This window comes from Myodes glareolus, chromosome 14 (genome assembly GCF_982192425.1).
Source record: "Myodes glareolus chromosome 14, mMyoGla1.1, whole genome shotgun sequence".
NCBI lineage: Eukaryota > Metazoa > Chordata > Mammalia > Rodentia > Cricetidae > Myodes > Myodes glareolus.
Genome location: NC_142039.1, coordinates 35,041,040 through 36,194,472, shown reverse-complemented (window position 1 = coordinate 36,194,472; position 1,153,433 = coordinate 35,041,040). Strand labels below are relative to the sequence as shown.

The following is a 1,153,433-nucleotide window of genomic DNA, read 5'->3' as shown; positions in this document are numbered from 1 at the left end:
CACGGAGCCCCATGACAACAAGGGAATTACTCTGCAGTGAATGATGCCCTGCCTGTAGGATACGTTCTCACTGTCATTCATGTCTGCAATCTAATGAGTTCTCCCTCCCCCAAAATGATTTTGTGAAACATCAAATTTATTTCATATGTATTTTTAATTTCATCTACTTCCTACTTGTTGTATTTTGTATCTGCACTGCTGTAGAGAAGTTTGGGTCTAGTGTGTAAATTTCCATTGCACAAACTGTTGAGAGCTAAGAACTTGCCAGCTCTTTGCCTTAGGTAGAAAAGTCAACATGGGCTCTTAAAGGAGTGTTGTCTAAGGCAACATTTGCCTTATTCTTACACCGATGGATAAGGGAAGGTTTGGTTGTCTTCTTTCTACACTTAGAATCTTTTTTCATGATCCAAAAAAACTCCAATAATTAAACATTACTCTTAAGCCTATTGGCTCCACACCTACAAATCCTCATTTAGCCTGCTATTCATACCCCAATTCTCACTATGATACCTAATCTAAAGTGTCATTTCATCTCCATCAAACAAGATTTACAGAATTTTATAGCTGGGTGTTTCCTTAAAGGAGACTTCTTGTTTTATTTTTTTAATATTTATTTATTTATTATGTATACAATATTCTTTCTGTGTGTATGCCTGCAGGCCAGAAGAGGACACCAGATCCCCTTACAGATGGTTGTGAGCCACCATGTGGTTGCTGGGAATTGAACTCAAGACCTTTGGAAGAGCAGGCAATGCTCTTAACCTCTGAGCCATCTCTCCAGCCCCGAGACTTCTTGTTTTAGATGAACAAACTAGAAAGTTAGGAAGAAGAAAAAAAAAAAACGTTGTCTGGCCATGCATCCTATGTGCAGCAATGTTCATCTAATTCCAGCTCCACCCACTGCTTCTAGGTCCTAGCCTGCACAAAGTCTCACCTTCCTGCTCATTTCTTCCCATATGCTCATTCCTTCTGGTTCCTCTGTCTGAAATGCTCTCTGTACCAAAAGTACCACCACCCTCTCTTCTATTCCCTGCTGCATCATCTAGTTTACCTGAAAAGCTCATTGTCACTCAACAGGTTTTATCTTGTTACTTTCTCAGACTCTTACTAGGAGCAGACCTTCTCCCCATCCCACTATCATCATGCCCTATGCCAGTCTCTCTCTCTCTCTCTCTCTCTCTCTCTCTCTCTCTCTCTCTCTCTCTCTCTTTCTTCTCTCTCTCTCCCCTTCCTCATCAGCTCTTATTACTTTTGCTTTAAACTTATTTGTGTTTCTACATTTTAATGCTTGTCCTTCCAAACATTGGGACACAGCAAGGAATTCTGCGACTTCCTTGCACAGGACACATCCATCTCTTCTGTTATTACTAATCTCCGAAAGTGTTCATTTACCAAGAGGTCAATCTGCAGCAAAGTATCTTGCTGTGATGGCAAAGGAACTGTGCTGTATTTGCAACTGAGCACTTGAAACGTGGTCAGTGCGACTCAGAAAGTGAAGTTTTAACTTTAATGTTTATTAATTTAGGGTTAGATGGCCTTTTGATGCAGAACGTGTCAAATGGGGGGAACACAAGTCAAATAATCCCAAACTAACTCTGAATAGAGAATGCTAAGGTTTTTCTTTATTAAAAAGAAAAGAAAAAGGAAACTCACAGAAAAGGAACGGGGGTCCAACATCTAGGTGTGGAGCGTGGGAAGAGGTGGGCGAGCAGGTGGGACAGCGGCTTTTAGGTGCCCCAAAGCCATGCCTCAACCTGGTTCAGTCTCTCAGGGGCCATTGCCTGAAGGAGGCTCCCCATCAGCCTTTGCTTTAGAAGTCTGTGTGCATAATGCTTGCTGTACTGGACAATGCAAATGAATGTAATAATTAAATGACAATTACTAGAATACCTGACCAATTTTTTTTCGTGTGAGTATTGTTGATCCATTTGGATCTTGGCTTGAAAGACACTTTTATTCACTTTTAACCCAAATAATTTTTATTGGTTATTATAGACTTACAGGAAAAAAATAGGGCCAGCTGTAGTAGTGCACGTCTATGATACCAACACTTGGGAGGTTTGAGACAGGGGAATGCTGAATCAAGGTTAACCTGGGCTACATATAATGTCTAGAACCAGTCCAGGCTAAATAGTGAAATCTGTCCCATTTTTTTTCTGTTTGTTTATTTTCTGTTTGTTTTTAAATTTCGTGTTGTTGTTATTTGCATTTTTCTTTTTGTCTTTTTGTGTTTGTTTACCTTTTCATGTGATCAGGATGCTAAGACAGACTTCTCTGGGACCCTGTTGCTAATATCATTTTGATTCTGGACTTACAAGGTAAACTAAAAGCTGAGATGAATATCTACATGATTTAAGAGCCGAGAAAAGGACACTCTTAAGTAAGTCAAAGGTTATGCTATGACTTCAATTATAATATTTTTACTTTTTGAGGTCACAGAATTTTTTTACCTTCATCTTCGAAGACAACCAGGAGAAACGTATGAAAAGAGGCAGATGTGCTGGAACTGAGGAAAGCGGACAGAGAGGTGAGGAAGCAGCTCTGAGCAAATGATGACCCATACCCACGAGGGCCAGTGTTCAAGTGAAACCCTCTGGACTAGTTTCCTGGTTCAGTCTGAACACGCCCTGTTCTCTTCTCTTGTCTATTTGTATCATCTAAAGATTATTTTTTGTAAAAACCTACATTTGGAAAGCTGTTAAAGGTGTTTAATGGAATTCTATCTCCAACTACTGATAAACGAAGGGAAATTCAGGTATCATTCACAGGGAGCAGAACACTGAATATTGGCAGGTTAATTCTGAAGCATTACCAATCAGACTTATTAGGGTTAAAAATAAATAAAAGTGTCTTTTGAACCAGGGTCCCAAAGGAGCGAAATCCTTGCTAAAAAGTGATTGCTCCATGCTTCCAGGAACAGATGATTTCCTTTCAGTTGAACATCATTGCTCATACTTGGCAACATCTTTTTAATGGCTTCTTTGGCCTAAATGAAAAAAATTCATTCAGGGTGATGTAAGCAAACTCTTGGACCATGAAGGTGTAACCAGCAACAAAGAAATAGGATTGCAAGTTCAAGTCTCCAAACTTGCACAAATTATCATGAAGCAAGGTGCCCCAGTCTGGGTGGCCCTGGAACTCTCTGCACAGCCCAGACTTACCTCAATCTGGACCACAACAATGGTTCATAGATGCTCGGATAAGATGTTAACACAAGGAAGGAAACGAGAAACTCAGATGGAGATATAACCTTTCATCAGAAATATTTGGGATAGCATCTTAAACTCTTTCTGAAAACTGAATGGAGTTGATTTTGGAATTATTTACCTGAAACCTTAAGCTAAATATGATTAGTTTCTCATTCCTAAGTTAAAAATAAATCTGTCTGTTGTATTTACTTTTTGGTCAGACGTCATTAATTCTGTATCCTTTGGACCCTTTCTTATCGGTTTTGTGCCTAAGCCTGACATCATCCTTGGTTGAAGACAATCATCACTGAAGTGATACATAAACTTATTTTTTAAGTTCATTGGGAGAACTTCCAATCACAATTTTCTAAACCGTAATAGTTACCATCTTGTGAGACTCACATACAACACTGCAATATTCTTACGTCCCCTGCTAAGAAATGAAGGTGTGAAGAAGACGAATACTGAATGGCAGAGTCATCATGTAAAACACCCGGCTGACACCAGCATTCATATTTTGCATCTCTGGGCACAAGGTCTACTTTCTGTATTATTTTCCTGAGCTTAAAGGCATTCCCATTATCTCTGGAGAGCACTGGAGCCCAAAGAAAATTCTTCTAAATCCCTGTGAGTAATCTGATTTTTCTCTCTCACTTTCAGAGCTTTGTCTTTAGCCTTAGCTATTTATCATTTCACCATCTCGCTCTGCAATTTCAGCTTTTTAGAAGAAAAGCTGGCTTGTCTTGTGGATTTTTGAATTAGTCTTTGAGCCATTTATTTATTTATTTTAATATTCAGAATCTTGATATGTTGCCTAGACTAATCTTGAACTCCAGAACTCAAGAAATCCTACTGCCTCAGCCTCTCAATTGAGTACCTGGAACTACAAGTACATACCACTGTGCCTGGTTCATGGGTCTCTGTGTTATTGTTGTTATTGTTGGTTGGTTGGCTGGTTGGCTGGTTGGCTGGTTGGTCAGTTGGTTGGTTGGTTGGTTGGTTGGTTGGTACGTTGGTTGGTTGGTCATACATCGTAACCTGGCCTACATCTACTAAGCCTCCTATCCCATTAGTAGACATGCTGGAATCACATGTCTTCACCACTGTGCCCTGCCCCATAACCTTTAAAAATAGATCTTGTTTTTCTTCTGTTCTAGAAAATTTTCAGCAATTATGTCTCTAAATTTTTCTTCTGAGTTCGCACTAATATCTCACCTTAGAATTCTTAATAGATACATTAAGAGCTCTTTCTAAATTTTGCCTGTGAATTTATTTTTTGTGGAAATGTTTACCTGCAAAAAAAATCATTGATTATCTTAGATCATAGACACCACAAACGTCAAAGGGATTCTGAGGCAGACAGCATCCTCTAATCATTACTCAGCTGATGAACAGGATGTCCTTGTGGCATTCCACTAAAGGTCAAACATTCCTTCTGTACCCGTTAGGGAAATCTGCTTCTGTTCTTTCTATACAGACTCTATGGCCTTCCTTCTGGTCCTTGCCAGGGTTGAAATAACAGCACTATGTGACTCAAGTTTAGTTCAGGTTCCTCTAGCAGCATTTGCTGCTTACTGCCTTGGGACCCTACCTGACTCTAAAACCTGAAAATGCCTCTTATTACTTTTGAGCTAAAACTGTTTACCTACTAATTTTATATTTTTGAAACAGAAAGAGAATTTAGGTGGAAGCTGCATGTCCCTCTTCAAGAAACAGAAACTTACAGATTTAAAATACCTTATACACAGCACAAAGCACCAAAGCAAATTCAGAATTGTAGATGTTCAGAACTCAGGAGACAAACTCAGCACCGTAGACTGTGATTCCAGCACACAAGAGGATCAGAAGTTCCAGACTAGTCTGAAATACCCAGTCTCAAAAAATTAAACTGAAATCTAAAAAACTGAAAGTGCATGTTACTACTAAAGGCACCCTCCTTCCTTGGCTAACAGTTTAAGCAAGCCATGGGTCTTTCTAAACTTGTTTTTTGCATGTGTAAAATATGTATATATCACTATACATCTGGAGTAAGCTGAATCATTGTTTAAATATTTGTGGCCTCCTGCTGGGGAGTTTCTTCCTGGAAAAGATTGTATTTCCTGCACAACTGACCCCAGGCTTGGTTCTGTTCTTCTTCAGTCATCAACAGAAAGCATATATAAGTGTGTGTGTGTACATATATACATATATACTTTCTGTACATATATAATATATATTATATATAATCACTTCCATTAATCCAGCCACTCACAATTTATCATACCTCTTCTTATCTTCCTACTCTTCGGGTGAACATTGGAATCAAAGAATCAGTTCTGAACTTGTTATCCATGGTTTTCGTTTGACCACGAGTCCAAGAGAGCCCAGCTACCACTGGAGTCCAGAGGAGCAGCAGGGCTCTCTCAGTCCCGGTCATCTACCCTCTCCCTTCTAAAGTCAGAGTCCCCAGGGTTCTCACAGATCTTCTATGGTATGCTAGAAGGAATAGAAGCCTGTGGTCGGGTGGCGTCAGGCAAACGACCTCATGAAAGCTGACCTTCCTTCTATAAACCTCAGCTCCCATATCTGCAAAGTGGAGGGCCCAGACCTACCTCAAAAGCTCTTGAGGGGATTGAAAGAGACAAAGTAGGACATGGCCCATCCAGGGCCTGCCAATGACATGCATTCTTAACTGTTAGCCATCCTCTTCATTCACGGCTCTTCCCCTGTCTCTCAGGTGGCTGTTCGTCCTAGGGTGGAGAACACTGTGATATCTCTGTCAAACAGCTTCTGAGACTGAGCTCCTGGAGCTTCAAGGACTATCATCCTGACAAAGTCTCTGCCAGAGTAAAGGAAAACATGAGTCTAAAGTGTAGAATCCTGAGCTGGCCTCTTCATTTGACTCTTGGGACCATCGGCTAAATTCCTTCCTTTAAATATGGCGCCAACAGCCAAGAGAAAAGTATGAACACAGTAAATGACTCAAGCCAACTTGCCAACATGTTCTACACGCCTTTCTACACATATATTTACACGATGTCATAGAGGGAATCAAACTTAGAATTATGTGTCATTTAATAAAAGAATAAGTTCTAAGGAAGGTGTTAAGTGATGCTGTCATTGTGTGAGCACTAGAGTGTACTTACACAAATCTAGAATTTATAATGGAAGTTTTAACCTGCTTCTAAGTAAATCTAAATAGTATAGCCCTACTTCACAACAGTGTCATATAGGGTAACCTACTGTTCTTAGCTACAAGACAACACATCATATTATCATGCTGAATACTCAAGTCAGTCATAACACAGTGGACATTCAAATATGTACAAACTTAGGAAAGGTGCTGGGAAAAGGATTCTCCAACTGTACTATAATTATATGAGACTTCCATCATAGCATGTGGTCCATTGTTGACAGAGCTGTCAGTACACACAATGTCACTATATCAGACTGTGTTCCTCGCTGGACTTATTTATTTTTCCCCAGATTCCTGGTTTATAGGATCAGGCAAGTTTTGAACCAAATCAACCTCCAAAGAATAAAAGAAATAGCTGGGCCTTTCCCTCTAGTAAGATAGCTTTCGTTGAATATTGTTTTCCTGTCATTTCCCCCCAAATCTCAGAAGCTTCAAACCACAAAGTATTCTGAGTGAACAAAGTGCTATATTTTAGCTTGCAGACCACAAACTGTTGTCCAGCATCTGATCATCTGGAAAGAAGTCAAAACTTTCCTTGCCAATATTTGTTCTTTATTCTTCCCAAAAGAAGTTAACGCTAGGAAAGTGTGGACGCTTTCAAACAATAAAACCCTGGGCAAGTTCTGTTCACATCTATCAACCCTGAAGATTGATGGCCACCCTTGTATTTCCCCACACAGGGAGCTGTTGCACCTCTGGAGAGGTTCTTTCTCCTAAACTAAACAGCTGATAAGAAGTCCTAGAGGAGAGAAATGAGAAAGAAACCAAAAAAGACTGAGCACCAATCTCTATTAAGCTGATTCAAGTGAAAATAAAAATGGCAAGGCTCAACTGTTGCCCTGCACTATGCAGGAGACGCTTCCATTTTATTGCTATAGTAAATTGGGACCAGAAAGCGACAGGATATTGGCATTTCAATCAGGGAGCTCCAAACGGGCACATGAGCATGTGTACATACCCAGGCAAGCGCACACTCACAAATACTTCCCTGCCCAGACCACTCAGCTCCCCAGAACAGGAGCTTTATGAAAGAAAGGCTGGAGAATGTCCAGAGATCACTGGGATGATCTCAAGGATGGAATTGTGCAGATCCTTATAAAAGAACTGGGAGCCACTCCTTGGCAATAAAAATGTGAAATATGTCCCTGCACAGAAGAAGAAAAAAATCCCAAACTACAAACTGCTTGGGCGATACAGAAGACGCATTCACACGGAACACGGGAGCCTCAAGCTAAATGCTCACTGGTCACCTTTCTTCTCTGAGAACTCGTCGTCTGTGATGTTGCCAGGGTAATGGCAACCTGCCTGGCACTTTCGTTCACGTGGCAACTTATAAAACAGGGTTGTGTCACCTCAGTGACTGAAATAAAGAGACATTATCAAATAAGTATGTGCAGGGTAGGGGCATAAGAAACAGGTCCATATTTCAAGTGGTCAGGGAGTGACAAATTTTACAAGGAGCCGCATCGACTGCAGGGCACTGCATTCTATTTCTTCAGGTGTAGACACTGCGCAAGGGTAAATTGTTCTCTGCACGTTTGTATTTATATCCCGCCAGCCTTCTTGCCACTGGGAAAATAATGGCTCTGTCTACATATGTCAGATGAGGTTTATAATGGAAGTTGTAGCCCGCTTCCGAGTAAATTATTAAATCACCAGCTCTTTAATGAAATGAGATTGTCTGCACTGACATTCCAGATAAAATAACTGCCCTAGGATGCTTCAGAAGATGGTCAAAAGGGAAGAGAAGCGGTGTGGTGTTTAAATAAGAACAGCCCCCATAATCTCATATGTTTAAATGCTTGTTCCCTAGTTAGTAGGACTGTTTGGGAGGACTAGGGAGTGTGGCTTTGTTGGAGGAGGTGTTGTCAATGAGTGAGGGCTTTAAGGTTTCAAAAGTTCATGCCATGCCAGTGTCTCTACTTCCCTTAAGTTTGTTGTCAAAAAGTGGTGTTACCAGGGTAATGGCTGCCAGCTACTGCTCTGGAGCCATGCCTGCTCCTCTTCTGCCTTGCTTCTCACAATGAGGGTCATGGACACACCCTCTGAACTGTAAGTGAGGCCCCATTAAATACTTGCCTTTATGTTGCCTTGGTCCCAGTGTTACTTTACAGCAATAGAAAAGTAACTATGACAACCAGCATTCATTAAGGAAAACAACACTGAGTCAGCACCTACTGTGTAGTTTTACTCAATCATAGTATCAACCCTGCAAGAGAAGAACAACTATCCATGTGTTAGAAATGGGCATCCGAAGAGGTTAAAACACTTACCTAGTAACACAAGGCTAAGGAGGGGGCTGATGTAAGCTTTGAAACTCTAGGTCTTATTGAAACATAAATTCATTAAAACAGTGTACAAGTCTTGCCCTGAAAAGAGTTAGTCTAGATCATTTTTATCTGACTTTTTAAGCTAAATGTAATTATATTTTCAATAAGGAATATACTTGATGTAGTTGCCGGGAACCAAACCCAGGTCTCCTGCAAGAGCAATACGTGTTTTCAACTACTGTGCCATTTCTCCAGTCCTCAAAACATAAATACATAAAGTTATTTATGTATTTATAAAATGAAAAGAAAGAATGTTTCTTCCATCATGGTGGGCCAAATCCCCTTTCAGAGATCCCAACCACAAGGGAAAATGGTTCAAAGATCCATAGGGAAGGGGCTTTGTGTGACATGGGAAGTTTGCTCTGTAAAATCTGTTCTTTGGGTTTTAGGAAACCCATATTTTTTCCCACTATTTCTGCTGTTTGAACCCATTGCTAGACCATCTCCAAGGTCCTAATTTCTTTAATTTTTCGAACATTTTATTCTGACTTTCCCTTGGGTGTGAATGGATCTTGGAAGAGAGATGCCATCTTTCTGACCAGTGAGCTACTAGAACAAGCCTAGGTCTGGATCCTGGCTCTGTACCATTGGTGCAAGCTTGTCACACCACTCTGGAAGAAGGTGACATTATCAGTTACAACTTGGAATCTAGCTTATCTGTTTGAGACTGGGATAGGGGATAAGAGGCCATGTGAAGGGCAGGGTACGGTCCCCAGTCCTGGCTAAGAACATGAGTGTGTTTGAGTGTTCCCACGTAAACGAATCAAGAAAGTGTTCATTTATTCTGGGAGAGGTTGCTAAATTGGAGGTGTTTGCCAACAGAATGCAGCCTGAGTGTTGTTTATTTACTTAGGAGACACTCCTCTAGGCTGAGTAGATGAGGAACCCCCCCCCCCCTTTAACAGTGAATTTATCTTCCAGCTAAAACCTAAATGAGTAAAAGGAGCTAAAATTTGGGGGAGGGATTCTGGTTACAACAGTGTTCCTGCAGAAGTGCTAAGGGGAACCTAATGACCTTGTAAGAAACAGAAATATCGATCTTGTGGTAGGTATAATAGGCCATACATGTATGTTCCACAGGTCCTGGTTCTGTATTGGAACTTGTGGTGGCTATTCTTGGCTCCTTGAATTGACTACATTTGGAATTAACTGAAACCCAAGCATCTGATACAGCTGTGAGGGACTTTTTTTTTTCTTGACTGAATCAGAGGCAGTGATGTCCAGAAGTGGAATCCCTTAGGCAGGCAGGGACTACCTGAAAAAGGAGTAGGGAACCCTGACTCATGATAGGACATTGATAAACCAAATGTCAACTTTCAGATAAATGAAACCCAAGGTAGGGTTAGGACTTGGGGGTGGTGATTATTTATTTAACACTGAAGACATTTAAAAGGAATGCTCAAGGATTCGGGGTCAGTTAGGCTGGACAAAGTAACACCACAACAACAACCCTAAGATGAGTGAGTCTGTGATTCTTGTGCCTTCTCTTGGGGCATGAGTGGTATAAACTGAAGATAAACAGGAGCTGTTTGCCCTACTGAGGCAGAACTGGTACTCTACTACAGAAACTTGTCCCTGTAGGATCTCATCGAGGACGTGCTGTCAGAAAGAGCAAGGTTTCAGCAGCGCCCCAGCCATCCAGACAGTCACTCCATTTGCAGTGTTTGGTCTCACAGACAGCATCACTTCCTAACTTACGATAAGAAGCTAACTTGGTCAAAAACTTCATGTTATTAAAACTGAAAATTGTCTTACAAAATGACCCATTCTGTAACAGTGTGAGAGGTTTTGAGGGAGAAAGGAAAGGGATAGGCTTCTCTTGCTGTCTTCGCATCTCAGCTTTTCTTGGCCATTCTGAAAGCATGCGGCATAACAGGTTAAACCAGAAACTTCCCCCTAAGAAATCAAAGATACTTCTCATTGTGACAATGTGAATCCAGTGCCAATCAGACACCACACATTCACCAGAGTGACTCGCAGGAAAACACTAAGCATGGCAAGTCCTTCTGGTATGGATGATACTGCTATATAATATTGCATGCAATAAAGTATCAGAATCACTCTGGGAAATAACTTCGTAGTTTCTTTTAGACTGCCATATAGGCAAACCACTACATGCCAAGATATTTACACACCAGGAAAAAAAGTATATTCCAATGCAAAGAATTACATGAATATTCTTATTAACACTTTGTTCGGCAACTTGAGAAAATTTGGGGTTTTGTTTATTTGAAGTAGTGTATAGTAGTCAAATCGTGGTATGTCCATACAATATAATTCTACTCAGCAATAAAATGGAAGTTACTCATACCCAGCATTGACAAATTTCAAAATCAGTATGATGACCAAAACCCCCACACTGTTCTATCATTTATATGACACTTTAGAAGATACAAGCCAGCATGGTGACAACAAGAGGCTCAGTGATGGCCTGAGAAATAACAGGAGTGGGAGCAAGACAGGTGTAGAAAGACGGGACTGGAGAGCACATGGGAAAAATATTGATGGATATGTCTATTACCTTGATGGCAGTGACAGCTCACAGGTACGAATATGCATCAAAGGTTATCATACTACACAGTGTTAAAATGTGTGTCAGGAAAGCTGTTTTCACAAAGACTGGGGTAGAATAGGAGAGTTGGTTTTGAAGAGTCCATGGCAGTCAAATAAGTTAAAATAGAGACAAACTGGAAGAACAAGATGAGGGAAGGAACCAAAAGTATGAGAGAATGTGTATAAGCAAAAAGAATAGACTGGGAGATAAAAAGAGTGGCGAGCCATTAGAAATAATTCACCAGGTGCCGGCTGCTTTGGGTGTTAGCCATTGCAGTGCTGAGAAATGGGTTCCCATTGAGGTGACCCACAGCATGAACAAGCAGAACATGGGACAACTGTGCCTTGTAGTCTGTTGTGCGGCCCCATCTCACAGTTTAAAAGCTGAAGCACTGGAAGTCCGGTTCGCATAACTAGAACAGTGGTGCATTTTGGGTGCTCACAGCAATCCAATAGCAAAACCCGCTCTTTCTTGCTTGCTCACCAGCTCAACTTGAACTCTGTGATAAATACCTGAATTTATAAGTATAACTTTCAAATGTGGAAGAACAAACTATTTTACTTGCAGATTTATATACTGCATTTTTTTCCATCTTATTCTTGCAAATGATTCTACTTTTACCACCCAAACTTTCCCCTTTCTCTCCTTTATCCTGCCAGCCATCTTGATGCGATATTGCATAGCATAAATTGTACTGTTGAATTTAGCTTTACTGGTATTAATACTGAGTTAAATCAATACCAGAGATCCTCTACTCTTCAAATATTAATGGTGCAATTTGTCCTTTAAGTGAACTACGTAAAATAAGACTGTATTCCACAGGGACACTCAATCTTCTGCTTTGTCCAAAAATATGTTTGTTGTCCAGATGTATGGTGATTGTTCAAACTTTATTTCTTTTCTACTGGCAATTCCTTCAAGTTAAGATAATGCACGTGCCATAAGATTCACCGTTTTAAAATATATAGCTCAGAGTCAGGCTTGGTAGCATAGGACTGCAATCCCTTGGGCAACTGGTTGGGGGCGGTTTACAAATTCAAAGCTAGCCTTGGCTATGCAATGAATTCCAAAGTGGCTGTACTAAACAGCAATGCCCAATGAATAGCTGAAAAGAGAAAGAGAGAATATAATTGATTAGTTTTTAGTATAGTGACAGAGATGTGCCACTATAAACATTATCTGGTCAGAATTCTTTTCTAACTCCAGAAAGAACTCCTATCTCCATCAACAGTCGCTGTTCATTCTACCCTTCTCTCATCACTAACAACTGGTAGTTGATTTTATATCTTTCTGGACTTGACTATTCTGGAGATTTCATGAAAATGCTACATGGTCTCTTGTGATTAGCTTGTTTCCTGCTAATCGTCTGCACACGTCTCTAGGACACTTTATAAATGAGTACTTTTCCACTTACAGACAGGCTATCTTATGTTTCTCGGTTCATTCTCTATTGAAAGGCAAAGGAAAGAGGGCAAGATGGTGGCACTATCCATGTTGAAAAGGCAAGAGAAAGACAAGGTCTATAGCAGAAAGAGAACATGTCTAGTTTAAACACACCAGGCATGAAGTTCCCATGCTCTCTTGGTACAGATGTCTAGTTTGTAAGTAAGTGTGCATAGCTAACATTGAAAAATGGCATCCAATGTGGTGGTAAGGGTGATGGTGAGGGAAAGATACCCCCTACCTTGCCCCTGGCTCCTTTGATGGGCAAGGGAGCTGACCTTCCCCTTACTCAAGAAAGTGGACCTTGCACCTCGCCTGGGCAGCACAGTAAAACTGACCCTATTGAAGGGGTTGTGGGAGATCTGGACCCTCTACTGCTATATAGTGTTGTGGGCAGGGAAGAGATGCCCTCCCAACCACCCCGCCATCTCACCAATGTGTGGCAAGTGGAAGAGTTGACTCTGTGGTCATAAGAATGAGAGAGCTGTCCCTGCCTCTTATCAGATACAGCATTCAGGAGAGGGACCCCTGCCCATTGCCTGGGCAACAGCGTAGAGTTGGCCCTGAAGGTATAGGAAGTGGGAGAGCCAAGCCTTGGGGGCATGAAAGTAGAAGAACTGGCCCTAGCCCTTGCTCATCACTGCAGGGATGAACTAGACAGGGCAATGCTGGAGAGCTCACCCTGGTGATGAGGACAGGGAAGAACTAGCAGACTAACTAACCCTACAACTACCCAGGCCCATAACCAGAGTTATGAGTTGGCCCACCCCAACTACTCCATCTATGATCTACAGGGGCATGTGAAGAGACCAGTCCTGCAGAACCAAAGCTGCAGGAACTTCATGACACAGGACAACAATAGGATATACAAAGGGAGTCCCAGTAAGGGACTAGCTTATCTGAAACTCTGATAAATCAAAGCTCACCTTGCAGTGAAAATGAACCATCACAGTCTGTTTCTTACAATATGTGATCAGCAGAATTACTGCATGGGGAGAGGCAGGGCAGAAAGAGTTCCTGACCTAAGCTGGGAAGTGAAGAGCATCATTGTCATTTACTAGCAATGAGTCATAATTAGTCATGGACGTCCTACTCACATACCACCAGGTCAGAGAGTGTTGTGGGTATCCAGAAAGGAGAGCAGAATTAGGTAATAGTGCAAGCAATGCCTCTCACATTTCTAAAGGAGAAAAGATTCCAAATTTCATTCCCAAAGCCATATTTCTGCTCTGAGTCAGTGAAGGGTTGCCTAGATTAGGTAGTTTCTGGCTGGGCCTGTAAGGTATTATCTTGATTACATTAATGGAGGTAAAAAGAGACACTCGAAAAGTGGGTGACATCATTGCCCAGACTACAGAATAGGAAGAAAAGCAGCTTAGCACCAGCACTCATCTCTGTCTATTTTGTGGCTGTGGCTGCCGTGTGATCAGTTGCCTCAAACTCCTGCCCCTGTGACCTCCCTGTCATGATGGACTAAACCCAGGAACTGTGAATGAAATAAACCTTTCCTGCTTGAAGTTGCTTTTCATGGGTATTCTATCACAACAAGAGGAAAGGTACCCACTACAGACACACCGGAGATAAAAACAACAATAAGGATACAGAGGCTCTACCTGAAGGTCTTACTGTAGCATAGCAGAACAAACTGGTTTGGAAGCACATATAAGTAAACTGGTACAGACTATCGCACATATGGAAGGGCAACTGAAAAACAACTTCCAAGTCGGGTGTGGTGGTGCACTCCCAGCACTCAGGAGGTAGAAGCAGGCAGATCTCTGTGAGTTCAAGAACAGTCTGATCTACAGAGCAAGTGCCAGGACAGCCATGGCTACATAGAGAAACCCTATCTCGAAAAACCAAAAAGCAAACAAATTTCGAAATGGAACTGACCGCTAAGATAAACCTCTAATGTAAAAGGAAAGCATTAGTAGAAGAAGAGGATTCATTCCCAGGCAGAAGAAAATTGGTGGGTGCCAGGACACATATGATGGTGTTGGCCACATAAGTCACATTTTATCTTAGGAGTGGCCAGGAGGTATTGGACAATATTAAACAAGTAATGGTTCTATCAGATTTTACTATAGGTATAATGCTCTGACTGAGGAAACAGACAGACAGAAGTAAACAGAGTCATTGAAGCAAGATCAGTTAAGGAAGCTGTTGCGCTATCTAGGGACATGGCAGTGGGAATGGAGGAAAATGAGTAAATGTGAGTAACATTTAAGACACCATAATTGCTTCAGACATAGTGGTGTGGCCCCGGAGAGGAACAGGGACTCAGGCTCCTGGCCTGGACCACTGAGGGCACTGCAAAGCTTCTCGGACTTGGCTATAAAAGCCAGTCACCCAAGGATAGAGATACTGATGTAATATTTGTGGGTGGGGACAAGAAACTCATTTCTCACAAGTTTCCCAAGCAATGCTGGTGTTACAGGTGGTGGCACCCCAGTCTGAACTGCAAGAAGCTGGAAAACATACAAGAAACAAGAACATTTGTAGATGAAGGCTGCGCTTGTATTTCCTGGCTGCCCATACCCAAATAATCACACAGAAACTATATTAATTACAACACTGGCTCAGGCATATTCCTAATTACCTCTTACATCTTAAATTAACATACTTCTATTACTCTATGTATCGCCATGAAGCTATGGTTTACCAGTAATGTTCTGGCATCTTTTTCCTTCGGCAGCTACATGGTGTCTCTTTGACTCTGCCTACTGTCTCTATATCTCTCTGTTTGGATTTCCCACCTGACTTTACTCTGGTAAGCCATTGGTTTTATTCATCAACCAATTAAACACATATACAGAAGGACATCCCCCATCAGACATTAAGGGAAGAAAATGTAAAGTCAGATATGATACAAGACAATCCCTGCGGTAAATCTCAGCAAAGAAACTCTGCAGGCAGTTAGCCAGAGTCTGGCACAAGAGGACAATGAGGAGGAGAGATCTGAAAGTCAAATGAAAAAAATCTTAAGATTACCTTAACCTCTAGACCCCATTTCTTTCAATAGTACAGAGGGGTTGGAGGCCAGATTCCACTGACTTGAACAGTGAGAGGTGCCAGGGACTCTTTTAGGAAGTTTAGCTGTAAAGGGGAAGAGAAACATAAACAAATAGCTACAAAAAAACCCTGGAGGTAATCGAGGATCTTTGAAAATGAGGCAGGCCTGAGTATGCTTATATATACAGCCCATCAATAGACCATTAGAAAAATCAATCAGGCTTCCCGTGTGGCATCCCCCCTCATCCGTTTCAGTGGTCACCAAGTGCTCTGTATTGGATTTAAAGTACTTTTCTTTCCCACTCTGATAGTAGGATTGACTTGAATTTCCAGAGACAAAGCTAAAATGAAGGAGGCAGTTGCTCAGAATCCCCACACTAGCCTCACCCCCATCAGGTTCTCTCTATGTTTTCCAACCATTTTTCATCACTCGTATCAATTTTAAACATATTACATAAACTTAGCACCACCTTGATTAAAGCAATTCAGTGTGGTACCTGGGAAGCTATTGCTGAACACAAAAGACAATCTTTGCAAGTTTAGGAAGAACAAACAGGAAGCCAGCTTTCCTTGGTTTAAAGGAATCTTCCACTGCCCAGTTACCAAGGCTGAGTGATTAAGTGCCCCCCATGCCAGAAACTGGGGAGACTTTAAGAAAGGTTTGTGTCCTCTTAAAGTCTATTATGTCAACTATCAAAGAGCACTTTGTACGAGGCACAAATAAAGGGTGGAAAACTAAGATAAAAAATGGAAGTCAGCAGGAGATGAGAACTAGAAAGACATAAAGAAGAATTGTTGGAGTCTTTGAAAGTAAAGACAAAGATGAATGACAAGCAGGAGATTGAGGAGAAGCACATGGTAAAGCCTAAAGGCTGACCCCATTAGAGTGTGTTTATATGAGACAAACTGAGCTGCAAGATACAGTTCTTAAATCCTCCAGGGTAAGTTCACATCATGACATCAAAATTTATGCAAGGGTGTCATAGTTATTTATGAGGTTTTTCTTCTTTTAAAGAGTGGGGATGCAATTTTGGAAACAATAGAATAATACACACCAAAGGACATTGAAAGATCATCTGGCTGTTGAAGGCAGGAGTATTTATGGGATCTGCTGCAGCTTCCTAGCCAAGGCCCCACGGTTCCAAGACGTTCCCCAGGCGTAACTAAGCTGACAAGGGAGCATGACATGTCCGTGTGCCCCAAATGTATGATTTCCCTTGCAGAGCTTTTCATACATTAGCTAAGACAGCATGAAATATACACTGCACCCCAGGACTCCGGTTCTGCCTCTCTCGCCTGTCACAGAAGTTGATCAGCATCACTTTCTGAAAGCTTACTTTGCCTGCATGTTCTTCCTCTCCTTGGTCTCTTGCACATGCATTATGTTCCTGGGTCCCAGTACTCTCATACATTCCTAACTCTGTGCCTTAATGGGCATAAGCAGTGCAAAGAATACATCTGCATACATGCATCTGACTTGGGTTTTAAGTCCAGAATCCACAGAGAACTTTTTGAAATACTGCAAGAACTTGAGATGGGTTAGTTGGTAAAGTGCCTGCTGCACACGCTTGGGGACATGAATTCAGCTTCATAGCAACCACATAGAAAGTCAAGAGTGGTAGCTCTAGGTAGCAGTGGGGCAGATCCCTGGTGCTCACTGACCAGCCAGTCTACCCCACTCATGAGAAACTATGTCTTAAAAGATAAGATGAAATGTGATTAAGGATGGCATCAGATATTATCCCCCAGCCTGCACACACCCGCATATGACACATATGTACACAAATACCTGCACACACATTACATACAGATATGCTGCATAGAATTTGTGCATTTACACACACACACACACACACACAAGATATTCTTTAGTCAGGAGATCACTTAATTGAAACTAAGTCACGGAAACATTAGCAACAGTGAAAGGTCTCTGAACACACAGCATTCAAAACTCCAAATGTGTAAGGGGTCACAGGTGTTCTGGCAATATCTGCATATGCTGTATTGTTCAGGTTCACTGCAGCTTTGATCTGAACACACAGCGATCACACTGTGTACCGCACAAGTCACCATGCCACGCAGCGCCACTGAACACTGCCTCAAACCCCTGGGATCAGAATCAAGACTATTGGATGCTAGATAGTGTTTTTATTATACATACTGCTTTCTCCTTCTATAGAAATACAACAAAAACAACCTTTAATAGTCCCTACCATCATTTCTCAGCATGTGGGTATCAACTAGTCTATCTTCAGACTGCATTATGTTAAAATGTTTGATTTTGAAACAGCTGTTTGAGCTACAGATGCATTTCATGAAAATTGTTAAAGGAATTTTGCTTTAGGATTAGGGTAAAATTTCCAACAGCTTTGGAAATAGCTCTAGACATACTTCTAACATTTTGTTTGAAGTGGCATTACCAACGTTGACAACAGTTAAATCAAAATGTCAGTAAACTTGAAAGACACTGAAGGTGCTACATTTCCTGCAGTATCAATAAAGCTAAGGTTTAATCATTTATGGAAAAATAAGTAAAGATGTTGAATACATTAGTATAAAGATTTGCTTTCATCTTTAATAAATTGCAACATTACATGTGATAACATGGAATCATTTTAAAATGACTTTTGATAAGACAATGCGTGTGGGAGTGTACACACATATGCATTCTTATGAATATTCAGGTGTTCTGACGTACGGGTGAGGGGGACGGGAGTTGCTGGCCTAGATTTTACTCGCCAATTAAACTATTCTGGCTGGTCAAACGCCTCAGGATTCCATTTGTCTTTGCTTTCCGAGATCTGGAATTACAGATACAATTATGATACCTGACTTTTGTATGTGGGTTCTGGGCTCTAATTCATACTTTTATCCTTGTAAAACAATCATTTTAATGACTGAGCCATAGCTCAGACAGTTTACCTTTTAAGGGGCAGATATTCATATAAGGGTCTGGAGAAGCAGCTGAGTTGGTAGAGCACATGCTGGAGGCCTTGCATCCAATCCCCAGCACCACAGAACTGGACGTGGTGATGCACATCTGTAAACCTAGCGCTCAGGAGTTAGAAAGAGAAAAATCAGAAGTTCAGTATCATCCTCATCCTCTGCTACATTTCCAGTTTATATATTTCAGTATTATATTCCAGTTTATATTTCTCAGTATTTTAAGACTGAGAGCTTGTCTTAAAATACTACATGTGCTGCTCTTGAGTTTGAATTATTGTGTTTTTCATCTGCATTAATGGTTACTTCCTAATTCTTGTCCTGTTTAATAGTTTTCTTTTATAATGAGAAAAACACAGGATTATTTGCTTTCTTTTTGTTTTTTAAGTTTTAGTTTTATTTATACATATATGTGTTTGTATGCATGTGTGTATGTGTGTGTGCAAGTACCCTTGGAGGCTAGAAGAGGGCTTCAGAATCCCTGGAGCTGGAGTTAACAAGTGGTTGTGAGCCATCCACTCTCTGTGGATGCTCAAACTTAAGCTAGCATCCTCCAGAAGAGCCGCAGGCATTAACTACTGAGCCATGTCTCCAGGCCCTGGCCTTTATAGGGTTTAATATGTCAGTGTTGTTTTATTTTTATTGCATTTATTACATACTCTGTGTTTGTGGGGGGGGGGAGGGAGAATGGACCATAGTACATATGTGGAGGTCAGAAGACAACTTTCAGGAGTTAGTTCTCTCCTTCCATCACGTAGGTCATGGAGATTGTTCCGGTTCCTTGGTTTTGAGGGCAAGTGCCTACTTGAGCCAACTTACAGCCAGGACTTTTGGGTTTTCTATTTTATTCATTTCGATCACTAAAACTATTGCTTCCTTTAATACCATTTAATTTCTAATTAATATCTGTATAATTACACATCAACACATTTTATATTTGGTTTTATATACTTATTTGCAGAATACAAATTCTCCCTGAAAATGTAACATAGTAACTTTGGGGCTGCAGGAAATAGCTTATTGACAGAGCACATGTTCCATATTTGCAAGGCTTGGAGTTCAATCCCCAACACAAAAATATAAAATAAACTAAAATAGTAACCTGTCTTCTCCCACAGTAGTACTTTTTCATATCATTTACATCTTCAGACTATGAATTACTTATCTACCATTTCTACTCTATAGCAAGTCCACGGGGCCAGAGAACTCAGGAAGAGAACTTTTATTCCTATGCCCTCAAAGGCCTAAATGATGTCTAATACGAAAAAAAACAGGTTTTTCAGAAAATTTATCACATGACTCATTGTTCTCATACAAAGGACAAACAAAAACGCTGGTGTCCAGTTTCTCAACATGCACTTTGGGCCAGAGGCCGCTAAGGCTTAAGCCATATTCCTAAACTCTCAGTCTCTCGGAGCAGGAGCGAAAGGTTGGGAGGGAAACTGACAATGGATGCTGGTTTTACAAAAGTGTTCATATTACTTAATCTCAAATTGACCGCGGAATCAGCTTTCATAGTGCAACGTCCTCGGCTGCACGCTGGTGACCAAAGCCTTCAGCTCATGCAGAAACTGAGTCTCAGTCCTGGGACAGTGGGACTTAGCTCCCAGCACCCAACCGACCCCACCGCCGGACTTAAATGCGAGGGAGGAGACAGCGGCATTCCCCAATCGCAGGGCTGCAGGGGCAGACGCAGGCGCCGCTTAGTCCTACATCTTCCCTTTCGCCCCGCCCCCGGGCCGGAAGCACTTGCGGCTGCTTCCGGGGCTCCCGGGCTCAGGGGCTCGTAGATTCTTCGGAGATGTCTTGGGTTCGAGCGGTTCCTAAGATCCCTAGCCCTGGGGATCAGGATGTGTTTGACGAGGAAGCGGACGAGACTCTGTTAGTGCAGCGGGAATGGCAGGGACACATGCGGAGACGAATCCAAGTAAATGGGCGGGGGACGTGAACGCGGAGGGCGTGGGATTCCCACGGGGGCATAGGGCTCGCGGGGAGCGGGGCACGCGGGCGGAGGCCTGGACCAGGGGGACAGCTCTCTCCCCGCGACCCCAAGGCCGCCCTGTCTTTATCCCAGCTTGGTTACTTGATTAAAGATTGATAGCCTTTAAACACGCGTTCTTTGAGAGCCCTGCTGGGTTTGGAGCAGGGGACTGACCGACTAAAGTGAACTTTATCCAGAGTTCGCTGTTTGGGGAGGGAAATAGCTGAAGTGGGGAGGGGAACATACACCGACTAGACTAAGGCTTTCAGAAAACTCATATTCACAGATGTTCAGTGGGTGGAGAGTCCGAAGTGAGGCGTGGTGTTTCTAAGGCTTGGAAAAGGTGAACCTAAGAATGTTGTCACAGGACGGGAAGGTAGAGAAAGAGATATTGTTTCAGTTTTACTTTAAATGTGTTATTCATTCCGGATCTCTCTCTCACGCCATTCATTGAAACTTGCTTAATAATATCTGGGTAGAATCAGCATAGTTCTGGGTGAGAACTGATCAGATCTGCGTCCACAAAGCGGTGGATTCCAGAGTATAATGTTCTTAGTTCCATCCCTGGAACCCACATCGTGGAAGGACAGAATAGGTTCCTAGAAGTTACCTTCCGACCTAAAGTAAAAGGCAAAAAGAACTGTGTCCACCTAATATATTACCAGCCATTTAATTGTCCTTTTAAAGCTGCATTTGTGATGATCTACCTAACAGTGTTCCAGCGAGATATTTGTTGAATCCAACAGCCGTGATATCATTATAAAAATGCCTTGGGAGTCTGGGGCTAGGCCAATTAGAAGAGGACAAAAATCTCTATGCCTCATTCAGATTAGATTTCTAAGTTCAGACTTTCTCTGTGCTGTCCCTAAAATAGTTTCCTCTTCCCCGGCCTGGCCAGCCTCCTTAACTGCCCTGTTCTAGTAAGTTACCCAGACCAGACATGGAGTTCCCACGTCTGTGAAGACCTTGCTAACAGTTATTAAAAAGAACCTAACAACTGGTGTTTAATGTTTACGAGGTAACCCTGGATTCCAAAGTGAGCTGAGGATGTGGCGTCGAGGCACATCCTGTCATCACTTAGGAGGGTGAGGGGTAGGATTAGGAATTCCAGGCCAGGCTGGAAACAAGATTGAAGACGTGGAAACAGATGTGATCAGGAAGGACAGCCCGATAGTAGGGTTTTAGAAGAAACCTTCTGCTTTGGATTTATGTCTGCGCCATATCGTATTCAGTTAACGTAGTACAAACCTGCTAAGTCTATTTTCAGGACGGAGTCTGTACTTCTCTAGAAAAGTCTGACTTGCTGTGAGTTACAGTCAGTTTCTTGTCTTTAGGAAGGTTACAGAGATGGAGTAGACGCCGGCAAAGCAGTTACTCTTCAGCAGGGCTTCAATCAAGGTTATAAAGAAGGGGCAGAAGTCATTGTAAACTATGGACTGCTCAGGGGAACACTGAGGTAATTTGAAAAATTTAAGTATGCCTGATGCCTCCATTAAATATTGAGCACTCCTTAGAAATAAACACTGACTTGAGATTTCATTGACACCGCTTCCTGGCAATGAAGTCTTTAAAGCATTCCTCCTGATAATATTTTGTCTTTCTAATGTTTAACAAGCCTAGGTTTTCTTTTTTTAAAAGGAAAGAAAAGAAGGAACTGGTTTTTCTGGCTTTATGTAAATTATATCTTCTTGCATAGAAGTTATATGGTCTGGGAAAATATAAAATAAAAAATTGATATGGAGCTGTGAAGGGGGTATGACTTATAAACAGTTTATATGATTAAGTCTTGGTTAACTTGTATTAAAAGATGTTTTTTGTGTTATCTGCACTATTACTTTCCTGATTTTGACATGCATTGTTATTGCTAATCTATTTCTGCATGGTGTTGTCTAGAAGGAAAGCATGTAAGGCCTAGATTTCTAAATGCCTGTGACTATTTGAACTTTTCCTATTTGACTCTTGTTTATATTTTCACTCAGTGCTTTGCTCTCCTGGTGTCACCTTCACGGTAATAGTTCAACTTTGATCAATAAAATAAATAATCTTCTGGATGCAGTCGGCCAGTGTGAAGAGTGTGTGCTTAAACGTCTGGAATCAGTCACTCCACGGCCCCAAGTTACAGATTTATTGGACTCCATTGAGGATATGGACCTTTGTCATATAGCTCCAGCCGAGAAAAAGATTGACGAAGCTAAAGATGAAAGACTCTGTGAAAATAGTGCTGAGTTTAACAAAAACTCCGACAAGAGCTGTAGTGGGCAAGATTGTTCACCTTCAGAATGTTGCAGAACTCAGGAGCATGCACATTTGGAAAACCCAAGCCTCACTTGGATTCTGGAACAGACAGCCAACTTAGTGAAACAGCTGGGCGTATCGGTAGACGTGCTGCAGCACCTCAGACAACTATAAAATGTCTGCCTTCTGTAGTAGGAGCAAGTTCAGAATATTCATCAGAGCGTTGTGTATCTACATAAGATGGCCATTGGTTGAGCAGCTCACCTCTAGTTACCCCTGTGGGATTATGACAGGTCTACAGTGTTAACACTAGTAAATGGAACATAAGCCATTATCTTTGTTATTGGTAACTTTTTTAAACTTTAGATATATTCAAAAATCCTCATTTTCAAATTTCTAACCAAAATCAGTCATTTTTAGACTAGCAAAACCCAAGAGCAAGGGAAGAAAATCTAATGCTGCTCTCAACTTCTGTCAGTATCAGGTGACAGTTTAGGGCCTCGTCACCAGCAACCAAACCAAAGTTGCTGAAATAACCTAAAGGTCATATAGTTATATAGAAGTAGATGTGTAGTTAGCTATACAGTAAAGTCAAGAGACCAGAGAAACTGACACTATTGATATCGTTGAATGAATAATCAAAATATTAAAATTTACCTTGTTTACATTTTGGTCATAGACGTTCAATTCTATGAAAAATAGAAAAAATACATTTCCATGCTAGACTGTAAAGAGCTGCTTAGTTTTCTAGGCAGTGAGGAGTCGGCCATGGTTTCTTAAAAGAGACTATTTCTGAACTGCAGCCTTGTTATTTTCATTGGAATAAAACACTAAGACCACTGACTTACCTATATTGCTTCAACATGAAATGTGTAATACAGCGTAGACAGAATCACGTTCAGATTTTTGTTCCATGACTTAGGATCAGGAGAGGATTTGTCATCACTGTCCCCACCTGGAGTTAATATGAAGTGCCTGACTTGAGAGGCACCCGAGTCATTGTCCCTTATGACAGCTTCAGTTGCTATTTGGCCAGTATGACAGATGCTTCCTTAGCGAGAGACTGGCAAGAAGACCTAAGGGACTATGGAATGTTCTGCTGGTTTCTTAAGTCCCTCTTTAAAATGCACAGAACATTAAGAAATTGAGGCAGCCAAATTTGAAGTAGTATTGTAGAGTTTCCAGTGTGCTAAAACATGCTTAAGGTATCAAGGTTACATTTGATGACTGGCTTTTTATTTTGAAACTTTTTTTTGTTTTTTTGTGGTATTAGGAACTGAACTTAGGACCTCATGAGTGAGTTTTATTTTTATATTAAAATCTCAAATCCACAGAATATTATAATTAGTCTCAAGATCAGTGGTTCTCAACCTTCCTAATGCTGTGACCCTTTAATACAGTTCCTCATGTTGTGGTAACTCTCAACCATAAACTTATTTTCATTGCTGCTTTATAACTATAATTTTGCTACTGTTTAGAATCGTAATGTAAGTATTTTTGGAGACTGATGTTTGTCAGGGGCCGCAGTCTGCATTTTGAGAACCTCTGCCCTAAGGTGTCACTGTTCTACCCTGTATGTTATACAGAAATAACCATCTCTAACAATGCATCTCAAAATGGCTACTCGAAGTAAAGATTTGAGTGCAGTAAATCTTGAAATTTTACTTGGACATTCCCTGATAAGAGTCCCTGAAGATCAGATCCCTTGCTGCCATTAATAACATAAGGCATCCTTATACTAATAGTCACAGAAATGGAAGAGTATTAGCTGGGGAGCTAGAGAGGTGGTTCAGTGGTCAAAAGCATCGCTGCACAGCCATGAGTTCAGGTCCCAGTATCCACTATGGTCCCAAGCATATCTCAGCCCCAGGGTGGGGGAGAGACTAGAGGATTACAGGGACTTGCTGCCTTTCTGGGAGACATCCTACCTCAGAGGAGTAAGGCGGAGATTGATAGAGGAGGACGTCTGATGCCCTCTGACCTCTATGTGCATCAGAGATATGTACCCTTATACACTGCACATACATGCACAAGAGGCTGTTGAGTTGAGGGGGTCTCTTTCTTTGCTTTTAGAAAAGTTATAGAGAAGTTCTTGGACTGCAGAGGAGTAGCAATGGTATGACAAGCCGAACACAGTAAAGGGAAGTCTACTTGTGCCCTTGTGTTGCTGTCTGTACTCTAACAGCCAGGTCTCCCATGCAAAGGTCCTGGGTGAGTGTAAAGGGGACAGCAGCAGTGTCCTGCGGCTGTGACCAGAGTTTCGTGGCCAAGAGATCACGTCTGGTGCTGACATATCCAGGTCTTTTTAAGAAAATGGGCAGGGGCCACAATCTTAGGCTTTTCTGACATTTAAGTGATCAGACCCACTAAGGCCAGCAAACTGTGATTTGCGGAGGAAGTAAGCAGCTAAACTCACCCACTGGCGTCTATATTTCCAGACGTCTGTGACTTGTCGGGCATGGATTCTGAGAAATGTGACTGCAGGCAGTTGTACTCTGCAAATACTAACATGTAGAAGCTGTTTATGATGTCACTAAGAGATGGGACCTTTTGGGATCATATCATATCTGAACCTCATAGATGCCGTTTACGACTAGCAGACTTACAGAGTTGGGTATCCCTGCCCTAGCTGCTGCCCACTCACGCCAGCTTCACTCTGCTTTTCCTAAGGTCACAGTGTTAGGTAAGGTCACAGTTACCCTTCGCTGGTATGTTCTGAGCCCGGCCACTTTCCTGTACCAGTCAGTGGATGTGGTTAGTCACCCCTTCCCGTAAGTTCCTCTGCTTGTCTTTCTTGTCTTAGTTACTACTGTTCTTTATCATTCTCTTAATGCTCCCCTTTCTGTCCACTCCTTACACTTGTGGGGGTTTCTTTCTTGGGTCCCTTTTTCTTTACTCTAGCCAGACGACCTCGCCTCCCATAGTTTCCACTCCTCCGTCACAAAGCTAGCATCTCAGCTTCCAACTTTAGCCCCGGCTCCAGACCTAAGTTTGCAACTGCCAATTTCTTGGCCTATTTCAGTGGCTTAGCACAGCATGTCTAGACAGCCTGTTCCTTCTTCCCCTCTCCTGACGCGCTTTGGTTCTGTGTTTTGACTCTTAATGTCTCTGCTCTCATCCAAAGCTAGACATTGTTAAGTCTTCTGCTTTTCTTTGCCCTCACACTCCATCCATTGAGTATTCTCACATCTTCAAGTCATTTGAATTTGGCCTTTCATTCAAATAGTTGAGGTTTTTTTTTTTAATTTGGTTCCCCCCACCCACCCACTTGTGTTCTTGTTCTTTGTTCCGTTTGTGTTCCTGGATGGCCACTGTGGCCTAGGCTGGCCTTAAACTCACCATCAGTCTGCCTCTAACTCCCAAATGCCAGGATCCAGGCGTATACCTGCTGTGGGAACCCCTTCAGCCAATAGCCTTTAAGATAGTGGCATGGTCTCATATTCTTAAATCCAGACGTAAAAACCTGTGTGGGCCCTTTGGCTGCTGGCTTTAGTTCCTGTTCTCGGAGCATGCAGAATGCAGTGATCACTACTCTTTCTGTAAGTTTACCCCCTAATAAGCAAACCTTTATTATATTTCATTCTGGGCTAGTGTGAAAATCTTTTGTACTGCAACAGTAGATGACAAGGGCAGGCCACTGTTACCAAGGTCCAGCCTCCTCACTCCAGACAGTATCTTAAAGGCTCTTGGCTGAAGGGGCCTGGCTTCATCAGATATAATTAACCTTCATACCAGCCTCTCACTGTCATAGTCTAACCCTTTTTCTGTCTTTTGTTTCACTTGTCTTTGTCTTCCTGAAATAATTTATTAAACAAAACCTTGTATAGGGACTGGAGAGATTGCTCAGAGTTTAAGAGCATTGGTTGTTCTTTCGGAGGTCCTGAGGCCAATTCCCAGCAACCACATGGTGGCTCATGTCATCTGTAATGAGATCTGGCCCTGCAGGCATGCATACAGGCAGACCACTGTATACATAATGAATAAATAAATCTTTAAAAAACAAAACAAAACAAAAAAACCTTGTATAGTTACTTCCCCTTTTCCTACCTATGAAATTACAAACTTGAGTTTCAGTTCTAGGTCCGAGCAGCATGGTTAGCCATGGGTCCCATTCTGCCTCCTTCCATCATGCATTTTACATTTATTTACAGATAATGCTACAATACTTATGTACATAATAGAGCTATTCTCAATCTCTGATTTTAATTATTTTCAACTTCTGCCCAGAGTACTTTATCCCACAGCCTTCATACCCTGAAAATAACTAATCATCAATTTAAATTTCAGTTTTATCAGTCTTTCCCAGTGTGTCCTCTGCATCACATAACAGAGTCCTTCAGGAAAGTGCCTTTATTCAGTGTTATATGCCAGCATTTCGCATCCTACACTCTACAGAGATGCAGACAGTGCTGGATGAGAGAAGAAAGCATGAGTGAATCTTCTAACTGAAAATACCGCTAGGAATGTGGGGTTTCAGAATACCTCTTCAGGCGAGATTTTTACTCTTTAGAAAGATGTTGCTGAGTCTTGAGAAATAGCTCAGCAGTTAAGAGCACTGCTTGCTCTTCCCAGCACCCCAATTATAGAGATATGGGGCCCACATCTGGCTTCCATAGCTACAGTTTGCCCATGCTACACAGTCACATGCATAATTTTTTTTAAGATTTTATTTTTGCATGTTAATGATAAAAATCCATATATCCAAATCTGGTCATCATTTTAAGATGCTTTAAGAAATAGCACTATCAATCCTTAAAAATTACACTAATGAGTTGACTATAGCTCAGCAGTTGAGCATTTGCCTAGCATATGTGACGCCCTAGGTTCAATTTGTTGAACCACTCAAAAGTAGTACTAATGATTAAATGATATTACACTATAATGCTAATTTAAAATAAAAATATATTTAATAATTTTGGGTACTAAGAAAGTACAGAAACTATGCAGGACTGGATGGAAACAGTTTAGTAAATGCTTAGTGTTAAGCAAGCTTCTTGCTAACAGGTTTTGAGTTAGCAGTATAAGAGGAAAGTCATAGTGAATGCAGTGTTTAGGATGCACAGTCCCTATTCTAAAAGTTCTACATATATTAATTTATTTAATCTTTACAACAACTCTATCAGAGAGATAACCATTAGCCCCATGCCAGAGATGAGGAAACTGAGTCAAGGATCAGGTTGAGCAACTTAACCCAATTCATAACTGCAAAGTCATAACTGCACAGAGGAAATGTCAAATAAGGTAAGTCTGGTCCCAGAGTTTGTGCTCTGGGTAGATGCTCACTAGTAGTTACATGGTAGCAGTGGTAGTGTTTCATGTTGGAGCTAGAAGCTCTATTTCCCCCTTGTTTTCTCCTGTCTACATTTCACAAGTCTTCCCCATGAGTAAGTGTATTAGGGTTCTCCAGAGGAGCAACCCTGAGCAAATAAATGTGTGTTATTAAAGGATTTGTCACATTAAATTATGCAATAGGAGCTTGGCAGACCAGCAGTGACTTTCTACACACTGGAGAGGCTGAGAACCTGGTACCTGCTCGTCCTCAAAACTGTGTGCCTCAGCAGTCCAGGTACGGTGCTGAAGGCCTGGAAGATTCCCAGAGAGCTGCTGGTCTTTAGTGCACGCCAGAAGCTGGTTTCTGGTGCGAGTTCAGAACGACAGTGACGGCAGCAACAGGATAGATGCACATCACCAACAAGAAGTGAAGGCGGACAAGCAGGCAATGCTTTTTCTTGGGACGTGTTTATATCTGGGGTGCCACCAGAAGGTGTTGCCTACGCTCGGGGGTCTTCTCCCCTCAGCTAATCCCTGGGAATGCCCTCACAGACTGTCCCAGAGACTTGTCTCTTATTTGATTCCAGATCGAGTCAAGCTGACTAGATTAACCATCACAGCAAATACCATAAAATGTTTTGATAATGTAAATGATAACCAGACATTAAAAATAATAAAAGTTTCTCAGAAATGTGCTACACATTTAGAAAAAAAATACCATTCCCTGCTTGGAGGAGAAAATCTAGATCACCTCTACCTTGGTATGGCAAGTTGTATTTAGCATAGACAGAAACTAACTCCTCACACTCTAGCCATTTTGTGATATTGTGTATTTCTTTTTATATATAGTTCAAAAAGGGCCTGTTAGAAGGATGAAGCCATCATGGTTAAGAACATTTAAGTTCAGTTTCCAGAACCCACACGGGTTGTTACACAACCTCTTATAACTCTGGCTCTAAGGGATCCAAAGCCCTCTTCTGTCATCTGTGGCCACATGAGCAGAGGCAATGCATATATAGAAAAGCAGGCTAAACACGTATAGCTGAGGAACAAGTAACTGTTTTTAAAGGGGACTGTAGGCACACCCTTTCATGCTGCTACAGATTTTCCCCGAAAGAGCCAAGACTCTCAACCTTTGGAATACTACATTTTCTTGCCCTGTCTTTGTGTGTTTGTATACATCTCGCCATCAGAGAGGCCTGGGCATTTGGATTCCAAAAAACTGTTGAATTAGTTCATAGCCACTGGGTGGTGCTGGTTCACCCTGCTGTGTTTCCTTCCTCGGCTTCCTCTCACAAGGAGCTAGCGATTCTCCCTGGAGCTGTGCCGAACTGGTTGAATCATTTGTAAGATGAGGCCAGGAGAGAGGGTTTAGGAAGGCTGCGCTAATAAACAAGAAACTAGGGTGTCAGCCTAATTCTAAGCTGGGAGTTTTTCTAATTAAAATCAGCACAGGCCTGGTATCAAGACTATGTAGCCAGGCCTATGTTGAGACCCGATCCAAAAAAGTACCCTTTATGCGCCCAAACTGAGGCCTAAAGGAAAAGATCTAAAACCCAAAACATACAGTCTTCAATGAGTCTGTGAAGTTACAGCCTCACGTGCATGAAGAATCTACTTGGCAAGCAAGACTAATTCTTTTAAACACTTCTAAGCCATCCTTTGTTCTCTAGCTCTGAGTCTTACTTCTCTCACACCCACATAAACAACTTTTTATAACTTAAAGGTAGTGATAGACACCTTTTAAACCCACTCTAGCGCACCTCAGCAAACCCACAACTAGACAGATGCTTCTCACATAAAATACATGTCATTCCAGTAGTTAAGCTATTCGCTTAGGAATTGCCTAGTCATCTTGGATATATGTTCTCTGATACTTTTTTAAATCAGTGTTCTCAGCAGTGTCTCTTCTTTTACATTTATTCAACACGGGAACAGGGTACCATGACCTCAGTGGGAAGGTCAGAAGACAGCTTGCAGGAGTTAGTTTTCTTCTCTCACCATACGGGTCTTGGGGATCAAACACAGGTCTTTGGGCTTAGTGGCATGCACCTTTACCAACTGAGCCTTCTTTCTGAACCCCAATACTTATTTTTAAAAGCATATGATTTTGTATGAATTTTTAAACATTTTATCAATGTTTTCTAGTAAAGTAAGATTGGTTTGACAACACTGACAGCTCTTTCCTTTAAAACAAACTATACTGATATGATACTGAAAATTTCCATTTTTTTCTTCTTCGGAAAAAAATGCAAAATACTTTTCTCCTATAGTCAAAACCTAAAAACAACAGGGACTCTATAACCTGTAATTATAAATTATGCTATGAAACATCAGATCATTTTCATATTCAAAACTAATTATGGAGCTGAGGAGATGACTCAGCAGATATGAAAACTGGTTGCTTTTCCAGAGGACCTGGGTTCAATTTCCAGCACCCACATGGCGACTCACATCAGTTCTGGGGGATCCATTGCCCTCTTCCGACCTCTATGGGTATTGTACACATGTGGGACACATACATGAAAAGCAAAACACTCGCACACGTAAAACAAAAACGAATCTTCTTTTAAAAAAAAAAATATGATACTGCTTCTGATGCTTTGGGGAAAATCAACTGTGAAAACCTAGCAACCAATTTGTAATCTATCTACTGCTCTAGAAGCTGATGCTACGGAGTTGATTGTGGAAGAAAATGGAATTAAATGTATTTAGAGATCTAAACCCCACATGGAAATACACTTGAAATCACTACTCTGTATTCAGGATGCTAAATGATGTGCTAGTGGTGTGCCTATAGCAGGTTCATTTGATGCTGGGAACTGGCACAGTGTCCATCACAACTCAAACTTAGCTTGAAGAGCATTCCTGTCTATGACGGAACAAAATGAGTTCTTCATAAAAGATGGCAAGAGCCGGGGGGCCAGAGGTGTGATGAGTTTTTCTCAGCTGCTCTGGGGCCTCTGCCTCTTTTGTATGTGAACACAGCACTTTTGGTCTTGTCACGGGTTGCTTTGTCTCTTAACTATGGAACCAAGGGACAACTTGGGAAAGTTGGGCAAAATAAGTTGCTGATGATAAAGGGGTCAACTGATGGCAAGAGTGATTGGAGAAGGTGAGTAATGGGTTTTCTGCCCCAGATAATAGCTTTCTTCACTGATGCAGTGAACCAGATCAAGCCAAACTACAAAAGTATAACAACGGGTTTATTGACAACAAAGGTCTCAGAGAATGAGGCCAGAGAAGTCACACACCCGAGTTAGGGCAAGAAAGTTTCGTAGATCGTAGGCAAGGGATGATGACATATCCACCACAAGTTGGATTTGTGCCAAGTATGATCAAAAGCTGAGCACTCAGATGTGAACTTGGGTGACTGGCAACTTCAGGAGAGGAAGCTGCAGTAGCCACCAAGATGTGGAACTGGGCTTTTGGCATCTTTCCTTTGTTCGGAGACTCACTAAGCTGGTGGGGTTTGGAGAGACAGAGGGACTTCCTGGACCATGCAGGGGCAAGACTGAGGTTTCAACCGAACAGCAATGAAGGAACATTCTGGAAATCAATGTAGTTTTTAATTTGGTGTGGCAGAATATATATTGAACCAGAGGTGATAATACATTTACTAAGAAATCTCAGGTCTGGGAATTGGGTTGAGGGAAATAATTAGGAGATTTAAAATATTACCAAAACTATAATTTGTTGCCATATTACCTATAATGGAAAAACACTAAAAGACCAACAATTTAACAGTTTAATAAAAGATTAGCCTGGAACAGTAGGATTACAAGTTTGGGGCCAGTTCAGGACATAGAAAAAAATTTTTTCAAGAAAACCTTCACTAAAATAAATGCTACAAATGCAACAACTTTAAAAACAAAATGTTTGGGGTATATTCTTAAGTAAAAGTCACTACAATGTGTGATATAAGCACATAGGAGCTCTATTCCAAGGCATCATGTGTGTTTTATAGATCTAGCTTATCCTCAAAGATAAACATGTGGTAGTTTTATATTGTTGTAGTGAGGGTAGAGGGCTTGACTTTTACTATACTGTTTTTACAGTAAGGAAAAAATGGCCAATGTCATGGCTTGTGCCTGTATCCTAAAACTCTTAAGGAGGAGGCAAGAGGTCATGAGTTCAAGGCTAGCCTGGCCTGATCTGTGTGAAAAGCAAATATATGTATTTCAAAAGATTGAATCAGGAAATGCTCTTGTGGGAATAAAATATACAATGGGAAATCATGGAAAGTTTCCTGTTGACTAGCAGTGTGTGGTATGGGTTAAATCCAACCAGAAAGTGGCTTATTACTCCCATAAGGTTTGTCACTATTAAATCTGTATATCTTGTCGGCAGATCACTGTTGTGGGTTGCAGCGTATGCAGTTACACTGATATTACCTTTCTCTATCCAGTAATGTGCAAAGTACCTCCCAGTACCATGAACACTAGTCAGTAAGGTCACAGCTTCCAGTTAGGCACCAGATTGCCCCCCTGTGCACACTGGAACATGCAAGTGTTTTCAGCAATAGGGCCCCAAAATCAGTTCATACAAAGTAAACAATAGCCTGTGATGTTTGAAAGTTCCCGTGGGGCCAAATTGAATTTCTTTGAGTACCCTTTGGAGTTTGGTGATATAAAGAACAATTAGGACATTTCCTTACGATTTCCTTGGCTTGCTGCCAAGTGATACAATGGTGTGCGAAGTTCTCCTGTCTATGTATTTCTTCTATTGATTTTGAATAAAGAAGCTGCTTGGCCTGTGATAGGACAGAATAGAGCTAGGCAGGAAACCTAAACTGAATGGGCGGAAAAAGTAGGCAGAGTCAGTGGGATGCCATGTTGCTGCCAGAGGAGAAAGATGCAAGGCACCACCCAGAACCTTGCCGGTAGACCACAAGCATCATGATAAAATATAAAATAATAGAAATGGGCTGATTTAAGATGTAAGAAATAGCTAGAAATATGCTTAAGCTATTGACCAAATGGTATTGCAAATAATATAGTTTCTGAGTGATTATTTTGTGTCTGGGCAGCTAGGAACAAATGAGCAGAGCAGTCTCTACCAACAATAATAATAATAAAAAAACTTTCTTTACATCTTTCCTCTTAGCATGAAGTTTCTTATAAAATTCTGAGTCTTTTAGCATATTTCCTATGAATAACTGATCAATTTCATCATTATCTTGTGTTACAGGGTCTGATAAACTCCTATGGGATTTGATATTTGTTATATGCAATGGTTGATTTCTACTTCTGGTTATTTGTTGTATTGAATAAATAACTAATTAACTCTGAATCATCTGGAATATATTCATCAGTTTTGATATGTAGAACAACTCTTTCTGCATAATGAGAGTCAGTAACTATATTAAGAAGTTCTGGGAAATCTAATAATACCATGAGAAAAGCATATAATTTGATTTTTGAACTGAATCATAAGGACTTTGAGCTACTTATTTTTCCTGACTTATAACCTTCCTTTCCTGATTTATTTGCATCAATATAGAATGTAGGGGCTCCAGAAATTGGTGTTCTTCTTACCATGTGATGGAGGATCCAATTAGTTCTTTTTATAAACTGGAGTTTGTATCTTGCTACTGGGATATTTGTTGCTGAGCTCTCCTAAGAAATTGCTGCAAGCTCTTTGCCAGTGTTCAGTCTTCCCACAGTGAGGCAATTTCAACATTAGTAAAAGGTACCACAATATCTGTTGAGTCTATTCCAGCTAAATGACAAAGTCACAATTTTCCTTTCAGAATCAGTTCATAAACGTTTTCTACATAGGCCTTTATTTTTTTTAACTCTGCGTGGTAAATTATCCATTCTAAGATATTATCTTCTCTTTGCATAAGAATTCCTGTAGGAGAATGAGTAGAAGGAAGTGTAAGAAGAATGCAGTCAAGCTCTGGATCCAAGTGGTCTGCATGTGCATCCTGTAATTTCTTTTCTATCAGAGCCAATTCTCTCTCAGCCTCAGTGGATCATTTTCTTGGACTATTTAAGTCCTAATTACCTTGTAAGGTTTGAAATGGATTACTTAGCACTGGAGTAGTTAATCTAATTGTGTGCCTCCATCAATTAATATCTCCCGTCAAATTTTGAAAATCATTAAGAAATTCATAATTAATATCTCCTGATTTATACTTTCTGTGGATGTAAACTTATTTTATATACTAAGTAATTAATAGAATCTCCTCTTTGTATTTTTAGGAGAATTTGTAATCTCCAACAAGGCAAAATTATCTTTACTTCGTCAAACATTTTTCTAAGGTATTTGTATCTGAATCAGGCAGTTAGATATCGTCTATATAATGGTAAATTGTAGATTGAGAAAATTGTTTACAAATTATTCCTAATGGCTGTTGTATAAAAGATGGAGCTGTTTAACATTCCTTATAAAAGAATTTTCCAATTATTCCTTTTAACAGGCTGGGAATTATTAAAAGTAGGCACTGTGAAGGCAAATTTTTCTTTATCATGTTCTTGCAAAAATATAGTGAAAAAGCAGTCTTTTAAACCAGTCACTATAATAAGCCATCTTTTAGGTAATGGAAAAGGAAAGGGAATTCCAGGCTGTAATGAGCCCACTATTAATACCTCTCAGATCCATTATCATTCTCCAGTTTTCAGGTTTCTTTTAAATAACAAATATAGGAGAATTCCAAGGACTGGTCAGTTCATCAATATGTTGAGCATGTAGCTGCTCCTATATCAGCTGTTCCGGTGTCTGTAATTTTTCTGCTGTCCAAGGCCATCGTTCCACCCAGACGTATTTGTCAGTTAACCATTTTAAAGTAGATCTGTTGGTACCATTCAAAGACCAATAGCTATTGTGCCCTGCTCATAAACAACCTGAACAGTCTGTGGCTATTCTTAATAACACCTTTTAATATTTAGAAGCATTCTTTATTTTATAGTTTGTTTCTGAGATTAGAGGAATATTAATCTATGTTTTCCATTGCTGTAACAAATCACATCCCCATAAACTCATTGTTATTCATTAGCCACGTATGGTTTTAATTTTTCCACCTGTCCTTCTGGCCTCTGTTCACTCAGTCCACTTTGTACTGAGATAAAGTTCCAATCCCTAAAAGCTGAATATTTACCTCTTGAAGTGGCCAATCTGGATGCCAAGACTTTGGTGAATTTGTGGTTACATCTGCACCGGTGTCCAGGAATCATTCCATTATAATGCCATTTATTCACATTTTTAGGTTTTGTTTTGATCATTTGTAGACGTTTGCCAAAACACTTTTTATCATCTCTTCTCAATTTTTGTTTTATCTATTGAAGCTGTTCTGTCCTTGGTCACATTCAGAGTACTCTGGTTTCTAACAGTCATTAAGTCTTTTACTGGCTCTCTGGATGAGTTTCTTCAATGCTGACAGGAAATAATTAAACCAAATTTGATACTGGGTCCTGTGGGAGACCACTAAGTTATGTCTCTGTGGCAAAGGGTTACCTTGCTTGTCCTTTGTTGGTCTATATTTATTAGTTCAGTGCCAGCCTTTGCCACACCTTCTGCATATTCCAGAAGCCTAAAGCCTTCTATTTGGATTATCTCTAGAAAAAACATTGTTTTCAGGAATACCTTATCTATAGTTCCTTTTCATGTGACTTTGCTTATCACAATTAAAATATGATATTTTGATTTTTCTTAAAAGTTTTAGAAATCACTTCTCCTATTAAAGTGGCTTCATTAGTGTGAAATTCAATATCAGCTATTTTTTGTCCATTCATCTATTGGTGTTGATCTTGCCTTTAAATGACTAATCATCCTTCTGCATTCTGAATTAGCATTTTCAAAAGTCAAAGATTCAATTAATATTTGTCTGAATTCTGAATCTGATACTATTCTATTTTTAGTGGAAGTCAATCTTTGTAACAAATTGGTGAAGGCATCTTTTGAGCCTTGTATAATTTTAGTAAATGATTCAGACCTCTTTCCTGATTTGTCAACCTAGTCCCAAGCACTCAAAGCTGCTAGAAATATCAATACCTCTAGCCCTATCTCATTGTTCTATGCTTCTAGCTTCATCTTTCCACCATGTTCTTCATTGTAACTCAGGACCAATTTCTATTATATTATGACAATATAATATATTATATAAACTTATATTTATATGTATATGAGCTATATGATATAAATATATGATTTATATTAACATAAATGTATCATATGTTCTATATTATTGTATCATGACATATAATAATATAATTTATATTGTATAATATATAAAAATATAATGTATTATTATATAAAATAATAATATAGCATATTATTATAATATGTACTATATTATTACATGACATGTTGTATATAATATATTATGTTTATAAGATTATAATGTATAGATATTTATGATATATTCCTATTTTTAAGCATAGATAGATAGTATATAACTTTAGGTCAATATAAAATAGTAGTATTCTTTGAGGCTTTATCAAACAACCTAGTTATTTATCCCTCAACACCTCTTTCCCTTCTGTATTGACCTCCCTTGCCCTCAGTTGGAGTTCCCCCAACCATTGTTCCATATCCCACTTCTTATTACCTGAATCTTGCTCTTCCCCTCTCAGCCCCTGTCCCACCTATGATCCCTTTATACCTTCCTGGTTTCTGTGGTTACTCCATGTTGTATCCGCACATCTGAGGATATGAACCTAGGAACTGCAGATGAGAGAGAACATGCCAGTCTTCCTTTTTTTAGTCTTTGGGGGGAGGGCTCACTTAATATGATCTTTTCTAGGACTATCCATTTAGTTGTAAATTTCATATTCAATTTTTCTTTACCACTAAATAGTATTCCATATTATATATGTACTATAATTTCATCAGCCGTTCATTTGCTGGAGGATATTTAGATCGTTTGCATTTCCTGGTTATTGTAAATGGGGCAGCAAAGAACACTGCTGGACAAGTATCCATGGAGTAAAATGTTGAGTATTTTTCACGTATGCCACAGAGTGGTATAGCTTGGTCATATGGTAGATTTATTTTTAGATTTTTGAAAAATTCTTCATACTGATTTCCAGAGTGGCTGTACCAATTTGTAAGCCTCGCAAAACTTAAAAATTCCTGCACAGCTAAGGAAACAATCCAGCAAGTGAAGAAGAAACTCACAGGCATGAGAGAATCTTGGCAAGCTAGACACCTGACAGAGATGTGTAAACAGAATCAGAACAAACAAACAAGCAGAAACAGAGTCAAGAAAACAAATGACCCAGTTATAAAATGGACTAGGATCTAAACAGAAAGCTCTCAAAAAATATTTAAGAAATACATTAAAAACTATTCACCATCATTAGCAATTAAGGAAATAGAAATTACAGCAGCATTGTGGTTTCATCTCACCTCCATCAAAATGACTAAGAACAACTGACAGCGGGCGCTACTGTGGTTATGGAGAAAGAGGAACCACATTCACCACTGGTGTGAACGCAACTTGGTGCGGCAACCCTGGACATCAATATGGAGAATTCTCAGAAATTCTCCTTCAGAGTTCTTATTGAAGGCAGAATCTGGAGACGAAACTCAGGTTTTCAGGTTGTTGGGGCAAAGGCTCTTTCCTGCTGAGTCATCTCACCAAAGCCTAGCTTTTAAGTCGCATGGTGTTGTGGGCTTACTAGGGGACTGGAAGGCTGGGAAAAGCTTGCTAAATGGGGAGGTGGCAGCTGTGCTCAGCACTGCACAGTTTTGGTGGGAACCACCACACACTGTTTCTCTAACACTGAGTCCTGCCTCACAGGACACTTCCCCCTGATGTCATCAAGCATGTGGCTATCTACTTAGTAATTTCTTGCTGATTATCACTTACTCAGACTTATTAACAGATTAAACCGAGGCTTCCTATTTATTCCCTTGGCCTCCATCTGATTTTTAGGGGGGGAAAAAGACTCAAATTTTTATTTTTAAAATTTGGTCATCATTGAACTTAGTTTCAGTTTAAAATAAATACCTTTTTAGAGAATTAATAAAAGATGAACAGCGTCGAAATAAAGATGAAACTTAATGGAAATGGTGTAGAACTGGGAAAAACCAAAATCCTGTGACATTTCAGTAGCACAGAGGGCTTTTATTACAAATACAAAATGCCTTACATTATAATGTCAGGTGAGATAGAAATTAATTTAACTTATTAACTGGTGGGTTTTGGAAACTAATGGCAGCTAAATATTCCTGCTGTGTAGCTTTCTATGTGGCTATTTCAGTTGTAATATGAGTACATGTATTTTAGAATCTTAAATCTAAAATTGAAGTCATTTGTTGTTAAACAGGTGGAACATTGGCTATTCCAGACTAAATATATGACCTAAGAATACTTTCATATTAATGTGAAGACAGGACTTCTGTACTTAAGTGTACACCCATCTTAACTACTGCTAATAAATAGGCAGTTCATTCTGATCACTTATTCTGCTGCAAGCCTTTATGTTTTCCATAATTAAAGGCAATTTACTTAAGTACCCCACATCTCCATTACCAAATAGGTTCCTGTTTCCCAGGAGGCCTATCAAAGGTGACTCCCAGGAGAAGCCGAAGAGCCACAACCACACCCAAGCAGCTGTAGCCAGTCAGTCTGCCAAGCAGGGAAGCCTTATTTCAGGAAGCAATACTCAGAGACAGTAGACAGAGAACAAGATCACTCACCACCAGAGATCAAGATTATGACTCACCAAAAGTCCCTCACCACAAACCTCACGACTCAGACAGAGAAAACACCCAGTGAAATATGGATGGGCTGTGATTTGTGGTTTGTAACTCTAAGAGCAGAGAAATTCAAAGTAAAATGGGATGTGATTTCTATACATCCCAGTCTCACAAGCAAGAAAATCATCTATGTATATGGGTCAGTGATTATTGAGTATATACTAACGTTGTAAATATTTTGTATATGAAGTAATTACTAAGCTCTGCATAAACACTATACACCAGGCTAACTTAATTTAACTCAAATGTTAAACATTTTAGTTACTGGAGATATTTTTAAAGACTTTTACAGATTTTAATTGTGTGTATGTGTATTGGGGGCATGCATATGAGAACAGGTCCCTCAGGGGCCAAAGGAATCGGTTCCCCTGGAGTTAGAGTTGCAGGCATTGTGAACTGCCAAAAGTGGATGCTGGAAATTGAACACAGGTTCTTAGCAAACGCAGTATATGTTCTTATCCATCTCTCTAGCCCTGGAGATACTTCTAAACAAATTATCATCTTAATATTGATTTCAAAGATTTAATGTAATGAAGTAAAATGAAAATAGGATGCTTACTGCACAATTGAAGATACATCCCGCACAGGCTAGTGGCTTCACAGGGACCATATTCTTCTCATAGGAACCTAGGAAATTAAGTCTATTTTACAGACACCGGTCAGAAGGAATCTCTGTCTACCTCACTCTGAAACCGTAGCCTTCTTCCCCGCTGTCTCACCAAGCTGTCCCCCACAGAGGATGGTCACAGACTTTTATTTGCTGTCTTCCCTCCCCTTTTCTTACTTTTCCAGTCCTGCTGTGAGTTTGCTGTGACTGCCAACACACACACCATTGTTTGTGGTATTCACAATAAACATTCATTTCCTCACAGTGTTGGGGGTAGGAAAGTGAGAAATAAGTCTCACAATTTGTCCTTTCATCTCCACTGGAGCACCACGGCACATATAAGTGAGCACCTGACACACGTGCACACACACACACACACACACACACACAGAGAGAGAGAGAAAGAGAGAGAGAGAGAGACGCACAGATAAGTAAACAAAATGTAAAATTGTGTTTTCTTTAAAGAAAATAAATAATTTTTCTTTTTAGAATGATACCAGTCATGTTGGAATAAGACCCACCCTCAATACCTCCTTTGAATTCATTTGAATCAGCAGAAGCACCTCAGCTTCAATACGGTTACATTTTGGGATGGGGTTAGAACTTCAACATATAAATTCAGTGAGGATGACAAATTCAGTCCATAACACTAATCCAATAACTCACTTCACCTGAAACTTTATTTTGGGTTGTCTTTTGCAGACATAAATCATGCCATAAAACAGGAAGGATATTATCTAACACACTGCACAAACTGTGATCTTTTTTTTAAATGTTGGTCTGCTGACACTAAATTCCTTTAATTTTCTTTTTTGAAATATTTTTAATAGTCTTTTTTACTGTAGTTTTAAAGTTTTTAAATTTTAATGTGTGTGTGTTGCATGTGTGCATGTATGCATGACTGTTTGCACATGTGTGTATGAGTGTGCCTGTCTGTACACTGGTGGAGGCCAGAAGAAGGGTTTGGGATCCCTCAGAGCTACAGATGTCTGCAGGAGGCTCTACTTCTTACATGGGAGCTGGGGTCTGAACTCCAGTTCTCGTGACTGCACAGAAAGCACCCTTAGCTGCAGAAACATTACTCAGCCCCCAGTTTGTTCACATGTATGGTTTTATTTATTTATTTATTTAATTTTTATAGCCATCATCTCATATAGCCCAGACTGACCTCTAACTTACTCTGTATCCGAGGCTGACCTTGAACTCCTCATCCTCCCTTTCCCACCTCCCAAATGCTGGTCATAGACTAGTATCCTTTTATAAAGCAGACTTTAGGTTCACAGCAAAATTCAACAGTAGGTACAAAATGTTCTCTTCATATATGCCTTATATAAACTCCCCATTAATGAGTTCTTCAAGTTAGCAGTCAAGTACATTTTTTAAATCTACAAGGACATATCATCATATCAGGGTTCACACTCGGTGGTATGTATTCTATAGGTTTGAACAAATGCATAGGGGAGCACAGTGCCCTATTATATTATACAGAGTGCATTCACAGTCCTAAATTAATCCTACTTATCCCATCCCCCTCGAGAGGCAATCAGAATCTTTGGTTGTCTCGACGGTTTTACCTTTTCCAGAATATCATGTATTTATAACCACGGGGTATGCAGACTTTTGTATTGGCCTCTTTCACTAAGTAAGATGAATTCAAGTTTGCGCCATCTTTTCACGGCCATGTTCATTTCCATTCAGCACTGACATTGTCGCATTGTTGATTCCACACAAGTGTTTTCTCTGTGCATTGACTGATGGACAATTTGACAATTATTAATAATTTAAATACCTATATGCATGGTTTTTTAAAACAATTTTTTACCTCCTTTAGGTTATTGCCAACTGCTAGGTCAGGGGTCAAGAGTGTTTGTTTTGTAAGAAACTGCCAAAATGTTTTCTCAAATCAGTCACCATCTTGCCAACCCACCAAGAATAATGAACCTTTTCCCTGTGGTTGCATGTGGCCCCAGCATGTGGACCCTTCTAATGGTATTTCACTTTAATTTGCATGTGAGTAAGGATACATTTCCTAGATATAAGAATCTGCATATCTTTCCAGTTCAAAATCCATACAAATGGATATGGATTTTGGGAGCCCACGTTTGACTCAGTTTCCATCTGGAGTCATTATTGACTTAAAGAAATCATTTAATTCAAGCTTGGCTGCTCTGTCTGCATCCTTGAGGGCTGTGCGAAAGTTCTGATTAAGCCCATAAGAGAAAGCATTTTTGTCCAGATGAAAGTACACATTAACTATTAAGATTTGGGCTGGGGTATGCCAGCTGGAGGCACTCCTCGTTAGAGATTAGAACTGCTTAGCTGAATGAGATAGTGCACCTGCTTGAGCTTCCTCCCAAAGACGGTGCAGAGAGGTGGTTAGCTGACTGTTCTGCCTGTTGTTCTGCCTTTTGCCTGTAACCACATAAGTACATAAGCTGCCTGAGAAATAAACCTGGGACTGTTTGGTATTTACCTTCAGTCCTCCCGGTCTATCCTGTGTTTCTCTCTTCATTTCTGTTAATCTGTCATTTCCTATAACCTTGCACCCCCTCCCAAGTACCCCGTGCTGATTCCTGTCGGAGTGGGCTCCAAAATCAAAACTCTGTTTCTTTTTCTTTGGAGTTCTTGTAATGTGTTGCTTTTGAGTAAGTCAGTGGTCACAGGTACCACTGTTAACTTGCTACCTACTTGTTCTCTCTTTAAAGGTCTTTCTTTAGTCTTGGTTTTCAATAGTTTGATTTTGATGTACCCAAGTGTGGTTCTCTTTGTGCTTATCCCATTATAAATTTGCCAATACCTTGCACATTTCCCCTAGTTTGAGAATGTTTTGATCCCTTTTTCTTCAAATACCCCATTTCCCTCCCTTCTTTTACCCTCTTCTTCTTCCCTCTAGGACTAATTGCACGTTAGGACTTTTATTTCCTCTTATGTCTAGTAATTAGGGGTTATATTCTGGACATAGTGAGTGGACAGTATGTTGTAGGAATTCCAAACTTTGTCACGTTTTCTCAAGAATACGGACGTTGGTTTTTGTGGTAAACAGTCGACACGGTGGAACTGAAACTCAAAACTCTATGTGTTCTATGTTGGTCAGTAGTTGGCATCTCTGCTCACATTTTAGCCTTATGTGCGTTGCTTAGATTCTGCCTTGTCTATATTTTATAGAACTGACATTTTTGAGACAGAATTCATCATCCTTTCTCCCACCTAGGACTCCCTACTTTCTGAAATACTCTCCTTCATAGTTCAGTTATGCTTGTCTCCAGATGAATCTGAATATTTAGCCCCTAAGAGTACATGTTTTTGGATTTTGCAGTCCCTGTGCATATAGTTCACAGTTGTACATGCACACTGAAAGAAAGCAGTGCCACACGCAAAATTTATAGCTTTAAGTATCTTCATTGAAAACTCAGAAAGATCACAAATAAAAGACTTAATGACGGAACTGAAGAATTCAAGACCAAATCCAGTAGACAGCAAGAAATAAAAATCAGAACAGAAATTAATAAAGTATAAACAAAGTAATACAAAGAGTCAATGAATGAATAAAAGAGCTGACTCTTCAAGAAGATAAGCAAGATCGACAAATTCTTGCCCAAAGTAAAAATAAATAAATAAAAATTTAAAAATAAGGACCCAAACTAATACAATCAGAAATGAACAGGGAAACATTACAATGAACGTAAAGGAAAGTTAGACTATTTCTAGGGGAATATTTTAAAACACCTGTAGCCCATTAGGTTAGAAAACCTAAAAGAAATAGATGAATTTCTAGATTAAGTCACATTACCAAAATTAACCCAGGAAGGACTCGACAACCTAAACAGACCCATGTATATTAGCATTAAAAAAATTCAAAGTGAAGGAAACATTATACAGGATCCAGACACCCTGTGTATTTCCCAGCTTTATGTAGCTTATTTTTTATATTACATTACTCTCTCTTTAAAGACTTTACTATTTTTCAACCATATATTTTTTCTGTGATTGTCTATATCCATATCCTTTCTTCAACATCTAAGCACATTAAACATAGTGTACTCTTTTACAGATTTTCTCTGTCTGAACCTGGTTTTACTAAGAACCTGCAGCATTCTCTGACTGCATGAGACAAATCTTAAACTTCCATGTCAGCTGCTGCATGGATCAGCTTATTAGCACATGGCACTGGCACATGACACTGGTGGCGGGCTCCAGCTCACAGGCAACAGATGGGAGCCAAGTCTCTGTATACCTCTGAGCACTGACGCACCTGAGAGACTGCAGGGCTATGAATCCACATCCAGCTCCTTGTCCAGAACTTTGCTTAGGTTTCTTAGGCCCTACGTTTGGATATTTGAGCCTCCATGCTTGATGGCATGTCTTTCTTTGTACCACCAGCCAGCTCCCAAATAATAACATGGAGACTTATCATTAATTGTGAATGCTCAGCCTTAGCTTAGGCTTGTCCTGCTAGCTCTTATGACTTAAATTAACCTGCTTTTTATTGATCTAAGTTTTGCCATGTGTCTTTTTAACTTTCTTGTATTCTGTAAGTCTGGCCCCCTTCATGTCTCCGTGGTATCTCCTCTGCACCTCAATTATCTCCTCCTACATTCTCTCTCTACATGAACTCCTGCCTATACCTCCTGCCTAACTATTGGCCATTCAGTTCTTTAGTAAACCAATCACAGCAATGTGTCTTCACACAGTATACAAACACCCCACATCAACATAGACTCAAAATGCTCAATTAAATGATTACAAATGAATATAGGCATGTGCAAGTTAATAATACAGGTAAATGACATAAATAGACTTAAAGACAAAAATCACACGATAATCTCAATAGACTCAGAAAAAAACCCTTAGGCAAAATCAAATGTGCTTTTATTTTAAAAGACCTAGGGAAAGTAGAACTAGGGGAACGAGTTCATCATAATAAAAGCTATATATGAGAAGCCCACAGACAACTTCATCCTAAATGGGGAAATACTCTAGGCAATCTTACTGAAATCAGAAGTGAAACAGAGATATCCACTATCTCTGCTCTTTTTCAATATTGTGCTCAAAGCAGTAGTTGAAGCAACAAGGAAAGAGAGGGAATTAAAATAATACAAATAGGAAATTAATAAGTCAAAGTATCCATATTTGCAGACGACATATCTCATAACTTTTACTTGCCCTGAATTACCCTTCAGTTCTATTCCTGTGCCTGAGGGAGTAGAAATAGACTATTGTTTTCAAGGCTGTGAACATTTTTGGGAACATGTCCAGGTATCCCATTAAATTATTCTCTTGTTATTGGCGAAGATTTTATACAGTTCTTTTGAAAGTTTGAACAGAAGTTTCTGAATTAATGGAATTTGAATTAGCATGCAGTGGTATTATTTAAAAGGAGAAAGGATTGCCACTGTGAGACATGTCTCAAAGAAAATAGGATCACTGCAGAGGAACCAGAAGTACCATAGAGTCAACCCAGTTCCACACCTGCTTATGTGACAAACTGCGCTTGCCTGAAGGAAACACTTCGAAATAGACCATTCATGACTTTTAAAAAAACAGCACAATTAGGTCTGGGGATGTAGCTTAGTTGGTAGAGTGAGTGACCAGCCTCCATAGAACCTTGGGTTCCATCCCTAGAATCACATAAACCAAGTGTGGCAGTGCATATCTATAATCCTAGCACTGCAGAAATGAAGGCAGGAGAATCAAAAATTCCAATATCATCTCCAGCAAGTGCACCCTGACATGTAAGAGCCTCTGCCTCAGTGAGGAAAAGGAAAGTAAAGTCTCAGCTTTGTTAAGATGTATAAACTCAGTGTCCCTAGTCAAAACCTGAAATCTGAAATGCTCCAAATGAAACTTTTTTGAGCCCTGAGTCGACATCACAGACGGAAACTGCACTTGACCTCGTGACGAGTTCTTTAAACCTGGACACATGACAGCACAGTGTCAAACGGCCTCGGCTCATGTGTACAATCATAACACTTTCCATCCCAGAATTGTCAGGTATTAGAAAGAAAGGCAGAGATGTGTATCTGGGAGCTTGTTTAATCTATCCCAAGTACTTCCAGAAAAGGAGCTCTAAGAAGTGGCTCACCTAGACTCATTCCATTTCGGGTTTCCTTCCAGAGGTGACCTTGCTGAGCTGTTTTCAACACTAACACTGTTTTTCATGGACATCGTAGTAGTTCATATGGATCTGTTGGCAGCTCAGAAGTGTTTTTACCCACTGGAATCTGAAGCAAAAGCAGTTGAGTAGTGTTTTTGCTTTAAAGCTTCACGTTAAAGCAATTTTTTTGAAGCATGGAGGGAGGGATGCTGTGAAGTACTCTTCAGAAAGGAAAACGATCCAGTGCTGGAGAGGAGCCAGTGGGTGAGGCCTGACCTGGATGGGTTTCTTTCCTGAAAAGTACTTCTCTGCATCCCTCCACGCTTTAAAAAGTTCTCTAAAAGACTGTTTCTGTCCTTTGTCCTAAATTAGTAAGTCAACCGCTCCCCAGTCACTCTTCCAATAAGAGAAACTGTTTCCCATCAACACTCTCACTTGAGATTGAACCCAAGGCCTTGCGTTGGCTAAGCAACTGCTCCATCACCAAGATACATCCCCAAAATCAGAATGTTCTGTAGGGGGAATTCAGTGTCTAGGTTGAACGGGAGGAAAAAAAAAGATAAAACTCTTTTTTTAGACCGGGCAGTGGTGTTAACAGTTACAAAGCTCCAAAGTTACGGAAAACAGTCTTGTAAATAAACAAGAACAACAACTCTTTTTTAGGATTAAATATTGTTGGAAGAGGTAAATGAATTTGCAAATGCTGACAAGTAAAACAGCAACAACAAAGAGAAGGCAAAATTACCTGCTTGGTGTTACCTTTCATGCATCAGACAGAAAGGAAAAATGTGTTTCAAGTCTTCTTACCACTAGAAAATATATATTGTGTGATTACCCTGGGGATGCTTGCTTGGGGACAGATAATGCCGCATTTAGTCTCACTTTGCTCCTTGCTAAGCTTCTCAGGGTCTTGGCTCCTTCATGTGTATATAGGGATGGCTATAAAAGTTCCCACTTTGTAGTACTGCTTTAAAAATAAAATGGCAGCCAGGTGATGGTAGCACATGCCTTTAATCTCAGCACTTGGGAGGCAGAGGCAGGCTAGTCTCTGAGTTTTAGGCCAACCTGGTCTACAGAATGAGGTCCAGAACAGCCAAGGCTACACACACACACACACACACACACACACACACACACACACACACAAAAACAAACCTGTCTCGAAAAATAAAAAAAGAATAAAATGGTATAATTAATGTGATGATGGTTGAATAATGTTCAAAAACTATCGGCCACTGTTATTGTTTTTAATTATTATACCATGTAATTCTTATTCATTTAAGCTCCTCCTATTTTTCTTCCTAGGAGTAACAAGCTATAAATAAAGAAGCACAAATCCATAAGATAACACTTTCTAAGGGTAAAAACTGTATTTCATCTGTTGCTATATTCCCAATGATTATCATAATGTCTGATACATATGCAAATATTTGTTGGTAAAATAAAAAATCATTACTATAAAACATAATTTTAATTGCAAATGGCATAAATTGAATTATATTACCCCAATTCATAGGCTAAATTCTTAATTTCTGGTATTTCATAATGTGATCTTATATGGAAATACTGTTGATATGATTAAGATAAAGTCATAATGAAACAGAATGGATTCTTACTCGAATACAACAGACAAGACCACCATGGGAGATAATTACTAATATTGACATAATGCATTTTCAGTCCAAGGAACAGCAAATATCTCCATAAATTCAGAATCTAGGGGAGATATGTTGAATCAGGAGGAGATAATTCAAAGACTCAATGAATATGAATGCTTCCTACAAAGCCTCATGATCTGGTTTTAATTCCTCAGACACACATTGTAGAGGGGAGAAAAAACAAATTAGCCTCTGGCTTCCACTTTAAGTCATGGCACATGTGTGTAGATAAATGTTTCTTAGGGCCACCAGCTCACAAACAATTACACAGAGACTTATTATTAATTATGAAAACTCAGCCTTAGCTTAGGCTTGTCCCACTAGCTCTTATAACTTGTTAATCCATTTATTTTAATCTGCGTTCTGTCACATGGCTCATTACCTCATCTCTCCTTACTGCCCATGCTGCTTCCTCCATGACTAGCTGGTGACTCTACCTTTCTTATTCCCAGAGTCCTCTGTCCATGGAAGATCTACCTAACCTCTTCCTGCCTAGCTATTGGCCATTTAGTCTTTTATTTAACCAATCAGAAGGCACCTTGACAAAGACACATCTTCACAGTGTAAACAAATATTCCACAACACATACATACCCACAAACATATACACATAAACATAAAAAAATAAAATAAGGAAATCAATCCCCCAATGGCATCATAATCTCATATTTGTAGCTTCTACAACTATGAAATGATAATTTTCTGTTGTTTAAGCCATTCAGTTTGTGATATTTTATTATTACAGCCTAATAGTGTAATAAAGGTTCTCTCCAGATGCTAGGATTTTCTAATGATTGAATGTGCTGTAAAGAGAACCTTCGGCTGGTATTATTTCATATAAGCAAAGTAAATGGGAACAAGGGTAAATGGAAAATAAAATTGCTTTTCAGGTATATCTCTTCTTGTGTTTGGTTTCATTTTGTTTTGTTGAGACATGATCTCGTTATGCAGGCTAAGATCTATTGCCAACTCTAGATATAGTATGGTCTCCTACCACAGCTGTAGGAGTCTCCATGTGCCCTGGCAGCAGAACCTTGGAAAACACTTCCCTAACCACCTACGGTTTTTAGTTTGTTCAGTTTTTAAACAGGAAACACCTTTAATGGCATTTTCTGTTCAGTTTCTTCTATTTCAGAGAGTTTTTGGATTTTTATAAACTGAAGTCCTTGGCGAGTGAGGCCTTGAGTCCTGAGTACTTTTCTTATTAGCTCAAGGCAAAGCCTGAGGTTCCCCTTACACGATTATAGTTGCTTTTCCCCTGCTGATTTTGCTGTAACTTCAAACTCTTGCATTCTCTTTTTATTATAAAACTGCACAGTTTTCATTTATTCCTACTTCTCATTATAAACTTTAATAAGTGCAGTGCGTAATAACTATGTCATAGGCTAATTGCTATGCTGCCTTGAAATTTCCTCCTCATGGGGAATAGTAGAACATTTGTGACCTGAAAGTAGAGACGGAAAGCACTGAGTGTAGAAAGGCTTAAGCAGAGATGGAGGTAGAGAGATGAGAAGAGGAAGAGATTGGAAGTGACAACCAAAACAAAGGATGTATGAAAAGGTCGTGTGGACAATAGTTTGTACTACTGTACAACTAATGAACAATACTTTTAAAATATAATTAAGACATGGTAGATAACGCCGCTCCCAGAAGCCATAGGTTATTCAATGAAAATCACAGTGCCAGGTGATCCCACCTTGTAGCGTGAATGATAAAAACCTAGAGACAGATATTGGGGTTCAAGTTGAACTTACTACTATTATTTTCCAAATATACCTATTTTTTTCAGTAAAGTTACACACACACATACACACACACACACCACATACAGACACGAGTTTTTATGTATAAGTGGGTTTTTAACTGAGCAAAAGAAATCTTACATAACTGAATCAGTCTAGGGCTCAGTATCAGGAAAATGGATTTGAAAAAAATCATCCTGAAAGAATTAAAAAAAAAATACCGGACATCTCATGCCAGGAAAATTTGCTCTCATTCTGAAATCCCTTGATTGACTTAGGCCAGAGAGTATTCAGACCAACCCTATTCACCTGAATCACAAGTGGAATGCATTCCTAAGAAACTCAGGATTACTGGGTATGCAGTGTTATTAACACTGACATTGAGTCTCAAAGAAAACCCTGCATTTCAGAATTGTTTATGTTAATAGGTATGTCATATAGATATTTCATGCATATCTTTGGGGTTGTTTATGGATAAGATTAATAGAAAAATCAGCAGTGAAGTGATTTACTTCTATCATGGGGCCTACAATCTCCAGTTAATAGAATAGAGAAGTGCTGACCTCCTCAAGGAAGAAGACACACCTTCTGCCAGACCTAAAGCTAAGCGCTCTCTCTCTCTCTTTCTCTCTCTCTCTCTCTCTCTCTCTCTCTCTCTCTCTCTCTCTCTCTCTCATTTCAAATTTTAACATTTCTTTGATAATTCCATACACGTATTTAGTAAATTTTGTTTTCTTCTCCAGTTAACTTCTCTCGCATGTTTTCTGACGTAAACCATCCTTTTCCCTCTTTTTGACTTCTGTCTCCTATTAAAATATGAACTCTCACTGGTGCCAAGACAACTGGTTCAAGACTTGAAACATAATGTGTTTAACACCAGCACATATGAGTGGAAGTGGGAGGATCAGGAGTTCGAGGACATCCTCTGCAACATGGAACCATTTCTCAAAACTTTTACTTATTCCATGCTTAGACTTGGACAAATCAGTGAAATATTGCATACCCTGTGACTTCAGTTTACTACCAGGAGGTTTTAGGATGTGTCAGTTTTTATTACCAAATAAATCTCTCTTTTTTCTTCTCCTCCTCCTCCACCATCTATAAACCCATGCAAAATTAGTCCCGTTTCTCAGGAGAAATCTACTGCACAGTCTGTGGTAACTTGAATGTAAATGGTCCTGATAAGCTCATAGGAAGTGATACTATTAGGAGGTGTGGCTTTGTTGGAGTAGATATAGTTTTGTTGGAGGAAGTGTGTCACTGCAGGGGGGGACTTTGAGGTTTTCTATGGTCAATCTGTGCCTATTGTCACTTCTTGTTGCCTGCTGATCAAGATGTAGAACTCTCAACTCCTTCAGTACCAGGTCTATTTGCATGTTGTCATGTCCTACCATGATGATAATGGAGTAAACCTACAAAATTGTAATCCACCCAATTAAATGTTTACCTTTATAAGAGTTCCCTGGTCATGGTGTCTCTTCACAGTAATAAAAACCCCAATACATAGACTAATAAATTCTCCCCAAGTAAGTCCTTTCCTGAGTTATTATAGGTACGTGATGCATATCTACTATATTATCCTTCTTGTTTTTATGAATGAATAGAATTCATTATTTTGTGTTTCTATTTTAGAATAGATTGGGCAGAGCACAGGGAGGGTAACCCAGACTGGGCCCCAGCACTGTATGTGGGAACCAGGCTTGGTTGCCATACTTGGTGGTGGCAGGAGAAAAGAATGACTAGATTCTAATTTCACTCTAATTTTTATCAATTCATTCATAACCACCATGCTTTTTTAATGGAAAACTGATAGAATACTAGAGGTCATGGTAAAAAAAAACTTGAAAACTTTATCTATACCTTCTCATAAATTTACAATTTTTAAATCTCATTATGGTATCAGCTTATTGCTTTATTTTTCCCTTTGTGATTTCTTCCTCTGTCCTCCCCCACCACTGTAAACTCCCAAAGAGAAAATTTTATCACAAGTAAGAAGTAGAAAGATGGGTATATATTGCATTTTTAAACTTTTTATTTTTAAAAATTGTATTTTAAAATGCATTTCAAAACTACAGAGACATTTGGATTTAGATTTCAACTTCCATTTTACAATTTTTTGGCAAGCAGAAGAGTGCTGGTGTATTAAACACCCACTTATAGCTAAATTTCCCTTTATCACTGGAAGGCTTGTGCAAATGCAAAAGGAACATAGACTTCCAATCTCCTTCTCCTTGACAGTGATTAGTTTGTGTCTCCTTGAAGAACAAAAAAGAAAAGTGGAACCATACTTCTGCACTGTTCAGATTGACTCCACCCTGGTGAGCTGGCTGAGATGAAGAAGAATTCAGCAGATGGTGGGATACAGATTCTATCTTACATGTTAGATTTCTGCATACACATGAGGGTGTACCCAAGATTTTCTATCTAGCTTTAGGGGTAAAAATCTTATTATACCCCAGATGTAATACCAAAATAACACTGAAATAATAAAAATAACCAATATTGTTTATAGGCTATAAGGCTTTTCTCACCCTTATAGAACTGAACACATACTTTCTTGTTTCAGAATGATTTACATAAAGTTGCTTACTGCCAATGCCAGTTCGTGCTATTGAAGGTAGTCTCATCTGCTTGAACTGCCAATTGGAAATGGCAGCTCCATATAAACTGCCTTCACAGAAATAACTAGTTTAGAACTTGGTTAAGTAACTGCCTGAAGTCTAGTCAAATTGACACATAAAATTAGCCATCACAATCCTCCATTCATGAGGAGCAGGTGATTGAATTTGTTCTCGGACTCTGTTACCTATTTCACAGACAGCTGATCCAGAAGTATATACCTGACTCCTATAACTCAGATTTATTAAGAAAACTAGAAAAAAAAAAGAATAGCAAAATTTAGCCTGTCCTGATGAGGTAGAAGTCAACAGTCATGAGGCTTGGAAGGATCCGTGGCATTAGGGACAGCCAATCATTCTGTGATAGAGGCTGAAACAAACCTACAGAAAGAGACAAGACTTGGACAGTGCTGGTTCCCAGTCAGTGAGGCCTAGATGCATTCCTGCCTTTTCATTGATATAGTTACTTCAATTTTATGAGCTATTCTCATTGTTGCCTTTTTTAAATCAAGCAGTGTTTTCCTCATCTCTCTTTAAGCAGAACTGAGCTGGATTTATGATACATGAAACTAGAAGTGACTCTGTTAAGGTACCCTGAGAAGACTGCATCACTGGGATACACACAAACATTTGTGCTCCTCTCTCTGTGGGCATGTGGTCTGCTTATTCACTTTGAAAAAGAATAGAACACAAATGGAAGTATGCTACTTTAAATTTAGAGCAATATTTGGAAGGTTCTCAGTCTGTGGGCATCGTCGTACCTCAAATGGCAGAGTTCCTAATATTGGTAAACAACAAACCCAGCAAACAGTACACATATAATGAAAAAGCATGAGGTTAAACCACTAAGATTTTTTTTTAGTTTTTCTATTACATTCTGGCTTATTCTAATATAACAGTGTACTGGCTGGATGTGTGTGTCAACTTGAAACAAGTTAGAGTCTGAGATAAAGGAGCCTCAGTTGAGGCTTAGTTAGAATTCCCATTGCTGTGACAAAAACACCATGACCAAAAAGCAAGTTGAGAAACACTTCCACATTGCTGTTCGCTGCCAAAGAAACATAACATAAATCTTTTATGACAGTGAGACTTATCTGCTCTGGCAACACCAATCTATCTCAAATATGATAAGCATCAAAGAACCTTTATATGGAATTTGCCTAAAATGTGCAAAGCTAACTACTGGAAAAGAAACTGCCCTTGCCTCAACTGCTGACAGAATGCTGTCCAAATTAGAAGAGTAGGGCACAAAGGAAGTCAACTGCTTAACTTTGCCAAGATAAGGTAGAACAGTCCTTCAAAATTCTTGCTTTACAAAAAAGTCTGTCAGATTTACTGGACCTGTAGGCCAAAGATGGATGCTCCAATGTTATAGAGGAAACTTGGGTGACTGTCAAGGTCACCAGCTGTCTCCATCATTTTTATAGTTTTGGAAGATGCTTGCTCAGCACTTCCTATTTATTCAGGTAATATTTATCCTTCTCAGGTCTCTGATGGAATTGAAGACTAGATAGTTATAGTTTTACAGTTTTCCTTGTTACCAAATTAAAAAAGAAACTCACAAAAGAGATGCAAAGTTTATAAAGGTTGAGAGGCATAAAAGTCTAAGTCATTTATCTAAGAAAATACTTCAAGGTGTAAAAAGATACCTTTAGGTTGTTAATGTAAGTTATGATAGAAAGCGATTTGGGTACAAAACTTTGAACTCACCAAGATAGGATAGATAATAGTGTACTCTCTCCAAGAATGCCAGTACAAATGGACTGGATATTGTGAATTAAATTCTTACCTAATAATTATTCTTATTATATATAGTCTATTGATGTTAGAGAAGGAGACTTTTATTGGTCTAAAAAGGGAAGGCATTAGAATAATCTTTTTGTACACTGTGTGAAGATGGGTTTCTGTTTTACCTTATCTGCCTTAGGCACCTTCTGGTTGTTTTAATAAATTGATGAATGGCCAATAGCTAGGCAGGAGAGGACAGGTGGAACTTCTGGGAAGACATTGGAACTCTGGGAAAGAATCTGAAGTGCAAGAGATTTGCCTGCCAGTTGTGAAGGAAGTCATATGTACAGTACTGAGGAGAGGTAACAATACATGGGGCAGAACAAAGATTACTATAAACAGATTAATTTAAGTATGAAGAGTTAGCTGAAAACAAGCATAAACTAAGGCTAAGCTTTCATACTTAATAAGAAGTCTCTGTGTCTTTATTCAGGAACTGGCAATATAAAGAAAGACCTTTTACAAAAGGACACCTCCAACTATTCTGAGATTAATGCAAGTACTCAAGAAATTTAAGAAGAAGAAGTGGAAGATCATATTTTTCCCCAGACACTGGGTGGTTGCATGGCTAGGATTGGAAATTATATGGGAGCAATAATAGGGCGTTAATAACAGCTTGAATTAAGAAAGTTACTATAGAGTGGAATGCTTCAAGATATAGCAGAGAGGAGTATGGTGGTTTGAAAGAAAATGGCCCCCAAAGCAGATGGAACTGTTAAGAAGAATGAACTTATTGGAGTAGGTGTGGTCTTGTGCAGAAAGTGTGTACAGTGGAGCCAAGGTTTGAGGTCTCATATGCTCAATCCCAGTGAGACAGTTGACTTTCTGTTGCTTGCAAGATGTAGGACTCTCACCTGCTCCAGCACCATGTCTATCTGCACGCCCCCATGCTCTTTGTCATGATGATAATGAACTGAATTGCTGCGGCCTCCCTCATCCCACAAGGAAGATGCAACACCAGACTCTTCTTAACTGCAGTTTATTTAGGACCTTTGAATAATCTTCTCACCCTCTCGCCCCGGGGCAAAGCCAGCCTACAGCTTAAATAACCTCTGGGTAGCCAACCCCAGCAAGCCATGTGGGAAATGCAGATAGGTCCAGAAACGCAGAAGCAAGCCAGATCCTTAGCGTTAGCCATATATGGAGTTGTTCACACCTGAGAGCACTCACCATAGGGAAGGAGGAAGGCGAAACCAGCGCCACCTTTAAGGTGTGGCATCACGCAGCTCTACACTGAATCTCTGAAACTGTAAGCAAGCCACCCCAATTAAATGTTTTCTTTATAAGAATTGACACAGCCAGGGTATCTCTTCACAGCAAGAAAACCCTAACTAAGACAGGGAGATATGAGAGTTGAGTGGATATTGAGAAATAAAAATTCAAAGGAAAGCTTCACATTTTCAAGTCTGGGGATTCGGTTTGAACATGCTGGGTTTGAATTGAGTGTCTTGAAAATACCCACGAGACATTAGGGAGGGAAATGCACATGTGGGCATCAAGCCTACCAGTTCCCTACCTAAGTCTCACAACCCAATTTTAAAAAGTAATTGGAGGGAGAGTAGAATAAGTGTGTAATGAAAAATGAGTGAAGAATATTGTGAGACAGAAAATAGAAAGGGATAGAAATGATATATGAAATAGCCTTATGGAAGCCCACTAGTTAATAAGCTAATTTTATAATACAACTTAAAAAGTTTGAACATAAGTACCTTACATAAGAGGACAATGTCACTCCCAGAATATACAGGTTATTAAGTACAAGGTATGGGATACCTCCCAATGAGTTACTGGTCAAGGATGTCCCCAAGCCTCCAAAACACCAGCTGTTGCCACTGCCCTTGACTAACCACCATGATTACACAGTGACCCATTGCCAAAAACAACACACTTGGTGACTTCAGAACATAGATAAATCAATCTCAAACTGATCAGGAAACTTCCTCTCTGGTGGCCAGCTTTTCTCGTGTCAGAATGTACTATGCAGGCTGCTGGAAGAGGAAAAGCATTAATGAACTTATCCAGCACTGTACACTGCATAATGCAGTACAGATTTGCCAGGAAAGATGTACTCACCACTGCAAAAGTAGCATGACTGTTATGGAGTAACTAATTGCATTCTGATTAGATATGAGCCCTGCTCTATGTGAAGAATTTCATGCCTATTATTGTAATTCTGGTCAAAAGTCCAAGACTGGGAAGGTCACAGATCTTAGCATAAAACCTGATATAGTTATTTTGCTAAATGGTCATGCTGTCAAATTGCCACCTAAATATTTATATTTATACACATAGACTTGGCTTCTCTCAGCCTTGATCAGAAAAGCTTCTTTTTTCATTGGACCCCAGTTAATGGGAAGATGTGTAGGTTAAATTACTGAGAGTGGGTCTAAATGCTTGGTCTTAAATGGGATGTTTATATCACACACACACACACACACACACACACAGAGAGAGAGAGAGAGAGAGAGAGCTTAGAAAACATTTCAGAAGAGGAAGTAGAAAGAATATACGAGCTGGAGGAGGGGGCACACAGTGAACAGCTAGCTTCAGAACATGACATGACTATCACACTTTCACAAGTCCAATGTAAGATCAAGCCAACCAAAATTCTGGTTTAGTTGAGGTAAATGATCTCCAAGCCCTATGTATTCCTGAGGAGCTATTGATGGCTGATAGTTTCTGAGGCAGAGAGAATCTTTCTGATTTGGAGATTATGACCAACAGGTAGGATTCCTATATTCCAGTAGACAACTCCACCCCCAAACACGTGGAAGCAACTGTACCACTAAGTAATTGTACTTAGTGGTTTATTTTTAAAAAAGACATTGCGTTTGGAGGGAGCATGCTGGGGAATATGAAAGGATTTGGAGAAAAGGGTATATATCTTATTGCATTTTAAATGTATAAAATTCTCAAAAATAAGAACAAAAAATTAATACATAAAAAATAAGCATAGATGGGTTAACTTAAGAAGAATGCATAGCCTCACTATACATAGCACCTTCAGATTTCCTGAGAACTGCGAAGACAAAAACACCTAAGGAGACAGGGAAGTGAAGTAAAGCTTAAGGTCCAATATCAGAAAAACCCGAAGAAACTGTTTCAAAAAGAAAGGAATGACCAGCAACTGTAATGTCGCTGAAACCTGGGAACTGGGAGCTAGCAAGTGATAGCTCCATGGCGGTTTCGAGGGTGAAAGCCTGAATAAACATGGCTGAAGAGTAACTGGGAGGTGAGCAAGAGGAGGCAATTTTCAAAGTTTCTCTATAGTGAAAAAACGGTGACTTGAAGGAGAAGCTAAAAGGAGACACATGATGAGGGCGCCTCAAAGAAATGAGAATTCGAATGGCAAGGTGCAGAGTGAAAAATATAGCAGCCAACTATGAAGGTCTCTAAAAGAGGCAGGAGGAACTGAAATCTAAAACACTGATTGAAAAATGGCCTCTTCTGGCCCTGGCCCTCACCAGGGTAGCTCAAGATGGCCCCAGTGGCATGGGTAAGGGAGAGCTGGCTCCGCCCCTCACCTGGGCAACTTGGGAGAGCAGGTGGGCTTACCAGCTCATGTGCCATCCAGGCCCAGATTCAGGACTTGGAGTTGTTCCAGTCCAACAATTACTCAATCTATAAGTTCCTGGAGCTGGGAAGGAGCCAGCTCTGTTGAACCATAGCCGCGGGATCTCCATAACTCAGGACAACCGCAAGATATCCGAGAGGAGTCTTGGTGAGCGTCCAGATTGGTGGTGTAGCAAAAGCCAGAGGCCTCGAACCAGACCAACAACTTATTGCAGTGAACCTTTGCAAGCAAAGATGTTTGAGCAAAAACGTATAGTGTGTGACACATAGCAGCTCCCAAGGCTACTACAATAAACCGATATTTGATGGTGAGACAGGATAGACAGAGGAGCAGAATGGTACATGTACAGAGGAATGGAGGAGTAGGTCACGTCCAGAGGGATCAGTGAGATTTGTTTGTTTGTTTGTTTATAGTTTTCATTTTAATTTTTAAAATTTTCTTTTGTGGAGGAAGGTTACAATGGTTGGGGTGGATACAGAAGGACTGGGAAATGAGTGGGATTAGGGTGCATGATTTGAAATTCCTAAAGAATCAATTAAAAAGTATTTAATATTTAATATAAATGTAAACAATCAAGCAAGAAAGAAAAATGGTCTCTTAATATTAAAAAAGAAAGAAAGCATAAACAATGAAGATGGTCAATAAGTTAACTTTACTATATTTAATAATATGCATCCTTAATTTTCCAGTGAATTCTTATAATAAACTATGTAATAATGTTAGAAAGAAAGCAGAATTCATTCAAGTGTCTACTTATTACAACTTCATAGTACATAGTGTTTGTACTATGAAGACGCAAGCACCTGCACATTAGGAACATTTTGGGACTTCATTTCTAGGGTACCTAGTTCAGGGTCTGAAATATATTACGTTTTCAGTAAGTGGTGACCTCATCCCCCTTCCTTAACTCTGAGCTTAAATACCTGCTTCCTCTCTAACAGCACTTGCTTCTTCTGGCTTCTCTGATTTGTACTTGCTGGTTAATTCACTGCCTGCTAGATCCATGCAGTTTTTATAAATACTTTCTCTTCTGCTCTGTCCTTATTTCTGCACTTCTCTGGGAAAACCCAATCTGTTTACAAAATAGCTCACTTTAACAAGTTCATTTAAATTAAATTAGAACTCTGCATGAAGATATGAAAGTATTCTGTTGACACATATAGCCATTCCCATCTGTGGACGCAGGATCAGCTAGAAACTGATGCTGAGATGGGATGCCTCTGGAAAGTAACATGAAATTGAATAAAAGCTAAAGTGGATCTCAATTTTTATATTCACAGACACTGACCAAAGTTCATTTTCCTCCTTTGTCAAAATGCATTGAAGAGCACTTTAACCCATTAATTTGGGTTCATTCATTTCCAGTGATAAAATTCACACTTTTTATTACTAACAAGTATAAAACATTCAATATTAAAAAAACTGAAGAAATTTGCAGGGAATTAAACAGAATCAAGTGTATCTATTATATGATTTAAGTGAACTATTTCATTTGGAAGATCACTCCAAGCTGATAATGGCTTCTAAATAATTAATACAATGATAGAAGAATAATGTAAAAATACTTCATGTACCTTAACTATATCTTATGAATACAAAATACTACACAACTCTAGATCCAAATTTTTATTTTATATTAATTTATATTAGTAACATTTCTTGTAACGTATCAGAAAAGTGACAGTAGGTATGACAAAGAATGCCTGGAATACCAGTATTAGGGAGTTAGAAGAAGGAAAACTGGGATTTCAAGGCTGTCCTTGGACAGTGAGCTCAAGACCATTTTGGACTTCATGAGATCCTGTAACACAGACACATATAATCATCTCAAAAATTTCACATCCGAGCATATTAATATAATCAATATAGAAAGCATCTTCAGCTATGTGAATCAGGGCTCCCATAACAAATGAAGGATTGTTACCACTTTTATTTAGACTGCTTTTCTACACAGAAAATGTTAGTATCTGCTGAGATTTTACCTGATTCACCCAGAGTAAGGTAACATTAGAACCAGACAATGAAACCGCATGCGTTCACCTTTCTCATCCTTACCACACACCAGCAGGGATTCTACAGATGTTATCACATTAAATATTAAAACTACACAGCAGAATTTGATTTTAAAAAACCACGAGAAAAAAATTTTGTTTCACCTCTCCATATTGCAATATCATATAATCACTAAGAAGCCAACAACAGCCTAATGATAACAGTTTAAGTTAGACTTGTGAGACTTCGGCCAGTTGTTGGTTCTATTTAGAGTTCTGTACAATCTCAGACATTATAAGAACCAGAACTTCCCAAACCTGGCCACTGATCAGAATCGGAGGAAGCAAATACCCTGTAGTTTACCCAACATACTTTAATTGACTATGCTTAGGGTAGGAATCGGGGAGTCTGAATTTCCATTACTCTGATGTGCAGTTGCATTGGTAATCACTGAATAGTCTTTTCCTCTAACCTTATAGAAAATCTGAAAATGTGTGATTCACGAGGGTAGACATGGATTATAAGGGTTATAAGGTCTCAAGTTGTCAGAATGCCATTCTTTGTAACCACATCAATAAGGCCATTTAGAAACCCTATGCACAGATAGGTACATTCATGTGGACATATAGTGATATCCATTCTCAACCTCTACTTCAGCTTACTATATCCGTGGCATGATACCAACAAAGTTAATCTGGAAACTGAGGCAATAGTCATACTAACCTAAAAAACTATAAAACAACAAACTCCCTGTTCTGGTTAGTTTTTTCTCAACTTGACACAAGCTAGTCCTCCAGGGAGAGACACCCACAACTAAGAAAATGGTCTCACCAGATTGGTGTGTGGGCAAGCCTGAGTGGTGTTTTCTTCATTAATGACTGATGTGGGTGGGCCAAATTCATTTTGGTTGGCACCACCCCTCGACAGCTCATGTGGAGCTATATAAGAAAGAAGGCTGAGCAAGCCAGGGGAAGGAAGCCAGTAAGCACCATTATCCCAAGGCCTCTGCTTCAGTTCCTGCTGTGAGTTCCTACCCTGACTTCCTCTATAAAGAACTGTGATATGAAAGTGTAATATAGAATAGTAACTAAGACACCCCCGCACTTTTGGCCATGGTATTTTATTACAGCAATGGAAAATTTTTTATGTCAATGTGCAGGAAATCTGCACACACACACATGCCTCTCAAAGTTTCATAAGCAAAATTAGGGTTTTCTTTCCTATTCTAAATACAACATGCTTTTTATTCATTATTAAAGGTATTTTCTGAATACTTATATCTGACATCATGAAGAATACAAAGATAAGTAAAACAGAGTGCTTATCTTCAGGCTGACAAAGATACAGCTATAAATATACAATTAAAAATATAAGCTTTGCTGAATTTTAGAGATTCTGCAAGCAGTCAATAATAAGACAAACACTCGAGCAATAGAAATGTTCTGATATAACTGTCATATCCAGATTAACATAGTAGGAAGTATTAGAAGGAACAGTGCAATTGAAAATCTCAGGGGCACTTTCTCTAGACATTGGTTAGCATGGAAGATTCCTGGAGAGCCCCTGATCCCTAATCAATGACAAAAGTTTGGAAACATTTGTTCTGATATCAGGGAAGGAATCTGCAACAGTAACAACAGGGCAAATAACTCAGCAATACGACAAAAATGCAAGTTGATTTTCCTTCTGCCATACCTTTGACCATACCGCAATCAGAAGGCACCACCCACAACCAGGGACGATCCTTCCATATCAGCCAAAGCAATCAGGACACTTCTTCAAGTGATGCTCCCTGCTCAGGTCATTCTAATTTGTGGCAAGCTGACATTAAAACCAACCATAATACAGGATAAGTCTGATTCTATTATTTGAAAATTATAAAAATTTGAGTGCTTAGGAATGCCGTTAAAACCTCTGGTACAACTTCTTGAAACAATCAAACAAAAATCTCACAAGCTGTTGTGCACACAAGATAAAATACAATGTTGACTTGTCGTATGTCTTAAAATGTTCATAACTGTAACACTACTTAAACACGTACTCTGATTTTTTTTTTTTATCAGTGGTGACAAACTATTAACCAACCACTTTTCTATTTAGCTCCAATACATTTTAGGGATTTTAATTGATGTTTCAAGATGTATAGTTAATGCATCTTTTCACATACTTTTATAAATTGGTGTATAATAAACATGTCTATAGATATGCATTATTTAGGCAAGAATATGTTTAAATGTTTCTATGCATAAATATTTCCCTAAGAAATATTGATGCTATGAACCTAGTATCTTCCATTCATGAAAAACCCTGAACAATCCTTGTGAGACACTACCTGCCACTATACATTTGCCTAACCAGTGATACAAATGTCAGGAACGATCACATTAAGTTTCAGATAAACATGTAGGTGAATGTAAATTCCTATTATTCCACAGAAACGCAAGCAATATTTTAAACACAAAATCTCAAATGGCTACAATAATTAGTCATGAATTCTGATATGCCTCACACAAATCACAATTACTTTGCACTTTTCGCTAAAGTATATATAACCTATGAATAGCCATGAGCATAGGAACTGTTTGCTAAAGCTTTCTTTGTTATTACTATACTACGTGTATCTTAATGTATAAGATTTGGCTCATAAATAACAGAAGCAAATTTGCAGTTCAAGAGGAAATCTGAGCACAATTGAAAAGATCTTTTATGTTCTTTGATTTGCTCAAGGAGCAAATGTAGTATTGAGTGCTCCGAGTTCTACTAGACAATAGTGATGCTCTGAGTTCTAGCTAATACTAGGTCAATTAGTAATACCTACTTATGATGCCCTTTCGTTTAAATTCTTGGAGAGCTTAAAATACTGTTATTTCTTATAGTGCCTCTGAAAAGCAGACTAGTAGAAAGTTACTGCCTTTATTTTATAAGTAGAGAAACTACGGCACAGAAAGGTTAAGTAACTTTGCTAGGGTTATATGATGAACAACAAGAAGTATTCAAGGCAGGTGGGGTCACAAATGACTGTGATCCCAGCACTAGGGAGGTGGAGTCAGAAAGACTAGTGCCTCAAGGTCATCTTTGGTAATGTAGAAAGTTATGAGATTAGTTACATAATACTCTGTCTCTAAATTCTAAAACTGGGGGTATTAGAGAAAGAGCAATAACAAAAAAAAAGACTCCGGGTAATTGTTCTCGTTCTCAGTTCATAGAGGGGTTTTGCTTTGTTTTTGTTTTTTGTTTAGACAAGGTTCACTATGTAGCCTAAACTGATCTTAAATTTGCCATAATCCTTCAGACTCATCTTCCTAAATGACAGGATTACAAACTAAAGCTGCTACATGCAGTTACATGGTTTAAAACACTTAACCGTGCTTTTAAGAAATCTAAGAAAGCAGACTTAAGTAATCTAAAAACTTAAGGTAACCAGGTCTATCATTACATATTAAAGACACTATTCTATGAGCATATAACAAGTAAAAAACTTATAATTTGTGTTTGGTTGGCTGCCATAGATACTAAATATAAGTTTTGTTACTTGTGGCTTTCTGAAGCTCCTGTTCAAAATGAAGCTTGATTTCTGCCATCTGAAGATAGGCTGACATAGCTGTGAACTAAGCAATGGCTGACAGTCTGATGAATCTGAGTTTTGTCCTTGATGGTGTCTCTATGGCTCACTCTAGTTCTCCATTCCACAGTTATCTGTGAAGCCCGCTGTCCTCAACACTCGGTCTGTGGCTAGTACATGCTGCTATTATTAAAAAGTAGACAGATAACACTTCATCTGAGTTTGCAGGACTATATGATGGTTAGCACTGCCTTCTGTTTTTGGTGTGCCTGACCTTTACAGTCATTAGACCATTAGGTTATAGAAAATTTTAGAATATGGATAGTGAGATATATTGATATAGTATTTAAAAAATTTTTCAAGTAAAGGCAGAAAAAGGGTTTTGTAATTGTGCTCAATGAAGTGAGAGTGCATCTGTTTGAATGTGGTAATATAAATCTGTGGTGTTTCTAACTTCAGTTCCTCCAGTCCCTCCAGAACTCTGAATCCACCATATAGCAATTGCCATTAGATAACACCACTCCTGTTTTTCTCCTTCTTTCTTTCTTTTTTTCTTTCTTTCTTCCTTCTTTTTTTTCTTTTTGTTTTTCGAGACAGGGTTTCTCTGTAGCTTTGGAGTCTGTCCTGGAACTAGCTCTTGTAGAACAGGCTGGCCTCGAACTCAGAGATCTGCCTACCTCTGACTCCTGAGTGCTGGGATTAAAGGCATGTACTGCTACCACCCCTGGGCTGAGATAACACCACTCTTACTCCAAACTAAAGAAATCCTTCTCCCATAACCTATGTCCATCATCCTTTACCTCATTTGTAAAGTAGACCTTTATGCAATGGAGCTTAGCTCTGTCAGTGTTTGCTGGCATGAAACCCAGGGTTTCATCTCCAGCACAAACCAGGCGTGGTGGAACAGGTCTGTATGGCCAGCACTCGCGAGGTAGCAGGTGGCGTTTAGGTCTGAAGTTCAAGAGCATCCTCAATTAAGTGGCCAATTGGAAGTCACCCTGGGATAAATGACACTGTCTCCAAACATCAACCCCCCTCAACACACACACACACACACACACACACACACACACACACACACACGGGATGGGGGTGGGGAGAACACTTAAATCCTGCATCTGTCCCAAGGCAAAACAAAACATTCTCATTGTCACTTCCATTCTCTCACCCACCAGCTGCCCCAGCAAACAATTCTCAGTTTATATGGATGGCTTCATCATTCAAACCATCTCCTTCGGACGTTCAATGCTACTGCCACAAAGATCCCCGCTCCTTTCCCCTTCAGTTCTGCTTGCCTTCTACTCACCCCCAACCCAGACCCGGTCCCCGTGTCAGTCCTCCATTCACAAACCAACAGCTTCAGTTTTACTCTATCTAGCCATTCTACTCCCAGGATTTAGAAGACGCAGCACAGAAGACAACTCATGATTTGGCTGTCTCCTTCTGCAGCCTCGTCTTTCTCAGCAACCCAGGGTGACATGAGCTACTCAACCTTCTCAGTGCGCATGTCTGGTCCCTGTTCTGTTTGTAGCCATTTTTTCCATTTTCTTTTTGTACCGGAAAAAAAGGTGCCTTACTTATATTTAAAACTACAGTTAGTAAATTCATCACTTCTTCAATCCATACACACTTCCAAATAAAATTATTCTTTTTAAAAATTTATTTTTATGTGCATTGTTTTGCCATGAATTACCAGGAACTGGAGGTACAGACTACTGTGAGCTGCCACAGGGTGCTGAGAATTGAACCAGGGTCCTATGGAAACGCAGTCAGTACTCTTAACCTGCTGATCCACCTCTACAAGCCCAATCATTTGTTTTCTTGACTGCCCACTTCACTGAGTGGATATTCCTTGAAATAAACAGAATCAGTGTGTTACTGGGCCACCAACTTATCTCGGCACCGTATCTAGTGTCGAAGGGGGACTTAGTCTCCTCCGAAAGGAACCACAAGTCCATCCGCAGAGGCCAGTTCTTCAGGGTAACCACCGAGTCCTCCAACCAGGAGAGGCGACCCACCCATCTCCCCAGATTTTATCTGCGATAAGCCACATCGCAGGCTGAAGGGAAAATGCCTGCCAAGAGAACCCCAGCAGCCCCCAGAAGCAAGATGGAGGCCTTCCCCTCCCCTCTTTCCCCAGGAGCCCCTCTGTGTTCTGAGAAGACGAAGACGCCGCGACACCAGAACCCCGGCCAGGCGTTGGGAGGTGATCGCGCCTCGCAGGCGGAGAGAGCCACCGTGAGGCCGCCAGGCGGTTATCGCACTGCGCCTCGCCCGCGCAGCAGACCCTTTGTTCGCAGCCGCCATGGTCTTTCCGGCCCCACGACAGGAAGTGCCAGGGGGCGCCCCGCCCCGCTCCCCCGCGCCCCGGAAGTGATCTGGGGCGGCTGCTGCAGAGCGGCCGGGAGGAGGGTGGGTCTCCCCAGAGCGGAGCGCCGGAGTCCTCCTCCTCCTCCGCCGCCGCCCAGGCCGCCGCCGCCCTCCCGACTCCTGCCGCTCCTTGCGCGGAACTCCGAGCACAGTGCCGAGCGCGGTCTGATCGGCGCAGCCGAAGCCCGAGAGCCCGCGGGGCGAGCGGCTCGCGGTGCAGGTGAGCGCCCGCCGGCCGGGGAGGCCGGGCCGCGGCGGGGGTGTGTCCGACGGGCCAGGCCCGCGGCTGCCGTGATTGCACGTCCCTCCAGCCTCCCGGCTCGAACCCGTTTGCGCCCCGAGAGCGGGCGGCCCCTCCGGAAGGTCACCTGCATCACGCCGGTGCCTCCCAGGGCCGCACCCGGGCGGTGCCCGCGACCTGGGGCCGCCGCAACCGCAGTCTCTGCGCCGCACTCCACCCCGTCCTCCCTCGCTTTCAATCCACTCCTTGCCGGTACGGAGCAGCTGCTCTTCAAGCCTCTCCGCCAGGGTTTGGTGCCAATTAAAGGAGTGGCTTTATCAGACTCAAGTCTTTAGACGTTCCGCGTCCAGCTGAATATTCGTGGGCTCTTGTACGAGTTTATCCTCTAGAAGAGGAAGGGAATGTGGGTATTGTGTGATAGGGGGTGTCTTCCGCGCTTGGTTCCTGAAAGATGTCCAGGAGTAGAAGATCAAATGTGTGTGCTCTAACTGGTTATGTGTGTGTTTGAACGGGCGTGGTGACTTGAGGTGGACTTAGGGGAAATTAAGGAATTAACTGGCCTTTGCTTGGAAACCAGAGTGTCCAGATTTGTGAGAGCTCATCCAAGTATCTTTGAGCTACTGTGAGAACTCTGGTGCCACGCCCTACCTGTCAAGCTGGAAAGCACCCAATCTACAGTTTGGGTTTGTGTGCTGGGAGAACCTTTAATTCTTTTTAATTCTTTTTCTGTAAATAAATTACAGCTTTAATCCCATTCTCAAAATTGGGTAACTGATTCATTCCTCACAACGCAGAGGGCATCCCTTTTGGTTTAGGTTTGTTAATATGTCTAGAGTATCATTGGCTTATGTGTTTTGTATCTGTTGATACAATATTCTTGTTAACGTCTCTTGTGACCCTTAAGATGTTCTTCCACCTTAACTTTTTCAGAGTAGGACCTGTGTTATCTTCCCTCCTGTTTGCACGCGAAGTGCTTAGAATCTCCCACATGTCTTCACTGCATAAATGAGTGTGCAGTTGATCTCATAGTCACTTTCTAGAAGGAATTGCTTTTGGCTTGGGGTGTTTGTAGCTCAAAGGCAGCAGTCCACTACAAAAGGTATTAGATTCAGTCTCTAGCAAAGCCCCAAACAATTTTGTTAGAGTAGTTGTTCCTTTAAGATTCTTGGAGCATAAAAATTTTGCTTCACCTTTTTGTTCTTCAGAAGATCGAAGAGCAGCTCAGGAAGAGTTTCCTTTTCACAGCTCCGTTCTTCAAGAAGTTAAAAATACTTAGGGATTGTGATTAGACGATATAATAATTTCTATTTCATTGTTATTTGTTTACTTCTAGAGTATGTCCAGAGTTAGAAGGAGGAGATTTCCTGGCAGCAAGTGTATGCTCAGAGTTGATAACCATACCCAGTCTTAATCAAAAAGAGGAAGTTAAGAGTTGATGCTGCTTGGAAATGCGCTGCAGAAGCAGGATGCTCAGAGTGGCTCCTTTTGAAGTCTTCTGACACCCTGTTGTGACCTTGTCATCTTTTACCAGCAGGCCTTTCATGCTTTTGTTCCGAGATCCTCTGCTGAGTGTGCAGTTGTGTGTAACATTTATTTTGAAGCAGTATTTCATTACAACTCTTTTTCCCTAGGGTTTTCAGGGTGGGGGAGATTAATTATAGGAAAGAATCTTGCTCACCACTTTTAAGGGAGTAATTTGGCCTACAGATGGTTGCATTATTCTGAGTTGAGGGTTGTCAAAATACAGACAAACTGCTGGCGTTTTCTCCTCGTACATATGACCCTGCACTGGCTTTTTAAGCACTGTTTCTACAGAGCACAAGTAAATGTGCCAGTATCACTTCTTATATATGGGTCTGCCAAACTAATAGGTTCTTGTATTCTTTCATAAATGACTGACAAGGGCAGTCATCCTACAAATACTGGAATAAGAAGCTGTGAATGTTAGCCAGGAAAGAGATTATGATCTTGAAGTGGTAGGAGTAAGTTTCCAAAGACATTTTAGTTCTTAGATTAGGGAGAGGGAAGCCATTGGTTTCTTATACTATAGAGAAGTTAGGTTTCCCTTTAATTCAACAACCGTCTTGACATTAGTAGTTCTCATATATTGATTGCCCCTCAAGCACTGTGGCAAAAGGATTGTCATATTAGTCTACTGATTATATTTTTTTCTTATCTCCACAATATTGCTGCAAGATGGGTGGGCTTCCCCAATGCTAAGTGAAGTTATTTGGCCAGAGGCCCAGCTCACAAGGTAGGGTGTAGTAGAGAATTTGAAAGTACAGTAACCATTTCTAAGAGCACTGAACATGCACCTAATCCTAGAAGTTGCAGGAAAGGTGATTGTGACTGAGCTGAGCTTCCAGAAAGCAGATACTGCTCTTACCACTCTTAGCCATGAAGTGTGACCTGGAGTCACCAGTGACCCTAGCCAAGGAGCTTCAGCTGGGAACTGCTGGCATCTTTATTTCCATGGTGCTTACGAACACAGTGTACCCCTACATACAGTCTGTGCATGCCAAGGTGGAAAGTGGTCGAGCATTGTCCTTGCCAGTGTCCTTGTAGGATACTAGGAAGGCAGCGCGAGCACTTTGAGCACTTTGATGACTTTCTACTTTTGCAGCACCTGTTTGAGATGAGTGCCATGGCTGTTTAAAAAAAAAAAAAAAAAAAAAAAGAGTTGCAGAATTCTGTTCATGTGGTTTTGATTGTTTTTCTTCCCCTGCAAGAATGTACTTTAAAAAATACCGCTTTTTAATGGATTTAGTCTGGGGAATGTGTCCTTCCCTTGGTTTAAAAGATGAGAAGGGAGAGGCTATTGATTCAAATAGCAAAGCTCCTTTCTTGCCCCCATGAGGAAGAGCTATTCTTTGTTTCTTTTCTTAAGTGTGAGACACCTTTCTTATTATGTTACTGTGTTTAGAAAAATTTGCTTATCAGAGAGACAATGAAATTAAAACTCTGTGAGTTTTTTTAAAACAGCAGAAATTTTAAAAAGGAATTTTCATCATTGATTTAATCAAACATAAATGTGAGGGTTTATTTTCTCAAAATCAAGAGAGTAGTCTATATAAGGCATTAAATAAATATTCTTAAATGCAAAAAACTTTGAAAAGCTGAAGGAAAAGTGCCAATAAATCATATAGAAATTAGATATTATGATACTTTTCTGAAAACACTGCACAGTGTCCTGTATTAGATACTAGAGGCAGAATATCAAACGTACACAATTTCCTTAACTTAAAGTTCCAATTCTTTGTTTGATTTGGTTTTGAAATTAAGTGTCAGAGTTTCACAGTGTAATTATGGACAGTCAAACACAAGATTATAACTGATCTTGACTTCCAGATGCACTGTAAAGATAGGTAAGAATCCCATTTGCACAAAGAATGTGATGGTAGTCATTTAAGCCATATGATAACTGTCTTTTTTAACATTGAAAATGCTATTAAGTGAGTTGGGAGTGGTTTATATACAGCACCCTGTCTGTGTTTTATTCTGTTGGCTTCTCTGACCAGTGCTGTGCCGGTACCAACACTCAGTCAGAGGTTTCTATCACACTGAGATCTGCTGTACTGATTGGCTGCTTAGCCCCAATTGCCGCAGCTCCTCCTCAGTGTTTCTGTTGCTCTTCTAGTTGGTTCTCCCCTCCCCCAGTGAATCTTAGCACCAGTTTGCCTGCCTCTGTTGCTGTTCTTACTGGAATTGCATTAAATTTATGAACTTACTTAGGAGCAGTTGACTTCTTGATGGTATTGAGACATTTTTACATTAACATAAAATACCTTTATTTTCTAAAGTTTATTTTTTCTTTAGGAACTGACTTGTGTTTTTAATACAACTTTTGTATGTTTCTTATTAATTTTAGTCATTTTTTCCTTTTTAGGTACATCCTCAAACTGATTATTATTTATACACATAAATACTGTTGATTTCTGCTCTTTTTCCTGATACCTTGCCCAATTCTTACTAAGTTACTTTATACTGTTTTTTCTCTTCAGCTTTCCAGATACTGTCACATCATCTGTAAATATAACTCCTCTCCCTTTTCCGTGTCTATGTGTTTTAACTTGTCCAGTTACTTTAGCTGGTCTTTCTAGAACGATATTAAGTGACTATACGTTGTTCCTGAATATTAATTTGGTTATAGGTATGCATTTTTCAAGGACTGCAGTTCTCTGCTGTCTCTTTAAGAGAAACTTAACTAGAGACAGATACAGTGAGAGGCATTCAAAGTTTGAGTTTCCTGGGGGAGCAGCAGACTACAATGATGAGCAAAAGTTGGGTTTCTTGGAGGGGAGGAGGGTTTACAGACTACAGTGATGAGCAGTGAAGATGCTTGGTGGTTTCCCAGTTCATGCTTGAGTCCTGTTTTCTTCCAACTTCTCAGTGATGTTCTTCCAGAACTGTTGTCTTCTCACAGCCCCCTAAGTGAAGCTGCCATAAATATAAAAATTGAGGGGATCTCTTATAGAATTTCTCAGTCTGAAGTGGTTTCTGAGCTTTGCAGATGACTTCAAGTCACTTTATCCTGCTGTGGCGCTGGCTCGCATCATTGGCTCTCTAGGGCATATAGCAAAGTTGATGTGTAATCCGGTCAGTGTATCCGGGGGTAACTGAGAGTACACAGATTTGCGGTGGATCTAGACAGGATTAGCCAAGGGCCTGATTTATCTGGCTTTGAGGTTATCCTTTCTTCAGTTTATTTATGCAAGCCTAGTCCTGTGTGTGGAATGATGTCTTGATGTGGAATCAAGTGGTGTTCCAGCATCCAACAGATATTTTGTTCAGATAACAATATGCAGTACATACCAATGTTCAGTCTCTGAAGGCCCAAAGAATGTGTTTATATCACTGCTATGTAATTCATATAGAAAACATGTTTTTTTGTTTGTTTGGTTTTTTGTTTGTTTGGTTGGTTGGTTGGTTGGTTGGTTTTTTTGTTTGTTTGTTTGTTTTTTATGGACAGGCTCACATGTAGCTCACATTGGCCTGAATTGCTCTGTAGCTAAGGAAGACCTTGAGCTTCTGATTCTGCCACCACCTCACAAATACTGGGATTATAGGCTTACACCACTATGTCTCACAAGAATAACGTTTTTTGTTTGTTTGTTTGATGGTAAAGATTGGACCTAGGACCTTGCATATGCTGGACAGGTGCTCTATCACTGAGGAACACCCCAGTTAATACATGGGTTCTTATAATTTCTGGATTATGTAGGGCCATGTGTGAGTGCTCAGTCCATATCCCATTGTCTGGCATTAAAATCTTTACTCTCCCAGGGGTGCTGAGTGGACCTTAGGCTGCAGAGCTTGTCCCTTGATGTCCTGCACTGGCCTGTTTATCCTTACTGTCTTAGCAGTGCTGTCGGGGTGTTAATAATCTCTTGTCGTCATAGGTTGATAACATCTTACCAGACATCTCGGTCTGTGTCCTGCTGTGCATTTCTGCTTTCCTGCATAGACATCTTGCCTCACTGGCCTGGGATTTTGACTTGGTTGTGGATTTGGGGAGCTTCAAACTTTGGAGAACTTCAGATCTCACTCCTTGGCACATGTTGCTGTCCTGGTATAGAGTTTGCAGTAATTTTCCCTTCTTTTTTATCTTCCTCTCCATTGCCTTCTATCCAGAGAAATCTGTCTCCTTTTAACCCCACCTCCTTTTTTTTTTTTTTTTTTTTGAAAGGGTGGGCTGGCCATTTTTTTCAAGAACATCTGGCCTGGAATGTTTGATCCCCCCCTGCCTCCATTATGCTAGGATTGCAGGAATGTATCACTTGGCTCTACTCATCTTTTTTGCCAAAGGCATTCAGTCTAGGAAAGAAAAACCTCTGTCTTCTGAGGCTGTAGGTTTCTGGGACACCAGCCCTGGTCACTTAGTGCTTAGATAATTGGTACCTTTCCCACAGCCCTACTAGTCTCTCAGGTCTCCCTGATCTCTTGCCTGTGTGCTACAATTACAATCATTCTCTATGCCCCTTACTTTATTATTATTTGCTACTTTTGTTATTTGTTGTTTTCTTAGTCCCAAATAAATGAAAAACTTTTCTTGTTCTTGCTTTCAGTTCAGAAAATTCAGTTCCTCTTTTATTTCTTAAGTATTTTTATCTTGTTACAATTGTTTGAAATTTGTATATTTATTGGTCATTTCCTTTGCTTTTCTGTTCTTAAATGTTGACCCCTTTTTCTTCAGTAAAGAGGCTAATTCTTTTTTTAAAAAAAAAAACGTTATTGAAATGTAATTCATCTACCACAAACACATCCTCTTAAATTTCATAGTTCAGTGAATTTTGGTATAGTCAGAGACTTATGTTACCTTTACCACTGCTAGAACACTTCTATTGCCCCTTAAGATGAAAGCCATTATAGTTCTTTCCTGCCTTGCAGGGTATTCTTGACTGCTGTACTTCATGTCTCTACAAAGTTGCCTATTCTGGATGTTCTAGGATTCCATAAATGGTCTTTTGTATCTGACTTCTTTGGTTAACATATTGTTTTCATACGTGTCATAGCATATATGAATACTTCAACTTTGTATAGTTGAATAATCTGTTGTGTGAATATGCTGTGCTAATTGATTAACACTTGAGTGCTTCTGCTTGAGGGTTTATGTTAGTGTCTTAACACTAAATTATATCTTCTGACTTACCTTGAACATTTTGAAGAATGGGCAAGTATCCCGTAGGGTACCTGTTCCATCTGGTGAAGATATAGAAGAACTAGCAGTGTGTTCCCAGTTTTATTCCATCTGTATAAACACTTGTTATTGTCCATATTTTTGTTCATAGCCATTGTAGTAGGTATAATTTCTACATTCTTTTCATCTGTTAGGGTGCTTTATGCAGTCCCGTGTGTGAAGTAATTTGTATTAGCATATTATGTCTTTTCTTCCTACTTGTCTTAGTTTAAGATCAAATGCTGAGAAAGCTTTATTATAAGAATTTTAAATGTGACTTTTTGAACTTCTAAGTAAATTTCCTTTTTAGTTCACTAACGATTTATTTTTACATTAGCATTTTTGATGAGTTTCATACTATTAAAATTATATATATCTTAATATGTATATGTGTCTATGTCTGTGTGTTTATCTGATGTGTGTATCTGGCGTGTGGAGGCCCAAGGAGGCCAAAGTGATGTTGGATCCCCTGAAGCTTGAGGTACAGGTGGTTACGAGCTGCCTAACCTGGGTGTTGGGAACTGAACTTCGGTCCTTTGGAAAAGCAACAAATGCTCTTAACTGCTGAGCAGTCTCTCTGGTGCTACTGTTAAAACTTTAAATTGTTAAAAATACATTGTTAGAACTTGTGCAATAGAAAATAGCAAGACAAAATGTCTGAGGTGAGGAATTAGAGTATTCGTAGGTAATACTGGCTGTGTTTCTTAAGTGAATAAAGTAATATTGACTACAAACCCGCAGAGCCCAAATTAGGACTAGAGTAACCAAAAATGGTAGTTTCATGTTATATACATCTCAGTATGCAATATGGTTAAATATTTAACCATGAAGCTTAACTAATTTTGTATGTATGATGTTATTTGGCTTTTTCTTTTTGAGACAGGACCTTTCTCTGTAGTGTGACCACACCACTATACCTGTCCTATCTGTATCTCCTATTTGTTCCATATAAAGATCCAGTGAGGGCTAATGATGTGGTTCAGTGGGGAAGATGCTTGCTACCTCTCTAATGACCTTAGCTTCATCTGCAGAACCCACATGGTGGAAGGGAGAATCGATTTCCACAGGTTGTCCTCTGACCTCCACCTACTCACATATCCACACTCACCTTTCTCTCACTCACACACACACACCATACCACTCACACAAATACACAAATGTAAAAAAATTCAGTAGAGATCAAATGAGAAGGTGGGTGTGGTCACATGTTTTGTAACATCATCACTCAAGATGCTAAGACAAGAGGACTGAAAGTCATTTGGAAGCCAGCCTGAGCCACACAGTTAGCCCTGTCTCCAAAAAGTCTCCAAAAACTAAAAAGTAAAATTAATATAAAATCAACAAATGAGAGTTACATTTGGAATGTTTTTGTTTTGAACTTTCAGACCTACAGAAAAGTTAGAAGAGCAGTACATTGGATATGTACAGACCCACACCTGTATTCACCATCCACTCATTATCACTTTTTCAGTGTAGTCGTTCATCCATCTATTCATTCAGTATGGTGCTGGGGATTGAACCCAGGGCCTTGTGCGTCTGCTGGGTGTGCCACTGATGAACTACGTGCCAGCCCTGATTTTCGTTTTGCTACCTTTGCTTTTCTTTCAGCAGTTAAGGGATTCTTGTTTATTGATTGATTAATTGGCTACCTATTTCAAAGTAAATGGAGAAATTAATTTCTGTGCTCTTATATATTTGAGCATAAAGGCAGTCTTCTACATACCTACTATATTGTAAAGCCTAAGACAGTAATACTTCCATAATACTGTCTAGTTTCTGGTTCAAATGAATATTTCTCAGTTGTGTCTTAATGTTTTTAATAGCTGTTTTTTCTTGTCTTAGAATCCAGTCACGGGCTGGAGAGATGGCTCAGAGGTTAAGAGCATTGCCTGCTCTTCCAAAGGTCCTGAGTTCAATTCCCAGCAACCACATGGTGGCTCACAACCATCTGTAATGAGATCTGTTGCCCTCTTCTGGCCTTCAGGCATACAAGTAGACAGAATATTGATTACATAATAAATAAATAAATTTAAAAAAAAGAAATTCTTAAAAAAAATCCAGTCAGAGTTCATGATTTCTCTCTCCCAATTATGTCTTTAGTCCTTATCTTTTTGAATGAACTTATCTCTGATCCATGTACTTTTATGAGATATAATTTAAATAATTTATCCCCTTTAAGGTTTGTGTGATTTTTAATAACTCCTAAATTGTGTAACCATTGCTATAATACAATATTAAAACATAGTTTTCAAACTTTGATAAGATTCTTTTTTATGCATGTGTGTGTGTGTGTACTTGGTGTGGGTGCGTGCATGGGCATGAGTCCATGTGTGCGAGGCCATCATGTGTCATCCTCAGTAATCCTTTGATGCGATGTTTCTCATTGGCCTGGGAGCCCCAGTGATCCTCCTGTTTCCATCTCTGTAGCCCTGGAATTACAGGTGCCCACCATCATGCCTGGCCTTTGTACACTTCTTGGGATCAGACTTGGTCCTCAAACCGGCTTTACCAGTGGAGGCTCCCCACCCTTAGCCCACATCTTGGTAAGATTCCGTATGCCCAAGTTATTTCCTGTTCCCATTCCCCAGTACTAGATGACTATTATTTTATATTCTTTTCCAGGAATTTTTCCTTTACCTTTTCTGGACAGAACATAAGTATTGAATCATATAATAGTCAGACTTTTGTGCTTTTTTTAAAAACTTAGTGTGTTTTTATGACTTACTCACTTTGTAACATGCAGCTAGTAGTTTTTCCATTTTTATTGATGAGTTGTAGTCCATCTTATAGATATATTACATTTTGCTCATCCATTCATTGGTTGGTGGATATCTGGATTATTTCTCTGGATTTTTGCTTTTTTTTACTTATTAAATAATCTTGCTGTGAATGTTCTTATAAAAGTCTTTATATGAATGTGTTTTCATTTCTCTTGGTATATACCCAAGGGTGTAATTGTTTGGTTGTGTGTACATTTATTCTTAACTTTTTCTGAAACTGCCAAACTGTCTTCTAAATTGGCAACTATTTTTTTCATTCCTATCACCAGCTTTTGAGAGCTTCTATTTGAGAGCTCAGCTGTAAGAACATGTTTACGACCACTGCTATAGTTTGTTATTATTATATAGCCATTCTAGTGGATATAAAATGATATCCCATTGTTGAATTTTGTTTATGTGGTTGTTTTTGTCTCCTCCCAGATGCTGGGATTACATGTGTTCATGACCACTTTCATGGTACTAAAGATTGAACCCAGGACTTTCTGCTTGCTGGGCGAGCCCTCTTCAGACTAAGCTGCGTCCCTAGCCCTTCTTATGATTTAATTTTCATGTCTCTAATGATCATGGCCTTAAGCATCTCTGTATGTCCTTAGAGACCATTCATACATATTCTTTAGTGAAGTTACTAATGCATTCTTCTTCCCTGTTTCTTTTTAAATTGGGTTAGTACCTTTTATTATGGAGTTATGTGTGTGTTCTATATATTAGGTTATATATATTAGCCTTTCATTAGATATGTGTTATTAGTAAATGATTTAGTTGGCAAGTGCTAGTATTCTGTAATGATGTGATGATAATTATGCATCCATGAGTGATGCATAATGCTTCCTCATTTGTTATGAAGCTATTTTTTGAGGGTTGGAATAAAAACTGGACTTTCCTTAATTTCTCTGCATGTTTATTACTGAACCACATACATAGCTCTTGATTTATTTTTTTTCTGTGGTGGATTGAGGAGTGGATAGATAATTTGCTTTCTAAAAGGAAGAGATTATGCACAGACAAGTCATATGTGTGCTTGTCTTAAGGTGTTATATCATTCTGTAGTGAATAGAAAGTTGCTTAATTAGGAAGTATTTAAAAATAAAGACATGTTTAATTGATTAATTTTGGCTCTGATCACACTTTGTGAGTAGCACTTTTGCAGCTTTTCCCAAACACATGTTAACACGTGGTCTAAGATAAAACATCCCATTTCCCACACATGTTAACACATGGTTTAAGATAAAACATCTCCTATTAACAATGAAATAACTTGATAATGGCCCAACCCTGCTTCTCCTAGCCATTCTTGTGTTTTCTTTAGCTGAGTAGGGTTATATCCAACTGTTTTGAAGTCCCTGCGTTCCTACAGATTGCTGAAATCGGTCTTTTATAGTTAGTTTGCTATCCTTCCACATTGACTGAAGTGCGGTTCTCAAGCTGTGTCAGTGCCCATATGGTACATGATTCATCTTTCAAGTGAGTTTTTTAAAGGTAAGGCGTCCCAGTTCGTTTTTATAACTGGGTGTGTGATAGATATGGTGACAATGATGAGGACTGTTGATGGAGCTGATTTTCCTGCTTAAAACTAGAAGTTCGGGGTTTTTTTTCTCACTTGACGTGCTTTTTTATCTAAATCCTGAATCAGTAATAGAACTAGTTGCTCATGTAGTTGGGCAAGTAACTTTGGATTCTGTGTGGATTTTGCATTTCCTCCACATACTGCCTTTCAAGATTTGTTTTCAGCATGTGAAAGGGAAAGGATTGAAAAGGTCGTCTTGTGTATTTCACCACCTGCGGGAGAAGCATCTTTGTGTTTAACTGCCATGGGTTCTCCAACATGGTAGTTGTTAAAAAGAAAAAAAACAAAAACAAAAAAACAAGTTTACTAATGCATGTGACACACATCCTGGGAGGAAAGCTCAATGAAGAGCAACAGAGTAGTGGCTCATGTATCTCTTCAACAGAGAATAATGTGTTTGTGGAGAAATGTTGGACCCCCTCAAACCAAACAAACAAAAGAGGTTTTAGGATTTCAGGGGCAAGAAACTGGAAGGATGTGTTCATGGGAAGAAACTGACGGAGTGAGATTTATGTATGGATTCTACTGTTGTCATCTACAGCCCACTGCAGTGGGGCTTGTCCTGTCTATTGGCCCTTACTTTCTAGTTCTTGATTTACCTTCAGCCTTAAAAAAAAAAAAGAACAGAGACATGTTTTCGCCCCCCCCCCAACATACACCTTTAAAGCTCGCACACAAGCACTAGCACACTTATCCAGCACTAGCCATTGTTACACACTGTGATGCTGTAGAATGTGCTTCATTTGCGTTTGTCTCCGTTTAAAATTATGACCTTGTAGGGGACAGTATCGAGGCTTCTCTGTTCTTTGTTTTACTTTCTGGACCACAACCTTGAGGATTTGTTAAACTGTACATCGGGTAACAGACTTAAAAGTAGCCATTTACCATGTCTTATACCTTATTCGACTAACAGAAGCTGGTGGTTATAGAACTGGTGCTTCCCACATGATCCACCAGTTCATCTCTCTAGTTTGTCACCATTCTGGTTTTCACAGATACTGTAGGTAACATCACTTCTCCAAATATGAATAAGCGAATATTTGAGACCAAATATGAATCCCTAGAATCTATAGATTACCTTTTGTGGTCAGACCCTAACCTAGGCATTTTCAGATTCAGTGTTTCCATGTACTCATCCAAATACACACCATGTGGTAGAAGATCACTGACGTTTAAGATTGCACCTTTAAGAATTGGGAAATAAACTCTTTTCTACTTTCTTCTTTTTTTAATCAAAAAAAATATTTTTGGCATCCAAAGTAGAAATGTCAAGGCCCTGGTGGTACAGGTTGTTATTCATTTGACACTCAGGAAAATAATTAGGCCATAGTACCTCATAAGAGTATACCTGCTAGTTAGTTTCCAAGTGATTTTTAAAAGTAAAAGAAAACTACTGAATGCAGGCAGGCACATAGGCAGTAGTATTCAGTAAGGAAATGTATGAAAGGGAGGCAAAAGACAGAAAGGCTGTAAAACACTTGCAGAAGAATTCAGAATTTCATATTCTAGGATCATTGAATCCAGGGAAAAGTGCCTTGAATGCATTATAACCCGTAAAAACAGGATTATGCTTGAGATGACTAATCTTGATTGTCAGGTTAACACACCTGCTGGGAACAGGAACACCCCCCAACTCTCCACCCCCATTGAAGAATTGCCTTTTCCAGGTTGGCCTATGAACATGTCTGTGGGACATTTTCTTGATTACTAATTGATATAGGAGAGTCCAGCCCACCACCTTTCCTAGGTAGGTGTGCCAGGGCTGTATAAGAAATGTAGCGGAACATGAGCCTAGGAGCAAGCCATTATGCAGTATCTGCTTCATTTCCTGCCCCACAGTTTCTGTCTTGAATTATGCCTACTTTCCCTTGATGAAGGTCTATGATCTGCAGGTATAAGATAAAATAAGCCCTTGCTTTTGAGCAGAGTATAATACTTCAGCAATAGAAAGCAAACTGGAACAAAAGATAATCATACTGATCTTTGGCCATCCAGAATTTTTTAAGGAACTTGTTAAATTGAAGTATTTGTGAGACAGATGAAATTCAAATGAAGCATGATTAATAAAAACTCAGAGATAGAAATTGGAGTTCAACCTGAAGGTCAGAAAACTCAAAACAGCCAACCACTGGCTCTTACCTCTACTTCAGTCCAAAATGGTGATCCTGCCTCAAGAATCTCAGAATGAGACAAACCAAGAGCTGTCTCCTCCTGTTTTATAATCCTCTCTAGTTCTGGGATTAAGGGTGTACACCACTACCACCTGGTTTCTATGGCAAGCTAGTGTGACTACTGGGATTAAAGGTGTGTGTCTCTGCTGCCTGGTCTGTAAGGCTGGCCAGTGTCGCTGTTTTACTTTTATGATCCTCATGCAAGCTTTATTTATTAAAATACAAATGAAATATAACTACATCCCAAGTTGAGAATCTCGATTGCCTATCATCATTGTGCTATTGCCTAGTGGCATGATTATAGGTGGTGTACGTTTCAGGAAAGTGGAAGAAAGAACCTTGAACATTTTCACCATAAAGATATTGTAAATGAGATTAATTCCTGTGTAATCTGACGTAAACATTATGCAATGTATATAAGCACCAAAATATGACATGATACCCTACTTATATATATAATTTTTAATGTTTTTTTGTGTATCACCTTAAATGTTTTTAAATGCAAACCAAAACATTCTTTCTGCCTGAGTATCGACTGCTTCTGGGAGCTAAGTTGTTTGTGGTTGTGGAAGTCTCACAGCTGTTGGATTTTGGTGTGTGTATGTTAAGAGGACAATAGATCCTGGGTGTTTACTCATTGATGATCATTTTCAGAGGTAATTTCTCATTTCTAGAGCCATAGTTTAACTTCTAAGGTTTCCCCAGCTTTACTTTGACTTGTAGCACACACTGACCCATTCCTCTCCCACCACTGATGAGGATGTAGCAAGCACTATCCTTTATCGAAACTGTCCAATTTTTCGCATAAGGATGTTTACTTACCTGCGTACTCAGAGTTAAAAGGATAACTTTCTATTTTCAGAAGAACATTATTCAATCTTTATCTTATTTTCTGTTACTGTGTTATTATAAATTGTGAAATAGAACACTGCAATTTATGGCTTTGAACCTTATGTAATTTTGTTACATCTTTAACTTTTTGATACAAATACTAACAATTTGTTTTTTAACAAAATTTTTGTTGTTTAAAACCCCAGAATTAATCTTTGTCAAAGCTTTACTACTATTGTAAAATAGTGAAGTTATCCCTGCTTTTAGTGAGATTTTAGTAACTTATTAAAATTTCCTACATTATGCATTATTAGAATATATGTCATTACATGAAAAATTTGAGCAAAATGTAAGAGACCCATATGCTACTCATAAATTATTGCTGATGTTTTATTATATTAAAAAATTAAGAATAATGTAACCAAACCTTTGAATTCTGGACCTTGAATGTGAAGTACCTTTTGGTTAGAAATATTGCAGTCATAATTGTAACTTTAACACCATTAGGATTTAGAACTGAACATGTATACATAAAAAATGCTGTTGCTGGAGGCTGGAGAGATGGCTTAGTGGTTAAGAGCATTGCCTGCTTGGTCCTGAGTTCAATTCGCGGCAACCACATAGTGGCTCACAACCATCTGTAATGAGGTCTAGTGCCCTCTTCTGGTCTGCAGACATACACACAGACAGAATATTGTATACATAATAAATAAACTTTAAAAAATGCTGTTGCTTATTATCTCAGAGTTTCTGTTGCTCTGAAGAGACACCATACCACGGCAACTCTTATAAAGAAAAACATTTAATTTGGGTGGCTTACCGTTCAGCGTTTTAGTCCATTGCCCTCATCACAGGCCATGGCAGTGTGTGTGCAGGAAGACATGGTACTTGAGAAGGAGCTGAGAGTCTTAGATCTTGATCAGCAGGCAACAGGGAGTGAACTGAACTAGGTGTAGCTTAAGCATAGGAGACCACCTACATGGTGACACACTTGCTCCAACAGTGCCATCTCTACTTCAACAAAGTCAAACCTCCTAACAGTGCCACTCCCTATGAGCTTATGGGGGCCAATTACATTCAAACTACCATATTTATGTTACAATTATAGGCCAAGAGGAAACAACAGGTTTCTTTTGTGTCTTTTTTGTCATATTAATCAATAACTCACATTTTTGACTACCCATTTTTTGACTTTGTTGAGGTGTGGGAAATGAAAGCATAAAGATTCAGAAATGTCTTTTCCTTTTTAAGCTAGTCATATGAACATGTGTTGAGATGAAAGTTGTTACTAGTGTTTTTTCTTCATACCCAACCTGGGATGAACTGGCAGTTATTGCTTCAGAAAATGAAATGAGAAAGAGAAAAATGATAGCAACTGAGGGTTTTTTGTTTGTTTGATTTTGTTAAGATTCTATTGGTTGGTCTTTCTTGAACGTTTGGAGCTAATAGTTTGTATGTGTTGTCTATAGAGTGTAAATCTCAAAGAAGCAGCCTTGTGGTAGAAGAAACTGTGTGGCATCACAGTGCAGGTCTTGTTTAGTGAACAAAACAAAAACAGACCTAGTCTTTCAACCCTACACTCTTCACTCCTGTTCTTCCATGTTTTCTTGGGTGTGTGGAGCTATCGTATTTTCAATTTTAAAACTAACCAGTTTCCACTTTAATTCTAAAGATGAGTTGGGAGAGGAATGTCATTTCTACAGAATGAGTGTTGTCTTAGTTACTTGTTTCATTGCTGTAATGACAAACAGTGCCCTGACAAAACCAGTATAAAGAAGGAAGGGGTAATTTGGGGTCACTTTTCAAGGAAAAGAAGGAGCTTGAAGCAGCTGGTCACATGGTATCCACAGACAGCAGAGGAAGAAGAATGCTTGTATTTAGCTCAAATTCTTTTTGTTTAAGAGAATTTTATAATTTTATTTACCACCTTCAGTAAAGGTAGCCTTCCCACCTCAACCAAATCTAGGTTGTCCCTCACAGACATGCCCAAAGGCAGCGTACTCTAAGTAATTCTCATCAGTATGCCTGGAGATTATCAAATTGGAGATGGTAGCCATCACTATGTTCTGATTCATTAACATAGTCTAAATTATTATTTAGATTTCTCAGCAATGTTTCCTAGTTTCCTCGCAAAGTTGTTTGTGGTAGCTGTGCTCCAAGATGTCCACAAAATATCTTTGCTTCTTTATATCTAAACCCTGTGTAGTTCCTTTCACAATAAATAATGGGAAACCTGTGGAGCCAAAAGACTATTGAGAAATAACATTAGCATGGGGGCTTCAAAAGCTTATAGTTTCAGTACAGCATCTTCTTTGCCTTCTTAGATAACCCAGTCTAGAAGAAGTGAGCTGACACATCAATGGAGAGGCCCAAGGGGCAAGGAACTAAGGTCTCCTGTCAACAACCACATGAGTGAAACATCTTAAAAACAGATTGTTCTGGGATGACAACAATCTTAAGAGTAACTCCTGCTGAATACGGTGGTGTGAATTATATCAGGTGACTGAGAAAGGCAACTGGATCTGAGGCATGGATCATAGGTGACTTACATGTAAAATAAAGAAGAACAAGAGTAACTTCAGGTTTGTGGTGGGTGCCTCAACATAACTGAGTGGTAATGCCATCTGCTGTAATTTGGAGTCCATGGGGAAGAGCAAGTTGTTTTAGTAAGTTCAAGCATGTGTCTATCCCATGGTAGCAGTTTGAAACGTGGGTTCCATCACCTCAAGTCTTTGATGATTATGATTGAATTTTGAGGCAAAATACATAATTCCTTGTACAGTCTTATGAGCCTTGTTTATACCTGTCTGGTTCCTGCTTTACAAAACATTTTGATGAATACTATAAAATATTAGAAGACAGTAGGTAGTCACCCTGACAATTTAGCTTCTTTTCCTTTAAAAAGTAAGCAAGGTATCAGTATGGAATGAGAACTCTAAAGATTTCTATTGACTCATGAGGCAATCCCTTCTAGGAGAAAATTGTATTGCCTCTGCCCTTATGAGCCTTGACATGTGATTATTCTTTGTAATGACTCAACTATGAAGATTATTTTTGTACGTGTTAAAGTCTAGTTGGCTATATCTGATTAAAGAGTTTCTTAGGTGTCTGCAACTATTCCAATGTATTTCCTAAAACTTGGATTGATGCAGTTTGGGGATTTTTCTAGTTCCATGTTTTAATTCCAGTTTAGACATGCAAAGTTATATTTCCAAAGTTTATATACTGAACTATTAACTTCCAAGATGATAGATTTGGAAGATGGAGCTTTGGGGAAATGATTAGGCCATGAAGGTAGAGCCCTCAAGAAGGGATTTGTATGGCTCCAGAGAAATCCTTCACTCCTCATACCATGTGAACTTGTGATGAGGAGAGAGCTGTCTGTGACCCAGACAGCTGATATTCTGGCACCCTGATCTTGGCTTTTGAAGATTTAAGAATTAAGAGAAATAAGTGCTTGTTGCCTATAAGCTACTCAGCCTATGATGATTTGTTCTAGCACTCTAAGTGGCTTCAGAGTCCTATTTATGTGACTTATCTTAAAAATAAAACGTCCAAAAACTCTTGCCTTCTTATCTGTGTTATAATTAAAGACTGAGAGATAAGTTTCTAAGCCCTTGAGCAGTCTTTATCAGCTGGTCTAACACTTAAGTATATCAGAACATTTTCCCAGGAAGTCACACTTAAACTTTCCTGTCAGATTTTAATAATGCTGTCTCTAAAGTCACACCTAGGAGGGCAAGATGGCTCACTTACCATTCAAACCTGACTATCCAAGCTTGATTTCGGGGATGCATGTAAAAAGGTAGGAGAGAACCAACCTCACAAAGTTGTCTTCTCACCTTCACACTTGTGCACGCCTGCACACACACACACACTTCTTTTTTTTTTTTTTTGAGCCAAATTTTTTATTTATTCATTTCTTGCACTTGAAGTACTCTTCGATGACATCCTTGACCTGAGATTCTTTGCCATAGTCCTTAACCACTACACAACTGCAACCAACTACTTTCCGTGGCTTTCCCTCTTGATCAATTTTAAAGAGGCCTACCCATTCCCAACAATAGTTTCTTGTTGTTGTCAACCTTAATTAGGTTGATTTGGTGCTCAGCACAAAGTGCCTCCACCAACTTGACATACATAGGCTCATCACAGTTGGATGCAAGCACACAGAGATGGGCTTGGCGCTTGTCTAAGGCTTTGGCAGCTTCGCAGATACCACGTTCGAGGCCATCGTGGATGAGGGCGGTCTTCAGCACCTCTTGAAGAGCAGTGTTGATGTCCATTACACCTCCAGCAGCAATGCCTTCCTCGGCCATGGCGGTGGATTACGGGTGAGGCCGAATCTTGAACACACCCGTGGCTCCGCCTCCGCGCAACTTGGTGGCGGCAGGGGAAAAGCACACACACACTTCTAATAATTCTTTTTAATTGGCCATATTCAAATTTTAGACTATTATAGATTTTAAAGGTTATAGGGCTTTGTGTGCAATCTTTTCAGGCTGAAAAACATGGTCTGTAAAGATTTATGAACAGCAAAAAACCTGAATTTATAGAGGGTCAGCCTAGGCCCATTGCTACATAGTCTAGCCTTTCTGATTTAGTGTATAATCAGAGCTTTGATTGTTTTAAATACTGGGGAAAATTAAAAATGAACATATAAAGTGTTTTGGTGAAAATTTTCCATCAACTTTAGGAAAAAGATATTGCCGCTTTCACACTTTGTTCATTCATTCAGCAAACATTAAATAGCTGCTATATGTCAGGAATTATCCAAGATGACAGAACTGTGACAACAAATGAACTGAGTAGAATCCCTGCCCACTTGGATGTGAGCATACACAGCTTACATACAGATGCACATACACACATGTAAGTAAAAATAACTTTTTTTTCATTCTGATATAGTTAGTGGCTCATGCCTTGAATTCCAGCACTCAGGAGACAAGGCAGGTGGATCTCTGTTATTTCGATGCTAACCTGGTCTACAGAGAAAGTTCTAGGACAGTCAGGTTATTACACGAAGAAGCCCTTGTCTCAAAAAAACAAAAACAAATGTTTTTTCAAAGAAAGGTTTATGAAAAAGAGAGTGGCTGTCTCAGTGAACTGCTAGTCTAACAAGTGCATAGTAGTGAAGATGGAGAATTGACCACAGTAGTTTGGTCTTTGATGTCCTTGAGAAGAGCACATCAGTGAGTTATAAAAAATGGAAGTAGAGCAGAGCCGTTTCTATTCTATAAGGTGAAGGAAGAGAGCTGTGTCAGAAACAAATTGATGAATGACAAGAAGACAGTTTTGTGGAGTGATAACTTGAATTAGCTGCAATGAATGGTATCTGTTGGATGAGTGGAAACATTTTAATTAATTTAATTAGATTAAACTAATTAATTTAATTAGATTGTTCATAAAAGGGGCAAAGAGCCAAATCCACCTCACTGCCAGATTTTAGATAAAAGTTGTTTTGGAATACAGCCATACTTTTTGACTTGGTATTGTCAGTGACGACTGCTTTGGCGTCCCTGTGGCAGAACTGAGTAGATACTACAAAGCTCAAAGTATGCTTGAAAGCTGCTGACTCTAGGTTTATAGGAGCTGAAGAAGAGAGGTTGAAATGGGAATGGGGAAGGCAGAGAAGCAGAAGTTAAATAAAGGAACTGTTTTGTTTTGTTTTTGTTTTTGTTTTTCAAGAATGAATTCAAGTATCTGTTTTGGTTTGGTCAAAACATTGGAAATCAGAACCTTGAATTTAGCAAACTGGCTTGCAGCTTAGGTACTTTTCCTAAGTGGGTCCTTGAAAAGTCCTTAATCTCTGTTAGCTTTCTAGCTACATGACAAAATATTGAAAGAAAATAAATCAAAAAAGAAAGATTGTTTCCAGGCCTTTTGAGGCAGAGTGTTATGATATGAAGTACATGGCAAAGCAGAGCCACTTGACTCATGCAGACAAGCAAAAGAAGGAGTAAGGGAGAGAAAGAGAAAGGGACTGAGGTTCCCATCACCTCCTCCCCAGTAGTCTAGTTATGACTCCATCGGTGGATAATGTATTGGTGAGATTAGAGTCCCCGGTCCAGTTACCTCCCAAAGGCTCCACCCACCTCTGACTCTTGTTTTAGAGATCATGCCTTTAGGACATGAAGTTTTAAAGGACATTTTAATCCAAATCATAACAACCTCTAAAATTGTAAGCTAGCTGTGTAGTTACATATTGATGTATTACAAATCACCTCAATCTCTGCTACTTGGACCAGCATACATTTATTTCTCTCACTTCTTCTGTGAGTCAGGAGTCTCAAGCCTGCTTAGCTATGTGGTTCTAACTCAGTATCTCATCAGGCAGCACTCAGCTGAGACTTGGCTAGGTCTAGAGAATCTGCTTCCTTGTTTATATTATTGTTCACAGGAGGCTTCAGTTCTTTGCTCCTAGGGCCTCTCCATAGAGTTAACTCACAACCATGTTTCCCCCAAGTAAAACAGTGAGAGAACAGCCAGAACAAAACCCTACTGTGTCCTAGAAATGACATGCCTTCATCTCAGCTGCATTGTATTGGTCACACATACCAGCCCTAGCACAACATTGATTCTTGGGACTGTTGGCCACACTGGCCTAATAGAATGCTAATAAAACTTTAAGTTGTGCTCTTCCAGCATTGCCATGTGGCCAGTGTTGGTGTAGTTGCCCAGAGTAGTTATTTGTGACAGTTTGGTTATATTAAAATCATAATTACTTGTAAATTCTTTTTATTTTCAATAGCTTTCCATTTTCTTTTTCCTGATTTTAAGAGTAACGTTCAGGGTAGAAAACTGGAATGCAGATAACCAAATATTCTAGAAATTAGACAATTTTTATGTATCATTAATCAGGTTACTTTTACTGAAATTTTGCTCATGATCTTGTTTATATTCACAAGTTAAAAATAAAGTTCCTCCATAATGCTGTTTGTGAACTTCTGTACTAGTTACTTTTCTGTTGCTGTGACAAACACTATGACCGGAAGCCAACTTATAAAAGAAAGCATTTCATTGGGCTACAATTTCATACGGTTAGAGTTCTTGATGGTAGAGTGAAGGCATGGTGGCAGGAATAGCTGAGAACTCACATGTGAATATGTAAGCAGGAGGCAGAGAGAGCACACTGGTCATGGCAAGAAATTTAAATAACTCACCCACTCCTCCCAAGTGAATTATCTCCTCCATCAAGGCCACACCTCCTAATTCTTCCTAAGCAGTTCACCAACTGGAGCCAAGTATTTAGACATATGAGCCTATGGGTGCCATTCCATTCTCATTTAAAGCACATTCCACTCCCTGGCCATATCTTAATGCTAAATGTATTTGTCCCTCTTCAAAATCCCTCAGAGTCTTTCACAGTCTCAACACTGTTTTAAGATCCAAAGTCTCTTCTGAGACTCAAGGCAATTTCTTAACTAATCACCTATGAAAATAAAAAAGGAGAGCACATGCTTCTCACATGCAGTGGCACAGAATATACATCACCATTCCTAATTTGGTGGGGAGGGTATAGTAAGGAAATGCTGGAGGAAAGACCAAAACCCAGCAGGGAAAATTCTGCTCCTTGTCTGATGTCAAAGGATTTAGATGGCTCTGTTAGGCTTTGCTGCCTCAAGATACATCTCTGGGTTGGTTCCACTCCCTGTGTGCAGCTCTCCTTGGCAGATGTCCTACAGCTCTGGCACCTCTAACATAATCCAGGCTTCACTTTCACAGCTTCATATACTGTTCTCTCAGCACCTACATGCAGGGCCTCCCCTGCCACACAGCTGTAGCCTCAGAAGCTCCCCTTAACTATGGAGGAAGATTCCACATCTCTCTTTGTCTTGTGTCTTTCATGACTCAAAAGCCAGAACCACGAGGGCAGCACTGCTAAGTTCTGCTGCCTGCTTGGAATGGAGTCTGGCCTTGAATATGGCCTTGAATCACATCTGCAGCCGCTTTGGTTTTTGCTTTTTAGGAACAGAAATTATTTAGGCCTTTTCATAAGTTGGACGCTTAGCTGAGGATACAGGTGTCTTGCCCTGATGGAACCCCTCCCTTTATTTCAATGCACATCAGGCCTCACCTCGGTCTCCTTATCTCTTTTAGCACAATTCTGGACTCCAGCATTAAATTTCCAGGTGCTCTTTTTCTCTTCAAACCATGTTTTGTACTTCTTTTTGCCCCACTTGCTCTTTTCTATTGTAGATCTGCATGAGAGTAATGATTGGTGACCATGTGGCAGAGTCCTCCATGCATAGGTGTGCAATCTGACTTCGACCCTGATTTACTGCTTCTTCCTTCTCTGCCCAGCCCTTCTGTTAGGATTTTTGGGGACAAGAGTTGGGAATTGGGGAAGTGGTGTTGTAACCTAGGACTTTATACTTCTAGACAGTCACTTTACTGCTCAGTTACATCCCAGACCCTTTTTTGTTTTGTTTTGAGGTGAAATTCTGATAGCTCAGAGAGGCTGAATTTTAACCTCTCCTTGCTTGCATCTCTCGAAAGATCCATGAGACATCCTGCTCAGCTCCCACTTAAGAACACTTGCTACACCTGCTTCCTCCCTATCATTTCTTATCAGTTAGTTGCTGACTCAGCCTCCTGACCACAGGTTAACTTTTTTTAACCAAACAAACGGAGCATGTTTTTGTGTTGTAAACAAAAGCAGTAAGAAGAATGTAACATACCTTAAAATATTATTCTACAACATTTTTCCCTTTTGTCTAAATAAAAATGAAAGGTTTTAACTTTAATATAGTGAAACTATATACAACAAAAACAGTTATTAAGTAAGAATTAATTTACAATATGCAGCCCGTTTGCATTTAGCAAATCCAGAGAAAATACCACATTATCCATCTTATTTTAGTGAATCCAAAGTTTTATACCTAACTTTCTTTCATAATTAAAGAATACTGCAGCTATAACTGTAGATGTTAGGAATATTTCTTAACGTGAGCTCTCTGCCAACACAAAATTCCCAATCAAGCCAAATCAAAACAAGCCAAATTAAAAAATATCCAGGTTTAATGGGAGTTCTGTACTCTCAGGTGGCCCCGAGGGAGGATGGGAAGGCCACAAACGCGACCACCAGGAAGAAGAAAAAGAGACCACGTGTTGCTCTTTTGGGAGTTCATTTAAATACTCTGTGGGGATTTGGAGTCCAGACCCATATAACGCTCAGGGTCAGGACCTGGCCTACTGGGATTTGGAGTCCAGAACAATATAACTCTCAGGCCTGGAACAGATGTGAGGGACTGAGGCTATGCTCCCAACTTAACAATAACTATTCAGTCTTCAACTCCATCCAAGACCATAGAAGGTATTACCTAAGTAAATAGGAAGTGTATTGCAAGCAACTTCCAAGACTAGAAATGACAGACATCTGGCTGCCTGGACAGTTATCCAAAGTTTCTCTGCAACATCGAGGCATTCATCTTCAGCCACAGACCTAGAATATCTTATAAACTTTTAAGTAAAGCAGAAATTTTGAAGGACTGTCCTACCTTATTTTGGCAAAGTTCTGCAGTCACTTTCCTGTGGGTCTTCATGTCTAGTCGACATAGCACATAGTCAAGCAGTCGAGGCAAAAGCATTTTCTTACTCAAATGACTAATCTTGCCACAATGAAAGCAAACTCCTGTGGAGTTTCTTCGATGTCCATCATCCTTTTATGAAGTAAATTGGAGCTGCTAGGAGCAAATGTGTATCATTGTCATGAAAAATCCTAAGTTAATGAAACGTTTTAAGTGTCATATTCTGTAGGTCTTTATCTGTCTAAAATGTATCTCTATATGATCTTTAAAACATACTTAACATATCTACAAATTTGATTGTTATAGATGGCTAACTTCTAGCCTGTGTTTCTTGATTATCCTAATAGTTCATAATAATAGCTTTCGAAAACTAGAATTTTAAATTTTACATTTTTAAATGAACTTCAGGGTACAATACCTTAAACAAGAGTAGAAAGATATATACAGTGTAACAAAATTTAACTTTAAATTTTTGTCAATATACCAAATTCCATACTAATGCAAAATATCTGAGATTAATAGTTGTCTTTTTATCCTATATTCCCAAAATTATAATAAACAACCATAACCTACCAAATAACCAACAGCCTCCCACAACCCAACTCTTGGGGAATGTGGACAATGTTTTCTCTAGATTACTTATTACATCTGTGGACAACATGTCTTTAGCATCCCTCAGAAAATTTGAGATAATGGCCAAGTCCTGAAAGATCAGCAGTAACTATTGTTGATAAATATCACCTGTCAAGATTCAGGAGGTCTCCCTTGATCAAATCAAATCCATATCAACCTGGAACGAATTCACAGCCTCTTGTTATCTATCTATGGAAACAAAAACAAAACTGCTTCTCCAAAGCATTTATGATTTCCATGTAACAAATATATATCTTTTTGTTTTTACTTTTTTTTTAAAAGTTAAGGCATTCATAAAGTATTTAGGCTGATTGAACAGTCCCTCTTTTTTCTTTTTTAATTTTTTATTTTAAATTTTTTATTTATTTTATATATAAGCTACAGTTCCTTCTCTCTCCTCTCCTTCCCCTTTCCCCCTCACTTATCTCCCCAACTCACCCCCATCCACTCAGAAAGGGTAAGGCCTCCCATAGGGAGTCAACAAAGCCTCATCCCAGTCTCTTAATGAAGAATTCTAAATAGGGTTTCTGTTGCTCTTGGGGTATAACTCAGTTTTACCAGTATTAATAAACTATTCTTCAAGGTCATTTTTTTAAGAGTCATTTTCTTTCCAAATGCATGTGGTTTCCTTTTACAGAAAGTATACTTAGATGAAATAAATCAGACAGCTCACACCAGGAAATCCTGATTACATGGGGAATAACACTGATAGAAATCCGATCTAGAAATGCTGGGAACTCACTGAGGGGTTGACCACATAGAAAGCAGGCAGGAGGAAGAGAAAGCTGTGCGAAATCAACTCTGTTTACACAGCCTTCTGTATCACCATGGGCACATTTATTTTACTCAACTAGAGAAAAATGGAAATTTTGTTTTTTCTTTTTTTGATACTGTCTTGCTTATAATCTAAAATAGCCTAAAATTTGTGGTCCTCAAGAGTTTCAGGCATGCACTTTGAGAAAAAAATACTTTTAGTTTTGTGTGTGGGTATGTGTACACATGTGGACAAGAGTGGGTGCCATGCTCTTGAATGTGGAGGCTATAGGAAGTTGTTGGGTGGCTTCCTCTGTCACTTCGTTCTCAGTTGGAGATTTGGGCCTAGACTGACTAGCCATTGAATTCTCAGCATCACCTGTCCTGCAATTGCTAGGGTGACAGCCTTGCCTGGCTTTTATGTGAATGATGGGGATTCAAGCTCAGGTCCCCAGACATGGACAGCAAACACTCGCTAAGCCGCCTCTGCAGCCCCCAAAATGTTTAACTAAAAACATTTTGGTTGAATTGTATGGACCACAAAATAATTGCTATGTTTATCATCAACTATTGTAGCAAATCTGTATTAAAGTGGTCACCTTAGAAATAATTGAAATGTGTATATAGAGTGAGAAAGAATTGAATCGTCTCAGTCTTCTGCCCCATTTTGTGTACTTAATTCTTTGCTGAGCGTTTATAGGCAGTTCATTCCATTTTTTTTATAGTAATAAACTAGAAAGATTGTGCCAGCAAGACAAAATCTGCACATTTTTGCCTTTTCCTCAGTAATTCTATTTTTAAATTGTAAAAATCATCTCCCATTCAGAAGCTTATCTTCTTCAGTTTCTTAATTGTATTTTCAGGAGCAGAATTTTCAATTTGATGAAAGTGTCCTCATCATTTGATCTTTCATGGATTTTGCTTTTGGTGTTAAATCTAAAAATTATTACCTAAGCCAGGGTCACATGCTTATTCTTCTGCTTCTAGAAGATTTGTGGGTTTAGTTTGTTATCTGAAACGGTCCACTTAGAGTTAGTTATTTATTGATATGGTATGACATATGGCTCTATGTTAATTTTTAAATACGGCTATTTAGTTGTTTCGGCGTTACTTTTGGGAAGCTTATCTCTTCTGCGTTGCCCTTTGCACCTTTGTTAACAGATGTTGAAAGTTTTAAACAACAGAAATGCCCATCAGAAAGTGAGTGGATAAGGAATTGCAGTGTGTTCATACTGCAGAGCACTACTTAGCAATGAAATGAAGTGGACTTATTGACAGAAGCAGCAGGAATGGATCTCAAAATTATGCTGAATGAAAGAAGCCAAACAAAGCAGTGTATATTATGCCATGAATAAATGTAGTTTTTACGTTTTATTTGTTGATTTCTACATATCCATGCTTGCTAGGCAAGCAGTTATTTTTCTTGTTAGCTTTTTTTAATTTTTAAGAAATCAATATAAGAGAAGAAAGCAGTCCTTATTGCATAACTTCATTTTATGTAACTCAAAAATGCTTAACTAATCTATTATAGAAAATCAGGTCTCTGGAGAGAAGTATGGGGGAAAGAAGGGATTATAATGTTCAGATGTGTGAATGTGTGCAGTTTACTTACTGTATGGTGTATTTCAGTAGCCCTGTTGCAAGTAAAATTCTAAAGTTTATGTAGAGTAACAGTGGTTAGATCAGGTTTTAATAGTGGAAGCTTTCTTTTCCCATCTAAACATAACATTTGGGAAATTCTGTGTTGTAAATTAAGTATACCAAGTCATGGCATGTCAGTCCTCACAGGGCCTATTTTTGATAGCAGTCTTTAGCTGTTTACAAATCCATTTTGCTAGTTGACCCAAATGTCCACAAATTTTCCTCAAATATTTCATTTGCAGAAATTGCAAAATGCATCAGGAATGCATCAGGATTAACATACAACAGTTAAAAGGTGAAGAATGGAAGGAGAGAGAGCAGTGGAGGAGGTGCTGAGGATTCACATCCTAAGCTGTGGTCAGATGGCCTTTGGAGAATTTATGCACACTCTGCAAACTGCTTTCACTTTTTCACCAGGTGGATTGTTTTTCCTTACAGTGCAGTGTTCTTACAAGGAGCTCTGTAGTCTCTGATATTGTAACTGATCTGTAGATTTTGAGGGTCAAAGTCAAAACCCTTTTTCTGCTGTCTTTAATTTAGTTAGTTCCATGCTTCATTGTAGTTATGTTCTGTCGACCGAAATGTAACTAGTGATTCAAAATTCAGCTTATTTGACCTTTCTTTGTTCTGAATATTCCTTTGGCTTATGAGAGTAACAACTATATTTAGGCCCAAGAATTTATTCTACTTAAACACCCAGGCTTCATCTGTTCACACTTGTAGTTTATCAGGTTGAACTCTTGTAAAATGGCATGTAAAGAGCTTTAATCTTTTATTTTCTTCTTTCCGAGCCTTAGAGTCAAGGCTGACTCATTTGGGATTAGTTATGAGGCAGGTATGATTCGTGATCAGCAAGAACTGGGGAAGAGAAAGGTAATGTAAGCGCTGCTGCGGGTTCCCTGGTGATGGAATGCAGCTGCCACTACTGAAACAAGTCCTGTCTTCATAAAACTCCCACTGCAGCCAAGGTGTGTCCTGAAGCCCCGCCCAGTAAAAAACTAAGTAACACTCTGGCCAGCCCTGCTGCAGATTAACTGTCCTGCCGTGTGGCAGAGTGGGGAACATGGAAACTACCAGTTCAGGGTCCGAATCCTGGATCAGCTCTAGGTTTAACTTAACCTCAGCGGTTCTCAGTCAGATATCCTGCATATCAGATATTTATATTATGATTGGTAACAGTAGCAAAATTGCAGCTATGAAGTACCAGTGAAATAATTTTATGGATGGGGGTTCACCACAACATGAAGAAGCTGTACTAGAGGGTTGCAGTTTTAGGGAGGTTGAGAACCAGTGCTCTACCATAACTCCCTAGAACTTCATACAAGTGACCTAACTCTTCTGATGCCTCTATTTCCTCATATGAAAAATGAAGGGTTTGGTTTATTTATGCTATCTTCTGTGATCCTTCAGTTTTATTTATGTATTTTTTTTTAAAAAAATCTTACTTCAATGTAAAAGCAAAGCAGCTCATTAAAATCATATTACCTTGTAGAACTGGAAAACAAGAATTCTAAAGGATATTGTATTAGGAGAGTTCTCTAGAAAAAGCCAGCTTCCATGGGGATTAGATCTTCCACATGTCATTGCATTAGCTATCGAACTGCTCTCTTAGTTGAACCTGTTAAGGTTCATAAGTGGTTTAATTTTGCTTTTAGCCATTAGATTGAATTTATATTTTATTTTTGTGTGTATGACCATGTATGTATGTATGGTGTATATAAATATTGGGAAGCTAGGGTTACACATTTCTTTGAGAGAGGGTCTCTCAGTGAACCTCGAATTAGACTAGAACATACTTTATTTTTTTTTTTTACTATATTGAGTAAAGTAACTTAGACCCCAAAAGGCAGTGGTTGTCTGTCTTTCTTATTTGTGTCTTTCTGTTTTGTGTTGACTATTTGAATTTTCTCATTGAGTCTGTTCATGCTTATTTTTAATAGTATTGTTTTAGATTTATTATTTTTTTCTGTGTATGAGTTTTGACTACATGTATCTAAGTACATTGTGTGAGTATGTGTCTGATGCCCTCAAAGAACATAAGAGGGCATCAGATTTCCTGGAACTGGAGTAAGGGGTGGTTGCATGCTTCTATCTGAGTGCTGTAGATCAAACCTGGGTTCTTTGCAAGAACAGCAACTGCTCTTAAGTTCTGAAGCATTACACTTAAAATCAGGAAACTGTGTTGAGAGAAGAAAGAGCAGAGGTCCTAGGAGTGTTTGTGTGTGCATCGGCTGACCAGCACCAGTGCTAGGCTTAGAAGAGGAGCTCTTGGGAATGAGCCTGTGGTAAGCAGATTATAAAGTGGCCTTTGTAGGGCTTTAGATATACAGTAGGCATCTTATAGTGCCACCAAGTTGCTGACCTGGCTGGATGATTTGTGTGTGTGTGTGTGTGTGTGTGTGTGTGTGTGTGTAGCAAGCAGAATTTAAAGTTTGCTGCTCTATGCCTCCTCCCTGACTTTCCTCCTCCCTCCCATTCATCCCTATTGTTCCTTAAAAATAATTGATTGTTCAAACACAGTTCCTTAGATTAGCAGTTAATTAGTGATCTGTAAAAGGTAGGATTCATTGACATGAAGAGAATCATTGTGGCTTGAGAATCATTGTCAATTTTAAATTCTTGGTTTCTAGAAATTATTTTCATATGTAATTTTGAAAGAATTGACTAATCAGTATGTCCTTAAGACACTACCTGACTTTCACAGTAAATACACTTTGGTATATGTTTGGGTTATGGGGAAAAGTTTGGTCGTAGGAAGTCTTAAGTCAAAAGAGCAAAGAAACCAATGTAAAGAGAATACAAACTCTGCCTTAAAAAGACTTTCAAATGTTTGTAAACTAGAAGCTGTACTTAGATTCTATTTTAAAATGTTATATTTGTAGCCAAGCTTGACTTTGCATGCTTGTAGTTCCTGTATTTGCAAGGCTGAACCAGGAGATTGTAAGTTTCAGGACAATTGGAGCTGCAGAGGGAGAACTTTTCCCCTTTTACTGAAAATAGATTTGTTTTCTCATATCATATATCTTGAATACAGTTTCCTCTCTCTCGACTCCTCCCAGTTCCTCCCATCCGGATCCACTCCCTTTCTGTCTCATTAGAAGGCAAACAGGCTTCTAAGGGATAATAGTAAATTATAACAAAATATAGTAAGATAAAGCAAAAGCTATCACATCTGATTTGGATGAAACAAACAAAAGGGGAAGAGCTCAAGAGAAGGCACAGGAATCAGAAACCCACACATTCACATACAGGAATCCCACTAAAAGACTGAACTGGAAGCAGTAATATGTACGCAGAGGACCTGGTGCACACAGACCTGTTTTGATTTCAGTTTTTTAATTAGCAACATTTTTGCATGCAGTGGATGTTATAGCAGAAAAGAAAGCTCTCACCCCTCAAGTAACGCTATATTTACTGCTCATACTCAAACATAAATTGTTTTCAGCCTTCTAGTGTCTTCCTCCGTTTCTTCTGTGGAGAGCTTTAGTTTCCTTGGTTAGCTTTATTCCTAAGTGTGTGTTCATTTGTTTTTATGACTGCTGTGAATGGGATTTATTCCTTGATTTCTTTTCCAAACTATGTTTGTAATTGTTAAACGTAGGAAGTTTACTGACTTATGTGTTAATTTTTTTAATTTTTTATTGTTTAAGAATTTTATACATGCAACAATGCAGATTGTTTTTAAGAGAATTGTTTATTTTTATGTGCATGAGTATTTGCTTGCATGTGTGCATATGTACCACATGTGTGTCTGCTGCCCACAGAGGGCATCAGATCTCGAGGAAATGGAGTGACAGATGGTTGTGAGCCACCCATGTGTGTACTCGTAGTTAACCCAGATGTCTGCAAGAGCAGCAAGTGCTTTTGACTACTAAGCTATCACCCCAGCTCCTGTGTGTTTTCAAGAAGCTCATCTCTCAATCCCCTGTCCTGATTCCTCCCCTTCTTCCCTCTCCATGTGTTTTCTCCCAACCTCATGTATTCTGTTGTTCTGTTTTTAAAGCCTGCTGAGTTTGCTCAGCTCTGCTAGTATGTTTATGGGTATGTGGCTATCTCCTAGAACATGGGTAGCCTCTCATGGGCCGCATCCCTGAAGAAAAATGACTATTCATTTACCAGGAGCTTCTCAACTGTGGTGGGCTGGGACTTCATGATCACATCTCCCCTCTATGCTAGGATTTTGTCTGACTTGATCTGAGCACTGCACAGTCTCTTGTTCCCTCCATGTTGACCAGTGGTGGGTCTTTGTGTTTAGTTTATGTCTAGTACTAAAAGAAGCCTGTCTGGTGAGGGTAGAGAAATGCACTAACTTATGGGTGTAACAGTAAGTCATAAGAAGTAAGTTTAATACTGTGTCCATCTAACATAATAATACTAATAGGTTCTCTCTTAGGGCCTAACATATCCATATCTAGCCACAGGTTCTTGGCCCCAAAACTGGTGCCAAACATGAGTTCCAGCTTGTGGAACTTGCCCTAAGTCAGATCAGAAAGTAGTTGATTACTCCATAACATTTGTGCATCGTACTACTTGGCCACTTTTTAAGTTGTTCAGTGGAGTCTCTAGGGTCTTTTATATATAGAATCATAAAATCTACAAATAGGAATACTTTGAGTTCTTTTCCAATTTTTATCTCTTTTATTATTTAACTTACTGCTATAGCTAAGACTTCAGACACTATACTGAATATGAGTGAAGAGAGTAGACACATTCATGATCTTAGCAAACATGCTTTAAGTTTTTTCCATTTAGTTTCACATTGGCTGTAGGTTTGCCATAACTTTACTATGTTAAGGTGTGCATGACTTCGATCATGAAGGGATTGTATGTATTGAGATAATACTGTGATTTCTGTCTTTGAGTACATTTAATGAATGATATAAAATAAATATCTCTATATGAAAAATCCCAGATGAACACCAGTTTTCAATACGCCTCTCTAGATAGGTTTATGAATTTACATCTGTACATCTCCTAATAAAGGGAAATTGATCATGATGAATTATCTTTTTATTAGGATCTTGCCAGTGTTTTATTGAGAATTTTTGCATCTGTGTTTATAAGGGAGATTAGTCTCTAATCTCATTTTTTTTTGTTGTATCTTTACTGGGTTTGATATCACAGTAACACTGGGTTCATAAAAATTTTGAAGCATTCCTTCCTTTTTTGTTTGATTGAATAATTTCAGTGATATTGATACTCTTTTTTAAAGGTCTCAAAACTCAGCAGTGAATCCATCTAGTCCTTGGAATTTTGTAGTTGACAAACCTTTTATTACTGTTACAATCTCATTGCTGCTTATAGATCTGTTTAAATTGGTTTAATTGTATCGGTTAATGAATCTAGAAATTGACTCATTTCTTAGACTTTCCATGTTAGGGGAATACAGGGCTTTAAATGCATCCTTATAATTTTCTGAATTTCTTTGGTGTCTATTGTAATGTTTCTCTTTTCATTTCTCATTCATTGTATTTTCTTCTTTTCTGTTTCTCTAATTTCTGCTCCAATTTTAATTATTTCTCCCCATATATTAGTTTGGCACTTAGTTCTTTTTCTGGGCCTTAAGGTGCATCATTACGTTCTTAGGACTGCCTTCATTATAGCCCATAGATTTTTGGCATGTTATGCTTTCATTTTCATTCAGTTTTAGGAAAGATTTTGGGTTCAAAGTGACCCATTTATTATCTAGTGGTATGTTGTTTAGTCTCTTTGAATTTGTACCTTCTGTGGTTTCTCTTGTTGGCAATGTTGTGTTGTGGTCATATAGAAAACAGGATGTTTTCAATATTTCTATGTTAATGCTTGCTTTGTGTCCTAATAGTTTTGGGGAAGGTTCTATGAGCTTTTGCAAAGATATGTGCATTCTTTAGTGTTAGGTGGATATTCTGTAGATGTCTGTTAGGTCTGTTTGATTTATAGTTTCATTTAATTCAAATCTCTCCCCTCACCTTTCCCTTTCCCTCTGTGATGATATTTTATTTGTGTTTTAACAAATAAAACTTTTCTGAAGATCAGAGTGCAGAACTAAGCCACTAAAGGCCAGGCAGTGATGACACCTGTAATCCCAGGACACAGGAGACAGAGGCAGATACATCTCTGGTTAGTTCAAGGCCACCCTGAGCTACATGAAATTAATCCAGTATAAAAGAGAAACAGCCAGGCAGTGGTAGCTCACACCTTTCATCCCAGTACTTTGGGAGGTGGAGACAGGAAGAGATATGGCTGGGCAGAGAGAGAAATAAAAGGCAGGAGGAGACAGGAGAACAGATGCAGTCTGAGGTTTGGTGAAGACAGTTGAAGTCTGAGGATGCAGTCTGTGATGCAGTCTAAAGCAGTCAGAGGATGCAGTCTGAGGACAGGATCACCCCATTGGTCTGAGTATTAGTAGAGGTAAGAATTTTCTTGTGGCTGGCCGTTGTGCTTCCTGATCTTCAGCATTAATCCCTATATCTGACTCCGGGTTTTTATTATTAAGAGCAATTAGAATTCATGCTGCACTCCTTCCCTTTCCCCTGTCTCTCTTCTCCCCTCGCCCCACCTTCCCCTTCTCTCATCCAGGTAACCTATCTAGAGAGGCGTATTGAAAACTGGTGTTCATCTGGGATTTTTCATATAGAGATATTTATTTTATGAAATTGGGGCATCTGTTTGGGGCACAGAATTGTACTGTTTTCTTGATGGATTGTTCCATTGATAAGTATGAAATGACCTTTATTTTTTATAACTACTTTTAGAGTCTATTTTGTCTGATAATATGACAGTTATGTCTGCTCGATTCCTAGATCCATACTCTTGGAGTATCCTTTCCTATCTTTTCACCCTGAGGTGAGGTCTCTGTTTCTTACTGGAAAAAAGAGGACCATTTCTTTAAGCGTTGCCCATATGAATTAATATGAAAACAAAATAATACTTTAGGCTGTCCTTGCTCTTTGTGAAGATAGTCCAATGTAACTGATGCTGCATTATTACCAGCTTGTGGTTGCACTGGGAAATTTTCACATCTGGTCACAGCTCATTACAGAATCTATTAGAAGATAATGCCCTTGAATCACTGTCTTGACTCACTGCTGTTGTATTCTCTGATGGATGATTCTTGCTCTCAGAGTGTGCACTCTGCTTACTGTCCGTTTCCAGTCACTGCAGTATTAGCGCTGGTTGTCTTGAACTCTAAAGGCATTGTATTTCATTCCTTCACCAGAATTCTAAGAAGGATACTGAGCTCTTCCTGTCTCATTTGTCTTAGATTCTTCTTACTCCTCTGAAGACTCTGGGAAACAGGATGGCTGCAAATAAACCCAAGGGTCAGAATTCTTTGGCCTTACACAAAGTCATCATGGTGGGCAGTGGTGGTGTGGGCAAGTCCGCCCTAACTCTGCAGTTCATGTATGATGAGGTAAGTGCCAACTCCACTTGAATAACAAAGGTTAGGCTTGGAGAGGGTAGTTCTTAAGCTTAGTTTAGTGGTTTTTGGTTGGATCCTTTCAGTCCTTGAAAGCTGCTAATATTTTCCACTTTTAAGTTTTTAGCCAACATCTGTACCTACTTAATTTTACAATCGAAAACTCAAGAACCAGTCTCTAGACCCCAGGCTTTCGAATAAAACTAAAGACTGTCTCGTTTTTCTGAGTAATCTAATTTTAGTGTTTTTAAAATATTTTAATGACAGTTTCCTACTTGAATTTTTAGTCAGTGTAGAACTTCATTGAGACCTGAAATTAACATATGCAGTGTTTGTTACATAACCTCAGAACAAAGTCCATGTTCATCATGGTATTGCATCCACCATTAAACAGATACAGGTCCAGGCCGCGTCACTAAAAGTTGTAATGATAGTCAGGTTACAGATTTGTGTGTATGTGTATCAGGCTGTTTTCTTTCTCCAGTGGAATATTATGAAGTCTAATTATTATAATTGAGTATGAAATTATAAGCATATATTTGATCTTTTATTCTCAGTTCCTCTCAATAGAATCCCTGTTTATGGCCGCACCATAACTTTCTTTCTTAACCCTTTTAACAATCCTGTGTGGTAGTAGTAGTGTCCCCATTTCAGAAGAAAGAAAGAGAACCTCAGAGAGGTTCCCATCTTGCCCAAGAAGAATCATCTCTGGTGAATGTCCAACTGTTAAACTTGGTAGTCTGACCAAAAAGAAAAAGAAAAAGCCTGCATTTTTTTTCACCCCTCGTCTGTTTCTGTTGCTTTCGTGTCCACACTTTCCACACAGCCGCACCCTCAGAACCATGAATTGTCCTAGTTGTTGCTGACTAAGAAAAATTGGGAGGAGGCCGAGCTGTACTGGTTTATTTCTTCATTTGCATTTTCTATACCATTCATTTCATATCTTTCTTCTCTCAAACTATTCTTTGTATTAGTCCTTCCCTCTCCTTTTTTTTTGTTGGGGATTTAAGGAAGGGTCTCACTGTCTAATCCCGACTGACATGAAACACAGGGCAGTTTGTCTGCTGCAGCTTCCCACATGCTAAGATTACAGGCCTGAGCCACCATGCCCATCATTAATCCCTTTCCTGCATGTAAGGAAACCAAAAATAAGAACATTCATGTGTTAACTTTTTAAAAATAGTTGAGACTTCATTCTAATAGCTATAATTTCAGTGCTTGCCAAAGTGACAACTGAAAACAAGGATACGAAACAGCTGATTACTAGTTACATACTAAAAGTAGTAAACTGCTCCACAACACTAAACCCGGTCTGAGGTTTCCCCAAGACAAACTGAACAGCTCCAACTTGTTTAGTGTTTATCAGACACAAAATAAAAAGTAGAAGTCATCATCGGATGGCAGGTCAGACCCCTGCAGGCCGAGGGAGGAAGCCGCTCCACACATGGGGATGGGTGTGCTCATCTGCCCGACAGCTTGCACCAGCTCCTGATCTGCCACCAGCGTGTCCAAGCGAGCCAAGAACAAGGTGGGAATGTGGGTTGCCTTCTAGCCCGGCCTCTCACTAGTCAAAGACAAGGCCAGGCCCTGCACCCCCATGGCTGCCAGTCTGGCCCAAGGTCACCACAAGTACAAGCAAGCTGTGGAATGCAGAGGACCCAGAGACCCAAAGGCAGTCAGGTCACAGGGTCTCCGCTGTGGTCCTACCGCTGATGGTAACAGCTGTCCCAGGGGGTTGGTATCCAGGCTGTAGCTGTAGCACTTACCCCAGGCATATTGAAGTGTTCTTCTCTTACTTTTTTTTTTAAATGCACTGAGTTTGGGTTGAAAACCAACCACCAAAATGAAGCCTGACACTGGTCTACAGCTTGCTGGCTCCAGGAATCAAGTGCACTGACACCCAAACCCCTCCTTACTATTATCAGGGAATTGGAGTACCAAAGAAAGTGGGTAGAAACAGAAACCATTTACATTAAATAAAACCTGGTTATCGCTTGTATGTGCATGTGACCATCCCATGAAGACAACTCTGGCACTCAGGACCATGGAATCATGCTTGCCACATGAGAGAAAAGCTGATGACAGAGAAGTAAGATGGGGAAGGATCTTGTTCTCCTCTGGTTCCAGACCTGATCAGACAACCAGTCTAATCCTCTATAGAGGCATACCTGCTGGTGGGACAGGTGACCCGAATGTACCAGTTCTATGGCACGGAGAGTGCAACCCCAGCTTATGTATGCTCTCAGCTGCACTCGTGGAACTGGGGCAGTCCAGTTAGTGTCTGCTTGTTGGCAAACACCACAGTAGCATCCCATAGTTCAGCTTCACCCAATATCCTGATGACTCCTCAGGAGCCTCGTTCACACACTGTGCATTATGAAGATCAAGCCATGGGTGTTCTGGTAGTAGCACCCTGGTGGCTGGTCTTGTCCTGGCCACCCACACCCCATATGGTGAAGCTGATGTCCTTGTACTCAGAAGTCACCACTCTGAAACCAGTGGCAGGAATGGTGATTCTTGTTTCACCAGGCTTTGGTTGGGTAGAAGTCTTGTCTTATCATCCAGGTCCATCATGAAAAATAAAAAGAGAGAGAGGCCCTTGAAGAACTTTGCAAAGAGGTTTACCCTGCTAATATACAGAAAGAAGTGATACTGGCCAGAGAGACCTCAACAAAGCCTGCTCAGAACCAGGCGCTGGTTTCACTCCAACAAGATGGTAGGGTTCTCTATAAACACCCTTAATGAAGTAGCTGAATAAAAGATTAACTCAAAAAAGCAATATCTCTCCTATATACAAATGATAAATGGGCTTAGAAAGAAATGAGGAAAACACCCTTCATAATAGCTATAAATCATATAAAATATCTTGGTGGATATACCTGTATGACAAGAGCTTCAAGTCTTTGAAGAAAGAATTTGGAAAAGATATCAGAAGATGGAAAGATCTCCCATGCTCAGTGGGAGTAGGGGCTGTCTTTGAATCCCATTCCTCATATTGAGTTGCCTTGCCTAGCCCTAATACATGGGAAGGTACTTAGTCTTACTGCAACTTGATATGCTATGTTTTGCTGATATCCATGGGAGGCCTGCCCTTTTCTGAATAGAAATGGAGGAGGAGGAGATGGGAGAGGCAGAAGGGAGGTGGGGTGGGAAGAGACTGGGAAAGAGGAGGAAGGGGAAACTGCAGTTGGGATGTAAAATAAATTTTAAATTTTTTTTTAAAAAATTCTGTTTTAAATAACTATTGTGTTATCAAGTAACAATAAAAAATTGTTTTTCGGTTGCGGGTCACCACAATGTGAGGAACTATATTAAAGGGTCCCAGTATTAGGAAGGTTGAGAGCCACTGGTCTACCATATACTGTCTACTGTTTTAGACTTAGGATGTATGAAACTGAGTAAGTAGCAGTTCAGGGCTCCTACTGTCAAAGGTGAATTCTAGTAACTGATATAAACACTAAGCAAATATTGAAAATATTTATAGAAACAAAATTTAAAGACCCACACAATGTGCGTGCATGTGTGTGTGTGTGTGTGTGTGTGTGAGAGAGAGAGAGAGAGAGAGAGAGAGAGAGAGAGAGAGAGAGAGAGAGAGCCCGCACATAGCAAAGAGATCTGTGGATATAATAATGGGAGTGGGGATGACACTGTTTAAATGTCAGGTAGTTTGGGGTCTCAAAGATTACGGTTTTCTGTATTGACTTGTCTCGTTCTAGAGAAAGACTTAGTGGTGCTTATCTAAATATTGGCTTATTAATAGCTCCATAATTCTGGTACCAAAATCTTGTATATTTGGAATCATCTAGAGTGGGATTCTAAATATGATAATATATATGATAATGTTGGTAATATTTTTCATGTGTATAGTGCTTTTAGAAAGAAAACAGACTAATTTTAAGCTATCAATAGCCTAGAAGTAAGACTCCAGCCCAATCTTTTACAGATAAAGAAGCTGACCAGTTATCTAAAATGAAAATCAATACAGTTTTTACTATTTTGGGAAAACAGTAAAGAGTAATGATTTCTAAATACAGTTTTTTTAAGAAGTAAAAATAATAATTAAAAATGGTCGTGTTTTCTGTGTTTCCTAGTTTGTAGAGGACTATGAACCTACCAAAGCGGACAGCTACAGGAAGAAGGTAGTGCTGGATGGGGAGGAGGTGCAGATCGACATCTTAGATACAGCTGGGCAGGAGGACTATGCTGCAATTAGAGACAACTACTTCCGAAGTGGGGAGGGGTTCCTCTGCGTCTTCTCTATCACAGAGATGGAGTCCTTTGCAGCCACAGCAGACTTCAGGTATGGCTGAGGCAGATCTCATTTGTACACACAACTGTTCCAACTGTTCTTTCCAGAGACAGGTAAGTAGGTAGCTGGAGCTGTTTGCTCAAACAGTGTGTCTTCCCACTTTGATCTCAGTGTGTGACTCTGACCACTGTGGATAGACGCACACATACTCAGGTCTTAGAGCCACCCTTGTGCTGGACACAGTATCTTTCTAAGGACCCAGAGGGTCACAATGACGCTCCCATATTTCTTGTAGTAGTTATTAATTTCTCAGCACTTGTGCCATGGTCACAGACACATTGCCATTCTCCTTATAGTATAGGTGTCTAGAACTTTCAGCGTATATATTCTCATTTATAAAGTAAGAATATTGATCACTGTAGATTAGCATATTGATTGTGTTCTACAGTAGATCTTCTTTACTTAATACCTATTCAGTGTCTGGCATACATTTGGTGTAGAGGAGATGGCATCTGAGAAACATCGACATGAACAGTCTCTGGAGTAATCATGAAAGTACTGAGTGTGTCATCAAAGATGCTCTTTCCTTCTATAGTTTTGTTTCTATGATAGGAATTTCACTGTGCAAGACACAAAGGAAGTGTGTGATAAATATGTTCTCTAATCAAGATCTTCACAGCCTACTTGTATATATAAGGCATGAAGCAAAGTCCGATGGAGGATAAAGTAGGAAACATGGGCATTGATCATCATAGAAGATCCAGAAAGGGGAGGGATTGGGAAAACTTCACATAAAAGATGAGCCTGTAAGAAATGACAAACCTTAAGGGAATCTAAGAGAGCATGTAATTGAGAAAATGCACAAGATGAACTGATTTATCAGATTAAATTGTTGGTTTCTATAAAGGAATGTCATATGTGATATTGCATAGAGAATTGCAGATCCTGGAAATTTAGCAACTGAGAGTCATGGAAAGTTGTGTAAGTGTTGATAAATGCCCACCCATGCCTCCAGAAAATATGAACGGGTTTATTATGTAGCAGGCCCTGTTGTAGGTAATGGAATAAATTTTCACCATAGTTATTATTGACCACTCTAGGAATTGAGATGATGGATTCTTCTGTGACCTTCCTTCCCATAAAGTGGGCCTAGTGGCTCAGCACCAGCGGGAAAGCCCATGTGAGACAGTCTGACTGGTCATGGAAGGTGTTCCACGTGATCTAACCTGCAAATATAGCCCAGGTGCTGCTTTCTAAATAGCTTCGGCCTTCACCATTCCTGATCCTCTGTACCAAGGCAGGCCATTGCTTCCTTTCTTTCAAATCATGTGTTTGTACAGTTGTAACATGAAGGGACCTGCTTTGGGCGCCATTCTGTAACATGAAGGACCAGCTTGTTGGGGTATCTGTCCCGCCCAGTACCCCACAGTCAGCAATCCCCAAAGAAAATCACACAGAGATCTCCATAAGTTATAAAACTGATTGGCCCATTAGCTCAGGCTACTTATTAGCTCTTGTAGCATATATTAACCCATTATTCTTATTTATGTTAACCACATGGCTTGGTATCTTTCTTAGTGGGGCAGGTCACATCTTGCTTCTTCCTCGGAGTCTGGGCAGGAGTCTGGAGAAATGGACTTCCTTCTTCCTAGCATTCTCCTGTTCTCATCACCCCGCTTCTACTTCCTATCTGGTTGACCCGCCTATACTTCCTGCCTGGCCAATCAACATTTATTTAAAACATGATTGACGGGGCTGGAGAGATGGCTCAGAGGTTAAGAGCATTTTCTGCTCTTCCAAACGTCCTAAGTTCAATTCCCAGCAACCACATGGTGGCTCACAACCATCTGTAATGGGGTCTGGTGCCCTCTTCTGGCCTGCAGGCATATACACAGATGGAGTATTGTATACATAATAAATAAATATTTAAAAAAATAAAAAAATAAAACATGATTGACAGAATACAGACAATTCTCCCGTACCATACAGTATTAGTGTCACACTTACCATGCCACACTTTGTAGTATGTGTGTGTAGATGTCTGCATGTTTGTCTGTGCACCATGGAGGCCAGAAGAGGACAATGGCTTCTCTAGAACTGAAAGAGCACTGCTAGGTGGGTGGGAGTAGAACCCTGATTCTCTGGAAGAACAGAAGGTACTCTGACTCTCTGAGCCATATCTCCAGCTTCACTCTTACCACATCCTTGTACTGAACTTGGCGTACATAGTTTTCCTTACCAAGTAAGGAAACCTAAGAGAAGAGAACCCATTTCTTTCTTGCCTGCAGCAGTTATGATCATATACAGTATGGCACATGGTAATACATACTAGACTTGAGAACTGTGAACTCTGAACTTTTTGGAGCTCCCTTTCCTTGTGTCAGAAATGAAATTGGACCAGATTTTAAAGGAACTTTCATATTTTAAAAATTTTATAGCAATGTGTGTATTAAAATAACCATAGCATTAAGCAAAAATGTATGAAGGTTACAGACCTAACAGTATCTATCTATGACAGCAAAGTAGTTAATTTTTAAAAAACAAAACAAAACAAAAAAACTTGTTAATCTTAAGAAAAATCATCTTCTTGGGCATAGAGTGATGGCTCTGTGGTTAAGATCACTTGTTGCTCTTGTAGAGTGCCCAGGTTTGGTTCCCAAAGCCCACGTGGTAGCTTACAACCATCCGTAACTCCAATTCTAAAGAATCCAATACCCTCTTCTGACCTCCACAGGTACCAGGCTTGCATATAGTACACAGACATACATGCAGACAAAACATCCATGCATAACATAAATAAATCTAAAAAAAGATTATGGAAAGGAAAGTCACCATCTTGCCTCTGGTCCAGGTCTTCCATGTTTCTGCTAAGTTTGGTCACTGTGGTTTCAGAATGAGTCTGCTTGCAGCACCTGGCAAAGTGGCATTTATCAACACAGGAGAACTAAGGTCAGAAGTCAGTCACCCACCAAGTAGTTAGGGAGACTAAGTGGTAGTCATTGTCCCTAGTGTCTTAATTCAGTCTTCTACCTGTGAGGAAACTGGCTAAGAAAGTCACTTACAAGGACGGGAGCCCAGCACTGGAGGTGGCGGGGCTACAGAGTAAGCTTGAGACGAGCCTAGAACCGTGAGAGTCTCTCTCAGTGGACAAAAAAAGTAAGAAATTTTGCTGCTAACAGCCCAGAAACAAACTTTAATGAACCAAAATTTCTCTCCACAAACATATAAATTAAATAGCGAAAATGGTGATATGCTTTTTCAAGATATTGTGAATGGTGGCAAATATTAACACATGTAACTGTACAAACTAATCAGATATATTTTGTTGACTTACTACTCAAATAGTCCATTAATGTTCTCATTTTCTCTCAACTGAAAATGTTTATGTTTCTATAATTTCTGCATCTTCTAATAATTTCAAAGGTATGTAATTCTATGTTAGCAAGATCATCTAAGTCTAAGATATTTACTTTGGTTTCTTAGTTTAAATTTGTTGAACACAAGTTCAAGACCAGACCACACTGGCAATTTAGTGAGACTTCTCAGAATAGAAGGGAATGAGGTCATAACTGAGTGGTACAGCTTTGCCCTGCATGCCCAAAGCCTAGGATTCAGTCCTATGATCTGTAAAACAAATGCACAAGCAAACTTGCTGAAGATCTCTCTCCAGTAGACAGCAGGAGCACCTGCGGCTCATATGTAAGCACAGTGTGAGAAACACATTGTCGGACCGTCTTACAGATGAGGGAGTGAGGCCCGGAAGTGCTTTGCTCACAATCACATGACTAGGAAGAGCAGAGCCACAGTACTTTGCAATCTTTCTGACATATAACAGCTTTATATACAAGAGCTACTTTCAGAAATTTCTGTCCTGTGTGAGGCTGTCAAAGCACTCTGGGGGAACCTTTGGAATGTAAGAATAGTGTTACCTATCTCTAAGAGCTTCTTCCATAATCCCAGTTGAATTGTGAGAAAAACATTACAAAAAACCAACTAAGAGACATTCTGTAATGTTCCTCAAATCTTCCAAGGTAATCATCAAAACAAGAATAGTCGGAGAATCCACACTGCCTATTGTAGTGACAGGAAACTAAGTGTTGCATCATACCCTGAATGAGTGCCTGGAGCAGGGAAAAGATGCTGTGCACAAACTGGGAGTGTCTGACCGAGAATGGGACTCATGGTGGAACACCTGGTTAGCATCTATGAGGCCCTGGGTTTCATATGACTCTGGGGGAGGGGAGAGACAGTAAAATAAATAAAAATGCAACTAAAAATATCTGAATAAATCTTGAATCTGAATAGTAAGTGATATGTGATGTTGCTGATGCATGAAATGTGCTCACACATAGTAGCCAAGGAAGTAGAGTCACCTGCATAGGAGCATGTCCTCACATGCTCCTGCCATGTTTGTGCTCCCTCCTTTGCTGTATTTTTCCATTGTTATTTAGGAAATATGTAACTGAAGTGATCAATGACAGGCAATAAATCAATTTGTTACTATATAAAAATATGATTGTAAATAATTCTGATTGATTGCACGTGGCTAGTTGTAGAGTTTGTTTATTTTTAGATTTATTTTATGTGTATGAGTGTGTTTTGGCTGCATGTAGGTATGTGAACCATATGGTGTGCCTGATACCCACAGAGATAAGAAGAGGGCATCAGATCCCTTGGAGCTGGAGTTAGGAATGGTTGGTAACCACTGTGTGGGTGCTGGGAGCTGAACCTTGGTCCTCTGCAAGATCAACAAGTGCTCTTGACTGCTGAGCCATTGCTCTAGCCCCAATTTTGTGATCTTTAATGTACAGGTCTTGTGTTAATATTTCTCTCTTGCTCTTGCTTATCAGGGAGCAGATTTTAAGAGTGAAAGAAGATGAGAATGTTCCGTTTCTCCTGGTTGGTAACAAATCAGATTTGGAAGATAAAAGGCAGGTTTCTGTAGAAGAGGCAAAAAACAGAGCTGACCAATGGAATGTTAACTACGTGGAGACATCTGCTAAAACGCGCGCCAATGTTGACAAGGTAAAATGTGACTCTCACTGTTACTGCACTGTGTGTACGTTGTTGATTGGCCCTGTTATCCTACTTTATCTAGATTCTGAGACCCAAACTAAGATTTAATAGAATTTTTTGGGTTCTTTTTTTAGTTTATTTGTTGGGGGGAGGGGTGCCATAGCATACCTGTGAAGGTCAGAGGATAGCTCGCAGGAGTCTGAATCTGTTCTCTACTTCCACTAGGGATTGAACTCAGATCCTCAATTTTGTTGTCAAGCACCTTTATCCACTAAGCCATTCCACCAGCTCTGACAGAGACTGATTTATACCCTCCCTAAATGCTTAAGTAAGACATGTTAAAAATTTATACTTGCTGGTAGTGGTAGTGGTGGCACGCACCTTTAATCCCAGTACACGGGAGGCAGAGGCAGGTGGATCTCTGTGAGTTCGAGGCCAGTCTGGTCTACAAGAGCTAGTTCTAGGAGAGCTAGGATGCTAAGACTGTTACACAGAGAAACCCTGTCTCAAAAAAAAAAAAAAATTATACTTCACCTTGTCTTTGACTTTCTCAGATACAAGACTGTACAGCTAAATGTGCTTTTTTAAAATCACCAGCAACATTCCCCCCTCCCGCTTACTGCCTTATTTTTAATGGGATTGTCTAAAAGAAATTTTTTAGACCCTAACATGCCAGCACTGTATGTGTCTACCCTGAGTGTTGCCTTCCTGGTGCTGGGTAAGGTCACTATAATCCTGATTCGGAAAGCGTAAGGTTGGCCAGGTATGGTAGCATGACCTTTAATCCCAACACTGGGGAACCAGAGGCAGGCAGATCTCTGTGAGGTCAAGGCCAGTCTAGTCTACATAGTCACAGTGAGACCATGTCAAGAAGAAGTACACACATAATCACTAAGAAGAAAAAGAAAACTGAGGTAGAAAGCATAAAGCTAAAAAAAATCATAAGTTCTTTTTGTTCAGCTGTGTCTTAGTTAGGATTTCTATCGCTGTGAAGAGACACCATGACCACAGCAATTTTTTTAAAGGAAAACATTTAATTGAGTAGCTTACAGTTTTAGAGGTTTAGTTTGTTATCATCATGAGGGGACATGGCACCATGCAGGAAGACATGGTGTTGGAGAAGGAGCTGAAAGTTCTACATCTTGATCAGCAGGCAACAAGGAAGTGAATTGCCCCACTGGGTATACCTTGAGCATAGGAGACCTCAAATCCCACCCTACAGTGACATACTTTCTCCAACAAGGCCACACCTACTCCAACAAAACCACACCTCTAACAGTGCCACTCCCTATGAACTTACGGGGGCCGATTGCATTCAAACTACCACAATCTGTAATAGGTATGATGGTGTCATTATGGTTGAATTTTTTTTTAAATATTTATTTATTTATTTATTATGTATACAATATTCTGTCTGTGTGTATGCCTGCAGGCCAGAAGAGGGCACCAGACCCCATTACAGATGGTTGTGAGCCACCATGTGGTTGCTGGGAATTGAACTCAGGACCTTTGGAAGAGCAGGCAATGCTCTTAACCTCTGAGCCATCTCTCCAGCCCTGGTTGAATTTTTTTTTAGAAATATGGTCAGACTTTTAGTACTTGTGCACAGTGAGTCCTACAATATTTCTGTTCCATATACTGTACTGGTTTCCTGTAAGATTATATCAAATATTTTTAAAATTTTATTTATCTACTTACTCTATTTTTATGTGCATTGATGTTTTGTCTGTATGTATGTCTGTTCAAGGGTGTTGGATCCTCTGGAACTGGAATTACAGACAGTTGTGAGCTGCCATGCGGGTCCTGGGTCCTCTGGAAGAGCAGCCAGTGCTCTTAACCTCTGAGCCATCTCTCCAGTCCTTATGCTAAATATTTTTGAAGTACTTATAAAATGTATTTTAAGATTCAGTGTGAGGGGAGTGAAAGGAGAAATTAAACACTGTTGTTATGTATGCATACCATTCGTCTTAATTGTCTTAAACAACATACTAAGTGACTGGGACTGAGGGGAAAGGGAAGAGAGGCAAGTAACAGCAGTCCACAGAGATGAGCTGGCTGTCACAGCCATGTGGTCATCTGCTGACCTCAGAAGTTGTGGAAGTGAGGTCAGAGCTCTCACAGGACAGGGAGAAGACAGCCAGCAATCTACCAAGACTGCAGTCCAAAAAGGAAAAATGTAGATGGCTTTCAATTTGAAAAGGAGCTTAGTCTTACCTATATAAACAGAAGTACTATTTAAAAATATAATGTCATACTTTTAAATTCATCTTATTGGGAAAAAATGAAAATATACATTCTTGGCAAGAATGTAGAAAAAGCCTCATGTTTATAGAAAGGCAGTGTGATGATTATCTATCAAAATTATGACCCACCACTTCAAATTCTAAAAATGTATTTATCCTAGCAGGGACAAGGGGAAGTGACACAAAGTCCTACTCCTAACCAGGAAACTGTTTGTAATTTATGGTGACTAGGAGAGAGAAAATCAGTTTTCTTCAATGTACTGTCACTGGGTATATAACTATACTGCAGGGTGGGTCCCGTGCTCAGAAGTACTTAGCTAACACAAAAGAGACTCCATGGGTTTTTTTTGAGGGGGGGGAGGTATTTTTGTTGGGGAGGACATGTGTTTTGATTCGTTTTCGTTGTTTGAGAGAGAAAAAGAAAAAATAAACTTGGGTGGTTAGAGAGATGGGGAAGACTGGGAGGAGTTGGGGGAGAGAAAGAATATCAAAATATAATATATGAAATAATTAAAGCCAATGAATACAAAAGTATTGAAATAAAACATTAAGATTAATTTAGGGAAAATCATATGCTTATATATATAAACACATATATACAGTGATGGTCATTGGAAGAATATTTATAGATGCAAAGACAGAGCTCCATGTGTCCAATAACAGAACAGTGTTAAGACAGGGTTAGTCTTTATAATGAACCCAGCCGTTGAAAGGAAAAGTACTTGTAACCACTGAGCCATCTCTCCCACAGCACCCACAAGTTTTTTGGATGCTCAGCAAAAGGCAGGGGTTCTTTCTGTGGTGACCAAGTGCTCATCATGATAGTGTCCTATCCTTGTGTTCCATCATCTTTACAAGAAACCATTTTCATATGACCCTGCCAGCACAATTAAAACAGTCTTTAGAACTTGCAAGAAAATGGTGAGCCCTGGCCACCTGTGAACCTTTTCATGCCTTGATTGGTTCATTGGCCAACTGTCCATCTTCTGCAAACCTGAAGTCCCTTTTTTCTGCCTATCTAGTGGCTTTCATGCCTTTTGAATTGTATCTACTTTATAGTAAGAACATTAGTCCTTTGTCCACTTTCATTTGTTGTCATTATTGTCTCCTAATCTGCAGCCTGTCTTCATTCAGCATTAATTTAATTTTAATCATGGAAAACTTGGAAGAATATGCTGTCAGAATTTGGTTGTTTTATTTTGTGATTTCTGGGTTGTATGGCTTAGTCTTTGACCATTCTTAGGTGTGTTGGGGTGTGTGTGCTTTTTTTGTGTGTTTGTTTTTATAATAATAGCTCTTTAGTTTTCTTGAAAGTTAATGTAGTCTGTGGTATGAACTCAAGGCCAATAAATACTTAAAAGTGGAAATAGTGATGAGGGTAGTTTTTATTTCCAACCGTAGATATTTGAAGTCAAGCATGAGCCTTTGGGTTTGTTCTGTGGCTTTATTTTCATTATACAAAGAGAGATTTCCTCTGGTTGTTCATGTAGAATTAGAAAACCAAATTTCATACATACTAGGTTGCCCTAAAATGAGAAAAGAGGATGGAACCAGAGAACAAGATGGGAGGAAGGGGAGAGAGACATAGTAAAGAAAAAGAACTTGATGGTTCTGCAATTGGTGGAGTGCTGGTTGTCTGGTTTCTTGTTCCTCTTCCCTAGTTGCTGTTTCTGTTAGTTGGCACTTGAAACGGGACTTTCTTTATATCTGATGCCAATTTGAATGTTTTTTTACCATGGTTTCTAGTTTTGGTGATTTCTAAAAGAAGCTTACTAGACATGTAAGCCTCCCCTTACATCCTTTTCATAGTGTACTGTGTCTGTCGGTAGTAGAGATCAGTACTGGGCCTCTCTTATGGAGGCTTGCTCAGAAGGGAGGCTTCCTGCTGGAGCTAGTCCCATCTGGGTCAGAAGCAGAGGCTTCTGAAATCTCTGGGAGAAGTAGAAATCCAACTTTATGGGGTTTATGCTGTTGTGGTATTTCAGCATTGGATGTTCCCCTCCGGAATTTACCCTTTAATCGTTCATTCCCCTGTCTGCTGCATCACTGGTTTCTATAGCATCCTCACTTTCTCGTCTAAAGTTTACATTTCTTGCTCCAGCTCAAAAATCAACTGTTCACCTAAGAATCCTTGGTTCCATTTGATAGATTGTTACTCAGCAGCCTCAACCTGAGAATATTTGCTCATTGCTTCTCAGTTATTATCGCTTTGTGGATTTTCACTGAACAAGAACAAAGAATACTTTTTTAAAAAAATGAAAAAAAAGCTCATGAATTCACATCATTACCAGTTCAGATTTACTATCATAGAACCTTACCTCTTTGAGGTAACATTCACCCTGGAAATCCTGGCTTCACAGCAACAGAATGGCTCCTATGTTATCCTAAAGAGTGTGTGAGTTACTTTCACAGTAAGCCACAGAGTGTTTGGCTTTGTTTTTGTTGTTGTTGGAGTTTGGGGTGTGTATATATACGTGTGTGTGTGTGTGTGTGTACGTGTGTGTGTACGTATGTATGTGTACCTATATGTGGGTATAAGTATTTGCGTGTGTGTGTGTGTGTGTGTGTGTGTGTGTGTGTGTGTGTGTGTGTGTTATTCAGGATCAAAACTAGAGTCTCATGTATACTAAGCATCATTGGGTCCTTATTGTTGATGGACTTTTGTTTTTACTTTTATCCGTAACACCTAAGGTGAATTTGCCATATACTGTGTTCCAAAGATTCTTGAACATGTATGAATCTAACACTTTCCTCTACATGATTGTGTCATCAATTAGAATGTAGTCATCCTTGTTTCCAGTTTTCAGTTTTCAACAATATTTATGTCTTATTTCAGGTTTATTTATGTACAAAATTGTAATTTTCCCAGGTAGAAGTTACTTAGCAGAGTACATTCAGAGGTGCCCAGTGGTTTTGCCATCTTCCATTGCTCTTGAAGATAGTGTCCTAAGAAGTCAATGGTGTTTGCTTCGTCATTCGATCGTTTCATTTTTGCAGATGCAGACAGATGTGCATGTCCTGCTCCTCCCACACGCCGTTCTCCATGCATCTGTACCTGGCAGTTCTCAGTTGGTTTCCCTTGAGAGCTAAAGTCATGTTAAGAAAAGCGTGTCAGACATTGCAGTCATGGTCATTTAAGGTGTATGTGAACATACACATGTGATACGCTATCTTTTATATTTCTTGGGTTGTTTTTTTTTTTAGTCTTATTGCAGTTGGGTTTTTTGTGGTTTTTTTTAATTCTATAAGTGGCAACTGAATTTCTGGAGAAACATTTGTGAAGGTAGACAGGAAGTTGATGAGTTTAGGGCATCAAGACTCTAAAAAGCAAAGGATGTTAGAATATGGAATGTGAGAGTTAGCCTCCCCTCTCACACTTAGTGTACTGTTTTTCATTTTTCTAGGCCTTTCTTTGTTAGAGAACAAAAGATTTGTAATTGAAATTTAACATCTCAGTTACTTCACTAGCAATTTTTAGTTACTATGCTAATTTTTTCTTTTTAAAAATAATTACCATTAATTAGCAAAATACATTTGTTAATCAAAGTGCTTGAAGTATATATTTCTATGGTCTGTATCTAGCATATAACAGATGGTTCAGCTGTTCAAAGCACTGGCTGCCCTAGTGGAGGACCCAGGTTTAGTGCCCAGCACACATGTGACAGTTCACAACCTAGAACACCAGTTCCAGGGGATCCAGTGTTCTGGCTACATCAGGCACAAGGCACACCATTGGTGCACAAGCATACATTTATGCAAGACACTCATGCAACATAAAATATAAATAGCCTTTTAAAAATACGTCATGTAATCACTTGAGTTTTATCTTTGGCCCTATCATTACTATATAGCAGTTTTCATTGGAATCTTGAGAATTACAATAAATAGGTGGGATTTGTTATACAAACATTTTACCAAGAGGTACATGTCATTCAGAAAAGTTGCTGTTTTTTTTATTTTTATTTTTTTCTCCAGCTTCTTGGAGACTCAGGCTTACTTGTGTGCTTTCCTCTGCCTGCACTCGCCGGGGTACAGGGCAGCACTTGCCATCCTGTGAGTGGCCCTGGGCCCATGTCAGGAAGGAACTCCTGGATAGGATTCCCTCATCCCCAAGGTGTGCTGCTGCAGCACAGAAGCACTAAGTTCCTACTGTTGCCTATTTTATTTACTCTACTTTCTTTTTCTAGGTATTTTTTGATTTAATGAGGGAAATTCGAGCCAGAAAGATGGAAGACAGCAAAGAAAAGAATGGAAAAAAGAAGAGGAAAAGTTTAGCCAAGAGAATCAGAGAAAGATGCTGCATTTTATAATGGAAGCCCAAACTCCTTTCTTATCCTGACCATGCTAATAAATGTAATTTATAAGCATTGCCATTGAAGGCTCATTGACTGAAATTACTCTAACATTTTGGAAATTGTTATGTGTCACTAAAAGCATGAATCGGAACTGCACTGGAAGTCAAATTCACTTAAAAAAGAAATTGTGTGGCTTCACCGAGAAGCAGAGCTCAACTTATTTCATAATTGCCTACATTATCACAGTCCTGAATGTAGTGTGTAAGCTTGTTGGGGGGGCAGTCTTTCTTGAATTGTTAATCAAGAGGTAAGGTGGGGTGGGGTGGGAGGAACGGCCACTTCCTCTGATGTTTATTATAAAGCTTAAATTTTATATTATTTTAAAATGTCTTGGTCTTCTACTGCCTTGAAAAATGACAGTTGTGAACATGTTAACTGTACCACTTTTTAAACTGTTGTTATGCAAATCTAGAAGAAGAAGTTACTGGCATGGTTGCATATAGTAAAACTGAGAGTAATTCATCTGTGAATCTGCATATTAATTACCTGGTAATTAACTTAGAAAAATGGTGTGAACTTATACATGGACATTTTTGAATATGCCTTAATTTAGAAACTGAAAATAATCCAGTTACATCATTCTGGGTGTGTTCTCACTAGCACTTGGGGCCACTCACTGCCCACATGACTGGTTACAAGGTTTTATCTTGCCAGGCAGTGTAGAGCTACAAGGAAGATTCCTGAGAAGTGTGTGTCTGCTGACCAAATTAATGATGTGTGCCATACTCTGGTTCTAAGAGTTCCAGAGCTCCGTCATTAGGTTAATGAGCTGTAAGGTAGTTAAAGATAAAGGACCAGCATATATTCATACGATGAGTTTAGATTATGGGCGTGAGTACCAATTAAGTTTGAATGAATGCTTCTTTTGTGTAGGATGCTGGTCCCCAGTAATCACTTTCTGCAAGTGATGTGCGTTTAAGTGTTAAATCTCCTAGGAGCAGGGCATAGGGAAGACCATCAGGAGAGCTAATGTGGTTTGCACTGGGACACTTGAGGAAAAGTGCTTGTCACCTGTCAGTTCTAAATGTGTATTCGTGAGGTTACAGTTTGGGCGTTAGGAGGAGTCTTTGTAGTCTCTTTATGTTCATAATGAATACTGTACCTATATTTCCTAAGGTTAACATGAAGCAGTTGAACATGTTAGGCATACTCTGACCAATGTCAGGCTATGATGTTTCTGCTGCAAGAATTCAAGCATGCTGTTAGGAACATAATTTCAATGGGAAATAAACCACTATTAGATTTTTCTTTTTCTCTGTGGGGCTAAGACACTTGATTAAATAGTTTTTCTTGTTGCACAGTCTGAATTTCATCAGGTCAAAGAGATGCTCAGGCGTTCCAGGAAACAAGTGTGTACATGAAGCTACCAGAGACAGGCGTTCAGGAACTCAGCTGTCTAGATACTTCATTCAGCATATCATAAATATTTCTCCTTAAAGGGTTTGATTTAATGTTTTCACAGGCTAGGCCATGTGCGCGATTAGAATTCCCTGTGTACCCCCAGCCAGCAGGCCCAGCATGGCTGTGTGCACTCATGCAGTCCTTGTTGAACCAGGGTCCTAACCATGAACGTGGCCGTTTGCTTTGAGACCTTTCCCTCTCCTGGGTACTAGGTGCTATGAAGCCAGCTGACAGAGATGCATCACATGTCTTAGGCTGATGCCACTACCCGGTTCATTTATTTGCAATTTGAGCCATTTAAAGACCAATAAACTTCCTTTTTTAAAAATGTTTGTGGTGTTAATTGATGTTTACAGTGTTGTGTTTTTACTTTACCCCCTGGGGCATCTTGATCAGAGATGAAACCAGCTGAATCTGTTGAGCCATCAGTTTGGAGACCTTCGTGTACTGGCAGATTTCTTAGAGTTTAGAAGTGTTGCTGCTCAGATTAGAGTCACTCTCAGGATGCAGGTGGGCTCCGCACTGTCATAAAAATCTCAGCTGCCTTTGCCTTCAGATGCCTCTAAGCTCCAGCATGAACAGATGGTACATTTACATTTGTTTTCTAATTAGAACGTTCCAAAGACAGTTCTGCTTCAAAGGAGGGTAGGAGTGACCACCCTGTTACCTTTCACAGTGGCTCTCTGCCAAGTCGCGGTCATTAACTGTTGAATCGACCTTGAGTTAGAAGAACACATCCTTTCAAAGGCAGTTTACCTAAATGCTTTAACTCACAAGCAGTGATGGAAGCAGTGTATTTGTATTCGAGCCAGAATAATTCAGCCAAACCCCGTGAAACACGATGCTAATTTGTATGAGCCCATCGGGTTAGGGTAAGTTCGAGACTAAATCAGAATGTCATGTCTAATTTTTAACTTCAGTTGCCTTAGTGAACCTGAGGATGAACTATCAAAGCATTCAGGGCTCTTTGCACGTTCCTTTGGGAGTCGAGAACATCTCAGTAGTACATGCCTTCAATTTTCAGTGATATTTTTTGGTTTGCCTGTTCTGGCTGCTTCTGGGACTATGCCAGTGAAGGGGAGATGGCTAAGGGCAGTCCCAATTGCTGCTAAGGAAGTGCCTACACACCCCATGCACAGGGAGAGGATGTAACGCTACAAGGTCCAAGATGAAACATATGTTATTGCTAATCCTTAATGTTATTGCTAATCCTTTCAATAGTAGCATTTGTCTTCAGGTAAAATAAGGACCTTGAAGATTTAACTGGCAGAAGTAGGTGCCCTTGTTAGCCTTTATCTTGCACATAAGGAATGTGGGGCATAGAAAAGGATGACCTTGAACATTTGATTCTCCTGCCTCACAAGTGCTGGGATTGGAAGCACGTACCACATATGATGCTGGGGATCAAATCCAAGAACTCAAGCACTCTGCCAACTGCTTCATAAAGCCCCAGGCCCCCAGTTCATTCTCTCGAAGCAGAGTGGAGCTGAGATTATATATAAAATAATTCAAGTTCACTAAGGTGGGAATAGCCCACAATTTCGCAGCACTCAAGGGTTGTCTAGAAAGCTGGCAGATGTTGCTGTGTAAACAGAAAGGGTCCTGCTTATATCCTGGTTTTATGCCACAGGGAGGGAAACTGCAGAGCTCAGCCTGCAGTCAGACCTTCTATTTCCCATTTCAGTAAAGAAGCAGCACGGAGCCTTCATCCCACAATAATCTACTGTAAAATCACTTCTTAGAGCTAAGTTCCAGTAGCTCTGCACACAGCTATTGTGGAAGTGTTTGTGGGGGTGGGTGGAGCTTTTAGTTATCCATCAGTACTGGAGAGCCTTTCTAGGCATGAGAAAGGGTGAAAAGGGTTTAACTTTTTGTTATTTCTTTTTTGGTGCTGGGAATCAAAAGCAGGACCTTATACATGCTAGACAAGCACTCTGCCGAGTGATCTGTATCCCCAAAATCTGTTTTAGAGAAGCTTCAAGCCATGATGATTTACTTGATTAATCTGGTAGAAGGACAAAATTGCTTTATCAAAAGCTCCAAGGAAAACACCTAAAGCGTTTAAATACTTGGATGTAACTATACTCTAAGGGCAGGATGTTTGAACAAGCCAAAAAGCCTGAAAGCTTGAACTAAAGGGCAGAGATGGCATATGGACTATTGTCTCCAGCGCCCCTGTAACTGTTACAATTACTGCCCCTCTTTCCTAAGAGTTTCTGTGTGACACCATTTAACACTGATTAAACCATGAAATAACTCATGTCTATTTTATGTGGCGTGTTGGCAAAAAAAAAGAAAAAAAGGAACTATAAAACTAGATGAAGGGATCCAGAGACTCAAGGTGTCTCCCTTCAGTATTTCCTGAATTTGAGCACTAAGAGGGCCCTGCAGAAACCAGGTGACCTTGTCATCTAGAGGGGCCAGATCAGGACTTAATCCTGTGCTACTGGGTCCTTCTTGCTTCTTCCACACCTTCCAGTAACAATCACAACAACCAGGAATTCCTGTGTTCGGTTTTTTTAACGTAACCGGATAATAGGTTCCCCACCTATACAATAGCCCAAATTAAGCCCAATTAGAAAGTAAAAAACCAGTTTATTTGGCCAAAGCATTCCCGGGTGACCCTCCAACCCCCAGAGACCAAGGTGGGAGGTGGGCAAGAGAAAAATCACACGGCCAGTCTAAAGGAGGGGGCTTAAATACACTGCAGTTGAGAGACAGTGACATGTCCTCCACAGGCTGGGTCTGCACCCAAGTATGGTATGCCCCTAGACAGGGTTCTGAGCAGCTAGCAGGTTCCAGGGGAAGAGCTGCCACCTCAGAACTGGACCCTTGGTGGTTTCTCTGAGAAGGCAAGATTTGGAGAGGGAGAAATGGCTGGATCAAGCATGGGTGAGCTGGAAATTCCAATCAAACATCCTGTACTTGTCTAGCATTCTCGAAGCACTAGGTTCAATCCCCAGCATATCCAGATGTTGGAGACCAGCTTTGACAAAAATACCACTTACCAGGGAAGGGGCGTGGGGATTAGAAGTGTTAGCAAAGGGCACGAAGACACGAGTGAAAATAATAAAACAAAACATAGTATAGTGCCGGGAGGGAGTTCCAGTGAATACTGAAATCCCCCGTGTTTAATTTCCATTTGCTTAAAATACCCCTGACCCCCAAAGGTAGGAGGAAGATAAAAAACTGCATTAGCATGATACAAGGAAATGAACAGATCAATTGATGGTTGCGGACTGCAATCTTAGTTAAACATTCTGTTGCTAGAACAAAACAAGTCGTGCTCACACCCTAGACCAAAACATTCTGTAGGCAAACCACTCCCTTGGTGGAATCTCCTTAAGGGAGTAGGGACTTAGTTGGAATCTTAGACCTTTGTTTGGAGCAGAAACAGACAATAACCTTGAAGGAATAGAAGTTCCAACTCTGACCTTTGGTCAAGGTGGAAATAGGCTCACATTTTTGGGCCTCCAGAGCCAGAAGGAAAATTAACTCTGATGACTGATGTAGGGAGGGTTGTAGTCAGACTTTCTTTGGACTGCCAACTCCTGAACAATGACACAGAGACTGGCCTTAGCTTAGACTTGTTCCCAACTAGTTCTTAAAACTTAAATTAATCCATTTATATTAATCTAACATTCTGTCATGTGGCTGTTACTTCTCCTCAATACCCTATGTCCAACTTCCTCCATGCCTGACTAGTGAGTCCCCTGCCTCTCAGATTCTTCTCAGAGTTCCTATCTCTCCCCAGAAGTCCTGCCTATCCTCTCTAGCCTAGCTGTTGGCCATTCGACTCTGTATTAAACCAATTAGAAGGTGCCTTAGGCAGGTAAAACAGAGACATCTTCACACAGTGTACAAAAAGATTATCCCAAGAGAAAATGGACTGTGAAGACCCTGGAAGGAAGGATAGGTCAGAGATGCAGCCACTGGTAGCCAAAGTCGATCTCTAAGAGGGAGAAAAGGATTGCCAGAACCAGGGAAATATCAGTGAGGGGATGGAGAGAAAATGGCTAGTAGGTACAGGGATGTAGTTAGGAAGAATAACTTAGTGTTCTATAGCATGGTAGGATAATTACAATCAACAACAATTAATTGAACTAATAGGTTGTATACAGGATTTTTAATCTTCCCAACAGAAACGAATGATAAATGTGCCACCTGACCTGGAAATTATGCCTGGTTACAGGTAATGAAATGTCATGCTATATCCTTTAAATATGTACAAGTACCACTCATCAATTTTAAGTGTTAGCTAGGTTTACAGTGGTACACAGCTACTTAAGATGCTCACTCAAGCCCAGGGGTTCCCTACTGAGCTGGTGAGAGCCTAGTGTATTAAAAAGTAAGGAAAACATAAAAACATATATGTACTTAAATACTGAGGAAACAGATTTTAAAAGAAGTGTACTATACCACTTGAAGTGAGAGGGAGAGAGAGAAACGAGCTTATATCTTTGCCTCGCTGAAGGCCTGGAGGAAAGTGTGAGGAATCACTAGACTGAGAAGGGAGATTCTCTTTCATCTTTGATGAGAATGTGTAAATATTCTGACCCAGAGAAAACCTTTAGTGTGCTCCCACTCACTGACTGAGACCTAAGACAATCCAGCTTCCCAGTGCTGTTTTGTTTTATAATGAGGCTGCCTGTGCGTATGCCCATGTGTTTGTATACATGTCCTTCTTTGTGTTTGTACATGTATGTGTACATCCATATGTGGAAGTCGGAGGGTGACAGTGCATGTCTTCCTCGGTCATTACCTTATTTTTTCAGCAAGTGCTTCTCATTGAACCTGGAGCTCCCTAATTGGGCTAGACTGTCTAAGAGTCATCCTAACCCTGCACCCCCAGTGTTGGTGCTACAGATGTGTGCCACCACACCCACCTTTTACATTGGTACTAATGATCTGAACTCAGGCTTATGTAGCCATCACTTTGTCCACTGGGCCGTTATCCCACCCTCCTTCCAGAGATTTTGGTAACGAGGAGGCAAGGGGATGCTGTAACCAATGACAGTGCAGTTTTATCTTGCCAGCTGTGTCTCCTGAAGGTCAGGTGGCCCTTTGTGATTAAGCAGCCTTAAAGCTGTGATTAGGTTGTTCCCACTGTTTCAGGAAGTAAAGCACCAGGACATTCTCCCACGCATGTACACTAGCAAAGGGACCACATCCTCACAAGTCCAGATGTCATCGTGCATTGTGTCTGTTCTAGAGGACCATGAGAAGAAAGACCCTATGAAGGAGACCCTATTCGCTATGACTTGGGAGAGATCAAGGGTCACTCTACTCCCTGAATATGCCATTCACCTCACAAATATTCACTAAAAACTCCTTTAAATCACACAACTCAGAGGTTACTAGCCTTGGCGCAGCATACGCTAGTCTCTATGGTTGGCTTAGCGTTGCTCTACAAAACAAACTTCTGTTTTAAACTATCTAGATCTCCTGATTGAATTCTTCCCTTCAAGAAGACAAGAACCAGGGGATTCCTATGTTGTTCTATTGCTTGTTTCACAGGAATTCACAGCTATGTGTTACTGAAGAAGTTCACTCTTAAATTATTCCAAGGTAACTGGAGGTAGCAACTCATAGGATTGGGCCAGCGCTATCGTTAGGCTCTGAGTTGTTTCTGTGGGAAAGTCTCAATGTCCAGAATGATGCTCTTGGGACCTGAAAAGAACTTTTAGGCCTTGAGTCGTGGTCAGAAGAAGTTAGGTCATGGGGTAGTAGCTTTCCAGAGGACTATAGGACTTCAGTCCTTTCTTTTTCATTTCTTCTGCTCCTGGCCGTGAGGTGAGGGGTTTTCTTTGTCATTCACCTCTGCCTTGATTTGCTGCCATAAGTCCTAAGCGATGGAGCCAAATGATCACGGACTGAATCTCTAAAGACGATGTGCCAACTTTTCTCTTTATAAATTGATAATCTCGGTTTCTTGTTACAAAGATGGAAAGCTGACCAACAAAACTTAGCAAGTCCTGCTCTATAGGATGTGAGTGAAGATGCATTTGAGGAATTACTGAGTGGTTCACTGTCTTAAACCCTGGAGGTAGAGCAGCCTGCCTTATCCTTGCTTATTCGGTTTTAGGGTCCATTTTTTTTTTTTGCTGATTTTTGGGGGGGAGTTTGTTGTTGTTGTTGTTTGTTGTTTTTGTTTTGTTTTTTGAGACAGGGTTTCTCTTCGCTTTTGAGCCTATGCTGGAACTAGCTCTTATAGACCAGGCTGTCCTTGAACTCACAGAGATCCACCAGCCTCTGACTCCTGAATGCTGGGATTAAAGGTCTGTGCCACCACCGCCCTGCTCATTAGGATCCATTTGTCTCACAAAAGCCAACCTTCTACAGTGGGCCACAACTAGCACAGGTGGAATGGACAGATGTGCTGACCTAACACTTGGAAGCCCAGCAAGAAAACAGCATGCGCCTCGGGAGAGTGACAGTAAATGACAGTTACAGTACATGTGGAATCAGCGAAACAACTTGTGAGACCTAAGCCGTACGTGTTTTTATTCCGGGACAGAGGAGCATTAGGAGCTCATATCCTACAGGATTTTTGTTTCTTAACATAGAAAAAGGAAAACAAGAAAACTACACAGAGCAACAGACCTTCTTGTGGAAAGGCCAGCGGTTGTCATGTGCAGGTTATCTCACCCCACAGCACGCCTGCCTGATGAAAGGACCCCAACAGCACACTTGCCTGATGAATATGTTCCATTGAAACAATGAATACCTGCTTTGTTAGGCTGCTCCTTTCTGGAAGAAGTGGCAGTGAGCCACTGTCATGCTGCCAGAGGTAAGCATTTCAGGAAGAGGGCATTAGAAGACTACTAGCCTGTGACCATGAGAGCCACATGTTCACAGGTAGCAAGCAGCTCACAAATACTTTGGAGTGGAAACTCCTGAGCTTGGGAGAAAGCCCTCCCCCTCCATGATGGATTCAAAATTTGTTCATTCATTACCTCATTCGTCAACTTTTCCAACTTCAGTTTGTCTTAATAATTTTAAAATCTTAATTAAAATACAGTTGCATTATTTTCCCCTTCCCTTGCATCCCTCCAACCCTTCCCATGTCCTTTCTCTTACTCTGATATAGAGATGAATAATTTACATTGATATAAATTTTGCTTTGTTGATATAAATTTAAGGTCAATTTTGTTATATATATATATGTATTTCTGATCTTGATTAAGGTATTGTGATTGTGTAGTTCACTTAAAATATAATGTATAATTAGGAAATATAGATTGTTAATGGATAATCATCAATAACAGTCAAGTTTGTAATCATGTTAGTTAGATTTTCTAGATGTGCATAGATATATTTCAGATAGTCATTCTTCATATCTTTCAAAGACTACAAGAATATGGCATTTAATGTTTTAATAACTTAGGGCTTTTCATGACAATGAGACACATCTGCTCCTGGCAGCACCAAGCTACTTCAGAGGAAGATGGGCATCGAAGAGGCTCCTTATGGAGTTGGTTAGCCATTTGGGCAAGAAACTGCTCTTGCCTTGGACTGTTGCATAAACTGGACACAAAGAACCCACAGAGAGAGAACTGCTGAACTTGCCTAAAGGTGAGATGGTCTTTCGGGGTTCCTGCTTCATGAAAGAGTATGCGAGACATTCTGCAGGATACAAAAGAAAGTGACTGAACTGTCTTTGAAATTTCCTGCTTCATGGAAATGTCTGCTGGATACTATGGGCCTGTAGGCTGAAGATGGATGTCCCAACAGTACAAAAGAACTTTGGGTGACTGTCCAGGCAGCGAGATGTCTCTGTCATTTCTAGAGTTTTGGAAGTTGATTACAATGCTCTTCTTGTTTATTTAGGTATTATTATATCCTTCTGGAGTCTTTGATGGAGTTGAAGAATTTTTAGTCATAGTTTTCCTTAGTTATGATAAAAGATAAAATAGATCTAAATATTGTAACTGTAATTCTTTCTTGATAACTGTTTTGTTATATGTAATTTTACTATGTTAAAGTTAAAGCCTTCCTTTTTGTTTAAACAGAAAAAGGGGAAATGGTGTAGGAGGTTCTTCTTTCTATGTGTTGCTTTCATTGGTTGAATAAAGAAAACTGCTTTGGCCTTTTGATAGGGCAGCCTTTAGGTGGGCAGAGTAGACAGAACAGAATGCTGGAAAGAAGGGAAATGTGGCAGGCACCATGATTCTCCTGCCCAAGACAGTCACTGGTTAGATTCATGCTGGTAAGCCACAGTCAAGTGGTGATACACATTAATAGAAATGGATTAATCAAGATGTGAGAGCTAGCCAGTAAGAGACTAGGGCTAATGGGTCAGGCAGTGTTTAAATGAATACAGTTTCTGTGTGATTATTTCAGGTGTAAGCTAGCTGGGCGGGACATAACAAGGGGCCCACACTCCTTACTTCATTACTCCCTTTCAAATGAATGGCCTTTTTTTCTTTGAGAACTATTACTTTATACACAGATATACAGACACATGCATGTACAACCTGCTGAGTCCATTTGGGGTGTGTGTGTGTGTGTGTGTGTGTGTGTGTGTGTGTGTGTGTTTTCAGGACTGGCTACTTGGTATTGGATAGTCACTTAGGGGCCTCATCCCTGGGGAAGACGAATTCTCCCTCTCAACTCCTGTAGCTCTTTGTCTCGGCATGGGGCCCCTTCAGCTTTCCCTCATTCATGCTAGCACATCTATTAGTGTCATCCTTGTTCAGGAGTTCTTTAGGCAGCCATGCTGATGAGACTTCATGTGTATCATTCCTAGAAGACACGATCTCACAGCCGACTTCCTGGCCCTCTGGCTTTTATTCTTTCCACTCCCTCTTTCACGATGTTCCCTGAGCTTCAGGAGCAGAAGTTGTGCTGTAGATGCATATGCTGGGGCTGGGCACCCAACAGGCAGTTGCTCTCTGTGTTTTTATCAGCTGTTCTCTATGATGGTCTCCATTGGCTGCAAAGAGAGATAAGAACTACAATTACATGTGGGCGTAAGGATAGTGTAGTGTGCACTTCGGGATTATGCTGGTCTAGTAAAGTGGTGTTAGTTGCTCCTCTATGACTGGCAGCCTCACTAGCCCTTGGCAGTTTGCAAGGTTCCTGCCGCAGGCTTGATGTCTCTCCTGTTGGCCTTGAGTTCAATGGGACCATTGTCAATTACTACGAAGATATTAATGCCATTATTTCACCTTGAGGGATATCTTTCCATGCTGTTGCTGTGGTTTGAAAAGGACTGGCCTCTATAGGCTCATAGATTTGAATAGTTGGCCATTAGGGAGTGATGGTGTTTGAAAGGATGAAGATGTGTGGCCTTCTTGAAGTAGGTGTGCCCTTGGAGGAAGTGTGTCACTGGAGGTGGGCTTTGAGGTTTCAAAAGCTCAAGCTAGCTCCACTGTCTTGCTCTGCCTGCTGCCTGCAGATCCAGGCAAATCCTTCCTGTAGAACTCTCAGCACGAAGTCTGCCTGTGTGCTGCCATTCTCCCTGCCATGAGGATCATGGACTAAAACTCTGGTTCTGTAAGCAAACCCCAGTGATATGCTATTCTCTATGAGAGTTGAGGTGGTCGTGGAGTCTCTTCACAGCAATAGAACAGTAGCTATGGTCATTGCTGTGGTTCATACATACCCTATCTGTATATAACAGGCAGGACTATTGATTGCTTCCCCTGTTGGGAGGTTTGCATCACACCTCTTAGCACTATGAAAGCTAGTCCACAGCTGAACAAGTCCCTGAGCTTTGGAAGATCGGTGACACACAGACCCTCCCTCTTGACTGCCTTCATTTTCTGTGTGCAGTCTTGTATGTAGAGGTGTGTATCTGCATAGGCACAAATGTTTATGCGTATGTATGTGAAGGCCAGAAGACAACCTCAGGAAGGAGATCAGGTGGCACCTACCTTGTGTTTTGCTGCCCTGGGAACTCACCTGGTGGGCTCAGCTGGTCAGCAAACCCCAGGAGCCCACCCGTCTCAGCCTTCCTGGCACTGGCCTTATAAACCTGAGCCACTGTGCTCAGCTCCTTTATTCAAGTGTTTGGAGGATTGATCTCACGCTGTCACGCTTATCTAGTATGGATTTCACCCGCCAAACCATATCCCAGCTGTTTACTGCCCCCATTCAGATCTGAGCTGAAGAACTTCACCTAAAGCCTGCTGCAGCCCCATTCGCGCCATACCGACTCTGGCCCTTGGGTCCCTCTCCCAGCCCCATCAATGCTGGACATAGAGGTAACACTGAACTGCAGATCTGATCATGGTTCCTTTTGCTTAAGCTGTTCAAGCATTTCCTATTCTTCTTAGGATAAACACACAACTTCAGAAAAGGGACACTGAAGATGTGATTGCATAGTTTTTTTATCCTGCTGGTCCAAGGTAGTCACAGGGTCCTCGTTGTTTTAAGCTACCACGTCTGTGGTGACCTTCCAGCAGCAACAGGAAGGCAAGGATGGAGGCTGCCTGAGTCCCACAGAGCTGAGACTGCCACTCTCCCTGTCAGACATCTCGCTTCCTTCCCGGAACTGTGTTTCCACCCTATCAGTTCTCTGGAGCCTTTCCCAGTTCAGAACCATCTCCTGATCTGTTCAGGACCTCACTGCCAGGGACACTCTTATTTTCCTTTCTCCTTGGCAAACACCACTTATCTCCTACCTCAGTTTATTCCTCTACCTCCCACTCTTCCTTCCAGACAAGCCCACTTTTGCTAAAGAATAGAATCTGAGGAAGAGCCCCAAGGCCCAGCCTATCTCCAACTGGAGATGGGTGCGCCATGCCGATTGTCTGAGAAAACAGGAAAGGACATTTGCTGGGCTGTCGGCTGGATCCGATGCCCCATGTTTCCAGCCAGTGGATTTGAGGCAACACCTGCTTCCTGACTTAAAGGAAATGTTTATGTTAAAAATAGACATGCAGAGGAGTTGCCCCAAACCAGTTAGTAATGATTTCCCTGGGGAGACATCTTTATGGCTGATAGTCACCCTGAATGTGAGCTAATACAGACCACACTCAGGGGAGAGGAACTTGACTTCTTTGTTGCTGATTTTTCATTTGAGGTGGGGGTGCTGTTTTGTTCTGTGGTGCTAGATATTGAAACCTTATACAGTCTAGACAAGCACACTTCCCCTAGCCTGTGTCCTCCGCCCTGAACTGGACTGATTGTTGCGCCATTGTATTGGTCAATGTGGAAGATACCTTCTTTCTGGGCATCCTCTGGAGGATGAAACCTTTCCCTCATATTTGAGCTAATTGAGCTATGTTTTTTGTTACTTGAACCAAAAGCTTCTTAACTGATGAATGAGGGACGTTTCTTCTCATCTTTCAGATCAGAGCTTCCAGTAACTGATCATTGCTTCCTCGGAGGCCTCCAGAGTGTTGTTTTGTGCTGTTTTTCTGAAATGGGTATTGTCTGTGTGTTACCAGCTTTGAGCTACCGATCCTCTTCCTCAGCTCCTGCATGCTGGGATTATAGGCCTATTCTGCCACACCCACCCCTGTGTCTTAACATCTTGTCATGTCCTGGTGCCGTCCAAGGATGAATGCAAAGTGATGGCCTCCGTATATGCATCAGGTGAACAGGGCTGGTTCAGAGACTGAACAGTAAACAGGAAGCACATCCTGACAAGATGGGGAGAAAAACACTTCATGAACAATGTAAGTCTCAGAAAGTGCCAGTGAGAAGAGGAAACACCCCAAGAAAGAAAGAAGTGGGGAGTCCAGAGGCACCACTTAAACAGGGCTTTGGAGATGCCAGAGGAACTCTTCCACTGAGCTACTTCACCAGTCGTCTGGTGGACCATTTAACCACTGTAGAACTAGAGAGCAGTGCAGCAAGATCTCCTTTGAGCCAGCGTCAGTAAATACCAATATCCTGTCCATCTTCCCATCCTTTCCTCCAAATGCAACTCTGGGGAGCATTTTCAGATAGCCTGAAGAAATTATAATTTTATCAATAAATACTTCCATTGTTTCTTTTGTTCCTTTCTGGGTGTTTAAGAACAAGAAGACAGATGAGTGATACAGGATAGTAGCATTGCTCAACGGTACAGCACTAGTCTCGCATGTGTAAGCCCTAGGTTGAACCTCTGTGTCTTAACTAGGTTTCTTTTACTGTGATAAACACCATGAGCAAAAGCAACTTGGAGAAGAAAGGGCTTATTCCAGATTACATCTCTGGGGTCACACGCCATCAGTAAGGGAAGTCAGGACAGGAACTGAAGCAGAGGCCATGGAAGAACTCTGCTTATCAGCTTTTTTTTTTTTCCATGGCTTATTCGGCCTGCTTTCTTATATTCCCCAGGATGAGTGCACAGGAATGGTACCGCTCATAATGGGCTGGGCCTTCCCACAACAATCATAAATCAAGAAGATGTCCTGCATTGTTTCCAGGTTCTGGCTATTACAAATAGTGCTGCTATGAACATAGTTGAACAAATGCTTTTGTAGTATGTTAGGGAATCTCTAGGGTATATTCCCAAGAGTGGAATTGCTGGGTCCTGAGGGAGGTTGACTCCCAGTTTCCTGAGAAACCGCCACACTGATTTCCACAGTGGCTGCACAAGTTTGCATTCCCACCAACAATGGATGAGTGTTCCCCTCATTCCACATCCTCTCCAGCATAGGCTATCATTGGTGTTTTTGAGTTTGGCTATTCTGACAGGTGTAAGATGATATCTCAAAGTTGTTTTGATTTGCATTTCCCTGATCGCTAAGGAGGTTGAGCATGACCTTAAGTGCCTTTTGGCCATTCGAAGTGAATTCTCTGTTCAGATCAGTACCCCATTTTTTAATTGGGTTAATTAGAGTTTTAGTGTCTAGTTTCTTGAGTTCTTTGTATATTTTGGAGATCAGACCTTTGTCTGATGAGGGGTTTGTGAAGATCTTCTCCCAGTCGGAAGGTAGCCTTTTTGTCTTACTGACAGTGTCCTTTGCTTTACAGAAGCTTCTCAGTTTCAGTAGGTCCCATTTATTCATTGTTTCTCTTATTGTCTGCACTCCTGGGGTTCTGCTTAGGAAGTGGTCTCCTGTGCCTATATCTTGTAGACTACTTCCCACTTTCTCTTCTATCAGGTTCAAAGTGGTCGGATTAATGTTGATGTCTTTAATCCATTTGGACCTGAGTTTTGTGCATGGTGATAGATATGGATCTATTTTCATTCTTCTACAGGTTGACATCCAGTTATGCCAGCACCATTTGTTAAAGATGCTATTCTTCTTCCATTGTATACCTTTAGCTCCCTTGTCAAAAATCAGGTGTTCATAAGTTTGTGGGTTAATACCCGGGTCTTCTATTTGATTCCATAGGTCGACTTCTCTGTTGTTATGCCAATACCAAGCTGTTTTCAACACTGTTGCTCTGTAATAGAGTTTGAAGTCAGGGATGGTAATGCCTCCAGAAGTTCCTTTATTGTATAAGATTGTTTTGGCTATCCTGGGTTTTTTGTTTTTCCATATAATAGAAGAATGGTTAAAAAAGGTGTGGAACATATACACATTAGAGTTTTACTCAGCGGTAAAAAACAATGACATCTTGAATTTTGCATGCAAATGGATGGAAATAGAAAACGCTTTACTGAGTGAGGTAAGCCAGACCCAAAAAGAGGAACACGGTATGTATTCACTCATAAGTGGATTCTAACCATAATTAAAGGTCTTTGAGCCTATTATTCGTGATCCTAGAGAAGCTAAATAAGAAGATGAACCTGCTGAAGATTATTTAGCTATCCGCCAGGAGATAGGAATTAGACAAGAGTCCCAGGTAACCTCGGGTGCATGGGGGGGTGGGAGGGTTGTTGGAAGGGGAGAGGGTTAGAGAGAAGGGAGTAGGGGAGGAATGGGGAAAGCTCGGTGGACCGGGATGGGGGGGAGGGAGGAAGGATGAATATGGGATCAGGGAAGAATATATTTCAACTAAGGGAGTCATTTTAGGGTTTACAGGAGACTTGATTATATATGGGATCCCAGGTCCAAGGAGAGATCCCCAGATTGTTCTCTGGACAGAGGAGAGGGTGCCTGAACCGGCCTTGGCCCATAACCATACTGATGAATATTTTGCTTATCACCATAGATCCTTCATCTGGCGATGGATGGAGATAGAGACAGAGACCCACATTGGAACACTGGACTTAACTCCCTAGGTCCAAACGAGAAGCAGACGGAAAGAGAACGTGAGCAAAGAAAGCAAGACCAGAGGGAACCTTCATCCGACGATGGATGGCGATACAGACGGAGACCCACATTGGAGCACCGTACTGAGCCCCCCAAGGTCCAAATGAGAAGCAGAAGGAGGAAGAAAATGAAAAAGTAAATCAGGACTGCGAGGGATGCGATCACCCACTGATACAAGGGGACTGATCTAAAGAGCGTTCACCAAGGCCAGTTGGACTGGGACTGAACGAGGACGTGATCCAACCAGATTCTCTGAATGTGGCCGGATTCTCTGAATGTGGCTGGCCCGGAGTCTTTCTGAAAAGCCATTGACAATGACACTGGGACTTGTTTCCTCTGCATATACTGGATTTTGGGGATCCAGTCTGTTTGGATACTCACCTTCCTGGACCTGGAGGGAGGGGGGAGGAACTTGAACTTCCCACAGGGCAGGAAACCCTGACTGCTCTTAGGGATGAAGAGGGAGGAGGAGAGGGAGTGGGGGGAGTGGGAGGGTGTTGGGAGGAGGGACGGAAATGGAAACTTTTATAATTTAATAAAATTACTTTCTAAAAAAAAAAAAAGAAAAGAGAAAAGAAAATGTCCTACAGACTTGCCTATAGGCCAATCTTAAGAAGAAATTTTCTCCATCTTCTCATATGACCCTAACTTGTGTCAAATTACCATTAAAAACTAGCCAACCACACACACGCACACACACGCACACACACGGAAGAAAGGGAGGGAGGGAGGGAGGAAAGAGGGAGGGGAGGGAGGAAAGAGGGAGGGAGGGAGGGAGGGAGGGAGGGAGGAAGGAAGGAAGGAAGGAAGGAAGGAAGGAAGGAAGGAAGGAAGGAAGGAAGGAAAACCATTCCTTATTATTTATTTTCCTTAACATCACTGGGTCTATCTTACAACATGTGTTTTCTCCTCCCTGCCCCCACACCCTCTTTATAGCTGGATTGCTTGGATCAGGATCTAAATGCTGTTCACAGAGAACATTTAATTGTATGTTGAAGTCTCTCTTTATTTTGGAATAATTTTCGATTGACAGAAAAGTTGCAGGTTATAAAGAACGCTACTTCTCCCAGACTCCTCAGCAAGTCCCGATTATTAGATTGACAATGATAACATACAGCCTGCCTCCTTGTATCTTTCATGAGTCTGTGACAATTCTCAGGAAACAGGAGCTGAAGTTAAGCTGGCCACAGTCCCAGGGGTTCTAGGGATGTGCTTCTAGTTTTATGCTAACTTGACACAAGCAGAAGTTATCTGAGAACAGGGAAGTTCAATTGAGAAAATGCCTTCATAAGATCCAGCTGTAAGGCATTTTCTTACTTAGTGATTGGTGGGGAAGGGCCCAGACCATTGTGGATGCTGCCATCCCTGGGTTGACGGTCCTGGGTTCTGTAAGAAAGCAGGTTGAGACTTCTTGCTATTACATAGGCTGCTCCAGCCAGGAAAGTAGGCAAGCTAATCGTGTAGCTTCACCTCTCCCTCTGCTCCTCCAAATTAATGCCCCAGTCTCATCCTGACTATGTAGAACACTTGCTACAGGGTCCCTTCCTCTCCTGTCCTATCTCCAGTGGATCACATAGATTGTCGACTCCAAGTTTTCCTCCTCCAACTCATGGATTTATCCCAGCCCCCAACTCCAGCAGGCATTCTCTGGGAACCCACAGGCCATTCCTGCCAGGGAAGCAGGCAGGCTCGCTACAGACCTTCACCTCTCCCTCCGTCTCCCCAAATCCAATCCCCCAGTCTCATTCCCAGCTCTGTACCAGACCTGCTGCAGCCTCTCCACATTCTCTGACCCTATTCCCAGGGGACTAACTAAGTAGATTCTGGTGAAACCCCCTGCTTTCCTCCCTAGTGTGAAGCTCCTCCACTTCCCCCTCCCACCCATCCACATTACTATGTCTCAGGTCCCCGTACCCAGAAATACATTTTACCTAAAAACCCCAGTACCCACACCTATCAGGACCTACAGGCAACACATAACCCCCACATTTTCCTAAGAATCAGAAAGGAAACAGAAACCCAGAAACTAAGGGACAAAACACTCAACAAAGACAAAACAGATAGGTATGCCATACAGAGAGAGTTTGGGTATAGAGTTTATTTAGTGGGTTATGAAGGAGAAAGGGAAGGGAGAAGGAGGGAAGAGGAGAATGGGAGAGAAAAGAGAGAGACAGAGAGGGGGGGGAGAGGAAGAGAGACAGTAGTTACCTCTTAAGAAGAGGGACAAAAAGAGAGAGAGCAGACGGGAGAGGAGGCAGGAGATCCACTTGCCTCAGCAGAAGGGAGTGGGTGGAACTTGTGTCTTAAAGGGACAGGGTACCCAGGTGACAGACCAGGCCAGCAGATTAAAACAGTATGTAAAATGAGAAAAGATTGTTTTAAAAAAAATAAATTCAATAATAAAAAAGATAGATATCAACAACAGAAAGCTTACAAACTCATAGAAACTGAACATTCTCTACTAAATGAAAAATGGGTCAAGACAAAAATTAGTACACAAATAAATACTTTCTATAATTGAATGAAAAAGAATATACAACATAAATAAACATATGGGACACATGTAGACTGTTCTAAGAAGCAAGTTCATAGCACTAACTGCCTACATAAGAAAATGGAGAGATATCACAATAACAATTTAGCAACATATCTGAAAGCTCTAGAACAAAAAGAAAAAAATAATCATACCCAAAAGGAGTGAGTACACAGCAAGAAATAATCAAACTCAGTGCTTAAAGTCAATAAAGTAGAATCTCCCCCAAATGAAGAATCAATGAAACAAAGAGTTGGTTCTTTGAGAAAATCAATAAGATTGACAAGCCCTCATACAAATTTTATACAAATTAACTAAATGGCAGAGAGAGAAGATCCAAATTAACAAAATTAGAAATGAAAAGTGGATCATAACAACAGACACCACGGAAACCCAGAAAATTATAATGGTTTGGTTATAAAACCTGTAGTCCCCTAAACTGGAAAATCTAAAAGAAATGGATAATTTTCTTGATATAAGTCACTTACCAAAGCTTATAGGACCATATAAGCAATTTAAACAGATCTATAATCCCTAGGGAAATAGAAGTAGTTATTGAAAGTTTCCCAACCAAAAAAGCCCAGGGTCAGATGGTTTTAGCACAGAATTCTACAAGAATTTCAAAAAAAGAGTTAAAGCTAATATCCCACAAATTATTCCACAGAATAAAAACATAAAGGATATTGCCCAATTTATTTTATGAGGCCACAGTGACCCTGATACCCAAACCACATAAAGTCTCATCAAAGAAAGAGAATAACAGACCAATTTCCCTTATGAATATAGATGCAAAAATGCTCAATAAAGCACTTGCAAAATGATGTGTTCTTGGCTAAAGATCATTCTCCCTGATCTGCCTTCATTTCAAAGAGGCAAAAATGGGTCAATATACATAAATGAATAAATGTAAACCCATATAAGCAAACAAAAAGGTGAAAACCAATTAATCATCTCATTAGATGCTGAAAAAAAACCTTTACCAAAATCCAACACCCCTTCATGTTAAAAGTCCTGGAGAGACAAAGAATAAACCTCAACATAATAAAGGAAGTTTACAGCAAGGTCATAGCCAACATCAACTTAAAGAGAAACTCAAAGCAATTTGACTAAAATCAGGAACAAGACAAGATTTTCCACTCTCTTCATATCTACTCAATATAGTACTTGGCGTCTCAAATACAGCAATAAGACAATTGAAGGAGATCAAAAAAATGCAAATAGGAAAGGAAAAAGTCAAAGTATTACTATTTGTAGACAATATAATAGTATATATGTTACCCTAAAAATTCCACTGAGAAACTCCTACAGCTGATGATCACTTTTAGCTAAGTAACTGTATACAGAATAAACTCACAAAAATCAGGATCCCCTCTATACACAAAGGATAAATAAACTGAGAAAGAAATCAGGAAAACATAACTTCACAATAGCTTCAAATAATAGAAAATATCTTGGGGTATCTCTAACCAAGCAACTGAAAGACTTTTATGATAAAACTTTTAAGACACAAGAAAGGAATTGAAGAAAACATCAGAAAATGGAAATAGCTCTCATTCTTATAGATAATTATGAATAACACAGTAAAAGTGGCCACTCTACCAAAAGTAATCTGCTGATTCAATGCAATCCCCATCAAAATTCCAGCACAATTTTTCACAAACATTGAAAGGACATTTTCTAGTTTCATAGAGTGTCTTAGTTTGGGTTTTATTGCTGTGAGGAGACACTGTGACCACGGTAAATCTATGTTATAAAGGAAAATGTATAATTGGGGAGACTTTCAGTTTCAGAGGTTTAGTCCATTATCATCATGGTGGGAAGCATGGCAGTGTGCAGACAGATGTGGTGCTGGAAAAGGAGCTGAGAGTTTTACATCCTGATTTACAGGCAACCGAAGGAGATTGTGTATCACACTGGGCATAGCTTGAGCATATATGAGACCTCAAAGCCTGCCCCATAGTGACACACTTCCTCCAACAAGGCTACACCTATTCCAACAAGGCCATACCTCCTAATAGTGCCACTCCCTATGGGCCAAGAATTCAAACATGTAAGTCTATAGAGGCCATTGTTATTCAAACTATAACATATGGAAATAAAGAGAGAGAGAGAGAGAGAGAGAGAGAGAACAGGATAGCTAAAACAATCCTGAATAATAAAAGAATTGTTGGATGTCAAGATGATTTCAAGTTGTGTGACAAAGCTATAGTAGTAAAAGCCACATGGTATTGGCATTAAAATAGACACAGTGATCAATGGAATCAAACTGAAGATCCAGATAAAAGTTGGCACACCTATGGGCACCTGATTTTTTTCATAAAGAAGCCAGAAATGCCCACTGTAATAAAGACAGCATCTTCAAAAATAATGCTGTAGAACAATCTTTGTATACTGTGCATATGCATTTATTGGCCTATAACTGGACAGGAAGAGATTGGGTGAGACCACCTGAGACAGAGAGAATGCTGGGGAGAAGGGCAGAGTCAGAGGAGTCACCAGCCAGATTCAGAGGGAGCAGGACACCACATGGCAGAGCACAAATAGGGAATATGGGTTAACTTAAAATGTAAGAGCTCCTTAGCTCAGCTATTGACTGAGCATTTATAAGTAATCTTAAGTCTCTGTGTTGGTTATTTGGGAGCAGACGGTCAGGACAGGAAAACTTCCTTACAAATGGCATCCACCATCCAGCATAGATCCATGTAAGACCTACAAAAAAAGGATTTTAAAGGGTTCTAAACACACAAAAATAATGAAGCCAGACAGGAGCTTCCTAGTCTCACAGTCTCACGCCAGTCACAATGCAGACATGTCTTCCGACAGCTCCCTGCTAGATGGAGCCTGCTACTAACAGCCATGAGCTAATCAACATGGCAGGTTCCCGCAGTCTGTCACATGGCTACCGCTGTCTGCAGGCTTAAGAAGTCCTCCAATACACTGCATGGCAGGTTTTGGGTTTTTGTTCATGAAGACAGAAAAGGTTACAGATACACAGTAAAGATAGATTTAGACAAAAATAAAACCTGTAAACAAGTTACAGTGTGTTTAAAAATATAAATAGGTTTGGGAGAGAAAAGAAAAGTGATAGAGAAAGTTCTGAAGAAGGGAATAAAATAATAAAAAATATAATTAATATCATATTTTTGGAAATATAGAGAGAGTCTTGTTCCTCCATGTTATTGTACTGTGTTTGAATTTTTTGGCTGCTAAGACATACTGGATTATAAAACTGACTGGTAGATTCAACCAACCTATATATTTTAAAAATAACTTGACTTCAAAATTTAAGTTAAAAAAAATATGTTACTTTGGGAGAAAGTTTATATTTTTGTTTCCACAGGAAATGAGAAGCTATGGATTCATTCCAGGTTAAAGAAAATCAGACTTGATTGAGAAAGATCCCCTAAAAATCCTGGCTACAAACATTTAAAAAAAAAAGCCTAAAAGAACTACAAGACACTTGATAAAATATTTTACCTTCTCAAACACATAACAAAAAAATCATTGGCTGGTTTATGTACAATGCACAGTCTGTATACCTGTATTAATGCAAATATGCATGTTACCTTTAAAAGTTTATGTATTTTTAGAGCAAGGGAATCAGACGCCAATGAAAATGGATGGTCCAAGTGATCCAGCATCCATCCAGAAAGACATTCCATATCATAATTTTACTATGCTAAAATTAAAACATTTTTAAAATTAGACACAAATGGGGAAAATGCTGTGGAATACTTTTGTACACTGTGAAGATTTGTCATTCAGAGTGGTTTAATAAAAAGCTGATTGGCTGGTAGCTAGGCAGGAATTATAGCTAGAACAACCAAACTAGCAGAATGATGAGAAGAAAAAGGGTGGAATCAAGAGACACAAGCCAGCTGCTAAAGAAGCAGGGTGTGTAGAAAATGAGGTAACAAGCCATGAGTGGCAATGCATAGATAAGAAATATGGATTAATTGAAATGTAAGAGCTAGCAAGTAATAAGTCTGAGCTATTGGTTGAGCATTTATAATTTATATTTAGTCTCTTAGTCAGTTATTTGGGAAGCGGCTGTCAGTTATTTGGGAGCAGGCAGTTGGGACAGGAAAACCTTCTCATACAATATGGTGCTTGTCAAACTGGATTGCTGCTTGTAGAAGAATGCAAATAGATTCATACTTGTCATTCTGCCTAAAATTCAACTCTAAATGGATCAAAGACCTTAACATAAACTAGATGCTTTGAACCTAATAAAAGAGAAAATGGGGACTAGCCTTGAATTAACTGGCATAGGAAAATACTTTCTGAACAGAATGCCATTATCACAGGCACTAAGACCAACAATTAATAAATGAAACTGAGAAGCTTCTGCATGGCAAAGGTGGCAAAGGACATACACCATTATTTGGACAAAGCAACAATCTTGAGAATGAGGAAAGATTTTTTACTACCTAAAATTCCGATAGATAAAATACAAAATACATAAAGAACTCAAGAAACTAGATCTCAAGAAAGCAACTCAGTTTTTTAAAATGGGGTACAGATTCTAACAGAGAATTCTCAATAGAGAAAATTCAAATAGCTGAGAAACACTTAAAGACATGTTCAACATCCCTAGACACCAGGGAAAGGCAAATCAAAACTACTTTGAGATTTTATCTTACATCTGTAAGAATTGCTACCATCAACAGAGCAAGTACCAGCTCATGCTGGTGAGGATGTGGTGTAAGAGGAACACTCATATATTGCCAGTGGGAGTGCAAACTGGTACAGCCACTATGGAAATAAATGTGGCAGTTCCTCAGAAAGCTGAAAATAGATTAACCTTCAGAACCAGCTAATCCACTCTTGGGCATAAACCACACAGACACTTGCTCAACCATGTTCGTTATTGCTCTATTCCCAACCAGAAATTAAAATCAACCTAGATGTCCCTCAAGAGAAGCATGGATAAAGAAAATGGTTTACATTTACACAATGGAGTGTTATGCAGCTATTTAAAATGGCATCGTTAAAATTACCAACAAATGGATGGAACTAGGAAAAAATCATCCGGAGTGAGGTATCCTGGACCCAGAAAAACAAGTATGGTATGTATTCAAGTACATGTTGGTATTAGCTGTTAAGTCAATGATAAGCAAGCTACAATCCACAGACCTACAGATGGTAGGTAGAGAATAAAGGACTAGAGAAAAGAGATCTTGTTAGGAGAGGGAGATAAAATAGATAAGGATGGAAAGCTGCACCTGGAATGGGAGATCAAGTAGAGAGGGAAAGGCGAGAGGGGATTGAGGGAAAGAATAGATGGAGAGACAGTTGAAATTAAAGGGCATTTGAGGAGTAGTATGGAAACCCAATACAGTAGAAACTTACTAAAATACATACATACATGAAAGTGATCTAAATAAAATTGCCAACTAATGGAGGAGACAGAATCCCAACTGGTTTTCTCTTGTCACCCAATGAAGCTTCCAATACTGTGATTAGATTATTTCTAATTGAGTTGTGGGTGGGGCCCCATGGACTCCCCAAACAACCCAAGCTGTTTACAAGACTACAAGTTGTTCTCCATACTCCACAAACTGACAGCGAGGCCCTATTGCTGAAGACAACAGCATATTGTTGAGCGGGTGCCTACATAGAGTCTTCACCCCTGTGTTCCAGCATCTTTAGTACAGGAAGGTACTTTATACTCTGTCAAAGGTGTAACATAAACACCAAGTCAATCACAAGCCCTTTATCCTAAAATAACTTTAAAAAAATAATTTTACTTACTATCTACTAAAAAATGAGATACTCTGAAATAAATTTAATAAATGGAATACAAAATTTATAATCTGAAAATCATAAAAATTGATTAAATGAAACTAAAGACATCCAAATAAATGGGGAAAGTCTTGTGTTTATGGATTGTAAGATTTAATATTGTCAATATGACAATAACCCACATAATAATCTACATATTCTCATCAAGTTCTTTCACATACTTCTTAACTTCAGGGTACCACAGCTTTCCTTTCCAGATACCAGGAGTCATATCCTACTGTATTTTGTTTGGTTGGTTTTTGAGAGAGGGTATCCGTGTGTAGCCCTGGCTGTCCTAGGTCTCTTTCTGTAGGCCTGACTGACCTCAAGCTCAGATCGGCCTGCCTCTGCCTCCTTAAGTGCTGAGATTAAAGGCATGTGCTACTGCCACTCAGCTTTTCCTGCTGAATTTTTGGAGTGACTTTTGAGACTGGGTCATATTTTATACATTAAGCTGGCCTTGAATTCAAGATACTTTGCCTCAGTTTTCCAAATGTTAGGAGTACAAGTGCGTGCATAAGTTTTGGTAACCGCTAGACATTAAATGCAAATATTACAATGTAGTCTTGTGGGAAAAAAATGCAATTATCTAAAAATTTCATTCTACTAATTTAACATAGAAATGCGGAAGCCTCCTGTGGATTGAATGAATAATGTCCTCCATAGGCTCATATGTTTGAATATTTGGCCTCGGGTTCGTGTGCTATTTAGGGAGGTTATATGAACATTAGGAGATGGAGCCTTACTGAAGGAAGTATGTCACCTGGGCTGGGCTTTGAGGGTTTGTAGCTTCTCCTCACCTCCTACCTGGTCTTCCTGTTTCCTGTGTGTGTGCAGCTGAAATGTGAGCAGACAACTTCCTGTTCTGGCCAGGATGCCATGCCTTCCTTGCTGTGAGGGACTCTGTCCCCCAGGATTGTGAGCCAAAATAAACTCGACCTTTTTGGTCATCATAGTTTATTGCATCAACAGAAAAATAGCTAATATATCTTCAAACAGTGTGTCTAGTCAGAACATACTGGTATAAATCGGTGCAAACGAGTACTTTCTAAGCACAGACTGAGTGAGTTTAGAATTCAGGTTCTGACACCTCATACAATTGAGCTCAAGGTCAGGAACTTCATTGTCTTACTCATTACCATAGCCCCAGATTGTGGAACAGGGCCAGGTTCATAGGTGGCACCTAACAGACTGAGACAGCCTTCCTAAACAGAACTAACCAGGTTCCATGGCCATCTCAGAAATATCATCTCAGCGTCTTGGGTCCAAAGAACCTTCAGCAAAGACTGACTTTTCTTCTTCCCTAAATAGTAATGTCTAGGTTTCTTGTTTAGCTACTTGGGGTTTTGTGATTTGTCAAAACAAATACAAATTAGAGTAATCTGGGGAAAGGAAGCAGCATTGAGTAAATAGCGCCATCAGATTGCTTGAGGCAAGTCTACAGGGTATTTTCTCGATTTATGATTGATGTCGGCAGGCCCAGTTCACTGGGGATGGTGCCACCCCTGGGCACCGTTTCTGAGGTGTATGAGAAAGCAGGTTGGGCAAGCCAGTAAGCAGCGTTTCTCTAGGGCCTCTGCTTCAGTTCCTGCCTCAAGATTCCTGCTTTAGCTCCAGCTTGGCTTCTCTCAGTGGACTATGACCCAGAATTTGCAAGTCAAATAAGCCCTTTCCTCTGAGAGTTGCTTTTGGTCATGGTCTTTATCCCAGAAATAGAAAGCTCACTAGGATACTAGTGACTGACTGTTTTAGGGAAGTTCAGCTGGGGTTCCGGGGCTCTGAAGCTCCAGACCCCCATTTCTTACTGCTGGTCATCTCTAAGTAAATCGGTGGAGGCTCACAGGATGGAAATAGGGTTCCTACAGCTCACACTAGCCACACCCCTACTCCCGGGGCCCCTGTCCGCAGTGACTAGACTCTTTTTCCCCCAGGAAAGAAAAACTCCCACCACCATCCCTGACTGGACCCCACCCAGTCTTTCCTGGCAGAAACTAGTCAGGACCAGATTGCTGAGAGAAGCCTGCTCCCCTTCCCAGCTGCCTCACCCAACAGCCTCTGTTCTAAAGTAGCAGGAGATGGTGTTGGCATGGAAACTGACTTCAAAAGAGGGGCTGCTGGGGGAGAGGAAGATGTGAAGACGATAGGAGGCGCCTTGGTGTGACAGGATCTGTGCAACCCAACAAACACATAGAAAGACACCGGGAATTGAGTCTTGAAACCATTTTGTTCGCTAGCCAGCTATCTGAGAAGACAACAGATTCACATTCTAAAGCTCTTCAGCCTCTAGCCTGACTTAAGGAGGGAAACAAACACAAAGTTTTATAGCCCAGTCTTGGCCTCCGGTTCCGCCATTCTCGCTCCTGAGGTTTATGGTTTTGGCCATTCTCTCCTTATCGATTCCTCTCTGTGTATGAGGTGGTGGATTCTACTTTTTCCTCATTATTATCTCTCGGTACAGCAGTGAAAGATTTGTGTATACCAAGGCCACTGAGTCTTCCATTCCCCCTGAGCCCCTCATTTCAATAACATCTAGGTTGAAGGTTAATTCAGAACAAATATTAGCAGTGTATATGTAGATTCCTTCCTATGGAACAAGTACAAACATGCTCTTAGATTCTATGAAGTGCTTATCATTAGGACTTCTGGAAGCAGAGGAGGCTTTCTGACTCCTTTAACAACCCCTGACCAGAATAGAGGCTTCAAGTGTTCAATGAACCTGTCTGCCTACTACTAGAAAGCTGCCTGGCTTACCTACCCTTAATATCATAGGAATCCCTCCCCCTTCCTCCCTTCACTCTCTTCTCTCTCCAGTGCTTGAGTCCTGATCTCCTATGGAAGGGAAGAAGAAGGGAGGAAGAGCTGTGATTCTTGGGCACCTGGGAAGAAGTTTCCCTGGGATGGCTGCTCCTGAGCCAGCCCAGAGGAACTGACGGTGCTAACAGCAGGAGGCACAAGAAACAAGGTCTCAGAAATATCGTTGTTGCCTTAAGCACAACATAACATGTATTTCTTTGGACTGTCAGGTCCCAAACAATGACACAGAGACTTCTTATTAATTATGAAAGTTCAGCCTTAGCTTAGGCTTGTACCCAACTAAATCAAAACTTAAATTAACTCATTTGTAATCATCTAAATTCTGTCATGTGGTTCATTTCCTCTCCTCAGTATCATACATCCAACTTCTTTCAGGTCTAGCTAGCAAATCTCCCATGCCTCAGATTCTTCCCAGAAGTCCTGCCTATCCTCTCCTGCCTAGCTATTGGCCATTCAGGTCTTTATTGCACTAATCAAAAGGTACCTTAGACAGGTGAGGTAAAACAGAGACAGTTTCACACAGTATGATCAAATATCCTGCAACACCAGTTTTTCAAACGTGGAACTGGGGGAAAGAGGATTGTCTGCGAGGACAAGCTGTAGCATCTCAGAACTAGAGCACATATTCCGGGCTTCATTTTACTCTGATCTGAGTTATTTATCTGTTAAAACATTGAGCTGCTGTGGAGAGTCTTAGAACCTCGGCGGCCTGTGGTTCTGATCTCTTGCCAACTTGAACCTTTTCAGTAGTCAAATATGAACTGAAGAAAAGAGAAAGAGGAGGGGAAGGGGGAATGGAAGAAGAGGAAGAAGAAAGGAGAGGAAGAGAGAAATAAAGAGAAGAAAAAGTCAATCTAGTGTTCTTTCCGACTCAGTGATAGAGAGCTTTCTTCTATCAGGTCTTCCTAACTGAAATAATCGTGGCATGCTTTTTGTTTAGTTTAGAAATCTTATTTTTGTACTCTGTAATAAGAACATTTCTTACTTATCCCACTTGAACATTTGTGCCTCTATCTATGATGGCTAATCTTTATGGTTGTCAACTTGACCACATCTGGACCCAGCTAAGACTCAAGCAGCTGGGCACAGCTGTGAGGGAGTGTCTTGACTGGGTCATTTGAGGTGGGAAGACCCGCCCTAAAGCTCGACTCCATCTTCTGTAGATAGCATATATAAAAGGATGTGGACTAAAAGAAGATTTTGCTTTTTGCCTGTTTATCCTCACTCTCTCTGGCAAGTTCATTTATCCTGTTGCTGAGTCATTCCTTCACTGGGATTAGAACCCACTTCTCCAGGATTCCACATAGACTAAAGCCTAGCAGCTCTTTAGTAATCCTCCAGGGCTCCAGCATCAGATTGCAGCTGCTGAGACATCCAGTCTCCTGAGCTAAATTCTTCCTAGATTCTTGGCCTTTCCACAGCAAGATAGCTGTTGTTGGACTACCCAGACCACAGCCCATATGCCAGTCAAATAAATGCCCTAGATTGAACTACCCTGGGCACCATGCATATCGGGCACGAGCTCTTTCACCTTGCTGCACACTCAGCCAAGGAAGCTCTTACCTTGAAGTGGTACCCACAGAGAGGCATGACTAGTAAGTGACTGGGAAGTGCTCTGGATCTGCCTACAGAATTCAGGTTTCTAGGGGAGGCCATTATCTGTTTATCAGCAGCCAGTGTGTCTTAATATAAATAAATGACTAACCTTTGCAAGATGAGAGTTTAATTTCAAAAAGATAAAACCATAAAGCTAAAGGAAAGATTTGCATAGCTCTCACCCAAAGCTGCTGAGGGAAGCCCTTACTGTAGGTGAAAGAATCAGACAAGATACCTGCTTCCCCCGCCCCCCCATATGAGTCTTTTTCTACTCCATGAAAGCAGGTCCGGGAGGTCGACAGTTGGCTGGGTAGTGTTTCAGCAAGGCATGTCTCATACATTATTCATCTGGTTTCCATAGCATCAGGCATTTAGGTTTTTTCCTATATTTATTATAAACATTGCTTCAACACATGTCTTTTGGGGACTCTGTTATTGTTTCCTTAGGAACCGTTTCTACAAGGAGGGTTGCAAGGTCAAAAGGAATGCACATGTTTTTAAAATCTACAAAAAAAAAAAGCAAATTGAATACATAAAAAGGATAGACCAAGATTTTCAGATGGTGGGAAGGGGGTCCCTGAGGGCTAGTTAGGGGCAAATAGAGTATGTAGGTTAAAGGTCACAAAGTTTCAATTTCATAGTGTAATAAAAGTGGAGCCCTGATTTACAACACAGGAACTGGAGTTAATACTGTATAGCAGCACCTGAGCAAGGAAGCAGATTTTATGTGCTGCACACACAGACTCCACATACATAGGAAGTGGAGGGGAGAAGGTACAGTCTGTGGTGTGTTAGTAAGCATGTATGCAGTGACTTTACTATGCATGTGCATGTGGTTTTACCTATATATACATATTAAGATCAATGAATGTTTTCAACTGTAGCATTACTAATATTAGCCACTTCTAGGACTGGGATTTCTTAACTCCTTCCTGGCTATTATGAATAATGCAATATCACTATGTCCATGGTTTTTGGTGTTTAAGGGAACCCAGTCTCTCCTTACTACTTTCCTTCAGAATTTTTGGGTCATCTTTGTATGCCAGTATTTTATTTAAATGCACTTTAGTCCTAACATTTTGATTTATTTAAGGCAAATACAGATTAATTTGGCATGTTCATTTTGAGAATTTTCACTTATGTTTAATAAATTTATATCTCTTGGCAAAAATATTTTAGTTTTCTTCATATCATTCCTAAACATTGATTTTTGTTTATTCCCGGCCGTCTCTATCTTTCGTCACTTTTGGGACAGGATCTTTTCTGTGGAGTTTTCATGTGATATTTTGCCAAAGAGATGAGCTAGCACCACTTAGAAATTCAGCGTCTTAAGGAAATTTTACTCACTCTTGCTTGTAAGCAAGCATTAAAAGTCATAGTTGCTTAGTAACATATCCATTAGCTTCTAATTTCATGGGTACAAAAACAACATAGAACTTTGGAAGAATCCCAAGTTCCATGGTGATGTTGGAAGTCTACCTGCCCAGATCTGAAGTCACCTTGCAGCCATATGAGTTACACCTCAGATAGTTAACAGGCGCTGTTTCGTGCTAAAAATAACGGTAGGCCAGAAGCAGATCTCAAAAGCACACCTACGGCTTGTCGTCCTGTTAGCAGAAAGGCTCAGGGGAAAATCCAGTGTGGACAAGAACTTTCCAGGCAGGGGAACTGCACAAGAAGACGCAGACACTGGAAAGATCCTTTTCTCCAAAGAGAAAAGAGCTCCTTGGTGCTCGGATATGGTGTGGAGGAGGAGAAATGCTTCATTTTCACGTGAAAATGCACTCAGCCAAAGCTCTGAAATGTTTTTCACTGCCCTATAGTCGCCTCAACCTGTGCCCATCCTGGGCAGAGTCATTTCAGAGAGCTGACCACACCTCGCTATTTGCCTATGGCACTGCCCAGTTAAGGCCTGTTGGCTAAGGTCATCGTTAATACTGCTCTTTCATTCTCCCGAGTATCCCACTCTATGTGATAAATTGTATGGTCTCCTTATTAGCAAAGCTTGGCTGTCTGGGTTTGGAGATGAGCAGTCTGGGATACTGCACCGGCTCCTATGAAGTAATGAGCTAGAGAGCGCAGGGAGGGGTCTGAATTATTCAAGCCCACTTGGGAAAGACCCAGAATGCAATGACAGATATGTTGGCTCACTCCCATGTTCAACGTCATCCTTGCTTGTTCAGTGGCTCCCAATACATAAAGTATAGTGTACTGGGCTCCAGCCTGTGATTAGGAGGACATAAAAATTTCATTCCCTCCAAGGATCATTTCCTGATATCCTCCTTTGAGCCCGGAACAGATAGACACTGAAAAGCCAAAGGTTTCAAACGAGTAAATGAAGAATTAAGGAACAGTGAGGTAGTTGCTGTGAGGTCAGCTCTCGGGATCACAAGAGACCAGAAGAAGTGCTGGAAATTTTTTCCTGGAAAGGTGGTGTGAGGAGGGCTAGATATCTCAGGGATGATGTCTGAGCCTAGCTCTGTAGAAGTTATCAGATATCTGCTGTGGGAAACGGGATTCTCAGCTTTCAGGAGCCAAAAGGCCCCATTTGCAGTACATGTCAGCAGACAATGGAGACAGGGAGGATGGGGCATGCATTCCTTCTAGCCTTCCCTCTTGGAGCCAGCTTGTGTCAGGATCTGGGCTGGGGTAAAGGTCAGAGGCGTCCAGATGACCTGTGGGAGAGAAAGGGGCAGCTGAGTCAGCTTCAGTTTGTCTGATGTCAGACAGACTTTCCAGATGAATGCTGGAAATATGGATAGAGTGACCATTTAGAGAAGTCAAATGGACACCCCCCAGGACACTGGCCTAGTAATAAGTGTGTGACCCCACCCTCTGCCCACTCTACCCTCTGTGGTTTCTCCAGCGGGCTGCCTTTGTGTGGCAGTGGGAGTGAGGGATCTAGACATAGATGATCCTGAGGTTCCAGGGTCTGGCAGAGAAAACCCAGTGCTGCCAAATTGTGCCCTGCGTTCTCAGCGTCGCGAGCCCTCCGAACCGAGCGTCCTGTATGTGACCTCAAATCACTCTTTAAGAAGTTCTCAGGTAATTCTGGTCCAGGGACTAGGCTGGGGCAAATTTTAACTAGTGTCCTTTTTACCCGGGACAGTCAAGAAATAGGATCTGGAAACCAAAGACTTGGGTTGTGATTGGGGCTTGAAAACTGTTTACCTCTGTATAAAGCGACAATTCTGAGTAAGATATAGATGTCAAATGGATGCCCTTCCTAGAACAACAGGCCTGTCAGTTATTACACACAAACTTAGATGATTTACCCGGTTAGTTCCTAAAGTAGTAGCCTCTTATCCACAGGAGAAATGTATTTCCAACACCTGGTGGATGCCTGAAACTATGGGTAGTGCCAAACAGCAAAGACCAGCAAAGGGTACCAGCTCGCAATCCCAGTGTTGGGAGATGGAGGCAAAAGGATCAGGAGTTCAAGGACTGTTGTAATTTAGAAAAAGCAGCTCAAGAATGACACCATGTGGCAGAGCTCAGGTGGAGCTTTTATTTTATTTTATTTTTTTTAATTGGGGGAAAGTGAATGGGGAAAGGGGAAGAGGGGAGCGGGACCAGTCTCTGGGGAAAGAAGAGAAGAAAGAAGAGAGGGGAGGGAGACAGACAGACAGACAAACAGATGGAGATAGAGGGAGAAAGAGGGAGAGATGGGAGGTAGGCAGGGCCCTTTAAAACGGAAGGTAGTGAATGTGCCCAGGAGGTGCTCTTAGTGGCTGCAGCCGAGGACGCACTTGCCTGTCAGAACCATAAGATCAGGCCAGTACAGATGCCTGCATGCTAACATTCCTCCCTTTTCATTATTATAAAAAGGTGAGGAATTAGAAAGGGGTAGCAGGTGAGGCGGGGGTGAGGACGCTGTGTTCTCAAGACTAATTCCCGCTGACTTAGGGGCATCATTCATCTTTGGGGGACCTGGGAATGTTGGGATACTGGCCACATCCTGGAGTATATGACTGTTTCACTTCACTGTCCAGCCTTTGTAGAACTGTCAGGTGGCTGCTTCGACCTGGCAAAATGCTGTGCAGGGTGGATCCAAGTCGACTCCCTAGGGCTTAAAGTCCCTGATCCTTTCCCATGACCACAGCATCACCCGGGCATGTTTGATGGTTTTGTGCCTTGAACTCTATGGCCAACAGCTGGTTGTCCTGCAACAGTAACTGATTAGGAATGGTCAGTGGTTCTCCAAAAACATCCCAATGGGAGCAAGGAGGTACAAACAACGACACAGTTCCCATGAATGAGGCAGAGAAGACCAAGAATCTGCAATTCCTAGCATCCCAGGAATTCAGAGAGGGTCAACTGAGACAGGCACAGGCCGTCCAGGAGATTGTCATGCAAAGGGCGGGGGGCCAAAGGTTCTGAGTCCGAGAGAGACACAGTCACCTGGTACCAGGACTTCGAGAAAAACCTGAAGGCCAGGAAAAGTCTGTGCTCCAGAAAGGAAGCCTCACATCCAGGGGAATGGTCAGATGAAGGTAGCCCTGCCAGAGACCCAGTTGACAATACTGAATGGAAAGTGAAGCCACCAGTGAACGAGAAAGCAGATTTGTTGCCGATGGAAAAAGCGGATCTGTTGAAGGTGGAGCAGGTGGGTAGGGTCCCAGCATGAAGTGATTACCTTTGGGTGAGCTCTGCCACTGAGCAAACATTACACATGCAACAGAGATCAGAATCACTGGCAGAATGTTGCAAAGGTCCTGTGAAATATCAGGATATTGAGTACCAGGTAGTAGATTTTTTGGTATGCTTATTTTCATGAGTGAGGCAGAATGAGACCCAATGACTTTTTATCAAGCAAAGATCACGAGAAAGGCACAGGCTGCCTGGTGATCCATCAGGCAGGAGGAAGGGGCCGAAGGACCCAAGGGTTCGAGAAATGAGACTGGCACAGGCCACCCAGCGGGTTGTCACACAAAGGGTGGGGGCCAAGGGTTCTAAGTCCAAAAGAGTCATGGTTGCCTGGTTTAATGAAGGCAAAAGGCTAGAAATCACTCACTCATGCAAAATAGCCACAGGTGGTGGAAGGAGAATGGCTCACCAATCACGTTTTGTTGGATGAATGGGACCCAGTAATCTGGAGAAGTGAGGCTGACGTAATGGGGACCCAGTTCAGGGTCCTGGCATGCCTTAAACTGCCTGCGGACAGGACAACATTTCAGAAGAGCCTTTCCCAGTCAAGGAACCAATATTGTAATTTAGAAAAAGCAGCACAAGAGAGAAAGATGCCATGCAACAGAGCTCAGGTGGAGGGGAATTTTTTTAATGGGGGAAAGTGAATGGGAAAAGAGGGAAGGGGAGAGAGGAGATCAGCCTCTGGGGACAGAAGAGAAGAAAGGAAAGGGAGAGAGAGGGACAGACAAACAGACAGACAGAGACAGAGAGAGAAAGAGGGAGGGATGGGAGGTAGGCAGGGCCCTAAAAGGGAAAGTAGTGAATATGCACAGGTGGTACTCTTAGTGGCTACGGCTGAGGACAAATACCCAAAGATCAGGCCAGTGTAGATGCCTGAATACGCAGGACAGCCTCTGAGTTTGAGGCTCTATCAGCCTGCTACCCCGCTCCCCTCCCCCCTGTATAAACAGAAACCCCACCAAATCCAACAGACTCTATGGGTTTTTTGTATACATAAAAACATCCAGAAGTTCCCGTCTCAACTTGGCGTTCGTCTGTCACGCGCCCCGAAGCTTTCATCGTGTGAGCGGTGATCCTGGAGCTGACCCTGATCTCCTTATCCTTCACAGTTTCACACCAGACGATTTGATCTAATTGTGGATGTAGCAGCCTCAGTATATGATTTTATTTCCGTCCTTATTAAAACTTGGCAACTTGTATGTTTTCACTTCCAACACTTTGCAGTTTGTGTTTGGCACAACTGACTTGCCCCCCTCAGGATTCTTGCCCTTCAGAGTTATTGATAAGTGAAGTAATGATCACTTGAACCTAAGCACTGCGGTGTCCTGTTAGTTAGTCTAACAACCCCGACAGCTAGCAGCTGTAGTTAGTATCTGACTGGTGGGCGGGCAGCCCGCGCTGAGTGGACATTCTGGGAAGGGGAAAATTCACACTGTGGTCTGAACAGAGAAGGTGTGATTTCATTGCCACTACTCAAGTTAGGAGTTGATTACTTCTGGAACTTCCCATTTAAATATTTTCCAGTCACAGTTAACTGCAGACTGTTAATTGAAACAGCAGAAAGCGAAATCGTGGACAAAGGATTACAGTTACAGCTGTAGAGACAGTTACAGCTGTAGCTTAAGGAGCATACCCGGGTCAGAGGCCCCCAGGATTCCTAGGGTGCAGAATTTGCTGCTGAAAGCTTTGTCTGGGCCCTCGCAATATTTGCATCATCAACACGACTTGAGTTGTTCCTATGCGCAGAAAGGGGTTTGAGAACCGGTACCTTTGACCAGGGAGATGACATCAAAGCAAAAGCTTTGCTGCTCAAATCTGACATCGAAAAGACCCCAGGGTGGTTTACAGTGCTCTGTACACAGCATTCCTGAGGAGAGATGGGCAACAGAGTCGCCCAAGTTCACAGGCAACAGTCCTGGATTACAAGGGCAATGACAGAAACAAGAGACCCTGCCTACACTGAGGAAGGAAAGAATTCCTAAAGCTGACCTCCGCCTCACATGCTCATCTTTCTCTCTCTCTCTCTCTCTCTCTCTCTCTCTCTCTCTCTCTCTCTCTCTCACACACACACACACACACACACACACACACACACACACTAAATAAATAATAAAAATAAATAGATAAATAAATAAATAAAGTTTAAAGTGTGAAAACAGAGAAGAAAATCAGTAGCCTAGAGTAGTGAGTTTGTGGAGACTTGGTCATTCCTCGGTTTTCTGGCTCTAAGCGTTTCCAGGCTGCCAAGCTGTTTGAGAAATTTCTTTCTCCGGAAGGGGGCCTGTGTCGGTAGCCTCATCCTTTCAGGCAGAGTCCAGGCTCCTGGTTCCCTACCGTGTGCGAGGTGCCACCACCTGGCAGCATGGTTTTATTCTTTTTCTCACCCACAGAATCTAATGTCAGAAGGAAATGTGGGTGTTGGGGACTGCAGACCACCAGACCCTGAGTTTCTTGTAAACAACTTGTGTTCCTCTGCTCTGAGCAAGCTGCAGCTGCTCTGAGCACGAGACCCTGATGGCAGGCTGGAGGGTCTGCAGCTGAAAGATCGCGAGAGCTGGGGCGTGGCCTGAGCCCTATATAAGCTTCCCCTGAGCACAATAAACTTGGCACTCTTGTATCAAGAGTGACCCATGTCTCTGTCTCTCTGTGTGTCTTTGTATGCTTAAGTCCCCAGCTCAGTTTCTGGCTTGCGTACCGACCTGTAGTGGCACAGGCGCTACAGGCATAGTACCGTATAAAGCATAGTATAGGACCATTTCAGTGTTTAACATGTGAGTCTTGTGTATGTGAGAGTTTTGCTATCTCCACTTCTCATGATGTTACTGCTTCAGAAGAGAGGCTGCAGCAAAGAGGTGCTTCTCGCTTTCCTAAGGAATGGAATCATTTCCTTCAGGGTGTCTATCTTGCCTGTGGGTGTGGCACAGCAGGAGGCCTGGGCAGTTGGAAGATGACTGAAGTGTGGGGCTATGTGGTGCTATGTGGTGCTATGTGGGGCTGTGTGGGGCTGTGTGGGGCTTGTGGACTCTCCTGGTAGCTCAGTTCAAGAGCTGCTCTTTTCCCCGGTTACTATTTCTTGCAAAGAGAAACCACACATAGGCGATGTGAAATTCACAGTATGTTCAGGCATATCCCCAGTACAGCGAGGACCGTGAAACAAATTCAGGTTTTCTTATAACAAAAGTGACTTACTATAGGACAATGAAGCTGAGCCACACATGATCATCTGGAATCTCAGCATTCTGGAGGCAGAAACTGGTTCTTTATACAGTCCAGGACAGCCCAGGTTATATAGAAAAACCCGTCTCAAAATAAACAAATGAAAATAAAAAGGAACCGAAATACCTTTAAAATAATTGCAATTTTAAAAACACAAAAGGGGTGGCTTTGCAGGAGGGCAGAGTCTCTGTAGGAAATCTCATTTACTAGACCCGCTCTGAGCATTCCTTGGAGTTGTCTGGCCACTCTCTCACAGACCGCTGGAGCTGGGTGTGATATTAGAGCTATTCCCACCTGGAATGCACTCCACCAGGGCATGAGAATCTTGTTCAAGCAAAGTCTGCCTGCACATGACCAGGCACTGCCCAAGGCTCTATTCATAACTCCCCTCCAGGTGACTCTGGTGCTCCTGAGGCGTGGACCACTCTTGGAGTAGTAAGGTCAGAAAGGTTGGCATTAGGGATTGGGGGCTTAATGGGAGAGTGTGCATAGGAAACTTGCAAAAGGTCCCAGATTTGATCTTCAGCACCCCACCCCAAACTCTTTTATTTAACTACTCTACACGGTGTATGGATTCTAGATCTAACATTCCTTAAAAGTGAATTTCCAGGGTGTTCTTTGAATCCTCTAATGAGGAAAAATTAATTACTTTCTTTTTGACCAAGGTTTCTGTCCTGCCCGGTCCCACAGCTTTTCGGTCCCAAAGAAATACACAGAGGTCTACATTAATTATAAACTGGTTGGCCTACTAGCTCAGACTTCTTATTAACTCTTACATCTTAAATTAGCCCATTATTCTTGTCTATGTTAGCCACGTGGCTTGGTACCTTATTCAGCAAGGCATTCTCATCTTGTTTCCTCTCTGTCTGAGTGATAACATGCATAAAGAGTTGTTTTACATATTAAAATTGCTGAACTTATTCCAGATGATTCAGAATTAACTTCACTATTTATTCAACTATAATAAGCAATCAGATATAGAAAGCATTCATTGCATATAACACATATCAAATCCCAAGCCCTCTAGCACAAGATAAAGATGAAATTGATCAGCTATTAATAGAAAATGTGCTAGAATTTCATAAGAAACATCATGTTAACATCAAAGGTTTGAAGAAAGATTTTTTTGATCACTTGGCAACAAGCCAGGGAAATTATTTAAAAAATGTCCTGCTTCGTCTTTGTATAACCAAACTCCATTACCTGCAGAAAGTCACCCAAAAGGTATGCAAAGACATGAAAATTAGCAGATGAATATATTTCATTTTGCAGAGATGGGAAAACTAAAGTATGTGCACCATACAATAAATACATATTCAGGATTTCAATGGGCAACTGCTTTAAGCTCTGAAAAAACTGATTCTGTAATCACACATTTATTAAAAGTTATGGCCATCATGGGGATATCTGTACAAATTAGGACTGACAGTGCTCCAGCGTTTGTTTCTAGTAAAATGAAACCATTTTTTTGCATATTACAACATAAAACATATTGCAGATATACCACATAATCCTACAGGACAAGCAATTATAGAAAGATCTAATCACACTTTTAAAATGTGCTTAATAAACAGAAAGGGATAATAAAGATTATTATTATCGAGTATGCAATGCTTTATAACTTTAATTTTTAAATTTTAATCATTGAGAAAGGAATAACAGTCTTGCGCAATGGTATATCTGTATGGTCATCAAAAATTTAAAATTTAGGGTTGAGGCAGGATTTTGTTTTTGTCTTTCCAGGAGAATAAAAGTATCCAAAGAATCAAGAGAGCACAGGACAAATGAAACATCTGAAGAAAAAGTGTGTATCATCAGAGAAAATGTTCCAAGAAAAAGAGTTAACCGGCCAAGTGGTATCACCCACCTCCAGCTAAGCAGCCTGAATTCTCAGTTTGGACAACCACCAAAGTGGGCCAAGGTGGACAGCCCAGATGGGCACCCCCTTCTTCCTGCCACGTGACTGGCCTTCCATGGCAGATTCCTAAATGCTTGTCTCTGCTGCCCTCTACAGACGTAAGTGGCAAATGGTTTTTCTGTGGTCCCAATTCAATTAAAAACTAAAGCTGGCTTTGAGGTTGGAATGTTAATCTCTCCTTCTCTAAAGCCACACATGCTTATTAGAGGAAAACCTAAAATCTCTGTCTCCTGTCATAAGAGACACCTGAAATGGGAAAGAAGAAAATAAAAAATAAAGGGGCTATTCTGTTGTAGGAAGTTGCTTGTTTGTTTCCCGGCTGCCTGGCAACTCAGATCTGAAATAATCACACAGAAACCATATTATTTGCAATACTGTTTGGCCAATAGCTTAAGCATATTTCTGGCTAACTCGTGTCTTTAAATTAATTTATCTCCATTAATCTGTGTATCACCACAAGGCTGTGACTTACCGGGTAAAGTTCCGGTGTCTGTCTCCAGAAGAGCTATATGGTTTCTCCTTACACTGCTTTCTTTCTCCCAGCATTCAGTTTAGTTTTCCCTGCATAGCTAAGTTCTACCTTGCTATAGGCCAAGCCAGTTTCTTTATTCATTAACCAATAAAAGCAACACATAGACAGAAGAACTTCCCACACTACTATTCTGTTAGCATTAATCTCGTAATCTTTGGGTTTTCATTTGATTATCTAAAACTTTTCTTAAGATACAAATATTATCTCAAAATATATAGATTATTATGTATATATAAACTTTTTGCCATGATGTCAGTAGTCATACAAAATACTTGCTAGTTCTAGAAATAAGCTCCATCTAGCTTCCTGTATGTGTTTTTGGGTTTGAATATGAAACAGGTAACTGGGAACTAAGTTTGTGTACTTTGGGTGTATGTAATAGATTGTGATCTGCTAAATATGGTATTTTAAATGTTTAAGTTTTCTACAATAAACCATTCTTAATGGTAACTTTTGAGGCCTCCAAGAATATGATGGAACCCTACAGTAATGAGTCCACCTGGATTGTGGTAACACTAAGCACTAGGCAAAAATTCCCCATACCTCTTCTGCCACCAGGTTCTGTGCAAATGGTGGAGGCCTTTGGATTGACTTCTGTGTTCTACCTAGCTAGGACTGCCACTAAGCTGACAAACACCACCCAAAGATAGTTTTGGACTGCAAACTGCTCAGGACATTCAAATTGCTGAGTTCATATGAGTCAGACAGGAATGTTTGACAAAACTTTGAACTCAAAAATTTTTAATCCTAAAATTGCCAAGTACAGCCAAGTTGGACATTGTGGAAAGCCTAGCAGAAGTAGCTCCATTATTGTAAAATAGTTTTACAGTCTACTTATACTGTTGATTTAGACAAAAAGGGAAAAATGTAGCAGGATATTTTATCACACTGTGAACCCCGAGATTGAGTGATTTACTGAAAAAAAAAAAAAACCTGTTTCTAGCTGTGGTTTGGCTCAGCCCTAGCACACACCTTTAACCCAAGAGCTTTCTGCTTGAATATTGTAAACAGGATTAAATAAAGTCAACCATAGATCAAGAGGTGGAGCAAGCAACCTTGCTTGTTCAGTGGCTCCTGATCTCCTTATCCGTCACAGTTCCACAATAGATGATTTGATCTAATTGTGGATGTGACAGCCTCAGTATATGACTTCTTTTTCTGTCCTTATTAAAACGTGGCAACTTGTATGTTTTCACTTCAACACTTTGCAGTTTGTGTTTGGCACAACTGACTTGCCCCCCTCAGGATTTTTGCCCTTCAGAGTCATTAATAAGTGAAGTAATGATCACCTGAACCTAAGCACTGCGGTGTCCTGTTAGTCAGTCTAACAACCCAGACAGCTAGAAGTTTTCCCACTGAGAGGATGGAAAGGCATTGAGTCATATCAAGGAGAAAAGTAAGCAATCAAGTTAGTAATAGGAGCCCTTATGAGAACGCTTCTCAAAATGCTGCCTGCCCCACACTCAGACCCCACAGGCTCATTTACACCTTGAATTTGTTGATTGATCTATTGACCTTCACAATTTTTTTTATTAGTAGCCTGTTGAGGGGAGGTGATTCTCTCCGTCTACCATAGGCTTGGGGATGAGTTCAAGTCAGTAGGCATGGGAAGCAAGCACATTTCCCCGCTGAGTGATCTTGCCAGAAGGCTTGATGTTAGTAACTGCTTCCCATAGGTGAAGTAAGGGCACAGACCATAGGAAAGGGTGGCACACTGCATAAGACTTCCTCCCTGAGGACTGACAGGAGAATTTGGGTGGAAGAGGAGTAGAAGAGAAAATGTAGGCCAGGGTAATTCCTGGGGCAATGGTAGGGACAGTAAGAAAGTGGTACTCGCCAAGGATGGAGATCAACCACGAGTTGTCTGTAAATGTGAAATGATCTTATGAGTATATAGAAAAAAAATTAAACTAGTGCTTACAGGAATTATAGTAGACACTTTATTATAGACACACTTTTTGATTGTGTTGATATCTCAGAAACCAATGAGGTTGGTATATCCTTAGCTACGTTTACCTATTGAAGTAGATAGGTTAAACAACTTGGCAGGTGATTTCTTCTCTCTCTCTCTCTCTCTCTCTCTTTCATTTTGGTTTGGATCATTTGGTTTCCTGCAGTAGCTCAGTCCAAGCCAGTGGTTTCCCGCACATCCTATTTGATACTAGGCACACTGGTAGGCAGAGGTCAGAGAAGCCAGAAACAGCTCCAGCAGGACTGGAGGTGCTTGGATGCCAAGGTTGTCCACAGCAAGAAGAACCAAGAGTCAGTGTCCCATGAGCATGAGCTACCCTAGTGCTCTGTCCATCTATGGAGTGTGAAATATGGTTGTTGTTTCATGGATGCCTTCCAAATTCCACACACTAGGTCCCTGGTGGCCCACAGTGACCTGGGATTGTACAGGGAAATGAAGTCTGCGAACAGCTCCATTTTCACTAAATTACTCCAACCCTGAACTGCATACCTGGGAAGGTGAGATCCAAATTGTGGTTAGGATCATTTTTCTCTGACTCTCACAAAGCTGAAGAGAGGAGGTTAGAGAGTCAGCTCAGCAGTTAATGGCACTTGAAACTCTTCCAGAGGACCTGAATTCAATTTCTGGAATCCACATTGGATGGCTCATAACTTCTTGCCAGAAACTCCAGCTTCGGGAAATCCAAAAAGTTCTTCTGATCCCCTTGAAAACTGCACTCATGTGGCACATAGAGAGACAGACAAACGATAGACACACACACACATGCATGCACACACATAACAGAGAAAGAGAGAAGTAATTTTTTTAATACTGAAGAGAGAAAGTGGGGAGTCTCCTGCCCAGTAAATTTCCTTTTTCCTGTTTCATGCCTCATTTTGGAGGAAAGATATTCCTGGCTGCCTCTGATAATTATCTTTTTAGAAGCTCCCAAATCCTCCACCCTGGGCTTTTCCAAAGGAGGATCTTTTATCCCAGTTCAAAACACAGAAGCAAAAGATCCCTGACAGTTTAGAGTTTGGAAGATACAGTTAATCTTTAAGGGTCTTAATTACATAAGTGTATGATTCAGAATACCCTTGTTCTTAAACCCTGGGCAGTCTTGGCTATGCCAGGCCAAAAGTGAAGCAGCCTGTGTCTATAGCAGCCTCTACCAGGATTCCTTTGATTTCAGTCCTGCAAATGATGATAACAGCATAGCTGTCTCCATGGTTAAACATCTTCCCTTGGCAACCTGATTTCCTTCCTGAGCTTCAGATTGATTCATTCTCGGGTAGGTTCAGTGTGCAGGTGATGATGATGATACTTGTTTCAGATTACATTTGAGAGTTAGTAGCCCTGTAGTCAAGAGTCTGGCTTCGAAGTCAGACTCAACAGCTTAGACTTCCAAGGCTGTGTGACCTTGAACAATGCCTCCAAGCTTTACCTATAAAATGAAGAGAAGAACGGCATCCACTTGAGGGGATGGTGGTGAGGATTCAATAATTTCCTGGATGAACCTATCCATAAAAGTACACACATAAAATACAGATACAACCAACAAAAAGCACTCAACAAATGTTCACTATTATCTTAATTCTAAATATGATTGGTGGTTCATATACTGTATAGCGAGTGCATACTGGAAACTATTCCAGATCCCCATATCTTTTGTATTCTTTTTTCTTATTTTTATTTATTTTCTTATCTTACATACCAACCACAGTTCTACCTCCCACCATTCTCTCCCTCTCCCCACCTTCCCCCAGTCCATCCTCCTTCCATCCTCCAAAAGAGTAAGGCCTCCCACTGGGAGTCAACAAAGTCAGCACATTAAGCTGAGGTAGGACCAAGCCCCTCCCCCCAGCATCAAGGCATCTCACCATTGGGAATGGACTCCAAAACGCCAGCTAAGCACCAGGGACAGTTCCTGGTCTCATTGCCAGGGGTCCCCCAAACAGACCAAGCCACACAACTGTCTCCCACATGTGGAGGGCCCAGCTGGGTCCCATGCAAGCTTCATGACTGTCAGTCTAGAGTTCATGAGTTTCCACGAGTTTGGTTCAGCTGTCTCTGTAGATTTTTTTTCCTTCATGGTCTTGACCTCCCCCTTGCTCAAATAATCCCTTCTCCCTCTCTTTGGCTGGACTCCTGGAGCTCAGCCTGGTACTTGGCTGTGAATCTCGGCATCTGCTTCTGTCCGCTACTGGGTGAAGACTCTGATGACAGAGTAGTCGCTAATCTGCTTACAGGGAAGGGTCAGGTCAGGCACCCTCTCCACTATTGCTAGGAGTCTTAGCTGGGGTCATCCTTAAGGATTCCTGGTAGTTTCCCTTGCACGAGGTTTGTCCCATAATGGCTCGCTCTATCAAGATAACTAATCTCTTTTATTGATTTCCCATTCCATCCCTACCCCAACTCATCCATCCCATTCCCTCATGTTCTTGTCCCCCATTCTGCCTCCCCACCCCTAGTTTACCCAGGAGATCGCATATATTTCCCCTTCCCAGGACGATCCATGCATACCTCTTAGGGTCCTCATTGTTACCTAGCTTCTCTGGAGCTGTGGGTTGTAGCCTGGTTAACTTTTTTTTTTTTTTTCATCCTTCTTAAAGCCTAGAAGGCGTTTAGTTTCTCAATAATTAGTTGTCTTTTCGTGTCTCTCAATTTTGGGCCCTTTATATTTATGTGATGACTACTGATCTTGGAAGTACCAAAAGTGCATTAGGAAAAAGATTATGATAGAAATATAGAAAGTGTCAGCCTTGTTTTTGCCAAGTATTTGGAATAGCAGGGTTCACTGGGAAGTTTAATTCTCTAGTTGTCCACGGGGTGGCAGCACCGCTCTGGTATTTTACAGAAAGGTATTGTTTAGGAAACCACTTCTGCCCTCTGTTGCAGATTGGTTGCTCTTTTGGATTTTGAACCTGATTTTCTTTTGGATTTTGAACCCTATTTCCTAGATCCCAGATTATTTCGAAACTCCTTTTTAACCTCAAGGTGACCAACTACGTGCACAGAGAGCACTTTCGCACTGAGTGGTGCTGTTGTCCCTTCGTGGTTTGGTTTCTAGTGTGGTTCTTGTGTAAACCACAGTGTGCCTTGTGTGAACACAGTGAAACAGGGCCTCTTAGAGGTCCTCGGACCTGGCAGTCCAGGTTCAATGTCAGGGAGTGCAAGGGTGTCATCGTGCAGGAATGGCTCCTCACTCCCCTGCCCTGAGTATCCACGGAGTGGGTGGCGTATGCCAGACAGACCTGGGTCTCTTCCTTCTCCTGAGTTTTTTGTTTACCCAGGAAGAAAAATGAAAAACAGACCAGGAGACTAGAGAGATGGCTCAGAGACTAGATCACTTTCTGCTCTCTCAGTCCAAGCACTCACAAAGGGCCTCACAATCGTGTGTGACTACAGTTCCAAGGGTTTCTTTGCCCTCTTCTGGCCTCCTCAGGCTTCTACAGGCAGAAGGTACTTATAAACTCCAGCAGGCTCACACACATACAAAAAAAAAAAAAAAAAAAAAAAAAAAAAAAAAAAAAAGCTAATCTTTACTAAAAACAAACCAAGATTTATTCAGGTTTCTTAGAAACATGTCAGATTTTTTACATGATGGTGTCCCTGAAACCCCATGCCCCATCAACCTTTTCAAGATCTGGCTGTTCCTTTTCTCTGCCTTCGGTCTGCCTTCGGGTTTGTTTGAGTGGAACCTGTAACTGTGAGCAATCTCCTGTTTAATTGAAGCAGCGAATTTTGGTCTGGGACAATTTTTGGAGACAGAGTTATGGCGCCCTCTGGTGACTCATCGTCGGCACGAACACTCTGGTTTCCATTTCTCAAAACAGCCCAGTTTCTGCTTCTTAAATCCTGAGATCCCCCCACTTTCAGACTGATAGCTTTCACTTAATGTTGGGATCAGCAAACTAGATGCAATGAAGCTATTTGTCAGCAATGTGTAATCAAAGCAAAAGTAAAGAGGAAGAGCCAATAAAGTAGCCCCGTGAGTTAAGAATAAAAATGCGCTTGGCGTCTAGTAAGCTGGTCCCCCGGCAACCCCTAAGCCCTTCCTCTGCCTCCTTTCCCAGAAGATAGTTTGAATAAACGGTTCTTCACAGGCCTGGTGCTCTGAGGCCTCTAGCTCTATCAAAGACTTTACCAGTGTCTTGGTTAAGGGTAGTGCCATAGCCTGGTCTTAGTGCCCATGATACGCAAACGTCCCAGAGTGGCCAGAGACCCAGTGCACCAGACTCTGTGATATCCACATCTTATTTAGTAGCATGCTGAATTAGAATCTCCAAAGGAGCATGTATTTTAGAGAAATCCTAAGGTGACTGTCGTTCAAGCCAAGACACAGAAATCACAAAAGTGTGACTCATCACAGTGTCGCTGTCCACATTCCAAAGACAGGAGCCAGTCTGTATCGGTTCCTCTTTCCGTTCTGGGTCCACACTCCTATGGGATACTAGGCAAGCGCTCTACCATCATTCAGCATCCCGAGAGCGGGTATCTGTGTGCCTCCTGCCACTGCTCCACCTCTATCAACAGGACTCTCCCTTTGTAGGTCTCAGCAGTACCCTGCATGCATAAGTGTGAACTTCCTGCTTTCCTCGTGGGAAACACTTCACACATCTCCCAGTTCAGAGCTGCAAATCTAATGGTTGCAACAAGTCTCTTTGTTAAGCAATTTTATTTTATTTTTTAAAGAAAGAGTTTAGTGGGGCTGGAGAGATGGATCAGTGGTTAAGAGCACTGGCTGCTCTTTCAGAGGTCCTGAGTTCAATTCCAAGCAACCACATGGTGGCTCACAACCATCTGTAACGAGGTCTGGCGCCCTCTTCTGGCATGCGGGCATACATGGAGGCAGAATGTTGTATACATAAGAAATAAATAAATATTTAAATAAATAAATAAGAGTTTAGTTGGGCATAGTAATGCATACCCTTAGTCCCAGCACTTGGGAATCAGAACCAGGCCAACTCCTGTGTTACAGGCCAGCCAGAACTATACAATGAGACATTGACTCAAAACAAAAAAAAATCAAGTAAATAAATAAACAAACAAATAATATGCTGTGGAATAATTCTTGTGAACACAAGGAATATATATTACTCTCATTGGTAAATAAAGAAGCTGATTCACCTTTAGCAAGATAGGATAAAGTTAGGTGGGACAATCAAACTGGAATGAAGAAGGGCGAGTCAGAGGAGATGCCAGCCAGCTGTCAAGGAAGCAGGATGTGTAGAAAATGAGGTAACAAGCCATGAGCCACACGGCAAATCATAGATAAGAAATAGGGGTTAATTTATGTGTAAGAGTTAGCTAGTAATAAACCTAAGCTATCAACTGAGCATTTATAAGTAATACTAAGTCTCTGAGTGGTTATTTGAAAACATCCACCTACAGTAATAAACACAAAGAGTTTCTTTTGGCTTCCAGTTCCAGAGGGATAAAAGTTCACCATGGCAGGGAAGTACGATAGAAAAAAACAGGAAGCTGAGAGCTCATATCTTGAACCACAAACACAAAGCAGAGAGTGATGAACAATTTTAAATTATATCTAGAACATAACAATATCAAAAAATAAAAGGAGGAGAAGGAAGAAGAGAAAATCGACATCAAGGTTGGAACAGAAGATGGCTCCACCAGCAAAGGTGTGTGCCTTTCAGCCTGATGATATGACAGCTGACAGCAGGAGAAATCTATGGGTACAAGTGCGATGTATACAGAAGGCAACTTGACAGGCACATCACATCCATCTGACAAAACAATAGTAGTGACATCCCTGCTGATGCCTATGACTTCCCAAACCACTTGTCACTACTCTGGATTACAATACCAAACACGAGCTTCTGCCTGTGGAGTGAGCCTTAAATCTAGTATGAAAATGCTGATTGGGTCAATAATAGTTGTATCACCATTATACGAGTGGCTACATCGTGCCTGGAATGTTGACTGTTCAATGTCCATAGTACATGTACATACCTGAAATCCAGCCAGCAAAGAGAAGGCTTTCAACTCAGGCCCTGGGTGATTTCTCCATCTGTTACAGGTAGGATGTGCCTTGGGGACTTGCAATCTAGTCTCCTGGCATTTGACACAGAGACCAACGAAGTAGCACAGATTTTATAGGTATCCAGACCTAAGAAGCCTCTTTGGCCAACTACTCTTAGGGAGATAACCTATGAACTTTTCATTCAATAATCTCACGGCTTCTGTAAGTTTCCTTTTCTACTGATATAGTGTATCTTCATTTGAATGCCTAATTGCTGTTTTTCTAAATGTCTTCCCACACCTATAAGACATTCAAGAGCTTTTTCATGCAATAGACAGAATCTCTGCAGACCTTCCACCAGTCTAAGAAAATGCCAGTTGGCATTCAGCATCTAGACAGAGTATCTTTAAGAATTAGACAATTCCAATGTAGGAGGAATCAATTATTTCATGAAAATAGCAATTCTAGGTTCAGAGATATGGATAGAGGACACTACCTCATCTAGTCCTCCATAACCCACAGCCATTCTCTATGAGCTTACCGCTATACTGCTTCTTCATCCATGGGGTGCAACTATGGGGAAATTGTGCATCTCCCTACCCCACAGAGGTTTTGGAAGGCCAGCTTGAGCTGGAAGGCCTGGCTGGAGCCAAAGGAGAGCAAGGATTCGTGCTTGCTTGCATTGTCTGGCACTTAAGTTGCCTCTCTAGTTCTAACAGGCTCTGAATAACACTGTGACTCTTGCCTCTCCATTTGGCACACCTGGCTGGTTGAATAATTTCCATCCCCTTGGTATACTTTATCCCATGAAAGGAATTATAACAGTATACTTGGGAGGCTAATCATCTTTCTCTAGGACAAGCCTAGTCTTTTTCATGAGCATTGTTTCATCATTGTAACAGCCTCAAACTTAGTTAAAAGTCCAAAATTCAAAGTCTTTTCTGAGATCTATGCAACTTCTTAAGTGTAATCCCTTGTAAAATCAAAATCAAAAAGCAGATCACACACTTCCAACATATAATGGAACAGGTCATGCATTACCATTCCAAAACTCAGGGAAGGGAGCACAGTGAGAAAACACTGGACCAAAGCAAGACTGAAAACCAGCTGCACAAACTTCAAATTCTGTGTCTCCATTTCTGATGTCAAAATGCTCTTCAGATCTCCAACCCCTTTCAGCTTTGTTGACTTTCTTGGACTGGTTCCACTCCTTGTTAACTGCTCTCCTCAGCAGGTATCCCAAGGCTCTGGCATCTCAAAAATCTTGGCCTCTCTGGGCCGCCATTTAGAGACACCTCTGCCACACACCTGGCCTTAGGGATTTCCTTAATTGTGGAGGAAGATTTAATAACCCCCTTTTTCTATCCTTGACTCTAAAGACAGAACCATATGGCCAAACCTGCCAAGTTCTGCTGCTTGCTAGTGCTGAAACATGGCCCCCTCATTCAATTACATCTGCGTCAGATTTTTGTTTTCAATGATTTCCTTAACGTCCTAAACTTGGGTATCCTGGAGCATGTTCTGTAGCCAGACTGGCCTTGAATTCAGAGATCTATTTGCCTCTGTCCCATAAGTGCTGGGATTAAAGTCGTGTACCACCATGCCTAGACCTACACTGTCCTTTAATTTTTCTTCATAATTTGGAAGCTTAGTTGGGTGGGGTCTTGCAATGAAGTCACCACTCCCTATATTCCAATTAATATCAGGCTTTACATTAATCTCTCTATCTCCTTGAATACGGGATAAAGCTCCATTCCACATTCTGGTACCTCTTTCCTACTCAAATTGTACATTTTATATTTTCCCTTGCTCAACTTGCTCCTTTTCTTTATAGATCTTCATAAGAGTGACCGCTAATAACCAATGACAGAGTCAGTACTAGGTTTCTTTGAAATTTCCTCTGCTGGTGGAATTAATCCAAAACTCTTCACATTAGCTGAAGACTTTTTGGACAGGGGCAATTAAAGCAGGCACATTCTTCACCGAAATATTACACGAGCAGTCTGTAGGAGTCTTTTCTCCTCTGAAACATCTTGAACCAGGCCCCCACAGCTCATATCGGTTTTAGCACCACTGCCTTCCATGCTTTTATTAGTATGGCCTATCAAGCAGTGATTAAAGCATTTCACAAAGTTCCCAAGTCCCAATGTCCTCCAAACAAAAGCATGCTCCAGCCTATCACATCTATACCACAATCCCTGGTACCAACTTCTGTTAAGTTTTCTATTGCTACGAAGAGACACCATAACCATAACAACTCTTGCAAAGGAAAATATTTTATTGGGACTAATTTACAGTTTCAGAGGTTTAGTCCATTATTGTCATGACAAGAAGCATAGCAACATAAGGCAGACAAGGTGCTGGAGAAGGAGTTGAGCGTTCTACATCTTAATCAACAGGAAGCAGCAGGAGACTGTGTGCTACCCTGGGGGGTAGATTGAACATAGAAGACCTCAAAACCTGCCCCCACAGTGACACAAGAACTCAAACAAGACCACACTTACTCCAATAAGGTCACACCTCCTCATAGGGTCACTCCCTATAGGTCAAACATTCAACATATGATTCTATGGAGGCCATTCCTATTTAAACCACCATACCATGTGATTGCTGAACTATGGATGTTTCCCTTTACTTGTATTAAAGGTTAAATGAGAGTGGTATCTTCTATCACTTCTACCTCACTTTTTCCGTCTTCATTTTCTGAATCTTCCAATGTAGTCCAAGGATTTTGGAAAACAGAAATGGCTCATTAACACAGATCTAATTTTTACCTTCACTTATATCCCACTAGATAGAAGAAATGGTAAGCTAACACCTTTCTCATCTTTCTTTCTCACTTTTCCTGTCAAACTGAACACTAATGTAGAAGACAGCACATGCATGTCCCTTTGTCATCACGATTCCTTCCTTCTGTGGGTGAGTTCTTTCTGGAGAGATGGCTGAGATTCAGTGACAGGACCTACCACCCACAGCAAAGGCCGTGAAACTGCCACCACAGCATGTTTCACGGGCTCATCCCATACTTGGGACTTTTGGAGATTACATTTTCTACTCAATCTTTTAAGGTGTCTTAACTCATGTGACAGATTTCATTCATCAAAGAGGTATACCACCTTATGCTCCATAGAGGAAGATGACCACCATGGCTTTCCCCCTGAAGGATATTCTACTTTCAGTTGGATCAACCTTGTTGTATTACTTATCAACAAGAGAAGGCACCACCTATGTAGGCCCATATTTTCTACATGATGTGACAGCCAAGTTCTCGGGCCATCGTTAGTATCCAGAGAAATCACAGACCCTCTAGACAGCCTGCCGCTACCTAACAAAAGACTCAGGATGGACTGTTCCTTTTCTTTTGTTATTATGTAGATCGCCTGGGAAGAGGTATGAATTCCAAGCTAGTGACTGCAGTCCCGCTACCCCTGGAAAGAGAATATTAATGAGCTTCCACCTTGGTTTACCTTGGGGATAAAAGGTGTTTGAATAATAAACGCAGGGGATCCTCAGGAATGAATGAAGCCTGAGACTCCCTCCGATGTTGCTGTGTGAACTGTGTCTCAATTTTTCCCGTAGGGAAAAGTAGTTTACACTGGGGCATTGGACCCCGACAATCCTGTACCACATGGGAAAAGATAGTCATATTGAAATTGCTGCAGCAAACACTCCACCCTCAGACTCATCAGCCTCCGTTATGGACCTTATCACTTGGTGCAGAGGCTATGCAATTGCTTCTCTTCAATTCATCTTAATCCCTGTTTGTTTGTCCATAGTGTTGTATGACTTTTGTGGGGGGGGGGTATAAACATCTATTCACTCCAAAAGGAACACCAATGACACACAAAAGAAAGGATGCAACCTAACTCTATATAGCAATTCAGAGAGTTTATTGGGGTTATTTCTAAGAGCATGGATGAGGGAGCAGAAGTGACTCAAAAGGAGCTGAGTTTCTGACTCACAAAGGTGGTATCCTCAGAGCTGCCTGCCCAAATTGCAATGAACTCCACCAGAGTATCTTCTCCCTAGGAATAGTAACCACTTATACTATAACTCCGGAAGGGAATTCATGAGTGTTTTATATTTCTAAGTTCCTTATATATGAGCTTACTAAGCCTCATAAGCTTCCTTAGCTTCCTGACCTCGAGTTTCCTTCCTTCCAGGAAGGGTATTTCCATTCACAGGAAGTACCTACACAACAGTGGCTATACTAGAGAAAGCTAGAAAGTTTAAGGGTATCCAACAAAGAGTGTCAATGCTTGCTATAGAGCTTACTGGTTATGATAAGAGACTTACAGCAGCACCATCCAAAACCTTTTGCAATATGCTAGACATAGGGCCTCAGGAGGCTTAATCAGAAGGATTTCAAATCTAAGGATCATTAATATAGTGAGACTCTCTCTCAAAAAATTAGAAAGAGGGGGGAAAGGAAAAGGAGAGGGAAGGAGGAAGGAAGGGGAGAAGAAAAAAGGAAAGAGGAGAAAGGTAAGAAGCAGGAAAGAAAAAGGGATTCGGGAGACAGAGGCAGATGGATCTCTGTGAGTTCAAGGCCTCCCTGGGTTACACAAGATTGAATCTGCCTAAAAGAGAAACAGAGCTCACACAAAGGTGATCCCAACACTTGGGATCACACACCTTTAATCCCAGCACTAGGAATTGGAGACAGGAGCAGTAAGTATGGCTGGGCAGAAAGAAGACTATAAAGGAGAAGAGACAGGAGCTCAATGGTGTGGAGTTTGAGGATTCATGGAGACAGGATCCCGTCCCTTAGGTATGAAGATTTGTTAGAGGTAAAAAGTCTCTCTGGTAGTTGATTGCTTTGTTTTTCTGATCTTCAGGTTTAACCTCAATATCTGTCTCTGGATTTTTATTATTTGTGCTACATATGAGTGATCATATAATCCCACCATTCAGTTTCTCAAAGGGAATTATTTATTGATTGTCATCATTTGATTGGCTCGGCCCATGTTGCAGTCTAGGAAGAGGCAATTACATCTAAAGAGCGTTACCCTCATTTGTCTCTCTCATGAGGATGCTAATACCCAGCACACCCCACTCAGTGTGGGGATTTGAATGAGAGACTGCAAAGCCTAGCCCCAGTAATGGCATTCCACCAGCAAGGATGTACTTCCCCATAACCTTTCCAAATGGCACCACCAACTGGAGATCTGCTGCGGGAGTACTTTCCACTGTTTCAGCCAATAGTCCCTGAAGCACAAGCCCACAGTGTTGCGGGAGCGCCTTCTGCTCCATCAGCCAATAGCTGCTGAAATACCAGCCCATTGGAGTGTGGTATATTTCTCTTTAAAAGAAGGGCGGCAAGCTCGGCTTGGCCTCTTGGTTCTGGTGCTTGGTTCTGGCTCCTGCTCCAGTGACTAGGCTCCCTTCCTGACGGTTTATGGTATATGTAAGTTTTACCCCCCAAAATAAATACCCCTTTAAAACATAACTGGTGTGGGATTGATTCGCCATTATTTGGCGCCCGGACGTGGGCCCTTTTTTCCCACCTCGTGGCATGGGCCTAGCAGCCTGAGCGCACACAGCACCTTGGCGGCCCCACAGCCTTTACAGTAATGCCTACACTGGATCCCAGCTCCGTTCAATAGAATTGGGCCGGGGACTTTCCGGCTTCTGCAAACACCACGGAACTCGGGCAAGTGGCAACTCTACCCCCACTCAGGAAGTGTATTCCCTGCAGCCCCGGCTGAGTTTGGCTTGTGCTGCTAGCCTGAAAGTAATCTTCAGCCTCTGGATTTGAGTGTATATATATTTTAGAATCTTTCCGGGTCGGCGCCATTGCCACATGGATTCAGGTGTGCCCCTGCCTCCTACTGGCAGGCAACAGTCATTACAGGTAAGATTTTTCTTTTCGGTTGAAAATACATACATACACACATATATACATACATACATACATACAAGTACAATTTCTTTTGATTGAAAATGTCAGAAAATATTACTATCCAAAAAGTTCAGTGGTTTTTTTTTAATTGCGCTATGGAGGATATTCTGAAGGATATCTCTGATATTCCTCTTACTTGGTTATTTCTGGGATCTGTCGCTTTTCTGGTGTTTGGCTATTTTATAAGGAAGATACAGTCCTTACAGACTGAATCTACAATGCTGAGGGCAGAGATTAAACTTTAAGGACAATTCAGACTGACACCAACCTCCTCAAAACAGAGTTTGGAGTTCTCAAGGAGGAGACTAGATCTTTGTGTGATATGACTCCGTCGACTGACCAAAATATCAAGAAGGCACAGTCTGATATTGCTTCTTTAGAAGGGAGCTTCAATGCTCTGGAGGAGGGGACAACCAAAATGACTCGTAACCTCCAGTCCATGACTGTAAGTGCTGAAACATTAGCTGAGAGGATTATAACCATTGAATGTGAAAAATCAGACTTTATCAAAAGGGTATGATAGATTAATTGACAGGATTTCCACACAAGAAGGCACAGTACATGCCATGAGGATTATGTCCAAGGAGGATATGGTATCTCTAACAGACAAGCTCCACGCCTTAGAATTATCAATGAAGGCAATAGTGTTCAGGGAGGAAATGGTGTCTCTGATGGACAAGCTCCATGCCTTCGAATCGTTAATGAAGGCTTTGGAGCATAATACTGGACTTACAGAAGGCAATTCAGGACTTACAGAAGGCAATGGTGAGCAGATTTAATAAGATTGAGGAAAACATAGACTCTGATGAACAGGAGCAAAAGGTAGAAAGGCAACATTCACCTCAAAAAACTCTCAGTATTCATAGAGTTATACCTGCCTTTCCAGTAATAACATCAGAAAAGATAACCGGCTCCAAAAACCCTAAGGTCATTAAAGAACATACATGGGAGCCTATACGTATGAATGATCTGAAAGAATTTAAACAAGCAATTGTGAATTATGGACTACATTCATCCTTTGTTAGGGAGATGTTAAAATCCTGGGCTCTGAGCAGCAGGGCCACCCCTCAAAATTGGAATCAATTAACGTCAGCTGTCCTCAAGAACGGACCTTTATGGCATTTCAAATGCCTATTCAAACAAGAGGCCAGACTTTTACAACAACAAGAATCAGCGAAAGGAATTGAGGTTTCTCTAGATCAAATTCTAGGGGAAGGACTTTACTCTGATCCTCAAGAACAAGCTCTTTATGATGAAAACATTTTATCCATATGTGCTATAGCAGCTCTAAAGGCCTGGGACAGGGTTCAAGACTCAGGTCAGAAAGTAGAATCGTGTATCAGGGTCAAACAGGGTCAGAGAGAACCCTTTACTGACTTTTTACAAAGACTAACTAAGGCTGTACAAATAGGGATACCTGATCCAGAAGCAAGAAATATAGTAATTGAGGCTTTGGCTTATGAGAATGCCAATGTAGAATGCAAAAGGATCCTGGGGCCTTTAAAGATCAGATCAGCGCCTTTGGATGAATGGGTTTTACATACAATGAATGTTGATACATTTGATTATGGCAATGAAACATGGGTGCAAGAAGCAATTTCCAAAGGTAAAAGGAGACATCAGATTACAAAATGGGACACATGAAAAGGGACTGCAGACAATGGAATTCCAGGAATAATGCCTCTTCTAGGAATAACAGGAATAGGAGGAATCGGCCTTCAGGTTTATGTAGGAGATGTGGAAAGCGCAGGCATTGGATGAATGAGTGTAGGTCAACAAGAGATAAACAGGGCAACCCGTTGCCATCGGGAATCTCAATAGGGGGCCTCTCAAAGTCCCCCATGGCAAATATGGTCCAGTCATTTCCGATCACTGCAGAGAACATGCCTCTTCAGGGAAATTAGAATGCCCCATGCCTGCTGTTAAAAGCAATAACGGCCTGAAGGATGAGTTAAATGTGGTGAATGAATCAAGAAATCTAAGAGGACAAAGTAAATGAATATTCTGGCAGACTTCTATAAATGAACAAAGACCACAGCTAAGAGTGTGTGTAAATGGCAAATTTATTACTGGCTTACTGGACACAGATGTGGATGTAAGTATCACCACTCCAGAATCTTGGCATCCGCATTGGTCTCTTTAGGAGGTAGATATTCAGTTCTTAGGAATTGGAACCCTATCTCGAGTAAGACAAAGCACGAGATGGGTCAATTGTATAGGTCCAGATGGACAAATAGGAAAACTAAGGCCATATATAACCAATATTGCAGTGAATTTATGGGGCCGTGACCTATTGCAGCAATGGAATACCCAAATTAACATTCCTGCTGCTTCCAGAGCCTATATTTCTGAGGACAATATTACAAGATATTACAGATGGCAGAAACCAGTCATTAGATCTATACAAGAACACAACACAATTGATGGCCCTTCAGAGGTACCAACAGCCATGTCTCTACAATGGTTGACTGAGAAACCAATATGGACTAAACAATGGCCTTTAGCTGAGGAAAAGTTACAGGCTTTAGAACAGCTGGTACAAGAGCAATTAGATGCTGGACATATAGAAGAATCTACCAGCCCTTGGAACTCTCCTGTATTTGTTGTTAAGAAAAAATCTGGTAAATGGAGAATGGTGACCGATCTTAGAGCTATCAACAAAGTTATTCAACCTATGGGCCCTCTGCAATCTGGAATTCCTCTGCCCTCCCTGTTACCAAAGGGATGGCCTCTTATACTTATCGATCTAAAAGATTGTTTCTTCACTATACCTTTACAAGAAAAAGATAGAAAAAAGTTTGCCTTCACAGTGCCTACTTATAATAACTCTCAGTCTGCAAGGAGGTACCAGTGGACTGTCCTACCACAGGGAATGTTAAACTCTCCCACCCTGTGCCAATATTTTGTAAGCCAACCATTGAAAATTATACGCAAACAATTTCCTAAGTCCATAATATACCACTATATGGATGATATCCTGATATCTGATCAAAACAAAGACACCTCAGAAAGGCTGTTTGAAGAAGTAAAAATAGTATTACCTAAATGGGGATTGCAAATTGCTCCTGAAAAAATTCAGAGAGGAGATTCTGTTAATTATTTAGGTTATAAAATAGGTTTACAAAGAATTAAGACTCAAAAGGCACAAATCAAGAGAGACCAGTTGCGAACTCTTAATGACTTTCAAAGATTATTAGGAGACATTTCCAGTCTATGACCAGCTGTTGGGATAACACCTGATCTAATAATTCATTTAAACAAAGCCTTAGATGGTGACAAAGATTTGAATAGTCCCAGAGAGTTAACAGCTGAAGCAGAAAAGGAACTGATGATGGTTGAGGAAAAATTACAGGAGGCACATGTAGATAGGGTGGATCCAAATCTTAGTTGCAGTCTAGTCATATTGCCTTCCAGAATTTCTCCTATGGGAATTTTGATGCAGAGGGAAGATACTATTTTAGAATGGATCTTTTTACCACACAAACCAAGTGAAAAATTGAAAACGTATGTAGAAAAGGTCTCTGAATTAATTATAAAAGGTAAACTGAGACTTCGTCAACTAGCAGGTATAGACTCAGCAGAAATTATAGTGCCTTTCACTACTGATGAAATAAAAAAGTTATGGGAAGACAATGAACCATGGCAAAGAGCTTGTGCTAATTTTTTGGGAGAAATCAATAACAATTACCCAAAAAACAAGAGACTTAACTTTATGAAGAGAACTTCTTGGATCCTTCCTCAAATTGTCCGTGATGCTCCAATAACCGGAGTCCGTACATTTTATACTGATGCTAATAAATCAGGGAAAGCAGGTTACAAATCAGAAGAATTGAATAAAGTGGAACAAAGTCCTTATGATTCTGTCCAGAAGGCAGAATTATATGCCATCCTTATGGTGCTTAGGGATTTTAAAGAACCTCTTAATATAATTACTGACTCACAATATGCAGAAAGAGTTATTTTGCATATTGAAACTGCCAAATTTATACCTGATGATACAGAACTGACCTCATTGTTTATCCAGGTACAAGACATGATCAGGAACAGGCTCTGCCCTATGTATATAATGCATATCCGATCCCATACGGGTCTGCCAGGTCCTCTAGCACAAGGTAATGCATATATTGATCAATTATTGATTGGTAGTGTGCTGCAGGCATCTGAATTTCATAAAAAAACATCATGTCAATAGCAAAGGCTTGAAAAAAGAGTTTTCTATTACATGGCAACAAGCTAAGGAGATTGTAAAGAAATGCCCTACTTGCTCTTTTTATAACCAAACACCATTGCCTGCAGAGACTAATCCAAAGGGTATTAAAAGGAATGAAATTTGGCAGATGGATGTGTTTAACTTTCCAGAATTTGGCAAATTAAAATATGTACATCACACCATTGACACGTACTCAGGTTTTCAATGGGCAACTGCTTTAAGCTCAGAAAAAGCTGATTCAGTAATCACTCATTTATTAGAAGTTATGGCTATCATGGGTATACCTACACAGATAAAGACAGATAATGGTCCAGCTTATGTTTCTAGGAAAATGACACGATTTTTTGCTTATTATAATATTAAGCATGTTACAGGTATACCATACAATCCTACAGGTCAAGCAGTTATAGAAAGATCAAATCGAACTATAAAAGATATGTTGAACAAACAGAAAGGGGTGGAAAATACCCCCAGGAATAGGTTACATAATGCTTTATTAACCTTGAATTTTCTCAATGCTAATGAGAAGGGGACAACGGCTGCAGAAAGACATTGGATATTGGAAAAGTCTGCTGAATTAAATAACCAATTTATTTCAAGGATGTGCTGACCTCACAGTGGAAGCCAGGAGATGTGCTGCGTTGGGGAAGGGGTTTTGCTCTTGTTTCCACAGGAGAAGAAAAATTGTGGATGCCATCAAAATTAATAAAGGTTAGATCTGAAGAGAAGAAACCTCTTGGAAAGGAGAAATGACAGCATCTACAATGATGATGACCATACAGGTGGTAAGAAAAACATAAAATGGGGGCAGGGTTCTGTTTTTATTTCCACAGGAAAGCACTTGTCTTTGAAAAATTCAAGGGACCCTGGATGTTTGAATACTGACAGATGGAAAAATAACTACCCAATATGGATTATCAAGAAAACTTAATAGGTTCTGTGAGTATGAAGCTCTGGAATATACTAAATCATATTTCTGAATTTATAGAGCTGGTTTTGGAGTTGGACTCTTGGCTCGGTCCCTCTCTAATTCCAAGCCTGTTGTTAGGAGAAAAACCCAGAGTTTCTGGAGTTTCTGTCTTATGTCAAGAGCCATGATATGAGACAGAAAGAAATATGAGTTTAGAAAACATCTTTGCTTTTCTTCATATCTATCATACTTTTCATTGAATATGTCTATCATATCTTTCATTGAATATATGTTTGTATATGTCTATATAATTGATGTTTAAGTTTTCCACAATGAACAATGAGTTTTTCATGCACTGATTTTTGAAGTTTCCAGGAAGAAGATGGGACCCCTATAACAACAACTACACTCGGTTGATATGACGTCATGATACTGATAGTGCTACTACACGTCCTGTTTCGGGTATCAGCTGCACAGTTGATTCCAACTTGGTTAGCTGAAATGGTGCACATCTTGTACAACATTCTGGCCAGACCTCCACAAAATACTCAGAGACTGTTTGCAATTTTAAAAGACATTGATCTTGAAATTTAACCATCATTTTACTTTCACAGGATCCTCCAGAAAGAACCTCACCCCCATGACAGCTGGAAGTAATTTTAGAGGACGATGTCCCCTCTCTCAGCAAAGTTTGTCCTCAGGTTTAGGAACAATATTTAGGGATTGATTATAATTAGTATACGGTTGAGAGTTGGGAAAGAAATTTTATAAGCTCAGGGATCTTTTTGAAAAAAAAGGGGGGGAATAATTGGATAGAAATAATGGTATTTGTGAGTTATTGTTTATAGATAATTACATCGGCATATATTGAATATTGTATGTATGCATGCTTCTACCTGTTTAAAACATTTTTTATGTGTTGATATATATTGTATTAATATATGTATACCATATTGCAGTGTACATTTCTACCTCTGATTAAGATACTTATATATTGTTTATTATTGATATTTATTGTTTACATTTGGAGGTCATTGTCCTCATTGCACAGTTGTTTATTCTCTTAGTCTTTAAGTTAGATATGTGTTAAGAATTGTAGAACAATGTCATTTATGTCTGTCATACTTATGGTTAGACTAATCAGGTTCTTTAGATACATAGAGATTATATTCTGTACAGTCTTCAACCTCTTCGAAGAGCTGTAGAAAATGGCATTTAATTTAATCTTAGAGTTCTGTGTAGTGAGACACAATCACTCCTGGCAACACCGACCTATTCCCGAGAGATTGTTGAGCACCAAAGACACTCCACTTGGAGCTTGTCTTCTTGACAAAACTGGCCTCTGGGCAAGGAACTGCCCATACCTCAACTACTGACAAATACATGGTATCCGGAAATGGATAAACAGAACTGTCAAATCTTGCCAAGACAGAGTAAGACGGTTTTGAAAAATTTCTTGCCTGTTAAAATCCGGAAATGGATAAAATCCGGAAATGAATAAACAGAATTGTTAAATCTTGCCAAGACAGGGTAAGATAGTTTTGAAAAATCTCTTGCCTGTTAAAAATAATCTGTCAGTTATTCTAGGCCTTAGTCAAAGTTGGTTGCTTCAACGCTGCAAACAGGTCTTTGGTGATTGCCCAGGTAACTAGTTGTCTCTGTGATTTGTTACATGTTTTGAAAGTTCTTTGATTGCACTTCCTAATTACTCAGGTAACATTATTTCCCTTCTCGGATCTTCTATGGGGTTGAAGACTAGATAATTGTAGCTACTTTCCTCTCATGACTTGGCCAAGTTATTTATTATACAAGACTTTAACTAGTTGGAATAGGATATTTGTACTTATTGTATATAATTGTGTAGGTTTGTACTTACTGTATATAATTTTGTAGTAGGCTTAGAACTCTCTTACTTAAACAAAAGGGGGAGGTGCTGCAGGAGTACCTTCCACTGCTTCAGCCAATAGTTGCTGAAGCACGAGCCCACAGTGTTGCAGGAGCGCCTTCTGCTCCATCAGCCAATAGTCGCTGAAATACCAGCCCACTGGAGCGTGGTATATTTCTCTTTAAAAGAAGGGCGGCAAGCTCGGCTCGGCCTCTTGGTTCTGGCTCCTGCTCCCGGCTCCTGCTCCAGTGACTAGGCTCCCTTCCTGACGGTTTATGGTATATGTAAGTTTTACCCCCCAAAATAAATACCCCTTTAAAACATAACTGGTGTGGGATTGATTCGCCATTAGAGATCAGGTGTTGAAATAAAGGAGCCTATGAGGAGCATTTTTTATTCAAACTACAACACTGAGTAAATTGAAGGAAGTGCTGCTCATGGCTTGACAAACCTTTGAAATGCAGGCAAGAAACTTAGGAAGCATACTATCAAATCTGTTCTACTCAGGGTTAGTGTTGTGCCTTACAAACAAGTTTTCCATAAATATTCAATCAGAAGAATATGCTATCAAAGAAGAAACAAGCGTACTTCATGTCTTTATGTTAGATTCAGAATGAAGCCTTCCATAGAACGAAGGGAACCCATAAATTTTTCATTACAATACTCCTAATAAACATACTTGAGAGTCTGTTCTTTTCAATGCATCCCAACCTTTTGAAGTGATGTCTATGTGCTGATTAGTTTGTGTGTCCTACCCAAAGCAATTTACATGTTCGGTGCAATACCAACTAAACCCCTCACAATATTATTCACAGAAAAAAAATCCTAAAATTCAAATGAAACCACAAAAGGTCCTTAATAGCTATAACAGGAAGTCCCATTCTGAATAAGGGCCACACTTTGTGGTGACAGTCTATATAAAAATACACAGAAGAAGGAAACTGCCGTTTGCCCACTTGCCCTTAAGCACAGGCAAATTCAAGCATTCTGTTTCTGAGGCATTCCTTTGTCAACATAAGAACCAATTGCTGCAGGACTCCAGTAGCTCCTCAGGAATCCTCCAGACCTTCAGTGCTAGATTAGGACTACCTAGAATTCAGTCACATAGACTGAGAAATATTGGAGATATGCGTTTTATTGTAATTTCTGTTTCTTTAAGGAACACCGACTAATACAATAACCAATCCAGATGTCAAAACTTACTAGAGAGCTATAGTAATAACAACTTTAATGTACCAGCACATAAACATGTAGACCAATGGAACAAAATAGAAGACACAGACATGAATGCACAAGGCTGTGATTCTTGTCAAAGATGCCAAAATCATACATTGAAGAAAAGACAGCATCTTCACAAATGATGCTGGGAAATCTGGGTGTCCAAATGTTGAAAAATAAAACTAGATTCATAGCTATCACTTTGCACAAAAATTAACTCCAAATGGAGCAAATATCTTGTAGTGAAATCTGAACCACTAGAACTGCTAGAAGACACCACAGGCAGTACCTTACAAAACAGAGGTGTGGGAAAATCTTTCTGAATAAGACTCCATTTGCCAAAACATCAAGGCCAAGAAGTGGCAAGTAAGACCTTCCAAAATGAAAACCTTTCTTCCCACTATAGAAATAATAAAGTGGAAAGGAAACCTGCAGACTGGACTAGAATCTTTGCCAGCTATCTTTGGCCAGAGAACTTATATTCAGAGTACATATATAAAGAAGTAAAATAACAAAGAATCAAAAACAAATGATCCATTTAAAAATGGGTTATGGAACTGGACAGTGAGTTCTCAAAAGAATAAGTAAAAATAACTAATAACATCTCAAAAATGTTTATCATTCTTTGCAAATAGGAAAATGATAATTAAGAGAACTTTGAGATTTCATCTCACCCCAGTCAGAATAGCTAACAATAAGAAAACAAAAAAATTCCAGCCTGGGGTGGTGTACACCTTAAATCCCAGCACACAGGAGACAAATACAGGCTGAGGAGTTCCGGGCTAGCTTGGTCTACAAAGCTAGTTACAGGACAGCCAGGCTCGCACAAAGAAACCCAGTCTCAAAATCAGTCTCCCATCCACCCCAAAAGAAAATAACTAACAACAGATACTGGTGAGGACATGGGAAAGGAAGAATCTCATCAACTGTTGCTGAGAATACAAACTGATGCAACTACTCTGGAAATCAGTGTGGAGAAATTCTACGAAAGCTAAAAGTAAACCTACCATATGACCCAGGTATATATACCACTCTTTGACATATGCCCAAAAGACTCATCGTCCCACCCCTCAGACGTTTTCTCTGTCATAGTCACTGCTGCTCGAACCTAGAAAACCTACCTAGGAAAAGAATACAGCCTTAATGCCCTTCAACTGATGAATCAGCAATGAAAAAGTAGTGCACATACAAAGTGGAAAGTATTAAGTTGTGAAAAGTAAAGAAACTATAAAATTTGAAGGCAAATGGATGGAACTAGAAAATTTGTTGAGTTTGGCAACCCAGACTCAGAAAAAAAAAAAAAACGTTGAGGTACTCTTTCATCTGAGACTCCTAACTCCAAACTTTCAGGGGTGAGTCCATAACCTGAAGGAATCACAGACATCAAGAGGATGGAAAGGGAACACGGCAGGAGAATGGTGAGAGGGGAGAATAGCAGGACACAGGTGGTATGAAAGGGGAAATGGTAGTGGGATTTAAGTAGGGAATGAGGAGGGATGTCAATACAGGAGAGGGAGAAGCAATACTTAACACTAAGGATGTTTGAAAAAAAACCACAGGGAGTCATTATTTTATATTGAATAAAAATTTAAATGGAAAATAATATATATAAAGACACACACATATATATATATACACATGTATACATCATACACACATACACACACATACATATAATGAAGTGGTGCCATTGTGAAAATAATGCTCCCCCAAGAGCCATAGATTACATAGCAGAAATTCCAGTGCCAACATGAAAAATCTTCTCTCCAGTTGTTGGTGAGAAGAGTCTAAGAAACTCTCAAAACAATATATACTATTGCTGTTGTCTTTGATTGTGTCCCAGAAGGTGAAGGTGAATCCGCATTGCTAAAGACACTGTGCATTTCAGACCCAAGACTCGGGAGTCAATAAGGAAGTCTCCTCTCCAAAAGCTACATTTCACAGTGCAGAAAGATGCTATGCAAGCTGCCAAAGGAGTCAAGTAATCAATAGTCCTACCCAGTTGTGATGCCTATGAACCACAGTGACCAGCATGGCAAGATATCCCTAAAGGTGCAGTATTGGAACTTATATTTTGGCAATGACCATTAGCTATCTAATTGAATTTAAGCCCCCTCAATAAGAAGGAAAGAATACCTAATAATGGAAACGTAGCCAACTGTCTGGGACTAATGAGACCATAGATCTTAGAGAAGAAACCTAGTCAGGGAAATGTAGTTCTCACTCCTCGCTAAAGAAGCTTCTCTTGTAGAAAATGGAGATCATTAAAGGAAGGCACCTGTGGTGGTTTGAAAGAAAATAGTCCCCCAAAGGGAGTGGTACTGTTAGAAGGTGTGGCCTTGTTGGAGTGGGTGTGGTCTTGTTGGAGGAAGTGCATCACTGTGGAGGGGACTCTGAAGTCTCATATATGCTCAAACCACACCCAGGGAGGCAGACCACTTCCTGTTGCCTGCACAAGATGTAAATCCAACAAACATACCAACCTGGCAGGCAAGACGTGCAAACGTGTATAATAGTTGCATGTTTTGTCACCCAGGTAGCACAATAGAGCCAACCCTGTTGGTGGACGTGTGGGTAAGTCAACCTCGAAGTTGTGAGCATGGGAGAGCATGGGAGAGCATGGGAGAGCTATCCCTGTTTCTCATCTGTTTTGAGGCAGCATGGAGTGGAGAGAGCTCTTCCCCCCACACCCATTAATGCTGAATCAGGTGGGAGAGCTGGCTCTGAGGTTATAAGAGTGGAAGAGCTGTCCCTGCTCCCATACCACAAACACCAGCTGTAACTCTTGGGAGAGCAGACCCTGCACCTCACCTGGACAGCATAGTAGAGCCAACCCTGTTGGCAAAGGGGTGGGTGAACCAGTCTCAATGTTGTGAGCATGGGAGAGCCCCATTACCCATCTGTATTAATGCAGCAGGGGTGGGGGAGAGATACCCCCCCAACCCATCAACACTTGAGGCAGGTGGAAAAGTTGATCCTGAGGTCATAAGAGCTAAAGAGCTCTTCCTGCCCCTCATCAGCTGCAGCACTCAGGAAAGTGAGTCCTACCCTTTGCCTGGGCAGCACATTAGAGCTGGCCTTAAAGGTATAGGTGTCGGAAAACAGACTTGGAGGACAAGAAAGTCAAAGAACTAGCCCCACCCCTTGCTCATTGCTACAAGGATTGAACCAGCCAGAACAATGCTTTCTAAGCCTCACCCAACCATGCCAGCAAGTATTCAACACATTAACCTAAAGGGTTGGGGGAGGACATTCTCGTTCAAACTCAGCACCCATAGGCACTCTCTGCCCTAATCAGAGACACCTCTTTTGCAGCCAGTGATGGTGAATACAGAGACTCATTGCTGCCCATGATACTGAGGGTAAGTGAAGGTTGAGTGCCCAACCCTAAATAAGACATGTATAACATCCTCTTCACATTGCAGGGGACATTATAGAAAAGATGGTGGGAAAATTGTAATAGACATCAGACAGGGAGAAGGGCTACAAAATGCCACCTTTGGGGCAGTGCGCAGTCATTGGAATCACAAAATTCCCCAGACTCTGGATGTTTGCACTGGATCTGCAGAAGAAAGGGTCCATTAACTAAGTTAAGTCTGCAGAACCCACACAGTAGAAGGAAAGAACCAGCTCTCAAAAGCTGTCCGCTACCTCCACATGTGTGTATCCCACTGCAAAGAAATAAATGGGAAAAAAATATTCAACTTTCAAAATGGCAATCTGTTTTAAAAGCATTTTTGAAGGCAAAGATCTAAAAACATTTTAAACACCAAAGAAGACACACAGATGACAAACAATTACATACTCAATATGTCTGTCATGAAGGAACTTCAAATAAAGATAGTAAGATAGCACTCCATGTTGACTCACATTCCTAACATTTAAACTCATAACGATGATGCATACAGAAGCCCCTCTCACCCCTGGTTGGAATAAGATGGTCTAGCTTATTAGCACACAGTGCAGAAGGTTTCTTTAAGGTACCAGATAGTCAAATAGTCTCAGCGCATGATCCAGCAATTGTGTTCATATTTGCCCACCTGATTCAAAAATTATACACACACAGAAACTTATATACAAATAATTAAAGTAATAATTCATAATTGCCCCAAACTGAAAGCAAACCATTTGCTCTTCAACTAGTGAACAGAGAAGCAAGCTGGCATATTCATAAAAGGAACTTATTCAGAGGTGCTACAGTAAAAAGATGAAGGTCATTGAGAACTGGTTTAGGATGGTTATTTCCTGTTTACATCCTTATTCTCCAGCCAGCTTTTAACTTGTCACTTGTGGAAAAAAACAATGAAATTAGCATAATAGATAGTATTATATTATTATGAAATATCTGCGAAGTTTATGGTAATTTGAAATTACACTTATGTCTATTTCACTTTTAATTAATAATTAAACTGCATTCAGGTCTTTTATTTTGACAGAAAATTTAAGTAGGAAATAAATGTTCCTGCCGACCTCTTCTCCCCAGGGCTCTTTCTGAAATCAGTATCTCATATCAGTGTGCTGTTTGTTAAAACTGGTGAGACATTATTAACACATCATTACTAATCCAAGCCCATAATTTACATAAAGTTTCAGTGTTTACTTACACTGTACAGTCTATGGGTTTTGACAAATGCATGGTGACATGACGTGTATCCACATTACAGTGTCACATAGACCAATCTTATATCCTTAAACAAACCCTTCTTCTGCTTATCTGTCGGTCTTCCCTCCTTCTTCTCTGACCACCGATCAACCTCGATTCTGTTTATTGTCACCACAGTTTTATATTGTTCAGAAAATTGTATAGCTTGAATCATATGGTTTGAAACATTTTCAGACAGACTTATTTCACCTAGCAATATGGACTTGTGTTTCCTCCATGTCTTCTTTTGGCTTAACTCAATTCCTTTAATTAGGAATAATTTCCTTTTGAATGTCTGTGTCTTAGTTTAGGGTTATTGCTGTGATCAGACACCATGACCAAGGCATGACCAAGGCAACTCTTATAAAGGAAACATTTATTTGTGGTGGCTTGCTTACATTCAGAGGTTCAGTCAGTCGTGGCAGAGAGCATGGCGTCAGGCAGGCAGGCTGGTGCTGGGTTAATAGTCAAGTGTCCTACATCCTTCAGCCATCAAGAAGTTGACTGAATGCCACACCGAGTGAAGTTTGAGAAAAGACCTCAAAGTCAGCCCCCACAGTGACACACTTCCAACAGTAGGTGTGGCCCAAATCAAAGGTGTGCTCTCAAACTTCAAAGTCTGTATTAAAGTTTTGTGTCCTCCAGCCTCCTCCAGCAAGACCACACTTCCTCCAAATAGTGCCACTTCTTGTGAGCTTATGGAGGCCAAATGAATTCGAGCTACCACAGTATATATGGTGGGATGCATTCTATTCATTTATTGAATGACATCTTTGATGGTTTCAGATTTAGGCACTTATAAATAAAATTATTTAAACATTCACATTTGGTTTTTATTTTGGTTTACTTGCTTACTTTTTTTGGTTAGGAATCCAACCCAGAGCCTTGTTCACACTAGGAAAAACATTCCACCGCTGAATTGGGCCCTCATCCCACACTATGCAGGTTTGTATGTGAATACACACTTTGTTATTTTTGCATCTTCAGGTTTACACTGTTGGAATTTTCTGTGTATGTGTGCTTTTCTCCCCATTTTTTTTCTTTTTCTATCTCTTTGGAAAACTTTGATCAAAGACCAAAACTTTGATCTTGACTTTTTCCAGCCTGGATTCTCATTACATTAACATTAAATATTAAGTGCAACAAAGTTTTCTCAAAATTGATAGATGTTTTACAATTTGTTTGTAATTTTCAAAGTCTCTTAAATTTCTAAGAACAAGGTCATTTCCTCAGAGAGGTAGGATATGTGCTGTAACTGAGTCTAGAGCACTGAAGTTTTCCATAATGCAATCAAAAGTATCTTATGTTCCTTAAGTTTTAAGTGTGTATTTGTAACTTCTCTTTTTACCCTTAACTGAACACGTCATTAAGTAAAACTTCCAGCACAAGCATGTCTCAATTTCTGCATATTCCTTTGAGAACAGAATGAAAATTATGATTCCTTAAGGGCAACTCTACAAATGTCACATTCAATTCATGTCTTTTACGCCTTTCTGGGGCCCTAAATATGCACACTGCAACAAAGCAAGCTGCTCTTTATAGGAGCACATATTTTGCTTTCGTTCTAGACAGCTGGAATGGACAGCTGTACTTCATTGACTAGCAACTGTGTCCAACCCCCTCTTTCAGTCTGCAGGAATCCCCCACTGTTTTGGTGAGAGGGGCATCCCTTTCCCTCTCTGGAAGCACCAAGGGACAAATTCTGGTGCTTCATAGTTTGGGTCTGGGCACATTATCTGTGGTGAGCCATTAATCTTTTTTTTTTTTTTTTTAGAAATTTCTCTGCCAAATGACACAAAGATGAAGAATAGATTTTTAACTCACAGTTGTGGAAAATTGTCTTCAATGACAGTGAGGAACACTCTTCAAAAGACATGAGCTGTGTCCTACAGCAAAGGTGGCTATATCCTTCTAGGCTGTTTCTTCTAAAATCTTTTAGCTTCTTGGCTGTCTGGAGTCAACTCAGTTTCTGTTATTCAAGTCCTATTTCACACTCCTTGTACAGGCACCCGAGGAAGACAATGCATTGGATTCCCTAGAGCTGGAGTTAAAAGCAGTTGTGAGGCTTCCGATATGGGTGGTGGAAACTGAACTCAGGTTCTCTACAAGAGCATTGCCACTTCTTAACCACTGAGTTTTATCTCTATCCCCAGTTTATTTATTTTTATTTTTATGTGTCTTTTTGTTTTATCTACATGTATTGTGTGCATTATGTGTGCACTCGAGCCCATACAGGCCAGAAAAGGGTGTCAGATCCCCAACAACTGGTATTGTATATGGTTATGAAATGCCAAGTGGGTGCTGGGAACTGAACCCAGTTCCTCTGAAAGAATGGCAAGTGCTGTTAATCACTGAGCCATCTCTCCTGTCAGACCTTGTTGAAGTAAATTTAAACAGGAATTCTAACAGAACATAATCAGAAATTTAAGATTTTTCATAAATATTTAGTTGTTAATCTGTCATGACATTTTATTTGATATGAACCACAAATACGAGTTACTGAGATTTCTTTATAAAATAATCTTTTGCTGAAAGTAAATTTTTCCCTGAGCATGGCTCCCTTTCAAGTGTCCTGGCAATTTCCTTCCCTTACTTCCACATAGGTACTCATACATAAAAAGTTAAGAGGCTAGAGAGATTGCTGTTCTTCCCAAGGACACAAACTCAGTTCTCAGCACCTATCTTAGGCAGCTCCTAACCATCTGTAATCTAGCTCCACGTAATCTGATAATCTTTTCTTGCCTCTGAGGGTAAGACACCAGCTTATACATAGCATACATGCATACAAAGAGACATGCATGCACACAAATAAAATGATCTTTGAAAAGCATAGAAATTTAGCTCAGAAAGTGAGACAGAACATGTTTGTCTTCTCAAGCCTGAGTTACCTCATTTAATATAATATTTTCTAGTTCCATTCATTCACTTTTCCTGAAATTTTGCTATCACCATTTTTCTGAATACAATGCAATTGCCTATATGTATGGCATTTTATTAACTATTCATACGTGGATGGACATCTGGACTGATTTGATTTCCTTGCTATTATGAATAGAGCAACAATAACATAGATGAGCAAGTATCTGTGCAATAAGATGTAGAATCCTTTAGATAGATGCCCAGGAGTGGAGCATCTGGTCATTTGTTAGTTCTATTTTTACCTTTTAGAGAAACCTGCACACTTCATTCCACAACAGCTGCCCTAGTTCAAACTCCCCCACAGTGAAGAAGTGTTCCTCTTTCCCGTACACTAAGGAGCATTTGTTGAGAACAGTTTTCTTTGTGACAGACGTTCTGACTGGGGTGAGACAGAAGTTCAGAGAAGCTTTAATTTGCATTCCTCTATGATCAAGCATGATGAGTACTTTAAAATATTTATTCGATATTTGTATTCCCTCTTGGTAATTTTCTGTTCAGGTCCTGAAGTGGTTTGAATGAGAAAGGACCCCAAAGGTTTATATACTTGAATATTTGGGCCACAGTTGGTAGAACTGTTAGAGAAGGATTAGGAGGTATAGCCTTGTTGGAGGAGGTGTGTCACTGGAGTGGACTTTGAGGTTTCAAAAGACTCCTGCCCTTCTATCTTTTTCTGTGTGTCCAAATGTAAGTTCTCAGTTTTTCTTTCTGTCATGCCTTTGCTCTGTAACCATGGGCTCTTAATCCCTTGAAACAATAACACCAAAATTAAATGTGTTCTAAGTTTCCTTAGTCTTTGGTGTCTTATCCAATAATATAAAAGAAACTAGGATAGTTCCTTAGTCCTTTTTAAATTATATTTTATTTTATTTGAGACAGAGTCTCACTGTTTAGCCCTGGCTAACCTGAAATTCACTTTGTATACCAGGCTGGCCTTGAACTCAAAGAGATTTGCCTTCCTCAGACTCCTGAATGCTGGGATTAATGGTGCATGCCACCAAACCCAATCTTCATCCATCACTTATTAATCCTTTATTCGATTATAGTTAGCAAAGATTTTCTCTCATTCTATAGTGTGACAGTCCTCAACCTGTGGTTGTGAATGATCATTTCAGAGGGGTAGCTTATCAGATATTCTGCAATCAGGTGTTTACATTATAATTCATAACAGTAGCAAAATTACCATTATGAAGTAGCAATGAAAATAATTTTATAATTGGGGGTCACCACAACGTGAGGACCTGATTAAAGGGTAATAGCATCAGGAAGGCTGAGAACCACTGGTATAGTGTGATTTCACTCAGTTAGCAGTTTGATTTATTTCCAGGTATGATGGTACATTCTTGTTATCTCAGCACGTGGAGAAAGGAAGCAGGAAGACTAGGAGCTGAAGGTGATCCTTGGCTACATAGTGAGTTGAAGACCAGACTAAGTCAGGAGAGATGCTTCAAAATAAAAACTGAGTGTCTGGAGAGATGTCTCAGCAGTTAATAGCACTGTCGCTCCTGTAGAAGATCCAGATTCAGTCCCTAGCATCCACTAGGGAGTTCACAGCCAACTATAACTTCTCTTCCCAAGGATCCAGTGTTTTCTTCTGACCTCTGTGTGTACCAGGCACAAATATGGTACAGATACATACAGGCAGGAAAAACACTTATATACATCATTTTTAAAATCTAAAAATAGTTTAAAAATTGATTTATTAATTTTCTTTTGATAATAATTACAAATATTGACTTAAATGATTTTTTTATTTTAGCCAGATAATTATATTTGCTGCTAACTGTGCCATGCTATTAGCTATTTAGAAAACTAAAATTTATTTTGAAATCTATTTTTTTAAACTTTAAATGTTGCACTCTTGTGGAATATTATTTTAAGATGTGTTACATTTGTTTGTGCTGTGGAACATTTGTTTTAATGATGCAAAGATGTGTTTCATTTGTTTATGTTGCATTTCTTTAATTCTGTGAAGCCATGTTACTTTGCCTGTCTGAAACACTTGATTGGGCTAATAATAAGCTGAACAGCCAATAGTAAGGCAGAAGAAGGGATAGGCAGGGCTGGTAGGCAGAGAAAATAAATAGGAGGAGAAATCTGGGAGGAGAGATGAAGGAGAGAGAAAAGAGGGGGTAAGTTACACAGCCACACAGCCAGACATAAAATAAGAAGGAGAAAAAGGATATACAGAAATAAGGAAAGGTAAAAGCTCAGAGTCAAAAAGTAGATGGGATAATTTAAGTTTTAAAAATAAAAAGCTGGCAAGAGATAAGCCAAGTTAAAATTAGGCACTCATAGGAAAGAATAAGCCTCTGTGTGTATATTTGGGACCTGGGTTGCAGGCCCCCAAAAGAGTAAAAGAAGAAAAACCAGCCAGCATTGTACAAGATCTAAATTTGAAATCACTATCCATTCTTCAAGACTGGTACAGCTAACTAACTTTATGAATGTTCAATGGCCATACTTAGTGGTCAAGACCAATTAGGATAAAGGTGTTAAAAGGACAGCCGATGTTGTGACCCCTGGCCAGGATCAGTCAAATACCATGAATGATGGAACACTTCTTAAAAATCTGGTGAGTTGGGGCTGGAGAAATGGCTCAGTGGTTAAGAAAACTGGCTGCCCTTCCAGAGAACCCAGGTTTAATTATCAGTACCCATGTGGCAGCTCACACCTGTCTATATCTCAGTTCCAGGGAATCTGACACCCTCACAACAAAGCAATACAATAAAATTAAAGAAATTTAAAAAAAAGTTTAGTGAGTTACATGTCCTTGATCAGAGGTGCCATAGAGATCTTAGAAATTGAACTTTAGTCAAAGAGGAGAGTCATTGTTGATGGTAATGTTATTAAAGCTTCTAGAGAAAGTCCTAAGTTCAGCAAAACCTTAGCCCATGCTAGCAAATGACACAACTGGTGGAGGTAAATTAAAGGAGAAATAGGATCCTATTTCCCTAAAAGCAGCTCATAAGAAGCTTCAACTGACCTTACAATTAGAGATGAGGTTAACTTTAGCTATCTACACATTCTTTTAAACAAACCCAGGAGAGAAGTATAACCGAAAAGTCAAAGTCTTTATCAGACTCTGTCAACATTCTCTAGCTGCCTACTTAGTCCAGGGACCCCGTGTCCTCAACCACCCAAACAACCAGCTTTCGGTAACTTCAAAAGGGCCATGCCCCATTAGAGTAAATACCTCAACAGCTACCAAATTCCATAGAATTACTAATTCAGTTTTCTAGAAACTGCTCAAGATAAAATACAAAGAAACAACTAAGAATTTATAATTTCTCTTCAAATAGAATCCCAAAGTCACCTTCAGATAAGAACGTCACACACAGCTCCTAATTTTAGAATTACCCAAAATGGGAGATAGCTTCATAATGTTTATAACTGCCCTTATCTGTTCCCCACCACACAAATCCTTTCTTGACTAAGATAAGAATACTTCTAAGATGTTTATTTTTCTGGCAAAACTGATTTGTTTGGCTTTGAGTAAATAAAATTCCAATCTCTTCTGTTATCATGGAAAAAGTCTCTATCATAACCAAAATCATCCAAGGACTTGACTTATTCTGCTTCTACTTTACCCCAGTCTTCAAAACATGTCCCTTCACTCATTCACTGAGTCTTAGACTACATCAAGGCACTACCGGGTAACTGGTATACACTAGTTGCCCATGCCCAAATCTGTCTTCTATTTGGATTCTCTCCTACTCATAGAGGCTTCTCCAGTCCCAAATTTATGCTCATGGCAAAACAATCCTTGCCTTCCTATTTTTCTCTAATGCATTAAACTTTTGTTCAGGCCAGGCTTGCTGTTCTACTTTCTTCCTTTCATTGCCAGCTTTCTAATCATTATTTAAACAGAGATGACTGCAGTTGGCCCCTCTTATTTATCTGATAAGGTCCATATTTTTGCTGCTTCCTTCAATAGCTAGCCAAGTTTCCTTCTTTCAAAATTAACCAGATTCAACTTTGAATGGTTGGAAACTTTCTCAGTGCCACTCTAAGTCAGTGCCCCACTCAAATCCTGTTCACCTAGGTTCAAGTTTCTCCATATTCCCTACTTGTATGGGATACCTTTAACCCTCTTACAGGGGCAACCGTGCTGTCCACTGTGCTAGTGAGTATCAAACAGTCCATAGTTTAATCTTTCCTTTACTGCGTGCTTAAATCCAGAGAACTTACATACTTTCTTTGCAGGATCTGAGACTATTTTTGTCTCCCAGTTAACTGGACAGGATCATGTACATTGGCATTCATCTTTCTATAAATCACATTTAATCAGAGCTACATACCCCTTTCATTATATACCATTCTGGCCCAAAAGAGCAGGATGTATATTTCATTGTTAGTAGCCCCCAACTTCACCCTAACCAAAGGTACACAGATAGGGAGGCTTATTAATTCTATTTTTAGTGCCCAGACTACCCACAGGACTCACAAATCAAAACTACTATACTACCTAGGAATTTTCAGGGATGATTAAGTTCACTTACGACAATTGTACTTTGAAACTACTAGGTCCCAGATTTGCTGACAGCTACTGAAGGTGTATCCTATGCCATGTTAAAGAAAGAAAGATGTTTTTATCTAAACAAATCTGTAAAAGCACATTAGAACCTCCAAAGTAGCATCAAACATACCAGCAATTTTCAAGAACAAGGAATAACTGCCATCCTCTAATATTCAAGGTAGTTTTGAAATTCTCAAAGCAATAAAAAAAGAGAAATGAAAGGAATACAAATAAGAATAAAAAATCTGATGTCTCTATAATTGCAGATGATATGATTCTATACAAAAGATACCCTAATTACTCTATCAAAAAAACCCTAGAATTGATCAACATTTTCAGCAAAGTTGCAGGATACAAAACTAACATATAAAAATCAGATTCCCTATATAAAAATGACAAGCATACACTGAGAAACAGAAAGGATCCCTGGAAAAAAAACTTGGAATAAACCAAACCAAGAATGTGAAATACTTTATAACAAAACTTAAAGACCTCGAAGGCAGACATTGAGGAAGAGACTAGAAGATGGAAAGATCTCACATGCTCCTGGATTGGCAGAACTAGTTTTGGAAACACTGGCCATCTGTAACTGGAGGGTTCTCTCCTGCTCACCTGCCAGTTCCCAAATAACCACTCTGAGGCTTAATATTGATTACAAACTGTCTAGCCTATTAGCTCAGGTGTATTATTAACTAGTTCCTACAACTTAAATTAACCCATTTCTATCCATCTATATTTTACCAGGAGGCTCATGGTGTGTTACCTCATACTTTGCTCCCCCAGCAGCTGCTGGCTTCTCCTTGACTCTACCTTCTTTCTCCCTGTATCTGTTTGGATTTCACACCTAGCTATATTCTGCCCTACTATAGGCCAAAGCAGTTTCTTTATTAACTAACAGTAACAAAATATATTCACAGCATACAGAGAGACATTCCGCATCACATCCTAACAAAAGCAATCTGCAGATGCAATTCTAACTAAATGCCAATTCAATTCTTCACTGCAATAGAAAAAATAATATTAAGATTCATGTTCCAGACCAAAAGACCTTAGCTATCAGGAGAGTCAAGACAATTCTAAGTAAACACAAACAAACAAACAAAAACCCCACTACTGTGGGTAGCACCACAATTGCTTTCAAATTATACTACAGAGCAGTAGCAATGAAAACATTTTAATGAGCTGGGTGGTGGTGGTGCACACATTTAATCCCGGCACTTTGAAGACAGAGGCAGGCGGGTCTCCATTAATTTGAGTCCAACCCAGTCTACAGAGTGAGTTCCAGGACAGACTCCAAAGCTACACAGAGAAACCCTGTCTTGAAAAACCAAAAACCATAAGGACAGTGTCAGGGCAAGCGAGAGCTGGACTGGCATTGGGCAACTCTATGCCTCGCAGACGAAAATCAACTAAACATGGGCAAAGGAGATCCTAAGAAGCCGAGAGGCAAAATGTCCTCGTATGCATTCTTTGTGCAAACTTGCCGGGAGGAACACAAGAAGAAGCACCTGGATGCTTCTGTCAACGTCTCAGAGTTCTCCAAGAAGTGCTCAGAAAGGTGGGAGACCATGTCTGCTAGAGAAAAGGGGAAATCTGAAGATATGGCCAAGGCTGACAAGGCTCGTTATGAAAGAGAAATGAAAACCTACATCCCCACCCCCCCAACAAAGGGGAGACCAAAAAGAAGTTCAAGGACCCCAATGCACCCAAGAGGCCTCCTTCGGCCTTCTTCTTGTTCTGTTCTGAGTATCACACCCAAATCAAAGGATAACACCCTGGCTTATCCATTGGTGATGCTGCAAAGAAACTGAGAGATATGTGGAACAACACTGCTGCAGATGACAAGCAGCCCTACGAAGAGAAGGCTGCCAAGCTGAAGGAGAAGTACGAACAGGAGATTGCTGCTCGCAGAGCTAAAGGAAAACCCGATGCAGCGAAAGGGGGGGGGGTGGTCAAGGCAGAAAAGAGCAAGAAAAAGAAGAGGAAGATGAAGAGGAGGAGGATGAAGAGATTAAGAGGAGGAGGAAGAAAAGGAAGATGAAGATGAGGAAGAAAAAGATGATGATGAATAAGTTGGTTCTAGCACAGTTTTTTTCTTGTCTATAAAGCATTTAACCCCCCTGTACACAACTCACTCCTTTAAAAAAAATTAAAATAAAAAAGAAAGAAAAACCAAAAATCAAACCAACCCCCTTCCCCCCCAAAAAACCAAAAAAACCAAAAAAAAAAAAAACAGTATGAGGACAGCACAAAACAGACAAATAAATGAAATAGAACAGAGGATCCACACGATGACCATGCATGCAGCTAGAGCCACACAATCTTTGCCAAAGATGTCACACATGTATTGAAGAAAAGACAACATCTTCAACAAATGATGCCATGAAAACTAGATATCTTCATGAAGAACAATGAAAACTAGATCCTATCTTTCACCCTGCACAAACTCATTTCCAAAGGGACTAGGAACCTAAACACAAGATCAACACTCTGAAACTATTAGAGGAAAAAATAGAAAGTTCACTTTAAGATATAGTCATGTGGCAAGGGCTGGAGAGACGGTGCGGTAGTTAAGAGCACTGGCTGTTCTTCCAGAAGACCTAAACTTGATTCCCAGCACTCACCCAGCAGCTAACTAACAACCATTGGTAGCTCTAGCTCTAGGATGACCTGATGCTCTCTTCTGGCCTCTGCAGGCAACATGTGTTTGTGGTGCACAGACATACATGCAAACACCCATATACATAAAACTAAAGTAAATAAATCTTTAAAACAGGATAGAGGTATAAATAAAGACTTTCTGAGTAGGATTCCAATCACTTGAGAAATAATGCCAATAATCAACAAAGGGGATCTTATGAGATCAAAAAGCTCTATATAGCAGTGGAAACTGTCAGTTGACCAAAAAAGAAGGCCTATAGAATGGGGGGAAAATATTTAGTTACACATCTGACAAGGAATTAGTATCTAGAATATATAAAAACTCAAGAAACTAAATATTGAGAAAACAAACAATACAATCAGACTGAGCTTGGAAACTGAACAGAGTTCTTAAAAAATGAAAGACAACAACTAATAATCATTTTTAGAGAAAGTGTCCCACATTCAGGAAAATACAAATGAAAATTAGTTTGAAATTCTACCTCACTCTGGAAAAAATGGTTGTCAACAAGAAAGAAAAGGAAAACAAATGTTGGTGTGAATGTAAGGAAAGATGAACTCTTATCTACTGTTGGTGGGAGAGTAAATTGGTATAGCCACAGTGGGAATCACCATGGAAACTGCTCAAGAAAACTAACACTAGAATTACCACATGACCCAGCTAGTCCGTTACTGAGCATATACTATATCCTACTACAGAAATACATGCACATCTATGTTCATTGCTGCTCTATTCACAATAGTTAGGAGATGGAGCCAGCCTACATGTTCATGAGGTGATGAATACCTAACAAAATTGTGGCGCATATATCCAATGAAATTTTTCTGAGATCTTAGATAACTGTATTTTCTAACTATTTATTATTATTTCAAGAACAAATTGTAGACAACTGTCTAATAAGAATAATGTTTTATGAACAATGGCTTGAGTGTGACTTGTCTTCAAAGAATTACGTATTAAGAATGCGCTTCCCAGTATGACAATGTCAAGAGTGAGTATGGCTTTTAAAACATGAGGCCTAGTTGGAGGTCACTGGAGACACCGCTCTTAAAGAGAAATAATATGGTTCTTCTGGGACACTAGCTAATACTTTCAAGAATGTTATAATGAAAGAGCAAGCTTGGCTCCTCCCTCAGCTTCCCAACTTGTTGCCCAACCATGTTATTTCCTCAAGCTAATGTTTCAATCAGAGTGTCACACAATGGAATTTTTAAACATTATCTTTAATAGTGACATGCACATATAATGCTTTCAGATGAAATCTACTCCTGTTCCCTCTCCTTTAATTCCTACCGTATTCCCACACCACTTTCCTTTCCTACCTTCCTGATTAGTACACAATTAATACTGCAAAGAAAGATAAAATTATGAAATTTACAACCAAATTGATGGAACTAGAAAATATTATATTGAGTGAGATAATCCAGGCCTGGAAAGATAAATGCCACCTATTCTTTCTCATATATGATACTTTGATTCAAATTTTTAGATTTGTGCGTTAAATTTGGAGTGTCTGTAGAGGAAGCCAAAAAGAATGGGGGCAGAGGTAGGGAAGAAGAAACCTTAATGGTGATAGAACACATGCAATATTAATGCAGAAGGGAGAAAAGTCCTGGAGGTTAAAGGTTTGAGCATTGTTCTGGATAGTTTTATGTTAACTTGGCACAAGGTCAAGACATCTGAGAGGAGGGACCCTCAATTAAAAAACATTTCCAGCCAGGCAGTGGTGGAGCACGCCCGCTTAATCCCAGCACTCAGGAGGCAGAGGCAGGCGCATCTTTGTGAGTTGGAGGCTAGCCTGGTCTACAAGAGCTAGTTCCAGGACATACTCCAAAGCTACAGAGAAACCCTATCTTGAAAAACCAACCAACCAAACAAACAAACAAAAAACCCACTTCCCTAAGATTCGGCTGTAGGGAAGCCTGTAGGGTGTTTTCTTAATTAGTGACTGATGTGGGAGGGCCCAGACCATTGTGAGTCCCTAGGCTGGTGGTGCTGGGTTCTATAAGAAAGCAGGACGAGTAAGTAAGTCATAAGGAGCAAGTCAGTAAGCAGCATGCCTCTCTGACCTTTGCATCATCTCCTGCTTCCAGGTTTCTTCCCTTAGTTCTTGTCCTGAGTTCCTTCAATGATGAACTGTGCTATTGAGGTAGTTTGATGTAATTGACTCCTATAAACTCATAGGAAGTAGCACTTTTAAGAGATGTGACTTTGTTAGGAGAAATGCTTCACTGTGGGGGCAGGTTTGAGGTCTTATATAAGTTCAAGCCACTTGTTGCAGGCCATTTCCTCCTGCCTGAAGATCAAGACATAGTACTCTCAGCCACAGCACTATGTCTGCCTGCGTGCTGCCATACGCTACCATGATGATAATGGACTAAAACTCTGAATGCTGTAAGCCACCCAATTAAGTATTTTCCTATAGGGAGAGTTTTCCCATACTGGGAGCCACTTCCAAATTACTACACAGAGACTTACATTAATTGTAAATTCTTGGCCAATAGCTCGATCTTATTAACTAGCTCTTACATTTTAAATTAACCCATATTCATTATTTACACTCTGAAACATTGCAGTACTTTTATTAGCATGCCACATTCATCTCCTGCTTCTTCTGCATCTGACTAGTGACTTCCAACTCCACTTTCTCATTCCACAGTACTTTGTGTCTGACTGTCTCACCTATACTTCCTGCCTGACTATTAGCCTATCAGCTTTTTATTAACCAATGAGAGTAATGCATATTCACAGTGTACAGAGGATTATTCCACAGCATTCCCCTCATCCTTTGTTTAATTAAAAAGGAATGTTTTAATCTTAACATAGTAAAACTATATATAACAAAGCAGTTATTAAGAATTAGAATGTCTAGTTTATTTGTACTTGGCAAAATTAAGGAAAATACTCTATTATCTATCTGATCTTTGTGAGTCCATAGTTTTATATCTAAATTACCATTTTTCCCATGATATTTATTGAGCTCTACATTTTTCTCTGCTCCCCTCCCTGCCTCTCCCTTCCTCCCTTCAGCCCTTCCCCAAAATCCTCATGCTCCCAGTTTACTCGGGAGATCTTGTCTTTTATTACTTTCTACTTCCCATGTAGATTATATCTATGTAAGTCTTTCTTAGTGTCTGTAACATGAAGGGGCCTGCTTGTTGGGGTTTCTGCCCTGCCCAGTTCCCCACAGCCAGAAAGCCCCAAAGAAAATCACACAGAGATCTCCATAAGTTATAAAATTGATTGGTCCATTAGCTCAGGCTACTTATTAGCTCTTATAGCTTATATTAAGCCATTGTTCTTATCTATGTCAGCCACATGGCTCAGTACCTTTCTCAGCCGGGCAGGTTACATCTTGATTCTCAGTGGTCTGAGCTGGACTGCAGAGGGAGCTTCCTGCTTCCCAGAATACTCCTGTTCTCTTTGTTCCACTTCTACTTCCTATCTGGTTTACCCACCTATACTTCCTGCCTAGCCAATCAGCATTTATTTAAAATATGATTGACAGAATACAGACAATGCTCCTGCACCAAGTGTCCATATTGTTGTCTAAGTTCTCTGGAATTGTGGTTTTTAAGCTGGCTTTCTTTGCTTTATGTTTAAAAACCACCTATGAGTGAGTATATGTGATAGTTGTCTTTCTGTGTCTGGATTATTTCACCCAAAATAAGGTTTTCTAGTTCCATCCATTTTCCTGCAAAATTCAAGCTGTCGTTATTTTTTTCTGCTGTGTAGTACTCCGTTGTGTAAATGTGCCACATTTTTTTTTTATCCATTCTTTGATCGAGGGGCATTTAGGTAGTTTCCAGGTTCTGGCTATGGCAAATAAAACTGCTATGAACATAGTTGAGCACATGTCCTTGTGGCACAATTGAGCATCCTTTGGATCTATACACAAAAGTAGTATTTCTGGGTCTTGAGGAAGGTTGTTTCCTAATTTTCTGAGAAATCGCCACAATGACATTCAAAGGGGTTGTACCAGTTTGCATTTCCACCAGCAATGCAGAAGTGTTCCCTTTTCCCCACAACCTCTCCAGCATAAGTTGTCATCAGTGTTTTTGCTCTTGGCCATTCTTACAGGTGTAAGATGGCATCTCAGAGTTGTTTTGATTTGCATTTCTCTGATGATGCCATTTTTAGATTCCTCTGTTGAGAGTTCTCTGTTTAGGTCTGTACTCCTTTTTTTTATTATTGGATTATGTGATCTTTTGGTGTCCAATTTCTTGAGTTCTTTGTATATTTTGGAGATCAGACCTCTGTCTGATGTGGGATTAGTGAAGATATTTTCTGTGGGCTGTCATTTTGTCTTGTGGACCATGTCCTCTGCTTTTCAGTTTCAGGAGGTCCCATCTATTAATTGTTTCTCTCAGTGTCTGTGCTGCTGGGGTTATATTTAGGAAGTGGTTCCCTGTGCCAATGCATTCTAGTGTACTTCCCACTTTCTCTTCTGTAAAGTTCAGTATGGCTGGCTTTATGTTGAGGTCTTTGATCCATATGGACTTGAGTTTTGTGCATGGTGATAGATATGGTTCTATTTTCATTCTTCTACATGTTGATATCCAGTTATGCTAGCACCACTTATTAAATATGCTTTCTTTTTTCCAATTTGATATTTTTTGTTCTTTATCAAATATCATGTGTTTGAAGATGTGTGGATTGATGTCCTTGTCTTCTATTCGGTTCCATTGGTCCTCCTGTCTGTTCTTATGCCAGTACCAGGCTGTTTTCAGTACTGTAGCTCTGTAGTAGAGTTTGAAGTCAGGGATTGTGATGCCTCCAGATATTCTTTTATTGCCCAGGATTGTTTTGGCTATCCTGGGTTATTTTGGTTTTTTCAAATGAAGTTGAGAACCACTCTTTCGAGGTCTTTGAAAAATTTTTCTGGGATTTTGATGGGCATTGTGTTGAATCTGTAGATTGCTTGATTGCCATTTTTACTATGTTAATTCTGCCTACCCAAGAGCATAGTAGATCTTTCCACTTTCTGGTGTCTTCTTCAATTTCTTTCTTCAAAGATTTAAAGTTCTTGTCATACAAGTCTTCCACTTGCTTGGTTAGAGTTACTCCGAGATATTTTATGCTATTTATGGCTATTGTGAAGGGTGTTGATTCTCTGATTTCTTCCTCAGCCCTTTTATCATCTGTGTATAGGAGGGCTACTGATGTTTTTGAGTTAATTCTGTATCCTGCTACATTGCTGAAAGTGTTTATGAGTTGTAGAAGTTCCTTGGTAGAATTTTTGGGATCACTAATGTAAACAATCATATCATCAGCAAACAGTGAGAGTTTGACTCCTTCTTTTCCAATTTGTATCCTCTTGATGTCCGTTTGTTGTCTTATTGCTCTAACTAGGACCTCAAGAACTATATTGAATAGGTATGGAGAGAGTGGACAAGCTTGTATTGTTCCTGATTTCAGTGAAATCTTTGGGAGTTTCTCTCCATTTAGTTTGATGTTGGCTGTTGGCTTGCTGTGTATTGCCTTAATTATGTTTAGGTATGTTCCTTGTATCCCTGCTCTCTCCAAAACCTTTATCATGAAGGGATGTTGTATTTTGTCAAATGCTTTTTTGGCATCTAATGAGATGATTATGTGGTTTTTATTTTTTAGCTTGTTTATATGGTGGATTACGTTGAGAAATTTTCGTGTGTTGAACCATCCCTGCATCTGTGGGATAAAGCCAACTTGGTCATGGTGGATGATGGTTCTGATGGTTCTGATGTGTTCTTGGATTTGATTTGCTAGTATTTTATTTAGTATTTCTTCATGCTAATGTTTCAATCTGTCAATCACCATAGAAGGACAAAACAAGATATTCCATGACAAATCTAGATTTCACCAATACCTAGCCACAAACCCAGCCCTACACAAAATACTAGAAGGGAAACTCCAATCCAAGGAAGATGGCCACACCAACAAAAACACAGACAATTGATGATCTCATTACAGCAAATCCCAAAGAAGAAAAAATGGACAAATTAGCATCACCAATGATGAAAACTAAATTAACAGGCGATAGCAACCACTGGTCATTAATATCCCTTTATGTAAATGGACTCAACTCACCTCTAAAAAGGCACAGACTTACAGATTGGATACGAAAACAGAATCCATCCTTATTCTGCATACAAGAAATACATCTCAACCTCAAAGACAGACATCGTCTTAAAGGGTTGGGAAAAAATATACCAATCAAATGGCCCTAAGAAACAAGCAGGTGTAGCTATCCTAATATCTAACAAAATAAACTTCAGTCAAAAGGGACAAAGAAGGTCATTTCATATTAGTCACAGGAAAAATCCATCAAGAGGAAATTTCAATACTGCACATCTATGCCCCAAATACAAAGGCACCCTCATATATGAAAGAAACACTTCTAAAACTTAAATCATACATTAAACCCCACACACTACTAGTGGAAGACTTCAACACTCCCCTCGCACCACTGGACAGGTCAATCAGACAAAAAATGAACAGAGAAATAACAGATGTTATGACTCTAATGGACTTAACAGACATCTATAGAATAATCCATCCTAACAGAAAAGAATATACCTTCTTCTCAGCACCTCTATGTTGAATGTGTTTTGCAGAAATATTTTCTTTTTATTACTGAGCATTCTACTCTATAGGTATGCTGTATTTCAAATCTGTTCAGGAACTGGTGAGCATTTGGGCTGTTTCAAACTTTTTTCTATACTGGATTGGGTTGGAATCCAAGTCTATTCTCTTGCATGTAGATACCTAGCCATGTGAGTATGACTTTTTTTTTTTGGTTTGTTTTGTTTTTGTTTTTGTTTTTCAAGACAGGGTTTCTCTGTAGCTTTGGAGCCTGTCCTGGAACTAGCTCTTTTAGATCAGACCGGTTTCAAACTCATAGAGATCTGCCCGCCTCTGCCTCCCGAGTGCTGGAATTAAAGGCGTGCACCACCACCTTCCCGCATGTGAGTATGGCTTGTTAAAAGGCAAGTCTCCTCCAGTGAACTGGTTCAAAACCCTTCCTGGAAATCAGCAGACCAAAAAAGGGAGCTTGGATTCATTTTTAAATTCTAATTATAATAATTCTACTGTAATGCTTTATCAGTAAAACAAGATTCATATTGCTAGTTAAAAAATTCCAATAGAGATTATTTCCTGGAACTTGTATTACTAGTGGTGCATTTCCCAATGTTAATGATTCTACTTATGAGAAATTTTAATAAAACCTAAATGATTTTATTGATGTTTTAGTCAAATATACTCAATATAATTAGTTATTTAAAATATTTTTTTGTAGTTGAACTTCCTAGTATTCCTAAAAATCTGACTACTATAAGGACTCCTTCTTATGAAATTAAAGATCGAAAAAATAGGTCAGGCGGTGATGTGAGTTCAAGGCCAGCCTGGTCTACAAAGTGAGGTCCAGGACATCCAGAGCAGTTACAAAGAGAGAGAAACCCTATTTCAAAAAACAAACAAACAAAAAAACCCCCAAAATTAAAAAATATTTACTCTAATAAATTGTTTAAAAAAGACATACCTGGTTAAATGAATTTATATCTATAATTAATGTATACCTAGCACAATACAGTTGCAAAATATAAACAGTAGGTCTTTTTCTAGAATATACTTCCTGTTCTTCCTGTTTGTAGATTGTAAGCGTCTTTTCTGGTCTCAACCAACCACATAGAGACTTCATATTAATTATAAATGCTCGGCCAGTAGTTTAGGCTTTTCTCTAGACAGCTCTTACAATTTAAATTAACTGATTCCTAATAATGTATGTGCTGCTCCGAGGTTCATTTACCTCCTTTATGAACTTCTCATGTTGCTTCTTCTGTGTCTGGCTTGAGACTTCTCAGACTCTGCCCTTCAACTTCCCAAAATCCTCTCTGCCCTGAAAATCCTGCCTAGTTATTGGCCAATCAACTTTTTATTAACAATGAGAGCAACACATATTCACAGTGTGCAAAGATTGTTCCACAGCAGTAGACCAACAAATTTGCCAAAATAATTACAAAAATTACCTCAGGAAAAGTTCAAAACTAATCTTCCTGTTGATATCATCTCTGAAGACTTGGGAATGGATGCTTATATCATCATCTGTGAATGATTCTGAATCTATATTTATGATGAGCTTGAAGGAATACTATATCATTAATATACTACTACACTATCATTATATTATCATATATACCATCCATGCTATAATATCTATTATATAACAACTCCTATTAATTAATATATTATCAATTAATCATATTCACTCTGGAAGTAGGATGGCAATCAGGGACAATGACTAAATATTTAGGAATTTCATTTGACTTTAACAAAATTAGAAAAAAATGACTTAAATAAGTGGACAGTTTCATGCTTTTTTTGTCTGTCTTTTTATACCAGGGTTGGTTGGAGAATCCATATTGTCAAGAATAAACCAGATCCTTCTGTGTTCTCTTTACCTAGGCATCCTTAGGATATACTTGCTCCTTTGTAATCATATGAGAGCTGGATTTGAGTTTTAGAAAGTAAGGGTGAAGGGGAAAGGTACAGATGAACCGAATTATCTTTCTTTCCTCTTCCTGTGACAAAATGTCTTGACGAAAGCATCTTAAGGGAGGAAGGGTGCAGTCCATGATGGTAGAGAAGTCAAAGCTGCAGTAGCTTGAGGCATCTATACACATCTCATCCACAGCGTGGGAGCAGAGAACAATGAACACACATGCTCTATTCACAGTCTCCATTTTCTGTCGTTCAAGTTCCCAGCCCAGTGAACGGTCCCACGCAGCTAAGATGCGTCTCCCCACATCAGTCAACCTAATCAAGTAACCCTACACATTTGCTCTGAGAAACAACCATCAGGCTTTATCCCTCAACGTACTGCTTCCCTTTTCCAAAGGAACATCAGCCCTATCTATCACCACTGTTGGCAGCCACTTCGACCATACTTTGCAGAATATACATTTACTGTTGTTATACAGATATCCCAGTAAATTAGTTTCAGGTGGAAGTGATGAGAAGCAGGTGGGTTTTGTTTGCTTTACTGAAAACATTAATTTATTCAGAATGATGGCAGTAGACAAGCAGTGTTAGCAACTGATCATATGTCCCCATTCTCTCTCTCTCTCCACCTCTCTTCCTATGGAAAAAAAAATCTCACTGTTCTGTACATCCCAGAGCTTGCAATGCTCCTACTTCCGTTTTCTGAATGCTGAGATTAGACGTGGTTTCCACCACACCCATATTCTAGATCTTTGTCAGAGGTGGTCTACAGAGATGTTTAAAAGAACAGCTCTGTAATTTTTTATTGTGACATTAGAAGTACTGTGTCCATCTTTTAAATGATGCATCTGGTATGCAAGTTCATGAAGTTCTTGAAAGTATTGTTACAGGAACATCTTAAGGAAAGTCTCAGGCAAATAGGCCACATGTATATATGTAAATAAATTTTACTTTTCCCTTTTACTGTATGCATAAAGAAACATTCCACTAAAGCATAATGCTCAGATTTTCAAATATAGTTCATTGTATTTTGTGTTTCTATAGGTATTTCACACTTTGTTTTCCATAATGTAACCACTGCTACCTGAAAAATTATCGCTCTATTTAAACAGCTTAGTAATACTATGAATTTAATTTGCTTAAGATTTAGTACAGTTCAAAGCTCTTGAACTCTTAAGAAAAGAAGCCGTTAGGAGCCTAACTTTCCTTTAGAGACCCTCACAGATGGTAGTTCTGCACTTTCTTCCATTTTAAGAAGTATTTCCAAAAGTTATACTCCACTTACATTTCATTTTCAGGAACCAACAGCTACTTCCTTAATCTGCAAGGAATGCTGGGAGATATAGTTTTTATTTAAGCACATTTAAATTCACAACAAAATCAAAATATTGTTTTGGGGCTTCTGTATATTTCATTTTCTTATTTTTGGTGGTGTATGTGGAGGGGGAAGTGTCCCATACCCCAAAAAATGCCTCCACATCTCGAGTGCTCTGATTACAATCATATATGGGCCTCTATGCCTGGCCTAAATCAGGAGATTGTTATTTATAATTAAAATATTATTTATATAAGAAGCTGTGGTGGTTAATCTCAATTGCTACCTTGGTGAGATGTAGAATCACCTGGGAAAGGGGCCTCTGGGCATTCTTACAGGAGATTATTTTATTAGATCAATTGAGATGGTAAGACCAACCTGCTGGATGAAGGGGGTGTAATCATTTCCCAACTTACTGGTCTAGGATTCTGTACTTTATGAAATGGAGGAGTTAGGCATTGGTAGTTTATGCCTTTAATCCCAGCACTTGGGAGAGAGAGGTAAAAGGAGACCTGTGAGTTCGAAGCCAGCCTGTTTTACAAAGCAAATTCCAGGACAGACAGGACTGTTTAAATAGAGAAATTCTGTTTCAGAAAAATCAAAACCATCACCACCACCAAACAACAAAACAAAATAAGAAAAGAAGGAAGTGAGGAGAAAGAACGTGAGCTGAGCACAGGTTTTCATTCATTCATTCCTCCATGCTTCTTGACTGTGTATGCAATGTGACCAGCTTCCTCTAGTTCCTATACTGTGATTTCTTTGTTACAACAAACTGTACTGTAGAACTGAGAGTCAAAATAAACCCTTTCTACCATAAGTTGCTTCTGCCAGCACATTATTTATTTATTTTGAGACAAGGTCTCTTTAAGTAGACTTGACTGGTGTGTGTGAGCGCACACACACGTGCACACATACACACACACATGTATACATACAAATAAAAATGTAATGAAAAAATAAAACTAAAGGAAAAAATAAAAATCTCTAATTTCATCATGGGATTCAGCTCATTACCTTGTCTAATTCTAATTACCTCCCAAAGGTCCAGTCTTTAGTTACTAGTAGCATATATTTGGGAACTGAGTTTTTAGCACATGAATTTTTGGAGGAAACACTCAAGTTATAGCAGCATTATACTTTTCTATTTTAATTCTGGAATACATTACTACCATTGGGATCAATGTCAAGTTCAGGAGCAGTAATGTCATTGTATAACAACTTGCATTCTTGAAAGTAAGGTCATCAAATCTGGACAGATCAATGATTCTTATTTACTAGAAGTATACTTTGGGCCAGTTTCCTGTATGCCTTAATCACCCTTGTTACCACTGATAATTTTTACAGGAAGACTGACATGATAATTTATATCCGGGAGGGAAAACTCATGAGTGAAAGTGAATTCGATGGACTGGAACAAGTGGTGTAAATCAGCAACCACCCCTGGAAGCCTAGAATATGACTGTCTTACTTGTGCTGTTGTATTAAACGAGAAAATACTTAGCATAGAATGTGGTGCATAGTAAGTATTCAGTAAAGGTATTTACTTATTCAGAAGTTCACTTAGGTTAATTTAAATAGTAATACACTAGTATCTTTGTGGTGTGCACGATGGAGCATAAGATGGCTTAGAGTTTTTTTCAAGACTATGAAAAACTCTGAACCAACCAACCTCTTAAAAGGTTGACAGACATTGTAAAAATTCCTATTTATAAGATCATGGAATGACAGTGTGTGAATTATATATCATTTACAAGCTCGAAGGCAACAATCAGGTTCTTATGTTTGTGATTTATTGTAGCATTGGCCCAAAGTCCTCTATACTCTTAAACATTGCTGAAAACTGCAAAGTATTTTTTAAAAAATGTATCTACTGGTATTTTTGCTATCTTAGAAATAAAATTTGAGAAAATTAAACAAACAAATAAACAAACTGATGTCTGCCTGTAACCCCAGGACTTGTGAGACAAAAGTTGGAGGATTGTGAGTTTGAGGCCAGCCTGGCCTTTAAATAGATAAATAAAAGAAAAAAAATCTCATTTATTTAAAGTAACTCTTTTGCTGGGCATATACCTTTAATTCCTGCACCTGAGAAGTGGAAGCAAGTGGATCTCAGTGAGGCCAGACTGGTCTACAAGGATAGCCAAGGCTACATAGAGAAACACCATACAAAAAAAAAGTAACTGTTACAAAACCAAAAGCAATTAGAGTTTAATTACATCCCCCCCCCTCCACACACACACAAGGTCTCAAGTATCTTAGGCTGGCCTTGAACTTGTTGTGCAGCCAAGGCTGACTTTGAACAACTGATTCTCCTGCTTCTACTTTTTAAGTGCTGGGACTGGGCTTGAAGACCTCTTTTTTTGTTTTGTTTTGTTTTGTGAGACAGGGTTTCTCTGTAGGTTTTGGAGACTGTCTTGGAATTAGCTCTTGTAGGCCAGGCTGACCTCGAACTCACAGAGATATGCCTGTCTCTGCCTCTCGATTGCTGGGATTAAAGGCATGTGCCACCACCCTCGGCTTGAAGACCTCTTTATTGTCCAGTTTAATGCAATTGAAATTTGATTTTTAAGGACATTTTTCATCTTTTATTTGTGTGTGTGTGTGTGTGTGTGTGAGAGAGAGAGAGAGAGAGAGAGAGAGAGAGAGAGAGAGAGAGAGAGAGAGAGAAATAGCATGTATGAGCCCTCAGAGACCAAAGGAGAGTATTGGATCCCCTGGAACTAAAGATGGGTGCGAGTCACTATGTCAGTTCTGGGATCTGAACCCAGTACCTCTGAAAGACAGGCAAATGCTCTTTTTAAATTCTTTTTTTTTTTTTTAGGCAAATGCTCTTTAATTGCAGAATAATCTCTAGAGTGTCAAATTGCAGTTAACAATACTGTGAAGAAGAAATTTGCTTTAGGAAACATACTTTTAAAACTCAGTTTCCCAGTACTCCCCATTCCTTTCCCCACTCCCGCTGTGTGAAAAAAAGCCCCACTGGTGATCCACTCAGGCGTCATCTCCTAGCTCAATTTCAAACCTTTTTCTTTATCTTCTAGCAAATATCTTTTGTATACTGTGAAGTCTGAGCTTCCATCAGTTTGTGATACACTGACCTCAACTTGATTGAATTACTAAGTGTTTAAGAACTACGAACAAGCGGATGATCTGAATAAATTTGTTAAAGAGTAACAATACGTAACCACTGAGCAGACTGCTTAGTCTCTTTCCAACCCTACCAAAAGCTAATAAGCCATTTAGATATTAATCTAATTATCCTAAATGCCCAGCCTCTAGCTGAAGGGCAATCTTAAGGAGATGCGAAGTGAGGACATTATGTTACTGACAGCCTCACTGGTTTTAGATATAAAGGAAAAAGTACAAAGAAGGGAGTCCCTGGGGTTTTCAGAAATCCTTTGACATTCAACTTATTCTCCAGATTGACTTGAGGTTTTTAAAATGGAACATCAGTGTTGCGGAAGCTCGAAGCCATGATCACCAAGTATATTTTTAGGTTACGATGGGTCCTTGAACTTGGGTGTAAGTGAATCTGGTCAGGCTAACGTCATCTTCACCCTCCGCGGGGAGTCTCGTCTCCTCTCACAGCCGTTCCAATCCCGAGGTTGGGATAAGGAGAGTCGTCAAGGTTCGCCCGGGTCCTGCCGTGACCTTTCACTGCAGGCGAGCGCCGAGCGCCATAGGTGGCGCCGCCGGGTGCGCCTCCAGCGACAGCACAGAGCAGCCCACGCCTCCTCTCCTTTCTTTAACCCCGCTCCTCCGTCCCACCCCTTCCGGAAGCGGGGTGCGCTCCGTCACTTCCGGCGACGGTCATGGTCCCGGCGGGAGCGAGCACGCCGCCGCACAGCGCCTACGTTCCCACCTCCTTCGACGGCGCCACCACTCCCTGTCCGCGTTCCTGAACGTGACGGGCGTGCGCGCCGCCGGCCTAGCGTCGGGCTTCGGGGAAAGGCCGGAGGAGCGCGGCGAGGGGGTGGCGCGGGTGAGGCCCCGCCAGCCAGTCGCGTCGCCTTCCCGCAGGGAGAACGCGGAGCGAAGGGAGGGGCGAGCGGCGCGCGCGGAGCCCGCGTGGAGGGGCGGAGGACAGCGGGCCGCGCCCCCGCTCCGGAAACTGCGCGCAGTGCCCTCGGGGCGCGAGGCCCAGGCCCGTCCGAGCGCCGCGGGGTGTCGCCGCCGCCGCCACAGGACGACGTGGACGCGCAGCGGCGGGCGACGGAGGCGTGCTGCGGTCGCGCCCACTGCCCTCCCGCGAGCTCGCTCGCCCCCGACGTCAGGACGATGGAGTGAAGCGCGGCCCGCGGTGGCACTTCCGCGTTGCGCCGCCGGAGCCCGAGGCCGCCGCCGCCGCCTGGCGCGGCCGGCTTTTCTGCTACCGAGGACAGGATCCTCCCGCGCCAGGCCCGGAGGCCGCTGCGCACACACCGCGACTGGACCCGGGGACGCGCGTCCCGACCCGGATTATCGTGGCGCGGCTCCCGGCCGGCCCTGCTGCTCGCTGCCCCCTCCACCGCCGCTGCCGTCCCCCTTCCCGGCGGGGGACATGGCCAGGGTCTGACCCCGGAGGAGGCCGCACCCGCGCCGCACTCTGCGGCGGGCTCTAGGCGATGCCGAGCAGCTCGGACACGGCGCTGGGGGGAGGCGGGGGCCTGAGCTGGGCCGAGAAGAAGTTGGAGGAGCGCCGCAAGCGGAGGCGATTCCTGTCCCCTCAGCAGCCGCCGCTGCTGTTGCCGCTCCTGCAGCCGCAGCTCCTGCAACCGCCGCCGCCCCCGCCGCCTCTGCTCTTCCTGGCTGCCCCCGGCGCGGCCGCCGCCGCAGCCGCCGCCGCCGCGGCCTCCTCCTCCTGCTTCAGCCCGGGCCCCCCTCTGGAGGTCAAGCGGCTGGCGAGAGGCAAGAGGCGCCCGGGAGGGCGGCAGAAGCGGCGCCGCGGGCCCCGCGCCGGGCAGGAGGCGGAGAAGCGCCGGGTCTTCTCGCTGCCCCAGCCGCAGCAGGACGGCGGTGGCGGTGCCAGTAGCGGCGGGGGTGTGACCCCGCTGGTGGAGTACGAGGATGTGAGCTCCCAGTCCGAGCAGGGGCTGCTGCTGGGGGGCGCCAGCGCGGCAACGGCGGCGACGGCTGCCGGGGGAACGGGGGGCAACGGCGGGAGTCCGGCCTCCTCCTCCGGCACGCAGCGGCGCGCGGAGGGGTCGGAGCGCAGGCCGCGTCGGGACCGCCGCAGCAGCAGTGGCCGCAGCAAGGAGCGCCACCGCGAGCACCGGCGGCGGGACGGGACGCGCAGCGGCAGCGAAGCCTCTAAGGCCCGCGGCCGTCACGGACACAGTGGTGAGGAGCGGACCGAGGCCGCCAAGAGCGGCAGCAGCAGCAGCAGTGGCGGCCGCCGCAAGAGCGCCTCGGCTACGTCTAGCAGCAGCAGCAGTCGCAAGGACCGGGACCTCAAGGGCCATCGCAGCCGGACTAAGTCGTCCAAGGAGCCGCCCTCGGCCTACAAGGAGCCGCCCAAGGCCTACCGGGAGGACAAGAGCGAGCCCAAGGCCTACAGGCGGCGGCAGCGGTCCCTGAGCCCGCTGGGAGGCCGGGACGAAAGCCCGGTGTCCCACAGGGCCTCGCAGAGCCTCCGGAGCCGCAAGTCTCCCAGCCCGGTGGGAGGTGGCAGCAGCCCTTATTCCCGGAGGCTGCCGCGCTCTCCGAGTCCCTACAGCCGGCGCCGTTCGCCCAGTTACAGCCGCCACAGCTCCTACGAGCGGGGCGGCGACGTGTCCCCCAGCCCGTACAGCAGCAGCAGCTGGCGGCGCTCGCGCAGCCCCTACAGCCCAGTGCTCAGGTGAGTCCTGCCCCCTAACCCTAGAAGGCAGGGAGAGTGGAGTTAGGCCCACCCGGACCATAGATGGATTTCTAGCGGGCAGGGGTGATGGGAGAACCTATGGGTGTCGGAAGGACGCTTTCTAAGAGTTCAAGTTTTAAACTTGTTGCTTTAACTGTTAGCAGGTTTTTGCAAACCGTTCTGCTCTCCCAGCATTTCTAGTTTGAATAAACCCTAAAAGTAGCATAATTTGTCTTAATGTTTTTGGAGAAAAGGTTATTCTGTTGGTGATTTATTAATGGATTGCAGTGCAGGGACTTAATATTGTATGTAAGTCTCAAATGTGTATATTGATACAATGTTATGTATCAATAACATTGATAACTTTAAAAGTGGCTTTAAAGTACTTTGTAGGTTTTGTAACTTCTTATATTAACATATTTGGGGCTTCTGTTCTTTTCGGTTTGGGGTATTGTAAGCTAGCTTTAGGATTGGGGTTATTTTTCTATTCTAGTTTTTGGTAATGCCAAATGGATGGAATACCTGTAAGGTCTGATTCTGCTGCTGCTCAGCGCAGTGTATGCGTCTATGAAATTTGCAGATCCTTTACTAACTGTAAAGTTGTGAGTAGAGCGCCTGAATGTTTTTAAACCGTACGATCTGTGTGCATGTATTCATACAGTGTTCAAGTACACACGAAATGCCAGTTTTAAGTTTTGCAGCTGACAACTCTTATAGCAAGTCTGACTTGTGCTTTTTATACGATGTTACTTTTTACTTGTAGTCTTTTACCTTTGCCAGATCTTTTTTATTTTCTGCATTTCAGTTTGTTTTGCAAACTGGCAAGGTTAAGTTTCATAACTTTATATAGCAATTTGATGTGTAATGGCAATTTTAACAATAGGTTTGTGTTTCTAGATATTTTAGTGAGGTTTTGTTGTTACACATTGGTGATACATAGTACTATATAGTAGAGTGTGTGGTTAGCACTGTGCATGCTTAGTAAATACCTAAGAGCACAGATTATATGCCAGTGCTAGTTTAGGCACTGCAGTGGAGCAGTGAAGGAATGTCATAGGTGCCATGTTGGGGTGAAAGACAGAGTTACTGTCCTCCTAGTGCTAGCATGTAGAAAGTCCACTCACTAGAAGTCTTTTCATGCCGTGTGTATTGACCAGCTTTCTTTCCAAAGGGTTGGTTTGGGAAGAAACTTTTCGATAATATTGGCCATCGTTTCTGATAACTGGCCATGTGGTTTGTGCCTGAGTAAATACATCAGTAGGTAGGAACACATTATGATGTTTGGGCAGTCTGGGTTGGACTTGAATTCAGGCACTGTTTGCGCAGTTTCTTGTATGATTTGTTCAGTTTCTTAGCAAAACCATTGAAGACTTAGTTTGCTAAACTATAATATGTAATGTTTGTCTTTTTATTATTTCAAGGGGTAAATGAAATTTTGCCTTTTATAAAGTATACAGCCTTACAGAAATCTAAAGTGGTTGATTTGCGAATAGTTTGAATTGTTAAAAATCTTTTGAAAGAGAAATGCAAATCCATGTATTTTCTAAATATAAAGCTTTGGAATAATACAAAACAAATTTGGGTATTAGTTCTTTGAAACATGAAGATAGTGGTCATGTTTCCAAGTTTTCTCTCATCAAAAGCTTGTCTTTTTTTTTTTTAATGAGGCATGGTCTTAAGGTTTTTGTTATTGCTGTTTGTTTGTTTTGCATTGTGTTGCTCGTCTAATGTTCTGCTTAAAATTTGGGGCCCAGAATTAATGACTAGTTTTACTTGGAAAACAAGATTTAGAAAACTAGCAAATGTACTTTCTGCTCGGGAACATGAATTCATTTGTTCAGCTTAGTGCAAAAAGTTTTATTTACTTCCAGGTCTAGTAGTAGAACCAGATGACTGACTCTTTAATGAGTAGACAGGTAGTAAGTTCCACAGTGGCTCTGGCCATTCTTGTCCACCATTGATTCCTAATGCTCATCGCTGTCTTTGGGTACCCTTGATGATTGTTGAATAGCTAATTGAAGGGATGATAGAGTTGACTGAACGTAGAAACTGTTAGGTTTCTGGGTTACCTGCTTCATTTGAGTAAATTATTAATATAGACCATGTGCTATTCTGTAATACAGATCAATGTGACATTTTCCAAGCCCACAAACTAATGAATTACCAATGTAAATTTGAAAGGAAATGTGTCCATACTCAAAATAGTATTTCCAACCTGTTCTTTCTCTGCATTTGTGTCTCCAGTTCTCAGCTCATGCATTTCATCATTTTCTTAGCTTAACTTCTCTTCATACGCTATTTAATGAATTTTTCTTTATTTATTGTTGGTGTGTGAATTCTTACTATCTTCCTGATAAGCCATGTAATAAATGTGAGGTGTGTTGATAGAAGGAAAGCGAGAGAAAGGTGCTGAGTGTAGTGTTCTGTGTGGTATGCACTGAAATGGCCTAACAATATCCTCACAAGCAAGTCTTTGTGATAGTTCCACTGATGGATTAGGAAACAAATATCCCCAAAACTTGAGTGAGTTACTGGTGGAATAGGAAATAAATGCTTCAAAGACTTAAGTGTTTTGCATCAAGGTCAGTTTGGATTTCTGAGCGGATTTGAAATCTTTAATATTGTGGTATATTCAACCTCAGTTATCTGTGGCACCTCTCATACTGACATGTTTTTTTGTTAAAAAACAAAACAAAAAAACTAACCTTTGAAGGATCAGATTTGTTTCACTGGCTATTTCTCCTTCCATTTTAAAAGATTTTTAAAAAGCTTAAAGTATTTTATTTTATGAGAGTTTCGCTGTGTATGTTTGTTTATCAGATGCTGGCCTGGTGCCTGCTGAGGTCACATGATCAGAAAAGGATGTCTGATGCTCTGCCAGTGGAGTTATAGACAGTTGTGAGCCGCCATGTGGTTGCTGGGAATGGAACCTGGACCCTCTGCAAAGAACAAAAAGTGCTTTTAAACAGTGAGCCAACTCCCATCCCCTAAGGATTTTTTTTTTAAAGAAATTTTCTAGATAGACCATGGCTTCGCCTCATTTTAGTCAGCACTTAGGATGTAGAGGAGTTGGTGAAGGTTAGCAAGGACTACATTGAGACCACGTCTGAAACCACAAGAAACAAAATCAGTGTTTCTGATGATACTTTCAGGTTGATTGTAGTTTTTGTTTGTTTGTTAACTTACTTATTTTCATAGTCCTTGGATTGAACCTAGATTGTCTGGCTTGTTAAGCAAACCTTCCACCACTGGTCTCTTCCAGCCTCAATCTGATTTTAAGGAACAGTGGGGAGGTTTAGAATCTTTGAATGATTTTTTTGTTTTGTTTTTATAAGATAGGCCAGAAATATTTCTCAGAGATAGTAATTATTAGTTTTTGATGACTAATTTGCTGTGGGAAGTTTGACCTGCAGTTACTGAAGTCAGGTTAATTACCATCAGTAGGATGAAGTGTATAGAAGTGTTTTTGTCTTCTTTTGTGCTCTATTGTATGAGGGTTCAGCAGAAGGCTTTGCTTCTGAATAATACCAAGACTGAGAATCCAATGACTGGACTTTAGACAGAGATAAAAGTTAAGTCACTGGTGTTTACTAGCCTATTATATGACACACCTGGTTAAGTTATTTTGTTCTCACAAATGCTGTTCAAAATAATGTGAAATTAGGATACTTTTAAGCTCCTGTTATAGAATGCTTCTGGTTTGATATGTACCTTATAGAAATAAGTACCAGAAATGTTAGATAGAGAATAAGTGCAGAAACAGAAGAGAATGGATCTTTGGGTAAACTGTTTAAAGTTTCCAAAAGTTAAAGTTTCCAAAAGTTACAGTCCTACCTTTCATTCTAAGAAGATGAACCTGTATCTTATCTTTCCTCTGGTCAGTTTTTACCTCATATTTTCATGTGTTCCATCGTCATTAAGTCTCTTTCCTCTTAACAGTAATATTTATACCTGCCTTTCCATTCTTTTAGAAATTTAATTGTTATTTTTATTTTTATTTTTTTCTTGACAGTTTCTCTATGTAACACCGCTGACTGTCCTGTAACTTGTGTTTTAGACTAGGCTGGCCTCAAACTCACTGATCTACTTGTCCCTGCATCCCGAGTGCTGGGATTAAAGGAATGCATTATGCCTTTCCATTCTTACATTCTCATTTAGGCTGTCATTATTAATGGGTTAGACTTTCTATTAGTACCCTCCTACTCCTCTTCAGTTCCTTGAAACAGGATCTCACTCTGTAACCCAGTGTGGCTTGTACTTGAGGCAGTACTGCCTCAGCCTCTGTAACACTAGTATTAAAGGAATCAGCTACTGTAACTGTCTCCTCCAAACCCTTTCTGGCTCATGCTCTATTATTTCTTGCTGTATGGTTAAATAGTGTCTATCTCTTTTGTAGGATTGGGTATAGACATTGTGATACATTGTGACTTAATGTCCTTAATTATGACTCCATTCTACCAGGACTCTTATTTTTCAGACACATGTATTTTTCTGTATTTTCCTATTAAGTATTCTCTGAGCTTGAAATGGTAGAAGAGACATTGATAACTCCCTTTTCCCTCTTTGCCATTTATCTTGCATTCAGAACTCCGTCTCAGAACTTAACATCTTGATTGCTTACTCATCTGGATGTTTGCTTGTGCTCTGCATAGCACTGTTTTGTTTTTGCTGTAGTGCTGTTAAAAGTTCTTCTAGTCTACCTTACTTAATTGACTGACTACATTTCTTTGTTCCTACTAGATAATAAGCTAAAAGGACAAGTTTCCAAAATTTATTTGGAAGTAGTGGTTTAGTTCTTTAAGCGCCCCTCACCCTTTCACCTTCACACAGTGAAACAAACCAATTTGTACAGATAACACCCTGAAACTTGCTAGCCATTTTGGTTCACATAGTCTTTAGAGTTGGGGAAGTAATTGTGATTTAAAGAGACTTTAGTGGGTAAAAATATTTACTGTACAGGTCTTGAATTTGGTTCAGAAGAGAACTGTTTCTGGAAAATTGTCCTCTGACCTTTACACGCCCATAGCCTAAGTGCCCTCACTTAACAAACAAACAGTTGTCTTTCTAGCTGTCTTGCTCCCATCCATTCATCCATCCATCCATCCATCCATCCATCCATCCTGTCTATCTTAAAGATGAGGCTTTAGAAACATCTCCCCACCTGGTATGGGTAGTGGCTCACACCTTTAATTCCTGCACTTGGAAGGCAGAGGCAGGTGGATCTCTGCATTTGAAGCCAGCTCAAACTGCATTAAGTGAGATTCCCATCTCAAAAGAAACAGGGAAATCTTAATTTACTGGAAAATGAATAGAATGCTTGGTCTCATTAATGTTGATAAACTCAGACCTACTGTTTAGAAGATACAGATTTGCTGTATCTTCTGCTGACCAGGATAAACCTTCTGTTTTTCTCGATGCCGTTAAATCAGTTGTTATGGTAAAAAGTTTCTGAGTGGACTATCATTTTATTTGAAACCCTAGAATATAGTTATTTCCAAAAAATCAGTTGAAAGTGAATGTGGCTTAATATTTTTATATAAGGCATTCCCAACCTCTTCCCCGGTTTTGTAGCCCTCCCCCCACTCCACAGATACCACTTTTTCTTTTCTTTTTTGGTGGTAGTGGTGGTTATTCTTGGTTTTGTTTTGGATTACCTTTATCTTACATATGGAAATTTATAAGTTTTGAAGTGGATTTTGGAAGCAAAAGCATCACAGTGGAATCAGAATTATTCTTTACAGAGATGGAATTAGAACCTCTAAATTTAGGAGACTCAATGCTGTAGATGTGTATTAGAGGATAAAATGTTAGTAAAGTAGGGAATTTATGTGAAAAGGTCATTGAAAGGAACTGAAAGTTGTAATTGGGTTAGTTTCTTCCCCACTCTCCGTTGCTGTCTTTAGTTGCAGGGCACTTTCACTGGGCTGCAGTGCTGCTTACCATGTATCTGAGAGTAATGTTCTCTGTCTCTGGTTTTTCAAGATGGTTTCTTTGTATAGTGTAGTTTCCCCTTTCTTTTGATACTGCTCTTTTGCCCATTTTCAAAGACAATAGAAGCTCATAGTAGAATTTTTCACTTAGTACAGAAAAGTATATGCAATCGAAGTGTTTTGTAAAAACCAATGTTCCTGTCGCACCTGCACCACAAGACTGGTTATGCGAGCCGGGAACTGGCCTGGAGACTTAAAATCACATGCACACACAGACAGACAGAGACACTAGGACACGGGTCATCCTTGATACAAGAATGCCAACTTTATTGAGCTCAAGAGAAGCTATAGAGGGATCCTTAACTGATAGTCATGCTCCCCTCTCCTCCCCTCGGGCTCTTCAAGCTGCAAGCTTCACCAGAACCCACTCCCCTGCCTTTAGGGTCTGGTGCTCAGAGCAGCTGCAGGCACAGATAAGCAAGTGTTTTTCTCAGTTCACTCCAGCAGGCAAAAGGGTCTGAGGCAGGCAAAGAAAATCAAGGGGCCAGGGGTCTGCAGCCCCCAACAGCTACCCCTCTTCTATATAATTAGACCAGGCCTGCCTTGGGTTGCAGAAGCGCATATTCACATCTTAGCCCTCATAAAGAACCTTGCCTTAAAGCGCAAGGCCTCTATCTTAGGTTGACTGTGACTTGACTCACTGGTCCCTCCCTAGCCTGCTAACCCATACTGCTCTCGGGGGAAGCCAACTTTCTTGGGCAGATACCAATTTTACATTGCTGCTGCTGCTGCTGACGATGCCTGTTGTAGAGGCAGAGCAACAGTGTTCCTTGAAGATTTTTTTTTTTTTTTTTGAGACAGAGTTTCTCTTCTTAACATTCCTGACTGTCCTGAACTAGCTTGTAGGCTAGGCTGGCCTCGAACTCACAGAGATCTGCCTGCCTCTCCAGAGTGCTGGGATTAAAGGTGTGTGCCACCACTGCCCAGTGGAAGATTTTCTTTTTTAAATGTGTATATGTGTTGTGCCTGCATGTATATATGTGTATCCATGAGTGTCTGCTGCCTGAGGAGCAGAAACAAGAGTTGGGTCCCCTGGAACTGGTGTTATAGAGTTATAAGCTGCTTCTGCGGGTGCTGGGAACATAACTTGATTCTTCTGTAAGAACAGCTACTGTTCTTAACCACTGAGCCATCTCTTCAGCCCTTGTAAGTATTCTTAAATCTGATTTTCTTAGTGTTAGACATGTGACTCATTGGTACAACCATTGTGTAAATCTAGATACATGAATTGTTCCCTTTTGACATTTTGACGAATATTCTTTTTTGTTGTTAAATTTATTTATGTTTATTTTCATTATTTGTATGTGTGTGCGTGTGTTCATGTTCCACTGCATGCTTGTGGAGGATAGAGAGCAACTTGGATGAGTTGGTTTTCCTTCTTTTCACTCTGTGGTTCCAGAGCTAGTGGGTGCTTTTTTTTTTTTTTTTTTTTTTTTTTTTTTTTTTTTTTTTTTTTTTTAAGCATTGCTGTATTCTCTAGCTGTTCTAGCTATGTATTCTGGGTTAGGTTCCAACCCATGGTAATCTGCCTGCCTTAGCCTCCCCTAGTTGCTGGGATTACAGGTATGTACCATTCATTATATGTGGCTACATTTTATTTTTAATTGGTAAGTAGTGATTTTTTTGTTTGTTTGTTTGTTTTTTGTTTTGTTTTGTTTTGTGAGACACAGTGTGAATGAGCTCTAAAACACCCAGTCCTCCATCCTCCTCAGTGCTTTCTCACTTTCTAACTTTCTGGAATTCCATCCTGGGAATCTCCTCTTAAGTAGTTTTGGAATATTTACTACACTATTGTATAGTCATCATTTTGTGTAATCTCTAAATCTTCCTTAACTGAAATGTTGTACACGTTTGATCAATGTTTTCCTTTCCCTATCTGTCCTTTTCCCCAAACCTAAACTCTGTTACACTAGCACATTATCCACTTATATAGAAGTTCTTAAATGTTTGTTAGAGTAATAAACTCAGACTCCATTCTTTAATTTTGCATAACAGTAAAGTCAGGGCATTTGTTTTTCTGTGTACAACTTATTTTAGTTTAATCTTTTTTAGGTTAATCCGTGTTATTTAGATTATAGCATTCCCTTATTTTTCCAAGATCTCTCTCTCTCTCTCTCTCTTTCTCTCTTTGTGCGTGTATGTACATAAATATGAGAGTGTGTGCCTTTGTGTCTCTGGAAGTTCAGAAGAGGATACCAGATTCTCTGGAGCTGGAGTCCCAGGCAGGAGCTGGACTTCTAGGATCCTTTTATAAGAGCAGCACACATTCTTAACTACTGTGCCATATCTCCAGTTCCCCAAAGTGCATCATCATTATCATCATCATTATTATTACTCCTTTAAATATGTATGGTGTAGGAGGTTCTTCTGTTCTTGTGTTGCTTTCATTGGTTAATGAATAAAGAAACTGTTTTGGGCCTGATAGGGCAGAACTTAGGTAGGCCAAGAAGACAGAACTGAATGCTGGGAAGAAGGGCAGACAGAGAGCTGCCATATATCCGCTAGAGTCAGACATGCTGAATCTTTCCCGGTAAGCCACTGGCACGTGGTGATACACAGATTAATAGAAATGGGTTAAATTAAGATGTAAGAATTAGCTAATAAGAAACTAGAGTTAATGGGCCAAGCAGTGTTTTAATGAATACAGTTTCTGTGTGATTATTTCGGGTGTAATCTAGCTAGGCGGCCGGGACAAACAAGCCACCTCTCCATGTAACATAGGTATCTATGTGTGGGTGGGTTTGTGCAGTGCACTTGGAAGCCAAAAGAAGTTAGCATTCAAGGTGGTTGTGCACTGCCCAAGGAAGAACAATTCATGCTCTTAATCACTGAGCCATCTCTTCAGACTGGATTTTCCTCTTTTATAAGGCTGAGTAGTATTTCATTCTGTTTATATGCACCACATTTTCTTTATCAGATCATCTGGTAATGAATTCCTACATTACTCACTATATTTGCTATCGTGCTATAGTAAGCATGGGAGTATAAAATTTTAGTTCACTGATTTCAGTTCTTAGGATTTATATGGAAAAGTCAGATTACTGAATCATGTGACAATTCTGTTTCTAAAATATAAAACATTATACTGTTTTCCATAATGGCTTTGTTAATTTATATTAGCACCAACAGTGAAAAATAGTTTCCTTTTCTCCTGTGTCCCACCAGCCCATTTCAGTTTTATTTTCAGTTTTCTTATAACACTATTGAGCATCTTCCCCAATGCTTATTTTGCCCTTCACAGCTTTTTAATTTTTTTTTTATATTTTTGAATGGATTGCTTTAAACTTGTTACATATTCTGGATATAAGTAAATTCTTCAAATGTCTTGGTATTTGGCATTTTAACTTTAATGATTTATAAAATTGGGTTAAAAAAAGTTGTCTAATTCTGCAGTGAAAAAGATTTTCTCCTTCGTTCCAGTGTTCATCTTTATCATATATTTACACTAGCATACTTAGATTTCCTTCCTTTTTTGCATATTCTTGTTAATAGATTTATTTTTAGATACATATAACACATTTGTATTATATATAGACACAGTATTTTAAAAAATGTGGGATCACATTTACTCATCTACCTTTTTAAAAAATGTATTTGTTTATTTATTAAAAATTTCCACCTCCTCCCTGTCTCTCTTTTTCCCTCCCCCTCATCTACCTTTTCAAATGCACTCCATTCCTTTGTGTAGGTCCAGCTTTGTATGTTGACTTTCCTCTGACCAGTGTAATAGATTTCTTACAATGCGGTTTGCTAACCTGTACGTTGGAAGGCCATTTTTAAAGATATCTCTTCTGACTATGGAATGCTAAGTAAGTATTATTTCTTTGTCAGTATTACTTGACCACAACCTGGCTTCCATAGTTTGATGTGAATTTTTTTCATTTTGATTTTTTTACACCTGAAGTTATTTTTTTAAGTTAATATCTATAGCATGAATAATAAAAAACCCAGGGGTTAAAGCTGAAGATCAGAGAAGCAGGGCATTAAGCTACTAGAGAGACCTTTTACCTCTGCCAGTGCTCAGACTGAAGGGGCCATCCTCAGACTGCCTACACTGACTGCACTGTGTGTCTCCACCAAACCTCAGACTCCATACTCCATTGAGTTCTTGTCTCTTCTCCTTTGTAGTCCTCTCTCTGCTCAGCCATATCACTCCTGTCTGCACCTCCCTAGTGTTGGGATTAAAGGTGTGTGACTCCCAAACCCTGGGATTGAAGGTGTGAGTCACCACCACCTGGATCTGTGTAGCCCAGAGTAGCGTTGAATTCAGAGATCTGTCTTCCTCTGTCTCCCTAATCCTGGGTTTAAAGGTGTATGCCACCACTTCCTGGCCTCTAATGGTTTAGCTTTGCACTCTAATCTTCAGGCAGACTTTATTCATTAAAATACAAATAAATTATCAGTACATCTAGCACAGTATGTGACAGTTAAGTACCCAGCAAGTGATGATAACCTGCTTTAGACAGGAACAAATTCAACACCAACTTCTATTTTTTTAAATGTGTTAATATTAACAAGGTCTAAAATGACTAGAGAATCTAATCTATGTGTGCAACTTTATGCAAATTATTACGCTACTCTGACTGCCTTTCGTTTTTAGTTTTAAAAGCATATCTCGGGTTATGGTTCAGTGAAATAGGAAGAAAGTTTAAGCTCAGTAGAGAAGAACTTGTTAGAGCAGATTGCAAAAAGTTAGTTATGTATCTTTTTTAAAAATGTTTAAGAAACCTTGAAAGGAAACACATTTTTAGACTAAGTACAAGATATTTGTTTTGTTATTTTCTAATTTTTAAAATAATGTCCTTGTTGATATGTAATTTACATTTCACACAGTTTACTCTTTAATGTTTTTATTTTCCTTACATATATTTTGAGACAACTTCTTACTATTTTGCTCGTGCTGGCCTTAAATTTCTGAACTTCCGTTTTTTTTTAAGCTCTAGACTTTTTCTGAAGAGGGTAGACAACAACTCTCCTTGGCTATGGATTTACTCTGTTAAATTGTATAGCTTATTAGTCTTCATTATTTTTAGAGTTTTATGTCCATTGCTATTATGTCTAGAGCATTTTAATCACTCCTGAAAGAAACCATGGTCATCAGCATTGACCTCCACCCTGCATTTTACCTTCTCCTGCCTGTGACATTAGTAGTCTTATGTCTGTAGACAGAATTTGGATTTTTCATTTATTTGGAATAATATATTACATGGTCTTTTGGGCTGGTTTTCAAAATTCATTTGTCTTGTGTAATATTTCAATACTTTATCCCATTTTATGTTCAAATAATACTCTGCTCTACAGAGAACATTACATTTTACTGTTAATATCTGGGTTGTTAACTTTTTCACTATTAAGATTTATGCTCCTATGACCTTTTATTATATAAGGTGTTTTTCCTTTCAGGTGTATACCTAAGATTTGTTGGGTTATGTAATTTTTAATATTTTGAGCAACTACTAAACTGTTTTTCAAAATAGTTGCATCATTTTTACATTGGTAATGATTGGGGACCTCCACTTTTTCTATATCAAACTCATAAGAGTACAAAGTCTGTTTGACTATAGCCCTGTCTTACTTGAATAATTTCAGTGTGATATTGATTTACATTTCTTTAAGGAGTTGTGAAGTTGAGCATATTTTCATATGTTCTTAGATATTTGAATATTTTTTCTTCTTTTAGAAATGTCTTACATTCGTCTCTTTTTAAAAATTTGTATTTTATTTTGGTTTATTTTTGAGGCTGGCTCTCCCTGGGTACCCCAAGCTTGCCTGGGAGTCATTCTTCTGCCTCAGCCTCCTGAATTTGAATTTATAAGCCTGTGCCATGCATGCTGCCTGGCTTTATTCTTACCTTTAGTCTTTTTTATATTTACTAATTAGTTACTCTCAGACATGTAACTGATAAGTATTTTCTCATTTTTATCACTTGTTATAATAGTGCCATTTTTATTTGATTCTCTTTCTTTAAGGAAAGGTCTTACTGTATAGCTCAGGCTTGCCTCAAACTTGCAGTAAGTAGTCTTATCTCAGTGCTAGGATTAGAAGATTGATCCAACATTTCCAGTCTTGTTGTGTATTTTTCTTAAGTATAAAGTTTTTTTTTTTTAAATGGCATTTAGTTACTTTTATCTCTTGTGGTTTTGAATTTATCTTGCTGAATACATGGTTACAAAGACTTAGTCCTGTATTTTCTTCCAAAAGTTTTATAGTTTTAGTCTTTTAACCCATTTTGATTTAACTTTTATATGTGATGAGTTTCATACAAAGATCTACTTCTACTTTTAGCCAGGTGGTGCTGGTGCATGCCTTTAATTCCAGAAGGAGGCAGCCGCAGAGGGATCTCTTGAGTTCGAGGCCAGTGTGGTCTACAGAGCAAATTCCAGGACAGGCTCCAGAGCTACACAGATAAATCCTGTTTCAACAAACAAACAAACCAAAAGATCTTTTGTTTTGCATCTTGCTGCCTGCTTATCTTAGGACCATTTATTAAAAAGATTATTTTCCATTGAATTTTCTTGACATCTTTGGAAATCAGCTGATCATATATATGAGAACTTATTTCTGAACTCAACCTGTTGTTTTTTAATTTGTCCATCCCCATGCCAGTACCTCACTCTTAGTTATTCTAACTTAAATTTTTGCCTCCCCCCATTAAGTGGTGTTGGACCCCCCCTTTCCCCATAAATGGTCCCTTTTCTGCATTTGTACTTTATATATGTATGCAACTGTGTGTGAGAGAAAAATGAAATACTTGTCCCTCTTTCCATTTCCTCTCATTCTTTCTCCTCTCCCCTTTGGCATCTTCTTCCACATAGTCTCTCCTTTCTGCTTACATGTCATTTTTTGAACCTAGATATGATAGAAAACATGACTATTTGTCTTTTATAATCTGGTTTGTTTTGCTTAATGTGAAAGTTACCTCCTGGTTTATCCATTTTCTGCATATTGACATAATACTTTTGTGTGGCTCTTTGTATGTATGTACTCCATTTTCTTTATCCATTATCCGTTTATGGATGTGAAGTCTGTTTCCATATTCCAGGTATCTTTGTTTAAGAAAAAGTTATTCCATAGTGACTGCACTGTTTCTATTTCTGCCGCTAGTGCATGAGGATTCTTTTGTTATACTCTCCTCCACATTTGCTGTTCTTTATTGATGGTAACCATTTTCACTGGGGTGAAATGGAATCTTGAGGTAATTTTAATTTGCTTGTATTTCACTGACTAAGTACGTTTAATACTTTGAAATATTTGTTGGAGTAAGGCATGGTGCATACCTTTCCTCTGCTCAGGAAGCAGAGGAAGGTGAAACCCTATCTTGTGGGGGGGAGGGGGATAAAAAGGAAAAAGAAAACAGAAACAAACAAACAAAACCAACACAACTCCACCCCCAATATATTTATTGAATATTTGTATTTTTTTCTTTGTTGGTAAAGCTTTTTTTTTTTTTTAAATTTTAATGTGCGTGTGTCTATGCTTAGGTTCTCTGGAAGGGCAACAATCCCTCCCTCCCTCCCTCTCTCCCTCCCTCCCTCCCTCCCTCCCTCCCTCCCTTCTTTCTTTCTTTCTTTCTTTCTTTCTTTCTTTCTTTCTTTCTTTCTTTCTTTCTATTGCTGAGCCATCTTTCCAACCCTTGCATTTCCTTTTTTAAGAACTGTATTGTTCTTTTGTTCACTTACTGGATTGAATTATTTTGTGTGTAAGTTTTTGAATTTTTTAATGAATTCTAAGTAATAGTTCCCTGTCAGATGTATGTTTGGCAAAGATTTTCTTGTATTCTGCTGGCTATTTTTCACTAGATTAACTGGTTCTTTTCTTGTGCAGAACCTTTTTAAGTTCATGAGGTCACATTTGTCTGTTAATAACATTGTCTTCAATTTCTTTAATGTCTTTAAAGTTTTAATTGTAGGGGTTTTTCTTTCTTGGTTAATTCCCAGCCTTTTTATTACTTTCTTTGTGAAGTTACTGAGTATGGTATATTTTTCTTGACTTAACATGAAAGGATATTGAACTTTGTCAATGGCCTTTTTACTTCATGTATTGAGATGATCAAGTAATTTCTGCCTTTGAAAATATTTATGTGACATACTTATTGAATTATATATGCTGAACCATCCTTGCATCCTAGGAGTAAAACTCAACAGGGTTAGTGTTTATAATTTTTTTTCTTTTTCTTTTTCTTTTTTGATGCGATTTCTCTATGTAGCTCTGGCTTCCCTGGAACTCACTCTGTAGATCAGGCTGGCCTCGAACTCACAGAGATACATCTGCCTCTGCCTTCTGAGTGTTGGGATTAAAGGCAGGTGCCACCTCCACTGGCGTGTTTATGATCTTTTAAATATGTTGTTGAATTCATTATGCAGGTATTTTACTGAATATTTTTGTATTTAAGGTTTTCAGCAAGATTAGTTTGTAATTTTCTTTTGTGCTGTAGGGTACTCCCCTCCCCCCCCCCCCCTCCAGTAATAGAGTGAATAGTGGAGTTTCCTCTCCTGTCTGCTGTCTAAGAAAGGTTGAGGAATGCTGGCCTTGGTTCTTTAAAGGTGTTAACAGTAAATTTGCCAATCTGGGCTTTTCTTCGGAGATTACTCACTACTGCTTCAATCTTGTTATTTGTTACTGATCTGTTTATCCTGTTTGTCTTTTTTTTTATGAAAAAATTGTATTATCAGGGTGAAATGGTTTTGTGTACTTGCAGAAGTCAGACCTTCCTCCCACCATGTGGCTCCTAGGTATTGAACTCAGGTTGTCAGTCCTGGCTGCAGGTCTCTTTATCATCCTCTTGATTAAATTTTGGTAAATCATGTGTTTAGGAACTTGTTCAATTCTTCTATATTTTACATCTTTTTTAGTTGTAGTTGGCATTGTATTGCCTAATGATTCTCTAGATTTCATTGATGTCTGTTGGAACCTGTCACTTTTTCCATCTCTAATTTTATTAATTTGGATCTTCTGTCTTCATTTGGTTAGACTGGTTTTCAGTCCTGTGTGTGTGTGTGTGTGTGTGTGTGTGTGTGTGTGTGTGTGTATTTGCATGTACGTGCTCTTCTTTACACAGAGGCACACTTCCTATCTACAGCAAGGCCACAATTACTCAAACATTGCCACATCTCATAATAGTCCTGCTCCCTGTGGATCAAGCTTTCAAGCAAGTCTGTGGGGGAGACTATCTTAGATATGGTGTTTGTTGCTGTGAAAAGATACCATGATTATGACAACTCTTATAAAGGAAAATATTTAACTGGGGTGGCTTATTGTTCAGAGGTATAGTCCATTATCATCATGGCAGGATAGGGTGTTGTGCAGGCAGACATGGTGCTGGAGAAGGAACTGAGAGTCCTATATCTTGATCTGCAGGCAACAGTAAGTGAACTGAGACACTGGTTGTGGCTTGAGCATTTATTAGACCCCCAAATCCACCCCCACAGTGACACATTTCCTTCATCAAGGCCATATCTACTCCAACAAAGCCAAACCTCCTAATAGTGCCACTCTCTGTTAGCTTATGGAGGCTAAGTACATTCAAACCACCACAGGGCCATACCTATTCAAACTACCACAGCTACGAACAAAGTCGAACAAGTGTCCTTGTGGCAAGATGGAGGAGCATCCTTTGGGTATATGCCCATGAGTGATATAGCTTATGTCTTGAAGTAGGTCGATTCCCAATTTTCTGAGAAACCACCGTATTGATTTCCAAAGTTGCCATACAAGTTTTCATTCTCACCAGCAGTGGAGGCGTGTTCTCCTTACTCCACATCTTCTCCAGCATGAGCTGTTGCTTTTGCTTTTGCTTTTCCCCATTCTAGCAGGTCTAAGATGGAATCTTACAATCATTTTGATTTGGATTTCCCTGATGGCTAAGAATGTTGAACATTTCTTAAGTGTTTCTCAGCCATTTGAGATTTCTCTGTTGAGAATTCTCTTGTTTAGATCTGTACCCCATTTTTTAATTGGGTTATTCGGTTTGTTGACATCTAGTTCTTTATATATTTTGGATATTAGCTTTCTCATATGTGGAATTGGTGAAAATCTTTTCTACAAGCTGTCACGTTTTTCAAGTGACTGTGTCCTTTGCCTGACAGAAGCTTTTCAGCTTCATGGGGTCCCATTTGTTAATTTATTAATAATGCCTGTACTGTTGGTGTTCTGTTCAGGAAATTGTCTGTCTCCTAGGCCAGTGAGTCAAGGCTATTCCCCACTTTCTCTTCTGTCAGGTTCAGTCTATCTGGTTTTATGTTTTTGATTCACTTGGACTTGAGTTTTGTGTAGGATGATAGATATGGGTCTATTTGCATTCTTCTACACGCACCATCCAGTTAGGCCATTTTTTTTTGAAGGTGTTTTCTTTTTTCCATTGTATATTTCTGGCTTCTTTATCAAAAAACAGTTGTCAATAGATGTGAATTTGTGTCCTGGTCTTCAATTCAAATTTCATTAATTGACATGTTTGTTTATATGCCAATACCATGTGCTTTTTATTACTATAACTCTGTACTATAGCCCGAAATCAGAAGTTCTTTTATTGTACAGGATTGCTTTTAGCTATTTTTTTTTACATATGAAGTTGAGTGTTGTTCTTTCAATATCTATAAAGAATTGTGTTGAAATTTTAATGGAGATCGTGTTGAATCTGTAGATTGCTTTTGGTAAAATAGGTATTTTTACTGTGTTGATCCTGCTGATCTGTGAGCTTGGGAAATCTCTTTCCATCTTCTGATATCTTCTTTAATTTTCTCTCTTTAAAGATTGACGTTCTTGACATACAGGTCTTTCACTTGTTTGGTTAGAGACACACCAAGATTTTCTATATTAATCGACTCCCTGATTTTTTTTTCCCCTCAGTATGTTTGTTATTTGTATTTAGGAAGCGGAAGCTACTGATTTTTTTTTTTTAATCTTGTATCCAGACACTTTACTGAAGGTGTTTATCAGCTCTAGGAATTCTGTGGTAGAATTTTTGAGGTTGCTTATGCACACTATCATATCATCTGTTAATAGCAGTTTTTTGATTTTTTTCTTTGCAGTTTGTATCCCCTTGATCTCCTTTAGTTATCTAGTGCTCTAGCTAAAATTTTAAGTATTATATTGAATAGATGTGGAGAGAACGGAGAACCTTGTTGTGTTCCTGATTTCAGGGGAATTGTTTTGGGTTTCTATCCATTTAATACGTTTACTATTGGCTTGCTATAAATTGCCTTTCTTATGTTTAGGTATGTCCCTTGTATCCCTGTTTGATGATGAAGGACGCTTAAAAGAAATCCCACACTAGCTCAGAATTGAGAAAATAGACAGTTATTTATTTAGGGGTAGACTCAACGAATCAGAATCCTTTGCTGGAATGGAGAACAGAAACCGAATCCTGCAGCTGGAAAAGAGGCTGGATGCATGATCTGCATCGGCATAAATAGTATAAAAGGCCACGCCCCAGTGGGTGGGTAACCATTGGCTGTAAGACTTTCTACAGCACTTGTTCTCTTCAATATTTTTATCATTAAGACGTGTTGGGATTTGTCAAAGACTTTTTCAGCATCTAAAGAGATGATTATGTGTTTTTTCTTCCATTATGTATGGTGGATTACAGTGACAAATTTTCATATGTTGAACCATCCCTGCATCTCTGGGAATGATGAATGATCTTTTTGATGTGTTTTGGATTCAGTTTGCAACTTCTTATTGAATATTTTTGCATCACTGTTTATGAGGGAAATTGGTCTGTAAATTCTCTTTCTTTGTTGAGTCTTTGTGTAGTTTGGGTTCATGGGTAGCTTCCTAAAATGAATTTGGCAATGTTCCTTCTGTTGAGGAGTATTAGTATTAGCTCATTGATAGTTGGTAGAATTCTGTGCTAAAACCATCTGATCTTGGACTTTTTGGTTTTTCTCTGTGTAGCCTTGGCTGTCCTGGAACTCACTTTGTAGAGCAGGCTGCCGTCAAATTCATTGAGATCCATCCACCTGCCACTGCCTTTGTGATTAAAGGCATGCACCACCACCACCTGACAAATTGGGAGACTTTCAGTGACTGATTGTATTTCCTTAGGGGTTATAGGTCTCTTTATCTGATCTTCAGTTAACTTTGGTAAGTAGTAACTATGGAGAAAATTAGCCATTTCTTTTAGACTTTCCAATTGTGTAGAGTCCAGGTTTTTGAAATATGACCTAACGTTTCTTTGGATATCCTCTGTGTCTGTTGTTATATCTCCCACTTTGTTTTTGATACTTTTAATTTGGACATTTCTCTTTCTGCTTTAGATAGTTTTGGTAAGGGTTTATCTTGTTGATTTTCTTAAAGAACCAGCTCTTTGTATTCTTTGTTTCTTTTTATTGATTTCAGCCCTCAGTTTGATTATTTCCTATTGTCTACTCCTCTTGGTGTGTCTTCTTTTTGTTCTAGAGTTTTCAGATGTGTTGCTAAGTTGCTAGTATGAGATCTCTCCAAATTCTTCATGAAGGCATTTAGTGCTTTCAATTTTTTCTTAGCAGCACTGTCATTGTGTCCCATAACTTTGGGTTTATTGTGCATTCATTTTCATTCAATTCTAGAAAGCCTTTAACTTCTTTATTTCTTCCTATACCCAGTGGTGACTTAGTAGAGAGTTGTTCAGTTTCCATGAGTTTAGACTCTGCTGTCTCTGTTGTTGTTGAAGTCCAGCTTTAATTCATGGAGAATCCCCTTATTAGATTCAGGGGGTTATTTCAATATTTTTTTATCTGTTGATTTGCTTTGTGACTGAATATATGGTCAATTTTGGAAACGGTTCCATATGGTGCTAAGAAGAGATATGTTCTTTTGTGCTTGAGTGAACTGTTCTGTAGATATCTGAGGTCCATTTGAGTCATAACATCTGTTTCGTTTTTTCTCTGTTCAGTTTCTGTCTGGATAACCTGTCCATTGGTGAGAGTGAGGTGTTAAAGTCTTACACTGTTAATGTGTGGGATTTTATTTGTGATTTAAGCTTAGTAATGTTTCTTTAACAAATGTGGTTGCCCTTATTTTGGGGCATAGGTGTTCAGAATTGAGATATCATCTTGGTGGATTTTTCCTTTGAATATGAAATGCCCTCCAGTCACTTTTGATTAATTTTGGTTGGAAGTCTGTTTTGTTAGATAATAGGATAACTACACCAGCTTGCTTCTAGGTCCATTTGATTGGAAAATCTTTTTCCAGCCCTTTACTCTGAAGTAATAGTCTTATCTTTGATATTGCGGTGCGTTTCTTGTGTGCAGCAGAATGATAGATCCTGCTTTCATATGCATTCCGTTAGCCTATGTCTTTTTATTGGCGAACTGAATCCATTGATAGTAGGATATTGGTGACCAGTGATTGCTAATTCCTGTTATTTTGTTGTTGGTGGTAGTTGTGTGTGTGTGTGTGTGTGTGTGTGTCTATGGGTCTATCTGTCTGGCTATTTCCATTCTTTCGGTTTTGCTGCTATGAGATTGTCTATTGACTCTGTTTGTGTAGGTGTAGCTAACTTTCTGGGGTTGGAGTTTTCCTTCTAGTATCTTCTGTGGGACTGGGTTTGTGGGTAGATATTGTTTAAGTTTGACTTTGTCATTAAATGTTTCTTTTTTCTCCGTCTGTGGTGATTGACAGTTTTTTTCTGGGTATAGTATCCTGGGCTAGAATCTCTTAGAATCTGCAAGACATCAGCCCAGGGTCTTCTGGGTCTTTACTGAGAAGTGAGTGTGATTCCGATAGGTCTGCCTTTATATGTTACTTGCCTTTTTTCCTTGCACCTTTTAATATTCTTCCTTTGTTCTGTATGTTTTGTGTTTTGATCATTATGTAGCAAGGAGGCTTTTTTTCCTGTCCAATGTGTGGGTGTTCTATGTGTTCTTCTACCTTTATCGATAACTCCTTCTTTAGGTCAGGAAATGTTTCTTCTGTTTCTGTTGAAAATATTTCTAGGCCTTTGAGCTGGAATCCTTTTTCCTCTAGTCCTGTTATTCTGAGGTTTGGTCTTTTTATAGTGTCTCAAATTTTCTGAATGTTTTATGTCAGAGATTTTTTTAGCTATAACTTTTTTTTTTTGGGCTGGTGTTTCCATTTCTACTATATTATTGTCAATGCCTGAGATTCTTTCTTCTGTCTCTTGTATTCTGTTGGTAAAGCTTGCCTCTGTATTTCCTGTTCGCATCCCTAAGTTTTCCATTTCTAGAATTCCCTATTTGTGTTTTCTTTATTGCTGCTGTTTGCATTTTCAAGATTTGAAAGGTTTTGTTTTCTTCAAGTGTGTTTTTTTTTTTTCTTGGCTTTCTTGAAGGGATTTATTCATTTCTTCTTTAAAGACCTCTCCATTTTCACAAAGTTAGATACTGTAGAGAGCTGCGAGATGCCATGCCTTACAGGTGGCGCTGATTCCTGCCTTCCACCTTTCCAATGGTGAATGCTCTCAGATGTGTAACAACTCTATATACGGCTAATGCTAAGATCTGGCTTGCTTCTGCGTTTCTGGACCTATCTGCGTTTCCCACGTGGCTTGCTGGGGTTGACTACCCAGAAGTTATTTAAACTGTGGGCTGGCTCTGCCCGGGGCGAGAGGCTGTGAGAGGTAGCGAAAGGATGAGAAGATTATTTTAAGGGCTTGAATAAACCGCAGTTAAGAAGAGTCCGGTGTTGCATCTTCATTGCTGACAAGGCGGACGCGACAAGATACATCTAGACATATGGGTTTGGGATGATTGTAGGTCTTGGTGCTGATTTCTGAGTTTATCTGTTGAGTGAGTGTTTTGTTCCTTGGTTTCTGTTTCCTCTTTGATCTTTGGGTCTTTGTGGTCCTTATTTCTGGCAGCTGCCATAATATCTGTTTCATCAGGGAGTCTCTCTGTCAGTGTTGGATCTTGTTGCAGAATGTTTGATCACACTGAACACAGAGAATACGTTATTTCCTGGGAAAACCTGTTTCCAGGTGTGGTGTGGCTCAGCCCTGGCACACACCTTTAATCCAAGAGCTTTCTGCTTGAATATTGTAAACAGGAGTAAATAAAGTTGACTGTAGTTGAAGAGATGAAGCAAGCAACCAGTTGACCGGAAAAAAACCATAGAGAGTAAGAGAGAGTCGGAAGGACGAATAGAGAGACACACAGGAAGTAGAAGGGAGGGACATTGAGTTTGAGGAGTTGTGTTTGAGGAGGTAGGAGAAACCTTTCATTTCTGGGACAACAGCAGAGGAAGAAGCGATTGGGTAATTTTTTTTTTTTTTTTTTGTCTCTCTCATCTAGCAGGTTTTCACCCCAGCATCTAATTTCTGAGTCTTCATTGATAAAAGAGAATTATAGAGACTTAGTTAAAAACAACAGAAACTTCTGGCATTTAGCTACAAATTTCATTTTTTGTGACTGAACCATTATGCTTTGTGTTTATACCACATATTTATCATTCATCTGTTGATAGAATCTCAAAATAATTTTAATTTGCATTTATCTGATGGCTAAGACTATTGAACATGTTTTAGATTATATAGCTAATCTGCATTTCTCTTGAATTCTGTTTCTTAGCCCATTTTTTGATGTTTGTTGTTTAGGGATATTAATTTTCTCATATGACGATTTTCCCCCTATTCTGTAGGTTTTGTTTTACCCGATTAGCTGTTTTCTTTTCTGTAATTTTACTGGGTCCCACTTACCAGTTGTTGGCTTTAATTCCTGTGTAAGTAGCCTGAGTCCTATTGAGAAAGTTTTTGCCTGTGACTTTATTTTAAAGTGTTTTCCTTACTTTTCCCTTGATAATGGTTTCAGAGTCTCAGGTTTTTTGTTAAAATCTTGGCTCGCTCTCTCTCTCCCTCTCTCTCTCTCTCTCTCTCTCTCTCTCTCTCTCTCTCTTTTTGTAGGGCGAGAGATAAGGATCTGTTTTCATTTTTCCCTCATGTAGATCCCAACAGTGTTGCATTCTTCTTCTTCTTTTTTTTTAAGGGTGTCTTTTCTTCAGTGTGCATTTTGTAGATGTGTGGACTTAAATCCACATCCTCACTTTTATACCATTTGGTCAATTTGGGGGGGGAGCAGCACCATATTTTTTGTTGCTGTAGCTCTGTAGTTTAACTCCAGTACGTTTATTTAGTTTTTTTGTTTTGTTGCAGGGAGTGTATCCAGAATTGTTTTGGCTATCCTGTTTTTCGTTTGGTTTTCCCTGCATGTGTGTATGTGTGCTTCCATATGAAATTTTTTTTAAATGCTTGGTTATTCATTTATTTAATTTTATGTTTATGTATGCTTTATCTGCATGTATGCCTGCAGGCCAGAAGAGGGCTTCAGATCCCACTATAGAATGGCTGTGAACTACCATGTGGTTGTTGGAATTTGAATTCAGGACCTCTGGAAGAGCAGCCAGTGCTCTTACCCTCTGAGCCATCTCTCCAGCCCCCCATATGAAATTTTAAGATTATTTTTCAGTTTCTCAGAAGGGTAGCATTGGAGTTTAATGGGAACTGTATTACTGTATTGTGTGTATAAGCTGCTTTTGAGAGGATGGCAATTTTTTTTCAATATAATTCTACCAATCCATGAGAATGGGAGATATTTATATTTAAGTCTTCTGGTATTTTTCTCAGTTTCTTTCTTTAATGTCTCAAATCTTTTATTGTACAGTCTTTTATTTTTTATTTTATTTACTTGTTTTTCCAAGTTTATTTTATTTATTCCAAGTTCCAAGATAGTCTTTTTTTTAATTTTTTAATTTAATTTAATTTTTAATTTTTTTTAACTGGTTCTGTTATGTATTTCTGGCAGTCCTGGAACTCACTATGTAGGCTAGACCAGGTAGGCCTCAAAGAAATGCACCTGCCTCTGCCTCCTGAGTGCTTTAAGTAAAGGCATATACCACTATGCCTGGCTAGTGTTTTTTTTTTTTTTTAAATCTATTGTGACTAGGATTGTTTTCTTACTTGGTATGCTTTTTATTTATATATAGGGAGGCTGTTTTTGGAGTTTTTAGAGTCTTTTATGTATAGAATTATATCATCTGCAAATAAAAGCACTGTGACTTCGTTACAATTTTGTCCACGTTATCTCCTTCACTTTTCTTACTGTCTAGCAAAGTCTTTGAACAGTGTATTAAACAAGAATGAAGAGCTTGATATCCTTGTCTTATTTCTGATTCTGGTGGAAATTCTTTGGGTTTTTTTGTTCAGTGTGTGCCTGTTGGGATTGTTGTATATTGCCATTATATGTTTTCTGTGTCCCTATGTATCCTAGGATTTCTATCATGAAAGATGTTGGATTTTTACCTTTTCTGTATCTAATAAGATGGTCATGTGGTTTCTAACTTTTGGTCTTTGTAGTGGATTATGTTTATTTATACTTTTGACCCATTTTTGTATCTCTGGGATGAAACTTGACTATGATGCCTTATCTTTTGTGTTCTCTTGAATTCAGTTTGCAAGTATTTTAGTAAGAATTTTTATATTAGTGTTCATCAGAGAGATTGGTCTCTCATTTTATTTTTTTGGTTGAGTTTTTGTCTGGTTTTTGTGTCAGGGTAATGATGGCGTCATAGAATTTAGAAACATTCCTTCATTTTTTGTTTTGTAGAGTAAATTGAGAGTATTGGTGTTAGTTCATTTAAGCTCTGATAGAATTCTGTGTTGTAGCCATCTGGTTCTGAGGTTATCTTTGGGTTTTTTTTTTTTTTCTGTAAAGAGACACTATGACCACAGCAACTCTTATAAACAAACATTTAATTGGGGTGGCTGCCTTACAGTTTCAGAGGTTCAGGCCATTATAATCATATCATGATGGAGAGCATGACAGCATGCAGGCTGACTGTGGTGCTGAAGCTGAAATGCTACATTATTGCAAGCAACAGGAAGTCAATTGACTGTCACACTGAGGGAAGTTTGAGCATATAAAACCTCAAAGCTCACTCCCACAGTGAGACACTTCTTCCAGCAAGGTCACACCTACTCCAACAAGGCCATTCTTCCTAATAGTACCTCTTCCTTTGAGATTATGGAGGTCAATTACATTCACAGAGGTGTGTTTTGTTTGTTTGTGTATTTAGTTGTAAGATTTACTGCTTCTTTCTTATTGGTTGTGTGGGATCTATTGCTTACTTCATTGATTTTTGTTTAGGTTTCTCAGTTTAGTGGAATGTAAGGTTTTGCATTATGACCGTATGATTCTCCAAATTTCCTCAGTATCTTGAAATGCTTCTCTTTTCATCCTTGATTTTATTAATTTATGTCCTCTTTTTTTGGGAGGAGTTAATTTGTCCAAAGGTTAATATTTTCAAAGAATCGACTCTTCATTCAGTCTTTGTATTTTTTTTTTCACTTCTATTTTCTGATTTTAGTCTTGATTATCAATTCTCTCTTACCAGCTACTCTTATTTTTTGGTGTTTTTGTTTTTCCAAGACCTTCATGTGCAACATTAGGTTGTTAATATGGCATCTCTCCAGTTTTGTGGTATAAGATCTCTTTTTAGGACTGTCTTCATTGTGTCCCATAGCTTTTGGTGTTCATTTTTATTCAGTGGTGTGTTTAGTTAGCTTTTATGAGTTTGTGTACTGTCTTTTCTATTGTTAGCCAGCTGTATTACTTGGTGATCAGATGGAATTAGCATGCTATTTCAATTTTTAAAAATTTGTTGGGGCTTGTTTTGTGTCCTGATATGTGGGCAGTATATCTAGTGTTTGGAATGTTCTATAAATGTTCACTAGTTCTGTTTAATTTATAATGTCTTTTAACAGTAAAAATTTTATCTGGATAGACTTTCTATTGATGAGAGTGGGGTGTTTAAGTCACGTATTGTCACTGTGTTGGGGTCAGTCTGATTTTTGATCTTACAGTATTTTTTCTCTTTTTTTTGTGAAATTGGATACCCCTATGCTTGGTGCATAAATGTTTAGGATTGTGTTAACTTCTTGGTGAAATTTTCCATTAATGAGAATGAAGTGTCCTTTTCTAGGTCTTCTAACTAGTTTTGGTTTGAAATCCACTTTTTCAGATATTCAGTTAGCTTTGCTTGCTTATTTCTTAGTTCCATTTGCTTGGAATACCTTTTCTCATGCTCTGTCCTAAGACCATCACTGATGATGAGGTGTTTATCTTAGAGACAGTAAAAGATGGATCCTGTTTTCTAATCCAGCCTTTTTCCTTGTAGTGGGAGATTGAGACCATTAATATTAAGTTATTATTGAACACTATTTATTTCTACATTCTAGTTATGGTGTTTTCTTAGACTTCATTTCGTTCACTGATACAGGGTTACAAATTTTGTTCTCATAATTAAATATATTTCACCTTTTCTTTAGACAAACGTATCCATTGTACAACTGACTTGGCTTACATAAATTCCTTCAGTTTGTTTTTATTATGGAAAGTTTTTCTTTTTCCTTTGATTATGAATGATAATTTTCCCAGGTGCAGTAGTTTGTTTTGACCTCTATGGTGTTTGATTGTTTTTGGTTTTTTGAGACAAGAGTTTTTCTGTGTGGTTCTCTAGACCAGGCTGGTCTGAACCTGTCTCTGCTTCCTGAGTTAAAGGCATGCGCCACCACCACCCGGCACCATTTACCTCTTGCCTTTTTTACCTTCTTCTATTCGATATACCTCTCTTTACTCCGTGGCTGGCAGTATGAAGTCACAAAACAATCCCATACCTGTTCAGAATTATGGATAATAAAAGGGTTATTTATTTAAGTGGAAAACTTACAGGCCACTGTCTTAGACAACAGTCCTCTGAGCGAACAGGAATAGAGTGTAGCCCCTGGAAGCCAGAGCAGGAAGCAAGAGAGCTGGCTTTTTTTTAAACCACTGTTTTTTATAGTATAAGAGACCACGCCCAAGTGGGCTGGTAACTTAAAGGCTATTGGCTGAAGGAGCAGAATGTGCTCCCACAGCAGCAGTATAGCTGGGTGACTGGCCCCTGGTATCTTCTCCTTCTCCCTTTTCACTCTCCTGGAAAAAGGGGCCTTCCTTCTGCTCAGCCCCCAATAAAGAACCCTGCTACACTTAGTTCCTCCCTACCATTTCCTGTCAGCTAATTGCTGATTCAGCCTCCTGACCCCAGTTTAATTTTATTTAACCAAACACATGTAACATGTCTTTACATTGTTAACAAAAACAGCAGAAACAAATGTAACACAGCTTTTCACAGTTAAAATAATATTCCACAGCAGGAATCTGTAGCTACTGGGTTTTATACATACCTACCAGAGGAAGGCTTTGTCATTCCTCTGAGTCTCACCCTGGGGTGACTGTCTTGTTATTCCTTTAGGTTCCAGGCATTGGGTCCTTGATGTGGCCATGCCTATATTAACAATACAAATTACTCATGACTTATCCACTCTTTGTACATTCACTCTGGACTTCTTAGCTCTCCACATTTATCTGGGGTCGGGAACTCCTCTGTTGATAGGTGACTCTGTTCTCCCATCTGAGCCATTGAGCGATTGGATTACCAATGCTTTTCTGGTCGGTGGGCAGTGCTTCATAAGCAGAATCTCAGATCTGATCATACCTGTTAGAATTCATTATAGTAATTAGAGTATACTCTAGTGAAAAATTCTTTTTGAGCTCATTATGCAAATTCTGGTATTGCCCCTCCTTTGATCTTCCCAAATGCTGCTTTGAGTTAGTTTTAGCACTATTAAATGCCATGCAGATATGGTGAGGGTTTCTTTTCTAGGCTTGGAATATTTTGTTTGTCTTGTTTCATGATACTGAAATATTAGACCTGTACCACTTGCTCTGAGTTTTCTGAGAATGTGGTGGGTGCCAAGCCACCACAGAAGCAGAAATCTTCCTGAAATGTCTTGCTTTACTTCTGTAGATTGTCGGTTCTGTGCTGCCATTGCCTTGGATATTACCTTTTCCCACCAGCTACCTAAGTATGTTACTTTTCTTTCTTTTTTGAAAGATGTATTTATTATACAGTGTTTTTCATGCATGAATGCCTGTTCACCAGAAGAGGGCTTCAGATTACATTTTCGATGTCTCTGAGCCCCCATGTGGTTGCTGGGAATTGAACTCAGGATCCCTGGAAGGCAGCCAATGCTCTAAACCTCTGACCCATCTTTCCAGCCCCATGTGTTACTTTTCTAATAGCTATTTTTCAGCTTTCCCCAGGAGACTCTGGCCAGCTGTAACTGAGTGTTGTTTGCCATATTGGGTATTTCTCTTAGTAATTTTTTAAAAAATGATTTTTAAGTTCTTATTTTTATTAGTGTATGTTACATATATGCCTCTGTGGGTGTACATATTTGCACACATGGAGGCAAGATGAGGGTGTTTTGTGGTGTCCTCTTGTCACTCTTCTTTTTCCTTTTCTTTGAGGCATAAGTTCCCTGAACCTGAAACTTGTTTGTTTGGAATGGGTGACAGCCAGCAAGCCCTAGCTATCCTCCTGTCTGTTCTGACTGCTCACTGCTAGTGTGCAGAACTAAAACTGCTTCTCTTTCTTTTGGTTTTTCAAGACAGGGTTTCTCTTTGTTTCACTGACTGTTCTAGAACTCGCTCTGTAGATCAAGTTGGGCTCAAGCTCAGAAATCTGCCTGCCTCTTCTTCCCGAGTGCTGGGATTAAAGTTGTATACCACCACCACCCAGCTGAGAGCAACTTTCATGCCACTGTTGTTGACATGGGCCCACATTGGCTGGAATTAAAGGTGTGTGCCACCACTCTCCTGCTGATAACTAAACTTTTTTCATATTGAGTAAGAATGTAGAAACTGTTGACTCTTTTATTTATTGGTTTCTGTGTTTTTAGTGTATTCTAGGATTTTTGTTTGTTTGGTTTTTCAAGACAGGGTTTCCTCTGTGTAGCTTTGGAGCTTGTCCTGGAACTCACTCTGTAGACCAGGCTGGCCTTGAACTCATAGAGATCTGACTGCTGGAATTAAAGGCCTGCCCAGCAAGACTTCCTTCTCTTATTCCTAATGATGAAAGGAAAACATTTAGTCTTCTTCAACAGAGTATTTAGTTATAAATTCTGGGTTTTGTTTTTGTTTTTTAAAGCTGATTCTGGAGTGCCTTGTAGTACATGACAAGTGTTCTGATTTCAGCAAATGGACAGATAACAGAGAACAAAGTTTAGCCTGATTTCTGAAAGCTAGTTAAGAACTAAGTAAATGTGATGGTGAAAGAGTTCAGTATGGTAACAGAAACAGAAAGTGGCACCAGGCTTTGGATTGGGTGAGTTGGCTTGATTATTGATTCTACCTGAGTAACAAGTTTCTTGGCATTCTGTCTTAGTTTCCCCATCTTTCTCTGTATTTTCATTGTTGTGAAGGCAGAGGAAGTCAAATGAAATTTTTTTTGTAGACTGATGTTGGTTGTGTTCATTTGACGAAGAATTGCTATCCAAATGGCATTAAGCTATCAAGTGTGGTGTGATTAAATAAAATTGACGTAGATTATATTATGCTCTTCAAAGAAGCTATAGTCTAATAGGTAATGTGGTAAACGCCTAAAATAAAAGGTTGAGAATGATGATTTGGTCACAAGAATGGTGCCAATAAGTCACTATTGCGTCTTGGAATTGTTATGAAGGAAAGGCTCTAGACTATCCCTTGAAAATTAGGAAGGATTCACTATAAAAGATGGAGAATGTTCTCCATAGGTAATGAAAACACAGTATAGCAATGGTCTCATCTATTAGTTGTTAGGTATATTAGTTTTGTTTCTGGTACTGTGATAAAAATACCTTGATAAGAAAAATCCTTTGTGGGGGAAAGGATTTCTTTTGGTTTACAGTTCTGGAGCTATACAGTATTATTTTGTTGGGTAGAAATGGCAACATCAGGTGTGAGACTGTTCAGTCACATTTTAATCATAAACAGGAAGCAGAGAAAACAAAAAATGGGGCCAGGCTGTAAAACCTGAGCATCTGCCTCTAGTGATGGACTTACTTAAGCAAGGTTACACTTAAAGTTTTTATAATTTTCTCAAACAGAGACACCAAATGTTCAAATACATGCCATACTTTGGGGAACATTTTACATTCAAACCACAACAGTAGGGAAAGCTAGATTAGGACCATTCATTAGGAATATCATCAGTAATGTTCTTACTATATAAATATTAGTATCTGGAATTGGCCAGGTTTGTATTCAGAGTCAAAGTTTTGAAGATATTGTCTCTCAGTTTAGTTGGGTAAGGCAATTAAGTTACTTTTATTATGAGATAAGACAATGTGAGAGGATTATGGGACAAAGATTATTTCTAGTTCTATTAAAAGGTGAGTTTTGTTGTTGTTGTTGTTGTTGTTGTGTGTGTGTGTGTGTGTGTGTGTGTGTGTGTATGATTCATGTATACTAGACTGGTCTGGAGCTTGCTATGTAGCCTTAAACTTTGACCCGATCTTCCTACCTTTAACTTCTGAGTGCAGGGATTATAGTTGTGCCCTCACCATGCCTGGTTTATGTTGTATAGGTGATTGAACTCAGGGCTTCATGCATGCTAGTTAAGTATCAATTGAGCTATATCCCAGTTTCAGTAAAGGCAAATTTTAGATAGGTGGTAAGCGTTGTACTAAAACGTTGTATCCCTTGTTAGGCAGATGCAGGAGGTGATTAGAGGAATGTGAAAGAAATATTCTGGGCCTGGCATTTGGTTTATATTTGAATGGTTGGACAAGAGCTTTGTATACATGCTGTGGCTAAGGACTTTGGGAAGAGGGGTATTGGAAGATTATTCAGGTGGCTGCTTGGAGAATAATCAATCAGGAAGGGTGGAGCTTTGATGTAGGAGCCTGGTAAAGAGACTTCTCTAAGTAAGTGATGATGCAGAGTCTAATGTAGAGAAGAGTAGTGTGGCTGTTCAGGTTAAAGAGTCCGGAGATTTTAAAGTGAAAAAAATAGAGAATTGACAGGATTTGAAGACCAGTTGGATGTCGCGGCAGGGGGGGGGGGGCGCGAGTGTGTGTGTGGAATATGGAGTGACTTCAGGTTTCTGCCCTCTTATCTGGCATCATTGAGTATAAGGAATATTTCAGACTTAATACTTTTTAAAGGTTTTAACTGTATTGTACTGAGGGCTATGTATGGTAATTGGAAGTAGGGAGGAGGTAGCTAAGCCAAGGCTTCATAACCATCTCTGGTATAGAGGCATATGATACTTACAAATAATAAATTGCAAGTTTATTTTATAATAATTATTTGATATTGAAAACAATTGTATTAAAGACAGAACCAAATCTGAATACTAAAGAAATGCATGTACTTTTCACTTTTACATAAGGAATTAAATGTTGACTTAATACTGTCACGTAGAGAGCTCTTCAGAGTTTTTCAGAATTGATTAATATTCTTGTTTTGTGATGGTCAATGCCTAGTGTGCCTCTTTGCATAAATGCATGTTATAAAGTGTCAGAGTAGTTTTGGGTCATTTTAGAAATTGATGTGAATTGTGTCCTGATCTCATGCCAGAATTGATCTGATGATTTTTGTTGTTGTTTTTGTTTTAAAGAAACTCAGCAGTTCAAACAGCAGTTTTAAAATTGAAATATTTTAGCACAATTCATTTCAAAGATATTTACTAACTTGTTATTTATGTGCTGAGAAGAGACAGCAGGAAACTAAGAAAATACCTATTGTTTTATAAAATCATAAAACTGTATAGTAAAACATTGTGGTTTATACCCTACAGTAGTCTCAAATCTGAGCACTGAGGTTTTTTAGGCAACATTCATTGGCATGGCATAATGTGAACACATATCCAGTGAAAAGAGTGCATGTTGTATGCTCAGAACCAAGGTTGCAATGAAGCTGCACAGTAACACTGCCAGAAACGCCTCTTTATCTGTTACATTTAAGTTTGAATTAACTTCTGGTTATTGCACCTTCAGAAACTGCAATACATTTTAAAAACCTGTGGTCTATCTAAGCTGTTAGGTGTTTTAGTCACTGTTCTATTATTAAGTGACACTGTGACCAAGACAATTCTTATACAAAGCATTTAACTGTGTACTTGATTACAATTCAGAGGTTAGTCCACTGTCATTATGGTGGGGAACATTGGGGCATGTAAGCAATAGCTTAGAGTTCTACATTTTGATCCATAGGCCGGGGCGGGGGGAGCGGACTGACTGACTGGCTGTGCCTGACATAGGCTTTTGAAACCTCAAAGCACACTTCTAGTAACACAGTTCCTCCAACAAGGCCACACCTCCTAATACTTCTTTAGTGCCACTCCCAATGAACCTATGGGGTTCATTCGTATTCAGACACTCAGACCACCACAATTTGCAGGTATAAATTAAATTCTGTGTGAGAATAAATATGGTATGGAAGAACTTTAAAAGACAGAAACTGCCAGCATATATAGTCAGGAAAAAAAGTAGAGAAACTGAAATAGTAGGGAATATTTTTAAGAATATACTTAATATTGTCATCATAGACATTGAGTTTTTGTTCTAGTTTTATAATGCATGTTTATTTTCTAGTTAATATCAGTGAGTATAGGAGTTTATGGGCACAGGAGTTTGACTTGCAGGAAAGACAAAATAGCAAGATACCAGCACTTAATCTTTTGATTCACCTGTCTGCTATTTTTTTTTTAATATTTTTGTGTGTTTAAGACCATAGGTACGGGAAAGGAGATGAGAAACAGCATTTTTGACAAGCTTACAGGTTGTGCCATTTGGGGTCAACACTCTGTAAAATAAGGTTCCAGTGCATAGTTCATCACAGAGGGGTTAATTTTAGATAGCAGTGAGGTGGAAGGTAATGTAGTTTGTGTGAGAGAAGATATGCCTGATAAATTTTGGAACTGGGTTGGTGAGCTTTAAGAATGTTATAAAGGTTTGTAGAAGAAAAGGAAAGTTAAGGATTTGGGACATGTAAAAAAATCATTGAGCAGCAAGGAAGATTGGTTTGGTTATGCTGTTTACAGAGAGTATATCAATTGAACAGGGTAGATTAAGAGAGAAAGTGGTAGGATGAAAGAGAAAAGTGATTTTGAGGAAAAAGAGGAGTATCATAGACTATGTAATGGCCCTCTAAGATATCCATGTTATACTCTCTCCATTGTGTATATAAAGTTATGTTGTGGCAAAATACGATTAAAAAGTACTACCTAGATAGTTCCTGTTTGATGGCAAGGAGGTTTATAGAAAGGTGACTGTGGGATGAGACAGAAATGCCATATGCTAATACATAGAGGAAGGAAGTGATGGAAGCAGAAGCCTGATGATGGATGCCTTGAGTTAAGTGAAACTGGGAAAGGTAAGAGAACATATTATCTCAAGAGCTTTGAGCAGAGATAGGTGGGTTAAGTTTTCAAAGCTAACTGGGTTTCTGTCTCTAGAACTGTGAGGTAATTTATGTTGCCTTAAGTCACCGTGTTTGATGTAGTTTGTTAACAACAACAGTAGGAAATATTCAGAGGGTATGGATATAAGGCAATGTAGAGTTAGAATAAGTAAGATAAGGTGGCTGCTGAGATAGCATGTGTTTACCAGGAAATGAAATTTGTAGCATGGTTAAACAAATAGAGAATAGTCAAATTAAAAACAGAATATTAAGAGGATCAAATATTAAGAGAATGATGTATGTATTTCCTAAATCTTAATTTTAGACAGTGCTGGATCTGATGTATTCAGGAGTCTAATAGATTAGATAAGGTAGATTTTAAATGAGGTACATTTAAGAAACTCCCACCATTCTGTTGTAAATAATTAGTAAAGTGCATACAACAGTGCATAATAAAGTACATAGGAACATCGTTTGTTGTTCTTTGAATATTTTTTGAGACAGTATCTTATTATGTAGCCCTGCCTAATCTAGAACTCACTATGTAGACCAGTTTGACCTCAGACATGCAAAGATTTTTGCCTACTTCTGCCTCATGAGAGCTGGGATTAAAGGTGTGTCTCCTGGCCAGCCGTTTAAAGTTTTAACTAAGAAATGCTTGAAAGAGACCTTTTAAAAATGTGCATAAGTAATTTAAAATCTCAGTAGTACACTTAAGACGAAAATGCGGTTTTTTTAGTGAATTTTGCTAATCTGCTTAACATAACGATTTTCACTTTTATTATTCTGCAAATGCCATGATTTCATTTTTGTTAATTGTTGGAGGAGGGCTGCTTGTTGGTTCCTGTCCATTCGACTATCTTAGACCCAAAATAATCACACAGAAACTGTATTAATTAAAGCATTGCTTGGCTCATTAGCTCTAACTTCTTACTGGCTAACTCTTACATCTTAATTTAGCCCATTTCTAGTAATCTGTGCACCACCACTAGTTTGTGGCTTCCCAGCCAAGTTTCAGCACTGTCTGCAGTGATGGTTCCATGGCTTCTTTCTGACTCCGCCCTCCTTTCTCCCAGCATTCAGCTTAGCCCCCCCCAGCTTAAGTTCTGCCCTGCTATAGGTCCAAAACAGTTTCTTTATTCATTAATGGTAATCACAGCACACAGAGGGAAATTCCACATTAGTTTATGGCTCAATAAAGTTCCATTGTGTATATGCACCATGCTGGTTTTTTTTAACTCATTCATATGTTGATAGACATCTTAAGTTGATTCTATTTCCTAACTATTGTGACTAGTGCAGCACTAGTCACAAATATGGATGTGAAAAAGACACATTTTGAAAAAAAGTAATACTTAGCATGGTAATTTTCAGTTTGATAATCATTTTCGTACATCTTTTGAGGATTTTAAACAAGCTTTTAAAGTAAATGTTACTGTGAGAATTCCATGAGGATGTAAGATAAATAAGGCAAAAAAAAAATGGACTAAGAAGTGTTGAGGGTAATGGCTATTGTGTTGGATATTGATTACATGCGCTTCTGTGTTTTCTTTCACCCCAGGAAGTTGCATTGGCAAATGATGCTCAATGGTGGATTGGATAATTTTTCAACAAAAATAATTTAGGTAGCTAAAAATTGATTATTTTGGTTTTAAGACTTGGCATACCTCTAGACTAGTGAAAGTTTCAGAAAGAATGAAATCTAACTTGGATGATTTAGGAGACTTTAAAAAGAGACCACAAAGGTGATGCAGATTAAGGGAGCTCACAAAGAATGCTAAGTCAGTACTAAGAGCAAACCCTGAAATGACAAGAATACAGTGCAGTTGGAGCTTGAGAGCTGTGTGAAAGAGGGTATGTCACAGTAGCTATGATGGCAAGGGGGACAAAGCTGCCTGAATTTGTGAGAGTTCACCAAGTACATTGCTCAGAACTGGATTCTTGCAGAGTATCTGTGATATAGTTGGAATGACCAGGACACCATGCTCTCTCCCTTTAAGGTAGTGATTCTTAACCCGTGGGTCTCAGCCCCTTTGCCAAACTTCTGCTCCAAAAATATTTACATTACAATTCATAACAGTAGCAACAAAATATTTTTATGGTTGGAGGTCATCACAACATGAGGAACTGCATTAAAGGGTTGCAACATGAGGAAGAGAACCACATTGAGAACCACTGCTTTAAGGGACACTTAAAGTTAATTAATAGTGAGCTCTAGCCTGTTTGAGTTGCAATTCTGGTTTTACTTAAATTGTATAAATCTAAGTAAATTTGGAAAAGTTCTTAAAAGCATAAGATAATCTCTTAGTTTTTTAAAAAATTTCATAAAATTTTTGTAAATATTGTGTGTGTGTGTCGGGGGGGGGGATATGTGCAAATGGGTACAGTGTCCGTTGAGATCAGAAGGGGGCTTTGGATATCTCCTGGAGCCAGGTGCCTGGCCTTGGTGCTGAACCTTTGAGAACACTACCTGCTCTTAATTTCCACCACCACATGCCATCTTTTCAGCTCCTAAAGAGATCTTTAACTTACTTAAAACCAGCAATGAGCCGGGCAGTTGTAGCACATGTCTTTAATCCCAGCATTCGGCAGAGACAGGTGGATCTCTGTGATTTGAAGCCAGCCTGGTCTATAGATGAGTGCCAGGACAGCCAAGGCTACACAGAGGAACCCTGTCACAAAAAACCACAAAGCAGAAAACAAACAAGCAGTGAATAGTTAACGTGTTCACTGTAAATTCAATAGGTAGACCTATCATAAAAACCCATTTTAATTATGTTTACTTACTTAGTTATGTGTTTGTGTGCACATGTGTACATGCATGCATGCTTGTGTACATTGAGGTCAAGATAGATTGGAGAAATTGGTTCTTTCCTACCTTATGGGTCCTTGGGGCTAGAACTCTTGGTATTCAGATTTGGTGACAAGTTGTCTTGTACAAGAAAAAAAATTAAAAAGAAATTTTATTCATAAGAAAGAATTTTAGTAAGATTGTTATAGTGTAACTTGTTATAGGTTTAAAGACACATTTCTTTCTCACCCTCATAGCTATACCTGAAACATTAGTAAAATGGTAAGGTTTTTGGCAATGTTGGCAAAACTATTAGTTAAAATCATCTACACTTGAGTTTTGTTTTTTATATTAAATTTTAGGTTATCAGACTGTTAGCTGTAAATAGTAAATGTATCGTTGGAGTTTACTAGCAACTTAGCAGAGTCTGAGAATGTATTACATACAATTTCTGTGTCTGTATTAAATAGGCAACCTGAGTCATGGTCCTAGGAAATACATTGTAGGAAAATTGCTTTATGAAAGTCTCTGCTATTACCTGTGAGGAGATGCCATCTCTTTACTTTCTTTCTCTTGCTGTTGATTGGTATGTATCTGATTGGGGGATACACATATGACTTACATATGTTTTGTTTGGAGCTCAACCATCTGAAGAGAGAAGAAACAATCAAAATGTAGCCAAGTTTCCTAATATAGCACTTGCTTCCTATATAAAATTATGCAGGTCATTTTACAATCTTTCTTTGATTTAGTTAAGTGTTTTCACTTATTTCAGTGAAAGCTTATCTTTATTTAGATAGTTGGTATGTACAGCTGCTTAATGATTTAGAATATTTTAAAAGCTTATGTTTTTATTCTGAAGTAATTGCATATATTTTTATGTAAGGCATGAAGCTTGTATGCAGTGTAGCTTAATGCTGAAACAAACTAGGTCTTATTTCTACATATGTTTTGAAAGAATTTGGGAGGGGAACTTGGAAGAGGAGTAACAGGGAATTCTGAAGTATCAAAAATAGGACTCATGGTGGTAAAGAGACACAATTTATTTGTACCAGAAACTGTGACTGAGGAGGGTTGAAGACTGTCTGCTGCTGTCTTTGTTTGATTCTTGCTGCCTATTCCTCCTCTCTGACTTAGCAGTGATGGCCTGTTGCTGCCCTAATTGTTACTTTTCTTATGAAGTTTTTTTTTATTGTTTTGTTTGTTTTGTTTTAAATTCAGCCTTATCTTTGAGCATTCATAGGTCAGAGAAAAAGAAGAATATTTTAAAGAAAATTACCATCTGGTATTTTACTTGGAAATAACAACAAAACCTTTCAGAGATGCTGTATTATTTTGAAATTAAGTAAATTTGTTTCATTTCAGAGATTCAAACTAGCACTCTATAAAATTTAATTTGATTACTGACTAAATATTAATTATTTTTCACCAGACGGTCTGCCAAATCTCGAAGCAGAAGCCCATATTCATCTAGGCACTCAAGATCTCGTAGCAGGCACAGATTGTCTAGATCCAGAAGTCGTCACTCAAGCATTTCTCCTAGTACACTAACTCTCAAGAGTAGCCTGGCAGCTGAATTGAACAAGAATAAAAAGGCACGAGCTGCAGAGGCAGCAAGAGCTGCAGAGGCAGCTAAGGCTGCAGAGGCAGCTAAGGCTGCTGAGGCAGCTGCCAAAGCTGCGAAAGCCTCAAATGCATCTACCCCTACTAAGGGGAGCACAGAAACTGGTGCCAGTGCCTCACAGACAAACCACGTGAAGGATGTGAAGAAACTGAAAACTGAACATGCACCTTCGCCCTCAAGTGCTGGGACCGCCAAAAGTGACAAAGTAAAGACAAAGCCACCCCTTCAAGTAACAAAGGTAGACAATAACTTGATTGTAGATAAAGCCTCCAAGAAAACAGTTGTTGGGAAGGAAAGTAAAGCTGCTGCTACAAAGGAAGAACCAGTATCTACTACTAAAGAGAAAACTAAGCCACTCACACCAAGTGTAGGCGCTAAGGAGAAGGAGCAACATGTGGCTTTAGTGACCTCTACATTACCCCCGTTACCTTTGCCTCCCATGCTGCCTGAAGATAAAGATACTGATAGGTAAGTGCAAGCAAATTTGAAATTTGTCAGTAACTATTTAAAGAAAAAAAATGAAACTTTAAACTGAGAAATATGATTTAACTCTGGATTATCCTTCCCCAAAGTTAGTATAAAAGCCTTTTTATTTTGTTGGTTTTTGGGGAATGGGTGAGTAGAGAAGATGAGCTGGCTTTGCACTGTGTAGCTAGCCCTTGGCTGACCTGGAATTTACAGTATAGAGCCGGCTAGCCTTTTAGCTCAGGAACTGTCTCTGCCTCACTCCGGAGTGCTTAGGTTAAGGGTGTGTGCACTACTGTGTTCAGCTCCAGCTTTCTCGATCTACGCTGTTTTGTGCCTTTTCTCTTTCAGTGTTTTTTTTTTTCTCCTCCTTGAATGAATTTATATGTTTTTTTGGATATGAAATTTTCTACTATTACTGCTACTATAGACATGACTGAGGTAGTCATTTCTTTCAGTGACTGACTTAAATACAAAGGTATAAAAAAGGAGACATTCTTTTCAGTGAAGTTTTAAGTTATTAAAATGTGAAAAAGAAAAATGGTTAGAAGTAGTTACTTGGATCAGGCAGGAAATATTTTTATAGCCTTATTTATTTGTTTACAATGCACTTTGTTAGTGGACTACATGTAGAAGATCATAGCTGTTGATAGTCTTATGTTTTCAGTTTTTCTGTGCTCTATTCCATGTTATATCCAACAATGAGAATATTTATCACAAAAAAAATCACAGATTAGTTATTTGAATTAGATGACCTGATAGAATACTGTAAGCTAAAGTTCTGTGCATCTCAGATACTATGATTATTAGCTTTAGTATAAATCAGGACTGGGGGAAATGTTAGCCCATTTAATGTTAATGTTAACATTAAATGTTAGGTTAATGATGTTTTTATTTTACAAAAGTAAAATGCCTAGTTACTATTCTACAGAGTTGCAAAGTATAACAGACCTCATGCTTTGTTTGAAAAGGACTGGTGTTTAGGTTTTCGGTAAGCAAAGAATTGTTGGCTTTCTCTTCCTCTTTTATAAGGGAGGAACCACTCCTCATCTCTCTGGCCCCTTTCACCAATTTTAGTGAGCATGGTAGTTTCATGTTTCAAAGTTTCTTTTTAGAAACCTGGTGTGGGTTTTGGTTGTTTGTTTTTGTGTTAAACAGGTTGAAATTGTCGTGTTGATGTAGAGAGATCGTCTTTTCTGATAATGTTTCTGGAAACCTGAATATGGAAGGTGTCTTTATTTACTTTATTTAAAGATAATTTTAAAGAACACTAATGGTCTATATAATCTCAGTAGCCATGTTTTAAGGAGTACTTTCCAACTTTGCATTCTTTAAGTATGTTTCTGCCCACTCCTAGTTAACTGTCACATTTACATCCTTAAATAAATCTACAAAAGATTGTTTGTGCTTTTTGTGACTGTGATTTTGTAAATCTGTACTCTTGTTACTTTTATGTATTTGGGCATTTTATAAAGTTAAACAATAAAATTAGTATTTATTCAACCTTCTAGAGCAGTGAGTGGGTCTCAACCTTCCCAGTGCTGCGACCCTTTATGTTGTAGTGACCCCCAACCATAACAATATTTTTGTTGCTACTTCATAACTATAATTTTGCTACTTTTATGAAACATAATGTAAATATCTTTGGTGGCCCCCGTGAAAGGATCATTCTACCTCCAAAGGGGATGGGGCTCACAGGTTGAGAATGACTAGAGTCAACAAATGCTAGTATTTAATATCTACTTTTATGCTTTTAATTTCCCTGTATAAGGAAAGTGTATGTGTATACACATTGGTTTGAAAATAAGTGGTTGCCGTAGTTTTCAGTTTATTCACGTGTCCTTTTAATGTGGCCTCAGATAATTACAGGTGTTATTTACCCCCATGCCTTGAAAGGTCTGCCTTACCTCTGAATTTGTCTGATTACTTCTTGATGAGGGCTAACTTGCTTTTCTCTAACCTTTCCATTTCCTATAAACTTAGAAATCATTTGGATCTTGGATAAATTCAGAACAAATACTGGTTTTGGCTAGAATATTTAGGAGATGATCTTATGTACTTCTTACTTTATGAGGAACAAAATGTTAAACTGTGATGTGATAACTTGGTTAATTGACCAACCAACCTTAAAACTTCTGTGTAGAAGGTACAAATGTCTGTTTTAGGATATATTTCTGTAGGATATATATTAGTCAATTTGAAGATCTGTTTTCCCTGAAGCTGGTCGTCTACTGTTTAGCACTCACTGATAAGATTGCTAATCATTACTCTAATAGGAACTACAAATGATGATTTCTTTTTAAAATTTGGTCATTCCTCTTAATAGCTGTTAATAAAGCTAACATAAAAAGGAAATTCTTCCTACTCCATCTAGTCCTCTAAATCAAATGGAACTTTTTTTCCCTACATTACAGTCAGTTACAGATCTCCATGCCAAAAACAGCTCTTATTTCCATTTGTTCACACTTTATTTTTTTCAGCAGTCAAAAATTTCTTAACCTTGTTGGTGTTACATATTTTTTATTAAGGGATTTTATTTATTTTTGTTACTGTAAAATATGGAAAACTTAAACATTTTATTTATTGAAAGCAGCAAAGTATATTTTGTTATAATATTCTGAAATATAATATCTGGTGATTTACATAATAATATAGTTGAATATAGTTCTTTAAGTTCAAAAAAAAGTGAAGTTAAGACTTTTAGACCCCTCTCATCAAAATGTACTTACTTAAGTAACTCAGAAAAAAAAGAGAAGTTTTACTAGAGTTTTAATACAAGTTAGAGACTTTCTATTTCTAAATAGGTTACTTTAAATAGGCATAGTTACAAACAGAATAGGTTTCAAATAGGGTTTTAGCTAACGTTTAGCACCTTGTCAAACTATGAATCCATTTGTCTGATATTTTATTTTACTGCTTACCAATTTTCCAAAAATTTGACATTCTATATGAAAGAAACAGTAGTGTAATATTTGTTACTTTTTATTAAGTCTCCAGGATTTTACACAAAACTATAAAAGCCTGTAATATTTGTTGAGTAGCAGGATGGTAACATTGAGAAATGGGCTTTGTAATTCCTTACAAATTGCTTTCTTTTCAAAATATGTTTACCTGCTAAAGAACCTTCTAGAGAGTAACAGTTATGAAGAACAAAGATTATTTTACTCTTTGTTTGACAAGTAGTTTTCAGTATGTGGTACTAAAGGACCTATGTATCTGATAATAATAATATTCACTAGGCGTAGAAGTGGTATCAACTAAAGTTAAATTATTTTCAGTGAAATGTTTATTAATTTTGAGCCACAGCAGAATATGAGCTTTTCCATTATTGGATTGAAAACTTGTGTGAAAGTATATAAGGTCCAAATTTTATTATCATTAAAAGGTTCCCTTTTAACATGTCTTGATTAGGTAACAGATTTTTAGTATTTGGGAAATTTTAAATTATCAGTTACAATTCAGATGCAATTTGAAAATTGCAGCTCTTTGTGTATTTTTTAAAGTATAGGACTAACCAAGGTTATAATAATTTTATTATGAAAGGCCAGAGTTCATGATGACAGAGCAAAGGCATGATAGCAGGAACAGCTTGCAGATCTTCTCTTGCCTCTGTCTCCCAAGTGTTGGGATTAAAGTCATGCTGTACAGTGCTGGCCTGAGAACTCACATCTTGATCCACAAATTAGAGGTGGAGAGAGAGCACAGGTAATGAATGGCTCTTTAAAACCTTAAAGCCTGCTCTCCAACAATGCATATCTTCTGATTCTTTTCAAACAGTTTCACCAATAGGGATCAAAATGTCTGTGGGGGTCCATTATCAACCAGACCACCACAGGTCTTTAAAAATTAAAAAATCATGCACTGGAGAGATGACTCAATGGTTAAGAGTACTGGCCTTACAGAGATCTTAAGTTCAGTTCCCAGCAACCACATGGTGGCTCATAACAATCTGTAATGAGATCTGGTGCCCTCTTCTGGCATGCAGGTGTACATGTACATGTACAGTGTTTGTGCATAAAATAAATAAATCTTTTTAAAAAATAGAAAATCATGTGGTTCAGAAAAATTAACACTGAAAAGAATGATGTTGAATTAATTGGTTTGGATTATGTAAATGGAAAAGAATAGTGGTGTGTCATTTGCAGATTGTAATTTTGTTTACTTAAAGGAAAGCATCATTTCTTCCTACTAGAATCAAATAGTACAAGATTCATGAGGGTTCTTGCAAGTATAACTGATTGATTTTTTTTTCTGTTTTAGTTCACAGTTTTGAAATTAGATCTGTATTTTTTTGAAGTTTAAAATTTGTTATTTTATTTGTATATGTGAATTGTGTATGCTATTTGGATACCATAGGCTTTATATCAGGTCACAGGACAACCTTGGGTGTTGGCCCTTATCCTTATACCTTGTTTTAGACAAGTTCCCTTTGTTGTTTGGCCACTTCAATGTGAATATCAGGCTAGCTGACCCATGAGCTTTCAGGGATTCTTCTGTCTTTTTTTTTTTTTTTTTTCCCCCTCTCATGTTAGGAACACTAGAATTGTAGACTTGTGGTCTGTGTCCAGCTTTATGTGAATTCTTGGGATTTGAACTGAGCTTTTTGTGCTTGCATGCCTAGCTCTATTATTCATGGAACCATCTTCCTAGCTCCTTACACTTTATTTTATTAAAATAATCTTAGATTTGCAAAGAGAAAAAGATTCTAGAATCCCTGTTTACCTTGCATTTATTATAATTAATTAGTATCAATATATTACCATTAATTAAGGTGTACACTCTATAGATTTTCATGGTTTTTACTTAATTCTGTGTCATTTCTTTTCCTACAAACTTTTCTAAGTTTCGACTTAGTGTAGACAAGAGTTTCTGTCCCGCCCAGTTTTGCAGCCGTTCAGTCCTAAAGAAACACACAGAGGCTTATATTCATTATAATATAATTATATAATAATTATAACTGGATTATTAGTTCAGGCTTATTATTAACTAGCTCTCAAAACTTAAGTTAATGTCTGTGTTTAGCCACGTGGCTTGGCACCTTTTCTCAGTAAGGCATTCTCATCTCTTTGTCTGACTGGTAACTGACTGTGCCTTTCCTCTTCCCAGAATTCTCTTAAGTCTGGTTGCCCTACCTATATTTCCTGCCTGGCTACTGGCCAATCAGTTTTATTAAATTAATACTAGTGACAAATCTTTACATTATCTCACAGCAAACTTAGTGGTTGAAGAACAGTGTTCTTTTTAGCTGGATGTGAAGTGTGACTTACGAAATACAACCTATGCATGTTGTTATTATATAATCAAATATTTGTGGTTTATGTGGCCCCTCTTTTCTTTTCTTTAGCTTAAGAGGCAATATTTCTGTAAAGGCAGTTAAAAAAGAAGTAGAAAAGAAACTCCGATGTCTGCTTGCTGATTTACCATTGCCCCCCGAGTTACCAGGAGGAGATGATCTTTCTAAGAGTCCGGAGGAGAAGAAAACAGCAGCACAGTTACACAGCAAAAGAAGGCCTAAGTATGTGCTTGCTTTCTACCTGCACTTAACTTGACTGGAAACATTATATCCTGGATCATTATAAACTTAGAAAACATTGAGATTTAAAATGAAAAGTGTATTTTTATTTTAACTTATTTATTGTACAGATTGATTGAGAGTTCTGAAACAAATTTTTATAAGTGGTATACCTATTTGCCTTGACTAATAAAGCCAAATGAAAATTTCTTACGGTTTGTATTTATTAATTTGGGGGTGCTGTATGTGTCAGAGATATATTAGCTGTAGTTAAGATAGCTAATGAATATGAAAATACTGAAACTGAGTGAAGTGGAAGGCAGCATTCAGTGAGCGTAAACAAAGTCAATAATGGACAGTGTTTCCCTTTGCTTTTAACTGTTCATTTCTCCATGTAACTTCATACATTCTCAATTTTCCAAAACACAGAATTTTTCAGAATGGAGCTGATGTAGCTTCATGTTAAATACCTGATAGAGTTCTTTTCCTTGAAACTAAGGAATAAGAACAATGGTGCTTTTTAAAAAAATCTACTAAACAAAGGGAAGTTTAAAACTTTGGGGTAGATTTGATTTAGTATTGTTCTTCAGGTAACATGTAATTTAAAAATATGAGGTCATTTTCTATATGAGGAAAAAAGTGTTAGTATATCATTGAATCCTTCTACTTCAATTCCTTAATTTCTGCTACAGTTAAAACACTACATAATACCATCTTTTTAAAGAATTTGACTTTTGTCATAACTATTAATCCCTGCCCAACTATGGAATTTTGAATCTTGATTTTATATGATTAATTTTCTATACTTGTTTGGGTGAAAATTTTTCAATGCTTTTAGGGTGGTTTTATCCTGCTCTGTATCTCAGTTTGTAAGTAATTTTTAGTCATTTTATTTTGTTAATGTTTGTTAACCTTGTACTATGTGTGTCTGTGTGTGTATATACACATATACATTCCATTCTCTCTATATGCACATGTATACACACATTTATGGGAAGAGAGAATCATTGGCTGGAACAACAAAACTTTATGGGGACAGAGGAGAAAATCTTGACTCCAGTAATATTGGTTTTAACCTACTTATTGAAAAGGTACATTTCTAAAAGCCTTTTAAAGAAGTACTGTTGCTTCTTTTTCTTCCTTTAAGTTTTAATCTACAGACGAGTCAGTATGTAGAAATTACTAGTTTTTTATGAAAATTTATAATATCAACTACTAGTAGTTTTTCTTACATTAATTTTCACAAATACACAAGAATAGGGTGAAATAACAGATTTAAGATTGTGCGGGATTGGTTTTGAATTATTAAACAGTTCATTCAGTTTGCTTGATTGTCTATAAAAACTTCAGAACTATATTTAATAGAATATGTGGGCCTCGCTATGGTGAAATCAAAGAAAAAGATATTGACTGGGGAAAACGCTGCGTGGATAAATTTGATATCATCGGAATTATTGGAGAAGGTACTTACGGACAAGTTTACAAAGCCAGGGACAAAGACACTGGTAAGAATGTTAAGTTTGGGATGGAATATACTTACTTTTTGTTTGTCTTCTGATATATAGTTTAAAAATTTTCCAAAGAAGTAAAAATTCTTTGTGTTGCTGTTTAGTCCTAATTTTATTCTGCATTTGCATTTTCTGTCTACTTAAACCAGTATCAGTACATACAGGTCCACAATAAACCTGTAAAAATCGTTCCTTCGGTATTTGTGCTTTGCTTATAGTGGGATTTAGCGATGTGTTCCTTTTGTGGTAAATAGTTATTAAACTCTTTGTACCTAGGCAAAAGTATTAATAGTTTGTTTTTCTTTTTCCTTTTGAATCAAGGTGTTAAGTATGTAGTCCAGACTGCTTCTACTTGTGACCCTCCTGCCTTAGCTTCTTAAAGACTCGGGTTGTAGGCATGATCCAACATGTTTGTTTTTAGGAGCAACCTGTTTTATATTAAGAATCATATAGTGCTTTTCTTTTGGCCATCTTCCTTTACAGAAGTTTGACCTTTTGCTAAATACTGCATTGAGCTGCATAAGCTAGTTTTTTTGTTTTGTTTTGTTTTGTTTTTCTTGTGGTGGGAGAAGGATTTCCCTGTGTAGCCCAGGTTAGTTTCGACCATAGAGGTCTGTCTGCCTGTTACTCCAAGGTGTTTGAATTAAAGGTGTGTACCATCACTCCCCAACAGAATTAGCTTTTTTTTTTAAACTTAAGTTCATTTTTAACATGAACTAAGATTAAAATTGACAGCTATTTGAGGCCATTTAGTATATGGGAGAACACCTTATGGTTAGAAACTAATGAAGGTAGTTAGAACATAGAATAACTATTGATATCTGTAATATTATCAATAAGATGAAATTATAACTTTAGAAGCTTTAATGATTAAAACATACTATAGGAAAAAGTCATAAAAATGAAAAATAAATTTTAATGATTAAGAGCAGACATTTTTCTCCTTAGAAAATATGTACCATTAGTCCCTTTTTTCCATCCAAAGAAGTAGAATGAATATGTCTTTATTATAGTGAACATTTTCTTATGCTGATTGATGCCCAGCCTACTAAGTCTGTGTACATTCCCATAAAACAAAACAAGACACTCTAAATCTCCAAAATTTAAAGCATTTCTTGACCTACACTTATAATAACTTTGTGTTTGTGTGTATGTGTGTCTGATTAATTACTTGGTGTCTGATACAAAATTCACACACACCTAAATTATGTGGCAATATAGTATAATGGGGGAAGACGTATTTTTGAGACAAATTGAACCCCATTTCATGATTAGGTAATTGGTGAGTTTGGGCAATAAGTGCTGGAGTATATTTTCCTTTCAGAGAGGTGAGAGAGATAATGAGAATATGAATGCATATTAATATGAATGAATGAATGAATGAATATCCTGAATATATTGATTGTTCCCTCTTTTACACAGAGAAGAATGGTAAAAGTCCCACTCTTCACCATTTTTTTTTCTGTATCAGTAGAGAGTATAAAACAATAAATACAGACCTTCCTCATCCTAACCAGGTGTGTAGTGTTTAATGCAATGTACAGTTCATAATTTTTTGAGAGGTTAATTTCTTTAGCAACAAATTATTTGTTATGTTGGAAACTAAAATACTTTCATGAATTATAATTTTAAAATGTAGGAATGGAAATTATAAGAAAAGTATTTAACTTCAATAGAGAAAAGTATCTTTTGCTAGCCAGTAACCTGATTTTATTTAACTGTCTAATAGGAGAAATGGTAGCCTTAAAAAAAGTACGTCTGGATAATGAAAAGGAGGGCTTCCCAATTACAGCAATTAGAGAAATTAAAATTCTTCGGCAACTCACCCACCAGAGTATCATCAATATGAAGGAAATAGTGACTGATAAGGAAGATGCTTTGGATTTTAAGAAGGACAAAGGTATGTATGCGTATTTCACATTTTTTAAATTCATGTTCTTTCCAACTTGAAGATTTTATTACTAGATGATGATCATTCACGTATTGGGTAAATAAAAATGTTCTCTAATGTCAAGCTATTTTAAAGTTTAGTAGATTTAAAGAATTACATTATTTTTAATTCAGTGGTTCTTGAGGTTCTTAAGTCAGCTAAGTCAAATGTATTTACTAGTGTTAAAACCAAGTACTGAATAGTAACACATTTTTTGAGATTGGATATATATTTAATTTTTTTACTGATGGAGAAAGATATTTTAGTATATTTATATCACATCTTTACATTTTGAATTCTATGAATTCACAGAAAAAATAAAGATATGGGGGGTATGTATGCTTGTGCATGTGTGATAGACATGCCTGTGTCTGTGTTCTGATGCCAGAGAAGATAGCAGGTGTCCTGCTCCATCACTGTCTGCTTTATTTCCCTTGGGAACAGGTTTATCACTGAACCTGGAGTTGTACTGGTAGCTAGCAAGCCACATGTGATCTTTTAGTCTCTACCTTTACATAGAGTTGGGGTTACAGATGCATGTGACCATTCCCAGTTTTTGGTATATGTTCTGTGGTTTTGAATATTCAACTCAATGCTTACCCTCTGAACCGTCACCTCAGCCTCCCACTGGCATCTTTTCACAGGCATGTACCATATTGCAAAGTATGGGATCAGTGTTCTTGAAATTGTTTTCAGTAAGTTGATACATGGTTGCTTTTAATTTAAAAAATACTACTAAGAAAAGTTTGACTTTTATTACAAGTGGTTGCCATTGGGCATGCATTAAATCTCGTTAATATAAACATTTAAATTGCTTGAACTATGTCTTAGGGTTTTTTTGTGTTTTTGTTTGTTTGTTTGTTTGTTTGTTGTGATAAAATACTCTGACCAAAAGCAACTTGGGAGTTGAGGAGTTTGTTCGGTTTACATTTCCAAGTCATGGTCTTTCACTGAGGAAAGTCGGGGCAGGAACTTATGCAGGACCTTATGGTAGACATCATGGAGAGGAATGGTGATTGCTGGCTTGCTAGCTGTCTCATGTTTAACTAGTTATCTCATGTAGCCCAGGACAACTTGCCTAGACATGGTACTGCCACGGTGGTTTGTACCCACCTGTTTCCATCAGAAATAAAGACAGGGCTCCACATACATCCCACAAGCCGTTCTGATCCAGACAATTACTTAATTGAAGACTTTTTCTCTTCCAGTGTGAGCCTGCTTCATCAGTTTGACAATAAAATCAATCATCACAGTTAGTTTACAAAATTGTAAACCAACTCTTACTGTTTGCACATACACAATCTTATTGTTCTGGGATGCACAGTTTTAAATATTTAATAGATCATATGATAATTATTTTTTATAAATTACTCTATTTTTAGAAGTATTCTGTATGTAGTATAGAGATAAGAATAATCTTAACTGTTACTTCTTATTTTTTTGGTTTTTGGAAAATCCGTATTTATTAGTGTGACATTTGCCATGCTTTGTTGTCTTAACCTTACTTTATTGCTTCTGAATACACAAAGATACTTTGTGTATTCAGGAAGGTGCTTACTGGCTTCACTTTAGTTATAAAATGTCTCTGATTTGAGACTTAATTTATTAGCACTGTGACTTTATTAGCAAGGTGTTTTATCTCTTCTTAGTCTGTTTCTTTCCATCCTTAAAAGGGGACCATTATATCTCTTTCCATGTAGTAAAAATTGTACTAAGGATCTTACCCATGAGGTAGAGTGCAAATAGAATTTGTTTTACCTGTGTTCCACACTTCAGACAGAGGAGTGTGTTTGTTCTTCCTCTCACATGCCCTGACCTGAGTCTCTTGTTTTCATCTGTGGAGTCACTCACTGCCCTGCACTCTCTAATCCTAATTTTGCTTGTTTTGATTGTGTACTAAGTTTCATTTACATTGGTCTTTTTATGAATCCACAAATATACCAGTAAACTTTGATGTCTTCAACTCATTACATATGATACTTCAATGTCAGTACTTCTAACACACACAGACACAAACACACCTTCCCACCATATCCTGCAGTGTATGGTGTTATGGACTTGAAATTTGAAACATGGATTTTTTTTAAAAAAAGATTGATTGATTGATTGATTATGTATACAGTATTCTGCCTATTTGTATGCCTGCAGGCCAGAAGAGGGCACCAGATCTCATTACAGATGGTTGTGAGCCACCATGTGGTTGCTGGGAATTGAACTCAGGACCTCTGCAAGAGCAGCCAGTGCTCTTAACCGCCATCCCTCCAGCCCCCGAAAGATGGATTTCTTGCTCCTGAATATTACTTTATTCATTGGTGATGCCTTACTTGCCCAATATTTCAAAGTTCCACTGAATAGAAACACAATCTAAAGTAATTCTTCTATTAATAAAAGATTAAAAAAATAAAACTTCCCAATAACTAAAAGTGATTACTTAGCTTATTATTTTCTTCACAAAGATGGGATCTATACCTGTTTTGGTGTGATATTCTACTAAGCACAGTTAACCAATACAAAATTTGTTAAAATGATTAATTGCTGAATGAATGAATAAATGAGCTTTACTTTATAATAATGTTCAGACTTTTAGTACTCTTCAAAAGACTGCTAGTGCCTTCGAAAGAAGCATTAGTAGTCTTTTCTTGTAGTCTGTATTTGGTCATAACTAATTTGCCTTATTAAATTATAAATTCTTTGAAGCCTTTGGGTTCCTTTTTGATTCTTTATAGTGCTCCCAATTTCATAAAATATAAACTTTCATAGATTTTTGATGACCACTTCAAGATATGTTTCATTATTCTAGTTAAAAAATGCAAAATTTCACTTTAAGAGTCTACTGTTGTAGCCATTGTGTATTCATTACGCTACAGTGCTTCCACTGTCAGTGTTTAAGTACTGAGGAAATATGAGTGCTCTTTTAATTTGTAGTTTTTCTTAAAGATCAAGAAAGGAAACTAGAACCTGGTGGTGGTGGCGCACACCTTTAATCCCAGCCTACAGGAAGCTGAGGCAGGTGAATCTGTGAGTTTGATGCCAGCCTGGTCTTTAGAGAATTCCTGAACAGCAAGGCTACACAGAGAAACCTTGTCTCAAACGAACAAAAATGAAAGGGGTGGGGGGAGGAAGGAAGGAGAAAAGAAAAAAAGAAGAAAGAAACTAATTGGGTGAAGTAGGGCATGCCTTTAATCCTAGTACTTGGGAAGCAGGGCCAGGTGAGGCCATCCTGTTCTACATAATGAGTTCCAGGCCAGCCAAGGTTATAGAGCGAAACCTTGCCTTAAAAAAAGCGAATATATATACCATGGATTCATTGAACTGAAAGATTATTTATCTTGATAGAATGGGCAGTGTAAGGTTTCTTTACACTACTCAGAAGGAAGTACAACTTAAAAACATGATTTATTTCTTGAAACATCTATAGTTTTAGATCATGACTGATTAAGAGTTAACTGAAACGAGGGATAAGGAAGGACTACTGCTGTATGTTCTCAAATATAGACCTGTACATACGATGTCTAGGAGTATAAGGAAGTTCCTAGATATCGTGTGTACAGGTCTATTATGTATTGTTGTTTCTTTTTAGTATCTTGCTAGATGCATTAGTCAGAGCAATTGCACTAGAAAATAATATATCCAGATTAGAAAACAAAATCATCGTGTGTGCGCATATGTGCGTGTGCGTGTATAGACAAGATACAGTGTGCATGTACATTATTTACAAAATTGGGCAAAAGAAACAATAAGTTACGTTCACAGGATAAAACATCTAAGATGAACTGATATTGTAAGTTACAGCATTGTAACCTGAAAACTGGGACACACTGAAAGAATATTAAAAAGACTAAATAGAAAATATTCCATTTTCAAAGCATCTAAGAATTATTTCTATTAAGATAATACTCTTCCCAATTTATCTTCATTGTTATTGCAACCCTTCTCAAAACTAGAGGTGACTTCTTTTCATTTTTCACTTTTTTATATAATTTCTTTTTATGTTCATTGGTGTTTTACCTACATGCATGTCTGTGTGAGGATGTCAGAATCCCTGGAGCTGGAGTTCACAGGTGTGAGCTGCCATGTGGGTGCTGGGAGTTGAACTGGAGTCCTCTAGAAGAACAGCCAGTGCTCTTAGGATTACTTTTGTTTGTTTGTTGAGAGGAGGGTGCCATGATGTGTTTGTATGAGTCAGAAGACAACTTGGTGATCGTCATTTTGCTCCTCCTACCGTGTGGGTCCTGGAGAATCAAACTCAGACTCGACTGCAGGTTGTCAGGCTTGGCAGCAAGTTCTCTTATCTGCCGAGCTATTTTTTTGTGCCATTTGGCTTTTCACATGCTGACAAGGTATTTATATTAAACAAGATCTGGGATAGTGAGTGTGGTCTGAGAAGGAAGAGTAAAGTAGAATGCATTGAATTTAAATTTTATTGTAAAGCTAAAGTGACCATAACTGTCTGGCACTACTATTAGAGTAAATTATTGTATCAACAAAAGAATTTAGAAGCTAGAGATAAATCTTAACACTTATACATCAGTTGATCCTGGTATTTGGGTTAGACTAAAGTGCTAGACATTATTAGATGACATCAAAAGCACAAGCAAGCAAGAAAGGAAAAATAGTACATTAAACCTCAACAGAATTAAATAGGTTCGTAACAAAGAGTGAAAAGAGACTGGGCGTGATGGTGAAAGAAGCTGAGTTCGATGGTGCATACCTTTAATTCCTAACACTCAGGAGATAGAGTCAGGTGGATCTATATAATTAGTTCCTGACCAGCCATGACAACATAGTGAGACCCTGACTGCAAATAAAAAAGAAAAGAAAGAAGTGAAAAGATAACACAGAATAGGAGAAAATATTCATAACATTTTGTCCTCTGTCTGATATGAATTTGTAACAAGAGTATAAAAACCAATTTTGAGCTAAATAATTAAAAAGCAAACTGATGTAGAAAACCTAAGCAGAATTTTCTTTCCAAAGAAGATAGATAAATGGCCGAGAATCTCATTTAAAAAAGTGAGCATGATAGACATTTGGGAAATTTAAGTCAAAACCTCAGTACTATACTAGTTCACACCCATTTATGAATCAAATCAAAGTAACTGTTGCTGAGTTTGTGGGTAACTGAATGTAATTGTCTCTGAACTGCATACCTAAAAATGATTGAGATGGTGATCTGTTAATGTTTTTAAAATAAATAAAACCTCAGTATTTTCTTCCCTTTGTACTCGTTTTTCTATTCTGGAAAAAGGAAGTAATACTACTTAGATTTATTGTGGTCTTTTAATGTAATAATGCAAGTGAAGTACATTGCAAGATGGCACACAGTATATAGGTATGGCTTAGTAAAAGGTTAATGGTGAGAACAGAACAAGATAACTAATAAAATCAGTTGTTTTTTTAAGAAGAAAGGATGGATATTTGAAGAAGTGACTAGTTATAAATCTAGTACAACTGATTGTATGGATCTGTTGTTTATTTAGTGAATCACAAGTTAGTTTTTAAAAATATACCTTGTAGTGGCTGGGGAAATGGCTCAGTAGGTCAGAGTCTTGCTGTGCAACCTTGAGTAACACAGTTTGTATCCCCAGCACCCATGTAAATCCATGCATGCCTGTAGCTTCAGAATAATGCTTTTCACATAGGTATATTTAGACTGGAGTTCTTTGTTAAATATTTGTGCAGACCTGTGAGTTTGTTGGCCAGCTAGCCAGGCTATCTGAAATGAGCTTCAGATTCAATGAAAGGTCTTGTCTCAAGGTCATAAAATGGAGAGTAGTTGAGGAATACACTATTATCTTCTGGTCTCCTGCTTACATGCAGGTACGTGCAACCCCTCCCCCCCCATGCACACATATGCTTAGCATGCACACAAAATACAACCTTTCCTTAATGCTTAGGAGTCTCTCATTGTTGATATTAAAAAATTATCAAAAAATAAAAAGGAGGCTAGCAAGATGTCCCAATGGATAGAGGTTGCTTGGAAGGTGGGAAGAGATGAACAAAGATGGGTTATAGAAGCCTGATGATCCAAGTTTAATCTCTGGGAGCCTGGTTGGGGAAGGAGAAGATGTACTCCAAGAAGTTATTCTTTGACCTCCACAGAAGTGCTACAAAAATGAATAATTACATGCAAAAAATTAAGCTTCAACCATCTAACTAGCTGATAACAATTAACCCACTAGAAAGAAAAGAGAGTCAATGTTTAAATAACAAAAACAGAGTAGGAACGGTTTGATTAAACATTGTCATACAACCAGGAGTCATGGCACACACTTTAATCCCAGTACTTGGGAAGGCAGAGGCAAGTGAATCTCTGAGTTCCAGGACAGCCAGGGCTACACAGAGATACCCTATCTCGTAAAACAATAAAATAAAAACACTTTGAAATTCAGAAACAAAAGGCATAAGTGATTATTATATGCATATGTAGTCAATGCAAATAATATGCCTTCTAGTGAAGAGATTTCCACTTTTTAGGTTTTTTTTTCTAGGCACTTTGTATATAACAAGTGTGTATGTTACTTAATTTACTTTTATGTAATTAAGAATGAAGTGTGTTTTCTTCTACAAATAAATAATGCTATATACCATATACAGCCATTTAAAGAGAGACAGTATTCTATAGTGCTACAGTTTCAATGCATCTTACTCTGTTAGGGTTTTTTACATAGGTGTATTTTTCTGTATTCAGTATAAATGTGTATTTGGGACTTTCACGGGTTAAAATGATATATCTAGCTCTTTTCCATATTAGTGATTAAAGATATCACTTTATAAGAAAGCCGATTCTAATTTTTTATTATAATCAAAAATTTTTGAGTACTCAGTTTACTTAAGTGCAATTTATTGTTGATTTTTCATCTTTGTCCATCTAAGAAACTTTCCCCTAGTTTGAGATTATACGTATTTTCATTTTTGTCCTTTTTATAACATTTTTAATAAGTTATATATGTGATATGCATGCACATGTTGTGTCTGTGTGTTGTGGGTGCTTGTCTAGCATGTTTGCTCATGCAGGTAGAGTCTAGAGGTTGCCATCGGTGTCTTCCTTGATGACTATTCACCTTATATGTTGAACTGTGGTTTCTCACCTGAGGCCAGATTTGTCCATTTGGCTTGTCTGGTTTGCCAGCTTGCTCTAGGGGACCCTCTTTTTTTAGTCCCCAAGTGCTAGGATTGCTTTACTGGCTGAGTGATGAAATAACCTCTTTGTCTTTCTTCAGGTTGCTGGGTCATTTTCCTTTTTTTCCTTAGGGATTGTGCTGGTTGGTTTTTATCAACTTGGCACAATCTAGAATCACCTGTGAAGAGGGAATCTCAAGAGAGAAAAATGCTTCCATCAGACTGCCTGTAGGCATGTCTGTGGGGCATTTTCTTGGCTAATAATTGATGTTTTGGTGTGGGCGGGCCCAGTTCATTGTGGGCAGTACTATCCCTGGGCAGGCGATCCTGAGTTGTATAAGAAAGTTGACTGAGGCAGGCGTGGTGGCACACACCTTTAATCCCAGCAGTCAGGAGGCAGAGGCAGGCAGATCTCTGAGTTTGAGGCCAGCCTGGTCTGCAGTATCCGTCCAGGACAGTCAGGGCTATACAGGGAAACCTTGTCTCGAAAAACCAATAAAGAAAGGAAGGAAGGAAGGAAGGAGGGAAAAAAGGAAAGGGAAAAGGGGAAAGGAAAAGGAAGGAAAAGAAAAAAAATAGAATGTAGACTGAGCAAGCTATTAAGCATTACTTTTCTATGGTTTCTCTGAGTTCCTGCCTGGACTTCCACTGGTGATGAACTATTAACTTGCAATCAAATAGACACCTTTCTTCCCATGTATCTTTTGGTCATTGATTTTTATCACAGCAATAGGAAACAAACTAAGAAAGGATTAGAGAAATTGTTTTGTGTGTCATTGTTATTTTTTTTCTGTTGTTTCTTATCTGCTTATTTTTAACTTTTATTTTCTGTGTCCTGAGGTCTTTTTTTTTTAAACCAATGGTTTTTTTGTTTTGTTTTTGTTTTTTTTTTTTTTGGTGGTGGGGCATTGGTGGCAAAGGCTCCATCTTTGAAACATTAACAAGATCTTCCAATTTACTGCATTGCTTAAAATGGTATCCTTGAGATTCTGATGGTCCTCCTCCTACCATCTGACTGGTAGCTAGGATTGCAGCTGGGTATTGGTCACCACACTCAGTTTTATGCTGTGTTAGAGGTCAGGTCAGCTTGCTAGGCAAAGATTCTACAACTCAGCTACATACACCTATTGCCTGACAAGTAAGTGGGTGTGGGTTTTGTTTTTTTGTCATTGTCTCTTTGTTTTTTATATTTGTTCTGATATCATTGCCCTGTATAAGGTCCCAAATTTTCTGGGTTTTCCTCTTTCACTGACCCTTTCTGTTACATTTCCTGCTACTGTTCTTGTTAATTGTTATAGCCTTATATAGTATTTTAGTTTCTGGTATGTAGAGGTCTTTTCTACTTTTTTTTTTTATAAAAAGACCATTATAGTTATTTTAATACATATGGATGTTAGGTTTTAAATTTACCAGTGAAGATTTTAATGGAATTATAATGCTGGGAGGGGCAAGGATTTATGAAAAAAGTGTTCATCGGGAAGAGGCTCATAAGACTACTCCCAGCTGAGGAGCTACTAATGGATGCTGTGGGAGGAGGAAGAGTCGGGCTTCTTCAGTGATGTAGCCTATGGTAGGTGGTCCGTGCTACCATGGATGGCTGTATACCCATATGTATATGGGCAGTACTAGTTGGATTCAATTATTTAAACACAAATAAAGGAGAAGGATGGGAGTTGGTTATTGGAGGATCAGTTGGAGGGAGGATTGAGAGAATGAATATAATTAAATACTAAAGAGTGAATAAAATTAATATAATGCTATGAAGAGAACATTTTTATAATCTTTCTAGAACGTTTAAGGATATGATATGATCCTGGACATAATAAATGCATGATATATAAAAAAAGTGTTCTTTTTTATGTAAAGTAAAATGTGTCTTTTAACTTACAATTTTAATTTGAACTTTTCATAGTTACAAGATTGTTCTTTGATTATTCTTTATAATATTGCTTATAATAAATAGCACAATTTATATATATAGTATAAGGAATTATGAATATCACCACTGGCACATGACCACTGGGAAATGCTGTAGAGCCATGAAAAACATGTTAAGGTCTCGAAAAATTGTTCTGTTTATAATTAGAAAATATTTACAAAGAAATAGTTGAACTTTAATGTAATATTTATATGAATGTATTCTATGACCCGAAGGACATATTGAGGAGGAGGATATGTTCATATCTTCATTGTAGGCAGTCTCAGAGGTATGTATTTCTAGAAACCGCGTTAAATTGTCACCTTTAAACACATACCATTTATTACTATCAGCGAACATACAGAAGCTGGTAAAAGTATCTTTCTGTTAAAATTGTAAATTTAAAGCCGAGTGGTGGTGGTGCAGGCATTTAATCCTAGCACTTAGGAAGCAGAGGCAGGTAGATTTAATTTAAAAAAAGCTATTGAGAACATTACTTCAAAAACTGATAGGATACTGAACTCCCATAGATTTAGTTTATAGAACTGAATAACATAATTATTGGGGACTGAACACCAGGTGGAGATTCTGACAGGAATTGGCTTTTGCAGCCTTAGATCCAGAGGCACTCTGGAACTAGTTTTCCCCCTTCATCTTTTGTATACCTTAATCGTTTTTCTTTTCTTTTTGACATTATAATCACATCATTTCTCCTTTTTCTTTCCTCCCTTCAAACTCTTTGCTCTCTTTCAAATTCCTGGATTTTTTTCATTAATGATTGTTACATATGTATATGTTATATATATGCACATATTCCTGAATATGTAAGTATAACCTGCTTAGTCCATATGTTACTTATTTGTGCATGTTTTCAGACCTGAGAACATTTGGTATTGGATAACTAGCTGCTGTGCTTTTCTGTGGTGAAGAGGATTTCTCCAGCTGTCGGCGTTCTTTGGTTGCCTGTAGTTTTTGTGTAAGGTTGAGACCTCCTGGGCTTTCGTCATCCACATCAGCAAGTCTATTGTTGTCTGTATTCAGTTCATGTGTAGGCAGTCACATTAGTGAAACCTTATTAATATAACTTCTGCTACTCCTATGAGAGACAGTCTCACTGTTACTCAGACTCTTATTTTTAGTCTTTCTGCCTTCTCTCCCACAGTGATCCTTATCCTTAGGGGGTTGGTTATGTTGTCAATGTATCCTTGGGACTGGACACATTCTGCATTTTGATTGCTTGTGATTTTCTGTAATGGTCTCCATCTGTTGTAAAAAGAAGTAGTTGTTGGGATGAGGACCACACTTATCTATGGGTATAAGAACAAATGTCCAGAATGTAGTTAGGCATTATGCTGGTTTAGGAAAATGGCAGTTGTGGGTTTTCCTCCAAGATCCATGACTATATTAGCTTCAGGTGGTTGGCTGTGTTTCCAGTATCAGACATTGATTTTCTCTTGTTGAGCAGGTCTTAGGTCTAATTAGAGAATTGTTGGTTACCAACAAGGTCATGTGTGCCATTACTGCACGCTTAGGATTACACTGTTATGCTGGTCTATGTTGTGGTTCATAGACATCATAGCTGGTTAGGACAGATGGTTTCTTCTGTGCTTTATTAGCTTGCATGGTGGCTTCTGGTACCCTGAAAGCTAATCCTCAGGGAGGAGGCTAGGTCATTTCTAGGTTAGGGGCCTCTGGGCCCTATTTCTGAAGAGTTAAGTCTTCAGCAATATGGATTTACCTTTCAACTCTAGGGGACGACCAAGGGCAATAACAATAGCACACAGTATTTTATGAATGTCCTGGATAGCTCTGACCAGCTCAGAAGAGGGCCTCTCATGTCTGGAGTTGAAAGGATTTTTTTGTTTTGTTTTGTTTTGTTTTCTAGGGAGTCTGTGGCTTCTGGCAGCCTAGATGAGAAAATTTCATTTAAATTATATATGTGTATTTATATGCCAATTTACATGTATTATAAGTAGATAGTTAATAGTATAATTCCCTATGAGTTTTCCAGGTATCCATACTATTACTTTACTGTCTAGAACCAGAGGTTTTTTTTTTTTCTTTGTCTTTTTTATACCCCCCCCCCCCACTCCTTTTTCTCTCCCTTGCTGTCCTGGAACTAGCTCTGTAGACCAGGCTGGACTTGAACTCACAGAGATCCACCTGTAACTGCCTTCTAAGTACTAGGATTAAAGATATACACCACCACCACCCAGCTACACATCACTTTTGAGCATTTCTATTAACATATCCTTTTTCTCAGTGATTCTTTCCTTGGATATGTTTAGCATATTGATGAACTCATGAAAGATAACTTTTTTCTTTTTTTTGTTGTTTTTTTAAGTAGAAACATTTTGTTTTCCTTTATTTTACAGGTGCCTTTTTAGAACAAAGTCTTTAACATAGACAGCAAAGACTAACAGAGCTTGTTTTTACTGCCATTCATTTCCAAAATTAATATATTTACATATATTAGTAATTTTAAGATTCAAACTGTAGCTTCCCTTCATATGTGGAATAATGAAATAAAAGTACAATGGTAAGCTCTACCTCCATTGTAAACACTTTTATGGCTTACAAGGTATTCTGATGTGCTGACTTGATCTTGCACAAGAGCTGAGCAGAAAAGTCATTATTGTCCACATCACACAGGCAAGCAAAGAGTGTAAGTTGATGTGGTTTTAGATCTGTACAGGATACAGACAATTTTTTTTTAATTTCTGTTGCAGTGTTAAAGTTCCAACAGTTCTTAGAATTTCTACTTTTCTATTTACATTGCCCATCTGTTCTGACATGTTGTGTTCTCATTTCAACTAGTGTTCCTAGCATATTCATCATAGCTTATAAAAGTTCCTAATCAGATAATTCTGTTTACTTTTGATGCTGATGCTTATTGTGTTTCTTGAGACTATGTTTTAATATGCTTTGTAAACTTTCTTTGAAGTCATAAATAATACATGATTACTGAGGTACTTAGGTCTTTAGTGTAAGCTTTTATGCTCAACTGGTTATCTGTTTGGGCTACTTTTACTATTTGTTTTACTAGTTAGGGTTTGAGGCTAGAATGTCCTCTCCTGTTTATGGCTTGTCTTCCTAGTTAGTTTTCAGTTTCTCTGAAGTCTTTTTTTTTTTCTAAATAGGGCCTGAAACATGCTCTTTTGACGCACTCTCTGGGTTTTCGTCTATGAGCACTATTAACGGTATGGAATTGGGGTAGGGGAACTATTATTTCTTTAGTTTTTAGCAAGCTTGTGCTTCAAGGCTGTGCTGTTCATAGGTACTTCTTAATTGTGACTGGTTTTTCTCACCCTTAAATGAGATAGAAGCAACTGGAGTGTGGTAGAGTTGAGCCTTGTTTTGATTAGTTGAAGGCTAGGAGGGCTCCAGAGGTGGAAGATTCCAGTAGAACCTATTGGTTAAACTCTGGGAAGAACTTCCTCTGAAGGACAAGCCTTGCTAAGAACAAGATGCTCTGAGCCAATGGTTCTCAACCTTCTTAATTCTGTGACCCTTTAATATAGTTCCTCATGTTGTGGTAACCCCCCCAACCATAAAATTATTATTGTTACTACTCATAATACTATGAATTGTAATGTAAATGTCTGATATGTGATCCCTGTGAGTTTTGTTTTTTGTGGATTTTTTTTTGACCTTTAAAAGGGTCATGACCTACAGGTTGAGAATTTGGGATTATTACAAGTAGTTCATTTCCTCATTTCACTGGGGACACTGAATTTCTTTCATGATCATTTTGATGTAGGGCTCCAGTGATTAAAAATTTAGGAGATGTCCTAGAGTCCGAGACTGAATCCCTCATTGAATATTGTTATTGCCAATTTAATTTTATTTATTATTATTTTGTGTGTATGTGTGTTCCTGCAAGTGTGTGTGTGTGTGCATGTATCATGACTTGGAGGTCAGAGGGCAACTTTGTGAAGCCAGTCTCTCCATTCACCTTTGGGTTTCAAGGATTGAATTTATTACCCTCTGTTTGCTGAGTCATCTTTGCAGCCCAAATATTCTTTAATTTACGGTGTGTGTGTGTGTGTGTGTGTGTGTGTGTGTGTGTGTGTGTGTGTGTGTGTGTGGCTGTCAGGGGGTAAATGCCCATGTGTGTATTTCAGAGTGGAGGTCAGAGGACAACTATTGAGGGTTGGTTCTTTCCTGCACCTTGTTGCATCTGAGTTTGAACATAGGTTGTTAGGCCTGTTTAGATATCTCTCCTGGCTAAGTCTGCCCCCTTACCATTTATTCAAATTTAATTCACACTGGGTTTCCAGATCATTGGTTAATTTCTTGTCTTCCTACTTTGGTAATGGCTCCCATGGGGGTTTCTTTGCTTTTATATATATAAAAATTATTACCATTGTATGTAATACATGTACAATACAATACAATGCATACATGATATGTGTATGGGGGTTACATAACTATGTTGCACATTGATCAGAGGACAACTTGGTAGAATTTATCATTTTACCTTTTTGTGGGTTCTGGAGATCCACCGCTGGTGTCTGGGCTTGCTTGGCAAGTACCTTACCTACTGAGCCATCTTTTCAGCCCCCGTGAATATTTCTCATTGGTTAGTTGAGAGATTATATATGCCTTTTTTGTTGTCGTTGTTAGAGATAGTAATCACAGTTATTTTTGTTTTCTTCCTGTTTCCTTTTTCTTTTCTTTCTCCTTTTTTTTTGAGTGTTTTCCCCTACTTTCAACATAAATTATTTTCAACAAATGCTTCTGTTTTCATTTCTTAGTTCTGTAATCGGTTTATTTGCTTTTTATATTGGTGGCTGTCATTAGGACAGAATATTTTTACCTCATTATATCTGAGTATTCAGTTATCCTACCACTGCTTGCTAAGAAGACCATCCTACTGAGTTAAATACCTTTTTATATTGTCTATCTTCCTCTTTTCCTTTGCTTCTGTAGGGTGGGTGGGTGACTGTATGTGAGGTGTAGGTACCTGTTTTTGTTAGGTGTATTAAGTGCGTGTAGAAGTTTGAGGTCACTATCAACTGTTCCCTCCCCCCCTTCTCCCTCCCTTCTTCCTTCTTAAATTGGATGTTTTCTTATTTGCTCTCTACTTTAGTTAGTTTTGAGACTGGATTTCTCTTGTAGTCAGTCTCACTGACCAGTGAACTATAGGGATCTACCTTCCCAACACTGGTATTACAATCATTTGCTGCTTTGCCTGAGTTTTACATGGTGCTGAGGATCTGGAGTCAGGTTTTCATGCCTGCCTGTCGCCTGAGTCATCTGCTAATCCTACAGGCTATCCTACGTAAAAATTCAGTGTGCAGTTGGAATCTGTTTTTTGATTTCCTGAATCACACTTGGTCTTTACAGAAATAATTTACATTATAATTTAAAAAACTTTTTAAAATTGGATGTAGAACCATTGTTTATTTATCTCTTTCCTCTTTCAGAAGCTTTTGCTTTTCTCTCTCTTTTTTTTTTTTTTGTATGATCTACATTGTAGGGGATTTTTTTTAACTCATTGCATTTTGCATTTGTTACTTTTCTTGCTGTGATAAAAATACCCTGATGAAATACAAGTTAGGGGAAAAGAATTTATTTTGGCTTACAGTTCCTTAGGGGATTTGGTCCAACATGGCAGGAAAAGCGTATGGCATAGCAGTCAGGAAGCAGAGTGATCCCATTTCATCCATACACTGGAAGTAGTAAGAGGGAATCAGAGGTAAGTAAGGCCAGGCTATAAGCCTCAAAGCCTGCCTTCATTGTTCTTACTTCAGCAAGATCACCTCTTAAAGATTCCATAGCCTTCCCAAACAGTACTATTAACTTGACATCAGTTGTTCAAGTACATGAACCTACGGGGCATGTTATCATTTAAAGCACAACACTAATAATTTTAGAAATTGGGCTTTTGCATAATTTACAAATTAATTTGGGAAGATTGGCATTTTTATTCTTTTGCACACTCTTGCCTGTGTATTCTATCTTACAAAGAAATTTTTAAAATTTTGCATATTTAGTTTTTTCTTTCAATTTAATTAGCTGTATCAGTAGGTTCTAGTTTATCTTTTAATTGATAGCCAATATTAGTGACTATTATATGTTATACTCTTTTCCTGAATTTTTACTGTTTCTGGTAATTTTCCATTGAATTTTATGGTTTCTGGAAGCAGAATATCATTTTGTCTTGTTCTGGTTCTTGGTTCTCTCATTTATTGCTACTTGACAGAAATAGAATGGGAAGCTTTTTATTTCAAAATGAAATGTTATCTAGTAATTTTGTTTCAGAATGAGACAGATGAAATTAAATCAATTTTAATAATTTTTTTGTTATTTGAGACAGGGTTTCTTTGAGTAGCCCTGGCTGTCTGGGAAGTCACTTTATAGACTAGACTGGCCTTGAACTTAGAGATCTGCCTGCCTCTGCCTCCTGAGTGCTGGGACTAAAGGTGTGTGCTTCCACCACCCTGCTAATTTTAATAATTTTTAACCTAGTGTCTGCTAAGTTGTCTTAGGTTATTTCAGTGCATAATCAATTTAATATATGTGATCATTAAAGGATTTGTTTTTATTTGTGTGTGCGTGCATGCCTGTGTATGTGCATGTGGATGGATGCTCATGGAAGCCAGAAGAGAATGTATCCCCTAGAGCTATAATTACAGGTAGCTTTGAGCCGCTTGATAAGGGGTTCTAGGAATTGAACTCAGGTCTTCTGCAAAAGCAACAAGGACTTTTAACCATTGAGTCACCTCTAGTCCATTGTCATTATTTATTACTAGTATTGAATTTTTCTGAGCTAAGTCGTGCTATATAAAGAAGTTTGTCCTTGCATTTGAGATGCTTGTGTATATTGAATGCCTGTATACCATGCCTAGTTGTGTAGCATTTTACTGAGATATTAAGTAATAGAAACTTGGTGCACATTTCATACTTAAAAAGTATATTTAATGTTGCTTTAGGCACAGACATTCTTTGAATATTGGAGGCTCTACTTTAGCCTAATACAGAGCTGGGGATGATTTTGACCTTCTGGTTTTTCTCCTGCTTCCAAAATGCTAGGATTACAGACATACACCATTGTGTCCATCTGTTTTATTTCTCACCTTGTTCTATGGGCTGAGTTTCTTTTGTACTGGCTTATAAGGCCTTCTTTTATAGTAAAGATGTTTGCTTTGTTACATTGCAGAAAATATTTCCCTAGTTGTTATTTTCCCTATTGGTTCTCTATTGTCGTCCAGTGGCATTCCTAAATCATCATTTAGAGGAATCTGTTAGTTACATTTTCATTAGTTTGTCTTTGATATAACTACTTATCTCCCTGTGGGTTATAATTTTATCTAAGTGAGTTTTTTTTGGTCATCTTTTACTTTTTTAGAATTCAAATTCCTGCTTCCTTAAGTATTGGCCAAGCATTTGTAATCTGTTTTCTGGTGTGTATTTTATTTATTACACTGTTCTGTCTTTCTCTAAGCATGTACAGGGCATATTCCTTTCTTATATGGCAAAGTGTATTTTCAACAGTGTTTGATCAATAATCTGATACAGTTTTTTCAAGGTGAATTTTACAGGTTTTTTCAAGTACTCACCCCTTTTCCTCCAGCCAAAAGACTAAAACGTAACCATCAGTCCTTTTATTGAAATTACATTATAGATTTCTCTCTTTCTCTGTGTCTCTCTCTCCTCTTTCTGTCTGTCTGTCTCTCTGTCTCCTTTGTCTGTCTGCCTGCCTGCCTGCCTGCCTTCCTTCCTTCATTCCTTCCTTCCTTCCTTCCTTCCACCTGTCTGTCTGTCTGTCTGTCTGTCTGTCTGTCTGTCTTGTGACAGGGTTTCTTTATGTAACAGCTCTGGCTGTCCTGAAGCCAGCTTTGTAGACTAGGCTGGCCTTGAACTCACAGAGATCCTAGTGCTGGGATTAAAGGCATATACCACCACCCGGCTTAGATTTTTCTATTTTGATGTTTAATTCTTGTTACAATTTAGTTCTAGTCATTTGTGTTTTTCTGTTATTATATCATTAAAAACTTTTTGTTTGTGAGAGTGTGTAGTGTATTCATGTGTTTGTGTGCGTGCATGCAAGGATGCATGTGCCTAGATGTGCTTATGTGGAAACTGGAGGAAGAAGGAGATCCTGCTGTATCCATGTAATTACTCCCTTGAGTTAGGTTCTCTTATTGAACCTGATGCTTGCCTTTTCGGGTAGGCTGGGTAGCCAGTGAGTATTCAGAACCTACCTCTCTTCACCCCCAACACAGATTATAAAAACCTTATAAAAACCCTCACAGCCACATCCAGCTTTTGCTACATGGGTGCTGGAAAGTTGAACTCTGGTTTTCAGGTTTGTGCAACAAACACTCTTAGCCATTGATTTATCTCCCCAACTCTTAATTAAAATTAAAGCCTACTTTTAATGAATTGTGGTTGTGTGTATGATCTTGCTTTTTTTCCCCCTCTAATCCAGTGACTTCCTCTGTATTCTTTTAAATTTTCAGCTGTAATGATATTTTTCTTCTAAATATAACTTGGTCTACACAGAATTAGTAACCATGACGATTTTATCTTAAAATGCCTAGCATTTTCCTATTAAATGTGCTCTGATTATTTTCTTTACGGAGGCACTATAAGTTTTTAGAGAGTTTCCTTAGATTGCATTAGTTTTGAGAGTTCTTTGCTCTGTTTAGAGTTAGGAGCGGATTGTGAACTGTGGGTGTCTTTGGCATGGTGCTATTTTCCTCTTTTCACAGAGGATGGCATGAGTTTGTTAGGGTTTTTGTTTGGTTGGTTGGGTTTTGTTTTTCAGGACAGGGTTCCTCTGTATAGTGTGGCTTTCCTGGAACTTCCTCTGTAAAGCTTTACTTGATTGTACTATTTGTTTGTATAGCTTTGGGTTCAGTTTGTATACGTTTTATTTAAGATTTTTAAACATTAAACACTTGTCTTCTAAACAAATTATGTGTCTGTTGAAAGTTTAATAGATGCCATCTAAAGATGACTTTGGTCTGTTTGGGTTCACATCCTTATATTAAAACCAGTTCTCTAAACTTTTAGATTTTCTTTGAAGCATACAGATTTTATTCACTTTCTACTGAAAAACAATTTGTCTGATATTGGTCAGAATTTAATCAGATCGAAACTATAAAATGTGGAAATGAATAGAATTGACCTGTATTATAATGAATATCTTTAGAAGAAATTACTTTTACTGTCTTTTGAGATATTTTTGATACTTAGTACTGAGAGAGTAAACAAGTTTTATAAATGCATGACAAAGTATTATTTTCAAGGATAATCCCCCATACCAATATTTTATTGAAAATTTTGAGTATCTAGATTGTAGGAATAGAAGTCTTTAATATATTAATTGTTCTCTTTCTCAGGTGCATTTTACCTGGTATTTGAATATATGGACCATGATCTGATGGGACTACTGGAATCAGGCTTGGTTCATTTTAATGAAAATCATATAAAATCTTTTATGAGACAGCTCATGGAAGGCCTGGATTATTGTCATAAGAAGAACTTTTTGCATAGAGATATTAAATGTTCAAATATCCTTCTAAATAATAGGTATGACTATGAGCTTTATGTGTTTAAAGTGTTAATGCAATATATAATTTCCTATAAAATTCATTTTTATTGCACCAGATTTTTTGGGGTAATGAACAACAGTCAGCTTAAGTATAAATTTCAGACACTGTGACTTAGTTCTTGAGTGCTGTCTACTTGAATAAGAACTCTGCCTATGCAACACTGAGGTACTTCCTTAAACTGAAGCAGCACCTGAGATACTGTCACACTAGTGCCACTGAAATAATGGTAGTGTGTTGGGCCCCTTTGGGGTTGTTTCTAAGAGTACTCTTAACACCGTATCCTTTTATAGGATCATTAGGCCCTTCATAAAATAAGGTAGTATTTGTCTAGATTAAAAATATAAATGCTTTGTAAATAGCTGGTACACTGGTTTTTTAGGAAATATTAGCACACATGATTGTACATCTTTAGGAAAAGATAGTCCCTCCAATAGTTTTGATCTACAACTGGTTGAATCTGAAAATTAAGAACTTGTAGCTATGGATGATTGAATGGGTGTATAACAACAACAAAAAGTAACTATCCAAAGCAATATGCTACTTGTTACTATGTAAATTTGCGTTGTATATTTTCCACTAGTTAACGTTGTTTGTAGTACAGCAGTTCAGTGAGAGAATTTGTTTATGTTTGTTTAGTGTGTCTTAATTGAGCACTAGGAATTGTGTGTGTGTGTGTGTGTGTGTGTGTATTCATTATCAGATTCATGATAGACTAATGCTTTTTTACCTTATCTTATTTCTACCAGAGGACAAATAAAGCTTGCAGATTTTGGACTTGCTCGTTTATATAGCTCAGAAGAAAGGTAAGAGTATTTTGAGATGAATTATTGTAAGCATGAAGCTCAGTTTTAGAAGCTAAATTTAGAATGTTAATTTTTTTAAATTTTATTTTATGTGTATGAGTTTTTGGCCACATGTATTATGTGTACCACATGCATGTTTTGTACCTGTGGAGGTTAAAAGAGATCTTTGGATCCTCTGAAACTGGAGTTACAGAGGGTTGTGAGCTGCCATGTGGGTGCTGGGAACTGAACCTGGGTTGTGTGAAAAAGCAGCAGGTACTCGTTGAGCTATTTCTCCATCTGGTTTGTTTGTTTGTTTGTTTTTTAAAAATATAGACATTTATGTTCCCTGAGTAGTAATAAAGAAAAATTGGTTTGGCTTATTTAATTTTATACTTTTGTATATTCAATTTTTAAATAAATTGGATGTTTAAATGGTGGATGAATAAAATTTTATTAATGTATGATGTTAAATATGACTGCATAAACTTAAAAATTTCTAAAACTAATACTTAAATTTTTAGTGTGGGTTTTGACATTAAGGTTCTTAATTGTGTATTTAATAGTAAAATTTGGTATATGCTTTATAAATAGTACATATAAATTCTAAAACTTTGCTTTATTATTTCAAACTTCACCTTTTTTGTTTTTGTTTACTTATATCTTTTTTTCCAACTCCCTTGAACTATTTAAGCAAGCAGTTGTGAGGAAGTTCAGTGTGTAAGATAGAGAAAGATGGAGCTTCTCTGACTAAAGTTAGGGTGTGACTGGTTCCCTTTATGTCTGGTGGTAAAGAAATAGGACTCTTTTCGAATTAATACAGACTTTCAAAATAAAATGTTTTGTTGAAATAATAATTTTGTGTATAAGCCGTGGGATTGATTCAGTTTAGTAAATATAGTCAGTGTAGTCCATTTTTTCCTTCTTTTACTTATACATTTGTGTAATCATAATTTTTCATTAATTAAATGTTGTATATTTTAAATTATTTAATAATTGGTGTATAAAATTATATCCAATAAATTATTTTGAACTATATATAACATTGTAGAAAGACTAATTAGCTAATGTCTTGTGTCACTTTTTGTGGTAGGAACACTTAAAATCTCTTAGTAATTTTAAAGAAGATACTGAACTGTTATTACATTCATCAAGTTGTTTAATAAATCCTTTGAGCTTATTCTTACCATCTAATTGCAAAGTCTGTATTTTAGTTTCTATATATAAGTGAAGTAGTGTGATCTTTGTCTTCTGTGCCTGGCTTATTTAACTTGACCGCCTTCAGGTTCATCATGGCATCACAACATTGAACAACATGATATTTATTAGTTTTTATAACTTCTTTTTTATTAGATTTTTTTTCATATACTATATTTTGGTGCTGTTCTTTCCACTTCCCAAACTCCCAGATCCTCCCACCTCCTTTTCTACTCACCTTCATGGTAGTCTATGTGCATATATGTCATACTTTCTTCATCAGTTTTGTGGTTGAACACAGTCTGTTGTGTCTGCTGATGAGAAGGCCTGAATGACTTTAAGGTATGTTTTGACAGGGTGAAAGAGCTATATATAGTTTAGGTTTTCAACTCATATTTATATAACCCTGAATGGCCTTGAACTCTGACCCAATTACTTCCTCTTTCTAAGTGTTAAGATTAAAGATGTGTGTCTCTGTGCCTGGCTCTAAATTTTTAAATATTTCTATAATATATAAGGTTTCTTTTGATAGAATTTGGAAAGGAAATAATCTTAATGTTGCTTAATCTAAAGCTTTATTTGAATAGCTATTTTTAAATTTCTGACCAATCTGGCTATTCTTGGGGGGAGGGTTATTTGGTTAAGGACTCTATTTTCTTAATATCTTGATATATCACTGTAGTTGTATTTGTCCTCGGTGCAATCTGTTATACTTCAATGTAATTTTCCTTCTTGTTATGGCTCATTCATATTGGAATGAACCTAATTGCCTTTGATAGCTAAAAAGTTTTTTATTGAAGATATCCCTGTATACTTGGTATAGATATTCCAGAAAAAAAAATATTGTAGTTATAGATGTTCCAGAAAAAAATATTGTATAGCTCCGTGTGTGTGTGTGTGTATCTTTTCTCATAGGACAAAAAAGCGTTTCCACAGAAATTGAAATTAACTGCTTTTTCTAGAAGAAAAATTATAGCACTTCTATTACTGGTTTAAAGTTTGAAGAAAAAAATTATAGTCCTAAAGTGAGAAACTGGTTATAGTCTTTTTATTATCCTTATTCAGTTATAAAATACTGTTTCTTGAGACAAGAGTTTCACTATATATATATTCTAGGTCAGGCTCAGACATAGCTTTTGTAGCTCAGTTACGCCTCGAAATGGCCTTCATGTGGCATTTCTGCCACTACATCAGTGTTGCTGTGAAATGTTGGTTAAGCCAGTTACTGAACTTCATGACTCTAAATATTATGATGATGGATTCAACATTTCCAAAACTGGTCTGGATGAGATGGCTTAGTAGTTGAGAGGATTTGTTGTTTCTAGCAGCCATGTGATACCTCACTACCACCTGGAACTCCAGTTCCAGGGTATTTAATGCCATCTCTGGTTCTGGCTTCCATGGGCACTAGGCATGCACATGGAGCACATACTGATATACAGACAAAACACTCATGTATATAAAATAAGGAAGAACAGATCTTTACATCTCCAAATCCTGGGTTCAAAATGTTGCTTAGTAGTAGAGCACTAGTACTACTACACTACTGTGTAGTAGTACTACACTACTGTCTAGTGTGTTTGAGGCTGTTCGTTCAACACACAAAACTACCAAAACCCAAAATCCTTCAATGTTCCTACAAAGTTTTCAAACAAATTAACAAACATACATACCTGTTATGTTTTCAGACGTTGCAAATTATGAAAATAAAACTTCCTTAAATAGTACTCAAAGTTTGCTGCTTTTCTTTGTGATCTCATTGAGAAGAAGAAGAGGGGAAAGGGTTTTAACACTTGCTAACCCATCCTCAGGCAGAATGAGTTAAAAGCCTTGTTGCCATCTAGTGGCCATTCCTGTCTTGCACTTGTTTAGGGACTTTAGGAATGGCTCATTGTCCCTAAATTTAGAATTGTCATTTTCGAGATGGAAACAATGCTTTATTTTGTATACTTTAAAACATGGAATGTGTTTTGGGAGAAGGGAACTCTGACCTGCAGAACTATCCTATTGTACTGAGGGAACTCTAGGGTTTCTGGGTAATGCTGAGGGTCTTATGGGAGGCTGGAGATGAAACATGACAGTAAGACAAGAGAAAGACTACCCCAGACGGATATATGTGACAATGAATCATGTACCTCAGCAGTCTTCAGAGATGGAAACCTTACTCAGATCAATAATGTCACTGTAAAATCAAAATAAATTTGCAGCTCTTTTTTTCTCATATGTTCTCCGTTTTGATTATGTAAAATAGGAAAGGCAATTAAATTTTCTAGCATTATTCTATAGTCTTATTCCCACCACTTCCTTGGAAATCTCATCCATGTTCTCACTACTAAATTTCCAGTGTTAATTTTTTTGTGTGCTATCATGCATTTGTTGCACATCTCCACCTCCATGATATGCATATCTTAAATTAAGGCCTGTCTACCGTGCCAGAAAAACAAGATACTACTTTTCTTTAATTACCTATTTGTTTCCACAGACATTTGTGTCATATGTGTGTGTCTGTGTATATGCATATATATTATCAACCATACATATCCCTCTAAAGAATATTTCCTGCCTTTAGTTTCTTTGTTTCATTTATTCTATTCTCCCATTACTAGACACTGCCCTTTCCAGCCACGCCCCCAAAGTAGCATTGTTGAACTTAAATTCCTTAAACACATTGTGTTCTGAAATGTTTTTGTGGGTCTACAGAAATTGTTTTTCTTTTATATGCAATTGTAATTCTTGTTTTATTTTGAAAACTTTGATATTTAAGTGTTTAATTCAGGTATGAGTGACTGTCTTATGAAATCTTCCAGGAACCCGAAAGGTGCATCTTCTTTCATGTGTTTGAGGCACATTATGATGATGATAATGATGATGATGATGATGATGTGTAGTGATTGGTACATTATTATAATTTATAGTTATACTACTTCTGGACACTAAAGAACTACAACCATGGCTATTTGTTTGGCCTAAGCACCCGTTAATGCCTTTTTTTAAATCTTTAAACCAAATTTTATTAGACAAAGTTGTCACATAATTGGATACTTCTTTACTTTGTACACAGTTATTCTCACTCCTCAGAAAGGCTGCTTCTGAACTTCTCTTCTGGTGGCACAAGGGCTACAGTCCTGGCTGTAACAGTGCTTTAAGTTGAAAGCAGGACACTGGTATATGGATCTTACACCCAGTATCAAGAATGTACAAATGTCTTTATTCAAAAATACAAAATAAATTATCTGTAGGCATGGACAATGACAGCAGTAAACCATTATATATTGTCAATGAAAATCAGTAAGTAATGGTTATAGTGACCAGCCAGACTTCTCTTCAGTCTTTTCCTTTAGGTGACTTCTGAAGTTATCAATGAGGAACCTGGCCCTTGAGCTTCCTGTCACAGTTCATTGATAAGGGTAAAGCGCTATTCTCGGAATTAGAACATGCCACCTCCCATTCTCCCTCACATTCCCCCATTGCACCTATTCCAGGGTCCTTTTCTTTAGGAATTTCAGTCACTACAACTTGTGCTGTAGTTAGAAAGGAGACCACCCCAGCAGCACCCAGTAATGCAGTTCTTACAACCTATGCTTGATCAATGATTGCTTTTTCCACAAAATCTTGGAGCATAGCATCATAACCAACTTCTGAGGAACTCCACAGAATTTTCTCAACTATCAAAGATCCTTCAACACTTGCATTCTTAGCAGTAGCCATTGCAGGAATTTTGAGTGCTCTTTTAATAATTTCTATATCTATTTTCTGATCTTTATTTCAAGACTTTAATGAATTCAAGGGTGGGATGCAGCGAAGCAGAGTGAGCACCCGTTAATGCTTAACACAGTACCTAATTCATTTTGAATTGTTTAAAGAAAGGAATAAAAGGGAAGATCTTTACATGTTGATTTATTTTGAAGTAGCTAGCTTCACAATAATTATTTGTAAAGCCTTCACAGATGAGTGGTATAAGTGTCTTTATTTTTCACAAGTCAAATACAAGGCTTTTTGTCACACTGCCAGCCAGTTCCCAATAGAGCTAGGAAGTAATTCTGGAGTTTTTGACAGAAACACTGTTCTCTGTAGTGTTTTCTGGTTAAGCCCCTGCATCATACTTTGATATTGTGAAAGTATCTTTCAGGTAGAGAGCACTAGGAGCGTCACAAGGTGCTTTAAAGGGTACCATTAGGTTAGCAACAATATTTGTAGCTGTTTTATAACAAAGAGTTTGCTGAATTTATTTGAATGAGTATTTTGTATGCATGTATGTATATGCACCATGTGTGTGCAGTACTCAAGGTGGCTAGAAGACTTGGATATCCTTGAGTTGGAGTTAAAGACGATTTTTGTTTTGTTTTTTTTTCAAGGCGATTTGGAACTGCCATATGGGTGCTAGGAATTAGACCTGGGTCTCTGAAGAGTGTAACCAGTGTTCTTAACCACTGAGCCATCTTCAGTACCAGATTTGCTGAATTTAACTGGCTTTGTCCTCCCAACTCTCCAGTCATATATATGTTTTTAAGAAGTAGATTAGCAAATTACAGAATATTCATTTTTTGCCACCATAGTCATGATCTGTTCTGTTATATTTGGATAGCTTCAGAGCTCCCTTAAATACCAAACTAGGAAGTGGAAACAAAACCAAAAACTCCTAGCTATTTTGATAATTAAGTTTTTCTTAAGGCTTTTTTTTTTTCTTTTTGCTGATGTTGTTACCAGCCTGTCCAGATATTTCTTTCCTTACTGATAAAGTGATACTGTCAACTGCCTTTTCAAAAGCTGGTAATGGAGGCCAGAGATTGCTTTGGTAGTAAAGTACTTACCCAGCATGCTCAAGATACTGAGGCTAATTCCTAGCGCTGTAAATCAAACCTAAAATTGATAGTGTTTACTTGAGAAAATACCTAATAGCGCAATAGACCCTTATTTCTGAAGTATTTATAAAGTTTAGTTTTGCCACCTGTAAATAGCAGCTTCTTGAATTCGCTGTTCTAATTTAATTACAGATGGAGTTTGTGTGTCTGTCTGATTAGATTATGGAATTTATTGCTTAGAACTTTAAGTATGGAAATAAATTAAAATGATTCATATTCTCAGTCTGTCCCTTTTCCTAAGTGATTAAACGCGTACATTCAAATTATTTTTTTCAGTGCTGTATCTTCAAAATCTGAATTTTGTAAAAAGATAGGATTAAGTTTTCAAAAGTATAATTTTTTTGTAATCCATGAAGAAAAATATGTATGTGTTGTCAGGTGCCTTTTTAATTTTTTCTATGGTGTAAACAAGGTCTCTTATCTTTAGGATGTTGACATTAGGTACCCAGAACAGGAAGACAAAGTTGGAAAGGCTAGTTTTTGAGGATTCTTGATTTTCAGCTATTTCTGCATTTGGATTATCTCTTCAGAATACAATTCTCTCAGTTTCTTGAGTTTTAAATTCTTTTTACTTCTAAACATAATTTCAATCTCATTTACTTTGAGCTTTTCCTTTATAAATACAACAACCTACTCATAACATTAAACTTTTTTTAGTAGTACTATATAAACTATTGAGTGATGTGGTTTGTGAGATTGGCTTCAGTGGTCTCCTAACTCTCCCTAAGTTGGAATTTGCTTTTATGATTAAAGTCGTTCTGTCTGCATATTTTCTCAGTGTGTGCTTCCCCCCCCCCCCACTTAATAGTAAAATGAAAAATGGGGTATGGCAGGGGTCCTGGATAGAACTAGAACACCAACCTACGTTTTTACTGTATCCCAGACTGGCCTTAAACTGAAAGTCCTCCTGTTTCTAGCCTGTTGACTTCTGGGATTTCAGGAATGTTAAAGGAGTTTAAAGCATTAAAGCAATATTCACTTCTTCAAAGTTTTTTCTTTCTTTGTTTTGTTTTTTTGTGGTTTTGCTTTTTTTTCCAATTTGTCTTCTATCTCCCTACTCTAAAAAATGTACATTTGCTCAGCCATTTCAGAGAACAAAGATTCAGTGTGGTTGGAGCAAGAACTCCTAGTAATAAAGGATTTTTTTTTTTACCTTGTGCACTGGACAAAGGACCCTAGAAGCAATGTGCCATAACATTATGTTTTAAGACTATCGTTTTGACTGTGTTTTGGAAAATGAATTATCTTTGAGAATCTGGAATCAATTGATTGCAAAGCTGTTGCACTAAATTTTGATAAAAATTATTATGGCTAGAACTAGGCAGTGGACTATGTTTTAGAAAGAGGTGAATTATGTCATAAGGGTCTCTACTGGAGAATAGTTAGAATCCATTACCTGCTGTGAAAAATCTGTCTCCACTCCTAGCTATAAGGTTTCTGTTTAAATAGCTGAATACATTTACATTTAGGAGAGGCAAAGCTATTGTAAAAATTTAGTAATGGCTCAAAATGTCATAATTTCTCACTTAATAATGTTAACTGGTTGTTGCTTACCTCATTGCACCACTAATACTTAACCATAGCATCAGTTCAAATGGTGACTGTTTCATATAGTCACCCAGAAAACCTGGTTGGAAGATTTGCCATCTTTTACACATACCTGCTAAAGCTGTTACCAGAAATACGAAAAGAAGGGGGTGGTATCGAGATACATAGTTAGAAAAGCTCTTAGCATGTGCATTCCTGCTCCAGTGGCATGCACTTGGTTATATGGCCACAGCTCATTGCAGTGAGGATTTGAAGTGTAGTGTCTAGACCAGGGCACGTGCTCTAGAAGAAAGGAACACATCCTAGAGGATGGCTGCTGTTTGTGGAGACAGGAAGAGTAAAGCAATTTTCAGCAGAAGGTAGCAAACTCACTTTTGAAAGCTATGATGTAGGTTCTTCTAGATAACTTCAAAACTTGAACATTTCAAAGTAGAAAAGTGGTCTTAGTATGAAGACAGCCTCTATTCGGAAAAATGAGTTTTATTTTTCAGTGTATAGCATGTTACAGGAATTGAAATTATTTTCTTACAAGGCAAAAAGGAATGTGAAAGTGTCATGAAGTATGAAGGTAAAGAAAAGAAAGGGCATGAGAAAAAAGTTTGTACTTACTGTTAAGTAGTTACAACGTGCCAGTCAGTTAAAAGTATGTGCAGGTTCTTACTTAGACAGAATGTGATAGAATAAGTATCCAAGAACTAGGCATTAGAACTGTAGAAGACAGACTAAATCCCTGTCTCTTTTACATGGTATTCAGAGAAATTAAGGATTTAAACAGTGCTGCAGCTCAAATAAAATGATGACTATAGGAGTCTGGCCATGTGACAGTATCTGAAGGAATTTTTGATAGGACAGTTAGCATAGCTGTCTTTAAGAAGTAAATTGGAACTAAGATCTGAGGATGAAGAAAGAAAATTTAATGAAGACCCACACAAAGAATATTCCAGTAAGAGGAGCTCAGCTCCTAGGAAACACCCTGGTGTGGAAGAGTCTGAAGTTCTGTGGGGCAACAGGAATAGATAAATTTTATTTATTTGCAGTGGGATATGACCTGGTTTTATGTTTTTAAAGCAAAATGTTTTTAAAAAGATGATAGGTAGCAAGAGTATTTTAGAGCTGAGGAAACCCATGACTCTGCTGTTCACATAGTAGTCGTGAGTCAGACTTAGGTTATAACTGCTGAAATCGTTTTAAAAAAATGTATTTAAGATGAGTTTGTTAATGGTTCCTGTCTAGCTATGATGGCATACTGTCTGTTACCTTGGCACCTAGGAGGCTAAGACAGGAAGTTTTAAGTTTGAGAGCTACGTGGGGAGGCCATGTCCATTCCTCACCTACAACAGCAAAAACAAAAAAACAAAAAAAAACAAACAAACAAACAAAACCCTGAGTCATCTCCCTGCAGCAGCTAGGTAGGTATTGACAGAATGATCCAGATTTCTCCTGAGTAGTTACCTGTAGGCTTTCCTTCTTGTCTCAAAAATACAAGTTAGAAATCACTAGAGATTTTATTATATATTGTTAGAGAAATTAAGCATTTAATCTTGCTTAGGTGTGTCCTTTTACGTGAATGTTTTTGAATTTCATAGAATGATCTTTTCAAACTTTTAAAATAGGGAACATCACAGCTGAATCTATTCCCCTGAACACCACTCTCCCAACTCTGAAATTCTTAAAATTGTATAGAAGTAAAGCATTGAAATGTGTTACTAAATGAGCAGAGGGTATTTGATAAAAACTAACATTTTAGAAATACTAGAAAACAATTAACTGTACATTAAATACTTTGTAATACACTTAGAACTGTACTTTGTGTAGTTGCGTTTAATCATTTTGAAAATTACTATTCTAAATTTAATAAAGACAGTTAGCTAAACTTAAACCTAAAAGTGACTATGTAATAAATTGCATGGAATTTGATATATGGCATGTATACTAATTTTTTATTTTGAGTACTTTGTTTAAATAAAATATTGCTAGAATGTTATAGTTTCTCTAAGCATTCATTTTTTAAACTTAAAATATTGGAGATTTATGTTGAGTATTTCCTTGAGAGTAGTTAGCCTAGTTTCAATCTTAGCAGCATAGGCTTCAAGTTGTATAGACCCTTGAAACAATGTAAAAACTAGTCCTCGTATGTTTCCAAGCTTTTTTCTCCCTTAGCCAGCTCATTCACATGTCACCTTATGCTCTATTGTGCCCCATATTTTCCTGGGCTTTGTGTTTGTGAATGAGTTTTTACACTCTTGAGTGAATATAGAAAATACAGGGCATTTAAGACAGTAGAATCATGTCTAGATAACTATTCAGAGTAGAGTTTAGACCTTATGCTCTTAGATCTTTTGCTGTGCATCAAAGAATTAATGGTCAGTAAGAAAATGGGGAAAGAATTTCAAATTAAAAGGAATTATGCTTAAATAAGAATGATTAAGTCTAACTTTATTAGATCAGCTAGGATTTAAAATACTTTATATTATATGAAGATTATTGGTGCTAGAAAATAAGCAAAGAAAAGTTACTAAGGAAAGTATAGTCAATTTTCATTTGCTTCGTAGACATTTTAGCAAGATGTGGTGGTGTATGCCTGACTTCCAGCTCTTGGGGTCAGAGGTAGGAAAGTTACTGGAAACTCATGGCATCTTGCCTACAAAGCAAATCCCAGAGCAGCTAGGGCTGGATAGTGAGACTTTGCCGGAAAATAAAACTAAACCAAACCAAAAAATCTTAGACTCTTGTTAATTTTCAATTTGAAATGTCAATTTTAGCAGGGTTTTTGTTTTGTTTTGTTTTGTTTTTGTTTTTGTTTTTGGCTTTGGGAACATTGTGATGCCCAAATTGATAACTTACAGTATTAGTGCACAGATTACTTAAGAGAAATTTTGCCAAGTTGTGGCAGAGGCATTCAGATAGGTCTTAGGCTTTCAGAAATTTAAGGCCCATAGTTGCCAAAAGAAATTGTTGCTGAATTAAGTTGTGTGCACGTTTTTCTTTGTTCCAAATGAATCTGATCCAACCCATCTCAGGGAAATAGACAGGCACGGAATACAGTGAATCATCCTAGGGAACTCACTGTCTGTCTGTGTAGTCCTTGTTATTTGGAATAAGGTTTGTGACTCCTTTAAAGAGGTAGTTAGTTATTTTGATGTCTTTATTTTAACTGTAGGTTCTGATTTTTTAGGATCATCTTCATTTATGTAAATCATGTAGAATGTGACTATTGTCTGATGTTTAGAAATGCTTTGCTGCTGCATTTGTATAACTTAGCTAGATTTAATTATCTCAATGTGTGTATGTGTGTGTATACATATATATATACACACACACACATACATACATACATACATACATACATTCTCTTTGTAGTTTTCTGATGGAAGCACCATAGTTGTAGCTTGTGGTTCTGTATAGACCAGACCACAATTAATCAATATTTTGTAGTCAGTATCTACTTTATTTTCACAAACCAGAGTACATCCAAATGTGTTAAATACTTTCCATGATATATCTAGTTAAAAACTTTTGCTAGGGGCCAATTGTGGTGGTGCCCGCATTGAATCCTACAACACAGAGGAGGCAAGAGATCTGTGAGTTCAAGGTCAGCTTTGTCTGTACAGTGAGCCCCTATCTCATCAACAAATAAAGAACATACTTCTGTTAGGGACTTGGGTAGATCACTTGCCTAGCACTTGAGAAGTCCTGGATTCAATCCTCAGACCCAAAACAAAAGCAGTCTTTTGTTAGGTAATCTGAACTTGAATTTGGACTACATTTTGTTCTGTTAGTCCTATGCTAGGTTTGTGAACCATTCCTTTATGAATTAATCATTTAAAGAGCTTTTATGAAAAGGAAAATAATTGCTCAGCAATTGAGTTGATGAGTGACTTCTTTTTGACCAAATTACAGTTAATAGCTAACTGCTTATTTTTATATTCTCGTGTTGAGGGAATTTCTGCTAGCTGTCCATATGTTTGGTTGTGTATTAAATACCTTAATTTTAATTCTAATTGTATGATTGCTTTGATTATCCAAAAATAGTATTTCTTAAGAGAATCTCTTACTACAAATGCTAACATTAAAAAGTGCTATCTGTGTTTTTGTTTTGCTTTTTAGTCGCCCATATACTAACAAGGTCATTACTTTGTGGTACCGTCCACCTGAACTGCTCTTGGGAGAAGAACGATATACACCAGCTATTGATGTATGGAGCTGTGGGTAAGATAGGCGTATTGACTTATGGTACTAAAAAGTTTTATAGTGAGTTCAGATGAGAAAATTTAATGACAGCTCTACTTTTCTCTACTAGATGTATCCTTGGTGAACTCTTCACTAAAAAGCCTATATTTCAAGCAAATCAGGAACTCGCACAGCTAGAGCTAATAAGGTAAGCAGCTGGTGACAGTTTTGGGCATGGATGATGTCATGCTCCACAGAGTATTGAACTCATTTCAAGCTTGTCTCTTCAGGCGAGCAGCATGGTTCTCTTGAAGTCTAGTGACTACTAAAAGGAGGTCAAATTAGAGTGTGGGCCCTCTGATACTGGTTCCGGTGAAACTAAGGATTTTAAAGATGTTTTTGTTTGTTCCTGTCTTTGTTATGGTGTTTTTGTGATGAAGAGATGGATTATATCACAGAACTTAGTCCCTCATAGGACTGAGAAAGAAGAGTAATGTGAGGTAGGAGAATAAATACTTCATTCTGTGTACACATGGTAAGTTTAACTGTGTCTGTGTGCATACCAGAATATATGTGTATACATATCAATGTATGTCATTTTTTGTAGGCTGTCAGGATATAACTCACAAGCAGTTACCTCATACACATTAGTCAACTTTCTATTTATATTGCTTTTTAAGAGTATATTGTTTTATTTTGTCTTTTTCTTTTCCTATGAAGAAGGGATATCACATTCTAGTGCAGGCTGGCTTTGAGCTTACTATGTAGCTCAGGCCGACCTTGAACTCTTAGAAGTTCTCTTGCCTTAGTCTCTTTAGTGCTGAAATTACAGGTATAAAGTATCTCGCCAAGTTTTAAATTCTTTTATTTTTAAAAAGTTTGGTTTTCTTTATAACAGTATAAATTTAGAACTTAGATGTGCATGAAAGTGTCAGTGAGAATAGGGTGAATAGTGTGTTTGGTAGAGAATTTTAAAGGAGACAAGAATTTACAACATTTCTCTTTTTTAACTAAAACAAAATAAATATAAAGCAACAGACACTAACCAGAGAAGGATTTCCAACTTCATATTAAAAATTTGAAAGATATCATCCTGAAAAAAAATACTTTAATTAAAGGAGAAGGTCTGAAGAATGGATATTCTGCCTTTGGAGAAGTACATTGCAGGGTTAGAGTTTAGCTACCTCTTAATTCTCCCCTCAAAAAAAAAAAGGCTCCCCCAAACTTTAATATTATTCTTTCCAGAGATTAAATCAGATTATTTTTTCTTCTGCTGCTATAGAGCACAGAATAGAAACAAAAAGGTATGTTAGAGCCTCTTTTCTCTGGGGATAACATGCCCACTATAGTCAAAAGTACCCTAGTTAGAACTAGCGCTGCTTCAATTCCAGGGCAGCCAGTTGCCTCATAAAATTGAAGCATATGTGTCACCCGTGTCCAGACATGGAACTTTTAAGGAAATGATTAAGATAAAGGGGTGTGTCACTCTATTTTCTTTTGTTACTACCCGAATGCTATAGGCTAGATAATACATGCTGAGTAGAAGTTCAGCTTATGATTCTCAAGGCAGTTCAGGATTGAGAAGCTATGGATGGCAAGGTCCTTTTATTAATAGCAAACTCTGCAAAGCCCAAAGACGACACAGGGGGAGACAGACAAAGCTAAACAGAGGCTAGTTTTTAATAATAGAGATGGCCCTGCAGTAACTCATTTAATGAGTCCTACTGACTTTCCCACCCCACAGAATTTATCAAATTCCATTAACACTGGACTTTGGGGTTAATTTTTTTAACACATGAAATTTAAGGGACATACAAACCAAAGCAGGTACAGAGTTTACCAGGAACACATCAAGCTTTTATCTTTCCTTTTTGGTATGACAGACAAGTGAACTAGAATCAAGAGGAAGTGTTGCTCCAAGTATACTTTTCAGTGCTAATATAAACTTTTATAAGCATTAGTTAAATATTAGGATACACCAAAAGTGAGAATTACCAAAGAATTAAGTAGAATATATTCAAATAAAATAGAACAAAGTTAGAATACAAAAATGAAGGTGAAATACGTATTCACCTGGGGAGGTGGTTCAATGGGTAAAGACACTTGCCACAGAGCCTAGTGACCTGAGTTTGAACCAGAGGACCAATATGTTGGAAGGAGAGAACTAATTTCTGAAAGCTATCCTCTCCAAATATCTGCCACTACACATGGGCATGCCTGCTGAGACATACATACACAAATCAAATTATGTACATCAAACATAAAAATGTCATGGTTTAAATATTTTCTTAGGAGAAAATCATGGCCTTCAATGCAGTCGTGTGCTGTTTACTGACCTTTGGTCAAATTGTATGGACAGTAGTGATCCAATGAAGCTGAAAATTGCTACCAACCAATGCTATCAGAGTTATTTTTAACATGATATTGCACAGATGGCTTACAGTTTGGGATGCCCACTCTACTGTGTTAGTCATTTGTAAGCATAGAACATACAATCATTATGATAGTCAGGGTTTCTGTTGCTGTGAAGAGACACCATGATCACAACAACTCTTGTAAAGGAAAACCTTTAATTGGGTGGCTTGCAAGTCAGAGTTTCAGGACATTATCATCATGAGGAGACATGGCAGCATGCAGGCAGACATAGTGCTGAGAAGGAGTTGAGAATTCTACATCTTTGATCCGCAGACAGCAGGAGCTGACAGATGGACGTGAACTGAACTAAGTATAACTTGAGCACAGGAGACCTCAAGGCCTAACCCCACTTCTGCCAACAGACCACACCTTCTAATAGTGCCACTCTCTATGAGCTTATAGGGGCCAGTTATGTTCAAACTACCACAATCATTAAGTACACAATACTCACTAATGCTAATAAACCACTACTGGTTTATTTATTTAGTGTATTGTACTTGCTATTCTCATGTGTACTTGTACTTAAAAAGATAAGTATTGTAAAAGCAGTATGCCATGTTACTGGCTGCAGCCTAATATAACTGCCTCTTTTGATTGTACATAAAAGCCACATCAAGTGATTGACCTTTGCAAAGTAGATTTGTTTAAGTACACCCTCTGATATGTATACAATGAGAGAATCACCTGACAGTGCAGTTAAGATCCCAGTTGTTAAGCATGTCAACAGCTATATTGTATAAGTAAGAATGAAAACAATGAAGTGAGCATGCAGGTGACAAAGTGGAGCAGCAAAATAAAACCAGGGACTGAAAAATACTTGGTGAGCTACAATACAGAAAATGTAGAACTTTATGAATAATTCCAAGATTTCATTTTGGGATTATTTATACATATGCACCATGTAAATTTTGTAACTTATGAATGTGAAAAGAAATTCAGTGAATGGAGACTTTGATAGAGAAAATTACTTCAGATATAAAGAAAATAAAAACTATGAGATCATTTAATTCACAGAGCATAATTTTAAATACGTTAGAAAGCCCTAAATATATAAAATAACACTATCAAAGTATTATGTTGAAGAACCAGGCTCGGGCATATTAGTGGTAAATTCTTGTTAAGTATTTATAAAACCATTAGTTACAATGTTCCTTAAACTATTATATAACAGTTTCCCAACTTTCTGTTTCATACTTTTATTTTCTATATTCCTCAGGAAATATTATCTTGAAGATATGGCATGCTAAAAGAATGGGGTTAGTAGCCTGGAACTTTCTAGTAAGGGTACATATTTATCCTACTCAGTTAAGAAATGTGATTATCAAGAGGTGGGTGGATGTTGAATTTTTTTAAAGTTGTTTTATGTAGTTTAGTTAAGCATAGAATCAGTATTTCTCAGAAACTTTAAAACATTGTTCTCTAGTTAGCAATAAGCAAAGATTTCATATGTGAAAGAAAAGTAAAAAGAAAAGGATTATTATGCTAGTATATTAAAAATTCTTTTAATCTTTATAATTAAAAGAAATGCTAAGAGATAGAAACCAAAGCTAAATATCAATGATCTGTTGTGGGTATGGTATAATATGGAGTTCTATTCAATGTATCTTCTTCAAAGAGGAAGCCTTGGCAGGTTAGAAAATAAATCCTTAAATTATAACTTAAATTATATATTGTGTATTTTTTTTTACTATGATTCCCTCTAAACCTTTTTTTTTTTTTAAATTGTTGGTACTGATTTTGTTGGATGCTGGAGCTAGTCTTCTAAAGAAACATCGCTCTAGTCGTTTCGGCTGAATTATTTCAGTTAAACTTTCATATAGTTCAGTGTGTTCTGTTTAGTTTAAAAAGCTGAATCTTAGAAAAGTGAATTTATTCAGGGTCTTTGAAGTTAATAAGTGGAAAAATTGAGCTTTGAATTAATCATTGTATCCATGCAAGAAATGGGATATCTGGAACTTTTTTATATAGAATGTACCAACAGTAATATTTAATAAAGACACTATTAAAATTTTCTATATTTGAGATTTCTAAAGGAGAGAAAGCAAACAGTATTCTAGTCTTTGTTAAGAACTTTATCATGGGGGCTGTAGAGATGGCTCAGCAGTCAAGACCACTGGCTCCTCTTCCAGAGGACCCAGGTTTGATTCCCAGCACCCAATTGGCAGTTCACAACTGTCTGTAACTCCAGGGAAGGGGATCTGACAGCCGCATATAAAATAAAACTAAATTATTATAAACAACAATAGCAACAAAAACTACCCATCCTTTAAAAAAGAACTTATTATGATAAAATACATTGTATTCATGTAGGAACTTTTTAAAGGACGAATAGAAAAATGTTAAAATGTTTTATAGCACAAACATAAATAAGTTCATCTCAAGAATACAAGGAAATACTCGAACAAATGTTTTTGCTATAATTTGTCATTTTAATAGAAATGGCATAATCTGTTTACTTAATAGATTTGAATAAGTATTTGCTGGGGGTAAGCTCTTTAAGTATAAGGGAGTATTAAATATAGTAAAAATGTATATCACTAATAGCCATAATAATATTTAATGATAGAATATTGGAGGAAAAAGGGAAAAGAAAAATTGCCTTCTAGTAATTGCCTAAAATGCGTGAGAACAAAAAGGTTGATTAAACTAACAAGATTAAAAGACTCCTGATATATTAAAATATACTTATCTTATACTTATCTATAAAGAAAACAGTAGCTTTTAAATATGTATACCAACTAGAAAATACAGTGGGGTGGGAGGACATCCTTCTGATGAAATTGCCAGTGTGTGTGCATCTGGAATATTGAAAAACCATAATCCTAAAATTTTAAGATTTTATAAACTGTTGGAGAAGGATCTGGAGAGATGACTCTGGTTAAGAGCATTTGCTGTTCTTGCCTAGGATCTGAGTTTGATTCCTAGCACCCACATCAAACAGCTAACAATTACCTGTAATTACAGTTCCAGGGGATATGATACCTATTCTAACTTCCAGAGGGCATCATATTTATATGCACAAATTTATACACAGATCCATACAATATGCATAATGAAAAACTAAAATAGTTTTTAAATGACTGTTGGAAAGGCATAATTTGTTTTTGATTATTAGGCTTTAAAGGACTTAAAAAATGGCAATTTATCCTTTCTTAAATGTTGTTTGCTTTTATGTTTATTTTTATTTTTAAGTATGTGGGTTTGTGCACATGTGTGTAAGTTCTCCAAGAGTGCCAAAGGTGCTAGAGTTTCAGATGGAGTGAACCTTCAATTGTTGGGTCCTCTGCAAGAACAGCATATGCCCTTAACCATTGAGCCATCTCTCCAGCCCCATTTTATATTCTCCCTCTCACTCATTGTATATATCAGCAGGATGTAATGACACATACTCGTTTAGTCCTAGCACTCCAGAAGTAGAAGCAAACAGATCTCTGGGTTTGAAGTCAGTCTGGTCTATTTCATGAGTTTCAGGACAGCCAGAATTACATGGCGAAACTCTGGTTTGAAAAAAAAAAGAAAACCCAAAACATTGTTTTTTAAAATTTTTATGGATGGGTTTAAAATTTTATATGGATGGGTGTATATCATATACATGCAGAACCTAGGGAGTCCAGAAAGAGGGTATTGGAACATCTGGCCTTCTGTAGGAGCAATACATGCACTTAACTACTGAGCCAGCTCTCCAGTCCCATTTTGTCTTACCTTACAGTATAGCCAGAATTTCCAAACACTGGTTTTCACACTGAACACTTGTTTTTGTTTTTTTCTATCTGTGGAAGGATAGATTTGGAAATAATTAGGAAGGGAGTTGAGGACGTTAAGAAGAAAGAACCAGAGGACTTTTTTAAGAATAGGAGAACTTAACACAGCTTATTCAAACAAAATTACAATAATGAAACTACTTGAATAGATATATTCATATAATATATATGAATTAGTGGAATTACATGAGAACTCTAAAAAGCAAAGAAATTAATGTGTGTGGGCAATAGGCTGTAATATAGAGGATAACAAATCAGAGTAATTTGGCTTAAAAATTCTTTTTTAATTTTTTTGAGCCAATTACATAGCCTCACTATTTCACTCCAGCTAGCCTTAGAATCACTTTCTAGACCAGGTTGGCTTCAAGGTTGTGATAATATTACTGACTCCCAAATGTTGGGATTATAGGCATGTGACAACTATGCCCAGCGTGCACAATGTTTGGTGATGGCATATTTGTATATCATAGCTACATACTGAGAGTACCTTGGAGTCCAAGGGAGAGGAATCCCCAAATTTATATTTGTAGTACACATACATGGGGTGGGGACTTACTTTTCATCATTGCCTGGCCTAGAGTTTAAGTAGACCAGTCTGTCTGAACTCAGAGATCAGATCTACTGTCTCTGACTTTCAAGTGCCAAGATTAAGGAGTGCGTACCCTCACAGTTAACTCTATGAAAAGGTTCTTAATAGTAGCTATGTGGGAACTTTTATCTATGTTTGTCAATATATTTCAATGTGTATTCTGTATTTCTCAAACCAAAATTTACCAGCTTTCCAACAGATTAAATTGAAAGCATTTCTGTTAAAACTAGAGATCAAAATTGCCTTATAATGTGCCATCATCCTCATTTTAACACTGTTTGAGAATTGGTAGCTGTGTGTGTTTTGTAAATCTGTAAAGCTTCAATTTTGACCCTTTCCTATATATTTCCAGATTAACTGCTTAGAAAATACAATGGGCTAAAAACAATCAAAAAATAAAAAAAAAAAAAGACCAAGCGCCCATCTTTAATCCCAGTACTCAGGATGCAGAGGCAGGCGGATCTCTGTGAGTTTGAGACCAGCCTGATCTACAGAGCGAGTTCCAGGATAGTCTCCAAAGCTACAAAGAAACCTTGTCTCGGATGGAGGGGGTGGGGAAGAAAGCTGTCAATAGGAAACACAAGGTCTTATAGGGGAAAAAAAACCTTAAAACTGAGGGAAATAGATTATTGCCATGATGGAAATGAAATTTAAAGCTTTTAAGTTTAGAATATCAAGAATTTTGGGGTCTTATTTGCTGCTCTTGATAACTTTAGTACTTACTTTTCAACAGTGCATATAAGAAAACATTTGAAACTCTTTAGCTTGTATTTGTGTGAGTGTTAATAGGCACATGTTTTTTTTCTCTGCCTGTAACATATTTCTCTTACTCCCTCTCACCTGGCTGTGATTTATATTTAGAACTATAGCCAAAAATCTTCATCTTTTCTCTCACTTAAATTTTCTTTAGTATCAGAAGTTGAAAGTGCTCTTCATCTCTCTATTTCAGTATACTCTATATTATTAATGTGCTAGGAACCAAGAGAACCATCTAGCCATGTAGTCAGAACACATGACACAAATGCTAAAGAAACAGGTAGCATGTGAAGGAACGTCCATTCTGCATAGTCTTGGGAAGACAAGACCTTGTTTAGTAGACTGATGAGGGTACAGCTGCTTAGAATCTAGCAGAAATGAAGGAGCAGTCTGAGAGAGGATGAGCATCATATGAATGAGCCTGTGCCCTGTTTTTCTTAACATGTTAAGCCTTACTGACAGTTTTACTAATGATATCCATATAATCTTGTGATTTTTTTTTATATACTAATGCCTATTTTCCCAGTGTTATTACCTGTGTTTATACCAAACTATTGAGGAATTTCAAGGTCATCAAAGAGTAGATCAACTAAAACACATACATGCTCGTGACCAGTGGCACTGCTAAAACTGCAGAACTGTGTACTTCAAGTCTACTGCCTTCAGGGTGCTCTTGTTTGCATCTAGAGGTCGTTACTTAGAAAGTTCATTTCTGCTGTTAATACCAGGCTACCTTATGTTTATGAGAGGAGACCATGCCAACACTCCCAAACCAGAGTGAGACATACACTAATTTCATTTCTTTAATTTATAACACATAGGCAGTATATTCTAAACATCACCTGTGTTGTAAGATTTTATTTAATAGGAAGGTTCTTTACTAGATTAAATGTATTTGTGGAAGATTTGGGGATTTTCAAGTTAATTGTAAAGATTAAAGTATTTAAACTTCTTATACATTATATGAAGGTCTTTTGTATTCTTAACAACTACTTGATTTTCTTTTAAATACTGGTGGTATTTATTGGTTTTTGTGTGTAGTTTGTAATTATAAAATTTCTTTCTTTTTTTTTTTTTTTTGTATTGTTTAGCCGTATATGTGGGAGTCCTTGTCCTGCAGTGTGGCCTGATGTAATCAAACTGCCATATTTCAACACCATGAAACCAAAGAAGCAATATCGGCGAAAGTTAAGAGAAGAATTTGTTTTGTAAGAAAGGGATGCTTAAATATCCATATTGCATTGATTGATTGATTGTTTATTTTGAAGTCACTTTGAGGTTTAAGGTTTTTTGTTTTGTTTGTTTTTTGTCTTTTGTTGCTATTTGAAGCAAAGTTTTACAAGATGCCCTTGTAGTCTCTATGTAGCTAAGGTTGACCTTGAACTCTTTCTTGATCTTGACTGTTAGGTGCTGAGAATATGGGTGTACCATAGCACACACAATTCAGAGAGTCGTTTCTTAAGAATTCTAACTGTCATAGTGACCCAAACAGACAAATTGCAGCTCTGCTTCTAGGGCTTTGTGTTGCCCATTTCCCTTTGCTGCATAGAGAGGCCTTCACCTCAGAGTCGGTAACTGGGCCGGCACGCTGTATTTATTTACATGAAAAAACTTAATAATTATGTTGTGAATTTTTTTAAGAGTCTTGAGTTTAGGTTTTCATTTTAGGAGACTATTCAGTTTTTAATTTATGACAGTGGATTGCTCATAGAGTAATAAAAGATGCTGTTTGCTAAACAGTCCAAAAATAACAATAGTTCTTGCAAAGAAAATTGATAGTTCTAATATTTCAACTGATTATTACATTAGCTTTTAGATATTTATCACCTGCATGAATTTATTAGTTAATAACAAAGTAATGAGGATTTTAAAGATACAGGTAATGGGAGTAAGAAGTTGGTATTTAAAATACAATTTTCAAATTTGATGCCAAATACATTTCTTTAAAATAAGTGCTCACAGAAGTATAGAGCTTGTGTGAAGACGGTGCTTGACTTTTGTGTCCTCTGGTGCTAGTATCCCCGCAGCTGCGCTCGACTTATTTGATTACATGCTTGCCTTGGATCCCAGTAAGCGGTGCACTGCTGAGCAGGCTCTTCAGTGTGAGTTTCTACGAGATGTGGAACCCTCCAAAATGCCTCCGCCGGAGTAAGTGATGTTCTTTTGTTTTAGATTTTATTTTTGCAGAATCTGAACAGCTTTGAAAACTTTGCTAATTAGTTGTCATGAGCAGAAGATATTCCGTGACTAAGTTGAGTTAGATAAAACAGGAGAAAAGTATTTGCACATCAAGAATGCAGGTGCTTGTTTATTGAGTTTACAATAGAATAGCAGAAACAGCCCTTAGCATTTCTTTAGCTGCTATAGGATAGTGTTATGTTTCACCTCTAAGAATAAGAACCCCTCAATGTGGTAGAGTCCATCCATCAGGACCTTGGTCTCTAGTGGTCCTGCTTTAGTGGAAGCTTTTAAGTGCCATGCTAAGCTTAATTTTTACAACCCTCTAAGGTAGGTATTATTATTATTACTATTATTATTACCACTGCTTAACAGAGGAGGAAGCAGGCTCAAAGAGGTTAAAAAACTTGCCCAAGAATACAAATATGGTAAAGGGTGGTGCCAGCTCTCAAACTGAAGTCAGTTTTTTAAGAAATAAGATCTGAAAATACTCTGTAACATATCCTGTACAATAGAAAATCCTTAACATTACCTAGAAGAATGTTTGCAATGAGTAAGATCATAGAAAGAAAATGCATAGTTTGCGGAATCGGGGTAGCTGCTTTCTTGAATCTTCTTACAGCTTCTGTAATTTGTCTAGGGTTGGTTGGGAAGAAGGCAGTCCATTTACCTCTCCATGATAGGGTCTAAAGTTTTGTAGGTATTTCCTTGGTAACTGTTAACATGATCATTACAGCATTACAAAGCAAGCCTGTCTCCAATAAAATATTTTTGTATAATAAAATGCACATATTTTTAATGAATAAGAATGAGCTTTAGAGTTCAAATTCTGGCTCTTCCACTTACCAGTTACATGGAGTTTATTTTCACAGGGCTTGTCATGATAAACTCCATTAAGATTATATTGAACTATATATAAATGGCCCATGGGATATTTTGAAAGTTAAAGAGTAACTGTCATCTAACATACAGAACGACTGAGTCATTCACTAAGTTTTCTGTTTTTATTTTTTACTTTTTCTTTTCTTTTGTCTCAGAGTTTGGTTTACTACACTCAGAGTTTAGTACAGGCTGACCTGAACTCAATATCCTCTTGTGTATGCCTCTTGAGTGCTGGAATGATAGGTTTGCACCACCATACTTGAATCAGACACCATTGAACTATGTGTTTAGTATTTGTTGTTCTTTTGCTTATTTAGAATATATCAGTAGTTTCCAAGTGACTTGACTATAGTCACCTATCAGAGTGACTTTTTTTTCTTTTTAACTTTTGATTTTGCGTTTTCATCTCTACAGAAAGATAGAATAGAAAAATGAGCATTCATATATTCTTTATATATTCAGTAATGATTGACATGTGAACACATTTGCTTTGTTACTTTATAAGCTTTTTCTGAAGTAGTTGAATATTAAGTTGTTGCATGAATCTATAGCAACTAGAACTTCACTATATATCGTATTATAAAGCATAAAAATTAATAATAGTGCTTATTAAAGTCTCTCCAATAGTCCAATAACTTTTTTTACACACTTCCTGTGGAGTCACGTTTGAACCATTTGTTCAGAACTCACTATCACTATCTCTTCACTTTTTTGTCACCCTTAGAGTGTTTTGATGACACTGACTTCTTTTTTTAGTGGACATCAAACCCAGGGCCTCACATTCCAGGCAAGTGCTGCCACTAAACTGCATCTTCAGTCCTAATAAGAGCCAATATCCCCAAATCTTATTTTGATTGCTTTTCTGTAATCATGATTAGATTAGTATTTTTAAGTACCAGAATAATACCTACAAGGTAATGTGTGTTTCTTGGTAGAGTTCTTCAACAAGAATATGATTTTGTCCCGTTATTGGTAGTGCAATTCTAATAACATAGTCTACATGAAAGGATTCTCATAAAACTATATCAAGCTTATTAATTTCTGAAACCACATTTACAAGTTGCAAAAGATGTAATGGTGAATTTTTAATTAACGGTTTTAAGTATTGCAGTTACATTAATCTTGTATATGTATCCACCGGGGTCTATATATTGAGGCCTTTCAAGTTGTATGTATAGTAGCTTAGAAAATCTTCAACATTCGGACATTTTTCTGTTTTGATCTTGAACTTCCATTTCTTACATTTTTATTCTAATGTAACTAGTATTATATTAATCATGGTATTGTACTTTATTAAAACAGGCTATATCTACCAATGGATTTTAATTTTAAAACATTTCTTATACTGTACCATGTATGGATGTTAGTATGATAATTTTGTGTTGTATTAGTAGTAAACATTTCGGTGTTTTAAAACCATCGGTGAATTCTGTTAGCTATGCAGTCTATTAGAAGTGATCAAGCTGAGATCTTTTCCTCTAAGTAATTCATGTAGTAATTTACATACCTCTGAAGCAGTGCTATTTACTGTAGATTGAGGCATGGTTCCACATTAATTATATATTGCTTTTTATTTTCAAAAATGCCCTTGCAAATAAACAGTCACTGAATGGAGTTGTGCATAACTATAGCACTGTCTTTAAACTCCTCCTACAATAAGTATCAAAAGCTTTTTTATTTCCGGCAGTTGTGGTGCATGCTTTAATCCCAGCACTCAGGAGGCAGAAGCACTTGGATCTCTGTGAGTTCAAGGCCAAGGCCAACCTGGTCTACAGAGCCAGCAGGACAGCCAGGGTGGTTGCACAGAGAAACCCTGTCTCAAAAACAAAACAAATAGGTATCAACAACAAACAACCCAAACAAACAAAAAGTCTTTTATTTAAAAAAAGAAAAGAAAACGAGATCAGGAACTGGAGTGATTGCTCGGTGGTTAAGATCATTCACTGCAGAGGACCTTGGTTTGGTTTCCAGCACCCAAATGGTGATTTCACTACTGTATAAAACTCCAGTTCCGGGGGATAAAGTGCCCTCTTCTGACTTTTGTGGACACCAAGTACACATATGTTGCACATATTTATTTACAGACAAACACACACAAATTAAAAGATAAAAGAATAAGATCATTTGAAAAGTCTTTCCCTTACAGATCTCCTGACAGTAAGGACATCATGTGACCTGAAAGCTCATTTAGATATTCATCAATTTTTTTACTGGCTCTACCAGTTTTTGTTCTATGCCTTCATATATTTGTGCGTGTTTTGTTTTGTTTTTGTTACAAACCATAATTCTTGTTAAACAAGACCCAGTAACTCAAATTTAATTTTCATCAGAATATGCTTCACTGTGCTTTTCTATTAAAAAGTAAATAACAGTATACTTGATTGCTATTCTGTGAAAGTATGGTGTGTGTGCACTTTAGATCCATCACTGAAGCAGCCAGGCCAAGGTTTTAATTGCGTTGATGCTGTATTTAAATAAAAAGTTCTCTAAACCACATGTAATACCCTCTACTTTATAAGAAAACTATGTAATAGCAGTGGTATTCCTTTGAAAAATAAGTATATAGGTAACATTTTTGATACATTTTTAAAATAACCAAATTGTTGAAAAATATTTTGATTATTTTTTAGAAAAAACAAATGAGTAAAAGTATTAAATCAGAAATAATTCCACTAGTGTGTAGTGGATACTTTATCAACTTTTCTGATGTCTTTGTAACTTTAAAAAGTTTATATGTTGGGCAGTTTAACCCCAGCACTTGGGAGGCAGAGGCAGGTGGATTGCTGTGAGTTTGAGGCTAGCCTGGTCTACAAAGCAGGTAGAGCTATTACACAGAGAAACCCTGTCAAGAAACAAAACAAAAAAAATAGTATTCTATGACTGTGTGACTAAAAAGTGATTTAGATGGCCACTAGCCTATGCCTTGTTAACAATATTAAAACCATTAAACACTTGCACAATAATATGGTCATCTATAATTAAATATTTTGTGATATGTCTTGATAAACTACTTTTAGACAACTGAACGATGATCAGTCAGTGATAACAATCACAAATACAGTGCTATGCCCTTGATAGACATTAACATATTATGTCTGTCCCCAGGAAATAGGTAATAACTGTTAACCCCATTTTTAAAGAAAAACTGTGATACAGAGGTCCAGTAACTTGTCTGACAAGATAACAAATTAAGTGACTGAGCCAGCATTTGAACCTTCAAGGAAGCACATCTTGAATATCTGGAGACCATGTCTGATTTGTTTGGAGAATCAGTGTCATTAATTAGATTATTGTAAACTTATGTTTATATTTTGTAGAGATGAGTGTTAAGGTAATTCATTCATAATGAATCTCTTTAAATTATGGGAGGGAACAAATCCTTTTCCTGGATTTCTTTGCTTTACCACAAGAGTATTGTATTTCTTGGCTGTCATAATGGAGGAGGTGTAATGAATGATTTTGTTTACCCTAATCTGTAGTACTACAGTATATTTGAAATCAACATCCCAACAGAGGCTAAAGCACACATCATAAAACACACAGTCCCAGAAAGGAAAGTCTTTTAGAGGGTTTTTGATGCCTTAAAGCTTCCCAGTGTCAACCTTTCCAATTGTCCCTTTGTTTGTTATCCAGGAGGTTTTTGCACGCTGAGGCAATGCACCATAGTAAGATGGCTGAGAGGTATGCCTTCGTTTTGTTTTCAGACCTCAGGTGCACAGACTTGGTTTAATCATGATCCTTGTGTCACTCATCATTGGTCCATGCATGGCTCTTTTATTTTTTTTAGTTACTTTAATTAGTTTTTTAAATGTTAATAAGCAGCCATGAGCCTACCAAGCAAAAGCTAGAACCTTGAAAATAACCCACTTTAATCATATCATAATCCCTCCTCCTACCTACGTGTTCCGTTGCCCTCTTCCTCCTGAGGTAACCATCATTCCTGTTTCCTTATTCTTGTATATATTTTCTGTTGCCATCTGTATGTACTCATAAAAAATTACATTTAAAAAATGTAGTTGTTTTTCATTTTATACAAAGGTATCATGCTGTTTTGTAATCCTGTGAAAATGACATTTTTTTATTAATATTATATTGCTAAGATTCAACCATTCTGTTGCATATGCCTTTATAATATGAGAAAGTAATTGTGGAAGAGTTTACTTGAACATCCAGGACATTCTTCTAGCTCAGTCTTTGAAAAGAGTCCATGTGGAAATGAAGTCCCTTTAAACAACCTCAGTCAGGTACACTCTTGGAAAGACATTGTATACCTCTTGGTAAACATCAAGTTGAGAAGAGCAGGTGTATACCACTAGATGGCATTGCTTAAAAGAATCTAGATATTCTGGGCAAGTTTATTAACCTTTCCAAGCCTTAATTTCTCACCTTTAAGCTAGAGACAAGTAATAGTAAGTTTCCATGGGCTTTGTAACTGGGACAAAAAGAAAATATTTGTAAATCAAGTATTTGTCTTTCTTTAAGAAAAGTTATTTACTAGTTCAGTGTTACAGAATTATATTAAAATGAAAAATTATTCTAGAATTAGAGGTAATTTTGGTAGTTACTAATCACACAGAATTCTGTTGATGAGTAATGAGCCTCTCTGTGTCTGGATTACCTATTCTTGAGACTCATCTTTAGAATCAGTTTATTTTCAAAGCAATTGGTAATAGTAGTAAATATGTAACTAAAAAGTGAAAAAGTTTTACTAAAGTTTTGTACAAGTCTTTGTTCTAGCTTTTACTCTTCTTTATTTATGTCTGGCTTCTACAAATAGTGTGTTTCTTCATCCTTTTTCAAATCCTGTTCAGTGTACAGTGTGCTATAAGAACTGGTCATAAAAGGTTGTATGAAGGATAATAGCCAGATTTTAACTAATATGTATTCTTCATAATTTTGATGAACAATTACTTATTGATTATTCAGAAGACAAAAGTAGGTCATCCCTACAACATATGTGTGAATGCACAGCAGCTGTGACTGTATGCATTAGGCCCACATGGGATCAAGTCAGACAGAATCCTAGTTGGTGGGAGAGAGTGGGTCATGAAAGCCACTCTCAGCTGAGGAGATAATGGCAATTAATCGCTGCTGCGAAAGGGAGAGTCACCTTTTTCTTCAGGGCTGTGGCCTCGGTAGAGTTCACTCCTGTTCTAGCAGGTAGTCCTTTATCCATGGACTTCCTGGTAGCACCAAGTAGATTTAGTGAGTTTTAAGAGAGATAATAGAGGTTTAGAGGAGATAGGGAAGAAACTTGAGGGGAGGGCATGTGGGATGTACTTAACAGACATTATATGCATGAATAAAATTTTTAAACAATAAAAATTAGGACAAATAATTAAAAAGAAAAATAGTCCATTGCTAAAGTTAAAACCCTGAAGTATGATGGAATTTTACTAATGTATGTATGTATGTTTATCTTCGTATGTATCTACGTATATATGTATGTATGTATGTATGTGTGTGTGTGTGTGTGTGTGTGTGTGTGTATGAAGTCTTCCAGAATGGTTTGCAGGAGGGGAATAGCTTTAGTGGTACATTGTAACATTAGTATTTCTTGTTATGGCATTTGTGATTTAGTATTCATCTATGTTTTTCAGCCTTCCTTTGTGGCAAGATTGTCATGAATTATGGAGTAAAAAGCGAAGAAGACAGAAACAGATGGGCATGACTGATGATCTTTCCGCAATCAAAGCCCCCAGAAAGGACCTGTCCCTGGGCTTAGATGACAGTAGAACTAATACACCCCAGGGTGTGCTGCCTCCTGCACAATTGAAATCTCAAAGCAACTCAAGTGTAGCACCTGGTCAGTAATGTTTCTGTGGCTTGTTTTGTTCATACTGCTTCATGACCTGTGTTGAATGTGTTTGTTCTGCTTAAACATTATGGCAAAAAGGTGAACGCTGAAGCTTTGGTGAGCTTGGCATTCCTTTATTGTTTGTGCCAGCACAAAGGTCTCATTTGCTGCTCACACTATAGTGTTAAGCAATCTCATCATGTATTTGTCATGATTGGTCAGATTTCTTTTTCCTTGTTTCCCTAGTTCAGGAGTCGATATGCCTTTCATTAACACTAGTCTGTGAAGTTCAGTATTTAATGTCTATGGCTGCTTAAGGCATGGAAAACTTAGGAAGACAGCCAAAACAGCAGTAGAAGTTCTTTAGCCCATTGATCCAACATCTTTACATCATCCTTACTAAAGAAGCTATATTTTAAAAAATTGGAACCTGCTATTTAAAAGAATACTTTATACCCAGCTATTTCATTCATACATATTTATCTATTTATTGGTAGGGTTTCATTGTGTAGCCTTGGATGTCATGTAACTTTCTTTGTAACCAGGTTGACCTCAGACTCACAAAGTTTCACCCATGTCTGCTTCCCACGGGCTGGGATTAAAGATGTGTGCCACCATCTAGTTGACAGCTTTTATAAAATGAAATCTTAGTTTCCCTCAAGAACCCAGGAATCTGCCTGTTCTAGACTGAATATTGGACAAAGAAAAAAAACTAGATGTGTCTTACTGGTAATGAGTTAATACGCAATATGCGTGTTTGTGTAGGCCTTTCTATCTCAGAATGACCTAACTTTTTTAAAAAGTAATTTGAATAAAAATACAGAGATTTTCCTCATTTTCTACAAAATATTCTAGTTTTAATTTCTAAGTTAACTTCACTTTTGAGAGCAGTATAGCCTGATAAGGATTTCATAATCCAGGACCTTTGACAAGTTATGCACTCTTTTAGAGTGATAATAGATGTCACCTCATAGAGTAGTTGGGAGGGATGATGACTACAAAGTGCTCAGAAAGTACCTGACACTGCTGACAGCTGTCCTCACTGCTGATGGTTCAGATCTGCACATACGGTCGTCTGGTGGTCTTGGTTTCTCTTTTGAAATATATACTCCTAATGATGATTACCCAAAATAGAATGTAGTTTTAATTTATGTTGTAGTTAGATTTTGAACGTCATGATGAATAAAGTGAAGTGCTCTTTTTACATTGTTGCTGAACGCCCTTCCTCAAATGTAATTTAAATGATGTGTAATGAAGACATTTTGGGGGATGGAAAATCTATGAATTATGGCAGTTCTAATTAATACATTTTGTCTTTAGTAATAACAGGCCCCGGACAGCCGTTAAACCACAATGAATTGGCAATTCTTCTAAACCTACTACAATCTAAATCAAGTGTTAATATGGCTGATTTTGTCCAAGTGTTGAACATTAAGGTAAACTCTGAGACTCAACAGCAGCTAAATAAAATAAACCTTCCTGCTGGAATTTTGGCAACAGGTGAAAAACAGACAGATCCATCAACACCACAACAGGAGTCTTCAAAATCATTGGGAGGAATTCAGCCTTCACAGACCATCCAGCCTAAAGTGGAAACTGATGCTGCCCAGGCTGCTGTGCAGAGTGCATTTGCAGTTCTCTTGACTCAGTTAATAAAGGCTCAACAGTCAAAGCAGAAAGATGTCATTCTAGAAGAGAGGGAAAATGGATCTGGACATGAAGCTACTTTACAACTCAGGCCACCTCCAGAACCCAGCACTCCGGGATCTGGTGAGTGGTTGGCCAGTAGTTGTTGCTATCTAAGGTGTTCACTGTTCGGTGACATTTGTAAAGACATTCTCAGGTCACTGGTGATAGTGACCTACTCAGTTTACTTCCTGGAATATATTGTTAGCAAATTGTCCATTTATCATATTATTCATTATGAAGACTGTATTTTTTTCTAAGAAATATTTACAATAACCTGTTGTTCTGAACACAAAAGGATAAATATTGTGAGTAGTAACCTACTCCCCAAGGTTTAAATGTGAACATAGAGAGTACCTTTGAATAGTCTATTTCTTTAATGACCTTTTGTTTAAGTGGTGGTGGGCAATATGGGTACTTATGAGACCTCCTTTTGCATTTGACATTCGTTAGACATTGAATGTTTGATCATTCTTGGCACCACTCGTTTTGAGTATTTCATTTTCTATAGTAGCTTTTGACACTTGCTTTTGTTTCACTTAGGGCAAGATGACCTCATCCAGCACCAGGACAGGAGGATAATGGAGTTGACACCAGAACCAGACCGGCCTCGGATTCTGCCGCCTGATCAACGACCTCCTGAACCTCCTGAACCACCACCAGTCACTGATGAGGACCTGGATTATCGGACAGAAAACCAGCATGTACCCACCACTAGTTCTTCACTAACCGACCCTCATGCTGGAGTGAAGGCAGCCCTCTTACAGCTGCTTGCTCAGCATCAGCCCCAGGAGGATCCCAAAAGAGAAGGTGGTATTGATTATCCCACAGGAGACACATATGTGCCCACTTCAGACTATAAGGACAACTTTGGATCTGCTTTCTCTGCCGCTCCGTATGTTAGCAGTGATGGTCTAGGAAGTAGCTCTGCTGCTGCACCGTTGGAACCACGTAGTTTCATTGGAAACTCAGATATTCAGTCTTTGGAGAACTACAGTACTGCTTCATCTCACACTGGTGGCCCACCTCAAGCTTCTGCCTTTTCCGAGTCATTTCCCAGTTCAGTAGCTGGATATGGAGACATTTACCTCAATGCTGGTCCCATGTTGTTTAGTGGAGACAAGGACCATAGATTTGAATATAGCCATGGTCCTATCGCAGTCCTCACAAACAGCAACGACCCTTCCACAGGGCCAGAGAGTACTCATCCCTTGCCAGCAAAGATGCACAACTATAACTATGGTGGTAACTTACAGGAAAATCCAGGTGGCCCTAGCCTCATGCATGGGCAGACCTGGACTTCTCCTGCCCAAGGACCTGGATACTCACAAGGATACAGAGGACACATTAGCACATCAGCTGGCAGAGGTCGAGGCAGAGGGTTACCATACTGAGTATCTTGTTTTTCCTCAGGCACATCATTTTTATCTGGAAAGACTTTTCTAGCTGCAATTTCAGGCAGCAATCCAAGAGACTTGAATAATATTAATTCAACAACAGCTTTATTTTTATGTGGAAAAGGGTCTTGCATACAATAGTGAAAAACAAAAACAAAAAAAAACCTTCGCTTAATTTCATGCTGTTCTTAAAACTAGCTCTATTGATTGTACATCGTCACAGATTTTAGTTAACAGTTTTATTTTGTATTCTTGCAGTTTTAAGTGGATGCTAACATTAGGGACATAATGTTTTTATGGCCCTGTTGCAGATCTTCTGAACTATGCACACTTGTGCTTTTTTTTGTAAGTTTGGACCAACTTTTATGTAACAACCAACCCTTTCCCTCACCCTTCCAGTTTTACAACAATCAGAAAGGGCACTGATTTATTTGGTATTTTCTTTTTACAAAGCTACCTTTAGTCAAAGGTCACTGTCAGTCTTTGCACCTGCTTTCAGTGTTATTGTGAAAGGTGTACTTTGTGCTCATTTCAGAAAATAAAACACAACCTTTCTCTTGATGCAACAGTTTTATATAAAAAATGGTCAACATTATTTTTTTGTTTTTCAGGTTACCATAACCCAGCAAAATTCATTCAAATGAAATAGTGGGTTTTATATGAAAACTATGGGCAGGGTGGGAGGGGTTGAGTAAGTGCCTTAACTGGTAAGCTTAAGGACTGAGGATGAAGTTAGCCTGTACACCCACTTGTCTTTTAAGGGAGTCTGCATTGTGTTGAAGAGGCAGGAAACTCTCAGTTTTTAGGAGTTGCCTGGCCAGTTCTGTTAAGTCCATTCCCTCTGCCTGTCACACTGTCCTTTTCTGCCTGTCTTTTGCCTGTGTTAACTTTCACTGTTACCTTCTCTTGGTAGGGGTATAAGAGAAAAGAAAGGGAGAACGCAGTACCTTCTGTTACTTCTGGGAAGTACTAAAAAAAATATCACTTAAGTGTTTGAAAGTAATAGCTGACTGAATTTTAGAGTACTCTCTTCTTTCTGGCTGCCATGCTACCCAGTTTCTACTTGGAGGACAGGATTTTTGAAGCAAGTATGTAATAATGATTCGCATAATAAATGTATTAAAGTTCACAGAAGGAGGGTGGTAAACACCATATCTTAAGTTATGTCATTATTTTTAAAAGTCAACTTAAGTAGAAATATGTCCTAGATTTAATTTAGTAAAGCAAAAAGAAAACTCAGAGAATTTTGTGAAATTTATTGTAACTTCTGCCAGATTAGAGCAGTGCTACTAGGTTGTTTTAATGTTTTTTCTTCTATTAAACTCAACCAAGAAAGAATAACTGTCATGTTGTCAAGTCTCACTATGCTTTACATTCACACATGAACACAAAATTATATTTCTAGAAAGGAACCAAAGGTAAATAACCAGCGTCTCCCTTACCACTAGTAGACTTAGAAACTCTGGGAAGTTGAGTGTGCCAGTTGACAATTTTAACTGTTCTAGTAACTTTTTAATTGGAATCTTAAATAGAGAAAACTGTATGATAAGCCAGTTTAACCTCATGCCCTGTATCTATTTGTGACCTTGCATTTCAAAACATGATTCAGGAACCAGTAAGAGTATTTTAAAGAAGGTAATTTTCACTTTATGCCTATAACATGAGTTTTCATTTGACCGTTATTTTTGATGGTATTTTTTTGGTATAACAAAATTAATGGAAGAAAAAAGGTTTTGCTTTTATTTGAGTATTGAGTACTAACTAATAAAACATTAGAGGAAGTAAAGAAATGTTTTGAAATTTAGCAAAATAGAGTATTCAAGTCTCTGACATTTCAATATGGTGAGTCTTAGCACTTCAGACTTTACTATAAGGGACAGTATCTAAATTATTCTTATTCGTCACACATGACACTTCTGCTGGCCACAAGCAGCTAACCTAAAGTGGAACTATTTATGTGACATGACTAGCCTGTGTTTTAAAAATTAAATATTTTATATAAAATTGACCTGTGTTTGGATAGTCTTTCTAATTAAACATTTCAGACATATATTCATGTTGGGACAGTGGCTGGGAAGACAGGGAAATTGTTGACTTTGAAATAGAAAATTTGAACTATGCCCTTTAATTACCTGTACTTTCTAAGACGGTGTAACAGTACCTTATATATGCAGAAAAAAAGGGAGGCCAGTTAAACCATAATGCAGTGCTGAGAGGCCAGTTATTGCAGGGTAATCCCAGGCTCAGGTAGTGTTACATGGAAACAGTGTGTCTTATAACATGGCAAAATAATCAGCCAAGTGTAAATGTAGCTCTGCAAAACAGTTTTTCAGTTCAGTGAGTTTGGATTAAGAACAGAGCTGGAAAATCACTAATATTTAGGTTATAATCTATATTCTTGAGTAAAATCTAAACTAATTGTGAAGTTGGGGTAGAAACAAGTCAGAATGCAGATAAGAAAATGAACATAAAAACAATAACTTATGGAAAAACATAATTTTCCTGTGAAGTTTGTATGTCTCAACATGAATTTTTCCTGCATGGAAACATCAGTATGTCCCAAGATTCAATCTTTATCTGTTGGAAAATTTTAAAGTATTTTTAGAGATTTGATTGACTGAGCTGCTTTATGGAATGTGAAACAGTGGCAGTTTAACTGTTTCCACTTCTGTTAGCAAATACAAATGTAGTGACTAAACGTTCTAGTACAGTTCTTGAGATATATCCATAATCATGGGGGAGATTTAATCATGTAATCTATGAAGCTGGTAGACTTTCTTGTAAATGTATAGAGGGAGAAGCTAGGTGTGTTTATGCTTGAGTGAACATAGCATGACTATTTGGGTATTAAAGTTTTATATTGAAATTTGAATGGAGAAATAAGGCTCTGTAAGGAAGCAAGGCCAGAAAATTCAGTTAACAATCTTTAACTTGATTCTGACTAGTTCATAAGTGCTGAGATTTGAGGCAAACACCTGCAGTGTGGGTTAGATGCTTCTGAACTGAAACGGCACCTGTGTGCGAAGGTTTTGGTGAATTTGCTGTACGCTCACTCCAGGTTGTTTGCAGTGGAACTTAAATGCAGGTGTTGAATACATACATGTTTGGGATGCTATTTTCAGCTTGAACTTGATCCACTAATAGACCATAATACAGCTGAAGAAAAAGCTTAGAAAGAGCTTATTTTTTATACCTGGTATTGTCAGTGTGGTTCCTCTACACCCACACCACATCTGATTCTGCAGTAATTTTTTTATTTCATTGCTTTTTTGTGGCAGCCTCATTTAGCTCTGGCTGGCCTTGAACTCACTATGTAGTTAATTAAGGCTGGCTTTGAGCTCCTGATCCTCCTGCCTCTATCCACCAACTATTACAAGTAGCTGCTACCATGCTTATGCAATACCAACTTCTTACTAAGAAACTTAATAACCTGATGAGTATTTAGACTAGACTAACAATTTATCTAAATTATTAATAATTTTTAAGGGCTAGTATATAATTCTATGAATGCTTGCCCAGGTTTAATCCCTAGCACACGTATACACACACACACACACACACACACACACACACACACACACACACTAAAAACTTAGTACTGCCAGGCAGTAGCAAATGTCTGTATCCTAATGCTTGGGAGACAGAAACAAGAAGTTTGAGGATAGCCTGGTCAACTTATTGAGTTGGCAATCAGAGTTACAGGGGAAAAGCCCATTTTCTTTGACTATAGAAAAAACAGGAATAATAATTTAGAAAACTAAATTGGTAGCAGATGCATTTCATGTTTGTAGTTATTAAAAGGCTCCTGTGCATTTTCTACAGGCTACACACAAACTGAGACCAAGTCATTAAAAATGTATTTCCTATTTGCACATCAGGATTAGTATCAGGCTTACAAACAATTCGCATGTAAATCATGTAATGATCATATTAATTCAAATCATTCTATAAGACTGTCATTTACCAAAGGACTTATCCTGTTGATTTTCTTAGTAGAAGTTACTAATAATAAGCTATTACATGATCAGCTGAAGATGGAAGAAACAAAATTGTATGTCTTGACTCATCAGAATTTTCTAGTTCTGACTTTATTAAAATGAATCATCCTCAATCCTCCCCATTAGTTTGTTGTACAGATATTATATTCTGTTTTTGTTTTTTTGAGACAGGGTTTCTCTAGCTTTGGAGCCTGCCCTGGAACTAGCTAGCTCTTGTAGACCAGGCTGGCCTCAAACTCACAGAGATCCTCCTGTCTCTGCCACCCGGGTGCTGGGATTAAAGGCATGCGCCACCACCGCCCAGCCCAGATATTATATTCTTTTGCGAGAGTTTTATAATGTCTCATAGTTAAGTCTAATGTATAAGCTATTTGTTTTTAAAAGGGAAAAAAAGTTGTGTTTCATAGTCTCTAAATAAACTTCCACAAGAATTTCAGGCCAATTTTTTAAACCCATGTTTTCTTTTTGTATATAGTCAAAACAGACTCTAGAAAAGACCATTTGTGATTTTAGTGTGCCCTGTTTTTTGTGTTTTTTTTGGGGGGGGAGGGGGTTGTTGGACCTGAGACACTTAGTGCTTTCCAATTAGATGTAGTGTCTTTAGGAACAGAATACCGAGAGGGCTCTGTCAGACTTTTTTGGGTATTCTGGCTTGTCTATACTTTAGGGAGGCAAGGATTGGGTTTTATGCCTTTTCTGGAGCTTAGACTTAGTATCAACAAACAGCTTCTGATATCCAGTTTGTCCTATCCTATTTTTTGTGTCTTCTGTCTGATTGATTTGGGTATAATCCTGAGGTCCCTGTAGTGTTCCATCCTGATCCTTGACTCTTGTTTATATGTGCATTTGTGTTTTGTTTCAGTGAGGATTGAATTGAGAACCCTGCACATGTCAGAAAAGTGCTTTATGGAGCTGTATCATGTTGTGGTTTTTATTATATTTACACTTCTTAGCAAAATGCACAGCCTGTGTGGATAATTTGGTATAGAACAGAGATTCAGAACTTTACTAGCTAGGGATGTAGCTCATTTGGTAAGTGTTGACCTAGCATGCCCAAAGCCTAAGTTTGATCCCTAGCACTGGCATAAAAATGCATGTGGTACTGCACAACTGTAATCTTAGTATTTGTGAAGTGGAGACAGGAGGATCAGAAGTTCAGAGTCATCCAGCAACCCAGTGAATTCCTGAGGCCATCATGGGATACAAGAAGACCCTGCATTCAAAACAAATGAGAGTAGAACTAACGTTTACATTTTTTGTTGTTGTTGTTTTCTCTTTCTGTCCCTTAGTATTTTACCCATTACCCACTTTAGTTGAAAATATACTCAAACTTTCCCTCCGGTAGCTTGCCAGTATTTTGTTGTGTTCCCCTTGAAAGGTCCAAATTTTTATTGTTTTTCAATATTCTACTTCTTAGAGACTCTTGAGTATTGTGACCTTTCAGTCATGAACTGCCTGCTTTGAATGCTGAGACTAGAAATGGGTCCTCTGAAAGAGCAGTACTTGTTTGTGACCACTGAGCCATCTCTCCAGACCCAGTATTGTAATTATTTAAGTTTGTATCATTATATAGGAAAGTTAAATCATTTAAAATAAAAATTTGGCCATATTGCTTAGCTAGTATTTTTATTAAATTTTGAGTTGATTGATTTATCCTTTCTGATTTTATAAATGTCTTTAACTTTTAGAGTTTTGGCCTTCATTTATAAACAAATAGATTAGTGATGGGCTACTTCATAACGTATGAATTCTTTTCCACTCATAAAGCTTATTTATTAGGATCAGGATCAATTTTTTTTAAACAATTATGTTAATACAGATTTTCTCCTTTAAGACACCACCCTGTCCTGGTGATGGACACCAGTTAATAGGTTCTAATATTAACCCATACGTTTAAAATTTTAATATTGCTGTGCACTGTTGACTAAGTATTTAAAATTCTGTATCTGTATTTACTCAGGCAGGTGTTAACATGTAGTGGCACGTAGGTAAAAGAAGCTGGAATGCTGTTTTATTTAGACTATGTCTTGAGAATTAACTGTTAATTGAATAAGCATAAGATGTTTTATTGTTTTATTTCTAATTTGATAATCCTGGCTCTTTCCTTGAAGGAAATTCTTTTAGGTTTCTTCTTTTCATTTGTATTCTCCATCTGGTCAGGGTTCTGGTTCTAACATAGATCTTGGGAAATTTTCATTTTCTGAACATTTATATATTCTGCAGTATGTTTAAATGAACAGTTAGCACGCAGATGCACATAATATCTTTTTTAAAACAAAGTGTTAATTTCCTCTTTGGGGGTCTGAGAGGCCTAGACCTTCTTGTTACTTTGACATGGAGTCTGTAAGTTGTGTTGCCCAGGTTTGAACCTATGAGCTCCAGTGACACCCACTTAGTCCCAAGTGAGTTGGGACTCCTTGTCACCCAGCATTTTGTTTTTCTTGATTATATTTCCCTTTTATTCTCTTCCTTTTCCCAATCACTTCCATTCTCTCACTAGTCAAATATACTTTCTAATTTACCCCACTATTTGATTTTAGTATTTTAATTTCACATTTTTCCTGTTTTGTTAGTTGAGTAATCGTTTTCTTCAACTTTTAAAAGGGGGAATTTTAATGTTAGCAATCTGATTACTTCTTTGACTTTATCTTTATTGTTTAAGATTATTGTATTTTTTTATCTGTTATTTTCTAAAACACTGGCAAGGTGCCCTGTATTCTTGTCTTATATATTCATATATACTTATTCATTATTCAGCACATAAATGTTCATGATATTTACATTTTTAATATGAATTCTATTAGATTCTGTCTTAGTATGCTGTAATTATTAAGTCTTTTGTTTAGCTTGTGCTGTCTGCCAGGTTGTTTTGAGACTAGGTGTATACGAGCAAGAATGGTCTTAGACTTGGTGACCTTCCTGTTCCAGCCTTTCATGTGCTGAGATTATTTGTGTGTGCCATGATGCCTTGCCACGCCACCTTTTTGTCTGGCAATTGTGATTGTTGCTTTAAAATATATTTTATTTTTAATTCTCTAATCTGTGTGTGAGTATGTATGTGTGGATGCAGGTATCTAAAAGAGGGCATGGACTCCCTTGGAGCTGGAATCAGGGTTGGGAACATAACTCAGATCCTCTTTTTTATAAGAGTTCAGAACTGCTGAGCTTGTCTCTCTAACCCCTTTAATATTTTCTGAATTTTTTTAAAATTGTATTTTGATAGCTTCTGTTGGTTTCTAATTTAAAAATTTAAAAGATTTTTCTAACCATATATTTTCCTTTTTGAAATGTGTTTTTTGTTGGTGCTGGGAACTGAACTTGGCCTCATGAATGCTAATGAAGTGCTGTTCCTGACCTACGTCTCTCTCTTGAGTGAATGGCATAAGGGATTCAAAAATTGCCTGATGATCTATATGAAAAATAAAATGTATCTACTTCATTTTACTTTAACCACCTACTTGTGGTTTCATTTACTTTACTTTAACCATCATTTATTTTGTAGTAAAGTTCATGATTTTTAGAACCAGTTTTAAAAAGATGTTTCTGTTCTTAATATAGCCATTTCCAGAACAACTCTACATATAGATTGGGTGGACTATTAGATAACATTGTTTTTAGATCAAGAATGGTCATTGCTATTAACATGACCAACGTTTTGTAAGAAATCTGTTACACAAGGAAGAAAGGTGGCAAGAGGAAAGAAAGAAAGGTGTTTAATGCTAGACAGGACTAAGACATAGAGGTCAGAGTCTGAATTACAGGAGACTTTAACAAGTTTTAAGAATCATGCTAAAGAATGTAGAACCATGAGTGGCTGAGATTATGTGACTAGTAGGTGGCTCTGAGGATAAAAACATTTGTCAGGATGTCTGATAACTTCAGTTCCATCTCTGGAGTCACAGAAGAGAGTGCCAACTTCTACATGCTTTCCTTTGACCTCCACACATGTACTGTGGCATGTCCCCACAGACATACACACAAATTAATTTTAAATAGAGTTGCTCTACCAGGTTAGAGACCCATAGTATAATTTACTGTTCATAGTGGGTAAAAACTAATTATGTACTGTAGTAGGGCAAAAAAATAAGATACTAAGAAACAATGCATTTTGACTGAGCATTCCTGTATTGATACATCTGTTATTTACAAACTAAAAAATACAAATATGTCTTAGTTATAATTCCTGTTGCTGAGATAAAGAATGTGGCAAAAACAATTTTAATGAAAGATTCATTGGAGCTTACAGTTTAAGGTGTAGTCCATCATAGCAGGGAAGTCAAAGCAGCAGGGGCTCAAAAGAGCTGGTAACATGCACCCATGGGAAGAAGAGAGCAATGGATGCTCATGTCTATAGGTCACTTTCCCTCTTTAACACCATTGAGGATTCCTGCACAGGAAATGGTGCCACCCAAGGGGGAAAGTCTTCCCACTTGAGTGAACCCAACCAAGATAATGCCCTTCAGTCATACCCAGATGCCCATTCCCCAACATTCAGGCTCACTGTCATTTTCTATTTTCTCACCCAGTCACCCTTTTTCTAGTCTTTTCAGAAATCTATTAGGAGGTTGTCTAGATATCATTCACCAGTTAAGAGCATTGACTGCTCCTACAGCAGTCAGGTTTGGTCCCCACCAGCACAGTAGCTCACAACCGTCAAACTCTGGTTCCAGGGTATCTCAGAAATTCTGGCCTCCAAGGGTACCAGACACAAACTTGATGCACAGACATGCATGCAGGCTAAACATCCATACCACAAAAACAAAATATCTTTTTAAATTGTAGTCTGTTTGTAGTTTTTTTTGGCGATATTTTATTTTATTGAAAATACTCTTTTCTCACATGATATATATCCTATTTATAGTTTCCCCTCCCCTCAGTTCCATCTGGATCTACTTCCTTCCTGTCTCATTAAAAAAGAACAGGTCTCTAAGAGATAATGAAATATTGTCTGGCAGTGGTGGATCACACCTTTAATCCCAGCACCCGGGAGGCAGAGACAGGCAGATCACTGTGAGTTTGAGGCCAACCTGGTTTACAAGAGCTAGTTCTAGGACAGGCTCCAAAACTACAGAGAAACCCTGCCTCAAAAAAGCAATTTATATTAAGATATAACAAAAACTATCATTGCAGTCAGGAATCCCATAAAAACACTAGGCTGGAAGCCATACTATGCATATAGAGGAGCTGGTGCAAAACTCTGCAGGTCCCTTCTAACCATCAAATAGATGGTCTTTCGAATCTTAGCTTTACTTATTCTAAGAGTATGTCTGTAGGCCCATATTTTTACATGGTGTGACAGCCAGGCATGAAGGCCATAGTAGTAAGGCCTGAGGTAATCATGTACCCTTGTTGCTACCCTAACAAAAGGTCAGGATGTTGTTTTGCTCCTTTATAATTTGGAGGATGCCTAAATAGAGATGTTAATTTAAGCCTGTGTGACTGAGCTAGCATACAGACCAGGAAGATGTGAGAGGAGACATAGGTAGATGTGGACATGACTGAAAGCCATTTACCTGGTCACCTAGGAAACTGAATGCTAATGAATTTCCCCCTCAGTTTATTATTGATATATAAGGCTGTTTGGAGAATAAAGTAAGGGAATTTTCAACATGTGAACTCAGGATTTCATGAGAGATCACGGAGAATCTATCTCCTGATAAAGCCATGTGAGTTGCGTCTTTATTCCTGTGCAGTTGTGTCTTTATTCTCTGAACGCAGGTTCAGAGAGAAAGTTTATGTTGGTCCAGAGAAATAATTTATGGTTGGGGCTAGCACTGGACCTTGACATAATGGCGCCCAATGTGGGGCTGATCCACAACCCCCCCAACACACAAAAAACGAAAGTACGAAGGAGAATGTGAGGAAACAATGAGAAAAAATTTCACCACAGGTGGATATGTGAGTACTGAGTGCTCAAAAATAGAGATCAAAATTTAAAGAAGCAGGACAAAATTTAAATCGGGAGTAAAAAATTGTATATAATAAGGTGTATATATAATATATATGGGACAAGAAAAAAGTATTCAGTTATATATGTTGGTAGCTAAAGGGAGTTAGAGTGGAGCAAAAACAATGGCAGAGATATTTAAATCTGTAAGCGTGATAGACGCGGAGATACAACCTTTATTGTTTGCTAAATGGGTAGAAAAAGTGAAGAAATCACCTAGGTTACCGCTGAGATTGAGGCACCAACGTGCGTGCAGTAGCCAGCTAAATCTAACCCACCTGCAGGTGAAAGGCAAGCAGGAGACAGAGTAAGTTTAAAAAATAAACTTAATACCATACAGTCAATAAAGCAGCGAAGAGGATTCAGGAATTTTCTTAATTTTATGATTACAAGTTAAGATGAAAAAGATAGTTAAAATGTGGTGCAGTTACGCCTGCCAGAGCTTGTGAGAGCCTATGTCCTACCCTGTGCCGTGCAGTACAGCATCAACTACAAGCTGAAAGGCAGGTTTTTATAAAAGCTAGCCTTAAAAAAATAGTTTCAGGACAATGAAAAGTAAACAAGCAGGTTAAATATGCTTCTTTTCCATTTCGCAATTTTTGCTTCTTTGTCAAAATCTTTAGCTTGTAGGTATATGGATTGATATAGTTTTCAGTACTGCGGGTCTGAGGGAAGTTTTAAAGTCAAAGTTTGTGATACATTCAGAAGTTCCTTGATCGTACAGAATTTTATGATTGTTTAGGCTATCCTGAGTTTTTATCTTTTCTTATAAAGCTGAGAATTGTTCTTTCGAGGTCTGTGAAGAATTTTGCTATAATTTTAATGACCATTTGCATTAAATCTGTAAGATGATTTCAGTAAGATTGTCATTTTTGTTATGTTGGTTCTGCTTCCCCAAGAGAATAAGAGATCTTTCCATTTTCTGATGTCTTAAATTTCTTTCTTAAAAGATTTAAAGTTCTTATCATACAGGTTTTTCCTTTTGTGTGGTTAGAGTTACTCCAAGATATTTTATGGTATTTATGGCTATTGTAAAGCATAATGTCTCTCATCATATGTGTAGAAGAGGTGCATTTCGGGTTGTTTTCAGATTCTGTCTATGACAAACTAATTCTTCTGTGAACATAGTTGAGCACATGTCTTTATGGTATGGTTAAGCATCTTTTGTGTCTGAGTTTTAAGGTAGTTTGTTGCCTAATTTTCTAAAAATTCGCCATACTAGGATCCAAAGTGGCTGTGCCAGTTTGCACTTTCAGCAGTGGAGAAATGTAGTATTCTAAGTGTATGTCTTCCGTTGTATATCTTCTTTTGCATGCATAGACAAGTTAGAATGCTCATGTCTTTCATGTCCTTCATACCAGGTTTTACATTAATATTAATCTTAATTTCAAATGAGTTGAAAAATTTCCTCATAGGTTTTCAGTAAATTTCCTTTAATACTCTTGATATAAGCACAAGAAGTTGTGTTTTATGTGTGCGTGTTTCCCTGAAAAGCATTGACTCTTCTCTTGGGTCCACAAGGTAGCTAATAGCAGCACAGAGGATTTCCTTACCCCAGATGAGGAAATTTCCCATGAGTAATGATATCTAGAGAAGAATCCTGTCCCTTCAGGCAATAAGGACTTCTTTCCCCCATCTTGTAGACCAGAACTGAGATGGATCATGGAGACCATACCTAAACCATGCCTGCCATAACTATATACATGTCTTGCTCTTTTTATCTTTCCTGTTTAACCCAAAAGCTCATGTTAATATCCAGAAGAAAGACCAGAGTTATCATTAGATCCCTTTATTCTCCTTCTAATGTTTGCAATGAAAAAATCACTCGTTACCAGAATGCATCTTTGTAAGTGGCATATTTGGGACAGGCTGAAATTTCTGGAACTCAGGCTTTACCCTGAAGATTCTGGAAACAGTCAGACTCCATTGCTTTTTCATGATTCCACTTCCCAAGTACTTTCAGCAGCTTGTTACATCTTGCTTCCCTGTATTCTCCAGACAAAGCTAAAATTCTGCTTAAATTCAGAACCTCCAAATACTGTTTTTGAGCCTGCATTTATTTGATCATTGCTAGAGAAATGCTTAAATATACCAATTTCTCCTCACAATCACTAATCTCCTGTATCCTAAGTTGCCCAATCACTGTAATACAGTATTTCATCAATTCTAAAATATGCACACTTTCAAATTTGTTGTTAGGATTGCTAAATAGAAATAACATAACTTGAATGACTTAACACCAGATTATTTTCTCACAATTCTGGCAGCTGGAAGTCCAACTCAATGAAAATTGGAAGTTCTACAAGGAGTTTTTCATTTTGTCTCCAGCATCAAGAACTGTACCTGGCACCAGGCAGTGGTGGTGCATGCCTTTAATCCCAGTACTTGGGAGGCAGAGACAGGTGGATTTCTGTGAGTTCAAAGCCAACGTGGTCTACAGAGTGAGTTCCAGGACAAGTTCCAGGACAGAGAAACCCTGTCTTGAAAAACCAAAACAAAACCAAAAAACAAACAAAAACCTGTACCTGACACACCTACTTTGTTATTTAATGAGCAAATAGCAATCCAACCTGTGTATATTAAAAGGGAAGCACTAGGTGGGAAACCAGTCCTTGGATATTGAATTATTATAGAACCATAATAAAATTGTATAACAATCAAAGACATCCAATATACTTTGTAAGAACAAGATGTAGGTTGCCAAGGATACAGTCATCTAGAAGAAAAACAAGAATAAAAGTCCCATCTCAGATCTAGCCATATGACAAACATATAGACAAAGGGAGTTCTCTCTGATAGAACCAGACTAGCTGGTCAGAAAAATTCTTTTTCCCACTAGGAAATCCTTTTGATATGGGAAAGCACACATAGGCACTTCGATCAGTGAGTATTATCCTTTCATTTTTCTCCCACTATCCGAATGGAAGGTTTTTTCCCCAATCAAATTTAATGATTCTTCTCTTCCTATCATTATAAACTGATGTTAGAGGAATTGTTAGATGTATAATGATAATGGGCCATGATGAGCTGTATATTTAAACCTGAAAAGGAAAAACACACCATACAGCAGTTTTTGGACTTCAATTTGTCTCCCTAAGGTATCTTACTAAGCATGACTCTTAAAAGCTTGTGGGTGCTCAATGTTAAGTAAAATTTTAGAATGGGCCATGGGACAGAAAAGGATTATAAAACTTCACTATCGTTTGTGTGTGAGACAGGGGAAGGAGAGGAAGAGAGGAGAAAATAAGAAGTATGGCCACAGCGCAAATGTCAAGGTCAGAGGACTTTGTAGACAAAGTTTGTAGAGTTGGTTCTTTCCTTCAACCTTTGATGGTTACGGGGCTTAAACTCAGGTTGTCAGGTTTGTGCCGTAAGCCTTTATACCTACTGCGCCATCAATAAATCTAATAGTCTATAGTTGAATCTGTTTTGTACCCTGGCTTTCAACTCCTAGCTCTGTACTATCTTTGCAGCTTCTCTGCAGCTGTTACACAGTAGAGAGTATGCATTAAGATACCTATGGGATTGCTTTTCATCTCTAGTACTATTTCTCCTCAGCTTTCTCCTGGAAAACTATAGAGCTCACTATACTTAAGTCTCTGGGGTGCAGCGGCAACAGGACCTAGGTTTGACCTACTGAGCAATATCACATTTTGTCAGTTACAGACTAGGGAATACACATATGGCAGAGTCAGCAAGAGGCAATTCCAAGACCCTTGCAAAACTGCTACAGAATTTGGACTCTCTCCATTAGGAAGAGGGAAGTTTTATCAGTTTTACTGTGTTCAGTAGAAAAGAGTCTACTGGAAAACAAGAACACTGCATGAGAGCATAGAACCACCACCAAAAGAGGAACAAAAAGTTGATGCCATCCTCCAAGCTCCTCCATGTAGCCAGGCTCTGGTCTTAAAGTGGATATTGGTGTTTAAGAAAAACTAAGTTGGGGGGCTAGAGAGATGGCTCAGAGGTTAAGAGCATTGCCTGCTCTTCCAAAGGTCCTGAGTTCAATTTCCAGCAACCACATGGTGGCTCACAACCATCTGTAATGGGGTCTGGTGCCCTCTTCTGGCCTGCAGGCATACACACAGACAGAATATTCTATACATAATAAATAAATATTAAAAAAATCAATAAAAAAAAGAAAAACTAAGTTGTATTTCTGAATTTCACAACCTGAAGGAATTCTGACTAGTATACAAATTTCCAGAGTGTGAAACTATGCATATAAAATCTTTAGAATTATCTAATCTGAATTGAATTGGGTCACAAGATCTCATTTCTTTCATTTCCCACTTAGCATTTGTATATGAGTGCCCACAAGCACAAACGTGCCACAGTGCAGCTGTGGAGGTCTTGCCAGAGTCAGTTCTCTCCTTCTGTCCATGCGTTCTAGGGATGGAACTCAGATCAGCAAGGTTGGTGACAAATACTTCATCCATTAAGCCATCTTGCTGACCCACATTTCTAAACTGTTTATTAGGAACACAAATTTCCATAGTCAAAATAGCAAACATGTAGCTCGAGAGATGGCTTAGCAATTAAGAGCATGAGCTGCTTTTATAGGTGGAACCAATTCCCAGTGCCCACTTGGCTCTTAACTCTAGTTCCATGTATCCAGTGGCCTCTTCTGGCTTCAGCTGACACTGCACCACCACAATGTAGGCAGCATTTGTTGTCAGCATCTCTTCTCTTTTTGACATTTTAATGGGCATATAATGTTACACTGCTGTTTTGAAACTGTTTTCTTCCAGTCTCTGTCTTGACTTTCCATTTTCTTTCTTATTTGGGGATGGTTGGATCAACTTCTATGTAACCCTGGTTGTCCTGGACCTTGATATGTAGACCAGATTGTCCTCAAACTCACAAAGATCATCCTCCAGCTTCTGCCTTTCAAGTACTGGGATTAAAGCTATGTGCCACTATCCCTCAATGTCCTAATTTTTTTTAAAGATTTATTTATTTATTTATTATCCATACAGTGTTCTGTCATAAGGTATATCCCTGCAGGCCAGAAGAGGGCACCAGATCTCATTATAGTGGTTGTGAGCCACCATGTGGTTGCTGGGAATTGAACTCAGGACCTGTGGAAGAGCAGACAATGCTCTTAACCTCTGAGCCATCTCTCCAGCCCTGTCCTAATTTTTTAAAGCATCTTTTACAGAGCAGAATACCTATTTTTGTGAGGTTCAACTTCAAATTCTTTTATGATTCAGGCTTTTGGTATTTTGTCTTAAAGTCAACACGAAGCCAAATATCAACCAAATTTTCTTTCCTTTTTTCTGATTTTGTTAAACGATACCATAAAGTAGATTAAAAAGAGAAAAACTTATTTTTGACAATCTCATACATGTTATGCAATGTATCTTGGTCATATCCATCCCCTACTCATTCCCCCAACATCTCTTATCTCACTTCCATGTCTTATTAAAAGTTGTTTTCTAAATTTTTAATGTCACCAAATCCAGTTATACACATTTGTCTGAAGTCTTTCCCTGAGGCCTGGAAAACATACCAAGCCCTCCCCTCAAAGAAAAGTGACTTTTCAATGCTTCGTGTTGTTAACATTCCATGAGTTTGGATAATGGTTAAACAATAAACATGGATCCTCCATTATCATTATCTATGATTCCACTACCATAAATTTTCATATCCTCAGCAGTCATCACCTGCCTTCAGCGAAGGGTGAAGCATCAAGAGCCCCTCCCTCCATCTGGAATTTTAAATGCATGGGGGTTTTGCCTGTATGTATGTAATGTGCACGCAGTGCTGGTGGCGATCAGCAGAGGGCTTCAGGTCCCATGGGATTGGAATTATAATGGAAAAGCTCAACCAGTGAGCCTTCTCTCCAGCTCCAATGTTGGAATTTTAAACTCTTGATTTTGTGCTGGTACCCACACCTGTGATGAGTTCATGCAAGTAACAGCTATGCCATACCCAGAGGCCTGTCTTAAACAGCACTCCTTCCTTTCTTCTGGCTTTTACACATGTTCTGAACCATCTCCCTCAGTGTTCCTGAGCCTTGGGGGCTTGATTGATACAGATGTTCCATCTATAGCTGATAAGTCACAGCCCCTTATTCTCAGTATTTTGAACAGTTAATGAATCTCTACAACACCACAACTCTGCAATAAGAAGTTTCTCTGAACAAGTTTGAGAACAGCACCAATCTGTTGGCACCAGGCACAAGCTGGACAAATAAGCAGAACTTTGGGAAGAATGTTTAAGATCTCTGATTTTCTTTTCTTTTAAAAAGACTTGTCTCATTTCATGTATCTATGCCTGCATGAGTGTATGATCCCCTACAGCATCGTTTCTCAACCTTTGGGACATGACTCCTTGGGGCATTCATAGGGGTTGCACATCAGATATTCTGTATATCAAATAATTTACATTATAGTTCGTAACAATAGCAAGTAGGGTGGTGGGGACTCATGCCTTTAATCTCAGCACTCATGGAGGCTGATACCTCTGAGTTCGAGACCAGACTGGTTTACAGAGTTAGTTCCGGGATAGCCACAGCTACACAGTGAAACCACCTTGAAAAAAACCAAAACCAAAAAAAGTAGCAAAGTTACATTTATGAAGTAGCAATGAAATAATTTCATGGTCGAGGGTCACCATAACATGAGAAACTGTATTAAAGGGTCTCAGCATTAGCAATGTTGAGAACCACTACCTTAAAATTACAGGCAGTCATGGGTTACCATATAGATGCTGGGAACAAAAACCTCATCCTTTGCAAGAGCAGAAAATGCTCCTAACTGCTGAGCCATCTCTCCAGTTCCTCATATTCTGTTAGCCTCCATTATGGATTCATGCTCTGTTGAACTGGCTATTCTAGGTCTTTTGCTTTCACAATTAAACTTCAGAGTCAACAGGGCCAATAAGGTGGCTGAGCAGATAAAAATGGCTGCCTCCTAGTCAGATGACCTAAGGCCCATAAAATGTCCTCTGACCTCAACATTTGCACCATATCATGTGTAAAACCCTCAAAATAAAAAGTAGTGCATTTTAGCATTTAGAATTCATTTATCCATATGAAAAGCAACTTGCTAGTAAAAATATGAAACTGGTATAGGTTTCCACCAAATGATGAATGGCTAAAGAAAGTATGATACATACACACTAACACATCATAAAAGCCATGAAATCCTGTCATTCTAGCAAAATAAATAAGCCTGGTGGGCTTTTGTTTTTTTGAGACAGGGTCTCACAATGTGGCTCTAGCTATCCTAGAACTGTGCAGACCAGGCTGGCCTCAAACTTAAAGAGATCCACCTGTCTCTCTCCCAGGTACACAGATTAAAAGTGTGCATCACCACCACCCAGTCTTTTGAGTAACATTACTCAATGAAATAAGGAAAATACATATACTACATTCTCATTGGGATGCTGGATTTTAAAACCGGCACTCATGGCTGAGGATGACTTGGAGAGAGCTAACAGGAACAGCGTGCAGCTGGACTGCAAGAGTGGCTTCTGTGTACTATAAAAGCACAGTAGGGTAACTATGGCTTTTAATAATGGCATGTATCAAAATACGTACAAACAAATAAATAAAAACAAATGATAAATGTTCTAAGTGATGAATCTGCCAATTGCCTTCATCGAATCTGTATACATAGTCTGTAAATATTGAATATACTGTACTTCAAAACTATGTATGTGAATGTAAAATATTAGAAAAATATTTTGCTGAGATTGCAAATATTTTATGGCTAGTATTTTCAGTTCCAAATTTAGAAAAGTATGAATGACATAATGACATGAGTTGTAGTTATAAGCCCATCCCATAACCACTACATGTAGATTTGCTGGGGTCTATAGTACTGGGCACCTTCAAGGGCACTATATAAACCTAATGTTCTTTTAGCATCTATATATTGTTTTAAATTGTATAAATTTATGTGATATGACTAACTCATTGTAGCTCTAATTTCATATGCTTTTTAGAAATATTTTATTTTATGCATGAGTGTTTTGTCTGAATGTTATGTGCACTATGTGAATGCACTGTCTAATGAGACCAGAAGAGGGCATCTGATCACCTAGAACTGGATTTACATGTGGTTGGGCAGGGAACTAAACCTGGGTCCTTTACAAGAGCAGCAAGTGCTCTTAACCACTGAGACATCTCTCAGCCCCTCATAATGCTTAGTTTTCATTTATTTTTTTCCTTTTTAAGTGTCCTTGGCACATAAGGGTATTTTTTTCTTTTTTCTTTTTTTAATGCAGGATCTTGCTGTGTAGCCTTGGTTGATCTTGAACTCATCTTCATGGCTCAACCTGTGGGAATATAGACCTGTAAAGCACTCAAATCTTATTAGGGTTTGTAAATGATTTCTGAGTTAAGTTTACTGTAAATGTATTACCTTTAACTTCACAGCGCCATTTGTCGTACAAAACTTTTTAAACCTAAGACAATTTTATCAATCTTTTATAGCTTAAAAAGTCTGGTATAAGAAAAAATTTCCTAATATAAGGTTATAACACACACTGCCTAAATTTTAAACATTTAAGTTTCTTGTCCTTTTTTATTTGTCTTTGTTCTACATGGAATTTAACTTAGCTTTTAATGAATTAGAGATATACTTTTATTTTTCATATGCAAGGGATAGATGGCTTATTGTCACTATCTGCTTTACCTCTGCTGATTTGCAGGGCTATGGAATAGAATGTTACATGTGTCTTCATTTGTGAGGTCTTCAGTTATATTTTATTCACTTGCTCATTTTTCAAGTTCCCTTATATAGAAGAGCAAGGTCTGGTGGAGCCTGATTTTACACACACACACACACACACACACACACACACACACACACACACACTTTGTAAAATCTAAAAATGATTTTGAGATTGTTACTGAAATAGAACCTATGAAAATGAATTTTCAGTCTCTACTTCTCCATTTAGTCATACTTTTAAAAATGGCCTTCAAATACACCTTGTACTTTTCCTCCACTGCACCAAGATTACAACTTGCTACAGAGTGGAGCATTTTATCTATTATATTTTCCCCAACTGGTACACAGGAGTACTGTTGTAACATGAGGGCCAGCTTGTTGGGGCAGGCAGTCTGACTGAGTGTGGTCTGTGAGCAGAATGCTGCAGCTTGCTTGCTAGCAGGGACCTTGAAACACCAGAGTTGTGGCAATAAAAATGGCTCCAGCAGTACCTCTGCCATGAGGCTGGAAAGCTAAGGAATGGGCTGGATCCAGCTGTCAAAGCCACGTTTTTAGACTCATGTGGTCAGAAAAAGAGAGAGAGATACAGTAAAGAGAGGTTCAAAAACGAAGAAAACCTCTAAATGGTTTACAGTGTGTTAAAAATATATGCAGGCTAAAAGTTAAAAAGAAAGAAAGAGAGTAGTTGGGTGTGGTGGGACACACCTTTAATCCCAATGCCTGGAAGATAGAGGTAGATTGACCTCCGTGAGTTTAAGGTGTGGTGGCACATGCCTTTAATCCCAGCACTGGGGAGGCAGAGACAGAGGGATCTCTGTGAGTTCAAGGACAGTCTGGTCTACAGAGTTATTCCAGGACAAAGATATACAGATAACCTGTATAAGTAAAAAAAAGTAAAAGTGAAAATAAAAGAAATAGAGGTTAAAATAAAGCCGCATAAAGATGGAAAATACACAGAAAATCTTGATACTGTATGCTATTATGCTCTCTTTGAATTGTTTGAATGCTGAGGAAGTAGTAACAGCTGCTAAAAGACTTTTGTTTATAAATGCTGCTGAACTAACCCAAGATGGGTATTTTGAAAATACCTTGGCTTCAAAATTGAAGTCAAAAGGTATGTTACTTTGGAGAGGAGACTTTGTTTTTTTCCACAGGAAATGAAAGGCTGTGGATTCATGGGAAATGAGATTTTGCTTTTGTTTCCACAGGAAATTAAAGGCTGTGGATTCATTCTGAATTAAGAAAAATCAGATTCAATTAAGGAAGACTACCTGAGAAATCTCTGGTAGGAACAGATGGCCTGGATATCAGAGTTCTACATCCAAAACAGATTCAGGATTGCTGCCTGAGGTGATCAAGACTCACAGGATACTCCAGACAGGACTTGATGATAATTTTCTTTAGGTCCACATAAGATTATCAGCACTCCCTACCAGCAGGAAGTAGCCTGGAATACTACGCTCACATTCCCAAAAAATGGACTATGGATATTTTTCTGTTTTTGATTTGGGGAAGTGGTGCGGGAGAATTATCTGTATTCTGTCAATCATGTATTTTAATAAAATGCTGATTGGTCAGGCAGGAAGTATAGGTGGGTCAACCAGACAGGAAGTAGAGGTGGGGCAATGAGAACAGGAATATTCTGGGAAGCAGGAAACTCCCTCTGCCATTCCTGCCCAGATCACCGAAGAAGCAACATGTGAGCTGACAGCTGAAAAAGGTACCAAGTCATATGGCTAACACAGACAAGAATTATGGGTTACTGTAAGATGTAAGAATTAGTTAACAAGAAGCCAGAGCTAATGCGCCAATCAGTTTTATAATCTTATGAAGTCCTGTGTGTGATTTTCTTTGGGGCTTGCTGGCTGTTGGGTACTGGGCGGGACAGAAACCCCAACAAGCCAGCCCTCATGTTACATACTGTAACTACAAAACTGGTTTTGGACAGAGTTATAGTTCAAGTTTTCCTCTCATGGGCCCACAGTTAGTTTCAGCTTTTCCTTTTCACTCTTGTAGATGTGATCCCATCTCACTTCTCTAAAACATCTGTGTATCCAGATTTAAGACTGTTTTTACTTCAATTTATTTGCCTATTAATACAGATCCTGTTCTTTAACTGGGTAATAAGGTGCATGATACCAAAATACTCTGAACGGTTGAGCCATCACTGCCACATAAAAGTGAGTGAAATAAGCACTATTAGTTCATTTTTATTAACTTTTCTTTTGCAGGCTGGGACTTAATCCCACGGTAAAGTTCAGAGTTACTGTAGCTGGCACTGGTAAATCTTGTTTAGGATTTTGATAGCAATGTCTACAAATGAAGCAATCTACAATTTCTATTTTTTGAAAATTTGAAATAAATTAATAAAAGTTTAAGATATATTGAATAAACCAGGCAATAGTGGGACATGCCTTTAATCCCAGTACTTGGGAGGCAGAGGCAGGCATATCTCTGTGAGCTCGAGGCCAGCCTGGTCTACAGAGTGAGTTCCAGGACAGCCAGGACTGTTAGAGAAACCCTGTCTTGAAAAACCAAGAAAAAAAAAAGAGAGAGAAATTGAATACTTCCCCACCAAAGGTTCATATAATACAGAAATTACAATACAATTAATAGCCTGGAAGCCTACTCTTTTGTGGATGGAGAATTTACAATTATCAATTCACAATCTTTATTGGTATTACTTTTATAGGAATTCTCTACAGAAATTCTTATTTCATGGACTTATATTTCTTGGCAAGGGAGTACTTTATTTTGAAATTTATTAATATTTTGGTGAGAAAATATAATCTGTGTATCAACTTTTAAATTTGTACTGATTTTAAAATTCATTTCAAACTAAATTACATAAAGTATATACTTGCAAAGACATGTGTACATTATGTGTGTTCTTCATTTTGTGTAAAATGTCTCATATACACTGAGAAATTCTTTATCTCTCGATAGAGCAGTTTTTGTGGAGATGTGCTAAAGTCTCCACTGTGATGTTAACACTTTCTATTTCTTTTTGTTTTTCACTTATGAAACCCATGCTGGATCCAAGCTGTGAAGCTGAGGACCTTGACCTCCTAATTCTCGTGCCTCCCATTTCCCAGGCATTGGGATTAAAGGAGGATACGTCCATGAATGGTATTATGTGCTGGGGACCAATTTAGGGCTTGGAAAGCACTCTATCAGCTGACTCACATCCCCTTGTCCCTGAATCTCTCAAAAATAAACTACTTTAGATGTGTTTTTCCCCCAGAGCCAATAGGGTCCATTTTTCTAATCCTAGTTTATGATCTTTTGTTAAAGCAAAATTACTTCACTTAGATTTACCTTGGTAACTGAAACAATTGGATCATGTGTAACCCAGGCAGTCTTTGAATTTGGAGGTTGTTCTGCCTATGCCTCTTGATTTAAAGCTTGGATTTCCATGCCCAGTTTTAAGATTTACTATTTTTCATCCTTTTCTTTCACTCTTCTTGAGTTGAGTTTACTATACTCCCTTCCTTCCCTCCTCAGCTGATTTGAGATCCCCAAAAATTTTGGTCCCATACCCCTTAGAGTAATTTTTAAAAAGATATATATGGTACATGCCTTTAATCCCAACACTTTGGAGGCATAGACAGGCAGATCTCTGTGAGTCTGAGGCCAGCCTGGTCTACACAGTGAGTTCCAGGATAGCAAGAGCTACATGGTGAGATCTTGTCTCAAATTTTTATCACTTTAAGAATTAGTTCATTTCTCTTACTTTTACCACCATTCCTTAAAATTCTTAAGCTCTTTTATAATAGGTAGAAGACTGCAATATTTATTCTAAACTTGTATTTCCCTTCCTACCCATGTAATTCAATCTCAGTGAAAGGAAGTAGGACTCCAGGTTTTATCTTGACACCCTACCACAAATCTGCTTCACAGACACCAGATCATGCAGGCAGAGCTACACATGCCCACAATCCCGGCACTTAGGAGGGAGAAGCAGGATCAGTAGGAGTTCAAGATCATTCTTGGCTACATAGTTAAGTTTAACAATCTATTTCCAATAGCTTTAATAATTTTCCAAGTAATAAAACCAAAAACTTAAAATAAATTTAAAAACTTAAAAATATATTAATTTTGAGCCGGGCAGTGGTGGCGCACGCCTTTAATACTGGCACTCAGGAGGCAGAGACAGGAGGATCTCTGTGAGTTCGAGGCCAGCCTATCTTCTTTTTTTTTTTAAATTTATTTATTATGTATACAGTGTTCTGCCTGCACATTAGAAGAGGGCACCAGATCTCATTACAGATGGTTGTGAGCCACCATGTGGTTGCTGGGAATTGAACTCAGGACCTTTGGAAGAGCAGCCAGTGCTCTTAACCTCTAAGCCATCTCTCCAGCCCGCCAGTCTATCTTCTACAAGAGCTAGTTTCAGGACAGGCTCCAAAGCCACAGAGAAACCCTGTCTCAAAAAAAAACCATAAATAAATAAATAAATATCCAAAAGTCCTTACAAAGCACTGTCCATAATCTTTATGCTTTTTAATGCATTAGAACAGAATAAAGACGTCTGATTTTATGGTTAAATACACAAAGTTCTAGACTACATTTTGTACACAATTTAGTCTTATTTCCTAGATTTTTCATTTTCTTTCTTTCCTTTTTATTTTACTTTATTTTATCTTGAAACAGGGTCTTACTATGCAGCCTTGGCTGCCTGGAACTAGAACTTGCTATGTAGACCAGACTGGCCTCTAACTCACAGAAATCCACAGAGATCCCGGAAGAGTTTTGGGACTAAAGGCGTGTGCCACCATGCTCAGCTACTCCTATTTTAATGTGCAGGTTCTACTAATTGTATAGGATATTTTGTCAAAGTAAAATAATATTTTATAACACTGGGAATAGAGATCCATTTACATAAGTTGACTGGCAGTGTTTTCACTATGGGTTAGAAAATGACAAATCTTGGGATAGGTAGTAAATATTGGATAAAGAAGAAAAAGATATTAGGAAGTTCATGGTAAAAATGAAAGCACTTGTGGTTTAAGTCATGGCTGGAGACTAAGGAGGCCAGAAAAATAATTATTGAAAATTTACAGATTATCTAACGGACTGGCAAAAATTCCTGAAAAGTTTCAAGAGTGAAAGAAATTCTGGGAAAATATAAAACATAACCTGTAAAATACCTGGGGGTGGAGGGGATGAGGGTTGGAGAGCAAGAATAGGAGGTCTTGCTTATAGCCTAACTTAAACTTGGAATTCTCCTGCCTTAGCATTCTGAGTCCTGGGACTACAGACTTACATTTGTCTGAATTAAGTCACATTCCTTTAATGTGAAATGTAATGTTAGTATATGAGAAGTACACACGGACTAACTTCTCTGTCCTTGAAATCACACAAATTCTGAAAATTTGAGATGCATGTTCAAACTCATCATTGTTCAGCATGGTGGAAATAGAGAACCTGATTCACCCAAAATCAACCATAGTTAATATTAGATTTGGATATTCTTAGATGAGGCAAATAGCCTTACCATTTGCTTATTGCCTAAAATGGCAGCTTTTCCTTTGTTATATCCATACTCTTAGTTTTCCTTTCATGTGATTCACCCAAAGACTAGTTATAAAACAGGGGACAAAAAAAAAAAAAAAAGACAGCCATTAAACAAACACTACCATCTCCTTTACTTGTCAAAACATCTGAATTCTGAACATTTCCATATGCAAGTGTAACAGTTTGGATGAAATATTTTACTCATAATAAAAATAAACTTCATCATACTCCTTTAATCAGGACAGTAAGAAATGTTTGATAAAGTTCAAAACAACACATCCTCTTGACAGGGAAGTGGCAGAATTCTGCAAGAGTATATGGGACTTGAGCTCATTTTGGAAAACAAATCTTACCATTGGTTTCTTTTGTAAAATGGGAGAAAGATTAAATTGTTGTGATCCCTTGATCACAGGCATCTTCTTTCTTTTTTTGAGACAGGGTTTCTCTGTGTAGCCCTGGCTGTCCTGAAACACACTGTAGACCAGGCTTGCCTCACACTCAGATCCGCCTGCCTCCCAGTGCTGGCATTGAAGGTGTGTGCTACCATGTAGCACAGGCATCTTTGGGTTCAACTCATTTACACAAGTTGTGTAAAGTTCTGTCCAAGATGTTCCTGACACATGAAGCTTCCGGTTGAATTTCAGAAAAGTTAAGAAAAGTATCTTCCTTTTTTGCCTGTGAATGTTTGCGTATTGCTGTACTGTTGGCTTATATCCACTACAGATACTGGTTCTAGGCCAGCCCAAGGGTCTTCAAGCATTGAAGGCTTAAAATAACTTTCCAACTCATTAGACATTCTTTTTTCTCTACCACGCCCTGATCCAAATGGTGTAGATGTCCTTGGAGAACCCTTTAGGAAAAAAATCATCAGTTAAAAAAACATCTAATAGAGATAATTGGTACTTTCCAGACTAGTTGAAGATTAGTGGTGATCACATTAAGAGCTGAAAAGTGAAGCTGAATAGTATATTCAGTTGCAAATTTCTTGTTTTCTTTAAATCAGCAGGGAATGGTGGGCCACGCCTTTAATCCCAGCCCACAGAAGACAGAGGCAGGCAAGATCTCTGCGGGTTCAAGGCCATCCTGGTCTACAGAGCTACAACAGAAAAAACCCGTCTCGGAAAAACAAAACAATTACTAAAACCAATTGTATATTTCCTTTTTAAAAAATGCCTATCTTTTGCGTTTCTAATGGGATAACCCTGCAGCTATTAAATACAAATAAATCCTGTACAAGCCCTGATCAAATTAATTGTATTCAATTAATTTTTTTTCTTGAAAACTTTTTAACCTGATAGCTATCAAATTTCTACTTTTATATTGCATGAAAATTTCCTATACTTTTTAGCTCCAGCTCAACGGGATTCAGCTGGGTGAGAATATTCAAGTTTGCAAAACATGGTAGATTCAAGTTGTCGGCCAAAGAGCTACTTCCTGCCTTGTGGACACTCATTTCAATGAAGGGAAATTTACACAATTCCCAATTCTCGGTTTTGTCCTTCAAGAGAACTTGGAGTAGAAGTCAATATAGTTCGAGGAAAAAAAAATTAACAAACAAAAAAATGAAACAAAACCAAGGATGAATATCTGTAGAAAATGGCAGTGGGCTAAAGTATAGACAAGTCATACAACAGTAGGGAATCGTTTATGTCCTCCCCATAGGATTCCAGGATTATTTGCTGAAAACTGACCAAAAAAACAAAACAAAACAAAACAAAAAACTGTGGGGACTGGAAGGAGAGAAGAAATAGAGGATTAAGAAAATTTGTATATGAATATGGTATACTCGTTAAGAGCACAACTGCTGTGGAACAGAGAACGATAGCTCTGCCACTTATGGTAATCTAAATTTATTTCTTTATACTTCAGTATATTTTATCTACAAAACTGGGAAAACGTAGTATGTCACCTCACAGAGGATTAAACAATCCACGTAAAGGGAAGTTTAGTATCACGTCTGCCATCGCAGTAAGAGCTCGGCAAACGCTAGCTATTGTCTTTACCTGGGGGTAGGTCTGCTGCTGCCCTGGGGAGTAGCCGAACTGATGCTGGGACCCCGCGGGGGACCTGGAGTAGGAGCCTGGGTAGCCGCCCGGGGACGGAGACCCGAAGCGGGTCCCCGAGAAGCTGCCGCCATGCCGCGGAGAGTGGCTGCTCCCGTACGGCCTAGCCCGGGGCCCGCACGGCGGAGTGTGGTGCGGACTCCCGTACCCGTCCCGCGGGGAGGGCGGCCGCGGCCCCCCGCCCAGGGCACCCCGGAAGCTGCTTCCACTACCCCAGCCTCCTATCCCCGGGCCGGGGTACGGAGGAGTTGGGGGTCGAAAATTCGGTCGGTGCATATCAGGAACTGAAGCCGAAGCGATCCCTCGATGATCGTCTCACCGGAACTCCAGCAATCGACCGCCAGAAAAGAACTGGCATTCATCTATTTATGGAGCCTTCCGGGTGCCAGCGCAGTTCGGCATCTTCGTTCCGGGTGCACAAAGGTTCCGACGGCACAAAGCTTCCGCAGGAAGGCCGAGTAAATAGGTCACTCAAACCGGAGGACGTGGGTGTGTCTGAGAGGAGGAAAGACTGTAAAATGGAACCCACACCCTCGAACACTGCCACCGGTAGCCTTTGGTTGGACCCAGGTCCACGAAGGCGGAAGCGGAAGAAAAAAACCCGCCGTCCTATCTTACAGGCTGTGCGGGGTGTGGGGTGTGGCAGAGTGCCGTAGGATGGGAGAGGGCGTGTGGGGGGAGGTGGTCCCGGAGGAGCGGGTCCGAGGGTGTTGGTCATCAGGCTCTGGGGCTTCGGGAAGGCGGGGTGTCTGCCGGGCCACGGGCCGGAGTCGTGGGCTCTAGACAAAGGGGCAAGACCGAGTGGGCCTGGGGCGGAGGGCGGCGCTGAGGCGCGGGAGTTGGGGGTGGGGGGCGAGTGAGTCCGAGGGGGCGGGGCTGAGGGGGCCAGAGGCGGAGCCAGCGCCGAGGCGCGGGAGTTGAGGGTGGGGAGTGAGTTCGAGGGGGCGGAGCTGAAGGGGGCAGGAGCCAGAGGGAGCGGGGCTGAGAAGGCGGAGCCAGCGCCGAGGCGCGGGAGTGGGGTGGGGGTGGGGTGAGTCCGAGGAGGCGGGGGCCGCGAGAGCCTGAGGCGGAGTCCGCTCTGAGGCGCGGGGCTGGGGGTGAGTTCAGGGGGCGGGGCCGAGGACCTGGGCGGAGCTGGCCGGGGGGGCGGGGCTGGCCGAGGGTCCTAAGGTCAAGGAGGGCTGTCGCCAGCGTGCTCTCACTTCTCTGAGGGGACGATGCTGTGGACACTGGCCAGGGCGTTGGCTTTTCGGAGACCGGGCCGAGGCCGGGCCGGCGGGAGGGGGCTGTGGACCGGCCGCCCGCAGTCAGGTACCCTCTGACACTGAGCGCCCCGACTCCCTGAGGAGAGCGCTCGCGCCGCCTTCTCCCCAGACCAGGCGACCCCGCAGGGCTCGCGGCCGCGTTCGTGCCCCGCTTCTCTCCACCCCTACCTTTTAGTCCCCCAAGTTCCGATCACTTAAAAAACACTACCTCCCGCCAAAAGCTGAGTTTTAGAAAGCAGACTGCTGCCTTGATAACTTGGCCTGTACTAATTGATGCTGGCCTTGACCCCTGCGTTTCAGTTCTTGTGGAAGTTGACGAGATTAGAAAAAAGATTTATTTTTTAAAAGGAAAAAGGAAAATTTAACCAAAACTTTAAAATCTCGTAATTATAAAGAAACGGGATAATTCAGGAATGCCATCTTCTGCATAAATTCTGCATCAGACACCTGTCTCCATCTTGTGGAAGATGGAACTTCAAACTACTAGTTTTGTGGCGTTTCCCTTAGTTCTTCATACTGAAATCAGCTCGGGGAATTCTAGGACTCATTAAATTAGATCAGTGTATAGTATGGGATTTTTTTTTCTCCCTTAGAAATACAAATTAATCATTGATCATTTGAAAAAATGCAATTTGAAAAAGAACCACATGCACACAAATTTTGAAGGTGGCCAGGCATGGTGACATATGCCTTTTCTTTTGGTTTTGTTTTTTGAAACAGAGTTTCTCTGTCTTGGCGTCCTAGAACTCACTCTGTAGACAAAACTGGCCTTGAACTCACAGAGATCCACAGGCCTCAGCCTCCAGAGCACTGGGATTAAAGATGTGTGCCAATACCATCACCATCCTGTATGACACAGGCCTTTAATTCTAGCATTTGAGAGCTATAAGCAGGCAGAATCTCTGTGAGTTCGAGTAGCCTCGTCTACATAGTGAATTCTGAGATGACCAAAGCTACATAATAGAGATCCTCTCTCAAAAAAAAAGAAAGAAAGAAAGAAAGAAAGAAAGAAAGAAAGAAGAAAGAAAGAGGTACTGTGTAGCTTCTTTTGGATTTACAGATGATGAATATGCTCTTAGCTAGTGAACTATAACTATAGCCACAGTATTCCTAAACTTAAGTCTGGGATTTACAGTTTGACTGGCCGAACTGCTAGACCCAAGAACCCCAGACTGAAAAATTTCTTTCTATAGTGAGTTTAGTGAAAGCATGAGGGGAAAGGGAATTTGATTGTTTTTCCTGGAGCTATAAATATCAAATGTAATGATGGTTGTGAGTATATAATAGCTTTCTCTTGGAGGGAAGAGGAAATTGGGCTTTTTTGTTAGCAAATAGACATTGTTTCTGCAAAAAGAACAGCACACACAGTGTAAGGATGACTAGCATTAGAAGACAGGATTGTGCACACTACAGTGCTCTCGGGACAGATATTGCCAGAGACTAGGTGTTGCGTTCAGTTTAACATTGTATATATAGAAATGAGCAATGTCAGGGAACTTTCTGAGTTCATGAGAACTCTCCAGTGATAATATTTTAGAGTGTAGAAGTTAAAGCAAATGAGAGTAACAAGATCAGGAAACATAAGTATGAAGATGAGTGGAGTCTGCTTTTTTCTTTCCTTTTTTTTTTAAAAAAAAGATTTTATATATTTATTCTGTATACACTGACCTGCATGTGTACCAGGACATCAGATCTCATTATAGATGGTTGTGAACCACCATGTGGTCGCTGGGAATTGAACTCAGGACCTCTGGAAGAACAACCAGTTGCTCTTAATCTTTGAGCCATCTCTCTAGCCCCGTGTTTGCTTGTTTCTATAAGGTTGCAATCTTTATTTAGGTTATCTAAAAGTGTGTGTGTGTGTGTGTGTGTGTGTATGCATGCGTGTGTGTATTTATAGTGGATATCAATTTCATTTCATCATGCCATATCTTTAAAAAAACAAGACAGACCTATTTAATACTCCAGTAATTGTAATAGCAGAAGAATAATGTTTAAGACAGACTGGGGACCCAGAATCCTGCTCACCTTATCTCCTTACTTTGCAATCCTGAAAAGAGACTCTGGGACCCCTCTGAGAAAGTCCCAGATCTCAGCAAAAAAAGATTCTGAACACATCCATTTTAGGTTAGTAGCAGCAATCAGTGCTTCATGCATTGATATTTTGGTTATTTACTGTGTCTGCAAGAAGTAAATATTTTCATGTTTCTGCATTGCTAGCACTTTCTAAATGGAAACTGGGTTAAAGGACAAGCCTTGGAAGTTAAAAGATGATTGATTAGATAGTTTGAAGTATGTGTTTATAGTTAAAGGGATACAAACCGAAAGACTTGGGTATATTCTCAGGACTGCAAACTCAGTGAGGCTGCTGTGCCGCTGGAAAGGCTATTTATATCTCAGGCATTAGTTCATTTTTCCACCCAAGCAGAATTTACTCCCATTTATCAGAGGAAGGTGGCAGGTGGTATCATTCTGCACAAACTCCTAGATTTGTAGTTTTTAGGATCTTCTCTTATGATTCAATCCCTGTAATATAGGTTATCGAGAAGTGAATATGTGGTTAGCCCATTCATTAATAGGAGTGAATCTGCTTTGAACACAGTAAATCACTTAACATTTCCATTGACAAAGCAAGATTTTACAGGAACTGTGTGGTGTTTTTTTGTTTGTTTGTTTGTTTGTTTTTGTTTTTGTTTTTCAAGACAAGGTTTTGCTGTAGCTTTGAGCCTGTCCTGGCACTAGCTCTTGTAGAGTAGGCTGGCCTCAAGCTCACAGAGATCCACCTGCCTCTGCCTCCCAGGTGCTGGGATTAAAGGCGTGCACCACCACTGCCAGGCTAGGAACTGTTTTTAAATAGAGTCAAATTCCATTGCTTTGTTAAAAAACCTAGTCCCTTTTCATTTATAAGCATGTATATTGGTCGGGCACAAGAGAAATGTGTTAAATACATGTACTTCTTTCCAGACTAACATGCTTCACCAATGTGTAATACATGTATCAATGCAGTTACATCAACAGAAGTCTCCATTGACATTAATAAAAATACTTACAGAAATAGTTCTATATGAAGAAATAGAAGAGTTGAAAGGACTAGATGTAAATTTTAAAGTAACATTGATCTGGATTGTTGAGGGTATGAAGTTTATTAGCAGAGCTATTAATACCATGAGCAAATAGATACCAGCATGGTGAGGGCTCTGAAGAGAGTTTAGAGACAGAAAACCTGGTGGTTACTCTGCAACAGAATCAGGCTCATGAGGTAGGACTTGGGGCCTTTATTAAAATAGGACTCCGAGGAAGTGTGGGGGCTTCACAGAACAAGCCTGCAGCTGGGCTGTCTGGTTTCCTAGCAGGAGGCAGGGAACCAGAGCATATGTATTCAGGGTCATCAATACCAACTTTTGCAAATCAGTTCCCCAGATGAGAAATCCAGGCACCTGGAAGTCTATCAGAGATTCACAGTTTCTTAGTAGGGCGCCTGTCAGTAGATGCAAGAGGGCTGGGGCTGCTGCAGGTATAGTGGCCTGAACATCAGTCTGGCTGGAATCTGACAGAAGTGTGAGTCACGTTTTCTAGAAATAAACACCAAAAAATTACTTTAAATGATCAGATGACATTGTAATGCCATTGGAATCTGCATCTTTGCAGTTTTCCAATTATAAAGTGTTACACATGTACTTTCATTGTTGAAGTTTAATCACAACTATAATAGTATTTATTGGCCTTTAAAAGATGTTTAGCACTTTGAGGACTCAGGCCTCATGATGGGTTACCATGGTTATAAGTTAGTTATTGCCAGAATGGTTTTTTATAAACTCAAACTCAACTTTGTTATCCCTGTTGTTACTGCCCTTTGTCCTCATTTTTTTTTCTCTGCCTTGGGGAACACAAAGACTACATGTAGCCACTGTGCTCTCTTGGATGTCCCAGCTATTAGGTTATGAGAAACAATCTCTTTTAAAATAAATCACCCAGTCTCTAGTTTTCTGTTATAGCAGCAGAAAACCAGCATTTACAATATCTTTTGCATAAAATTGTAAAGATTTAGAAACATAAAAAGCAAGAGAAATACTTTGCTTTTATACAAGAAACAACTACTTGATATTTTAATCGGAAAAACAAACATCAGATAGATCTTTTTAAATATGTTATAGAAGCTTTTTAAATTAACTATAAATGGTGTAATTTGGGGTTGGGGAAACATAAACCTGTACTTTATTTACTTCGACTAAATAATGATTGGTTAAAAAAGGCACTTTTTTTGTAGGCTGGTCTCATACTTACAGGTATGTACATGTACCTGTAAGTATGCCTGCCTCTGTCTCCTCAGTGTTGGGATTAAAGGTATGTACCAGCTTGTCTGGCTACCCAAATCTATATAAAGCAATAAGAAAAAAGATTAAGGTACTCTTTGAAATATGAGCGGGGTGTTTGGTGTAGTGAGGGTCAGAAGAGGAAAAAAAGCAGGTCCCTCCAGAATATAATTTAGGCTTTCTGGCAGCAGGGAGGAACAGTTTTGATGAACTGAACCCCAAACAGCCATTCACAAAAGTTGTTTTTTGGATAAAAAAAAATTCTTCATGCCAAAGTCCCTGACCTAATCTATGTTTTCTAAAGGAAAACATCACATCCCTGCAATGTTAGTCCTTATTGTGTATTATTTGTGTACCCAATAATGAAAGATGATTTAGGTGTGCCAGGACTGTCTTGTGACCAAAATCGTGCAAAGGCTGTAAAGCTCCTGAAAAATGACTCTGTAGGTAACAGAAAACAATCACTGTTTTCCACAGTGATTTCAAGTCTAAGTACTTCTAGAAAACAACTGTTTTGTTTGCCCTAGTTACAATGATTCTACTAATTTTTTCTCTACAATAACCAAATAATTTTCAAAATTAATTTTGAAAGTAATTTTCAAAGTACTTTTGAGTAATTTTCAAAAAGCATTTAGAGGTTTTCTTCATCTTTGAATCTCTCTTTACTGTATCTTTCTTATTCTCTCTCTTTTGACCACATGTGTCTTTAGTTTGCTAAGCAATATGGAGAGGATTAAAGCCATGGCTTTGACGGCTGGATCCAGCCCATTCCTTAGCCTTCTGAAATTCCAGACTCATAGCAAGCTGCAACAGTGTGTCCACAAATAACACTCAAATGCTCTCTCTGTAACTGGACTTCCTGCCTCAAAGAGTCAGAGTTTGCACTGGCAGGATGGCCCAGAGAGCTGACATTTTAAAAGGGCACAGCTTTTTCCCTGCTACAGCTGAAAACCAAAAAAGCATACGGTCAGCTGTTCATCAACACCATTAAAGTGTTTCATGGCAGGGCCTCTTAAAGAGCTGCAGGGTTTTGCAGGTAAAGCTGAGTCAGGAAGCCTCTCTTAAATGAGAGTGCTTGCTTGCCTCTGGCAAACAGAACCTACCCAAGAAATTGCTAGCATGCTTTTCTGTCTAGAATTACTTCCTGAGCTCTTAAAGCCTGAAAGTGCCATTCTGTTGTCTGAGGTTTTTGTCCTGCCCAGTTCCCACTGTCATTAGGTCCCAAAGAAATCACACAGAGGTTTATATTAATGATAAACTGATTGACCCATTAGCTCAGGCTTCTTATTAGCTCTTATAACTTATATTAACCCATTATTCTTATCTATGTTAGCCACATGGCTCGGTGCCTTTTTCAGTGGGGCAATCACATCTTCCTTCTTCTGTAGTTGGAACAGGACTCCAGCCATTTGTTTTATTCTTAAGAATGCTTTTATCCATGTACTGTATCATTTATTCTCTAACTTAATTCCCAGGATCTTTTACTGTACTAAGCTCTGTATTTATGGTTATTTGATTTCAATCTTTTATCCTCTAGTTTTTTCCTTTCCTTTTTGTTTTTGATAAAGAAAAGTTTTTCTCAAATGAAAGTGTATTTTTTTCAAGTTTTTTTCTAGCACCTTAACTATTTACATTTTATTCATATATAGTTCTTGTTGAATCTACCTAGAATTTAATAAGAAAAGGAACAGATGACAGGTTCTTTTACCCCCTTTGGTTTTTTTCTGTGTAACAGCCCTGGCTGCCCTGGAACTCAGTCTTTAGACTAGGCTGGCCTCAAACTCACAGAGATCTGCCTGCCTCTGCCTCCCAAGTGCTGGGATTATAGGCGTGCACCACCACCACCTGGCCAAGACAGGGTTTCTTTTCTAATAGTCCTGGCTATCCTGGAACTCGCTCTGTAGACCAGGCTGGTCTCAAACTCACAGAGATCTGCCTGCTTCTGCCCCCTGAGTGCTGGGTGGGATTAAAGGCATGAGCCACCACTGCCCAACTTCAATTGTCTGTTATTTTTTGTAGACAGATGCTGCTTGTTTGTTTTTTGGCCGCCCAGACCCAAAATAATCACACAGAAACTGTGTTAATTAAAATGTTGCTTTCCTATTAGTTTAAGCATATTTTTAGTTAGCTCTTACATCTTAAATTAACCCATTTTTATTTATATTTTACCACAAGGCTCATGGTTTACCAGTACTGACACGCAGGCATCTTTCTTCTCCTATGGCTGTGTGTCATTTCCATAACTGCTTACTCTCTCTCTACATCTCTGTTTGGATTTCCTGCCTGGCTTTACTCTGTTAAGTCACTGGCCGAAAGCCAATAAAACATATTCAGAGCATACAGGGGGGGAATCCCACATCACTTTTTCTTCCTTCTTTCTTTCCTTCCTTCCTTCCTTCCTTTCTTTCATTTTGTTTTTTTTTAAAGGGATTCAGAACTCTTCCTGTTCTTCCGCAGAAGGTATTAAAGATTTTTCTAAAGTAACTTTTAAAAAAGATTATGTATACAGTGTTCTATCCACATTCATACCTGTATGCCAGAAGAGCGCATCAGATCTCATCATAGATGTTTGTTAGCCACTATGTGGTTGGTGGAAATTGAACTCAGAACCTCTGGAAGCAGGCAGTGCTCAGTACTCTGAATCATCTCTCCAGCCACACCAATTGTCTGTTCTTATATTGATATGTTATATTGTATAATCTCTTAGTCTAAGTATCCTTCCTCAACTTATTTATGTACTCATCAAAATAAATTTTTAAAATAAATTTATTCTTTTTTTCTGTTTTTTTTTCTCTCCTGATAATGAGGAGATGTGTAATCAAACTTTCTTTGGACCACCAGCTTCCAAATAATGACATGGAGACTTCTTATTAAGTATGAAAGCTTGGCCTTAGCTTAAGTTTGTTCTAAACTAACTCTTATAACTTAAATTAACCTGTTTATATTAATCTATGTTCTGACACGTGGCTTATTACCTTTCATCAACATAGTATATGTCCAACTTTCTCTGTGACTCACTGGTGAATTCCTCACCTCTCAAATTCTTCCACTGGATTCCTCTCTCTCCATGGAAGTCCTGCCTATCCTCTTCTACCTTGCTGTGGTCCATCGGATTATGCAGTGAGAACTCAACTGACAAAACCTCATAACTAACCCACCAGGATCACACATTCCAATAGAGGAGGCCCACACACAGAGTTGTGGTGATGTGAGATTCCCTGCCCTGTATGCTGTGAATACCAATGGTTAATAAAGAAGCTGTTTTGGGCCTGTGATAGAGTAGAGCAGAGCTAGGTGGGGAAAACTAAGCTGGATGCTGGGAGAAAGAAAGATGAGTTAGAGAGAAGCCATGTAGCCTCGCAGGAGACAGATGGAACTTTACCCAGTAAGCCTCAGCCACGTGGCGATACACAGATTAATAGAGATGATTTAGGATATGAGTTAGCTCGAAATATGCTTAAGCTATTGGCCAAACAGTATTGTAAATAATATCATTTCTGTGTGATTATTTTGTGTCTGAGCTGCTGGGTGGCTGGGAAACAAACTTTTTGTTCTTTTAAAAAGAATATGATGATGGAAAGTCCCGGGCAGCTTGCAGAGCAGCTGCAAGTGGAAGTGCCATGCGGCGGAGGGGGGGAGTCAGGGTCCCCGGGCGAGCGGCAGAGTCAAGCGGCTGGATGCGGTAAACGGCACAGTAAATGGACATAAGGCTATACATAAAGCTAGACATTTATTACTTAAAAAGGGAGATATAGACAAACATAAAACAAAGACGCACACACACACATACACACACGCGCGCGCACGCACCCACACGCGCGCGCGCGCGCGCGCGAGAGAGAGAGAGAGAGAGAGAGAGAGAGAGAGAGAGATGGCGGCGGGGGGAGGGTCCAAAAGTGGCTGGGATGGGCGTGGTTCTTAAAGTGTCCCAATGGAATAACAAAACTGACCCTCCTTACAACATGGTGGGAGTATTTGCTTTATGAATAGTCAATGTCCTTACTGTAAATTCCCTGGGAAGTCATAGCACTCCCCTTCTGTGGTAGGATTCATCCCCAAACCCCCAGCAGTGTGTTAATTGTTTACTGGGCACAATTTTCCTTATGCATTGGTATATTGGATGACTTCTTCCCAGCAATGCATGACTCTAGCAAGAAAATAATCACAGACAATACCCTTACTTTCTTAACCAGGTCTTTGTATAAACTTCGAAGTCTGTCTGCCCCCCCCCCCCGCAATTATCTTCTTTGACAAACAGTTGGTCATTGTTAGTGTCCAGGCAAAGAGACCTCAATTGAGAATTTCACAGACGCCCGAGTACAAGAATTATGTCTTGTCTGAAGTTGTTGAGCCTAAGCTCTAGGAGAAATAGAGAGCAAGAGTGCCAGCAGATAGGGAAGTGTTGCCCCAAGCTAACTTCACATTAACCTTAAAGCAAATCCTCAACTATTTGTATTTATTTTTACCTTGGTCTATTGAAGCAAGACATTTACTGCTTGTATTTTATCCTGAGAGACAGCATAGGGTGTAATCCTTAGAGCCAAAATGTTCCTTTTAGACAACTAACAGTTGGCGAAAGTACTAACGGGAACCAAATGCTACATGCTTCCCCTGTTTGTTTACATACGTTTCCTAGTTACCCGAGACTCTCTGTCTTCTGAAGAAAAGTGGCCTACTCAGAAAAAGATGATTCTTGCTCGTGATTTCCACTGATTATAACTTTTAGCTTATTTGCCTAGTTACTTCTAAGAAATTAGTGAAGCACGCGTAATCCCCTCTAAGATTTCTCTAGTGCGCTAATTTTTTAATTAACCCCCTTTCCCTTTAAGAAGCTCTTGAAGGCTCAAACCACTCCTACCTTGAGCCATAAAGGAAGGCTAACACTGTTTTGTGGAAACTCGGATTTGTTTCTACAACCCTGAAAACCTCAAGCCCTGCACCTGCTAGAGCACCCAGAGAACTGATGATTATAAGTGTATACAAACTGAAAACTTTCGCAGCGCAAGAGGAACAACAGAGAACAAGAGAGAACAGTAAAGAGCGAAACAAAGAGCACAGGAAATGGAGAGCATGACCCTCAGATTATGTGTGAAGAGATCTTTTAACCACCTTCTTCACTCCTGAGAAGTTTCACCTTCCTTTCCTGGAAGCTATCAATTGCCAATAGCTTTTTTTTTTTTTTAAAAAAAAACTATAAACTGATTGGCTCATTAGCTCAGGCTTCTTATTAACTCTTATAATTTATATTAGCCCATTATTCTAGTATATGTTAGCCACATGGCTCGGTACCTTTTTCAGCGAGGCAGTCACATCTTGCTTCTTTTGTGTCTAGGCCGGGACTGCATCCTCTTCCCAGAATTCTCCTGTTCTCCTTGACCTGCCTCTACTTCCTGTTTGTTTGTCTCGCCTATACTTCCTGCCTGGCTACTGGCCAATCAGCATTTATTTAAAATATAATTGACAGAATCCAGACCATGGTCCCACACCACTTCCCCTCTTTTAAAAAAAAACCAACCAACCAACCAACAAACAAACAACAACAACAACAAAAAACCCAACAAGAACATCCATAGTCCATTTTTCGGAAATGTGGGTATAGTTTTCCAGACTACTTCCTGCTGGTTGGGGGCACTGATAATCTTATGGGAACCTAAAGAAAATTTAGAGTTATGATCAAGTCCTGACTGGAGTATCCTTTGAGGCTTGATCATCTCAGGCAGCATCTTGAATCTGTTCTAAATGTAGAACTCAGACAGCTGGGCCATCTGTTTCTACTGGAGATCTCTCATGTGGTCTTCCTTGATCAAACCTGGTTTTTCTTAACTCAGAATGAACCCACAACTTCTCATTTTCTGTGAAAACAGAAGCAAAACCTCTTCTCCAAAAGAACATGTCTTTTGAAGTCAAGGTATTTTCAAAATACCTATTTAGGATTGATTCAGCAGCATTTATAAACAAATATCTTTTAGCAGTTATTGCTCCTTCCTAAATATTCAAACAATTCAAAGAAAGCATAATAACATACACTATCTAGATTCTCTGTGTATTTTTCATCCTTACGTAGCTTCATTTTAACCTCTGTTTCTTTTATTTTCACTTTTAGTTTTTTGGTTTTTGAGACAGGGTTTCTGTTTTGTCCTGGAACTCACTCTGTAGACCAGGCTGTTCTTGAACTCAGAGATCTGCCTGTCTCTACCTCCCAAGTGCTGGGATTAAAGGTATGTGCCACCACACCTTGAATTCACAGAGATCTGTCTGTCTCTGCCTCCCAAGTGTTGGGATTAAAGGTGTGTGCTGCCACACCCAACTACTCTCTTTTTTCCCCAAGCCTACATATATTTTTAAACACAGTAAAACCTTTAGAGGATTTTTTTCATCTTTGAATCTATCTTTACTGTATATCTCTCTTTTTCTGACTACATGAGTCTTTAATTTACTAAGCAATATGGGTAGGATTAAAGTCGTGGCTTTGTGGCTGGATTCAGCCCATTCTTTAGCTTTCTGAGATTCCAGCCTCATGGTGGAGGTACTGGCTGGAGCCATCTTTATTGCCACAACTTTATGGTGTTTCAAGGTCCCTGCCCGCAAGAAAGCTGTTGCAGTCTGTTCACAAACCACACTTAAATGCTCTGTAGCTGGACCTCCTACCTGAAAGAGTCAGAGTTTGTGTTGGCAGGATGGCCTAGAAAGTCAGCATTATAAATGGTGCGGCTTTTTATCTGCTATGGCTGAAAACCAAAAAGCATGCGGTCAGCTTTTCATCAACACCGTGTTTTGTGGCAGGACCTCTTAAAAGAACTGCAAGGTTTTGCTGCTAAAGCTGAGTCAGGAAGTCTCTCTTGAATGAGAGTGCTTACCTCTAGCAAGCAGAGCCCACCTGAGAAAATGCTGCTGTTAATAAGCCATGCTTAACTCTACTCTTTTCTGTCTAGAATTCTGTTAGAATTTTCTATCAGGCTTTATGTGGATGCAGTTGTCCATGTGGGCATCATTTGTTGACTGAGGTTTTCTCTCCTCCCAAGTTCCCATAGTCATTAAGTTCCAAAGAAATCACACAGAGTATACATTAACTATAAACTGATTGGCCCATTAGCTCAGGCTTATTATTAGCTCTTATAACTTATATTAGTCCATTATTCTAGTATATGTTAGCCACATGGCTCAGTACCTTTTTCAGCATGGCAGTCACATCTTGCTTCTTCTGCCAACAGCTTCTTAGTTAAGGGTTACTGGGATTTTGTCTGGCTTGATCTTACCTAGTTCTTGTGTATGCTGTCACAACTGCTATGAATTCATGGTTTGGGAAACATCTTTTTAAAAATTGTCCTATGTAGCTTATTTTTTCTTTTTCTTTTTTAATATTTATTTATTTATTATGTATACAATATTCTGTCTGTATGTCTGCAGGTCAGAAGAGGGCACCAGATGTCATTACAGATGGTTGTGAGACACCATGTGGTTGCCGGGAATTGAACTCAGGACCTTTGGAAGAGCAGGCAATGCTCTTAACCACTGAGCCATTTCTCTAGCCCATTTTTTCTTTTTTTTAATTGATATTTATTGAACTCTACATTTTTCTCTGCTCCCCTCCCTGACTCTCCCATACCCCTTCAATCCTCCCCTAAGGTCCCCATGCTCTCAATTTACTCAGGAGATCTTGTCTTTTTCTACTTCCTACTTCCCATGTAGGTTATATCTATATAAGTCTCTCTTAGTGTCCTCATTGTTGTCTAAGTTCTCTGGGATTGTGGTTTGTAGGCTGGTTTTCTTTGCTTTATGTTTAAAAACCACCTATGAATGAGTACATGTGATAATTGTCCTTCTGTGTCTGGGTTACCTCACTCAAAATAATGTTTTCAAGCTCCATCCATTTTCCTGCCAAATTTAAGCTGTCGTTATTTTTTTTTCTGCTGTGTAGAAAAAATGCACTACATTGTGCAAATGTACCACTTTTTTTCTTATCCATTCTTTGATCGAGGGGCATTTAGGTTGTTTCCAGGTTCTGGCTATGACAAATAAAGCTGCTATGAACATAATGAGCACATGTCTTTGTGGCACAATTGAGCATCCTTTGGATATATACGCAAAAGTGGTATTACTGGGACTTGAGGAAGGTTGTTTCCTAATTTTCTGAGAAATCGCCACACTGACATCCAACGGAGCTGGACCAGCTTGCATTCCCACCAGCAATGCAGAAATGTTTCCTTTCCCCCACAACTTCTCCAGCATGAGCTGTCATCAGTGTTTTTGATGACATTCTTACAGGTGTAAGATGGAATCTTAGAGTTGTTTTGATTTGCATTTCTCTGATGACTAAGGATGTTGAATATTTCCTGAGTGTCTTTCAGCCATTTTAGATTCCTCTGTTGAGAGTTCTCTATTCAGGTCGGTACTCCCATTTTTTATTGGATTATATGATCTTTTGGTGTCCAATTTCTTGAGTTTTTTGTATATTTTGGAGATTAGATCTCTGTCTGATGTGGGGTTAGTGAAGATTTTTTCCCATTCTGTAGGCTGTCGTTTTGTCTTGTTGACTGTGTCCTTTGTTTTACAGAAGCTTTTCAGTTTCAGGAGGTCCCATTTATTAATTGTTCATCTCAGTGTCCTGTGCTGCTGGGGTTATATTTAGGGAGTGGTTTCCTGTGCCAATGCATTCAAGTGTGCTTCCCACTTTCTCTTCTATGAGGTTCAGTGTGGCTGGCTTTATGTTGAGGTCTTTGATCCACTTGAACTTGAGGGAAACACCTTTCTTGTAGTTATTCACTGCCTCTGGCTCTTAAAATCGTTCTCCTCTCTTTTCCAAGATGATTCCCAAGTCCTTGGAGGAGGGATGTTATAGAGATGTCCCATTTAGCTCTGGTCACTCCCCAGTCTCTTTGCACATCGACCAGATGTGTATCTCTGTGTAAGTTGACATCTACTGTAGAAAGAGGCTTCCCTGTGTAACATGAGGGCGGCTTGTTTGTGTTTTCTGTGTCTCCCAGTACCCCACAGCTGTTTAGTCCCAGAGAAAATCAACCACAGACCTCCGTAAGTTATAAAGCTGATTGGCCCTTTAGGTCAGGCTTCTTATTATCTAATGCTCTCATCTTGATTAACCCATTTTTTCTTATCTATTTTAGCCATGTGGCTCTGTACCTTTTTCAGTGGGGCAGCTCACATCCTGCTGCTTCGGTGATCTGGACAGGAGTCAGAGGAATCGACTTCCTCCTCCCCAGAATTCTCCTATTCTCCTTGCATCATTTTCACTTCCTGTCTGGTTTTCTGCCTACACCTCCTGCCTGGCCAATCAGCGTTTATTTAAAACATGACTGACAGAATACAGACAATTCTCCCGCACCACTTCCCCCTCTTTTTTAAAAAAAAACAAAGGAAAATATCCATAGCCCATTTTTGGGAATGTGGGTGTAGTATTCCAGACTACTTCCAGCTGGTTGGGGGCGCTGATAATCTTATGGGGACCTAAAGAAAATTTAGAGTTATGATCAAGTCCTGACTGAAGTATCTTGTGAGTCTTGATCATCTCAGGCAGCAGTCTTGAACCTGTTCTGGATGAAGAACTCAGACATCTGGGTCATCTGTTCCTACCGGAGATTGCTCAGGTGGTCTCCCTTGGTCAAAGATGATTTTTCTTAACTCTGAATAAATCCAGAGCCTCTCATTTTCTGTGGAAACAAAAGCAAAATCTCTTCTCCAAAGTAACATACCTTTTGACTTCAATTTTGAAGCCAAGGTATTTTCAAAATACCTATCTTGGATTAATTCTGCAGCATTTATAAGCAAATATCTTTCAGCAGCTGTTGCTCCTTCCTCAGCATTCAAACAATTTAAAGAGAGCATAATAGCATACAGTATCAAGATTCTCTGTATATTTTCCATCTTTATTTGGCTTTATTTTAACCTCTATTTCTTTTATTTTTACTTTTGACTTTTGGCTTTTTGAGACAGGTTCTCTGTATATCTTTGTCCTGGAATTCCCTCTGTAAACCAGGCTATCCTTGAACTCCCAGAGACCCATCTGTCTCTGCCTCCCAGGCTACTCGTCTTTCTTTCTTTCTTTCTTTCTTTCTTTCTTTCTTTCTTTCTTTCTTTCTTTCTTTCTCTCTTTTTTTACTCTGAGAACTTTAACCTATAGCCTGTATATATTTTTAACACAATGTAAGCCATTTAGAGGTTTTTTTACTCTTTGAATCTCTCTTTACTGTATATCTCTCTTTTTCTGAGCATATGGGTCTTTAATTTGCTAAGGAATATGGAGAAAACAACAGTCAAAAGCTCTTAAGGCGTTTCAAGGTCCTTGCCAGGAAGCAAGCTACAACAGTGTTTCCATAGTCCAGACTGTCTGCTTGAAAGAGTCAGAGTTCTCCCTGGCAGGACGTCCCAGAAAGCCGAAATTTTAAAACAGCTCAGCTTTTTTCCTGCTACGGCTGAAAACCAAAATGCTTTACTTTAATCTTTCCCAAGTTTTCACAGGCTTTCTGTGATGCAGTTATCCACGTTAGGCGCCATTCTGTAACATGAGGGCCGGCTTGTTTGTATTTTCTGTGCCTCCCAGTACCCCACAGCTGTTTAGTCCCAGAGAAAATCAATCACAGAACTCCGTAAGTTATAATGCTGATTGGCCCATTAGGTCAGGCTACATATTATCTAACTCTCACATCTTGATTAACCCATTTTTCTAATCTATTTTAGCCATATGGCTCAGTACCTTTCTCAGTGGGGCAGCTCACATCCTGCTGCTTCAGTGATCTGGACAGGAGTCAGAGGAATTGACTTCCTCCTCCCTAGAATTCTCCTGCTCTCCTTGCATCATTTCCACTTCCTGTCTGTTTTTTCCGCCTACATCTCCTGCCTGGCCAATCAGTGTTTATTTAAAACATGATTGACAGAATACAGACAATTCTCCCGCACCATCCCTGACAAATGCTGAAAGATACATTAATCTATGGGTATAAGAAAAAATTATTAGGAATTGGTTAATACTGTGTCCATTTAGTAGAATAACAGTAGTAGGTTCTCTCCTAGGGCCTGTCTAGCCACAAGTTCTTGGTCTTGATGACAGTGCCAGGTATGGGTTCTGTCTGTGGAGCAGGTCTTCAGTCCATTCAGAAAGTATTTGGTTACTGGAGTTTGGTTACAACTCCAGAAGGAAAGGTGTCCTGACTTGTTGGGAAGTCAGGCTATACCTACAGCTGCAAAGGGAAGGTATCCTGGATGGTTACAGCTGTGAGGAGAAAGTATTTTCATTTGTCTTGTTGAGAAGTCAGGCTATACCAGAAACTGGGGTCTCATGGTGGGCTGGTCTCCCGTTCTGCTCCACCCCCTAAAGGAGTTTCCTGGCAGAGGTATCCATTTCCTCCTTCTGCTCTGCCTCCCTACAGGAGCTTTCCAGCAGAGGTAACTGTTTCTTCTAAACTCTCTGCTTCACTCTGTTAAAGGAGAAACTCCCTGCAGAAATGTAGCAATCTGAGCCAGCTCCTGCTAAAAGTTGTTCTTCTCCTCTGCTCCCAAGGGAGTTTCTCAGCAGAGGTATCTGTTTCTTCTTCTGCTCTGCTCCCTTAACGGAGCACCACCAACAGCAGGTTAAGTTCCCATTTCCTTATATCCACACCAGCATTTGTTGCCCTTTGTTTTGTTTCTTTTATTTTCTTTTTGTCTTTTTTTGAAATAAGATCTCACTGTGTAGCTCTGGTCTTGAATGCTTATGTAGATCAGGCTGTCCTTGAACTCACAGAGATCCTTCTGCTTCTGCTTACTAAATGCTAGAATTAAAGGAGTGTACCACCATGCCTGGACTTTCATTTATTTTCTTTCTTTCTTTCTTTCTTTCTTTCTTTCTTTCTTTCTTTCTTTCTTTCTGTCTCTTCTTCTTCTTCTTCTTCTTCTTCTTCTTCTTCTTCTTCTTCTTCTTCTTCTTCTTCTTCTTCTTCTTTTCTTCTCCTCTCCTCCTCCTCCTTCCTTCTCCTCCTTCTCTTTTCTTTTCTTTTTTTGAGACAGGGTTTCTCTGTAGCTTTGAAGCCTGTCCTAGAACTAGCTCTTGTAGACCAGGCTGGCCTCGAACTCAGAGATCTGCCTGCCTCTGCCTCCCAATTGCTAGGATTAAAGGCATGTGCCACCATGGCTCATTTATTTTCTTGATGGTGACCAATGTGAATATGCTGAAACAGTACCTCAAGTTAGTTTTAATTTGCATTTCCTTAATGAATAATGATATTTGAACAATTTAAAATGTTTACTAGGCACTTGTTTGTCTTTTTTTGAGAACTCTGTTTACTTCCCTATCCCTCCTTTATGATTGGATTGTTAGTTCCTCATATATTTAGATAATCCTCTGCCAAATGTCTTGCTGTCAAGTTTTCTCCCATTTAACAGCTGTTTCTTTACTCAGTTGACAGTTTGCTTTGCAGAAGGTTTTAATTTCATGAGATTTCATTTGTTAATTAGTGACCTCACTTCCTGAGCAATTGGAAAAGTCTTTATCTATATCCTAAGTGTACTCCCTATTTTCCCCTTTTTCTTTTCTGTCTCTGTCTCTCTGTTTCTGTATCTGTCTCTCTCATTTTTTTTGGAGATAGTGTTTCTTCATGTCATAGTGCTGGTTGTCTTGGGAATTTGTTTTGTAGATTAGGCTGGCCTCAAACCCATAGAGATCACCTGTCTCTGCTTCTCAAGTGGTGGGATTAGAGGTGTATGTTTCTACTACCCAGCCTTACTTTCTCTTGTGACAGTTTCAGAGTTTCAGTTTTTATGTTGAGGTCCTTCATTCATTTAGAAATGATTTTAGAACACGCTGAGAAATAAGGATCTAGATTCATTCTTTACATATAGATACACAGTTTTCTCAGCAGCATTTGTTGAAGATGCTTCTTTTCTCTAATGTATAATATGGGTCTACAATACGGTTTGAAATCAGATATGATGATACCTTCATCAGTATCCTTTTTGCTGAGGATTGCTATGGCTATCTGGGGTCTCTTATGCTTCCATGTGCAAATTTAAGATTTTAAAAAAATATTTCTGTGTTGGGGCTGGAGAGATGGCTCAGCGGTACTGGGTTCAGTACCCAGCACCCACATGGCAGCTCACAACTGTTTGTACCTCCAAGATCTGACACTCTTAAACAGACAAACATGCAGGGAACATACCGATGCACATAAAATATTTCTGTGAAGCACATAATTGGAATTTTGGTTGAGATTACTTTGACTCTAGATTTATTTTGATTGGTCAGCCATTTTCATAATATTGGTTCTTCCAACACATGAGCATGAAGGTCTTTCCATCTTCTAGTGTTTTCCTTGCTTAGGTTTATTGTAAAGCAATTTATTTTTTGAGGCCATTTTGAATAGGATTATTTCTTTCATTTTCTTCAGCTTGTTTTTCATTGTTGCATAGGAATGCTACTGTCTTTTGTGTATTTTTATCCCACCATTTTGCTGAAAGCGTTTATCAGTTTAAGAATTTTTGGGTCTTGGCCAGGCGGTGGTGGCACACTCCTTTAATTCCAGCACTTGTGAGGCAGAGGCAAGTGAATCCCTGTGAGTTCGAGGCCAGCCTGGTCTTCAAGAGGTAGTTCCAGGACAGTTAGGACTGTAACACAGGGAAACCTGTCTCAAAAACCCAAAAAAATTTTAAAAAATTAAAATAAAATTTTTTTTTTAGGTCTTGTAGTGATATTTTGTTTGTGTTTTAACAAATAAAGCTTGCCTGAAGATCAGAGTGCAGAGCTAAACCACTAGGGGCCAAGCAGTGGTGGCACACACCTTTAACCCCAGAACTTGGAAGACAGAGGCAGAGGTATCTCTGTTAGTTCAAGGCCAGCCTAGGCTACACAAAATTGATCCAGTCTAAAAGAGAAACAGAGCTCATACAAAGGTGATCCCAGCGGTTGTGATCATAAGCCTTTAATCCCAGCACTAGGGAGGTGATGATAGGAGTGATATGGCTGGACACAGAGAGAAATATAAGGCAGGAGGAGGCCAGAGCTCAGAACAGTCTCAGCATTCAGTCTGAGGATTAGTAGAGACAGTATCACTTTCAGTCTGAAGATTTGGTAGAGGAAAAAGGTCTGTCTTGTGGCTGGCTGCATTGCTTTCTCTGATCATTCAGCTTTCCTCCCTAATATCTGCCTCTGGGTTTTCTTTATTAAGACCAATTAGAATTCGTGCTACAAGGTCTTGTGTATAGAATCACATTATTTACGAATAAAAATACTTTTACTTCTTTCTTGACTGTTTGCATTCCATTTGTTAGCTTCTCATATGGGTTATTGCTAAGATTTCTACTGCTATATTGAAGAAGAATAGAGAGAATAAACATCTTGTTCCAACTATCCTTTTTTTCGTCCTGTCTAACTATTATTCTAGCACGAAAACTAAAAAAAAAATATTTCTTGTGGCCTCATGAATGGATTTTTTCCCTATAGTCTGAAGGAGTTCTTCAAGTTTCTTCTGCAGGGCTTGCTTGGTGGTTGTAAAATTCTTTAACGATTTTTATTATGAAAAAGTTTCATTTTCCCTTCCATTATGACAGAAATATTTGCTGGGGATGGTAGTCTGGGTTAGAGGTGTTGTCTTTCAGAAGTTGAAACACATTTGTGTAGGCCTTCCTGCTTTCTAAGATTTCAGTTGAACAATGTGGTGTTATTCTTTGGAGCCTAACTTTATTTGAGATTTGTTGTCTCCCTTTTTCTTCTTTCAATATATTTTCTTTGTTCTTTATACTTAATTTTTTTTGCTATTATATGATGAGGGGAGGTACTTTTTAATCTTGTCTGTTTGGTGTCATAAATGCTTCCTTTATCTGGATTGGCATCTGCTTTCCTCGTCCTGGGAAATTTTCCATTATGACTATTTTTTTTCTATTACAACCATTTTTAAAATGATTTCTTTGGCTTTAGATTGGACTCTTTCATACCAATTGTCTGTATACTTGGTCTTCTCAAAGTGTCCCATGTATTTGGATGCTTCCTGGTACCTTATTAGCTTATCTTTGTCCTTGTTGGATTGTTCCAGTTCCTTTACCTTTTCTCCAGGCTGTGTTAGTCTAATCTTTTTTGATCCATTCTGTAAGTGAGACTTTATACAGTTTTTTTATTTGAAGTGTTATACTCTTCATTTCCAGGGTTTTAGATCATTTTCCTCCGCGTTTCTACTTGTTGAGTTCATGCTTCATATTTTTCTCCTCCTTTATTTTATTCACTTGTAGTATTCTTGTTCAGGAGCTTTTTGCTTTGCTTTCTTTCAGCATATGTATAATCATTTAAGTTATCTGTGCAAGATTTCATCTAACTCACTCTTGCTAAATGACATTGCTGTAGGGGTAGTAATCTTTGGAGGTGTTATGTTGTCTTGGTTTCTCATATTTCTTTGTTACTGCATTGGGATTTACATGTGGTATTATTTCTTTTGCTAGGTTTGTTATTTTCTAGTTATATTCTTTTTGGAAGTATTTGTAATATTCAAGTCAGATTTGTATGTGGTAGAGTTGAGTGTGCCATTTAGAAAATAGTTTCTCAGTCCAGGAGCTCAGGGTACTTTTTGTTATTCCCTGAGTATTGTTTTAACTAGGATAGCAACAGTGACTGTTTGGTATTAACATTATACAGTGTCTACTTTGACTCCAACAACTCTTGGAAGATAAACAACCAAGGATAGTATGGAGTATATTTAAATTTTAACTGAACAAACGAGTGGGAGAAAAGTACCGTGCGTAGGATGAGGATTAATATTAGAACTACTTTGAAAAAAGTGAGGTGGGCAAAGTAGCTGTGAGGAAAAAGTTCAGATACTTTCGGGGTCCATAGATTTTACTTATTTTTAAAAAGTTATTATTAGCAGGTGGTGGTGGTGCACACCTTTAATCCTAGCTCTTGGGAAGCAGAGGCAGGTAGATCTCTGTGAGTTCAAGGTCAGCCTGGTCTACAAAGTAAGTTCCAGGACAGCCACGGTGGTTACACAGAGAAATCCCGTCTCAAAAAACTAAAATATTATTATTATTATTATTATTATTATTATTATTATTATTTTGATTTGTGTTTTGTGTATGCAGGTGTGTGTATGTATGCTCACACATGCTGTATGCATGCAGATGCCCACAGAGTTATAGGCAGTTGTGAACTACCTGATACAGGCGCTGGGTACTGAACCTGGTCCCCTACAAGAGCAGTTAGCATTTTAACCACTGAACTATCTCTCCAGCTCCTTATCCATAGATTTTAGAGACTGTTAAATCTCTGAAAGATTACAATCACAAAGAAAAAGGAGGCTGGGATAAGAATAAGAGAAAAAAAGAAAACACCTAAGGAGAAGAAGAGTATGAGATGGGTTTGAAAAGTGTAAGAAAGTATGTCTTATGATATGTGGCTGGAGAAACATAAACAACAGTCCTGCAATCTAACTGAGCAATATACAGGCACACTCAGAACCATCATGAGACATATATGCAAGAGTGGAAATTAAATATGTGTAAGTAGGAAATAAAAAAAGGATACTTACAGAATGAGTTGCAGGCACAGCTGTGGTGTGTGGAAGGGTAAAGTTCTCAGATTCGTCTGGCTCTCTCAAGTCTGGCTTCACTTGATGCTGTATGTGGGAGGAATGAGTAGGATCCACTGGTCTCTGTAGCAAAAGTGTTCTGGTGTGTGGTAGAGCGGAGGTGGTAAATCCCTTCCTAGTAGTTACCTTGGATCCCTCTGATGCCCCTGCGATCTCTTGAGGAGCAGCAATTCCCTTGCAGTTTCTGCTATCCTTTCCTGGGGGGCAGCTTTCGTGTATTTATAATTTTTTATATTTTAAATTGCAGTGTGGTTGGATGGAAATAATATCAGTCAGAAATTATTACAGGTGACTATAAAAAATCATCTTGTCATATCTCTCTGAATAGTTTGGATAATGGGGTCCATCCTACAGATCATCAGACTTAACAGTATTTCAAAAGTCAGTTCACCCAGGGTCGGGTGTTGTGTCTGCAGCCCAGTTCAAAGGTTCATCTGTCCATGTGTCCGAGTTCTGCTTAATAGTATTTTCTTGTTCCATTTTAAGTATCCTGAGCCATTTGTACCCCATTTTGATCCTCGCCATTCTCTCTAATGTTCTCCTTTGTCTACTGCTATTTTTTTTGTTTGTTTGTTGCTCATCTTTTTGTTGGATGGTGACACCTAGTGGCAATTTTTTTTTTCTGAGGAAGGCTATGTAGAGGTAAAGGTTTTCAGTATTTTCTACTTTCACACATGCTTTGTGACTTGACTGGATTTAGAACTTCAGGAAGAAATTTCTGTTTTTTGTTTGTTTGTTTTTGTTTTTCTCGAGACAGGATTTCTTTGTGTAGCTTGTAGCCTGTTCTGGTACTTGCTCTGTAGCCCAGACTAGCCTCGAACTCACAGACATCTTCTTGCCTCTGCCTCCCATGTGCTGGGATTAAAGGTATGCATCACCACTGCTTGGCAGAAAGAAATTTCTGTATCCTCAATTTTTTTTGAAATGTTTTGCTCTATTTTAGCTTCTAGTGATGTTATGGAGAAATCTGATATTTGAAGATGGAGGGATAGCCCTGTGGTTAAAACTGCTTGCAGCTCTTGCAGAGGACTAGAGTTCAGTTCCCAGCTCACACATTGGGTTACTTACAAACTCCTGTAACTCCATTTTTAGGGGATCCAGCACCCTTTTCTGGTTCTCATTTGTATCTGCATTCTAGTGCCGATTCATCCTGTTCCTTTACAGGAAACAGGGCTGTTACACAGAGAAACACTGTCTTGAACAACAACAACAACAACAACAAAAGCACCCAAACACATCACTGTAAAAAAAATCTGAAAAAGAATATCTGAAGCATTTTAAATAGCATTTCGACCATACCACCACAGGGTGGTTTTAAAATTTTTTCATATAATATATTTTGAACATGTTTTCCTCCTTTAGTAACTCTTCCAGAGCTGGTTATTTTATTTGCATGTGTGTGTATGCAAAAAGGTGTGCATATCCCCAGTCAATGTATGCAGGTCAGTGGACAACTTTTGGGAGTGTGTTCCAGTATGAAACTCAGGGTGTCGGGGGTTGGAAGTTACTGCCTTTAGCAGCTAAGCCATGTTACAGTCCCAGTGGTTAGTTTTAACTGTCAGTTTGATATAATCCATAATAACTTTGAAAGAGTTTCAGTGAGAGATTTTTCCATATTAGGTTGGCCTATTTAAACGTTGTGTTAGCCAGTTAAAAGTTGTGGTCTCTATCTTAGGGTTTCCATTGCTGCAGGGAAACACCATGACAGAAAAGCAAGTTGCGGAGAAAAGGGTTTATTTGGCTTACGCTTCCGTTTTCTGTTCATTATTGAAGGGTATCAGGATAGGAACTCTGTCAGGGAGGGATCCGGGAGGCAGGAGCTGATGCAGAGGCATGGACAGTGCTGCTTACTCATTTGCATCCCCTGGATTGCTCAGCGTGCTTTCTTATAGAACCCAGGACCAGTTGCCCAGGGACGGCACCACCCACAGTGGACTGGGCCCTCTTCCATTGATCGCTAATTGAGGAAATGCCTTACAGCTGGATCTCAGAGAGGCATTTCTTCAATTGAGGCACCATCCTCTCTGATGACTCTAGCTTGTGTCAAGCTGATAGAGAATCAGCCAGTACAGTCCCTTTGACTTCAGTAAGTGTTGGAGGATAAACAAACATGGGTAGCAGGGCAAATACTAATTTTAGTAACTAAAATTGGGTTCAGGAGGGAAGTAGATAAGCAAAGACAGGGATAAGTATTAGATTTAGATCGACTTTGAAAATAAAAAAATATAATTGATAATGGTGGGCAACAAACTGGAAGAGGAGAAAGCCAAAATACTGTTGAACCCACAGATTTTAGAGGTTGTTAAAGCTACGGATGGTGTAACCAAGAATTAAAAAGAGAGGATAAGGCTGGGAGAAAGCAGAAGACAGGAGTAAGAGGGGAGTGTATGAGAGGCAGGTGAAAAGTCCAGGTAGAAGAAAGTGCACAGTAAAAGAGTGGGTCGAGAAATACACAGAACAGTCAAGAAATCTGACCGAGCAATCAAAATCAAAGCCATCAGCAGACATATAGGCAAGGGTAGGAAGTAAGAAATTAGAATACGCTATGGAATACATTTCTAGCACAGTTGTACTGGGAAGGTGAAGTCACAATCCTCTGGCTCCTGCAGGCTCCCCTTGCTGCTTGGTGAGGGAGGCTTGAGTGGCAGCCCACAGTCTTTGCAGTCTTGTTTGTCTTGTTCATGTTTCTGGAATGCAGAGGGGAGAGGCTGTAAATCCTTCCCTTATGCTTCCATCAGACCTCTGCAAATATTTTTTTTTAAATGAGACAGGCCAAGGTTTCTATGTTACATACCAAACAGAATTATTGTGAAGGAAAATTGCTTTTGATAATAACAGATTACTTAGAATATCAAGAATTATGCAATGTTTACTTTGAAAATTTGTAATTCATACTCTTCAACGTTACCTGTTTTGTCAGATATTGATAGTACGAAGCCACTGGATGGTGTGAGAATTCTGGATCTAACAAGGTTTGTGTTGGATTATCTTCAGTCTAGTGAGTGAGTCCCCCCTATTTTGAAAGGCTTTATTAGTTTTTAGATTATAAAGAGATATTTACATGCTTATGTTGGAGTTTTGGTGAATAAACAGAAAAGAAATTCTGGACTATCATTATTTTCAAAGACAATAAGTGTAGTATTTATGAATTTTCCCAATATACATATTTGCATATAATTAACTTTCCCCAAATTAGAACTATATAGAAATTATGTTTTTACTTATATTTTAAATGTACCAATATGTTTTGAATAATTTCCCATGCTCATTAGGGTTAATGAAAGGTGACATTTCTAAATGTCCCCCAGTTGCCTGAATAAGGCCTTTTTATATGCAAATCTTTGCTTTGGTATCAAAGAATTCTATTTGGTACCAATAGAATTCTATTCCTCAGTATAGAATTCTAGAAATAAAGTTGCTGCATCAAAGGAGTTATAATTTTTTAAAGTTCTTGATAAATATTGAAAATTACAGTTTTAGCAAGTTTGATCATTGCTAGCATTATATAAGCTTTTCTGTGTTAATTGGGCTTAAAATTGTTAATTCACATATTTTGAAGATGGTCTTTTATCTGTCTCTGTTTACCAATATAGAGTGCTGGCTGGACCTTTCACCACGATGAATTTAGGCGACCTTGGAGCAGAAGTCATAAAGGTGGAAAAACCAGGTGAATCTGTTTACCCTTAAATAATAGATTAGGGGCAGTAAATGTTTTTGGTAATTTTAAAAATATCCAGGATTAGTGTAACCATAATTGATGAGGAAATAATGGAAATGAGGCATTTTTCACCATCCCTCATTTTTCTCTGTATCTATATTAATTATCTTTTACTTATATGTATCAAGGACAGGCTCAAGCCAGTTCCCTCTCATATACTGGAAAGTTCTGTTGCGATGCTGGCAGCAACACCAAGTGCTAGGCAAAGCTCTAAGCCCTCTACTGATCTTAGTTGAATCTTTATAGCAACTCTACATGCTGATAAACGAGTCCTAATGTAGCAGTGAGAAGATAAAGGCGTCAAGAAGTAAGGCAACTTGTTCAAGTTCACACATTTAATAAGGAACATGCAAGAACTCTGCTCTGATCCCGGTGCCCCTAAAGCCATAGGAATGGTCACATGAGTGTGACTACACTCCCTGACTTTGGACTGAAGAGCAAAGGTGCAGAAAAAGAAGGAAATAGGATTCAAATTAAAAAAAAAAAGGAAAAAGAACCAAAGTTCTTCAACAGGAGAGCCAAATACCCAACCTAAATCATTATTTTCAAATAAAAGAAATATTTCAACATTTTATTATTATAAAAGTTTGTAAAGGGGTAAGTAAAGCATATTTTGGATAAATTCTTTGGAAATTTTTACTTTGTAAAGATATTTATTTATTTAAGTTTTTTGAGACAGGGTTTCTCTATCTTTGGAGCCTGTCCTGGAACTTGCTCTGTAGACCAGGCTGGCCTTGAACTCACAGAGATCTGCCTGCCTCTGCCTCCCAAGTGCTGGGAATTAAAGACGTGCACCACCACCACCCGGCTTTATTTATTTATTTATTAAAAGCATCTTTTTTCCTAACCCAGACTAGTCTGGAGCATTAAAGACACAGACTACAGTGCTAGGATGTGACATTTTTCCATGTCATTCTTTCTCCTGTGCATATCAAGTAAACAACCTCTGTGGACACATTTTCCATTTTATGTGGTGCCTTTTCAGCATTTTGGCAACCTGTTAGTTCATGCTATTATTGATAAAATGCTCGGGAAAGTGTCAATGTAGTACATCCCTGTTCTCTAGCAACTATTTAGGTAGGCATAATCCCCATCCGTTTTTGTTTTCTACACCATCCTTTAAACTTGTTTATTGTGGAATTTCTGAAAATAATTGTTATTCTGTGTGGTGCCCCCATGTAATCTGAGTACTAGGGAAGTGGAAGCAAAGGATCAGTAGGTCAAGGTCATTCTTTATCACCTAATGAGTTCTAGGCCAACACGTGCTAAATAAGAATATGTCTCAAAAACAACAACAAAATAACATTATTATTTGTTTTTCAAAGATCTGATCCTTAAGGATCTGGAGCAGAATTCTCAAATCAGCAAGAATGGTCTAGTCTGGTTTTATAGTAGTTATTTATCCATAAGACTCAAAAGATAAATAATTAACAAGAGTATGAATTTATTAATTTACAATAAGTGATTAACCCTTCAAAGTAGAATACTTGGGAGACTCAAATCCCTGCTATATAGATTTTCATAAGAACTTAAAGCAGTTAGCAGAAGATTCTCATTAGCACCAAGGTGAATATCATCACTGCATTCAGTGAGCCTGAGCTTGTTATCTCAACTGGCAGAAGTGCTTATCAAGTGCTGCTTTCCAGAGACAGCACCTCACCCAGCCGGTCAGTGACAGACACCACTTTACGTCTTCGTGAACGTAAATGCTGAACTCCCCGCCTCCCACTCCAGGTTCTATGAAGTTCTAGTTTCCTTATTCTAGTCCTATTTGAATACCAACCCTTCTAATCTTTTTCATCGTCTTCTTTTCTTTTTTCTTTTTGAGACAGAGTTTCTCTGTGTAATATCCCTTGGTGTCCTGAAACTCCCTTTGTAGACCAGGCTGGTCTTGAACTCACTGAGATGCGCCTGCCTTTGTTTCCCAAGTGGTGGGATTAAAGGCTGTGGCACCACTGCTTGACTCATACCTATTTTAGATTCTTTTTCTTTTTCTTCCCCCTTTTTTTTAGAGAGAGAGAAATAGAGAGAGGGTAGAGAGATGGAGACTTGTTGCTAAGTAGAGCACACTGGTCTTGAACTCATGATCTTCCTGCCACAGCATCCTCAGTGTTGAGATTACAGGCCTCAATTTAAACCTCTGCTTTTATTGCATCATCTGTTCCTAGATAGAGCATCCATTCTAATTCTCTAGTCATTTTAGTTGGTAACCAAGTTAATGTTTGTATTTATATTGCTCTGTCTCTACCTAATAGGAACTGGGAATAAAGGCAGACTGCCACACCCACCTGAATTTTATATGGGTTCTGGGGATTTGAACTGTGCTGGTGTAGCAAGCACATTACTTACTTCTGAGCCATTGCCCCAGCCTGTATTAGACTTTTCCAATTCTACAGAAATAGTTTATAGATTATTAGTCATTGTATACTCAACCATTTATGCTAATTTAGCATACATGCTCACATTATTATTCAGATTAAAAATATGTAACACACATTTTTGTTTACTCCATATTTTCATTTCACACTCAGTGTCAAGAAATAATGAAGGAACTGATCAACATGCTTGCCAAAAACTGAAAAATGTGTGCCCCCTAAATTTGCTGTTTATCAACTCTAAAGATCATTAACGAAATACTTCCTTCTGGATTTTGACCTTCAATACAAGTTAGTGAAATTGAATATGGAATGGTTTAGCAGTTAGCATTAAAAAGTGGAGATCTGTGGCGCATGCCTGCCTTTAATCTCACCACTCAGCAGGCAGAGGCAGGCAGATCTCTGTGAGTTCGAGGCCAGCCTGGTCTACAAGAGCTAGTCCCAGAACTGGCTCCAAAGCAACACAGAGAAACCCTGTCTTGAAAAACAAAACAAAACAGACAAACAAACAAAAAAAAATGGAGATCTGGGAAATTATGTTGAGCTACAGAAGCCCCCAAAGGGTCAGGATCCCTTAGGATGAGTTGACCTTGTGCAGGTACCTGGGAGTATGTATGCACAAGGAATGAGCCTGTTGGTTTGCAATTAACAGCTCATATTATCATTTGCAGGAACTGGTGATGACACCCGGACTTGGGGACCTCCTTTTGCGAATACAGAAAGTACCTATTTTCTTAGTGTTAATCGAAATAAAAAAGTAAGACTATTTCCTGTTTTTGCTTTAGTTGTGTAATTCACTTGGTAGTTACAAAACTTTGATATCATGACTTACTTTTTGATAGACAAATAATATTTCGAATATTCTTGGTCACATCCAAGCAGTAGAGTTTGTATTACTATTCCTTCTCTACTAAATGACTTAAGAAATTATGAGAATTCATAATTGAAAAATTCTGTGGAGAACAAGTAATTTGGTTTTTTACATTTATTGGTTCTATATTGGTATTACAGTATTAGTATTGAAAAGTATTTACTGTGGTTCTTGCTGTTAGGTAAACATTTTGATTGTAAATGAAGTCAACAAAGAAGACTTAAGTATTTGTTCAGAAAGAAACTAAGATTGCTTTTCAGTGAGAATTTATATGGTATGAGTGGCTCTGTTGTTTAACTGCAAGCAATGCTGAAAAGGTTTATGAAAACATTTTAATGTCTACATTTTGATTTTTAGAGTATAGCTGTTAATATCAAGGATCCAAGAGGGGCGCAAATCATTAAAGAGGTACAGTATGTGCTATGGTATCTTAGTGCTTGGGTTCTTGAATTTTGAAACCTAGGAAAGGGTCTTAAAGCTTTGTTTTATTGGGAATCTGTAAGTTGTGGCTATAAATTCTATTCAGTAATTTGAGTTGAGTATTTTGTGGCTTGTTTCGCACTAGTGTTTTGGATTTTTATATTTTAATTAAAATATAATTACAGCATCACCCATTCTTTCATTCCTTACCATGTTCCCTTCTTACTTCCTCTCAAATTCATGGCCTCTTTTTCTTTCATTGTTACTGTTACACACATACATATATTAATAAATATATAAAGGCAATCCACTGAACCCAATGAATGTTGCGTGTATGTATATCTGAGCTGACATTTTTAGTAAATATAGTGTTCTCAATAAATTATCTGTTGCATGTAATTAAAGTCTTAGTATTGTAGATTGAGTTCTTTTGGCACCAGATTCTGGACTTGAGTACAGTACTTACTATACTTTCGCCTCCAAACTTCACAATTTTTTTTTGTAAATGAAGTATTAGAATTTTCATTTTGGGGCTAGTGGGATGGCTCAGGTGGTAAAGGTGCTTGCTTCCAAGAGGATCTGAGTTCAATCATAGGACCCACATTATGGAAAGAGAGAACCAATTCCTATAAATTGTACCCTGACTTCCACACGCATGTGTGGCATGTGCATAATCATACACAAACAAACAAACAGTTTTTGTTTTTATTTGGTTTAGATTTTCGAGACAGGGTTTTTCTGCTTAACTTTGGCTATGTGGGACTCACTCAGAAGATCAGGTGGCCTTGAACCCAGAGATACCCCTGCCTCTGCCTCCTGAGTGTTGGGGCTAAAGGTGTGCACCACTGGCAACTAAATAAATGTGGTTTTTGTTTGTTTTTTAAAAAAGAATCCTCATTGCTATGGAAGATAATTGACTGGCATGAGATATAAATGATATCTTAAAGATCACATAGCTAATGTTAAATTTGGTCTATAGCTATCACATTTGTAATAAAATACAATTTAATTTATTAAATAAACAATTTTTGGCTATATTACTGTGATAAATAACAAACTCTTAATCACAGCAACAAAACTTCAGCCAATCTTTGGCTGCCAACTGATCAGATGGTTGTTTTCTGCATCTGATTTCTTCTTGTTTATAAGTATTGACTACCCACATTGCTGTATGGAGTCCCTTGGATCTCTCCTGATTTTCAACATTGCCTGATATCATTCTTTTTAGAAATAAACTCTGTTGAATTTAATATTCACTTTAATAAAGTTTTTGATTCTTATTTTAATATAAGTAAGGGGGAAAACTGACATTTGAACATGGGATCACAATTGTCAGAGAAACCACGCTTTCACTGGCATGTTTTTCCAGATGTCCATCATTCCCATATCTCATCTCAGCATGTTTTTCTTCTGGGGTAGTATTGCATAGTGGTTAAGGGTATGCATCTTGACATGAGATTTGAACTCCACCTCCTTTCCTTACAGGCTATGTAAATTTAGGTAGACTATTTCCTTGTGCCTCAATGTTCTCATCAGTAAAGTAGGATTAGTACTGTAATGCCTTTCCATGCTGCTTAGAATTGAGCTAATACATTTTAAAGGCTTAGAAGAGCTCTTGCTGTATAGCACCCCTTAGTTATTTTTTTTATTGATATTTATTGAGCTCTACATTTTTCTCTGCTCCCCTCCCTGACTCTTCCCTCCCCGCTTCAACCCTCCCCCAAAGTCCCCATACTCCCAATTTACTCAGGAGATCTTGTCTTTTTCTACTTTCTACTTCCCATGTAGATTAGATCTATGTAAGTTTCTCTTAGTGTACTCATTGTTGTCTAAGCTTTCTGGGATTGTGGTTTGTAGGCTGGTTTTCTTTGCTTTATGTTTAAAAACCACCTATGAGTGAGTACATGTGATAATTGTCCTTCTGTGTTTGGGTTACCTCACTCAAAATAATGTTTTCTAGCTCCATCTATTTTCCTGCAAAATTCAAAATGTCATTTTTTTCTGCTGTGTAGTACTCCATTGTGCAAATGTACCACATTTTCCTTATCCATTCTTCAGTCAAGGAGCATTTAGGTTGTTTCCAGGTTCTGGCTATGACAAACAAAGCTGCTACGAACATAGTTGAGCACATGCCCTTGTGGCACGATTGAGCATCCTTTGAATATATACCCAAAAGTGGTATTACTGGGACTTGAGGAAAGTTGTTTCCTAATTTTCTGAGAAATCGCCACACTGACATTCAAAGGGTTTATACCAGCTTGCACTCCCACCAGCAATGCAGGAGTGTTCCCTTTTCCCCACAACTTCTCCGGCATAAGTTTATGTCATTAGTGTTTTTGATTTTGGCCATTCTTTCAGGCGTAAGATGCAATCTCAGAGTTGTTTTGATTTGCATTTCTCGATGACTAAGGATGCTGAGCATTTCCTTAAGTGTCTTTCAGCCATTTTAGATTCCTCTGTTGAGAGTTCTCTGTTTAGGTGTGTACTCCATTTTTTTCTTTTTTTCTTTTTTTTGGATTATGTGATCTTTTGGTGTCCAATTTCTTGAGTTCTTTGTATATTTTGGAGATCAGTCCTCTGTCTGATGTGCGGTTAGTGAAGATCTTTTCCCATTCTATAGGCTGTTGCTTTGTCTTGTTGATGGTGTCTTTTGCTTTACAGCAGCTTTTCAGTTTCAGGAGGTCTCATTTATTAGTTGTTTCTCTCAGTGTCTGTGCTGCTGGCACCCCTTAATTATTATCTGTTAATTCCTGATGCAAATATGGTTGACTGCATCATGTAAGATAAATCTTGTTTGTTTGTTATCACTAAACTTTCCAACTCACTTTAATGAATTTGTGTTCATTTGTCTACTTGGTTAGGGAACCAAGTTTAAACTTTTAGATTTTTTTAAAGCCAAAGAATCAACTTTAACTTTATTGTTATCAAATTCTTCTTTTTAAAATTTATTTAGTATGTATATAGTATTCTGCCTGCATGTATGCCTGAAGGCCAGAAGAGGGCACCAGATCTCAATATAGATGGTTGTGAGCCACCGTGGGGTTGCTGGGAATTGAACTCTGGACCTTTGGAAGCCAGTGCTCTAAACCGCTGAGCCATCTCTCCAACCCTTGCTATAAAATTCTAAGTGCCTTTTCTATGATTCACCTGTGGAAGCTTTCCAGAGCTCCAAGCAGCATTACTCTCTGCCATTGACGCCTCAAATACAATTGAGCCTGCTAGATCTTGTGATCCAAGTGGCACAACAGCCCATATAGCAGCCTGTACCTGCTGAAAAGCTGTCTTCTGGTCTAGACTGTACTCAAAACTAACAACTTTCCAGATTATTTGCTGTGTGGGTTAGAGTAACATCCTAGTGAGGAATGTATTTCCTCCAGAACACAAATGCGCCTGCCATGCCTTGTGCTTCTTTCTTCACCTTAGAAAGAATATTTCTATGAGTCTTATACCACTAAATTCCCAGACATTTTCTGAGCTAGAAGGTTCTTCAGCTTCAATTGTATTTATTTATCATCTTCTTGTGTGCATATTCTTTATCAACAAGTCCAAACTAGTTGCTGTTTCCTGTTTGCTTTATCAAATCATCATGCTGTCATGAGTATAATGGAGCAATATAATACCTTGCAGCAGAGGCAAGCAATCAAGGTCTATTCAATTTGTTATGGCATAGGAATAGATAATTAATAGATTATTGAATTAGAACTATAAAGATTTACTTGCCAGGCGAAATCATATTACTTCTGAGAGTCTTTATGGACAAGAATGATGATAAAAGTATTTGCATGATGAATAGCTACATACATGGTACTAGGAGAGGTAACATACATGGTAACTCTGCTAAGCAAGGAAACCATGCCCTTGTCCAACAGCTGTTTGGAGTCAGAGCTTGATTAAGTTTGCAATAGCCTGTGATTATTTTTCATGATATATCTCTCTTCTGGGCAGGCTTAATATGAGAGGTAAAGAGATATACAGTGGAAACTACCACCCTTGCATCTCTTAAGACCCTGATGATAGAGTAATCATATTCAGGGATGTGAAAATGCTTTTGGTTCACTGTTTTACCTGGTATAGGCAGATTAATGACTTCTATTAAGCCTTTCCAACCATAATGTTCCTCACTCCACATACCAGGGAATGAATGTGAAAATTCATCTTCTGACTTCTAAGTATATCTATTCTAATTGTGCATTATAGGAATGGGGAAATATACTCAGGGTGAGTTCAGGAACCCATTGGACTGCTATGATTCAGAATTTGGCTAAAACTTCACTGATCACCTGACCTTCATAAAACCCCTACTTCAACTGGAGGTCTACAACGGTGTTAGTGTCTCCAAGAATTAATTCAGTGTCTTGTAGGCCCTGAATGATTTGATTATTTCATTTTCTTTTTCTTTTCTTTTTCTGCATAAGATATTTATTAGGGGGTTATGGAGGGAGAGGGAGAGAGAGAGAGAGAGAGAGAGAGAAGGGAGACCGAGAGAAAGAAGGGAGAGGCAGAAGCTGCCTCTTCGAGAGGGAGATGGGAAAGGAAGAGACTCAGGTTGCAAGTAGGAAGGAAGATCTGCCTGCCTCAGTGGATGGGGGAGGGAGTGGGCACAGCTTATCTCTTTAAGAGACAGACCAGACCATTACATTCTCATCTCTTTTTTTATAATAAAAAGGCAGGAAGTTAGGCACCACAGGTTAAAGGAATTGGGGGCAGTGGATTCTCAAGACTGCTTCCTGCTTTTTTTGTGGGCATTGTCTTTGGAGGGGGAACCTGAGAAAGCTGGGTGCTGGTCACATCCTGGTGTAGCTGGTCTGTTTGTTCCTGTCCGGTGTTTGTGATATTGAAATGTCTGGTGTCTCTTACACCAGTTTAAGGTATTGGCAGAGCAGAGGACAAAGTTAAGGAAAAAAATTTTTTTAGGACCAGAGAGTTGAGGGGGATGTATCTGACTTGTTTAAGGTGGATCCTTCAATTTGGCTCCCTGGACTCACAAGATTTTTTTGGGTTTGCGAAAACAGAAGTTTTACACATATACATTGTATAAACAGTAGCGTATTTATGTCAGAATGACTATGACAGATATTTTTTGCATAATGAAAAATATTTTAAGACTATGGAAGGCAGTGTAAGAGAGAAATTTGATAATTTGTATTTGTCCTCACACCTTTATAACTTACAGGTCTTGTATTTGAATTTACTGAAATTTGTTTGCTGAGGTTGTCCTTTTAAACTGACAAAACCTCTCAGTTATCAAACTGCATCAGAGATCTTTGAGAAGGATAAAATTTTACTTGAGTTACTTAATAAAAAAACTGACATAGAACTTACTTGGTTGTCACTTAGAGCTACTCTTCAGGGTCTTGCTGTTACCCTAGCAGAAAGTCATGAGTTCCTTTGGGGGAGGGATAAGAGAAAGAGTCACTAGTATTTTTTTTTTTGAGTTGTTAGATCTTTCCTCAAATAGAATCAGATTCTACTTTATTTGAGGGGTTTGTCTCTAAACTGATTCAAGCCTAGAAATTGGTTGAAGGTCCCTGACTCTTTGTTTCTGTGATTAAGGTAGCTTTGGTTCATTTGTTTAGCAATTTTTCTGCTTTTACAGATTGAGCAAGAATTTAGTAGGCTTTCTATTTACTTCACTTTTAAAAACACCATAGTTATTAATAATTTACTAGGTAGTGCCAAAGATCTATACAAGTCAGGCCATTGTGAACATTGCTTTGTCTGTAATGCTCATTACATTAAAAATGTTTACCTTAAAAAATGAAAAAATGAAAAGAAAATAAAAATGTTTACCTTGCCTTTGTTGACTCTGTTCCCATTTGGCCTTTGCTGCCCTAGGATCTAATCCCATGTCTTTTAAATTATGCAGTTGAGCAGCTGTGGCTCCCAGTGTAATGTTGGGCATCCAGGAAGAACAGTGAAAGAATTCTTTAAGTGTGCTGGTGTTCCTCTCACAAATATGCTACGGAGGGCATATTTTCTGGACCCTATAGAGCTATAAATTTCTGTTCTAAGACTTTGATATGTTGTATTTTCATTTTCCTTCTTGATTTCTTCTGTTGTTTAATTTACATTAGTTTTTCGCTGTGCTGGGGTTTCTTTTACTGTTGTTCTGTAGCAGTAGTCCAAAATCTGTGGGTCATGACCCCTTTGAGGAGTCACTTATCAGATATCCTGCATAAACATTTACATTACAATTTATAACAGTGGTAAAATTGCAGTTATGAAGTTGAAATGATATAATTTTATGGATCAGGGTCACCACAACATGAGGAATTGTATTAAAGGGTTGCAACATTACGAAGGTTGGGAACCACTTATCTGTAATCTTATTTCATTATATTAGATAGATTACAAGTAGCTGTTTCACTGTATTTGTTAAGATTTTCTTTGTGTCTTAAAAATCGACCTATTTTGAGAAAGTTCCATGGACTTCTGAGAAAAACAAAATGTATATTTTTGCAGTTTTTGAATAGAATGTTCTGTAGATGTCTGTTAAGACACTTGATGTATGACAAGTTAGTCTCTAAAACTGGCAGAATGAACCTAATGTATGTATCTGTCTATCTATCTATCATCTGTCTATCATCTATCAATCAATCTATCATCTATCTTTCTATCTAACCTTTCCTATCTATCTATCTATCTATCTATCTATCTATCTATCTATGCATCTATATGGGATTTATTAGGATGTCTTGATTATTAGGTGGTCGTGCTAGTCCAAAAGTGGCTGTCTTCTAACAACAATGGCTGTCTTCCTATAGTTGGTCAGTCCTTGAGGCTTGATGTTTTAGCTGGTCTTCAGTATATGTCAGGATGCCAAAGAGGTAGGTTTTAATACCAGTCAAGTAATGAATTTGTCAGCAAGAATGAGGGAAATCAGGCAAAACCCCAAAACTTCCTTTTTCCATGTCTTTTTTTTCCCTTAAAGCTCTCAGCAGAATGTGTGTCCCCGATTTAGGGCAAGTCTTCTGACTGCAAATGATTTGGAGTTAAGGTCTTTCTACTTCAAAGGATCTAGTTAAGAAAAATCCTTCACAGGGGTGCCCAGCTGCAAGGATTTTAGTTAAGCTGATAGATGTTGTCAGGTTAATAACCAAGAATAGCCATCACATGGTATAACTAAAATATTTCTTTGTTTACTTTTTGTCATGATGATCTGTCAGTTAGTGAGAGTAGGGTATTGAAGTCACCTTGAACTACTGTGCTGGGATTAGTCTATGACTTTACATCCAGTAATAGAAGTTTTATGAAATTGGGTTAACTTTTGGGGTATACATATTTCATTAGAATTGCGATATCCTCATGATGGAGTAGTCTGTTGATTAGTATGAAATGACATTCCTTATCTTTTCTTATCTAGCTTTGGTTTGAAGTCTATTTTGTCAGATATCATAACAGGGACACCTGCTTATTTCCTGGGTCCATTTGCTTCAAATGCCCTTTTCTATACTTCCAGCTGTAGGTGGTGCCTATTTTATGTTGAGAGGTGCATTCCTTGGAGACAACAAATAGCTGATCTCTGCTCTTTTTCAATATAATACCCTGTCTTTTGATTGATGAATTAAGACCACTAATATTCATAGTTACTGAAAGTTGTGCATTGATTACTGTTGTTTTGTTGTTTTTTTAGTGTTTATTTTCTCTTCCTCTCTTATTTAACTGTTATCTCTCATGACTTATTCTTCTCTGTGGTCTCGGTCTCATGGATAAATTTGCTTTCCCATTCAGTTTTTGAAGCATTCCACCATGTATCTCCTGTAGTGCTGGCTTAGTGGTCATAAATTCCTATAGTCTATTTTTATCATGGAAAGTTTTTATTTTTCTTTCAGTTATGACTGAGAGGCTTTCTGGGCACAGCATAGCAGTCTGGGTCAGTGGTTTCTTCTTTCAGTAGTCAAAAAAATAACGTTCCAAGTCCTTCTGGCTTAAATTTTCATTTGAATTATCTGGTTTTCTCACCAGTCTGCCTTTATTTGTGACTCAGTCCATCTGTGTTGCTGTTTTCAATATACTTTCTTTGTTCTGTCTGTTTAGTGTTTTGATTGTATTATAGTTAGTGGGAGTTTTTTCCCTAGTCTTCCCTGTCTGTTGTCTTAACTGCCTCCTGTATATCTGGATAGGCATCTCTTTTGCTAACTCTGGAATATTTTGTTATGATTCTTAATATTTTTCTTTTTTTTAAAATTTTATTAAATTATAAAAGTTTCCATTTCCGCCCCTCCTCCCAACACCCTCCCACTCCCCCCACTCCCTCTCCTCCTCCCTCTCCATCCCTAAGAGCAGTCAGGGTTTCCTGCCCTGTGGGAAGTTCAAGTTCCTCCCCCTTCCCTCCAGGTCCAGGGACGGTGAGAATCCAAACAGACTGGATCGCCAAAATCCAGTATATGCAGAGGAAGCAAGTCCCAGTGTCATTGTCAATGGCTTTTCAGAAAGGCTCCGGGCCAGCCACATTCAGAGAATCCAGCCACATTCAGAGAATCTGGTTGGATCGCGTCCTCATTCAGTCCCAGTCCAACTGGCCTTGGTGAACTCTCATTATATCAGTCCCCTTGTATCAGTGGGTGCTCACATCCCTCGCAGTCCTGATTTCTTTTTTCATTTTCTTCATCCTTCTGCTGCTCATTTGGACCGTGGAGGGCTCAGTCCGGTGCTCCAATATAGGTCTCCGTCTGTATCGCCATACAACGTCGGATGAAGGTTTCCTCTGCTCTTGCCTTCTTTGCTCACGTTCTCTTTCCTTCTGCCTCTCGTTTGGACCTAGGGAGCTAGGTCCAGTGTTCCAACGTGGGTCTCCGCCTCCATTTCCATCCATCGCCAGATGAGGGTTCTATGGTGATATGAAAATATTCATCAGTATGGTTGTGGGCTAAGGCCGGTTCAGGCACCCTCTCCTCTGTCCAGAGAACAATCTGGGGATCTCTCCTTGGACCTGGGATCCACTTTATAATCAAGTCTCTTGTAAACCCTAAAATGACTCCCTTAGTTGAGGTATATACTTCCCTGATCCCATCCCAGTCCCCCGATCTTTCCCCATTCCTCCCCTACTCCCTTCTCTCTAACCCTCTCCCCTTCCAACAGCCCCCCCACCCCCCCATGCACCCGAGGTTACCTGGAACTCTTGTTTATTTCCAATCTCCAGGAGGATAGCTACATGATTTTCATCAGGTTCACCTTCTTATTTAGCTTCTCTAGGATCACGAATAATAGGCTCAAAGACCTTTAATTATGGTTAGAATCCACTTATGAGTGAATACATACCATATTCCTCTTTTTGGGTCTGGGTTACCTCACTCAGTAAAGCGTTTTCTATTTCCATCCATTTGCATGCAAAATTCAAGATGTCATTGTTTTTTACCGCTGAGTAAAACTCTAATGTGTATATGTTCCACACCTTTTTTAACCATTCTTCTATTGAGGGGCACCTAGGCTGTTTCCAGGTTCTGGCTATTACAAATAGTGCTGCTATGAACATAGTTGAACAAATGCTTTTGTAGTATGTTAGGGCATCTCTTGGGTATATTCCCAAGAGTGGAATTGCTGGGTCCTGAGGTAGGTTGACTCCCAGTTTCCTGAGAAACCGCCACACTGATTTCCACAGTGGCTGCATAAGTTTGCATTCCCACCAACAATGGATGAGTGTTCCCCTCATTCCACATCCTCTCCAGCATAGGCTATCATTGGTGTTTTTGAGTTTGGCTATTCTGACAGGTGTAAGATGATATCTCAAAGTTGTTTTGATTTGCATTTCCCTGATCGCTAAGGAGGTTGAGCAAGACCTTAAGTGCTTTTTAGCCATTCGAAGTTCATCTGTTGTGAATTCTCTGTTCAGTTCAGTACCCCCATTTTTTAATTGGGTTAATTAGAGTTTTAGTGTCTAGTTTCTTGAGTTCTTTGTATATTTTGGAGATCAGACCTTTGTCTGATGAGGGGTTGGTGAAGATCTTCTCCCAGTCAGAAGGTAGCCTTTTTGTCTTACTGACAATGTCCTTTGCTTTACAGAAGCTTCTCAGTTTCATTAGGTCCCATTTATTTATTGTTTCTCTTATTGTCTGTGCTCCTGGGGTTCTGCTTAGGAAGTGGTCTCCTGTGCCTATATCTTGTAGACTACTTCCCACTTTCTCTTCTATCAGGTTCAAAGTGGTCGGATTAATGTTGATGTCTTTAATCCATTTGGACCTGAGTTTTGTGCATGGTGATAGATATGGATCTATTTTCATTCTTCTACAGGTTGACATCCAGTTATGCCAGCACCATTTGTTAAAGATGCTATCCTTCTTCCATTGTATACCTTTAGCTTCCTTGTCAAAAATCAGGTGTTCATAAGTTTGTGGGTTAATACTCGGGTCTTATTTTTCTTTTCTTTGTTAAGGATTTCATCTAACTTCCTCTCACTAGGTGATATTGTTATACAGTACTAATACAGTTACTAATACTGTTTTTTGGTAGAGGAACATGGTCTTGGGTTTTCGTGTTTCTCATGTTAGAATTTCTTTGTGTTGGGATTTCTTTGGTTTGGGTTCTTACAATTTAGCTATATTCTTTAAGTTGGAGTGTTTTCACCTGCTACTCAACTATAGGCTATGCCTTTCAGAAGACTAGGTACATGATTGTTGGACCTTCTACACTCTCTCTGTTCTCCCAGACCCAATCATCAGGGTTACCCTAGCACTGCAGCAGATCATTTACCCCAACTTCCTCTTCCCCATAGCTTCCAACACCACCAAGTATTCCCTGTGAACACACCAACCAAGCTGGCCAGTAGAACAGGCAACCACAGCCAAAACACTTCTGAAAATCCAGAGAGGAAGCAGAAACTAAGGAACAAAAACTCACCCAACAAAGACAAACCCAGAAATCAGCATCTAGACCTATAATCACTACAAACCCAGATGCCTAGACACCAATATAAGATTCCTAGACACCAGCATAAGAACACAATCTATAACATCCAGGGCAACATGACTTCATCAGGGCTCAGCTATCCTACCACAGTAGGCCCTGAATATTCCAACATAACTGAAATATAAGAAAAAGACCTTAAAATCAACTTTATAAACACGATAGAGGTCCTTAAAAAGGAAAGGAATAAATCCCTTAAAGCCAGGAAAACACAAACAAACAACTGGTAGAAATGAATGAGTCTCTCAAAGAAAGTCAGGAAAACACAATTAGAGGAATTAAAGGAAGCCAAGAAAAAAGAAACAGTTAAAGGAAACAATCGTTCAAGACCTGAAATGCAAGTAGAAGCAGTAAAGAAAACATAAACTGAGGAAATTGTAGAAGTGAAAAATTTAGGGATGTGGACAAGAACTACAGAGGAAAGCTTCACCAACAGAATGTAAGAGATGGAAGAGAGAACCTCAGACACTGAAGATAGAATAGAAGAAATGGATACATCGGTTAAAGAACACATTAGTCTAAAAAATTCCTGACATAAAACATCCAGGAAATCTGAGACAGCATGAAAAGACCAAATCTAAGAATAATAGGAACAGAGGAAGAAGACTTCCAGCTCAAGGTCTAGAAATATTTTAATGAAGTAATAGATGAAACACTTCCTGACTTAAAGAAGGAGGTATCTATAAAGGTAGAGGAAGCACATAGAACACCCATAGATTAGACCAGAAAAGAAAGTCCCCTGGCTACATGATGATCAAAACATGAAAGAACATTAAAAGCTGCAAGGGACAAAGATCTGCAGTGGGAACTCCTTCAGCCTGTAAGATACCAGCCCCCTTGGGTGTGGTATCTTGTATTATAAATGCAGATGTAAAGCTCTCTCTCTCTCTCTCTCTTTCTCTCTCTCTCTCTCTCTCTCTCGGCAGCTGGATTTGGTTTCTGTTCCCTGCTCATGCAGAGGACTGTGATCTCTGAGTCTACCCCAAAATAAAGAACCCTCTATTATACTCAATTCTGAGCTAGTGTGGGACTACTCTATCACATGCATCTACAAAGAATAAGTCTCATATAGAGGCAGACCTATTAGAATTACACCTGACTTCTCAATGGAAACTTTAAAATCCAGAAGGGCCTGGACAGAAGTGATCAGATGTAGTGCAGACTCTTAAGAGGCCACAGATGCCACCCCAGATTATTATACCCAACAAAACTTTCAATCATCATAGAAGAAGAAAACAAGATATTTCATGATAAAGTCAAATTTAAACAATATCTATCTACAAATTCAGTCCTGCCGAATGTGCTATAAGGAAAACTCCAACCCAAGGAGGTTAACTACAGGTATGAAAACACGGAAAATAAATAACTTCACATTAGCAAAATCAAAAGAAGGGAAGCAAACATCACTATAATGACCACCACTACCAACCATCAAAACATCAAAATAACAGGAATCAATGATCATTGTTCATTGATATCTCCCAATATGAGTGGTTTCAATACCCCCCATCCCAAAGACACAGACTAACAGAATGGATGCAAACCAGGATCCATCCTCTGCTGCATACTTGAAATATACCTCAATATCAAGGGTAGGCATTACTTCAGGGTAAAGTGTTAGAAAAAGATATTCTAAGCAAATGGACCTAAGAAGTAAGCTGGTGTAGCCATTTTACTATCTAATGAAATAGACTTCAAGCCAAAAGTAATCAAAAGAAATAGGAAGGACATTGCATACTCATCAAAGGAAAAAAAAATCCACCAAGGTGACATTTCAATTTTTTAACATCTATGTCTCAAACATAAAGGCAACCAAGTTTGTAAAAGAAACACCACTACAGCTTAAACCACATACTGACCCTTACACACTGTTAGTGAAAGACTTTAGTTCCCCACTCTCACCAATGGATAGGTCACTCAGCCAAAAACTAAATAAATAGTGGAGCTAACAGATGTTGTAAACCAAATAGACCTAACAGATAACTATAGAACATGTCACTCAACCTTTAAAGAATTTACCCCCTTTTTAGTTCCTCTTGGAACTTTCTGCAAAATTGACCATATATTTGGTCACAAAACAAGTCTTAATAAAGAAAATTGAAATAACTCTCTACATTTGTTCAGACCATCATGGATTAAAGCTGAATTTCAACAACACAAAGAGAAAACTTACACACTCTCTACTGAATGAAAGATGGTTCCAAACAGAAATAAAGAAAGAAATGAAAGAGGCTGAGAGGTGATGGTGCATGCCTTTAATCCCAGAATTTGGGATACAGAGGCAGGTGGATTTCAGTAAGTTTGAGGTCAGCCTGGTCTACAGAGAAAGTTCCAGGAAGGGTCAAAGGCACAGAGAAACCCTGAATCAATCAATCAATCAATCAATCAATCAATCAATCAATCAAACAAACACGACTTTCTAGAATTCAATGAAAGTGAATACACATCATACCCAAACTTAGGGGACACAATGAAAGCAGTACTAAGAAGAAAGTTCATAGTGCTAAATACCTTATAAAAAATCAGAGAGATTTCATACTAGCAACTTCACAGCATACTTGAAAGCTCTAGAACAAAAAGGAGTAATCTATCCAAGAGGAGTGAACGGCAAGAAATAATCAGAATGAAGGCTGAAATCAATAAAATGAAAACAAAGAGAACAATACAAAGAATCAATGAAACAAAGAGTTGGTTCTTCGAGAAAACTAACAAGATAGACAAGCCCTTATCCACACTAAAAGTCAGAGAGAAAATATCCAAATTAACAAAATTGGAAAACAAGAGGTGGGCATGAGAACAGACACTGAGGAAATCAAGAGAATCATGAGAACATACTTAAAAAACCAATACTTCAAAAACTTGAAAAATGCAAAAGAAATGGATAATTTCCTCGATAGGTACCTTTTACTAAAGTTAAATAAAGATCAAAATTTAAATAGGTTGATAATCCATAGTGAAATAGAAGGCATCATTGAAAGCCTCCCAATCAAAAAACAAAACAAAATAAAACAATACCAAAAAAGAAAAACCCAGAGCCAGACAATTTTAGAATAGAACTCTGTAAGACTTTCAAAGAAAAATGAATACCAATGCTTTTCAAATTATTTATCAAAATAGAAACAGAAGGAACATGGCCCAATTCATTTTATAAGGCCGCAGTTACCCTGATACTCAAACCATATAAAAATAAAGAGAATTATAGACCAATTTCCTTTAGGAACACAGATGTAAGTATACCCAATAAAATACTTGTAAACCAAATCCAAAAACACATCAAAAAAGATTATCAATCGTGATCAAGTGGGCTTAATTCCAGAGATGCAGCGATGGTACAATATATGAAAATCAGTTGAAGTAGTCTGCTATAGAAATTAACTGAAAGAAAAAAATATGGTTATCTCATTAGATGTGGAAAAAGATTTTCGAAAAATCTAACACCTTTTATGATAAAAGTCTTGGAGAGATTAGGGACACAAGGGATATACCAAAACAAAATAAAGGAAATTTACAGTAATCCTATAGCTAAGATTAAATTAAATGGAGAGAAACTCAAAGCAATTACACTAAAATCAGGAACAGAAGAAGGTTGTCCACCCTCTCCATAGTTTTTCAATATAGCATTTGAAGTCTTAGCTAGAACATTAAGACAACTGAAGAAGATCAGGGGATACACATTGGAAGGAAGGAAGTCAAAATATTTTTGTTTGCAGATGACATGATAGTATATACGTAAGTGACCCTATACATTCTACCAGGGAACTCCTACAGCTGATAAGCACTTTCAGTCAAACGGCTGGATACAAAATTAACTAAAATCTGTAGCCCTTCTACATACAAATGATAAACTGACTGGGAAAGAAATCACGGAAACAACACCTTTCACAATAGCTTCAAATAATATAAAATATCTTGGGTAACACTAACCAAACACAAAATGATTTGTATGATTAAAAACTCCAAGCCTTTGAAGAAAAAAATTGAAAAAGATATCACAAGATGGAAAGATCTCCCATGCTCATAGATTTGTAAGATTAACATAGTATGTATGGTCATCTTATCAAAAACAATCTACAGATTCAATGCAATCCCCATTAAAATTCCAACATAATTTTTCACAGACCTTGAAAAGATAATTTTCAACTTCATATGGAAATACAAAAAACCCAGGATACCTAGAACAATCCTGAGCAATAAAAGAACTGCAGGAGATTTCACCATTCTGGATATCAGGTTATGTTGTTTTTCTGTCAGCTAGTGTCTACACCTGACTCTACTGATATTTGAACTACCTTTTGCACTCTGTGGCCCCATCAGCAACCCGAAGCTCAGACTATGTCAAGGTGGGATTTCCTGTCCCACTGACACTGTCTGGCTGCGGCAAACGAATGTAGGTTTTAACTAAGTCTCTATTGTTCTATTTACCAATAAAGACTTGGGAGTCAGACATTGGAGTGAAAGCCTGCTAGATTAGAGAAGCTGAGAAGCAGCCAGCTGACCCTCCTTTTTGTCTGAAGACCCAGCAAGAGAAGTGTCTTTCCACTCATCCCAAGCTAAAAAGACAGCGAATTTCTAAGTCCCTCTCTATTCCTTCCTGTGCATCTCTCTATCCATATTCCTGGCTCCTTCTTCCTTGTTATAGTTAATTCCTGTCAACTAGTTGCTGTCTTCACCCCCTGATCCAAGGTTAATTTTATTTAAAGAGTCTCAGAGTTTCACAGTGGGATCAAATATTCTACCATAAATGCGGAGACCCAAAAACGTGAGCCTATTCCACCTTGTCTGAAAGTCAGAGAGATTGAGTTTATATTTGCTTTTGACCTCTCAAAATCGTTAACAACAGGCGTGGCTACAAACAAGAGATTCTGGCCTATGGTGTGGTTAATTAGTATTTTCAGTATTGAAGTAGATCCCCTCCACCTGGACCAAAGGTTGGAGAATTCAAGTCTATTCCTTATGTCATGCCAATGAAATCTGTTACCCCCCCCTTTTCTTTTAGAGTGAAGTATGTAAGTGTGTGTAAAAGGCTAAAAAGGTAAATTCAATATTCACTGAATGTCCCTCCTGATGCTGTCCTATATTTCTGTCTCTTATTTTTCCTATATTATGTTCCTTTTGCCTAATAATTCTAATCCTCACGCTTCTACCCTGGAACATACAAGTTATATTGAAACTAGCTTTTGACAAAGCTATACTATAGAGCTATAGTAATAAAAACATGGTATTGGCGTAAAACAGATATGCTGATTAATAGAATCAAATTGAGACCCAGATATAAATTCATATTCATATAGACAACTGATTTTTGATAAAGAAACCAGAAAAACACACTGGAAAAAACCATCTTCAGTGAATGGTGCTGATCAAACTGGGCATCTGCATGTAGAAGAATGTGGTTTCATACTTATCTCTTGCACAAAACTCAACTCCAAGTGAATCACAGATCTCAACATAAATCCAGATACACTCAATCTGATATGGAAAAAGTGGAGAATAGCCTTGAATGCATTGGCACAGGAGACTTTCTGAACAGCATACCAATAGTGCAGGCACTAAAATCAACAGCTAATAAATGGGACTTCATGAAACTGAAAAGCCCATGTAAGATAAGGAACACAGTCATTCTGAAAAGGTGAGAAGATATAGAATGGGAAAAGTTTTTTTTTTTTTACCAATTCCACATCAGCTAAAGGACTAAGAAACTAGATACTAAAACAACAACAACATCAACAAATCCTAAATAAATCTATTAAAATTGAGTACAGATCTAAAGATAGAATTCTCAATAAAGGAAACTCAAATGGCTGAAAAATACTTAAAGAACATCAGCATCCTTATTCGTCAGGGAAATGCAAATTAAACTACTTTGAAATTCCATTTTACACCTCTCGGAATGTAACAATAAACAAACGACAGCTTGTAGTAGTATATTATTTGTGTTTTAAGAAATAAATCTTGCCTGAGGATCAGAGAACAAAGCAGCGATACTAGTCAGTCATGCAGGTCAGGGAGTGGTGATACACACCTTCAATATGAGGGTCTGGGAGACAGAGGCAGACAAGTATCTGTTAGTTCAAGGCCACTCTGAGTTACTCAATATTGAATCTGTCTAAAAGAGAAACAGAGCTCATACAAAGGTGATCCCAGCACTTGGGATCACATGCCTTTAATTCCAGCACTAGGGAGTTGGAGATAGGAGCTATATGACTGGGTGGTGAGAGGAATATAAGGAGAAAGAGACAGGAACTCAGTGTGGAGTCTTCAGGATTCGTGGAGACAGGATCTCACTCATTTGTGGTCTGAGGGAGGGGTAAGAGCCAGGGGCTGGCTGTTTTGCTTTTCTGATCTTCAGGTTGAACCCCCAACATCTGTCTCTGGGTTTTTATTGTTCGTGTCTGCTGGTGATGATGTGGACATAAGGGGAACACTCATCTACTACTGGTGAGAGTACAAACTGGTACAGCTACTTTGGGAATCAATATGGTGATTCTTCATGGGTGAACTGGGTGTGTGGAGGGAAGGGGGAATGGGTGGGATCAAGTTGAGGGGAAAGGGATGGAGGGAGAGAATGTAAGGAGAGTCGGCTGGAATTGAGGGAGACAGTTGGGAAGTGGTATGGAAATCTAGTGCAGTGGAAACTTCCTGGAATCTATGAGGGTAACCCTAGTTAGGACTCCTAGTAATAGAGGATATAAAGTCTGAACTGTCTATCTTTTGAACTGGCAAGGCTTCCAGTGGTGGGACTGGATTTTATTTTATTTTATTCAGTTGATTTATTGGCCAATGGGGTTCCATGGAGATCCCTAAACAACACACGCTGATGCTAGACAGAGGGTTGCTCTCTGAAAACTAACAGTGGGGCCTCATTGTTGAGGACTATAGTCACATAGCTCATTGAATGTGGAGAGATCTAACTGGTACCTATAATGGAGCCTTCACTCCTACATTCTGGTCTCCTTGGCATGGAAAAGTGCTGTGTAGGCTATGGAAAGAGAAACCTGGACACTAACCCAGTCACAAAACCCTTGGCCCCCAATCTATCCTGCCTGCAAGATATGCTGGGACAATAATAGCACCGAATTTGTGGAGGTGACCAACCAGTGTCTGGTTTAACTTGAGATCCATGCCATGAGAGGGACCTTATGCCCTGCATTGCCTGGATGTCCAGGAACTGGAGACCGATTATACAGAAACCTAGGATATAATGAAACACAACTGGCAAAAAGAAATCAATGAAATTATTTCTAATGACCTTCTCCTATACTCATAGATCAGTTAGTTCCTTGTCCAGTCATCATCACAGAAGCTTCCTCTAGCAGTGAACAGGATGTATGCAGACTCACAACCATATTATCCAGAGACAGAGTATAAATTCTCTAGTTTGGGGGAGGTTTCTATACGGTTCCTCTGCTCGGAGCTCAGGGAACCCACTAAAGAGTGGGAGGAAAGACTGTAGGAGTCAAAGGGGATGGAAGATACCAGGAGAATATGGCTCACTGAATCAACTAAGCGGGGCTCACAAGGACTCACTCTTCTAGAAGTGCGGCAGGGTGGAGTATTCTTACCTGCTGACTTATTCTCCTCTGCAACCCAATAGTGTTTTAAAAAAGTATTTAATGGAATTTGCATAATTAAACATTGTATTAATTATTACGTAGTATAAATTGCAACAAAGATTATCAGTATAGAAGCCTAGATATACTTGACACTTTTCCCTTCCTTCCTTCCTTCCTTCCTTCCTTCCTTCCTTCCTTCCTTCCTTCCTTCCTTCCTTCCCTCCCTCCCTCCCTCCCTCCCTCCCTCCCTCCCTCCCTCCCTCCCTCCCTTCCTCTCTCTCTTAAAAATACCTGCAAGGGCTGCTTTGTTAGCAACAGATCAACAAAATTTGCAGAACTAATTAAGATGTAACTAAAAGTGTTTTGCATTTAATAGCAGTACTTTCCTTCCATTTTCCTAAGAGCCATTTGGTAGAATCAGCCGCATTAACAAATGCCCTTGTGTGGAGGCTCATCTGGTGTGCTGGTTAGTTTTCATTGTCAACTTGACACAATCTGGAGTCATCTAGGAAGAGAGAACCTCAGCTGAGGAGTTAATTGTCCAGATTAGATTGACCTATAGCTGTGTCCATGAGAGATTGTCTTGATTGACAACTGGGGTGGGAAGTCCTTCCCTTTGTGGGTGGTACCATCCCTATACAGGTGGGTCTGGGCTGTAGAAGAAAGTTATCAGGGCATGAACCAGAAAGTAGGTCTTCCATGGTTTCTGCTTCAGTTCCTGCCCTGACTTTTCTTAATAATAGATTGGATCTGGAAGTGTAATCCAAGTAAATCCTATTCACTACTAAGTCGATTTTACTCAGAGCATTTAATCATAGCAATAGAATAATTCACCTGGAGTCTGCTGTAAAGCTCACCTATGTAAGAGGCCTTTCAGCTTAACCTGAGATTTGGAAAGGATACCTGTATGCCATGATATATTTGTTACACAATGCGACTTTTCTTTTTCTGCTATTATTTGGATTGAATTTGAATGTGGCCCCAAGAATTCCTATTTTGGAAGTTTAGTCCTCAGTATGACCATGTTGGGATATGGTGGGACAAGTAAGGGGTAGAAACTAGTGGAAATGGAAGATGGAAGGTGGTCGGGTCATGAGAGTATCGGTTCTTAAAATAAATTAAGGTGGTTCTCGTGGGATTCCAGTTCTCATTAGAACAATGAGACCGTGTTCTCTGTGCTCGTGTTTCACAGTGTGGTTGACCCCTCTTGCATTTGCTTCATGCCCTGTAATGGTGCTCCCCATGAAGTCCTCACTGGGCCTCAGCTAATGCTGGTGGTTTATCCTCAAACCTCTAAGATGCGAAATAAATAAACCCCTGCTCTGGAGTAGTGTTATGATCCTCATGTTTCTTAATATATTTTTCGTATGTCTCTGGAAAGGTCACAAACTCATCTGGTGCTTTTATTTCTAGAGTTTCAGAGGATGACATAGTCTCTTTTTGAGATGTCTGCTAAGTTGCACTTCTTCAGTTGCTGAAACTCAAAACAAAATACAGTTCATGAAAGAAACTTAAAATTCTTTGGAAAAAGCACTTGAAAGTATGAAGGCATTTCAGAATCATGTTCTAATGTATTAAACTGTATTGTAAATTAGAAATAGTACAGAAAAAGAATAGAGTATAATGATGATATATATTATATAATTGCATTTAGGGCTTTTGGTGAAGGTTTTAAGAGATTTTTTGAATCTATTTTATGTACTTATACTTTATTTTTACTTATTCTTCTGAGAATACATTTTGACAGACTATGTTCAGTAAATGTTTCTTACGCTTAAAGGATACAGAATCTATTTAAAAGCATACATTTACAAAAAATATTATAACCATTATTTTCTTGATTGTGGAAATTCAAATAATTGGTCAAGATTTTATATTTGCATAAACATGATTCATTTATCCTGTGATTATTTTATGAACTCTTACAACGTGAGAATTTTATTAAAATGAAAGTATTATTATGTGGGAAAAGTTGTTGAAGGTTTGGAAGTTCCTCAAAAAAAATCTAATGAATTTTTACCTCTTCCTTCAGCTTGCAGCCATCTGTGACGTGTTTGTGGAAAACTATGTCCCTGGCAAGCTTTCTGAGGTGGGCCTAGGGTATGGAGACATAGACAAGATTGCTCCTCACATCGTCTACTGCTCTATCACAGGTATCTCAACCCCATGCTATCCTTAGTGAGATTTTTCTTCTATAAGAAACCTGTATTCCTTCTCCCAAAGCCAGAGTCTGCTGAACAGAATTATTAAGGACCTAAATTGGACATTTTCATAGATTTATTGGCTATTTGTATTTCTCTGAATTGGCAAATCCACAGTTGTACATAACTATAGTTAGGATCAAAGGGTTTTCTGGGCTTTCAGTTATTATTGTGGAACCTTGAGTTTTCCTATAATTCTCAAATTCTGTAGTTTTTTAAAAATATTTATTTTATGTATATGCAGTCAAATGCTCTACCACTGAGCTATACCCCCATGACTATTTTATGTATATGAGTGACCTGTCTTCATACTCACCAGAAGAGGGAATCAGATACCATTACATATTGTTGTGAACCACCATGGGGTTGCTGGGAGTTGAACTCAGGACCTTTGGAAGAGCAACCAGTGTTCTTAACCACTGCGTCATTTCTCCAATTCTCTGTACTTTTTTTTTTTTTGACCCAGGGTCCCATGTAGGCCAGGCTGGCCCTGAACTTTCTATGTTGTAGTCAAAGATAATCTTGAATTCCTGATCCTCCTGTCTTCATTTTCTGAATGCTAGGCTTACAAGTATGTGTGCTACCACAATGGCCTCAAATTGTGAGATTTAATGAAGAAAAGGCCTTGGAGAAAGGTTATATATCATAGTAGTTCTCAGCTAAGAGGAAAATGGATGGAATACATGATTTTTAGTGGTAGTGTTAGGGGATTAGGGAGATATGGAGCAAGCATTCTGGAGTAAAACCCCTCTCATCTGTCTCTATTTCCTTTCACTACTCTTTCCTGACGATCGTTAGCATAATGTCTAGACAGTGTCCTGAATTGCTAAGGGACCTGAGGCTACACAACTATTTAATAGTAGATAGTTTTAAAACCCAAACTTCTTACATTCAAAGTGTTAAATGTTGTTAGACACCACAGAAATGCAAATTAAGAGCCTCCATTGAGTTTGTGCCTCCCCCAGTCAGAATGGCTATCCTTTAAGGAAACAGGCAACAAATCACTTTGATGGGGGTGTGGGGAGAGGAATAAAACTCTTATACATTTTTGGTAAGAATATAATTTTTATGGCTCTTGTGGAAATTAATAAGGACAGCATCTCAAAAACCTAAAATAATGTATGATTCTGCTATACCATTCCTGGGTATATGCCAAAGTGGATTAAAGTCAGCATATGTTAGAGATTTCTAATAGGGCTTATTACTGCAGTATTCACAACAGTCTTATGGAATCAATGTAGTTTGACTAGCAACACATAAACAGATAAAGAAAATGTAGTGTGCAGACATAATTAAGTTTTAATTAGCTATAAAGAAGAAAGAAGTCATGCCGATTGTAGAAAAACGGATGAAACTGGAGATAATTTTGTTAAACAAAATGAGACTCAGAAAGACAAACATTGCTTGTTTTCTCTTATATGTTGAATCTAGAGTTTTAAAAACATGAAATCAAAGCTGGGCAGTGGCGGCGCATGCCTTTAATCCCAGCACTCAGGAGGCAGAGGCAGGCGGATCTCTGTGAGTTCGAGGTCAGTCTGGTCTACAAGAGCTAGTTCCAGGACAGGCTCTAAAGCCACAGAGAAATCCTGTCTCTTGAAACAAAAGACAAAGCAAAACAAAACAAAACAAAAAAACCAAAAACCACCCCCCCAAAAAAAACAAAAAAAAACAAAAAAAGAAAAAAAACCTCATGAAATCAGAAGAGAGGCCATTTGGAAAGAGGAATAAAGATGGGGTAGGAAATTGTGCTATGGGTAAATATGATCCAAATATATACATAAATGAAAATTACATCATGAACCCCTTTATTGTGTAAATTATTATGTGATAAATCCCCTAGGCTTCTTGATTTAATATTAAGTGATTCATCACCTTCCACACTTTGCAGCCTTCTGAAATGCTGTGATGAAATACCATAACAAGAACAACTTAGGAAGGAAAGGGTCTGTTTCATCTTAGAGCTTGCATTTCAACATCCAGGTAAATCAGGGAAGGAACTTAAGGCAGAAACCTGGAAAGTAGAGGCCACAGAGGCGTCCTGCTTACTGGCTTGCTCCTCATGACTTGCTCAGTCTACTTTCTTATAGCACCCAGGACCACAGTGGCGCTGGCAACAGTAAGATGGGCCCTCCCACATCAGTAATCAAGAAAAGGCACCACAGGCTTGCCCACGGGCCAAGCTGGTGGGAGCATTTTTTTCAGTTGAGGTTCCCATTTCCCCCATGACTTAACTTGTGTTGCACTAACAGAAAACTGGTCAGCACAAGTGCTGACATGCACTTGTGATGACAGGATGTTGAGCCCTATACCTGAAATTTGTTTTGACTGCTTTCGTTTGTTTATTGTTAAAAATATTGGAACCAGTAGAAGTCAGGAGCAAAGCAACTATTCAGAAAGTTTAGTCACCAGATCATTTGAAAGCAGAAGTCATCTACTAGTTGTGAGTTTGTGTGGGTATAAAGCAAGGCTCATTTTCTTTATAGAAGTTTGTCATTCTTGCTAGATTTTTTTTTCTTAATTTTTCAAAGTAAGACTGATTATACCAGTCTAAGGTTGCCCATGTCACCATGGGCATGTTGCTACTGTGTTGTCAGTGCTGCCCAAGTCCAATTCGGCCCCGTTTGGAGTTGGCTGTGTATTACTGATGGGAGTAATGTTCAAATGCCTGGGATTTGCTTTAATGAAGCCTGACAGTTGTATAGTGGTAACTGTACCAATCTGTAAAATCTGGCCTGCTGAAAAAAAATACTAAACTGATTTCAAAGGTCGAAGGACTTGATAGTTTTTATTTCAGTGGTCCTTATAATTTCATAGGAAGCAGAATGTGAACAGTAGGGGGCAGTGTTTAAAAAGCTATTGTTCACTAGCAATAACTTTTTGCAAAAACTGCAATGCTCTTTGTGAACCTGGGTAGGGCAATTCTCTGATGGTACAGATTTATATTTTATAAATGGAAGATTTTTAAAAATTATTATTATTATTATTATTTTTAATTTAAAAGAATTTAAAAATTATTATTAACATTTAAATGATTAAAATTATTTGAAAAATGATCACTCTCTATAGTTGTAGATCTACAAATGTTCCTCTCTTAACAATATAAAGTTGTGCCTTTGGAGCATGTTTTTAATAAAGTTTAGCAGATGAATTCTTTCCATCACACTTAAAAATATTTCTTTTCTTCTATTTGTCCACTCCATTACCCTTTCCTTCTAGAAGGATAAACGTGGCAGTACTTGACTAGATGGAATTTTGTTGGGAATAGTGAATATCTTTTAGTAAAACTTCATTTGGGGCAGGGAATTCAGGAAAGGAGGTGGCTTGAAAAATGAAATTTTGATTTTGGTACTCTATCATTAGCATCGTCTTAATCTTCATTCTCTATGGATCTATGGATAGGATATAAAACTTTTTCTTTCTTTCTTCCTTTCTTTCTTTCTTTCTTCCTTCCTTCCTTCCTTCCTTTCTTCCTTCCTTCCTTCCTTTATTTCTTTCTTCCTGTCTTTCTGTCTTTTTTCTTTTTGTTTGTTTGTTTATCGAGACAGGGTTTCTCTGTAGCTTTGGAGCCTGTCCTGGAACTAGCTCCTGTAGACCATGCTGGCCTCGAACTCACAGGATCCGCCTACTTCTGCCTCCCGAGTGCTGGGATTAAAGGCGTGGGCCACCACCACCGGGCATAGAATTCCTTTTGAGGAAAGGGTCTGGCAAGGGGTGCTAAAGACTCAATTTAGAGAACATACCGAAGTGTTTAGACTTACTCTTTATTTTTAAGTAGAAAAGACGTTGGAACATGCCTTTGAAATATATATTAGAACAAAATGCTAAGAATAGAAAAGATAGTTTTTAGTAAGAACCAAGAACATCGTATTTCCTTGTTACATATTTTAAGGCTTAATGAATGATGTGAGTGTGCTATGTCAGAAACATAGTTAATCACATTTGTTTCTTTATTCTGCATCAGATTTATCGAGTATCATAAAGTTACAAGGTGTGACAGTTTTGTTGGCAATGATTAGTTGAGCAGCCCATTCTGCTTGATAGATCTAGTGGAGCTAAATGCAAATTATTTTATCACAATTTTATTTACTAGTATTATATTTCAGATCAGAGTGTTAATTCTATACCACACAGTAAATCTCTATATATGTATATTATAGAATGATTTCAAAGGGGTTAAAAAGGCCATAGCAGAATGAAAGGAATTTCAAAGAGGCCTGAGAAGTGGAACTGACAGAGATGAAAAGAAACTATGGGATAACAAATTGATGCTGAGGATGTTGCTGCTGAGTCAGGCTGCAGGGTCCAAGCTGAGCTGCAGAATGAGGTATAGAGGACGCTCTAGAGGCAAAGGGCAGGACTGGATCTAGACAGATGAGCAGCTGGGTGAACAGATAGCAGTTTAGAGGGCTATGTCAACAGTGAGAATGGAACTAAGCTAAAGTCTCCGGGATAGTCAGGAGTTCTCTACCTGTCCATCCCTGAATGTACAGTAGATTGTACTGTGACAGGTTGGTAGGACCAATACCCTTGTAGTGTTGTGTCCCCTTGTTTATGGGTTCCAGGTGAGGAAGTTATACCCTTTTATCAGTCTGGTATGTCTGACAAGTTCTTGGGTCTGTTTATTTATTTACTTATTTAATATGGTTTTAATATCCTGCTTTTATAGTCCCTATTTTCTTAATATATTTATAGGGTTGGGCCTTTTTTGTAACCTTAGGAATTAGTTGTTTATCAGCCTGTGTTTTGTGATAGGGACTGGACAGATGGTGTTGTGTACATGTCCACCAAGGTACAGAGTGAAATGCTGATTACAAAATGGAGTTAGTACAATGTAAACGGAGGTTTCTCTTCTGCTTGCCTGTTCCCAAATAACCACTCAGAGGCTTATATTAATTGTAAATATTTAACTCATGACTCATGCTTATTACTAACTCTAACATTTAAATTAATCCATTTCTATTAATCTATGTTTTGCCATGTGGCCGTGGCATTACTGATCTGCTGGCATATTGCTTCATGGGCAGCTGGCTGGTATAACCCAGATTCCACCTGTCTCCTGTATTTCTGTTGATTTCCTGCCTGACTCTATCCTGCCTTTCCATAGGCCAAATCAGCCAGTGAGAGCAACACATATTCACAGTGTACAAAAAAACTTCCCACAGTAATACAAAGCAGTGCACAGTCTGAAAAACTACTGATTTAGACAATATAAAGTAACGTAGAGTAGCCTGATCTCACCAAATGTGTTTTTCAAACAATTTATGGTAGAACCATTTCCCAGAAGTATGAAGAAAGGCAATGAGCTTTAGGTTTATTCTATATATTGAAAAAAATTTCAAGTCTTAAGTATGAAAATTCAAACTTGAAAATATTTTGAAAATATTATAGGTTTTGAAACTATTATAGGAGAATATATTCATGACTGAAGCGTAGGGAAGGGTTTTATAGAAAACACAGAGTACAAACCACAAAGAAAAATGTTGGTCAATTTGACTACTTTTTAAAATTAAAATTTTTTATGCATCAAAGGTACCATTAAAAAGTTAAGAGATAAGTCATGAAGTCTTGGAATATAAATCTAGAACAAAAAAGAAATCTTTCAAATTAAATAGGGAAAAGAGATTCAGTTCAACAGAAAAAAGAACGAGCTCTAAAAAGGAAACTTAAAATTAGCAAATGTGATACTCAGTCTCATTCTTCTTCTGAAAAATACAAAGTTAAAGAAATGCACTTCACACTCACATGTAACACAAGTTCTAATTGATCTTATTAATAAAAACCCAGAGTCAGATATTAGGTCGTGAAAGCTGAAGGATTAGAGAAGCAGAGCAGCCAACCATTAGAGTTCTTACCTCTAGGAGAACTCCTCAAACCAAAGTGGGCAAGATCCTGTCTCCATGAATCCTCAGACTGACTGCTGTCTCTACAAAACCCCAGACTGAATCCTATCTCTTACTACCTTCACTTCCTGTCTCTGCCTCCCTAGGTGTGAGCCAATACCACTTGGCTCTGTTTCTCTTTTAGATGGATTCAATATTGTGTAGCCCGGGGTAGCCTTGAACTCACAGAGATCCATCTGCCTACTTCTCCTGAAGGCTGGGATTAAAGGTGTGTGCCACTACTGCCTGGCCTCTATAGCTAACTAGTGTGGCTAGTTCCACATTCTGATATTCAGGTAAACTTTATTGGTTAAAGCACAAACAAAATATCACCACACTCACAAGTTTGGCAAACATTTAAGTCTAACATTACAAAATATGAGCATCCCCATGAAACCTTTGTACATTGCTAGTAAAAACATATGCTGACTGATTTTATGTCAACTTGATACAAGCTAGAGTCATTTGAGAGATGGCAACCTCACTTGAGAAAATGCCTCCATAAGATAGGGGTCAAGGCAAACCTGTAGAGCATTTTTTCAATTAGTGACTGATGGAGGAGGGTCCAGCCCATTATGGGTGGTACCACCCCTGAGCGGGTGGTCCTGGGTTCTATAGGAAAGCAGGTTGAGCAAGCCATGAGAAGCAAGGTAGTAAGCAACATCCCTCCATGGCATCTGCATCAGCTCTTCAATTCAGGTTCCTTCCCTGTTTGTGTTCCTGTCTGGACTGCCTTCAGTGATGGACTATGATGTGGAAGTGTAAGCTAAATGAACTCTTTCCTCCCTGTATTTCTTTTTGCCACCTTTCATCATAGCAATTGTAAGTATAACTATTGACAGGACTTTTGGTATATCTGATGGGAAGCCATTTAAAAACTCTTGTGAAATTTTACCTGTAACCTACAATTTTATGATGTGGGATTCCCCTCTGTATGCTGCGAATATGTTTTATTACCATTGGTTAATAAAGAAGCTGCTTTGGCCTATGGCAGGGCAGAATATAACTAGATGATAACATCCAAGCAGAGATAGAGGAGAAAAGAAGGCAAAGTCAGGGAGACGCCTTGTAGTTGCTGAAGGAGAAGAACACCAGAAATTTACTGATAAGCCACAGCCTCGTGATGATACACAGATTAATAGAAATGGGTTAATTTAAGATGTAAGAGTTAGGTAGGAATATGCCTAAGCCATTGGTCAAGCAGTGTTGTAATTAATATAGTTTCTGTGTGATTATTCGGGAATGGGAAGCTGGGAAATGAAGGCACAGTCTCTGTTTACAATTTTATTTATATGTATGTAATTTCTATGTATGTAATGTTTCTATGTATTGTAGAAAATGGAAATTTCCTGAATTTTCTACAGTTTAAAAATAAAAGTTGAGAAAGATATCAGGAGCCACATGGGGGCAAAGAAGGGATAATAGAGGCAAATATGATCAAAATATATCATAACCATGTATGAAAGTATCAATGAAACCCATTATTATGTGCTAATGAAAATTAATTAAATTAAAGTAAACATCTTAATTCTCAGATGGTCACATAGCAGTAGACATCATTTTACATTGAACAAATAATCAATATGGATCTGACAAGTTTTGAAACTAAAAAAAAAATCCCCTTGGTCATCTAACAGAAAGCTACTGGTATAAACTGTGAACACTGTGTTGCCTTCTATTCAGTCAGGAAGTATATTTTTCCCGGAATTTCAGAATGTTGTAGCCATCTGCCTAACCTCATAGTGAGTTGATATATTTACATTTCATACTAAACACATTATTTAAACAGATGATGATGCCATCTGCAGGAGAAGAGAAATTAGTGAATAATCACAAAATTTCAAAACAGCCCTAAAGTAAGCACTGAGATACATGTCTGCAGCTGTGGGCTGATTCCAGAAAGTGACTTTGTACCTTCCTGCTGTCCCTAATGAATAACCTTTTATCTTCAAATGTTCTCCCCCACACATGCAGCAACAGATGTGCTATAAACAGTCATGTCTTAAGTCCCACTCTTCTGTGTAAATCTGCAGTGTTGCGTTGGCCTATTCACCTCCTGGAGAATGAAATCTTGGGAAGGTTCTCTCTATATTTCTTGTTAGTATTTCATTTAAAGTATTTAAAAAAAGCTTAGTCCAATTTAATATTAAAGCTTAAGGTCAGGGCATGATACTATATGCATTCCCAGCACTTGGGGAAGGCAGAGGTAGGAGAATAAAGGTTTCAAGGCTAGCCTCTGTTATATAACTAGTTGGGAGCTAGTCTACATTGTAGGAGACCCTCTCCCCAAAAATAAATATAAAGAAATAAACACCCCTCAGACTGTAGTTCAATTTACTACTTTCCCTTTTCTCTAGATTGGGCCTGCTTTGTTGGAAATTTGAAGTAAGGAAAGGAGGAAAAAACAGGGAGAAATACTTAGAAAAATCATAACCAATTTCTTTTCTTCTTTTAAAAATATTTTGTTATCTGAGAAAAATATATCATATTTTGACCATAATCACTCCTTCCCGCAACTCTTCCCAGATCAAGCCCCTATTCCATACCCACTCAACTTTGTGCCCTCATTTCTTTCTTTAACTCATTTAGTTCACTTAGGCTGCCCGTATGCTCTTGGGTGTATGACCGTCCACTGGAATATTTTAACGTTTCAGAGGGCACACACTAAAGAAAATTAACTTTTCATTTCCTAGTAGCTCTCAGTTACCCATACTCATCGGGGGACTGGGTGACACCTAGCTCGATGCTGGGGTTTTTCTCTGGCTTGAACTTATACAGGTCTTATGCTGTCGCAACTTTGTGTAAACATGAATCCAAAACTAGAGGCTGCATTGTGAAAACTTCTTTAAAGATAGATTAATCTAAGAAAAACAAAGGTGGTGGTGACCGCTAGCACCAGCTGTAGAGCTCTGAGAGGTCTGAGAGATCCATGGAGGCTATGAAGGGAAAGGAGTCTGCAAAGCCTGAAATAGCTTTACAACAGCTTAAAAAACCCTCTTTCCTATAAGGGAAGATTCTTCTAAAGGATGGACCCATGAAAGAGAATAGGACAGAGACATTAGAGGTAGCGATTGACAACCTTTAGCCTTGAACTCCTCCAGAAATAGTGTCATTGCCACATGTTGGGGTGACATCTGTCAGGGTCCAGCCTCAACGGAGTTCACACATTCCTGGGTAGGGGCATGTGGATTAGAAAATTAGGTACAAGGAACCCAGAGATACAAAAGAAAAATTAAGACAGATTAGAACCAGGAGGGATATTCAGTGTATATTCAATTCTGAGTTCCAAATATGTCTGTGTTTATTTTCCATATGCTTATATACCCAGATCCAAAAGGGGAGGGGAAGAAGGCAAAGGACTGCTTTAACATGACACAAAGCACAAACAGAACAATCACTTGCTTCAATACTTGAGACATCAAACAACTATATCCTTAGTTAAGTACTGTGCTGTTTAGACATGTAATAACTACACCTTAGACCAGTATGCTGTAGGCAGCCACCCTCTGGGTCAAACCTCCTGTGATCTCCTTGAAAGAATAGGAATAGGCTTGAATTTTCTGACCTTTGGCCAGGGTGGAGTGGAACCACCTCTGTGGGCCATCTTAATACCCCAAATACCAAGTAACCACACCCAAGGTCAGGATATCTTGTCACCACACCTGTTATTAATAACTTTGAAAGAGCAAGAGTAAGCTCAAACTCTCTGACCCTTAGTCAAGGTAGAGCCGACCCACACCTGTAGGTCCCCACAATGGAGCCTCCAAGTCTGCAGCTCCTGCTGCTTACTCTACTCGGAGGTCGAAAAGCTCAGGATAACAGAGAAGCCCACAGCCTACAAGCACAACAGTCATACACAGGTCCAGAACATCGGATAGGGTGGTGTGCAGTGGTTTGGAGATCCCTTGGAAACATGTCATTACTGAATTGGCCTGGTCCAGAATGGAGTCATTGTGGTTGAAACCTGTGCTGTTTGCCCTACTGGGAGACAAAGAGTGAAGGGGAGCCTACAAGCACAAAGGTCTATCTAGGTGAGCCTCAGGATGGCAGAGCTTGTTCAGAACCTAACCCTGGATTCCCTGACTAGCCCTAATATTACCCTGACTCTGGGCAACAGCAGGATATCTGAGATGAGTCTCAGCAATGGTCCAGTATTCATGGTGCTTCAGAAACCAGAAACCTTGTACCAGAGCAATGACATACTGCAACGGATATTTGCATGGAAAGCTGTTTGGACAAAAAATATACAATGAGACACACTGCAGTTTTCAGTGCCACTACCACAACCAAATATTCGATGGAGAGGTGAGAAAGATAGATGAACCGAGTGGTGAACTGGAGGCATGATGGCAGCGATAAGAGAGAGAGAAGGCTACAAAAGATGGAGGAACATGTCCTCGCTGTGTCGCACCAACCAGGTGGTATGCAGCAGCCTGGAGCTTGCGCAGGCTCAGTTCCTGAACATGCTGCCCAGCCTTGGTCCTGAACAACTACAGAATATCTGAAATGAAGAACAGTTCATTATCTGAACTGGAAATCTGCAAAAAGACCTCTGTGATCCATGTGCTTCCATTGGTGGCCACTGCCCTAGCCTGTGTTGAAGCCATTCATGTGGATGTCCTTGGTTCAACAGCAGCCAGGGCAGTGTTGATGTCGGTGACCCAAGTTTCTACCAAAGGCTGTGCAGTTGTTCGTGGTCTATTCTATCACCTGAAGCCATGCTGATTTCTGTGGGCTGTGATGATGCTAGGGGCCATGTTGACGTGAGTGGCCTGTGCAACCACTTGAGACCGTGTTGATATCCATGGTCTGGACTGCCCCTAAAGTTATGTTGATGTCCATGGGCAGTGCCACGTGGTCCTACTGCAGTTGGGTTCTGTGTTCATGTCTGTAGTCATGTTACCACCAAAGACCACGTGAATGTCCTTGGCCTTTGCTACTATGGAGGGCTATGGTGGTGTCTGTGGCATGTGCTTCAACAGAGGCCATTTTGATGTCTGTCGTCTGTGCTGCCATTGGAGACCATGCTGAGATCTGTGGACATAATTATGCTGGAGACCATCTGGAAGTCCCTGATCCATGTTCAGGATGTCTGTAAAGGGCAAGGAAGCTAATTTTGATTTGGTATTGATGACTGCAGACTCACAGTTGGGGGGGGGGGCATGGAATGCTTCTGTGATAACCCTAGCCTCCTTCCACCAAAGGAACGGCTGAGACAGAAACTCCTCGAAGAGAACTCGTAAAAGTTGTAGCTCTCCACTGCTGATGACTTCTGGTGATGGTGCAGGTGGGGAAGGACTCAGTTTTCTTTAAGAGACTGGCCACCTGTTTGAATGCTCCACTGAGTACATGGGCATCACAAATTGGACTTTTTCCCCCTTTTTCTTCTTTTTTGGGGGGTGGTCACTGGGAGTGAGAGGGAGCAGACCTGGGAGGATTGGGAAGTGAGTGTGATCAGGGTTCATTCATGGCATGAAGTTCCCAAATAATCAATAAAAATGTTGTGTAAAATATAAATTAATTTTGTATACTATTTGACTGTTTTACTTCTATAAAGCCATTTAGAATATTGATTAGAATTTTTCCGTGACTTCTTGCTTTATTATTGTTACATATATTTGTATATATATATATTTATATGTATACATTCTTACACACACACACACACACAAAACCTGCTAAATCCATTTAGTGTTGCTAATATGTATGTCTTTAGGGCTGGCCACTTGGGATTGAAAAAAACTATCAGAGGGCTGATTCTTCCTCATCTAGTAGCTATTAGTTGCCCATAACTCTTCATCTAGAGGTGAGACCATGTGAGATTTCCCCTATCCACTTTGAAGTATCAGTCAGTGTTGCCACTGTGTAGGTCTTGTTTAGGCAACTACATCATTAAGACTTCATGGGTGCAATTTCCTGTCCCATGTAGAAGACACTGTCTCATAGCGAATGTCTGGTCCTCCAGCTCTTATGATCTTTCAACTCCTTCTTCTGTGATATTTCCTGGGCCTTAAGTGTAGGGCTTAAGTTATAGATGTATCAGTTGAACCTGGACATCTTGCAGTCAGCTCTTTGGATTTTGACCAGTTGTGGGTTTTTTTTTTTTTTTTTTTTTGTGATGATTTCCATCTGCTGAAAAACAAGCTTCCTTGATGAGGGGTGAAAACTAAGGTTATCTGCAAATATGAGGGTAGGTATTTAGAACGCCGTAGGAAATTATATTGATTTAGGAAAGTAGTAGTTGTAGGTTCTCCTCCAGGGCTCTTAACCACATCCTCTGTGGGCAGTTGGCCAAGTTTATAGTACCTAGCATGACTTTCCTTCTATTGATCCAATCAGGTGGTTGTTTTCGCCCGAGATGTAAGTACCACTATTGCATCCTTGGTATACCATGGTCATTGTTGAGGCTCATAGGCATTAGAGTTGGGTAGGCCTACTAGTTGCTTTTTCCCCTTGACATCTTACACAGCACTTTCAGATACTGTGAAAGCTAGTCTTCATGGGGGAGATTTCCAGGTCAATGCCAGCTTTATCTCTTGAAGTCATGAGTCTAAAGTGTAGGTTGTCTTCAGCAATAGGGTCTTACCTTCCAATTGTGAGAGACCATCATGGACGACAGCAGTACTCTGTATTGTTCTGAGGAGTCTTTTGGATTCCTTGACCAACCACTCAAAGAGGAGACTTTCTTGTCTGGTACTAGGGTTTTTGTTAGATAGTTTCTGGTTCTTGGGGCGCATTATTATCACCCAAAATAGCATAGATTCACCTAAATTATTTATTGTACATGCTCACTAATATTTATTACATATGCATTCTTCAATAAACATAAATATTTTCTTATGCCTTTTTCAGCATGCTTTGTTATCTCTCCCTCTTCCCTTCCTCTTCCTCTGTAGTACACTTCCTCTCCTCTCCCTAAAGTCTTCTCTTTTGTCCCCCATTTCTCTGTCATAGACCTTGTGTTCAACTATCTCCAGCTCTAAGACTTCTCCACATCATAGCTCTTTTTACTTTTCTAGTTTCTGCGATTGCTCCACATTATGACTCACATTTAAAGATTCAGAAATAGGATCCACAAATTAAAGAGAGCACGTGGTGTTTGTCTTTCTGGGTCTGGGTTAATTTATTCCGTATATTATTTTTCTACTCCAACCATTTATCTGAAAATTTTAGGATTTTGTTTTTTCTTTATAGCTGAATACTGCTTCATAGTGTGTAAGTACTACATTTTAATTATCCATTTGTCAGTGGAAAGATGTTTGGGCTGTTCCCATTAAGTCCCATAATAACTTGCTATTATGAACAGGGTGCCAGTGAACATGGCTGAGCAAGAATGTTTGCAGTAGACTATCACATCCACTGGGAGTATGCCAAGGAGAGGTATAGCTGGGCCATATGGTAGATTTATTTTTTTAGCTTTTTGAGAATTTCCCACACTGATTTCCAGAGTGACTGCACCAGTTTGTAACCCCACCAATAGTGAACGAGGTTTCTCCTTCTCCCACACTCCTCCAGTATTTGTTTTTAGAATCTTAACCATTCTGACTGGGGTGAAATGAAATCTCAGTGTTGTTTTATTTTTCACTTCTCATTCATTCTCCTATGAATCCTCTCTTCTCTGATATTTGTGATTTCTTTAGAGCCAGACCCCTTCAGGGAAAGCATGTGAATTATAGGGTACCAAAACTAAAACAAATCCCACCCCACTCTCAACAAATCAAATCAAATCAAAACAAAACACCCAGAAAGCCAGTGCCTGACCATCTATGCATTCAGTAGCTCTCTGTGTTTCTGAACTTTGCTGCTAGCCCTGTCTGTGGAGGGAGCACTATAAGTTTCTCTTAGATTGCAAATTGAAGTTCTTTGGGCACCCCTGGCTTTTTGTGGTCATCTATATGCAAGTTACACTGCTAAGATCCCTTGGTGTTATGGGGGATCTTTCACAGGTATGGGTCCTTTAAAATCAATTAGTAATGCTTTCTTGATGGTTCATTTGACTCTCAGGGAAAAAGTCCTCTTCCTCTTTTGGCAGGAGTGCTTTTTTTTTTTTTATCTGTTCTGCTGTTTAGCTGATCTAGCCATGACCTCAATGATGCTGTTTTTGAAGTCACTATATATGTGACCCTACGATGGGTAGATTGCCCTTACTCTATGTAGAGATGGATTACATTGGACTCTTTATGAGGATATCCCTTCTAAATATGTCATATCTTTTTTGCCCTTTCTTCAGTATTCTTTGGTGGATGAAAATCTAAGGATAATCATTCATAATCTTTTAATATGTCCTGCTTTGGTGTCCCAGCATGTGGACTATTCTCTTTGGGTTTGAAGATAAGTAATCCTGTTTGAACATTCTTTAGCTCAATTCTTGCTTAAGAAATGTATTTTTTCCCTCAGGGAGTAAAGGACAGCAATTCTCCAGTAGTGTTTACCTGAGAGTTCATATACAATCTTGCTATCTTCTCTTCATTCACCTCTGTTTTCTTTGGAACATATATAACTAAAAAATAATTAATATAAAATATTTAATATATTTTCATCATATAAGACATACTTGACATTTATGTTAACAAAGCACAGGTTACTGAGGAAAAAGTTTAGTAAGATTACTTTGCCGGCTTATGTGAGATTCTTCAGTGTTGAAGAGACAAAGACTCAGAGAAAATGTATTTCTGTGTCTGATGAAGAATGGAACATTGTGTAGAAATGCAAATAAAAGCTTCTGATCACAGGAAAATAAAACAAATGGGAGGACCTTAAAAGCATCAAGTAGAGTGAACATGAAATTTCTGTCTTCAAGATTTTTAAGTATGAAAAGATAATATTTCATATTATTAAATGTTATTACTAACTTATCATAAATTTTCAATTTATGTTATATTTAAAATCAAGTCAAAAGAAAACTTTTCCATATGCCAGATTTCAAAATAAATATTTTTTCCCAACAGTAAAGATGATACTGAGTAACTTCTGAGTATTAGGATAATTGTGAGAAGTATTAGGATTATTGTGATAGTTTCCTATGAACTGTGAGGTTAAAAAGTTCTACTGGACTGTGCTGGACATGGTAGTTCATATCTGTAATCCCGGAACTTGGGAGTTGGAGGCAGAAGGACTGTCAGTTTGAGGCTAGCCTGGGCTTCCTGGCGACATTCTATTTCAAGAAGGTTCTGTCTTAGTTAAGGGCTGAAACTGTAGCTCAGTGATACAGTGCTTGCCTAGCCTAAGCAAGCCCCGGGTTCTACCCTAGCTCCACAGGCAACCCTCCCAGTCACCCCTCCTAAAAAACAACCCTACTGGGCTGTGAATAGAATCATTATATATTATATTAAAAAGAATTTGTTCTTCTTAAGTGGCTTCTCTGCTTGGTATAACTATAGGTGTGTAAGTGTTATTTGTCATGAAATTATTTCATGACAAAAGTTTATAAATATGGGATTTTACTCCAGTTTCCTCATAATTTCCTTCCTTCCTCCCCTCTCCCTCCCTCCCTCCCTCCCTCCCTTTCTCCCTCCTTCCCTTCCTTCCTTCCTCCCTCCCTCCCTCCCTCCCTCCCTCCCTTCCTTCCTGTTTTTGATATATGGTTCCTTCTCTATGTATTCTTGGATATCCTGGAACTTGCTCTGGAGAGCAGGCTGGCCTTGAACTCAGAGATTTTCTTGCCTCAGTCTCCTGAGTACTGGGATTAAAGATGTGCTACGTTTGCCCAGCAATTTTCTTTTTCTTATTTTATTAATTGTTTAAAGAGAAACCCAAGACCTAAAAGGAAGTTGAACCTTTTCTCTACATGCTCTGACATTCTAACTTTCCTAGGACTAAATATATGGTAGAAATATTTATGGCTCTTTAACAATCAAAATAAATTGAATTAATGTTTAGTCTTTAACTTTTGATATATGGATACAATAGTTCACAATTTAAAAAATTTCTTGGAGGGGTTGGGGGAATAGTTCAGTAGGTAAGGCAATTGCTATGCAAACTGGTTCCTCAGCAGGCGTATAAAATCTGGGTGTGATGGCATGGTTCTGTAACCCCACTCCTGGGGTAGTGAAGACAGGCAAGTCCAGGGGATGCAGTATGGAATAGTGAGCTCCAGGTTCACAGAGAGACTGTCTTAAAAAAGAAGGTGGAGCTAAGCAGAAACACCCGATAAACAGAGGACCTAGATAGAAAGACAACTTCCTTTCTTTACACATGCATGCATTGGTGAGTATATGTGCGAACACCCCATACATGCAAAAGAATTTCTTTGGAATCAGGTACTAAAAAAAGAAAAAGAAGACAACTTCAGTTAATGTGAAAATAGTAATTATTTCAAAACCTTTACAAACTGAGTGTTTTACAGATTGTGTCAAATAAATGTGCGAAGGATTAGCCACCGTCCAAAAACTCATCAAAACTAAATTGTTTCCTTTTATAGTAATAGGCCTGGGGAAAAATACATAATTTAAAAGGAGCAATGATAGATAAGACGACATTTCATACTTAAAAGGATAAGGAATAAATGTTAAAGTTATGATAGCATTTCTTTCATGGATACTATTTTTTTTTCATTTCTTGGAAGGGTTTTTAAGCCAGCATGGTACAGCACTACATTCTCAGCCCTTTATTTGAACTACAGCATATTATTCACAAGGCCCAATGTCTGTAGATCAAGGGTCATGAAAGTCAGACTCAGGAATATTGATAGTCTCCAGTTGCAGAATCAAGGATATCTGGTTGTGGAGACTGTAAATCCCATAAAAGTTTCACAGATAAAAAATAAAAAGCTAAGAAATATTGGTTAAAAACTTGATTATGAGAAAGAATATTTTCACAAACAACCTGTCAAAAATAGACAAAGGACATGAATATCTCCTCAAATATGCAGATGATCAGGGTGGTGGGGATGCATGCCTCTAATCCCAGCACTAGGGAGGCAGAGGCAGGTAGATCTCTTTGAGATTGAGGCTAGCCTAGTCTACAGAGTGAGTGCCAGGACAGGTAGGGTCACACAGAGAAATCTTGTCTTGGAAAACCAAAACAGCAGCAGCAGCAGCAGCAGCAGCAGCAACAACAACACAAAAACAAAAATACAAAAACCCAAATACACACACACACACTCACACATGCATGGTGCTCACAGACATGCAGGGGGAGAGACAGAGATAGAAGTGACAAGTACAAAGAAGTTCAATATTAGCAATTAAATAATATTTAATAGGGCAATTTAAATCAAAAGAATATGAGCTACTACTTTATTCCTACTAGAATGGCTGCAAAAGGAAGGAGAAACAGGAAAGAAGAAAGAAGAGTTGGCAGGGATGTGAAGAAATTAGAATCCTTATTAAATATCAAGGGGAGTATCTGCAATCCTAGCTCTTGGGAGGCTTAGGCAGGGGAATCAACAGTCTGAGGTCAGCCCAGGTAGCATAACAAACCCTGTCTCAGAAATAAAGTTGGAAACTTTGTGCACAAGATAATAATAAGATTTAAACATAAATTCCAGGTGTAGTGGCCCAAATGTGTGTCAGGAGCAGCTGCCATGAGCTTTTGTGGAATATAATGCAATTAGAGCTTACAGCAATTGATAATCCAGATGTCAGTCCACCAGAAGAAGTATTCCCTGGTGGGGTACCCCATCAGCAAGGCTTGCGGACTCTGAAAATTGTTGTTTTCACCTTTTATTTCTCTTGTGCAACAACGGCTATGATATCTCCCCACTACCATGCATTTTCATGTAATGTGTACATGTGTTATTATGATTACATCTCAATCTTATGGACACAAATTCTGTAAATGCTCATAAAGATAAACTCTCATTTACTGTATAAACTTGATATATAGAAAATATACTAGGACATGCTTCATTACTAGGTCTGTTTGTCCCATGATGACTACAGATACTTAAAAGTCTGCTTGTTCCTTTTGCTCAGACTAACTGCACACAATTCACTTTTACCTCAGACCAAGTTCAAACTAGATTAAAGACTTTTTGTAAGTATATCATAAGTTTAAAACTTTACAGTTGTATACAAGGTCAGAGTTGCAGATGCCCAACCAAGGCTGGACACAAAGAATCCTAAGAAAAGCATTTCAATTCTTTGCTTGTCAGCCTGCTACTATTACAGCTATGTCTCATAGTTTGTTACTGTACACTGTGCCCCTCTCCGCCAGATGTGGTTAAAGTCTTACTCCTGAAACCTTGAAACCCTTGTGTTGCTATGGCAATGGCTCAACCCTTTTTGCTTACCCTAGGAATGAGCTTTTGATTAATGAAAGGTAACTTGTAATTTTTTTTTATCATTTCAAGGCTCCTGTAAGAAGAAGAGTTTTTAAGCTAGAGGAGAAGCTAGGAGGAATTAGACATGAGGAATAGGATAGAAAGAGAACAATAAAGTAACTGATTCAGAAAAGCACATAGTGAGAGAGTTTGTTATTCTTTCTCAGATAACCTAAGAAAGAAAGTCCTTTTCTTTTGCATGCTGTTGTGTCCAATCTGAACCCTGAAGAGAGTCTTGGGGCTGAACTCCAAAGGCTCTCATTAAGTGTGTAATCCCACACACTCAGAGAACTGGGGCAGGAGGATGTTACTAGCCTAGGCTTCACACCCAAGCCTTATCTTAAAAAAATTGAAACAGAAGAACTGTTATTTAATTCAGCAATTCCACTACTGGATATGTTCCTAAAAGAACAGAAATCCATATCTTGACAAGATTTGTAGACCCATATTTACAGCAGCCTAATTACAATAACTTTAATGTAGAAGAAATTCAAGTTCCCATTGACTGTTGAGTTAATAAACAAAATGCACACACACACACACACACACACACACACACACACACACACACAAATTGAAGCATTATTCAACTTAAAAAGGAAGGAAACTGGAACTCCGCAGGAACAGGACTGAGCCAGCAACCTAGGCCAGAACAGGCCTGAGGCAGTGAACTCCACAAGAGCAGGACTGAGCCAGCGACCTGACAGGAGCTGGTGGCCTGGGACAGTGAACTCCATGGGAGCAGGAGAGTATCCAGACCATGGACATTTGCGGAAGCAAAACTGAGCCAGCAACCTAGGCTGGAACAGGCCTGAAGCAGAGAGCTCCACAGGAGTGGGCCTGAGATGGCATGCTCCAAGGGAGCAGGAGTGGATTCAGACCAGGAACATTTGTGGAGGCAGGACTGAACCAGTGACCTGGTCCAGAGCAGACTTGATAAAGTGAACTCCACAGGAGCAGGTACAGGGGAGCAATTGATGAGCAAGTGGGCTAGAGCCAGAGACAGTTACATGAATCTGGGACCTTCGGAGGAGGAGGTAGACTTGAGCCAGGACCGCTGTGGGTCCAGGTGTGAGTCTGGGACCTCCGAGGAACTAGGCCTGAGTCAGGAACTATGCAGGTCTGGGCATGAGTCTGGGGCCTCTGAGGGAGTAGGCCCGAGCCAGGTCCTCTGTGGGTCTGGATGAACCAAGTCTGGGACCTCTGAGGGTGAAGGTCAGAGCCAGAGACCTTTGCAGGAGTAGATTCAGGCCAGGGATATTTACAGAAACAGGTCTGAGCCAGCAACTTAGACCAGAGTAGGCCTGCGACGACAAACTCCATGGGAGGGGAGCAAACCCCGGGAGCACTGAGTCACCTCTAGGAACAAGGAATGACCAACAGGGTAACTAGAAACATGGCACTGACTGTACCACAAGGAACAACCATCTGAGCCTTGGATCCACTGGCACCTAGAAGATTAATCACCAGAGTCACAGGTGGCCCCAACAACACCAATTAGAGGAAAAGTTGAGTAGACAAGGTAAGAACACACATAACACTACAAAGAGCAACACAAAACCAGTAAAATCTAGAGACTGTACAACAGCAAAACTTGAACAACCCATATAGATGAAGCAGAAGAAAATTACCTAAAAAATAACTTCAGGAGAATGTTTGAGACTCTTAAAAAGAAAATGAGAAATTCCCTCAAAGAAATGGAGGAAAAGACAAATAAAAATCGGAAGACATCAGCAAATCTCCTAAAGAAAACCAAGAAAAAGCAATCAAACATATGAAAAAAACTTTCAGACTTGAAAACTGAATCAGAGACAATAAATAAAACACAAGCTGAGGGCATTACAGAAACAGAAATCATGAAAAAATGATCAGGAACCACAAATGCAAACATAAACAGCAGAATACAAGATCTGGAAGAGAGAATCTCAAGCACCGAAGATATAATAGAGGAAATAGACTCATTAGTCAAAGAAAACATTAAATCTAACAAAAGCTTAATACAAAATATCCTGGAAATATGAGACACCATGAAAAGACCAAACCTAAGAATAATGTGTATAAAAGAAGAAGTTCAACTCAAAAGCACAGAAAATATATTTAACAAACTTTCCCAACCTAAAGAAAAATATGCCCATAAAGATACAAGAAGTGTACAGAACACCAAATAGACTGAATAAGAAAAAGTTCTCTCACCACATAATAATCAAAACACTAAAAATACAGAATAAAGAAAAATATTAAGAGCTGCAAAGGAAAAAGGCTAAGTAACATATGAAGGCAGACCTATCAGAATTACACCTGACTTCTCATTGGAGACAATGAAAGCCAGAAGGTCGTAGTCAAGTCTGTTATGCAGACCACAGATGCCAGCCCAGACTACTATACTCAGCAAAACTTTAATCACCATAGAAGGACAAAACAGGATATTCCATGGCAATACCAGATTTAACCAAAAGCTAGCCATAAACCCAGCCCTATACAAAGTACTAGAAGGGAAACTCCAACCCAAGGAAGTTGTCTACATCAACAAAAACACAGACAACTGATGCCACAGCAGCAAATTGCAAAGAAGGGAAAAACTCACAAATTAACATCACAAACAACAAAAACTAAATTAACAGGAGATAGCAATCATTGTTCATTAATTTCCCTTAATATAAATGGACTCAACTCAGCTATAAAAAGACAAAGGCTAACAGATTGGATAAGAAAACAGAATCCATTCTTCTGCTGTATATGAGAAACACACCTTAACCTCAAAGACAGATGTTGCCTCAGAGTAAAGGATTGGGGAAAATTTTTAAATCAAACAGACCGAAATAACAAACTGGTGTAACTATCCTAATATCTAACAAAATAGAATTCAAACTAAAATCAACCAAAAGAGACAAAGAAGGACATTTCATATTAGTCACAGGAAAAAATTCATCAAGAGGAAATCTCAATACTGAACATTTATGCCCCAAATACAAGGGCACCCTCATATGTAAAAGAAACACTTCTAAAACTTAAATTATACATTAAACCCCACAGACTAATAGACAAAAAATTCACAGAGAAATAAGATAACTAACAGATGTTATGACTCAAATGTACTTAACAGACATCTATAGAATATTCCATTCAAACATAAAAGAATATATCTTCTTCTCAGCACCTCATGGAACCTTCTCAAAAATTGACCCATACTCGGTAACAAAACAAACCTTAACAGATGAAAAAAATTGGAATAACCCTATGTATCTTATCAGATCACCATGACTTAAAACTAGAATTCAGCAGCAATACTAATTCCAGAAAGCCCACAAACACATGGAAATTAAACTATACTTACTTGAATCATCAATGGATCAAGAAAGAAATAAAGGGAAAAAATGAAAGACTTTCTAAAATTCAATGAAAATGACTACGCAACATACTCAAATTTATGGGACACAATGAAAGCAGCATTAAGGGGAAAGCTTATAGCACTAAATGCTTTCATAAAGAAGATGGAAAAATCCCGTACTAGTGAATTAACCAAACATTTGAAAACTTTAGAACAAAAAGAAGCGAACTCACTCAGGAGAACTAGATGGCAGGAAATAATTAAACTGAGAGCTAAAATCAACAAAATAGCAACAAAGAAAACAATACAAAGAATCAAGGAGACATAGATTTTGTTCTTTGAGAAAATAAACAAAATAGACAAACCTTTATCCAAACTAACCAAAAGGCAGAAAGAGAATATCCAACTTAGCAAAATCAGAAATGAAAAGGGGGGGCATAACAAGAGACACAGAGGAAATAGAAAGGATCATCAGGTCATATTTTGAAAACCTGTACTCCACAAAATTGGAAAACTTAAAGGAAATGGACAACTTTCTGGATAAATATCACTTACCAAAATTAAATCAAGACCAGATAAATAAATTAAATAGAACTATAACTGCTGAAGAAATAGAAACAGTCATAAAAAGTCTCCCAACCAAAAAAAGCCCAGGACCAGATGGTTTCAGCTCAGAATTCTACAAGACTTTCAAAGAGAAACTAATACCAATACTCCTCAAATTATTCCACACAATACAAACATAGGGAACATTGCCAAACTCTTTTTATGAGGCTACAATTACCCTGATACCCAAACCACAGAAAGACATTACTAAAAAAGAGAATACATACCAATTTCACTCGTGAACATTGATGCAAAACTACTAAATAAAATACTAGCAAATCGAATCCAAGAATACATCAGAACCATCATCCACCATGACCAAGTCAGCTTTATCCCACAGATGCAGGGATGGTTCAACATACAAAAATCTGTCAATGTAATTCACCATATAAACAGGCTGAAAAATAAAAACCACATGATCATAGATGCCAAAAAAAATTTGACAAAATACAACATTCCTTCATGATAAAGGTCGTGGAGAGAGCAGGGATACAAGGAACATACCTAAACATAATTAAGGCAATATACAGCAAGCCAACAGCCAACATCAAACTAAATGGAGAGAACCTCCCAGCGATTCCACTGAAATCAGGAACAAGATAAGCTTGTCCACTCTCTCCATATCTATTCAATATAGTTCTTGAGGTCCTAGCTAGAGCAATAAGACACCAAAGGGAGATCAAGGGGATACAAATTGGAAAAGAAGAAGTCAAACTCTCACTGTTTGCTGATGATGTGATAGTTTACATAAGTGATCCCCAAAATTCTACCAAGGAACTTCTACAACTGATAAACAGTTTCAACAATGTAGCAGGATACAAGATTAACTTAAAAAAAATCAGTAGCCCTCTTGTACATAGATGATAAAAGGGCTGGGGAAGAAATCAGAGAATCAACACACTTCACAATAGCCACAGATAGCATAAAATATCTCAGGGTAACTCTAAACAAGTGGAAGACTTGTATAACATGAACTGAATACCAGAAAAAATACCAGAAATTATCTACTGTGATCAGGTTGGAATCATATGCAGGAATAATTCAATGTTTATAAATCAATAAATGTAATCCACTACATAGATTAAAAGGCAAAAACTACACTATCTCATTAGTTGTAGAAATCTCATTAACTGCAGAAAAGGCCTTTGGTAAAATACAACACTGTTTCTGATAAAAGTCTTGGAAAGAGTAGAGATATGAAGGACGTGTCTCAACACAGTAAAGGCTATTTACACAAGTCTACAGACAACATCATTCTAAATGGGGAGAAACGCAAAGCTTTTGCATTATAAGCATGAAAGACACAAGAATTCCACCTCTCCATACCTTTTCAATATAGAGTTCAAAATCTTACCTAGAGCTGTTAGACAGCTAAAGATGATCGAGGGAATACAAATAGGAAAGAAAGAAGTCAAAGGGTTTTCATTTGTACATGATATTATTTTATGTGTAAAACACCATAAAGATATTACCAGGAGTTCTCTATGCCTGATAAATACTTTCAGCAAAGTAGCAGCATTCAAAATTAGCACACAAAACCCAAATAGTCTTCCAATATACAAGTGATAAACATACTTTTTATGTTTAAGAGAAAAAAAATCAGGGAAACATGACCTTCAACAAAGGCCTCAAAGAATATCTTGAAATAGCACTAACCAAGCATGTGAAAGATTTGTAAATTAAAACTCAGACACTGAAGAAAGAAATTAAAGAAGGTATCAGAAGATGGAAAAAAATCCTATGCATTAGTAGAATTAATAATGTGAACGTGATCATCCTACCAAATCAATCTACAGATTTAATAAGATACCAATCAAAATATCAAGAAAATTCTTCATGGAAATTAATAAAATAATCTTTTTTTAAAAAAGTTTTCTCCTCTTTATTTTTAATTTATTAATTAATTATTTTTAATCTTTTTGCACTCTACATACCTTTTCTAGTTCTTACTCCCTCTCTTCCTCCTGCTTCCCCCACCTACTTCTTAAATTTCATATAGAAACACAGACTATCCAGGATAGATAAAACAATTCTGATTATTAAAAGAACTTAAGAATGTATCACCACCCTGGATTTAAAGGTGTATTACAGAGCCATAGTAGGAAAACAGTTTGGTAATGGCACAAAAACGGACACATTGATTAATGGAACTGAATTGAAGACCCAGACAAGTCCACAGACTCCCAGAAGCTGTCTTAATTTTGTCAAAGAATCAAAAAATACACAACAGAGAAAAGACAGCATCTTCAACAAATGGAGTTGTTGAAACTAGATGGCTATGTGTAGAAGATTGAAAATGGATCTTATCTATTACCCTGCACAAAGCTCAATTACAAATGGATCAAGGACTTCAACATAAGACCAGCTACCCTGAAACTGATAGAAGAGAAAACAGAGGATAACTGTTGAGAGAGGGAAAAAGTCAGTTTTCTTCAACGACGTGATCTTAGATATAGGTATAAACTTATTTAGAGGATTATTTATTAGTTTTTCTAATCAAACCAACATAGATAAGACCTTACATATTTAATACCATGTGATACCCTGTATAAAGGGAAAAAATCAGTTTAATATTTCTACACCAACATGACTATTAATTTTTGTACAATGCCAACTCAGTATGGTAAAGTGAGATATTTTTCCAAAGTGACACAGATAAAGTTTCAAAAAATAAAAATTATATATGAATATATATTTATATTTACATAAAAACTGTTAATAGCAGTATGTTATACATTAGTAGCAGCAACAGATTTTCAAAGTTCTGCCATTATTTTAAGAAAATTTTAGATGTATCAGCACACTCTTTTATTTTTTTTCTAAGAAAAAGAGCAGGAGGTTGAGTGGGTAGGAAGGGAAGGAGAAATAATATGATGAAAATATATTTGTGGAAAATAGAAAAAAAAAGAATAGGAAAGATGAAATTACAATTATTTAAAAAATTTCCAAAAGTGTAATTTTTGTTTTTCCAGATTTTTCAGGGAAATAAGGAGATATTTGTTTCGTTACGGAGTCCAGCTAGGCATTCCAGTTGTGTTCCTTTGAACACGCTAAGAAAAGCATCAGCGTGCGGCCAGACTTTGCCTTAGTGAAGATATATCAGAATCTTGCTTTATTACTCCTCATTATCCTATAACACCTGAACCTTATCATGTCTCAGATTGTTACCTCCCACATACTCCTCTGGTCCATCCAAACTCAGCATATTCAAACAGTGATTCTTCTAAGATGTACATACTTTTTGTTCACCACAGAAATAGAATATTTAAAAATGTAATGTTTTTATTAATTATTTGAGAATTCTGTACAATGTGGTTTGATCATATTCACGTGCATTCCTACTCTGACTCTTCCCAGATCTTCCCCACTTATCCATCCTCTTTTCTTTATTATTGTCACATGTACATATATATTTATCTACTGAGTCCATTTAATCTTGATCATATGACTATGTTTTAGTCCTGACCACTTGGCATTGGATACCAATTAGAAGGTTCATCCCTCCAGAAGGCTGATTCTTCCTGTCTCAGCACTCACTAATTGCCTGTAGTTCTTCATCTAGGCAAGAGGCCTTGGGAAATTTCCCCCATTCATGTTGGAGTATCAACTGGTGGTGTCAATGTTCAGATTTTTTTATTTTAACATTTTCTTTTAAAAGATTTATTTATTTAATTTGCCTGAGTGTTTTACCTGCATGCATCTAAGTATACTGCATGCATTCTTAGTACTATCAGAGGCCAGAGATGAGTGCTAGTTCTCCTGGAACTGGAGTTATGGACAGTAGCTGTAAACTTCTAGGTGGGCCCTGGGAACTAAACCCAGTCCTCTGCAAGAGCAGCAAGTGCTCTTAACTTCTGAGATATCTTTCCAGTCCCCATTGTTCAGGTCTTATTTAGACTACCATATTGTTGAGGTTTCACATGTGTAGCTTCCTATCCTATACACATGACACAATTTTGCAGCAATGTCCTGGTCCTATGGCTCTTAGAATCTTTCCAGATCTTCTTTTGAGAGGTTTCCTGAGCCTTAGGTGTAGGTGCTTGTATTTTAGATGTATCGACTGGAACTGAGTACCCTTTGGTCAATTGTTCTTTGCATTTTGACCAGTTGTGGCTTTTTGTAATGTTTTTGATCTGGTGAAAAAGAGAAGATTCTTTGTTGAGTTTAGAGAGCTGCACTTACATGTGGGTATGATATTTAGAATGTGGTTAGAGGTTACACTAGCATAGGACAGTAGCAACAGCAGATTCTCTTTTAGGTTTTCACCAGCCATGATTAGTTGGCTAACTTTATAGTGCAGGTCAAGTGTGGAGTAACTATTTATAGATATATGTAATATATGTAATATTATGTCAATATGAAATAGTATGATTCCCTGTGAATTTTCAAACATCCTTAGTGCTAGAATTATTCTTATTTACATGTGTCAGCATTTAGTTGAAGACACAAAGTATCAGTTAGCTACAGAAATTTCAGGTTTCTATAGAATTTTTATTTCCTCAAATGCAATAGTGCATGCATCTGCCTTCTAATCACCTCAGTAGCTTTGGTCTGACTATTACTTGAACATGAATTATTTATTATATACTAGAATCATGAAGATGACTGCGCATACACCTTGTGGTCCATCATTTAAAATGAAGCAATACAATGTGTCTAGACACCGAATCTCAGGTTATGAGGTAGAGAGTGAAAGAACAATCATGAAATGCATTTTCCTCTCAGGATAACAGGTCTCCCACCACTCTGATCTCTGTGTTTTCCTGGATTTCTTGCCACTTTCTATTCTCCAAGTCAGTTGTTTACAGCAGGGCCAGGAAGGGCGGTCAGGCCACATCTGACCAGCCTCCTGTTTTTTGGAACAAAGTTTATGTAACCCCAATCCTGCCCATTTGTTTACATGGGGCTTATAGATGTTTTTGGTTTACAATGGAGGGGTTGAGGAGTTACATCAGAGGCCCCAAACCTCACAAAGCAGGAAACCAGGCTTCAGATCTAGGGCATTTGCCATCCATGGCCTAGAGGCAGCGTGAAAACACATGACGGAGAGAAAAAAAAGGTATTTTATTTGTACCCTTTTGAGTTTCCACAGTCTAGGCCCTGAGGATATTTAGAATTGAAAATGTGTTTTGATGAAAAAGTCAGGACTTTGAATCCTGTGCCCACATTTCCAAGTACAAAAATAATTTTCCCCAGTTAAAATGATTACAGAAGTAGTGAGAACGGCTACCAGGAAAATCCATATTTACTTTCACTGTATAACCCAGTATTTACTATTTGTTGAGTGTTTACTGTATAATAAGTATCATACTTAGCATTTGTTGTGGTGTTGTCTTATAAATAATATAGAGATGAAAATTTACATATTGGCCAATTTATGACTATTCCCTTTCCACATAAAACAAATTTTCATATCAGTATTCATTTTAAAACTAAATAATGGAGAATATAGGACATAATTATACTGTTCAGATTAGATAAAAACACATTTTATAGATCCAGCTTTGTGATTTGGGGAAATCATTAACCTGTTTTGAGTCTAACTGCCTGGTACTCTAAGATGGAAATAGATCTGCTTTGTTTTCTTTATAGATTTCTAGTGAGTCTGAGATGTAATTAAAATGTTAGGACTGTAGATCAATCCATATATATTAAGAAATATTATACCAGTAAATAATTTCATATAAATTTGATATTTTGTTAACTTCTAGTTATATCTGGAACACCTCATTTCTGAAACTATATAATGGAAGGTGAAGACTCAGTAGTAAGATCCTGGCTTTATTTTTATTGTTTTTGTAATTTTTTTATAGTAACTTGCTCCCTAATCACCTGTTTTCTATATATAAAACAGGAGCAGCGAAACCATTACCTCTCCAGCAATGTTGTCATCAGAATTAAATAAATGCATAGGCGGAATGTGTAAAGCCTTGCAGTCTTAACATTCACTCTTAGATTCCAAACTTCACCCATCTTTTCTTTCCCTCAATACTTCAGATGTTTGCTTCCCATATACTCCCCACTCCAGCATGTGCTCGGTACACTTCACATTGAGAGGATCTTTCTCAGAGTGGATTGTGTAAACTAAATGTATTGATCCTTAGATTCAAATGTTTTCCACATTCTCTGGCTCAGTTCTGCTTGTGTGCTCATATAGTTTTATATTATGCCAAAGTGCATGGTTACTTTTCCATTGTAGTTTGAATATGAAGCAAATTTTAAGAGGCAATCTTTTCTATATTAGGAAAAAATTAGTGAAACCTATATGAAGGCAATGGAATATCATCTAGTTTTTCAAGATTTTTTTTGAGATGGATGCTTAGATAGGCACTCAGGGCATAGCAACAACACATTTGCACAATCAACAATTCCTGGGAGGAGACAGCTTACAATTACAAAGCAGTTTAAGGAATGGGTAGAATCATGGGAACATGTGTTAGGAACTAACTAATTCCATAGTAAGGTTGGCCGTATGCTACGAAGGAATAGTTACAAAGGAAATAATCATTAAGTTAGCTTTTAAGGAATGATTTTTTTTTCCTCCCTAGAAAGGGTAGAAAGAGAATTCATGACAATATAATTAGTTAGGCATAGGAACTGAGGCTCAGATTAAGTTGTGTTCAATGACCTATTCTGAGTCCTATGTAGGTAAAGCCTTAAGTAAATTTGGAGGATGAAGCTTGAAAAGTAAGTTGAGGCCAGGCGGTGTTGGTACACACCTTTAATCCCAGTGTTTCGGAGGCAGAGGTAGGAGGATCTCTGTGAGTTGGAGGCCAACCTGGTCTACAGAAGAAATTCTTGAACAGCCAGGTCTACATAAAGAAAACCTGTCTCAGAAAAACAAATAAACAAATAAAAAAGTAAGTCGAGGCCACACAGAGTTTTGTATGGCCAATTATGAGTTTTTTCTTTATCTTATTATTAATAGAAAATCACTAAAGATTTTAAGAAAGGAAATATAATCAGACTCATTTTAGGAAAACAGTGAACTGCAGATGAGAATTACATTTGACAAGGGAATATTTAGACAAGTGACTTGCTGTATGTCTATTATAAGAGTGGACAATAACCCCAAACTGTTGATGAAGACTGCTTGTTTGTTTCCCAGCCTCCCAGACCCAAATAATCACACAGAAACTATATTAATTACAGCACTGTTTGGCCTATTAGCTCAGGATTCTTATTAACTAACTCTTACATCTTAAATTAACCCATTTCTATTAATCTGTATCGCCATAAGACTGTGGCCTACCAATAAAGTTCCAGCAGCGGTGTCTTTCTCCTTCTGAAGCTATATGGCAACTCTTCTGACTCCTCCTACTCTCTCTCTATATCTCTTCCAGCCTGGCTATATTCTGCCTTGCTATGGGCTGAAACAGCTTCCTTATTAGTCAATGGTAATAAAACGTATTCATAGAATGCAGAGGGGAATCCCACATCGCCAAACAAATCAGAAGCAGGAGAGAGGGAGAGAGGGCGAGAGAGAGAGAGAGAGAGAGAGAGAGAGAGAGAGAGAGAGAGAGAGAGAGAGAAATAGAGAGAGGTAGATTAAAGAACACGTTATTATGTCTATTAAAGAGAACAAGAAAGGAAAGACAAAGGAACTGTGTAGCATTAAACTGGTAAGCTGAGTACTGGAAAACATCTGGGGATCTGGAAGAAATGAACAGTGAAAATGAGTTTAATATGACAGTTCAAGGGGGAATATAAATCATTAGAGTCAAATACTGTGCAGAGACCATTTCTGACCCTGGACTACTGTAGGCCCTTTAATATTTTCTTAACACCAACACTTGTTAGATTACACTCATTCACCTACGAATGCATCCCTGCTTCCACCTGCCTATTCAGTCATCAGCAGATAGATACTGTATCTGCTCTGCACTAAGCATTGTAATGATATTGCAATGGATGTCAGCCATGGGCAATGCTAGGAAAGTGCTCCTCCACCAAAATACATCCCCAACCTGTAATGTAATGTTTTTACTCCCATTTCCCCCTCAATTGTCAGTTGTAGTCATTTTGTTAGTAACGTTGTGTCCTCTTTCTTTATTTTCTCAATATACCATCATACCTGTAATGGAAACATTACTCAAGAAACGTTAGTTGAGTTAATTTCTGAGTCTAATTGAGTAAAATGGAAAAGAAGCTGTGAGTGCTATTCTGGAATAGTTGACTGTGTCTTCATGAGCTCTGCTGTGTCTCTCGTGCTCTTTACACTGAAACTGTGAACTGAAATAAACCCTTCCTTCTTAAGCTGCTATGGTCGGATATTTGTCACAACAATGGGAAAGTAACTAATGTACCGACCATGACACAATAGTCTCTTATAAGATTTTTCTTTTGTGTTAGACATGCTGCTTTGTTTTCTCTTGTGTGTTTTATAAGCATTGTTTAGGTGGGTGTGGCCATGTTGGCTCCTCTTATCCCTCTAATAAGATTTCTTAGGTTACTAGACATTGCTAGTCCCTGCCTCTTTTGATGGCTAATAGGGTTTGTTTCTTCCAAAATTAAACAGATTAAGCTTCAGATTGTTATACAACAGAGACATCAGACCATCTTTCCCAGACCACATACCAAGAGCATCATACTGAACACTGACTGGATCAAACGGGAACAAAATATTTGTTTAGACTTTCCAGTCAACAAAACCAGCTGTTACTTATACCAAGCAGACTCATCTTTCTTGCTGTTGTAATTCTACATTATGTTTTTATTTTCCACTTCATTAACTTTTGTTACAATTGCTATATTCTACATTACAGGCCACTAAGCTTCACAGGGTGTGTCTCAAAGATGTCTACTATTATGACTGATATCAATGCCTGTCTCTTACTATGAAAAATTTCTTGGTATGATGTATTTTTCTGATGTCTGGTGTCTAGCAACCCTTCCTTCTCTAAAGTACCTTTAAATATTTTGCCCTGTGGTCCTATTTCCTTATGACATATCAACAATGTCAACCAGTACCTACCCTCTATTCCAATAAGCTTTGAAACAGTTTCAGATGATGACCTTTGACCTAATATTATTGTTATTCATTTTATTGTTATAATTCTTTCATCTTTTGCCACTGATTGCTCATTTAGGTTGGCTTCCACATCTTTATGACCTCTCTCCCTCATTATTTTCTGTTTTGATCATCACTGACTACCCATTTAATGCAGAATCTTAGGGTACCAGTAAATGAAGACAAGTGAATGAATCTCATGTATCATATTTTTCTTTTTGTCAAATGAAGATAAAATAAAATTTTGAGGAATCTGAGGGTTTTCAACCTCTACAGTATGAAAGATCTGGATTTTGGAATAGACTTTTCTCGATTAGCAGGACCTTTCTCGATTAGCAGGTAGAGGTAACAACTGTATCCTGTATCTTAGTCATTGAAGAATCCTAGCATGCTCGTGACATTTACCTGTATTCTGCTTTGCCCTTGGTTGTATGCTGAGAACTTGACTCTAGAAACAGAGAAATAGATGAAGTTGATAGAAGATCCAAATTCTGCTTTGGAAAGCTTTTTTTTTTTTTTTGAGACATATAATTTACAGATGCTAAGTTAACAGCTGGCAAATCTTGTATTTATGGTCTCTTGTCATGCAACAATTCTTTCAAAAAATAATGAACTTGGAAAACTGTTACTAGTACCCCTGTCCCTTGAGTTGGTTTTGCATAGCTAGGGAGTTCCTTATGCAAGGGTAATCACACAATTTATTACAGAGGAAATTCTGTTAAGAGATGACACAAAGAGTTATTTTATCTTTGTCTTTGGAGAAATATGCACACCTACCATGTCATAATAACATTTCTACTAAAGTATATAGGAGCCCTGCCTCCTTATCCTTTAAATGGGAGAAACTAAAAAGAAGGGATTAGACTGTACTTGGCTACCATCAGGATTAGTCACCTTGGTTTAAAAATCAGAGGGCATTGTATCCTTTTGGGTATAATGTGTTAGAGGAGGGAGGATTTATTTGCCCAGGGTTCCAAAACATTCATTAGTTAATCTTATCTGAACATACTGAAAGATTTATGGTGCGTGTGAACTGAGACCATGAGTGGGAGATCAAGGCAGGGGGGGACGACAGAAATTCCGGGTGGAGAGAGTTTGGGTATAGAGTTTATTTAATGGGTATTGGGAAGGATATAAGGGTAAGGGAGTAAACAGAGACTGCTCATTCGTATCCTGGCTGCCCAGACCCGAATAATCACACAGAAACTATATTAATTACAGCACTGTTTGGCCAATAATTTAGACGTGTTCCTAGCTAGCTTTTACATTCTTAAATTAACTCATTTCTATTAATCTGTGTATCACCACGAGCCTGTGGCCTACCAGTAAGGTTCTGGTGTCCTTTCCTTCAGAAGCTACATGGTGTCTCTCTGACTCTGCCTACTCTCTCTCTCATTTCTGTTCAGATTTACTGTCTGGCTTTATTCTACCCTGCCATTGGTTAAAGAAGCTTCTTTATTAACCAATGGTAATAAAACATATTCATAACACATAGAGGGGAAGGGAATCCCACATCATAAAAGGGGTTATGGAAGGACGAGAGAGAGAGAGAGAGAGAGAGAGAGAGAGAGAGAGAGAGAGAGAGAGGAGTAGAGAGGCAGGAGATCAGTTTGCCTAGCAGGAAGTGGGAAATTGGGGGTGGGCAGAGCTTGTCTCTTAAAGGGAAAGGGTAACCAGGTGACAGGGAAGGCCAGCAGAATTATAACACATACCTCACAGATATATTTATAGGTGTGTTCTAATGTCTTTTATGCACGTTTTAACCCAGTCAAATTAACAGTCAAGTGGTGCGGGAGAATTATCTGTATTCTGTCAATCATATTTTAATAAAACGCTGATTGGCCAGGCAGGCAGTATAGGCGGGAAAGCCAGACAGGAAGTAGGGGTGGAGCAAAGAGACTGGGAGTATTCTGGAAGCAGAAGCTCTCTCTCAGGCATTCCTGTACAGACCACCGAAGAGGCAGCATGTAACTTGCCCAGCAGAGAAAGGTACGGAGCCATTATGGCTAACATAGATGAGAATAATGGGTTAATATAAGTTATAAGAGTTAACAAGAAGCCTGACCTAATGAGCCAATCAGTTTATAACCTTATGGAGTCTTGTGTGTGATTTTCTTTGGGACTTGCTGGCTTATTGGGGTACTGGGCCAGACAGAAACCCCAACAAGTCAGCCCTCTTACTACATATGGCGCCCAGACGTGGATAACTGAATCCACAGAAAGCCTGAGAAAGCTTGGAAAAAAAAATAGAGTAAAGCATGGCTTCTTGGTGGCAGCAATTTCTCAGGTCTACTTTGCTTGCTAGAGGCAAGCAAGCACTCTCATCTGAGAGAGGCTTCCTGACTCAGCTTTAGCTGCAAAACCTTGCAGCTCTTTAAAGAGGTCCTGCCACAAAACACTTAAATGTTGTTGATGACAAGCTGAACACATGCTTTTCGGTTTTCAGTCGTAGCAGGAAAAAAGCTGTGCTGTTTTAAAATGCCGGCTATCTGGACTGTCCTGCCAGAGCAAACTCTGACTCTTTCAGGCAGGCAGTCCGACTGAGTGTGGTCTGTGAGCAGAATGCTGCAGCTTGCTTGCTGGCAAGGACTTTGAAACGCCATAGAGTTGTGGCAGTGAACACAGCTCTGGCTGGTACCTCAGCCTTGAGGCTAAAAAGCTAAGGAATGAGCTGGATCTAGCCGTCAAAGCCACAGCTCTCCATATTGCTTAGTAAATTAAAGACTCATATGGTCAGAAAAAGAAAAATATACAGTAAAGAGAGATTCAAAGAGGAAGAAAACCTCTAAATGGTTTACAGTGTGTATATGCAGGCTAAAAGTTAAAGCTCTTAAAGTTAAAAGGAAAGAAAGAGAGTAGTTGGGTGTGGTGGTACACACCTTTAATCCCAATGCCTGGGAGGCAGAGGCATATTGACCTCTGTGACTTCAAGGGGTAGAGGTAGATTGACCTCTGTGACCTCAAGGTGTGGTAGTACACGCCTTTAATCCCAATGCCTGGGAGGCAGAGACAGATCTCTGTGAGTTCAAGGTGTGGTAGCATACACCTTTAATCCCAGCACTGGGGAGGCAGAGACAGGAGGATCTCTGTGAGTTCAAAGACAGCCTGGTCTACAGTGTTATTCCAGGACAAAGATATACAAAGATCCTGTCTCAAAAAGTAAAAGTAAAAATAAAAGAAATAGAGGTTAAATTAAAGCCACATAAAGATGGAAAATGCACAGAGAATCTTCATACTGTATGCTATTATGCTCTCTTTAAATTGTTTGATTGCTGAGGAAGGAGCAACAACTGCTAAAAGACTTTTGTTTATAAATGCTGCTGAACTAACCCAAGATAGGAATTTTGAAAATACCTTGGCTTCAAAACTGAAGTCAAAAGGTATGTTACTTTGGAGAAGAGATTTTGCTTTTGTTTCCACAGAAAACAAGAGACTCTGGATTTATTCAGAGTTAAGAATAATCACCTTTGACCAAGGGAGGCCACCTGAAAAATCTCCGATAGGAACAGATGGCCCAGATGACAGAGTTCTACATCCAGAACAGATTCAAGACTGCTGCCTGAGATGATCAAGACTCACAGGATACTCCAGTCATGACTTGATTATAACTCTAAATTTTCTTTAGGTCCCTTTAAGACTATCAGCACCCCCAACCAGCAGGAAGTAGCCTGAAATACTACGCCCACATTCCCAACAAATGGATTATGGGTATTTTCCTTTGTTTAAAAAAAAAAAAGAGAGGGAAATGGTGCGGGAGAATTATCTGTATTCTGTCAATCATATTTTAATAAAACGCTGATTGGCCAGGCAGGCAGTATAGGCGGGAAAGCCAGACAGGAAGTAGGGGTGGAGCAAAGAGACTGGGAGTATTCTGGAAGCAGAAGCTCTCTCTCAGGCATTCCTGTACAGACCACCAAAGAGGCAGCATGTAACTTGCCCAGCAGAGAAAGGTACGGAGCCATTATGGCTAACATAGATGAGAATAATGGGTTAATATAAGTTATAAGAGTTAACAAGAAGCCTGACCTAATGAGCCAATCAGTTTATAACCTTATGGAGTCTTGTGTGTGATTTTCTTTGGGACTTGCTGGCTTATTGGGGTACTGGGCCAGACAGAAACCCCAACAAGCCGGCCCCACACACTACAGTCAAGGTTAATTCATTACATGTGACAAGCAGGTCTTTTTTAATATAGACTATACATGAAAGGACCTCCTATTCCTAAGGGTGACAATAATGATGGTAGGCAGGGCCACTCTATTGTATGTTCAAAATCAGCATCAAACAGCCAAAATAAAATGACAATAAGACAAACAAACCCTCCAAGCCTTTGCATGTAACACCTTAAAGCATAAATGCAAATAATTCTTATTAAAAGATTCTTTCTATATGACTTTTCTCATAGAATTCTAAATTTCTTTTTTACTTCCCTATAAAATATGTCATTGAGTAAGGCTAAGTGAAAGAAAGTGAATCTTCCCCAAACATTAGTGGTTTTCCTTAGAATAAGGAAAAAAAAATCAACCGATTCATTCAGGGGCAACATGTACTCTTTTGAGTCAGCATAAGAGACATGATTTACTACTAAAGAATGCACTTCTTAATCCTTTGCATTCATGGTGCTTTTCTTGGAAATTATCTACTAAGTGTTGCATACGGTGCTATCTTGGTTGCCTCCACTGCCTTTGACCAGTTTTGCTCCTCACTCTATTTCTCCATAACTGTTTGAGGGGATTTTGAGAGAAAGCACAAAGGCTGGCTTCTTGCTATCAGATTAATGTAGGATTCAGAATTACTATTTTGTTTGCTTTATTTTGTTTCGAGATGGGGTCTTACTGGGGAACACTGACTTTCCTGGAACTCACTATGTAGACTAGGCTGGCCTCAAGTTCACAGAGCCCTGCCTCTACTTCCTGAGTGCTGGGATCAAAGGCATGTACCACACGCTCAACCATTAGAGTTACTCTTGATACTTGGGTATCCTTTCTGACTGTAAGGATATTCCCAGAGTGTTGTAGAAATTTATTTGTATGTGATTACAAAGTGAGCATCCATTTTAAACAAACCTGATGTTTATCTTGGGCCTGACTGTATCAAGAGGAAAGCAGTTTTGGCTCCTGACTTTGTTCTCAGTCTGTTACTACATATTCTTGGGCCATCAGACATCAGGTTGAGTGAGAGGCCCTGAGTGATGATTGAGGAAGCGTAGTGTTCAAGCTGCAAGTGGAGATAACAAATTGTGAGTTTCTTATCATTTCATTGTCCATTTAGCTTAGGGCTGAAGTGGGAGCTGCTCTTTGTGGACCTTCATAAAGCAACCCAGGGATTGCTCTGTTCTCGAACCCATGTCATACGTAACTCATTTTGAAGAACAGTGTCAGTCTCTCCTTATTGTTCATTCCAGTGTAGGAACTTACAAAGCATTTGGTTTTGGGCTACCCGTAAAGGAACTTTGAGCCTGAGCTGACTCACCCAACACAAAATATTTTGACATTATCCGACTTTACCATGGTGATTGTTGAAAGATAATGCGTATTCCTCTAAGTGCTAGTTTATGTAAAACCATGAAGAGGGTAAATTTATTAAAATGGAGTCACATTTCTTGTACTGATGTTACAGGGACCAATTTTTATTCTAGAGTCTTGTGGCCAATATGGATACCAAATATGTGTCATATTTACTCTTAATATTTGTTATGTATTTAGTAAAAATAAAAATTAAAAGTCAGTTTTCATTTGTATAGTGTTGTCACATACTTTGTAGTTATTACACCAACTATATTGTTATATAATAAACAATAGAGTTACAAGATCTATTTTAATTAAAAAGCTCTTATTCTTTTACTAATCTTAAAGCTAATAAAGTTACTTTGAAAAGTTTGGTACCAAGAGGATTTAAAAATGGAAATAATTTTAATGTTACTACCTTTAGGTAATTACTTAATATTTTGGCACAAACTTCTGTTATATTTTTAACTTAAAAATCTTTTTAATCAAATGTTTACAGTTTCTACTTTTTTTATTCTTTTATTTAAATGCTCATAGTTCTAAAGAAATAGTTACACAAAATCTATCATTTCAAGTGAAAGGAGTCCCTTATTGGGACTTCTGGGAGGATTTGGCTTTTACTCCCTGGGGCTTGGTGAATAAGTGGATTGGTACGTGATTCATGCCCAAGATATTTAGAGAGCCAGAGGATGTCTGGAGGACTGTGGTTTGGGAAGCCACTGCAGTCCTGCTGATATTTCCTGTGGATTGGGGTGAGAGAGAAAATAACATTGTGTGCCTTTGGTCTGTCCAAGAGAACAGAGTAGAAGGGAACTGGTGTGCTGATGATGCCTAGGGCTTAAGAAAGATTACACGTGACCAGCTGGAAAAGAAAGAGAGTCATCAGGATAGAGATCCTTGCCATTTGAAATCTCTGTTGAAGTGAGGGAGAACTTTCAGGCTCTAAGAGAAGCAACACTAGATCAGAGAGGTAGGAGCAGCCAAGACTTTTATTCACTCCTTCCTGACTAAGGAGATGCTAGAATCTGCTTAGCAAAATAGTGTGCCCTGTGGAGCTGAGCTCTGTTACTGTTGGTCACTAATGGTTTGTCTTAAGTGCCATTGATTTTCTTGGTAGTTTTAAATGTGAATTAGTAGAATAAACTATAGAAATGAAATGATTCTCTCCTGGTTCCTGTGTTGGATGTTTGTTTCCTTCTTGAAATCTTGTTTTAGGGACTAGATTTGAGGAACAGCTTTGGTTGTGGTCTCCTACTCTCTTCATAGGTTTACTTTCTCATCAAATAATACTCCTGTCGTTGCTGTGAAGTTCAGAAACATGGAGAGGCCTAATAATGTCTTATTTTGCTCTTAAAGATACTTATTATTTATTGTGTGGTTTTGGGCATAGAGCATGCCACACCATGTATACAGAGACCAGAGAACAACTTTCAGGGCTTGGTTCTCTCTTTTCATCATGTGAATCCTGGGATTCAGGCTCTGTATCAAGTCCTGTATGTACTGAGCTGCCCTGTTGTCCCTCCTGTATTGTTTTAAGGTTGTTAGTCCCTCTTTTTAGTCTTCCATGAAATTCTTTTTTAACTTGCTTTTATTGAGATATGAAATTCTAATGCAGATAAAATGCGACTTCTCAGATTAGTGTGGGGGGGGCGGGACAAGAGCAGCAGCTGGTGATATGACCCAGTGGTAGAGAGTTTGCTTAGTATGTGTGAGACCCATCACTACCCATCATTAGAATACAAACAAACAAAACCCCCAAAATACTCACAACAAAAATCAAATACTAACAACAAAACACAATAGCTTTGATATTTATGTAAGTCTGAGGAAGTTATATAACTTTTCTAAACTGTAAATTTCTCCTCTGAAAATTCTAGATTTGTGTGGATTAAATGGTTTAATATATATGAAGTGTTTGGTATCAAGAAACATGTGTAGGAAATGGTGGGTCTTTCCTCCCCGTCTCCTCTTTGTCTTCCTCATAGAGATAAATTAACGGATTTTAGATGCATGTGTGATGGCTTGAATGAAAATGGTCCCCATAAGTCCATAGGAGGTAACCCTATTAGGAGGCATGGCCTTGTTGGAGTAGAAATTGTGCCACTGGGGGTGGGCTTTGAGATTTCAGATACTCAAGCCAGGCCTAGTGTCACTAGCTTTTCCTGCTGCCTGCCCTCCAGATGTAGAATTTGCAGGTCCTTCTCTAGCACCATGTCTGTCTGCATGCTGCTATGCTTCCCACCATGATGATAATGTCCTAAATCTCTGAACCTGTAAGTTAGCTCAATTAAATGTATTCCTTTATAAAGGACCTTTGGAAGAGCAGCTAAAGCTCTTAACCATTGATCCATCTCTCTAGCTCAATTTTAAGTAATTGATAGGTAGACCTTATTGATATTTTGTCAGTTGTTCAACAATGTCTTTTAAAGCTGAGGAAAATATAAAATTTTTATCTAATTCAATTGTTATGTCTTAGTCTCCTTTATTTTAGGGTTTCTTTGAAGTTCACGACATTGGTGTTTTTGAAGAGTCAATTATTTGGTAGGATGTTCCTCAATTTGGATTTCTTTGGTGTTTCCTCAGGAATGAATTTTAAGTATCTCAGGAAGATATGCTCAGTTCCTCCCAGTGGATGATATTGGGAGGCATATGGTCTGGTTAGTCCTATCGCTAAAGCGATGTGATTTCCATATAGCCTGCCAGGATTCTTGACCACAGTTACCCCCATACCTCTATTAACGGATATTGTGGTGTGGATGCACTTTAAGATGTGTAACTGTTTCGAACTCCTTAGACCTTTATTCACCAGTTTTATCATACATTGAATTTTTTATTTTCTTTTTCGAGACAGGGTCTTTGTACATTGCCCCGACTGTCCTGAAACTCACTATGTAGACTGAGATAGCCTTGAACTCATAGAGATCATACTGCCTCTGCCTCCCAAGTGCTGGGATAAAAGGTGTGTACCACCACAGCCAGTGAAGATTCGTGTGTGAGTTACTATTACTATGATTTTGGTAACTATTGAGTTTCTAATTCCATTGTTCTCCTCATGTCTATTTTCTGGCTTTCTACCACTAGAAAGAGACTTTGCTTGTATGTTATGAAAAATGCATAAAAATGTGGACTCTTAAAGTCATATTTAATCAACAGGTTATATTCTGTAGCTGTCATTTTTCAAGGCTCAAATTTCCACAGATTTGGCAATTGGGAACATCTCTCTCTCTCTCAAATTATTTTATGTGTATGGGTGTTTGGTCTGCATGTATGTCTGTGCACCATGTGCATGTCTCATGTCTGTGAAGGTCAGAAGAAAGTATTGGATACCTGGAATTTGAGTTAAAATGGTTGTGATCTGTTATGTGGGTTCTGGGATTTGAACCTGGGTCTTTAGGAAGATCAGCAAGTGCTCTTAAATGCTGAGCTGTCTCTTCATCACTCCCCCAATATGAATGTCTGAAAGATGACTCCTGTATACTTTTGCTGCATCATTATTCATTTCACACTTTCTTTTGCACCTGGTTTTCTAGGTTTGTCCACACCATGCTGATGCTCTACTCCAGTGACCCTCGGTTTTACTGAGTGGAATATCTAGGATCTCAGCACTGAGTGTGTTTATTTGTAACTGCAAGCTTTTGAGCCTCCTATGAGCTGGTCTATTCATAATGGATTTCATCAGGACTGTTACATGCCATTATTTTTCCTTGGCTTCACGTTAGTTCTCTGCCCTGAGATTTAGTGTCACTGAGAGCATTGGAAGAGATTGCTTACCAAATTTGCACTGTGCAAAAGATTTCATTGCTCTCAAGTATGGCCTTTTCAGGGATTTTTTTACTTGATGTTTCCTTTCCTTTTATTTTATTGTTTCACTTATTTATTAAATAAATATGTAGATTTGCCCCTAATTGAGAATTTTTCTCTTGGCAGTGGAGCAAGGTCAAAGGTGATTCTTATTAACTTGTTACTCATTTGGATTATCCATTTATCTGGATTTGATTTGAGATGATGTTTAGTCTTGCTTTGTAAAGAGGTCTGTACTGAGTATTTTTGTGTTCGTTGCCTAGACTGTCCTTCCAAAGGCTGACGTAGTGCTGCTATTTGCGGTGTGGGAATCCAGCTATAAGGAGTTGGTTTATGTGGGAGTCTGGCTAGGCTTTTATTTTCTTTTCTACTCAACGTTTGTTTTACATTTCTGTCATTTAAGATTTGATTTTTCTCTTGAAGAGGAAAAAGACATTACAATGCTAACTTGTTTCATTTTTTAGTGAATTTATGATGCGTCTATCAAACTATGATTTGAATTCTTCTTAGAGAAAATAATAAAGTTTGCAATATGGAACTGACTTCTGATAGCTTTTTAAATCGTGAAAATATATTCAAATTCATAGTTGGAGGACAAATTCTGTTTCTTTTCATTATATCACTGTGGTTTCTAGTAGCTTTCCCCTCCATTCTTGAATATGTCTTTTACGATTTAGAATCATCTGTGCACGTGTATATGTGTGCGTTGGCATGGCATGAGGACTTTTCAGTGATGGAGTCCATTTAGATAATGAGAGTTTTAAGGACTCTTTGTTTTCTTTCCTTGAAAAGAACCATAGCTAAGACAACTTTCTTACTACTCAATCTCCCCAACTCTTGTCAGTTGTGTGAAAACATTTTTGAAAGTTTATATGAAGAATATCATAGCCATGTAAGGAATATCATAAGACACACAATATGCACAGTTAGATGACAAAGTAGTAAGTGTCTACTGTCTACCTGATGATATAGTTGGAAAAATTCATGTACATAAAACAACTGTGAAACAAAAAGTACTCTTATCATTACCAAATTGTATATGATAAAACAAACGATAATTTTGTGATAGAGGCAGGATGCTTTTGCTACACCATCCAGTTTGTTTTCTGTTTTTCTGAAGTGGGAACATATGCTTGTTAGCATGATGTTTCCCATGTTTTAAGTGTTTTGCAATTAACCAGTCAATTCTGCAGCTGCTTCCGATAGAAACTGGTGATCTAATTTTAAAGGTTGTTCACAGATAAACCACATTAATCATAATTTTAAAGGTTGTTCAGAGAGCAAACCACATCAATCACATGTTTGGTCTTTGAACAATGTCCAAATTGTTGGTTTTCTTGATCACAGTTTTGTTCCAAATATTATATAAATTGTTGATTTTCATGGAAATATTTTGTAAAATATTACTCATCATCATGAATGACAACAAGTTAATAACTGCTTACAGGACCTTGGTAAGTAGTGGTGTGACCTTAGGTAATCCACTTAGTTGTTCACAACACCATTGTTTTCTCATAGTTACTAAAATGGGACAATGAAATGTATTCTATGTAGTTAGTATGAACATAAATGAGATGGCTATGAAGCATGAGTGTGGTTCCTTGAAATAGCAAGTACCCTTGTCATGATACTTTTATAACCCTAACTTGCCTCCTTGATTTAAGTTTTCTGATATTGGTTTGTGGGTTTGTTTCATTGGAATCCTGCTGAAGTGTTTGTAACAGGAGGGAGAGAGAGAGATGGATGTGACTGTAGAAAGACACACCTAATAAGCTGAAGATACGGTTGTGGAAAAAGTTTCAAACAGGAACCTTTCTACAATGCTAATAAGAAAGTTGAGCAATAACCCACAAGATGGAATTTTGGTCCCCTCCTCTGATCATGTCTCAAGAAAAGCATGACGAAGGAAGCACTCACAAAACAAAGAAGAAGCACCAGGAAAAATACTTTCTAGAGAACTTGCCCCTGAGTTTGTTTCTGAACTCATAATCCCTGTATAGTACAGAGTGGCTAAGAATAGAGAATGAGCCCTGTTCCTCAGATGGAGATCCAGACTGGGAGCTTGACTTCTCAGTGTGAGTTTGGAGTTTGTTGCTGAGGCTCTCATCTTGAGTGTCACTTAACATCTTTGGTACTCATCTTTCTTATCTCTGTGGTGAGAACTTTTGGCTAAAATCTTTTCATATCTAATACTACTTAGTGTATTTTCGTTTTATTTTATTTGTTTTTTGGTGTACTTTTAGAGATATAAAATTCAATTAACAGACCCTTTTAGAATTTATTATTATTGTCTTACATCTTATTATGAAAAAGTGATAAGAAGTACAGAGTATAATGTAATGAATCTTCAGCACCCAGTTTAATAATTCATGACTTGTAGTGGCATTTCAGTTGTATTTTAATAAATAAAGCTTGCCTGAAGATCTGAGAGTAAAACAGCCCCACTGGTCAGCCTTACAGACCAGGTTATGGTAAACACAAACCTTTAATCCCACACTAGCTTGCCATAGAAACCATGTGGCACATGCCTTCAATCCCAGTGGTGCGTGCCTTTAATCCCAGCCCTAGAGAGAATTATAAAATGGGAGGAGACAGCTCTCAGACAGGCTCATTCTGAGATTCCTGGAGGTAGGATTGCCATTTTCAGACTGAGCCAGTGGGTGGCTGCTTTGCTTTTCAGATCTTCAGGTTGAACCCCAATTTCTCTCTCTAAATTTTTATTAATTATGATTCAACGATTTACCATGTTTTATTCATAATTCTATATATTATGGATCTTCCACTGAATGTTAATAAGTAAATTTCCTTCCTAATTATCTTAGAATATATGTAATAGAAAATGACTATTTCAATTCTCAGTAAGACTGGCAGGATGTCTCAGCTTTAATGAGTTCTACCCCTGGAATCCACATGGTGGCAGGAGTGAGTCAAAGCAACGGGACTCCTCAGAGACCCTGTGACAAGCATGCATGGAACTCTGTCTCTCTCTCTCAATCTCTCTCTGTGTCTGTCTCACATACATTCACACACACAAATTTAAAGCCTAAATACTGAATGTAATTATTATACTTAAATAAAAATAATAATATATATAGTTAAGCATGTAATTGCCATTCAAATTTCTCTTTCAAAATTGAAAATAGAGTTGAGATCCAACAGCAGGTCAAATGTCTTCTTTACCTCATAGCTCCTTTCCAATCTTTCATTTCCCTTGTGATTTTCTTAATTTTCTTTTTTGTCCTGTCATGATTGTGTTCCTATGATGTTTCAAATTTTTAAAAATAGTAAGTAGACAAATCTGTAAGATTATTCAGATTTTTATTTGCGTTTTCTTTTTGTCAAGAATATTTAATAGAAAATGATGGTCGTTTTCTAAGTATCACATAATGATCTCTTTTTGTGAAGGTGGAAGTTATTAATAATGATTGCCTATGATTATTATCAGTAATGGTTACCTATATCTACTAATTCAGTAGGAAATACAAGAAATGGGTTTTAACTCTGCCATGTTTTATTCATGGTTTGTAATGCTAGGGTCTCAGTTGGCAAACTGCTCGCTATGCAAACATGAGCACCCAAGTTTAAATCCTCAGAATCCAGATGAAACTCTGGGCAAGGTGGCTTGTGTCATCAACAGTGCTGGGAGATCAGGCAGTATGGAGACAGACAGATCCATGGTGCTCTGAAGCCACTCAGCCTCACCAATCAGTGAGCTCCTGGTCAGTAAGGGAACCCATCTCAAAGAACAAGGTTTAAGTGACTTAGTAAGACATCTGGCCTTCATCTCTGGCCTCCAAATGTGTACATGTAACACACGCATGTACACACACACTGTTCTATCATCAACCACTTGAATACTCTGGGTATAGTCTTAGTGAAGGTTGGGTAGATGCAAACGTTTCCCCTCACTTACTAATCTTCACAATATTAATTTATTCTCTAGTATATAACAATTGTTATGGATGCTTAAAATTTCATTATGAATCCACAGAATTTAATATATTAAATTCTTGATGTATTTTTTAATCCAGTGCAGTTTGAATACTAGGAATACTTATCTTGTGTTATTCTCTATTCCCAGGCATTTTCAATGGGTTGTAAACAAGCATTTAAATAAAATAAAACATTAAAAATACAGACTCTATATTTTTATTTTAATTAAAAGTGTGTGTGTATGTGTGTGTGTGTGTGTGTGAGAGAGAGAGAGAGAGAGAGAGAGAGAGAGAGAGAGAGAGAGAGAGATATGTGTGTAGGACTATTGTAGGGCCCATGGGTCTACCCCTGCTCCGGGGGTTCATTTTGAGGATAGTTTCTGGCTAGCCAGCATTTCCTGTTTGTTCCTGTGCTCCCTCTGCCCCGCCTGGTGATTAGCTATAGGGTATTTACTCCACCTTGGGTGTGGTAATTTCCCACATGCTTGGGGGGAGGGTATTCCATTGTGCTCGGTATTTAAGGTTTTCCCTAAGTTTGAATAAATGGCATTTGGCTGATCTTCTTTCAAATGACCCAGGTCTCTTGTGTGTTCTTTCAATCTCCAGGCCCTTGCCCGGCTCATGTTCGGTACAGTGGCGCACCAACTGTACCGAGAGGGTAACACAGACACAGGTGTTCAGACTATGTGTTATGGCATGCATGTGGAGGACAGAGGAGAATTTGGGGGGATCAATTCTGGCCTTTCACCCATTGAGGCCTATTCTCTTATGTTTCTGTTGTGCTGTCTCTTCCAGACTAGCTGGCCTGTGAGCTTTCAGGTGCTTCTCCTATCTCTACCTCCCATCTCACAGTGGGAATGCTGGTGTTACAAATGCACATCACCCTAGAACCCAAGTCAGCAGGCTTTCATTAAAAGTGCTATTACCTGCTGAGCTATCTTTCAGATCCTATTATCATTTTAATTCTCCACACTATAAAGCAAATAAACAGCCAGCTGAGAAAAGAAGCGAAGTGCAGATATCTATATACATTTGACATACTTTATTATTCACCACAAACTATTTTATTGCCTTGTGCTCTTCCAGGTGATGGTCTATTGTTAGAATTTCTGCAGCTTTTGGAATATTAGTATTACTTATCTAACCATACCAAAACATTTATGTTTCGTTTTTATGTTTGCTACTGGCACACGTGTACCCATCTTTGAAATGTCCTTCTTTCCTATCGCTCACAGTCTGTTACTGACCTGCTCTGTGTCTTAGAGGGAATCAGATACCAGATAGTGGAGATGGGGAAAATGTGTAAAATAGCATGAGCAGAGGACCAGAGGAACTAAAAAGAGCTCTTTATGTCTGGAGAACAACTATACTGAATGCAAATAGTTCCGGGGTGTGGCAGAAGATAAGCTATATGGAATGGGGAAGTGGCTACATCATAAAAACCCCAACATACCATGTTAAGGACGATTATTATTTTAAGCCTATAGATAATTGAACAAGAATTTTAGTATGGAAACACCTGATCAGATTTTGGGAAGTTCTTTGTATCAGGTGAAGATGAAATCGAGGCACAGGTGAGCAGTCAGTGAGGACTTAAGAACTTAGATAGATGTGGGAGATACCTGGAAGGTCAAATGATCAACCAGGAATTACCGGTCAGTTTGATACAAGCAAGGAGTAAAAGAAAGGAGTTGAGGGCAACTCAGGTTACTCAATTGTGTATATGCTGAGGCGTGTTTTTCTTTAAATGCGATGGTGAAGATAGGAAAAGGAACAGCTTTGATTAGTGGTCTGTGAGCTGGAATGCCATTTCTGTTTAGTGCATCAACAGCTTGTAGTCCCTCAGATTTTTGGACAGAGATGTCAATGCAAACACAAGTATACATAAATACCTTTACATTCAGGAACACATATTTGTGTCCAGATCTCAGCTCTGCTGTAATACTGCCTACGTGTGTGATCATAGCAAATGACTTACTCCAATTTTCTTTCTTTTTAAATAAAAACGGGAATGACACTTCCTAACTTCTCGGTATTTTGTATGAAATAAATGATCTAATTAAAAATTCCTTACAGTGTCATTACCCTTTTAGGCACAGAGGTTGGCAATGCCTCACTTTCCCTACCGTTTCAGCCTCTAGATCCTTGGGTCACAGGCACGCACCACCTTTCCTTGCAGTTTGGCACTCCCTGCGTTTTATAGAGGTCACCGTGACCTCACAAAACAAAATAAGGCAGGGGACCGAAAATAAGAGGCCAATGAAATCACCTAGATGAGTGATGCTTCATTTTGTTCTCTCTCCTTTGTTATCCTCAGGCTAGAGCCCCATTCTGTAGCTCTTCCTCACTTAGGAGCCTCAAGCAGCCCTTAGGCTGTTCTCTTTCAGGAGAGCTGTATCTGAGCAGGTGTATGTAAGTACTGAGTGCCGTTTACGTGTTGAGCCGGCCCCACGCAGTCCAGGAACGGGGTCTATGAGCAGCATTCATTCAGTTACTTTCTTCCGGGCTGTGTGCTGAGCCTCACATAAGTTTATTAAAAGGTTTTGTGACTCCCCAAAGGGCAAGCATTGGTAGAGAGGGTATTGACACTGTGAGGTGTCGCAGTTACAGAGAGCATGAGTGCCCAGGTTAGTGCTGCTTCCTAAGACCGTGAAGGAGAGGAGGAAGACATGGAGCGGAACACTGTTAGGAAGAAACCAGTCAGTGAAACTAGGAGCACACGTTTACTCACATTCTCGGCCTGCAAGCTTTACTTTATAGTCAGTGTTCATGGAAGCCACAAGATGGCGAGCTTGTTCCTCATAGTGAGAGTAAGTGGGGGCGGGGGAGGGGGAAAGAGCGGGGGCGGAGAGGGGGAGAGAGAGAGAGAGAGAGAGAGAGAGAGAGAGAGAGAGAGGGGGGGGGAGGAGGAGGAGGGAGGAGGAAGAGGAGAGAGAATAGTGTGCTACAACTGACTTAATTTCAACAGAAAAAGAACTGAACTGGTAGTTTCATTTTTCTGTTAACTTTGGATCATAAGCACAGTTGTTTCAGAAATTGTAAAGATAAAAACAAAATCCAATTGTTTGGGTTTCATACTTAGTTTTTACATTACCAACAGGAAATATAATTGTCAATACTATTGTCAAAACTGTTGATATTATTAATAGCATTTAAATAGTTAAGTATTAGGTGAAAACAGAATAATTTTTTGGCACACACACATTTACATGTGTACATACACACATATATTACTTTTTTTGAGACAGGGTCTCAAAAACAGCCAAGGCTGTTTAGGAAATCACTTGTAGGTCAGGCTTCCCTCAAGCTCACAGAGACTGGCTTACCTCTGCCTCCCAATTGCTGGGATCAAAGACATGTACCACCATACCCAGCTGTATTGTATAATATTATTATTGCCACATTCTTTTGTCCAATGAGCAAGTGTTAAGTTCTAACTGTAAACAAATTTTTCCATTTTTATGGATGTCAGACAATTTAATTTAAATATTTAGGATTTCTATTTTCATTACTTTGATGTACCTCAAGGTAGGTTTTCTTATGCTATTCTAAATATTGTATGGGAGAATGTAAGCTCATGTATTATTGGTGAGTTAATATATATTTATTGATTAATGATATTTAATGTTCAATGTGAAATTCACTTTGCTTATGCTGTGCAGTCAAGTTGAATTTTGACAGTAAATGTGTGAGATAAATGTTAGTATTATCATTTAGGCTCAGAGAAATTGAATGAATTGTTGGTGCTTTAATAGTTTGCAGAACCACAATTTGAATCTGGACTTTTTTCAACTCTAAAGCTCACTATCTTTTTCAATGTGCTTACTGTCTCCAGTATCACTCTATGTATTTCTTTACTAGAAACACTGGGAAATGACAATTTAATTAGCGTATCTGTGCTTCACTCGTTATGAACTGAACAAAAAGAATGTATATCACAAGGCAGCTGTTGTGATTTTATTTTATAAACTGTTCAATTTTCCCTGGAGCTTATTTCTCTGCACGATCATCTAGAAGATTCCATTTAGAGTTGTGCTGATGGTGAGAGGCCTTAGTTACTCTCAGTTGGGGATTTGCATTTTCTGCTTTTCCTGAGGTTGAGCTCACTGAGACATCATCCTTTCTTGTGACTCCTGTTGAGCTCACAGGTGGTTTAGCAGGCACGGTGTTTCTGCTGCCTGCCAGCAACTCTGCTGTGGCCCAGGATGCTGGCTCATGCTGGTATGCATTACAGTGAAGACTGAAGCCTGCGCTAGTGTACCACATACAGATGCAAACTAGCTGGCCTGAAATCCATTGACTTGGACTTGGAGGAACTTTCCAGATTTCTTCATGGAGACGGCTGACTTGTACTTAGTCTATTTTATTATTATGATCTCTTCATAATCCTCTCACCCCACTTTTTTAAAGCTCTAAAAAGTACTAGTTTAGAAACTATCAGCTTTGATTTTGAAATTAATGAAAAACATCTTCTTTTTAACATGATCCAGGACATCCAAGTTTTTTTGAACTGTGGTTTTTTTTTTTTTATACAATAGTGTCACTGGAAGATAAGATTGTCTATAAATAGTGATGATTGAAACTAGATGATAGACTTATTACAAATTTGCTCTATTTTTGTTAGAAAATTTGCATAATAAAGCACAAGGAAACATATGGCACATTTTTTCCCATTAATATCAGCCAAACTTGTTGGAAATATTGAAGCAGGAAAGTTGAAAGTTCATGGCCTCTGGGGCTATAGAGTAAGTTCTTCTTATCTTAAGATCCAGAAGCACAAACAAGCAAAGAGACAAATATCTTTTACTCTTTAACTATTTTAATATCTTAATATTACCTCTTGTTTCATGTGAGGATTTTTATACACTTTTATTTCTAACAGAGATATTTATGGCAGCAGATATGTTTGGGTAGATTAACTGATGGTTAGACCATGTAAACACTCACTTCTTTTGCTTTTTCATTTAGTTTATAGATTGATCTTGAAACACTGATTATTTTTGAATAATAAATATTTGTCCCTCCATTAACTGTCATCAAACATTACTAGAGGCTGAGGATACAGCGTCAGTCAAACAGGAAGCATTCCCAGAGGTTGCATTTCAGCATGAAGGAAACAACTGTAATCAATAAACAATTATATTACAGATCTTTGAGGTTAAGAGTTATGAACACAAATTGCATAAAGGGAATTAAAATTTGATGTAGGCTGCTTTCTACAAAGGGCCACTAAGGGAGTTCTTTTTTTTCTTTCTTTCTTGCTAAGGAGATACTAAAGTTGAGGACTGGAGGGAGGGGAGGAGGGAATGAAACAGGATGTTCTCTTGATGTCTGGTGAAGCAAGTCCCCAGGCAAACCTTTCTAGATACTTACAAAGCATGGCATGTACACAGAGATGCCAGCAAAGCTCTTCATTTGCTCATTCTCTGGGTAATAAATGGAATTTGGAGATGGAATCCTAACTCTCCTATTGTTTAAACCTTTAGGATTAAACAATAAGAACCAAAGACAGAAAAAAGGAGAAAAGATTACTCATATTCTCCTGATTTTTGTCTTCCCTTGTGAACAAAAAAGTCAGAAAGAAAATGTACTTAAAATAACACTGTTAGGTCATGAAATTGTTTTATTTATAGCTTTTTTTTTCAGGTAGAGTCTAGTAATGTGGCTCAGGTTAACCTCAACATCTGGGTTTTCCTTCTTTGGCCTCCTGAATGCTAGGGTTACAGGGATGTACTGTGTCACCATATTCCTAAAATATGTTCAGTTTTGCTTGTTTTGTGGGTGGGTGGGGCTTATTCTGAAGCAGAGGCCATTGAGGAATGCTGATTACTAGTTTACTTCCCATGGTTTGCCCAGTTGGCTTTTTTGGGGGACGGCAGGGGGATTTGGAGACAAAGTTTCTCAGTAGTTATGAAGCCCGTCCTAGAACTTGCTCTGTAGACTAGACTGGTATTGAACTCATAGAGATCCTCCTGCCTCTGTCTCCCGGGTGTTGGGATTAAACACCACTATCTGGCCAGTTGGCTTCTCTCTCTCTCTGTCTCTCTCTCTCTTTCTCTCTCCCTCCCTCCCTTTCTCCCCTTCCTCCCTCACTCTTCCTCCATCCCTCTCTTCCCCTCTGTCTGTCTGTCTTCCTTCCTTATTGTTTTTATTGAGCTATACATTTTTCTCCACTCCCCTCCCTTCCTCCCTTCTCCCCTTCTACTCTCTTCCATGACCCCCATGCTTTACTCAGGGGAGCTTTTCTTTTTCTCCTTCCTGTGTAGATCCATGTATGTCTCTCTTAGGATCCTCTTCATTGTCTAGGTACTTCTCTGGGGTTGTGGACTGTACACTATGTAGTTTTAAAGTTTGTCACTTATAATTTATTTGCTTAGTTGAAAATATGCAATCATAATCTTGGGATATGCACTTTGCTCCACTGTGTGTACACAGAAGAGCAGATGATGTTTAGTGAGGCCTTGGAGCTGAGCTAAAGTGTGTAAGTGGAAGCCTAAGGAGAGAGGAGGTGAAGACTGGCCGATGAAGTTTGTGCCCCATGTAAAAGTGGGGCAGTTACTTGGTTTGCTGCCATGGGAGAGTATGGGCTAACCTTGGTTATCCTTTCTGATTTTTAAAACAAGCCAATAATTGTGTTTTTGCTTTCTTGGTTTCTCAATGTAACTCTGGAACTCTCTCTGTAGACCAGCCTGGCCACAAACTTAGAGATTCACCTACCTCGGCCTCCTGAGTGCTGGGATTAAAGGTGTGACCCACTATCACCTGGCTAGACATTGTGTCTTTTGTGATATTTTTATTTTTAAAAAATTGTTGTCAACTAAATAAAATCATTTTAAAATGTTCTAAAGGCCAAACAAAACTTTCCTGAAGGTAGCATGTGGCCAACAATGCAACAGGTTTTTGTTTTCCATAGTATAATAATACACTAGTTAATTCTTACCATTTCCATCAAGGGCTCATAAAGATCTAATTGGAAGAATACTGCACAATTTCTGAAGGTGGGTGGTTTTTAGCACACTTCCACACCCCGTGTAGCACTGAACGTCTGTTCTTGTTGCAGGATATGGCCAGACGGGGCCCATGTCTCAGAGGGCAGGCTATGATGCTATTGCCTCTGCTATGTCGGGTCTGATGCACATTACAGGACCCGAGGTAGGTATTCTTAGAATATTCTTATTTATTTTTATTTTACATGCCAGAAATAAAATATTCTTCATTAAGTTAAACTTGAATGAATTTTGGAAAGAATCAGTGAATGACTTTATTAAAATACAGCGTTAGTGTGATTCTTATAAATGAACTGAAGCTTAAATGTCAACTCAATTTCATGGAAAAGAGAAAGTCTTTTTATTGATATCATGTGATGAAGCCCTTTTCATATCTTTTTACATTATGCAAGCATCATCACCTATTAGTGACTTTAGAAATGTTTCTTCTTCAAAAGAGAGTGGCTGACTAGATGGTAGAAATCCTTTCTTGTCAGAGTACCAGCCTGAATTTAGTAAGTATACATAGCAGACACTTTCTTTTTCATCCAGAATATTTTAGGTAGTCGTGTGTTTGAAAATTTGTTACTTAAAGTGACAGAAATAGTTGGGTCTGACTTGTCATTTGTATCACAGTCTGCATTATTTGATACTATAGCCCCCTCTCAATTGATAGTGTGTTGTGGGGTTTCTAAAAGAATGCAGGTTTCCAAATATGTTAGATCAGAGCAAAAACTTTTTGGGGAAAATGGCATGAACATTATTAACACAAAACAAAAGCATAGTTTGAAAGCCTAGTCGGTAAAATTAAAAGGCATCCGTTTCTAAACAAGCGGGGTTGGTAAGTTTAAAACCCTTTTCCAGCAGGTGTTCCTCCTCTGAGCTACTTTTCCTAGCTAACTCTAGGCAGATCACTGCACTGCTAGGATAAACCGAGGCAGAGTGAGCTCTTTCACAATCTTTCATTTAATTCAAAGCAGCTATGAGGTTTCAGTGCCTTCAGATACAAGGCATCCCTTTGTACTTCTATCTTCTGATGTTTCGTTTTTAGTCATAGAAAAAAACGTGTGTAGCCCTCCCTTAAAATAACGTGGGGATCGGTTTTCTTTTTGTCCATTGAGAGAACAGAGCATTGACCTACCTCTCTTTGTTTGATCCCTAGGCTCCATTTGGTAAAGATGTTATTATTGTTAGTAATTTTCTTTAAAGGTACTGAACTCAGTTGGGAATATGTGAAAATATTTGGGACCTATCAATCCTTACCTAAGGGCTAAGATGAATGAAAAACTACCAAGGTGACAGACTTCTGTTGGTGAACTGCACAAATTCTGGTAGGGTAGCCACATAGTGTATGCTCAGCCTTTTGACTTTCAACATTTCTTTTCTTTTCTTTCTTTTCTTTTTTTAAAAGTGTTTCTAGGTATTATGTTTGTATTTTTCTTTTTTAAAATTTATTTATTTACTTTATTATGTATACAATATTCTGTCTGTGTGTATGTCTGTAGGCCAGAAGAGGGCACCAGACCTCATTACAGATGGTTGTGAGCCACCATGTGGTTGTCGGGAATTGAACTCAGAGCCTATGGAAGAGAAGGCAATGCTCTTAACTACTGAGCCATCTCTCCAGCTCCCAAAGTTTATTTTCTAGTTAGCTTACAAAGCAACACATTTCATTTTCATTTCACAATACTTTATTTTAGTTGTTTTTCCTCATCTGCTCTTCTCACCCCTACTCACTTTACCACAGTACCCATATATATTTATAGGTATTTAATGTAATTCTAGGTAAATAAAACTATGATTCTTTATGACTTTTTCAAATATTCTTATTCCTACTTTCAGTCCTCTCTCCCTCTTCTGTTGTATTGACCACCTTCCCACTCTCCCACTTCCCCTTTTATACCAGCACCATACTGCTGGTCCCTTCTCTAATGCCTTCCCCATGATGGGACCTTTTGACTTTTCTGCTTTCTGTGCTTGCTCCAGATTGTGGTCTCACATCTGACGATTTTGGAGCTAGGAACCATATATAAGAGAGAACATGTGTTATTTGTTGTTCTTCTCTGTGTTGCCTCTGTCAATATAATATTTTTCCCACTTCCATCCATTTACTTACAAATTTCATAATTTAAATTTTACTTACAGCTGAATAATAGTTCATAGTGTATGTGTGCCACATTTTCATTACTAATTAATCAGCTGAAGAACATTTTGACTGTGTCCATTTCCTAGCTATTGAGATCAGAGCTATGATGGGCATGATTGAAGAAGTATTACTTCTGTTGAGCCCTTGGAGCATATGCCGAAGAGTGGTACAGTATGATAGATTCATTTTTAGCTGTTTGAGGATTCTTTGTATTAATTTCCAGAGTGGCTATGCCAGTTTGCAGTTCTACCTACAGTGAATGAGTGTCCCTCTCCCCGATATCCCCCTTAGCATTTGCGGCTGGCTGTTTTCTTGATTATTGCTATTCTGACTGTGGTAAGATGAAATCGCAAATTTGTTTTGATTGTGTTTCTTTACTGGCTAAGGATGCTGAACACCTTCTGAGATATTCCTTAGCCACTGATACTTTTCTTTTGAGAACTCTGCATTCAGACTTGAGTGGGTCTTTTCTTTTTACTTTTTTGAGTTCACTATAATATTCTGAATATTAATTTTCTGTCCAATATGTAGCTGCAAAGTTTCTTTCCTACTCTGTGGGCTTCCTCTTCCCTTAATCGTTTCCTAAGTTCTGAAGAAGGTTTTTAGTTTTATAAGACCCTCTACATCAATTGTTGTTCATAATTTCTTCTCAAATGAAGTACTGCTCAGAAAGTTCAAAGAAACATTTTAGGAATTAAAATATAGCTACATCATTTTTCACTATTCACTTTATTCTCTTGAACTTCTCCCAACTACCTGCCCTATAATGCCTCCCATCCCCCTTACTAATTCTCAAGTTCATGTCCCCATTTTTTATTTTTTATAAATATACAATTGGTTTATATGTAATATATATGTTTTATAAAATACACAAACATAGCCTTTTGAACCTGTTAAGTGTTGCTTGTATGGATTTGATTTAAGGGCTTACCACTTGGTATTGGATAACTAATTAAGAGGTTCATAGCTGAGGAAAACTAATTCTTCCTCCTTAACAGTCATTAATTGACTGTAGCTTTTTTGGTGTAGGGATGTGGATCTCTGAAAGTTTCACCATTTCTGTTAGCATGCTTATTGGTGTTGTGGTTTTTCTGGTCTGGTTTAGGTAGCCTTATTTTTGTAGTATCATGGGTGTATCTACCCTGTCATTTCCAAGAGTTATCATCTTAGAGATGGAGTTTCTAAGATACAATATCTATATCTGTATCTATATATCATAGCATATTTCCTGGTCTCAGGCTCGTACTAAACTACCAACATCTCTTGTGCAATGTTCCATGGGCCTCAGATACAGGAATTATGTTATAGATATCTTCAATAGGGCTGGGTACCCCATGATCTGTTGTCCTCTACATTTTAACCAGTTTTGATTTTCTGCAATGATCTCACCTGCTGCAAATAGAAGCTTCTTTGATGGGGGATTCAATACGTTTATCTGTGGGTATAAGAATATGTATTTAGAAAGCAGTTAAAAAGTATTCTAGTCTAGTAAAGTGATCATTGTTTTGTTCTTCTCTGAGACCCACAACCTCACTATGGGCAGTTGTCCGAATTCTAGTACCAAGCATGATCCTTCACTTTGAGTGAGGCTTAAGATGATTAGAGAGTTGTTGGTTACTACCAAGATATGGTTGACAATTTTGAACTGTTAGAAGTATGCTGCTGTGCTGGTAATTTTGGTTTATAGGCAATCCTGGCTGGGTAGGATTTTGGTTAGTTCCTTCCCTTGGCATTTTTCATATCACCTTTTAGTACTGTGAAAACTAGTCCTCAGGGAGAAGGTTGTCAGACCCAACTTGAATCTTCTGAGTCTTGTGTTTGAAGTACATGGTATCTTTAGCAACAGGGACTTACTTTCAACCTGTGAGAGGCAACAATAAAACCTATGTAGGCCTTATTTATTTATTTATTTATTTATTTATTTATTTATTTATATTGTTGTATTGATGACTCTGATATGGGAAAATTCCATTTTAACTCTTTTTATGCACACGTATAAATTTTCTACAACAGTAGGTTTCTATGTCTTTTCCAAAGGTTTTAGTGATTTATCCTTTCCCATAGTTCCTCTTCCACTCTGCCCTCCTCTCTACCACCTCAGTTTAATCCTTACTTTTCCATTACTCATCTTTAACCCTTTATATGAGTGTTTTCTGTCTCTTCTTATTTAAAAGTCCTCCCCATGTCTCCATTTCTATTATGGGGATTATGGTTATTCTAATTTAAACACATGTATCTAAAGATTTAATGCTAGCACCCATGGATAAGAAAAAACCATGTAATATTTTTCTTTCTGAATCTGGGTTACTTTACTAGAATGATTGCTCCATATGTTTACAATTTTATTTTTCTTAATATCTGAATAATATTCCATTGTGCATCTATAGCACATTTCGTTATGCATTTCTCTGTTTATGCCATGACTGTTGTGAATAGAGAGTATCAGTGAACATGGATGGGCAGATCTCTTTAGGGTAGAATATGGAATCCTTTTGACATGTAATAAAAAGTGGAGTATCTGGGTGGTAGATACATTTTTAACTTTTTGAGGAACCTACACACTAATTTTCATAGTGGATGCATGAGTTTGCATTAATAACAACCGTGCGTAAGTTTTCCCCTTGCCACCATCCACAGTTGCATTTGTCATGATTTTATTTTATTTTTTTTAACTTAGCCATTCTGACTGAGGTAAGATGGAATCTTAAAGTAGTTTCAGTTTGCACTTCTCTGCTGGCTAAGGATGTTGAACATTTTCAAAAGTGTTTCTCAGCTATTTGTATTTCATATTTTGAGAACTCTGTTTAACTCTCTGCCCAATTTTTAAATTGATTAATTTTCTTATTTTTTAAAAATTTTTTGAGTTCTTTATTTATTCTAGATACTAACATTACATCAGATATATAGCTAGTCATTTTTTTCATTTTATAAATTTCCTCTTCATTGAGTGATGGTGCATATTTCCTACTTTCTCCTCTATCAGGTTTAAGGTATCAGGTCTTATTTTGAGATCCTTTGTTTATTTGGAATTGAGTTTTGTGCAGAGTGATAGACTTATATCTATTTTTATTCTTTTAAACAATTATTATTTTTAATATTTCACTTTACATTCCATCCACAGTTCTCCCATCCCTCCTCTCATCCCCTTCACCACCCTTTCCAGCCCACCTCACATCCACTCTTTTCAACAGATAAGGGCTTCCATGGGGATTCAACAAAGACAGGCACATTAAGCTAAGGCAGGACAAAACCCCTCCCCCTTGCATTAAGGCTGAGCATGGCATCCCACCTTAGGGAACCAGCTCCAACAAGCTAGTTCATGCACCAGGGATAGATCCTAATTCTCCAGGGTCCTCTCAGATAGTCCAAGCTTCATCATGGTCTCCCACACATGGAGAGTCTAGTTCAGTCCCATGGAGGCTCCACAGCTGTTAGGCTAGAGTTCATGAGTTTCCACAAACTTGGTTCAGCTGTCTCTATAGGTTTCTCCATCATGACCTTGACCTCCCTTGTTCATATATTCCCTCTTCCCTTTCTTTGACTGGGTTCTTAGAGCTCGGCCTGGTGCCTGGTTGTAGATCTCTGCATCTGGTACTGAGGACAATTTATGGTGGAGAGGATGTAAAGTCAGGGGAACACTACTCCAGTGCTTTTATAACCACTTGGAAATCAGTATGACAGTTTCTCAGAAAATTGGGAATCAGTCTAGCTCAAGACCCAGAGATACCACTCTTGAACATATACCCAAAGGATACTCAATTATGCACAAGAACACTTACTCAACTATTTTTTAGCAGCATTGTTCGTAATAGGCAGAACCCGGAAACAACCTAGGTGCCCTTCAACTGAAGAATGGATAAAGAAAATGTGATACATTTTCACAGTGGAGTATTACTCAGCTATAAAAAAAATGACATCATTAAATTTGCAGGTAAATGGATGGAACTAGAAGAAAACCCATCCTGTGTGAGGTAACCCAGACTTAGAAAGACAACCATGGTATATGCTCACTCATAACTGGATATTAGACATAAAGCAAAGGATAGCCAGGCTACAATCCTCAGCTCCAGAGAAGCTAGGTAACAAGGAGGACCCTAAGAGGGACACATGAATTACCCTGGAAAGGGAAATTAGATGAGATCTCCTGGGTAAACTAGAGCAAGAGGGAACAGTAAGGAGGAGGGGAAGTGGGATGAGAACATGAGGGAGCAGGATGGTCAAGGGGAGGAGGAATGGAGTGGGGGAGCAATGAAAGAGAGATCTTGATAGAGAGAGTAAGTATGGGGCTAGGGAGAAACCTGGTGCTAGGGGATTTCCCAAGAATCTACAAGGATGATCCCAGCTAAGACTCCTAGCAACAGTGGAGAGGGGGCCTGACCTGGCCTTCCCCTGTAATCAGATTGGTGACTACCCTAACTATCATTGTAGACCCTTCATCCAGTAACTGATGGAAGCAGATGTAGAGATCTTTTTATTCTTTTACACGCAGTTATCTTGTTTGCCCACCATCAGTGGTTGAAGATGATGAATTTCCTTCAGTGTATATTATTGGTTTCTTTTACAAAAAGCTTGTGAACATATAGAAATGTTGGTTGATATTCTGTCTTCAATTCTATTCCAGTCATCATTGTGCCTGTATCATGCTATGTTTAGAGCCATACTGAGGCTCTAAATTATGATTTGAGATTAGGTGTGGTGATACCTCTGCTTTATTCTTTTTGCTCAGAATTGCTTTGACTACCTTGAGTCTTCAATATTTCTATGTGAAATTCAAGGTTTGTTTGTTTGTTTTTTTTTGTTTTGATGAAGAACTGCTTTGTAATTTTAATGGGAGTAGATTCCTTTTGAAAGAATGGTCACTATCACTGTATTAATTCTGCCAGCCCATGAGTATGGGAGGTCTTTCCATTTTCTGGTATCTTTTTCAGTTAGTTTTTTGGTGCCTTGAACTTTTCATCAAACAAGTCTTTTATTTTCTTGATTATTTATTTCTATTCCGAGATATTTTTGAATTGGTTATGAATGTTGTAGTTTCCTTGATCTTTTTCTAGCTGTGTTGGTCATTTGTATATAGATAGGTACTATCTATTATTATTATTATATTATTATATTATAATAATAATAATAATTATTATTAATATTATTGTGTATTAGTTTTCATCCTGCTAGTTTGCTGAATATATTAGCTTTAGAAGTTTTTCATTGTAGTATTTAGGGTCTTTTACACATAGAATATTATATGCAAATAAAGATGCACTGATTTCTTTCTTTCCTATTTATATCTCCTTTACTGCTTTTTACTTGTCTTATTGCTCCAGCTAAGTAAAATGCTGAACAAGAGTGAGGAGAGCGGATAGCCTTTTCTTGTTTCTGATTTTTTAATGAAATGCCTTGAGTTTTTCTTCTTAGGATTATGTTGATTACGGGCTTCTTAAACTATATCTCCTCTATCCCTGTTCCTTCTAGTATTTTAATCATGAATCAGTGTTAGGTTTTGTCAAAGTCCTTTCCTGAATGAAATGAGATGATCTTGTGTTTCTTCCATTTAGTTTATTTATGTGGTAGATTATGTGTTTTGATTTATATATGTTGGACCATCTCTGCATCTCTGGGGTGAAGTCTAACTGATCATGATAGATGATCTGTTTATTTTCTTTAATCTGGTTTTACAGTATTTTATTGAGAATGTTTTCTTCTATGTTTATTGGTGATATTAGTCTATAATATTTATCAAGTATCTGTCTTGTTTTATTTTTACAGTAATTCTGACTTCATAAGAGAATTTGGAAATGTTCCCTTCTTTTCTATTTTGTTGATTACTTTCATAAGTTTTGGTATTAGTACTTTTAAGTTATACAGAATTCTTCACTGGATCCATCTGGTGCTGGGCTTTGTTTATGTAGGATATTTTAAATTACTGCTTCTATTTTATAACTGTAGCTTGTTCTTTTAGGATTTCTAGTTTGGTGGAATATAAAAATTTTAAAGTATGTTCCTATGGTTCTCTGAATTATTTTGGAGTCTGTTAAGATCTCTTTCTTTTCATCTCTAATTTCATTTTTAAATTTTTTATTGATTTTTATTGAGCTCTACATTTTTCTCTGCTCCCCTCCCTGTCTTTCCCTTCCCCCCTTCAACACTCCCCCATGCTCCCAATTTACTCAGGAGATCTTTTCTTTTTCTACTTCCTATGTAGATTAGATCTATGTAAGTCTCTCTTAGTGTTCTCATTATTGTATAAATTCTCTGGGATTGTGGTTTGTAGACTGGTTTTCTTTGCTTTATATTTAAAAACCACCTATGAGCGAATACATTAATTTGCACCCTTTCTTCTGGCTAGTTTGGCTAAATATTTGTCAATCTTGTTACTATTTTCAGCATACTAGCATTTTATTTTATTGATCTTTTGTATTTTTTTTTTCATTTCAGCCCTGACTGTTGTTATCTCTTTCCACCTATTTTTTTCTTTTTTCTTTTTTTAACAAGAGCACAAATCCACTTTTATTTATTTACTTTTCATTGGTTTAAATCCGGATGGGTACAGCATCACACGGAATCTGTGTCCAATGGCCTTTCCGGGAAGGTTGCTTCAGAATTTGGCACCGACCATGCCACTGTTCCCATGGGCCCGAGTGACATTCCCCCAGATCACTCTGGTTTTGTTTGGTTTGCCACCAGGTGTCACTGTGTTGTTCTTTGCTTTATACACATAAGCGCATCTCTTGCCCAAGTAGAATTCAGTTTCTTTTTTTTTTTTCTTTGAATACTCAGTTTTACATTACCTTTTCCAGGATGAGAGCTCAGGGTTCTTATTACTATATCAGCTTAATATTTATATTTCTTCAAAGATTTGTGAATTTACAATAACAATGATCTAAATGGAGTTTTTACAAGAAATTCTTCAGAAAATATGTGTCCCATGTAGAACCCAAGTTCATATTTTCCTACCACCAAATGTCTTTTACATTTGTGGAAACAGTTTTTTTTTCCATTTTTTTTATTTTTTATTATTTTTTTTTATTAATTTATAAAAGTTTCCACTTCTGCCCCTCCTCCCAATACCCTCCCATTCCCCCCACTCGCTCTCCTCCTCCCTCTCCAGCCCTAAGAGCAGTCAGTGTTTCCTGCCCTGTGGGAAGTTCAAGTTCTTCCCCTCTCCCTCCAGGTCTAGGAAGGTGAGCATCCAAACTGACTAGGATCTCAAAAATCCAGAACATGCAGAGGATACAAGTCCCAGTGCCCTTGTCAATGACTTCTCAGACAGTCGCCGTGCCAGCAACATTCAGAGAATCCGGCCACATTCAGAGAATCCGGTTTGATCACGTGCTCATTCAGTCCCAGTCCAACTGGCCTTGGTGAACTCTCATTAGAACCGTCCCCTTGTATCAGCGGATGAACGCACTCCTCACAGTCCCGCCTTTCTTGTTCATGTTCTCCCTCCTTCTGCTTCTCATTTGGACCTTGGGGGCTCAGTCCAGTGCTCCAATGTGGGTCTCTGTCTCATTCTCCATTCATCATTCGGTGAAGGTTCCCTCTGATCCTGCCTTCCTTGCTCACGTTCTCCCTCTTTCTGCTTCTCCTTTGGACCTAGGGAGTTAAGTCCAGTGTTCCAATGTGGGTCTCTGTCTCTATCTCCATCCATCACCAGATGAAGGTTCTACGGTGATATGCAAAATATTCATCAATATGGTTATGGGCCAAGGCCAGTTCAGGCACCCTCTCCTCTGCTGTCCAGGGAACAATCTGGGGATCTCTCCTTTAACCTGGGAACCTCTATAGAATCAAGTCTCTTGTAAACCCTAAAATGGCTCCCTTAGTTGAGATATATACTTCTCTGCTCCCATATCCATCCTTCCTCCCTCCCCCATCCCAATCCCCCAAGCTTTCCCCAATCCTCCCCTACTCTCTTCTCTCTAACCCTCTCCCCTTCCATCCACTCCCACCCCCGTGCACCCAATGTTGCCTGGCACTCTTCTCTACTTCCAATATCCAGGAGGAAAACTACATGATTTTCTTCAGGTTCATCTTCTTATTTAGCTTCTCTAGGATCACGAATAATAGGCTCAAAGACCTTTAATTATGGCTAGAATCCACTTATGAGTGAGTACATACCATATTCCTCTTTTTGGGTCTGGGTTACCTCACTCAGTAAAGTGTTTTCTATTTTCATCCATTTGCATGCAAAATTCAAGATGTCATTGTTTTTTACCGCTGAGTAAAACTCTAATGTATATATGTTCCAAACCTTCTTTAACCATTCTTCTATTGAGGGACACCGAGGTTGTTTCCAGGTTATGGCTATTATAAATAGTGCTGCTATGAACATAGTTGAGCAAACGCTTTTGTGGTATGATAGGGCATCTCTTGGGTATATTCCCAAGAGTGGAATTGCTGGGTCCTGAGGGAGGTTGACTCCCAGTTTCCTGAGAAAGCACCACACTGATTTCCACAGTGGCTGCACAAGTTTGCATTCCCACCAACAATGAATGAGTGTTCCCCTCACTCACTCCACATCCTCTTCAGCATAGGCTATCATTGGTGTTTTTGAGTTTAGCTAATCTGACCAGTGTAAAATGGTATTTCATAGTTGTTTTGATTTGCATTTCCCTGATTGCTAAGGAGGTTGAGCATGACCTTAAGTGTCTTTTGGCCATTTGAAGTTCTTCTGTTGTGAATTCTCTGTTCAGATCAGTACCCCATTTTTTAATTGGGTTAATTAGAGTTTTAGTGTCTAGTTTCTTGAGTTCTTTGTATATTTTGGCGATCAGACCTTTGTCTGATGAGGGGTTGGTGAAGATCTTCTCCCAGTCGGAAGGTAGCCTTTTTGTCTTACTGACAGTGTCCTTTGCTTTACAGAAGCCTCTCAGTTTCAGGAGGTCCCATTTATTCATTGATTCTCTTATTGTCTGTGCTACTGGGGTTCTACCTAGGAAGTGGTCTCCTGTGCCTATATCTTGTAGACTACTTCCCACTTTCTCTTCTATCAGGTTCAAAGTGGTCAGGTTAATGTTGAGGATTTTAATCCATTTGTACTTGATTTTTGTGCATGGTGATAGATATGGATCTACTTTCATTCTTCTACAGTTTGACATCCAGTTATGCCAGCACCATTTGTTAAAGATGCTTTCCTTCTTCCATTGCATACCTTTAGCTCCCTTGTCAAAAATCAAGTGTTCATAGGTTTGTAGGTTAATATCTGGGTCTTCTATTTGATTCCATAGGTCAACTTCTCTGTTCTTATACCAATACCAAGCTGTTTTCAATACTGTCGCTCTGTAATAGAGTTTGAAGTCAGGGATGGTTATACCTCCAGAAGTTCCTTTATTATATAAGATTGTTTTGGCTATCCTGGGTTTTTTATTTTTCCATATAAAGTTGATTATTGTTCTCTCAAGGTCTGTGAAGAATTTTGATGGGATTTTGATGGGGATTGCATTGAATCTATAGATTGCTTTTGGTAGAATTGCCATTTTAACTATGTTGATCCTCCCAATCCAAGAGCAGGGGAGATCTTTCCATTTTCTGGTATCCTCTTCAATTTCTTTCTTCAAAGACTTAAAGTTCTTGTCAAATAGGTCTTTCACTTCCTTGGTTAGAGTTACCCCAAGACATTTTATGCTATTTGTGGCTATCGTGAAAGGTGAAGTTTCTCTGATTTCCCTCCCTGCTTCTTTATCCTTTGTGTATAGGAGGGCAACTGATTTTTTGGAGTTGATCTTGTATCCTGCCACATTACTAAAGGTGTTTATCAGCTGTAGGAGTTCTTTGATAGAGTTTTTAGGGTCGCTTATGTACACTATCATATCATCTGCAAATATAGAGAGTTTAACTTTTTCCTTTCCAATTCGAATCCCCTTGATCCCCTTATGTTGTCGTATTGATATTGCTAGAACTTCAAGCACTATATTGAAGAGGTATGGAGAGAGTGGACAGCCTTGTCGTGTTCCTGATTTCAATGGAATGGCTTTGAGTTTCTCTCCATTCAATTTGATGTTAGCTGTCGGCTTGCTGTAAATAGCTTTTATTATATTCAGGTATAATCCTCGTAAACCCAATCTCTCCAACACCCTTATCATAAAGGGATGTTGAATTTTGTCAAATGCTTTTTCAGCATCTAATGAAATGATCATATGTTTTTTTTTCTTTCAGTTTATTTATATGATGGATTACATTGATAGATTTGTGTATGTTGAACCAGCCCTGCATCTCTGGGATGAAGCCTACTTGATCATAATGGATGATTTTTCTAATGTGTTCTTGGATTTGGTTTGCCAGGATTTTGTTGAGAATTTTTGCGTCGAAGTTCATGAGTGAGATTGGCCTGTAATTCTCTTTCTTGGTTGTGTCTTTATGTGGTTTTGGTATCAGCGTAACTGTAGCTTCATAAAAAGAATTTGACAATGACTCTTCTGTTTCTATATTGTGGAATACATTAAGGAGTATAGGTATTAGCTCTTCCTGGAAGTTCTGGTAGAATTCTGCATTGAAACCATCTGGTCCTGGGCTTTTTTTGGTAGGGAGGTTTTTGATAACAGTTTCTAATTCTTCGTGACTAACAGGTCTATTTAGATTGTTCACCTGGTCTTGATTTAACTTTGGTACATGGTACTTATCTAAAAACCAGTCCATTTCTTGTACATTTTCCAACTTTGTGGCATATAAGCTTTCGTAGTAAGATCTAATGATTCTCTGAATTTCCTCTGTGTCTGTTGTTATATCCCCCTTTTCATTTCTGATCTTATTAATTTGAGTGTTCTCTCTCTGCCGTTTGATTAGTTTGGTTAGGGGTTTGTCAATCTTGTTGATTTTCTCCAAGAACCAACTTTTTCTTTCATTGATTCTTTGGATTGTTCTCTGTGTTTCTATTTTGTTTATTTCAGCCCTCAGTTTGATTATTTCCAGTCTTCTACTCCTCCTGGGTGAGTCTGATTCTTTTTTTTCTAGAGCTTTCAGGTGTGCTGTTAAGTCTCCAATGTGTGCTTTCTCCGTTTTCTTTAATTGGGCACTTAGTGCTATGAACTTTCCTCTTAGCACTGCTTTCATTGTGTCCCATAGATTTGAGTATGTTGTGTCTTTATTTTCGTTAAATTCAAGGGAGACTTTAATTTCTTTCTTTATTTCTTCCTTGACCCAGGGGTGACTCAGTAGTTGACTGTTCAGCTTCCATGAGTTTGTAGGCTTTCTGGTGTTCGAATTGTTATTGAATTCTAACTTTATTCCATGGTGATCCGACAAGACACTGGCGGTTAGTAATATTTTTTTGTATCTGTGGAAGTTTGCTTTGTTACCTAGTATGTGGTCAATTTTCGAGAATGTTCCATGAGCTGCAGAGAAGAAGGTATATTCTTTCCTATTTGGGTGGAATGTTCTACAGATATCTGTTAAGTCCATTTGATTCATTTCCTCTATTAATTCTCTTATTTCTCTGTTGGGTTTCTGTCTGATTGACGTGTCCATTGGTGAGAGAGTTGTGTTGAAGTCTCCTACTATTAGTGTGTGTGGTTTGATGACTGCCTTGAGTTCTAAAAGTTTTTCTTTTACATAAGTGGGTGCTTTATATTAGGGGCATAGATATTCAGGATTGAGACTTCCTCCTGATGAATTGTTCCTGTTATGAGTATAAAATATCCGTCTTCATCTCTTCTGATTGATTTTAGTTTGAAGTCAATTTTGTTGGAAATTAGAATGGCCACCCCTGCTTGTTTCTTAGGTCCATTTGCTTGAAAAACCTTTTCCCAACCCTTTACTCTGAGTAGATGTCTGTCTTTGTGGTTGAGGTGTGTTTCTTGTAAACAGCAGAATGTTGGATCCTGTTTTCGTATCCAATCTCTTAGTCTGTGCCATTTTATGGGTGAGTTGAGTCCATTAATATTAAGTGATATTAATGACCAGTGGTTGTTGACTCCGGTTATTATTATTATTATTTTTTGTTTAGTAGATTTTGTGTGTTTCCCTTCTTTGAGTTCTGCTTGTGAAGGGTCGCTAGATGTCTGAGTTATTGTAGGTAGTGTTGGCAATGTTGGATTCCTTGGGTTGCGATTTTCCTTCTATTACTTTCTGTAAGGCTGGTTTTGTGGCTACGAATTATTTAAATTTGTTTTTATCCTGGAATATTTTTTTTTCTCCATTGATAGTGAACGATAGCTTGGCTGGGTATAGTAGTCTGGGTTTGCATCCATGGTCTCTTAGTTTCTGCAGTACCTCTATCCAGGACCTTCTGACTTTCATGGTTTCCATAGAGAAGTCCGGTGTAAGCCTGATAGGTTTACCTTTATAAGTTACTTGACCTTTTTCCTTTGCAGCTCTTAATATTCTTTCTTTAATCTGTATGTTTTGTGTTTTGATTATTATATGGCGAGAAAATTTTTTTTTTTGATCAAGTCTATTCGGTGTTCTGTATGCTTTTTAAACCTTCATAGGAATATCGTTCTTTAGGTTGGGAAAGTTTTCTTCTATAATTTTGTTGAATATATTTTCTGGGCCTTTGATCTGCAATTCTTCTCCTTCTTCAATCTCTATTATTCTTAGATTTGTTTTTTTATTGTGTCCCAGATTTCTTGAATGTTTTGTGATGAGAATTTGTTGGATTTGCTGTTTTCTTTGATCAGATCATTTATTTTCTCTATGGTATCTTCAGCATCTGAGATTCGTTCTTCCATCTCTTGTATTCTATTGGTTATACTTGATTCTGTAGTCTCTGTTTGTTTACCTAGATTTTTCATAGCTAGCCGGCCCTCGGTTTGTGTTTTCTTCATTGCCACCATTTCAGTTTTCAGTTCTCGAACTGTTTCCATTACATGCTTGATTGTTTTTTCTTGGTTTCCCAGTGTATCATTCATGGATTTACTCGTCTCTTCAAACTTTTTGTTATACTTCTCATCCATTTCTTTACTCATTTCTTCAAACTTTTTGTTGTACTTCTCATCCAGTTCTTTAAGGGAGTTATTCATATTCTGTTTAAGGGACTCTATTGCTTTCATAATGGCATTTTTCCCCACTTCTTCTGGGTTAGAGTGTTCAAGTCCTTCTATTGTAGGGTCGTTGGGATCTAGTGATTTCATGTTGTTTTTCAGATTGTTGGAGGAGTTCTTGCCTTGACGTCTGCCCATCTCTTCCTTCAAATGCTCTCTATTGGATCTTCTGATACCAGGTCAGGTTCTCTTGTTGGGCAGGGACTTCACTGATAGAAGGCCTACCTTTCCTCAGACAGGCTAGTGAAGCACAGACACTCCCTCCTGCAGGGTTGTGCTCACAGCCCCGGCCCAGCACGCAAGGCAGCTGAGCTGGGGAAATCCCCTCCTCCAATGAATGTCTGCTAGAAGATGAGTGCCCCTTGCTGGTCAGGAATGTCGCTGAGCTGACCCAGGGCCCACCTGTCCTCAGGCAGGCTATCAAAACACAGGAACTGCCTCCTGCCGGTTTGCTCCCACAGCCCAGACTCAGCGTGCAAGGCAGCTGAGCTGGGGAGATCTTATGGCCCCAGGGAGTAGAGCTAGAATTCAGTTTCATCTCGGGCATAAACGCCTTCAATTTTAAGAAGAGCCGTGTGCTCTCTCTGGTTTCGGAGACCTCGCTTATAGCCAGCAAACGTGGACTTGCACCACAGCCTTTCAGACATATTGTCTTTTAGAAGTCCTGTTCCCAGCAGGCCCCAGAAACCGGCCCCCAAAGCTCAGCATCACGAAACTTTCAACCTACTTTTTAGGGTGTTGATTATTTTTGTTTTTCTGACTTTCAGGCATATCATTAAGTTATTTTTTGAAATCTCTCAAATCTTTTAATATAGGAACACAGTGCTCTATACTTGCCTCTTATGACTGCTTTCATTGTGTGTTTTATTTTTTTCAATTGTAGGAAAAAAAGCTAGTAACCATCATGTTTCTCCCAATTTTGGCTCACTATGAGCTGATTAACTTCCATGAATTAGTGTGCTTTCTGTCTTGCCTGGTGTTCAGATAAAATGGAGCATTTGCTTTTGGTGTTTCTGCATTTGAAATTTGTTTCATGTCTCATTTGATGGGAACTCTCATGGACTGCTGAGAAGAATGTGTATTCTGTGGGTAAAATTTTCTGTATATCTATTAGGTCCATTTAATTTTTTGATGTCATTTAACTCCAGAGTCCTTTTATTTATTTTTTCAGTTCTTTTTCAGATAACCTCTTTATTGGTTAAAATTCAGTTGTGAAACTATAACCTCTGCCACTGTTTTGGGGTTTATCTGTGGCATTAAGTCTAATAGTATTTCTTTTATGAAAATTGGCTGCTATTTTTGGTGCATATATGTTTAGGATTGTTATATCCTATTCTTGGACTTTTCCATCAACGAGAGGATAAAATGTTTCTCTCATCTAATTTGTTGTGGTTTGAAGCTTGTTTTGTTAAATATTAGAATCTATACCTGCTCATTTCTTGTTTCATTTGCTTGTAATACTTTTTTTCCATCTTTTTTTTTTTGTAGTGGTGTGTATCATCGGTCATGAGGGGTATGTCTTGAAGGTAGCAACAAGATGGATCTTGTTTTTTGATCCAATTTGTTAGTCTGTGTGTCTTTGTTGGTAAGTTGAAAGTAAAAAATGATGTTATTATTGAAAAACGTGTACTAATTTCTGTCATTTTGTTGCTGTTGTGATTTTCTATTAGATCTCTTTAATTCAGTGTTCTGAAATTGGTTACTTGTTCCCTGTGCATTTGTAGGCATGTTTAACCTATTCTTCAGGATTAAGTGTTTTTTTTTTTTGCATTATCTTTTGAGTTGGCTTAGTGATCCTAATTTACTTAAATATCATTTTGTCTTGAAAATTTTTCTTTTTTCCTTCTATTTTTACTTATACCTTTGTTAGATATAGAGGTCTGAGATGATTCTTTGACTTCTTATAAGTCATAGAACATTGGTGCCATTTGCCTCCATTGCAAAATCTGCTGTGATTTTGATGGCCTACTCTGTATGTGAGAGTTGATATTTTTCTCTTGCTACTTTCAATATCCTTTCTTTGCTATGTATATTTAATGTTTTGAGTATTATGTGCTATACATAGTTTATTTTCTGCATCCCTCTCATTGTCATTCTCATTGCCTCTTGGATCTTAATACACATCTTCTTTCATGTATTAAAGAAGTTATCTTGTGTTGTTTTGTTGAAAATATTCTCTGTATCTTGGCCTGGGTCTCTTCTTTTTATGCCTATTATTCATAAGTTTGGTTTTTAAATTTTTTTTTTATTTTCAAAACAGGGTTTCTCTGTAACTTTGGAGCTTGTCCTAGAACTAACTCTTGTAGACTAGGATGGCCTTGAACTCACAGAGATCCGCCTGCCTCTGCCTCCCAAGTGCTGGGATTAAAGGCATATACCACCACTGCCTGGCTAGGTTTGATCTTTTTATAGTGTCCTAGAGATGTGTATGTACTCCTCCCTTGGATTTGACATTTTCTTTGATTATGTGTACAAATTCTTCTACCTTGTCTTAAAGACTTGACATTCTGTCTTCCACTTGGCCCTATAAATTGGGAAGGCTTTCCTTTGATTTTTTTGACTGAATTCTTGAATTTTTTCATTTGAATTTTTCATTTCAAGTTTTATTTCATCTTTGCATCCCCCAGAAATTATCTTTTTATTAAATTCTGTTTTCATATCTTCAATTGTTTTTATCATTTAATTCAACTGTTTGTGCTTTTTCTGATCTTCATTGTATCATTTATTCATATCATCTTTGAGTTCTTTGATAATGTTTACTATTTCTATTTTGACACTGCTGTCGTGTACATAATCTAAGTCACTTTTCTTAGTGACATTACTGTGGAAGAACTAATTTTTGATAGAGACTTATTGTTTTGTGTATTTATGTTTGTATATTTGCCACAGGACCTAGGCATCTGGAGTTAGGTTGTTAGTAGTGTTTCTTTGTATGGAAACCTTGTCTCTATTGTTGAATGAATGTTTAAAGCTTTTTATCTCTATTATTTCAACTTGTCAGGTGGCCAGCTCTTTGTATGGGTTTAGGGTTGAGTCTTTCTGCAATTCAGTTTAAATGTTGAAATGGGGTATCAAAAATAGTCCTAGTTCTGCTTAAGCTGAGCGAAGTTTCTAAGCTCAGATGCAAACCCTCTGTTTACTTAGAAGATATTTACATTTAATCTTCAGGAGCTTGGTCAAGATACTTTGGACTTTTCCTCAGTTTACCAGTACTGTTGCTAATACTGGTGTGGGTCTAGTATCTCTCTCTGGAGAGGGGGAGGTTCTCAGGCTGTGCAGATGACTATTACTGGCAGTGTAAGTTTAGTGTCTGTCTACAGAAGGAGCCAAGTGTGTGAAATGTGATGAATTGAGTTGGTAGGGGGTGGTGACAGATTTTTTGGCTGTATACCTTGGGATGGGAGAACAAGAGAGCTTTCAGCGGTTGACGGAGTTGCCATTGTGAGTTGGGCCTCCCCACTTGATGTGGTTGTGAAGTAAAGCAGGCACAGCAGAACTATTTCCCAGGCAGGTCTCAGTTGGGGACAGAATTGCTGGTGTGGGTCTCAAGAGGGGCAATCCTTAGGTGGAAGCAGTGTGTTGTAGGCAGCACCAATCTCATGTCTTTCTAGAGAAGGGACCAGATATGCCCAGAGGTGATGAGTGGTTTGGCCAGGGTAGTTAGAGTTGGAAGTCAGGTATATAGGCTCCCTGGCTAGGGATGCAGGCAAGAATGTGTGGCAGGGAGGGAAAGGCTTTTTTTTAAGTGAGGCCTTCATAGTTGAAGAAGATGTGCCCAAAGTGGTGTCAGAACAGCTTTTTGAAGTTTGATTAAGCTTTAGTTATAGTGAAATTTTAATGATTAAATTTTTTTTCAACATTAAAATATTTTGTACCCATTTTTAGGATCATAATGTCTTTGGTTGTCACTAAGGTTCATCACATGGTATTACTATTTTTAGCTTTTGATAAATTTCTGCAGAAATACATGTAAATATTAATAAACTTGCTTAGTCATTTTAAGATAAAAATTTAAAATTATTTTCTAAAGTCAGTATACAAAGTGATGGGTTTCATTATGATATTTTCGTACCCACATATCATTTTGTATCTTTTAAAATAGCATATGCCTTTAGGATATTTGCCAGCTATTAGCATGATTATAAGGAAATTGGACCAGTTTTTTTTTTTTAATATACCAGGTTTTTTTTTTTTTCCTTTCTGCTCTTCCTTCTGCTGTTTCCATTCTAAAACAACATTTCATCCAACAGGAGAAAAATAGTGTTTTGACTCTTTTTTGGAAGATAAACATATTTAAATTCAGAAATTCATTTATTATTTTCTTTAAATAAATACATAAAAAAGAACTTCAGATGTGTTCATAAAGATTTCTTATTTTATTTAACTTGGTTTAGGTTGGCTTGAATGCCTCTTGAGAAATATACAGTGGTAAATATACATTTACTATAAATACATTCCTATCAGCTGGTATTCTTAACACTAATTTTTTAGATTTAGTCATGTATATGTGTCTGCTCATATGTAGATACACATACTTCACATATAATTCTTTTATTTAGCCAAAGAATGTCTGGGAAATATAAGATGAGTCAATATTTAATTTCTGTTTTTCTCACTCAACCCTCACATCAGGACGGAGAGCCTGTTCGGCCAGGAGTGGCCATGACTGACCTTGCCACTGGCCTGTTTGCCTATGGAGCCATTATGGCTGGCCTCATACAACGGTACAGAACTGGAAAAGGGCTCTTCATTGATTGTAATCTACTGTCATCTCAGGTACCAATCCAGATAACATTTTAATTTATATAACAATATATTTGGGTTATATCTTTTTAGATAGAATCCTATGATTACATGCCATTAAAATTAAAAAAGAAAATAACCCCATAAACTGCATTGTTTTGATGTATTTGCTTTCATTTGAAATAATTTAAATATGAAATTGTTAAAAAATTATGACAGTTTTGTTACAATTCAAACACTGTTGTTGAATTAGAATTCTTGAGTCTTCTCATCCTAGAATGCTTCCAGTACTCCTTGTGAGACCACAGTGCAGACGCCTCTATGTTGTTATCATATGAGTTCCATAACTTCCTTTGATGCCATTTCTTCACTTTTTATGTGCCATGGACTCTCTTATGAGTCTGGTGAAATATATGGACTTTTCCTTGGGATCATATTTTAAAGTTCATAAGATGAGGTAATTGGATTCCAAAAGAACTAAGTTATATGGAAATACATTTATCTCAATATAAGAATCATTTTTGGGTGATCATAATATTTGGCTTTTACTAACATATTAAAATTTATGGAAATTGAACTATTCTAGGTAAGTGCTCTGCTCCTGTGGTATTTTCCAAGCCCTCTTTTTATTCTTCATTTTTGAGATGGTCTCACTAAATTGACAGACCTTGAACTCAAAACATAAGCCTAGGGAGACTTTGAATTGAACATTTTTCTGCTTTAGCCTCTGGTGATATAATAGTGATTGCAACACCATTAATATTTTGATGTAATGTTTAAAAGAAATAATATTTCAAGAAATGTGCAATAGATAATATGATATGAAATGAAAAATGAAAATATGAAAGGATGTATAAAATTATCAGTGATCAAGTCATAGATATTGCTAATACTCGTGTGGTTTCATTGCTTGTTTTCATAGTTGTTTAGGTCAGAGGTTGATGGAAATAAAGATATCCTTTTGTACACCCATGCTATTTAACTCTTAGGACTCTCCCCCTAGACTTACCTCCCTGGCTTAGACAGTTAAAGTTACACTGTAGCAAGCACAGGACTGGAGAAGAGGAAGGGTTAATTCACTTTTTGCATGACATTTTGCCTCCTTTACTGGATCAGATCCAGATGCTGTACCGTATGTGGAAGTTGATTCTGAATAGATAATTTTTCAGGGATAGGAAAAAGAAAATACCTAATTTCTGCAAGGAGACATTTTACTGTGGGAAAATTACTTTCTAGACATAGAGATCTCAGTTGGGAGTTTCAGATTTAAGTGGCATACATGGGAAAATAGTAAACTTGGAACACTACATTGGATATTTTTTCTCTTAGGCAAAATTAAGGAGGTGTATAGAAATAAAAAAGTCAATATGGTTGATGGTAAAATAGTCTGTATGAGTTCTTAGCAACAACGTTGAATCACTGTCAGAATTTTAATGGTTTTATAGAAGGACAAAAGAACTCTCTTCCATTGAGTTATCTTGCTTCTCCATAGAAAGCCATAGATAGTAGTTATAGGAAGGAGCTAACAGTCTTTTCTTTGTCTGTGCTAATAGCTGTGATGAGCCTGAGGTAAGTTAAGTCACCGAATACAACTTATATATTCACTAAATGTTGAAGACATGAAAGTTTCATAGGTGTGTGATATATGTAGTCTTACAGGGATCTAGGCTTTGTAGGTCCTACTGTCTGTGTCTTGAAAGACTTAACATTCCTGAACAGAAGATTTTTTTTATTTTTCATTTGTCACTAAGCCTCCCAAATAATGTTGATATTCATAGTTTTGTCTGTACTAACTTCTTTACTTATATTCAATTATTAATAGATACATTTACTTCGGAAACTAATACGGTATAGTAGAGGTTAAAAAAATCTTCTAGCACTGAATTGGTGACTCCCCATATAGAATATATTCTTACTTGCAAGACTGCTTCACAATGAGTAAATTTATGACCATATACATACAGATATTTATTAAAGTCGTTAGTGTGTGTGTGTGTGTGTGTGTGTGTGTGTGTGTGTGTGTATGTGTGTATTTTGGCATGATATCCATGTTGATTCTTGAGACTATAAGCTTCAATAGTCTAAGGAAAATTATTTTTTGTCTGTTTATAACATATACTATGTTCAGCTCAATATATGTCAAATAGTATCAGTGGTATTATACTTTGAAAGAGAAACATCCTCCATAAGTTCATATGTTTGAAAATTTAGTAGTTTTGGGAAGGTAATGAAGCCTCTGGCGGTGAGGGGGCGATTGCCAGAGGAAGTTTGCCTTTTGGGGGTAGGTCTGGAGGTTTTATAGCCTGTCCCCATTTGCTGTTCTCTGTCTGCTTCCTTATTGCTAACACAGTGTGACTTGCTAGACTCTGCTCCTGCCACCATGCCTTCTCTTCCTGCTGTCACTCCTCCTTTGCCATTGTAGAGTGATCCCCTGAAACTGTGAGCCAGAATAAACATACTTCTTCCCTTAAATAGTGTCATATTTGGCTATGGTAATAAGAAAAGTAATCAACACATAAAACTGGTACTGAGAAGTGGGGCTTTTGTTTTTATAAATCTAATTTTGTAAGTTTTAGCTTTAGAACTGGCTTACAGAACGAGTGTCTTAGTTTGGGTTTCTATTGCTGTGAAGACGCCATGACCACAGCTACTCTTGTAAACAAAACATTTAATTGGGGTGGCTCTCTTACAGTTCAGAGGTTCAGTCCATTATCATCATTGTGGGGGAGCATGAGAGCTTGTAGGCAAACATGGTGTTGGAGAAGAAGCTGAGAGTCCTACATCTTTCAGGCAACCACAAGTCCACTGAAACACTGGAAGGTATCCTGAGCATAGGAAATCTCAAAGTCCACCCTGACAATGACACACTTTCTTCAACAAAGCCATACCCAGTCCAACAAAGCCACATTACCTAGCAGAGCCATTCCCTATGAGATTATGGAGATGAAATACACTGAAGCTACCACAAGAAGTGTGGAAGAATTTGAAACTTAGGGCTAGGAAATCCTCAGACTACTGTGAGGAGAGCTTAATGGGACATTCTGGTGGGGAATTCAGAAGACCAGATGAAAAGTGGAATGCAGACAGTGGAGGCCTAGGCTAGTGAGGTTTCAGAGGAAAACACAGATTCTGTCTGGAACTGGACTTGCTATAATTACATTTGGGCAAAGAAATGTGGCTGTATTTTGCCCATGGGGTGAGAGCTTGCATGAGGCTGAATTAAAAAGCAATAGACTAATTTCATTGGTAGGAGAAATTTCAAGGTAGCATAGCCTTCAGTCTGTAATGTGGCTAATTCTCACTGTTCTTAATCAGATTGACAGTGAGAGCCAAGAATGAAATACCTGCAGTTTAGCAAGGAATGTTAACAAGTTTAAAAGGGTGGACAAGGAGCAGAACATTTAGAGGACAAAACATTTATAATTGTTAAAGAGTAGCCTCACTGTCTTCAATAGCAAAAGTGCCCTGAAGGCAAGACTCCAACCATCAAAGGCCCTAATTTGTAAAAATGCAAATTTATTTAAACGGAGAAAGCAGCTTGACTAAGAACACCACAGAGTTTTTCTTTTCTTGGAAACAATTGCCTAAGAAAAGTGATATTGCACATTCATCATCCAGGAAATTACAGCTGTGGTTCAGAACAGCCAGGTTACATCTTGGGCTCAGGTAGAGCTTGGCAAAGTAGTCTAAATCGCACTGATATTGTTAGCATGAACGATGCAAGACTGAGTGATCATGAACCCTTACTCCAAAGTTACAGGGAGCTGCTGAGGCCAGGCAATGTGTGGCCGTGTTAGAGCTTCTGTAAAGAGCTTGCATGAAGCTGAGATTTTATCAATCCCAGTTGGAGTGGAAACCCCAGAATGTTCGAGATGCCAGGACCATGGGACATCTGTCAAGGAAGAGCCATATGTGGAATGTAGCCTGTGCAAGAGAGAGAGATTTTGGGTGTTATACATAACCAGGCCAGTCAAACCCTCTGGAGAACAGAAGACTCCATCACGAGACCATGATGCCTGATTTGGTGCTTCAGGATGAACTGTTTGCCCTGAAGGGTTTTGGTCTTTTGGTCCAGTCTTTTTCCTTGATATGTTTCCACTCCTCCCTTTTAGAGTGGGAATGTCTATTTGGTGTCATTATATATTGGAAATATGTAACTTGTTTAGGTATGTAGCTCAACCATAGTTAGGAGATTGTCTTTCAAACGAGTATTTGGATTTTTAAAGTGTTGTGACTATTATTGTCTATGGGAGATTTTGAAGTTGATTTAATGCATTTTGTACTGTTGAGCTAGCCATTGGCACAGAAAGAACTCAGAGTCCAAATGTGGTTTGAATGTCCCTCTTAGATTTTTGCATTTGAATGCTTGGTTCCTGAGTGGTGGCTTTGTTTGGGATAGTTATGGAGCCTTTAGGAGATAGAATCTTACCACTGGAGGTGGGTCCCTAATGGCAGACCTTGAGGTTTTATAGCTAGGCCCCACTTCTTTTTATTTGTTTTATGATTGCTAAGGAAATGTGACCTGCCTGACTCCTGATCCTGATGCTTTCCCTGTAAAGAGATGTTTCTTTGGTGAGGCATGGTGGGCACACTTACTTAAAGATATAAGGGGTTTAAAGTTAAAGTTTAGAAAGTAGTTAGGGATTACGTCGGTCTAGAAGTTTGGTGGTAGTAGATCCTTTTCTAAGACTGCACTAAACCCCAGGAAATCGGAGTAGGTTTCTGGGGGCAGGCATGACTGAGCGAGCCTTAAATTCATTTGGACAACTGTTGGTTTTCACCAAAATCTAAGTGTCATTTATTGTATTGTCTTACTTACCTTTCTATTGTGGTGACAAAACTCTATGAACAAGGCAACTTATAGAAGGAGGAGTTTATTATAGAATTACAGTGCCAGAGGTTTAGAATGTATGATGGAGGAGTGGAAGTAGCTAGTGATAGACAGAAGGTCTAACAACTAAAAATTCATATCCTCGAACCACATACAGGAAACAGAAAGGGCTAACTCAAGAAGACATGAGTCTTGAAACCTCAAAGTGTGTGCCTAGTGACATTCTTCCTCCACCAATGCCTCCTCCCCAAAGAGCCACCAATGAGGGCCTAGCATTCAAATACCCAAGAATTATGGTGGACTCTTTATTCAAATTACCACATGCACATTTATGGTGATCTTTTCTGTGGTGGTCACTGTTGTGGTTCATAGGCTTAACAGCTGGGAAAAACTATTAATTGCTTTGCTCCTTTGGCAGCTTGCACTGTACTTTCTGGCACTGTGGACATTTCTTTGCAGAAAGGATACTTTCAGGTTAGGTACAGCTTTAATCATCTGAGTCCTGTGCCTTAAGTGAGTAGCTTCTTCTGCAATAGGTTGTTATCTTCAAGCTCTGAGAGGCAACCGAGGACAACAACAGTAGCCTATGTTGTCTTCAGAGACAAATGGACCACCCTGGTCAAACACTTGAAAGGAAGTTTTTTTTTGTGGCTGGAGTAGTAGGGTTTTTGTTAGTGTATGGTTCTTGTGGGGTGCTTTGTCAACTCAAACGGCATAACTTCATTTATGTATATATAATATAATAAGGATAATGATATATATGTGTGTGTATGTGTGGTTTATACATACTTGTACTCCTACACTTGAAAACTTTATACATAATTTTAGGTAAGTATGAAATAATGTGATTCCTTGAGTCTTTATCTAACAGTCTTAATGTTATCTGTCCCCCTTCTCTCCTTTTCCTCCTGTGTTGACCTCTCACCTCCCTCTCCAGTGGGAGCCCCTATCAGTTTTTCTGTTTCTGTCTTCATATCACTGACATCCTGCTATTCTCCTCAAAATATCCTCCCTACCAATGTCCATTTATATTTTCTTGGTATCTACAGTTATTATATGTTCTATGCTTACATCTGAAGATTTGGATATAGGAACCACAGCTAAGAGAGAATATACAGCATTTTATCTTTCTGGATTTTTCAATGTAAAGTTTCTAATATGTTTGAGAATTTCATACCTAAGGTCAGTATTTACATCATTTCTACTCCTCCTTCTTTCTTCCAAGTTCTTCTAATGCCCCCAACTTCCTCTTGATTCACGATCTCTTCTTCTACAATCAAGGTTGCTTTACACACACAGACACACACACACACACACACAGACACACAGACACACACACACACACACACACACACATACACACACACCTTACTGTGGTAATTTGAATAGGAATGGTCTCTATAGACTCATGTGTTTGAATACTTAGCCCATAGGGAATGGCGCTATTAGAAGGTATGGCCATGTTGGAGGAAGTGTGTCACTGTGGGGGCAGACTTTGAGGTCTTATATGCTCAAACTATGCCCAGCATGGCACTTAGTCTCTTTCTGTTGCCTGTGGATCAAAATGTAGAATGCTTAGCTACTCTTCAGCGCCATGTCTGCCTGAATGCTGCCATGCTTCTTGCCATGGCTATAATGGACTAAACCTTTGAAACTGTAAGCCAGCTTCAGTTAAATGTTTTCCTTTATAAAATTTGCTGTGGTCATGGTATCTCTTCATCAATAGATACCCTAACTAAGACACCTACTAAGTTTGAATCGTGGTATATTTCTTTGTGCCTGTGTTGAGCAATGACTATTGGTATTGGATAATTGGTCAGGGGGTTTGTCCCTGAAGACAGTGAATTATCTGTCTCTTAGCAGTCATTGATTGTCTGTAGCTCTGCATGAAGAGGGAACTTTGTGAACTTTCCCCCATCCATGTTTGCATGTAGACTGGTGATGAAATTTATCCAAGTCACCATATGGTTGATGTTTTATGATCGTAGCATTTCTCTTATGTCTTGAAGACTCTATCTAGCTGCAGGTGTTCTGGTCCTCAGGCTCTTAAGCTCTTCCTCTTCATCCATAATTTTTCCTAAACCCCAGGTGTAGGAATGGCATTCTAGAGAATACCAATTGGGGATGGGCACCCTACGGTCACTTATTCTCCACATTTTGACCAGTTGCAAGTTTTTGTAACTCCTTAAAGTGCTGATAAAATAATCTTCTTTGATGAGGACTGAGAGCTACACTTATTTGTATGTATAAAGGGAAATATTTAGAATAGAGTTAGAAATCATTTGGTTTAGAAAAATAGTAGCAATAGGTTTTTCTCTAGGTTATATGATATCTTCAGTCATGGGAAATTGCCAGGTTTACAGTACCATTCATGAATTCCTTCATGTTAAGCAGGCTTTAAGTTGAATTAGATAGCTGCTGGTCACCCTGAAAATATAAGTGCCAGTGTTGCACCGTTAGGGATATGTAGTCAGGCTGGTCATTGTGGTTCATAGGTTTCACAACTGGTTGGGATTATTGGATGTCTTTTTTCTTGTTCTAGTCATGACAAAAAATGGCTTCTATGTCTTGATAACAGTCCATCATTCAGGGATTTAAAGCAGAACTCAAGGAGGCCAGGAATCTGGAACAGGAATGAAACAGACCATGGAGGAATGCTACTTACTGGCTTGCTCTGAATGACTTGCTCAACCTGCTTTCTTATAACAACCCAAAACTACCTGCCCATGGTAGTACATTCTACACTGGGCCTCTCACATTGATCAATAATCAAGAAAATGCCTCACAGAGTGGCCTATCAACCAATCTTATGGAGGCATTTTCTCAATTGATGTTCTTTCTTCTTAGATTACCTTAGTTTATGTCATGTTGACAAACAAACAAAAACTAAACAGCACATCTCCTTTGACAGCTTTGGTAGTACCTTCTAATACTATGGAATCTAGTTCTCAGGGAAGAGGCTTCCAAGTCAGTACCGTCTTGACACCCTAAGTCCCCCATCTGAAATGTATGGTGTCTTTAACCTTAGGGTCTCACCTCTAAGTTTTGGGAAGCAACTGAGAGCAATGACAATAGGCTAAATTGTTTGGGAGTGTCTTGGATACTCCTTGACCAATAACTCAAAGAAAGGGTTTCAATGCCAGGTGTAAGAGTAGTGTTGCAAATGTATCAGTTGAGTTGGACACCCCATGGCCAGTTGTTCCTTGTAGTTTGACCAGTTGTGACTTTCTGTAATGATCTCCTGCTGAGAAAGGAAGCTTCTTTGATGCAGGATAAAATCCACACTTATTTGTGGGCATAAAGACAAATATTTAAAATGAAATATAGTTAGGAATTATACTGGTGTGCTGGCCAGTGTTTTGTCAACTCAATATAAGCTATAGTCATTGGGAAGAGGGGCCCTAATTGAAAATCTCCTTCCACACACAGATTGACCTGTTGGGCATTTTTTTTTGATTATTGATTGACGTAGAAGTCACATTGCATTCAAAGTCCATGCCATACCAGGGCAGGTGCTCCTGAGTTGTGTGAAAAAAAAAAAAGGCATCTGAGCAAGCTGTGAGGAACAAGCCAGTAGGCAACATTTCTCTGTGGCTTTTGATTCAGCTTCTGCCTCACAGTTCGTACCTTGGATTCCTTTCCTTACTTCCCTGAGAAGTATAACTTGAGACTTGTAAGCTGAAATAAACTCCTTCACCGGTAGCTTTTGGTCACGGTGTTTTATCACAGTGATATAAAGTTAGCTGAGACAACTGGCTTAGGAAAGTGACAGTAGTAGTTTCTAGTCTTTCCTGCAGTCCATGACCTTATTAATCATGCGGAGTTGGCTAGGTTTCTATTATCAGATATGGTTTGCCTCTTGTTTAGTGTGCTTTAGGTCTTAATAGAGAACTGTTGTTTATCATCAAGATATATGAGCAACTGTTGCACTTTTAGGGATATCTTGCCATCCTGGTTATTGTTGTGATTCATAATAATCAATGCTGTATACAACTATTGATTGCTTTTCTCACATAGCAGCTTGAATATTGCCTTCCAGTACTTTGAAAACTAATTCTTTGGGTATGAGACTTTTGGGTCAGATCCAGTCTAAATGATCCCAGTCCAAAGTGCAAAGTGTCTTCAGCAAGAGAACTGCCTTCAATTTCTGGGAGGTAAGCAAGGGAAACGCAATAACTTACGTTGTTTTGTGAGTCTCTTGTACTCCCCTGACGAACAAAAGTGCTGAAGTGTCTGGTGCTGAAGTTTTGTTAGTCTATGTCTCTTGGAGGCATTTAACTCAAGTGCCATAACTTCATTTAAATTATCTATATCTATATATAATTTTTAGTTCCATCCATTTACTTTCAAGTTTCATTTTCCTTACATCTGAATAATATTCCATTGTGTGTATAAGCCATGTTTTTATTTTTCATTTACCAGATGAAGGTTATTTAGTTTTTGTTCATTTCATAGCTGTTTTGGATAGAACAATGAGCACAGCTGAACATAGGATGTTCAGAGTAGGATGTTATGCCTCAAAGTGGTTTTAAATTGCATTTTCCGGATTGCTATGGCTGTTGAACACATTTCTATTTCTTCTGAGAATTCTCAGTTCATATCCATATCCCATTTTAATTGAGCCATTTATTTCCTCATTCTTTGTATTTTGACATTTTTTGCATAGTGTAGATATCAATCCTTTATCAGATTTGTAACTGCCAAAGATTCTCTCTCACTCTGTGAGCTTCCTCTTTAGTTGTCTGATTGTCTCCCTTGCCCCAAAGAAGTTTAGTTTTTGAGATTTTCTTTTGTGAATTGTTGACCTTAAGTCCCGAATGAAAGGAGTCCCATTCAGAATGTTCTTTCCTGCACCAGTGTCTTGTAAGGTGCTGTCATATTTTCTTCTAGTATTTTCAGCATTTCTCGTTTCACTTTGAGATCTTTGATCCATTTGAAGTTGATTTTTTGTGCAGTGTGTTAGATGTGAGTATAGTTTAATAATTTTACACATGAACATCTAATTTTCCCAGCATCATTTGTTAATGATACTGTTATTCTTCACTGTATATCTTAGGAATTTTTGTCAAACGTCAGATGACTCTAATTACATGCATTTATTATTTGACTTGTCTGTTTTTTTTTCCATTGAAGACCTTATTTGCTTATATTAGGAAAGTTTAGTGTTGACTGACTGTTGTAAAATGGATTGAGGCCCAAAACTCAGAACTTGATGAATGGGTTCAGCCATGCTTGCACTAGCTGTTAACTGTATTCACCCCATATGGGACTGGGTAAGAGATGCTTCCACAAAGAATTATACGTAATTATTTTGACTAAGGGGACTATGGATGTTGAGTAGATAATCCATAAATATTTACTGTACTGGCATACATGAGTGCTTGAAGATGAAATGCAATAAAAGGATATGAAAAAAGCATTATAAATTGGAACGTATTCTATTGATGGCTATCATTAGGTTTATTTTGTTAGTGTAATATATTTCAGAGGGTTAGATATGTGCTGGGGTTTAAAAGTTACACGCTAGCAAACTATTATTATATCTATAACTTTTTACAATAGAGAAATATTGATTAGTTTTACTTTTTCTTTCAATTTTAAAAGCACATATAGAGTCTAGATTCTAAAACAAAAGCACAAAATGATTAAAATCTGCTTTATGTATATGAGAAATGCTATTTTAGGCACTTTTCAAAGTAACATGATAGAAAACTTCTCCTTTTGTTTATTTTATATAAATATCTGTTCACCCACTTTAGCGTGTAGTACTTGTTCTTAGTTTCAGCTGCCTGGAAAATATTTTTTTTTCATACAGTGGCCAAAGCTTGATTTGATTGCATTATATAGGATGATGAATGACATTGAATGTCAGTCACTAGAAATGTGATTTTGAACTTTCGTAAAAGTGATCTACTGTACAATAGACAAATTAGGCTTGATTTGAATAGTAGCTAATTATTAACTCAGAGATGATTGCCTCAACCACAACAAAACCATTTAAGCAAGTTCACTGTGGAGACATAATGGTGCCCGGGATGTGGTTTGTAGTGGGCACCAAATATTTTGTACTTTCAAAGCCATAAACTTTTAACCCTTGTCATAAAATTCTTTTGATTTTCTTTTAGTCTTAATATGATTTAGAGTTGTTCACTCAAGATTGTCTAATGTCAGCATCTAAATACTGTGTCCTTAGATGATATTGGTAAAGAGCAAGGAAGTGGGTGTGGATGTGGTTCCAATTACTCTGCTGTTCTGACTCTTCTGTTGTGGCTTTCAGAAATATCTTTTGTAAGTTTAATATCCTTCCTGTACGTAATTGTATCCAGGCTGCCTTAATTATTCTATAGTGAGTTAGTGTTTTAGTTCCGCGGTTATTTTCACAGATAGAGCATTTAGTCACTTTTAATGTCACAGTCTTTCCCTATATTTGAATATTTCTCATATTGCATGTACATAAACTGTTAGGATTTATAAAAGTTTAACTTGTTGGGCACAGTTTTGTCAGTAAACTTTCAGAATCACAAACAAGTATACTCATCTGAAATTTATCATTTTTTTCTGTAAGCTATATTGTGTTTTGTAATATTTATTTACTTTTTAAAGTTTAATTTTATTGAAGTATATATAAAATCCACTTAAATGTCAACTTAATAATTCTGATATATTTATAAAGTTAGAAATCCACCATTATAAGTTAAGATTTGAAATGAATATTCACAGAGTGACCTCTGGTTTTATGTGAGGCCAGAGCAGACTTGCTTTGAATTGGGGAGGAATCTACACCTGGGCAGATGCAGAAGAATTCAGGGCTCATTTTAACATTTGTTACCCTAGGAACTTGACATTTATGGATTTTTATCTACAAAATATTCAAAAATACATTGTATAAATGCATTGATATAAAGATGAATACAGTTCATTATTTTGTTTGCTGTTATTACATTTTTGTTGTATAATTTTAAAGTTAGAAATTATAATTAAATATTTTTATGCCCTTAAAGTACTGTGACTATTAGACACTATGTCTATTGTACCTAATCAGATGGTTCTGGAAGAAGCATGGTAAAAAAGTTCTGTAAATAAGCGAGGAGAAGATAAACTTGTGCATTTAGGAAGGAGCTAGAGTTAAACACCAAAATTATGTTGAGGTGCAGGTAGGGGATTGACAGGTACAGGAGCATATAATCTATGGTGAAGGAAGTTGAGACAATGTCGTAGGAAAAGAAAAGGTAGTAACATGAGAAAGTTCAAAAGTTCTTGAACAGTGATTTGGAATTTTTATATCTCTTTTAAGAGGCCTATTGCATTCTTCCTTTAAAGACCCCATCAATCCTTGCATATCTGTTGTCTGTTTTTGTAATTAAATTAAGTTTATTTTTAAAATTTTATATCTATGTACTGTACATACTTTCCCCTTCTCCCCCTCCTCTCCAACACCCCCATATCTTCAACCTACATTTCATCTCAAATTCACAGTCTTTTTTCTTTAATTATTGTTGTTAGACACACACACACACACACACACACACAACCTGCGGAGTCCATTTAGTATTGCTCATATGTGTATGTTTTAAGCACTGACCACATGATATTTTATAAATAATTAGGGAACTCATCCCTGGGAGAAGATTAATTCTCCTTTAATTATGGTTCTTCTTTTACATATCTATGTTGGCATGTCAGTTGATATTTTCATTATTCATGCTTTTTTTAAAAAGGAAGAATATTGTTGAGAGTTCAAGAATGCAGCCTCCTTGTTATATATAGAAGACATTATTTTGCCGCAGACTTCATGGTCTTCTGTATCTTAAATTTTTTTTGCCTTTCTCTGAGTGGGAGTTGTGTTATAGATTTATCAGTTAAGGCTGGGCACCCCACAGTCAGTTGTTCCCTGTATTTTGATCAGTTACTATCTATAACTGTCTCCTTCAGTTGAAAAAAAAAAAGCTTCTTTGATGCAGGTTGAGATCTATACTTATCTGTGGATATAAGGATAAGTTTTTTGAATGCAGTTAGGAGTCATACATTTTAGGAAAGTGGCAGTAGTAGATTCTCCTCTAAAATCTAGGACCTCACTAGCTGTGAGCAGTTGGGTATATTTTTAGGATCAGGCATGATTACCTTCCTGTAGAGTGACCCTAACTTTAATTAGAGAGCTGTTGTTTACCACCAAGATGTAAGTGCCACTCTTGTACTTTTAGAAATATATTGCCGTGATAGTCATTGTTGTGGTTCATAGATATCGCCATTGATAAAACTACTGATTGCTTTTCACTTGGCAGCTTGCGTTACCTTCCAGTACCATTGAAGCTAGTTCTCAGGAAAAAGGCTTTTGAGTAAGACCCAGTTCAATTCTTTGAAGCTCTGTGTCTTAAGGTCATGGTGTCTTCAACAATAGGGACTTACCTTCAATTTGTAGGAGTTAACCAAGGGCAGCAATAATAGTCTGTATTATTCTCATAGTCTCTTGGACTCCTCTGACCAACAACTCAAAGAGATTTTCATGCTTGTTGCTGGGATTTTTCTTATATAGTCATTGACTTGCGGGAGGATCATTAAACTATATGTACATGTATGTAAATATAATTATATGTTATTTTAATTTTTGGTAGATATAAGATAATATGAATTCCCTATAGATTTTCTAAACATCCACAGTGTTTTTCTCTTCGTTTTCCTTCTCTTTCTGTGTTGTCTTATGCCTTCCTTTCCATTTAAATTCACCCAACCCAGCATAGTTCACTGAAGAAGAAACAAAATGTCTAAGTAATATTTAAAAAATGTTCCATAACCTTAGCAAATACAGGAATGCAAATTAAAACAACTTTGAGATTTATTTTATCCAGTGAAAATGGTTAAGAGCAACAAAACAACTGTCAACAAATGTTAAAGATGTAGGGGAAGGGGAACAGTTGTTCACCATTGTGCAAGTGCAGCCTCTCTGGAAATCAGTATGGAGAATTCGCAAACATTTAAAAATAAGTTTGCCACATGACCTGACTTTGTAACTCCTTGGCATATGCCCAAAGGACTCGCCATCCTCCTCCGTAGAGACCTGTTCAGCCAAGTGGCTGTCTGTCTAATCACAGCAGCTAGAAAATGGAAGCAACCTGCAGGTCCTTCAGCTGATGAGTGGGTAATAAAATGTGGTTCATCTATGCAATGGAATACTGTCTGGGTATAAAGGAAAATGGAACCAGTAAATTCACAGGTGAGTGGATGGAACCAGGAAATAGAAAACATTTACATTGAGTGAGGTTACCCAGACCCAGAAAGACAAATGCCACATGTTCTGTCTAGTCATTGGTTTCTAATTCCAAATATTCACATGTGCGTATATAACATGGAGTAACTGAAGAAACTAAGAAAGTCAACAGAGACCATTCAGGCAGAGGGGATGGAACTCCGGAGAGAGGGACTATCAGGGTATGGGAGATGTGAAGTGGGAAATGAAAAAAAACTGGCCTGTTTGAAGTCTCGGTCTCATTCATTCTCTAAGCAATGCATTCTGTGATTAAAACCTTTCTCTGCTCTGCAGTTTTGAACTCAGTTTATGTGTATGGATGTTAACATTTACTTGATGTTCTCTTTGGCTTTTAAGATTTTAAAAATTTCTACTTCTATGAAAAATGTAATAGTACTTGCACAAAACCTGCAGGCTTCTAATTATTTTCACAATAGAAATTCTTCCAATTAATGAATATGGGCATTTGTTTTGTGCTTTTGATCTTTCATCAATATTTTATACATTTCACTGTATATTTCCTATCTTTGGTTAAATTTATTCTTTAGATATTTTGTTTTTAGTAATATGTGAAATCATGTTCTTGGTGTGTGTGTGTGTGTGTGTGTGTGTGTGTGTGTGTGTGTAAGTTTTAAGGTTTCCTATGTATAAAAAAAATCACTTCTGCAAATGGGGACAGTTCTACTTTTTCCTGTTTTCACTTTTGACAAAAGAATCTTTTGACTTCTTTCTGCCTAATTGCCCTGCCTAAAATTTCTGGTATTACATTGAAGTATTCAGGTTTTGTTTCCAGTCTCAGAGGAAAAGTTTTATATTTCACTGTTGATTATTGTTTTAACTGTGAATCAGCATAGCATGCCTTTGCTGCATTGAAGCATTTTTTTCTATAATTAATTTGTGGAGAGTTTTTTTATCATGAAATTTGAATTTTACCAAATGATCTTTATACGCCAATCAAGATAGTAATATGATTTTTATCTCTCATTTTGTTAATGTAAGCAAAGCATTCTGCAGTAAAGAGAATGAGTTAGATGGTTTATATTTTCTGATTTCAAAGTATACTTCAAAACTATTGTAATTACAACAGTAAGGTACATGAAAATAAAAGACACATAACCCAAAGAAACAACATAGGAACCCCATAAATAAAACCATTGATTTGGAGTCAACTGATCCTTAACAAAGGGACCACTGAAATTCAATGGAAAGAAGGAAAATCTCTTAAAAAGTATCTTTAGTCCTTTGCATGGTGGCTTAAGCCTGTAATCTTGGCATTTGAGGCAGAGGGATTGCTGTGAGTTTGAAACTAGTCTGAGCTACATATTAAGTTCAAGGTCAGCTTGCATTATAAAGTGAAATGCTGTCTTAAATAGCAGCAGCAACAACAAATCACTCCCCTAAGAATATATAGGCACATATATATGAAACACACACACACACACACACACACACACACACACACACGCACACGATCGCTTCAAACTAGAGAAAGCTTCTACTTAAGAAAGAAAAACATCAATGCAGTGAGTAGGTAACCTAATAATGGAGAAAACACTCAGACCCATACATACAATAAAAGGTGTCTAAAGTGTGTGAAGAACTAAACAAAAGACCCAGATGTTTCTCAAATTAAAAGGGATATGAAAATATGTTCAACATAATTATCAGTGAAAAGCAAATCAAAACATCAGTGAGATGCTCTTTTTAACGTTTTTAATTCTTTATAGCTCTTAGTTATGACATACCTGTGAGAACTTAATTAGCTGGGATGCTAAGTAATGTGGATTTTATAGTTAATTTTATTTTAAAGGTGACTAAGAGTTACTCTAATTTCAAGTATTATCATGTAATATGTATAGATGCTTTATTTTTATACTTTACGAAATGTGGTAATATACTTATTACATACTTACCATGTTTTACTTCTAGTAAATGCAATATACTTAGTACATATAGTCTAGTAAATTTTATTTTATTTTTAGTAAATATATTCTAGTATATTTTATTATGTTATTAGTAAATATTATATTCTACTATAATAAATGTAATATACTTATTACATTTTACTTATAGTAAATGTAATACGTTTAGGACATACTTAGTTATTAATATACTCATTACATTTTTACCTTAAAGATTATTATTGATAACCAAATATTTTTATATATTCAGGTATACTTAAGGAATATGAAGTTAAGTTACATGGAATCCACCCATGTACCTGTCCATTCATCCATGCATCTGTTCATCTATCCAATTATAGTTATTTAGTGTCAGCCATATATCAGACACAAATTTCTTGCCATATGGAACTTTCACTGTAGTTAGAGAAGATATCAACAAGTAATAAGTGATGAATTCACAGTAGGGAATGCACAGCTTTATAAAGTGGAAGGCTTGCTTGCATTAATTAGTTTGGTTTAGAAGTGTTCCTGACACAGAGCAATGTACACAAAAATAGTGGTCAAAAGTTGACGGATTTTAGAAATCAATGGAATGTTGAGACAACTGACCAAAAGATTCCTTGATTTTTTTCATAACTGAAATATAAAGCATTTTAAAGACTTAGTGTAATGATAGTTGAAACTAAAGTAACCCTTAGTCATGGGCACTAACTCTGGTAATTTAATAATACTGATCTGGAGAATAAAAATGTCTCAAATAAAATTCTATGTTTTATAATTAGTAGGTATTTTAAAGACTGGACCCTTTAAAAATTTAGTATTATGCAGTAGACTTTTATTTCTGTGGGGAACCCTTTCTGGGCAGAGAACCTGTCAGATCTCTAGAGCAGGAATTGAATCCTGGTGCTGTTTTTATGAATGGTAATAGAAACAACAAAGAGAGAAAATCAGTTTAAAGCTTCCTGCTTCTTGGACTGTCTGCAGACTAATATTGAGACGACAGAGAAAGAGCTATATTTATTAACTGCTGTCCCGCGCTACCGGCTCGCCAGCAAGAACGACGCGGGGCACTTAGGATACTTCTGCAGTAAAGCTTTAATGCATCTTGAGAGGGAGAGCATCAGCTTCCAAAGCGGAGACCCAGAATGAGGGGAACCCAGCCCTTATAAAGGAAACAGTCCTCGCTTCTGACGTGTCACTCTTGGATTGGTCCGCTGCCCATTATCCCAGTAGGCAGGGACGCAGCGGTAGAGAGTTACCAAGCACGTGCGCTGGGATTAAAGGCGTGTGCTACATCACCTTGAACTCACAGAGGTCTGCCTGTCTCTGCCTCCCAGGCATCGGGACCAAAGGCATGTACTACCACGCCTTGAGGTTGCAGAGGTCAATCTGCCTCTGCCGCCCAGGCATCAGGACTAAAGGCGTGTACTGCCACACCTTGAGGTCACAGAGGTCAATCTCTACCTTTGTTCCTAGAAGCAATGGAGAATGTGGTCCGGCCCTCCACAAACTGCATCTTCCTAGCTGCGGTACTGTGCTGTCTATCTGCTGACCTGTGTTTTATTATATTGTTTTCATTAAATCTATATTATTGTGACTTAATAACTTTGTGCATTAATAAAGTACAATTTATATAATATTTACAATGTACTTAGATTATCTAATCATTTTGTAAAATTCATCTACTGTGGTCTCAACTGACTGAAAGATAAACAGGAACACAGAGTAGTAACTTATTTCATGACACATAGCCAGTATCAATGCAAGGTCTGAACTAGAGACCATGCTGTCTACTGCCTTACATACATAAGGTTAATGTCGAATGCCCTTTTATATATGTGTTGCTTTTATTGTATAATGAATAAAGCTCCTTCAGCCAATGGTTAGCAGAGTAAAACCAGGAGAGAAAGCCAAACAGAGATATATATAGAGAGTAGGCAGAGTCAGGGAGACACTGTGTAGCTGCTGAATGAGACAGATGCCCAGAACCTTTACCAGTAAGCCACAGCCTCGTGGCGATACATAGATTAATAGAAATGGGTTAATTCAAGATGTGAAAGCTAGCTAGAAATATGCCCGAGTCATTGATCAAGAAGTGTTGTACTTAATATAGTTTCTGTGTGTCTGGGTGGCCGGGAAAGTAAAGGTGCACTCTCCTTTTACATAAGGCCTCAATATTTCCACGTACTTAGTTGTGAAGATATTTACTAGATGCCAGAGCTAAGTCTGCTATCATTCCTAGAGATGAATAAAGTTTTCTGGGAAATTATTTCAATAAGAAAAGTATACAAAGATATAACTACTAGAAAAGTATTTCTGGTGGTCTTATAGTGATGCTACTATGCAGTCTTCTTACAAAGACCTAGGTGTTGTTACATTTTAAGTCATACAATTTCCTAACTGACCAAAATGTCATTATTTGGCACTTGCCTATTATGCTTTTATTTATATAAGGTCAGTAGATGTTCCCTCTCTTATTACTGATTTTAATAATTTGTTATCTGCCTTTTCCTTGGTGATCTTAGCTTAAGGCTTATTAATTTTGTTGATTCTTTTAAAAATGTTCTTTTATTAGGATCTATTAATTATATGTAATAATGGGTTTCACTGTGACATTTTTATACACATATTTTATACACATCAAAATGCATATATTCATCTCTGAAATTTTATTGATTCTTTACAGTGTTCTCCTTAAATTTTTCTTGTTATTTTACATTCTATTTTATTTACTTTTACGTTTGTTAAAATTAATTTTAAGTTAGCAAACAAAGTAATAGCATTTTTCTTTTCTTTTTTAAAAAAGCAAATAAACTATCGTTTTTCATTCTACATATCAATCTGTTTCCACTCCCTCCCCTCCTTCCATTCTCTTCACTTACCTTCTCCCACCATCTCCCATACACTCTTTAGAAAAGATAAGGCACATTGCTTTGGGGAAGGTCCAAAGGGCCCCCCCCCACTATACCTATGTTGAACAAGGTATACTTTCAAAGAGAATGGGTTCCCCCAAAAGCCAGTACAAGCTGTAGGGATAAATCCTCGTGCTACTGACAGTGAGCCCACAGTCTGCCCCAGTTATACAACTGTCACCCACATTCAGAGGTAGTTTGGTCCTATGCTGGTTTCTTCCCTATCCGACTAGAGATGGTGAGCTTTCATTATCTCAGGTAAACTGTTTCAGTGGGTGTGCCCATCATGGTCTTGATCTCTTTGCTCATAATCTCACTCTTCCCACTCTTCAGTTGGACTTTAGGAGCTCAGTCCAGTGTGCTACTGTGGGTCTCTGTCTCTGTGTCCATCAGTTGCTGGATGAAGGGTCTTTGGTAACATTTAAGATATTTATCAACGTGAATAACATAAAATATCTTGGAGTAACTCTAACCAAACAAATGGAAGAACTGTATGACAAGAACTTTAAATCTTTGAAGAAATAAAGTGAAAAAAGACACCAGAAAGTGAAAAGATCTCCCATGCTCTAGGGTAGGCAGAATTAACATAGTAAAAATGGCAATCTTGCCAAACGCAATCTACCAATTCAATGCAATGCCCATCAAAATCACAGTAAAATTCTTCATATACCCTGAAAGAACAATATTCAACTTCATAAGGAAAAACAAAAACCCAGGATAGCCAAAACAATCCTGTACAATAAAGGAACTTGTGGAGTCATCACTATCTCTGACTTCAAACTCTACTACAAAGCTACAGTACTGAAAACAGCCTGGTGTTGGCATAAAAACAGACAGGAGGACCAATGGAACTGAATTGAAGACCCAGATATCAATCTACACACCTACAAACACCTGATTTTTGACAAAAAAGCAAAAAGTATAAAATGGAAAAAAGAAAGCATATTCAACAAACGATACTGGCATAACTAGATATCAGCATGTAAAAGAATGAATATAGATCCATATCTATAAAATAGAAAATAGTCATACCCATAACTCAAGTCCCAATGGATAAAAGACCTCAACATAAAACCAACCACAATGAAGGTGATAGAAGAGAAAGTGGGAAATACACTCAACATATTGGCACAGAAGACTACCTCCTAAATATAACCCCAGCAGCACAAACATTGAGAAAAACAATTAATAAATGGGACCTTCTGAAACTGAAAAGCTTCTGTAAAGCAAAAGACACAGTCAAGAAGACAAAACTGTGGCCTACAGAAAAGGAAAGGAAAAGATCTTCACTAGCCACACATTAGACAGAGGGCTAATTTCTAAAATATACAAAGAACTCAAGATATTGGTCATCAAAAGAACAAATAATCCAACTAAAATGGGGTACAGACCTAACCAGAGAACTCTCAACAGAGGAATCTAAAATGGCTGAAAGACACTTAAGAAAATGCTCAACATCCTTAGCCATTAGAGAAATGCAAATCAAAACAACTCTGAGATTCCATCTTACACATGTATGAATGGTCAACGTAAAAAACACCGATGACAACTTATGCTGGAAAGGATATGGGGTATAGGAAACACTCTTGCACTGCTGGCACAACCCCTTTAGATATCAGTATGGTGATTTCTCAGATAATTAGGAAACCAACTACCTCAAGACCCAGCAATACCACTTTAGGTATATGCCAAATAAATGCTCACCACAAGGACATGTTCTCAACTATGTTCATAGTAGCATTGTTTGTCATAGCCAGGACCTGGAAACAACCTAAATGTCTCTTGATGGAAGAATGGCTAAAGAAAATGTGATACATTTACACATTGAAGTACTACACAGCAGAAAAAAAATAATGACATCTTGAAATTTGTGAGCAAATGGATGGATCTAGAAAACATCATATTGATTGAGGTTACCCAGACAAATGTCATATGTGCTTACTCATAAATGGATTTTAGACCTGAAGCAAAAAAAAAAAGCAGTTTACAATTCACAATCCCAGAGAACCTAGACAAAAAGAGAACCCGAAGAGAGACATACATGTATCTAATGTACCTGGGAAGTAGAAAAAGACAAGATCTTCTGAGTAAATTAGGAGCATGGGAACTCTGGGAGAGGGTAGGAGGGAAGGGGAGAGGAAGGAAGGGGAGCAGAGAAAAATATGTAGCTTAATAAAAACAATTGAAAAAAAAAGATATTCATCAATCTGACTACAGTGTAAGGCCAGTTTGTGCACCTTTTCCTCTGTTGCTAAGGTCTTAGCTGGGGTTGTCCTTGTGGACTCCTGGGGATTTCTGTAGTGTCAGGTTTCTTGCTAGCCCCATAATGGCTCCCTCAATTAAAATCTCTTTTTCCTTGCTCTCATCTCTGCCCCTCCTCCATCTGGAATATCCCTTTTCTTCAAATTCTTTTTCTTCCTTCCCTTCTCCGCTCCTCTTTTCCCTCCCTTCTCTCCCCACTCCCCATGCTCCTAATTTTGTCAGGTGATCTTGTCTATTTCCCTCTTCTAGGTGTATCTGTATATGTTTTTCTTCACCTTGTTACTGAGCTTCTCTAGGATCATAGGCTATAGGTTCGTTATCCTTTGCTTTACATCTAGTATCCTCTTATGACTCAATACATACCATGTTCATCTTTATGGGTCTGAGTCACCTCACTCAGGATGTTTTTTTTTCTAGTTCCATCCAGTTGCATACAAATTTCAAGATAGCATTGTTTTTTATTGCTGAGTCGTACTTCATTGTGTAATTGTACTATATTTTCTTCATTCTTTGGTTGAGGGGAATCTAGGTTGTTTCCAGGTTCTGCCTATTAGAAATAATGTTGCTATGAACACAGTTGAACAGATGTCCTTGTAGTATGATTGATCATCATTTGGGTATATACCCAAGAGTAAGATTGTTGGGTCCTGAGGTAGGTTTATTCCCAATTTTCTGAGAATTTGCCACACTGATTTCCAGAGTGGTTGTAGAGGTTTGCATTTCCACCAGCAATGGAGCAGTGTTCCCCTTACTTCACATTCTCTACAGCATAAGAAAGCTGTCATTGGTGGTTTTTGATCTTAGCCATTCTCATTATGGCATTTTCACATATAGTTGTCAGTAAACTTTGTTTTAGTTCATTTCCCTCATCCACTCTCTTTACTGTTTTCTTCTATTTGCTAGTTTTTGATTTAAATTACTATTCTTTTCCTAACGCATTCATGTAGAATCCTAGAGCTATGGATCTGAGACACATATACAAAGTGTAGGCTAAAGCGTGATAAATAAAAACTCAGAGACAGAAATTGGGGTTCGATTTGAAGATCTGAAAAGCAAAGCAACCAGTCACTGGCTCTTACCTCGACCTCAGTCCAAAATGGCAATCCTGTCTCCAAGAATCTCAGAATGAGACTGTGACTGAGAGCTGTCTCCTCCTGTTTTATAATCCTCTCTAGGGCTGATATTAAAGGCAAGCACCTCTGGGATTAAAGACATGTACTGTCCAGTTTCTATGACAACTAGTGTGGCTACTCCGATTAGAGGGGTGTGTTACCACTGCCTTATCTGTAAGACTGATTAGTGCAGTTGTTTTACTCTCTGATCTTCAGGCAAACTTTATTTATTAAAATACAAATGAAATGCCACTACAATATGCATGTTCAGTTACAAATTTTTCCCTCAGAAGCAATTATCTCACAGTAATTTCAAATAGCCTTTGTGACTTCTCCTTTGGTCTCGTGGCTTTTAAAACATGTAGTATTTCTTTTATTCATTACTGATTTTCCAAAATAGTCTAATATTATTAACTATTTATTTTATCCATTGTAATTGGAAGGTATTCGCTGGATGATTTAAATGGCTTAAGCTTATTTATTTATTTATTTAGTTTTTGCCTAGTAAATGATATATGCTGTAGGGTACTCTTAGAACAATTATCTCCACATTCTACACCTTGTTGGATTGAGTGTTATGTTGACATCTTTTAGGCTTTATTGGTTTATATGGCACCACTGTGTTCAGCATATGAAGCTACTTTCAAATTATTTTTGAAACTTCCTGCAGTTTTGTAAACACAACAGTTATTTATGAGTTTTCCCATTTCTCCATATATTTGACAACACTTGATTTTCTCTTCCATCTTTAGTCATTTCAAAATGCTTCTTCAGAAGACTTAGTCCTCTCTTATTCCCCTTAGGTACAGCTTATCATGGGAACAGGCTCTGCTTGGTGTACTTTCCCTCCTCTATCACTTCAGCAAGCCACAGACTTCTTACACTTCTCCACAATCACCAGAGAACAGAAGGTCTTCATTTTGTGTTCTTGGAGAAAATGAGTGTGTGTGTGTGTGTGTGTGTGTGTGTGTGTGTGTGTGTGTGATACTGGTGCCTAAGAGGTCAGAGGAACTGAAATTACAGGTACTTGTGGAAAGCCCAATGTGGGTGCTGGAAACTCAACTTAGGTCCCCTAAAGAGGAGCAAGCATTGAACCATCTCAAGTCCCACCACCCCTGCCTTTTAAAATTTATTTATTCGTGTGTGTGTGTGTGTGTGTGTAAGGGCATATTGCCGCAATGAGCACTGCCAGAGGACAACTGTTAGAAGCAGATCTTCTCTTTCCGCTATCTAAGTCCTGGAGATAGAATTCAGTTTGTCAGGTTTGGTGGCAAGTGTCATTACAACCATAAATAAGTGTCATTACTCCCTCTCTCTCTCTCTCCTTACTGTGTTGAGACGCTGTACTGAAGGATGAACTTATCCTCAACACCTGTGAATAGGTCTCCTTTCATGGTAAAGATTCATTACAGTTTTGATTATATTGAAGATGAGACGTTATTGAAGATCATTATGATGGGCTTTGATATGAAGAAGATGAAAGGATTTGTCAGTAATTTGGGGTGTCTGACAGAAGTAACAAGATACTGGGATGGATTTTGAAATAGAGCCTTGCTTTCAGCCTTCAGAAGTTGGAAGACGCGAGTAAACAGTCTCACTTGAGAGTTTCTGCAAGGAACCAGCCTTGTCAATACCCAAACTTTAGCTCACTGAAAACGTCTGTGAGTTCTGCCCTTCAGAATTGTAAGAGAGTAAATTTAGGTTGTTTTAAGCCACCATGTTTGGGGCAATTTATTACAGCAACAATAAGAAGTGAGTTTATTGCTTAGCACTAACTGCCCCTTAGCAGTAGAAGGTTTTATACGCTAGTGTTTAGGGTTAATTTTAAAGGACTAATGCTCTGTTCAAATAAATGTCTACACCAATTCTAATGCATTAATGGCTGCTTAATATGTAGAATGATGATTCTAATTCACGTTTAAAAGTGTGGTACTCACTTTTAATTTCAGCAATTTTGTATTTTAAATGGATTTTAATAGGCCTAGTAGAATAGAACATCATTTGGACAATTGCCAGTAATTTCAGGGTAATTTAAGAACCTGTATTCTGAATTTCTAAGAACAATGTATTATCTTGGTATGATAATTTAGTTTTAGTTTAATCTATTATTCTCAAAACTGAACCACACTAAGAATACAGATGAGGATCCAGATATAGTCCAAAGTTTTCTTTTAAGTAATCTGTAGCACTCTGTTTCCTCACCTGAGATGAGTGTCCCCAGTGGCCCAGACTGTCCATCTCACCTACCACCATGCCCACAGCCAGGCCTTGGGTTGGCTTACCCTAACATCTACCCCATCTAGAACCTGCTGGAGCTTGTGAAGGACTGCTCCTGTGGAAGAATACCCGTAAGTTCTCCAAGATTTGGGTTGCCTGCAGGATAACCCAGAGGAATTCCAGTGATGATGGTGTACCAGAAATTGCAATGAACATTTTTCTAGTAAAGCTTATAGGACAAAAGGTTTACTATATGACACACCAAGGCCCCCAGTGCCACCAGGATGAGCAAAGGGGTGTTGGAGAGGTGGGAAAGAAGGAAAAGCAAAGTGATTTTTTGTTGTTATTTTTGTTTTTATTTTGTTCTTGTTTTGTTTGTTTCCTTGCTTGCTTACTGTGCTTTGTTTTCTTAGGTAGAGGGATAGTGCAGTGGTGAGGGGAGGATATGGGGGGACTAGAAGGGGAGTGAAATTGGGCTGCACTGTGAATATCTCAAAGAATCAATAAAGAAGGTAAATTGATATATATATATATATATATAAATCAGCAGTCACAACATAAAAGATTATTTGGAATCATGTAAATCATGGCATTTATTCTGAAATGATGACTCCCTGTTCAGCAAATAGTCCTCTAATTCTTTTATATATCTTTGATTCTTCAGAAGTCAAGCCAGGCCACCACTGTAAAATGAGTTCATTCCCCATTTGACTTCTGTTTAATTTATAGACTACATCTGAAATTTATACTGCATTGACTAAAAACAGACTTTAAAAACTCTGGCTTTAGACTCTAGCTCGATGTATTCAGATGTAACCCAGTAGCACAGCACTTGCCTAATTTCCATGAGGCTCTAGAATTGAGTCACAGGGTGGCAATACATTATCAAACAAAAAACGACACGAATCCAAACATTTCAATAAAACAACTATACAAAACTAGTTTATCAGTTTCTGGAACATGACAGATTACCCACAGGTATAGTGTGCTAGAATTTCCTGAGAATTATAATTTAAATTTTAATTTAATTCCATAGAATTAAAAATTAAATTTCAAATAAAATAATTAAAGTTAAGTAACAGCTATTAGAAGAGGTAATGATGGACAAAGGTCTCTAATCTAATAGCAAAGACAACTGGAAACTTACAGAGCAGTATTTAGAAAGGTAGAAACACGGTTGGAGTCACAGTCTCAGGGGAACACAGGCACAGTACTCTTATCATGGGAAGGATAGCGTTGGTGGTAAGGCCCCATTGAAATGGACCCTTGAGGAACAACCCAGAAGGATGATAGATATGATCAGTATTTGTGACTTGTCATGTGAAGGAAAACCCACTGATGGACCGACATCTGCTCTTCAACCTACTGGTGAGATAGTTATCTTAGAACTTGAGTCCATTCAGCTCTCCCTCATATTTATTCCCCATTTATTTTATTTTTAATTGCTATTTTAAAGATTTATTTATTTGCATTTTATGGGTGTAGGTGTTTTGCCTGTATGTGTTCATCGCCTGTTGCCCATGAATGTCAGAGAAGGATACTGTAGCCTCTGAAACTGGGGTCCTGGATGGTTGTGAACTACAATGTGGGTGCTGGGAACCTAATTTTCTGTGAGAACAGCAAGCTCTTAATTGCTGAGCATCTCTCCATGTCCTCTTCCTTCTTTTTAAATACCCAGTGTCATGTTAGCAGGACAGTTTGGCCTTGATCAGTTCTTTTTTTTCCTATTTTTTCTTTTTATTTCTTTTCATAGTTTTGGACATACATTGGCCTGGTTTGTTGGAATCTCTGTATCTTAGGCTCTGAGGAGCAGGGACTATTTTAGGTTATCTAATTGTGTTTCTTTAGCTTTTTATTTTTTCATTCCACCTTTAACTCAAATTGCCTCATTTCTTTCTTTTGTACCTACTCTTCTTCCCTTATATTTGCTTCCTCTTATATTTTCCTTCCTCTATCTTTTCCAGTTCTACTCACAATAACTAAAATAACATAAAATAACATTTTATTTACTTTCCCTCATTAGAGTTTAGGGGATGGCTACTTACTGTATGGTTGTTACTGTATCTTATACTGGGACCACAGTTTAATACTTATTGTTTGTCACACTGTATTCTACTCTTGGTAAAGCACTAGGAATTGCATCTGTTGTCCTGAACACCAGTCTACCACAGAAAGATAATGACACATTAACTATTTCATACAACATAGTCTATATTACATGTTTTAACATGTTAATGTATAGTGATTCAAAAAGCCCCACAAAATTACCAACTAATAACCTAACCACAAATATGCAAGTCTCAATGCAAAAAAATTCCCACAAGAAACATAAAATACCAAGATAATATTATTGCTTCAAAAATAAATAATTTAAGTGAGCTCAAACGACTGAATGAAACAAGGGAATCAAGAGAGAATAGGAAAGTAGAGTTTAATAAAGTAATAAATAAACTAGAAAAAACTTCATAATGAAATGTTGGAAATGAAAATGTCGATAAGTCAAATAAAATGCTCCAGAGATACCTCCAAATCAATTGGAGTACAGAATATGAGAGTTTGAAGACAGGGTAGAGGAAGTAGAACACTCCAATGATGATGAAGGTAAATTAATGTGATATACAGTGCATTCAATATCTATGAGATATTGTGAAAAGACCAAATGCATAAATTATTAACATAAAATGTAGAATAATTCTATAATAAAAGGCATAGACAACATTTTAAGTAAAATTATAGCACTTATTTTTTCCAAATCTAGGAGGAAAACTACCCTTCTAGGTATTGGAGGCATTTAGAACGTCAAACAGATAATACTATAACAAAATATCCCCAGATCATATTATAGTTAAGACACTAAATATGTAGAACAAAGGTTTATGAAAAGCTTTGAGAGAGAAGAACTAAGTGACAAAAAAGAAAGGCCCGTCAGAATAACAGCTGGTATCTCAAAAGAAATCGAAAGGCCAGGAGGACTTGGAATGGCATATTTTATGCTCTGAAAAACAATGGTTGGCAACAAGACTACCTGTCACAGCAAAATTATTTCTCAGAATTGAAGGAAAAAAGAAAAAATGTTGACAATAAAAACAGGATAAAGGAGTTTAGGACCACTAAATCAATTTTTACAGAAGATAGTTAAAGAGATCTTTTGGACCAAAGAGAAAGATAATCATATTCATGAGACTGCAGCAAGGAATAAAAGATACTATTTAAAGACAGAAATGTAAACAATCAATAGGGATATGTCAAATACTGCATATCAACAAAATTGCAGTAATAAATATCCACCTTTAACTCTGAATATTAATTCCCAAATCAAAATATACTGGGCAACAGATTGTATTAAAAATCAAGAACCATCTATCGCCTCTAAGAAATGCATCTCACCGTAAAAAACAGACACTACCTTAGGGTGAAAGGACAGAGAAATGTATTCCAAGCAAATGGACCTAGGAAACAAAGCAGGTGTCATTGTTTTGACAAAATAGAAGTAAGCTAAAATCAGTCAGAAGAAATAAAGAATGTCACTGATTAACTCTTAATGGAATAATAAACCAAGAGGACATTGTGATTTTATTTATTTATTCGTTATTATTATTATTTTATTATTTAAAAATACCAATCCAAATTTCCACTCCCTCCCCTCCTCCCATTCCCCTCTCATTCACTACACAGACCCTCCCAACCACCCTCCTCCAATCTTAAGAGAGGCCCATGCACCCCACTCTGTGGAAAGTCCAAGGACCTCCCTATTACATCTAGGTTGAGCAAGGCTTACATCCAAAGAGAATAGGGTCCCAAGAAGCCAGTACATACAGTATAAACAAATCCCAGTGTCAATATCAGTGGCCCCTCAGTCTGCCCCAACTGTCAACCCCCTTCAGAGTTGACTCCCAGTCCAGTCAGGAGTTGGGAGTTGGTGAGCTCAGCAAACTGTCTCAGTGGATGAACCCCTCAAGGTCTTGGATTCCTTGCTCATACTCTCACTCCTTCCACTCTTCAACTGGACCTTGGGAGCTCTGTCCGGTGCTCTGATGTGGGCCTCTGTTCCCATCTGTTGTTGGATGAAGATTCTATAGTGATATTTAAAATAATCAACAGTCTGACTACAGGGCAAGGCCAGTTCAGACACCCCCTCCTTTATTGCTTAGGGTCCTAGCTGGAGTCATCCCTGTGAGTTCTTGATCATTATTCCAGAGCCAGGTTTCTTGATACCTCCCTAATGGTTCCCTCAATTAAGATATCTCTTTCCTTGCTCTCGTATCTGTCCTTCCTCCATCTCGACTGTCCCATTCCCTCAAGTTCTCCTCAATGCCCCCCTTCTCCCCTTCATTCTACCCCCTGCCCCATGCTCCCAAATTTTTGTCTGTTTCCAATTTTCAAAAGGGTGTATATATGTTTTTCTTTGGGTTCACCTTATTACTTAGTTTCTCTAGGATCATGAACGATAGGCTCGATGATCTTTTTTTATGCCTAGTATCCACTTACGAGTGAGTATATACCATATTTGTTTTTTGGGGTCTGGGTTACCTCACTCAGGATAGTGCTTTCTAATTCCATCCATTTGCTTGCAAAATTCAAGATGTCTTTTTTTTTTTCTGCTGAGTAGTACTCTAATGTGTTGATGTGCCACACTTTATCCATTCTTCAGTTGAGGGGCATCTAGGTTGTTTCCAGGTTCTGGTTATTACAAATAATGCTGCTATGAACATAGTTGAACAAATACTTTTGTAGTATGATTGAGCATCTTTTGGGTATATTCCCAAGAGTGGTATTCCTGGATCCTGAGGTAGGTTGATTCCCAGTTTTCTGAGAAACCGCCACACTAATTTCTAAAGTGGTTGCACAAGTTTGCATTCCCACCAGCAATGGATAAGTGTTCCCCTTGCTCCACATCCTCTCCAGCATCAGCTATCATTAGTGTTTTTGATCTTAACCATTCTGACAGGAGTAATATGGTATCTCGGAATTGTTTTGATTTGCATTCCCCGGATAGCCAAGAAAGTTGAACATGTCCTTAAATATCTTTTGGCCATTTGAAATTTTTCTGTTGAGAATTCTCTGTTTAGTTCAGTACACTACTTTTTAATTGGGTTATTTAGAATTTTAATGTCTAATTTCTTGAGTTCTTTATATATTTTGGAGATCAGAAAACAATAAACAAGAACAATAGAATAGTAGTGGAGCCTCAATACCCTACCTTACAAATAGGTCATTTCAGTAAGATATAAACACAGAAATATTATAGCTAAGTGATATAATAGAACTAATAGACAAAATAGGCCTATACAGGATATTCCATTCAAATATTGCAATTATACATTTTTCTCTAGCAGCCCATAGAACTTTGTCTAAATTATCTCTTAAGTACAAGAAAAATTGAGTAATGTCTGTGTTCTATAAGACCACCGTGAACTAAAACTGGAAGTCTACAGCAAAAGAAGCTAAAGACTTACACAAACTCATAGAATTAAGCAATATACTATTTGATGATGAATGAGTCATTGAAGAAATCAATAAAGAAATGAAAACTCCTAGAATGGAATGAAAATGAAAACAACATATGAAAACTTGTGGGATATAATAAAAACAACTCTAATAGAGAATCCTATAGTTACAATGCCTACATAAAAAATTAGACAGTTCTCAATTAAGTAACTTACTTTAGGGGTGTGGAAAAAGAAGAACAAAATTAAGCCCAACCCAAAGTCAGTAGATGAGAAATAGTTATGATAATGTCAGAAATTGATGAAATGTAAAAGAATGACTGAAAAAAAACCACAATGGAACAAGGTTTGGCTATCTGAAAAGATAAAAAAGACTGACTGACCCTTTGCCCAACTAATCAAAGAAAGAGAAACTCATCTTAATAAGATTAAAGATAAAAGAGAGTCATTGCGAGGAGTATCAATGGAACTAAATTGAAGGTCTGGATATCAATCCACACACCCATGAACACCTGGTTTTTGACAAAAAGCAAAAAATATCAAATGGAATAAAGAAAGCATATTCAACAAATGGTGCTGGCATAACTGGATATCAGCTTGTAGAAGAATGAAAATAGATCCATATCTATCACCATACACAAAACTCAAGTCCCAATGGATCAAAGACCTCAACATAAAACCAACCACAATGAACCTCATAGAAGAGAAAGTGGGAAGTACAATTTAACACTTTGGCACAGGAGACCATTCCCTAAATATAACCCCAGAAGCACAGATACTGAAAGAAACAATAAATGGGACCTCCTGAAACTGAAAAACTTTCGTAAAGCAAAAGACACGGTCAACAACACAAAACAACAGCCTTCAGAATGGGAAAAGATCTTCACCAACCCCACATTAGACAGAAGTTTGATCTCCAAAATATACAAAGAACTAAAGAATTGGTAATCAAAAGAACAAATAATCTAATAAAAACATGGGTTATAGACCTAAACAGAGAACTTTCAGCAGAGGAATCTAAAATGACTGAAAGACACTTAAGGAAATGTTCAATATCCTTAGTCATCAGAGAAATGCAAATCAAAATAACTCTGAGATTCCCATCTTACACCTGTAGAATGGCCAAGGTCAAAAACACTTATGCTTTAGAGGATATGGGGCAAAGGTAACACTCCTACATTGCTGGTGGGAGTGCAAACTGGCAAAGCTGCTTTGGATGTCAGCATGGTGATTTCTCAGAAAATTAGGAAACAACCTTCCTCAAGTCCCAGTAATACCACTTTTGGTTATATACCAAAGGATGTTTAATCATACCACAAGGATATGTGCTTAACTATGTTCATAGAAGCATCATTTGTCATAGACATAACCTGAAAACAACCTAAATGCCCCTTGACCGAAGAATGGATAAGGAAAATGTGATACACTTATGCAATGGAAAAAATAATGATAGGTCACTGGCCCACTCCTGCTTCCACAAGTGTCCCTGGTCTGGATCTGCTCCTGTTCCTGTGGAGTTACCATCCCAGGCCTGCTCTGGCCTAGGTTGCTTGATCAGTCCTGCTCATGTGGAGTTTGCTGCCTCAGGCTTGTTCTGGGGTAGGTGGCTGGCTCAGTCTCGCTCAAGTGGCATTTGTTGCCTCAGGCCGACTCTGGCCCAGACCTGTTCCTATCTATTTTTTTTTAAATAAATAAAACCCAGAGTCAGTTGTAGGATTAACAGATGAAAGATCAGAGAAGCAGATTGGCCAACCACTAGAGTTCTTGCCTCTACCACTGCTCATAAAAAAGGGTGATCCTGCCCTCAGACTGCCTCCTCAGATTGCTGCCTCAGACTGCTCCTCAGACTACTGCCTCAGACTGCTCCTCAGACTACTGCTTCAGTCTCTTCTATCAGACTGCAGTGAGCTCCTGTCTCCTCCCACCTAATATTTCTCTTTCTGCCCAGCTATATCACTCTTGTCTTGACCTTTCTAATATTGGTATTAAAGTCTTGTGATCCCAAGTGCTAGGATCACCTTTGTGTGAGCTCTGTTTCTCTTTTAGACTGGATCAATTTGTGTAGCTCAGGGTGGCTTTAAACTAACAGAGACCCCTTTGCCTCTGTCTCTCGAGTTCTGGGATTAATGGTGTGAGCCACCACTGCCTGGTCTCTAGTGGTTTAGCTCTGCACTCTGATCTTTAGGCAAGCTTTATCTGTTAAAACATAAACAAAATATTGCTATAACTTGGGATGAGACTGGGGGGTTGGCTTTGGAGAGGAGGAGAGTAAGGGTCTTCAGTTAACTTGTCTGTTTTCCTGTTCTGTTTAGATGGTGTGTTCTCAGTGAGTACCTGCTGGTATTGGACACTGGCATAATAGGATGAGTAGGAGGGAGAAAGGGTGAGGGAGAAGATCTTTGTTATCCATTAGGGATGGGCTTGGCTAGGAAAGAAAGATGATATTGGGTTTTCTGATACAGAGCTGGTGAAGAGATTCTTGTTGGTATTCTTGAGAATAGATGATAGAAACTGGTCAAGTATGACGGGGATCCCAAAGCAGCAGATCTGAGAATGTCCTTGTTTGATGCCAGAAATGTCAGAAGAGAATTCTGATTCCTTTTTAAAATTATTATTATCTCTTAAATGAGCATATCTGCCTAGAGACTACACATGAGCACATGATTACAAACAAGGGAAGGTACATGAACACCCTGTGGTGGGAATAACAGCAATGAAAGCTCCTCCTCATGTCTCACCCACATTTCTGCCATGTTATTTTGAGAACTTCCAGTCTAGCTTCTTGATGGTACCCTATTTCTTAGCATTCTTCCAATTATATGGGTCTCTCCCCCCGCCCCTGTCTCTCCTGCTTCTTCTACTTCTTTATCTTAAGCTTCTACCTTTGAATCTAGGATAAATGTCTCTTTAAACTCACCCTCTGTAGTCTGTGAATTTTGTATTTGAATCTGTGAGAAAAGGACCCAAATGCCAGGTTGGGTGGTGATGGTGCACACCTTTAATCCCAATAGCTAGGAGGCAAAAGCAAGTGGATCTCTGAGTTCGTGGTCAACTTGGCTTACAGAGTTAGTTCCAGAACAGCCAGGGCTATACAGAAAAACTCTGTCTTGAAAACCAAACCAAACCAACCAACCAACCACTGATATGCCACTGGCTGAGGCAGCTTTGGTGGACATTGGGTTTTCTGGGACTCTCACTCCTCAAGAAAGGCTTCATTTCCAATGATACCCTCATATTCCCACATCACTAATTTGGGTCTTGTCAATAAACTCCCCTCAACTCTAGTTGGATCCTTTCTTAAATGTTCCTATGTGCCCTTAAGGATGTTCTGTGTACAAAGATGTTGAAAATCAGAGATAAGTTTTTCAAAATGATTAATACTGCAATATTTGATTTTTACCTCCTACCCCAAATGTATATTAAGAATAATGTAAAAATACAAGTGAATTGATTTTTTTCTTCATTAAAAAGCATGACCCTTGTCTCTCATGCTGCTTTGAAACATGTTTATGACCTTCCCTTGTTCTTTCTCTTTCTTTTCTTGCTATCCTCTCTCCAACAATTTGTTTCTTTCTCTCCCATATACATTTCTTTAATATCTTTGCTTTTTTTTTCTTATAGTAAAATTGATAGTTTAAGGTATGGTAAAATTTCAAGTACTTGTTATTTCTAATATTCTAATAAAAAGAATAAATACTATCATGATAAGATAAGCCTATACTAGATACAGGTTTAGTGAGATGCAGAAAAGATACAGTTTTAAATGTGGTACAGTGACAGAACTGAGGAGGTCAAGGAAGCAGAACCATGAATTCAAGATCAGCCTTGGCTATTTAGGAAGACTCTCGCAAAAAGTAGAAAAAGCCACAAACCCCAGTAGAGACTCCTGACATGCTATTTTACCCTCTGAAAGGAACCCCATTGATGGGAAAGTTTTAGGAGCTTTCATTAGATTTTTTTATTTTTATTTATATTTATTTATTTTACCAAATTATGTCCTTCATGTTTGTTTTTGGGACTTTGAAAGTTTCTTGTGCTGCTTTTCTCATAGTGAGTAGAAGTTTGTGTTCATGCCTCTAGGGGAAAATGGTAATGAAAGCACTATTGTCTTTGGAAACACAGACCTACATATTAGGGCTGGATGAGCAGTCGCCATCTGCAGAACCCACTTGATGTGACATGAAAGGGGATTATCCTTACCAGATTGTATCTAGTTTCAGGTTCACACATTCCTTTTGACACAGTCATTTAGTCAGAGCTTTGCTTGGGAAAGGATGTGTGTGTGTGTGTGTGTGTGTGTGTGTGTGTGTGTGTGTTTGCACATGTGCAGGTTTTCAAGGTTTCCATCAACTCTATGAAGTTTTTATTTAACTTTAATTTCTTTTTGAGGCAGAGAGTCATGTAGAACAGGCTGCCTAGCTCTACATAAGCTTTTAGACAAAATAAAAGGTCTTCATATTTTTGATAATCAATGACCTTTCTCTTATAAATACAGATCTTAGTTTTTACATCTTGTGTATGTAGTTAAATAATGTACTTACCCTCAATAACTCCCATTTCTTTTTATTTTACTTTTCCCCCTATTGGCACATATTCATTGCACACAATACTATGTTTCACAAGGACATTTTCTTTCAAATATTTAATGTATTTTAAGCATTTATGTAATATCTGTGCCCTCCTCTGCCATTAGTTCCCTTCGTTACAGTTTTACTTCTGTTCTGATGTCATATATACATACATGAGAGATCTATTTGGTCTAACTTTTCACTTTATACCTTGAGATTTATACCGTAATGTTTTATGTGCTGATATAACACAATAGAAGAAGAACAAAAAAGAAAAAGATGTTTATTTCATTTGTCCACAGTGCTGAATTTGGGTCTGCTCTTCCAGACTTTTAATTTTTAAGCAAGCACAATGATCCCTGCTCCAAATTTTATCATCTAAAGCTTGTTTGGATAGTGTATGACTGTAGTCCAGGAGTTACAGTTTCAAAAATTTACATATGCCATGCATCTAGTTGAAATGAGTGAACCATGTCAGATAACAACATGTGGGAATGGATGAACATGGGTCTACCCAGCCTATTTTCAAAGCATGCATCCTGTCCCATCTGAGGAAACTGTTTGCCTATGTTGTGGAATGCAAACAAAGGCTTGCCAACTGGCTTCGTTTAGAAAAAAATGCTGTAAAATGTAGCACATTCCAGTTTTCATTGTATAACCACTTCCATATAGCTGATTTCAAGCCTTTACCTTCAGTCAGTGTTTGTTAAGAACAGTAAGAAGAGATAGCCATTGGTACTGGGAGCAAGTTCCAGCCAACTCCAGCACACTAGCCCAATAAGGAAGAAACCTTGTGAAACAAACTTAGTGAAAACCAAACAAACAATCAAAGAAAAAACCCTGACAAACTAAGTCATGTTTATGAACCACCAGTTTTCAGTCTTCTGGAGTTAAATAGTAATGTCTGTCTTAGAAATCTAACTAGAAATACATTTTGCTATTTTATATTGAACTTTATATGCTTAATCATTAGATTAAGTATGACTCACCCTCCAAATTATAATGTATATTAGTAGTGTACCTACAATTTTTGTAAAGGTAAAAATCAAAGGTCCATGAAGTATTCTTTGACTAATAAAATTCAATGCATTTGCAGTTTCCAAAGCTGACACCTGGTTTTGCATCCGTTTCTGCTAGATGTATTGTATCTGAGAAAAGTGTAAAACGTTGCCCCGCTTCACTGACATCACCTGTAGTCTGTGAGCAGGCAGTTTAGTTTTTATTTCTTTGGGTAATTTATCTTTAAATAATGAACTTTCATGACTTTTTCTTTGAATATTTTCAAAGCACTCTTTATAACACTATTCTAAAGCCACACTTATCGGCAGAGAGTAAGTAGCGGTTACTTTGTGAATTTAGGGATTAGAACTTTGTGTCTAGGAAGGTGAAGTAGAGGAGCTGAACTGAGAAAGGGATTTAAGACTCTTGACGAAGGGTTTTAATTTCTTTCCACAAACTGTCTAGGACATCAGAAAGATACAAAGCCGGTGTGCTTGTCCTAACTGTCACAGCCGCCAAGTGTTGTTAAGATGTAAGTGGAGGAAATGGCTAAAGGAGCAATTGTCTGACGAATATGAGAAATTGACACAACAAAGCAGAGCTGCTCCTTAGAGTTTCTAAAAATCTTACTACTGTCTTCTAAATATTAAAACATACTTGTGGCTATGTGAGAATGCACATCATATTTAAGTGTGCTGAGATAGGGACATATGAGAATATGGATACAGTGTATCATCAAAGGCTGACTATGTTGGTGTACCTTTGAGGGCTCTTAGGAGTGATGGGGAAATGTTCAAACATGTCCACAGTTGAAGCTTAGATGTTAAAAACCTCATGGTTTGTGTCATGTGGTCTATTGTTGATGAATTCTGACTGATTTCTAAGGTTCAGTTTTTCTCTGTGAAGTTGTGTGTTTATGCTCAGTCAGTGTATACAGTGAATAAAATAGCCTCATCACTTCTGTTCCTGCAAAGAACCTCCCTAACTTATAACGAAGGCCATATATAACAGTTTCATTTGTTAACAGCATTGTATATGCTTAGGACATGGAAGGTGAAGGTGTGAAAAGAATGTACTTGCCATGAAAACTTAACTTTGGGAAAAGCATCTTTGTTTCTGTTCTATGTATAACCTTCCCATGTCACAAGATCATAGAATATATTGAGTATATCTTTTCACGGGATGATAATACTAACCTATTCCCTTTGACCACTATAACTTGGCACCTAGCACAACACCTGAACAAAGTAACCATTCAATAAGCATTTGCTGAAGAAAAATAAGATGCAAAATTCTAAAATGTTCAAAAAAAAAAAGAAAGAAGAATTAGTAACTAAGGATGCAAAACACATTTTCTCTCTCTTGCATGTGTAGAGTTTTTTCTTATCCATTTGTTTTTACTAACTAAGTCAAATCTTGGCATTAATACCTGCAGTCATTCCATGGAATTTTGTTTGAGGTGTAATGACCTAACGTATATATGATATGCTGAATCATTTCATCACTGACATCATGACTTCCTGTTCTAATCTACACCTGGTGTTGTACTTTCCCTCAAAACTCCCATGATATCTCTTTGAGGAATCATTACTAAGGAACATAGCTATGTGTTGTAGTCTAGTCGGTCTTCTCTCTAGTCTGGGAGCATTCCACAGCCCTCAGTGGTATGAGTAGGCCAGACAAGGACTGTGTCAACTGCAAAGTGTATCAGAAAAATCATCCTCAGATACACAGAGCTGGAGGCTAGCCAGTGAGCAGATGTAGACAGAGTGTAAGTCAGTCACATTTGCTCTTGTGCCATGGCTCGGTTTGAAAGCTGTTGTTACATGCAGGGTCTTTTATTTAGTTTCATCACTTAAAAATTCTTCGACAAGCCTGGGTGATAAAACCTTTCTTCATGAACTTGGGAGCATGAATGGAAATTCTACTGAAAGGAGTGAATTCCTTTAGTGTAAGGAAAGTTTGGATTTTAAAGAGTAGCATCATAGATAAGCTTTACTTGTCACCGTGTACTTGGAGATTTGGCTCTGTAGTCTATTCAACGGTGTGTCCCTTTCCTCTTCTCAGTGCCAAACTTGATATGGTATTTGTGCTTGAGGTTTCTACTTCCTACTAATTTCAAATCCTTTTCCTCATGTCTACTCCAGTTCTTCTACTCGAAGTGTCCTTATTTAAAGGCTAACTTTTGGAGGACAAGATTCTCAGTCTTGTCCTTTAACCCACTTGAGTATTTGACTTGCATTCTATTATTTCTTTCTCCTGTGGCCTCTAACCTTTCTGTTATTTTCCAAACTTTATAACCTTTTTATTGTCCCCCTTTTTGGTAAACTCTAGTGACTTGCCCTTGAACTCATGTTCCCTCCAATTTCCCAGTTGGACCATAATTGTCCACATTTATCTATCAAATTTCTATTTCCAGATAACAGACTACCATACAGTTTGCATAAATACTGCTTAACACAACAAAAAATTATTATTTCTTAGTGTCTAAGGGAGAGGAGTCCGGAAATACCTTAGCTCTGCTCTATACCTATACAGTCCAGGTATCTGCTGGGTTAGGAAACTCATCTGGTACTCAGAGGTCTTCCCCAAGTTCACTCAGGATGCTGCAAAGATCCTGGAAGCTAACTTTCCCAGAGCAACAAGAGCATACCTTTTAGGAGTTTATCACTTATACGACAGGCTCAGTCAAGACAATCTTCCTTCCTTCCTTCCTTCCTTCCTTCCTTCCTTCCTTCCTTCCTTCCTTCCTTCCTTCCTTCCTTCCTTCCTTCCTTCCTTCCTTCCTTCCCACATTCTCTTTCTCCCTGCTTTTCCTTTCCTATTGCTGTGTTCTTTCATTTCAACCCTGCCCTCCCTCTCTTTCTCTTCTTTATTTCCACATCTCTCTTATCTTCTCTAGCTAAGTCTCACAGGCAGTTGCATACTTCTGGACTCAGATGATTCTCCTACTTAATTCTTCCAATTACTAATGGCAGGTGTGCACTTGTGCCCAGTTAATCTCCCTTTCATTGAACTCATTGCAAACTGAGTACTGACTTGATCATAGGAGTTACCACTCACCTCATCATAAGAGAAAATGACATCCAGCCACAGAGAATTTTTAATGCAGGAAACAGAAAACTTGGTCACCATTTTTGAGTTCTTTCTTATGTAAATCTGTTGTGAATACTACCAGATAGCCAAAATTAGGTCAGGTGCCTGTTACTTTAAGATGCTAATCATTCTAAGAGACCAAATCCCACTTCTCTGTCTCTGGGATAGAGTTAAGTCTTGCTGTGTTTTGGCCTTATAGATCTTCCCCCTCAGAATTACAGGAGAAATTTATAGATCTGCCCAGTATATGAAGTCATGTAGAATAAACCAGACTGAATCATATGGTATGGTACTTCCTACAAGTCCTTCTCAAAGCCTATAAAAGGCAAAATATGCTCATGTTCTCCCTCCTTCTGCTCCTCATTTGGACCTTGGGAGCCCAGTCTAGTGCTCCAATGTGGGTCTCCGTCCATCTCCATCCATCGCCAGGTGAAGGTTCTATGGTGATATGCAAGATATTCATCAGTGTGGCTATAGGATAGGGCCAGTTCAGCAGCCCACAGAACAAGCTGGGGACACCTCCTTGGACACCTGGGAACCCCTCTAGAGTCAAGTCTCTTGCCAACCCTAAAATAGCTCCCTTAATTAAGATATATACTTCCCTGCTCCCATATCCACCCTTCCTCCATCCCAACTATCCCATTCCCCCAAGCTCTTCTCATCTTCCCCTTCTCACTTCTCTCTCCTGCTCTTCCCCTCTCCTCTTACCCCTACCCCACCCCACCCCTAATTTCCAAATTTTTGCCTGGCAATCTTATCTACTTTCAACATCCAGGAGGATAACTATATGTTTTTCTTTGAGTTCACCTTCTTGTTTAGCTTCTCTAGGATCACGAATTATAGGAAGTCAGGACACAAGGGGTGTGCCACCCCACTGAGGAGGCAGGGCTAATCTAATGGGAGCTCACCAAGGCCAGATGGACTGGGACTGATGGAGCATGTGATCAAACCGGACTCTCTGAACGTGGCTGACAATGAGGTGAGGTCTGACTGAGAAGCCAAGGACAATGGCACTGGGTTCTGATTCTACAGCATGTAGTGGCTTTGTGGGAGCCTAGTCTGTTTGGAAGCTCACCTTTCTAGACCTGGATGGAGGGGGAGGACCTTGGAATTCCCACAGGGCAGGGAACCCTGACTGCTCTTAGGACTGGAGAGGGAGGGGGAGGGGGAGTAGGGGAGAGGAAGAGAAATGGGAGGAGGTGGAAATTTTTAATAAAAAATAAAAAATTAAAAAAATAAAAGGCAAAATATGCTCATTGGAGGATTTCTCTGCAAACTACCTTCATCCCTTTGTCCCTGCTTTGTTTTCTGTGGTAGCTAGCTATCTCTCATATTTTCCTAATGAAGATTTTTTTCTAGATTTTAAAGAGAAGCTCCTTTTCAGCCTGGGGATCCTGGGAGTGTGTAGAAGGGGAGGAGGGAGGAAGAGAGGGGAGTGGAGAAAAATATATAGCTCATTAAAAAACAATAAAAAGTTAACCACAACAAGAAAAAGATAAAAAATAAAAGTTCTTTTTCTCTTCAAGGCCCATTATGCAGTCTCTGATATGATGCCCTGTTCTTCTCCAATTTTTTACTTCAAGCTCAACCGTGGCCCTCTGGTTATGAGGCCTTTTCTCCTACTAAAAGCTCATATCTGAAGGATAATTTCAGATTATCTTTTCTTCAACTGCCACCATCTGTCTCCTTAACAGACACAGCACATATAATCTCAGGCTCCCATAACTGATTTGTAGCTACATTTAGGTATTGCTACTTGGACGTCCTAGTGCACTTTTAAATCAACATAATCCTCTTATGGACAAACAACCAACAAACCCAACATCTTTCTTTATTAAGAAAGCTATTTCTAGAAGTAAATTCACATTCTATTTAAAGTTCAAGCTAAAAGCATTGAAGCCCTCTTTGTGACTTCTATTTTCTATATTTGTTGTCAGAGGTTGCTCACTTGTTCCTGTCTGCCAAGATCTGAAATAATCACACAAAACTATATTATTTTCAGTACTGTTTAGTCCAATAGCTTAAGCATATTTCTAGCTAGCTCTTAAATCTTAAATTAACCCATTTTTATTATTTTATATTTTACTGTGAGGCTCGTGGCTCGTGGTTTATTGGTTAGATTCTGGTGTCTGTTTCCTGTGGCTGTTACATGGCATCTCTCTGACTTTACTTAATCTCTCTGTACAGCTCTGTTTGGATTTTCTGCCTGGCTTTATTCTGTTAAGCCATTGGCCAAAAACAACTTCTTTATTAACCAATGGTATTCACAGCATACAGAGGGGAAGCCCACATTATCTCCCCTTTTCTGTCTAAATAAAAAGGAAAGTTTTAACATTAGCAAAATTACATAGAACAAAACAGTTATCAAGCAAAATTATAGTTTCAATATTTATATCTACTTTATCTTTTATTATAACTAAGGAAAACTATATAACTATTCTTCAACTCCGTCAAAGGCTCCAGAAAGATATCATATTACCTAAGTAAACAGGAAGTGCATTGTAAGCAACTCCCAAAACTCTAGAATTGACAGAGACATCTTGCTTCTTGGACAGTCACTGATAATGTGTATAAACAACTCACATTAACAGTGCATTACATGTGCTTTTATCCTTATTAAAACCTCAAACTAAAAAGAGAAGTATGACACGTATAAATAAAATTCTTTTTATTCCCATTTTCTTGTTTTTGTGGAATGCTATGTTGAGTATAACAACTGATACCATCTTATTCAGAGCAACAGTGCTAACTAATAAGAGACCCTTGAGTGTTTGCCTGTTGACTTTCCCCCATAAAAGGACAGGACAAAGTGATCATTAGATTCTTGCCTTAGAGACCAGCTACTTTCTTATACAGCCACATTCCAAGCTATATGTAATTGTGCCTCATCTATTCATCGTTTTGGGAGATGCTTGTTTATATAGGGAATAGAAGGCTGCCTTAAGCATGGGTGGAGGGGGTTGATGACTCTATCTGTGTAGTTAGAAGGGAATCATTATCCATGCTGGGGTGAGATGTTTTCATAATACAGTTATTTTGAAGTCACTACTATTATTGTTAGTAACCTATCACCTGTAAGTCAAGTAAAACTGTTGGATTTCCATAGTGGGATTGGATGTATTTGTTGCTTTGGTTAGTCTTTGGTGCCTTACTTATCATGAAGAGATGTTTGTTTATGACCCCCCCAATAGTTCTTGAAATACCTTTCAACATAGGTTGACCAAAATAAGTTATGTACTCCTAAATGTTTTTATTTTTTCTTTCTGGGCTCTAGTTGTTCTTCTGAAAGAATCAGTTCTTAATTCACTTGTGAGGAATATAAGCCAGTCATGGTTGTTTATGCCTGTAATCCCAGCTTCTTTAGGGAGCTAAAGTTAGGAGGACTAGGAGTTAAGTAATAAATTTACTGTCAACTGGGGATATATGAGATTTTATTTCAAAAACAATAAACAAAACAAATGAAATAAAAGATGCAGGGGCTAGAATTTGACATGCAAAATTATATTAATAGGATGAAAAATGATGCCAGAAACTCAAATCTCTTTCTGATAGAAGACTGATTTCTCTTTAAGAAATGTATTCTCTGCAAGTGTTAGCCTTTATACTTCTTTTTTCTTCTGTAATATTTTTATCTTTTGAAATTTTCTACAATATATATTGATCATATACAGTTGCCATAATATAATTTGAAAATTTTAATTAAAATATAATTTCATTATTTCTCCCTCCCTCTCTTCTCTTTTACCTCTCCTGTCTGTTGACCCTTTCCTGTTCCTTCCCAATTTAACTGCCTCATTTTCTTTAACTGTCATTGTTATATGTATCTATAAATAAATAAACATGCAAATGCAACCTACTATGTCTGTTTAGTGTTACCATCATGTGCATGGTCCATAGGGCCAACAATTTGATATTGGATAACCAATCAGGGACTCATAATTAAGGAAGATTAATTCTCTTTTGCTCAGTGTTTAATTACTCATTGATTTTCATCTAGGGGCATGGTTAATGAAATTTCTATCATCTACATTGGAATGTCAACTGGTGTTGCAAATGTTTAAATCTTGTTTAGACAGCCATGTAGTTGAGATTTCATGAGTATGGCTTTCTTGTCATAGATAGATGGCACAATTTCACAGAAGACTTTCTGTTCTTTTAACTTTCATTATTTATTCCCCCTTTTATTTATTTATTTATTTTTTAAAAAGAAAATAACTATTTTTTCATATACAAACCAATTCAAGTTCCCATTCCCTGCACACACCCTCCTGCCCCATCCCATCCAATTGCTTTCTGCAATGAGCTCCTGCTGCGGCAAAAGGAAACATCCTTGATGAGGCATGAGATCTATGCTTATCTCTGTAGGTAAGGATAGGTATTTAGAATGCAGTTATGAATTATACTGGTTTATTCCAGTAGCAAGTTCTCCTTTGAGATCCATGACCTTACCATCCATAGGTGTTTAGTTAGGTTTACAGTACCAGACAGATTTCCTTCAATTTAGTAGACCTTAATTCTAATTAGAAAGCTGCTGTTTACCACCACAATATAATTGCTGCTAGTGCACTTCTAAGGATTTTTTGCCATGGTCATCATTGTTGTGGTTCATAAGTGTCACAGCTGGGTAGGGATATTGACTGCTTTCCTTCCTGAGCAGCTGTTTATCACATTATAGTAATATGAAAACAAGTTCCCAGGCAGGAAGCCTTGGGTGAGTTCCAGCTCAAATCCTCTAAGTCTTAGTCTAGAGTGAATGACATCTTCAACAACAGGATTTTGCCTTCAGCTTCTGAGAGGTAACCAAGAACAATACCAATAGTCTATATCATTTGAGAGCATCTCTTGACTCTGACCAAAAACTTGAAGTTTCTCATGCCTGGTGCTCAGGTTTTTGTTAGATATTCTATGACTTTGGAGGGTAACAAAATTACCCTCAGTGGTAGACCTTTATGTAAACTACACACACACACACACACACACACACACACACACACACACACAATATAATATACATTACACACATATTTGTAATACGATAAACTATGTATATAAACTATATATAAATATATAATATATAATTTTATAAGTAGAAAAAGATAATTCTCTATGTCTTTTAAAGATTTCTTAGTGTTATTTTCTTTTTCTGTTGATTAATTTTTAAAAAACGTTATTTATTTTTTATTGTTTTTATTGAGGTATAAATATTTCTCCACTCCTTTCTCTTCCTTTCCCCTTCCCTTCTACCCTCTCCCATGATCCCCATGCTCCCAATTTACTCAGGAGATCTTATCTTTTTCTACTTCCCATGTAGATTTAGATCCATGTATGTCTTCCTTAAGGTCCTCTTTTTGTCCAATTCTGTATTATACTCCCTTTCACTTCCACAATTAAAATTCCAGTTCCATTTTCCCAATTTCTCCTTTCATATCACCTGTACCCTACTGTTCCACTCTCTAGAGCCCTCCCCATTATCCCTTTATACTTTTCTTGTTTCTGTATTTCCTAAAGGTTATATACTCAAATCTGAAGATTTGGAGCTAGAAACCACAGATGAAAAGAATATGTGGCATTTGTCTTTTGTTCTGGGTCACCTCAACCCATATAATATTTCTTAGTTCTATCCACTGATACACACATTTCATGCATTTATTTTTATTCACAGCTGACTAGAATTTCATTGTGTATATATCCAACATTTCATTATCCATTTGTCAGCTGAAGGATATTTAGGTTGTTTCCAGTTTCTTTTTTCTTTTTTCTTTTTTTTTTTTTGAGACAGGGTTTCTCTGTAGTTTTGGAGCCTGTCCTGGAACTAGCTCTTGTAGTCCAGGTTGGTATCGAACTCACAGAGATCCTCCTGCCTCTGCCTCCCGAGTGCTGGGATTAAAGGCATGCGCCACCACCGCCTGGCCCAGGTTGTTTCCATTTTCTAGCTATTGTGAACAGAGCTGCAAGCAACATGGCTGAGCATGTGGGGCAGGAAGTCAAATCCTTTGAGTATATACAAAGGAGTTGTTTGGTTTGGTCATATAGTAGATTTATTTTCAGTTTTCTGGAAATTCTTCATACTGATTTCCAGAGTGACCATTACCCATTTATCATTCAATTAATGGTGAATGATGGTTCCCCTGTTTCCATATCCCCTCCTGTAGTGGCATTTCATTTGTATTTTAATAAATAAAGCTTCCTTGAAAATCAGAGAGTAAAACAGCCCCACTGGTCAGTTTTACAGACCACACAGTGGTAACACACACCTTTAATCACAGTAGCTACACTAGTTGTCATAGAAACTGAGCCATGCATGCCTTTAATCCAGTGTTATACACCTTTAATCCCAGAACTGGAAAGAATTATAAAATGGAAGGAGACAACTCTCAGTCTCAGTCTCATTTTGAGATTCTTAGAGGCAGGATCACCGTTTTAAGACTGAGGTCAAAGTAAGAGACAGTGACTGATTGTTTTGCTTTTCTGGTCTTCAGGTTGAACCCCAATATCTGTCTCTGATGTTTTATTGATCATGTTATATCCTCCTAAATTTATTGTTTTTTTAAGCATTCTGACTGGAGTAATGAAATCTCAAAGTTGTTTCCATTTTCATTCCCATAGTTGCTAAAGATGAACATGCTTTGAGATATTTCTTAGCCATTATAATTTTTCTTTTTGAGAACTTTCTCTTCAAGCTCATAGCCCATTTTTGATTGGTTCATTTGCTTTTTATTTCTTTATATACTTTGCATATCAATACCCTGTCAGATGTATAAATGATAAAGATTTCCTACAATTATGTTAAGTTCCTTTCTGCTTGATTGTTCTCTTTACTGTATAGAAGTTTTTTAATTTTATGAGGTCCTACTTAACATTTTTTGGACTTAATTCCTGGGCAACTAAGTTACTATTCAGAAAGTCCTTTCTTACACCTGTATTTTGTGGGTACTATCCATATTTTCTTCTAGCATTTCAGCCTTTCAGGTATCACATTGAGGTCTTTGATCCATTTGGAGTTCATTTTTGTGCAGGGTGATAGATATGGTTCTGATTTTATCCCTCTTCCTGTTGATGTCTAGCACTATTTGTTGAAGATTCTGTCTTCTTTTTGAGTTTGTTTTTGACAACATCAAATATCAGATGGCTATAGGTCCATGTACTTATGTTTGGGTCTTCTATTTTGTTGCATTTGTGTTCATGTTTGTTTTTGGGCCACTACCTTACTGTTTTCGTTATTATAGCTCTTTAATATCTCTTGATGTCTCCACTAGTAATCTTTCCACCATTGTTCTTTTTTTTTTCTCTGAGGTTTGATGTGGCTATCTTGAGTCTTTTGTGGTTCCATATGAATCATACGATTTGTTTCTATTTCTGTTAAGTATATCATAAGCATTTTGATTAAGATTTCACTGAATCTGTACAATGATTTTTGTTGAATGGTCATTTTCACAATTTATCGGCATGGGAAATCATTCTGTTTTATAGTGTCTTTTTTCTTTTTTTCAGAGATTTGAAGTTTTTATTGTAGAAATCTTTTATGTCCTTGGTTAGGTTTATTTCTAGATGTCTTATTTTCTTTGAGACTTTTATAAAAAGAAAAATCTCTTTCTCAGCATATTTGCTGTTGATATTTAGAAAGGCTACTGATTTTTTTGTAATTTGATTCCCCCCACACCATTTTGCTGAAATTGTTGATTGCTTCTTGAAATTTTCTCATAGAAATTTCAGGGTCTCTTATGTACAATATCATTATCATGTGCAAATGGAGCAATTTGACTTAGTCTCTTAATATTGTATTCATTAATTTACTATTTTTCCTTCATTGCTCCAGCTATTGCTTCAAGCAGTATAGTAAAGAGGGGTGGTGATAGGGGCCAGTCTTATCTCTTTCCTGATTTTAATGGAATTGATTCAATTTATTTTTCCATTTAGGATGATGTTGGCTATGAGTTTGTCATATGCAGCCTTTAGTAGGTTGAGATGTGTTCTTCCTAGTACTATGCTTCCTAGGTCTTTTGTTATGAAGGCATGCTATATTTTGTCAAATATTTATCTTCTTCTATGAGATAATTATGTGCTTTTTGCCTTTAAGAAAATTTATATGGTTGATTATATTTTTTGACTTATGTATGTTGAACCATTCTAACATCTTCAGGATAGAGCTAACTTTATTGTGATGGATAATCTTTTTAATATCTTTTTTTGCAAATATTTTGCTACTAGTTTTAACATACATTCATTAGGGTTATTGGCATGTAGCATTTTTGTATGTGGGGGCAAAGCGTGTTAATTTTTAGTATTAGAGTGATACTGGCTTTATAGAAGAATGTGGAAGTACTCCTTCCCTTTCTATTTTTGAAAAAAAAAATCTTAGGAAGTATTAGTTGTAGATCTGTGAAAGTCTGGTGTAATCCTGCTGTGAATCCAATTGTGCCTGTTTTTTTTTTTCCCACAGAAGGATTTTTAATTTCTCTTCAAACTCCTTTGTTATTGGTCTGTTTAGATTGTTTTTCTCTTCTTGGTTTAACATCAGTGGTTTTGATGAATCTAGAATTTCATCCATTTCTTTTAGATTCTCCAACTTAATGGAGTACAGATTTTTAAAGTGTTCTCTTATGATATCCTGAAATTTCTTTGGGGTCTGTTGTAATCTTTCACTACTCGTTCTGATTCTGTTAATTTGGGTCCTCTCTTCATTTTGGTTAGCTGGACCAAGAATCTGTCAATCTTGTTTATCTTCTCAAAACAAAACAAAACAACCCCTTCCCCAAACTGCTCTTAGATTTTTTGATTCTTTGTACTGTATTTTTTTGTTTGTTTTGATCTCACTTATTTCTTCTCTGAGTTTTATTATTCCTTGCCATCTATTGGATTTGGATTTGGTTCATTCTTGCTTGTCAAAAGTCTTGAGTTGCATCATTAAGTTATTTAACTGTACTCTTTCTCATTTTTAATGTAGTCACTTAGAGCTATAATTTTCCTCCTATGACTGCTTTTAATGTGTCCCAGAGGCCTTCTTGTGTTATGATTTTAATTTCCATTTAATACAGAAATTTAAAAATTATTCTTTGATCCATTCATCATTCAGTAATGAATTATTTAATGTCTATGTGTTTGTATATGTAATAGAAGTTTGTTTGCATTGAATTTTGTTTTTAAAAATTATAGTTGGATAGTATGCCAAGAGCTATTTCCACTTTTCTGATATTGTTAAGTTCTGTTTTATGTCCCAGGATATGGTCTATTTTAACGAAATTTTAGTGGCCTGCTCATTAGAGTGAATATTCACTGGTGTTTTAGTGGAATATCTTGTAGATATCTGATAAACCCATTTGATGTATGTCATCATTTAATTCTAAATTGTCCAGATGAACATTCTGTGGCTAAAGTGGGATAATCAAATTGCATAATATAATTGTGTTAGTGTTAATATTTGTCTTTAATTCTAGTAATATGCATTTTATGGCTCATCTGAGTTTTGTTCTTATATGTTTATGATTATAATGTCTTCTTGGTTAATTGTTCCTTGGATTAGAATGAAGTTTCTTCTTTATTGCTTCTGGTTAGTTTTAGTATGAAGTCTATTTTATCGGATGCCATTTCCTTGGGTGCTTTTTTTCCAGTCTTTCTTTCTTAGGTGATCTCTCATTTAAAGCTTAATATCTTGTAGACAACAGAAATATTCATTTTGCTTCTTTAATCTGTTCATCTACTGTATTTCTTTATATTTGAAAATTGAGGTAATATTTAAAGTTATTAGTGAAGGTTTGTATTGATTGAATAATTTTGTTGCTTTTCTGTTGTTAGTGTTTCTAGTCATATTTGTGTTTCAGTAGCTATGGTGTTATTCGTTTTCTTTCTAACTTGACTGTGCTTGTTCCTCTTGTCATTCTAGAGTATTGCTTTCAGTATTCTCCATAGGGTTGCTTTGGTGTACATTAATTCTATTATCGTACTTATGTCATAGAAAGTTTTTGTTTTTCTTTCAACTATGGATAATAGTTTTTCTGTGTAAAGCAGTCTATGCTGGCAGCCATGGTACCATGGTATTTGTGAACTTGGAGTACATCTTTATTCCTGGCTTTCAAAGATTTTTTTTTGGGGGGGGAACATGGAAAAAAGTTGTTATTGTGGTAATTTTTCCTTTATATGTGACTTATGATTTTTTTGAGGATTTCACTGCTTTCCATGTTTAGTATGTTTAGTACTTTATGTATTATTTTTTGTGGTCAATTTCTTTTCTAGTCTTTTATTTGGTGTTGTGTGTGCTCATTGAATCTATACAGATTCAATGAGCCTCTTAGTTTGGAGAAGTTTTCTTCTATTATCTTGTTGATGATCTTGTCTATGCCATTACTCTAGAATTCTTTTCCCCATCTATGCCTATATTTTAAAGCTTTGTATTTTTCACAGTATCCCAAAGTTCCTGTGTATTCCTTTACTATGTTTAAAAGTTTCTTTTAATATTCTTTTCTTGTATGGGCTAATTACTTTTTTTTTAGTATTGATACTCTATCTTCTTCTTGATCAATCCTATGTAATTGATTTTATTTTCTAGAGAAAATAAAAGGCATTTTCTCTGAGTCTTATATTTGGGTTATTGAGCTTTTCAGTTTCATTTTCATGTCAGCTTGAATTTTTCCTCAGTGTTTTTATCTCTTTATTTAATTTGGTTTTCAAATACTGGATTGCCTTAATCATTTCATTCATCCTTTTATTTGTGTTTTCCTCTGCATCACTTGTAAACAGAGACTGCTCATTCATTTCCTGGCCAACCAGACCTGAATAATCACTCAGAAACCATATTAATTACAACACTGTGGGCTATTAACTCAGACTTCTTCTTTACTAACACTTGCACCTTAAATTAACACATTTCAATTAATCTGTGTATCACCACAAGGTTGTGGCTACTGGTAAGTTTCTTGCATCCCTCTCCTTTGGTAGCTACATGCCATCTCCTTGACTCTACCTACTCTGTCTCTCTTTTCACATTTCCTGCCTGACTTTGCTCTGCTAAGCCATTGACCAAAACAGCTTTATTCATCAACCAATAAATGCAACACATATAAAGAAGGACATCCCATGATGTGGGAGCCCCTCTGTGTGCTGTGATTGCCATTAATGAATAAAGAAACTGCTTTTGACCTATAGCAAGGCAGAACCTAGGTAGGCAGGGAAAGTTCGGCTGAAGGTTGGGAGGAAAAAGGGTGGAGTTGGAGAGACACGATGGAGCCACTGCCATAGTCAGACATGACGAAACTTTGCTGGTAAGCTACTGCCATACAGATGAATAGAAATGGGTTAAACTAATATGCAAGAGTTAGCCAATAAGATGCTAGAGCCAATGGGTCAAGCAGTGATTTAAATAATACAGTTTCTGTGTGATTATTTTGAGTCTAAGCTAGCCAGGCAGCCGGGAAAAACTAGCAGACCTCCCACTAACAATCCCACATCATCTATATCCTTCTGAGTTCTTTGATGGAGTTAAAGAATAGATAGTTATAATTATAGCTTTCCTTAGTTGTGATAAAAGATAAAGTAGATATAAAACTTTAGACTCCCCCAAGAAATTGTAATTGTAATTCTTGCTCGATACCTGTTTTGTTATTTGTAATTTTGCTTCACTAAAGTTAAAAATCTTCCTTTTTAATTAGACAGAAAAGGGGAGATGATGTGGGATGTCCTTCTGTATATGTGTTGCTTTCATTGGTTGATGAATAAAGCTGTTTCAGCCAATGGCTTAGCAGAACTAAACCAGGTGGGAAATCTGAACAGAGATAGATAGAGAAAGTAGACAGACTCCAGGAGACAGCATGTAGCTGCTAAAGAAGAGAGATGCCAGAACCTTCCTGGTAGGTCACAGCCTTGTAGTGATAAACAGATTGATAGAAATGGGTTAATTTAAGATGTAAGATTTATTTATTTAATAAGAAACCTGAGCTAATCGACCAAGTGGTGTTGTAATAAATACAGTTTTTGTGTGATTATTTGGGTCTGGGTGTTGGGAAACAAGTGAGCAGTCTCTGTTTACAATCCCTCACACATTTCTTCTCTTTAAACAACACTAAATATACTCAGTATGTTGTGTTTGAATATTTATGCATATATGTATAAGGATTATAATAATAGAAAAAGAAGCAATGAATTCAAGAGGGAGTGAGGAAAAGGATATGCCAGGGGTTGGAGGGAAGAAAAAGAAGGAGGTAAATGATGTAATTATATTTTAAATAAAAAAAGAAGAAAAGCTTCAAGTGAAAGATAGATGATATAGACAGAATAACAAGAACAAAGATAAATAGCTGACTTGTTAAAAATATTTTTGGACATGAAGGAAAATTCCACATGTCATGACTTAATTTGTGGTGGTCTAATTGGCAAGGAACATAGAGGGAGCTAGGTACTGAGCAGGTTTACGTTTGGAGAATAGTATACCTTTTAAGTCTACTAGACAGAATTGAAACTACATCAGGTCATGGTCTTATTTCTTCAGGCTGAGGGATATGACTGCTTAGGGTAACCATTATCTTTTTTTAATTGCTTTTATGGAGAATATATTTTTTTCTGCTTACCTCCCTCCTTCCCCCTCCCCTTTTTCTCTCTCCTATGATCTTCATGTTCCCAATTTACTCAGGAGATTTTGTCTTTTTCTGCTTTCCATGTAGATTAGATTCATGTATGTCTCTCTTAGGGTCCTCTTTGTTGTTTAGGTTCTCTGGGGTTGTGAACTGTAGGCTGGGGTAACCATTATCTTAAAGGAGTAGGTACATGCTGTAATACAGTAGAGAACAAGTAAATCATCTAGACTATTGAAAATAGTACACAATATTACATGGAAACTTCAGAACAAAAAGTGACCAGTAGCTGGCCTGACAATATGTTTATCAGGAAAGTAAGTCTCTGTGGTGAAATCCTGGGAAGAAGATGTGCCAGCTTAACCACAGTCTGGTCAGAGCTTCAGTGATTATAAGATGTTGAAATGTTGCAGTTCCTGAGTCTAATTACTTATTATTTTGCATTGTCTTGGCTCCATATTAGCTACTTATTACCAACTTCTGTGTGTTATTTAACAATCTTATAATTTAACTTTGGTATGTCCAGACCCCATAACTTCTCCCAGTCAAAAGACTAAGAATGTTGTCAGACAGGAACTGAGGCCCATGATTGACTGAATTTCCCCTGCTTTTCTGTCAGTATATATATATTTTTTGCTTCAGAGCTTTTACATGTTATGCTTATTCTTTTGCATCCATCTCCTCTCTCCATCAGGTGCCTTAATACTTATGTATTCATAAGAACAAAAGAGGTTAGATTGTATTGGATCTATCTATCTATCTATCTATCTATCTATCTATCTATCTATCTATCTATCATCTATCTGTCTGTCTTTATTTCTATCCATCCCCACATCCAGCACAGTATATTTCATATAATAATCTCAAGCATTTGTTTAATCAATAAATACTGATTGCCATTTAATTTACTAAAAATGTCAGTGTTGAGGTTCTGTGTTATATGCACGAGAGTATAAAAAGGGTTTAGGCTACACAGTATTTCCCATAAACTTGTCCCTAATTTAAAAAGAAGAACAAGAGGAGACACAGATACCGTTATAACATAGGGAAAATAATGGAGTTGGAGTAATTAAGTAGCTGTGTGGCCTCAGACAAGTTATTCCTCTTCTATATTCTTTTATTTATTCACGTATAATGTTAAACTATTTGATTTAACATTGTTAAAACTTTGGTATTCAAATCCAGTGTGCAACTAAAAGTATACTAGCCTCATGAGCTTTCCCCATGTTCTGTCCCTAGGGTACTTGATTCAGAAACTTAGGGGTGTGTTATAAGAATTCCTATGTTCCTCTACAGTGTAACAGTGATACATGCACAGCTGTGTTTGGGAAGAACTAATCTAGTGCCTTTTAGTTTTGACATCTTATTGCTTTGTAATTGTAGAACAAGTACACTTTAGAAAGTATAGCAGAAATTAGTTGTATTAAGGTACTCTATTCATTTAAAGCCAAGAAATATTTATTTGCTTAGGTCAAGAACATGGGGCTTGATAGAAAAAATGATGTTAAAATTGATGATTAAGATTGGGTAGAGAGAGATGAATAATGAATGTTTGCTTAGTATTTAGTGTAGTATAGTTATTGGCCAGAATATACAGAGTTGCAGCAGGAGGAAAATAGCCTGTTTTGATGCAGTGAACCATAGTTCTAGTTTTCTTTTTGGTTTTAGAGTTGATTTTTCTCTTGTAGATGAAATATTCTATTCAGTTTGCTTGTTGGAAATGTAGCTTGTGGTCAGGTGGTGACAGGCATCACAAGGCTTCTTTGCGAAATAAAAGAATGCAACATTCTTCAAGCCTCTAGAGGCTATGCCTTTTGTGATCCACTTATGGTTAGTCCTCATTGGACTTCTGGTTAGATACAAAGACTATCAGGACCACTGTGTTATTTAAAATAATAGATTTACTGCAGAATTATTATTATTAAACTAAAGTTGGCTTTTTTTGTTTAGATGAAACCATATAAAAGCAACATTCTGAGTAAATTATATAGCGTCCACTTGATGAACTAATGAGCCTAAGTTTAGGGGATGAAAGTAATGATCTAATGCAATATTTAGAATGAGTGTTTAGTATGTAGTTATTAACCTAAAAGTCACATCCTGCATTCTTTTAATTTGTGAAAAATTTGTCACTAATTGCCCAAGAAACCTCTGATTTTTCATACAAAATCACCTCATAGCTGTTGACTTTCTCCCCCTTCTCCTGCCTTAAAATACAGCCCTATAAACAGCAGATTATTCTCAGATTTGTATGCCCTCTTTAAACATTGAACTGCTAAGTTTAGCCCCATTGCTCTCTTTCCAAAAATAGAATTCTTCCCCCAACCAACTTTGTCTTTGAGAAGCTACCAACAAATCATGGTTTTATTTTAATGACAAATGGTTTAAAATATTATTTAACCTTTCTACCCATTGAGAACCTGGATATTCTGAAACACTTTGGGGATTAATTACTGATGTATAGAGGAAATGGATATTATCTTCCATTTAGAAGTAGTTTGATAGGTAAGTTCTGGTCTTTAATTCAAATTTACTCCAAATAAGAGGTCGGGCAAAGTAAAGTCAAAAATTGAAAGGGCTAGGCAAGTCAAGCCTGATCTTCATACTGAGTTCCATGACGTCTATGGTTGTGTATAGAGACCCTATCTTACAACACACACACACACACACACACACACACACACACACACACACAATTGAAAAAGAATAATAAGCTATATAAGGAATAAGGTAGCCAGGTTGATAGTTAGCCTTGAGTCTAGCTCTTATGTATCTTGTTTTAGGGTTTCCAATTTCACTTGTGATCATTTCCCCACCTCCTGCTTCATGCATCTTTGCTGATGCTGCTGTAGCAAGGATCTGCTGACTTTGAAATAAAAAAGAGACACAATACACTAATAGTGATTAATTTTGTGATATTTACCTTTATGAATTTGAATTCTCATTGTGTAGTCTCAGCAGTGTCTTAGATAGTGACTTTCACTGGGATTTCCTTGAAGGAAAAAATACATAGGCCCTGAAAAAAGAGATACATGAAAGAAGTACCTGTCTTACAGAATTCAGACGTCAGAAAATGTCACCAAAATTCAGGAAGAGGCATCATGAGAAAATAGCTACTATTCTATCTCTTTTGTCTTATCATTTAACAGCTTAAAGGAATAGTAAGGTTAAAAGTAGAGTTGTTAATTGAGAACTTTGAGATCATTTACTAATTTGCAGTTTGTGTTTACATTGTCTGTGGGTTACATCACACACTTTATCCCAAGCACTTGGGATATTGTCTGTCTATACATTAGGGTTTTAAATATTTTATTGATTTTGAAATGCTTTAAAACCCATAAGTTTAGCTAAAATGATCATAACTTTATAGAGAAAATATTTGGAGGTCAAAGAGGTTAATGTAGATACCAAAAGTCATATACCTACTTGCAAGTTGGAAAAACTTAGAAACCATGACTCCGGAATTCCCTTCCAGGGCATTTTTCACTACAAAATGTTCTTTTGATTTTGCATTTTGAAAGACACAGAAGTGGTCTGTGAAATGATCATTAGCACTAGGCAGTCCAAGTAGCCCTGGAGTGTTTCATGCCCAATACCAGATGGAAGTCCAGAAGTGAATGACTCAGAATTTATTAGCTTTGCCACCTGGGTAGTACAGCCAAACCAGCTGCCACAAGGCAGTTCCAATTTCATCAGAGCAGTAAATGAACATGAAAACGAGGGTCAGTCTCCAAAATAAAGAAAAATGGTTGATCAAACAGCAAGATGCACTCAGCATATTTTCTATTAATATCTCTTGTAAGAGGTACACTTTCCATGCTGGACACAGGGCAAGCAATGGTTAAGGCACCTTGCCCTGAAAAACCAATACCTGAGTTGTTCCAGAACCTTCTAGCAGTTTGGGGTGTGTTTGAATTACAGGCTCAGTAGGTTCCCCATCACAACTGATGATCTAGAAAAGGAAAATCAAGCTTAATATCGAAGCTATGTCATGAAACCAGATATTTTCTTGTAAATTATGAAATCCCTTTCATAGTTCTGATCTCCTAGTCCTACATATCTAGGGATCCTGAGATCCCTATAGATGGTCATAGAAATCCTGCCATTACCCCCATTTCCTTATTCAGACTTGAAAGTTTACAGGTTGTGCCTATGATCCCAGTATACAGCAGGAGAATTGCTGCAAGTTTGATGCTAGTCTGGCCTATAAAGTTGTTCCTGGGTATTCTGGGTTATAGATTGAGGCTCTGACTTGAGTCTCAAACCACTAGCAGACGAACCAAAATCAAAATAAGAGGGTTTTCAGGATCTGTCCCCAGAACATCAAGACCCACAGAATGAAGCTGAGGTTTCACATGACCCCTAAATAGATCTATGGTGCTCAAAACAAAATGAGCCTAATAGTGAAGGCACGTGGATCAGACCAAGTTGAGAGAGAGAAAGTAATTTTTGCTTAAATTAGGAAAGTTTAATCATTTTTATTTCATTTAATTTTCTTTTTATTTATTCGTTGTGTCTTTCACATTATGCATCTCGATCCCATTCATTTCCCGTCTCTGCATCTCTCTCCTCTGCCCTTGCAGCTTCCCCGCCCCCACCCTCACCCCGATAAAATTTAAGAGAAAAAAAAATAAATAAAAAGGATGGGGGAATCTCATCATGGAAGCCGCAGTGTGACATAATAAGTCATACAGTAAACCGCTTTGTCCATATATCGTTACTTGCAAGTGTTCATTGCAAAGAGTCATTGTACAGGTTCGAGGCTTCTGGTTTCTGCTATGCTATCAATACGGAGCGTTCACTGGAAATCCTCGTGGTTATCCTGCTGTTGCCCTGTGTTGTGGAGATTCTGCAGCTTTGGGTCAGTAGGACTAGTCCCTTTATGTGGTCCAGCAGATCACAAGTGGATGGGCCAATCCTGGTTCAGGGCCTTGGTAGTTTCAGGATTGGTCAGTCTGCCAGCTCTCCCTTGTCCTCACCACCAGGGTGGGCTCTCCTGCATTGCCCTGGCTAGTTCACCCCTTGAAACAATGAGCAAGGGGCGTGTCCAGTTTTCCCGATTTCATCTCCTCAGGACCAGATCTCCCACATCTGCACCTTCAGGGCCAGCTCTACTGTGTTGCCCAGGCGTGGCATTGGGGCCACTCACCCAAGAGCTGCAGCAGACGAGGAGCAGGGTTAGCTCCTCCACTTTTATGACCTCAGGGTCAGCTTTGACACCTGATTTAGGCATTGACGGGCGGTGAAGGGTAAGGAAAATTTATTAATGAATCTTTAAAACAATCTTGTTTTTTCACGTCAAAAAAATGCTTGGGCATTTTCTTCAAAACGCTACTAAATTGCCTGAATAGAATCTTGGAATTATTTCTCTTTCGCTCAGAAGACTGTAGATCTTTGCTTTGGGTTCACTGGCCTTAGTGATGATGCAGGATGTTTAGTGTTATCATGATGGAAAGAATAAGGGCATAGCCAGAGAAGGGACTTCATATACTAGTGACTAACATATCCTGTTGTAGCTTTTTTTTTTCCATCCGAGGCTAGATCAAAATGCCTATGGCTTTGTTGACATCTATCTTCAGCTGGCCTTTTCAGGAGATGAAATTCTTTGTGTTTATATTTCTATACTGATTATTATTTAGTATTGTAGTAATGTTCTCTCTTTGTGTGAAGAGAGTAAAGACATGTATATGTTCTCACTGAATTTGGGTCTTTTCTCCTCTATGATTACAAAAAGTAAAGTGGCTTTATAGTACAACAATTTCTTAGTGATTACAGGCAAACTAACTTCTTTTCTTCTTATTTTTATTCTGGCAGGTGGCATGTTTGACCCAAGTAGGTGCTAATTATCTTATTGGCCAAAAGGAAGCTAAACGCTGGGGCACAGCTCATGGCAGCATTGTTCCTTATCAGGTACGATTTAACCTTTGTTATTGTAATCTGCAGGTCTGTACAATATGACTCTGGGAATAATTTTTTTACAAGCCCTCCAGGGTTCTTCTATAAGGCATCCCTGACTTATTATAATAAGATTCTGTTGTTCTCTTTAATTTTTTTCGTATTTCTTCAACAGAAGATTTGTAACAGAACACTTAAGTGGATCAAAGGAACAAACAGAAAGGGAATTACTTTGGAGCTCATAATATGATGGTTTCTTAATTTTTTTCTTTTTTTTTCTCTGTCACTCAAAAGCTTTTGTTATGCCATTTACTGTAGCTACTTTTAAAAGCATGGTATGTTATCATGCTAGCTGTAAGACAAATGCTACCTTCTCCATCTGACAACAATATTCTCACAGGGTAAGAGTCAAGTGAAAATCTGCGTGTGATGGATCTTCATCCCTGGAGAAAAACAGATGGTTTGAACTGCTGTTCTTTATTAAGTGTCTAAACTTAACCTCAGAAATTCTGGACTTTGAGTGGCGCAAGTGAATATGGAAGAAACTGTGATCCTTCAGAAACGACAAAAACCCCACTACTTCTTCCAAGTCACTAGCCTTAGCCTAGCCTAGCTGCTTATTTCTTTCATTTCCTTTTATTTGTCAGACTTTCCATAATACGTCATGAGGGTCTTTCTCATCACTCCTCTCATATTCAGTTGAAATGTAGGCAGTGTACCCTGGAAGTATCTGCTCAATAAATGAGTGGATTTTGCTCTAGCTATTTTAACATGCATATTCTTAACAGGAAACAGAAAACTCAGAATTTTTTGTTTGTTTGGAAAGCCACCAGCACTTTCAGTCATCCTTCAATGTTAAGAGATTATTTCCTTGGGTAGGTCTAGTTTTTTTCCATTTGTTTTAATTCCAAATTAGAGGAAAGCATAATCCAGTGTGAACCCAGTATGCTTCCCTCTCTTGTCCTGTTTATGGCCTTTCTGCACCTGAGACTGCTAATATTTCCTGGTATAACTGCTCTTCTCAAGCTGAGTTTCTAGGATTTCTCCTTGTTTTTTTTATTTTTTTTCTCACTAGTGGATTCCTGACCACTTTAGGGACATTTGCTTCCCTAACTAAGATTTTCTTGTGGCTGGCTCTAGACATCAAGCTAGACTTTCTTACCTTGATTCATAAAAGCCATTGTATTTTTGAACTGATTAGAAATAATCAGATTCATCATTCTTATTTTCTAGATTAAAAAAAGATCTCACACCTAGATTGAATGGAGAATGTCCATCAGTGGTCTCTTGGTTCTGTGCTTATGTATTTTCAGTTATTCTGCCAATGACAACAGTGTGCTGTGGTTTCAGGTCCCTTCAACTCTTTTCACTGTTTCTTCTCATGCAGTTTGCTCCTAGATCAAGGGTAATGGTTAAGTGATTCATAGTTATGATTGATGATGAAAATTCTCGAGGGAGTTTTAGCAAAGCACAATGTTAGAATTTACATGAATTCATCTCAATTAATGGAAATCCAGGCTTCAGTCTTTGATGTATATGGAGAAAGCAGCATTTCTGAGTTGGATAAGTTTGTAGGATAATTCTAAGTCACATTATAAAATATAAAAGTTTCTTTTTTCTTTTTCCTTTGGTAAAAATAGAATATACATTTTAATAGTTTGCTCTACAGCAAACTATTAAATTTAAATCTTAGCTATCTCTCCTAGACATCCATACCTAGAATTTTGGCATCCCAAATAAGCTCTTAATTATTTTACTGTGAGGGGCAAAGGAATTAAGAATCTTTGGTCTTTATGTTAGAAGGTTAAGTGTATAAAAGACTTGTGTAACTGTGTGTGTGTGTGTGTGTGTGTGTGTGTGTGTGTGTGGAGAGAGAGAGATTTTCTTTAAGGATAGAGATGTACTTCATAGTTGAGTCAGCTTAGCCATATTAAATGGATGATAGAGGACTATTCGATAACAGTTGATTGTAAGAAATGAGATCTACTTCAGTCTTTCCTTAGGCACATAGAATTAGTCTGCTTCCTCTTATAGAGAACTGGTTCAGCACAATAATTAAAGATTAAATGCAAATTCAACTTGATTGAAACTAATATAACGAGGTGGGTCCTAGATATTTTTCAAGATTCTTGCCTATTCACAATTTTCGAATAGACCTAAAGAATATTTTCATGAGTGAATTTCAAGGTAATTATAATTAGTTTCCTATGATAATTATAGTTTTGTTTCTAATTTGCTTCTTATTGTCTGAGTTTTTAGCCCAGTGTCTATAATAAAGACCTTGATAAATTTGGGAGGTTGTTAAGGCTCTCAGTTTGCTTTCATTCAGTTGTTGAACTCCATTTAGATAATCATAGACTTTGAATACATAGAATATATGTTTTTGAGAAACAGCAATTCCTCATTATATGCTATTTTATAAACATGTAATTCTTAATTTCTCATATCAGTTATCCATTGGTGTACTTTTGTTCTTATTCTCTGACTGCTAACTTTTATTTTTTGTATGTTTTTGAGACGGAGACGTGCTGTGTAGCCCAGTTAGAACTTGAACTTTTTGTTCTTCTTACCTTAACCTTCTGCCTAGTAGAGTTCAGGTATGTGATACCATACTCAGTTTGCTGGTAAAAATTTAAAACTCAAGTTAAATAAAAGTAGAAACTATAGATACATTTTTTGTTGTTTCTGCTAAGAAATATTAAGTTATGAAATTTACAGGTAAATGGACAGAACTAAAAAATAATCATTTAGACTTATGTAACCTAGACTTGGAAAGACAGACACTATATGATGTTTCTCTTATGTGGGTGTTAGCTTTTAAGCTTTACATTTGTGTGTTTCATTTAGAATACACATAGAGGTTAAGTAACTAATAAGCGACCATTTGGGAGGAAGGTATAGTTTGAAGAAGGAGAAATAACATAAAAGATTATAATGGGAAAGGCAGGGAACAGAACAGGAAAGGATAAATGGACTGTGGAATGGGAAGGTGGGGTAGAGGAAGGAATACTGGGAGGCATACCTAACACTTTTGAAAAAGTCATATGTAAACTAGTAGTGTAGAGTTTCCTAATACACACACACACACACACACACACACACACACACACACACACGGGGGGGGTGCGAAATATAAGATATATATTACCAAATAAAACCCACATTGACTACCTATTTTGAATTGTTGGGTCAGTGATGCCATATAGATCCCCCACAATATGACAGGGTATTGCCAATTCTATTGTATGCCCACCACAACTTTAAGATCCTGTAACAGAAGCCATTACGTATTTGAGTCAAAGAACCTTAGCTGGAGAAAAATGTAGCTGGTACCCAACTGGTCACTTCAGACCTATTGACTAGCACTCTTATTGCTGGAGGGTACTTATATATGCTATATGTCAGTCTTACCCAGCTCTGAATCCTGTGAGCTACAATAATGATATGGCTGATAAGATATGCCCACTGGTGCAACGGTGGCACAAATGTCTGGGAGTTGATAGTGACACCATTGTTTTTGTGTTTAACTGAAAAATGTTAGTACTGATTAAATGTAGTATTGTATCTATTCCATGCCTGAATCCAAGCAGCGAATATGACCAGTAAAAATATGAGCACGTTGAGCGTTTACCTTCCAGTGTGTGGCCATCTCTTGCCTGAAGATTCTGTTACAGTCACCAGTGCTCTGTTTTGTGTCTCTCTGAACTACTTCATGTATCTTTACAGATCATTTCCTCTGGTATTCATCTCTAGTTGACACCTTTCAGTTAAACTTGATATAGTCAGAAGAGAATAACTTGTTAATTGTACTCCCTAAACTTCAACTGCATACCCACACATTCTTAATTCTATTCCTTCCTGTATATATGGGACAAATCATTCATTACTCAATTTTGCTTACCTAAAACACCATTCCTGCACTTTATCTTTTCTATAACTTGTATATATAAACATGTGGACATAGTTTACATCCTCAAAACTCACCATCTAGAAGGACGTGGTGCATATGTAAAATTAAAGACTGAGCAATGTAGGGAGGCCCTGTCTCAAAAATAAAAATAATACATGAGTACAAGTAGTGTTCAACGGTTGAACACTTACCTAGAATATGAAGGGCCCTGAGTTCAATTCATACTTTTGCAATAAATGAAGCAAAATACCAAATAACTAACCAATTTAAATCAAAATAAAACAAACTGTACCAAACCAAAACCCACCTGCCTACCTGGACCCCAGGGCACGTTTCTTTCTGTTTACCTTCTACTTCTTTAGCTCTATGTAACAAAACCTTTCCAAAGAGTTTTGCATGCTATTTTCTGGAAGGAAGTGGTGCACCCATCATCTCTTCTAAGATAGCTCTTAGGCTTCACAGACAAAAAGCTTGAATAGTGTGCAGCCCTTGGGCAGCCGCAGGTGTTCAGCGAGGGCAGCGGACTTCTATGCTTCGTTCACACTCCTTGAGCCCTTCAAGTAAAAAATCTTCAAAGAGATTTTTTTTTTATTTAAATGACCTGATCAGTCACATCACGATTTTTTCTAGACTTTTCTTCCGAAGAAGCTTCTAACTCAAGAGATAGAAGAAAACAGTTACTTGCATGATTAAATGAAATACTGTCCTCTTTACCTCAGTTTGGGTTTATTCAACCAAGGACTAGAGCAGGAAGCTGTGCTTTGTTATTTTTCAGAGGGTCATTATGCTGTGTATTTAATTTGGCCCAGGCAGAGACACAGACAGGCAGTAAATTCCAAGTGTGAGGAGACGCAGCACTTTGTTATCATTCCTTAGAAAATGTCCAAGTGCTATTAAATCATGCAGATTAGGTAACATTGAGAATATTTTTATATTTTTTTTTAGCTCACATTAAGAAATCCTCTTAAATGTCAAAATTTAAACAATACACATCTGTCTCTTTTTATGTGCGGCTTTGTTTTTAAATCACAGTCACACTAAGGCACTCAGTAAAGTGTGAAGATAGAGTTGGAACAGGCGTGAGACTGCAGTGCATACTTAGCTTAGTTGATGAAATGGTAGTAACTCGTAGTGTAATGACCATCTGGGTACCACTTAATTCTTTTTTTTATTTATTAAAAGGAGATCAAGAGATGTTAAATAAAATTGCTTTGTCTTAGCACAGATTAGAATCATGGCTTTAAAATTCCAAAATTCATTTATTGTCATATATAACCAAATTAGAAGTTCCTTCAGTCCTAGGTGCCGCAGAAGTTAGATATTTGTTTCTTTGTTAGATGAAGAACAAATTCTTCCTTTTCATTGTGTGTTTGAAAGGTAATGTATTTATTATGATTCCAGAAGACAGAAAGGATAGTACATGTCCTGGCTATGGAAGTATATTTGAACTCTAAAGTATGGAATGGTATAAGTTTTCCTGTATGATAACTTCAACTCCCTGCTTTTATTGACCCTGGCAAGTCAAGTAAATAACCGTTTCCGTTTTGCAAGTGACAGGCACTGAGAGACAGTTAACAGGTACAACCCAGAGGGCTTGAAGTTTGGAGTTAGACCTGGAAGAATTAAATGAGACAGTGTGGGTTGGCTATCTCACCTGACTCTAATGAGGTCTCATAAAAGGTAGCTCCTATTGTTGCAGGTGAATTGTCATTATAACTTTGTGAATAGTTTCTGTGAAAGTCTAAAATAGTTCCTAAGAAAACACCCAAGGCAATTTATGGTTAAAATAAATAAAGGTACATCTATAAAAATTTAACGTTCATGAAATTTGTAGTTTAGTTCATTTTAAATGAAGATTAAATAGAAGGAAGGAAACATGATGTGGTATATTTTTCTATCTCAAAAATTTGTCCTGGAACTTTTACAGAAATTGTATTATTGAGATATTGCCCAGCTGTTGCAATATTAAAAGAATTATTTGAAATGAGGAGGATAATATATAGCGGTTGAGTAATTAAAGGAAGTGAGGATTTAGCTTAACGAATTGTTAATAAAGATACAATACAAACCTTCAGTCAACCAAATGGAAAAGGACAATATGATTTTCAGAAGTAATCTCTGACAAGGATGGGAACCTCTCTACAAATATATGAACTTGTTATTGAGAGCACCCAGATGGGAAGCTCTCCCTCAGCCGAGAGAAGACTGAAGAGATGGCTCAGTGGTTATGAATACTTAATGCTTTCACAGAGGCCTGGAGTTCAGTTCCCAGCATTCCTGTCGGGTGACTGCAACTCCAGTTCCGTGGGATCTGGTGCACTCTTCCAGCCTCCTCCGGCATCGGTACACGTTTAGCATGTACTCACATAAACGCATATATGCATAAAAATCTTTTAAAACGTGAAATACTATATCAAATACATATTTTTGTAATAATTATTCATTAAATTTATATTATTAAAAATAAAGGAAAAAAGAAACAGAGCATCAATAATAAATTAAAAAGAAACTAGTTGATGAAGGTAGTGATATTTGCGTGCCAACATTACTTCTATTAAGATCATACTAAAGCAGAGGAAACTTCTGTTCTGCTTTGGACAGTCATTCAGTATCCACAAGTTCTGAAAAATCTAATGGCTTATGCCACTGATAACCTTTAAATTCTCTGATGACCAATAAGTCCACACTTCTGGTAATTTACCTCTTTTTATTAATAATTTTTCTTGTAAATGTTTTCGTGGTAGTGTAAGTGAAAATTCATTTCACTTTTTCATTTGACATAAACTTCCACATAAATTCTAACATACAACCTGTTCGAGTTTGAATGAGATATGTCTCCCATAGGCTCTTGTATTTGAATCCTTGATCCTCTGTTGGTGGTTCTGTTTGAGGGGACTAAGGAACCTTTAAGAAGTGGATCCTTGCTGGAGGAAGGATGTCCCTGGGAGTGGGCTTTGGTGGTTTATAGCCTTGCCCCATTTCCTGCTCTGACTCTGTTTCCTGCGAGTAGATGAAACACAATCAGCTACCTGCTCCCATTCCTTGCACCCTTGCTATGATGGAGTCTATATCTCTGGAAATGTAAGCCAAAAGAAAGCATTTTACTTTTTACTTTAAAAATGAGTTACTGGGTCATAGCAAATGTATTAGATTGTGTTTCATTTAACTTTGTTTTTGCTTTTGTAATGTTGGGAATTGATTCAAGGGCTTCATGTATATGGAGTGTGTGCTGTACCATTGAGCTATATGGTTTGCCAAGTGCGTGCTATACCGCCGAATCATATCCCTAACAGTCAGATTGTATTTCAGAAATTTCTGCAAATTTTAAGTTCATTAACAATGACAATTTAGAACTTAAATTTCATTTTCTGGTAAATTAAAGTGCTAATTTTGTGATCTCTCGCTCCTTCTTTCTAAAGGTTGGGCCAGGTATCTTTCACGTATTTGCTTCAAAGCCTCTGAATGCCTCAATTCACATTAATTTGTGATTCTTGTTAGAGCAAAATGAAGCCTTCTTTGAAGACCCTGGTTACTTTGAAATAAATTGGCAAGGACTTTGCCACAATTCTAAGAAAATAGGTCATTGGGCAGTCCAAGAGGCAGATAAAATTAGGGAAGATGTGCCAGCTACTGGCATAATAGCTGCCACTTTGCTTCCCCTAAGAAAAGGCTTAACTTTCTTTGATTTAAAATAAAATTCCCGAACTTCAGATAATTTTGATGCTCAAGGATAGTGTAGTGTGATGGTTAAAGAAGCATTTTGATTTCTGAAAAATCACAATGTCCCCCAGTTAACAAGTGCAGCACTTTAAACCTGTTTCCATGAGAGGCAAAGAGTAAGAGGCCCAAGGAAAGGCGAGGAGTTAGAGAACATTTGGAGGTATTTCAGAACTTCATCTGCCTCTCTTGCATTCTCAAGACACGTGAAGAACCGATAACATTGTGTATTTCCTGTGTGAAGAAATTTGATAAAGACTTTTAAAATGAACCAAATGTCATTTTGAATAAGGAAGAATGTTTAAATAGCCTTTACGGTCAGTAGCTAGTTAGTAAGAATCATCACAACTGTGAGAGGTGATGGCAAGGAGTGATTACTATGCTCCAGTTCTTAGATGCTTTATCAATATTAATTTACTCATAAAACTGCCACATAAATTCATCCTGATATTATATTAATACTTACATTGCTATATGTTTCTCACCTTCCAACAAGGAAACAGAAAAAAAGAGTTTAGGGAACTTAGTCACTCACAATTATGAGTTATAGCCGGGCCTCTAACTTGGGCAGGAAGACTTGAGTCTATAGCATGTTGTGACAGATGACACAATTGTATATGTTTAGTTTCGTTTTCTGTCTTAATCTAACCTTCTTTCTCGAAGAAAAGAATAAGGCATTTTCATAATGTCCCCTGCAAGGCTGCCAATTGAAGAGGAATAAGCATTTCAGTTGTTTATTCCTTATAGGGTCCTTCATTATGACTAAAAAGCAATTTTCCTTCAGGGAGTCAAGTTTTACATCTTCTGAATAAATCTTTTGATTGCATATGATATAATTGGATCAGAATAGTAATTAGGTCAAGTTGTGGTGAAACAGTTGTATCTCTTTCCATCAATTTAATAAGAACACTGTCTTTGAGCAACACATGAGATTGGAGTGGTTTGGGCTATTGTATGACTCACAGGTTCTGGTTTTCAAATGGTATTTTCATGCACTTGTAGGTTAAGGACAGGAGGTGGAGACAGAAGGAGTGTTTGGGACAGGGAGGATAACCTGGGGAGAAACCAAGTAGACACATCTCTAAAAATTCCAACTTCATCTCAAAGGGAGAAGTTCTATTTTTTTTTCTAGTTTTGTTAGTTTGAAATAGAGGTTCCACTGCTTGAAATGGATTGTTTGTCTCAGGCAAATAATTTTGTACCAAAGGATGAGATGGGGCTAGAAAATGGGTTTTGTGCATGTTTGCCTGTTTTAGAGACGAGAGACTAGGCTCCTTCCTTTTTGGAAGTTAGTTGTGGGTTGTAGGCCAGTAGAGCTAGGAACAAAGGGAAGAGTTTGGCGCAGAGGGGGGTCTTTGATAGGAGTCCTGTGTGGCCTGTTGGATGTGTGTGCCAATGGATGGGGAAGGAGCGATTCACTGTTAAGAAACTAGGCTGGTAATTCCATGTAAAGATCAAGGCTCTTTAAAAGAAAATCATGCAGGACTGGTTTCAGGCAGCAGTTGGCCTTGCTGTCGACATGTATCCTGCTCTGTTCTCAAAGGCAATCCCAGCAAATCATGTTGAAACTCCAAGTAGGCTTGCTTCTCAGAGAAATCACTCTGGTGAATCCTGTTCAAGTAGCTGAGTTCTGAAATAAATACAAATTACCATCATAATTCACTTGGGTCTGAATGTATAGTATAGTTCAGCGGCAGGATGTTTGCCTGTTTGTTCACAGCCTCAAGTCCTGTTCCCCAGTATTGCAAAACAAAAACCTGGGAGGGGTAAGTGTTTACAATGAAAGGGAGCACATAATGCATTGGATGCTGAAGCAAATATTTATTGAAGACCTGAACAGATAGGGGGAGTAAATATGCTTCTGAGTGGGGCTAATGAAAGAGGAGCACCGACAAAGTTATATTAAGAATTTCTTTGCTCTTTCTTCTCTTCTGAGGGTAGGAGTAAATGAGAGATCTCTTGGGACCTGACTCCCAAGAGGGGTCTAGAAGTGGCTGCATGGGTATCAGTTACAGGTTTGTTAGATGTGTCAGGTTCTGGTTCACTCTGTGAGTAGAGCTGATTCCTTTTCCTTTTATTTTTTTTTAAACTTCTTAATTGAATCTTTAGGGGTTTCACATCATGCATCCCAATTTTGTTCAAGCCTTGCTCTAAAAGTACGTTTTAATCCCCCATTTGTCATTTTAGAAAGAGTCCACTAGATGTCACTCTTGTAACCTTGTAATGGGGGATCATATTTTTCAGTGGGGCCTTGCATGAAATCCCTAACCAAGATCTTATTATTAAATGATTTCCATCCCACCCCAAGGGCTACTGATATACACACTGATTATTTAAGGTAAAATTACCTTTTTATTTTGATTCAAAGTATTAGGAAGGATTCCTGGAAACAATTTTCATTTTGTTGAATTAGCACTCCTGTTCACTGTCTTTCCTGCCTTGAACCCCCACCCCATTGCAGGAGCTGGTTTATAATTATATAACCTTAGCAGGGGATATGCAACCAATTCTCTGACTAGATCACTGAGAGTGCACCACCCTGGGCTGCCGATTACAGCAACACACACTAGCACACAACTTTGATCTCTGTGGAAATTATTGAGAGCAGAAAGGAATGAAGAGTGAATTGTGGAATTAGCATCAACCTGAAATGTGATTGCTAGACGTACCAGACTTTCTGAGTTCTTGGAGTGTCTTTAGGGTAGTTTTATAAAGAAGATTAAGTCTGCTCATGAAAAAAAAATTGTCCAACTGTAATCGTGTATGCATTTAGCTTCAGCTATGAAATGAATATAAGAACATTTGCAGGTACAGTAAGATCCTGAGGGAGATTATATACTTTGAGACATGTACCATGTCATTATGAAAGGCCCTATTAACAGCTGGTTAGGTCTGTATGTTAGGGAATTTGATTGGACAGATTAAAGACCATTCTTTAGAAAAGGCCACCCTGAGAAAAGTTAGCTTCTTGAAATAAATAAACTGCTTATCCAGTTTTTCCTCTGATGTGAGTTTTCACCTGTTGCAACAAATGTAGCAGAAAAAGGAGTAAAGCGACAGGTGTGTGTATCTGTGTTTCCTGAGCACGTGTATTTCCTCTTCTGGAAGGAGGGGACCCAATTTGTAACACGCATTGCTAAATGAATGAAAATATTTAATTAATTTCAGTCAAGAAAAAAAATACTCTTATTCACACGAAAGCAATATAACTTTGTCTTAAGCACCATTGTTTACTGTTGAAAAAGCAGCTGAGATGTTGTCTTCAAAGTGTACCCTTCCCATGTCTTTTATTATGATTTGATTGTCACTGGGAGAAAAATTAATTTTACAGTAGTATGTCTAAAATAATTTTTATATTTTCAAAACAGTACTTAGGAACACACCCCTAAAATGCTCATTCCTATTTCATAACTTTTATTTTTACTTGTGCATTGATAGGGTTTTAGTTGACACCCTCTTTACTGTTGATTTTCCCCATCCTTCCTTCTTAATTGTCACTACTGAGACTCAGAGAAGTCAGGGATAGCATCATATATAGACGTACTGTTTGGCTTGGAGCAGGGGCTTGGAATTAATCCTTGGAAGCACTGCTAGGTTTTGCAGAAGATCTTCATTCATTTAATAATGGTAACACTATCTGCCTCAAGGGATGTGGTAAAAAACTGGCACATCAGTGTGTTGAATTTCGGTGGCATGATGTCTGATAGCTACCGTGTACTTAGTATGTAGTTGTTAAGAAGTCACTGTATTCATTCCTGCCACAGACCTGTGCTTATCTGCATCTTGCAGCTGTTACAACAGTCCAGGAGCCGTGACAGCAGCCCCCTTTCTAACAGTGTATTTACCAAAAGAAGAGCTCCAGATTATGCAAAAGGCTTCTTTTCTCCAGCCTGGCGAACATGAGGAGAAATGGTAACAGTAGGAGCAGAGCAACAACATTGCAGAGTGGTAGGGATAAAATCGATCCTAGAACAGCAGGGAGAGAATGTCTCCTTACGACTGAGATCTGGAATGAAAATTTGCTTCTGTCTTTGAAATGGTGATACAACTTGATGGAACAGCACAGTTAGCATTGTCCGCACATTACACCACAGGCCAGTCCATAGGATTGCCAGAACTATACCACAGGCTAGCCCTTGAGCCCAATAACCAGTTTTTTAAAGTTTGTTTTCTAAAGAAGAATACATTGTGAAATACAAATTGCACTATCCTGATTGAAGTTTTGCAGCATGATTTCCTGATTTCTTGTTTCTTTCTTGTTTTTAATGTGTTGGGATGTCCCCCACCCCTTTTAAGTTCAAGAAGGACTTCTAGGCTTTTGGTAGTCATAATTCATATCTTGAGGTCATTGGGATATTGCTTGGGTAGCAGCTTTCCATCCTCAGAAAGCTACCATGAGGCAATCTGAAAAACAACAGCAACACCAAAAACTTTGCATTTCTACCACGAACAACACTGTGTATTTACTGGACAATATCCTTTGATTATTCATGATGGAGACTGAAGCAGAATCAGCTGTGTTCATCTGCTGTTTAAAATGGAAGAGGATAGAGAGTGTTTCAAAAATGAACATTACAAATTAGAAAAATAAACTAATTTTCTTTCTTGCTAGAGTTTTGAACTACTTACTGTATTTCTTTTTACTTTTTATGTGGTTAATATTAATGTGTACATTTGGCAATTGGTTAAAATGCATCTCATAAAATCTTAAAAGAGGGGGAAATCATTCTTTTTCTCCACTATGTCATTATTGTTTCCATTGTAGGAGTCAAATTAGTTAAGTTCAGTTCTAGTTCAAAGAAATGGGGGGAGGATTAGGGAACAAGACTTATAATGGTGTTACTGTGTAGATTGCAAAAGAATCTGAGGTTTGTTCAGCAAATATAATGGTGCATTGAGGTGTTGTGTTAATGTGGGGGGGCCAGAAAATGAGTTCAGTGTTTAGTGACTCGGTTAAGTGGCAGCTTAGGGTTTAACCTAAAAATTGGGAGAAAGTTGATAAGTGCAGAGGAAGCATGGGACTCAATTTGATCCAGACCTTTCTAGAGCTATGATGGTGGGCTGTGGAGAGAGAAGGGAAAGAAAGAAATTCAGTGGTATGAAGATGCCACGGTGATGACAACAAACCTATCTGTCTAGTCAGAAAATCTATAGTTTTGTAAAAAGTAAAAACTCTGGTACCCACCTTCATATTAGATAGGTAAAAATGTGGAATCATAAAACGAATAGAAAGCAAGAGTTCTCTTTTCACCTTCCATTCATAAACTTTTTAGTATGAATAAACTAATAGAAACAAATGAAAATCAGTACTTATGGGTGAGGCAATCTAACAGAAATTCAACAGTGGAGAAAATGATGGAATTAAAGCATTTTGAACAGAAGAGTGATGAAAGTAGAATATGTACAATAAAAAGTGAGATAAGAATGTAGAAAATAATGATAGGATAATAATTTCTCTGTGGATAAGACATCCATGCTCAGGAATAGTGTGTTTTATGTAGTGAGAGAGTAGAGTAGGGGCATTTCAGGTGTTTTCACCTAACTTTATTTAGAAGCAGATTCAAGCTATGGAATCCTTTCTATGAAAAGTATACATACCCATATGTGTTTGTCATTTTACCTGTGATTTTCAGAAGCTTTTAAAATCTCTTGGATCTGAGGCCCTTGGTCCACCTGAATATGATAAAGACAGTAAAATTATATTAAGAGCATTGGAAAATAAGACAAATCCATACTATGAGGGAAGTCATGCATGCAACCAAAAGACCTTCCACAGGTATTGGTTTCATAAATTGATTAGTTGTAGAATCAGGAAAGTAGTGGAATTATTTGGGTTTGATTTCAAGACCAGACAGAGATTGATACACAAAATAACCTGTGATTGCTGCAGTGGTGCTCACAATTCACTCACATTCAACCTTCTGAGTAGGAACAGAAGCTGAGAAATGGTCCCCTCATATCATCTCTCCATTTTAATGAGTGAGACTCTGATCAAATTAATGAGAGCTTTATGTTCCAATTGAAGGTAACATTTAACAAAGTTTATAGCTTGTAGGGAATCTGGAAATACTTTAAGTACATTCATGGAAGGCCATGAAAATCTGCCACATATCAAAGATTAGGAGCTCACGGGGAAAGCTCCATTTTGCACCCATTTTACAAAGTAAAAGAAGCCAAAGTAGTGGGGAAAATGGGCAAAAGAATGTTCAAGTGAGAAAAGGAAGGCCCCCAAGTGTGGCAGGTCAGGTGTAAATAATAAGCTACTCTGGCTATAAAGGAATTCAAGAAAAGCACAAAAGGCCCGAAATCCAGAAATAAAAGCTGTTTTATCCATGAAAGGCAGAAGGTCAACGGGAAAAATCAATGGACCTGCTTGATCATGGCGCTCACGGGAAGAAAGAGGATCTGGAGACTCAATGAATGCTTCACTTTGGTCTTTGTTGAAATGCAGAAATCTCCACTGTTATCATGTCTTTTGAAGCAAAGGGGTAAGATATGTAGTAGCAGATCAAATGGTTGTAAGAGAACAGGATGTTCTGCCTCATTGAAATTGTGGATATAAGTAAATTGCTGAAGCTTTATGACATCCATCACATGCGTGTTAAGAAACTCAAGAGAAGACCTAAGTGTGGAGACAAACTATTCAATTGCTGTTCATTCTATTCTTGCTTGTGATCTCCTAAAGCCTTCTGAGGTGGTCCTGCAGTCTGTGGACTGTTGAATCTGTTTCATGCTGATGGATCCCAAAAGTTGTAGGATCACAGGGCACTTAGTATAATGAATTCAGAAAAGCATTCTGTTTTCTATAATATCCTGGAGCTGTTTGAAAGGGTAAATAAATAAGAACCAGGAAGAAAACCCAAATATCATTTGTTTAGGCTTTTAAAGAGCTAGTTAGAAAGTTTTACAAGAAAGCTATTCCAAATAGTCATTGCAGGTTAAGAAGAATATTTTGCCACACTTAGGTGTTATAGAGGGGCAAGGAAAAGTACTTCATCCTGCTGTTGTTACAGATGTGCAAACATAGCCCACAAACATGGATTTTGCTGGTCTTCTCAGCAAAAGTTTGTACACATTTATAGATACCATGAAAGAACAATTATGTGGTGAAGTTTCCAAGGTTGTAAGACCAAGCTCTTCTGGCTAAAAAAATTCTAAACAGGAATAAACTTCTGAAAGTTTATATAAGGAAAGAGTAAAGTGACAGAGAAATACTCTCCATTTCAGAAAAAAAATCAGACTAAACTTGTAAAAGTGTGGACTCAGAATTATTTAAAAACCTAGTTTTATTCAGGAATGAGCAAAGGCATTAGGTTCATTGTAGCTATCTCCAGAAGAAATCAACAAAATGGTGGAAGGACTTAGAGATAAGATATGTTATAAGCAAGCTAATGTGTTGAGTATCTTTTTGTTTTGGGTGGTAATATGTCAAATGTGAAAATGCAGCATGAGAGGGATCTGGTTTCAAACTGCAACTCAGTCTTTAAGGATAGTTGTGAAGACCATATCAAGCACACATAAAAAGATCTGTTTTCTTGACTCATGGCAAGCACTGAGGATTTCAGAAGGAATTTGAGTCAGTAGCCTCTGACTGGAAGAAAGCATTCAGACTCTTGTTGACTGTGGGAAACGTGGTGAATTTTTGCACCAGATGCTCACTCAATCAGACTCTCTTCCACTCAGCTCATGTAGAACTTATTTCAAAAGATGAATGGTGTAGGCTTAGTAGTTGCCACTGCCCCTTAGAACTTTCTATGTTTTAGGAAGTTGCTTTTCCCCCCTAATGTATAGATTAACACAATAACAGAGGAGAAAGGGAACTCTAGTGGTTCTCAGATGAAACCTCCTTTTATATGATGAGGACCAGGAATGCACAAGTGAGATAAAATCTCAGGAAAATAAAGGAGAGACATATTACCAATTTATGAACTGATATTTTTAAATTTTAATTTTTTACATGTCTGCAACAAATTGTGATCATATCTACTCTTCTCTCCTCTTTCAGTCTTTCCTGGACAAGCCCAAATTATTTTACTTCTAATTTTATGTCCTCTTATTGTTTTGTAAACCACTGTGTCCTGTTAGCACAGCCTATACAAACACAGGTGTGAGACTAGCCATTGGAGCATGGGAAATCTCCCAGTAGCCATACCTCAAAGAGAAACGATTCTCCCTCCCCTATCAGCCATCAATTGTCCATATCTCCTCAAGTAGGGATGGGTCCTCATGAACCTCCACCTATCTATACTAGAATTTTGAATGGATTGATATTGTGCAAATAAACACAGCTTCTGTGAGTTCAGTGAGTGCAATGAGCATGTCATGTCTAGAGACTGTTTTACAGAATGCCTTCCCATCCTCTGTCACTTAAATTCTTTCTACCCGTTTCCTTCTTCCTTGATCCTTGAGTGGTGTGTGTATGTGTGTGTGTGTGTGTGTGTGTGTGTGTGTGTGTGTGTGCGTGTATGTGTGTGTGTGTGTGTGTGTGTGTGTGTGTGTATGTGTATGTGTGTGGTGGGAGCACGGTAGGCTCATATCGATTCTCATTTAGGGGAGAACATTTATAGCCACTTATTCTCAGCACTTTCTCCTGTTATAAATCTGTTAACCACTGTGACAGCAAAAGGAAGATTCTATGGCCAAGCTTGAGAGTAGCAAGACCTATGGGTATAAACATAAATATTTATATGGAAGATTGACAACATGACCATTTAGCAAAGCAACAGTAGTAAATTTTCCTCTAGGGTCTTTAACTTTCACATCCATGGATTTTTGACCTGGTTTTCAATACCAAACATGATTTGCTTCCTGTGGATCAGGCCCTAAATCTAATCAGAAAGCAGTTGGTCATATTGATATCAGCCATACTATTATTCCAACAGTGGGCATGTACTGCCTGGCAAGCTGGTAGTGCAGAATGCAGGGTCTAGATGTAGGTAAAACCATTAATGACTTACAACCCTGATGGCCTGTATAGCACCTTTCAACACTGTGGAAGCTAAACAGCAGGAGGAAGCTTCCCCGGTCAGTTTGGGATTGGTTTCCCAGTGTCCTGGAACCAACATGTGGAGTGTTTTCGGAAACAAAGAACAATAATTTTGATTTCTTATTCACTGTCCTACTGATGTGAAGAGACATCATGATCAGAGCAGCTCTTATGGGAGAAAGCATTTAATTGCTTACAGTTTCACAGGGTTAGTCTATTATCAGCATGGTGGGACCATGCTGGGAGCACGGTGTCATTCACGGTGCTGGAGCAGTAGTTGAGAGTTACAGCACTGCTAGACTTTTGAAACCTCAAAGCCCACCCCTAGTAACCCACTGCTTCCAACAAGGTCACACTTACTGCAACAAGGTCATACCACCAAATCTTTCTAATCCAGCGGTTCTCAACCTTCCTGATACTGGGACCCTTTAATACACACAGTTCCTTATATGGTGACGCTTAACCACCTAATTATTTCATTGCTACTTCATAACTGTAAATTTACTACTGTTATGAATCCTAATGTAAATATATGTGCTTCCCATGGCCTTATGTGACCCCTGTGAAAGTGCCATTATACCCTCTAGGGGTTGTGACCCACAGGTTAAAAAGCACTGTTTTAACCCTTCTCAAATGGTGCTGTCCCTGATGACTGGCATTCACATATATGAGCATATGGAGGCCATTCATATTCAAGCTACCACAAATGGCAATCGCCTGTATTTCTTTTTTTTTGGTGGGGGGGGCTCTAGGGTTTGCCCAACCAATCACTCATAGGGAGGTATTTTATACCTGGCAGGGAGATTTTTTTAACAAAATGTTGATTCTTAGGAAATTTCACAGCATGTATCCTGATTGTTCTTATATCACAGTTATTTCATGTCCACCCCCTCCCATGTGACTTCCTTTGCCCCCAAATTTAAACATTAAAAAAGTAATAAAAGATTATAAAAGAAAGAACAAGTTCAGTGTGTGTTATCCATATACTCACTGGAGCACAGTCAAACTTTGAGTGGCCTGCCCCTTAAGTAGAACTGAATCATTCCCCTCCCACACCCCCACCTGAATCCTTCAGTGTGGGGAGCCAGCCTTAACATCCATATCATGCTTCATAAAAGTTCTCTTAAACTGCTTCCTGTTTAGGCTGTTACCCTTTGTAGGTGGTTGGGGTGGAGGTAGGGGTAGTCACAGAAGCCTTCCACATCTGTCCCTCCTGTGTCTGCAGTCATTGATATTTTTGCAGATATAGCTTCATTGCTCTTTACAGTTGGCAGGAACACAGGTCATAGGCTTCCACATGTTTTCTGGCAACAGAACAGACCATTGACTCAGACACAGCCCCCAGAGACAAGCTGGACCGTGGACATCAGGTTGGCCTTGGGAGGCAACACAGGCCACTCACATCAATATGTCATGGAGGAAGCATGGGCCCAGGGCATCAACACGGTTTCAGGCTGCAGTATAGACTACAGACAGGGCTGCAATAGGGCCACGAACCCAGACAGAGCCCTCAACAGCAGCTAGGGCCTGAATATCACCATGGCTTCAGGTGACAATGCAGGCCACTCAGGTCAGTATGGCCCTTGGCAGCAGCATGAATCCAAACATCATCATGGGTTAGATGGCAGTGTAGATCAGCCTGGTCCTCCCTACTGTCTCGTCTCCAGTTATGCCTCCCTCTAGAGTGCTTACACTGCTCCCTCATGTACTTGTTCACTGCCTGTGCATGGAGGTCGCTGGTGGGCTTGTGACTGTCTTCTGCCAGCCCCCAAAGTTTTGTTTATTTGTTTGTTTTAATTTTGGTTATAAGAAAGTAAATTTCCATATGGCTTTTTTTAGTCCCTTGATTATGGCTCTTCCTTTTTGATATATCCTCATCTTCCTAGTCTTTTCACCCCTATTCTTAAATTTCTCCCTCTGAGTGAGACTCAGAAAGATTGCAAAGCCTTCTGCTTGTGTTGTAATAGGAGTGACAGGCCACTTCCTGCTGCCCGGCTCCCTGACTAGTTTACACCCGAAATAATTACATGGAAGCTGTATTCATTTAAACATTGCCTGGCCTATTATATCTAACCTTTTCTTGGTTAACTCTCACATCTTGCTTTAACCCATATCTAGTAATCTGTGTATCACCACAGGGTCATGGCTGACTGGGAAGATTCTAACCTACGTCCATTTCTGGCTGGAGAATCATGGCGTCTGCCACATTACCTTCTTCCCAGCATTCTGTTCGGTCTACTCCGCCTATCTAAGCTGCTGTCCAATCTAAAGGCCAAGGCAGTTTCTTTATTTGACCAATGAAAGTAACATATAGACAGAAGGCTCTCCTACATCACCCTTGTTTGAGTGCAAATGTTGTAAGTAGGTTTAGAAAACACCCACCGCAGCTGCCTGAAGATGGTTGCCCTGCAAAGACCACGCTTATCAAAGTTAGCTAAATCTGCATTCTTAGTCCAATGTAAGCATGAATTCCACCTCAACTGTGTCTAATAAACTGTTCAACTGTATCTAATCAACACGCTAAGCTTCTGAGTGCTGTGGTTTCTCCATCAGTGAGCACAAACTACTCGATCTAGCTTTTCTATACATAAATCTGTCCTTTCTTTATTCCTTTGATACCCCAGTTAGATCAGTCCCTGGTACATTGCAGATTATGGTGAAAAGAGTTCATTTGCATAAGTCTTTATTGACATAATTTCATAACATACCCTTTTTATAGCTAATACTTATTATTTTTTTATGTACCAATCCTAAAAGGTATGCTGTCATATTCCATTTCTATTTCCTTGATGAATTGTGATAGCGTGCATTTCATGTATCTGCTGGCCATCTTAATATTTTCTTTGTAAAAGTGGTATTTTTTTATTTTTATTTTTTTTATTTTTTTTTATTATTAAATTATAAAAGTTTCCATTTCAGCCCCTCCTCCCACCACCCTCCCACTCCCCCCACTCACTCTCCCCCTCCCTCTCCATCCCCCAGAGCAGTCAGGGTTTCCTGCCCTGTGGGAAGCCCGAGTTCCTCCCCCCTCCCTCCAGGTCCAGGGAAGGTGAGAGTCCAAACAGACTGGAGCGCCAAAATCCAGTACGTGCAGAGGAAGCAAGTCCCAGTGTCATTGTCAACGGCTTTTCAAAAAGGCTCCGGGCCAGCCACATTCAGAGAATCTGGCTGGATCATGTCCTCGTTCAGTCCCAGTCCAACAGGCCTTGGTGAACTCCCATTATATCAGTCCCCTTGTATCAGTGGGTGCTCGCTTCGAACAGAGAATTCACAACAGATGAACTTCGAATGGCCAGAAGACACTTAAGGTCATGCTCAACCTCCTTAGCGATCAGGGAAATGCAAATCAAAACCACTTTGAGATACCATCTTACACCTGTCAGAATAGCTAAAGTCAAAAACACCAATGATAGCCTATGCTGGAGAGGATGTGGGGTGAGGGGAACACTCATCCATTGTTGGTGGGAATGCAAACTTGTGCAGCCACTTTGGAAATCAGTGTGGCGGTTTCTCAGGAAACTGGGAGTCAACCTCCCTCAGGACCCAGCAATTCCACTCTTGGGAATTTACCCTAGAGATTCCCTAGCATACAACAAAAGCATTTGTTCAACTATGTTCATAGCAGCACTATTTGTAATAGCCAGAACCTGGAAACAGCCGAGGTGCCCCTCAATAGAAGAATGGTTAAAAAAGGTGTGGAACATATACACATTAGAGTTTAACTCAGCGGTAAAAAATAATGACATCTTGAATTTTGCATGCAAATGGATGGACATAGAAAACACTTTACTGAGTGAGGTAAGACAGACCCAAAAAGAGGAACACGGTATGTATTCACTCATAAGTGGATTCTAACCATAATTTAAAGGTATTTGAGCCTATTTTTCGTGATCCTAGAGAAGCTAAATAAGAAGATGATCCTGATGAAGATTATTTAGCTATCCGCCAGGAGGTAGGAAATAGTCAAGAGTCCCAGGTAACCTTGGGTGCATGGGGGGGGTGGGAGGGTTGTTGGAAGGGGAGAGGGTTAGAGAGAAGGGAGTAGGGGAGGAATGGAGAAAGCTCGGTTGACCGGGATGGGTGGAAGGGAGGAAGGATGAATAAGGGATCAGGGAAGAATATATTTCAACTAAGTAAAAGTGGTATTAAAGTTATTTTCAATCTGTGTTCTTTTGTTGATACGTATTTATATAAGCTCCCTCTGTATAGTAGCTTAGATGATTTTGATTTCAAATTCTTTCCAATTCTGTAGCTTATTTTGGTTTTTCTCTTTAGCTATTAAGAAAGTTTCACATTTGGTATGGTCTCTATTATTATTATTATTATTATTATTATTATTATTATTATTATTAGCTGCTTGCTTAGTTAGCATCATAAAAATTTACTAAGAACATACTTTTTAATACATTTTTGATTAAACTAGAGTGCATCACTTTCTCCCCCTTTCCTCCTTGAACCCTCTACCAATACCTGTCTTCCAGCCCTTCCTATACCTCTACCCTGCTCTCAAATTGACAGCCTCTTTTTCTTTAATTACTATTATGTGTTTGCATGTATGAATTGTTAATTATTTCATGTAAATATAAACTAATATGGTTCTTTGAGGCTTTCGCAAACAGCCTTGGTTTTATTTGTTCCTCATCTTAACTAAGAAAAGCCAAGGAGCAAGTGTTTCCATAATAGAATTCTATCAGTGATTAAAAACCTCAAGATTAATATTAATTAATTTGTCTGAAACTTTTCAAAAATTTGAAGAGTAATGAGTACTTTGAAATAATGTTTTCTGAGGTCAGCATTAACATATTATCAGAGACAGACAAGAAGAAAATATTGTAGGCCAACATCTCTAGACAGCAGAGATCCCAAATCCATGGCTTAGCAAACTGCACTCAGTAAAACACGGAAGCAGTTGTGTGTTGTAATCAAGCAGGGTTTTTCTCTGGTACACAGTGTATGTTTATCATAGGTGTGACATACCACAGTCATAGAATGGAAGATTAAAAATATAATTGTCAAAATAGATGCACTTCACAAATGCACTTTCACAGGGGTCACATAAGACTATGGAAAACACAGATATTTACTTTTTGTCTTTAAAATAAAAATTCAACATTTTCATTTTTAAAATCATCAGTATTAGATATACTGGGAATATATGAATAAAATCATGTATCACAAAATCTTAGCTAATAACCTATTTGCCTTTGAAAATTCTTCCTTCATTGTCAGGAATAAGCAGGGTGCCCTCATTCTATGTTTATATTCAACACAGGACTGGAATCCTAATTGGGCAAGGAAGTCAAAGGTTATCCACATAGAATTTCAAAAGCAACATTACCCCTGCTGGGATGGCAAAATTGTTTATGTAGAAAACTGTAAAGCCTATCCAAATTGTTGAAAATAACACAAAAAATTCAGCAAATTTTTAGAATTGAAAACCAGCAAATAAAAATCAGCTAAGTTTCTGTATACTAACACATGCCAGCATTCGTTGTCATTGATATTTTGAGGATGGCTTTTCTGACTTGGGTGAGATGGATTCTAAGAGTAGTTTCACTGTACATTTATTTGTTGACTAAAGATGATGAAAACTTTTTAAACATTTATTTTTTCATTACATTTTTATTTATTTACGTACACATAAATGCCGCAGTACATGTATGAAGGTCAGAGGACAACTTGTGGGAGTTAGAAGTTAGTTCTTTTTTTCCATTATGCCAGTTCCAGAAAGCTGAATTCAGGTTGTCATGCTTGGTGGCAAGGACCTTTACCCACTGATTTTGAATGTGTTTCCTAGCTATTCATATTTTAGTTTTATTTATTAAGTACTCTCTTTAATTCTGCAGCCCATTTTTAAATTTCATTGTCTGTCTGTCTGTCTGTCTGTCTGTCTGTCTGTCTGTCTGACTGTCTGTCTGTCTATTCCATCCGTCCATCTGTCTGTCCGTCCATCCATCATCTATCTATCTATCTATCTATCTATCTATCTATCTATCTATCTATCTATCTATCTATTTATCTATCCATCTATCTTTTGTTATTTGGTTTACATGTCTCAATCATGATCCAAGGTAGCAACTCATTAGAGCAGGAACCTGGAGTCAGGAACTGAAGGGAGATAAGAGATGGATGAGAATGATGTAAATATGGTACTCATATATGGCATTCTCTAAACGTAACTAAATACAAAATATTATCATGACATATCATAGGATGGCTGGGTGAGTTTATAATACAAACTAGACAGACACCAGGGTTTTGAATCCACATATTTACAGAACAAGGAATCCAGAACCCTTTTGAAAGCATGTCTAGCATTTCAATTGTGGACTCTTTTAGAAAAAATAAAAAGGAAGAGGAACCATAGCGACCTCTGCAAAGGCTAGATTTTCACAAAATTCTACCAGAGAATCTTTTAGGCTGGTCTTCGGACTTGAAAATATTTTTTTCTTCCTTTTTCCTTTTCCCTGTAAGTTTTTTAATTATCTGAAGTCTCACATATTGTCCTTTCCTCTCTTCCTTCTTGAAAAACTGAGGCCTGTTTCTCAGAGTCTAAGCAGTGACTATTCAGCCTGCTAGACACCCATGTTGGCTCCAACTGGGGAAATGTATTCTGGGCTCAATGATGGCATTTTGTTTTCTTTCTCACTTGCTAGAACTTGAGTGGTAATAAATTTAGACATCACCTAGAGATGTTTCCAGTCATGTGAGTTCATAAAACACTGTCTTCCTGATGTTTATATTTTATTAGTATGTTCCTTTTACACTGATATTTATACAGCTCTTAATACCATTTCCATTTTGACCTTACAAATGTTTATCATTACATAGCATCTTTCCATACTGAATATGCTCTCCAGCTGTCTTATTTCAAGTTCCACAGCGCAATTGGAAATCTTTTAGAGCATCAATTAGCAAACTGTGAGTAATGGACCTGTTCTAATTTTATGGACCCATGAGGTAGAATTAGTTATTACATTTTAAAAATGATTGAAAAGAATCAACTAAACAGTAACATTTCAGAATACATAAAGGTCCATGAAATTCAACTACCAGTGATTTTAACTAAGATTTTACGTAGTCATAGGCATGCTCATTTGAGAGTATATTTGACTACCTTTGTTTGTAACAGCATAAGTTGAGTAGTTGCAACAGAAATCCGTGGCCTGGAGTCATGGTAGTCAGAGCCATGGAATAGTTTACCATGAGTTTTTTACTAAGAAAGGTTACTGCTTTGAGCTGGATTGTTTCTAAGGACCCAAGCAGCATCTCTTTGTTTTTCTGCTTGGGCTTCTTGTCTTACTACCCAAATACATACTTACTTTCTGAAATGGGCACCAATTTGAGTGACAAACATTCAACTGTCTCTTACTTCTGATTAGCTACAGACACTTTGCTGTAGGGGAATTAATTATTTGCCTCTGAAAATTCATTCTCATTGGTAAAATGCATCCTGACTCAAATGTTACCTATTAAGAAAATATATATAATCATCAATTATCTCTCATCTTGTTTAATTCTCTTTGACAGTAATTAATTCACACGTATTTTCTTGTGATTTCCATGTACTCCAATCTATTATCCTAAACTGGTTTATTTATTTCTCATGTTTTTCTTTTAGATTTATGAAAAATGCATTTTATTTTCATCTTACTTTGAAATTTATATTCTTTACATACCCTAGATTTGAATCTCTCTGATGAACACTGTCATGGTTGTATCTAATAGGCTTTAGTTATTCTTTTTGGACTCCAGCTCTTGGCCACCTGACTAGGTATTCTTAGATGGCCAGCATCAGCCTTTGCAGCTGCAGTATCCCAGCTCTCTCCTCCCTCGAGGGGGACATTTACCTGCAAAACCCTCACAGTTGTCCACTAAGCCACTTAGTACACAGCATTTAGGATTAGTCTCCTGTTGCTCTTTTTCTCCAAGTACAAACCTTTAATGACAGATTTGGAAAACATTATCTGAAGCCATAAAAGGCATTGATTCCTTGATTTAATTTTCAAATTTCAACCACTTATCTTCTCTGATATACCTTAAATCTAATAGATTGCCCTTGTTTTTCTTTTTAATTTATTTTGTTTCCTAAAGCTAGAATTTATTTTCTACACAATCTTCACAGAAATAATAGCAATGTTAGTAAGAAGACCACAGTTTAAATTCTTAGATCCTAGCTTGCACCCTGTGAAAGGTCTAGACTTAGATTGCCTAGATTGTCTTGCAGGTAAATACAAAATTTCTGGTAAATACAAAATTTCTGGTAACAGTTCGTTAATTATTTTTATCCTTACATTTTTATTTATTTTTATGCTTGTCCGGCAGAAATAATAGATGGGCATTTTTATTTTTGACTAAAATAAACCTTTATTTTATCTTTAACCCTGAGCAAATAAATGAGGACATTTTAAAAGAATAACTTCTCAAACCATCTCTCATGTTATTAATTCTGGAAGAAAACATTATTCCCTGCATTGGAATAGATAAATAAAGTAGAAAAGTCCATACGTTTATGAAGGTCAGAGATTCAACTTACCCTTTTTATGAGAAGGAGTTGCAAGGCTGGGACCTTTCTTTTTCTAGATTTTGAGCAGCAGTTGGCCCATGCAGCTCATGGGTGTGGAGATTCATCCAGTGGAAATATGAACTATAACTGTTCAAGACATATATGGAACAAAATTTCAGATGGGCTTATTTTCAGACCAAGATGGCCCATCATTACAAAGACAATAGTAGTGCCTTTTTCTAAATAAAGCTGGCTCTCCAAAAAAAAGTTAACTGTTAATTCTTTTGCTTTTGAAATGAAAGCTGGTACAATGTTATTTTGGATGAAACTTGGCAGTCCAAATCAAGAATTTTATCATTTAATTTTTAAATTGTTTTTATTGACCTATATATTTTCTTATGCTCCCCTTCCTTATTCCCCCCTCCCCTTTAACCCTCTCCTATGGTCTTCATGCTCCTAATTTACTCAGGAGATCTTGTCTTTTTCTACTTCCCATGTAGATTAGATCCTCTCTTTTAGGGTCCTCTTTATTGTCTAGGTTCTCTGGAGTTGTGAATTGTAGGCTGGTTTTTCTTTGCTTTATGTCTAATATGTACTCACTCATAGGCGGCTTTTATCTTTTAATCTTAGCCAGTTTTGTCATCTTTCCTATGTGATGCTCTACCCACTTTGAAAAGATTTTTAATTTTCAAAAATTTTAGGCATGTGAATATAATCCACTTGCCATATGCAAGTGGAGGGATCTCCTTAATTTCCATTGTTTTTCATTTTGAAATTGTTCTGCTTTGTACACTTTGTGCAATCTATTGTCATTTTCAATTAGTTGTTTTAGGTGTGTGCTCTTTAAATTAGACTATAATTAGCAAGTTTCACTGAAACATTTACAATAGAATAGACTAATGCTCCAAGCAATAGCACAGCATCCAGTACATTATATTTCTACTTATTTTTAATAAACTTCATTCGTGAATTCCCATTATCATTTTTATTGTTTTTCATTTAGCTCATTGTAATAGAACCCGAGAGATTAAAGTTTCCATTATCTGAATCTTCTAAGCTACTTGCTTTTCCACCACATGGCCCAAGTGATTTCCACTGTTCATTGACGTATCACCTTTGGTGTTTTGGGAACTGCATTATAACTTCTGCTGAAAGTATGATGCCACTTCCATTAAGGTTAAGTTTTTATATATAATGTCTTTATTAACAATGCCGAATAAACTGCATTCTTGCAGATGTCTCCATCAGAGTGAAGGACCAGAATGTTATACCCGGATTCATAAAGTTGCTAACCTTCTTTCAGGAAGGCTAGAAAGTTCTAGCAACCCTGTCAATGCTATGAGTTTACTTTCTGTCCACTATTTGTTCCATAACTGTCATGGCAGCCAGTGCCTTTGATTTTCAAGGTTGCTTTCATTGCTGAGAAATTCCTAAATCCAGCTGTTTTAATGGTTGATCTACAAAGTTTGTTGGAATATACCACATCCACTATTTGTATGCAATGAGGCTCTAGTCACCTTGGAAATACTGATAGTCTGAACATCAATACCAAATAGGTTAACCTTTGAGAAGGACATATTCTATCCATATCTAAAAGTTAGAAACACATGGCAGAAAAAAGTCAAGATTTCTTTGAAGATACTGATGGTATTGATATGGATATCAAAATAGTTCTTGCCCTAGGGATATAGGAGTATGCTTGCCTGGCATATAGGAGTCCCTAGTTTCAGTTGCCAGCACATGAAAACAAACAATTGATTATTCTTGAAGACTCAGAAAGAAAAGAGAAAAGAAGAGAATACCTTCAGTTTTTCAGAGAGTTCATATATCATCATTAGAAGAAAGTTGGTGGAAACATGGATGTTGCAGTACATGCTGGGGAGGTAACAGATGGAAACAGGAACAAGCCACTGACAGAGAAGAGTTGATCCTTGGTATAACGTAGCAGAGACCTTTGCTAAATTGTGTTTAGAAGGTAGAATTTGTGATCCTTGCAACTGATTATCTAGCTAGGAAGATTTTTAAATAAAATGTTCAAGATATGGCTTGAATCCTCCTAACTCTTATATTAAAATCACTTGATGCCTTTAACTTTATTCTTTTTGGCTCAATATTGCTTTGGATAATTGGGGTATATTGTGACTTCCTTTGAATTTTAGGATTTTCATTGTCTGATTGATATGTTTCATCAAATTAGAAATATATTGAATCTGTGGATTGCTCTGTACAACATGGACCTTTTGGCAATTCACAATCCATAAACATGGATATCTTCCCATTCATTTATATATAATCAATATCTTTCATCAGTGTCTTTTTAATATTTAGAGTAATCTTTCATCTCTTTGGTTAATTTTTATTCTTTTTATGTTTAATAAATAAATTATATTCCTTTTTAATGAAAAGCTTGGTTTATCTTAAGATCAAACATAATGTACTGACAATATCATGATTGTATTTTTCTATTTCCCAAGTATCTCAAAGAAAGACTTTGTAAGCATTATTCAATTAACTCACACAATACTCTTGTGAGTTAGAAAATAACTATGATCAGCATTCTGCATATATTTTTAGGAAACTGCTTAGAATATATAAGGCTCAGTGTTGTCAACAAAACATTTATACATAGATTTAATGATTAGCTGACAAAACATTTAGGATTTTGTGTAAAGTGTAGTTCTGTTTAATAGCAGCCTTGTTGTTGGTGATCACAAGCATTATATAGTAAAAAAAAAAAGTACAGTCGACAGATCAATGAACAAACTCACACGAATATAATCTAGGGAAAAAACCCAATTTGCAGAGCTTCAGGAACACCTGTCTTTTGAATAGTCTCTGTCAATTCTGTAAAAATCTTGTGAAGCCATAGCTTTCCTCCTTTCCATAGTGGGATTTATCATAAAATATCCCAGCAGTGTATAAATCATTCTTTAAACATGACTTTTCCTGTACTGGCAACTGGATGACCTTACCTTACATTGTGGGGCCCTGGTGTGAAAATATTCACTCAGCCAAATCTTTGCTCTAATAGTCAAATCTACATAAAATTCATCTCCCACAATTATCTTTATTGACAGGACTTATTGACAAAAAAGGAGCCCTGAACAGGAGCCACTGAGCAGAAGAGACGGCATGTCTGCTCTTATTGATTAGCAGGTCTATGTGACCCTGAATTCTCTAACAGCAGACTCAGGAAGGTGTAACCTACTAGCCTTTGCTCTACCCTAACAAGCTGTTAATATTCTGTTCTCTCCTACACCTTTCATTTGACACAATTTCTTAGTCTAGGATCTTCACTGTTTGTACCTTTACCCCTAAGATACACAGGAAAATAAGCTTGGGTTGCTAAACCAGCCGCAGAGAAAGGAATTCCTGGGTGCCAGCGGATACAGCACCCCCACAGCACCCTGTTGCTTCACCCAGGGGCCAAACTCCATCCTAATCCTCCCAGTATCTACAGGGGAGCCTCACAGACACGCCCCTTCTGAGACACAAGGCGCCTACTTTGTTAGTCTCCATCCATCTTGTTGGCCCTAAGAAAAGCATGCTTGGGACCATTGTTATCGCCTGCGGAATTGCTAGCTATGTCTGTGTGGGTATATAAACTAGAAACCTTGTGGGACAATGAGGAACACTGAAAAGGAACATCAAAAGGGAACATTGAGAGAGCATTGGAGAGAGCATAGGAAGAATAAATAGAACATGATTTAAAAAAAGACTTATGTGAGTTATTTACCCTCAGACCTATTTAGTCAGCTTTCCCCTGTTAGCTATGGTGGTCCTTCTGAATTTTGAGACATTTAAGGGAGTTGGCATCTCAATATAAACCTTTATACTTTGCCATTTTTTAAAATTTTTTTAATAAATGGGAATTTCTCTACTGTTATACAATCTATATTACATGACTCAGAGCAGTTATGGCATAAGGAAGGTTTTAAGATTAGTGATTCCAATCACTGGTGCATATCAGAATCACATAAGAAGTTTTAAAACAATTTATGTTCAAATTTCACTTGCAAAAATTATTAAATTGTTCTGTTACAAGTCTGGACAATGAAAGCTTTTAAAAAACAATGAATGTGTAACAATGAGGTTCTCAAAATGTGGCACCAGGCTTGCTGTGATGCCTGGGCTCCTCAACATTTCACTCCTTCTGTGTCGGTCTGTAAAATTCATATATTTCAACAATCCCTTTTTGTTTGGGCCTATTAATTGTTGATTACTAGGCCTTTAAGAGAACACTATAGAGATCCAGTTTCACGTGAAGCTGTGTGTTGCTCTTATATAATTATTTACACAATTTTGTCTCCTGTGTACTATCCCTACAGGAGAGATACACTTACTACAGCATTTTGTATTTACCTATTCCAAGTGCCTCTGATCAGCCAATTGTTGATTACTTCCTTTAAAATGAACCTGTGTGAGGATAGACTGCAATATGTGTCTCACACAGGAGTTTCACATTAAAACAGACCATTAGGAGCCATACTGGATTTAATGAAGAACCCTACACAATACTGGAATTTTCCTTCATTTTAAGTTGCATTTTCAACTAATGGGTAAATATGAAGATTAAAAAAAACCCCAAATACGATTTGTTTATATTTTATATGCGTTAGTTAGTGTTTTGCCTGTATATATGTATGTATATGTGTATGTGTACCTGGTGTACTACATGTGTGCCTGGTGCCTATGGAGGTCGGAAGAGGGTGATCCCCTGGAACTGGAGTTATATAACACACACACACACACACACACACACACACACACACACACACACTGTTTATAATGGTGGTCTTATAAGTTTATAACAGAGCTGAAAAATTATCACTTCATGACATCCATAGCTGTAGTAATATCATAGTGCTACATATTTCTCCTCCTATGTTTGTGGCAACAATGGAATAAACATACTTACTGTAATGCCAGCTCTATAAAGTTTAGCATACAAAAAGTATGTATCATACTGGATAATAATAAATAGCTGTCTTAGCCTTATTATACTAAAACATGTTGTGTTTAAAGCCCACGGTATGTACTATATTTGCTTTTTAAGCAGGTACTTTTCAGAGAACTTTTGAAATTACCATGCAGCCAGGTCAAAATGTCACCAATATGATATGATAGTTCCAGCAGTATCTGTTGATGCATGGATAGTAAACATGATCAGCATTGTCAAGGATAGGCGCACCTACAGAGAATCCTGTTAGGTTTTCTCAGAAAAAGCAGCCCTGTGTTCTAACTGCCCACATATGACTTTAATGCCTGCATAGTAACTGTCTCTGTGGTTTTGAGATAATAACTCAGAGTCAAGAATATTTTTTTTTTTCCTGAATCCAAAGAACTGCCTTCAGTTCTTGAATAGCTTTAACAATTAGTTTCTCCTATGGCTCAGTAATGACTTTCAATGAATTTAAATGAAAAATCACACGGAAAGATAACACATATAAAATTTGAATGACCACAATGTCTTTTCTTTTTTTCTTTTTTTTCTTGTGTTTTATTTATTTATTTATTTATTAATTAAAAATTTCCACCTCTTCCCTGCCTCCCTTTTCCTTCTCCCTCCCCACCTCCCCCTCCCCATCTCCCCCTCCCTATCTAGTCTTAAGAGCAGTCAGGGTTCCCTGCCTGGTGGGAAGTCCAAGGTCCTCCCCCATCCATACAGGTCTTTAAAGGTGAACATCCAAACAAACCAGGCTCCCACAAAGTTAGTCCATGCAGTAGAATTAAATCCCAATGCCATTGTCCTTGGCTTCTCAGTCAGCCTTCCTTGCCAGCCACGGTCAGAGTGTCCATTTTTTTTTCCAAAGTTTATTAAATTATAAAAGTTTCCATTTCCGCCCCCCTCCCAACACCCTCCCACTCCCCTCACTCCCTCTCCTCCTCCCTCTCCATCCCTAAGAGCAGTCAGGGTTTCCTGCCCTGTGGGTAGTTCAAGTTCCTCCCCCCCCCTCCAGGTCCAGGAAGATGAGTATCCAAACAGACTGGATCCCAAAAAATCCAGTATATGCAGAGGAAACAAGTCCCAGTGTCATTGTCAATGGCTTTTCAGAAAGACTCCGGGCCAGCCACATTCAGAGAATCCGGCCACATTCAGAGAATCTGGTTGGATCACGTGCTTGTTCAGTCCCAGTCCAACTGGCCTTGGTGAACTCTCATTAGATCAGTCCCCTTGTATCAGTGGGTGATCGCACCCCTCGCGGTCCTGATTTCTTTTTTCATGTTCTTCCTCCTTCTGCTCCTCATTTGAACCTTGGGGGGCTCAGTCCGGTGCTCCAATGTGGGTCTCCGTCTGTATCGCCATCCATCGTCGGATGAAGGTTCCCTCTGATCTTGCCTTCTTTGCTCACGTTCTCTTTCCGTCTGCTTCTCGTTTGGACCTAGGGAGTTAAGTCCAGTGTTCCAATGTGGGTCTCTGTCTCTGTCTCCATCCATCGCCAGATGAAGGTTCTATGGTGATAAGCAAAATATTCATCAGTATGGCTATGGGCCAAGGCGGTTCAGGCACCCTCTCCTCTGTCCAGAGAACAATCCAGGGATCTCTCCTTGGACCTGGGATCCCATTTATAATCAAGTCTCTTGTAAACCCTAAAATGACTCCCTTAGTTGAGATATATTCTTCCCTGATCCCATATCCATCCTTCCTCCCTCCCCCCCATCCCAGTCCCCCGAGCTTTCCCCATTCCTCCCCTACTCCCTTCTATCTAACCCTCTCCCCTTCTAACAACCCTCCCACCCCCCACCATGCACCCGAGGTTACCTGAGACTCTTGTCTATTTCCAATCTCCAGGAGGATAACTACATGATTTTCTTCAGGTTCACCTTCTTATTTAGCTTCTCTAGGATCACGAATAATAGGCTCAAGACCTTTAGTTATGTCTAGAATCCACATATGAGTGAATACATACCATATTCCTCTTTTTGGGTCTGGCTTACCTTACTCAGTAAAGCGTTTTCTATGTCCATCCATTTGCATGCAAAATTCAAGATGTCATTGTTTTTTACCGCTGAGTAAAACTCTTAATGTATATATGTTCCACACCTTCTTTAACCATTCTTCTATTGAGGGGCACATAGGTTGTTTCCAGGTTCTGGCTATTACAAATAGTGCTGCTATGAACATAGTTGAACAAATGCTTTTGTAGTATGATAGGGCATCTCTTGGGTATATTCCCAAGAGTAGAATTGCTGGATGTTGAGGGAGGTTGACTCCCAGTTTCCTGAGAAAGCGCCACACTGATTTCCACAGTGGCTGCACAAGTTTGCATTCCCACCAACAATGGATGTGAGTTCCCCTCTCTCCACATCCTCTTCAGCATAGGCTATCATTGGTGTTTTTGACTTTAGCTAATCTGACTGGTGTAAAATGGTATCTCATAGTTGTTTTGATTTGCATTTCCCTGATCACTAAGGATGTTGAGCATGACCTTAAATGTCTTTTGGCCATTCGAAGTTCTTCTGTTGAGAATTCTCTTCAGATCAGCACCACATTTTTTAATTGGGTTAATTAGAGTTTTAGTGTCTAGTTTCTTGAGTTCTTTGTATATTTTGGAGATCAGACCTTTGTCTGATGAGGGATTGGTGAAGATCTTCTCCCAGTCAGAAGGTAGCCTTTTTGTCTTACTGACAGTGTCCTTTGCTTTACAGAAGCTTCTCAGTTTCAGGAGGTCCCATTTATTCATTGTTTCTCTTATTGTCTGTGCTACTGGGGTTCTACTTAGGAAGTGGTCTGCTGTGCCTATGTCTTGTAGACTACTTCCCACTTTCTCTTCTATCAGGTTCAATGTGGTCACATTAATATTGAGGTCTTTAATGCATTTGGACTTGAGTTTTATGCATGGTGATAGATATGGATCTACTTTCATTCTTCTACAGGTTGACATACAGTTTTGCCAGCACCATTTGTTAAAGATGCTTTCCTTCTTCCATTGCATACCTTTAGCCCTCTTGTCGAAAATCAAGTGTTCATAGGTTTGTGGGTTAATATCTGGGTCTTCTATTCGATTCCATAGGTCGACTTCTCTGTTCTTATGCCAGTACCAAGCTGTTTTCAATACTGTAGCTGTGTATTAGAGTTTGAAGTCAGGGATGGTTATACCTCCAGAAGTTCCTTTATTATATAAGATTGTTTTGGCTATCCTGGGTTTTTTGTTTTTCCATATAAAATTAATTATTATTCTCTCAAGGTCTGTGAAGAAGTTTGATGGGATTTTGATGGGGATTGCATTGAATCTATAGATTGCTCTTGGTAGAATTGCCATTTTTACTATGTTGATCCTCCCAATCCAAGATCAAGGGAGATCTTTCCATTTTCTGGTATCCTCCTCAATTTCTTTCTTCAAAGACTTAAAGTTCTTGTCAAATAGGTCTTTCACTTCCTTGGTCAGAGTTATCCCAAGGTATTTTATGCTATTTGTGGCTATCGTGAAAAGTGAAGTTTCTCTGATTTCCCTCCCTGCTTCTTTATCCTTTGTGTATAGGAGGGCAACTGATTTTTTGGAGTTGATCTTGTATCCTGCCACATTACTAAAGGTGTTTATCAGCTGTAGGAGTTCTTTGGTAGAGTTATTGGGGTCTCTCATGTATACTATCATATCGTCTGCAAATAACGAGCGTTTAACTTCTTCCTTTCCAATTCGAATCCCCTATATTGAAGAGGTATGGAGAGAGTGGACAGCCTTGTCTTGTTCCTGATTTCAATAGAATGGCTTTGAGTTTCTCTCCGTTCAGTTTGATGTTAGCTGTCGGCTTGCTGTAAATAGCTTTTATTATATTTAGGTATGATCCTTGTATCCCCAATATCTTCAACACCTTTATCATAAAGGGATGTTGAATTTTGTCAAATGCTTTTTCAGCATCTAGTGAGATGATCATATGGTTTTTTTCTTTCAGTTTATTTATATGATGGATTACATTGATGGATTTGCGTATATTGAACCAGCCCTGCATCTCTGGAATGAAGCCTAATTGATCATAATGGATAATTTTTCTAATTTTTTCCTGGAATCGGTTTGCCAGGATTTTGTTGAGAATTTTTACGTCGATGTTCATGAGTGAGATTGGCCTGTAATTCTCTTTCTTGGTTGTGTCTTTATGTGGTTTTGGTATCAGGGTAACTGTAGCTTCATAAAAAGAGTTTGGCAATGACTCTTCTGTTTCTATATTGTGAAATACCTTAAGGAGTATAGGTATCAGCTCTTCTTGGAAGTTCTGGTAGAATTCTGCATTGAAACCATCTGGCCCTGGGCTTTTTTTGGTAGGGAGGTTTTTGATAACAGCTTCTAATTCTTCGTGACTAACAGGTCTATTTAGATTGTTCACCTGGTCTTGATTTAACTTTGGTAAATGGTATTTATCTAAAAACCAATCTATTTCTTGTACATTTTCCAACTTTGTGGCATATAAACTCTCGTAATAAGATCTAATGATTCTCTGAATTTCCACTGTGTCTGTTGTTATGTCCCCCTTTTCATTTCTGATCTTATTAATTTGAGTGTTCTCTCTCTGCCGTTTGATTATTTTGGCTAGGGGTTTGTCAATCTTGTTGATTTTCTCCAAGAACCAACTTTTTGTTTCGTTGATTTTTTTGGATTATTTTCTGTGTTTCTATTTTGTTGATTTCAGTCCTCAGTTTGATTATTTCCAGTCTTCTACTCCTCCTGGGAGAGTCTGCTTCTTTTTTTTCCCAGAGCTTTTAGGTGTGCTGTTAAGTCTCCAATATGTACTTTTTCCGTTTTCTTTAATTGGGCACGTAGTGCTATGAACTTTCCTCTTAGCACTGCTTTCATTGTGTCCCATAGGTTTGAGTATGTTGTGTCTTTATTTTCATTAAATTCAAGGAAGACTTTAATTTCTTTCTTTATTTCTTCCTTGACCCAGGGATGATTCAGTAGTTGACTGTTCAACTTCCACACGTTTGTAGGCTTTTTGGTGTTCGAATTGTTATTGAATTCTACCTTTATTCCGTGGTGATCCGACAAGACACAGGTGGTTACTAATATTTTTTTTTGTATATGTGTAAGTTTGCTTTGTTACCGAGTATGTGGTCAATTTTCGAGAAGGTTCCATGAGCTGCAGAGAAGAAGGTATATTCTTTCCTTTTTGGGTGGAATGTTCTATAGATGTCTATTAAGTCCATTTGATTCATTACTTCTAGTAATTCTCTTATTTCTCTGTTGGGTTTCTGTCTGATTGACGTGTCCATTGGTGAGAGAGGTGTGTTGAAGTCTCCTACTATTAGTGTGTGTGGTTTCATGACTGCCTTGAGTTCTAAAAGTTTTTCTTTTACATAAGTGGGTGCTTTTATATTAGGGGCATAGATATTCAGGATTGAGACTTCCTCCTGATGAATTGTTCCTGTTGTGAGTATTAAATGTCCATCTCCATCACTTCTGATTGATTTTAGTTTGAAGTCAATTTTGTTAGATATTAGAATGGCCACACCCGCTTGTTTCTTAGGTCCGTTTGCTTGGAAAACCTTTTCCCAACCCTTTACTCTGAGTAAATGTCTATCTTTGTGGTTGAGGTGTGTTTCTTGTAAACAGCAGAATGTTGGATACTGTTTTCTTATCCAGTCTCTTAGTCTGTGCCTTTTTATAGGTGAGTTGAGTCCATTAATATTAAGTGATATTAATGACCAGTGGTTGTTGATTCTGGTTATTATTATTTTTTTTGTGTGTGTGTGTAGTAGAGTTTGTGTGTTTTTCTTCTTTGAGTTTTGTTTGTGAAGGGTCACTAGATGTCTGGGTTATTATAGGCAGTGATGGCAATGTTGGATTCCTTGGGTTGCGATTTTCCTTCTATTACTTTCTGTAAGGCTGGATTTGTGGCTACGAATTGTTTAAATTTATTTTTATCCTGGAATATTTTGTTTTCTCCGTTGATAGTGAATGATAGCTTGGCTGGGTATAGTAGTCTGGGTTTGCATCCATGGTCTCTTAGTTTCTGCAGTACCTCTATCCAGGACCTTCTTGCTTTCCTGGTTTCCATAGAGAAGTCTGGTGTAAGCCTGATAGGTTTACCTTTATAAGACACTTGACCTTTTTCCTTTGCAGCTCTTAATATTCTTTCTTTAATCTGGATGTTTTTTGTTTTGATTATTATATGGCGAGGGGATTTTTTTTTTTATCCATTCTATTCGGTGTTCTCTATGCTTCTTGAACCTTCATAGGAATATCATTCTTTCGATTGGGAAAGTTTTCTTCTATAATTTTGTTAAATATATTTTCTGGGCCTTTGATCTGCAGTTCTTCTCCTTCTTCAATCCCTATTATTCTTAGATTTGGTTTTTTTTTTATTGTGTCCCAGAGTTCCTGAATGTTTTGTGAAGAGAATTTGTTGGATTTGCCGTTTTCTTTGACCAGAGCATTTATTTTCTCTATGGTATCTTCAGAATCTGAGATTCGTTCTTCTATCTCTTGTATTCTATTGGTTATACTTGATTCTGTAGTCTCCGTTCGTTTACCTAGGTTTTCCATATCCAGCCGGTTCTCGGTTTGTGTTTTCTTCATTGCCTCCATTTCAGTTTTCAATTCTTGGACTGTTTCCTTTACCTGTTTGTTTTTTCTTGGTTTCTCAGGGTATCATTCACAGATTTACTTATTTCTTCAAACTTTTTGTTATATTTCTCATCCATTTCTATACTTATTTCTTCAAACTTTTTGTTATATTTCTCATCCAATTCTTTAAGGGAGTTATTCATATCCTGTTTAAGGGACTCTATTGCTTTCATAATGACACTTTTTCCCACTTCTTCTGGGTTAGAGTGTTCAAGTCCTTCTATTGTAGGGTCGTTGGTATCTGGTGTTTTCATGTTGTTTTTCAGATTGTTGGAGGAGGTCTTGCCTTGGCGTCTGCCCATCTCTTCCTTCAAATGCTCTCTATTGGAACTTCTGGTAGCGGGTCAGGTTCCCTTGTTGGGCAGGGAATTCACTGATAGAATGCCTACCTTTCCTCAGGCAGGCTATTGAAGCACAGGCACTCCCTCTTTCCGGGATGCGCCTATAGTGCAGGCTCAGCATGCAAGGCAGCTGAGCTGGGGAAATTTTATGGCCCCAGTGGGAAGGGAGAAATATAGGAATTTGTACCTGCATGGAAGCTGGGATGGCAGGCGGGAGAGCTTAGCAGGGTGGAGCCAGCACTGCAGGGTGACCTGGGAGTCTATGGGGTCAGGGAAAGTCCGAGCTCCTCCTCGTCGGGCCCCTGCCGCAGGCCCGAAGCAAACTCACCCCTCCGATGTCCCTCTGAATGGAAGCTGGGATGGCTGGTGGGTCAGAGTGTCCATTTTGATCACATGCTTTATCACTCCCAGTCCAGCTGGCCTTGGTGAGCTCCCATTAGATCAGTCCCACCGTCTCAGTGGGTGGATGCACCCCTTGTGATCCTGACTTCCTTGCTCACGTTCTCCCTCCTTCTGTTCCTCATTTGGACCTAGGGTGCTAAGTCCAGTGCTCTAATGTGGGACTCTGTCTCTATCTCCATCCATCGCCCAGATAAAGGTTCTATGGTGATATGCAAAATATTCATCAGTATGGTTATAGGACGAGGCCAGTTCATGCACCCTCTCCTCTGCTGCCCAGGGAACAATCTGGGTATCTCTCCTTGGACCTGGGACCCCCTCTAGAATCAAGTCTCTTACAAACCGTAAAATGGTTCCCTTAGTTGAGATATTTACTTCCCTGCTCCCATATCCATCCTTCCTCCATCCCACCCATCCCATTCCCCCAAACTATCCCCAATCCTCCCCTTCTCCCTTCTCTCTACCCAATTCCCCTTACTTCCAGCACCCCCCATGCACCCAAGTTTGCCTGACAATCTTGTCTTCTTCCAATATCCAGGAGGATAACTATATGATTTTCTTCAGGTTCACTTTCTTATTTAGCTTCTCTCGGATCACTAATTATGGGCTCAAAGACCTTTAATTATGGCTAGAATCCACTTATGAGTGAGCACATACCATATTCCTCTTTTTGGGTCTGGGTTACCTCACTCACTAAAGCATTTTCTACCTGATTTTTGACAAGGGAGCTAAACGTATACAATGGAAGAAGGAAAGCATCTTTAACAAATGGTGCTGGCAAAACTGTATGTCAACCTGTAGAAGAATGAAAGTAGATCCATATCTATCACCATGCATAAAACTCAAGTCCAAATGCATTAAAGACCTCAATATTAATGTGACCACATTGAACCTGATGGAAGAGAAAGTGGGAAGTAGTCTACAAGACATAGGCACAGCAGACCGCTTCCTAAGTAGAACCCCGGTAGCACAGACAATAAGAGAAACAATGAATAAATGGGACCTCCTGAAACTGAGAAGCTTCTGTAAAGCAAAGGACACTGTCAGTAAGACAAAAAGGCTACCTTCTGACTGGGAGAAGATCTTCACCAATCCCTCATCAGACAAAGGTCTGATCACCAAAATATACAAAGAACTCAAGAAAGTAGACACTAAAACTCTAATTAACCCAATTAAAAAATGGGGTACTGAACTGAACAGAGAATTCTCAACAGAAGAATTTTGAATGGCCAAAAGACACTTAAGGTCATGCTCAACCTCCTTAGCGATCAGGGAAATGCAAATCAAAACCACTTTGAGATACCATTTTACACCGGTCAGATTAGCTAAAGTCAAAAACACCAATGATAGCCTACGCTGGAAAGGATGTGGAGTGAGGGGAACACTCATCCATTGTTGGTGGGAATGCAAACTTGTGCAGCCACTGTGGAAATCAGTGTGGCGCTTTCTCAGGAAACTGGGAGTCAACCTCCCTCAACATCCAGCAATTCCACTCTTGGGAATATTCCCAAGAGATGCCCTATCATACTACAAAAGCATTTGTTCAACTATGTTCATAGCAGCACTATTTGTAATAGCCAGAACCTGGAAACAACCTATGTGCCCCTCAATAGAAGAATGGTTAAAGAAGGTGTGGAACATATACACATTAGAGTTTTACTCAGCGGTAAAAAACAATGACATCTTGAATTTTGCATGCAATGTCTTTTAATAGCAAAGAATATTCAATCACAAATAGAGTCAGACTCCTGCATATATTCCCTTTGGTAGTGAGATTTTACCCTGAAGAGAATATTGGTACTATAGATTAGATTTTATTTGATAATTTTTTTCCAGATAGCTTTCCTTTATTCTTTAGATATCTAGATGCTCAAGGTCTTTTGATTTCCTGAAGATGGGTATTTCTATTTTTCTGTAAAGACAAAAACAGAAACCTGCCCCAACCCTTGCGTGTTTTCCTTATGACTTGTAGGATTGTCATATCAGTGAATAAGCTACCATTTCTCCTTATCAAGAGGTTTTTTTCTGTTTTAATTGAATCAGAATTTTGATGGTATCCATAGCTTTTTCTTTCTCCTGTGGAAACAAAAGCAAAATCCCTTCCCCAGTGTAGCACATCTCCTGGTTTCCATTCCACGGTCAACACGTTTCTGAAATACAGAGACTGATTTAGCTCAGAAATTTGTTTCTATGTCCAATGTCTCTCAGCAGCTGTTGTTCCTTTCTCATTAGCATTAAGAAAATTCAAGGCTAATAAGCATTACACAATCTATCTCGGAGTGTCTTGGTTCCCCCTATTTGTTTATTAAGCATTTCTTTTAAAATGCAATTAGATCTCTCAACAACCACTTGCCCTGTAGGATTGTATATTACACCTGTAATATACTTAATAATATTCAAAAGCTATTTAATTTTATTAGAGACACATGCTGGGGCACTGTCAGTTTTAATTTGTGTAGGTATACTTATGATGGCCGTAACTTCTAATAGGTGTGTAATTACAAAATCAGCCTTTTCAAAATTCAAAGCAGTTCCCCATGAAATCCTGAAATCATGTTTGTTGTATGGTATACATATTTTAGTTTTCCAAATTCTGCAAAATGAAACATATCCATATGCCACATTTTATTTCTTTGCATACCTTTAGGGTTGCTTCCTGCAGTAAAGGAATTTGGTTATAGAAGGAATAAGTAGGATATTTTTTTAAAAATGGTTTCCTTGGCTTGTTGCCAAATGATAGAAAAATCCTTTTCTAAACCTTTGCTATTAACATACTGTTTTTTATGAATTTCTGAGACGTCAAGCATACTCCCTATTAATAACCAATCAATTTTATCATTATCTTGTGCTAGAGGAACTGGCAGACCTGTATGAGATCTGATGTGAGATATATATATATCTCACATCATATATATCACACACACACACACATATATATATATGATAATTCCTATTACTATTTCCTGTAATTGTATAAATAATGAGGTTATTCATCAGGAATATATTCAGCAGTTCCAATATGTAAAACAACTCTTTCTGCATGTTGAGAATCAGTAACTATATTTATAGGGTTTGTAAAATCCGTTAGTACCATGAGAGTGGCATACAATTCTGATTTTTTTCACAGGGCTTTGAACAACTTTGCTTGAATTTCCTGATTTATATCCAGCCTTTCCAGATCTATGTGTGTCAGTATAGAACATAGGCACTCCAGAGATTGGTGCTTTCCTTACAACGTGTGGAAGGACCTAATGAATATAATTCTTTTTATGAAGTTTTATGAATGTAATTTTCTCACTTTGGGGATAATTGTTGTTAATTTTTCCCCCAAAGTTGCTTCAAGTTCTTTGCCAATATTCACTGTCTTTCTGTAAAGAGAAAAATTTCTTCATTAGTTAAAGGTATTATAGTTTCTGCTAGGTCCATTCCTGTCAATTGCTGAAGTTGTAATTTTCCCTTTAAAATCAAGTCAGAAATATTTTCCACAGAAGTCTTTAATTTCTTACTCTGTTTATGTAGTAGAAATATCCGTTCTAATAAAGTATCTTCCCTCTGCATCAAAATATCTGAAGAGGATTCCCTCGGGGGTGTTATGTCCAGAACACAGTTAAGCTTTGGATCCACGTGATCCACATTTGCATCTCCTATTTTCTTTTTCACTAGAGCCAATTCTCTTTCAACTTCAGCTGAAAATTCCCTTGGACTATTTAACTCATTGCTGCCTTCTAGGGTCTAATCTAATTTTTTCAGTTCAAGTCTTTCTACTTCAACAGTAGACATTAGATAGGAAATCTCCCCCAGCAATCTTTGAAAATCATTAGGAGTCTGCAATTGATCTTTCATGATTAGTACCTTGTGTAGTAGTCTATCTCTCATCATCTGTACCTTTTATGGTCTATTTTTTTTGGTGACCTATTTTATATCCTAAGTAATTAATAGAATCTCCTCTCAGTATTTATTTCAGGAACAATTTGTAATTCTCAGTGATGCAAAACTTTCTCTAGCTCTTTGAACATTTTTTCTAAAGTTTTATTTTTGAATCAACCAATAAAATATCATCCACATAATGGTAAATTAAAAATTGTGGAGACTATACACAAATTATTTCCAACAGTTTTTCCACAAAATATTGGCATAGGGTTAAGCTATTTGACATTCCCTGTGAGAGAATCTTTCATTGATATCTCTTGATCAACTGATAATTATTATATTTAGGCACCATGAAGGCAAAATTTTCTCTCTCTTTTTCATGTAAAGGTATAGCGAGAAAACAGTTTTTATTTAAAAAATGTTTTTATTGAGCTATATATTTTTCTTCACTCCCTTCCTTTCCTCTCCCCTCCCCTTGTACCCTCTTCCATGGTCCTCATGTTCCCAATTTACTCAGGAGATCTTGTCTTTTACTACTGCCCATGTAGATTAGGTTCATGTATATCTCTAGTAGGGTCTTCTTTGTTGTCTAGATTCCCTGGGATTGTGAATTGTAGGCTGTTTTTTCTTTGCTTTATGTCTAAAAACCACTTATGAGTAAGTACATCTGATATTTGTCTTTCTGGGTCTGGGTTACCTCACTATATGATGTTTTCCAGATTCATCCATTTGCCCACAGTTTCAAGATGTCATTATTTTTTTCTATTGTGTAAATGTATCACACTATTTATAAGTTGTAGAAGTTCCTTGGTAGAATTTTTGGGGTCACTTATATAAACTATAATATCATGAGCAAATAGGGAGAGTTTGACTTCTTCTTTTTCCTATTTGTATCCCCCTTGATCTACTTTTGTTGTACTATATTGAATAGAAATCAAGAAATTGTACAACCTTGTCTTGTTCCTGATTTCAGTGGGATTGCTTTCAATTTCTCTCCATTTAATTTGATGTTGCCTGTTGAGTTGTTGTATATTGACTTTATTATGTTTAGATATGCTCCTGTATTCCTGCTCTATCCAAGACCATTATCATGAAGGGATGTGGTATTTTGTTGAAGACTTTTTCAGCATCTAATGAGATTATCACAGTTTTTTTCAGTTTGTTATATGGTGGATTTCACTGACAGATTTTTATATGTTGAACCATCTCTGTATCTCTGAGGTGAAGCATACTTGGTCATGGTGGATGATTTTTCTGATGTGTTCTTGGATTTGGTTTGCCAGTATTTTATTGAGTATTTTTGCATTAATGTTCTTGAGTGAGAATGGTCTGTAATTCTCTTTCTTAGTAATGTCTTTGTGTGATTTGGGTATCAGGGTAATTGTAATCTCATAAAAAGAGTTTTGCAATATTTCTTCTGTTTCTACTATGTGGAACAATTTGAAGAGTATTGGTAATAATTCTTCTTTGAAAATCTTGTAGAATTCTGTGCTGAAATTATCTGGTTTTGTACTTTTTTTGGTTAAGAAACTTTTGATGACCTAACAGTTATAGGTTTATTTAATTTGCTTATCTGGTCTTGATTTAATTCTGGCAAGTGACATTTATCTGGAAAATTGTTCATTTCCTATAAGTTTTCTAATTTTGTAGAGTATAGTTTTAGAAATATGACTTGATGATTCCATGTGTTTGTCGGATTTCTAAAGTTAGTGATGTTGTTGAATTCCAATTTTAAGCCATGGTGATCTATTAAGATACATGGTGTTATTCCAGTTTTTTTTTTGTATCGGTTGGGGTTTGCTTTGTTACCTAGTATGTTGTCAATTTTTGAGAAGGTTCCATGAGGTACTGAGAAGGAGGCTTATTCTTTTATGTTTGGATAGAATGTTCTGTAGATGTCTGTAAAGTCCATTTGAGTCATAACATCTGATAGTTCCTTTATTTATTTTCAAATTTTCTGTCTGTCAGACCTGTCCATTGATGAGAGTGGGGTGCTGAAGTTTCCCACTGTTAATGTTTGGGGTTTAATATGTGATTTAAGCTTTAGTAGTGAAGAAACAGTCTTTTAAGTTAATACTTATAATTGGCCATTCTTTAGGTAACAGAGAAGACAAAGGCATTGCAGGCTATAGAAAGCCCATTGCCTGAGTTACTTTATTTATGTAAATATATAAATTTTTACATATTTATAAAATGTATATAAATATACATTTTATATTAGGTCTGTCAGGTTTTTCCATTTTCCAGATTTCTTTTTAATAACAAAACCAGGAGAATTCTTAGGGCTGGTAGATTCTTCAATATGTCCAGCATTTAGCTTCTCCGGAACCAATGGTAAAGTGTTGCCTTGTTTATCTCTTGTTTATCTATATTCATTGGTGGAGTGTCAGCCTTCGACACATCTTTTGCATAATCCAGAAAGTTGGGGCTTATTCGGGTCATTCCCAGAAGAAATATTATTTCTAGGAATGCCCTGTCTGTAATTTCTTCTCAGATGGACTATTCTACCACAATTAAAGCATTTGGTATTTTGATGTCTCTTCAAGTCATTGAAAATCATCTCTCCTTCCCAGGTCTCATTATTATAGTCAAGAGCCTGAACAGTGTGTGCAAGATTTATTCATCCATTAGTGCTGATCTGCTCTTCAAAGGTCCAATTATCTCTCTGTATTTGAAATTAACATTTTTAAAAGCCAAAGATTCTATGAATACTCATCTAGATTCTGGATCTGTTACCCCCTATAAGTATAACTTTAGTCAATCTTTGCAAAATGTCACTGAAGGGTTCTCTTTGGCCTTGTATAACTTTAGTATATGACTTGTTTCTTTTTTTTCATGGTTCTTGAATCCTATCCCAAACATTTAAGGCTGCTGCACAGCATAGGGACAAGATGTGTTCATTTGATATAGCCTGATTATTTAGCATAATGAACTCACCAAGAAGTTGATCTTTGGAAATTTCATAGCCTCTGATTTTATCTTGATATTCAAGGGCCTTTGCTTTTTCGCTCCAATAGCTCCTCCATTATAACTGAGGACCATGTTTTAAAACTGCTAAGTATAGTTGAATCCAGCCACTTTGGATAATCCTATTTCTTGAAGACCATGTATTTAGCTACTGCCTCAAATATGCTGAATGAATACCATAAGAAACTATTGCTTTTTAAATATCTCTTAATTCTTACATATGTAAAGACTCCCACTTACATTCTGTATATAATTCTGGATATTTAATATTTGTTAGCTTTTCAGAAATAGTGGCAGGATTGATCATAGCAGGGGAAGTAATTATAACTTTTGGTAAATCATCTCTGACTCTGAGAGGTACTAGCAATGTTAAGTCCCTTTAATCCCTTTCACCTGTGCCACAAAGACCTATTTATCAGTTTGACAAGTTCTTCTAAGATCTGAAGTGTATTTGTCACTGTTTTCTGTAGAGTTTGAATTTTCTGAACTGTGAATGATTCCAGCAATTTCATTAGATCAATCAGATTCTTATTTTTTATCATTTTCATAGGATTTTAGTGATTTCATTTTATTGATCAATGATATCTTTAGAGATTATTTGGATGGAATGCAGATTACCTTCCAAAAAGTCATGTTCTATTTGTTAATTTATCATAATCCTTTGTCATGGAAAGATTTTTTCTGTTAATTTTTATTTCCATGTTCCATGGAGTGAACTTTGCTTACCAAATTATTATTATTATTCTCAATGAAATGAATCCTTTCAGCTAATCTCTCATGTAAATTCTGTAAAATCTGTACATTTTCATAAGTTTCTTTTTCTTGGTTCTTTTATCAAACCATTTTTAAGGATATGATATGAATATGATAGCAACTATGGCTAAGGATGTATACATCCCAGGTAGGTTGTATATCTCTTCTAAAATTCTATCCATAATAGAAACAAAATGGTTTTTAAATTCCTGGATGGTGATATTATTGGTTATGGGCATGGGAGTAGTTTTCAAATTGTAAGATAAATAAATAAATAAATAGATGTTTCAGCTTAAATATAAAAAATCCATTAGTTTACCTCAAATAAAATCTTGGGGAGATTGTCCTAGTGCCCTAGGCTCTTAATTAATCAGTCAGAAGAGATATGGATATGGGGGAGTATAGGTGGCTAGTCTACCCTGGCAAATTTAAAATGCAATGACAATATTTGGCCAGCAGGTGTCATAGGTGTCCTACCAAAGCAGGTCCTGGGACACTCCACTCCTGATGTTGGCTGATCTTTGAATTCTTAAGTCAAACTTAAACAAACCAAATGGCACAGATTTGGTTTCCAGGCACGGAAGGACACACAGCTGTGTGTAGCTGCTGGCTTCTGTGACCAAACAGTCCACGACTGTGTGACTGGGCTGCTGGGAGCTCAGAACTGGGAGCTGGTGCAAGCACAGGCTACCAGGTGAGAGCAACATGGGGATGGGAGGAAAGGCATTGGTAGCAGTGGCATGAGTAGGGCCACAGGGGCCAGGGTGTCAAAAGTTGAAGTAGGCATGAAGGATGGCATGCTGCTCTGGGAAGTCAGTTGGTCTTAGAATGCAGCTCACTAGCTTAGTTTGTAGAGCAATAGACTCTTAATCTCAGGGTTGTGGGTTTGAGCCCCATGTTGGGCGCCAAATGTAAATGAAGTTAAGTTAATCCACAAGACCTTAATAAAAGGGTAACAAAGATTTATTAGGGAGCACTTATAAATAGCAACAAAGTAGAGAACCACCATGGTCTTCTGTTCTGCCCTGAATTCAGTAATCTCATCTCTGACCACCACACAAGAGAGCAAGAGACCACATTGGCATGCAGAAACCATGCCCTAAGACCGGTACTCTAAAACTATTGGCAGAATGAATTCCCACAACAAGGCCAAGTGTGTCCCTGTGAGCTACATCTGTAGTCCAACCTCGAGTTTAGCTTGGTTATTGAGTTAATGTGTTTAACTCTGAACAACTGTTCTAACTAGGAGATAAAACAAGCTTGTTTTCTCTTGATACACTTATTCAGTTACTAAAGTAATACATGATTTTGCTATCTCACTTTTGCTAAATGGCTTTGTTTTCTTTGACAAAACAAATGAACCACATAGAAATTTAGTTTGGCTGTGGTTTTATTTATATTTATACATTATGATTTTTTTTGGTGTGACTTTGCAATTTTTTGTGACATTCCTTCCCTGGAATGTGAGTTAAAAATATCATGATATCATTTAACCTGCTACTGATCATTTTCTTTACTACAGTATTTAAGTCTTGGCATAATAAATAAAATGATTTTTCTTCTAATTTAATAACAAAACAATGTACTTTGCAGTGTATCCTAAATATGGAGCATTTTAAGTCCACTTTTCTCCTGTTTGCGCATTTCAGGTGTACTCTGCAATCATATAAAAATGTGGCATGGCAATTTCTGTGATAGTAGAAATGCTGATGGATTCTAAATGATGCCTTAGCAGGTGTGCAGAGCAATATGCATGAAGGTGCCACACCATCTCTGTCACAACTGCATGCCTCTGCTGGTGTTGTGTAAAAGAAGCTGTTGATGTAAACAGATCAGCATGGCTGAACTTGAATGAAAATTTATTTACAGCTCTGAAATTTGACTTTCATGTCATTTTCATGTTGCATATGGTATATATTTCATGCAATATTTTATTTGAAATTATTTTAACCATTTAGAAATATTAACTCATTCTTAGCTTGTGGGTTAGACAAAAATGATAACAGGCTGTATTTGAACAGCAGGTTGAGTAGAATCTCAGATACCAAAAAATTGCAAATGAGTAGGTCTTACATTGAGACTTGACATATGAAGAAATCAGAAGCATTAAGTTTGTTATTAAGTCACTCATGCATAGTTGATTGGTGAGTATCTTTTTTTTTTTTTTAAATTTTTCGAGGCAGGGTTTCTCTGTAGCTTTTGGTGCCTGTCCTGGAACTAGCTCTTGTAGATCAGGCTGGCCTCAAACTCACAGAGATCCGACTGCATCTGCCTCCCCAGTTGGGATTAAAGGTGTGTGCCACCACCACCTGGTGTAACTCAGTATGCTTTAAGGATTACCTTGGGTGTGGAGCTGAGTTTCCTGAATCAGTACTGTTCTATCAACCCACAGGCATTTTGCTGTAGCAGCTATAACCCATGTTTATTAGACTAAGACAGAGGTGACAGTGACTCCGTACTCCCTCTGGTAAATTTCTTCCTTCCGTGGTGTGACTGTAGAAGTACAACTACTCAGAGGAAGGCCAGACTGGGGAAAGCTCTCTGGTTTTACTGCTGTGGACAGGTCCTTATCTCTCATGCTGAGTCTTGGTTTCCTTCTCTGAGAAGTTCTTGTATGATCTATTTCAGAGCTTAGTAATGGGATTTGAATGAGACAGCATGTGTTTATCTCAAAGTGTAGACTTTGGTAATGGTGGCTATTATTTACACTTTTAAATTTTTAAATTTAAAACTTTTAAATTTTCAAATAACTAACAATTATTGTATTATAATACAAGCTCATTTATATACAGAGCTAACAGTAACTACTTACATATGTGTATTTTACTATCCCCACGATAGGCTATGTGTCTGATGTGTATGCGTGTGCAACACTTTTAAAGCTATTGTTTTTCATTATAGTCTAACTGCTTGAAAAGTAGTAGTGAAAATTTCATTGAAATTTTGGAGAAGAAATTCAAGCTGTTATTCCTTCTTTTATTTATTCATAATTCTTTATTTTCACAAATTCTGAGCACCAGTCCTCTGGCAAGCACAGAGTCAATGAGGAAACCAGACAGTTTCTGCATCCGCTTACTTTTAACTGGGAGAAAATTAGCTAGTAACTGATGCATTAGCAGTAACTGTGTAATGATACAGAAAAGTAGGGCAGAGGGACCTCTTCTGGCTCTGGGAGACCTGAGAAAATTTCTGAGAATTACAACCTAAAAGTCAGTGAAGTGTGAGGGAGGGAATGTACCAACGGGGTGAGGGGGAGCTGATGAACCAACCAAGTTTAAGACATTGGAACAGAGTTGCAAGTATCTTTTTATAGAGGAATTTATTTATTTATATTCATAAAGCATCTGCAGTGTCAAAGACTCTCCCTGTGCTACTTAATGTGACAGTCTCAAATGTGAATTATAGAAAGGTTGTGAGGACATCAGCAAGCTCTGTTTAGGTGGCACGAAGCATGAAGGGAAGGATAGCAGGCTAGGGACTTGGAATTTGGGTCACTTACAAGTCTGTCCCTGCCCTACCAGTTACTCTTACCACAAAGGTTTAGGTATTAGCTATTGTACTCAGTGCTGAGACTAAGCACCGAGTGAAGGCTGACATTTTTCTTGTTCCCATGGGTCTTGTACTAAGGCAAGGAAGACATGTTAATAAGTAATTAAAGCATTTGTAATTAAAATTAGTTGAAAATCAATTCAGAATTCTTATCAATGACTATGACTCATTAAGGAACTAGAAACTAATTCTATTAGTTTTTATTAAACTTGGCTCTGCCAGAGTTCTTGGTGGTCACTGGGAATAATCTCTATTAATACTGAGGTTTGTACTCTTTGCAATGTGTGGTGGTTGAAGAGAGAAGCAACATTCATGGACAGGAGTCACTGGCTTTGGAGTTTGCCAATTCATAGCATGGGCAGTGCTGGCTGAATTTCTACCATACTTACTGATTGTGCCATGTATAAACAAGTTAATGGCAGCACCCTCAGAATTTTCAACTCTAAGATCGATAAACAGATATCAATCTCTTAGGATAATAGTGAGATTTTAATGAAATGAGCAGCTAAAGTGGAGTGCCTGATACATAGCAAATGCTCACTGAGTGGCTAGTTTTCAAAGGGCAGCACTCCCACGGGAATGATACTTAGTTTTCTAACTGGCATGCAATTTTGACACCATTTTCCATGATTTTTCTTAGGCAACAAATCTAATCTTCTTGTATTGCATCTCCCATACTTAAAAGAAATCATACTGCCTTCTTTTAGCAAACAAATATAGACATTACTTACATCCTATGACACAAGTTTGTAATTCCAGCATTAGGAAGCTGCAGTAGAAAGATCTCAGCTCGATAGACTGCATAGTCAATTTGAGATCAGCCTGTGCAACATAGCAAGACTTTGTCTCTCAAAAAATTATTTTTTTTTATTTTCAGAGAAATACACATGTTGTTTTATTCCTTTTCTCAAATCCATTTTTATACTAAAATTGAAAGTGCTTCAGTTTGTCAAACTTTTCTAATCCCCTTTATTAAAATGGCATGTTCACTTAGCTTTTAAGGTGATATATAGATATTTTTCTTGAAAACAAGTTACTTTATATAACTTTGAGAAAACATCTTTTGCCATTCTTGTGACAGGTTACCGTTGTTAAGAGGATGCATATGCAGATGCTCAAATGTATTTTATTGAATATATTTAAAAGGGCCAAAATAACACTTAGGAAATTCAATCATTTCATTTTCACATGAAAATATAGAAATAAAGCAATATTGGGAATACTGGGTGCTTTTTGGGGGGACAAAAAATGGCTTGCTTCCATCTTCAATGTACTGGGACACAGATGAAATCTGGAGAGCCATCTTCAGAACATCTCAGTGGAACATGCTACTGAATTTTGGGAAATTGAAGAAGACTGGGTAGCGTGATCACCAACCAGAAGCCCTGGTACTTCTCCTGAGCTAAGAGAGCTATGGGAATGCCAGTCTTCTTAACTAGCTCCAGTGTGCAAGAAATGTTGAATGTAATACTTGTTTTTAACCACAGTAAAACCATCTTGGGTCTTCTGCACCCTGTGGCCCAGCTTTCAGGTCATTTAATCTCAATAATAACAGGGATTTCTCCTGTAGTACCAAGGGCCTATGATTGGTGACCAGAGCAAAGTATTTACAGGAGTCCCTTGTCTCTAAGTTCAAATTAATGCTTTCTTTAATGTCAATTATGCTGCTGTTTTGAGTGGGAAATTCTTGTCACAAAAGTAAGAAACTAGACATCAAAATACCAAATAATCCCATTTAAATATGTGGTACAGATTTTAAACAGAATTCTCAACAGAAGACTCTCAAATACCAAATGCTAAAAAGGAAATCACCTCTGCAAATATAGATGGAAAGAATTTTGGGCATATGGCATGGTTAGATCTTATTGTACAGAGTTTTCTCCTGCACCTATCTATATACAGTGCTTTCAATTGAAAATAGAACAAAACAGTAAAAATGTAATTAAAAGTGTCACAATCTTAAGACTCAAAAAATATTTGTTTAAGTCTATTGAGCATAAAGCTTACACCTGGGGTATATTTATCGTTTCCTCCTTTTGTACATTGCTGAAAAATATGCTGTAGTTACAGACATTTGATGAAGTAGGCTTAATAGGCATGGTCTTGATGATGTACATTTTACTTGGCTTAGAATAATGAGTGAGATTATAATACAATTAGGGAAATATGGCTTTGGAATTGAAATCCATTTTAATACAAGTCATTTGAAGCAACACAATTCAGAAGATTAAATATTTTAAAATTAGCATATGTTCTCATGTAACTCCATGTTTAATATTTTCACATCATTATGCTCAGAAGTAAAAACAGGACCAACTATTAATTTAGTTGTAAAGGTTTCTGTTTTTTTTCTACAGAAAAAGTCATCCACATTTCATAGTAGTTGTATTTTTAACTAGTTAAGAACTTTAAAAAGCATATATCTTAGAGCTGAACATAGTAGTTCAAACCTTTATTCCTGGCTCTCAAGAGGTTAAGATAGGAGAACTGAATTCAAGGAAAGCCTGGGATCCACACTAAGTTTTAAGATCTCCTGAGCCAAAAGTTAAACTCTGCCTGAAGAACTTTTTAGGGCCCTCTAAACACTATCAACATTGGCTTTTATACCAACTCTGTCAGGTAAATGCCCCATATCCCTTCCTACCTGTGTTATTCTCACACTCCTAGGTCTAGCTTTAGTCTCTCAGCCTGCACACTACTCCAGCCTGGTGAGTTGCCAATACTTTTGCCTTTTGCTTGGTCTCCAATCTTTCTGGTCTAGCTAGAATTGTGGAGCTTGAGCATCAATAACCCTGTCCTGGTGAGTAACCCAGAATCCCTCCCACCCACACTTCCCAGTGTCAATAGTGTCTCAAAGGTTGTATACCAGCATAGCAGTTGCTCCAAATCCCTGCCTTTTCTCACCTTTGGCATACTCCTAGGTCTGGTTTGGGTCACAAACCCGATGAGCCAGATGAAGTAGACGCAGGCAGGAGAGACATCTGTACACTTTCTTAGTTCCCACTCTTTGGGAAATACTGCCATCTCTCCAGTAAAAAAAATTAACACCATCATGATAAAAGTCCTGGAGATATTAGGGATACAAGGGACACACCAAAGCATAAGAGGCCGTTTGCAGTAAGCTGACAACTAACATCAAATTAAATGGAGAGAAACTCAAAGCAATTCCACTAAAATCAGGAACAAGACAAGGCTGAACACTCTCTCCATATCTATTTAGTATAGTAATTGAAGTTCTAGCAGGAGAAATAAGACAACTGAAAGAGATCAAGGGGACACAAGTTGGAAAGGAAGAAGTCAAGTTTCTTTATTTGTAGATGATATGATAGTATACATAAGTGACCCTAAAATATCACCAAGGAACTTCTAGAGCTGGTAAACACTTTCAGTAAAGTAGCTGGAGAGAAGATTAACTCTAAAATCAGTATCCTTCCTAAACAGAAATGATAAATGGACTAAGAAAGAAATTAGGGAACAAAACCTTTTATAATATTTCAAATGTTGTAAAATATTTTGGGATAACTCTATGCAAGCAAATAAAAGAGTTGTATGATAAAAAACAGGTCTTTGAAAAAATAATTTGAAGAAGAAAGCAAAACATGGAATCATATCCCATGCTCATGGTTTGGACACAGTGAAAATGGCCTTCCTACTAAAAGCTATCTACAGACTGAAGGTAATCCCCATCAAAATTCCATATCAATTTTTCACAGACCTTGAAAAGACAATTCTTAGCTTCATATGGAAACAAAAACCCAGAATACTTAGAACATCCTGAACAATAAAAAGAGTTGCTGGAGGTATCACCATTCCTGGTTTCAAGGCATACTACAGAGATATAGTAATAAAAACTCCATGGTGTTGAATAAAAGCAGATGGGTTGATTAATGGAATTGAATTAAAGAACCAGGCATAAATACATACCAGATTTTTAAAAAAGAAGCCAGAGAAACACACTGTAAAAGACAATATCTTCAACAAATGATGCTGGTGAAACTGGATGTCTGCGTGGAGAAGAATGCAAATAGATACATATATATCATCCTTCACAAAACTCAAGTTCAAGTGAATCAAAGACTTCAACATAAAGCCAGATACACTCAGTCTGATAGAGGAAAAAGTGGGAAAATAGCCTTGAACACATTGGCACAAGAAGAGACTTTCTGAACAGAATACCGGTAGTGCATACATTAAGATCAACAATTAATAAATGGACCTCATGAAACCAAAAAGCTTCTGTAAGACAAAGGGCACAGTAATTCTGAAAAGGTGGTAGCCTATAGAATGGGAAAATATTTTTTACCAACTCCACATCAGCTAAAGGACAAATATCTCAAGTATATAAATAAATAAACTAGATACCCTATACCCCAAATAATCTAATTAAAAATGGGGTGCCAGTTTAAACAGAGAATTCTCAATAGAGGAAACACAAATAACTGAGAAACCCTGAAAGGTCATCAACACCTCTAGCCATCAGGGACATGTACATTAAAACTGCTTTGAGATTCCACCTTACACCTGTCAGAATGGCTAAGACCAATAACACAAGTGACAGTTCATGCTGGTGATGATGTGCAATAAGGGGAACACTCATCCACTCCTTGTAGTAGTGCAATCTTGTACATCTACTGTGAAAATCAATATGGTGGCTCCTCATAATGATGGGAATCATTCTTCCTCAAGATGCAGCTATACAACTCTTGGGCATATACAAAAGATGCTCCATCTCACCACAAGGACACTTACTCAACCATGTTTATTACTGCTTTATTCATAATAACTTGAAATGGGAAACAACCCAGATGTCCTTCAACTGTAGAATGGATTAAGAAAATGTGATACATTTATACAATGGAGAATTACTTAGTTGTTAAAAAAAGTGACATTGCTGGGTGGTGGTGCAAACTTTTAATCCCAGAACTTGGCAGGCAGAGACAGGTGGATCTCGTGAGGTTGAGGCCAGACTAGTCTACAAGAGTATAGTAAGGGTGGTGGGCCGCTTCCCACCACCTGCCCGGCTAGATTTACCCGAAATAATTACATGGAAACTGTATTCATTTAAATACTGCCTAACCCATTGTCTTCAGCCCCTTATTAGCTAACTCTCACATATTAATTAAGCCATTTCTAATATTCTGTATATCACCACGAGTTTGTGGCTTACCGGGAAGATTCTAACCCACCTTCATCTCAGAGAGGAGAGCCATGGTGTCTGACTCATTGCCTTCTTCCTAGCATTCTGTTCTGTCTACTCCACCCACCTAAGGGCTGGCCTATCAAAAAGGCCAAGGCAGTCTCTTTATTAACCTATGAAAGTAACATATAGACAGATAACCCTCCTCCATCATTTCCACTTTTTCTGTTTAAACAAAAAAGGAAGGCTTTCAATTAACACAGTAAAATTTCATATAACAAAACAGTTATCAAGCAAAAATTACAGTTACAATATTTATATCTATTTTATCTTTTATCATAACTAAGGAAAACTATAACTATAACTAACCATTCTTTAACTCCATCAAAGACTTCAGAAAGATATACTATTACCTAAGTAAACAAGAAATAAGCAACTTCCAAACTCTAGAAATGACAGAGACATCTTGCTGCCTGTACAGTCACCCAAAGTTCCTCTGTACCGTTGGGGCATCAATATTCAGCCTACAGGCCCATAGTATCCAGCAGACATTTCCATGAAGCAGGAAATTTCAAAGGCAGTTCAGTCACTATCTGCTGTGTCCTGTAGAATGTCTCGCAGACTCTTTCATGAATCAGGAACCCCGAAAGACCATCTCACCTTTAGGCAAGTTCAGCAGTCCTCTCTCTGCAGGTTCTCTGTGTCCAGTTTATGCAACAGTCCAGGCAAGAGCAGTTTCTTGCCCAAATGGCTAACCAACTCCATAGGGAGCCTCTTCAATGCCCATCTTCCTCTTGAAGTAAATTGATGCTGCCAGAAGCAGACATGTCTCATTGTCATGAAAAGCCCTAAGTTATTAAAACATTTAAAATGCCATATTCTGTAGTCTTTGAAAGATATGAAGAATGCCTATTTAACTGAAATATATCTCTATATATACAGAAAATCCAACTAACATGACTACAAACTTGACTATTATTGATGATTATCCATTAACCTATATTTCTAATTATACATTACATTTTTAAATGATCTACACAATCACAATACCTTAATCAAGATCAGAAATACGTATACATATAAGAAATTGACCTTAAAATCCATACCAATGCAAATTATTCATATCTATATCATATCTTCCTTTAAATGTAAAAGAACATTTATAAACAATATCAGGGAATATGGACACAGTTATTTCTCTCCTAACTTCGTCCTGCTGTATAGGGGCGTTGTTAATCAGGTCTTTCACAGTAAAACCTGTGTGCTAGGTTCATCTCAGTTGGCAGTTGAATGAAGTAATTTTTTGAGGGTGTTCACAGCAACTTTTCAGGAGGGCGTGGTCTATCATACCATATTGGGATAGAAGCAATCCACAGGGTCTCATCCTCTGTGAAAACAAAAGAAGAACCTCCTTTCCAAAGTATCATATCCTTAGATCCAAATTCTGAAGTCATAAATACCCTTATATCCATTTTGGTTTAGCATGGCAGCCCATAAAATAAAATGTCTCTCTGTACTTAGCTCCTTCACAGTCAAAAATTTTAAAGAAAACACAATGTACATAATCCAGACTCTCTGTGAATTTTCCATTTTTATGTGGCTTATTTTTCTTTATTTCTTTTAATCTATAACTATCTGTATGCTGTCTCTTTAAAGACTTTACCTTTTTTTTAAGGCATTAACTTTATTCTCTATATTCATTTTCTTCTCTCTCACAAGCCTACGTACATTTATCCAACACAGTGACCCATTTAGAGGACTTTTATGTCTGAATTTGTCCTATTGTGAGTCTGTAATAGTTTACTATCCAGGAGCATTTTTGTTTTGCATTTTTAAATCACTAACCACTTAATAATCTAAGCTGTGACATTCCTAGGTCAAAAACAATTACTGCCTGCTTGCCCCGCTCAGCCCAACATGGTGGAGCCGCTCGTGCCTCTGAGCCTTGCACATTGCACTACTAGCATGGCGGAGGCGTTTGTGCCTCTGAGCCGCAGCATGCAATGACCTCCTTTTAGGCACACAACGAGTTTAGTTGTCATCAAACAAATTGTAGCACTTTACTCCAAATGCTCCATTCAAAAGCTTTGTCTCCCGCAGGAGCCAGACAGAGATTACAATGGCGGCACAGCCCAGGAAGCTGCGTTTTTAAACTGCGCAGCTTTTTTCCTGCTATGGCTGCTGAGTCAGGGAAATTTCTTTGCAGCGCGCAGTAAAAAGCTGTGTTAAACTCTCTTTCCCTTATTTTTAAGCCTTCTCAGGTTTTTAAGTGGATTTAGTTACCACGTTGGGTGCCGCCCGGCTAGCTTTACCATAAGTAATTACATGGAAACTGTATTCATTTAAACACTGCCTAACCCATTGTCTTCAGCCCCTTATTAGCTAACTCTCACATATTAATTAAGCCATTTCTAATAATCTGTATATCACCACGAGGTCGTGGCTTACTGGGAAGATTCTAACCCACCTCCATCTCAGAGAGGAGAGCCATGGTGTCTGACTCATTGCTTTCTTCCCAGCATTCTGTTCTGTCTTTTCCACCCACCTAAGGGCTGGCCTATCAAAAAGGCCAAGGCAGTCTCTTTATTAACCAATGAAAGTAACATATAGACATATGACCCTCCTCCATCACAAGAGCTAGTTCCAGGACAGTTAGGACTGTTACACAGAGAAACCCTACATAGAGAAACCCTGTCTCAAAAAACAAAGCAAACAAATAAAAAGTGATATCATGAAACTTGCATGGAGATGGATAGAATTAGAAATAAAATCACTGTGATTGAGATAATTCAGACTGAGAAAGATAAATATGGTATGTATTTGTTTATAAGTTGACATTTTCACTTAAGTAAATGAAAACCAAGTTACAATTCATAGACTCAGAGAGGTTGGTTATAGAGGAAGGGTCTAGGGTGGGCAAATGGATCCTCCAGGGAGGGATAAGTAGAATAAATTTTATAGTTTCTGTGGCAGGGGAGGGGAAATGAGGTTGGGAAAGAGAATGTGGGGGAGACACAGCTGGAATTGAGGGGCATTTGAAGGATGATATGGAAATCTCATGCAGAGGAAGTTTACAGGTTTCTAAAATATATGGAAGTACTCCTAATGAGGTCTCCTAATAATGAGGGATTCAGAGTCTCAACTGACAGTTTCTTGTCACCAAATGAGGCTTCCAGTAGTGGGACTGAGTTCCCTTCAGTTGAGTTTTTGGCCTAAACCAGGTTGTTGCTAAGACAATGGCTTCCATTCCCCAAACTGACAGCGGGGTCTCATTGTCAAGGACAATACCCGCACAGCTCATTGAACCTGGAGTTTTGCTGCTGCATATGAGGAGCCTTCACCCCAGTATGTTCTAGTGATTTTGGCATGAGAGAGTATGCTTCAGGCTACTAAAAGTGAAATGTAAACACAAACCCAATCGCAAAATCTTTGGCCTACAATCTGTCTTGCTTTTAAGATACGCTAGAGCATTGGTAGACCAGAACTTGTAGAATTAGCCAACCAATGTCTTATTTGACTTAAGGTCCATTCCATGAATAACAACCTATACCCAACACTGTGTGGGTTACGAAGAAGTAGAAACAAGACAGCCCAGAGACCTAGTATAAAAGCAAATACTACTGGTATAAAAACCAATAAATAAGATGACTCCTAATGATATTCTGCTATACTAATAGATCAGTGCTTAATTCAGTTGTCCTCAGAGAAGTTTCCTCCTGAAGCAGATGGTAATATACACAGACTCAAAGCCAGACATCAGGTGGATAGAGAGTCAAAATGGGATGTTGTCTTAGTTAGGGTTCCTATTTGCAAAGAGACATCATGAGTACATCAACTCTTATCTCTTATAAAGGAAAAACATTTAATTGTGGTTGCTTATACCTTTAGATGTTTAGTTCTTTATTATCATTGTGTGGCATGGTGGATGGCAGACGTAGTGCTAGAGAGGAAATTGAAGAGTCCTACATCCTGATCTGCAAGCAAAGGAAGTGGTCTAGGACACAGGCTGTGACTTGAATATGTAGAAGATCTCAAAACCCACCCCACAATGACCTACACACTTCCTCCAAGGCCATTTCTACTCTGACAAAGCCTCATAGTGCCACTCCCAGTGAGCTTATGGGAGACAATTACATTCAAACTACCACAGATGTCTACATCAAATCTCTCCCCTCAGAACTTAGGGAACCCTAGGAAAGAGGAAGTGATCAGAGGGGATGGGGACTACCAGGAGAACAAGACCCTTTGAATCAACCAAGCAAGGCACATATGAACTCATAGACACCAAAGCAACAAGCATGGTACCTACATAGATTGACACCAGGTCCTCTGCATATATAATATAGCTTTCAGTTTAGTATTTTTATGGGACTCCTGAGTGTTAATAATGAGTGGGTCTCTGATTCTTGTGCATACTCTTTGGACTATCTTTTTGTTGGGTTGCGTTGTTCAAATTTGGCATGATGGATTTTGCTTTATCTTAGTAAATTTTATTTTGTCATGTTTGATGATTATCTCTTAAAAGTCTGTTCTTCTCTAATGAGAAATAGAAATGGAGTGTTTTCAGTGGAGGGAGGAAGGGACAGGAACTGAAAAAACAGAAAGAAAAGGAAAAGAATCAACACCAAGTGTCTAAAGAACTGACCTCCCAGCTCTCCATACCTGCTGTGAAATCAACTAAGTTTGGACGGCAGCACAAGCAGAATCAAACTTCCAGTGAACAAGAGGCAGGCTATAATCTCGTATCACACAGACATCCATTGAGAAAGTGTTAAAACAGAGAACTGTGTGAGAAAAACCAGCTCAACAATTTTGAGCCAAATTTGGAGCAACCTTTAATTAAATAATGTCCAGGATGATGAACTCTTGCCAGGTCCATTCAGGGGTTCCCAGGAAATGGCAAAGAGTCACATTTCTCAGAGGCTTAAAAAGGCAAACCCACAGGCTGCTGTGTTTCCCATAGGGTCCAATCAGGGCAAGCATATATCTTAACATATTTCCTGCCTGTGTACCTCCTGCCTACATCCAATAAGGAGTAAGTGCACATCCTGATGTGTTTCCTGTCTATGCACCTTCTGCCTATGTGTGATCAAACACATCCAGTGCAGTTGGTCAAGATTTTTTAGGGAGGTGAAAACATGTGCTGTGACCTCCCATCAACAACAGCTGCCAGCCTTTCAGGAAGTATCTGTTCTTGGGCAAGTGGGGTTTACAAGTTACAAGTCCATATGCCTAGATCATATTATAAAAACACAAACAATATTAAAGGCCAAGAGAACAAAAAGTTAACCACACTAGTTCTATTGAAATGTTTACCAATGAGAATTACTTAAATGAATCCTAGAACACAGAATTTAAAAGAACAATCTTAAAGACAATCAAATCATTCAAGGAGTTTAAAGAGGAGAGGAACAAACTCCTGTGTAAAGTCCAGAAAAATATAGATATATAGTTGATTTAAGTGAAGACAATCCAGAATTTGAAAACTGAACTCAGCAAAGAGATAAAAGTGCTGAAGAAAACTCAAGCTAAAATGAAAATGGAATTAAAAAACTCAATAACCCAATTGCTCAACAGAAAGCCTTACCTTTAGAATGGATTAAGTAGAACAGACTTTCAAGACTTTAAGATGAAATAGAGAAATTAGATCACTCAAAGAACATGACATTAAAAAAATCACACTAGAATATGCAGAGACTTGGGAAGCTATTATAAATTTATGAGTTATAAGCCCAAAAGAAGGAGAAGAATCTTAAGCCAATGGCAGATCCTCAACTAAATCGGAGAATAAAATGTCTCCAAATTAAACAAAGACACAACTGTACAAACTCTAGAAGCACACAGCACCAAATATAAGGCTGGAAAAGAAGCTTCAGGTGCTAAATATACAGAACAAAGAGAAGATGTTGAAAGCAGCAAGAGAAGGACCACAGGTCACTTAAAAAGAAAAATCTGTCAGAATAATGGAATCAATAAAAGCCAGAAGAATATGGTGTAATGAACTCCAAGTTATAAAAGGCTGTGGATACCAACTGAAGATACAGTGTTCAGCAAAACTGTATGCCATAGTTGAAGGAGAAGAAAACTTGTTTTAATATAAAGAGTATAATAGAATTTATGTCCACCAAACCAAACCTACAGAGAATACTGGAAGCAGTATGTTAGGCTAAAGACAGGAATAAGCATAACCAAAGAATTATAGAAAGAGAAGCTATAATTACTGAAACGCAAATGAAGACAGAAATCAACACACTGCCTTCAGTGATAGCTTTAAACATTAATGGCTTCAATTTTCCAATCAGAGGACACAGGTTAGTTGAATGCAGTAAGAAACAAAACCCCACCTTTCTACTGTTCATAAAAATTCTTCTCACATTCAAGGATAGATACAACCTTAGAACGAAAGTATGGAAAAATTTATTTCAAGCAAATGGAACTAGTAAAGTTCCATAAAAAGAGTACTATTGGACTTGACAGATTAACAGCAACCCAGTAGTAATAAGTGGCTCCAACACCCTAGTTTCTCCAATAGGTAGGTCATACAGACAAAAATAGAGAAACATCAAAATTGAATGGCATATATCAAAATATCAAAGAATATATATTCTACTTAGCAGTTTATGGGGTTTTCTCTGAAACAGGCACAAAACAAATTTCAACAAAGAAATAGTTTAAAAACTCTATGACAAGACAATATCTGATAAGAAGGCAATAAAACTTAAAATCAGCAGTAAATGAATCTCTACTGTTTATATGAACTCATGGAGATTAAATAATATATTACTGATTGATGAATGTGTCAGGAGAACTAAAAAATAAAATAAAAAAAATCAGAGTTGAACAAAACTGAAACACACACACACACACACACACACACACACACACACAAAATCACTGGGATACATTGGAAAAAATCTGAAAGAAATTTTTGTCTCCAAACACTTACATTAAAATATCAGATAGAGCACAAAATAAATGATTTAATGATGCAATTAAAAAATTTGGAAAAAACAAGAAGAAACTAAACCCAAATTCAGTAGATGGGAAGAAATAATAAAAGCCAGAGAACAAATTAATGAAAGAGAAATAACGATAACAACATAAATAACAATGAATCTAAGAGTTGGCTTTTGAAGAGACAAGTTCAACAAACTCTTTCCATGGTTAACCAAAAGAAAGAATGAGGAGGCCTTAATTAATAGAATCAGAGATGAGCATAAAATCATTACCACAGACATCAAAGAAATTCAGAACATCACAAGTGAATAAAATTTAAAAACCCTATACTCCATTATGTTTGAAAATCTTTAAAAATGGGCAACTTCAGGGCTGGAGAGGTGACTTTAAGGTTAAGAGCATTAGCCGCTCCCTGAGTTCAATTCCCAGCAACCACATGGAAGCACACAACCAACTATATAATGAGAGCTGATACCTTTTTCTGGCATGCAGGCAAACATTTAGACAAAACACTTTATACATAATAAGTAAGTAAATAAGTAAGTAAATCTTTTCGAAAGGGTAAATTTCTAGATCTTTCTTTCTTTCTTTCTTTCTTTCTTTCTTTCTTTCTATCTATTTATTTATTTATTAAAAATTTCCACCTCCTCCCCACCTCCCATTTCCCTCCCACTGCCCCCATTCCCCTTCCCCCTCCCTCTCCAGTCCTAAGAGCAGTCAGGGTTCTCTGCCCTGTGGGAAGTTCAAGGTCCTCCCCACTCCATCCAGGTCTAGGAAGGTGAACATCCAAACAAACCAGGCTCCCACAAAGCCAGTCCATGCAGTAGAATCAAAACCCAATGCCATTGTCCTTGGCTTCTCAGTCAGCCCTCATTGACAGCCACATTCAGAGAGTCTGGTTTGATCACATGCTCCATCAGTTCCAGTCCAGTTGGCCTTGGTGAGCTCCCATTAGATCAGTCCCACCATCTCAGTGGGTGGACGCACCCCTCGCGGTTCTGACTTCCTTGCTCATGTTTTCCCTCGTTCTGCTCCTCATTTGGACCTTGGGAACTCAGTCCAGTGCTCCAATGTGGGTCTCTGTCTTATCTTAATCTCTTAAGTTAAAATCAAGAACAGATCAAGAACTTCAACCAACCAGTAAAAGGTAAGGGGATTGAAACATTACTAAACAGCTTTTCAACTAGAAAATCCCAGGTCTAAATGGAATCAAAACAAAATTCTATTAGACTTTCAAACTGCAACCAATACTTCTTAAATTATTTTAAATAATAGAAGCAGAAAGACCTCTCCTGAATACTTCTTCTTTTTTTTTTTTTAAAGATTTATTTATTTATTTATACAGTAGCCTGCCTATATGCCAGAAGAGGGCACCAGATCCCATTATAGGTGGTTGTGAGCCACCACATGGTTGCTCGGAATTGAACTCAGAACCTTTGGAAGAGCAGTCAGTGTTCTTAACCGCTGAGCCATCTCTCCAGCCCCCTCCTGAATACTTCTTATGGAGGCATTATTACTTTACTATTCAAGTAGGTAAAGATATAACAACAGAAAATAGAGTTCCAGGTTAAGATCTCTAAAGAATATAGATGAATAAATTCTCAGTAAAATAATTACAACCTAAATAATGAATTGTAACTTTACTATTCAAGTAGGTAAAGATATAACAACAGAAAATAGAGTTCCAGGTTAAGATCCCTAAAGAATATAGATGAATAAATTCTCAGTAAAATAATTACAACCCAAATAATGAAATGTAACAAAAAGAATATCCACCACACTCAACTGGCTTTACTCCACATATGCAGGGATGGTATATATATATATATATATATATGTGTGTGTGTGTGTGTGTGTGTGTGTGTGTGTGTGAATAAATGTAATATATCATATAAATGGAATTCACATGATCATCTCATTATATGCAAAAATGCCTTTGACATTTCCAACATGTCATCATGATAAAAGTCTTAAGAAAGAACACAGCTGAACAAAATAAAAGCTATATATGGCAAACCCACAGCCAACATTATCCTAGATGGAGAAATATTGGAAGCAATCACATTAAAATATGGAATAAGAAAGATCTGTCCACTCTCTTCCCCCTTTCAACGTAGGACTCTTAGCCCTTCCTAGAGCAATAAGAGGGGGAGATTAAAGAGAAGCAGATAGCAAAAGCATCCAAATTACTCTCACTTGAGGAGTGATTAGTATACATGAAATAGCTAAAAATTCCACCATAAAACTTTCTTCATCAAAGAGAAGGGGATTTGGGGGTTGGATAGGAGGGATTGGGGAGAGGGACTGGGTGTGGAGGGTGAGGGGGTTGTTGCTGGGATGTAAAATGAATAGATGAATAAAAATATTTAAGAAAGAACACATTCAACAGAGGAGCAGGAAACAAAATCTACTGAAAAATATTGTTATATTTTCCCCAAAGTAACGATTATGCTGGGAAGGAGATCATGGATATACCCTGCTTCACAATAGCTTCAAAAATAATAAAATAGCTAGCAATAAACCCACCCAAGGAGTTTAAACACCTGTATGATGAAAACTTCAAATTTCTGTAAAGAGGATTGAGGAAGAGACTAGAAGATGTAAAGACCTCTTATGCTCATGCATTGTTAGAACCAATATTATAAAAATGAGCATCTTACTAAAAGCAATTTACATGTTCACTTCAATCCCAGAAAAAAATCCTTATGACCTTCATTCTTTTCACAAAAAAGCATTTAAAATTTATATGGGAACACAGATTCCAGGTAGTATATTCTATACACACACACACACACACACACACACACACACACACACACACACACAGAGAGAGAGAGAGAGAGAGAGAGAGAGAGAGAGAGAGCATATTGCTTTTTATTATGCTGACATATGTCATTTCTGTGTCTAGATTCTTCAAAACTTTTATTATGAACAGACATTGGGTTTTGTCAAAGGCACTTTTTCAGTATAATCAGATGACCATGTCTTGTTTTCTGCCCTTGAATCTTTTTATGTGGTGTATTAAACTTATTGATTTATGTGGGTTGAACTATTTCTGCACGTTCAGGATAAAACTTACTTGATTGTGGTTTATATTTTTTTGTTGCATTCTTGAAATTGGTTTGCAACTATTTCGCTGGGAAGTTTTTTCATCTATGCTTCTCAGAGAGATTGGCTTATGATTTTTTTCTTTTTTGTTGAGTTTTTGTTTTTTTTTGGGGGGGTGTTTGGTTTGAGTATCAAAGTAACACTGCTTTCATGGAAAAATTTGAGGAGTATTGGTATTAGTTCTTCTTTGAAGATCTGGTAAACGTATGCACTGTTTCCATATGGTCCTGGGCTTTTAGGACCAAAAGTCTACTTTGAGATTGTGTCTCTTAGAAATGACAGAGAAGCTACACCCATGATACCTAAATAATATGACTAAATAAGACCCGAAAAATGACACATAGGGGTAAATCTCACTGTACTTCTGAGAGAGGGAGAAGTAGTTTCTTCCAGGGATGAGTCCCCAGTTGATTATTCAGTACAAAGTAACCAGCCCAGAAATAATATTCAAACAAGCATTACTAAATGGATACATCAGATCTTATTTATATATTTTGCCCCCCTCAACGACAATGAAAAAAAAATCTCATTTTGAGAAAATCAGTTTGGGAGGGAGTGGAGGGACATCAGAAAGGATAGACTTGAGGGAGGCTGAAGGGAGTAAATAAAGGGGGAATTAATGAAGTCGTATTTTAATTAAGATAAAAATAGTTTTTAAAAAGCCATAGAATATATATGTTCCACAGCTTCTGAGAAATGCTCCTATATATTGGAGCAAACATTGAATTTTCATTTGAATGAAAAAATCCTAGGAGATTTTTAGTTATCAGTTCTAGCTCATTGACTGTTATGGGTGCATTTAAATTATTTATTATGTCTAGGTTTAATTTTTCTGGGCTCATGCATATCTAGAAGTTCATCCATTTCTTTTAGATTTCTCAGTTTAGTTTAACACAATTTCTTTTACTGAAAATAGATTTTTCTCATATATTAAGTCCTGATATGGTTTTCCTTCTTCTATTCCTCCCAATTGCTCCCCACATTCCTTCCCATCTGTACCCATGTTCCTTTCTATTTCTCATTAGAAAAGAAACAGACTTATAAGGGATAATAACAAAATAAAATGTAAGATAAGACAAAAACAAACACATCAGAATAGGAAAAAAAAAACCAAACAGACAGAAGAAAAGCCTCCCATAGGTACAAGAAACAGATATAGACCCAGAGATCCACTCATTTGCAATACAGAAATGCCAAAAAACACAGAACTAGAAGTTGTAATATATCCACAAAAGACCTTTCTTATAGTGCAGATTTTTTGAAGTAATCTGTAATGACTCTCTGAATTTTCTCAATATCTGTTGTAAGAGCTCCCTTTTCATTTCTGATTTTACTAATTTGGGTCCTCCCTGTCCTTCTTTTAGTTAATTTGGCTAAAGATTTGTCAATCCTGTTACTGTCTTCAAAGACCCAACTCTTCTTTTTATTGACTCTTCGTGAATTTTTTTCATTTATTTTTAATTGGTTTCAACTCTGATTCTGATGATCCCTTCCCATCTACTCTTTTTGGGTGCTGTTTGTTATTGTTTTCCAAGATCTTAGGAGGCAGCATCAACTTATTAATATGAGATCTCTCTCCTTGTTTGATGAAGCTGAAAAGTTCCTCTAAAGGCTGTCTTCACTGTGTTTCATAGATATTTTTACTGTGCTTTATTTTTCGTCAGTTCTAGGATTTTAAAAAAATTCTTTTTGTTTTCTTTCTTGACACAATTTTTATTCAGTAGTGGATTGATTGTTCAGCTTCCAGGAGTTTATAAACTTTCTGCCAATTTCATTGTTGTTGATATCCAGTTTTCTTTGCAGGATGTTATTTCAATTTTACAAAATTTTATCAGACTTCTTTTGTGTCTCAATACGTGGTCACTTTTAGGGAAAACTTTATGGGCTACTGAGAAAAGATATTCTTTAACATTTATATAGAATGTTTGGTAACTGTTATATCTATTTGATTTATTAAGCCATTTAGGTCCAGAGTTTCTTTATTTAGGTTTTGTCTGTATTGCTGGGTTCTCTAGCAGAAAGAGTGAGTGTGGGGGCAGAGCTGGACCCACCAGACTCTCCCTGGGGTTGTGAGGGATGGTGAGTGTCTAATGACCCAGCCCTCCCCTTTAGTCACTAGGGAGAAAAGTACCCACTGGGTCAGGAGTCTATTGAAGCCGGATCCTGTTTAATGATATCAGGCAGGAACTAATATATAGGGTTGTGATGGGGGTGGAGAAGCTTGGGATAGGTTGAGGCAGAGTAAGGAATAAGGGTCAATAATATTCTGCCACGCTAGCGGTGGCTGGGCAGAGGCAGGTCTAGGTTGGGTAGCCAGAGACAGGTCCCCAAACTCGAGCCAGACTCAGGAAGTTACACTGGGCCTCATGTCCAGGCCTCATGAGGCCCAGCATGTATGACCTGTCCACTGATGAAGTATTGAGGTCACCAGCTATCATTCTGTGGGGGCTCAATCTATAATTTTAGATCTAGGATTCTTTTATGAAATTTGGTGCTCCTATTTTTGGTGCATAAACATTTAGAATTGTAATATTCTTGATGGATTTTTCCTCTAGTGAATATTAAAATGTTCTTTTGCACCTCTTCTGACTGGTTTTTATTAGAAGTCCATTTTATCAGATATTAGTACCATACCACCTGCCTTTTTCTTAGTTCTGATTACTTGAAATGTCCATTCTTTTATACAAAGATAGCATCTGTCCTTGATAGTGAGGTATTATTTGGACGTAGCAAAATGTTAAATCCTGTTTTTAAATTCAGTGTGTCACTCTGCATCTTTTTATTGGAGAACTGAGACCATTCATATCAGTAGTTACCATTGAGAATTAATAAATGGTGTAATAATTTACAGAATTTTGTGATTATTTAGTTTTTTTTAATGACTGTTATAATGTGAATATAGACGAATGCACAGACTAATCCAGGCACACAGGAGAGAAGATTTCGCCAAGCCTATGAGACATGAGTTATAGCAGGATGCTGTTTTCACAGGAGGCTCTAGGACTTGGGTAAATAGCCAGAGACTTTACATCCTCTTCTCTGCAGAGCATCAGAGATGGTGTACTCATAGATAACATTTAGTTTGAGTGTATTGGGCAATCCATTGACAACATAGATCCCTTGTGCATATTCCTCCTCTCTCTTCTTGTCTAACTGAAGTTGTGTGTCCTTTGATGAACATCACCAGCACATTCTCTTCCTGCAGCAACCCCTAGTAATGTCATTATATTCTTTGTTTCTATGAGTCAGGTCTTCCTCATATATGTGAAATCATACTATTTTTATCATTATATTTCTTATTATTTCGCCTAACAGTGTCCACTCATCCCTGTTGCAAATGACAGGATTTCATAATCCTGTTGGGCAGAAGAGTGGCCCATTATGTGTATCTAGTTTGTTTGTTCATTTATCCACTGAAGCACAGTTGGTTTGACTCTATATTTTGTTTGTAGTGAATGATGAAATAATTTTATTTATGGACATACAGATTTGAATTTTGTATGATTTTCACAATTTAAAAATTTAAATTTATTCCCCAGAGCCATTTGAAAATATAGAAAACATATTCTTATGTATTCTATTGTTTATAGTTTCAGCTTATTGCAGAGTCCAGAGTTCAGACAAGTCCTTTGTACTCAAATATGATTCTGAACTAGCAAGACAAGTGTGAATCTCTGGTAGCTAATGAGAAATTCAATCTAATTTTCCTATATATTTAAAAATGTTCTTTTGTGTTTATGAGTTTTTGACTTGCATGTATGTATATACAACCATATGTGTGTCTGGTGTTTGCAAAGGTCAAAAGAGGGTATCAGGTCTCCTGAAACTGGAAGTATGAATATTTGTTATCCACCATGTGGGTGCTAGAAATCAAACCGATGTCTTCTGAAAAAGCACCAAATGCTTTTTACTGCTGAGTCATCTCACCAGCCCAAGGAATCCAATTTTGAGTCTCACCTCTGCTCCACTGAGTCAGAATCTTTATTCCACAAGATGGCTTGTGTGAAGATTGAAGTTTGAAGTACCACCCCCTCCTTACCAATCTTCCTGCTCTTATCAGTGACTTAGTACAGGCTAGACAATGTGTAAGGAGAATGTCCTAGAGGAGACTTGGGTTCAGCTGTACTAGATGGCTTAATGAATGGGATAGTATGATTTGAAGTTCCTAAAATACAAGTATAAAGTTCATGTTCTGCTATGAAAATGAGAAACTGAACTTATATTTTAGCATGGATAAGAAGAATCTTTCTAGTACAGGCATACCATAGAGCTTACGGACAAAGGCAAACCTGAAGAAACACTGAATCTGTTCAATGGCCTCTACAAATAACCCTAGATAATTAATGCAATGACAATGTAAGAAGTCATTTTATTGTTGCTTTGGGAGAGGAAAACAGTAGAATATTAAATACTTGAAAAGTGGAATGTTCCCCCATAGTGAGACTGTTATTTAAAGAATTTTTTTTCATTTTGAAAAAAATAGACAGCAAACTGTTTAAGAAACTATCCTTTCTTCTAAGAAACATTTCTGGCATATTGGCAAAAAGAGGAACTCAAAATGTCATATTACAATGCCAACATGTGACAACATGTGAGGATTAGTTAACTTTTTTTTTTTTGCGTTAGTGTTTTAATCTGTCAGATGAAGATGATGTTTTGGGATTTTTTTTTTTTTACAAAATTTTCTAAATGTTGAAATTATGGGAATTTTATTTGAAAAGTACTCGTTTTTAGAGGTAAATGAACCCATTATTACTTTTGTTCACAAATGCTGCACTGAGACAGTGCTTTTAGACTCACAGTCAACCCTTAGCAGTGTCTGAAATAGTCTGCAAGTTGACCTGAAGAACTTGTTCTGAAAGGAAGAAACGTTTCTCCTGTAGCTTCAGTCATTACACTTCAGTGGATTTACTTTCCATTTGATTCTGGTAACAGTAAGATTAATAATAGGATTACAGCAAGACTAAAATGTGAATTCTCCTGGGACTGGAGAAAAACCACATGCATATAAATGTGTTTAACATTGATCTCCCACATTATTTATTTTGGCTAATTCTGTAAACCCATGCATAGATGTGTATTCAAGCACCTGTTTGAGAGAGTATTAAGTAGTGACCTAATTTGCTTTTCAGCTTTTCATCATTTTTTATTACTTTATCCTACTACTTTTACAAAATATAAACCATCGCTTCTTTCTTTCTTTCTTTCTTTCTTTCTTTCTTTCTTTCTTTCTTTCTTTCCTTCCTTCCTTCCTTCCTTTTTTCTTTCTTTCTTTTTTTTGACAAAGACAAAAATGGATAATCGCCGTGAGGTCTTGTCTTTATGTAGCCAGAAAGAAATAAACCCTGATTTCTACATTCCCTGTTAATAAATCTGATGTTATGGACGTTTAAAAGTGCAAATGCTGAAGTAGTGTTAGCATTACTTGGTTGTCAGATCTCACCAACAGAAGCTCTGGTGTGATGCTCTTTGCCATGGAATGCTTATATTAGAATACGGAGATGCAGGTAGATTGGTACTTTCCAGTGGCAGCTCCCACGAGACACCTGTGATAAGTACACTATACATCAGCTAAGGAGCATATGCTTTTCCCTAAGAGACTTTGTTTTCCTGTGGGTGGAAACTTAAGTTCTAAATAGTCTTTATATTTAGAAAGTCCTCTAGCCACAATTTACAGGCAAAACCACATCCATCCCTAAAAGTTTGGCTCAAATGTTTTCTCATTCACGTATTCTTCCTGATCTTGCCAAGTGGATGTGATATTTATCTCCTTTGAGTCCCCAAAGCACCATGTATTTACCTCTCTAATGGCACTTAGCTCATTTTGCCTTATGTTTTTGTTATTTGCGACCTTGACGTCTTTCCTCCTGGACGGCTGCAGAGCAGGGACTGTGTCTTCTTTATTCTCAAAACTGTTGAAAGTGAATTCTCTTATTTCCTCCAGAAGATTTTTCTCAAGAGACTAATAGCAGACGGGTGAGTAAAGTTCTATATTTTAGCTTTCAGATAATAAAATCAAGGGAATTATATTAAGTAAATTTTACGTATAAGTAGAAATATATGACTGAAGATGCATGTAGAAACTATAAAAATATCCCTGAGATAACGAGGAGGAGAAAGAATGTTGGAGTCCTAATGATCTTGAGGATTGGACAGTTCAACTCTACTGTTTATGGCCCCTTCCACATACATTGTATCTACTCTGAGTTCTTATGTAGATATGATAGACAGTCTCTGTACTCACGGACAGCTTCCCACCTCACACAACTTTGCCTTGAAATTCCTGACTGAGGGCTTCCTTCACATCACTGGTTCTTGCTCCACAAAGGTCTGTTCAGAAGTATCATCGATTTCATGTTTTAATGAATAACCAATGGGGTATGGAAAGAAATCAGTTGCTAAATATTCTGCCTTATCTGGACATTTCTGGGATTTGCTATAGATAACCTTTCAGAGGTCATTGGTAAAGGTAAACAAGAGTTGGCTATAGTAGCAAAATGACAATCAACACATTCTTTCATTGGGTTTTCAGTGTTTTCTCTCCTTTAAAAAATGTGTATTCAGATTGTACTTCCATATGAGTTTATGAACAGGATTTTGTTTTGGGTTTAGTCATCCTCAGCCTTTCTGATTATGTTGAGATGAAGTCGTAACAACAAATGTCTTCAAGTATAAGGTTTTATTTAAATGATACTATGATAAGAACTACTACAGATAGAGTAATAATAACAGAGAAGGAGAAATGTCTTGTTTAATTAGCTTCATTTTAGAGAAGGAAGTTTGGAAGAGTTTTTGAGAAATCTGTGCAGTGAATGAAGAATACAATGGTAAAGGGTTGCTCTTGGAGAGATGAATATCATTGCATTGCATCCTCCTGTTTGAAAACTTGAAGTCTACAGATGCTCACATTTCAGATGACTTGGCTCAAATTGTATAAATAAAGCAAATATGATATATACTTACATTGGATAAATAGTTTACTTTCGACTTCTAGTCAATGCCATTACAGTAAGGGCAGTGCATCTAGAAAGAATATAATACATAGATGTACATTATTAGTCAGAATAATGGGGATGCTTATAAAGAACTAACTGGTTATGTTCACAAATCAGGAATTTTAAAACTTTAATTTTTTTTTGTAAAATGTGTAGTAGCTTGATTTTTATTGTGTTTATTTACATTTTGCTACTATAACTATCCTAGATAGATTTTGAGTTCTATCAAAAGTAAAGGAAAAGTAGATGCAAAAAAAAAATCAGAACTCTCATTTTTGAGGAGAGTGAAGGTACGAAAGCAGGTGTAAGGAAAAGATTAGACATTATAAGTGACGAGTAGCAAAAATCTTCTTTTCATTGGGCCAACCCACTTCTGTCATAAACTGAAAGATCCGGGAATGGAGCCACTCACCAAGCAGCCTGATTCACTTTCATGTTAATGGAACCATCTTCTGGCAAGGATCTGAACTGAGGAAGCTTTGCTCTCAGGATTAGGCTTGTGATGAAAAGGAGTTGGAAGGCCATCTCAGCTGCCATAAAAGATAGCACAGGAGGAAAAAAAACATTTATATCAACTCAGGGAGCTCCTATTTCAACCTCATTTGTTGCGTGCTCTTATCTTTAGAGGCCAGAATAATGAAATTAGCATATCAATTTACTTTACTTTTCGAACTGTATACAATTAATTTCCTTTTCTTGCCATATTACATTAGCTGAAGGATCAGAGAAGGCATTTTTGCTTTACTACTGATAATAGAAATGAATGATTTAGTGTTTCACCATGAAGCTTATCGGCTTTTAATAGATTTTTTTTCTATCACGTTGAAGCGGTCCACTCTGTTTCTACTTATTTAATTTATTTATTTGCAGTAAGTTTGGAGAATTAAGCCCAGAGCCTTGAATATATCAGGCAAGTACTATAATCACTGAGATACAATTGCAGCCCTAGGTCCTGAGGCTCAGGCTACTCCTCCTCTGTCCATCTCCCCTGTACTAGAATTATAAGTTTACACTACCATACTTGGCACTAACTTGCTTTAAATTATGAACTGGTTCACATAGACTTCTCATTAGCATTTGAAAAAGTCTTCAGCATACACTTGCACGCATTTCAGTAACTTTTTGCTGTTGTGATATATTTCTGTGTTACTTCTTCCATGGTTAACTGCCAGTTCAGCTCTCTGGGCCCTTAGATACTCATCCCAGCTCAAGCTAATCTCTAGAGATTGGCTATGAATCTGTAGCCTAGAAGAGGCAAGAGAATATAGGAGAAAAACACTTCTTGTACCTGGGCTTGGATACATTAGGAACTAGATAGGATTGGTAGAAAAGTACTCTCCCAAGAGCAACCTGATTCATCCCTTTGAAGCTGCCAAAAGTTAGTTTATGTCCTTTATCTTAGTTAGGGTTTCTGTCGATGTGCTAAAACACCAACTTGGGGTGGAAAAGGTATTTGCTAACATTTCCTCAGTATCAGAGGAAGTCAGTGCAGAGATTCAGGGAAGGAACTTGGAGGCAGGACTTGATGTCCAAGTCGTGGAGGAATACTGTTTACTAGTTTGCTCCTTACGGCTTGTTTAATTTGCTTTTTTATAGCACTCAGAACTGTTAGCCAGGGGTGGCACCACCCACAATGGACTTGGCCCCTCCAACATCATAAGTGCCTTTAGTCCACTTATGGAGGCATTTTCTCTTTTAAGATTCTCTTTAATTAAATATACTATAATGTTATAATGAGGTAAATGGGAAAATGGAATAGGAGGATCAAGTGGGGAGGGAGATAGGAGAGGATAGAAATGGAGATGCTATCGGGAGGGACAACTAACACTAAGGGCCTTTTGAAAGCCATTTGAATATCTTATACTGTAGAAGCTCTCTAAAATATATACATATACAAAAGGAATTTAAGTGAAGTCAACATAGAATAGGGACATAATGATACATTTGTGTGTGTGTATGTGTGTGTCTAATAACAACTAAAAATAGAAGCTATGAACTTGAGAGGGAGCATGGGATTGGGTATGGGATGAATTGGAGGGAGAAAAGGGAAGGGAGAAAATGTGCATTTTAATTTAAAGAGAGAATAATTAGAAAAAGTTACACAATTGTATTTTATTATAATGATAATAAAAAATTGAATGGTGTATAATGTACTAGTTGACAATAGGACTAGATGGTTAGACAAGGACTCTAGTCCTGTGTTCTCTCTAATTCCATGGAGTGGAAATACTAAATATTGGACAAGGAGGCAAGGAAGCCAAATAGAATGTGAGAGGCTACTGATTTATTAACTTACTTAGGATACTCCTGGGTTCAAGTAGAGAATGATCAATTAAACTGAAGAGTTCTGGAAAGGTAGGTTAAGGACTAATTATTTTCCGACCTTGTATTTTCAATTTTGCCGTCTGGGAGTTGTCCATTCAATTAATCTAAGGAATGATTAAGCCTTAGGGAAAATAGACTCACAATGACCAATTCTGATTTTTCTGGAAACCAGTTTAATAACTTAAAATAGGAAATCCCTCTTCCTAGAAGGGAAGTTTACATAAGATCAGAAATAACAAGACCTATAAATCAAGACCAGAAAGCAACTTGGTAAGTACGTAGAATTTAAACAAGGAGAAAACCCTAAGGAAAAGCTTATCCCAACTGTTTGGGTAGTCATGTCCTGCTAAGGCTTCTTATCCCTCAACAGTAATCCTGATTCTTCTTCTTCTCTAGTGGGCCTTCAAAATGCTTCAGGTTTCTCATTTTAATGAGTTTTGTTTCCTTCCTTCCTTGTGTCTCTTTCCTATGACCTCTCTTCTCCGTCTTTTCTTCAAATATTACAAATATTACTTCACAGAAAATAATTTAGTGAATACTTGTAACAGTTATAGCTATTATTTACTTGTGTGTGTGAGAGTGTGTGAGTGTGTGTATGCGTGTGAGTGTATAAGTGAGTGTGTATGTGAGTGTGTGAGTGTATATGTGTGTATATGTGAGTGTATGAGTGTGTGTGTGAGTGTATATGTGTGTGTATGTGAGTGTGTGAGTGAGTGTATGTGTGTGTGCTAGGTACTGCTCTTAATGCTTTATGGAGTATTTCCTTTACTCTTGCTGTTCACTCTTTGAAATAGATTTATCCTTTTTTCAACAGAGAAACCAAGGGATGTAGAGTTTAAATGCTATGTTAAGGTCACATGGTTAGGGAGGGTGGGTTTAGGTTCTGTGCACCTAGACATTTGGTGATTCTTCTTCTGTCTCCTCTCAGGTTGCTGGCTACCTTAGAAATTATTTGGTGTCTTTTTTTAAAATCATTTTTTTAAGACAGGAGAACAGAGAGTTTGTGAGAGCTTTGTGTATGAGTGGTGTAGGAAGTTCAGGTTCTGCTCTTTCTACATCCTGTGGCTTGGAAATCAATTGACTTAATTAAGAATGGAGTCTACCATGGTACTAAAATTGAGATATTGAGATTAAGGTAGAGAATATGCAATATTCCGGTTCAGAGAGTGAAGTGTGCCATGCTCTTTAGATATTGATTTGTGTCTGTTTTTCTTCTTGTTCTTTATTAGACATCTGCTTTTAAAAAAACTTCTCACTTTTGGCTTAAATGTTTTAGGATAGGAATCCATATTTGCATTCTAATAAGACTACATTAGAAGTTTTATAAATAAACATCCCTCCGAACTGTCTCTTTTTTCCTCCCTTTTCTCCCTCCCTCCCTTTCTCTCTTCCCTCCTCCATCCAGAAGGTCCTCTTTCATTGCTTTATCCTGATTATGGATTGATTATTTGGGGTGGGAGGAAGTTCAGTTTTCAAGCTGAATTTCTGGGCTGTCTATAGTAAGCAACACCAACTTTTCATTTATATGTGGTCTTAGTGGTGAGGACTGCTCTCTTTTGTGAATTGGGGGGGGGGGGGTAAAAGCAGAGGCACTTACTTGTTGGACTTCACTTATTTTCTGATTGGCTAGTGGCAGCCCAGATGTGATTGTGAGCACAGCAGCGGCCTGGTATTGCCACCTGCACTACTTGTTATCATAATCTTGTTCCTTACGTCCTGTGTTCACTGTTACACATATTTTTCTCATTGCTCTTTTTATACTTATGAATTAAATGACTATAAACTACCTGATAAACACAATCATTTTCTTTCTGCTATATTATCTACAATTTTAGTAGGCTTTATACAAAAATATTCATACTTTTAATGCTACTCTGGCACAAATATAAACACATAAATAAGCTTAGCAATATTAAAATCTTTTCTTAATAAAGCATCTCATGGATTTTTTTTTCCTTGAAAAACAAACAATGACTTGTTGTAGGTGGAGGCTGCTTGTTTGTTCTCAACTACCCAGACCACTAAATAATTATTCAGGAACTATATTATTTGCAATAGTGTTTGGCCAATGGCTTAAGTGTATTTCTGGCTAATTCTTATATCTTAAATTAACCCATTTCCATTAATCTTTGTATCGCCACGTGGCTGCAAGTTTCCAGCAGGCTCTGGCAAATGCATCTGTCTCCTGCAGGTGGCTACATGGCTTCTCATTGACTCTGCTTTCTTTCTCCCAACATTCAGTTTAGTTTTCCTGCCTAGTTGTATTCTGCCAATCCACTGACTAAAACAGCTTTTATGTGTTAACCAATAAAAGCAAAACGTAGACAGAAAAACTTCCCACAGCAACTTGTCATGTCATATGAACCTGAGCAACATACATATACCTCAAGAGCTTACAATTGGTTGTCTTGCTGGACTAGACAGAGTGCTACCATTTTCAGGAACACTGAGTTATGCTAGCGGGGAACAACGCTATTTTTGACTGTCAGCGTGTTGAGAAAAGGGATAAAAAATGTAACATCTGTGAAAATGGAAGAGCCATTTTTAAAATACAGGAAGAATGTTTTCATAAACCAAACAAGCTGCTTTGACCTGCAGACAGGACAGAGTACTTAACATTTTATATTTCTGCCTGAGGCAGTCCTATGCCATGCACTGCTTTGATGTGCTTCATTCAGATGCTTTTCAACTTCTCCTCATTTCTTCCTAGGAAGTGGAGCTGTTGACACAGTTGGATGGCAAGCATGTTTTTTATGTTTTCTGTGGCTATTTGGCAAACAGACTGAGTTTACAACATGCCCTTGTCATCTCTCTGAAGATTGCTTTTGCAAGTCTGTTCCTGGGAATTCTTTCTAAGTGACTTGCTAGCTGAAGGAAAATCCATGCCCTTGATGGAACCATGCATTAGACTCCAGCCAACTTTTTTCTCTGCTTCTGTGGATTCTCTTTCCTGGTATTAGCATCATGGGACAAGGAGATAGGGACAGGTTCTGTTAAAGGAACTACAGTGACTTCCATTAGGCATGGAAGACAAACTACAAGGAAAAGGCCTGTTAGATATATAAGCATTATCCTCCACAAGTGAAGGGGTTGGTCTCTACCAGGACCTCAGGCACTTCTATTTTTATGAGACCTGGAGTAAATTTTAGTTTCCTGCCACATGTATTTCCTCACCAGAAAGACAAAGACTTGGAGATGATAAGGTTACTGATGAAGTTACTCCTTCGTGATTCTAAAATAAGCTCAGTTGGTCTTATTGTCTAAGGTTTTTGTTTTGTCTTGTTTTTCTTGAGACAGGGTTTCTCTGTAACTTTGGGGCCTGTCCTGTAACTGCTCTTGTAGACCAGGCTGGCCATGAACTCACAGAGATCTGCCTCCTTCTGCTGGAATTAAAGGCGTGTGCCACCACATATCTTGCTTGTGTAAGGTTCTTGACAACCTATGTGGAAGTGGGCACACAGACAATAACTAACCTGTAATTGTTCTTTATCTCTCCCATCTGGAAAAGTTATTCCTTCAAAGCAGTCTCTAGCTACAGTTGTTCTGTGTTTGCACAGAATATTGCAAAATATTGATGGGCATTTGACAGAGAAACTATTAGATGAGAAAAAGGTTTGTAGGACACCAGAGATCTTTAGTAGGACCACATGCTATGCCAGATTCTCAGTGCTTACAAAGATGAATGCTACAGTAGTGCCGGGAGTAAGAGCCCTTCTTCTCAATTCTCATGTTTTCCTGGAATTACCCAGGTTTAGTTTGTTTATGAGGTAAGGGTCTCGAGTCTGCTGGGTGGGCACATAGGGTTCAATTTCAATTTTTAGTGCTCTCTTCACCTAAAATGCACATGTACTCTTCTTTGCCTTTTTGAAAACTCCACAGGAAATAAGGGATGGGTTTCCTATCAAAGTCCCCAGAGCAGCTGGAGTTAGACTAGCTGGGCCTTCTCCTGGCTGTACTGATGTGGCCAACGCATCAGTTCCTTTAGTCCTAACTGCATTAACATTGAGCTTCTCCTCAGGATGATAGACTTGGTACTTCTTTTTGCTTTAAGGTCACAGGATGCTTAGGTGTTATACGAGATGGCTTGCATGAATATGGAAATCAGTTTATCACTTTTGTAACAAGTATCATCTGTAATAAGAATGTCTTTTCCTATTATCATTAAGTTAACATGTTTCCTGCCTTACAGTTGAATATGTAATGTTTTAATTTTTATAAGAAGCACATTTTCCTTCTTAATACATCGATGTTACTTAATATAGGACATACTTTAGAAAATTAACATTTTTAAGAACCAGGAAATGTCCTTTTTAATTTGTAAACTCTTATAATTGTGCTGCCACAGCAGATTTTAATTATGATGCCATTAGGAAGGTAAAGTGGTTTATTTAGGCTAACTAGAGAGCTAACCTGATTAGAGTTTGCTCAATCATGAGCTAATTTATCCTAATCTCTTTTATTCAGAAACTTCTAATTTAGTTATGAAAATATAGCTGGGGGATCAGGATCCCCAAAATCTGGCCTAGTGTGGTTTTGTTATTTAGGAAGTTGTAAAAGAGTAAATATTATTCCAAGGTATACCAGTTTTAAATGTTTCTTCATATTCAGTGACAGTAGAGAGAATTCTGAACATTACAGTAATTATTTGGATTGGGAATAGATGTGCAGTTTCTTCTATTGTATTGAGTTTTGTGCTGAGTTCTAAATGGTGCACATGGAAAGAAATGGTTCATTATTTAAAACAAGTGTAGAAATAATGTCTACATTAAAAAATTAAAAGTACATTTCAAAAAAGAAAAGAAAAGAAGTATGATATTTAAGGTCTTTAAAAAAGATTGTAATAGAAAAAATATGAATTAAAATGAGAAATTAAATGCATGCATAATATTTTTGCAATTTACTTACTGCCATTGGGAGAAAGTTTGCTGTTGATTTTCATACCCATTTTAAACTTTTGGCATAATTTTGACTTTAATAGGCCTTTTAGTATTGTTGCTCGATGGTAATTATCACAGAGACCCACAATAGACAGAGTGCAGAGAATGAGAGACTTTCGCACAAATCCCTTCCCTCAGTGCTCAGGATATTTATGTGGAAGAGAAAGGAAGAATGTTGTAAGAGCTGGGGGTGGTGGTTGGTGTCTAGGAAAGAGAGTCTTCCAGACGCAACAGTGCTTCTGCACACAAGAACTCATGGAGACTGTGACGACATGCACAAGACCCGTGCCACTTCAAGCCAGACAAAAATCCCAGCACTGAGTCATGGAAATGATCACAAAGTCCCACTCTAGCCAAGAAACTGTTTGCAATTGGCACCTGCTGGGACAGGGAAAAACAGTCTTCCCCAATGGAATGGCACTGGGTATATCAATCCCTCCCTAAGGCAGGCTTTATGCTCAGGAGTAGTTGAACAACACAAAACAGGCTCCATGTTTTTCTGTGCTCCCACTTAATGGCTTAGTGATTTTTGTCTTTTTGGGGTTTGTTTTTTTTAAGAGATAGATAGATGATAGATAGATAGATAGATAGATAGATAGATAGATAGATAGATAGATAGATAGATAGATAGAATAGATAGATAGGGGGCGAGAACACTAAGTTGGGTGGTTTGGGAAGTGTGAGTATCTGGGAGGACTTGGTAGAGAGGAAAGAATATGATCAAAATGATTTAAAATTTTTCTTTGTTTTTTAAAAGTTTGTGCTTATTTATTGTTTGTTCTTAGTGATTTAGAGTATATACATATGCTTTACCACTTTTTAAAATTAAATTTATTTGACAAATGAACACATTAAATGATGCATTCTTTTCACTTTCACCCTGCACTCCCTTACCCCCCCTTACCTCTCTCAGCCCCTTCCCAAGTCCCTTTCCCATGTCCATGTCTCATTGCTTTGTTTTGTGACCCACCATGTTTAACCAGGGGTGTCTCATGTGAGGATAGTCATGAAGCTGTTTACCAAAGTCTCAATGGCTCACCATGAGGATTCAGTTCAATTAATAGTTCAGCAGGGAGGAGCAGATCCCTGCAAATTCCTCTCTGGTCCAGTATTCACTGATGACAGGCCCAGTCTTACAACAGGACCAGCAAAACTTCAACTGGTGTAGGATCAGATTGTCGTGGCCATGTACGTAGTCTAGAAGACAGCATTTATCAGCCCTTCCCTCCATCATCTTCTGGTTCTTTCGTTGTTTCCATTTTTTCTTCCATAACATCCCTGAGATTTATAGGGTGTGATAAAATACAGTTCTGTTTAGGGTGTAGTGCTCAGTTCTTATTCTCAGTACATAGGTCACCCTTCATTGTAAAGAGAAGCTTCTGTGCTTAATACAGCAAATGATTTTTTTATGAATATAAAAATATTTATTGAACATGTCAGTTTAGTTAGACAGCAATAGTAAGTTCCCTTTAGGGCCTAAGTCCTCCTCAGTCATGTGATTTTGACTTGGTTTACATATCAAACTTGAATTCTTTTCTGTGGAATGGGCCTCAAGTTTAAACAGTGTCTGGTGGGTTACCTCCATAACAATCATGCTCCAAATATGAGTTTATCTTCTGTGGGAGGTTGGCATTGCTGTTTACAGGGTTCCCAGCTGGTTAGGACTGTTGATGCCTTTCCTCTCCCAGCAGCCTGCACAGCGCTTTCTCATACTGTGAAGTCTAGCCAGCAGGGAGGAAACTTCTAGCTCGATTCCAGATTGATTTCTCTGCATCATGCTGGGAAGGTGGGTGGTGTCTTCAGTGATACCATTATTTCTGGCAGGGAACCAAGTAGAAATGCAAGAGCCTGAGTCATTTTAGGAGCCTTGGGCGCTTCCTTGACCTCATGAGGAGGTATCCCACACCTGGCACTGAGTTTTTTGTTTCCTTATCCTTCAGTTTTAGAAACATCGTTATACAACAATGTAGGATATTTCCCTTCACACACTTTTAAAACACATATTTAATTGCTTTACACAGTATGACTCCGTATGTGATTTTCTGGCAATCTATATTTTGATTAATCTTCTCCTATACATCTTTGTCTCTCTAATGCCCCCAACTCTTTCCCTCCATGAATCCCCCGCCCCCTCTCCCCGTATACTCCTTCTTTATTTTTTTACATATGTTTTATTACTCTGACCCAATGTGTCCTTGTATTTCCTGGCTTCCATAGGTGTTCTACATTAAACTCACAAAACTAAAGTTTTGAACCTAGGATACATATATAAGAGAAAGTATGGGGCATTTGTTTTTCTTGGTGTGGTACTTTACACAGTATATTTTTTTCCAGTTTCATCCAAATTACACTTACAAATAACTTGAAAATTTAGTAAGCTCTATTTTTCTTTATAGCTGCATAAAATTCCATTGTGTATATGTGCTATGTTTTCACCATCCATCCATCCATTCATCCATCCATCCATCCATCCATCCGTTGATGGATGCTTGGCTGGTGCCATTTGCTAGCTATGGTGAATAAAGTTGTAACTAGCATCTCTGAAGTAGGATATAGAGTCCCGTAGGTACATGCTGAGGGTGTAGTCTCCAGAATGCATGAGTGGTATGTTTTATGCACCTTACATAATTTGATGTTATGTTTCTGTTCTCTGAACAAATACATGAAAATCTGCATATAGAATTCTTGAGAAATATTTTCTTCCTAATGAAAAGCTAGATGATTTGTTCCATCTGTGATAAGATGAATGAGAGTAATCTAGCTAACATGCCCTAAAAATTTTATGAAGGGGGTATTTCTGTACTTTTGAAAAATAATCATAGAGATTTGCCTAGATTTCATTATTTTCTTCCTTTATTAGGTCGCATTTCCAGTCAACAGGTTGGCACGTTTACTTAGCCTATTACTTTTATTTGTGACACTAAATCTCTGCATGACTTCAACGAATGTAGACAGATCAAACATCTCCTCTCACTTCTTACTAATCTATTGACATAGGCAATGAACCATGTAATGGGAAAAATCAGAAGAAGCTATTTATTGATTATGTTGCCCCAAAGAGGGGCAAGGCTTTCTTCCTGCCATTTATTCAAGTCTCATCCATTTTGGCTATCTCTGTTCAGTTCTCACCTCTCTTTCCTGTGTTTGGGTCATAGTGATGACACGTGTGTAAATCATTTCTCATTCACAGGTAGAAATACAGGGAACCACGAAGGTTGCATATCCTCTAGTTCCTTTTGTGTTTTCCTACTCCACAAATCATATCACTTAAGCCCGCGTCCCATGATTCCCATTATGAGTCTTGCCCCATTTCTTAGCTTTTTTTTTTAACCAAATTTGACTTAGACATAGACTACTTAACTTTGATTCATGTATCTACTTACCTTCTTATTAAAAACAATATTTGAGTATAAACTTAAATTTATTAGTGGCCAAAATACATTGTTTAAGAGATTTGCATTTTGCTAGCACTTAGTATACATTATAGAACTAGCTGATTTTCACTCTGTTTATTTCTTTTAAGATATGATGAACCACAATAATAGTAGCTACTGCAATCATACTCTTGGGGAAAGCCACTAATGTAGTTTCAAATGTTATATTCTGTATTTTGATGCCTTTCTCTAACATTTTATTTTTAAGTTGAATTTCCATTCTAAAATTTTTTTCATTATTTTCATTCTTTGGTGGAAGGACATGCTAATATTCTTGTTCTTTTCTGAAGCATGATTAATAAACACTCAGGGTCAGAAATTAGTGTTCAACTTGAAGATCCAAAAAGCAAAACAACCAGCAACTGGCTTTTACCTTGACCTCAATCTAAAATGTCAATCTTGCCTCCCAGAATCTCAGAATGAGATTGTGTGTTGAGAGCTGGTTCCTCCCATTTTGTAATCCTCTTTAGGGCTGGAATTAAAGGTGTGCACCACCCAGTTTCTATGGCTACTAGTGTTGCTACTGTGATTAAAGGTGTGTGTTACCATAACCTGGTATGTAAGACTGACCAGTAGGCTATTTTACTCTCAAATATTCAGGCAGTCTTTATTTATTAAAATACAATTGAAATGACATTACATTTTTCCTTTCTAGTTTTTCCTGGGTACATTTTTGTAGTGTCTATGACACTATATTTTCTGCAGTACTGAAGTACACTGATTTTAGTGTTATTTTAGATTGTATTGCGGTGTTTGTTCCTTATTCTTTCTTTTAATGAAATTATTAATTTTTAATTAAACACTTTAGAATCTCTATAATGAAAAAGCAAAAGTAAGCTAATTTCTGAGAAAACATAAATGGATACATTCTAAAATTCACTTATTTTTTTATTTTATACTCTCTATACACACTGAATTTATTTTCTTTTGTAGGCTATAATGTCTTAATGAATCTTATTTTATATTTTTATCTTTATTTATGTTTAGATAATAAAGAATTCTTCTAATTTGTTATTAAATCATAAAATCACACAGTGTTGTGAGGTTCCTTTTGAGTTCTGGCAATAGTCTCCTGTATTACATAATAGTCTTTCCTTAAGATTGAAAATTGAATATGAGTGACCAGGCCATTTGGAAGAAGCTAGAGACATTGCAAGGCAAGGAGAGGAAACTCCCCTCAGCTTGGTTTACAGTCTGACTGCAGAGAGGCTGCTGCACAGTCCAGCTTTCCATAGCAGGTTTCTTTTTCTTACGGTTTCCCCTCAAGAATATTGCTTGTCTATGTCTGGCCTTCTTCCTGGAGCTTCTCCCAGCTGCTTCAGGCTTTCCCTCTACTTCACTTGGAATAGTCAAATTTCTAGCTCACCTCATCCACTAGGACAAACTCCAGATGTATTGAAGATATTAAAAAATTTAATAGGCCCTAAAATATGGAAAATCACTTATATAGTATTTGCAGAAGGGTGTACATTAAATTCAATGTGAAAGGAATTGAGGTTGATAGATTTAGCTATTTAAGGTGTTGCATTGTCTGTGCATGAGAGAGAGAGCTCATTTTGTGTGTACTGTGTTTTCTTTCGCAGTTTCATAGTTTCAAGTCTTATATTAGGTTGTTGGTCCAGTTTGAATTGATTTTGTTCAGGGTGAGAAATATTGATTTGGTTTCATTCTTGTATAGCCATGTATCCAGTTTCCACACACCACTTACTGAAGAGGCTGTTTTATGTGCCCAATGTGTGGTTTTGACCCTTTGTTGCAAAATTAGTGTGCTAGTTCTTTTGTCAACCTGACAAAAATTAATAGTGACAGGAAAAGCAAATCCCAACTGTGGAATTGCCTTTATTAGATTGGCCAGTATGCATGACTGTGAGGGTATTTTTTTATTTCTTACTGATATAGGAGGGCCCAGCTCACTGTGAGCCCTAGGCAAGTGGGAGGTGGGCCTGGCTGTATTTGATATATACATATATATCATATTATACAATACATTTATATATATATATATGTGTGTGTGTGTGTGTGTGTGTGTGTGAGAGAGAGAGAGAGAGAGAGAGAGAAAGAGAGAGAAAATGAGAGAGAGATAGAGATAGAGAGAGGGAGAGACAGAGGAAGAGAGAGATAGAGAGAGAGAGAGGGAGATAGAGAGAGGGAAGGAGAGAATGGGAGAGAGAGAGAGGGAGGGAGGGAGAGAGAGAGAGAGAGAGAGAGAGAGAGAGAGAGAGAGAGAGAGAGAGATGGTCTTTAATTTCTTTAATTTTGCCCCTGGCTATCCTGGAAATCATTATGTAGAATAGGCTGGCATGGTCTGAACCATCACAGAAATATACCTCTTTTTTTAAAATTTACCTTCTTTATTTTTACTTCTGGAGTTTCACATCCAGCGCCTCAATTTTGTTCACCCACCAGTCTTCCATATCCTCCCCTCACCCTACAGTGCCCTACTGAAAGAAAACAAGGCAAAGCAAGCTAGCTAGCAAAAACGAGAACAAAACAAACTAAGTCCACCACCACCACCACCACCACCACCACCAACAACAACAATGACAATAAAACTGTCTTTGATTCTCTTTCTTTCCTGCCTCTCCAACACCTCTTCATTCATCCTGGTGGCATTGGGGGTGTGGGTGTGTCATATAGTATATCCTTATGTCCTATCAGCTTTACTAGCATTTGTTCATTGCAGTGAGTCACTGGTCTGGTTCAAGGCCCCTGGTTTCTGGTACTCCATCATCAGTGAATCCTCACTGGAACTCCTCTGGTATATCCTGCAACTGCCCTGGAGATCCTGCAGGTATTTTTCCACAGGAACAGTCTCTTTAAGAGCTCCACCAGGTCCTAGAAGGGGTAGATATTAGGGTGAGCCAACCCAAGGCCTGGCTGTGGGGTTGAGTGGTACCTGAGCTGGTCAGTCTGGACCACTGGGACCACCAAACTCAGGCCAAGGTGCAGTCAGCTCCCCTATGTCCATGCCCTCAGGGTTGTTTCACCCTCGCTTTGTGAGGGGGAGAGGCCATCTTTCCAGAGTGCAGGGGCCAGCTCCTTTACTGTAGTGTAAGCTTTCCCAGGGTCAATGAAGGGCAGAGCCGACTCAGCGTGGTCCTCTGATTTCTTCTTGCATCAGCACAGACATCAGCTGCAGCTGAACAATGGCCCCAGACATGGCCCTCTGTACGAGTTTGGGCCTGGACCACATCCTGTCCAGGGGCCACCATCTGCCTCTTAATATGTTCTGGAATATGATTTTGCAAGACTTTTACTGGAAAGTTTTAAGCCTGTGATCTTGAGGAAAACTGAGTACTACTTTTGATGCATCTTTTGCGGTTTGGATATCAGGCTAACCTTAATTCATAGAATGATGTTTGAGTAGCACTCCTACCCTTTCTCTAACAGTGTTTGCTGAAACGTGAATGTTTTACCTGCATGTATGCATGCCTATCACATGTGTGCCTCGTGCCTGTAGAGGTCAGAAGAGGACACGAAGAACACAGGGACGAGCATTTCTGAAGTAAGCTGCTGAAAGAGCAGGGGTCCCGTGCTCTGTACAGTCTTTCTTTTTGTTAATGATGCCTCACAGTTCATGCTTCTTCTTTGCCAATAGTGACAATTCATTCTCAGTGGTCAAGCCAAGTTTTTAGTTCATGTTGCTTATATTTTATTACAGGGTTGCTGAAGGCCATTTCCATGTTAAGGAATGATATACTGTATAATAACTTAGAGAGTGTTTTCTCCCATTATCCCCCTACATTCCCTACTCCCTCTTCTCCTCTCAGTTTTCCACTTGGTTCCCCAGACAGTTTTGCTTCCTCTTTCATGTCCTCTGGTCATTATAATTTTTTCTGTCTACCACAGAGTCTAGGCCATGCAAATGTGATTTTTTTTGAGAGAGGCTTTCTTTGTTTAATAGCTCTATCTTAGACCACACTATAAACCAGGCTGACCTGGAACTTACAGAAGCCCACCTGCCTCTGCCTCCCAAGAGCTGGGATTACAGGTGTGCCCTACCTAATTTGCTTAATATGATTATGTCCACTTTGGTTCATTTTACTGCAGACAATATTGCCTTATCGTTTGTGGTTAATGAATTACACTGTTCATGCAAACCTTATTTTCTTTATCCATTCCTTTAGGTGGTGGTTATAGCTGTAATTTAACTATGTGATTTGTGTTTAGATAGTGCTGGATTATAGGGAAGATATGCTGAAGAGCACAATATGGATTTCCATAGTGAGTGGGCAATTTATGCTCCTATTAGCTGTGTATGACTGTTGACTTTAGTCTGCAAAGTAGCCACCATTTGTTCTTGTTTTCTTTTTTCACTTACTTACTTACTTCATTTATTTATTTATTATATATACCAAACACAATTTCCCCTCCTTCCTCCCCCCAGTTCCCTTCCTCTACCTCCCTTATATCTGCCTCCCAACAACCTCATCCACTCTTCCTCCATCTCCATTCAGAAGGCTTAAGGCCTCCCATGGGAGTCAACAAAACATGGCATATCAAGGTGAAGCAGGACCAAGCTCCTCTTCTTGCATCAAGGCTGAGCAAGGCATTTCACCATAGGGAATAGGTTCCAAAGAGCCAGCTCATAAGTCAGGGACAGGTCTGGTCCCACGGCTAGGAGTTCCTCAAAAGACCAAGCTACACAACTGTCACCTAGATGCAGAGGGCCTAGGTCAGTCCCATGTAGGCTCTCTGGCTGTGGGTCCAGAGTCTGTGAGCTCCAGTAAGCTCAAGTCTGTGGCTTTCCCTGTCATGAACTTGAACCCCCTTGCTCATATAATCCCTCCTCCCTCTCTTCAGCTGGACTTCCAGAGCTTGGTCCAGTGCTTGCTGTGAATCTCTTCATCTGCTTCCATCAGTTACTGGATGAAGGCTCTATGATCACAATTAGGGTAGTGATATTCTGATTATAGGGGAAGGTCAGTTCAGACACCATCTCCACTAATGCTAGAAGTCTTAGCCGAGGTCATTCTTGTGGGTTCCTGGGAGTTTCTTTGGCACCAGATCTCTCCCTATCCCCACAATGCCACCTCTATCAAGATATTTTTTTCATTACTCTCCCACTCTGTCCTATGCTCAACTCAACCATCCTGATCGCTTGTGTTCATACCTCCAGTTCTCTCTCCTGTACACACTCCCCTGCCTCTAGTTTACCCAGGACATCTCATCTACTTCCTCTTCCCAGGGTCCTCTTAGGGTCCTCCTTGTTGCTTAGCTTCTCCGGAACTGTGGTTTGTAGCCTGGTTATCCTTTGCTTTGCATCTAATATTTTCTTAAAGTGGATATCATGTTTGTCTTTCTGGGTCTGGGTTACCTCACTCAGGATGATTTTTTTTCTACTTCCATACAGCTGCCTGCGCATTTTATGATGCCATTATATTTTTTTTCCTGTAGAGTAATATTCCATTGTGTAGATGTAGCTTGTTATTTTTTAATCCATTCTTCAGTTGAGGGGCATCTGGATTGTTTCCAAGTTCTGGCTATTATGAATAATGCTACTATAAACATATTTGAGCAAATGTTCTTGTGGTGTGATTGAGCATCATTTGGGTATATGTCCTTGGATGGTATAGCCAGTTTTTGAGATAAATTGATTCCCAGTTTTCTGAGAAACAACCATACTGATTTCCAAAGTGGCTGTACAAGTATGCATTACCACCAGTAGTAGAGGAGTGTTCTCCTTAGTCCATATCCTTTCCAACATAGGCTGTTATTAGTATTTTTGATCTCAGCTATTCTGACAGGTGTAAGATGGTATCTTAGAGTTCTTTTGACTTGCAATTCTCTGATAACTAAGGATGTTAAACAAATGTCTTAGTTATATTTAGGTATGTTCCTTGTATCCCTTGTCTCTCCAGAACCTTTATCATGAAGGGGTGTTGAATTTTGTTAAAGGCCTTTTCAGCATCTAATGAGATGATCATGTGACTCTTTTTCAGTTTGGTTTGTTTATATGGTGGGTTACAATGACAGAGTTTCATATGTTGAACCATCCCTGCCTCTCTGGGATGAAGTCTACTTGATCATGGTGTATAATTTTTTAATGTGTCTTTGTATTTGGTTTGTCAGTAATTTATTGAGTATTTTTGCATCAATGTTATGAGAAAGATTTGTCTGTAATTCTTTTCTTTGTTGCATATTTGTCTTCTTTGGGTATCAGGGTAATTGTGGCCTCATAAAAAGAATTTGGCAATAGTCCCTCTGTTTCTATTGTGTGGAACAATTTGAAGAGTATATTGGTATTGTCTTTGAAATTCTGGTAGTATTCTGCTCTGTAATCATCTGGTTCTGGCTTTATGGTTTTGTTGGGGGGTGGGTTGGGGAGACTTTTAATAGCTCTTTTTATTTCCTTAGGAATTATATGTCTATTTGAGTTATTTATTTGGTCTTTATTTAATTTTGATATGTGGTACTATCCAAAAAGTTGTACATTTTTTTGAGATTTTCCAATTTTATGGAGTACTGGTTTTTGAATTACGACCTAAAAATTCTCTGTATTTCCTCAGAGTCTGTTGTTATTTCCCTTTTTCGTTTCTGATTTTTTAATTTGGACATTCTCTCTCTGCATTTTGGTTAGTTTGAATAAGAATTTCTCTATCTTGTTGATTTTCTCAAAGAACCAACTCTTTGTTTCATTGATTCTTGATATTGTTCTCATTGTTTCAATTTTCTTGTTTTCAGCTCTGAGTTTGATTATTTCCTGCCATCCATTCCTCCTGGGTATTTGTTTGTTTATGTATTTATTTATTTACTTATTTATTTATTTTAAGAGCTTTAAGGTGTGCTATTAAGTTGCCAATGTGAGATTTTTATAAATTATTTATGTAGGCACTCAGTGTTATGAGGTTTCCTCTTAGCTCTGCCTTCATTGTGTTCCATAAGTTTGGGTATGTTGTTGATTCATTAATTTAATTTCTTTAATTTCTTTCTTAACTCAGTGGTGGTTTAATTGAGAGTTATTCAGTTTCTGTGGGTTTGTAGGTTTTCTGTGGTTTGTGTTATTTTTGAACTCTAACTTTGCCTATGGTGGTCTGATAAAATACAAGGATTATTCCATTTTTTTGTATCTGTTGAGATTTGCTTTATTAATGAGTATGTGATCAGTTTTAGAGAAGGTTCCATGATGTGCTGAGAAGGTATATTCTTTTGTGTTTGGGTGAAATGTTCTGTAGATATGTGCTAAATTCATTTGAGTCATAGCATCTGTTCATTCTCTTGTCTATGTTAAGTTTCTGTCTGGCAGACCTGTCCATTGATGAGAGTGGGCTGCTGAAGTCTCCCACTATTAATGTGTGGGATTTGATATATGATTTAAGCTTTAGTAATGTTTACTTTACAAGTGTGGGTGCCCTTGTATTTGGGGTATAGATGTTCAGAACTGAGACTTAATCTTGATGGATTTTTCCTTTTATAATATGAATAATATGAATATAATATCTCTTCTCCATCTCTTTTGAATAATTTTATTTTGAAGTCTATATTGTTAGATACTAAGATAGCTACACCAGATGGCCTCTTAGGCCCATTTGATTGGAAACTTTTCTCCTAACCCTTTACTATGAGGTAATGTCTGTTTTTGAAGTTGAGGTGTGTTTCTTTATGTAGCAGAAAGATGGATCTTGTTTACCCATTCATCTGTTAGCCTGTGTCGTTTTATTGGAGAATTGAGTCCACTGGTACAAAGAGATGTTATTGACCAGTGATTGCTAATTCCTGTGGGTGGATTTTTTTGTTTTGTTTTTTTTTGTTTTTGTTTTGGTGGTGGTGGTGGTGGTGGTGGTGAAGGTAGTCTATGTGTTTTCTTTTTTGTAAATGAATTTCTTGGGTGGACGTTTTCCTTCTAGTACTTTCAGTAGGGCTATATTTGTGGATATGTTTTGCTTAAATCTGGTTTTGTCATGAACTATCTTGTTTTCTCTATTTATGACGATTGAAACTTTTGTGGATTATACTAGTATGGACTGGCATCTGTGATTCCTTAGTGTCTCTAAAATGTGTATTAGGACCTTGGACTTTTAGACTCTCTATTGAGAAGTTGGCTATAACTCGCAGAGGTCTCCCTTTATATGTTACTTGGCCTTTTTTCTTAAAATTCTTTCTCTATTCTGTATGTTTAGTGTTTTCATTATTATGTGGCAAGGGGACTGTGTTTTTTTATTTTTTGGTCCAGCCTATTTGGTTTTCTGTATGTTTCTTGTACCTTTACAGGTATGCTTTTCTTTAAGTTCACAAAATTTTCTTCTATAATTTTATTGTTTCTATTTCAGTTTTCAAGTTTTGAACCATTTCCTTCACCTGTTTGATTATTTTTAAAAACATTTTTTTCTTGACTCTTTTTGCTTTCTTTAAGGGATTGATTGATTTCTTCCAATTTTTTGTTTGTCTTTTCTGTGACTTCTTTATGGGAGATTTTCTTTTCATCTTTAAGAGCCTATATCATCTTCAAAAAGTAATTTAAGTTAGTTTTCTTGTGTTTCAGCTGCATTGGAATGCTCAGGTCTTGCTGTTATAGGATCACTAGTTTTTGGTTGTTGGATTTTTCTTACACTTGCGTTTACTCATCTTTTCTTCCAACTGGCGTGGTTTGTGCCTGAGCCTGTTTTTCCCACTGTTGTGGTTTGTATCTGTGCCTATGAAGTCTGCTGCTCGCCAGCTGTTGGGAACTGCCCAAGAGCAGTGAAGTTCCCCCAGAGATAGAGGCAGGGTCCTGCTGCCTTGCTGGTGCTGTGTCTCCAACTGCTGTGCTTTGTGGCTGTGCCTATGTAGTCTCCTGGGCTTGCAGGGGAGGACTGGTCATGAGGAGGATGTTCAGGTGGATGTTGGGCGGCAGAGTGAGTCTTGGAGGGACAGAGTCCAGTGGGTGGTAGGGGTGGAGGCTCAGCCTAGAGGCAGGTCTTTCACCTGAGGCTGAGATCCAGTTGATGAAACAATGAATACCTATGAAAGGAAGGTTTAAGGATCCCACAGTTCTTCAGTCCATGATGCTGGATGTCTCAGCTGCTCTTCAGTATATGCAGAATCTTGAAGAAGTAGGCTCTAATGCTAGTCAAGGAATAAACTTGCTCCAGAGACCAGAGCAAGAAGGAAAAAATGCCCTTGTTCGTTCTCTTCTTGACTCCATCCTGACTGCATTGAGACAGATAGTCGTCTGCCTTTTCTGATGACTGATGATATTGACAGTTTCTCATATGTTTATTTGCTGTTTGTGCCACATAGTTTGTTCATTTCTGCCCTTTCATTTTCCTGGACTTTTGCTCTGAGGACTTCAGATCAATGTCTCACAGAGATACTTGCAAATCAACATTTGTTCCCAGACTATTAATAATAGCTAAGTTATTGAACTAACCTGCTTATTTCACTAGATTTGAGTCAGATTATTTTTTGGTCTTTATTTTGTTTTAATTTTTGCATTTTTTAATGTTATAACTCTTTCAGACACATAGTTAGTAAGATTAACAACAATTTCTCCGTGTTTTTAAGACTATCTCTTCTCTTAGTTGTTCCTTCTGCTGTGCAGAAGATTTTTATATTTATGAGACTCTACTAATCAATTGTTGGTACTGTTTTGTGACTAGTGTTCCATTTAGAAAATTGCCTATGCCAATATTTTGTAGTGATTTTATTTTTTTCTCTATCACTTTTAGAAACTTGTGTCTTAAACGTTAAATTCTTTGCACATTTGGGGTTGAGTTTATTTTTCACCTTTGTTTCTTCCTTCCTTTCTTCTTTTTTACTTTGGTCATAGAATTTTTTACTCAGTTAATATGAAGAGATTGTGACAAACTGAAGTCAGGCCAATGAGACTGCTAGCCCCTTCTCCCCATAACCTCTCTATCCAAAGGAGGATGGAAAATCACAGAGAAGAGACACAGGGACACAGACACTACCTCAGAGTGGGAAAAGCCTAGGAATCTGGATACTCAGTGTTTAAGAAAAGAGACAGACTGCTCTTCCCAAGTACACTCCGACAAGACTCTAGTTTTCTAGTAAAACACCACAAATTCTACCTTTTTCACCTAATTATCTGAAAGTTCAGAGTGGGCTTTATGTTCTAGTATTATTTTTAAGGAACGCACTTACAAATTTTTAGGTTTTCCTAATGCTACTAAAAATGTTACTAAGTGTAATTCAAAGCAGTTATTTGTTCTCTCTCTCTCTCTCTCTCTCTCTCTCTCTCTCTCTCTCTCCCTCTCTCTCTCTCTCTCTCTCTCTCTGATTTTTCAAACTATTAATTATTGACATCTTTCACTTCCTTACTTATACCTAGGTATTTTAAAGACAGCTATGAAAGAGATTGCTCTTTCGAGTTTCTTTTTTTGTATTCCTTTTATTTATTTCTCATGTCTAATTCTCATTAAGATTTGCAACACTATTTTGAATAAAAGTAAGGTTAGTCAATGCATTGTCTTGTGTCTGATTTCAGTAGTTGCGGTTTTCTTCATCTAATAAATAATTGCTTGTAGAGTTATCATGTAATGGTTAATGTTGATTGATCTGGGATATAGGCTTCTGGGTATGTCAGTGGAAGGTTACCTTGATTATATTAGTTAAGTAAGGAAGTCCTGCCCCCTTGTGAGTGGTATAATTTCCTAGGCAGGGAACTATGACTGTCACTTCTGTTTCTTTACTGTGGATACAAAGTAACTAGTCACCTCAAACTTCTACTATGATTTCCTCCGCAATGATGGACTGTGAGCTAAATAAGCATTTTCTTCAATTTTCTTCCTTTTTTTAATCACAGCAACAGGAAAAGACACCGAGACATAATCTGTAGCTTTTATTATGTTGAGATATATTTGTTCTATTCCAAGTTTCTTCAGGATCTTTATTATGAAGAGATGCTGGATTTGGTAAGGGCCTTTGCTGCATCTATTGAGATAAACGTGTAATTTCTGTCTTTGAGTCCATTTATATAATGTGTTACATTCATTGTCTTGTTAATGTTGAAGCATCCTTGCAATTATGAAATGAAGCATACTTCATCATGGAAAGTGATCTTTTTGATATTTTCTTGAGTTTATTTGCAAATATTTTATTGAAAAATTTTGAATCTGTATTCATTGGGGAAATTGGTCTGCCATTTTCTTGTCTTGTGCCTACCTGGCTTTAGTTCCAGGGTAATATTCACTTCATTGAAAAAATTTGGTTGTATTCTTTTTATTTAAATGGAATAAGTACTTTACTTATGTACATGGGTGTTTTATCTGCATATAAGTCTGTGCACCACATACATACTTGATGCCCACAGAGGTCAGAATAATGTGTCAGATCTCCTGGAGTTATTGATGTGAGCCAAAATGTTGATGAATCGAATCCAGGTCCTCTACATGTCCAAAAAAATGTGCTTATCCACTGAGCTATTTCGATAGTCACTGGGCTATTTCTAGCTCCTGGAATAGCTTTTGAAACATTAATGCTCTTCTTTCAAAATCTTGCACAATTTCCAGGGGCTTCAGATAGACCTTGCTTATTTTCTTTCTTTCTTTTTTAAAATTTTATAGATTTTATTTTAATTACAACTTCAGTATTCTTGCATTTTATACATTTGTTTAAGTTGTGTTTTAAAATATTTATCTAATTTTAGGTTTATGAATATATGAGTTTACCTTCTTTAAAGATTGCCCAATTTAATGCAATACAAGATCTTATACATCCTAATGACTTCTGAATTTCATCAGTATGTGCTATGATGTATTGTTTTTCATCTTCAATTTTGTTAATTTGGAGCTTCTCTTTTTTTGTCTAAGGGGTTCATTAATAGTGTTTATCTTGTCAAATAAACAACTCTTGTTTCATGAGTTTTTTATTTTGTCCTTTTCTCTTCCATTAATTTCTGCCTGATATTGATTACTTACTCACTTCTACTTATTTTGGGCTTAATTTGGTGCATCATTAATTTGTTTGATTGGAAACAATATTGCTATGAGCTCATGTTTTAGTGTTGTTTTTCTTATAATCTCTACATTTTGGCATGTTGATCTATAGTTTCTTTTAATTATAAGTAGTTTTAGATTTTCTTATTATTTCTTGGTGGCCAATTCATTTTGCAACTGTGTGATGTTCAGTCTTGACCTGAACATCAGATTTTAGTATTCCACAGATTATATTGATATTTATTACTGTCTTTATTGCAATCAGATCAAATAGAATATAAGAAATTATTTAAGTTTTGCTGTATTAAGTCTTATTTTGTGTTCTCTCATACTACCTGTTTTATAGAATCTTCCATTGCCTGCTGAGAATAATATTTTATTCTATAGTGCTTTTTTAGAATGTTCTGTAGGTGATTGTTAGGGTAATTAGACCTATAATATCATTTAGCTGAAATGTTTCCCTTTATTATTCTTTTTTATGGAGAATATCTGTCTATTGGCAAGAATGAAATTTTGAAATATTATTATTCTGCTAGGGTTAACCTGTATCTAAATCTAGTAGTGTTCATTGATGAAATTAGTATACCAGCATTAGTAATGTGTGCTTAGAATTTTCATTCCTTCTTGATTGATCATTTCCCTCACATCTGACTATATCAGATTTGGAGCAGGTATTGCTACATCACTGAGGTATCCTGTAAAAAAAGTGTTTCTGTGTCTTGCAGCCACTTTCAAAAATCACTCTGTGGCTTAATATTGATTAAAAATGCTTGACCAATTGCTCAGGGTCATTACTAGCTAACCCTTATATTTAAATTAACCCTATTTATGTGTTGCCATGCAGCTTTGTACCTTTTCTCGGTATGGCGAGCCCATCATTCTCTCTCTGAGACTACCAGCGACTCTCTGACTCCATCTATCCTTTTCCAGCATTCTGCTACTTTGGTTGCCTGCCTATGTTTCCTGCCTGGCTACTGGCCAATCTGTGTTTTATTTAACCAATTCGAGTGACAAATCTTTACAGTGTACAAGAGGATTATCCCACAGCAGTATCTTCTCAGTGAGGTATCTTCTCAGAAAGATGTTGTCTCAATGAGGTTCAGAGCAGCACTTTTGGGATCAAATTTTCAGCATACCTGTGCTGAGATGGGGATGTGGTTCCCTCCTAGATGCTCTGTTTGGCTTGGCAGTATTGTGGAAGTGAAGGGAAGGTGGTAACTATTGCTATAGGCCCCACTAACCCCAGTAGTACCCTTTGGAAGGACTTGTGTCTGCCTCTAAGTGTCTCAGTTCAGCCCCCTTGCTCATACCCACAAATGTGTACAAGGCCTCAGTCTTTTATCTCTAGCTTCTGCCACAGCTCTTCCCTTGGTGCTGATGCATGCTAGAGAGACAATTGTAAGCTGTTATGGTGGTCTCTATAGACTTGAACTGAACCTTGTGCTCTTTTCAAAGTTCTTAGCTGCTAAGCTTTACTGTCAATCATATATCCTGCACGTTGGTACTCTAGGTACCTGTTGTTGAAGGCCTGGTAAACATGAAGAAAATCACTTCTGGTAGTTTCCAGACACCTTACCAGAGCCACTTGCTGTAGCTGGACATGGTGGGTAGCTTAGAACTTCTTTCCCCTTCTTCCCTCTGGAGATCCAACCTGGGCCAATAAAATGGTTTATAGCTATTGTCTGCAGCAGGAATGGAGATGGCTGTGCATTAGTCATACCGTTTTATTGGACCCAGTCACATCTGAGGTTTCTCATTTTTACTTTATCCAAAAGTCTAAGCCATATTATTGTGTCACAGTAGATATAAATAATACTTTCAGGGAGAGGCCAGCACTTTACTAACCTCAAGCTGCCTTCCATTTGGAGAAGACACCCTGATTTGCTCCCAAGTCTCCTGGCTGTCCTTCTTATGAGGTTAAGAGTTCCCTAATCTTTGGCTGTGATTGTTTCTGTGAGAGCAAGGAGATTAGGTTACCGCTCCTGAGGCAGTATACTTACTTTAGGGTTGATTTCCAGGTCTCTTGGGCCAGAATCTGGGTTATAAGGCCCCCAGTGGTGACACAGGGATATTTTCTTCTGGCCTCTGATTAGAGGAGGATAAAGTTCTAGGCCCAATTTCATATTTATAAACCATGATTTTCTGCTAATGCCCTGTTTGCCCTGTGTTCTGAGTTTCTCTGTAGAATTACCTGTGTAGCTAGCACTTGGGAGGAAAGAGTATCTGAGTGCTTATTTAGGTCACTACTTACCTACAATAGTAGGTTTGGAATGTGATTTCGAATTCCTTAAGGCGAAGATTTTTATTTACTTAGTTCAATTTAGTAACATTTACTACGTGATTATTATGGGAAGAAAGAATAGAAGCTGTTCCTACCATAATCCATGCTCTCGAAGCACTCATGATGTTGAAGAACTAGCATCAGCGGAAGAGAATAGGAATAGTAGTGACCTGTAATCAGTGAAAATATAGCCACAGAGTTGTGTTAGTACAAATAATTAGATGAAAAAATCATATCTCAAATGAAAATTAATTAAGAGTCACGATAGGACTGTAAACAGCAATAATGTCTTTATTTCACAAAAATGAAATTAAATTAAATTTGACCCTTGAAGTTTGATAACTAATCTTTGATACATTAACAGAATGAGAACCAATGATATTAACAAAATTGAGGTATTGAATCATAAAGTACCTTTATCCTCTGTGTCTTTAAAAAGTGATAGATGAAATCATTCCTTTAGTTTTAAACTGTTGTGGTTAATCTTCATCATCTATTTATTTAGATTAAGAACTGCCAGGAAACTAGTAATGCAGACCATTGGGTGTGTCTGTGAGAACTTCTCCAGGGATGATTAACTAAGGGGCAGGAGACCTACCTGAATGTGTACAGGGCCATGCTATAGGCTGGAGCCTGGACGGACTGAAAAAGGAGAACAGAAAAAGCCATCATTCCTTTTTGGCTTCCTGGATGCATAAGGTGACCAGTTTCACTTCCGGACTGTAGATGGAGGCTGTTCATTTGTTTCCCAGCTACCCAGACCCAAATAATCACACAGAAACTATATTCATTACAATGCTGTCTGGCCAACAGCTTTGGCATGTTTCCACCTAAGCTTTTCTATCTTAAATTAACTAATTTCTATTATTTTGCATTGCCACGAGGTTGTGACCTACTGGTAGGGTTCCATAGGATGTCTTTTTTCTTCGGCAGCTGCATGAAGTCTCCTTGACTCCACCTACTCTCTCCCTATATCTCTTCCAGCCTGGCTATATTCTGCCCTGCCATAGGCTAAAGCAGATTTTTTATTAGTCAATGGCAATAAAACATATTTTTAGCATACAGAGGGGAATCCCACATCACTGGACTTACCCTGCAGTCCAGAAACAACACAGCTGATTGACCACTTATTGAAACTTTCGAGGCCATAGATTCTTCTATCATTTTAATGTTCTGTCAGGCTATTATGTGACAATGATGATAACACAGAGCCTACACTGTATAGTGAGTATCAATGAATCATACATTAAAACACAGTTAGAAAAGTAACTAAAGAGCAAAATTCTATTGATTGTAGCTAGCACATGTTATATTAAAGTCTATACCCCCCCACGCACATTCACACAGAGAATGTTTTTGCCTTAGTGTAATAAAAGTATTGTAAGTTACAACAGCTGTAATTTTGTGACTTACATTTGCATAAAAACTAGCCTAAAAGTAGGCAGTCTGCTTTTGAAAAACTGTGAGGCAATGCCTTTTAAGAAGCAAATAAGTTATACACCTTGGCTTGTAATTCACAGTTTTGAAAATAAACCCAGGAAATAGTGACGGTAGTGATAAACAGCAGATTGAATGGCATAGGAGGGTGATGTCTTATCTGTGGTGGCTGAGTATGCACACAGGCACTGAAATTCCACTAACACTGCAGCTGTGCCGGGAGAGGATTTTCCTGCTTGTTCCTGTACGAGGCCAGCCACCCATGAACTTGTCTGCTCACATCAATATACTTATGTATCTGTTTATATATCTATATGTCTGCCAATGTTTTTTTGATGTAGTTTCTCTAGATTTGAGTGGAAGAGGTTATAGAAAATGTAATTCATTTTGTCGTATGGTGATGGAAGTTATTTTTCCTTCATTTTATAACCTTTATAAATATTGATACAATGGTGTAGTTCAGTAATATATTTTACTTTGACCAATAAATATATTTATGTGTGACTTTATTTTTCATTAATATTTCTATCAAGAAATATTTACAGTAAAATTTCCAAGCCACAAAGATTTTGGTTAGCTTATTTTGCAACACAAAAGCAGGTGTGACTTGCAGTGGTGTCCTGGGATATCCCTCAAACCGCTATCATTTGTATGATTTCCTTCCCTTGAAGACTTGTTTTTAGGTAATACCAGAGGTTAAATGGAAAAGGTTATAGGTCAGTATTTTTAATTTTTTTATTGCACTCTGCAAGTCTATATATTTTAAAAAAATGCAAACAGCTGCAATCTGATCCTTTTTCAAGAAGGGCGAGGTCCACAGATGAGACTGTTGGTCCAGCAAGGCAAGGAAGTCAGTCAACAAGTTAAGGAGTCTGGGAGGGTGACGTTCTAGTCAGCCCATCTGATACCTGAGTATTTTATGCATGGGAGAAACTGAAAGACTGAAGTGTGTGTGTGTGCACACTTGCATGGGGGGGTGGAGAGAGAAAGAGACAGAGGAGAAAAGAGAGACAGAGACATACAGAGAGACACACAGAGAGATAGAGACAGAGACAGACAGAGGGAAAGAGAGAGAAAGACAGAGGGTTTAAGAGAGACAGACTTTTTGAGAATAAAATGTTTCATAAGTGGATTTGTTTAAGTGGTCAATTTCATAGTAGTTTATTATGAATCATGATAACAAACATGTTTTATATATTTCATAAGAACATTAACTTCATGTGATATCAACTGATTTAAGACAAATAAATAAATTTGTAACTATATCCCTAAGTTTTATTCATCTTTTTATATTTAAGCAATATAAAAAATCTTTTTTGTTTGTTATCTGCATTCTATGAAGTAGTCTTTTTCCTTTTTAGTACTGAAATAACTGTAGTAATATTAATACTGCGTCAAGTGTTATTGGATTTCTGATTGCAAAGAACTAAAACTCTCTCAGGTAAAGGTTTGTTAGTAGTGCTTCAGATGGGAACTCTCAGAAAATGTGTCTTCCCTAGGAAGTAGCTTTTCCTCCTGGCTCGGCCTGTCCTTGGTTGGATGCTGGAATTTGCACCAGCTGGCTTCTGTACCAGGACTTGAGTTGCACATATTGCTACCATGCCAGATTCACTTTCACAGCCATGCCTGCATGTGGATGAATTTCTCTGCCCCTTTCCCTATAACAAGTGTTTGAGAGAATATTACCACCAGTCCCAGCTTTCAATCCTGGTAGCCACTGTGATCCTGTGGAGGATCAAACATTGGTCAGGTACCTTTGTCTACCTCCTTCCAACTATGGAGAGAGAGAGAGAGAGAGAGAGAGAGGGAGACAGAGAGAGAGAGAGAGAGAGAAGTCTCATGGCCAAGGAGTGGGCCATCTTGCTGCAGGCAGATTGTGGGAAGTGGACTGTCTTATGCGTAGTCTTTTCTTCAATATTCTCCATCAATTACCAGGAGCATCTTTAAATGAAGAGCACTGACTTTTCAGTTCGCTCTCTTTTCTTTCTGAGTATTTGACTACTCCAGACTAAAGCAGGGAAAAGAAATTAAAAAAAATAAAAAACAGAACCCATAGTCTGTTGAGTTTCCAGTCAGAAGTTTTTAATATTTGTCCAAGTTGTGAAGTGATGCTTTCTTTCTTTTCCTTGTTCATTGCCTGCAGTATAATGTTATAAATACACTTAGAAGTTATATTGGCATGAATGTTACTTTACGGAAGAAAATCACTATAAATTATAATAAGAGATTGTTTTCTCTTTGTAATGAAATACAGCAGAACCATAAAGAAAATGTTGACTTATGTGATGATGAATTGCTGTTGTAGTGAGCAAAAGCAACGTTTATATTTACATGTTGTAAGTAAATGTTGAAAATGATAATTCTTCATGCGTTTTATGCTAGTTTTTTTTTTCTGGTGGATAGCAAAGGTACTGAAAGTAGTGTAATGAGATACTTGATATAAGGAGTTCCTCTTTAAAATCTTAACCGCATATACTTTTTGTATATTACTAGCCAACTCTGAGTCTAGGCAGAATCCCCAGTTTACTCATGAATTATTTGATTCATTACTAAAGAGGGAAAAATACCTCTGGCCTAACTTAGACGGGAAGGAGAGTTATAATGTAGTCATTAAAAAGCTATTTTCTCGAATTTTATTTTCAAGCCGCAAAGCTACGTGTAGGATCGGTTTGTGCTTTGGGTAGTTCTCCCTTCACATGTATGGTTACCTGGTACCTGTGAGAGGAAGTGAGGGACTGGTTCAAAGCCTTGGCTTTCACTGTGCATTTACAGTCCAGGCCCAGTGGTAAGGAGGCCCACTGCCAAGAAGCAGGATGTAGAGGAAGGAGGATTTGGGAGTCTTGTGGAAAGCCTGGCTCTAATCATTGACTTTGGTGGTTACCTCTGACAGTGAGCCTAACTTGCTGTATTGTTTTGTCTGAAGTGCTTCAAGTATGGTTAATTAAAAAGCCGTGTCATGCATGGGTTGCTTCTGTGCTCCAGGCATGGTGCTTAGTGGTTAGCGTTTATTGTGTCATATTCCTTGTAGGCATCCTGTGAGGTGGGTATTACCTGTATTGTTCAAAGGGTGATAAGGGCTAAGATGATGTAGTGTCGGCAAGCTGCAGAAAAGGAAAGTGTGCTACTTAACTTTGTGGTTTGTTGTCTCTGCCTGTGACTGGTTAGAAATTTGCGAATAGAGAGAGACACTCTGAATCACTACTTAGTTTACATTAGGTACTGAGGCTAAGTTATTGAATACCACTGAGGATATTCATGGTGGAAAGGGGATTCAGTAGACAGCCTCAGGAAAATCATGGTTGGGGTAAACTGTGAAATGTGGGGAGCTCACAAATGAACATAGAAGACAAGGGATGTTCTGGTAGACGAAGAAAGCGTTCTGCAAAGGTATGTGCCTGGGTAGCTATTTGGGCTTTGCTAGTTTACTTAGGTGCTGGGAAAAGTTCTTGAGAGGGTTGATGGGAATAGTGAAGTAAGCAGGAGTCAGGTCATAGACACTACTGTAAAGGAGGAGCGTGTGTGCACATTACCCCGCCCCCCAAGAGCTCCTTTTCTTCTGTTGGGTTGTCTTGCCTAACTTTGATGTGATAATTTTTGTTTTATTATATTTAAAGAAATGAATGAATGAATGTATGAATGAATGGATAGGAACTTAGCCAGTAGGGTAAAGGTTAACAGCTGAGCTTTCCCTTATACTTGCTGGGAGAGGGAAAATCAGTTTCCTCCAATAGAACGACATTGGGCATTTCAACCACTCCAGGCTAGGCCTCCTGCTCAGGATTAGTTGAACAGCATGTTATTGGACTCCAAGAGTTTTCCTTCTTCCTTTTTCCTTCCTTCCTTCCTTCCTTCCTTCCTTCCTTCCTTCCTTCCTTCCTTCTTTCCTTTCTGTGCTTTATTTGGTTACAGTTTTTTCTTTTTAGTTGTTATTTTATTTTGTCTTATTGTTTTTGTTGAATTGAATTTTTGTTTCTTTTTTGAGAAAGAACTTAAAGTTGGATGGGTAGGGAAGGGGGGAGAATCTGGTGGGACTTGGGAGAGAAGAAGAATATGATCAGAATATATTTAAATTTAAAATTGTTTTAAAAATTAAAACTACAATAAAAATTTAAAAAAGACTGTAAGTATCGTGAGGGGACTGTCTTACTGCCTCTTCTTTTGTGTGGATGAGTATGGTGTCTCCCTTTCCATAGAGTGCATTGAAACGTTTTTGGGCTAACCTAAACACTTTATGAGCTGTATATCATTTTCTTTTCAAATTAGAACTCCAGACTTGTGGTTGACCTCTTCTAGTGTGTTTTGACCACTCTGTATTCAATGTGACTTTGGCAGCTTCTCTTCCATGCATTATTTGTCATTATGGTGATTGAACCCAGAGTCTCTTGCATGCTCAGTAACTATTTTACCCCTGAGCTTCTACCACCACAGTGCATCATTGCCTCCTGAATGTAGCACTGGAAACACTGATTATTTTTGCCAGTCACTTCATCTTACGAAGATGTGTGGTAGTGACACAGAAGTTGACATGGTTATGAGTGACTTGCTTTTCTTCATTCTTAGAGAATTAAGCAGTCAAACACAAACATCTTTCCCAAAACATACAATCGCTACTAATTAATAATACTTCATTTAGAGAAATCGTTATTATTTGAAAATACTTTATTTTATATTTAAATAAAGCAAGTTTAAAAATGTCTGGTCTCATGCTGTTTGCTCTGAGAGATATGTCTTTAAGTAAACCAACCCATGAGAGAGACACTGTGTCATTTGGTTGTCAGTTTTAAGGTGAGGAGGCTGAGGCTAGAGAGATGGCTCAGCGTGTAAGAGCAGTGTCTGCTCTTGCACAGATCCCACTGGAGTCCTAGTCCCCACACAACAGCTCTAGAACCTCTTCTGGCCTCTGTGGGTCCAGGTACACAAAATACACACATACATATGAAATAAAACAATATTTTAATAAAATGGGATGACTAAGTCACAGTGAAGTTAAATAGCTTGCTTGGGTCACACAAACTAACAGCTTAAAGAGCTGACACAGCTTAATCCAGTGTCTCTGACGCCTGACTGGCATTCCCAACTTGATGAACAGCTATCAGTAGATTATAAATGGAGTCGTATTTCCTATTTGATTTTGTTTCTTGGAATTTCACCAGTGCAGAAATATCCTAACTTCCAAATGTTGTGATAAACAACTGTAGGATAATAGTAATCTGATGTACTCAGTAAGATAGTACGTGTCAGCCTATCTTAAAAACAGACAATTTTACAGAAAAGACCTAACTAAATACATTTGGCAATATGCTCCAAAATATACTTATGAATCCAATTGAACAAAACTTTTATATGATTTTCTTTAATAGTGTTTGTTCCTAAAAATTATATTTAAAAATCACCCAATGGAAAGCCATTACTTTTAGTTTGTTTGCAGTTTTTAAAAATGTTACTAAGAATGCAGTTGCCAGGTTTCACTTAGTCACATTTTTATAGTCCCGTCATTAAACAGCTGAAAAAAAGAGTCTTGAATGGAAACGTTGACATAAGCCTCATTACCCGGGCTCCAGGGCACTGCCATTGTAAAGCATCCCCCTCCCCGTGTGTGTTTTCTTACGATGCTATGGAAAAGGCACTGGAAAATTAATGTTGCAATGGAGAATTTGATTCTATGTATAAATTTTTAAATACTCCAACACAGTGAATGTTTACGGCATCAATGAGTTTATTTGGAATTAAAGTTTATCGCGAAGTTTATGATACTTAAAACCTTTTACAATTGGCAATATATTATTTCCGCTCCTCATTTTTAAGTTTTTCTCATTTATGTGACAAAATAGTTGTTAAGTATCTCTGCTCTGATCAGGCTTACAGCATTACTTACGATCATTTTCAGTGGGAAAACTCCAAGTTTTAGGAACTTAAAGGGATCCGTGGCACTTATCTTTATAAATGAACTCTGGGTATTTCAATTCTAAATGTGCTCTCCATGGTGGGATAGCACTTAATGGTAGGGACAGGTGCGTCTAGGATCTGCTGTTCCTGCCATCATCATTATCATCATTGTCATCATCATTGTCCTGATCACTGTTGGCATGCACAGTCCCCATAAAGAAAAGTTGTAGGGAACTGACCCAGTTGAGATGGGTCAGCACAGGATTATGTCCCACCTAGAGAGGTAATGTCTTTGTTACACATTCCTGAAATGTAAACCTGCAGTAGCCATGAAATGTAAAAAGCAGTAGACATGGAAGTATTTCACTACCTGTTTGAAATTCTAGGTAAACATTTTCTTATTAGTCGGGTTCCTTAGATAATAATTTGGGAAACTTGAGGATAATTGGATATATTATTTCTAGATCTCAAGCTTGTGCCAGATTTTAAGAGGTTTGCAGGTAAGGGGTGCTGAGTATGAGCCTTTTTTTCTATGTAACTCTGGAAAAGTTATGTTCCTATATGGTTCAGTTTATATACCTACCTAATTGAGAAAATAATAGCATCTAGCTGATAAGGTCCCTGAGACACTGTATAAGGATTCAATGGGTTTTGTGATTCTGTTCAGAAAGTTCAGACAGATCCATGTTATGTTGTTTCAGGGAAGAATGGCAGAGCAGGTCTGAAGGTTTGGGTTTTCATCCTAGCTTTTTTATTTAAACATTGTTCAGCAAAGTTAGTGCCCTCCCCGAGAACTTTTCTCATAAGTAAAGTGGGGAATTATACACACCCTGTAGGCTTTTTGAAAGAAAGAGATTACGTATGTAAATGATTATAGAGCCAGCAGCCCTGATAGTAGGTGGTCAGTGCACGGGAGTCATAATTATCTGCAAAAACAAACAAACAAAAAACCCACAGTAATAATTAGATTGAGTGTTCAAGGACTTTGTCATTACATAATAACTTGACTTTGTTCAATAACACAAAGAAAAAGTCAGTGTTCTACAGAGTCACACATAGTTAATTCCCAGCCAAAAGAAATACATTACAGAGTAAGTGGTTGTAAATATTATGTTCTATTTATACATGAGGAAGGTGTTGTGAACTGTGGAGCCAGGTTTAAATAGAGTGTATGAGGGCTTTCTTGTTTCTTGCCTTGTAAAATGTTCACAGTTGATTTTTTTTTATTTTTGGATATAGGATCTTGCTATGTAACGTAGACAGACCTTGTCCTTACAGCAATCCTCCTGCCTCAGCCTTCTGAGTGCTGAGATTACAGGCATAAACCATCATGATACTTTGAAATAGCATTATTTTCAATGTCTTTAAGTAATTTAAACATGTATTAAATGGTCCCAAGTTTTAGAATAAATTGAAAAAAAGATCTCCAGACTCTAGGCAAGGCTGTGTTATTTCTTTTCACTGTGTGTGTGTGTTTTAAGACACTTTTCCTGTCAGAATTTCAAACTTGGTATTAAAATCACAGAAGTTTACAGCTGAACGGGGCTAGTCTAATACTCCAAATTTATACTCCAAGGAAATTGCAACCTGACAAGTTAAGTGATTTCTCTCAAGGCCATATAGTAAATTAGTGGCAGAATCTTGTTCTCTTGTTGCCAAGTCCAGAACATTTAGGAAAAAGAAATAAAAGTTGGATCTAGGCAAACTTGAAACTTAGCTTACGAGAGGTGATATTGGGACTATAAAGAGTGACCTACAGCACAGGGCTGAAAAGAGATTTGTTGACTGGTCTGAGGACCCTTACCTGAGGCAGAGGTTGGCTCCTATGAAATTATTTGGATGGAGACATAAGACTCCTATAAAAAAATATTGTATTATTAGTTCTGTTCAGATATCCGTTATCCATCAGTGTTAGGTAGAGCCAGAAAGGCAAGCAGAGTGTTTCCCAGCCTCAGGATAGGAGAGCACTTACTCTGAAAAGGTGCTGCCAGCAAATATGTCAGGGATCTGCTTTTTTTCTGGTGTGTTCACTTCTTGACTACGGAAAAATCTATAACGACCCAGATATCATGTGACTGTGCTGGTAAACAAGGTGATTCCTAAGATGAATTTAGTACCATGCCTGGTTTACACAGTAACTACTTACCTGATAGCTGATCATGCAATTCCACATGGTCTGTTCCTTTACAGCAAAAGATCTGTTCAGAGGAGATAAATCCTTCAGAAAGGACTTGGAAGTTTTACTAGGTTTCCAGAGTTTTAACTAAATGGCCTACTATTTAGAATAAAGAGGAAGGTAATAAGTGACTTACATGGACATGGAAGTAGAGAGGAGCTACAACTTGAGAAGCTAAACAATGTATTTCATGCAGTTAAATAATTAGTGTGCATGCCTGTGTGTATGTGCATGTGTATGTATGAGGGTGTGTGCGGTTCTGGGATCAAGCTAAGGTGTATTTCAGCAAATACCATCAGTGAGTTACACTGTAGCCCTAAAGTTTTGATAAACACAGTATGTAGAGAAATTTCTAAGAACATAAACTATTTAGTGTTTGTGGATATTTTTCTCTCCTTATGATTTCTGATGAACAAGATATAATCATCAGAAAGACCCTTTCTGGATAATAAGCTCTTCTGTTTTGAAAAGCTGAGCTATAGGAGCACACTAAAGTAGAATAATTTACATTATTTTTCTTTTGGAATTTATCCAAAGTCTTTATTTAGGGAATCATATAAAATTACAAACATGATTATCCCCATGAATGCATAATATTAAATATAATGTAGAATGCATGAGGTAATTTGTAAAATTAATATGGGAGAAGATGAAGGCTCATGCCCTCTTGAGTCTTCTGGCTGTCAACAGGGCAGTTTCTCTTGTACAGATCTTAAGAAGATGTAAACTTCCTCAGCTTGTTTTGTGGTGCTGGTCTGAGGAAAATTAATTGGTGAGATTTTAAAGGGAATTTTTGATTAAAATTATTTGAGAAACACCATTTAAAACCCATAGGCTTCTTTGGAGATTGAAAATTCACTAATACTTTAGATTTTTGAAGAATGCAGTTTAAAAAAGACTGTTTGCCAGGGACCAGCATTGACAAAAACACCTCTTGTTAGGGTAGTGACCCTGGGATTTAGGAATATTAGTAAAGAATACGAAGATGAGAAAATAAGACAGAAAAACATAGAATAGTACCGGGAGGGAGTTCCAATGAATACTGAATTTGCCCACATTTAATTTCCAAATGCTTCAAATATCCCTGACCCCAAAAGGTAGGAGTAAGATTATAAAAAAAGCTGCATTAGCATGGTACAATAAATGAACATACCAATTGAAGGTTCCGGGTTATATCCATAGTTAAACATTCTGTTGCTAGAACAAAACAAGTCACACTCATACTCTAATCCTTCTGTAGGCAAACCACTCCCTGGGTGGAATTCAATGGTATCTCCTTAAGGGAACTGGAACCTTAGTAAGATCCTTAGACTTTTGTTTGAGGAAGAAACATCTACTTCTCTATTCTTGAAATGCAAGGTCTAAATATTAGGCACAGCTGTTGATAATAACCTTGAGTGCGGAACTCTCCGGCCTAAATCTAGGTGGGACCTTTGTTTGAGGTAGACACATAACCTTGAAGAAATAGAGTTCCAAAAAAATCTGTGGTTAATGTGGAAATAGGCTCACATTTTTGGCCTCCACAAGTGATTTCTCAAACTTTTTTTGAGTGAAGAGAAGGTATATATGTGGTGTCCGAATGGAGATGCTCAGAAGGAGATGATTCTATTTGCTCTTTATGAAAGTGTTTTATGGAACGAGTACAATGCTGGATGGTGGTGGTGCATACCTTTAATCCCAGTACTTGCCTCTGCAAGTGGATCTCTATGAGTTCCAGGCCAGCCTGATCTACAGGATAAGTTCCAGGACAGCCAGAGCTGTTACAGAGAAACCCTGTCTTGAAAACACCAACCAACCAACCAACCCACCAAAAAACAAGCAGACAAACAAAAGAATCTAGTACAAAATGATTTCCAAATAGTGTAAATATAAGGACCGCTCAAGTGCCAGGCCCTGTGCGAGGCAGATGGATCATAGTTTCAAAAGGTGTAGATCCAACCTTGTTGTTCACTGCTTCCTCCGAAACCACTATGTATGAGAACCTAGTGATCAAGATCAAGGTGCCAGCAGTAAAGAGGCAGCTACTGCATCCCTGCCTATGCTTCTTCTGTGTAGTCAAGTCTTTTGTCTGAGATTTATCTTTTCCTGAGGATCTCTGATTTTCTTCCTTAATTTGTGACTTAATCTTCTCATCCCAGCCCTGTCTCTCAAGGCTTTTGAGTCCTTGAGCTGATGCTGTTGATCTATTCCTGACTAGTGGGTGAGTCAGGTGACTGGCAGAGGAATGGTAGCTTTACATTTACATTCAAGATAAGACGAGGAACACTCAGCTGAACACTGTATAAATATGTTTCTTCAAGGAGTTTCAACTGAAATATTTATTAAACATATCTCCACTGAGACTAAGAGCTGTATTTTGGGAAACAGGCAATGGTAAATTATTCTTAGCTCATTCTGTTACTATATATATACATAAATTCCTCAGTGTTTTCACATTTATTCATAGGGCAGGAATCTCAGACAAACTAAAATATAACAATTGCTCAAACATGCAAATAAACCCTAAAATAAAACAACATCTCTTTGCTACCCTTGGACGTTTTAGATAATGTAGTATGTTCATATGGTAAGAGAGGCAAGACATTAGAAGACCAGATATGTCCACTTAAGTAGTTAATGAGACTAGGAACATTGATTTTTGTTACTGGTGGAACAGAAAGACTTGAATTTCTTTTCATGTTTTGTAAAGTTTCTACTGACTCTGCTCTTAAGTTCATTTGAGAGACACAACTTCCTAATTCAACAATGTTTTGTTCAAAGTCTTGCAGAACACAGTCAGGGCTAAGTCATGGTGTATGTGCCATGGGAATCTAACTCTTGTTTGTAACCAATGTCAGAGATATAGGTGCATAGAGAAGAATGTTCAGATTACACCTTTTTAAAATGATTGCTTCATGGAGTAGAAATGGTAAAGTATGTTTTGAGCCCCTTATCTCCTGGCAAGTCAGTATAGTTCTGTATTGTATTGTTAGAAGTTTGGGTCTCTTTTTCTTTCTTCTAGACACATATGGAAGGGTCCATGGACCCTTGATCAGTCAACTGAGGCTTAACTCATAGATGCTTAGCGACTTGAGAAAGAAAGTAAACTGTACTTACGCTATGAGTTATTTTGCCCTTTGAATATTAATTTCTCAAGGAGAGAATTAGTTACTTATCTTGTCCTCAAATGTTGTATCCGATCATACAGGACTTTCCTATTGTAAAGTAGCAATTTATTTTTCTGGTATTCACCTTAAGCTTATGTGTGCTAGTTTACAGTCAGGAGAAGGCATATTGAACTATAATTTATTAGGTTGTGCTTTTACATACTATACTAAGTTCTTTCAATACAAACACTATGTTATTTTTAGTATGATTTTATAATGTTTTAATTGATATATTTTCATTGTACCAGATTTCATAAGGACGTCTTCATATAACACATAGTACACAGTGAGTGTATTTCCTCCTATATCGTCTATCTCCAACTTTTGACCCCTTCTACACGTGTCAGAGCCCTTCATTCCTCTAGACAGCTCCATTTCTAACTTCCTGTCACATACATATGTGTGATTTTATTTATCTCTATAAAATATAGGATCCACAAACAAGAGAAAGTGTGATTTTTGACGTTCTGGGACTAAACTTGCTTACTATGATTATCCCTAGCTGTATTCACTTTCAGTAAATGGCATAACTTTGTTTTTCTTTGTGACTAAAAATGCCATTGTGTGCATATTACTCACTTTTTTCTTCTACTGAAAATAGATTTTTCTCACATAATATATCCTGATTATAGTTTCCCTTATAGTTTCCCCTTCCCCTATTCCTTCCAGTTTCTACACCACCCATCCTCCCATCTGTATATACCTCCTTTCTGTCGCTCATTAAAAAGCAGTCATCCTCTAAATAATAATAAAGTAAGATAAAACAAGAACAATCAGAATAAACAACATAAACAAGACAAAATAAACAGGAGAAGAAAAAGAACCCAAGAAAAGGCAGAAGAAACAGATGCACCTGCAGAGATCCACTTGTTCGCACACTTAGAACTTTCACAAAAATACAAAACTAGAAGCCTTACTATATATGCAAAGGACCTGCAGTGTGAAAAAGGAGAAAAATAAAAATTAAAGTAGAAAATTATAAAAGAAAAAAGAAAAAGTTCTGACCTGATCTATAAGACAAGGGAAGAAGCCTGTTGATGTGTTGTTTGCTGGCCGTCTGCTTCTGGGCATGCATCCTCTCCTTAAGAGGAGTTTGTATCCCCAATGAGACTTTCTTGGAGAAAACTAAACTTTCATTTGCAAGCAATTATCAATTGGAAATAGTCTCTGGGCCAAGGATGAGGGCTCGTGTCCATTTCTCCTTTTAGGTCTAGGACTCCATCTGGTACAGACTCCTTCAGTTTCTATGAGTTCATATGTACAGTGGTCATTCAGTGTTCAGAAGACCTTGTTTTGTTCATGTCGTCAGTCCCCTCTGCCTCTTATCCTATTTTGAGCTCCTCTTCCAAGGGGTTCCCTGGGCCCTGAGGGAAGGGACTTGATGGAGTTATTCCATTTCGCGATGAATGGTTCAAGGTCTCTCATTTTCTGTATATTTTATAGCTGTAGGTCTCTGTATTTGTTACCATTGGCTGCAGGAGGAAGCTTCTCTAATGGTGATTGAGCAAAGCACTGCTCTGTGGGTATAGCATAATACCATTAGGAGTAATTTTATTGCTATGTTCCTTTAGTAGAACAATAGTATTTGGTTTTATCCTAGGTTTCTGGGCTATCTAGTCTCACACTCTTGGTCACCCAAGCAGTGTCAGGTATGGGCTCTATCTGTGGAATGGGTCTTAAGTCATATCAGTTATTGATTGGTTACTCTCATAAGGTTTGTGACACCATTGCACTAGTATGTTTTGCAGGTAGGACACAATTGTAGATAGAGATGTCTGTGGCTGTGTTGGTAATTATCTTTCTCCTTTGGTAGTGTGCAGAGGAATTTTCAATACCAATAACACTAACCCATTGGGGTGAAGGCTAGAGGTAGGCATTACCTCCACTACTGTGTGTTCAATGAGTTGTGTAGGTGTTTGTCTTTGGTAATAGGGTTTTACATAAGTTTGTGGAAAGCAGCTATAGCCTTGGCAATAGCCCGAGTTGTTTTTGGGTGTCTGTGGGATCTCTTTGGCCAACAACTCAATTAGATGCAACCCATTTGTGGTTCTGGAAGCTTCATTTGGTGATAAGAGATGTTCAGTTGGGGCCCTGTCTCTGCCATTATTTGGTGATTTCATCTAGGTTGCCTTTATTTATGTATATATTTAATTAATTTCTACTGTATTAGGTTTCCATGCTACCCCTCAAATGGCCCTTAATTTTGGTGGTCTCTCCCCATATTCCCTCCCTCATCTGTCCTCTCTTCCCTTTCCTTCTCGTGCCTTGGGGTGTGTAGTAGTTTCTCAGTTTCTGAGTTTGCAGTCACATAGTGGTGTTAATGTAACAAAAATAGTGCTGTCTCTTACCCATATACCATTACAACAACAGCTGGATAGCCTGTGGGACCTGAAGTTGTCCTTGTCTGTTGTCCACAAACCTGCATGCACCAAAGAGCAATCTCCTTGCTTCTTATACATTTTTTTTGTGGGTGCTTGATTTCTACTTTTTCTGTATTTCCTATTTTGTTATTGTTGTTGTTGTTGTTGTTTTGCTAACTTCCAGGTTCCTGAAAAATCATCCCCCAACCCCAAGATCACAGTCCTTTACGTAGAATCTGGAACAATGCTCTGAGCTAATCTTTATAGCTGGGAACTTGCAGTCACTGTATATATTACGGGATAATTGCCAACTGTAGGGTTTTCACATACTGTTCTGGCAAGATCTGCATCTCTTCCCTTCCACACCCTCATACTGTATCCCAATAACTGCTTTCCTTCACCATGCTCATTCAAATGACCATGGCCTGAAATGTATCTGTCGTCTAGGCCTCTATAGGTCCAATGTTGGGGCTTTCTCCAATTCCTATCTTACTGTTCATGCATTGTGATTTTTTATGTCGAGATGTAGTTAAGATATTCTTGAAGAGTATTGCCAATCAATTGTATAAATTTCTTTAAGATATTCCTATTCTAACTATATTGTTGCTGTGTTTTTCTAGCTCGAGTCTTCAGCAGGTGGTAGTAAAATCCTGTGCTTCCACGACTAAAGTCTGCTCTGTACACCCTTCCCATGGGTCTGACATAGGTGTAGGCTTCTTGTCACAAGTGCTGTTTTCTATATGGCATGTAGCTGGTATGAAACCATGAATGTTGTAACATATGTGGTGTGTAAGAGAGAAGTTAAGGAAAGATTGATACTGTCAATGAACATTTGCATTGGAGTGTTCGTGAAAAATCAGATAGTCTGCTTAAGCCTGCTTTTCACTTTCCATTAAAAAGTGGGTGCTACTGATAAGCTTTCCAAGTCACCTGGCTTCAGACTCGCTCTGACACAGCCAGGTCAGAGCCATCAGACGTGATTTCTGGCATACGTCTCAGGAAAAATGATTTGGCTTACTATTTCCCACTGCAGTTTTCTTGAAGAAAAGCAGAATTTCTCAGAGTGCTGTAAGGAAAATTACATCCCCTGATAACCTGTGAAGGCCGTGAGTGATTGAAGACCTTTCCCCATGCCTTCCTTGATATTTCCTCTGCAAATAGTGCCAAAGGCCAAGGGATTGAAAACACTAGAGTGGTTTAAAAAAATCTCCAAAGTATCTCTCAACACCCAAACTTCCCATGGTTTTGGTGAATTCTAGCCAGAAATCCTCATACAGCATTGCTTTCAAGGGAAATGTAGAACTGTGTAATTCAAGAAGGGCTTGCATTCAGCGATGAGTTTTCAAAATGTGTTACTCCACATGAAAAGCATGTATATGAGGCCACGTTGGTAGTGGGGAAGTTTGAGAGGCCGGGCCTCGCTTGCCATTTTCTGCCTTGCTCCATTCCATGAAGGACACTGTTCTTGATCACCAAGCAGTCCATGACTTGTTGCCAGCTGGCGGCCAGCTCCAGCACCATAAGGTGCACTGAGCTGTTAGCAGTAGCAAGCAGTGCTCTTAATTTGCCACAGTGTCCTAGTGCAGACCCAGAAGACAGTTGTCTGATGTTACAGAAAACAGTCTAATGGCCATAACTTAAACTGCCTGGAATGTGTTTTTCCTGTGGGTGACGAAGGCCATCACCAGTGGTGCCCCTTTGTGGATGAACATTTTGTTAAAAATAAGTAGCCCCAGGGAGGTTTAGTGTATGTGTTCTTGTGTTTGAAGCTGATACCCTACCAATTGCGCATACCTTATTAGTGACAGAGACAGCACTACAGATACCCAGAACAGGGTGATTTACAAAGAAATTGTACAGTACAGAAAGATACAACTATGATCCCATCCATACCCCTTCCACTTGAGTATTGGTTTCATTCAGTTAGTGAGTGGCTTCTAAAAGTCTCTATTAGTTGCTATCTTTGGTCAGATTAGTAATTAGGACATCACTGCACCAGGTTGGCAGTCTGGAAGCTCAGTAAACATAACCTGTGGGAATGGCTGAAAACTTTCCTATGCAACATAATTTCTAGAATGACTTTTTCCCTCCATTAACACATGTCTCATGTTCTACACATCTACCCCAAAGACTCAGCTGTGGTTACCTCTTGCTTGTGAAACTTCTCTAACTACTTTGAACTCATATGTCTTCTTGCTCGTGAAGTCTGCCTGGATAGTTGGGATATCTAATACTTTGAATTGCATACATTCTAGATCATCTCACAGTTTTTGTTTGGGAATCTTGCCACCTTTGGTGAAACATACCTGGTAGAGAGAAGAATTTCTTTCCTTGGGAAGGATAAATTCTGGTGTTCTGTGGATATAGGTTTGGCTCTGACCTTGTTCTTGGGGAATAGTAGACACTTACCCTTCCTGGCTGTTTCTCCATCAATTCATGAAAAAAAAAACAAGAGTTGTTCATTTCCTGTGACTTCAATTCCTTGAAATAAGAAGACTTTAACCCTGGGTGTTTGCAGCCAAACTGGGTAGTTTAGACACTTCCTGCAGTGAAAGTCTTTTGGGGGTGTGTAGATGGCATCATGCATTGGATTTTTCAGTGAGTGTGCAATCAAGTGAATTACAAGGTATTGTTATAAAACTGGTGAGGGTTAGTGTTGGGACATGAGGGCTTTGAAGGCACTGGGAGTTTTCTCTGTGTAGGTATGATAGTAATTATTTGATAGAATGACCGAAACCAAGTCCCTGTTTCTTATCCAAAACTACTTTATGCAGTACATACTATAGTTCTCTATATCTTGAAATTGATTTCTGTCTACATTTCTGAATGAAGCTTTTCCATTATGAGCATTTCTTGTGTCCTTCTGTTTCACCTTGCTTGTTCAGATTCACCCATCACGACTGTTCAGGATGTGCTCCTTGTTGCCTGGCACCATGTGCACTCCTTGTTCAAGCCTCTTCTTTTCTTAACTGCCTTCTTCCTTAGGTTCATGGCAAATGCCCAGTTCTCTGTAATATTCGCAGCAGTTTTCTAACTTTCTTACACTTGTATTTTTCTTTTTTATATCTGTCTGGGGAAACCCTCAATACAATATATGCAAGTATGTGTTTATTCTGTGGCTTGATAATGAAGCATGACAAGGAAGAACTTATCTGGTATCTTAACACATTCATGTGTGTTTCTTGCAGTGCTCCACTTCCTCATGGTCTGTAGCAAGTTGTGGAATTCCTTCTCATCCTCTTGACTCATATTCTCCTCAACAAGTCCAAATCACCCCTTTTGCATGAGAAAGTAGAAGCACTGGGAACTTGTTTGGTGCCTCCCATCCCATCCATGTGGGAGGCATGTCAACACCCATGCCTCTGCCAGACAGCTGATGTGGTTTGCATAAGTTTACCCCATGTCTCCCAGTGCTATTTCATCCTTGACGGACTCCAAATGCATTCCTGAGATATTGGAGAAGTTCTTTCTGAGAGTATGAAATGTTGCCCCATAAGCATTTGCTAGTCCTCACCCTACTCCATTTCTTGTTAAATGATTCCATTTATGTGATTTCTTCAGTTATATGTTATAAGCAAATGGTTGCCAAGATTTTATCTATAGTTCAGATTTTAATCTGGTTTCTATTGTTGAAATTTGCTCTGGGAAATCTCACAAAGTTCTTATAAGTATCGGTGTCACCTGTGGCACCTTCCTCTCCTTTCACCTGCAGTTTGTAACCTTTATACTCAGTCTATTATCGATTCCACTAGCTTTCCCCGCTTAATTATTCATTCATTCATTGAGCCCCGTTTACTTCTGTCTCTACCTCACCCAGCCCTTAGTCTAAGACTTCACCGTCTTCTGTCATGATCATTACAACAGTCTCTTAATCAGCCTCCTCGGTTCTAATCTTATCCTCTAACCAGTGGTTGCAGTGAAGAAACAGAGGTCTTTTTGAAGTGCAGGCATGATCCATCAAGTCCTTTTAGTGATTTCCCATCAGCTTTCTGGTACATTATGTATTTCCTATGGCCTTCAATTTCACCCGGTCCACTCTTTCCTCTCCTCAGCTTCACTTGTGCTACCTTCTCTCTTCTTGTAGTTCCTCCCAAAGATGTCATTGTTTTCATCAACAGTTTACTTCTCCCAACTCTATTCAGTACGTACAAATGAATTCTTCATTCTCAGCCTAGAAAGCATTTGTCTAAGGGAACTTCGCTGCTTTTCATCCCTAAACTCAAGCAATATTAGGACTATGTATTCTAAGATCTCATTATGGTCTGTGTGCTTTCATTCTAGAGCCTGTTACTATCTGCCATTATTTGTATCACTATTTGGTTGATATCTGCCACCTTATTAGAATGTAAGTCTTATGTGAATGGTCATTTGTTATTTTTGTTTTCCCCCATCATACTCAGTTTCTGGAGATACAGTGTATATGTTAGATGGATGAATAAATGTATACTAAGAAACTTAATCAAGGCTAGAGAGATGACTCAGAGATTTGAGCACTGGCTACTCTTCCAGAGGTCCTGAGTTCAAGTCCCAGCAACCACATAGTGTCTGGTAACCATCTGTAATAAGATCTGGTGCCCTCTTCTGGCCTGCAGGCAGAACACTATACATAATAAATAAATCTTAAAAAATTCAAAAAAGAAAACTTCATCTTTATAGTAATTTTAAAGATAAGTACTAATCATTCTTATTTCATAAATTAAAAACCAAGTCTTCAAAATTGTGTAACATGCTCGATACTGTCCAGGTTAAGTAAAATAGAGCTAGGATTTAATTACCTAGTTTAGTATGTTTGTTGAGATAAAAATATATTTTAAAGAATTTAATTAGATTAGACATTTTGTTACAGTATCCTGTAAATTAAATTAAAAATTATGTTATTATATGAATGCTCACTTTAAAACTAGTAAAATAAAACAAAACACCTTATAGTTAAATAAGCAGATTGTGTAATTGAAATTTGGATATATATATATATATATATATATATGTTTTTAAAATGATGACAGATGACATTTCAATAATCTTGTGAGAAAATAATAAAAGGAGTACTAGCACTACAGTAAGATATTAGTTATATAAAGGTGTATGTGAATACAGAAAGAAGAGTTCTGTGAGCAGGTCTTTCTTTGGTTTATAATATTATATAGTATATAGGTAATTTATTTATTCCTTATCATACTCTCTCCTTGCCCAGTTTTCTATGGTGCTAATTTAGTTTTTAAATATGTTATTATTTAAAATATATTTATTTTATGAACACTTTGAAATGATAATAGGTAATATTTATTATGATAACTCAAAATCTTACCCAGTCCTTTTAATATGTGGTTTGATCATATTCTGTTAGCTCAAGGGCTGCTAAGTATACACTTTATCACAGGTGCTAAAAAATTCCTACATCTGCTTAAGATTTCTCTTATATTGGTAAATATGTTTTATATCATAATGGAGGTCAAGGGAACAAATAGCTCCTCATTCATTATGGAAGTTATTGAAATAAAATTATATCCACACAAAATTTATTGAAGAGGTCACTGATCAAAATTTTAAAAATGATTCTTTGTATTATTCTTGACAGTAAATAGTTACTTTCTTTTTCATTTGCTGCCTCACCTTGTATATATATATGTATATATGTGTATAATAGTAGAGAACTGGTATACCTTCATAGTTAGTTATGCTTCATTGAGAAATCTGATCTCAAAGTCATCTGTAGCTTACCCACATGTCTGTCACTCACTTTGCTATTGCCTTTGTGAACAAGGAAAAATGCCTAAAATAGCTCATGTTGTATCTTTTTCATAGGATTTCTTACCAAATACAACAGCAATATGAACATAAGAAAACCCTGATGTAGTTTTTAAATGCAAGATAAATTTCAGCTCAATTTTATTATCTGGAACTAGTCATTTGAGTGTTTGCCTACCCTTTGTCAACCTCCTATCATAAACCTTGACATGTTTTAGATCTTGGACCTAGTAGGAAGTGTAAGAAAGAAAAACCTACAATTTCCCAGCTGCAGTCTATCACTAAGATGCAACAGATATTTTCTTGCTCTGTGCATGTACTGTTTAGTCATGTGTGACTGTTAAATGCTTGACTGGTAGTTAATAGGATTGTGGCTCATCACTGTGAATTTAAAATAACAGCTGTATTGATATGTAGTTCACCTGATTCACCCTCATAAGGGTATAAATAAGTGAAATTTAGAGTGTTCACAGCTGCACAACCATCACTACTATCAAATTCTGAGAATTTCCATCACCCTTCCAAAAAAAATCCAAACTCATTAGTTATTCCTCATCTTCTACCAACTTCTCCAGTCAAATGCTGCCACTATATTTTCAATCTCCAGGGATTTATCTATTTTGGGCATTTCATATAAATAGAATTATAAAATGTTATCTTTATGTTATTTTCTAACATTAATTTAATAGCCATATTTGCCTAGTGACTACCGTAAGAGCAACTGAAGTGAAAAGATGACAGACTGATAGCTAAGGGGTGGTGAAAGTACTGCCAGGGAGCCCAGGGAAAATGAACAAGACACAGACATGGGAGATGAATATCAACAGAACCTTGAAGTAAGGCAGGGACCCAAGAAGGTGACAGACAATTTTCCACAGCAGCCAAGGAAGTACCAATTCAATATTGAGATAGGGTAATACAATGGCAAATGCTTGGTAGTGTGGTGCTATGAACAGGAAGAGGTAGGTTCCATTTTTATGGCATGTAGAAGTGGGGAAAAGGAAGAAAAATTTATGTTGTGTTGTGTTGGTGATATTTCCAGTGGAGGCAGAAGAGTCAAATTCTTTGGAAGAGAAGAGCAAAGGAAGTGCTCAAAGTTACTACAGATGATATCAGAATAGACATAACACTTGCCAGAGTAGAGAGATGTTGCCCTTCTAAAAAACAATGGCTAGTGAAGGAAAAGCAGATGAGGTTGCAGAGCAAAGCTTACCCAGGAAGAAAGGAAACTCAAAGGGCTTGTCAAGAAAGAACTGATTGGACAGTTGGAAAGTACAGTGTTGTTGGGGCTTTCTGTCCTGCCTGGTTCCCACAGTAGTTAAGTTTCAAAGAAATCACACAGAGTTATACATTAGTTATAAACTGATTGGCCCATTATCTCAGGCTTCTTATTAACTCTTTTAACTTATATAGCCCATTACTAGCCATTATTCTTATCTGTGCTAACCATGTGGCTCAGTACCTTATTCAGCAGGGCAGTCACATCTTGCTTCTTTTGTGATTGGGTCAGTACTGCAGAGGAATGGACTTCCTCCGTCCCAGAATTCCTCTGTTCTCCTTTACCTCTACTTCCTGTCTAGTTGTCCTGCCTATACTTCCTGCCTGGCTACTGACCAATCAGCATTTATTTAAAATATAATTGACAGACTACAGACCACTGTCCCACACCAGTACAGTTTGGTTTCTCCAGTTACAGTAAAGTTACATGTTGGGAAAGTAGGTGGAAAAGATCTGCAATAGAAGTGGGTTTTTTGGTGGTGAAGCTGATAGTCTCTGAGTGTCTGTCCCTTTGAGCCTATCCCTAGAGAGCAGTTGACAGTTTTATACGCTTAAAGCCACATGAGATCCAGATTCATCTTGATGTGTTAATTTTCACTACTGAAGAGTGAAAATCACTCAAAAGTTAGGCATGCGATCTTTAAAGAGCAATGCAGCTCCAACTCTTTATTTCCTTTCTTCCTTTTTTCTTCCATTTGCTCCCTCTCTTTCCTTTCTTCCTTCCTCCCTTCTTTCCTTCCTTCTTTTCCCAGGTGTTGTGGCACATATTTTTAAAAACTAATTTATGTTTGTTTAATACGCATTAGTGTTTTGCCTGCATGTATGTCTGTAGGAGGATATCAGATCTTGTAGTTACAGACAGTTGTTAGCTGCCATGTGGATGCTGGAAATTGAACACTGATCCTCTGGAAGAGCAGCCAGTGCCTTTATCTGCAGAACCATCTCTTCAGCTTCTTTTCCATCAGTGGGGATATGAAGGCACAGCTTGAAGCTGTTGCCCCCAGCAGCCTGAAAAGAGCCTTTATGAAACTTGACTCATGTAAAACCGAATCTTTGCCTTTGGTGCAGAAAGAGTCAAGTCTGAAACTGAGTTGGGGTCTATTAAAAAATAGTTCGGAATAGATTTTATGCACAAGAGTTAAGAGAAAGGAAGGTACTCTGGGAGAAAGTAGACATGCCCGAGTTTCACTCCACATTTTCTCTTCATCTATTCTTCTTTCTCTATATAAATAGCTGTACTTTCTGCCTTACAAAGTTCTACAAGGAAAAATGGAAACCAAGAAACACAAAACTTTGAAATATCAAAAGTCAATCTACAGTATAATGAGGGTAGAAATTCCAGTTATGAAACAGTAAGTAGCCTAGCATTTCCTTACATTGTCACTGTTTTTCATGTTGTAGAAGATAAAAGTGGTGTTGGGAAGCAGCTCAACAGTCTTAAATGAAAAAATGCAGTTATAAGATAACAGATATGCACTAGGATGCTATTGTATTGATGGATGGCATCATTTAAGGATGTTAAGTTTCCAATATAGAATTATCAGGAATTTAGGCTAACTATCTGATCTCTGCCATGTACAGACATACATTTAAATATGCATTTGTTGTATTTTTCTTTAAGGCTTTTAAAACCAAGGACGGCTATCTTGTCATCGGAGCAGGAAATAACCAACAGTTTGCTGTTGTCTGCAAGGTAATCCATAATCACAGAATGGATGGATGGCAGGTTCAGCTGTTCGTTTTGTACAAACTGAGTGACAGTTCAACTTTGCCTGACAGTGTTGCTCAGCCATAACTACTTCAGTTTCTTGTGTTAGCTCCACTTGATGCAAATGGTGTGAAGTAGGTCTGGTAGACACTCCCCTTTCTTCTTTGTTTCCTTCCTTCCTCCCTTTCATTCTTTTTTTGCATTTTGTATGTGTGCATCCAAGGTAAGCATGTGGAGGTATCCTGCCGCCTCATGGGTTCTGGAGAATTTTTCTTGTTCCTATCATTATTGTTGCTTTTGTTGCTATTGTTGCTATTGTTTTGTTTTGATGTAGTATCTCATTTAAATGAGACGTTGTAATTTAAAAATTTCTCAATTTAAAAAATTTAAGTTTTAATTAAAATATAACTATATCATTACTCTTTTCTCCCTCCATCCCTTCTCAATCCTCTCAAATTTATGGCTTCCTTTTCTTCTTCTTACTATATTCTTATTATTGTTATATATGTATTTTCTATATACATTATATATAACTATATAATATACACATATGTTATATACATAACTTTTCTCAGCTTTAGAGGGATTTTTAGTCCTGAAACTTTTTTCCTTTCCACTCTATCTCCCAATCCCTCCCTTTTCTCTATATCATATTTAATTAGGCCCATATACAATTGCAGTGTTTGCAAATTAACTTTATATTCTGCTAACAATTTTAAGGCTTTTTTCAGTTATCTTTGTTTAATGCATAGATTTCTGTGAAATTTAGGCTTAAATATTTTAGAAGTAAGAGTTATATTAGAAATGTTTTTTCTCAGCAAAGCCTGAGAAAGCTTTGAAATACTTGAGCCAATTTAGGTTAAGAATACGCTAATTTTTCAGCATTGCCTGGACAGTTTTTAATGTTTTCATCTTTCCTCTCAATTTTAGATCTTCTGTTTTAAGACCCTTTTAAGAGTAAAGTACAGAATTTTGAAAATTTCAAAACGTCACTTCACATTCACTAGTTTAAATCCACGAAATATAAGCTAGTTAAAAATATATTTGTTTTTATTTCTATTTTTCTTGCATATAGACAAATGTTTCTCCTATAAAAACCTTTTTTCTGATTGAGAGAGAATTAGATTTTTACCAGCTATGTGACCATAAGCTTCCTGTCTTATTAAGGATTTCTGAACTCCTAAGAAGAATCACTTTCATTATAGTATTTAATTTATTATGTACAAGAATTATTTATCATGATGCCTCTTTTCTTTGAGAGGTTAGCAAACAAGGAGAGCTAAAAACCACAGCAAAGAGGTGGACATACCATCAGAAAGGTGACAAGTGGTGATGGTTCCTGGCTCCCACTGCAGAAGAGCTGGCATCGCTGAGGGTGGAAGGAGGGAAGCTTTTATAATAGTGACTCAGGGAGTGTAGAGAAAATTGATTCAAACATTTGATCTGGGATCAAAGAATCTTTATTATAAATGGTCAGCTTTAAAAATATGAACCATACGGAAACTGTTGCCTGTGAGGTCATTTACGTACTCAACTACAGAGATGGAGGCTGCAACTCTACTCTAAACAACTACAGATTTGCCTTCTGTGCCATATGTTTAGAGCTCTCTCTCTCTCTCTTTCTCTCTCTCTCTCTCTCCCTCTCCTTTTCCCTCTCCCTCTCTCCCCAGGTTGACATGTTCTTTATTATTTACTTTGTTTAAATTTTTGATTCATTACTGCTGATTACTTTGAAATGTCTAAATGTCTTCATAAATATCTATAAGAACACTTTTTGCAAAAGACTTCTATTTCAAAGCAGAATTTTTGCCACACATTTTAGTACTAAAATATGACTTATTGTTATGATATGCTTGCACATTGCTTCAAAAGGGAAACTGTCATAGGGCCTTAGATAGTGGCATACTTGACTTTGATTTTCCCATATGTGAGTTAGGAATGATAATCCCTGCTATGAGCCATCAAAGCAGCGCCTGTAAAAATTCTGAGACCTTGGGGGAAATGTGTGGAGGGTTTCGGTGTTATGTAGGTCATTTGCTGGATTTGCTGAGTGAGCACGACAGTTTGTTTGACTTTTTCAACCTTTGTAATTATCTTATCACATGTAAATTTGAACTACACATCTTTACATCCAAGTTAAAAAATACCTTTTTTTAAATTTCTACTTGAATACAAGTTCTCTTTTCTTACCAGTAATACACAAAGAATAAATGTCAAATTCTATCTCATTCACACTTACCTGTTAGGGATGGGCTTGTGCAAACTGGCCTCACAAAGTGAACCCAAGCCAAAGTCTCTAGGAAAGTCACAACAACTCTGCCTCCTAGGAGGGAGGTGGCAACTGTCAGTGAAGGGTGTGTGGAGAGGTAAAATTCGATAGACTGACTGACTAACATGTTCTGAGGAGGAGCCCTATCAGGAAGTCCTTGTTTTCAGGGACCAGGGTCAGAGCAAAAATTCAAGGCTTGGGGTCAGAAACGTACCGTTGTATAAAGTGAGCCTTGGTTTATGACAATTTCTATTTTATGTTCCTGAACATGATACAGAAGAGCAGGGAAAGTGAGCATATGTAAGCTATTTTAAGCTGATTGATGCCAACATTTATGACTACTTCTATTTGAAGTATATTGACATACCTTTTACAGTCATTTAGACTGATGCTTTCCTTCACTGGGTGCGGAATGCACTGCTTTTCAACTTCAATATTCATAGAATCTCTGCTATTCACATTGTCAAAGATTTGACTTTGGTGTGTTTTGAGGTAGGGCACAGGAAACTTCAACTTTAATAAATTCTGTACTTGATTCAGGGGCAGGTGGTCTGGGTACATTATAGCATGAGTCATAAGGGCTTTACGAGTCTTGCTTTAGTCAGGTAACCACTGGTGAAGTACTCATTCTTTTCTAAGCATCTGCTTCCGTCAGTGTAAAATGTAGATTGTAATATATAACTATTACAACATGTAGGCTGTGGTGATCATGAGGGTTAGTTACATAAGCAAAGCACAGCTTGCTCCTAGCTCACAGGAGGCACTTATTAACTGGCTTCTAAAATTTTGAGTAGGATAATTCTCATTCTAGGCCAGACACAGATGACACACTTCCCTCTGCTCCTTTCACATAGCCCTGTGTTAAGATCTGAGCCCTTAAGACAGGGACTCTGCTTAAAGACTATGAGAAACAGTAGGAGAGATTAAAGATGATCAGAATTCTAAGTTCTTCTAAGCAGGTAGCACATGTACCAAGTTTTGTGTCTAGTTACCCTGTTCCCTCCATTCAAAGCAGCCTGAAACCTAAGCCTGAGTACGAGGCCGTGAAGCTGAGCTCCACAGTTGCTCTTTATTTCTGTACAAGGAGAATTAAAAGTTGGCTGTAGTCTCCATATACAGAGAGCCTTCATTTTCCCCTCCTCTGCACTTTCTTCTGTGCTATCCACTAAGCCAGCCCAGCAGAACAGAAGGCAGAGGCCACATATGAGGAAGAACCTTTTCTTCATGGCTCAGCTCAGACAAACAAGGGAGTGAAACTGGCTCCTGAATAAAGAGTGCACTGAAAATGGGGTAACCGAAGAGAAAGGCTGCTGAGAGCAGGGCTGCAGAGTGCAGGGGTGCAGAGAGCAGGGGAGCAGAGAGAAATGCAGAGAGCAGGGCTGCAGAGTGCAGGGGTGCAGAGAGCAGGGATGCAGAGAGCAGGGCTGCAGAGTGCAGGGGTGCAGAGAGCAGGGATGCAGAGAGCAGGGGCGCAGAGAGCAGGACTGCAGAGAACAAAACTGCAGAGAGAAATGCAGAGAGCAGGGCTGCAGAGAGCAGGGCTGCAGAGAGCAGGGCTGCAGAGAGCAGTGCTGCAGAGTGCAGGGGTGCAGAGAGCAGGGATGCAGAGAGCAGGGGTGCAGAGAGCAGGACTACAGAGTGCAGGGCTGCAGAGAGCAGGACTGCAGAGAACAAAACTGCAGAGAACAAAACTGCAGAGAGCAGGGCTGCAGAGAGCAGGGCTGCAGAGAGCAGGGCTGCAGAGAGCAGGGCTGCAGAGAGCAGGGCTGCAGAGAAAGACTATAAAGAGAAGGACTACACAGAGAGAAAGTTTTTAAAAGTACCTTTGAAGTTGTTTGTGAATTTCTGGGCTTGCACTTGTGCTGCATCTACACTGATCTAATCCCAATTACTCCACCAAGCATGCTAAGGGTGGAATTAACAGACATCTTCGTACCAGGGTGTGACTATTAAGTGGGTCACATGCAAGACAGATTCTAATGGCACTCCAAAGGCTTAGAAACTGAATCAATATTAGATTCAAAATATTGAAAAGTGTGATGAAACTTCCAGTTTAGGCCTAAACAGGTCAACTTCTAAAAACAATAACATCAAAAAGACTCTGTAGGATTTAAGCAAGACTTAGAAGTTCTATTTTAATTATTTTTATTTATGTATATGAGTATATAGCTTCTTATCTCTAAGTGCACCAGATGCATGTAGGTGCCAAAGGAGGTCAGAAAAGGGCATCAGAACCTCTGGAATTGGATTTACAGGTGTTGTGAGCCTTTTGATGCTAGTCCTGGGAACCAAGCTCAGGTCTTCTGTGAGACAGCAAGTACTCCTAACTCCTAATAATCTTCTGAGCCCTGACTCAGAAGTTCTAAGTACAATGTTTAAAATGTCTGGGATTCTATCCAAAATTATCAAATTATGAAGAATCTGAACTTTCACAAGGAAAAACAAAAATAAATATATGCCAATATCAGGACAACATAGATATAGCAATTAATTCACAAGGAATCTAACACAATTGTCTAAAAATTCTCATATAAGCATTATAAGTTGCCCGATGGTGCACACATTCAATCCCAGCACTGGAGGCAGAGGCAGGTGGATCTCTGAGTTCAAGACCAACCTGGTCTACAGAGTGAGTTCCAAGACAGTTAAGGTTTCACAAGGAAAACTGTCTTAAAAACAATAGCAAAACAACAACAACAGCAACAACAAAAGAAGCATGACAGGCACTGTAAGTAAATGGGAAGGTAGAAGTGTTTAGCAAAGATATTGAAGATATGAAGGGCCAAATGGGTGTGGTGCCATTTTTCATGGCTTTGTTGTGGGTGGTAAGTCATGCAGTTAAGGCTCAGCTGTCTTTCAGAAAGACTGTTTCTGCATAAGTGAGGAATTATGCTGGGGAAAAGACATGCAGACACTCTCAATTGCTCTAACCCCTGATTTGTCAGGAAAAGGACAAAGGTGTTGGCATGCCATTTGGCATCTGGTAGGTTACAAGAATTAAGAGTTTAAGTTGTGTCTGTGCTAAGGAACATTTCCTGGAATGCAAAAACTTGTAACTTGTAACCAGTGGGAAGAATCAGACAGTGAAGAGAAACAAAATGAGGTAGAAATTACAGAAGATACCTCTGAAGTCTGACTTTTATTACAGAGGGCAGAAAAATCTGTAATTCAGCATGAGGCTGGAGAGTTTCATAACAGACCAGTATAAGAAACCCTATTATTTATGGAACACTCAGCGTCTGAGCTGCTTGAATTAAGAATTACGTTTATCTGTTCATCTGTCTATCTATCTATCTATCTATCTATCTATCTATCTATCTATCTATCTATCATTGTTGTTATTATTATTAGACGGGGTTTCTCCTTGTAGTCATGGCTATCCTGGAACTCTGCAGATCATGCTGGTCTCAAACTCAGAGATCTGCCTGCCTCTTCTTCTCAAATGCTGGGATTAAAGATGTGTGCCACAGGCTCATCAAAGACATTTAAACAGTGAGTCTCTCACAGCCTGGCTTGTGATGCTGTGACCCATGGGGGTGGGTTCGATTATTCTGAGTTCAGTGAAAGTGGAGAAATTGAGTAATGTAACTTCCCCTCCCTCCATAAGACAAAAACTGAGGAAAACTAAGAAAATCAGTTCCTGATGGACTGGCTCATAGGAGGTATTAGGGGTATTTGGTTATTTTCTGCTAAGAGTCCCCTGGATATCAAGGAGTGGATATCAAGTGGAGAAGAGGCAAGAGAATGATCACATTTGCTGTCCAGTACATTGAGCTGAATAGGACTGTGTGCTCAAGGGAGCTAAGAAAGAGATTGATTCGGTAGGGACCTCAAAGCTAATATGGAGCATTGGTGCCTTTGCCGAACTCCGTGGTGAGATGTGAACTTTATGAATTAGGAAAGTCTTTAGTAGAACAAAATTATTTAGACAACCATGTAAGTTGATTTCCAGAAGTTATAAAACTACCAAGAGGGGACTATAAAAGGCAGTAGACATGTCACTTGAAGGTAAGTGTGGCAATGTTTGTGTCAAGTCAGAGTTTCTAAGGAAAAAATTGACAGAAAACCAAAAACTATGCCACTGAGGTTCTGGAAGGCTTTAAGATCTGAGCAACAGTTTACAGAAGACATAAATAATAAGACAGCACAGGTCAAAAAAATTAAGCTTGACCAAGAGCTGAAGAATTGATTTTGAGTACGCAGCAGTACACATTTCTCCCTTGCAATAAGATAAGTTAAGGGTGACGATTGTTTATTCATCCCAGGCCTTTTCAAGTATGGCCATTTGGTTAGGCAAGAGCCAGTGTGGGCCCAGAGCTGTCGGTGCTGAGAAGCCAATTCTAAATCCTAGCATGGCATGCTGAAGCATGACCGTGACCCCACTGAGTCTGAGGTACAGCAAACATGTCAAGTTGCCCCCTCTCCAAGAATATCAGGGGATGGGAGATACACAGTAGTAGGTTTCCAGGTGAGGAGGCTGCCTGGTACATAACAAAGACCTGTGGGGTGCAGATGGCTAGACAGAGCAGGATTTTCCATCTGTGGCTGCTGTATCCAGCACTGCTCTGTGGATTTACATGTGCATCTGTCCTGTGGTGTCTGGAAGACACTGTTTTCTTAATCTCCCCCATCCTCTCTGGCTCTTATACCCTTTCTCCTCTTCTACATAGAGCCTTGAGGGAGGGGTTTGATAAAGACATCCCATTTAGAGCTGAGTATTCCAAAATCTCTGCATATTGTCTAGTTGTGGCTATATTGGATTTTTTTATGGTTCCTGCATTTATTACTTTTTTCATATATACAGTTTTCATTTGTTTTTCTTTTTTAATTTTTTCCTTTTTTTGAAAATGGATTTTTTTCTCATAATATGTCCTGGTTATGATTTCCTCCCGTCTATTTCTCCCAGCTCCTCCCCATTTTCCATTCTATCTGGATTCACACTCTTTCTGTCCCTCATTAGAAAGCAAATGGGCTTCTATGGGACAATAGTAAAATATAACAAGATAAGACAAAACCCAACATATTGGAATTGAATAACAATAATAATAATAAATAAACAGAAGAAAAAGAGCCCAGGCAGAGACCCACTCATTCATACACTCAGAAATCCCACAAAAACACTAAACTGGAAGCCACAATAGATGCACAAAGATCCCATATGGTAAAAAGGGGGAAGAAAAAGAATTAAACTGAAAAAATTAATATGATAAAAAATTTAAAAGAGCCCTGACACAACATTATGAGACAAGGACTCTTTAAAGATGCCATTGATGCCATTGATGTCATTTTCTGTTGTCTGTCTGCTGCTGAGCTTGCAGCCTACCCACAAGAGTAGTTTCTTTCTGCACTGAGACTCTTTTCTAACGTTTCTTTTTCTGTATCTCCTTAGCCAGGAACATGTGACATTTGGGATAGATGACAGTATACCTTTACAGATCCTGCCCATCTTCTTTAAAATGTTTCTTTGAAAATTATAGCCTTTTATTTCTCTTATTGATTTAGGAAAGTATCAAATATATCATTGAAGGCAGAAAAAGACAGGCAAGAGCCAGAGGTTGGATAAAAACCCTAATGCCAGGGCCAGGTTACTATTCTATTAATTGTTGACCAGGGAGGCCCCTATGGCTCTACAAACAATAAAGGCTATTACCACCACTATCAATTACAGGCTCAAACCAAGCGACAAGTCCATGTTGTTGAAGACACTACGTCCTTTGCTACAGGGCATGGAGAGATCAAGTTGAGACCAAGCTGGACACTCTCACCTTCTTACTGGCTTTCCTCAGTGTCAGGAAGAACTGTGTAGGCTACTAAGGGAGAATTGTTGCCAATGGTCCCGTTCAGCATGGGGTTTCATCTTGCCTGATATTATGTGCCTGCAGGTGCAGACATGGCTAGACTTTTATGGTCTAATATGTTGCTTTCTGATCAGAAAGAAAAGTCAATCGTCAGTGTCTTGGAAGGTCACTGCTATTATTTGATGAATAGGTATGGTATTTATATCAAATAGCATCCCAGTTATTTATACTTATGTTCATAGATTGTTGCAGCTACAGTCCTAGAGGGACACTTATTTTTCAGTAGGTGGTATGCTAAAAGACTGGTCAAGTTCCTAAAATTTAGTGACAGTTCCTGTGTGGAATTGATGCATATTTAGGCATAGATGGATAAAACTGAACAAACATGCATATCACTCCCTTCAAGGCACAGGAAGAAGTTCAGAAGATGGAGCAGAAAAAACCCGAGAAACAGATCTGTCATTCTTGATCTTTTTAAAGCTGTGACCCTTTAGTACAGTTCCTCAGGTTGCAGTGACCCCCAATCATAAAATTATTGTGTTGCTACTTTATAACTGCAATTTTGCTACCCTTATGAGTAGTATGTAAATATGTGATATGCAGGATGTTTGATATGCAACCTCCAAGGGGACTGTGACCCACAGGTTGAGGACTTCTGAACTAGAGGAAGGGACAAAATACTGTGTAGCAGTTTTCTCCACAATAAAGTATGATTTCCTTGATAGAGGAGGAAGGCTTATAAGAGTCAAAAATTAAACAAATCATACAAGGCACAGAAAGTGACTAAAACTTAAAGACTCAAAAGGTCAATGAAGGATATAATATTCATAGGCCTCTCCCTAGTGTCATATAAATAATAACAATTACTGAGGCTAAGGGATTCTTCAACCAGATGAACTACTTGCACACCATGTAGGGAGTTCTGGAGACAGAGTCTTCCTATATTATTGGCCTATGTTATGATAGACGTTTTGGCAATGCAGCCACCCCTGGTCTTATAGTAACTCTTTATCGATCTATATGCTTTTATAAGTACCCCTAATAAGCCTATTAGTTCATAAATTAGATTTCTGTGGAATCATTTCTTTGATTTGTTGTGGGTGACCTAGCTGGAATGCATAAGCCCCTCAATAATTTGTCTGTCTTTTACCCAGTACTGGCTCTTGCAGGCTACAAATCCAACATCCCAGGCTAGATATACCCACTAAGGCATCAGTGGCAAGACTGTTTATGGGGCAACCAACCACACTGATGATTAGATTTGAAATTTTTTTCACAGGAGAGGATTCATTCCTGGCACTGTAAACATTGTTAAAACCCATTACTAGGGAAGTCATAGGCTCAAGGGGGAAGTCTTTTGATTTGTTTGTTAGTAGTCCAGTTACCAAACCACCACTTTCTAAATATTTATGTTTATACCCATAGATTGACCCTGCTTTCGGTCTTGGGCAGAAGAGATTTTTGACTGCAGTGGGTGGTGATTAATGCCATCTGCTCAAAGTGTGGAGAGTGATTATGAGTGCTTAGCCATAGAAGAGGTAGATCGTTCCCTGCCGAAGCTCAGGGAGCAGTATAGAAGAGGGAAAGGAAAGAAAGTGAGAGCCCCAGTCTGGGGAGAGTGCTGTGAAGAGCTGTCTTCTGGGCATGACCTAGTGCACACATACCAGCTCACAGCAGCCCTGGTTACCTACAGAAGGCCTGCACAAAATCAAGCCAATCAACAATCGAGCCAGGCCTTTCTCTAATCATTACACATCATTTCTGCCCGTTCTTAATTTCCTATAAAACAATGACTTCTGTATGTTACATTTTGACTAGACCGACTTCCTTTTAGGATATTTTATTGTGTATGATTTATTTAAGAAGATAATTCATAATTCACTTCTATGTCTAACCAGTAAATCCATATCCAGTGTTAGCAGACTGGCAGATTAAAGTAAGAGAATGATAAAAGGCACAGAACTAAAGCAGAGATGTCACAAAGAAAGCTGAAGTGGGGCTTCATGGAAGTCATGGAAGTGACTGCATGTTCCCATCTCAAACTTTTGTAGCAAGTCCCTGTCCAAGGAATTACCTAGCACCTGCACTATCAGAGGGGATATTGAGCGGTTTGAACTTGCCATTGTTGACTTTTCTCTTATCTAAAAGCCATGTTATAATAATTCTTTTTATAAGCATTTACTTATTCCTTGTGTATGTGTGTGTGTGTGTGTGTGAACATGCGTGTCCAGGTTGTAGCACAGCTGTTCAAGCACCCACAGAATAGTTCCCTTCACTGCCCTGTCTAGACAGCCAGCAGAGCTGAGGACAAATATAAAATTACAGAGGCCTACAATTTTGCATGAGGTTTGAAAAACAAAAAGTCCAGTAAGTCAAATACAGAGGACACATGGGCATGCAAGACCCCTGGAACAGTCACCCGGTGTCTTTATGTAGCTGACAGCAGCATGCTTTATATGCAGCCTGACTTGCAAATTAGGCATATTACTGTTACTATTACAAAGGTAGGAACTTGTATTTTTGAAAACTCAGTCTTCAGAAGGAGGTTTGTGATTAGGACAGGCATTGAGACCAATTCTGGAATCAGGTGTAGTGACGGAGGTTCTAGAAAGGGCGTTGTATTCGATATCACTTTTTAAAATTCTGCAGAGTAATGCTGCCTTTGAGATATGTTAAGTGGCAGATGTGAATGAGGAATCACACCACTGGGCTGGTCTTTGACTCTGGAGAATCTTCCTGCTTCTCTCTCCTCTGTAAGATGATTAGTAGATTGATTTTATTTAAACTATGGGAAACAAATGAAACCATTAAGTATTTACATTGAAGGCAAACACGTTAATAAAGCAAGTAAGGCTTCTTTAGGGTACTTGGCTTGCCTCCAGTCCATACACGCTCTTTTTGACTTTGCAATACAACTGCCAAACTCTGTCCCCACACATTCTTTTAGAATGTCTTTTTCCTTTCAAATATACTTGGTACCATCACTATGGTTTTGTTAAAACTATACAGCATCCAAAGAGGTTTGCTACCTTAGATTTTCCCTTTAGTAAGAATTAGGGGAGGATGAAGTGTTTAACAGCCTTCCTAGTAAGGGCAACAAACTAAAGAAGAATAGTGACTTGCCCGCAGAAAGATGCTCAATTTGATGTTGTTTGAACAGTTAGAATCTGGATAAACAGATATGCTTCTTTTTGTTTTTGCACCATATACAATATTCTGAATAAGGCTATTGGGATGGATTATATATTTTTGTTGACATGTGGAACAAATATTTCTGTGCCCCTAAGATATATGTTGACTGTAGGTTTTAAATAAATGAATGTAGGTACTTAACTTAAGGTTTTCATTGTTAGAACTGGGCTAGTTTTATCTAGTTTGGGGACTTTGTTCATGTTCTTCTAGATAAGATTTTTTCTGAGGATTTGATAACTTGTCTCTATTAATACATAAATGACATTATGGACATCTGATAATTTCTGTGTTCTTCTGTATGCATGCATACAAATATATGTATAAATATAGTAAAGCACTCTCATATAATTAACTCACAAGACTAATGCACCAGCATGACCCCATCAGTTGTATGTTGCTTCTTCCAGCTCCTGTAGAGCTGTGTGAAGACAAGAAAAGAAGGGAGAGGCATATCTTGAATTCTGCAAACAACCAGGACCTAAAGGTGTGAAAAACTTGGGAATTATACCATTTTTTTCCTTTTAGGTCTTGAATTTGCCAGAGTTGATTGATGATCCCAAGTATAAAACGAACCATCTTCGGGTGCAGAATAGAAAAGAGCTTGTTAGAATCCTATCTACACGGTAAGCTTGGACCCAATCTCTGAACGAATTATACGATTCTCATTGTGAGAGGTTTTGTGGGCCCTTTCAATCTTTATATCAGTTTGTAATTCTCTTTATTTCCAAAACTGGTTAATGAAAAGACATCTTAAAATAGTTTTTTGTTGTTATAAACAGAACATTGGAAAGCAATCTGAAAGTATTTTAACACCAACTCCTAGCAATGGCATAAACAAAGTCATAGTGACTTCAACTAGGTTGCTTCTTTGTGGTATATAACTGTTTGGATTTAGCATATTATAAACTGCTAACAATAGGCACAGCAAGAATTTAATATTTATTGTAGTTTCACTGTGTTAAATGCTCTGTATATCATCTCATTTAACCCTTTGATCATCCTGTGAAGTAGGTGCTATTGTTCCTATTTTACAGATAAGTAAACCCAAATATGTGAAGATGATACTGAGTTCATTAGATTTTCTGAGCCCTTGAATGAGTTTCTGTGACGGAAAATGCTAGCTTAAGTAACAAGTCATTAAAAAATTGTATTAACTGAGTGTTTGATTTCTAAAATCAATTCATGTTAGGTTATATTTTTGGAAAACATATACCAGCTTTTCAATTTTGTATAAAAAGGTAACCTTACTCTTTTCTATCACTTTGCTTGCTTCTTTGCTTGCTAAATTTCTCAGGCTGTAGGAAGTCTTTGTGGGTTTTGTGACTCCAAATTCCTACATGTGTTGTCATCCAGTGCTGAAGATTAGCTTTCGTCATGCCAGTGTCTTAAGACTTTGTTCAAATGCCCATGTGATTTCTTGTAATGGAAACCGATTCTTAGAAAGTAAAAACATGCTTGCAATACTTTTATTTCTTTGTCTTGAAGTTTGAGATATTTCCACGAAACTCTGGATATCCGTTTACCAACTTGTTCTTCCTGGATTTTAAACATTTCTCTACACTGTATCTTGTCCGTGTGTCATGTGATCTTTGTGTCAATGGAGGCTCTGTGTGTGGGACAAATTCACACTGAATATGAGGATGAAAAATGGGTGCCCCTTTCCTTATCAATAGTTAAGTATAATTCTGATTCAACTGCAAAGATTCACAGCCCTGCATGATTAACCTTTCTCCACATGAGAATTACCCATTCATTTCTACATTTTGCCCCTTTGTCTCTTAAGCATTTTTAATTCATTTAATTCATTGATAGGATTTTTCCTTTCACACCATGGTTACCAAATCTCAATAAAGGGAACTTGTGAGAACCTTATCAAAAGCTCTTTGATGAACCAAAAAATCATGTCCCTGCTGTGAGAAGAGTAGATCCCAAGAAAAATAAACCCAGGCTGATACAAGTATCATCTTGTTATTAAATTGCCAGCATTTTGATAGCACCAGTTCACACAAATTTAGGGTTTACTGTACCCTGAAACTTTGATTCTTTGATTAGTTCAGTTGCAGAATTTGTCTGTAGAAAGACTTTAAGCAGACTTTATTATAGATTAAAAACTATTCCTTTTGAGGGAAATAAAGTAGCATTTCACCTTTCTATACACTAACATTCATATGTAGAAATTTAAACATTTTGAACTCATAGCGTCATTGTTTTCCACACAGATTCAAGAAAGAATAAGGAAGCATGCTGAAAGGATGGGCCCAGAGAGGAGTTTTGAAGATTTTTCACTTAGAGTCCTCATTTTTTTTGTATTACCTTACAATTTTCTATAATTTTCAATACTTCTAATACCTTCTTATCCAGGGTATGTCAGATAGTGAAGAACATGGAAGAGTAGCATATTTATTCATTCCTGCCTACACACGCCCTCCTTTTCCCTCTGAGCAAGTACCACTGAATACATTGATATTTAGTGGTTAGCTTTCAGAACTTTACCAATGACTTGAAATTTGGCATTCTTATAATATGATCTGCATTTTTCCCCAGTATTGTAAAACTTCAGTGGCTTTCCACAAATTACAGGCCTAAGACTAGAATGCTCAGTTTGAAACCTAGGGTCATTCATAGTCTGACATCACCAAAAATTTCCTGCAGTTTCCCAATATATTTCAATTGAAGCCTACTCTGGCCACATGCCCACCTTGTATCTTCTGTCTTATTTCCAGAATTAAGGTTCTCTTGGAAGGAGGTGAAAAGTAGATCAGACTGTGAAAATAAAGACAGACTTTGGAAGCAGATTGATGCTTAGATTGTGAAATAAGGGGATTTTGTATTTTTGGCAGGGGGTTATAAGATGGGTTTGCCCAGCAGCAACTTGTGTTTTCTATCTAACCTGAAGTGTCAAAGGGCAATCTTTACTTGGCAGAAAGTTCAAAGTATTCCAGTAATACCGCACCAGTAAAACTTCCTTTTATTTTAGCGGAGAGGCCATGGAAACTCATGAGTTTCCATAGTTTATGTTTTTCTGTTATAGTAACCTTAATCATGGCTCTGTTGAGAACATTAAGGGAATGCTGTTTCCATCTAGTCTACAGAACGGGGACTTCCTCTGGCTTGAGGGGAGAGAACCTAGTAGTCTAAAACACACAAAAGGTAAGAGGTAATGCAGCAGGGCCAATAAATCACCTAGTTAAGGAAATACCCCCAAAGAAGGCAGGTTCAGTTCATACCATGCTAAAGAGATGGAAGGGATAATATCCTCTTAATGAGATCATGTACTTTTTCTGCCCAGAATCCTGGTTTGCTGAGCAGTTGCCCCAGAGCCACTCTGAAACTCTGTTATGTGAAGGCCTGACTCAGAAAGACACTATTCTCTCTCTCTCTCTCTCTCTCTCTCTCTCTCTCTCTCTCTCTCTCTCTCTCTCTCTCGGAGACAGCCCAGGACCTATGTTAACTTTTTCTCATACTTTGGGCTTTTCATTCTTCTCTTAAGCTAAATTCCTTTTGTTGCATGATTGTTTGTTGAACCTCCATACCTAACCCCAAAGTCATGACTTTCTTGCTTCTTCTATTCCATCTCCCTTCTCCAGGCAGTCTCTGAGGTTTACAGGGAGGCTGTCTTGTGTTTTTTTTTTTTTAAGTGCTATTGAAATTATCCCTGACCTTTCATCTGAATGGTTAAGTTCTTTTATTAAAAAGAGTAAGAACCCAGAGAGGGACCCCAATTTCACTGATAATCCAGTGTTATACCCCATGCTGGACTCCCCCAAATTTCTTATTCACTCATTTATTTTTACAAGTATCGAATACCTACTGTATATTGAGGAATGTTCTGAGTGTTAGGAAAATGGCATAAAGAATTAGACAAGATGTGCAGCTCCCAGGACGCTTGCCGACTTTCTAGAAGACAATTCTTGTGATTGTTTTGAACATATCTTTTCATATAATATTTTCTTTAATTGTTTTTCTCAGAGTTGTTTTGATTTGCATTTTCCTGATGGCTAAGGATGTTGAACATTTTCTTAACTGTCTTCAGTTAATTTGAAATTCTTCTGTTAAGAATTCTCTGTTTAGTTCTGTACCCCATTTTTAAATTGAGTTATTTGGAATTTTGATGTCTAATTTCATGAGTTCTTTGTATATTTTGGAGATCACTCCTCTGTCTGATGTGGGGTTGGTAAAGATCTTTTCCCATTTAGTAGGATGTCTTTTTGAAATACCATCTTTCACCAGTCAGAATGGCTAAGATAAAAAACAACAATCATAGCTTATGCTGGAGAAGATTTGGAATAAGGGGAACACTTCTCCATTGCTGGTGGGAATGCAAACTTGTACAATCATTTTGGAAATCAGTATGGAGGTTTCTCAGAAAATTGGGAATAAACCTTCCTCAGAACCCAGCAATAACACTCTTGGGCATGTACCCAAAAGATGCTCAATTGTACTACAAGGACATTTGTTCAACTATATTCATAGCAGCATTATTTTTAAAAACCAGAACCTGGAAACAACTTAGATGCCCCTCAACTGAAGAACAGATAAAGAAAATATGGCACATTTATATATTAGAGTACTACTCAGCGGTAAAAAACAATGTCATCGAAATTTCCATGCAAATGGATGGAACTAGAAAAAAAAACCCGAGTGAGGTAACCCAGACCTAAAAAGAAGAACATAGTATATACTCACTCATAAGTGGATACTAGCTATAAAACAAAGAATATTGAGATATTAGAGATACTGAGATATCTTGATATTAGAGAAGCTAAGTAACAAGGTGAGCCCTAAGAAAATCATACATAGATCCACCTGGAAAGGGGAAATAGATAAGACTGCCTGAAAAAATTGAGAGCATGAGGGTGAGGGGAATAGGGAGGGTGGAAAGGGAAGAGGAGGGGTGAAGGGGAGGGGGAAGAGAACTTGAGGGAACAGGATAGTTGAGATGGAGGAAGGATAGATATGAGAACAAGGAAAGAGACATTTTGATTGAGAGAACCATTATAGGGCTAGTAAGAAACCTGGCACTAGAGAAATTCCCAGGAATTCACAAGGGTGACCCCAGCTAAGACCCTAAGCAATAGAGGAAAGGGTGCCCAAATTGGCCTTGCCCTGTAGTCAGACTGATGAGTATCTTAAATACCACTAAAGAACCTTCATTCAGCAACTGATGAAAACAGAGGCAGAGACCTGCATCAGAGCACTGGACTGAGCTCTCACAGTCCAATCGAAGAGTGGAAGGAGTGAGAATATGAGCAAAGAGGTCAGGACCATGGTGGGTACACCCACTGATACAGTTTATCTGAATTAATGGGAGCTCACCAACTCCAACCGTACAGAGAAGGAAACAGCATAGATCCAAGCTAGTCTCTCTGAATGTGGGTGATAGTTGGATGGCTGGGCCAGCCTGCATGGCCACTGGCATTGTTACCAGGATTTATCCCTACTACTTGTAATGGCTTTCTTGGAATCTATTCCCTTTGGATGGATACCTTGTTCAGCCTAGATATAGAAGGGAGGGCCTTGGACCTTCCCCAAGGCAATGTGTCTTACCCTCTCTGAGAAGTGGATTAGCGGCGGGGTACAGGGGTAGCTGGAGGGAATTGGAGGAGTGGAAACTGGAATTGGTATGTAAAACGTAAAATGATAGCTTATTTTCTTTTTAAAATATAATAAATAAATATTTTTCTGCTTTAAAAAGTATTACAATAAGAGTACGTCAACCACTTATTGTCTTCTCTTCATATATTAATATGAATGCTGTGTGTTCTCTTGTGCTTTCTAATCCTTTCTGAAGTGAAAGCAAACTTCCGGATCAATAGCTATATTATCATGTCAGCGTAGCAGGTTTTTGCCTGTTGTTTGTTATTAAACATTCTAAGTACTTTTCTTCTGTGCTCGTATATATTCTCATCTTTAGAATATGTAAAAATGTGGAGGGATTTCTGAGAATGATTTAGCAGTACAGATAACTTTAAAAATAAACTCTAGGCATGATGGACTCACAAGAAACTCATTTCTTGCACTCAACTTGACACCCCAAACTGAAAGCTAAAGCATTAACAGATTTTTACAAGTGTGCGCTCCTTGACAGACATATGGATTTCCTACTGTGTTTCATAATCTTCCAGGAATTTTCTTCAGCAATGAGCATTTCCATCTTTGCCACAGTAGGGTTCATGTGAAGCCTGTAGAATCAGGAATTCCCTTTGTACACAGTGGAGAGGCTTGACTTTGACTCCCTTTGCCCAGTACAGTTGGAAGCTTTCTTTGAGCCCCGGTATCATTTAGCCAGGCTGCTGCCTGCTTTGGTCATCAACTGTTTCTGTAGCCAGCACACACAGTTCCCTCCTGGGCTCTCAGGTGTTCCTAGTTCCCAACTGCGCCTGCCAGCAAATCTTTTTTTTCCTTTTGTAATGTGGAAGACTTTCCCCCTGAGCTTGCCATTTCATTCTGAGTGTTGCAGAAACTCTGTTTACCCAGCTGCTAATGTTGAGCACCAGGTAAAGCTAAAACATATTAAACCTTAGCAAAAACACAAAGAGTACAAGTAACAGATTTGTCTAGGTTCTGCCAAACGTATGTCATCTTTACGATGCTAAGGAGCAACAAACTCTTAGCTGGAGTGAATAGCACACTGGATCAGCATTTTCGTAATAGTTAGGATCTCAAAAGTGAAAGTCCTCATGTGCGTTCAGTCTAAGAAAAGAAGGATAAAATGATGTGTTTTGTGTTGGGAGAAATACCAGGAAGCCATGAAATGAAGAAAGAAAGGAGAACAACGGAGGAAGTAGAAATAAGATTCATGTCATTCCCTGCCTCCTTCCCCGCTTACCAATGTTTTTTTAGCCTCTGTCCAGATTCCCTGGCTCAGCAGGTGGGATGGGATGTGAAGCCTGGGCTCCTGAGCAGTGTCTGGTCCAATTAGGAAAGCAAATACATAAAGCCGTAAATGGAATAAACACTAGCAGTGTGTGACTGGTGCCAGGGTGGCCAAAGTGCCGTGGCACCTGGAGAAGGAACTCCTGCTTCAGCCTAGGCAAGCCAGGGAAGGCATCCTGGAGGCGGCTCCGCTTGCATAGATCTTGAAGGACAGATGGAATTAAGTGGAGGAAGGACAGGTTATTTTAAAAAGCAGAAACAATTACTTGAGTATTTTTAAAGACTCAAAAATCCCTAAGGGCCGGGAGGTGATGGCACATGCCTTTAATTCCAGCACTCAGGAGGCAGAGGCAGGCAGATCTCTGTGAGTTCGAGGCCAGCCTTGTCTACCAGGTCAGGCTCCAAAGCTACAGAGAATACCTGTCTCAAAACAAAAACAAAAACAAAAACAAAACAAATCCTTTGATACAGTCCAGAAAGTCATCACTAAAAGCTATGCAGCTTCCTCATGAATAATAGCAACAGACTGCACAATTCTCTTGAGATAATTTATTAATATAAGCAGTTGTCATTGGGTGACTTGACCTCTTAAATGAAGTCTCAGGTATATGGTTGTGAGTTTACTTAATTTTAGAGTTTACTGTAGTGAATCGTTGTGAGACTAAATATTCTATTTCAGAGATTTCTTAAAAATGGTGTTAAATGTGATTGGAATTGAATTAAGAATTTTTTAAAAAACTCTTTCTCTACTCTGACATCACATCATTCTACCAGATATATACAAAATTTTTGAGACTTGAACCTGAAACATGTATTCAGTGTTAAAGGAGGGACTATAAATTCAAAGGTCCCTGACTTAATATTAATTTAATAGAACAAAACAAAACAAACAACCCTGACATTTTGTGTGAGGTCCATCATCCTATAGCAGGTAAGGAGGAAAGGCTTCAGAGGCTAGGAGGTTGTGGAGGTTCTGAGAAGTCACAGACCTTATTCATTTAGACCACAAGCCCTGTTCGCTCCGGGCAGGGGCTATATGGCAGGCAGAGGGACCAAAACACATGCTGACTCACATGGACCATGCACAGTTAGGCAGTTAGTACAGAAAGACACAAGCAAGCTGGCAAGAGCAGAACCTCAGACAAAGGATTGTGCCTCTGACCTCAAGGTCATATATATAAAGAATCACACAGAACTAGTTCTCTGCCAAAAGTAGTTATATAATGGATTACAACAGGGTTACTGTTGGAGTGCTCGGGCAACAGAGTCAGCCATTTTGTGCTGATGTACTGATGTCTTCTCATCCCACTCCCCATCTCCCAGTCCCCACCCCCACTTCCTACATCTGTGCTGGCAATGTGTTTGCTGACTCAAACTGGGTATCTAAATCAGCATCACACTGTCTAAACACAAACTGGCCCATAAGGCCTCCTGTTCTCTACATGTGGGTATCCTTAGACAAAGGGGATCATTCCACTCTCCTGCTAGGTCTCTCTGGGATGCTCTCAAGATTTAAAAAAAAAAGCTTTAAACCATTTTTTATACATATCATTGACCTAGGAACTTGTCCAGAGAACAAGACACAGAACCCCATGATAGTTCTTCTAATGTGGCCCAGACCTTCAGTCATTTGCCTTTCAATTGTGGAGCCTTGTGATCTCATGGCCCCTCTGTCTTTACACTAAACCCAGGAACTATTCTTGCCTCCCTCATCTGTCTCTTATAAGCTGCTTTCCTAGGCTGCTGCATCATGGCTTCTTTTGCAATAAGCTGTCACCAGACAGTCCCTTCTCCTCCTTTTGACAAGACAGTATATGTCTTAAAGCATATTGTTTTATTTTTGTTTCTCACACTTGTTTGGGTTTCTGAAATTCAATAAATGGTCTGTCCATTGGTGAGTACTAACATCAACTTTGAACAGAGCTATTTGAGTAGAGTTGAGCTGGTAAAATAAGGGAAGCTCCAGTGTTAGGGTCTACAAAGTCAAGGGGGAAACTACGGTAGTCAGAAACCATGGAGACTCATGGTCACACAATGTCAGAAGATCTACACTGGAGAACATAGGGTTCTTGTGACTAACTCTCATCTTGAACCAGTTCTCTGACTTCCCTGAGCCTCAGGTTCTCACCAGGTAGGGACACATGACAATACCTACATCACACTGAATACTGCCACCAGGGATCAAGATGTGAAGCAGATAACATTGCACAGCACATGCTCCATGCTCAGGCTGTTGGATCATACCTTTGTGTTATTATGATCAAATGAGCAAACTTGACATAAAACAAGAGAGGAATTGCTTACATTTTTGGCTTAAAATTTCCGAGGGTTTCAGTCCATCATAGAAGTTAAAGTATGGTCAAATAGCTCCATTCATGGTGGTAGGAGAATACAGTGGAGGCCATTCAAACCAGGGTGGATCAGGAAACAGAGAAGGCAGGAAGCAGTTCAGGAATACCTTGCAAATTGCAGCCCTAATGACCTTACCTTAGGAAGCCTTATTTCCCAAATATCCGGAAGTCTTCCCAAATAGCACCTCCAGCTAGGGTACACATTCAAAACATGAACCTGTGAGGTACATCTCAAACCATCACAGAGAAAAATCTCAATATTCAAGAATCAGCAATTATGGCATAATAAATTTTTATTGTTTTTATTTGTTCATTTTGTGTTTTAGGGACAGCTTTTGCCAGGTAATTCAGGATAGCCTTAAAAGCCTGCCACTCTCTTGTCTATGGTTCTTGAGTACTGGAATTACAGCCATGTGCCACCATGACTAATTCGGATAATTTGCTTTTTAACAATTCCAGTTACAATCAGTTTATTAATCACAAAGTGCATGTATTTCAGAGTGTTTTTCTGTTGAACTATAGGCATTGCAATAATTAATTTTGGCAGTTTTTATTTAAAGAAATATTATTTAGTTGTCCATCAAAAGTCTTGATGGGAATGATATTATTTATAGTATTATTTTTATGATTCAATTTGGTTCTAGCAAAGTAAAGTGAGATTTCAATTAGCCTGGGCCTTTTAGCTAGAAAATTTATTTATGGATAACCTCAAAAAAATTAAAGTAGCTTTCAGGACTTAGAAATACATTTAGCTTTGTACTATTTTTCTAATGAGGCTATTAATAGGACCCAGAGTTTTCGAAACCCTTTAAAGTGGCTCTTCATAGCCCCTGGTCCATTCCCTTTCAAGAGACACTTGTTCCTTAGCGTGGGTGATGAATTTGGAGGCCTGAGCACTTCCTTTGTTGCTCCCTACGTTTAGAGCTATCTTTGCTTAGGAATGAAATACTTCAGTGTGTTATTTAGTTGCTGTGCTGGGTTGAATCTGTCCTAGTTAGTTTTCCAACTGCTGTGATAGAACATTCTGACCAAAAGCAACCTGGAGAGGAAAGGGTTTATTTGGCTTAAAGATTATACAGTCATTGAAGGAAGCGAAGGCAGGTACTCATGTAGAAACCTGGACCCTCAGAGGAACTGAAGCAGAGACTACAGCAAATGCTGCTTACCAGTTGCTTGCTTCCAGGTTCACGTTCCTTGCCTCTTCTGAACTGCCCAGACCACCTACCTACAGTGGGCTGGATTCTCCTATATCAACTCATAGTCAAGAAAATGCCCCACAGTCATGTTTGGAGGTCAATCAGTGGAAGAAACCTCCCAATGGAGAATTCCTCTTCTTGGGTATGTCAAGTTGACAACCAAAGCTAACATCCTATCTCTTGCCAACTTTGACACACAGACACATTACTTTAATAACTTTTCCTTTCTGGTATGCCATCAATATCTTATTTTAACATCATGATATAAAATATAGTATTTCTTAAAAAAATCTCACAGTCTATAATTATTGAGATAGCTTAAACTATCAAACCAGTCTCTTTAAATTATCCAAAGCCTTTTAACTTTGTGCTCCTGTAAAATCAAGCGTTAAAATGCTTTCTGACTCCAAGGAAGGAAGAACCAAGGTATACAAGCAATCACACTTATGTGAAAACCAAGTCTAGTAGTGTAGCTTAAATCTGCTAGCTCAATGTCTGGCATCTGAGACTCACTTACCATCAGTTAGGATCGACAGGGCTTATGAGCAGCTCCCCTTCTCTAGCTCTGACATCTACAGCACATACAGTTTATCTTATAGGCTCAGGCGGGCTCCACTTTATGCCTGCCACTGTCATTGGCAGACATATGGTAGTCTTGGCATTTCTAATGTGATAGGCTCTCCTTTGATACCAAGGCTACACCTTTACCAATGACCTGTGACCTTTGCACCAGAATTCCAGCCCTGCTGTTTGGTACAAGGGCTCAGCTTCTCTCCATGATTCCTTCACTCCTCCAGCTTTCATAACACCTAAACCAGTACCATGTGAGACTCTTAACCATTTCCGTGTTTCGCTGCCAGCTTGAGTTGCAGCTTTAGTGTCCCTTGGATCACAGCTTCTGTGTCCTGATCCTGAGGAAATACTTCCTAGATGATTTTTTCTCAAATATTATGTTATTTTGTTAATTATGTCTGATTTTTTAAATACCAGATAAATAGCATTGATTGTCTAGTAAAGCAAAGGTTTTACTGCCACAGTATATATGCTCATGCACAGCATTAATAGCCTTTGCTCTCTCTGAAACCTCACAAACCAAGCTTTCATTGCCCATGTTTCTCTTCACTATAAACTTCTATTAATTTAAACAATAAATAACATACTGACAACATATTAAGGTTCTAAATAGGCAGCCCTATTCCAAAAGAGACAAACATAGGAATTGAACTAGGCAGAATGTCTGTGAGCAGCTTCAGCTAGGATGTTCAAACTCTTTTTGGGTTTTCCTGTGTTACTTTTATGGGTAAGTTTTTCAGTCTTTGCTCCTCCATTTCATTCCACTCTTGTGCTGTCCTTCTCTTGACCTTTATGTGACTTTTACAGTTTGAATTATTTCGCAGTTAAACAATGAGTAGATGCTATACATCAATCTCCTTTCTGGCTTTCATTTGTTTGCTTGGAGGCTTCATTGACTACCTGGTTTGCTAAAAGAACAAGGCAAACTGTTAATTGTTTGGAAGTGTCAGAAGGAGCCTATATTCAGAATTTCGTTAATACAGTTCTTCCCTATACATAGTGTGTTGATTTCAGAGGCTCTGACATTCTAAAATTACAGTTTGTTTTTTCTTAAGTTTCATACTGTTTCAAGAGGGTTCAGGAATTCTGATTCCTTAGTGTAAAAAGGCCTTTCTATCAGAATAGATTTTAATATAGAGTTGATGGAGAAATCACCGAATGCCAGCTGCCTATGGTAGGTGGAGAAGAATGTCATGAAAAACTGTGAGCAGTCAGAAGCCCAAGGCTTTGTGCTTCTGAAACACACACAGGGCTGGGAGACTGTGCCTGCCCCTTAACTCTAACGAATTCCACTGCCCCTGAAACCTGGCAGCCATCAACTCTCCTATGTCTACATGCTTTTAATATCCACGGAGAAACTTATTGTTTTTCCCTCTGAAATAGTTTTCTTGGTCTAATACTCCATATGATCACATTTTAAGATCTCTACTGCCAGCCCCTCTCCTGACTTCCATTAGCATCTCATGAGGATGCACTTTGTGTGATTTATATACATCCGCAACTTACACATTTAGCTTCTTGTAACCTTCCCCCAGCCTCTCCTACTGCGCTGAATCATAGCGTTGTCAGTTTATCTTGCACGCACTGCAGCAGGGCTAATTTGGATAAATGGAGCTGGTGTTTGGCGAGGGTCACATTTGTTTTCTTATGCATTCCTTGGCAGCTCTGCCATTATCAGCTAATACATGGTCCCTTGTAAAATGTCTATATTTGATGTAGTACATTTTCTAAATGTTGGTTATTTGGAGAGAGATTTAAGGCGATGTTGTTATTATAAAACCAGCCTGGAGGGTGAAATAAAGAAAGCCAGCTCTGGGAATCATCCCTTTGGCTTGCAGAAAGCAATGGGCCACTGCCACTCCAGAGAAGCTCCTGTGACCAGGGCACTTCTCACCTTGCAAGAGAGTCTTTGTGACTGAGAATCAAAAGATGTCTCCGAGTCAAAAGAGAATGGAATGTCAATCACTCTCTCCAGCCTTCTCTATTGTTTTCCAGGACAGCTATAAACTGCTTCTCACTGCCTTTTAGAAGAAAGACTGGGTGGTGGTTGTGGGCTATCTATGTGTGTGTGTGTAGGGAGGAGATGATGGTAGTGGGCAGGAGTCCAGTAAAGTTTGCTTCCCTAGATAAAATATTTAATGCTCTCATTTCTCCATTGGAATTTAATGTGTAATTTTCAATTTATAGAATGTTAGAGTCCAAAACACTTTGTGAACTGGATAGAACTCGGAACATCAAATTTAACTCTTTCCCTAATGTCAAAAGTTAAATGTATCACAGTGGGCCAGACATCTCAGGAAATCACATGGGAGATGCCACGGACCAGCTCTAAAGGCATCCTTTGTAGGTGATAAAAGCCTCCAGACTTCTCCAGACAACTCTTGTTTCATTCTTGACTTCTGCACCGAATGGAGAGGCTGGAGACTAACTCAGTTTCCTGACACTCAGGCTTGCTTCTCAACTGCCCAACTCATTCCTCTCCTGTGACATTTCCTGCCTGCATACTCTAGGCCTGAATCTGTCTTCTTGGGTTTTGTTCTTTTAGCTTTGGCTACGGAGTATGGCCCTGGAGTCTTTGCTCTTGCGTGAGCTGATGTTGCTGGCAAGAACAGGCTTCATTTCTCTCTGTGTTGACAGCTGCCATCTCAGCAGAATCCTGATTGGTGTCAGTTGTTCCGGAACATTCACTAGTGATCAGGGCTCCTGACCCTTGTCACCTTGACAATCCTTCATAGTTTTGTCAGGTTTCTCTCTGTTTCTATAGCCAGACTGGGCCTACCTTGGTCTTGTTTCCTGTCTTTTCTTACTATCACACAGTTCATTGGTGAGGCCCGAATTGGAATCTCCTGATGGTCAGTTTCTTTTCCAGAGCAGTCACGGAATGGTTGCACTTTTCCCATTTTTTTTCCTATCCATAAACTTTATGTTTAGAATACTTCTGACTAGAATAATCCCCTCCTCATTCCGTCTCTGCTTTTTCTCCCTTCCTTTCTTCACCCCTCCCCCACTCATTTCTCCTTTTTTCCCTTTCCCCGCCTCTAACTATCTCTTACAGATATCCATATAGATATAAACCTGTAATGTTGTAATTTATAAATTTACATTTTTCCTTTCTTAATGGCCCTTTCCCCCCTCTTTTGTGAATTGTTTTTCTTTTCTCATTTGCTAACTTTAGAAAAAGAAAAATCCAGACATTGGAATGTCTGAGTTTATTTAAGTCTCAGTACTCTGTTCAATTTAATGAATGGAAACAAAAAAGGCAAATAAAAATGCTGGCCTGGATCTTTGTGGCTCTGGGATTGACTTTTTTGGTGGCCATTTAGATAAATTGGTTTTGGAAAGTAAGTGCAAGGGATGATTTCAAGCTGTTTTCACACACGTCAACATATAGCAGTGTTTCTAAAATAGAAACAAATGAGAACCATCAGAGAGGTTGTTAGAGATGTGATTGTTATTTAATGACTTAATATGCATTACCTACACCAGAAGAGGCTAAAGAGGATAAAGCCACTCTCAGCAAACACTAAAAATTCAGGTTATTAATAAAGTGGATTTATTTGTTAGGCTTAAAAAAGTGCTAAGATACCAAATATAATATTAAAACACTTCTTAGCATGTTACTAAACCCAAGTTCAATGTACAGAATAAAACATGTAATGAAGGGATTCCATGAATGTTTATCAACAATAGCCCTAGCAACTCAGATAGCTAAGGATGTTACCATTAAGATAGTCCAAACAACTCAGTCTTTTTTTTAATTAAAATAATTTAGTTTTAAGAATAGCTTAGTTTTTTTTTTCTGAAGTACTGAAGCTGGCAGTCACAGTTTTACTATGTATTAATGATCCTAATGCTAAATAAAGCCCAAATGAAGTTTTAGCATGCAGACATAGTTTGGATAAGAATTACAGGAAGTGTGGCTGGTTTCAAATAAAGTGATTGACATATCTGAAAAATCTCAATAGAAACTCCAGAAATTAGCTGAGGAAATGACTCCCAAAAGCTGGTATACTGATGTCAACTCATGTTGGATAAGAAGTCCATCTCACTTGAAATGAAAAATAGACACTACAATGACTGAAAAAAGTTTCCCTTTTTGTCACTCAAGTATTTAATAGTTAAATAATAATTTGTATCCCTAAGTGCATATGAGACATATTGATTCATATCCTATAGGGATAAAATAACTGGGAAAAGGGTTCAAGGAGTCTAAGATGTTATTCCTAATGACCTGATCATTCTATTCCAGATTTTTACCCTTTTATATCATACTGAAATTCTTTAGAAAAATCAAGGTAGAGAAATTTATAATGACAAAGGGAAAATATGGTACAAAAGCATAAAGGTTCACCACAATGTGATGTGATATTTATATTCTCACTAAAAATATGGTTTGTTAATAATTTGTAACTACGGGAAATGTTATTATTAATTTTTAAAGGCAAACTTACAGGTTGCAATCAGTCCTACATGCATCTATTATCATTCAGTAAACTCTAACCAGAATTATTAAAAGTTCTTCTTATCCACATTAAATAAGCCTTTTTTTGTCATGTTTGTCCCCAATATTCTGCCACTACTATTTACATCACACGCATATACCAAGTAATTGCCAGAGGATTTAAAATACACAGTAGGTTGTGTACATATTTGTATACATCCAAATACCATTTACATAAGGGATTTGAACATTCCAGGCATCTGGTATCATCAGGAGTCCCGAAGCCAGCTTCCCATGGGTACTAGAAAGACTAGAGGTGATGAAAATGGAAAGCAAAAACACAAAAAAGAGATACCAAATTTTAGCTTGACTCTTCCTAAATAACAAAATACATGGTTTTTGTTTTTACATTTTTATATTTCTGTTTTCTGAATTCTTAAAATGACTATGTTAGTAGTCTTTAAATTTATAAAATTAGCAAAAAGCGTGAGGCTACATCCCTTTGCATTAAAATAACCCATTAAATTTTCCCATTACCTATATTTGAGGGGCCTTATGTGTGCCATGGTGCATCTGTGGAGATGGCTCTGTCTTTTTACTGTGTTGGTCCCAGGTATTTCATTCAGGCCATCTATCACCTTGACCTGCTGAACTATATCATTGTCCCATAATAAGCCATTTCTTACAATATCAAACGACATTATATTAGAAATAGTGAAACTGACAAAAGCAGCAAAAAAACAAACTGGAATCTTTTGGGCTCTGCTCTACCTAGTGAGTATACCAGCAATGCTATTATTCTCAGCTTATGGTTAGGAAGGGACTACTAATAAATAAATAAATAAGTAAATAAATAAATGAAACAAACCAGGAAAGAGTAAAGAACACAAAGGCTAAAGGTCAGAATTTTTGTCCGTAATTCATGTTCTTTGACTTCTACTAACTTCTCTGTTACTCTAGAAAAACAAGTCAAACTTTATAATGTTAAAGTTTTGTTTTTAGTTGTAGTTTTCTAAACTAGATTGAGAATGGTACACATGTATACAAACACTATAGATGGGAAGGTGAATCTATCTTGGTAAGAGGCAAAGAAACCCATCTTTTAGTTTTGTGATACAAAACTTTTCATTCTTCAGTGGGAAAGGAGATATTTTGATGAAACACAGTCCACCAATGACTTCTGCCATTAGGTAGCAGAACCTACTAACAATTCGTGCATGTTTCTTGTGATTGTTTACGGTATTAATCAATAAAACTTACATACCCACTTTAACAGCAACCACATGAAGCATTTAAAGCAATACTCACAAGCAAAAACTGTATATTTGAGAGCTGTCAATAATTTTGTGCTAGTGGCTACCTTATTTTTACTTAATACATTACTATAACCACACAGCAGCAGCGGCTGAATATCACATTTGCTTAAAATTATTTTTTTACCTTAACAAAATAAAAAATAAGACTATATTATTCCTTCAAATAGCCATCACGCTTCACCGTACTAAGAACTTATAAGTTTGAATTGCTCCTTCTACAAGGTAGCAATACACCAGTCTCACTAACATCAACAGCACTTCTTGAAGCACTCCTGAAGATAACTTAGGGGTACTGTGAGCCACAAATGCAATGGCAAGAATCAGACATATTTAACCACTTAGCCATGAGTAAAAAATAACTTCCAAGTTGGCTGTCTAGTTTGATTTGTTTCTAAGTGCCAGTGGCCTCCTCTGGGCAAATTCAGAAAAAAATGATTTGAGAAACTTAGTCTCAATGCTCTTGAGTATGAGAGAGTTTTATAATTTGGTGCTTAGGAATCCATGGGTAGCTGCTGGGGCAATCAGGGTCCAAGTTTTATTTGAGCTGCAGTGATTAAACTCAGAGTCCGCATCTCACATTTCTCTCCCATCGGTTTGCTTTCAGATATTCACTGTCTTTTTCAGTTACTGGCAAGTCTGTTAGGTGGCCTGGAGAAAATCACACTGGCTTCTCCCCATTACCCAAGTCCAGTTCCAGTTTAACTCATTAAGATAAAGAGTCTTTAACCAATGCCAGAGCTACTTGTGGCATGCTGAAGAATGTAAAATACTTAAATTCTTAAAAGAATTTAAGTAGTTACTTAATTATCCATATTCAGTTAAATATCTCAGTAATTTAAAAAAAGCAGAAGATATTGTCTTAATTTGAGTTTGCCTAAATTTCAAATTATCCCATGGTCATGGTTGCGACTATTTATCAGGAGGTTGATTCCAAAGAACAGGAATGAGTGGGGAGGTGGGGCAGGTCATATTCTTGCCTTGATTGGCAGGTTGGCATGGCAGTAACTAAGTTGCAGATGCTGGGAATGGTGTGGAGAATACTTCAGATTCATGGCTCCAGAAAATGGGAACCTGGGACATTTATCCACCAGCCAACCTCCCAGAGGCTCAGGGTTCCCTCTAAAGTATAATCTAAGCCACAAGTAAAGAGCCATAGGGATTTGAAATGAGAGGAGGATGCTCTCTGAACTTTCAGTGAAATCCAAGCTGACTAAGGACCCTGAATGAGGCATCTCCAGTCTTTCCAGCTGTTGGTATCTGGCGACAAGAGAGGAGGAATAGAGTTGTCAAGAAAAGCTAAAGCTTGAGTAGAACTTGAAATTTCAATAGTTGTTCTGTCTTATTAATACATTATAGTAGTTAAGTTATAGGTATTTTAGATTTTATTCTCTCTATAAATTGGGCATAATAATAATAATTCCAGGCTTTAAAAATGTGGAAAGAATTAAAGGGACGCCATAACGTGGCTGGCATACAATAGGCACTACTGTGTGGTACTGGCAGGGGTCTGGCAGGGTTGCAGCAATGTGGTGGTCGCTCATTTGCTTTGAGTACAATAATTTTGTTAGTGCCACTCATGTTCTGTGTCATGTTGACTTACATAAAATCTTAACCACAAAACAACATTTCTTTTCTATTTTCTTCTTAAGCCGATTATTGTTTTCTCTCATGTATTTATTATTTGAGGCCTTAAATACATTTTTTATTATTCCATTTAAAATGACGTCAACTCCTTTTTAACAAGATTGCTTTTTCTAGGTGCCTCTGTTTTTTACGATGCTCACCAAAATGGCATCAGCAAGTCTCCGTCAAAGTTTTGTGGTAGCAACCATCTTTGCTACCCAATGAGGGGAACAACTCTCTGGGCATGTGCGAACCATCTGAGGGGGCCAAGTGTTTAGCTGATCCACAAAGGTATCTTGCTTGGCCTTGTCAGTAACTCTGATGAATCAGTCTCATATTTCTACTTCAAACACAATTAAAACAATGGAATTGGATTAATATTTAGCTGCTTTAAGGAAGAAGTATTGGTTACAAACTCTTACTTATTTGCTTTTTTGTAAACATGCAAAGGGTTTTTAATAAACTCTCATTCAACAAATATGAATTAAGCTCCTATTCTGTCGAGTATTGTTTTGAGTCTAAGGATGACTTTTCCAAGCACCCAGAACAAATTTCTTGTCTTCATAAAAGGCCAAAAATAATGAGTCTGTGGTAGGCTGCTACTGTGGTCACAGAGCATCAGAGCAGGAAGGTGTTCAATTCAGGTTCCTTCTCAGGTTCCACCATGAATGAAGACAAACAATTCCCGAGTTGATAGATTCATCAGTTGACCACTAGCCAGCCATGCACACATTCACCGGCTTCCTTTTTTGCTGTGTGTATCTGTAGCGGATTGAAGAATATGGGTCCTAGGGCTTGCACTGTCTGGTTGCCTGTTCTGTTTTTGTATACACATGACCTGGCAAATCACTCAAATCTCCCTGGGTTTCAGGCTGCTTGTCTATAAAATGGGATGCTAGTAGGATTTGTTCCATAAAATTATTGTGAGGATTAAATGTGATATCTATGTAAAGCACTTAAAACAGTGCCTGGCACATAGCCTGTCCCTTAAAAGTGTCCTGGCATAACACCACAACAGCAAAGAGTCCAGCGAGCTTCCTGCCTCATAGTGCTACCAGCCAGTGGGGATCCCCATGCACTCTCTTAAACCACAAGAAGGTTTTAATCATCTCTGTCATCTCTCCCTCACTCTCTCAAAGGATTAAAAAAGCACTAAGTGCAAAGATCTTATAAACATCTTCAAACTGTTTTAGAAGTTTGTTAATATATACATATGGTGTTACACTTATAATGTGAATTTACCTAAAATTGTTGCATGTGCATGCATATGATATAAGGTATGTATGGCTATAAGCTTACTGTAAATTACTCACAGACTGGCCTATTATATGGCTGCTTCATAGTATATTAAGAATTTTTATTACTTTTTGCCATTTGTGGCCTTTATATATTTGTTTATTTTTGAGACAGGGTCCCCCTATGTAGCTCTAGTTTGCTTGAAACTCATTATGCAGACCAGGCTGGTCTCAAATTCAGATATATCTACTTGCTTCTATTTCCTGAATGGTGGGGTTAAAATTGTGCTAGGTAAGATTTATGGTTATTAAAGACATTTGATTTGTATTTCATTAGACAATTGAGTTTTCGTTATAACTAAATTGACAAATCTCTTTCTTGTTAGTTATTAATAGATTGTTTTCAAGAATTTTTATTGTTGCTTGTTTGAGGCATGGTCTCACAGTCATTGAATTTGCACCTTTTAAAGCACAAGTTAGGTTGAATGTGATCCTGGTGAAGACTTGTTTTTACTTTGAAAAAATATTTTTTTCTTGACTGGTAGATAAGGTATAGATTATTTAAATTTCTGTAGATGTCATATTGATCAATTAGCAAAAGGATGTTTATCTTATGGAAAAAAAGATTTGGTGGAAGTTTTAGCTGCTGTTTCAGAGAGGTTTGAAGGGCTGTTGTGGGGGAGGATGTGACACAGGGCTCAACCAGACTCATCTGGAATCAAGAAGCACACAGGCACAGTTCCTAGAGGAGTGTGAGAGCTGTTGTCTCACACTTTCAGTATTGTGTCTCACTTGAGTGGATTCTTAGAAAATAATGAAGGCATGGCAAGGGAGGGCAGAGGAAGAGCAGAACGACCAGGAAGATGATAGCCTCATTTAAGTAATTCCAGGATGGAGAGCTGCTCAGTTGTAGAGGGTTTATTTCACAAGCACAGAACATACATGGGTCCCATGCCCAGTACTATAGGAAAACAAATAAGAAGAAGGGGAAAAAGATTTCATTGAGGGTGATTTGCTTCTCAGGGATCACCTGTCGTGTATTCCCTCCACAATGGGGAGACAAGACAGATGTTTGTTTCCATGGGTGAGGGGGTTTCCTAGAGGATTCTTTTCACCTTTGGGACACAAGGAATTGTGAGTACCATTTCTAGCCTAAGTCTCTCTTCACCATACTCATGATATTTTCTTAAGTGTAGTAAATAAAAGCCTTCTCTTTCCCAAGACTCTTCATGCATGAAAAGCACAGATGAGAAAAATCGGCAAATTTGTAAGGCATGGGCTTTTTTTTCATACTTCATTTGAAAATTTCCTTTCTGTAATAATTTCAAACTGAATTCAGCACAGATATATTAAAAACAGGGACCTGAAAAAGGAAAATTAAAAAGGGGCCATAGTGTATGTTCTTTAACAATTGCACTGCATCTCCATGCAGTTGAGTTTAGATTACAGCTGAGGTGTTGTAAATATTGAAGGATCAGTATAGACCAGAAGGCCTTTGTCTGAGAAGTCTAGAAACAGCAGCAACAATATCTAATTTTTAAAACACTTTGTAATAGGCACTTGTGCCCCATTTAACCTTCCACTGGTCTATGTTTTATGCCATGAACATACTATTTTGTGGTCCTGTAGCTTCTTAATATATTCTGAAACCAAGATATGTGCTATCTTCAACTATCCAAACTGAGATTTAATGTTGTGTATGCTGTCACAACTGCTGTGAGTTCATATGTACAGCTGCTGGGCTATGTCTGGAAAACAGTGTTAGTCCTTCATAGCCATTCACTGCCTCTGGTTCTTGTGCTTTTCCTGCCACCTCTTCTGCAATAATCTCTGAACCTTGGTAAGAGGGAGTGAAGTATGTATTATACTTAGAGCTGAGTAATTTGCAATTTATTTATTTTTGTTTATTCTATACTTGTGAGTCCCTGTATTAGTCACCTTGCTGCAAATAGAAATTTTTGTGATGGGGACTGAGAAAAATACTAACTTATAGGTATAATAACAAAATCTTTAGGAGTCAGATTAATAACATGTCCACTTAGCAAAATATTAGTAGTAAGTTTTCCCTAAGGCTTATGACCTGTGTAGCCATAGTTTCCTGGCCTGACAATAGTGTAAGGTACAGGTTTCATCCTGTGGGACTGAACTTAAATCCAATCAGAAAGGGGTTGGTTACTCTGATGACATTCATGCCACTATTACACCCATAGGCATATCTCTCCAGGACAATTATTATTGTATCTTACTAGATTCACAGCAGAGGATAGTTGATGATTACTCCAACGGATTGCATAGCACCTTCTATCACTATGAAAGCCAGTCAGTAGGGATTAGACTTCTTTCACTACAACTCAATTTCATCGTGTTGTACAATTCAAATATGTGGTGTGTTTAGCAATAGGGTCTTAATGTCAAGTTATAGGAGGCTACCAAGAGCATTGGCAATGTCCTGTATTGATTGAGTATTAATGGAACCTGACTGGCCAACATTCCAAAAAAGAAATCATTCATGACTGGGCTTTTTGTTGGTCTCTGATGTCTAGGAGAGGCATTGTTTCTCTTAGAGAGTAGCTTCATTTCAACTTTAAAAAATGTGTAAGTGTTTTAGGAGGATTAGAGTAGTAGTTTCCATGAGACATTTCTGAAAGCTTTCTAGTGTTGTTTATTCCTCCTTATATTCACTCCTATAAATATTCTTGAAGCAATTCAAATGATATGGTAGGTAACTTTTTTGACCTATACACAGGATTGTCAAATTAAAATGACCACAAAATAGTATAACTTTTTAATTTAAAAAAGTATAGGTTCATTAAAATGCTAAAGAATATGCATAAACCAAAATTATTTTCACATAATAAAGTTATAGCTGCTTTTGTTTCTTTTTAATTAAATAACTTTTTCCAGTAACTTTATAATGCTTTATTAGTAACTCTTAATAAGAGTGTCTCAATTAAACAGACTTATTTTCTAGCATGGATAGGCAACATTTTAGGTCACAGAACCAAGACAATGTGTCTCTATCAACCTTCTGGAGTCAGATTTGCAGAATGCTGCTGGAGTTCATAAGCAGATGTGGCAATGCTAGACAGGCCAGTGATACAAGATCCAGACTGCTTTTAAATCTCCGTGAAACAGTTCATTTGTGAGCTGTGAGTGATAGTGAGTGTGAATCAGAATTGTTGATATAATGACAACTAGTGTGAGTCTTAAGAAATGCTGGCTACTCAAGCTCTTGTCTCAGTGTGTTTAAGAGAAAGTTGTATGGGGAATTCTGAGTGACACTCAGAAAGAAGGCTTTGACTGTGTTCCCTGGATATGTACTCACTCTGTCTTTTGTGAGCCCTGCACATCAACATGCAGATGATGGGGAGAGCTAGCGAATGCTCAAGGGAAAGAAGATAAATTTAAAAATAATTCACTGTAAAATAGAGAGAAAAATTCCCAAGAGCAAATAAGGTCTAAAGAAATTACAGGAAATATTAAACCCATGATTCTGTTTATGGTAGGAACACTGACCAACAAATTCCAGCTGTTTCTCTGTGGGTTATAGAAGTGTTACAAGCCTGTTTATAGTTACTGAGTTGGAAACTCTATCCTGGATTTTTGTAGAGCCTAACCGGTTTGGTTTAGGTTTATCCAAATTTGTCTAAAGATCATTTCCTGTAGGAATGCACAATTCTCTATCAAAATTTTATTTCTAAAATTCCCTTACCATATCTACCCCTTCCCTGTCAATAGCTCTTTCCCCATAATGCTAGTTTAGTTGTATTTGCTTAATACTAAAATAGCATTTAACTAGTACTACATACTATTCCAAATGTCCCCAGTATGTTCATTTAGTTTCTTAGAATAAGTTTATAAACTAGAGGCTATTATCTCTCAAAGCAACACAAAAGCTAGAATCTTAAGCAAAGGAGTAATAATTTGTCTACATTAAAAGTAAAAACTGCACTGGACAGATGTTCAGTGTGTGAATGATTGCTGAGGAAGTATGAGGACCAAAGATCAAATCTTTAGCATATTTGTAAAAAGCAGGCATGACCAAATGAGCCTGGAACCATACCATTAGAAGCTGTGGAAAGGTAGATCTTGGGAGATCACAGGCCAGCCCAACCTATGTGAAACCATGGGCTTAAAATTCAGTAACAGATTCTGTCTCAAGGCAATAGATGGAGTGATAAAGACATACAATGTCCTCCTCTGACCTTTGTATATTTGTATTCACACACACACACACACACACATACACACACACACACACACCACAGACATACCATGCATGCACACTCATAACCATCCACACTCCCATATTCCCTCTCACCACAACACAATTTAAAATTATTTTCTATCTGAAAAGTTAAGTAAGAAAAAAAAAGCTGTAGTCTGGAAGTAAAATGGAAAGCATATATTTGGCAAAGGATCTTTGCTTTGACTATTCAACAGTTCTAATAAGTCCATAATATATAAAGAAAAAGAAACAAAACAATATCCAGCATCTTGTGGTCATTAGGACACAATATTGATTTCCCTTTATATGGGGAATACAGATTACATAGCTATAAGGTATCACTCCATCTCAGACTGACAACTTTAACTCTGTTGCTAACAAAATAGGTAAGAACATGGGCTGTAGGAGAAATAGCAATGGACATGAAATCCTTTAAAAAGCTGTTTGGCCAAAGAGAACAGAGTGAAAGTTGTCTGTGACTCATTGTATGTGCCCTAGAGAAGGAAACACATGTTACACAGAAATAGATAATTTACACAGAAAAACTATGAATAATGGAAACACTCTGTAGAGAAGAGATCATTAGTATGAAAAAATCAATAGTATTAGTATTCAGGAGAATGAGGCAGAATTACTGTGAATTCCAGGTACCCTGTGCTCATGAGACCTTGTCTCACAAACAAACATGCCAACGGTGTCAGCTACTCTTCTATTGCTGTGGTAAAATATTATAAGCAAGGCGACTTTTAGAAGGATGGGTTTGTGTGGTTTATGGTTCCAGAAAGATAGAAGTCTTCTTTGGCTGGGAAGCTGTGGAAAGGTAGATCTTGGGAGATCACAGGCCAGCCCAACCTATGTGAAACCATGGGCTTAAAATTCAGTAACAGATTCTGTCTCAAGGCAATAGATGGAGTGATAAAGACATACAATGTCCTCCTCTGACCTTTGTATATTTGTATTCACACACACACGCACACGCACACGCACACACACACACACACACACACACACACACCACAGACATACCATGCATGCACACTCATAACCATCCACACTCCCATATTCCCCCTCACCACAACACAATTTAAAATTTAAAATTTAAAATTGATGCTAGCTTGGCAGCTAGCATCAAGCATGGTGGCTGGTAAGTTACATTTTAAACTCTGAGAAGGAGGCAAAGAGAGCAAATTTGGAATGGTATGAATCTTTAAACTCTCAAAGTCTACATCCAGGTATATACTTCCCCCAATAAGACCATGTCTCCCAAATCTCTCCAAACAGTTTCACCAGTGAAGAGTAAGTATTCAAATGCCTGGTACTCCTGGGGCTCCATCTCATTCAAAGCACAGCATTCTATTCTGCTTCCTAGCTTTCATAGTCTTGGGGCCCTCTCATAATGTAAAATACTCAGCTGTATTAAAAGTATTCAAATGCTTGAGACTACCAAGACATCATCTCATTCAAACCACAACATTATGCTTCCTAGTTCCCATAGAATTGTGGCCATTTCATAATGCAAAATGCATTGAGTTTAACTTTGCAACTCCCCATAGTCATTCACAATCTTAGCCCTGTTTAAAATACAGAAACTAAAGTCACTTCTGAGAATCCAGGCAATCTCTTAATTGTAAACCCTATAAATTGAAGAAGTCAATTACTTACTCCCAATATAGTATACTAGATAATATACATTACCACTCCAAAATGGAGGAATGGGACATAGTAAGAAAGTACTGTACCAAAACAATACCAAAATCCAGCATGGCAAATGCCAAATCATCTAGCTCCATGCCCAACGTCTGAGACCAAGTATTCAGATACCAGATACTATGGGTACATGATGTTCAAACCACACCACCAACCTAAAAATCGTTGTAGTATATTCAAGCAAGAAATGTTCACTGTATAAAATAAATGAGCCACATATCCATGTTTGACAAACTGGATAGACAAATTAATGTCACAAATAAGAAGAGAAATTGTAGTACAAACACAAAACATGTTATTTATGTTAATTAGGAGTTTAAGGAAAAATACATATTTATTATAAATACAGTAAGATGAAGAGATACACAGATGCAATAAAAATACTTTGTTTAATTAGAGAGATGCACAAATGTAATATAAAACTTGTGGTTCATAGTCATCATAACTTAGTACAGCTATTAATTACATCTCTTCCTTGGCACCTCGCATAGCAACTTCTGGTATTATGAAAGATCATTCTGTAGGAAAAAGCTTTTGGGTTAGATCTAACTTACTCCTTCAGGTCTGAAGTACCATGGTATCTTCAGCAATAGGTGCTTATCTTCAATTTCTAGGAGGTAATCTAGGGGGCAACAGAAATATTTTATATTGTCTTGGGAGCTTTTTGGGCTCTCTTGGCAACAATTCATGGGAGGTTTCTCATATCTGATACGGGAGTTTTTATTAGTGTATGACTCTTAAGTGGGCATTGCTAACCTGAAGCATAATTTCATTTAAACTTTATACATTTGTATATACATACACTTATATGTATAAAAGTTTATTTTAGGAAATATAAATTTATATGACTACTTATGACTTCTTAAATATCCTTAGTGTTATTTATTCCTCTCACCCTTTCCTTCTCTATTGACTTCCAGTCCTCCTCTCTAGTTAAAGACTTCCATTTTCTCGTTTATACCTTTATATCACCTCTATCTTGGTATTTTCCTCTTAGTGTTTCCTTCAGCCCCATGGTCACTATTTACTGTCCTGGTACTGTCATTTTTCTGGGTTATATTTTCACACCTTAAGATTTGTAGTTAGGAACTATGGATGAGAGAGAACATGTAGCTTTTCTTTCTGGGTCTAGGTTTACTTGCTCAATATGATCATCTCTATTGCTTCCTATTACCTGAAAATGTCATAATTTCACTTTTTCTATACAGCTCAATATTATTCCATTGTGTATATGTGCCACATATTCACTATCCATTCATTAGTTGAAGGGAATTTAGAGTTGTTTCCATTCTGTAATATGTTGAGTCTTATTCAGAAAACCCTTTCCTATACCTATATTCTATAGGCTATTGCCTATGTTTTCTATCTGTTAAAGATATTTTAGGTTTCACATTGAGGCTTTTGATCCATTTGGAATTAATGTTCATGCAAGGTGGTAGATACTAACTTTATTTTTCTACATGTGAAAATACTGTTTTGTTCACGATGCTATCTTTTCTTCAGTGAGTGTTTTTGAAATGTTTGTTAAATATCAGATGGCAATGGTTACATGTTCATGTGTTTGTCTTCGGTTTTAGTCTGCTGGTCTACATGTCTGTTTCTGTGACAGTAACATATTGTTCTTATTACTATGGCTCTGTAACGTATCTTGAAATCTGAAGTAATAATCCCTTCAGCATTTTCTTTTCTTTTGTTCAGGCTATATGGGATCTTCTAAATAGATTTAGGATGATGTTGTCTTTGGGTTTCTCATATATAGCTTTTGTTATGTTAAGGTATGTTCACTTTGGTTTTTCTGTCTCTAGGACTTTTATCATGAACACATTTTGTCTTTTGTCAAAGGCATTTTATTAATTTACTGAGATGATCAATATGTGATTGATCAAGATGATGTGATTGTTGTTTTTAAGTCCAATTATATGACTTACTACATTGATTGACCTACTATCACTGCATCTCTGGGATAAAGTCAACTTGATTGTGGTGGATGGTCTCTTTCACATACATCAGGTATTTTACCAAATATTTTTGTGACTGTTCATCAAGGATGTTGGTCTTTAGTTTTCTTTATCTGCTCTCTTTACTTCATTTCAATATTAAAGCAATTCTGGCTTCAATGAAATAGTTTTGAAGTTCTCTCTCTCTCTCTCTCTCTCTCTCTCTCTCTCTCTCTCTCTCTCTCTCTCTCTCTGTTAATTAGCTATAGCTCCTTGAAAATCTGGGAAAATTCTGGTATAAATCCTTCTGGTCATTGCCTGTGTTTGCAGAGCTTTTTATTACTGTTTTAACCTCCCTATTTTTATTGGTCTGTTTAGGTTTTGGTCTCCCTCTGATTTACCTTTGATGGTTTGGATGAATCTAGAAACCTGATCGCTTCTTTAAGATTTTCAACATGATGGAGTACAGGTTTTAAAAGTATTTCGTTATAATACCCTGAGTTTCTTTGGTGCTTGTTGTAACGTATCCCTCCTCCCTTTTGAGTCTGTTAATTTGGGCCAATCTGTTTTTCTTTTCAGTAGATGGGATGAGGGATTGTGTGGATCTTGTTTATCTTCCCCAACAGCAGTCGTGATGAACTCTTTAATTCTTAGTATCATTTTCTGTGTTTCTCTTTCATTATTTTTGCTCTGATTTTTATTATATTTTGCCATCTACTCGATTTAGGTTTGTTTGATTCTTGTTTTTCCAAATTCTTGAGTTACATCATTAAGTCATTTATTTGTGCTCTTTCTGATTTTTTAATGTAGGCAATTAATGCTATAAATTTCTTTCATAGGAATGCTTTTAATGTGTCCGGATGTTCTGTTGTATTGTGTTTTCATTTTCATTTAGTTCCAAGATTCTTTTGCTTCTGTCGTGATTTCTTCTCTCATTCATTTGTCATTCAGTAATAAGCTGTTTAATCTTCATGAGTTTGTGTACTTAGTAAAGATTTATTTGCTTTTGATTGTAAGTTTTATTGCATTTGTTGTTTTTTTTTTCGTTTTCCACAATGTGGTATACTTTAGAGAGGCGTCCATGGGCTGCTGAGTAGAATGTACATTCTTTGTGATTTGGGTAGAATATTCTATAGACAAACGTCAGGTCTATTTGATATATGATAACATTCAATTCTGATGGTTCTGTGTTTATTTTTGTCTAGATAACCTATCTATTGAAGAAAGTGCAGTGCTGAATTCACTTACTATTAATAAGTTTAGTATTAATTTGTGTCTTTAATTCCAGAAGTTTTCTTTATATGTAATTGAGTACTGCAAAGCTTGGCATATATGTGTTTAAGCTTGTAAGGTATTTTGATTAATCTTTCTCTTGATTAAATGAAATGTCCTTCTTTTTCTATTTTGATTAATTTTGGTTTGAAAAACCTTTATTTTAAATATTGACATAACCTGCTTGTTTCAAGTTGCTATTTGCTTGAAATACTTTCCCACCATCTATTCACTTTAAGGTTGTGCATATTTAAACTTCTTGTTTCTTGTAGACAACAAAAAAGGTATGTAAAAGGGAGTGGCGGGCTGCATTTCTGCCTGACTCACGCACAGTTAGCTTTACACCCAAAATAACAACACACAAATTGTATTCTTTTAAACACTGCTTGGCCCATTAGTTCCACCCTCTTATTGGCTAACTCTCACATCTTGGTTAATCCATTTCTATTAATGTGTGTAGCACCACAAAGTGGTGACTTACCAGGAAGGCTCTTAACCTGCATCTATCTTGGAGAGGAGAGCTATAGCATCTGCCTCACTGCCTTCTTCCTCCCAGCATTCTGTTCTGTCTTCCCTGCCTACCTATATTCTGACCTATCAGGCCAAGCAGTTGAGAGTAACACATAGACTGATGACCCTCCTCCATCAAAGGTAGGTTTTGCTTCTTAGTCCAGTAAGCTAGCTTGTGTCTTTTGTTTGAGTGTTGAGGGCATTAATATTTAAAATTACTATTGAAAGTATATGTTATTTTATTGGTTTTCTCTTCTTTCTGCTGTTTGTGTTCTTAGTTGTACATTGTGTTTCAATAATTTTCACATCACTTGTTTTCTTTCTACAATCTCACGGCTATGTTTATTCGTCTCTTCAACCCGAAGTATCAGTTCTGTGAGGCTTGCTTGGATAAACATGATTTCTTTTAGCCTGTCTGTAGCATGAACAGTTTTTTTTTTCCTTCTGTCATTATGGTGAGTAGTTTTGGGGTACATTAATCTAGGTTGGCACCTGTGTGCTTTGAGAACTATAAGAACATTGTTCCAGACTCTTCAGGGTTTAAAACCCCCATTGATAAATCAGCTGTTATTCTGCTAGGTTTTCCTTTGTACGTTGCTTGTGTTTTTTCTCTTGCAGCTTTCAATACCCTTTCTTTTTTCTGTATATTTATTGTTTTACCTATGGTACTCCACAGAGGATTTTCCTTTTTGGTGTTATCTATTCGATATTCTATATGCTTCTTGTATCTGCATGGGTGCCTTTCCTTAGTTTGGGAAAGTTTTCTTCTATAAGTTTGTTGTAGTCTTTTTATGAACCTAGAATCCTTCTCCTTCATCTGTGCTTATACTTTGAAGATTTGGTCTTTTTATGATATCTCACACACAGTTTGTGAGCATTTCTTTTCTGTATTTTTTTAAATTTTATAATCATTGATTTTGTGTGGTATAAAATCTCCATTTCATCTTTGATCCCTCATAGTCCATCTTCTGCTTGACCCAGTCTGCTGGTAAGCCTCTCCCTGTCCTGAGTTTTTAAATTGGGATATTGAGTTTTTCATTTCCATCTTCATTTCAGCCTAAGTTTTCATCAATATTCTTTACATTGAATTGGATTTTATAATTCTAGATTGTCTTTGGTATTTCATTCAGTTTATACTTTTGTTTTCTTGGGCATTCCTCAAGTATTTATTCTCTTTAAATTAAACATTTGAGTGTATTGAGTTATCTTATTGTGTCTTTTTAAAGTCCTTGAATTATTTCATGAAATTTTGTTTTTTCCTTTAATTTTTCTCTGTCCTGGGATTGATATAGATTATTTTCATTGGAGAATATTTCTACAGAATGGTAGACTTTGGGGGAGGTATACTTTCTTGTCTTTTCATTTTGTATTTTTTAATGTGATCTGGGCATGTGGACTTATTTTGTTATTAGTATGTCTCATATGAGTTTCTTGACTGCCTTGGGATAGAACGGCATTCATGATATACCAGTAAGGCCAGACTTTGTGTAATCATTAGAGCAGATGTGGTTCCAGGGAGATAAAATTGAACCTCACACAGATGTGTAATTACAGGTAGGTCTGGACACTAGGAGGGGACATGTGAGCTTGGTTCAACACACTTACTAGACTAAATCTTAGCGTTTGTTGTATCTGGATGTTCGATGTGATAGGGTAAGCTAGGGTCAGGAGGGCTGATCAACCTGGGCTGGTTTACAGGGAATGGGATTAGGATGAGCCTGGGGCCTGGAGAAAAGTGCAGACAAGATTGATCAGACAGAGCTTGCAAAGACAATGTGCAATTATTACTAAGTCTGGAGAGTAGAGTAGGGTGAAAGTAAATAAGGCTTTGGGGCATTCACTGGACTGTAGCTAGGCACAGAATGTGGAATTCAGGCAATTTGGAAGTTGGATGTTGTGTCGACAACTGGATTGGAAGAGGAGGGGAATGAGAGCACTGCTTGGCCTACCTGGTTCTATACCATGTGCACTTTCTACAAGGGCCTTGGTAGGAAGCAGGCTGGGGTCTGTCAAAGGAGAAGAGACAGTCTGAGAGGAGGGGATTCTAAGGCTAGTGGTAGCAGGACTGGGGAGACCTGAATGGAGGAGAAGGGAGGAACACCTTTTCTATGTCATTTTATTGTTACCTCTTTTTAGCTTTCGTATCATCACATTCATTTTTTTTATAATATGCTATCAAATAATTTAGTACATATTGATGAAGAAAAGAGTGACATAGGACTGATGAAATGGCTAAGCACATTAGTCTGATAACCTAAGTTCTCTTCTTGTAGCACAAGACTGATGACCTAAGTTTGAACCCTGCAACTCACTTAAAGGTAAAAGGAAAGAAGGAGCTCAACAAAGTTTTCCTCAGACTTCCACATGTATGCCTCCTACAGCTACAAAAACCAAGAGGGCCTTAATTTTGTATATGTCACAGACTCTGTTCTTTTCTTTTTTCTTTTAAAAACTTTTATGTACAATATGCTTTGATCGTATTTTTCCCCTTCCTCAAATACTTCCAGATATAACCCTCTCTCCTGTTCACCAAACTTCATGACCCCTATCTGTCTCTCAAACTGCAAGAATAGCAACTCCAAAAACAAACAAAGTGTGTGTGTGGGGGGCTTGTGACGTCAAATTTGTCCCGAAAATTGAAGAAAGTCTTTCTTCTTTTCCTTCTCCCAGCAGGTGTCAAATGGAAGTATTTCGTTGGCTAGTGGCAGGACTCTGTGCCCATCCTCCCTACTTCATGCTGGGATTTTTGTCTGAGTTTAACTTGTGTATATATTATGCAGGTATATGACTCCAAATGACACATTGCTATACCATAGAGCAGTATGTCACTCAACCCTCATCAGTGAAGCTTCCTCTTGCAGTCAGTAGGAATTAGCACAGAGACCTACTACTGGACAGAGAATGAGAGATTTTAGAAAACTCAGTATTAAACTGAATATCTTTATCAAACCCCTTCCCTCGACTCTAAGAGATCTATGCAGAAAAGACAGCAACAAAAATTTACGAGTCAGAGATGGTGCCCAACTGTTCCAGGGAAAGAGTTTTCCAGGTACAACAGGGCTGATGCTCTTATCAATTCACAGAGATTTTGCCCTTTGTTAAGAAGAACTATGAAGAAATGGAAATATTGTCTTTGAGTACCTTAAAAATCCTTTCAGCCAGCAAGGGAAGAGGCCACATTTCTTTAACTTCACATTGTCATTAAACATTTTGAAGCCTGCAGGCTGTGGGTAGAGGCACACAGGCCTCATCTAGCTCTGCATTCACATGGGCTCCACACACTGTCATGACTTCTAAGGTCTGGGTAGAGACATGCAGGCTTCATCCAACTGGGACTCAACACAAGGTCAGCATGCACACTCCCATTGCTTGTCAGAGCTGAGGCTTTGACCTCGCACTTAGCTCTTGAGATGAGATGAAAAGGAACCTTTAAACTCTTTGGCCTCTCCACAGCAGTGTTTGTTGGTACTGCTTTAAATCGTCTCTAAGTGTCCTAGTTGTTGGCCTGGTAAAAGCCTGATTTATTGTTTCCTGCTCAGCTTGACTCTCTGCCTCCTCTTTCCCTATGGTGGAGCTGTAAGCCTAATAAGGACCAAGCGAGATTCCTGAGTCTAGTCATCACTGAATCCCTAGAGGCCTCAGGACAAAGATGTTTTATAGAAAAAGGCATAAACAAATGGTAACAAACAACAACAAATAAATATAAAAATGTATTTTAAAAATTCCAGAAACTTAAACTTTTGTGACCACAGGCTATCTGACAGATAAGCAGTAATAGATTGACTACTATAGAAATTACTAAAATGTTGATCTGCAATTATGGGAGATTTTATTGTTATGTTTATTTTTATTGTGAGTGGAATTGCTGCCAAACAAATGTCATTTGTTGGTTACTTATCATATCCTTCTGTAAGTAATTTACAGTTATTACACTTTTTGTAAACCATGGACAGTTTGGGATGCCGAAAGGGTGGGTAAACAGGCAGACCCAGGAATACAGACCTGGCTGATGTTAGGATTAAAAGTCGATCTTGTCTCTGTTAGTGACAAATGGTGTTGCTTTTGTCCAGATATGTCAGCACTCTGCTGGGAGGTGAGCCTTGGTGCAGAACGCCAACTTGAATTTGTTCAGTGATAACACCTCCATGTTTTAACCTTCAAAATACAAGCTAATGAATCAGCTCAGACTTGTTGCTGAAGAAACAGATATTCTGAAGCTCCAGGGTTAATAATCAAGGAGCTAGAAAGATGGCAGGAGTGGCCAGGTCCAGGCAATTGATTCGACAAAATTCCTCCATTTTCCCTTGCAATCCTGGGAACAAATAGTAATTCCACTGTTGATCACTTAAGGTGGAGCTATAGGTGACGGTTTGGATTTCCATTAATTTTCACATTATAAATTTGATGCAGAAAATGAAAACAAAAACAAAATAAAGCAAAAAAATTGGCTGAGAGCTCTGAGACTTTCAAATCACACCCACAGAACTAGGAGGAAGCATTTTAATAGCATGGGTGATTGCCCTGACAGCAGGACCACTCAAGTCCCATTCTATAGATACTTTTCTCTAAATTCTCACAGTAAAGGAAGTCAAAGCAGCATATTTTTGGCACCATTATTTTGAAAGATTACCACATAGGAGAAAATGTCATGTCACCAGCTGAGTTCTCTGTACTCAGTCTGCAACAGTAAGGACTCTAATACCCATCATGGTGGTGTGAGGGCTAGGAATAATAGAGGCAGATCATGTCTTCTGGTGCCTGGTGCAGAAGCACGCATGCGGCACTGAGAGGCTGCTCTCCAGCTGTCTCAAGTCTCTGAGAGTCTCAACTGCCTGCCTTTACTGCACTGTGCTACTAGGAGCCCAGCAGAATTACAGCTAATGCATGGTTTTGGATCTAGTAGAGAATTTCTGCTTTGCTGTAGAATATTTATGTACATTCAAAAGGCTACTTTTTCTTCCTTAGTTCCTTTACTTCCTTATGTTCTTCTGGCTTTCCATCCTTGCCACGAATGCAAAGATCTTGGGTTTGCTTGTCAACTATATTCCTAGTTCTGAGGATATGGTAGTCAACCAGGAACTGTGCCTTTCCTGTTAAAGCAGGTTGTGGACCTGGGGAGAAGATAGTTACATAGATTTGATTGAAGATAGTAAGGTCGGTCTCTCTCTCTCTCTCTCTCTCTCTCTCTCTCTCTCTCCTTCTTTCCTTCACCCTCTCTCTCTTTCTCCCTCCCCCCCTTTTCCCAAAGAACATGCTTCATTAGCTCCAGAGTTCTCATTCTACTTCTCTCCTTCCTTTGCACAGTTTTGGTTCCATGTAGTCTCCCAATCTAGCAGGCAGCAATGGGACCCACTTTAAGCCCAGCAAGGGCATCTTTTCAGATAGTGGAGGTTTTGTCAATGAGATGGTTACCACTTCCAAATGAATGCTCCATAGGATTCATGACCACACCCCTGTACATGTGACCAGCAATTCCTCTTTGCCTTGTTCTTGTGGTAGGTCCCGCCAGCCTTTAAGATAGGTTTGTCAGTTCTGCCCCCACTGGCCACTACAACAACAGCTCTGTTGGCCCAGGAAATGGCCTTCTTGGACCCTGAAGGCAGCTTTACTTAGGTCTCCTTGGTTTCCAGGTTGTGAGAGATGATTGTGGCATAGTTTGGGGAGGCTCATGCCAGTTTGACCCTGTCCCCAGGCTTCTCCTCCAGACAACAGATTTTGGTACCTTCAGGCATGGTGCCCACAGGCAAAGCATTGCCAATATTCAGATGGAAATTCTTGCCACAGTACAAAACTGACGAGTGTGGATTCTCTGATCCATCTGCTTTTTGATCAGTAGGGATCATGAAAGACCACTTTGGAGTGGGGAGTTCCATGACTAGGGTCTTCAATGATGTCCTTTACCATGCTCTTAAGATAGCCATGCTCTCCAGAAAATGGAAAGATCTCCCATGCTCTTGGGTAGGTAGAATTAACACAGTAAAAATGGCAATCTTACCAAAAGCAATCTATAGATTCACTGCAATGCCCAGCAAAATCTCAGTAAAATTCTTCACAGACCTCAAAAGAACAATATTCAACTTCATATGGAAAAAAAACCCAGGATAGCCAAAATAATCCTGTACATTAAAGGAACTTCTGGAGGCATCAAAATCCCTGACTTCAAGCTCCACTACAGAGCTACAGTACTAAAATCCTGAGCAATAAAAGAACTTCTGGAGGTATCAGAATCCCTGACTTCAAACTCCACTACAGAGCTACAGTACTTAAAACAGCCTGATGTTGGCATAAAAGCAGATAGGAGGACCAATGGGATCAAATTGAAGACCGAGATATCAATCCACACACCTATGAACACCTGATTTTTGACAAAGAAGCAAAAAGTATAAAATGGAAAAAAGAAGCATATTCAAAAAATGGTATTGGCATAACTAGATATCAACATGCAGAAGAATGAAAATAGATGTATATCTATTGCCATGTACAAAATTCAACTCCAAATAAATCAAAGACCTCAACATAAAACCAACCACACTTAAACTCATAGAAGAGAAAATGGGAAGTACACTTGCATCCATTGGCACAGGAGACTACTTCCTAAATATAACCCCAGTAGCAAGACACTTAGAGAAACAATTAATAACTGGAATCTCCTGAAACTGAGAAGCTTCAATAAATCAAAGGACACAGTCAACAAGACAAAATGACACTCTACAGAATGGGAAAAGATCATGACCAACTCCACATCGGACAGAGTGCTGATCTCCAAAACATACAAAGAACTCAAGAAATTGGTCATCAAAAGAACAAATAAAATTTTATTTTTATCCAATAAAAATGGGGTATAGACCAAAACAGACAACTCTTCACAGAGGAATCTAAAATGGCTGAAAGACACTTAAGGAAATGCTCAACATCCTTAGCCATTAGAGAAATGCAAATCTAAACAACTCTGAGATTCTATCTTACACATGTAAGAATAGTCAAGATCAAAAACACTGATGACAACTTATGCTGGAGAGGATGCAGGGTAAAGGGAACACTTCTGCATTGCTGGTGGGAGTGCAAAATGGTACAGCTGCTTTGAATATCAATATGGAGATTTCTCAGAAAATTAGGAAACATCCTTCCTCAAGATCCAGCAATACGACTTTTGGGTAAATACCCAAAGGATGCTCAATCATCCCACAAGGACATGTGCTCAACTATGTTTATAGCAGCATTGTTTGCCATAGCCATAACCTGGAAACAACCTAAATGCTCCAGACTGAAGAATGGATAAAGAAAATGTGGTATATTTACACAACATCCCCTGGCCATATAATAATCAAAATACAAAACATACAGAGTAAAGAAAGAATATTAAGAGCTGCAAAGGAAAAATGTCAAGTAACTTATAAAGGTAAACCTATCAGACTTACACCTGACTTCTCTATGGAAATCATGAAAGCCAGAAGGTCCTGGATAGATGTGCTGCAGAAACTAAGAGACCAGACTACTATACCCAGCCAAGCTTTTGTTCACTATCAATGGAGAAAACAAAATATTCCAGGATAAAAACAAATTTAAACGACACGTAGCCACAAATCCAGCCCTACAGAAAGTGATAGAAGGAAAATCACAACCCAAGGTATCCAACAATGCCCACAATAACTCAGACATCTTCACCAGCACAACTCAAAGAAGGGAGACAAACAAACTCTACCACCAAAAAGAAGAAGAAGAAGGAGGAGGAGGAGGAGGAGGAGGAGGAGGAGGAGGAGGAGGAGGAGGAGGAGAAGAAGAAGAAGAAGAGGAAGAAGAAGAAGAAGAAGAAGAAGAAGAAGAAGAAGAAGAAGAAGAAGAAGAATAAGAAGAAGAAGAAGAAGAAGAAGAAGAAGAAGAAGAAGAAAGAAGAAGAAGAAGAAGAAGAAGAAGAAATAACCGGAGTGAACAACCACTGGTCATTAATATCACTTAATATCAATGGACTCAATTCACTTACAAAAAGGCACAGGTTAAGAGATTGAATGCGAAAACAGGATCCAACATTCTGCTGTTTACAAGAACAATAAGCTTTAAACCAAATGTTGTCACTGTCCATTGTGAAACAAGAAAGACTTGGGCTGTGATATAGTGGTAATGTATGAATAATATCTCATCATGGGAAGGGTGTTTCCACAGAGCAATGGGGAATAAATGAGTGAAAGGAAGAAGTACCACGTCTAGAAGGGCTCAATTTAGCAAGGAGGAATGAATGCTCTACTGATGGGAAACAAAAATTCTAGTGAAGATGGATACAAGAAAAGTTAAGGCTCAAAATGAGTGTTTGATGTGTCCTGCAGCGATATCAGGGTCATGAAAATGAACGTGTTGGTTAGCTTTGTGCTTCCATGTTAAAATACCTGGAAGTTGTTTTTTTCTCCTGATTCATGATTTTAGACACTTCAGTGCATGACTGATTGGTTCTGTCATATTCCGCAAGGCATTACTTCAGTAAGGCAGTATACTGTGCCTGGTTTGTGGTGGAGAAAGCTGTTCAGTTCATGGAAGCTAGTAAACAGAAAGAGACAGGACTGGCCTGACTAGCAACATTCTTCCTTCAACTAGACTTAACCATTTAATGGTTCCTTGCACCCAAGAAATGCCAGTCTGACAACCAAAGTTTCATCACATGACCCTTTGGAGACCCTTTATATAAGGAATAATTCTGAGTAAGTGACAACAAGGAGTGATTGGACTAGCAAAATAATGCACAAGAAAGAACTAATCAAAGAGGTTCTAAAGACAGGATGGTATCACAGGGCTTACTGGTAGGGTAGTTATAATCATAAATACTTTGCGAGGATTCTGAAAAAAAAAGTTGATTTGACAGATGGTGGCTTTAGGCACTTGGAGACTGTAAGAAAGGGCATTAGAGACTAAATTGGTGACTTGAAAGTAGTGCTGAACTGGAAAAGACAACCTATCTATAGTACAGATGATGATGCCTGGTTCAGAATACTAATCCTGATATCAAATGGGTTTGACATAATTGAAGAATTAAATATTCAAGGTAAGTTAATTCCAAATTAAGTCTTCAGTGTTTATAAGTCTCCACACAACTCCCTAACAGAGCTGAGCTCTGAGGCTTGGTAGTCAGACTTTTCACTATCTTTCTGTCTTGTCTTCAGAATTCTTTGGCTCTGAGTTATATTGATATTTTATTTATGTTTTAATAAATTTGCTCTGTTATAGGGATATTTTGTTTATGTTTTAATAAATAAAGCTTGCCTAAAGATCAGAAGGACAAAACTAAGCCACTAGCCACTAGAGGTCAGACAGCGGTGGCACACACCTTACACTCAGGACTTGGGAGACAGAGGCAGATGGATATCTGTGAGTTCAAGCCCACTCTGGGCTACACAAGATCAATGCAGAAACAAATCCAAGTAGTGGTGGTACACACTTTTAATACCAGTACTAGGGAGTCACACCTTTAATCCCAGACTAGAGGGATTATAAAATGGGAGGAGAGACAGACTAGATCTGTTTAGCTGGCTTAGTTTGTGGTCACCCAGCCTTGGTAGAGGTAAGACTTCTCTAGTAGCTTGGAAGCTTTGCCTTTCTGGTTTTTGGGTTGAACTCCAATATCTGACTCTTAGTTTTTATTATCAGTGCTACACTGAGTATTTTAGATCAGCATTTTTCTTATTTATTTTTTATTTATTTATTCTTTAGAGTTTTTGTAGTTAATGAAACATGTGCTCTCACCCCTCTGCTTTGTAGATAAGGGAAAAGTTTCTACATCAGACTAGAAGAAGAGATAGCTTTTTGGAAGAAGATGATAATTTGGTCTTCTAGGACAGGTGGAATGCAACATGTTCCAACTCTGATTAATTTTGTGGCATTTAGGGACCTGCTCCACCTCCACCTATGCCACAGCTTTGGCCTTAGATACTGCCTATGCCTCAATTGCCTTTCTAAAGTGCATGGGTTGACTTCCATAACATGAGGTAGAGTCCTCTTTTGCCCCCAACATCAAGTAAAACTTTTTTTTTACACTGATTAAAATTTGTATAAATATTAAATCTTCATGTGTTCTACCAACTTTCCTCTAGCTATCCTGACTCCTTGAGATATTGACATACATTTTCTGTATGAATCTTTTGGACCATTTATATGGTCCACTGTTGATAAACTACTAGTCTTGTAAATTTTTCAGACCAACTGTTATAACTATTAAAACAAAATATTATTGTGTTTTCTTAGGAAAATAGAAATAATTGATACTCCATGGAAAAGGTTCCAGGTTCAAAGTATCTTTTAGATTCTCTCAACATGTACCAATGTGATGATGTGCTTCTAACTATGTGTCTGTCTGTCTGTCTATCTATCTATCTATCTGGAAGTCTTGGAAATATAAATATGAAGAACAAGCCAGAATTGAGATATTTATCCTTACATTATAGTGTTTCCATAAAAATACTTGATTTCCAGTACTTCAGAATAAATTATATTATTTCAAACTACATATAGATAGGTAAAAATTATGGGATTGGCCAGGAGGTGGTGGCACATGCTTTTAATCCCAACACTCGGGAGACAGAGGCAAGTGGATCTCTGTGAGTTTAGGCCAGCTTGGTCTACAAATTGAGTTCTAGGACAGTTAGGGTTTCACAGAGAAACCCTGTCTTGAAAAACAAAACAACAAAAAACAACAACAAAAATTTATGGGACTGAAATTAAAATGTGTATGTTATGTAGCCTAACATAACCTGGATCTGATTTTCCTAATCTCACTTCCCAAGTGCTGGTAGTGCAGGCATATGGAACTATACCCATTTGTAAAATTCTGTACCCATTACAGTACAAGAGAAAAGGAAAGTCTTTGTGCTTAATGATAAGAAATACTGCTTTGTACGTAGAAGCTGGCTACTGAAAACATGTGCAGATGTCTTTACAATTCTTACATCACAGTGAAGATTAGCAAGTAGTTAGAGCCAGTGACTGTGGCTATTAGTGGTTTTCTACCTTGTTGGTAGCTTACCTTTAAAGCACTATTTTATTTTTAGTTTTGAGGAATTTTCTAGTGCTCTAACCTGGTATCCTATACTTGAAACCTAAACAACATTTTATGCCATGATTTCATGCTCACATTGCCATATGATGATTATATCTGTAGATCACTCAAAAGTGTTGTAATTCACTGCATTTCTCCCCCCCCCCCCCCCCCGAAACATTTCCTTTCCCGGGATGCTTTGTCAGAGAATACTTAGGCTAAAACTTCAAGGAATCATTCCACCTGCCTGGGTGGCGGCACTGACAGCAGGACCACTCAGGTCACATTCTGTTGATAATTTTCTCTAAACTCTCAGGGTAAAGAAAACCAAAGAAGCATATTTCTGTCACTGTTAGTTATTTTGAAAATAACTACAAAAGAGAAGAGCTCATGCCATCTCTTTAGATTGTAAAACATGCTATTTGTCTGCACCTAGGTTTGCAGAAGAAGTAACCACCAAGTGGCTTTGTCTCTTTGAAGGAAGTGGGATCCCGTATGGCCCAATCAACAGTATGAAGGATGTGTTCTCCGAAGCCCAGGTTTGCACGTTTGAATTTTCTGGTTACTTTAAAAAAACCCTTATTGACATATATAAAGGAACAATAACCATTGATCGTAAGTCTAAATCTCTGATATGAGATTTTATTTGATTAAAATTGCTTGTGAGTCTAAAATTAAAAAAAAAATCACAACTTAGAATGAACTAGCTGTTCACACTCATACTTTCAAGTCTGCTAGATCCAGCATACTTAAGCTACCTAAAATTTCCAAAGTCCTGGGCATTTATTTTTTTTCTGAAAAACATAAATATAGCCCGGGGTCAGGACACAGTAATTCCCATTTATAGAAATAAATATGATAAGATCACAGTTACTATCCACTCTGATCATATTGCGGTCTCAAAATGTGCAAAACAAGTCCTACTTAGATCTGTAGAGTTCAAGCTTTTTATGTGTTTGGTAAATTGTGTGATGTACTAGAGTTAAGATTATGCAGATAGGATGTGTGTTGAGCCGGAGAAGGGGCACCTGAATATTTCGTCTCTAGCAGTCTTCAGATTCAGCTGCTGTCATACTATTTTGATTTTATTACTTCAATTACCATAGCAAATAGAAACAACTTGCTATATCTCAGATTCATGTAATAACCTACAAAAGCAAAGGAACTCAATATTTATTCTATGAATATTTTACTATGACTCAGGAATCTTGACAGTTTCTAACATTTGCAAAATTATGCAGTATTTCTTTCTTGAGTTCTTCATCCATATATATTAGAAGTTTTTAATTTTAAATGAATTATTTGAAAAATCACACTTTTCGAAGGGAGAAAGACTGTTGGAAAGTGAATGTCGTTAACATGAGTGCTTTTATTTTACATAGATGTTCACTTCAAGGAAATGTGAATGCATTTAGTTCAGTAGTTACAAGATTTACTGTAGAAAAGTAGAGAAATTCAGAAATTCTTCTGTGTTTTGTTTTCCTCTCAAGAATGTGAAATATTATTTTTACAATAAAATAATGAGAAAGTATTAGGGGGAGGTTAGGGGGTTCGTTGGGTGTGTGTTGTGTGAGAAGGAGAGACCCCCAAATGTCAAAACTTTATGTCTGCTGACTCCTGGGAAGAGGTGGTCATGCACTCATGTGCCTGTTTACCAGAAAGCTCGTTTGTCACTTTATGTCTTTAACTATTGCTCTAAGCTATGGTTGTGGGATGTGTAGAACTTCCAGCTTTTCTCAATTTAGGATACATTTCCCCAGAAAGATCTCTTAAAATTTATTTATCAGCATTTTTGCTATTCCATGTGTATGTGTGTTTTTTTTAAATTAGAAATAAAGATACCAAAGCAAAAGTGAATTTCTGTAATGTTAATATTGCAAGATTATCTAATTTTAAGTTTTTAAAATTATTCTTACTACCATACAGTTACTCAAGTGATGGGTGATTCAGAGAGAATACAGGCTCGTTGTGGTGATATTTTGTTTGTGCTTTAACAGATAAAGTTTGCCTGAAGGTCAGAGTGCAGAGCTAGCTACAGTAGTCAGCCATAGTCCAGGCAGTAGTGGCACACACCTTTTTATCCTAGCTCTCGGGAGACAGAGGCAGACAGATCTCTGCAGGTGAAGTTCAATACCACACTGGGTTATGCGAGATTGAACCAGTCTGAGAAAGAAACAGAGCCAAGCATAGCTCATACCTTTAATAGCAGTACTAGGGAGGTGGAAACAGAAAGTGATATGGCTGGATGGAGACAGGAATACAAGGCAAGAGATAGGAGCTCAGGATTCAGTCTGAGCTTTCATAGAGGCATTCAGTTTGAGAATTCCTAGAGATAGGATACTTCATTTGGTCTGAGGATTTGATAGATGTAAGAGCTAGTAACTGGCTGCTCTGTTTCTCTGCTCTTTCAGCATTAACCCCTATGTCTGACTCAGGGTCTTTTATTATGAATACCAATTAGAAATGGTGCTACAATCCATATTTTCATGACTAATCTCTTAATTACAAGTGAAATTTAATAGTACAGCTTAATTACAAGTGAAATTTAGTTAATTTAATATTTTTCATTACAAATATTTTTGGGGGGTGACAAAAATTGTTTGGTGTTAGTCTATGGCATGCTGTTTTAGTAATTAGGCTGTCAATTTCAGAAGAATGGTATTCTTTGTCAGCTACCATCTTCTCATAGCACCTTCAATGACTACAAAATACCCTCTTACCCACCAAAAGTAAATTCTAATTATCATAGTTTTGTCATCAGAAATATTTAGTTTTATTTTGATTACTATTGATAATTGAACCCTAGAAGCAAAAGAGAGTTGTCTCCTTCATTCACAATCAGATATTTCTTTGTAATTTAAGTATTGAAATATATGCGTGCAGATTCTCTGGGTTTTGTAAACACTAGGGAGCAATGTGCTCTTAACATTATAAAAATAATAAAAGATGACTGGGAAACTTTCAGGTGGTCTTACTTGTCCCATCCAAGAAATGGATTGCCTCCTTCCCCTTCTGCGCAAAGTGCTTATCCCCCTAAAATTTTGAATTTTGAAAGAATTGTACAACGTGGGGGAAATCATATTTTAAAAATGTATAAAATACTTTCAGAAAACACATTAATGTGACATGTAAAATTATTCATTCTACCAACTTGTTGGCTTATTCCTGTAACCCTATCACTCAGGAAGTTGAAGCAGACAAAATGTCATGAGTTCATGGCTTCCCTGGGCTACATAGCAAGTTCGAGGCCAACTGGGCTAAGAGTAAGACCCTATCTCAAAAACAAAATAAATAAAAATGGTCATTTAAAAGAGTATTTTATTAATTCAGTTGCCTTATTGTGTTTGCAAGGTACCAAGTGGTAGGAATTTAGTACAAATTTAGTATTCTATGCATTTCTGAAAAATAAATTCAAAAATGACTGAACTAGCAGGTATTCAATAATATTTGTAGATTGATGAACCATAAAATGAAAATTTAGTTAAGTGTGAAGAGTACAGGTTTCTTAAAATTTCAGGTGGTTCCTCTGTGCCTCAGAAAAGGGCTTGACCAACTTTTTCTTTAGGATTAGTGGAATTGTTTTTGATGACCTCAGGAGACTGAGTGCAAAATATTTTCAGGATAGGCTACTACTTTTATGATCATTCTAAACTACAGTTTCTTTAAATATTAAACATTAAAATGAAATTTTATCTCTCTGTTGATAGCATCAGATAGAATGTTAGCACAGAGTGGGGGTGCAAGGAAGGCTCCATGCTAGCTCAATGTAATGGCAGCTTTCATTATAATGGTGTTTGTGGTGATTTGAATGAGAATGTGTGCCCACCAGGCTCATATGTTTGAAAGCTTAGGCTCCAGATGGTGGAACCATTTGGGAAGGATTGGGGTGTGGCCTTTCGGAGTAGGTGTGTCATTGTAAGAAGGCTTTGAGGTTTCAAAAGGTTCATTCTTTTGAATTCTTAGCTAGGTCTCTCTGCCTCATGCTTCCAGATCTAAATGTAAGCTCTAAGCTCCAGCTCCAGAGCCATGCATATTTGCCTTCTGTCACATTTCAAACCCTCTGAAACAGTAAGCCCCAAGTCAATTCTTTATTCTATAAGTTTTGTTGGTCATAGTGCCTCACTAGAGCACCTGAAAATATTTAAGATGATGCCCTTTACATTTTATTCTTGTTATAGGTACTCTTGACTTATCTATGCCCATGGACAGAGTCACATCCAGTCTAGCTATATAAATCATTCACTAAAATCATACTCTGCTACCATCTTATGAAAATGTATTAACAAATTTTTTGCCCGAAAGTGTACAGCCCTCACTCATTTGTGATTGACACTTCTTTATAGTTTTTAATTTTCCATGGAACATTTTTTTGAAGTATGATTTCTGTTTGAAGTGTTTTATTCTTTTCCTCTGGTGAATTACAGAGTTTCTTGGCCCTGGGTACAAGGAACTGGTCACTTGCATTCAGATGTGGGGATGGGTCACTGGTTCTGTGGCCCAATGCCCCATGTGTGCTGTGCCAGCACAGCTGCTTGCTCAATTAGAAATCACTTTGGGTGAATTACAAGACCTGGAACAAGGCACAGGAAGGAAGTCCCTGATGAGGTGAAAAGCAGTATGTCCAGCTCTGGGTGGGGGAGGGAAACAGGGAACTCAAAGACTAGAAGACAATTTTGTGTGCCACTTACCAAGTAGACTACTTACTTCCCACCTGTGATTAGAAATTCTTTGTAGAAAATGAACATTTACTTGATGGAAAAAATTATTCCCAACCCCAAAATTTCATCATATGTTTGTTTTCCAAGAAGCATTGAATTTTTATCTCAACGGAAAAGCAACAGATGATACATTTTGTCTTGGCTAAATGGAAGGTTGTCTACTTCTTAATCCTCTGATTAAATGATCTGCTCTTTGAATGGTTCACGTGACCCCTGTGAGTATCCACTGTTAATCAAAAATACTACAGGGGCTTTGGCCTGAGTGTACCAACAGTTCTGAGATGTTTTGATTCAAAACTCTTGAAGTGATAGTTTTATTGTTTTCCTCCCCCAATGACAAATTATACGAGGGAAGTTCTATGCATTGTAAAGTGTAATATAGACTATCTACATATATATCTTAATAGCTAGCCTGTTTCCCAAGTGCATTCTTAAAATAACTGTTTTTTAATCAGGCCAAGATTGTGCAGTACATTAAAGGAATTCTCAAAACGTTTCAACAGCTTACTAGATGACCTCAGCATGATCTTATGAACATGCCCTTGGGAACATGTGCATGAGATGCATTGTGGTTTGAGGGTTTCCAACTCAAACAAACTTAAAAGAAAATGCAGCTTTTAAATGAAACTATTCAAATTCTTGCAAAACTAGGTATGGATCCTACTACAGAGAGGGGTTTTGAAGCACCGTTATCTACACTGAGATCAAGTAACACTCCAACCTGCCTCAGGATTGCCCTGCAGACTCTTTCTGCTCATTCTTGAGTATCATCATCTTAAATTGAACTGTTTTGTTAAGAAGTATGAATGATTAGAGCACCTAAGTTTTCTTCATCCTTGATGTCATGGCCTGAGGGTGGGGAAGAAGGGCGAAGGGTGTCACAAATGGGTGTTATTTGCCGTAGCTTCCCATCTGTACCACACAAGTTGAACATGTCAGGTGTAAGACATCACCAGGAAGCATCACTTCTGAGAAATATTGTGAGAGAAACATCAGGATTATTGAAATATCACAGCTGGCCCCGATTTTAACTGGTGCCAAACACCTGCATCTCTAACAGGAACCAAAACAAAACCCCACCCAGTGGCGGCGTGCCATCTCTTAACAGCCGTCTCTAACTTTGCATCCCATCGAATTTAGTTTTAACATTTCCTACAGGAATCTTATTCTTCTTGTCCCAGAAGGTCATTACAACTCCCTTTGTAAATATTTCGTACGGGATAAACGTATCATGGAAACAAAGTGAAGGATTGAAATACTTGATGGCTGAAAACTGCTGTTTTCATCTCATCATTTGTGTAAGTCTGTGAAGTTAGTGGTTTTATTAATCTTAAGGCTAGCTCATATTTTCTAAGTGATTTTATTTTAGCCCATTTGGAAAAATTTCTGAGCATCTGGAAAAAAAGACCTTAATATTCATATAGTAAGCATCAGAGGAAACACAAAATTAGTGGCTGCCTTTTGACAGACAGACAGACAGACACACACACAATACACACACACACACACTGAGTACTAATACTAAATATTATCTTTGATTAATGTTATTATTTAGCAGAGTTGCTTGGGTTTCAGGGAATTATACAAGGCTTACATCCTTATCTAATACTGTAGGAAAATGCCTAGACTCTGTCTATAAAATGTAATTTATATAATAAGAAACCTGTTTGTTGTAGGATTTCTATCTGTTTAGCCAATGACCTTTGGAGCAACAAGCCCTAGGGCATGGTCCTTTCTGCATACATGACTACTTAAAAGCTGAGGAGGAGGGGTCGTGTACTCTCTTGCTTTCTTGCTGGGGTGGTTGGATCCGAGTGCCCCTGGGCAGAATGGCAGCACAGGGCAGCTGAATATCAGTGGCATCTAATCTGTATCAGTGAGTGTTTACTCCCATTTTATACCTAAAAATATTTTTGATACCCTTTAATAGACTTACATGGTTTCACATAACACTTGTTGATAAGGGTCTAAGTAAAATAGTTCATCTATTAGTAGTTCTGTGGTAGGAATTGGCCCCCATAATCTCATAGGGAATGGCACTATTAGGAACTGTGACTCTGGAGTAGGCATGACATTGTTGAAGAAAGTGTGTCACTGTGGGGGTTGGCTTTGAGGTTTCCTATGCTCAGTATCTCAGTAAACTTCCTATTGTCTGCAAAATGTTGGGCTCTCAGCTATCTCTCCAGTACCACATCTGCTCACACATATTGTGGTCCCTGTCATTATGATAATGTACTGAACATCTGAAATTGTAAGGCGCCATCTCAAACGAATGTTCTCCTTTATAAGAGTTGCCATGGTCATGGTGTCTCTTTACAACAATAGAATCCCGAACTAAGATGAGTTTTGTGATTATATTGTGGTCATGCTTTAACAAATAAAACTTGCCTGAATATCAGAGAAGCAGAGCAGCCAGCCACTAGCTCTTACCTCTACAAAATCCTCAAACTGAATGGGGTATCCTGTCTCTCAAGTCCTCTGGCTGAATGATGTTTCTACAAAACCTCAGACTTAATGCTGAGCTCCTGTCTCCTCCTGCCATATATTCCTCTCTCTTCCCAACCGTATCACTTCCTGTATCTACTTCCCTAGTGCTGGGATTAAAGGAGTGAGCCACCATCACTTGGCTCTGTTATACTTTTAGACTGATCCAATCTTGTGTAGCACAGGGTGGCCTTGAGTTCATAGAGATCCCTTTGCCTCTGTCTCCCCACTGCTGTGATTAAAGATGTGTGCTACCATTGCCTGTCGTCTCTGGCTAACTCGTGTGACTAGACTTCAGGCAAGCTTTATGTGTTATAGCACAAACAAAATATCACCACAAAGTTCCTAACAAACAAATGTATTATGAGAAATAAAATTTGCATTTATTACTTATTTTATTACTCACAAGTTATTTGATTTATGGGACCTGGGCATGATATGTCCAACTTTTGAAGAAATGATGCATTTTAAATCTAGGTGAATAGCAAAAATTTGAATTTATCTTATTTTAAAATATTATGGATAAGGCAGAAGCATCCATTTTTTTTTGAGTAGAAGAATTCCAATATGATATTTGTGTTACAATTTAAGAAGAAACTTAGTAAAATGTAAGGCTAACATTATATGCATATCATGCTAATTTTAAATAATGATACCTAGGAAGCTTAGGTACCTTCTCAACAGACATTAAGTTGTTTGAACCATCACCCTGATTTGCACCTAGCTAGCCCACAGGAATGCCTTAAACAGCGTCTGACTGAACCGTTCAGAAGATGTAAAAGACATGCTTTGGACACAAAGAAAGCCACAGCAATTCAGACTACTCATTCTACAAACAGGAATGGGTAGTCCACCATACGTTTTGTCTCCTATTAGGAATCTTGTATGGGAGGGGATGGTGGAGGACCACAAATGAAGAAGATATACTGTCAAGCAGGAGGTGGCAGTCTGCTTTATGGAGAAAGTGTTCTGTGCCATCGAAGCATTATAACTAAATACCGAGTGTCTGAATATCCAGAGATGATGCACATAAGCCACTGTGAGATTTCCAGTTTAATAGTCTAACTGAAGTTTGGAATATAACAAAGAGCTGCCTTCATCGTGAAACTTGCCAAAGAATTCTTTATCCCTTTAAATGCTTCTTGTAATTAGTCAATGACATTGTTATCAATTTTTCCTCAGTAATTAGGAATGTAGGGTCCCAGCTTTTACTGTTTAGTGATTTTGACATATCTCATATCTGAGGATATAACAGTTTTCTTGGTGTCTTATAAAGTGACTTCCTGTGTCTGTTTTTGACACCGTGTCTCTTCCTGATGAGCTTGCACAGCATGCAGCTAATTTCTAAGCTCCAAATATAAAACCTACATTTTCTGAACATTTTCACATTATTTCAGAGTAGACTTCCACAGCATTATCATTGACTTTTACCAGATCTTCACCTTTTCATCCAGAGACACAATCTGTTTTTTTGGTGTGTACAGGCTGAATATCAGGAAAGGTTAATTAGTGTTTTCTGGGTACGTTTTGAGATCCTGAATGAATTCAAATAAGGCATGCTGATAAGTATAAATAATACTGAAAGATTGTTGATTAGATATTTAAATATTTATCCGGTCTTTGGAACCCGTTGTGTGTTTTATCCCTGCAGAAATGTTGTTTTGTCATTCTCATCTCAAGTCTTTGATGCCATAAGTCGCTGCAATGTGAGTGCCATCCACCTAGACAATCACAAAACTATCTAGGAATTATTTTCAGTTTTGCATAATTTGCAATTATTTTAGTTTTTATTATTATCTCTCAACTCAATCAAATAATTTATGTCTTAAGCATTTTCTTTTGTAAAATCTCTATTTAATAGCAATTTATCTGTATTTCCTTTTGTGAAAGATCTATTTAATAACAATATGTCCGATTGACCATTTCTTTTTTTAGTTTTTACTTTTGTCTGAAACTGAAATCTTTTATAGTTTAAAAGGGAAAGTTGTTGCTTAAATTATTTCTGCTCTAGCAACAGGAAAATATAATAAATGATAATCTCTCTTTTCTGATACATTGTTAGACTTAGGGACTTTGTTCTTGCTGGCTGCTTTTGAAGAGCTGAAAAGCAAAATAGAAAGCTCTTATAGAAAACTGTATTACTTGGTTGAAAGTTAGAAGGAAGTTTGAAAAGACTGTAAAAACATAGTCATTCATAACTGAGGGGACAGTATTAGTCATACATCAATTATTCCTGGATGAATTACCATTCTATTATAAATGTAATGTTAGCTCCCGTGGGATGTTTTCCAACTTGATTATTTTTCTGGGATATTTGGAAAAATATTTGAACAAAAGTAGCAAATATTTTGGTAGTGAGATAGTTCATCAGGTAAAGGTACTTACTGTCATATCTGATGACAAAATTAAATCCCTGGAACCCATAAAGTGGACAGAAAGAACTGACTCCCTCAACTTGTTGTCTGATATCTTCTCATGTGCTATGGCTTGCGCATGTATATATACACACATAATAAACAAGCAAATGACATAAAATTAAGATGAATAACAAATGTTATGTAGGTCTAAAAGATATATGTAAAGTATGTCTACCACTAGAGGGAGCATGTATTAGCATACTGTGCTGGATAGTTTTATGTCAACTTGACACAAGCTAAAGTCTTTGGAGAGGAGGAAACCTCAATTAAGAGAATGTCTCCATATGATCTAGCCTCAGGGAAGATAGTGATTTATGGGGAAGACCTAGCCCGTTGTGGGTGGTGCTATCCCTGGGCTAGTGGTCTTGGGTTCTATAAGAAAGTAGTTTGAGCAAGTCATGATGAGCAAGACAGTAAGTAGCACCCCTCCATTGCATCTACATCAGCTCCTGCCTCCAGGTTCCTGCCCTGTTTGAGTTCCTGTTCTGACTTCTTTCAGTGGTGGGCTATGATGTGGGAGTATAAAGCAAATAAACCTCTTCCTCATCAACTTGCTTTTGTCATGGTGTTTCAGCATAGCAATAGTAACCCTAATGAAGACACACGCGTATAGTCAAGCCACAATAACTAAAAGAGAATGGTCCTAGTAGAAAACAGAGGAATAAATGAATGGAATGTGAAGGGAAACTAAAAAATTATTTCACAGATTTGTTAGGGATAGAAAGAGAATGTCAAAAGGACAAAAAAAGATTGATGTTACTCAAAGGAAATGGACAATATTTTTGTCACAATTTATGCTTAATAAGTAATAAATGCCCTAGGGTTTGTTTTAAATCAAAATTATTCTTAGTTTATTTTTACTGTCTCTTCTTTTGTAAATTAAAATGTAATTACATATTTACCTCATTTCTTTTTTTCCCTGCAGCCCTTTCTATGTATCCTTCTAGCTGCCTCTCAAATTCATAGCCTCTCTTAGAAATATTGCAATAACAAATGATACATAAATATATTAAGTATATAAATGAAAATATTCAGTCTATATGGTACCTAAATGAATATGATTTTAGGGATGGCCATTTGGTATTGGATAAACAATAGCAACTCTCTTCCCTGAAGAAGACTATTTCTTCCAACTCTAAGCATTTCTTAGTAGCTTGAACCTTTTGTCTAGGGTTGAGGCTTCAAGAAATTTCCTTCTCTTACCTCTGCTGCTCTCATCTTTGTTCAAGCCTGATTTAGGCAACTTCATGGCTGTGTATGAGTACCTCTTGGATTTTTCTGGTCAACAACTCGAAAAGGAACTTCTCATTTCTCATTGAGGTTTTTGTCAGATAGTCTACGGCTCTTGGGAAAGGCTTTATCAGTACATGTAGGAAGGTCTCATTTGAACTTTATAAATGTATGTATACACATACATGCAAATTTTAGGCAAACAAATGATTTGATTCATTTAGACCTTTTCAGACATCCCTTTCATTATTTATACTCCTCTCCTCCTCTCCTTTTGTATTAAGCTCCTTCTTTCCTCTGTAAATGGTCTCTTCTCTAGATTTTCCAATTTCCCCCTTCAAATTACTTTAACTCTGTTAATACTCACTCTAATTTTCCTCTAACTACCATAGCCCCTTTGGTTTTGAGTGTAGTTTCTCCAGGTTATCGGCTCTCATTGAAGGTAGGAGCTAAAGATGAGAGAGAGCATGTAATGTTTGTCTTTCTGGGTCTGAGTTACCTCACTCAGTATGATCCTTTTTAGTTCTATCAGTATACCTGCATATTTCATGATATTTTTCTTTACAGCTGAATCTTATTCCATGTTGTAAAGGTACCATAGTTTCATTATCCATTGATCAATTGAAGGACATTTATATTGTAAAATTATTTCAAGATTACAATGTAATAAAAAGATATTTTTATAAATGAAAAGGCTAAGCAAAACAATAAAAATGTCACAAAAATGATTTGACAAAATTGTAGTAAGAATGATGCTTGTTCATTTCCCGACTGCCCAGACTCCCAAAATAACCACACAGAAACTGTATCATTAAATCACTGCTTGACCAATTACTTAAGCATGTTGTTAACTAGCTCTTACATCTAGAATTAAGCCACCTCCATTATTTTACCATGAGGCTCATGGCCTACCGACAAGGTTCCAACATGTCTATCTCTGGTGGCAACTCCATGTCTTCTCTCTGACTCTGCCTCTTTTTCCCCAGCATTCAGCTTAGATTTTTCCCCTTAACTAAGTTCTACCTTGCTATTGGCCAAGGCAGTTTCTTTATTAACCAATGGTATTCACAGCATACAGAGGGGAATCCCACATCACAAATTTGATAAATAGAAGTAAAGTCTGTATGATACTAGTAGTGATGATAAGGATGGAGGTATTAGAACAATAGAAAGTTCTTACAGCAAATATGTTGGGAAGCTGTTGCTCAGAAACATCAGCACCTTAGACATGAGAAATGACCTCAAGAAACAGACAAAAGACAGAACACCTGGTTAGGAAACACAGGAAATCCATATAAACCAGAAATATAAAATATAACCCAGTGTTAGGAATAAAGAATTCACAGTCAAGTGCCAAATTTATTTATTTATATTTTTGTTTTTCCAGCACTGAAAATATGCAGAGACTCTGTGAGTTTGAGGCCAGCCTGGTCTGGTCTACAAGTGCTAGTTCCAAAGCTGCAGAAAAACAAAAACAATAATACAACCAAAAAATTTATATTTCATAGATATGTATATTTGCACACATACATATAGAAACAGATCATGCTTAAACTTAAGATTAGATGGGGCATGTGAACACTGTTTGCTGGTACACACTTTATGGAAACAGTTTGAGAGTACATATCAAATACTTTAAACTGTTTGCACTCTGACTCAATAATAATCTTCCCAAACTATTTCAAAACTAATTTCAGATGGCTTTAGTTATCTTGTAAAATGCATTTCAGGAACTCTAGCTGAAAGTTAAAATAAACTACTTGTATAACTATGATATATGGATTAAATATATGATATGTTTCACTACATTATACACTTCTTCTGTTATGTTTTTGAAAAATACCTGTAAAGACAAAAAAGTGAGAAACAAAATTATTTATATATATATATATATATATATATATTTCTCAATCATGTGAAACATTTTCTATAACAATAATTATGTTATTTTTATTATCAGAAAGTGTAAGTGAACTTAGAAACCTTCCAAGTCTCACATAGCTCCCTAACTGGGAACTTAAAATGAATTGTGGTCATCTCTGTGTAGTTAAAACCAGTGCCAGTGCTGTCCATACACTCACAGGGCAAGAAAATGCTTTGTACTTTGATTTTCCAGAATGATTTGTTAACAGTCCTTCCTAGTTATATTGTTGGCATATTGGATGGGGACTAAGACTGAAAGAGATTCATCACCAGTAGTATTTTAAGAACTTTTATACAATGATTAACTAGAGAGGGGAGAATTTGATCTCCCTGGAACAATAGTGTGTGAGCTTTCTCTTACCTTCTCATCCCCACCAGTTTCTGTTCTCTTTGGACTTTGCGACAGTCACCACCCTTCACCCTGGTGTGAATTTTGCATTTCCCTGTTCATCAGTGGAGCTAAACATTGATTTGTGTGAAAACAGTTAGTCATTTGAATGTCATATTTGGAAAAAAATGTTCAATTTTATTGCTGATTTTTCTTTTTTTTCCCCTTATTTATTAATTTAAAGAATTTCCACTTCCTCCCCTCCTCCCAATACCCTCCCGCTCCCCCCACTACCCCACTCCCTTTCCTCCTCCCTCACCATTCCCAAGAGCAGTCAGGGTTTCCTGTCCTGTGGAGAATCCAAGTTCCTTCCCCTCCCTCCAGATCCAGCAAGGTGAGCATCCAAACAGGCCAGGATCCCAAAAAGTCAGTAAATGCAGACGAAACAAGACCCAGTGCCATTGTCAATGGCTTCTCAGTCAGCCCCCATGGCAGCCACATTCAGAGAATCCGGTTTGATCACGGTTCAGTCCCAGTCCAGCTGGCCTTGGTGGGCTCTCATTTGGTCAGTCCCCTTGTATCAGTGGGTGAACGCACCCTTCGCGGTCCTGACTTCTTTTTTCATGTTCTCCTTTCTTCTGCTCTTCATTTGGACCTTGGGGGCTCAGTCCAGTGCTCCAATGTGGGTCTCCGTCTGTATCTCCATCCATCGTCGGATGAAGGTTTCCTCTGGTTCTGCCTTCCTTGCTCACGTTCTCCCTCCCTCTGCTTCTCATTTGGACCTAGGGAGTTAAGTCCAGTGTTCCAATATGTGTCTCTGTCTCTATCTCCATCCTTCACCATATGAAGGTTCTGTGGTGACATGCAAAATATTCATCAGTATGGTTATGGGCTAAGGCCAGTTCAGGCACCCTCTCCTCTGCTGCCCAGGAAACAATCTGGGAACCTCTCCTTGGGCCTGGGAAACCCTCCAGAATCAAGTCTCTTGCAAACCCTAAAATGGCTCCCTTAGTTGAGATATAAACTTCACTGCTCCCATAACCATCCTTCCTCGCTTCCCCCCTCCGGTTCCCCCAAGCCATCCCCAATCCTCCCCCTCTCCCCTCTCCCTAATCATCTCCCCTTACTTCCACCCCCACACCGTGCACCCAAGTTTGCCTGGAAATCTTGTCTACTTCTAATATCCAGGAGGATAACTATATGATTTTCTTCATGTTCACCTTCTTATTTAGCTTCTCTAGGATCATGAGTTATAGACTCAAAGACCTTTAACTATGGCTAGAATCCACTTATGAGTGAGTACATACCATATTCCTCTTTTTGTGTCTGGTTTACCTCAGTCAGTAAAGCGTTTTCTATTTCCATCCATTTGCATGCAAATTCAAGATGTCGTTGTTTTTTACCACTGAGTAAAACCCTAATGTGTATATGTTCCACACTTTTTTAAACCATTCTTCTGTTGAGGTGCACCTAGGTTGTTTCCAGGTTCTGGCTATTATAAATAGTGCAGCTATGAACATAGTTGAACAAATACTTTAGTATGATAGGGCATCTCTTGGGTATATTCCCAAGAGTGGAATTGCTGGGTCCTGAGGGAGGTTTACTCCCAGTTTCCTGAGAAACCGCTACACTGATTTCCACAGTGGCTGCACAATTTTGCATTTCCACCAACAATGGATGAGTGTTCCCCTCACTCCACATCCTCTCCAGCATAGGCTATCATTGGTGTTTTTGAGTTTAGCTATTCTGACAGGTGTAAGATGATATCTCAAAGTGGTTTTGATTTGCATTTCCCTGATCGCTAAGGAGGTTGAGCATGACCTTAAGTGTCTTTTGGCCATTCAAAATTCTTCTGTTGAGAATTCTCTGTTCAGTTCAGTACCCCATTTTTTAATTGGGTTAATTAGAGTTTTAGTGTCTAGTTTCTTGAGTTCTTTGTATATTTTGGAGATCAGACCTTTGTCTGATGAGGGGTTTGTGAAGATCTTCTCCCAGTCAGAAGGCAGCCTTTTTGTCTTACTGACAGTGTCCTTTGCTTTACAGAAGCTTCTCAGATTCAGTAGGTCCCATTTATTCATTGTTTCTCTTATTGTCTGTGCTACTGGGGTTCTGCTTAGGAAGTGGTCTCCTCTGCCTATATCTTGTATACTACTTCCCACTTTCTCTTCTATCAGGTTCAAAGTGGACAGATTAATATTGATGTCTTTAATCCATTTGGACTTGAGTTTTGTGCATGGTGATAGATATGGATCTATTTTCATTCTTCTACAGGTTGACATCCAGTTATGCCAGCACCATTTGTTAAAGATGCTTTCCTTCTTCCATTGTATACCTTTAGGTCTCTTGTTGAAAATTAGGTGTTCATAGGTTTGTGGGTTAATATCCAGGTCTTCTATTCGATTCCATAGGTCGACTTCTCTGTTCTTATGCCAATACCAAGCTGTTTTCAATATTGTAGCTCTGTAATAGAGTTTGAAGTCAGGAATGGTAATGCCTCCAGAACTTCCTTTATTGTATAAGATTGTTTGGGCTATCCTGGGTTTTTTGTTTTGCCATATAAAGTTGATTATTGTTCTCTCAAGGTCTGTGAAGAAGTTTGATGGGATTTTGATGGGGATTGCATTGAATCTATAGATTGCTTTTGGTAGAATTGCCATTTTTACTATGTTGATTCTCCCAAACCAAGAGCAGGGGAGGTCTTTCCATTTTCTGGTATCCTCCTCAATTTCTTTCTTCAAAGACTTAAAGTTCTTGTCAAATAGGTCTTTCACTTCCTTGGTTAGAGTAACCCCAAGATATTTTATGCTATTTGTGGCTATCGTGAAAGGCGATGTTTCTCTGATTTCCCTCTTTGCTTCTTTATCCTTTGTGTATAGGAGGGCAACTGATTTTTTGAAGTTGATCTTGTATCCTGCCACATTACTAAAGGTGTTTATCAGCTGTAGGAGTTCTTTGGTAGAGTTTTTGGGGTCGCTTTTGTACACTATCATATCGTCTGCAAATAACAAAAGTTTAACTTCATCCTTTCCAATTTGAATCCCCTTGATCCCCTCATGTTGTCTTATTGCTATTGCTAGAACTTCAAGCACCATATTGAAGAGGTATGGAGAGAGTGGACAGCCTTGTTGTGTTCCTGATTTTAGTGGAAAGGCTTTGAAAGGCTTTTTCTCCATTCAGTTTGATGTTAGCTGTCGGCTTTCTATATATTGCTTTTATTATCTTTAGGTATGGTCCTTGTATCCCCAATCTCTCCAACACCTTTATCATAAATGGGTGTTGAATTTTGTCAAATGCTTTTTCAGTATCCAATGAAATGATCATATGGTTTTTTTCTTTCAGTTTATTTATATGATGGATTACATTGATAGATTTGCGTATGTTGAACCAGCCCTGCATCTCTGGGATGAAGCCTACTTGATCATAATGGATAATTTTTCTAATGTGTTCTTGGATTCGGTTTGCCAGTATTTTATTGAGAATTTTTGCGTTGATGTTCATGAGTGATATTGGCCTGCAATTCTCTTTCTTGGTTGTGTCTTTGTGTGGTTTTGGTATCAGAGTAACTGTAGCTTCATAAAAGGAGTTTGGCAATGACTCTTCTGTTTCTATATTGTGGAATACATTAAGGAGTATAGGTATTAGCTCTTCCTGGAAGTTCTGGTAGAATTCTGCATTGAAACCATCTGGTCCTGGCTTTTTTTTTTTTTGATAGGGAGATTTTTGATAACAGCTTCTAATTCTTCGTGACTAACAGGTCTATTTCAATTGTTTACCTGTTCTTGGTTCAACTTTGGTATATGGTACTTATCTAAAAAATGTCCGTTTCTTTTACATTTTCCAGTTTTGTGGCATACAGGCTTTTGTAGTAAGATCTAATGATTCTCTGAATTTCCTCTGTGTCTGTGGTTATGTCCCCCTTTTCATTTCTGATCTTATTAATTTGCATGTTCTCTCTCTGCCGTTTGATTAGTTTGGATAGGGGTTTGTCGATCTTGTTGATTTTCTCCAAGAACCAGCTTTTAGTTTCATTTATTCTTTGGATTGTTTTCTGTGTTTCTACTTTGTTGATTTCAGCCCTCAGTTTGATTGTTTCCAGTCTTCTACTCCTCCTGGGTGAATCAGCTTCTTTTTTTCTAGAGCTTTCAAGTATGCTGTTAAGTCTCCAATGTGTGCTTTCTCCGTTTTCTTTAATTGGGCACTTAGTGCTATGAACTTTTCTCTTAGCACTGCTTTCATAGTGTCCCATAGGTTTGAGTATGTTGTGTCTTTATTTTCATTAAATTCAAGGAAGACATTAATTTCTTTCTTTATTTCTTCCTTGACCCAGGGGTGATTTAGTAGTTGACTTTCAACTTCCTTGAGTTTGTTGGCTTCCTGGGGGTAGCATTGTTGTTGAATTCGAACTTTAATCCATGGTGATCTTACAATACACAGGTGGTTACTAATATTTTTTTGTATCTGTGTAAGTTTGCTTTGTTACCGAGTATGTGGTCAATTTTTGAGTAGGTTCCATGAGCTGCAGAGAAGAAGGTATATTCTTTCCTATTTGGGTGGAGTGTTCTATAGATGTCTGTTAAGTCCATTTGATTCAATACCTCCAATAATTCTCTTATTTCTCTGTTAGGTTTCTGTCTGATTGACGTGTCCATTGGTGAGAGAGGTGTGTTGAAGTCTCCTACTATTAGTGTGTGTGGTTTGATGATTGCCTTGAGTTCTAGAAGAGTTTCTTTTACATATGTGCGTGCCTTTATATTAGGGGCATAGATATTTAGGATTGAGACTTCCTCCTGATGAATTGGTCCTGTTATGGGTATAAAATGTCCATCTCCATCTCTTCTGATTGATTTTAGTTTGAAGTCAATTTTGTTGGAAATTAGAATGGCCACACCCGCTTGTTTCTTAGGTCCGTTTGCTTGAAAAACCTTTCCGCAACCCTTTACTCTGAGTAAGTGTCTGTCTTTGTGGTTGAGGTGTGTTTCTTGTAAACAGCAGAATGTTGGCTCCTGTTTTCGTATCCAATCTCTAAGTCTGTGCCTTTTTATAGGTGAATTGAGTCCATTGATATTAAGTGATATTAATGACCAGTGGTTGTTGACTCTGGTCATTTTTTGGGGGGGGGAGTAGAGTGTATGTGTTTTCCTTCTTTGAGTTGTGCTTGTGAAGAGTCGCTAGATGTCTGAGTTATTGTAGGCAGTGTTGGGAATGTTGGATTCCTTGGGTTGTGATTTTCCTTCTAATATTCTCTGTAAGGCTGGATTTGTAGGTTCGTATTGTTTTAATTTGTTTTAATCTGGGAGTATTTTGTTTTCACCGTTGATAGTGAACAATAGCTTGGCTGGGTATAGTAGTCTGGGCTTGCATCCATGGCCTCTTAGTTTCTGCAGTATCTCTATCCAGGACCTTCTGGCTTTCATGGTTTCCATAGAGAAGTCTGGTGTAAGTCTGATAGGTTTACCTTTATATGTTACTTGACCTTTTTCCTTTGCAGCTCTTAATATCCTTTCTTTAATCTGAATGTTTTGTGTTTTGATTATTATATGGCGAGGAGATGTTTTTTTTCTGATCCAGTCTATTTGGTGTTCTGTATGCTTCTTGAACCTTCATAGGAATATCGTTCTTTAGGTTGGGAAAGTTTTCTTCTATAATTTTGTTGAATATATTTTCTGGACCTTTGATCTGCAATTCTTCTCCTTCTTCTACTCCTATTATTCTTAGATTTGGTTTTTTTTTATTATGTCCCAGATTTCCTGAATGTTTTGTGATGCTAATTTGTTGAATTTGCTGTTTTCTTTGGTCAGAGCGTTTATTTTCTCTATGGTGTCTTTATAATCTGAGATTTGTTCTTCTATCTCTTGTATTCTATTGGTTATGCTTGTTCCTGAAGTCTCTGTTTGCTTACCTAGATTTTCCATATCCAGCCGGTCCTCAGTTTGTATTTTCTTCATTGCCTCCGTTTCAGTTTTCAATTCTTGAACTGATTCCATTACCTGGTTGATTGTTTTTTCTTGGTTTCCCAGGGTATCATTTACGAATCTACTCATTTCTTCAAACTTTTTGTTATATTTGTCTTCCATTTCTTTACTCATTTCTTCCATCTTTTTGTTATATTTCTCTTCTATTTCTTTAAGTGAGTTATTCATACCCTATTTAAGAGACTCTATTGCTTTCATAATGATACTGTTTTCCACTTCTTCCAGAATAGGGTGTTCAAGTCCTTCTGTCGTAAGATCACTGGGATCTGTTGTTTTCATGTTGTTTTTTATATTGTTGGAGAAATTCTTGCCTTGGCGCCTACCCATCTCTTCCTTCAGATACTCTCCAATGGCTCTTCCCTCTGCTGGGTCTTCTGCTTCAGGATTAGTTCCCCTTGCTGGTCAGGAATCACTTTGGCTGCAGTCCTACTTGCTGCGGGCAGGCTATTAAAACAAAGGAACTCCCTCCTGCCTGTTTGCACTCACCGCCCAGTCCTGGCAGCGCCCACACAGGCTCGGTTGGAGGATTTTATGCCTCGAAAAAGGGAGAGAGGAAGGGAAGGGGTTCCTGGCTGAAAGCGGGGATGGGGTAGGAGGAGAGAGGGTTTAGCTGGGGTTTACCTGGGTATCCTCGGAATACCCAGGGAGATAAGGATGGTGAGAAAATTGTGTGTTGCCTTACCGGGCTTGTGTGGCAGGTCAGGAACACACTTACCCCTCCATTGTATCTTCTGCTACAGGATCAGTGCCACTTGCTCTTATTGCTGATTTTTCAAAACCCAGCTTAAAAATTTCTATCAAATTGTGTGAATTCTTTATTTAATTTAAGTCTATCATATGACACTTAGAGGGATATAATCACTGTCTGAATTGCTTTCTGAAGCCAATATATGGAAATAACCAAGTGTCAGTAAATACAAAATGAAGAACACATAATACATATATAATATAGTACTTTTGAGCCTTGGAAAATAAGGCATCTTCCTTTTGCAAGAATGGATAAAACAGAGTTTATGATGTTTAGTAAAATCAGTCAGACATTGACAAATATTTTTACTCAGTTATATGTAAAATCTGAGTAATTTGAACTTATAGAAGCATACTGGTGACTAACTAGTACTTGAAAAGTTAAGAAAATGGGAAGGTGTTAATCACTGTAAATATTACCTTAGAAGATGAGCAAATTCTGTATTTAATATGCAGTATCATGAACTACAATGAATAAAAATTTGCTGAGGAGAATAGGTAAGTATTTTTATTCTGCTATAGAGAAAAGTAACTTTGTCATGTTGTGTTAAATAACTTGATTGTCATAAACAAGATGTATAGTAAATCAAAGTATATCACACATACACAAGCACATAACTTGCTAGTTATATCTCAATAAATCTGGAAATATTATTTATAATTTTCTAATATTTTAAACCTAAGTAGAAAAATAGATACAAAGTAATGCAGTTCTGTTTTGGGTGCCCATCAAAAAGTTTCCTATATTGCCAAGAATTCAGCATAGACCAGTGAATGAGAGTCTCACACCCTACTTCCCTCAAACCTTCCTCTCTATCTCCTTCCCTGTTTCCTTTGCTTTTCTCTCCTTTATTTCTTCAATATTGACATTTTCTACATGTGGATGTTATAGTCATCTGTCATTTTTATTGTAGTCCTCCTGGTGGATATGAAACAGGAGCTCCATTAGATATAAAGTGACTTTGGTTTTTGCTTTTCTGTCTAATGATGCAGTGTAAATTTTAATGTTCTTATTAATCACTTACATTTTCTTTTGAAAATACCTAGTTACATTTTTGACTGAGAATTTGTGGACTTCTAGTTAAAATCCCTATTTAATAATATTTTTAACTCTATTGTCTGTCTTTTCATGTTGTTCATTTTGTTTTTATTTTTATTCTTATTTGTTTTTATTTTTATTCTTTATTTCTTATATAACTCAGGCTGTACTACTCATTATGTAGCTGACTATGGCCTCAAGCTTTTGCTACTCCTGTCTCTATGTCCCTAGATTTGGGATTGCAAGAACGTATTTCCATGTCCAATCTATGTGGTGCTAGGGATGAAATCCAAGTCTTTTTTGCATGCTAGGGAAAGTACTCTTCCATATAGAGTTTATTTTTCTCCAGATCTTGCAAATGTTTGTTTTTGTTTTTATAATAGTCATGCTGTCTGGGATCATCTTTATTTCTACTTTCTTGATAGTGAAGGATGTTGGAAATTTTTTATGGTTCTGACCATTTGTTTCATTTTTGATAACTACCTGTTCATTAGCTTATTTATTGATAAAGACTTATAAAATAAATAAGAAATTTATCTTTTATAGATTGTATTATTCCATCTACTCATTAATTTTTTCTTCCAATATCAATATTGATATCTGTTTTTGTCTCTTCAATGTTTGTGCCATTTATTTTTGAATATTCTACATTTCTGTATGGTGGACATCCACAAGTATAACTCTCTGTATTGATTTTATTTTAATCAATTTTCAAATTAATAAAAAGAAATGGAGAGAAGAATATAGAATTACATTATTTTTGTAATTGAATATTACTATTTTATTGATACTATTTCTGTGCGCATGCACACATGTGTGAGTGTGTGTGTGTGTGTATTGAGTGCTATATGATATGACTTACTCTCAGCCAAAAGAACTTTCTTTGGTATCATTGCAATATAAGACTATTAGCAGTGGCCCTTCACAATTTTATGTGTTCAACATTTGTGTGACTTGTTGTTTTACAAAGAGTTTTGCTGAATTATTGATTAACGGATTTTTCAGCACCTGGAATGTATTGTTCCACTGACTCTTGATTTTTGTAGTATCTGATAAGAAGCAATGTATTAATCTTAGTTGATTTCCTTGTATGTGATGTGTTGTTTTTCATTTCATCTGTTCAGGAGTTCCCCTTTGTCTTTCAACAGTTTGAGTATACTGTTTCCTTGAGTGTTTTTCTTTTGGCAAGTTTTTAACCTTTGTTCATTTGAATATTTATACTTTTTATTTTGCCCCTTTTATTTAAATCAATGATACCTTTGGTATGCTCCATCCTTCTCTGAGTCTCTACTCATTTTTCTTCACTCTTTCTCACTTATGTTGATGGTGTGGTTTCCATTAATTTTAAGGTTAGCTAGTTCTGTTTTCTGCTTAGTCAGATATGTGATTGGGATCCTCTTGGGAATTGTTGATTTCATTATTGTACTTCCTGACTCATGTGTCCATTTGATCTCTTCTAATAGTGACCTTTGCTGACATTCTTTCTTTGATGAGGCATCATCACCATATCTTCATTTAACCACATTTTCTTCATGTTCTTTGAACATTTCTATAACAGCTTCTCTGAAGTATTTTTTTCTGCTAAATCTACCATCTGTACCTCTTCAGAAGCAGTTTCTATTGCCAACTTTGTTCTTGTATATTTCTCATACTTTACTATTTCTTTACATAGCTCACAATGTTCTGTTGATCCACTCCCTATCACTGAAGTCATTTTAAGGGGCTTTCATTGTTAGTGATAGTTACTTGGATGAATCTGAGTAATCTGTTTTTTCTGCAGTGCGAAGGTTGTCATGTGCTGACTCTGTGTCTGAATTATTCCACCTTGATTTCTGGTCACTGAGCCTTTTTTGTTGATGTTTGGCTAGAGGTCTTGTAAACCTCTAATGGGTGATGGTATAGCTTATTTATGCTTTCATATCTTTCCTAAATTATGATGCAGTTGTTTATTTGGTGACAGCATAGCACATGTTTACAATTGTGCTTGCAAGTGGGGTTGACTGTGTTTCTACAGGGTTCTCCTTGACTGTATATTTCCCTGTTTCTTTTTGTTAGACTGATTTTGTGACTTTACTTATATCACAGAGATTCCAGTTGTCTCTTAATTGATCTTCAACAAAATCTATTTGTGAAAGACATACTTTAAATTTTGAAAATTTTAAACATAGCTACAACATATCTCGATTATGTCCATACTGTCCATGTTTTCCTTCCAACTCCCCTTTGACATCCCCTAGCAAATTTCCCTCCCAATTTCATGTCCTCTTATTCATTTACTTGATCCATTGAGTCCAATTAGTGCTGCTTATATGTGTATATGTGAGAGCTCTTGGACATTGGCAGTGAGGAAGTAGACACTTCCCAAAGAAAAGTTATTCTTCCTCCCTCAGCAACTGTCCTCTGCTAATAGCACCTCAGCCATCGGTAGGTGAGGACTCAGTAGGCAGTTTTCGAAGGCCAATGTTTAAGTGCCTTCATCTTGATGAATAAGCATAATTGATGTGTGTTCATATGTGCAATAGCCGAGTTATATTCAGAAAGCAATATTTCAGAGCTTTTTTACAGTTTCCAATTTTTGAATTCTTTCTTTCCTCTATTCTGCAATGTTTCTTGAGCCTTAGTTGTCAGTGGGCAGTCAGGTTGATACGTAGGTCCCACCTATGACTGAGCACTCTCAGTAAACTCATTTCCAATACTGAGAGAAGTTATGAGTCTTCACATTAACAACTGCAAAGTGCAATAAGACTGTAAACTAATGTACCCACTTTGTAAATTACTCAGGATATTTCTTAAACATCTATAAGTAAAACTGCTATATTACCCAGCTATATACCCAGAGACTTTATCTCTTCTGCAGAGATACTTGTACATTCTTGTTGACTGAGGCTCTATTCACAGTAGCTAGGAAATGAAGTCAACATAGATAGATATCCATCAGAAAAAGATGGATAGTGATTACTTGGCTGTAAAGAAAAGTGATATCATGATATTTGCAGATTAATGGGCAGAACTGGAAAAATTATCCTACATAAGGAAATCCAGACTCAGAAAGACAAATGCCACATGCTTTTTCTCATATGTGAGACCTAGCTTCAAATTTTGTTTTAGGTGTTTAACTGTACTACATGTAGAAGCCACTAAACTAAAAATGGACCACTGCAGAGGAGACACTTTGGAAATATGGAGTAGAATATAAGTAAGGTAAATCTGTAGAGCGCTAATACTGTGGGTCAGGTCGAGAAGTTGAAGCAGGTGGTGGAGTGATGGGGATAGAAATATCATGGGGCAGGTAGGTTAAATGAAGTATGGTTGATGAACTTACTTGGGAAATTATGATTGTGAAATTCAAATAAAAAATACAAGAAGAGTATAGTAGTAGAATATATGTACTATGAGAGATTTGTGGAAAGATAGTGGGGACTTAAGGTTTAAGTGAGGATAGGGACAGGGGAATGGTGGAAAAGAGGGGAGACATTTACCAAAACCAAGAATACATGAAAAAGCCTTATGAAAACCCACTCGTTTAGAAACTAACGTGAGTTACTAAAATTAAAATCTCAGTGCCAAGTATGGATTACCTCCCTCTGAGTTATTAGTCAGGGAAACCCTGGAGGCATGAAAACATTATCAGCTGTTGCTGTTTCTCTTCATCCCCTATCATAACTTATAGTATAGCCATGTTACTGGAGAGACCATATTCTTGGGTTGCAGGACAAAGAAATGAAGCTGGGACTGACCAGGAAACTTTCATGCTGACTCATTTCGCACAGTGCTGGAAGGTGATATACAGGTTTCTAGGAAAGAAAAGACATCAGTGTTTTCGTTCCCAGTTCTGGACCCTGCATGTTTCACTATTGACCTGCGAGGCCAGTTGTGCACTCACTCACTAGGGCAAGAACAGAAAGACGTTACAGCACTTGTTTTTAACCTTCCTAATGCTGCAATCATTTATTACAGTTTCTTATGTTGTGGTGAACACCTAACCTTGAAATTATTTTCATGGCTATTTCATAACTGTAATTTTGCTACAGTTATTAACCATAATAAAATAGCTAAATCTCAGAATATCTCATATGCAACTCTTGTGAAAGGGTCCTTTGATTTCCAAAAGGGTTGCAATCCATAAGTTGAGAATCACTGCTTTATGGGTTAGCTAGCCACTTGTTTGATATCAGATTTGTTCTACATGAAGGAATCATGCCTGGAGCCATAAACATTGTCAATATCCATGGCTAGAGTAGGAATAGGTTATGGTGGGGAAACCAACAGTTGTTTCACTAAGTGGTAATGCTGTCAAATTGCCTTTGAAATATTTTTGTTTATTTCTATAGATTTGTACCGCTCTCAGCCTTGATGTAATGAAACCTCCACTTTTTTTTTAAAGTATGAAGCTCTTCATTCTCTCTTCCACATAAGATTAATTAATCACAGGCAAAACTGAAGAGCAGTTTATCTTTTTGACTTACAACGCTCAGTGTTAATGATTGAGTCTAATAGGGTGAGCCATGCTCTGGTCTTCATTCTATTAAAATTGAATAAATTTTTTGATTGTTTCATGTTTATGGCCTTACAGTGCTTTCTATAATTGAATATTTATTTATTTATTATATTTTCAATTAGAAGATAATTACATCATTTCTCTCTTCCTTTTCTCCCTCCAGCCCAGCCCAGCCCATATCTCTTCCTTCTAACCTCCCCTATGTTCTAATGAATGAAAAAAAGCAAATTTAAGAATAATGGGAATAGTGGGAAAAATAGGAAAAAAGGCACAGAAAATATTTTCAACAAAATTGTAGAAGAATATTTCTCTACCCTGAAGAAGGGGATGCCTATAAAGATATAAGAAGCATACAGAACACCAAATAGATTGGCCAAGAAAAGAAAGTTCCATCAGCACATAATAATCAAAACACTAATTTTACAGAACAAAGAAATAATACTGAATGCCGCAAGGGAAAAAGCCTAAGTAACATATAAAGGTAGACTTATTACAATAATACCTGACTTTGAATTGAAGCTCTAAAAGTAAGAATGGCCTGGACAGACGTGCAAATTCTAAGAGACCAGATACTATCACAGAATACCCAGCAAAACTTTTAATCAGAATAGATGGAGATAACAAGACACTCCATAAAACCTATTTAAAAGTAAATTCAGCTCTACAGAAGGTGCTAAAAGGAAAACTCCAGTGGAAAATGGTTGACAACATCCTAGAAGATGCAAGAAATAAATAATCCTATATCAGCAAATCAAGAGGGAACTCATATGTACATACACACACCACAACACATACACAACACAACACACATATGTACACACACCACAACAGCAAAGTAATAGTAATCTATAAGTACTACTCATTTGATATCACTGAATATCAGTTGACTCAATTCTCCAATAAAAAGTTACAGATGAACAGAATGGATGTGAAAACAGGATTTATCTTTCTGCTACTTCTAACAAACACACCTCATTATCAAGGATAAACATCATCTCAGGGTAAAAGGATGCAAGAAGATATTCCAAGCAAAAAAAATTTAGAAGCAAGCTGGTATAGCCTTTTAATATCTGACAAAATACACTTCAAACCAAAACTAATGAGAAGAGATAGGGAATGACACTATATCCTTTTTGTTTGATTATTTTTTATTATAATTTTGGTATTTAAAACGATTTTTATTTAAAAATATTTTGTTCATATTTTCCCCTCCATTCCAGATCTTCTCTCCCTTCTTAGTCACACAAATTTAAGTTCTTTCTCAAAAACAAATAAAGCCCAATACAACAAAACTCCCTGAAACAAACAAACAAAAAGCAAAATAGAACCACACCCCAAAGAAAGAAAAACAAATGGAAATAAGCAAGCAAACACACACAAAAAATTACACTGTAACAACATAAAAACAACAGCAAAAACCAGAGTCCATTATATGTTGATCAGTTACTCCTAAACATAAGGCCTGCCCTGGAGTGGTTGATAAACCCAGCATCACTCTAGTGAAGAAAAATGAATTTCTCTCTTTCAGCAGATTTTTTTTTCAATAAGAGAAATAAAGAAGAATGAAAATGAGTGAGTGAGCACTGAAGCACTGTGGGAAACATCTTTTCCTCTAGGACGTAAGATGATAAATATATACATCTGTTGACCATTTCGGGTACAGTATTCATTGAGCTGCGATTGAATTGATACAGCCTACTGTAAGCCCTGTTCTAGGCCATCTTAGATTATAAAATCTGTTTTCAAATATTTGCCCCAGAAAAGACTGAATTCCCTTTCCAAGAAGCCCATTTTACTTATTCTCAAATTGTCACTAAAACATGAAGAATCCAGGACCTAATCACAGAGATGACCACAGACAAGGCGAAATGCTTCTCAACATGCTGGGGCCCATTTATACAGTCACTCAATGACATCACAGCTTTGGAAATGTTTAGATGGTGTAGTCAGAGACTGTTAGAGAAGTTACCTAGAGGCAGTTGTGGGTGTGTGGGCTTTAGAACATTGTCAAAACTTTTACTAGAATTGCAGCTAATTAAAGAGTATCTTTTTTTCAACTGTCTGAAATTTATTAAATTATAAAACTTTCCATTTCTGCCCCTCCTCCCAACACCCGCCCACTCCCCCCACTCCCCCTCCTCCTCCCTCTCCATCCCTAAGAGCAGTCAGGGTTTTCTGCCCTGTGGGAAGTTCAAGTTCCTCCTCCCTCCCTCCAGGTTCAGGAAGGTGAGTATCCAAACAGACTGGATCCCAAAAATCCAGTATATGCAGAGGAAACAAGTCCCAGTGTCATTGTCAATGGCTTTTCAGAAAGACTCCAGGCCAGCCAAAGACCCAGACATATGAATGTGGAAAAGATGGCCCCTGACATTAAAGGTGCTGTTCTCCGCCAGGCCTCATAGGATGACACAAACCCGTGTCTGAGACCTGAAGATTTATTTTTTAAGCAAGTATTTCATGAATACTAAAGGAGAAAGCAACATGAAATATTCTGGGGAGACAGTCACCACACTCACTTTAGTTTATAAAGCTAGTATGGAATTGAGTAATAGGTAGGAACATCAAGCTATTTATAGCCATGAAAGCTGTGGAGTGGTTCAGAGCCCATGTACAGCCAAATTAGTATCAGGCTATTGTTGATAAGACAGGGCTTTAAAAAACAATGTGGCCTTGTCTTTTTCTTTCTTTCTTCCTTCCTTCCTTCCTTCCTTCCTTCCTTCCTTCCTTCCTTCCTTTCTTTCTTTCTTTCTTTCTTTCTTTCTTTCTTTCTTTCTCTTTTTCTTGATTTTAGGTTTAATACAGGGTTTCTCTGTAGCTTTGAAGCCTATTCTGGAACTAGCTCTTGTAGACCAGGCTGGCCATGAACTCAGAGATCCATCTGCCTCTGCCTCCCAAGTGCTGGGATTAAAGGACACGTGCCACCACCACCCGGCTATCTTTCTTTTAAAATCTTAAACAATTAGATTCATAGGACCTTCCCAAGATGATATGAAGTAGTCCAGTGAACCCTCTCTTGGCTTCTGGTGGTGAGGTATCTTACTTAAGTCTGGTATGATAGTAAAACCAGGAATCTTGCATTGGCATGGCAAAATATCTCTTGTTGATACTCTGACCTAAAGCTCCATATCACTTTATTTTGTGTGTAAATTTGTGTAACCATAGGAGCAATCAAGATGCAGAAACAACCATAAGGCTCCCACTGTAGCCATCATCTCAGCAACCTCATCCAAGTCCTTGCCAATCATTTGTCTTCAGTCTGTGTAGTTTCCTTAAGAGAGCTATGTAAATGGATCCACACAGCATGTGACCATTTAGAACAGCTTTATAGAGACATTTTTAGAATTCACTTACTCTTCCTTTTTAAATAAGTAATGCACATTACACAGACTTGCCCACTCATCCATCACCACTTCCTAATTGCAGGACATTTCCGAATAACTATAGCCTATTAGCAATCACTCCTCCTACCTTCCAAGTGACCACTAATTTCTTCTTTGTTTCTATTAGTTTCTTTAAAATGAATGAAATCATTTAAAATGTGTCCTTTTTATTATTTTCATTCACAAAAGTAGTGTTTTTTAAGGTTAGTTTATTATAGCATATACAATCAGTATTTAATCTCTATGGCTGTATTTCCTTGTATGGACATACAACATTTGAGTATCCATTTTCAGCCAATGGGTTGTATCCTTATTTGGGCTATTATGCATAGTATGTCTATAAATATTCACGTCTAGGCTGTTATGTAGGCATATGTGTAGGTTATTAAGTGTTTAAGGTGTCAAATGCCAAACTTTTTTACGTTCTCCCCTGTGAAGAGTGAAGCTTTCGTTTCTCTACAGCCCCAACAACTATCACTTTACCTTCTCACCATACTTCTTCTTTCATGTAAAACCTGTATGTTTCCAAAAGTGATACATCTTGGTCTTTTGGCATTTTCTTTTTTAGTGTTTTGAGGACCTCCATCTAAGTTCCATAATGAATGCATCAATTTCCTTTTATATTAAGATCAGAAGGGTTTTCATTTTTCACATCTTTGCCAACATTTATTTGTTTATTGAATAATAATTATTGTTATTGAACATGAGTCATTGAGACTTTCTAGACAGACAGATCTCACTTGGAATTTAGTCATCTTATCTCCCCAGTCTCTCCTTATCGTCCGTGGTGTAGATGAAGGACACAGTGGAAAAGATGATGATATCTGCGTGATGTTCTTTCTTTTGCTAACATCAGTTTGATAGCTCTGGCAATTTTGCTCAAGTATGTGAGATGTTATCATTAGGAAAACCTGGGTGAGAACGCACGAATTCTTTTCACTGATTTTATTCTTCTCTGAAATTGTTATGAAATAATTTTGGTGAGTAAATAAAGTTATAAAGGGACAACACTGCATGAGAGAGATCACAGGGCGCTGCATGTGCAGTGCTGTTACATGTACAATGATTCAGCATGTTCTTTGATCTGATAACAAAAGGGTGAGAAAATTTCAATAACATATGTCTGAAAGAAATCTGAAATAAATTTCCATGAATAGAACTTATAATGAAAATTGTGACTGATGAATTCATAAAGGTGAAGTGAACTATTTTTAAGCTATTATATTAGCTTATAATGGCAAACAACAACTATTTTTGCTTAAAAATCAATACAAATGTTTTTTTTCTTGCAGTAAGGGAATTCTATTAAGGTCGATTCAGTGTGAAACTCTGATGCAGAATTGCAATAATTCAGATAGAAAATTAGATAATTTAGAAAGCTATCCAATGAGTTGCAATGAGAACGCCCTTTCAGGTGCTCATTTGTTTCAGAAAGTGAGGAAATAGCAGATGAGCACAGCCTGTTAGAACTTATGGAGCTTACCTTATCTTTAAAAGGACTGAGTTGGAGAACTTCATAATTTCCCATTTACATATATAGTAAGAACAAAAAACCCTCAAAAATAGAACAAAGAAGAAAGGAAGTCAGATTTCCCCCATTATGTGAATATAACCCTGAGGCTGCATATCCTTGGGTCCTCTTCTCTTTCTTCAGACAGCGTCTCACTGTTGTCCAGGGTGTTCTCACACCTGCAGGCTGCTTTCCTTGGTGTTAGGATTACTAACATTTACAGTGACCTTCATCACGGGAATGCTGGGTTTCAATGAATTCAGCAATCACTTTTAGTAGTATATACATTTCCACCTTGTTCATTCTGCCACTAGTGTCTTCTTTAATTTCTGTCTTAAGTTTATTAAAATTTTCATTGTATATGTCTTTCATTTTTTTGGTTAAGTTAATTTATAGATTTTTCTAAAACTCTAGTGGATGGAACTCATAGTGATATATGAAAGACTCAATTTGATTTGTTAGAGCATTGTTTTTTAGACTCAAGGAGCATTCCTCAACTGTCAGCGTTGAGTATGGAGAGATGATGGGAATTCTAGGTGTCAGGATGGTATTTCCTTCTTCTCAAATGTGAAGCTAGTGCAGGGGCCTTTTTCTGTTATAAATATGCTTATCTTTGGCAATAGTTTTTAATCCCATTTGCATGCTATTATACAGGTTAAACAAGAATGTTTGTTAATAATTTAAGTGTCTGTTTCCTCCAACAGTTGGAATTCAATATAGAAAATAATAGGATGGAAGGTACTGATTGAAACAGTTCTAGCAAGCAGAGGCCTTAGTGTATCCTCTGCTTGAACATCTATTTTCACTTTGCCTTTTTCTACCAATTACTGTTTATCCTTATTATGGAGAGGGATGCAGAAAAGTTGCTGTAAATTCATGACCTACTTTGGAGACAATGAATACAGAACTGATTAGCATTTAGAAATCACATGTAGTAACAATGAAATTGGAATCAAGTTGGAAAGATATTGCATTTATGTCCTGGAAATATGAGCCTGCAGGTACTGGATAGTTAGGGGTTTTGAGAAAGAAAGGTAGTGAAAGTGGCCTTTGCCATTCTTGCCCATGATGACCACTATAGAAAGGAATTATTTATTTATTTGTTTGTTTGTTTATTTAGACAGGGCAATTCTAACTATGTAAGTTCATTAAGTTGTGTAGACTTGGGGTCTGGTTAATTTTGGTGTGTGATGTTTTTGCTTATTTGCAAGGTTTTTTATATAATGTTTAATTTTTTAAAAGAGAGTCTTGTAGTAATCTACAATGAGCTAAGGGAGGAAAACAGAGGAGAGGGGAGAGGTTGGGATGGAGAGAAGTGATGTATAGAAGAGTCTGGGCAAAAAAAACCCAAAAAAAAAAACCAAACAAAAGTTTTGTGATTTCTTGAATCAGAGAGTAAAGAAAGAGGAATATTCCAGAATATTGAGTTCTCAAGCTTGGGTATTAGAAAATAAATAATATACTTACAAAACTAGTTAATCAAAGAGAGCCTTTTATTTCCTGATTTTTCAACCATTTACACTCTTAGGCACTTTTCTGCTTCTTGAAATCTTTTATAGTTCCTGTCCACTGACACTGAGAACAGGCGCTAATTAGATAAGGGAGCAGAGGTGGGGACAATGGGGTGGAAATCAGAGCTGGGCAGACTTGTGGGCCATCTGGCTGATTTCTTTCCACCTTCCTTGTCGCCACGGCTATTCAATACATCTGGCTATCTGGACTTCAACCAACTCCCACTTGGGACCCAAATGTAGGATATCAAAATGAAGTAGATCTTGTTTTTTTGACCTTGAAGTGAAAATTTTGATCTGTTTTATCAATGCCACTTGCTTTGAATGTACGCAGCAGTCCTTTACCAAGGCCTCCCAAGGATTTTGTCTATAGATGTGCATTTAGGGCACTCACTATTCTCACTAATTTTTCTTCAGCACTATTTTTCTTCATGCCCTGCATAGATAAAGTCACGTGGACATAGCAATTGTGGCCTTGGCCTAGAATGAATACTCAAATAGAAACAACATGCCATGAAAAGTGCCCCGTTCCTAGAGAATGCTCTGTTGTCTAGTGGGAGTCATCCTGACAGGTTCTCAGAGGACAGGTTGCTCCACTGAGTATGTTAATGTTTGGGGCAGTGTCTCAGCACTGCTGTATATAAACATCACATCTATACACATTACAGAGCTTTACCCCAGAAAGATATGGTTGATCTTTGACAGCCTGAGAATATGTATCTTTGTGTGTTCCCAGATGACGCTGGTGTTGCTAGTTCAGGGCCAAATATTGGGAAGCAGTAGTTTCTGAAGGGTTGAGAGAATGAAGCTCATGTTTATAATGGAGTCTGTTGCTCTGCAGTTAGGAATTCTGCTCCCTCTGGCTGTACATTCTGAACCCTAGTCAGCTGTGCACTTTGTTTTCTGAAGTAGCAGAAACCAGTCAGCAGGTGACAAGTTATATTACTTCACTTTCTTTGAATTTTCCCAGGGAGTGCTAAGTTTACCACTGTTAGTGCTGGCACTTTTCTGTTATTTCAAGGATTTGTTGGTTTTTCCAAGGTGGTTTTTCCCTTGGTGCCAGGGTGTTTGGTATGTCTTGGTATTTGAATAGTGTAGAATTTATACTTTTAATTCTAACATTTTTTCTTTGCTCTTCTTTCTTATGTCTTTTCTAGTTCTTGGTTAATTGCAGTCACAAATGGCATCACTTATAAACACACTTGTAAATAAATATAGCAATATGGCTTTGGGCACCTCAGAAATGAAAGTTCAAACCACTTGGAACTCTAGCTGACATTCCTTTAAGTCTTTATGAACTAAATATTCTTTTCTGTGATGCCAAATAAAGGTTCTGTGTGATCATCTAAAGTTTGAAATTCTTTCTCAAATCAAAGACACTGCCAAACTCAGAAGCAACTGTGTGAAGGAAATGTGTGGAAACACCACTCATTACAGGTTGGTTTATAAAAAGAGCCGCAGATTGATAGGTCTTTGAAAAATGTTTGGTGACACAAACCTCTTTCAATCAGTTCCAAATCCAGCAACCCTCTTGTTGCGTTAGATTTCCGTCCCCTCACTTTTCTTTTCTTCCTAACAGAGACAGACACATCCCTTTTTGTGTCCTATTTTCGGTGACTGATGGAAAAGTAAACACCCAATATGAGCATGTGGGCATGGTTTATTTCTTTTTGCATTGACTAGAAGGCAGTGTTGAAAAGGAGACGCTGCTGTCATTTCACAATGTAGGAAATTTAGAAAAGGTGTTAGAGCTGTTTGAAATAATTTCTATTTTTAGGCTATGCCATTCATGAGGGGATGTAGTCTTTGCTTTATAGAAGGAATTTGTTTAAAGTCTATCTGAGATCTTTTGGTGACAAATAAACAATGTGTTCAAAAGAAAGCCTTGTAATTTTTTCATTAGATGATTCATGCTTAAAAATGTCAAATGATCAGGAATGAAAGGCCCAGTGATCAGGGCATTAGAAACATATGGTTCTGGGGATCATGAAGCTTGCCAACTCTAAATATGGAATCTCAGTCCCTTTCTTTGTCCTTATAAAGATGACAGAGTCTTTTACGCCTAGTATTTTTCCTTTTTTCCTTTTCAATTCAGTGTTGTACACTCCTTTTCCATGTGAGGCAGTCCAGTACAGTGGATATGGGTGATGGAGACGGTTTGCTTTGGTTAAATTCTAGCTCTATTACTTATTCATTGTTTGTCTTGAGAAAGCTGCTTAGCCTTTCTGCACTTCTATCTCCTAATGTGTAACATGAAGATATGCTTTTTACCTTGAAAGACAAAGGAATATGATAGTGCATACAAATCTCTGAGAACAATTCTGGGTACATAGTATCTGTTAATGCTGGTTTTTGTTTATTTGTTTTGACTAAATTTCCTCGATTTGATTTATTGTTTTGCTTGGGGCAAGAAGATTAAGGCAGCCTCATTATAAATTGTTGTTTGAAATATCACTTACTAATGAGTCAGACTTTAAATGGCTTAATGTTATTAGTATAGATTGCTATCTTGTAAAAACTGAATGTATGCTGCCCCTTGCCTGGGCAGTGTGGAAGAGCTGACCCTTAAGACATGAAGGCAGGTGAGCTGGCCTGCACCTCACTGACTGCAGCACTCAGGAAAGCACCCTTGCACCTCACCTGAAAAGAACAGTAGAGCTTGTCCTGGTGATGTGGGCATGGGAGAACTGACCTGAGGGCACAGGGAGGTGGAGCAAGTGGCAGGCTCCATCCCTTCCTGGGAGAGGGAGAGGTGACAGACAGGAGAGCTGGTCAGCTTGGGAGAGCTGATGTTACCCCTTGCCAGCTGCCACAGGCAGAAGTGCTGGCATCACCCCTTGTCAGAGAGCTGACCCTAGTGGCAGGGGTTCAGGAGAGCGATCAACTCAGCTACCACAGAAGGCCAAATCCGGGGCTGTGAGTTGTCCTACTTCAACATCTATCCCAAATATGAGCTGCTTGAACTCATAAAGGGACCAGTCCTGCAACCCAAGCTGCAGAATCTCCATCAACACAGGGCAACAACAGGACACCAGAGAGAAGTCCTGGTGAAGCTCCAGTATTGATGGTGTGGTGTAGAGGAAGCCAGAAACCTGGTAATCTTGATTTCCTCTTTGGTTCTCAAATTTACTAAGTAATTAAGCCAATAACATCCATGATTGCAAGCATGTCTGACCTCGGGAATACACACACACACACACACACACACACACACACACACACACCTTATTCTTAAAGTATCAACTGTTGTTTGGGGAAAATTTCTCTTTGTGGTAGAAAAGAAGAAAGTCAGTGTATGTTATGACTTTCTTACAATCCAGAATTTTGGATGAGAGGGTGAGAATCATAAAGCAGAATAGAGCACCCCATCCACTGCCTGTTTCTGAGAGAAGCTGAACCAAGAGCTATGTACTGGAGGTTGCAGATCAGAGTTACATTGCCATATTCATTGAATACCAGCCTGAAACCATAACTCCAGACCAGAGAAATAACTGACATGATATTGTAGGAGGGTTGCTTGTTTGTTCCTGGCTACTCAGCCCCAAAATAATCACACAAAACCATATTATTTGCAATACCGTTTGGCCAATAGCTTAAGTGTACTTTTGGCTAACTCATATCTTAAATTAACTGTGTATCACCACAAGACTGTGACTTACTGGGTAAAAATCTGGTGTCTGTCTCCGGTGGGGCTACATGGCTTCTCTCTGACTCTGCCTTCTTTCTCCCAGTTTTGCTGCATAGGAGAGGACCACTGACTCGTCCTGGCTGCCCAGCTGGCTTAGCCCTGAAATAACCACACAGAAACTGTGTTAATTAAATCACTGCTTGGCCTATTTGCTCTAACATCTTATTGGCTAACTCTTACACTTGATTTAGCCCATTTTTATTAATCTATGTATTGCTACGTGGCAGTGGCTTACCAGGAAAGATTTGGCATGTCTGATTCTGGCAGCTCCATGGTGTCTCTCCCCTACTCTGCCTTTCTTCCTCTCAGCATTCAGTTCTGTCTTCTCTGCTTAGCTAAGTTCTAGCCTATCAGGCTAAGGCAGTTTCTTTATTCATTAACCAATACAAGCAACACATAGAAAGAAGGATCTCCTACACCACAGTTTCTTTATTAACTAATGGTATTCCCAACATACAGAGGGGAATCCCACATCAACATGGGAGGAAAATTCCCAATGCACTCAACCAGTTTCAAGACATCTAAGCAGAAACCAGAGGGATGCCAAAGGGTGCAGGGGCCATTTGTTCCTCTTCAATCAGCCAACAACATCCTGAGCAGAAGGAGGAGAAATAATGCTTTTCTATAAATTGTGAGGTAAAAGGGTTTGTTTGCTTATTTTCCCACTAGTGAAAAGTCCTGCAAGGGAAATGACATGTGATTAAAAGTAAATGAGCTGCAGAATATAAAGTTTGTCCCCATTCCAGGAAGTGTAAGTTAAGATAGCCATTCTGTGCTCAAATGTAAAGCTCTTTTCTGAGAGCAGAGACATGGTAATGTAAACTGCACAACCCCATATAGGATCCAGTGGGCCACAGACCAGTGTCCAGTGTGGGCCATGGACCTTAGTCTAGGGTGGGCTACAATCTGGGTCCAGTGGGCCACAGAACAGTGTCCAGTGTGGGCCATGAACCTTAGTCTAGGGTGGGCTATGATCTGGGTCCAGTGGGCCACAGAACAGTGTCCAGTGGCTGAGGAATTATTATCACCCACTGGTTCCCTTGACTCCAGTTTTATTCCTCTCAGTATGCCCTGCTTTGTTGCTCATGCAATCTTCTGTCTGGAGCCTCTTGCCAAGCACTCCCCAAACCACAGTCTCAGGGATACAATGTTTATGGAACACCTGTGATTCACCCCTAAGGACTTTTGTTTCTTCTTTTACTGTGATTTTCCATTCCTTTTGAATGCTTTTAGTTGCAAATTATAACAAGTTAGGAGTCTTTTGTTCATAATTCTTAGCTACAGCAAATGTCTACTTAGGATTGACTTTTCTTCTATGCCTTTGCAGTTATTATTAATTTTTTTCCCTTGAACCTTTTTTTTTTCCGTTAGCTTGTTTATTCAAGTATCGGAAAACACTCTTTCCACTTCCTCCCCTCCTCCCAATACCCTCCCGCTCCCCCCACTCCCCCCACTCTCTCTCCTTCTCATCACTCCCAAGAGCAGTCAGGGTTTCCTGCCCTGTGGGAAATCCAAGTTCTTTCCCCCTCCCTCCAGGTCCAGGAAGGTGAGCATCCAAACAGGCCAGGATTCCAAAAAGCCAGTCCATGCAGACGAAACAAGACCCAGTGCCATTGTCAATGGCTTCTCAGTCTTCATTTGGACCTTGGGGGCTCAGTCAGTCCCCATGTCAACCACATTCAGAGAGTCCGATTTGATCTCATGCTCGTTCAGTCCCAGTCCAGCTGGCCTTAGTGAGCTCTCATTCGATCAGTCCCCTTGTATCAGTGGGTGAACGCACCCTTCGCGGTCCTTACTTCCAGTGTTCCAATGTGGGTCTCCGTCTCTATCTCCATCCATTGTCAGATGAAGGCCCCCTCTGATTTTGCTTTCCTTGCTCACGATCTCCCTCCCTCTGCTTCTCATTTGGGCCTAGGGAGTTAAGTCCAGTGTTCCAATATGTGTCTCTGTCTCTATCTCCATCCTTCACCATATGAAGGTTCTGTGGTGATATGCAAAATATTCATCAGTATGGTTATGGGCCAAGGCCAGATCAGGCACCCTCTCCTCTGCTGCCCAGAGTACAATCTGGGGACCTCTCTTTGGGCCTGGGAACCCCTCCAGAATCAAGTCTCTTGCATACCCTAAAATGGCTCCCTTAGTTGAGATATAAACTTCACTGCTCCCATAACCATCCTTCCTCCCTCCCCCCCTCCCATTCCCCCAAGCCATCCCCAATCCTTCCCCTTTCCCCTCTCCCTAACCATCTCCCCGTACTTCCACCCCCCCACCTCCCGTGCACCCAAGTTTGCCTGGCAATCTTGCCTACTTCTAATATCCAGGAGGATAACTATATGATTTTCTTCAGGTTCGCCTTTTTATTCAGCTTCTCTAGGATCACAAATTATAGACTCAAAGACCTTTAACTATGGCCTTTGCAGTTATTTTAAACATAACATACTCTCTGGATAGGCTTTGTCAGGATAGTCATTTTAATAAAGAGTCAAGGTGACCAAGAGCAGGAAATATATTTAACTTTTCAAATACCACTATTAGGCAGTTAAATCCAATGACCATGAGGAAGCGTGAGAGAACAATGCTTAAAATCTAGTTTTGTGGTGTACTGACATTTTGCATGTCAGTTTGCCTGTTCCATTGGATTTGTAATCTATAAGACCTTGATGCTAACTTAATACAAACAAGATAAAATATTGTTATGAGTGGGCGCTGACCATATGTTGGATTTATTCAATGATGGTTTTTATTTTCTTTTAAAAGCATATCTCAGAATTACTAGCAGTGATTGTTTAGAGGTTTAAAACACACAAACTAACTGATATGGAGAACATTTAATCCTTTATCTCTAAGGACTTATATTTTAGATTCAACTAGTCGAAGATGAATCCCTACCTCATCATACAATGTGCTTAAATATATCATGCATTTAATTAATCACTCAATTAGGGTTTTCCGCCCTCAGGGTAGACATATGCAAAGTACACATGAGATGGGAGAGAGGGGAAGCATAGTTTTGTTACTAAGAGAAGGTAGAATTGTGGGGAGATTTGTGCACACAAGCAAAGATTCTGATAAAGACTTCTATGGGTTGATTCAACTTGGAGGTGGTTAACAGGAGAACTGTTTGCATTGTGATGTATTGTTATCATTTAAACAGGTAGAGAAAGCAATAATCCAAAGCAAAGGGGAAGAATGAAGGTGGCACTTCATTCTTTACAACAGATTTCCACGGTGTTGGGTGTGAGTAGAATAGTAGATGTATGTTGAAAAGTCAGCATTATATTAAGTGGGAAAGTTGGGTTGAGCTGACCTTACAACAACTCTGAGGGGTGGTAGCATTATTCATGTTTTGCAAATAAACATGATGCTGAGACAGCTTGCCATTGCAAGTAGCAAGAGAAGTAGCAGAGTGTACATTCTGAATTGAAATTCAATGTTTGTCTCATTGCCTCACAAAGAAGACTTGCTGAATTTTGGGGTCTTTTTTATTTATATGAAGGTGAGAAAGTATTGAATTATATTGACTTAATGACAAGGAACTTTGGAGAATTGAGTTACAAAGATTTTATTAGGAAAATTAGTAATCGTTTTTGTCCTTATAGCAGAAGATAAGTTCTTGCCAACCCACACAGTAACGTGTTTGCAGATGAGAATGTGTTTCTGTCACATGTATAGGAAATTTTAGTTCAATCCTTCTTCCCTGTCTAGAATATAGGAGATGAGATAAAATACCCAAGGGAACAGACCTAAGGGGTGGGACAAACCAGAGGAAGCCATTGCAGACAAAGTTGTCAAAAGCATGTCACAATTTCTCCTTCTACAGTATCATTCAACACTCCTGAATGATTTCATGGTTTAGAGTGACACACAGCTACAGAAATGCAGACAATTTAGTTTAGAAAATTTCAAACTAGACCATCTTTATGGCATGTATTCTGTTTCCCTGGGTGACATCAAGGGAAAACAATCACTCAAGAAAAAAGATTTCTAACTTGGAGTCCATTCTCTAAGTAACGCCAACATTTACTTAGCTGAAGCTTAAATATAAAACATTTTTAATGCAAAGAACTCTGGAGCTTTGTATATTGTTGAAGGAGTCCAACAAATTATGAAAATAAGAAAGCATTTGAAATATGACATTCTCCCTAGCAACCCCCTCTCTGAATGTATATGTCTTTTGTTCTGTTGTATTAGAGTCTCCAAAATTGATCCTAAATAAGCAATGAAAAGCTTCAGAAGACATTTCACATTAATATTTTACAAAAGAAGTTTATTATTCTTCACAAAGGATTTTCAAAATGTAGCATTTATTTCATCATATCACTAAAACAATAGTATCAACATTATGCTTTACAATATATGTTAAAAGCTGTAATCAGTATGTTATATGTGAATTTTAAATACTATATTTTATTTATAGTAAAATTAACCCAGAATCACATTATTTCATGAGATTAGAAAGAACTCCTGTCTTTAGGACTAGAAAGATGGATCAGTTTGAAAAGTGCCTGTCATTCAAATTTGAGGACCTGAGCTCAGATCCCCAGGACTCATTTATAGCCAGGTGTGGTAGCACACATCTCTAATCCCAAAACTACTATAGCAAAATGGGTGGAAGAGACAGAGAATGACCGGAGGATCATGGGCCAGGTATCTGTGCATACACAGCAATAAATAGTCAGACATTCTGTCTCAAACAAAGTAAGGACTCAGAACCAAGACTGTCTTCTGACCTAACACACACATCATAAATACATGTGCACCTGTGCACACACACACATACACACACACACACAACACACACACACACACACAAAGAGAGAGAGAGAGAGAATCAGAGACAGAGACACAGAGAGAAAGGGAGCTGATAGATATTTTTAAAATTAGCAAACTCCGGCCTTTACATTTAATTGTTGCTTAAGAGTGTCTACTTGTTAAATTTTTCTCACAGACTATTAAACCCTAAGTCTTCCTTTTTACTCTCAGATGTTAGGATGTGAGTTTCTACAATAACTGTGCAATTGTAGAAAGGTACCTTAAAGTCATTAGTGAGTGAAATGTCATGAAGTTTACATTAACTACATGGTTCAGAATATATAAAGCTGATACAGCCAGAAGTTATTTTATTAAAATTTATCAGTAAAATTAAATTAGGGAACTAGTTATATCATATGTAGAATCCTAGTTTCTGATATATTTGTTTCCTCTAAAGCATAACTCTGATGTCTTTTTCATTATTAATTTTAAAATTTAAAAATTTAAAGTATTGATTGGTAACCTTATATCCAGTTGAAACAAAATATATTTTAGAATATTAATTAAATGTTTTTTGTAATCTTTCTTTTCTTTTCTCTTTCTTTATTTCTTTTTTTTTCAAAATAGGGTTTCTCTGTGCAACAGTCCTAGCTGTCCTGGAATTTGCTTTGTATACCAGGCTGTCCTCGAACTTATAGAGATTCCCCTGCCTCTGTTTCCTGTGTATTGGGATTAAAGGCATGCTTTTTAAAAAATTTATTTATTTATTTATTATGTATACAATAATCTGTCTCCATGTATGCCTGCACGTCAGAAGAGGGTGCCAGATCCCATTACAAATGGCTGTGAGCCACCATGTGGTTGCTGGGAGTTGAACACAGGACCTCTGGAAGAGCAGCCAGTGCTCTTAACCACTAAGTCATCTCTCCAGCCCTGGTTTTGCTTCTTGAATGAGACACTTTTAAGCATCTTGGTGCAGTTGGGGAATATGTTTTGTTTTCTTTGCTCTGCAAATATATTTTAAAATAGAGCTGAACAACTAATTTTAATTTGGGGACCAGTGAAAATATAATTCTATATGTAATTTCGTCAGAAAGAAACTAAGTAAGCATGACAAAAATTCAAACAATGAAAGTTGAGATTTAAAAGTAAAATCACCAGCTTGCTTGATTTCACAGTAACCTATTTGGTTGGTTAAGGAATAATTTTTTACAACATTCTGTGTTTAGAGTAACTGTAGGAACCTTTCAGTATCATCTAACAATGCTACATAATCTAAGCCTAGAATTGTTTTAGAAATTGTGTAGTTACTTACACGTAGTTTAATAGGACACAATCATTTGGCTGAAAACATTTCTGATTTAGGGAACAGGCTGGATTTCTTTTATTGATAATTTCTGAAAATATCCCAGCTGAGCAACATATACAAATGTTTATATATCTGTGATTTGTATGGCTTAGGCCTGGCCTAAATTTCTCAGGAAAATAACCTCAAATTGGTGCAATTAAAAATATCTCTAAACCTGTGTGAGAAACACTGCTCTTTTCTTAAAATGATGTCATTCGGTCTTGTTGCAGAGGTTTTTGGGGCTTGGGTTCATGGTAATCTCTTGTTAGCAGTATTCAATAAAAATTTGCTGGTTATAATAATTATTTTCTATTAGTTTTGGCATATGTACAAGTATTGATTTAGTGACTGAATTATAATTTTGATGAATGAGTTTACATTATTTCAAATCTATCCAAATTACTATCTATATATTAAGCTATTTTTAAACAGGTTATTTAAAGCTTTATATAATTCTAAAATGAACCTGTACATGGTATTATCACTTTCTTATGAATTCACATTTCAGGAATCAAAATCCAACCTTCAAAAAGTGGAAACTTGAGTAAATAGACTACTCCAATATTTTACTTAATATAATTAGCTAGTGATATAAATTGACTTCACATTTTTATAAAAAATGAAGTTTTGATACTGTTACCAAGTAAAGTTAACTATGAAGACACCCAAATTGTTGACCTAATATTGAATAATTGAAGGGTGATCTTGTGAAGTTGTATGTGTGCTAGCCATTGCTATTTGTGTAGGGAGGATTGTGAGTAGGGAGAGATGCAGAGACCAAGTAGAATAAGTCTGACAGTTCATAGGAGCAAGGAAACTACTTTAGTCTTTCCAAAATTTTGTCTGTGAATGGAAGGTGGTTTCAGAAAGTTTTTAGGTCAACAGTGTAGACTTCCAAAAAGACCCAAGGACAGGGAGGAAGGCGACACACTTTTCTAGAGAAAGATGAAGGATTACACATTAAGATTCGCTGCCTAAAGGAGCAGACATGGACACATTTAGAGCCCATGAGAAAGGCACACTTTGTACTTTTAAGTTGACAGGAAAAAGCTTGTGTTGTTTTAAGGTGAAGGACAGAAAGAATGTGTTTTTCTAGTTTTTTCAATTAAGTAGGAGGCAAGGAATACTTGTGAAACGCGAGAAAAAGCAAGGTGATTATGGGAGTTTTCAGGGTGGATGGCTTGTCATGATTGTTCTCATCATCAGTGAAAGAGCCAACCAGGGATAAGTTAGTGTTTATCGGTGACACAGACTTCTTAAGTGGACTCAAATTTTTGAGTGTAGACTGTGTGCTTTGTATATCACTGGACTTTGAGACTCACAGACAAAGATTTGCACCTTGTCCTGAAAGTTTCAACTGTTGGGGTAGTGGCTGATGGGAGGAATGGCACCCCCAATTTAGGGAGAAGACAGAGTCAGATAATGAGGGGCAGATTCTGAGGTATTATGTGTTTCGTCACCTGTACTTTGTGCTTCAGGCACTATTATCAATAGCAGTAAGATATGCTAAAGGTCCAAGTTACATCCTAAATTGCATATGGCAGAATAAAAAGGGGTTAACAAATCACAATCCTAAGATAAAGTAAAAGAGGACCAACCATAGCGGTGCACATCTGAAATAGCAACACTTGGGAGGGAGAGGCAGGAGGATCCTGAGTTCACAGTTGTCCTTGGCTACAAAGTGAGTTTGAGGCCAGCCTATGCTACAGGTGGCCCTGTTTTAAAAAAAATAATAACAAAGGAAGAAATATGGAGATAGCTGTTCACACTATGGCAAATCTCTGGCGGTTGCCCTTGGTTTCAGAAATGCACTGTTTAATGGTCTGAATGAAAGGCACATCTTGGTCATCGTGTGCCTTTGAGAAGACCTTTAGTATTTCAGTGCTTTCACATGGTACAGTGAGAGTCAGTGCTTCCGCTGATGAGAGGGTATTTTCTCTTTTACCTTACCCATATAGCAGCCTCACTGCCCTCTGTCTAATTAGCTTACTAAATCTCATGGAAATACTTTGCCTCATCACGTAAGTAACAAAAGTTGCCATCATTTATGTTTTTGCTGAGATTTCAGTTCAACGGGCCTTGCCCAGTGTGGGTGGCAGTTGTACGACTAGGGCAGAGTGCTAGGCTACTGGTGGTGGCACCAGATTTTATCCCTACTGCTTGTACTGGCTTTTGGGGGAACCTGTTCTTTTGGGATGGATACCTTGCTTAGCCTAGATATAGTAGGGAGGGCCTTGTACTTTCTCCAAAGCAATGTGCCTTACACTTCTGAGGAGTGGATAGGGAGTGGGGTACAAGGTAGGTGGAGGGAATGAGAGGAGAGGAGGAAATGGTATGTAAAATGGGAAATGACTTTTAAAAAAAAAATTATATATATGTGTATATATATGTGCGTGCGCACACACACATATTTATATATAAACATATATACATATATGTATATATGTATATATACATATATACATATATGTATATATATATATATATATTTGGTTCAAAGTACTGAATCTACAATTTAAAACAACCATAGCTGTATTCTGTCAATCATGTTTTAAATAAACGCTGATTGGCCAGGCAGGAGGTGTAGGTGGGAAAACCAGACAGGAAGTAGAAATGATGCAAGGAGAGCAGGAGACTTCTGGGAAGGAGGAAATTGATTCCTCCCACTCCTGCCCAGACCACCGAAGCAGCAGGATGTAAGCTGCCCCACTGAAAAATGTACTGAACCTCATGGCTAACATAGATCAGAAAAATGGGTTAATCAAGATGAGAGAGATAGCTAATAAGTAACCTGACCTAACGGGCCAATCAGCTTTATAACTTACAGAGATTTCAGTGTGATTTTTCTCTGGGACTAAATAGCTGGGGGGCCGGATGGGACAGAAAACCCCCAACAAGCAGGCCCCCTCATGTTACATAAATTAGTTCCAGGGTTGTACTGAGCATAATTCCCAGATGCATTCTGGGTACAAATCTGGTGTTTAGAGTTAGTAATTTGAACAGTAGAAAGCAAAAATACACACTTGAACTTCCATGCTGAAGCAGACCTATTCAATGTGATTGCTTGAGAAAAAATCTTTTGTGTTACATAGCAGTAAAGAGATAAAACATTTTCAAAGCTTCCTTCATAAGATCCACCTTAATATTGAAATATATGACTTATTAACAGATATCTTAATTTTTTGAAGTTTATATGATACAATTTTGCCTCATTTGGTATTGAAAATTTTTGACATAATAATCACTACAATCAAAATAATGAATATATCCATTTAGTATTAACATTTTCAATACTTGGAGTTTGAAAATATTTGAAAACCATTTCAATGAGGCAAACATCAGCATTGTTACTGATTAGTAAAAATCCTTAATAGGTAATATGAATCAATATAAAGAGTTTTAAATTTTATGCAATTAAATGTGGGTATTAACTAAATATATTGTATTAATTTATGAAATTACTAAAGAATAAGAATTTTAAAAAGAAAAGGCTTATGGTTTGATTTCATTGTAGTCAAAATATTCAATATCTTCTCTTGTCCTTCCTAACATTCTTTTAACCAGATAAGGTAGTAGTTGTGTCACTGAAAGTTTTCTTAGGGCAGAATGTTCTGTCCTGAAAGCTATTGTGAGTCTGAATCTATGTAATACAAGATAAACACTGTTGCTACGCAAGCATTGCATGCAGACCAGTTATGTCTAACTTTATACATTGTGTAGAATATTGAACGTTAGAATAAGAAAGCTCTAAGTCTGGGACATTTCCTTCAAGAAATATTTTTCAAGAAAAGCCAAAACAAAGGCTAAGGATTGGTGCTTAGGTATGGAGAGACAATAAGAAGCAAGCACTGTCATCTCAGCCAAGACATTTTCTTGAATGCATACTGAACAGGAAGTGCGTATGGATACTGAGCTACTCATCCATTTTTTAACCTCCTTATTCAAGAAGACGAATGAATAGGAAATCTTGGGCAATGAGAAACATAGATAGGAATACAAAATCACATCTGGTGATGAGGTGGGAACACAAGATTGATGCTGTATAGCCGAGAATTCAGAAACAATTTCAGTTTTAGCTTTGACATGTGTATGTCTAGAAGTCAGTCCAAGGAAGGAGGCATCACAATTCTCAGGGAATTAAGACAGGAGTTTTTCCAGCAGAAAGACATATCATGGGAACTGAAGAGAAACACCGTTTTTTAGTCCATTTCTAGGTAGGGACGGTGGTGGTGCCTCCTCTTCTATTTCTCAGTTGAGAAAGAACTGTGTGACTTTAGACAGCACTAAAGAAAAGCTGGCAATTTCTTAACAACAAGACAAAATAGTAGACTTTTGCTAGCATTATTTCATCTCCTAAAAAATGCTTTAGACATTTTAAGTCATGATAGAGTTATTTTTCAACACTAAATACCATTAATAATCTAGACATGAGCTGTGAAAATCATAGAAAATTAACATAGTTAATGCAGTTTTTCATTTTGCAAAGTCCTTCACATGTATTATAGTAAATTCTTACAATGTCTCTAGAATAGATAATATTGTCCCTATTTATACTGGTCTGCCTCTTGATTTGAGGTCAGGGGACTTGCTCAAACTCACAGAGCAAAGGAATAGTAATAACTAGAACTCAAAAGTATAACTAATATTTAAATGAGTAATTTTTCCACTATAGCAACTGCAATTAAATTTTGAAAGAAAAATGTCCCAATAATTTACCATCAATATAAGCATTTTCCAACTTTCTCTTTGAATAGTGTATTCTGATACATTGCTACAATTTTGATCATGTAGTAGGTTAGAGAATAAGAAACATGACAGAATAATTAGCAGTTACTCAATATGCTCCTATTACACTTATATATAATCTCTATCAGCATTTGTGTTCTCAGATGAGGAATCAGGTCAATGGCATAGTAGCATAGCCATCATGTGGCAGAACCATACTCATACCTTCTGACTCCAAAGCCTTCTAAATCAATTTATTCTGTGGTTTGGCAGCTTTCAGGGCAGAATGGGAACAAGTACTCAGGATGATACCATTGATTGTGAGACCACGATTCTCTACTTTTAGCAGGAAAATTATACACAGTACAATTCCAGCTTTGGTTACCAGGTAAATATTTTTATTTACTCTTTTGGAAACATTAATATTATCAAGAAATGTGCATTTTTAACCATCTTTTTATCTCTGTTTAGTAGTGATTCTTTGAGAGTTACCAAGTTTAAGTAGCCAGCTTGATTTTTAGCAGGATCTAAAAGGGAATAATGAAGCAAATGCCCTTGTATGTATGCCCAAGGGAGACTGATGACATGTATCAGGATTGCACCAGAATTTAGTACATTGGGGCCTCAAAAACTCTGTTTAAAAAATTAGTTCTTTGAGACTAGCAAGGTTTATATGATGTGTTTTGATAATTTTCTCTAAGGCCTATGACCTATGTAGCCCTAGGTTCTTGGCCCAATAATGGTTCAAGGTATAAAGTGACCAGTTAATCCCATAATGTTCATGTCACTATTGCACATTTGGGCATGTCTTGCTCGGTCACTCATTGTTATATTTCACACTATTAACAGCTGGTATTATTTGTGGTCACTTTTTTCTTGCAGTAGCTTGTGTAGCACCTGACAGTACTATGAAAGCTACCTTAGTTTCAACCTAAGTTGAAACTTCCAGGGTAGAACCTGCTTGATTTTGTGTTCTGTTATTCAAGTAGATAGCATCACTCGCATAAGGTCTTACTGTCAAGTTGTCATAGGGAATCTAGAGAAAAGGCAAGAATCTGTAATGGTTGGGAGTCTGTGTGATCTCACTTTTCAGCAACTCCAAAACAAGTATTCCATTCATAGTACTGGGCTTTTATTTGTTAACTTTAGTGTCTAGTAGGGTGTTGCTGCCCTATTATAGTGTAACACCATTTAAACATTATTTTTATAGAAGTGTGTGTGTGTGTGTCTATTTATGAAGCTTCTACAGTATTAGGACTGCACGTATGTTACAGTATTAAGATTGCATGTATGTTACAAAAGATCTCTAGTGCTTTCTCTCCCCGTAACTCCCTGTTCTACCCTGATGTCCTCTCCCCTTTCCTGTTGTATTCCCTTTTAAATCATTACAGTAATGTATTTTATCTCTACTCCCTTGTATTTTATCCCCTGTGGCCTCTTAGTAATTGCCTGACCCATATTGATATTCCAAATGACGCACACCTGTCTGAAGATTCAAAGTTAATATCCACTTTTGCAGGATATTACTTTAACTATGTAAAGTTGTATTGCTTTTGTTGTTATTATGCAGTTGTATTATGCTGCATTTATTTAATTATACAAAGATGTGTTGTTGTTTCATCTTGCCTGCCAAAGGCACCTGATTGATCTAATAAGAAACTGAGTGGCCAATATCTAGGCAGTAGAGAGATGGGCAAGACTAGCAGACAGAGAGAATAAATAGGGGAGGAATCTAGGTGCCAGAGAAACGAGAAGGAGGGAGAAAGAGAAGGAGACACTCGGGGTAAGTCTGTCAGCCAGACAGACATGGAAGAAGCAGGAAAAGTATGAAATACAGGATGAAAGAAAGATAAAAAGCCCTGAGGCAAAACATAGATGGAGAGAAACAGGTTAAATGAAGTTATAGAGCTAGTGGAAGAAGTATAAGATAAAGCCAAGCATTCATAACTAATAATAAGTCTCCATGTCATGATTTGGGAGCTGATTGGTTGCCTAAAGAAAGCCTGGTACAATCTATAGATGAGAGAAAACATTTGATGTTTGTCTTTCTGGGTCTGGGTTACCTCACTCAGAATTCTTCCTTCTAGTTCTATCCATTGACCTCTAAGTTTAATAATTTTATTATTCTAATTGGTTAATAATATTCCATTGTATAAATATACCACATTTTCATTATTAGTTGATAGATATCCAGGTCATTTTTATTTCCTGGCTATTGTCAGTAGGGTAGTGATGAACATGGATGAGCAGATATCTCTAGTGTAATGTGTAGAATCTTTTGTGTATATATCCAAGGGTGGTATAGGTAGAAATATAAAACATCTATTTTTTTTTAACTTTTGATGAACTCCACACTGATTTCCATAGTGGTTGTACCAGTTTCCATCTCCACCAGAAGCGATTAATCATCCTTTTCACCCACATCCATGCTAGCATCTGTCCTCATTTGTTTTGATCATTCTGACTGTGGGAATATGGAATCTCAGAGAAGTTTTGTTTTGCAGATCCCTGATGACCAAGGATGGTGAACACTTTAAAATATGTTATTTATTATGTTAGCTATCTGCTTTACATCCTTTTGGAACTCTGTTTAGTGTATACCCCGATTTTTACTTTGGTTGTTTTCTTAATGCTTAATTTTTTAGTTCTTCATATATTCTAGGTACTTTCATTTGGTCAGCTATACAGATTGTAAGGAAAATTTCCTTTTCTTTGGCTCCTCCTTCACTCAAGTGATGATGTACTTTGCTGCACAGAAACTTACTAATTTCATCATGTCCAGTTTATTAATTGTTGGTCTTAATGTCCAATGCCTGTGCTATTGGGGGTCCTGCTCAGAAAGTCATTCCGTATGCCAACATATTTACTACTTTCTTCTCTATCAGATTCATGGTCTTTGATACATTTGTAGTTGAATTTTGTGCTGTGGTGGGCAATAAGAATTGAGATTTGTTCTTCTCTATGTAGCTACCAATTACTTTGTTGGTAAGGAGAAGAGTCTTTCTTTTCTATGCTTATAATAAATCACCACGGCTAAGGCAATTTATAAAACTGGGTTTACAGTTCCAGATGGTATGAGTCCATCACCACCAGGGTGGGGACATGTGGTAGCAAGTACCCAGGCATGGTGGCAGGAAAAGCAGGAAGCTTATTTTGAGCTGTAAACAGAAAACAAATAGAGCTCAATGGAAATGCATATGGCCTTTGAAACCCCGAAGCCTGCCTTCAGTGGCATAATTCCTCCAACAAGACCACACTTCCTAAACTTACCCAAACAATGTCACCAACTTGGGAACAAGTATTCAGATGCCTGAGAATTTGAGGGACATCTATTCAAACCTCAAGTAAGTACTAAGATTTCAGTACAGCTGGCCAGGAGGAGTCACACTAGCAAAGAAAGGGTGACTCTATCTTATTCCAGAATTAGGAATATTCCAGAACATCCCTTTTCTTCTTTTCTGTTACTGTCCATTTGTAGTCCTTGTTCCTTTCCATTTGTTTTCGTGTCCAGGTTTTAGGTGCTTTCTTTTCTCATGTGTTATGTAGGTTCTATAGTGAACACAAAAATAAATAAAAAAATATAGCCCCTATCTATGTTAAAGGAGTTTAAACACTTGCTGAGAGTAAAGAGAAAAGATAAGTCTTTAATTAATAAATTCTTCAAACTATATGAGCTGAAAGGCTAAGATGAATAGGACCCTAAAAATGAAATGCATTGTCAAGCAGGCAGAAATGAAAACAGGAAGAAGTCCCCGGAGTGACACTGAACAAAGGGTCAAATGTCCCAAACTAGGTGCAGCAAGCTGTCCACAGAGCTGTGAGGGTGTGTGGGCTGACCGTGCGGTTGCTGCTAGTTCATGGAAAGCGTTAGTGTTCTGTCATAAATAAATGTGTTTATTTCTATGAACAGCAATCCATTCTTTGGAATAATTACCAATAATTTTTTTTTTTACCAGTAGTATTTTTAAGAAGGTCTAAAGGGGTCATATTTAAGGTATTCAGTTCTGGTGGCTAGATATTTATTATCCTAGGAGCAGGAAAAGTGGTCAGAGTGCCAAGAGAAGTATCAGGCAATGATTAGGGGTACCTGCAGCAACGTTGGAAGCTGTTAAAATAGGTAGAAAAAAGTATAATGAGCTCTGTCATGGTCTCCTGTTTATACAATAGAGGTGTGAACGTAGTAGCCATTTTGTAAGAGCCTGTTAGAAGCAGGCACATTTTTTAATAGAATCGTTTCCCATGGGAACATAGGAAGGGAGAAGAGAATGAGAACAGAAAGGAACACACACACACACACACACACACACACACACACACAAGAGGTACTATCTGAGAGCTAATGATTACAATATGCTATCAAGTGGAGCATGTGTTTGATTCCGTCTTCTCTACAAGCAAAAATTCTGACTTTCATGGAACTGAATCACAATCTGAAGAATTTAGGAAATGCATCATAGAAGAGGTAGTTTTGCTAAATCTTTAAAAGAACTTCCTAGGGACTAGGGTCCAGCAAATTTTTGCAGACATTGACAAGGGGGAAATGGTTGGTTTATTTTCAAGAGAAAAAGAGGCACCCTTTGTATGGAGCAGAGTAGGAAGGAGGAAAATGGTAATGATAAAACATTACTCAGCCCTGGAGTCGTAGTTAGGGTTTCTATTGCTGTGAGGAGATACCATGACCATGGCAACTCTTATTTCGGAAAAAATATTTAATTGGAGTGGCTTACATTTTCAGATGTTTCGTTCATTATCATGGTGCCACATGCTGGCAAACAGGCAGACATGATGTTGGAGAAATAGCTGAGTGTCCTACATCTTGACTTGCAAGCAACAGGAAGGGGTCTGAGATACTGGGTGGTATCTTGAGCATATATGAGATCTCAAAGCTCACATTCACAGTGACATATTTCCATCAACATGACCAAACCTACTCCAGCAAGGCCACTTTTAGTGTCACTCCCTTGGGTGGCCATTTTCTTTCAAACCAGCACACCCGGGTGTGATGTTTGAGCACTGTGTTGTGTCATTTGGGAGCTGTGTCTAGCACTTATATGGCATGGTGTGGAAAATATAAACGTAACCACACTCTGCATCACCATCCACTTTAAGGATAAGGAAACTATGATTCCATGAGGAAAGCTACCCTCCAGACATAGATTGTGCACATGCTAAATTCATGACTGAAATTTGTATATCTGACTCAGCCATGTATGACTCCCTTTCTCCAGAGACACCAGGGCTTTTGAAAAGCAAAAGAAGCTGTCTGTTCCTGTCAGTGAGATGCATAAGGGTCTCGTGGTCTATTAGTTAAATCAAAACTTGACTCTGTGCTAGTTATGTAGTTGGCTTTAATTTCACCCACATACTAATTAGCTTGATAGAAAAAAGGTATTTGAGAAGGAAGCTGCATGTATTATAAAGGCTTTGCTGTATTGTAAAATCATTTCTGCCCATGAGTGTTTCATTGGAATGATGCAAATTCGTTGTCAACGTCAAGACAAATATGGAAAGAACATTTATAAGGCAATATTTTATACCTATTGCAGCCGTGCATTTTGAAATTTCTTTAAGTAACAAATGGGTTATAACAAAAAGGGTGAAATTGTCATTTCAACTGCAGAGACAGAGGCTAGTTTATTCGGAGAAGTCCATTGATCATGTTGACAATACAGACATACACCAAACTGAAAGGAAGTAGAACATGAGGAATATGACTGCATCTATAGTAAAGGATTCTCAATCTTAGTGAATTGAAGTTGAATGTAGGACTTATTCCAGTCAAAAGCAGAACAGAATATCGTTTGCTGGAAATGAATAGCGAGGTGAACATTTAGAATGACCACTATGGCTAGTTCTTGGTTTAGAGAGAGACTTTTGTAACATGAAAAAAGAGTTAAACATAAAAGCCACCAATGGAAAACAAAGCCAAGATGTTTAGAAAGGGCTTTTAGTGACAGACGCAGATGGACTAAAGTTTCAACAAGTCTGTTTTTATTTATGCCTTCCTTCTTCTTGCATCTCTGTCCATTTCTCAAATTCTTCACTTGCTGTTTACACATCAAAACATCTGGGACTGGGCTTCCAGCACCTGCCCTAGGAAGTGGGGACTATACTGCGGAAAACATGCCTTTAAATGGCAAAATTTAAACTTCTTCCTTAGTTCAAAAGTAATGTGTTTTAAAAATCAGATTTTAAACAAATGCACAGTTTGAAACATAATAACAACAACAAAACAAATGTCCAAATCTGAAGATCTTGATAAAAGAATTTTTTTAAAATGAAGACTACAACACAGAGACTGAAAGCAGGCTCCTCATAGCTGAGACCTGGAAGACTCAGCAGGACATCTGTTTAACATCCTGCAGCTTGAAGAACCTCTGCCTTGAAAAACCTGCATCAGTGACACACAGAATAAAAGGTTATGTTATGACTTTCAGATGGAGACCTGCAAAAGTTTATCTGCTGGCTTGCATCATTAGCTCTTGTTGCTTTTGATTCTGTTAGGGAGATTCAGTGTATGAAGCATTTAGCGAACTTTTAAAACCATATTAGAAAACACCAGAAAATATTTTACTTGAGAGAGAATGAGCAAACTGTGGAAGGAATAGAATGACTTAGTCACGATGGATGAAAGGAAGTAAAATCAGCCAAATGGGATTTTATAGAGTGTGTTTAAATGAGGTCTATGTCTATATGCACTGGATTGTGATCAAAGGACCATAAAGTCTGTTGTGTGATTGTGTCTCAGGAATGACAGGGAAGCTACACCCATGGTACTTCATTTGTCTGCATATACAGAACTTGAATAATGACAGGACTAACAGCTATTCTGTTGTAAAAGAGGAAAACTCATGGGACCCCACTCCCAGACAAAGAACTATAGGCAATTAAGGAATTTTGAGAAGGGAGAGTTTATCTTCCCCTGGGATGAGCTCCTTATATGGTTATCCACACACACATTAACAGCATCTAATGGACTGAACAGGTTGTATTTATCTACTCTTTCACTCATACGTATATGCAACAATAGCAAAGGAAGAGAACAAGGATAGGGTACTTGGAAGAGGGTAAAAGGAAGGCTCAGAAGACAGAAATGAAGTAATTATATTTCAATTTTTGAAAACTACAGGAAAAACACCTGTATGTTGATGTGGCGAAGGTTAGAATTTGCAATAATACAGACAACCCTTTAAAGATCAGGTTCTTTTAGAATGCTTGTTTGTACTTTACCTAACTTTGGGAAGGGAAAAAAACAAAGTTGTTACTCTACAAAACCGCTTCTATTCTGTTGAGCTGTCAGGTGGGTGTGTTTTTGTTTTTTGATCTGCAGGAAGGAAATATTTCCTAGAGGACTCACTTTCAGCTTCTTAACTTTGTGCCCCTAGCGTATGTTGGACACATCACAAAATTGCATTTGTTAGCTCCTTGTGCAGCAAGTGGGTGTGTGGAAGACAGAACACCTTCAGGTACCAACACACCCTCTAACCCAGACAAGGAGCACTCTCCACAGGGATCTATCTGGTGCAAGGGACTTTCCACATGCATTTTACTATGCTGAAGCTGATGGTAGTGACAAGTTCCACATGAAATAGTTATCGGCATTTCCTAAAACTTCACATTCTCTCTTTGTACAGACAGTGATGTAATACTGTTTGCTAGTGTAAACAGAATCATTTAATTAGAGGGTATTGTTTTTTCTTGGCATGCCATGAAAACTGCGTTCTCCTTGGTTGGTTGTCATCATAGACTTTGGTTATGTAGAGATTACCTGTGCTCTTGGGAACAGTGGGGTATATATACTAACACTGTTAGTAGACAGAAGTTTTCACTGGGGAAATAAGTTTAGTATACTGTTATTAATTTGGTTTAGAACATAGCTCCAGAGTGTTCAGACAAATAGGATATAGCAGAACACATGGTCTTCGTTATTCAATACCTAGCCCTCTGCAAAGGAAACATGGTCTATTTCCCATTTGAGAAGGGGCTTACAAAAGCTAGTAAATATGGAAAGAGGGCTACATGTGTACTATAATTTTATTGAATAGTTCTCCTCATGTGCTTATACAGCCTTCTCCCGGTTCCTGACACACTCACACAACATGTCTACATCGATGTATTCCCAGCTGGTATTAGCATAATCATTACCACATTATAAACAAGCCTGTGGAAAAATAGCCTGAGAGATTTAGATGGCTTGCTTCATAAATGAAGGAAGATGGGGGTGGAGAATCAGATATTTTGGGAACAAATTCTTCTTTTTCCTCCCTCTTTAGAAATAATAGCTTAGATCTCCGAATCTCACTTGATTGTGTGGAGCAAGGAGGTGGAGTTGAAGGGTCCTGACATATCCAGTTTTTCTGGATGAATGCCAATGAAAGGATTTCCAGAGAGCCCCTCTCCTGGAAGAAACCCTCATTTGATGTAGAAGCAAACCTTTCTTTCTTCCCATTGGAGCCCCAAAAGAAAGAATGCTTTTCTCCTGGCTTAATGTAATTCCTGTTGGTCAAGGTCTCTGGCCCTTCCTCCTTCTCAATTGTACTTTTTCCTGGAGTTGACTAGATGAGAAATCCTGACTTAGTGGCTAATTCCGAGTTTACTGCCAAGACCAGAAATAAAATATGATGTAAAATATGGCCTAACCTGAAAGTTTCAGGACATTATATGCTGTTAGGCCCAGGTTTCATTGTAAAAAGAATCTAAGACAAAGGAAGGAAAAGAATTTTATGAAAGTAAGAGCTGGTCCACATGTCCAGGTTGTGAGAGATCAGACAACATGCTGAAAAGAGATTTAGTGTGTTGGTGCCCCCCCCCAACTTCTTTCTTTTTTTCTGACTTGGAATTTGCAGTAATATAGAGAATAAGTATGTGAACCACAGAAGAATCATGGCTTTATTCTTTTAAGCTTCTGTCTCAGGAAACACCCTGAGAATGGTGTGATTGGGATGAAGACCACATTAGTGATGTAGGCACATGCACTTGCTGAAGTCTTGATGTGTTTCCTGTGGCTTGGTGGAATGTTTGTGGGGTTGCCTGAATGTGATCCAACAGGTTCAGCTATCTGTGCCTCTCAAACCAAAATTGTGTATAAGTGTAGATCACATGAATTCTGGCGTTCAAGATGTTCATCTCCCAGTACACTACTGAAATGTCTCAACTTTGCCAATGATCCCATTGGATCAATCTGGAATAAATTTAACAAGGCTTTTCCCAGGCTAGCTCAGACCCAGATACGAATCGGTATTCTGGGTAGTAGAGGCATAGTGAGGACTGTTTGAACAAAAAGAACCTCACTCGAACCTACATACAGCGTCCTTAAATTGCACCAGCTGCTGTGAAGTTATGTAATTTTCATCATAAATAAATTACCTGATATGAAATGTGCTATTCTCATAAATTGGCTTTTTCCATGATTAAGAAAGAGAATTAGATTAAACATGCCTGTTTCAAAGTAATGTGCCTATTTTTCCATTATATGTTTGCAAAGTTAATAAAGTAATTGATATTGTGAAGACTTTGCCAAAAGGCAGGGCATTTCCTGGCCTCACAATTAAACCAAGATGTCCAAAACAGCTTGCTTAATGTATTATTTATTGAGTACTGATGGAATTTCAGTTGTACTATACAACAACAAAGCCAGAGCAATGGATTCACGGTTTGGATAAGAGCCTCTAAATATTGTTTCCTATTGATAGTGGAATTTTAAATTTGCAGAACAGATAAAGAATCCTAGAGATTTATAATCTAACAAAGTCATGGAGAAGCAATGAGAGATTTAGGGAAGGGAAGTCACTGACATAGCCCAGGGCATAGCGACCCATCTGAATTAGAACTCAGGTCACTTACTTTTCTGAACACCACAATCTGTTCTTTCCCAAGCGTCTGTGCCAGCTTCCATTTGGCATTCTTGTCCACATTATGCATCTTTCTGCCCAGATCCTTAGCCTATGGCCTCTCCACTATGGTCTGCCCTGAGGGCCAATGTAAGACTAACCACATTTAAATATAATTTTGATTATTAATTTTGTCTGCGTAGTTCTTCAGAGAAACAATATCAAAGTTATGTATTGTGATATTTAACTTTAATTCTAAGTACTGAATCGGATGGTCATGGAAACTGAGAATCCCAGAATCTTCAGTTGCCAAGCTAGAGAGCCAGGTGAACTGGTAGCGTAGCTCTAGTATGAAGACAGAAAGCCAATATTCCAGCCCCAGTAGGCAGGAAGGCACCTACTCAGCCCTTTTGTTCTGCTTGGGTTTCCAGCTGGTTTGATGCAGTTCAGTCTCATTATGGCAGACACTGTGATATACTCAGTTCAATGTTAATATTCATTCAATATAGTGAACATACTCATGTTTATCCTAGTATTTGAACAACAGAAATAAGTAAAAGAAGAAAATAAAATATTTTCCTTAATTAGAAGTGACCTCATGATAGTAATATATTTATATAATTTATAATAATAAGTGATTCACACGGGCTGACAGAATTATTTCTATAGTTTTGTGTATGAAACATCATGTGCATACTTGATTATTCCTTTAGAGAAAATAACCTCACAGAAGCTTTATTTTCCTTATCATTACAACTCTTAACAATTTGCCTAATTTTTTATTCGTAACCAGTGTCATGTTTTTTTCCAACTTTGCTGTTTGGAAATAGGATCTCAAAATCTCTGTCCTTTTGAGTGCTGGAATTATAGGCATGTACTGACACATCTAATAATATTTTCTACAATATTCAAACACAAATTTTATTTTATTTTATTTTTTTAGTAATTTTATTAAATTATAAAAGTTTCCATTTCTGCCCCTCCTCCCACCACCCTCCCACTCCCCCCACTCCCTCTCCTCCTCCCTCTCCATCCCTAAGAGCAGTCAGGGTTTCCTGCCCAGTGGGAAGTTCAAGTTCCTCCCGCCTCCCTCCAGGTCCAGGAAGGTGAGTGTCCAGATGGACTGGATCCGCAAAATCCAGTATATGCAGAGGAAACAAGTCCCAGTGCCATTGTCAATGGCTTTTCAGAAAGACTCCAGGCCAGCCACATTCAGAGAATCCGGCCACATTCAGAGAATCTGGTTGGATTGCGTCCTCGTTCAGTCCCAGTCCAACTGGCCTTGGTGAACTCTCCTTAGATCAGTCCCCTTGTATCAGTGGGTGATCACATCCCTCGCAGTCCTTATTTCCTTTTTCATTTTCTTCCTCCTTCTGCTCCTCATTTGGACCTTGGGGGGCTCAGTCCGGTGCTCCAATGTGGGTCTCCGTCTGTATCGCCATCCATCGTGGAAAGAAGGTTCTGGGACTCTTGTCTATTTCCAATCTCCAGGCAGATAGCTACATGATTTTCATCAGGTTCACCTTCTTATTTAGCTTCTCTAGGATCACGAATAATAGGATCAAAGACCTTTAATTATGGTTAGAATCTACATATGAGTGAATACATACCATATTCCTCTTTTTGGGTCTGGCTTACCTCACTCAGTAAAGCGTTTTCTATTTCCATCCATTTGCATGCAAAAGTCAAGATGTCATTGATTTTTACCGCTGAGTAGAACTCTAATGTGTATATGTTCCACACCTTTATTAACCATTCTTCTATTGAGGGGCACCTAGGTTGTTTCCAGGTTCTGGCTATTACAAATAGTGCTGCTATGAACATAGTTGAACAAATGCTTTTGTAGTATGATAGGGCACCTCTTGGGTATATTCCCAAGAGTGGAATTGCTGGGTCCTGAGGGAGGTTGACTCCCAGTTTCCTGAGAAACCGCCACACTGATTTCCACAGTGGCTGTACAAGTTTGCATTCCCACCAACAATGGATGAGTGTTCCCCTCATTCCACATCCTCTCCAGCATAGGCTATCATTGGTGTTTTTGAGTTTGGCTATTCTGACAGGTGTAAGATGATATCTCAAAGTTGTTTTGATTTGCAAACACAAATTTTAACACAAGCACAAATATTCTACTTATAGATGCCAGTTTTACTTCAACTTGTATTTTTTTCCTGCGTTATTTTTAGTCCTCAGACAAGCTACTCGTTTTTCCATCTTCTTTCATGTTTGTGGTTTTCATTTTGGGATTCATAGAAAATCAAGAGGAAAGCTATGAGTTTATTCTGCTTGCCCTGTCCCCACACCTTCTTTATTTAGCAGCCTCATTACAGTGGTCCATGTGTTGAAAGCAGTGAGCCTACACTGACCCATCTCTACATCCAAAGATATATTCTATTAGCATTCACTTTTTGTGTTGTGGATCCCACAGATTTTTGACTAATGCATAATGATATGTGTGTCATTGTAGTTTTACATAAAATAGTTTTACCTTTAAAAAATTCTTAATATTCTTCCTATTTATCCTTTCGTCACTCAAGATCCACCCCATCTTGTATTTTTCTCTTGGTCTCTTGAAAGAGAAAATAATTTTTCAAATTTTTTGTCTAAATATGAGAAAATATGAGATAACTGATTCACATTCTTACTAAAACTTCCTGTAGATTGCTAGAATATTTTCACTGCAAAAGACTAAAGCCTGAAGTCACCATGAAGTTTCTAGTGGCTTTTAAAAGTTGCTTAAAGGCAGTTTGGACATGAGTAGAAGTTATCAACATTTCTACCAACCTGTATATATTGTTGGACCCTTGATGTTCAATTACTATGGTATCCTTATAGATTATTGCAGTGGTCATATTTGAATAATTCATTTAAATACAAGTGACAATGTGTCTTCATGTAAACAGTCTACAATATAGGTTAGCTCAAATTATTTTGAACTTGAAAGCCTTGTGATTGTTTATGTGTGGTTTTCTGGGAGGAAATTGCTTCATTTAAGGGATAATATGGGTATGGCATTTGGAATATGACATTGGCTGTTAATTTTTTTATTTGGACTTTTTTTATATTACTTGATGTGATGATCTGAACTTTTTGTAAGATTGATGAATGCGTTATAAACAAGCAGTATTAAAAATCGGATTCCTGTGGTAAGAATAAACATTAACAAGACTTAGAATGATGACTAAATTTAATTTGAATATGAAATTAGAACAAGCATTTTCGAAATGCAAACATTTGTTTGAAACCCTTTCCAGGATGACACAATAGGTTAAAAATATGTGATCCTGCGCAGACTGCTTGCCAGGTTTTCCCACAATTCTTTATTCTTCAGGACCTGTGGACCATCTCACTAGACGCTGTTAAAGGGTTCCAAAATCTTATTACATCCTCTTCCTTCCTTCATTGTCTTCCTCATCTTGTTTTTTTCTGGCCCATGTGGAAGCCTCCACATGCCTCCATCACTCTGGGACCCATGTCTCTGCACCATATGTTGTCCGGTGACCTCCCTCAGGACTTTTCAGGCCTATGTACTCACATAGGAATGCTCTTTGCTTACAAGATTCTCTTTGGATCCCTTCCTGATTGTTCTTTTGGAGCATTTGTATTTTCATTAAATCCTTAGTAAGAATTTCAACTTTAGGGTTAATATTCTGCTTGTTTGTATAAAAGAGTTAATTGCATTTTTGTTGACAATAAAGTTTTATTTATCTTGATTTGAGATAATCTGTCTCTTTGGAGGGAGAGAACTGACTTCCTGCTGAATACTACCAGGAACAGCATTGTTTTTGTAAACATTTTCAACCTGCACCCACATAGAACTGGAGAACATCTTTAAGAAGTGGTTTAGTTAAATCACAAAAAGTATACAATCTAAAATAGAAAAAGAAATAAATATATGTTGTGTACGGACAATTCAGACTGATCCACTCTTTCTGGGAACTCCACTAGATACCATATGTACTTGGTTCTGTTGGTGGGAGCATGCCGCAATTAGGCTTAGTTCAAAAAGTGTCTTTGTAGTTAGAGAGGCAAACTAATGTGATGACTGGCCTGATTCTATGGAACTGTCACTGTGACTGGTGGAAGTGTCATCATGCTGTGAGTGTGTGAAAGAGAAAGAGAGAGAGAGAGAGAGAGAGAGAGAGAGAGAGAGAGAAGGGGGAGACAGAAGGAGAGGGGGAGAGAGAGAGAAACAGAGAGGGGGGGAGGGGGAAGGATAGAGGGAGGGAGGGAGGGAGGGAGAGAGAGAGAGAGACAGACAGACAGAGAGAGAGAGAGACAGAGAGAGAGAGAGACAGAGAGAGATATTGTAGATTCTGGCAGGTATAGGAGAATGGCTGGGTTGAGTTAGTCAACCCAGTGTAACAGAGATCATGAGATTAATGAATTTTTAGGGATCATAACGATACCAGACCTGCAAGCTGAGAGGCCCTGCTTAGCTTAACTACAGAGCCTATCAGAATCATTAAACATGACCTACACCATGCTGGTGAACTTTCTCTAACTTTATGGATTCAGATGTTCTAGAGAACTAAAGAATCTATGGGGTGCTGGAGATTTTTTTCTTGAGAGGTCATGGGCTGATACTCCCCAAGTCCTATGTCACTTTCCCTTAACAGCGTGACAGAACAGCAACATCTGTTTCTGTGTGACTATGGTGTGAACTCATAGCAAAGCACAGGTCGTGGTTTAGTGCTGTGACTCGGGAGGAATGTCATATGGAGAGAATTCCACTTTGTGGTTCTGAAGTCAGGGAAAAGAGGAAGTGCTTTTATGACGGTGGCATAAGAGGCCCCTCTGCTCTTGATACCTCTTTCTTTTTCTAATTTGTAGCTATTTCCTGTCTGGCATTTATGTTGCATGCTGTTTTCATCAGTTACCCAGTGCTTACAGCAGTTAATGGCCTGACTGCACTCAGTGAGCCTGCAGCAGGGTCTCGGCACCTGGGCTCGCCCTGCCATAGATCACACAGGGCCCGCTGATGGCCTGGGAGGCCAGCTGGAACAGCTCAGCCCCATGCTCGTCTGTCATGATTATCTTGCTTTGGGGGCCTGTCTAGCTTGCTCCCCTTGCTTCCTCTGTCATCCTGACTAAGATCAAAGTGCAAGAAGGATTCAGAAATGATAACCTAGAACTTTGCCCAAACAGGAGCTATGATCTGGGCAACATCTTCCATCACATTTCCCCCAAAGGCACGGAAGGAAGGGGCAAATTATGTTTAAGTATAGCTTTTCTTCTCGGCCTCTTCTTAACTAACTCCCCTTCGATTTGTTTCCTGAACCCATCATAGTTGTATTAATCAATTGGTTCAGGGATTTGAGATTTCCTGACCTAATCACAGGATTTGGGAAATACTGATTTCTGTTTATGTGAAGCTGTGGTCGTGATTGCTGACTTTGTACCCAGCTGACCTCACATCTTTCAGTCAGTATTCTGGCTTTGAGATGGTTTTACCCATTCTGAAAAGTAAGACAGAATTGTCTTAGAAACACCTGGAATTTTTGATGTGTCCACTTCAGAACTCCTCTGTGGCAGGTCTGAGCACCACACAGCATCTGTACATTGGCTACTGCTTTATCCCAGCTTTTAGTGTGTGGATAATCTTAAAGACTTGTTCTGAGAGCATCAATACATTTTCTGTTGTACCTACAAAGTAAGTATTTCCTGACTTATTGTACTTTAAAATTATCTATTGCTTTCATTAAAATGCCTCCTGTTTCCTTCTTCATGTATTTGTCAATTCTACCTCTAGGTTTTCTCGTGTATGCTCTGTTCATCTGTAGTTCTACGGTTAAGTCTTGTGCCAGGATTTACTCGTCAAAAAGTCTGTCTTTTCTAACTATTCTGTGCTCCTTGGCTGGGTAATTTACACAAACTGCAAGCTCTGTTTCTATTCCCAGAAGTAACGGCTCAGCAGCTTGACATAGAATGCTTGCCCTTTCATAAGTCATGCTATTGGATGCTCATTGTCTCTTCCTTCTCCATCATTTCTCTGTCAGAAAACAGTATTTGATACATATTTTTCAAACTGTGGTAACTTCCTCTCTTCTCTTCTTGTCTGTTGCCATAGACATGACCCATTCTTCTTATGAGACAAGGTGACTACTACAAGCCAGCCCAGTTTCCACTAAAGGAAGTCAACCAAGAACTCCCACAACTGGCAGGAGTAAGCTCTTTATGGCCCAGCCCTTACTTGATGGTCAATAAAGATTTTTTTCTTCTTATTGAAAGGACCTCATGGAATTCTGAGCCTAAAGTCTATAAACAAGAGTCTGCTCTCTGGAGTATGTTTTTTATATGTTCCAAAAATTTCTTCCCATTCCTGGTAATTCACTGGAAATATGAAATGGGAGAAGATGTGTCAGGCAGGTAGCAAGGTCAGAGATGAGTGAGTATACCTGGTACTTAGCTGTCACATCCAGGGTCTGTGTTGATGTCTGTGGCTTCTGAGACCACCAAAGACCATGCAGATGCCAGGGGTCTAGGCTGCCCCCTGGGACCATTGTTGGTGTCTGAGGGCTATGCTGCTGTGGAGCCATGCTGCTCCATATGGTGACATCTGAGTTCATGCTGCTGCCTAGGACCATATTTGAATCCATGGTCCAAAGCCACAGTCAGGGTCTATATTGATGCCTGTGGCCCATGTCTGAGTCTGAGATCCTGCTGCAGTTGGGGTCTGTGGTGAGTTCCATGGTCCATGTTAGCTGGGGAGGCACTGGAACTATGCTGTGCTGAGCCAGTTCCACCCTTCACTGGCCCTGAGGTGGCTGGTCCTGTCCATTGCTGAATATTGTAGCCGGTGAGCTGGCCCTATCCCTCAGGTAAAAGCTAGTCCCTGTACTCAGGAAAGATGGCATCACCCCTCACGTTAGGTGTGCACCTCACCTGGGAAGTACACTAGACCTGAGTCTGTAGTCAGGGATACAGGTGATCTTACCCTGAGGGCATGAGAACAGGAGAGCTTCCCCTACCCCTTTGGTCTGCCATGTGATGGCACGGGTGAGGGAAAGGTGTCCTCCCCTCCTCACCCATTACTATCTGCAGCAGTTGAGAAGGCTGGCCCTGGGGTCACAAAAGTGAGAGAGCTAACCCTGCGCATCACCAACTGCAGCACATAGGGTCAGCAGACCCTGCTCCCTGCCTGGGTCAGGTCACAGGTGAGTCAGCCCTGAGTGCCTGAGCCGGAAAACTGACCCACCCACCCTTGTATTTCCCCTACAGCAATTAGGAGAGACGGTCCCTTGCCTGGGCAAAACAGCAGAGCTGGCCCTGGCTATGTTGAGTGAGGGAGACCCAGATCTAAGGACCCAAAAGCAGGAGAACTGGCCTTGCTCCTTGCAGTAGGCGACATTGGGTGAACTATCTGAGACACTGCTGGACAGCTCATCTGGGTACTGACAATGAGGGAAAGCTAGCAAGCTGACCAACCCAGCTATCACCCATGTCCAGAATTGGGGCTATGAGTTGTCCCACCCCAACATCCACCAAAATAATGAACTGTTGGCGCATATGAAGGGACCAACCTATATATAGATCTGAAACAGCAGGATCTCCATGATGCAGACAATAGGATAGCCAAGAAGAGCCCAGTGAGAGCCTATTATCATTGATGTAGTGGAAACCAGAGGCCTCTAGCCAGACCAATTTCTTGGGCAATGAATACTTAAAAGCAAAGATGGTAAAAGTAAAAGGTAAAGTGTGTGACTCAACAGGCCACACTATAGCTTCCATAACAAGATTCTTCTTCTTTATTTTTGTTTGTTCTTTTCTTATTCATTTTACTTTATTTTATTATGAGGAGAGGTTGCCAGCACAGAGGGAAGATTCAAGGGACAGGGAGATAAGTGGGATTAGAATGCATGATGTGAAATCCACAAGAATCAGTAAAAGAGAGGTGAGGGAGGGGAACCACGGTATGCAAACATGAATGAATAAGAGAACAATTAGATGACTAGCCAATCCTGTAGGTCTTCTCAGAATTTGTACCCCATGAGTACAGTGAAGTCACTTTAATTACTGACTGTGTAAAGTAGTGCAAGCTCAGGGTGTTTGTCACCATTCCTGATTATGGTTTCTGAAAAGCTGTCCATTTGGGTACACCCTGATCACAGGCACAGATACTTGTCTGCAGCCAGATTCTCCTTCTCATGTCTCACATCTCTCCATAGTCCAGAAATGGGCCCCTAGGAGAAACTCTTAAAAACACACAACTCTAATTTAGACTTGGCAGTGACTGGATGTGGTGTTTAAATGTTTTGATTGAAAAACAAATAATGCTTTAAAATGTGTAATGTTAGTTCTTTGAGTCTCTGTGTCTAGACAAAAATCCATGACTCTTTCTATACATTCAGTTTGGTAGTCACCCATTGACTAAGCTTTCTTTCTCATCCCACAATTTCAGAGTTTTCTCATTTTCATTGTAAATAGTGTAATGAACTAAGAAGCAAAGGCTGGGGTGACTTTGTGGTGTTAATGGACTTGTGCGTCTCTGTGATGTTTACTTCTGTATCATGCATATTTTTGTAGTTTTGCATCTTTTCCTTAAACTCTGTTTGGTTCTAATCTGAGAAATCCAGTGTTGTGAATTTCTGGGACAGAAGGCTTCTTTATCCAAGTTTTTTTTTTCCTTAAGTTCCATCAGAAAAAACTTAGTAGGAATTACAGGCAAATTCCATTTCATTTTTCCCCAAATTGTACTCAATGTCATACTTATTTTAAAGAAACCTATTCTGTGTGCCTTCTGGAACAAAATGAGAAATAAAGAGATAAAAACAATAACATACTGAAATAATATAGAACATTTTGGTCCCTGGACAATTTTATTCCACCTTTGCTATTTAGACTAATTCTGTTTTTGGCTTAGGGTTCTTAGTTGAAGAAGAATTAAGAATTTACAATTGTATTATTTCAAATAGCTTGATGTTGTGAGTGGGTCTGTATTTTCCCCAGCCTAGGGGACTGAATCTAGAGCCCTACCCTTGATCTGCAAGTCTCTACCACTGATTTGTCTCCTCTCTCTCTCTCTCTCTCTCTCTCTCTCTCTCTCTATCTATCTATCTATATCTATATCTATATCTATATCTATATCTATATCTATATATTTGAAAGTTCTCCCTATGTTTTCCAGGCCAGCCTTGAAGTCACTCTGTACTCCAAGTCAGTCTTGAACTTGTAACCCTTCTTCAGACTCTCATGTATCTGGGATTAAAGGCCTTCTTTAATCTTTAAAATCAGTCTTGAACTTGTAACCCTTCTTCAGATTCTCATGTATCTGGGATTAAAGGCCTGTGCTACCAGGCCTGCTGGAGGTCTAGTTTGGGAGGTGGGGTTAGCCATGGTGAGCTGAGTAGCATTAAGCACACAGTGAGACTGACAAGTGAAAAGTTTAATCAATTACCATTAACTAGAACATGTGAAGAATCATTCACATATGTACATGCATAACACACATACACATATGTGGGTATATATGTGTATACATGTTGTATAGATTGTCCCTTGATTATTGTTTCAAGTTTTTGCAGATAATGGCATGACAATGAAACAGATAACACACGAATAACAGGCAGAATTGAGAGTTCATTTATGAAGCTATAATTTTATTGGTTATCTATTCTTATTTTACAAGGCAGAGAATCAGACTAGCAGTTGACAGAACCCGAACATACTCTTTGGACTAACACAGGATTCCCGCAAAGTCCCTTGGGAGACATGAATCTTAGGCTAAGAAGCAAACTGACACTCTGAGGATTTTCAGTTCCCAAGGAGTGACTGATTGTACCAACATACATAAATTAGTTATTTCCAATCGGTTGTCTTAAACTCTATGTGCAACTGTGTATTCAGAATCCAAAATATACCTTTGTTTATTTACCTCCGTGGAAAACACTGCACAGTGAAAGTTTGTTGATGTTCCGCAAATCCCTGCTGAGAAATTACTAGAACTAACATAACTGGGAATATTTGTTTTCAAATGGATTCTTAAATTGACCTTGATAGTTTTCAGTGTTTCTTAATTAGTGTTTGCAAATCTGCTGATTTTGTGAAGAATCTGTTTCTTGCTGTATTAGAATGTAGCATCACAACAAAATTAGCATTCCATATGTTGTTCTGCTAAGCATTCTTGGTAGCTTTCTTGCAAATCCCTTGGGAAATGTTGTGAAATTTGTTGAAACAAATATGCAGTGCTTGAAAATAAATGGTGATTATTGCCACATTGTTCTTTCTTTAAAACGCTATGCCTGGACTGAGGAGGAATGGTACTGCTGAACACAGATAGTCTAAACGTTATTACATGCGGGGAGACCTTTTACTTAGATTAGTGAGAATTACTTGTTATACAATTTAAATAAGGCTGCCAAGCCGTGTGTCCTGGCACCAAAGACTGACTGATGAAGGACAAATCAAAACTCTCATGTGCACTTGCCTTTCTACGTGGAAGAAGGAACCCTACCTCAGGTTTCCTAAAATGTCCTGTAGAACTCATAGTACAGGGAACTGGAGAGATGGATAAGCAACAGTTAAGAGCACTGCCTGTCCTTCCGGAGCACTCAGGTTCTAGTCCCACTGCCCACATGGCAGTTCATAACCATCTATAATGCCAATACAAGGGGATCCAGTGCTCGCTTCTGTCTTCTCTAGGCACCAGGTATGTGCACAGACGTACATACAGGAAAATAACACATACAAATAAAATAATAGCAATCTCAATAGAAACTGAGGGATCTATCTTGTACCCTACTAGTCACAATATTCATGTTAGGTGGTAGTTTTTGAAACTAAGATGTTGAGATGTGAAAAAAAGTTATGCCACCTCCATCTTTATTTCAAGATTTAAAATTTAGTTTAAAAAGGCATTAACTATTTCTATAAGCTGAGCATTAATCCAAGAGCTCAAGGTTCCTAATAGAAATAAGGCAGACATGGTGGCTTCCACAGCTCTTCTCTGAGGGTACCATGGACAACTAGAGGTGAAGCTGCAAACTGGAGAGCGGGGCTTATGACACCGCAGATAGAGATTCCCACGCTTTCTGTCGGTGATGTCACTCGAGCAGGTGCACAAAGCAGGGGTAGGGATTCGAGGCTGAGGGGCTGTCCATGTAGAGCATTTATGAGAAAGAGACTGGAGGATGCTGGTGTGATGGCTGGAGTGGAGTTTCAGCATGGGCTATGTGTTGGCGGGGGAGGTGTTTGGTAAGGTGGGCATATATTTTCTGATATGCTGAGAATTCAAGTCTATCTTGTAGAATGTAGAGAGACTTTGAAGCATTTTAAGAAGGGACTAATGTTACTTGGCTTGAAAATGTGGGGCGCTAAATATATAGATGTTGCTTAAGAAGCTTACATATAACAGTCTGGGAGATAGTGGGTGAGGGCCTGGCCTTAAAGATAACAGTGGCAATTAAAAGGCTCTTAGGCTGGACCTATACTGTACTTTGTTTTGTTTTGTGTGGTGGCACACACAGGTAGGATTTGCTGAAGGAGGCAAAGGCAGGAGGATCATGAGTTCAAGGCCAGCCTGGGCTACACATTTTTTAAAAAATCACCCAAACAGTTTCAACATAAGAATGAGAAGTCAGACAAGAGATGTGATGAACCTGGAGTCTGGGACTGGTACCCTTAAGTGGAGGACAGCAGCACTGCTCATTGGTTAAGAATATAGCACAGATTGGAGAAAAAGAAAAAAGTCGTACTTTGCATGTGTTGAAATTGAAGTTATCCTTCGACATGCTAGAAGTCATTGTTCCTTGGCTCTGATGTCTGATGTAGTTCCTATTCCTTTCTCGGTAGCTTAGAGTCTAAGCATGTAAGGGGGATTTAATTCTAGTCCTCTAGTGGCAGGTAGCTAGATCTGTATGTGCCACCAAAGGAAGGCTGTCTAGTTACCCGTTTGGTGGTCCTGTTTCTCATGAGCAGTGCTGAATACATACCCACAGATAGCCCTTAAGTCTGCTCTGTCCAGGGATCCTGCATGCTTTCCCATACTCTGACTTTGAAGATTTATTTACTATTTGTTAATTTGCTTATCTATTGTCATCACACCTCCTTTCTAGTAGCTACCTCTTCCTCCTTTGCTTTGCCAGAGGAGAAGTTGCTTATATTTCCTTGTTTTTCCTCAGAAGGTCTTGCCAAGTCTTTAGAATTTAGTCCATTGGTGCGGGAGAATTATCTGTATTCTGTCAATCATATTTTAATAAAACGCTGATTGGCCAGGCAGGCAGTATAGGCGGGAAAGCCAGACAGGAAGTAGGGGTGGAGCAAAGAGACTGGGAGTATTCTGGAAGCAGAAGCTCTCTCTCAGCCATTCCTGGGCAGACCACCGAAGAGGCAACATGTAAGCTGTCACACTGAGAAAGGTACTGAGCCCATGTGGCTAACATAGATAAGGATAATGGGGTAACATAAGTTATAAGAGTTAACAAGAAGCCTGACCTAATGCGCCAATCAGTTTATAACCTTATGGAGTCTTGTGTGTGATTTCCTTTGTTGCTTGCCGGCTGTTGGGGTACCGGGCGGGACGGAAATCCCAACAAGCTGGCCCTCATGTTACATATGGCGCCCAGACGTGGATAACTGAATCCACAGAAAGCCTGAGAAAGCTTGGAAAAGAATAGAGTAAAGCATGGCTTCTTGGTGGCAACAATTTCTCAGGTCTACTTTGCTTGCTAGAGGCAAGCAAGCGCTCTCATCTGAGAGAGGCTTCCTGACTCAGCTTTAGCTGCAAAACCTTGCAGCTCTTTTAAGAGGTCCTGCCGCGAAGCACTTAAACGGTGTTGATGAAAAGCTGAATGCATGCTTTTCGGTTTTCAGCCGTAGCAGGAAAAAAGCTGCGCTATTTTAAAATGCTGTCTTTCTGGGCCGTCCTGCCAGGGCAAACTCTGACTCTTTTAGGCAGGCAGTCCGACTGAGTGTAGTCTGTGAGCAGAATGCTGCAGCTTGCTTGCTGGCAAGGACCTTGAAACGCCATAGAGTTGTGGCAGTGAACACAGCTCTGGCTGGTACCTCAGCCTTGAGGCTGAAAAGCTAAGGAATGAGCTGGATCTAGCCGTCAAAGCCACGGCTCTCCATATTGCTTAGTAAATTAATGGCTCATGTGGTCAGAAAAAGAAAAATATACAGTAAAGAGAGATTCAAAGACGAAGAAAACCTCTAAATGGTTTATAGTGTGTTACAAATAAATGCAGGATAAAAGTTAAAGTTCTTAAAGTAAAAAGAGAGTGGTTATGTGTGGTGGTACACACCTTTAATCCCAATGCCCGGGAGGTAGAGGCATATTGACCTCTGTGACTTCAAGGGGTAGAGGTAGATTGACCTCTGTGACCTCAAGGTGTGGTAGTACATGCCTTTAATCCCAATTCCTGGGAGGCAGAGACAGAGCTCTGTGAGTTCAAGGTGTGGTAGCATACACCTTTAATCCCAGCTCTGGGGAGGCAGAGACAGAAGGATCTCTGTGAGTTCAAGGATAGCCTGGTCTACAGAGTTATTCCAGGACAAAGATATATACAGAGAACCTGTCTCAAAAGCCAAAAGTTAAAAGTAAAAATAAAAGAAATAGAGGTTAAAATAAAGCCACATAAAGATGGAAAATGCACAGAGAATCTTCATACTGTATGCTATTATGCTCTCTTTAAATTGTTTGATTGCTGAGGAAGGAGCAACAACTGCTAAAAGACTTTTGTTTATAAATGCTGCTGAACTAACCCAAGATAGGAATTTTGAAAATACCTTGGCTTCAAAACTGAAGTCAAAAGGTATGTTACTTTGGAGAAGAGATTTTGCTTTTGTTTCCACAGAAAACAAGAGACTCTGGATTTATTCAGAGTTAAGAATAATCACCTTTGACCAAGGGAGGCCACCTGAAAAATCTCCGATAGGAACAGATGGCCCAGATGACAGAGGTCTACATCCAGAACTGATCCAAGACTGCTGCCTGAGATGATCGAGACTCACAGGATACTCAGTCATGACTTGATTATAACTCTAAATTTTCTTTAGGTCCCCTTAAGACTATCAGCGCCCCCAACCAGCAGGAAGTAGCCTGAAATACTACGCCCACATTCCCAACAAATGGATTATGGGTATTTTCCTTTGTTTAAAAAAAAAAAAAAAGAGGGAAATGGTGCGGGAGAATTATCTGTATTCTGTCAATCATATTTTAATAAAACGCTGATTGGCCAGGCAGGCAGTATAGGCGGGAAAGCCAGACAGGAAGTAGGGGTGGAGCAAAGAGACTGGGAGTATTCTGGAAGCAGAAGCTCTCTCTCAGCCATTCCTGGGCAGACCACCGAAGAGGCAACATGTAAGCTGTCACACTGAGAAAGGTACTGAGCCCATGTGGCTAACATAGATAAGGATAATGGGGTAACATAAGTTATAAGAGTTAACAAGAAGCCTGACCTAATGCGCCAATCAGTTTATAACCTTATGGAGTCTTGTGTGTGATTTCCTTTGTTGCTTGCCGGCTGTTGGGGTACCGGGCGGGACGGAAATCCCAACAAGCTGGCCCTCATGTTACAGTCCATCCACTTGCTTGATCCTTTAGGTCTAGAATGTGCTCAGAAAAAAAATCATTTGCTGGCACGAGAGCCAGTGTGGCTTTCCATACTGTAAATGGAGGAATTTTCCCTTCTTTAGAATAAAATGTGATGGGTAAAGAACAATTATTTTAGAACATGCTTTGAAAAGCAGTGTTGTGCCAACAAGTAGAACAAATAAAAAGAGATCCGTGAGGGCTGTCAAGGAAAGAAATACGAAGGTATTGATCCTTCAACCTTCACAGCAGGAAACCCCACTCAGTTTGTTTCCATTATGACAACCAAACTCGTTGCCCTTGCTTCTTCACAGAACCTTGAATATGCTCTGTTGCAACTGGGGCAAAGGTTAAACAAAACAAAGCTGCGCTGTGCCTGTAGGTGTCCCTGATGCAATATGGAGATACTGATTAGAAACTTAAAATACACATCTGTATTTCTGAATCTGAAACGTTATAAAATCTGTAACATTCTGAATACTAACATAACACAACTGGGAAGTTGCACACCATTAAATTTTGCTTCATATGCAAAGTTATTAGAAATATATCCCAGAATTATTTTCATGCTAGTGTGTAAGGTGTGTATGGAACTAAAATCATGGCAATGTTTAGATTTGAGTTCTTATAATTTTTTCCTTTTTTAAATTAAATGTTCAAAATTTATTTTACATACCAACCACATTTTCCTCTCCTTCTTCTCCTCCCACTTCCTCCCCCACCTCCTTTCTATCCCCCCTCCATCCCCTTCTCAGAAAGGGTAAGACCTCCCATTGGAGTCAACCAAGCATGACATAGCAAGTTGAGGGAGGACCAAACTCCTCCCCACTGCATCAAGACTGGGCAAGGCATCCCACCATAGGAAATAGGTTACAAAAAGCCAGCTCATGTGCTCGGGACAGATCCTGGTCCCACTGCTAGGGACCTTACAAACAGACCAAGCTGCACATATCACCCACATGCAGAGGGCCTAAGTCATTCCCATGCCAACACCCTAACTGTCAGTCTAGAGAGTCCGTGAGCTCCCATGAGTTTGGGCCAGCTATCTCTGGGTTTCCCCCTGTCATGACCTTAGCCTGTCTTATTTATATAATCCCTCCTCTTGCTTCAGCTGAATTCCTGGAGGTCAGCCCAGTGCTTGGCCGTGGATCTATGCCTCTGCTTCCATCAGTTACTGGTTGAAGGTTCTATGATGGGTAGTCACCAATATGATTACAGGAGAAGACCAGTTCAGGCACCCTCTCCACTATTGCTAGGAGTCTTAACTGGAGTCATCCTTGTGGATTCCTGGGAGATTCCCTGGCACTAGGTTTCTCCCCAACCCCAAAATGACTGCCTCTATCAAGATATCTATTTCAGTGCTCTCCTTCTCTATCCTCTCCACAACTCGGCCATCCTGGTCCCTCATGCTCCCATTGCCCATCCCCCCTTTAAGCTCCCAACCCCAGTTTACCCAAGAGTACTCATCTATTTCCCCTTCTAAGGGTGACCCATGTGTCCCTCTTAGGATCCTCCTTGTTACCTAGCTTCTGTGGGGCTGTGGATTGTATCATGACTATCCTTTGATTTACATCTAAAATCCACTTATGAGTGATTTCTGGGTCTGGGTTAACTCAGTCAGGATGACTTTTTTTTTCTAGTTCCATCCATTTGCCTGAAAATTTCATAACTTTTTTTAACAGCTGAGTAATACTTCATTGTGTAAATGTACCACATTTTCTTTATGCATTCTTTGGTTGAGGGGCATCTAGGTTGTTTTTAGTTTCTGGCTATATGTTAAAAAGTGGTATTGCTGAGTTCTATTCCCAAGATACCTTATGTACCTGTAAATATTCTGAACTTCCAAATCTAAATCACTTCTAAGTCCAAGTGTGACATATAAAGGGCACTCAGACTATTTGGCTAAAGAACTAACCAATCCCTAGTACAGGTAGGAGAGGGCACAGGTAATATTGTTCTGCATGTTACATGGAAAGTGATGGTTATATTTATATGGGGTCAGGCAGTTATTTAATAAACATTGTCTATAAGAGACCAGTCATACAGTTAGTAAATATCTTAGTCTTTGTAAGCCCCACAATTTCTTGCCCTAATCATTCTTTTGCAACTTTGCTAGTATAATGTGAAATCAACCACAGACAATACAATTACAAATGAATGGGATATGCTTCAATACAACTTTATTTACAAAAACTGGGAGCCAGTCAGGCTTTGCTGGTGTGTTTTTGCAAATCATAGCTATGCTGCAGGCAGAATCAGGAGGAATCAAGTTTAGTGGCTGCCTGGGTAACTTAAGGTGACCTTAGCCCAAAGTAAAAAGTAAAAGAGCATTGTGATATAGCTCCAGTGGAGAACATTTGTCTAGAATCTGCAGGGCCCTAGGTTTAAATCCCTAGTACTACAACTAAGCAGAGCAAAGCCGCAGTGTACTTGACCCTAACCTGGATGGAGAGATGCAGAAAGGAAGCCAAACAAACCATTCATTGTGGTGCAATGAAAATCTATAATGCAGACTTCGCAAAGCACACCATTGAACATAGGTCTAAGCTAATGTGATTCATGGAAATAATTGTCTCACAGATATGAATTGTACTTTGTACAATGTCCCTCAAATGTTCAAGGCCAGGCATTGAATAATACATAGATAGTATGAATGGTTATGCATACTCAAAGGAGGAAAAAGTGAAATATACCAAAATAATAATATTGTTTATCTCTGGGTTTTTAATTGTGAAGTGGTTTTTCTTTTTGTTCATAATATTCAGAGTCTTAATGAGCCTGTATAACTTTTATAATAAAAATCATTGTTTTCCATAAATGAACATGTGTATTTAAGGCAGGAGAAAGTGTCCTTGGAATTGATTGATATAAAAATTAAATTTCATTCATTTTTGCCTTGCTTATGTCATGAATCATAGCCTCAATTTCCTTTCCTAATGGAGATATGCCCATTCTTTAGACAAGCATTGATTATCTTAAACCTTGAGATAATTATATAATATAGAAAATGCTCATTGTTACTCAACCTTAGGTTAATTGCACTTATGAATGTGCTCCTAAAATGGGTTGAAACTAACTTCCTGTGCCAACTATTGGAAGGAAAGACTAATTTTCCTCTCTGCTAGTGAACTAAGCACTCAAAGAAGCATACTTATTATTTTTGAGTAGCCTTTTTGTATGTTAAGAATGAAGATAATTTTGCATCCTCCATAAGTTTTAGTGCATTCTGCTCCAGGTACAAGGCACCCACTATGTTCTTGTATAAGTAGTACCAGATCTATTTTCCTGTACTCTGAGAAGAATGTTAATATGAGACTCATAGACAAACCCTTAAACTAGGAAAATTATATTCTAAAGAAGTGGCATAGAGACCAGAGATATGTGGCAGATAGGAGAAGACAGCATTCCTGGGCTAACTCTGGATAGGTAAGGAAGTAAGCAGAACTAGACTGGAGAGGTGGCGCCCTGGGTCAAGTATTTGTGGTGTAAGAGTGAGGAACAAAGTTCAAACTTGATTGTGTAAAAGCTAGGGATGGTAGCATGTATCCGTAAGTTCTCTGTTCATATAGTAAGGTCAGATGCTGAGACAGAAAAACCCTAAGTCTTCCCAACAACCCTGGTGTTCAGAATGGTGAACAAGGAGATTCCGTCTCAAACAAGTTGGAAGGCAGTGACCAGCACCCAGTATTGTGCTGCTTGACTGCTTCAAGCCCCTTGACATCTGTAAGGACATTAAGCAAGTCCATACCTGGCTCATCTTATATTCTTGTGCCTTCTGTATGGATAGTCTTTCTACAGACATTCATGGGCCTTAAGTTCACTCACGACTATGCTCATAACATAAAAGGCTTTTTCTGAAAATCCCATTTAAATGCCAGTTCTTAGATAATCCCAGTCCTTGTTTCTTGCTTCACTTTCTTCATGGTGCTCAGTTTCAGTAGTATACATATATAAATCGGTGAGTTATATTTCTTATATGTGTGTTTCTAGCATATAGAATAGAGTTTCATCATAATGTGTATTTTAAAATACTTTTGTATATTGATGAGTGAGTCTGCTTTGCTTCTACAATACAGTCTTCTAAACCTTCAGTACATGTCTTTACTTAGCACTTGAAGTAAACAAAGAATGAATAACATCACTGCACTAAAAGTTATTGAGTAGGTTCACTCTTAATGCCCAGTTACTTAGCAAAGATATAATTAATATTAAATTTGAGAGTTTCCTTCTTTGATTCTTGTTTTCAGGACATTTGGCCGTTGTGACTTTGGTTTTGTTTCTGCTGTTATTTTTACATGGTGTTAATGTGTTCCTGACATATTTCAGAGACCAGGCTTGTCATTTACTTTGAGGGGTCCCATGAATTTCTCTCTTACACTTTTGAAATGAAATTTCAGAATTGAGTCAAATTTACTGTTTCAATCAAAATGGATTTGAATTACAGATGTCTGATCCTTTAAAAACAGATCTAAAAAAAGAAAGCTTCCATCAACTTAGTTTCTTGTCTCTTACAAACAAGAACCAAAAACTTTCTAAAAGGCCTTGATTGCTCTAAAAATGATTCATGTATGCGAGGCTAAGTCCACTATACTCACTTACGTTTTAAGTCTTGTTTCATTGAGGAGGTGATATAATCCACTCACAAATTGTGTATGGTCTTCCAGAATGTGATAATTGCTCATAAGAATGGTCTTAATTGAAATTTTTATGTTATGGATAGCCTATAGCAATCTTAGATGTCCATGCCTGTATTTATATACATATAATCTGTTTTTTACAGATTGCTGGCACAACACTCTCTTGGAATTCCTAAAGGAGTTTTCTTTCCTTTGTGTTGTTCACTTGGGTAACTGAAAAATACTGCTGTGTGTTCAACTGTTGGCACTGTTGCAGACAACTAAAAAGCTTAAGAAAATGATTTCCCACCCACCCCCCTTAAAGCCACATCTAAAACGGCCACAAGAGGAAACACACAACTCAAATAATCTCCATGCTGTGTCTGAGATTAACTTGGACACAGATGTTTTAACTTACAGTTTGATCTAGCGTAATATATACATTTAACAAAATCCTGTTTTGTATTGCTTCTATAAACACTAAGGTCTGATAAAAAGTGTATTGATTTTTCTGCCATCTACAAGCTTTTGAAGCAGAGCTTAAAGTGTCAGTGCTCCGAGTCCCAAATTAACTCTTTCAGTAACTGCCCATAGGGTCTGTAGGGTCTGTGTGTGCATGCAAGTATGTGCTGGTTTAAGCTTGGAATGGATTAGGATGGCAAGCCATTTGTGGTCTGCAGTATTTCGCTTGTTGGGGATAATCATTAGACTTTGTTCTTGACATTTTCTCTTAGATGATGAAATGATTCAGCACTGTTCATTACTGCTCATTTCCTACCACCCGGCAATCATTATATACTCAGATACTATCTGAAAAGTTACTGTAAATATGAATGCAACATGAAAAGGGCTTTTATTTTTCTTGCACTCTGGGCCTCTAAATATGGGCATGTGACTTCCTCCCGTCATCAGGGATCTTTGGTTTAACTGACTTGAGGGTGAGGATTATCAAGGAAGTGACTTATGCAGAATGGATCTAGTGTAAGTCTGCTTGGCTTTTCAAGATGTTCTTTCATGCTCTTTCTGGTCTGTCAGCATTCTAACAGGAGGACATGCAGAGGTCATGACCTTCCTTGTGTGCGGTCACAGCAGCCGCCACAATGACAAGTGCACATCTCCAAACCCAGATCACAACGGAGGCAGCTTGGGAAAAAAGATGTTTAAGCTTAAAATACCAAAAGGCATTTCCAATTCACTAACATCAGAACTGCTTGAAACTCCAGAAAGTTAGCGGGAATCTTTTATTATATAAAGTTGTGTTCAGAGTTAGACATTGGCTAACAGTGGGTTTGGTTGGACCTTATTATTTACCAAAGATCTTCATGTGAATAACTACATACATTTCTAAAGTGGGTATTTTCAGTATCTCCATCTTACAAAGTGATGATCTGATTTCTGAAAAGATGTCAGGTAGAGGTGAGATTATCAAGTTTGCGTTTCTTTTATTGTACCAACGAGACAGACATGCACATTATTCAGTGGAAAGTTAGTCAGATAGAGCTCTTAAATTTTGTATTTTTTAATTTTAAACTTATCTTTCAAGTGACTATTTAATACAATATTCAATACAATTATAATATTTAATACAATTATAACTTATTTAATACAATTATGATATTTAATACAATTATAACTTATCAGTCACACACACATACGCACACAGTACATACACACACATGACAGAGGACAAAAGCAACAAAAAATCTCAAGTTAGAAACCCATAAAGTTTTTCCTCATATATATATGCATACAGAAAGAAAAGTGTACCTGTTTGTACAAACATGTGGAGGCCAGAGGACAGCCTTCAGGGCCTTTGAAGAAACACCTCCCATCTCCTTTGAGACAGGGTGTCTTATTGTTCTGGAACTAACCAATTAGGCAGAACAGGCTGAGGTGGCCAATGAATTCCAGGAATCATTCAGTCTGTACCTTGCCAGTGCCAGGGTTAGCAATGTGTACCCACATGGGGAACATAGCTTCTCATGTTTGTGAAGTAGGCCCTTTATTAATGGAGCTATTTCCCCGGGGAAGATTCCCTCACTCAAGAGATCTCTTGCCTTGTTCTTCTGCTCTGCCCTTCCCCTATCTTGGCCATCCCATTTCCTCATGTTCTCCCCCTCTCTTCCCTTCTCCCCTCCCCTTCTGCCCACCACTTCCCTACCCCCATGCTCCCAAGTCTTTGAAGAAAAATTGAAGAAAATATCAGAAAGTGGAAAGATCTCCCATGCTTGAATATGTAAGATCAAGGTAATAAAAGTGGCATTCTTACCAAAAGCAAATTTGCAGATTTAATATCCCAACAAATTTTTTCACAGACCTTGAAAGAACAATACTCAAATTCACATGGAAAAAGAAAAAACTAAGTATTAAACAATCCTGTATAATAAAGGAACTTACAGAGTTATCGCCATCCTTGACATTAAGCTCTTTTATAGAGCTACAATAATGAAAACAACTTGGTATTGGCATAAAAATAGACAGGTAAAGCAATGGAAATGAATTAAAGAGCCTGATATTAATCCACACTCCTATGAATATCTGATTTTTAACAAAGAAGCAAAAATTATACAGTGGAAAAAAGAAAGCATCTTCAACAAATGGTTCTGACATAATTGGATGTCAATATATAGAAGAATGCAAATGGATCCATATCTATCCCCATGTGTTAACTCAAATCCAAATGGATCAAAGACTTCAGCATAAATCCAGACAAACTGAACACCATAGAAAAGAAAGTGGGAAGTAGCCATCAATGCATGGGCCTAGGAGATCACTTCCTAAATATAATACCAGTAGCTCAGATACTGAGAGCAACAATAAATAAATGGGACTTCCTGAAACTGAGAAGCTTCTATAAAGCAAAGGGCACAAAGACAAAACAGAAGCCAACTGAATGGAAAAAGATACTCACCAACCCCACACTGGACAAAGGATTGATCTCCAAAATATATAAAGAACTCAAGAAACCAGACATCAAAAATACAAACAGTCCAACTAAATGGGGTACAGTTCTAAACAGAGAATTCTCAACAGAAGAATCTCAAATATCCAAAAGACACTTAAGGAATTGCTCAAAATCTTTAGCCATCAGGGAAATGCAAATCAAAATTACTCTGCCATATCATTGTATACCAGTCAGAATGGCTAAGATCAAAAACATGGATGATAGCTTATGCTGGAGAGGATGTGAAGTAAGGAGAACATTCCTTCATTTCTGGTGGGAGTACAAACTTGTAAACCACTCTGGAAATCAGTATGGCAGTTTCTCAAAAAATTGGGTGTTAATCTACCTCAAGACCCAGCAATACCACTCTTGGGCATATACCCAAATGATGGACACTCATAGAACGAGAACATTTGTTCAACTGTGTTCCTAACAGCATTTTTCATAATAGCCAGAACCTGTAAACAACTAGATGTCCCTCAAACAAAGGATGGAAAAAGAAAATGTGATACATTTACACAATGGAATACTACTCAGAGGCTAAAAAAATGCCATGAAATTTTCAGGCAAATGGATGGAACTAGAAGAAAAATCATGCTGAGTGAAGTAACACAGACCCAGAAAGACAAACATGGGGTGTACTTATTCATAAGTAGATGTTAGATGTAAAGCATGGTCAGCCTGTAGTCCACAACCACAGAGAAGCTAGGTAACAAGGAAAACCCTAAGTGAGACATGCATTGATCTCTGGGGAAGGGTAAACCGACAAGATTCTCTTCTTATCTGAAGATATTTCTTTAACAAAACTTATTGATCATAAAAATCATTTTCAGTGACCTACCTAGTGGAAAATTTATTCTTCAGTTGCTCAGGGTAGTCTGGTCCTTTGTAGCCCATGTGCTAGAGGTACAGAGGGACAGCCAGTGGCCAGCACTGCTACAGTGTGCATGCCTTGTGCAGGCATCTGGCTCGGAAATGGCACTACAGAGATGTTATGGCTCTTGAACAACTCAGGCCATACTTTTTACGTTAGGCTTTAGAAGTTTTTCAGATGAGTTTGTGGAGATTATGCAACTCACATGTTATAGAAGGAACATAACTTCCCCTTTTGTCATTGTTGTTTGACTCCTTGGATCTCTTTATGTAGGTAGACCAGATTGGCCTCAAACTCACATAGATCTGCCTGCCTCTGCCTCCTGAGTAGGATCAAATGCATGAACCACCATGCCCATCCTAGAATATCTTTCTTTGCAGACAACCCTGAATATTTTCTCAGTAGCTGTGGAGTGTGTGGGAGAGATTCTGTCAACAACATCAGAAAGCAAGAAGGAGGGAAGAAGGGAAAGTGAGAGAGGAAGGGAGGGAGGGAGAGAGTCTGAATTCTGGGTCTGCTATTCACAGGCTATGTGACTTAAATTAAAAACTTAATTTTACTCACTTCATCTTGGTTTTCTTATCGATAAAACATAAACAATAAAACCAACCCTGAAGGTTACAGGCACTTTAAAATGATCAGATGCTTAAGTTACATGATCAGTGGGTATTTGTTGTTAAGTTCCTTATCATAGGACTTAATACTTCCAAACATCTTAAATTCATTACCTAAAGTTTCAAACCAGGAGGGAAGAGATTGGTTTGCAATGATTTTGGACTATAAAGAGACACAGTCTAAATGTAAATAAAGGGTAGTCAGTAAGTGAAATCTCTTCAGCTTCTTCCAGGGGATTGGCAAACCTGTGGTAAGACAGCACTCATCACTAATTAAGTTAGTGACAAAGGGTGTATCAGTACCTCTCCCATGTGTCTTTGAACTATATATACACATCTTACCCACCAAAATTGCTTTTATTATCTTCAGCTGTGTACAGCTAGCACATCTCTGCAGGAACAGGACGGATCCGGTTCTGCTTCTCACATCCCTGACAGAGCTGTCAGTTTTATTTCCATCACACAATCGTGGCAGCTTCTAAGGATGTCAGAACTCAGTGTCTCCCGCTCCAGGTTGAATCAGCACAGCTGGGCAGAAAGGAGCCCGCTTTAGACTTGGGAAGTGAGCAACTTGGACTGAGAAGTCACAGAGAAGATACAAGTGTGAATTACCATTTTTTGTTACTGTAAAATCCCGATTATCTGAACATGGGTGAGTCACCAAACACTTGATTTATTGAGTTTTCAGAGGTACATCAAACTGTCAGCCCCTACAGTCCTTGTGTCCTGCTGTGTGTTTTTACTGCAGTCGTATTTCATGAAAAGGCTTTAATCCTACTCAATGCCCAATTTTTACTTAAAGGATAACTATTATGTTTTAACAATTTAACTGGAAAATTAACAGAATGAAATTATCATGGTTATTTATTAAAAATGTGAAGCGTGGTATCTCCAGTAGTTGATGTATAGCTTGCTGTCCTAAAAATGAGGATTGCTTAGCTCCATTGTCATAGAACCGAGTTTTCAACGCAAGTAAAATGTGGATTCAGAAAAAAAAAATTCGAGCAGGGTAGAAGCTCACTCATAATTTTCATTGCATTCTAGAAAATAAGAATTTGAAGTTACTTCTGCTTTTACTCCTGGACAGATTTATTTCAAATATTTTGGTGGACATATTGTATATATTTTTAACTCACCTTTTTCTTAGACTAGACAAAGCTAATTATTTTTCTTAAGGTCATATGGTTATCAAAATAGCTACATAGATTTCTATTTGCTTTTTCAACAAATATATTTGCAGCATGCCCATAAAGGACCAGTTACCGAGTAACCTGACATTTTAAGAAATGAGACCCAAGGATGTAAAGAGCAGAAAGAAAGGGTTCCAAACAAGGAGAATATCAGGAATGCTTCTGAGGTGCTGGGGTGCTTGAAGAGCTTTGTGAAATTGAACAGTATAGTCAGAGTTTAGCAGGACAGAGGCAGGAAGGAATGAGACACTGAAAAAAGACTCAAGTGCAGTTAAGTCATGTGGGGATCCTTGTGTTTGTAGAAGTCTTATTCTTAAATTCAACATCACAGACTGCTATCCATCTTAAGTATGTAATGGATTTATTTTGGGATATTTCTAATCTCCAGATTCTTCATTTGCTACCAATATTTTCATTTTGAAACAATGATTGCATATTAAATGTCAGTAATCTTTTTCTCTCTTCAAATTCATTATTAGAATTATTACATATAATTAGAATCATGCATAAGGTGAGAGTGAAAATCCTGTGAGTATGATGTAGACTCTCTCCTCTGGAGAGTGCAATAAACTTGTAAAATACACCATTCATGGGCTCCAATTTTTCCACATGTAAAGAACAGTGAAAAACTATCAAACAAACTTTTTTTCAGGTAGTAATCTGACTTTAAACATTTTTTTAAAAGATCTTTTAGAAATAGTTACATTTTCAAATGTAACTATTATTAACTCATAAATAGTTACAATTAAAAATAGTTAGGGCTTGGAGAAATGGCTCAGTGGTTAAAAGCACTTGCTGGTCTTCCAGAGCACCTGGGTTAGGTTTCCAGCATCCATCCATATTGGGTGATTCACAACCACCTGTAATTCCAGCTACTTCTTTTGGTCTCTTCAGGTATCCACACACAAGTGTGCATATACATACAGACACATACAAATACATATACATACAAATAAAATTAATCTTTAAGAAAGTAATAATTACATTTAGTTATGCTTTGTATAGTTAAGGTAGACACATATTAATTATGTGCAAGTGTTAACTATTTTTATAAAATTAACTTTATCCTAAGGTTGGAATTTTAACTCTCTGCTAGAGCACTGGCCTGGCATGTAAGTGTCTGGGTTTAATCTCTGCTCTGTAAGAATTGAGTTAACAGTATATCTCGTCCACTAATACAGACAATATGAAAACAAAGTGCTTAGTTATTGGGAGTCACTGCATAAATTATATCAATAAACATTTAATGATAAATAATATATTATGTTGTAATACTATAGAATACATCCTGAAAAATTGAAAACTAGAGTGAAAAATATTATTTTGAGTTTTGGGTTAAATGATTTTTGTATTTGTGAATCACTTATCATTTTGATAATTGAAAAGTCTATATTCCATGCTTGTGGTTTGTGTAAGTATATAGCTATGCATGAGATGAGTAGGTATGTGGAAGCTCTTGCCTCTTGTTTTTGCTTCAGAGGTATCATTCACCACCAATTTTGAACTATGGATACTATAACACGCTTATTAAATGAAGGATGAAAGAATAAAACCTTTTAGCTGGAATCGGGATTGCATATTTGCTAAATGCATCAAGAGTTATCAATCAATCACTTTTCTGTCTTCAGAAGAGCTTTTGTCAGACATCAGTCCCTTAAAATAAAGTGTGACGATGTGGTATTCTAAACTTGTCTGGGATTGTTGAGGACTGAATAAGCTGATGTTCAGCATATGTTTCAGGAGGACAGGGCTTGGAAGCTGCAGTCATAAAGCTATGAACCACCTTCAGACAGTGGTCAACGTTGGCACAGCAGTCACGAAGGAAAGCCCAGGGACCCTTCTCCTTTGCTTTTGGAATTACAAGGTGTCTCTTTCCTTCCAAACCTAGCTCCTTGTTAATTGCTGGGGAGTGCAGAATTGAAGGCTGGGTGCTGAGAGAGTGTTGACAGCTGTCCCGTGTGGCATCTTGCTTCCTGTAGTCCGGATCTGGTTAGCATTACCAGTGTTCAGCCTTGGCCAGGATGTGGTCTGCATGCACTGGAAGGTGTATTAGACACTGCATTTCCAGGAGGTGTGCCTGAAAATTTATACCTGACATGCAAATTGTAGCATGCAAAATCGCTTATAAGCGATTTTATAAAATGTTTGCAGGGAAGGGATGACTGGTCTGTCAGCAAGGAAAGTATTACTTTTCTTTCTCTCACAGAATAAGAAACTATGCACAGTGCTTTTAGTGTATATCTGAAGGGGATACTATTCATTCCTGGAAGTATTTGGGGATGCTGACAGTAGATGGTTTGGATTTCATTCCCTGGCAGTCAAGAACTCTGGGAGTCAAGGGAAGAAAAGATGAATAGCTTTATGGAATGTCATAAAGGTGACAGAGGCACTGGCATTGCACACTTTTTGAAGAACTTAAGGGAGGCATTGCAATTACCTGTTGACTTTTAGCAGGGTAAGTTATAGTCTTAATTTTAACCTCTTCCTATTACTGTGGTGTTTAAAATGTTGACTTTGTTTATGAAGGGAAACTAAATCAATGATGTGTGAGTTCCCTGCTGGATTTAGATTTTAGTGATGCTGTGATAAAGAACAAATTCAGAGTACATCTGAGGAAGTCCAGAGAGATCAAAAGGTGTTATTGATAGCATCTATAGTGGCATCTAAGTTCTATGGAACAAGAAAAGAAATGGTATATGGTAGGTGATGATGCATTTCAGGCTAGCGTCTGTAGGTTGTTTTGAGGATGGTCTGAGAAACCCAGTCACAGAGGGAAAAGGTTGGAGACAGAACTGTGTCTCATCAAGCTGTATGAATTCAGATGTTCACTACCTTGGGCTTTAGCTGGGAATGTCTCAAAACTACTCACTCAGCATTTTCTAATACCAGAGTACCTTAAAAACAAATCTCATTTTTCACCTGACTGCCGAAAGCAGCCTTTCTGGGCCCCCAGCTTTGAGAGGATTCACTGTGAGATGGTCCTGTGTCATACAGCCAATGCAGCAAATTTGTTACTTTTATTATAAAAGATTCAGACGGGATTTTCCAGAGTCCAGCTGTGGATCTTTAGATTGTCGTCATGTTACTCAGAACAGAACAACTGTTTGAATCACAGCCAACGATGTCCTTGAATCATTTGGTAACAGGGCACTAATGAACTCTGCAGACATTTCAAATTCCTTTTCCTTCCCTTCTTTCCCCCTCATCCACAGTAACCAGGTGTGCTTTAATCCAGTCTGTTTTCCCCTAAGTAATAATAAACACACTCTCTACCCGACACACACACACACACACACACACACACACTTTAAATGTCATAAGAATTTTCCATGTTAATGTGAGTTTTCAAAATTGACTATTTAAGTTTAAATACTTAAATTAAGTATTAATTAAGAAAAATACTTTAATGACCTGTTTTTTTAATAAGAATATTAAAACTAGGATATTGCCTTAGGGTTTCAGATGAGAGATTCTTTAATAATGTTATAAACCGACATGAAGCACTTGGAGATGAGATGTCTGAAGCTGAGATTTGGTGTGGGAGGTCCTTCTGTCTATATGTTGCTTTTATTGGTTAATGAATCTAGAAACTGGCTTGGCCTGATAGGGCAGAACTTAGTTAGGCATGGAAAACTAAACTGAATGCAGAGAAAACGTAGGCAGAGTCAGAGAAAGAAGCCATGTAGCCCCGCCAGAGACAGTTGCCAGTAAGCCACAGCCATTTGGTGATATGCAGATTAATAGAAATGGGGTAAATTAATATGTAAGAGTTAGCCAATAAGAAGCTAGAGCAAATGAACCAAACAGTATTTAATTAATACAGTTTCTGTATGATTATTTCCTGGCTAAATGGCTGGGAACTAACTAGTGGTCTCCCCTCATTTCAACAGAGATGTACCCAGAATGTCTGGTCCCATAACCCTTGAATCAGGTTTATAAAAACCCTGATGCCCTTTTCTTTGGAGAATGTGCTTGGAGAACCACCAATGTGTGTGTGCATGTATGTATGTGTGTATGTGTGTGTGTGTGTGTGTGTGTGTGTGTTTAGATGTAGTTGCCCATGGGACCACATGTAGAAGCCAGAGGTTGGCACCAGGCTGCTCTTCTCACTTTTTTCCACTTTATGTTTCTGATAGAAGGTCACTAACTGGACCTCAGGATCACAGAGGTTGGCTACACTGTACACTGAGCTCACAGGACCCAACTGTCTCTGCCACACAGGACTGGAATTGCAGGTACATGCTATCACAACCTGTTTCTATGTGGATGCTGGACATCTACACTAAGGTCTTCTGCTTGCAGAGCAAGTTCACTGAATCATCTCCCCAGTCTGTCTTTCACAAATTTTCTACCTAAAACTGTGAGAATAAATATACTAATTTTATTTTCCTACAGTGTCTCCTCTTTTAAACAATACTAATGCAGAACAGGAGGCCAGTTCCCATAACGGCTCCAGGGAAGCAAAGAGAAGTGTCTGAGGACTTAAGAAAATTTTTTATGTATCTGAGGGTTAGACTTTTTCTATCTGAGGGGTAAATAAGGAAACACACACATTTCTAAGAAAAAGAAACAAACACATGCTTTTTTTTAAAAAAAAAACTTTCTCTTTATATTTTTTGAAAAAGAAAACAAATTATATTTTTCAGCATGCATACCCATTCCAAGTTTCTACTCCCTCTCCTCCTTCCATTTCCTCCACCCCCCCATCTTACCCCCATCCACTCCTCAGAGAAGGTAAGGCTCATTGCTTTGGGAAAGGTCCAAGGCCCTCCCCACTATATCTAGGCTGAGAAAGGTATTCAGCTAAAGAGAACAGGCTCCCAAAAAGCCAGCAGGAACAAATTCTGGTGCCAATTTCAGTCGCCCCTCAGTCTGCCCCAGCCATGCTACTGTCATCCACATTCAGAGGGACTGGTTCCCTCCCATGCTTGTTCCTTTCCTGTCCAGCTCATGTTGGTGAGTTCCCATTAGCTCAGGTAGACTGTTTCAGTGGGTGTCCCCATCATGGTCTTGACCACTCTGCTCATATTCTTACTCCTCCCACTCTTTGACCAAACTTTGAGGGCTTAGACCAGTGCTCCACTGTTGGTCTCTGCCCCTGTTTCCATCAGCTACTAGATGAAAATACTATGGTGATATTTAAGATATTCATCAGTCTGATCACAGGGTAAGGCCAGTTTGGGCACCCTCTCCTCTATTGCTTAAGGTCTTAGCTGGGGTCATCCTTGTAGATTCCTGGGAATTTCTCTAGAGCCAGGTTTCTTGCTAACCCCATGATGGATCTCTCAATCAAGATATCTCTTTCCTTGCTTTCATCTCTGTCCTTCCTCCATCTAAACTATCCCATTTCCTCAAGTTCTTCTAGCCCTCTCCTTCTCACATCCTCTTTTCCTTCTATCTTCACTTCTCCCCCACTCCTATGTTTTCAACTTTGTCAGGTGATCTTGTCTATTTTAACTTTCCAGGTGAATCTATATTTGTTTTTCTTAGGGTTCACCCTGTTACTTAGCTTCTTGAGGATCATGAGCTATAGGCTAAATATCCTTTGTTTATAGTTAGTATCCACTTATGAGTGAGTACATACTATATTCATTTTTTTGGCATCTTAGGATGGCGTCTTCTAGTTTCATCCATTTACATGCAAAATTCTAGATGTCATTTTTTTTAACCACTGAGTAGTACTAATGTGTAAATGTGCCACATTTTCTTTATCCATTCTTCGGTTGAGGGGCATTTAGGTTGTTTCCAGGTTCTGGCAATTACAAATAATGCTGCTATGAACATAGTTGAACGAGTGTAATATGATTGAGCATCTTTTTGGTATATGCCCAAGAGTGGTATTGCTGGATCCTGAGGTAGGTTGATTCTCAATTTTCTGAGAAACCTCCATACTGATTTCCAAAGTGGTTGTACAAGTTTGCATTCCCAACAGCAATGGATGAATGTTCCCCTAACTCCATATCCTCTCCAGCATAGGATATCATTGTTGTTTTTGATCTTAGTTATTCTGACATTTATGAGATGGTATCTCAGAGTTGTTTTGATTTTCATTTCCCTGATGGCTAGGGATGTTGAGCAATTCCTTAAGTGTCTTTTGGCTATTTGAGATTCTTTTGTTGAGAATTCTCTGTTTAGTTCTGTACTCCATTTTTAATTGGGTTATTTGTAATTTTGATGTCTAATTTCTTGATTGCTTTATATATTTTGGAGATCAGTCCTCTGTCTGATGTGGGGTTGGTGAAGACCTTTTTTTCCATTCAGTAGGCTGCCTTTTTGTCTTATTGAGTGTGTCCTTTGCTTTACAGAAACTTCTCAGTTTCAGGAGGTCCCATTTATTTATTGTTGCTCTCAGTGTCTATGCTCCCGGGGTTATATTTAGGTGGTCTCTTCTGTCCATGCATTGAAGGCTATTTCCCACTTTCTCTTCTATCAGGTTTAGTGTACTCAGATTTATATTGAGGTCTTTAATCCATATGGACTTGAGTTTAGCACATACTTTTCTAATGGTAGCCTCTTTTACTTCAACTTATATCATTTCTCTTTCTTGACAATCTTGATACACAGTTATCTCTTTACATATGGTTACATATCTGCCTTTACATACATGCATTTCTTTCCTATAAGTCCATACATCTCTATACAAAGTTCATCTATTTTCATGTGGCAACACATCTTTCTTTTATTTCCACTTCTCTTCTGCATCTCTCTTCTATACAGTTTAATCTTCTTTGTCTCCACACAACTACAAATCTCCACACAGCAGTAACATGAGGGCCGGCTTGTTGGGGTTTCTGTCCCGCCCAGTACCCCACAACTGGAAAGTCCCAAAGAAAATCACATGGAGTCTACATTAGGTTATAAACTGATTGGCCCATTAGCTCAGTCTTCTTATTAACTAATTCTTACATCTTACGGTAACCCATAACTCTTGTCTGTGTTAGCCATGTGGCTCAGTCCCTTTTTCAGCTGTCAGCTCACATGTTGCTTCTTCAGTGGTCTGGGCAGGAATGGTGGAGGGAGCTTCATCCTCCCTAGCCTTTTCTTATTCTCATTGCCCCACTTCTACTTCCTGTCTGGTTGACCCACCTATACTTCCTGCCTGGCCAATTAGCGTTTTATTAAAATATATGATTGACAGAATACAGGCGATTCTCCCATACCATTTCCCTCTTTAAAAAAAAGAAAAAGAAAAAGAAAAAACAAAGGAAAATACCCATAGTCCATTTGTTGGAAATGTGGGCGTAGTATTTCAGGCTACTTCCGGCTGGTTGGGGGCGCTGATAATCTAATGGGGACCTAAAGAAAATTTAGAGTTATAATCAAGTCCTGACTGGAATATCCTGTGAGACCTGATCATCTCAGGCAGCATCTTGAATCCATTCTGGATGTAGAACTCAGATGTCTGGGCCATCTGTTCCTACCGGAAATTTCTCAGGTGGTCTTCCTTGATCAAACTGGATTTTTCTTAGCTCAGAATGAATCCACAGCCTCTCATTTCCTGTGGAAACAAAAGCAAAATCTCTTCTCCAAAGTAACATACCTTTTGACTTCAATTTTGAAGCCAAGGCATTTTCAAAATATCTATCTTGGATTAATTCAGCAGAATTTATAAGCAAATATCTTTAGCAGCTGTTGCTACTTCCTCAACATTCAAACAATTCAAAGAGAGCATAATAGCATACAGTATCAAGATTCTCTATGTATTTTCTATCTTTATGTAGCTTTATTTCAACCTCTATTTCTTTTATTTTTACTTTTAACTTTTGGCTTTTTGAGATAGGTTCTCTGTATATCTTTGTCCTGGAATTCCCTCTGTAAACCAGGCTATCCTTGAACTCACAGAGATTCACTTGCTTCTTCCTCCCCAGTGCTGGGATTAAAGGTGTATGCTACAATACCTTGAACTCACAGAGATCTGTCTGTCTCTGCCTCCCAGGCATTGGGATTAAAGGTATGTACCACTACACCCAACTACTCTCTTTTTTTTCCACTTTAAGAACTTTAACCTTTAGCCTGCATATATTTTTAACACACTGTAAACCATTTAGAGGTTTTCTTCCTCTTTGAATCTCTCTTTACTGTATATGTCTCTTTTTCTGACCACATGAGCCTTTAATTTACTAAGCAATATGGAGAGCCATGGCTTTAATGGCTAAATCCAGCCCTTTCTTTAGCTTTCCAGCCTCATGGCAGAGGTACCACTGGAGCCATTTTTGTTGCCACAACTCTATGGCATTTCAAGGTCCCTGCCAGCAAGCAAGCTGCAGCATTCTGCTCACAGACCACACTCAGTCAGTCTGCCTGCCTGAAAGAGTCAGAATTTGCCCTGGCGGGATGGCCCAGAAAGCCAGCATTTTAAAACAGCGCAGCTTTTTCCTGCTATGGCTGAAAACCGAAAAGCATGCGTTCAGCTTTTCATCAACACCGTTTAAGTGTTTTGTGGCAGGACCTTTTAAAAGAGGTTTTGCAGCTAAAGCTGAGTCAGGAAGCCTCTCTTAGATTAGAGTGCTTGCTTGCCTCTAGCAAGCAGAGCAGACCTGAGAAATTGCTGCTACCAAGAAAACATGCTTTGCTCTATTATTTCCCAAGCTTTCTGTGGATGCAGTTATCCACATTGGGCTCCATTTGTAGTGAGGAGCTGTGGGCAGGCCTGCTTTTTGTCCCGCCTGGCTCCCACATGGCTAGCTTAGCCCCGGAAATAACAACACAAAAATTGTATTCATTTAAACACTGCCTGGCCCATTATCTCTAGAGAGTTAGTGACTGGTTTACTCTCACATCTTGATTAACCCATTTCTAATAATCTGTGTAGCACCACAAGGTGGTGGCTAACCGGGAAAGATTCAGCATGTCTGACCTGGTGGCTGGCTCCATGGCATCTGCCTCATTGCCCTCTTCCCAGCATTCTGTTCTGCTTACTCTGCCTACCTAATTTTCTGTCCTATCAAAGGGCCAAGGCAGTCTTTTTATTAACCAATGAAAATAACACATAGACAGAAGTCCCACCTACATCATTTCTCCTCAATTCTCCTGTACCACACAGCCACAACTATACATGTCATTCACATAGCTCTCTGACAATACAGCACTTCACACAATTCCTTTACAAACTTTCACACAGCTCTTTACATAGTTCCTTCACACAGCTCTCTCTCTTACACATGCACACACATTCTTCTACGTCATTCCCTTACTCTTTCTCACTCTTTCACTCATCTCTCACATTTCTTTCATGTTTCTTCTTCATCTCTCATCGTTCTCTCTCTCCCAGCTCTTTACACAGCAGCTCTTTACATAGCTCATCACAGCAGCCTTCCTAAATTAGCTCGGCATGGCCTCCATATCTCTTTTTCTGCCATTACTCCCACCATCAAACTCTGGACAATTATGTGTTACGTTTTCAAGGCCTGACCCATTCTCATGACACAAGTGACACAATTTTTCTAAGGCTAGGGAGGTCACATTGACCAGCCAGTGAGTAATGCTTGTCCACGCACGTAGCTCTAAGTTGGTGAGAGTGCATAGACAGAAAATGACATTAAAGTCAAGATTTAACAATTATTTAGCTGGACCTTGAGTGGTAGGAAGTATATGTAGAAAGTCCATTACTTCATGAGGTTTATATCTACCAAAGTTGCCTCAAGCCTGACCCTGAATCAGCAACAAACACCTAAAAAAAATTGACCTCCTGTATTTGTCTCTAGGGGAACCAGATATTTGTCTCCAGGGGAAACCAGTATACTTTGAATTTGTTCTGAAGTCTAAAATTAGCTTATTTTGTGATTGAGAATGCTATTACTTTTCTATGTCAGTCTGAAAAATGAAAGATATTCTAGTATTATTTCAATTCATCAAAATTCTATATATTAAATAGAAATCATCTTCCTGACCATCCATATCTATATGTGTGCCAAGTAATGGAATATATACATAAGATAAACACACAAGCAATGGGAAAAAACCCATCGCTGTTATTAAGGAAGAAATGCAGTAGTGCATGTGAGAATTTACAGACTGAAACAACCACTTACAGTCAGTAACCCCATGGCTGTTCCAAGTGATTCTCCCCATCAGAGAGTTATTCATCTGGTACGTTGACCTGCTGCACACTAGTTGCCACCTGCCATATACTCTCAGTAAAATATGTTTATAAAATCTATCATTTTAAAATCATGTTACATGAGCATACATAATTTTTATATGTTACATCCACTGTTCCCATTCTCACACTTTCATGTGACCAGATCCCATTTATAGTCAAGGATCCAGTGTTCAGTGGTTCTTTATGGAAATCAAACCTGGATTTCCAGTACCTTTGACATACAGTCTTCTCTGTATATGCCAAGAGCCCTTTGTATGTGTGTCTAAACAATTTTACACTAGATTATTCATTTTATTTGTTTTACTTACTTCAGTTCTACAATGTAGTAAGTATAATTCTTTATAGAGTAGAATGCTAAATAACTTAAGACTCCCATTAAGTTTTATTTCTAATTTTTTCTAAATATGTCTGCCACTGTGAAATGGCATAGACTATCCAATGATTTAACACCTCTTCTCTATCTCACAAATGTAATGTATGTGATATGTCTAATATCTCGTCTGCCTTCACATACATGATGTGTTTAGCATGTACTCTTGCAGATGAGTAGATGAATTGCTACCACTGATAGTTAAATTATATCTCTGGGGAGTTAGTTGTCATAGAAGACATGGAGATGTGGATCATTTAGCAGCAGACTGAACGTTTATATTTCCTAGACTAAGAGGCTGAACCTGAGATTGAAATTCAAGCAATTGGAGTAATGTTCTAGATATCCTATATATTCACATTTTAACCAATTTATTTTATTATGTTAATATAATATAAAATAATATAATATTAAAAAGTTTTTGTTGATATACTTTCATAGAAAGTCATTTTTAGTTTAAGACCTCTACTCTTTTTTTTTACCTTGTTGATGGTCATTGGTCTGTAAATTAACCTCATCTTGATTTTACATTGGTAGGTCATGTGTAACTGAAAACATCCATTTATTTTAACTTTGCCAGTTTAATGGGATATAAAATTTTAAATTATTTTCTTATGATTTCATGAATTTTCACAGTGCCTTACAATTTCTCCCTTTTAAAAATTTTATTAAATTGGGTCTTCTCTCTTTTTCTTTTGATTAATTTGGCTATGGTTTAGGCATGAAATTATGAAGCTGTAAGAAAGTATGGGAAGTAAACTTCAGGATATATTCAGGGAAAATTTTTCTGACTAGGACATGGGAATTTTGATGAAGACTGCATTGAATCAATAGTTTGTTTTCAGTGGGGTGACCATTTTCACAATATTAGAACTACTATTTCATGAGCTTGAAAGGTCTATCAATCTTTTGCTATCTTTTTTCATTTCTTTCTACAGTGGATTTTGCTTTCACTTCCTTGGTAAGATTAACTACAAGATATTTTTATTTCTTTTTTATATACTTTTTATTGATTTTTATTGAGCTCTACATTTTTCTCAGATCCCCTCCCTGCATCTCTTCTCCCCCCTTGACTCCTCCCCTAAGGTCCCATGCTCCCAATTTACACAGGAGATCTTGTCTTTTTCTACTTTCCATGTAGATTAGATCTATGTAAGTCTCTCTTAGTGTCTTCATTGTTGTCTAAGTTCTTTGGGGTTGTGATTTGTAGGGTGATTTTTCTTTGCTTTATGTTTAAAAAACTTATGAGTGAGTACATGTGATAATTGTCTTTCTGCATCTGGGTTACCTCACTCAAAATATTGCTTTCTAGCTCCATCCATTTTCCTGCAAATTCAAGTTGTCGTTATTTTTTTCTGCTGTGTAGTACTCCATTGTGTTAATGTACCACATTTTCCTTTTCCATTCTTCAGTCTGAGGGGCATTTAGGTTGTTTCCAGGTTCTGACTATGGCAAACAATGCTGCTATGAACAACTTGAGCACATGTCCTTGTGGCACGATTGAGCATCCTTTGGATATATACCAAAAAGTGGTATTACTGGGTCTTGAGGAAGGTTGTTTCCTAATTTTCTAAGAAATTGACACACTGACATCCAAAAGGGCTGTACCAGCTTGCATTCCCACCAGCAATGCAGAAGTGTTTCTTTTTTCCACAACCTCTCCAGCATAAGTTATCGTCAGTGTTTTTGATCTTGTCCATTCTTACAGGTGTAAGATGGAATCTCAGAGTTGTTTTGTTTTGCATATCTCTGATGTCTGCGAATGTTGAGTATTTCCTGAAGTGTCTTTCAACCATTTTAGATTCCTCTTTTGAGAGTTCTCTTTTTAGGTCTGTCCTCCATCTTTTTTATTGGATTATTTGTTCTTTTGATGACCAATTTCTTGAGTTCTTTGTATATTTTGGAGATCAGACCTCTGTCTGATGTAGGGTTAGTGAAGATCTTTTCCCATTCTGTAAGTTGTTGTTTTGTCTTGTTGACCGTGTTGTTTGCTTTACAGAAGCTTTTCAATTTCAGGAGGTTCCATTCATCAATTGTCTCTCTCAGTGTCTGTGCTGCTAGGGTTATATTTAGGAAGTGGTCTCCTATGCCAATGCGTTCAAGTGTACTTCCCACTTTCTCTTCGATGAGGTTCAGTGTGGCTGGCTTTATGTTGAGGTCTTTGATCCATTTGGACTTGAGTTTTGTGCATGATGATAGATATGGGTCTATTTTCATTCTTCTACATGTTGATATCCAGTTATGTCAGCACCATTTGTTAAATATACTTTCTTTTTTCCATTTGATTTTTTTTCTTCTTACTACAAGATATTTTTTAAGCTATGTGAATGTGATTATTTCTATGATTTCCTTCTCAGTATGTTTGTCATTGGTACATAGGAGGGCTACTGATTTTTTTATGTTAGTATTATATCCTGCTACTTTCCTAAATGTATTTATCAGCTTTAAGAAATTTCTGGTGGAGTCTTTAGGGTCTTCAATGTATACAATCATATCATTAGTAAATAGGGATAATTTGATTAACTCAAATACAGTCATAGTATGCAACTCCAGTTCCCCACTAATATTTGTTCAGATGATATATTTATCATCTGACTAAACCTTTAAAAAATAAATATTGGATTTGATGATATAGCAATACAAAAATCTAAAGAATCAATAAATGAAAAGTTAACCTTGAAAAAGATTAACAAGGCTTTAATGACCTAGATGCTATAGACGTTCCATTTTGGCTCTGCACTCCACAGAGCCCATTTATTCTTTTTCCTATGACCAGTTTCTTGTTGCTTTCTTATTCCTGTCCCCATCAATAGAATGTGAGCTCTAGGAGAGTAAGAACTTTGCCTATTGTCAAATCTTCAGTCTAAAAATGAGAACATGTAGACATCAGTAAATGATCACTTTTGCCTACATTGTGTAAATGCCATGTAAGATCTAAGGAAGAGATATAAAAATATTTTATAGGGTGCACAATCAGTGGGTTAATTATTTTTTTAAGATAATGCTTTACACAATCCAATTAAGACCACAATACTAAATAGCCAAACATTATAAGAGAAACATTTTATCATTTGCAGACAACTAGTTCTTCACACCACATTTTTGCATGGTTAAAAGAGCTCATAATTTTATGGGAACAAAGAGAGCATGTCAGTCCTGTCTCATGACAACCCAAGTCATAATTTCAGACTCTGTGAACTTCTACCATGTTGGCTTGTGGGATGGCGCTATTGAGAACATTCAAGACTATATAGCATTCTCCCCTCATGCTAAGTCACTGGTGAAATTCCCTAGTGGTCATGAATAGAACTAGAGAGTCTATTGATGTGGTTGAATTTCAGAAAATGTTTTGCATTTACTCTATTGAGCCAGACATATGAAAAACTTTCCCCAACAATTTGATATGATATATGGATACACGTACATGTAGACCCTGAGAAGCTCAGCTAGCACCACAGAAACTTAAATGGAGAACCGTGATAGAGAGTTGAAGTCTAGAACACAGCAGCGTTTGAATATTAAGTTTGTTTAAAATTTAATTTTAAGTTGTGCAGTCCTAGAAAAGCCTTTTCTCATCATGACAGGATTATTAGGTGGTCATCATTTTTCATGTTACCTTTCCATCTGAGATAATTCACTTAGCTGACTAGGCCTCTTGTTGGAACAAAGGGCTACATGTAAAACAGCTTAGTTATATGAAATAATCTTCATAGCTAATGCACAGCACGATCAGGAATAAAGCCTCAGTTTTTTCCCGCTCATCCACATTTCTTATGTCTTTAATTATGAAGCTATTAGATATGCTTAATCTAGATCTTTAGCTTTGCATTGCAGAGTTGTAAAGAGAAATCCCTTAGATGACTGAGAGACAAAAGTGAGAAAGATTTATTTGTCTACATACCGTATGCAATAAGTGTTTTTAATCTGTAAAATATATTTATGTGTCTGTATCAATCTGTTCATTTGACTTTCTACTTGACTAAGAAGGTGAACAGTTTACTGAAAGAAATAACCAGTTTACTTAGAAATATTTGTTATTAGTGAAGAGAGTTGGGCAATATAGTGTTCTCTACCTTACCTGAACTTTGTTTAGACGGACCATATTAGAAATCAGTGCTCCATTACTCTACAAAGCAGAAACATCCCAATGCAGTGGGTTAGGAGGCAGGAACTAGTATTTCCTTTTGATTTCTAATTGGAGATTTGTTTGCAATGCTCCTGCACCAGAGAGTTATAATACAATTGTTTTATGGCTATTTTACTTCATCTAACAGCTTCATAAACACACTGTCATCTTATTGATATTTATCAAACCATTAGTTCAATAATACTTAATTCTTATGTGCTAAGTACTACCAGGCAGTGGGTATATATAATGCTCAAACTAAATATTTAAAAGTCAGTTTATAATTAAACTGGAAGGAATGGGGATTAAAAAGTTCTGTAATTACAAGTATGCTAATACATGAATGAAAGCAATGTCTTTTTTATTTGGTTGGTTGGTTGGGTATTTCCCCACATTTTTAAAAATATTTTATTGATTTTATTGAGCTATACATTTTCTCTGCTTCCCTCCCTACTTTCCCCCTCCCATTCAACCCTCTCCCATATTTACTCAGGAGATCTTGTCCTTTTCTACTTCCCATGGTGATTAGATCCATGTATGTCTCTCTTAGGGTCCTCATTGTTGTCTAGGTACTCTGGGATTGTGATTTGTAGGCTGTTTTTCTTTTATTTATGTCTAAAAGCTACTTATTATTACTATTATTATATGAGTACATATGATATTTGTCTTTCTGGGTCTGGACTATCTCACTCAATATGATGCTCCATCCATTTACCTGTAAATTTCAAAATGTCATTAGAAAATATTGTCTTGAGAGACTGCTGTGTGGATGGAATCTTGAGGAAAGTTGCAGGAGCTTTTTAAGTCTAGTATAAGCTTACCAGCCAAAGAGTACCTCACGCTTCAGGTCCCAGAAAATGTGAGACTTTGAGCTATCTTATTTTGTTTTCAAAATGAAAGAGAGACAGTGTTAAAGTTTTTGTTGTATTCTTGGGTACATGATGAAAATCGACTTTTTTCTTTTTTAGAGACACATCATGCGACAAGCTTTAAAATGGACCATTTGTGTTCTAAGACTGTGTTTTTACCGTACATATTTACCATACAATGTCTCTTAAATTATATATGTACAATTTTTGGTGATATATACATCAGATAAAACTTTATTTTTTCATGAAATAAATAGGAAGACCCACAGGCTAGGACTTTTAAATAATTTCTGCAAGCTATAGTACAAGCTTGATCCAGTTTAGAGATTATGCCCAACCTGACATTTTTAGAAGGGAAAGGAACATAAATGTGTCAGGAAATGCTTTCCCATGCACAAATGAACATGTATATAGTACTGTATTGTTATATGTGTTAGGTCTGTCTGTGTAGTTCCAATAAACCAGCCTGATTCCACCTGACTCTTTATAAGGCTATTTAGAACCTGGATGGAATTTCAAGGAGCTCAAATCACTTCTGTGTTTTTAAGAATTGATTTATGAAATAAAAAGTCATGATCATTATTTACAGAAGCAAATACTCATCCTCATGTTTGATGTGTCTGGGGAAATAACAGAATCAAATACTTAGTCTCCCTTCTTTATAATTTGATACTGAAAGTGTTGAAAGGTGACACATACTTTCTCTTCAAGAGCTTGTGATCATCTCTAGTCCTCAGAAAACTGAACACCATCCTCTGTAAATATAGTTGAGGGGAAGTCACCACGGTGTTACCTTCAGATAGAACAAACAAGTACAAAAAGTACCCCATTTTATTCATACAGAAAGTAGAACCAAAACATTCTATGATCATACCCCTAGAACAGAATCTGAAAACGACTTCACTCCTGTCACCGGAGCACTCATGGGCTCATGGAGCTTGCACTTCGTTGATATGATCTATACGTTATTTATAGACTGAAGATAACTTAGCAAATCATGTTGCTTTTACATCTCTCAGCAGTGATGTGCCTGAATCCCACTATCTCATTCTGAAGCAAATTTAATTTTCTTAAGGAACAATTTTAAAGGAAGTTTAAACACTGACATTATTGACACTAGTAAATATTTTGCCACCAAACAGTCATTAATAAAATACCATTAACCTGTTTCTTAACTTGGACCATTGATAGTCTTCTTTTTTAAGGCAATAGTTTCATATGCTCTAAAGCAAGTGTGTCACCAAAATTTTGATGAGAGGTTCTTTAACTTTTGCAAATATACTTTTAAAGGTTTGAAACCAAGTAAGTTCTTCAATATCCTTTGAACACTATCATGGGAATTATAAAATCTGAACTTTAATTATTATTTTTCAGTGAAATCATTTTTCCCTGAATATGTGACTGTCTTTTCTTTAATCTTTAATCCTGTGTTAATAAGTTTTTCCTTCATCTATATAGGGCTTGTAAAGGATCATGAATATGCTCAAACACTGTTTAATTACTTTAATGTGCTCATTGAAGGTAATCTGTTCTTGCCATTGTTAATTCAAATACATCTCCATGAAATTATCTTATGCACTTTAGGTATACTGAGTCAATTATTGTACCTTTACATCCAGACAACTAAGTTTAAAATCAATTATTACATATAATCCAAAGAGCGAGTTTACAAATTTAATTTTTTTGTCTATCTGTGGCATTCTTTAATTTCAACCGTATATGAATTATCTGGTCAATTAATTTATGGATTATAATAATCTCAGTGGCTTGAAATAAATACATTTCCACACTAGATTAAGTCTTTAGCCCACCTACCTTTCATCTTTGAATAAAGACAGAGCCCTGTCCTGCTGTGCACCTGGTCAGTTGTGCAATGTTGACCAATGAACAGCTGCTAACAATGAGGCTATTATGTTTATGTAATACAGTGCAGGATCTGATGGTCAGTCTCTTGATAATGTGGAAACACTAGGGAATTTTCTCTTGCCAAGATGCCGGCTTCATGCAAAGTACTGTGTCTGTTTTGAACCACATCCTAACCATATCTCTGTCAGTTGGTATCCTTGCCTTCTACAAGATTAAATTAGCCTCTAAGGTGGTCTGAGGAAGTTAAGCATCCAAGTCATGGCCATATGGTGTGGCAGTAGATGCGGTTGTAGGGACTGTTTTTGGTAGAGTTGCTTTACCACCTTAGCAAAAGTCTGAATTATTTTTCTTCCCATTGATGTGGGTGTGTCCTTGTATGTACAGTCAAGAGAGGGATTTGTTGAGTGATCTTCATGCAAACATCTTGGAGTGCTTTTCAAAAGAATTTGAAAAATTAAACCAAACAGGATATTAAACTGTGCTGCCAAGCAAGTAAGTCTTTAGGCATGATTTAAATTTAGCTAATGACATAAAGAGTGAAATCTGTGAAAGGAAGCAAGTCCCTTGGACCAGAAAAAAAGTAGACAAACATACTCATATTTTGTCTACATCTTCATTTGAGTAGCTCAAATATGTTCCTTCAGAAGTCACTTGGGAAACTTTGGGCTAAGTGAACTCCAAGGACCAGTGTTTTATGGGGGAAAGACAAGATAATAGTTCCCATATGCGTAGAAATATACAGATTACCAAACATTTTCCAATTGCTGTTTCACTTGATTGTCACAGTACACCACCAAAATAGCTAAAGAATGAGTTTTCCCATTTTACAGATGAATAAACTGATGATAGATAAATTAAGATATTATCTGAGGTCACTGAGTAGATAGTATTATGAATCCAATATGGATCTTGACTTAAATCAATGCTTTCTTTACAGCATTGTGCCTTTCCATGGTAACAAATTATTTTAACTAGATATTTATCTCTTTTTTTCTAAGGTAATATAAATATTCTGACCTCCCCAAACACACTATCAGGAACAATATTAGAAAGCCGGTCTCTTCTGGGGTGCATTGCCAATAAAAACTTCACGGCTTAATCTTTTCACAATATTTAAAATGGTCTTAATGGTCTCCCTCTGTGGTCATCCCCAGTGTTCCCAATTATTCTTTTTGTGAAATTGCAGATGGATTTAACAGATCCTCAATTTTGTGCTTGAAAGCAGCTTCACCCAGTGAGTCCAAAAAGTTGGAGAAACAAATATGAGGAATTCCTTTTTTCTCTAATGTTTATATTTTAAAGAATATTTTTTATTAGTTAAATTCATTCATGTTGTGGGATGATCTTTCTGTATGCTGTAAGTTTGCATTTCTCTCATCAGTTAATAATAAAAGCTGTTTGAGAGGAATAAGGTTAGGCAGAACAATCAAACTGAGAACTCAGGGAATGATAGGCAGAGCCAAGAGAGATGCCAGCCAGATGCTGAACAAGCAGAATATATAGAAAATGAAGTAATAAGTCTTGGGCCATTTTTTAAAATATCGATAGAAATAGGGGTTATTTTAAATGTAAGATTTAGCTAGTAATAAGCCTGTGCTATTGCCTGAGCATTACCAATTAATATTAAGCATCTGAGTGATTACTTGGGAGCACTAAGGGACAGGGCAGGACAGAGAGATCAACATTTACACATTCATTTATTTTACATCCTGTCTGCAGTTTCTCTTCCCTTCCCACCCCTGTCACAATCCACTTCTTCTCTGTTGTTGTTCAGAAAGGGGCAGGACTCCCATAGGTGTCAACAAAGCATGGCATATCAAGTTGAGGTAATAATAAAGACTTTCCCCTTGTATTAAGTCTGGGCAACACAACCATTTATGAGAAATAGATTCCTGGAAGTCAGCCAAAGCATTAGACCCTGCTTCCACCACTAACAGTCCCACAAGTAGGTCGAATTATACAGCTGTCACACATATGTACATGCCACAGTTTTGTTCATGCAGGCTCCCTAGCTGTTGGTAGAGAGTCTGTGTGTTCTTCTGAGCCCTGCTTAGTTGTTCCTGTGGTTCCCTTGTGATGATCCTGATGCCCGTGGCCCATACAATCTTTTACCCTTCTTCAGTAGGATTCCTGGAGGTTGACCCAGTGCTTAGCTGTGGATCTCTGCATTAGTTTCTGTCAGTCACTGAATGAAAGATTTCTAGTCTCTCTGGGGCTGTGGATTGTAGCATGGTTATCCTTTACTTTACAGTTAATATCTACTTATAAGCGAGAACATACCATGTTTGTCTTTTTGGGTCTGGGTTACCTCACTCTGGATGATGTTTTTCTTATTCTATCCATTTGCCTGCAAATTTCCTGATGATGTTGTTTCTAACAGCTGACTAATACTCCATTGTGTAAATGTGCCACATTTTCATTATACATTCTTTGGGTGAGAGGCATCTAGGTTTTCTAGGTTCTGGCTATTACAAGCAATGCTGCTATGAACATAGTTGAGCAAGTGTCCTTGTGGAATGATTGAGCATCCTTTGGGTATATGCCCAAGAGTGGTATTGCTGGGTCATGCGGGAGGTTGATTTCTAATTTTCTGAGAAATCACCATTTTGATTTCCAACGTGGCTGTACAAATTTGCACTCCTACCAGCACCAGCCTTCCAGACACAAATAATCACACAGGAACTATATCAGTTACAGCATGGTTTGTTTTATTAGCTCAGATTTCTTCTTATTATTCTTACACCTTAAATTAACCCATTTCTATTAATCTACATATCACCATGAGGCTGTGGCCTACCAGTAAGGTTCCAGCATCTTTCTCTTTTGGCAGCTACATGGCATCTCCCTAATGCTACCTACTCTCTCTATATCTGTGTTCAGATTTTCTGCTTGGCTGTACTCTGCTAAGCCATCAGCTCAAACATCTTTACTCATCAATCAATAAAAGCAACAAATATACAGAAGGACATCCCACATCAACCCTTGTTCCTTATTTTCTCCGGCAAAGCTATCATTAGTGTTTTTACACTTAAAGATTGTTCAACATCCTTAGCTATCAGGGAAATACAGATCAAAATGACTCTGAGATTCTATCTTACACTAGTTAGAATGGCTAAGATGAAAAACACTAATGAAAGCTTATGCCAGAGAGGAATTCTTGATGAACTTCCTTCTCAAACTGATTGTGTTGTTCAGCTGTAAATTCCTATGAAAAAATACTGAGATAACTTATTTGAATGAAGAAGATATATTTTAGCTTATAATTTTAGAGGCTTCAGTCCATGGTTGTTGGGTCCATTGTTTTGAGCCTTACAGGAGAAAGAATATCATAATAGGCATATATGGTGGAATGGAGCTGTTTAGATCACGTTAGAGAGAATTAGAGAGAGAAAGAGTAGTCTCAAATCTTACTCAATGTATGACCCCACTCCTTCCTAGGAGGACTAGCTTCCTCCTGTATGCCTGCCTCCTAAGGGATTCCCAATAATGCCAAGCTAAGAACCAAGCCTCTAATACATAGAACTTTGGATGATATCACAAATGTAAATGCTAGAAGTAAATTAAACCAAGTGCAGTTGTCCTCGAAGCTCTAAAGATTTCGTGAACTGCACTGTTTTAGGCAATGCTTATGGGCCTGGTGCTAGAGCTGTAGGTTACTATTTGAGTTGATTCAAGAGACGAGACCTGTAGTATTAGCTTTGTAAATACATTCAGATGAGCCTGTGCTACTACACAGCTCATATTGTGTTGATGTTGTCTTGCCTTTTCCACTGACAACACATCTCGTTTCACCTCCGAGAGTTGTACTTTAAAATGTTTATTTTCTTTGATAATGTTATTAGAGTCAGACAAATCTGGAAAGAACAGTTTTGTGATTCTTGATCTCTTGGCTAAGCACATGGGGTAGAACACAGGAATAAGCAATTGAAACCATGTTTTTGTAAGTAGCTTGTAGAGCAACTCTCTCCAGCTGAAAAGATGCCCAAGCAAGGAAATGATAAAATAGAAAGACACTACCAGGACAGGAAGTGCCTGGTAGAAAGCCAACAGACATAGAATATTACTTTTTAACTCTATATTCAAATATTATTTTGCAGATTTTACCTTTATGCTTGACTGAAAAATATTTAAACCAATACTTCTGCTATCTTGCTTTAGCCAATGACCACACCTATCCAAAAGATTTATATGACTTCCACATGTCATTTAAGTATTCAATAAAGGAAGATAAATCATCCTACGTGGAAATAGCAGGGATAAAAGACAGTCAGAGAAGCAAGCATCTCCACATTGGCTGCATTCTGTAGTCTGGCCTCTTTTAATGATGAACAAAGTCTTGTCCTTCAAGCCCTCCAGTGTGAAGTTATTTCTGGCTCTTTGTCCTATCCTTTGGATACTGCCTCCTTCTTTGAGTACATGTTTATCCCAATATCACTTTTCTGGTCTCTATTTGTTCATTTTTCTCAGTTTGGCTTATTTTACTTAACCCCTGCCTCTGAATTTTCTGAGACTCTTGACAGGTGAATTTAGTTTAATTATCAGCTTTTCTAATCTTCACCACATTACTGTCTCTCTAGTTATCCTGTGTTTTATGTCTCTATAAAGTTCTATTCTTGATTATTTTGTTTCTTAATTTCTTAATAGCATGAGCTAGATGCTCTGTAAGGCCCAGAATCCATCATCAGGTCAGGCTCTGTTTACTTGGCTGCGTACTTGCAATACCCCTGTTCAGTTATGGCCAAATCTGCAATGATCCTCATTTAAACAGCAATAGTAATAACTGATTTTTATAATTCCTTTATATAATTTTCCAAGTAGCCTTGTATTTCTTAGAGGGCATGGTATCATCATTCACACTGTCTCTGGCAGAGCATCATCTTTAGAATAGAAGTTCAGCCATTGTCTACTCAGCATTTCATATGGACTACAAGACTACAAGAACAATGAAGTTAAACTCAGATCTTATCATTTAACAAGTTTATAAATGAAATTTTGTATATATGCCATATGTATAGTCACATTGTGATGTGTTGTCAATCAAAATTTCTATGATGATTGTGATCGAAGTACTACTCAGTGTCTTCATTGTCTAACAAAGAAGCCACTAACCAAGTTGTTTTTTGGCACTTGAAGTGTGTCTAATATGACTGAGGAGTTACACTCAAATTCTGTTAACCATAAATAATTTAAAGTTTGAAAAACTTTTGTGAGTAGTGGCTATGAGATTGAATAATGTATTGTAAGGGAAGATGAAAAGTGGATATCTAAATATGGATGGTGAGTTAGGAAGGCCCTTGTTAATGATGGTAGACTTTGGTCGTAAATAGGTGTATTGTGTAGAGTGATAGAATAGTTGACAAATTGCTTATTCAACTTGGTGTTTGTTTGCCACTGGCATAGCCAGCAGGGAGTCAGTGGAAGAGGAGGAAATATTTTAATTAAATTTGAATGATAAAATGTTATATGATTTATTCCATTTTCCTTTCATTTTTGTTTAGCTCCCATATGAGGTCATACAGTCTTTTAAAAACTATTTTTAAATTTTCTCAATATATAATGGAATTTTCTATTTTATAGTTATTTATATGAGACAGTGCTACTGTGGATGTCTTTTTGATTTTCTACTTTTTTTATTGCCAAGAGCCTTGTTATAAGACTCAGTCATTTAGAAGATTTGTCTCACCTCGTTGCCACTAACTTCACTGTATGCTCATACAACCATAGGTTTTACAATGTTTAGGTAGACATGACCTAAAAATCTTCTCTGGTCTAGTTCTTTGCCTTTAGTCAAATAACTAAAGTGGTATCTCTTTTATAAGTGAAGAGATAGCTACAGATGTGTTAAACTCACCAAGTCACAGTAGTGATAATTAGAGTTTTATACTTGAGGTTACTAATGTCATTCAAGAACTATAAGCAAGATTAATCAAAGATTATGATTAAGCATTTGACTCAGTTCTCTGCTTCAAACATTTCTTAAGTTCAAGGTTTGTTAATATCATATGTAAAAACCTTGTTTAATCTAGAAATAAATCTTATAAGTAAATGTGCAAATCAGAAAAACTTGTGTGCTTTGAATGGGTGCATTTATTAGTATGGAATTTGAAGTGATGAATGTGAAGACACTTTAAAAGATGTGAATCATGAATAAATGAGTTTTCCTCCTCTGATTTTATCTTTGAGACATCTGTTTGCCATTTCCTCTATATTCTTGAGTAGGAGCTGGCATACAATTGCAGAGAAAACTGATATCTGATTATTTTGTTGGCTAGAAAGTAAATCTAGTTTGTACAATTAAATATGCAAATTATTTCATAAATTTATTTATTTTATAAATTTATTTTATAAACCTGATTACAACATTCTAAATCATGTGTATAAATGCACCTATGTGTAGTGTGTTCTGCATATGAATGTAACGTATTTACATGTGCATGTGAGTATGCATCCACATGTATGTGCCTGTATATGGGTTCAGAAGTTGACATTGCTGTCTTTATCAATTTCTCTCTAATTTATTTTTCAGACAAAGCTTATCATTGAACCTGGAGCTCACAAACTGAGCTATGCTGACTGACAAGTGAGCTCCAGGAAACCTCAGATCTTTACCCATTTCCCCCTCCCAACACTGAGATGTATACTACGATACCCAACATTTACAAATACTATAATTACATCATTTCTTCCATTCCTCCCTCCAACCTTATCCGTCTCAAATTCATGACTTTTTCTTAATTATTATTGTTACATATATACATTTATACACACACAAACATATATATATGTGTATATATATATAATATCTATCTCTCTATGTATATTACAATAGTTATTAATTGCCTGTAGTTAGTTCATCATGTAGGGGTAAGGCCCCATGAAATTTCCTCTATCCATGCTAGAGTGTCAATTGTTACTATCTTTGTTCAGGTCTAGATTAACTAGTCATATTACTGATATTTCATGGCTATACAGATACAGTCTTGTAGGAGACTTCCTGATTATTTTACTCCTGCTGTCTTTTGTTCCTCTCTTTCAAGATGTTCTTTAAACCAGGCATAGAAGTTGGGTGCAGATGTACCAACTGGGGCTAGGCACCCCATGGTCAGTTGTTATATATATTTTAACCAGTTGTGTATTTCTGTAATAATCTCTATTTGCTGCAAAGAGAGGCTTATTTGATGAGGTTGAGATGTACCTTTGTCTATAAGGATGGATATTTATTATACAGCTACAAATTATACTGGTTTAAGAAAGTATTATTAGTAGGTTTTTCTATAAGATCCATGACTTACTAACAATGGTTAATTGGTTAGGTTTACAGGACCAGGCATGAATTACTTATTTTTGAGTGTACTTTAAATTCAATTAGATTGCCATTATTTACAACATAATTTATGTGCTACTACTACTGTACCTTTAGGGATATTTTGATGAGCAAGCCATTGTGGTTCGTATTCAACATAGCTTGGATAGTACTACTAATTGCATTTCTTCCTTGGCAGCTTGCGTAGCTCTGAAATCTAGTCTTCAAGGTGAAGCCTTCCAAATGAATTATTAGTATTAGTCATTTATCATATTTTTATTTCCTATGATAAAGGTGGGTAGAGAGTCTTCAGCTCATGGCTGTTTTTTATGTATCAATCTTTGGAACAGTACATAGAGTGCATGTATCTGTTGTACACATTTATCAGTTTTTAATAGTTAGACACATTTATGTCAGTAGGCCCCCCATAAAAGGCTAATGGAATATCCTGCCTGGAATTCATGTCAGAGATAAGGTCAGCCTTCATAAGGAATTCTGAAGTAAACATAGCCCTTGGCTAGGCTGGATAGCTGGTAAAACAGACACTGACTGTTTAGGATGTGTCCAAAGAAGAAGAAAGATGGCTAGTGAAATGTAAAGAATCCAGATCCACTGAGGCAGAAACATACTAGGAGTGTAGACTGGGGAAATTGTGGAATAGTATCAGAGTTTATTTCCCTTTGATCTTGGATTGGTTATTTCTCTTCTCTGCTATCCCCAGCATATTTGTATTCCCTATGGTAAAAGTAGGTAGAGAAATTCTTCACCTCATGGTCATTTTTCATGCCTGTGTATCTGTGATGACTGTCCTTGGTTGTAAACTTGACTATATCTAGAAAGAACTACAACCCAGAAATGGGGGTACACCTGTGAGAGAATTACTGTTTGGTTTGAAGCGGGTGAATCTACTTCTATTCCACACCTTTGAGGTGGAAGACACACACACTTGATCCAGACCTTGAGGCAGAAGACACCTTTAATCTGGACCATACCTTCTGTTAGAAGCTTATATAAGGATATGGAAGAAGGAATCTTTTGCTCTTTAAGTGTTTTCATCTTGCTATCAAGTCTACCCCTTCACTGGCTTTAGAACCTACTTCTTTGGGATTCCACTCTCTACCCAAGACTGGCTGATACATCCAGGCAAGTGGAATGGGCAAGTTCTGGAATCTTGAACTTTTTGTTCATAGCCTGTCATTGTTGGATTAGTTGGGTCATAGCCTGTAAGTGATTTAAACAAATACCCCTTATAATATATAGGCATATATCATATAATTATATATGTATAATATATATAATATATTATCATATATTATATGATATATACATATATACATACATACACATAGAGAGATTCAGTCTATAAGTTCTGCTACTCTAAAAAACACTGACTAATATAATGTCCAGCAAACAAACATGAGAGGTTAGAGATGTCCATAATATATTTAGATTTGGGTGAAAGTTTTAGGTCAGTGGATAGATAGATTATGTTGACAAATCAAAAATGGGCATTGATAAAGGACACTTGGTAGAGTTGTGTTCCAACCTCAAGAAATGACCTGTCTGAGTAGTTCACAAGAAAATTTGAAACCCCAGTTCAAAATGGTAACCATCTTCAAAGATAATATTTTAAAGTCAACATGATTTTTCAAAATAAAATCTTATGTAAAATTTCAGTTCACTGTCAGCTTTATTATATCATATCTACCAAATTATAAAGTATGATTCTACTAATTATTATAGCAGCATCTTCCAGCTATACTGTAGGAAGTTAGCTCACTTAGAGTGTTCTCAAAGATTAAGTCATCCTTCTTTAATGAAGTAGTCTCCTCATGTCCTAATTTCCTTTTCTTTAAATGTAAACAGTGCCTTTATAGTGATAGTGATGCTCTAGTAAGGATTAAAGAAGTAAATAATTGCACACCACTTATTACTTGGCATAAGTGTATTAGGTTATTACTAATTTTCCTGTTTCTGCCTCATGGATGCTCAGGAATAAAATCTGTTTGTCCTATCCAGTTTTGACCAGGCCATGTCTTACATGACTGGCTCGGGAGAGAAAACAGGCCTTTTTTGTTCCTTCAGTGACAATCACTGCTCTTAGACTTTCTAAGTGAGACTACTGTACTGTTGTTCATTGGCTAAATCTAATAGAGCTACCCCTTCATTGATATATGACTTCAACAGCAGAAGAACCCAGAATACACTGTTGGTATAGACTCTTGTTTATAGCACAAGTGCTCTCTGGTAGTAACAGGGTCTTTGATGCTGGATATTTAGACTCAAGTGTGGTTTCAAATTTATCTGCTCTCCTATGTCAATCTTCCAGGTCCAGTCACAGGAAGGGCAGCTGCACCTACTTGGAAAGTTGTTTCCTCTTCACTGAGCTTGTATCAGTGTCTGTCTAGCACCAACAAGAAAAGTTTAAAGTAGACGCTTAGTCCGTTCCCCCAAATCTTCCATCCGCAGAGTCAATGTAAAGCCAAAGTAACACAGCTGCTTTGATTGGATAGGCCGTGACACCCAGAGCCTCATCTTTGTGAGCTTCTCTGGTAGCCTCAGAAATCTTGGGGCCTTCTGATAAGTTTAAACTGAAGATCTTATCTTTAAAGTCTTCTTCCTCTAGCAGATTAGGAGTAGTTGTCTTAGTTAGGATTTATGTTCTCTGAAGAGACACCATAGCCACAGCAACTCTTACAAAGGAAAACATTTAATTGTGGTGGCCCACTTACAGTTCAGAGGTTCAGTCCATTGTCATCAAGGTTGAACATGGTGCTGTGCAGGCAGACATAGTTCTGAAGAGGTAGCTGAGTGTGCAGGTAACAAGAAGTAGTCTGTCTCACTGGGAGTAACTTGAGCATAGAAGACCTCAAAGCTGACACCCATCACGGCACATTTCCTCCAACAAAGCCCATGCACTCCAACAAAGCCATACCTCCAAATAGTGCTACTTCCTTTCGGGGTCATTTTCTTTCAAACCAGCACAATAGGTATCAATCAGAGGTCATAATTTATATATATGTATTTTCATGTGTATTATAAATGATAAAAAGAAAAAAATGTCATGTGGTAGTGGTGCATGCCTTTGATCCCAGCACTCCAGAGCCTGAGACAGACAGATTTTTTCTTTCTTTTTTAATTGATTTTTATTGAGCTCTACATTTTTCTCTGCCTCCTCCCTGCCTCTATCCTCTCTTTCAACCCTCTCCCAAGGTCCCTATGCTCCCAAGTTACTCAGAAAATCTTGTCTTTTTCTACTTCACATGTAGATTAGATCTATGTATGTTTCTCTTAGGGTCCTCATTGTTGTTTAGGTTCTCTGGGAATGGAATTTGTGGGTTGATTTTCTTTGATTTATGTTTAAAAACCACTTATGAGTGAGTACATGTGATAATTGTCTTTCTGTGTCTGGGTTACCTAACTCAAAATAATGTTTTCTAGCTCCATCCATTTTCCTGCAAAATTCAAGATGTTATTTTTTTCTGCTGTGTAGTACTCCATTGTGTAAACGTACCACATTTTCCTTATCCATTCTTTGGTCAAGGGGCATTTAGATTGTTTCCAAGTTCTGGCTATGACAAACAACGCTGCTATGAACATAGTTGAGCACATGTCCTTGTAGCACGATTGAGCATCCTTTGGATATATACCCCAAAGTGGTATTACTGGTTCTTGAGGAAGGTTGTATGCTAATTTTCTGAGAAATTGCCACACTGACATCCAAAGGGGCTGCATTCCCACCAGCAATGCAGGGGTGTTCCCTTTCCCCTACAACCTCGCCAGCATAAGTTGTCATCATTGTTTTTGATCTTGTCCATTCTTACAGGTGTAAGATGGAATCTCAGAGTTGTTTTGATTGGCATTTCTCTGGTGACTAAGGATATTGAACATTTCCTTAAGTGTCTTTCAGCCATTTTAGATTCCTCTGTTGAGAGTTTTCTGTTTGGGTCTGTACTCCATTTTTTTTATTGGATTATTTGTTCTTTTGGTGACCAATTTCTTGAGTTCTTTGTATATTTTAGAGATCAGACCTCTGTCTAATGTGGAGTTGGTGAAGATTTTTTCCAATTCTGTATGCTGTTGTTTTGTCTTGTAGACTGTGTCCTTTGCTTTACAGAAGGTTTTCAGTTTCAGGAGATTCCATTTATTAATTGTTTTCAGTTTCAGGAGATTCCATTTATTAATTGTTTCTCTCAGTGTCCGTGCTGCTGGGGTTATATTTAGTAAGTGGTCTCCTGTGGAGACAGGCGGATTTCTGTGGATTTGAAGCCAGCCTGGTCTACAGAGCAAGGTCCAGGACAAAACCAAAACCAAAAATCAATCAAACAAACAAAAACAACAAACAAACAATAAAAAAGAAAAGAGGAAAATAATTATCAGATACCAGAAAAGGAAAGTTCTCTGTATACTTCCTGTTCTGTGAAACCAAAGACTGAAGACTTGCAACATGCTGGAAATTGTTATTGTTCAGGCTATAGTTCAGTAAAATGAGCTCCTTACAAAAGCTGAAGTTATTTGGTCTTAGTCATAATGCTATTAAGTGATGGATCTGCATGACACTAAAGGCCACATTCTTTCCATTCGCCTCTTTCCATCTGTGGAGCTCTGAAGAAATGCAATTGTGTGTTTTCATCTGTGCTGTGCTGTGTGGTTACGACCTGTTACTGCCATGAGTAGAGATGAGAGTGGAATAGAACTGCAGAACCTTGAAAAATACTTCACAGAATGTCAGGAGTGTTTAGATGACAAATTGAAGTAGGTACAGCTGACAACACTGGAGCAGAATGAAAGGCCTCACATTGCTTCTTGGAGAGGAGCATGGAAAAAGAAACTTTTCCCAATTCCCTGTTGGCATCTAGCTTCCTGGGCTACTGGATAAACCCTTCTTTCCTATTCCATTTTTCTTTATTTTTGTCATAAAAAGAAGAATGTAATTCATTTTTAGTGTAAGTTCAGGAAGTAGTCAGAGCTATGCCTCTACTGTCTCTTTAAAATCTCTTAGTTATTAGAGCTCATTAAAGATCTAATATGATAACAAGAATAGGGAGGTATGCTGTGCTTATCAAAGTTAAAATGCAATGGATTATGCCCCTAGGAAGGTAAGATTTAGATTTCATGCTGATGTCTGAGAGCCTCAAATTTTGACTTTTGTAGCATAAGCAATTGCCATCACGAGCAGCTGTGGGGCCTTTGTTACTCCTACAGCTGAAGGAAAATGTTCTGTCTAGTTAGACTCAAAAACATTTTTAAATAGCACTGAAATTTGGACATCTTGGAGAACAAATAATCACATTCCCATGTAGTGGGAAACCTTCTTTTTATTCGAAACATGGCTGACATGTTTATAAGATAAGTTTCTTTTCAAAGCAGAGAAGCCCACAGATGTCTCATCTGGGAGGACTTATGAACTGTGTGACTTTGTTGTTATTGTTAATGATAAAACAAACTGTTCAATTATTTCTTTTCCCCTTTGTGACTTCTTGCATATTTCCTTTGTAATTTTGAAGGAGTCCTTTGTATTTTAAAAGTTTATTCACTGATTCCAATAAAAATATCTAAAGAAGAACTGGGATATACCATGTCCTTGGAAACCAGATTGGTTCTTCAGATATGAAAAGGTTCAAAGAGATCCTTCTCAGTACTGAATGTCTAGAAAGCATTGCATTTCCAGTGCTATAAATTGATGTTGCAATGCAAATTTTATTGCCTGGGACATTTAATTATTTAAGTATACAAAATATTCCAAGTTAAATAGCTAGGAAGTCAACTCTAAAGTCAATGAACTATCCAAGCAAATATGACTCTTCAACTCCATATAAATGTGTCAGAAGTGACAAATTTGAATATCCTATCTCTAATACTTGTATGTATATCTCACTGAATAGTAGTTGTTCCTGATGTAGGTGTGGTTAGGAATGATATTTGTCTAAAATTGGTTTGTTAGTTTTTCTACTTTTCATGTTCTTTGCATTTCCTTCTGCTTATCTTATTAGTAACTCTTTTCATGGCTCACATACCAGTGTATTTAATGGATTAATTAAGTTTGAAAAACTTTTATATCATGACATTTCATATTTATAATAGCATGTCAATTATTTAGAAACAGGTGATTCTAAAATGAGTAACAAACAAGATGTGATTCATGAGGTCAAGAATCGTATTTTTTTTTCTCCTTACGCCTGTAACCAAGTACTTGCTTCCATGGAGGTGAAAGGAGTGATAGTTAAATGAAATAATGTGTATTTATATGTAGAAATATTTAAGCCGAGGTGTCTACATAACAAGTAGACAGAAGATAGGGTAGACATAATATACCTTGGCTCTTTTAATTAATCTTTTACCTAAGACTACTTCCTTCAGTGAAAATCCTTAAGTAAAACAAACAAACAAAAAATACCTCTGATTTCTAATAGCTAGAATATTTTTCCCAGTACACTTCATTAAATAAGTAACTGGTCTGTGTCTTCCTTGAGAGTTTTGGAGCTATAATGAATGGAAAAGTTGGCACATTTGGTTTAGGTAAGAATCAGTACTCCAGAGGCTTTCATACTCCTTACAGACTCTTACAGTACCTATAAACATGTGTATTTTATTCATTTGAATCAAAGCAACAGAAAAACCTGTTTAAGTAAAATCCAATTCAGCTGACTGTAACAAGTGTGATGTACTTTGCGAGCTCGGGGTACAGACAGGTTCATGTGATAGTCACTGCTGTTTTTCAAGTAATTCCAGCTCTTGACTTCTGGCAACACGATGAGACTCTACTTCCTCATTTTCTTATTGTGGGGTGGGACTATGTGACTAAGTTTGACCAAACTACTGGGAAAAGTGAGTCTCTGTCACCTCCAGGCTATGACATTTGACCCACTATTGTTCTCAACCTCTTTGGTGAGGTGATTGGTTAATCCTTAAGATGTTGGCCTCTCCATTGCCCTTGGTTCTTTGGTGGTGAAATGGAGCAGAGTCTACTACTGATACTTCTATGAAAGACAAGTGAACCTTTGTTCTTTTAAGTCACTGAGGTTTGTAGTTGTTATTATGATTGTATAATTTAGTGCTTGCTGTTACTAATACAAAATTATGTCTATTCCTTCTCATACGGATAATAATATTATATTTCAGATAATTTTGTGGTATCTCAATGTTATCATTTGTCTTCTATATCAATTTGTTAAAAGTCCAAGTGTTTGTAATTACAGTTATTTATTTTTATTTGTATATGTGTATTGGGGCCATGTGCTATGGTGTATATTTAGTGATCAAAAGACCACTTTTGGAAGTTGGTTCTTTCATTCTACCACATGAATCCTGTGGACCAAACTCAGGTCATCAGGCTTCAAGGGTAGTTCTTTAACCTACTGATCCATCTCACAAGCTACTGCCTCCTAAATTCATTTTATGGTATCCAAAAGATCCCTATAAAAGTCTCCTCTAATCATTTCTACTACTATGCTCTCTCTAAATTTTATGCCATATCATGTGCATGGGATTTCTCAGACAAGGGGGAGCTTCTTGTCAGTCACTAACATGATGATCTCGGGCCAATGTGTAAGTAGTGCCTCATGACCTGATAGAATTTCATCCTTGGCTTTCATCCTTACTGCTTTAGTGGGGATGGGTAGGTGGGTTGCAGTACACACTCTACAAAGGCTATTCTTTCTCCCAAGGGTGGGGTCAGAATGGGTCCACTCTGATAGTTGGTGCCCTCTTCTTTCAGGAGATTCCAGTTAGTGATACTGTTTATCGGAAAGATTCTAATTCCCTTGGTCACAAAAAGAAAGGAATCAATGGTTTAAACTGTGTTTGGGAGACAGACATGGATTCACTTGCACAGGGGTTCATATATATTAACTTAGAATATTACAGAGACAGAGTTCTTCATTGATTTAGGCCTCCAAGAGTATTATCATTTTCTTAGTAGAACATGGCAGAAAGGAGCTGCATGGAGGACAGGATTAGTAGATTCAGAAGTGTTCAAAGAAGAGTGAGAACAGAGTAGGTTATAATCAGACAAGACATGCATTTGCCAGTTTATGCATATTATTCATATAAATACAGATGGGATATAACTAGGTTATTGATTCAGAAAAAAATGTGATATAAAATAGTAGCCTTGAGCAATGAGTAATAACCACAATGGGAAAAGGCCCATCTTCACAGATAGCATTTTTAAAAGTTGTATGTGTGATATGTGACTCTTAGCACTTAGAGCAGTGGCCCTCAGCCTTCCTAATTCTGTGACCCTTAATATAGATCCTCATGTTATGCTGACCCCCAACTACAAGATATTTTTGGTGCTACTTCATAAATGTTATTTTTCTGCTGCTGTGTATGAATCATAATGTTAATATCTACATTTTCTGATGATCTTAGGCAATCCCTGTAAAGGGGTTATTAAACTCCAAAGGAGTTGTTAAACCCCACAGGTTAAGAACCACTAGGTTAGAGGTTTCTCTTCACACTGAGATGGGCAGAGGGGACTGGACATGCAGAATTTAGACAAAGGAGTGATGAGACTGAAAGTAATCATCACTATCATCTCCAAGGCGCTTTTCTTCTTTCACAGTTCTAAGATGACGAAACAGGGCAAGAAAATGTGAGGCTCACCTTTTCCTAATGAATGAACTATTGCCTCTTATTCATGATGCTGCTACAGAAGCTAAGGAAGCAGCTCTGCTTTGTGGTCAGATGAGAGGGAGGTGGAACCCAAAATTCGAAGGAAACCCTCAGAAGCTGATGCCTGTGATTTTCTGCTGCCCATTGTTATCCACGTGGCAGAATACACAGGCTCAAAGACATCTTCTGAGATGTTCGTGGGTAGCTTCAGCATTCTCGTTAATTAAGAAATTAGGTTGGTGGTTAGAAGTTGGAAGGTAAGGAATATCTGTATTTGACATTGAGGAAATGAAGCGTGGGAGAAGAGATGAGAGCCAGGCTTTTCACATCAAACTGGAATGCTTTGCTTGCCATTGCTTTGGGGGTCATATTAACTTCAGCACCAAAGTTGGTCTCTGGGCAGGCTGGCTGGTCCTTCCAAGGATGGATTCATCTTGCAAGATTTCCTGAATAACCATGATTCTGAGTAATATAAATAACCTATTGATTATAAGTATTCTTTTTCTTCCCCTAAATTGCCCATCAGATTTTCTTGTTTAAAAAGTAAATTAAAAAATGTGATTGCTTTTGATCTCTAAACCAATATCCTTGGGCTTACGAGCTTGTGGCTAATACATAATAAACAGTAAAAGTATCTGTGTTCCTTAGTGTGATTTCAGCCCTCAAGTTCCCCTTTGAAGCAGCTACTTATTACTTTCTCTGCTTTTGCTTCTTTTCCATGGGTCCACATCCAGGTTGTCAAGTAAGAGAGAAAGCTATAGGGCCTATAGCACCTAGAATGTAGCTTCAGATATCTCTACCTAGAAAGCTGCCTTTACTTGCATTTGAATTTTTTCTTGTCCTTGCTTATTGAGAGTTTTATGCATGAGTATATTTGAAACTCATTGAGCCCATTTAGTGTTACTTATATGTATATGAGTTTAAAGCTGCTCATTTGGGACTGAATGACCAAACAGTGGTCTTGTAAAGACTGTTTTTTTTTTTTTTGGCTCGCTGAGAAGTCATTAATATTCTGTATGCGTGGGTAGAGGCTCATGTGATTTGCACTATCCACATTAGCATGTCAATTGATGTTATCGTTGTATGGGTCTTTTTTAGGAAACTATATTGTTGAAAATGACATGGATGTACCCTCCCTGATCTATACATAAGACATCATCTATGGCAGACATCCTGGTCCTGTGATTCTTCTGCAATGTTCCCCAAGCCTTAGGTATAGGGGTTGTACTATAGTTGCACCAATGAAGCTAGGTCCCTCACAGTCAGTTCTTCTCTTCATTCCCCCAGTGTTGGATTTATATAAGCATCGCTGTCTACACAAATAGAACCTTTTTGAATGATTGACAGCTACATTTACCTTTGGAAATAAAGATTTAGAATGCCATTGGGAATTATACTGGTTTATCAAAGTACCAGTAGTAGAATATGTATACAGTATCAGTCAAGATTTCCCTCATATTAAGCTGGTCTTAAGTCCAATCCAATTAAACAGCTTGTTGGTTACCCCCCAAATATAAGTGCCACTATTGCACTCTTTCGCCTATCTTGTTGGGTTGATCACAAGGGTTTTAGGCTTTGTACCTGGATAGGGCTAATCTACCTTCACAGCTTATGTACAGCCTTCAGCCTCTATGAGAGCTAGTCCTTCAGGAGGAGGCTTCCAGGTTAGTACCAGCTCAATTCTTCCGAGTCCTATGTCCGGCATATTTGGTATCTTCCGCAATAAGAACATACCTTCAAGTTCTGGACGGCAATCAAGGGCAATGGCAATAGCCCACATGGTTTGGGAGTCTCTTGACCTACCCTGACCAACAACTTGAAAGAAAATTTTCCATGCCCAACACTGGCTCTTTTGGCAGATAATATATAGCTCTTGGGGAAGAGACGTTATTACCCCAAGAAGTATACTATAATCTCATTTCACTACACACACACACATACACACACACAATTTTATTATATATTATTATTAAATAAACATAAAATGTTCCCTATAGTCTTTGCAAACATTTGTAGTATTATCTATCCCTCCCCCTTTGTGTTATCCTTCTCCCTTCTTCCCAATTAAAGTCCTTATCCCATCTTTTTCTATTTTCCACTTCAAAGCACCTGTGTCCTTGTCTCCCCTCCCCCCACACACCCTGCCATGACCACTTTCACTTTCCTGGTTTCTGGGTTTTACCTAGGTTGTATACTCATATTTAAAGATGTGGAAATAGGATTCACAAGTAAGAGAGAATACTGGTGTTTGCCTTTCTGGGTCTGGGTTACCTCACTAATGTAATATTTTATAATTATATCCATTTACCTACAAATTTCATGATTTCATGAGTGGACTATGGGTCTGAACAGAGTTCCCAAAAGAAGAAATTAAAGTGGCTAAGAAATATTTTAAATGTTATCTGACATTATTAGCAATTAGGAAAATGAAAATTAAAACCATTTTGAGAGTTCATCTTAATCCTGCCAGAATGGCTGAAATGAAGAAAACTGACAGCAAATGCTAGAGAGGATAAGAGGAAGGGGAAACAGTCATTCAGTGTTAATGAGTTAATGAGATTGCAAAATGCATTTAACTAATGGAATTCACTAATTCCACTAATGGAATTCCAGCCACTAATAGAAGTCATTGTGGAAAATTCCCTAAATGCTAAATTTAAATCTACCATATGGCCCAGCTATACCACTCCTTGGTATATGCCCAGAAGACTCAACATCTTGCTCGACAGATACTTGCTCAGCCATACTCATTGCCATTCTGTTCACAATAGCAAGAATAAAAACCTAAACGTCACATGTCTAATGAATGGGCAATGAAAACGTGGTGCACACAAACAGTGGAATGCTACTCAGCTGCAACGAACAATGGAGCGTTTTTAGACTGCCTCTAGTGCTGGTGTCCCTGTTTCTTCATTGTGGGGTCTACAATTGCAAGCATCCTTAATATTGTTTATCCCTCTTCCTCTGACATACGCTGTGCCTATGGAACCCAGAGCACATACTTAATGCCGATGCCTTTCCTTGCAGCTCCATCTCCAGGACTAATACCATGATTCACATCTGGTGTGTTCTGGCTGTCAGTTTTCACCTGGATGTATACAATTTTATTGATTTTTTTTCATAAAACTATTCCCAAACAAACAAATAAGAATAAAAAGATTCCAGTAACCGATTAATAGAGCCAGAATTCATATCCAGTCTCTCATTAGTTGTTGTAAATTCCAATTAAACATAGTCTGGAACCCTGCATATCTAGAACAGTCACTTCATACCAGATGCTTGCCTGTTTCTCTATCAGAGTGCTACTGAGTGGGTGATCAGGGCTGGGTGCTACCACATTCACATATTGTCAAGCAAGCTACTATTTTTGTGAGTATCCTACCATATGAAAGAACCTTTGGAACCTTGCTTATTAATCTCCAAAGCTTTCACATCAATTTGGGAAATAAAACTTTAACAACCCATTATCAGTTTGGAGGAGTGGGAAAGATGTTGGAAGACATAAGAGACTAGGGACCTGACTTGCTCTATGAATCACAACAGTAAAAAATGAACCATTTTTCTTTTCTTGATGAAAACTATGTAGGGGTCTGAGAGTGAGAGAATCTTTTATGGCCTGACTTTGATTGGCCCAAGGACTTACTCTGCCAAGATGCATTGGCTCTTCTCAGGCTCTTTCCTTCAAGTTCTGGATGGCAACCAAGAGAAACATCAAGAGCCTGCACTACTTGGGGAATGTCTTGATTTCCTCTAACCAACACTACTCAAACAGAGACTTCCCAGCATGGCACTGGAGTTTTTCCTAAGATAGTCTACAGGTCTTCTGGGGAGCATTATCACAGCCTGAGACAGTGGCTCAAAGTTCATTGTCTCATGCTAAAGAAAATTGATATTGAGGACTCTCTTGGAAGTAAGCAGAGTGAAAACAGACTTAAAAGGAATTATTACAGAAAAATAAGAAATTAAGTAAAAGTGGGAAATTAAGGAAAATTGAGAGGGGGAAATACAGATTTCCCAGACTCAGAACTGTTGAATTTGTTCTAGTGGTTTTATAGAACAGTGACAGATATGGATGGTTCAAGATTCAGACCACTTACTTCAGCATTAGGAGTCATACCAAATTTTTGATTTGATATCTCACCATCCTAAAGCACCAAGATTTCCAATAACCATACTCTGTCCTGTTTTATTCCCTTTACTCAAAAGCAACAATTTACTTAACCATGGAAATAAAATTCCGTGCATATTTTTTATTTATTTTCCTGGTGTACTTTGAAGGAAAAAGGCAGTCATCATTTTTTGATCTTTATCAGTGTTAATGAGAGTGTTTTGTTGTGCATCCTGCTCTGTAGGTTAGAGTTCATTGAAAGAAAATAAAACAAAACACAAAAACCAAACCGAACCAAACAAACACACAATCTCCTAGTAAGGCTTTGATGTTCCTTTGTGTGGGGAAAAAATGGAACCCATAATATACTCTAAACATTAATGACATGACCACCATTAGTTTACTTTCCAGTTTGCCAGTTTAGATAAATGACCTCTTTTACTGGGCCACAGATCTTCCCTAAGCATGTTTTAGAATGCAACAGGATGTCTTGTTTTCTCTTCTTACAGGAGAAATCTTTCATAGAAAGTAGATGATGTACTAAACCAGCTTATCTTAATCTAAACTAAATCGTTTACTGTGGAGAACTGCTTTCATTAGGATGAATGCTCCATTGAACACTCCCACTCCTGTGTTTCAGAGGAATTAGAAGGCACAATATAGCCAGCTTGGCGTGTTTTTCTGTAGCTAGAATACCAGGTAGGGCTGAGTTAAATTTCTTTTTCCAAGAAATTGTCACATTCTTCACCTGTGCCCTTCCTCCATTTGTTGCAGACTGGTGTACCTGAGAAGTGCACTGATACTTAGCTGGGAGTGGGAGGAACAGAACAGAGTGCCAGGGGGCAGGTGAGAACAGGTTAGTGAGCTGGCTATAAAAGGAGACTGAGCTTTCATTTCCCGGCCACCCAACCTGTATGTATGGATAATTTTACTATATTAAAGTTAAAACCTTTTTACTTACACAGAAAAGGGGAGATGATGTGGGATTCCCCTCTGTATTCTGTGAATATATTTTATTACCATTGATTAATATAGAAGTTATTTTGCCTCTGGCAGGGCAGAATATAGCTAGGTAGGAAAACTAAACTGAATGCAGGGAGAAAGAAGGCAGAGTCAGGCTGACACCATGTAGCTGCCCATGAAACAAGATGTGAGGTAACAAACTATGCTTCTTGTGGTAAAATATAAAATAATAGAAATTGGTTAATTTAAGATGTAAGAGCTAGCTAGGAATATGCCTGAGCCATTGGCCAAACAATGTTGTAATTAATATAGTTTTATGTGATTATTTGGGTCTGGTGGCCAGGAAACAAAAGCACAGTCTCCATATGTAAGACCTCTATTCATGTTCTTTGGTTGGTTGGACCATTTTCCCCCACCCAATGGGTTTATTTATCTAAAATGCAAGGTATTAGTGTCTGTGAGCCCTCTGCTGGGCAGACAATGCCACTCTTCAGCACCTCTAGCTATTGTTAACAAAAGCTTAAATTTTCTTAGGATTGGAGGGATTGGGAATCGAGAGATGGTCTTGCAGTTTAAGATGATGACCATAAAAAGCACAGTCTTTGCTAATCAAGACATTTTAAATCAAATCTGATGGGAAAAAGGAAAAGAACTAACTTGGGTTTTTGTTGGTTTGTTTGATCCATTTATCTTCATAACAACATATTTATTCTCTTTGTGGAATGTTCTAAGGACATTCGATTTAATAGTACCAATGTACATGTCTTGTTTAGTGTAAATCAAAGCAAAAGAATAGAATTACCAACCCTTCCACTTATTAGAGAGTTAGATTTGGCATATTTGTGTGCTTTACTTATGTTTAGCATTTATCTGCCTACAATCAGTGTTCTAATTTCAGAACTTGAAGATTCAAATTTCATCAGCTTGTTTGTTTCAGTGCTGAGAATCATACTTATACCTCCATGTATGCTAGGCAAGTGTTCTACATGTGAGATACATCCACATTATCTTCTTAATCATTCAACAAACATTGGTAGATACCTTCCTTATAAATTGTATCTTGCATATAAGTACTAGTACATGGAGAAGAAAATGACCATGTATAATGATGAAAAGTTTAGGACTTGCAGCATATAAAAATAGTCATAAATGAAGTATTATAGTTTAGAGGTAGAGAGACCAAAAGGGAGGAACAATAGTACCAAAAGAAGTAGAATTGGGGCATAATTTGGGAGATAGCAAGGGTTATGATGTCTATGTATTTTAAGGAGACTTGATGATGTGGCAGACAGTAGATGGTAGGAAGATAAATTGGTAGATATGTGTCTCAGAAGATCGTGTGTGTATCACATACACACACACACACATGTTGGAGATTGAACACAAGGCCTTGTACATACTAGGCAAGTCCTCTTCTACTGACCTAAATCTTACACCCTTGGTTTTAAGACAAGTTCTCATTTAAACTACCCTTGAACTTGCTGTATATTCCAGAACTAAATGGTCCTTTGAGGGCATGGGATTCCGGAAATGAATAGTCATGTATAGTGAGACTGGTATGGAAGTTGGAATCAGGGTGTAACTGACCTTGTGCTAGAGACACTGGATTATACTCAGGATATTATGATGGACAGGAAGCAGGGTAGAATTGTGATTGCTTTGAAATTTAGAAATCTACCTCAGGAAGAGAGAGAGAGAGAGAGAGAGAGAGAGAGAGAGAGAGAGAGAGAGAGAGAGAGAGAGAGGAGAGTGGATGAAGCTGCAACAGGTAACTCTTTTGATTCTAATAGAGCTGAGAAGATGAGAGAAGGTTAGCAATCATGCAGACCCTAGAAAGAAGACTGACTGGAAATTTAAAGAGGTATAAATAGTTGTGCATGATGGAGAAGAAAGAAAAATGAGAGAAGACTTGAAGTGGAAATGACAGGGACCCAAGGATGGAAAAATAAAGGTTTGATGCCATGGTCATAGCTTTAACCTAGACTACATTGAGTTTGAGATGACTGTATATAAACGCCCAATAAACTGATGGACATATGGGCCTTGAACTCAGAGAGAAGGCATGCTGAGGGAAAGATGTGAGAGTCTCTGGTGTTGATCACCAGCCTCACTGGGTGGTTTATTGAGAGAAGTGAAGGGAGAAGCAAGGAGAACCATATTTCTTTTTCACTTAGAGCAGTGGTTCTCAACCTGTAGGTCATGGACCCTTTGGCAAACTGCTATTTACAAAAATATTTACATTACGATTCAATACAGTAGCAAAACTACAGTTATGAAGTAGCAATGAAAGTAATTTCATGGTTTTGAGTTAGCTGTGTTTAAGGATTACAGCATTAGGAAGGTTGAGAACCATTGGCCTAGAGGGATATAATTGAGGATGAAGTTTACATTAACATTTTGCCTTAGTTAGAGCATTACTTAAAAGTAAGAATTTCAGAACATTTACTCTTTAACTTTCTGTGTTCAAATCTTTATCATTGAGTTTATAAACTTTAACATTATATTGAATATATAAAGAAACTATATATATATAAATAAAATATATATAAACTTTAACATTATATTGAATATCACCCAAGGTATGTTTACATGAAGTCATATTAAATCAGAAATGACTTAAAAATAAACTCGAGATGAATTTTGAGCTATCTTAAAGGATCAAATAACATGCATGATAAAAATGTTAAAGATTTAGTTCTGTTTGGGTGGGCTTTGGAGTGGGAAAATAGAAAAAGATTTATTTTGATTCAAGAATGAATAAACATTGAGTTTTATTTATGTGCATATGTATAACTATTTCTGAAAAATGCTTAGAATTTTAACCTTTCAAAGTGGAGCAAACAGTTTAGAGATCATGTTGAAAAATTTGATACCTCATAGACAAGGAACCTACAATAAGTTTGAGAAACCCTTAAGAGGTGTCTTTATAATTCTCATTGCCACTTAAAGACTGAGGGAAATTCTTCAGGAGGGAAAAATGCTCATTTTGTTTAAAATATTAATAATATTAGTAGTAACTAAAATGCATTGAGTACTTACTGGGTGTAGTGAAGTTTCTAAATATTTCACACAAATCATTACATTTAATTCTCACAGTTCTGATGTTATTTCTATTTCCAAGCTGAGGTAACGAAGGCTCTGGAAGGTGAGACATTTTCCTAAGGTTCTAGGTCTGTTAAACTACAGAACTGGGGTTCAAGTGTAGTTTCTACCTTCTCCACTCCCATTTTTAATATCACAGGGCTGTCTTGGGAGAATGTCTTTGGAGAATTTTTGACCTAAATGCTATCCATAAGCATTGCCCATATGCATTTTAGTATTTAGAATTGGGGATTTTCAACCTGTGGTATTTTTTAAAATATAAATCATTGAAGTTCTATGTCCCCTTAAAATATCCTTAATTTATCACACTGGGCAGCCTGTCTGCCTCTATGGCGCTCTTGGTATCAAACAACCCTTTGTTGGGCTTTAGGATCCTGTTTCGTTCACATTACATAATGCAACATGTATGAAGTAGATCAGGATGTAGCTAATTTACAACTTCCCTGTGTGGTTCCTGAATCATTTTTCATTTTATAGGTGGGAGAACCAGTACTCTATTTTAAATCTGCTTCATATGCTCTAGGCAACAGTTAAACATTTAACTCTTGGCAATTTGTGTTTTTAATGGACTAGGATTTTCCTTTTGGATCCTTTTCGTAGAGCAAGTTTGGTTGTCCAAACACACTGAACTTCGTTGAGAATTATGGTTTCAACACATGTAAGCCTAAGGCCAAATATGAGCAACACATGCTATTTTGTTACATTTCATGAACAAACCACTGTTCTGTGGCATAATACAAAACGTAACTAAGTAGTTTAGATCACTATCACACATTACAAGGTTAGGCTTTTCAATTTATGTGATTACTCAGAACTCATTAGAAATATATTCTCTAGCTCTAGGGAATGCAGTTTAGAAAACTGTGGTTATCCCTTGTGAAATTGTACATTTTTAGTCTATTCATTATGTTTTCATTTTATCTTAATTATATTCTTTTGTACATTTACTACAATAGTGAAATTTACAAATAAACTTATAGTATATTTTGCCATGGCCCCAAAAGGGTCTGAATGGAAAGGAAGAAAACACACTGTTATTTATTAACTTGTTCTCTGTCTTCAAAATGTCATAGATACTCTTAACAATGAGATCGGCATTGCACTTTGCACTGCTTTAGACAAAAGAAATACCATGTAGTGGAGACTGTGAAGTTGTTCTGGGGCTGACATACACCAGAAGAGTCAGGCTGGCCTTCTGTGCTTTGTTTCCTCACTTGGAAAATGAGCCTAGCATCCCAAACCCTTCCTTATTAGAGTTCTCTGAGCAGCAGGTTAGGAACGACACAGGCTACGCAATGACATCTGCAGGCTGTCCTCTCCTGCGGGTTCTGTGATCTCGGGCACACTCATTATCTTTTTTGAGCCCTAGGTTCCTCATCAATAAAACAAGGTAGTGATAGTGTCTACAAAACAGGATTATTGTGCACATGAAATTAGGTGACATGGATGTTCCAAGGACACAGATGTGTCTGTGTGTCTTTCTGCATTCTAAGCTCTTGTATTTTTCATTCCAGTACAAATATCGCCCCATTTTACTCTTAAGAACACGATTTATAAACTCTTCCTCAGAGTTTAGAGACCCGAGGGAAGGATTAGCAAGGTGTTGCTGTGGGAAAGACATGTAGAGAGAGAAAATATTGATAGCCTTCAATCTATGAGTTAAGACAACATTAGTTCATAGAAGTACCTTGACACACAAGTTTTAAATTATTGTTGAACTCTGAATTAAATTAATGGGCAACTGAATAAACTGACAAAATTGAACACCACTTTTGTATATATGTGTGCCATAAGCTATGCCATGGCATAAATTGTATTTATTTATTTATTTTTATTTATTGTGTGTGTGTATGAGGATGCATTGTTCATTTGTATGTAGAAGATAACTTGCAGGAACCTCTTTTCCCACCTTGTGATTATAGGGATAGAAGCCAGTGCATCAGGAGTAGTGGCAAGTACCTTTTACCCACCATACCTTCTTCCTGGCTCCAGTCTCTATATCTAAAATCAAGCCCTTTAGGGTAATTTCCAGAGACCTTTTCTTGCTTCAACCATTGGTAAGCCTGAAACTATGTCTATAGATAAGTTGCATTAACCTTGTGATATAGTTAGCTTTAGTTTTATTATTCTTAGTTTGACTTTGTATAATCTGTCTATTAGTGATCTCCTCACCATCAATGAGGAGCAGGCTTTAGTATAACAAATGAATAAGTAGGGGAAATATCAAGAAAACTTTTACATTTTAGTAAAAATATTTTAATGTGGGTGAGGTAGAAATGTTCTCTTGCATCTTGTTAACTCCCTCTTGGAAACATTTGTTTAGATAATAACCAAATGAGGTCTTTGAAACAGGGTGTTCTGAGAGGAGACTCATAAATCTAGAATTTCTTTATTTTTGGTATTTTCATAATTTTCTTTAGGGTTATCAGATTTATTAATGAAGTTTTAGAATGACCCTAGGTTCTGAAGGTCCTTTTTGGGTGTTAAAACTGAAGAATTTATTGGACTATGAATTTTTAAACAATTCACATTCTTTGTTCAGTGTGAAACAAATGAGAATAATTTATTAGAAGTTTTAGCTTTCTTTGAAGTGCATCTATTGGATTATGTGATTTTTTGGTGTCTAATTTCTTGAGTTCTTTGTATATTTTGGAGATCAGACCTCTGTCTGATGTGGGATTGGTAAAGATCTTTTCCCATTCTGTATTCTGTCCTTTTGTCTTGTTGACTGTGTTCTTTGCTTTACAGAAGCTTTTCAGTTTCAGGAGGTCCCATTTATTAACTGTTTCTTTCAGTGTCTGTGCTGCTGGGGTTATATTTAGGAAGTGGTCTCCTGTGCCAATGCGTTCAAGTGTACTTCCCACTTTCTCTTCTATAAGATTCAGTGTGGCTGGCTTTATGTTAAGGTCTTTGATTCATTTGAACTTGAGTTTTATGCATGGTGAAGATATGGGTCTATTTTCATTCTTCTACATGTTGATATCCAGTTATGTCAGCACCACTTGTTAAATATGCTTTCTTTTTTCCATTTGATATTTTTTGCTTCTCTTTCAAAGATCAGGTGTTCTAAGATGTGTGGATTGATATCTGGGTCTTCTATTAGGTTCCATTGGTCCTCCTTTCTGTTCTTATGCCAATACCAGGCTGTTTTCAGTACTGTAGCTCTGTAGTAGAGTTTGAAGTCAGGGATTGTAATGCCTCCAGAAGTTCTTTTATTGTATAGGATACAGACCTAAACAGAGAACTCTCAACAGAAGAATTTAAAATGGCTGAAAGAAATGTTCAGCATCCTTAGTCATCAGAGAAATGCAAATCAAAACAACTCTGAGATTCCATCTTACACCTGTAAGAATGGCCAAAATCAAAAACACTGATGACAACCTATGCTGGAGAGGTTGTAGGTAAAAGGGAACACTTCTGCATTGCTGGTTGGAATGTAAGCTGGTACAACCCCTTTGGATGTCAGTATGGCGATTTCTCAGAAAATTAGGAAACAACCTTCCTCAAGACCCAGTAATACTGCTTTTGGGTATATATCCAAAGGATGCTCAATCGTGCCACAAGGACTTGTGCTTAACTACATTCATAGCAGCTTTGTTTGTCATAGCCAGAACCTGGAAACAACCTAAATGCCCCTCTATCAAAGAATGGATAAGGAAAATGTGGTACATTTACACAATGGAGTACCACACAGAAGAAAAAAATAATGACATCTTGAATTTTGCAGGAAAGTGGATGGAGCTAGAAAACATTATTTTGAGTGAAGTAACCAATACACAGAAAGACAGTTATCACATGTACTCACTGATAGGTGGCTTTTAAAGATAAAACAAAGAAAGCCAGCCTACAAACCACAATCCCAGAGAACTTAGACAATCAATAATGCGGACACTAAGAGAGACTTACATAGATATAATCTACATGGGAAATAGAAAGTAGATAAAGACAATATCTCCTGAGTAAATTGGGAGCATGAGAACCTTGGGGGAGGATTGAAGAGGAAGGGGAGAGGCAGGGAGGGGAACAGAGAAAAATGTAGAGCTCAATAAATATCAATAAAAATGTATAAAAATAAAATAAAATACGAAAAAAGTGCATCTCTATTTTGTGCTGTGTCATATTGCTCAGTAACTAAACGTAGTAATGTAGGAAGTTTCCATTTTAGTTCACCGATGCTGGGATTTGGTTGAATGATAGTCTACTCACAAATCTTAGAAAATAAAGTTATTGAGTGATAGCATGTGATTTTATTCTCTTTCTCTCTCTCTCTCTCTCTCTCTCTCTCTCTCTCTCTCTGCGTGTGTGTGTGTGTGTGTGTGTGTGTGTGTGTGTATCTATCTGTCTGTCTGTCTGTCTGTGTTGCTAGGATTTGAATCCAGACCTCATACCTGATGCTGCTACTTACAGTAAGCCTCTTCTGAGAATCTGCCACACTTTTCTCTAAGAGTATTAAATGTTTTATTTCACTAAAGACTGGTTACTGTAAGGCAAAGATTATTATTATCATCTCCATTTTGCAAGCCTATAATAACATTTATTTCTGCTAGCCTCAGTTGATAGGAGAAAATCAGGCACAGAGAGGACATAACCAAACCAAAATAGTCAATAAATAGTTTCATTTCAAACATAAAAAGAACGTATTTAATGGATTAAAGGCCAGCCAATATTTTGATGTTTTCCATAGCATACTATAAGGCAGATGACTATTATATTGTATTTTAAAAACCCATGCTTTATTGTTTAACCAGTTTTCTTCTTATTTAATATATGAACTAAAGTCCAAAGTCGTTCATTCCTATTTCTTGTTATTTTGAACAAATTGTTCCTAAACACTGAAATTTTGTCTTTAAAGTGTATATGAAGTCATCTTTAATGTCCAGCAGGATCCTTTGTTATGGCTGGGCTTAATGAATATCCTGGAATGATCAAGGTTACATGAAAGCATTGAGAGGTCAACCTGCCTGGCTTTGCATGTATTCACCTCCCACATACCTGTCATGCTTGAGGCTTTATACTTTCACAGTCTGTGAAGAACTGCTGAAATGTCTGCTTTCGACATATTTTTGAAGCAGAATTTTATTCTCCCTGTACAAGAACACAAGTGTCCAGTAAATTTGACAAAAATACAACTGGTTAGATTGACAAGTGTACCCTTTCTTCTTAGCTAGCCCATTTTTCTAGGACCAAGAAGTCTGTGAAAATAAGTCACTACTGATGTCATATATTAGTTTTCCTTCGATAAAAGAGTCACAAAACTAAATGAAAAAATCTCAGAAATTCCATAACTTTGGACGTTATCTATAAAGTTTATTTTAAAGACTGAACACTGATGTAGGAGAACAGGAGAATTCTGGGGAGGAGGAAGTTGATTCCTCCCACTCCTGCCCAGATCACCGAAGCAGCAGGATGTGAACTGCCCCACTGAAAAAGGTACTGAGCCACATGGCTAAAATAGATAAGAAAAATGGGTTAATCAAGATGTGAGAGTTAGCCAGTAAGAAGCCTGACCTAACAGGCCAATCAACTTTATAACTTACGGAGTCCTCTGTGTCATTTTCTTTGGGGCTAAACAGCTGGGGGGCTGGGCAGGACAGAAATCCAAACAAGGCAGCCCCGATCATGTTACAGAACACCAACAAGGACATATGTTTCAGTGTGAGCTATAAATTCTATTTTTCTGTGTTCTTTCAATTTTAGTACTTTTGTACTATTAAAAATAGAGGCATTTTTTCTTTCCTATGTTGTACTGGTTGTCAAAAGTATGTTTTTGAGTTTTTCATATTGACTGCCCTAGCCTATTTTTACTCTTCTATAGGTCTACACTTTAGTCATAATTTTATTGCAAGAAATCTCCTGGAGTTCATTTACTTCCTGTTTTGATTTTCACTGTTTTTTATTTTAATTTTTTGAGACATTCACACATGAGTACTACATTTATATCATTTATCCCCTTCCTCTTACACTTTGAACTTTTCCTCTATCCCACCACACAACCTGTTGAGTTCATTTAGCATTGCAAATATTTGTATGCGTTTGTTACCGAACACTTGTGATTGGATCATCTATCAGAAGTCTTCTCCCTAGAAACGAATGATTCTCCTTTTCTTAAGACCCACTAGTTGCTTGTAGCTCTTCATTTATAACCTTTTAGCCCCCTCTTCTGTTATTCTCACTGGGCCTCAGGTAGGGTTGTAATGTTGATGTATCAGTTGGGGATGGGCAACTGTCCTATCAGTTGCTCTCTATATTTTGTCCTTTTGTGAATGTCCATGATGGTCCCTGTCTGCTGCAGAAAGAAGTCTCTTTTTTAGGGGAAGAACACTTACTCATGGATATAAGGATTGGTACTTAGAAGCAGTTGGGGTTTATACTGATTTGGGAAAGTGACAGTAGTGGGTTCTTCTTCAGAGCCCATGGCCCCACCAGCCATGAGAAGTTAGCTAAGTTTACAGTACAAAATATGTTTTCCCTCTAATTGAGCAGAGATTAAGTCCTATGAGGTGGATATTGATTATACCTAAGATATAAGTGCCACAACACCCTTGGTGTTATCTTACCACACTCGTCATTGTGGTTTGTAGTCATCTTCACAGCTGGATAGGACTTTTAATTGCTTTCTTCCTCTGGAAACTTGCATAGACCCTACAGACATTATAAGAGCTAGTCTTCATGGAGAAGGCTTCCAGGTCAGTTCTGGCTTGATTCTTCCATATCCTTTGTCTGAAGTGTGCTTTGTTTTCAACAATAAGGTCTTTTAGTTTGGGGTATTCTGTATATTTTTGAAGTTGCTCAGAATCCCCTAATCAATAACTCAGAGTGAGCTTTTCCTGTCTGGCACTGGGTACTGTATTCGACATAGTTGAGAGTTGACCTGACTGGGGCTGTGAGGGAATGAAGAAAGAATTGACATCCATAAGGAAAAGCTGAGATCAGGTGGTCTGTGTACCCTCTGATGGAGCAGCACCAACTAAGCAGCAACCAGGAACCTCAGCATGCTTATTATGTGCAGTTCAAAAGGAGGAGTTAACTAGCCTGTAGAAGGTCTCTGCAGGGAGCGATCTCAGATTGGAGCCACCTGGGAGGAGGATGGCTACACTTTGCTAGTGTTTGGGCACACTGAACTATCCGTTGCAAACATGCGTGCTTGAGCTGGAGGAAAGTCTTACCCTTTCTCCCTGAGCCTCACCCAGAGGAAAACTTTACCACTCCCCTGTGTCTGAAGCTTCATCTTATAAAATCCCTAATCTAAATTGGTATTCCCAAAAGTCATGCTCCATCCACAGTCTTCTTTATCTTTACTAATGTCAGCCCCAGTTTCCGAGCTGCTCAAGCCACAAGTCCTGAAACCGTATTTGATTATTTTCCTTCAGACTTCACCTCTTACCTAACAGGAACAGCAGTAGCTTTACTGCCAAAACATTCCAAAATCTAACCTTCTCTTATAATCATATACAACATCAAATTATTAAATGCATGTGACTGTCTTAGAAGTGTACATTGTCAAATATCTGTCACTATTTCTAATCATCTTCTTTCCCACTCCTCTTTCCTACTTCTTTCCTCCCTTTCTTCCATACTGAGCTTGTACATTTACACCAAGCATATTGGCCACACTCACTCCCATTTCCCTATTTCCTCATCACCCTTCCCCCAAATCTTTCCTGTCTGTGTTTTGGTTTGATGAGATTAGCCACAGCCTTCTGTCCAGGGCCACTCTTCAGTGAGCCAGTGTGGATAACCACAGCTGTGAGCTGGTGAAGGGAGGGGTCATAGCAAGTCTGGAGAATGGCTTTTCACAGCCCTTCACCCACTCTTACAGCTCTTACATCCTTCCTGTACCGTCTTTTACAATGTGGGCTTATGAGGAAATGGCCAGGCTCATAGCATGACTTGAGTTGTGTTTCCAATATGAACTTTCTCCCTCTCTCACTCAGAGAGATGATTTGATAACAGCTATGTTAATATAATTTGGGGACTTGCAGATAAATGTAAATAGAAAAATGTATTTGTTAGAATTTATATTACTTATTATATTAAAGACAAAGACTTTAGAAATAATAACATTCGATAATTACTCCTTTCACATTAATTAATCGATTAATCATTTATTCATTTGCCAAAGTGTTTATAATTTAGCAATTAATGGCATTTCCATTAGGATTATTTAGCTGTGATTCTTTGATCTGGCACTTTGAAGTCTCATATAGGAGTTTCCCAGTTTGCTTCCTTCTTCTGTGATAAAGAACTGGCCTGAAGCAGCTCAAAGGAGCTTTCACCTTTATTTCCCATTTTTTTCAGTCAAGCGATTTTTAAAAATACTTCTGCTTTGTTTGTTATGGTCTCCTTCACATTTACTGTTAGTTTTAATTTAGCTCTCAGAGATGTCTTTTCACCCATTCTTGTCTCTTATTTTGGTGAAGTGACTCTTACAAAAGACTTAAAGTCATCTTTCAAAACTAGAAATGGTTTTCCCTTTCACTAATTGTTATGAGTGGTCAAGTATTAGAAATACTGGCTTGGTCTTTAGATTTTTGTTATAAAAGGTCAATACAGCGGTGTTTTAGGAAAGAGTAGAGACAGAAGGAGGGAGGAGAGAGAGAAGAAAAATAAAGATAGATATAAGAGTTATAGTTTTTATTGAATTATAACATATAGTTTTGAGGAAAAAAATCATTTTACTGTTGCATATCAAAAATCATGCTGATATTTCCCATTAGTGGGTGAGGCATAATTTAAGTGTTGTTCCTTTCCCTGTTGCTCTGAGTAAGTATAACCTTTAAACACTCCCCAGAGCTTTTATTCATGACCTCAACTTCACAGTAGCAGCAGGATTGGTGATTGCAGCTTCTCCCTCAATTTTTTTTTTATTCTTATTGTGTACAACCAAAGAGAGCCTACAGAAGATTTCAAGTCAATGGCAGTGTATCCGAAATCTGACTGTTAGACAATAGTGCCTCAAATGACGATTCCTGTGATACCTGCTTTATCCTTCTCACTTCGAAAGGTCAGATTCATTTTGATGTGGAAAATATTCTATATCAGTAAAGCAAGTGTTCCATGTGATCTTGACACAACGGGGCTGGTCCACAGATTTTGGAATGAGAATGGACCAGTCAGGACTGTTCGAATGCACACATCCACAGCCTCTTGTAAGCATGCATCTCATACTGTGAATTTTGCCTTATGGGGATATTTAAACGCCTGACACTTTAATATTAAAATTGCAAGTATGAATCTATAAACAGTTCTTTTGGAGAGGAACATAACTTTCATCATGTTCTCAACATAGGAAACAACAAGGAAGGTTTCATACACAAGGCGCACAGACCCAAGATTCAAAGAGAATTCCAGAAAGGAAAAGTCATAATCTTAGACTTAACTGCCCTCCTGTTTTCTCTCTCTCTCCTTTTTTACTTCCTTCCTTTCCCTTTCCCCTCCCTCCTTTCTTTATCTTTCCTCTCCCTTTGTCTTCTTACAACTAATTGTAGATAAAATAAAAACGTCCTTTGCAGGTTATAAAAACACATAAACTTATATCCTACCACAGACAACTTACTCTTAAAATACAACCTTTTCTTTCAGGCTGGTATTTTCAATCTTGCAAACTAACATTTCACTGATTGTATATAGTGTATGAGTGGGTAAAGGCACATGTGTATAGTGTGTGTATAATGGTAGGTGTATGGTATATGCAGTGTGTGTGTGTATGTGTGTGTGTGTGTGTGCGTGCGCGTGGTATTATTGGTGCATGTGGGTGCAGGTCTATAGTCTGTGTGTATGTGTGTGATGTATACAATGTGTATATCATGTGCATGGTATATATGTATGATGTGTATAGTGTTACATATATGTGGATATATGCATTTACATATGTGTGTATGTGTATGGTATATATGTGTATATGGTATATGTTTGTATGCTGTCTGTGGGATGTATGTATATAGGATATATGCATATATGCATGGTGACTGTGTTCTGTGTATGATGTGTTTCGTATGTGTGCATGTGTGAGCATGCATGTGCTTGTGTGTATAAGATATGTATTGTGTGTGTATACATATGTGTATGTGTGTGTATGCTTTGTGTAAATGTGGAACTGTGTGTGATGTGTATATGGCATGTGTATGTATATGGTGTGTGTGTGTGTGTGTGTATGTGTGTGTGCATATGTATTCAGCCTCCCTGTTCTTCCCACTGTCTTGCCTTTCCTCTCTTCTCCTGCTATCTATGTGTATCCACCAAAACTGGTTCTGGATCTGTGATCCAGTAAAATCCATCCTGGTTTACCTTGGACTTAATATTCTCCAGCTGTGTTTCCTCAGCTCTAGGGAGACTTTTTCCTGACAAGCATATGTGGGTTAGGGAGCCAAGCAATTGATTGGAAACTTCAGGGCTATGAGTTCTAACTTGGGGTCTGCCCTGACACAGCATGTGACCTTGGGCAATTCATTTGATCTCAGTCCAAATTCTCTGATGCTTGATAACAGGATTTTCTAGACATCTCCCTGCCAATAAAAGCATATGGAACTACTCCTTGTTCCACAGGGGAAGGCTACACTTCATTATCCTTCACTCTTTTAACTTTCTTTCTGTTTGCCCATCTCCCCATTCCCGGGGCTCCATTGTCTAATGGTGGTTGTTTTTCCAAGCCTTAGACACACTTTTTCCCCCAAAAATTTCATTAGCAATATTTCTCTATTTCAGTCCTTCCCAGTATTCTATGCTTAGTCCCTGACTGTTTGTCTCACCATAGTAAATTACTGGTGCTTCTTTGGAGCAGTGAATTCTGTTGCACTGGATTCTGCTGTGACCTTCCCATGGCTGCTGTAAACAGGACAGCTAAATCCCTCTCGTTTTTTTTCTGCATTCTTTAAAGTACAATTTCTTGTTTTATGAGCATCCACAAAATCGCTTTTATATTCTTTACTCTTTTTACACTTTTTACTTTTTAAACATCTTTTATAGAAAATGATTAAGTTAATAAATTTTATTAAAAGCAGACGATTCCAAGACTTTTTTTGAGAAAATATGCATTATTCTTGCTTTTCATCTTGGGTGGAAGATTATTTATTTTGATAATAACTGTTTTTAAATTTTGGGAACACACACCCCCACACGTGTCTGTGAGGTCACACTCCCTCAATGTATAATCAAGAATTTTGTGGGCTTGCATAAGAAAAAATAATTTGTAAAGCTCTCTCAAAGTCATCATTGCTGCCCCCTTTAGAAGCAATAGTTGGAAATATTTCTAACATTTTTTCCATTATAAATCAAGAATATATGTCTCTCTGGGATCTTGGATTTTGATACATTCATCACTAATTTCTACCACTAACTTTTGTTAATGATAGCTGTGGGTTCTTGAGCCAAAATCGTAACAACAGTCAGCATATGGTTCAGAGTAGGTCAATCAAATAGGCATGAGCTACGCAGATAGCAGGGTAACCACAAACAGGAACTCTCTGACTTAAAGTCTTTGGGAGTGAGTATCCCCTCACTTCCCTTTCAGCCCCTCCTGTCTGTCTCTCCAGGGGCTCTCTTTAGTTCTAGCTAGATCACTGCTCCATTTTCACTTTATCCTCCTATAGCAACTACCAGACTGGAAAAACTGTAATAATGTAATATCTGCACAGTACTTGTTTGCAATGGAAGAAGCCTATTAAGAAGCAATGCTATTTCATATTTATTATTTACTCTGATTTAATATTTTACAATGTGTAATGTGTAATTTTATAGTTAATCACAGTAACCCTGAAAAGTTGTTTACTCTTATGTAAACCATATGAATTGGGAACAAGGCTGTTAAGGTCATTTGCCCAGAGGTATAGAGTGAAGAAAGAAAAGCTTGCACATCTGAGACCTTGTATAGTTAACTAACACACTCGAAAAATAGCCAGATGTGTCTATATGTGGATTCATGGTGCATTATCTTAAGACTGTAATAGACTCCATCACAGATAGAACTGCTCAATGGTTAAGGGGGCGGGAGGAAGAGGAAAAGCACAACTCCTTTTCATCTGTCACATGCACACATATGTGCATACATACACATGCATGAATACATACACATGCAGACAAGCTAAGCTGAGCAGATGGACATTTATCTGTTTCAAACTGAACGTCCAAATAATGTTTTAGTTGAAGAGTTTCTCTGTAAAAACAATCATGCTTTGAAAAATACTGCTTTCACCAATCACACTTATCATAGTGCGTTCTGATCTTCCCTGACCCGCCATATCAAAAAGTGCTAATGTAACTCAGACCGTAACCAGGGTCACCCTGATCACTAAAGTTACTTTGTCCTTCGAGATTTAAGTTGCCTCTGAGTCTGATTCCATTTTATCTCTCCTTGAAAGTTCCCACCCTCATATCTGTCCACGACAGGCCTTGTCCTCGCAGACGCTGCCTGGTGTGTTCTTGGCCTTGATGCCTGCTGCCTCTTCCCTCCCTGGCTTTCCTTTCCTCTGTGCTTTACGTTGATCCTTTCTCCTGCACTTGAAACACTCCTGCCCACACTGGCCTGCAAGGTATTCCTGAAGGAATGCCTGTAGGTGATGAAAGAAGGTTTACCTCCCGGTAAAACAATGTAGTGCAGTGTTAATCGTGCCTTTTCTTCAAAGGACGTTAGCTACTTCCCACCAACAAGTTTCTGGGATTGTGATTGTTGCCTACTCTGTATCATCTCACTATTTATGCCTTCCTTCTTGTATTTGTCCTCCTCTGGGCCATCAATCTCCCCGTTTAAAATGCCTCTTTATCCGCATTACTGACTCCTCTCTTTTACTCATACCTTCTGAGCCTTCCATTTACTCCTTCAGTAAAGTTATCAGGGTATTTTCTTAAAAAAGGATGATTTTTGTCTCCCTAGAGGTTCTGGTGCAAGTGATTAAGATAAGGTTTGCCTAATTACAATGACATAGTATGCTCTGCTGGAAGATGCAACCCAGCTGATGATGGAGCTGCTTCAGAGGCCACGCTGAAACTATTTGTGGGGGCAAGGAATACAAGGTGAAAAATAGACAACCAGATTTTTACTTTTAACAAGTAATATTGAGTGATTACAGAACAATTGCTCAGTGTTAGACACTGGGGCAAAAACTTTATGTTATTTATGTATTTGAAGATAGCACAGAAAGTGCATATTTGTATTCTGTTCTAGCTAGCCAACATGTTAAGTAGTTTGTGTAAGAGGCATGGAGGTGAGAAGCAGCTCAGCCTGGGGAAACCCTGTCCTGTTCTTCCATGGTCTTAGCTTCAATTCAAAGCTGTCCAGCGACAAATGGACAAAATAATGTTTCTTTTTCCCTTAATGGTACACTCTATCTTGTGGCATCCTTTGATTAGTTCCCCAGGCTCTGTGATATATTACAACTTTCTAAGAGAATTACAGAATTTGAGAAGTACAGCTATTTCCAGCCCTCTTCTGAGAACATGTCTTTCCCCCAATACACAGGACCGTGAAATGCATTAAGTATACGTTCTTTCATTTTTTCCTTTTTCTCACAGCGATGAGAAAATTGGTGAAGTAGATATAGTTGTGATCAGGCATCTTAGTGTGTGTTCTATAGCAAGTTACATTTGAACTTTCATTTTTATGCAGTGTGCATATTAATACCGTCCTCCTCAGCATGGTGCTTGATACATATAAGAAATAGTCAGGAGTTTGTTTCTCTCTATATTTCAGTTGAATGTTTCATATTAATATATTTATTCAGTATTTGCATAAAATATTCAGTGGTTTTGACAATGGCCTCTGAAGAAAGGCAATTTAATGAAAATAAGCCCCATATTTCTACCCTTATTTTGAATGGCATTATCTTATAAAGAAATTTAAAAGGACACATTTCAGAGAGCCACCAGAAGAGTTTTGTTGTTCAGTACATGCCTTTTATCCAGTTTTGCTGAAGACAGAAAGATGTGTAGATAAAGAAGCAGAGGTAGAATCTTATTCCTGGGGCTGAAACTCTTCTGCCAGGGCCAGAAGGCAAGAAGGCTCTGTACATATGTCTGGAAAGAGCTGCATATAGTATTACAGCCACATGTGGAGACATGTGGTCTTGTTCATAGCTGTTTACAGAGTTCGGACTTTGGACTTTTCTGTTATCAGCATTTACTATATTGAGTGATTTTTATCCAAGTTTACTGCACATGCAGTGTGCTCTCCAGAGGCAGCCTGGAGGCTTAAATCATTTATCATCAGTCCACCGATCTAAGGAATACCTCCTATCAATATCTCCAAGTACAGAACATCCATACTGTGCTTGTCAAGAACCAGAGGCTGGGCAGTTATGATTCAATTATCAGAGCATGTCATTTGGTTCTCCTTGAGTCAGAGCTTCTGTCAGGTGGGCCACCTACATCAGAGCTTGTAGGTCAGAGCACACTTCCAGCTCCTACATCCTGAGTAGAAAGACAGACCTTTCGCCTGACAGAAAACCCCATTCCACTCTACTTAGCAGCTGCAAGCTAAAGAGAAATGAATCTGCAGGATCAAGTCTCTTCATACTTTCTTTCTTTAAATTATTTCTGAAAATGAACAACAGTTGATGCTCTCTCTGTTTCATCATCTTTACTTTTACAAGGAAAGTGAGAGTTCCTTTTAGGGTTCTTTGTCTCATTAATAAAAAATAATTTAAAGACTGATTCAGAAGGAAGTTCAGGGGTGATTTGGTTAGACTTCAAGAAGAACACACAATCCTACAAATAAACTGAAGGTTTCAACAGGCACTAAGAGTAGGAGATGGAGAAAAAGTCATGCCTTTTAAATTAGACACAGAAATCAGAGAAACAGTGAAAGAGCCCAGAGTGGCAGGGAACAAACATGAGAATGCCCATCCAAGAGTGATGTGGGAATCCCCTCTGTATGCTGTGAATACCATTGGCTAATAAAGAAACTGGCTTTTCCTGATACGATAGAACAGAGTTATGTTGGGAAAATTAAACTGAATGCTGGGAGAAAGAAGTGCAGAGTCAGGAAAAGCCATGGAGCCACAAGAGACAGACACACTGGAACCTTGCCAGTAGGCCATGAGTCTCATGGTAAAATATAAAATACTGGAAATGGGCTAATATTAGACGTAAGAGCTGGCTAGCAATTCACTACACTTAAGTGATTGACCAAGCAATGATTTAAATAATATAGTTTCTGTGTGATTATTGGTAGTCTGGGCAGCCGAGAAAACAAACAAGCGGCTTCCTACTACAAATTGGCGTACCAATGTGGTACTGACTAAATCCATGTAAAACCTGAGGGGGCTTAGAAAGGAATTCTAGACACAGAAATAGACAAAGTTAAGCATTTTCTTGGGTAGGCTCTGTTTGCAAATAGAGGCATGAGTCTTTTAAGAGAAGGTTTCCTGACTAAGCAGTAGCAGTAAAAACTTCCCATTTTCAAAGCGATGGCTTCCTGGGCTGTGTTGCCAGCACAAATTCTGGCTCTTTAAGGAGGCCAAGCATTTAAATGGAGTTTGTGGGCAGCATGCTACAAATTACTTTGTGACAGCATGGACCAACTAGTTACCAGGGTTGAGGTGGTGAGGACAACTCACACCAGCAGTCTCAGAGACAATGAACGGATCTCCATTATGTTGGACTGGGCAAAGCCAAAAGCAAAGCAGCCTAAGCCCTAGCCACACCCACTTAGCATTTTAAAAAGTAATTGGGCTTCTGGTCAGAAAACAATTACAGATACATAATAATGACAGATGAAGTTTAAAAAAAAGACCTCTAAATGGGTCACAATGTTGGATAAATGTCTGTAGCTTTGGGAGAGAGAAGAAAAAGAGTATAGAGAGTTATAAAAAAAATAAAGTCTTTAAAGAGACAGAGTACAGACAGCCATAGATTAAAAGAAGTAAATAAAAATAAGCCATGTAAGAATGGAAAATACACAGAGAGCCTGGGTTATGCATATTATTGTGTTTTCTTTGAAGTTTTTGACTGTGAAGGAGCTAAATACAGAGAGAAGGTATCTTGATTTCAAAATATGGGTCTACGAATATGTTGCATTGGAAAAGAGGTTCTTCTTTTGTTTTAACAGAAGATGAGAACCTATGGACTCCTTCCAGACTAATGTGGTTTGATGGACCAAGATCCCCTGAAAGGGGATCACTGTGAACACCCCTAAAAAATTATTTGGCCAAACAAAAAGCAGGAAGCAGTTTGGAAATAACTATGCACATATCCCCAAATATTGTTTATAAATGTTTGTTTATAGTTAAAGGAGGATATGCTATAGAAATTTGCATTGGTATGGATCATGGTTTATTGATACAAATCTCAGGTCAGTTTTGTTATACTGTGTATATGTATTTCTGCTCTCGATTAAGAAATTCTGTTTGTCTAGCTCATTTAAAATATAATGCATAATTAAGAAATATAGGTTAATAGATAGTCATCTGTAATAATCAAGCCTATAGTCATGTTAATTCGGTTTTCTAGATATATAGAGATATATTTCAGTTAGAAAGGTATTCTTCAAATCTTTCAGAGACCTTCAGAATATGGCATTTAAACTGTTTTAAGAAATTAGGACTTTTCATGACATAAGACACTTCTGCTCCTGGCAGTGCCAATTACTTCAAGAGAAATATGGGCATCAAAGAGGCTCCTAATGGAGTTTTCTAGCCTTTTGGGCAAGAAACTGTTCTTGCCTGGACTGCTTGATGCTATGCTGTATGAATTGGACATGCAGGCCCCACAGAGAAATGACTGTTGGACTTGCCTAAAGGTGAGACAATACTTCGGGGCTCCTGCTTCATGTAAAAGTCTGCCAGACATTCATCAGGAGACAGAAAAATGTGACTGACAAACTGCCAATATAGATGAAACTGTCTTTGAAATTTCCTGCTTCAGGAAAAGTCTGCAGGATACTATAGGCTAGTAGGCTGACGATGGGTGCCTACAACATTACAGAAGAACTATGTGTGACTTTCCAGGCAGCAAGAAGTCTCTGTCAATTCTAGAGTTTTGGAAGTTGTTTACAATGTACTTTCTGTTTATGGAGGTGATATTATATCCTTCTTGAGTCTTTTATGGAGTTGAAGAATAGATATCTATAGTTATAGTTTTCTTTAGTTATAATAAAAGATAAAGTAGATATAAATGCTATAACTATAATCCTTGCTTGATACCTGTTTTGTTATATGTAATTTTATTATGTGAAAGATAAAGTCTTTCTTTTTATTTAAACAGAAAAAGGGAGGTGATGTGGGATACTCCTCTTTATGCTATGAATACTATTTATTAATAAAGAAGCTGACTTGGTCTGATAGGGTAGAACTGAGCTAGGCAGGGAAAATTAAACTGAGTGCTGGGAGAAAGAAGGGTGGAATCAGGAGAAGCTATGGAGCTGCTGCTAGAAACAGACACACTGGAACCTTGCCAGCAGGCCACGAGTCTCATGGTAAAATATAAAATACTGGAAATGGGTTACTAGTTGTAAGAGCTAACTAGTAATATACTACACTTAAATGATTGGCCAAGCAGTGATTTAAATAATATAGTTTCTGTGTGATTATTTTGGGAGTCTGAGTGGCCAGGAAAACAAACAAACAGCTTCCTACTACACAAGGGTCTAAAATCAGAGGCCATTCCATCTCTTGCTCATGTGTTTGAGGATAAAGGATTGTTCCAAGAAAGCATAACTGGAAATAGGGACTGTTTATGAAGAAATAAAGCCACTGTCAAGAAACTAAGTAGCTGTTGAACTAAGAAAGAGTTCAGCAAGCATCCTACCATGTGATGTATAAGCTGTTGCAGGACTTTCATAGTCCCTGCCTCTCTGCTTTGTATTTTTCTAGCTCTCTGCTCTGGCCTCACAAATCCTACTCCTTTAGAAGAAGCCCAGGTAAGGAAGGGCTTCTAGTCTTTCCCCACAAATAGACTTCTTTTCTATGCTAGTCTTTATGCTTCAATTCTCCCCTTTTTCTGCCACATTATTGTAAAATGTTAGTTCACAAATATTGATGAAGTTTACCAATGTCAGATTCAGAGGTCTCAACCATGTTGTATTAGTCAGGAATCTTTAGAGGAACAAAAGTTGTAGGATGAATCTCTCTCTCAACCCCCCAATTAATTTATTAGATTAATTAGAATGGTTTACAGACTGTGGTTCAGCTAGTCCAACAATGGCTGTCTAACAAGAATAAGTTCAAGAATCTAGTAGTTGTTCAATCCATGAGCCTGGATGCCTCAGCTGCTCTTTGGATGCCACAATCCAAAAGTAGAGGACTCTAATGCCAGTACAGCAGTAGACTTGCCAGTGGGAGTGAGAAATAGCAGGTAAAGAGGGAAAGCTTCCTTCTTGATGTCATTTGTACGGACTGCCACCATATAATATGGCCGAGATTAAAGGTGGCTCTTCCTACCTCAAAAGATCTGGATAAGAGGTAGATCTTTCCACCTCAAAATTTCCGATTAAAGGTGGTCCTTCCTACTTCAAATCATTTAATTAAGAAAAAATTCCTCACAGGTATTATCATCTGGTTGGATTTCAGTTGATTCCAGACGTGGTCAAGCTGACAACCAAGAACAGCTATTACAAGTCTAAATTCTTACTGGGCCAACTTGGAATGAAATGAAGAAATCTTGGCATCTCAAGTATTTCAGTAAAGATAGTGGTTATTTTTTCCAAAAAGCTAGACTGCAGCCAACCAGAACATGCAAGGTTTCCATTCCTTCCTTCTTGACCTCTGGAAAACCTCTACCCTTCCTCCTTTTCCCTCTTTCCCACCACCCCAATCTTATACACACAGATCAGAACATCATTTCTTTATGGGAAGTTGTTTTATAGTAACTGTCAGGTTTCTATGAGCTCCAAGGTGAGAAGTGGTCAGTCACCACTAATGTACAAAAATAAGCACTTTGCTGCTCCCTGAATCAAGATGCATGTGCTTGAGTAGTTACTGGGTTCCTGTCCAAAACCATATTTAGCTTCCTGTCTCCTTTAGTCAGAATCCATAATAACCAGTATGAATGGACAAGGATTTAATCCAAACAGTGAAATACTGCAGAATGGCTGAAAGAGCTAGAACACAAGCTAACCTCCAAGAGGCAAGCATGAGCTGCCATGACCCTTTTGCCTCTTGCTCCATTCAAGAATGTTGCTGAGCTAGAGGAACAGGGCAGGGCAGCACACACCTGAAACCACAGTACCTGGGATTCTAAAGCAGGGGGATCATGAATTTGGGACCAGCATGACAACTTAGTGAGATCATGTGAAAAAAGACAGAGAAAAAGAAACAAGACCAACCAAGCAAACAAAACCCAAGATAAAGAGAGGAAAAGACAAGCAATCCTATAAGACCTCTGTACATAGGAGGCTGTGCTGGGGGAGCTGTTGTTCCTGTGGTGTCTAGAGAAGCAAAGTTTTGCTTCTTCTGAATAATGTTAGGAATGCCTAGCTGGGAAACACACAGTCTATTGCAGAAAGTGGGGTGCTGCCCCCTGTTTCTGTGTCCTCATGACTTTCTGTGGCACTCCACTCTAGAAAATAATTTTATGTATATAGCTCTTGGCAAAGGTCTGTTTATAGTAGTGTCTCGGAATTTTTTTATGTTTTAATGTCATAAAGTCCTGCTACAACAGGTGCCAAGAAAATACATCTTTCACATTTACTAGTAAACTTCCTGCTTCAAAAACTTCATATTGTATTTTTCTGAAGTGTTATCATTTAGAAGTCAATGTGGGTACTAGAATTATCTGAATGCTTTGTATAATCATTGTTTTTATGAAGGGAAATGTTTTCAAGATCAGATAACATCTTTGCCATTACACTTTTAAATTGAAACTCTTAATAGTATGAAGGCTACCTTTTAAAAGTTGCTATTTTTATGTGCATATGTATACACACATATTTACATTCTATTAATGCAACAGATTGTGAATAGTGCATATTCTATAATTATTTTGTGCTTCATAATAATCAATTGGAACATTTAGAAGAGTCTGAAGTGTCATGATAATTCTAATTCTTTGAGTCTTGTAAGAAGTATCATGCTCACTTTCTTACTGTTCAGAGGCAATGTTTGCTATTGTACAACTATTGGTCCTGTTACTCTAATGCAGTAGTTGCTTTTCTTTTTCCTGTCAGAAAATACTTTACATAAACAACTTAAGGAAGAAAGGTTTTGTTTTGACTCATTGTTTAGGAAGACATACAATCCATTCTGTGGTGGCATGAGCATGTGACAGCTGGTCACGTTGTCGTCACAGTCAGAAAGCAGAGAGATGAATTTGAGTGTTCCACTCTCTTTCTGTTTTTAATTCAGTCCCTGACACTCATCTATAGAACAGTATTTATATTCAAGGCAAATCTTTACTTCGTAGTTAAATCCTTTTGAAACATCCACACGGACATATCCAGAGATTTATTGACACTGAAGATTAAAGACCACATGTGTCTTACTTGGAAATAAAGGGAATCATCAAAGAGAGATTAAAAAATTTGAAAATACCTAAAACTGAACAGTGGCACATCCAGGACTTGAATCTAGGACTCATATCATCATACAAAATAAATATTACTGGCTGGACGGTGGTGGCACACTCCTTTAATCCCAGCACTCGGGAGGCAGAGGCAGGTGGATCTCTGTGAGTTCGAGGCCAGCCTGGTCTACAAGAGCTAGTTCCAGGACAGGCTTCAAAACCCTGTCTTGAAAAACTAACTAACTAACTAACTAAATAAATAAATAAATAACTATCTATCTAACTAACTAATTAACTAAATATTATTGTATCTTGAGTAGTAGGTATTTATTTTAATCCACTACCAGATTTTTTTCTTTTTCTGTCTCATTGCTAGTACATAGACATGTGTGTGTGTGTGTATGTATGTGTGTGTGTGTGTGTGTGTGTGTGAGAGAGAGAGAGAGAGAGAGAGAGAGAGAGAGAGAGAGAGAGAGAGAGAGAGAAATATCTATTTTTATGTGTGTTGACTTTGAAGTTCTACAGGGCATCCTTTATTGTTTCATCTTTGTTTAAAATCAAATTTCTGTATAAATGCAAATGCTTTTTCACATTTATCCAAATGACAAGCAAAGGAAAATGTGTAGTTTCAGGGCGCCTGAAAAACTAGAACACACTTAGACTTCATCATTGGAGGTCAAAGGTCAAGACCATGTCTTCAGAATTCCCTTCTCTTGGGTGAAAGTTTTGTTGCAACTTGGGAACTAAATAGATTCCCTCCAGAGATTCTGGTAGCTCTCTCACTGAAGTATCTCAGTCTGTGCTCCAATGCTGACACACCTGGACTTTGAAAGGGTTTTGTGTTTCCTACCTTCTGCTTTCAGGGGTTCTGATTTTCTACTACACCATAAAACAGCATTTATATAAAATGGTCATATAAAACTTATAACCATTTTAGTTTTTATTCTTCATGGTATTTTGAACAAGTGACAAGCCCCTGCTGCTAAACTGTGTCCTGCTAAGCCTTTTTAATCTCCTTCCTCAGGTCCCTCCTTAGCAGTTCCTCTCATCTATTCCATTCTTCAAATGTAGAAATCCATGAAGGTTTTATATTTGGGTTTTGGGACCCAGTGGGAAACTTGTCAGTTCTTAATAATTTCTGGTGTGTAATTTTGGTCCCAAGGAGAATGAATGATTAGGCATTTGTAAAAGAATCTCTCCCCACTCCCTCTCTCACCCTGTCTCCCCGTCTCTCTTTCTCTCACCCACAACCAATCACTTTCTATTTCCCATAGAGCTTAGAATGTGATGACTCTGGGATTGATTCTGCCCAGAAAATGGTGATGCTAAGAGATTAGGAATGACTATTTGAGATCATGGAGAAAAGGTCCTGGTTTTCTCCTTTTGCTTCTCCTTCAACATGAGTTTTTTGATAACACTGATAACATGCAGAAATTGTATTCCAATTTAAGGCAAGTGATTTAAGGAAATTTACCTGTTTGCTTTAAATGATAAAAGTCCTTTGTAGCTACCTCTGATAATAGAAACTGGAGCACACATAGTGAAGGAATGATCTGGTCAATGCAGCAGGAGACTTCTTACAATGGAAAAGGTAAAATGCTGATGTGGTACAGTGGCCTAGTCTTTGTTATAGCTCTTGGGGGAAAGTATAATCAAAGATTGAAGGTCAGGTGTAGAGTATCAGAAAAACTATGGCAAAATCAAAGTTAGGATTTTGGTTCACAAATGTCTCAATAGATTTCTGTCATAATCATTATCTTTCAGTATATCCATTTTATGATTCTGTGTAGACCTATAGATACACTATTTTCCCATTTTCCTTGGCTCCAAGAAAAGATGCTAATAATCTTTGCTGTATTCTAGACACCTCTTTTCTTTAAATTTTTCTCTGAAAACTACACTTGATATCAAACATGACCCAAACAAAACTCATGCTTTCTCTCTCTCTCTCTCTCTCTCTCTCTCTGTGTGTGTGTGTGTGTGTGTGTGTGTGTGTGTGTGTGTGTGTGTGTGCGCGCGCGTGTGTCTCAGAAGAATGGGTGTTAGAAACAAAGAGGTTACCTTGGAATTAACTCTCTCTGAGTCACCACAGGCAGCAAACTCATCATTAACTGACACAAAGAAAATTTTATGTATTTGTTTGAATTTATCCTTTCTTCTTTGATCTTACAGCTAGTGCTTCTTTCAGCCCTTCATTATTTCCTGCATGTTTGATGGCAATGTATCCATGAGGTCAATCCATTTCCCAGTCATGCCTTTATATTTTCCGGGTGAACGCATGGTGGGATACCTGCTTCCCACTTGAAATCCCAGGCTTCCCACTCTTTTGTTCTACTCTCATCAGTTATGTCCATTTTCCTGTCCTTCTACTGCCTGTACAATGGTCACAGTCACACTATATGGCATCTAACCCCATCATCTGTACCCTTTGTCCTTTTCCCAGGGATTCCCAGCTCAGCTGACTGTTCCCTCCACCTTCAGCTTTAGGATGTTGCTCAAGAGCCGCTTCCTCACTTCTCCTGTCTGCTCTGCTTGGGTAGCTGGTCTAGTCTCCTCCATCTCATAACCTTGCTTGCATCTATTCAGTACTTTCTGAGTACTTGCTCTTCCTGCTATCAATTCCTTCATTGCCCATTGACTAGTCATCTACTAGCATGATGTCTAGACGACCAAGAGCTTTGTGTGTAAGCCTAGCAATATAGTCTATTCCTAGTAAATGCAACTTCATCTTATTTGTAGGGGGGTGTTCTAGTAATGCACAGTTTTATTACCCATAGATGCACATGGTAAACAAAGTACTGTAAATACAAAATATCACTAACAGTAGAAAACAAATCTGTTACAGAGAGGAAGGGATATGGGCTGAGTAGTATCTTTTTTGCTGCTGTGACAGAGCAGAAATAAAGGTAGGGAAAAGTCTAAATGCTAATTCTTCTTATGAATCTTCTGCTTCAGAGGCAGGCTTTGATGGCCATGGGTATTGCTGTTCAGAAATTCATTCTGCCCTTTCCTTTCTATTTCCTAATCACTTGCATTAGCTAGAAGACAAACTAGATAGACATGTATAAGGAATGGGGCATTATTCACCAGTACCTTTCTTCCGATTGTTTTCCTTTGTAATTAAGCAAGAAGAAAAGAGTTTTATGTAGCTATTTCTATATATGCATCATAAAGTCATACTTATTCATTTAAAATATTTTAGTGTCAGCTATACTAATTATATAAATTATCAGAAATATAATTTATTTTTATTGTGTCTTCTAAAAACAGAAGACGTAAAACCTTTCACTTGGAACTGTTGAGTAACGTTGATGAGTTTACAAGTTCTTTCCAATTCCGGCACACTGGTGTTCTCAAATGTCAGATCACCTTTAGTGCCCCGCGTGTTTTACAGATTTTTGTGTTACTGTGTTATAAGGAGAGTTACATTAAAGAAAGTGAATTCCTAGAGAGTATTTTCAAGACCTGAGAGAATTAGCCAGTGAACAAGTGAGTGAGTATGGCCATTTGAGTAGGAAAGGCCCCCAGAGACTCAGGATTTGAACACTTGGTCACTAGGGAGTGGCACTATTTCAGAGGAATTAGGAAATGTGACCTTGTTGGAATAGGTGTGGCCTTGGTGAAGGAAGTAAGTCACAAGGGTTGGGCTTTGGGATTTCAAATCCAGATCATCTTTGTCCAACAAGTGCTCTTAACCATTGAGCTATATGTATCTCCAGCCTCTTCTGTGTTTCTTTACAAATTCAGAAACAAAAGAATGTCTAATGTCTACACTGTTTTTCCTTTTGAAGTCTACAGACTGTGTTAAGGTTTAAATGATCAAATCTCATTATTATAACAAAATTCCCAAGGAAAGCAATGTAAGAGAGAGATAATTTATTTGGGACACAATTTCAGAATATACAATACAACCTGTTATGGAAGGATTGGTGAAGGGTTCAGTTCATAATGCTGGAGCTTGTGGCTGCTGCTTCTCATTCTTTGTTAGATTAAGAAACAAAATGGAGACTAGCTAGAAGCCGGCCTGGGATAAAACTCTCAAAGTTCCAACTAAAACCAGCCAGCAGCGTTTTCCAGTCTAAAGATTCCACAAACTTCCATATTAAAGCCACTCTCTGAGGACCAAGTTCTCAAACATATGAGCCTGTGAGGAACATTTCATTCAAGCTATAATAAGGCTTTTTAATACAATGATCATTTTTGATGCATATCTTACACAAAAGTTGATGGATCTATGCTGAAATGGACTAATGAAGATAAGAGTTCTGAATATGATAAAGATTGCTGACAATTAACTGACATGCAGACAAGTATTTTAATGAAGTCAGTTGTCAGTACATATGTCAAGGCGTTTGCCAGAAAAATGATACCTTTAGCAGGTGTGCGTATGAAATCAGGCAATTGGCACTTGTCTTTGCAAATTAGAGGAGCCTCAGAGTTTGTCTGTACTATGAATCAAGCAAATGCAAGCAACTCAGAAGATCCAGGAGTTGCTAAATACAGACTGAGATCTGTATAAAGCTCTAGATGAGACGTGAAACATGATTTTCTGTGTATTGTTTGGTTTTGCGCAGACAAGCACACACGTACTTTGACAGGTTTTGTACTTTCAGCATCGCTAGCCCTGAGTCACATCCTCATCAGACCTCTTTTCATTGTCTAGTGTACTTGTGTCACTGTATCTTTTCCAGCTTTGTCTCAGTTTGTCTTAGCTATGTCGGATGACTAGAATTCCTATATTCTCTTCTCATAACCTCAATAATTGTGAACTTTTACAAGGATTGCATATATGGAATGGATTGAGTGTGGTTGTCCCTACTGACTCCTGTTGGAGTTTGGTCTCCAAGGTAACCCAGTGGTGCTGGGAACCAGTGCTTTCTCCTAAATAACTGATATGGTTATGGTAGAAGTTGTTATTAACCTAGCCTTTTATTTCCTTCTAACTTAAACTCAAGTATATGGCTATAACATCACCAGGTAGACCAAGATAGAAAAATACAAGGATTTTCATTCAAAACTGAAGAAACGAAAGAATTATTTTATTTCACTTTTCTTTCTCTGTGATCAAAATACAAGATAGGCATACATGGGGTGTGAAGAAGAATGCCTTCTCTTGGGACACACATGTGAAACTATAAAAAAAAATCTTTCAAGATAGAGTTTCACTTCAAAGTTAAGTTTAAAGTATCATCTCTGCTGAAAAAAGCAAGAATTAAAGTTCACACAGTGAATAGAGTGGAAGCACCCAGCACAATGTGGTTTGCAAGAGAGATAAAACTTAACCAATACCACCCCATAGGGCAATAAATAATTCCCAACGGCGAGCCTCACAGATTACCACCTTTTGAAAATGGGGACCATGGAATCAGTTACCTGGCAAAAAAAGAATCAGAGCTAGTGTACAGTCCAGTGGATTTTCTCAGTGATGCTGCCATGTCTACCACAGGCAACTGAATTTCATTTTGTCCTTGGGTAAAGTCCCAGACATTTAATATAAAGTTTGTTCCAAGCCGTGGACTCTGGTATCAGGCTCAGGTGATTGTGACACAGCCCATTTCCTGGAATTGAGTTTAGAAAAGGGTCAAAGCGAGGAAACAGGAATAGGAAATAGGATAGGGTTCAACAAGAAGGACCTCGTCACAAAAATCTGATGATCTGAGTTTGATCTCTGGGCTCCCTCATGGAAGGAGAGAACTGACTGCTGAAAGTTATCCTCTGATTGATGCACATGCATCATGATATATGTGCATCTGCGTTCAAATAACACATGCACAATAATACATAAAATGATTTTAAAAATAAAATAAATTTCCAATGCAAAGAGAGTTTATAAGCTCAGATTTGAAAAACACATGTGAAAATGCAAGATCAAGACAGTCACTATAACAAACAAATTGGAAGAATTATGCATGAACGATTGTAAATAATCCATCACTTTTCACGTGATTTGAATAAAATTATTTGAGAAGTCACCAAAAAGGTATAAAGTCAGCAGTATCCAAATTAAACAGTAAGAAGAGATTTTGAACAAAATAAAAAAAATAAGACTTACAGACAAATATGGCCAAGAACCATTAGAAATCTTGGCAAATGAAATTTTCATGCAAATTAAGAGTTCAAAAAATTCTAATAAAAGTGTGAATAATAGGTCAGATATGGTTAAAGTTAATGAAATGGAAAGTTACACAGGATGGTGCAGAAAGGAAGGAATAACGTAAAAGATGGAATTGCAGAGTGAATTGAGAAATGAAAAAATATCTAATAGGAATCCCAGAAGGAGAGGGTGAAGAAAAGCAAAACTCCAACAGGTGATAACTGCTAAGAATTTTCTAGAACTGAAGAAAGTTGTGAGTTTTAGCCAGGAAAAACATGGAGTCCTGGTCAAATTAAATGAGCAAAAGCCAATGCAAATAAATATATACAAATATTTATTGAAGCTTTTTTATGGAAATATTTTACAACATTTGGTATTTATTCAGTCCAGGTTTCTCCATAAGAGTTTGCCTGAATTACTGTCTTTTCCTGCCACTCCAATTTCCTATTAATGATTTTATGCCTGGTATTTAATAAGTTAAAGAGTAAGTGCTCTACATAGTTAGTTTGACTTTTTGAGACTAGAGAGAAATACACTTTTAAAACCAGTAAATTAGAAATATTTTCTTTCATGATTTATTTTACTTCTGTATCCATCAATAATTAATATATTTTACCAGTGGTTTACAAATATATTCTTTCAAACAACGTTAATGTATCTAATACCCAATTCTGTGATTTTCAATGTTCTCTCAAGGTGTGATTGGTAACTGCTACTGTCTAGGTAGAAAAATTCACCAGTCAACTCAAAATTACTGAACCCTTGCACTGTTCACTTTGCCTAAGGGTTTATAGACTTATTTCATTGAATATAACAAGTGTTTCTTCCCCTTCAAATTCCCTGGAATTGACTGTGAAAGATTTTTGCTTTATTTATTACGTGAGACAAATCAAAGTATGATGTTCAACAGATACATTGATATGTGATGGACTAGCTAGCATGCACCCTGATAGGCTAATATTGCAATTATCTATTGCAGAATTACATTAAAACTCTAATCTTACTCGTGAATCTAACATTCAAGGAGAGCTTGATGAGACTGACTTCTTGCTCTGCTTAGCATCATGGCTTGACTAAAACACCAGGGGCGTAGCAACCTTGCCTGGATAACAAGCAGGGCTTGGGAGTCACTGAAACGCTGAGCACACAGGAAGCATGTTGCTAGTTGTTATCAGAATTGTGGCTGGGGACCTACACTTAGACTTTTCATGTATCTGTTCAGATTCCTCAGAGTATGGTAGCTAGCTTCTAAGGCATGGAGGGCAGGGCCAGCTATTATCTCTATTGTCTTTGTGTCCCAGCCCAAGTCACTCGAATGCACTTTTTCTCATCCAAGTCACTAGAAGTGAATCCCTGAAATTAGAATTCAAAGGCTGGGAAATTCTACATAGAAACTGGAGCTACTACAGTACATATATGAGCTTCCCCCCAAAAGGCAGATGCAGCCATAGTCAAGTAGACATGAATAGGGGCTTGGAAGAGAGGATGGGTTACGCTTTAAGTGCGCAGCTTCTGGTTAATCTCAGCACCATGGGTAAATCTGGGCACTTGGTCTGTGTCTACCCTTGAGAAATTTTGGGACCAGAATGGTAAAAGCTGGATTTGGTGCTCCAAGAAAAGTTATTTTTCTGCTTACAGTTGGGAGAGGACCCAGTTTCCAGGAATGACGAGAATTTCCTTCTTCTGACACCAGGGAACTGTTGAGTCTCACTGTACAAAGGTACTAAGCAGGGCAGTAAAGGAGGATGAGAGGTAATATGGTAAGCTGAGGAAGACAGCATCTGCCCTGTTAGTGGATCCCCTCTCAAACCCTCTCAAAATAGTGTTCAGCATAGGTTTAGTGCTAACAAATGGGCGAGTTTAAAAACAAACACAAAAGCAACACATATTACATAGGAAAGACCACAGACTCTCAACCTGATTGGAACTCTCTTCAAATTCCAATTCTACAACAAACAGACAAAAATGCATCAGAAAGTTGTCTCTGTATGGCTCTTGCTTGGTTGCCTAGAAGAGACCAGTGCAATGAGGAAGCTATGGAGAAATCATTTTGCTGTCTGAATACATATGCCCAAATTATAAATTACCCCTGATGCTTGCTAGAAGCTGCACTTCAGAAGCCTAGGAAACAATGCTTGCAACTTCTTAATGAACTTTTCTTGCAAACCTCTGATGTCTGACTTTTCCCAATAAACTCAGCAAGTAAGAAAATCAAACAATGAAACCAAAAAAAGTAAAACTAGCCATGGGAAGTGAAGTAAATATTTATGAATGCTTCCATAAGCATGATATATGTTTATACTTCTAGTATGTTTTGATTTGTGTATCCTACCACCTCAAGATGGAACCTTCTAGCAGCTGGGAATCTTATCTGGGAAACACTTTGTATTGTACTTTATTGTATTTAATGACAGGGTTCTCTCTCTCTCTCTCTCTCTCTCTCTCTCTCTCTCTCTCTCTCACACACACACACACACACACACACACACACACAGAGTTGAGCTGCATGGGTAATTCATCAAGCGTTCTTATCTAAAATGCCGTGTTCTTTCCTTGGCTGCTGTATCAGTAGACTAGAAGCCTTAGCTGCAGCTGTCCTGAGAGGCCATCTATAAAAGTGCAGGTGCTCAGCATTAGCAAACAGTTCTTATTATACGGATCAACTTTTGGCAGCTAGTAACGATGTTTCCTGAGATTGAAAAATGATTTTCTACCTTCGACAGTGGTTTCCCATTACTGGAATGCTGAATGAAACCCCCTCCCAAATTCCTCTCATCAAGTAGTCCCGAGACTGTTTTTGTTAGTTGTATACATTTCATGATTTGTATATTTTATTGTAGAATGTAAGGCTTTCTTTTAACTGTTGTGGTTAGGTTTCGGGCCTTTGCCAAATGAAGCAGACTATGAAGAATTAGGAAGTGTAATGCATCCTGGGGTCTGTTCCTGGTAAAGGGGCCTAGGGTCTGGCTGGCAGCCAAGGAAGGACCTGGGGCTAGAGGGGAGCTTTGCAAGGCTTTACAGTACTAGGGCATTTTTTGTGTTCTAGTATTGGAAACTTGGTTTGCACCATCAGATTTTAGCAGATATCCTATTAGCTCCAACTGCAAGGACTTCAAATACCTTTGTAATGTGTGTTTCCCTTATCTGAATGCCACAGGAAGGTAGAATTTGAGGCTCTTATGTGAAGTGATTGCTATGACGTTGAGAAATCCTATGTACTCAGACCCTGCATGTGCCTATAGATTACACCAGCTGGCATATACTTAGCTTGTTCATTTCTTTTGTGTGTGTCTGCTTTCTTGAGACGGAGATTCACTATGTAGCCCAGACTGGCCTGGAAGTGACCATCTTTCTGCCTCCTTGTCAGGAGGGCTGGGATCACAGGCATGAGCTACGCCTAACTAGCTTGGTTGTTAATCTCTAGGTCAAAATCACAAAGCTTCCAATGGAAAGCACGGGACAAAGATGCTTTCCTTTTTGAACACGGGAGGAAAGAGAATGCAGCTTATTTGCAGTGGGCTGATGAAATTTGCTTGAGATATTTGAGTTATTTGTTGTTTGCTTAGGCGTTTGCTGAGCCAATAGAAAGGAGTTCAAATGAATCCAACTCAAGGGAGATTGGCTCTGTTAAAATATTCCCCCACTTCCCTGACACATCACCACCTCTTTGGAACCCTTAACTTCCTTCCCCTTCCCCCCACCCCACAGGCCTTTTAGAATCTCTACAAGGCCAGTAAGCCCTGGTATTGAGGAAAGCCAAACAAACCAATGTCAAGATCTGAGTTAAGCTCTACTTTAGCAGGCTTGAATTACAGCCATGGCAGGGAAATTCAGAACTGCTCCACATGTAAAGGGTTCCCCTTCATCATCTTCCGTCTCTCTCCTTCAGGTCTTCACAGGAGAGTGCATTTCAGGTTTTTGTTCAGCATATGAAAGGCTCAGTTTCAAAGGCTGAGGTTTTCACATCCATGTCAATATCACAGGTTGAAATGTGACACGGGTACCTGGCTGCATACTTCCTTTAAACCTGAGCCAGTAATACTGCCAAACGTTAGGGGAGGCCCTCTTTCATCTCCCACTTTAAAGTGCGGTGTGTTGATGTAACCCAGTTTCCAGGCTGCAGAGGTCATCCTGTAATGTAGTGCAAAGATGGGAAGCCCATCAATCCTGTTTGATGTGCCTTTCCCTTCCCCGGGTTTTTACCTCCACTTTGTTTTGTAAAGTAAGTTTGGTAATAGTGATATTCTGTCTTCCCAATGTGTGATGATATGAAATCCCCTGACACTCATCAGATGGCTTTTTAGACACTGCACTTGCTTTTGTGGGGATTATACCGAGGCTATAATTATGGCGGTGATAATAGAAGGAAGTACATTCCTATAGCAAGGTCTTTGGGTAATGTTCTTCCAAAGAGTAAGTGCTCAAATACCGAGACACTAAACCTTGGGTCCTGGCCCTCTGCAGCCTTTGAGGTTGCGGAAGGTGGCTCACATTCAGCAATTGGTACGAAACCAGTGTGGTTCCTTAGAACTGCATGGGCACAAATTGAGGGTAAAGAGAGAAACGGATGGGAGCAGTGTTGGCAGGGGACGGATGTGGTGAAATGGCTGCGACCTGTTTAGAGTCCTTGATAGAACACAAAATCAAATGAAAGAGTTGAACAGTTTTATTTGTCTCTGTCCTAAAATGCAAAATCAAGGACGGACTGGGACTAAAGCCTATTGTTAGGATAATGAAAAGGTCAAAGTTGTCTGGACATTAGGTCACTGAATAAAAATGATGACTAAAAATTCAATTTGGGCCACTGGTGTTTATATATATATATATATATCATATATTTATATGATATATATATATATATATATGATTCAGTGTTTCCATTCATATGAATCGATCTTGTTTTCAATAGCTGGATTTGTTTTCTCTTTGATTCAAACACCCCTCCGTGTGCCCTTGTTCACAGAAAGCCAGGATTATACTGAAGGCTTCAGCTGTGCTCTAACCAGCAGCGCTGTGTCAGCCTCCTGATGTCTGTGCGGGCAGGTTTCTTCTGAAAAGAGAAACAGTAATAACAAGACTCAGGACTTCAACTACAATGTTCCTGGTGACCACAGACGTTCTTCTCTTTCACCTTTCTGCAGACATTTGCATCACCAGCACGGTGGTAATGGATGTGAGCTCCTTGGCTAGGCATAGCCTTTGCTAATATTTTTGGGTATTTTAAGAGTCATAGGTTCCATATTTATATAACTCCTTTCCAAGGGAGTTAAAACTGTGTTGATTTTAAACCATTGTCAAGAGGTTTCCCACGATAGACCCCAGAAATCCCGTCTTTATCATTGGCTCAGCTGCCACATTTCACAGTTACATAATTTCCCTGGCAGGATCACATAAGAACACCAGGAAGGAGTGATAGTGTGTGAAGTTCCAGGCTCTTCTGAGTTGCCTGTGCTGGCTGCTAGGGAAGAGAAAGAGAGTCTGAGCTGTCTTCGCCTCTCATCGTAGGCCCATTTCAACAGAACTCGTCGACTTTTCTGTTTCATATTTAAAGCAGAGTTAAACAGCTACAAGAAAAACTAACTCAAAAGATGTCTAAGCCTTCCTCTAGTCCATAGAGAAATTAGACTTTTTCTTTTCCTTTCTGCATATCAAAATGTCAAATCTGACAGTCTATGCCAGCATCCTTACTAAGGTTTGTAAACCAAAAACATCTGTCTTTCTGGAAATACTGGGAAGCAAGGCAGCTTTCACCCTTCCTGCCAGTCCCCTCCCACAGGAAAGAGGCCATATCTGATTGCTTGATTGGGAAAAGTAAGTGGTCTGTCTCCCACCCCCACCCACTCCCACACCTCTGGTTGGCTCTTTTCAATCAGCTTGCTGGCAGGCTGCCGGCAGAGCGTGTTCTTCCTGTCCTTCCGCCATGGGAGCACCTACAGTTCAGCGTGGTATAGATTGGAAGCCTGACTGTGACCTCTGTACTATACACGCACCCTGTTCCAGCTTTACTAGTAATGGAGTTGGCTTGTTGATCCCTATCCACTCCCACCTGTCCCCCGGGTTTCTTCACTTCCCTGAAGCACCGGAGATTTTCCTTCTACAGAGACATTGTCTTTCTACAGATGTTCATTTCCATACAGATGCCTCACAGAGTACAGGACAATGGTCCTGTACAGGCTGGCTTCAGACTGGGGGACATAGATGCCAGGCATAGGAATCTGGCAGAGATTCTCTTGTCATTTCAGTGTGGATGTCTATATCAAGAGGTAAACCTCAGTCACCCCAGACTCTGACCCCCACCCCTGCATTGGTAAGGAGCAAGTTTCAAGGAAGTCAGTCGGTTGGTTAAAAGGAGAACTTCCCATATGCCCATCTGGGACTCAGACCCTGCATTTGAATTCCAGATATGGACTCCCAGCTGCCTCTACCCAGCAGCTCCTTTTCAACACTGAGCCCTGGCTTCCATTTCCAATGCCGTGACTATCAGTCCCAATGAGATTTTTTCCAGGTCGATCCTTTCTTCTTCAGTGCTGGCCCGGTCAGTCATGCTTGCCTTCAACCAAGGGTCTAGCAGTTAGTGATCTGGAGTTTATTCCTCTTTCCCATATGTAATTCAGTAGCAAGAATTATCATTTTTCATTAACACAAAATTCTAATTCTCTGCCACCATCTCACATTACATCCACCCGAAGCCTTCCTTCTTCTTTGCTCGTCTCCCATCTTTGCTTCTGTCCACTTTTAGAAAGCAGCCAAACACATAGAAATGGAATTGGGATGCCTGGTCGTCCTTTGCTAAAAACCTGTCAATAACTGGGTCTACATTGTTGGAACGGCCAAAATGCCCTTCTATCTGTGTCCTGTGAGACCAACAGCACTGGGCTCTGGCCTGTGTTTAGCTGGCCGGCACCGTATCCTACCTTTTCTCCCTGCCTGTACCATGAGGTGACTGTGTTTCTGTTGTGTTTGGCTAATGCTTTCCCACTCATGACCTTTGCTGGGACCATTCTTCTCCACTTCTTTGTATCACCCTAGTCCTCTTGCTATTGATGATTTTGTTTTTATTACTATATAACTTTTACAGTTTTTTCTCCATCTTTCATTCTGTCATTTCCTCTATAGTGCTATGCAGCTATATATACTTCTACAGTGCTTAGTGCTTTACGTCACTCAGTCCCAGGCACATATAGAAAGTTTTTTTTTTCCCAGCACCAACTAAAGAGTCTTGTACTCCATTAGTATTTAAACCTTGAAAGAGTCATATAACCTAGCCTGAGGCAAAACCAGCAGACAGGTGCTGCCAGCTTCGAAATCAGGCATACTTACTGGCAGGTGAATGCACTGGACAAATAACAAGCCACCCTTTTTTTGGGAAGATTTCCCAAACTTCCAGGCTTCAGCATAGCAGAACTGGGTGCAACTGAGAGTCATAGACCTTTAGCACCAGACCAGGGTGTAGCAGAAGCAGAGTGAAACCATTGGTAACAGCACCTCCCCATTCTTTCTTTCACTGGGGGCTGGATGAGTGGCCAAATGTCTATGAGGTAGATCCTTGTGAGACCCAGGCACTTGTGGTAAAGCAAATGGCATGAGGACATATATCAGACTTGCTGTGTGAATGAAGAACAGCAATGGAAAGGAAAGCAAAGAAAGGGGAAAGAAGGGAAGGGAAGGGAAGGGAAGACAAGGCTATGACTGCTCTTTGGTATGGTGAAGGAGACAGTTTATTGTAGACATATTGAAGAGCATAGTCAGAGGCAGGGCTGTCTGGAAGAGACCAGAGTGGACAAGAGTAGACTGAGGAGGATGGGCCTATGGGGAGTGGGGGGAGGGGAAGGGAAACAGGAAAGAGGAGAATCAGGTGCAGCAGTCTGGAGGTCAAAGGTCCCAAACTAAAGGGGTGGGTAACCAAAAAGTCTGTATTGCATAGGGAAGAGCCTCTTGGGGAAGGGCAGCCTAGCCCCTGTGTTGGGAGTTCAGGATAGAGGGTGAGGTATGTTGCCATTCCTACCTAGTAATAGGCAGGGACCAAGGGAAGCTCCTAGAAGCTGGAGCCAGGTCTGCTTTGATATGTTAAATAGACACCTCAGCTATTTGCCCTGGGTTTGAAACCTGGTACCATGTATCTGGCAGAGTGGTAAGCTGCAGCCACCACTTTCCCTTTTAATCTCTTCAGAACTGTGACTGTGTGTCACTGTGGGTATGTGTTGTACACACCGAGAACATCCATGTGGAACCAGCGGAAAGCCTATACCTGCTACCACTCTATGGCTGTAGAAACACCACAGAAGCTGCTTGTCCCACCCTGGGCAGAAAGCAGTTCTAGAGCAGTGAGCAACCCTCTTCCTGAAGGAGTCTTCTGAGTCAGGCCCAGTCATGTTCGCTTACACACTGGAGGACACAGAGACACAGGGTGGCGAGATCTCCTGCTCAGTTCCCTGCAGCCACAAACCAGAGTCCTGACAGCCGAGGAACTGGCCCAAGTCTCAGCGCAGCACTGTGTCTGAACTTGCAGCTGTTCCCCACTTCATGTGCTCCTTTCAAAACAACGCAGAATCACATCTACATCCAGAGGTAGTTGTTAAAAGCGTGGTTTACAAAGACTATGAAAATCTAAAAACAATAGTGACTATAATACATACTGGTGGTGCGAGAGAATTGTCTCTATTCTGTCAATCATGTTTTAAATAAACGCTGATTGGCCAGGCAGGAGGTGTAGGTGGGAAAACCAGGATAGGAAGTGGAAATGATGCAAGGAGAGCAGGAGAATTCTGGGGAGGAGGAAGTTGATTCCTCCCACTCCTGCCCAGATCACCGAAGCAGCAGGATGTGAGCTGCCCCACTGAAAAAGGTACTGAGCCACATGGCTAAAATAAATCAGAAAAATGGGTTAGTCAAGATGAGAGAGTTAGCTAATAAGTAGCCTGACCTAAAGGGCCAATCAGCTTTATAACTTACTGAATCCTTTATGTGATTTTTCTCTGGGACTAAACAGCTGGGGGCCCAGGCAGGACAGAAATCCAAACAAGCAGGCCCCCTCATGTTACATACTGGGTGTATAGGCTGAAAGATTCAGTGTGAGTAATCCTGGCAGGGAGAGAGAGAGAGAGAGAGAGAGAGAGAGAGAGAGAGAGAGAGAGAGAGAGAGAGAGAGAGAGAGGTGGAGAACAGCTTGTGTTGATGGGAAGGCAGAGACCGGAAGTAGGCAGAGCTTATCTCCTAGAGTGTCAGGGTACTGGCAAGGGCAGCAAAATCATAACACAGGCAATTTTGAAAACAAAAATAAAATTGTCTATTTCCCTCAATACTAAGCACTCTAAGCATTTCATTTCAATATATTTCTGCTAAGATTTTTTAAATCTGTATTTGAAATCATTTTATCTTTTACATATTTATTTGTATCTTAACATTTTCCTAGTACTATATCATTTTAATGTATATCATAACATTTTTCTCACATATCAATTACTCTTCAATAAGCTTTTCAGAATTTAATATTTAGTTACATGGATACATACTGATTTGACTGTAGAAACTACTGATACTAACAGAATTAATTGTGACATTTAAATTATTTAAAAATAATTTTTCTTTGTGCCTTTGGAAATACCACATACTTGTGAGTAGAATGTGTCCCATGGAAAGATTTGTTTAACTCCTAACCACTGATCCTAACATGATCTCATTTGGAAACTGTCTGTAGATACAATTGAGTGAAGAGGAGATCATGCTGGATTGAAGCTGGTCCTCAACTCAGTATCGTCTAAGAAAACAATTAGGAAATAGTCACTAAAGAAGGAAGAAGCCTATGTGAAGATGGAACCAGGAATGGGGGTGAGGCAACTATAAGAGCAGAAGTGGCCCTGACCACTGAGGGATAGGAAAAGACAAGGAAAACTTCTTCCCGGGGCCTTGAACTCTGGAAGCCGGTTCTTGTCATATAGCAAACTGTTCCAAAGCGCATTAGCTTCAAATGACAAATACTTAATCATCATAGCTTTTGTGTTAGATATTTGAATCTGTCTTAGCAGGGTAACTCAAGGTCTTTAGGAAGAATGGCACAGTCTAGGGTTGAGTTCTCTTCTGAGGCCGTATTGTGTGGGCTGTGTCAATACAGTTCATTTTCTGACATTTTGGACTAGCAGCATTAGTTCCTCAAAAACCTTAGACAGTGGCACCTCTCAAGCCCTTGCCTTGTAGATCATTCAATGAACTTGATTATAACACAACAGTGTGAATTCTTGGGACGAGGGGGAGAACATGACAAGACAGGAGGCCATCTTCAGGAAGATATTCTTGTGTATAACATTCTGTTGCCTCTGTTACTTTGTATTTATTAGAAGAGGCTAACTAAATTGAATCCAGACTCAACAGTATACACATGAGGAGAATCCCTAGAAGCTAATGAGGAGAATGACCACCACCTGTTGGCTTTAGTTCTCTGCTCATAACCTTTACAACCATCCTTCCTTAGACCTCAGCCTGTTTCTTTAAGTTTATATTTCCTACAGATGCCTCATCTTGTCCTTGTTTGATGAAACCAAATACTTCCAGGCAGGAAGTAGATAGTATTGTTAACTGTTTTATTCTTCCTTGTTTTGTATACTATTTCTTCTTGATTTTTCTGCAAACTGTTTTCTCCGTTTATATTTGTCTCTAGTCAGTAATTTTTCAGTAAATGAAACTAGATTGTTTATTCTTAATATCCCGAGGGGGTGTGACTGTCACAGCTAACACAGACAAGACAGATTTGTGCATTTGGCTTCTGCATTAGGATGCACTGATGTTACAGGGTCTCTCTGTCTTATAGATAGAACTTGCTTCTGTTCTCACTTAGTTCTCTGGTTTGATTGCTAAATACATGAAAGAAATTCATCATTGGCACTACAACTGTGTCTATACCCTCTTTCCAAAATTATACCATCTTGCTTCTAATATTTAATATCTCCATTCTCTGTATTTGCTATTGCAGTGGTTTCCTGTCTTTTGTGTGTAGATTCAAATAGAATATAAAGAGATGGTAGGGAATGGATGGATCTTGGTTTAGCTTCAATTTGTAATTATGGTCCATTTTCTTCAATTTTGGTATTGGCATTAATTCATATTTCATTTTTTTTTCATCTTGTGGATATTTCACGTAAGAAATTGAAGGCATTTCATTGGTGGCTCCTTAATGATGTTCTTTAGAAAAAAAACCCAATTGTATAAATAAAATCTGTATGCTGTGGGGCTGCACAAATTCTCTATAAACAGCTCTGATTGTTTCACTTCTGCCTTTCGAAACTCCTCGATGTTGTTTGTATCAACTTACTGTGGAATATTTGATCTCCAAAGTTTCATGTCTGATTCGATTCCCAGCACAACACCCACAAAATAAATTTTAATAACAATCTCATCTCTCATCTGCATAACCTCCAAATTCATTCCTCACACAGTATTCCAAGGCCCTGGGCTTTGTTTGGTGGCATTCCCTCTACTCTTCACTCTTTTTCTCCAGTGGATCTTTAAAATACTTTCTCAGCATTTTAGACTCAACTGCAGCTTCGTCTCTTTCAGGGATAGCAAACTTAGTCCTTCCATTTCCAAACCTGCTAAGCATCACATAGGCTACTCCTAATGTCTGTGTCACTTTTACTTGACTATGCCTATGTGGAGTAAGTTTCTAGTTTACTTCTGTACCGCTAAAATCTGGTCCAGTGACTAGTACATTTTAATGCACTGAAGAATGGTCGTTGACTTAAAGAAACCCTAAATATAGATTTCTTTTTGTTCTTGCTAAAATAAAAGGTATAAATGTAGGTCTAACTCCTCTCTTCAGTCCCTCTTAGCTCTTAAAGATTTACCACCCAAGTCCTATGCTTCTTTTTAAAGACTTATTTCATTTTTAATTGTGTTTATATATGTCTGTGTATGAGTGTGTGCATGTGAGTGAAGGTGCCTGTAGAAGCCAGAGGTGGCAGATCATCCAGAGCTGGAGTTGCAGATGGTTTTGAGCTGCTACAATTGGGTGTTGAAACTGAACTTGGATCCTCTGCAAGAGCCTTCCTTATGCACCCTTAACTTCTGGGACATAGCTCCAGCCCCTAAATTTATTTCCCCTTCAAAAATAAAAGGCTCTTATCGTATGGAAAATGAGAAGTTCCTTCCTAACTTTATTGTCTGTTATGCTACCCAGCATGATTTGGGCCCATTAGCCTGTTTTGGGGGGATCAGCGATTTAGGACTCAGCTTGCTCTTACATGCACATTCCTGTATGTACTTAAAACATTGAATCCAGTAGCCCTATTTCCTTTTCTATTCTTGTCAGTTTTTATTCATTCTTTTCAGAATTGTTCAATTTACCTTTGAATTGCATGGAGCTTTAATTCTGGCCCTGGCAGGCTGTACATTTCAAAGGAAGCCGTTAACTGCTGTGCGTGACTCACTTTATGTGTGTGAAGACACATTGACTTGGTTTCTTAGGTTGTTTTTTTACAAAATCTACCCACAAAGTAGAAGAAAAGTAGTGTTTACCCTTTTTGATTGCTAAAATTAGTTTCTATGGAAAAAGCTCAGTTGTTGCTAATAGTATTGTGGGCTCCTATATGACACAGGAACCACTGTTGGCTGCTGTTAAAATAGAGCTTACTTTTTGCTACTAGAGACATATGGTTAAACAATAGCAGCAATTTTATTTTTTAAAAAAGACAGTTTGACTACAGAAAAAGAAATCAAAAGAATTTGTTTTGCAGAATACAGTCATTTATTTTTCCATGAGGAATCAATATTTTACCAGCATTGAACAATATTGACCCATTTTTCCAAAGTTTGATGTTCAACTAAGATGCTAATAATTTTAGCATCAGGAAGATGGGTAATGCAAATTAGGCAATGAAAAACAGTCTTTGACTGTTGTCATTTATGAGAAAAATGTCTAAGAATTTGAGCAAAAAGAAAAAAAAGAAAAAGAAAGAAAGTGTTTATAATTGCAATGCAGCCCACAATCTTACATACCCTATAATGAGAAAACTCCTTCTTAGCTGCCAAAATCTGCTATTCAATCTGCCTGGTAGTTGATTTCATTATTACATTTTGATGTCTCCTTGACAAGTTTTAGCATACAAAATCTCAACACCTTCTCCTAAGTCCCTGGAGAACCAGAACATTTTAGGGTTCAAACAACAAAGGCCTGCATTTGACTTTGTAGTATTTAAATAGCTGGATTGTTTATAAACAGCATGCTGTAAGGAGAGCAAGGGCTCATAGACATCAAACTTTCCTTGTGTTCCATGCTATTCAGATGTGGCTTCTAGTTTGCTCAGCTTCCTGCATGCCAAAACCTTAAACTCTGTATCTGAAGACTGCCCCTTGGGAGTTTCAAACTGTGGTCAACAAGTCTCTGTCAACTGTGATGGATTGTTCTAACACTCTGGGGCTGTGGCCTGCAGTTCATCTTCCTTAGATGTCAGCTGATCTCTTCAGACAGCGCTAGTCTCTCTTCCTTCTAACTCATTTTCACAGATTTACTCCTGTACCCAGACTCAATTGGAGAGAGATCCTTCAATTAGACAGCTTTCAATATTACTGTCGGCTTTGGGATATATTGCTAACATAAGCAGACCTTAAGGAAATTTAGTTAAAATAATTGATGCCACAGTACCTTTTCAAAGATGCTCTGACCATCCCCCCAGCCTGCGTTCATACTAGTGTTTGGTCCAGGATGCTTGTGAGAGGTTACAACATGGTACTGTTACCTTCAGGATGCTTGTGAGAGGTTACAACATGGTACTGTTACCTTCAGGGTCATCTCCAGCTGAACTATACTTCACTACTGTGGCGAGAATTCTAATTGTTTTAATAATAAAAACTCAGAGTCGGATATTAGTGGGTGAAAGCTGAAAGATCAGAGAAGCAGAGCAGCCATCTTCTAGTTCTTACCTCTACAAAATCCTCATGCAGAATGGGGTATCCTGTCTCTACAAGTCCTCAGACTGAATGCTGTCTTTATGAAACCTCTCAGTCTGAACACCTGAGCTCTTGTCTCCTCCTGCTTTATATTCCTCTTTCTGCCCAGCCATATCCCTTCCTGTCTTCACCTTCTTAGTGCTGGGATTAGAGTCATGAGCCACCACTATTTGGCTCTGTTTCTCTTTTAGACTTATTCAGTCTTGTGTAGCCCAGTCTTGAACTCACAGAGACCCATCTGCCTCTACCTACCGAGTGTTGGGATTAAGGGTGTGTGCCACCACTGCCTGGGCTCTATGATTAACTAGTGTGGTTAACTAGCTCTACCCTCTGATCTTCAGGCTAGCTTTATTTGTTAAAGCACAAACAAAATATCACCAAATACTACAAAACAATTCTATTTTATACTTTGGGTAAATCATTAGTGTATAGACTTTTGTGTTGTTAAAACTTTTACAAAGGTGTTAAAACTATGGGTCCAACATGTCCTCCAGCCCCAGGTGATTAATGTGGCTTCATGGGATCAAATGATCTAAGTATTCTACTAGTGACTATTTTTGGAGAGATTCTGGGAAGAATGGGCAGCAGTGGTGAAACAATAAGGTTTTAAATTGGTACATTCATAAAAATGGATGTCAGGAGGTGTATTTCATCAACTGTATTTAATGACAACCATAAACTTTTTTGAGATGTCCAGTGGAGAATACTTTTAAATTCATGTGTATATTTGATTTCCTCTATTCTCCTGTGCCTTACTACTGATATTTATGTGGTAGGCTACAGCAGCTTCCTGGTTTCATTGTAGTTGCCAACAATATATTGCTTTTATAAAAACAAGTGGTTAACAAATAACAGAGGGGAAAGAAACTGGAGGGATGCAGGAGGGACAACAGAATTAGCTTTTGTTGAAGACTTTGGTCCTCCCTCCCTTCTTCCACCCATCCTCCCTTCCTCCTTTCTTTCTTTCTTTCTTTCTTTCTTTCTTTCTTTCTTTCTTTCTTTCTTTTTTCTTTCTTTCTTTCTTTTCTTCATTCAGATACAAGTAGTCTGAGTATCTAAGTCTGATCCCAACACACAGAAACTTCCAGAAAGAATATACATCCTCAGAGGGACATTCCAAAGCCTGCAGCAGCTGATGAACGAGTGATGCAAGATGCTGATGAATAAAGTAGCAATGATTTGAATGGAAACAAGAAATAAATACGTTTACTAGCTAGAGGTGGTCCATTTGCATCCAAGGTTAGCTGCTGTTCCTAGGTTAGTTTCTCTTGTTTAAAATATGTAATTAATCAACTGTCCTAAGAAAACTTCCCACGGCCTCATGCATAACCAGTTCCAGCTGTGAAACTACTTCCCTGCAATAATTGGTTAGTATTTCCCTTTGACTGAGTTGACCTTCCTTACAACCTACTCCTATCTCAAAGTGTAAGTTAGATGCTAGCTTCCATACTGAAATCCAATTTGTACCCTAAAATGAGGCATGCATGCAAACTGAACCATCCAGCTTAGCTTACACTGTTCTCCAAATGACAGAAACCTAAAGGAAGGAAGGAACGACGCTAGCCCAAGCACCAAGGCTCCAAACGCACTGCCCGTTGTGTTCCTATGGCTCAGCTCCCTTCCAGGAGAGGTGCTCAGCTGGGGCTTTCCTGGCTCGGAGTCACTTTCCTGCAGTTAACATTTCATTCACACATCATTAGGTGGAGCCTCAGCTACAGAGATGCACTGCTCTTGTCAGAGCAGAAGTATGCTTCATGCACCTGCAGTTTGAAGTTTCTGTGGAGGGAATAGACTGAAATGAACAAAGAGATGAAGCTATTTATATTTTTGGGATCCACCTGCTGTGGTATATTTTTGTTGGACGGAATAACTAGAGGTGTGTTTATAGTTTCAGGGAAGGAATACATTAGGGGTTACATGGTTTTAATGCTACATTTTTTTTCCTTAAAGTCATAAATCAAATTTTCATAGAAATAATTACATGTATATTACTGGTATAGTTTTTTGGAAGCATATATGTATATATCACCTTTTTGTTATATTTTTAAAGAAAGAATAATTTTTCTTGTTCTTGCTTGCCCAGGCATAATTTGTCTTGCTAGTTGTATCTCATATCTGTGCTATTTGTTATATTGACAATGATGTCTGAATAAAAACTATCTACCAAATTTATAAATTCAGTTATTAGATTTTGCTTACATATCAAGGAGCTATTTAATTAGATCCGGTTTCATTTAATTAATTGTGCCATCAAGAGTATTTAATAATCCCTATTTTCTAGATGAGGATCTTCAAGATAAATCTTTCAGTAAAGTACTTGCAAGTTCTTCAATGACAGAACAAAGATAAAACCTCAGTCAATGAAGACCTAGTCAAGTTATACACTGAGCAAGGGCATCCCTAATAAAAATACCAGTGTTTCAAAATGATAGCCAAATAATGGTCTTGTTTGTAGCAGGAGCCATATCTTCATTTTAATCATACCTGTCTATTTATGACGTTTATGTATCCATGTAGTTGACATTTCTGTTGCTAATCTATAATATTTATGTGTCATAATATATATTTGAAGTATGCCCACTATGTTAAGGGGTCTCATTTCACTGAGAGGAAAGCATGGGATAGTTATTCTTTTTGTTTGTTTGTTTGTTTATTTGTTTTTTGTTTTTGTTTTATTGAGACAGGGTTTCTCTGTGTATCTTTGGCTACCCTGGAGCTCACTTTGTAGACCAGGCTGACCTGGAACCCTCAGAGATCTGTTTGCTTTTGTCTCCCTGAGTTCTGGAATTAAAGGCATGTGCCACCACCACTGCCCAACTGGGATAGTTATTCTTATATTTTGCAGTTACTAAATATATTTTGCAGTTACTATTTGCCACTCTGTTCTCTTGACCCCTCCCCCTTCTCCCATCTTTCCATATCATATTGGACGACTTCATAACCTTTAGTGATAGATCAGCTAGAACTTGTTCCTTGGAGTGGATATGTAGGAAGCCTCTGGTTTGCTCTTTTTCCGTTGTCTTTGGGACTTACATTCTTTCCTGTGGTATCAGCAGGGTGCATAGTGAAGATGTTCACTTATACTCTGATTGCATGCCAGTGATGAAAGAGGCCCTGGCATGAGACAGCCTAGTCCTCCCTGATTCTGTGATGGGAATGACTTTTCTTGGGGCATATTAAATTATTTTATCCTCTTTTGGTGAGGACCCTTTCATAGGGAAGCTGTTTGGCCTTCTGTTGGCAGCTCCCACTGGAGAAGCCCACACCCTACAAGAGTATAAAGTAGCTTAATGCTTGACCTGCTGGCTTTGGCATAGTCCAATGTTTTTTCCTGACTTTTCAGTTCTTTACTTCATCATGGAAGACAAGAAAGCAACAGAAAACATCTTCTATGTCTGCTGAGGGCCATATAGGAACTGAGGAGGTATCTAATTTGGCCCATGTCTCATTCCTAGAAATATTACTATATTTGTTTTTCAAGTTATTTGGAGTGGCTATTCCAGTGTGGATCTCACTCTTGGAAGTTTGTAGCCCAGAACATAGCCTGGTCTGGATGTTCCTAGGTATTTTTATTAATATGCCCACTCACGAAGAAACAGGCCAGGCAGTAGTTCTCTGGTGTTATTTATACTATTGCTGAACTTACTTCAGAAAATAGTAATTAGCTTCACAATAGTAATGTATTATGCAGTCTCTCTGGGCTAGGAATTTTGGATAGCTTTTGCCAGAGAATCTACGTTAGGCTTTCTCATAAAGTTACATTTAGAATTTGCTCAAGCTTCTGTCATTTGAGGACTTTCCTGAACCAGAGATTTGACTTCCAAGGTAGGAATCCCACATTGCTGACGTATTGGTCCTGGCTGCAGGCAGAAGGTTTCAGTTCTCCATGTGTACCTATGATCATGTATCCTTGAGTGACACCTTCATATGATGTTTTCCTCCCAGGAGGAAGGAGCAGCATCTCAGCTTCCCCCTAGTACCAACCTTTTCTCGCTGTAAGCACAACCTGGCCATGCTCTAATCATGCTGCCGCTCCCACGGGCCTGCCAGATAACAGCTGTGCTTCTCCCACCCCGCCAATCTCAGGAAAAGAAGATCAAACAGAAATTCTTCTTCTGTTTTCTGCTGCCAGACTGTCTGTCTTTCTATCTTTTATGTGCACGACATCAGTCTTTGCTAACCTTGGTGTCCCATGTTGTCATCTGTTGGCCTCCTGGCCTCTCTTATTTATTGGAGATGCAAGCATTTCCGTCTTTGTCTCATTCTTGACTGCTTTTTCTTTTATTCTTAGTAATGTCCTCATCCAAGCAGATAATTCCAAAAGTACCCATGCTCCGCAGTGTCTACTCACTTTTGTGTTGAGAATCTTCTCCCCTGCCACATGTTGGCAACACAGTCAGAATGATTTTAGATATTGTAAGCACTGATTTTTATACCACTTCACAAATCCCAACTTGATAGAGACACTGTTCTCTTCCTATCATGTTCTCTGCTCTGGCTCACTCACTCTGGCTCTACTTCTGAGAGTGCCCTCACTCATCCCTAATGTCATCCCAATTTTCAACTGTTTGTTATTCTCCTAGGTCACTCATTTCCCTGCCTACAGTCTGGGCTCATTGTCCATCCCTGAAATCATTTTCTTTCTTCATGCCCTTTCCTCCACTCACTGTTCATTACTTGGCTTGCACAAGTCTTAGGTCTAGTTGGCTTTAGCCATGTGGTTATGTCAGGCCTTTAATTTGAAGCTGAACATCGAAGGTGGAAAAACATATATTATGTACTTATTAAGTTACAGGGCAATGTGATTGCTTATAAAAGCCACCTCTTCACTCTTAGGATTTGGTTCTTCTCATTATCCCCTTTCTTTCTAGTATCAGCAATTTTATCCTAAGTCCCCACTGGTGAAACCATTCTAATATTACCCATCTGAAGTCTCACTGACATAGCTTCTTCAAGTACCACTTTACTTCCTGTCTTTTTTTCAAAGACAAATGCCTTGAAAATATTACCAGCCTCTGATTTCTTACCTCTCTTTGTTTTCCTCGGGCTACTGGAAGGAAGATTTGACCTGCTCACCTCTACTGTAACGCTTATATTAGATCATCACTGGCATGTGCCTTGTCAGAATGTGCTTATTCTCTCCAATACACAGCCCCTCAGAAGCATCCAGGGACAAAGCTGCTTGCTTGAGTTTCTTCTCTTTTTATTATTGTTTGATTGCTATTTTTTAACAATGCCATACCTCTTTGAACTGTGGTCATTTCACTCCCAATTAACTGACTCTCATCTCCCTCCTTCTCCCACTAAATCCCCTCTTCCCAACTACTCTCCCTCTAACTGGTGTGTGTGTGTGTGTGTGTGTGTGTGTGTGTGTGTGTGTATGTGTGTGTGTATGACTCACTGAGTTTACTTATGTTTGCTTGCATGAGCATAGGCTGGGGATTATTTGCTGGAGCACAGGACGCTTATGAGTGGCTGCATCACTGAAGAAGATGACACCTCCTCCCTCAGCAACCATTAACTGACCACAGAACCTCAGGGAGAGGTGGGGCCTCATGAGCACCTCTCCCGTGCATAATGGAGTATTGGCCATCTCAATCTTGTGAGTGTGATCGTAGCTACAGTGAGTTTATGAGCACAAGTCTGTCGTGACCAGAAGACATTGTTTGGCAGTACCTCGCTCCATGCTCTGGCTCTTTCTTTTGGTCTGTTATGCTACTGATGTTCCCCAATCCTTGGCAGGAGCTGGTATGACATAGGGCTGAGCATTCAACAGTGAATGACAATTTGTGACATTGCAGCAATAACTCAGAATTCAAGGGGGATGGGATTACTACAGCAGTAATTTTGGTTTTGATACACAGAAAACAGGAAAACTTCAGAGCTTTTGGTGACATCAGCAAGAGCATCCAGTGGCCGCGCAGTAGTGTACCAATGTAACTATTATACACTAGTGTACCAGTGTAACTAGTATACACCAGTATACCAATGTAACTAGTATACACTTAATACCAATGTAACTAGTATATACTAACATAACAATGTAATTAGTATATGCTAGTATACCACTGTAACTAGTACACGCTAGTATACCAATGTAACTATCACACACTACTATACCAATGTAACTAGCACACACTAGTATGTCAATGTAACTAGCACACACTAGTGTTCCAATGTAACTAGCACACATTAGTATACCAATGTAACTAGTACATACTAGTATACCAATGTAACTAGCACACACTAGTATACCAATGTAACTAGTACACACTAGTGTACCAATGTAACTAGTACACACTAGTATACAAATGTAACTAGTACACACTAGTATACAAATATAACTAGTACACACAAGTATACCAATGTAACTAGTATACATTAGTACACCAATGTAACTCTACCCTGTAAAGATAAACTGGCCTCCCTCTGCAAGATAAATAAACAGCTAATAAATCATACTACTTTAATAATTCATTTATTAATGGTAAGTTTTAAAAATCATTTTTGTTTGTCTATTATAGAATTTATGTATTTTGAAAAAAATGAAAGTTTGAGGGAAAAAGAGAGATTCATAAATGTATTACTTTCAAAACCATTCAAACCTATTACTCCTGAGATTTTATTGAAATCCTGTTTCTGTTGTAAGTTCACAAATCTTCATTACTTGTCAATTAGCCTCTTTTCTCACTATGCACAACAAATTGTGTGTTTGCATGTTTGAGTGTAGTGAGGCGCTGCGGGCAGGCCTGCTTTTCGCCTCACCCAGCTCCCGCACGGCTAGCTTAGTCCCAGAAATAACAACACACAAATTGTATTCATTTAAGCATTACCTGGCCCATTATCTCTAGAGAGTTAGTTACTGACTAACTCTCATATCTTGATATTAACCCATTTCTAATAATCTGTGTAGCACCACGAGGTGGTGGCTTACCAGAAAAGATTCAGCATGTCTGACCTGGTGGCTGGCTCCATGGCTTTTGCCTCATAGCCCTCTTCCCAGCATTTTGTTCTGTTTACTCCGCCTACCTAATTTTCTGTCCTATCAAGGGGCCAAGGCAGTCTCTTTATTGACCAATGAAAATAACACAATAGACAGATAACCCTCCTCCATCATTTGAGCATGTTTGTGTGTTTATGTATGTGTGTATGAATGTGTATATTTGTATTTGTGTGCCTGTGTGATTGTGTATATTTGCATATAAATATTCTCTTGATAGCTGGTCTTTTTCAGAGGTCTTCTGTTTCTCTTTTATATGTATTTATACATGTCATTCTCATCACAAATACCCTCTTTCTAGTATTCTGCCCACCAACCTGTTGTCCCATAGACAGTCTCAAGATTGTTTATATTGGAATAGGGTATCTAAATTTCACCAAGTCTTGTGCATAAGAAACATAACAGATGGAACCTTATTCTTCAAAGTATGATCCATGGTCCAAGAATATTGGCATTGTCTATGAGATTGTTAGAAATGCAAATTCTTCATTCTTAAATGTGGCTTGAATTGTGTCTACCAAAATTCATATGCTGATGCTCAGATGCACTACATAATATGGCTGAATTTGTCAAAGGTAATCATGAAAATGGGTTCATTAGGATGGGCCTGATCCATTTATAAAGGTAAAGTTTCAACACAGACACAAAGACGTAGGGCAGCCATCTATAAGCCCTCAGATGGAAGAAACACAGAAAAACCCTTTGGATCTGGATTTCTAGTCTCCAAAGCTGTTGTTTTAATTTCTGTCTTTTCAGCCACCTGTATCTTTCACAACACTTTGCTATAGCAACCCTGGCACTCTTACACAGCCCCAGAGTGCTATGGATCTCAATCTGCATTTTAAGAACAACTCCAGGTGCCTTTCATGCTCCTTGAAGTTTGGAAACATGAAATTAAAATATTTTCAAAAGTAAGAAAGAAAAGTTTGCTCAGTTAGTGCTCAGCATAACCAGGATTTACTGCGCTGTCATCTCTGAGCCTGGTTACCTGTTGCGATCACCTCAATGCACTTTCAAGTAATATGAATGCGACAGGTTCAGTCAGTGATTTCAAAGTAGAAACGTGTGGAGCAAAGTCTCAGTTAGCACCACGTTTTCCATAGCTACTAAACAGGCAGCCAGGGATGAAAACTACTGATTCATGTAATTGAGAAGTTCTGTGTTATGTGGGCCCTGAGCGATGTGGTGAGTCTGAGCTTTAACCTTGCTTGCCTGCCTGCTCTCCAAACATTTGTTTCTATCCTTAGATGGTTTCCCTTAAGGCCACAAAACTGTTACTAATAACAATCGTGGCTGCATGCTTCTTCAGTTACGTCCAGGGGAGAAAGAGGTAACTTTGTTTTAGTATGCCAGAATTGGTGGAAGACACTGCTTATCCCTGAAGCTGAGCTAGGCCTGTGCTTCACTAGGTGTAGAAAAGTTTGTGTCTGGTTTGCATGCTCATTCACGAATCAAGAACACGAGTGGTTCTTTGATGCTCTCAGACCAAGTGAACTCTACTTAGGAAACTGCTGGTGACAACACACTGCAGGGCATTTACCAAGTGAAAATGGGTTGTATATCCTTTTGGTTTCTAAGTGTAATCACTGTATATAATATATCTTAAAACTGTATTCATGTATAAAATAAGAACATACATATGGAAGATGATGGAGAGAAGAAAAGGAACGAAAAGGGGAAGAAAGGAAATGAATAAGGAAGTATGGGAGAAACCATGTGTGGAGGGATGCTATTGGATTATACTGGCAAGGAAGAGCCTGAGACAGTGACATCTCAGCTGAGCTGAGGAGGAAGAGGGAAACTTTTCTGGGAAAAGTTTATGTGTAGGAAAGACAGACTTAAAGACTCTATGTTGACAGACGTAGCACTCTGTGTTGCAGGAAGCCCTTGGAACAGGAGAGGCGAATTTATGTACATTATTATAGGCTAAGATCAGGACTTAGATATTACTCTGACTCAGTGAGGACCAATGGAAATTTTTAACCAGTATAATCAGAGGATTTTAATTTTTAATCTTTTTTATGTTTGTGAGTATTTAACTTGCATATAGGTCTGTGTACCAGGTGCATGTAGTACTCAAGGAGGCCAGAAGAGGGCATTTGATCCTTTGGTACTGGAGTTACAAATGGTTTTGAGCCGACATGTGTGGATGCTTGTACTTGAACCAGGTCTTCTGAAAGAACAATCAGTGCTCTTAACTTCTGATTTATCTCTTTAGCTCCAAGGTTTGTCTTTTTATAAAAATGGTCTAGGGACTAGGATCAGTTTAGTCCATAAAGTATTTCTTGCATAATCATAAAGCACAAGTTCAATCTTTGGTATTCACAGAGAAAACACAGTGGCAGTCATGTTTGCTTGTAATATCATCAATGGAGTAGTGGAGACAGATAGATTCATGCTGGGTAGCCAGGACCTCTAAGGTGAGCAGTAAGTCAATGGTGAACCTTGCAAAAAGCAAGGTGGATTTACCTCCTGATGAACAACACCTGAGGTTGCCATCTGGCCTCTGTGTACATATGTGTACCTGTGCATACACACACACACACACACACACACAGAGAGAGAGAGAGAGAGAGAGAGAGAGAGAGAGAGAGAGAGAACAGAAAGAGGGAGAAAAAGAGGAGATGAGAAAAAGGGAGAAAGAGAGAGAGGAAAGAGAAAACTGAGTGATGGATGGTTAAGAGATAAATAAGAAGCTCGGTGGTAGTGGCACATGGCTTTAATTCCAGTACTCAGGAGGCAGAGACAGGAGGGTCTCTGTGAGTTCGAGGCCAACTTTGTCTATAAGGGCTAGTTTCAGGACAGGCTCCAAAGCTACCCAGAGAAGTCCTGTCTCAAAAAAAAAAAAACCAAAAAAAGAAAAAAGAAAAAAAAAGACAAAGAATGACTGGAAACAGAACAATGAGCAGGATAAATGATATAGTCTGGGTGGAAGATAATGGAGCCTGAGGTGAGGTTATCATAAACATAAAGAAAAGCAAGTTGGTCCAAATCCTGTGGAGATGATCTGTAGGACTGCTGGCTTTCTCCCTCTACCAGAAAACTGGCAGCACATATTTCTGACAGCCTATATTCCCACCCTCATAATGATTATACTTTGATTGAAAGGAATTCTATGTCATTTCACACATATCATTGTAAATTTCCATCTCTTTATTATGTGTATATTTTGTTTAACCTATAATCCATTAGCCAACTCTGAGGAATGTTTTTATGGAGATAATCAATAATCTACTTATGAACTCTCTGAGGAATACATGTATATAAGGGTGACCAAAATGTGAACTCAATAAAGGAAATTAACAACTGGCCAGAGAGAAAGAAGTTCAAAGTAAAACCACACCCCAAGAATGGATAAACCAGGTGAAACCAGCAGAGCTTCAAGAAGGAACGGTTTTTCAGGAACAGTGGCAGCCATGGAGCAGCCAAGTTAGAGAAGCAGAGAAAAGTGATGGAGCGTCATTCAAGATGGCGGAGAGGAGGGAGGCAGTAGAGGAAGACCAGGAGATTGACAGAATGGAAATGATCCAATTGTGTTATATACATGAAAATGCCACAGTTAATCCTATTTGGTGTATATCCAATACATCCTAAATAAGAAATATTTAATGTAGGTACTGGAGTGAAATAAATACATTTTAATAGACTGTAAACTAAGTCATTTTTACCCCACTGTCCCATTGGCTATGCCAGCTGCTTCTTCAGTTTTCTGACAGTAGGCTGCTTGACTCCTTTACCAACTGACTGCATTGCATGCTGGAGCTGGGGTCCAGTGCTGCTCAGAAGTCAGGAAACTCAAACCACAGGTGCCAGGCATGAACAAGGCCATTTGGAAGCTGGCCACTAGGAAGCTGTCCCTGGCAGTGTGCTGGACAGATGCTTGGAAGGGAGGAGCTGGATGTCAGCTGAACCATGTGGAAAGCCGGACCTCTATGGAGTCAGAGCCCTGTGGGAACTGCCAGCATGGCCACTGCCTGAGACCATCTCCAATGCTTCAGCTGCTCCACTGAATTGAGAACTTAGCCTGCCTCTTATGTCGCTTTTGCTGCTGATGCAGGGCTGCTGCAGGGCTGCTGCCTCTGCTCTTCGCTTGACTCTGCCACCACTACCACTTCTTGTCAGTGCTACTTCTGATGTTTCTTTGTTTTACCAGCTCAACTTGCACTACTGACAGCAGGCAGGGGATGACCACTCAACCAAAGCCTTTTATTGAGCCTAATGCCACAGCATCAGATATGGCAGCACAGGAGAGTCTCTCGGCTGACTCACTACCTGCTGATATAGCCTAAAGAGGAGTATTTGGAGCAATCACAGCTGTTTGCTTAGACCACTCTCAGCTTTGCCTCTTAGTGCCAAAAACGGGTCCTCTGCTAGAACACCAAGAGTTTCTCTTTTTGGCCAAGATGGAAATGACTGCCGGGTCACCTAGAGCTTCATTTAGACTTGCATAACGAAAGGTCTTATACAAACTTTTTCAGCAACTGAGGCTGGACTGGCACACTATGCTGTAGTCTTTGCACAGTGGTCTCTAGCTGTCCATAGAGTGTTCCAGATGACTGGAAAGCAAGTGGGCAGTCTGGCTATTAGAATGATATCCTTTCCGATCAAGGCAGCAAGTAAAATTCCAACAGCTTCTAATTGGGAAGTCAAATGACCTCATTCACAGAGTTTTTCATTACTTATAGGAAAATAAATATCAGAAATAGTGCTGATAGTATAAGGAATATATCTTTCACATTAGTAGTGATTTGAGCAATACTTAATACTTGTCTGCTGCTCACAGAGAAGTAGTTGCCCTTTTATCTGTTCCATAGCCAGAGAAAGTAGGGAGGATATTGTTTTGAATATCAAATACTTGATGACTATATAATTAGAATACTCTATAATAGTAATTTGTTTAGTATCATTTCTGCTATTCATTAACTAATCTCAAAATTGAGACTACTTTATTCTTGATTTAAATTTTCATTCTATAGAATATAAAAGGTATATTTGGTTCCTGCCTTAATCAGTATTCTATTACTCTCAAGGAACACTGTGATCGTGGCAACTCTCATCAAGGAAAGAATTTAACTGGGGATTGCTTGCTTCCAGGTTTAGAGGTTTAGTCTGTTGTCATCATGGGGCGGCGGGAAGCATGGTGCCATGGAGGCAGGCACAGTGCTGGAGAGGTAGCTAAAGGTTCTACATCTGGATCTGCAGGCAGTAGTAGGACAGATACACTGAGCCTGGCATTAGAAAGCTCAAGTGCCACCCCCTGAAAAGCTTCCTTCAAGAAGGTCACACCTCCTCCAACACGGCCACACTTCCTAATAGTGCCGCTCTGTAAGCATTCAAATATGTGAGTCTATGGAAACCATTCTTACTCGGTTCACCATGGTCCTCTTTGCGTTGTATGATAAAATACCAACGACTAGTTAACTTGGAAAGAAATAAGAACTGATTTCTTGACAGTCAAATGCCAAGAAGCTGGCACTGGTGAAGGCCCTCTTTATGTGGCAACCCATGGCAGGGACATAAACACAAGGGGCAGGGGACACACAGGCAAGAGCAGGCTGAACTGCAATGTATTATAAGCTCACTCTGATACTAGCCTGCTCCCATGTCTGCATTACCGTAACAACTTAGTCATCTCTTAGATCCTGCCTGTCTTTAAATATTGTTAAATTTTTGACTCATAAATTTTAGGCAACTCATCCCAAGCATAGCATTATTTTAAAAGAATTTATAGAATCGCGTCACATGTAAGTGATATGTTGACTAAGCCTTTCCATATCTTAGAAGGCTTTTGTGCATAACTATGAGCTATAGTTTGGCTAAATTCATAATTACCTTTTAATTTCCATTTTCAAATAACTCTAGAATTTTTTAAATGGTTTTTATGGTTTTCTGGGAATTAGTTTTTTGTTTATCCTGCTATTTTATTTCTTCGGATAACCTTTTTTTCTTACATGAATAGTTGTAGATTTATTATATATAATTAAAATATTAGCCAAAAAACTTTTTTTGGGATCTTAGTATTGATTTATTTTTGGAGCAGAGAATTTACTTGTGAAAAGAGTCAACTCTGGAGAATGTGCTTCCAGGAAGATGGAATTAACATGTTTTCTTTCTCCTGAGTCCAGCAAAAATCCTGGACATTTATATAAAACAAATGTAATTCTGAAGAGAGCCTGGCTAAGAAACCTGGGCACTAGAAGCAACACAGTGGTGGATTCTTTTGATTATTTTCCTTTGGAAAGGTAATATTTATGTTCAATCTTTGAAAATGTTGTACCTTGATCAGCTCTACTTCCTTCCCCTCCAGGTTCACTGAGCCCTGATTCTAGTTTATCTCCTTCCCAGTTCCATGTTCTCAAGAACAGCAGCTCACAGAGTCCATTTAGCTCTGTCCATGTGGGCATGGGTGTGGGCCATCCACTGGTTCTGTAGTACCTACCGGTGACTGCACTTGGATTGAAAAGTGACTCGCCCTTCCCCAACAGCCTTCAGCTCTCAGTGTGTCTTCAGCTAGAAATCGAGCCTCAGAACCCCTTTCTTTGTTTGTACAGGGATTTTGGTTGGGCTTGAGCTTGTGTCTAACAGCCATATCATGTCTAGATGACAACATTACACAGCATTCCTCCCCGTCTCCCAGCTCTTACATCCTTCTTCTCCTGTTTTATATGATGAGCCTGGCCATGGGCTGTGGGAGGGAGGTAAACACAGATGTCCCCTAACCTGTGACTGGGCACTCAGAGTCAGTTTCTCTCAGCACTGTGACCAGTTATGAGTTTCTTCATTCATTACCTGTTGTTCACTACAACAAAAATCTTCTTTGACTGAGGTTAAGATCAGGAAGGCACACTGCAAGAAGCTGAGGGAGAAGAGGCATCAGTGATCTTACCCAGCACTGGACCCTGCATGTTATAATACCCATCTGTTAAGCAAACATGTCTATTGGGAAGCAGCAGTGAGACCACAATGGAGTAACCAATTGCTTTCTGAGTAGATTTGAAATCTTCCCAGGGAGAAATTTATGTCTGGTATGGTAAAGCTTGTTATTCCCAGACTTAGGAACTGAGGACGACAGCAACAATATACAGAGAGAAAAAACCCCACGAAAAGTAAAGTCTACTAAGGCAAAAACAAAACAACAACAACAACAACAGCAACAAAACCACGCTCAGAGATAGCTGCCACAGTTTAGCCAGAAGTCACCGAGAAAGCTGCGGTCTCGCCAAGATGTTCAGTTGCTGGCTAAGATTTTGGTTCTTGACACATGCAATGAGGCAGCTCCATTCCCCTAGCATGAGTGCTGGGATAGTCCCCTCATTTCTGCTTTCTCACAAATACAGACAGTGGCAAATCTACCACCACACATTCAAGACGCAGAACACTCATCTCTGAACACAGTTCTCCCATTCCCTTCTGAGTTTGTCTTCACTACCCCAGGTTGTAGCACCGTACTTCTTACCGTGTAAATCAATCCGTCTTTCCTACAATCTCAGTGTCCACTTTTTAAATTGAATGCTCCTATTTCGACACAGATTGCTAACATATTCCTTAGTAATAAGTCACGAGTTTTCTTTCCTTTCAAATTAATTTAACTTGAAAGTGTTCAGATTAAAAGTTCAGATTTCTGTCCTGCATGTCTGTTTTTCTCAGATGACTTATTTGATTCCTTCATGTATAATGACAGAGTTTTTTACCCTTTCCACATTGATCACGAACTCAGTCTTCTGTGCTGATGTGCTTGCTACTGTCGTCAGCATAGATTCTTCTGTTGCTGAGTCCCGAATTGCTCTGGAAGATGACAAGTAGAGCCTGCTCCCATAATGCTCTGCAAATCCTCGCTCTGGCTTTGCATGATCTAGATGCCCCTTCTTGGGTACTCCCATCTCTTTGCCATCATTCCCCCAGCCATTGAGTCACTTCCTATACTTAAACCTTGCCTCAAAGCCCTTTTTTCCTTTTTTTATTATGAAGGAAACTCTGTGGGGTTTTGTGGTTCTCTTCAAGGGAGCCACGGAAAGCTGAAAAGAATTATATAACCATAAAATGTCTGTGGCTGAGTACAACATACACATGGAGGGTATACAATTTATATACTTCTTTTATAGAAATATATCACTTAATAACTATGAAGGTAATAACTATATTACATTTCTGTTTTTTTTTAGTACAAAACCAGTCTTTGAGATGAAATTGCCTAAGCTTTTAGAGTTGATTGTATGTTTTCTGGCCTCAAGTTATATGTATTATAAGTTTACCCTGTTAGAGAGAAGAAGTTTCTCCTTCAATTTTAAAAAGAGGCTTTGTTATTATAAATCATACTACAGATATTTAACAATCTCCTTGATTACTCATTTCCTATAAAAGTTACTTGAAGTTACGACAATCAACCACCTCAATAATAGAAGCAATGAAAATCAATCATGTATTTTGAGCATTTAAGCTTTCTACTATAGTGAGAATGAGAAGGAAGTTAAAGATCAAACAGTATTATCAAGGAAAATATTTCAAAGTTGAAAATATGAGAATATTCTATTTTTAGAATGTTGTCATTCTGAACGTACTTAATGTTGTTTCTTCTTTACAAGGGTGAATATTGTATGGAGTAACATATAGTTACATACATACATACAATATGTATAGAATAAAATGGGGACATTGGTCATAGGGCATAATTTGTAGCAACTCTTCACAGGAATTCCTAGCAAGCAAGAGGAAAGAAGATAGATGAAGACCCCACATTGTAGCCTCAGGGCACATGCTTGTGTTTCTGAAAAGGATCAGTCTCATCTATTGGAAAGAGTAAAATTAATTTCTAAAATCAGAAAATTGAAAAACATTGCTAATTAAAAATAGATAAGGAGAATCCAAACAGGCTGGATATGTTTTTAAAAGGAGAAAGTGGAGAATGAGTGGATTGTTCAGCAGTTAAGCAGGTAAGAGATGGGGCATTCAGATCTCCAGAACTTATGTAAACACTGGGAGGGCATGGTGGTCTACCTGGAACTCCAGCCTTGGCAGGCAGAGTAGAATACCTGGAACAGGGATAGAAGCAAGGCCAGAGTTGTAGGCAGGATTTTGGTTTGATTGGGAGACCGTGCCTCAAAGAATGAAAGAAAAGAATGATCAAGGAAGATTCCTGATCTCAACCTTAGGCCAACAAAGCATGTGTGCGTGTGTACACATGCACATTTAAATAGACATATATACATGCACACACCACACAATATAATCATGAAGAGATGAAAGAGTAAAGGAGCAATTGATACAAGGATAGTTTTTAAAAATACTGTATGAAAATATATATTGGTGACTGTGAAGATTGGAGTATAGAAGATGAAATTAGTAATATAGGTGACAGAAGATGGAGTGGAACATTTTGGGACAATTTCTTTTTCCATGCTTGATATGTAACCCATGTTCCTGTACATGATGGGCACATGATGTAACACTGAGTTACATCCCCAGCCTGGGAAAACATTTTTAATTAAATACAGTCTGTCTGAATGATAAAGGGAGGTACTTGTATACTAGAGCTAGGCAACTGTAACAATAAAATTTAAAGGATATCTGCTTTTCTATTAAATAAGAGTATCTAATTGTAAATATTTATATAGAATCTTCAAACACAAAATTACATATATTCTACAATGCATGCATAAAATACATGTTGACAATGTGCATATATGTTCACATACATACAAGATCTATTGTGAATTAGAGTACATAATGAATCTTTAAACTACATGTTTGATTTGACCGGATTCCTATGTTCTTGCACGTGTGAACACAGCAGAGTGCTAGATGAGCAAGTAATACAGTGCTCGCTGTAATATAATCATGGGAGGATACAGTTATCTTTTGTTCTGTAGAAGTTTGCTTGTTCAAAGACTGACTTGGCTGATTTATTTGAAAATCACATAAAAGCATTTTTAGTGAGTTGAATATATAATGAACACTTGGGATACACAATAAAATATATTAACAGGGTCAAATTAACCCACAGTTTGGTGGCTTAAAACAAAATGTGTCTACTACTTTTCATATTTCTGGGGCCTCCAATTCAGAAAAAACTTCACTGGGTAATGTGAGCTTGAGATTTCTTGTGAGTTTGTTATCAGGTGCAGGCCTTATCTGCAGTAGTCTGGAATTTGACTAGGGATTCGGGATCTCCTTCTAGAGTGTTCTAAAAGTAGACACTAATGGTTAGTATCCATCCTTCGCTGATACACTTCTCTGTAGGGAATGGAGACTGACTCCCCCAGCGCAGATGACTGAAGTGGCAAAGCTGAACTGTAGTGCCTGCAATGATCTGATTCCAGAGGCGACAGCACAGATTCTGCAGTGTTAGGCTGATCACACGGGTGAAGTACTGCTTCCATCTTATCGCCATATCACACGGGATTGGTTTTGTGTGTAGACATAATAATGCCTTTTTTCTATTATATGTTTCCTGTCTATGAGTAGGGATAAGGAGATGTATAATAGAGGAAAGAATAGGCTTGGTCTCAATATACAATTAATTGCCAAATCAGCCCACCCCTCATCACCAGAAAACTCACCTTAAATCACCAGTTAATCCAAAAAGCAGGTGGTCCATTAGAAGGTAAGGAATGGGAATTCCACTTCCTGAGTAGATAGATGTGTGTGTGTGTGTGTGTGTGTGTGTGTGTGTGTGTGTGTGTGAGAGAGAGAGAGAGAGAGAGAGAGAGAGAGAGAGAGAGAAGCACAGACAGACACACAGAGAGAACCAGACAAAACTACATGCTTCATTATAAAACCATAAGAAAAATCCCACCACAGAGAGCAAGTGGTTTGATTATTTTTCTGGGAGTGAACTGTCCATAAAGTATATCTATGTGAGACGCAAGGTTGCTTGCATGTAAGACCTCACTTTAGCATGAATACTTCGGGATTTCTACTCTTCAGGGTTCAGGCTCTTGGGATTGCCGTATTCTTGCACCTTACCTTATGAAGGTAGACATGTCTCCACAACGTATGCACCTAGTGAACTTATCTTGACTCTGCCTTAGAGAGAATTTCTAATACCCATCGTGCTGTAAACAAATCCCTCTTTATCGGATTTACAGGTGAAGTCATTTTGAAGAAATTGTACCTAGAATTGGCCTTTTGATTAAGACTTTTCTGTGACCTAGTTTACCACTCAGAGAGTATGCATTCCTAACTGGTAGAGATGCCTAGTCTAAAAGGGAGGATTAAAACTAAGACACACAGGTACACATGTTTCCGTGATGGAGTGCTACAGAAAAAATCAGTAATCACATCCTCCACCCCTAGCTCTCCGTTATTATGTCAGCCTCTTCAATGAAGTGGGGTATCACTAGCAATGAGTAGTACTCTATGCAGCTTCCCCACAGTGCTTCTAGTTTGATGACTTGGCCCCATTTGGCTGCTGGAAGCAGGAAACTCTTTATTGGCATGGGCAATGGAAGCTAACTGGTGATGGACTGATAATCCATTGCAATTGGGAAATCTAGCACAGAAAAGCCCAGATGTTGGGGAGGAGTTCTGAGTCCAAGGCCAGACTTGAAATTCAGGTGGGCCTTGTTGAACGCCCATCCAAATTTTCAAGTTTCATTTGCTGTTTCTTTGAACATATTAGTCAATTTAGTTTTCTTCCATAGTGGGCATTTCATAGAGGCAATGACTTGACAAAAGGTCACTTGCCTACTATGGCATTTTGTATCATTATAAAGAGATGTGTGTGTGTGTGCATGTGTGTATGTGTATGTGTGTGTATGTGTGTGTGTATGTGTGTGTGTGTTTGTTTAAGGTATTGTTACTAATATGTGTCCCACTATTCTAAATTAAAAGGTTAGAAGAAAGAAAATATAATGTCACATTTTGGACTGTAGATTTTTAAGGAACAACTCTATATGAGCTCATATCTTATTAATCTTCACAAAAGTTTATTTTTATGGAGAAATGCAATCCTTTTACTAGGACATAATAGAAAGGAAGGATTTATTGCTAGAATCACCTAAATAAATAGGATTTTTAAAAGTTTGGATAGATGGATTTGGTTCTTTAAAAAAATTAAAGTCAGCTGTTTAACACTTGCAAAAGAATCAGGATATTAATTATGTTCAATAAGTGTTAACTTTTTAAAAAGGGAAAAAATACAGAAACAGAAAAAAATGTCCAGAACTGTAAATGTTAGCATGTGAGAATCTCTCTTTGGCATATTCATGAGTGTTACTTAAAAGTCTGTCTGAGGCTCATTAGGCCATTTAAAATCACAGGTCTATCCATATGTAGACCAAATGTTTAAGCAAAGATTGTATGCCCACAAAAGAAGTTCAAGAAAAATAAAAAGCCTCACAGCTTTGCCTTGAAAGTTTCATGGTGCGTTCTATTGTCAAAAGGTAATGACACTCTGCTTTCTATTCATGAGCTTTTAAATAGAGAAAAAAATCATATACTACATTGGAGTAATCCCCATATGCAGAGAACTTTAATATAATTTGTAATTGAGAGTCACATAGTTCTTTTCTTCATTTTCTATTCTTTGATTATGGGACTATGATTATGAAATCCAGGCCTGGCATATGTGGCTTGTGTATCTATGGTTATTCTCTGTTATCAGTGCTGATGACCTATGAGAGTGTTAGTTGTGTGAGACAATAATAAGTAACGAGATGGAGCACCATTCCAGTTTGTTACCACGCCTCTTTCACCATCCGATATCATCCATGCTTACCATATGAAGTTTCATGTACTTTCTTTAAACTGTAGCAAAAAAGATGCAAACACATTTCCATTATTAAAGGGCAGCTATGGGATGTTAACTTTAAAATATACCGACCTACCTCTGAATGAGCCTTAGTATTGGGAACCCGGAGGATGTTTACAATGTGAAATTCAAAGAGTTGATCTGCATTATCCCAAGAAGACTGGCTCTACAATCTTCCATGAACAGCACAGCATCTCTTCTATAATATGGAGTACTATTTATGTCTAACCTATACACACCCTTTCAGTACTTTAAATCACCCAATTACTTATATACATAATGCAATGTAAATGCTATAAGCATAATTATACAAAGGAATGATGACAAGAAAACCTGCATATGTTTGATTCTAAATATTTCTGATCTGTCACTGCTTGCCGGTTGATAGCAGGATGCTGATTTTGACACCAAGAATCCGGGGGCATGGCAGTGTTTTCTAGAGTCCGTTCCTGGAATGAAAAGAGTGTGTTTTATGTGCTAATGTGGTTGTCTGCCCCTAGATAATCTCAGGATGGGGTCTGGTAACCAGAACTACCAAAGCACAAAGTACAATTAGAGAGATTAGTCATTCAATCCTACCTCCCAAATTCTGAATAAGAAAGGCCAAAGACTGCGCTAATCAACTATGATAATATTTAGTCAGTAAAATGTATGTCTCCAAAATGACTTAAACGAGTAGGGTTCCTTTGGGTTTTAGAATTTCTGGTGGCACATAAGGACACATGAAGTGTGATGTGCCCAGGGAAACAGGGAAATTTTGCCTCCTTGTATCACACCTTATTTCTGTTTCTCTCATAAGACTCTTCGCTTGTATTTCCTGTACTTTCTTTTAGGTGTAAACTCTAAATTTCAAAATTACTCTAGCAAATAAATCAAGTCACAGAGAGTATTAATTTGTAAGCAGTTAGCCAACAGACAGTATCAGCCTACAGCTTGAGTTGAGGGTCACCTTGTGGGACTGAGCACTTAACCTGTGGGATTTGATACTCTTTTAAGGTAGCTAGTATCAGAACAAAATTAAACTGAAATATGTTATAATATATCTATTTGATTCTTCTTGGATGATTGATATTTAGTGTGTGGAGCAAGATCCCTAAATATATGTTGCCACAACTATTATATTGAATTTTGTATGAGAGCAGAAAAATGGTGACTATAAAAGGATCAGTAAAGTTACCAGTCTCCCTATTGACCATATCTATGATTAAAAGTTTTATTTCTATATATAAAGGCTTCATTCAAAATCGTTATTATTAAGCCTAAATCTAAAAGACATGGATCATAAAGTCCTAGTCTTATGAAAGCTACTTACTGAAAACTGTTAAGAAAATTAAAAATGCAAGTTAATGGTTAGTTACCTTATGTGTTCAGAACCATACTCGTAGTCATGCTGAGTACTAATAAAATTAATTGCAAGAATAAGCCTTACTTAGCCCCTGTCTTCAAAGTTAAGCCTAAAAAAGTAACTTTAAGCAAGCAAAGTTTGTCTATTCAGTTATACAGAGTAGACAGATGGTCCCCAAATACTCCAGAGATCTGCAAGATACTGCCTTTAAAATGTTTAATAAAAAAGCTTTTCATGATAGAGAGACATACCAGCTCCTGAAGCACCCTATGTCCTCCAAAGAAGATGATCGGCACAGAAACCTCCATCTGAAGCTTGCTTTAAATATGGTAAAGCTGGCCACTGGGTAAAATCATGCCCTTCACCTCAACTCCTGCCAACACCCTAACATGGTTCTGGACAGGCAGGAGGTGATTGCCCTGCTTTGCCTAGACAAGGTAGGCCAAGTTCCTACTCCATAGGAGAGTCTGTCAGATCTTCTCCCCCTGGCAGCCAAAGACTCATGCTGCCCTAGAACCTCTGGTCACAGTGACCATGGAGGAACGTGGGGTAACTGTCTAGAAAGCCAGTGGGTCTCTGTCATTTTTAGTAGATTCAGAAGCTGCTTAGGCTGCACTTCTGCCTACTCAGGTGAAATTTATTCATATCTTAAAATATTTCCTTAGACCTTTAAACCTTTCCTAGACTCTAACCTTTGTCTTTCCTGTCTATTCATTTACCAGAGGTACAGGTAGTTGTTACTGAGAAAAGTCATTGCAAATCATGTTCCTTTTGTTGGAAGTTACGTCTGAAACCTGTTTATCCTTTAATATAAAACCTGTGAACAAGGCAAATCCATCTGTATTATTAATAAGAAATCTATCTAATGAATTAAATAATTTGCTACCAAGGTGGTTATAGCCTGGGGACAGTGGCAGGGTGAGGAGCTGATTGCCTCCTGTTGCCTATTTGACAAAACCAGAGTTAGTTTATTCATCAAACTGACCAGAGATTTGAAAAGGACCAACCAGGATGACAGAGACTAGTCCATAGTCCTTTACCCAGGCAGTTGTCTCCATGGTATTGGATATAGGGGTACCAGGACAGCATCCTTGGCTGCCAGACCCAGAAGATAAGTCTTTCCTGTGGGGAAGAAGCATGAGAGGGATTGATCTTACCTTGTCTAGGCAAAGTGGGGCCATCCACTCTCTAGTGTCCTGCTTGTCCACAATTTGAGCTGAGCCCTGGCAACACGTGAGACATTAGGGCAGTTTTACATAATGGTCCATTGTCTTCTTGGAGACTTTGGGAGTCACTGCTAGGATCTGGGAGTCTCTGTCTGTCATGCAAGTTTAAATAACTTAAAGGTCATATTCAGCATATCTCCATCAGTTTGAGGACCATTATCTGTCATAGTTTTGAACATCTCAGAGTTTGATCATCTCTAACAGTTTATACCAAGATAACAATTTCTGACTTGAAACTCTTTTAGTATCAAGATAAGACTTTTTTTTTCCATTAGACTTGTTTATTCAAGTATCCGAAAACATTCTTTCCACTTCCTCCCCTCCTCCCAATACCCTCCCGCTCCCCCCACTCCCTCCACTCCCCCCACTCCCCCCACTCCCTCTCCTCCTCCCTCACCATTCCCCAGAGCAGTCAGGGTTTCCTGCCCTGTGGGAAATCCAAGTTCCTCCACCCTCCCTCCAGGTCCAGGAAGGTGAGTATCCAGACAGGCCAGGATCCCAAAAAGCCAGTCCATGCAGACGAAACAAGACCCAGTGCCATTGTGAATGGCTTCTCAGTCTTCATTTGTACCTTGGGGGCTCAGTCAGCCCCCATGTCAACCACATTCAGAGAGTCCGGTTTGATCTCATGCTCGTTCAGTCCCAGTCCAGCTGGCCTTGGTGAGCTCTCATTCGATCAGACCCCTTGTATCAGTGGGTGAATGCACCCTTCGCAGTCCTGACTTCCAGTGCTCCAGTGTGGGTCTCCGTCTCTATCTCCATCCATCGTCAGATGAAGGCCCCCTCTGATTTTGCTTTCCTTGCTCACGATCTTCCTCCCTCTGCTTCTCATTTGGACCCAGGGAGTTAAGTCCAGTGTTCCAATATGTGTCTCTGTCTCTATCTCCATCCATCGCCATATGAAGGTTCTGTGGTGATATGCAAAATATTCATCAGTATGGTTAAGGGCCAAGGCCAGATCAGGCACCCTCTCCTCTGCTGCCCAGAGTACAATCTGGGGACCTCTCCTTGGGCCTGGGAACCCCTCCAGAATCAAGTATCTTGCATACCCTAAAATGGCTCCCTTAGTTGAGATATAAACTTCCCTGCTCCCATAACCATCCTTCCTCCCTCCCCCCTCCCATTCCCCCAATCCATCCCCGATCCTCCCCCTCTCCCCTCTCCCTAACCATCTCTCCTTACTTCCACCCACCCCACCCCCTTGCACCCAAGTTTGCCTGGCAATCTTGCCTACTTCTAATATCCAGGAGGATAACTATATGATTTTCTTCAGGTTCACCTTCTTTTTCAGCTTCTCTAGGATCACAAATTATAGACTTAAAGACCTTTAACTATGGCTAGAAACCACTTATGAGTGAGTACATACCGTATTCCTCTTTTTGGGTCTGGGTTACCTCACTCAGTAAAGCGTTTTCTATTTCCATCCATTTGCATGCAAAATTCAAGATGTCATTTTTTTTTACCGCTGAGTAAAACTCTAATGTGTATATGTTCCACACCTTTTTTAACCATTCTTCTATTGAGGGGCACCTAGGTTGTTTCCAGGTTCTGGCTATTACAAATAATGCAGCTATGAACATAGTTGAACAAATACTTTTGTAGTATGAATTAACCCAATTAAAAAATGGGGTACTGAACTGAACAGAGAATTCACAACAGATGAATTTCGAATGGCCAGAAGACACTTAAGGACATGCTCAACCTCCTTCGCGATCAGGGAAATGCAAATCAAAACCACTTTGAGATACCATCTTACACCTGTCAGAATAGCTAAACTCAAAAACACCAATGATAGCCTATGCTGGAGAGGATGTGGAGTGAGGGGAACACTCATCCATTGTTGGTGGGAATGCAGCCACTGTGGAAATCAGTGTGGCGGTTTCTCAGGAAACTGGGAGTCAACCTCCCTCAGGACCCAGCAATTCCACTCTTGGGAATATATCCAAGAGATGCCCTATCATACTACAAAAGATAAGACTTTTAAATATAGTTTACAAAGAGACTGGGAATGTCCCCGATCCTTACATAGTATATACATAGTTATATACTTATTACATAGTAATATCCATTACTTATTGCATTTTATATCTATTACATAGTTATAGAACAGAAGAGTTCTCTGTACAACTCAGTTTGCCTAAATATCTGTAGCTTAACAATGCTAGAAACATCTATGAGGGGAGTCGTATATTTATAAATCAATCTCTGTTAGTTTGAATAGACCCAAAGGAAAGAAAGGCATTCTCTAAGCCAGTGTTTCCAAGGGTTTTGCTTGATTCTTTAGGTCATCATTTACTGTATCACAAAATAAGGAATACCTTAGTTTCTACTGTTTAGCGGTGGTCCTAAGTTTTAGCTTTTTATTTACCTACTTATAAACATCATATATTAACAGAGACATAATAATATATCTTGTAAATTTTAAAATTTCCTATGGCATTATAAATTTAAAAACTGTTTGTTTCTTAAAAATATCCAGTTTATTTGAACTTTCTGTAAAACTCTAAAATTTCCTTTGAAGAAGTTTAAGATCTCTCAACTCTGTGTTCTGGTAATAGCCATCTAAAGTACCTTTTAGAGCAAAACCATAATTTGTAGAAGGCAAAAGCAAGTTTAAATAGTGCAAACAATTCAGTGTCTCTAAAATCAATACTAAGTGGATTACTTTTACCTTACAAATCTGGCTGCCAGCAAGATACACTTTTGTATACGAATGCATGGAGGAACAGCTTTAATGCCTTATTAAGTCAGCATTGTTTAAAATCCTTTCACAAACCTTGTTTTTGAGATAGGATGGGAATTATCACACAAAACTGCATCCCAACCCAAAATATCCTGGAGACCTGTTGTTGCCTCCTTGGCAGGCCCTCTCCACATGGTCACCTTTAATTAAGAAGATGGTGAAGTCACATGACACCTTAGAAAACTAGGGTACAGGCCCAGTTCTTTCCTCTCTGTAAGAGAGTGGAAGAAAGTTAGTATTTTGTTTGTATTTCCTACACATGAAAGCATGTGTGTGAACTTGTAAGGGGTGATGTGTACTACGAACACTGAAAAATCCAATTCCATCTCCTATTCTTTCAGTAGGCTGACTTTGTGTCTTATTAGTATTTGAAATAAAATTCTTTGGATTTATAATTTGTAAGTTTACTGTTCTTGCTTTAAATGGGCAGCTTATTCTTTTAGATTTTGCTTTAGAAGACTTCTGTTGAAGAAAACTTTTGAGATTTATTTTGTAAATAAAAAGTTTCATATAACACTGGACTAATTTTATTCATATAAATAAATCCCAAGGAGCTTTTATGTTCTAGTTTCTTTAAAAGTGTTCAGGACTGTTTCATTATCTGTTGTCTGACAGTAGGAGTGAAGAGCTACTTACCTCTTCTGTGAAAGCCCTGAAAAGTCTATTCCTCTTGCTACAGGGCTGACGATTACAGTGGGTGATGCTTAGACACGCTTATCTGTGCTCAGAACTGCCTCTTTTCTTTCCAAGGATCATTGGTTCAGCTGGAGCCAATAGGTACTTCATAATTTAATTTTTTAAATTCCATGGGAAACACATCCCACTGGCCAGCTCTCTGGCTGCAACTAGAAACAGACAGTAAAGGACGGTATTTTCATACCTAGTTGAGAATCTCAACTAAACACACAGCTAAACCACCATCACAGGTTCTAGAGATCAGGATGTGGCATCTATTGGGGAAGCAGTCGTCATGATGCTGGGCCGAAAAGTACTGTATTTTATTTGTAACCCAACTCTCAGATTCTCTTCTACCCCTTTGAAGTCGTTCTTTGTGTGTGTGTGTGTTAAATCATGTTTGGCATTAGTTCATACAGGCAGCCCAAAGAAATGAGAACTCACAGGTTTATAAAAATAGCAGATTTTTTTGTTATATTGCTTCAAGGTTCCCATTGTTCAAAAACTCTGAAAGTTGCTCCTTCCACTAATTACTCCAGTATTTCAGTATAATAGAGTCAATACTGCTGTTTCCTGACTTTTTAGAATTTTAGGTACGATACATTTACTCTATTTCATGCCCATGGTGATTTAGCTTTCCTAGTCTTTCTCACACAGCTTACAACCTTTGCTTCTCAATCTGTTTGAAATGGTTACATTCCTGTTTTGAGTGAATCAGTGGAAAATACTCACATCAGCACGAATAAATCAACGTTTGTAGCAAATGCCTTTTTCTGTTCACACCTACATTCTCCGCCAGAGCCATGCTCCTCACATGATTTTGAAAAGCAGAATTCTTGGACACTGGCACGATGGCCCACTTGCTTTCACACCAGAGTTCCTGAGTGTAATCTCAGTTACTCACGGCAGACGGACAAAACCCACTGCCACTCTTGTCCTCTGATTTCCATAGCTGACTGTGGCGCCTGCACCCTGCCACACAGGAAGATAACTAAGCACACAGAGAAATTCTGGTTAATCTATCACTATCTCAGCCTGTCTGGAGAAATCATTTGGGATATCTACTACTCTGCTCCAATGTGGATAAATTTTCTGTTTTCTCCCTGCTCAAATGTCTTCCTGAAGCATCTTTATTGACCAGTTGGGATGGTTTTCTAGAACCCATTTTCTTTCATTTTTCTTTGTTGCCTTTTCTCAAATTTTTTTTTTTTACATTTTGAGACATAACCTTTGTCTGTAGTTCTGCCTGGGTCTAACCTATTCTGATTGCTCCTGCTACGCTGTCCTCTAGGCTTGAAGTCCAGAGATGCGCATAATAGTATCTGTCTTCCTGTTAAGCATGGTTCTGAGACCTGGCATGATAGAAAAGTTCTTCATTTTCCAGTATTTATTTGGTTTTATTTTTTCTGGAGATAATATCTCACAGTGTAGCTTTAAATTGTCTTAGAACTTTCTGTATAGACATGTCTGGTCTAGATTTGAGGTCTTCCTCCTGTGTCTACCTCCAGTATTGGAGTTATGGGTGGGCACATCATGCCCGGCTTGCTTTTCAATTGCCCTCTGCTGTTAGAGCATCTGTGATACCCCATGCTATTTCAATTCTATATCTCTGTCATCATTTCCTGTGTGGGTACTCTCTGGGGACTGAATCTTTCCCATAAGTGTCTTTCTGTGAATCTTTCTCTTTCACCATGCTAGTTTGGTATGCATGGGTCCTTCCAATTTTTGTGTTTCTTGTTATTTCTTTGGTAATTTTACTACATAGCTTGAACTCTTCCCACTTTCTGGATAAATGTTCCTCTTTGTTTTCTGTCTTTGAGTCTATAGTTCTATTTTACAGCTCATCTACAGACTATTACATTCTCATATTCTGTTGTTATATGTTCTCTTTTTCTACATTTTATGTGGATGCACCATCATACATGTTGCTACGAAACATAAATGATGCTCTTATATTGAAATCTTACTGTCCAGCTGAACGCACTATAGAGGTATTTTAGCTATATTATAAATAGCCTTTACTTCACTAAGCACTCCTAGTCATTTCAGGCCTAAAGTGATGGGACCAAGTGAAAACAGACGGATACTGATGAAACAATGAACCGGAATAAATTTACTGCTCTTTCGTTACAGAGATGCAAAGCTAACACACTTGAGCAAGTGTCCTATAGGTGACTGAAACCTTGTCAGTCTTGTGCTGCCAGTATGTCTTGCTTAACTGTCTCCGCTCTCATTTCTTGGAAAGAGCGATGTAGGGAAATAAAGCATGGGCTCTGGATTCACATTGAGTGGATATAAAACTGGTGATAGCTCTTGGTAGTTAGGACTTTGAACAAGTTATCTTGTCTTTCTTTCCGTTTTGATATGGTCTCACTGGCATGAGAGCCATTTCTATCATGGCTGTCCTGGGACTCATGATGTAGACCAGGATGGTCTTGAGATCTGATGCTTCTGGGATTAAAGGCATGTACCACCATGCCAGACCTAAGCTACTGAGTATTTATGTACTTCAGTTTTCTTATAGAAAAATGAGAATGGTAATGGTACTTAACATATATTGTAATTGTGCTGGTCAAATAAATAATACATATATGTATTTAGATATGTGTATAAAAGAGTATTTTAATTTGTATACACATTTAAAATGTGCTTACCATGGCTCTTTGCACATAGAAAGATCACAGTGTCTTTTGCTATTTTAAAATATGGTCCTCAGAAACTGAGAAGCTGACTGGAATCATTATATGAGCAGCCGCTGTTGCTTGGTAACTTTTTAAAAGTGTACTGGTAAGGGTTAGCCTAGTATATGGGGCCTCTATCAGTTCTTGCAGAATTGCTTTCTTGGTCTGTTCAGTTATCTAGAGAGAAAAGCATATAAATCTCCGCTTTTGTTAGTTCTGTGAGCCATATGATAGAACAAGACTGTGGGATCTCATGTTTTATATGTAGATTTTTCATCTGATTCTCTTCTTTTCTGCATAAAATATATAACTTTTCCCTCTGCTGTGAAATGTGAGTACTAATATGTCTTTTATTCTGTATGAAATATCACTTTACCCCCAGCTACGGGTGTTCTCAGACCCATAGCTTTGATGTTTGACATTTTCAGAGACTTGTGTGAGGAACATCCAACACTTTCTAAATGTCGAGCCAATCCTCATGGTTTCACTTTCCCTTGTCCGGTGTCCCCAGTTTGTCACTTTCTGGGCCTCCTAGCTCCAAAATTCATAAATTATAACTGGTTCCTTTTACTGCATCTTCCAATGTACCACTTTTACCTTTTCGTTATTATCTAGTTACCCTTGAATGTTTGATTTGTGAGATGTTGTTTGGGGTCCTGTAGAGATGCACTTTTTGTTCTTGCAGAGGACTTGGGTTTGATTCCCAATATACAACACGGTGGCTCACAGCTACCGATAGCTCCAATTCCAGGAGATTGATACCATTCTCTGAAATTCGTGGTCAACCAGACAAGCCCATGGTGCACATTAATGCATGCAGCAAACACTCATATGTATAAAATACATAAATTTTTAAAAAGAAAAACAAAGAGACAGACAGGCAGAGACAGAGAGACTGAGAGAGAAAGACAGAGATAGAGAGAAATGTTATTGTGGCTTGAGTAAGAAACTCCCTTACTGTCTCTGGCATTTAGATACTCTGTGGTATTGTTTGGGAAGATCTGGATGATTCTGAAGGAAGTATGCCATTAGAGGTGGACTTTGAGATCAGATGTACAGGGCCACTTCCAGTTTCTCCCCTAATCTTTTTACTTGAGTTTCTAGATGTGAACACTCAGCTTCCTGATCCTTCCTCCATGCCTGCTGCTTGCTGCTATACTTATCCACCATGCTGAACTCTGAAATCATAGCCCAAATGAACTCTTCATTCTATAAGTTGCCTAGGTAGTGTTTTTTCTTATCAAAGTATCAGAAAAATTAGTACAGATGTTGTTATCATCTCTGAAGATGTTTTGTTTCTTTTCTTGTCTTTTTTCTTCTCAGTCTATCGGGTTTGAAAATAAAATTGTTTGTCTTTGTGCTGGTGAGGCATTGCAAGGGGTCAGCACACTTGTGTTCAGCCTTCAGTGGGGGAATAGTTCCTCACCAGCAAAAGATCTCTGACATCAGTAGACACTTGTTGGTTGTAAGATTTTCTTCTTTTGATTTTCTTTATCCATTTTCTTTTTCTTTGTTTTCTTTTTCAACTCAAAACCCAGATCCTCTTTGCTCAGCATGTGCTACCTCGTCCACTGCCGACAGATATTCTTGTTTCTGCTTTTATCTAATTCTCTTTGACACAAGTAGATTCTGATGATTTGTGTTCTGAACTCATGGAATGACTCACAGCTTTATTATTAGGTCCCACTCAGAGAGCAGCTGGTTAATTTCTTATCAAGTTCAGCAACACTCTGATCTCTTGGTCCCTTTTCTAAGCTCCAGGGCCTCCTGCCTGAACCAGTTCTCCTCCTCCTGAGATTTTTAGACCCGTAAACTCAAAAGAAAGTCTCTGTCAGCAGAGATTAAAAGGTAGGTGTTTCAGTGTGTGCTAGACACTGTGTGTCTAGTTAGACTTGCACTGAGGAAACAGCCTAATCCCTAGAGTAGATGTTATACCACACAATAACATTTCTATATAAAATTGCATTTGTGACAAAAACTTGAAAACAATACCCAAAGAACATATATATCATGATCACTAAGTATGAAGAAAAGATTTGGAGATAACAAAATTTCTTGCATATTTAAGCAAATATACACAACTGTTATTATTAATTGTGTTTCAAAATTAGACTACAGGTCATTTTCCCCCTTTAATTATTTTTTTTATTTTCTAAATTTCCCTATAATGATACCTTTTTTTTGAGTAGCAAATGCCATAGAAATCACTGTATTAACTGGTCATAGTGACTCATGCCTAAAATCCCAGCTTTAGAAGGTAGAGTCTCAGGAAAATAGTCAGTGTAACTGGCCTGGGCTATGGAGGGAGACACTTTTTTAACAACAAAAATTTAAATTCAGATCATTATATTTATGTAGGGAAATAAAATCAAATTCTCAATTGATAATTTAGAAGGAGGAGCCAACACTGTGAGATTGCAGAATAAAGTGAAAGTTTTGTTCATTAACTCTACTGTAGTTTATCAATGGGACAAAGAAAGAACATTAATAAATTGTGTGAGACAAAGGTGCAACTGGAACTGTCTTTGAGAACTTGTTTTATAAACAGCATGCATAGAAAGCCATAAGCCAGTAAGTGTATCCTTAATTCATATACTGCCCTGGATACTTTTCTGTCATTTCGAAACAAATCCAAACATGTCTGAGAAGAACAAATCTTGCCTCCATAAAATCGGCCTGTAAACAATTCTAAAGGGCATTTTTTTCTTAATGATTGATTTGGGAGGGCCGAGCTCATGAGTTCCAGTGCCACCCCAGTAGGTGGTCCTGGACAATATAAGACAGCAAACTGACCAAGCCAGGAGGAGCTGGCCAGGAAGCGGCATTCCTCTAGGGCTTCTGATTTAGTTCCTGCCTCCAGGTTCCTGTCTTGAGTTCCTCCCTGACAACTTTCTTCGATGATGAACTCTGTTGTGGAAATGCGAGTCAAATAATCTCTTTGATCTCTAAGTTATTTTGGGTCATGGCATTCTATCACACCAATGGAAACACTAAAACACAGAGCCTGCAGGTTTATTTTCCTTTTCCTTCTTTTTCTGTAGCCTGTCAAGTAATTGAAACAGCAGACATGACTGGAACAGACTTTTCATTGTTCTAGAGAAAGCTTACTTACTCAGCTGATGGACAAGGCAAGCGCCTCCTTATGAGGAGTAAAATAGTTTTAAGGATTTTCTTTTGATTTTTATGCCTAAACTCAAAACCTCTTTCATCTACAAACAAAGAGTACAAGTTTGTTTAGAACGTCACTCTCAAAGACAAAGAATATTATGTTATTGTGAATAATTTCCCACTGACAGTTTAACGGAGCTGGAGAGTTGGCTTAGTGGTAAGAGAACTCCCCACCCTTGCAGAGAACTTGTGTTTGGTTCCCAGCACCCACATCAAGCAACTCACAACCTCCTGCAACTTCAGCTCCAAGCTATCTGATCCTCTTGTCTGGCTTCCATGGGCTTTCATACTTTTGGCATAACACACACACACACACACACACACACACAGAGTTAGTAGAGGAAAAGTCTTCAGATACTAGAAAATCTCTCTACCACCACTGACTTTCTATGACAAATCCTCCCGTACAGATTCTTCCTTAATCCCATGTGAAAGCTATCATACAGCAGAGATTCAGCTTCAAGTGGTGGATAACCAGGGCGTTGACTCATTTCTTATAAACAGAGGAACTTAGCTTGCTAGAGCTCTCTTTCCTGCAGCAACAAAATTCATTTGATTGAGTGGCAGGGGATGGGGTGGATTTGGAAGATCGGGAATCAGGGGCAGAAGGCCGTGGCATGAGTCCTGAGAACTATCTGTGTGTAGCATTTTATTCACTGACCTCCCTTCCTTGGCCCCCTTGACTTTCCCTGTATATTTTTCACATTTAAGTAATAAGGAGCCACACTGTAAATTACCAGTTAATAGGATCAGCTCCTCATGTCAGAAACATAAAGTGCTCTAGTAGAGAGAGAAATTAATATTTTGCTTTTACTTTTTAAGGATGAGTTCATATGGTCACCATACTAGAAATAATTTCAAATTCATTTTCAAATAAATGGGTTTGTTCTCATATGTTTTTTTGGAGTAGCAACAAAAGGACTTTGCATTTGAGCCCTTATTGTTGAGTCAGAAGGAGGCTAAAAACATGTGTTACTTGGGACATGGGCTGAGATGGTGAGCAGAATGGTTATGATTTGGTTCTCTGACTGTGGACTTAACACTCCTTTACAAACTTGCTTTTACAGTGTCTTTATATGTATGAATAAGAACTTTGTATGTGTGTGTGATTAGCTGACTTATGTTTAAAAGATATTTTAAAACCAGAAAATGTTTTAGAACTTTTGGTTGGCTTTCATCAAGTATTCTAACTAAGAATTATTTTTTAAACTTAAAGATATCAGTTAAGTTAATACATAAATAGTATGCCTAATGTTAAATTAATTATTTAAAAAACTATGTGTGCATAAGCCTTGTTATAAATCATGTAAACTGGTGAGAGAGGGAGGGAGGGAGATGGGAAGAGAGAGAGAGAGAAAGAGAGAGAGAGGGAAGAGAGAGAGAGAGAGAGAGAGAGAGAGAAAGAGAGAGGGGAGAGAGAGAGAGAGAGAGAGAGAGAGAGAGAGAGAGAGAGAGAGAGAGATTCATTCTCTCGTATGAGTATACAACTAATTCTTCTAAGGACCTTAAACATTATTTCCCCTGATAACTGAAAAGAAGGATTTAGAGAAAATTGACAACTGAGAGTCTCTAGAATAAAGTTGGACTCTATGGAAACAGGAAAATAACCAACTTGGATGAATGCTAGAGTGATTGGACTTCTATTTCTATTAATTGGAAATGGTGTCTGCCTTCAAGGATGATCATAATTTCCACCCTCTAGAACTAAAATCTATGAGATTGTGGTAGGCACTGGGTGACTAACGGTTAATTCACACAGGGATCCCTTGTTATTATTGTTGGTTTTGACTCTAGGACTAGAAGGCGAGCAAAGGTTTTCCTCCTTGGAGCCAGATCAAGCTCATGGCACAACGTCTGCTGATCCTCAGATATCATAGCCACTGGGTATCTGTAAGCAATCAAAACCTGCAGAGTCCGTAATTCTCCCCAGAAGGCAGCCTCATTTTTTGTGAGTATGGAATCAGAATCACAGTGTTAATTTTATCCGAACTTTAATGGAGCCAAACTATGAAAGCATGCAGCGTCCAGTCATCTGCTCCCTGATGGCAATGACGCTGTTAGCTACAAGAACAATTCATAAAGCATGATTTATGGCAAGGTGGGGACAACAGTAGAGAAGATAAAACTCCAAAACAAAACTGAATACAGAAGGCCCCGGGTGCCGGTGCCAACTTTATTCTAAATCCTTGCGAGAACCTGCTGCCACTCTTGGCCTTTACACAGATGTGAGCCGGACTGAACTCAATAAATTCAACAGTGAAGCATCTGTGACAATAGCAGCATTTTCCTGAGAGGGCTTTTGAGAACAAGGAAAGAGGGTGACTTTCAGATATTTGCACATTGCGTTACATATTAGGAAACCAATCACAAAAAAGAAACAAGAAATTTTCCATTGGAACAGTGGGAGTTCATCTTGAAATATTCTATCTGTGTTCCATGCCTCCATTGGGGATACAGAGAGGAAATGTGGATGTGCCTGGAGGGTCCTTCAGATTTATGAATTAAGACCAAGAGTGGTCCCAGACTCCACCCTATCTATCAGCCATTATTTCCACTAGTGAGACAGACTGAGCCTCCACAGTCATTTGCCAGGCACATCCTATGAAATGTGCCATCTCAGGCTTTGGCCAGTGATAAAAGCTGTTTCAAGTAGCGCCAGCATGTAGGAGCTATGTTAATTTAGGCAAGCTAATTTTCCTGGCAGAGCCCGCTGTCTGCAGTGGTAAGATGATGCTGACGACTAACAGAGCACCGATGGACCAGGTGTTAGAAATGTCTCACATGCATCCTTTCCCTTAATTCTAAAGCACTGTTTTGGTGATATTACTGTCTCTGTCTATGAGATAAGAAAGCTGAGGGCAAGAGAAGTTAGGCACATTTTCTAAAGTCACATATGTAGTATCAGAGTTGGGATTTGGAACCAGATCTTTGAGTTTCACTGTGTGGCTTCCCTACTCTACTGCCTCTGTAATGAAATGAGTGTGATACACACAGACATACTAGCTGCCAAATATAATCATGGAATAAAACCTGACCAGTGAAGAAATCTGGACATTTATTTATTTAGCGATAGCATACTATTCCATATTAGAATTTTAACACACAATCTAATGTCAGTGACACCTTAACAGATACCCCCTTTTCCCCTTCTTACATGCGTGTGTCTAAAATAATTAGTGTTTTGTGACAAGATGAGTTCTAAGGAAGGATGCTACTTTAGACCACTGCTTCTAAACAGTTTCATTCCACCCTCACAAACACTTTCCTGATCTCCCAAACACATTGGCCTGCTTTCTTCTCACCCTTCTTTTGAAAGTGTGTTTGCCACTTAACCACATTAAATACGTCAGTATCTGCCATGAAAGACTTACATGCATGTGGATATTTCTTGGAGTGAATTCGTTCCTAAGTTCAAGTCCATTCTGCTTTATCAACTATTGTCATTCCAAGAGATCCCCAGGTGTTGTACAACTTTTAAAGTTTTGATTTTTGAGTGGCTTCCATTTTCCCTTTTCAGTTTAAAAGTTTCTGTCAAAGGCCCAAAGTGTGAATGAAGAAGATTGCTTTTAGTCCAGAACCTACCAACTTTCTTTCATCCTGCAGAAAAGCTGACAGAGCAAAACTGGCAAGGATGTTGGGTCTGCCCTGATATATCAGCGACAGTCTTCACCGTGGAATCAGGCTTTTGGCAGAGCCTTAACAAGGGAACTTCTCCAGCTGAGCCTAGGCTGCCATTCATCTCCCAGACTTGGCATTGCATGAGCTGGTCCTGAGCCTCTTTGCATCTCAGTTTCAGCCTGGAATAAGCTTTATTCTTGTTGGAGGACTTTTCAGTTTTGTCTCTAGTATTTCCTCTGCAATAGAAACTTTTTATTAAGATTCATAAATAACGTTTTCCACATACTGTCATCTATCTCTCTTTCACCTAACTTATCCCAGATTTTTTGGGGATTATCTGAAAACGATTCACATTGTTAGTGAACAGTTTCTGCATTGTTCTTGCCTTGGGTTAAGTCACCGAGAATGGTCTGAATTTGTGCTTTTTCAGTCTTATGAGTTAAGTAAGTCAAGGAAGATGATAGAAAACAACTCTCTCCATACGTGGCTGGTTCGGTCCTTTGAGAAGACATCTCTACCTAGGAAGCAGCTCTGGATTTTCTGCCATCAAATTTCTGCCTTGCCTCAAGAAATTAGTGGGATGAATGTGAGCCAAATATCTAGAACTATTCTGAGAGATTCTATAGCAAAATACCACTTAGTCATATGGTCAGTCATGTGGCTTTTTGATTGAAAGACAGAAACAGTTGTGCCCTTCATTATATAATATAGTTCTTGATTATGAGACAAATATTTACCTGATAGTGCCAAAAGAGTGAAATTTCCATCTGCATTCCAAAAACCTTAAGAATTTTATATTTTTATTACTTTTTTAAATCTTTTTTTCTTCTAAATATTGAAATATGTGATTATGAGGAATGTGCTAGAATTTTGGTGTGCTTACTAAGAGAGCAAGACATCCTAGGGTGGTAGTTCAAAGGAAACATGACAAGCAAGGGGACTTCTTAAGTGAGAAGCAGGGAGGAAATTTCTGGGACTAACAAAAGCTTCAGTTTCCTAACAGACCTGCAGGGGTGTTCAGTCTTTTAACTTTGCAATAGTATATATACAAAACTCATGCTTGAAAAATACACAATAAACTTAAAAGAAAAATATCACAACTCAAATTATTTTAAGGAAACTTATGATTTTGTGTTGGGCAGCATCCACAGCTGTCCTTACGGAAGTGCTGTGGGTTGGACACACCTGGTGGAATTTTCATTCAAAGGTTTCTTCTCTTTATGTAAAGATGCTAGAACTTACTTGCCTTGTTATAAAGGAGTTTGGGATTAACCTCATTAATTGATTTAATCATTATTTAGTGACATAAGTTGTTGATAAATGTGGTAAATTACAGAAAGTACTTAGCATACAATTCTTGACATAGTATCAGCTTTCAACAACTGTTAGTTTCCTTTCTATTGCTAATCAAACAAAGCAGTTCCAAAGGCTTATCAGTAAATGATGCTAGATTTGTACTGTTATAGCAGCAAGAGTTACTTTCAAAGCATTAACTTCTCCATTGCTCCTAAATACTCTTTTGATCAGGAACAATCATCACTAATCCAATAAGATGGATTTTCCAACTTTGATGTTACTTTTATTTTAGACTTGGGATCATTCTTTGTTCTGGGACTGACACAGGCAATAACTGAGGTTTTATTTTGTTGTTGTTGTTTTGTTTCTTTATTACTAGCCCTACCTTGTATTCACTGTGTGTCACAAGGAACACCCATGCCATTAGTGCGGATCAAATTTGTCTCCAAAGTGGTCAAATATCCCTGTGGGAATGTGGGTAGAACTTAACTCTGGTTAAGAATGGTTACGCTAAGCAGAGGCCAAAATTTATAGTTGAGTGGTTAAATAGTTTTCCTAAGGATCTATTGTCATGATGGGGCCCACAGAACATGTTCTAACTACAATGTGCTTATGAGTCTGCTAGCATTACTTCAAGTGAGTGTTTTCCATATACACAGTGTGTGCACACTGGCAAAGGACTCCTGTCTAGCATCTCATCTATTCCCATTTCAAAGAATTCTAGAACTAACTTTGCATTATCACTCATAAACTCACCAGACAGTATTTGTGTGGTGGAAAGTTGACTGCTGTGTCCTCGCAGTAGCTCCCCTAGGAACAAACAGGTGCATTGGAGAGGAGATCTGAGTTCAGAACACAGACATGAGTTCAGACAGGGAGTGACACGGTAAGCAGCCTCCACTTCCCGACAAGGCTGAGCAGCCTGCATTGCAAGTCATCACTGCCCAGGCTGTGTTTTATGTTTGGACTGTGAAGACCATCCCAATCTCCAAGGAATAAATAAACAATGGAGAAAAGCCCCCAAGTGCTTCTCACCCATGTGTTATTGTGAAATAGGAATAACACTGAAAGCCATGGTGAGCCAGATGTGTCTTTGTTTTCCTGCCCATCCTGGAGTCATTATCAAATTCCCAAATTCAAGTTTCAGCCTTCTCCATGTGGAGCAACTGAACTTCTAGGAAGGTGTGAGAATGTTAATAGATTTTAATGCTGTTTCATTCTCTCCTGACTGTTGACATCGACTTTTTCATGCTAAGCAACACTTTCTTCATTACTTCATAAATACATGAATATTTATTACCATGAGAGAAAACATACTACTGTTCACAGTGACTGCAGCTGAAAAAATGATAATAAACATGAGAGATTAACAGGACTCAAGAGAGTAAGCAGTTTAGGGACAGCGAACTCAGGCCTGTGGAATGTTAAAGCTGTCATCCAAAGAGGAGTGAGAATGTTTCATACGTGCAAGAGGATATTAGTTGGCATAAAAGAGCCAAGGGGAGTTTTAGATTTTCCTGTGTAATTACTGTGTAATTAACGTTTTCATAAATATTCACACAAGAGTATTTGGAATAGAGTATTTACAGATATTGAGCATAAATACATACATGTGCACATTCACAAATATATATATTTAAAGGCTCAGAAATATGGATATTCAGGAGGCACAGAAATATTTGTGTTTACAGAAAAGCATTAGGGCACTTGTTCTCAACCTGTGGGTCACAATTCCTTCAGGGATCAAATGACCCTTTCACAGGGTTCATCTAGGACCATTGCAAAACACAAATCTTTACATTCTGTTTGTAATAGTAACACAATTACAATTGTGAAGTAACAAATGAAAATAATTTTAATTTTATGGCGCGGGATGGGGGAGTTACCACAACATGAGGAACTGTAATAAAGGATTGCAGCATTAAGAATATTGAGAACCACTGCTCTAAGGGAAACTGGAATGTTAAATACACGGGGTTGGTCCCTTCAATAAAAGGGATTGAATTTCTGTTCAAAAGGCAGGTGGTGGATGTGGTTGATAGTGTGGTCACCTTTGTGTTATCTGTGTAGCCAAGATCACACATGATCCTCCCCTGTGAGCTTGCTCTCTCAGTCCATCTATAGAATCCACATTTATGGAAGGTGTTGCATGTATTTTAGTTTCGATGTATTCACGTCTGAACTTTATTTAGCTTACTTTATTCCTCAAGGAGATTTATATGTGGATTATTATGCACACAAAATCACCAGGAAAGTTTTCATCAAATTGTGCTGTCTTAAGATATACCTAAAATAGACTACTTGGGGTCAGATCCCCAAGTTTGAACCAACACTGGCTTTTTAGTTGTGTTGATCATCTGAGTCCCTCATATCATTATTCTGTAGACTGTGGTAGTCATAGAAACCTCCACAGATAGATATTCATTCACTTTTTATTTAAAATTGTACTAGAAACTTGGTGTTTTAACTTAGTTTACTAAGTATGTGTGTATGTGTGTGTGTTATGCATACATATACATGTGCATTGCATGTTTATGGTGTAGGTACCTGTTTTCATCTGTGTTTATCCCTGTGTGAATATGTGAAGGTCAGAGTTGGATGTTTTCCTATATTTTCCCTCCTTATTTTTTCAGGCAAGATCTCTTCTGAACCTAGAGCTAGCCTTTTTGGCTGGATTGTTAGATCAGCAAGCCTGTCGGTATCCCAACCCTCATGATGCACCCTCTGTGCCTGATTTTATATGGGTGTGAGGATCTGAACCCAGGTTCTCAGAGTTGTACAACAAGCACTTTACCCACTGAGACATCTCCCCAGCTCAGATATCTTCATTTTCCTCATCATTCAACAATGAATGCTTGAACTTTATCTGAGACTTCTGTAGCTATGAAGTTATCATCCCCTTAGCATCTTGGCCTTTACAGATTGTCATTAATCTAGTTGTGCTTCCACAGAGCCTAGTAAATTGTATGCATTAAGTACATGATCAGGCAAATGAGGACTGAATGAATGAAGACAGTCATCCTCTTGACCTCAAATAATCCTTCTGATCTCAAGATAGGAATCATATGGTACAGTTTCATTGGGTGAAGCAACTTCTTTGTAGGTCTGTAGAAATAAATACATCTCGAGTCCTTCAGCTTTTCTTCTGAGTACTCTGAGGTGACAGCCATCAATGTACATGTTGCTCATTCATTCCATTACTCAATAAACTAACATGTTTTTGCTCCTCAGTGATCACAGTGTGCCACTAGGACCTCTGGTACCACAAGGCAAAGATGATAACTAGGATTACAATTTTATGTCATGCATGCTTGGTGTAGAACCAAAAGTTTTTTAGAACACAGATCCTGGTGCTGACTGCCACAGGCAGTGAGGATGTCCCAGGTTACGAGCTGGGTCCTGAATGATGAGTGCAAGTTGTATAATATGAACATTGCAGTCATGAAAAAGTCTTAAGATACTTTGTAAGGGGGAGTCAGTGACTGATTAGCATGACTGGGGCAAGGATGCCAGTAGTTTAGAGACTACTTAGCAAGTGATGATAGAATCCATGTAATCTGCAAAGTACAAGTGAATGAATATCTCAGGCCTAGGTAGTTGAAAACCTAAACTCTAAGGAAGAAGAGAGGAGAAGTTGGTGGGTATAGCAGTTTCAACCTAATTTGCAGAAATCTTCAAGGGTGGAATGCAGATACCCTGGGATATGTCTGCTTGTAAATGCAGTACCAGATCTGGCTGAGAGGCTATTCTGGATGCTGCTGCATTAGCAGGAAGCATCCAGTGTTGTCAGTACCTGTTAGAAAATGCAGCATCATTTTCTTTGTAGAATTTATAGATGCTTTGTGTTGCCCTCCTGAAGATAGGAGTACTGTGGGATAATGCTCTTGTACACTGTAAAGACTTGTCACTCGTATTAGTTTAATAAAATGCTGATTGGCTAATAGTCAGAGGGAAGTATTGGTGGGTAGACAAGATTAAGAGAATTCTGGGAAGAGAAAAAGCAGAAATGCGGTCACCAGTCAGACACAGAGGAAGCAGGATGAGAACGCCTTACTCAGAAAAGGTACCAAGCCACATGGTTAATCATAGTCAAGAATTATGGGTGAATTTAAGTTGTAAGAGCTAGTTAGTACTAATCCTGAGCCATACACCAAATAGTTTATCATTAATATAAGCCTCTGTGTGTTTATTTGGGACTGAATGGCTGCAGGATTGGGCATGACAGAAACTTCTGTCTACATAGGAACACTTTTAACAGCTCTCTCTTTCCATCTTAGACTTAAACGCTAAAGTTAACTTTGGGTAATTTGCTGCTGAGTTAGGGTCAGAGATCTGCATTTTGTTATACAAATAATTAGTGAATTAAAATACTTCCAACATTTGATAAGTCCTATTTTTCAACTTGTAGATGAGAGGTGGGTGATTGAGTGCCTGTGACATTAGTACAAGGTCAAGTGTCACCAAGTTCCAAATACATTCTCTGGCCTTCTGGGAGAAAAATCTGCCACTCCCAAGTCTTTCCAGATGTTCATGCTATGCCTGAAATTAGAGCCACATTCATTTAGATTCAAGGTTATTACCTACGCACAGTGATGAGTAACATTTAAGTTTCTATCAATCATGGAGCTTTTTCTGCGTTTAAATGATTTTGACTTGTGGGAGTTGGGCTGAGAACAAGAGGTTGTCAGGTGGGTGGGACACAGAATTTACTCAGTTGGCAATACCTTATTGGATTAATTTAGTTTGGTTCAGTTTGCTAAATATGTACAGAGCATATACCATGTGCAAAATGTGGTGCCATACCTCTGGCTTTGTAGATGGGATTCCCCAGCTACTATCCTCATTAAGGTTTTGTTCCTTAAGAGCAGAGATAGTTATACAACTCACATGTGATAAAAAAAAGAGCCCTCTAATGGCACAGAGGGTGGAGAGTGTGCAGGTGTGTGTCTGCTGATGACCTTCAGGCTGCTGGAAAGGCTGGAAGTGACCATCACTTGCAGATGTCAAGATGTGGCCTTTGCTGAATTACATAGACCTCGTAGTTGACTATCATCTATATAACAGGCAAATGAATTTCTTAACATAAAAATATTGAAATTTATAGAAAGTATTTAAATGTTCTTAGTTATAAGCAGAACTCAAATCAGAAATAAAGGCATTTTCATTTAATCTCTGAAGTAAACTCTGTGAGTTTTCCTGAAATTTTTTTTCTCTTCACTAGAACATGTTTGACTGGAGAAATCTTTGTGACTGCTGTAGGCAGCTCCATGCATCTCTTGATTTATAGAAGAGGGTAGAACAAGGACAAGGGAAAAGAAGATGACATTGATTTGTGTGGGAGAGAATTCTAAATTTCATGAGTCAAATACAACTCCCAAGGGCCTGGCAATGCCAGAAGCCGCTGTGAAACTCTTTGTATCTCATGTTTCCTACTGCACAGCGTTGTCTATGTCAGTCCAGTGGCCTGGTTTCACAGCTATAGTCCCACACCTGCACTGAAAATCCCTCACTTTTCCATCCAGGCTTTTCACGAATCAAACTGCACATTGTAGGATGTGAATGATCATGAAATGAGAGACCTAAGTATTGAAATGAATTTATCCAGAAAATCATGATGGGAAACAGCCCCTTATACTATTTCAGTAACTTGGAACATTAAATGGAATAGGTTAAATAATGCTGGGGATTTCAAATAACTTTCCATTTGCTCTGCCTTCAAATTAAGTACTCATATTTTTGTCATGACTTAAAAGTGACACAGGTCTGAGGGAATGCTCCATTGATTCCCTTTGTCCTGAAAGCCAAATGAAAATGTATCATCAACCATGTTGATAGCTTTATATATAGGTATTGGACACTGTTAAAATACTGATTTCAGACTGCCCGAATTCAGAAAGCAAGAGCACTTCCTGAGCAGGTAGCACATTCTGTTTGAGCCACTAGGAGGTGTGTGTGCAAAAAGAAACAACAGCTTCTTGCTTGGCTGCTTAAATGTGTCTGTTATGTGAACACAGGAAGACTGGATATGATCCACAGTGGCTCACTCAGGACAAAAGAGACGCCAAAAAAACAAACCAATGTCCACATCTACTCCAAGTGACTTCCTGGAGAAATACAGTTTGCAATTTGCAAACAAGGGTTGGGATTGGGTGGGGAGTCCTCCTTTGTTTTGGTTAGTGGACATCCTTTTGAAACTGGCTTCTTTCATCACCCCTTCCTTCACTGCTTCTGCAGGAGACCCTCAGGCCTATAAGGCTATTTCCTCTCCCAGTCTAGTTACAAATCTGAGAACAGGAAATATTTACCCAGCTTTGTTATCTTGTGATACTAACACCCAGGTTTGCTGCCTCTCAAAGAACTCTGCCAACATTAAGTCATTGTTCTTTTAATGTGGCATTGACTGAACTTGTTCCTAAAGAATGAACGGATAGGGGCCCTATCGCAAGCATTGTGGCCATTTCAGAGGACCAAGAACACCTTCAATGCCACACAAGTCTTCAGAAGTCATGGATTACAGACTTCTATTCTCAATATCACAAGACCTGAGGGTTCTAAGCTGAATCTCTAAGGAGAATAGGAATGCCTAAGGCCAGCTAAGTCCTTTTCACAGTTATCTGCTACCTACCATTTGAAGAGCAGGTGTTCTAACAAACTGATTATATACTGGACATATGCACAGTTTCCTCCAGATGGTCATCTGGGAAGTGATAAAATATTTTCACAAAAGAGAAATATATTATGATTAAAGGGATTGTTAGAAGTCTGTTTTCTTCCTCCATCTGGGTATGGACAGGAGGCAAATCTCCAGTCTCTGTGCTACCAAATTTCTACTTATTAAACAATGGAGCTTTGATGTTGTGACTCCATAAGATATTTCTAAAATTATAGTATCTTTTGTCCTCGTAATCTGTACATATTTTCACTAAAAGTCTCTGTGAAGTAGGTATGTGGGGGCTTTCTCCTTTTTCCCAGCTGAGTTCTGTGAGATGTGAAAGAGATAGTTTATGATCTGGAACAACCACCACAGTCAGCTATGAAGATATGTGTTCTAAATACACAGCTGCAGGTCCAAGCCCCTGGTCTCCTTCTGGAACATGAATGTGACACTTGGCTGATACGTACATGCAAAATAAGAAGAAGAATCTACAGCAATGTGTAAGAAGATACTCACAGGATAGTGTAATGTAACCTGTGTTATATCTTTAAATACACAACTGTCACTTTGCTCTTTCTATAAGCTCAATCAAAGAACAGCTTACACAAATTATCTTTAAAAACTAAAGAATTCTGCTCAGGGCCTAGCAGATAGCAGATTATTTAGCTAGCAATAGAGAGATGGTTCTCAGTGTTCAGATGTCTTCTGCATCTTTGTGTTTGCATTAGAGGAGCAGGCTAGATGCCAGATAAGCTTACCAAGAACTGTGAAGTCTACATTCTAACCTTTCTAATGTGAGAGACATTGTACTATGCTGAGATGTTTCTGCTTATGTGTAAGAATCTTGGCACTGTATCAATGAATAGAATAATGGAGTGAAAATTATATATTACCATGTGACTCTTTTGTAAAAACAACAAAGTCAAGAAAATTTATTAAAATCATTATCCATTGACTTTGCCAGCCAGAAGTTCCCTTCTCAGCTTCTTGGACTAGGAGTCTACTTGTTCTTCTTCCTTACATTTGGCAATGATGTCTTGAGCATATGGTGTTGATACACTAGATTTATGTGTATTTTAAAGACACTGAGTCTACCTCACTTTAAATTTCTCTGCTTAGGGGTCAACCTACTGTAAAGCTACTTTTAGTTTTGTAGCGGTCCGACAACACAGCTCTCTTCCGTGTTTTCAGGTCTAAGGGAACTATGTAACATGAGCTCCTTGTTAACACCCTATAAGCACCAACCAGTGTGGGACTTCCACTTCAATAGAAAGTCATCAATTATATTTCATGAGCTAGTTGCTTATCCCATGGGACCCTTGCTTATAAATCAGAGCTGCATTTGACACTCTTTTAAATTTAAGGACAATATTACACTCAACCCAGCCTGTATGATGTGAAAAAATATTGGGGTCCTATGCTTATGGTTAATATAGGCTTTGCATCATGCTGTCCCATCTTTGTTGTAGAAAGGGATCAAGTGACAGCCACATTGAACATTACATAGGAGAATCTGTCTTATCCATGAGTGTTATAGGAGGCTACATTTTGTTCCCAGCTGCTCAGCCCTGAAATAACCACACAGAAACTGTATTAATTAAATCACTGCTTGGCCTATTAACTCTAGATTCTTATTGGCTAGCTCTTACATCTTGAATTAGCCCATTTCTATTCATCTGTGTATCGCCATGTGACTGTGGCTTACCAGTAAGGTTCTGGTGCCTCTGTCCCCATTGAAAGCAGCATGGCTTCTCCTGACTCTGACTTCTTTCTCCCAGCATTCAATTTAGTTTTTCCTACCTAGGTCTATTCTACCCTATAGGCCAAAGCAGTTCATTCATTAACCAATAAAAGCAACAAATAGATAGAAGGACTTTCTACACCACACGGGTACCTGTGTGTGTTTGCTAGAGAGACAAGGGAGAGACAGAGATAAAAATAAACAGAGAGTGACAGAAAGAAAGAGACAGATGGAGACATACACAGAGAGAATGGATATATACACATATGTGCATATTTGTCTCCTTTAAGGAGTGGCCATTTTTAGGACCCAAGTAGCCGTGATTTCTTTGTTCTTTGAACAAGTAGTTCATGTTTCTTTGAACAGCAAAGCACAGATGCAGCTTTGTCATGATCCATTAATATTTCTTCAGATGTGTTTTTGTGAATCCTCTTCTGTTACCTTCTCCTTTGTATATATACTCCAATTTCAACTACTGGAGGTACTGTGTTGTGAAACAGGTTTTTAAAACAGGGTCAAATTCCTTCACAATGTCGAAGAGAAAGTTTAACAAAGTTTAAACACTTGTTCAAGGCCATACTGAATGGTGTGGTGTTAAAGAATTATGTTCTTGTTTCTAAGAGTAGCAATAAAGCTTCAACCTTCCTAGTACCTGTGTTTCTGTTACTTGGGTTCTCATACTTCTAATACCAGATGCTCAAAGATGGACATAGACAGAAGTATCTCAAACAAAGTAATTCTTATCCTTTATATTTATTGTTGCAAATGTGGGGATTGAGGGTCAGAAGTTGCTGATCACTGTACTGATTTTTGTGAATGGGTATCAGAGCACAGAAATACGTGGTTCCTGTGTAGTATGAGACTCTAGTCCACCTGAGGACAGAGCTGGGAAATAGCCTCATTGATAACAGGAAGCAATCTGTATTCATGCTGCAAGTATGACCCACGGAAGACTGTTTTCTCAGAGCAGACTTCTATAGGAGTGTTCCATTATTGGACCATGATGAGAATCAGGACAGCAAAACTTGGACAAAGGTGTTACAATGCTTCACTAGAAGGGCAGTCTTGTGTATCCTTATTAGGAATCTTCACTTAGACAGAGTACTTATATTGTGAGTTTGGAGCTTTTCTAATAAACCTGGAAACTTCTAGTTTAGGCTTTTAATTCAAGAGAACATAATAATTTGAAGATTAGGTGCTACATTTGCTGGCTGAGTGATCTTGGGCAAGTCACCAATTTCTCTGAGTCCCTGCCTCTACATCTCTAAAGTGAATCTAGTAAATTCCACTCCAGTAGGAGATTGTGAAGGTTAATAGGGGCAATGTATGAATAGTCAGATGATTTGGTACAGGAGATCCTACGAATACCCACTGTCTAGTCACACTGGAAGCACAAGAGTAGAAAGGATGAGGTAGAAAGAGAATAAAGAGTTCCAACTAACAGGTGACCACAAAGATCACCTGACATGCTGTGGATCCTCAGCTGTCCAGGGATGTGGGCAGTCTGACTTATCACCGAAATCACATTATAGCTTAGCTCAGGGTCCTGAGTCCACATATTCAGCTGTAATGTAAGTGATACTAAAATCTCTAACTCGCATTTGTCAGACATGCTGAAAATGTGTTAATACCTTGCTTTAGTTTCACATTTTGAAAATTCACAAATGTGTTTGCTTTAAAAGCATTCTTCTTTGCTTCAAACTAGTTTCAACAATTATATTCTCATTTTATTATATGTTTTCCACACTTTTATTTCATTTTATTTTCCTTTCTATTTTGAGCTAATTATAGGCCCACAGGAAATTGCAAAATTTCAGTCATTCAGAGAAGTCCCGTATAGGAAGCACCCAGTTCCTCCAACGGTTACACATTACATAATCATAGTATAGTATCATAATCAGGAGGTTGACAGGCTTTTGATGCCATGTATGTGTGGTTTCCTGCCACTTTGTCATATGCAGATTTGTGTAATGACCACTCTAAGTGTCCCAGGGATGTCCTACACCACCAATGTGCCTGCTTTTATCTTTACTTAAAACTTGCTGGCTCATCTGAAATTTATTCAGGTGTTATTGCTGAGAAGTAGGGAGTATATTTTCTAATTTCTCATTTTCTCAGCATCATTTGTAAAACACCGTAGTTGACACTAATTAGAAATTCTGTCCCTTGGTTCCAGCACTGCATGATTATGAAACCCGGATCTTTTATACCTCAGAGTCATTGCCCTTTCCCATCTACTGTGTTGTGCCCTAAAATTTGGGTCACAGCAGAATTGGGAAGTGGGGACTGATTTTTTTGCCTTTTCTTATTTTTTTAATTAATTAATTAATTTTACATCCAGACTGCAGTCTCTCCTCCCTCTTCTCCTATTCCCTTTCCCCTGCCCTTGCCCCCTGAATCCATCCCTTTCTCCTATTCTCTCAGAAAGGTGCAAGCTTCCCCTGGGCGTCAGCAAAGCATGGCCTGTCAAGCTGCCAAAAGACTAAACACCTCTCCAGCATTCAGAGTGGGCAAGGCAATCCAGCAAGAAGAGGTTCACAGTGAACAAATATCCCACAACATCCAAAAGCCAGTCAAAGCACAGGAATAGTCCCTTCTCCAGCAGCCCCACAAATAGACAATGCTGCACACCTCTCTCATATATTTAGATGGCCTAGGTCAGTCCCATGTAGGCTCGCTGCTTGTCAGTTCAGACTCTGTGAGTTCCCATGAGCCAGGCTAATCATTTCTGTGGGTTTTTCTGTCATGTTCCTGTCCCCCTGGATGCTGCAATCCCTGTTTCCTCTCCTCTCAAGGGCTCCCTGAGCTTGGCCTAATGCTTGGCTGTGGGTTTCTGAATCTGCCTCCTTCAGTTACTGGATAAAGACTCTCTAACGACAAGCAGGGTAGTCACCAATCCCATCACCAGGGATGGCCAGTTCAGGCTATGCATCAGCTGCTGCCAGGAGTCTTAGTTGGGCTTTACCTGTAGTTTGGGAGTTTTCTTTGCATCAGGCTTCTACCCGACACATTTTCCAGTCATCTCCCTCCTGCACTCTCCCCTTCTGCCCCCTCTCCCCCTCTGCCCTGTCCTCTAACCTGATCCTTCCAGGTCCCATTCATACCTGCCACCAGCCCAAGGACATCTACTCTATTTCCCCTTCCCTGGGAGATTCATGTACCCATCCTAAACCTGGGCCCTCATTGTTACTAGCCTCTCTGGGTCTGTGGATTCTAGCATGCCTACCCTTTACTTTACAGTTAATATCTGCCTATGAGTGAGTACATACCATTTTTGTCTTTCTGGGTCTGGGTTGCCTCACTCAAGATTTTTTTCTTGTTCCATCCATTTGTCTTTATATTTCCTGATGTTATTGTTTTTGATAGCTGAGTATACTCCGTTGTGTAAATGTACCACATTTTGTTTATCTATTCTTTGATTGAGGGTCATCTAGGTCGTTTCCAGGTTCTGGCTATTAAAATAAAGCTGCTAATGAACATAGTTGAGCAAGTGTCCTTGTAGTATGATTAAGCATCCTTTGGGTATATGCCCAAGGGTAATATTGCTGGGTCCTAAGGTAGATTGATTCTCAGTTTTTGGGGAAAATGCCATATTGATTTCCAAAGTGGCTACTTTTTCTCCCCACCCTCTCCAGCAGAAACTGTCATTTGTGTTTTTGATCTTCGCCATTCTGACAGGTGTAAGATGGAATCTCAGAGTCATTTTGATTTTCATTTCCCTGACACCTAAGGATGTTGAACAATTCTTTCAGTGTATCTCGGCCATTTGAGACTCTGTTGAAAATTCTGTTTAGTCTGTGCCCCATTTTAAAATTGGATTATTTGGGGTTTTTTTGATGTTCAGTTTCTTGAATTTTTAAATATATTTTAGAGATCAGTCCTCTCTGTCAGATGTGGTTTTAGTGAAGATCTTTTCCCATAAGACTGCAATTTTGGATACTGACAATGTCCTTTGCCTTACAGAAGCTTTTCAGTTTCATAAGGTCCTATTTATTAATTGTTGATCTGAGTTTCTGGACTATTGGTGTACCACAGAAGCTGTTTCCTGAGCCAATGCATTCAAGGATAGTCCTTACTTTCTCTTATATCAGGTTTAGTGTAACCTGATTTATGTTGAGGTCTTTGATCCATTTGGACTTGAGTTTTGTCTAGGGTGAAACATATGGATCTATTTTCATTCTTCTACATTTCAACATTCAGAAATGCTAGCACCATTTGTGGAAGATGTTTTCTTTTCTCCATTGTATAGTTTTGACTTCTTTGTCAAAAATCAAATATCCATAGGTGTATAGATTTATGTCTGAGTCTTTCATTCGATTCCATTGAGCAATGTGTCTGTTTTGTGCCAATACCATGCATTTATTATTACTATAACTCTGTAGTAGATCTAGAGATTAGGGATGGTGATATCTCAAGCAGTTCTTTAATTGTACAGGATTTTTAACTATCCTGTTTTTTTTAATTTTTTCGTACGAAGTGGGGTATGATTTTTATGTCATTAGGAACAACTGTGAGTTGGTGATATGGCTCAGGTAGTACAAACACTTGTATTGATATCCTGATATCCTGAGTTCAATGCCAGGATCCCTCAATATTGCAGAAGAGAAAGCTGACCCCTGAGAGTTGTTCTTTGACCTCAACAGCTTTCAATTAATTAAAAGAAACAAAGATGATTAAACCCAGGTTTTGAGCCGCTTCTGCTGATAGTGTGAAACGATTGCCTTTTTGGTGTGTTTATCCATTTGTTTCATTGAAAGGACAAGAGATGCTGATTCCTAGGTGGCTTCCTCATGGCAGTGAATCTTAGACACTTAGAGGGGATTGATGTAGCTCAGACCCTGAGCACCTGAGCTCAGAGCCACAAAGCTCCAGGTTCCATTGTTGTTCTTCATTTTCTTGACTTTTATTTAGCCTGAATTTTCTCATCTATAAAATAAGAATATTTGTGTTTCCCTTGGAGGAATGCCATGTTTATGATAATTAAAACATATAACACATTTAAGTGGGAAACCTAAGAAGTATTCTATGACCCAATCATTCCTAGTAATATGTTTCCTTTATTCTGTGCCAAAAATATTTTTGCTATTTTTTAGCATGTGCCTTCAGTTCAACATGAGAGCTTTATGGTTAGGAAAATGTAGTTGTTGTAAGGGTTAAATATTGTTAATGGTTATTAAGTGGAAATGTGCCCCTTTGCTATCTGGGCTGAGTTTCTCATGGCTATGATATCTTCGGTTGGCATTAAGTTAACATCTACTTAACAACTTTCTGGAAGTGGTTCTGGCATAGGAGCAGACAGATGTCTTCTGAGCATCACTCCACAGGACATCCATCAATTAGACCTCTCTGAGTCCTTACCTGGAGAAGCCCCGACACTGTTGGGTGGTGCAAGCTTTGTCTTGGGAGATGAGGCTTCACAGCTCATCAGTCACTTTTCCTTCTCTTGTGAGTACCCCCTACAGCTCTTTCTTTAGCTTAGTATGAGCACTCTTTCTCCTTCAGGACTTAAAATAACTATGTTCGTAGCTCAGTTCTGCTAAGCACCCTGCTCATCCACCCCCTCCTTCAGAATGCGAGAGGGCATCTCTTTATTGTCATATTCTGACAGCTATCTTGGCTATCCTGTGATTATAATTAAATTAAACGCCGAGAGTGACTCAGATCTTGTGAATCCATATTACAGTGAAAGAAGGACCCAATTTTTATTTTGTACTGCTTAGGGTAGCACCCAGAGTTTTGTTTTGTACCGCTTAGGGTAGCACCCAGAGTTTTGCACATGCTGGGCCAATTTCCCAGCCTCAAGATGAGCTCTAGATGGAATCCCAGAGTAAGCTAAGAAAATTCTGTAAAAGTTGCTATGTAAAACTAATGAATGAACCAAATAAAATGGAGTGTCACTTGGGAAGGGAGAACATTCTTTCCCTTGCTTTACGTCATCCCCACATTGTCTAAAGTGGCTTTGTGTGTGCGTGGACGAGCTTTGCCTCCGAGTTGTCTCTATAAACCCAGGAAGTATACTGTGATTATAATTTCCTAGAGACACATTCCTACAGGAAATGGGCTACAAAGGAGGAAAAGTGCATTTCCCTGAAGGAAGTGCTCACAGAGAGCCCAGTCTGGGAAACAAATCATGGAGAATGCTTAAATATGCTTCTGGCCCTTTGTGTTGGAGTGGTAAGACAGTGCCTTTGGTCCCAGGGAAAGCAATTCTTTTGGTTCTAACCCTTAAGGCATGTGAAAGACCCAGGCTTAATTTAAAAACCAGCACCTTCATTATTGTAACTCACTTTCCTAAACCACCTGACCACGTTCATGCACCAAAAACCACCATCATCAGGAAATGTACAAATAGGAAAATTGAATGCCACTTAGAAAGTAGGATTTGGGATTTCCATGGATTTAAGCCTTAAATATTGTTTCTAAGTAAGTGCTGGCAGGGTTTTTTTCCTTCCCAAAGAATTGACTTTTTTTCCTAAGAATTATTTGTATTAGAAATTATAATTGAATCTGTTCCTTACACATTTAAGTACATACTAACAATATGATTTTAGCAACAAATGGGAAACTTTAGAGAAAGCAAAAAAAAATGAAGTTGATAACTATGCTTTATTGACCTAATTTATACTCTGAATGGAAAGAAATGGTAATTATTCCCCTCAGGTTGGCTTCAGAGAACAAAAATGTAAACTCAGCCATGGCTTCCCAGTCTTCTAAAACATCATATGAAGTGACAGGAAATAGGGAGATGCTTTATAAGATGATAGTCAGTATCAGACACCAATTCTGACCAAATCTTAGGTACTAAGATTCAGTGATGCCACATACTCGCCATTCTTTGGATGCCCAAGACTCACTGCTTCATAAGTCCTCCCTGCTCATTCCAGGTTGTTGTAAAACAACAGTCAGCGACTCCTGTGGAATTCATGGTGCATATACAGCCTTCCGTTCTGTTCTCATGGGCTAAAGTGACACACAAGCGAATCGGTGACCCGCCAGGAAGCCGCTAGTTTACATCACATTCCTGCCAGTATTTGGGAATTCTTTTTCACCAAACAGTAACCATCCCCACCCATTTTTGTTCTTAAAAGAGCATTGTTGTCATCGGTCATTAAACTCATAGTAATTTCCATGTATGGTTTCTCAAAGCAACCCTGAGCAAAAGGTATGGAAGTTCAAGACTTGATGAAGTCGTCTTTAGTGAAAATCTGTAAGAGGGTAAGAAGGTCCATGTGGAGAAAACAATAAATGGTATATGGTCTTCAGTGGGGCCCAGGCCTAGAAAGGTGTCTTAGTGAATGAATATTCTAGCCGAGAAAATCTTGACAACCAGACTTGGATACCCAGATCACATAAAAGTTCAGATGTAGTGGTGCATAACTGCAATGCCAGCTGTTCTGTGGCAAGATGAGAGGGGGAGTCAAGAGAACTGACATTGGCTGAAGCTTGTGGGCTACACAGTTTGGAGAATGCAGCAAAACAGCAGAAACAAGAAAGATCTTGGGTCAGCAAAGGGAGAGGAAGGATAAGCTCCTTAAAAGTTGTCCTCTGACCTCCATGTGTGCACTGTGGCATGTATACACTCATCCACATACGTACACGTGTAAACAGTCAATAAATAAATATTAAATAGTCTATGCTTGGACTTATCCATGGGACTATAGCTCAGAGGCGTCTTGTTCTTTAAGATAACTACTGTCAATCACTGACTGCCTCCGAGGCAGTGGAAATGGTAGGTAAATGGCTTCATGGACGGGTTTCCTCATTCTTCCAGTTCAGGACAGGTTAAGATCATCATCCTTAACTTCTTTCAGAGAAGGGCACTGGTGGCTAAGGGGTTATAAACCACTGGCATCTGTGTATGCACTGCAGAGAGTTCCTAGTAATGACTGCTACTACATACAAACTACAGCAATTGTTATCCAAGCTGAGTGTGTGAATCACTTAGCAATGACTTAAAATGCATATGTATTTCTGGGCCTTACTCCCAGAGCTAACAGGTTATTTTAACAAGTTTCAGACATTGTTGATACAAGTGAAACATTGGGGAACTGATTTGAGAACCACTGGATTATAATACTCTGGAGGCTATTTGAAGACACTCTGTAACTAAAATTGCAAACCTTATTCTAATAGGCACAAGATGTCATACAGGGCCTCACTGAGTCTTATTTGAGAAGGGGACAGAACATGTGAGCCCAATACAACACTGAGCAAACTTCCTAGGAAACATTTGTTAGATGTGGTTCCTTTCTTCAGAGTCCCATTCCTCACTGTGAGGACCACAGTTCTTTACAGGACATCAAGCATTCTGTGTATTAGTCCCCTTACTCTCCCATCCAGAAGAATAGAATGCCAGGCAAAGATGTATTATCACATTTATGACCTCGAAGCTTCTTCTCTTTTAAAAGGAAAAAAAAATGATTGTGAGTTTCCATTCTGCAGATATTAAGAACCAAATATTTGTGATTCACATGGTAGTTTATAGAAATGATTGCCGTATAGTGCTTTCAGCCCTTGTTTAACATGATTGTGGGTCTCTGAAGGAGAAAAAGTTGCTCTTTTTAACTCAGACTTTACATGGAAAACACAGGCTTCCTTCTCTCTTTCTACACTCTTGGCCTTAAAGACATTGTTGGGAAGGTCAGTTTTAAGTTTTAGGGCTTGTGAGGAAAGTGTAGATTTTGAAAATCATGTTTAAAGAAAAAAAGATGAGAAAAAAATTCTAATTGCATCAAAAACTAGCCCAGGAGAAAAGACACAAACCAGATGCTGAAAGTAGATGATTTGATTGGAGAAGCCTAGCAGATAATGGCAAGCGTAGTGAAAGACCAGCCCAAGACTCACCAGAGCTTTGATTATTTGATTTTCTTCCCCTGGGAACTTAATTTAAGAAAGTCTCCCTCAGGAAATTTTATTGAAAGAGATGCCATCTAAAATAAACTAAAGTTTCATGTGCAGATTGTCTGTGGTCAGTGTGGATTGCAGCCTCATGGTGTTCTAAAAGGGAGTGTCACCAACAGAGTGAGACAAGGAAGGAGAAGGAAGTACTGGTGGTTAACTGAGTGGGTTGATGTTCTCTTAGGTTCTCGTCCTTGCTTAATGAGGTCAACAGCACATCTGAACTGGATACATTGGTCCAAATTTACCCCAGGGCTGGGCAGGGAACTCCAGTAAGCCAAGGCTAAGAAGTATGAGAAATTCAGGGTGAAGACATCTCTGGACCCTGGGTTAAAAGACAGGCTAGAAATAAAGATTTTTATTGTGATAGTTTGTCATAGATGGTACAATCTCAGTATAAAGCCTTTTGTTGTGGGAGGCTGTTTATTTGTTTCTGACTACTCAGACCCAAAATAATCATCCAGAAACTATATTATTTGCAACACTGTCTGGCCAATAGCTTAAGCATGTTTTCTAGCTAGCTCTTATATCCTAAACTAACCCATTGCCATTAATCTGTGCATCTCCACAAGGCCGTGGCCTACCGGCAAAGATTCAGCAAGCTCTGGTGGAGGCATCTGTCTCCTGCATTAGCTACATGACTTCTCCGTGACTCTACCTTCTTTCTTCCTCTATCTGCTTATAATTCCTGCCTTTCTCTAAGTGCTAAGTCACTGGCCAAAACAGATTTATTCATTAACCAATAAAAGCAACACATATACAGAAGGACTTCCCACACCATTTTCCCTTTTCTGTTCAAATAAAGAAGAAGGTTTTAACTTTAACATAGTAAAATTACATATAACAAAACAGGTATCAAGTAAAAATTGCAATTACAATATTTATATTTACTTTATCTTTTATCATAACTAAGGAAAACTATAATTATAACTCTCTAATCTTCAACTCCATCAAAGACTCCAGAAGAAAATAATATTACCTAAGTTAACAGGAAGTGAATCATAAGCAACTTCCAAAACTCTAGAAATGATATAGACAGCCCTTCCCACCCCATTTTCTATCATTTTCCCCATCAGCTTCCATTTCCCATTTTTTTCATTGCTATTTATGTAGTTTGGCTTCAAAACCTCTCACAAATCCTTTAAACCATTCATTTGAATTGATACTGTTATGTGAGAAGTAATATACATAACACCTTCTATTTATTATCCACCACCACCCTTATCTATATCTCACCTTGGCAAACTCCCACTCCTACCTCCTTACAAGGTCCTTTCCCACATTAATGGTTTGTGTGTGTGTGTGTGTGTGTGTGTGTGTGTGTGTGTGTGTGTCTTTTCTGATACACTGTTTTTAACAAAGGCCATAGTTTTGACCCTGGTTTTGGACCTGTTGATTGTGGTTTTTGTGGGCTCATCAGTGAGTACATAACTGAAGCCAATGACTGTCCCTCCCACCTAATCAAAAAAAAATCTCCAAATAGAAGTTGGACCCTGTGTTCCTTTCCCTGATCCATGCTCACTGTCCTCAGGCCCAGGGTAGATGGTAGCAGTTACTATAGAGTTATGATTGTACTGGCTTTCTCATGCCCAGTACATAGCATTTTGAGGCTCTTCTGCCTATCTTCCATCTTTTACTCTTATCACCCCCTCTTCAGTTTTCTGTGAATCTGAGAGGCAGTTATATAAATGTCCTGTTTTGGGCTGAACACTCAACTGCTACTTATTCTCAGCATCACGATCAGCTATTATTATTTTTACTTACTGATATTAATTGCAAACAGAATTTTCTGATTAAATATGAGAGTGACATTTAGGTATAAATGTAAGTATTTTTTAAAAAGAAGATGGGTGCCATGCCAATTTATCAAAACAAGGATTAGGATCTAAGGTATTCTCAGTAAGGTCATGCTTCTTTATTGTATTTACAGTACCAAACACTGATTCCCTCTTGTGGAGATGTCCCTATTCAAATCAGAAACCTGTTGGTTACTTCCCATAATAGTCGTGCCACTATTGCAGTAATGGGCATAATTTGTCTAGCAGGTTGAATTCTAGTTTATAAGAATTTCACATCTAGAAATAGTGTTAAACTCTCTCTGTATGTTCAACACGGTTAGAAGTTTGCAAGCTTTTTAAAACAAAGTATCCAGAAAGGTTCCTTGGCATGCCCTAGCCCTTCTGTTTCCCGAGGAGAACTATGTCTAAAGCAGAGGAGTTTATGTTTTAGTCCTCAGTCACTTCAGAAATCAAGGACGGCCTATAACAAAAAGAAACTAAAGTTCATCCGGTCTATTGACTGAGCATGTGATTCAGTTATAAAGGCACTAAGAACTGACTTTCTCATTCTTAGACTTTTAGTACATGAAACTACTTCTTCTTTGGTTGATAATACATGATTGTACAACACTCACAAATTTTAGTGTGTCCTATTTGCTAAACGACCAATACTATTGGTAAAGAAGTTCATAGGAAAGGTCTATGATTAAAAACTAGCCTATCTCCACTGAGCTACAAGTGATTTTTTTTTTTAAGAACAGATTTATCCCTTTTTTTTCTAGCCAAATAAAGCTTATTGCAGTTCATCAGGCAGGTCTGGAAGGCAATGCCTAGCTCACACTGTGTATGACCCATGTGTTGACTTCCTCCTCTAATTTGCTGTTGGGTGCTTCACTAACCTTCCAACATGTAACACAGCCTGGGATGAAAACTGGTGATTGTCTCTGTAGAGAAAAACAGAGTTTAGGGTGATATGAAACCTGGCTTGAAGGCAAACTCTTACTTGTAAGAAATGATGCCCATAGAATATGGGTGAATGTTGGTTTTTCTTCTTAAATTTATTAGAACTACCAAATTTAGATCATTCTAGAGAATTGAAAGCATTTCAGCATTCAGCCTGTGAAGGCATCTCAAAGAGGAAGGAATTCTCTTACCTGGAGTGCTCTCTAACCCAGGTGCCTTACCTTGGCATATGCAGGATTTACATCTCCTTAGAGCTAGCTGATTTAGAAAGCTGAATTCAGGAAATGCTGACACACCTTTCCTGATCGACCCTTGGTGTTGCAGTTGTTTTCCAGCAGGTGGTGCTATTGGGAGGTAGCGGAAGCTCTAAGAGTCTGGAAGGAAGTGAGGTTGTTGGTAGTGGGCCCTAAAAGAGAGCATTGGGAATCTGGCTCCTCCTCTTCCTCACTGTTTCACTTGTTTGCCATGTGAGGTTGGCAGCTATATAGCACACACTCCCTATGTGACATGCTGTTTAGCCACAGGCTGAAAAGCAAAGGACTGGTAGATAATGGGTTGAAACCTTTGGAATTGTAAGCCAAAGAAAATGTGGATAAAATGTAATGCAAACATCAACTGCAATAAAACAATAACAATCTTTGAATTTATTTTAAAATTAGAAGTTCTAATTTTTTTTCTCAGCAATGGCCAATTACAAGTCCAAAAGTCTGCCGTCAGAGGCTGGTTGGGGAAACAGGGCCTTACCAATCTCTTTCACATCTCATCATTTGTTCACCACAATTTGTCACTCTAATTACTGTCCAGGAGAGGAAAATGAGCAAGTATGGTAGACCTATAGGGGAACCCTACCTGATGGCACTCTGAGATTGGGTGAAGATCCTGGCTAGTCTTGGTGTGGCTAGCCACTCCTCTCACCTTGCTCCCGCAGGTCAGTTGGAGTCTTGGCTCAGGCTGTAGCTGTTTTGTACCTGACACTTGATCATTTCCTCAGCCCTTCTAAATGATTATAAGTGTGTTAGCATACCCTATCATACCATGCCATGCCATATCTCCATACCATACATACCATACCATACGGTAATACTCTATTTACCATACCATACCACGCCACACCACAGCATACCACACCACACCATACCATACCTTACCATACCATACCATACCATACAACATCTTAGATACTCTTCTTAAATCTCATTTAGAAAGCTTGAAGGTTTATAAAGAAGCTGGTATTTTTCCAGATCCATGGCCGAGGGTATTATTCTGTATAAATGCCTCCACACTCTGACTTTATACTCATGAGGTAGTTGTTAAGAATCTCAAATTCGAATCCACCACTGCCCTGTAAGTATTACAAATGTCTTCTGGAAACACAGCCACTTTGTGTTTATCTTCAGGGCCTTAAAGAAAACTGAGACAAAAGTAATCCTATCTCAGTGTCTTACAGCACATGAAAATCTTGCTCTTCCAAAAAGGGTTTGCACAATAGTCAATTTGTATATTCCTCTGTGAAGTGTCAACTGTATATAGAATTGCTTCAATTATTTTATTTATTTGTTTCAAATTCTTTCTCCACCACTAACTATATCATTGTGCTTTATCTTTTTTTTTCATATTCTCTTCCCATTTTGTAAAGAAGTCATTTGACTGCATTAGGAGACACCATGTGATATGCGTTTCCTATTTGCCATGTAGAAAACTGAAGGTACTGAATTGAGAAGCATCTTAAATTCTGTGTCACTTCACATGGTGCCATTATTTAGGTAACATTGGTTATAGAAAACAAACAAAGAAACGAAACACAGAAGATGGAACTATTTCATCCCATCCCAATTACCTGTTCTTCTCAAATTCAAAAGATTTCTTGAGTTATCCAGCACTGAGTTAAAGTCTTAAATGCAGGCAGCTATGCCTCTGCTGTAGTTTCTGTTAATCTCCCAGCGTTTGCCTGCAGCCAAGAAGTCAACCCCAGAGCACAGCCTTTTTCCAACCCCTCCTCTCCAAATGAAAACCTTGTGCTTCTGTAAACTGGCTTTTCTTTGCTTTTAAAAGTTTTTCTCTATCATTTAATGAAACTATTTATTAATCCATAGATCTTCAAAAACTGTCTTCCCTTTGACTGTTATCAATTAAGCTACATTAATACAACTTTTTCATCTCAGAAGCAAATTTATTTAGGTATCATGGACATGCTTAAAGCTGATTGTAACACCCTGGAGAAGCTAAAACTCTGAATGTTTGCAAATTGAGCTGAACAATAAAATAAATGAAAATAGAATGGATACCTATCTGATATTTATGCAGCTCCCATTCATAATTTCCTGCATTCTCTCATGTAGCCAATTGGTAAGACTGAACTCCCTGTTAGTACTGGTCCTTCTCACGCTGGTTTAACTAAAGGTTGAAAAATTTAATTCATACCAAAATTGTGTCACATTCCGAACTTCCAGGTGCAAATCAGAAGTTCACACTGTAGAATCTTGAGCTATTTCTGCTTCCCTGTACCAGCTGCTGAGGTTTTTTGAGAATAAAGCAGCACAAGGATGTGAAACCATACTTTGGGGGTCTAGGAAGATGGCTCAGTGACTAAGAGTGCATTCCACTCTTTTGGAGGTCCAGAATTTAGTTCCACGCATCCACGGCAGGCAACTCACAACTGCTTGTAGCTTCAGCTCCAGCTCGTAATGGAAGCCTCTGGCCTCTGCTGATACTTTACTCACACACACATACCCACAAACATGCAATAATTAAAAACAATAAGAATGAACGTTTTTAAAAATCATACTTTTGGTTACTGAGGTCTATATTTTTGAAATCCATCATCTGTTTTTAAAATCAGTCAACCAGTAGAGGTGAGCCACTTTTGACTCTCATCCAGTCTAGTCATGCAGGAAAGGATGAGTAGTTTGCAGCAATGGGTGGAGTGGGAAGCCTCTCTGGCGACCTAATTTGTGTCATTACAGAACACCTACCAAAGCTTTGCTGCCTTCTCAAATCCCCATCTCTTTTCTGCTGTCCCTTTCCTTCCTTTCAGCATCACTGACAGGATGCAAAAGATGTCTGTCACCCCTTAGCATGCTCCATCGATGAACTTTTTACCCCCTACCCCACACACAAATGCAATGCTTATTCCCCAGCAAGAATGTCCTCACTAGAAAAATAAGTGAACTAAAGTAATGTCATTATTATATGTAATAGCTTCCCACAAATTCCAGGCTTATACCTATCTAAGGGTAATTTGGACACAAAGTCCCAGGATAATCTCCACATACTACAGCTCAAATTCAACATTAACCCAGAGGGTTTTTTTCCCCCTTTCTTGGGTTTTCATTTTGTCAGTGTACAGCCATTACATTTTCAGAATCACAGAGGCTACAAAAAAGATACATGGCCCAGAATTCTCCTTGTACTTTCCTCTACGTTCAAAGGTCAAGTCCCCACTCCACTTCTTTGTGATATCTTCCAGCTGATTCCTTCTGTTTGTCCAGATGTGTTCTTGGACTACTTCACTCTCATCTTCCATCACATGGTAATTAGGCGTTCCCAGTCCCCATTCCTGTACGGTGCATCAGCCAACCAATCAGTCTCCCCTTGTGGTTTTCTTGCCCTTTCCAACTTCCTTTTGTTTCTCCAGTGTTTTTCTCGTGAATGTCCAGTGTCCAATGTGCACCAATAGGAAAAAGCTGGATTCTATAGCACTTGTTATGGCTTATCCATACTCCTCACTTCTGGGGTTCTGAGACAAGTTTTCTTATTCACCTGCCTGTCATTAATGCTGAACAGCAAATAGTTGTCTGTTACACTAGTTTATTTCAGCATTGGTTGAATACATTATTTGAATTTGGACATTGTAAAATATAGACCTCTAGATTTAGTTGATGTGCTGGATGGAGCGCATATCTGTCCTTCACTTAATCATATTGCATGACTATCCCTAGCTCCCAATAAATGCAATGGAATTTTGTTGACTAGTGCAGCAGACAGAATTTCCCACACTGTATGGTTGTTCCTTTTTTCAGATTACATAGGACCAGAAGAATAGTCATCAGCAAAGAGGAATACTAGCTTCTGGGTTGCTGGATCCTATAGTGTATACAGTAACGGAACAACGATGAATCAGAGAACCCAAATAAATGGTAGATTGGTAGTTAGCCAAGTCTATAATTTCTTTAAGCATATTAGACCATGACTTTCAAACCGTAAACTCATTTCAATTCTGCTTTTGTTGCCATGAATTTAATCGATCATTGGAAGCTAGTAAATCCTTGTGTTCAAGACTGCAAACTGATAGAGGCAACTGATGTTAAAATAAAAGTTTTAAATTAATATATGACCATAAGTATTGTTAGAGTAAATGGTTAATCACTTGTACGTTTACTAAATATTTCAATATAATATAATAAAATAAAATATAGTTTTTTCTCACATCAAAATAGAGAAATAATAAGCATAGCAGCCAATGAAGAATCATTTGTTTATACAAAAACTAAACACTTTTATGTGTTTATCTAACAACCATAACATAGGGAAACAAGTTTAAACTTACTTAGAATTGAAAACTCTGGTTGTATTGTGCATCACTCTTTTGTAAGCATTACTCAGAAGGAAAAAAATACTACCAGTTAATCCTTGATATTGAATCAATTATAAAATGTGACCTGATTTTCAAGATGTTAAAATGTGAAGGAGAAACTTGCCTCTTATAATTAAGAAAGTTTCATAGCAAACTGGAAAAGCATTTGACAGAAAAGTGTCACCCACTCACCTCGAGTAGGAATGTAATTTGGTATACTCTTTCTGGATGCAATTGAGCAGTTATGTACTCCAATTTATAATGTGCATACTTTTGCCCCTGAAATTTCACTTCTTGGAATTTATGCTGAGGAAATAATCAAGAATTTGTAGGAAGACTAAGCTACATATTTGTTCATTGCCACAATATTTATAAAACCAAAGCATTGGAGGCAATTTAAATGCACAGAAATCAGTGATTAGTTGAATACATTATAGTGTCTCCATATCAGTGCATCATCCACCAGATGTAAATATGATCCTGCAGATGAGGAGTACCTGGAAACACTTTATACTTTGATCCCCCAATTTTTTCAAGTAAATATAGACATTGATATGGATGTAAAAAATAGTTGGAACTAAATTTATATTAAATGCACTTTCAGAGAAAATGTATCATAGTGAGGATGTATTTTTTATTTAGATACTTTAGGCTTTTAAAAATTATGATTTATAATAGAACAATAACAAAAATATTTTCTATTAATGACAAAGATGTTTCTTTTTTCTTGTTTTTATTTAGCTATATATGTTTCTCCAGTACCCTCCCTCCCTTCTTCCCTTCTCCCCATGTACCCTCGTCTATGATCCCCATGCTCCCAATTTACTCAGGAGATCTTGTCGCAAAGATGTTTCTTTAACATGAAGGGGATACTACAAATACAGTACTTAAAATAAAAATTGAACATATCTTTGATCTTGGTTATTGGTATAAAATCAGATTTTATGTAAAAACAACGTGCATTATTCATGGAAGCTCGTTTCTTCCACCTAGTTAGCAACTTAGTTTAAAGTCAGATTTCTGTTTGTGTAATGCATATAGTAATATTTTAATCCCTACAACCAAGTCCATGTTACCAGACACTAAAGAATGAACAGGCATACAATGCAGTGACCTTGAGTGTCACATTTTAACATCTGTTTTTCATGTTGTGATAATTTCTTGAGATTTGGATTATTAAAAATGAGGAAAATATCTGTTACCATGGGTAACAGGGCAGTAACTTTCGACTGATGGTTTGGCATGCTCTGTCTCTATAATGTAATTCAAATAAAGTTGTGACATTTTGGCTATAGCTTTCATCTGTATTCATACATTTTTGTCTGATAAGTAAACTCCTAGGTTTCCTGCCTAGTTAATAACAGTCCAAAAGAGGAGAAATTCAGATTTTGACTTTCCACTTAGAACTGATATCTACAGTTGGAGATATCGGTGTATCAGTGAACATTTGTAAGTGATTCCAGTGATACTTCTTTTCAACAAAATAACCTGAATAATTTGTTTTAGTGTGTGTGTAGTATGTTTGCATTTCTCCATGCACATATGTGTTTAGATGCCAGAGGTTGATGCCACATGTCTTCTTCAATTGCTCTCTACATTTTTTTTAAGAACTTCATACTTGTGTACTGTAGTTGCATTATTCCTGCTTTCTCCATTTACCATGCCAACTCCTCTTGTGTACCCCAACGCCTTCTCAAATTTATGACCTCTTCTTCTTTAGTCATTATTATGTATATATGCATATGTATGCATGTATCTGTAATATCACCCAGTGAGTCTATTCATATGGACATTCATTTATATTATTTGGGATTATGTGTCCCATCAAGGGCCTCTTCCCTGGAACACACTGAATCCTCCCCGCCCCCAGTAATCATTATTTGTCTGAAGCTCTTCATCTAGGGATAGGGCCTTGTGAGATTTTCCTCATTCATGTCGGTCTGTCAATTGGTGTCTTTGGGCATATCTTATTCAGGTAACTGTATTACTGAGATATTTAGATACTTAGAACACACTCTCTGGTAGCAGACATCCTGATCCTCTGGCTGTTATACCCCGCCCCACTCTTCTACAGTGTTCCTTGTGAGTTGGCTGTAGTTGTGCTGCAGATGTACCAGTTGGGTTGTGCATCCCGTTGTTTGTTGTTCTCTGCATTTGGACCAGTTGTAGATTTCTCTGATGACCTCTGCCTGTTTCAAAAACAAGCTTCTTTGATATGGGGAGAACTACTCTTGCTTATGTATTTAATGGTTGGAATTTAGACTGCAGTTAGGAATTATACTGGTTTCAGAAAGTGGTAGTGGTGGATTCCACCAGCCAGAGGTAACTGACTAGGTTTAAAGAGTTAGGCATAAATCCCTTCCTACTGATCATGCCCTAAATCCAACTAAAAGGCATATCTCCATATAGTGTGCAATATATATAACGCTTAAATACTATACATACATTTTTATGTAAATGTAAAATAATATTTCTTCATAGTCTTTTCAAACATCCTTAGTGTTATTTATAACCCCTCCATGCATTTCCCTTCTTTCCATTCTCTATTTCTAGTGTCCCCATTATTTTCTCCACTTTCCCCTCATGTCATACTATCCTTCTCTCTAGGCTTCTCCCACCCTAATCCATGGTCTCTTTGTACTTTTCTGTTTCTGTGCCTCCCTTCTAGCCTTTAGAAAATCAGCTATGCCATTCTTCTTGGCACACAGGCCTTTTCCCAGACTTATTTATGATGTAGTGTAGCTTTCCTCTCATTTTCCCTCTCTCCTACTACTCTGTAGCCAGGTCTATTCCCATTCTGTTCCGGGTCTCCAGTTTATTATCGCAGCACTTCTCCACTTCCTAGGCTTCACTCTATATAGTTCCAAATACTCATTGTCAACCCCAATCTTAAAATATTGAATGGAAAAATTCTAGAAATAAATAATTCATAAGCTTGTAAATATATGCTAATTTCATGCACATTATGATGAAATCTCAAGCCATTTTCCTCCATCCAATCTTGGATGTGAACCAGCTTTTTGTCTAGTATTTCCCTGCTCTATCCCCTACCTGCCTGTCTGTCACTTATTAGAAAGAGCCATTGTATACATAGCAGATAAGAAGGTTCCACTTCATTAATTTTTTTTTAACTCTCCCGCTGTTCCCGCTGTTGGTTCCCTCCTAAGCTCAGCTTTTCTATTCTTTGCTGTGAGTGTCCGTATAAACTCTCAGTTCGGACTGTTGGCAATCCATCCTACCTGTGCATAATGATGGGAGTTCTCATGGTGCATGTGATCTACAAATCATTAGCTGAAGAAAAGCAAAGCTGAAAGCAAGTTTAGGCAAGAAATTGTTAAAGCCCACAACAGAAAAGTCAAAAGCAGAAGGACGTCAAGAAGTGTGTTAAAAATAGAGAGTGAATAAGTTAAAGATTAGAAACCTGAGCAAGATTAGATAAGAAACAGAATTAATGGAGCAAAAAGACATACAAGAATAAAGCAAGCCTGTGCAAGCTTACAGGAAACATTCTTTCTTTAGTACCATGCATATAATCCTGTGTGACAGTCCCAACCTTTGGTTGTAGATCCCCTCCATCAACATATGACCTTGGGTATGTCACTTAACCTGTTGATGTTTTAGAGTTAAGTGACCTTATTAAGTCATAATCTATGGATTCATATGTTTTAATATTCTTTAGTTAAAGATATTGGCTACCTCTTTTATTTATCAAAGTGGTCACAAATACCCAGTGTGACATGATAAAATTTTATAAAGCTAGAAAAATATTGACATCTTCTTGATTGGAAACAAATTTTTCATAATGGGGCAAAGTTAGCTTCATGTTTATAATCCATAGAAAGCAGAGGTAGGTTGTGGATCACATGTAGGATGAACGCAGTTCTAGGATGAGACATCAGAATACAAAGGAACTTCATCCATGGGAGGGCGCTTTGGAATTTCTGCCCAAATCTCTGAGAAAGAATTTCTAGTCACTCACTCTTCTCCACCATTTAGGGTCTTTCAGGGAACCTCTAAGCCATTGATTACTGTGTTATATAGGCTCATTCTAGCAAAGCAGTATACTTCAAAGATATCATTAGCATAATAGAGAAATTTTATTTAGCAGTATTGTTAGAAAGAGGTAAAAGAATAACTTTAATAAGAAAGAAAGCTACTTGTTGCTCTTTGAATACACTGTTACAATAAAATGTAACAATTATATATTGCAGAGGAAAGAAGTGACTTGACTTTTGGCTAATGCAAAGCAAATTTTTGCAGCAAGAGGTAAACAAGCCAGCAAAGCTCCAAGATTTGCTTTTTCTATGTCTTACTTGGAAAGACATTTGTCTTTTTGAACGTTATCACCCAAATGCACAGCTAAGGTTAATGTTTTCAGTTACTCAAACAATGAGGACAGAGTCTAATGACAATGCCGGAGACTCTGTACTTACTCCACCGACTTGTTTATGCAAGAGCCTTATGTGGGCAGGTCCTGGAGCCAGTGTGCAACAGTGCTTTTCATTCTGAGGCTGTGTTGACACAGAAAGCAGAACCTGAGCAGCCACTGTTTCTCAGATGCTGTCTAAGTGAAGATTCCCTGATTTAAAAGGGAAGGATGTTCAGAGTGTGGAGGGAAAATCAGGTTAGTACAAGACAGACCCCCTGATTTATACCTATTTTACTGAATGAGGAATACTCATTCAAGTTGATGCTTTTTTTCTATCTCTATCTCTCTTTTCTTTTATCTCTGTACATGTCTTAGGGACTTTCTCTACCAAGTCTTATATTTATGCCCTTGGGGTAATCTGTTGCCTCCAACAGTGGTGACAGATCAGGAATGCCCTCAGATCATCTCCCTGTGAGGCATCATAGTAAAATTCCTGCAATGCAAGGAATTTTATTTGGAACTGCAATTTCTTAAATGTTAGACTATCTTTAGGTCAAATCTAGTGCATATCAGTCGCTCCCATCTGTCACCAAATGCAGCCAACTGGAAACTGGTTGGTGGTCATTATGAAATCCCCTAGTAATTTCAGTTCACTTCTTAATTAATGAACACACTTATGCACAGAACATTCCATAACTGGCCATTTTCTTAAGTGCTTCATGCTGTTCCTGTAACCTGGACATTCTTTCTCTCTGAGCAGCGTGCCTTCTAGCTTGCAGTTGCTGCAGGACTGCAAAGTATCCTTGAACTGCATTTGTGCACATGCATGCAATCTGGAAAGGGATGGAAGGGGTGAGTTTTATTCATAGTTTGAAGTTGAAAATATGGTGCCCAATGAGATTTGTAGAGTTGGGAGCATTTCAAGAATGCCCTTTCATGAGGATTTTAGTGTTGTATACATATATTCTGCTCTTGGATGAGAGACATTCTATAGCAGCCTCTGACTGGTGGAGGGGATCCTTCTTTATTTGCATGTGAGGAAATCTGGCCTGGATTCTTTCAAAGGCATTAGTGTTTGGTTTGGTTTGTTTTTGTGTGTGTGTTGAAAAATTCCATCCACCCATCAAAGTTTGACTAAGGAAAGAACTTCCCTTCTATAGTTGCTGGTAAACATGTGTTTTGCTAGCAGTAAATTCCATTAAATAATTCTGGCAAATAATAATGACTTGGGAGAAAACATTTAACATACTAAAGACTGACAGCCTTAAAAACAAGGCAGATACTCAGCTCTCCAATTTAGAGGTTTCATCTCCTCTTTACATTGGAGTAGGATGTCTTAAAAGAGCTATGTTTTTGTTCTGTTTGCATCATAAATCCAAATAATCAAGTGACTATAGATTTTTGTATGCTACTCAGTCATTTCCCTACTGCAGCTCATTTAACTGTTTCTTGGAAATATCCACCTATTCACACCCAAAACAGCCCTTTAGACCACATATAATTACTTCCAATAAGCAATCACATCTATTGCATGAAAGTGAACTTCAAAAATTCTTTGTTGGTTATTCTGGAATCACAGTGGCACAGACAGCGCTAAAGCCATATGGTTCATCTGATACACTGGCCCTGAAGAGTGAGAGATCTTTCTTCTCTTAGGATGCATGCTGTTCTCTGAACAGGACATCGAGAGGTGGGACCGAGCATATGCTCTCAGTGCAGACACTTGGAAAAAGATGTTGCAACAATGGGGCGGGAGCAGAAAGCAAGTGAGCATGCTAACCGGTCCTTCCAAATTTGCTGTCTGGGCAGCTCATGGATTTAGAACATTAGAGGGCCAATTGTTCCATACAACAAGTTGGTTTCAAGGTGAAAATTAGTCAGATGTTGTGTAAATCTTATTGACAGTTCCAGTTCAGCAAATTGTACTAGCTTTATCAGTTGTCCCCAGGCTATCGTTTTTGTGACTGGCCCTTTTATACCGCGGTAAGTCTGTGCAGGGGCTCCTCATTTAGACGTTAATTACTTCATCAAATAAGTAAAATGCATAAAAGGCTTTTTAAAAATTGTGTCTCAAGGCTTCCTGCCATTTTCAACCTGCAGGTATTTCTTTTGGGTTCATGTTTCAACAATCTGATAGTAATATTTAAAGTTTAAGTGTCTTTTTACAATAAAAATAAAGATATTTTTGCCAGGTTGGTCATAGTTGCATAATACACTTACATATAATGTTTATATAATGGTCAATACTTAAATGTTTCTTCCTTAAAAAGAATTACCATGTCATTTTTTTTGCTTTTTCTGTCAATTTATTTTCAGTATTTCCTTTCTCCCCCTGTCCATTCCACCTCATTTTTCAAAGAAGTTCAAGCCTTGTTCTTTAGTCTCATGGAGTCATTTATAAACCATATACATTGTAAACAGCATCTGCACTCTCAAATAACATTTGCCATCTGAGATGAATGTCCCCACATCACAATGGCAGTGACTTGCTTCTGAGGTCAGCCAGCATGTGGTGCGAATCCAGAAAGCAGTGGGTAGAGTTTCCTGTGAACTTTATTTTTCTAAGGCTATGGCAAATTCTAGTTCACGAAGATGACAAAGGGCCTGTGAAGTACTCTGTAGGAACGGGGGGGTCCCAAGCACTTCATAAGTACAGCCAGCAGATACCCCTGGGCCTCAGCCTTCAGTGTGAGCAGCAAAGGGAACTGGGCTGTAATCTTGGCCTCAGCATGTCTGTAACTTCTGAACTGGACTTGACTCTGAGATGAGCCGCTGAGGCAGCCCTGGAAGGAGAGGGTGAGTGCAGGAGTAACTGGTTCAGTACACTTCCACAGCAGTGGAACGTTCCTTCTCAGCAGGTGGAAATTGAGGCCATTTCACTTCTGCTTCTATTTTCATGAAAAGTAACAAGATACGTAGTTCTCTTGACTGGGCGTGTAACTGTTTTCCATTTGAAGAGTCGTCTCCTTGACGTCTCCATTTAGTGCAGGAGGATGAGGTTTGTTTCGACACAAACATACAGGGTCTGATCCAATTCCTACAATTGGCTTTTCTGATTCTGACTTTCTATTAGATCACAAAAGCACAAAAATTTCCAATTCAGTTGTTAAAGCTAACTTTTGGTAAACTTCATAAGTAAGGTTTTCTGTGATTGGGTAGAGCTGCTTATACTATGGCTTTAGACCCACAGAGAAGACGAGGCCTTAGGGACACAGCGCTGTGACTGGACACTTCCTGTTTGTATCTTCCAGACAAGAATCTTATTTGATTTTGTCCTTGGTGTCTACCACCTAATGGACATTTAGAAACTGTTAGCTAAATGAACAAACAGATCAATATTTATATATTTCCTATCTGCTTCCCCAAAAGTTTCAAAGCAGTTTATAACACACGTGAAACTGAATATTTAAATTAAGGGAAGAAAAAATGAGGTCAGAGACTATATGAAGAAAATGGAAATATGTTTATGACATAAGGCCAGGGCCTGGGCTGAGACCCACTTGAGCACTACATGTAACTGTATGAAGAAAGTTGAGCACAGGGTTGCCTGTGTTGTCCCCTTAATCTCTAACGTAAAGCATCTAAATGATTCTTCACATGGGGTGCAGGCAAATGGAAGGGCATTGTTTTTGGTCATTTTACTCTCTTGCTAAGATGTCTGGGGCTGAAGACGGTGGCTTAGAATCACAGTTCAAATGCAGGATGTGATTACTGAGTGCTCATCCAAAGTCTAGTGCAACTTAAATAGGTTGTATGTAGTATAAGTTTCTATATACATAAAATTTTATATGTTTATGTCATGGGTAAAAGCTAAGTTTCAGTTGTAATGGACTACACAACTCATTTCAACAAAAGAACAAGTTACAAAACCAACAAGGCATTGAAAAATTTATTTGTATTTAAAATGAGAGAAAATCAGGAAGGGAATCCTTTTGCTGTATGTAAGTGGACTTTGGCTGGACTTGCCAATAGCTTGCTTTTACAGCCAAGTAAAATCCCAGACATGTTCATAGCATTTAGTGGAAATGATAGATTTTAGCAGTTCTATACCTTCCTGGTCAGTCTCCCACTTCTAAACACATCCTGGGCATACTCTTCCTTCCTAGTACTTAAGCAGCTGGCTTTCCATTCACGCAGCTTTGTTAAAGAAAAGTCTTGCTGCTCAGGATGTTAGCAATGTCACGATCAACTGGAAGCTCCTTAGAAATTGATCAAGAATTGTCATGTGTGTTAGGAGACTCTTAAGTTTGAATGAATGAATAGAAAAATGTGGGGCCCTTCCTTAGTGTCCACTTTAAAAGGCATATTCTCTGAAACGGTCCCTTTGAATCCTGATAGCCAAATGCCACACAGCGATTTCCTTTCCTGGGGGCAAGCCTAGAACTGCCACTCATTTTTAAACAAAGCTGCCACCTGCTCACTTGTCCTTTTCTGTAAAGCTCTACCTCTCAGGTCGGTGCTCCATGTGGTGCAGCTAGAGCATTTACAAGGGCAAATGGTTTTGAGCTCTACTGTCCTTTCCTGACAGCTTCTCCAAGACCCGTCCCCTACCCTGTGTCATAAGAATTCATAAGATCTATCGGTCACTAGCTCATACACACACCTCATAGTGGTATTCTCCACAAACCACAGAATTAACTGTTTGACTCACCTTAAAATCTTACTCCTCAGCCACCTGTCAATCTGTGTTTCCCAGAAATGCTGTGACACTGATGAATACACTATAATTTTTTCATGGGGAAATCAAATATTCCCCCATTCTTCCTGCCTCAAACCCTCTTCCAGCTTGATTGGTGAAGATGCGGTAAAACAAAACAAGGTACACCCACTAAGGGCAAAATAATATGGAACTTCATGGAGACAGACAGCAGTATCTGTTGACATAATAGAGGATTTTGCAATCAGAAAGACAACTATAAGAAAGAAGATAGAGTAGAATTGAGGTTGAGAGATTTGGCACCAGTCATATAAAATAGCTGGGTGACTCTGGTAAATTACATAGCTTTCTGTGTACTGGTTTCTCTTTTGGTAAGTTAGTACCAATAGAAAATGAAAAGAAGTCACGCCTTGGTGATACACACCTTTGATCCTAGCACTCAGTAGGCAGAGGCAGGCAGATCTCTGTGAGTTTGAGGTCAGCCTGGTCTACAAGAGCTAGTTCCAGGACAGCCAGGGCTGTTACACAGAGAAACCCTGTCTTCTCCCACAATCACAAAAAAAAGAAAAGAAAATATCTATGTAAGATGCATAATGAACTGTAAAAACTTATTAAATATTGGAAGACATTGACTAGTCTGTAATAATTTGCATAAGTTGATCACCTAACACGTTCTTAGGTATCTAAAAAGACAACCACTTATATTCCAGTATAACTCACTGGGACCTATGACACTTGGAGCAGGTTAAATCCACAATGGATTTGAGAGGTCCATTTTCAAGGATTTTTATCAACCCCTGTCTCAACAACTCCTGGGAGGACACCATAACTGACTTCTTGGGCATTGTTTGGAATATACACTTCACGGGAAGTTACGTTCTATTGCCAAGGGAGGGGAAGTACCTGAAGGATAGTCTCCAGGGAAGCAAAGAGTAATACAGAAACAAATGGACAAGCTGCAAGGCAGGTGAAAGACAAATGATGATTGTCAACGGGGCCAGCGGAAGAGCAGTGTGAGCGATTGAGAAGCCTGCACTGCGGCTGTGATGTTTGGAGGAGTAGGTGAAGGCCCTATGATATCAAATGATGAATACTCTTTGAGTATAAATAGAATCCTGCAATTGTTAGTGCTTCCTTTGTTCAGTACTCGTAGTCTCTGTAGAAGAATTTCTTGGCTTAAAGGGTTTCTTTCTGCCACACATGGTATATTTTCCCAAGCTATATACAGAGATATTGTGTGATTCCTGGCATTGGGATTCTATGGAAGAGAGAACGGAAAGATTTTGAGAATTCAAGGTGGTGATAACATCAAGGAGAAACATCATGTTTTCCAGATGCAACAGGGCAGATGCACATATGAGCTCACAGTGATGTGACAGCATGCATAAAATTTGCACAAGTTTTGTGCCAACAAAATCCCAGGATTAGAAAGTTTGTATGAAATCCGACAGATAACGTGAGGCACTAATGGTATTTGATAGCTCCTGGGAGAGGAGAATCACTTTTCTTTAATGATGTGGCCCCTGGTAGGTTGACCATATACTGCCAAGAGTAGCTGGGTAACACAAACCAAACTCAATGGAGAAAGAATAAGAAAAAAAGAAAACATTCACAAACTTGGGACCCATAATCAATACTAAACTTCATCAGAGAATTCACGGAGTTGTCAGGTGACAAAAGCCACCAATTAACTAAAAGAAAGTGAATTTAAGAAACTAAATGCCAGACTTTGATGCCCAAGAAAACACAGCCATCAGGCTGAGTGAAATGATGAAGACAACCTAGAGAGAGAGAGAGAGAGAGAGAGAGAGAGAGAGAGAGAGAGAGAGAGAGAGAGAACAAACAAACAGCAACTGTGCACCACCATGAAAAGACCAAACTTTTGAATAATTGATGTAGATAAGAGAAGAATCCAAAGTTAAATTCTCTTTCAATTTATAAAACTTCTCCAAACCAAGAAAAGGCATACCCACACAGATGCAAGAAGCACATAGATTACCAACTAAATAAGACCAGAAAGTAAACTCCTCGCACAAATCATAGTTAAAACACTAAATATGTAGAACAAAGAGTACTTAAAACTGCCAAAGAAACACCATGAGTTACATATAAATTAAAACCTGTCAGAATAACAACTTATTTCTTAATGAAAATGGCCATTTTCTTAAGTGCTTCATGCTGTTCCTGTAACCTGGACATTCTTTCTCTCTGAGCAGCGTGCCTTCTAGCTTGCAGTTGCTGCAGGACTGCAAAGTATCCTTGAACTGCATTTGTGCACATGCATGCAATCTGGAAAGGGATGGAAGGGGTGAGTTTTATTCATAGTTTGAAGTTGAAAATATGGTGCCCAATGAGATTTGTAGAGTTGGGAGCATTTCAAGAATGCCCTTTCATGAGGATTTTAGTGTTGTATACATATATTCTGCTCTTGGATGAGAGACATTCTATAGCAGCCTCTGACTGGTGGAGGGGATCCTTCTTTATTTGCATGTGAGGAAATCTGGCCTGGATTCTTTCAAAGGCATTAGTGTTTGGTTTGGTTTGTTTTTGTGTGTGTGTTGAAAAATTCCATCCACCCATCAAAGTTTGACTAAGGAAAGAACTTCCCTTCTATAGTTGCTGGTAAACATGTGTTTTGCTAGCAGTAAATTCCATTAAATAATTCTGGCAAATAATAATGACTTGGGAGAAAACATTTAACATACTAAAGACTGACAGCCTTAAAAACAAGGCAGATACTCAGCTCTCCAATTTAGAGGTTTCATCTCCTCTTTACATTGGAGTAGGATGTCTTAAAAGAGCTATGTTTTTGTTCTGTTTGCATCATAAATCCAAATAATCAAGTGACTATAGATTTTTGTATGCTACTCAGTCATTTCCCTACTGCAGCTCATTTAACTGTTTCTTGGAAATATCCACCTATTCACACCCAAAACAGCCCTTTAGACCACATATAATTACTTCCAATAAGCAATCACATCTATTGCATGAAAGTGAACTTCAAAAATTCTTTGTTGGTTATTCTGGAATCACAGTGGCACAGACAGCGCTAAAGCCATATGGTTCATCTGATACACTGGCCCTGAAGAGTGAGAGATCTTTCTTCTCTTAGGATGCATGCTGTTCTCTGAACAGGACATCGAGAGGTGGGACCGAGCATATGCTCTCAGTGCAGACACTTGGAAAAAGATGTTGCAACAATGGGGCGGGAGCAGAAAGCAAGTGAGCATGCTAACCGGTCCTTCCAAATTTGCTGTCTGGGCAGCTCATGGATTTAGAACATTAGAGGGCCAATTGTTCCATACAACAAGTTGGTTTCAAGGTGAAAATTAGTCAGATGTTGTGTAAATCTTATTGACAGTTCCAGTTCAGCAAATTGTACTAGCTTTATCAGTTGTCCCCAGGCTATCGTTTTTGTGACTGGCCCTTTTATACCGCGGTAAGTCTGTGCAGGGGCTCCTCATTTAGACGTTAATTACTTCATCAAATAAGTAAAATGCATAAAAGGCTTTTTAAAAATTGTGTCTCAAGGCTTCCTGCCATTTTCAACCTGCAGGTATTTCTTTTGGGTTCATGTTTCAACAATCTGATAGTAATATTTAAAGTTTAAGTGTCTTTTTACAATAAAAATAAAGATATTTTTGCCAGGTTGGTCATAGTTGCATAATACACTTACATATAATGTTTATATAATGGTCAATACTTAAATGTTTCTTCCTTAAAAAGAATTACCATGTCATTTTTTTTGCTTTTTCTGTCAATTTATTTTCAGTATTTCCTTTCTCCCCCTGTCCATTCCACCTCATTTTTCAAAGAAGTTCAAGCCTTGTTCTTTAGTCTCATGGAGTCATTTATAAACCATATACATTGTAAACAGCATCTGCACTCTCAAATAACATTTGCCATCTGAGATGAATGTCCCCACATCACAATGGCAGTGACTTGCTTCTGAGGTCAGCCAGCATGTGGTGCGAATCCAGAAAGCAGTGGGTAGAGTTTCCTGTGAACTTTATTTTTCTAAGGCTATGGCAAATTCTAGTTCACGAAGATGACAAAGGGCCTGTGAAGTACTCTGTAGGAACGGGGGGGTCCCAAGCACTTCATAAGTACAGCCAGCAGATACCCCTGGGCCTCAGCCTTCAGTGTGAGCAGCAAAGGGAACTGGGCTGTAATCTTGGCCTCAGCATGTCTGTAACTTCTGAACTGGACTTGACTCTGAGATGAGCCGCTGAGGCAGCCCTGGAAGGAGAGGGTGAGTGCAGGAGTAACTGGTTCAGTACACTTCCACAGCAGTGGAACGTTCCTTCTCAGCAGGTGGAAATTGAGGCCATTTCACTTCTGCTTCTATTTTCATGAAAAGTAACAAGATACGTAGTTCTCTTGACTGGGCGTGTAACTGTTTTCCATTTGAAGAGTCGTCTCCTTGACGTCTCCATTTAGTGCAGGAGGATGAGGTTTGTTTCGACACAAACATACAGGGTCTGATCCAATTCCTACAATTGGCTTTTCTGATTCTGACTTTCTATTAGATCACAAAAGCACAAAAATTTCCAATTCAGTTGTTAAAGCTAACTTTTGGTAAACTTCATAAGTAAGGTTTTCTGTGATTGGGTAGAGCTGCTTATACTATGGCTTTAGACCCACAGAGAAGACGAGGCCTTAGGGACACAGCGCTGTGACTGGACACTTCCTGTTTGTATCTTCCAGACAAGAATCTTATTTGATTTTGTCCTTGGTGTCTACCACCTAATGGACATTTAGAAACTGTTAGCTAAATGAACAAACAGATCAATATTTATATATTTCCTATCTGCTTCCCCAAAAGTTTCAAAGCAGTTTATAACACACGTGAAACTGAATATTTAAATTAAGGGAAGAAAAAATGAGGTCAGAGACTATATGAAGAAAATGGAAATATGTTTATGACATAAGGCCAGGGCCTGGGCTGAGACCCACTTGAGCACTACATGTAACTGTATGAAGAAAGTTGAGCACAGGGTTGCCTGTGTTGTCCCCTTAATCTCTAACGTAAAGCATCTAAATGATTCTTCACATGGGGTGCAGGCAAATGGAAGGGCATTGTTTTTGGTCATTTTACTCTCTTGCTAAGATGTCTGGGGCTGAAGACGGTGGCTTAGAATCACAGTTCAAATGCAGGATGTGATTACTGAGTGCTCATCCAAAGTCTAGTGCAACTTAAATAGGTTGTATGTAGTATAAGTTTCTATATACATAAAATTTTATATGTTTATGTCATGGGTAAAAGCTAAGTTTCAGTTGTAATGGACTACACAACTCATTTCAACAAAAGAACAAGTTACAAAACCAACAAGGCATTGAAAAATTTATTTGTATTTAAAATGAGAGAAAATCAGGAAGGGAATCCTTTTGCTGTATGTAAGTGGACTTTGGCTGGACTTGCCAATAGCTTGCTTTTACAGCCAAGTAAAATCCCAGACATGTTCATAGCATTTAGTGGAAATGATAGATTTTAGCAGTTCTATACCTTCCTGGTCAGTCTCCCACTTCTAAACACATCCTGGGCATACTCTTCCTTCCTAGTACTTAAGCAGCTGGCTTTCCATTCACGCAGCTTTGTTAAAGAAAAGTCTTGCTGCTCAGGATGTTAGCAATGTCACGATCAACTGGAAGCTCCTTAGAAATTGATCAAGAATTGTCATGTGTGTTAGGAGACTCTTAAGTTTGAATGAATGAATAGAAAAATGTGGGGCCCTTCCTTAGTGTCCACTTTAAAAGGCATATTCTCTGAAACGGTCCCTTTGAATCCTGATAGCCAAATGCCACACAGCGATTTCCTTTCCTGGGGGCAAGCCTAGAACTGCCACTCATTTTTAAACAAAGCTGCCACCTGCTCACTTGTCCTTTTCTGTAAAGCTCTACCTCTCAGGTCGGTGCTCCATGTGGTGCAGCTAGAGCATTTACAAGGGCAAATGGTTTTGAGCTCTACTGTCCTTTCCTGACAGCTTCTCCAAGACCCGTCCCCTACCCTGTGTCATAAGAATTCATAAGATCTATCGGTCACTAGCTCATACACACACCTCATAGTGGTATTCTCCACAAACCACAGAATTAACTGTTTGACTCACCTTAAAATCTTACTCCTCAGCCACCTGTCAATCTGTGTTTCCCAGAAATGCTGTGACACTGATGAATACACTATAATTTTTTCATGGGGAAATCAAATATTCCCCCATTCTTCCTGCCTCAAACCCTCTTCCAGCTTGATTGGTGAAGATGCGGTAAAACAAAACAAGGTACACCCACTAAGGGCAAAATAATATGGAACTTCATGGAGACAGACAGCAGTATCTGTTGACATAATAGAGGATTTTGCAATCAGAAAGACAACTATAAGAAAGAAGATAGAGTAGAATTGAGGTTGAGAGATTTGGCACCAGTCATATAAAATAGCTGGGTGACTCTGGTAAATTACATAGCTTTCTGTGTACTGGTTTCTCTTTTGGTAAGTTAGTACCAATAGAAAATGAAAAGAAGTCACGCCTTGGTGATACACACCTTTGATCCTAGCACTCAGTAGGCAGAGGCAGGCAGATCTCTGTGAGTTTGAGGTCAGCCTGGTCTACAAGAGCTAGTTCCAGGACAGCCAGGGCTGTTACACAGAGAAACCCTGTCTTCTCCCACAATCACAAAAAAAAGAAAAGAAAATATCTATGTAAGATGCATAATGAACTGTAAAAACTTATTAAATATTGGAAGACATTGACTAGTCTGTAATAATTTGCATAAGTTGATCACCTAACACGTTCTTAGGTATCTAAAAAGACAACCACTTATATTCCAGTATAACTCACTGGGACCTATGACACTTGGAGCAGGTTAAATCCACAATGGATTTGAGAGGTCCATTTTCAAGGATTTTTATCAACCCCTGTCTCAACAACTCCTGGGAGGACACCATAACTGACTTCTTGGGCATTGTTTGGAATATACACTTCACGGGAAGTTACGTTCTATTGCCAAGGGAGGGGAAGTACCTGAAGGATAGTCTCCAGGGAAGCAAAGAGTAATACAGAAACAAATGGACAAGCTGCAAGGCAGGTGAAAGACAAATGATGATTGTCAACGGGGCCAGCGGAAGAGCAGTGTGAGCGATTGAGAAGCCTGCACTGCGGCTGTGATGTTTGGAGGAGTAGGTGAAGGCCCTATGATATCAAATGATGAATACTCTTTGAGTATAAATAGAATCCTGCAATTGTTAGTGCTTCCTTTGTTCAGTACTCGTAGTCTCTGTAGAAGAATTTCTTGGCTTAAAGGGTTTCTTTCTGCCACACATGGTATATTTTCCCAAGCTATATACAGAGATATTGTGTGATTCCTGGCATTGGGATTCTATGGAAGAGAGAACGGAAAGATTTTGAGAATTCAAGGTGGTGATAACATCAAGGAGAAACATCATGTTTTCCAGATGCAACAGGGCAGATGCACATATGAGCTCACAGTGATGTGACAGCATGCATAAAATTTGCACAAGTTTTGTGCCAACAAAATCCCAGGATTAGAAAGTTTGTATGAAATCCGACAGATAACGTGAGGCACTAATGGTATTTGATAGCTCCTGGGAGAGGAGAATCACTTTTCTTTAATGATGTGGCCCCTGGTAGGTTGACCATATACTGCCAAGAGTAGCTGGGTAACACAAACCAAACTCAATGGAGAAAGAATAAGAAAAAAAGAAAACATTCACAAACTTGGGACCCATAATCAATACTAAACTTCATCAGAGAATTCACGGAGTTGTCAGGTGACAAAAGCCACCAATTAACTAAAAGAAAGTGAATTTAAGAAACTAAATGCCAGACTTTGATGCCCAAGAAAACACAGCCATCAGGCTGAGTGAAATGATGAAGACAACCTAGAGAGAGAGAGAGAGAGAGAGAGAGAGAGAGAGAGAGAGAGAGAGAACAAACAAACAGCAACTGTGCACCACCATGAAAAGACCAAACTTTTGAATAATTGATGTAGATAAGAGAAGAATCCAAAGTTAAATTCTCTTTCAATTTATAAAACTTCTCCAAACCAAGAAAAGGCATACCCACACAGATGCAAGAAGCACATAGATTACCAACTAAATAAGACCAGAAAGTAAACTCCTCGCACAAATCATAGTTAAAACACTAAATATGTAGAACAAAGAGTACTTAAAACTGCCAAAGAAACACCATGAGTTACATATAAATTAAAACCTGTCAGAATAACAACTTATTTCTTAATGAAAACTCTGAAAGCCAAAGAGCCTAGAAATGTGCTGCAGTTCAGATTCTAAAAGACTATGGTTGCTAACCTAAACTGCTGCACCCAGCAAACATGCCATAGTAGAATAATAAAGGAAACTTTCCTTGATAAAAATGAGTTAAAAGATTTCATGTTCCTCAAAATGAGCCATACACAGACTACTAGAAGCAAAATTTCAAACTGAAGAAAGAAATAAACATGGCCAAGATACTATTAAAAAAAAGTGGAGCAATAATTATTGAAAACACAAAGATTGGTTAGGAACATAAACAGCGAAAACAATATAAATTAATTAACTGAAATAAAACAAGAGTATATAATCAGTACATATTCAATTATCTGAATATTAATGTCCTTAACTTTTCAGTCAAAAATCACAGGGTAGCTAAATGGATTGAGAAGCAAAATTTAAAAACGCAACTTAGATTTAAAGATACGTACCTCCTTAAATAGAAAGGAAGAAAGTATTCTAAGCAAATGGGCTCCTAAAGCAAACAAGCAATAGTATTTTAATATGTGACAAGACAGACTTTCAACTAAAAATAATTAGAAGTGATGAACGGCATATAATTCTAATCAAGGAAACAATTATCCAAGAACACATTGAAATACTAAACATATATGTACCAAACTCTGTTTACTCCGTTTCATATTCAGTATTTCAGTACTGAAAATAAGACACATTAATATTAACCCTTTACTAGTAGATGAGTACAATTCTCCATGATAGACAGGCCATCTGAAAAAAAAAGTAAGTAGAGAGATATCAGAATAAATAATAGACTTTAAGAATATTTATATAATTTTCTACCCAAATGCCAAACATTTTACTCATCAAAAGACAGAAGCATCTCTAAAACAAACCACATCCTGGGACAGAAAATAAAACTTGACATTTTTTTTTAAAATGAAAGAATTCCACATATATTGTTTCATCATAACACAGTAAAACTTAAAATCAACGGCAAACAAATCTCTAGTACATGAACTCATGGAGGTTAAGCAACTCATAACTAAATGATGAATGAGGCAAAGAAGAAATCACAAAAGAAATGAAAAGAAAATCTTGGCACTAAATGAAAATAAAACAACAATGAAACCTCTTGGACCTATTAAAAACAGTTCTATGGAAGAAATTTATAGCTCTAAGTGACTACATTAAAAACCAGAAAGAGCACAGATAAATGACTTAATGAAGCAATTCAAGATTTGGAAACATAAGAACAAACCAAATTCAAACCCAGATAATGGCAAGAAACAATAAATTTCAGAGCAGAAGTTAATGAAATGGAAACAAGCAAACAAAAAACAGTACAAAGGATCAGTGAAACGAAGAGCTAATTCTTGAGACGATAAACAATATTGGCAGTTCCTTAGCCCACATAACCAAAAGAAATCAACTGAACCTAATTATCAGAATCAGAAGTGAAAAGAGAAACATGCCAACAGACACCAAAGAAATGAAGAATTTCGTAAGGGAACATTTTAAAACTCTATCTTCTATTATGTTATAAAATCTTTAAAAAAAATGGATGAATGACAAATTCATCCAAACCCATAGCTGAACCTAAAAGAGTTCAACAACCTGAACAGACCCATAGCAAGTGAGAAGACAGAAAGTATAATAACAAAAAACCTTTCCAACTCATAAAGCCTTATGTATTTAAGTAGAATTCTACTAGTCTTTTAAAGAAGATTTACAACCAATATTTCTTATTAAAGAAACCAGAAACATAAGGACTACTTCCAAACTCCTTCTATGAAGCCAAAAGTACTGATACCCAAAACAGAGAAATATATATTAACAAAAATTCAACAAGCAAAATGACTGTACACCATCATCCCTATACATGTAGATGTAAAAATTCTAAATAAAGTATTTGTAAAATGAATACAGACTTATAATAAAAAGAATATTCACCATGACAAAGTTGGCTTTATTGTGGAGGCACAGGAATAGTTCAGTATACACAATAATAAATTATATAAATGACCTGAAAGACAAAAATCACATAATTAGATGCAGAAAAAGTGTTTGACAAAAATCTAATGTTACTTCATGGTAAAAGTCCTAGAAAAAGTAGGACTGAAAGGAACGTATCTAAACATAATTAAGACTACATTTGGCTTACTCTTAGGTCACATGGTAAATGGATAAAAACTTGGAACAATCAAATTAAAATCAGGAATGAAGCTAGGCTGGCCTTTATCCCCATTCCTTTTCAATAGTGTTTGAAGCACTAGCTGGAGCAATAATGAAAGAGAAGGAAATTACATGAATATGCCCAGGGAAAGGAGATATTGAATTATCATTATTTACAGATGTTATGATGTTACACATAAGTGATGTCAAAAATTCCACCAGGAAACTTCTAGAAGTCATCAATAATTTTAGCTATATATCAGGATACGTAATCATCTTATAAAAAATCAGTAGCCCTTTTATACACCACCAAGAAACATGCTGAGAAATATATCATAGACATATGCCCACTTAAGATAAACTCAAAGAACATAGACTGTCTAGGAGTAGGTGAACGTCCTCTGTAATGAAAACCTTAAGTTGGTGAAGAAAGAAATGGAGGAAGACACTGAAAATGGAGAGGCCTCCCATGCTGATGGGGATAAAATCAATATTATGAAAATAACCATTCTACCAAAGGCAATTTACAGATTCAATGTAATCCTAATCAAAATCCTAACAGCATTTCTCATTTAAACAGGAAAAGAAAATCCTAAAACTCATATAGAACCACTAATGACCCACAAATCAATCCTGAGAAAAGAGAACAATGCTGGAGGGATTACTGCACTATATTCCAAGGCCTACGAAATAACTACAGCAATACTGAGAGTATGATGTTGCTGTTGGCTCCTCCTAGAAGTTGAAGGGAGTCCATATTGCTGAAGTTACCAAATGCTTCAAATACAGGATCTGAGGATCTGAGCTGGATCTGACCTGAAAGCCTCTTTTCTGAGGACTAGTTTACATAGTCCTGGGAGTTGCTATGAGAGATATCCTATGGAGATTTGCAATGGACAGTCCTACCCAGCTACCTATGGTCCACAGTGACCTGCTTGGCATGATACCTCTGAAGATGCAACAATGGCCATCGTAACTTGGTGGTAACCAATAGCTGTCCGATTGGACTTAAGGCCTCATCAATAGGAAGGAAATCATGCCTAATACTGTAACCAAACTCACTATCTGTGGTTAGTGACATTGTGGATCCTAAAGGAAAACCTAATGCTGCCTCTTCAGCAGACCAGCACAATTACAGACGTTATACTTAATACTTATCTGCTTATCCACAGATACGTATAGCTTTCAAGACTCATCAAATGTTTCTTTTCTTTTCTTTTTCTTTTTTTTCTTTTTTGTAGCAGACAGAAACAATTTCAGATAGTCACAACTGGCAAATATCCAAAGAACAACTGACTGTGGAGTGCCCAGAGCCCAACTGATACTTCTTAATAGTGCATCCCTTATCCCTAAGTCTCATGGACTATTGCTAAAGGGGGGTCAAACAAGTATAAGAACCAGAGGATAAGGCTGTGTCTTCTACCTAAGAGAGGGAAGCTACATGCATGAAATATCAACAATACGACTGCCTAAAGAAGACCTGAACAATGACAATACCAACTGATATGTAACATGGATGGGGGAAACTTCACAGAGCCCTTCCCCTTCATGAAAATTAACTAAGGACTGTGACAGAGAGAGAATTAGTCCTCCCCAGAAATGAGCTGCCTAATTGGTTATCCAAAAACAGTGGTGTTCCCTAAATAATGTATATATAAGCAACATTAGATGAACTCAGCAGTTTGTATTTATTATATAGTTACATATATTTATTCAATATATATACACACATATATGTAGTGATAATAATTAAAGAAAAAAATATTATGAATTTGAGAGGTAGTGAGGGGATGACATGGGAAGGGGTTGAGAGTTATAAGAGAGTTTCACCCTTGGGGAGGGAATTTGTGTATTTATATTTTGATTAAAAATAAAAAATTAAAAATTTTTGTATTCTACTATTCACCTGATTGATTGATTGATTACTTTATTGCTAGATGTTTAAGCCATTATCAATTTTATAATGCTACAAATTTGCTGAGATGACATTTATGTGTAAGACTGACATTTTATTATTTAAAATTATTTCTTTAAAGAGTCACATAATTAGAATTACTTACTCAAAGGGCATATTGTTAAAAGTTCCATGCATGATTAATGAATAAACCCGTATATATTATGTATGTATATGTGTCTGTATCTAGGTTTGTATATAGTATTTGTGCTTGTGTGCACGAGTGCATTTATGCGTGTATGTTTGTATACTAATCCTTGAGGGTTATGTATGTATTTAAGAATATGGATGTTTATAAATGTTGTATGTAGATGTATTTCATCTGCTTTAGGCATATAGTACCTAGTTGATTTTATTTACCTAGGTCAGTATTTTCTCTTTTAAAATTGTATTTTATTTATGTGTATAGGTGTTTTACCTTCACATGTGATTTTCAGTACTTGTATATTAGGCATCCAGTGGATGCCTAAAGAGTGTATTGGATCCCTGGAACTGGAGTTGGTATAAGATGCTATATGGGGACTGAGAACCAAACCTGTGTCTTCTAGATAGCAGCCAGTGCTCTTTGACATTGAACCATCATTCCTGCCCCCAGGGTAGCTTTTTTGTAGCAATTTATCGTTATGTATTTAGTTTGAAGAAAGAACTTGAAGCTTATCGGAATACATTTAATGACTGTGTTAGTAATATCTGAGACTGTACAATACAGCCATTTCACTAGAGCACTGATCAACAGGTCTATTCTGCAAGAGTTGTACACAAGGGAGGTTAATTAGTGCTGATGGTGCTAGGTAACGAAATGATAGATAGTGACAGCTAATCCAACAAAACAGCAAAATTTATTCAATACTTTGAGCCAAATATGTTTGGTGTTTATCGCAGAACACTGTCCTCCAAGCACACAGGCACCATTTTCATCAAATCAGCTATGACAGCTTGCAGGAGACCATTGCAAGCAGGTCTGTGGACTGTTGTCATTCACACAAAAAAGAAGATGGCAGAATTTACTAGACTCTCACCTGAGACTCCAGCTGCTCCCTTCTGCACTTGTATGCGATTCTGCTCTAATTGTGTGCGTCTTCAGGGCCTCTGGAGGTGCAAGAGTTTATAAATTATACAAGGGTAACTGAAGGTTAGGGGCAGCTCCATCTGCAGAGCTATGGGGAGGCCATCACCCATGCGAGATGGTGACTTTCCAGAGCTGCAGCTTTTGGGTCCCTGGAAGGCTGTCCGCATTTGTTTTTTGTTGCTATGATAAATGCCATGACTGAAAGTAACCTTGGGCAAGAAAGGCTTTATTTCAGTTTACACTTCCAGATAATACCTCATCACCAGAGGAATTCAGGGCAGGAACTCAAAGCAGAAACCTGGAGTCAAGAACTGACCACAGAGGACTACTGCTTACTCGCTTGCTCTCTATGGCTCTCACTCAGCTAACATTTTTGTACTTATTTTTTTACAAAATAATTTTTTATTGATTCTTTTGGAATTTCACATCATGCAACCCCATTCCGCTCATCTCCCAGTCCCTCCATATCTGTCCCTCACCCCTGCAACATCCTCCCCCAAGAAATGTCCTCTCAAATTAACTTAAAACAAAATAACAGAAGCAAAAATCCACCTCGCTCCTCTCTCTTTCCTACCTCTCCAATGCCTCTTGATTCATCCTACTTTCATTGGGAGCTGTAGTGTGTCATGCAGTACACCCTTTTGTCCAGTAGCCCCTCCCACAGTGGCTCACTGCAATGAGTCATTGGTCTGATCTGAGGCCGCTGGCCTCTGACACACTACTATTGCGGTATGCTCACTGGGACTCTCAGATGCCCTGCTGCTGCCCCGAGTCATGAAGATCTGGCAGTTATTATTCCTTGGACCAGTCCCTTCACATGCTCCAGCAGTTCATAGACAGAGTAGACTTAGGGTGGTTCACAGGCCCAGGGTGTGGGCCTGAATGGTAACTGAGCTGGTCAGTTTGGGCCCCTGTGGCTGCCGCCCTCAGGCAAGAGGTAGAGGTAGCTCTTCTAGGCCCGTGCCAATGGGGCCAGTTCTCCCATTCTCATGGTGTAGAGTACGACCAATTCTCCCAAGTGCGTGTGTATGTATGTGTGTGTTTGGGGGGGGAGCTCTCCCATAAGGAGTAGGACCAACTCTCCTGCTTCAGTGTCCAGTGAGGAGCAGGACCAGCTATCCTAGCGTGAAAGGTGGGCCCATGTGGCCCTCGGATTTCAACAGGTTTGGTTTCTATGGCCACCTTTGGTAAAAACAGGCCATGGATATCAACACAGAACACCCTGAGCAGATGGCCTTGCAGCAGCCAGGGTGTTAGTTGATGCCCCTGGCTCCCGTTACCATTGCGGGCTGTGTGGATGCCTGGAGTGTGGTCAGCTACCCAAAAACATGTTGGTGTCTGAGGAACATACTGATCTGGGTGGCCTGTCCTGCCATCAGGGTCATGGTGATGTCTTGAACCAAGTTGCTGCCAAGTGCCATGTCTGGGTCAGCTAGCATTCTTATAAAACCTGGGACCATTGGCCTGGGGTGGCATCACCAACATTAGGCCAGGTTCTCTCATGTCAGTCAACAGTCAAGACAATTCTCCACAAACATGACTGCAAGCCAATCTGATCTAGACAATTCTTCAATTAGAGCATCAGAGAGGTTTCAAATATGCCAACACAATGGCATATATACTTAGCGGCAGATCTGAAGGGTTAAATTCTCCTTTAGTACTGAGTGCTGCTCTCCAAAAAGAGCAGCATCTTCTGAAGTACCTGCCAGATGTTCCTCATCTGTAATTATGTTTTTGAGTGCTCTCCTGTTCTGGAGAAAACAGAGCCTCTGCAAATCACCCTCCATACTTGAAGGAAAAACTAGGGGTAAAAAAAAAAATCAGTATTTAGTAGTCATCAAAAACTACCTGGATCTTACAAATGAACCAAAGGACCAAAATTAACACACACCTGCATTTACATGATGCAAGTCTTCACGAAGCACCCATCTGTTCTTAGGTTCAATAATTTGCACAAATGATCACTGAAGGGTTAATATGAAAACAGTTTTTGGTTTCCGATTTCTGCTAGCTGACTGAGAGTGGCAGGACTAGTTCCCAAAGATTTCAAAGCCAGGACAAAAGGGATTATAGTCCATGAAGACAGTAACAGCCAACACCACTTTATAATTGATTTAACTCTAATTCCTTGTCGCTAGAATCTTTCTGTCTCCACTATGTAGCAAATCTAAGTTTCATCTGGATTATAAGATTGGGCATGGCTTTTTGGTTCTTAATTTGTTTTGAGGGAGACATTTTTAAAAATAGGGTTACAGAAGCTAAACTGAGTTCCTAATTATCTGGTGTAGCGGAAGTACTAGGATACAGTATATCTTAGGGTTGGTGTAACAAGTTACTGCAAACCATGTAACTAAAAGAAAAAGGTACTAAGAAAATCCTAGATGCCCACAGAGTAAATAGTGTCTGGTCAACTCTGCAATAGCTGAAGTCCTCAGCAAAGAAGAACCTCAGTTAAAGAGATGCCTGGTCTCTTTCTCTTTCTCCTTCTCCCTTGTTCTTTCTTACTCTATCTCTCTCTTCCACCAATCTTGTCCCCAGGAAACAGTCTTTGCCACTTTCTCTGACTCTTCTCTCACCTTTTCCAATATACCTCCTATGTGGAAAAAAATAAAGGAAGGAAAGAAGGAGAGAGAGAGAGAGAGAGAGAGAGAGAGAGAGAGAGAGAGAGAAGGAAAGCAAGAAAGAAAGATGTCTGGATAGAGTGCTTGTAGGCAAGTCTGAGGGGGCATTTTTTGATAATATATTGATGTAAAACTGTCAGGTTCACAGTGAGAGGGACCAGTCTTGGGTACATGGCCCTGGGTTGTAGAAGAGATTGGGCAGAGAAAGCCATAGAGAGCAAGTCAACAAGCGTCACTCCTCCATGGCCTTTGCTTAAGTTCTTGCCTCCAGGTTCCTTTCTTGAGTTTTGGCTCTGTCTTCCCTTCATGATAGTCTGTAATTGTAAGCCGAATGAACCCACTTCTCCTCAAGTTTCTTTTGGTCATGGTCTTTTGCAGCAATTAAAAGTAAAGCGTTCTTTGCTTTGTGGCAACATTTCTTTGTTATGTTTGGATGATCATATTTCTGTCCCCTCTTCCATATATCCCCATCATCTTGCCTTTTCTGTTAGCAGTGGAACTGAAGGTCTAATCTATAACACAAGAAAGTTCTACAATCTCAGAGTCCTTAATCAATCCCTTTCGCAAAGCCTCATTTCCTGGATAAAGTAAAATGCACAGATTCCAGGGATTGTAATTTGATATGTATATGTTGTCATTATTAAACCTACTGCAGCCAATCTAAGGTTGATTCACACCCATTAGGCAGCACTAATTGGACTCCATAGGTTAAAATAAGAACAACAATAATAGCAATAATAATAATAATAATATTAAAGAAGACTTCAAGTTGGGAAGAAAATGAGACAGATGGTAATAGTTATCTTCAAAATACATTTTATACATCTATGAAATTTCAAAAAAATAAATAAAAATTATTGTGGAAAAAAGACAAAAGATACATCTAAAACCATAGGGCTCAGCTATATGGAAAGTGTTCAGTGTGACCAAAAGTACAACATCTACAGCCTGGGTAACAGTGTTAAGTGTCATTGCCCAGAGATAAAGCTTGTATATGGTGGGAATCCACAGCAAACAGTGAGAAGCCAGAGGCATTGGATTTCTAGAAACTGAAATGATGCAGCAGTAGCAACCACTGTTCTGGCTGCTTCACTGAGACATGACAGCGCCATGGATATCCACAATGAAAATGTATCTTTAAGGCAGGTTGATGACACATGATTAAAGTTATGAGCCACAAGATGCAAAAAGTCAGCTGGGAAAACATACGTGTTTGAGAGGCTGGGCTTATGCCTCTGGGTTTCTGTTAGCATGTCCCACCATCCATCACAGCCCCCTGCTCCACAACGTAACTAATTCAATCCAAAAATATAGATGCATAACTCAAACTTTTCTTGCTGATAAAATCTGTGGTTGTATTAAAGGATCACTTGACCATAGAGTTATCAGTGGCCTGGCTCAGGCTTATCAATATTATCTCTCCCACACTGAGTCATCCGGCTCTTTCCTAAAATACTTTTCCTTATCGCTTTCCCTAGAGCAAACATGCATTTGCCTGCAGAGAACAAAGCATTTCTTCTCTAGCAAAAATGCCCAGGAAAACCAAACCAACATGTAGGATGAAAGCACTGATTTATTGAATTTTAGAACAACTGCTCCAGTGCTTTTAAGTCTTAGAAACATGTTAGTTAATCATACTATTGTTATCTTCTTTTGAACCTAAGTAATATTTTTGAATAATGTGTTAGGTGTACAGAGGGTATCTTCTGCAGTGTCTATGATCTCTCTGCAGCTGTTAGACTGCCCCCGGTTGCATTTTGACACCCATAGTTCTCTAGAACAGCTTATATAAGCAAGTGGCATTGCTTACCCCTGGTAGAGGATTGCAGAACCCACACAATTATCAGGCACTGTTGTGACTCGAGGCTGGTCCAGTAGCTTGTGTGTCCTGATAACACTTCCTCTGTGATTCCCTAATGGCAATATTTTTTTTTACTGGTTAAACTTGCATTCCCCCATATGAAGAGTCATCCATAATGAGTATTAAACATATTTGGCATGCATGACTTTACTAAAAAGAAATAGTTATGGAAGCAGATGTGGATGCTTTGTTGTATTCTACTATCCTTATTCCCAGGGATTCACTAAAGAAGCCTTCCTGTACCAAATAAGGAGATGCTATGCTCTAGTTAGATCCCGAAGGAGATTTCATTTTCATAGTTTTCCGCACAGTGTCATCAGGAGGACAGACAGCACCGTGTCCATAAAACTACTTACATCTTCCCATGTCTAATCTTCTAAGGCTGTATTTTTGCCAACAAAAAAAGATGACAAGTTGATAATGACAATCAGCTGGGATATTCAAAATCCTCATGGATTCTTTCTCCTTATGCCTGCATTGCACCCAGGTCAAGAACACGAGAATTTTATCATAGTGGAAAGTAAGACTTTCGGGCTAGCACAATGGAGTAGAAAGGCTGTAGGCTGTGTCTTCAGATTCTTTAGTTGTTATTGCACAAGTCTTTTACCTCCATCTGTGTCTTCATCTAAGAAAAAGAGAGACAAACGTGCCAATAGAGTCTCCGTACAGAACATATGAGCAGGGCATGCAAGTGTCCCTTTGTGACAAGCATATCCTTTATGCCATCATCTTGTACTCACTCTTACTTCCCTCACACGTGCTGGCAAAGGCGCCGACCCTTGACGTGTCACTTGTCTCTGTTCACTTAGACTGTGTACTTAAAGAGTTGTTTTTGTTGTGCTGTGGGTTGGTCCTGCTTACTGACCTGTCTCCACATGCTCTTTTGCTGTTGTTGGTCCTGGAGTCCTCAGGAGACGGGACTGTTGGCAGCCGTTCACTTTACAATGGTGGTTTATTGATCAATGGATGGATATTGGTGACAAAAATAAATTCAATGGTTTCTGGAAAAGGCTTTTTGTTTTAAAAAGTAGATGTTTTCTACTTCTCAGACTGGATTCCCAAATTCTTGGCTGAAATCTCTCTGTGGGAAGAGGACAAAGTCCAGTGAGAAAGATGATACATTTACAACCTCCTGACCTGTTCTTAGAATGAATAAAATCGCTTTTCCCACAGGGAAACTGGAGAATGCTTAAGAATGGTTCATTCAAAGTGAAGACAGCACAGGCAGTCACCCCATGGGCCATCTCTTGGCAAGTTTTTTTCTTTACAGGGCTCTGCAGGCCCCTCTGCTGGGGGGAAAGAAGAGTTTCTTTACTTTCACCATAGTTTGTAGCAACTGGTTCTGGGATAATTTAATTGGAGGCCCCACTGCTAAGGAGAATTGAATTAAGGTTACAAGTCTGGACTTTTAATATCCTGACTTTAAAGTTCATAAATCACCTTTATATTCACTGGGTTTCTATTGTACTTCCTATTTTATTCAATAGTTGTTCTACTTCTTACTTCCTGCATTAATTAATCTTGGGAAAGATTGAACCATCAAATTAGGCCTCAAAAATGTAACTTAGAGAGAAGAATCTGGAAATCCTCTGGCTCTGACAGTATTGAAGATTGTGTTAGAGAATCTGCTGATCCAGGAAGACTTAGAAAGCAGCATGTATTGACACCAGTGTTGGCTCTGGATACTGCCTTAGAGACTGAACTTCAAGGGATGAAAGAAACAGAAACGGGGCTGTTTGTTGGTGTAACTCAGTGGTTAGAGTGTCCACCTATCTTGGGCTTTATTCCCAGCAGAACAGTCATTTGCTCAACAATCAGTCAAGAGACAGAACAAAAATCTGGAAGCCCATATTAGACGAGATGTCAGGTAGATAATTCAAGTTAAAGTTTGCACATATCAAAGTCACCGTGTCTGTAAGTGAAAGCAAAATTTAAAACCTGTATTGAAAACTAAAGTAGGAAGCAGTAGGGAGTCTGGTCTTCTTCTCTTGTAGGAAAGATATAAACAGAAAATTTCCCATGGGATGGCTTTGTTGTTCCTCAACTGTTCTGTATACAACAATTAACTCAGTTTGGGATTCAAAAATACCCAAATAGAAATTTAAATACATTGTGATTCTGTTTTGATGGTACCCCAAGTATTTGTAAAAAAGAAAATAGTGTAGTGTATCTCAAGGAAAATCACAACTACATGCCTATACAAATGTAAATAGATCACACAGTGAGAGAGGATCCATAGCTGGGACATGCACCTCCATGAATGCATTAGAATTTAGAGGCAGAGATGCAGAGGCATGTAGAATAGTCCAATCTATGCATGTCTGATATAGGTCTAATGTGAAGTTCCTGGAGAACCTAGAGAAAACAATGGAGACTTTTGAACATGATTAGGATTTCCATAGCTTTTAAACAGAAACTTAGTCACATTTAGGAAGTCAGTGAAACTAAATAGATTAAGTAAAAATTAAATAGATAAAGAAAAAACAGTTCAAGTATAGGCTGATGGTGGTTAAAACATAAAAAATCTAAACCGCAAGGATTTTGAATCAACAGAGAAATGAATACAGACAATGTAAAAGGCAGTGCTAACGAGTGGAACCGGAGTTCCTGACAACGCCAGAAGCCAAAAAACTGTAAAATAATATCTATGTGGCAAAAGTAAGTGCCTGTCAGCTCAGAAAGGTGTAACCAGCACAGCTCTCTCCCAGAAAAAGCAAGGACGTTGAGGAACAAATTCAATTTTATTATGAACAAATTGCTAAGACTCTAGAGAATGTTATTCCTGAAAAGGGAAAACAACCATGGAATGCCTAAAATATAAATCAAAATTGAAGTTGAGCCAAAATTGTGTAAATGTGTAGCAGTAAAGGTCATCAATTCTGAAGATAAACTGATAAGGTGCAATTTAAAAAAGACAGATTAATAAACACAGCAATGTATAACTGAGGTCCTGAGGGTCAGCAGAGATGAGGCTACCAGAGGTGCTTCCATCTTCTCAATAACCACAATCATCCATTGGCTATAGCACAGAATACTTGCTCAAGGCAAGTTCACGGTTCACAATGAATCGCACTTGTTAACTTTTAATGACACGCCCTTCTCTCTATCTCTCTCTTTCTCTCTTTTCTTTGTGTATTTGTGTGTGTGTGTGTGTGTGAGAGAGAGAGAGGGGGGGTATGGTGAAATCAAGCACAAACAAGGCTTGTTGCATAAGTCAGTTGTTCTACCTGCAAAGTCCCGTGCCCCATGCATAGCCTTCAGTGCCTATCAAGTGGATTTTTGGATGAATATTGTTATGCACAAAAAGTAAATGCCAAGATGAAACTAATTAAATCAGAGTAAAGCAAAAACTAACTGATGGGGTGTCTGTTTTTGTTCTAAGATTCAAGCGGTCAAACTGTACCCCATGTGACTATTCTATTAGAAAGCAATGTGGTTATTTATGAAAAATTAAAATACCATTTTTTCTTTTTATTTATGTCTATTGCTATTGATTTTTTCAAACAATTCTGAAGCTATTAAGTTGTTTCCACTTTATTACTTAATAAACAAAATAAAATTACTTTTAAAATGAAATAAAACATTTTCCTTTTTGCCTAAAGATATTGTGAAAACATTCTCAAGACACTAAGAATACCAGGAATCAAAAATTTCTGGGCTCATCTGGCATTTAGGTTAGTGGGGACTGTCAAGCTATGCACTGCTCAGTTTCTATTTTGAAAAGTATGGGTGATGGCTAGTACCAGTTTTCAACTTGACACAATATACCTGAGAAGAAAGTCCCAGTAAGGAGTTGTCTCGATTCTGCAGAGCATGGGCATTCCCTCTTTTTGGGGGGTCTATCTGGATCATGCTAATTGAAGTGGTAAGACTTCACCACTGAGACTGTCACCACTGCCCAAGGAAAAATTCTTTGGTTCCATAAGAGTGGAAAAGGGAACTGAGTGTAGCATGCATGCATTCATCGACAGCTTTCTGCTCCTGACTGTGCATGTAGTATGACTGCTTTCAGGTCAAGCTGCCTTGATTTCCCCTCAGTGAAAGACTATAACCTGGAGTGCTAAGCCCAGTAAACTCATTTCCCCAAAGGTGCTGTTGCTGAGGTGTGTTGTCAGATTAGAATTTCTCAAGGAAAAGATTAATAAAAGGAGGAAGTCTATATCTTTCAAAATAGAAAAGGTGGGAATCCAATGTCAAGCATGTTAATTTTTATGGTAGAAAAATGCATTAAGTAAAATATTAAAAACAAGTTAAAACTGATCAATAATGGCGATTCATGTAACTTCTATAAAATACTACATTTTAAAAAATAAACTATCAAATAAATACCTGAAACTTCTGATTTCAATACATGCCTAGAGATTAAAATTTATAATACTACATTATAAATTTTATAATGTCAAAAAATGGTCAAAAAATAATATATTACCGAAATACAAACCACAGTAAGCTAGTGTGGCTTCAGTACATTCAGACAGGCAGCTTTAAACAGTTCCCACAGAGGTGTGGTGGTGGTGCACACTTCTGATCCCAGCACTTGGGAGGCAGAGGCAAGTGGATCTTGGTGAGCTCAAGGCCTGCCTGGTCTACAAAGTGAGTCCCAGGACAGCTAGAACTGTTACATAGAAAAACCCTGGCTCAAAAAAGCAGCAGCAGCAGCAGCAGCAGCAACAACAACAATAGTTCTCAGAGCTGCCCAAAGCACATTATTATACAAGTTACATTTTAACAATAAGGCTTTAATTAATTGGAACTTGGAACCTGATGAGTAATGAGTAATAATTTTAAGACAATGTATTAGAACAACTTCATGGGATGGTAAACATCCTATAACATTGGGGTTTAGAAACTTAAATTACCTTTTTTAAATCTTTTGTGTGTATGGGGAGTGGAGCCTATCCTGTATGCGTTGAGGTTACAGGTCAGATTACACACATGGGTGGTTTCCCTTCTGTCATGCGAGACACAGGGAACTCCTTGAGGCTCTGAGCAGCCTGGTGCACTGAAAGACCCTTTTTCAGAAGCAAAATTGAATTTACTGTGAGCTGTGGTTGAGCCTTGCTTCAGTTTCTCAAGGTCATTTAGAAACCAATCTAAAAATGTATTTTTCTCCCCAATTTCCGATTCACAGTGAAACAACAGATGCCAAACAATTAGTACTAAAACTATTGTTTTAATTATTTATTGGTATATATTTGTTGTGTAGAGTATTATATTTCATAAAATCAATTACTTCTAAGTTTGTATTTTGACATATTCTCCCTCTTTTTTATTTAAAATAGTTTTTAAATTTAAATATATTTTGATCACATTCTTCCTCTTCCAGAGTCATTCCAGATCCTGTCCCCTTTCCTGCTCACCCAACTTTAAGTTCTTTCTCAAAAACAAAAACTCCAAACAACAACCCCCCGCAAAATAAAACCAACCTTTCCCAAACCCCACTAAACTATAATCAAAAGTACACACATACACACAAAACTGTGGAGTCCTTCATATGGTGGTACTACTCCTGGGCATCAGACCTGTTCTAGTGTGTTTCATATGCTCAGTGTCACTCTATTAGAAAAAAAAAGCAAACAAACTCATTTTCCCTCTTAGCAAGTTTAAATGACAGTTCACTTGCTAACATTTATACTAGTAGCTAGCTTTTCATTCATTCATTCATTCATTTAAAAAAATACAACATCCTTTCATGATAAAGGTCTTGGAGAGAACAGGGATACAAGGACCATACCTAAACATAATAAAGGCAATATACAGCAAGCCAACAGCCAGCATCAAACTAAATGGAGAGAAACTCCCAGCAATTCCACTGAAATCATGAGCAAGACAAGGTTGTCCACTCTCTCCATATCTAATCATTATAGTACTTGAGGTTCTAGCTAGAGCAATAAGAAAACAAAATGAAATCAAGGGAATACAAATAATAAAAGAAAAAGTCAAACTCTCACTATTTGCTGATGATATGATAGTTTACATAAGTAACCCAAAATATTCTACTAAGGAACTATTACAGCTCATGAACACCTTCAGTAATAGAGCAGGATACAAGGTTAACTCAAAAAAAAATCAGTAGCCCTCCTTTACATAGATGGTAAAGGGACTAAGGGAGAAATCAGAAAACATCACCTTTCACAATATCAACAAATAGCATAAAATATCTTAGAATAACTCTAACCAAACAAGTGGAATACCTGTATGACAAGAACTTAAAATCTTGGAAGAAAGAAATTAAAAGAGACGTAAGAAAATGGAAAGATATCACATGCTCTTGGTTAGGAAGAATTAACATAGTAAAAATGACAATCTTACCAAAAGCAATCTACAGATTTAATGCAATGGCCATCAAAATCCCAGCAAATTTCTTCAGAGACATCAAAAGATCAATACTCAGCTTCATATGGAAAAGCAAAAAATCCAGGATAGCAAAATCAAATCTGTACAACAAAGGAACTTCCAGAGACATCACAATCTCTGACTTCAAACCCCACTACAGAGTTACAATACTGAAAACAGTCTGAAATTGGCATAAGAACAGACAGAAGGACCAATGAAAATGAATCGAAGACCCAGATATCAACCCACACATCTACAAACACCTGATTTTTGACAAAGAAGCAACTATAAAATGGAAAAAAGAAAGCATATTCAACAAATGGTGCTGGCATAACTGGATGTCAACATGAAGAAGAATGAAAATAGATCCGTATCTATTGCCATGCACAAAACTCAAGTCCAAATGGATCAAAGACCTCAGCATAAAGCCAACCACACTAAACCTCATAGAAGAGAAAGTGGGAAGTACACTTGAATGCATTGTCACAGGAGACCACTTGCTAACTATAACATCAGTAGCACAGACACTGAGAGAAGCAATTAATAAATGGGACCTCCTGAAACTGAGAAGCCTCAATAAAACAAAGGACACAGTCAACAAGACAAAATGGCAGCCTACAGACTGGGAAAAAAAAATCCATCAACCTCACATCAGACAGTAGGGCGATTTCTCAGAAAATTAGGAAACAACCTACCTCAAAACCCAGCAATACTACTTTTGGGTGTATATCCAAAGGATGCTCAGTCGTACCACAAGAACATGTGCTCAGCTCTGTTCATAGCAGCATTATTTGTCATAGCCAGAACCTGGAACAACCTAAATGCCCCTCAGCCAAAGAATGGTATAGGAAAAATGTGGTACATTTACACAGTGGAATACTACACAGCAGAAAAATATGATGATATCTTGAAATTTGTGGGCAAATGGATAGGTCTAGAAAACATCGTATTGAGTGAGGTAACCGACACACAGAAAGGCAAATATCATATGTACTCACGCATAAGTGACTTTTCGACATAAAACAAAGAAAAACCAACCTAAAATTCACAATCCCAGAGAACCTAGACAACAATGAGGATCCTAAGAGAGACATACATGAATCTAATCAGCATGGGAAGTAGAAAAATACAAGATCTCCTGAGTAAAATGGGAATATGGGGATCATGGTGAGTGTATAAGAGGATGAGGGAAAGGGAGGGGAGCAGAGAAAAAATGTATAGCTCAGTAAAAACAATAAAAAGTAAATAAAAATAACAAAATATAATAAGATAAAACAGAAACTGCCCCACCAAAGTTGTATTAAGACAAACAAACAGAAGGAAAAGAACCCTAGAGAAAGAACAGGAATCAGAGATCCATTCATTTGCACACTCATGAATCTCATAAAAAAATTAAATGGGGAGCCATACTCTACACAGAGGACCTGGTAGAGACCTGTGCTGACACATATTCTCTTCACAATGTGCCCTTCTTTGTTTCTCTTTTTGTTGATTTTCGTTGTTGTTGTTTTGTTTTTGTCCCTGCCTCAACTGATCTCATGACTTCCACCAATTTTCCTATTTTGATGTTATTTACATGTATTAATGGTTTTGTGCATTTATACAAATTCTAGGATCTACAAATGAGAGAAAACGTGACATTTGTCTTTCTGAATCTGACTTAAGATCTATTGTATCTATTTTCCAGCAAGTAATACATTTTTTATTCTACTATGGCTAAATAAAACTCAATTGTGCATATATACCCTATTTTATTTATCTGTTCATATACTAGCAAACACTAGGCCTATTCTATCACATGGCTGCTGTAGATAGTGCTATGTTGCAGTGGTTCTTTGGTATATATCCAGAAGTGGAGTGAGGTGATGTGGTAATTTTGAGTTTTTGAGGTCCCTCCATACTGGTCTGGTTCAGGAGACCTAATGCACATTACCAGCAGCAAACGACAAGCATCCCCTTTTCTTACACCCTCATCAGCATCTTTTGTTATTAGTTTTATGATAGCCATTCAAGCAGAGGTGAGCTGGGTGGAATCTTGCTGTATCTTTGAATCGCCTTTGGATATTTAGCACTTTATTGTATGTTTCAAGGTCATTTGCACTTGGCCTTTTCAGAACTGTTTATTCCTTCCATTAGCCCATTTATTAATATTACTTGGATTGTTTGATTTTGGGGTATTTTGAATCTTTTTAGCTCATTATATTATATTGATATTCATCCTCTATTAGATGTTTAATTAACAAAGATTTTCTCTTATTCTTTAGGTTTCCTCTTCATAAATTTATTGTTGCCTCTGCTGTGCAAATACTTTTCAATTGCATGTAATACCATTTGTCAGTCCAGGGTGTTATTTGCTAAAGCTGTTGGTATCCTGCAAAAATCTTTGCTTGCATCCTGAATGCTTTCCCTTTGCAGTTTCTGAGTTCTAACATTCAAGTTTTTCATCCATTTTGAGTTGATTGTTGTACATGGTGAGAGCTAGATCTAATTTTGCTTGTTCAAAAGCAGATATGAAGTTTTCCCAGCACTACTAAGCAAAGAAGCTGTGTTTTCTCTAATGTGTGCTTTTGGCATCACTGTTCAAATCAGATAGATACAATTGTGTGGGTTTAATTTAGGTCTTCCAGTCTGTTCCATTGATCTTTGAATCTATTTTTGTATCAGCGTCATCCTATTTTAATTATAATGGCTCTGTAATATTGCTTGGATCATGTATGATGACATCTCAAGCATCGTACAAACTGGATTAATTTATCAACACCAAGTCTCTACCACAGGGGATTGCTGGAGAAAGTGTTGACAGTGTGCAGACAAATAGACCCATCTACCCAACCACAGGAGAGAGTAAAACACACTCAGATAACAAAAGCAAGTGAAATTAGGAAGGTACCAGAGATCACTAAAGCCAAAAAATAAAAATCACAGAAATTAATATCTACATTTTGACAATAACTCTAAGTGTTGATGCTCTCAAACTTTCAATTAAAACATTCAAATACAAACTAGCAGAGTGGATTAACACGATTCATCTATTTACCACCTACAGAAAAGGGAAAAAAAGGATAATTAAGAGTTAAAAGTCTTTTAACTGATTAAGTACCAGATCATTTGAGAGCAGTTCCCAATAACTATTAAAGTCTTTCACCAGTGCTTTCAACATGTAGGAAAAGAAAGGCTCCTCACACACTTTGTGAATAAAGTTTCTCTTCACTTAAATAAAAAAGACATTTTGATATTACTCCTGAAAACAGCAAAAAATAAAAAATTTAAAAAGAAAGAAAATAAAAAAGAAAATATGATCAATCAGAATTCAAAAATTATTTTGTTCTTGAAACATGTTTGGATAAACATTAGAAGATTATTTCCTCATATTAACAGATCAGTGGAGAGTTCTCAGATTCTCTCAATAGGCTTATAAAAAGTACTCACTGAAATGAGCATATACTTGCAGCTTCTTTTTAAAGTAGGAAAGGACTCTGAACTTGATGAGGTGTGCTTAAATGATTTGGTACAAGTATACTCTTTGTGAATGTGATATATATCTTTAAAAGAAGGAAAAATGTTTTACATTAATGTTACACTCATTGGCAAGTTTGATGCCATATCTGGCAACACAGTGAGAAATCAAATAAAAATATAGTAATTTGAAGAAAACACAAAGCTTTTTTTTAAGGACATTATTGATTTTACAGAAAACTCAAAAGAATCCATGAGTAAACTATTGTTAAGAATGTTAGTCATATTTTAAAAAACAGTATTTAAAGATTAATATTGTCTGAATAATGGAAACAAAAAATGTTTAATTTTTTTCCAAACAGTTATAATGTATTCCCAATATATTTAATTAAAAAATACACAAAGTTTTTTATTAAAAATGCTAACACTTTATAAAATATCAAGAATTACTTAAATAAATGGATATCGCTAAAGTAAATGTTTAATGGAAGTAAGATAATATGGTAAGAATACTCTTTCTGCCCGAGGGGGATTTCCTGGACTTGAGTAAGCTAACTTTGAGATTTATAGAGAAGAGGTAAGGGCCAAGAACCCCTAAGGACAAAGGATAAGTCAGGGGTGAGTCATAGATCTTGCCAAGTGTAGCACGGGGACTCAGTGCAAAGCCACAGTGATTTAATCAGTGTGGGGCTGGCAGGGGAGTCAGACCAACAAGTCAGAAGCAAAGCCAGCTTAGAAGTGACTGATGGCAGCATGGTATTCTGCACCTTTCAGAGAGGAAAACTGCTCAAAAATCACTTAGAGGAAAGGGACACTTCTCACATCACAATCAAAATTTAATTCTGGATTTAAAAAGTGCAGTAGTAGACAAATCTTAAAATCAATTACTTGTTTACTTTGAGGTAAATGTAGATTCATGTGCAACCGTAAAGACATAATACAGAGGGTTCTACACAGCATCAATGGCAGTTCTACAATGACATGTCATGTGAAACCGTACTACCAAATTACAGTCAGGATATTCATCAAGACAAAGACCATGTCATCACGCCCAAGGTTGCCTTGTTGCTCCTTTATAGCTATAGAAACTCTCCTGTCCGCTCTAGAGCTTGGCAGTGATGGTGCATGCCTTTTATCTCAGCACTCGGGAGACAGAGGCAGTCAGATCTTGAACAACAAGAACAACAAAATTGACCCTTACTATAAAACCATCTCAAACTGGTTCTTTTTACTTAATATGACTCCCTCAAGAGTCATGGACGTTTATGTGTCAATTTGTTGTTTATTCTTTTATATTGTTAAGGAATATGCCATATTATATATGTACCACATTTTGCTTAATGATTCACCAAAGATGTCTGTCTATTTCTAATTTTAGACTATTACAAATGGAACCCTATTAATATTCATGTGTAAGTTTTTTATGAACATAGATTTCATAAATGTTCAAAAATATAAATGGTGGTTCTATCTATCTTTTATCTTTCTGTCTGTATGTCTGTATGTCTATCTATCTGTCTATCTATCTATCATCTATGTATCTATCTATCTGTCTATTATATATCTAGCTAGCATCTATCTATCTTCTTTATCATCTATCTGTTTTTAGAAACTACTTGTTTTCCAAAGCCATCTTACATTTTCACTAAGGATGTCTGAGTGATTCAGTTTCTCCTTTCCAGAAATGAATGTCATTATTTAAAATTTTAGCTCTCCTTTTGGATTTGTCGTTGTAGAGATATCACATTCTCAGGTGAATCCTCACTTCCTAATGGTTAATGACATTGACTATATTTCTTCATGTGCCTCCTTTCGCATCTCATGTAACCACTGGTGAAATGCCTATGAATGCCTATTTATGATCTATGAATATTCTCTAGTTGGACTGTGTTTTAGTTTTACTGTAATGAGTTCTTTACGTGTATTTGCACATACACATATACACACACCATGTTACTTATTAGTCTATTCTCAGAAATGTTATTTTTAAATATTTCCCCACACTAGAACTTTTGTGTTCATTCCTGTATGTACTCTCTGGCAGAGTAATCTCAATAACTTTACCTGTTTTTTTTCCCAAAAATTTAATAAGATCTAGGTCTTGTGGACTTTCTCTCTTCCATCTTAGCGTGTTCACTGCTGTTATTCTTCTGCTTATGTTTCGGCAATCATGCTGGTAAGATTTTGTGAATGTAGTTTCTGGTATTCTAGGAGACAATTTCATTTTAAGCTTTTTGTTTCTCTGACTCTTACAACCTCCACACCTCTCTTCAATGATCCCTGACATTTGGGTATAAGAGTCGTATTCTAGATGTATCTAATGAGACTGGACTCCACAACTTTGTATTTTTAGTGTGTGGTTTTCTTTAACAGACCCTGTTGATACAAACATACACACACATACACACACGTGCACGTGCACACGCGTGACAACAATTAATAAAAAGGAGGCAATTAATTTGAAAGACAAGGGAATGTTATTATATAGAAGAATTTGGGGGGAATAAGTGGAAAGGAAAATGATGTAATTATATTATAATCCCCCAAAAGTAAAAATTTATAGTATTTTAAATTTTAAGTCCATGATCCATTTAGATAGAAGATGTAGTTTCCTACGCAGGGAATTATGTGCATGCCAAAAATCATAGGGTACCAAATAATTGTTTGTGCCAGGTGTGCAATACCTTCCCTTGAACTGTTGGCCATAAGTTTCCTGGAGATACTCAAAACTACTGTTACTCTAGGCTGCCCACAAGAACTTGAAGGTAAGGCTCTATAGCTGAAGATAGCACACACATTGGTCACATGACATGGAAAAATCAAGCTGGTACTGACCAAGGAGTCTCTGATGTCTAGCTTTTGTAGCACTGAAACAGGCTATATAGGTTTGGTGATGGGGTCTTAGGGCAAATCATTGGCAGTATTACCCATCTTTAAATCCGGTATGTCTAAATATGACTTGCATGACAAAATATCCCATGGATGTTACAGAGGTAGAAATGTTATGGGAATAACCATCTGCCTTCTGATTGGTTTATGGTCCGTTCCACACAAGGAAACAGATGCCTATACTGTACATCTGGCCATGAACCCAAGGTTGTGAAACTCAGAGGTCCCAGAGGAGAAATATACAACTGTTAGTTTGCACAAGTGACATGGTATTAAACTGCCCTCTAAATTTATATTTCTATGTTTAAATATTAGTGCAGTTCTCAGACCTTATCAGAAAAATTTATTTGTTTAACGAATGATGGTTAATATGGAAAGACACACCTGATGAAAGATCAGAAAGTTAAGTATCAGCAGAATGTATAGCCCTAAATGACATGACTATATCACATCTCTCCTCAGATCTCAGGAACCATCACAGAAGAGAGGTTTAACAAGTGTTTCTCTGTACTATGAGCTCCCTAACAAATCTACAGAGACTTATTGCTAATTATAAAAGCTCAGCCTTAACTTAAACTTGTTCCACTAGCTTTTATAACTTAAATTAACCCATTTATATCAATCTATGTTCTGCCTGTGGCTTTTTATCTTCATTTCATTCTCTACATCTGACTCCCTCTATGTCTTGTTGGCAGCTTCCTTTACCTCGATAATCTCCGCCCCTTCCTCTCTCTGTGTCCAGAAGTCCTGTCTACCTCTTGCTTAGCTATTAGCTATTCAGATTTTTATTACACCTATCACAGCAATACATTTCCACACAGTGTAAAGAAATATTTTACAACAGAGAGTGGCAAGAGATCCAGGAGTACATGAGAGAAAGTGTCTTCTATACATGAGAGGGCTGTTGTACTCATGAATTCACAGCATCAGTGGTTGCTTCCTGTTATACAACAGTTTCCTCCAAGATTAGGACTGTACACCTTGAGAGGAAGCTTGTTAAGACACAGGATAGTGTAAGAAAGGCAAATCACCAAAATGTTCTAAATCAGGGTGTTAAAAGGGAGAGAAAACAACAGAATGTTCTTGGTCAGATGCATGCTAAGACAGAATTGTCAGGGAACACCTTTGATAAAAACACCTCTCTCCAGGGTAGGGGCATGGGGAGTTAGAAATATTAGTAAAGAATATGAAGGCATGTGTGAAAATAATGAAACAGAAATAATAGAAAATACCAGGAGAGCATTCCAGTGAATACTGAAATCATCCATGTTTATTTTCTATATTCTTTTATACCCAATTACAAAGGGAGAAGAATGTATCAAATAAACTTTATTAAAATGATAGAAAGGACAACTTGAACAGATAATTGCTTCAACACTTTGAGACATCAAGTCATTAACATTCTGTTGCTTAGGCAGTGAAGCTACCCTAGACCTAGTATCTTGAAGGCAGCCACTTCCCAGGTAACCTCATATTACAAAAGAAGCAAAAAGTATGTTTGCATATCCTGACCATTGGTCAGGATGGAGTGGATCTACTAGTATGAGCTATCATAATGTGAAAAGAACCAGGTAATCACGTCCTGAGTTGGGGCAAGTGTAGTTATACTTGTCAACCATCTTGAGCAACCTTCAAACTGTTTAACCATCAGACAAGGTGGAAATAGGCTTATATTTTTGGGTCTCCACATAAAATATTTATAGGGAGGTAAAACAAAAGAATGTTTTGAGGACAAGTGAAGCATTCTATCCTGCAGGGAAGCTCCTTAAGCTGGGGAAGTAAACTTAACTCAGTAGCTACAGGAAGTTCCCCAAACTGACCAGATTCATTAGACATCTTCCTTCTCTAACATATAGAAACAGGAATGACTACTGGAGATGATCGCAGACAAATTGGCTGCCTGGAAGAAGAAGAGACCAGCTGACTGCATGAAAAGAACAAAAACAATCTGAACTATCTATGAAGGATATTTTGTAAAGCATAGAACTGCCTGCTGGTTACTGGTTGTGTAGTGTGTTCCTGCTTTCCGGGTTTTACGAACGCTTGTCCATGTTAGGATGGGCTTTAGTGATGCAGCTGTTTTTGAGTTATTTCTGTCTCTATACATAATATCTCATCTGTATGTATATAAGTAACCCCAATGAAGCTCACTGGTTCATCAAGTTGGATTTTTCTGGTATCTGTATGTTTGTTTGTTGTTGATTCCCTTCTGGGGTCAGTAGACATGTGTTTATGTCTCCCAGAAATAACATCATGCAAGATGATGTGAGACTTGCACAATGTTAAGCCAGCCCATATTCCAGTATAGAAAGGGATTTATGAGCTCTACTTTGAAACTGAGGAGCTATGGGATGTAGACATCTTCTGGAGAAGGCAGGGTCAATTTTCTTTAAGGATGTTGTTATGGTAAAAATATTAAAATGGTGCTGTTCCTCAAGTGGCCACGGGTCACAAGGGGCAGCGGATCCCAGGTAGGAAGCTGCATGGTGGGTAAGAGACCTCGGTGGTACACCCAGTCCCTTGAGGAGCCACAGCCATAGTAGGTGAGAGACAGACAGATAGGCATACCATGCAGAGTGAGATTGGATATTAATTTAGCGGGTTACGGAATGGAAGGGGAGAAGGAGGGAGAAGGGGGATGAAAGGAACGGGGGAAGAAGGGAGAGGAACCACGGCACCAGCTACCTCTATGGGAGAGAGACAGAAAGGAAAAGGCTCAGGCTGCAAGCAGGAAGGAAGATCTGCCTTTCTCAGTGGTGGCTGGGGGAGGGAATGGATGGGGCTTGTCTCTTAAAGGGACAGGACAAATTATTACATTCCCACCTCATTTTTATAGTAAAAAGACAGGAGGTTAGACACAACAGGCTCAAGGAATTGGGAGGGCAGATTCTCAAGACTGTTTCCTGCTTATTTGTGGCTGTTGTCTTGAGGGGTAGAAACCTGAGAAAGCTGGGTGCTGGTCACATCCTGGTGTAGTTGGTCTCTTTTCTCCTGTCCAGTGTTTGTGGTATGGAAATGTCTGGTGTCTCTTATACCTGTTTAAGGAATTGAGAGGGGTGTATCTGACCTGTTTAAGGTATGTCCTTCAATTCAACTTCCTCGAACTTACAAGATTTTTTTTTTTGGGGGGGGGTTGTGAAAACATAAGTTTTACACATCAGAATGACTGTGACAGATGTTTTTGCATAATGAAAAGTGTCTTTAAGACTATGAAAGGCAGCATGAGAGAGAAATTTGATAGTGTGCATTTGTACTAAAATTTGTTTGGTGAGGTTTTTCTTTTAAACTGACAAAACCTCTCAGCTGTCAAACTGCATTAGAGATCTTTGAGAAGGATAAAATTTTACTTGAGTTATTGATTAAAAAATGACGGAGAATTTATTTGGTTGGTACATAGAGCTACTCCTCAGGATCCTCCATGGTTGCTGAGAGTCATATTTTTCTTTTGTCCTTTAGTGCAGGGCCTGCCAGGCTCTAGAGCATCCTGTGGGCTAAGAACTCTGTAGGAAGACATCTACTTTGACCTGAGCTGTGCTGATGATTCCAGTGATTCTGTCCACTGTCTGGTGATCTTCAGTTTAAATGCAAGGCAGTTTTGCCCAGTGGTCAACACTTGGCAGTTGAAGCAAATTGCAGATGGACATTGTTCTGTGCCCATTTGTCTTCTTCTTTGGAGGAAGTAGAGTACTGCTGCTAGAATTCAACCTGTTTCTTTTTGTTATGAAAAGCTTTTTTTAAATAACTAAGCATTTAAATGCCATATTCCCTACATCTCTGAGAAGTTGAAGACTGTTTACCAAGTATAGATGAGTTATAAGTATAGTATAGAATCTGCCTGGAGAGCTGGGTCTGAGCTTGACTATCCTGGCTTTCAACTTAACATGTAAGATTTACACTTGTAAAAAGACAGAAAGAAAAAAACTGCTTGCAATAGAAGGTTAATGGTAGAACTGACAATAGTAGAGAACAGCTTAATATATTTTAAATCAGGATTGGATTACATATATAGTATTTTATGTAAGAGACTTAAAAGTACATACCAATTTAAAGCATAAGACTTATTGCTTTGTAGTCTGGAATGAGATACAATGAACAGACAATTATAACATTTAACAGTAAACATAGGTGTATTTAAGTTATATGTATGTATACAAACATACACACACACACACACACACACACACACATACAATGAAGAGGAGTTGGGCAAAGTAGATGCTCTTGATGGGCCTTACCAAAGGCATGCCACTGCACAAAACACACACATAATAGAGTCAGCACTGGGAAAATAGACAGGGAATACCTCCATAAAAATGGTGGAACTTGGTCACCTGACCTGGCTCTCAGTTAATATGGTGGTGAAGTCACCTGACCTCAGTTAAGATGGCAGTAAGGTCACCTGACCTCAATCAAAATGGCAGCAGTCACATGTTGTATGGAAGAGAGACCTAGAGGCATGATCTGCCCTGTTGCCAAGCTCACCATGTCACAAGCTATGGTGGGGAGCAAAGGCTGGAATTGAAAACAGCTGCCTCGTGGATCCGACCAATCTTGTTGGTAGCAGTGGCAGGGACAGTTTGAGGAAAAGCAGAGCCAGTGGGACACCAGCGGAGCATAGTTTGAGGGTTTGTACCATAGCTGAAAATGTGAAAACCTATGCAAAACACCACAGGACCTATAGAAGAGTGTTCTCTCTCTAGGTGGGGTGTGAAATGCCGGCAAACATTGCAGGGCTTGTAGAAGAGTGTCCTATCTGTGTAGGTGGGGTGGTAAAGCCTGACTGGCTTTGGTCCAGGTGACTCAGAAGACAGGGAGGCTAGAGGCCACTTCAAACAGTCTCTTACAACAGGGACCATTTATGAGTGGTTCAAAATAAAGGAAAAGAAAGGGGAAAGAAAAATCCTAGGTACCCTGGTCCCCCAAATTGAATGCACTGCACAGTGAGTACAGTGCAAGCATGGGAGGACCAACCCTGGGTTGTCTGGTCACATTTTTCGCTTTGGAAAGCAACCAGAAACGAATGTCAGTGAAGGGCTCAACTGTAGCCATGAAGGCTGTGGTTGGGAGCTGGAAGGGGAAAAATCACCACCAAAACTGCTAGTGTGCATAGATGTCAGCAATCAGGTAGACAGAATGCAAAGCTGTTGTAAGGAAACCTGGTTCTGGAGCTCAGGGCTCCACCTGTCCTCAGATGGCCCACCTGAGGGGTGGAAGGGAATGTGGAGAGTCTGCTGGTTGAGTCACAAGCACCAATGTTATAGTAAAAATAATAAAATGGCACTGTTTCCTGAGTGGCCAACAGGTCCCAAGGGGCAGCAGATCCTAGGTAGAGACCCACATAGCAGGTGAGAGATCTTGGCGGGGCAGCCAGTCCCATGAGGAGCTGCAGCCGCAGAGAATAAGAGACAGATAGATAGGCATGCCATACAGAGTGAGTTTGGATATTTATTTAGTGGGTTATGGAAAGGAAGAGGATTGGGAGGAAGAAGTGAAATGAGGAAAGAGAGAAAGAGAAAGAGGAAAGTGGGGGGAGAGGAGAGAAGCCACAGCAGCAGCTACCTCTTTGACAGAGAGACAGAAAGGAAAAGGCTCGGACTGCAAGCAGTTTAGGTGTATTAAAAGCTTATGATTATGATAAGTATAGTGTTGGAATAGAAGACAGTGGGGAGGAGAGAAAAAAAGAAGGGGGAGTTATTAGAAAAGAGAATTATTAGACCCCTTAATGTTTTACCTGAAGCAAATCTTCAGACACTTTTTTTTAAAAACATTATGGTATTACCTTAAGAGCCAGGATACACTGCTGCAGTCAGTGATAAACCTGTTATGTTAAAGTCTGCTTTGTGAGTTTTTGGAGTCCGGAGCTGTGAATGTCCCCAAACTCGTTATTGTTTCTTAGCACCTGGGCTTTTGGCAATCCTTGTACCTCTGGCTCTATGTTTAATGATGGTCCCTGTAATAACAGCTGAGTGGTTAACTGGAAATTTTAGTATGATATTGGAGATATAGAGAAGTTGGTGAAGCAGATAGGAGAAAAGAGGGAGAGGGAGAGGGAGAGTATATGGAATTTATGGCACAGGAGAGTTAAGTATGATGATGAGACTTTTATTCTTCTAGAACTGAAGAAAAAGTGGCTGATCTTGGTGTCCTCTAGAACTTAAGGGAGCAGGGCCCTGTTTGAGTTACCGTATATGAGGGAGTATCTTGAGCTGGAAGAGTAAAAGGTTTAAGGTGAGACAAGTAAATCCAATGAGGAAGTCCCTTGGGCTTGGCAGCTCTGGGAGTTACAAGAATTAATTAAAAGGGCCCTGCCATTAAGGGGGAAAGGTAAGGGGCATTGGTCTGGGGGAGAGAATAGTACCTGATCTTCTATATTAATTGGCAGTGGGCATGAACTGGTACATGATTGAGGTAGTGAGTAGTCGTTGAAATCCCATAATAGGGAGCGACGATGGGATAACAGCAGAGTAAGCAGGTGATCAGGAATGGGAAAGGTTTTAGGTGAGAGGCCAGGGGTTAAAACAGGCCATCCATACTTGAGTTCAAAGGGTGAGATGGGAAGGGGGCTTTTGGGGAGAGCCCTAAGACTAAGAAGGGCCAGAGGCAAAAGTTTTACCCAGTCAAGGTGAAGTTCCTGTGACATCTTAACAAGAATTTTTTTTTTTTTAAGGAATGGTTAGTTTGTTCTTCCTTTCCTGAAGACTGAGGATGGTATCGGATATGAAAATGCAAGAGAATGTTAAGAGTCTTAGATAAAGTTTGAGAGATCTGGGAGGTAAAATCTGACGGAAGAGAGGTTAGGATTCTAAACCGGGGAATAATCTCTTGGAGAAAATTGGAAAATGCCTGGGCCCTCTTGTTAGTGATGAGGAATGCTTCAATCCTCCCAGACATGGTGTCCACCAAAATTTAGAGATAATTAACTCATCTGACTATGGGCATATGAATAAAATCAAGCTGCCAGTCAGTTCCTCTAAGGGAAGCTACCAAAGAGAGAAGGAGAACCAGATGGGTTGAAGAGGAGCCACTACAATAGCTATCTCTTTGGGAGAGAAACAGAAAGGAAGGGCTTGGATTGCAAGCAGAAAGGAAGATCTGTCTGCCTCAGGGGAGGACAGGGGAGGGAGTGGGCGGGGCTTGTCTCTCAAAGGGACAGGCAGACCGTTACAGATGTGACTTCTGGTAGGTTGATCATAATCTAGTTAATGGCTTTATACTCTGGAGTATGTGAACAGAACAAATAGAAGTTGACGAGCTGTAAAATAATGATAATGGGGCACAAAGATGTAGGGGGTGGAGGTGAGGATGGATCCAGAAAGAGCTGGGTGAATATGATATGAATGCATTTTTAAAGAAAATAAAGAGCTTTAGGTTGAGAATTTTTGTTTTCTTTGCTTATTGTTTTTTTTGCTGATACCATTCTCTCCTAGCTCCCCAGAGCAGAACATCTGTATAATATGCAAGGTATCTTAATATCAGATAGATTCAGTCTCATTTTATTGTTACATTCAAAACTCCTAAACCTGGTTTGAGTCTAGAATTTTTAATGTAAATTTTTGAACAAGAACAATTTTTAACTACAAAGATGTGAGTCTTCACAAAAACCACACCAAACTCCACAATTTGAGATACCTATGCCTATGCTATGTTGAGTATCCTGGCCATTAGCATGGTGTGTTTGTTTCTGTATGTGTTGAAGACATCTGTGATTTATTCTATCAGTACTTTGTAGATTCCAGCTTACAGACTGCAAGCTGTGGTTAAATCTCAGTATTTAATCTCTTTGTAATGATAATTAGTCTTAGTGTGTTTATTCATGATCTTTTCTACCCTTCTTTCTTTTATTTATTCATTTTTTAAGTCTTCTTCCTTTGCTGTATTTGGAAACTCACTGGGATATAAAAAAGAAAAAAATGATACAAAAGCATAAAAAGACAAGAGGGCCTAGGGGAAAAAATCAGCAGAATTGAAAGGAAGAAAATAATCAAAAGAAACAAGATAAATATGATAAAATCAATTGTATAGTATATGTAAATAATGTCACAATGAAACAAATTAGGTATAATACATACCAGTAAAAACTACAAAATCATGGTATATGAACACAATGCCATACTTTACATTGATGACCCTGGTTAGCCCACAGCCTTGTGGTCCAAACATGGACCACATCATGGTTGCATCATGGACATAATTTCCAGAGATAAAGCAGATCGGAGAATACATGTGCATGATTTCACTGAGATAAATGTAAGTTAATTAAATACTTAATTTTTGGTAGTATGCACATATGTGGCACAAGTATAAAAATAAGAGAATGAGTAACAAAATTCAGTAGAGTGATTATTTGGGATTTGATCATGGTTTAAGCATATTTGCGAGGTTAAACCTGTTGAAAATATTTCATTCTTGTGCTGGTGTTGAGCACATGTATGCTCATTATCAGTAGTCTTGAGCTATACATATATATTATAATTCCTCTTTGCATGACTTAGTGATTATATATATATATATATATATATATATATATATATATATATATATATGTAACATGAGGGCTGGCTTGTTGGGGTTTCTGTCCTGCCCGGTACCCCTCAGCCGGCAACTCCCAAGGAAAATCACACACAAGACTCCATAAGGTTATAAACTGATTGGCCCATTAGGTCAGGCTACTTATTAGCTCTTATAACTTATGTTACCCCATTATCCTTATCTACATTAGCCACATGGGCTCAGTACCTTTCTCAGCTGGGCAAGTTGCATGCTGCCTCTTCGGTGGTCTGCACAGGAGTGGCAGAGGAACCCCTGCTTCCCAGAATTCTCCTGTTCTCATTGCATCACCTCTACTTCCTGTCTGGTTTTCCCACCTATACTGCCTGCCTGGCCAATCAGCGTTTTATTAAAACATGATTGACAGAATACAGACAATTCTCCCACATCATTTCCCTCTTTTTTTTTTCAAACAAAGGAAAATACCCATAGTCCATTTGTTGGGAATGTGGGCGTAGTATTTCAGGCTACTTCCTGCTGGTTGGGGGCGCTGATAATCTTATGGGGACCTAAAGAAAATTTAGAGTAAAAATCAAGTCCTGACTGGAGTATCCTGTGAGTCTTGATCATCTCAGGCAGTAGTCTTGAATCTGTTCTGGATGTAGAACTCTGTCATCTGGGCCATCTGTTCCTGTCGGAGATTTCTCAGGTGGCCTCCCTTGGTCAAAGATGATTTTTCTTAACTCTGAATAAATCCACAGTCTCTCGTTTTCTGTGGAAACAAAAGCAAAATCTCTTCTCCAAAGTAGCATATCTTTTGACTTCAATTTTGAAGCCAAGGTATTTTCAAAATATCTATATTTGATTAATTCAGCAGCATTTATAAACAAAAGTCTTTTAGCAGCTGTTGCTTCTTCCTCAGCATTCAAACAATTCAAAGAGAGCATAATAACATACAGTATCAAGATTCTCTGTGTATTTTCCATCTTTATTTTAACCTCTATTTCTTTTATTATTACTTTTTGAGACAGTTTCTCTGTATATCTTTGTCCTGGAATAACTCTGTAGACCAGGCTGTTCTTGAACTCACAGAGATCCTCCTGTCTCTGCCTCCCCAGTGCTGGGATTAAAGGTGTGTGCTACCACACCTTGAATTTACAGAGATCTGTCTCTGCCTCCCAGGCATTGGGATTAAAGGTGTGTACTACCACACCTTGAAGTCACAGAGGTCAATCTCTACCTCTGTCCCTTGAAGTCACAGAGGTCAATATGCCTCTGCCTCCCAGGCATTGGGATTAAAGGTGTGTACCTCCACACCCTGAAGTCACAGAGGTCACTCTACCTTTTCCCCTTGAAGTCACAGAGGTTAATGTACCTCTGCCTCCCAAGTGTTGGGATTAAAGGTGTGTACCACCATACCCAACTACTCTCTTTCTTTTTACTTTAAGAACTTTAACTTTTATCCTGCAAATATTTTAAACACACTGTAAACCATTTAGAGGTTTTCTTCCTCTTTGAATCTCTCTTTACTGTATATCTTCTTTTTTTGACTACATAAGCCTTTAATTTACAAAGCAATATGGAAAACCGTGGCTTTGACGGCTAGATCCTTAGCTTTCCAGCCTCATGGCTGAGATACCAGAAAGAGCTGTGTTCACTGCCACAACTCTATGGCGTTTCAAGGTCCTTGCTAGCAAGTAAGCCGCAGCATTCTGCTCACAGACCACACTCAGTCGGACTGCCTGCCTGAAAAAGTCAGAGTTTGCTCTGGCAGGACAGCCCAGAAAGCCAGCATTTTAAAACGGCGCAGCTTTTTTCCTGCAATGGCTGAAAACTGAAAAGCATGCGTTCAGCTTTTCATCAACACCATTTAAGTGTTTTTTGGCAGGACCTCTTTAAAGAGCTGCAAGGTTTTGCAGCTAAAGCTGAGTCAGGAAGCCTCTCTTAGATGAGAGCGCTTGCTTGCCTCTAGCAAGCAGAGCAGACCCGAGAAATTACTGCCACCAAGAAGCCATGCTTTATTCTATTCTTTTTCCAAGCTTTTTTAAGCTTCTGTGGATTTAGTTATCCACGTCTGGGCACCATATGTAACATGAGGGGCCGGCTTGTTGGGGTTCTGTCCCACCCAGTACCCCACAACCATCAAGCCACAAAGAAAAATCACACACAAGACTCTATAAGGTTATAAACTGATTGGCCCATTAGGTCAGGCTTCTTGTTAACTCTTATAACATATATTACCCCATTATCCTTATCTATGTTAGTCACATGGGCTCAGTACCTTTCTCAGTGTGACAGCTTACATGTTGCCTCTTCGGTGGTCTGCACAGGAGTGGCAGAGGAACCCCTGCTTCCCAGAATTCTCCTGTTCTCATTGCATCACCTCTACTTCCTGTCTGGTTTTCCCGCCTATACTGCCTGCCTGGCCAATCAGCGTTTTATTAAAACATGATTGACAGAATACAGACAATTCTCCCACATCATATATATATGTGTGTGTGTGTGTGTGTGTGTGTGTGTGTGTGTGTGTACATACACATATATTCCCTGGATCTAGAATTACGGAAAGTTTTGTGAGCTGCTATGTTGATTCTGGGAATTGAACCGGTGTCCTCTGTAGGAGAAGCATGAATTCATAACTGATAAGCCAGCTCTTCAGCCCCAGAATTATGAGTTTTTGAAATTGAAGAGTTAGAGGCTTGTGTATATTAAATAAATTGAAATAAAAATAAAATAAAATGAAAATAAATTTTAATTATCAAAATTGAGTTAAAAGGGAGGTTGAATGTGATCAAAGCATGTTTTGTGAAACCGTCACTGAACTAAGAAAAATTTAAAAATAATAGGGAATCTAAGAAAAGAAAAGAAAGAACAAAAAAAAAATAAAGAGAAATTGAGTCAAAGGAGTAAGAGAGCTCAAAACACCAGCTTTTAAATCTGATCTTCTTTAGCTAGGTAAAGATGAGAGCTTACCTTGATATTTGTTGCATAACTTCGTGTTATTTCTGTCATTCTTTTTCTGTGGGAAGTTTTTATAAACAGTTGAGCTTCCTTGTTGACTGTATCTATTATAAGTTTTATCTTTGCTTTTAGAGCTTCTCAAATGCTGTTTCAAAATTATTCTTATGTTACACTACGAATTATTAAATTGCTACAGTTGACATATGTTGAATGCCCTTAATATGAAATTCAAAATGCTCCGGAGTGCTTTGATACCACAAATGGGAAATTTCATCTGATATTATGGGTTGGATCATAATATAAAGAACACAATTATGTGTTCTTTGGTTTTGGTTGATATATTTTATATCACAAATGGGGTATCCCTTCTTGTTAATTTCATAGCTAATTCTTATGTTTTCTATTTAACTATGACTATGTTCCTTCAATGGCTTCTCAGCATGGGCCCTGAAATGTCTTGCCATGTTTGCACTACAACATTGAGATCAGCCAGAAGTGCTAACTAAAATCATTGCAAAGTAACCCTGGAAATAAGTAACTAAGATTCTAAAAGTACATATACTGTAGAAGAACTTTGTGTCTAGGGAAATCTAGAGTTAAATAGCCCCACCAAATAATAAAACCAAAAGAAACTGCTGATATTTATTCAATTAATCCAATTTAATTAAAACAACTCAATAGATATTTGTTGAACATCTATCAAATACATAGATGATCAAACATATTATTACATAACTGATATTATTATATAACAGTTAAACCTACCTACTGGTAGGTACATTTAACTGGAATTCTACATGCAGGGTTGTAGGTTTCTGGAAGGTGTTTTTCTACAGCTTCAGTTTTCCTTAACACTTTATGTCTGGCACATTAGTGTTTGCATTCAGGCATAGTGGCACATGTCTTTGAATTAGCTCTTTGGAGACAGGGACAACAGGATCTTTGTTAGTTTGAGGCTGACCTGGTCTACATAGTCTACGTTCATAACAGCCAGAACTATATAATGGTATCTTGTCTCAAAAACAAAACAGAAACATTAGTATTTGTTCTCATTCTCAGTTAATAGCCATTCCTGATGATGTATTTAATATGTGTGTTGCACAGACAAATGTATGTGCCCAAATCCACACAGCATATTCTTAATGGAGCCAGAGGTTGAACCGTGTATGCTGACTGTAGTAGAAACAGTTGCCATTTTCTATTACCTTACCTGTAACAGGGCCATGAGCATCATCTCACACGATCCCTACAGAGGCCACAGAGATATTTCTATCCTTTTATGCTAGTGAGGATTCTGGGTCTCAGAGTTCTTCAGTGCTCCACCACAGATCACTGGCTGGATCTGTTCTCCTCACATTCTGAGCTAGTCTGGGTACTATTTCTTCCCTCTGCACAACTTTCAAGATGTTGTGCCAGAGTATTCTTAGCTGCCTATGAGGGAGCAGTTTAATTTACTAATTATGTGTGTTTCCTGGGGACATGCAATCCCTTTAGCATCATTGTTCCACTCAACCGACTGGTTTTATGGAATTAACTACATTGGATAGTTATTTTCATGGTAAATCAAATTATGCTTCTCCATTTTTTTGACTGATTGTCCAACTACCAGAAGACTCTTTAGTGATTAGGGTCAGTCATGCTTAACTGCAGTCTGAGGTCAGGCACCTACTGTTGTGAAAGATTAGGTCAGTACTCAACTGCTTTAAGCTTCCATTATTTTATCGTTGGAAAGAAGTTACTACTTCTGGTCTGACCTTGCCAACCAGAAGAGATAATGAAATGGTTCTTAATGGAATGAGTGATCTTTAATGAGTTTTGCTATAGCTGATAATATTGTATTTATTATAGTTGTTATTAGTTTTAATATTTAATTTCAGTGTTGTCTGTGTTTAATGACCTTCATTGACCTCTTTGAACTGAGTCACTTGGTTCTAAAACAAATGTTAAATATTTATTTCTCATTGGATATTGCTTTCTTCTTGTGGAGCATTTTTTATGTTCTAGATTGGCTCAAGTCTCTTGTTCTCTGTCTCTTCTCTTACAGTTACAGACAATTTTGGTGAAAATTCATTTATCAATACTGCCTGCCCCTTTCTTGTGTTTAATGTATAAGAGTTGAGTGAAGTTTGTTGAATTAAGTGAATTTATCAGATGAGGACTCACAGTAAATAGCATAGATTCATCTTCTTCGGGGATTATCGCTAATGTCCTTGTTGGTATTACCTCAGTTTTGATACATCTAAAGAAAATGTGGCCTTGAAGTGGTTTTCTTACTTTCCATAAAAGTTTTGCACTAGATAGATGTGTGTGTGTGTGTGTGTGTGTGTGTGTGGTCTGGGGATTGAACCTAGGGTCTTGTACATAACACATTACCACTTAGCAGTATATTAAGCCCCTCCCTTCCTTTCAATTTTTAAACAGGGTTTTACTAACTTGTCCAGGCTGGTCTTGAACTCATGCTGTAGTACAGACAGGACTTGAATTTGGAATTGTCCTGCCTCAGTATCCTAATAAGCTAGGATTACAGGCCTGTGTTTGTAATACTGAGGGTATCAGTTTTTTTTAATTTTTATGCTCTTTTGTTTGTTTTCCTATTGCTGCATTACAGACTTTTTCTTCATCTTCCATAGGACTTTATAAAAAGACTTACTTTAAACTTTATTTCTCATACCACTCTAAGGTATACATTTATCATCCCATCTTTAATACATTATCATTTGACTATCATTAGGCTGTCACTCTATAAAACCCTTGAGAAAGAAAGAGAGTCCTTATTCTAAGTAGACCTGATACTTTCCTAAAGAGGTTAGTGCACTATCTAAAATTCTATTCTTGTCAAGAATAGGCTTTTGAAACATCAAGAAGAAATAAAATTTAGAGGAGCTACCAAACAATGAAAGATGTAAAAAGAATAAAATAAGGAAAATATGGGAGAAAATCGTCGAATCTAAACACACTGCCAAAGGTCAAACTCACATAAGAGATCCAGAGAAGGTTTGTCTTTATTTCAGAATAATTTAGTATGCAATAAGAAGGATCTGAATAATCAGATTGAAGTTAAAGTCATGAAATCCTCGAGAAGAAAAGCTAGAGTTTAAAGTCTCTGATTGGGACTGGCAAGAAAACTAGTTAATGGTGCGCTGTTCTTTCATAGGACCCAAGTTGGCTCCCAACACCCCCATCAGCTGCTTACATCTGTTTGTTACTCCAGCTCCAATAAATTTCATTCTATTTCTTCTGACTCAAATGGGCACTAGCTCTCATGTGCACCCTGTACCACAATATATTCATAAGTTTTTAAAATACCTGTTAAGGTCCATGAAGATTCTCTAGTCCATTTTTAGTAGCAATAGAACTGAACATTTTTATTCAAATTTTTGCAATCAAATTCTAGGCATTGACGTCTTGGCTAGATGAGAAAATAAAAGGAGGCATCTGTTAAGGGGGCATCATTTGCAAGAAATGCTTGATAAGAGGTGGCAGGGTTCATACCTCAGTTTCCAGTGACGCTTTGACAAGACAACACACTGAAGTAGGTAGGTAAGATTTATGTTAGGATATAGTCTTCTGACTTCTGAAATATTTGAAACTGATACTGGGCAAAGCTCCACAAGCAAGGCTGGAAAATGACCCAAGACTCCAGGTCACTGGGCAGATTTCCAGGGACAGTACTATCTCTGGGGTGATGACACCTGAGCTATGAGAAAAGCCTGTGGAATCTTCTCAACTCCACACTGCACATTAAAGGGGAGTATCTGTCAAGTGAGGGAGTAGAGTCAGCCCTTTCTACAGATGGGAGCTCAGTCCAGCCCATTTGCCTCATTGTACAACCATCCCAGCAAATGACAATGAGAAGTGGCAGTTAGCTTCCTGTATCTAATATCAAACACATTTGTGTTTTTGCTTAAAGATAAATATTGATCAGGTAAAATACTCAAGCAGGAAATATCACTGCAGACAGCAATCAAGTTAGAGGTGAAGGAAGTGTGATCCCTAATGCAGCTTCTGTGGAAAATTTCAATCAACTGCCGCTAGCTTCGCTTCACGAAACTTTGACATATGTCCCTTGACCTTTACCAACTACCCTTTCACGTTTGACACTTAACATTTGCTACATGATTAAAATTCAGCGTTAATTAATTTCAACGCTATCAGTTCGGTTATATTTAGCTAAGAACACTCACTTTTGTCTTTTGTGAGTAGCACTGCAGCGCTATTACAAAGAGGTAGTCAGGAGGGCAACAGGGATACGAGAAGAGAAGAATGATTCAGTGTGCGGATAATTGTTTCAAGTGAAATTTAGCTTGGTATTTTTGTTCCTGTCCTCAGCAGAACTGAGATTTAGCACCTCCGGCTGGCATTTAGCCCCCACCCCCATGGAGAAGGAGGCTGTGCTGGGTGGATGCTGAGAATGAGCCACACCAGAATTAAATTATAGCACAGTTCTAACACTGGCAAGGGTTTTCTCTCTGGCCAGCTCTTGTGTACAAACCTGGTGATGCCAAAAGAAAAGCAAGGCATTGCTATCAAGGCTCTCCATATGGTGTGGTGCTGCCCTGAATGGTGGGAGTTGAATGCTTGCTAGAAAGTTGCTTTTCTAATCAGTGGCCATTCCTCGCATAACTGGCCAGATGCCAGAATACTTAAGCACAACAGATTAGGACATCTAACCTTAAAAGGTTACCCATGAAGTTTTCTTATTGATGACTTCTGTCATAGTATAAGAAATAGATTTTCCCATCTCATTTTCTTATTTTCCTGTAGTTTTTTCTCCCAAGGAAGAATATGTTTTTATCAGCTCCATTGTTCCATGTGTCTTTACCTTATAAATGCATTGTCCTGACAATGTGGTTCAATAAATCGGAATCTCAAAATGCTATAGAACCATTATCACTATTGTTCTTGTATGAACTCGAAGGACTTAAGTGCTCTGCGCCACTATCATGCTTCTGTCATGTCCAGGAGAGGAAGAGAGTTCTACCCTCTGTGGACCGTGAAGGAGAAACTGTTTACCTTTAGTTTGCTGGAATTCCAACAGTTCGTGTTGGATTGATTGAGATAGGATTCTCCTGGTATCCCCTAGTTGTTTAAAATGAAACAAAACTTTGTAGGATTTTGTTTCTGTGTCAGAAAATTTTTATATACAGTAATTCAACATTTATGTTACAGACTCTGGTCTCAACGCATCATGACATCCTCTATTAATAGGTAAAACAATTTGAGAATATCTAGCAGATTTTTGGATTCTTGTACAACAACAATAACAACAACAAAATTTTAATGTCCATTTCCAGGTTTTCTAGTCAAATAAAAAAGTACTCAGGTATATGTCCTTGGTGAGGCACTGAGTAGTTACTGACCTTGGGTCTTATGCTAAGCTATGTTTACACTTTTTCCTAAGGGAACACACAGCACAGAAGAACCTACTAAGCCCCCTAGCAAGAGTGTTTTTTTTTTTTTTTATCAGAGTCCTATTCTTTATATAGTCTTATCACCCTTGAAAACATCACTGGGTTAACCTCCCAGCTCAAATCCCTAACCTGGGCCTCCTCTAGACTCTCTCAATTAGCTCTGCCCGTATTCTGTCTTAACATTCTTGTATCCTTCACCTCCCACAGTGACTTGCCCCTTGGATGCGCAGATTTACCTTTCGCATTGGAATGATCTCTTAAATTCCACTGAATACATTGATAAGAGTGTGGGCTCCTCTGATCCAGATCCAGATCCCACTCCATTCCCTTCCCTGCTTTAATTGTCTTTGGTCATGTCTGCCAGGATTTAAAACACACACACACACACACACACACACACACACACACACACACACACACAAAACACAACACAAAAGGTGACTTTAACATTAGAGTAGAAGACTTACATGAAAGTGGGGAGATGATCAACTATATTTAAAATAAAGGGAGATTTTGTACAAATGTATTTTTCCAGTTCATGAGTCTGATAGCCATTTTTGGATTCAATTGATATATATGACAATAAGAAACACTTATGTCAAATATTTATTTTCAAATGGCAGATAAAAGGTCTCTGTTTTGTAACATCTTTCTTTAATATTGACTAAATAGTATTGTCGACTGTCCACATGCCTTGAGATTGAAGATGGTTTCTTTCTTTCTGTTTTCTGTTTTCAGGTATTGCACAATGGCCTCGTTATGGAGATGGATCACCCCACTGCAGGGAAGATTTCAGTCCCAGGTATGAACTTGTTATTTTCCTTAGCACCTTCACTCATCAATTGTGCTTTTGCTCTCAATGGTGAGCACATGAAAATTCTCTAAAGAACTTATTGGAAGCAATTCAAATGCATAATTTTTGTATAAAAGGGGAATGTTATGACCATACCTACTCATAAGAATGTAGGCAGAAGCTAGAGGCTATATGTCTTTTCTCTAAAGAATGTTGAATATCTCAATGACAAAAAAATGTTCATGCTTACTCATTCCACTTTATGTAGTCATGTGTACATAAAAGTACATTATGAAACTTTCAATACACAAAAAACTAATAGATATGGTATATCCAAGAAAGGCTTTGTGATTCATGTGACAATAGAAATGAAAAACAGGAATGTGGGAGCAATCATCTTTCAAAACTGTAATCTAATGTGTAGATGATCTTCACCTTCCAGATCAGAAATTTAAATGTTTTCATTAATAAATTTAAGTTTTTAAGTGTTGACTCATATCAAATAAACTCACCAAAGTCTTTTGCTTAAGCAAAAAAGCCACCATTTTCATTTCCAGAGGGAGTCATCTTTGTAGTGGTCAGGAGTATGATGTCATTCGGAGAGACTCCTCTATTGCTAGTATGATGTCACTCACAGAGACTCCTTCGTTTCTACATCTCAAGACCAACCTGAGAATGATTTCCTGAACCTTCTCAGATAGTAATCTTTGACAAGCAAGAGTGTGTAACAGACAAAAGCATGGTGGGAAGGTGCAAACTGAGAGAACATCAGTGTGTAAGCATATAAGGAGGGTCCTGTGTGGATAGGAAGATAACTGAGGGAGTCGCACACACATACTGTCTATAAATGCTGCATAATATTTATAAAGATGGTGAAGAAAATATTGATGAAGTCTAAGGAGGTCATTCCTTTATTCATTCATCCTTATAATGAGCATGTGGTGCATGCCAGGTATTGCTTTGGATTCTGTTCATACAAAAATAAACGAGACAACTTGGACACCCCACACAAACTTTATCCTTATTAGTCTGTCAAATAATATGCACATGAATTATGATTAGATGTCTATGGAACTGTAAATAAAGGAAAACAAAGTGTGTTGTCATAGTGACTGACAAGGGCACACAGGTCTCTGGTCATTTGGGGGGAACTGAGGGATATTTATTTGCTAGGCTGTTTTATAAACTACGATTGAAGAATAAAAAGACTTTGGTCTTTGAAGACTAGAAAAGCGGTGTGAACCCGCTGTGAGAAAGAGTGGAGTGTTCTTTAGAGATCAGGAAGGACCATGGGGCTGAAAAGGACACTGAGAGCAGAGGTGCTGGCTGAGTCACCACCATCTGGATTTACCCTAATCATTGGTAAGAGAGCAAAGTGACACAGTTAAGTGACAACATTTAAAAACCTAAATGTATTGATTAAAACATTTAAAATTTTGATCTGGAAAGTCAATGCATTATTACAAGAGCTTATGTGATAGTCTCTGAAATGTGGTAAGGATGAAAATGACGATCATGGTACTTTTAGACTGAGAACTTAAAAGTATTTTGTTGAGTTCCTAACTTTTTCACAGTAAAACTGATTTTTCACAAAAAGTCTAGACATTTTAAACAGAGAAAAGAAAAATGTTACTGGTTCCTTGGTGAAGAGTCCAATCAGTGAACTTTCTTGCTTTGCTCCTTCCACATGTGAGGATTCTCAATGTCCCTCCCAAAACCAAGTCTGCTGCTACGTGAATTTCCTCTGGGAAGACATGAACAAGTGTCTTCCTGTCCCAGATACGGTGCTGGTGACAGAAACAAAGAGATGATCTATTCAGATGTAGCTTTGTGAATTAGTGAGTCTAATGGTGTTACTTACAGGAACATGGTAATGGGTTACTAACTGAAGCCTAGCTACTGATGGGCAGTTATACCACTGAAGAAAAACACCTGTCTCCTCCAGCAACTGTTAACCACACACAGACTCGGGAAAGGGGGCGCTTCATGAGCTCTTCTCCCTTAGTAATGGTTATAAATCTTTGTGGTGTCCCTTGAGCACTCCAGTCTCCATAACTGAAAACCAGTGGGCCCAGTTCTAAGTGGATGTCAGGGGAATATTCACAGTTGATGGTAGTTCAAGAGTCAAACAGCCCCATCATAACCAGAAGACAGTTTCACAACCCCAAACAGAATTCTAAACTGAAGATCAAAGCTGACTCCATATTTTACAGATGAGGTCACAGAGTCATTGGAATCTCCATAAATTAAAGGCATTTTTTTCTCATTTTAAAGTCAATAGAGTTGTTAACCTGACTGTGAAGAGAAACAGAACCCAGTGGATAATACAGAAAAAAATTACTGGAGAGGACTTTCTCCACTGATCAGCTGTGAATTTGCTGCTTTTTGGGTGTGTGTGGAAAAGGAAAAAAAAAGAATTAATCTCAACAAAGGGATTTTGGATTTTTGTTTTGTTTTGTTTTTAATTCCTGTGAGGGAAGACTGTCCCCATTGCTCATTTTAATCTGTGAATGTATCAGGTAACTATGGTCACAATGATAATACATAACAAAGAAACACAAAATCTTAGTTCATCCTGTGTCTCTTCATTGCATGTATGTGATTACCTAAGAGTTATTGCCACAGACTGGACTCAAGTGGCTTTATTTCTGATTACACATATGGCTGGCTTGATTGGTCACTGCATGCTCGCCTCAGTTCTGCTCTGTGTATCTCTTGTGTCCTCATGAAAAATGGCTGAAGAATAAGGAAACAGATAGAAACTACAGTACCACTTAAGGTATTGACAAAGAACCGGCAAATTTGACTATTTGCATTGACTAAAGTTGTTTTAAACTGTGTCCATAGGGTAAAAAACGCACACGTGTGCCTATGGGAAGACTTCAGTTATGTAGTAGAAGGTCTGAGCTTATGATGAGCAAATGACTTGGAGCAAAAAGTCAATTTACAATGACATTCTCAGCTGTCCTGCAGCATCTCCTTCCTTGTTCCTCTCTGCAGATGATTCCTTGTTAATTTCTATACAGTTCATGGATTGTTTTGGTATGTCTATCTTACTGAAAAGATTTCTTTCTATAGATTTATTGATATGAGAATTATCCAATTCAGGCTTATTAATTTTTAGTTATCTAATAGAGAAATATTCTGAGTTTTCTAAATGTAGTTCTATAGATTTGTATCTAAATATATTCATCTATATATTTATAGTAAACTTCTTTTAAGTGTTAAAAGCCCACATATATTTTCTTTGATATTAATGAACTATTACATGTACTGAGTTTTCATATGTTGCATATTTAGTGTCGTTTTACTGGTAACTTGCATACAAAAAAAGAATATCTTGATTTTGAGAGACAGATTCTCACTGTGTAGTTGTAGCTGACCTGGAACTCACTATATAGCCCAGGCTGGCCTGGAACTCACGATGAACACCAGGCTGGCCTTCATCTGAAGCATTTGTTTTGCTTCTCCCTCAGAGGTGCTGAGATTTCATAGTGAACCATCACATCTTATCTACAAGTAGTGGTTCTTATGCAGCATTTCTAGTGCCTTAGTTTAGATGTCAAATCCACTTGGCATTCCCTCAGCTAAGAGCTCCTGTATAGGTACCAATGGACTACAACTCAAAAAACTGTTTAACCAATGTCAAATTCTTACCTTTTACACACAGATGAACTAAAATCTGCTTTCTGTACATTATTCAAGAGTGCTAGATGAGATCAGTCCCTCACAAAGCTTATAGTTTTTGGGAAAGGCTGGCAGGGGTAGTAAATATGGAAAAGAAGAATGAGTGTTTCTATGGAAACCAGAGGCTACTTCAGATGCTCTCAGTGCCTGGATTGGAGAGACCCTGCATAGTATAAAGACTAAAGAAAGTTCCTCTGAGTGGTGTGGTGTAAACAGAGATCTAAACGCTGTACCATGGCATACTGGAGGACATGAGAATATGGAGAATATGCTGGAATTCAGAAAATAGGAAGAAAAGGCTCACAGTTACTCTGAAGAGTGATTTAGATGCCAGAAGAATGAGGTCTTAGACGGAACTAATGAAGTTAAAACCAAGTCAGATTCCAAAGCCATCTATGGCAGTATCTCTCGGCCTCTTCTGTAGGAAGTCTGGTAGTGGGGGTGGGAGCTGGAGCTTGGACAGAAACCTCCACCCCAGCAGGGCAGATGATCTCATGTATTGACTTTAGAAGTGATTTCTGTTACCACCAAAGACCTCTGTTAAACTTACAGTGTCCTGAGTTTTAAACTGTGAAATCAATAGAACACAGTTGTCTCTTAAATACAGAAAATAAAGTCATGTTCAAGGCCCAGAGGGGTTCTACAATGAGATAGACTATATAACATCACCTGACTGTTATTGTAATGGAAAGAGCTTGGATAAATTATCACAAAATCTGCCAATTCTCACTGAACTGCTCGCTGCATCTTCTTGCAATACCAGTGGTCACTGGCCTATTAGCCAGAGCAGATGGAGACTTCTGTCCTTCCATATTCTATGAAGTTGCCAAAATGGCCTTGGTTCTGCACTCTACACTTCAGAGGCTATCTCTGCAATAGACTCTGATGTATACTTCTAAAGTTTCTCACTATAACCTTTCAAATTCTTACCCATGAAAATGCACTGTGGCCATCTGACTCCAGAAACTTCTGGGAAGTGTTCACTTGGGATTGTGTCAATGCTCTGAGGGGACACAGCCTTCTAAGCAAGTAAAAGGATTCTAAATTGAATTGCCCTCCATGATTGTCTCTGATCTGTGTTTTCCAAAAAGAGCTCCAACTTATTTTAAATACAACTTTCCCTACATTTTCCTCCACAGTATTTTAATATTCACACTTAGAACTTGTCGATTTTAATAAGAGGATATTAAATGAAGAGGGAAGAACCACCACTTTGAATACGTGTAACTTGAACAGAATTATTGGATGTATTTTAAACTTAATTTTTAAAATTTGAATTATTCGCTGGAATTTTCCTTAAGGATATTCTAAATCCAGCCTTGACACAGAAAGTTTTGTGTTCATAAACTTAGGAGGGAAAAGAGCTGTCACATCAGCACTGTCTGAACCAATTTAATAGTGAAAGCTACTACATTAAAAAAAAAAACTTTTAAAGATGATCTGTGGCAAGCTTATTCCATGTGACTTTTTTCAAATAAACAGACTTTTTAAACTTCTGAAAGTTCTGCTTGTTTAGCAGGTTGAGTTATGAGCACTCAATGTAGTGACTACTTCCTCTCTCCTACTGATTGAGGTCTTCTGTGCTGTGAATTCCTTCACCTTGCCCTGTCCCCTTCATCGTTTTATCCTTCCCTTTAGGTATGAAAATAGATGTTTCTGAAATCAAGGTGTAGTTAAATTACTACACTAGATGACAAGCAATTGAGAAAACTGTCACACACCTTACCTGACAAAAGAAAAACTAGGAGGAGGCAGGGTTTCAATTATTATTCCTCCTTGAAGTTCAATATGTTGGTCTTCCCAGGGAATTTACTGTGAATCTGATCCAAGAATGAATGGTGAGGTAGGCAATTTCTTCCCAAGAAAAAGACCTTTCAGATGACAGTTTCAAAGGGAAAAGAATAAATAATAATGTAATTTTCTTGGGTGGACATTGGACTTCCAGATTCTAAGGGGTACCTCTTCAGCTCTCTATGTTAGAAGTATGACAGAGGTAACCTGATCAAAAGCCTAAATGTTAAACTCAACACAGAAATCAACCCAACTCAAAACAAAACTGAACTAAGGACACAGGAATGCTGGAGACTGGAGGACATTGTTCTTGTCTAAGCTGGTGCATTAAACACATTTTGATATTGACTCTTCAATTCTTGGCATGTTAGTTAGATCTAATTTTCTTTTTATTTTATTTCATTTTTTAAAAAAGAAAACAAACTATCTTTTTTCATTTTACATACCAATTCCAGTTCCCACTCCTTTCCCTCTTCTCATCCCCTCCACTTTCCCCCCAACTCCATTCCCCCACCCACTCCTCAGAGAGGGTTAGGCACAATGCTTTGAGGAAGGACCAAGGCCACCCTACTATATCTAGGCTGAGCAAGGTATCCATCTAAAGAGAATGAATTCCAAAAAGTCAGTACAGTCTGTAGGTATAAATCCTGGTGCCAACGCCAGTGGCCCCGCAGTCTACCCCAATCATACAACTGTCACTCACATTCAGGGGGTCTAGTTTGGTCTTATGCTGGTTCCTTCCCTGTCTGACCAGAGTTCACCAATTCTGAGCTCCCATTAGCTCAGGTAAACTGTTTCAGTAGGTGTCCCCATCATGGTCTTAATCTCATTGCTCATATTCTCACTCCTCCCACTTTTTGACTGGACTTTGGGAGCTCAACCCAGTTCTCCACTGTGGTTCTCTGCCTCTGTTTCCATCAGTTGCTGAATGAAGGTTCTATGATGATATTTAAGATAATCATCAATTTGACTACAGGGCAAGGCCAATTTGGGCACCCTCTCTGCTATTGCTTAAAGTCTTTGCTGGGGTCATCCTTGTGGATTCTGGGGAATTTCTCTAGTCCCAGGTTTTTTTGCTAGCTTCAAAATGTCTCCCCCAATCAAGATATCTCTTTTCTTGTTTTCCCTCTCTTTTCTTCCCCCATCTCAACTGTCACATTCCCTCAAGTTTTCCTCCCTCCTCACCTTCTTCATTCCTCCTCCCCTTCTACCCACCCTTCTCCCCCAACCCCCGTGCTCCCAATTTTGCCAGGCAATCTTGTCTATTTCCCCCTTCCCAGAGGGATCTATATATGTTTCTCTTAGGGTTCACCTACTTACTTAGCTTCTCTAGGGTCATGGACTATAGGCCCGTTATCCTTTTCTCTACAGCTAGTATCCATTTATAAGTGAGTATATACCATGTTCATCTTTCTGGAACTGGGTTACCTCATATGAGTCTCTTTCTGGATAAGATGTATGTACTTTCTAGTGGGCCTTTGTTATAATTGAAATTAAATTTACCAATCAAGCTTATTGGAGAAATGATAAAATATATAATAATCAAATAGAAACTTTAAGACTTTCTTCCAATTCCTACTTCCATGTGAGGAGTTTAGTTATATAACTAAGAAATTACATTATCTTGCATCTGGTGACAAGCTGTTTGATTTCATCACCCTGCCTCTTCTTAGATGGGGAGAGTGGCATTTTAGTGCTCATTAAAGGAAGAGTGGCTTTACTTACTGCAACCTTCCCAAGAAGGGACACTGGTGCAAAAAGGGATGACCATTGGCCTGAATCCCAAAGCAAAATAGTTTCCGCTCACATAAATCTTTAGCATGTGAAGACATATTTCTGTAATGAAGACTTAACCAAAGAAAATCTTACTGGGGAAAACCTGATTTTCATTTGAAAGCATCATATAAACTATTTGGGTGGCAAACATCTGTAATCCCAGCTATCAGCAGGCTGAGGTAAGACTGTGAGTTTAAGGCCAGCACCTGGGTTATGTAGCAAACTTCAGACCAGTTAGGAAGAGCAAAACTCTCTCTCAAAAGATAGAAATGAATAGAGTTTAAAACTAAATTAAAAATAAAAGATGTTAGTTGAATTTTGACTCCAGAGAAAGCATCGTGTTAACATTGAAAAGATGTTGGCAGAGGCAGAAGTAGGAGTAAAGGGGTTAAATTAAAACCCGAGGAACATAACCAATGAGTCATATGCAATAACCCACTTACCACGTCACCCTGAACCTTAAGGAGGTTTGGCATCGAGCTGGGTCTGTGCGCCTCCTTGCCTTTCTTCTTAGCTTGAGCTATTGCTGGCTTCTCTGTGTTTGTTACATATCTGCTTTAATGAACACTTGTCTGCATGCTGTCATGGCTTTATCTGGCTGTGGAAGCAGTCAGTGTGCTTCTGGGCTCAGGTTTTGAGTATGATTAAGCCATCACGTGCAGATGTAGGACAGAGAGGAGAGGCCTAAGAAAGCTCCCCCAGTTTTACTTCACCTGGGAATGACAGCCAGCTGTGTTACTTGATAGTGGGAAGCCTATGCCCCTTACTCTTTGAAAATTATCTTAAGATAAACCCCTAATTATTTGTGAAAGCTGAGAGCTTCGTGGATAGATAAATAAAATCCTAATTTTAATTAAGCTAAAAATTACAAAATAGTGTCAGCTAATACAGTTTAGAAATGTGAGGAAACACCCCTTATGCTACATCTGTGGAGAATCAGAGAAGAGTCACCTCACAGCAAGTCTACAAGGTTGGATCTGTCTTCCGTTAGCAGCTGGACCTTTGGGTCAATATGTGACATTTTGTTTTCTATCACTTTAAAATCATTAGTATTTTTTTATTTTTTCATTATAAAAGGAAAATGCAGTTCACTATATTGCATAAAATTTCATTTTTAGAAATTTTTTTTATCTTTATTATATAGTCTATCTGAGATACATTTTTATATCTGTTATGGTGGTTTGAATGAGATATGTCCCCTATGCGGTCATATTTGAGCACCTGACCCCAGTTGGTGGCACTGTTTTGTGAAGTTGTGGATCCTAAAAGAGGTGGAGCATTGCTGGAGGAAGCATGCCACTGGCCGGGATGGGGCTCTGAGAGTTCGTGACTTTGCCTTACTTCTAATTCATTCTGTCTGCTTCATTCTTTTAAAATTACTCTGTTTATGTATTTATTTTACATCCTGACCATAACCTCTCCTCTTATTCTCCCCCTACCAGCTCACCTCCATTCTCCTCCTCAATCCACCCCTCCTCCATATTCACCCAAAAAGGGGCAGGCTTCCCATGGGCATCAGCAAAGCATGGCTTATCAGCTGCTGTAAGATCAAGCACCTTCCTCTCTATTAAGGCTGGACAAGGTAATCCAGCAAGGGTTCAATGGCATCATTGCCGTGGAGTATAACATGTGAACAAGCATTTTCTAGGTACTTCTTTTTATATGGTGTCTGTTTGAACACTGTATGCCTACGAACTGTTTTATCTCTAGCTTAGTTTAGTACATATGTATATTTCTGTCCATTCTGTAGATGGAGAAAGTGAGACTTGCTGAATGTTGCTGCAGTGAGCAGATGTCAGTGCAGTAATTCCACCCAACCTATCTCTGAAACCCACTGTCTTCTTTCAGAAAGGAGAATTGAGCCTACTATCCAGTTTGGAACTTTCGTAGTTTAGCCTCCATTTAAAGATAGCTAAGTGTATATTAAACCTTTATTTTATGTATTTTACTTTGTTTTATTTAGAATTACCTTAGATAATTATTTAAATACTGTTTAGAGGTCAAGAATTGAAGCTTACATTAAACACACCTCCTTTGGGGATTGTTTGTTTTTACGAAGTCTGTAATTGTCTTGCTCTTGGTTTGTTTTTTTTCTTTTTAAGGCACCAGAAAATGTACTGTTAGGCAACTTTGATATTCTCAAGAGCACGGAAGTGTAAATGCACCAAAACATGTGGATTACATTCTCTGCAGTTGCCTCATTTTCACACATTAACAGAAATGCAGTGTGTAAGGGAGAAAAAAGAAAAATGTATGTGATTTCTATGTGGATTCCAGTCATCAAAAGACCCACCATGTTAACAATACTACCCAGACTTACCCCATAATTTTCATCTTTTCAGTGACCTGCTTCTAGTCCTGGGGCTGTGTGGGCAAAGCTCCACTTCCTCACATGGGGCTGCTTTGGTTTCACAGTCAGGCCGTGATTTCCTTTCAGCAATGGGAATTAAACTGTAAACAATGCTTTATCGGTCTAGGAAAGTTAAAGATGATTATTTTTCTCACTGAGCCTTTGTTTGATAGCATAACTAGGATGAGGATATAGAAATGATAAATTAGTGGCAATTACCAAATAAGGAAGTTGGTGTAGGAGGTCCTTCTGTATTTGTATTACTTTTATTGGTTAAATAAAGAGACTGCCTTGGCCTTTTGATAGGGCAGCCCTTTGTAACATGAAGGCCTTCTAGTTGTGGTTTCCAGCCTGTCCAGTTTCCACAGTTGGTAAGCCCCAAAGAAAATCACACAGAGAGTCTGCATTAATTATAAACTGATTGACCCATTAGCTCAGGCTTCTTGTTAAGTCTTGTTACTTATATTAACCCATTGTTCTTATCTATGTTAGCCACATGGCTCAGTACCTTTTTTAGCGAGGTAGGTCATATCCTGCTTCTTTGTTGGTCTGCCTGCCCCAGACTGATGCTGGTTAGAGTCTTTCCCAGTAAGCCACGACCTCATGGCGACATAAAGATTATTAAAAATGGGTTTAATCAAAATGTGAGAGTTAGCCAATAATAGGCTAGATATAATGGGCCAGACAGTAATGTGATTAATACAATTTCCATGTGGTTATTTTGGGGGTTAAGCTAGCCGGGTGGCGAGACACAGCCTGCTCCCTCTACAACAGAAAGCAGAATGGTGCTTGTCACAGAGTGTCAAAGAGTAGGAGGAAATCAGTGTTCAGTGTGTGGAGACCTTGAATTTGGGGAGATGAATGGTACCAGAGATGGCTACAGTGACTGTTGACTGTTGCCATGGGAGTGTACTTAGTGCCACAGGATGGCGCACCTGAGGTAGTCATTAAATGTTGTGTCATATACATCAATTTTTCTAAAGTATGATTAAATTTAAAATGCATATACTTCAAAAAGTTATTGGCTAGCTTCTAGTTTTATATATGCATGTGTTATACACATATGGTGTGAATTTAAGACACGGTAGACTACATGTGTTATATATGTATGGTGTAAAATTAAGAGCTCAGAAGACTTGAAATCAAAATTTAGCTTTATAATATACAGTTAAAATAATACAGTCTACATTATCTCAGTGACACCTTCTTTATTTGTAATAAGAAGGTCAAATACCTTGTTGGCACTCATTATAGTTAAGCAAAAATATATGCCAAGGACTGAGAAAATAGGAGTAATTAGAAGTATATTATTGAATATTCATAAACTCAATATCTACTGTAGCAGAGAGTCTTAAGAAAAAATGAAGCTAGTTACATGGTTAATGTTTCATTAAACATTAAAATAGGCATACATGTTTTTCTAAAAACTATGGTATAGCACATAATTCATTTGTCTAACAAATGTTTATCTAGAATTTACTAGGTACCATGTGCTAGGTGACAAGCAGTCCAGGATAAGGGAGAAGGTGACTGTGATGAGCCAGATCATCTGCCTTGGGGTCAAGGAGAGCCTGCCACTCACCACAGGTGTCTATGGCCACACTGAACCTTTTTCTGCTTTTCAACTAGAAGGTCTTGAGTAGATATTCTGGCCTAAAGTTGTGGAGTCTATGTGTCATGAAGCTCTCCACAAAGTTACTATGAAGAGATCGTGCAGATTAAATGATACTTCAAAGATCACAGAGCAGAAGATCACCTAGAGAGAGCATTAGAGGAGGTCCATGATACAGCCCAGCATTTCCAAAATGTTCCCTGGAGGAGCCTGCATTCCTTACAATAATCACCAAGATTCGCCTCATCAAAAGATTACCAGGCTGTGAAACATCTCTGGAAAATCTGCATAACAAAGGTCTGTGGATTTTCTTTTCCTTGGCCTTCTCTCAGAACCACCACCCCCTTTGATATATTGGGAGTTTTCTAGACAGAGATAAAGAGGGTCCTGTGTTTAACTTGCTTGACAGAGAAAACCTTTGAGCTCTTCTGAAGAGCCTGAGAAAAAGTAATTTGTAGGCCATGCCACTGAGAACATGTGTCCTTTGGAGCCACATAAGACAAACCATAATGGGAATTTATTAGAGCAATTGGCTAGTGTGTACTGATAAAGAGAGGAAAAAGCATATCAAACTGGTTGCTTAAATTTTCTCTTACTTTGTAGTGCCAGGGACCAAGGATTCTGAGAACTGTTTAAATGGGATTTTTTTTTTCTTCCCTGAAGGGTGGACAGTCATGCATATTGGACAATCAGTAGCTCACCTAGGGGGTCTATGTGTTCTAGAGAGCAGCGGGTAAGGGATGGACTCAGCTCCCACCATTGAGAGCCACATTTAGCAAGGAAAGGCTTTAATAGTGAAGCAGGGCAGTGCTGGAGTGCAGAGCAGAAACAGCTCACACGGTGATGCTCTTGCACTAGAAGCAAAAACTCTCCTGGAATCTAAAGAAATTGCTTGAAGAGAAAGCACGTCCTTTTCATTGAGCCTCAGTAACGCCACACTAGGCGAATCCTGCACACTCGCTCGTGCTTCAGCTCTGAAAATGGGCTTGATGAAATGGAAAGCAACTTTTAAAATGTGACAGAGATGATGAGGTGATTACGGGGTAGGATTTAAGTGGCAATATGTGGAGAAATTAAGATGCATGACTGAGTAGCAGTGACAGTGTGGTATATGATGGCTGCCTATAAATCCCCAGTCAATTCCCTAATGTGGCAAATGAGAAGAAACAGACTTTAACCTCCAAGAAGGAAACTTGAAGTATATTAGGAAAATGACATTTAATAGTAAGGGTGATTTGACTGTCATTGTGTGGGAAAACCAGGTGAGTTATTTGAAGAGGACGCAGGATTATACTTTTCCTATATTCTATGTCAACAAAGTATTTTTCCTATAAAAGGATATACATTTTTTTCCAGGTTAGTTTGAAGCAAAATTTAAAGACGAGAGAAAAGTGTTTTGTGTGCTGCCAAGTTTGGTGAGCTGGTGACAGTGCAGAGCATTGCTTCAGGGTTCAAGGCGTGTTTTCCCTATAAACTAAACTACAGATTAAGCTTTGGTGATAATCTTGGGAATGTATTGCTTTGTTATGATGTAGAGTTATGAATGTGAAGCTATGCCTTGTAACGCAAACCATAGTGAGGACAGGTACCATAAAGGATGCTTAATAAAACTAGTTGATGATTAGTGAGCATGGCTGTGCTGTAGATTCTTCATGAACATGCCTTACATCAAGCTGTCAGAAGATGACACCCTGAAAGAGGTACTTACAGTCTCAGTTTATAAATGTACAAACTAAGCCCCAAAGAAATTCAATAACACGGCTCATGTCCGTCATATAGTTAGACTCTGCAGCCAATTCCGAGTTCATAAAGGGATCCATGCCCACTGGTTGTAATGCTCTCCCGTCTGCTGAAGGGATTTTGCATATTTAGTTTAGACCTAAGGCCAAAGGCTTAGTATATGTGGAATGCTACTGAGAGCGTGGTGGTTACCTTGTGTTTGAGCATGGGTGAGCACTGAGTGGGTCACTCATAGTTACTTCAGATAGTACAAGAACCTGGCTTCAGCTGGCATCTTGGAGCAATTTGCACACGAATGAGTCGGGTAAGGCTGAACATTCAGAGCTGATATCTGAACGGGCAGAGACAGGTCTCAAAAACAGAATCCAGATCTGATTATGATTTCCCATTGTGGTCTTTGAAGACTGTGTTAGTTCTTTCGCCTCATGGACTTCAGATCTATCTTCATATAAGCAAAAATCCTTTATGGTCACTTCATTGCGGTTGGCATTGTGGAATATCCTCAGAAGAGAGATAGTGGGGCCAATTTTAAAGATGTTCAACGTTGGCTTGCATGTTTATACAGATAACCAAAGCCACTAGCTATTGCAACAGCAAGCCTCACCCCAGCTCTGCAGTGCTAAGATATCAATGGGTGATAGGTCTAGAAGTCTCTGAGAGAAGAAGAAAACCCCACTCTACCGTGCAAAATGTCACCCTGTACATGGGTTGTACAGGACATGTAAAAGCCTACATTTGAGTGCATTTTTTGTTTCAGTAAGAAAGTTCCAGTTCTAAGCATGGAAATGTCCACTCACATTCCATCCTCCCCTCAGCTCACCACTGAGGCGTATTTGCCTTGAATTGAAAAAAAATAGTAGTTTAAAATTAATTCCATTTCCTATTTACCTGACATTTGAGGCAAACAGCTCATTGTTGTCACTGTCACCTCAGTCACCTTTTTAGCCACCAGAACTGACTGGTTATGTCTCTTCCATTTAGGGGCACATTTAAAATCAGACCCATTCAGTTTTATAGTGGGCCCTTAGCAAACATGATATATTTCTAGTTTAGCTAACTCTTTTATGCTTCCTTCTTTTCTTAAAATATATAAATGGCTATTGCAAACAATACTTCTATGAGCATGGTTGAGTAAATGTCCTTGTGGTATGACTGAGCATCCTTTGAGAATATGCCTAAGAGTGGTATTGCTGGGTCTGTAGGTAGATTGGTTCCTAGTTTTCTGAGAAATCACCATACTGATTTTCAAAGTGGCTGTACAAGTTTGCACTCCCACCAGCAATGGAGGAGTGTTCCCCTTACTTCACATCCTTTCCAGTAAAAGTTGTCTTCAGTGTTTTTGATCTTGGCCATTATTACAGGTATAAAATGGTATCTGAGAGTTGTTTTAATTGCATTTCTCTGATGGCTAAGGATATTGAGCATTTCCTTAACTGTCTTTCAGCTGTTTGGGATACATAATAGCCAGAACTTGGAAACAACCTTGATGCCTCTCAACTGAAGAATGGATTAAGGAAACTATGATACTTTTACACAATGGAGTACTACTCAGCAGTAAAATAATAATGGCATCTTGAAATTTGCACGTAAATGGACAGAATCAGAAAAAAAAATACTGAGTGAGGTAACTCAGAAAGACAAATATAATATGTGCTCACTCATAAGTGACTTATAGACATAAAGCAAAGACTAACCAGCCTACAGCCCACAATCCCAAAGATCCTAGACAACAAAAAGACCCTAAGAGAGAAATACATGGATCTGCCTAGGAAGGAGAAAATGACAAGACCTCCTGAGTAAATTGGGAGTGTGGGGGCAGGGAGAGAAGGTGGAAGGGGAGAGGAGAGAAAGGAAGAAGAGTGGGGAAAAATGCATAGCTCAATTAAAAACAATAAAATCTAAAAATATATAAATGGCATATGAGTAGTGATGGAAAAGCTAGATATAATAGGAAATTTGAAAATACTAAATTAAACAATCCAAGACTAAATAGAGTAGAACCTGGATTATGAAGGATATGCTTTTAAAAACAAAGTTTATTAGAGGTGTTTCATTGTATGTGACAAGCTAGACATCTTTGTTGACTTTCAAGATAAGTAATTGTAATCTAATTTAATTCTGTCACCAATGGATACACCATCTAATGTGGTCCTACCTGTCAGCCTGAGGCTGGGGCTCATACCAGCGTCATAGGCTTCCTAATGTTGGAGATTCTTCATTCTTCCTCTGCCTCAAGTTATACTCAATGTGGTGTGATCATGCTCTCTCATCTTTGTCAGTGCCTAGCAATAATCCTCAATTTGTTAATAAGCAAAAATGGCAATCTAGTTTATATTTCATATTTTATAGCTAACATGACTCAGTATCAGCTTTTATTAACTAACTTCTCTTAATTTGTTGTGAATTACAGATGGGCAATGTTTTTTCTGATCTGTTTTTCCCCAAAATCCTTAGCTATGAAATTTTGCAGTAAATTGAATTCAGAGAATGGTTATTTGTACATATTTGGTATTAAGTTAGATTAGAAATATAGAATCTACAAGACAAAGGTTTCCATTCCAGCTGAAATTCCAAGATACTTTCCATGGAACTAGGTTAACTGAAAAACAAAACAGGAAAATATTTTGGAAATGCCTGTTCACTTTTGTGTTTGTGGATGCCCTGCCTTGAGTCTTAGTTTGCTACAAATACTTCCATTTAAAATTTTAAAAGTGAATCCAAAACTCTGTGCTTCTGAAACAAGCAAGCTAAGCTAGCCTTTATGCTTTAAAGTCTTCTCTTCACTTTAAGAACTTGAGTAAGTATTAAGCCTTACAGGAAACTATTTAAAATAAGATTCAAATAGAAGAAAAAATTGGGATCAGTGATTGAAGAAAATAGTGTGGTCACTCAGATCTGAATGATTTCTGAAGCAGGCTGTCTTAGACCCCAGTCAGCCCATGTGCCTCTCCCACGTCACAAATACTCTGACAACAACCTTGACTCTTTCAATGTATCAGATGAAACTGGGTATCACATGACCTCTTGTTCATTGCCTTTTGATAAGTGGGGTTTTCTTTAATCTTCATTTGTGGAAAGAGAATTTTTTAATGAGGTGAGAACTGTATTTATTTGTGGTATAATAATAAATATTTAGAATGTAGTAGGGATTATACTCATTTGGTAAATTGTTGGCAAAGACTCTCTACCATTCTGTGGGCTCCCTCTTCAGTCAGCTATTTCTTTATCTATACAGAAACTTTTCAGTTTTATGAAGTCCCATTTTCCAAGTGTTGGCCTAAATTCCTGGAAAAATGAGTTCCTAATAAGAAAATACTCTCTTATACCTATATTATGCAGGGTAGGGTACTACCTGTGTTTTCTTCTTGCAGTTTCACTGATTCGGGCTTCACATGTAGGTTTTGGATGCATTTGGGATGAGTTTACAGTTTCCTCTCCCTCTACTCCTCCCAGTTCCCACCTCCATTCTCATCCAGATTCACTCACTTCTTGCTTCTTATTAGAAAAGAAAAGGTTTCTAATTTATAACAACAAAACATAACAACATAAAATATAATAAGATAAAAAATATACCCCATCACCTCAAATTTTGACAAGGTAAATCAGCAGAAGGAAAAGAGTCCAAGAGAAGGCCCAAGAGTCTAAAACCTACACTTCACACACACAGGAGCCCCGTATAGACACTAAACTGAAAGGCATAATATATATGCAGAGAACCTGATGAAGACCTGTGCAGACCCATGCTGGGCATGTTGCTTCAGTCTCTGTGAGTTCATGTGAGTTTTGCTCAGTTGATTTAGCTATCCTTGTTCTCCTAGTGTCCTCCATCTGCTCTAGCTCTTACCCTCTTAGGTTTGTGCGTGATGACAGATACCAGCATGATTTCATTCTTCTACATGTACACATTTATTTCCTCCAACACTATTTGTTGAAGATTTTTGTCTTTTCTCAAGTGTGTGTTTTGGAAGGTTTATTGAATACTAGATGACTGTAGTTATGTGTATGCATGGTTGTATTTTCAATTTTGTTTCATTGGTCTGTGTGTTTTCATCACTGTGACTGTGTAATATTGCTGAAGTCTGGAACGGTAATCTTTCCTGCATTGTTCATTTTTTGTTCAAGATTGTTGTGACTATCTGGGGACTTTTGTGATTCCATATGAATTTTAAGATATTTTTTTCTTCTTTTATTGAGTGAGACGTGAACTTTGATTGACATTGCAATGACTCTTTAAATGCCTTTTGATAAAACGATCATTTCACAATATTAATTCTAAAAATCATGAGCATGGGAGATCTTTCCATTTTCTAGTGTCTTTAATCACTTTCTTCAGAGGTTTACATTTTTTATTATAAATGTCTTTCATCACCTTGGCCAGGGTTATTCCTAGATATATTATTTTCTTTGAGGCTCTTGTAAATGGGAGTGGATCCATGATTTCTCTCTCTCTCTCTCTCTCTCTCTCTCTCTCTCTCTCTCTCTCTCTCTCTCTCTGTCTGTCTCTCTCTCTGTATGTTTGTTGTTGGTATATGTAAAAGCTGTTGACTTTTGCAAGTTGATTCTGTATCCTGACATATTGTTGAATATGTTAGTTAATAGTTTCTAGAAGTTCTCTGATGGAAATTTTAGGATCCTTTTAATATAGAGTCATGTTATTTACAAAAAGGGATACTTTGACTTCTCCTTCTTGTAGGCCTTTAATTTCCTTCTCTTTCCTTCTTGTTTTAAATAGTACTTCAATATTGAAAAAGAATCAGGATAGTAGACACCCTTGTCTCTTTCATGACTTCACTGGAATTGCTTCAAGTTTTTCTTCATTTGGGATGAGATTGGTTGTGGGTTTCTCATCTATGATTTTATTATGTTGAAGTATATTCTCTCTAACACTACATTCTCTAGGACTTTTATCATGAAAGCATGTTGAATTTTTGTCAAAGTCATTTTCTTCATCTATTGAGATGGTAATGTGATTTTTGTCATTAAGTCCATTTACGTGAACATATGTTTATTTACTTATGTATGTAGAACCACCTCTGCAACTCTGGTATAAAGACTTCTTGGTCATGGTGGATAAGGTAATCTTGTTGATGTATGTCCATATTCAATTTGTATATATTTTATTGAGAATTTTTCAATTTATATTCATCAAAGATATTGGCCTGTAGTTTTTTGTTGTTATTGTGTCTTTAACAGGTTTTCATATCAGTGTGATATTGGCTTCATAGATGTTTAGGAGTGCTCCTTCTGTTTTTCTTTTGTTGAACAGTTTAAAATGTTTGATTGTAGATTTTTTTTGTTGAAAGTTTAGTAGAATTATGCTATAAATCCTTATCTGGGTCAGGCTTTCCTTAGTTGGAGGACTTTTTTTTATTACTGCTTCAAAGTTTTATGTTATAGGTCTATTTAGGTTGTTGATCTTACCTTGGTTTAATTTTGTTTGTTTGACTGATTCTAGAAATTTGCCCATTTGTTTAGGTAGTACAACTTAATGATGTATAAGTTTTGAAAGTGTTCCCTTAAAATATTCTGTATTTATTTGGTGTCTGTTATAATCTTTTTGTTGATTTTTGAAGCAGTTGATTTGAATTCTCTTTCTTTCCTACATTTTTCTTCTGGTTAGTTGGTCCAGGGTCTGCTGATATTGTTTATTCTTAAAGAATCAGCTCTTGGACTTATGATTCTTTGTGGGGATTTTTTTTGTTTGTTTGTTTGTTTCTGTTTCAATATTTTCAGCTCCGATTTTTGTTACTGCTTGTGGTCTATTTCGTTTGGGTTTTGGTTTGTTCTTGTTTTTCTAAATTTTCAATTTTCATCAAGTCATTTATTTATGCTCTTTCTGATTTTTTAATGTAAGCACTTAGAACTAAACATTTCCCTCTTCAGAATACTTTTAATGTATCACAGAGTTTTCACTTTGCTGTTTTCCTTTACTTCCAGGAGTTTTTAAAATATCTTTCTTGATTTTTTCTTTGTCACATTCATCATGTAGTAATGAGTCATTTAATCTTCATGTGCTTGTATGCTTACTAGTGAATTTTTGCTGTTAATTTTGAGTTTTATTCCATTATGTTCAGTATGATACACAAAGTAATTTCAATATTCTGAATTTTTCATGTTTTGTATTGGGCTCTAGGACTTGGACTATTATAAAGAAGCTTCTGTGTGCTGCTGAAGAGAATGTATATTCTTTGGCGTTTTGGTAGAAAATTCTATAGATATCTATTAAGTCTACTTATGAATGATATCAATTAGTTCAGTGATGTATCTATTAGAGAAGGTGGTCTACTGAAATCACCTGCTGTTAAGAGGTTGCTAGTAAGCTGAGTCTTTAATTCAGTAATATACTTTTCTTTATGAAATCAGGATCACCAGACCTTGGTATATATGTTTTGGATAATAATGTCTTCTTGGTTAATTGTTCCCTTGATTAGAATGAAGTATCATTCTCATTATCTCTTATCATTAGTTTTTGTCTAAACTCTATTTTGTTAGATATTCAGATAGTGATGGCTGTTTTCTTTCTCATCTTGTTTGTTCATCATTGTGCTCTAAGGATGAACTATATTTTCCTTAGTATTGGTCTGTTGTATTTAAATATTTTAGGCCATTTACATCATGGAAAATGTATCTCTTTACCTATAGTGGATAGTTTTGTGGGATACATTAATATATGTTGGTCTGTAGTATTTTAGGATGTGGAGGACATTGTTTTAGGCATTTCTTGACTTTCAGAGTTTCTATTTAGAAATCAGCTGTTATTCTGATGCGTTTCCTTTCTATGTGACTTGTGTTTTATTTCTCTTCCCACTTTCCATGATTCTCTCTCTCTCTCTCTCTCTCTCTCTCTCTCTCTCTTTATTGTAGTTAGTGTTTTAACTCTGTTGTATAGTTGTATAGCAGTAGGTTTCTTCTATGGTCTTGCCTGTTTGTCTGTGCTCTTCTGTCTGTTTGTGTATATATTTTTGTGTTTTGAGAAGTTTTCTTCTATGATCTTGTAGAAGATCTGGTTTATGCCATTTAATTGGAAATCTCTTTCGTCTATCCTTACAATTTAAAGGCTTGTTGTTTTCATAGTGCCCCATGTTTTCTGTGTGTTTTTTTCTTGTGTTTTAATTTTTCATATTCTTTGCTCATCTTTATCTTTGAGTTATGATGGAGTCATTCTACTTGTAAGTCTATCCCTTGAGTTTTTTATTTGGATTATGGAGTTTTTAATCTAATCGCAATTAAACTTGAGTCTCTTGAATGTTCTTATCTCTTTATTGAATTCTGTTATAGGACACTAGATTGTCATAGTCATGTCTATCATCCTTATATCTGTTTTCTTGGGCATTTATTGACCTTTAGTTCATTCACATGAAGTTTATTAAACTATTTATGTCTTATTTAAACTCCTTGAATTCTTTGGTAAAGTTTATGATTTTTAAAAAAGTTTCTGTTCCGTAGTTCATCTAGGTAATTACGTTGGTGAACATTTCTAAAGGACTGGTGAATTTGGGAGCGGGTGGTAGTAATGCCTTGATATTTTATGTTGTTTGTATTTTTGCAATGAGATCTGGGTATGTGGATTTGTTTTATTAATTCTGTTGTCTGACATGGACAGACCAGGTTTGTGACAGAATGTAAGAGCCCGCACTTTTCAGTGGACATCCACACCCGACCCAGGCGCGCGCTTTCCCGAACTCGGGCCCACGAGAATGGACGATTGTCCTGAGGGTTAAAAGAGACACACACAAAAAGGAGACCTTTGCTCATTTACCAGAGTAAATGGCAACTTTATTAAACTCAAGTCGGGTGTTTATAGAAGTGGGCAGGGGGATCAAAAAGGGCAAGGCCTCCTCCCATCCAGGAGCAGGAGGAGAAGATTAAAGGCCTCCGGTGCCTCAGGCAGAATCAGCTAGGGGAGGCAGGCTATGGGCCCACTGCTAAAACCTTGAATACAGGTGGAATCACCATAACAAAGAGAGCCAGGTTCTTGCTAAGTTATCCCCTCAAGCCAGTGCTAGAGCAGAATCTCCAGGGAGCCGGAGGTCACATGGGCCCTGCGAATCGCCAGGAGAAGGGAAAAAGACTTTTGGTACCTACAGCAGAACACAGGCTATTTCAGCTGAGTTGGGTGTAAATGTTGAATATGATTTAGGTGGGATTAAGTTGGGTAGACACAAGGAGCTGAATTGGTGTGCAGGGTTTGTGTCCTGGTCCAAGTTTAGAGTTTAGGGATGGATTTGGGGGTTGGATGGATGTGACAGACTCAGTTATCTAACACCAGCAAAGGGTATGCATGATCTGGCTGGATAGAGAGGCTAGACATGGTAGGTGCTGGGGGCAGTTTAATGTGTTCTTAGAAACTGAGGGTGACATAGGGTGTAGTGGCCAGACTATGCTAGGTAACTGAATGCTGGACCTGGAAGGGATCTGGGGGTTGGGTGGTTCATGAAGGGGATTCAGATGGATCCAACTAGATATATTCTGGAAAAGAATGTGGCTGGTGAGAGGTTGGATATGATCATTTATTTTTCTTCTATGTAACACATGGTCACTGTGCTATGAGTTTGTCAGTGCTAGAATGTTCTATAGTTCAGAGAAGTCCAAAATTTCAGAAAATTCTTGAAGTTCAAAAAGCAAATTTTACCTTAATAAAATTAATCTGATATTGGACAAGGAAATAATTGTGATTATTACTCATTTTATTTAAAATATTCAAATTTTGTCATTTTTCTAGAAATACATAACTCTTGATAATTAACAACTATTTGCCATATCTATAGAATGAATAGGATGTGAAGGGGAATAAACTGAAAAGGAGATGATATTCTTAAAATTTTATGATCTATCAGAGAAGAGCAGATGTGGTAAAGTAATTGTGTATTACAGTAATTATGAATTAATGAGCACATGAATCTGAAAAGCACTCCATTTCTGATATTTTATGGGAAATTTCCATGATTCACCCTCTCATGTTTATAGGCATTTTCCACTTCAAAAGTCATTAGAGAGTAAACAATTAGCAAAGTAATTTTCTACTTGCTTCTGAAAACATGGGTGACTGTCCTGCCCATGACTGTCTTGATCTGTTTGTCCAAGCGCAAGTCTTAACAGTTACCCACGAGCCCTCAAAGAATCTGCCAGCTTCATCAAGCAACTTTAACAATAATACAAACTTCCCTGCATATCTCCCTTCCTCACTTTTCAAACCAAATGGGGAAGGAAGATGGTAATGTTTTTCCTGCAGCTTGGTTTCCATATTCTCCTGGATACCACATGGAATTCAGGCCATTGCTCAAACCTCACAACTTTCTTCTAAGTTCCTGTGGTATACAAATCAAAGTTTATCTTCTTTGGAGGACAACATCTTTCTGGTATTATTTCTTCTCCTCCTTCTCCTCAATCTCCTCTCCCATTCCTTCTTGTCTTTTGCCTTCCTTCATTAAAGATTTACAGGTTTGAGTTAATAAGTGATTCACTGAATGACTGAGGCCATTGCCCAGCTGTCATGGTATGTGATGACTAGATAACCCCAGGTTAAATAAATGCTAATCCTTTAAAAATACTTTTAGTCTAAGTATGTTTTACAGATCTACTTTATAAAATATTTTCTCTGTTTAATAACTGATAGAAATTTAATAAGAATATTTTATTCTGTTTCTGAACTCCTTTTTAACACTTGTATGCTATGTCCTTATGGATCAGAGGCATAAAGGTTGTATTTCTGCATAAATAGTTGTTTTATTATTGATTTTCTTGAGCTCTACATTTTTCTCTGCTCACCTCCATTCTGCTCCCCTTCCCTTCAACCCTCTCCCAAGGTCCCTATGCTCCAAATTTACTCAGAAGATCTTGTCTTTTTCTTCTTCCCAGGTAGACTAGATCCATGTATGTCTCTCTTAGGGTCCTCATTGTTGTCTAGGTTCCCTGGGATTGTGACTTGTAGGTTGGTTTTCTTTGCTTTATGGTTAAAAATCACTTGTGAGTGAGTACATATGATAATTGTCTTCCTGGGTCTGGGATACCTCACTCAATATGATGTTTTCTAGTTCCATCCATTAGACTGCAAATTCCAAGATGTCATCATTTTTTTCTGGTGTGTAGTACTCCACTGTGTAAATGTACCACATTTTCCTTATCTGTTCTTCAGTCGAGGGGCATTTAGGTTGTTTCCAGGTTGTGGCTATGTGATACAATGCTGATATGACCTAAACAGAGAACTCTCAACAGAGGAATCTAAAATGGCTGAAAAGTACTTAAAAAAATGTTCAACGTTCTTAGCTATCAGAGAAATGCAAATCAAAACAACTTTGAGATTCTATCTTATACCTGTAAGAATGGCCAAGATCAAAAACACTGATGACAGCTTATGCTGGAGAGGTTGTGGGGTAAAGAGCACACTCCTGCATTGCTGGTAGGAGTGCAAGCTGGTACAGACCCTTTATGTATCAGTATGGCAATTTCTCAGAAAATTAGGAAACAACCTTCCTCAAGACCCAGCAATATCACTTTTGGGCATATACCAATAGGATGCTCAATCATACCACAAGGACTTGTGTATATATAGTTTTTTAATTAGTATCTTTCACGCTTAGTGAATTGCCTCTTTTAATGCCTCTTTCTAATTTACGATATGTTTCTCTCAATGTCCCGTTGGCACAAACAGTATTGGGATAGTGATGTGAACTGTTAATAAAGCATGGGCAATTGATCTAGATGTAGAGCAGTTCTCTGATAGGGAAAACTTATGGTATTTTATGACACCAGGTTGCCTGCAGAGATACTTTTTGTCTGGGTTCCAAGAGTTTGTAAATACTTGACCTCTAAATAAGTGAAGTGTTTTTGTAGTTTCATTTGAAAATTCGTGTGGAAAATTAAGGTGCGTACCCCTGTAGAGAAAGTTAAGGTCAAGTAATTCATTCCTGAATGTGAACAGTCATAAGGAGTCACGCAGGGGGCTCAGAACTAGTATTAACCAATCAAATTGCTCCCAGAGGGGTCCTTGCTTCCTAGGTCAATTCTTAACACTCCCCATAGATGGCTCAGGCCTTCAAATGCTTACTTGGTGAATGGACAGAGAAACAGGAAATTAGTGAAAATGGATGGTATAAATCAGTTTTATACAGAAATGTCTTAAACAACTGGCGTGAGGGCAAAAGACACTACATCAGATTTTAGACTTTCACAGCACTGCCCAATTCCCTGGGAACCTAAATCTTTCCGTTGCTACATTTGTTTCCTTCCCTAGCTTAAGATTCACCAAGATTGTGTAGGCTTGTGATTACATAAGAGTTTTAGAGGTCAGTCTTTTCCTTTTCCATTTTCAAATGGGTTAAATGACCATCTCCCTAAGAATCAAAAGGACAATAAACAATTCCAGAAAGTAGTGGTATCTGCTGGTACTTCAAAATTTATTGCCTAAACAATGCCTTTGAAAGTAGAAGGAAACACAGAAACTAGCATAATGCTCTAATTTATGTAGAATAGGGAAGACAGTAGGGTAGTATATATGTGTCTATTTTTTTACCTTTATAACCATTGATCGATCCTATAAAGTTTACAGATGTTTGTATAGAAGCAAACTAATTTATTTTCTCAGTATTCATTGTGGACTGGGACAATCACCACTTCTGTAGAGTTTTTCCTCTATTTTGAACTTCAGATAGTCATTGGAACCTGTAGGCCAGCTCACTGTATCTTATTGCAATGTCTTAATGATGTTTTCTTGCAGTTATTTCTGGTGCTATGCCATTTATAAACAAATCACAAGGCTTTGAAAGAAATTTAGGAATTTTTTTTGTAATATATAGGCTTTTCCCACATTCTTACATTTTCAATCTACCTAAAATACCACAACTATGCAATATAATGACTGAAACATTTTTGCTAAAGAAAAAATAAAGAAGAAGAAGAAAGCTGGACAAAGAGAGGTTTTCGTGACTCAAGAATTGATGAGTCTTAAGTTTTTGTTGCCATGGGTGTGTTCCATAAGTAATGTTTAATATAAAGGTGGGAAGTCAGATGGTTCACAACTTCACAGTCTCTGGAAGAGCTGTGTCCAAAGGCATGTTCCATCAACATATGGCTTATAATCATGTCTGACACTTTGGACACTGTTTATCCTCTCTGGTAACTTTTTGTAGGGGTATTAAATAATATTAGTAAAAGACCTGCCTGAACATCCTGAAATGAGAACATTTGATAGTACCAACAATGTGGCTGCTCTCAGAAGAAGCGTTCTTGAGAGTCAGCACATACTAATGAGCTGTGCCTAAAATGAGTAGCACGGCCTTGATCTAGTCATAGTATAGAAATTATTTTTAAAAGTGTTCTTGTCAGGCGCTGGTGGTGCATGCCTTTAAACCCAGCACCCAGGAGGCAAAGACAGGCTGATCTCTGTGAGTTTGAGGTTAGCATGGACTACAGAGTGAGTTCCAGGGCAGGCTCCAAAGCTATAGAGAAACACTGAGTTGAAAAACAAAGCAAAATATCCTTTATTTTTCCTTGGTTGCAGGTTTATTCAGGATGTTTTGGTAGGAGGTGAACTCACAATTTCCTTTTGACTGGGAAAACACATCTAGACAACAATAGGAGGTGTATCTGTAATCACCAGTTAACACACTCCAGTGCTCTGGGTCACACTATATAAGGTGGTTAATTCTTCTACCTTGCTGGGTAAGTGTCCTCTAGTTTACAGATTTCAGAGTTAAGGTTTAAATTGATTAAGGGCATGGTTAAGGTCACACAGTTAGTATGACAGAACCACTGTTGCAACTGATGAGAGTCAGCGTTTGAAACCATTTCACTGAACCATGCTGTGGTTTGTTTTTCTAGGAGAAAATGTCTGGTTTGGGTTAAGTGGCCATACTTTATACCTTGTAGAAGGCAAGTTCAACAATTTATACAACCTCTGGCTTGAATTTAATGTGGATGGATTATTTCTATACTTTATCTCTTTCCATGGAAGTACAAATAAGTCAGTACAGGTGTAGTCTTCAAAATTCATTTAAGAACACTGTAGCATAAAACTAAGTTAGCATGCATCAGTGGGAGAAGCTCCATGGACATCTGGAATACAGGTAAATCTTTCAAAAATGGTTCAGCTCCTGCAATTCTTACCTCATTTCCATACCCATTTCCAAAGTTTGTCTTCTACATTATCTGTTCTGCTAAAGCATAGGCATATTGTCTTCCGCTGCTGGATGATCACTCTCTGAGCCTCTTTCTGGAGGCTGTCCCTATCGCCAGCTTTTCTCACTCCTGGGAAGGCATGCTTTATTCAGTGTGGTGCCTAACACGTGTCCTGTTCTGCCACTGTGAAGTCCATGGGGAGGGTAACAAGACAGCCCTTCAAAGCCCTTCAATTTGTAGCACTACTTTATTTTAATGGACACATGATATAGTACATAGTTATGAAATAGAGTGGTTTGAATGCAGTACAAATGCATGGAAATACAGTGTTTGAATGCTTGTGTTACATAGGGATCAAAGTAGAGCAATTACTGTATCCATCAACACTTACCTGACAGGCTGGGTCTTTGAATCAGAGTGTCCTTTATAATCTGTCAAGATGCAAAAAATTAAAGCAGTGAGTATATTTGCTTAACAGGGAAAAGTCAGCTTATTTTCACTGAAATAAATTTAAAGCTTTTCCTTTAAGGAGCTAAGCTCTATAGATTACATCACATATTAAATATATCTTACTGACTGTTTCTGTATGACCCAAATGTGGTTCTTTTCCATATGAGAAAAACCTGGCCTCCTGGATTTGCTTTGTAAAATTCTTCCAGAGAGTTTTCTTTTCTAGTATAAATTAATCTGACCTTTTGGAACTTATAGGTCACAAGTTTCATTCCAGACTTATTTCCTCTACATTATTTTAGTTAAATGTAAATACCTCTCTCTGAGAACCATATTTGAAGTTGTCTCACTTTGTACTCAGCTCACACACGCACCACTCTAAATCAAGCACTTGTACACAGATTTAAAGGTAGAAACTAAAGAATTCTGCCTTATTTTCTTGCCCTACATATGGAAGACAGCACTAATTAACCCAAGCTCTGCCCCATCAAGACGGTAAACTACTTGACTTTAGAGTGCTCTTGTTTGCCCAAGGCTCGATCAATCATCTGAAGATGGTGGACAGGACGAAATCAATTTGTCATCCATGGATAAATGGATCATGTAATAAACAGAGAATATATTGATCCCTTTTCTCCTCAGATCCTTTTTCTTCATTTTGAAGCTTTAATGAAAAGATACTTCACAGTGAAAGGCTCTGACATTCTCCCAAGCTCTGTTACAGAACAATACAATTTTATCTATAAAACTATTTTATGAAGGAATGAAACTTTGAATTAAAACAAATAAACATGGCCAGCCCCAAGGATAAGAGATAATGTACAACTTTTTTGTAGACAGGCCCTCACAGTACTTCACATGGAGAGGTATGTCAACAGTCTGTCCCAGATTTAACTCTTGGGGGATAGCCCCTTACTCCCATTTCCTTGCTAGCTTAAATTAGAAGGTGCATGATGGAAGGACAGGCCAGATGGGAGCACTCTCCTCTTCCATGAGCATCAGGAATGTGTTAGCACATTCCTGTTGTGTTCAAGCAGATTGGTGTTAAATCCCTAGTGAGTGGTCACATTTCTGGTAAGTTACTAGGATTGTGCTTTTTATCAGTTCAGGTTTGCTCCCCTTACTCTGAGTGTGAGCAGTACTAGCTTAGCATGATCCTTTGTACTTGCTGTCATTCTTCATGTTAATTTTTAAGGAGGAATGACAAAATTGTCATGTCCCCAGAGCATTGCTAGGGGATGCTCTCTTCTGGGAGGCCTGGCAATTGCTGGTGATTTTAAGTAAGCTGGGACTGCCTAGGACTGGAAAACACAAGGGCTGGACTACGCCAGAAGGTCTTTAATCATTTCCTTGGGGGCCTTTGTTCTTCTGGAGGCTCTCTTGGTTACAAGAAACAGACATGCACTTAAATTGCCTCACGTGAAGGAAGATTTATTCCAAGTTTTTGTGTGGGAGAAGCTGAATGACCAACTTCACTAAGAGCAGGCTGAACTGCAGCATGGTCCTGGCGTATCTGTTTCTGAATCTGTCGCTCTAGCCTTATTCTTCCCTGCCTTTCCTAGCGGGCTTCCTCTGTGTGTTTGGAGTCACTGCCTCCTCGTAAATCTAGCATACACTTAGTCCATAACGGCCACTCAGCTCTGTTAACTACCGCCAACCTGATGATTGGCCCCAGCTTAATAATTCAGGGGCTGGTTACTCCAGTCCTCAGTTCTGTAGAGAGGAACCTGGGGACAAGTTATTGTCCCAAAACTGACCATAATATCAGACATACACAAGTGCAGTGTTTATCTGTGTGAGAGTTGGGACTCTATCGGTTTAATTAGCTGTGGTCAGAAGTTGCTGAATCAGACTTTAGCAATCAAAGTTGTCCTCCATGGTCTGTTTGTATACTGGTTCTTCTGTTACCCATGAAGGTGTGAGAAAATGATCAGTAAACCTAGAAATTAGAAACACAAGAATTTCCTTAACTTACTTGGGGTGTTGAAGCAATACAGTGGCCATTTCCAAAGCTGGATCCAGAAGGCTAATAACAACATTAATGTTTAGAAATTTTATCTGTGGCCTTTAAGATTTACATTTATCTTTGTCCATTTCCTTTGACAGTAATAGAATAATGTCAGAAGCACTGAATTTTCCTATAATTATCACTATTCACTATTTCATGATTGAATGATCTGGAATATTCTCTGTCACCCAAAAGTGAGATGAGAATAAAATTAAAGGACCCTTTCCATTTTGCTATGCACTCTAAAAAATGATCAGATAATATCACAGTGAACCACAGGTTTTGAGCCTAATAGACCAACTTACATAAATCTGTACCTCATGTTTCTCCACTCTTTCAACTCATGAGTTAAATATTGTTAGCATTAGCTTGGGATCAGGCCTGTACTTGGATTAAATTATTAATTTGTGTGCAAATATTTTTCTGAGGTGGGGATGACAAAGGTTAAAATCCTTAGGGTACAAGAGCACTTTTGGAAATCCCTTGCCCCTTTTTGTCTGGCTGTGTGTCGTGTGTTATTTGTGGGGTCCAGAAGTCAGGACCCTCAATCTTCCTTTAAAATGTGGACAATTTTCTTTTACTGACAAACCAGGCTCTGGGATTCACATGCCTCTGCATCCACTAGTGTTAGGGTTCCTGACAGGTGACACCAAGTCTGACGCAAGCCCTTTGTCCACCGAGACATGTCACTAGCTTCTATAAGGCTTTTACTGAGCATGAAGTAAGACCATACTTCAATGTATTCCTCTAGCCATTTCAGTTCCCATGCAGGCATTGTAAGACTGTGGGTACAGACACTGACTAAGCACCCCAGTAGAGATTATGCAGTACCATTGCAAGAGTTTTTAGAGATAAAAATCGGGCAGGATGACTGAGGGGCTGAGATCCTGCACTGAGTAGGGCTTGTTCTGTCTCTGTGGATAAACTTGCCTTTGAGAAATTCACCCAGTTCCTATCTAGGATTCAGGTTCCTTGTCTGCAAAATAGGAATCAATTTCTTTTCATAGCCTCTAAGGACCATTGGAAGATTTGCTTATTAATAATGTGAAGAATGCTTGGAACTTGTAAATATTTCCTAAGAGGAGCTGGTATCTTTCCTCTTGCTATAAGATCGGAGGAAGTATGCAGCATCTCTTCTGCTCATCTGTAATTTAGTCAGCTTGTGTACATACTGCATTGCATTAAACGCTGAACTCTGATCCTCATGTTTAAACATATTAAATACAAAATATGAGTAGTGTAAATTGTATGAAACACTTTTGTCTCCTGCTTGGAGGCTCAGCAATGCAGGGTCACCACCAACATTACACAGACTCTGCTAAAAGTAAGTGGAAGTCTTTCAGATAGTGATTGGCAAACGGTGCTGCAGCGGAGGCAGCAGAAGCCCATTGCGGAGAATTTATTAGTGGGCCAAGGAAAGTTGAGGGTGGGTAAGGGCTAAAAGGAGTTGTTTATTTTATTTGCACATTAACTTTTATAATGCTGTTCCTCTATAGAACACAAAAAGGCTTCACAGATAAGGGACTCCAAGTTTGAAACTTTTCATCCCCACCATAGCTTTGCCAATGTTTGCTGCCATAAAAGAACATCGCTTTCTCTCCCATCAGACACAGTTCTGAGACAGGCCAGTTCTCCATTCATGTTTTGGGGAGGGAGGACATCAATCTTTGACTCCCGGGATCTTGGTTTACACATTGCTTCTTCTTCTTCTTCTTCTTCTTCTTCTTCTTCTTCTTCTTCTTCTTCTTCTTCTTCTTCTTCTTCTTCTTATTATTATTATTATTATTATTATTATTATTATTATTATTATTAAAATGTGGGTTCTGCCTGATGGGGCTACTCTAGTCCCACAGTGCCACAGAGGAACTGTGGAGCTGCATACAGGGATCATCACCTCGCAGAGTCCAGCCGCAGCGCTGTTGGTTTTTATCACACATCTTTAGGTTGTGGGTGACAAGTGCTTTTCAGCACAAACAAAAAGTCTCATGAAAATGTCGGCAGGATCTAGGTGTGTTCATAGGTCCTACAAGCTATGGACACGATCAGGTGATGTGTCGGTCCCATAAGGTGTGCACAGGAAGGGAGTGGGCATATAAATCCTATGTGGGTAGGAGTTGGATGAATACGTAGGAGCTGGGTGAGTGTGTTGGTCTGGTGGGATGGACTGTGAACAGCAGTTGGAAAAGTATGTAGGTCCCATAGATATGGACAGGTGAGTTTGTAGGTCCTATAGGATTTAAAGCTCTATCAACTTTCCTTTGTCAAATGATACTATGCTCTGTTTTGGCTGAGACTATTTTGTTTTGTTTTTAATTTTTGAAAAAAATTTGCCATGATTTCCCAAAGACTTTAATTGTTTTTTCCTGGGAAAAGTTGAAAAATAAAAGTAAAATAAACTCTTTGGATAAGAGTAGAAACTACTGACAAGGTAAGTTTGAAGATGATCATGTTTTGTTTGGTTTCAGTTTTCAAAAGCTGCAAGTGGACATAGAGAAACTTAGTAGCTCTACTTCTCAGCGACTCCTCTGTCCTCTGAGAAGGGAAGATTTATAGCATCCACAGGGGCTAGGGCCACACAACCCAGTGTGAGCTTACAAGGCGCTAGCTCTGCAATGCCAAGGGAATTTTGGAAATGATTCTCCCTTGCTGACAGTACCCTCATTACTGATTGTGTAGAGTCATTTATCAGGCATTTCTTAAAATAAACCGTTCATTTATACTAATAGGACTTGGCAGCAAGAGAAAGTTGGCAGGACTTGGAGTTCCTTAGTGTGCCCTCCCTTTTTAAAATTGTGTTGCCTTAAAAAAATTTAAAACACCAACATTGAGGAGTGTTAAACGTTTTGAGGAAACAATTTTCAGAGACCAGCGTGGAGTTCATTAAAGCAGAAAGAATAGCATTATAAATCTTCAAAATGGTAGACAGGAAATATTTTCAGTGATGCTCACCAAAGGACAAAGTCAGTACACGGTCACTGACTTTGCCATTTTGCATTCTTCAGGCATTGGGGCTCCTCTGGTTGATAAGTTTCTTTCCTATTTTTGGCATCATATGAGCTTTTGAAGAAAGCTAGCTCACTTCTCCATGTGGTGTTTATTCTCCTTCTCCTTGAAGGCTGTATCAGCTTGCTGCCTCTCTTAGTTACACACACGATGTGCTGTTTCTATATAGCCAAGATAATTCTCAAGGCTTTCTTAGCTCTGTGCTCTTAGCCTTGGGATGCTGGTACTACATTTTCATCTCACATTCCCTTTTAATTAAAGGGACATTACTCAAATTGATCACCTTTTCCCCCAAACAAAATGATAGCTGTGGAATCCCAATAAAACTTAAGTAGCAGTTGAAGCTTTTGACTCTGGAAATAAAGGCCAGAGAACTAGACTCTTGACAAATGTTCAAGTGTATCTTTGCAGGTGTGCATGCAGATGCTTACTGACTCAGATGAGTATGTACATATACACCTTTGTAATACACCATATATAGATATGCTTATAAGTAATAGAGGTGCATGGACTACAGTGTGTTTTGAGATCCAGACCACAGTAGGTTGCAGGACTTCAGACCACACAGAAATGAGGCATGCCGCCCTCTGAGGGTAACTGAAGTTCTTTACAATTGCAGAGGTCTGCTGATAGATGGCACTAGAGGGTACCATGTGCTGGGGAGAACTCACAGTGAGGGGCTGGCCATGATTTCCTACCCTTGAATTAGTAACTGAATTACTTCTTAGACTACTTGCTTAGGAGCTGTTGAATAAACGGTAGTTGTTCTCTTAATGTCGTCTCTATAAGTACCTTACAGCTTGGTATGTGAGGGAAACTTATCCGTGGTAGTTCATTTTTGACATTTATATTTTAAGGTTAATATCTTCCCCCCAAATTTCAGGAGGAATCGATGTATGAACATGTTCGTTAATAATGATACTATTGCATTAAAAATAATACTTATTTTAGGGTGCTAAGAGTACAAATAATTTTTGTCCTTTATTTTTCTTGAATATCTCCCTAAAATTTATAATATTACCTTAATATTTAAAAAATGGTTTTAAAGTTCCCAGGAGAGAAAAGGTACATTCCTTATTTTTTGAAATATTAATAAAAGTTGTTTGTTCCATTTTTGTTTCTTCATATATATAGTGAATAAGAAATTTATAGTAAGGTTATGTTCTCTATATCCTTTCTCTAATTCTGTTTTCCTGATGAACAGCATGCCAGCATCTTTAATTTTGTAGTGGGTTGTCTTGTTACTGCTGAAGCCAGCATTTTGCCATGCGTCCTTTCTTTTTACTTGGTGACTCTCTATTAAGACACATATTTGAAAGAAAAACCTGGTAATACTGTCTTTGTTAGGGTTGCTTTCAGTGGTCTGTAGTAAGGAAGTGTGCAGTAAATGCATATGCTTTCTAAATTCCCTTTTCATTTTAACCAAGGGTTTCTACAAAACCTATTACAGATCTTTCCCTCCAGCTCCAAACTGAGGCCATTGCCGTTACTCCTAAATGAATGGTTACCCCTAGACAAATTTGAGGGCAGTGTGTATTTGAACTGTCAAGTGGGTTCATTGAATATAAGATTGATAACAGTCCAATCAAGCAAAGTAACAAAAACAGACGAACAAAAAGAGCTTTGTCCTAGTTTTCTTTCTGTTGCTGTCATAAAACACGGACCAAAGGCAGCTTGGAAAGGCTTTATTTCAACTTACATTTCTGTGTCATAATCCTTCATTGAAAAAAGTCAGAGTAGGAACTCATGGAGGAACTGAAGCAGAAACCAGGGAGGCATGCTGCCTACCGAGTCACTCTGTGGTTTGCTCTTAGCATTTCTATACAGCCCAAACCCACCTACATAGGGCAGCTTCTGCCCACACTGGGCATCAGCGTCTCTCAGACACGGCCTCAGGCATAATTCTTCACTTGGAGTTCTCTTTTTCCAAGTAACGAGGTTATATCATTTAACAGTAAAAACTAACGAGGACAGGAATTCTTGTCAAAGCCAAGAAAGTAAAGTAGTTCACTGGGTGTCACTTCTTTACTCTTTACGACTTACTGCCATGAAAATGGCATGATTGTGTTTAGCAACAGTAATGAGGAAATAGAAGAACACGTTATTACTCTGGTAGAATCTTTTTAAACAATATTTTAGGATGTCCAACAAATAATGTGTTAGCCTTTCTACACCCATGTTCCCTTTTCTTTTTGGAAATGGGACTCCAACTCAGCAGGAGTAAATGTGAAGACATCTTTTGGATAACTTCCTATTTGAGTCCTGTGAGTTTGAGGAGGAAGTGAGATTCAGCTTATTCTACAGAATAGTGTGTCTAAAACCTGAGTTTTCCCTTGTTTCAATAATATAGAGATCTAGACAGAAACTGGGGTAGACTCTGGGTCTTTTATTAAAAATGGTGGGAGCTGCTTTCACTTTCTGAGCCTGGACACTGGTAACCGCTGTGAGAAAGATGGCACTGGGATACCTTGGTACCAGTACCCAATGTGTACACGATGGCACTGGACTACCTTGACACTGATAACAGTGTGAGGAAGATGGCACGGAGCTACCTTGCTGGTGAAAGATAGTAACTTCTTATACAGAATCTCAAATGAAGTGACAGAAATTTTCAAGTCTGTTGCATGAGGAGGATGGCCCTTTGTTTGTCCTGGCCACCCGGCTAGCATACACCCAAAATAACCACACAGAAATTGTATTAATTAAGTCACTGCCTGACCCATTATCTCTAGCCTCTTATTGGCTAACTCGTACATCTTGATTTAACCCATTTCTATTAATCTGTATGTCACCACGAGGTTGTGGCCTACCGGGAAAGATTCAACATGTCTGATTCTGGCAGCTCCATGACAGTTTTCTCACTCTGTTTTCTTTCTCCCAGAATTCAGTTCTGTCTTCTCCACCTACCTAAGTTCTGCCCTAGCAACTAGGCCAAGGCAGTTTCTTTATTCATTATCCAATGAGAGCAGTACACAAGCAGAAGGAACTCCTACATCACAAGTCCTGTAGTCTAGCTATCTTCTAGAGGTCCAGAAGGCTTTTCTCAGTCAGCTGAACTGTGTGTAGCATTCTCCTTACTTCCCTTTAGTTTTGCTCTACTGCTTAGCAAAAAGACTTCTCAACAAGTAAGCCCAGTTCTGCTAAATTGATGAAGAAAACACATAATGGGGCCAGCGAGATGGTACAACAAATAAGAGCACTTGTTGTGCCAAGTGTGGCAACCTTTGGACGTATGGGGAGAGAGAGAGAGAGAGAGAGAGAGAGAGAGAGAGAGAGAGAGAGAGAGAATTATTTTTTTTGCTATGGGCATTTGACTTTTGTGGTACTGAGGAATGAACTCAAGACTTCACATACAGCAGTTCAGCATTCTACAACTAACCTGCACCTTCAGCTTCCACTTAGCTCTGAAATTAAGAGATCTTTTAGTTATCCGGCCTATGATTTACTCCCATAGGAAGTTGGAGGCACTGGTAAAGTTTCATGCCTTGAGTATGACCTCCGCACCCTCAGCACACCCACATAAAACTATTTTGCACTCCAAATCAACTGGACTATGAGCTAATAAAAGGCAGCAATGGACAATCCATCATATTTTATCTTTCAATGTTGAGCCTGGATGTATGATTCATTAAATGCTTATTCGATAAGTATGCATTGAATTCGGATGTGGGGAAAGCTTTTTGAAGTGTCTGGGTATTTCTATACTTGCCTAGTATGGCATGCTGGTTGGTTAGTTTCCAAAGGACAGTTGGAACCTGGCTTCAGAGCAAACATAAGCAGGTAGTTTGGAACAGGTGTGGGGGAAGGGCAGTTTCAGAATCTTGTCAAAACTTAGCTCTACTCCACTCATCGGCGTGCCTTTGTAGTCATGGAAGGCTTAAGTTCTTCTCATGGAGTTCCCCTTGGACAGGGCTAATTGCATTCTTTTCATTCTCCTTTTTAGTGCTTCAAGTGGACCATTCAGAACTGCTGAGGTCACCCTCTTCTGGTAGTTATTTTGAACACTTTTGTATCATTAAAATCCTACATGACTTGGGATTGCATTCAGAGGACAAGAGTCACTTACTCCTGGAAGGGACTTTTGTAGACTAATCCCCTATTAATATGCTCAGAATTCTTCATCTCTTGAGCTAGTGAGTGTGCCCTTTCTTCAACCCCTGTATAACTCATCTTTTCCGTATGAGGAGCGGGGGAAGAAAATACATTTAAAACAATTCTAATGTAAAAATGACTTAAAGTGTCCTTGATAAGAGCTTGCGGTGCATCATTAGACATGACCAGAGTATACACAAGTAGTATGCAAGTTGGGAAAGCTGGAAAAACCAACACTGATTGACGCGCTAGCACCCAGCCTTTGAACTTGTGTGTTTGTTACCTGAAACCAGTCATTTAGTCACACAGAGACTTTGTTCCTTCACTGTCATAGGAATAATGGTTTGTGTATTGTAAAAAGTAGACTCAATCAACATCTATGTCCACAGGATCCAACAGAGATAATACTATATGCAATATCTGGGTAACAAAATATTCTTGTAAAAATCAATTAGGAGATATTTCCATTCTGAATACGGTCAGCAACCACATAGTTTTAGTAAGTCACATCTATTATAAATTCTGCTATCACCAATTTTATTTTATAGAAATGCTACACATTTATCCCTAAGGAAGAACATATCCTGTTAGATATGGTCCTCTTTAGAAAGAAGGCTGTATCTAGATGGGGTTGGGATGACTACCTACTTGTCTCACTAATCTATTTTAGGTGAAGTCACCATGACTGAATTTTCATAATCCAACAATTCTGATAGTAGGGCTGTCTTCCTTTCCTTCACACCCCGATCCCTATATTATCTTCAGTAGAAGTAGATACCCTAAATCCCATTAAATGAATCTTAGTTCCAGCTGGAGAATATAAATTCCCTTTTTTAATTTTATTAAACTAAATAGTAATGATAATTTAAGGTCAATCCAGAAACGTCCTCCAAGATTTGCTTGTGATAACGAGAAATATTCACACACCTATAAGCATTTTTTCCTTTATTTGTAGCATACATTATCAGTATTTCCAAAGTAGCAGAGTAACACAAAGAAAAATGGCTACAGGACTGAAAAAAAAATGAAACAATCTCTAAATCAATGGGCTTCATGAGTGAAAAGTTATAATTCTGTTACAATTTAGCCAAATCACTAGGCATCCATCTGCAATTTGGGTTTTTAAAATCCGAGTTTACATAGTACCTTGCATTGGAAACTGGAGCATGCTATCTCCAACAAGCATAATGACAACAATACGCAGAGCCTGCTCTCCAAGGGAATGACTCAGGGAGTGCCAGAATGAAGAAGCCACTGCTAAGGAAGGTGTGAATGATTGTTTTCTGTGCAATACGTGTTATAGAATGCTCTTACTTGCATGTGTTCAATATCACATTTGATTAACAAAGAGAAATGATATCTAAGCTATTAGGTCGGCCTTTTAAGTTATTCAGCAATCATTAACCTGGCAATCATTTCTGGCTTTAACTATAATAACGGTAATAATAGGTGAAGATATTCATGGACTAGAAATTCAAATGGCATGCATTAGCAGAAACAACGCTGTATTGTTTTGCTAATTGTATTACTGTTTACCATACAAATAAATGAAACAGCCTCAAGAAGCAATTCTGTGTGGAAATACTTGTATTTGTTAATTTTCTCATTATTGTGATCAAATACCTGACAAAAAGAAGTGTAAGGAAGAGTTTGTTTTGACTCATAGATTGAGGATGCAGCCCCTGACAATGAAGAGGGGGCCCAGTAGGAATGAGGGGGCTGGTCACACTGTATCCTCCCTCAGGAAACAGAAAGATGGATGCTGGGACACAGTTCACTTTCTCATTTTAATAAGATTTGCCAACTACATTCAGGCTGGATCTTCTTTCTTTAGTTAAACCCTTCTAGAAATTCCTTCATGCACATTGAAAGGTATTTGCTTGCTGGTTCAAATTTAATTGAGGCGACAATAACCAAGAAAAACAATTCTATAATAAATGAAGCTCAAAACAGAGTTCATATGGCCAGGTGTACAAAGCAGAACATGAAATATTCTAATGATGAGCCTTCATCAAAAATATGGGCTGCTGATGACAGCTTTGGCGCAGTCTCTTACGTTGTCTCCTGAAGTGGGGGTTAGCCCTATGTTTTGGATCATTATGAATGCCAATGGGATCCCAGGGAAGATACTGGGGGTGCAGAATAGCAATCATTTATTATCATAAAGTCCATATAAATCAGAATTTCAGTGTCCATCACGAGTGTACCAGTGCATATAAGCTGGAAACCAGCTGATGTGTAGCAAATGGATTGTTAGTAAGCGTTTGATTCATTTTGGTTAAATTATGCAGATCTGATTTATTTAAAATCCAGAATAGCCATGTTCAGAATTGATTCATGAGCTCAGCACAGGTACAAAGAAGAGAATGCCTAATAATGCATAGCATCAAAGTCCTCAGCTGTCTGGAAAGACTTCCAATTCTGGCTATCAGAGGACTGCTTGGAAATATGCAAACCTCCCATAACGAAAGACAAGAAAAATGAAAAGATTTTTTTTGAAGTTTTAAACTAATAAAGAACTAGTAATAAATCTGAGATGTGAAGCTGGTGGCATTATCCCCCAAAGAAGGACAAGAACCTGAAACAGGCCCCATATACTCGATCCCTTGCTCAACCAAACTTGACCATTACCATTTCTTGGTATCTCCTGAAAAATAGTGGCTTAAAATTTACAGCGGCTTCTACCAATTTTGAGTTGAGAGACTCTAAAAGTAATCAGAATATTAGGGGGTCTAGAGATCATATAAAACGGGGTATTAGAAGTTAACATGAAAAAAAAGAAAGATTGAGAGAAATTAGGTCAGTAAAGATCCAAGAGTCAGCATGGCAGTATGTTCTCTGTTTCTTTTTGTCTCATTTATTCAAAGACAGGTGTTAGCTTGGGAAAGTTAGCAAAAGAAGAATTCCAAGACAGAAAAAAGAAACTAATTTTAAAAAATGCTGGATCTTTCTAAAACAGGCAGAACAGAAAATGTTTCAAAACATATAAACAGTAATACACCCTCTTTTAGACACAGGAAAACACCGCTGCTTTCTTACCCCACCGTTGTCTACACAGGAAATGCAGTGGTCTAGATTTTGAAGACACTAAAATGAGACCTATTGTGTAGCACAAGGCTATACTTGAGTCATTTCATTAAAAGACAAGAGGGAAACATGAACTGCCTCCTTTCCTGGCAACAATGAGGTCCACGTTTACGGAAAGAAATGGAGAGCAGTGGACCAATAGCTTTCCCTGCATCGTGGTAACAGTGTATTCCTCGGCATCCCTGTGGGAAGGGTGTCAGAGGAGGCCAAGAAGAAAGCGTGGATTCCAGTAGTGTCTCAATCTACTCAAGTACCCCACCTGTGCTGGCCCTAGATGCTGACAGGCACTCCTCCTCACTAGGTGTCCGGGGTGTTTGCCAGAGGCTGGGTGGATAACCCAAACTTGTGCATCTCTCCTGCGGTAAGGAAGAGGACTTATTTCTGATAGAATGTCTGTGGAAATCAGAGAGGGAATGTGGGCTTCCCCGGTCATGCTGGAGGAAGCAGTACCCTCTTCCGGTTTCAGCATGTACCCAGCAGAGTTCCGCTAAAATGGAAAAAAAATAAATACTGTCAAGAGTTTCTTAACACCAAGGTGTCTTAGGTGTATTTGAAAAATCACTCTTCAAATATAGCGGAGCCAGGAGAACCTCAAGTTTGAAGGACAGAAGACAGCCGATGAATATCACTGAAGAAATGCACAGATACCTGCATTCTACAACAAAGGCATTAAAACAGTTGTCCTTTCAGCAAAAGGGTGAAGGACAACCCAACAAAACAGAACAACAGGAAGAACCAGCAAGAAGTTATGAACGCAAAAAGAAAAAGGAAGACTTGTAAAGAAGTAGAAGACATAAAGAAAAATTCTGTAAAGCAGCAAAATATGGACCTTTATTTCTGCTTCCTTTAGGTGATCTCTGCATGTGTTGACAAGTCTATCCAAAGTTTAGATGATTTCTATGTCTGAGAGCCCTTTGCAAACTCTTGTCTTATCTGATAGGCTCGTCGTCATGGTGAATGATTGCTATCACCTTTCTGGGCCAAGGGAGACACAGGAATTTACTTCATTCTTCCAGTCAATGGTGTGACAGGTTGTTGTGTTATAGGCTCTTCCTGGGCAAACACAACACACTCTCAGCTCACTGTTCTTTGTCTTTACTCTTTGCTCTTTGGGGGCCCATCACCTAGCTCCCAATAAATCATACACAGATGCTTATTATTACTTATAAATGCCTGGCCTTATCTTGGCATATTTCTAGCTAGTGTTTCTTAACTAAAAATCTACCTTTTGCCTCTGTTTTATTTTTTTTCCTTTTCTTTCTTCTGTAATCTTTCTTTCACTCTTACTCCATGCCTGGCAGTGTGGCTGGGTGGATGACCCCTTCTTTTCTCATTCCTTGATCTCGTTTGCTTCCTGATCGCTCTTTTTCTCCTTCTATTTATACTCTCTGTCTGCCAGCTCTTTCAGTACTCTCTCCTACTTTACTATTGGCTGTTCAGTTCTTAATTAGATCAATCAGTTGGTTTAGAAAGGCAAAGCAACACAGCTTCACAGAGTTAAAAAAATGCAACATAGAAGAATGTAGGACATCTTTGCATCATTATAATAAATGTTCCACAGCGTAAACAAATGTAACACATCTTAAAACTGAGATGGCCAACAGCATTGGCAGTAGAGCACTGTTTGAATGGCAGAGCCATTTGCCTGTTTTAAACTTTACTTAATACATACTATACATATATCTGTCATATATTGTAATATTCCAATGTATAACACTGATACATAATAATTTGATCAGAATCTTTGACAGTTCTATCACCTCAGATAGTTTTCACTCAAATTCAAATCTTCTCCTGAAGTGTGCAATCAATAAAACTAAAAGAGAGAAATTGGGGTTCAACCTGAAGGTCAGAAAAACAAAATAACCAGTCGCTGACTTTTACCTCTACCTCAGTCCAAAAATGGCTATCCTGTCTCCAGGAATCTCAGAATGAGACTGTGTCTGAGAGTTATTTCCTCCCATTTTATGATCTTCTCTTGAGCTGGGATTAAAGGTGTGCACCTCTGGGATTAAAGGCATGTACCACCCGGTTTCTATGGCAGCTTGTGTGGCTACTGGGATTAAAGGTGTGTGTTACCGCTGTCTGGACTGTAAGACTGACCAGTGGGGCTATTTTACTCTTATCGTCAGTCAAGCTTTATTTATTAAAATACAAATGAACTGCCACTGCATTCTCTATAGCAGTTTTGAAATACACAATTGGATATTGTTAGTCATGTTCTCCTTTTCTATGAACATTAGAAGTTATTCTGCCTGTATAGATGCAATTTCACCTATAAATTCATTTATAATCCTAGGACAAATATAACAGTGTAGACATTTTAAGAGACATAGGATTGTTTTTATTGTGGTAAAAAGTAGGTAACAGGAGACTCTCTCTTTTAAAGATTTATTTTATATGTAAGGGTGTTTTGTTCGCAATGCCCTCAGAGATCAGAAGAAAGCATTGAATTCCCTCAAACTGGTGTGAGTCTGAGCTGCAATGCAGGTGCAGAGAATCAAACCGGGGTTTTCCAGAGGAGCAGTCAGTGCTCTTAACCACTGAGTGGTCTCTTCAGGCTGGGTATTTTCTCTCAACAAACTTCCGTGCAGGTGATTCATTCTTGCCAAGTGTAGGAACATCATTACAACTTCTCATAGCTCAACATAAACATTATGTATGCTATTTAGCAAGTCCTTCTTCCCCTTTAGCACTTAGTAACCTTCATCCTACCATCTGATAGGTCAGGTGAATGGTCATGCAGGACAGAGGTTTGTCATTGGCTTATTTTGCCAAACATAATTTCTTCAAGGTTCATCCATGTGGCATGGATTTCCAAATCCATTCAAACAACAGCACAGGGTATCCTACAGTAATTTCCAACTGTATATATAAATCACACTTCTCTACCCATCAATCCATCAGTGGACCTTGGTTTTTGCATCTTAGCTACTATATATAGTAATATATGTAATATGGTGTAATGAGCACCATGTGACCTAAACCTTTTGAAGATCTTGATTTCAATTCCGTCATCTACTCAAATATGTTTGCTACACCATAAGGTAGATTTTGAGTTAGAGTTTTAAATTAGGCCATGAAATACAGAAAATGACTAATAACTAATAACACAATTATATTAATTAAATCTTGAAAGAGCCTGGCTTTGTCTACACCTAAGGAAGGAAGGTCTTTTCTTTAGGTTCATGAAAGTTTAGTCTCTTGTTCTAAGAAGACCCAGTGCCTGGGGAACTAGAAACTTTGAAAGTGAAGTTGTTCACATGTCTGTGGGTCAGGAAATAAAAAGCTTGGGTTAGGAGTGGACTAGACTATAAACCATAAAAGTCCCACCACGGTGACCCACCTCCACCAGTCATCCTCCCACACCACACACTCTTAGACAGCAGCACGAGCCAGGAAACAAGTAATAAACATGAGCCCCCGAGGGCATCACACATCTACAGCATAACAGAACTTATTACTTTTTCCAGCGCTGAATTGCATTTATACTAATCACCCCATAGATTGCTCATAAAATGTATGCTATATAAAATCCTATGGTTATGATTTCTACTTTTGATAAGTGTGTAAATAAGGAATCTCAGAAATGGTAGGATTTGTGCAGGTTCTCTTGATTACTAAATGCCACAGGAAAAAATTGTATGGAAGGATGGCTTCTCCCAAGAGCTGCCTTCATGATGACATAGTGTGTATGCATGTGTGGGGGAGAGAGAAAGGTAGAGAAAGAAAATAACAAAATGTGTCATAAAGTATAATTTTTCACTAATCAATTTTCACTGCTAAAGTATATTTTTAAAATTGTATAGTAACTTGAACATCCAAATTCTTAGCAGTGAACAAGTACATAAAGAGAGCAGTTTTCCTGAAATACCCTTTAGATGCTGACTTAACACAATGTGAAGAACAGAACTAACACATGATAGAACAATAGTAGGGTAGGTAATAAATTATTTTCAGCAAAAGAAACTTACTTTTAATGGCATAGTAATATAAAGCATAATGCTATCATCCCACGTTCACCCATATCTATAAATTGAATTAAATTCTGACCATAGTCACACACACCCAGAAGAAATTGGAGTTGTTTCTGATAGTTATTTTAGAAACACAGTTTGGCTCCTTAGTGTTGACTAAATACTGAGTGACCATTTGAAGTAGAATCCTGATCCATTTCTTTAGAAAACTGCTGTGGGTTATTTTTATCTGTAAATAATTAGTTAAAGTAGAGTTTGATGTGGTCCTTTAATTTGCCAGTTTGAGAATATTGCAAATGCTTAAGAGGACTTATTTGAGGATTTGAGGTGTAGAAATTTAGTCGAGTTTGCTTGCAGATGAAAGTGTAATATATGTCATGCCCCAGGATATTGAGACCCTTAGAGATGTCAAAGACACACAAAATAGATTTTGCAAAGATCATTCGAAAAGACTAAACTTAAATTCTCTCTTTTATAAAATTTAGAAAGTATAATTATCAAATCTTTATTATATTTTGCATAAAGTCAATTTGTTGTTTGCACAAAATATGTCATTTTCCTTTTCAGTGGAAACTACAGAAGTTGTAAGGTTAAAGGTAAAACCATTGGAATAAAGGGAGCACAACTTATTTGTCTTTGTCCAGAAACTATCACAGAGAGCATGACTGTCTCTGTGATGTGAAGGAGCAAAGTAATTCAAAGTTAAAGAATGTTTTCACTTGCTTGTTTGGTTTACCCAGTTGCTCAGTAGGTTTGTTTCCAGAAACCCCATTTAATGCTGGGGTTTTAAGCGGTTTGGGGGTTGTGGATGTAGCTCAGTGGTTTGAGATCTATGATGATAACTAGGCCAACCTAGTATGCTTGGAAGAATTCATATTGGTGCACATTTGGATTTTGAGAGAAAGGCAGTTTGAAGAATAAATTTGCTTAATACTGTTTCCATAGGTCCTGGGCAAACAAACAGTAGAATGTTGGCAAGTTTCTCCTGTCACAGCCAATGTTTAATAGAGACAGGAGGGAATGAAAAATGAAAATATTGTTTCTGAATTTACATTTTGTCTTACCTCAGTCCAAATTCTTATTGCTAAAGCAATCCAAAAATATACTTAAGGCCTTACCTGTCCCACCACTCTGCTGTTATAAACATTTTACTTAAATGAATTGGTTTGTTTCTGTCAGAGGTTCCCTTTGTAATTAAGCTGGATTACTGGGAATATAGTAACTAATTGGGCTTCCACATATCTTTCCTCTTTCCTCCATTTTTCAGGGTAACTTTTCCCACAGGGATCATGAGCAAAAGTTTGGGACCAGTGATTCTGCCCACATATGATTTGCTCAGAGGTGACACAAGATGGGTAAATAATGGTGTCACAGAAAATTTGCAGTTATACTAGTAAAACCAATTGATCTGTATGCTTCTCTGTCTAAATACAAGTCTTGGCATATGTGTAGGAACAGGTTGTACCCATGGCTTAGAATACAAAATAATGGAGTTTGCGTGAGTTAGCAGGGTGTGGGGGTTAGCTGAGGTGTTTTATGGAACCAGTATTGTCTCCATGATTCCCAATTTCATCCAGGTACTCAGAATTCTGTTATAGGAGACTGTCACAAAACCTGCAGAGAATGCCTTCTATTAAATATCATTCCTTTCACCAAGAGGAAATTTCAATAGATTTTCAAATTGCCTTACTTCTCTTGTTCTGATTCCACAGCCACTAATGCTCTGCCAATTTCTATAAAAAAATACATGGATAAATTATGTGGCTCCCTCATCCATATAGATAGGTTGATACAAATTAATAACATTTCTCCTTACAATTATGTTGCCGTGTAGTTAACTATAGCAGGAGAATCACCTAGTCATGACAACAAGTTTATTTGTGACTCACATGAGAGCTACATACATTAAACAATGACATTCTGGTATCTCTAACAGCTATTTTAAAACTTTTTATGCTCTTTTGTTATTGCCAATTCTATTAGTCAACTTTCATGTGATATATATTATTTGTTGAACATATCCCCTCCCCCAGTGCCTTTTCTCACTGGTCTCTTTATTCCTGGGCCTCCTCCTCCTCTCCTTACATCTCTGTTCCTCTAGACTCTTTTACTTCTATTATCATACAATGCATATCTATATTTTATATCTATATGAAGCTTTTAAATGAAAGATTCCTCTGGTGGAGATTCTAACTCAGAACATTAGATGTAATCTGGCTATTTATAATTTTAAGCACCACCAAACATATCCATGCTTGATAACTAGTATCTACAACTCTAACCCCACATACCATTCATAAAGGCTTTTTATTCTGACTTAAAAATATTAAAAGTTTAAATAGGTGTATTAGTATTTTATCTTACAGTACATGTACACTGGCCCTTGCTGAAATCCTGGTTTTATGTACCTCTCTGGGTTTGTAGAGAAGTAGGTACAAAAAAAATGGGATGGAATGGTACATCTTTGATGTGGTCAACAGGCAGGCAGGCTTCCAAGATCCCTCAAGAGTGATGAGTGGTGGCTGCATATTCAACTTACCATCATTTTTTTTTCTACTAAGCCCCTTTGTTGGTTAGGATTTTCCATTTTGCTTTGTTCTCAGAATTATAGAATATTGGTAAAGGGTAAATGGAACACATTTTAGATTCATTTGTAGTGTTAAAAATCAACTTTCTCTTCATTATTTCATAGATAATATTTTCTGTGTTCTCCATAATTGAATTTAACCTTTTCATTTGGACTTTGGTTTGAGGTTTTGTGGGATTTTACTGATCTGTATCTAAATTACTGTTCTTACTATTTTACTTATAGCATGTTTGTCTATGTGAGTCTGAGGTATCCTGCCTTTGACCAATTCTAGAAATGTTTTGAAATATTGGCCTTCTTTTTCTCCTCAGAATCTAAACTATATATTTGTTTTAGTGATTTGAAAGAAATAGCTCCCATTGGGAATGGCACCGTTAGAAGGTATGGCTTTGTTGGAGTAGGTGTAACCTTTTTGGAAGAAGTGTGTCATTCTGGGGGTGGGATTTCATGTCTCCTATACTCAAGCTACTCCCAGTGTGACACTCAGTTCACTTCTTGTTGCCTATGTATCAAAATGTAGAACTCTCAACTCCTTTTCTAGCATCATGTCTGCCTGTATACTACCTGCCATGAAGATAATGCACTAAACCTCTGAAACTGTATGGTATCCACAACTAAATATTTTCCTTCATAAGAGTTGCCATGGCCATGGTGTCTTCACAACAATAGGAACCCTAAGACATGTACTTAGCTGCATCACCTCAGTTTTATGTCTTCTTGTTTCTTGTTCATAGTTTAAGTCCTTATTTGTGGGATTATTACTTCAATATTTTAAACCACTATCTTTTCAGGCACATGTTATCTGATATTCAAATTTCCATTGGGTTATTAATATAAATGCAGTGTTATTTTTGTAGATTATGAATTGTAATAGCCACAAATACTATTATTATTATTATATAATTTTATAGTTTTGATTCCCTCTTATTTCATAGTAGGTTTGTAAAAAGTATCTAATCTATATTTCAATATTTAAGGCTTTTGTTTGCTGGCTTTGCTGTTTCCAATTTATAATGACATATTTTCAAATATTTGTGTGTATTTATATGATATATATACATATATGTGTGTAATTTTGTATATATGTGATTATACATGTATGTGCATTTGTCTGTGTGTGGTTATATATATTGTTTACCAGTGTATATTTATGTATATGTCTTTGTGTGTATGCTTGTGTGTTTTTATGTGGGTGAATCTCTCTTTCTTTCTGTGGTGTGAATATTAGATTCCCTGGAACATTACATGTCTTTGAAGTTTAAATTGTAGTACATTATTTTATATTTGCATCTGACACTTGGTCACTTACTATGCTTTGAGACTGACAACACTTTAAACTATTTTATTCTAGAGCTTTTGTGGCCACCAAAGTGATATTAATACATGATACAAATGTATATGAAGACTGACCTGTGGTTCTCAATGAAATTATTTTATTATTATCCATATAGAGTCAAACTGAGGCAGCACTTTTCATGTTATTGTTCAAGAAATGGATTTTGTCTCATTCTTTTTTCATTTTATGGTGCCTAGTTTTATGGAAGTAGCTCAAACATGACTTCTCACCTAGTTCAATTTTTGAGATACATATTTCTTTCTCACTGTGAGCACTTATTCTTACTGCTGTATATCAACAAGCATTGACCAAAATGCTCTAGGGACGGCTGTTGGCTGCAGAACTCATTTAATTAACAGATTTTGATATTCCCTGTCTATTGAATCTTTCTCCCCAAATTACTGCTACTCAAGAATATATCTTCAAACATTTTAGTTAATTCATCCATACATACATATAAAATAACCTTTGAAATACAGACTAAGAATTTTAAATGTCTTGGATGAAGAAAGTTCAGTAAGCTAGCCTATTATGTTTCCATAAATAGTGATTCCCATGTTCATTTTATAATAAAGAAATTATTTTTCTATTCTTACTTTATGTCATAGACGTTTTGAGCAATCAAACAAAACAAGAATAGGTAAAAATCTTAAATCTCTTCCAATGTGTTCATTTTTGATTCCTCAATTGCAAACTTATACTTAGAGAAATTTTTCTAAATGTATGTTCTGTAAGTCACACATTTGTAGTTGTGTAGTAGCATAAACTGAGAAATATTGGCTTAAAAAGAATATCAGATTTCTTCATGGAAGAGATGGCATAGTGTACGATTTGACAAAGAGCTTGAGCATCACTGAACATTGTTGAGCACCAATCAGAAGCCTGATGTTCCTGAGGTGCACATCTTGGGAAGCAAGATAGAAATTAGGGTATCTTTCCTAAGGCTACAGCGGGTGTCAGTAACAGAGCCGAGGCTGAAATCCAGTTCCCTTTATGATCACAACGGTACATTTTGTAAAAAGCTGCTTGTGAATCTATTAGCCTCAAATCAAAACGCGCTTAATGTCATGTCCTTGCATTGATTGAAAGTAAGTGTCTCTCTTGAAAACAACCTAACAGCACGCTCTGGTGATGAGGCTTCAACTTAAAACAACACCTACCTACCGTAACCGTGTCTGATTTTTAAGAGGGTTTGTAATCTCCCTTAATCCTAGATGTGGTTGACAGGGAGCAAATTTCCAAGAACAAGCTGTGACAGAAACCTTTCTTAAAAACCATTTTTGGATTCCCACCAGCAGGACGTGCACAGTTTCTGACTGTTGGTGTATTCTTCCTTCTATTACAGAAAATGAACTGTGGGAGCATGGGAAGATGAAGTGCAATGTTATTTACATTTTTGTGCCAAAACATTATGAAGTGAAATAGTCAAACATGCCGAGCCAGTGCAGCATATGAAAATTAATAGGAACATTTTGAATATGTGATCTTTTACTTGAAACAATATAAATGAAAAGGGTTCTGTTGAAGGACTTTCTTGACCTCTTTTAAATGTTTCTTCTTCTTTTCTTAACACTCTCTGTTGTTTATAATAACCCCTTTGGATCTCAGGTCTAAAAATTCTTTCCTTTTAGAATTTCATTCTTTCTGTTTGTCTGTGTACAACAAATACCTTTCAAGGAAGAAAGTACAGTGTTGTGATCCCATTAAGTTAGTTAGTAAAGAATGTCTAATAGCTTTTGAGATAGGACAACAGGGTGAGTATTGGGTTTGGAATTCTAGTGTTGGTGTTTCATTTGGTCATCAGTCAGTGTAAGTGAAGGGGTATGCGTAAAGACATTCAAAGGGGTTAAGAACTAAGGCAAGAACTTCCAACTGGACACTCAGGAGGGATTCAGGAATTTCTGGGAAATTGCTTTATGGGAAGATAAAGCACTCTCCCTGTTGCTGTGATAACATGCCAGGCAAAGGCAGCTTAAGGAAGAATGGGTTCATTTGGCTGACAGTTCCAGGGTACAGCCCATCCCAGCCTGGTAGTTCAAGCAGAAGGAGCCTGAAACAGCTTGCCATATGTCACCCACAATTTGGAAGCTGAGGAATGGGGGGCCTTGAGTAAGAACCTCAGTACTTCCTCAGAGCTCATAATTGGAAGTCTACAGCAGGGATCTGAGGGCAAAAATTAACTCAAGCATGTTACCTTTGCATGTTCTTTATTCTTCATGCAAGTGGAGAAAGTGAAGTGAAAGGGGGCACAGAGAAGAAGAATAGGAGGAAGAATAAGGAGAAGAAAGAATAAAGGGGAGAAGTCGAAGTATAAGAAGAACAATAGGGAGAAGAAGAAGGAATAAGTGCTGATCTCCATGAGGTTTCTAGTTTTTACAGACATATTTGTAAAGTTCCATAGGCAAGGACATGATAATATGCATATCAAAATCACAAACAGGGCAGGTAAAACCTGACAAGGCAGTACTCCAGAGCAAGTGGACCGACCCAGGGAAGAGCCACCATTCAAGGGGAAGTATCTGACATTCCAAACCATTAGATAAAGATACTAAACATCCCTGATCCTGGATCCACCCATTCTCCTCATCTAATCTCTTTGGCAATAAGCAACTTTGGGGATACCCAGATTTGTTTATTAGCAAAGGTGTGGCATGTTGCCTTCCTGCACAGTGTCTGTATTCTGTAGAAATTTCAATGTGGTCTGTTAGCAGGTAATTTTGTGGGATTTAGTCTATGTAAATTTGACTGTTAGAACAAAGAGTGAATGCAATTGCTCCAAGGCCTCATGGTGTGGAGTCATGGAGCAAGGTCACTTGTTGCCTGTGCAAAAGTCACACTGCTGAAGTGTTTTGGGAATGAATTCCATTTTGAAGGGAAGAATCATGGCTTCACAAGGTTTTTACAGACAATGACTTTTCCAAAAGACAAGTGTTCCCGCAGCTCTGCAAAATGGGTTATTCCATGTGGACATGTATGTATACTTCCGGTGGATCTGCCTATTGGTCTCTTAGCTGTACATTCACTGTATAGTCTTGTGGGCTCCAACACTGAGGTGGATTAATGAATGCCTAGCTCACTTCCTCCTTTTTATACAATCCAAAATCCCAAACCAGGGAATGGTACCACCCAGTGGGCAGGTCTTTCCATATCAGTTAACGAGATCAAGTGGTAGATGGGTGCCCAATAGGCATGCCCAGAGGGTAACCCAGATACTCTGTTACAGATGTGCCTGGAGGCCTTTTAGTGTGTTGTAGATCATATGCGGTAGTTTGAATGTACTTAGCCCCCATAAGCTCATATGGAGTGGCACCATTAGGCGCTGTGGCCCTGTTGGAGGAAGTATGGTTGTATTGGAGGAGGCTGGAGAACACTTGCCTTTAATCCAGACCTTGAGGCTGGAGGGCACACTTTAAATCTGAGCCACACCTTCTGTTGGAAGTGTGTCACTGTGAGGGTGGGATCTGAGGTCTTTCTCTAGAGCGGCTCCCAGTGTGACAATCAGTGGACTTCCCCTTGCCTCTGAGTCAAGGTGTAAGCACTCTCAGCTCTAGCACCGCACCTGCCTGCATGCCACCATGTTCCCCACCATGATGGACTGAACCGCTGAACTGTAAGAGAGTCATCACAGTTAAATGTTTCCTTTATAAGAGGCCATGTCCATGGTGTTTCAACACAGCAATAAAAACCCAAACTAAGACAACCATGTAAAGTTGATAACACTATCTATCCATCAACCACCACAAAGGGTAACTTGATGGTCTTTGCACTAATAAATATATTATGAAAAACTGAAAATAATTAGAAAAAAAAGTTAAGAAGAAACTTAGAAAATTTACTTTGTGTTAGATACCAGGTTAAGTACTACACATATATTACTTTATTCTGACATTTGTGTCCCATTGTCTAGGAGGCAGCTTCATTAATCATCCCTGTTATACAAGTGAAACATAAAGAGAAAAAGCAACTGTTTTAAAAATTTTGCATCATAGATAATAGAAAATTAATTCAAATCCAGTTTTTTGATACCACACCTCTAGTTTTAATTTTTAAACCACATTGTTTCTAGAGAAGATGTGGTTATGGATTATATATCTTTTATATCTTTGTCATTGTGGAGATGTTTGACTTTGTGCTACAATTCTAAACTAGTAAAACACTGAGACTCCAAAGGTCCAAGAGTCTTGGCATGAAGCAAATGCTGACAAGAGGGAATAGAGGTGAACAGAAGATAGCATTAGGTGAGTGAAACAGGATCCTGAGGATGAGCCAGAGCACCCAGAAGCTGACTGTCTAAATATCAATGGAGGAAAGACCAGGATAGATCAAGATATGAACAGTGTATTAAAGGTTATCCACAGAATTTCTGAAAAAGTATTTTCTGAGATTCATAACTAGTTTTTCCAAACTATAGCCTGCAGAGTAATGATGGTACTCAATTGTTGTGATAAATTTTTCTAGGTTTAGTATGGTAGAGAGGAGACTTAATTTTACAAATTCTAGATTATTCAATTCTATGCATTCTGGAACACACTATTGAACTGGATGTTTCAGTTCTAAAGCTGGACTTTGAAAGCAAGAATTAAGTTACAGTGGAAAGTACATATTTCATAGTTACACCTATAATCCTAATTTGAAATATTTGCCTTTGTTTGTAGATATAACTGCATATTAGGAAGTCCAAATTAGTCTTTTCTTTACATGTTGGAAAACAACCACTCTCTCCATTGTAAATAGTTCAGATATTTATATATTCTCTCAAGATCACTTCAACTGCCTCAGTTAGCTCTCTTCTGAAACCCTTTCCTCCTTCCTCATTTACTCTCTGAACTAGTGGTCCTCAAAGTCACTGTTGACATTTCTGTAGCTGCTTTATGTGTTTCAGCTAAATCCTTGTTTCTCTTCCCCTGCTTTTTACTACCTCTGCTAATTTATCCCCTTTGTTCACGCTTGTTATATGTAATTTTGCTATGTTAAAGTTAAAGCCTTTCTTTTTGTTTAAACAGAAAAAGGGGAAATGATGTAGGAGAGGCTTCTATCTATCTGTTGCTTTCATTGGTTAATTAATAAAGAAAACTGCCTGGCCTGATAGGTCAGAACATAGGTAGGCGGGGAAGACAGAACTGAATTCTGGGAGGAAGAAAGCAGGGTCAACAGAGCCACCACCATGAAGTTGCCAGGTCAGACATGCTGAATCTTTCCCACAAGCCACCACCTCATGGTGCTATACACATTAATAGAAATGGGTTAATCAAGATATGAGAGTTAGCCAGTAAGAAGGTAGAGCTAATGGGTCAGGCAGTGTTTAAAAGAATACAGTTTCTGTGTAATTATTTCGGGAATAAGCTAGCTGGGATCCAGGTGGGAATGCAGCCCACCGTTCCTTCCTTCTACAGCCATTGCCCCATCTATACATGAACTTTCTCATGTATAGCCTCTGGGTTCCCATCTAATTTCACTCTAGCCAAACTTACAAGATTGGCTCACCAAAACCTTGGATCCCAAAGGAATGGCAGGGGCTGCTTTGCTTGGAATTGGTTGAACAAGGAGGAAGTGCTTGTAGAATATTAGGCCTTTTTGTGTTTGACTGGTCCCCATAAGATCTTTGACTATGGGTCAAGATTCATATATTCACAGTCTAGAACACAAGGACTTCTTAATCAAGAGTTGGCCTTCCTGCCTGTCTTTCCCGACTCTTAGACTCTCATTGCACACACTCACTCTTTTGATATAGCTTCAGCTTTTTGTAGTGCTGTGTTTTTGTGCTATCTTTCTGCTTAAAGTACATAACCTCCCAATATGCACAAGGAGAGTCCTTCTCCTCTCATAGAATTCAGGTATTTGTCCTTCTGATGGGCTCACCAGATATATACTAATTCTCCATGCTGCCCTTTTCTTTTTTATAAGTATCTTCTATCATTGATTATAATTATCTTGATTATAGGCTTATATCTTACCTATCATTTATGTTCAGCCTTCTGAAAAGTTTATGTCAAAGAACACTGATGCTGAATAAAAAATTGTGATAAAAATTATAGCATTAATGATTTTGATCCCTTTGATATATATTCTATTCTGCCATTATCTATTTTTGTTTCTTTGACAATTGTAGAGATAAATAAACAAATGATAAGTAAATGATGAATTATCTTTAGTTTCTTAGGATAGACAGATATATGAGAAGATATAGGAATTCTTTGTTCATAGTTATGAAAACAAATCAGAATTTGCTTATAACATAATATTTTAGTAGGTAGCATATCAATTAATTTTAAATATTTATATTTTGTAAATCATTTTGTAAGACCACTTGGGAGACAGAGGCAGGCATTTCTCTGTGAGTTTGAGGCCAGCCTGGTCTACGGAGCTAGTTTCAGGATATCCAAGGCTACAAAGAGATACTGTGCCTCAAAAAAACAAATAATTAATAATAATAATAATAATAATTGTGTGAGACAAAATATATCTTCAGGTATTAGTTTCATAAACATAATAATTTGTGAATCTTAGGTACAAGCTAAACTACTCAAATAATATTAGGAATAGTGATTAAGAGTATTGCCTTAGACACAAAAGTGTTAAATAGCTTTTTGTAGCTAACAGACTTGAAAAAAAAAACTCTATAGTCACCTCATGGACAGGAACTTCTACCAGGAAGGACAAATGATAAGTTCGAAGAGAATTCAGGAAGATTTAGAATACCTGGATGCTGTCAGAGTTGAGCTGTGTTTCCCATGAAGAGAGTACTGGTACAACCATGCTATTTTGTGTATAATGAAACTATTTACTTCGCTAGAGCTGGAATGCCTTATTTATGTAAACACTCCAAACAGACCTAAAAGAAACAAAACAAACTAACAAAAAAACAAAAGTAAACAAAAAAGACCAATGTCAAGGCTATATGTAGCCCCTCAGATTTTTTTAATAGAATGATTTTTTATTTAATAAACTTTTGCTTAGCAATATCATATTTCTTTTGAAAAGTTTTGAAGTAAACATATTTTCAAAAATTTTGCATTTTGTATAACAAACAATGAAACTATATTTTCTTAAATGAAATCTACCCAAACAACCAGTAGAACAGTGAGGCAGAATCACGGAGAGACAATGGTGTATGGTAACTGACATGTGAAGCCTTTTCCATCATAAAATACTTAGGTTACTTCAGTTCAGGAGAAAATTGTCAAGGATTAAGTTATAACATGTAGAACTTGTTAATCTGTAGAACTTGTCAAAGAGGGAAGACAAAAAAATTGGGAGAATGTTGATGATTATAATGAAGTATTTCCCACACTAGCTCAAAATGGAATATAACAAAGGATTCTTTATTTAGGGGTAGACTCACAGATCAACACTCCTTTACACGGGGGGGGGGGACACAGGAACCAAATCCAGCAGCCAAGAGGGTGCACAGGGTTCTACATCTATTTGTATAGCACCCTAGGCCATGCCCAAAGTGGGCCAGCATCTCAAAGGCCATTGGCTGAAGAAGTTCCTCAGCACCCCTCTTTTGTTTAAATAAGAGCATTCCAAACCCAATACAAAACTATATAAAATAAGAACACATATCAAGTATAAAAATTAGAATTAAAATCAGTATAAACAATATTAAGCAAGAAACATACACTAAATATTTCAATAATTGTCCTAGTCTAAGGAATCTTGTATTAGAAACGGCTTGGCTAAGTCATGAGCAGAAATTAACTACAACTATCTAGCCTTCAACCCCATTGAAGACCTGAAAAGTGAAATAATGTTACTTGAGTAAATAGGAAGTTCAATCAAGCAACTTCTAAAATGTGCAATAAATGACAAAGACAACTGGCTACCTGGGCAATCACTCAAAGTCTCATTTGCAATGTTGGAGCAACCAACTTTGGCTAAGGCCTAGAGTAACTGACAGACCATTTTCAGAGGCAGGGAAAATTTTAAAACTGTCTTATCCTGTTTTGGTAAGGTTTCACAGTCCGATTTTTGACTCCTGTTTGTCAGTTGGGACACTGTGCATTTCGTCAGTGATCGAGGAGGTATGGACAGTTCTTTGCCCAAAGGCCACTTTTACCAAGAAGAAAACAAGCTCCAAGTGGAGTGTCTTCATTGCCCAATATTTTCTCGGAAATAGATCAGTGCTGCCAGGAGCAATCATGTCTCACATCAACAGAACCCTAAGTTATTTAAATGCCATATTCTACAGTTCCTTGAAGTGGTTGAAGATTCCCTATATGTGGAATATAATCTCAATATGTCTAAAGAGCCTAATTTGTCTAACTTTAAGTATGACAAACATGGATGACTATTGACCTAAATTTTTAATACCTATATAGCTTAAAGACTAAGGCTTCATATTAGAATATTAGACAAACTTTAAACAACCGTGCATAAAATGAGGACAATGACATCAAAATGTAATCAATGTATAAGTATTTTGATCAGAGGTAGAAATGTATAGTACAATATGATAAATATATCCTAAAATTGTATCAATAAACAAAATGTCTTAAGCAGAGGTATAAACATACATGTGTACCATATGACAAAATAACTTTGCATAGGTGTATAAATTTTAAGCAGTTTTAAGTGGAACATATTCAATATAACAAATATAATTTGAATTTGTATCAATATACTGGAATCTATACCAATGTAAATTATCTATAAATAATAGCTCACAAGTAGAGAAGGAAAGCAATCCTATTAGGAAACTCAGAATTTGGATCTTATCTTTTATTAAATTGTCCATCCAGGCTGCTGGAGTTATGGTGGTAGGCTTACTATCTTTGCAGCAAACCTGGCATGGCCTGACTCTTGGCATTAGTCTGGAAAACACAGAGAGGGATGTTTGTAAAACAAGCAAATGATAAGAACCCCGCAGTGAAAAATCATTACTGTGGCAAACTTGTCCCAAGTAAAGAGAGGTAACTGATTTTGGGAGGGCCAGAGTACTGAAAATCAGCAGGCTTTGATTCAAAATTTTTCTGTAAGGTATGAAGAGAAGTTTGTTTTTAGCACAGTGCTACAGCTGAGATCCTTGTAGCCTGAAGAGGGCGCTGTTCTCCTGACAAACATTAATGTCATTTTTAATTGCTTCTTGCCTTGTATGCCCACACATTTCTGTCTCCTAGCCTAAGTAATGGAACTTTCTTCTTTCCCTACATGATGATATTTTTCCCCCCTAGCTATGGTCTTGCTGCTCTTCCCTTTCCTGGACTGTAAGTATGTTTTTTCTGAGGGTAGCAAGGTCTTGAGAAGGACTGGAGAAGTTTTCTCTTAAATGCTTTGCTATTGAATCTGTATACAGCAGAAATTACGGTTCCTGTTATTTCTTGTCATGGATCATGAATGAGTACTAGTGTTCAGTTTCTTCAAGGGAAGATGTGCAGGGTATCAGGAAGATGTATATTATCTTTAGGTATTTTTTGATTTAATAACAATTATAAAATACATTATTTCAGACAGGATGTTAAATACTTTACACATATTAATATGATCATTGGCCTATCCATATGAAGCTATTGTTATTTTAACCACTTTAGAGTTAAGAACACCCAGAGGTAAGCATCTCAGATAAGATTACAAGATCAGACAAAGAATTGCTCAACATCCTTAGCCATTAGGGAAATTCAAATCAAAACAACCCTGAGATTCCATTTTACAACAGTCAGAATGTCTGAGATAAAAAACACTAATGACAGCTTTTTCTGAGGATGTTGTAGCACTAGAGGAACACTCCTTTACCGCTGGTGGAAGTACAAACTTGTACAGCTACTTTGGAAATCAATATGGCAGTTTCTCAGAAAACTGGTAATCAATCTACCTCAAATCCAGTTATACTACTTCTGGGCATATACCCAAAGGAAGCTCAATCATACCACAAAGACACTTGCTCAACCATGTTCATGGCAGTATTATTCCTAATAGTTAGAATCGGGAAATAACCTAGATGTCCCTCAACCAAAGAATTGATAAAGAAAATGTGGCACATTTATACAATGGTGTATTACTCAGCTATTAAAAACAATGACATCATGAAATTTACAGGAAAATGGATAGAACTAGGAAAAAAATCATCCTGAGTGAGATAATGCAGATCCAGGAGGACAAACATGGTGTGTACTAACTCATAAGTGGATATTAGCTGTAAAGGGTAACCATGCTATAATCCACAACCCCATAGAGACTAGGTAACACAGAGGGCACAAAAGCAAATGCATGGATTCCCCCTGGGAAGGGGAAATAGAGATCTCCTGGGTAGGCAGGAGGCAGATGGGAATGGGAACATGAGGGATATGGGTTGAGGGGTTTATTGAGGAGGAGAGTATTAGAAGAGATGTCATTATGGGGGTGCAGCATTTTGGGGTCAGGTATAAATCTGATGCAAGGGAACTTCCATGAGTCTACAAGGATGACTCCAGCTAAGAGTTCTAGCAATAGTGGATAAGTAGTCTGAAGTGGCCATCTCCTGTAATCAGAATGGTAACTGCCCCAATTGTCATTGAAGAGCCTCCATCTAGTAACAGATGGAAATAGATGCATAGATTCATAACCAAACACTGGACCAAGTTTGGGGAACCCTGTTGAGGAGATGGAGGAAGGATTGCAAGCGCAAGGATGAGGGTCAAGGTCATCACAAGGGAACCCACAGAAGCAACTGAGCTGCTCATGGAAGTTCACAGACTATGGACCAAAGGCTACAGAGCCTAAATGGGATCAGCCTAGGCCCTCTGCATATGTGTGATGGTTGTGTAGCTTGGTTTGTTTGTGGGACTCCTGGCAGTGGGAGCAAGGTAATGTGGGATTCCCCTCTGTATGCTGTGATTACCATTGATTAATAAAGAAACTGCTTTGGACCTATGGCAGGACAGAACAGAGGTAGGTGGGAAAAAACTTAACTGAATGCTGGGAAAAAGAAGGTGGAGTCATTGAGAAACCATGTAGCACCATCAGAGACTGACTCTGGATGGAACATTGCCAATAAGCCACAGCCACTGAGCAATACACAGATTAATAGAAATGGGTTAAATTAAGATGTAAGTGGTAGCCAATAAGAACCTAGAGCTAATAGACCAAGCAGTGATTTAAATAATATAGTTTCTATGTGACTATTTTGGCTCTGGGTGGCCAAGAACAAAGAAACAGACTCTTACAACAGCAAGGCCTGTCCCTAATGCTTTGACTGGACTGTAGAAACCTGTCTCTAATGCTGAACTGCCTTGTTCAGCCTTAATACAAGCAGGAGCTTGGTCCTACCTCAACTTGATATGCCATGATTTGTTGGCACCCATGGGAGGTCTGCCCCTTTCTGAACAGAGGTGGAGATAGGGCAGAGGAGAGGTGAGGGGAGAGAATGGGAGGAGGGAGAGGGGGGAAGCTGGGATCAGGATGTAAAATGAATGAAAAAGTTAATTAATAAAAAAGGGAAAAAATATAGGGCCAGAAATTCACAAATGGCTCCAGGTTTTGTGTTCTTAAAAATCTACCACTTATCTTAAGCATTATAAGTGATGGCACATAATTGCTACATGGCAGTGCCCTATGAGATTAAAACTGGACATCTTGAAGGGAAGCTCGTTCAGACATAATATTTATAGAAAAATGACACAGAAAGGTGTTCTAAACTTTAGAATCTAAAGGGAGGTGAAACAGTCCATCTTGCAGTGAAGTTTATTAAGCTCACGAAGTAGACAACTCAAAATAGATTCAGGAAGTCTCTGAAAGTGGCTGGATTCACTAAGCCCTATCCTTCTCAAGAGTATATGTGCTGTAAAGAGTTCCAGAGTTACTCTTAGAAAATCAAGCTGCCTAAAAGAGGCTCAAGCCAGTCAAGCAGCCTAGAAGAAACAGAAACCAACTGAACTGTTTGAAGGAGGCTGAGACCAACCAAACTATTTGGAAAGGACACCAACTTGTTGAGCTTCCATCAGGCTGTATGATAAGTCCCAGACTTTCAATTATCATGACCTGTCACCCATGCTGGGATGACCTTCAGTGATGTTGCTGCCTTTGGTCATTTCTGTTCATCAGTAACTCCAATAGAACTCATCAGTTGATTTACTGAGTTAGACTTTGGTGGTACTTGTACTTTAGTGAATCATTCACTCCCTACCTGGTGTTAGTAGGCATGTGTTTTAGTCTCCCTAGGAATGGTCTCACACAACATATTGTGTAGAACAACCTGGATCAGCCTGATCAAACAGGTTAAGAATTTATTTGTAAGTGCAGATATGAAGAAAGGAAGACTCACACCAAGAAGAGGAGAGGTATTTGGTTCATGAAATTCTAATGTGTGGGGCCAAAAGGATACTTCTGCTTTAATACACACTGAAGTCCCCAGGAGACTCTGTTAATCATCTTCTACCCGAGGAAAGTTCAACAACGGTAAATGAGGTTTAGAATCTACATTTACGAAAGCATCTCCAACAATTCCGAGCATCATGAAGATTTAGGACTTATATCTGCAGACTCATTAGAAGACAGAAACTAAGGGTTTATCCTAAACGTTGTCTTTGTCTATGACCTTGTGTATGAGATTTGGTCCAGAAAAGCCTGCCATTTAGACTCATCTTCATGGGCAAAGAAAGATGACTGTTTCACTGGTCAAACTTCTTGAAACTGGAGAGAATAACAATGCATGCCTCTTAGAAGTAAGCATGGGGAGGGTGTGGCTGGAGACATGACTCAAAGTTTAAGAGTACTGGCTGCTCTTCCAGTGAGCCTGGGTTAGAAGCACAGCATCTATGTGGCAATTGCCTATAACTTCAGTCAGGGGATCCAACACCCTCTCTCTTATGTTCTCCACGATCACCAGGCATTCATGTGGTACAGTTACACTTACAGGCAAAATATCCACACACAGAAAATAAAATAATTCTTTTTAAAAATGATAAGCCTGGAAAATAAAAACCTATAGGACATTTCAAATTGGGCTGAACTTTGAAATCTCTCTTATGCACATTCACAAGATGGTAAGGGTATTAAAAATTAATAATCCTAAAGGTATACATTGTATTTTATGCAAGGCCATGGTGTATAGAACCAAAATGACCCCCACAGTTGCATCAGATGATGTAACTTTATCACTAAGACCTGCCTATATATCTCTTTTGAATGAGACAGAATATTCTTGTAGTTATATACCCTAGTCCCTATCCAACACTATGCCTGCCCACAGAGAAAAACAAACTCTATGAGTAAAATGAAAGTAAATTTCCCCCATAATGGAATTAGAGGGCAGGTTTTTTTCTTAAAAAGAAACAGTAATTTGAAGCAGGGAAAAATTAAGTTAAATAAAAGGAAACAGTGAAGTTTTGTAGACTGTGGAAGAGTCTCATTGGGAACATTTTGGAAGTTCCGCCACTTAGTCACTTCAAACTGGACCAGACAAATTACTTGGAGATACCCTGCAAGTGGTACAGTTGCACAGAATGGGTGAATAGATTGGTTTCTCTATTCCAAAATGGAAATTTCCCCAAGTGTTGTCAGCACACTACAAAAACATGTATGCGTGTGCATGTGCACACAAACACACACACACACACACACACACGTGTTAGGCACACACAGGAATAACATGGACACACAAAACCCATCCTTTTCAGCTGATTTTCCTCTGACTTTAGAACTTAATCATCAACAAAATGTCATTTTAAAAATCCCTAGAGCCTCTTTCTATTCCTGGGTTTACATTTACTACTATTTTGGATCCCTGTTGGCTTTCATGAAGGACAATGTTTTCTGTTAAGACTATAAAACCTTTACAGTTTCCACGACGTCATCTTTAAAGTCTTGTAAACACCTTTCTCAGTGAGTCCTCCTGCTTGCACAGAGTGAGCAGGGGAGCTTCTTAGACGCCATGGGAGACAAGAAGGACCACCTAACTTCAACATCGTGGCCATTTACAGACACTGCACACCTTCATAGGCTCTTCCCATATCTGGGAACCACCCAGTCCTCCTCTTTCCCTGGGGCCATAATTAGTTTCATGGGTAGACGGGGGTCTTGGTAATCAAAAGCTGATATCTAGTTTATGTGGCACTGGAAGAAGGGATTTTGTTGTCGTTCTTGCTTTTTATTTTTTAAAGTTTATCATTTTTTTCCACCAGAAAATAAAAACTTTAGATTTTATTTATATTTTATTTGTGTTTCTTATAGCAGTTATACTTCAGTATAGCTTAAAATATTATAGATACCCATTTAAACACAATACTTTTGATTCCTTATTTATAAGAAATTGCAGTTGAGGTCTGTGTTTCTTTAAGAAAAATTTTCCTATTCCAGGTAGTCAGTAATAGAAAGATTGAATAAAAATGTAGACTTTTATTTTAATCATAACATTAAAATGAAAGTATTCTGCTATATGTCACTCCTTTTCCTTTTTTCTTGTTGCTTGAAGACCAGTTCATATGTGCATTCATGCCTTATGCAATACAACAATAAAATACAACTACTGCAATATTAAAAACCAGCACCCATCATTGTACAATTTACAGACATTCCAGGTTTTGCAGTATTTCCTTTGGAGACATATGCGCTCATGAAAACTCCTTAAGGTAAATGTTTCCATTTCACTGATGGGTATCTTGGCTTTACATACACCTTCACTAAAACCTGAAAGTTTCCCCTTCTTCAATTTGCATCTTCTTTTTCTGCCTCCAAGAACGAACAAAGAGACCACTTTCCCAAATACTGGTTTGAATCGTTAAAAAAATAATAAACAAAGCTATTAATCTTTCAGGTGATGAGCATAATTACTAAAATAACATGATTATTCAATTATTGCTGAATTCTTCAGGTAACTTAAAGAAGTCTAACAGTGGTTCTAAAGGGAACTGTTTGGAAGGCTGAAGACAGTTGCCCTGTTCAGAAGTTGCTGCTTCCAATGCTGACTTCATTCAAGAGGCTAAGGCATACCATCTGAGTCTATCGTGAAGAGATAAATTTTATTTAAATTTAAACTGAATAAATTTAACTTTTCAACAGGAGGAAAGAACCGGCTTACTTTTCTACTTAGTCATTTTTAAAAATTAGCTGCATTTTCCACTTGTAAATGTTACCTATCCCAGTGAGTCTGGTGACTAAATGGAACACGGGACTTTGAGACAAAGGTGGCTTGTTCTTCACTGGAAAGATGCCGATCCTCCTCAGCCATGACTTAAGCTCCCTAGAAAGGAACATGTACCTTTTACTTCTCCAAACTCTCCAAAATGAAATCTTATCAGCATTATACATATTATGCATACATAAAACAGGGTATAAGCTAAGAGAACAAATGTTACCGTAAAGCTTCAGTGAAATCTAAAGCTCAAAACAAGGGATTGAGCTCTTTGCTTTCTCCTCTGCAAGTAGAGTGAACTTTCTATGAGATGGATACTGGAAATTTCTTAGTCAGTTGCTGTTTCTGTAGCACCTAGAAGGGTACCCATCACACAATAAATGATTAATTAATATTTCTTAGATATTATGAGCTTCAAGAGGAAGCATCCATGTATGACATACCTCTTGCATCAATTTTGTATGTAAGCTTTGAAATTGTGGGATTATTCGTATTGTTTTCTTAATACTGTAACTGTCCAGACTCTTCTCAATCTCAGAGAGAGGAAGGGAAAGACAAAGACAGGCACATATACAGAGAGAGAGAGAGAGAGAGAGAGAGAGAGAGAGAGAGAGAGAGAGAGAGAGAGAAAAGAAAGATAGTCACACAGAGCGAGGAATGTCTTTCAGCATAATTGATGTCCCATTGTGTGTGGTTCAAAGACTTAATATCTTAAGTACAAACATGTGTTAGAAAACATGATCAGGTTCAAAATGCTTGTCTGAACATATATATTCTGAATGATGTCTAGGTGCCCATTGCTAAACACCAAGTACCAAATTGATATAAGAAAAGAACAGTGATATTGTCATAGAAGTGGCTGTTTTCTCCAAGCCTGAGTGCAGAAACGATATGTTGGCACTATGGGACCAATTCTACACCCATGTGGAATAATTTAATTCCATTAATAATGCTAGAAATGTTAAAAAAGAAACATTTGGTGCAAGGAGCAGAATATGGGGCACACAGAAACCCGTGTTGTTCCATCTGAACTCCAGAATCCATTTGTTTCCCATTGGTTGCTGTTCTTATTCTGAATCTGTTTTCACTTTTATTTGTGGTCAGCTCCACTGTGTCTACACGAAAGCACACAGCATAAGTGAAAAGGACTCTGTCTTCTTACACTATGACTTCAGACATTTGGCTAGTTTAAGGACCCACTGGCTCCTGGCTCAAGTTTTTTTTTTTCTTTTGTGCCTGAAGGAGGCATGCTAATAAATACACAGCAAAGAAAAAAAGTATTGTTTATTTAAAGACCCACAAGCCCACGTCCAAGTCATTGACAGGAGGCTTAATCCATGCCTTCAGTTCCTCATGCATAGCATGCCCCTAGCCTAATTCAGTCCCCCAGAAATCTTCATGCAACTTTTATTTACTTAAGGGGGGATTGTGGGCGTGTCCAAGGATAGAATGGGGCTGGCTGCATGTAACATCCTATTTGGGCTGAGGCATGAAGCCAAAAAGCATTGTTTACTATTTATATGAGTCTTTACCAACTTCTGAATGCCAAAAACCATGAACTCGCTGCTTCTGAATAGCTCATTCATCAAAACAGACATGAAAATTTTGTTCCTTGGGTTTGGAGAGAAAGCATAGTTCACTACTTCACTGTCTGGAAAGCAAAATATGTTGGAGGTCTGCTCATCAACCCAAGCTGACATTCACCCAGCAGACAACAGCTGAGAGCAAGACAACTTTCTTTCAAGCGGAGAAGCCTGCATATAGCAGTTGTGAACCTTCTTAAAGGTTTCTTTCAAAGCTCATGTTCCTCTGAGCCATGGGGGGAGGATCACTTAGGGATCATGCAGACAGAAACCCAGCCTAGTAAACTGTTAACGCCTCCACTGTCAGGGATGAATAGTTCTTCTGTGTAGTTGACTTAATGGCAGTAATTTGTTTCATGTCCTTGTGAAAAGAGCATATTCCTTTGGGGAGTTAATATAAAAATTCTAGTACTTGCTTTTGACGTACCTAATGATGGTAGCTGAGGGGGGATGGCTAAGGCTGCCTGGGGTAGAAACTCCATTCTTAAAGAATTCCTAAGGAAGAAATTACCCTTGATCTTCAGAGAAGCATGGGTTCTATGAAACCTATTTTAAAAGAAGTTGGAAATAAAGGCTGACCTCTGCAACTTCTCCCCATGAGTTTGACATGGAAATCTGTAGGAACAAGCTTCTGTCAATACTACGAGGTTTATTTCATACAAACAAGATACACTGAACACAATGGTTTTCACATGGGTATTTGATGTTTGAGGATTTGGAAGTACATCTAGTCATGCTTTCTGGAAGATTACCAAAGAGGCTTTTCATGATACAAATCCTACTCCAAGGTTCATTTTCTTCTGTATGCTTTACATTTCTACGGCTTCAAAGATGATAATTTACATGGACAAAATCCAACCAACCAACCATGATTTAGACCAGGCCAGAGGAGGAAAAATCTTTTTAAATGCTTCTACAATAGCTTGATAATATACACATAACCATTTAAATACCACATAAGTTCATTTTAGCTATTATAGAATATATTCCAAAAGAGAATAGTTGTATATATATACTGGAATTTGCAGCTTGGCATGAACAAATGAGGTTGGTTGAAGCAGAGACCATGAGGTCTGGCTGGCTGCTCTGAGCTGGGAGGGATATATGTCCCAAAGACTTCTAATCCATTTTCCATTCACTGCCATAGAACCACAGTTGGTGGCCTCTTGCTTCAATTCTTTAGGTATCAATTTCATAATCTACAAAATGGAATTAAGGAATATATCCATTATCTACCATTTAAACTTGTGAGGTTTCAATTTGTTCACATATGTAAAACATTCAGCACAATGCCCTTCACTTAAGATAAACCAATTAGTGTGGTAGTTCTGGTGGTTGTTGAGACAGAAGCGGTTGCAGTAGATTTTTTTTCTTGAAATTGAGAATTTTCAGAGACTCATTGGTAACTCATGGACTAATTCTATTTATATTTTCAAAGTTCAATGCTATAGCTTGATCCTGATGTTGTAGAATAGGGATGTTTGATGTAAGTCATCTTCAGTGAAGCAGGTCAGGTAAGGAGGAGAGATTAGTGGGAAGGAGCGCTCCAAGGCAAATACAAGCAAATTGCCCATGGACTAGACTGAACAAAAACTTGGTCAGCCGACCCGACTGAGATGCAGCGAACTATGACCCTTGACAAAGCTCTAAGGTGATAGCTGGTTAACCAAACAGAAGCTCAGAGTCATGCAAGGTTAACTCAAGGTAGTTTGAGTTACCATGCGAGTGCCATCTGACCATGAGAAATACTAATCCACTTCCCATTTTACTGTGTTTGGCAACAAAGAAAACACAAGAGACTTCATGGTCGATTCCAAAGCTGACAGATGCTGAATTCCAAGGCAACTGAATGTTCAGGACTTTGTGACTGGCCTCTGGCCTTACTTGAAGGTGACAGGTCTCAGGCACCCAGAAACAGAAGTCTGGGTAGTAGGAATAAGTGGGAACAGCCTCCTGTAAACTGGTATGCTTTCGATTTGTGGTAACTATCTTCAGCCAAGTCTGGATTTTCTGAAGAGAAGTAGCCATATGCTTGGGCACTGTTTACTTCTTCCTGCCCAACTGGTCTACATCCAGCCATGCTCCCAGGGGACATTGCTTCCATTCCCCAAGCCTTACTCTTCTGCAGTTTCACAAAGCCCAGTTGGTTTAAATTCTTTGTCCTTCAATTGCTCAAGCCTGGTAAGAATGCCAGTCAGCTGTGGGTATGGATAAGGAGCTGGGGGTGAGGAGAGACATTCTTCCAAGGGCCTTTTGATCTTTAAGAGGCTGTAAGCGGCTCAGTTCCCTTTTTTTATGCAGAAATTTCTCTTGTGTGTGTCATTCCAACAGATTGTTTTCCTTTTCGTGAATGTAATTGTTGTCTCTTGGAGATTTTATAAGAAACAGAGTGTAGGCCATTCCTAAGCAAAGCAGAGGAAGAAACCATGCAAAGATATCTTGCTCACCTCTCATTCTAGTCATCCTTATAGATGGATGTTTGTCTCAGTGGCATGGTGAGTTACCCTTGGGTAATTCGTGCCCATTTCTGACTCTGACCTAAATCCACAAAAATCTTAGCAAGTTGAACTTTAGAGTCATTTTGGAAATGTATTCTTGAAAACAGCAATTCTTGAAAACATAGATTTGTAGAAGAACATACCTAGTTTTAATTACAGTTTTGTTGTATTTATAGGCCAATCAACTGCATTAAAAGCCATATCTGTATTATTTTTTAATAATTTTTCTTTCAGGAATAAACTTTTATATATATCTAGCATATATTTTTTTTTACCATGTATGCTGGGTTTTTCCCATTAGTATGGGCAGATCAAAATGGGCAACTGTGACATTTAGTTTTTTGTATTTGTATATGCTACATTCTCTCTCTCTCTCTCTCTCTCTCTCTCTCTCTCTCTCTCTCTCTCTCAGACATGCACACTATATGCCATGTGATTAAATTCCTACAATCTAAAAGTCTAATAACAGTTTTGAGAAATACAGTGCAGTCAGTAGAATTTGGCTCATTGGGTTGTTCATAAATTCTCCTTCTATGTCACAATGCTATCTCAAGCTTGAAGCACTGAGATGTGAAAGTCTTTTTCACATATGGAATAGCAGAATCTTAGTAGATGAGGTCATCACTATGCAGTATTAGCTATAGATATTAACTCTGAATTCAGGAACTCAGTTGATGGGACTACAGAATGAAAAGTAAAATAAGAGTTGCATGTAGGTTCTGTGGAAGTCTAAAGGAGAGAGGAGTGGAGCAAAGGAGAGTTCACCTCCACTGTCTTTGGAGTATAGGTGTGACGATTATAAACCGTGATCCAGTGTTTCATTTCCTGTGCTTACCTTGTAGATTTTTGTGGAATGAGGTGGTTGAAACTTTCTTCATTTTGTGGATAGTTCAGGCAACTGACTTTCCTTTATTCAATCACTTATTATCTATCCCCCAAAAGCCTATTAATATGTACTTATATTCTGTTAGTTTTATATTAAATAATAAAAAACACAAATGTGACTGAATTGACTTTCTGAATACAACAAATTGGAATCTTTGTAGAGACAGACGAGGAAATCAATGTTCTCAATAAAATGGGTTTGTTTGAGGAGGAATGTGGCAAGGAGGTGCTATGGGAGGCACCTACACAAGGTAGCCATCGTGGAATGCAGTCCTGAAGATGGAAAGTTAAGCATTGTCCAGGTGGAGAATAAAGGGAATGAGCACAAGCTGACCATTATCTGAGTCATTTAAAACAATACCTGCCAAAGTTCTGTTCCATGTTAAAAGAATTCATGCCAAAGTTGTGTTCCATGCAAAATAATGATGATTTGATTTTCACACTTGGACTTTGAGACTCTCGTGATCATCCACAAGATGAAATCATGGATCCAGTGTTTGGTAAATGACTATCACAGGAGTTTAAATAGTGGCGGAGGATGTAAGCATGTTTCTCTGCAGACAATGAACACAGACTGAAGGAACATTGAAAACCGACTCTGGTACGATGGACTGGTAATGCCAGCTATTTAGGCGGTTGAAATGGGAGTTCAAGGCCTGCCTGGGCTACACAGTGAGTTCAAGTCCAGCCTAGGAAGATTAATAAGAGTCTATTTCAAACTGAATAATAGGAAGAGGATAGGGCTTTTGCTCAGTTATTGAAGACTTGCCTGCAACCATGTGTGAGGCCATAGGTTCAATGTTCATTACTGCAAGAATGCTTTTAAGAAATAAATAAACAGATAAAGAAACAGGATAGGAAAATGAAAGAAATAAAATAAAATATGATAGTCCATGGGGCACCTGCCAAGTTCCCATTTTTAAAGTTTACAATGAGAAAAGAGGAGGAAAGAAAGAAAGAAAGAAAGAAAGAAAGAAAGAAAGAAAGAAAGAAAGGCCATATCAATAAGAGGATTCCTCAGAATGCACATGAACCACGAATGAGGCCATCTAGGAGTTAGTGAGCAGCAGAGGGAAGTACCACAGACCTAAGATAATAATTGCTAGTGGGTTCCTTACTTTGAAGGTGTTTTTGCTATTGTTTTAGTTTTATGTCAACTTGACCAAGATAGAATTGGGAAGAATGACTCTTATGAGAAAGCATCTTTATTGTATATACCTGAAGGTATGACTGTAGTACTTGATTAATGAATGGTCTGGGTGGGTCACAAGCTTTGTACGCACTGAGCCTTTTCCCTGACACTATCATTGTATTTTTTATTAAGCAGAGGCCTCCTAATACACAGAATCTTGGAGCCTGTGTAATTAAAGACAAAAAGATAAATAACATTGCTACCTCAAAATTATTACCTCTTCACAAAGAGTTGCCATGGGCTGCTCTCCCAAGAAAGGCAGTGGTCCTTGGGATTTGAAGCTTAGGGATTCTGCCCATTACCATTTTCCTACACAAATGAAAACTCTCTCTCTCTCTCTCTCTCTCTCTCTCTCTCTCTCTCTCTCTCTCTCTCTCCCCCCCCCCCTCTCTCTCATAGCCTATGTCCTGTTAGCTATTATACTTTATGTTGCATTTCTCTCATTTATCACCTTCAGTGTCATGGACACTAGGAATATGGATGAGCTATGTCTCAGAAAATAGTTTCAATGGAACAAATAAACCCTAGATTTTATACTTGGTTCATTTACAAAGGTTAGAAGTAAGTGAATAGAGGCAGAGTATAAAGGTAAGTCTATGGGGAAGAGATAGATTCAGTTTACAGTATCATAGCTAACTGCACATGTGCTACAAAGATAGAGAGAAAGAAATAGTGTGTTTGTGGTGTGGGTGTATGTGTGTAGGGAAGATGGTACCTGAAAGAGTCTATAAAGGGCTTGAATGCTTGGTAGAGTTCTACCACTTGGAATTGAACATACTGATTTGAGGAAATCTGATCATTTTAGAAATGAAGAAGCTCTAAGTGAGGTATGAAGAAGGATGGAAATGAAACTGAGGTCACTAAAACAATGAGGTACCATGGGCCTGGGCCACCAGAAAGACTTACAGGAACAGGAAAGGAAAAGAGGGAAACACAGAGTTGTCAGTAGGTGAGAGCTTGGCCAGACGTTTTGCGACATTAGAAGTTCTTTTGTACTTTCTGGCTCATTTTTTTTTGTTTTGTTCTGAGTAAAATGACTAAAATCAGACCTTGGTTGTGATACTTTGCATACCACACCACTGCAGCAAGACACCTTCAGATTTTCTAGAACTTCTTGCTTGCTGCTATTGTATTATCATTCTCATCATCACCATCACTATCTTCATCATGGCTTTTACCTTGCATCCTGTCTAAATCTTTTGGAACATCCCCTTAAAAGGTTTAATAACAGAACTAATCTCAGTGAATGAATCAATTAGGTCTTAGCTAGAACTTTAGTTAAAAATTCATTCCAATTCTCCTGGCATTTTGCTCTGCCACTGATAAATTGTCTCTCTTAACATCTTAGTCTCAGACTCTCTCTAGTACATACATATGCCAGAAGCACTGTGGATTTTTTTTCTTCATTTAAAAATAGATCAAAAGGAAAACATATTTCAAGTGGCTTTCCTACTATGGGGATTTTCAAAATCACACCGGGGAGTGAAAGCAGAAACTACAGTTTCACATTTATGTTGAGTAAGGGCCATGTCGTTTTCTCCAGCTTTCAATTTCCTCCAACTGACTTACAAAGGCTGATCCATATAAGCCTGAACGGAAGAATTTGAAGCCTTTATTTTTCTTAAGAAGAAATTGGAATTCTTACAAATTTTCCTTTCTTTCTTCCTCCTCCCCATTCTTCTCATCTTTGAAGAGCAGCTACAAAGTGGTATTTTAGTTCGCAGTCTCCTTGCCTTCAATGTTAGAATGGTGAAACCAATAACTATGGACTAAGAGAAGGACTGCCGGATGGACGAGTCCCTCAACATGAGCTTGGAGGTGTTATCTTATTTCTAGATAATAGTCGACCTTCTCTGGTTACCTGACGGGGTCCAAATATTGAACTTAAACAATGAATATTCATCGGCTCCTTTCGTTAGAGAACCTCTACTATCACATTACTCATTGAGTAATGAACAGATTCCTAAAATATTTATGTGAAACAGATAAGAAATACACCAAAACTGTGAGCAGCAGGCAACAATTTCTCAGGTGTATATAACTAGATATGCTTAACCCATTATATAAACAGAGAAACATATTCCAAATCTATCTATCTATCTATCTATCTATCTATCTATCTATCTATCTATCTATCTATCTATCTACCTACCTATCTATCTATCTATCATCTATTTACTTACTTATTTGTTTGTTTGTTTTTAGAGACAGGGTTTCTCTGTGAAGTTCTGGCTGTCTTAGAACTTACTCTGTAAACCAGGCTGGCCTTGAACTCACAGAAATCCACCTGCCTCTGCCTCCCAAGTGTTGGGATTAAAGGCATGCATCATCACCACCTGGCCATATTCCATACTAAAAACAAAGACATCTACCTAAGGAAAAAAAATTTCCATAGTAATAAAGAGAATAGATGTCCTTAGAATCCAAATCGTCTTTACTGCTTGACATTTTAGAAATGAAAAGAATGTATCAAGGTGACAGTGTGTGTGCATATGGGTGCATGTACATATGTGTCTCTCTGTGTGTGCATGTCTGAGTTTGTCCTTGTGCATATGTGTGTATAGGAATGTGTATGTGTATATGTGTGTTCAAGATTGCGTGTATGTATGTATAGGTGTGCATATGTATATGCATATATATGTGCATGAGGGCATGTGTAGCATGCATTAGTTGGGGTAGATCTCCAATTTCTTGCTTAACCCTATGACTTGCTACATAATAGGATACTACTAACTGTAATTTAAAATGAATTTTTGACTCACAATTCTGAGGGCTTGGAAATTAAATGCCAAGGTACTGGTTAGGCCTTACTTATGGAGTGGTCTCTGGGTGGAAAGCCAAGGGTCAAGAGGGCAAGAAAAGAACAAGGAAGGAGGAGGAACACTGGCACCTCTCACAATCTCAGTTGTGCCAAAAATGCAGTTAAACTTCAGTATGAATTCTACATGACTCACACCATTGCCCCGTCACAGTCCAGTAGAGTCATGGGGGAGATGGCATCACTTTATAAAGTCTTGCGGGGACCCAGGCACCTTCTCTCTTGTGATACAGAAATCTCTAACATTTGATCTCAAGGTTACTTTAAAGAAGAGAGGAGGTATTTAGATTTGCATGCGAGGCCTGAGAGTTGAAATAAGTCTGTAAGGGAGCAAGCAAGTGGCCTGTGAAACTTCTCTTTGCATTCAGTTGGATAGAATTCAGACTCGTGACCCAAATCTAATTGCAAAAGAACCTGGGAAGTGCCCAGAAGGAACATAAAGTGTTTTTGGTGGACATACGCTAACAAGGCTCACACATCGTAGCGGTCTGCTCGTGCAGCAGTCAACAGTGGTGGATCCTTCAATCCATGAGGTCTGCTCCTTTCCCCCTTGGCATCCTTGCTGCCTGTGCTCAGCATTCTTGAGCAGACTTTTAATTTGCATACTTATTATTTGTGCTTGTCTATGACTTGAATGAAGGAAATTATTAGGGTTTTAGACTCTCTGTGTAAACTTGAAATTTAATTCGAAGTGCATGGTAGAGTCTACAAGTGCTACTCCATGTCCAAATGTTTAATATATCAATTCCATGACAAGACAAAGAAGAGGAAGAGAGAGGAGGAGGAAGAGGAGGAAGAGGAGAAGGAGGAGAAGGAGGAGAAAGAGGAAGAAGAAAGACAAAAAGAAAAAAAAAAGATAAGAAAACATTGATTCTTTGCCCTAAACTGGAGAATAGGGCATCAGTTTAATTCCTATATGTAAAGAAATTGACTTCTTTAAAATCATTACACTTTATATAAGAAGGGAAAACAAGAACGGAATTTGTGTGTGCTTGTAGGACATTGTCCTCCCAGCTATGACTGCAGAGTTGATTCAGCCCTTGCGTAGTTTATACAGGTCAATGAGGTGCTGGTCCACAAACAGCCTTCCAGGGCTGTGATTCACACAGGTGCTTGTATTCCTGGCTAGAACTTCCAATGAAATCTAGACAAGCATAATAACTTTCCTTCCTAGCTTAGTGTTTTTAGAGAGAGATATATGAGTATAGTACTGCTTTAAACAGGAAAACTAAATCACCAAAGTTTCATATATGTACATATATAAACTTATTTTGTAGTATATAGATCATGCAAATTATTTTCCCATATCATCTGTTTTATTAAGTGCATACAGACAATGTAATTACAACGGAGACTCAAGCTCAAAATGTGAAATCATGATAAATACAGAGTACTATATTTGTAAATCCTTCAGTTGCATGGCTAGTTGTCTCTAAGTTTTAAATGTCATTACTAAACCACACCACCACAGATTACTTATACCAAAAATAACAGCTGGCTTTTAACTTAATTTGAGAATGAATTTAATCTATACCAGGTACATATGCAAGAGGTGAAGTAATTCCTGGCACCCCTCAACTGATACCCTATCTTTCAGTTTAGGGCAAAGTATTTAACATTCAGAAAAATTACACATAAGATAGCGTTTTATGATTTTTTTCCCTGGGAGCCGAAGAACAGGCAGTGCATGCAGACTGTACACCTGTAAACCTAGCGTTATAGTAGGCGGCTAGGGAATAAACACTCCACTAGAGAGAAGTCTGGACAATGAGTCAGGCAGAGAGCAGCTGGGGGAGAAATCAGACTGGGAATGAGAGCAATCTGGGGAAGATATTTGAATTCACTATAAACATTTTGCAAGCCTTGGGTGAAAAAGTTAGAATTCTGGGCCCATGACAAAGCCTAGACTGGCTTCAGAGTGAAGGGACAAAGCCACGGTTAAGACAGAGCTGCCACTTAAAGAGTGTGTGGCGACTGTGACTTCCGAATCACCTACTATGTGTTGGTCTTAGGCTTCTGTGCTGTGGGCTCCTTGGATGCTCTGTAACTCCTTTGCAGGAAAAGGCATCACTAAGGCTCTAAGAAGTGATTACCTTTGAACATTAATCCCTTAGCAGGGCAGCACCTTCACCTCCCTGTGGAAACACACTGGAACTGCTGCAGTGCTGGATAACAGCGTGGCCACAAAGAGAAACATGATTCTGGATTAAAGAACTGGGATGCAAGTTTGCTTGACTTCACTCAAATTGACTACATTTTCCATATGAGTTATTTGTATGTGTGTGTATGTGCTGTACATTCCTTTTCTGGATTTTTTTTTAAAAGATGAGCTAAAAGGAGTTGCTCATCATACAAAGGCTCGGTAAACTGAGATCACAGTAGGAAAAAAGGGATAAGCAGGGAAAGAGCCCTGAAAAGAGAAACACAGACAGAGACTGGAACAGACACTAAGCCAAAGAAAAACCCAGCAGTACAAAAGGGGAAGGATCAGGGTGAGAGGGCAGAAGGCGCAGGCCTAGTTGGAAGCACCATGGGGGAGAAATACTAGAAGTCAGGTGCCTGTTCCTGAAGGCTCAGACCTTCCAGAAAGCTTGAGAAGACCTAAGTGGGCATGGGGGAGGAACGAGTGAAGAGGCTTTGAAGACAGCCTAAGTAACAGTAACCTTTAGACAGTTAACAGTAACCTTTAGATACCCAGGTGTCTTCATCTGATTGTCAGTTTCAGGCTGTTTCTGATTTGGGGCTCCTGTCTTGTTTGTCATCAACTGAGAGTGGAAATCTCCTTATTTTCCTGAGACATTAGAAAGCACGGGCTTGGATCATTTTCTGGTCTCGCCCAAGTTTCCTGAGCTGGGGTCTTATCTTCCTCTTGTCTGGGCCTGGGAGACATCATCTGCACCAGTTCTGTCTGCTCTCTTCCCAGTCTTTCCTGTCAAATTCCCTCTGGCTCCCAGTATGACTGAGAAAGAGACTAAGGATCACAAGGCCTTCGACTTCACAAGAGCAACGACAGAACGTCCCCCAGCCATGGCAACCATCTCACCACAGAGTGGCTGGCACTAGTCAGGTGTTCTACGGATATCAGCACAGAAGTGGGCCACTTTGTCACACACAGGCCCTAGGCACTAGTGCCTTGAAACCAATCTTGTCCTCTAGTCTAAGCACCATGATGACGCTTATCACAGGTACATTTTGAAATATCTGCCTGGTTTCTAATGTGGAATGTGCGCTGTATCTACTCATCTCTGGAGCTTAAATTCAAACCTCACCTGTTCAGGGAGGACTCTGAAATAAAACTAAAACAGATAACCAGACACGTGAGAGTAGAACAGCAACAGAGAACAGCAAGGTAGCTTGTGGACTCGCTTTTTCCCCATGGAAGATGTCATGCTTCTCACTTATGAGTAACACGATCAGGTCCAGGGTCCCTACTTTGTGTCTCATTGTCAGGGAGAGGGACCAAGTGCTGTGGAATTGTTGGGGACTGCAAGACCAAAGAGTTTTTAGGATTCCTTCTTCATTTGTAGGTTTGTTGAGACCAGCTATTAATATCGCACAAGCCTGAGCTGATCTGACTTTATTTTCAATAATTCCTCAAGGGTGAGAAGGAGATGTCAGAGAGAAAGTGTGCTGAGAGAGAGGTTGCTGGAACTTCAAAGCACTCTCCAATTGCCCGGTAATGATTGTGTCTCCTCCCATTATTTGTACTTTCCAAACTGTGCCTGACCCCCCTAACAAAACAAAACAAACAAAGCAATAGGGTCTTAGGATCACAAGGTTGACTGAGAACAAAACCCAAAAGCAAGAAGGAAAATAAATAGTTCAGACATTTCCCACCTTAATTGCATGCTGTGCTCTACTGCCCACATTTCTGAAGTCACACTTCTGTGCTGTGCACTGGAAACATGTGCTGAAGGCCTACAGCAGTGTGCTCCTCACCACCCCCATGGTGTGTTGTGCTGACCGCAATGAAGAAGAACATTTTAGCTTCTGCTCAGTGAAGCAAGTAGGGATGACTATGGCCAGGTCTGACCAATAGTGATTTCCAGCATCCATACGATGATGTAGTGAGAGAATGGGAGCCTGCAAGCTGTCCTGTGATCACCATACATTGCATTGGATATATGTATTGCTTTTTAATCCATACCCATTAGCTATTTGCCTAATACTATAATTCTGCCAATCCAGATACATGGAAGATCTTTCAGTGTCTAATGTTTGCTTCAAAATTTCACTATCACAAGTTTTTCATCTTCTTGGTTTAGTTTATTCCTAGATATGTTTTAAGCTAAATATTCTAAATAGGATATTTTGTTAGCAAATTCACTGCTAGTATGTGTGTGTATGTATATACACTAAAATTATTGATTTATGCAGTTTGTATGCTTCTTTACGGAAAATATTTATCAGCTGTTGGGTTCTTTTAAGTATTATAATCATGCCATCTGCCTCTAGGGTTGGTTTAAATTCTTCATTGTAGTTTTATCCCTTTAATATTTCCTCTTATCTCTTATTGCTATAGCGAAGACTTGGAGCACTATATAGAAGAATAGCAGAGAGGGGGGATACCCTTGTCTCGTGTCATACTTTAGAGAAAATAGTCCCAAATTTTCCCTGTTTAGAATGATGTTGGTTATATGTTTGTCATATATATCTTTAAATTTGTTGAGTTATGTTCATCTGTTCCTAGCTTCCTCAAGATTTATAAGGATGTATGAATATTCAGTTTTCTGCAATTATCAAGATGATCAAGTGTGTGATTTCTGCTAATATGGTATATTACATTTATTAATTTGCATGTGTCAAACCAACCTTGCATCCTTGGTATAAAAACAGTTTGGTCATGAAGTATGATATTCTTTCTTTCTTCCTTCCTTCCTTCCTTCCTTCCTTCCTTCCTTCCTTCCTTCCTTTCTTTCTTTCTTTCTTTCTTTCCTCTCTCTCTCTCTCTCTCTCTCTCTCTCTCTCTCTCTCTCTCTCTCTCTCTCTCTCTGTGTGTCTCTGTCTCTCTCTTTCTCTCTCTCTCTCTTTCTCTCTTTTTTCCAAGACAGAGTTTCTTGGCTATCCTGGAACTAGCTCTGTGAACCAGGCTGCCCCTGAACTCACAGAGATCTACCTGCTTCTGCCTCCCAAGTGCTGGGATAAAGGCATGGACCACCACCACCCAGCTAATATATGATATTCTAAGGTGATCTTGAGTTCAGCTTTCTTTTTAAGGAGTTTTGCACCTGTTCTTCAGGGAAATTTTTCTGTGTTATTGCTACCCTCACTGCCACTGTCTCTTCCTCTTCCCTGTTCTCCCCCTGCTGCTCCTCGTCCTCCTCCTTCTCATTGTCATTCTCCTCACCATCCTCCTCCTCCTCCTCCTTCTCATCATCTATTTACTTCTCCCCATCATCCTTCTCCTCCCCCTCCTCTTTTCTTCTCCGTTTAGTATTATTTCTTTGCTTCTTATTTTTGACGTCTTGACCATGAAATGTCAAGGAGAGTTTGCTCTCTGATGAGGTCTATTTGGAGTTGTAAATGCTTCCTGTCATTAGATATCTATTTCTCTAGGTTTAGAAAATTGGGTGCAGTAATTTGATTGCAAGCTTGTCTATGCCCTCAGCTTTTATCTTAGCTAGTTCTTCTATCCCTTGTAATCATCCTAATTCTGAAGCCTCTTTAAACTCTGGTGCAGTTTCCTTAACCATTGGTATCCCACTAAACACACACACACACACACACACACACACACACACACACACACACGCATACACATATGCACACACACACACACACACAAGACATACCTCCATTATCACAGTGCCACAAGCTAACGGGCTTTTAACACTAGAAAACAAAGATGATGACATAGCTAAGCTGCCAGAGAAAGACAAAGTTCAAAGGACTTTTGAAAAGGTTAAAAGACCAATTAGCAGCATCAAATAAACATATGAGGAATTTTATCCAAGACAAAGAAAAGTTACAAAATTAATTCAAGATATAGACTAGGAAGTTAACAAAATGGTAAAAGAATTGGGACCTTTGAGGAAAAATAAAAAATATGGAAGAAACTTGCACCTACAGAAAAGTCTAGCTCTTACCCTTTATTAAAAAAAAAGCTTTTTACCATAGACAGAGGTTCTAACATAGCCTCCCTATGAATGATTGTATGCAGAGAATGTGTGACTGTGGGTTTCTTGCTCCCAGTTCAGATGTATCCAATACAATTCCTTCATCTAAGGCCCAAGGAACATCATGGAAAAGGAGGTGATGAGAGGAAGAGCCAGAAGCTCATCATTCTGTTGCAATATTTTATATTGGATGATAGAAATGTGCCTAGAATCTGTGTTGACAAGATAAGGATTCACAGTCACATGCAGGGAAGAGCTGCTGCTCTGTACTGATTGCTGTAGAGTCAGGGTAGAGAGCGACCCTGAGGAGATGTGAAAAGGGGCCAGATGAAAAGGCGGGAGCAGGTCCAAAGCAGGACAGGGTGGGCAGATGAACATCAGATCCAGAGAGATGAACCGGAGGACAGGCCAATGGAAATGAAATAGGTCATGTCAACAGGGGAGGCTGGGGTCTGAGTCTGGGGTTCTTGATACACACACTAGGTGTCGGATGACAGTTTGATGGAGGCCATCACCATTGGATGTTTACCTGTGGATGTTTACCTATTTGAGATACAGATGACAGAGTTGGTTATACTCTTCTCTCAATCTGGTATGTCTGATAAGTTCTTAGACCTGGTTTCTCAAATATGATTGTTATTTGCCTACAATCTTAATTCACCCTGATAAAATCATGTGGTAGTATCTTTTCTACGCCTTGGAATAAGTTGCCTATTAGTCTGTCTGAATGGATGTTGTTGGACAGATGGTTTTGTTTGTGGATCCACCCAAGTGCACAGTCATCCTTCATCCTTAAAAATGGAGTAAAACTTGCTTGTAAAGTAGAGTCTCTTGGGGAAAAGCTCTGGGAAAAGGCATAACATTGCAGAATACAGAGCAACTTAGTGCAGGGCACAGCCTGATCTCAACAACTGTCTTTTTGACCTGTGTTCCTTGTGAACTTATAAAAAGATTTATTAATCTTATTTTATGTGTCTGCGTGTTTGCCTGCATGTGTATATGTGTACCACATGTTTGCCTGCTGCCTGAAGAGTTTAGAAGAGGCATCAGATCCTTAAAACTGGAGTTGCGGATGGTTGTAAGCTACTCTGTGTGTGCAGGGAACTGAACCTGCGTCTTCTACAAGAGCAACAAGTGCTCTTCCACACAGACACCTCTCATGCCACAGACACAGTCCTTCCTGAAATCTGTGCACAGGTGTGCTTGGGTCCCGTTTATCTGTTTGAGAGATTCCATCGTGACTTGCAGAGTCCTAATAGTGTCACCTAATGTCATTTGTGCTGAGATTTCCTGAGAGTACAATTTGCGGAGTTCTAACTCAATATCAATTCTTTGAGATGGTCCCTGTCTGCTTCTATTTCAGTGGCCACAGATGAAGCCCTCTCACTCAGGCCCTCTCAATGCTAACCGCACCACCCCTCTGCGTCTATGCTCTTACTCCTGGCTCCACACTCTGACACTGTTGCTAACACCTCATGTTCCTCCCATCCAGATTTACAGTGTTTTCTGTAGCATGAATAGTAAAATCACAGACAGAAATTGGGGGTGAACTCCAAAACCAGAAAAACAAAGCAGTCAAGCCACTAGAGAAGTTTTACCTTTCCCAAGGCTTGCAACCTCAAACTAATCAAACAAAACCTCTCTCTTCTCCTGTTTTATACTCTGTCTAGTGCTGGGATTAAAGACATGACTCGCTAATTTTGGGATTAAAGGTGTGAGCCACCACCACCTGAATTTGTTTCTGCATTGATCTTGTGTAGCCCAGGGTAGCCTTGAACTGACAGGGATCCATCTGCCTCTGTCTCCCATACCCTGAGATTAAAGGTGTGTATGACCATTACCTGACCTCTTGTGGCTTTAGTTTTGCCTCTGGTCTTCAGGTAAGATTTATTTATTAAAATACTAGTAGTATATCACTATAATTTTCTTATCCCTTTACCCAGCTATTGATGATGTAACTATTATGAACAATACTGGGATTATCATGGGTTTGCAGCTTTTTCTATTGTCCAGTGGCTGATACTGTCAAAGGCCTATAAATGAGGTAGGTGAAGAAGGGTTTGGGATAGAGTAGATATAACTTTACATGTATTTGGAGATAGAGTAGATAAAAATTTATTTGTATTTAAAATGAACTCAACAAGATACCAGAATCTTCTCAAGTTCAAAATTCTGGCAGAGTGTCAGTCATTTTATTTTCATTATTTACAACATTTAAGCATTTTATAACATTTTAATTACAGCAAATAAAATCAATAAAAAAAGAAGATTTAACCAAACGATTCTTCTTCTATCAAAACTAATGACTTTATTTCTAGAACCTGCCAGCCTCCAAACTTTTAAATGTGGTTATGTAATCAGTTTTCCTCCAAACCTTGACTCAGGGTCGTGGGTGACATCTGCTTTTTGACTTCATACTAACACGGTGTCCAGACCTTCGCCCTTCCTTTCCCATCTCAGGTCTCTATATAGACACATAGAACATGTATTGAATTCAGCTCTTCAAAATGGAGCTCTCACTCCCCCACAATATTTTCTGCAACATTTTCTCCATCACAGTTACTAGCATGACCATCCCATAAAACCTACCACAGCACCAATTTCAGTCTTCCTCAACTCTCTTCTTACTCTCGTTTTCCTTAAGCAAGTGTTCTTTTATCACACTTTTCAATTTCTGAGTCCACGGTGAGACTGAGAAAGTCAGTCTCCACATCCTAGTCCCAAGCTTTATTTCAAAGCACCCACATTAGCCATGGTCACTCCCAACAGCAACCTTCCTTCTTTCCTATGGAGCACCGTCATCTCTTTTGGAAAGGGTTACTTTAAAACACAAACTCCACCACTGAAGAGCTTCCAAGGGCTTCTCTCTACTTTTAACCTGGAGAAAAACCTTTTAGGAGTCTGTGGAAGGCTCATCTGTGGTCAAATTCCACTCCCAGGCCGGTATTTTCAGCAGTCTGTGGAAGGCTCACCAGCAGATCATAATCCACCTCCATGCCTGTACTTTCTGGGCAGTAGTTCCAAGGCCTTTCTGAGGATCAGCTTAACTGTTCCTTAGTCATGTCCAAGATGACTGGCATCTTATATATATTGCTGCTCTTGCCTTTTGCTTGGAGACTTTCTACTTACATATTTTTCTTTTACTGCTCAGATTTTATTTAGCCTCTCTGACTATCCCATCTACTACAACAGCCTGTTGTTTCCTTTTGCCTTTCCAGACTCATCTCTCTATAGGACAATGAGAGACCTATACTGGATGTTTCATAGATGTTAGAAAAAAAAAAGAATAATCTCTGTGTCATACAAAGTAGTGCATAAGCAAAAACGGTGCGCCAGTCCAAACAGAGCTCTCAAGCACACTTGGGCAGGAAGGGCACTTGGAGTATTTTCTCGCACAGGTCGTGATTGTCTTTTCCCCATGCACTGGTGTTTGACATCCCAGTTTTTCTCAGTTGGCTAGATTGAAGCAAATTGGTACAAAGGAAATGAAGAAAAGAAGGAAATGGTTGGACATTTAATTTCCTAGAAGGCAGCAGGTCTTTTGTGTAAACAAAAGTTTTAACAAGTGTGGTTCAGGTGTGGCTTAAGACATTAGCATAAAGATTTTGCAAGGTAGAGGAGATTAAAGAGATTTGAATTCCCTGTCTTAAACAAAAGTTTTACAGTGTTTGAGAGAAAAATCTAATATATAATGTTTCTTATGTATATATTAGTTCAAATAGCAAATTAATACTAGTTACTGATCAGCTGTGTACAGGCATTTCTCTGCAGGAACCCCAGAGAATACAGACTTCTTTCCAGCTTTCCTTTACCAGAGACTCTCTGGAGTAGAAAGTCCTTCTGTACATGTGCTGCTTGTATTGGTTAATGAATAAAGAAATGGCTTGGGTCTGTGACAGGGCAGAATAGAGCAAGGGGAAATTCCAAGCAGAGATAGAGGAGAAAAGAAGGAGAAGTCAGAGAGATGCTATGTAGCTGCCGTAGGAGACAGATGCTGGAACTTTACCTGGTAAGTCACAACCTTGTGATGATACACAGAATAAAAACAACAGGTTTATTTAAGATGCAAGAGCTAGCTAGGAATACACTAGGGTCATTGGTCAAGCAGTGTTTCAATTAATGTAGCGTCTGTGTGATCATTTTAGGTCTGGACAGCCAGGATTGAACAAACGCTCTCTATCTGCAACTCTTCTAGTCACATTGAATAATAAATGAGTCTTCACAAATGCTCAGATGTGAACATTGTCTGAATTTTAGAGTTGAGAAGAGGGACCTTTCACAGGGTCAAATATGGCTTTGAATCACAATTTCTTGTAAGCTGTAGAGTATTCTTGGGCTTGTCTCACGCCAGTGTTTACTTTCTTAACAATATGTGTCTCTCCTCTCTGAAGTTTGCACAGTCAGTTTCTAACAATGACCTGTAACCTTTCAACAGCAGTGACTTGCAGTTTTCCATGTCTGGTGAATAATTTTGTCTTCTTCCCTCTCCTTCTTCCCTCCTTCTGATCTAGGAACTTTCCTTTTTCTTCACGGTCTATGCCTGCTGTAGTCTCAGAGGGACAATAGCCTTCCTGGGCCACCCAGAAGTTGGATGGAAGAGAGCAGGTTAGGTCAATGAGGCCAAGCCTGGGAACAATTCGTGCTGGAAGACAGTGGATGTCTGACTCAAGGATAGGTTTGTTTCCTAGAATTTTTTTTTTTTGAAAATCGTCTTGTGAAACCTTAACTATATATCCCCACAGAAACAGTGTTATCATTGATTAATAGGGTCTTGGTGGCAATGAGAAACCTTGTATAGCACACATGTCCAAACAAGATACTACTAGATTATCTTAGAATTCCTAGAATTCACATGGATTCCAGGGAAAAGCTATTTTTGTTTCAGTGGAGGAAATCGAAACATATTCTTTACCTCCAGCTTTGATTTCTCTGTATGTAAGAGCCTCCCTACTGTTTAATCTCAATGTAACCCAATGTCAACACTGTCGGTTGTATATTCCTAGGGTAATGGAACCAGTGAAGGAAGGAATTGTTCATGACCCTCGTGCTGGCAAGAAGGGATAATGATTATAGATAGTCTTATATGACTATAATCTACATATAAAAGTCACTCTGGTTTCAGGGTAACAACAAATGTTGGACAAGACATTGTGTAATGAGAAGCCAGAAAATGAGCAATAAGAAATTATTCACCATACCTTAAAAGGGCCCCACTGTGCAGAGGTGTGGGTGTCCCTAAGTGTATCCTGTTATCTGTGGCATTGCAGACTTAAGAGAAGTATCCAGAAATAAATTCTGGTAGCCTTGGGCCTTGGTCTTTTTTCTTATTTGAGAAAGTTGAGGTTCACAGGGTTTTGTCACCCTTTAATATTAATTAAAAGTTACTTTCCATTCCATGGGGCCAGTGTGCATATTGAATATGATATGTTGGCCAAAATATTCTCTCTCATTGAATGCCCTAAATCAGTTAAGTTAGAATTAAATATTCTCTAAAAACTAATACTGACACAAACAGGTAAGTTAGCAATAATTGCAAATTCTTATGTCTTCACTCAAAAACTGAAAATACTTCTACTAACAAAAGACTATTTAAAATAGATGTCAGCCCAGAAATTCCACTAGTCTAGAACTTCTCATTCCTGATAATTTCCATCTTTGATTCTCCATGCCTGCTTACTGCTCATATACTCAGTAACTCATTAAACCATCCCTGACCTTGCTAAAGTCTCCTTTCAGTAGAATTTTGTTTTCTAGCAGCCCATTCTTCTTTGTTGTCCCAGTGGAAAGAAATCCAATAAATATTCTTTTAGACATTTTCCTAATGATAGGGCCAGTGATCTGGATTAGTATATAGGAGAACTTGCTACACAGGCCTGGAGACCTGAGTTTGCTACCCAAAACTTATATAAAGATGAAAACGACTCTACAGTGTTGTCCACTGAACTCTACACACACACTGTGACATGCACACCTACACATATTATACACACACAAAATAATTATAATAACCGTAATTGTAATAAAAGTTTAAAAAAAAACTCCTCTGATAATCAAATGCATTTCATTTTTATTCCAAATTCTTGGAAAGAAAGAAATAATTCTTATCTGAACTCCAAATGAAACAACACTGTGTTGAGATTTTTTTTCATGAGATTCAGAACATAAGAAGAAGCATTGATAACCCAAAAAAAGTTCCTTTGTGATGGAGAGTTCCTTACATGGAAAGTAAATGCTGACTTAACTTACTTCTATTATAGGACTCTTCTTTGGAGGAGAAGATAGCCTGCACAGTGCTTTGTCAATTTTTTAAATTGTACTGGTACATGTACTACCTAATTTCCCCAGATCCCTTGTTTTATACTCTTGGACTACATTGTATTTTTAAAACTGAAATCATCTTCACAAACATTTTCCCGTTGGGAGAAACATTAAGAATAATTATGAATATTTCTCTAGAACATTTCCTTTCCCGGATGTTGCTTATGCTCCTCATTAATGAATAGTCACCTGATCTGAGGTCAGGTGCTGCAAACTTTTCTTTGTTCCTGGGCTGAAAAAGTTCATATGAGATCTGGTTCTGAAGCATCCCAGCTGGACAGTAACAGAGGTAGCATCTGGAGTGCTGAGTTCCCCTTTAATCCAGATACTGCAAAGGCTTTCCATTAGGTGAAGGACTGTGGCAAAGAGCACTCTAAATTCAGTTAGGCAAGACTCCACCCTATACTATTGCTTGGCAATCAATAGAACCACTGCAAATTTTTCTCGGTGTTGTTTCACTCTGAGATACTAACACAATCCTCAGTGTGGTGCTAAGACTTTTAGTACCTAATGTCTTCTCTTGTGCAAATCAATTAATTCTTTTTTTGTGGAGTGAAAGTCTTCTTGTCTTTTATGTTTAAAAAAAACAACAGTGTCTACTTTTTAACTTCCTGGGGAAGATGAAGTATCATTTAGGAAATTCAATGAAATTGAGATTCATAGGTATGTCTCTATGGCTAAAACAGAGAAGTGAACAATTCACCCTAGTAAAGTTGGACTGACATGGATGGTTGGATGCACATTGTGCTAGTTATAAACTGGGGGTGGGGTGGGTGAGAGATATTAAAGGACATCCAGTTGACTATCTTTGCTAGCATTTTGTTAGTTATACAGAGAAAGATATAGGAGGCTACAAATTTGCAACTAATACAGAATCAGCAGGACTGATGGCTTTATCATCAGAACTATTCAAAAGTGTGCTGGTGGGTCATTTCATAAAGACCGTATTATGATTAGTATATAAATTATTCCAATTAGGTAGTTTAGTGGTCCCTATTAGTCAGATTGGGGAAATTTGGTTAAAAAGACCGTTGCAAATAAACTGGTATGTTGGAGGAGGGCCTGCTTGTCTCGGCCCTTGTCTCGGGTCTCGGCCACCCGACTAGCTTAGCCCTGAAATAACCACACAGAAACTGTACTAATTAAATCACTGCTTGGCCTTTTAGCTCTAACCTCTTATTGGCTAACTCCTACATCTTAGTTTAATCCATTTCTATTAATCCATGTATTGTCACATGTCAGTGGCTTACCGGGTAAAATTCCCAGTGTCTGTCTCTGGTGGATCCATGGCGTCTCTCTCCCTCTGACTCTGCTGTCTTTCTCCCAGCATTCAGTTCTGTCTTCACTCCCTACCTAAGTTCTGCCCTATCCACAGACCCAAAGCAGTTTATTAATCAATGAAAGCAACACAAAGACAGAAGAACCTCTGACACCATTGGTATTATTACTAAGGACACCTTGGGATTTCCTATAAAAATAGAGATATAATATCTAGCTCAAGGAAGAATATAAATAATATGTATTAATAGCACCCAGTACATGGTTCTTAATTTGGGCACAAGGGTTAAATCATTAGAGATAGAGACCAGAATGTAGAGAGAAATACACGGTGGAGGCCCAGCTCATGCAATTCTTATTAAAGATCTTGAGAACTGGGCCCATAGACATTCATAATATATTTTGGCAAAGGTACTGGATATGTTCTCTCATATTCTAAAACTTTGTGCGAGAGATGAATCAAAATGTAATGCAGTCCCAAAATGTAAACTTTAGCGGAGGAAATTTCAAAGTAGTGTAACATTCAGGATAGGGTACGATTATTGCTTATGTTCTCACTCGGATTTCTAGTAAGAAGGAGCAGGAAACTGAAGAGAGTACAGTGAGAAAAGGAGCCTGCAAATTTAAAGTTGCATGCAAGGTAGGTGTGGAGATAGAAGATGCGATTCCTAGAGATTAGCGCCATTAAAGAGAAACCCCAAGCTCTGCACTGCACCATTAGGCAGTTTCCCCCTGTGGTACTCTAGTTCATAACAATGCAAATTCATTTGGGAGGATAATGCCTGAACTTTGAAAACCATCAAAGTGATCATGTTCTCCCAGGGAACTTTGTTCTCAGATCAGCCCCCAAGTCATACAGAATCTACCACAGCTTTGGCAGAAGAGAAACAGACCTCAAGCTGGTAGAACTTTGGTAGAGAGTTCATGTTGTTTTTCAGGCATGCACAACAAAGAGATACAAGATCCTGGACAAAGGTCCTAGATAGCAACTGAGATGAGCCATGATGTGATAGGATGAGATTCTCTTTAAGGAACCTCTATGAGGTCACTGTATAAAGTTGAGAAGGTGAAGCCTAAGTTTAAAAAGAGACATCAGGAAATTGTTCCAGAACTGTGGAGCATTATCCAATTAAAGTCACAGACATAATATGGAATCAGCCCAAGAGGGAGGAATACTGTGTCCAAGACAATGACCTTGAGTTGACAGGGACATCCAAACCTGTTAGAGTGGAGATGATGTCATCATGGGTCCCAGATGCTGGATGTGGTCCTGTGATATTTAGTATTTGCCTTTATGGATTTCAGTCTCCCTCAAACTGTGATCCAAAATAAATCTCCTCTTCTCTTAGTTATTTCTGTCAGCTATGTTGTCATAGTAACAAGAAGAGTAAGCAATAGAGTAACAAAAATGATTTGCAATAACAAGTGAAAAGCATTAATCAAGCATACACTATTATTTTATGTTGAAGATCAGCTTCAACAAAGTTCATACACTCCAGGGTAGGGAATGTAGATTAGAAATGTTAGGTAGGAGAAACAGAGATAAGAAAAAAATACAGAGATCTATGATAGTACTGGAGGACAACTCAGTGGATTCTGAATACTGAACTTGCCCTTGTTTAATTTTTATCTGCTTTTATATCCCAATACAAAGGGGGGGAGTAAAAGACTGCTTTAACATGACACAAAGGACAACCAGAACAGTTCCCTGCTTCAATACTTGAGATGTCAAGCTCCTATTTCCTGAGTAAAGTGTTTGATGTTTTAGGCTAGAATATGCACTGAACACACCCTAGACCAAGAATCCTGTAGGCAGCCACTCCTTATGTCAAACATCCTATTATAAAAGAAGGAGCAGAAGTAGACTTGAACTCTCTGACCTTTAGTTAGGGTGAAGCAGATCCATCTCTCTGGGTCATCTTACTGTCCTAAACTCCAAGTAACCACACACTAGGTTCAAGAACTTTGAGAGAGCAAAGATAAGCTCAAACTTTCTGTCAGTCGAGTTAGAACAGCTCAAATCTGTGTGTGTCCCCACAATTTGGATTTTTATTTTCTTTGTATAGTTTTCTATATGTTTTGAGTTTGAGATAATTGTGGATTTACATAAAATTATAAGAATAAAAATTATCCAGTCTGACATCATTATAATACAATGAGGCAGATTCAGCATATTTCACCAATTGTTATTTGACTTGAATTTTTGTGTTTAGTTCCGTAGAATTTCATGAAATGTGTAACCTTGGTGGTTAACATCTCGATTAATTTCAGTACAGGATGTCCCCGTGCTGTCCTTTTAGATTCACTGGTCTTCCCTTCATCCATCCTCAGTGTTTGATTACTTTCAAACATGACTAATTCCCATGGACCATTTTGTTATTTTAAGATTTTGAAAAGAAGTGCGAATTGTATATATGAAAATTTGAGAAAAAGATGGCTTCCTTAATAGAGGAATCCTTGAAATTTATGAATGGTATATCTGTTCTATTTGAGTTTTATTTCTTTCATGAGCATTTTGCAATTTTCAGCAAATAATCATTATATGAAATATTGAATTGATGTCCATTTTACTTTTTAATAGAACAATTGAGGATAATACTTTTTTATTTGTTTTCTCATTTTCCTTGCTAACTCATAGAAATGTTACTGCTTTTGTATGTTTATTTTAAATTCACAGCCTTTGCCCACCTCCCTCAATTAAGAGAATTTGTCTATGTGCTTTTGTTGGTTAGAGCTTTCTGCAGATAAGTATATCATCACAAATGGGGATGGCTCACTTCTTCACTGTCATTCCTTTTCTCTCTTTTTCTTGCTTTATTGCATAAACTTTTATTAGAATTTACAATACCTTGTTAAATAAGAATGGTAAAGGAGGGTCTTTCTGCCTTGTTTTTCATCCTAGAGGAAATATTTTCTTTTATAATGAGTAGATAGTATCTGGTAGATTTTACTACTGTGTTTGTTTTCTCAACTTTTTTTTTAAACCACATTGAGGGGGTGCCCTTTATTACTACTTTTTTTCACACTAGGTGCTGAAATATGTCTAATACATTGAAATGATCATGAGACTTTTCTCCTTAGGCTATTGATGTGGTAGATTATAGTGGTTAATTTGGTATGCTCAATCAGATTCACATGATTAGAATGAACTCCATTTAATCATGGCATATACTTCTTTGTATATTTTATTATTCACATATTGAAATTTCCAAAATGAGTATAGTGACTCCAAAATAGAATGCAAAATTACACGATCAAGGAAAGGGGTTTAGCCTGGGTTGGTTTTTTTTTGACTTGTATAAATTAAAATTCATTTGTTGATATTACGTCTACATTGTTTAATATAACTGTATTTAGATATAGGGTCTTTAAATATGTAATTAAATTAAGAGATTTAATTATGGCAAGGCCTAATATGGAATGACTAGAGCACTGTAATAATAACATATTTCAACAGACAAATATAGGGGAAGACAAAGGAAGTCACTTTGAGAAGATAGCCATGTATGAATCAAGGAGAGATATTAAAGAATGTAACTTTACCAATACTTTGGAATTTAAAATCGTGGAACCATTAGAAAACCTATCTTGTTCAAGTCCCCCCTCTAGTGTAGGGGCTTACCTCAGAAACTGGTAAATGTTTTAATAGTTAGGATATAAGGGGCATTCTGTGCACATTAGGACTGGGGTCTGTGTGTCCTGAACTTTTTACTGGGACCAAAACAAATCAAACACAATCTTTCCTATCAGGTTGTTTCTGTGTAAAAGGGACAAGGTGTAGAAATGAGTCCAGTGCAGGCATAGTAGACCCCAGCAATGGAGTCAAACTCTTGTGCAGAATCCAGTTCACTTATGTTTATGGAGATTTGTTTCGTGATCCAGGATATGGCAATTCTTGGTGAATTTTATTTGGAAACCTTCAAATGTCTCTTCTGCTCTTGCTGTTCATTTCCTCTATACCATGCTGGTGTCTGATTGGGAATTTTTTTCATTTGCAACGTGGTATGTTGAAGAGTTTTGTAATCTGCCACTTATTCTCATGGTAATATCAACCTTTGCTTTTTTAAAATTGAAGTTATATTATTCTCTTGTAGGATCACATTTAGAAGTATTATGTTATTATCATCAGATCAGCCTTAAACGTCTGTTCTATAGTCACTTGATTTGTATCTATTAGTGTTCTATGATACAACATATTTTATCCTTTTATTTTTATGTTATTTGTTAAATTCAAAATATTTTATTCTGGGCAGCATATTTTTTATCTTTTGTGATAACCTCTGTTTTGGAGAGGACAGCCTACAAAAATAAGTTCTCTTCTTCAACTATGTGCTTTCCTGGCATCCAGATCAGATTCGTCAGGCTTGAAGACAAGAGCCTTTATCTTCTGGGCCATCTCATTGGCCCTGTTTTAGTACTTTTAAAGCATGCTGCATCTGCTCTGCACAGTTTCTAATAAGAACTGACATCTTTAAATGTTTTTACTTCCCATTGGGTAGATTGCTGCTTTTTATTCTCTTGCCTTTAATGACATTCTGACATTCTTTGTTTTCAAATGTTAATTATGACTTCTCTCAACATTTTGATCCCATTTGAAGTTTGCTTCCCTGTTGTATGCAGCATTGCCTTTATATTTTCCACCAAATTGCATGCGGTGTCCAGAGGTAAACCTCAGATGTTATCCTCCAGAGCCATCCCTGTCTTTGGAGATATTATTTCTAGGAGCTGGGGCCCACTCATCAGGCCAGGCTGCCTGGCCTGTGAATCTTAGTGACCTGCTTGTCTCCCCATCTAAGCGGTGGGATTACAAATGCACAGTGGTATGCCAGACTTTTTTTTACTTGAGTACTTCTGACTGAATTAAGGTTCTCAGGATGTATTGTAAACATTTTACCATTCTGCAGGCAGAGCTCTCTCTACTCTATACTAAATGCCTGTCTTTTGATTCTACAAATAACTGGGCTTCAAGATCCAAGAATTTCAACATTTTATATTTGGGACTTGTCATTTAGAATATGTGATCATATTAATGGGATTTGATTAACAGAGGTTTATCGTTGTGCTATCTTTTAAAAAAATCCTTTAAAAATACTATGGCTTCAGTTATGATTGCACAGAAAATGTTTTGATTATTCCTAAAAATAAGCATGCTCAAACCCAGATTAAGGACCTCCAAGGAGGTCCTGTGGAGGCAAATAATTGATTTACTGTTTATAATCCATCTGGATTATAAAAAGTTACTGGTACAGTAACTTTTCTTTTAATTTAACAGCATACTTTTGACCTACTTTTATTTCCTTTCATGTCTTTCATTTACTTAAGCTATCTTGTCACTCAGTCAGGCAAAATTAGTGAAGTTCAGTGTGTAAAGGATGCCTTCCCAGCTAGCCTGGGGTAAAGCTAGCTCTGCACTGGGTAGAAAAAGGACCTAAGTTAGCATTCCTAGAAAATGTGCAGATTCTCACTGACGAGGAAGCTAACTAGTTGGACATCTAATTAGTGCATTGAAAATGACCATGTTCATATTTGTAATGAAATACTGAAAGCAAAATTAACATTTCAGATTTTCAATGTTAATTAGACCCTTTTTACATATGATAAATGACTTAAAACATTTGAAAGATAACAGGAAAGAATAACAATAGAATTAATATAAAAGGCAATTAGCAGTGTACTTTGAAAGCATCAAAGTTGTTAATTAAGAGACTGTAAAAAAACGGGACCGTGAAAAAGAAATAAAACAATGCTTGTATACACAACAGATATGTATTATTAACATAGTTATCTGAGATTCACCATAGTTACTGGTAAAGAGAAATTTTGAAAAAATAATGTGTAATTATAAACATTATTATTCATATAAATAAAAACTAAAATTATCATTTTCCAAATATAAAATAAAAATAATTTTAATAAAAGAATAGTCATAAACACTGTCTATGCTGTTAAGACCAAGAGGTAAGTGACTGGCCTCCCAACTGGACAGCCCAGTCTCTAGGCCCTGTGCCAGGGGCATACCCTATATGCCCTTCTCCACCAATCACAGCCACATTAGCCATCCAGTAGACAATCCTTCTGTGGGCAAGCTGCTCCACGTGTGCCATCAGATCATGTAAACTACAAATCCCACTCTGCCCACAAACCTACCCATCCTCCCCTTCTGTGAAGCAGTGGCTCCCTGAGACACAAATATCTCCTGCACAGATCAGACCAAGTGGCAAAAACGCTGCCTGCACCTATTGGAGGAAGAGATGAATAGATGCCAAGGCAAGAATACATTCAACCTAAAGAGCAATATGGCACCATCAGAACCTAGCAGTTCTACAATACCAAAGCTGAAACATCCCAACACAGAAGAAGCAGAGGAAAACCAATTTAAAAATAATTTTATGAAACTGATAGAGGATTTTAAAGAGGAAGTGAAAAATTCACTTAAAGAAATAGAGAAAAAGCAAAAAGTATTGGAAGAAATCAATAAATCTCTTAATGAAATAAAGAAAACCAAGATAAAGCAATCAAACAGGTGAAGGAAACAGTTTAAGACTTGGAAATTGAAATAGAGGCAATAAAGAAAATACAAACTAATAGAATTCTGGGAGTGGACAACATAGGTAAACAAAAAACAACTACAATGCAAGCATAACCAATAAATGCAGATGATGGAAGAGAGAATCTCAGGTGTTGAAGATACTATAGATAAAATAGATTCATTGGTCAAAGAAAACATTAAAGCCAGCAAAATCATAGCATAAAATATACAGGAAATATGGGACACCATGAAAATATCAAACCTAAGAATAATAAGAACAGACGAATACTAGTTCAAAGGCACAGAAAATACATTCAACAAACTCACAGAAGAAAATTTTCCCAACCTTAAGAATGAAATACTTCTGAAGATACAAGAAGCTTACAGAACACCAAATATACTGGACCAAAAAAAAAAGTCCCCTTGCCACATTATAATCAAAACACTAAATATACAGAAAAAAGAAATAATATTAAGAGCTTCAAAGAAAAAAGAATAAGCAACATATAAAAATAGACCCATCAGAATTACACCTGATTTCTCAATGGAGATTCTGAAAGCCAGAAGGTTCTGGATAGACATTATGCAGACACTAAGCGACCATGGATGCAAGCCTAGACAACAATACCCAGCAAAACTTTCAATCATCATAGATGTAGAAAATAAGATATTCCTTGACAAAACCAGATTTAAACAGTACCAATCCATAAACCAAACCCTATAGAAAGCATTAGAAGGAAAATTCCAACACAAGGAAGTTAGATGCACCCAGGAAAACACAGGCAATAGATAATCCCATACCAGTAAATCCTAAAAAAGAGAAACACATACACACACACACACACACACACACACACACACACACACACACTTCAAAAATTATAGGAATTAACAATCACTGATCACTAATATCCCTTAATATCAATAGAATTAATTTGCCTATAGAATTGATGCAAAAACAGGATTCATCTTACTTCTGCATGCAAGAAACACACCACAATGTCAAAGAGAGACATTACCTCAGAGTAAAGGGTTGGGAAAAGACTTTCCAAACAAAAAGACCTAAGAAGCAAGCTAGCGTAGCCATCCTAATACCTAACAATATAGACTTCAAACTAAAGGTAATCAAAAGAAATGAAGAAAGATATTTCATATTCATCATAGGAAAAATCCATCAAGATGAATTCTGAACAGCTATGCCCTCAAAACAGGGGCACCCAGATATGTAAAAAAAGCATTACTAAAGCTTAAATTGCACATTAAACCCCACACACTAATAGTGAAAGACTTTAACACCCACTCTCAGCACTGGACAGGTCTGCCTGACAGAAACTTAACAGAAAAATAAGGAAACTAACAAATGTTATGACTCAAATGGACTTAACAAAAATCTATAGAACATTCCATCAGAACACAAAAAATATACCTTCTTCTCAGTATCTCATGGAACCTTCTCTAACACTAACTACATAATCAGTCACAAAGGAAATCTCATCAGGTACAAAACATTAGAATAAACTCCTGTATCTTATTGGATCACCAGGGCTGAAAGTTAGAATTCAACACCAGCACAAATAACAGAAAGCCCACAAACTCATGGAAACTGAATAACACTTAACTCAATCACCACTGGGTCAAGGAAGAAATAAAGAAAAAAATTAAATTAAAGACTACCTAGAATTCAATGAAAATGAATGTACAACATACCCAAACCTATGGGGCACTATGAACACAGTGCTAAAAGGAAAAAAAAAAAAAACAGAATAGCTAAAACAATCCCATACTATAAAGGGTCTTCTGGAGACATCACTATCCTTGACATCAAACTCTACTATAGAGGTATAATAATAAAAGTAGCTTGGTATTGGCATAAAAACAAACACACACACAAATGAAATTAAATTGAAGACGCTGACATTAATCCAAACACCTATGAACAATTTTTGACCAAGAAGTCAAAATTGTACAATGGAAAAAGGAAAGCATCTTTAACAAATGGTTCTGCCATAACTGGATGTCAACATATAGAAGATTGTAAATAGATCCATATCTATTTCCATGCACAAAACTCAAGTCTGAGTGGATTAAACACATTGTTTTCATGGTCCTATTTTTGTTCATAATAATAAAATACTTTATCTTGATTTTGTCTGTTTAGTGGGACTCTTTTGCTAGAATCCTGAGGTCTGAAATTATCAACACCCTGAGTTTCATTGTTTTAAACATCAGAGAAATGTATTCTAAGGTTAAGTTAAATCACTCATTCTTTGTCTTTCAGAATTTTTTATTTATTTTATTGGTGTTTTAGCCTATATGTATAAATGTGTGAGAGTGCTGGATCCTGGAGTTATTGGCAGCTCACAACTGTCTATAACTATATGGGTGCTGGGAATTGAACACGGGTCCTCTAGAAGAGCAGTCAGTGCTCTTAACCACTGAGCCATCATCTCTCCAGCTCCAGAATTTTTTTTAAGGAAAGCAGGTCAAGGTTCCCCACCATCGTGACATGTACACTCTAAAGGAATAAGATTTCCTCTAAAGGAATAAGCTAAAGGAATAAGATCATACAGTAGATTTGTTTAAAGTGCGATAGAAAAGCAAAACTACGACCTACAGAGGGCTAAGAAGTGTTAGAACAGAGTGACAATTGCCCTGTGGGGATGTGACTGGTGGATTGACTTGGTCTCTTTGATTGATGTCCCAGCCTACTGTTGTGGCACCATCATGGGGTTCTGAACTGTGCAATAGCAAGAAACAGCTGCGGGAAAGCAAGCAAGAAAATGTGAATGCCTTCATTTCTATCTACTCTTGAGTGTGAATGTGGTGTGACTAGGTGTTTGAAGCCCCTGCTACTGTGACTTCCCTACTATGCTAGACTGTAATTTGGAGTTGTGAGTGTTTATTGGGGCAACTGAAATGAAACAAGGACAGACATGCAGTGCTTGTGCTAGATCTGCTGAGAAGATCTGAAGGACAGGAATGAATGATTCAAGGCTATTTCAGGAAGTACAGTGTTCCTTGCAGAGCAAACAGTGGACAGAGGCATTTAGAAGAAGTGTGCTTTAAAGAGACAAAGGTCTTTGTGGCTATGCAAAGTGAGGCAGACACAGAAGAGAGATGAGGGGAAGCTGTATGGGAAGGCAGAATCTAGAGCCCATTGTTGAAGGATAAAATAAGAAAGACTTCACAGGACTTTGAGTAGAAGAATAAGATTACTGGAGTTAATTATTTAAAGGATGTTTTTCTTCCATCTTCTTTGTTGCGAATACACCTGGCATGAAGCCCTTACACACAAATCCAAGCAAGAGGCAGTGATAACTACACCAGGTTGGTTTTAAACGTTGGTTGGATTGTGAAGGTAGTCAATAGAGTTAATTGATAGATTGAACATGGCATATTAAAAAAGAAAAATCAAGATGACTTTATTTAGAAACGTGTACAAAATATAGCAGTTCGTAAACTTTGATTTCTCTATAATGATTTTTCTTTTTTTCATTTTGAGTGGCTTTATTTCTAAATATTTTAACAGGAAATTTTTTATTTGTTTGTTTTGTTTACATTCTTTTGGCAGCTATATTTTAAAATGGCTCTACATGGTAAAAATTCTGGGGGATATCAAAATAGGCATCTATTTTGGTCTCAGCAAAATTACAAGAGATGCTAAAATTGGAGAGAATAATGCATGATAATAAAGTAGATCAAAGATTATGGGGAGTCAAAGCAGAGATGTTCCTTTGTGCTGTGGGGAGAAAAAGCCACACAATAAGTAATCCTGAACGTATTTTGAAGACAGTATAGACTTGGAAATTGCCCAAGTGAAAAGCATCCCAGGCTGGCTTGTGTACCAAATCCAGGGCGAGGTTAGTGATCTTTAGCAGATGGAATGATTGAGGGGGAAAGAGTGAACAAGTTGTTCTCATATCGTAGGATGCTTTGGACAAAGGAGGCTACAGGAAAGGTCAGACATGTGAGGGAACTATTTCATGCATGGAATTATTGGGAGCTGCCATATTTCAAAGAAACACTGGGCTGTTACAGAGAAGATGGGTTTGTAGCAGCTGAGACGGAAGTCTGGAGAGCATGGACCTCTTCAGACTTTCCCACCTGCGCTCTATAGGCCAAGAGAACGGAAATACAAAGATCAGCTCTCCTGGCACAAAGTGAACTCATCCTCATTTTCTCAACAGGAGGGTTAGGGACCTAATTGTCTTCAGTCTTCTTTGAATATAATTATGATTTGTATGATTGTAGAGATTCTTGGGAAAGAAGAGAGAAAGGATGTAGAAATAAAGCTGGTTCCTTTAATAAGGAACCAAGAAGTCCAGAAATTTATTAAGTTGCAAAAGACTTTCAAAGATTTACAGAAGAACTTTCCAAAGCTCATTCGAGGTAAGAGCCACAAATGGCCACCTGCTCCAACTCTACTCGGTTCCTCTTCTCAAATAGAATCGAAATGCAATCTGGCTTCTATGACTGGAAACATCTTCCGGTATTTTCCTTAATGGAGCACAGAGGCAGAGGAGGTGAAGAGAAGGTCACTACTTTGAAGGTCTATGAAGCTTAAAATGTTCTGGCTGCAGACTTCAGCTGAACCAATTTTGTTTTCCATGGTGAAGTCTAACCAAACAAACTCTTGGGAATGCACCCAAAGAGCTTGTATTGAACACTTGAATTTTAGAAGGCAAAAAGAAAGGAAAGAGCTGATTGTTTTGGCAATGAGCATGCTGTCAGCAAGGTGTTTCTTCACCCTCCTTAACATTTTCAGAAGTGTGAGAAATGATTAGAAACAAATACGAGTGCTGGCAAGAGACTTGTAGGACAGACCACCTGCCAGCGGGACATTTTTCAGAAGCCTCAGTAGAAAGTTTGGGTCGTGTACTTGGAGGTGCCACAGCCTGCTCACTAGTAAATATGAATACTAATTCCTATGGACCATATATTTTTCCAATAGGAAATGGAAAATCTACTATGACATTTCGGTGGGTTAGAATAAGAGAGATAAATCAAAATACAAGTTTCCTCATTCCTTTTCCAAATGAAAGATAAATGCCTTAATAGATTAGCAATCACAAAATATATAAGTATTTATAAAACGGTACTGCTTTTGAACACCATCTGCTGAAGAGCGGTATTTATTCATCCCCTGATATGAGACCAGATTTTCTTCTACATTATGCAGAGGGGAAGTACATCCTTGTACTAATAAGCATACACTTTGTATTTAGACAGCCTAAGTTCTAATGAAATTCTTTAGCTGATAAGCTGTGCAATTTTGATAATGTTATTTAACATTACTTTCCCCTTTGAGGAAATGGTTTCAATATAATCATACCTTTTAAAGTCATGTAGTTCATCTGACACAGTAATATATGGAAGGCATTCTGCCAAATGCTTAACATGTGTAAGTATTCGATAAATAATAACTATTATCATGCAACTTCAAAGTATTTTGAGTGCCTGGACTGAATTAGTTTTTAAGAGGTTGCTCAGTGACGGTCTTGTCTGATTTCAGCATATAGGTCACCGTACTAAACAGAGACACAGATCACAATCAGGATGGAGCATAGAGTGTTTGTAAACATGATGTAATTCATGCTCATGCTGTATGTGGGTCCATTTTGAGTTCACAGAGCCTTGGATTGCTGAAGTAGTTACTATCTCTTACCTTGCTAGTCAAGAAAGGAGAGCCCTACACTTGCGATAAGCAAATGTTCTCCCTGCAGGAAGTAGTCTAATATCATCCTTTCACACTTCATTAGAACTTGTATGGCCTGGCCCAACTGAACAAGGGTCAAAACAGATAATGCATTTATATTTCTTAAGGGTAAAAGTTGAAAAATTGTTGAACAGCACTGACGACTATCATGGAACCACTAAAATAGCTGGAAATGAGACTCTAATAGTGGTATTGAGTTTTAAAACAATGAGTGAAGTGGTTGGAGAGTGGCTCAGTAGTTAAGGAAACTGACTGCTCTTCCAGAGGACCTGAGTTCAGTTCCTAGGACCCACGTAGGGTTGCTCGCAACCACTTGTAGCTCCGACTTCAGTAAGATCTGTTGCTTCTGATTTCAGAAGGCACTTGCATTCATATGCATATTCCTCCACACAGACACCCACAAGTACACATAACTAAAAATGAAAATCTTTTAAAAATATTGAATCAAAATGAATCAGAATAGAGGTTACATAAAGTGCCTCTGAACTCCAAGTGAAGCATTGAGGACTCAGCACAGTTGGTGGTGAACACCGGATGCTGCCTTGAGTCTCTGGAATGTTTGACCCCATAAGTAGTGCCATAGTTTGAGTTCTTTGGTTCAAGATCTCCCAAGCCATATTTGTTCTTCTACAGCCTCTCTTACAGGCTATTTAAATGGTCTTATCTGTTTTTGTCTCGCATCTAATGGGTTTAATGTGTTCTAACTGTATGGTCCCATTTGGCAAGTTGGATGCTATATGGCTGGGAGGTGTCATATAAAAAAATATTGTTATTGTTACAATGATGGATTCAATCTCTGAAGGAGAAGTTGTGAAATCTTTTGATACTAAGCTATCATTATTTTTAGAAAAATGAAGTTTGGCTTTTTGCCACACTAGTAAGCCCTGAAGATTAAATGTTTGCTATCCACAGCATGGATCTTAGCAAAGGGCCAAAGAAGCCAAAATAAAAACATTTTGAGATAATGTTTCATACATTATTTGACAGATGTTTGCTTTTAAGTATTCTTGAAAAGTTAATATGATATAAGAAATTAAAAAGAAAAAATACAGTAAGCAAAAGCAGATATATTTGGTTTTAATTCTAGTTATTACTGCCACTGAGCACACTTGCCTGCTGTGTTAGCTACTTAACCCTTTGGGCTGATCAACTCCATTTAGTGTGAGGCTGAGTGAGCAAGAGGCTGTTTCACTGCTATGGAAATGCATCATTAAGACAGGAGGTGCATGCAGTTCTGGAAAAAGGGACTGTTCAAATCCCTTCCCTCAGGATGATGTGGTATTATGTTCCCGTTACTTGAATATTCATTATGGTTTCCCACATGTTTTTGGCTACCTCTGTTTCCTGCAACTGTTTGTGTTATTAAGTTGATCTGGCTTACAGATAAGTGGCTTGAACTTGGATAAATGGTAGCTTGGGATGCTCACGTAGATTGGGTAGATCTCCTTTCAGCCTAAGAATTATGGATGTTTTCTAAAGGGAGGTGAGACAAAACAGCCAGGGTTTTGTTACTGAAGGGCCCCAAACCACAGATGGAAAACTCCACATGGCTAGTCTGAGGAATTCTCTAGTGTGCCAGGCACTGGCCTTCCCTGTGTCTTTAACCAGACAGATTTCCAGAGAGCACAACAAAAACTTCATTTCTTTCAGGGTGAGCAGAAAGAAGGGCATTGGAAAGCATTGCCTCGTAGACCTAGGAGAAACTGTTAGCGACTGGTGGTGATGTGATTATATGACATTCTACATGGGGAGCATTTAATTTAATTAAACAATTTAATTTAAATGATGAGATATTAATGGATGCAGGTATCATAAAAAATCTAGAAGGTCTCTAATCTAGGAAGAGGAAGAAGACAGATTGACGGACTGATGAAACCTGAAGCTATCCTTGCCAAATTCTTCTTTAGGAAACCTGAATTCAGTTCATTGCCAAACTGAAATAATTGTTTCCCGCATTTGTGCTGCCCTTATACAAGGAGATCCTGCAGCAGATTCACAAAGGACTGGGGTTCAGGAACAAGACTACCTGGAGCTCTGCTTTACTAGGTCTGCAGCCCTGAGCAGTTGATACAACCCTGCATCTCTCAGTTTCCCTGTTTGCTAATTGGAGGTGATGAGAGTGAGCTCTGGCTTTGTCCTGGGGATTAAATAAGCAAATATATAAAACACATATAATGGGCCTGGCATATAACTAATGTTTGGTAAAGAAGTAAAAGAAGTGGCATGTTTCCAAAGCACCTTCGACTTTAAAAGGAAGACAGTACAGCATGGATTTCTACTGCATGCTTCATTGTGACTGCCTTTATTAGCACAGAGGGAGAACATTCCAGTTAGTTTACCTCTAAGTAAAAGAGAATTGTGAGTTGCTTTGTTTGTATTTTGCTGTAGCGAAAAAAAACGAAGCATTCTTTCAAAAGTAAAACTGTCTTAAGTTCTACCATGAAGGCAATAGAGATTGATCTGTTAAAGACCAAGGCCAGGGACTGGAAAGCTGGCTCAGCAATTAAGAACACTTGTTACTATCACAGAGGACCTGATTCAGGCCCCCAGCACCCACATGGCTACCAACAGCCATCTGCAAAGGCAGTTAGAGAAGATCCATTGCCTTCTTAGGAGCTCCTCAGGCACTGCATTCACATAGCACACAGACATGCATGCAGGCAAAAACACCTATAAACATAAACTTAGAAATAAATTAGTGACAAAAATAGTAGTTTTTTTTCAAACAGTTGAACTTATCTCTAAACGTTGAACTTCAGAGAGAAAACTTTTTAGTTATTTAATTTTCTTCTTATGGACAAAAAACATTTTTGATGCAATAGACATTGTCTGGGAGCTAGATGTCTACCAACAGACGAATGGATAACAAAAATATGGTACATATACACAAAGGACTTTTATTCTACTATTAAGAAATATGAAATCATAAAATTTAGAGATGGATAACACTTAAAATAATATGTGATATGCCATCATTCTCTCTCATATGTAGATTCAAGTGTAGTCATGTTGATGTAAGTCAAAAAAATTGGGGGGCCCAAGAGAGGTGAAAAAATAAGCTTTGAGGGAGAGAGATGAGGGGGTGATAGTGCACATACTATATAAGCCTGAAAAAGGAACTATTGGGACCAGGATAGTATAATGGGGAGGAGGCAGAGAGATAAAAAGAATAGAGAAGCTAATTAATCAAAAATTAGAATACATGAAAATGCCATAAGAAAAATTTACTTTATAGACCAGTTTTTAAAAATCAAAAAGAGCTTTGACAGTACAGAAAATATACAATACAACTTAGGTTTGGGTTTTTTTCTCAATTTTAAAATTAAATATATTTATAGCTTAAATGTATTCCTTCCCTCTCCTGCTGTGCATCCCCCTTGTTACCTTTCAAATCCATGGCTTCTTTTCCTGTAATTAAGTATATCATGTACAACTTGCTGAATTCCCTTTCCGATGGTATTGTTCTCTGCGTTTTGACCAGTTGTGGAAACCTCAGCATCAGAGATGTTGAATAAATATATTGTTTATAATGCTTTGGAATGAAGACATTTTAATGATAAGTAATACAGACACACACACACATATGTTTTGGAATGAGTTGGTCAATATATATTATATATATATACATTGGTTGGTATATCTCATATGTCTCATCCCTCAATTTGAGAGTTAGAAAGTTAATGGTGTTAAAATTTAATCCTTGTCTCATAGGAACCCAAACTTAGTATATCCAAAAAACCCCACCTATAACTTCTTTTTTTTAATACTTCTCTATACATTCATTTAGTCTCCCCCTCTAGAAAGTGTCCATACCAGTTTTTCTTTTTAAATGAAGAGGATTCCCCTTCCATTCTTTCCCCATTACTGTGTGTATTAGTTACTTTTTTATTGTTGTGATAAAATACCATGACCAAGGTTAGTTTAGAAAAAGAGATAATTTGGACTTACAGTTTCAGAGAGTTAGAGTCCCTGATGATGGATTGAAGGCCTGTTAATAGAAGCAGGAAGCTGAGGGCTGACATCTTCATCTGCAAGTACCCAACAAGGACAGCAAGCTAGAATTGGCAAGGTCTTTAAACTCCCAAAATCTGGCCCAATGATACACTTCTTCCAGCAAGGCCACACTTCCTAACTCTACTTGAACAGTATCATCAATTGGGATCCAAGTATTCAAATGTCTTAGACTGTGAGGAATATCACATTCAAACTATCACATTTCACTCGTTGATCTCTATGTACACGTGCACAACCACAGCACTTCTTAAAAGTCTCAAGATTAATATCTCTTCAGAGACTCCTGGCAATGTCTCAATTCAAATTACATATTTCAAATACATAAAGACTCAAAATATAAATCACCAATCAAAAAGGGAGGTATAGGGACATAGTGAAAAAATACTTGATAAAAATAAGACTAAATTTCATCAGGAGAAACACCAAGTTCCATAGCTTCTTATCTGGTGTTAAAGGGCTTAGATTGCTCTGGCTTTGCTGCCTGCAACATATACCTCCCCCTTGAGCTGGTTCCTCCCCCTGAATGCAGCTCTCCCTAACTCACATGTATCTCACAGCAGTGTGTCTCCAACATCTTGAGATCTCCAATTCAAGCCAGGCTTCACTTATACAGCTTCATGAAATAGCCTCTCATGGCCTCTTGCCCTTTTGGGGCTTTTATGCAGAGACTCCTGTGATGGACATTGAATTCATTACTCCAAATTTATGACTGTGGTTACTTTCCAGGAGCAGAAAATGCCGTATTCTCTCTTTCACAAGTTGGTAGGCAACTGAGTGGGGACTTGCCTTGAGGATACCCTTCTCTTTATTCCAAATGTAGATCAACAATCAAATCAATATTCCTCCCCCAAAGATACTTTTAAATTTAGCCTCAGGAAAGTTCTTAGAACATGGACTGAAAACAGGCAGTTTTTTGTTAATTTTTTCTCCTTAAAATATCACAGGAACATTCTCTAGCCCAATTGCCAATATTGTTTTCTCTGAAAAGCTCTTGAACTGGGCCTCCATAGTCCACATAGCTCTCAGCACTATTGTTTTCCAAACACCTACTAGAATGACATGTTAATGTCCACTTACATCCTTCAATCACTTCTCTAGTCCAAAGTTACAAAGTCTTTCACATTACTCAAAAAAATAGTATTGTCAGTTCTGTAACGGCAATAACTCTCTCTCTCTCTCTCTCAGGTACCAACTTTTGTGTTAGGACTTTTCTATTGCTGTGATAAAAGACCATGACTAAGGCAATTTATAGAAAGATGAATTTATTTGGACTTACTGTTCCAGAGGGTTAGAATCCATGATGGTTGAAGAAAGATACGGAAGTGGGAGCAGGGAGCTGAGGGCTCACATCTTAACCTACAAGCATCAAGAAGAGACTAAGCAAGAAATAGCAGTTTTTAAACTCTCAAAGCCTTTCCCGGTGACATCAATTTGGCTTTCTTTGACTGTTACATTCATTTATTAGTTTTTCATCTTCTTGTCCACTATGTTCATAGCATTATTCTCTTGTAGCCTTAGTTTATAATTATTTTATGATTTTTACCAGACTATAGCAATTCACTTATTTTTGCCTTGTTGTTGCAAATTATACTCTCTCCATGACTGCAGGGTCAAGAATACATTATAGAATAATATATAAGGAAATGATCTAGACCAAATCTTCAGAGAGAGATAACTACTCAAAATTTGTAATTAATGGATAAAATCACTAGTATATCAATAATATTTATTCACACATATTTAATTGCTAGTAATAATTGTTTTTGAATAAGAGAACACAGACTATGAAGTCTAAAGACTGGAGACTTTATTTTTATTAATATTTTCATACAATATATTTTGATCATATTATTTCTCATCTCCCAGATCCTCCCAGATCTTCCACATTTTCCTACCAACCCAAACTCATGTTCTCTTGCTCTCTCTCAAAATGAAAACTTAGAAAAAAATTAGAAATCTAACATTTGAACAAATAATACAATAAAAGTAAAAACAAATAAAAACCATGAACTCCATTTTGTACTGATCAATTACTCCTGGACATGGAGCTTGCCTTGGGGTATAGTTGATATACTCAGGGTCACTCTACTGGAGAAAACCGATTTTCCCTTTGCCAACAGGTATCAGCCACAAATAGCTTCTTGATTAGTGGTGGGACTTTGTGGTTGCTTCTTCTCTGTGCTAGGATTTTGTCTGTCAAAACTAGAGTTCTTATCTTAGATCTGTCACTGGTTATAATCCTAGCTTAACCTAGAAAATCAATTTAGCCTATAAAAACCTTCTCATCAGCAAAATGTAGGCTACAACAGTCTCTACTGTATACATGGGTCTTGTGCTATAGGAAATCAGAGGCACAGTCCACATTCATAAAAATCAAAGAACGGAGGCTTGTCACCATTCTTTTTTTTTTTTTTAAGCTTCAACCCTTTCCTTTCTTATTCACCATCAAGATCTCACACTAAATTTTCAGTCCCTTTAAAACAGCCAATATCTTTTCAAATTCAAAGTCTCTCAACTATGATCTCCATTAAAATAAAAAGTAAAAGAAATACACTCTTTAAGAGGGAAGAACCAGGACACAGTCACAATCTGAGCCAAGCAAAACCGAACTCCAACAGTATAAATAACTCAATATTCGGTTATCTGGGATTCACTCACCATCTTCTGGGCTCCTGCAACGGACTCGGTTCACTTCTCTGGCTCTTTAGGTTCCAGATGCTTTTACTCCACTGCTGCTGTTCTTTTGGCTGTCCCATGACCACCATTTCTTTTATATCACAGAAACCATGGAAGGAAGCAAAGACTCACTAGAAAACACAGCTGACATTGTGTCCACTTCTATCAGAGATACAGGCAAATAAACCAAACAATTTATTGTATTATTCTAAAAACGATGAAATAAGGTGCTAAAGGTAGTGGGGGCAATTCACATGGATCTTTAAGGCATCAAGTTCACATGTGTTTTTCTTTGCTCATGTTCCAAACACGACAAAAACTTGCCAAAATTTTGGATCTGCTTTGAATTTGGATCTTGAATTTTCTTTTTTCTTTTTTTCTATACTTTCTAATTTATAATTCTTTCTTGTATGATAGAAGTTTATCATTATTGTGTTTTTCCTGCCTTTTGGTTATACCGGGTATATTGTTAAGGTTCTATATGTATTCATAGATTTTCCTCTGAAGGCTTTTGTTCTCTGTCCTTGCCTTGCTGACTCAGATCCACACTGTTAAACTGATACCGCCTTCCTCTATACTCTTAGGTAGGTCTTTTTACTCCCTCTGGTTTTTGGCTTCCTCCTGCTCTCAGCTCCATTTATTCCTATATTTTCTTGCTGCTGTATTGAAGCAACTTGGTAGATTGAGTTTTTGAAACTGAAAATGTCTTCATATTTGAATAGTCATCTTCCTGTCTTCATGTTTGACTAATCATTGGACTAGATAGACAGTTCCGGATTTAACAGAATCGCCTGTAGCAGCTGGATGTACAGTCTTTTCTTCTACTTTTCAGTAGAGACCAGTGAAACAGTTGAGTATTTTGATGTTGCTCATTTTGAGACAAATCATTTCCTACCTTATTGTTACACCTCATGAAAATCTGCCATTTTTAATGTTGCCTTATAATACTTATGTGAAACACCAAGATGTTAACTTAATTCATTATATTGGGTTTTCTGTTAATTAATGATAACTTGCCTTCTTCCTATTCATTGTAGTATTTGGTGCCGTATTTACTAACCATTCTCAATTTTTTCTTCTTTCTGGGACTCTGGTCCTTTTGCTAAGAACTCTTAATGTCTTTCTCATTTTTTTTCCAGTCTGTTTATACTTTTCTCTTAAATTCTTTGAATATATTTTACTTTATTTTCTAAATATCTAACTTAGAATATAATACTAAAAATAAGCATTAACTATTGTCAATTTTATGTCTGTAGCATTCTCTTCTTGATTTGTTTTAGGCCAACTCTGGTCATCCTAGTGTTTTCCTTTTATGTTCTATGTGACCTTCAAGCTCCTGATGATCTTTGACTGGTTGTTTAGTAAAGAATGAATGTTTAGATGTCTATCATTGGCTTCTTTTCTTGATGACATATTTTTTACTCTATGGAATATGACATGAGCACTAATTTTCAGATCAGTGACCCTGACATAGTAAAACAGAATAGCTGTCACTCATCCCTTCTCAGTCTTTCGATGTGTCATGTGTTTGTGTCCTCCTTTACCGGGCAGGAACCCAGTGAAACTCTCCTATACGGTACACTCCAGGAAAATGTGGAAAGGCAATGAACTCTGTTGCCCTTCAGAGAAAGGAAAACCTTAAGTGTTAGTTGTAAGTTCTCCTGGGTCTACAGAGGAGGTCATGTGGTAGTGCCCTGAATGTGGCAGTGTCAGATCTTGCCTGAGTGCTGTCTCTGTCAGATAGCATGCACATAAGTATTCTTATTGATCTAATTCTCCGAGTGATATTTCTTTTGGACTGGTGGACATAGTGTTAACTGTGCATGCTTTGCTTGACTTGTTCTTTGAAGAGGAGTAGGGATATTTCTCAGTGATAGAGTGCTTGCTCAGCATGCTCAGAGAACTGGGCACAGTCACAGTTCTGAAAGAGAGAACAAGGTAGATAGATAGATAGATGGATGGATGGATGGATGGATGGATAGATAGACAGACAGACCGACAGATAGATAGGTAGATAGATAGGTGGAGATTAGAAAAAACTAAGAGATCAAAATGAAGAATATCAAGCAGAGTTAGTTTTAATCTCTCACCCTGCTCACCACTATGGTTGATCTGACTGATCTAACTCGTTAGATGGATGTCCCCTTCTTCCTTCATCATTCCATGTGTGCCCCTCCTAAAGTTTTGTACCACTATCAAAGAAAATGACCTTCCCTGAAGGATAAGGACCAGTTGTCAGTCACAAGTACTTGAAGAGTTAGCTGTGCTTCCTTGCTAGAACCTTCAAATGAGTTCTCTAGAGACAGAAATGTGCTACTCACAAACCTTTGCAAACTACTACCTAGTTTGCAACCCTGAAGCCTAATCACATGAGATATAAGACACAGTGAACGTAGAATGAGGAAACAAAGATGATTTTTGTTGAAATACATCCCCAAATGCCCAGCGTGACCATGGAGGATCATATTAGGAAAAATGAGAACAGTTTTTAATGTGAGACCATGTTTGTGGCTACAGTTGCATCTTTACGCCATCAGCCATGTGACTTGTGCCAAACCCCTTGCAGCTTTCTTTTAGTTATGTGAAGAATGGGAACAATAAAACCAATTGTAGTTATTTTTGAAAGTATTGCTAGAATTTCCGTGTTTACAATGACTCAGTTCTGTCAAATACCTGACAGTAAATATCTTCATCCCCTTAAACTGCAAGATTCAAGAGAGATGTCGTGGCTTTCCTAAGCATAATAGCCAGCAAGTTTTGTGTATTATTATGGGTTATGGAATTCTTACTTAGTGTTTTTTTGTCTGTTTTCTCAATTAAATCATTACCTCAAGTCTGTGTGGTAAACATGATTATATTACAGTTGAGGAGTATGAAGCTCCAAGAGGGTAATTTGACCAAGATGGTTCTACTAAAAAATATGAATCCCAAGGTCCCAATACAAGTCTCTGACAGCGAAGCTTGGTCACATAGCTTCTAGTACCACTATAGGCCAAGGACAAGAGTCTGAGTCAGGATTTGACACATATTGAACTAAACTTTAGAACTGTGTAGTAGACAATGAGTTGTAGCACTCTGCATTGCCTTTATTTTGGGCCAGATCACAAGCATCACAGACACACTTTGATTCTACGATCATTGTGCTTTTATACCGACAGTTCTCCCAGATCAATATTCTACCCCTCAAGGTGTTTGTGGTAGGAGGGACAGCTTAAGAACATACCAGGCACAGGCATGAAGACCACTGCATATGGATGTGCACATTGGAAGGTCACTGCACATTCAAATGAACTTGGGTTAAGGAGAACTACATATGTTCTACAGAGATGGCTCAGATATCAAACGCTAGACTCACAATCAAAACTTCAAGAACCTCACCTGCACCCCCAGAAAAATACTAAAACAAAACAAATGAAACAAACAACAACAACAACAAAAAAAACCATGGTGCACCTACAAGAACATGAGTAATTCAGAAAATCTTGAAGTCCATTGGAAATGCTCCATTACTTGAGTAATTAGCTTCTCAGGGTCAGTCATCAACTGACTTTTTCATTCGCTTTCATTGACAGGTCCAGCTGTGAGATACAGCAAGTTCAAGATGTCGGAGGCAAAGCCACCTCCCCTGCTGGGACAGCATACTAAGCACATCCTGAAAGAGGTCCTTGGATATAATGACAGGGCTATTGGGGACTTACTCAGCTCTGGTGTGATAGCACAACATGAAACCAAATGACAGAGGAGACTGCATCAGAAAACTGCCCCTGGCTGACACAGACTATGGTCTGTGCATGCCTATCCCTAGTCTTGATCCCATGGAAAGGCAGAGTGGAAACTGCAGATTTCCTGCCTGCAATCTCTAGGGTAACTTTAGAATTAAAGTCTAGTGGCCATTTAAAACCTTAATATTCTTTTGACTTTTTCCTCCCCAGAAAGTAATTTGTTGGTTTGTGGACTTTGACTGATTCTATTGTTTGCATTTTTAAGAATTGTGACTGTTTGGCAAAGGAATGTTTTTTTCGATTTGATTCCTACCCAATGTACACGTGTATGGAAATATCACATTATAAACTGTAGTTTCAATTTGTCAACTGAAAATAAAACCAAACATAAAAATATTTTTTTCTGGAAAAAGCCTTCTTTATTCTAATTACCTTAATGCCCTAAAATGGTTGCCTATCCACCCACACAAGCCTGAAAAAAAGCAGAACTCTTGACATTTTCTACTTGTACATAAAGTTCTCATTTAAATCTTTGTTAGGAAGGCAAAGCAATAAGCAGAATGACAGTCCCTGTGATTGATTTTAAACAGTGTAACTTAATTTCCAGCCCACAAACCCTTTGTTAGTCTGTAATTTGAACCACGGATTTTGTTGATGTCTGTTGTAAGACTGATCTCCTCTCTGCCCATCAGGAGTAAATATTTGCTGTATGTTGCATTTCCCTGGTGATACTGTGATGTACAATGGAAGACCAATTTCTACCTATTCATTTAGGGTGTGAGCATTTGTGCACGTGAGAGAGCATAGGGGTTGCTCTCCTGCTACCTTATTTTGAGACATAGCCAACTGCAATGCACTTTAAATAAATGTGAGGTGATTCTTCACATGTTCCAGAGTAAAGGGGAAATGATAGGAAGTATTTCTTTGTAATTTGCAGATCTCTGTAGAAGACAGAATCATGTCTTTGTGTTTTGATTTGTCAGCGAATTCCAATTATAGAAAGATCTCTCTTGAAGATAAAAAGTGATCAGGGTATGTGCTTTAGAATGAATTGCACAGGAAACTGCATAAGTCAGGTGCAGACCAGGGCATCAGGTGCTATGTGTTCAGTGTCCTGGTATGACCTCGCTCATGGCCATAGGCATATGTACCATAAAGCATTGCCATTATATTGTGGTAGTAATTTAAAGCTAAATTGCAGATCTTTAACTTTCAAACTGATTCAAAGCTAGTTTTGTTTTTATTTGGAATGGTTTGAGCCAAGTGGCTGGTGCTTACTGGTGCTGTAAGGCATGGTACGTCTCTAGAATTCAGGATACCAAATAAAAAGTTTCCGTAAAGACTTTTCAGAGGAAATCATCTTACTTTTCAGGACTCCCCAACCCCAGCTTTGCTCTTTAACATGTTTTAGCCTGAAGAACCCCTGCTATTATTTCATTCGAAAGAATTTTGTTATAATATAGGAGTTTGATGCCTTCTACAGTCCTTTGTCTCAGGTCCTAATTTATAGAGACATATATGAGATGCTCACGTTAAAGTAGGCATTTGAAGATTTAATTATGTCCTGCATGTGTGTTTGCATTTCATTTGTATACCTGATGCCTGCAGAGTTCAGAAGATAACACTGAATCCTCTGGAAAGTAGAATTTAGATGGTTGTCAGTTACTATGTGGTTTAAGAACTGAACTTAGGACCTCTGCCAGACTAGTGAGTGCTCTTAACCTTCAAACCATGTTCTAGTCTCCAAGCCAGATATTAAAGAAAGTACCTTTATAGTCCCATGACTCATATGGAAATCAGGTAAAGGCGGGGTGACAGAATTGATAACACCACAAATCTTGACAGGCAGATGCATAGTTTTTTTCCATTGAAACATAAAATCTCAAAATGCAAATGCTCCTTATTGAGAAATAATTCCAAATATGTGAGTATCCATATGTAAGAGAATTCTGTCATGCATAGGACCAGAATGTACCTCTTAAACTTTCACGGTCAATAAAGATTGAAGTCTTCAAATATGGTAGGACAACCACTGAACTGTGACTAGGTCTCCAGATTCCTGCCTCCACAGCTCAGAATGTTCCTGAAGAACTATGGATTTCTGATCACTCATCCAACTTAAAGCATTTACTTCACTGATTTTTTTTTTTTTAAAGTTCAGGCTGTGCTTCACGTTCACATTGATTATCAGTTCTGAAAGAAGCACTGTGCTTACTAAAGTTTTAAAATTTCTAGCAATATGCCCCAGATCAAATTATGCTTATAAACAAATGTGCTGTTTTAATTATCAGAGCTGGTTATCTTACACAGTCCCCAAAATAACACACTACTAAGATACCATATGCTCAAGTTCAATTCGTGTCAAGGCCTGCCTTCTGGAAGGTTATATCAGTGATTGGCCTCAAAAGCTCCTTGAAAAATCAGTGAGTTAATTGTTACAGAATTGGAGGTATATCCACAAGCAAATGGGCTTGTTTTTCCTGAAAATTTTTCTACCAAAATTTTCTTCTTAACACATTTTTTTTTCCGGGACTTAGTCTGATATGCTGAATGTTCTTTTAACAGAAATAAAACTAACAGTGTTGACTTTTATATAAATGCTGTAGTTACTCCCCATCTGATCTTGTGTTTGAGATACCCAATGGTATTAGAGATACAGTCATGATTGTGGAAAATAAAGAGGTCTTATATTGTCTGTTTGATATTATAACCTTAGACCACTCTTCTTAGGTATCACCCTATGCAAGGATCTCTATGTGAAGATCTCACAACTTCTACACTTAAATCTTCTTACAAAATGTTTATACTCATTTGTACATCAGTTGAATTTGGTGTTACACTTCTGACTTGTGTCTTACCTTTGGCAAGTTGCCTATTTTAAAATCTGTGAAGGCAGAGGGTATAGTTTGCTAGTAGAACAATAGACTAGCATATGTGAGGCCATGGGCTTACTCCTCAACCATGCAAAAACATACTATTAAAAGCGATATAGATATGAGTCTTATTGGTTATCCTCTGAAAGGCCCGGAGCTGTCTTCATCAGGAGGGCTGTTTCTTTAAGTAATTGGCCTGAAGAATATGAGAAGGAATGGCAGTTGCTGGGCTCATGATACTGTCCATGTCTTTGGTAGCTTGGAGCTGCTGATCCTTGACTTAATGACAAAGAAGGTAATTGGGGAGGAATATATTCTTTACCCTCCATAACTCTATCTTTGGTTACTCATTTTCACATTCATTCCCCAAGATGAACTCCTGTCATTGACTCATGAATGAAGGACTCTCGACTGCTAGAGTCATCTGTCATGTTGGTGAGACTCTGATTGTTCTGTCCAGTACTAGCCTTGGCCGTGGCCTTAGTGTTTTCCTGTTCTTTCTAAAAGAGGACATGCTCCAAATCATGAGTAATGGCTTCAGTTCAGTGGCATCCAGGAGGATGGCTAGTGCCTTGCCCTCTATCTGACCTTGCTGTCTGTCATATGATTAAGGAATCCTCATATTCTCTCAAACATATGCAAAACATTTCCACACATCCCTTCCCTATTATGTCCTCCTTTACAAATCAACTCCGTGACTGTTGGTTTCTTTGGCTCCTTACCACATATTGGAGAAATGCTTTTCTGGCTCCTTAAACTGTTACCAATACCACATCTTCCCCTAACCCCAGCAGCATAGGGCTTACTCAATAGTGGTATATTCAGCCTCGAAACATGCAGCAGAGAGGTTGGGAGAAAAGAAATAAAGTAAAGCTGCCTCAGGAAAAAAAAAACTGTGATTTCTACCTCTTTACCTCCTGTGAACCCTAAAGAAAAAATTAGACTTGCTAAATATCTCTTGGTATGAGAGATGTAGAACCTAATAGTTTTGGATTTGTGATTTTAGAAGGAATTCCTGACCGCCCTTGATCGATGCCTTGTACTGCGAGTGGACACTGTGCATCTTCCTTGAAGAAGATCGAGAGAACTGATATTTTCTCTTTGAGAGAGATCTTTAACTACTTATTATGGAAGTACAAAAGAGCACTCTACTCCTTATCTGAATAGGATTGCCCTACATAAGCTGCACATGCTTACGGCGACACTGACGCTGCTCATGAGTTCTCTAACCCACAAGCCCAACTCTGGAAACAGCGCCTGCTACCCCGAGAGCCTTCTCATCCTGCTTCCCTTACTGTGAAACAGGCAAGCCTGAGTCAACAGCAAACTAAGATGTCCTGTTTTTAAGATCACGTGAGAATGGGAAATACCCAGTCACTTGAGTTTCCAACCCTGAGCCCAGGTTTCCTATCTTCTGAATCCCAAACACTTTGTGTGCTGCCCCAGTTTTATTTTCTGGGAAATCCAGGTTAAAGAAAGCGGCCCCAGTGTTGAGGTGCTCAGGACTCAGGAGGTAAATGGGGTGTGTGAATTCCTTGACAAACTATCACAAGGTCATGGAGATCAATCTGCATGCTTTATGCAACTCCTCTCATACAACTCAGGTGAAGCAAGGTGAAAAGAGTGCCTTGGTGGGTCTCTGTGTGGGTGCATTCTGGGGGAAGCTTTATTAATTTGGCAAAAAGAGCTCACAGATCCAGAATAGGCCTGGTAGAGGAGGTAGAGGGCCCTGACAGTAGTCGAAGCTATACTTTTAATTTCTTGCACAAAATGGAAATAGATTTACAAGACTTGTCTACATAAAGTTTTAAAAATATTATATAACATATAGTTACCTGTCAGAATTTGTAACAAATAAAATTCAGCAATGTTGGAAGATTATTTGGTGAGTTCTATGGCCGTAATAAATTCGATGCTGAACAATGTTGGTAAATGAATCTGTTACATTCTTACATGTAAGAGACTGTTTAATATAAGTTCCCATCGAAGTGACTTACACATAGTAATTCCTGTATCAGAAGATGTCTGGGAAGGCCTGGAGGGCATTAAATTCGAAGAGAAAAATCATATTCCTGTTTGAACACTTTTGTACTCTCTAGTCTGTCACATTCAATGGGACTAAGTGGCCCTTTGCATTCTTACTGCAAGCATCACTTTCAGATAACATCCTTCAACTCATAGATGTCAAAGCTTTCAATATCCTTGAAGATGAGTGGGCAAGGACCCTATAGAAGCAAGCAAGACCCTAACAAAGTCATTTTGACCTCTGCAAAAGCTCTAAGAGAATTCCCAAGAGCATCCAAGGAACCAGATTGCTTTGGATGCATCCTTCTGCAGTCTCTTCAGGCATAATTTTATCTGTTAAAATCCTAAGAATGTATATATTTATAATAGAGGGACTTAGATGATGTGGTTCTGTTAAGTTCTTTTAAAATGTTAGATATAGAATTGTCGATGAAGTTACAAATAAGTAACAACTCTCCCAAAGGCCAGAGACAACGCTAGAAAGTGCATGCACCTGGATTTCATTATGAATGAGAAAAATGATCTAGGGTACCTCAAAATAGGTGACACATGGTTGAGAGCAGAGAACATCATAGGAAGGTGCTTCTTATCACTGGAAACAAGCGATGGCTCGCAGAAATCCTAAAAATGCTAGAGAGGAGTGCACCTTGTTTCCAAGACAAACGTAGAACCCTGAACAACAGAAAAACAAACACGGGACGTCTACAGTGATATGTGAGTCTGGTAGGGGTTGAAAATTTCTATCAGCAGAAAAGCAGTCATTTGTATAAAAACAATCTGTCAAAAAATTAACTGCAAAATGCAAAATCCAGACTTTTGGTGTTAGTTTGATTATAGCATTTTTAGAGTGTTAGGACTTAGGGGTAAGGAGACACATTTTTTTTTTTCCTTGTGAAGCCATGAAGGAAAATTTTGAGAGTTGCACCGTTGTTGTCTTCTCAACTTCTACTTGCTCTCTTGTTCTCTTCTAGTGACCTGCTGGGGTCACTTATCAAAGGTAGGGTAGCCTGGAGAACCGTGGCTCTCCTCTTCCCACTGTAATAGCCTTGGCAGGTGTCTTAGTCATCATTTCTTCAGCAGTTTCTACCACTGTGTCTATTCCACAGAGGATGACAAGCGTCTGTTTGATAGCCACTCTTTCACCAAGAGGACTGCAAACTCCGTGGGGAAAATAGATTATATCCCATTAGTTATTATTCACAACACCCACGCCAGGCTTCAGACAAAACCAAGACCAATTCTTTCCACCCTCTATATGCACTGAATTCTTTTCCCATCGAGAGATGATTTCTCCTTTTGAATATGAGCTGCTCTTAGCACACACTGTCCTAGCTTATATTCCCTTGCTTTGGTAAATATTCTGACAGGAAAAAAAACCTTGAGAGAGTAAAAGGTTATTTTAGCTCATAATTCTAGATTACAGCCTATGACTGTAAAAAACCAAAGTAGGTGGCAGGGACTTGAAGCCTCTAGTCACATCCATGGCCAAGAGCAGAGAAAGAATAGACACATTCATACTTTCTACTCAACTCACTTTCCCAACTTCTCTACAATCCAGAATCCAACCCCCAAGAATGGTGCTGTCCCCTGACAGGCCAGGTATTTCCACACGTATTAAGAGCAGAAAGACAATCACCTCCATAGACAATCCCACAGGTCAACCTGATTTAGACAACTTTTTATTGACTCATTAAAACTCCTTTTCCAAGTCACTCTAGATTTTCTCAGTTGACAATTCAATTTCTTTTTTTAAAGTTTTATTTTATTGTATGGCTGTCTTACCTATATGTATTACACTTGTGGCCGATACTTCCAGAAGATGTACCAAATTCCCTGAGTTAGGAAGTTATACATAGTTGTGAGCCACCATATGGGTGTTGTGTGAGTCAAACTCAGGTCCTCTGGAAAGGCAGCCAGTGTTCTTAATCATTGACCCATCTCTCCAGCCTTTCAAGTTGACACTTAAAACTCACCATCACATGTGTTTTGCTAAAATATTTTGAATCAATTTTAGATTTATAATAAATTGCAGGTATAATGCAAAGCATAGCATTATCATGTGCTGTATGTCATTTCCAATAACACTAAAATATTCCATCACCAAGGATGAATTGTGAAAAACAGAGCATTTAAATGGATACACTATTATCAACAACCTTATCAACATTGTTCAAATATTTTAAGCTGTCTCACTTTGGTGGTAGAATTGTAAAACAGTCCCTGAGATAGCCCCTTCTCAACATGTGTGCTCTCCTGGTCAAGCAGTAGGTCACTAGTTTAACTGATGCTATTGTTAGATCTTGTAGATAGGATAAAGGTAAAAGAGTGTTTGAACTCGGCATAGTATGCATACTTCTACTTCTAGCACTTAGGAGGCTCAGAAAGGAGGGTTATTAGTTTGAGGCCTGCCTGGGCCTCATGATTAGACTTTATCTAAAATTAATTAATGAAATGAAATCAGTTGACACTAGCCTATGTGATTTGGCTGAGTAGGAGTGACCTCACACAAATACTTTGAAAATGGGCCTCAAGGTCAAAGTTACAGGTCAGAGAACAAGGAAGTGTTACTATGACTTGTGGGAAAAGCTCTATTGCTAGAGGGGGTCACACAGTAAGGAATTCAAATGGCGTCTGCGAGGTGAACGAGGCCTGCTGTCAGCACTCAGCTACTTTTTGTCTTATCAATTTTCTTTTCTTCATATTTTTGAGTTTGTTTTGCTATTTACTTTGTATGTGTGCATGTGTATGTCTTCTGTTGGTTTTTTCTCTGTTTTGATTTGTATTGTTTGAGCAATAATGTAAAGTTGGGTGGGTATATAGTTGAAAGGATCTGGGAGGAGTTTGTGGAAGGGAAATCATATCATCAAAGCATATTGTAGAAAAAGTATTTTTTAAAAAATTAAATAAAAAGAAAATATGAAACTCAGAACAACTCCGATAATCTGAATTCTACTAGGAACCACAGTTTGGAAGTCGATTTATTTTCAGAAATGTCAGACAAGACCTCAAGCAAACCTACACTTTGATTTCCATCCTGTGATGTCCTGACTAGAGTTCAGTGACTTTCAACCTTAGAACAAAGGCTTAATCATTGGGCATTGTGGGACTGGGAAGGTGGCTGAGCCAGCAAGTGCTGGAGGCCCTGAGCATATTTTCACAACCCATGTTACAAGAACAAAGGCCAAGGCATCAACATGGATGAAATTAGAGTTGTAATTCTAGCACTGGAAAGGCAGAGACAAGTGGCTCCCAGGGAGGAGTCGCCAGCTTAGCCTATTTGGCAAGTTTCTGGACATTGAGAAACCATGTTCAAAAATAGGTAGATTATATCGGAGGAAAATTATCTGAGGTTCTATCCTCTATACACACACACACACACACACACACACACACACACACATGCACATCTACAAATACACATAAACACTAAATAAGTAAGTTAAATGAATAAGAATATTGTTTTAGGCCTCTAAACCAAATATTATGTGTTAGGTAGTAGTAAATTATAAAGATCTTTCTCCAGTTCAAAGTATATTCCAAAAATCAACATCACAATATTATTTCTTCTCAGTTTTCTCTAATCCAGGTTAGTTTCCTAATCTTTCTTTGGTTTATAAATTTTGACAATTTTGCACAACATATTGCAATTGTTTTATAGAATGTTCTTCACATTTTTTGATAAGTGCTGTTTTCTTTTTGTTCATAATTTGAGAAATGATTTCATGTCTTCTCATTGTATTCTAGCAGGGAGTACATAATGTTCCAGCATATTTTATTACCAGTGATCTTAACTGTGATCACTTGCTCAGGACTCTATCTTCCAAGGTCTATACTTCTCACACGTAAACTTTTTTCTGTATAATTAATATTATATTATCAGGAGAGAGTTTGAAAGTAGATTAATTCCTTTAGACAGTATTACAAACATAAATATTTATGTATATATATATGAATGCACATATATGCATGCACTAACAATTAGTGATTAAATAGGCCATGAATAGGCCATGAGTTTGAGACAGAACAGGGAGGGTTATGTTGAAGAGTTTTGGGGAAAGAAAGTGAGGTAGAAATGTTGTAATTGAGACTATAATATATAGTCTCAAAAATAAAACTTTGAAAAGGGAAATACTTAAAAAAATAAAAAACAAAAGGTTAAAAAAACTTGTAGAGTATCATTGTTCTTGTTGTTCTAGAGACCAGAGACCTCAGCGTGCATCAATCAACCGGAGTGCAGACAGAGCTGTGCTCCCTGTGGAGTCTCTGAGGTGCAGCCATGACACACACTTTCCAGCTCCTTAACTGCCTCTCTTCCGCCCTTCCCCTCACGACTATTCCTCTAGTGTAACATCTTTTCATGATTATGCATCCTCCATCTTTTATTTAAGGACCATTTTTGAGCTATCAGATTTTGCTCTGCCTCTCACAAGGCCATTGTGTCATTCGGAAGACTTTCCTTATCTCAAGAGCCTCAACTTAAGTCTATCTATAGACGGCTGCAGAAGATAGCTTTTGTATGTTCCAGGGATTAGAACATGTTTTCCAGCATACTACAGAAACTTCAAATATTGTGTTTTTCATTATAATTTGTCCAAACATCATATCTGTCCATGACCCTTAATTATAACACCTATGAAGTATTCCTCAAATATTTTCCTGTACCTAGACTTGCTTCTGGGAATTTTGTTGTGACTGTTTTATTTCATTAAAGTTCATTATTCAAGTACATATATCAGTTGGGAACACTGGATGCTTACTATATAGGTAGTTATCCATCACACGTGGGATAGATCAAACTGATCAGAGCAGTTTAATGAGCAGCTTCTGCTAGGCAACCTTAATGGTGCTTTCCTATGAGCCTCCACCACCCTCTGTCACTTGTGAAGACATTATGAAAAGGAGGCTATATGTTATCTCCTTTGGTGGAGCTCACGGAAAAAAATTACAGTTGGAATAGCAGGGCTTGGATGTAGAGAGTATGCAGCAGAATTGTTTTTGAGAAGTTCTTAGAAGACTCTCTTAGAATAACCTCCACGTTCATTTTGTATCCTTGACTAGTGAATCTGTGGAGCGAAGGGAGCAAATTTATCCCTCTGGGACATTTGATAGTGTCTGCAGTCAGTTTTCATTTCCCTAACTGCAGCAGCATGATAATATTAAGTAGAAAGAATGTGACTTTACTACCGGCATCTAGTCAGTAGAAGCCTGGAAGACTGACAAGCATTCCAGAAGGCACAGTACAGCCCTCACAGCAAGAAGTTATGAACCCCGAAGTGTCAGTCGGGCAGATAGGCCATGCAGAATACTATTTTAGAGTAAGCCAACCCCTAGCAGGAAAGAGTTGGACCCTGACTGGCTACTTCTATTTTTGTCTGTTGGTTGCTGTGTATGTATGTGTGTGTGTTCTTTAGATGATATAAGTTTAAGGTAAAAGGGACATAGATTTTTTACAGTCTTGTGTGGTTCACAGACAAAGCTTCCAATATTGAAATTCTTGTTTTGACTTCTTAGACTATTTCTAAGGTAAAAGACAAAACACAGTTAATGGGTTATCTGTACATTTTGTTCCTTGCTGAGTCCTGTGCTTCTGAGAACCTGCCTAGAGGCCGTGAGGGAATTTAGGAAAGACAGACACACAGACACGTGTACAGAAGTACTTGAGTCAGGCTGTATGTGCTCTGATGGAGCAGTGTCAGTTACGCAGCAGCACAGAACATCAGCACATTTGTCACATACAGCACAGCAGGAGGAGTTGACTAGTCTTAGCAGCAGGCCTTTCAGGTTTCGATCACCCAAGAACTAGGAAGTTGCAGTTGCTAGTTTTCTCACCTAGTGAACAATTGTTCACAAACACATATAATTGCACACACTGACAGTATTTGCCCCAAGACTTTGCCACCCCTCTGAACCTGACTGACATATGTGTGGGAGGTCTGAGCCCCTGGGTCCTTGCTATGGCTGTGTTCATATCAGCAATACACATTCACCCATAGCTTCATGCTCGCTCTTTATACATTCACTCAAGGCTTGCTCAGCATCCCATAGTTCATTATATTTATTTATACACAAGAATATAAGTCATATAGATTAAGGTTAATCTAAGCAGAGATCTTTAATTTGCATAAGTGTCACTGGGTGGGTCCAAAGTCTCTGAGCTCCAGAACATTCTGCAGGCTAAGGAGCTGATGAGATAATTTCTTTGATTTCTTCCATTTTGTTTCTTTCATTTATAAACAGACTGTGAGTGTGCAAAGAATGGCATAAACATGTACAAGACCAATAGATACCTTTGAAGCTGTGAGCACTGAAAAGAAGAGATACTCTGAGAAGTTAGTAGGAGTCTTTAGGGGTATTTAGTAGTCCAAAAATACAAGGAAGAAAGGTTTTTTCCATGTTAACGATGTGAGAGGTTTGCTGCACACTTCTCAGCCCTTCTTCCTACCTCATCTGTGCACTCTGGGGATGTTTGGGGCTAGTTGGCGTACACTGAGTGTAAAGTAATGAATAGAAAAATGTTTCAGGTCTAGGCTTCCTGAGCAGTTCGCAACTACAGCCACCCATGGATCAGCACATCCAGGGTTGTATCACCTGTCCCCCTGAAAACCTGAAAATCTGGAATTCGTGGGGTCTTTTCTATAACAAAAATTTCCCAGGAGAAACCTGAGGAAATGGAAAAGAGGATCAATATATGCACAAAATGTTAATCAACATCTGTAATTCCACCCTGTTATTTTGACAAGGTTCAAGGGAGTACCAAAAAATACACCAACTACTTTCCTACTGGAAAAAAAAAAGATACCTTGCCAAAGGAAATGATATTTCAAAGACACGAATGGAAAACAAGAATACTTAAAGAACACAAGACAGAATTTCAGCCTAGAAGATGACTTTTTCTTGGCTCTAACTGTCAACTCTATAGACCTAAGCAAATTACACGGAGACGAAATGTAGCAGGAAGGGCATCTGGGAGCCAGATTTCAGGACGGGTTTGTTGATTTTCCTCCATTATCAGGTCATGGCCAGGCTTCCAGGTCCACCCATCCCTGCTCATAAACTTTCCCATATCTACGGTCACCATTTTAACCTACGTCCTTTCTTGTTTCCTCTCTATCTTGGCATCTGTTATTCCTGTTCTTTCTTTCAAACCCAGTTCTAAAAGTCACCTTTATTTTAAAACTGAGAAGTTTTCATTCCAGGCCATTCTAACTATACTCCACTGCTCCCTTGCTCTGCCTAATAATTATAGCTTATGTAGTATAGATATCAACAACATGGATGAAGAGTCTGTGTTTGCTGGAGCACAGTGCCCTGTACTGCAGATCAGTCGTGTTCTAGCTGTGATTCCCAAGTTAGAGTAGAAAACAGAAGAGAAGCCTGGGAAGCTGTTCCCATGCTTTCAGATGTCTAGAAAGTGTTCAACTCCTCAGGGTTCAAGGTTCATCCTTATCGGGAAGAATATGTATTTGTACACGTCACTGCGTGCCTCCAGTTAGTCATGGAATAAATTGACATGAAATGTGAAAGCCTTGGATGCCATCTGCCTTCCTCCTCCATGGAAAGTATCGGTATCTATTACAGACCTTGGCTGTGCTCACTTATCAATCTGCAAAACGAACTGCAGTGATTGTGGGATGCTCTGGTCAGTTTAAACACCGACAACGACTGCAGCAGTTTCCGTGAGCTCTCAATTCTAGACTGCTTAAAATTTTACTATTCATGTTTGTTTTCAAAGATTCATTTGGAAATTCCTTAAATGTAGTCTTTGAATCCTACAATTTTATCACAGTCACCTTAGTATGTGGAACAAAACAGAAAATGGGTTAGTGTTTAGAAAATAGTTATCAAATTATATTCTTGCTAAAACTCACTTTTCCAGAAACAGGGAAGACCCACTGATCTTTCACAATTTTTCTTTTGTAGTGAAAATGTATTTATTTTTTAGTCTGAAGATCTTGAGGACTTGTGATAGTTGACTTTGTAGGCCTATTTTTTTTAATGTGGCAAGAAGAGTGTAAAAGGGAATAATATTCTGTTGATCAGCTACCCAGACACTGATGTAGCTGTATATTTTATACTAGGCAAATTCTATTCCTTCTAATTTTCATGTCCTTCTCCCCAGTGTGAATGGAACAAAATTTTATAAACGCCACTTTAGACATTCATTAAAGAGAAACATGAGGTGATACAAAAGGATAAAATTAATTTGCAATTTTGAAAACCTAGAAGTAAATGATAACTTGGGTCAAATATTCCTGTAAGAGAAGAAGGGCGCAATAATATGGTCAAAAGTGCTAGTAAAGAGAATGCTGGGCTAGAGATATGGTTCCAGAGGTAAAGCGCCTGCCAGTCATCCATGAGAACCTGTGTTCAGCTCTCTAACACCCATGTAAGAGTCCATTGTAGTGTACATCTGTAACCCCAGAGCTGGAGTGAGAAGCAGTCACTGGCATTTCTCAGGAGCACATTGGCCAGCCGTCCTGTCCAATTAGAGAGCATCAGCTACAGTGAGAGACTCTGTCTCAAAATTCAAGGTGAAGAGTGGTTAAGAAAGATATTAGACGTTGATCTGCATGTACATGTGTGCACATACCCACACAAACATGTTCACAACACACATACACACACAGAGAGAAAGAAAGAGAGAGAGAGAGAGAGAGAGAGAGAGAGAGAGAGAGAGAGACTGAGTCTGAGACTGAAGAGTGGTTGGGAGAGAGGAAGAACACTAAACTTTACTGGCTACTTACATAAACTTATCTACATTCACTGGAATATAAATCCATGTCAGCCATGTTGATCCTGTTCTTAGGGAGGAGGGAAGACTTCTGGGTAGCTTCTGAGAAAGTCTGTCTTGCTTTTCCTACTGGTAATGAGCAAAATCAAAGCTATGTGTGACCATACTGATGTCTGTTGTTGGCCATAATGTGACCAAGAGGCACGGGAGCTTTGGGATGAAACCAGCTGAGCACAGTATACAAGAAATGGGATGAATCTGACCATTGACAGGTTCTTGTGAATCATTTGGTGCTGTAATCTGATTGTTCTCAATTTAATCCAATTTGTATTAATCACTTTGAGTTTTAGTTTGTCTTGCTGCTGTTGCTATTGCTGCTTATAGCCTCAATACACAGCAGAAGAATTTTATAATTGTGAAGTTTATCTTAGAAAATCATAAGAGCTTTGTAAGACTTGGCATGGTCAGCATCTTCCCTTCTTAGGTAGGGACATTGAGAATTAGATTGCTGAAGTGTTCTGATGTTGTCATTTGTCCTAGAGAAGTCTGATTCTAGGATTTTAAACATGACTCTTCCAAATTGTGTCTGTGTATGTGTGTGTGTGTGTGTGTGTGTGTGTGTGTGTGTGTGTGTGTGAGAGAGAGAGAGAGAGAAGTGAACGTTTGAATGTTTTTATATGTTCTTGTGTGTGAGTGTGGGCACATGCATGCCACATGAGTGTGGAGGTCAGACAACAATTACTGGGTGTTGTTCCTCAAAATCTGACTTTTTTGCCACCGTGTATTTAGTGCAGGCATTTTGCTGTTGTAGCTCGAAAGGTTCACAGTTGGAGGAGGTTGGTGGTTACTTTTCTCCTCTGATGGTGTTTATAGTACCTTCCAGTATCAGGAACCATAGTTTTAGAAGGAAAGTTTTCAGTTGAATACCAGCTCCATTTCTTCACAGTCTCTGATGAGTGCCAGCTCTATTTTACCTGTAGGGTCTTAGCAACAAGTTGTGGAGGGTAACCAAAAGCAGTGGAACTGCCTGTAATATTGCTAGGACTAACTCCACTTTGAAGATGAGTCAGCAAAAACTAGAGATGAAAGAAGAAAACTCAAATTTTCGGGTGAGGGATAAGAGATTGGAAAGGGTGGCTTATGAGAGAAGAGTTGGGAGACAGTGTTAATGAGTTAAAAATATATTACATAAAGAATTTCTCAAATATTGCTCAAAGTTAAAGTATCTTGAAATAAATTTTCATGACAAAGTGAAAAATTTCTACAGTAAAAACTTTAAAACATTAAATAAATAAAGACACCAGAAGATGAAAAGATCTACCAGTGTTCATGGACTGGTAGGATTCATGTTGTCAAAATGGCCATCTTCCTAAAAGCAATATACAAATTGAATGCAATTCCCATCAAAATTTCAGGTCAATTACTCAAGGATGTTGAAAAGAAACGTTGTTAAGTTTTATGTGGAAACAAACAATACCCCAAATAATAAAATCAAAACAACTCCCCAAAACTGCTGGAGGTGTCACCATCCTAGATTTCAAGTTTTACCACAGCTCTATAGTAAGACAAACAGAGCGACACCAACATAAAAACAGACCCATTTACCAAAGGAATGGAAGAGGGCTTGATTTCTTTAACAGAGACCAATGGCATACACTGGTGAAAAGATAGCATCTTCAAAAAATGTCGCCAGTCAAACTGGACTAGAGAATGACACTAGATTCTTGTCACCTACCCTCCATGAAGTTCCACTCCAGATGGATTAAGGAACTTAACACAAGATCTTATACCCTGATACTGACAAAAAATAAATTAAGAAAAGGGTTATGTTGGTTCCATTTCAAGAGTGTATTCTATCACGGCAGGAAAAACTTGTCAACAGGAACCCAGGGCAGCTGGTCATATCACACTTATTATGAGTTGGAGAACAATGGTTCCGGTGCCAGCTCACATACTCCTTTATATAAAGCTCAGACTCCCAGTCCATAGGATACTGTCTATTATATTTATATTGTCTTTCTATCTCAACTAATCCCACCTAAATTTGCCTTTCAGGAAATTTCTCTCCAAGGTAATTCTATATCCTGTCAAGCTGACAATCAGTATAACCACTCAAAAGACACCTAGTCTATGTGTCCCCAGTTTCCTTCACTGTGTAGTCATGGGGAATACTGCATATTCTATTTTCTCTTTCTTCCTTTCTATTTCTCTTATTCTCTTTTCCCCTTTCTCTTCCTCTTCTTGTCATCTCCTGTTGTATACACATTGTCTTATTTTAAATACTTTCTTTTGTTCTTTAAAATTATTATTTCTAAAGATTCTCTGTCTTCCACTTTCATTTTATTGTGTTTACTCCCAGCATTTGGTGAATTTTCTCCAAGTGTAAAATAATCCCTGGTAGTCCATTCCTATTTAAGAGTATAACAGCGGTGACCTGAGTGATCCTTTTTTGTTGACAGGAATAATTATCTCGTAGACCTCACTCTAGAGTGCACTTGGTGGAAACTGTTATAATGCTGGAAGGTTCTAGGTGCTGCATTCTGGAGTCGTTTGCTCTTGGGCACCAGGATGCCCTAGTTTTTTTTTTTTTCTTTTTTCTTGGCATGTTCTTCTTCATTTGTTTGATGTAAAAAGGATGTCAGCGGAAGGTAGACTCTGAACTCACTCCATACAGATGTGTGTGGAAAATGTACTGGCCAGCAGTTGCTGAATTTACAGACTGCTCCTTGATTGTCAGCTTCCTGCTGTGCCCTCCAGGAAAGATAAACTTCATTCTCAAGGACACACAACCACCACCAAATACAGATAGTTGAGAATGAAACTTTAACACTTTTAGATTAATAGTAACTTTACTTTACTCTTTTTCAATAATTTTACCACTACTGAAGATTTCCGACTGTTGATGACTCTCATCCTATCCTATACTCATTGCTCTTTCTTATTTATTTGCTATAACATTAAAATGATTTATAAGCTAGAATAGAATTCTAAAATGCATATAAAATCAGAGAGAATAGCATGATTAACTTTTGTGCTAACTAGATTTAATAATTATTGATGCTTTGTGGGTATTTTGCTATTCTTTTACTTTTTCTTATATTACTCACAAGCTAATCTAGAAACAATGTAATTTGTTCCACAAATACTTAAGTATATATAGATTAACTCTGGAATGCACACTTTCCATCCAAAGTCAACTCTTTGATATTTCACAAGAACATTATAAAAATTGCTTCAGTTTCACAAATATAATATTGTGTAGGTTGAGTTCTATGACTTAGAGTCCAGTAATGATTAATGAACTTATTTCAATGGCTACATTTTTAAATTTTTTTCTTATTATGTAGTTATTTCTGTGCACATTCCCAACCTGTGTTATAATTACTTGATTTATACTGATCATAAATTATTTCCAAATATCAATGGCTATAACAAAATTTTATTCTTAAAGAATGTCTTAATTCTTTGTCACCTGGAAGGTATTATTACTAATCCAAGTTACATAGTTTAGTACCTTGTCAATGAGGGAGGTCAAAACAAGATTATAAAGGTCATAAAATGCATTCTCTTTTTCTCCATTCCCCTCTTCATCCTGGGATATGAGATCTTTAACTTTCTGTAAAATACCTTTCCTGCTTGGGCCCCCACTTTATTACAAGCAGTGACAAGGTATCCTGTATTCTAGCAAAAGTAGAGGCACCCATAATTTACTTTTCTTGCTTCATCATCTGAAGAATCAACTGCTTTTAAACTATAATCAACCAGTGTGTGGCATACAGGTCTGTGATACTCTATACAATTCTCCAGGTGCTAAAATCACTTGAATATGAAGTGCTAATATCTCTCCCTGAGTGAGATTCATTACCTCACATAAATAAAATTTCGGTGGCTTATAGAGATTGAGTGAAGTAACTCATGCTGAACTCACTACTTCCTTTCAGGGTTCACTTATGAGATGTGGAATAATGGAGTATCAGAAGAAAAGCAATCTCATTGCTTGTAACTCCTGTACTGTTGCTTTGGTTGGGTGGTATAGGTGACCCAGGCCTTGATAGAACAGAGGACAATTGTTGGATCCTTTCTTAATGTGATAGGTAGAGGCCAAGTAAAGCAGCAGGCTGCAAGATAATCCTGGATCTCGCTTCCAGGTCTAGAGTACAGTGGAATCCTTCCTTGTGTGAAGTTGACACTGGCCTCTACCATACTGGGTGGTGCTGGGAAGTGTCCAGATGGGGCTCTGTTGATAGAAGGATTGTGAAGCTGTCACTGCCTTTTCAGGGAATGTAGACTACAGAATAAGCAGCAGGTCAAAGCAAATGATAAGACTTGGAATGTTTTCTAATCTCGGGAGCATTTGGGACAACCATGAAGAAGCACAAGCAAAATCATAGAAAAATGATGAGTGTTTGGTTTTGTAAGTAAATCGACAGTGGCTCTAACTATTGTCTAAATGACCCCAGATTGTCTTTATTACACTTTGGCTTGCCTCCTACTTTTCTTTTAGGCAATGTCTTTTACCTTGTAAAATGCCTTTATTGTAGACAAGGATATACACTACACCAAATATTCCACAAAGAGGGACATCTCCTTGTGAATACCAAACACCAGAAAATGATGCAGTGGGATCAAAATTATTATCCTCAATTATTTCTTAGAATGACGAAGTCCCTGTGCTTTATGGGTTTAAGGAGTTGGGTACATGTCTTAGTGTTTATGAATCTAGTGAAGAAAGTCTTTTGATTTCTGAGGATAGTGGTTCACCTTCATAAATACAGCAGTTAGAATGATGAGGCAGGAGGATTATCACATGTTTGAGGCTAGCTTGTGCTACATACTTAAGCTCCAAATTAGCTTAACATATAGTAGAGCTGTCTCAAAGCACAGCGGTATTACCACCAGGAGCAACACAGGCAGACAAAAACAAAAAGAAGTTTCCTATGTTCCCTTTTTTTCTCCTTTAAAGATCTCCTTCTGCCTTGCCCTTGGCTCTGACAGCAGAGTGCTAAGGGTCGGAAAGAGAATTGTCTTCATAATTCTTTCTCTGACTTTCTCCTTCATGGTTCAGCTGTCCTCCTTAACTAAATCAAGAACAAAGAGCAAGAGAGTAAGAACTCAGTGTTCCTGACAGGACTTTGTAATCCTTTGTAATGACACAGACTTGTTAATTAGGGGTCTGTCCAGCTGACAAGCAGCACAAGGGGAAGCACCTTCTGGGTGTGTTTGGAATAAGAAGAGGCATACTCTACCAGTTTAGCATGGAAACCCAGTGGCTGTTTAGCACTACACATTTGAGGATCTTGCATGTTTGCAGCACATGGAAGCTGGGTTTACTTAGGACTCTCACTGTTCCTTTTATTTGACTCATTGGTGTCATTACGTGGAAGCTGATAGTTTGAACTCTGGAGTTCAATAGTCAGATCTTCATGCTCACACTTATTTTGTGTGAAGTTGTAAAAGTTTCTGAGCCCCTCTTTGGTTCTTTCTGCAGTATAGGGGTGACTATCTGTGTCATAAGAATGCTATTTCAATTAAGTGAGACAACACATGCAAAGTGCTTAATACGAGTATGGTCTTATTAAATGTGAGATGGTGTAATCCTTAAAACTGGACTTCCAAATTTAAGTGAGCTTTTGTAGGATCAATTTCCCCTATTTGAATGTTTAAAATGCAAGGCATTTCATAGGACAGACACTGGATTTTCCAATAGGAAGTATGATTTGATTTCGCCTGTACTCTACTACAGGGTTAAGCAGCTGAAATGCGTGCTCCCTCTTCCCATGAGAGAACTGACAAAGCTCTTCAGAGAGCATCTCAGGGAACTAAACTGGTACCCGGAGATGGTCCTCAGGAAACCAGTAAGCCAGTTACCAAAAGCTTAAATAACAGCCATGGCCTGTAATGTCAAGTTTATTCAAGAAAGAGGGATTTTCGGATCATTACTCATAAAATCAGGCTGGATTTTCACATTCTCTATTATAATTCAAGTGAAAAAGAAACCTGACTGTCAAGGAATCCCCACCCTGTCTAAGATTTATAGTCAGCCTTCCTGACATGTGCTGCTTTAACCAGGATCAGACTCTCGACAATGTGTTTACACTTGACAAACCCCCTGGAAAAATTTCTAAGCCAGCAACAGGAGACTAGTACCTGGCTGCTGCTTGTCAGTTTCTGGCAGGAACAGGAAGATGGCTTAAGAATCTCAAACTGACTGTCTCCCGTTCAGGGTCTGCATGACCATTAACTCTTTGACTTCACGATTGAAAATGATTTTCTAGGCTTTTAAACTCCTCTATGCACTGTTTTGTTTAAGTTTATTTTGTGACCTTTTGGACCAGGGAAAATGTGCTTCTGGGTTCCGGGAGAGAAAGACGGGGCAACTGTTTGTGGCTGTGCTCCGTGAACTCCTTTTATGTTATCATGAAGTTGAAAAATATTACTTGGTTGGATGGAAGACTCATGTATTAAGATTTGGCTACCTTCCCTGAAGTGATGGATGTTGGAGGATGGGACTTTGCGAAAAGAATTTTCCTTTTGTTATGCTTTCATTTTTCATGCAGAGGTCACAGTGACCTGCGGAGACTAGAAAAGACTATAGCAATTTGCAACAGGGTCAGCATGGCAACCACCTCTTGCTTGGTGGAAGCAGGTAAAAGAGTAAGACTTCTGTGAAGGACGGAGGAGGATTGTTTATACCAAAGAACACTCTGGAATCACTGAGTGAGAGATAGCAGGAGGCCAGGAGAGTGGGGGGTGGGAGAGAGCAGAAGACTCTTATTTGCTTCAGGTGGTTTATTGGGTGATGTTAACTCTTCCTTTCCGCCCAGAAGGAAACGTCCATCTGGTGTGACAAGAACACAGGCGCAGGATGAAATACATATGAAAAATCTCTGCCACTTACAAGACAAAATATCTGACCTCTCTGAACCTGTGTTATTCTTACTGTTAAAGACAATCACTTTTGTTATATAAATTAAATGGAAATCAAACATCAAAATACCTTGTTGATGTTAAACCATTTGAAATGTGACTACTGTTAGTTTTGGTAACAAAGTGGTACTTGAGATGCTGGTGTTCGTGGACTTGATGCTGAGGATGGCAGCAATGACACTTGGGATCAGTAAAGGAAGGATATGTAGGCTCTGGCTAGCCAATGGTACCATAGTAGATACATTTGGTTAGAGAGAACCAAAACCCTGTGAGCTTCAACTCTCAAATGTCTCTTCAAAGTACATTTTTTGGACTTAGAAATTGGACGCCTTAGAAAGAATAAAAGTTAACAATAATAAGAAAATGCTTTTAAAGGAATAAAAATTAATAATAAGAAAACAAGAATGTCCCATTCGTGACCCTGGCCTCACCTGAGTTCTCTTCAGAAATCTGGCAGTGATGATTCCCCACGAACCCTGCTGAGCGTTGAACAGTGTTGCCTTGGAGGATACTGTTCTGCCTTTCCCCGGATCCCATGCCAGACAGACCAGGTGGTTTCCACGGCATCAGACCAGGCTTAGATTAGATCTTAGTCCTCAAAAGGAAAGGTACCATTTCCTTTTACCAATTCCCTGAAGAAAATCTGTATGCTGTGATTGGCTTTCCTCCCGAAGTGACTCATCAAATGGGAGTTTGTACTTCTGCTGACCCCTGATGTCTTCCTGAGAAGGGGTGAGACCTGCTGGGAGGAACGGCAATCATTATATCATCCCTATGCTGAGACCACATAAACACTTCCCTTCACTAATGACTGGGATCCAAAGGCCAGAATGACTTGTCTTGGTGTGGTCTTCCTAGACCAAGGGTGTGTTAGAATTTAAGAAAATCTTGGTATTAGGAACATTTAAATATTAATTTCCTACTTTATTTCTAACTTTATCAGAATGTTAATGCTGTTATGAAAAAAAGTTTCCTTTTTAAAAGTATAAAACACGTACAGAAGCAGAAAAGGAAGCCGCTCTTAACAGCAAATGATTTGAAAGGTGTCAGCTGTTTCCTGTGGTGTGGAGGCCTAGGATGAGAAGATGAGTCCCAGAGAACATGGTAGTCATGGCTTCTAATGATGAGAAAGAACTAGAGAGTTCTCTTTGTTGGTAAAATACTTGCCCTGCAAAGGTGAAGACCTAAGTTTAGCTTTCCCACCAACTTCATAGACACTAGGCATGTGTCTATAACATCAGCATTTGGGTTGCAGAGACACACAGATCCTTGAGATTCACTTACTTGCCAATGAAGCCCACAGTGGGCTCAGAGCTTGGTAAAGAACCACCTCAAAAATAAAAAGAGAAACTGAGGAAAGCAGCTGATGCTGACCTCTTGCTTACACACACATGTATACATACATGCAAGTTCATCCAGAGGCACACATGTGATACAAGAACATGTAGACAGACACACACAAAATGAGAAAAAGTAATATAAACATAAAGTCAGTGTATTACAGTGTAGATAAATGACGGTTTTCTGCTCTGAGCCTCATGTTACTAGTGGGGCATATTAACAGCAAATTCTTCCTAGATGCTGTGTTAGACAAAGATCATTAAGGCTTCGACACCATAGCCATTTCATGTTCCTAGGCTTGCTTCATCATGAGATTTCAGATTTTTGGACAATTCTCAACTACTTGATGGAAAATTTGGGTGTCAAACAGAAAAATAAGTATTCACTCTCAAAATGGGATTCTTGGTCAAAGTGGTCACTCAGGATGGTACTATAATTCTAAATCCATGGCTTCTTCTCACTTCAGAATTAACTTCTACTTGAGTCCCATACTGGATTTTTTTTAAATTATGAAAGTGGAATTATTTGGAAGAGGAATGGAATGAACAGGAGTGGAAGGAGGACCACACAGGGTAATGGGGGTAACTATTATCAAATAATAAGTATATGCGACAATGAGACCCATTATATATAATTAATATTCACAAATGACAAGAACTTATTTTTAGAAGAAAATGGCAGAAAGTTCTAAAATAATGGGAAGGACCTTGAGGGTTGAGGTCCCCAGATACTCAATAATAGAGAACGTTGTGAGACTTAGGTGACAGTTTGAATTAATGTCAAATTAAAATGGGAAGTTAGCAGGAAAAATGTAAGCATCTCTCTGAAATTATCTGAGTTATAAATTGTATAGAGTACATGTCTTAGTTGGGGTTTTTATTGCTGTGAAGAGACACCATGACCATGACAACTCTTATAAAGAAAGCATTTAATTGGAACTAGTTTAGAGTTTCAGAGGTTCAGTCTATTATCATCATGGTGGGACATGGTGGCATACAGGCAGACATGGTGCTTGAGCTGAAAGTGCTGCATCTTAAAGGCAAAAAGAAGTCTACTGAGACACTGGGTGGTATCCTGAGTATAGGAAATCTCAAAATCCATCCCAACTGTGACAAGTCCTCCAACAAGGCTACACCTCCTTCGAATGCCACTCCCTACGAGCTTATGGGAGCCAATTACATTCAAATTACCACACTAAGCGTTCTGGAGTGTACTGGGTAGCCTAGAAACAGAAGCCAGTTCAGAAATTATTGCAGTAGTTAGAATAAGAGGCGACGGTTAGCATGGTTTTTGAAATGTTAATGGTGAACGTCTTGAAGACAATTAGATGTTCCAAGTATATTTCTGAACTAGAACTTTAGAACTCAATAATGGCTTAGAGAAATGCTAGAGAAAGAGACAGGGAGTGGAGAATACCTATAAAGTCTTTGACTTCACAGATTGGCTGACTGTGGTGTTATTGGCTGAGGTGGATTATCGAGGGAAGAGAAGCTGCTTTGGGAAATGGAAGAGTTCTGAATTTGAGAAATGCAAGCAGGGTCTCAAGTGTCTGCTTGATTTTCCAAGACCTTTTGGTTCTTCAGGGAGTAGTCTACAGTAGATAAATAAAAGTAAGGGCTTTCTGGAGAAGAGGAAAAGGGCAGGCTCTGGGACCAACTCCCAGAAAATCTTAAGAGTTTATATTTGAAAGGGGAAAACAGAATCACCAAAGGGCACTGAAAGCAGTAGCCGTGAATTTGGAGCACATAAGTGTAGTATCTGTAAGTGGGGTGACAATGAGTCCTTGAATGAGGATGCCGGGGTCATGATCACTGTGGGAGAGAGGGTGGCAGGTTCATATCTAGCATTTCATGCTATGGCTTCAGTGACATAGCTGGGGTGGAAAACAAGGAATGTCGGATTACTTTCCTTATACTGATGCATCTTCATCCACGCCCTCACCTAATAAAGAACTGAGCATCAGAGGAGAATGAGGTGACATTACAAAATGAGCCAAACTGGATTGGTATATGTCACTCCTAACGACACATTTGTTTTCTTATCAGAACTGTCAGATTCTTTATGACATTTCAAGAATCATTGAGTCTAGACAGACAGAACCATGGGCTTCTACTTTTCAGACGCTCCGTCTCAAGTTTTAGCAAACAGTCACCCAACCTACTTCCCAGGATCCAGGCTTCTGCGGATTCTGATGCATTGCTCTCTGCCTGGCTAACAAACCTGTCCCAGAATGTGAGGATGCATGGTAATGGTTATCAGGAAGCCATAACTGCAAAACAAATCCTGTTTCTGGTACTGTTTAGGAGAATTAAAGTGAAGCAACAGCAAAGGAAATTCTTCCCTTCATGACTTAAGACACATGCACAGGCCTTTTTTTATACCTGAGTTAAAAAAAAAAAAAACTGCAAGGTATACTTTGTGTGTGGTAGCCAGAGACCTCAGGCTAAGGATAGTGTACTAATCTATCTACTTCAATGGGTAAAATGGGAATGGCTCACTATTCATATGGAGATATAGCAGTCCTGGGGCGAGAGATGACAAGGAGACAGTTTAAGAAGAGCCCAATCACTTTTCTGTATACTCATAGGCTGGACTCTAGACTCAGCTGGGTCTAGTCCAGCAGTGTCACCTTGTGTTGCTGGAGCCTTAGCTACTTCTCAACTGGGCTGGCTCTGCTCTTTTCTTCCCTGTGTGTCAAAGTCACTTAGGCTGAGACAAACAGCCTGTGGCCTGATGCTACATGATTGTGTTTTATTTCACTGGTTTTATTTTGGCACAGAGGCATGAGGAAAATGCTGATGCACTGGAGCTTGACCATGACAGATGAAGCAGGGGATCCAGGAATTAGGCTGTGCCCTGGGGCAGGGGGATTTGCCAGGCAGGCAGTGATGCATCGGAAGCAGTAGGAGAATGGGTCCTGGTAGGCAGGCTGGCCAGCTGGCCAGTGCCGCTTGAGAGAGGCATCTGAAAATCAGTGGCATCAGTGTATGGCTTCTGGACAAACTTATGATCTTAAAATATCCCCAGAACTCACACTTGCGAACTCCGTGGAGCCATCTGAGCAGCAGAAAAGGGCATTGTGTGCTACTATTTACTTGGAGGTTGGTCTTGAGGTAGGATTCAGGAGAGATTATGCCTTCTCATTTGGGTCACCTGAATCCCATGAAAAATGAATCTGGGGGCCATTTTGCTATTTGACTCTGGGTTTTAGATCTTTTTAGAATGAACAATAGGGCACATGGCTAGTTCCTCATACTTTGGTTTGCTCTGTTGGGCCACAATGAATTCTTTTCTTTACAGATTAATAACTTCTCTTTGGAATCTCAGGTAGGCACATGGAAATTCCCCCATTATCAGTTTCTTGTCTAATAAACAAACCTCCTGCCCTTTTTGAACAATATTTTTGCTTACTGACCACAATTTTATCTTAGTAAAACTTTTGACAAAACACTAAGAGGGTCTTCCCCCTTTTCTATTTATCCTTCATCCTTAGGCCCACACTTCTGTTTTCCCAACATCACCATGGAGAGGTCTTCCTGCGTTTTCCTGTAGAGCTGTAGTAATTGCAGTCTGTGGAAATACTATGGTTTGTATGCAGCCTTCTCTTTCCCTACCACTTTCTGAAGTCTACACTGCACACAAAATTTAGGGAAATCTATGTAAAGTTGAATTTAGACCACGTTACATACTTTTTTATAACCTTCCCATAGTTTCCCATTTAATACACTGCTGTCTTAAACCTTGGTCATCATCTTATCTGTGTCCTTAAATTGACATGCTAATTTTCTTTCCAGAATACTAGTTCCTTCAGATACTATTCTGGATTCCCACCTTCAGAGCTCTCCATAAAGGCCGTCCTACCTGCAGACTGCTCACACAATAGCCTCATGATCCAGCCTTAATTTTTTTTCTACCTCTAGCTACAAGATGTGTGTTTATTGCTCCATGTCTGATGCTCTCATGTAGACTACAAGCTCCATGAGGGCAGCCTTACTGCATCTCTTATTCAGAATAAATAGAATGCTAGGCATGTCATAGTTGATCCATAAATAATTTGTCTAATTAGTGTGTGAATAAAAATTTCAAACGTAATAATGAAGAGTGTCGTGAGGAGGCAGGGGTGCAATCGGGGGAATGAGTAGGAAGGAGGGGGCACAGGCTGTTAAAGACTGTGTTAACTTATGGCACTTCTTCAGAACTAGACTCCAGCGTGCTCTAGCCTCCATGCCAGACCCTCGAGCCCAGACTCTAGACTACTGATCTTAGGGGCCCTTAAGTATGTCCTCCAGGATGTAGGTACTATCTTTGCCTCAGCGGATATTGGCAGGAAGCCAACCTTATGAATTCAAGCTTGAGACCTCTGTGTCTTACTGTTGAGTTGGCGTTGGGCCAGCCACAGAACTCCAACAGCAATTTCACTGCTAATTCTTGCCAGTGGGCCTATCTCAGAATCTCTACATGCCTCCAATTCTCATACCCCATATTTAGTTATTAATGTTACCAATCACATCTTTTCTTTATTACTTATACATTAACCAATTATCCTAGCTATAGTTATTGTTACTACTTTTCCTTTTATCTTTCATACTAGAGACACAATGACCTTCCACCCACCTTCCAGTAGCAGAGAATTATGAATCTGACTGGTTGTCTAGTAGTGGAAATTCCTCTCACTTTATCCTTCTGTGGAAGCTTTATCTATCCTTCACTTACGAAGGACAGTTTTTGCTAGTTCTTTTGTTTGGCATAATTTATTTCTTCTCCTCGAATATATCATGCCATTATCTCTGTAATAGGCAAGGTTTCTGCTGAGGAGTTTGTCAGTAGCTTAAGCAAAAACAAGCCAATGAGATAACAGAAACCATTATGTAATGATAAAGGGATAAAGTCATAAATATGATATAACAAATTTAACCATGCTTGCCTAGCCTTGGACCATCCAAAAATACAAAGTTGAAGTTAATAGAACAAATAAAAGTAGAACGCCATACCTGTAAATAAGCTTAATACCACACGTACAACAATGGCATGATTGTCAGACATAAAATCATTAAAGAAACAGCACACACGGCCAACTCCAAAGAGCCATCAGATCACACAGACATACCTAGAGACCGCTGCATCTAACAGCAGCACAACTCCTCTCGACCACACTCCAAACAGTTTCAAATGATAAGACACAAACTAAATTTCTGCACGTTCAAACTTTTTAAATCATATCAAGTGTAGTTTCAGACTACTAGGAAATAGTAATAGGAGGAAAGCTAGAAAATGAATCAATATATGCCAATTTTATAAGTCTGGTTGTAAAAAAAAAAACACATGGCTGGAAGATGAAACCAGGAACTAGGTCAAAATCATCCAAGTCATAATAACATGAGACGTTTTCCAACCTGTGGCTTCTAAGATGGTTCATCAGGGCTAGGCATTTGTGCACAGACCTGATGACCTGAGTTCAATCCCAAGATCCCACAAGGTGGCAGGAGAGAACCAACTCTCAACAGGTATCCTTTGTACGTCTTGTGTACTTCATAGGACGTAAGTACCTACACACACACACACACATGCACACACACACACACACACGCACACACACAATGATTTGTAAAATCTGAAAAATAAGTTTAGCCAGTTAGGTGTTAGATCTGCCCACTAATGTAAAAAATATTGAAGAAAAACTTAAGAATAAATATACAAATGCAAAGTTTTCTATGATAATGGATTAGAAAAAATAATAGTGTTAAAATATTTGGACTACCAAAAGTAATCAATAGATTTTGTGTGATCCCCATTAACACTTCAGTGACCTTTTTATAGACATGAAAAAAGTATTCAGAAGTTCCCCCCAAATAACCAAAATAATCAAGCAAAAATAGTGAAGAAGGAAGAACCAGACAACCTAACTTCAAGACATACTTTAAACCTGTTGTAAACAGAATAGTCCAATATGAAAATATGTAGACTAACAGAGTGGAATATATGCATATACATGTAGTCCTATATATATTATATATATTGCTTTTTTTGGTTTCTGAGACAGGATTTCTCTGACTATCCTGGAACTCACTCTGTAGACCATGCTGGCTTCAAACTCACAGAGATCCGCCTGCCTCTGCCTCCCATCCCAAGTGCTGGGATTAAAGGCGTGCACCACCACCACCCAGCACATTTTTATTTCTTACAATTTTAAAAGAAATTTTTTTGCACCTATTAACTTTGTACTCACAGGTGTGTGTGTGTGTGCGTGTGTTACAGCACAGATGTGTATGTATGCCAGAGCACATATTGCAGGGGTCAGTTCTCTGTACCGTCTGGGTCCCAGTGATCACACACAGGCTTGACAGCAAATGCCTTACCAGCAGACCCATCTCCCAGGCCCTCTATTCTGTTTTAAACTCACTTATCTATCAATGAGTGTCTAGGTTGATTCTCTATTTTGTGTTGTTGTAAATAATGCTGCAGTGAAGATGTTAGCACAGCTTCTCTTTGACAAATTTCATTCCCTTTGTCTTCTCCCTCCACACAGTGAAACTGCTGTATCTTATGATAATTATGTTCTTCAACTTTGAGAATAATCCATACTGTTTGTCCATGATGGCTCTGAGTTTATCACCTTCCTATCAACAGTAGGAAAGGATTCTTTTCTCCGCATCGTAACTGACTTTCACCGCCTTGCTCTTTTGGTAATAGGCACTGCAGTGGCTATAAAATGATACACATAATGAAGATTTTACATTTTTAAAAATCTTTATTTATTTTTACTTTATGTGTAAGAATTTATTACCTGCACATATGTATGCCTCTGTATACTTTATGGGTTCAGTGAAGGCCATGAAGTCCTTCATGTTCAGTGACCCATGAAGTCCACAAAAGATCATCTAATCCCCTAGGACTGCAGATGGTTGTGAGCCACTATGTGGATTCTAGGAATAGAACCTGGGGTCTCTGGAAGAGCAGCCAGTCCTGTGAAACTGCCTAGCAATTTGACAAATGTATATTCAGGTTCTTTCCCCACTTTAAGTTGAAAAAATAAGAATACATACACATACACAGTGTAATACTCATTATTTTAAAAGAAAACTTTGTAGAGTAAGACATGGATAAAATATATGGAAGACAATGCTAAGTGAAATAAGCCAGCATAGAAAAGCAAATAAAGAATGATCACTTTTATATGTGGAGTTGAAAACACTGTATCTCATAGAAAAAGATAGCACAGATGATAGGCAGGGCTCTGGGTACACTTGTGTGTGGGATATGATGGTGGTGGTCAGAAGGAACAATGTTGAAGATGTAGGGGAGGAATAAATTCTAATAAGTTCTAGACATCTATTGAGCACCTAGTATTTATAGATGACAATATTGCTTTACACACACACACACACACAAACACAGACACATGGAGCAGGGAGCAGAGGTACAGCCATGCACACACACACATACACACACAAACACACACACACAAACACACACATGAACAAATACACACACATCTGTTAACTATGTGAGATTACAGATGTGTTTATTAGTTTGATGGTGATCTTTCCACATGTATAAATATCAACACTTTACATTTTATACCTCAAATTACAACATTTTATTGATTAACTGTAAGTCAGCAAGGCTGGAAGTGTGTGTGTGTGTGTGTGTGTGTGTGTGTGTGTGTGTGTATACGTGTGTGTTTGGGATTACCTTCCAGGAGGTGGAGGGTAATGCCAGAGGGTCCTAACCAGTTCAAAGACATCATCAAAGGTGACTTGTAGGGTGACTGATGGTGACTGAGAAAAGTGTACTTTGTCACACCCAGAGAGAACCCAATCGATTGCCAGGAGCCCAAAGGAGGGAAGGATGCGCATTTACCTGTGCAGCAGAACTGCAGAGTGTGGGAACAGTATTTAATGAGGCTTCTAGTGGCTGTGACAAAGATGATCGTTACCTGGGGGTGGAGAACTCCTATAGAGCAGACACAGCTGGACTGTTTAGCAAAGTGAACTGTTTTCTTCAGATAAAATTGAACTCGCAATTTCTAAACATATGTCACAGTACAGTGAATCTCTCTGGGGCTTGGGCAGTAGCCCAGAATGCAGCCTTGCTCTCACCCAGGAAGGTATCCCTGCCTGCTTCGACGCCCAAACAACAGTCTCCAAGTCTGGCTTGAAGAACCACTAGGATTGCAGGGAACATGGTGTGACAAGCTTTTCTTTCTATGGTTTTATTCATTTTATTTTTGCATGCCTGTGTACATGGGAGCAGGCGTGTGTGCCATGGCAGATGTGTGGAGGTCAGGGAAGAACTTAAGTTTGTTCTTCCTTCCCACGATGTGGGTCCCAGGGATCAAGCTCAGGTTCGTATGTGACTTTACCACTGGGCCATCCCACCAGTCCTTACTAAGACAACTTCTGATGTGGGAGGATGGAAGACCTAAGTACACATGTAGATTTTTTTTTCCTTTTATATCCTTCACTGATAAGTGCACTTAGCAGCTGTGTGCAGTCTTCCTGAGCAACGACTGGCATGTGTGCAACACTTCTGACCACTGCAGAGTCGTCCTTGCAGAGTCTGCATTGCTGCCTCAAGGAGCTACTCTCCTAAGGCAGAGAGCCCCTTCTTTTCTTCTCCGCCCCCGCTTTGGCACCTCCATTGCTATAAATACACCCTGTGTGTGTAATTACACCCTGGAAGAGACGTGGCTCCAGTGCCTCCTTGCTCTAGGCTATTGTGTCAGCAATATACCTCCGCAAAAGCATATAAAAAGACAAGCGACTCAGGAGGCAGAGAGAAAGAAGGCATAAAGGGGAAAATATAACAACAAACAAAACTCATAAGACTGCATTATGAGTCTTCCCAGGAGAATAAAAAGGCTCCGAAAAGGTGGCTCCTGCCCCTGGAGTGTACAATAGGGTTTTTATAAACCTCCTGGTCTCTCTCCTATGTTTTTTTTTCTTCCCCATTTCACCTCCACACAGCATAACTGACTGAAGGAAATTAGATACAAAAACAACTTGTATATTTAATTCCAAGTGGGAAAAAACCCAAATTCCTGAATCTTGTAATATCACTAAGGAAGATGACGAAAAGCCAGAGGCCAGAAAGCAGTCTTTAGACAGGCACTCCTTCCTAGCTGTGGCCCATGTTCACCAAGAGGCAACACCCAGGTCCACAGGAACCAAGCGTGATTAGAAAGGTAAGGAGGTAACACAGGCGATTATCGTGCGCATCACTGCAGCCTGGGATAACAACTCTGGGTCTGGGCCCCGGCTGAGGCATGGCCGGTTCTGCTCGGCTCTCATCTACAGGTCACTGTTGCACAAAGACCTTCATTGCAGTGGGCTGCCATATGGTTTTCTCAGGGAAGTGTTGATCGGGCTATGGAAAGAGCCTGGCAGGGACATCAGAGAGCCCCATCTTTAGAAACACATCTAAGCTTGCGTTGAAACTTTTCCTCCCCTCTGTTTATTTCAAGCCCTAGTGCCCATTAAGGAACAGAGCAAGCTTGTGCTCTCCCCAAACTTACCTGTTTATTGTTCATTCCGCCCTTCTTTCTTTGCTTCCATGAACTTGAATGTTTAAATTCTGGAGTTTAAATTCGTTCAGTTGCCACTAATGTTCAGCCACCTTGGACAAACTTTATCTCTTTATTTATCTGTTTTTCTCATGTAAATTAAGGGAAAGTGTGCCTACAAGATAGTCAAAAACAGTTGCTGAAATTACTACTGTGGATATTGTATACAAGAAAGGAAACTATACTTAACACCCTTTGGACTCTCAATCTCTCTCTCTCTCTCTCTCTCTCTCTCTCTCTCCCCCTCTCTCTAATACATACACACACACACACACACACACACACACACACACACACACACGCACACACGCACACACACACATCAGAGAGTGGAGTAGCACTGTGTATCTGTTAAAGGTGCACACCACATGCAAACAGGAGCTCATTAGTATCTGGGGATTTTAAGCAGATTGCTGAAGAAATGCAAGGGCTCTGGTGTATAACATATTCAGGACACTCCTTGTGCTCAGAAAAACCATTTACTTAGGATATTACATTTCTATGAGGAAACTAGAAGAATTAAATTCAAGTTGGGACAGGGAGACTAGTGTAGAGGTGAAGCCCTACTAGGAAAAATACCACCTGTTCAGTATTCATTTGATGTAGTGATTGGGTTATAAATGATTTTCTCCAAATTGCTTAGTGTGGTTTTCAAAACCATATTCAATTAAGAATATAAAATTAATGAATGAAGTGTGTGTGTGTGTGTGTGTGTGTTTGCATTTGACCTACCAACTATGAAAGAAATAATACATTTTAGATAAGTGAACAGGTATTTTACAGAGTAGTTATGTGGGTATGAGAGAGTGTTTTTCAACTCCAAGCTTTTTGTCTAGTCATTTTGTTTTTTCTTCCCTCATATAGTACATCCCAACTGCAGTTTCCCCTCGCCCCACTTGATACTATATCTGTCTTCAGGAAGCTTTAACTCTATTGCAACATAGGTATCCCCAGAGGACACCAGAAAGTAAATTAAGAACAGAATTGAGAAATGCAGAGAGAATCAAGGGAAACTGAAAATATGTCATATCTAATGGTAACATGTTGGATTACAGTCTTTAAAAAATACCTTAGAATAGTGCAACAACACCAAACATGCTAAGAGATGTCAGCAAGTTTTTGAGTTTTTGAATTTCAGACTCGCTCTCATGATATAGTAGGACTTTTCTTTCATTGTGTGTTGTAATGTGAGATAGGAATATGAAATGTCATGACGCAGGACCTTTAAAGGTGGTAAATAGGACTCGGGTTACAGCAGTTACTACCCTACCCCATCTGGGCGTCTGAACTTGCATGGGGTCTCAAGATTCTGAAACACATACAGTGCAGTGATTAGCTCTGGAAAAGACAAAAAATAAACTCTGGGTATTTCTTCTGAATAGATAGGCCAGGAAGGAGATGAGGGTCAGTTGGATTTTTCTGTGAATCCCAGTACCATAGTGCTGAAGTTCTGTGTTCAGAATGTGCTCATATAATGTTCACATAATGATCCCCTCTTCCTCCTTAAAAGTTGAAAGCACGAAGAAACGTTTAAAAAAATATGTTTTCAATCTCCGAAGTCATCCTCTTAAATTTCTTTTAGAACAATTTAATATTGATTATAAAAAGAACCAGCCTCAGGTTGAAAATTTGATGGGGAGGGCGGCAGTTGACAGGAACACTTGTTCAGACATGTATGGGAAACAGCCCCAGTACAAGCCACCTCGGTAACAGATTACAAGTGAGGCTGACCTGAAATGGATTCAGTTGGCAGATGAACTTGACAGTTTATTACCAGATCTCCTCTAATGTCTGATTGATGTCATCTGGGAGAGGCGGTCTGTAGAATGGTTACAGGGATATATAGATTGGTACCATCCCAACCATGTAAATGACAAATTTAACAAAAGCGACAAATCCTTGACTACAAATTTGTGATTGCTTAATGATGTAGCCATACCTTCGATCTTTAGACAGTTATCAAGCACTGGTCACACAGTCCCACGCAAGTAAAGTGCTCTCTGCCTTCATTACCACCTCTGGTCTCCTTTTATAAAGCTGGCTAACAGATTTTAAACTGGTGATTACAACCACGCATCCTTCAGAACTGAGAGCAGTACAACACTCACTTCTGGCAAGCAGAGGGATGCTTGCTCCATGCAGCCAACAGCAAGATGTCTTTTCTACCAAAATGGAGGAAGTTTCCAAACTTCTATCCCTGTCTCTGCCATAGTTCACTGTGCTCTGCATGGTCAACTTTAATAGCACCCTCGTGTAAGTATGAAAATAACACATACAGGAGATTTCAAGTTGACTTTTGGGAGCTCCATATCTCCGAGAATCTGGACCAAGACCTTGGTTGAAAGAAATGTATGAATCTCTCCAATTCTTTTCCGGTCTCATCTGAAACAGAAAAAAGTTTAAGGTCTTCAAGAACGATCTCATAGCTACAAAAGCTCAGACTAACTCAAGGTAGAACAGTGTAGACAGAAAGTTTAGTCTCTTCGTGTTGTAAAGAAGAGTTATTTTATTATTCACACAATTACTGGCACACTGCACCAGCAGGAATTGGCATTTACTGTGGAATAACCCTGATTTTGCCTGTCTTTCAAATATTGGCCTGTATCTTCCTGCCTAGAGGGTGATCCTATTTGAGAAGAGACTAGAGAATCGTGAGGATGCCTGTATCTCAAGTATGTTAAGATTGGCCTAGGTTTTTTTCTTTACAACCAGAACCCACCAGCATTAATGTATTTGGGCACTGAGGATCACAAGAAAGTGAGCCTCACTAAAGATAATACTAAATGGCCACAGCCCAGGCTACTTTTCCACTTACATCATGCATACCGTCCTCCAAAGCCAGCCAGTCATTCCTGGTCTCTCTGGCAATGTTTGCACTAGCAATTATTATGACTTTATTATAGCCTCTTTCAGCAACTTATGAGTTTTACAGCCATATTACAAGTCTGTTTACAGTTAAATGGCAGTGAGTTACTATTAAAGTGAGTACTGTAGATATTTTTATGACTTACGTTTGCACCATCAGAAACATTCAGCGTCTATAAGCAGTACCAGAACACCAGTGAGATGGTTTAGGGTTGATCAAATGGGAAAATAAAGGGGCTTTGTTTTGTTTGCCAGAAGCAGGTCTCTATCAGGACAGAACTTGGGTTGGACCACTAAACTATGAATGTTTTTTGTGTATATGCCAATGCTAGAAACATCACCCACATGATTACAATTAAGATAATTATGCTGTAGTTAAACTTACTTGCTATTGTCAAATAATAAGACACTCAAATTCATAGGGACAGGAAGCGAATGGTGTTTTGGCAGAGATGACTGGGAAAAGGAAATGGGAACTTATTGTTTCGTGGTACAGAGTTTGGATTTGGGAAGAAGAAATGTGCACAGTACTCTGGATGGACTTAGTGCCCCTGAACTCTTCTGTAACACTGTTAAGGTGGAAAGGTGAGGATATATGCTATTACCTTTAGGAAAAGGGGAAGAATCTATATAGATATAGATGTTGTAAAATTATCCATTTAATGATAATGATGGCTTACTCTGTTTAATGATCCCAGCATTTATGTTTTTTTTTTATAATACCTTCAACTTTGCCAGGGTCTCCAGCATTGGTTTAGTAACCATATGGTAAACGTTTTTATCATCCTAAACTAAAATCTGCAAAAGCTTGTTACAAACTGAGAAGTTCAGTTATAGAGAAACTTCTAGTAGCACAGCAATTCTAATTTTGTGCAATGGAATCATTTACGTGTATTAGAAAACTCTGATAAGTATGCCCACCTTAAATAGACTCCTGAAGAGTGTTAGATACATCTTTTTTACTTTCCTTATGAAGGTGACTCACTTTTTAATCCCTAAAATCAAAACACCTGGATTATCAAAAGACAATTTCAAACAGTGAGAACCTGGGCTCTCCCACATGGCAAGCGAGCATACTACCACCAGAGCCTCTTCATGAGTTCTGTCAATTCCCTGTTGACATAGTTTCTCCAATTCTTTTTGATCTCCATTAGCCTTCTTACCGTGCATAGTCTTGTTGTATTTAAGTACAGAATCACGCAATTCTGGAGAAAGACTATTATCTTCAAGTTTCTTGAAAATGTTTTCCACTGTGTTCTTGTTTCACTGCTAAGAAGTCTCATATCAAAAGTCCTGGAAGTTTTTGTTACATTTTGTTTGACACAAATATGTAAATATAGAACCCATATTTTAAGCTTGTTTTATCTTATTTTTTGCCAGTTTTTCTTGTAAATAGTTGTTTGTCTTTCTGCCATCTTGGGAGAAAACAAAAATTTCAAGTTATATCAAACACCTGAAAATAATTTTAAAATCTACAAGGAAATAGCTCTTCCTGACACATAGTGTTTACTGAACAAGCATGAAGGACTGAGTTTGGATCTGTAGTCTAGCAAACTCTATCGCTGAGGGCTACTCACACAGATCCTGTGGCTTCTCCTGCTGGCTAGTCAGTCTAGAACACAGCAATCCCTAGCTGCGTGAGAGACACTGTCTCAGTAAACAAGGCAGACAGTAAAAAAGATGAGGATCCAGATCATATATTCCAATTCTACATGTGCATACGTGGGTGCACATACCAGCACACACAAGTCGCACACATGCACATGTAACACACACACACACACACACACACACACACACACACACACACACTGAGTGAGAAAGAAAGAGTGAGAGAGAGAGAAGAGGAGTGTTGACAAATATTGAATGTAATTCTGAATCCCAGGAAAAGCTAAATGGAGGGACAGTTGTTATAACAAAATACAGTAACAAGTAAAAATACTAGAGAAAAAAATGTCAAAGGAAACTTGTAGGCAGAGGCTGTTTGTTCATTTCTGGCCACCCAGAACCAAAATAATCACATCGAAACTATTAATTACAAAAGTGTTTGGCAAATAGCTTAGGCATATTCCTGGCTAACTATTATATCTTAAATTAACCCATTTCTATTAATCTGTGTATCGTCACATGGTTGTGGCTTATTGGTAAGGTTCTGTCCAGCATCTGGCATCTATCTTCTGAGAGGGGCTACGTGGCTTCTCTCTGACTTTGCCTATTTTCTCCCAGCATTCAGTTTAGTTTTCATGCCTACCTCTACTCTGCTCTGCCATACAACCAAAGCAGCTTTATTGATTAACAAAACACAGTCACATCATATAGAGGGAAATCTCACATCACGAGAAATAGAGTAAACATATTACTGTATAAGAAATACATGGAAGTAAATATTTTTTAGAAACCATGGCATTATATGACATGTCACAGACAGATGATATACAGTAGATATATAGATAGATTAGGTAAATGGGTAGATAGATAGATAGATAGATAGATAGATAGATAGATAGATGATGGATGGACACATAGGTAGGTAGATAATTTGTGGTGTTACAGATTCAGTCATCAGTTGACACATAGTAAGCAGAATTTTTATCACTGAGTTACATGCTTAACACCCACCCCAATGATATGTAATGTTGAGTTGATTAATCATAGAACCAAAGTGTGAGCAATCCTTCCAAGAAGTGCTTGCCTGTGGAGATTCCAGCTCATTCTACTTTTGAATCAGAGGTACTGTTGTCAGCAGCTACTTGAGTTTCTGATGTCTATGACAAGGTAGACTTGAATTCAGATGTTAAGACAGACAGATGGATACATGACTTGGAAAAACAGTTTTCATAAGTGTCGTTCTTGGGTTTAGGTACACAATGACAAATCTAATTGGAATTAGAATCAGAGTGCACATGACTCAATACTTTCTTAGTTTAGAAACATGCCAGTGTCCTGACAGTGCAACCATTTTTTGGCTATTTATCCTAATTCCAGACAAAACTACACAAAAGCTGTTGCCAAATCTAACTCTTACAGCCTTGGGCCCTGAACTCCTGATTTTATTTGCTATCGCGGCCCTTGAGTAACAGGAATAATAACATTAACTTCATCTACTCAACACTGAGTGATCCATCTGTGTCAGGTGCTGTGCTTGTAAAGCGGAGCATAAATGGAGTCAGCATTTAACTATTGCTAGTTTTATATGCGTTGCTTCATCTAATGCTCACAAAAACATGGTGAAGTATTATCATTACTCTCCCCAATCCACAACTAAAAAAACGGAAGCTGAAATTAAGTATCCTGCTAATACTCCCTGACCAGTAAGGCACAGAAAGAACTTCACTTCAGATCCTTTTAGGTCACAGCTTATTTACTCAACCATTGTGCTGATTCCAAGTAATCACCTTAATCAGAATTGGATAAATGCAGAGACTGCATTTACAGCGGCTGCTTGTCTTTTGGCTATGATGGAGAATGTTTGACACCATCCTCACCAAAACTGTGACATTGAAAAAAAAAACTGTTAATTTTGTCATTCTATCAGAGATTCAATATTCATTTTTTTATTGTTTTTACTGAGCTATACATTTTTCTTCACTCCCCTTCCTTTCCCCCTCCCTTATACCCTCTTCCATGATCTCCATGCTCAAAACTTACTCAAGAGATCTTGTCTTTTTCTACTTTCCATGTAGATTAGATCTATATATGTTTATTTTCAGGTCCTTTTTGTTGTCTAGGTTCTCTGGGATTGTGAATTGTAAAAGATCTCCCATGCACTTGGGTAGATAGAATTAACACAGTAAAAATGGTAATCTTACCAAAAGCAATCTACAGATTCAATGCAATATCCGGCAAAATTCTTCACAGACCTCGAAAGAACAATAAAAAAAAACCAGAATAGCCAAAATAATCCTGTACAACAATGGAACTTCTAGAGACACCACAATCCCTAATTTCAAACTTCACTACAGAGTTGCAGTACATAAAACAGCTTGGTATTGACGTAAAAACAGACAGGAAGACCAATAGAATCTAATTGAAAACCCAGATATCCGTCCACACACCTACGGACACCTGATTTTTGACAAAGAAACAAAAAATATAAAATGGAAAAAGAAAGTATATTCAACAAATGGTACTGGTATAACTGGATATCAATATGTAGAAGAATGAAAATAGACCCATATCTATCACCATGCACAAAACTCAAGTCCAAATGTATCTAAGTCTTTAGCATAAATCCAACCACACTGAACCTCAGAGAAGAGAAAGTAGGAAGTTCACTTGAATGCATTGTCACAGGAGACCACTTCCTAAATACAACCCTAGAAGCACGGACACTGAGAACAATAATTAGTAAATGGAACCTCCTGAAACTGAGAAGCTTCTGTAAAGCAAAGGACATGATCAACAAGACAAAATGGCAGCCTAATAATGGGAAAAGGTCCTCACCAATCCCACATCGAGACAGAGTCCTGATCTCCAAAATATACGAAGAACTTGAGAAACTGGTCATCAAAATAACAATCCAATAAAAAAAATATGGGATACAGACCTAAACAGAGAACTCTCAAGAGATGAATCTAAAATAGCTGAAAGAACACTTAAGGAAATGCTCAATATCCTTAGCCATCCGAAAAATACAAATCAAAACAACTCTGAGATTTCATCTTACCACTGTAGGAATGGCCATGATCAAAAACACTGATGACAACTTATGCTGGAGAGGATGTGGGGTAAAGGGAACACTCCCTCATTGCTGGTGAGAGTGCAAGCTGGTACATCCACTATGGAAATCAGTGTGGCGATTTCTCAGAAAATTAGGAAACCACCTACCTCAAGACCCAGCAATACCACTTTTAGGTATATACCCAAAGGATGCTCAATCTTACCACAAGGACATGGGCTCAACTATGTTCATAGCAGCACTATTTTTAGTAACTAGAACCAGGAAACAACCTAAATGCCCCTTGACTTAAGAATGGATAAAGAAGATTAGTTACATTTACACAATGGAGTATTACACAGCAGGAAAAAATGATATCTTGAAATTTGCAGGCAAATGGATGGATCCATAAAACATCATAATGATTGAGGTAACCTAGACCCAGAAAGACAAATATAGCATGTACTCACTCATAAGTGGCTTTTAGACAGAGAGCAAAGAAAAAAAAAACAACACTCAACTTTTGAAATTCTTAGCAGTAGGAAAAGTCTCAGTTCTTTATTTTATATAGTTCCAATTTTTAAAGAATAAGCCAATTTAGTTTTGTGTGACATACACTATGCAAATCAGTAAGAAAAGAGTCACTGTCCTCCACAACCTAGTAGTGAAATCAATAAGGAATATCACCAAGAAAATCATTTGAAAATATCATTAGCTATATATGAAAAGTTTTAAAAAACACATTAAAATAATAATGTAACACTATATTTTATGAAGCTTGGATTAAAAACAATTACCACCAAATGTAACCAAGGTATGAAGAAAGAATAGCAATTTTCAGAAATAATTTAGAGAGCAGTATGGTCAATTATAACAAAAGCCAGAGACTCTGCATACTGTTTCCTTTATGTGTGAAACATCGAAAGCCTAAGTATGATGTTATATTGCCACCAGAAATATCAAAGAACTAGCCGGTGATGGTACTGTTTGAGTTCACCTCAAACCAGTCAAGGTTTACTCTTGGGAAATTTTAATTCAGGTTTAATCATATTAAATTTGAAAGATTCAAGATTAATACTTTGGCATTGATATTACAAACTAATTTCATGTGCCTAGTAAAAGTCAGAGAAATATGTGTAGCTGAAGAACACCAAGAATTAGTAAAATAGACAGAAGTCATGTCAGATTCAGTGTACAAACATGAAGTCCCGGGGATGAGGGAAGTCGAAGCTTAGGAATTGTTTGGGCCTGTAAATTCAAGATGAGCCTTGGCAACGAAGCAAGACCCTGTACCAAAACAGAAGAAAACAGAAGTAAAGAACAGGGGGGAAAATGATGCACGAGCAATATTATTTTGCTGAGCAATATTATTGTGCACTTCAATGTGTCGATCTTATGTACATGTCATATGTAAGCTTTGTATGTAACTATGCTTTGTATTGTTCTATTCTTTAGTGCACAGGCCCTCTGAAGAAGCCTTGCAGAATGAGATACTTCCCCATGTCGTCAAGACTCTTTATCTCAGTTGGTTTTCCTTTTAGATTTTATGTACTTTATCTCTCAGAAGGTCCACTCTGTTGGGGCAGCAATAGTAGCATTTGGTTCTGAGTTGGACTTGTCCACACAATGAGTACTTTCACCTGTTTTCCTAATTGTGGCTCTCCAGCATGTCACCCCAGGGTTCACTCAGTTCCTTCTTGTCGGTCATGGACCAATGCTTCCTCCTGAAGACAGGTAAGGAGTCTGCTGCTCATGGTCCTTGTGAGAACTCCTGGTCACAGCTGGAGGGAAAGCCTTCCCAAACATCGAGTGTGCTGATGTGACCATTTCTTGTAGCATTCATGTGACTTCATCTGGGGATTTAAAATTGCTTTTTACTGTTACCTGCCTCCAGTTATTTCACAAAAGATTTCACCTGGGCCATATGCCTAACACCTTCAACACAAGCTGGCTCCAAGCTTTGTATGAAGTAGGTGGGACTCACTTAGTAGTTTTATCGGGGAAATTTTATGAAAAGCTAATTAATCTGTGTGAAATGCCTCCAGAGTTTAGCCTTTCAATGCAATGTGTGAGTATAAAATTGGCAGCCTTGCTAGTGACTCCTACCCAAGGGCTCCTTCAGGGACATGTTCACATCACTAGTGAGATCCTTGCCTTGGATTTGACAGTCTAATTCACTAACTCACTTTTCATTTTCCTTGCTGGAACTGGTGCTAACAGGGATGACATCCGGAGTTGGAATAGTAAAATTCAATCCAGCTGTTGCTACATGAACCGGGATGTGGAGTTTGCCACCCATTCCCCCCTGTCTCATTTTCAAAATGAAAAATGGTTTCCTAAGATCTGCCAGCTCACAAAGTAGGATTCTGTAACAGGTTCATTGGATACATATGATAAGACTGAGACAGGAAGCAGCCACAAACTTAAACAGAAAGCAGTATCAAGTTGGAGCTGGAAGATTAAGGCCAAGGATAATAGATACTGGATTAAATAGAACAATGGTAATAAAACCAGTCTGAGAAGATTCACTTTCAATGTGGCAACAAAAATCATAAACTTAGGCTGGTCTTTGCTATCTATACAAAACAGTTAACTTATTGTACACTATATTTAAAAAATATCAAGATGCATACCTATAAATATATGAACTATTTTGTAACAAGAGAGAAAGGTTGAATATTGATTAATGGTTTGGAAGTATTCTGGGATGTAAACATATTGAAACTTGGAAAAATATAATGGAAAGAATGTCTATTTATGTTTACTATTAAATGTGATATTGAATATTAGGAATATATTGTTACTTAAGGATTGAGTTAGAAACTTAAAGAATAACATCTTGGTAATAAGCACTAAAATTAGATGTAGGTTCTAACGTTATGTCTTGTTCCCACTCTGTTCTTCATGTCCTTCTATTTGACCATGGACCACTGGATATAATCTTTTCATTCCAAAGTATCTGCCTCCAAAACGAGTAAATCTTTGCTCTAGGGTGTTTCTTAGGAGGTGAAAAGGATCAGAAGAACAAAGGAAACAAGCACACAAATCAACACATAAACACTCACAGAAACCACACATCCCAATCAAAGGTTATGTGGGATCCCAGCTGACTTAGATTATTTAACTGATATTATGAAACAATTGTCTAAGCTTTGAGTGTAATTGAAAGTTGATTATATTATTTTAAAATATTCCATTTCTGAGCTGCTACAAAAAGCAACTGCAGTGATTATTAATACAGCAAGTTCTTTAATTGCTACTAATTCAAGCAGATAAGGACAATAAACAATGACAATAACAAACTCTGGACCTAGCAAATTCAATTCCCTTCTTCTTTCGTCCTTTTCTTTTTATATTCATCTGTTTAACAAATGTTTCTTAATTCACCCCTTAATGTACTAGGTACTCTGCAAAATTCAGATCAAACTATAAAATAACAATTTACCAAGAATTATTTGGATGAAGCAAACTGGATCGCCAAATCTATATCATTTCCTATAATATAGTCCTTTATGCAAAAATGTTATTTTGTTACTATTTACATCTATGGTCAGAGGATACTTTGGTGGGGGTACTGCAAAGAAGTGGAAGGTTTAATGGTATCCCTGGCTTCTTCTTACTAAACTTGCAGTACCCACTTCCCAGATGAGATAACACAAAGCTCATCTGGCATTACCAAATGATATGCAAGACCATGATTTTTTAAGGACCCCTGGCTCAAAGAGAGCAAAAGAGGTTTATCTCCATGTGAATTATGGTGGAATTATCCTAGTGCTGAATTTATACAGGAGTAAGGAGAGTAAACCTGGGTGCACATACTTGTGCAAGTTGTAGGCTGCTGTGAAGGGAGGTCGATGGATTAGCTAAAATTTAAATGTAAGGTCTGCTGGTATTCTAAGAGCCCTTTCCCAAAGTCTAGCATTTAAAGAAGTAATATTGGTTTTTATTAGACGAATTTGCAAGAGTAGAATTTATAAAGAATAAATAACAAACTGGTTAAAATGCTCTTTCAAGCTTGCTGTGTTTTGCTTGATGACCAAGGTCTTCTGTGTTATTCTACAACACTCTGAACTCAATGTTCACAGCAGCTAGCTTGCTATTAGTTTTAAATCAGCCAAATTTATGATACATTAGGTCTTTGTTTTATGTGCTATTTGTAGATCCTTGACCATTTTATAGAATGGGGATGATAATTATACTAATTGAAATGGTTCCTAGAAGCTCATGGTTATTGTATCATGCTTGTGTGACATATTGTTGGTTATATCTGTGATTTATTTGCTGCTGAGGCCTTGGTCAGGAACACAGCTTCCAATTATCTAACCAATTAGAACATGATTTCATGGGAAAGCTGCGACAGCTGCAAGTGTTGACTAGAATCAGAATTGCAGCCCAACAGCATATACACTAAAAGTGAATTTTCCTGTGGTTGATGTTTGCCAGTGTTTGCAAGGCGAGTCCTAAATAAACTTATATTTGATTAATTGTGTGCTCTTGCTTTTGATGGGTGGGGCCACCTTATGGCTCTTTCATGATCATGATGGTCAATTATAGAAATTGTTCTGAACAATATCCCAATTCTAAGTAATTATTTTGTTATGACAAAATGCACTAATCTTTGTTCTTGAGGACTATATATTCAGATCCTAAGTATATCCAAACATCTGGCTTTGTCATAATGTAGTGCAAGACTTGCTTTTTCGTTTCACAATAGAACACTATTTTGATTTCCAATAATCTGTCTTCTGTAAGTACTTAATTATGCTGCTTAGATACTAAATGCCTTTGACATAGAACATACCCTTTAGGTGACTGTTCCCACCTTGTCAATCCCTTACTTCAGAGTTACTGAAATGTAGAGACCACTCATCCCTCCTCTGGCAGCTCATTAAGTTTGGGTCTGAGGAGATGGAGACATCTATCTGTTACTGTTGTGTCTCATGCAAATTCATTTTTACAACATATCTTGGTTTAAGAAATATTAAGATGGAGACAAGTATATATATTAAAACCAACCCTATTGCATCATCTACAAATTTCTATTAGTTCACCCGAGATGAACAAATAATATAAATTAGAATAGTACACTTCCTATGTAAATGTAATTTCAAGATAACTGTTCATTATTATTTCAGTCACAGTTTTTCATTCAGAAAGGTACTCTAGAAAATCTACTGCAAAATATCATAATGACATATTACCCAAACACTTATGCCTCACAATGGCAAAGATTTCAAAGCTCACTAACATATTTAAAAGTGTCTGTTTCCTCCTTTGCAACTCTGCAGGCTCACTTGCAGCTCAGAGGTGTCTGTTGTAGTTCTGCAGGCTTATGTGCAGCTCAGCAGTGCTAGAGTGCACTCACTTTTCTGGTTTGGCTTTAGCCTTTGGGGTAGAACCAGGTTGGCTACACAAACACTTTGGAGCCTAGGTTGAAAGAGGCACCTCTGCTTATAGCCCCATCCGTGGAAAACGAACCAAGTCAAGAGCCAAGCCAAGCTCACAAGCTCATCTGAGACCTGTCAGTGTCATAGCCACCCAAAGTCTACTGCATTTAGAAAACACACTAACATGATAGTGTATAGATAAAAGTCTTATGGCTAAATCTAGCAACAGTGCATCAAGTAGACAAATTCCTCCTGCATAAGAAAGTGGGATAAATACTATTTGTTGAATAATAATCCCAAACTCCACATAAATATAGCATTTGAAAATGTGACTAGAGGATACTGATAGTAGTATAGGGTAGAAGAGGGAGTGGGAGAAGTTAGTGATAAGGATTTCAAAAAGCTATATAGAAGCTGAATAGTTTATCAGCTCCATAGAGATTCACATAAATTCATCGTAATATGCATGTACATGCATATAAGAGAGTTTAATTGGAGTTACTTTACAATTCTCTCACTAGTTAGAGAGTGCTAAACAAAAAGTTCAATGGTACAGGTGGCATACCTTCCCTCAGGTCATTTGTCAGATCTGTCTTGATGATCCCCAAATCAATACAAGCTGGTGCCATTGCTCTTGGCTGCAATCAGAACTTTATGATAAATTGGTCCTTAAACTGTGATGCTCTTGCGTTAATACACTGGTATTTTGGTGTATTCTCGTATTTGATGTTTTAATAACTTAGAGATGGCTTAGAAGCTAAGAATGTTTGCTGCTCAATTATGAGAACCTGAGTTTGAATTCTAGCACACACAGTGGGAAGTTTCCATTGCCTATAACTCTAGCTCCATGGGATCTAATGTCTACTTCTGGTACATGTGCACATTCTCTCTCTCTCTCTCTCTCTCTCTCTCTCTCTCTCTCTCTCTCTCTTTCTCTCTCTCTCTTTCTCCCTCTCCTTCTCTCTCTCCCTCCCTCCCTCCCTCTCTCCCTCCCTCCCTCCCTCTCTCCCTCCTTCTTCCCCCATCTTTCTGTCTTTCTCTCTCTCATCTCTCTCTCTCTCTTGCTCTCTCTCTCTTTCTCTCCCTCTCTTTCATACACATACAAATAATTTAGAAGCAAAATAACTCAATTTGATGTGTGCCTGCTTTTGTGTCTAAGTACACAAAAAAGATGAAAGAATGTTACCAGAACATTTCTGAATGTCAAATTACTGGCACTTGAATCAGAGACACTCAGTATTTTTACCCAATTGTTTATTTCTTTTTCTTCTATTTTAGGAGGCAGGGTCTTACTATGTATCCCTTGCTGGCCTGGAACTCACAGAGGTCTGCCTGGCTTGGCCTTGCTCCTGAGTGTTTGGACTAAATGTATGTATCATTATGCCCTACTCTTTTGCTTCTTTATATAACACAGATATTACTATCTTTAAAATAACCTTATATGAAGCTACAACATTTAAGGAGCCAAAAAAATAGCTACAGAATTTAAGACATAAGGCTAATGGGCCATAATTAGGATTCTAAAAATGAAGACAGTTGTTTGAAGTAAACATGAAGTCATAAGAAATTCTAAAAGGAGATTAAATTTGTTAAGTAATCTTCTACACTGGGAAAGTAGCCTAGGGATAGCCAATGCAATAATAACCAATTATTCATAAGAGTTGATGAGTCAGTCATGTTAACACATTCCTTTAATTACAGCACAGGAAAATAGAATGATAATGAATTCAAGGCTAATCTGGGTTGCATAGTATGTCCCTGCCTCAAAAAATCAAGGGTTGGTAATGTAACACAGTTATACAGTACTTGTTCAGAATTTACAGGCCCTTGAGTTTGGTTCCCAGCACAGCAAAAAAGATCAGTAATTTCTCAGTAATACAATACAGATTTGACAACCCCTAGGTGAAAAACTGTAGTTGTTAATTATATTTTACACTTTCTTCACATCGTTGAATCTGCTAATTATTACAAAATATCTCTCCAATGTTTTCTGCAGGTTTTAAAATTATTTAACTCCTTTAGAGAAAGGAAAAAAAATCTTGGTTTTTATTGCCCTCTATAGAACGCACTATTTCTGCTTTATGTTTGGCAAAGTAGGGAGGTTGCTCTTATAAAATTATCCCCTACAAATTTAGACATTCAAAGATCAAAGAGTTTAAAAGTAACAAGGTGAGAGATGGTAATTCAAACAGCCACCAAAATTCCTTTCATCTCATGATCTCATCATTCTTTCAGTCTTTGCCATAATCTGCATGATAGACAGAGTTACGCTGCTCCCTGGTTCTAAGGCACTGGGATGAGAGAAGTCTGTCACTTTGGTCAGATAAAGCTGCTGTAATGCAATTCCACTGGGGGATGCAGGGCAACCAAAAATATGCATTTCTGCCAGTACTAGAGGCTAATGGGGCCATCTTCCTTATTGCAGAATCTGTTTAATTTTATTTATTACTTATTAATTAATTATTATATTCATGTTTATCCTCTTGTTTCAGGAAGAGGGTGCTTGTATTTCTTCCTTTTTTGTAATTCTCCTTATCAGGAGAGGCGCATGTTCATGACATATTCACACTAATCACTTTCAAAACTCTACTTCTTAGTACCATCAGATTGGAACCCAGAATTTTAATACATACATTTTGATTGAAGACAAATATTCTTTCCCTAATGTTTGTTCTCTTCATTGAAAATCATTATATAGATATGCAATGCCCATTCTACTAAAGAGAGTACAGCTATATGGTTGTTGAAAAAGGAAATAAGGAAATGGGAATTTGGGTGGTAGTTTACATTCTCTCTCTCTCTCTCTCTCTCTCTCTCTCTCTCTCTCTCTCTCTCTCTCGTTTTTCGAGACAGGGTTTCTCTGTGTAACATCCCCGGCTGTCCTTGAGCTGGAACTTGACTGGTAGACCAAGCTGGCCTCAAACTCACTGAGATCCACCTGCCTCTGCCTCCCAAGTGCTGGGATTAAAGGTGTGCACTACCACTGCCCGACTTCACCATCTCTCTTTTAGTTAGAATAAAAATGGAAGGTAAGCCTATGTTCAGCACTCTCTCTATCCACTGTGAAGGGTCTCCAACAGATGGATAAAACAGAGAAACTCTGTTAGTTTATTAGAGCATCAGGCTATGGTTTAAGAAAGATATTCAGCTGAGTTCCAGAATATTTGTTCTGTTTTATTGGCATTCATTTCCTTTCCTGTTTTCCCTTTGTGTCCTGTTTTCTCTCAGGGAAACTAGAACACAATGAGTGAGACTGGTATTCTGGCAGAATACAACCAGACTTCAGGACAGTCCAAGAAGAAAAAAGAGAGTGCATGCATTTGGCACACATCCTCAAGTGTACATTGTTGGCTCTACATGAAGTTCCATTATTGGTGAATAATTCTTGATATTGCAACATCCAAACAGACAGATGTTGGATTCTGAAGGGCTAGGTAAAGCTTTCTGCAAGAATTTTTATGTGATTGTCAGAAAGACTTAGTGCCTGCAAGTCAGTGAAAACATAAAAGTAAATCTTTTCAGAAGCATTGAGGACAGGGTAGCTCCCAGCCACTTTGATGTAGTGCTCAGGCCTGTTGGGCCCTCTACACACTGCTCTATCCTCCTCTTTACACAGGAAGACTCTCTCTGATTAGGCTCATTAGTCATTCTCCCTTAGCCACTTTGTAGGTGCAGATAACATAATTTCATTAGTTTGATGTTTTCCTGAGCTCCATGTCTGTTTGTTAGACATCTCTATGTGGAAGTCCCACATGACTTCAAGCCAAACCCACCTGATACTCCATCCCTCTTCCCTACAAAATCAGTTCCTCCTGTGCTTCCCATGTGATTTTCTTGATGCTGTCATCTACCACATCAGCCAAGCCAGTCACCTGGGAATTCTTACTTCCTATTGAAATATACAGAAACCACGTTCATTAGTTGAAAATTTAACTCCAGACTTGATGCTGCAGTTGCACTTCTGCTCTGGCCTAAGGTCATCAGGTTGGCATCGAATGCGAAGGTAACTGATTCTGGGTTGGGTGACTTGAAGTTCATCATTTATTCCGTGTCTTCTATTGCAGCATGCTAATTCTTGGTATGTCTCTGCCTTTGTCAGCACTTCAGAAATACAGAGAGAAATTTGCTAACATAAATGTAAAAAAAAACATCACAGTTGTAAGAATCAATTCAGCGGTCATAGCAAGAGGAAATTTTATTTATTTTTTCTACAAAAGACAATGCAACTAGACTACTATGTCAACTTGTGTATAGATGATAGTGACTCTAGTTCCTGCCGTCTCTGAAAATGCAAATGTCCTCACAAAGGGGAAGTACAAAGTCTCTGAGACAGCAGCTCCATGGGGGTCGAAGAGAAGCAAGGGTGATGGTCAGCAGTAGTTCTGAGGCAAGAAAAGGGCTCTGACCATCCTTAAGGCAAAAGTGAGCCTACTCACACTAAGCTTGGCGTGGTCTGGATCATGCTCACCTCCAACAGTTGCCATAGCCAGGAAAGGAGATGCAAGTGTCTTTCCAGTAGGAAAGATGCAGTGAATAGATGCAGTCACAACAAGCAGGAGCCTCTCAATCTCCCCATTCACTGTCATCTGTCACAATGTCTAGACCTGACTCCAATACAAACTCATCAGGGGGGTTGGTCTTATCTTTCTACTTAGTTCCAGTTGGAATTATGTGTACCTCTGTTCTCAAGAGATTGAATGGACATAGAAGAAGTAGGATCTAGACTAGATAAAATACTGTCTCACAGGCAAAATGAAACTTTTGGGGGCATTCTCAATGGATTGCAACAGGAGGAACTGTTTGTGGAAAACCTAGATATACTTGATAGCGCAGCCATAAAAGTCCAGGCACTTACTGGGAATGAACACTCAGCTAGAAAGAGTCCATTGGGAATTGCCACTACAATGATGTATGGTAGAAAGCATTACTTAATTCAAGGAAGGCGGTGGGCTCCTCCATTAGGAAAGAGCAATATGGGAATGTATAAAACTACAGGAGCCGTTGTCATTTACAGGAGTATATGATGAACAAGGAAACAGATGGGTTAATGTAGAAGAGCAAAAAAACATTATTTTGGTCATTAAATTCCATGGAAAAATTGGCCCAAGCCAGACCTCCCTGGTGTCTGATATCTAAGGCCAGCCAATAAGCAGTTATGCAACAAGTATTAAAATAGTATTTCCTTCATTGGCCACAAGACAGAGTTAGGCAAAGGTTAGAAGGAGGCATGAAGATTAATCCAGTGTAGTTCAGTGGTCCTTGGCATAATCAAAATGAAACTATTACAGCACAAATATCGACTAGAGTTGAAACCACTAGTCTGAGGTTTTGATTTCGTCTGGACTTTGAGCATGTTCTCAGGGGCAAAAGGATCCTGGGGTAGAGGATGTATCGTGTCTAGCATTAGTTCCTGATAATGTATCTTAGAAAATGCTGATGTTGCTTTGTTCCCTCATGATCTGTTCCATGTTTGTATACTATTTAATCAACTAACTGCAGAAGTAAAATTGCAACAGATTCAAACCAAAAAAAAAATGCTGTAGAGGTTGCATGTGTGTATATTTCTTTCCAATATTAAAATTAAACATTGTTCTCTGTTTTGTTCCATCTTGGAATAATTGGATAGATATATACCACTGAAATGCATTATGTTGGGATCAGTTATCTGCTAAACTTCCAAAGGCAGCCCAAGACTTTCTGTATTAACCAAGGGTATGTTTATTTAAAAACAAAACAACTTCTACACGCATGTCACCATATGGATTATTTCTTCAGAATTATAAACAGAGGCCATTGCATTTTACAGGAGGCTTTAGAAGAATAAGTGACTCTTGAATGTCTCAGTTTAGCATTTCTCTAAGCTTAATGTTATATCTTTTACACTTTCAGGACCGGTAAGATGTTTGCTATATATCCAGCATTTGGTATAGAATGGGCCAGGCTACAGGGGATGACATCTCACCTGCTGTGTCTGGATGCAGCGGCACCATCAGCATCTAAACCTGAATCTCAGGCGACCATTTAGCTCTTTGATCCTGCCCAGTGAAAATCAAAGCAAAACAGCAAAACATCTTCTTTCTCCACTAAGTGGTCCCTACAACCTGCCCCAGTGCTCAGGCCTCAGGAATCCAGTGTGACTTGTGCAGCAGGCTCTTCCCAACGGGGAAGAACAAAAAGACCCAAGCCAAACTGGAAAGGATGTGTGCTAAGAGGAAGTTGAATTGCTATGTCATCTGTTAACTCTGCTTAACTGTTTGAAGAACTGTGAAACTATTTCCAAAGGGGTTATGTCATTTTATTTGCCCTTCAGTAATGTATGCTGGGTACATCACTTGCAAACCCTTACAAACATTTCCAGTTATCCTGAGTAGAGACATTCTTGTGGAATCAAGTAGAACTTTCTGCATTTTTTTTATTTTACTGCTGGCTAAGAAATGCATTGAACATCTTTCATTTATGTCTTAGCCATACGTGTACCTCTTAGAGAAATTACTGCTCAAATCCTTTTTCCAGGGCTCAAATTGTGCTATTAGGCTTTTAATCTTTAACTTTTAGAGGTTATTTATACACTGCCATTATAGTATATTTTTTTCAAATATTTGTGCTATTTTTACCCTTAATTATTTAATGTTTAGTGGAACTGACCTGTACGGCACTTTGTGTCTAGGCTGTGTGTATGTGCCTCTATGTGTACGTGTGTGAGAATGTTGGTACAGCCATGCCACAGTGTGTGTGATGAGGTCAGAGGGCAACCTCTCGTATTAGTCTTCATCCTCCATACGGTTGAATACAGGTTTCCTTGTTGTTACTGCTGCACATACTGGACTAGCAGTCTTGTAGCTTCCAATTCTCTAGCATCCCTTTTTATTTTAACATAGGAGGGCTGGGAATTCAGATACACTACTGTGTCTAGCTTTATGGAGGCTCTAGGGTTCTGAACTTAGGTCTTCACTCTTGCATGGCAAGGACTTTATGCACTGAACTATTTTCCCAGCCCAGATTTTTAAATGAATTAATATTCTTAACATGTATAGTTTTATTAGTATTTACTATTTCTTCTTGGTTGTTTAAGCTTGAATTTTCTAGGAATTCTCCCATTTTGGCTACTGTCATTGTCAGTGTCCTATTGTTGTGAAGAAACACCATGACCATGGAAACTATTATAAAGGAAAACATTTAATTGGAACTTGTTTTCAGTTTCAGAGGCGAGAATGGAAACACATAGGCAGACATGGTGCTGGGGAGGTAACTAAGAGATCTAGAACTAAAGGCAGTAGGAAAAGAGAAGCACTGGACCTGGTTTGAGCATTTGATGCCCCAAAGCCCACCTCAGTGACACTTACTCCAATAAGGCCACACCTTCTGATAGTGCCACTCCCTGGTGATAGAAGCCTTCAAATCAATGAGCCTATGGTGGGCATTACTGTTTAAACCACCATAGCCACAGAAATAGAAATGTAAGTATTGTCCTTTTTTTATCTAAAGTAAGTCAGAATATACCCCTTTTCACACACAAATTTAGTAGTTTGAGTTTTATTTTTTAAATTCTTGGTCAGCATTGTCAGACTTGGTTGAAGGTCTGTTAAATTCGTTAGTCAAAGAACAAACTTTCCAAAGAACCAGCGTTTGATTGGTTGATTTTTATCTAGTTTTTTATTATCTATTCCACTTATTTGGCTTTTAATTTCTATTGTACTTTTACTACTCTTTGTCTCTCTTTGAATTTTGTTTGCTGCCCTCCCCCCATGATTTTCTTTTGCGGTGATAGAATACATTAGCGAAAAGCAACTTCAGAGACAAAGGGTTTGCTTTGTCTTACACTTCCAGGGAGTTAAAATCCATCATAGTGGGGAATGCATGACAACAGGCAGGGAAGCCACAGCTCAAGACCAGGGAGCTGAAAGATCACGTTTTACCTACACTGGAATCGGGGGAGTGTAAAGAGAGGTGGATAAGGAAGGTAGAAGAATCTTGGAGGAGTGGGAGGAGGGGAAGGGACATGATAAAATATATTATATGAAAAAGATTTTTAAAACAGTATTTATAATATAACATAGAACCTCTGGAGATTGGATTCTGGCTGCTTGTCATTATTTGTTATTGTTGTTATTATTGTTAATTTATTTTTTCCTTAATTAATCTTCTAAAGTCTATGGTTTGGATATCCACCTTACTCTAGAAACCCATATTAAAAGTTCACAGGAATGAATTAGGGAAGGAAATGCTTGCTCTGGTTCTTGGTTTCTGGTGCATTCAGCTCATTATTGAGACAGGAATTTCTTCATTCTTGTTTGAGGGAGTGTGTGCTGGAGTCTCTCAAAAGTCCATGGGCCAGGAGGAAGGCAGAGAAATGGAATATAACCAGAGGCAGGCATCACCCTGAAGCCCTGCTTTTAGTGGCTGTAACTGGACCCTGTGTTTGAAAGATTCTATAATATCCCCAAACAATGTCGTAATTGGAGGGCCAAGTAAGCTATAGAGGCAGTTCACATTCAAACCATAACACTTGGTCATCAGTCATAGTTTTACTGGGAGGTGGTAGTGACTTTAAGATGTGGGATTTAGGTGGCATGTTTTGTGAAAGAAATAGCTAGTTTTTAGTTCCTTTCTGCCCCTCAGTTTTACTCTTTTTGCTTTGGGCCATCACATAAACATATGTGCTCCGCTGTGGTGTGTCTACAAAGACTGGATGCCTTGCTGATGATTCCAAAGCAGCAGGGTATTGCATTTGTGATACTTTAAGTTGAACTACATCCTTGTTATTTCAAAGTCGATTATCATAGACATTTGCTATAATGATATAAAGATGATTGGCGCAGTCTTTTTCATGTGTCTCTACTCAATTATTTTATCAGTTCACAAAGGTTAAACCAAAGTTTCCTTCAAATCTCATTTCCTAACCTTTTCTAAGGGACTTTCTGTGTGTTGAAGGGAGACGTGAGTGCTCAGTTGGGCAGTTTATACCCCTTTACCTCAGTCTTTACTTATTGATTATACAGAGGCCCAAGTTCAGTAATTGAGTTCTTGGTAAAATTGTAAAGAATGATTGCATGTATCCAGTGGGAATCCAGGGAGCTTCTTTGCTAGGAAATATGCCTCCAATGACAGTTTAATTATGGAAAAGTATTAGTTCACATTTTTTGTGTGTGTGCTGGAAAACCATAAGCCATGCCCTTCAGCTGGTCTGCTTTTTAAAATCAATCTGAAAAGCCCAGAATTTCTTAATAGGACCCATAATGCTGTATAAATAATTGAACGCCAAGGAAAACATATATTTTACAGTTTAGTTCTCTCTTTGTTAACTATTTCTTTCTTTCAGCTAATGATCGTAGAAACATCATGAAATCCTTGAAAGAACTGATACCATGATCATGGTTTTAGGAACTTGCAAGATAGTTCACAAAGAACTTGTGTTGGATGACTTTCTCCCTCATTGTATGGTTTATGACAATTAGACTGTCAACCACACAGAAATTTAGTGTCAGCCCTGATTCTGGTCTCCCAGCAGTCTTTGACACCTCATTGCTCGATTGCCTGTGGTCTCCCCTAGCTTATGAACCCTTTGGGAAATGGAGAAAACAGCCCCCTACAAAGGCCACAGCACCTCATTTGCTCCCAAAGGCTGGTCCTCATGGTGATCTCCAATTTCCTTCAGAGTTAGGACTTGAATTATGTAGACCTTGTGTTTATGTCATTCTTCTGTTTCCCCATGGGTTTATAATTCCATAAGCCATGGAGTGTAAAGGATATTAGTACTTGTAAGGAGAGATCCATCCAAGTCATTAGTCTCATTCTCTATTTTTCTTAGTTTCAAATAATATCTTTAAAACTATAAAAAGTTCCTACACAATCTCTATGCATTGCAGATACTTTAAGTACTTTCAAATGACTCATAGATATAAACATGTTAGAAATTCAGAGTATGCACTTTTTTAATCACGAAAATGTTTAGAAGATAAACATGACAAATAAATGACACATCAACTTGGAAGCATTTGGAGTATCCTTTTGTTTGTTTACCTAATCTTTATGCTACGTGTAGACATTTTTTCTATTTTAATACAATTTTCAGTATTAGGTTATATATGTATCAGTGTGTTCAAATGTGTGTCTGTGTCTATGTATTAGCATGCCATCACATTGTTTCCCCCCAAATCCAAAGCATTATACCACAAACATATACATTTCAGATAGGCACGCACATCACTGACTGTGAGGCAGTTAGTTTGTCAGGCAATTATGAGAAGCATTACCACAAGAATTCTGAAGCTGAATGTTTGTTTACTCCTAAAAGATTAGGCTATTTTCTCAAGAGAGACAATAGTGTGCACATACATGTGTTATTAGGCAATAATTCTATAGTGGCTTACAGTAACTGGATAGGACTTTTGTCAATTCCCCCTCCCACATACTCTTGATATTGGGTCTTTTTAAATTACACAGTGGATTTAAAATATTTAGAAATACATGAAGAATTCCATGTAAAGTTAATCAAATTCAATGTAATTTTCTTTTGAAAGTTGAACTGCCTTTCAGTGCATGGATACTCTGCAAGTGAGGACTCTACAGCCATGCAGGATTGTTTCAGCATCTCCTTCTCCTTGCCAAAGGTGAGATGTGAACTTTTGCTCAGAAAACTTCTCGCTTTCAGGATTGTCATCTGTTTTTGTTTTCATTGTTTGAAATCAATAGCCCATTTGGCCATGTCTGTCATTCATTAGATTGCACTTTATCTCATACTTTATAATGCTGAAGAAGGGCTTTGATAACAGAAAACTCAACTTATCAAACACAGTCAAAGACCAAGATAGAAGGGACACAGGATACTTTTTGCCCTGAGTGCTTCAGGTAGATAGTGGGTGTCACTAGGTCCTTCAGATTGAGCAATATGTAATTCAACAGGTCTTGTTCACTGATAATCCCCCCCAGCCCAGCTGCTTCTCATGGGTTCATTCAAAGAACACCCCATCAGAAACAGTGAATTCTGCCTGAGAAAGCTGCACACTTGTATTGCCAGTGGGAGCTCTAGGCAGCAAAAGTCAGTCAATGTCATGAAAACAGTATGTGATTCAATGGGAAAAGGGTGGGTGACTTGGCTTTTCCTGGGCTGATCACACAATGACTCCAGGTTGACTTTTGATAAGGAATATGACTGAGCTCAGTGTTCTTGTTAGATAGACACATCATGGATCAAGTCGTGGAAACTGTTCTTCCTATCGGGGCAGTATGTTTATTTTCACATCCACATGCCACTGTTTCAGGCAGGTTTCCAGGAGAAGCATCTGGAGGTAAGTTTATTTCTAGCTCCCTTCCTAGGAATGATGGCCAAGAAGAAACTGACAATCCAAAGGGGTTACATTAAAACATCAACTACAGGGTTTCTGGAAAATTCTACACATCACAGAAACACAATTATTCTAACTTAGTTAGTTTTATGACTTTATAAAGTCTGTTTTGCATGTTGCACTAGTTCCAGCTTACATAATTATTGATTATTTCAATTACTTTCATATATATGTATATGTTCATTCTGTTTTCCAGTAATTTTGATTTTGTACCCAGGAATAAGAGACATTTTGTGGTCATGTAAAAACATTTTTTTCATTTATTTTACATATTTACATACTGAATCACAGTTTCCCTTCCCTCCTCTTCCTCTCTTTCTATCTCCTCCCCCACACCTCTTTCTTACCTCCCCACCCACTCCTCCTCCATCTCCATTCAGAAAGGGGTAGGCCTCCCATGGGAGTCAACAAAGCGTAGCACATCAAGTTGAGCTAGTACCAACCTCTTCCTTCTGCATCAGGGTTGAGCGAGGCAATCAGAACAGGGAATGAGTTCCCAAAAGTCATTCTTTATGCTGATACCCAGTTATATTAGCACCATTTGTTGAAGATGCTTTCTTTCTTCAATTGTAATAGTGTTGGCTTCTTTGTCTAAAATCAGGTGTTCACAGGTATGTAAATTTATGTCAGGGTCCTTGATTTGATTCCATCTGTCTATTTTTGTACAATATCATGCCAATTTTACTGATATAGCTGTGTAGTAGAACTTCAAACCAGGGATGATGACACCTCCGGAAGTTCTGTTATCGTACAGGATTGTTTTCACTATCCAGGATATTTTGTTTTTCCATATGAAATATTTGCCTGTGGATCTCTGAATCTGCTCCAAAGAATTGCTGGATGATGCCTCTTTAATGAAAACTGGGCTAGGTAGTGGTCTATGAGTAGCAGAATATCATTAGGAATCATTTCATTGATTTCTTTTCTTTTTCTTTTTTTAAAACTTTTCCAGTTGTGTTTAGTTCTATCCTGGGTGTTTCAGATCTCCAGCCTCTTGTTCCTGGTCATCCAGACAGTGTCATGCTTGGGATCCCTCTCATGGTGTGGACCTCAGTTGGACTAGGCATTGGTTGGTCACTCCCACGAGTTCTGTGCTACCAGTATCTCAGAATAGCTTGTAGGTAGGACAGATGGTAGGTTGACGGTTTTGTGTCTGGGTTCATGACCCAGTCCCATTGCTGGAAGCTTTGCCTGGTTATGGATGTCCAGATCAGGCACCATATCCCCCATTACTAGGAGTCTTTGTGAGGGTCACTTCTGTAGATTCCAGGGAGTTTGAAGGATACTCCACCCTACAGCAAGGACACTTGCTCAACGATGTACAAAGAAGCTTTATTCATAATAGCCAGTAACCGGAAACAAGCTGGAAGAATGGATAAAGAAAAGGTGGTACATTTACACAGTGGAGTATTATCAGTTGTTAAAATCAATGACATTGTTGGTCGGTAGTGGCACACGCTTTTAGCACTCAGGAGGCAGAGGCAGGTGGATGATCTCTGTGAGTTCGAAGTCAGCCTGGTTTACAGAGTGAGTTCCAGGACAGGATTCAAAGCTACACAGAGAAACCCTGTATCGAAAACAAACAAAAAAAAAAACAAACAACAAAAAACCCCTCAAAACAAACAGTGATATTATAAAATTTACAGACAAATGGATGGAACCAGAAAAATTTTCCTGATTGAAGTAATCCAAAAAGACAAGCATGGTGTGAACTCACTTATATGTGGAAGTTAGCTGTTAAGTAAAGGATAGACATTGTACAACCAATAGACTCAGAGCAGCTATGTAACAAGGAGGGTGAAGGGGAGATGACCTGGGAAGGGGCAACAGAATAGACTTTTTGGGTGGACTGAAAGCAGGTGGGATGGGAACAGGAAGGATCAGGTGGGGGTGATGGAGGGAAAGAGTCCTGGGGGAGATGACTGGAATTGGGGATCATTGGGGAGAGTGCAGAAGCCTAGTGCAGTGTATAGACAATTCTTTATGTGCCAGATATGCCTTCTGATGAGGTGTGTCTGCATTCTCTCCCAGAGCCTGCCAGCTAAGAAATGGAAAGAGTAATTGCTCCTCCCTCATCCACACACTGTAGTTGAAATAATATGGCATGGGCCAATGGATCTGCCTTGAAATACTTCAATGATGTGAGCCTTCCAAGGCCTTCCTTGGCCTCCCAGTAAAGGCAATATATTAAACCAGCCTTAACAACTGAGTTGTCTAAATTTCCATCCATGTTTCCTGTCAAGCTAGACAGACAAAAAACTTCAACTTGCCCTTACAATTTACCTAAGTTGAATTGAGTTTCAATGAGGCCCTTTATTTCTAGAGGAGACATTATTCTTGTCTTTAGGACTTTAGCTGAATAATTTCTTAATGATACCACCTAAACTATGGAGTTAACTATATCTTGCCTTGTCTTTGGTTGATATGTGTTTAGAACCAACACAGCAATGCCTGCAACTTGGTAGACCCCTTTGGCTTGTGCATTCATATCCACCTGCTATCTTCCTTCATCTTTTCCTTCTCCTCATAGATTCACTTCAGTCCTATCCCCATAAACCACTATGGTAAGAGAGATAAATATTTAGTGATTTTCAAACTAGCTTGTTTCACATTAGCATGATTATTGTCTGCTCCATGAATCTATATCATTTGAATGGTATGTGATGTTTCTCTAAATGCTTCACAGATTCACATAAAACAATTGAAGCAAATTGAAAAGTACTTCCAGTTGGTTTAAACTGACTATTGAACAAATAGTTCGTTCTACTTTTGAAGGACAAATAAGAGCACTTTAAAATCTTAAAACACACAACAAAACCTCATAGAAAAGCAAACCATGTGCGCGGATACTGTTGGTTATTGATTCCATTTGAAAATGGGAAGTGAAAGCCATGTATTCTTTTCAGGAGCTGCACCTCACCAATACTGCATACTGTGCTGATTAAAAACTCCTACTACAAAATCTGTAACACTTTGTCCATCCTCAGAAAATGTGCTCCAGGCTCCACCAGAACTCATTGTTCTTTAATTTCATCGTATTTTGTAGAATTTGTTGCTTAGCATAATGAGATCTTAAACATTTCCCATCACAGCCTTCTCTGAGTTCAAGAGCCATAAAGCACAAGGTAGGTGTTACTTGGATGATTTATCTGTTGTCCAGATGGGTGAAAAAGGATTTCCCTGTTTACTTGCCCATGACTCTAGACTCCTGTACTGCCTGAGAGCCATTTTATGCAAAGGTCAGAGCTGAATCTTACCAGTGTAGGCAGGGTGCTGCCAAGATCATGAGGTGGGGATGTTATCCTTTCACAGCTGGAAAAAAGAAAGTTGAGATTGGACCATGAGATGTTATTCCAGCTCACTAAATTCATGTCTAAGTAATGGGAGAATCACAGAATCCCCACTTAATGACGAGAAGAACAGGCTCTTAATCCCTCAGAACACAATACATTTCATAGGAAACTGATAACCAAAACCCCTCACACCCAAGCAGTTAAATAAAATAATCTTCTTCCTGTTTCCCAGTCCTGTGTATCTCCACCCTCAAATAAAACTGAAGCTGAAAAAGTACTTGTATAAATTATGGCTATGTGATCTTTTACAAAATTTTTTAGTTTTATTAGTGTGTGTGTGTGTGTGTGTGTGTGTGTGTGTGTGTGTGTGTGAATATTCATGCATGTGTGAATGTTGGACCACTTGTGGAAGTCAGTTCTCTTTTTCTACCATGTGACTGCTCAGGAACCAAATTCAAGTAATCATCAGGCTTGACAGTGAATAACTGTACCGGAGCCGTCTGGCAAACCTTGCCTATATTCTCTTCCTATTGTGAGAATTTGTGGACATAAGCCATATAGGAACATGAACACAAAGCATATTCTCTAGTTCTAAGGAATCTAATGCTTAAATAAATGAGCACAGCAAAATTGGAAATGGTATATATCCCTAATAAAGAAAGCATACTTTAATAATTTACATATAATGTATATGCGTGTAGCCCACCAAAGTCCAATTTTTTTTTTGTTTCTTGAACCTAAGGAAATTTTTAAATTAAATAATGGGCTTGATAAAGTTTAGACTATGTTCCTCTTTTTGGCTGTCTTTGAGTCTTTACAGTGTTACATCAAGGTCTACAGGAGATTGGTTCAAGTGATCAATATTTAGAGATGCCACAATAAATACGTTGTGAAGACCTCTCTTCTTGCCCACAGGTTGAACTGAATGGAACTGTGCTTGTCAAGACAGCTATGAAAGCTGGACCTCAACCTCATTTTGTCATCAGAGCTAAACGTGAAGCTGATATGAGCACCTTAAGATTTGATCAATGGCTGTAACTTCCTTTCTGTGTATAACTTCGTGGGTTTTCCTAGCTCCTAGAAGCTGAGAAATTGAAAGCGATGCCCTATGAGTTCATATATTTTTAGATAACTTTTATATATCTACTAGACCTTGGGAGTTACTCACAAGATCAGAAGACATTGACACATTGACACAGCTTTCCAGACCAAAAGAAACTGACAGTCTCTTTCCACAATCCCTTACCTAACAAATGTTCAGCTGCTTATAGTCATGTTGATCCAAGCAGCATCCAGACACCTGCAGCTCCTCCAGGAGATGTTCAGGTATAGGATGATTGTCTGCTGACTCCTCCTCTAGCTGGAAGGTGAGCCCAGCTCATGCTACTGTGGGTATCAGTATACATCCACAGGGACGAAAGGACTTTTAATAACAAGGGTGTTCCTGATTTCCAAGATGGCTCTACAGATTGCCTGTTTGTTCTAATTTTCAAGTCCAAGCACGTCACGTAGTCTTTTTGACCTTCCCCAGTCTTTCAAGAATCCTTAAGTCAATTGGCACTAAAGACAAAGAATCACTCCAGACAAATAAAGACAATCTCCAACATTTACCTGGTTTGTATTTTAGAGTTCTGTTTCAATAAGTTTGAAATAGAAGTTAGATAAATGATTACAGTCATATCCTATTGGTCCATACTTGTATCTAAATAACAATTTTATATGTTCTGCAATTGTAGTGGTTCAGTTGATCTAACTCATTTTTTCTTTAAAATATAATATTCTTTCAAAATTTTACACCTACACACACACACACACACACACACACACACACACACACACACACACCCCACAATGTATTTTGAGAATTCCACTCCTCATTCCTTTCCGATGCTTCCCAGATTGTCCCCATCTACATGTCACCTACCAAATTTGTGTCCCTTTTTTTAATAGCCCACAGAGTTCAACTAGTGCTGTCTGTACATCCACTATGGTAGGACTGTCCACTAAAGTGTGGACAACCCACCAAGGGTCATGTCCTTGAAGAAAAATAACTCTACCTCCCCTAGCAAGCAAGTATCACAAAGCAAATAGTTTCTCATCTATAGGTGTGCCTTGTGAGTCACCCCCCACCACCACTGGAATGTTAATAGACTTGTGAGACACCCTCCCCCCACCACTGGAATGTTGAACTTGATTCTGTGAGGTCTTGTGCAGCTGACTACAGCTTCTAGGAGGAGATTGGGGTGTATTAGCCATGTGATACCCAACAAACAGTTTCACAGAAGTCTTCCCCAAAGCATGTCTCTTAAACCGCCATCCCCCAGAACCTTGATGCTAATCCCTTACCTTTGCAAGTGGTCATGTGTGATGCAGATGTCCTCTTTAAGGTTGAGTGTTTCCGCAGTCACTTCCTCTTTGCCTTTTCGACTAGTTGTGAATCTATGCATTACCTGTCAGCCACGGTGGTGGTGGTGGTGGTGGTGGTGGTGGTGTGTATGTGTGTGTGTGGATAAGTCTTCAGCAGTGAGAGATTAAAGTTGCATTAATCTATGAGTATAAAGACAAGTATTTAGAAAGCAATTTGAGTTCATGTCTGTAGAGAGCTGCGTGATGCCATGCCTTAAAGGTAGCACTGGTTTCCGCCTTTCACCTTCCCGACAGTGAGTGCTCTCAGCTGTGAACAACTCCATATATGGCCAATGCTAAGGATCTGGCTTGCTTACGTGTTTCTGGACCTATCTGTGTTTCCCACGTGGCTTGCTGGGGTTGGCTACCCAAAGGTTATTTAAGCTGTAGGCTGGCTCTGCCCTGGGCGAGAGGTGCGAGAGGGTGAGAGGGGTGAGAGGGTGAGAAGATTATTCAAAGGTCCTGAATAAACCGCAGTTGAGAAGAGTCCAGTGTTGTGTCTTCCTTGCTGGTGAGGTGGGCGTGACATATGTCCATTTAGCAAAATAATAGGAGTAAGTTCTCAAGTAAAGCCTATAATCTCAGGTACAAGATCTTTGCCAGGTTTCTAGAACCACACAAGAAATCCTTTGCTCAGAATGGGCTTTCATCCAATTGGGAAATAGTTACTCCCACAACAAGCATACCACTGTGGAACCAATGGGCATATCTTGCCAGACCAACCATTATTGAAGCTACAGGGTTCAGATCTAGGTAAGACTGTTGAGCACATTTCTTTCCCAGCACTTTCAGGTATATGAAAGGTAACACAGGGAGAAAAGTTCCCAGTCAGTACCAGCCGTGTTTCTCTATGTCATCTCTCTGAAGTATGTGGTGTCTTTGGGAACTGGGGCTTACCACTGGGTCCTGAACAACCAGGAGAAAGAACAAAAGCTTGTAACTTTTGAGGGGTTCCTGTGATCCCCCAACCAGCTATTAATTTTCCATCTAGTAGTTAATTTGGCTAAGGACTTCCCAATATGCTTATTTTATTTCAAAGAACCACCTTCTGGTTTCATTGACTATTTTATTTCTTTTCTTATTGTTGTTAGTTTGTTTTTATTTCATTAACCTTTGCTTCCCTTTTCTGTGCTATATTTCTCCCTGTCCACTGCTTTTTGTAATTCATTTGTTCTTTTATTTATAAAGACTTGTGATGAATCATCAGGTCATTTAAGATCTTTCTGATAATTTTTTTTTAAATCTAGATACTCAGACCTATAATCTTCCCTCTTAGCAATGCCTTCATTGTACCCATAGACTTGGGTATGTTGTTTTCATTTTCATTTTTCTATGAATTTAAATTTTTAAAAATCTTTATCAATGATTCAGTCATCTTTCAACAGTATATGATTTAATCTCCATTAATGCACTTATTTTCTATAATTTCTTTTGCTGTTAATTTCTACCTGTATCCAATTGTGGTCAGAAATACATAGAATGCTATTTCAATTTTCTTATTTTGAGACTTCTTTTGTACCTTAATATTAGGTTTATTTTAGAAAAGTCCTATGAGCTAGTGAGAAGAATATGTTCTTTGGAGTTTTGGCAGGGGCAGAATGTAGAGGTCTCTTAGATCCTCCTGATCTATGATAACATTTAATTCCAATGTTTCTCTTTTGTACAGTACAATGATGTTCCAATTATTGAACTCAACCACTACTACTATGTTGGCATTAATCTGTGACTTTATATTTACAACTATTTTTAATGAAATCACATGAGCCTGATTGTTGCTTATACCTTTAGAATTATAATTGTCTCTTGATGTTTTATTCTTTTGATCAGTACAAAACTTTTAATCTCTTCTTACTATATTTGTTTTGAAGTCTAGTCTATCAGATATTAAAAGAGTGAAAGCTACTTGTTTCTTGATTCCATTTACTTGGACTTTCTTTTTCCATCCTTTCATACTAAGATTGTGTTTATTTTTGATGATGAGATGTGTTTCTTGGAGGCTGAAAAAAATGACAGTGCTTTTCAATCACTCTGTTAGTCTGTGTCATTTGGTATGGGAAGTGAAACCATTAATATTCCAAATTACTATTGAAAGAGATTCTAATTTCTTTCATTTTGTTGATACTGTAATGTCTATGGATCTTTTATTCCTCTTTTGCTTAATGATCTTAATGTCATTTATTTTACCACCTATTGCCTTTTGAGTGTTTTTCTCATCTATAGTCCAAAGCATTTCCTTCAGTAACTTCTTAGGCCTGGTTTGGTGGTCTTAGATACTGTTAGTCTGTTTTAATCATAGAAAGATTTCTTTAGTTTTTCAGTTTGTCTGGGCATATTAGTCTAGGTTTATAATCATAGTCTTTCAGTATTTGAAATACATCATTCCAATCCCTTCTTTATTTGATGGTTTTGGTTGAAGAGACAGTAGTTATCCTGAGGATCCCACCTTAGATGTGACCTAGCCCTTCTCCCTTGCAGTAGTCACCATATTTTTTCTTTGTCCCTATGCTTAGTTTTTTAGCAATTATAAAGCATTATGAGTTTATTTTTTTTGGTCCTTTCATTTGATGTTCCATATACCTCTTTTAATCTCTAAGGGAATTTCTTCCCCAACATTGAGGAAAATTTCTTCTATTATTTTATTAAAATATTTTATGTACATTTACATTAATTTCTTATTCTTTCATGCCTACAATTCATATGGTTCCCCTTTTTATAATGTCAAAAATTCTTACATATTCAATCCACACAATTTAAAAAATTATCATTGACTTCAACTGCATAATCTATTTCCTCTATTTCCCCTTCCAATCCTGGTATTGCATCTTCTGTTTGATATGTATTATTGGTGGGGCTTATTTGACCTCTATAGCTTACATTCTCATTATAACTTTGACTTAGTCTTCCTTCAGTATTCATATCACTTTATTAAATTCTAATTTCATATCATGAATTGATTTTCTTATTTCATCCAGTTGCTTGTTTGTGTTCTCAGGGAAAATATTTATGTGCTCTTTAAGTTGCTTGAACATTTTTATAATCATTCTTTTGAATTGTGTGTCAGGAATTCTACTGAACTTTTTTCTTTAGGGGCAATTACTATGAGACTGGTAACTTTTGGCGGTATACGTTGTCTTGATTTTCAGGTTACTGTTTCTGCAGTGAGGATATGTCCATATGTGGTCAGAGTTGATTAATTTTGTTGTTATTGCTTTTAATTCATATCAGATTAGATTGCAGTACAGTTATAGTGTTTTCTTTGATAGACTTGTGTTTCATGCACCAGACTCTATCTCATGTTAACACCTATGTGGTTAATACTATTAGAGGCAACAATAACTATCCATCAGTTAAGCCATTCTGATAATAAAGTAACAGATAATATAAAACAGACACTTGTTAAATAATCATTGGCTTTAGAAATAAGTGGACTCCAAAACGACTGTCTATACTAGTATGTTGGTTGTTACGGGTCTTATTAGAAAGCAAAGGAAAAGACAGAGATAAACAAACACAGTGAGAATTGCAATTATTATTAGGTTACTAGATGGGACACAGAAGAAAGGGACATAAACAAAAGTGCAACTGATAAAGGCAAAAGAAAATATGTGGGTAGAGTTAAAGTTTTAGCTAATGGTAGACTTAAAATGGTGGGTAAAGATGTGTAATAATAAGAGGAAGGGGTATGGAAAAGAGAAAGAAAAAAGGGAGAAAAAACAATATAGAGTCTCTCACTCTCTCTCTCTCTCTGTGTTTGTGTGTGTGTGTGTGTGTGTGTGTGTGTGTGTATTTAAGACAATAAAATGTATGAACAGTAGGGCAGAGAGCAAGAGAGACCTAGGGTATTATATCACTAAGGTATGTTTTATCTCAGCAATAAAAAATAAACTAATACAGATGATAGAGGAAATTTGTTGGGGTGTTAATCATGTGGATTCTGGTAACTGGAAGGGAAGCTAATGGAGTAACAAAATGCTCCTGCTGCCTTTGTTTCACTAGCTAGAATCAGCTAATACTTTCAACATGGTTTCTAGGCTTAAATCTTGTCCAGAAGTCCCCCATAACACTTATTTGTTATCCAATTAAAAAAAAGATTTAGAAAAGGCTTGAAGCAACTCTTAGCATGTACAGTCTCATGGTATGTGCTTATGAAGAATATTATATTGCTGAGATATCAAATTATCTTGTTGGACTCTCTCCCAGTGATATTGACATTCCCAAGGTGCTTTCTCACAGGTGTGGGGGAAGAAAGCTGAACTGATATGAAGAGGAGCATTTCTAAAGCTTCATTCTTTGCAAGTAGAAATCATCACCCCGGTTTTGTTTTCCTTTTTAGCAACAAAATGTTGATGGTAATTGAGAATGTATCATGAGGTGCTTTGAGCTTGGCAATGTTCAGAGTCTGTAGTTTTTAATTATATACCTTATAGTTGTTTGGATATGAATTGTAGTCTCTCTCTCTCTCTCTCTCTCTCTCTCTCTCTCTCTCTCTGTGTGTGTGTGTGTGTGTGTGTGTGTGTGTGTGTGTGTGTGTGTGGTGGATATAGGTTTTACTATTGATAATACAAATGTAAAAAAGATGCTTTATGTTTCCCAAGTAGCCTCAGTCAAATAGGAAAGTTATAAAACAAAAGCAGAAGGTGTCACATGTTCTGATGACTTTGTGCATGGTCTAATATGGACTCTAAGGAAGAAATTAAATAGCTGTTACTTGGAAGATATAGTTTGGAGGAGAAGGAGGAGGAAATGATGCAATTTTATTTAAATTAGTAAATCATTAAGAAAGAGAAAGAAAGAAAATGAAGCTCTTTAACTCTGACTTGGGTGTCTCATTTCTTCTGTTATAACTTAAGGTATAGAATATAGGAAGGAGTTCTGCTGGTCTAGCAAAGTGTCAGCAGCAGATTCTTCTCTAAGGTTCATGGCCTTCTCTAAGGTTTTGGTAGCGGGCATGATTTTCCTCCTGATGAGTGAACCTTAAGTTCAATTTGGTAGCTGCTTATTACCACCATGTAAATGTCACTTATTAAAACTTTACTTCATCTCATGCCATGTTGGTCATGGTGTTGCAGTTGGGTAGTACTATTATCTGTTTCTCTTCCTTGTCAATTCGCATAGTTTTTTCTGTTAACATGGAAGCAGAGTACAGGAAGGAGGCTTTCATGTCCTATCCAGCTCAAACCTCTAGTATGAATTAGGGTCCCTTGTTTGTCCTGGCTAGCCCGCTAACTTACACCCGAAATAATCACACAGAAATTGTATTCATTTAAACACTGCCTGGCCATTAGCTCTAGCCTCTTATTGGCCAACTCTCACATCTTGATTAACCCATTTCTGTTAAATCTGTGTATCACCACATGACTGTGGCTTACCGGCAAAATTCTAACCTACGGAGATTCATGTGCCTGCCACTTTGTCCTTCTTCCCCGAATTCTGTTCTGTCTTCCCCACCTACCTGAGATACACCCTATCAACTAGGCCAAGGCAGTTTCTTTAATAACCAATGAAAGCAACACAAATACAGAAGGACCTCCTACACCACAAATCATGGGAGACCCGTGTCCTAAGTGTGAAGTGTCTTAAGAAATAGAGGCTTGCTTTCAACCTCTGAGAGGGGATTCTAGAGCTACCTCAATAATAGTCTCTATTTTGGGGGACGTAACTACTGATCAACTATACAAAAGGAGTTTTTTAAGCCTCATTCTAGCTTTGAATTTTCTATGATTCATTGTCAGCCTAAGTGACATGACTTACTTTAATATATATATAATGCATGTGCGGTATATATGTGTGTGTATGTAAAATATCTGATATATATTATATATCTACCACATATAAAACAATATTTACATGTATTGTGTATAATTTTTAGTCACCATAAAATAATGATTCTTTGAGATTTTATCACACAGTCTTGCTGTTATTTGTCCCTCATCTTTCTTTCTCCTTCATCTTCCTCAGTTAAAGCCCCCTACATCTTTTTCTAGTTCCCAGTTCATACCCATATCCTACTGTTACCTACTCAAGCTCCCGTACCCAGCTATGGTCCCTTTACACTTTCCTAATTTCTGCTCTTTCTCTAGATTATATTCTCACATTCAAAGAACTGGAGCTAGGAACTGCAGATAAGAGAGAACATGTTCCATTTGTCTTTCTGAGTCTGGGATATCTCTCTCAGTATAATTTTTTCTAGGTCTACCCATTTACCTGCAAATTTCCATGTTTTTTCTTTTTTTACAACTGGATAGTACTCCATTGTAAGTATTTGCCACATTTTTATTACCCATTCAACTATTGCAGGACATTTAAGTTGTTTCCATTTTCTGTCTACTGTCATAGAGGGTCAATGAACATTGATGAGCAAGTATGATTAGTGGGTTGTCAAGTCCTTTGGATATGTGCCAAAGAGTGCTATAAAATGTCATATGGTAGGCTTATTCTTAGTTTTTAGGATTGTCACACTGATCTCCAGAGTGGCTGCAACAGTTCTCATTTGCATCAGCAGTGACTGAGGGCTCCTCTTTCTCTTCAGTCTCACCAGTGCTCCTTGTCAGTTCTGTTGATCTTAACCATTCTGGTTGGGGTGAGAGGAACTTGCAATATTTTTCTCATTTGCATTTCTCTAATTGCTCAGGATGATGATCACTTTGGGGGCATTTTTTGGTCACTTTTATTTCTCCTATTGAAAACTCTCAGTTTAGATCCTGACCCTCCATTTGTTTGCTCAACTTTCTTTGTTTCTTTGACTCCTTTGTATATTCTGGTTGTTAATCTGTCAGATGTAGAGCTGGCAAAGATTCTCTCCCACTCTATGGACTTGCTTTTCATTGGGCTGAGTTTTTTTTCTTTTGATACCCAGAAGCTTTTTAGTTTTATGAGGCCCTACTTGTTAACGGTTGGTCTTAAGCCCTGGGCAAATGGAGCTCTGTTCAGAGAATACTCTCCAACACTTAAATCTGGTGGCGTACAATTTATATCTTCTTCTAGCAATTTGTATTTCAGGATTAGGATTCAAATTGATATATTTGATGCACTTGAACCTAATGTTTGCGCAGGCTGACAGATACTGGTTTAATTTCCTTTTCTTCCCTTTGGCAGCATAGCAGACAACGTGAACAGCTGCATGCTCATCACACCTGCTGTCAATCAGTGTCGAGGAGGTGGCGCCAAGAGCCTGCATGGATGTCGCGTACTCAGGGGCTTGCATTCCAACTAGAAGAAACTGAGGCAACGGAGGACTGCTGACTATGCAGTCACCAAGCTTACACTTTGTCCTGGAAAGGAGACAGCACTTCACTCTTCAGAGTTGCTTGCTTTAAGCATTACCCTGGAAAATGACCTTTGCAAAGAGAGGTAATTGGTATTATTCTTGACAGACCTAGCAAGATGTTCAGAAAACTGGAGGTCCATGTAGGACTGCTTCCAAATAATATGTGTCTTCTCCTGTGTATTTTTTTTAAATCTTCAGTAATTTCAAAGGGATAAAAGTACTTGACCAACAAGCTTGCACTGCTTCAGTTTCTGTCTCATTCTGTAAGTTTGCTTTCTCAGCTGTGTCCCTTGCTGCTATTTTCTTACTAGTCTGGGGATGGCTCTCATCTGACTACTCAGACATTTTTTTTTAATCTCTGCTTTTCTGGGGATATGTTTCAATTGTATTAACAGGAAGGGTATTTTAGCAGACCCATTTCCTGCCTGGTGTCAAGATGGAAGTAGACAGTTTCTCTGGTTGGTGGAAACAAGAATGCTCAGATAAGCATCAGTATTGCAACTCGCTCCTGCAGCATGACAAATTTCTTTCTACTCATGAGGCCTTGGGCCCTGTTTTCTCATTTGATCTAACACTCTGGACAGGTGTTATGTTATGTGTATGTGGTCATAGGTGAATTTTAATGACATTTCAAGGCATTCTTGAAAAAACAAAGTAATTCTGTGGATTGCTTTTGTCAAATAATAAAATTATTTGACATAAGTCTTATTGAAAACAGATGTGGAAATATGCAGTTCTTACTTTTTCTTAAACTATCCTTCCCTGGAGTCCTTTTGACTTATGCCAATCTGAAATTTGAAGTTGAAAGTTTCAGCATCTTTTTTTTTTTTTCCAGGTGCGTTGTCTTTAATATACAGGGAAGTTTGGTGGCAAGGAACACTGAGCTTTAACTAAGCCTGTTACCAGAAAGACTGAGCCATCAGAGTGCTAAATTAAGTAGGAAATGTTTGTGCCTGAGCCTCGCCTGTTAGAGTAGTGCTATAACACATTAGTGCCTGGAGCCATGGTTCAGATAGACTGATTCTAGCTCATGCTTTTCACTGTGCTGTGATACAGTCACAGTTTTGATTTTCTTCCGTCGAAGAAGAGCATAATTACCTGGCTCTGCCTTCAATAGAAGACAATCTCTAATAATCATTTAAAAATTGGACATGTGTGATTCAACTACATCTTCATAGACAGTGTTCAGTTTCTCTGTCCTTCTCTCCACTGACCCCCTCCCAGCACTTCTCTGTTGCCTTGGCGTTTCCCGGCATCGAAGTAGCTAAGATGGAATGGATTGTTTGTTAGTCAGACATGGTGTTTCCTTGACATGAGTGAATCGGAAAGGAAAATATGGCCACACATCATGAAGGTGCTTTAACTTTGTGGATATACTAAGGAAATTGGAGCGGGAAACACATAGTACCTGAAGAGTCACCTTCAAATAAAATGATGGTTTTGGGTTTCCTAGTCTTGTGTCAATGTGTTCCATGTAAGAGACATCCATCCTACCACATAAATAGGAAAGATTGGTCATTGTTGTAGACTGAATGTATCACCTCCTAAATCCATGTGTTGAAGCTATGTCTTCCAACATGACTAAATTTAAGCAAAGTGCTTATAAAGGGGTCATAAAGACAAAGTTCAGACTACAGGACGAAGTGTGAACTGATGTGGTTGATGCCCCAATTAAAAAAAAAAGTTTTTCTCTCTTACCCTATCATGTGAATACCCAGTGAAAAAAGAGCTCTCTGGAATCTGGGAAAACCTGCCATTACTAAAACAAACCTATCAAACCACCTAGGAATTCCAGCATTGATAACTCTATTGCTTAAGCCCTATTTTGTCATATTTGGCTATGGAAGCCTGATCTACACTGACTAACATACACATCACATTCTCTGCCTGTCTCCTCTCTATGTTTCTCCGACTCTCTGTGTCTGTCTGTCTTTGTTTTCCTCTCTCTCCAAACATCTATTTGTGGTCAAAAATGGTTCCACTCACCTTTGGACAGATGTACTGTCAAAAGTAATTGAGAGTAGCATTTTCCTCATCTGCATTCTGTACAATTTCTCTAAAGTTTCTTAGAGAGCAAACCTTATACGCATATTAGACAAATAAAAGAATATTTCCGTGACTTTATTTCAAGTTTTCTGGAAGCTACAACAGATCTCAGCTACCCAGATATCCCTCAAACTTCATGGAAGTATTTGCTGAACAATCTGCCCTTATAATTTTATTAATATTTCTAAAATATATGTGCATTTTGTTTCCTATGGCGTCTGTGCACCTGGTATAGGAGATTGTAGACAAACAGTTGATGCATGATAAATGCTGTCCCTGTTCACGGGTACGAGGCCTTGCTAGGCTTCTTACTTCAACCACTTTCCAAATGGGTATATCTCCCTCTTATGTGTTAACATCTTTGCAGTCAACAGAAAATGATGAGGTAAATCTTGGCCTCTTTTCTTTGAAACCTATAACCTACCCTTGCTTGCAGGTACTTTGCCAAAATAACATTAGAAAGTCATCCTGGGAGACAAGTGAGATACGAAGGCAAAGAAAAAACTCTTTTGATGAGTTCAGAGACGCTCAAATATATTTGACCATAAAGATGGCTTCTGGAAGTTCAGTGAGATGTTGGGGGCATTCTTTTCACAGCCTTTACTTAAGATTCAGGGAGGACCAATATGTGACATTAATTCCAACATGAATGAATCTACCAGGATCAAATGGTCTGTCTTCAGCTATGCAAGTCAGTGGTACACAGAGGAGTATTAGCACAGGGTCAGTGTTTGGTGGTTCACCCATGGGGTAGGAACTTGCGATATAATAATGGGAATTTTAAAAAACAGAAAGTCATTGTGAGCCCCAACTCCTTTAAGGGAGTTACTTAGTCTAAGGATATTAGGGAACAAAGAAAGAGGAATCTTCCAATATTATCACTACTCCCCTCATAGCAGTTAGTTGTAACTTTAGAGATCTTGGCGGAGATATTGGTTCTTAGATAGACCAAGCCAGATCTTGGACTAAGAGTCTAAAGACAGGCCAAAATCTTGCCTCTGGGCTATGACTGGAAACAAACTATCCCTTGTATCTCCCCTGCCCCATCTACAGAGTAAAAATATACATACTTGTGGTTTAAAAATGGTCAAAGGTCTACATGCTCATGTAAATAGATGTATTACTTCTATCTTGTTGCTTTACTGGTCACTTTTAAGTCTGGAGCCACTTTAATTAATCAGACCAGTATAGGCTGTTGTTGTAAAAATGACATTATTCCCTACAACCCATCTATTGATTTACCAAGCCTTCTGTGCCTTTCACTAGCCACGTTTTATTTCACATGTGGTTGGGAAGAGAAAACGAGGAATATGTCTTCGGTGTTGTAACCTCATTTGAAATGAATATAAATAGTAAAGATTCAAGCAGAATACATGTCCTTTCAAGCCCAAAGAGTTAAACCAACATCCAGATGAGCTGCATACATAACGCACTGTCTTAGAGAGTCAGTCACTTGACCACACTACTCACAATGAGGTAATGGAACCACGGTAACCCCATCACCTTGATAGAAGGTGAACACAATACAAATAAATGATCAGTTTACAGAATGAACTCTGCATGACCGGCTTTGGTTTGAGTAGAGGCCTTTCTCAACTTTGCAAATCAGTGATAAATCTTGCAGCAACAAGTTGACCTTTCTCAGAAAATGGATTTTCTCCCAATATTTTCCCATTCTATACTTGCCAAGATTGAGTGAGTGTGAGGTGGAGATCTGAATCCACACAACTGTAGAAAATTAGCCTTTAATGAACCACCAGTGTTTGGCTGACACTCTGGCTCCTGCTAGGAAGGAGAGAAAGAAGAACAGGTTGCAATGCTAATAATAATAGCAAACAGAGTTGACCATCTGAAAAAGAGAGCTGTCATCTGATGACTGGTGAATGTTGATACATTGGTTAGTTTTTACCACTTGCCACCACCATGGGTCATTAGAGAAGAAGGAGCTTCAAATGGGCTGGTAGGCAAGTCTGTAGGGCATTTTCTTGATTAATGTCTGATGTGGTAGGTCCCAGTCCACTGAAGATGGTGACACCCTAGGGCAGATGGTTCTTCATTGGGGAGTGGGGTTAAATCAGAACAAGCTGAGGAAGCCATGAAGAGCAAGCCAGTAATCATGATCTCTGCTTCAGTTTCTGCCTTCAGGTTCACAACTGAGTTCCTGCCCTGATTTGTCTCAGTGATAGACAAATAAGTTACCTGTAAGTATGAGATGAATTCAAGTTTTTCTCCCAAGTTGATTTCCTTGTTGTGGTTTATCACAGCAACAGAAATCTAAGACAAGAGGCTGTAAGGTTAAAAGCGTGGGTCAGTGTTTCTCCTATGAAAACAATTGGTAGTACTATCTTGAATTTCTTCATTCTTCTCATTTTTCCTACAGGCTTCATTATTTAAACTGGATACTTACTCTCTGCAAATTAAAAAAGCAAGTTGTATATGCTATAACACTTGGTCCAGGCCTACTTGTGTTTCCACACAAAGAAGGAATTAGGACTTGGGTGTGTATCAAAATATACTAAGGTAGTGGGTCGTATGAAATTTCTAAGGAAGAAGATGAACCCAAGCCTACCTAGCAGCCTCTCTGACAGGAACTGTGAACCTCTCTCCTGTGGTAATGTTATTCTGGTAATGACCTTTATGAAGCAGACAGAGGATACAGAAATAGTACAAGACTGTTCTTGGTTTTACTTCAATGGTTTTTCTGGTCTTTGTTTTTCTCTCTGAATTAATTGGGACCAAACTGCATTAAAGTGATCAGTCAATTTGTACTTGGCAGAATTTATGGAAATGCCACCATGTCCTGCTCTTGCCTGGAGATGTTAGTGTTGTGTTTGGCTTTGTCCTCCTGTGATCTGATAAACCTACCTCTTGTCTTTTAAACTTGATCTGCCTGAGATCCAAGACTTGATTCTTTCTGGTCACCACTGGCTAGCTGAGCTGCTGTTCTCTTAAGTCATTAATAGGATTCTGGATATCTTCTACTTGTGTAGATTATCACAAACTTGCTGCTATTGGCAGACAAACTAAGTAAGCATTCAGTCGTAGACTAAAGCAGCTTGAAACAGGACACACTGCTGACCTGTGGAGCACAGGCTGATCCTGGCTCCTGTGCACAGTTATCACTTAGGGCACACATTCATGCTGATGGGCCTGTTACATTTCACTGTGACTTTCCTCTCTAAAATTCAAGCCCAAATTTAATGGTGACTATGAGATAGTAGGAAGTGGAACAAAGAGAGACCTTTAAGAAATAATGCCCTGTCCTATTAAAAGGATTAATCTATCCCTGTGATTAAGTGGGTTATGGATTGTCTTAAGGGCGAGTGTTATAAAAGCCCATTGGCTTGATTTTTCCTGCTTTCTTGCCATGTGATGCCCTGCAGCACCTTAAAACACTGCTAGTAACAAGGACGTGACCAGATCCTTTCTTCTTTGAGCAAAAATCAATAGCTAAACTCAGTTTCTCTCTCTCTCTCTCTCTCTCTCTCTCTCTCTCTCTCTCTCTCTCTCTGTCTGTCTCTCTCTCTCTTTTCTGATTCAGCTTGTGGTATTGTGTTATTAGCCACAGAAAATTAGCTAAGATAATTGAGCTGATGGTGAAACCTTTCTTTATATGCTTCTGGACAAAAGTTCACAGAGAACTTGGCTGTCAAAGCAATGCACTTTTTTTGGGATCTCCTTTGACACCTGAGTTACATGATTGTAGTGTTCCAGCACAGTGTGGAGAGCTGAACTCTTGCCGTAGGGACTTTTAACATCTCATTCATTCGTACATGCACTCTAATACTAATTGGACACCTCTCAGGAGTTGGGCAAATGTAAAGTGCTGCATATATCAATGAACATCATAACAATATACTATGACAGAAATGTTACCAAGTTAGGAAGACATAAAATCATATTAGCAGACAAGATATTTGTGCTGCGAAAGTCATGATTATAGTGCTATAAATAAAAGTAACTGACACAGGAGTTTGGATGAGGGTAATTGTGGGAAAACCCAAAGGGAAAGGCTGGCCAACATCAAAAATAGAAGTAGTCTGATTTGTCAAATGAAGTCAGCGTATGACAAGACCATGAGACACGAAAGGAAAGATGCACCACAGAAACAAGAGGAAAACTGTTGTGAGCAATGGGGCAAGGAAAGTGTATACACAGGATGAGGCTGTTAAAATGAGAACAAAGCAGGGCACTCCATTGTATACGAATGCTTTTTGGTGCTGTTCTTCACTCAGGGATGGCACAGAAGGGCACTAAGCCAGGAGGTGCCATGATTCTGCTTGGGATCTCAGTTAGGTTGACAGGGCTAGATGTGTTCCTTAGTGTTGCCCTCCTGGCTCGGCCCTGTAAGGAAAGTCCGTGGGTGGGTGCAAGTCTAGTGTTGATCCCTCTGCTTATCCATAGGCACTTGCTTCCACAAAATGCTAACTCCAATATGTAGTAAAGGGGAGCGGGCTGCATCCCACCCAGCTCTTGGCCGCCCTGCTAGCTTATACCCGGAAATAACAACATACAAATTGTATCTATTTAAACACGCCTGGCTCATTAGTTTTAACCTCTTATTGGCTAACTGCTACATATTTGTTTAACCCATCTCCATTAATGTGTATCGCCACTTGACTGTGGCTTACTGACATGAGTCTAACCAGTGGCCATCTTGGAGAGGAGAGCCATGGCGTCTGCCACACTGCCTTCTTCCTCCTAGCATCCAGTTCTGTCTTTCTCGCCTATCTAAGTTTTTCCCTATCAAAAGGCCTAGGCAGTTTCTTTATTTGATCAATGAAAGCAACACATTAAAAAAAATCCTACACCACCAACATCTGTGAGAAGACCTTCCTTGATCTAGTTTCCCCTTGCAATTTTGAATTCTTCAAAGGTCAGAGCATCTACTTGAAAATACCTTTTAGATTCTTTCCCCAGACATCTGAAAGAATCATGGGTCTTTCAGTCTAGTCTTATCCAAGACTCGAAACTAGCCCAAACTGTGGCCATGACATATTGTGTGGGCTAATCTAAAGACCAGAAATGCTTATATAAAATATTTCACCAACGTGTAAGTATTAAATATTATTTTAATATTTATCCTAGGGCTCTGGGCCTTACCAGACTGTTGAAGTTCAGTAGCATGGTGGTCTGATGAGCTGGCTGGAGTGTATGTCATCAACACTAGTAGGCCTTCCAGGACACTCTTGGCAATGAAAACTTCCTTGTGAGGCATGACTACATCTGATGAAACTTCATTTCTATGCAGGTGCTAGTGACATGGCCAAGTCATGTAGAAATGAGAAATTTAGTTGCTCCTCTCCTCTGTGGTCTGTCTATATAACTTCATGTGAGGAACAGTCAGAAATTCCTACCCCACTGCACAGTGATATTTTAAGAACAAAGCATAAATTCAAATACCGGGAACCTTTGGTCAAGTCACTGTGTTTTGCTCATTTGTGTAAAAGGAATTTGGGAAGTAAAACACACCTTAGGAGAAGACACAAACTTCCTCTTGAGAAAAAATAACCATAAAGAACAACAACAATAACAACAACAACAACGACAACAACAACTGAGAGTAGTGTTGTTCAAGTGAAGGAATACTTAGCTAGACTTGGCTTGTGTCATAATGAAATGTTGAACAGAGAGTGGCTTTGACAACAGAAACTTGTTTTTCTGAGAAGTCAAGTCAATGTACTGGCCAGTTTGATCCTCCAGTGAGAACTTCGTCCTGCCTCACAGACAGCTGACCTTTCACTGTGCTGTCACATAAGACGGAGAGAAGCTCTGTGGTCTCCTATACTAAGGACACAGAGACAGGATGAAGTTCCTTCTTCATGGTGTACTTTAACCCCAACTAACTCCCAAAGCCCTGCTCTGCAAATAGTGTTATATTGAGGGCTACATCTTTAACATATAAAACTGAGGAAGAGAAGCATTCCTTCAAATTTATGCTGTTATTACAAAGAAATATACTCTTTCCACCTCAAAAGTCCCCAAACTTGCTGGTACTCTGTCCATTAGAATATTTCTGCCCCCTTTTCTGCAATGTTTCTTGCGTGATAGTCGCAGGAGCTGTGATGTAGATGTTATCTGTTGGGGTTGGGTTCCCCACAATTTGCTGAACTCTGTCTTGTGTTCAGTTCTGGTTTTCTGTGATGGTCTCCACTTTGATGAGGGGAGGTAGCTGCCATTATCTGTGTATTTGTTAAGATTTGTTTGGAGTCATACGATGTGATCTATTTTAGAGAAACTTCCATGGGATGCAGAGTAGAATGTGTATTGTTTGATGCTGGGGTGTAGTACCCTGTAGATACCTGTTAGGACCATTTGGTGTGTAGATTGTTAAATTATGATATTTTTCTGTTTATAATTTTTTTCTGGATGACTTGTGTTATAGGGGAAAGTGGGATATTAAAATCATCCACTGTTACTGGGTTTAAGTTAATCTATGACTTGTTTTATGGTTTTATGAGATTAGGTACTCCTGAGCTCTGCCTGGAACTATGAGGATAGTATGTGTGGGACTGAGTCTTAGCTTCTCTCCATGCCAGGATGACATACAGATTGTAAGACCAAAGCTAGGCCTGAAGGTTAGGAATGGTAAAGGCAGTTGAGATTCCAGGAACTCTTCCAGCTGGGTCTGTGTACAAATATCCCAGACTAGGTCAAAAGTTGGATATGATAAAGCTGGGATCAGGCAGACTCACCAGATATGCCTGGAGCAAAGAATATGTGGCCAGGGCTAAGCTCAGAGGTGGAGAGCTGCCAGGCAGGACTCACAGAATGGACTGGCACACAGCATGGGAAAACAGGGCTAGGTCTAGAAACTGGGTAGGGCCTGGGCAGGCTAGATTTGGGAACTTATCATAACGGACCAGAACCTAGCTGGGCTTGGAGGATGGATGTGGTGTGGGTGGGCTAGAACCAGGCCAGCTCACCGACAACATTATTGTTATTATTGGAAAGTATCCACATTTTCTCAAGTCACAGTAAGTGATTATTTAATGGTTCTGTGCAGTATTCAAGAACCACTTACAATATCTATCATGGCTAGATCGGAAGCCGTGAAAATGACTGTCGACTGTGCTAAGACTCATCCAAATGAGTGTCTCAGTAATCTACTCTACTTCCCATATAAGCGAGTCGGGGGGGTGGCGGGGAAGCAATGAGCGACTCCTCAGTACTGAGATGAGAAAATGCAAGATCCTTTCCAGCTCTTACCACTCATCACCACGGCTTCATCATCTATTACACAGCAAAGCAAACACAGCCACCGACTCTAATCCTTAATGAGTATATGCGACTCTGATAATATTTCTCGAGTTTATTTGTTTGAGGGTGACTGAAACGAAAGGAAAATAGTACAGCTTTGGCTCATTAGTCTCCTCTGACGTGTGCTGCAATTCTAAGGAAAACATTAGTGGCCTATTTTTAGCAAGTACCTTCATCCACGGAAGCACTAATCACTGAGGAGTAATCCTCGGGATGGAAAACACAAATTCCCAGAATTAAACTTTCTTGCTCATCTGTTTTCTGGTCACAGGAAATCTATCAACACCCTCATTTCTCATCAACATTAGGACTGAATAATGATGCAGTTCTGCCGACCAGGCTGCCTTCATTTTCCTCTTTGCTAAGTTGGGCCCCTCCCAGCCTAGAGAAATGGAAAAGGTCACTTCCTTTAGGAATCTCTTCCTCTAGCCTTCCCTTCATTCACATCTGCTAATACTTGTACATTGTTTGAATTTCTCTGATCTGTTTACTCTTTATTAAAAATGTTTACAGACTCAAAGAAAGAGGATAGGAATACTCATTGTCTGAGGTTTTATAGTTAGGATTTGTGGAGTAAATGGTAGATAAGGGAAGAAGCTACAGTGTCTTCCCTACAAGACTATAATCTTGGAATGCTTCACTCTGGCCTGGTGGTGACTTAAATTCTGAAGAGCTGGGATTACCAACATGAAATCATGTAAAGCTTGGATCCGGTAACACTCCCTCACAGGGGAGACAGGCACATGGGATGGTCAGGAAACAGCCTCCCAAGCTGTTCCAGTAATTTCCCAGGAGGCCCACAAGGCCTGTTACTGTAGCTGCTATCATGTGACTTTTTTATGCTGTACCCGCCCATAAATTTTTCATGCTCCTGTAGATAATCTCTCATCCACGCTTCTGTACATTAGCCCAAATAAATATATCAGTTCACTAAGCTAGACTTAGGTGGAATAATTCCTTTGATCTGTCATTGATGGAGTGTCTGGGATAAACAGACGCTTCTTCACAACTCGCCAGCAAAAGTTAATGGATGCGACCCCTATATAACTCATTAAGAAAGATTCAATATAGTAGTAGGCTTAACAGGTGCTTCTTGGTATAATTTACCCTCAGCGTCTGAGAGGGATACAGACCTCCATCACCATAACTACTGGTTGACACTAATTATGAACATAATGAAGAATGTGGACTCTGTGCTGACGGAGATTTAGAAGCGTAGAATATGGGAAGTAGTTTGGAGTGGGTCCTGAAGTACTGACTATTCAAAGCAGGGACTTAGGAACAAAACAAGGTGTAGATTGGAATATAGCACCTTCCGCCGTTTTGATGACATACGCAATTTTAACACAATAATATTATTAACATTTATTTTCTTTGAGAGATTATGAAAAGATAATTATTTTTTCTGTTTATGAGAAGTCCCAGTAGAGGGAATTTATTACTCTTCACACACTATTTCTTGCTTTGCAGAGTTGGTTAAAAGTTTCTGCACTAAACTTTTAACTGATTTCTCATAGAAATACATAATATGCAAGTGGTTCAGAAGAAAAGCAATTCTGTGCCTCTGTAGAAAAGAGCAGAAAAAATTCTATGGAATAAATGTCATTACAGCTTGACTTTAGAGTTGAATATGATTTGAGAAAGAAATGAAGGAGACACAGACCATCTAACCATAAGCCAAATGGTGGAAGAGAGATCAAGAACATTTCCACATTGCTTTCCTGGTGTTCTATCCTGAATTCCTGGTATTTGTTAGATATTTCCACTAAAAACAATACATTTCTTACAGAAAAAAAAACAGTAGTTTTACAATCTCCACAGATATGCTAGTGGAAATGAAATCGGTTGCTACTCTGTGACCCATGAAGAAACAGTTCTTATAAGCGGAGATGGATTGATACTCTGCCCAATACTCCACCTCCCATCAAGGAGGACGTAAGTACATGGAGTGGCTTGAAGCCTTCTTTTATAGATGACTCAATTGTGTAAGCTCCCTTCTTTGTTATGTGGAACAGAAACTACAAAATCATGATTGTTTGGATTTAAGTATCCCCTATAATTTTTGGTTATTAGTAAAATTTCTTTTTAATTCCAATTATGCTCAACTAAGCATGGGCACCCAGCTTCCATGCTTTCCCATTGCAATGGACTGTTATCTGTCTGCAAATAGAAACCCAAATAAATTCTACTCCCCATAAGTCGCCTTGGTCTTAGTGTTTAATCACATCAATAGAAAAGTTACTAAGCCTCTGTGCAACAGCTCTGGCTGCTTTGGGAACGTATTTGGATTTCAAGTGAGCCAAACCTGGCTTTGAATCTTCATATATTTATGCTTAACAGAACTTTCCCTCTGTGAGCCTCAGTTTTAGATTCTGTACAATAAAGACCAAAAAAAAATCATCTTTACAGACTGTGAGAATTCAAAGACCTGATTCAAGTACAAGAGAGTATAAAATCTGAGTGCTGAGAGACAGAGAGACAGACACAAGTCAAGATGTGAACATAAAAATGAAGAAGCAACCAGGGTAAAATATTTATATGCAAACTGTGGGATTTTCAGCTTCAGATTTCTTTCACCAGCCAGCAATACATATCCTTGGATTTTTGACCACATGGTATCAATGATGGAGATCTCATGTGGAGACAAGTCTCCTCATCTTTGATTTTTGTACTCTTGAATTTCAACTCTCTTCCTTTTAATTGACAAGCTTTTTAGAACAATCACAGTTGGATTCAGTGTGCCCCATACTGATGGCTATATAGAGGAAAAGAACTTAATTACAGTCGGCACAGTGTTGCCCCTATCGCTTCTGCTTATCAATAAGACTTAGCTGGCGTGTCCTTTACAAACAGAGCTGAGCTCGCAGCCCGGGAGAACCGGTGGAAACCTGGCCAAAGCCCAGGCGGAGGTTTTTCCTGGCAGGAAGGTGGGAAATGAATATTGCTCTTGCTGTCACCGGTTCTCACCGTTGTCGGAGCTCACGCACAGGAAACAGATTCATCTCTGGTTTCCTCCATGAAATTTCTCCATGGAGAGAAAATATCTCCACGGTAGCAGGTAGGTAAGAAGGTGAAGTATTTCTCATTGGCAAGTGTTCCCCAAGTGGCCAGAATCCAGGCCCCGGTCTCTCTATCTTCAAGTGTAATCAGAGAACAACCAATTGGGGTCAGAAAAGTTGGAAGCTCCTTTAGGATCTGAAATTACCAGCTCGGATCCTTAGATAGTTGTCTGACTCTCTACTTAGCCATCAATTCAGTGCAAACACCATTTTCCCATTATACTTTGTTCTGCCATCCTTTGCACAAACTAAATACACAGCTTAAGAGCATTCACACACACACGTAGTCTATTCACTTCCTCTCGAGTTCTCCCAAGATTTGATACCCTTTTAATATCATGTTCAGCATCTCTTCTACTTCTAGAGAGACAGTTCTATGAAAACAGTGATATTGTTTATGTCAATGTCTCCAGCATGTAGCCTGGGCTGGATATAACACATGTTCCATAATGCTCCCCCCGTCTAAGTACTAACCAGGTCTGATCCTGTCTAGCTTTTGAGATCAGATGACATTGTTGTCTGTATGTTGTGGCAGAAGACTCAATGAGCATTTATTTCTGAGTAAATGACATCCGATCTCATATCCTGTTCAGGATTCCGGAATTGTCCCTTCCCCTCACTGCTCTGGATTCTCCTGTTCATCCCATCATCCTTTCAACTTAATCAGCCTATTTCCAAGCCAATCATTTCCTCACAAACACGGCCCTCATTTCCCTCACTATAATCATCTTATAAAATCACTTGCATTCCTACAAGTGGGGAAATCTCCATGGCCATATACTCATAGATCCTGGAAGACTGTAGTGAAAGTTGCTCCCCTTGCAAAATACACTTCTCAGAATATATTTTTCTCCAGCTTACTTTTTCAAGGGAGTTGTATGAGCCGAATAAAGAGCAAGTCATAAATCGCTTTTCTGGTGACTTGCTACGTCAGGGGCAGGTGGTATCATGGTACCCTGAATCACCTCATGACTTCTAAGTAGAGGAAAATGTGTTTCTCCAGTGTGAGTAATTTTGCCCAATGTGGGGAAAATATCCTTAGAAAATATCTGACTAATAAACAGTCAAGTTTCTGGAAGGCATACACAGACAAAATCCCTCTGGCTTCTCCCATGCTCCCTCCTATGTTGGTGGCTTGAGTTTGGGGGTTTTGTGGTAGAGCTAAGCATATGACCATACTCTTTGCTCTGAAGCCCAGCTGTCAGTGTGTAGCCTTTGTCTTCCTGGACGTAAAGCATCCCCTGTGCATCTGGAGACTTGGAGGGGGGAGTCTGCCAGTCTGCACGTGGAATTTGCAGCTCTCAGCTTCAGCACCTGTGGGGTGAGGGATCTGGAATATATTTGTGTTTCCTGGTCACAGTTGGAGCAGTGGGATTTGACCCTTAGAAGGCAGGGGCTTATTGCAAGCTTGTTCTTAGTTCTTCCTAAATAGTATATGCATTGCGAGAGTGAGACACCCTCTGCCTACTGAAGGCCAGAGGAATGTGCCTGGAAGCCAAGTCTAGACGTAATTCCTAGGTGGGGAATCAGCGGGGGCAAAAGTGAATGCCACAAAGTTCAGTCCAATTTTCTGTCCTGTGTTTTTTAGCATCTTTATGTTTCTTGGTTTCAGTCAACATGAGAGAGGGACTTTGTGAGCTGTGGATGACCATAACAAGCGGGCTGGGGTTTCCAGTGGTGATTAATTTGAATACTTCACCTTCCTTCCACTTCTAATCTGAAGTGCATTATGGTCCCCAAGGAAGCCCTAAGATTTTTACAGCCCTCTGGTTTACTGAGGGGAACAGCAAAGGGAAGGAAAGCTATTCTCTGTCGCGTCTGGTTTATAGACACCTGTAATCAATCATCAGAGGAGTGGGGATTTACTGAAACAATTGCATTAGGAACGTACTAATCCCAATTGTCAGTGTGTTGAGTCAGATGCAAAAGGAGAACACAGGAGACAGGCAATACCTTTCTCTCTTCCTTTCTGAATACCCTAGAATAGTCACGTGAGCCCTGGCCAAAGCAGCTCTGAACCACACAGCTGGCACCCTAGTGAAGGCTGGCATCTCAAACTCTCATGTGGTCTGTGGCCTTTATTTTAAAATGCTTATCCCCACCCATTTAAAAGTCCACGTCTCGAGAAAACCAACCTCCAAGCACTAACCATCTTGTACGTCCTATCCCCCTTCATTCGTGTCACATGCCAACCGGCCATGAAATCCCCTGGCTTTATTTCTTATTTCGTTTCTGCACATGTACACTGCTATTTCTCTCAGGCTGTCTGCAAGTTCTCCTTAGCCAAGTTCTCTGCCCAGCTATATCTCAAACTTATGCCGTATCTTCAGCCAGCAGCATTATCAAATGCATGTAGCTTTGCTCTTTCTGGATCATATTGTAATTTGTTTTTTTATCATATTAGATAGTTTATGGTCCATCCAACACTACCGCTCCCACCCCAACACACATATTGAAGCAGGACCTTGTTTTATGCCCTTGTTTTGTCTGCTTTCCAGGAATTTCTTACTTGTTTTATTTAGATAACATTAACTTTTCAAGATGGGGGTACAGTCTTATCTCCTAAATGTCTTCTCAATAGTTTGTCTTCCCCCCAGACATTTCCATCTATTCATAACTTCCTAGATAACTGTGGAATGATAGGATGCTATCTCTCCCTCCATTTTCTGACCAGCAGTGAAACTGTGTCTGTGTAGCTGGTGCTCACAATGTCTTTTTTGAGCCACAATGATTGGCTTCACTTTCCTTCATATCAGTGTTCTTGAGGTTTGTTATCTGAGATGGGCCTCACTTCCTGACCACGGGTCAGTACAGCTGCCCCTGATATCTTGGCTAAGAACCCCCTCCAATGTCCACAAGAGAACCTAAAGGGTTAGGTACCCAGGATCCTGGAGTCCATCCCTAGGCTTCCAGTCCTGATATCAGTCAGTGACCTTCCTGTAGCTTTAAGAAGCTTTTTCAAAGAGTATTTAATTCCAGAATGACTGAAAGTGGTTGTGTTGCGTGAACAGGGAAGACAGAGAGAAATGTAGGGCGCCTGCAGAATACGGACAAAATGTTGTGCTATTTCTAAGGTTCTCATATCAGTTTTTTCAAACAGAAACTGTAGTGGTACTAGTGCTCAGTTATTTCTGCGTACTGGGTCTGAGTGTTGGCTGAATATGTGTGTCAAGTTTCTTCTCTGAATGGAACTTTGTATATACCCCATCTCCTACATGTTCTGAACACTAAAGGAGTTGTCTACAGGAGCTTCCCTCCATCTTACTTCAGGAACCTCTGAGCTCGGCTTCACAGCCTCTCAGCTATTTTTCATTACACCTTCGTCACAGAGGAACTGACGAACTCTGAGGAATCTCCCTCGAGCACAGATTCAAGTGACTCTTCCCCTCAGGGACTCACAAGGAGCGGAATGTGTCATGAAGAGAACGGGACTCACCAGTCACCGAACTTAGGTCTTTGTAACAGCTGATTCCAGCGTTGCTGGCCACACGTAAGCATAACAGAGGAGGCGCAGGGGGCACGTGCTGTGGGCTGCTGGAAAGACACTTGGAACTTCACCTCTCGCTTGAAAAACTCGGAAGAGGCAACTTGCATGAATCCAGGTGCAAGGGCAGCATCTAGGTGGTGGGGGATGCCTGAGAAATAGGCAATCTTTCTGTTTGCAGGCTTGTGTGCTTTCTGTCCACTTTCAGCATTTTTTAATGTTTCTGAAATCAATGATGACTGAACAAATTGAAAGACTGTTTAACCTTTGGGTCTACAACTTAAAATTTAGAATTTCTTTTTTGATTTTTTAAAGATGCCTGTTTCACTAGAGCTATGACGGTAACATTCCTGTGCTCAGGTTTGTCCTCGGCCTCTGCAGTTGAGCCACCTTAAAAGGGAGGCAGCCTAGGAGGCTATGCCAGGTGTTTGCTGTAAGCATCACGTTAGTTTGAGGGACATACTGCTGACACGAAACAGCAACAGAGTAAGCTCCTCAACCAGCTGGTCCTGAAACAACGTTAAAGCAAAGCCCAGCAGAACGTTTCTCTCTCTGTTTCTTTGTGTTACCTCTTCCAAGCAACAGTCCCTCTCTAATTAATGAGATGCCAGTGAGGCCAGAGCATGTTAAACTTTCAGCCCTACACTTTTCCACGAAAAGCAGGGCCCCCAGGAGTAGTGACACTGTGTGGCACTTTGTTACCCAGCATCTTCATCTTCTCTCTCTACTTCTTTTATAAGAAAAAAAAAACCAGCTTTAATTGAATCTCATGTCTGCTATGGTGTAATGTAAGCTGGGACTGGCTGTGGTAGCACACGTCTTTATTCCCATCACTGGAGGGGCAGAGGCAAGCAAATCTCTGGAGTTCCAAGCTAGCCTGGTCTACATAACCAGTTATAGCACAGGCTGTCCAGGACTATGAAGTAAGACTCTGTATCAAAAAAAGAGAAAGATTCATAGGATTTATAGGATTCATTACTAAATGTTGATTATTACTTTCTTGCTAGTTCCTTCTGATTTTAAGTAGATCTTACTAAAACACATTTCCAAATATCTAAGCATGCTACTGTCCTAAGCAATGTGCTTCCTGAATGCCACCCTGTCCCCAAGTCCCTCTAAAAAGGCCTACATTTTTGCCAGCGATTTTTCTCTCCATAATGAGATGGAAGTGTTTTGTTTTGTTTTGTTTGTGAAATTTGGGAGAAGGCAGATTTCACAGAGAACTTACAAGTCGCATTTAAAGCACTCAACAAGTTCTTATTAAGCATCACTATCTTTGTGTGTACGTCCCTCATTATACTTCCATACACACAGGCTCTTAAATTGGTCTCGGATTGTAGGAGTTTGCAATCTGGTTGATATGCCCGTAATTCATCCGTACCCCAAATGTTTTCCTACAAAGAGGCAGGCATTAAATAAATTCTCGTCCGCAGCTAGGCAATTACAGTTCCTTGATTGTAACAAACTAAGTTAGACTCTGCCCAACTTGGGCTTTTTAAAAATAGGAGTTTAAGACACTTAACTCTCAGAATTAAGGAAAAGCCTCCTTACGATTTTTCTTAAGGCAGCACTATTGCTGGTGAGCCAGCGTGTGAATCGTGGGTTTAACTGCGATGTGGAAAGAAGCCATTGGATGGATGGCAAGGACGGGAGTGGGTGATCTGCTTTATAATTTCAAGTAGAGTTTCCAGCTGTTGGGAGAACACTTTGTAGATGTGTGGACTAACATGGAGATGTCAAGTTGGGAGAGTCATTGCAGGGTCCAAGTGAGAAGGTGTCGTCACAGGAAATGCCCGTATGGCTACTCCAGAGAGGAGCAGATAGAAGCCAAATGTAATTTTAAGGTTTACAAAAAGGAAAAGAAAGCATCAAAAGCCATCTTTTAACTCATCTTTTGGGCTCTTGGCATTTCCACTTGAGCAGGGTGAATAACTGTGTTTCTTGTGTGTCTCTGTGTGTGAGGGAGGTGGGACTAGAAAAGAACCATAATTGGGGATGGTGGCAACAATTCTCTCATGGCACCTTTTGGTGCTTGTGCGTCCATGTGGAGATGACATGCACATTTAATGTAGAGTAGTGAACTGGGAGCTTCGTGAGGGGTCCAGGGCTGGGAAATCTACTTTCACCTTTTTCTCCGGTGAGATGTCAAGCGACAGTTCTGATAAAATGTCTTGGTTAAAGAGGCTACTATAGGAGAAAGAGAATGTGAGATTTTCTGGCTGGTCAACAGAGGCCAGAAGCTAGGGACATGTGTGTCACTAGGATCCACAGAAGAAAATGTTGAACGAACCTACATGAAATCTTGCTGCAAAAGAAACTGAAGAAAGTGTGCAAATGGATTTGGTGGCATGAAAATCCTTGGAGACTGGAAGAAATGATGGAAACGAAAGTCTTATTGGGATGAGTTAGGGAAAGGATGTGAAAGGCCTGCAGAAAAATGAGGAATAGAAATATTTTACTTCTACTGTAATAGTACCATAAGCCTATAGTATTATTATGTAAGTCCTATAGACTGCCATAATAGTACTATAAGCCTATGCATAATGTGAAGTCATCTCCCACAGTTTCGGAGTCAGAACATTGCACAAAGTATTGGCAGCACAACTAGGTTTTGGTAATGGCCTTGCATACTGTTCACTTCTCTTGTATCCTTTTACATCACGAAGAGGATGAGAAAGCTCTCTGGAGACGCTCTCAGCAGGGCACTGTCCTGTCCA

At 38.4% G+C, this 1,153,433-nt stretch overlaps 5 protein-coding genes and 3 pseudogenes across 13 annotated transcripts; 5 read left to right on the top strand and 3 right to left on the bottom strand.

Annotated features, from left to right (window-relative positions):
- The first annotated feature begins 20,377 nt into the window (after positions 1–20,377).
- On the top strand, positions 20,378–24,509 carry Yae1 (YAE1 maturation factor of ABCE1). The gene is made up of 3 exons (XM_048460983.3): positions 20,378–20,569; positions 21,958–22,079; positions 22,603–24,509. Exons 1-3 carry the CDS (start codon positions 20,444–20,446, stop codon positions 23,030–23,032), a joined length of 678 nt encoding a protein of 225 aa, XP_048316940.3. The 5' UTR covers positions 20,378–20,443; the 3' UTR covers positions 23,033–24,509.
- A 40,416-nt stretch (positions 24,510–64,925) lies between these two features.
- Rala (RAS like proto-oncogene A) lies at positions 64,926–116,653 on the top strand. The gene is made up of 5 exons (XM_085699257.2): positions 64,926–65,060; positions 98,904–99,053; positions 103,151–103,359; positions 108,159–108,333; positions 114,755–116,653. Exons 2-5 carry the CDS (start codon positions 98,940–98,942, stop codon positions 114,875–114,877), a joined length of 621 nt encoding a protein of 206 aa, XP_085555383.1. The 5' UTR covers positions 64,926–65,060; positions 98,904–98,939; the 3' UTR covers positions 114,878–116,653.
- LOC125417378 (small ribosomal subunit protein eS12 pseudogene) lies at positions 82,982–83,485 on the bottom strand (annotated as a pseudogene).
- Positions 116,654–189,000: 72,347 nt separating the features above from the next.
- LOC148119786 (high mobility group protein B1 pseudogene) lies at positions 189,001–190,073 on the top strand (annotated as a pseudogene).
- A 14,498-nt stretch (positions 190,074–204,571) lies between these two features.
- Cdk13 (cyclin dependent kinase 13) lies at positions 204,572–303,118 on the top strand. 4 transcript variants are annotated; one of them, XM_085699252.2, is made up of 15 exons: positions 204,572–205,919; positions 242,325–242,984; positions 248,326–248,496; positions 249,859–249,998; positions 251,731–251,901; positions 264,112–264,171; positions 270,325–270,514; positions 271,284–271,340; positions 283,034–283,135; positions 283,227–283,304; positions 291,709–291,825; positions 292,634–292,765; positions 299,278–299,483; positions 300,975–301,244; positions 301,704–303,118. In XM_085699252.2, exons 1-15 carry the CDS (start codon positions 204,706–204,708, stop codon positions 302,552–302,554), a joined length of 4,419 nt encoding a protein of 1,472 aa, XP_085555378.1. In that variant the 5' UTR covers positions 204,572–204,705; the 3' UTR covers positions 302,555–303,118. The 4 variants fall into 4 exon arrangements, with proteins under 4 accessions (XP_085555378.1, XP_085555376.1, XP_085555379.1 ...); XM_085699250.2 differs by having other exon boundaries at positions 300,795–301,244; XM_085699253.2 differs by lacking the exon at positions 264,112–264,171 and having other exon boundaries at positions 204,573–205,919.
- Positions 303,119–326,810: 23,692 nt separating this feature from the next.
- On the bottom strand, positions 326,811–329,526 carry Mplkip (M-phase specific PLK1 interacting protein). The gene is made up of 2 exons (XM_048461071.3): positions 328,707–329,526; positions 326,811–327,553 (listed from the first exon to the last, which is right to left on the bottom strand). The coding sequence occupies exons 1-2, from the start codon at positions 329,040–329,042 to the stop codon at positions 327,353–327,355; spliced, it is 537 nt and encodes a 178-aa protein (XP_048317028.1). The 5' UTR covers positions 329,043–329,526; the 3' UTR covers positions 326,811–327,352.
- Positions 329,527–329,942: 416 nt separating this feature from the next.
- On the top strand, positions 329,943–1,066,584 carry Sugct (succinyl-CoA:glutarate-CoA transferase). 6 transcript variants are annotated; one of them, XR_007237119.3, is made up of 14 exons: positions 329,943–330,077; positions 353,821–353,872; positions 354,494–354,567; positions 357,665–357,750; positions 358,222–358,272; positions 378,772–378,892; positions 430,326–430,417; positions 450,001–450,144; positions 507,078–507,173; positions 626,420–626,491; positions 638,291–638,388; positions 959,131–959,194; positions 1,040,447–1,040,610; positions 1,066,039–1,066,176. XR_007237119.3 is itself a non-coding variant. In XM_048460944.3 (14 exons), the coding sequence occupies exons 1-14, from the start codon at positions 329,984–329,986 to the stop codon at positions 1,066,200–1,066,202; spliced, it is 1,311 nt and encodes a 436-aa protein (XP_048316901.1). In that variant the 5' UTR covers positions 329,943–329,983; the 3' UTR covers positions 1,066,203–1,066,584. The 6 variants fall into 6 exon arrangements, 5 of the variants coding, with proteins under 5 accessions (XP_048316901.1, XP_048316904.1, XP_085555375.1 ...); XM_048460944.3 differs by lacking the exon at positions 1,040,447–1,040,610 and adding an exon at positions 678,484–678,586 and having other exon boundaries at positions 1,066,039–1,066,584; XM_048460947.3 differs by lacking the exon at positions 1,066,039–1,066,176 and adding an exon at positions 678,484–678,586 and having other exon boundaries at positions 1,040,447–1,040,499.
- On the bottom strand, positions 671,978–675,440 carry LOC125417543 (large ribosomal subunit protein uL2 pseudogene; annotated as a pseudogene).
- Positions 1,066,585–1,153,433: the final 86,849 nt, after the last annotated feature.

Excerpts from the sequence above, each read along its gene's own strand:
- Cdk13 (XM_085699250.2), top strand. The coding sequence starts at position 204,706 with ATGCCGAGCAGCTCGGACACGGCGCTGGGGGGAGGCGGGGGCCTGAGC. Across the intron at positions 271,341-283,033 it reads TTATATAGCTCAGAAGAAAG|TCGCCCATATACTAACAAGG; the intron begins GTAAGAGTATTT and ends TTTGCTTTTTAG. Across the intron at positions 299,484-300,794 it reads CAACTCAAGTGTAGCACCTG|TAATAACAGGCCCCGGACAG; the intron begins GTCAGTAATGTT and ends TTTTGTCTTTAG.
- Yae1 (XM_048460983.3), top strand. The coding sequence starts at position 20,444 with ATGTCTTGGGTTCGAGCGGTTCCTAAGATCCCTAGCCCTGGGGATCAG. Across the intron at positions 20,570-21,957 it reads ACATGCGGAGACGAATCCAA|GAAGGTTACAGAGATGGAGT; the intron begins GTAAATGGGCGG and ends TCTTGTCTTTAG. Across the intron at positions 22,080-22,602 it reads CTGCTCAGGGGAACACTGAG|TGCTTTGCTCTCCTGGTGTC; the intron begins GTAATTTGAAAA and ends ATTTTCACTCAG.
- Mplkip (XM_048461071.3), bottom strand. The coding sequence starts at position 329,042 with ATGCACCGACCGAATTTTCGACCCCCAACTCCTCCGTACCCCGGCCCG. Across the intron at positions 327,554-328,706 it reads AGCAGCAGACCTACCCCCAG|GGTTCTCCAAGGACATCTAC; the intron begins GTAAAGACAATA and ends TTTTTCCTAAAG.
- Sugct (XM_048460944.3), top strand. The coding sequence starts at position 329,984 with ATGCTGTGGACACTGGCCAGGGCGTTGGCTTTTCGGAGACCGGGCCGA. Across the intron at positions 354,568-357,664 it reads CATAAAGGTGGAAAAACCAG|GAACTGGTGATGACACCCGG; the intron begins GTGAATCTGTTT and ends TATCATTTGCAG. Across the intron at positions 430,418-450,000 it reads TGCACATTACAGGACCCGAG|GACGGAGAGCCTGTTCGGCC; the intron begins GTAGGTATTCTT and ends CCCTCACATCAG.
- Rala (XM_085699257.2), top strand. The coding sequence starts at position 98,940 with ATGGCTGCAAATAAACCCAAGGGTCAGAATTCTTTGGCCTTACACAAA. Across the intron at positions 99,054-103,150 it reads TGCAGTTCATGTATGATGAG|TTTGTAGAGGACTATGAACC; the intron begins GTAAGTGCCAAC and ends TGTGTTTCCTAG. Across the intron at positions 103,360-108,158 it reads GCAGCCACAGCAGACTTCAG|GGAGCAGATTTTAAGAGTGA; the intron begins GTATGGCTGAGG and ends CTTGCTTATCAG.